Source organism: Rhinatrema bivittatum, chromosome 3 (genome assembly GCF_901001135.1).
Source record: "Rhinatrema bivittatum chromosome 3, aRhiBiv1.1, whole genome shotgun sequence".
NCBI lineage: Eukaryota > Metazoa > Chordata > Amphibia > Gymnophiona > Rhinatrematidae > Rhinatrema > Rhinatrema bivittatum.
In genome coordinates this window covers 211,130,934-212,284,366 of record NC_042617.1, presented here as the reverse complement: position 1 = coordinate 212,284,366, position 1,153,433 = coordinate 211,130,934, and the positions used below count along the sequence as shown (strand labels likewise).

Genomic DNA, 1,153,433 nt, shown 5'->3' with positions numbered 1-1,153,433 from the left:
GATTACTTACAGTTAGGAAGACAAACCATTCACTTGAAAGTTCCTCGCAAAGCCGACACAAAGCCGCACTAAGCCGAGCGCCCCTTAAAAAGCGCGGCTTAGGACAAGCGCCGGCGACGACAAGCGTTGCTGCAGGTCTGATTTTATGTGCCCAGTCGTCCCGCCTCGATGACGTCACACGGGGGCGGGGTTTCCAGCGTCGTCGGGGCCGGGTAGCCTCACCACAGGGAGCTCAGGGCCGGGCTGCCCTCACCTCCGCAGGTATTTCTTTTTAATTTAGAAGCCTCTCTCCTCCTTCTCCTCCGAAATTGACTGCTGCAGGGCTGATTTTATGTGCCCAGTCGTCCCGCCTCGATGACGTCACACGGGGGCGGGGTTTCCAGCGTCGTCGGGGCCGGGTAGCCTCACCACAGGGAGCTCAGGGCCGGGCTGCCCTCACCTCCGCAGGTATTTCTTTTTAATTTAGAAGCCTCTCTCCTCCTTCTCCTCCGCACAATAGGACACTTCTAACTGACCCATGACTTTCTAATTTCCTAAGAAGCCTCTCATGAGGGACTTTGTCACATGCTTTTGGGAAATCCAGATACACTATATCAACTGGCTGACCTTTATCCACATTTTTATTTATGCCTTCAAAAAAATGTAGCAAATTTGGGAGGCAAGACTTCCCTTGGCTAAACTCTTGTTGGCTTTGTCCCATTAAACTATGCTTATCTCTATGTTCAGCAATTTTGTTCTTTATGATAATTTCTACCATTTCGACTGGCACAGAGGTCAGACTCACTGGTCTGTAATGTCCTGAATCACCTCTTGATCCCTTTTTAAATACTGTCATCATAGATTTCTTTTTTGCACTCCCTCCAGTTAAGTCAAATTTGATGATAATGTGTTTGCTTTTGCCAAGTGGTTCCAACACTGTTACTTCTCACACCAAATCCTGTGTTTTGCTAAGGATTAGGTCTTAAATAGTTTCCCCTCTTGTTGGTTCGTGAACCAGCTGCTCCATGAAGCAGTCATTTATTTCATCTAGGAACTTTAATTTTCTAGAATGTCTGATATAACATTCACCCAGTCAATACTGGGGTAATTGAAATCACCCATTATTACTGTTCTTGTCAATTTTAGTGTCTCTAATTTATTTTAGCATTTCTTTGTCTGCTAGTTCATTCTGGCCAGGTGGACAGGAATACATCCCCATTACCATTTTAGTCCCTTTGTCACCTGGAATTTTTATCCATAAAGATTCAACATTGTACTTTGTTTCCTGCAGTACTTTTGTCCTGTTAATGCTTTCTTTAACACACAGTGCCTCCCCTCCACCAATTTGATCCCGCCTATCATTTCGATATAATTTGTACCTTGGTATCACAGTGGCCCATTCCTCCTTCCACCAGGTCTCTGAGATGCTAATTATATAGACCTCTTCATCCAGTGCTATACATTCTACTCTCCCATCTTATTTTTTTTAGACTTCTAGCATTTGTATATAGACATTTCCTAGCGTGTATCCAGATGGACTCAGGACCAGTGGGTTAAGTGCTCTTCTGTTAGCAGATAGGAGACTGAGTCAGATTTCAAAGCGGACGTCACCCTAGATATACCCCTGCAGTGACCTCTGCTCCTCAGTATCTCTCCGTCTCCTAGCATATGCGGGGTCAAAATCACGTCTGACAAATGGGTACTAAACATCATTCGAGAAGGTTACTCTCTGGAGTTTCGCAACATCCTTCAAGACTAATTTACAATATTACCCTGCCACTCCCACATCAAGAGACTGGCAGTGGAATCTGCTCTGACAAGACTACTCAGCCTGAAGGCTATAACTTCGGTACCTACACCCCAGCAAAATAAGGGGCGATATTCCATCTATTTTATTATTCCCAAGAAGGGAGGGATCATTCCGACCCATCTTGGACCTCAAGAACGTCAACCATCATCTGCGGATACTACACTTCCGCATGGAGACTCTAAGAACATAAGAAAATGCCATACTGGGTCAGACCAAGGGTCCATCAAGCCCAGCATCCTGTTTCCAACAGTGGCCAATCCAGGCCATAAGAACCTGGCAAGTACCCAAAAACTAAGTCTATTCCATGTTACCATTGCTAATGTCAGTGGCTATTCTCTAAGTGAACTTAATAGCAGGTAATGGACTTCTCTTCCAAGAACTTATCCAATCCTTTTTTAAACACAGCTATACTAACTGCACTGACCACATCCTCTGGTAACAAATTCCAGAGTTTAATTGTGCGTTGAGTAAAAAAGAACTTTCTCCGATTTAGTTTTAAATGTGTCCCATGCTAACATCATGGAGTGCCCCCTAGTCTTTCTACTATCCGAAAGAGTAAATAACCGATTCACATCTACCCGTTCTAGACCTCTCATGATTTTAAACACCTCTATCATATCCCCCCTCAGTCGTCTCTTCTCCAAGCTGAAAAGTCCTAACCTCTTTAGTCTTTCCTCGTAGGCAAGTTGTTCCATTCCCCTTATCATTTTGGTAGCCCTTCTCTGTACCTTCTCCATCGCAATTATATCTTTTTTGAGATGCGGCGACCAGAATTATACACAATATTCAAGGTGCGGTCTCACCATGGAGCGATACAGAGGCATTATGACATTTTCCATTTTATTCACCATTCCCTTTCTAATAATTCCCAACATTCTGAACCGACGATTTCAATGTGTTATCCATTATGACACCTAGATCTCTTTCTTGGGATGTAGCACCTAATATGGAACCCAACATTGTGTAATTATAGCATGAGTTATTTTCCCCTATATGCATCACCTTGCACTTATCCACATTAAATTTCATCTGCCATTTGGATGCCCAATTTTCCAGTCTCACAAGGTCTTCCTGCAATTTATCACAATCTGCTTGTGATTTAACTACTCTGAACAATTTTGTGTCATCTGCAAATTTGATTATCTCACTCGTCATATTTCTTTCCAGATCATTTATAAATATATTGAAAAGTAAGGGTCCCAATACAGATCCCTGAGGCACTCCACTGTCCACTCCCTTCCACTGAGAAATTGTCCATTTAATCCTACTCTCTGTTTCCTGTCTTTTAGCCAGTTTACAATCCATGAAAGGACATCGCCACCTATCCCATGACTTTTTACTTTTCCTAGAAGCCTCTCATGAGGAACTTTGTCAAACGCCTTCTGAAAATCCAAGTATACTATATCTACCGGTTCACCTTTATCCACATGTTTATTAACTCTGTAATAATGGCAGTACAACTGGGAGAGTTCTAACTTCCCTTGACCTTTCCGAAGCCTACCTTCACATCCATCAAGACCACCAGCGTTTTCTATGCTTTGCGGTACTGGGACACCATTACCAGTTCTGAGCGCTTCACTTCAGCCTGGCAACCGCCCCCAGAACATTCTCCAAAATTATGATGGTCGTGGCAGCAACACTGAGGAAGGAAGGGATCTTGGTACGCCCTTACTTGGATGATTGGCTGATCAAGGCGAAGTCTTCGGAAGAGAGCCTGTAGGTAACCAGCAGAGTCAAGAACCTACTGCTGGAACTCGGTTGGGTCGTGAATACAGTCAAGAGCATTCTACAGCCCTCTCAGTATTTAGAGTACCTGGGGGCCTGTTTTTATACCAAACAGAACAAGGTCTTCCTCCCTCCCCCGAGGAGGAGAAAGCTGATGGAGCAATTACAACTATTGAAGACCAGTGTGCGTCCCAAGGTATGGCACTATCTTCAAGTCCTCGGGCTCATGGCATCAACCCTGGAGGTTGTACCGTGGGCAAGAGCTCTCTACTCCAATGCTGCTTACTGTCAGGCTGGAACCTACTGTCCCAAGACTACTCAATTTGCCTCCAACTTCCAGCAGAGATACATTCTCAGCTTCGGTGGTGGCTACAGGAAGACCACCTAAGCAGAGGAGTAAGCCTATCCCCACCGAACTGGATCATGCTCATCACAGATGCGAGCGTCCAAGGGTGGGGGGAGCCCACTGCCAGGAACTGACGGCCCAGGGACAATGGAACAAGGAGGAGGGGGGATGGAACATAAACCACCTGGAAGCTCGAGCAGTTAGACTAGCGTGCCTGCGATTCAGCCACAGGCGGCAAGGGCAAGCAATTAGAGTAATGTCTGACAACGCTACAACGGTTGCCTACATCAACTGCCAGGGGGGAACCAGGAGCCAGCAGGTGTCTCTGGAGATAAACCCCCTCATGGCATGGGCGGAGGTAAACCTACAAGGGATCTCGGCCTCCCACATCACAGGGAAAGACACTGTCTCAGCGGACTTCCTCAGCAGCCTGGACCTGGGGGAATGGGTACTGTCGACCAGAGCCTTCCAACTGATAGTAAATCACTGGGACCTCCCAGTCATGGACCTACTGGCCACCTCTCTCAATGCCCATGGACCTACTGGCCACCTCTCTCAATGCCCAAGTCCCCAGGTTCTTCAGCCACAGACAAGAGTCGCACTCCCAAGGGATCGACACCCTCGTCCAGACCTGGCCAGAGTAGAACTTACTGTATGCTTTCCCCCCATGGCCACTACTGGGCAAGATCATCTGCAAGATAGAACACCACAGGGGACTAGTTCTGCTAGTGGCCCCGGATTGGCCAAAACGCCCATGGTACGCAGACCTGTAAAGACTCCTTGCAAGGAGCCCTCTGTGCCTACCTCCACTCAGGGACCTTCTCCAGCAGGGCCTGATTCTTCATGAAGATCCGTCTCGATTCTCTTACGGTCTGGCCCTTGAGAGGTCTTGCCTGAAACACAGTTACTCAAAGGCCATGATTGACACCCTGCTCCGCGCGCGGAAGTTCTCAACGTCTCTGGCATACATACGGATCTGGAGAATATTCGAAGCCTGGTGCGAGGACCGTGGGGTATCCCCGCGAACGGCCAAGATTCCCATGATTCTGGAATTTCTACAGAACGATATGGCATTCCCGCCCCACTGGTGACCAAGTTGCTGCCATTGCACAAGGTCATGGTGGATCACAATGGTATATAGATAAGCATAATGAAAGCATTTAAAAAATAAAACCAAACATGATTTAAAAAAAACCAAAACTATTATAAAATCAGTAATAAAAAACAAAATATGAATGTAACAAACACACTTAAAGGCATGGTTGCATAAAAATTATCAAACCGTTACAAATCCTATATGTCAGCCTAAAACAGAATAGCAGATATTGAACATCTTTCAGTTAATACACGCACTTACAAGGACATCATAACACACACAGTATACCCAAAACAATAGCTGCTTGTTGCATTGTAAAACTTTTTCCTATGCTGTTGTGTATTTCTAGAAAATGTGGAAATAACCACAGTTTCTGACAGAGAAATAATGTGGGCCTATTATGAATAAACAAATGCATGATTGAGTTCTGGTCATGGGGGAGCACACAGGTTACAAGAAGTGTCCCTCCAGATGTTTGTTCATAAGATGACCTCCCTAGAAGGCTTGTCATATCAAGACTGTTGAATGACAATTGACCTTCCACTTGGGGAACATTTTGTCACCCTGAACGTTTACCAAATGGCAGCAAATAAGCCTTACTAATGGATAGTGGAACTACAAGAGTGTTCAGCGCATCATCATTCAAATGTTTTTAAAAAATTCTACAAGTTTTCTACCTTGTGATGCAGTACAGATTTGTCCCCCACTAATCCCACCTGGGTAGCAGACATCTGAGTGACTTGTTGCTCCAGCTGCCTGATTTTCTACTCCAGGCCTGCCAGAGATCTGCATTTGCTTATGTATATCTGAAGTTGATATAACTAAAGAAAAACACCCTGTTCATGAATCAAGTCTAAGGGTTATGGCAGCTGGTTTGTTAGAAGTGGACCTGGTGATCAGGCCAGCAAGTGCTACAACAGCTATTGTTGAGCCAAAAGAGCTCACCAAGTCACCATTGATCCAGTGGCTGCTGAGTGTAAAGTTGGTCTTGCATCAGCTTTCTCATGGCCGCGCGGTGTCACTTGTGGAATCTCAGCTTTCCCAGCACTCGCAGTTCCCATGAGAACCAGAGGCTTTGCTCCCCCAGCTGCCCTTGCTGTTGGCACATCTAACAGCCTCTTTTATGCAGCTCGGGAGAAAAGGAGCAGCTGGTTTCTCCAATAACTCTCCCAAACCTCGCCTACAACTGCTGGGTAGGTTCAGATGGGAAAACTGCTGGGGTGGGACCCCTCACTTTCCCCTTGTGTTTAACCATGGCAAATTTTTAAAATAAATCACAGCTCCAAACACCATGTTCTCTCAGTATGCTGCCATCTTGGACCCTCAGTAGGTCTGGTTTGCTTGAATCTATAGCTTGGATTTTTCCTAATGAAATAGAATTTGGAGTCTATACAGGCCGTGGAGCAAAACTAGAAGTGACTTAGTTCATCCTCGGTGACCTGGAGCAATCTTGTAATAATGATCCATTGCTTGACCCCCCTGTCATTTATTATCTGTTTGCATTTGTAGTGGGCTTTTAGCCAAAGTTTGAGAAGTTTAAAGCAAAGCACAAAGTGATGCCATAAACTTGCTAACTAAGCAGGAGGACCAAAAAGGAGTTGGAAGGGGTTGTAAAGTGGAAGGAAGGATAAAGGAGGTGGTTGAATCAGCCAAAGCAAAGACTTAATTGAGGGTTACTGTGGGGATTCAAGAATTTATTTAACTTTCTTGTTTTTCTTTTGTAGGTGCAGATTCCTGGGTTAGAAAACTTGCATGTGTTTATCCCGGATAACCTTTCGGGTGAGAAGTCTATAATTTTGCAGCTCCTCAATGCAGCTGCAGGAAAGGACTGCTCAAAAGATTCTGAGGAAGTTACATATGAAGCTTATTTGCTCATGACGAAGCACAGGGATAAAGATCAGGAACAGGATGATAGCTGGAGCTCATGGGAAGGGCAGCCTATTAAAATAATACCTCAAGTGGAAACCACTGATACTCTTAGAAGTATGCAGGTATGTCTCTTTCAGAGTTATCTGAATTTTACGTATGCTCTTAATTTCTGTGGCTGGATTTTTTTTCATTGAAGCCTGAATGATCTCAACAGTTCAACAACTGTAACATCTTCAGATTATTCTTACATTTGGCCAATAAATGAATTCCTCACATGATGTTTAGATTGCATTTGTTCCAGAGGGAAGGGTAGTTGCCTGTTCTTAAAGGGGTTGAAAACCATATAGGTGGCAAATCTGAAGTGGTAAGCATTCAGGTTTTATGATTTTCATAACATGTCCTTTAGGGGAGAGGGAGGGAGAGATGTTGGCGAAGGGTCATGGCATTAGCAGAGTAAATGTGCAGCTGCTTTGCTGCCTGATGCCAAAGCCTTGGGTTATGTCCTTTGTGCATTCACAGTACTGGCTTAGCAATATCTCTGTAAGGTAAGACATTGCCGGTTGGCATGTGAAGTGATAAGAAATATAACTCATGCGGTGCACATACTGATCAATATGCAGACCAAACGAAATGCAAATATTCACATGAGGAAGTTCAGTTAGGACATGCATTGTGATACTGTAATCTTTCATTATTTATTTAAAAAATGTATATGTCGCATCTGAAATTCTAAGTTGCTCACATACATACATAATGGTTAAAACAATAAATACAAAATATAATTGACAGAATAAAAAAAATCACAATAAAATGAAACAAATAAATACACTATATATAGAGCTGTTAATATCTACAAAACTGAAAAAACAGATCATTAATATACAAAGATGGATTGAATTTTGAGGTGAGGCCAGATAAGTCAGGAATATTTTTCCTTTGCATGAATGTGTGCATTATAAGAACATAAGAAATTGCCATGCTGGGTCAGACCAAGGGTCCATCAAGATCAGCATCCTGTTTCCAACAGAAGCCAAACCAGGCCACAAGAACCTGGCAATTACCCAAACACTAAGAAGATCCCATGCTACTGATGCAATTAATAGCAATGGCTATTCCCTAAGTAAACTTGATTGATAGCCATTAATGGAATTCTCCAAGAACTTATCCAAACCTTTTTTGAACCCAGCCACACTAACTGCACTAACCACATCCTCTGGCAACAAATTCCAGAGCTTTATTGTGCGTTGAGTGAAAAAGAATTTTCTCCGATTAGTCTTAAATGTGTTACTTGCTAACTTCATGGAATGCCCCCTAGTCCTTCTATTATTCGAAAGTGCAAATAACCGATTCACATCTACTCGTTAAAGACCTCTCATGATCTTAAAGACCTCTATCATATCCCCCCTCAGCTGTCTGTTCTCCAAGCTGAACAGCCCTAACCTCTTCAGCCTTTCCTCATAGGGGAACTGTTCCATCCCCTTTATCATTTTGGTTGCCCTTCTCTGTACCTTCTCCATCGCAACACTATCTCTTTTGAGATGCGGCGACCAGAATTGTACACAGTATTCAAGGTGCGGTCTCACCATGGAGCAATATAGAGGCATTATGACATTTCCCGTTTTATTAACCATTCCCTTCCTAATAATTCCTAACATTCTGTTTGCTTTTTTGACTGCTGCAGCACACTGAACCGACGATTTTAAAATATTATTCACTATGATGCCTAGATCTTTTTCCTGGGTGGTAGTTCCTAATATGGAACCTAACATCATGTAACTACAGCAAGGGTTATTTTTCCCTATATGCAACACCTTGCACTTGTCCACACTAAATTTCAAGTGCCATTTGGATGCCCAATCTTCCAGTTTTGCAAGGTCCTCCTGTAATGTATCACAATCTGTTTGTGATTTAACTACTCTGAATAATTTTGTATCATCTGCAAATTTGATAACCTCACTCAATGATCTTTCCAGATCATTTATATATATATATATTGAAAAGCACCTGTCCAAGTACAGATCCCTGAGTCTTCACTGTTTACCCCTTTTCCACTGAGAAAATTGACCATTTAATCCTATTCTGTTTTCTGTCTTTTAACCGGTTTGTAATCCACGAAAGGACATCGCCTCCTATCCCATGACTTTTTAGTTTTCTTAGAAGCCTCTCATGAGGGACTTTGTCAAACGCCTTCTGGAAATCCAAATACACTACATCTACGGTTCACCTTTATCCACATGTTTATTAACCCCTTCAAAAAATGAAGCAGATTTGTTAGGCAAGACTTCCCTTGGGTAAATCCATGTTGACTGTGTTCCATTAAACCATGTCTTTCTATATGCTCTACGATTTTGATCTTGAGAATAATTTCCACTATTTTTCCCGCACTGAAGTCAGGCTCACTGGTCTATAGTTACCCGGATCGTCCCTGGTGCCTTTTTTAAATATTGGGGTTACATTGGCCACCTCCAGGCTTCAGGTACAATGGATGATTTTAATGATAGGTTACAAATGTGGTTTATAATAGGACACAAGTTTTAATGATAGGTTACAAATTTGGTTTATAATAGAACATGAGTTGCTAAATTGTACAGAATGTTCAATTCAAATTATTTTCAAAATTTAATTTTCTTTTCCCCATACTTGGAAGGATTTTACACCATATTTGCAGTTCTTGCAAGAATTCATTAATAGACTTAGTACTTTATCCATCCAGTCACTGTTCTTGTAACATATAGTAGGAGCCTATTTTGGTGCCTGTATTATTTTAAAGATAGCTGTTATATGTGACCGGGTATTTTAGGAACAGGGGCTAGGTCTTCAGTATTAACTGGTGGTTTTGAATCTTTTAAAGGCCTTTGCAGATGTTTGCACAGTAATTGCCAGTATCACATTGTATAAATATATTTCTTCCAGGACAAGCAGGATGATAGTCCTCACATATAGGTGACGTCACTGGATGGAGCCCTATCACGGAAAACTTTGTCAAAGTTTCTAGAAAGCTTTGACTAGTACACTGACAGGCCGATTCAGTAAAGTCCACGGGAGAGCGGACGAATGCCTGCCCTCCCGGCGCGCGCACCAGCCCGTCGCCGGTGCGCACGATTCAGTATTCAAATTAGGTAGTGCAGTAGAAACGGGGAAAAGGAGGCGCTAGGGACACTAGCGCGTCCATAGCGCCTCCTTTTAGCCCGGAGTGGCGGCTGTCAGCGGGTTTGACAGCTGACTCTCAATTTTGCCGGCATCTGTTCTCGAGCCGGCTGACAGCCACGGGCTCAGAAACCGGATGCCGGCAAAATTGAGCGTCCGGTTTTCGGCCCGACAGCCGAGGGCCGAATTCAAATTTTTTTTTAACTTTTTTTACTCTTCGGGACCTCTGACTTAATATCGCCATGATATTAAGTCGGAGGGTGCACAGAAAAGCAGTTTTTACTGCTTTTCTGTGCACTTTCCCGGTGCCGGAAGAAATTAAAGCCTACCTTTGGGAAGGCGCTAATTTCTGAAAGTAAAACGTGCGGCTTGGCTGCACGTTTAACTTTCTGTATCCCGCGCGCATACCTAATAGGGCCATCAACATGTATTTGCATGTTGAGGGCGCTATTAGGTGCCACGGGTTGGACGCGCGTTTTCCTTCCCTTACTGAATAAGGGGTGAGGGAAAACGCGCGTCTAAGAGCAGGCTCCGTCGGAGCGCACTGTACTGTATCGGCCTGCGAGTGCACTGAGCATTCCCAGCATGCCGCCATCCCTGGGTCCACAGGGGTCTCCCTTCAGTCTCTTTTTCCGCACTGCAGTTTGCCTCTCGTTCAGGAGCTCTGTGAGAGATTTCTCACAACTTTTCCTCACGTAAATACTTGAAGTTTTACTTCACAAATAATTTTTCCCTACACTACCTTACCTGCTATTAAGTTCACCTAGAGAATAGCCACTGCCATTAGCAATGGTAACATGGAATAGACTTAGTTTTTGGGTACTTGCCAGGTTCTTGTGGCCTGGATTGGCCACTGTTGGAAGCAGGATGCTGGGCTTGATGGACCATTGGTCTGACCCAGTATGGCATTTTCTTATGTTCTTATGAATCCACATCTTCCCAACCCAATATGTGTCTATTCTGCTCCATACAGAGTTTCACATCAACTTCCTGGAGCTTCGAGCCATGAGTTATGCCTTTTATGCCTTAAAATACTGTCTCTGCAACAAACCTTTGTGCATACAGACAGACAGCATAGTGGCAATGTGGTATTCCAACACAAGCATGCACAGCCTCTTAGCTGCTCTGCCAGGAAGCTGCGCAGCTCTAGCCTTCAGTCCTTGCACACTCCATGCACCCCCGGGCCACTTGTCTAACAGACTTACCGAATGCACTAGCAGACCTTCTTCATAGATGTTTCCATCCTCTTGAATGGTTCTGACTACATGTGTAGCGAGCAAAATCTTCTAGCGCTGAGGTCAACCGACCTTGCCCTCTGCGTCCAAATCGAACCATACGGTGGACAGATTCTACTCCCCACACATGTATCAGAATATGTTCCCATGGACGCCTTTGCTCGCTCTGCAACAAAGGCCTTTATGTGTCTCTTTCGACGCCTCTCATAGCCGAAACTCTCATTATGCTACAACAGGAAGGGGTTCACTGTTTTGCAGATCCACGTCCTGACCGCGACAAGTATGCTTTCCCACACTTCTCAACCTATCACTCCAGTAACCAATTCGCCTGCTCACAGGTCAGTCTCATATCACAGACTCACTGATGTTCTCAGGTACTGGTAGCGTCACAACAGCCTTCCACACGTAAATCTTACCATTTGAAATGGCATGATTTACCACATGGCACATAGAAAAATAGGCTTAATACCTTTTTGTATACAACTCCTTTTCTCTTAAGCTTTCTAACATACCCTTGGATTCTGGTCCCCAGACATCCTCCTCATGGGTACACCTCAGTTCCAATTCGGCGTACCACTTGGGAGTGGGGATGCCCGATTAACTGTTCAACCCCTTCTGTGTCAGCTTACCATGGGTTATCCACTGATTAAGCCGCCTCTATGTTCACTGGTTACGGAATGGGGCCTACATTTAGTGCTTACAAGACTCCTACGTTCCCCGTTCGAGCCTTTGCATTCCTATAACTTTAACAGTCTGACATTGGAACTTCTTTCCCTCATAGCCATCACTTCTGCTAACAGGGTCAGTGAGTTACAAGCCCTTGTTGCATACTCACCCGACACTGCGTTCCTTCGTGACCGAGTGGTTCTACGTACTCAGCCTCATATTCTTCTTAAGGTAAAAGCAGCCTCTCACCTTACTCAGAATATACACTGCCCACTTTTTCCCAGTACCTCTCTATCACCAGGGCGAGAGGGTTTTCCATTCCTTGGACTGTAAGAGTACACTTACATTCTATCTAGACCGCACTACACTCCATAGGAATTACACCTAACTCTTTCCTTCTTTGACAAAAGACAAGCTGCAAGTTCAAGTGGGCAAACAGACTCTCTCCGACTAGCAGACTGTATCGAATTCTGCTATGATGCACCAGGCCTTCCTCTCTAGGGTGAGTGCAGGCACATTCTATAACAGCCATGACAACATTGGTACCACACTATGGTTCAGTACCAGTTGCCACTATTTCCTAGGCTGTGACTTGTAGCTATCTTCACACATTCGCAGCCCCCTACTAATTATCAATGAAAGTCTGTCAAGACTCTGCCTTTGGCCAACCTGTCTTGAAAAGCTTTCTTCCACGATAATCCCCAACTCCTTCCACAACCACCTGCTGTGATGTCAGGCTGCCTCATCATTGCCAATAGCACCCCAATTATTGTGCCTCCACACGAGCTGTCTGCTATTGGCCTGTTGTAATACGAGTCAGCCTGTAGCTTGCTAATCACCCATATGTGAGGACGACCATCCTGCTTGTCCTGGGAGAAAGCAGAGTTGCTGACCTGTAACAGGTGTTCTCCCAGGACAGCAGGATGTAGTCCTCACGAAACCCACCTGCCACCCCGTGGAGTTGGGTCCACTAAAGTTTTTTATTTTATTTTTTGCTTGCACTTTTTGCTACAAACGAGACTGAAGGGAGACCCCTGTGGACACAAGGATATTGGCATGCTGGGCATGCTCAGTGTACTCAGTGTGCCAGTCAAAGCTTTCTAGAAACTTTGACAAAGTTTTCCATGATAGGGCTCTGTCCAGTGACGTCACCCATATGTGAGGACTACATCCTGCTGTCCTGGGAGAACACCTGTTACAGGTAAGCACCTCTGCTTTTTCCATCTCCTGAATATTCATAGAAGGGTCTTGTAGCATAGATAATAATGGTAACGATCTTGCATTTAAAAGAAACCACCTTTTAGTTTTGGTGAAAAGATCTTGTGTTTCCAGAATCCCAAGTGGGAGGGGGTAAGGAGATTCTAAACTTTCTCCACAGTTTCAAATTACAGTAGGTTAATGTACTTTTCAGATTGGCATTTCTGTGAAATTCAGTATTTGTCATCTCTTGCATTCATAGGTGGATAACCTCCTTCTGGTGGTGATGCAGTCTGCCCATCTGGTGAGTCAGAGGAAAGCTTTCCAGCAGTCAATCGAGGGACTCCTGTCGCTGTGCCATGAGCAGACATCTAGCCAAACAGTGATCGCCAAAGCCCTGCAGCAACTGAAGGTATACATGGATCTGGCTCTCTTGGCCACAACTTCTCCTTGTCTTCATATTGTCTTCCAAATGTTAGTAAGTTCAATGACTGTCACCACAATGGCAACAGTGTGCTTGCAAGACATAACTATCTAGGGTTGGGTAAGGTCATGATTTTAAGTATAGTATTTGAACCAGATTTTAACTAATTACACAGGCCTAATGATTGATTTTCTGCAAGTTATAAGTATGGTGCAAGTCCTGAGAAAAGTTTGGAGAGGTGTATTGAATTGTATTCTAGTATTGTGGTTTCTTTCCTTTTACCAGATCCCCCAAGAGGCTATGACTTTAAAATGCACAATATTCAGGTTTACTGATGCAGTGTCAGACGTTCTAAAGGGTTTTCTGTATTTTGTGTCTGGGGAAAATTTAGTACATCTGAGCCACAGAGAAGTATTATGCTGCTGTTTCAGATATGGGAGCCTTTCTGTTTCTTCCTGTCTTTCTTAAAGCTGTAGGTACTAGCAGATTGCTCAGAACTTTTGTGCTGATGTTTTTTGCTTAGTTGATGTTTTCCCTAATATGTTTTACTGTTTTTGGGATAAAATGTTTGCATCTCTGAAATTGTTGTTGAAATTTCCTCCCCTTTCTCCGTGATTGTCAAATTCTTACTTTTCATTCTTCGGTGTGTTAGCTGCACAGTTTGACCATCACCGCAGTGCCCTGTTCCACTTAAATTCATTGTGGTGGAAATGATTAAGTGCAGCTCCTAAACACTAATCTTTCCCACAGAAGGAATTATAAATCTGAATGAAAAGGGGAGATCCTGATGGTTTTGTTCATCTGAATTGTGCTTTAGCCTTTTTAAACCATCTCTCCTTAACCCTCCCCATCTTCTGCCTTTCTCGTCCTCATCTCTCCCTCTTTTCTGCCTGTATTTTTCTTCACTCCTTTGCCACACTTTCTCCCCTTTTTTGCACCCCTCCTCCTTGCCTTTTACCTCTTCGGCCTTTTGGTTCACCCCATCCTCTCAACAATGGTCATTGGCCTGATAATATGTGTGGCAGCTGGCAGGAATGGCTTTCCCTGCTTCCAGCAGCGTCATCGCAACAGCACCATCTGCTGGAACACTACAGGAAGATGGTTCTATTCTCAAATGTACAATTTTGACAGCAGCGTCCTTGTACTTATAACCGAAGGATGGAGCAAAGGACTTATACAAGCTCCCTATATTGGCTACCTCTTTAAAAAAAAGCCACAAAGTGATTTCTTTTGAACCCACCATGTCTCTCTTCTGGCTCCCTCTGACAGAGATGCAAGGGTGAGCCTTTACTTTTGTTAATTAAAGGGTCCTACTTCCCCAGAACATGACTTACCACAGCACGGACAAGAGCAGCATGACCCCTGCACAGACTCATCTAGATGCTGCTTTCCCTGAATATAACAAGAGTGCATTGGATGCTTTATAATTTGAGACAGAGCACTGAGTGATTGGTGTGAAGTAAATCCCCTATTTTGCTTGTGCATGGGCATTTGAGCAGAGATTAGAACTTGTGCAGCAGGAATCGTACCCCAATAATCACCAGTTCCCCCACATCCAGGTACACAGGCTACAGTGATGCAGCTCATCCTTCAGTGCAAATAAGCCTGCCATCTCTTCTGAAAATGTTAACACTGACTTTGAATAGAGTCCCAAATTATATGTTATGGCTTTGGGTTCTCTTGGGTCTTGCTTTGTGTAACATTCCTTCATTCCTAAAGCTAGTTACCCTAATGCACAGCAAAAATTTATTTATTTATTATTTGTATATACCAATATCAGTTGGTATATACCACATCAGTTTACTTTCAGGTACTGTAGGTATTTCTGTATCCCCAGAGGGCTTACAATCTAAGTTTTGTACCTGAGGCAATGGAGGGTAAAGTGACTTGCCCAAGGGTCACAAGGAGCAACAGCAAGATTCAAACCCTGGTCTCCTGGTTCATAGCCCACTGCTCTAACCACTAGGCTATTCCTCCTCCCTCAAAATCATCAGTTATGCAATGAAATTGATCCTAGGTGCATAGATCATGTGAAGTGCTTTCAAATGTTGATATGTGTGACACATTCTGAAAAAACAGACTTGTAAGGGAAGTACTGGAGAATGTCTTAAACCAATGTCTATCCTTTTTTTTCATCTTCTGGGCATGTTTCCATTACTAGGAAAATTATGTGCATGTTCAATGATATTGGAAAATAAGTATGTATGTCAGGTTCATCAGATGCTGCAGGATGGTGTCCATTCCCACAACAATGTCCACATATGTTTATATTTTTCATATGCTGTGGAACTTACATGTGTAAATTGAAAAAGCAAACAGAAGGAAATTGGCAAACACCTAGATGCACACGTATCCCCATTTCAAACTGACTCTTTTTATCACACTTTGTCATAGCAAACCCAGATTAGCTTCAGTTCAAAATATCTTAAGGCCCCTAATAAATTAGAGCCCACTCATGTCCAATCACAATGCTTGAGTTGATTCAAATACTGCTGGATGAAGAATCAAGCTATTTCTGTTGTATGTCGGAATTTGAAGTAAAGGTCAAAGCATGTTAAGCAAGAAGGTTCCGAAAGAACTCTAGGAGAACGTTATTTGCAAAGAAACACTTACGGGAGAATGCAAATGTAGGAGAAAGTTTTGTGACCTGAAGAGACTAAAGTGGAACTTTTGGTCTCAATTCTAAGTAATATGTGCAGTGTAAAACACAACCCATCATCCTGCTAACACCATCCCTGCAGTAAAGCATAGTGGTGGCAGCATTATGTTGTGGGGATGCTTTGCAACAGTGAAGACAGGGATGCTTGTGATGATCAAAGGAAAGATGTATGGTGCAACATGCAGGGAGTTTTTGGAAGAAAACTTCTAGTCTACCATAGATCTGGAATGGGGAGAAGATTTACTCTTCAGCAAGACAAGATCTTAAGCGCACAGAAAAAGCAACAGTGGAGTGGTTAAGCAAGAAGAAAATGAATGTCCTTGAGTGCCCAATCATAGCCCAGGCCTGAATCCAATAGAAAATCTGTGGCAAGTCTTGCAGTCTACAATCTCTTCTGCCAAGAAGCAAGAACTACATCACTCTCCTGAGCAAAGTTGGTAGAACTTAATCCTAAATAACTTATGGCTATTATTGCTGCAAAAGGGGCTTCCACAATGTATTGTCAATGGGGTATGAAGACTTATGCAATCAAAACTTTTGTGGACTTTTTAATTCATAAATACTTTTGGAATATTTGTCATTGTTATGATTAAAGCGTAGAGTATGTTGTGAAATAAACTAATGCATTATGATTTGAATTTTTTAAACAATTGAATGTGAAAAATGTGCAAGGGTGTGAAGACTTTAGCAAGGCATTGTATGCTTATATTAAGTTCAAGCCAGTTTTTTGTGCCAAAATCAACATCATTTACTGATGCATTAGATTTTGTTGGGCACTGGTTAAGTACCATTAAGCAATGGATGCAGGCCTGGTGCGACTGGGTGTGCTTACTGTGCAGTTGCAGAAGGCAGCGGGCCGGTGGCCACAAGAGAGACCTCTGGTACCACCGGTGGAGCCTAACCCACTGGCTGCTGAAGAAGGGGAGAGGCTGCTGGCATTCAACCTGCCGGCATCTGAAGAAAAAGAAACACTGCAGGCCGCTGGCACTCCACCCACCGTCAGTTTTGTGTGTGCATCTACGCACAGCTTCCACTCCCCCCGTGAAGCAGAAAGGTCTCCTTTTCCAGATGAAGAAGAAAATATTTGCCTGTAGCCCACTTAAATAATGAGAGGGCACTATACACGGTGAGGTTTGAAATAAGTACGCTAGCCGTGGGAGTAGAGTCATTTTAATGGCCGCTATTCTACCTAACCATGTTAGGGTCAACCTGTCCCATGTCTGTAACTCCCTTTCCAACCGTTTAATTAGCGGGATATAATTCAAATCAAACAATTCTTTATATTCTGAGGCTAACTGCACCCCTAAATACTTAACTGAATGTTTTGCCCACTGAAAGGGAAACTTCCGTTTCAAGTGGGTCATCAAGTCGGGTGGTAGAAAAATCGGTAATATCTCAGATTTTTCTTTATTAACTTTAAAGCCTGACACTTTCCCAAAAGCCTCTAGCTGCGGTATTAGTCCCGTTAGGGAGCACTCTGGATTTGTAATTTTATTTATTTATTTAAGGGTTTTTATATACCGTGGCTCGTTAGCAAACATCACTCTCTCCCTTCAGACCTTAGGCTCGAACAATGCCCAATAAACTTCAAAAAAAGACTCAAGACTTGGCTTTTCACCCAAGCATACGCCTGATTCGACTTCACTAACACTCTCCCGTCTGGGTCAACACACCATGTGTCCCACTACTTAATAATCCCAGAAACAAATACAATCTCCTCCTGCCAAAGACTGACCACTTGTTACTTGACTGATCCGAATCGCTAGTATGTTAGATTTCAGTAATTTAAAAATGTTGTTTCTCTTAATGTTTCATGCAATTTAATTTAATGTTTTATCTCTTAATGTTTTATCTTAATGTTTTATGCAATTTAATTTAATTAATTATTCACCCAGTTCTTCATTTCCTTGTTCTATGTAAGACATTTGTGTTATGTCATCCCAAAGTTATATGTAAACCGAAGTGATTGGTAACATTACCAGAACCTCGGTATATAAAAAATGTTAAATAAATAAATAATGTAAACACATCATCAGCATATAAGGCTATCTTATAGGTTTTGTCACTTACAGAGATCCCTTGAATACTCTCAGTATTTCTAATTTTTTCTGCCAATGGTTCTAAACAAAGCGCAAACAATAAAGGTGACAGGGGACACCCTTGACGTATCCCTCGCTGTACCTCAAAATTAGCCGAATATCCCCTGTTGACATTTATGCAGGCCGCTGGTTTTCTATATAATTCTTATACCCAATTAAAAAAAAAACCCTCCTAGACCAACCTTCCTCAGTACCTGAAACAGAAAAGGCCAATGAACTCTTATCAAATGCCTTTTCTTCGTCTACCCCAAATAGCACTGATGGAATCCTTATTCTTATTAGTATGATGTATTAAGTTTACTACCTTTTAGGTATTGTCCCCAGCCATTCGGCCCGGCATGAAGCCTGCTTGATCATCATGAACTAATATTGGGAAAACCATCTTTAATCGATTAGCTAGTATTTTCGCCAGCAACTTCAGATCGATGTTAATAAGCGATATTGGCCGGTATGAACTACATAACATTGGATCCTTCCCTGGTTTCAGTAAAATGGTAATTCCTGCCACATTTGCCGCTGGTAAAATGTGTCCCTCTGTGCTGAAGCTGTTAAGCATGTTTACAGTGGGCCTACCAATTCTTCTTTAAACTTTTTATAGAAAAAAGGTGAGTACCCATCAATACCTGGTGCCCTCCCAGATTTCAGCTCAGAAATGGTGAATAATACCTCCGCAGATATGATATAGGGCGACTCTTGCCCCCCAACATTGAGCCCTCTAAACATGAAAGCTGAATCTCTTCCAAATATTTCAAAATGTCATCCTCAGTGGCACTATCCTCCCTCCTGTATAAAGTAGCAAAAAACTGATTGAACTGAGCACCGATCCCCTCCCCGTCCATCACTACAGTCCCGTCACTCGCTTTTATTTTGGTGATTTGAGATTGGGCGATTCTGGCTTTTAAAGCATGAGCCAAGAGCTTCCCTGCTCTGTTGCCATGTTCATAATAGATTTGTTTAGTGAGATCTAATTGATATGCAATCTCATCCGCGTCCAACTTTTGGAGCTGATGTCTAATATCTCCCAATTCCGACAGCAGACGCCTATTTGGCGATTGTTTATGGGCTTTTTCCAACCTGTCCCTCAAAAGGAGGCGCTGTTTATTCTTCTCTTTCTTTTTATAAGATGCCAGAGCTATAAATTTCCCCCTAAGCACTGCCTTGAGACAATCCCACAATACCACTGGGGTAATTCCATTCGTATTATTGGTGACTAGGTATTCCTTAATAGCTAATTTCCAGTTCCACCTCCTTATACTTAAGTAAGAAATCATTCATCCTCCAGAACCGTCGACCACCCCCTAAGCTCACCACATTAAAGGACCACCATATGGGGCATGATTGGACCAAGTTATGTTCCCAATATCCGCAGCAGTGGTATCCCCTACCAGAGATTTATCAGTAAAAAAATAATCAATTCTGGTATATGTATCATGAGCCTTAGAGTAGAAAGAATAGTCCCTTCCACTAGGCTGCCTTTACCGCCAAATATCCACAACTTGCCATTTTGTAAGAAATGATTTTAAAGCGCTCTGGTCCACATTAGAATAATGCCCCCCCACCTTTAGAACAGTCCACCTTAGAGTTACAAACTAGATTAAAATCCCCTCCAATTATCAATTTCCCGCTTTTAAACCGAAGTAATTGTTCATCTAATCATAGAAGCACCTCTCTGAAGCGTATTAGGGTTGTATACATTCCCCAAAATATATGAGCTGATTGATATATAATGAGACTACGAGGAATCTGCCCTCGGGATCTCTGTGGACCGCATCCACTTGGGCCATAAGATCCCGGAGATTAATATCCCCACTCCAGTATATTTAAACTTTGGCATGCTGGCTGCCAAATATATTTGTGGGAAGTGAGTTGAAGTCAAGTGTTCATGCCATTTTCGGAGATGAGTCTACTGAAGAAACAAAATAATAACCTTCAAAGAGAGCGCTTCTCGAAACATGCTTTTACGTTTAAAAGGGTGGTTGAGTCCCTTAACATTCATGGAGACTACCTTAATAGCCATCATCCACTGTCAATCCACGACTCCCATGCATTATCATATTAATCAGACCCACTCCCCCCTCCCTTTCTCCAACAACCAAACCCATTTTCTAGAAACAGACCAACACAATGACCAAAATGAGAAGCTTAGGCGTGAGTGCCGAGGTGGTGGCCTGGATTACAAACTGGTTGACGGACAGAAGACAATGTGTGATGATAAAGGGCTGATGTGCACGGAGCAGGAGAGAGACCTTGGAGTGATAGTGTCTAACGATCTGAAGTCGGCGAAACAATGTGACAAGGCGATAGCTAAAGCCAGAAGAATGCTGGGCTGCATAGAGAGAGGAATATCGAGTAAGAAAAGGGAAGTGATGATCCCCTTGTACAGGTCCTTGGTGAGGCCTCACCTGGAGTACTGCGCTCAGTTCTGGAGACCGTATCTCCGAAGAGACAGACAGGATGGAGGCGGTCCAGAGAAGGGTGACCAAAAAGATGGATGGTCTTCATCAAATGACTTATGAGAGATTGAAGAATCTAAATATGTACACCCTGGAGGAAAGGAGGAGCAGAGGTAATATGATACAGACTTTCAGATACTTGAAAGGTTTTAATGATCCAAAGATAACGACAAACCTTTTCCGATAGAAAAAAATCAGCAGAACCAGGGGTCACGATTTAAAACTCCAGGGAGGAAGACTCAGAACCAATGTCAGGAAGTATTTCTTCACGGAGAGGGTGGTGGATGCCTGGAATGACCTTCCGGAGGAACTGGTGAAGACCAAAACTGTAAAGGACCTCAAAAGGGCGTGGGATAAACACTGTGGATCCATAAAGTCTAGAGGATGTGAATGAAGAGTGGGTGGCTCACGGGAACGACGGCTACTACCTGGTGATAATACCCCTTATTCAATAAACATACACACGGTTAATGCGACTCCAACATTGCTCAAAGCTTCAGCAGCAATGAGGAAATATGGAAAAAAGGATTTGCATTCACATAAAAGCGGGGAGTAGCTTTCTTGTTACGGCGCTTACTACCCCAAACCAAATAAGCCTGATATTTCACTTTCAATGCATATCCAGCATAGCTCTCTGCTTCAATGGCAGGGGGGAATGAAGAAAGGTGGATCTATATTCAGGCAATAACCAACAAGGACTGAATTACATAGTCTGGATAAACAGATAAGCATGGGTGTAGCTTGCTTATTGTGATGGTTAATACCCCTAACTAATTAAGCTATTTCACTTAGATGCAGTTCCTACACTGCTCTCTACATTAATGGCGGGGGTGGAAGGGAAATAGAATAAAAAAGGTTACTAAGAGCCAAGAGAAACAGATAAGTATGTGAGAGAAATAAAAAAGTGCAAAAGCTTGCTGGGCAGACTGGATGGGCCGTTTGGAATTCTTCTACTGTCATTTCTATGTTTCTTCCCCTGCTGCCCGCACTCTCCCTCTCCTCCTCCCCCCCCCCCCCCCATCCCTTCCTCCCCATAAATTTCCCCGCCGTAGAGACATCGGCAGGAAACCTTCTAGGAGTAAGTGAAATCCCCCCCTCCTCTCCCACCATCCCTCCATCTTGTAACATGCAAATAGCATCAATATAAATTCTAAAACATCTAAACAGGCTAACTCAAAACATGTTGCATTTTAATCGCAGTCATTGCTAAATTCGCTGCCGTGGTGAGTTTCAAATGGCCAATTCCGATCATCCATAGTCAATAAAAGTAGAAATAAGCCAGTGCCGATCTCTGCCTAATCAGTCCATGCTGTCCGTAGTCTCACTTTGGTCAGTAGATTTACGCTGTAATCTGGAGCCCGACTTCCCCACCCACTGCCATCTGGGGCGGTCTGCTCCCGCAGCTTTCTGGGCATCCATCTTAGCATCTGGGAGAAGTAAACCCACTCCTGCCATTACCGATGCGGCCTCTGTTGCATTTTTTATATGGTGTGTGCTGCCATCTTTTGTAAAAGCAAGACCAGATGGATACATCCATCTATACCTCAAGTTTTCTTTTCTAAGAAGCGCAGTCACTGGTTGCAAGTCTCTCCTTTTTTGAAGTGTAACCGCTGCCAAATCATTGTATATAGCAACACTCTGACTGTCCCACTTGATGGCACCCATCTTGCGCGTTTGCTGTATAACTGCGTCTTTTATGTGATAGCTGTGTAGGCACGCTATGATGTCCCTGGGGATGTTCCGTTTTGGGGCACGCAGCACTCTGTGCTCGCTCAAGTATGATTTCGCCCTCGAAAAGATCTTGGGGTTCAGAGTGCTCATTGAGCACTTGGCATATGTTTTGCACTATCAGCCCAACATCCTTATAGCTTTCAGTTTCAGGTACTCCCCGAATTCTAATATTAGCGCATCTCGGTTCTCAAGATCTTCTATTTTAAGTAATATCTCCTCATTGGTCGCTTGTAAATCGGTAAGGTCCGATCTAATGCGTGAAACTTCCACGACCTGACCCTCTACTATATTTTCCACGTCTTCGACCCGTCGGCCGTAATCCCCCAGCTCAGAGCGGAACTCATTCATCGCCACCTGCATATCTGTTTTGATGGATTTTATATCTCTTTGTATTTCCAAAAAACAGTTTAAAGTCCTCTTTTGTTGGCTCTGTTAGTGCTCCCGACCTTCCTACCTCCATTCCGTCTATCGCGGCCTCGGAGCTGTCAGAGTCATGCTGCATGGCCCCATCCGCCATTACTGGATCTCCCGGCTCAGGATCGTCAGTTAAGGCTGCGAATCTGGAGCCTCCCAGCTCATACGAAAAAGTTTTTAAGTCCAGCGATTTCTTCCTATGTGTCATTGCAATGTAAACCGCTGTCTTCTAGTGCTCACTAGAAGTAAAAATTAGCCCCGATTACACCGAAAGAGCTTAGATTAGGATGGATGGGAGAGGAGCTATCGCTTCAAACAACCATGCTGTTGGGCTGACGTCACTTCCTCCTTCATCTCCCTCAGTTTTAACAGATATTCTTCCCTGTGTTCCTTTTTGGGGAAACTTTATACTACATGAATGCTGTTCTTTTTGCCTTTATTTTTTCAGCCACCTTTTTAGAGAACCCGATAGGTTTCTTTTTCCTCTTACTCTTGTTTACTTTTCTAACATATAGATTTGTTGCCTTTGTATAGCTCCTTTTAACTTGGCCCACTTTTGTTCCATCTCACCCATTTTCTCCCAGTCTTCCAGTTCTTCCTCCAGGTATGTCCCCATTTTGACAAAGTCCATATTTTTGAAATTTTTAACTCTGGTCTTTGTGTGACTTCTCTGTATCCTATTCGCAAAATTAAAATTGTACAGGTCCTTGGAGAGGCCTCACCTGGAGTACTGCACTCAGTTCTGGAGACAGTATCTCCGAAGAGACAGAGACAGGATGGAAGCAGTCCAGAGAAGGGCGACCAAAAAGGTGGAGGGTCTTCATCGAATGACTTATGAGGAGAGATTGAAGAATCTAAATATGTACACCCTGGAGGAAAGGAGGAGCAGAGGTGATATGATACAGACTTTTAGATACTTGAAAGGTTTTAATGATCCAAAGATAACGACAAACCTTTTCTGTTGGAAAAAAATCAACAGTACCAGGGGTCATGATTTAAAACTCCAGGGAGGAAGACTCAGAACCAATTTCAGGAAGTATTTCTTCACGGAGAATGTGGTGGATGCCTGGAATGACCTTCCGAAGGAAGTGGTGAAGACCAACACTGTGGATCCATGAAGTCTAGTGGATGTGAATGAACAGTGAGTGGTTCACGGGAACGACAGCTACTACCTGGAGATAATAAAAAAAAAAAAAAAAAAAGCAGGGAGTAGCTTGCTTGTTACTGCGGTTACTACCCCAAACCAAATAAGCCTGATACTTCACTTTCAATGCATATAAAGCATAGCTCTCTGCTTCAACGGCAGGGGAGTAAGTCTGACACTTCACTTTCAGTGCATAGCCAGCATGGCTCTCTGCTTCAACGGCAGGGGGGAATGTAGAAAGGTGGATCTATATACAGGCAACAACCAACAAGGACTGAATTATATAGTCTGGGTAAACAGATAAGCATGGGTGTAGCTTGCTTATTGCAGTGGTTAATACCCCTAACTAATTAAGCTATTTCACTTAGATGCAGTTCCATTAATGGCGGGAGTGGAAGGGAAATAGAACCAAATAGGTTACTAAGGGCCAAGAGTAACAGAAGTATGAGAAAAAAAAAGTGCAAAAGCTTGCTGGGCAGACTAGATGGGCCATTTGGTCTTCTTCTGCCATCATTTCTATGTTTCTATGTAAACCACACTGTCTGATCACTGATGCTCAGGTGAGCTCATACCCAAACATTAGCGACGACATCACCATTAGTGAGCACCAGATCAAGTACCACACTATCTCTCGTGGGTTCAATTACCATTTGTTTGAGAAGAGCCCCTTGAAGCGCATTCACTATCTACTTCTAGTAGATTCCGCAGAAGGGATACTCCAGTCCTCATCAGGCAGATTTAAATTTCTAAAAAGCAATACTTCACCCTTCTTTCCCACTTTTTGGATGTCTTCAATGAGTTCTCTGTCCAATTCATCCATTTGAGTCAGTGGCCTGTAGATCACACTAGTAAAAATAGAAGCACTCTTTTTTTTTTTTTAGGATGGTCCACAATGTTTCTTCTCTACCCCACATCCCTTACAATTCAGTTGCTTGGATATTGGTTTTGACATAAAGAGCTACTCCTTCCCCTTTTCTGCCTCTCTATCATTTCTTAGCAAGTTATAGCCTGGGATTACTATTGCACTTGTAGGAATCAGTAAACCAGGTTTCCATAATAGCAACAATGTCCAAGTCAGCCTCCACCATTAGGACCTGTAGGTCTGGAATTTTGTTCCCCAGACTATGATACATTTGTAGTCATAGCTTTCCAGCTGCTCTTTGTATTCACCTTTTCTGCTTTTTTGAATTGATGGATTGTATTACTTTCCCTTACCTCATCCTGGTTTGCTTGGGGGTGAATGCCAAATTCAGAGACCACCTCCTGCCACCCCTGCTCCCTAGTTTAAATGCCTGATAATGTATAATCTGAAATTTTCAGTTAGTATCCTTTTTCCTGCCACAGACACATGTAGGCCATCCTTACCATATAATCTTTTATTGCTCCATATTCAACCCCAGCCTCCAATGTATCCAAACCATTTTCCTTACACCAGGTTTTGAGCCAGACATTGAAATTATCTATATGGCATAATCTTCCCTTGCCCTGTCCATGAACAGCTAGTACATCTAAAAAAGGCAGTAGTCTTTGAAAAATGTCTAATATTCTCCCCCTAGATTTTGGAAATCTTTCTGTACATTGTGGACACAGTTTCTAGCGAGGTCATTGGTCCCCTTATGGATGATAACATTGATACCAGAGTTATTAATTTCTTCTAAATGTGCAGAAACCACCTGGCTTACATTTCTATTAGTTGAGGATCCTGGAATGCATTTAACCATTGTGTCCCCATCAAACTGAGTTCTCAAATTGGTTCCTTTGACTGAACCTCCCAGCACAAGCAGCTTTCTTTTATGACATTTGACCATATTGAAGGATTTCTGAGTGCAATCAATGACTACTTCCCTTTCAATCATCAATTCATGTTCTGTTGAAGGAGCTTCTTAATTTTCCAAAGCAGAAAATGCATTCTCCTAGGACAAGCAAGATGGTAGTCCTCACACATGGATCATTGGATGGAGCCCGGCACAGCAAACTTATGTTAAAGTTTCTGGAACTTTGACTAGGCATACTGAGCATGCGCAGCATGTCCTACACTACACGTCCATGCAGGGTCTGTCTTCAATCTCTCTTTTTTCCATGGAGCTTTCGCCTCGCAGTTAAGTGAGCTCTGAACTTTTTCCTTGAAAACTGCCTTTAGAAAACATTCACTGGATATTTTGGGGGTTTTTTTGCCTTCTATCAACACCGGTTCCTCCCGATAGGCTCCTTAGGTTTTTCGGCGTTCTCAGTAAGTTTTTCTTTTTGCTATCGTCTCTCCCCCCCCCCCCCCCTCCCCTCCCGTAGTAGCGGTTCCTCATTGACCACCCGCTTCAACTGCCTGCCGTTACAACTCACATTTTACTTCTCTTCTTTTTGTTCGTCATGGCCTCATCCAGTTTTTTGCCGATGCCCCCAGTGCCTGAGGACCATGTCCATCATGGACCCCCACAAGATGTTTGTCCTCTTACCAGGGGCATCGCATGACATCCAGGGTTGCAGCATGTGTGCCCAGATAACCCCTAAGGGATGTCGCGCTCAACTTGGTAAGATGAAGAAATTCTTCGAGTCGAGCAAGTCCGTGCCATCGACGTCTGTATCAGTGGCATCTATACCGATTGACCTTGGAGATGCATCGATGGACACTTCGCTATTGACATGTGGGACCTTCTGTTCTGTCGATACTGGCGGATAGGGGTGCCGGAGACCGGCCCCTGTTAGTTTCTTCCAGTCGAGGACATCTGGTTCGTTGTCATTAACCTCGGCACCGAGGAAAGACTGGACAAAGAAGTAGAGGAAGCATTGGCACCAGTCACCTTCGATGTATGGTGCCGGGCTCGGGGATAAGCCGGCTTATGCTGTGATGCCCCCAAAGCGACCCCACAGTGAGGAGTACCAGTCCTCCATTGATGCCGGGGATCTGTGATGGTCTCCTCTGATCCTGGTGCCAGTCGACGATTCACCTCTTGGATCTGAGAAAGATCTGGCCACCCCTCCTGCCTCCCAGTCGGTGTTAGCATTGCAACTTTCGAGGAGGAGCTGTAGCAGTGAGTCCAGCTGGTGGTGGAATGAGCACCGCAGGGTATTGGGGCTGTGGCACTGACTGTACCGATGCCAGCACTATCCATACTGGAGTGACTGTGTGCTCATCGGTGCTTTATCGACCTAGCTGGCATTGGTTCCCGGGATGCCACCGATGTCCCGACCAGTATGGTGGTCATTGCCAGTTCCTCTGAGGAGGAAGCTCAACTGAGGCTAGCAGGGACAACGAGGCCCTGTAGCCTTCTGTTCTGCTTTGCCGGGGCCGGCACCAATGCTACCGGTGCCTATGCTTCTGGACAAAAGCTGAGCACCTAGGACCCTATCCTCTGTGGACTACAGTGAGGATGAGGCTCTTGTATGACCCTTGGGGGGATGACACTGCAGATTCCTCCTCCGGAGACTCGGAGGGTCTCCCCTCAGAGCCATCTCCTCCAGAGGAAAGAAGGAATTCTCCAAAGGGCTCTTAACCTTCAAGGGTTTTGTGTGGGTGATGGCCGAGGCCATCCCCTTTCAGTTGTTGACGGAGGAGGATGCCAGGCACAAATGCTTGAAATCTCCAGTTTGTGGAGGCTTCTGAGGAGATTGTGGTGGGCCTGGTGCACGAGATCCTTAAGGAGTTGCTGCTGAGGATCTGAAAACACCCCCTCACAGTACCTCCTGTGAACAGGAAGGCAGATGGGGGTTTACCACGTCCGGATGGCTACCGGATTCGATAAGTGTCAGCTGCTGCACCAATTTGTGGTAGTGTAATCCACCCTCAAAAGGGCCAAGCTCTCGGACCCACTTCTCTGTGCCCCCAGGGAAGGATTACAGGGCAATGGATGCTCTTGGGAGGAAAGTATTCCAGGGAGCCATGCTTATTGCCTGCATCGCCTCCTACCAGCTCTACATGAGCCAATACTCAAGGAACCTCTGGAAGCAGGTGCAGGAAGTGGTCGAGCAAATGCCTTAACAGTAGCAGGGCACCCTCATGTCGCTGGTGCATAAGGGCCTAGAGTGCAGAAAACACTAGGTTTGTACAACCTGCGATGTTTTGGAAATGGCATCGAGAGTCTCTACAGCGGGAATCAGCACCCACACAGTGGCATGCCTGCAGGCCTCGAGTCTCCAACTGGAGGTACAGGACTCGCTGACTAGCCGGGTATGGGAGAGAATTTCTTCAGAGATAAGATGAGGAATGTGGTAGCCCAGTTATGGAACACCATGAAACCCTCCAACAACTCTGCCAGCACTTCCAACCCACCCTCCTCAGCCAGGAAGTCGGTGAGTCAGAGGAATTCTTTTTACTATCAGAAGAAGCACTGTCCTCCAGCCCTTCGCTCCCTTTTTCAGTGGGTATGCTGCTGCAGCCGTATCAGGCAGCAGAGAGCTCCCAGGCCCCAGCCGATGCCCCAGTCAAATACCAGGATGGGGTTTTGACTGGATCGTAGAGAGCATAAGCCAGCCACCTGTACCCGAGACGCTGGTCAGGCTGCGATTCTTCGCGAATCAGTGGCCCAGTATAACCTCGGACCAGTGGCTTCTGTCCATCTATCAAGGGTACCAATTAAACCTATTGGGTATCCTGCCAAATTGCGCTCCATGCCCGTTTTGGTGGCCAATAGTACATCAGGAGGTACTGATAAGGGAATTCTCCAACCTCTTAACTGCCAGAGCGGTTGAACCTGTCCCACCAGGACAGAGGGCAGGGATTCTCCTCTTGATACTTTCTGATTCCAAATAGAATAGAAGGACTCCGACCCATCCTAGACCTGAGGGCCTTGAACAAGTTTCTAAAAATAGAAAAGCTCGTTGGTTTCCCTGGGCACCTTGATTCCTCTTTTACAAAAAGGGGTCAAGCTATACTCCCTCGATTTAAAGAATGCGTACACTCACATAGAGATCTTCCCAAGTCACAGGAAGTATCTCAGGTTTGTGGTGGAAAAACAGTACTTCCAGTACAGAGTGTTGCCGTTCGGGCTAGCGTCAACCCCATGTATCTTCACAAAATGCCTGTCCGTGGTGGGGACGCACCTCCGCATGCTGGGATGCATGTTTTCCTTTATCTGGAAGATTGGTCAAGAGCACACCGCAACTGTCCATGTTACTCCCTTGGCACGTTTGCACATGCACAGAGCCCAATGGACCCTGAGATTGCAGTGGCAGCAGGCCACGCAGAGCCTCCAGGATCACGTCCAAATCACTGCCATCTCAGCAGGACTCTTTTCCTGGTGGAGAATACTCTTAAATTTGGAATGGGGCATATCCTTCCAAAGTCTCCCTACCCAAACTGTCCTAACCACAGATGCGTCCACCCTGGGGTGGGGAACTCATGTAGAGAGATTCCGCACCCAGGGCCTCTGGTCCGCCCAGGAAACAAGCTGTCAAATCAGTTTCCTGGAGCTCCAGGCAACCAGGTATGCTCTGAGCTTTCTGAGATAGACTGTCCAACAGTTGTCCTGATCCAAACAGACAACCAAGTAGCTATGTGGTATGTCAAGAAGCAGGGAAGCACGGGGGTCATACTTTCTGTGTCAGAAAGCGGACCTGGGCCTTGTCCCATGGGATAGTGCTCAGGGTCATGCATCTGGCTGGAACGGAGAACGTGATAGCGGACAAACTGAGTCATGCCTTCAGGACCCCACAGATCTTCCGCCTCTGGGGGAGCCCAGATGTGGATCTATTTGCATCCCCCTGCAACAGAAAAGTGACTCAGTTCTGCTCCCTGTACAGGACAGACTGCAAACTAGCCTCAGACGCCTTTGCCCGCCATTGGGGCAAGGATCTTCTGTATGCATATCCTCTGATTCCCTTAGTGGCGAAGACTCTATTGAAGCTTCATGTGGACATAGGGACTATGATTCTCATAGCCCCTCATTGGCCAAGACAGGTCTGATTTCCCCTCCTTCAGGTGTTGTCCATTCGGAAACCACTCAGTCTGGGGACTTCCCAAGAGCCTATCATGCAAGACCGAGGCAGGTTGCAGCATCCCAACCTCCAGGCTGTATTGCTCACAGCCTGGATATTGAGAAGTTAATTCTGCAACTGCTCGATGCCTCGGATTCTGGTGGCTTCCAGAAAGCCTTCTACTTGAAAGTCCTTCAAACTGAAGTAGAGGAGGTTTTCAGTGTGGTGGATGCAGAAGGCCCTGGAACCATTCTCCTGCCCCACACAAAAACTGCTTGATTAACTTCTATACCTATCGGAGGCTGGCTTGAAAACCAACTCCATTAGAGTTCATCTGAATGCAATTGGCACATACCACCATGGTGTAGATGGTACATACATCTCTGTACAGCCTATAGTTGTACATTTCATTTGGGGCCTGCTTCAACTGAAGCCTCCCCTAAAGCCTCCTGCTGTGTCTTGGGACCTCAGTGTGGTGCTAGCTCAGCTGATGAAAGCTCCTTTTGAGCCACTGCACTCCTCTGACCTGAAGAACCTGACCTGTAAGGTCATATTGTTGGTGGCTGTCACCTCAGCATGCAGTGTCAGCGAGCTCCAGGCCTTAGTGACTTACCCACCTTACACTGGGATTTTTCATGACAGGTTGGTCTTGCATACGCACCCTAAGTTCCTGCCTAAGGTGGTGATGGATTTCCATCTTAACCATTCCATCATCCTGCCAACATTCTTTCCCAGGCCCTATTTACACCAAGCGAACAAGCTGCACAGTTTGGACTGTTAGAGAGCCTTAGCCTTCTATCTGGAGCTGACAGAAGCCCATAGACAGTCCACCCAACTTTTTATTTCTTTTGATAGGAAGAGGTTGGGAGATGCTGTTGCAAAACAGACATTATTCAGTTGGCTGGCATCTCCTTCTGTTATGCCCAGGCAGGACTGCATCTTGGGGGTCATGGCAAGGCTCATTCAGTCAGAGCCATGGCAACATCGATAGCCCACTTATGTGCAGTTCCTTTGGAGGAGATCAGCAAGGCTGCAACGTGGAGTTCTTTCCACACATTCACATCCCATTATTGTCTGGACAAGAATGGCTGACATGACAGTAGGTTCGGCCATATTGTCCTCAGGAATTTCTTTGAGGTGTAGAACCCAACTTTCCTGCCTAGGGCTCATTGCTTGGGTTCAGGCTGTCTCTCACTCTGTTACCAATAACACTGTGGTCGTTCTGCTCGTATGCAGCTGGTTGGTGTCTGTTTGTCCCCTTTTGTGTTGGGGAGCAGCCTATAGCTAGGGATTCACCCATGTGTGAGGACTACCATCTTGCTTGTCCTAGGAGAAATCAGAGTTGCTTACTTGTAACAGGTGTTCTCCTAGGACAGTTAGTCCTCACGAAACCCGCCGCCACCTCGCAGAGTTGGGTTTCTCCTTATAAAATTGAAAATATATAATTCTATATTATGAGACTGAAGAGGGGACCCCGCGTGGACGCATGTTATAGGGTATGCTGGGCATGCTCATTGTGCTTAGTTAAAATTCCAGAAACTTTGACATAAGCTTTCCGTGCCAGGCTCCATCTGATAATGTCACCCAAGTGTAAAAATTAACATCCTGCTGTCCTAGGAGAACACCTGTTACAGGTAAGCAACTCTGCTTTATGTAAGGGTAACAGCTGAGAGACTGGGTGTTTCTTCTTTACAGGCCTTATTCTGCCAGAGCTGACTGCAATCCAATAATTCCTGGGATTTTCAATGTTGGATATCTGACTTCTCTGTAGGAGTGTGGATGGGTATTCAAGATGCTGTCCAGTTAGGGAAAATGGGTGTCATATAGTCGCATATCTGTTCTGCCAGATCCCACTGTAAACCATTTATTCTTGGGATTCAGAATCTTCTGGGGAAGGTATTCTGATTGCATAAAGATAAAGCAGGTTTTTTGAAATCCGAACAATTTCTCTTTAAATGCATCACCTGTTTTTTTATTGGAGACAGCTGAAAACAAATTGGACAATCCTTAAGCCTTGGTACATTAGCACCATGAATGTTACACTGAATAAAATCCATTCTGCTATCAGTAACTATTATACAAGTTGTTAGATTGGTTCTTGGCCTTATTATTCACTTAACCAAGTTCTTAGAAGAACTATTTAAGAAAGAAACACCCTAGGGGTGGATGGGTGTTGTCCCTTGGTGTCCAGACAGGTGCCACATTTCCAGTTTTATCTGTTTCCTTGCTGCCAGCCTGCTGTGGAAGGCTGTGATTTTTGCACCACCAGTGTTGGGGAAAGTCCAGACATTTCCAGAACTGCCATTTTAGAGTACGGGATTCAGTTTTGGCTTGTCATCCTCCTAAAGGATAGGATATCAGTGTGTCAGAAAAGATGCAATAAAAAAAGGTTAGCTTGCTTCTTTTTGTTTGCTGTTTTAGAATGAGGCATTACAGCTATGCAACAAGATTAGCGATGCGATTGATAGAGTCGATCATATGTTTACATCAGAGTTTGAAGCTGAGGTTGATGAGTCAGAATCGGTGACTTTGCAGCAGTATTATCGAGAAGCCATGATTCAGGGTTACAACTTTGGTTTTGAGGTAAGTGCACAAAAGCATACACCTGTTTGCATGTCTCTATGCACCGTGAAGAAATGAAGCCTGTTTTGGTATTTGTGCATTGTAAAGAACATAAATATATTCATTCATATAAAATATAAATATACTGTTTGAAATTAATGTGCTGAAGTATGTTTGTTCCTTGCTTTCTCTGATGTTCCCTTCTTATCAGGGATTTTCATGAGAGAGTTTTAAATGCAGTGAGTTTTAGAAAGGGTAAAATTGTTTCATATCTGGCAATAAGTTAAGATCCTTTCCACCTTGCAGTAATTAGTTACATGCCAGCCATTTGGGAATTATTGCTGAGCACTATTGATTATCAGAAAACTAGTCCTGTGAGGATGGTAATCTTCCCTTTCTTCTAGTATCATAAAGAAGTTGTTCGCTTGATGTCCGGAGAATTTAAACAGAAGATTGGAGACAAGTACATTAGCTTTGCCAGAAAATGGATGAACTACGTACTGACGAAATGTGAGAGTGGCCGGGGTACCAGGCCCAGGTAATTACAAGCTACCTATCAGCCAGGGAGTACAGTTTGGAACTGGTACTGTTGTACACAGCAATGGGCAGTGCCTGTTTTCCAAAGAGGAACACACTTGGAAATCTTTGTCTCATGCATGTCTTGTTTTTAAAGCTGAAATCTCACACTTCTAGAAAGGAACAAGCTGCTGCATGGCTGACATAGTTTGTGTTTTTCTTTGACCCAGCACTTTTCTCCTCCTGCTTTTTTACTTTCAGCTCAGTCAGAACCAGAACTTGGATCTGGAACCAGGAGCCTTTATTCCCAACTACTCAGGGATTTCCTGCCCCTCATTTTATTCTGCAGCACTCTATCCCCAAAACATACTTAGTCTGGTCATTGTATGTCGTGTGCCATTCATCTGACCAATTGTAAATGTGACCACCAAGCCTGATCGAAGAACATGTATCTCTATTTTTTCTGAGTCAACCAGAAAAAGTGGGTGTTGGATGGGATATGTTGTAGGATATTAAGGGAGGTCAGAGAGGTTCTGATAGGTCCGCCAAAGGACTTTTTCAATAGATATTGGAGATGAGAGTTTCCATGGGATTGAAAAGAGGCAGTTGATGTCCCTGTAATAGAAGTATTGATAGGGAGTCTGTCTTGAATTTTGATTTATTTAATATGAGTCATCTGTTTTTGGAAAAATTCTAGGCAATGCATACTTGATAAAAATATAAATAACATTGAGTTCCTGGACATACCCAGATCAGTCCAGACTAGTTGGTTATGCACTCCCACCAGCAGATGAAGGCAGAGAACAAAACTTCGAGGCACGGCTATATAACCTTAGTGCCATCTGCAGTTCCTCAGTATTTCTCTGTCTCCAGCAAATGGTGGTCGTGCATCCTATAGCTCTGGACTGAGCAGGGCTCCCCAATGTGTGAGGTTCCGATCGCGGGCCATCCCTTGGGTCGAGCAGGATACTGCCCTGGCTATAGAGCCCTCAGATTCCAGGGAGATGGATAGCCAGGGGACTGGTTCCCTCAATGCCCTGAAGCCCTCTTCCAGCGCCTCCTAAAGGAAAGTACCCTTGCGGAAATTTGTTTTTGTTACTTACAGACAGGCCAATACAGTACAGAGCGCTCCAAAGGAGCGCTCTGTTAGCCTGCTCTTGGACGTGCGTTTTCCCTTACCCCTTATTCAGTAAGGGGAGGAAAACGCGCGTCCAACCCGCGGCCCCTAATAGCTCCCTCAACATGCAGATGCATGTTGAGGGAGCTATTAGGTATGCGCGCGGGATACAGAAAGTAAAATGTGCAGCCAAGCCGCACATTTTACTTTCAGAAATTGGCGCCGACCCAAAGGTAGGCGCTAATTTCTTCCAGCACCGGGAAAGTGCACAGAAAAGCAGTAAAAACTATTAAGTCGGAGTTTTTACTGCTTTTCTGTGCACCCTTCGACTTAATATCATGGCGATATTAAGTCGGAGGTCCCGAAGAGTAAAAAAAAGTTTAAAAAAAAAAAAAAACCCCAAAAAATTTGAATTCGGGCCGCGGCTGTTGGGCCAAAAATCGGACGCTCAATTTTGCTGGCATCCGGTTTCCGAGCCCGTGGCTGTCAGCGGGCTTGAGAACCGACGCCGGCAAAATTGAGCGTTGGCTGTCAAACCTGCTGACAGCCGCCGCTCCGGGCTAAAAGGAGGCGCTATGGACGCGCTAGTATCCCTAGCGCCTCCTTTTGCCCGATTCTACCGCACCACCTCATTTGCATATTATATTGCGCACACTGGCAAGTGGCAGGTGCGCGCGCCGGGAGAGCGGGCGTTCGTCCGCTCTCCCGCGTTTTTACTGAATCGGCCTGAGTTATTAAAAAAAAAAAAAAAAAAAAAGAGAGGATTCTTGCATTCCGTTTTTTTCTCTACAGGGGTTTTTCTCTGAGGCTTGCCGTTTCAGGCAGTACTCGGCTGGGGGAGGAGGAGCATCCTAGTGCCTGAAGCTGCCTCAGGTCGGGGAAGCAGCTCCTGGGTGTTTTTTGGCCTCAGGGCAGACGTCTTGTGGGCCTGGGCAGTCAAATCGGAGGTTTGCAGTAATTTTTCCTGCTTCCTTCCTCCTCCGCGGAGCGCTGAGCCTGGACTATTTTTTGTGTGGGTGCCATTTTGTTTTTTTTACGGGTTCTGCGTGAGTGCTCAGCCCGACCGATTTTCTGCCTTCTGGGACCCCAGGGGAGCTGGGGGAAGGACTGCCATGTCTGAAAGTGCCCTGGTGAAGGTCTGTAGGGTCTTTGGCCTGGTTTTAGAGTTGGATGCTCACTCTCTTTGTGCCTCATGTGCTGCGGGGGGGGGGGGGGGGGGCAATCTGCCAAGGGCCAGAAAGCCTAAGCGCGAAAGGTAAAACCCTGGGGTCGATGGATACTGAGGTGAAGGAAGCTAAGGAACTCTCACCCCCTCCGCTTTCCCCGGCAGTGATAGAACCGGGCCAGGGAGATCCGAAGGATACAACTTCAGATTCCAGTAGCGATGATGTGGGTTTCTCCCCGGAGTTTGTGCTACTAAGGCATGAAGCCTTCCTGGCCAGGAAGGCTGCGAAGAGGAGCTCTCAGAACAGCACTGGTGGCTCTGCCAAGTGTCTGAAGAGACAGGCTCTACCTTCTCCAGGCCCCTGGGCTCAAGGGAGCCGTAGAGATGCGGGGACCGTTGGGGACAGCCTGGTGCGGGGTCTAGTCACGCCCCAGGGTGACACTGACCCCGATTCGGACCCGGTTGCTGGTGGGGACACTCCGTTGTTGCTGAATGCCCCTGGGGGGGGGGTGATGACCCTCGGGTGGTCCGGCTGTTTAAGCAGGAGGAATTGCGTCCCCTTATTCCCCAGGTTCTGCAGGAGGATTCTGCAGTGTCACAGGAGGTTCTGCAGTGTCACAGGAGGATTCAGACAGCGAAGGGGTCAACCCGGTCCTGGACAGGTTGCAAGGACCCCCCTTGGCTTTCCCAATTCCAAAGAAAATTCAGAAGCTTATCAGCAGGGAGTGGGATGCCCCAGAGGCCGGCCTCAAGGTGGGACGAGCCATGGCCAAGCTGTTTCTCACAAGACAAGCAGGATGGTAGTCCTCACATATGGGTGACATCACAAGATGGAGCTCAGTCACGGAACACTTTTGTCAAAGTTTCTAGAACTTTGACTGGCACCTACTGGGCATGCCCAGCATGGCTCTAAACCTGCAGCCAGCAGGGGTCCCCCTTCAGTCTTCTTTTTTCCATGCAGCAGTAGCCACACGGGTTAAGGAGCTCCACAGAGATTCCTGACAGGAATTTTCCTCACAGAATTACTACAAACTTTCATATCCCACAGGGGTCCCCCTCTCGAATTTTTGCTTCTGTGGTACTCCGGTAAGTTTTTTTACCTGGTTCCGGTCGATTCCCTTCGAGTTTGGCCCTCGGGACCTACTGGCCGTCGACTGCACCACGGCTCAATGTTTCAAAGGACATGGCATCGGGGTTCCTTTGGTGCCCTGACTGCGCTCGCATCATGTCCATAACAGACCCCCATAAAGTCTGTGTAATGTGCCTCGGGTGTGAGCATGATGTCCTGACTTGCACCAAATGTGCCCTAATGACACCGAAAGGTCGCAAAGCCAGAATGGAGAACATGGAACTTCTCTTCCGTTCTCAAATTCCAACGCTGCCTATTGCTTCGACGTCGTCCGAACCGGCGCCGTCTACTTCGCGCAAGCATCGGGCACCGACTGGTGACCGTCCGGCATCGACAACCTTCCGCCATCGACTACCTCTACTCCCTCTCAGGCCCAGGGGATTGTAGAGAGAAGCATTGGCACAGAAAGCCTCGGACCATCGATAACGAAAAGTCATAGACCTCGCCATCGTCCGAGCCGCCATCGAAGAAACTCCGTCCAGAAAAGGCATCGTCCCTTTCTGAGACCAGGTCACCGAGGCAACCCTCACCCGGATGGGTGTTGGGAGCCGCGACTCCGCCTTTAACGGTGGTCCCTCCGGCTATGCCTCTGCCTCCTTCTTCCCTTCCAGAGCCGGGGCTGATTGCTCCAGATCTCCGTGAAGAGCTGGACCGGATGGTTCAGGAGGTCATCGATAAGGCGATGCACAGATTCCAGGTTCCTCCAGCGCCGAAACCGGTGCCGATTGTGGAACCGATCACTGATCCCATTCCGGCAGCATTGGCACCACTGCTCTCGAAGATGGAAGTGTTTCTAGCCGCTTTTCCACCGACTGATCCGGGGTCACCGATGGCTCTGGTGCCTTCTCCGCTTGCTCTGTCATCAGGAGGAGAAACACTGTTCTGTCTTCCCCCATCGGGAGTCCTGCCGATGCCTCAACCATCGATGCCGATGTGGCCATCGGCTCCACCGATCCATCCATCGATGCCCTCGATGCCTTCATCGGTGCCTCCAGTACTTCCCTCTATGCCTTCAGAGCCTAGACCGGGACCTTCAGGAATACCTTCATCCCGTCCCTCTCAGGTTCCTAGAGGGACAGGTGCTGATCCCTATGACACCTGGACTCACGATTCCTCCCCAGATACCGATGATTTACCATCACCACCCTCTCCTACTGAAAGCAGGAAGTGTTCTCCGGAGGACTTGTCCTTCATAAATTTTGTGAAGGAAATGTCTGAGATGGTTCCCTTACAGACTGAGCAAGTTGATAGACACCAGATGATGGAGCTGTTACAATTCCTGGATGCTCCCAAGGAAATCACCTCCATCCCTATCCATCAGGTTCTTTTGGATCTTCTCAAAAAGAATTGTGAACACCCTGGTTCGGTAGCTCCAGTCAACCGAAAAGCAGATACCACTTACTTGGTCCAGTCAGCTCCAGGGTTCCAAAAACCTCAACTGGATCACCAATCCGTGGTAGTAGAGTCTGCCCAGAAGAGGGCACGACGCTCAAAGCCACACTTTTCCTTTCCTCCAGGCAAAGAGCAGAAATTCCTGGATGCCATTGGCCGATGTGTCTTCCAGGGATCTATGCTCATCTCTCGGATCGCCTCTTACCAGTTTTATATGACCCAGTATAATAGGGTCTTATTCAAGCAGATACAGGACTTTGTAGAGTCCCTGCCTCAGCAATTCCAGGAACAGCTACAAACCCTGGTTCGCAAAGGCTTTGAAGCGGGGAAACATGAAATAAGATCCTCCTATGACATCTTCGACACCGCCTCCAGGGTTTCAGCAACTGCCATTTCTGCAAGATGGGCCTGGCTTAAGTCTTCGGACTTGCGCCCTGAAGTACAAGACAGATTGTCCGATCTGCCTTGCATCGGAGACAATCTGTTTGGTGAACAGATCCAGCCGATGGTGGCGGAGCTCAAGGAGCATCATGAGACCCTTCGCCAACTCTCTCTGATGCCTTCTGAATATTCGACTAAACAACCATTTAGGAAGGACTCCAAAAAGTCATTCTTCCTTCCAAAGAAGTCCTATCCACCACCGTCTAGAGGTTGTTCTACGAGGCCTTTCCAAAAGGCCTAGTCTCGTTAATCCCATAAACAAAAGCCGCAAGCAGCTCCTCAGCTAGGCCCTGCTTCCGGTTTTTGACTCCTGCATAGAGAGCAGCAGCCAGCTTCCGCTGCTCTCTATGCAGGAGTCGATTGTGCCATTTCAACAACGTATGGCACACAATCACCTCAGACCAGTGGGTCCTTGCCATAATCTCTCAAGGTTATCACCTGAACTTTCTCTCCATCAGACTCCCCACCTCGGCCGACGTGGGGAACATCAGACCATTCACTACTACTGGATCAGGAAGTCTTCCTCCTCCTTCAATCCAGAGCAATCGAACCAGTGCCCTACTCCCAACAGGGCCTCAAGTTCTAGTCACGGTACTTTCTAATCCCCAAAAAGTCAGGCGGTGTTTGTCCAATTCTGGACCTGAGTGCCCTCAACAAGTACCTCCAACGAGAAAAGTTCAAGAGGGTAACTTTGGATTCCCTCCTTCCTCTTCTGCAAAGAGGAGACTGGCTCTGTTCTCTAGACCTTCAGGACGCATACACACACATTGCGATAACTCCATCTCATCACAGATTTCTGGTAGGCCCCAAGCACTATCAGTACAGAGTGCTCCCATTCGGCCTAGCATTTTTTCCACGAGTTTTCACCAAGTGTCTCGTAGTAGTAGCAGCAGCCTTCCTCAGGACTCAAAAGGTGTCCATGTCTACCCCTATCTCAACGATTGGATGATCAGGGCTCCCACTCAGCAAACTGCTCTGTCGTCCCTACATCTTACCTTACACACCCTGATTTCGCTAGGATTTCTCGTCAACTACGCGAAATCCTGCTTAGTCCCATCTCAAACTTTGTCCTTCATAAGGGCAGACTTGGACACCTTTCAAGCAAAGGCTTTTCTGCCTCTACAGCGAGCTCTTTCTCATTTCTCTTGCACACCATCTACAGTCTCAACACCATTCGACTGCACGAAACTTCCTCATCCTGCTGGAACACATGGCGTTCTCGGTGCAGATTACCCCAATGGCCCGCTTGGCCATGAGTCATGCAGTGGACTCTAGGGCTTGATGGACCCTTGGTCTGACCCAGCATGGCAATTTCTTATGTTCTAAGGTCAGAATGGACTCAATCAGTTCAACCACTATCGACCGTTGTCCACATCACCGACCCACTTCGTCAGTCTCTAGCTTGGTAGAAAAATCAGATCAATCTTCTCCCAGGCCTGCCCTTCCAGGCCCCAAATCCTCAAATAACTCTCACCACCGATGCTTCCAACCTCAGCCGGGGAGCACATGTTGCCAATTTGCAAACCCAAGGAACTTGGTCTCCAGAGGAAGCCAAACACCAAATCAATTTCCTGGAGCTACGAGCAATCAGATATGCTCTCAGGGTGTTTCGGGATCGCCTGTTCAACCAGGTGGCCATGTGGTACATCAACAAGCAGGGAGGGACGGGCTCCTACCTACTGTGTCAGGAAGCGGCAGAGATATGGGCGGAGGCCCTTTCCCACTCGATGTACCTCAAGGCCACCTGCTTGCCGGGAGTGGACAATGTGCTGGCAGACAAGCTGAGTCACACCTTTCAGCCACATGAGTGGTCTCTCAACCCCACAGTAGCGAACTCAATATTCCAACGTTGGGGTTATCCTCAAGTAGACCTCTTTGCGTCACCTCAAAACCGCAAAGTAGAGAACTTTTTCTCTCTCACTTGCAGCCAAAACTCACAGCCAAGAGACACATTCTTCCTCTCAGGGGCCACCGGTATCCTATATGCATTCCCTCCCACTTCTCTCGAAGACTCTCGTGAAGTTACGTCAGGACAAGGGAACCATGATCCTCATAGCTCCTCACTGGCCACGCCAAGTGTGGTTTCCAATTCTTCAGGACCTCTCCATTCGCAGGCACATTCCCCTGGGGAAGGACCTGCTTCTGAACACCCAGAATGACGGGTGTCTACACCACCCCAATCTTCAGGCCTTGTCCCTGACTGCCTGGATGTTGAAAGGCTAATTCTTCAGCCACTCAACCTTTCGGAGCCAGTTTCCCGAGTCCTGATTACTTCGCGGAAGCCTTCCAAGAGAAAATCTTATTTTTACAAATGGAACAGGTTTAAGTCATGGTGTTCCTCACTGTCACTTGATCCTTTTACCTGTTCCACCATGAAGTTTCTAGACTGTCTCTGGCACTTATCAGAGTCAGGTCTAAAAACTTTTTCCATCAGGATGCATGTCAGTGCAGTAGCCGCCTTCCATAAAGGTGTTGCGGATGTACCCATTTCTGTACAACCCTTTGTGACATGCTTTTTGAAGGGCTTGTTCCACCTCAAGCCTCCACTGCGCCCTCTGGCCCCTTCTTGGGACCTCAACCTGGTTTTGGGTCGGCTCATGAAACCACCATTCAAACCTCTCCAATCCTGTGATCTTCGATATCTCATATGGAAAGTGGTTTTTCTTTTGGTAATCACATCCGCGCGCAGAGTTAGTGAGTTACAGGCCCTAGTTACCTATCCGCCTTACACTAAACCTCTGCACGACCGGGTAGTACTCCGCACTCACCCTAAGTTTTTGCCTAAGGTAGTATCAGAGTTTCACATTAATCAATCCATTATACTACCAACCTTCTTTCCCAGGCCCCATTCTAATCCAGGAGAACAGGCTCTGCATACCCTTGACTGTAAACAGGCTCTAGCATGCTATTTAGACCGGACAGCTACCGACAGGAAAAGTACTCGATTGTTTGTTTCTTTCCATTCCACCAAATTGGGACAGCCTGTGGGTAAGCAGACTCTCTCCTCCTGGTTAGCAGACTGCATATCTTTTTGCTATCAGCAAGCAGGCATTCCACTTCAAGACAGTGTTAAAGCGCACTCTGTCAGGGCCATGGCAACTTCAGTAGCGCACCTACGCTCGGTGCCGCTTCCTGATATTTGTAGGGCTGCTACCTGGAGTTCTCTCCATACCTTTACAGCCCATTATTACTTAGACAAGGCTGGAAGACAAGATTCCATCTTCGGCCAGTCTGTCTTGCGCAACCTTTTTGCAACTTGACATACCAACACACGTTAGGGTTCAGGATGCCCTCTACCAAATTCCACCCCACTCCTTGTGCCTATTGCACATCTTGGATACATTTGGTGCCTTTCTCGGACATCCTCAGCTCGGTACTCACCCATATGTGAGGACTACCATCCCGCTTGTCCTGTGAGAAAGCAAATGTTGCTTACCTGTAACAGGTGTTCTCACAGGACAGCAGGATGTTAGTCCTCACGAAACCCGCCCACCACCCCGCGGTGTTGGGTTCATTATGTTTTATTATTTTATTTTTGGCACTTCCTATAGCTTTAAACAAGACTGAAGGGGGACCCCTGCTGGCTGCATGTTTAGTCTCATGCTGGGCATGCCCAGTAGGTGCCAGTCAAAGTTCTAGAAACTTTGACAAAAGTGTTCCGTGATTGGGCTCCATCCTGTGATGTCACCCATATGTGAGGACTAACATCCTGCTGTCCTGTGAGAACACCTGTTACAGGTAAGCAACATTTGCTATCCGCTGTCAGAAGAGCATTTGGAGCCCATACCAACCCCCAAATCGCCGCTGTTACTAGGAAGACTACCATTCCTGTGGCAGGTTCGGCTGCCCTGAAGGATGCCCAGGATCGAAAATTGGAAGTCCACCTGAAACGCATTTTTGAAGTCTCGGCCTTGAGCCTCAGAGCGGCAGTGTGTGCCAGTATGATGACCCAGCTGCTTTGGGGATCATGTCCCAGGCGCAGACGGTTCGCCTTGAGGCGGGGGTGATTTCATGGCGGATGCCCTGTATGACTTGGTACAGACATCGGCGCGTTCCATGATCTCTTCAGTCGTGGCCCCATGCTTGCGGTGGCTCCTGAGTTGGTTGGCTGACTCATCTTCTAAAGCACGTTTGTGCAATCTTCCCTTCAGGGGGAAGCTCCTGTTTGGCGAGGACTTGAACCAGCTGGTAAAGTCACTGGGAGAAGCCAAAGGGAATAGGCTCCCAGAGGATGGAAAGCCCTTTCAGAAGGCCTTTGCCCCAAGAACCCGGGTCAGAGATTCCAGAAGATTTGTCAGGAAGGGGGGGGGGGGTGTTCCTCTGCTTCCTATGGATCCGGGCCTTCCTCGGGACGTCAACAGTCCTTTCGGGGACCCAGCCGGGTAGCGAGAGGAGGTTCCAGCCAGGATTCTGTAGCCGGCAAAGCCTCCCAATGAAATCAGGAGTACTCACTCCCCGGAGGTGGTGGTAAGGGAGACTGCTGTCCCAATTCTACGAGGAGTGGGCAAGAGTTTTGACCGACCAGTGGGTACTGCAGGTGACCCGCGTCGGTTATGCCTTAGAATTTTTTCACCCTCCCGCGCTGTTCTTCCCTAAACAAGTGAACCACAGTGGAGGCCACACTACGCCGTCTGATCAGCTTGAAGGCCATCGTTCTAGTTCCAGAGGCAGAACAAGGGGCCGGATGATATTCCGTGTACTTTGTGGTGCCAAAAAAAAGAGGGGACATTTCGTCCCACTCTGGACCCCGAGCAAGTGAACCAGAGTCTGAAAGTCCCGCGTTTTCGAATGGAAACCCTGCGCACGGTGATTGCGGCGGTGCGCAAGGGAGACTGCCTCACCTCCTTGGACCTTACAGAGGCCTACCTCCATATCCCGATCCGGAGCGTTCATCAGCAGTTCCTGCGGTTCTCGATCCTGGGACAACATTTCCAGTTTCGTGTGCTCCCCTTTGGGCTGGCTTCAGCACACCGCACCTTCACAAAGGTTATGGTGGTTGTTGCGGCAGCCCTCCAACAGGAAGGAGTGTTGGTGTACCCCATACCTCAATGACTGGCTCCTCTGGGCGAAGTCGGAGGAAGACTGTCAGCGGACTATTCGTCATGTGACCCTCATGCTGCAGTCTTTAGGGTGGGTAATCAAACTTGAGAGTCACCTGATTCCCCTCCCAGGTCCTGGAATACCTAGGGGCTCACCTGGGCCGGGTGTTTCTGACAGAGGAGCGGATGCGCAAATTGCAACAGCAAGTGAATTGCTTGAGGAAGACGCAGACTCCTACGGCTTGGGACTATGTACAGGTACTGGGATCCATGGCCTCGCCACTAGATCTCATCCCTTGGGCGTTTGCTCACTTGGGGCTGTTACAGCAAGCGCTCCTGTCCCGGTGGAGCCCAGTGTCTGAGCAGTATCAGGTGCAGCTGCCCCTGACATCGCAGTCCAGATCCAGCTTGGCATGGTGGCTAGTGGATTACAATCTGCAGAGAGGAATTCCCCTCGAAACTCCAGACTGGGTAGTAGTGTCCATGGACGCCAGCCTCCGAGGCTGGGGTGCGGTGTGCCTGGGCAGAGCGGCACAGGGCGTATGGTTGGAGTCAGAACGAGCTTGGTCCATCACCCCCTTAGAAACCAGGGCAGTGCGCAGGGCGTTGGAAGCATTTCTGGATCTGGTGCAGAATCGGATGGTTCGAGTGTTCTCACCACCACGGTGGAGTACCTCAACCGCCAAGGTGGTCAAAGAGCCCTGCCATAGCCCGAGAAGCTCATCTACTCTTCACCTGGGCCAAATGCCATCTGGAGGGCATTGCTGCCTCTCACGTGGCAGGCGTAGACAACTTCCAGGCGGACTTCCTCAGCAGGCAACAGCTGGATCCAGGAGAATGGGAGATGTCCAGAGAGGCGTGGAACCTCATTTGTGCCAGATGGGGGGACTCCCCAGTTGGACCTCATGGCGACCCGACTCAACGTGAAGACATGTTTTTTTCAGTCAACGGAAGGAGATGGGGTCGGTAGGCCTCGACGCCTTGGTGTCCAAATGACTGACAGGGATTCTGTTGTACGCCTTTCCTCCTTGGCCTCTCATCAGTCGAATCCTCAGACGAGTGGAACAGCACCGAGGTCAGGTAGCACTGGTGGCTCCAGAGTGGCCATGTCGCCCTTTGTTTGCAGATCTGGTACGACTAGCCATGGACGGGCCCTTGCGGCTGGCGCATTTACCGACCTGTTGTGTCAGGGTCCCATCTTCTCGGATCGGGAGGATCGCTTCTCTCTCGCGGCTTGGCTTTTGAGAGGCGGCGTCTGCGACTGAAGGGGGTATTCAGAGCCAGTAATTGCCATGCTGTTACAGGCCAGGCGCCCTTCGACTTCCATGATGTACGTGTGAGTGGGGACAGTTTTCGAGTCCTGGTGTGTGCAACAGGGGATCGGGCCAGTGCCTGTCCCTCATAGGCTGGCTTTTCTACAGCAGGGTCTCTCCAAGGGCCTAGTGTACAATTCCATATGCATTCAGGTTTACGCTCTGGGATGTTTTAGGGGACGAATAGACGCCAGATCCCTGTCCTGTCACCCCGATGTGGTTAGTTTCTTCATAGGGGTCAAGCATTTGAAGCTGCCTGTTCGGGAACTTTGCCCAGAGTGGAACTTGAACCTTGTCCTACGGGCTTGGTGTGTACCCCCCTTTGAGCCAGTGGGTCAGGCTTCTCTCAAGGACCTGACCCTGAAGACAGTCTTCTTAGTGGCTATTTGTTCAGCGAGGCGCATTTCTGAATTGCAGTCTCTGTCCTGCCAGGATCTGTTTTTGCGGTTTTCAGCGGACAGGGTGTCTTTACGCAAGGTGCCATCCTTTCTGCCTAAGGTAGTGTTGGCATTTCTTGTTAATCAGTTGGTAGAGCTCCCTGACTTCCCAGACTGGTTCCGCGATTCGAAAACAGATAGAGACCTGCTCCCCTGGCTAGACTCCTTTCACTGCCTTCTCAGGCCACAACTCCTCCACCCTCCACTTTCTCTCCTCATCCCTTCTAGGCTCACCCCCCTTCCACTCTATCACCACTTCCAGAGTTTGACACCCCCCCCCCCCCATACTACCTCTGCTCCTCCCTCTCTCACACAAGCTCCTTCTTGCTTATGCACATACCCACACACCCTCACATACATTCCCTCTCTCTCTCACTTACACAGAAAATGTCATAATGCCTCTATATCATTCCATGGTGAGACCGCACCTTGAATTCTGTGTACAATTCTGGTCGCCGCCTCTCAAAAAAGATATAGATGCGATGGAGAAGCTAATGAGAAGGGCAACCAAAATGATTAAGGGGATGGAACAGCTCCCCTGTGAGGAAAGGCTGAAGAGGATAGGGCTGTTCAGCTTGGAGAAGAGATGGCTGAGGGGGGGATATGATAGAGGTCTTTAAGAGGTCTTGAATGAGTAGATGTGAATCGGTTATTTACACTTTCGGATAATAGAAGGACTAGGGGGCACTCCATGAAGTTAGCAAGTAACACATTTAAGACTAATCGGAGAAAATTCTTTTTCACTCAACGCATAATAAAGCTCTGGAATTTGTTGCCAGAGGATGTGGTTAGTGCAGTTAATGTAGCTGGGTTCAAATAAGGTTTGGATAAGTTCTTGAAGAAGAAGTCCATTAACTGCTATTAATCAAGTTTACTTAGGGAATAGCCACTGCTAGTAATTGCAGCAGTAGCATGGGATCTTCTTGGTGTTTGGGTACTTGCCAGGTTCTTGTAGCCTGGTTTGGCCTCTGTTGGAAACAGGATGCTGGGCTTAATGGACCCTTGGTCTGACCCAGCATGGCAATTTCGTATGTTCTTAACCGACTGGATGCAGCGATGGGTAAGCAAACCCTATTGAACTTGCTGGAGATTTGCATTGCCTTCTGCTACACACAGGCAGGCCATCAGCTAGCTGGCAGAGTGAAGGCTCACTCTGTGCGGGCTATGGCAGCATCTAAGGGGAATGGAACAGCTCCCCTATGAGGAAAGACTAAAGAGGTTAGGACTTTTCAGCTTGGAGAAGAGACGACTGAGGGGGGATATGATAGAGGTGTTTAAAATCATGAGAGGTCTAGAACGGGTAGATGTGAATCGGTTATTTACTCTTTCGGATAGTAGAAAGACTAGGGGGCACTCCTTGAAGTTAGCATGGGGCACATTTAAAACTAATCGGAGAAAATTCTTTTTTACTCAACGCACAATTAAACTCTGGAATTTGTTGCCAGAGGATGTGGTTAGTGCAGTTAGTATAGCTGTGTTTAAAAAAGGATTGGATGAGTTCTTGGAGGAGAAGTCGATTGCCTACTATTAAGTTCGCTTAGAGAATAGCCACTGCCATTAGCAATGGTTACATGGAATAGACTTAGTTTTTGGGTACTTGCCAGGTTCTTATGGCCTGGATTGGCCACTGTTGGAAACAGGATGCCTGGCTTGATGAACTCTTGGTCTGACTCAGTATGGCATTTTCTTATGTTCTTATGGCCCATTCGTCCCCTTTGCAGAAATCTGCTGGGCTGCAACCTGGAGCGCTCTCAAATGTTTGCAGCTCACTACTGCCTTGACAAGGATAGCTGTCAGGACAGTGCCTTTGGTCAGTCCGTCCTGTGCAACCTGTTTCAGACCTGAACCCAACTCTCTCTACTCGTGCTCCTTGTGGGACCAGACTGCCCCATGTTTTTCCCCACAGTGCCACAGTTGTGTTGTGCCCATTGGCACCTTGTATGGATGCTGTTGGTCTCTCTCTCTCTGGTTGAATGGGGCAGTCAGGAGATCTGTCCTCACCCACATGTGAGGGCTACCATCCTGCTTGTCCTAGGAGAAAGCGCAGTTGCTTACCTGTAACAGGTGTTCTCCTAGTACAGCAGGGTGTTAGTCCTCAGGAATCCTGTCTGCCTCCCCACGATGTTGGGTTCATCTTCGGTTTGTTGTTTTTCGCTTGTATTTTTTGTTATGCTATGAGACTGAAGGGGGATCTTGCGTGGATGTGCCGATAGTAGCAGGCTAGGCATGCTCAGTCTGCTGGCCAAAGTTTCTGGAAACTTTGACAAAAGTTTTCCGTGCCAGGCTCCATCGGATGATGTCACCCACATGTGAGGGCTAACATCCTGCTGTCCCAGGAGGACATCTGTTACAGGTAAGCAACTGTGCTGTCCCTTCCTTTCCCATACCACTAGTTTGGAATTTGCTTTTGCATCCTCTTTGATATTCTTTTGTTTCTCTGGGTTTTTTTTATATTTTATTTTTACATTAATAATTTGCAACTGTGAGAGTAGGTAAGTAGCCAAAGAATATAGTTAAAGATACATGAGAGGGAAATGGTTATGGATTTAGGGGGGGTCCTTTTGTTCTTTACAGGTTTTTATGGTTTTGCACTTGAGGAATATCAGATCTTGATGAATAGCTTTACAGGAAAGTGGCAAGCTACTTGCTATTGGTCTGAAAATGTTTTTAAAAATTCATGTGTAACGAACAGCATGTGCTAATCTGGACCCATTAACAGCATTGCTGCTTGGCATTTTGTGGGCACTGATAGAGGGGCATTGAAATGGACTGTCTGTTCATTGATTCCGTTTTTGTTTTTGGTTTTTTTTTTAAGGTGGAAGGAGTGTGTCTTTATCCCTTTACTGATCATCTCTCTAAATGGCTCTTTTTTAACCTAAAATTATTTTCTTATCCTTTTACATTAAGGGTGACTGGTACATCTGTCCTTATGGCTTAGGAATTTCTTTCCCTGAGGGCAGTATGCAACTGGATACAGTCTATGGCTTTTACGTTAGCGAAGTGCAGCAGGGCAATAATCAGCACAGCATATGGTCCCCATTGCATCCACTGTGCTGTAAAGAATGGATACATGAGATCTTTTAAAGAAATGTTACACATGTTTTTCTTCATAGCAACAAGAAAAAAATATTTCCAACCTTAATATATTTGTCCTAGCTCCTAAGCGACTGAAAATATTTTTAGGGTGGTACTGCTGTTATAAATGGAATTTGCTAAGGATGGGTGGTATTTGCAAAGGTGGTCTGGAGACTTTGCACAGCTCTTCCCTGGTGGTTGCTTGAGGCTATTGAACTCTTTCTTTTTTTTTTTTTTTTTTCGATGACAGGTGGGCGACGCAGGGTTTTGATTACCTTCAAGCCATCGAGCCAGTTTTCATCTCGGCTCTGCCTGAAGATGACTTTTTGGTATGAAAACTATTTTCTTTTCAGTTTTAAAATATAACCACAAGAAGAAATCTGTCACTAGCACTATAATGGATATGTATACTTAGGTTTTGCAGACTAGCCAGTGGGCTGTTATGATATGGTTAAGTTTAGTTGCATTTCAAATGTTCGGTCAGTTTTTTTTTTCCCTACTCCATGCATTTAAACAAAGATTGCTTTGGTGGTGTTTGAGTTCTCAAGGATGTGGCAGGGTTGCCAACTTCCTAGAAATATTCTTACTGCACTCTGCCATACCTCTGTGTGAACCCTGCCTCTCCCTTGACCCACCATTTCAAATTACTGGAAGGGTCAAACTTCAAGAGGAGGCCCCTTCCAAACCTCTTCCACCATCTCAATGATTTGAAATGTTGCATGCAACACTTTGTTGGACCCCTGCTTATATATAACTCACCATGCTTATACAGGCTGTTCATGGCTAGCTAAACAAATGTTGAGGAAAGATACACCTAGGATTACAGGCTAGAGCATTTTCAGTAGTGGCCAAATGCTGTGAAATATGTTGCCTGTAGATATTAGGACAGAATGAAATTAGACTTCCCTGTACGTACCTGGATCAGTCCAGACTACTGGGTTTTGCCTCCCTTCCAGCAGATGGAGACAGAGAAAAACTTCGAGAGCACCCCCTCTTAACTGGGTGTAGCACCTGCCTCTCCTCAGTATTTCTCTGTCTTCAGCAGATGGAGGTGGTGCAAAACCTGCGGCTCTGACCTTCGTTTGGTTGCTTTTATTTTTTAAGGAAAACCTAAGAAGCATCAACTTTTCTCAAGCGGGACAAGAACGAACTGTTATTCCTCCCAGGGGGTCGGCAAGTCCTGGTGGGACCATCCCTCCTGGTAGCAGGCTTTCAGGAGCAAGGGTCAGTGGCCCAAAGTTGCTCCCCTCTTTTAGGTGGCGCAGGGGGTGATACCGGTGTTCCAGTCCCTCCCCCCGCCTCCCCCATTTGTGGATCCAGGGAAACTTCCTGGCTGGTACAGAAAAAAAAAAAGGAGAGGATTGCTGGCAGCAGACCCTTTATTTACCTCCAGGCACGGGTTGCGTGTTGTGGCCGGGCTCCGAACGAACGAATGTCTGCGTCTTGGGCTTCAGGTTTCTTTCTTTTCTCTCCTGCTTCTCTTATCGGTGCCCCCGCGCGCTTGCTCTTTTTTCCCGTCGCCATGCCACGTGGGACCCGATGTTCTACCTGCGAGGAAACCTGTCCGTGGCTGTCTCATGTCGGGCTTTGTATTCGCTGCCTCCCCAGAGGGGAGAGTTCCTCGGGAGCAGCGTGGGAAAAGGCCCGTGGTGCGGGCGAGCGGCCTGTTGCTCCAGACCTCAAGACCGAGCCGTCCATTTTGGAATCTTTCACTGCAGCTAAGCAGAGGGTAGTGAGGGAGGGAGATCTCCCGCCCAATTTGTCTCCAGCCAAATTAAGCCCTGAGGGTTTTCAGGATGTGTTCCCTGATTTTTCGGAGGAGGAGCCCAATCCCCTGGAGGGGGGGGTTCTAGGGGCTCGACTGGTTTTACAGTCGACTTCATGCTTTTAATGCATGAAGCCTATCTCGCCGGTCAGGCCTGCCTGGGTGCCCTCCTGCAGCGCAGACCACCCGAAGGCCCGCCTGCAAAGGTCCCTAAAAGACAGGAGCCACAGGGGGCTGTTAGAATTCGCAAGGTCAGGGGGCCTTCGTCTTGGAGTGATGCTGGTGACCCTCCTTTGGGATTGTCTGACCCCATGGTGCCCGCTGCGCATGATTCTTTTGCAGACCCATCTCTCCTTAGTGGAGATCAGGGCAAAGAGCTGGAAAAATCGCTTCCTGTTGACAACGATGATCCGAAGGTTGTGCGTTTATTTCAGAGGGAGGAATTGGACCCTCTGATTCCGCATGTCTTAGCGGAGCTGGGCATTGCAGTCTCCCAGGATAATTTGGGCCAGGACACGGTGGACCCTGTCATGGCTTGCTTACAAGGTCCAGCCAAGATCTTTCCTTTTCAGCATATAGTGCAACAGCTTATGGTCCAGGAGTGGGACACGCCTAAGACTGGCTTGAGAGTTGGCCAGGCTATGAACAAGACTCTGGAACTTTTGAAGGTGCCCAAGGTGGACGCTTCGGTGTCGGCGGTCATGAAGAGAACCACCATTCCATTTGCTGGAGCTGATGGCCCTTAATGACCCACAGGATCAGAAGCTCGAAGTGCATCTCAAGAGGATTTTTGAGGTGTCTGCCCTCAGCATTCGGGCTGCGGTCTGCAGCAGTTTCATGCTTCATGCGATTCTCTGATGGATGCAGCAGTTGTTTAGCGCCATGGATCTCCCACCTCCGAAGTCTGCGCAGGCCGAGCACTTAGAAGCAGCAGTGGCCTATGGAGTGGACACCCTGTATACTCTCCTTCATACTTCCTCACAAATGATGGTGTCAGCAGACTCAGTGAGACTGCTTCTCTTAACTCCACAACTGGTCGGCAGATGTCCTCCAAAGCTCAGCTCAGTGAGATGCCTGTTAAGGGCAAGTTTCTCTTTGGCGAGGACTTGGAGCAGCTGATCAAATTTCTGGGCGACAACAAGGTACACAAACTATTGGAAGACAAGCCTAAGGGGTTTGGAGTTTTCTCCCCACCCGCTCTCGTTTTAGGGGGCAATGGCATTTCCGCCAGAGCAGGACACCGGGAGCAGGCCAGTGACAGTTCTTGGGGAGGCCGCAATCCTTGTTTCAATCCTTTTGAGGACGCAGAAAGAGCCAAGATGGGGCCAGTCAGGGGTCCCTCGTGTCCAAGACCTTTCAATGAGATACAGCCAGACCTGTTCCTCTATCCCAGTGTTAGGCGGCCGGCTGTCCTTTTTCATGAGGAATGGGTCAAAAGACGAACTGTCGTCAATCTACAGCTCCCCCTAAGCCGCGCGAGCTAGTCCCACCCTACCTCAGACGTCATCCGGAGGTGTCTGCTTAAGGGGCTTGTAGCGACACCGGACGGAGCACTAACTTCAGCTGCTCTCTGCTGTCTGCTACCACCACTTGCTCCCAGCTTCAGCATGGAAGGGAGGCAAAACCCAGCAGTCTGGACTGATATGTGGTAAGAAAGGAAAGACAATTAGCAAGTAAGAACCAATTTTCCTTTTCAGAAAGAAGGTTAAGGCAATGACAAACAAGGAGATTGGTAGTAATACACATTGCTTGCAGTGGGCAGGTTAATGTTTACAGTCTACAGTATTAGATATATTGTTAATATTAAAGGTGGGATAAGATTTTAATTCCTTGTGTTTAATACTGTTGGTAGTATTTATTTTATTGTTTTGTTATGCTGTGCTTTGTGTACTGATGTTATTTTGCATGTTTGGCTGTATACCACTCCAAACAGCTCTGTTAAAGAATTGGGGAGGTGGTTAATAAGAGTTTTTTAAATAAGCTGTGAATAATCTTTAGGGCTGTGTGGGCTGATATTCAGCCACTGAGCAGCTTGGCTAGTTAGTCGGATAAAGCTATCTGGCTAACTAGTAGGGTAAATTCAGCGGTACAGTCGGGCTGCTGAATATACCTGGCTGTCTTAAAGTTAGCTGTATATGTTTATGCTGCTAACTTTAGGACAGGTCAGCGACATGACCAGAGTTAGCCACATGTTAAGTGGCTAATTCTGCTTCTCCCCAAAACGTCTGCCTCTGCGACACCGCCGACATACGGCGTTTTGCCATTTAGACGGAAAACCTTTAGTTATCCATTTAAATGGCTTTTGAATATTGACCTTGTGGGGTAAAAAGCAATGAACCAAAGGTGTATATGTGGTTAAATCTTTCTGTCATCCTCATTAATAGATGTGAGAAGATTGTACAGATTGATGCAAAAATACATGTATCCTGGAATAGATTCTATAGGAGACATTTATAGTAGTATTTTGAACATCTAAAGATGTTCAAAATGTTGCAAGAAATATATATTTTTTTGTTTTCATGTGGATTCCTGTGCAGATAATTCAGTCAGAGGACAATGGCATTTGAATCCAGGGTTTTGAAAATGGCATGCCAGCAGTGTCCTTCACTGAAACCATGGTGGGAAAGAAACTAATGGGAAATGTCATCTCCCAGTACATCAGTGTTACTTGGCTATCATTCTGGTGTCATTTTGCCAGATTAAAGCAAGAAGCTCCTCATTTCATTGATATCCATTGTTTGTGTAAATTGTAGAAAATTCTTTTAAAGAATGTGGTTGCTGTAAAACTGCAGAACAGCTCTCGCTGTACATTTTCCTTCTGCTATAGATCAAATAAGAGCTGGGGAGGGTCACAGGAAGTAAGTTTTAAGGACAGATAATTCACAGATCTGATAGCCTACAGAGAATGTGTTGTCATTTCATGGAAAGACGTTGGGTTGTCAGTGTCTCTATGTAGAGTAGGTCTCACTGACTAAATAGTTCATAGCAAGAGAGCCATGGGGAGAGGTTAAAGTGAAATGAGAAAAAAATGGTCATGTGCCATCTCCATCTCCCCATCCCCCAAAATGTTTTATTTTAATTTTTATATTTTCTTAACTGATGAGTTTCTGATTTCAACTTAAGGATAAAACAATGTTGATGGGTATCGCAGCAGTGGCATACACAGTTCAAAAGCTGAAGAGTTTTTAATGCTAAAATTCAAGGCAGTTATATAATGTTTTGGTGAAGGACGCTGCCATACATGAGTGTCTCCTGCAGAAACAGAGAGGAAACCACAGAAAGCCAAGGAGCACATAGAGTGGGTAGCCATGTTCATTTTTACTTACTGCACAGAAAGGAGCTAAAGGGAGCTCCAATCAGTCAAAAATCACAGGAGGCAGAAGGAGCAATTATATGCATGAGATTGTCTACTATTGAGTATCAGAAGCAAAGAGCTTTATTGAAGCACATAATAAACTTCAAAAAAGGAAGACACTAATAAATTAATTTTGCTGAAGGAAACCCATCCCATCCCTGACACAAGCTGTGTTTTGCTAGTGCACCGACTCAGCAGGGGTCGGCGGCAACAGTCTTGAACAATCAAGAAAAAATAAGTCGGGCAGAATGTAACAAGGCATACACGTGCACACAAGGGAAACTCAGTATAGACAATTTGAATGCAGAAAATTATTACAACAAAGAAAATACATAGATATAAACTCTAATTGTCAGGCAAGGAAACTTAAAGGCCTTAAAGCAACCAGACTGAAGATTGAGCAGATATTTAAACAGAGAAAAGGATTCAAAATGCACCTTCCTCCTCCTCATTTTTATTTGCCACCACTAAGGTTCTGCTTGCTTCTAAAGTTGACCAACCGTTCCAGGGGCTCTTGACACCTACAGAAATGAACAAATTTACCTGATTTTGGATCAGTATGTAGCAGCCTTTATCACCTGGGAATAATCTTAATTTGTTTCCCTAAAGATGGATAGATTGAAAAAAGAATACAATCTTAAATAATATGTATTTGCTATTGAATGAGAACTGCAAATCTCAAATATTAAAATAATTATTGTTGGTGGTGATAGTGTGCAACTGCTTACTGCCAACTTTGCAGTGATCAGGTTGATACTTTTGGTTCTTTTTTGCATTGGCATTGTTATGGAAAGGTAAATCTCTTATGCAAATAAAACATTATTTATTCATATATTTTTGTAAATATATTTTGACATAACTTTATCATGCCCCTAGTATGTCAAGAAGCAGGGTATTTAACCCTGCTCCCCCTTCATATTATACTGGTTCCAAATCTCACCCAAAAGGCCAAAAATAGATTATTCTTTGCTCATGGCTGAGACCTTGTATTTAATTTTGACCAAATAGAATGCTAGCTGTGTAGACATGATTATTGTAGTCAAAATGTCTTCTCCCTAGGCCAGCCCTGTGGTCCAGCAAGCAGGAAATGTGAATCTTGGACCTGGCTATTTATCCTCAAGCCAGCTAGAGCTGCGGATGCTCCTGAGGAAGCATCCACAGCTCTTAAATAATGGATGACACCTGGATATCTTGCCATAATGACACCGATCTGATGATTCCAATTGCATTTGTCCTAGGCTTTGAATGGAGCAGTAGCCCATGCTTCTTGACTAAGGACTGTAGTCATGATAGCCAGGCTTGGGAAGAGAAGGGGGGGGGGGGGGGTATGTTGTAGGGCAAGAAATACCCAGTGTCCTGTGAATAATGGCTCATGGTGTCCAGGAGGGCAGCTCGAGCCTGAAATAACCCATCAATGAGCAACATGAAGCTACTCGGCAATAAGAAAATTTAAAAACAAAAAGGAAAAACTCCACCCACTTCATGGTTTAGGGTGAGATCACCAAAAACACAATTCATATCGTGTGTGAACCAGACAAGCCCAGGTCTGAGGAGAATCTGCTGCACATGGTAGCACCTTGCACATCTTTCATTGCTTATGTTATCTTAAAAAATGTTTAATTTCTTTCCTCCTCCCTTTTTCCTAGAGTTTGCAAGCACTCATGAATGAATGCATTGGCCACGTGATAGGGAAACCTCACAGTCCTGTTACAGGTTTGTACCTTGGTAAGATGTGTTGCTGGCATTTCTTTTGGACCATTGCTGACCTGTGTAGTCATCCTTTCATTTTAATTATTCATACTTTCAGCCCAAAATATTAGAATTGGCAACAAAAAGAAAACACAATATGGAGAAGAGGGCTAGTTATAATTCATAATGAATTCAGGCCTCCCCAGTTTATAGAGCGATGTGGGGTTGGTGGTGTGGTTTGGTAGTTTTTAAGATGTTCGGTGGGTTAGGTTGTATGAGAGAAGGTTAAGTTGAGTATCTTTAGGTTTATGAATTATTTTAATTGGGTGTCTTATGACTCTTTTCTTCCTCAGTGAGGGAGGTTTCTAAAGTGTTAGCTGTATTATTATATTACTGATGTATTTATATTTTAGATTTGTATTTTTGATGCCTTACTCTGTTTTATTAATGTATTGTTTTATTATGATGCAGTGTGATTCATGTATAATCCTGCTTGATGTAAACTGCTTTGGTTCAAACTATTTGAGGAAGGCAGTGTAAAAACATATTACATTAGGAGCATTTTTCTGTCTAAGCCCCTAGTAAATGCATATCCTGTGGCTATCCAGTATGCTGATGAATATAGCATGGCAACTTCCCTACCCTGCTGTTGGTATCATATTTTGAATGAGTGTATGAGGTTCTGGGTATTTTTATGTAAATTCTAAAAGTCACATACTTTTTTCTTCATGGGAATAAAGAATGTTGGTCCTAGTGTCAAGGCAAAATTCTGCCACAAATTATAGAGTTTGGCCTACTGAAATTACCATGTGGAAAGAACGTCAGTCTCATCAGAAGCTCATCCCCATTTTGTAATGAATGCATTCCTTATTGGAATGTTCAGTGATTTGATTACAAGCTCTACACAGATGATGGCAAAACCCTTGCCACAAGTGCCCAAGTTAGCACTTGTGGCTAATTCTTCTGGCACATGAGGTGAAAGTAAATGAAATCCTGCTGATGTTGGCTCTCATCAATAGGGTAATTCCAGGCCCTTTGTGGTACCTGAGCGCAAAATGGTTCCACATCCTGGCCCTTTACCAATGCATAAATTTCTTTCAACATAAAGATGTCTGTGCTGTGCATAAAGAGAAGTGGTGTGGTTTGCATAAAAGCATTAGTCTTATTGCATAAAACAAATCCTGAATCATTGTACACCACATTTTGATGCATGCACATGTTTAGAGAAATAAAATAAAAATATTTTGGGTGTTAATAGGAAGAGGTAATGTTGAGTATTAGTAACCTAGGCACAGTTTTGGTAGCTCTTAGTATTTTGTATATCTGCATTTTCTTGTACCAGTGATTACTGCCTTTAAAGTGTAGTTCATCTGTAGCTCACCAGGAAATATGGCAAAAGCAGTTTTATGGAACACACAAAACCTCTCCCATTGTGATCTGCAACAGCAAGCTGCAGCTGGATTCCTGAATTACCAATGATAAATAATTGTAGGGCTTGATAAATTATTACTGTGATGTTGATGTCATATAGTGCTGTTTCTATAGCCATAAAAAGTGATTTGTGACTGCAGAAAAAATTTAGAGATTATTGATCGCAGAGAATCTTGTCAATTTTATTTTTCTCCTGTATTCTTGTCAGGGTTTAAAAGTGTTAGCCTTTGTGTTTCACTGCTTCCTGTATAAAGTGAGATGACTCAGCCCTAGAGAGCACAGAGAGACTTTTATTTTTTTCTAAAAAAAATCTTTTTATTGCTTTTTGTAAGGTTAGACAATACAACATACGCTTTTGAAGCATCAAGTGGTCAGTCTCAAAACACTTTTATAATCTTGATTGCCTAACAAGATACGTCATTACTCAAGACACTGTTAATCTGCCTTCTGAAAACATTTCTGGTGCCAGACATGCTCACCTCATTTGAACTGAGAACAGTTCTTTCAAATGGACACAACTTTCCCTTTCACCAGATGAAACTTGTTCAGGCTTTCTGGCTTTAGGTGGGAGTGAAGGGGTGAAGTTGGGCTTTCCATGTGTTAAGCACTAAGGGGGAAATTTTCAAAATGATGCAGTTTGATGCAAAGTCGTGTGCGTTCATCCAGAGGCTTTACATCTGTTTTCAAATGAAAAGTATACACATACTTTCCCTTTCAATAATAATGAAGGAAAAAGTACTGCAGAGATTTGCATCTCTTTTTTTATGCAGGTACTTTTTCCAGCCAAAATAACATATGTAGTTTTGAAAATGCAATACTACATGTGGTATTGTATCCTCTGACCTAACCACACCCTGGGAAACCTTCTACAACACCAAGCCAGCTTTGAATTTTCAGGAGGTGGGGGTGTATTGGGTCTGAAGGAAGCTGTTACTGCTGTGGCCCCAGGTGAAGACCCTATACTGCTGCAGGTCCCATTTTGAGAGGAAATGCCATCAGTCCTGCCATCCTAGAAGAACAACAGGTGAGACTGGAGAGAGAGGGGAAGGGTCAGGGCAAGATGCCGCCTCTGGTCCAGGTGTTTTGAAAGGAAGTAAGATGTGTGTTGAGGTGAAAAAGAAATGGAAAGGAGGGGTATGTATCATGGATGTGGAGGCTGAGAGCGGGTAGAAGGGAGAAATTGAGGAGTGTGGAAGATGAGATGGAGCATTGGGTAATAAGAGCAGAACTGCAACAAAGCATTGGGAAGCTGATTTTTTGGGGGAGAGGGTTGGGAATAAATGGAAAAGTATTGTTTTGGAAATGTTATAAAGCATTATAGTTCTAGCAGTGAATGGTGTCCCAGAATCATACAGTTGTGCTCATAAGTTTAAATACCCCTGGCAGAATTTGTAAGATGTGTAGCATTTTAAGAAAACATGAGTGATCAGACAAAACATGTTATTTTTAATGTCTTTCAGATTAAACTATTATGTATCACAAAATAGCACAATCATTAAACCATAGCAATAAGGAAAATAATAAAATGATCCTTTTCTAAAGTTTATGTACCTTTAGTTCTTAATATTGTGTATTGCCCCCTTTTGCATCAGTGATGGCTTGGAGTTTTTGTGATAGTTGTGAATGAAGGCCTTTATTTTGTCATGTGGTAAAGCTGCCCATTTCACTTGGCAAAAAGCCTCCAGATCCTGTAAATTATTTTGTTGTTTAGCATGAGCTGCATGTTTGAGTTCTCCCCAAAGTGGTTTAATGATGTTGAGTCAGGAGACTGTGACGGCCACTCCAGAACCTTCACTTTATTCTGCTGCAGCCACTGAAGGGTCAGTTTGGCCTTGTGTTTCAGATCATTCTCATGTTGGAAAGTGTGTCTCTTATGCAGCTTCCTGGCTGATGAAAGCAAATTCTCCTGCAATATTTTCTGATAAGATGCTGCATTCATCCTGCCATCAATTTTGATTAAATTCCCTGTGCTGCTGTGTTTCACACACCCCCAGAACAGCAGAGATCCACCTTCATGGTAGGGATGGTGTGCTTCTTTCTATAGCATTTATGGTTATGACCATAAAGTTAAATTTTGGTCTCATCACTCAAAATTATTCTGTTCCAGAAGTTTTGAGGCTTCTCTAGGTGCTGTTTGGCATATTGTAAACAGATTGTTTTGTGGCTTTGGTGCAGCAATGGCCGTTTTCTGGCAACTCTATCATGCAGTCCATTTTTGTTCAAGTATCTTCTTATTGTGCATGCTGAAACACCCACACCACTTTGATTTAAAGAAGCCTGTACTTCAGTAGAAGTTGCTTGTGGGTTTTTCTTTACATCCCAACAAATTTTCCTGGCAGTTGTCTGAAATCTTTCTAACAGAATCCATAATTTTCCACTTCTTGATCAGAGTTTGAATAGTAATGATTGGCATTTTCAAATCTTTGGATATCCTTTTCCTGATTTATAAAGTTGAACTACTTTTGCTTGCAGATCCTTTGACAGTTCTTTTGCTTTCCCTATGCTTCAGAAACCACCAAAGTCAGTGCAGCCCTGGATGAAATGCACAAGGGTTTCTCAAGAGCTAAGAAACTCAGACACTAATTACAAGCTACAGGTATGGAAACCTACACTTCATTGCCATCTCAACTTGAGTGTATATTAGCCCAAACAAAGGTATGTAAACTTTTGAACATGACCATTTTATTATTTTCCCTTATTGCTATGGTTTGTTTAACAATTGTGCTATTCTGTGATTCTTAATAGTTTTAATTTGAAACACATTAAAATTAACGGACATGTTTTGTCTGATCACTCATGTTTCTTAAAATGCTATACATCTTACATATTCTGCCAGGGGTATGTAAACTTATGAGTACAACTGTATTTTTGTGGCCTGAGAGAGGAGAACTGTCAAAGCTTAATGAGAATGTCACACTGGAGCAAAGCTTAAAAAAAAAAAAAAAAAAAAAAGTTATTACAAGCTTAGACAATAAGGCTGTTGGGCTGGATTGTTTGCCTGCAGATTTGCATAAACATATAAAGGTCCTTTTTAGCCCTGTTACTGCTGGAAGTATTTAACAAAGTTATCTCCTAAATCTTTCTATTGTATAATAATTTGCTACCCTAAGAAGAGAAGGGATTCATTCTTGTACAATATTTGTAGGCTGATTTCTTATTTAAATAGAGATTACAATATTTTTCTGAAAATATTAACTTAGAAACATAGAAGATGTTGGCAGAAAAGAACCATTTGGTCCATCCAGTTTGCCCATTTGTAATGTCTACTGTTCTGTCACGGGTCTCTCTTTCTTTTTTTAAATACTTTATTTTTAATGAATTTAAAGTGAATACAGGTCTTTAATCTGTATTGATCCCCTTCCCTCAGCTACTGAGGCCCCTTTGTGTCTATCCCATGTATGCTTGAATTGTATCACTGTTTTGGCCTCTATAATCTCTGCTGAAGTTCTGTTCTAGGAGTCCGCCCTCTCACTGAAAAAATATTTTCTCACATTTCTTTTGCCTTTCCCTCCCTTCAGTTTCATATAATCACCCCTTGTCTGTGAACTTTTCATCATAATCACAGTCATAATAATTTTTTTATGTCATGCTTTTCCAGCTGAGTTGTTCAAAGCATGTAAAAGCAGCTTTGGGCATTACCGTTCAATTAATATATATTGTAGTAGGTAAACTATGGTTAGGTATTAAAAATTTAGATTCAAATACTACTATAGATATGATAAACACAAAACCATTTTAACACACATACAATGCAGGATAAGTGTGGTTACAGGAAGACAATATAGTGTACATCAGTAATAGAAATTCAGCAAATATGTTATAGCAGTATATTTGGATATAATAGTATATAAGTAATATGCAATTGGGAGTTCAATGTGTTGGTGACTTAGGGAGGATTGTGTGATGGTCATGCTGTAGTATAGTTTAATCTTATTTATTTTTGGGGCCCAAGAACCCTTGCAAAGGTTTGGTTAGGAATTCATGGGTCTAGCTGCACGCTACAAATAGCCAGATTTTCCGATGTTTCCTGAAGGTGAGAAAGTTTAGGAAGAGCTTGATGTCATGTGGCATAGTGTTCTAGAGGGTGAGAGCAGATCCTGAGAGAGTTCTTTTTCTAGTGTTTGAGTGTCACATTTCTTTGAGGGCTGATTCCACTAGTCAGGTTTGGGGTAGTGAGCAAAGTAGGTGTATATAGGGTGAATCATTGAGGTAGGATAGTGCCAAAACAACAGACTCACCCTAGACACATCTTCCCAGATACTGTGCTCTATGTAAAATGCTTCCTTCCAGTTCTTTATTGAACTCTGTTAGATATTAAATGTTCCTCTGCACTCAGGCAGGCCAGTCTACACAAGTGGGTTATCCATTTCTACCAGCAGATAGAAAAAAAAATGGTGTGCTAAACCGGCTCTATTCCTGGGCGTCTGTGTGTCTTATGGAGCAAATTAGGGTAGGGCATAAAATGTCTTTTTGTCCCCATTCTTCATCCCAACCCTTTTAATTTAATTAACTACAACCCCCCACCCTCCTGACCCCCTCCCCAAGACTTGCCAAAAGTCCCTGGTGGTCCAGCGGGGGGTCCGGAGCGATCTCCTGAACTCGGGCCGTCGGCTGCCAGTATTCAAAATGGCGCCGATAGTCTTTGCCCTTACTATGTCACAGGGGCTACTGGCGCCATTTCTCCTACCATGTGACAGGGGCTGACCAATGGCGCCGGTAGCCCCTGTGACATAGTAAGGGCAAAGGCTATCTGTGCCATTTTGAATACTGGCAACCGACGGCCCGAGTGCAGGAGATCGCTCTGGAGCACCAGGGACTTTTGGCAAGTCTTTGGGTGGGGGGGGGGGGGGGGGTCAGGAGGGTGGAGGGTTGTAGTTAATTAAATTTAAAGGGTTGGGATGGGGAATGGGGACAAAAAAAAATTGGTTGTAGTTAGGTTTTTGTTTTTTTTTTAATATATATTCGCTCCATAAGATGCACAGGCATTTCCCCCCCACTTTTGGGGGGGGGGGGGGGAGTGCACCTTATGGAGTGAAAAATACAGTAGTTCTGCCCCAACAGCCCACCGCTATTCAGTCCCCAGCACATGGTGTACATGCGTTTCTCTACTGTGGATTGCTTATAGTGAAAAATAATGAAAGAAGAGGAGACGATAGAAAAATTTCGGACACCACTTAAGCTCCTGAGGTGTCACCAGTGGATCCCTTCCTCAGCTGAGCTTTATTAGTCCAGGAGCCTGCCCTTTATGTGGACAAAAAAGAAGCGATTGGAGCCAGAGGGAGTGCTCGGCAGTAATGACTTGTGCCCTCTCCCCCCATAGCCTGAGACCTGTTTGTGTTGTCATCCCGGAGAGCTGAGTTCATGTTAAAGTTTAGGGAGGTTTTTCCTTTCCTTGCTCTCCTTCCCTCGGCGCTGGGTGTTCAGCATCCTTTCCCCCTTTTCCTCTTACTTTCTCGAAGTTTAATGTAGAGTGGAGGTGGCGCAGGCTCTGTGGGTTGAGCAGCCTTTGGTTAGGCCCCGCTTGTAAGGCTTGGTTTCTTAGCCGTGTGGAGGGCCATGGCAACGTTTTTCCTGTGCGTTGGCGTGTGTATGCTGCATGACTGTGCACTGATGTGAACACGCGCATAGGACCACAGCCTGTATAGAGCGGGGGGGGGGGGGGGGGGGTATGGTTAGAGCAAATACTAGCTGAGCACTTAATGTCTGGGTACATACTCTGAGTGCATTCTGTCTAGGTGTATTCAACCACAGCCCTTTGCGGACATGTTTTGTTTGTTCTCCCAGAACAGTTATGGTGCCTGCTGCATAAAGGTTTCAGCATCTAGCTCTGCAAGCCTAGAGGTTCAGACTCCAGTCCTGAACCTTGCAACCAACACAGATATCACAAGAACATATATTATTTTTATATGCATTGCTGGGGTGCCAGAAAACACTTGGAATGCATATGGAATAAGGCTTGTTGTAATGCTTGTTGGTGTGGACTTTGCCACTAGAAAGCCATGAGGAAACTAAATTACAATTACAGTTCAATATAGTAAACCTACCATACTAAAAGAGCAATAACTGCCAGCACTCAAACCTTAAAAACTTAACTATGAAAAGGCAACACTGCAAATATTACACCAAGCCCTAAACACCAATACCCCTCCTATTAGGAAAACAGAACAAGCCAGCCTGCTATTGATCCCTACACAAACTACTTACTAGCAGAATGCCTCACCTCAGTCACACATGCAGAAAGCAGACACTCATCAAATACAGAATAAAGAGACCATAAAGTATAAACAGAAACACTTAGACAAAAACTGAACTGGAAACCACGACAAGCCCAGAGTATATGCAGTGCAACAATGGAAAAATAGAAATTCCATTCTTCAATACAACAAAATCAAGGCATAAACAATCATAATAGTAAAACCAAATTAATAAATTAATAACTATTTCGAAATAGCTGATGAATAGCGTAACATCCAATAATTTAAATCTCATATCAAAATTATAAAAACTTCCCCAAATACCAATAAAATATTTCAAAATAGCAGACATATGAAATAGCTCCATGTGGAAGCAGCTCCATCACTGCTCTCTACATTAATGGTGGGGGTGAAAGGGAAATAGAACCTAAGGTTACTAAGAACCAAGAGAAACAGATAAGTATGAGAAAAAAGAAGTGTGAAGCTTGCTGGGCAGACTGGATGGGCCGATTGGTCTTTTTCTGCCGTCATTTTCTATGTTTCTATAATAATTACTGCATTTTTTGCTCCATAAAATGCACTTTTCCCCCCCAAAAGTGGGGGGAAAATGTCTGTGTGCATTATGGAGTGAATATTAAAAAAAACAAACAAAAAACTAACTACAACCTCCCACCCTCCTGACACCCCCCCACCCAGATTTGCCAAAAGTCCCTGATAGTCCAGCGGGGGTCCGGGAGCGATCTCCTGCACTCGGGCCGTTGGCTGCTAATATTCAAAATGGCGCCGATAGCCTTTGCCCTTACTATGTCACAGGGACTACCGGCACCATTGCTCCTACCATGTGACAGGGGTGACCAATGGCACCGGTAGCCCCTGTGACATAGTAAGGGCAAAGGCTATCTGCGCCATTTTGAATACTGGCAGCCGACTGCCCGAGTGCAGGAGATCACTCCCAGACCCCCGCTGGACCGTCAGGGACCTTTGGCAAGTCTTGGGTGGGGTCAGGAGGGTGGGGAGTTGTAGTTAATTAAATTTAAAGGGTTGGGATGGGGAATGGGGGCAAAAAAAAACATTTTATGCCCTCCCCTAATTTGCTCCGTAAGACGTACAGACGCTCGGGAACAGAGCCGGTTTAGCACACCATTTTTTTTTTAATTTTCCCGCTCTGAATCCTAGGTGCGTCTTATGGAGCGAAAAATATGGTAAACCTAGTAAGAATTTTTAAAAGTCCCCATTTTCCATACCTGGGAACTTTTGATTTCCAGTCACTCTGGGATTCCTGTAGATTCGTGGTTGGTGGCCGGGTTGTAGCAGGAAGGGAGCACTTTCCCTTCCCTCTCCCTCACACATTCATTCATGCTCATTCACAGACACAGGCTCTCATACTTGCTTATTCTCGCTCATTCACACACACAGGCTCTCACACTTGCTCATTTACATACATGCACAGGCTCTCTCAAAAGGCATACCCATGCACTTTCCCGCTACTTCACTCACATATGCTGTCAGTCAGACTCAGTCTCCCCTTCCTTGTACTGGCTGTGGGCTGATGAGCGGAGCAGGCAGCTGGGGCCTTTTATTTACTTCTGCTGCTGGGCCTGTCAACATTCTTTGGCTGCTAACGGGGCTTTTTACGTTCTTTGGCCTTCGGTGTTTGGGCAGCACCGGGCCTCCTCTTTTCTTCCACCGGCAAGCAGGGGCGGATTGAGGGAAAATAGTGGCGCGGGGGATTTTTCTCCATACTGGCCCATGGGTACCCAATTATATATATAATTTACATATATGTGCACACCCCTATATTTCGGCATGGTCCTCCCGTATCAACAAAGTACTATTTGCCAAAACTCAAAGAATAACAACCCCACCTATGAAAAAGAATATCACAAATATTACACCAGAATCTAAAATATCAATACACCTATCAGGAAAACAGAACAGGCCAAGCTACTACAGACCCCTACAGAAAAACCACATGCTAACACAAACTCTCACCAAACACAGAATAAAGCCACATAAAGTATAAATAGAAATGTGCAGACTCTATACAGTGCAACAATGGAAAAACAAAATTGTCACTAATCCTCATGAAACAATCAATAAAATCAAGATATATAAATCATGAATCATAATTATAAATTCATACTAATAAAATAATTTCAAAAAGCTGATGAATAGAATATCCAATAATTAAAGACTCAAGCAAATTTTGAAATCTTTAAAAAACACCAATAAAATATTTCAAACAGCAGACACATCACATACTACCCAATAATTAAAATGGTAGTCAATCAAGAAAAATGAACTTAAAAAGCCACCTTTACTTACCCTCTCCAGCAGTTCTCCTACTCCTTTCCCTTGCAGGCCACACCAGAAGCAGCAGTAGCTGCTGAAGCTGTCCTCACGGTCCTCTTCCTTAGGGACCACAACCAATCTCTTCTCGCTCTCTCTCTCACACACACACACACACACACGCACAGACAAGCACGCACATACCAGTCATCTCCCTGATCAGTCTCACACATATACACGTCACCTTTCTGGCCAGTCTCTCTCAATCACACAATGCTCTCGCTCTCTCTTACTTACACAAAGGCTTTCAATCACACACATGCTCTCTTTCTTTCACTTACACACAAGCTCTCAATCACACACATGTTCTATTTCACAGCCACAAGCCAGCCAAAAATTTGTTCCATCTCTCTTGCACACACACACTGACACACAGAAGCACCCTCCCTGTCTCACATACACATTACACTCTCACAGAAGCACCTTGCTTTCAGACTTGCAGCATTTTTTTACTTTTACTAAAAGTGAAAGTGATGATCCCAACCATTAAATAAGAAAACCACATTCCTATCAGAAGGCGAAATGACATCCTTCCTTCAGGTTCTGTCCTCCCAAGGGACAGCCACCCACACAGTACAGCTTCTCTTGTTTTACGCTTTCAGGCAATAAAGCCAAGTGTCTTTCTTCAAACTATCAGTCACATGATTATTCATGTGGGAGATATGGCACCGAAAGACATCCTTAGTCAACTTCCCTTTCAAATGGGAAGATTCCAGTGTAATTTTAGATATTTTAATTTTACAGACAATAGTATCAATTTTGAGGTGGCAAGATGCTTTTTACCAACTAGCTCCTGAAGAAATGTTTTGTGAAACACTGGCTGTTGTCTGGCTTGATTTGTTACACAGCTTCAGATTTGTTGTCCTTGAAAATTTCTTTAAGTGCAGCTAAAAACTCTTGAAAAATACAATATTTTTCTTTCCTGAGGAGCACTATTCTTTTGGTAAATGACTCTGGTCCCAAGGTGAATGATTGAATAGATGGTGTGCTATACTGGGCACACCAATTGGCTTACTAATACCTCAGTTATTTTACTTACCTGTACAGAACAATCTGCCACGTTTTTGGAATAATCTTTTTGATCCATTGCTTAGATTGAGACGGAAGCATTCTATATCTCCATGGAGTCTGCGCAGATTACCTTCACCTACATGGAAGGTGCTGGTTTCACCTTCCTTCGGATCCCGTTCCGGAGCCATCAGACCAAGCTTCCACACCATAAATTTAGTGTATTCTCATTTTGTGGAAAAATGGGAACGCGATTAAAGTAGAAGTTCGAAGCATCCAGACCCAAGAACAGAGGTGCTTGGTATACTTTTTTGGACATTTCGTTGGAACCTACAGCCTTATCCACACTGTCATACTGAAGATGTGGGAGACCCCTGTCTCCAGACCAATGGTGGCCTGGAAACTGGACCTAAAGTTACCATGAAGAAGGCTTCTGACTATGGAGTTGTCAAACTCCCCCAAATCTCAGTAGTCATGGAATCAGCCATAAAGAGAGTGAAAAAAAGCCCATCTCCACTCACACTCTTGCCAGGGAAGGATAACTGCTTACTGGATGAGTTCAGGACAAAGGTGTTCCAGGGGTTCATGTTATTAGCCCGGATAACACCACCAATTCTGCATCCACAATCTAAAGCTGTTCATTTAGGGGGCGGGGAACCCATCACTCCTGCCCATGAGCTAGAGGAGGCTGTTCACCACTTGCTGTGCTCCATATATGAGGTTTTTGACACTTCTGCCCACACATCAGTGGCCTCCATAGGCGCTCGCCTATTGGCCTGGTTACGGGCAAGGGCCATTCAAGAAGATATCCATGAAAAACTGGCTGATCTTCCATGCCTGGGGGACAACCTCTTTGGAGAAAATCTCTGGGAAACCATATCTCAAATTAAGGAGCAGAACTTGGCCGTTCAATCCCTATTAACCTCAAGGGCTGCTCCACCTAATCCCAGATGGCCCTACTTTGCTTACAGGAAGCTGTACTACTCCAGGAAACCTTACAAGACCATACCAGCAACACAGGCTTCCCCTTCTACCACAGGCAATACAGACCTCTCAGGGCCAGGTTTTCCACCCTCACCCCAGGTAACATCACCAACAAAAGCAGCAACAGCTGACAAAGCCAGCACACAGTTTTTGACATCCTCACCTCCAGCTATGTCTTCTCGATTGTGAGGGAGACTCCATAGCTTTCTTCCAGCCTGGCAACTGATCACCAACAACCAGTTAGTATAGAGAATTGTGGAACACAAATATTGCCTAAGCTTCATTTCAAGGCCACCAGCTCCACATCTATCGATCCCTTTAGCTGATCCATCACAAACAACTGTACCTCAAGGTTCAATAACTGCTTCAGCAGAATGCGATCTGGGAGATACCTATACCCAAAGTCCAGAACGGGTTGTACTCGCAGTACTTTCTTATCCTCCTCAAAAAAATGGGAGGTCTGTGGCCTAGATTAGATCTTTGCGCCCACAAGTTCGGATGCTCTCCTTAGGGACCATCCTTCCCTTTCTTCAGCACGACTGGGTGTGTTCGCTGGACCTGAAGAATGTGTATGCTCATATTCCCATCCACCTGTCCTACTAGTGTTTCCTTTCCTTCAGAGTGACCGACCGATGCTATCAATACAAGGTGCTATCATTTGGCCTCTTCTCAGCCCTAAAAGTGTTCACAGAGTGCTTGGTAGTGGTTGCTGCGCATCTCGGACATCAGGGGGATACAAGTTTTCCCTTACCTGGACGACTGGCTGGTAGTGGCCTCATCTCAGGGTATCTTGCACAGTCATACATGCTTTACTATTTGCCTTCTTCAGTTGCTTTGCTTCCTTGTCAATTTCAAGAAGTCAGTACTCACACCAACCCAGATTCTGCAGTTCATCAGGGCACTTATAGATACAAATCTGAGGACGTTTCTTCCCCCGGATAGGATAGCAAACCTTCGTTGGGTAGCTGCCTCATTGCTTCGATCTCCTCAAACAGTGACAACATCCTTAAGTTACAGGATCATCTCATAGGGGCTATTCATGTGGTCCTGAGCACATGGTTACACATGAGATGGATCCAGTGGGGGTTGCGCAAACAGTGAAACCTGCGCCTCCAACCCCTTCATGTCATATTTATGATAACCGCCGAGATGGAGCAAGAAATTAGCTGGTAAATTGACCTGTGCCCTATCGAACTGGTGCCCTGCTACATCCACCCCCTCATCTGATGATCATGGGCACAGATGCTCAATTTCAGGTTGGGGAGCTCACACCATAGGATTCAGGGTCTTTGGTTGGAGCTGGAAAATCATCTTCAAATCTTGTTGAAACTCAGGGCTATCTGCCATGCCCTTCATGCTTTCAACCATGTCTTATAAGGAAAGGACATAAAGATCCAAACGATCAAGTGCAATGTATTATGTAAACAATTGGGGAGGCACAGGCTCTGGAGTCTTTGTCATGAGACCTTACAGATCTGGCAGTGGGCAATATCTCGTAAAGCTTCTCTACAAGCAACATACGTTCTCGGTGTCAACAATGTGGAGGCAGACTGCCTCAGCAGAGTTTTACGGCCCCATGAATGGTCTCTGGACCAATCAGTAGGACATGCTGTGGATAGATCTGTTCGCCACAGAAGACAAAAGGAAACTGGATCGTTTCTTCTCAGCTCCTCACAGATCTTGGAGAGAGGCCCTGGATGCCTTTCTGTCATGGGGAAAGGGCGTTGTGTATGCTTTTCCTCCAATCCCGCTCATCACTCACACTGTTCAGGAACTCTTCCTCAACCGAGCCAAGATGATACTAATAGCTCTGGCTTGGTCCAGAAAACAGTGGTTCATGTATCTAGTTCACTTATCTGTCAAACCTCTTTTCCCACTCGGAAACAGGCCTACCCTCCTAACTCGGGAAGGAGGGAACATGTTACATCCCATGCTGCAATTTCTCCACCTCACAGCGTGGATGTTGAGTGCTCAGGTCCTGAGCCATCTCTCTCTACCAGAGCCAATTCAGAAGTTCCTCATTTCGGCTCATAAGCCTTCCACATGCCAGAACTACTCCTTCAAGTGGAATCACTGCATGACGAGGTGTGAAACACATGCAGTGGACCCCTTTACATGTACACTGTCAATGTTACTAGACTACCTACATCAGTTGTCAAGGTCCATTCTGGCAACGTTGACCATCAGAGTTCATCTGAGCGCCAAAGCAGCGTAACATGTTCAATATAGTGATGCCCCTTAAGAACATAAGAAATTGCCATGCTGGGACAGACCAAGGGTCCATCAAGCCCAGCATCCTGTTTCCAACAGAGGCCAAAAACCAGGCCACAACAACCTGGCAATTACCCAAACACTAAGAAGAATCCATGCTACTGATGCAATTAATAGCAGTGGCTTATCCCTAAGTATAATTGATTAATAGCCATTAATGGACTTCTCCTCCAAGAACTTATCCAAACCTTTTTTAAACCCAGCTACACTAACTGCACTTTTTTAAACCCAGCTACACTAACTGCACTTCTCTTTATATCCTCTAGTATCCAGATTTATGAAGGGACTGGTGTGAATTAGGTACCTGGTCATGAAAACCCCAGTGCCCTGGGACATTAGTGTAGTTCTTATGGTCTTTTCAAACCACTCGACTCAGCTTTTCTGAAATATTTTATCTGGAAAGTAGTCTTCCTAATTGCAGTAACGTCTGCACACTGCAGCAGTGAACTTCAAGCACTAATACATATGCCGCCATATCTACAATTCTTTCATGACAAAGTGGTACTGCAAAAGCACCCTGTTTTTCCCAAAGGTGGTCTCTGCTTTCCACTTGAACCAATCCATTATGCTTCCCACCTTATATCCAAAGCCTCATGCCCATGAGGGCGAAAGACTACTCCATATGCTCAATGGTAAATGAGCCCTAGTGTATTACAAGTGTCGCAGGCTTTCTTACAGAAAAACCCCACAACTGCTTGTCGCCTGTCACCTGAACAGAATGGGAGTTGCAGTTTCCTAAAGAACTCTGTCTAATTGGATAACTTGCTATATCCAGCATTATTACACAGTGGCTGACCTTGCCCCACCAGTGCGCATGATTGTGACATCTATTGCGCATCTGAAGGGCACACCCATTGAAGACATCTACAGGGCTGCCAAATGGTCATCTGTGCATACATTCACCTCCCACTACTGTCTGGACACTTTAGCTTCCAAAGACAGTGCAGTGGGATGCTCTGTCTTGCAAGAGACAAATTCTAAGTACTTTGCTCTCCACAGTGGAGTCCGGGTTGTGAAAAAACCAGGAATTCAATTTGTTACATAATAACTCTGGAGTTTGACTATTCATCTCTGCAACCCTCAGCTATCTGGACTCCCCACAGATCATGGCTAATTCAGCGCTGCTTATCAACGGTAAAAAGCAAGTCTGCTTATCATAAACAGTGTTTTCCACAGATAGCAGGATGAATTAGCCATGAGATGCCTGTCCACCTCCCTGGATAGCAGACTCTTACTTCATCGTATTGCTTGGAATGGACTGAGGAGAGCTACTCTGCCGATGCCTGTGCAAAAACTCCTGCGCATGCCCAGTAGAGCTGAAAACACTAATAGCTCGGAGAGAGAGTTCCATCCAGTGATGCCAGGGGGCGCACTACCACAGGTCATGGCTAATTCATCCTATTATCTACAGAAAACACTGTTTACGATAAGCAAACTTGCTTTTTTTGAGCTACAGTCTCCAGTACTAAACACAGTACTCCATTAAGTCTAGGTGCTGCAGTGCTGACCCTTGCAAATCTCTGCCGGTACCAGACTGATTCATGTGAAACGTTACTATGAGGGTAAGTCAGTAAGTAAGTCACAAATCTCTCTACTAAGGTAATAAAACATATATCTGTAATGTTGTCATATTCCATAGATGGCAGCACCTTAGAAGTGCTTATGTACATAAATAGTTATTTAAAATGTGCATGCGCAGGGGCTGTGTACACAAGGAAAATGGCTGCCGTGTTGACAGATTGTATAGTCGAAGAACAACATGCTGTTGTCTGATTTTTATGGGCTAAGGGCTTAGTGGCAAAAGACATTCATAAAGAAATGTATCCAGTATATGGAGAGAAATGTCTCTCGTGTAAAGCAATTTATAACTAGACCGATAAATTTGCACAAGGACATGCCGACGTGAACGACGAAACCAGACCTGGTCGACCTGTAGAGATTGCGACAGAGGCAACTGTGAAGCCGGTTGAAGAGATGGCTCGCGCTAACCGGAGGGTAACAATTGACAAAGTTGCCAAAGAAATTGGGTGTTCTCACGGATTAGCATATTCTTTAGTGCACGATGCATTGAACTTTCGCAAAGTCTGTGCAAGATGGGTTCCCAAACAGCTGACCGAAGACAATAAGAACAACCGGATGGGTGTCTGTTTGGAAAATCTCTGCCGTTATGCAAATGAAGGTGAATCAATGATGGCACTTATTGGTGACGAGTCGTGGATGCACCACTATCAACCAGAAGCGAAAAACGATTCCATGCAGTGGAAGCATCCATTATCACCAACACCGAGAAAGTTCAAGCTTGTGCCTTCTGCAGGAAAGGTGATATTGATTGTGTTTTGGGACCGAGATGGGATACTCTTAACAAGTTTTCAGAAGCGTGGTGAATCTGTTAATTCGGCTTCCTACTGTGCTACTCTATTAAAGCTTAAAGGAGCTATTCATAGAAAACGCCCAGATCTGGAAAAAAGAGGCATGCTGATTCTTCACGATAATGCCAGACCACACACTTCGAATGAGACTCGTCAGACAATTGTGAACCTGCACTGGGAAGTTCTTGAACATCCACCATACAGTCTGGATTTGGCACCCAGCGATTTTCACTTGTTTGGCAAACTGAAAAGCCATCTTGGTGGTAAACATTTCACCAGCAATGAAGAAGTGGAACAAGAGGTGAAGCGCTGCTTACGATGCCAGCCAAAAGACTTTTACGCAGAAGGTTTTGACAGACTTTTCAAACGCTGGGACAAATGTATAAATGTTCGTGGCGATTACGTTGAAAAGTAGTTGGTTTTTCCAGAAAAACTGTGACTATATTCTGTATATTTCACAGTAAATAATTCATCTTTTGCATTTAAATACATTTCATGAATATTAGTCCCATGTATGTTTGTGACTTACTTACTGACTTACCCTCGTAGATCCCTGATTCCATGCTTCAGCAGTTTGCAAAAGTGATGTCTTAAAACATAGTAAATAGTACACCTGTCATTAAAAATGAGATATATTTGAACAAAACAGAAAAGAGACTCAGGCATAAGCACACAAGTCAAAACAAGGCCAGGAAACAGGGAAGTTTGTAGTTTGATCAGCCTAGCTAGTTTTGCTTCAAAATGCATTTAGGAAGGATAATCAACAGCCCATGTAGGACTAAAGTAAGTGGTTACAAGGTATTCCTCAGACTTTAGCACAAATTTAGTACCAGGAGATCCACAGGTTGCCATAAACCTGTGGATCTACGTGCATAAACCAGGGTTTATGCACGTAAATCCTTCTGAAAATTACCCCCCCCAACAGCAGCAATTTTGAATAGCCACCTAGTTTCAAGGTCTGAACATACGTTTGTCCGTGTGTGTCTCACAGCTGATTTTCAGAGGTACTTGTTTTTGCTTGTATAAATCTTGTTTCTCTTGCAGATTAGCTGTAAGTGCATGCATGCTTTGTACCTGCTGTTTCTGCAAGTATATTTGAAAATGTCAATGTATGTGTACAGTTTACTTCTTAGATGTAAATGCCCACCTTCCCTTAGGAATGCTTTTTTCTAACCCAGCTCTGAGAAAAGCCAACATATACTTTTAGCCATTTTGAGGAAGACAGCTTCCAGCCTGACCAATCTACCCTAGTAAATACCTTTGAAAAATGTTCTTAAAATGTGTTGTGCTGTTGTGAAACAAATGTAGCAGTTGGCTGATTTTAAGTACAGTGCTTCCTCAGGTTATTAATATTTATTTCAATCAAGATGTGCTGTAAAAATAGTTTATTCCATACGAACTGGTAGCCTACCAATTTTTCATAAAGAGGAGCTAATGTATTTATTTTGAGTTTATTTTCTGAGTGGCTCTTCTAAATCTGAGGTTCCTGTACTTTCTAAGAGTTTTTATTCTTACAAAAGCACAGAGGGTCTGGAAGACCTGGCTTCTGCATTGCCCCTAATGGTTTTTGTTCATCTTTTACTGTGTGCAGCCATTCATCGGAACAGTCCCCGTCCAGTCAAGGTACCTCGATGCCACAGTGACCCACCTAACCCGCACCTCATCATCCCAAACCCCGAAGGCTTCAGGTATGTGCTGTTTACATAGCTACTGATTGTATTTAAATCTAAATGCAAGTGTACTATATGTTTGTGCTTCTGTTGCCTCCCTTCCCCCACTCCTCCTCAATAAAAAGTTGAACTTCAAGTCAACTTTTTTCTGATGGTAAGAAGCCTTTTTGTGCCTGCCAGGAAGAAATGCCAAAGGCTCCTGGGGGAATAGTCCTTTGTGACCTTATGGGTTTATGCAGATGAAGCAAAAGGGTTGTGCAGGCTGCTTGGTCAGATGTTGCTACTTTTTATGAGATCACCAATGGGGAACAGGAAGTAAGGCTCCACTAACCCACTGAAACTAGGTACTGGTTAAAAATTCTTCAAATGATAAAGATCATTCTAGCGCCATCATCGGTATTGCTGTTATGTTCCAGTCCAAAAGAGTCATGAAAGTGAGAAGCTGTTGAGATTTCTGACTCTGAGGCAGCACAGTGGTGGCTTGCTCCTTTGAAACCCCTCTAACAGAAGTCCTCTGTTTTCATAAGGGAACCATACCCTATTCTGTGGGAAAAGAATGGGTTAACACTCTCTAAGTATCAACTGGGCTGCTGCACAAGGTATCACAAAAATGAATCCAGAGGGTTAAAATGATACTTCACTGATGCCAGTTTTGCTCAGGCACAAACATTCTGGCTTCAAATTTGTGCTGCTTGAAACTTTGCTCCTGCTGGTGTTTCGAGCCCAGGATGAGGTTGCTTTGGGTTAATCAGTCATGAGAACAGAGCAGACTTTCTAGTGTATATATTGTTTCTGGCAACAAAGGTTTGTGCTATCTGCCACTGATGTACCAGCGTTTATTTGGGAGATGAATGCAATTATCTGTAATTTTATTAATTTTAAATATTATATACTGCAATATCAGACCCATGTGCTTTGAAAAGCACTGCTTTAGTTGCCTAGGTGTATGTTTACTTCTGCTCTGTTTTTTGTTGGGGTTTTTTTTTTTTTTTTTACTAGATCCAGATTAATAGTGGCCCCTAAGACTGATAAATATCATGTCTAAAACAAGAATATAATACTGGAAAAATAATCCCAGTTTAGAAATGAAGATTAAACATCTGAATTTCCCCAGTAGGTCCTCAGGAAGAGGTGACACAAAATGTTTACCATTCATGGTGTAATACATTTTTATTATACTGTTGGTTTTATACTGGTACAGACTTGTCAGTAACATCTGTTCAACATCTTGAGCAGCAGGCATATTATACCATTGGACTCTCCCTGAATGAGGAATTTGAGCTTGAGAGGGTTACACCTACTGAAGCAATCAGTCTAGAAAGAAAGGAGCTGTACCAAAATGTTCAGATGTCAGGTAGCTTATTAGCACAAGCAAAGTAGGGCAGTTAATCAAGCCTCTATTTTTACCCACAGAGTTGCCTTTCTTATGTTCATATATCTTTGTCTTGTGCTGGACAGGAATTTTAGAATACTTTGAAGTTCCTGGAGATTGCATTAAATAGCATTAAAGTGACATTTCTGCACTTCTAGACCTGGGGGTTTAGCCATGCTCTGCCTTTTCATCTCCCATGCACTCTATTCTTTCCTGCCTTCTAACAGCTAAGATACATTCCTGCCATAATTTATACCATTATTGTATTATGTAGATGAGGACTAAAACTTAACAAAATTCAAGTGTATCTTAATAAAATCTTTGTGTGTGTATTTGAATCAATACACACATACAGATATAATTTTTTTTCATTTCAGACTGTTGAATTATTTTACTCTATTTTTCTAATCTAAAAGTAAGCTGAGACTCCGTCCGTGTCTTTTAACGTGTTTCCTGAAGTGTCTCTTCTCATCGCAGCAATCGGATTGTCCCTTCTGATGTGCGGAACCATTCCAACGCTGCTGTCAGTCGCCCCACTCCCATCGGTAGCGACTCCACTCCACCCAAACCTGTCAGCAGCACAAATGATACCAGGTAGTGCCACTCCATGAATCCACAACGTCCGTTCTCTCTATCTCTCTCTCCCTCTCTCCACAGCACTCCTGCAGTCTGCTTCCAGGCAGGCAGAGGCTGGCAGGTTCACTCTTACAGAGAGCCACCCCCAGGCTTCTGCAGCAATGTCCAGATGTTTTCTAAATTGCTTATAGGTAACTATCCTGGGTCAAGTACATGTAGTCCCAAAAGACTAGCCATTTTTGCATGCAGATTTTGCTATGCATGTTTGTAAATCAGGTATGAAATTTGTGTCCAGGCTACCATTGCACTTCTAAACTACTCTGAGGCTTTTGATTACTGTCTCTTATTTCATGTACATGTTTGTTAATTACAGCAACATATTTTTACACATGCTTAACCTACCAGATACTTGCTATAACAATATCACAGCCAGCATTTAATGTGTTAATACTGAAAAAATATTTTTCCTATAGACAAGAGAATTGGGAAAAAGCCTTAGTGGAACAGGCTCTGTCTATTTGATAGTTGTACAGATGAAAATGTAGGTCAAATTATTCTATTAAAATAAACACAAAATGTAAACTTCTAGTTCTTATATGGAACAATAGTAGAGAAGGTAAAAACTGCTTTGGTCTTATCTCCTCAAATATAAACTGCTCATAAATTTCATAAATACCTTTCGTCTCCAGAAAAGTGTTGTTCATGACATCAGTTACTTTCAAAACATTATGCATTAGAGCTTGGTGAGCAAGTGAATACAGTTCTGATGCACCTACAAATCTCTTTTCCTCTCTGCTTCCCCCTCATTTTACAGAAATGATGAGTTGATAGTGCTAGGATAACTATCTGGAAGAGTGTTTAAAAGTGTTCACTGACAAATCTGTTGCAGCCATTTACTCAGACAAGTAAAAGGAAACCAGCAGAGAAAATACTGTGTAGTGAAATCCATTTGTGTCAATTTCCACGAAGATCTCTTGTCATGCGTTGGAGGGTATGCTCCTAGGACAAGCAGAATGGTAGTCCTCACATGTGGATGACATCATCAGATGGAGCCTGCTGCTCTCCGCACGTCCACGCGAGGTCCCCCTTCAGTCTCTTCTTTTCCGTGGTGCAGTAGCCTTGCGGTTGTGGAGCTCCAAACCCTTGAAACCGTATTTTGCTGTTTTTTTTCGGGGGGTTTCTGCTTCTGGTCCCCCATTGCATTCGGTTCTTCCAGTAGGTACCTTGGTTTTTGCCATCGTTTTAGCAGTTGATGCCCGATTCCTGTGTGACTCCATCGGTCATCGACTGCGCGCCGGCCTCTTTTTTTATGGCATCGGGTTTTTGAAGGTTCCCCAGTGCCCGCGGACCATGTCTATTACGGATCTGCATGAGGTGTGTATCCTCTGCCTGTGGGCCTCGCACAACGTCCGAGGGTGTTGTTCGTGCGATCAAATGACCCCTAAAGGGCGTCATGCATGCTTGGATAAAATGGCGAAGAATTTTGGCTCTCCAAAACCATCCACTTCGGCGTCTGTATCCTCCAAGCCTAAGGAACGTGGGGAACCGTCCCCATCTCTTCCCCTGGCGGTCCCGCTCTCCAATACCCCTAAGGATCGAGGAGAGGGAGATCAATCCTCTGTGGTCTCTCCCTTCCCCTAACCTCAGGGTCGTCGTCCTCTGCGCCAGGGAACGATCGGGCCAAGTGCCGGAAACCCAGGAAGCATAAGACACCAGTCACCGTCCTGCTAAGGTTCCGGTTCTGGAGTGGCATCGGCAGCTGTTGAGCCACCATCAAAGCGATACTGGACACTGGTGCCCTCGGTAGTCCAAGGCGTACCCCACTGCCAACTGTGCTGGGTGCTGTGCCTCCTCGTGATCCATCCGAGGGTGTGCCAGCAAAGCCTTGTCCCCCTCCATCAGTCCTTACTACCCAGGACTTTCAGGAGGAGTTGGACCGCAGGGTGCAATCGGTGGTGCTCAAAGCCATACTGATGCCCGAGCCTCCGCCTTCGCTTCTTGCACCACTGCTGGAGCATCTGGACGTCCTTCTTGGCGCCTTACCGATACAACCGGTGCCTGAGAGGCCTCCGATGCCTCCTCAGCAACTGACGCCTTCCACAGGCACTATCCCGATTACCGTGTCCTCCGAGGAGAATAAGGCCTCGAGGACGGCACCCATGCCCGCAGTTGCCCAGTCCGCTGCCAGTTTCCCCCAGCATACCATGGCCAATGCACCTCTCGATGCCCGGGGATCCATCAGTGCCTTTGGGGCCCAGGCCTACCGCATCTCCCGGTCCCCACCCTCGGCATCTGGCCCCTAGCGAGGAGGAGGGTCCCTATGACCCATGGGGCGATATCTCCTTGGACTCATCCTCCGAGTTCTCTGACTACCCCCTCTCAGAGCCTTCCCCTCCGGAGGAGCGGCGTCTATCTCTGCTCGAAGACCTGTCGTTCGCCAGCTTTGTAAAGGCCATGGCAGAGGCCATCCCCTTCCAGCTTCTGTAGGAGGAGGTTACCCATCAAAAGATGCTGGACGCTCCAAAAGAGATTGTGGTGGTGCCGGTCCACAAAATCTTTAAGGAGCTCCTCCTCCAGTGTCGGTTGCCCAGGTAAACAGGAAAGCTGATGCCACTTATCTGGTTCAACAGGCCATGGGCTTTGAATGGCGGCACTTATCCCACCAGTCTGCAGTGGTGGAGTCCGTGCTTAAAAAGGCCAGGCGCTCCCGGACGCATACTTCTGCCCCTCCGAGGCGCGAACACAGAGGGAGCTCAATTGCATAGGGAGGAAAATGTTCTGGCGGGCTACGCTGGTGGCTTGTATTGCAGCCTACCAGCTGTACATAACACAATATGACCGCAACCAATGGAAGCAGGTCCAGGAGTTTGCAGAGGGCCTTTTCCAGCAACAGCAGGAGTCCCTAGTAGCCATTGCCACGCTGGGGCTTGAGGCGGGTAGACACGAGGTCAGGTCTGCCTATCACGTTTTCGAAACCTCAGCCTGCCTAGCCATCGGAGGCATCTGCGCCAGACGGCTGGCTTGGCTCCGGGCCTCTGATTTCTGACCGGAGGTTCAGGACAGGCTTGCGGACCTCCTCTGTATAGGCGAGAACCTGTTTGGGGATAAGGTGAAAGAGATCATGGCGCAGCTGAAAGATCAGCATGATACTTTTCAGCAACTCTCCGCCAGCCCATCTGAAGGCCTTTCTACTGCCAGGAAGTCCTCCAGGCCCGACTCTCGCAAGCCCTTCTTCTGGCCAAGGTAGTACTTCCCTCCAGCTGCCCGTACTCGCCTGCCTCGGTCCAGCCCTAGAGGTTGGGGTAGGTAGCAGCGAGTTCCAAGGGCCCAACCAGCACTCCAGCAGGTCATGTCTGCCGGTTTTTGACTGGCTGCGAGGGGGCGTGAGCCAGACGCCAGTTCCCCTGGTGGTAGATCCCCCCAGTCGGTGGCAGGCTCCTTTACTTTGCCTGCCGTTGGGAAGTGATCACTTTGGACCATTGGGTCCTCTCCATTATTTGCCAGCAACTTCAGCAGGCTCCCAGAGACTACTCCCTCATGTCCATTGTGGGGTATGCCTTCAATCAGACATTTCCGCCCTTCTAGTGGTGGACGTGGTAGAACCGGTTCCCTGCGAGCAGTGGGACCACGGCTTCTACTCGAGGTATTTCCTCATTCCAAAGAGGAATGGTGGCTTACACTCCATTCTTGACCTCAAGGCGTTAAACCAATTTCTCGTAAGAGAAAAGTTCAAGATGGTTTCTCTGGGCACGCTGATCCCACTCCTCCGAAGGGGAGACAGGCTCTGCTTCCTCGACTTAAAGGAGGCTTATTCCCATGTTGCAATTGTCCCCAACCACAGGAAGTACCTCCGCTTTCTGGTGAGGATGGCACATTGTCAGTACAAAGTACTGCCCTTTGGGCTGGCCTCAGCCCCACGTGTCTTCACATTTGGGTAATTGCCAGTTCCCTGTACGTACCGGATCAGTTCAGACTCGTGGGTTTTGCCTCCACACCAGCAGATGGAAACAGAGCAAAGTTTGTCAGGCTCTGCATAAATAAACCTATGAGTAATAGGGAAGATAGGAAGGGGTCAAATGTATAGAAAGTAGGGTAATTCTACTAGTAATAAATGAATGGGTGGGATTCTATGATAATTTTGTAATATGTTCTAGTTTAATTATATAATGGCCATGTAAGAAGCATCAGGATATGCTATATGTTTGTGTATTTACTTGAGTTTTGCTACTGCAACTCAATTTTATTGTAAACCGCCTTGAAATGAACTTGAAAGTCGGTATATAAGGATATATAAATAAATAAAATAAATAAATACCAGGCTGCCACCCACAGCCTGCCAGTATTACTCTGTCTCCAGCAGATGGTACGGGTGCATGGCCCACAGCCTGAACCGGTTTAAAAAAAAAAATAAATAAATTGAGACATAGGTTTGTAGTTAGGTTCTTGTTGGACTTCTTTCTCTCATTTCAGTTTTTCTTTTACTAAAAAAATTTAGGTAAGGAAGTTTGCCGGTCTGTCCTCCCAGGGGTTGTCAGGTCCTGAGGGGATCATCCCCACTGGTTGAGTGGACTGCTGGGGCTAAGGGTCAAAGACCCTGCTTACCTTACAGTCCAGCTGGGGTGATACTGGGGAGCCCGGCTCACTCACCCCAACCGAGCCGCTTCAGGACTCTGCGAGGGACAGCTCCCAGGTTAAAAAAAAAAAGCATTCTTTGTTTTTGCTCCTCACGGTTGCATCGGACGGCGGCTCTTAGGGCTTAGTGCGGCGGCGGCCGGTTCCTCTCCCTCCCACTTCCCGTTTTCCTCTCCGAGTGAGTTTTTTCGCGGCGTCTGTTAGTGTTTGGAGCCGAGCATGCCACGTGGAATGGCCTGCTCGACCTGCGGCTCCGGCGCGCACCTCTCGCGGGATGGGCTTTGTTTGGCCTGCATCCCCGGAGGCGAGAGCTCGTCGGGTTTGGCTCGGGTGGGGGGGGGGGGGGGGGGGGCGGTTGTGCGCTGGCGGACCTTGGCGGTCGTGGTCAGGGAGGGCTCCTCTTCCCTTCCCAAGTGGCTACCGAAATTCTCGGGACAACCCGCCATCTTGTCCCCGGCCCCCCCACCCCCACGGCGCAGATCGCAGCAAACTCCAGGAATTCCCCACCCTCCCTCTTCCTGCAGAGGCCGGTTTCGCGGCCTGTTTCACTGGTGGGGGCAGCAGGGGGTGGACAGGGGGATGACACAGACACCGATTCTGGGGGTTCCTGTGGATCGTTTTTGTCTGATTTCATCTTGGCGATGCACCGGGCTTTTAAGGCCCGCAGAGCTCATAAGCGACGTTCGCCCCAGACGGGGGGCCCTGTGGACCCCCACCCAAGGGAAAAGTTTCCTCCAAGGCCAGAGGGTGTGGCGGGGCAGCCCAGGTCAAAGTATCCTTTGCAGGCACTTCCCCCCGGGATGACACGGATTCCCCCCTTGATTCTACGGATCAGGAAGCTCTGGACGAGCCTTATCCCCCCCCCCACCCCCCCGAGGGGGATAGAGGGAGAGGGCACACAGACTCAGGGGGCAAACCGGCAGAGCCAGGCCATGGAGAGCGACGATCCGAGGGTAATCCACCTTTTCTGCAGGGATGAGCTGGCACCTCTCATCCCAGCCTTTTGGGTGAGCTGGGAATCGCTGTGCCTCCTGAGGAGTCTTGTTTGGGATCCATGGATCCAGTGTTTTTGGGTCTGAGTGCCCCCCCCCCCCCCCCAAGTTTCCATTTCACTTTTCGGCTACGGACCTCCTCTTCAGGGAATGGGATACACCGGATTTGGTCCTGAAGGTCACAAAGGCTATGGATAAGCTTTATCCCTTGCCTGAAGAGGCACTGGAGATCCTTCAGGTGCCGAAGGTGGATGCTGCGGTGTCAGCGGTAACAAAAAGGACTACTATACCAGTCACGGGAACCACGGCGCTGAAAGATCTTCAGGATCGAAAATTGGAGATACAGCTTAAGAAGATTTTCGAAGTGTCTGCCCTGGGGGCTCGAACTGCGATTTGCAGTAATTTTGCGTTACGGGCTGGCCTCCGTTGGGTGCATCAGCTCCTCGCTAACGAAGGTCTTTCTGAGGATGAAGCCAAACAGGCGGGCCGCATCGAAGCGGTCGTGGCCTATAGTGCGGACACCCTATATGACCTACTAAGGACGTCAGCTCGTTCCATGGTTTCAGCAGTCTCGGCCAGGCGATTGTTGTGGTTGCGCAACTGTGTCGCGGACGGTGCCTCCCAAGTCTCGACTGAGTTCCTTGCCATTTAAGGGCAAGCTCCTGTTCGGGAAGGAATTGGACGACATGATCCAGTTTCTGGGTGAGAACAAAGGATACCGACTCCCGGAGGACAGGTCGCGGTCCAGGGGGTCCTTTTCGACCAGGTCCAGGTTTCGAGGAAATAGGGAGCCTCGTCCCCCTCGCCCTAATATCGCTTCCTCCTCCTTTCGTTCGGGGGGGGGGGGAGTAGGCAGCAGTCTCAGTCCTTTCGCGGTAGGCGTTTTGGTAGACCCGCTGCTGCCTCTTCGACACCCGGTGGTAAGTCAGCACAATGATGTCCAGCCGGTCCATCCCTCCGTACCAAAGGTGGAGGGAAAATTGTGTCTCTTTTACGAGGAATGGACCACAATCACGACGGACCAATGGGTTCTCTCTGATAAATCACGGTTACGTGTTAGATTTTGTTTGCCTGCCCATTCCGAGATTTTTTCCATTCCCGTGCGGACATGCAGACAAGCAGCGAGTGGTCCGTCAGACGTTGGTCCGGCTGCTGGAGCTGGGGGCCATCGTCCCAGTGCCCGCCTCGGAGCAACGAAGAGGATATTACTCCATATACTTCGTCTTTCCAAAGAAAGACGGATCCTTTTGGCCCTTCCTAGATCTAAAAAGCGTCAACAGATGTCTGCGGATTCCTCGTTTTCTCATGGAGACTCTGAGGTCCGTGATTGCTTCCGTACGACCGGGGGAGTTTCTGGCGTCTCTGGATCTCACAGAGGCATATTTGCACATAGGAATCCGGAAAGAGCATCAGAAACATCTCCGCTTCTATGCGTTGGGGCAGCATTACCAGTTTCTAGCGTTACCGTTCGGTCTCGCGACAGCACCCAGAACTTTTACCAAGATAATGGTGGTGGTAGCAGCGCAGTTGCGTCGGGAGGGGTTGTTAATCAATCCGTACCTGGATGATTGGTTAATCCGGGCAAAATCTGAGTCACTTTGTCAGTCAGCAATACAACAGGTTCTACAGTTATTACGCTCGCTCGGCTGGGTAGTCAGTACTGCCAAGAGTCACCTCAACCCCTCTCAGTCACTGGAGTTTTTGGGAGCGTTATTCGACACGCAGCAGGGGAAAGTTTTTCTCTCCGTCGAGCGCAGTCTCAAATTACAAGGCCTTACTACAGATGCAGCCACCGATGGTTTGGGACTATCTACAGTTGATAGGGTCCATGGCATCGAAGTTGGACCTGGTACCCTGGTCTTTTGCACATATGCGATCCTTACAAGCGGTGTTGCTCTCCCGCTGGAGTCCGGTATCCGAGCAATTTAATCTCCCATTACTCCTAACGGCCCTGGCATGCTCCAGCCTGGAGTGGTGGTTATGTGCGGACAGTCTCCTCTGGGGGGTCTCGCTCGTGGCCCCGGAATGGACGATGGTGACCGCGGGGGGGGGGGGGGCGGTATGCCTGCAAAAGTCCGTTCAGGGGAGCTGGTCCATGACGGAGTCTCGCTGGTCGATCAATCGCTTGGAAACCAGGGCGGTGCATCTGGCACTACAGGCCTTCCTCCCCCTGTTTCAGGGAAAGTCGGTCAGGATACTTTCCGACAATGCAACCTCGGAGGCCTATATCAATAGTCAGTGGCGTTAGAGGCTCGTCTGCTCATTCAGTGGGCAGAACGGCATCTTCTCAGCATTGCCGCATAGCACATAGTGGGGGTAGGCAACATTCACGCAGACTTCTTGAGTCTGCATCATCTCGATCCCAGGGAATGGGAGCTTGTGGACAGGGCGTTCCAGCTAATCTGCGACAGTTGAGGAACGCCGGCCATGGATCTGATGGCGACCTTTCAAAATGCCAAGGCCCCACGCTTCTTTGCCCGTCGGAGGGAGCGGGTGTGGAGGGGGTGGATACTTTGGTGCTTCCCTGGCCGACGTCTGTCCTGCTGTACGTCTTTCCTCCCTGGCCCCTGATAGGCAAAGTGCTTCGTCAAATAGATTCATCCCTTGGAGGTAATTCTGGTGGCCCCTGAGTGTCCACATCGCCCGTGGTTTGCAGACCTCGTCAATCTGGCGCTGGAGGAACCTCTGCGTCTTCTGGCGTTACCGAATCTTCTTCATCAGGGACCTGTCTGTTTCGATCAGGTAGATCGCTTTTGTCTAGCAGCATGGCATTTGAGAGGCTTTGTTTAAAAGGCAGGGGTTATTCGGACACAGTGGTTTCCACCCTTCTTAGATCGCGCAAATCGTCGACTTCTTTATCATATGTACGAGTGTGGAAGGTTTTTGAATCGTGGTGTGTTTCGTGCGCAATTCGGGCCACTCGGGCGTCTGTTTCTAATATTTTAGCCTTTCTGCAGGACGGCTTGGCCAAAGGCGTGTCCTGTAGTTCGTTACGAGTGCAGGTGGCCACCCTCGGTTGCTTACGTGGTTCAGTGGAAGGGGGGGGGCACTGGCATCACACCCAGGCTTTGCCCGGTTTCTGAAGGGGGCAAAGCATCTATGCCCCCCCTTGGCTTGCTCCGTGTCCATCCTAGAATTTAAACTTGGTGCTCAAGGCTTTGTGCGCTCCACCATTTGAGCCACTGAAGAGGGCGACCTTGAAGGATCTTACGCTGAAGGTAGTGTTTTTGGTTGCAATCTCGTCAGCTAGACGGGTTTCTGAGCTTCAGGCTTTGTCCTGCCGGGAACCTTTTTTGCGGATTTCTGAGGCCGGAGTTAGCATTCGTACGGTTCCCTCCTTTCTACCAAAAGTGGTTTCTGCTTTTCATTTGAACCAGTCTGTGGAGCTCCCATCTTTTTCTGACCTCGACAGTTCGGATCCCTTTTCCAAGGAACTAAAGAAGTTGGATGTGTGATGGGCGCTCTTACTATTTGGATGTTACTAATGGATTTCGACTGTCTGATAATTTCTTTGTCATCTGGAAGAGTCCCAAAAAGGGTAATATGGCATCTAAAGCCGCTATTTCACGGTGGTTGAAGGAGGCCATTAATTCCGCATACCTTCTAGGTGGTCAGCCTTTGCCTTTGGGACTGAAGGCGCATTCAACTTGTTCCCAGGCGGCCTCCTGGGTGGAGTGTCATCAGATTTCCACTCAAGATCTACAGGGCAGTGACTTGGAAATCGTTACATACGTTTGCCCATCATTATCGGCTGGATGTGCAGGATACCAGAGAGGGCAATTTCGGAGCAGGCGTCTTGAAAGCGGGCCTCTCAGGGTCCCATCCCAAGTAGTTTAAGCTCTGGTACATCCCAGGAGTCTGGACTGATCCGGTACGTACAGGGAAAAGAAAATTAGGTCTTACCTCTGTTAATTTTCGTTCCTGTAGTACCAAGGATCAGTCCAGAGTCCCGCCACTTCTACATTAAGTTCGGAAAGTCCGCTGTTCATAAGGCTGCTCTGGGGGGTTTTTTGAGCTGGAAGATTCCTTTACATGAGTTTTTCCGTTGCGGGTCAAGTTTTTTGTTGGGGGTAGTGACCCGAGGGTTCCCCGGTTGACCTTCATGTATATAGTTAGTTTGCAGTGGGAGTTATTCTGCTTTGACATTACATAATACTGGCAGGCTGTGGGTGGCACCCTGGTATTTATGCAGAGCCTGACAAGTTTTGCTCTCTGTCCATCTGCTGGTGTGGAGGCAAAACCCAGGAGTCTGGACTGATCCTTGGTACTACAGGAACGAAAATTAACAGAGGTAAGACCTAATTTTCTTGTTCTTGTGGCCTGGTTTAGCCTGTGTTGGAAACAGGATGCTGGGCTTGATGGACCCTTGGTCTGACCCAGCATGGCAATTTCTTATGTTCACAAAATGCTTGGCGGTGGTGGCTGCCTACCTCAGGCATCACTCGATCCACGTCTTTCCATACCTGGACGATTGGCTGATCCGGAGCGAATCACACTCCAGGGCCCTGAATGCTCTGGCCTTGACAGTTTTGACTTCACAGACCTTGGGATTCGTTATCAACTTCCCCAAGTGACATCTCAATCCGTCTCCATGGCTGGACTTTATTGGCGCCAGGTTGGATACAGCACAAGCAAAAGCTTTTCTGCCCAGGGAAAGAGCGGTCGCCCTCTTCTTGCTGGCTACCCTCATTCGCAACAGAAAGAGGGTGCCAGCCCGTCTGCTGCTCCTCCTGCTGGGCCACATGGCCTCTGTCCTCGTGACCACCTTGGCCCGCCTCTGCATAAGGGACCCGCAGTGGGCCTTGTGGTTCCAGAGGCGCTGGTGACGGTCACACACTCTCTTCACCTTCCTGACCTGGTGGGAGGCCCTGTCCAATCTGGAAATTGAAATCCCATTCCAACCTGCACCACCCCAGATGACTCACACTACCGATGCCTCACCTCAGGGGTGGAGGGCCCACACGGACGGCCTGCATACCCAGGGCCTTTGGACTGCGGCCGAGTCCCACTGCCAGATAAACTTCCTGGAGCTGCGGGCAATCCGGTACGCCTTGTGGGCCTTACAGGACAGGCTGTCCTCCAAGGTTGTCCTCCTCAAAACGGACGACCAGGTGGTGATGTGGTACATTAACAAGCAAGGCGGCACAGGCTCCTTCCCCCTGTGCCAGGAAGCGATACAGGTCTGGGATTGGGTCCTCTCCAGGGGGGATGTATCTACGGGCCACCTATCTGCCAGGCCACCTGAACACACTGGCAGACCGCCTCAGCCATACGAGTGTGTTCCCTGAACCCGGCGGTGGCAGCCGACCTATTCCGTCGCTGGGGCACGCTGGACATGGACCTGTTCGCCTTTCCCCACAATCACAAGGTAAGCATGTTCTGCTCCCTGATTCCAAGGAAGGACCATCCAGCCTGCGACACATTCTCTCTTCACTGGGGACAAGGTCTCAAGTATGCGTACCCACCTTTTCCGCTTCTCTTGAGGACTCTGACGAAACTGCAAGAGGACAAGGTGGTCCATGATCCTGGTGGCACTCTCCTGGCCAAAAAACAGCAGGGTAGGCGATCCAGTACAGCCGTAAGGAAAAACAAAGAAATGGATGCCACAAGATAGTCCTTTTCAACGTTTAATCAAGGAGACGTAAAATTCTTATAAACATGCCTGACTCTGGCCGAGTTTCGCCACCAATGGTGGCTGCCTCAGGGGCTTGTTGGTCACAGAGCAGTATTCAGATGGTGGTCCAAATAAGATCAAATGTGTATCTATGTCAATCGCGCGTTTCTCGTAGCGATTCGTCTCCTCTTCTCTGTTATTGAGAGGAGACGAATCGCTACGAGAAACGCGCGATTGACATAGATACACATTTGATCTTATTTGGACCACCATCTGAATACTGCTCTGTGACCAACAAGCCCCTGAGGCAGCCACCATTTTACGTCTCCTTGATTAAACGTTGAAAAGGACTATCTTGTGGCATCCATTTCTTTGTTTTTCCTTACTCTCCTGGCCAAGGCAGGTGTGGTTTTCTCTGCTCCAGGACCTGTCCATGAGCACACCGGTTCCACTGGGGATGGCTCCCGACCTCCTATCGCAGAACCAGGGCACTCTGCGCCACCTGAACCTCTGTGCCCTGGCCCTCACATCGTGGATGTTGAGCACGTGATCCTCCAGACCTTACAGCTCTTGGATGGTGTTTCCAGGGTCTTGATTGAATCCTGGAATCCTTCCACCCGGAGATCCTACAGCTCGAAGTGGAAGCGTTTCTCCACCTGGTGCGGTGGCCACGGATTGGACCCTTTCTCTGTCCCCTCCCCTACCTGTTGGATTAATGGAACATTTTCACTTCCAAAGTTTGTTTCCTGAAGCTTCCCTTTGAAGAAAACTTGTTTAGGAACAAAAAAAAGGTTAAGATATGAAGAATCATGCCGAGGCTAAGAAGATTCTCTTGCTCTCTCGCTTGGCCATTACAAAGAAGTACTTAGATACTCCAGCTTGCAGAGATAACAAGCCACTGGAATCTGGGTAACCCTAACCCTCATAACTCCTGACATAAAGGGGAACCCATTTGACTTTGGTACTGGATGATAGGCTCTCTCTTTTTCCTAGTATGGTCTTGGCCAGTGCAGGATTTTTCAAAACTGAGTGTAATAAAGGATAAATATAGGCACAGAATTTAGTTGTCTTTAGAGGTCCAGATTTTCCAGGTCATATATCCCCAATGATCATTAAAAAAAAAAAAAAAAAAAAAAAAAAAAGCAGCAGTGCTGATGCTTGATAGTTAAGATTCAGTGTAGTAAAGTGGAGTTATGAATCTGGGGGGTGGGGGCCAGAAATCTGAGGATGCAGTACATGATGTTGGGTAAGAAGCTGATGTGCACCAATTGAGGAAACCTTGGGTGATAATCTGATGCTTTCAAAGTAGCAAATCAGTGTGATAAGGTATTGGCCAGAGCTAGAGGGATGCTAGGTTGCGTGGCGAAAGGCATGACGAGAAGAAAAAAGGAAGTGATAGTGCTTCTGTATAGGTTGCTGTTGAGAGGGCATCTAAATATTGTCCAGTTCTGGAGGCCTAATCTCTGAAAGGATATAAACAGACTAGAAGTGGTGCAGAGAAAAGCAACCAAAATGGTGTGGGAACTGCACCAAAAGTCATATGAGATAAATTTAAGGACCTAAATTCATGTACCCTACAGCAGTGATTTTCATCCTTTTTCTGTCTGGACACACCTGTTAGATGATGCTCATGTGCATGACACACTGAACACATGACAGTCACAATACTAAATGTAAACATATACTCTGTATCTACAGGAATCCCCAGCCCCCTAATAATGTGTGCAGAGCATAACCATTTTATTTAGATATATATATCTAGGACATTTCTCTGCTCATCGTACCATACATGTGTAGCAAGCCTGCCATACTGTAGCAGCATGAACTCCAAAGATTCAAAAAAAGCACTGCACCTACCAACACAATAGCATATTGAGAAAATGCAAAGAATAAGGCTACATGCTAGTTAACTACCTCACCTCAATCGCATACACAAAACATGGAACCTTTACCAAATACAAATTACAAATGGAGACTGGAATGGAAACCCCAAGAAGCCCCTCTGCATGCAGTATAAATCTGGAGAACTATAGATCCTCCTACACTAAATAAAGTTCAAAGATAAAAGAAATGCACATTCCCAAAACTAAAGTACTATGGCTCTTGCACCCATCACTCCCTCTCCATGCTCCTATCATCCCTGACTTCTATCCTCTATTCATTTTCAGTCATCCCCTTACATGCTGATATAGCTGTCCAGCATTCCTGACAATCCCCTGCATCCTCTTCCTCCCCTGCCCATTCCCTCTCCCTCTCCCCCTCCCTGCCCAGCATACCCCTGACCACCATTTCCTACTCAGTATCCCCAAACTCTCCTCCCCCCCCCATCTAGCAGCCCCCACATCTCCATCTCTCCCTCCGCCCAGCAGGCCTCATCCCCCTCTCACCTATTCCTCTCCCTGCTGAGCATCCTAACCTCCTGTCCCCCACCCCTTCCTATCCAGAAAACTTCCTATCCTCCAGCCTTCCTACCCGGCAGTCTTGAACTCCTTATCTCCCCACCCTCATCTGACTTCACACTCCATTTTTCCCCTCCATACTCAGCAACCTGCCCAGACCTCCAGTTTCTCCCACCCCACTCTGCAAACTCCTGATCCCCTATCTTCCTCACCCCTTCCTGCCTAGTAGCACTCATTCTCTCCCTGTCCAGTAGCACGCACATCCTCTCTTCCACCCATCCTTGCTTAGCAGCACCCACATTTCCCCCTCCTCCTGGCTCCAAGCCAGCAGAAAAGCCTTCAGTCCAGAGTTTCTCCCCCTCCTTATCGGCAGCAGGTGAGGACAAGAAGCATTGGGGAGAGGAAGAGGATGAGGAGACAAAGGCAGCAGAAGTCTGCAGTGGATCTGTGTGTGTAGAACACACACCTTTCTTCTTCATGCTCCTGCTGTCACTTCTGGGCCCCATGGGGGGAAGAAAGTATCAGCAGCCTCCCTGCCAGGCTAGCGGAGAAAAATAATTTTGGTGTCCTGCCAAGGCCAAAAAAGCAGGAGTTGGGTTAGGAAGAGGGGACAGCCTCCCACTGGGCCAAGAAGAAAAAGAAGCAAGAGCAGTCTGCTATCACGTACAGTAAAGAAGTCTGCCAACTCCTGCTTGGACTGATGAGAAGAGCAGCCTTTTGCTTGCTCCATGACACTGTGTCCTGACTCACTTGTTGAGTACCAATGTTCTAAGGTACAGGCTCATGCGTTAACTATTTCAGGATGTAATAAGAAGCTAGATCCTCTTGAAATAAGAATGGAAGAACTCTTAACAGGACAAGATTGTCTTGATTAAGGATGATATTTTATATAATAAGTTGAACATTTTTGAGAAAGTTGTCAAACTAGGAATTTGCATTGATAAACTTCCCCAAAGTGGATAAAATTTCTCATAATGAAATGTTCAGAAAATCTGTATTGGGGGTTTTGAAAATTATTCCCATGGTATTATCTGTCTCATGGATGATCAGTTTTTCACCATCCAAGAAAGTTGGTAAGCTTGAGAATAAGTCTGAACTTTCTCCAATATCATCTGATAGTTTAGTTTAATTTAGTTTATTACTTGATTAAATCGCAAATCTTTCACATGTAACCCAATGTGATGTATAAATAGTCTGGATCTGACTGCTTTTTTGGAAGTCCAGTGGGAATTCGTGCTACCCTTGCAACTTTGATGATAAATTTTATATTGGAACCTGATTGGGACCAGGGCTAAAAGGAGGCGCTATGGACGCGGCTAGTGTCCCTAGCGCCTCCTTTTCCTCGTTTCTATCGCACCACCTAATTTGAATACTGAATCCTGCGTACCGGCGAGGGGCCGGTGCGCACGCCGGGAGAGCGGGCGTTCGTCCGCTCTCCCGCAGACTTTACTGAATCGGCCTGTAGGTTAGAAACTGGCCGAGTGAGAGGCGACAAAGGGTAGTGGTAAATGGTTTGCTCTGAGAAGGGGAATCAGTCCTGGGACCAGTTCTTTTCAACATTTTCCTGTGCAACATAACAGAAGGATTGTCAAGAAAGGTTTGTCTTTTTGCCAATGATAGCAAAATCTGCAACAAGGTAGATGGCCAGGAAGGTGTGGACAACATGAGGTGGGATGTAGCAAAGCTAGAGGAATAACCTAGAGACTGGCAGCTAAGATTTAATGCTAAAAAAAAAATCCAAAGTAATACATTTAGGCTGCAAAAACCCAAGGGAGAGGTACAGTGTTTGAGGTGAAATTCTTCTAAGCACAAAAGAGTAGGATCTGGGAATGATTGTGTGTGTTGATCTTAAGGTGGCCAAATAAATGGATAAAGTGATGGCAAAACCCAAAAGATGCTTGATTGCATAGGGAGAGGAATATTCAACAGAAAAATTGAGGTGATAATGCTCTTGTATAGGTCCCTTGTAAGACCTCATTTTGGAATACTGTGTACAATTCTAGAGACTGCATGTTCAAAAATATATAAATGGGTTGGAATCTGTCCAGAGGGTGGCTACGAAAATGATCAGTGGTCTTTGTTCTAAAGCATATAGGGATACATTTTTAAAGATCTGATTATGTATACTGTAGAGGAAAGGCAAAACAGGAGAGAGATGATGTAGACATTTTAAATATCTCAAAGGTTTCCATGCACATGAGGCTAGCCTCTTTCAAAGGAAAGGAGGCTGTAGAACAAGAGGTCATGGGATGAGAGTGAAAGGGAGTAAACTGAGGAGTAATCTTAGGAAATATTTCTTAACAGAGAGGGCAGTGGATGCATGGAGCAGCATCCAAATGGAAGTGGTGGAGACAAATACGATATCTGAATTCAAGAAAGCATGGGTTTAATACAGGGGATCTCTGAGGAAGTGATTGCAATTGTAAAGCTAGATAAATTGGAGAATTGGGCAAGCTAGATGGGCTATATGTTGTTTCTCTACTGTCATGCTTCCATGCAGTCAGCCCTTCTGAAAGTGGGGCTGATGTGGTAGATACTATCTGGTAGAGCCAGGGGGTAAGACACAGCAGACTAGTGTTGCTTATCTGCTATCACCTTAGGAGTCTCATGTCAGGCTGGATCAACTTGCCCTCTATATTGTTGATCAAACTATGGCTGACTCTCTCTATGACAAGGCTCACAAGATTAATTTTCAGATCTGCACCAGGCATTCTTGATCTTTCCCTCTTTATTCTTCTCCCCTTTTGTCCTGCCATCCTTTCTTCCTTTTCTAAAATCAGTGGGGAAAACTGATACCATTCCCACCCAGCTCCTTTCTCTTTCCTTTGCAGTCATTCCCATTATCTGTTACATACTCCGTCTATCACTTTCCACCACAACCATTCCTTTTGTCTTCAAACATACTGTGATCATACAAAAAAAAATCCTTCTCTGGACCCTGGCCTGCAAAACCATCATTCCAGAATCCCTCCTCCCTTTCACATCAAAGTTACTCAAACATGCTGTTCACATCAGCTACTTTGACTTTTTTTCATCTTGAGCCATTCTCAATCCACTCCAATCTGGCTTTCACCCTCTTTGTTATATAGAAACAGCCCTTGCCAGGTTCCAGTGACATCTTCATGATCAAGGGCTTTTACTTGACCTGCTTTTTCCTTACCTATCTGCTACTTTTGACACTGTTGAATACTTTCTACTCCTTGATGCTCTGTCATCACTTGGATTTTGGGACTCCATTCTATCTTTTTCTCTTACCTCTTCCATTGAAATTTTAGTGAATACTCTGGTGGATCTGTCTCAATTGCTATTCCGCTATAAGTTAGAATTCCTTGGTGCTCTGTCCTGACCTTTTCTTTCTAGGCCATTGGTGGGTAATTCTGGTTTTCGAGGGCCACCAGTCAGTCAGGTTTTCAGAATATCCCTAATGAATATGCATATGAGAGATTTGCATGCACACTGCCTTAATTGTATGTAAACTTCTCATGCATATTCATTAGGGATAGGCTAAAAACCCAACCAGTTGATGGCCCTCAAGGACCAGAATTGCCCACCTCTGTTCTACACTCATTTCCTTGATTTTCTGATCTCCTTGCACAGTTTTCAGTACCATCTTTATTCAGATGACTCCCACAAATACCTCTGAAGCAGAAATTTCACCAGGAATACAGTCCCAAATCTCAGCCTGCCTGTCTATCGCTGTCTGGATGTACTACAGCCAACTTAAACTTAACATGGCCAAGAAAGAACTTCTTATCATCCCCTGCAAACTTACTTCTCCCTTCCTGCTTTTCATGTCATCCTTCCAGCCCTCTCAGTTTATAATCTTGAGGTCATCTTTGATACCCCATCTTGTCTCACATCCAAACAAATTCACGCAGCTAAAATGTCTAATTTCTATTTCTAACATCGCCAAAATCCATCCTCTCTTTTGAGAACACTACCAAAACCCTTATCTGTGCTGTCATCATTTCCCACTTAGACTTCTGCGGTCTGTTAATCACACTGAACCTGTCCACTACAGTGTATGCAAAATTCAGCTGCATAGTTTATCTTCCAGTAACACTGCGCTCATATAACCCCCTTCTCAAGTCACTGCATTGGCTCCACATCCACTTCCATTTAGTACAAGCTTATCTTACCTACAAGTGCAATACATCTGTATCTTCTCAACACTCTTCTTTTAAATCGCTCTATACCCTTCCTCGCAAATGCCATTCATCAGACAAGTCACTGTTATCTGTACCCTTCTGCATTGCCAGCTCTGTCTCTGGTCTTTCCTCCCAGCTACATCATATGCCTAGAATAGCCTTCCTGAACTGGTGCATATGCTCTTTCTCTAACCATCTTCAGGTCCAGTCTAAAAAGTCTCTACTTTGAGGCTGCTTTTAAATCTTAAACTCTGGTTCTCTATGATCATAGCCTTATTGATTTTAACCACTCTTGTATTTTAAATTTCCTGAAGCCTTCTCTTTGTGTCCTGACTATATTGCAAGCTTCACAGAGCAAGGACAGTCTCTTATGTGTATCTGTCCAGTGCTCCATACATTTAACTATAGAAATAAGTAATGGTAGGATAGATATTGGACATTAGAAATATGATGGCAGAAAAAGACCATATGGACTTTGTAATCTACCCATACACACTAATTATATTCAGCTCTACAATCCCTACCACAACCTCAGAGGTTCATTGTGCTTGTCCCATACTTCCTTGAATTCGGATACTGTCCTGGTCTCCTCCATTTCCACTGGGAGGCTGTTCCATGCATCCACAACCCTTTCTTTCTTTTTTCTTTTTTTTCTTTATCATTTTACACAAAATCCACAAAGAATAAACTTTGTATGAAATACATTTCATGAGACATGAAACATTTTTTTTCAAGACAATAAAAAATAAAGAAAAACATATGCTCCAGAGTACATTTTAACCATGACTCTGACTCATAAATCTCATGTCTCAAAAATCTATAAAGGTAACAATTGGGGGGGGGGGGGATTACTTATTACATTTTGAGAAGAATATTTCAAATTTACTATAAGAAAATGATGTGCGATAATTACTGCACAATATTTAATTTGTCTTCTACTATCATGGAACTCCCTCAAATTGTCTGGGTTGAAAAATATAAAAGTATTATTGGAAATTTTAATCACACATCTGCACGGGTAGCGAAGTTAGAAAATCACACCGAGTGCCAAAACCTCAGATCTCATAGAGAAAAACTTTCCAACGAAGTTGTGTTTGGTCTGGCTAGATCAGGAAACATTCGAATCACTTGACCTTGATACAACACCTTCATATTCCTAAAATATGCTTTCATTATAAGACTGAAGTCTTGCTCCAAATATAAAGAAACAAATAATACAGCTCTTTCAATTACTTCTAACTTTGAATTCTCCAAATATTCCACCACCCTTTCTGTGAAGAAAGAGTGGTGGATACATGTAAAGAAAGTGTGGACATTATTCTGTAAGCTGCAGTACTGGATGTGTTATTGCCTTCTTGGAATACTAGTTGAATCTGAACATACGAGCTTGAAAGTTGTGTTGGCATCTCGCACTGATGGAATTCCGGTAAGGAATGTTTTCAGGATAGAGACATTAGAACAATGGTAACATTGTTGGCCACAAGAGATGGAGACCCCCTTCTAAAAAGGGGGAATTGGCAGCTTTGGAAAAAAACAAAATGCTTATGAAAGACACATTTGTAACTTGCTTCTATAAGACTGTAGTAAGTTGACAAGTCCTGCTGAAAGTGGATCTTGCTGTACAGTGATGAGCACAAGTTACTCGGGTTCCAGGTAGACTGGGCTACTTATTAATAAGTAGCATGAGCAGTTTTATAAGGATTGTATACTCATTGCATGATCTCCAACCTTCCACAAGATGGCACCACAGAATATTGGTTTGCAAAGTAGCAGTCTGTAAACTTCTTAGGAAAGAATTTTGAGGTCAGTCTTTTAAATAATGAGAATGGTTCATATTTTCTGTAATATGTTTAAAGATTTATTTTTTTGTTTTTGCTTCTAGCGAAAAGCCATGCAGATTTTGATACCAGATCAAGCTAGCAGATTGCATCACAGCAAACCAAAATTTAAATCATAAAGGAAAAATCCCACATGACCAAAAATAAGTCTTAAGGCTAGTGAAGTAAATCACCTAGATATGTTCACTACAGTGAAAAGCTGCAAAAGGCAACAGATAAAAATCTTAGATCTTTATTTGGTCAGATCATAGAACATAAATTCTTAAGAGACAACATCTGAAAACAATTTGAAGGGTTAAGCTGAAAAAGAAGGAAATGTAGATAGGAACCCCAGGGAAGAAAAGAACACCACAATAGAGACCAGTGCAAAACAGACCAGGAAGAATAGAGAGAGGAAAAAAATTAAGGCACCCAAATAAATAAGGAGCACTGGATCAGGGGTGCCCAAGTGTTTTGATGGGATGAGGGATGCAGCTGGCAGGGGCTGTCCTTGGGGGATGAAGTTGAATTGTCAGGGTGATTAAAGAATACTACAATAAAAATGCCAACGATGAGTGCAAAACAAGCCAGGAAGAAAAGTGAGAAGGAGAAGAATGAGACACTAAGCAAATAAGGACCACAGAAGTAAGAGTGCCTGAGTGACTGGAGGAGGTGGAAGAGGCAACTGGTATGTTGTCCTGGGGGGATGGGACTGCATTGTGGGAGGAGGAGGATGGAGTGGGACAGGCCAAAAGTCATGGTGAAGAAAGGAAGCAAGAGATTGAAGAATTGGCACTCAAACTCCTGGTCTGTATGGAGAGGGATAGGTAGGCTGAGGTCTTGGAGAGGGAAAGACTACTGAAATTAAATTTAATACTCAAAAGTAGAAGCAGAAGTGACATGAATAGGGTCTATATTAAGGAGCCATCTATTAATATCACAAATAAATCTGATACAATATTGGGCAGTAAAAATTACTGAGAGAATCTTGTCAACAAGGAAACAAGGCCAAAAGAACAGGAAAAAGATGACAACTCACACTTGAGAAAAAAAACATATAGAAGAGAAAATTGAATCACTGCATGCAGAGGTGGTGTTTGTAGATGCATATCTCAAATGATCAAAAACAATGAAAGTATTGGGGGAAAATCCAAAACATAAGACTAAGATATGCTGCATTAACAGAAGCTGCAAAGATGTGAAGTAAACAAAAAGGAGAGGCACCAAAATAAGATAGCAGTTGTATAAGGAATTAGGAGATAACATTAGTGCAATTAAAACGCCACCAATAAAAGTAGAACCAGAACAGTTTTGGAGAAATTTGTATGAAGGTCTTGTAGAGCATAGCAGAAAAGTAGAATGGTTACTTAGCATACAGGGGATATTAGAACAGGCAAATATCAAAACTATGGAATGGCCCAAAGTTACAGCAATTTAGCTAGAAACCTAGGTTAAAACGAGCCCCAAATTGGAAGTACCCTGGGCCACATGGCATGTCCAAATTTTGGCTCAAATATTTGACCTTTCTCCACCAAGTTCTGGCTTACTGCAAAAGCCAGTTGAACAGACAGCCAGATTTAACTCCACAATGGCTGCTGATACGAAGAACACTTCTCCTGCCAAAGGGAGAGCCAGATAATGTCCCCAAAAATTATCGACCAATAATCTTTGGCTTATAATCTGTAAGCTGTTCACTGTAATTGATGCAGATAAAATATATCATTGCATCAGTTCAATAAAATCTTGGCACTAGAACAGAAAGTTAACCAAAGAGGAGCCTGAGGAAGCTGATGCTGAATAAAGCCAATGACAATCATCGTTGAAGCCTCAGTATAGCAAGCATTGATTATTTAAAAAAAAAAAAGAAAAGAAGCCTTTGATAGCATCCCATACTCTTGGATAATAAATTGCCTTAAATTATACAAAGTGAATAGTGTACCAAATTCACCATAAAAATGTAGCAGACTACTCTCCATCTGAATTATGAAGCTGGACAATGTCATCTCCAATATTAAGGTCCAGTGAGGAATATTTCAGGAGGATTCCCTATCACTGCTTCTGTTTTGTCTGGCATTGAACCCTCTCATTCACTGCTGGGGTTATAGAATCATCCTTAATCCTAGAGTGACCAATCTCCTACCAAAAATCTCATTTACTATTTGCAGTTGACTTGAAACTCCACAGTTCTTGTGATGGTCATTTAGAAGAGTGGTGAAGAGTTTCTCAAATGACACACCAGGATGAGATTTGGCTTGGACAAATGTACTGAGGCAACATTTATTAAAGAAAAATTAAGCAAAACTGAAAATATCTCCCTGACTGAAGATTGCAATATAAAGGAACTGCAGCAGAAAGCTGTATATAAATATCTAGGAGTAGAGGAAGATAGAAAAATCCAACATAAAGTATTGAGAGAAAAGATCAGTAAAGAATACTATAGGAGGGTGAAGCTAATATTGAAGAGTGCTTTAACATCACAAAATAAGAAACAAGATATTAACCACCTTGTAATTCCTGCGTTATCATGCAGTTTTGGAATAGTAAACTGGTCTCATAATATTGTACTCTTCTCAGCAGAAGAATTATTTATAGGAGGTTTATAAATAATTCTAAATAAATCTTGAAGAATTGGATGTGTAAACAAGAAAGTTCTTCCATGCCCATCAGGTAATATATAAGAACCAGTGTATGTTGAAATTGTATATCTCTAGAGCTGAAGGTGATATGGATCTTATTGAAATTGATTACACCTATACAGCTACTATAATAAACTTTTAAGTGTACTTAATGGCATCAATGAACCTAAATCTAAAATAGAGCAGTAGTATGAAAGCAAGAAAGCACCCTCGGTCTCTGTCCTTAAGTTAAGATGATTGTTCCAACGAATAGAGGGAATGACTCGGTTACAGAATTAGCAAAGCAAGAGATGAAACTCATTAAAGAATCAGACCAGCAAACGAGGAAGGATAATTACAGTGGGAAGTACAAAAAGCTACTTCAGCAACCCCACGTGGATGAAAATTTGATACAGCTAGAGTTGGGGAGAAGTGATTTCAAACTTGTGGATGACAGATTAGTAATTGCAGCACAGGAATAGTGGACTATCAATAAAATGGTTCACAGCCAGCATAGAAAAGACTGGTAAAACAGACAGGTTCTGCGAACAGAACTTGAAAGTTACGCATCTTGTTAGATGTGATGTGCAGATATCAGAAGGCCTGTATACAGAGGTACAACAAGGTAGCACGGCCTATTCATTGGAAGCTGTGTAAACATTATAACATCAATGTAACAAAGAAACATTGGGAGCATAACCCTAACAGAATAGAGGAGAGAATGATGAAGTTTTGATCACTTGGGACATTACTTTTCCCATAGATAGGAAAATCGATGTGCAAAAAACAGATATTGTAATGGAGAACACAAGAATAGCATTGCAGATAGAAGTGTCAGTACCTAGTGACTATTCTGTGGATCGTATAGAGAAAGCAAAGAACCTTAAGTACCAAGAGATGCAATCAGAGACCAAGAAAAATGTCTCAAAGGTACAGAAATAGTCCCAATTATTTTGGATGCCACCGTCCTGATTAAGAAGAATTTCCAAGTGCACTTCAGTATATTGACAATAAAAAAATTATACACTATAAACTCTGGAATGAGGCTCTCTTTGGCACAGTTCAAGTACTAAGAAGGGCATTAGCTGTAAATGTGAGAGATTGAGATCATCCCTAATATACCCTGGTTTACAAATGAGGTTCATTCCTGTCAAGGTATGGACAAAACAAACCCATTTAGAGAAACTGCCCCCAGTGACTCACTGTGCACCACAGGAAAAAAGTACATGATGCTGGTGCTTTTCAGTAGGGGAAAAAGATAAAAAGCAATAATCTTCTCTTACCAGTAATCAGCCTGTCAATTGCTGTCAATTAGCTATCTCCTCTTCCTCTGTCACAGCCTTGGTAAAAGGTATTCAGTCTCTCTCGGGCTACATTTTTACTTGGCATGTGCTTTCAGCTTATAAGACTTGCAGTTAGCATAGCACAAACACTTTTCATACCAGTTGGTAGTGTTCATTGCATGATGCTGGATTGCTCCCACTGCCCATTGGCAGATTGTTTTGAGAGCTATTCAGAGCCAAGATGTGTTCAGCCTCCATAACCAAAAAAGACCTGTGTGTTTGCTATGTTTTAAACCATGATTTTTATAGCTTGTTTTCTATAGTTTTTCCTAGACAAGTTATACATTTGATTATTTTTCCAACTAGCTTAAGTGTTACAAAAGTAAAGAAAAAATACATAACATATCTAACCATGTGACAAAGATTGCATGATAAGTATGAATGCAAACTGATTTTTGTGTAAATATGAATTTAGTTCCCTGGAAAACCTATTATTTCTTAGAGCAGGATAAAGTAGTGTAGATACCATATTGGATATGTAAAAACTTAAGGTCAACAAATAAAAACATCAGTAAAAGATATCAGCTACAGCTTATTGGTTGACCTTTATTTTTACATATTAAGGCAGGATAGAAAGGCACATGTTGCCAAATTTATGTCCAAATATGCTATGCACGTAATGGAAAAAGGCTGTCCTTTATTGTGGGGGGTGAATTAAGGGGAAGAGAGGCAGGGAGCGTGAGTGACTGAAGCCATTGTTGCAGTAAAACTCTGAGCACCAGTGCAGTCATGAGCCTCTGAAGTAAGATATGTACATGCTTATACATTTGATGGGATGCTAAAATACCACGGACATGGATGTACGTGCGCATCTTAAGATCTCTAAAGAAATGAAAAAGATCCTGTAGTCAGCAACTAAGTGTTTTTTTTACGTAGAAGATAATTGTGTATTGTGCTCTTGGATGGATTAGATCTCTGTGTGGGTGGGTGCTGCGAGTGTTTTCCCTTTCTATAGACAGGGAGCCAGACTATTATGCAGTATATGATCACAGATCTTCTCTAAACTTTTTGGAGTTTTTTTATTAACCTATTTCATAATTTATTTATTTGTTACATTTGTCATTTAATATGCAAGTTATTTAAGGCTGCACTGGATACACTATATCAATTTTTACAGTTTAAATAATACATAGTAAATGATAGCTGTAGTAGTAGAATATCTTGTAAGTGTTATGATTAGGAGAATCATCTAATGAGAACTCCATTTGGAATTTAAATTCAGCAGCCACATTCAGTGGTAAAGAAAGTTGTTCAGTACTTGGCACCTTGGGACGATTGAGAATTTGTACCCTCTGTAGTCGTGAATTTGTATAGTCCAATGACCATGTGAGGTGGCTGAGAAGAGAAAATCCCCGGTAGAGGTGAAATTTAGGGCCCATTGGTTGCATCACATGAAATGAGACAGGAATGTTCATGTTTTGTTTATTTTCATTATATTTTAGGGGTTCCAGTGTCCCAGAAAATGACAGGCTGGCTTCAATAGCAGCAGAGTTACAGTTCAGGTCCCTGAGCCGTCACTCAAGCCCCACTGAGGAGAAGGAAGGTAAAGCTGAAGCATAAAGATGCCACAGAGTAATACAGTGGTGACAGGTCTTTAATGAATTTACATGCAATGATTTTCCCAGGTCTTGTTTTTGTGTCATATCTTGATCTTGTTAATACAATAATACACAGATAATGGACAAAATCAACAATTGCAACCTGAAACTGTGTGAGAGTACGTATATATCTATATTGAGATATCTACCGTATTTTTCGCTCCATAAGACGCACCTGACCATAAGACGCACCTAGGATTCAGAGGGGGAAAATTAAAAAAAAAAAAAAATTGTGCTAAACCGGCTCTGCGTCTGGGCGTCTTATGGAGCAAATTAGGGGAGTGCATAGCTTTTTTTTTTCTCCTCATTTTGTTTTCGGGTCTGGGGAGGGCCATTTCAGTCCACTCCCCAGATCAGAAAACTTTTCTTTCTCTGGGAACCCCTCCCCCCCCCATCCCAACCCTTTAAATTAACAACCCCCACCCCCCTGACCCCCCAAGACCTGCCGACTTAATTTACTGCAAACCCCCACCCTCCTGACTCCCCCAAGACCTGCCGACTTAATTTCCTACAACCCCCCACCCTCCTGACCCCCCCCCCAAGACCTGCCGAATTAATTTCCTGCAACCCCCCACCCTCATGACCCCCCCAAGACCTGCCAAACGTCCCTGGTGGTCCAGCGGGGGTCCAGGAGCGGTCCGGGAACGATCTCCTGGGCGTGGGCCGTCGGCTGCCAGTAAACAAAATGGCGCTGACGGCCCTATGCCCTCACTATGTCACTGAGACCGACCAATAGCAGCGGTCGGTCTCAGTGACATAGTGAGGGCATAGGGCCGTCGGCGCCATTTTGTTTACTGGCAGCCGACGGCCCACGCCCAGGAGATCATTCCCGGACCCCCACTGGACCACCAGTCTTGGGGGGGTCAGGAGGGTGGGGGGTTGCAGGAAATTAAGTCGGCAGGTCTTGGGGGAGTCGGGGGGGAGGGGGGTTGTTAGATTTTTGTTTGGGTTTTTTTTTATATTCGCTCCATAAGACGCACATACATTTTCCCCCCACCTTTGGGGGAAAAAAGTGCGTCTTATGGAGCGAAAAATACGGTATATAAAGAGTGAGAGAGAGATAAGTAATTTTCTATACAGCTTCAACAAACATCTGTGTTACATATATCCTTAACACAGTTAACACTTCAAACAACTAAAGGGTTTTACTTGGGCTTAAAAAAAAAGGTAAAAAAAAAAGAAAATCTCTAGTTGCATATATCTTTACACCACTGAGGTACATCACTGCTTGGTTCAAATATATCATTATTTGATCATAATATTCATTTATTGGCCAAAAAGAATTGGACCAGTACTGGTCTTTCCTTGTGTGAATATTCATGATTTTCCTTTTTTAGTGCCTTTCATTATTTCTGAAAGCACACTAATTTTCGTTAAGGTGGACTAATCAAGTTCAAACTTCGTGTGAACGTGGACCGTATTCCTGGAAATGACTGTGTTGATGCCATATTCCTGGAATTTTATGTATTGAAATTTCCCAGAACCTGATCAGTGGCCATCACAAAATATACCAAGCTTTTTCAAAAGCATCTTTTTTTGACTGCTTTCCATACAACTGAGAGAGGCAGAGGTTTCATGAAATTTGGCTGTGTTTAATATTTTAAACTATTAGACTGCAGCATACCAGCACTTAAAATAAGATAGAATATAGAATCTTCTCCAGCCACTTGGTGTTGGCCTCTCTTCTTTAGCTGATGGTGCCTGGGAACCTTGCCAGCCTCTCTCTCAACTAGTGTTTTCAAAAACATTGAAACAGGCGAGAATAGACATACTGCAAAGTACATCATTAGTAAAATACATGAAATTCTACAGTATATTGGCAGCGGTATTAAAAAAAAAACAAAACAAAACCCATGAAAGCAGCATCCACATGTTACTGCAATAGGATATACTTCCCATGGCCTAAACTTGCTTCTAAATGATTTCCTGAAGTTATGCACACTGAAAGACATTTATAAAAAAGCAAAATATAAAATATGTAAAATCTACTTATATTGTAGTTGTAGTCTAAGATGAAGCAGGAAGCAAACTATGACAAAAAGAAAATGGTCACACTGAAACCTTGTAATAAAACAAGATTGTGTGGTAGTTCATTTTAAAACTTACTAAAAACCAAAAAAAATTATAAATGAAGATCTTGAGAGAGACTGTAAGAAAAGCGCAGTTGCTTACCTGTAACAGGTGTTCTCCTAGGACAGCAAGATGTTTCTCCTCACACATGGGTGACATCATCAGATGGAGCTCGACATGGAAAATTTCTGTCAAAATTTCTAGAAACTTTGGCTGGCTCACTGAGTATGCCCAACATGCCACTATCCCTGTGTCCATGCGGGGTCTCTCTTCAGTAATGTAAGTAGATACAATAAAAACAAAAACAACAAAGGAGAACCCAACCCTGCGGGGCGGCAGTTGGGTTTCATGAGGATTACCATCCTGCTGTCCTAGAATACCTGTTACAGGTAAGCAACTGCACCTTCTCCTAGGACAAGCAGGATTGTAGTCCTCACATGTGGGTGAATCCCTAGCTATAGGCCGGACCCAACTCAATGGGACCAACAGACATCGAACCAGCAGGTGGTGACCTCTGGGACAGCCTGAACAAAAACCAGGGGCCCCCAGTGGAAGAGGAGTTCACAGCTGAAAAAGGTTGTACAGGACAGACTGGCCGAATCTGCGATCTCATCAGCCATCCCTGTCCAGACAACGTGCGACGAAAGTGTGAAGGGAACTCCTCGTTGCAGCTCCGCAGATCTCTCCCATCGGAACTGCATGGAGGTAGGCTATGGAGGTCGCCATGGCCCTTACGGAGTGCGCCGTAGCAGGTCACTCGAGGTGCAGGCCCGCCTGGTAATAGCAGAAAGAGAGAGAATCCGCTATCCGGGTGGAAAGAGTCTGCTTGGTAACTGCCCTGCCCAGCCGATTTGAGTTAAATGAGATAAAGAGCCGGGTTAACAGCCTATGGCCTGCCATACAGTCCAGGTAGAAGGCCAGGGCCCTGTTGCAATCCAGTGTGTGTAGCGCCTTCTCCCCCGGGCCGGCATGAGGCTGGGGGAAGAAAGTAGGCAGCACAATGGACTGGTTAAGATGAAAATCTGTAACCACCTTGGGCAGAAATGAAGGTTGTGTGCGCAGAACCATCCTGTCATGATAGAACCTAGTATAAGACGGATAAGTCACTAAGGCGTGCAGCTCACTGACCTTGCGCAGTGATGTGATCGCTATCAGGAAGACCACCTTCCATGTCAAATGCTTGAGACAGTGCAAACATAGTGGATCAAATGGCGGTTTCATCAGCTGGGCTTAGCACCATGTTCGGGTTCCATTAGACTGCAGGGGGCCACAGTGGAGGCCGCAGCTGAAGAAGCCCTCTCATGAACCGCCCCACGATAGATTGCATCGAAATGGGCGAACTGTCCACTTCTTGATGTTACATACCTATAGCGCTGAGGTGCATCCGCACACAGTTTTTTTTAGACCTGCCTCTGAGAGGAGTATAACATAGTTCAGGAGGTGTCTGATAGGGCAAGAGAAGGAATCGAGAGCCTTCTGCTCGCACCATATGGTAAACTGCTTCCACTTCAACACATAAGACTTGCGAGTGGATAGCTTCCTGGAAGCCACCAGGACCATATGCACGTTCACGATAGAGCCTAGGGGGTTACAGGATCAACTTTTCAACATTCATGCCGTGAGGGGACAGGAGGTTGGGATGGCGCAGTCTGCTCTAGTCCTGGAAGAGGAGGTCCGGAGCCGTCCCCAGAGGGATTGGGTTCTGTCTGGCCAGTTGCCGCAGAAGTGGGAAGCATACTTGTCATTGCCAGTGCGGAGCGATAAGGATCATGGATCCTCGGTCTTGGCGAAGTTTCAGGAGAGTCTTCAACACCAATGAAAGAGGCAGATGGACGTACAGGAGGCCCGGCCCCCAATGGATCGCAAATGCGTCTGTGGGTGGCTCGTCATCCGATCTGGTCAGAGAGCAGTATCAGGGCATCTTCGTGTTGCTGGGGAGGTGAACAGTTCGACGTCCAGGATTCCCCCCAGAGATGGAAGAGCCGAACCGCTACCTCCTGTTTCAGAGATCACTCGTGAGATTGGAAGGTGTGGCTCAGCCGGTTTGCCAGGACATTCTGTGTGCCCGTCAGGAAGACTGCTTGGAGACTCATCCGCTGCACCAGTGCCCAGCTCCAGATTTGCAGTGCCTCCTGACAGGAGGAAGGACCTGTTTCCTCCCTGCTTGTTGATATACCATATGGCCACTTGGTTGTCCATCCGAACAAGGATGAGCTTCTTGACCAAGCAATCCCGAAAGGTCCATAGGGCATACCGGATTGCCCTCAATTCCAAGAGGTTTATCTGGCACTGTGACTCCTGCGCAGTCTGGAGACCCTGGGTTACAGAGGCCATAGTCGTAGGCGCCCCATCCCAGGTGGGACGTGTCCGTGATCAGCTCAACCTGAGTATAAGGTGCTGAATATCGCGCTCTAGGTTGAGAGGAGAGATGTCCACCAAGACAAGGGAGGTCCTGAGCGGTGGAGACACCCGGATATGGACCTGAATGCCCTGGGTGGCCTGTCACCACTGGGAGCGCAGGGACCACTGGACATGTCTCATATGGAGACAGGCGAAGGGAATGACATGCACGGCTGCAGCCATGTGTTTCAAGAGCTGTAACATGCGCTGCACCAAAACCAGGCTGCTCGCCTGAATTTCTCTTGCCAGGGAGGCCAGTGCACATGCCCTGTTGTGAAGCAGGAAGGCCTTGGCTTGTGACGCATCCAGGATGGCCCCAATGAAAGCCAGCTGCGACAAGAGGCAGAGGTTTGACTTCGGGTAGTTGATTAAAAGACACGCCAGGACCTGAATGGTGGTGTGCGGTGCCTGTAGTACCCCTGGCTTGCTTGTTGCTCTGCACCAGCCACTCATCCAGGTATGGAAACACCTGGACTTCGATTTGGCGCAGGTAAGCCTCCACAACGGTGAGACATTTTGGGAATAGCCATGGCACAGAGGCGAGGCCAAATGGGAGCTCGCCGTACTGAAAATGTTGGCCCCATCACAAAGCAAAGATACCTCCTGTGACTGGGGAGGATCGTGATGTGTGTGTACACGTCCTTTAGGTTGAGGGAGCAAAGCCAGTCCCCTTGATTCAGCAGGGGAATTATGGTGCCCAAGGATACCATCTTGAACTTTTCCTTTTTTTTAGAAATCTGTTTAAGGCTTGCAAACCCAGGATGGGTCAAAGGCCTCCACGAGATTTAGCCAATAATGGACAGGACCCATTGGTTCGACAACATGGTCGGCCACCGGTCTGCGAAAAAGCAGAGTCTGCTCCTGGCACCGGAAGAGATGGCTGGCATATGCTCCCTTTGCCAGTGAAAATCCTGTAGCGAGACTGGCCTGGGGGGCTGGCTGTGGCTGTGGGCGTGGGTGGGATTTGCCCCTGGTGCTCACCTGCTGTGGCTTGGAGCTTGGGGCCGGAGGGAAGTACTTTCTAGGCCTATAGAAAGGCCCCCTCGGACCCAGGCAGAGTGACCGCTTGGAAGAGGCTGAGGATCCAAGTGCTAGAGGGTCTCATATTGATCCTTCAATTGTGCCACCGCCTCTTTGACCTTGTCACCAAAAAGGTTATCCTCCCCGGTGCAAGGCAAATCCACTAGCCAGTCCTGGACCTGAGGATGAAGTTCTGAGGCCCGAAGGCAGGCTAGATGGGCAGAAATACCTGCTGCCACTAAATGCCCCGCCCATCTCAGAGACATCCTAGCTAGCATGCACTTCGTGCTTACCACATTCAAGGCCCTGTTGGATGAGGGCCTCCTGGGGCTGCTGCAGCAGACCGTCCGCCACTTCCTGGAGTTGTTTCCAGAGATTGCGTGTATTCTGGGTCATGTTCAAGAGATAGGAAGCGATACAGGCTATTAGCTTGAATCCCTGGTATACCTTGCGTCCCATGCCGTTAACTTTACCCGAGGGGAGGGGGGGGCTAACACATGGGTTTTAGACCGCTTACTCAACCACCAGCGGCTGGTGGGCAAGCTGATGCTTTTCGAAGCCTACAGCCTGCTGCATTAGATACACTCCATCGGCCTTACAGTTAACCAGGGCAACAGAGAGGGTGTGTTTCCCATAGTCTGAGAAGCAGGTCCCGGAAGAACTCATGCACCGGCACCACTACGATCTCCTTTGGAGCGTCGTCAAATTGAAAGATCTCGAGCATTTTATGGCGGGCATCCTCTTCTGTCATAAGCTGGAAGAGGATGACTTTGACCATCGCACTGACGAAGCCAGCGAAGGTTGAATCCTCCGGAGAGGAACGCCGCCACACTTCTGAAGAGGAAGGATCCGAAGGAAGGTCATCGGTGGTATCCTGGCCCCAGGGGTCATATGGTCCTTCGGGCTCCGCGAGACCACCCGGAGAGGGCGGGCGCACAGCTCCGGGCACGGCCTTAGGAGTAGGCACTGGAAGGCTCAGGGGAGCCAAGGGACCCAGAGAGCTGGGCCTTGGCTAAGCGTGGCACCAATGGACATCAAGGTACAAATGGCACAGACGGTCCTTCCTCCCCCAGGGAGTCCTCGATGAAGACCAACTCAGAAGCCTTGCGCTTCGGGGCCCTATGGTGCACCGAGGGATCGCAAGGCACTAGCATCAACTGGGTTGGGAGGACATGGAGGAGGACGTCGAGGTGGTCCAACGGTTTCCAGCCCAGTCACTGCCGTCTGCAACGGTGCAGGAGACGGCCTTTGAGGGTGTCAGCGAAGGCGCCGGAATCAGGGAATGCACTACTTCGGTTGTGGGGCCACCAGCTCCTCCTTGTGCAAGACACGTTCCACCACCAGGCGCACCCGATGTTCCTCGAAGGCCTCAGATGACAGTGGAGACTGAGCGGGAAGAGCTGGGCCCTACTCTTCCCCAGGGCCCCGAAGAGGTTTGATGTCCAGCTCTAGAATCTGTATGGACGGCCCCGGACCACTGACATCAATGAAATGTAGGCCCTCCTCATGTCTAGGCCACTTATGTGGCAGGGCGACAAGCGCCATGGTCCTCACAGGCCTGGACCTGCGTTCAGATGGAGACTGGTGCTGATGTTTGTTTGCAAGATCTCCCATGGTGCTCGGCTCCGGTCTTTCCCTGGTGCCGATGACAATGACACAGAGACCGGTCGATCCCCGGAGCCCTCCTGCTCCAAAAGCTTCAGGGGAGGGGTGGTAACCGGGGGATTGAGGGTAATCTGTTCCCCTCGGTCCCGAGGCGTTGGCACAGACACCGGCGTACAGGGTCGGACTTACCGAAGCCGAAGACCTTCTCCATGTTATCCAGCTTGGCCCGCTGGCCCCTCGATGTCATTTGAGCACACAATTCGCAGCCACGGACTTCATGCAGCGCCCCAGGCAGAGGATGCACACTTCATGTAGATCTATTAGGGAAATAGTCCGGGGGCACGGGGGGCATTGGCAGAAGCTTGGGGCCGCCACGAGGGTTCAACTGGCAGATAAGGAAGGAGGAAGAAAATGACTCGCCAACCACAAAGAACCCGAGGGGACCGAGAGAGACCCAGTGCAGGAAAAAGAGGCGAAAAAGGAAAAAATTATTCGCAAGAAAAAAACTAGTTTTCCACTATAAAGCATAAGCTTTATAATGGAGAAGGTTTTCATGGGTAATGATTCAGATGGACTGAATCAAATCACGGTGAACCTAGAAGATGTGGTAGGCCTGATTGACAAACTGAAGAGTAGTAAATCACCTGGACCGGATGGTATACACCCCATAGTTCTGAAGGAACTAAAAAATGAAATTTCAGACCTATTAGTAAAAATTTGTAACTTATCATTAAAATCATCCATTGTACCTGAAGACTGGAGGATAGCAAATGTAACCCCAATATTTAAAAAGGGCTCCAGGGGCGATCCGGGAAACTACAGACCGGTTAGCCTGACTTCAGTGCCAGGAAAAATAGTGGAAAGTGTTCTAAACATCAAAATCACAGAACATATAGAAAAACATGGTTTAATGGAACAAAGTCAGCATGGCTTTACCCAGGGCAAGTCTTGCCTCACAAATCTGCTTCACTTTTTTGAAGGAGTTAATAAACATGTAGATAAAGTATACTTGGATTTTCAGAAGGCGTTTGACAAAGTTCCTCATGAGAGGCTTCTAGGAAAAGTAAAAAGTCATGGGATAGGTGGCGATGTCCTTTCGTGGATTGCAAACTGGCTAAAAGACAGGAAACAGAGAGTAGGATTAAATGGGCAATTTTCTCAGTGGAAAAGGGTAAACAGTGGAGTGCCTCAGGGATCTGTACTTGGACTGGTGCTTTTCAATATATATATAAATGATCTGGAAAGGAATACGACGAGTGAGATAATCAAATTTGCAGATGACACAAAATTGTTCAGAGTAGTTAAATCACAAGCAGATTGTGATAAATTGCAGGAAGACCTTGTGAGACTGGAAAATTGGGCATCCAAATGGCAGATGAAATTTAATGTGGATAAGTGCAAGGTGATGCATATAGGGAAAAATAACCCATGCTATAATTACACAATGTTAGGTTCCATATTAGGTGCTACTACCCAAGAAAAAGATCTAGGCGTCATAGTGGATAACACATTGAAATCGTCTGTTCAGTGTGGTGCGGCAGTCAAAAAAGCAAACAGAAAGTTGGGAATTATTAGAAAAGGAATGGTGAATAAAACGGAAAATGTCATAATGCCTCTGTATTGCTCCATGGTGAAGACCGCACCTTGAATACTGTGTACAATTCTGGTCGCCGCATCTCAAAAAAGATATAATTGCGATGGAGAAGGTACAGAGAAGGGCTACCAAAATAAGGGGAATGGAACAACTCCCCTATGAGGAAAGACTAAAGAGGTTAGGACTTTTCAGCTTGGAGAAGAGACGACTGAGGGGGGATATGATAAAGGTGTTTAAAATCATGAGAGGTCTAGAACGGGTAGATGTGAATCGATTATTTACTCTTTCGGATAGTAGAAAGACTAGGGGGCACTCCATGAAGTTAGCATGGGGCACATTTAAAACTAATCGGAGAAAGTTCTTTTTTACTCAACGGCACAATTAAACTCTGGAATTTGTTGCCAGAGGATGTGGTTAGTGCAGTTAGTGTAGCTGTGTTTTAAAAAGGATTGGATAAGTTCTTGGAGGAGAAGTCCATTACCTGCTATTAAGTTCACTTAGAGAATAGCCACTGCCATTAGCAATGGTTACATGGAATAGACTTAGTTTTTGGGTACTTGCCAGGTTCTTATGGCCTGGATTGGCCACTGTTGGAAACAGGATGCTGGGCTTGATGGACCCTTGGTCTGACCCAGTATGGCATGTTCTTATGTTCTTAATTGCTCCGCAGAAAAGAAAGGACTGAAGAGAGACCCGGCATGGACGCAGGGATAGTGACATGCTGGGCATGCTCAGTGTGCCAAAGTTTCTAATGCCAGGCTCCGTCTGATGATGTCACCCATGTGTGAGGACTACCATCCTGCTTGTCCTAGGAGAACATAAGCATGTAAAAAAATGCCAGGATGTCTTCTGGGTTCAGCTGCAGAACAGCCTGAAGAATTCTGCAGCTGCTATCTTCCACCATCACAGTTCCTGAATCGAGTGATGCAGTTTTGAGAGACATTACTTATCTTATGCCCTAGATAAAATCATTAGTGTTTTGACAATCACATTTTCACTTAAGAGCACAGAACTAAGTATATGAAGTCCTTCAAAGAGGGAAGAATTTTAACCATTTTATGCTGTGGAAAATGTTACTCAAGTTGCAAAGTGGTAGTGTTAGCAATGGTGATAGCACTGGTATTGCCTTTGACTGAATTACTAAACAAGAAATGGACTTGGGACTTGATGTTGGTCAGGTACTTTAAAATGTTTAAGAATACAGAACATCTGCAGGTATTTGGTCCAGGCGTGCAAGCTAGGGCTCTTGCAAGATGGTGGCTCGGCCTTTGTACAACATGGCCCTCTCTTGCTTCTCAGCTGCAGGGTTCTCCATGGTAGGGGGTTGTGAGGGGCGGGTCCCCTGGAATGCTTCAATCAATGGCATCCTTTCAAAGTTGCCTCCACACACAGGAAGTTTGCCCTCTTGGCCAACTCAGATTCCTCCATCTTCTGCAGTATGTGAAAGAAACTGAACTATTTGTAAATATAAACACACATCAAGAAACTGACATGCATGTGAAAAAGTATAGAATCTTGTTTCAATCCATGCAAACCTTCAGTTTACTAAAGCCCATGAAAATAGAAATGAAATTTCAGAATCATAATCAGATGCTATTCATCTTTCAGACACCAATTCTGATTAGAGACAAACTGGATAATGCCAGTATTTTCATGCATGATGTGTAAATAATGACCCTTATTTCATGTGGCTAGCTTTGCTCAGTCAGAAGATCCCAAATTTCATAACATGGAATCATATAACCATAAGCTGACAGCTGCACTTTTTTTTTTGTTTGGGTTTTTTTTTTTTTCCAGAAAACTGAAGGCAGCTTCAAAAAGCAAATTGCTACTCTAATACTTGAGAGAGAGGGAATGCAGAAAAATGAGTTTCTTCTTTTCTAATCCAGACCATGCTGGCTGCAGGAAGGCTGTTTCCTAATTTCATATAATGTTAGCTTTTAATTACTACAGTGCTGCTGGTTTTTATTTTCAGTCGCATACCCTCATTTTCATCTGACTAAACCTCAGACCTGGTCAGATACTTGCTTTGCAGTATCTTATAGGTTGGTCTCCTAGCACTGGATATATCTGTAATAAATGGTATAATTAAGAATTTAAAAGTATAAATGGCTTAGTTTTATATGAAAAAAAAAATCTTGTGTGCTAAAATGTACTTCATTTCCTGTCTTAAATACAGTAAAATAAGTTTAAATATTAAAAATATTACCCACAACTTATTTAAACTTCTAGGTGGGAAACAGTATATTAAAAACGCATAAAATCAATTATTTACACAAACAAAACAAAGGACTTTTACACAACAAGGAGAGATGGAAAATATTCATGTCAGCACATCAGTATCATGATGCATTATCTCTGTTGCCCAACCCAAATATTCGCATCCTTCTCCTAAACAATCCCTGGTTTCACCCATGTGCCAGCAATTTATCTATTCTGCCCATTGCTAAAATAAAGGCCGTCTGTACTGTTTACCAAATGCTTGAGAAAACAAATACATTTTTTAATTGTTTCTTAAAAGCAGATGGTGACTCTTCAGTCTGAAGCTGATTGGGCAGAAGATTCCATAACCTGTCTCGTATTTCTGCCAATTGAAATTTTCATAGAAGGAATTTCTAAGTAGTTAAAACAATCAGATTGGCTTATAGATCTTTAATGTATTGCGTATATTTTAATTTTCAATTTCTGTTTTTCATTTAAAAAAAACAAACAAACAAAAAAAACCCGGGAGGTGGGGGGGGGGGGGGGGGCGCGGAAGAGGGGCCTTCTCGTTAGCAGGTCCTACCATCTGGAATGCCATACCCCCAGATCTTAGACAGGAACTCTGCCTACAGACTTTAAAAAAAAAAAAAAAATCTTAAGACGAGGTTGTTCAAACAAGCCTTTCCTAACCAGGGCTGCTAACAACCACATAGCAACAGCCACATCTAGATCAGATCATGACCCTCTAGTACTTACTTCCTCTTCACTGTAATTAGTTTGAGTTATCTGTCCCCTCTACGCTCCTCCTCCCCAGTTCCATATTTCTGTTTTATTGTAACTTTAAACTTCCACTAGTTAAGGTTATGTTATAATACTTTGTTCCCCGTAAACCGATACGATCTTTTATCATGAATGTCAGTATATAAAAGTGTTAAATAAATAAATAGCTTTATTCTATGGCTTTAAATCTCTGGTGTTACACTCCTTATCTCCTGTCACATTGCATTTGGAAGAATATCTGCTAACGTCTCCATTGAGAAGCCGGGGTATTCTGTTGGCTAGCTCCTGGCTTGTACATGAGATCTGCTCAGTTACCTGCCAAGGGTTACCATACGATACAGCATTTGCTGCCTTAACTCAGAAAGCCCAGTTAAGATTCGTCTTACCACATTCTCAGGAAGGGGGCCTATCATGAATGACCAGTTTGTTTGGAGGAGTGGAGGGAAATACTTTGTTTTAAAAATGATTGGACAGATAGGTCCAGGGTAATCTTGCTGTAAGTGGAACTGTGCTACAGTCATGCAATCATCTTCACCCAAAGGCCAGTCTCATTTCCTAGAGCTGTTTTCTAAAGCTTTTCCATGGGGATTCCTAGTTGTGCTCTGTGCATTTCTCATATTTACATTCCAGAAGTAGTATGATGCTGTGGAAGGACTGTATCGCTATAAACATTTTTGGAATATTTATGAAGGACACCCCCCCCCCTCAGGTGTACATTTGTTTTCATAATCCAATTTATTGTAACAAATCTCTGAGTAAATACCAGCCAGTAAGAGATTGGTAACATTGGGGTTTTCTTTTATTCCTGAAATAAAAAACTGCTGTGTTCTTGTTTAAACCCTATGAACATTTATTTATTTATTTGAAAACATGTTTGTATTCCGCCTACAACAATGTGTGCTAGGCGGCTCATAGTTATGCATTATTAAAAACAATATAAAACAACATAATCAATAAAATACTTATTTGTACTTTTTTTTTTTTTAAATGCTACTGTCATTTCAGAGCCCTCGTATCCAAAAGGAGATTTAAATAATTCATCTCGAAGGAGCTGGGAGCTTCGAACACTTCTCAATCAGACCAGGGGTAAGAGAAATGGGGTGCTCTGCAGCTAACAAGATCACTGCCGGAAATGGTGATGGAAGTGGCAGTGCTTGCCCATAGGTTGAAAAGCTCTTATACTTTTTTTTTTTTTGCTGATTGAAGGTTTAATTTATTAAACTCTTGCCACTGCTTTCTGGTGGCCTGATCTAAAGCCAATCAGAGCTGGCCAACCCTCCCTTCAAACCCTTTAAAGATAATCGATGGGAGCAAGTTAATCTCATTTAAATTAGGTCTATTTTATGTTGACATATGCTCGAGGATTATTCATTGTGGGTATCCTGAAAGCCAAATTTGATTTATGTCCCTCAAGGAGTGTAATCAGTCATACCTTTTGTAAAGTACTTTGCCTTCATTTAATATCATTATTTTGAAGCTGAAATCCATGTTAGGTGGATATTTATTTTTAGTAAAATATAGTTTTAAGCCAGGACAAAATCTGTTAAAAGGTGTCATGTGCTTGCATGTGGAATACATAAAATACAGGGTGGCCCATGGAAAAGTAGCCCGCTTCCAATGCCAGTGGATTGGAGGCAGGCTACTTTTCCATGGGCCACCCTGTACTACATTAAGGAAAGGTTGCTGAGAGACATAGGGGCCGATGCAATAAAGTCGTGTAGAAAGCAGGTGCTGAACAGTCTGCGCCCACTCTCTTAATGCGCACATGGCGCCCCAAAGGGGGGCGCCATGCAACATTTAAATCTTGCTAATGCGAACCCAAACGGTTTTCGTGACTGCCGTACGCCGGTCACGAAAACCGATGCCAATAAACCCGGCGGTTTTCGTGGACGCCATACGGCAGTGAGGGAAATAGACGCCGATAAACTCGGCATTGGTTTTTAGTGACTAAAGTCACGAAAACAGACGTCTAAAAATAAGACATACTATTTACCTGAAAAAAAATATTTTCTCTCTACCCACCCAAAAGAAAACAGTCTAGTGAAACTTCTTTGCAGGATAGTGCCAGGATCTGCTAACCGATGGGGGCGAGGAGAAAGTAAAGTCACAGGGACCTAGAAGGTCGGACATTTGGGCAACAAATTCAGTAGTTTCATAAAGCTTGATAAACCCAGCGTTGGTTTTTGAGACTAGTTTGCTGAAAACCAAAGCCGAGTTTATCAGCGTCTGTTTTCCTTCGCAGCGGACAGCCACGAAAACAGATGCTGATAAACTCGGCGTTGGTTTTCAGCGACCCAGTCACGAAAACATCGGCGTCTGTTTTCGTGGCTGTCCGCCGGTAACAAAAACCAATGCCATTAAACTTGATGTTGTTTCTTGTGATGGGCCCGATCATCAAATTTTTTTTTATTTTATTTTAATTCTTTTTTTGATGCGCACATCTATTAACGCCTGCTCCTGGCAGGCGTTAATAGATGACAGTTTGCATTGGAAGTGAATGCCTAATAGCCTCATTCTCATGCATTTGCATGTGAAGAGCGCTATTGCATTCACTCCACGTTAGACGCGCATTGAATAGGTGCTAATCCTCTTATTGCATCAGGGGATTGATTAGCGCCTATTCTACCCGCTTCCAACTGCACGTTAAGAGTGCACTCAGCTCAGCACACCATATTGCATCGGCCCCATAGAATACAAACAGTGACCGATCAGAAAGCTGCCATTGTTTACCACACAGCTGTTTCATACTTGGCTGATATTTTTACTTTTGGATGATAAGAGTAATTTTTTTTCCTTTCTTGCTTGGTTCCTGAATTTAGAATTTGTCATTTTTTTCTAAACTGTAAAACACACACAGTGATAGTTCAGATGTCGAAGAGATATTCCTATTTCTACAGCAACAACAAAATAACCTAACTGTGAATCTGTCTTTAAATATATAGATCCTCAACCAGTATTGTTTTTGTTCTAATACTGCTGTAAACTAATTTAAATTTATTGTAATCACTTTGAGGCCACTCGTAAAAAAAAAAAAAAAAAGGCGGAATATCAAATACAGATAAATACTTGGTTTAGTTGAAGCAGGGTGGGGCCTGGAAAAATGTATTGAGAAGTAGAAAAAGTGGAAATCCTAGCATATAGATGCTTAGCAGCACAGTGGAGTTTAGACTGTTTTCAGTCAGATGCTGATCTACTCTGCTTAGTGCATCCTTGCATCTCTCCCAGGGTTCAGCCGCTGGGTGCTGGAAGAAGCAAGAAGACATGCACCAAGTTAGGCAAGATTGCATCTAACAGCAGCCCAAGCCTTTAGGACTCTTAATTTGTGCAGGAAAGCTGTGATTTTTTTTTTTTGGTCTTATTTTCTTGTGTAGTTTTATGGTGGTGATGCAACTAAGATACTTTAAGGTGGCCTAACTTGATGATCTATCAGTACCATGCAGGAAACTAGTTTGATTCTCTGACCTGTCATCCACACATTGGACAGAGGGTGGAGGCATCATTCAGAGTCCCTGGTAGGATAGAAGAGGAAAGGAGGCAAAATTCCAGGAATTAAACAGTGACCCCTCCAGGTGGGATTCAGGTTGCATGTATAATGGGTTCTGAAGGAAGCTTCATAGCAAGGACTGTTAGAACATAAGAAATTACCATGCTGGGTCAGACCAAGGGTCCATCAAGCCCAGCATCCTGTTTCCAACAGAGGCCAAACCAGGCCACAAGAACCTGGCAAGTACCCAAATACCAAGAAGATCCCATGCTACAGATGCTATTAATAGCAGTGGCTATTACCTAAGTAAACGTGATTAATAGCAGTTAATGGACTTCTCCAAGAACTTATCCAAACCTTTTTTTGAGCACAGCTACACTAACTGCACTAACCATATCCTTTGGCAACAAATTCCATAGCTTAATTGTGCGTTGAGTGAAAGAATTTTCTCTGATTTGTCTTAAATGTGTTTCACACGCCCGTCTCTTGAAAGGAGTGCCTTTGGAGACACCCCAGTGGATCGTTGTGACAACGGATGCCAGCCTCTCCGGCTGGGGCGTGGTGTGTCAGCACCAGTCTACACAAGGACGGTGGTCTCCTGTGCAATCCCGATGGCACATCAGTCATCTGGAAGCCTGAACTGTCCATCTGGCACTCAAGGTGTTCCTGCCCTTGCTCCGTCATAAAGCCGTGCGGGACCTCTCCGACTATGCCACCACAGTTAGCTTACATCAGTCGCCAGGGTGGCACCAGGAGTCGTCTGGTGGTTCTGTAGGCCAGCAAGCTGCTCTCCTGGGCAGAGAGTCACCTGAGTTGTCCCGCAGCTTCCCACATTGCGGGGATGGAGAATGTGCAAGTGGACTTCCTCAGCCGACTACACCTAGATCCCGGAGAGTGGGAGTTGTCCGACGGGGTGATGAATCTTCTGGTGCACAAGTGGGGAGTTCCTCACCTCGACCTGATGGCTACCCTGAACAACGCAAAGGCTCCCAGATTCTTCAGCCGCAGACGGGAGCACTGCTCGGCAGGGGTGGATGCCCTGGTTCTTCCCTGGCCTCATGACGTTCTTCTCTACATGTTCCCACCTTGGCCTCTGGTGGGAAAGGTACTTAGAAGGCTAGAACTCCACAAGGGGTCGGTCATTCTCGTAGCGTCGGAATGGCCTCGGAGACCATGGTTCGCGGACCTGGTGAACCTCGCAACCGCCAAGGACCAGTATTTTTCGATCAGGCGGATCGTTTTTGTCTAGTGGCCTGGCTTTTGAGCGGTGGCGCCTGAGAAAGAAAGGGTATAAGGAGGAAGTTATCTCCTCTCTCTTGCGGGTAAGGAAGACCTCTATCTCTCTCGCTTGCGTCCACGTATGGAGAGTGTTTGAGAATGCATGTGCTGAGTCCGGAGTCCAGGCGCGCAATGCTCCGGCGTCTCAGGTCCTTTTCTTCCTGCAGTCTGGTCTCTCCAAAGGGTTTGTCTTTCAATTCTCTTTGGATGCAGGTTTCGGTCCTCGGTTCTCTCCTTGGGCGTATCAATGGTTACGCGATGGCGACTCATCCGGATGTCATTCGCTTCCTTAAAGGGGCCAAACATGTAAACCCACCTGTCTGGCCTACTTGTCCATCCTGGAGCCTCATTTTGGTGCTTCAAGCCCTTTGTGAGTTGTCTTTCGAACCTCTTCCGCGGGCCATGCTTAAAGACCTCACTCTTAAGACACTATTTTTGGTCTCTATTTGCTCGGCCAGGAGAGTGTCCGAGCTCTAAGCCTTGTCTTGTCGGGAGCCCTTTCTCCGCTTTTCTGACTAATGTGCTTCCCTCAAGACAGTGCCATCTTTTCTTCCAAAGGTCGTGTCTTCTTTTCACGTCAGTCAGTCAGTCAGTGGAGCTTCCTGCCTTTTCTCCTGAAGACATTGCACGCACGCATGCCTGGCGGGCACCTCAGGTGTCTTGATGTAAAGAGTATCCTACTCCAATACTTACAGGTTACTAACGAATTTTGCATCTCTGATCATCTCTTTGTCCTATGGAACGGCCCAAATAGAAGTAACAAGGCCTCTAAGGCTACCATTGCTCGCTGGCTGAAGGAGGCCATTGCGTTGGCTTATATCTGTTGTGGCCGGTCAGTTCTGGAGGGTTTGAAGGCCCATTCTTTGCATGCGCAATCTACTTCTTGGGCTGAGAGTCAGTGGGTCTCTCCTCAGGAAATCTGCAGGGCAGCTACTTGGAAGTCTCTGTATACTTTTGCTCGTCATTATTGCCTCGACGTCCAGGCGCCCGTGTTTGGCTCCTTCGGCAGGCAGGTGCTTCGAACGGGTTTGTCTCTATCCCACCCTCTTTAGGGAAGCTTTGGTACATCCCACTGTTTGGACTGATCCGGGTACGTACAGGGAAAGGAAAATTGGTTCTTACCTGCTAATTTTCGTTCCTGTAGTACCACGGATCAGTCCAGACTCCCGCCTGGGCTGTGGTTCCTTTTTGATTGGTCCTCTCGAGGGCTTTTTCCTTTTTTGTTTGGTTCTTAACAGCATTTTGGATCCAGTTACTTCCTATCAGAACTTCAAGGCACCAGAAGTCTTTCTCAACTGGATATATATGTAAGAGCGGTTCTTTCAAGTGTTGATAGTTCACATTACATGTTGGTTGGTACTTGCTTTTGATCTTCTTCTGGTTAACTTTACCTTTTCTTGCTTTGATAACTTTTATACTGAAGGGATGCAGGGTGAGCACTGTCCTGATAGAGAAAAAAATAAAGGGTATCCTATATCTCCATCTGCTGGACAGGAGGCTCAACCCACTGTCTGGACTATCTGTGGTACTAAAGGAATGAAAATTAGCAGGTAAGAACCAATTTTCCTTTTCACATCTACTCGTTCGAGACCTCTCATGATCTTAAAGACCTCTCATATCCCCCCTCAGCCTTCTCTTCTCCAAGCTGAACAGTCCTAACCTCTTCAGCCTTTCCTCATAAGGGAGCTGTTCAGTTTCCTTTATCATTTTGGTTGCCCTTCTCTGTACCTTCTCCATCACAACTATATGTTTTTTGAGATGCGACGACTAGAATTGTACACATTATTCAAGGTGCGGTCTCATCATGGAGCAAGCAATACAGAGGCATTTTGACATTTTCCGTTTTATTAACCATTCCCTTCCTAATAATTCCTAACATTCTGTTTGCTTTTTTGACTGCTGCAGCACACTGAGCCGATGATTTCAAAGTATTATCCACTATGATGCCTAGATCTTTTTCCTGGGTGGTAGTTCCTAATATGGAACCTAACATCGTGTAACTATAGCAAGGGTTATTTTTCTCTATATGCAACACCTTGCAGTTGTCCACATTAAATTTCATCTGCCATTTGGATGCCCAATCTTCCAGTCTTGCAAGGTCCTCCTGTAATGTATCACAATCCGCTTGTGATTTAACTACTCTCAATAATTTTGTTTCATCTGCAAATTTGATAACCTCGCTCATCGTATTCCTTTTCATATCATTTATAAATATATTGAAATGCACCGGTCCAAGTACAGATCCCTGAGGCACTCCACTGTTTACCCTTTTCCACTAAGAAAATTGACCATTTAATCCTACTCTCTGTTTCCTGTCTTTTAATCTGTTCATAATCCACGAAAGGACATCGCCTCCTATCCCATGACTTTTTAATTTTCTTAGAAGCTTCTCATGAGGGACTTTGTCAAACACCTTCTGAAAATCCAAATACACTACATCTACCTGTTCACCTTTATCCACATGTTTATTAACCCCTTCAAAAAATTGAAACATTTGTTAGGCAAGCCTTCCCTTGGGTAAATCCATGTTGACTGTGTTCCATTCAACCATATCTTTCTATATGCTCTACGATTTTGATCTTTAGAATAGTTTCCACTATTTTTCCCGGCACTGAAGTCAAGCTCACTGGTCTATAGTTTCCCGGATTGCCCCTGGAGCCCTTTTTAAATATTGGGGTTACATTGGCCAGTCCTCAGGTACAATGGATGATTTTAATGATAGGTTACAAATTTTAACTAATAGATCAGAAATTTCATTTTTGAGTTCCTTCAGAACCCTAGGATGCATACCATCCTATCCAGGTGATTTGCTACTCTTTAGTTTGTCAATCTGGCCTACTACATCTTCCAGGTTCACAGTGATTTGGTTCAGTTCATCTGACTCATCACCCTTGAAAACCATCTCCATAACTGGTATCTCCCCAACTTCTCATTAGTAAACACGGAAGCAAAGAATTAATTTAGTCTTTCTGCAATGGCCTTATCTTCCCTAAGATCCCCTTTAACTCCTCCGTCATCTAACGGTCCAACCGACTTCCTCACAGGTTTCTTGCTTCGGATATATTTAAAAAAGTTTTTATTATGAGTTTTTGCCTCCCCGGCCAACTTCATTTCAAATTATCTCTTCGCCTGTCTTATCAATGTTTTATACTTAACTTGACAATGCTTATGCTTTATCCTATTTTCTTCAGATGGATCCTTCTTCCAATTTTTGAAGGATGTTTTTTAGCTAAAATAGCCTCTTTCACCTCACCTTTTAACCATGCCAGTTATCGTTTTGCCTTCCTTCCACCTTTCTTAATGCGTGAAATACACGTGGACTGCACGTCTAGGATTGTATTTTAAAACAATGTCCATGCCTGTTGAACACTTTTAATCTTTGCAGCTGCACCTTTCAGTTTTTTTCTAACTATTTTCCTCATTTCCTAGCGTGTAGCAGATGGACTCAAAACAAATGGGTATTGTGTGCACGTGCTAGCAGTTGGAGACTGATCTGACGTCAGCACGGGTACATATACCCCCACAGGAAGTGAAGCAATTCAGTAATTTCCGTCTCCAAAGCAGTTTGGAGCTACCTCACGCTCACTGAGCGTGTTTCCAAATTCTACCGTCTAAACTCCCAGACGAAACCTATTGAAGACAAGCCCCGCACTCCTGTGGTGAGGCCTCACCCAGTTGAGTTTCCCGAGCTGACTTCCGTGGTCCCTCGGAAGTAAGTGCCTCGGTCCGGTGGCCGAATCGCGGCAGGGACCTAGCCCCCGAGTGAGAAGGGCTCGGGTGCGGCTTGGCCCCCAAGCAAGACGAGTTCGGGCGCGGCCTAGAGCCTAGTCCACGACGGGCCTCGGTCCCGTCGTGGACTTGGCCCCCGAGTGAGAAGGGTGCGGCCTAGAGGCAGCGGGCGCACTTCCTTATGCGCGGCGGTTGAAGGTACTCTCCCCCCGCAGCCGGAGACCGCCCGGGTCGCAGCTGGGAAGCGCCGAAGACAAGGTAAGGCATATATCTTTACTTGGTCTCCGAGGAAGTGTGGATTTGCTGGGCCTGCCTACGAGGCAGCACGCCAAGGAGGTCGCCACTTTTGTTGCCTGCCTAATCATCTTCGCCGATGGGCGCCCGCTACTAAGCTAAGTGCCCGCGATAGGCGCACGTTGTTAGCGCACGCGATAGGCGCATGTTTATAAGACACCCGTGGATAGGCGCACATTTCTAAGCCGCCCGTAGGCGGGCGCACATTTTTAAGCCGCCCGCAGACAGGCGCACATTTTTAAGCCGCCCGCAGACAGGCGCACATTTATAAGCCGCCGTAGATAGGCGCACATTTATAAGACGCCCGTAGATAGGTGCATATTTATAAGCCGCCGTGGATAGGCACACGTTTATAAGACGCCCGTGGATAGGCGCACGTTGCTAAGACGCCCGTGGATAGGCGCACATCTATAAAACGCCCGGTCTTGGCGCATGCTGTTATGCGCACTTGTAGAACGCACATCATTGGGCGATACCGAATTTCCAGAAAATGGAGCATAAGAGAGCCCATGCGGCCGCAGTGCCAGCACCTCCAGAATCTGGCATGAAAACTCTAAGCCTCTGCTCAGCATGCAACCTCAGAGCCACACAGAGTGAGGAAGCAGACTCACTATGTACCCAGTGTGAGGAGGCCATGGGAGTCCCAGGACAGGACCGGCCCCAGCCCAGCGGTTCCTCAGGGAGCACACAGGACTTAGCGGGCCGCGGCGAACAACCAGGGAACCTGAGAGACCTGGTGCCCCGGCGGCCAGATCCGGCTTTGCTTTCCTGGGTGGAATTATTCAAAGGGATTCACGTCTTTGTCCAGATGCAGTCTGCTCCTCGAATGGGTCTTCCCGTTCCGGTTGATCCGGTCCCTGGACCCTCGAGACCTAGGCACAGCCACTCACCACCCGACAGCCCCGCTTATGGGGATTCGGATTGCTCACAGGTAAGTGAGGAGCCCCCCGAGGAGGGTGAACTTCCCTCTGAGATAGAGCCATATCGGACCATGAGGCGCTTCTTTCAGAAAGAAGATCTTTCAGGCCTGGTCTCGCAGTGCCTATCGGAACTGGCCATTCCGGGCCAGGATACCCCAGGGGACCCTAAAATGAACCCCCTGTTAGAGGGCCTGCGCCAGCCGGCTCACCATTTTCCCCTCCTACAGGCAGCACAGCAGCTAATCGATCTGGAATGGAAGGCACCGGAGGCCTCATTTAAAGGGGGTCGGGCATTGGCAGGCATGTACCCTCTGGATCCGGCGTCCAAGGAGCTGTTGGCGTGCCCTAGGATAGACGCCATAGTTAATGCAATAGTGAAACACACCACCATTCCGGTTGAGGGGGGAGCGGCCCTCAAGGATTCGCATGACCGACACATGGACACCATTCTGAAACAAGCTTTTGAGGTAGCAGCCATGTCCCTACGAATCGTGACTTGCTGCACCGTGGTGACGCGCTCCTGTTTATCACAGGCGAGAAACAACACCCAGGGAGCAGACGTGGAATCAGCTCTCGCATTTCTCACTGACGCGGCCTCCGACCTCGTCCGTACGGCAGCCAAGGGAGTCTCCTCTTCAGTGGCAGCCAGGAGGCAGCTTTGGCTACGTCATTGGGCGGCCGACTCGTCCTCCAAGACACGACTCACAAGAATGCCCTTTAAGGGTTCCCTACTGTTTGGCAGCGATCTCGAGACCTGGGCTAATAAATGGGGTGCCTCTCCATTACCCTGTCTACCAGAAGACAGGTCAAGGAGGAGCCAGCGTTCTGTTTCTAGGCCATCCAGAGGTAGAAACTCTCAGCGCTTCAACCCCTACAGAACTCGCTATCAAGCACCTCGTCCTCAGGCCAGGAACCAGCCCTTTCGGACCAAGCACAACAAGAAGAGAACCGGCCCGGGTTCTGGCCCCGGCCGTAACCCACAATGACAATCAGCCGACCCATCCGAGGGTAGCAGCCATAGGGGGCAGGCTAACCCTCTTCTACCACAGGTGGGTCGAGATCACTTCGGACCAGTGGGTCCTCGCCAACATCCGGGAAGGATATTACCTGGATTTTCTTCGGCTTCCACCGAACAAGTTTGTGGAATCTCCTTGCTCACCGATCAAGGCAGTGGCACTAGAAGTAACCTTACAGAGGCTCCTGGCCCTAAAAGCCATAATCCCAGTACCTGCGGAAGAGGTAACTTCTGGGCATTATTCCATTTATTTCATAGTACCCAAGAAGGAGGGCACTTTCAGGCTGTCCTGGACCTCAAGTCAGTCAACCGACACCTACAGGTCCCCCAGCTTTCGCATGGAAACTCTCTGGTCTGTCAAGAATTCAGTACAGCCAGGGGAGTTTCTCACCTCCCTAGATCTGTCGGGAGCCTACTTGCATATCCCCATCCATTGGGATCACCAGCGCTATTTACGCTTCAAAGTCCTGAATCAGCACTTCCAGTTCCGGGCTTTACCCTTCGGGTTAGCCACCGCGCCGCGGATCTTTACCAAGGTAATAGTAGTAGTGGCGGCGGCACTCAGGAAGGAAGGAATCCTCGTCCATCCCTACCTGGACGATTGGCTGATCAGGGCAAAGTCACCGGAGGAGAGCCACCGGGCAACCAACAGAGTTATAGCTCTTCTGGAAAGCCTCGGATGGGTAGTCAATGTAAACAAGAGCTCCCTACAGCCGTCCCAGTCGCTGGAATACCTAGGGATCCAATTCGACACCCGAGAAGACAAGGTCAGCCTGACCTCCAAGAGGAAATCAAAACTTCAGAGTCATCTGCAGGCCCTGCTGAGCGCCAGCTGGCCCACAGATCGAGATTACCTACGGGTCCTCGGCCTCATGGCATCCACTCTGGAAGTGGTACCATGGGCGCGGGCTCATATGAGACCGTTACAACGCGCCCTTCTATCTCGATGGAGCCCACGATCACAGAACTACACCGTACGCCTACCTCTACCGGCCAGAATGCGGTATCAACTACGGGGGTGGTTGCAGCCCGGCCACATAAGCCGGGGGTTAAGAATGTCCTCCCCAACCTGGATTCTGCTCACCGCAGATGCCAGCCTGAACGGATGGGGAGCACACTGAGAGGAACTCACCGCCCAAGGGCGGTGGACCAGAGAAGAGTCAAGGTGGAACATCAATCGACTAGAGGCACAGGCAGTCAGGCTAGCGTGCCTGCATTTGCCCACAGACTTTGCGACAGAGCGGTCAGAGGAATGTCAGACAATGCCACCACAGTGGCATACATCAATCGTCAGGGCGGAACCAGAAGCCAACAAGTGTCCCTAGAAATAGCTCCCCTGATGATTTGGGCAGAAGCAAATCTCCAGGACATCTCCGCCGTCCACATTGCTGGGAAGGACAACACGACAGCAGACTTCCTCAGCAGAGAAAGCCTAAACCCAGGGGAGTGGCAGCTGTCACCCACAGCCTTTCAGATGATTGTGGATCACTTGGGGATGCCAGCCATGGACCTCTTAGCAGACAGGTCCAACGCTCAAGTACCCAGATATTTCAGCCGCAGGTGGGATCCTCGGGCTCAGGGGATCGATGCCCTGGTACAGCCATGGCCTCAGGGAATCCTGCTATACGCTTTTCCTCCATGGCCCCTGCTGGGCGCCATTGTACACAGGATTCAGTGACACAGAGGACTAGTTCTTCTAGTGGCCCCGGACTGGCCAAGAAGACCCTGGTACGCAGACATGAGAAGATTACTGGCAGGGAATCCGCTACGCCTGCCTCCGCACAGGGATCTGCTGCGGCAAGGTCCCATCCTCCACGAGGATCCAGCTCAATTCTCTCTTACGGTCTGGCCATTGAGAGGGCTCGACTGAAGAAAAGGGGATACTCGAAGCCGGTTATAGATACACTCCTCCGAGCATGCAAATTCTCCACATCACTAACATATATCAGGATCTGGAGAGTTTTTGAAGCTTGGTGCGACTCTCACGGCACCAATTCATATACCGCGAAGATTCCTATCATTTTGGACTTCCTACAAGATGGACTTCAAAAGGGTCTGTCCCTCAGCTCCATCAAGGTTCAGGTAGCAGCGTTGTCTTGCTACGGTCCCAGGAGTGACGGCAACTCCATTGCCAAACACCCAGACGTTTCACGCTTCCTGAAAGGAGTCTCATTCTTCCGCCACTGAAGTGGCCAGTGCCTTTGTGAAACCTCAACCTAGTATTGGAATTTCTAGCGGGATCCGCATTCAGGCCCCTTCGAGGCCTGTCTCTCCATTTGTTAACCTTGAAGATGGTGTTCTTGCTGGCTGTGTGCTCAGCACGCCGCATCTCAGAGCTACAAGCACTGTCCTGTCGTGATCCGTTTCTCAGAATCACTCCAGAGGCTATCCATTTTCGTACAGTTCCCTCCTTTTTACCCAAAGTGGTCTCACACTTTCACCTCAACCAAACCATATCCTTGCCTACCACGGAAGGTTTGAAGAAGTCGGAGGAAGGTCGAATGCTACGCCATCTCGACATCGGCAGACTGCTGCCCAGATACCTGGAAATGTCAGAGACAGTACGAAAGATGGACCACCTGTTCGTCCTGCACAGCGGGAAGAAGCAAGGGGAAGCGGTCTCACGGCCAACCATCGCCCGCTGGATTAAAGAAGTTATCAAGGCAGCCTACATAGAGGCGGGGAAACCACCGCCTCTGCAGGTCAAGGCTCATTCTACCAGAGCACAATCGGCCTCTTGGGCAGAAGCTAAGCTGCTGTCGCCTGCAGAGATATGTAAAGCGGCGACGTGGTCCTCCCTCCATACCTTCTCCAGATTCTACCGTCTGGACGTCCAGGCCAGGGAGGACACAGCATTTGCGAGGGCGATCCTACAAGGTCCTCGGGCAGCCTCCCGCCCAGTCCAGGAGTAGCTTTTGTACATCCCATTTGTTTTGAGTCCATCTGCTACACGCTAGGAAATGTTGAGATTACTTACCTGATAATCTCCTTTTCCTTAGTGTATGCAGATGGACTCAGCATCCCGCCCGGCTGCCGGTATACATGGGGATTCGCCGACTCACGGTAAGCCATGTTTTGCTTATACTAGGGCTTCCACCCTGCCGGGTGTCGACGCCTTCCGGTTGTGATCACTGGCGGTCTCCAGCTACTATCAATTGGTCAGGGTAATCCTGTTCATTTAAACGATCGGTCAGCTACAGCTTTGCAAGGAAGATTACTGAATTGCTTCACTTCCTGTGGGGGTATATGTACCCGTGCTGACGTCAGATCCGTCTCCAACTGCTAGCACGAGTACACAATACCCATTTGTTTTGAGTCCATCTGCATACACTAAGGAAAAGGAGATTATCAGGTAAGTAATCTCAACATTTTATTAAAGTTTCCCTTTTGAAAGTTTAGTGTTAGAGCTGTAGATTTACTCATTGTCCCCCTTCCAGTTATTAGTTTAAATTTGATCATGTTATGATCACTATTGCCAAGTGGCCCCACCACCGTTATCTCTCTCACCAAATCCTGCGTTCCACTAAGAATTAAATCTAAAATAGCTCCCTCTCTTGTTGGTTCCTGAACCAATTGCTCCATGTTGCAGTCTTTTATTACATCCAGGAACTTTGTCTCTAGCAAGTCCAGATGTTACATTTACCCAGTCAATATGGGGGTAATTGAAATCTACCACTATACAGAAACAGTTAATGAAAAAATGTGCAACGAACCACACTTGTCTCACAAAACACGTTGCAAACAAATTTGAAAATTTTATGTGCTTAGGAATTTATCTCACAATGTGGACCATCATACCACCCTTGGTTGGTTTAGGCAGTAAGCCACGCTTTCAACCATAACGGGTCATATTTAATCATCGGTCCGGAATAGTCTATTAAATTCCTTTTAGATTTCTTCAATTTTCTACTTTATTAAATTTACTTTTTTTATCGTTTTTTGTCCATTTATAATAAAATGTTTTTAACGGAGTAAGAAGCAGAATTGCCTTACTTGTGCGGAGCGCCTCCGCGCTTCCGAGATAGTGCCTTCACTCACTTGTGCAGAGCGCCGCCGCGCTTTCAAGACTTCAATTTCAATGCTGCCGCGCTTAAAAGGCAGCAAATTCCGATGGAGGGTGCTCGTGTGACTTGGAGCTCCTGTAGTCCAATTCCGATCGAGGGTGCTCGTGTGACTTAGAGCTCCTGTAGTCCGACGTACGTTTCGCAGTTGTGCTGCTTCAGGGACTCTGTCCTAATCGGAAGGGTTAGGCTTAAGAAGAACACAAGGTTAGTTCCCGCCAAACTCTTTCAATATTTAAATGCCTTCGTATTTGCTTCCGTCTAATTCATTATAATGCCTATAAAAAATGACAATAGATATGAGGCCACTTATATTTTTAGCACCAATATTTCTCAAAATAGATTATGCACTCCCAAATGAATTATAGACTAAAACACGTTTGTAGTCTTCTCTTACCGCGTTCAGTCGCCTAATGCTCTTACCGGCATTCTGCTGAATTGCCGCGAGATCTAGGCTGATTTTATAGAATCACCCAACCACACCTGTGATCTGATTTGACAGAAGAGTGGATTCACATGAAGTGAATCCACTCAATTTCCTTGTTGAGGCCGCCAGGGGTCACTGTATGTAATTCGAAAATCCATCGTTGTTCACATTGTTGCAGTTTTTTAATTCGGTCTCCCTTTCTCCAATGAGGGTGAACAATTTCTAAAATGGTCCATTTAATATCAGAGAATTCATGATTACGGTCTCTGAAATGTGTCACCAACGGTTCTTCTATTCGTCCTGTATTGATACAGCATTTGTGTTCAGTTAATCTAGTTCTAAACGGGCGTTTAGTCATGCCCACATATGTAAGTGGGCACGGGCAAAAAATGGCATACACGACAAAGGAAGTTTTGCATGTCGCTGGAGGTAAAGAGACTGTCCGACCTGATGGTAAAATGATGGTAGTCTGTGGTGATTTTAAAGTACAATGGGCACAATTCGTGCAATTCATAATTGGGTCCTCAACATTCCGGGACTGCTGGAGGCTAGAATGAACTACTTGATCTTTGATATTTCTGCCTCGAGAATATGCAATTCTAAGTGGTTCCTTGAATGAAGGGTGGATTTCTTGAAGAATTGCCCAATGTCTCCGTATGGCTCTGCTGATCATTGGAGCGGCTAGAGTGTGCCTCATCACCATGGTCTGTGGGTTCGAGTCCTCATGCTGTCTTGGCAAAAACATGAATTCCCTATTGGAGTAAAGGGCTCGTCGATAGGATTTTTTGACACTCGACAGGGGGTATCCTCGTTGCAAAAATCTTTCTGCCATGATTTGAGACTGTTTCTTGAATTCCGAATTATCTGTGCACAATCGCCGTATGCGCATAAACTGGCCAACCACTTAGAATTGCATATTCTCGAGGCAGAAATATCAAAGATCAAGTAGTTCATTCTAGCCTCCAGCAGTCCCGGAATGTTGAGGACCCAATTATGAATTGCACGAATTGTGCCCATTGTACTTTAAAATCACCACAGACTACCATCATTTTACCATCAGGTCGGACAGTCTCTTTACCTCCAGCGACATGCAAAACTTCCTTTGTCGTGTATGCCATTTTTTGCCCGTGCCCACTTACATATGTGGGCATGACTAAACGCCCGTTTAGAACTAGATTAACTGAACACAAATGCTGTATCAATACAGGACGAATAGAAGAACCGTTGGTGACACATTTCAGAGACCGTAATCATGAATTCTCTGATATTAAATGGACCATTTTAGAAATTGTTCACCCTCATTGGAGAAAGGGAGACCGAATTAAAAAACTGCAACAATGTGAACAACGATGGATTTTCGAATTACATACAGTGACCCCTGGCGGCCTCAACAAGGAAATTGAGTGGATTCACTTCATGTGAATCCACTCTTCTGTCAAATCAGATCACAGGTGTGGTTGGGTGATTCTATAAAATCAGCCTAGATCTCGCGGCAATTCAGCAGAATGCCGGTAAGAGCATTAGGCGACTGAACGCGGTAAGAGAAGACTACAAACGTGTTTTAGTCTATAATTCATTTGGGAGTGCATAATCTATTTTGAGAAATATTGGTGCTAAAAATATAAGTGGCCTCATATCTATTGTCATTTTTTATAGGCATTATAATGAATTAGACGGAAGCAAATACGAAGGCATTTAAATATTGAAAGAGTTTGGCGGGAACTAACCTTGTGTTCTTCTTAAGCCTAACCCTTCCGATTAGGACAGAGTCCCTGAAGCAGCACAACTGCGAAACGTACGTCGGACTACAGGAGCTCTAAGTCACACGAGCACCCTCGATCGGAATTGGACTACAGGAGCTCCAAGTCACACGAGCACCCTCCATCGGAATTTGCTGCCTTTTAAGCGCGGCAGCATTGAAATTGAAGTCTTGAAAGCGCGGCGGCGCTCTGCACAAGTGAGTGAAGGCACTATCTCGGAAGCGCGGAGGCGCTCCGCACAAGTAAGGCAATTCTGCTTCTTACTCCGTTAAAAACATTTTATTATAAATGGACAAAAAACGATAAAAAAAGTAAATTTAATAAAGTAGAAAATTGAAGAAATCTAAAAGGAATTTAATAGACTATTCCGGACCGATGATTAAATATGACCCGTTATGGTTGAAAGCGTGGCTTACTGCCTAAACCAACCAAGGGTGGAATGATGGTCCACATTGTGAGATAAATTCCTAAGCACATAAAATTTTCAAATTTGTTTGCAACGTGTTTTGTGAGGTAATTGAAATCTCCCATTATTATTGCACTGCCAAATTGGTTAGCTTCCCTGATTTCTCTTAGCATTTCATCATCTGTCTGACCATTTTCTCCAGGTGGACGGTAGTATACTCCTATAATTATACTCTTACCCAACACACATGGGATTTCTACCCATATAGATTCTACTGAGCATGTCTCTTGTATTATCTTGGACTCTATACCCTCCTGGACATAAAGTGCCACACCCCCACCAAGTCGATCCTCCCTATCATTGCAGTGTAATTTGTACCCTGATATAGCACTGTCCCATTGGTTATCTTCCTTCCACCAGGTCTCTGTGATGCCAATTATTTCAATCTCATCATTTACTGCTTTACACTCTAACTCTCCCATCTTATTTAGACTTCTAGCATTGGCATACTGACATTTCAAAGTGTGTGTTTTGTTTGTATTAACAACCTGCTTTTCATTTCTTAGGGATAATTTGGAAATCTTTAGCTCAGGTGATTTTTTACATATAGGCACATGGACTACATGTGCTTTTATTGGAACCCTCTCTGTTGGGATACCCTAAATCTCCTGTTTCATTAGTATCCTTCAAGGATACATTTCTCCGAACCATGCACAGCTGAATGACTAGTAATGTGATAGGTGGGATATATACTCTTGGGGGAATTCTGTGCAAAAAAATTTAAAATTGCGCACAAAAACTTAAAATTCTGCAAACTTTATATTGGTCAAAATAACTCAATTTACATGACAGTCTTTAAGTAGTTACATTTTAAAATAATACAGAAAAGTTATTACTTAAAGATGCAGAATTTTAAATATTTTGAGCAGACTTTCCCTAGAAATTCACTGTAGGGTGTCCCTTCCACTCGCTTTCCCTACTCCCCTGGCCACTTTGCCCTCTCAGGCTCCAACTCCCCACCTACCAGTATCTCTCCCCTCCAACTCTAGGCTCAACCCCTTCCACTCTATGGCCAGTCCCAGAGTTTTACCCTGTTCTCAGTACTGCCCCTCACAGTCTCCCTCTCTCCTATACATGCTCCCTCTCTGTAGTACACATACACACACCCTCATACAGGTTCCCTCACTCTCTCACACACACATCCACTTATATAGGGCCCTCTCTCTTGCATACACACCCACACAAGCTCCCTTTCTCTCTCGCATATATATCCTCACACAGGCTACCTATGTCTGTCTCTCACGCACCCCTTCACAAAGGCTCTGTCTCACAAATACAGAATCTCTTCACATAGGTTAGCACCCTCACATACACACGAGCTCCCAATCTCTCACACACATACACACATACACACTCCTTCACAATTTCCTCATATAGGCTCCCTCTCTATGAAACCCACACTCAAGCATCCCCCTGCTCTCTTACCTCCCATGCTCTCTCTCTCACACCCTCCTGCTCTCTCACCCCCTTTCTCACACTCCCTCCCCTCCCCTTTCTCACACTCCCTCCCCTCTCCTTTCTCACACCCCCTCTCCCTCTCCTTTCACACACACACTCACACATTCTCTCTCACCAGGGCCTTCCATGTTCGCCGCGAGCAAAGCACACTCCGTTCGCGGCACACGGGGGCCTTTCATCTTCACCATGAGTAGAGCACACTCCGCAGCACACGGGACCTTCCATCTTCGCCGCAAATGGTGTGCCAGGGCCTTCGTCTTTGCTGCGAGCGGAGCGCATCCCACGGCATATGTGGGCATTCGTCTTTGTGCGCTCCGTTTGCAGCATACCGGGGTCTCTTCTGCTATTTTCTGTGCACAATTTGGCAATTCTGTGTAGAAAATGGCAGTTCTGCGCAGGGGGGGAATTTGCGAATTCTGCGCTCCGCAGTAGCACAGAATTCCCCCAGGACTAGATATACAGATAGGAGAATATTGTTGAACTCTGAATGAAGCATTATGGAAATGAAGTATTAATTGGGTCAGATTCTTATTAACCTGGAAAGCCAGAGGAACAGAAGGAAACTACTTGAGCCAAAAAGTAGCCTAGAGGATTGGTAAAACAGAGGGCAGTGGAAAGGAGGAAGGGGGAGGTATGTGGCAAAAATTTGAAAAGTCTCTTTAATATGACATGGGTTGTGAATTCCATTCCTAATGGGTGTTTGTCCACATCACTAAAATCATTGTACCTGGCAACTTAGTTTTTATTCTGAGGCCTGAACTGATGAAAAATCTGAGTTACCCTCTGACACACTGTTATCTATCTTCCCAAAATATGAGCTAAGGTGCATTAGCGGTGTAGTGAGAGAGATCCTGCATGGCTTTTGCTAATTATTTAGCTGTTAGAGGGCTTCATATTTGTGTCTTCATTGTGACACATTTCATTCACCAAAAAAAAAAGTAAAAATACAATAAGATGGACTTCTCACTTAGTAGTCATGCTCTAGGGCAGTAGTCTCCAACCCTGTCCTGGGGGCCCACCAGCCAGTCGGGTTTTCAGGATATCCACAATGAATAAGCATGAGAGAAAATCTGCATGTTATGGAGGCAGTGCATGCAAATTTTCTCTCATGCATATTTATTGTGGATATCCTGAAAACCCGAGTGGCTGGTGGGCCCCCAGGACAGGGTTGGGGACCACTGCTCTAGGGCACTGATTCATGATGAATAAAGTAAGCTTTTTCATATCTTTTTACCACAGTTTTAAAGTCTTGATTTCTTCTGTTTTTACTGCTACTTCCTCCTCCCCTTTTTTTTCCTGTAATTACTTAGAATTGAAGTTTTGAGGTCAGCCTGAAAGCTGAGTGGTGATGCAGGGCACTGGTGTGCAGGAGGCCAGATTGAGAGTTTGCTCCTGATTCAGCCATGATGTGGGAAGCAGCAGACAGCAAAGATGGTTAAAGAACTGCAGATTTCTGTGGGCAACACTCTGCAAAGCAATGAAGGGGCCTATTGCAGGATTAAGCAGTTCTTAAGCCAGCCTAGGGGAGGGAGGTCTCCCTCCAATGATACAGCTGGTTGGTTGGCCTTTCTGTGATGACATGACCACACAGAAACATAAGAAGTTGCCATACTGGGTCAAACTAAGTCTATCAACCCCATCATCCTGTTTCCAACAGTGGCCAATCCAGATCACAAGTACCTGGCAAGTACCCAAACATTAAATAGATCCCATGCTACGAATGCCAGTAATAAGCAGTTTCTATTGTCTAAATCAGCAGTGCTGCAGTTTAGGCTGCCGCTAAATGCGGCAGGCCGGCAGTATTGCTCACTGATGTCCAGCATAGCATGCTGCTTATGAATGTTTTATGATACTATAATATAAACAGCTTGGTGTCTCATACAACTACAATCAGCATATGAAATATAATAATAATACCCAAGGCAGTTGCCAGTCATGTCTGCTCCTTCTGACAGCCCTGTCCTTAGGCACACTAAATGCGGGATCTTGTATGCTCATTCATTTAAGACTTGGAGTACAATGAGAGAGACAACAAAAACTGTCCTGGATAAGGAGAGAAATCTTACAAGCAGTAATGCTGTATGGCTGCCAACCGGGAAATATCTTTGGCAGTGTGAACAGTAATAACTGGGCAGACTGCATGAGTGGTTGGTCTTTTTCTGATATCTGCTGTGTTATGGGAACAAGCAAGATTGCACTGACGTGCACTAAAATAACATCTGATGGCTGGTTACAGAATGGTATTGCTTAGAGTTTAACACTAATCCAAAGGGTTTCACTATGTGGATGTGAGAGGGCAAGAGGATAAAACTGGAGAACAAAGCAAAGGTTCAGTCTTGAAATAGGGAGTTTGGAGAAAAGTAAGCTGTAATTTTCATCTTTATCCTTTGCATTGATGCCTTTGACTAAATTACTAACTTTTATGCATGATCTTGGAGCACTAGGAATAAATAACTTCTCCCTCATTGCATTGGCTAAATATGGTTTCAAGTTTTAGCAGTAAAGCAAATTGTGTATTAATTTTTTCAGACATTGCATCTAAACATGGGCCTATGGATGCGATTCAGAAATCTGTACAGTTATTTGAGCAAGAAAGGTACCGGGACATGAGAAGGAAGAATATCATCGGTCAAGTCTGTGACACTCCTAAATCCTACGATAATGTCATGCATGTTGGCTTACGTAAGGTTACCTTCAAGTGGCAAAGGGGAAATAAAATCGGTAAGGTTTTGCCAATAGCCTCCTTAGATTTTAACACAGTTTTTCTGTTTGTTTCTGAATTCGATTTCTTTTGCAGTAAGTTAGAATACCTCTAATGCTGGGATGGGCAAGCTTTTTTTTTTTTTTTTTTTTTTAAACATGGCCACTTGTAGCTCTCATCTGCATCAGGGACCAGGGGGATGATTCCCTCAAAGTTAATTCTGACCAGGGGAGAGGAAGAGCTCCAGCACAACTTGTGATTTGTAGTCTTCACGATAGGTGAAGAAAATGTCAGAACCAGAGGTTTTATCATTCTGAATCCTTTTGCGCTAAGGAAAATGCCTTTTTATTTGTTCAGACTTGATTGAAGCTTTTCACTTCACTGTTATACAGTATGGCATAAGAGACTTAAGGTCCAAGCCCTCAGAGGAAGGGTCAGTAGGGTTTGTGTATGTGATGAAAGGGATGGGGTTGAGCCCTGAGTGAGGGACATACCATTGGAAACTCCTAGCATGTTGATTCAATGAAGATTTTATCCTTGGAGGAAGCTTTCCTTCCAACTCCTAACTCATGAGATTCCTGATCACTAGATACTCAAATAAATGGAGATTGAGTGAAAGTATAGTTTTTGTTTGAGTTGTCCTTTATTTACAATTTTCAGGTGAAGGCCAGTACGGGAAAGTCTATACCTGTATTAATGTGGATACTGGTGAGCTGATGGCTATGAAAGAAGTAAGTAAATGGGTCTTCCTTTCTAAATGCTGATTATTTTGAAAGAATGTGACAACTCTGGCCATTATTGTAATATTAACAACGATCAAGGGGGCACTGGTTGTAAACCTAGTCCTTGGGACCTGCCCAACCAATATGGTAATCGAGATTTTCTTAGCGTTCAAACAGAGGTGGATCCAGAGCCAGTGGATAGAGATGGAGCAAGCTGACATCACGGTATATATCTCTGCACTGACATTAGCCTGCCAGTATTCTCCGTTTCCAGCAGATAGTGGATGTGCATCTCCCTATTGGGGATTGCGATGAAGTTTAATAGAAAGAGAAAGAAGGATAGAAGTTTATTGCCCTGCTTTCCTGTGGTGATACCTTATGGTCCCTTCCTCAGACAAGATTTCCTGAGGTGATTTTAATGGATTCACCCTAAGATGAGTGCCTTGGTCCAGTAAATAGATTTTCCTGCACGGACTTAGCTGTAAAAAAAAAAAAAAATTTGAAAGCCAAGCAGGTGCTGGAAGCTGAGCATGGCGGTAAAGGTACATGCCCTCTCCTCCCACAGCCGGAGACAGACTCCATTCTCAGCCAGGACAGTCTGAACTCAGGTAAAGAGTTTTTAAAAAAAAAAGAAAAGAAAAAGGAAGTGAAAGAGGGGGAATTGATTTTAGGGATTCCTCTCCCCTCCGGTCTCCATGCCTCGGCGCACCAGTCTGACATCTGTTTCAGACTCCAAGGGAGTTGGGGAACTCTGGCAGCTTGGTGGATTGAGCAGTTATTCGGGCTAGGCCCTGCTCTCAGATTCAGAATTTTTCCGCGTGGTATGCCACGGCAGCGTTCATGCACTTTTCCAAGGTGCGTAAGTCTGCCCTAGTCAGGATGTCTGTTCGCACTTAATGACCAGCTGGATGCCCGGCTGTGTGAAAAATAGTGCGCTTAGCTGGTCGCCCAATTGGGCGCATATGGATACACAGTTGTGCGCATAGGATGCCTTTTGAGTGCTTGGAGGTGCGTCTGAAGGTGTCTAGTAGGGCACCCAGTGGTATTGGGCATCTAATTTTTTGGACGCCTAACTTTTGGGTGTCCAGTCCTTTTCAAGTGACAAGCTCAGCCGGGTGCGCACTCTTCTCAGAGTTAGTTTAGAATGTGTGAATTATTATGGTGCCAGTAGCAAAGAAGTCTAAGCGCCTTGCCCTGTATGCTGCTTGACATATTCAGCCATCTCAGCCTGGCATTCCCTCTTAATTTTTGTCAGCACTGTTTGGAGGCTCAAGGAGACTTGTCTCCGTCTGATTTTGCTAAGCTTGGTCCTTCCCAGCTTGTTAAAGGAATGGAATATGTTGCCAGAGATCTCGCTTGGAATTGGAACTCCTCTAACTGGTTCCTCAGTGGGGGGAAGGTAATTCAGTGGGTACAGTACCAATGCCCCCCTAGTTTAGGTCTGGATCTGTCTACCTTTTCTTGGGTGGAATTTTTTCAAGGGCCACAGTCTTTTCTTCAGGTGCAGTCATTGGCCCCAGTTAATAGCGATTCAGGATCGCAGCCTGCCAATCCTCGCACACCTGGTGTTGCGGGTAAGCATTGGAGTAAGTCTAGGCCTGCCACGAGTCGCTCCGATAGGGACCCAGACGGCATGGATGATGAAACTGATCCTTATTCCCTGGAGGATGAGAAAATTCCTGAGGGGCTGGAGCCATATAGATCTATGTTGCGCTTTTTTCATAGAGATGAGTTTCTGGCTCTGAATTCCCAGATATTGAAGATGCTGGGAGTACCGGGGGCTGATTCAGTGTTTGAGACAAAGAAGGATCCCAATTTGACTTTTCTTTTTTTATGCATTTTCAAATACACCTCAAGGCAATACACTTGATTAGAAATGAAGTGGCACATTTGTTTTTACAAATCACATACAATAAGAAGCTATCAAAAAAATGGGTGGAAATCCATCTTCAGGTTTCAGCCTCCCACATTGCAGGAAAAGACAATGTAAGAGCAGACTCTCTCAGTGGACAGAGTCTGGACACAGGAGAATGGGAATTGTTGAATGAGGTATTCCAGCTCATAGCGAACCACTGGGGTCTCCCGAATCTAGATGTTCTGGCAACATCTTACAGTGCAAAGGTTTCTCGCTTCTTCAGTTGCAGGAGAAACCAAAAGTCCTTGGGCATCTATGCCCTCGTACAGGAGTGGCCGATAGGCAAGTTCCTATGTCTTTCTTCTGTTGCCCATGTTGGGCAGAATCATTTGGATGATTGATGGTTATATGGAATGGTACTTCTAGTGGCACCAGATTGGCCCAGGAGGCCATGGTATACAGATGTGCAAAGGCTCCTGGTGGACCCTTCTATCCAGTTACCGGTTCACAGGGATCTATGCTGAAGTGAGGGTATTCCACTGCGGTGATTGCCACCTTGCTTCGAGCAAGAAGGTTCTTCACCCCCTTAGCCTATGTGCAGGTTTGGCGAGTGTTTGAGATTTGGTATGAGGATCGAAGGATTCTCCCTCGTCCGGTAAAGATTTATTTATTTATTTAAAAATGTTTATATGCCACCTTTACAAGTAATTAATCAAAATGATTTATAATAAAAATAAAAAAAATAAAAATAAAAAGTAAAGAATAAAAACAATTATGAAAAAAAATTACAAAATCTAGGTTAATATAAAACAAAGAATAAGATTATTCTTTTTTTTTTTTTTCCAAAAAGCAAAAGAAAAATGCTAGTGCCAAATGTTGAGATTTGAAAACATTTGGATATTTATAGGTATTATTCAGTTATTGGAATCCCACTCATTCTGGAGTTTTGCAGGATGGATTGAAAAAAGGGTTTGATCCTTAATTCATTGAAAGTACAGGTGGTGGCTCTTGCCTGTTTCCGAGGTCAGGTGATTGGACCCTTGTCGGCTCATCCAGATGTGGCTAGTTTCTTAAAAGGGGTGAAGTATCTTCGTCCTCCCCTGTGGTTGCCAGTACCCTTGTGAAGTTTTAAATCTGGTTTTGGATTTCCTGGCAGATTCCACCTTTCGACGTTACAAAACCTTTCTTTGAGGTTACTCTTGAAAATGGTGTTTCTTGTGACAGTTTGTTCTGCGCACAGAGGCTCTGAAGTGCAAACATTGTCTTGCCAGGAACCTTTTCTGCAAATGACTGCGGGGCGATATAGTTGCATACTGTTCCATATTTTTTGCCAAAGGTGGTCTTGGATTTTCACTTGAATCAATCGATTTCCCTGCCGACTCTGGGGAGAGAGATGTGAATGAATATCGCCTGTTACAGTCCTTAGATGTCAAAAGACATATCTTGACGTGTTTAGAGGTTTCTGAACCTCTTAGGAAGATGGATCGGCTGTTTATACTCTATGGTGGGAGTAAACAGGGTGAGTCAGCATCACGGGCTACAATAGCCTGCTGGATTAAGGAGGTAGTCACGGCTGCATATATGGAGGTTGAGTGGCCGTTGCCTAGTCAGGTTAGGGCTCATTTCAATAGGGCTCAAGCAGTGTCATAGGCAGAGATTAGATTGTTGTCGCCCGTCGAGATTTGCCAAGCTGCAATGTGGTCCTCCTTACATACCTTTTATTTATTTTATTTATTTATTTATTTAAAATATTTTCTATACCGTCGTTTAGTAATGCACCATCACAACAGTTTACAGAGAGGCACGTAAATTTATATTTGGTTAAAATCTTACTAACAAAGTGCCCAAACATTTATCGGTAACATGTTTTCATAATATAAGGTATTTGATGCGTGGTCTGGATCTTGCCTTTTATATGATTAATAGGAATAAATCCATACGAGAATTGTACTTTATACTGCAGATCTCTTAAATTAGTCTATAATAATAAGTAAAAATAATAAAATATACAAGTACGCTACTAGGTGACTTTTGCTGTGTGTAGATGTTCTTTTGCTTGTTCATTTATACTTCATATTCTCTATTCTCACTGTAAAATGCTTTTTTGAAAAACCATGTTTTTAAACTTTCTTTAAAGAGTTTTAAATCTCTCTGTAATCTTGTTTCAAGTGGCAGTGAGTTCCATAATGCTGGTCCGGCTAATGATAGGGCTCGCTCAGTTTTGCTGTCTTAACCGAGGGGATGGTTAGTAGAGCTTTATTAGCTGATCTAAGATTTCTCTGTGGGATGTGTAAGCGTAGAGCTGTGTTTAACCAGTCCGCTTTTTCTTTGTTGATCAGTTTTTGAATTGTGCAAAGTGTGTTATATTGCACTCTTTGTTCTATCGGCAGCCAGTGTAATTCGACAAGTGTTTGAGTGTCTTTCGCCTTTACCAGTAAGTATTCTGGCAGCAGAGTTTTGTAAGATTTGTAGAGGTCTTATTGTTGAATATGGTAATCCCAGGAATAGTGTGTTACAGTAGTCTGTGCTAGTGAATATAAGTGCTTGTAGAACTGTTCGGAAGTACGCTTGGGTTAATAGGGATTTAAGCCTCCTGAGGACCATGAGTTTGGCGTAGCCTTCTCTAACTTTTTGTGATATGTGTTGCTTAAGGCTTAGTTCAGAGTCGATTATTACTCCTAGGTTTCGAGCTTTCTCGGTTAGTTCCACTTCTTGATCGTTTTTAAGTTTGATGGGGTTTTTAATTACCTCAAAGTTTTTACGTTCTAGGTGTATAAATTCAGTTTTTTTCTATGTTAATTACTAGTTCCATTATCGCTTGGATGTGCAGACCCGGGAGGCCACAGCCTTTGCACATGTTTTGACTGGACCGCGGGCAGCCTCCCACTCTGTTTGGAAGTAGCTTTGGTACATGCTCTGGTTCTGGATCCATCTGTCTGAACGCTAAGAAAGGAGAAATTACTACTTGCCTGAAATTTTCCTTTTCTTTAGAACAGACAGGTGGATCCACTTTCCCACCCTTGGCTGCCAAATGGTTGTGCTATGGTCCTGCATGGTTGCATGTTCCAGGGAGTACCGGTAAGTGTCAATCCAGTCCCTAGACTAGTGTTACTGCACTCCTTATTGGAGCTCAGGGGTTTCCTGTTGGCGGAATACTGGAGTGGTTGTTTAATAATCACGCTTTTGTTAGTTTGTCCACAGTTGGCTTTTGCAGAGAATACTGGCAGGCTGATGTCGGTGCAGGTGTATATATACCGTGATGTCAGCTTTGCTCCATCTCAGTCTACTGATAGAGGTGCATAACCCAATGGTTCTAGATCCACCTGTCTGTATGGAAAAGGAAATTATCAGGTAAGTAGTAGTGTCTCCATCCACAATGCATATATAAATTTATATACGTCTCTATTATATGTGCATATTCATTGTGGATATTTTGAACACCGGATTGATTAGATGAGTCCCAAAGACAGGGCTCCGATGAAAGAAATTATGGCTTTAATTGGCTGTTCTTAATGGAATTTTTCAAGATTAAGCTGAAATGCTTCAGCACAAGATCCACCTCCACAAGTATATATAGTATTAAAATATATAAAACAAAATCCTCGTATCATGTGATAAACATGTATTCCTTCATTCACTATAAATGAGCCATCTCTGATTATATCTCTGCTTTGGCATCACGACACATCAATGACAGCATAAGCATACCTGGTAGAACCGTATCATTTATACCCACATTGGCCCTTAGTGGTCATAGCAAGGAATCTTCCCCATAATTCCTGGGTAACAGTTGGAGCTAACCAAAATTACTGTATATTTTGTGTATCAGTTACTGTAAAATGTGTAGCACTCTTGCAGCCTTCCAGTTCTGCCCGAGACACAGATCATTCTCTTGGAATAAAGCTAGACGATGTTCTACAGCCAGACTGCATAGCTGTGTGGAGAGGAACTTGTGTGGTCATGACTCTATTTTCTGTTCTTCCATTTAATTCTATTCATTTTTAATTTTTCTATTTAGAATGCATTAATTCATGTGTTTTCCCTTAAGCTATGTATGTGTATGCTTGATATATGTAGTGAAGGAAATGCACACTTTTGTTCTGTTAAACAAAACTAAACCACAGTGCCTGCAGGCTGAGGGAAGGCAGACAATGCTGGTTTAGCGCTATGTACTTTATTGATCTCAACCTGAAGAACGAGTTTTATCCAGAAACCAAGCACTTTTCTTTCTCATTGATGTGTATTCCGTTTTCTTTGTTCAAGTTTAACTTCGCTGTAAAAGCCAAAAAAATAAAACTTTATACTTGTAGATTCGATTTCAACCCAATGATCACAAAACCATCAAAGAAATAGCAGATGAACTTAAGATTTTTGAAGGCATCAAGCATCCAAATCTGGTGCGTTACTTTGGCGTGGAGCTTCACAGGGTAAGTGAGGTGCTGATCATTTGGGGCTAGGGAACCAGGGGTATACCTGCAGTACACCGGCATACTAGGGTACCTAAGATACGACTCTTGTTACTCCACTTGGCTTACCTGTGTTTTTTAATGTTTATAAAGTATAAATGCAGAGCTACCAAGTAAGCTCATTTCTGGAGGGAGACTTAGCCATTCCTTGTTTTTGATTTTATATCCTAGTGCATTGTGATATTTCCTTCCATGTTGCATCAGCATAGTAATTCAGAAGCCAGGATTGATGGAAAGTGTCTCTATATTAGAAACTGAATTACATAGTAGGTGTAAGCACTGGAAAAAAAATGTACAATCAGGCAGTTTCTTAGGTGTAAAAGATAGAGTAGCATGATAGTGAAAAGAAAAGCAAGAGCTGGCTTAGTGGCACTGCTGTGTGCTGCCATGTGGAAGGTCCCCAGTTCGATCCGCAAGCTGGGTTTTCTACATTCATAGTCCTTGAGGGGGAGGGAGTCGTTGTCTTTGCTTAAGTGTGACACCTAGTGGCTGGATTCGGGACCCATGATTGAAGGGTTCTGCAATGAGCCATGGTGCATGCCCCTGGCTCCTTGCACTTTTAGATATATTGGAGATTATAAAATTGGGAAAAAATTCCCTATGTAGTTGTGAATTAAATCTTGTGACACCAGATCCCAGCCCGATTCAGCTGGAAGTAGAAAAACTGCTGATTGAAAAAAAACAAACCTGTGTAGGTTTGTATTAGAATTGTACAATGTATTTAAAGTGTAATAGTCATTTGAGAGATCCTTTTTACCCACATTTTCCCAAGTTCAAATTTGATTTGCCTCATTGGTAGAGGTGTAGGGAATGGGCAAGAAAGAAGAACTAGGTTTAGAGAGTCATGCTTTCAATTTGTTGCTCCCTGTCCCTCTAACAGGAAGAAATGTACATCTTCATGGAGTACTGTGATGAGGGCACTCTGGAGGAGGTGGCCAGGCTGGGCCTTCAGGAGCATGTCATCAGGCTGTACTCGAAACAGATCACCATTGCTATCAATGTGCTGCACGAACATGGCATAGTGCATCGAGATATTAAAGGTAAATTGTGCAGGAGTTTAAAGTAGCATAGTTTTATGAAGTGGTTAAAAAATATAAACCTCTTTATGAGGAGTAGGCCAGGGGCTCTTGTTTTGTTACCAGTGCATTTTTCCAGTCTACTCTTGCTGCTTTTTGGTGAAAGGCAATGCAGTTTTCTATATTATTCATTGGAAGTGGTGTTTGGGTTTTTATGTGCTTTTGGCCTGGTGCTCTGAGTCTTGAATTTACTCCAGTTTTTGGAGACATGGTGGCTGCATATGGAACTTCCAAGGCAGGTCGATAATGATGGCCGATATGTTCCCGCTATGAAGGTCAGGGGTCCTAACAGTGTAAACCATTTAAGAAAGGAGGGGGAAACTTAGTGATTAGATGTACGTGTTTGCTCCATCCCCCTGCTGATATGGACTACCCTCTAAAAGGTAGGAGAGAAATACCAAGGAGCAAGTCCCTGGGACCTGTGAAGAGGAACTTTACATCATGCTTTGCTTCCTGCGAATGCAAGCCTTCACCAACTCCAGAGATGTGCTTGGCTGGGCCCATGCCAGGGATCATGACTATGCCCCTCACTGATGTCGTTGAGGGCTGCGCCCTAAAATGGAGCCTTTTGTGGGGGTAGGATACTTCCAAATGAGAGCTTCTTAAGGAGCTAATTAGGATCAATTTGGAGCTTGTTCTGTGGTTTAACTTTTTTTTTAAATAAGATTTATAATGAAGATTAGAGAGTTTGGACTTCTCTACCCTTGCCTCCATCCCCAGGCTTAAACATTAGCATTAGAATTTTTAGCATATTTATACATCCTTGTTTTCTTCCTAATGAGGGTAGGAAGAATTTGCGTTTGTGGGTTATTTAGTGACTTTTTATTGAAGTTGGGACGTAGATGAAACTTGAATGAGGATTTAGGGATTTTGAATATTTTTGATGGATTATATATATTTTTCTGTAGCAATATTTGTTGCAATTTGTTTTAATATTATGCATTTAGTGGTTTCTACATGGACAAGCAAAACAATATCAACCACACAAATGGGTGATGTTTTCTCAGATGGAAATGTTTTCTCAGAGCTCAGACAAACCAAGAACGTTTTTCTAAGCATGCACAGGCATTCCCACGCAACCACCATTATGCGAATCTCCTCTTTCATTTTTGCTTCCGCTAGCATGAAAGATATGTTTCTGCTCTTATCCACTTATTAGATTTTGTTAATGTATTTTTTTGATTCTTGCTTTTGTACTTTACTAAATTTTTTCTTTTTGTAAGTTTGCTTAAAATATATATTTTGGGGAAGCCTACTAGAGAAGGAGGCGAGGAGTGCAATGTTCAAGTGGTGGGGTCTGCTTTTTCACCCTCCTACTGTCGACAGCGAGTGGTGCTGTCATCATCTTTCGGGAACACCTGCAGCTTTAAAATCAGCATGGTAGCATTTGTGTCCTTGAGGAAGCCTACCAGAGAAGGAGGAGAGGAGTGCTGTGTTCGGGTGGTGACAGTCCTTCCTCCCCTCCCCCTCCTGCTGTCAACAGCAAATGGTGCGGATGTCATCCTTCAGGGACATCTGCAGCTTTAAAATCAGCACTGCAATGGTGTCCACCACCAGCATATTGCCGAAGCCACATGCCAAAGAGGCATGCCCCTTCTACTGAATTTGGATTATATCTGTGTGGCCCTATGTAGGCAAGAAAAGGAAGACTAGAGTTCCCTCAGAGATGACTGCAGTCCCCACCAAGACCTGATGGATCAACATGTTGTTCGGCACTTATTGGAGACCAGATTGTACAGTGAATCGGAGGTTACAATATTATCAGGAGCCTCATTGAATCCAGGTACTAATCTACCCCACCACAGCCTATTTTAGATATTGATACATCGTTATCTACTCTAGCTCCTAAGGACTTAAGTTCCCTATGTAGCAAAAGTAGACTTGCATCTTGACTAGCATAGAATTTGGTACTTACTACACCTGAATATAGTAATAAGGAGGAGGCCCTTTTACCTAATGTAATAATCGGGGAAGGTGTGTCTGCTCTTCCTGGGGGAACTAATTTGGAGACATGGGCATCTCTTCCTTTGCCTTACCCCAGAAATCTGGAGATGATCGGGAACCTTCCAATGTTACCATGTTAGATACTTGAAAGGTAGTATCCAAACTTGATAAGACTTATCGAATATGGTTCAACAGCTGAGTCACATAACAGCAGAGACTAAAGAAAAAATGCTAGAACAAAAATTTTGGTTAAATCTGTGGATAAATCAATATTTAAATTGAGCTCTACATGCAGTGGAAGCTGCTCATGTTAAAGACAGTGGGGGTTACATGGTCAGATTGAGAGGACGGAAAGTTCTACAAGAAGGAAGAATTGACGTTTTTTGAATTTCCCAATATTCAGATTGATGTTGCCATTGGAATTATGTAGGAAATATATTTAAATTTTGCTTATTTCACCAGATAATTGTCTACTCTTTGAAAAATTTTCTATTTTCCTAAAAATAGAAGGGTATCGAAGGGGAAATGGATCAAATTCAAGTCCTTCCCTATCTATTTTCCTTGACTCATCTTTTGATGACATTTCCTCTAGAGCAACTCTCTTGGTTGCCTTCTTGGCAGAGCAGGACAGAAATCTGATTTTTCAGAAATTGTCAGTATAAAACTAGACTGTTTTGTGGCCAACAATTGTATGTATTTCCAGATGTTTCACAGCTAAAACACAAGGTTGTGAAGACAGGTAGGACATTTTTCCTTAAATATCCATGCAAGTGGATGATAACATAAAAATAATAGTTTTATTTTTGTTGACCCATTACACCTTGAAACTTTCTTAAAGATAAGGCTGAGGATTAGAACTAACTGGGTAGAATGACACGTTGTAGCTCTTTTTAATTCCAAGTAAGAGCTGAACCTGTAGTGGTTCCCCCATAATGTGGGCTACATTGGAGGTATTGAATGTACCATTGTATTTGTATTTTCTTATTTTTCCTATTGCTACCAATATTCTTGTTTTTTCTGTTGTAAATGAATTTAAATGTATTAAAAAATAAATTTAGAAAAATATATTTTTTTCTTACTAGTAGTCAGAAATGAGTTTTTTAGCTTCCATTCACTTCAGCATTATTCAGTAAGCAAGGATTTAAAAGATGCCCTCTGTGCTTCTGGAAGATGATGATAACAGATCAACATGATTGCTGTATTTGGTGTCTTGGCCCTTCAGATGACGGCTGAGGAGGGGATATGATAGAGGTGTTTAAAATCATGAGAGGTCTAGAACGGGTAGATGTGAATCGGTTATTTACTCTTTCAGATAATAGAAAGACTAGGGGGCACTCCATGAAGTTAGCATGTGGCACATTTAAAACTAATCTGAGAGAGTTTTTTACTTAGCGCACAATTAAACTCTGGAATTTGTTACCAGAGGATGTGGTTAGTGCAGTTAGCATAGCTGTGTTTAAAAAAGGATCGGATAAGTTCTTGGAGGAGAAGTCCATTACCTGCTATTAATTAAGTTGACTTAGAAAATAGCCACTGCTATTACTAGCAACGGTAACATGGAATAGACTTAGTTTTTGGGTACTTGCCAGGTTCTTATGGCCTGGATTGGCCACTGTTGGAAACAGGATGCTGGGCTTGATGGACCCTTGGTCTGACCCAGTATGGCATGTTCTTATGTACATAACTACTCTGCTGTGTTCATATATTCCTATGGGCCAGAAGATTTAGGCCCATGGGAACACATGTGAGAGACTTTCTGGAGTCTCCTCATATCTCTTCCTTGGTGGGCAAGAGAAAGCAATCTCTGGCTGAAGGGCAGTCGCCTAAATCAAAAAAGGCACAGTCCTCTCTTGAATGGCACCATGACCCTGTAATTCTCGGCGATACCATTTCCCTTCCAGAAAAGTGAATGGTAAGGCACATGCTATAGTATCAAAGCATGCAAGTGCCACGCCAGTTTATCCAGCGTCCCCGCTTCCAAATGCCATTAAAGCCAGAGACAATCACGCTGGATGCTATATGGGACCTAGTGACTACATTAGGGAATGTTGTGAGTGAAATTAATGATAAAATGGATATTTTTGCTCAGAAGATAGACTCACATGATGTACAGATAGAAGAATTAAAGCCACGAATGGAGACGGTGGAAGCAGAGTTGGTGAGGAATCAGGAATATAAGGCCAAGATGGTGAAAGAGTTCAGCGCTGTATCACGCAGGCTGGAACATTTGGAAAACCACTCGAGACACCTGAACTTAAGATTTATAAATTTCCCTAAGATTGTGGGAGAGCTTCCCTATGTTTCATTGAGAAAATATTTCTTGGAGGTTTTGAAATTTCAGGAGGGAGAAATCCCTTCAGTTAATAAGCTTTTTTATTTACCTGTTTCTGCTAAAAACCGAGAAATTTCTCAAAATATTGTTGCTAAAGGGAACCTTACACAATTTTTAGAAGACTCAACTTCTGAATTTTATGAATGTGCTACGTTAATGGTATCATTTATTACCGAGAGGGATGTTAGTGAAACTATGAAAAGATACTTTAAGAATATGGCAGTGCCCTTTAGGAGTACACAGATTCATATATATCCAGTTTTTGCCCCAGTAACATAGGAGAAGAGATGAGAATTTTTAGTGCTAAGAGCCCAAGTAGTCTCTTTGGGGTTTTCATTTATGTTAAAATATCCCTGTGTGTAATTAAGTCTTCAACAGAATGCTTTATTTTCTTCTATCCTGAACAACTAAAATCTTTCCTTAATGCTAGGAGGGTAGTCATAACTCCCTCTAATAATTAGCACTAGAGTGGATCATGTAGTAATAAGCTCCTGTGACACGTTAAGCCCTATGTTAAGGATGTTTCTACTTTATTAGTCTCCAATTATTTTTCTGCCCTCAGGCCAAAGTTTCTTTAAGGGGAAATGCAATTGTTCTGTAATCAGATGAATGTGAAATTATTGCCTTCTCTCTTTTTTTTTTTTTTTTCCTTGTTATGTACTGAACTTGCATATCCATTTTCTTCTAGTAAGATGTCTTGCTGTAATGTTAAATTAGAAAAATAAAATTAAAAAAAAAAAAAGATACATTCTGGTCCCTGGAACTGTCGGCCAAAACTGGCCCCACAGTCAATTGTGCTGGATGTGGCTCCCTTGAATGGTAACTGCTCTTCTCTGTCACCAGTGGACACCATTACTTCCATTTCATGCTCCAGCCCCTACTCTTGGCTTGCTTGTCCACTCTCGCGGTCCCTCTGCTCTTGAGCAGCCTATTGTCTCCTCCTTTTCGGTGTGGGACCCCTTTCTTCCCTACATCCTTGGTCCGCTGCTCCTGTCCCAGCCGAATCGCAGGTTAGGCATCGGTGTGTCATGACGAACAAGGCGAGTGACGTGGGGTGAAAGGGGGGCAGCCTACAAGAATCAACCCGACAGGAGTGCAGGGGGCCGGGACAGGTCAAGGTGGGGGAAACATCTGCTGGCAGAATAACAGATCATCTTGCAGCTTCCAAGAAAAGTTCTGCCTTGTATGTTCAGTTTTTCACACCCGATCCTCCCAACAGATGCACAAAGTGATCAGTGAGGGTGGCAAGGTAAAATGAGTCACTCAGCTTCCAGAAGGCCTATCCCCCATTAGTTTAGATTGAATGTACGCATGGTTTGACAGTTATCCAAAGCAGCGCAAAGCAAGAAAGATTGCGGAGGGTTTTAGGGAGGGATTCGAAATTCCTTTTCAAGGGCCCATTAGTAACAGTGTGTCCAGCAACAAGGTACCAGCAGTCCAGCATGCCAAGATTGTGCAGCGGAAAATTGAGTTAAGAGCTAGCTCTAAGCAGGATGTTCACCGATCCTCAGTTCCCAGTAATGATGTCTTCCCTAGTGGTTATACACAAGAAGGAGCTGTGTAAGTTCATCATTCAGAATTTCTTGCTCTCACCAGAAATCATTAAACGATCACCTACAGTACGTGTCGTTTGACAGCACAATATCTTTGCTTAGAAGCTGCAGACGAGGCGTACTGTTGGCCAAGACTGATATTAAGTCCACCTTCAGATTGCTGCCAGTACACTCTCGCAGTTTCTAGTTACTAGGTTTCCAGTTTAAGAGAGCTATGCTACTTTGACAAGTGCATGCTAATGGGCAGCTTAGTCTCATGCGCAAACTTCGTTAATCAGCACCTTCCTTCATTGAGTGGTAGCACAGAGGGCAAGCATCAATAATAATAATCACTACCTCAGCGATTTTCTTTTCATTGGGCCAGTGCATTCCCCCTTGTTTACATATTTGTTGAAAGACTTTGAGGCACTAGCCAGTGAAGTGGGAGAAGAGGGGGCCCTTCTACAGTCATATCCATCTTGGGTATCAAACTCGACTTGAATGCTATGGTCTCGAGGCTGCCCATCGAGAAACTGCAGAAGTTACGCAATATGTTTAATAGGGCATTGCCTGTCAAAAAATTGACTCTTAAAAAAACAACAAAAAAACCCTGCCTTGCAGTCATTGATCAGTTCCCACAACTTCATGTGCAAAGTGATACCGATGGGGAAGGGTGTTCCTGAGAAGGCTGGCAGCAGCAACAGCTGGGGTCAGTTGATGACATCATTTTGTTACGATCTCAGCAGGCATGAAAGCGGATTTGTTACTATGGACAATTTTCCTCATTGACTACAATGGTGTTTCAGTATAGCAGGAACACCCAGTTTCTGGCAAGGACTTGTGTATACACTCAGAAGTGTTGGGGGATAAGGTTTCGGAGTTATCTGCCAGCGATCCTGGTGAGCTGCACAGTGGCCAACTACATGGCAGGCAGCAGTCAAAACCAAAAGCATTGTATTCCTTGAGTTGTTCTCCATCTTAGTAGCCTTGGAGGTATAGGGAGAAAGATTCCGAGACAAAGATAATCTTTTGGTGCAACACCCAAGCAGTAGGAGAGGTAATGAACAGGCAATCTGCCAGATGCCCGCAGGTGGTTGCCTTGATGTGTGAGGTGGCATGGACCTGTTTGCGTCTTAACATAACGGCAAGGGAGAGTTGTGTCAGGTACCAGAAATAGGGCAGCCAGTGCACTATCCTGAGCTAAGTTTGATCTCTTTTGACAGCAGGTGATGGAGGCTGATGAGACAGGAGTTCCAGTCCCAGAACACCTATGGAAGGTTGAGGTCCAACAGTGCGGAAATTGCTTCAGGGAGCAGTAGCCCTGTCAACATAGTCAGCTTGTCGAAATGGATATGACACGGTGATGAATTTCCTAAAAGAGAAGGGCTGGGTTTCGTTCCAATACCAGCAGAATTAATCATTGAATATTTAGTGGCGGCAGGGGACACGGGATTATCTAGAGGGGCAGTGGCGGGCAACCTCGCTGGAATGACTTTTTTCGCAAAAGCACAGGGTCGGGGAAATCCCACTTAGTTTAATGGTTAAAAAGGTGATGACGTAATGGGCAAGGAAAGTAGGACTGACGGTGGACCTTAGGCACCCGGTGACACACGAGTTACTTGTAAAGATATAGCAGGCACTTCCAGCCATATGTGAATCTTGAGTTTGAGACCAGCCTATTTAGAGCAGCATTTTCCTTGGCCTTTTTTGAAGCCTTACATGTAAGTGAGCTGGTAGTGGCGTCTAAGAGAGACGTGGGAGTTAAAGGAATTCTACTGCGTTCCGTGGAGCTAAGAGGTGCAGTTGTGCATATTACCATACATAGGTCAAAGACCGACCAATTGGGTAAAGGCGCCAAGACCCATTTACGGCTGGTGGATTTGCAGGTAACTTGCCCGGTAAGGAATGCAGAGGGTTATTTAGCAAGAAGGCCTCAAGGTGGGATTCACCTACTGATACACCAGGAGGGGGTTCCGCTTATGAAATACCGGTTTTCCTCCATTTTCAAACTGGCGCTAGGTAAGGTGGGGCAGGACCCGTCTAAGTCTGGGACACAGTGACCAGTGCAGCCAAGGCAGGGCTCCCCTCAGATGCTAGTAAAAGGATAGGCCAATGGAAATCAGTAAGGTAGGCGATCCAGTAGAACCGTAGGAAAACAACAAGAAGGGATGCCACAAAGAAGCCTTTTTCAATTCTTTATTAGTGGAGACGTAAAAAAACTGCCCTACTCTGGCCGAGTTTCGCCACCTGAAGTGGCTGCCTCAGGGGCTATAAAAAACATATATATAAAATCAATAAATCATAAATACATTAACAAACCATAAAATTAGTAAAACCAGACAATAATCTTAAATATTAATAAATCATAAATAAATCATAAAATCATAAATACAAAATTGCAGACTCAATCACATAAATAAGACCCTTATAAAAACATGAAGGCAGAATCAAAGTGACAATCGGATAAAACAGACATATGAGCAACATCAATCTAAAACTAACAAGGATCTTAGATACCTCATAGTTTTTTATCATTTTTTAAGATCCTTGTTAGTTTTAGATTGATGTTGCTCATATGTCTGTTTTATCCGATTGTCACTTTGATTCTGCCTTCATGTTTTTATAAGGGTCTTATTTATGTGATTGAGTCTGCAATTTTGTATTTATGATTTATTTATGATTTATTAATATTTAAGATTATTGTCTGGTTTTACTAATTTTATGGTTTGTTAATGTATTTATGATTTATTGATTTTATATATATGTTTTTTATAGCCCCTGAGGCAGCCACTTCAGGTGGCGAAACTCGGCCAGAGTCGGGCAGTTTTTTTTACGTCTCCACTAATAAACAATGGAAATCAGTGGCAGCCGATTTATGTTAGAACGGATCTGTCCGACCACAACTCTAACTAGTATTTTCTCGTTTCAGGTCTGCTCACCGGACGATGGACAGTCTGAATTTTCGGGCATTCCTTTGTCCGTTGGGCAGCCCACAGGGCAAGACAACGCCCATACAGGTTACATTTGGGATTAGCTGCACACGGGGTTCGGGTGATGTGGATGGGAAAATGCGGTATCACATGGTACCAGCTGCTTACAGAGCTTCGTTGGAAGAGGGAAATCTCGGCTGAGCCTGACACAATCATCATACATCTGGGTGGCAACGAATTGGGGCATATGTTATGCAGGAAATTGGTTCAAATAATTAAGTGGGATTTGGTGGAAATAGTAGCCCTATTCGGGAACAATTGCTTGTTGTGGACGGACTTTATTCCACAGATCAAACTGAGTGAGATGACGTTATGGGGGGGGGGGGGGGGGGTGAAAGAAGGCCAATGGGCAGATTGGGATGTGGGTGCAGAGATTGGGAGGATGACAGATTATGCATGAGTGGGTGAATGTTATGTGTCAGGGCCACTACAGGCAGAATGGGGAATACATTTGTTGGATATCGGACAGGACCTCTTCAACAATGCACCTCAGGAAGATCTCGAAGGAGTTTTCAGCATGATAAACCAATGAGGCTGCAGCAGTTGAGTTGGATGGGCATGAGGCAAACTAGATGCTGTCTCATACCTGTGACAGTGTACCCGAGCTGCTAGTTAGTAATTTTGAGGAGTTTGCGGATACAATCCCGGAACCGAGTTTGGTCAGCCAGGTTCCAAAAATGAGTATGTATGTAATGACGAAGCACAGCTGTGCACGGTTGCAATGCCTCTCTCCCCCCCCCCCCCCCCCCCCCCCCCCCTTGCTTGGACACTCTGCAGGAGGACTAGGCACAAGAAGGGCTATCTTGCTTGGCAAAGTTGGTGGAAAGCTGGTTGAATGGGCATTAAATGGAAATGTTAGGCAGAACGATTAGCGTGGCTCAGGTACTAAGGAACGCATTCATATATTAATATGTGCTGCTTGTTAAAAGCTGTGGCCTCATTTGATCCAAATAAAAACGTCCGATGTCAATTTGTTTTGGGAGGGTTGGGTGTAGGCAGGAGGGTGCATGGCTGCCAATGTTATGTCAGGCACGTATGAAACCTGTGTGTGTGGCATGAGATGAAGAATCCTGCTTTACTGTTGCACTGTATCCTGAGTGTGCAGTGCAGGAAACGAAAGGTATTCACAGTCGGGTCGATTCAGTATGGTGTGCTCGGCCGAGCGCACCATTAGCCCCTGTTTGGCCGCACGTTTTCGACGTGCTATTTTTACCCCTTATATACAGTAAGGGGTAATAGCACGTGGAAAATGCACGGCCAACCCTCCCGAAGCTAATAGAGCCCGCAACATGCAAATGCATGTTGATGGGCCTATTAGTTATTCCCGTGAGATTCAGAAAGTAAAATGTGCAGCGAAGCCGCACATTTTACTTTCAGAAATTAACGCCTGCCCAAAGGCAGGCGTTAATTTCGGCCAGCACCGGGAAAGTGTACAGAAAAGCAGAAAAAAATGCTTTTCTGTACACCCTCCGACTTAATATCATAGCGATATTAAGTCGGAGGTCCCAAAAATAAAAAAAAATTTTAAATCTGCCCGCAGCTTGCAGGTTGGAAGACGGACACTCAATTATGCCGGCGTCCGTTTTCCGAACCCGTAGCTGTCAGCGGGTTCGACAACCGACGCCAATAAAATTAAGCGTCGACTGTCAAACCCGCTGACAGCCGCCACTTCTGTCAATAAAGAGGCGCTAGGGACGCGCTAGTGTCCCTAGCATCTCCTTTTTACCACGGGCCCTAATTTGCATAGCTTGGCTTAGTGAATCGCACACCCAGGAGAGTGGGCGCTGCCGGCTCTCCCACGCGATTTACTCTATCGGCCCATAAATGATGCAAACTGTGGTCAGTGTACCTAGGATTATACACCCCCCCCCCCCCTCCCCATGAAATAAAACTATTATAATGTGGCGGGGTGATGAGTGAGAATCGCCAGCAGGAGGGAAGTGGGATTTGAGAAATTGTAAATAGGTTGTTAGCTGTGGCATCAGCAGCAGAGTGAGGGCTTGGATATCAGCATCTGTGATACTAGTGTAACTGATATTAACATCTTCCAATCATGTATATCTTCTGCTTTCATAATATGCAACAAATAATCTAGTAACATGATAAACTTGGTAAATGCAATCATAATTTTGTTTTTATTAGAATTTTGACATTTTCATGAAAAGGAATAACTCTCTCATTGTTTAGTTAATTTTCTTTTTTTAGTTCTGCTGGTTCTGGCACTTATGTGATGACGTTACTTTAAAGCCTTTTTTGGTTTTGGTAGGTCCCAGACTGTCTTTCCTTTAAGTACTAATGCAGTTGGGAAATCCTGAGTCATTTTGAGCAGGGTTAGCCAATTTTAGCTTTCTTTTCCTTTTATATCTGATTTGGGTTCTGCTTTTCTCAGGAGCCAACATCTTCCTGACCTCCTCTGGACTGATAAAGCTAGGAGACTTTGGGTGCTCGGTCAAACTGAAGAACAATGCCCAGACAATGCCCGGGGAGGTGAACAGCACTCTAGGGACTGCAGGTAGGAGAAAAAACCGCCACAGGTACTTAATTCAGACCTATACTTTTAGAGCACCTATAACATTGTCTTTTAGCATCAGTTTTAAAAGCTCAAGCCACTCCTCCACACACACGATCTCAGAACCGTCATCCAATCCACCCTATCATCCAAGCTGGATTACTGCAATTCCTTGTACCTTGGCCTTCCCTACTCCACCATCAAACCCCTCCAAATACTACAGAATGCCACTGCAAGGATAATCATGAATGCACGCAAATCAGACCACATAACCCCCAACCTCAAAGACCTCCACTGGCTCCCCATCCCATCACGCATCCTATTCAAAACTCTCACTATCATACACAAATCCATCCACATAAATAATTCCTCTTGGCTCAGCGAACCGCTCCGATCCACACAATCCACCCGCCCCACTAGAGCAAATCTCAAAGGCACCCTACAAGTCCCACCCCTCAAGAAGGCCTGTCTCACAGCAACAAGGGACCGTGCTCTCTCAATTGCTGGCCCAACTCACTGGAATGCCGTACCCACAAACCTCCACCTGGAGCCTTGCCATACTAAATTCAGGAAAATGCTAAAGACTTGGCTCTTCCACCAGGCATTTCCAGGCTAACTCCATGTACCTCTCTCATCCTCTTCTCCTGCTTCTCTGTTATCTTTGACTCGCTGCAAGTAATTTGCATCATGTAAATATGTTACCTCTTGAGTTATTGTTACTTCTCTAGTTCAATTTTCAGGCTCCCCCTAGAGCCTCCTGCCCTCGAGTTTCTACTGTTGTCCCTCTCCCACCCCTGTTCATTGTATTTTCCACCTACTGTTGAGATGTAAATCGATATGATGTGCATTCTAATGTCAGTATAGAAAAGCTGTTAAATAAATACATAAAAGTTCAGTATTTTTTTAGACAAGTAAAGTTAGTAGTTAAAATAAAATCATTTGGATCTCTCCTTATCCCTATTTTCAAAATTGTTAAGAATTTCAAGAAGAGTTCTTGAAAGCAACCCCTAGTTAACCATGTCAAGGGATTAATTTCTCCAAGGATAAGCAGGATGGCAGTCCTCACACATGGGGTGACATCATCCAATGGTGTCCAGCATGCAACTTTGATCTCAGACATTCTAGAGCTTTTCAGCATGGTCTACTGGGCATGTGCAGCTATAGCCATCTGTCTCGCAGGAAGACTCCCTCAGTCTTTTTCCGTGTAGCCATGTGGTTGTGAGTTCAGCATTGCTTTCCTCACTGCTAATGCTGTTTTATCAGGCAAAGCCTTGATGGTTTTTGTTTTCCCTTACTTCCTTTGCAGTAGTTTAGGCTTAATTTGGTTTTTCTCTCTTTCTAGCATCTCTTTCGGCTTCATGGCGGGGCTCGTGACCTGTGCATCCAACAGAGATTTTTCTCCCTAATAATTAATGCTGCATCTGTAGCTTATTCCTGTGTCCTCTCTTTAACTTGTGTATTTTTGCTTTTGTCAGGTGCCTGTTCAGACTGCTATGTGGACTGAGTAGGCCTCTGGCCTGGGGATTTGCCTGAGTACCTACTCAGGCGGCAGTTCCAGGAAGTTCTGTCTAACTGCTGGGCATTGACGTAGGCTCAAATGGTGAAAGACTTCAGGACCAGATGTTCCCAGAAGGAGAGCTCATCCTCCTCACACTCCTGGGAACTAGTTTCCTTTGCTGGTGCCCTGGATGACACAGCACCTCCTCCTGCTTGTCTGATCGATCTGGCACTGCATCTCCTTTGGAGAGAGATTGAGCAATAACCTGAGCGATCAGCTTTGCCAGAGCACCAATGGCCCAGGAACATGTTGAGCAGCAGGGGCACCGTGGTTACTTTTGAATGCTGGGGGCACCGTCGAGTGCCGTGGATGCCCTCAATGCCATCAAGTGCCATGAACACCAGTCAGCACCCTGGATCAAGGGCCATGGATGCCATCGTGCACTGGGGGCACCATTGAACATCATGGAGGCCATTGTACGCCATGGCTCCTGCGATGCCAGCGAGTACCATAGGTACCATCAAGCACCATGGGGAGCCATCAGTGTTGCCAAGCAGCATGGGTGTTGTCAAGCACTGTGGCATGGCATCCATCCAGCGCTATCAATGCTGTCGATTGCCAAGGATGCCACCATGGGTGCCATCAATGCCGTCAAGTGGCATGGGTGTTGACAGGTACTATGGCATGACACCCATCGACGCCACAAGTGCCGCTAAGTCCGTGTATGCATTCGATGCCATTGGGTCGAGTACCAGGGGCCGCTGGCTAGCACAAAGGTAGGTCCAGCATTGTGGGTGCCATTGACTCAGGCACCAGAGGCACAAACAAGCACCACCGGCGCTGTCAAGAGGGACGCCATCATCGCCTTTGGCACCATGGATGGCATTGAGTGCCATCAAGACTCATGGACACCAGCAAGCACCATGGAGACCCTAGAAGCTAACGAGGGCCTTGCCCACCATCTACGCCATTGAGCACAGGGGCATTATTGGTGTGCCTGGTTTGCCATTATTTACCTCTACATTGAGCATGGTAAATACAGTCAGGTGTCATCTTGGATGCCATCAGACACCATGGATACCATTGGAACTGTTCTTCACCTATCGTGTGCCATAGTTGCCATCGAGCACCTGGGTTGACATCACGCATCATGGCAACCATCACACGCCATAGACACTGTCAAGTGCCACAGACACCATCATGTGGAAAACTTACCAGCGAGTGACGGGGACACTTTCCATGTCATTGAGTGTCGTGTTTACCCTTGCTATCAAGCAGGTAAGCATAGTGGGATGCCAGCAGGCACTGTGGAGGCACTGCATTTGAAGGGTGCCTCCAAGTGATGTAGGGTGATGCAGTCGGCGCCGTTGCCCTCTCTTAAGTATATTGAGAGCTGCTGCTGCCATAGAGTATTATCGAAAGAGTAGAGCGCTGAAAGTGGGGTTGCCACCGGCAGGGGTCGTGTATGCTGCCAATCGCCATGCACACCGCCAGGGCACTACCATCACTGTCGCATCATGGAGTGCCTGGGTACCATGGGCAGCAGCATTAACCATGGGTGCTATTGACGCCATTCCTGTTGTGGAGGATACCTGGGTACTGTAGACACCCTGGGCACCATTCCTTCCATTTCATTGTGGTAGGTGCCATACAGGGCATCTCAGGTATCGTGCACTGTCACCATGCATACCAAGGTATTCCTTCCATGCCAGACTGCCTGTACCAGGTGCATCATTGCAGCAGCTCTTGATTGCTGTCAGAAGCTATCTGCAGGTAGCAACATGGGCATCTTCTAGTGCCTTCATGTGTCTGGCCTCCAGGGGTGCTATATGATATCAATGGCAACACCTCATATGCTGTCGTCCACCACAGTTTTTATGCCCATCCAGGCCATGGCATGAACTGCTAGGCCTGCGGGTGCTGCTTCTTTCCGTGCATGCACATCATTGTCTGCTCTGACAGAGTACCACGGCGTGGGTGTACAGGGCTACTTTTGCAGGCTGCAGACTCAGTGAAGGGGCACCTCCATTACTAGGTGCCCATTGGAGTGTGTGTGTCTGTGTGTTCTTGTGCAGGAAGACATCACATACCTGTTGCACCGCAGTCACTGGTGAACTGAGACATCTTGGCTGAAATTACATTCCTATTCACTCCATTTTTGGAGTGGATCGCAGGGATACCTCCCCCTATCAGGAGGGGTCGGGCCTTTACAGGACTTCTCCCTTATTGAATTACATGGATCCCCCTTTAGGGGGAGCCTCCAAGGTGCATTCTCTGTCTGGTGCATGGCTCCAGCCAGGGCAGTGATCCTTGTTTTACATGAATCAATGTAGCAATGTGGCCTGCTGGATTATTTTCACTGTCCTTTTGTACACCTAGTTGCCATGTTGACCCTAGTCTCTGACTAGGCGGTCACCAGTGACTGTCCTAGTCTCCAATAGAACCTCATAGGTCAATAATTGTGCCCCAGTCTCGTCCGAGGAATGGTAGGGTTTCCAGAATCAAACCGATCCTGTTGAGCAGTGCACTCTCCCTTCGCCTCTGGGATGAGAGGTCTGACTGTTGACTTTTGAGTGGTGCCCTTGGTAGGTTCTCTCTCAGTGCCTTGTTTTCTGCTCAGAAAAGAGGTTGTTTTTCATATCCTATTCTCTGGCTTGGCTTAGTATCTGAGAGGCAGCTGTCCTCTGTTTTAGCATGGGATCTGAAGGCTATCATTTGAGAGCTCTCACTTCACTGTTGCACTACTGTTCAGAAGAGATGTTTTGTGGCAGGCAATGAGCTACCTGGATGGAAACTCCTTGTTCAGCAATTTGTTCCCTAATAGCAGATGTGAATTCCTCTCACGTGAATGGAGTGCCTCTTTGGATACCTGTTGAGTGCAACATGCATAGTTTAATTTCATACCGCTCCTACTCATTGGTGTCTAGTTTTGGTGGCACTCTACTTCTGGGTGGAGGTTTCTCCTCTCTCTATTTTGTTGACTGACCTGTCAGTCTTCTGACAGCTTGCTGTATCTATGGCAGCGTGGGTCAAGGGTGGAGGATCTCACAAAAGCAATTCCCACCCATGCTGCAGTCACTTAAGGGTGCTTATTTCCTCTTTCACAGATGACCCTGTCAGTAGATGTGTTTGGCTGACAAGCCAGTCCCTATCCATGCAGATATTTCTGCTTGTATGCCGCGACATTATCTTGAGCCATAAATTTGATACCTATGCTCAGTTGATGGGCAGTCTGCTCTGGTATACTCAGGGGTTCCCAGATTGGCGAGGAAGTCCTCCACAGGCACTGCCTCTTGCAGCAGTCCTGTTTATGCTTTCAGCAGAGAAGTTTATGGACTTCTTTTTCAGGTTGCTCTCACCCTGCTGGAGTCTAGGAATCTGTCAGTATATGTTGCCTATGTTTACTGAGGGTAGATGGGCCCTCTGGGCTGTGTTTGCCTCAGAGGCAACTCTCCTGTTATGATTAGCAGGGGGTTCTTATGGCTGGGAAGTCTCCCAACTGTATTTTCTACAACCTGGAGGCTATTTTCTTTGACCTGCAGTCCAGGGATCTGCTTCCTTGTGGTGTTCACCTGACTTTGTCAGACAGTCCAGGAGAAAGCCAGGGGGCACATGGGAGTGATTGTCACAAATACCTTCACGGAAGAGTATGCTATTCTTTCCCTATTTGGGTCAGATCCCTTTTGCCTCGCTTCCCCTGGTAGTGAAGTACATCATTTAGCTGAGCTTCAGTCACAACTCACTACCCTGCCAAACATCTTAACCTCAGGCTGCCAGTGGAGAAGTTGCCCTTCATGCCTTGGCATTCTGGTTTTTATCCTGTCTGACTTTGGAGGTCAGATCTTGTGCTTGTAATAGTTTGGAAGGTGGGGTCTTCTAAAGACCCTGATGCTTCTTGCTGCTGCTTCCCTGGGCAGACATTTGGTTTCCATGCCACTGTTCCTTTTGGACATACTTTGAGCATCACTGTGTATGCCCAGTCTGTCGTGTTATCTAGTTAATAATGAACCACAATATTCTTTTTGCTGAACTCTTGATCCAAGAGCTTTTTTCTCTTGTACTTGGTAATTTGTCCCTTTGCTGGTATCCAAGGGGTCCTAGGCCTACTGGTGCTAATCAGAGTTCACTATTCATAAGATCTTACTGTACTGCTTTTTGTGCAGCTCAGTGGGCTTCTTGCCCCATGCTCACATTATGCTCCTGCCTTCAGATGTCTTGCTACATATTGGGGTTTCTTTCTCTGTCTGTCATGCCAGTCTCTTTGAGGTGAAAAACCCAACTCTCTTCCCTCCTAGAGCCCTTATAGGTTGGCTGACTCACCGAAAAAGGGAGAGGGGAAATGGTGGTGCTCCTGCACTAAAGGGTTTCCCCACTTTTCCTGTTTTCAGCAGCCTCTAGCTTGGGAATCACCCATGTGTGAGGAATACCTTCCTAATTGTCCTCGGAGAAGACAGAGTTGCTTACCTGTAACAGGTGTTCTCAGAAGACGACAGGATGTCAATTCTCAAAATACCTTCCCGCCTCCCCTCAGAGTTGGTTTTTCCATGTATCTGCTATATCATGGACTGAGGGACGCTGCTTGAGAATCAGGGAGGGTGCTACAGTAACACATGCTTAATAGAGCATGCTCTAGAATCTTTGAGATTAAAGATCCATGCCAGGCTCCATTGGATGATGTCACCCCACGTGTGAGGACTGACATTCTGCTGTCCTCTGAGAACATCTGTTACAGGTAAGCAACTCTATGTTACTGGTCTTTTGAAAAAAAATGCTCTCTTTATAAATTATAAACAGGCTATGCTGGGTTTGCTCATTAGACATGGGGCTTGTTCTCACTGATGACTCTGAAAGTAAAGGGAGAAGGATTCCTGCATCTAAATTTGCAGTGTATCAGATCCAAATAGCTTCCTTCGTTTCTCAGTTATATTCACACTTTATGGAAGAATTGTTAAAGAAATCAAAATAAAACAAAAAACCCAAAACATGTTAAACTGCAGTTTATATAACCATTAGACAGTTGCATAAAGGAGATGATGTAGTATGGATGGGCCTGCGGCTTTTGTTTTTGGCAGATTCTGTGGTTGAGCACTTGCTTATTGGCAGCTTCTTTTGAAGCCTAAGTAACTGAAATTACTAGTCTGTGTATTAATTATAGTAGTTATAGTAATATAGTAGTAGTATAAACATTGAGGAACATGTATTAAAATGTACTGTAGTGCATGGCAGGGTGAGGCGGCAAAAAGTGCCCCTCCAAAACGCCTGTACCACAACCACCGCCTCACCCTTCCTCCAAAGTCAACATCGGATCGGGCAGGGGTAAACCAAACCCCTGCCCAGTCCGCTCAGTGGCAACCCTGGGCAGCAGGAGTCACGTTTTTCCAGACGTTATCTCCTGCTGCCGTGGGTCTCGCAACAGCAGGAGATGATGTCAGGAGAAACGCGACTTGTCTCCTGCTGCCGCAAGACTGGCCCATCGGCAGCAGGAGATGACGTCACTGGCGACCCAAGAGAGGAGAAGGACGACGCGGTGGCTGAAAAAAAGGTCTAGGTCATATGGGCTTGTGTGAATGACTGCATTTTTGGGTGGGTGGGTGGGTGACTGCAAGCCTGGGTAGATTGGTGACTGCTTGTGTGGGTGTTTGAGGGGGGTGAGAGGCTGTGTGGGTGTGGGAGACCTTGTGTGTGTTGGTGGAAGGGTGAGATCCTGTGTGTGGATGTAGATGTGTAACTGCTTGGGTGTGGGTGGGTGAATGAATAGGTGCCTTCCTGGGGTCTGTCTGTGTGAGAATGAGTGCCTGCCTGGGGGTGTTTTGTGTGTATATGTGTGAAAATGAATCGGTGCCTGCCTGGGGGCACTTGTGTGTGTGTGTGTGTGTGTGTATGAGAGAATCCGGGGGAGTAAGAGCTTGTTGGGGGGGAGGGTGCGGAGGGAGAGAAGGTCTTAGAGCCTGAGGGTGTGTCAGTGTCTGTGAGAGAGGTAATGTGTGTGTATAAGAGTGAGTATGTGTGGGGGAGGGGGAAGGCAAGGGGCCAGGGGTTGCCATCTCATCTCTCGCCTCAGGCAGCAGATTGCTTTGAGCTGCCCCTGGTGCATGCACTATTGAGAAACTTTGTGTGCTGTCTTTTGCCCATGTGAATGAGCTAGATAGAAAACGAATGGGTGAAATTTAGATATGTAAAATTTTGAAAGTAATGCTTCACCTGAATGAGGTTTTTTTGTTTTGGCAAAAAAGAGTATGAGAAACATATTTTGTGCCATAGTTTATCAAAATACTAATAGAGCCCACGGTTTCATGTGGAAGATTTTTCAAGATTCTTCAACAAATGTTAGCAAATTCAGTGTTCCCTGTACCTACCCGGGTCAGTCCAGACTCCTTGGTTTTGCCTCCCCATCAGCAAATGGAGACAGAGAAGTTTTGACAGACTCTGCCCTATACCCTGAGGTGGCACCTACAGTCCGTCAGTATTTCTCTGTCTCCAGCAGATGGTGGAGGTGCAAAATCCTACAGTCCGGACTTAGTAAAAAAAAAAAAAAAGGGGGGGGGCATTAGTATTAGTGCCACATAGGCTAGTTAGGTTCCTTTGCCTTTAAAAAAAAAAAAAAAAAAGATGTGAAGACAGTCGGAGCCTCCCAGGGGGGTTGGCAGGTCCTGCGGGGGCCATCCCTCCTGGTATTCGAGGCAGAAGGTGTTAGGGTTGAGAATCCCGTTGCCAGGTGCTTACAACTGTGCTGGGGGGGTGATACCGGGGAGCCTGGCTCACTCACCCCCAGAGGACAGGATCTGGGCCTCCAGGTTCGGCAAAAAAAAAAAAGTTTTAAACCGAAGGGGGAGCTTTGCAGCTGCCGGGTTGACTCTCCTTTATATTTTACTCTTGCTGCTGCTGCCGCTGTCTTGCTGCCGAGGCAGGTGCCTTTCTCTCAAACAGTCACGGAGTTCTTTTTTTTTTTTTTTTCGTCATGCCGCGTGGTGCGGCGATGCTCGTGTTCCCCGGGATGGGCTCTGTTCGGCATGCCTCCCCAGGGGGGAGGGCAGCTCAGGAGGCACCGGAAAGGTTGGGACTGCCGCACACAGAGCTCCTGCTGGTCTCAGGCGATCGCGGCGTGCCCCGTCGGATCCGTTCCTGCTGAGAATGGGAACGGATGCCATTTTGACTGCTTTCCGTGCAGCGACTCACACCGCGGAGAGAGGTAGTAGTTCTCCTCCTCCCTTATCCCTGCAAGAGATAGCCTCCGGGGGGAGGGTATACCACGGGAAGGGCCTATGCTGCTGTCGGAGGAGAGCCCCGAGGGGGCCTCAGACGACGACTCTTCCTCATTTCATCAGAATTTTCTATTGCTGCAAAAGGCGTTTAAAGACAGAAGGTCTGTGACGAGGCAGTCTGCAAGCAGTTCAGGACCACAGGAGGCCAGTTTGGGTCAAACGGGCTCTAAAAGGGCCAGGCCCTTTGAAGGGGGGTGATGGCAAGAAGGCTAAGCACCCACTTCGGACCCCCTCATCTTGCCCGGGAGCGGAGTCCTCCTCGGAGAATTCGGATCCGGAGGAGCAAGATCTCAGGTGCAAACCCCCTCAGGGGGAGGATCCCGAGGGTGACCAAGATCCTTTTTCCACTCAGAGCACCCTTCAGGTTGAAGGAGATGAACCTAAGGTAGTCTGTCTCTTCAGGAGGGACGAGTTGGGTCCCCTTATCCCCACGGTGCTAGAAGAGTTAGACATTGACAGCCCTCTGGAAATCTCAAGGATGGGTCTATCGATCTGGTTATGGTCGGTCTTAGAAGTCCGACCAGGTCTTTTCCCTTTCATCTTTCGGTCATAGACTTGTTGTTTCGGGAGTGGGACATTCTGGATTTGGGCTTGAAAGTCAGCAAAGCCATGGATAAGTTTTATCCCTTGCCAGAAGATGCCTTGGACATCTTCTGGGTTCCCAAAGTAGATGTGGCTGTGTCCGCAGTTACTAAGAAGGACCACCATTCCGGTGACAGGGGCGACGGCCCTCAAAGATCTCCAAGATCGTAAGCTGGAAGTCCAGCTCAAGAATATTTTAGAGGTGGCTGCCCTTGGAGTGCAGGCGGCCATGTGCAGCAGTTTCTCCTTAAGGGCAGGTCTTCACTGGGTGCAGCAATTGCAGAGTAATGCTACCCTGTCGGAGGAGGAGGTTGTTCAAGCGGGGCGCCTTGAGGCTGCCGTAGCCTACAGTGTGGATGCCCTTTATGATCTTCTCAAACCTCTGCCTGGTCTATGGTTTCAGCTTATCGGCCCGCAGGCTACTCTGGTTGTGAAATTGGTCTGCAGATGTTTCCTTTAAGGCCCAGTTGGGTTCCCTGCCTTTTAAGGGCAAGCTCCTCTTCAGTAAGTATTTGGAGGATATGATCCACTCCTTGGGGGAGAATAAGGTCCATCATCTACCAGAGGATAAGCCCAAGATGAGAAGCTTTTCGTACTCTCAATCTCGTTTCCGGGGAAATCAGATATTTCGGTCCTCCCGATCGTCTGGCTCCTCCTCTAGACAATAGCGGCAGACAACAGCCCTGGTCTCAGTCCTTTCGAGGACGGCAGTTTGGCAGATTTGAGACACCCCCCCCCCCCCCCCCCCCCCAATCTGCGAGAGGCCTTAAGCCTTCCCAATGAGGCGAGGCCGGTCCATTCCTCCATTCCAGTGGTAGGAGGCAGATTCTCTGTTTTTCGAGGAATGGACCACGCTGACGTCGGACCAGTGGGTCCTCGGCGTGATAAGACACGGCTACACTTTAGATTTTGTTCGGTGCCTTCGAGACCGGTTTCTCATTTCCCCATGCTCGTACGTGGAGAAGCAGCAGGCGGTGCGGGACACATTACAGCGCCTTCTCGACCTCTGAGCCATTGTGCCAGTTCCTCCGGCAGAGCTCCACAGGGGCCGCTATTTCATCTATTTCATGGTGTCCAAGAAAGACGGCACGTTCCAGCCCATTCTCGATTTAAAACAGGTCAACAGGTGTCTTCGAGTCCCCTGCTTTCGCATGGAGACCCTGAGTTCGGTCATTGCGGCAGTACGCAAGGTGGAATTTCTGGCATCGCTGGATCTCACGGAAGCATATTTGCATATCAGGATCTGGGCCGATCACCAGAAGTTCCTCAGTTTCTCCATCCTGGGTCAACATTTTCAGTTCTGTGCTCTTCCTTTTGGGCTAGCCACGGCACCCAGGACCTTTACCAAGGTCATGGTCATGGTGGTGGTGGCAGCGGAGCTTTGGAAGGAAGGCTTGTTGGTCTATCCCTATCTGGACGATTGGCTCATTCAGGCAAAGTCGGAGTCTCTTTGTCGCTCGGTGGTGGACCGGATTCTTCAGCTTCTGCGGTCCCTGGATTGGGTGGTCAATTTGGCCAAGCGCCAATTGCTTCCCTCCCAGTCCTTGGAGTTCCTAGGAGCCCGGTTTGACACACGTCTCGGCAGGGTTTTTCTCACCGAGGAGCGCATTGTCAAGCTGCAAGCACAGGTTTGGGACTTGCTAGCTCAGGGTCTTCCCAGAGTTTTCCACTACTTGCAGGTCCTTGGCTCGATGGCCTCTACCTTGGAGCTGGTTCCCTGGACCTCGTCAGTCAGTGTTGCTTTCCCATTGGAGCCCTTGTCCGAGCAATTTCATCTTCCCCTACCTCTTACAGACTCTGCACATTCCAGTCTCGATTGATGGCTCCTCTCGGACAATTTATGCTGGGGAGTCAGCTTGGAGGTTCCTGCTTGGGCGGTAGTCACCATGGACGCCAGTCTCTCCAGCTGGGGAGCAGTGTGGCAGGGGCAGTCAGTACAGGGCCAATGATCTGTGAAGGAATCCCAACGGTCGATCAGTCGCACATAATTTGAATATATGGTAACATACAAAAAGGGGTTGAATTAGCACAAGTTTGAAACTTTCAGCAGAAGTGTCAGTCATCATGGTCTATGATTGGCCACAAAGGCAGATGCAAGAACCTTTTTATAAAGATGAAATTCTTCTCTAGGGATATTACTACATCCAGGAATTCTATCAAAATCATCTTTGGTTTAATAAGAATTTAAGAGATCTTTGAGGGTTCCAGCATTCTGACTGCTTTCTCAGTTCACTCCAACTTCACTCCCCCTACTTCACTTTCAGCACAGGAGAAGGTGGGTAGAGGGAGCAACAGAAGAAAGTTCCTTGCAGGTTGTTTGTGAAGGGAAAGTCTGGAGTAGGAACAGGGAGAGAGCTGAGACTAAAGGCTGGCAGGCACCCAGCAGATTTCTTCAGAAGACTGAGTTGTGAAAACTTTTAGGAATGTTGATTTTGTGCCACATTGTAAAATATGCTAATTTACAGTTTCTCCCAAAGCTGTACAATTGTGGGAGGCTCAGGGCAATGCCAATAGTTAATGAGCTGTTTTACATGATTTTGCTTTGCAGCAGCTCATTAACTATTGCTTTGAATAAAATTTTGCAGCAAAGCACTCCATGCAAAATGTTATTCATTGCAAAGGTGGAAAACTTCGTAAATAGCACTTTGCGAGATGAAATGCAAGTGTGTATTATTGTAAATAACACATATTTGAGCTTTTAATGTGGCAAAGTGCCATTTGTGGAGTTTTCCACTCAGTAATGCATCGGCCTCATTGTTTTGCTAACAGCAGTGACTCTCTGGTTGTATACTAAAAATGTCTTGTGGCCTGTAGTTTTCTTACCTTGTTATGCTTTCCAACATATAGAATGTTAGAATTCCATAAAAGGGATTGATGTCTCTCTGTAGGTGCAATAATTCTGCAAAAAAGGAATGGAAATTCACCAGAAAATGTGAATAATTTGAACAAGTTTAAAAACCAGAAACACCAAATCACTATTTTGAGAGAACCAAGCCTCCCAAAAAATCTCCATTGCTTTCCATAGGAAACTGAATTAGAATGCCATTCCAAACATTTTGTTGTTGTCGTCCCCCCCCCCAAAAAAAACCCACCCACTAATACTTTGGGACAGGGCAACACAGGCAGACAGAAAATAACTGACAAAGGATAGCACAAAAAGTCATTTTCAAAGTAGACATGCGCACACACATACACCCCCCAAAACACACACCCCCTACTCAGAGACACGGAAAATAAGATGCAGCTTCTCAATTCACCCACACACACAATATATGCCACTCACACCTCCCACAACCATACTCCGAATAAAACTCGTACTGCACAACTCCCTTTGCAGAGACAATCCTGCCACACATTACCCCCTCATCAAGCCTTCCCCCACACACAAATCTATGTTGCAGATATTTACAGTTATCTATTTTTTGTTTTTCAGCATTTCAAAGCATATTACATTCAGGTACTTTTGGTATTTCCCTATCCCCAAAGAGCTTATAATCTATTTGTTCCTGAGGCAACAGAGGGTAGAGTGACTTGCCCAAGGTCATAAGGAGTGGCAGTGGGATTTGAATCCTGGTTCATAGTCCACTGCTCAACCACTAGGTTACCCCTACTCCTACTCCTACACACACACACACACACACACACACACACACCCCCTAAGAAAAATATGCCCCCTCATACACAACCCTTCTACAAACCCCTGCCACCCAGACAACCCTCTACCCATCCAAAAACATACACATCCCACATATCCATCTCCACAGATAACACCCCCATACTGCATGAAGTCCTATACCCTTCACATACACAAGCCACATTCCCAAGCACACACCACCTCCACCCGCATCCACCCATCCATGCACACAGGTGTACTTGCTCCCCATGTAATCCCACATCCTCCCACAACAACCCCTGCCTTCCCACAACCATACCCACCCCCCCTTCTACAAATCTGTGTCGAAAAGACTTCCTGAAGCCATGCCTCTGCATGCTTTCCCTATTCATTTAAATCTGTAGCATATCCTTTCATAGACTTATCTTTCATAGACTCGTCAAACCTCTTTTAAAACATTTTTAAAAATCAAAGTGGACACAGGCACATCTCAAAGAAAATATAGTCATAGACAACTTGGATGAATTGGTTTATAAAGTACTGTCTGCTCTGAATTGCAGTCCCTGTGACTGAGACCACCCAACATTCCCATTTGTCACAGGGGATGACAAATTCAATGAATTTGTCAACTAAAACGCAGGAGCCTTATAAGTCATGAAAATATTAAGGTCCATATTCAGTAAGCCAGTGAGTGTCAAGTTACTCAGTTAGTTTACCCTATTAATTTTAGCCAGTATATTCAGCAGAAGGCGACTTGCACTGATAGACTCGGCTAAAGTTATCCAAGTAAGTACACCCAGATAACTTTAAACCTTACTGGCGATAATCTGAATATAGCTGGTTAGGTTGAAAGTTATTTGAATAAGTGTAACCAGATAATTTGAACCTTAACTGGCTATATTAGCATATAGCTGATTAAATAATAAAAACAATTACAAACAAGCAGGGCATGTTGGGCGTATGTGGGCATTTTTGTGCAAGCAACACTTCTAAAATCGACCTATATAGTTGGGAAAAAAACAAAACTGTAGCAATAATTATGCACATTTACTTAGATGATATTGTGTTGCCAGAGATGTGATCAGTATAAAACTGGACTATCCTTTGCTTCTGCATAGCCAACAGATAGATTCCTGTATTTAGCTAGCCAGGAAATCTTTGCTAGCAATAAGTACTTTTTTTTCAAATAAACTCTGAACATAAATCAAGATGCTGTGGTATTTAATTATTCTCTGCACATGCTGTTCCTTTTTTAACTGCTCAATTTGTTTTGTTTTAAAGCATACATGGCTCCTGAAGTAATTACCAGAGCTAAAGGGGAGGGGCATGGTCGTGCAGCAGACATCTGGAGCCTGGGGTGTGTTGTAATAGAAATGGTCACTGGCAAGGTAAAAATATTTATCCCCGGTATATACTATGAAAAGTAACTTTGTGAAAGATTTAAGATAGATGATCAGATGTGTAGGGGATATTTTTGTTTATTGTGACTGTCACAAGTAAGGCAACAGAAACTTGACTAGATCTATTTCTTGTTGGTCTGATTGATATCTGTAGTGCTTATCTGTCATTCAAGCAACATCCAGTTTTCTTTACACAGGAGTTCAAGGCAAAGCATATTAATTTTTGATGCATGATCTCCATTTTTATTTCACCACCATCGCCACCATCCACATGCACACACAAAACCTGCATCCCTCGCTTAAGTGGGTTAAAGACTGCGGTTTTCACCTGTTGTGTCATGGTGGGTAGGATTCATTGCCTTTTGGATCCCCAGGCATTTCTGCTTGCTAGCCTGCAGGTGGATCAGCAATGCCAGCATTGCATTTTCCATTTAAATCCCCTAAAAGTTCATGGCCAAAATTTTCTGTATTGACACTATCAGCATTTCTTATGTTGAACAGAAACAAGGGTCCAAGTTGGCCCTTTTTGGACAGTTATCCTTCTGTACTAGTAATGCTCTCTGCACTAAGAATGGAATTATGTTAAGGGTTAAAATAAATTAGGTCACAAATTATTGTAACGTTTGCTCAAGGCTGTTCCCTGTATCTTAGAGACATAACTTCTGGCAGATTAGAAGTTCAGATGATAAATATGTTACAATCTTTTTAACAGAGATATAACCCTTAGCTGATAGGGATCTTTAGCAAAATAGAAATGGCATAGATAAGCCAATCAAAATATTCTTAGCTATAGGCAAGATGTAGGTGTAAAGCTTTGGAAAGTCCTGGACTGTCCGAAGCATTGAGTCTGTCATACGGAGAAGTGTCTCTGATCTCATAAGCAAGGGATAGAAAGTGTAGCACCTGGCCCTTTGGTTGCTTACCTTTTCCATTCCCATAGCTGCCATCCTGCAAGGAGTACAAAGTCCCTCCACCTGTGATGTCCCTCTGTAGGTTCTGCTTCTCTCTGAGAATATTGCTGACTTTTTAGTTCTGCAGTCAAGCTGATGCATCACACTTCTGACTACCTTGCTTTGCTAGGTATGTTAACCTGTAAGTCCCCAGGAACCATGTGATCTTTATGCTTGGTACTAGTTTACTATTCTGTTTTATATAACCAAAGGCATCTGAGGCACTAAACCTTAGATGCTTTTGGTTATCTCCACTTGTACGAGTGCTTATGTTATAACAGCAATAAAAGTCTTTACCGCAGTTCCTCGGTATAGTCCTGGTCTTACATTCAGAAAGGAGAAAATGCTCAGGGACAATTGTCCCCAATTTGGGTAGTCCCTTTCTTCACTAACAAGGTGGGCTGTGATATTGCTCAGAATTAAGTATGTATTGGTGAAAGATACTATTCTCATGCAGAATTGAAGGTGATATTTTCATTCCTGTGAATAACAGCGAAATTTAGAGAAGTACTACAAAGTTTTCACAGGAGTATGCCTCTGAGAGTCTTGAATATCCTCCACCCATTCCTTCTGAGACAACCTAATACTTTTGCTGTATGAGAAAAATTGCCAGTACAGATATCTGGTCTTTTGTGTAGAAATAATTTTGCAGAATTAAAATTTACATTTTTCTAGACCAAACCATGGTCAAGATTTTCAGATTAGTCAGTAGCATTGAAGACTAATTATATGAAGCTTAGCATTTCCATATTAGAACTGACTTGCAGTAAACTGGTCCAAAAACATGAACATTAAATTCTGTTTGCTTTGATCCAGAGGCCCTGGCATGAATATGAGCACAACTTCCAGATCATGTATAAAGTTGGGATGGGGCATAAGCCCCCCATACCTGACAGGTTAAGTCCAGAAGGAAAAGACTTCCTTTGTCACTGCCTGGAGAGTGATCCAAAGATGAGATGGACAGCCAGCCAGCTCCTCGACCATTCATTTGTTAAGGTTAGTGAATCGTTAAGGGTATTTTTTTTTTTTTTAATCGCGCCTTGGGTATTTCATTGCAATAAACGTTTTGTGTTCTTGAAGACTAGAAAGTAAAGGTCTTAGAAGGCCCTTTGAAAGAATGGCTTTTTGTGTTCTGTGAAGACATGATTTGTGCAAACTATTTCATGAATATTCATGGGGGATATCCTACAAACAAGACTGGCTATGGGGGTCACAGAACAGGTTTGGGAAGTCCTGTGCTAAAGCATTGGCAGGCAGAGAGAATCCAGGAGTGTCTTCTAGTTATTTTGTCAGGGGAAAAATCACCCCTTTTGTTCCAGGAAAGGATGCCAGCATTAATTTTCTTTGGAGGTTTCAGATCAGACTTAATAGAATAAAGTGAACTAACTGATACCTCTAAGGAACTTTTTTTTTTTTTTAATTTATCTTCAGCTAATAACTTTCAACTTTTCATTGGCAACAAGCCTGTAAGAAACCATTGTTAGCAATGAAGTGTTTGCTGAATTACACATTTGCTGGAATTATGGTTTCAAAACGCTAGCTGCTTTTTAACAACTTTGGCCTTTCAGAATGTAGCTTGTTCTTGCTGTTTGGATTGAACATGCTTGATTTTGCTGTGATCAAAGTATGTCGGTAGGAAGAGCAATTGGGTGACAACTCCAGCGGAGTATCATAGATCAAGAGCTCTCTAAGCTACAAGAACAGAGAAGGAAAGAGAAAAATCTAATCAAAACAAAAAAATATGAGGGAAAGAAGTAGAGAAGAAAATGCTAAGAAATCTTGACAGTATGGTGGGCTCTTTGAAACATAGAAACATAGAAATGATGGCAGAAGAAGACCAAATGGCCCATCCAGTCTGCCTAGCAAGCTTTCACACTTTTTGTTTTTTTTCTCACTCTCTCATACTTATCTATTACTCTTGGCCTTTAGTAGCCTTTTGATTCTATTTCCCTTCCATCCCCGCCATTTATGTAACCTTTTGGTTCTATTTCCCTTCCACCCCGCCATTAATGTAGAGAGCAGTGCTGGGACTGCTTCTAAATGAAGTATCTAGCTTAATTGGTTAGGGGTAGTAACCGCCGCAATAAGTAAGCTACTCCCATGCTTATTTGTTTACTCAACCTGTGCCATTCAGTCCTTGTTGGTTGTTATCCGAATATAAATCCACTTTTCTTTATTTTCCCTTGCAGTTGAAGCAGGGATATTCTCTGAATATGTATTGAAATTGAAGTATCAGGCTTAATTGATTCGGGGTAGTAACCGCCGTAGCGAGCAAGTTACACCCATGCTTATTTGTTTACCCAGACTGTGGAATTCAGTTCTTGTTGGTTGTTGTCGGAATATAAAATCATCTTTTTTCCTAGCGTGTAGCAGATGGACTCATAACGAATGGGTATAGTGTGCTCATGCTAGCAGTTGGAGACGGATCTGACGTCAGCACGTGGTACATATACCCCTGCAGGAAGTGCAGACGCTCAGTAATTTCCGTCTCCAAAGCAGTTTGGAGCTACCTCACGCTCGCTGAGTGTTTTTCCAAATTCTAACGACTAAATTCATAGAAGAATCCTACCTGAAGACGAGCCCCGCACTCCTGCGGTGATACCCTCGGGTCCCTCTCCCAGTTGAGTTTCCCGAGGTGATTTCCGTGGTCCCTCGGAGGTAAGAGCCTCGGTCCGGTGGCCGAATCACGGCAGGGACCTAGCCCCTGAGTGAGAAGGGCTCAGGCGCGGCATAGAGGCAGCCTTGGTCCCGATCTGTTCGCTGTGAGGACTTGGCCCCCGAGCGAGACGAGTTCGGGCGCGGCTTAGAGGCAGCGGGTGCACTTCCTCGAGCGTGGCGGTGACGGTAATCACCCTCTCCCCCGCAGCCGGAGACCGCCCGGGTCGCAGCCGGGAAGCACCGAAGATCAGGTAAGGCGTACATCATTAAGAAAGGTGGAAAAAAGGCAAAACGATTACCGGCATGGTTAAAAGGGGAGGTGAAAGAAGCTATTCTAGCCAAAAGATCTTCATTCAAAAATTGGAAGAAGGATCCAACAGAAGAAAATAGGATAAAGCATAAACATTGGCAAGTTAAATGTAAGACATTGATAAGACAGACTAAGAGAGAATTTGAAAAGAAGTTGGCTGTAGAGGCAAAAACTCACAGTAAAAACTTTTTAAAATATATCCGAAGCAGAAAGCCTGTGAGGGAGTCAGTTGGACCGTTAGATGATCGAGGGGTTAAAAGGGCACTTAGAGAAGATAAGGCCATCGCGGAAAGATTAAATGATTTCTTTGCTTCGGTGTTTACTGAAGAGGATGTTGGGGAGGTACCCGTAATGGAGAAGGTTTTCATGGGTAAAGATTCAGATGGACTGAATCAAATCACGGTGAACCTAGAAGATGTGGTAGGCCTGATTGACAAACTGAGGAGTAGTAAATCACCTGGACCGGATGGTATACACCCCAGAGTGCTGAAGGAACTAAAAAATGAAATTTCAGACCTATTAGTAAAAATTTGTAACTTATCACTAAAATCATCCATTGTACCTGAAGACTGGAGGATAGCAAATGTAACCACAATATTTAAAAAGGGCTCCAGGTGTGATCCGGGAAACTACAGACCGGTTAGCCTCACTTCAGTGCCAGGAAAAATAGTGGAAAGTGTTCTAAACATCAAAATCATAGAACATATAGAAAGACATGGTTTAATGGAACAAAGTCAGCATGGCTTTACCCAAGGCAAGTCTTGCCTCACAAATCTGCTTCACTTTTTTGAAGGAGTTAATAAACATGTGGATAAAGGTGAACCGGTAGATAATAGTATACTTGGATTTTCAGAAGGCGTTTGACAAAGTTCCTCATGAGAGGCTTCTAGGAAAAGTAAAAAGTCATGGGATAGGTGGCGATGTCCTTTCGTGGTTTGCAAACTGGCTAAAAGACAGGAAACAGAGAGTAGGATTAAATGGACAATTTTCTCAGTGGAAGGGAGTGGACAGTGGAGTGCCTCAGGGATCTGTATTGGGACCCTTACTTTTCAATATATTTATAAATGATCTGGAAAGAAATACGACGAGTGAGATAATCAAATTTGCAGATGACACAAAATTGTTCAGAGTAGTTAAAGCACAAGCAGATTGTGATAAATTGCAGGAAGACCTTGTGAGGCTGGAAAATTGGGCATCCAAGTGGCAGATGAAATTTAATGTGGATAAGTGCAAGGTAATGCATATAGGGAAAAATAACCCATGCTATAATTACACAATGTTAGGTTCCATATTAGGTGCTACAACCCAAGAAAGAGATCTAGGTGTCATAGTGGATAACACATTGAAATCGTCGGTTCAGTGTGCTGCGGCAGTCAAAAAAGCAAACAGAATGTTGGGAATTATTAGAAAGGGAATGGTGAATAAAACGGAAAATGTCATAATGCCTCTGTATCGCTCCATGGTGAGACCACACCTTGAATACTGTGTACAGTTCTGGTCGCCACATCTCAAAAAAGATATAATTGCGATGGAGAAGGTACAGAGAAGGGCTACCAAAATGATAAGGGGAATGGAACAGCTTCCCTATGAGGAAAGACTAAAGAGGTTAGGACTTTTCAGCTTGGAGAAGAGACGACTGAGGGGGGATATGATAGAGGTGTTTAAAATCATGAGAGGTCTAGAACGGGTAGATGTGAATCGGTTATTTACTCTTTCGGATAGTAGAAAGACTAGGGGGCACTCCATGAAGTTAGCATGTGGCACATTTAAAACTAATCAGAGAAAGTTCTTTTTTACTCAACGCACAATTAAACTCTGGAATTTGTTACCAGGGGATGTGGTCAGTGCAGTTAGTATAGCTGTGTTTAAAAAAGGATTGGATAAGTTCTTGGAGGAGAAGTCCATTACCTGCTATTAAGTTCAATTAGAGAATAGCCACTGCCATTAGCAACAGTAACATGGAATAGACTTAGTTTTTGGGTACTTGCCAGGTTCTTATGACCTGGATTGGCCTCTGTTGGAAACAGGATGCTGGGCTTGATGGACCCTTGGTCTGACCCAGTATGGCATGTTCTTATGTTCTTATGTTCTTATCTTTACTTAGGTCTCCGAAGAGCGAGGAATAGCGGGTCTGCCTATGTGGAAGCCCGCCATTTTGCCTGCCTGCTCGCCGTCGCCATCTGCCCTGGTTCGCCGCCTCGATCTAGTTAGTGTTAAGTATGCGCACAGGCAACGGGCGCATATGTTAGGCGCCCGAAAGTACATAGGCGCCCCTTGATAGGCGCACATTGATAGGCGCACATTGATAGGCGTACAGCTTTCGCTCATATTACAAGGCGCATACTTCGGCTGGGAGCACACCGGCGCATAGAGATAACAGACGCAATGGAGCGTATGAGAGCCCAAGCGTCCACAGAGCCGGCACCTCCAGAATCAGGCATAAGAGCTCTAGGCCTCTGCTCAGCATGCCACCTCAGAGCCACACAGAGCGAAGAAGCAGACTCCCTATGTGCCCAATGTGAGGAGGCCCTGGGAGTTCCAGGCCAGGGCCGGTCCCAGCCCAGATTAAATGCCAGTTCCTCAGGGAACACCCCGGACCTAGCAGGCCGAGGTGAGCAACCGGGGAACCCTAGAGACCTGGTGCCCCTGAGGCTAGACTCTGCTTCGCTCTCCTGGGTGGAATTATTCAAGGGGATTCACGCCTTTGTCAAAATGCAGTCTGATCCCCGAACGGACCCATACGTACCAGATGACCCTGCCCCTGGATCCTCTAGACCTAGGCACGGTCACTCGCCACCCGGAAGCCCCACTTATGGGGATTCAGATTGCTCTGAGGAAGAAGGCGAGCTTCCCGAGCAGGGAGAACTTCCCTCGGGGATTGAGCCATATCGAACCATGAGACACTTCTTTCTTAAGGAGGATCTCCCAGACCTGGTCTCTCAATGCCTGTTGGAGCTGGCTATCCCGGGCCAAGGCACCCCAGGGGAACCTAGAATGAACCCCCTGCTAGAGGGCCTTCATCAAACGACTCACCATTTTCCCCTCCTTCAAGCAGCACAGCAGCTAATCGATCTGGAATGGAATGCGCCGGAGGCCTCATTCAAAGGGGGTCGGGCCTTGTCTAGCATGTACCCCCTGGACCCGGCAACTAAGGAGCTGCTGGCGTGCCCCAAGGTAGACGCCATAGTTTGCGCAATTGTGAAGCGCACCACCATTCCAGTGGAGGGAGGGGGCGGCCCTCAAGGATGTGCATGACCGGTGCCTGGACGCCATCCTGAAACAAGCCTTTGAGGTGGCAGCCATGTCCCTACGAATCGCGACCTGCTGCACCATGGTGACGCGTTCCTGTTTATCACAAGCCTGGAACAACACCCCGGGAGAAGAAATGGAATCAGCCCTCTCGTTCCTCACGGACGCTGCCTCCGACTTAGTTCGTACGGCAGCCAAGGGAGTGTCATCCTCAGTGGCAGCCAGGAGACAGCTCTGGCTACGAAATTGGTCGGCCGACTCCTCCTCCAAGACACGCCTGACAAGAATGCCCTTTAAGGGATCCCTCCTGTTCGGCAGCGACCTCGAGAACCTGGCTAACAAATGGGGCGCCTCTCCATTACCCCGTCTACCAGAAGACAAGTCAAGGAGGAACCAGCGCCCTTTTCCTAGGCCATCCAGAGGTAGAAGCTCTCAATGCTTCAACCCCTACAGGACTCGCTACCAAGCACCTCGTTCTCAGACCAGGAACCAGTCCTTTCGGACCAGGCACAACAAGAGGGGAACCGGTTCGGGTCCCAGCCGCACTCCACAATGAAAATCAGACGACCCATCTGGGGGAAGAAGCCATAGGGGGCAGGCTAACCCTATTCTACCGCAGATGGGTCGAGATTACTTCGGACCAGTGGGTCCTCGCCATCATCCGAGAAGGGTATTACCTGGACTTCCTTCATCCCCCTCCGGACAAGTTTGTGGAATCTCCTTGTCCATCCCTCAAGAGGGTGGCACTGGAAGCTACCTTGCGGAGGCTCCTGTCCCTAAAAGCCATAATCCCAGTGCCTGCCTGGGAGATAAATTCTGGGCATTACTCCATTTATTTCATCGTATCCAAGAAGGGGGGCACCTTCAGACCCGTCCTGGACCTCAAGTCAGTCAACCGGCACTTAAGGGTCCCAGGATTTCGCATGGAAACTCTGCGGTCAGTCCGCAGTGCAATACAGCCAGGGGAGTATCTCACATCCCTGGACCTGTCAGAGGCCTATCTGCATATCCCAATCTATCGGGATCACCAGCGCTACTTACGCTTCAAAGTCCTGAAACAACACTTTCAGTTCCGGGCTTTACCCTTCGGGTTAGCCACCGCACCACGGACCTTTACCAAGGTAATAGTAGTGGTGGCGGCGTCACTCAGGAAGGAAGGAATTCTCGTCCATCCCTACCTAGACGATTGGCTGATCAGGGCAAAGTTACCGGAGGAGAGCCGCCGGGCAACCAACAGAGTTATATCTCTTCTGGAAAGCCTAGGATGGGTAGTCAACACAAACAAGAGTTCCCTACAGCCTTCGCAGTCGCTGGAATACCTAGGAGTCCGATTCGACACCCAGGAAGACAAGGTCAGCCTGACCTCCAAGAGGAAATCAAAACTCCGGAATCGTTTGCAGAACCTGCTGAGCACCACCCGGCCCACAGCTTGGGCCTAATGGCCTCCACTCTGGAAGTGGTACCATGGGCACGGGCTCATATGAGACCATTACAACACGCCCTCCTATCTCGGTGGAGCCCACAATTACAGAACTACACCGTGCATCTACCTCTACCAGCCAGAGTACGGAATCGGTTATGGTGGTGGCTGCAGCCTGGCCACACGAGCCGGGGGTCAAAGATGTCCTCCCCAACCTGGACCCTGCTCACTACAGATGCCAGCCTGAGCGGCTGGGGAGCACACTGCGAAGAACTAACCGCCCAAGGGCGGTGGAACAGAGAAGAGTTGGGGTGGAACATCAACCGACTAGAGGCACGGACAGTCAGGTTAGCCTGCCTGTGATTTGCCCACAGACTTCGAAACAGAGCAGTCAGAGTGATGTCGGACAGTGCCACCACGGTGGCATACATCAACTGACAGGGCGGAACCAGAAGCCGACAGGTATTCCTAGAAATAGCCCCCCTGATGGCTTGGACGGAAGCAAATCTCCAGGACATCTCCGCCGTCCACATCGCCGGGAAGTACACCACCACGGCAGACTTCCTCAGCAGAGAAAGCCTAAACCCGGGGGAATGGCAGCTGTCATCCACGGCCTTCCAGATGATTGTGGATCAGTGGGGGACTCCGGGCATGGACCTACTAGCGGACAGGTCCAACGCTCAAGTACCCAGATACTTCAGTCGCAGGCGAGATCCTCTATCCCACGGGATCGACGCCCTGGTGCAGCCATGGCATCAGGGGATCCTGCTATATGCCTTTCCCCCATGACCCCTGCTCGGCGCCATGATACACAAGATTCAGCAGCACAGAGGCCTAGTTCTTCTGGTGGCCCCGGACTGGCCAAGAAGACCCTGGTACCCAGACATGAGAATACTACTGGCAGGGGATCCTCTACCCCTGCCCCCTCACAGGGACCTGCTGCGACAAGGTCCCATCCTCCACGAGAATCCAGCTCAATTCTCTCTTACGGTCTGGCCATTGAAAGGGCTCGAATGAGAAAAAGGGGATACTCGGGGGTGGTAATAGATACACTCCTCCGAGCGCACAAGTTCTCCACATCACTAACTTATATAAGGATCTGGAGAGTATTTGAAGCCTGATGCGAAACTCGCAGCACCAATCCACATGCCGCTAAAATCCCCATCATTTTGGATTTCCTGCAAGATGGGCTTCAGAAGGGTCTGTCCCTCAATTCAATCAAGGTTCAGGTGGCAGCGCTATCCTGCTACGGCCCCAGGTGTGACGGCAACAGCATTGCCACACACCCAGACGTTTCACGTTTCCTGAAAGGAGTCAAACACCTTCGCCCGCCACTGAAATGGCCAGTGCCCCTATGGAACCTCAACCTAGTTTTGGAATTCCTAGCGGGACTCACCTTCAGACCCCTCCGAGGCCTGTCCTTCCGTTTGTTAACCTTGAAGATGGTGTTCTTGCTGGCCGTATGCTCAGCATGCCGCATCTCAGAGCTACAAGAGCTGTCCTGCCGTGATCCGTTTCTCAGAATCACCCCAGGGGCTATCCATCTTCGCACGGTTCCTTCCTTCTTACCCAAAGTAGTCTCTCACTTCCACCTCAACCAAACCATATCCTTGCCAACCATGGAAGGGTTGAAGAAATCAGAAGCAGGTCGAATACTGCGTCATCTCGACATCGGCAGGCTGCTGTCCAGATACCTGAAAATGTCGGAAACAGTACGAAAGACAGACCACCTGTTCGTCCTTCACAGTGGGAAGAGGAAAGGAGAAGCGGCCTCACGGGCGACTATTGCTCGCTGGATCAAAGAAGTTATCAAGGCGGCCTACGTAGAAGCGGGAAAACCACCACCTCTACGGGTCAAGGCTCACTCTACCAGAGCACAAGCAGCCTCCTGGGCAGAAACTAAGATGCTGTCGCCTGCAGAGATATGTAAAGCGGCAACGTGGTCCTCCATCCATACCTTCTCCAGATTCTACCGTCTGGACGTCCAGGCCAGGGAGGACACAGCATTTGCAAGGGCAATCCTAACCGTACCTCGGGCAGCCTCCCACCCAGTCCGGGAGTAGCTTTTGTACATCCCATTCGTTATGAGTCCATCTGCTACACGCTAGGAAATGGAGAGATTACTTACCTGATAATCTCGTTTTCCTTAGTGTAGGCAGATGGACTCAGCATCCCGCCCAGCTGCCGATATATATGGGGATTCACCGTTTCAAGGTAAGCCTTGTTTCCTGACATAGGGCATCCACCCTGCCGGGTGTCGACGCCTTCCGGTTGAGAACACTGGCGGTCTCCAGCTACTGTCAATCGGTCAGGTTAATCATGTTCAGTTAATCAATCGGTCAGTCACACATATATCCATAATGCTTTTGCAAGGAAGATTACTGAGCATCTGCACTTCCTGCAGGGGTATATGTACTACGTGCTGACGTCAGATCCATCTCCAACTGCTAGCACGAGCACACTATACCCATTCGTTATGAGTCCATCTGCCTACACTAAGGAAAACGAGATTATCAGGTAAGTTATCTCTCCTTGACTGGGGGGGAGGAGTTGCATGACAGCAGCCCAGGAGGACAATAGGTTAAACAAATATTGAGGGTGGTAGATTTTAAACAAAGTGTTTCATATTGTTCTGGAAGCAGCAAATTGATCTGAGTGAATTTGAAACTATTTTTTAAAAATATGCCACGCCGCCTCCCCTCTGTGAGGCTCTTCATTTAAAAATATATGAGTAATCCTGGAGACAACAGCAGTTAAATGTAGGGATATTATATTCCTTTTGTTAAACATAAAAGGTTTGGAGAAACAGTTGTAAGCAGGTCATAGATAACCGGGTTTTTTAAGCCAAGGATTGAGCATTGACTAGAAGAAATAGTAATGTAGTAGATACAAATAGTGATGAGAGCGTTTGCAGTGGAATATAATGCAAATTGGATCGATTCAGGGGCATATGTTTGGTTCAGTGAATATTGTAGCAGCTGTATTGTCCTTGGCCCGTAATGACAGGAATGTATTCATGGTTGGTTGAGGATAAAGAACAGTCTCACTGGCGATGTCAGGACTGATTTCCATCATGATGATTTCTCGGATGATAGAGTTTAGATTACTTGAGGCATGAAGGGGCGCACAAAGGGGCAGGCTCCTTTGTTGTATCCCTTTTTGCGCGCGCCCTTCCAGCCAAATGCCTCCGGCGTCTGCAACCCACAGAAGTATTCTGTCACCCTGCAGTGATGTCAAGGTAGGCGGGACTTCGGTACCGGGCAAGGGAAATCAGGAGAAGATTCGCTGTGATGTAGAGGCAGCGCTGATGGTAGAGCTTGCTGATGTAGAGGGCAGCTGTTTCAGGAGCCCAAACTCTGTTGCCCCTGGCATTCGTGGCCTGCAGAAGTAGTCCATCACCCTGCAGTGATGTTGCAGGAGGGCAGGGCTTCAATATCAGGTGCGGGAAATCAGGAGAGATTCACCATGATGTAGAGGCAGTGCTTATGTAGAGGGCAGCCGTTTCAGGAGTTATCCAACTAAATGAAGATTTCGGCACGTATCCAGCTAAATTCTAGCCGGCTAAAAAGTTAGATGGCTAGAATTTAGCCAAATAAGTTGGGGGCATAACTGGGAGGAGTTTAGTTAACCGGCTAAGTTAACCAGTTAACTCCAATATTCAGTTAGCCATGTAACAGCCAGCTAAGTCTGGTCAGGCCAAATGCTGTCCTAAAGTTAGCTGGTTATATCCAAATGTGCAGCTGCAATATTTATTTTATTATTTATATTCTGCTTTCAGCACTTCAGAGCAGATTACATTCAGGTTCTGTTGGTATTGCATATACTTCAAAGTTTATCTGGCTAAGTTTGCTATCCAGACGGTGACTGAATATGTACCTCCTTAGTTTAATTTATTAAAAATGTATATTCTGCACGTCACAAAATATGCTGGATAACAAAGAACATACATAAGTTAAAATTAATATGCATAAAATCAAAAGAAAACACAAAGGAAACATCACACTAAACATGGGTCATAATAAACAACAAAGTCTAAACCATCGCCTTAGACTTCTGGAGTCACTGTACAGCAAACACTATAATGCATATATTCTCTGAATAAAAAGCCTTTTTAAATACGTTTTAAAGCCTTATTGATAAGGATGCAGTCTCTAATGGGTTGTTTCTAGAAGACTTAAAGATGAGATTAGCTGATGCCATGCCTGACTTTATGCAGCATAGAGTCTTTGTTCATAAAGATGGTCTAATATCCTAGAATCCTTTGAGTGTGACTCCATGCTCATAGCATGCAAAAATCTGTTGAAAAGATTTTTTTGAGCATTGTTCTACAGTGCCCTCTTTCTTTGTGTTCTCATCGCTGTGCATTGACCAGGACCAATGTCTATGCTTTTTTGCTTTCAGTCGTTGCTCCGCATTAGTGTCCTGTGCAATACCGATGAAGCGGAATCCTTCACTTTCATTGGGTGGGAGGACCTAAAAAATGCTTAATGTCAATGAGGGTCAATGCTTCCTCAATACAAGCACAATTCCTGGACCACTCTATTTTGATGCCTCCAATTCAAATGGCTCAGACTTAGCCAACCCAGAGGGCTTTTCCATAAGCTCCGCACTGGTTTGGTGGTCTCTGGGGGGAGTCTTCCCACATGTGGAGCATTCTGTGATGATGTGGTTGCACCCAAGTCATAGCACACATTTATTGTAGGCAGCTAGCATAATGTGGCTGCATCCGGGGCACATTGAGAAACTGCTGCTCCTCTTCTGTTTGCTGGACATAGAGTGAAAAATAACTAATATGAAATCAAATGACTTGATTTTTGCAAACAAAAATGGCTCAATCAAAGCAGCTTTGATGTGTTGGTGCAGCTGCAGAAAATAAAGAAAAATTTAATAAAAGACAAATCCCTAACTAAGGAGATGAAAGGGTAAGTGGGGGGAATAAAGTTTTACTGTATCCCATGCAAAAAGAAAAATGGCTGGATGACAGCAGAAAACTGAAGGATTTTTTCCTCGGCATTGTGTGATCAACTGGCTCCATAGAGAAAAGGAACTAAGAGTCCGAAGCAACAGTTACAACATGGGACAGTCCTGCACATGCTCAGAAGAGCTTCTGAAAGTTCTAGAAGCTATGCAGTCAAGCTTCCAACTGGGGCTGTTTCATCACCCATCTGTGAGGACTCTGGCATCCTGCTTGTCCTCAGAGAATGACCTTTCTTCAGGAGTAAAAATGTGAAATTTTACAAAACAAACACTTCCCTTTATTTGTACTCACCCTCCTTTTCTTCAAGCACAGGCCAGCGATAATTCTTTCAGGTAGCTTTGAAGATGAACCGCTTAACTGTGCTGTAAAGGGAATATATAGACAGGAAAAGAGAGTGCATTTCAGCTGGCATTAAGGAAAGGATGAGCCTGCTTGACTGAGAAATCTCAGAGGACCAAGAGAAAATCTAAAGTTTGGTTTTAGAATTTCATGTTTGGGGTTTTTTTTTTTAATTTCAAAGAAAATTTGTTTATGCTGAAACATGATGATTTTTTGTAGATGATGAAATAAACTGCTGATATTTCTTTTCTGTTTGCTTGGATAAGAGCATAAGAATTGCTGTGCTGGGTCAGACCAATGGTTCATGGAGCCCATCATCCCGCCTCTGAGTCACTTAATATAGGCAGAAGATCCTAATGGCGAGATGCATTCCTTTTTTCTCGTTCCCAGAAGTGGCAATCCCCATGTCTACTGAGCAAATGGTTGCTCGTGGACCTGCCCTCCAGAAATTTGTCCAAACCTTTTTACTACTAACCTTCACCACACACTCCAGGAATCTTGGACACTTGGTGATTTCAGAATACCTCACTGAGATCAGCAGATGTTCATAGTTCTATGAAAATTAACCATTTTATATTTAATTTCACAAAAGTTTACTGGTGAACAATAAATATAACATTTCCTTCCTTGAAGCTCCATAGATTTCTGTTTTCACCTTAATACAATGCTGTCAGTGTAATATAGTATTGTACAAGTAAGTGGCAGGTTATCATCATAGACCCAAACAGTATAGAAGCCAAGTTTAAAGGAAGTTAAATGATTAGCTCAGTTACTCAAACTTTTATTATGGTTGGTTTGGAGGTGTGGAAAAGTCTTTACATAGGAGTTAAATCGGCATGGGGCACAGCTCTATATGCAACAAATGAGCCTATCTTTCCCCACCTTTTTTTTTTTTTTTTAAGATAAGGCATGAATGTATATATGTCAGACTAAATATCTTCAGATATAGGGCCAATTTTCATGGCTCAGATATTTTGTAGACTTGAGTCCTTACTGAATAGTTAATAGCTTCTGTAAAGAAAGCATAACAACTTGCGGATGCATAGGGGGTTGATTTTCAACTAGAAGCAGAGCACTTAAGATTGCTGTTACTATTTGTGCAACTAGAGTTGACTGCTCATTCTTGGCACGCCCTAGGAATGCCTTTGCAATTTCATTTTGTGGACAGCTAGATTTAGGGATCTTAGGGGTTTCAGCTGATTTAAATTTAGCCAGTCAACGAGAGGTGGGGATGTTTTAACTGACTAACTCCTGGAGTTAACTGGTCAAACCTTTTGAAAATGAGTCACATGGTGAACACAGTAGGGTGAGGAAAAATGTGTGCTTCAGAATCTGTCCTTCTGCTGCAGAGAGCTTTAAATCAAACTGCACCCTATATAACTAAAGTACTTTTTTCTCTCTGCACAGGTTTGCACAGATGAAGAATGAAAGCTATTCAGTACCTGTCCTAAATATACTCTAGAGAGTTTTTTTAAATCACTACTGTATGTAATATTTACATAAGACTATACTGAGAAAAGTGTCTGGATTTACCTTACCAAGACTGAAGACTGCACACGTGACTCGTGTCACTTCTACTGCTGCTCCTGTAATGTTTTTATACGTGCCACATGCCGCTCATGTGCCAGCGTCTACAAGTTCAAAAGAAGCTGCATGGTTTAGTGAAAGTGCCATTACTACTGTACATGGACCATTCTTTATTTTCACTTTCCTCTCTGTTTCTCATATAATTGAGAACTGTAATATCAATATGTAGTAAAGAGACATTTTTGAACTTTCTAGGTTCGAAAAAAGTTGTAGTGTTTATCAGGCGTTCTGGACCTTGTATGTTTTTAATCTCTTATTGTTGAGTGCACTGACTGTGAACTTTTACCTTTTGGGGGGCTTTTTTTTTTTTGTCCAGCTTCAGATTTGTTATGCAAAAAGCTGATTGATAAAATTTAAAGAAAAGGTTTTTTTCTCTCAATAAATGGTTTATTTTAGGAAAATTTTACTTGGTTTTTTTTTTTTTTTTTCAGTGTGATAGGGGTCCCTTTTTATGGTAGTAATTTGGTCTTATCTGGCACATCAAGCACTTTAACGAGAGGACACGTGCTTATTTTGGCAGCAATATAACCCTTACAGTGGGAAGAGACGCAAAGAACCACTTCTTACCCAGTTACATTTGGGTATATTGTGATAGATTTATAAGCTGATGACCTCCTCTCGCATTCACAAAGGAAGGGGTAAAAAAGGCAATGCTGTAAGTCAAACATGGAAATGCAAAGGCACGTGAAAAGAAATCAAGGGACAATCTATTTCTGATAAGCAATATCAAAATATTTGTTTGCTAAATCTGTACATTTGAAAAATCCTTAAACTTCTGTTTAAAAATTATTTTTCGAATGTACAGTAGATTTGGTGGAAAATAAGTATATTGCTATTGCTTATCAGAAATGAACTACTTCTTGATTTTTCACATGCCTTTGCATTTCCATGTTTGACTTCCTCTCCTGCCAAGGTGTTACATTGAATCAAGTCTATGCCTTTGCTATGGCTGGCTGATCTTCATTAGCCAGTCCATGAGCTAGTTATGAGACAGGAAGAATCAATGTTGATGTTTTGTGGCAGCGCTGGCTATCTCTTAATTTGTGAGTAAGAAGCCCACGTTGTGGACTGTATTGTAATTGAAGAGAACTGTATCAGTTCACAATGATGCTATCATTTTTAGGTAGCTGTGATAGCCATGTCTCTGCTGTACATAGGACTGAAAAGTTAATAGCATCTATTACCCTCCAAAGAAATGTGCTATGTGTGTGTCATTTTAGAGTGGAAATGCAAACAAAAAGATAAAACTTCTACACCTCCAAAAATAAGTCCTTGTTCCATTCCATTCCATTCATAGAGTTCATGGTGTACTCTTCAGAAGGCTGTAGCTCTCAAATGGGTTTTCTGCCACTGCTTCCCTGTAAAACAGAGAGAGGTCAGCCATAGAATTATTAACAAGTGCAGATATGCTTATCTACATCAATAGCATAAAAGGCAGAGTAAAAGAGCTCTTAAATGTGTTTGGTAGTGTTTCTGTGGCACTTTGTTTTTGTGATTGTCCGAGTCACAAATAGAGGTGTACTCATATGGCATTAAGTCTGGTAAGGAATGTAACACAAACCTCTTCGATCTGCCTCTAAATAAAGGTCTTTTATTGTTTTGCACTGTTGTAGAGTACTCATCCCTGCCAGGTTTTCAGACTTTGCATACTAATGAAATTATTGAGCCCTCAGAAAAGCAATGGCATCGATCATATGCATGCGCCAAGCTTGGTTTTAAAGAAAGTAAAGAACTTTTAAATATAAATGGTCTGGAAATGTGTTTTAAGTATAGAAAGCACATGCTGAGACTAGTACCTGTGTGGTATGAAAAACTCTTTGAACTATTCTTTTATTCAGCCACTGAAAGTTCTCAAACTGCAAAGAATCCAGTTTTCACAAGGAATGGTAAAAATTCTGCATTACTGAACTGCATGCTGAAACAACCTTGAAGCATATGCAGCTGACTGCAGAGAGACAGACCTAATCGTGTTCAAGAATACAAGAATATAAAATGAATATAAACTCAAAAGAATTTCCTGTGCTTCAGCTAAACAGATTACTTTTGGTATTTCATGTCTAATATTATGAAAATTGTGAGAACCAAAATCTGCCAGGGACAATATTTCATAATGGTACCATAAACTAGGATCCATCTTGTCAGTGAACTGGAATCTCAGTGAACAGTTTTGTCTTCAGTTTTAGTTAAATTTTCTTTTGCAAATAAAAATTGTTCAATAACTTCTTAATTGCCAGCACCCATGGAGAAATATTCAGAACATTGTCGTCTCTCTGTATTCCTTGGCAAACCCAGCATGGATGCCAATGCACCCAAAGGACTTTATCCAGAATATGTTGAAATCCCAATGTCTGACTTTGCTCTTCCCAGTGTGGCGGAGGATGCATGTATCAGAACCCCTATCAGTAACATCTGAAAATGATTTGACCCAGTTGAAAACCCTTGAGTCATCATCAAAAGAAAAGTATTGGTGTTTGAGAAGTTAGTAAACAATTTTTATTTTGAAAAGAAAATTAATATAGTTGACATTTGAGCTGAGACTTTTTATGGTACATGATTAGATTAGCTTGCATTAAAGTCCAAACTGTTCACTGAGCTATTGATTTTTCTGACTAGATAGCACCTATTTTATGATACTTTTATGAAACCTTGCCCTGGCAGTACTTGGTGCTTGCAGTTATTGTAGTATTGCTCATGTGTGCAATGAGACCTTTTGAACCTCTCATGCCGTGGCATTCTGTATCTAAATATTATTGGCTCTCAAATCATTTCTAAACCCCCAGTGCAAGTCTGCTTTTCTAATGTATATAAAAACTGTATCACACCCTATATTCGTCTCACATGCTGTAAAACCTCAGCTGTAATGTATCTCGGCAGTAAGTGTCAGCTGCTGTAAATCACTAAAAATACATATAATATGCACCCACTGACAGCAAGTAAAATAAGAAAACAGCCACCACAGCCTGTGCTCTTTTACATTGAACCTGACCTATGATTGGCTGGTGATTTCCCAACATGTAGCTGCCTACTCAGATAAGAATTGCATGGTAATGTACAGTTTTCCTAGCTTGTAGCCAGATGGATTCAGAACCAATGAGTTATGTTCCCCTGCCAGCAGATGGAGATGGAGTCAGATTTCAAAACTGACCACCCTAGATTACACCCCTGCAATGACCTCAGCCCTTCAATATTTCTCCGTCTCCAGCAGATGGTGGACATGCTTTCTCTATGGGGATTGCTGTACTTTTCGGAAGAAGACATTCTACTTTTAAATTCGAGAAAAGATTGAGCCATGCTCTCCTTCGGTGATACCTAAAGGGTACCTCCTTCACTTGAGAATTCCTGAGGTGATTTCCGAGATCCCTCAGAGGTGTGCCTTGGATCAGTAGCCTGTTTCTGATGTGGACTTTGTTGCTTAAGCAGCTGAAAGGCAGCAGGTGCAAAAAGCCAAGCACAGCGGTAATGGCCAAAGCCCTCTCCCTCTGCAGCTGGAGACAGTCTCTGTACTCAGCCGGTAAGCGCAGAGCCCAGGTAAGGGTGGGGGGGGAGGATTCTCCCAGGACAAGCAGGATGGTAGTCCTCACATGTGGGTGACATCACTGGACGGAGCCCTATCACGGAAAATGTTTCTGTCAGTTTCTAGAACTTTTGACTGGCATACTGAGCATGTCCAGCATGCCATAATCCCTGTAGCCACAGGGGTCTCCCTTCAGTCTCTTTTTTTCAATGCTGCAATTTGCCTCACGGTTAGGAGCTCTGTGAAACTTTTCTCACAATTTTCCTCACGGAAAAAACGTGAAGATTACTTCATTAAAAAGTTCCTTCATAGGGGTCTCCCATCGCGATATTGTTTTTCATTGCTTGGTGAGTAAAGTTCACTGTCCCCGGTTGGTTCCTGCCCCTACCTTTTTCGGTGTCCGCAGTCCATCAACCTTTTTTGGGCCTCAACCTCTGCCATCATGGCAACAGGTTTCCGAAAATGTCCGGAATGCCCCTGTACCCCTGTGCCTCGGCTCATCACACGACATTTCTCACACCCCAAATTGTGCCCAGATGACTGAAAGATAGGCGGGCTCGCCTCAACAAGATGGAGACCCTGTTTAATATCAAGCTGACTCCATCGACATCCACCCAATCGTCACCGGCAGGAGCATCGAAGAAAGTCATCAAACCTCGCCAGGAGCACCAGGGCAGTGGTGACCGTCCAAAACCGACTCCGTCTAAGGCATATATATCATCTTCCTCGGTGTTGGAGAAAGACTGGACCGAGCACCGAGGGAAGCACCGGCACCAACGCAAGTCTACTCCCGGTGCCGGCAGCAACACTGCATCGGCCTCGATGGCTATCGAACCGCTTGCAAAGAGGACACAGGTAGAGGAGCCATTAACACACTCTCCACTGAGCCCCCACAAGTCCCTGTGGAGGTGCCAGTAGCGCCTAGCCTGCCTCCCCCCTTAGCTTCGATATTTACACCAGCTTTCAGGAAGGAACTGGACGGTTTCATCTGCCAGGCAGTGCTTGATGCTCTCCGATCAATGCTGGCCCCCACACAGACACCTGAGCCATCGATATTTACACTGTTGCTAACCAGACTGGATGCACTCATTGGTGCCCTTCCGACACAGCCCTGGCCATCAGTGTCAAAGCACCCCGCAAAGTCTCTGAAAGTCCCGATTCCCATTCCGGGATCCTCAGAAGACGAAGGCACGGACACCAGTTCCCTTTCAACACCGATTCCACTGATGCCGGAACCGATGCCTGGTCCATCAGGGCTTTTGGGACCGAGAGGACCACGTTTCCCTTTGATGCCTTCAGTGCCGCCAAAACCCACATCAGTGCCACCGCATCTTCCATCAAGGCCATCGAAGAATCCATTGGTGCCAACACGTCCAACAGTATCACCTTCTCCCCTCCCTCAGGATCTCGACTAGAGACCTTTTCTGACACATCGGAAGATGTTGACACAGACACATCCATGGAAGACATCTTACCAGAACCATCTCCTACAGAAGAAAGGAGAAAATCTCCCCCAGAAGATCTCTCCTTTGCTAATTTTGTAAGGGAGATATCAGAGACAATCCCCTTTGACTGATTACAGAGGAAGACACACGCCACAAAACATTGGAAGTTCTCCAATTTGTTGATGCTCCGAAAGAAGTTATGGCTATCCATGTCCACAAAGTGCTAGTGGATACCCAGCATAGTCTCTGGGAGCATCCTTGTACTGTGCAGCCAGTGAATAAAGAGGACAGATGCAACTTATTTGGTCCAGCATATTCCTGGATTCCAAAAGCTACAACTACCCCATCAATCGGTGGTGGTTGAGTCTGCACAGAAGAAGGCCAGAAGACTGCGACCTCACTCTTCAATACCCCCTGGTAAAGACCAAAAATTCCTTGATATTTTAGGTCGCAAGATATTTCAGGGCTCTATGCTAGTGTCACGCATAGCTGCATACCAACTTTACATGATACAGTATCAAAGGAATCTCTGGAAGCAAGTTCAGGGAATAGCAGACTCTCTTCCCCAACAATAGCAAGATAGTCTCAACGCCATACTACAGAAAGGCCTTGAGGCTGGGAAACATGAGGTTCATGCTGCTTACGACTCCTTTGAAACAGCTTCTCGCTGGTCAGCAATGGGAATCAGCACCAGGAGGTGGGCCTGGCTGAATGCATCTGACTTGAGACCTGAAGTCCAAGACAAGCTTGCTGATTTGCCATTTACCGGTGAAAACCTATTCGGAGACCAGATACAAGATGCAGTGGCTCAACTAAAAGACCACAATGAGACCCTGCAGCAATTATCTACAGTTACTACCGAGGCCCCTTCCTCTGCAAGGAGATCCACCAAAATGGACCCTAGAAAACCATTTTATTGCCCACGCAGATACTACCCACCTACATATCGCGTGAGGCCAACCAGGCCATCTTAGAGAGCACATCCTCGACAGCCCAAGACATCCAGGTCTCAGCCACCACCGCAAACAGGCCAAGCCTCTGGATTTTGAGATCTATCCAGAGAACAGCAGCCGCTCCACAAATCCAGATCCAAATTTGCCAGTAGGAGGTCAAATTCACCACTTCATAACCAACTGGCTCAACATTACCACAGACCAAAGGGTTATATCCATCATAACCCAGGGATACCATCTAAACTTCCTCATGGTACCCCCAGACTCACCACCCAATCCTCTGTGGATGCAAAAAGATCACACAAGTCGTCTAGAGTCAGAACTGTCCACCCTTCTGGATGCCAGGGCTGTGGAACCTGTTCCCCAGGCACAGCAGGGCAGAGGGTTCTACTCCCACTATTTTCTCATTCCAAAAAAAATCAGGCGGCCTCCACCCCATCTTAGACCTCTGCAATCTCAACAAATTTCTACAAAAAGAAAAATTCAGGATGGTGTCCTTGGGCACCATGCTTCCCCTTCTGCAAAAAAGGAGATTGGCTCTGTTCTCTGGATCTTCAAGATGCTTACGCTCGCATTCCAATATTCCTACATCACAGCAAGTACCTGCATGTCCTAGTAGGACACCAACACTTTCAGTACCGGGTCCTGCCTTTTGGACTTGCCTCAGCACCCCGTGTATTTACAAAGTGCCTAGCAGTGGCTACGACCCATCTACGCAAGAAAAGCATACACGTCTTTCCTTACCTGGACGACTGGCTAATCAAGAGCCAATCCAGGCAAGGAGCTCTCAATGCTCTCAAGATCACTATCAATCTACTGCACTCGTTGGGATATCTCATAAACTACCAAAAATCCCACCTGACTCCATCTCACCTCCTTTTATCGGAGCAGATTTGGACACTACAGTCGCAAAGGCCTTCCTCCCCAACGACCACGCAGTCACACTCTCCAACCTAGTTTCGTCTCCGTGCACAAAAGTAATAGCCTCCGCCCATCAATTCCTAAGGTTGCTGGGCCACATGGCTGCCACGGTCCATGTCATTCCTATGGCCAGGCTGGCCATGAGAATTAACTCAATGGACTTTGAAATCTCAGTGGCTCCAAGCCAGTCAACTGCTTTCATCCCAGATTCAAGTAACCCACCAGTTACGTTTATCGCTTTTCTGGTGGACGAACAAAGCCAACTTGTTAACAGGTCTACCCTTTCAGCAACCAGTTCCGCAAGTAACTTTAACCACAGACGCATCCAACTTGGGTTGGGGAGCTCATGTGAACAATCTTAAAACCCAAGGTACTTGGACACAGCTCGAAGCAACGTTTCAGATCAACTTCCTAGAGCTTCGAGCTATACATTATGCTCTATATGCATTTAAGGATTGCCTTTCACACAAGACTGTTCTCATATAGACAACACAGTTGCAATGTGGTTCTTGAACAAACAGGGAGGCACAGGCTCTTTTATCCTCTGCCAAGAAGCCTCAAAGATCTGGGCCTGGGCCCTAGCACACATGTATCGCCGAGCCATTTATCTGCCAGGTATACAGAACGTAGTAGCAGATCGCCTCAGCCGACAGTTCTATCCCCATGAGTGGTCTCTGGATCTTGTGGTAATGACCAGAATCTTCCAACACTGGGGTCAACCAACAATAGACCTCTTTGCATCCGAATTGAATCACAAAGTGGACAGATTCTGCTCCCTGCACAGGCAACAAAACAAGTTAGCCATGGACACCTTCGCTCACCCCTGGAACATAGGCCTCCTGTACGCGTATCCCCCCGATACCGCTGATAGCCAAAACTTTCGTGAAGCTACAACAGGATAAAGGGTCAATGATACTCATAGCCCCATATTGGCCTCGACAAGTATGGCTTCCCATACTTCTCAACCTCTCGATCAGAGAACCCATTCGCCTGGACACAGCACCCACTCTCATAACTCAGAACCAAGGCATGTTACACCATCCAAACCTTCAGACCCTGTCCCTCACAGGCTGGATGTTGAAAGCTTGATCCTGCAACCGCTCAACCTTTCAACTGATGTGTCTCAAGTGCTTGTAGCCTCACAAAAGCCTTCCACACAAAAATCCTAACATTCTAAGTGGAATACATTTACCATATGGTGCACGCAAAAAGGTATCTACCCCTTTACCTGCCCCACTCCATTTCTATTAGATTATCTCTGGCACCTTTCAGACTCTGGTCTCCAGACTTCTTCGGTGAGGGTACACCTGAGTGCCATCTCAGTGTACCACAAGGGAGTTGGGGATGCCCCGGTAATGGCGCAACCCCTTGTGAGTAGGTTTATGAGGGGTCTGCTATAACTTAAGCCCCTCTACAGCCACCAGTTACTGAATGGGACCTAAATGTAGTACTTACAAGGCTCATGCTTTTTAAGTACTACCTTTGAGCCTTTGCACGCCTGCGATGTTAAATTTCTTACATGGAAAGTTCTCTTCCTAGTAGCCATTACATCTGCTCGAAGGGTTAGTGAGTTACAAGCGCTTGTCACATACCCTATACAAGGTTCCAACATGACCGAGTGGTCCTCCGTACTCACCCTAAATTCCTTCCCAAGGTGGTTACTGACTTTCACTTAAATCAGTCTATAGTCTTGCCCACATTTTTCCCAAGGCCTCACTCTCACCAAGGCGAGAGGGTTTTACACACCTTGGACTGTAAACGTGCACTTGCATTTTACCTAGACCGCATTGCAGTCCATAGGAAATCCACTCAACTCTTTGTTTTATTCGATAAAAATAAACCAGGAGTTGCAGTGGGCAAACAAATTCTCTCCAATTGGCTAGCAGACTGTATTGAATTCTGCTATGAGAAAGCAGGTCTTCCTCTCCAGGGATGAGAGAAGGCAGCACTCAGTGAGAGCCATGGCAACCTCAGTAGCACACTTATCATTCAGTACCGATTGCTGAGATCTATAAAGCTGCAATATGAAGTTCTCTTCACACATTTGCAGCACATTACTGCCTGGACAAGGAAGGACGTCAAGACTGCCTTTGGCCAATCTGTCTTGAAGAACTTATTTCCAGTATAATCCCAACTCCTTCCACATCCATCTGCTGTGATTTTCAGGCTGCCTCATTTTTCCCAACAGTATACCAGTTGTGACTGTTGCACAAGTTGTATGCTGTTGGTCCAAACAAATATGAGTCAGCCTGTAGCTTGCTAATCACCCACATGTGAGGACTGCAATCCTGCTTGTCCTGGGAGAAAGCAGAGTTGCTTATCTGTAACAGGTGTTCTCCCAGGACAGCAGGATGTAGTCCTCATGAAACCCACCTGCCATCCCGCGGAGTTGGGTCCGAAATGTTTTATTTTATTTTTTCGCTCACACCTTTTTGCTACAAACTAGACTGAAGGGAGACCCCTGTGGCTACAGGGATTATGGCATGCTGGGCATGCTCAGTGTGCTAGTCAAAAGTTCTAGAAACTTTGACAGAAATGTTTTCCATGATAGGGTTCTGTCCAGTGACATCACCCACATGTGAGGACTACATCCTGTTGTCCTGGGAGAACACCTGTTACAGTTAAGCAACTCTGCTTTCCTCCCAAATCAGAGACGTTTTGGAGGGGTTTCAGTAAGACTTCCTCCAGTCTCCTTGCTTGGCACATCGTACTGACGTCGTTCACGATCCCATTGGGGTAAGGAGAAATGGGCTTCCGAGCGGGTTGAGCAGCCTCCCGGTGGGCTTAGGCCCCACTTTAGGTTTGATTGGCACACTGTGAGGTAGGCCGCGGCAGCGCCATCTTGCATTTTTGTGTGTGCTGTATTGGCCACCATAGAGCATCGATACACGCAGTGCATGTTGGCTCTGCGCACGCGCTGTGCACATAACATCACACACGTACATACACGCACAATTTACTAGGCGCAAATTACAAGTAAAGTCGGGCATAAAATTTTAAGCATGAGCCAACTGAACACGCAGTTACCGTCGCCAATGGCTCCAGCAGCAAAGAAACATAAGTGCCTTTAACTCTGCACTGCTTGTCATATTAGGGCTGCACACTCTGACCTGGATTCTTGCTTATGTCAGCACTATGAGGAAACCCAGGAAGAGTTGACCTCCCCAGACTTTGCTAAGCCCAACTCTTCCCATTCAGAGGATGGGTCAGCCAAAGCCTTAACTGGAAGTATTTATTTTTATTTATTTATTTATTAACTTTTATTTACCGACATTCGTGAAACACATCATGCCGGTTTACAAATAACTCAAAGGAGGAAAATTACAATAAAACAGTAAAACAACTAAAACAAATAGCACAATAGAGCAGTAATACAGGGGAGGAGAGAGGGGAAGGAGGATACGGGAGGGTGGGAGGAGGGGGGGGATAGGGGATGGGCAAGGCTGAACTGATAGAAGAAGTGAAAAACACAATAGAGGCAACTATATACAATTGACAATATGTACAGTTACAATCAAATTGTAGAGCTAAGGAGTTATTGAGAGACTGACTATTATCTGAGCGGTGGTATTCACTTAAATATATTCACTTAAATATAAAATACGCTAGGGAGTGGTTAGGAGGATTTAAAGGGCGACATGGAGGAGACAGGGGTAACTGGGGTAGCAAAGGAGGGTAGTGGAGGGGCAGGGTGAGTTGGGGGCGGGGAGGAGGGGTACAAGGGGTGGAAGGACGAGCCGGGAGGAGCTGAAGAGGGAGGAGAATTAAGTTTGGTTTGTATCGGGGTAGGCCTGTCGGAAAAGCCATGTCTTGATTCCTTTCTTGAATTTGTGAAGTGAAGTCTCTAGGCGTAGGAAGGTGGGGAGGGAGTTCCAGAGGGTGGGGCCCGCGACGGAGAAGGCTCTCCCTCTGGTGAGAGATGAATGTGCTGATTTGAGGGATGGGGTGTGGAGAGTGCCTGTAAGGGCGGTTCTTGTGGGGCGGTCAGAGGACCGGTAATGAGGCATTTCGTTGAGCCAGGTGTGGTTGTGTTTATGTAGGGAGCTGTGAAGAATGGTGAGAGTCTTGTATTGTGAGCGGAAAATGATGGGCAGCCAATGTAGGTCCTTTAGGATTGGGGTGATGTGGTCCCTTTTACGACTACTGGTTATGATTCTGGCCATGGAATTTGTAGGATCTGGAGGGGTTTGATGGTGGTGGCAGGAAGGCCTAGTAGAAGGGAGTTGCAATAATCTAGTTTCGTGAGCATAGTAGTCTGTATGACTGTGCGGAAATCGTGGGTGTGGAGGAGGGGTTTGAGTTTTTTCAGGATGTCCAGTACCATGGACCTGAGTTCCCCCGGGAGTGGGTCATCCATGGGAGAGGGAAATTTGGTGGCACTTAACCCTGTACCTCCTGGGCTAGGTGTGGACCCGGCTGCCTTCTCTTGGGTGGAATTTTTTTCCAGGTCTTCAAGCCTTCGTACAGGCTCAGTCTGCTACCTCACTTCCCCTGTCCGGACGGAACCTCAGCTGGTAAACCCTCCCTCTCCCAGTCCTATCGGCAGACCTCGAGGCATGCCTCGCCTCACCCTGGCGTCCGTACTGTCCTCGCAGGGACCTGGACAGTACGGACGAAGAGGAGGATACAGATTCCTTGGAAGATGGATAAATTCCCCCTGGTTTAGAACCGTATCGGACCATGTTACGGTTTTTCCATAGAAACAAATTGCCAGCCCTGGTTTTCCTTCTTCGTTCTACCCGAAGCAGTGAGCCCCGTAATTTTGGGATTACCCTGGCTACAAAGACATCAGCCTCAGTTTGATTGGTCTTCTCCGGATCAGATCCAATGGGGTCCATCCTGTTCAACGTCTTGTGTAAAGACATTCGGACCACCCAGGGCCATGTCTGATTCTAAGAGACTATCTGTGTCATTCTTCAACCAGAGGATGTCTTCGTCATCTGAGGAATCTGTTGTGCAAGACGAATTTGCGGACAAGGAATTGAGGAAACCTCAGGGTCTAACCACGCAAGCTCTTCTAGCTGTACTGGACTGCAAGGAACGTGAGATTCAGCACCTGCATGCTCTTTTACAACACCAGATGCATCCTCCTTTACAGTCTACTGATACCCAAGTACTAGAGATGGATAAGGAGGGTTGGACTACAGAGGAGGAGGAGGAGATTGATGAACCATCTGGAGGGGCCCTTGAAGTGGGGGTTCTGTTATGTCTGTCAGCCAAGGAGGCTGACTCAACTTACCCTCTCCGCCCACGATCTGACACGCTGCCAATTCACGGGGGTTGCTGCGAGGTCAAGGGGCGTGCGACCACATTGGAGACTCAGCAGAAACGAAGACTCCGCTCCCAACGTCCTCTAGACGCATGTAGCAAAGCCAGCTCTGGTTTTAAGAGGAGCTATTCAGGAAGGGTGGCCCTTACCAGTGACTCCGCCCCTTCCTGGGAATATATTAGTTGGCTTCACTGCTGACTGAATTGAGTTAGCAAGGACTCGCTTGGTCTTAGCTTCCCTGCCGCTCCTGCTGTTACTGGAGGTTCTCTCCATCCTCCGGGGGGTTTTCCTTGGATACCCGCTTCTCGGGGGCCCCATGCTTACTTTACCTATTTTGTTTATTTCAGGTACCTACTCTCTGTCCTGGTGCTCGCTCCTCGAGGTCCTGAGTGAATATCTTGATATCTGCTTCATCTACCATCTGCTGGGACACCATCCTCACAGCTATAAGAAAAGCAAGTAATTACCACCATCTTGCAGTAATCCTTCAACCTATCTGGCTGTCTGCGTTGGAACTACCTTTCCTCCATTGTGGAACAGGACTCCTCAGCACTGCTGTAGATTCTACTCACTGCTGCCCTCTGTGGTTGCCTGTCTCTGCTGGACTGCAGCTTCAAGTATTACTCACTACTGCCACCGCTGGTGAACATTAAGAACTGTTAATAAACTCTTTTTTCTGTGTGTGTGTGTCTCCAACCCTGAGCCTGACCTGTGGCCCCTCTTGGGACTCTCCCCCCGCGGGTGGGGTCATCTGCCACTGGTCCAAGGATCCACCCACAACCTTTACAGATCGTAACAGGACCTAGTCCATACCTCGACCAGAGGAGTGACCTCAGTGGTGGCGGCCAGAAGACAGCTATGGCTGCAGAAATGGTCAGCAGACGCAACCTCCAAGGCAAATCTCACAAACATGCCCTTTAAAGGATCACTTCTCTTCCTTTAGGAGCTCTGTCCCCAAGAGAGGGACAGGCTTGGATTCAGGTTTGTCCTGCACCCTCCCCAATGAAATTTTGCCGACCCACCCTCGGAGTGAGGAGATAGGGGGTTGACTGTCCCTCTTCTACCAAAGGTGGGTTGAGATCAGTTCGGACAAATGGGTACTGGAGGTCATACGAGAAGGATATGCACTGGAATTTTGCAGCACTCTTCGGGACATATTCATGATATCTCCTTGCCACTCCCAGCAGGCAATGGAGACTACCCTGTTAAGGTTCCTCAGGATGAGGGCTATAATCACAGTACCTGCACCCCCGGAAAATATGGGGTGTTATTCCATCATACCCAAGAAGGAAGGTTCCTTTCGCCCTATCCTGGACCTCAAGAGTGTCAATCGACATCTACAAATGATTCATTTCCGCATGGAAACAGTAAGCTCCGTGATAATGGCCGTACAATCGGGAAAGTTCTTAATCTCCCTGGACCTATCCGAGGCCTACTTACATATTTCAGTATGTCAAGAACATCATTTCATATGATTTGCGGTTCTGGGTTGCCATTATCAGTTTTGGGTGCTACTCTTTGGCCTGGCCACCACCCCCAGAACATTTTCCAAGATTATGATGTACCCACGAATGTCATAAGAACACGCCATACTGGGTCAGACCAAGGGTCCATCAAGCCCAGCATCCTGTTTCCAACAGTGGCCAATCTAGGCCACAAGAACCTGGCAAGTACCCAAAAACTAAGTCTATTCCATGTTACCGTTGCTAGTAATAGCAGTGACTATTTTCTAAGTCAACTTAATTAATAGCAGGTAATGGACTTCTCCTCCAAGAACTTATCCAATCCTTTTTTAAACACAGCTATACTAACTGCACTAACCACATCCTCTGGCAACAAATTCCAGAGTTTAATTGTGTGTTGAGTGAAAAAGAACTTTCTCTGATTAGTTTTAAATGTGCCACATGCTAACTTCATAGAGTGCCCCCTAGTCTTTCTATTATCCGAAAGAGTAAATAACCGATTCACATCTACCCGTTCTAGACCTCTCATGATTTTAAACACCTGTGTCATATCCCCCCTCAGCCATCTCTTCTCCAAGCTGAAAAGTCCTAACCTCTTTAGTCTTTCCTCATAGTGGAGCTGTTCCATTCCCCTTATAAATAAATTAAAAAAAAATTATGGTGGTTTTAGCGTATGGTAGTGCACTCATACTTGGATGACTGGTTGATCCAGGCAAAGTCCGTAGAAGAGAGTCTCCAGGTGACCAACAGGGTAACCTCCTTGCTTCAGGAATGTGGTTGGGTCATAAACCTGGACAAAAGCAGTTTTGAACCCTCCCAGTCCTTGGAATATCTGGGAGTCCGATTCGACATCAAACAGGGCAATGTCTTCTTTCAGACTATGCAGATAAGGAAATTGATGTCTCAAATATATACCCCACAGTGTGGAGCTGTCTTCAAGTTCTCTGTTTGATGGCGGCAACTCTGGAAATAGTGCCGTGGGTGAGGGCACACGTGCAACCACTTCAGCGCTCCCTGCTGTCACGTTGGAACCCAAAGTCTCAAGACTATTCGATTCGCCTCCTCTGACCAATGGAAGTATGCTCTCAGCTCCAGTGGTGGCTACAGGAAGCTCATCTGGGCAGGGGTGTACCTTGTCCTCTCCGACCTGACTGGTCCTCACGACAGACATGAGCCTCTGGGGCTGGTGAGCTCACTGATAGGGACATTGGACCAAGGAAGAGGCCATCTGGAATATAAACCGCCTGGAAGCCTGGACAATCGGATTGGCATGTCTACAATTCAGCCACATACTCCAGGGTCAAGCAGTCCGAGTAATGTAGGACAACACAACGATGGTAGCCTACATCAACTGCCAGGGTGGAACCAAAAGCCAGCAAGTGTCACAGGAGGTAGACCTCCTTATGGACTAGGTAGAAATACATCTACAGATAATATCAGTCTCCCATATCGCAGGAAAAGACAGAGCAGACTTTCTAAGTAGGGAGAGTCTGGACCCAGAAGAGTGATTGTTGTCAGCCAAGGCCTTTCAGCTGTAAGTAGATCGCTAGGGTCTCCCATCCATTGACCTGCTGGCCACACAACAAGCAATTTGACAAATCCACCCACACTCCAATTTAGCAGCATTTTATTCTCCGTACTTCCTCATACCCAAGAAGTCGGAGGGACTTCGCCCCATACTAGACCTAAGGGAATTGAACAAATTTCTCATCAAGGAGAAATTCAAAATGGTGTCATTGAAGTCAATTCTTCCTCTCATTCAGACCAACGATTGGATGTGCTCCATCGATCTGAAGGATGCTTACACGCACATTCCAATCCATCCATCCTCGTGGCGTTACCTATGCTTTCGCTACAGGCATCAACACTACCAGTACAAAGTTCTTCCCTTTGGCCTTTCGGCTGCACCCAGAGTATTCACCAAATGCATGATAGTGGTGGTGGCTCATCTCAGGAAACAAGGTATAACTATCTTTCCATATCTGGACGATTGGCTCATAATAGCCTCAACTCCAAACATCTTACTGGATCACCTCCATCGGGTGATACACTGTTTGCAAGAACTAGGGTTGGTGATCAATTTTCAGAAATCACCCCTACAACCAACACAACAGTTGCAGTTCATAGGCGCATACCTCCCAGTCGACAGAATATCACATTTCCGTCATCTTCTACACACCTTGAAACATACTCAGAGGCCGTCAGCAAGACAAATCTTGGTAATTCTGGGCCACATGGCAGCGGCGAACTTCATGGTTCCCAACACCAGGTTACACATGAGACGCCTACAATGGGGTCTAAAGCACCAATGGAAACAGCATTCACAACCATTGACGCAGAAGGTATTGCTGACCGCAGAAATGAAAAAAGATATAGCATGGTGGCTCCTAGATTCCACCCTGTCCAAAGGAGCGTTGTTCAGCCCCCCTCCTCACAATGCAGTCCTAACCACAGATGCGTCTCGCAAGGGATGGGGTGTACACCTCGAGATTTACGAAACCCAAGGGTTATGGACGATCTCAGAACAGAATCTACAAATAAATCTACTGGAACTCAGAGCGATTCGCAATGCATTGCGAGTCTTCCAAGACCACCTGAAAGGGCGTAGGGTCATGATCTACACAGACAACCAAGTAGCGATGTTTTACATCAACAAACAAGGAGGGTCCGGTTCATGGTCCCTCTGCAAGGAGACCCTGACAATCTTCGAACACGCTCACAAGAATTGCATACATCTCCAAGCAACTTACCTACCTGGAATTGCAAACACAAGAGCAGACAGACTAAGCCGCATCTTTCATCCTCACGAATGGACACTCAATACAAAACTAGTCCAGGACATATTTCTGCAGTGGGGAACACCTTCGAAAGATCTCTTTGCAACAGAGACCAATGCACAGGTTCCCAACTTCTGCTCCATACGACCAAGCCAATTCAGGATTGCCCAAGATGCCTTCCTCATTCCGTGGACGACAGGCCTTTTCTATGCCTTTCCTCCCATACCTCTCATAACAAGAACAATTCAGAAGTGTATAGCGGACAAAGCTCAACTGATACTCATAGCCCCGGCCTGGCCGAAGCAGCCATGGTACAGTTTCCTGCTTCGACTATCCATCAAGGATCCAATTCTATTACCAAATCGTCAAGATCTTCTCAGCCAAGATCAAGGAATACTCCTACACTCGCTACACTCATCTCTACACTTGACAGCTTGGAGATTGAAAGGCTCTTTCTGACAGAACAAGGTGTTTCCACTTCAGCACAATTCATTTTGTTACAATCAAGGAAACTCTCAACCAGGAAAAATTATAGCTATAAATGGAAACACTACTCTGCCTGGTGCACTTCCAAAGGTGTACCACCATTGGACTGTTCCCCGGAATTGCTCATTGATTATCTTCATACACTATATGTAGCTGGTCTAGCAACATCATCCATCAGAGTTCACCTCAGCGCCATAGGCGCCTATCATAGACCAATCAATGACATTCCTATATCCAATCACCCATTACTGACTCGTTTCATGAAGGGTTTAACACACATCCGTCCTCCGATATCCAAACCTCCAGTTCCATGGAACCTCAACATAGTTCTGGAACAGCTCATGCTTTATCCCTTTGAACCCATGGACTCGGCACACATTAAATACCTCACCTGGAAGGTGGTATTCCTGGTTGCAGTAACATCAGCACGAAGAGTTAGTGAGTTACAAGCTTTGGTCCATTATCCTCCATACTTGCAATTTCATCACCAGAAGGTAGTTCTAGGGACTCACCCGTCCTTCCTACCCAAAATAGTTACCCCATTCCATCTCAATCAGACAATGGAATTACCAACTTTTTTCCCTAAACCGCATGCAAACGATAGGGAAAAGCTACTGCACACACTGGATTGTAAGAGAGCTTTAACACACTACAAAGACAGAACGAACTCGGACTCCCATGTTTCTCAACTCTTTGTCTCCTTTGACCCAAAGGCACATGGACTACCAGTGGTTAATGCACCATCTCCAGTTGGATAACGCAGTGCATCAAATTCTGCTACGACAAACAGAATTTACATTTACAGTCTACTCCTAAAGCTCACCAAGTTAGAGCAGTAGCAACCTCCTTAACACACCTGAAGAATGTGCAACCCATAGACATTTGCATGGCAGCTACATGGTCATCACTGCATACCTTCACATCTCATTACTGCCTTGACCAGCAAACAGCCACTGATGCGAAGATAGGGCAAGCAATACTGCAATCTCTATCCTCCTGTCCACGGTGACTGCCACACTGTCAAAGATCACGTCCAAACACATATATCATAAACGACGTGATCGGGAGCTTGGGACTCCCATGACAGCATGGCTAATTCAGCCCTGCTATCGACGGGAAAAAGCAAGTTTGCTTACTGTAAACGATGTTTCCGTAGATAGCAGGATGAATTAGCCATGCTGACCCACCCTCCTCCCTGGCAGTCACCTAGTCTTCGACTACACTACAGCTTAATTACAGACTGAGGAGATTCCGTTACTTTCCTACGCGGGAACACACGCGCAGCCGCAGAGAGCAAAGCTCTATTCTCTGCTTTGACAAGCTCCGCCTCCCGGGCCTGATTGACAGATCCCATGACAGCATGGCTAATTCATCCTGCTATTTATGGAAACATCGTTTACGGTAAGCAAACTTGCTTTTACTGTTTCACATGGAAAAACACATCTTACACATAAGTGTACTGACGCATAATACACATGTGCCAAACTTTCAATGATGTTTTTTTCTGGAAGAAAGTAGTCATTCAATGGAAACTTTTCTGATGTCTAGAGTCTAAACTAATTGTAGCATGGATAGTGCTTAAGGATATGTTACATCCTGCTAATGGAAGTACAGCAATGTTCAGGTTTTAATGTATAACAATAGAGCTTTGTAAACCCAGAGGACCAATCCAAACCTTTCAGTCTACTCAGAATTCTCTCCCCCTCCCCCCACGGGATTAGATCTGTATCTTTGCCATTCTTTCTTTATAGAGGCAAATTATACTACCTGTATTCAGCTTACCATGTCTGTCCTGCATTCAGAATTAGGGATGTGAATTGTTTTTCTAACGAATTGAAATATCGTACGATATTTCTAAATTCGTTAATATATCGGATAATAAAAAAAACGATCACTTTTCTCCCCCCCTCCCCCGAATTTTCATAAAAATTGTTTTTCGGGTTAGTGCGCACTAACAAAAAAACAAAAAAGTCCATTGAGAGGTGAGTCCATGGCTTTTTAGGCATGGACAAGGGTTGCAGGAGGCCCAGGGATGTCCGGGCAATGGTTTCTGTTGGGCACAAGTCGGGCAGGAGTTGACATAGACCCTGGCATCTTGTTCCATCTGCGGCCACCAGTAGTACCACTGCAGTAAATCCAGCATATCCACTCTTCTGGGATGCCCAGTGGTTAGGAAGTCATGATCCCAGGCTAGGACTTTCTGTCGAAGATGGAAGGTCACTACCTTTTTTCCCAGTGGAACCGTCTGGGTGGCAGCCAGGAGGACTTTCACTGGATTGATGATGTACTGGGGAGTCGTTGGGGTATTGTCCATCTCAAAAGCCCTGGATAGTGCGTCAGCCCGGGCATTCTTGGAGGCTGGTCTATAATGGAGGGTAAAGTTGAACCGGCTGAAAAATAGTGACCAATGGGCTTGGCGGGGATTCAACCATTGGGCGCGGTTGACATTTTCTAGGTTCTTGTGGTCTGTGAAGACCGTGATGGAGTGCAGTGCTCCCTCAAGGCATTGTTGCCATTCCTCAAATGCCATCTTAATGGCAAGTAGCTCTTTATCCCTGATTCTGTAATTCCTTTTGGCCGGGGTAAATTTCGATAAGTATGAGCAAGGCAACAGGGTTCTGTTCTCTGAGTGTTGGTTTAGGATAGCTCCTACTCCTATGTTGGAGGTGTCTACTTCTACGACGAATGGGCGTGAGGGGTCCGGGTATCTGAGAAAAGTATCCTGTAGGAAGGCACTCATCAATCTGTTCAAGGCTGTAATTGCCTCAGGCGGCCATTGTTTGGAATCTGCCCCTTTTCTAGTAAGTGTGGTGAGAGGTGCAACCAGGCGGGAGTACTGAGGAATAAAATGCCTGCAAAAATTGGTGAAACCCAGGAAGCATTGAAAGACACGGAGCCCAGAAGGTCGAGGCCAATCCTGGATACTGGCGACCATCTCCGGGTCCATGTGGAACCCCGTGGTTGAGACAATAAACCCCAAGAAGGGAAGTGACTCCTGTTCGAACAGGCACTTCTACAGTTTGGCAAACAGCTTGTGCTCGCGCAGACGTTGAAGTACATGCCTAACCTCCTGGCGGTGGGACGGAAGGTCCTTGGAATATATTAGTATGTCATCCAGGTAGACAATGATGTTGGAGTGAAGCATGTCCCAAAAGACCTTGTTCATGAAGTTTTGGAAAACCGCTGGGCATTGCATAAGCCAAAAGTCATCACCAGGTACTCCTAGTGGCCATCTCGAGTGTTGAAGGCGGTTTTCCACTCGTCACCAGGCTTGATACGTACAAGGTTGGAGGTCCCTTGGAGGTCCAACTTTGTGAACAATTTAGCCCCCTGCCGGTGGTCTAGAAATTCCAGGATAAGTGAAAGTGGATACCTGTCTCTGCGGCTGATGGCGTTTAGTCTGCAGTAGTCGATATAGGGCCTCAGGGTACCGTCCTTCTTCGTCATAAAGAAAAAACCAGCACCAGCAGGCGAGGTGGAAGGGCAGATGAACCCCCTGTCGAGGTTCTCCTGGATATACCTGGACAAGGCCTGGGTTTCTGATAGCGACAGGGGATATACTCATCCCCATGGAGGCGTGGAGCCTGGAAGGAGGTCTATGGCACAGTCGAACAGACGATGCTCAGGGAGTGTCTCAGCCTTCTCCTTAGAGAACACATCCACAAAATCTGCATATTGTGGAGGAGCAAGGCAGGAATGCCGGAACAGGCAGGAATCTGGGATGCAGAACTCACACTCAAAACAGCTGGACACGTTACTGAGGCAAGGTGCTGGAGGCAGGGCAAGGTATATATACCCGCCCTGCCTGACGTCATCTTCGTGGACCGCGGGGAGCTTTCCCGCCGTGGGCCCTTTAAATCTGCAGCGATGGCGTGTAAGCGCATCTAGGGGGCTAGACGTGCAGGTCAGGGTGGGGGCATACAGGAGGGCAGCGAGGGCAGGCCGTTATAGCGGCGGTTGGCTTCGGCCTCAGCGAGCTGTGATGGAGGAAGACCGGACCTGGTTGTCTGCCTGCGGAGGTAAGGGTACCCGGTCGCGGCCGCCTGTGGACAGGGGTCCTAACAAGGCAAACAGCACAAGGAGAACACCCCATAGAAACGTATGTAAGAAAAGATATATAACCAGGATGGTTTTCAGGGAGCGTCGTCTGGAGCATTAGCATCTATTCTTCACAGCTTTTGAAGGAGCTCATGTTCACCTGTTGCTGACTCACAGATCTCTACTTGATCTCTACCTAGCTTGATGGGCTCTCTACCTGGGTAACATCAAGCTAGGTTGAGAGAACATTGCACAAATCTCATCTTTGAGTGAGTTTCCTCACTCTGAAGGTCATCAAATCTTCACAAGAGAGCACTGTTCAGTTCGTACGTCTCACTTTGAATGTCATAGTGGCCCCTAACCCCTACACTAATACCTAAACCTCACCTTGAGTTACTAGATGGGCCTCCCATAGAGAAATATACCTATCTAGCGTGAGGGCATTATGGCTAGGTGCTCTCTCTTTCTCTCTCCCCCCCACTTAAATCTGCCTATTACCATAAAACACACCCCTTTTCCTATTGCATGCGATATTTAGTGCATTTTGATAAATCCAGGCCTTAGTTGGAGACTGAAAGAGAGAGACCAGGTCGCAGGTTTCTGTCACAGAGGGCTAGACTGAGTGGAAGAGCACCCAGACACCTTAGGAAACACTAGTTTTGTGTATGAAAATGTGTGAAAGTTGTGTTTATTGTAATTCTAATCCTATTTGAGAAATTAATTAAAATTAATAATAATTTTCAACAGCATTGATAGTTGGATGTGAGAAAAGTGGGTGATTGATGTCTGTATCCTGAGACTTCATGGTCAAGAGTGGTAGTCCAGGTCCAGTCTGCACCATCAAGCAGCGTAAGTTATTCCTCAATCACAAGCCACCAAAGCTTCACATCATTCCTGTGAGTGTTCTCTAACCAGAGTTCACAAGTTATGCTCTCAAAATTTATTACCCAGAAATAAATTAAAGATAATTGCGCACCAATGAACTGTGATAAATTGCACTAGTGCAAACACACACAAGGACAGACAAGAGATCATAGTTAGTCATAGAAGAGTTAGACCAGGTTAAAGAGAAAAAATGTGCATATTTACCTGAAGGGAAATCTGAAGGATTCCAGAATACCCATGACCTCTCAGAAAGATGACATTTTTATTTATTTATTTATGCTTTTATATACCATCGTTCCAAAGGTAGATCACAACGGTTTACAAATATAGCATTGAATTACATTGAAGAAAAGTAATCAATTTCAAATTGCATAATATAAATGAGTGAATAAGAGATATAATAAGAGAGTTAATCATTTCTTCAACAATGTAAAATAATTCTATGGAATTATTTAAAAAGATTTAAGAAATTATAAAAGTAAAAGGGGATTAAGTGAAAAATCAATCTTTATACTAAGTAGATTAGAAAAATCTCAGGTGAGTTCATAGGCTTATTTGAAGAGCCATGTTTTGAGATCTTGTTTGAATTTATTTTTTTTCAGTTGTTAGTCTTAATGGACTAGGTAAGGAGTTCCAAATTTTGGGACCAGCAATAGAAAACATACGCTCTCTGATTTGGGTTAGATAAGTAATATTGATGGGAGGTATTGAAAGAATGCCTTTGTTTTGGGATCTTAGATCTCTTGTTGCATTGTAGAGCTGTATTGAAATTCTGGGAGGATAGGAGTCAATATTATTGATGATATTGAAGATAATTGATAACAGTTTGTACTGGATCCTGAAGGTTACTGGAAGCCAATGAAGATCTAGCAAGGTGGGAATGATATGATCAAAATTTCTAGTTCCGGTGAGAATTATGACAGAAGCATTTTGGAGTAGCTGAAGGGGTTTAATTAAATTTGCATTGAGGCCTAGCAATAGGGAGTTGCAGTAATTTAGATTAGAAAAAATTAGTGTTTGTAATACTGTGCGGAAGTCCTGGAAGGTTAGCAAAGGTTTCAGACGGTGAAGCATGCTGAGTTTAGCGTAACCAAATTTGAATATCTTCGACATATGTTTTTTCATGTTGAGGTTTTATCAATTTGGATTCCTAGATCACGAACTGTTGCAATCGTTGCTGCTCAACGTCCTCACTCCGCCCTCTTTACCTCTGTGGCGACTCCCTCCGGGTCTGATGGACGGCTGGCTGCCGCAGCATCTCCATGTCGTCTCCCTCCTGCGTCCCTGGACCGGCTCAACATTGCAGATCCGCCATGTTGCCTGAAGACCTAGGGCGCGCTCGCATTCTGATTGAAGTACCAGCAAGGGCGCGAACCTCAGGGGCATCCCCCTGAGATGATGTCATCCGCTTCCAATATTTAAAGGTCTCTGTTTTGCTAACAAACTGAGTTAGCAAAGGACTTGCTTTGGCTGTCCAAAGCTACTCTGCCTCCTCGGACTTACCAGAGGTACCCACTCCTCGGGGGCCTTGCTCTTTTTCTTTACTTTCAGATTCAGATAGGAACCGGTACTCGCTCCTCGAGGGCCCATGTTCCTGGACACTCTGAAGATTCTCTACTGCTTGGAAACTATCACTGCTACAAACAATTGTGAGTTACCATCACTCTCTCAGAGCTTTCCCTGGAACCAGGTACTTGCTCCTCGAGGGCCTAAACCTTTCCAGCTCCTGAGCTTCCCTGAGACCTTACGTGAGTTTTGTCATCTAGTTCTGTTCATGAACTCTGCCTACTCTGCCTACTCACTTTCTACATTTTCTCAACAGCTCAGCCATCCTGGATCGCTGTTCCAGTACCTGAGGGGCTACAGCCATGCCGGGCATATCAGCTCACAACTGCCACCTCTGGTGGTTTCAAAAACCTGTTTAATAAAAGAACTAATGTGTGTCTGTCTCCATACTCAAGCCTAGCCGGTGGTCCCTCTCGGTATATCCTCCCGGGGGCGTGGTCATCTGCCACTGGCCCAGGGATCCACCCACAACTATATCAGATTCATTACAGATTGCTACTCCTTAGCAAGACGATATCTGAGACACTACAAGATTGCTGACGACTCCTCCTTTAGGAGCCATAACATCAGATTGCTAACTCTGCAGTCTAACAGCAGATTTATTACAGATTGCTAACTCCAGTGGATCCGGCTTAACTTGGGTTGTTAACTCCAGTGGATCTGGCTTATACTTTGGGACGTTGTTAACTCCATGGATCCGGCACATCTCTCTGCCTTGCAGGCTATACCGGGCATGGCCCAACGCTTCTCAGAGCAGCAAGAAACTTTGGAGAAACTTACTGCAGCATTTCATCAGTTACACACACAGAAGATACAAAGCACAGCTTCTAACCAAGAAGGTCAGTTACAGAAGGTAACTTTAAAGACTGCTGTACCATTGGCGGCTCCTATACGCTTTTCCGGAGAAATCCAGAAGACCCGGGGCTTTCTGAACCAGTGCTGAATGCACTTCACCTTACAGCCAACTTTATTTCCCACGGCTCTTTCGAAGACCACCTACATCCTGTCATACTTGGATGGAAGAGCCCTGTCATGGGCATCTACCTTGTGGGAACGCAAGGACCCTATTTTGCAGGACATAGAAGGATTTATGGACTTGTTTAAATCCGTCTTTGATGACCCTGCTCGTATTTCTATTGCCAGTTTTGCTTTGGTGGACTTGAAGCAAAGCAACAGATCACTGGCTGAATTCGCCATAGAATTCAATACTCTTGCAGCGGAACTTTGCTGGGACCCCAAGTGTCTCAAGACTCTTTTCTGTAGAGGCCTGGATACCCGCTTGAAGGACGAGCTGGCCGCTCACCAGACACCTGACTTGCTGGATGAATTAATAGCCTTGGCCACTCGGATTGATTACCAGCTCCAAGACAAGGTGAAGGAACTCCGGCCTAAGGTGTTACTTGGGTTGAAACAGGCTAGTACTACCACTGCACCTCGGATGGTTCCAGTAACTTCTGTTGCTGATAAAGATGAACCGATGCAACTTGGTCATGGACACTTGACCTCCAAGGAGAGAAGATTTCAGAAGAGACGCGGCCTGTGCATGTACTGTGGTCAGCGCAGCCATGATGTCTCTACATGCCCCATTTTGTCTGGGAAATGGACAGACTTAAGTCCTGCGGGAGGACTGTTCTTAGGCCTTACCGCGTCCTCTCCTCTGCTCTCTCTCCTAGTTTCCTTGACCTACGGACCAGTCATGGTTCAGACTCCTGCCCTAGTGGACTCAGGGGCAGGGGGCAACTTCATTCTCAGACATTTAGTGGAATACTTGAGGATCCCTCTCATCAAATTAAAATATCCACTACTGTTATCCTCCATTCACGAGGAGCCCTTACCAGGCAACGTAACTTGCGAGACCATACCAGTTACGCTTTGCACTGGAGCGCTCCATACGGAAACAATCTCTTTCTTTGTACTGGAAAAGGCTATGCAACCTATCGTCCTGGGGTTACCCTGGCTGCAAATGCACCAACCTCAATTTGATTGGGCATCCCTGAATCTCTCACGATGGGGCCCAGAATGTCATGGGAGGTGCCTTAAGGAAATCTCACCTATCATATGCATGCCTACTACTCCAGCGATGCCAGGACTGCTGCCCCAATACGCATCCTTCGAGGATGTGTTCTCCAGAGGCTGATATTCTTCCTCCACATAGGCCCTATGACTGTGCCATAAGATTGAAGCCCAATACTGAGCCACCAAAAGGACTGGTGTACCCTCTCTCAGTTCTTGAGAATAAAGCTATGTTCAGAATACATTGAAGAAAATCTCCAGAAGGGCTTTATCCGACCATCTGAGTCGCCAGCTGGCGCAGGCTTTTTCTTTGTGGGGAAGAAGGACGGTACCCTATGCCCATGTATCGATTACCGAGCTCTAAATGAGATCACGATCATAGACCGTTACCCCTTGCCGTTAATCTCGGAACTGTTTGACAGGCTGGAAGGTGCCAAGATATTTTCAAAACTTGACCTGAAGGGGGCCTACAACCTTATTCGCGTACGGAGTGGTGATGAGTGGAAAACGGCCTTCAATACACGCGACGGCCACTTCGAGTATCTTGTAATGCCGTTCGGGTTGTGCAATGCGCCTGCCATATTCCAAAATATGATGAATGACATCTTGCGGGACCTGCTGTACAAGAATGTTGTGGTCTACCTGGATGACATATTAATCTTCTCCCAGGATTTGGACACCCTCATTGCAGATGTCAAGCAAGTACTCCACTGTCTCCGCGAACACTGGCTGTACGCCAAACTCTCCAAGTGTGAATTTCACAAAGACTCTGTGCCTTTTCTAGGCTACATAGTATCGAAAGAAGGTTTTCAAATGGACCCTCACAAACTTGAAAGTATCAAGAATTGGTCTCAACCTACCAGCCTGAAGGCCTTAAGGAGATTCCTGGGGTTTATCAACTATTATCGAAGCTTTATAAAGAACTATTCCTCCTTAACCATACCCTTGACGGTGATGACTCACAAGGGTGCCAACGCTTCAAAATGGTCCACAGAGGCCATTTCCGAGTTTGAGAAATTGAAGACTGTCTTCTCCACTGAACCATGCTTACGGCATCCAGACCCCAACAAGCCTTTCATAGTTGAAGTTGATGCTTCAGATGTGGGGGTAGGGGCTGGGTTGAGCCAAGCGGGAGACTCAAAAACCTTACGACCCTGTTCATTCTTCTCACGAAGATTTTCTCTAGCCGAAAAGAACTACGGGATAGGTGACAAGGAGCTCCTGGCTATTAAGCTTGCATTCGAGGAGTGGCAGCCATGGCTCAAAGGCACTCAACATCAAATAACCGTCTTCATGGATCATAAGAACCTTGAGTATCTCCGCCACGCACAACGTTTGAATTACAGACAGGCCAGGTGGTCTTTATTCTTCAACGTTTTGATTTTGTGCTTAAGTATCGACCTGGAGATCGAAACATTAGAGCAGACGTGCTGTCTCGCTCGTTTCATTCAGAAGATGTGCCTGATGAACCACAGCACATAATAGAGCCGAGGAAGATATCTCTAGCAACCAGCCAGTCTGTTTCCGCTGGTGATGCCACCATCTCTCATCCAGCAACTTCTACTGGAGAGTCATCTTTAGAAGTGGGTCTTGGACATACCCTACCATCACCACTTCCACTTCAACCTTCAGTGACGTCCACAGCAGCTCAATCCATTGCTGCTGACATCATCAATAACACTCTGCAAGATTCTTCCAAATCTCAAGATCCACCTGTCATCAATGCAGAAGATGACTTAGAAATTAAGATCAAAGTGATTCTGGATGTTCGTAACAGAGGCAAGACTTTTGAATACCTTCTGATTTGGGAAGGCTTTGGCCCCAATTTAATTTCTTGGGAGCCTCAGACTAATATCTTGGACAAAGAGATGCTTCATCAGTTCCACCTCGTGCATCCTTCTAAACCTAAGCCTGATCATGGGGTAAAAGGGGCACTTAGGGTTGACAAAACCATAGCAGAGAGATTAAATGAATTCTTTGCTTTGGTATTCACTGAGGAAGATGTAAGAGATATATCAATGCCAGAAATTATATTCAAAGGTGATGATTCAGAGGAACTGAAATAAATCTCAGTGAATCTGGAAGATGTACTAGGGCAAATTGACAAACTAAAGAGTAGCAAATCACCTGACCCAGATGATATACATCCCAGAGTGCTGAAAGAACTGAGAATTGAAATTGCAGACCTGTTTTGGAAATTTGTAAACTATCAATAACATCTATGGTACCTCAAGACTGGAAGGCTGCCAATATAATGCCAATTTTAAAAAGGGTGCATCGGCATCGATGGTTGAGGTATCGGAAGGACTCCCGATGGAGGAATGCGGAACGGTGTTTCTCCTCCCAATGACAGGTTAAGCGGGAAGGCACCGGAGCCATCCGTGACCCAGAATCCATCGGTGGAAAAGTGGCTATGAGTGCATCCATCTTCGAGAGCAGCGGTGCCAATCCTGCCGGAATCGGATCGGTGATCGGTTCCACAATCGGCACCGGTTTCGGTGTCGGAGGAACTTGGACTCTGTGCATTGCCTTATCGATGGCCTCCTGAACCATCTGGTCCAGTTCTTCACGGAGACCTGGAGCAAGCAGCCCCGGCTCCAGAAGGGAAGAAGGAGGCAGAGGCATAGCTGGAGGGACCACCGTTAAAGGCGGAATCTCAGCTCCCGATACCCATCCGGTTGCCTCGGTGACCCGGTCGCAGAAAGGGTTGGTGCCTTTTCTGGATGGGGTTTCTTCGATGGTGGCTCGGACGATGGCGAGGTCGATGATTTTCCTTCATCAATGGTCTGAGACTTACGGTGTCAATGCCGATGTTTTTCTCTATGATCCCCTTGGTCCTGAGGGGGAGTAGAGGTAGTCGAAGGCCGAGAAGTCGTTGATGCCGGACGGTCACCGGCCGGTGGCCAATACTGGCGCGAAGTGGATGGTGCCGGTTCAGATGACGTCAATGCAATAGATGGCGTTGGAGTTTGAGAACGGAAGAGAAGTTCCATTTTCTCCATTCTGGCCTTGCGACCTTTTGGTGTCATTAAGGCACATTTGGTGCAAGTCAGGACATCATGCTCGCACCCGAGACACATTACACAGACTTTATGCTGGTCTGTTATGGACAAGGTGCGAGTACAGTCCGGCACTGATGGAACTCTGATGCCATGGCCTTTGAAAAAATTTAGCTGCAGTATGGTCGATGGCCAGTAGGCTGTGAGGGCCAAACTTGACGGGAATCGACCGAAAACTGGTAAAAACTTACCGGAGTACTGCAGAGTCAAAAATTCGAAGGAGGGACCCCTGAGGGGTATGAAAGTTTTTAGTAATTCCGTGAGGAAAATTCCTGTCAGGAATCTCTGTGGAGCTCCTTAACCCACGTGGCTACTGCTGCTTGGAAAAAAGAAGACTGAAGGGGGACCCCTGCTGGCTGCAGGTTTAGTGCCATGCTGGGCATGCCCAGTAGGTGCCAGTGAAAGTTCTAGAAACTTTGACAAAAGTGTTCCGTGATTGGGCTCCATCCTGTGATGTCACCCATATGTGAGGACTACCATCCCTTGTCCTGTGAGAACCCTAATTTCTCTTAGCATTTTATCATCTGTCTCCCCATTTTGGTCAGGTGGATGGTAGTGTATTCCTATTGCTATTATCTTCCACAACACAAATGGGATTTCTACACAAAAAGATTCTACTATACATTTAGTCTCTTGCAGGATCTTTATCCTGTTAGAATCTATGCCATCTCAGACAAAAAGTGCCCCCCCCCCCCCCCTTCACCAAATTGCTCTGCTTTATGATTGCAATATAATTTATACCTTGTTTTGGCACTATTCCATTGGTTATCCTCCTTCCACCATGTCTATGAAGTGCCAATTAAGTCTATTTCATTATTCATTGCTCTCTAACTCTCCCATCTTAACACTCTAACACTTAACACTCTAACTCTCCCATCTTAACTTCCTAGACTTCTGGCATTGTCATACAGCCATTTCAAAGTGTGTTTTTTGTTTGTATTAACAGCTTGCTTTGGAGTTTTTTTTAATCTCAGGTAAGTATTTACTTATAGGTACATAGACTACTTTTGCTTATATTGGAACCTCTCTGTTGGGATGCTCTAAATCTCCTGCTTCATTAGTATCCTTTGAAACATCTGCCTCCGAACCATATGCTGTTGAATGACTGTCTGTTTTCCCCTTTGTTCTAGTTTACAAACTATTCTATTTCCTTTTTAAAGGTAGTGCCAGCAGCTTGGTTCCACCCTGGTTAAGATGTGGCTCATCCCTTCGGGAAAGACTCCCTCTTCCCCAAAAGTTTCCCTAGTTCCTTACAAAACTGAATTCTTCTTCCTTCACTATTGTCTCATCCACTCATTGAGACTCTGGAGCTCTGCTTGCCTCTGAGGACCTGCATGTGGAACAGGGAACATTTCAGAGAATGCTATTTAGGAGGTTCTGGATTTCAGCTTTCTACCTAAGAGCTTAAATTTGGCTTCCAGAACCTCCCACCTACCTTTTCCTATATTGTTAGTGCTCTCATGTCTGACAGCTGGCTCCTCCCCAGCACTAAAATCTTATCTAGATGATGCATGAGCTCCACCACCTTTGCACTAGGCAGGCATTTATTTATTTATTATTATTTTTTATATACTGACATTTGATCTGCCATATCACATTGGTTTACATTCAGGTACTGTAGGTATTTCCCTATCCCCAGAGGGCTTACAATCTAAGTTTGTACCTGATGCAATGGAGGGTAAAGTGACTTGCCCAAGGTCACAAGGAGTGACAATGGGACTTGAACCCTAGTCTCCTGGTTCATAGCCCACTGCTCTAACCACTAGGCTATTCCTCCTCCCCCTCCAGCCACTTGCTATCTACATTCTTAATAATTGGATCACCAAATATGACAGTTGACCTAACCCTTCCCTCCTGGGCAGTAGCTCTGGGAGACAATGTATTTCCTGGAGAGCAGGTCCCTGCTACAGGATCACGTCCTGCTGTACCAGACTGATGCTGTCTGACCAAGAGACCTTCCTCCTTCAAGGCAGCACCAGGGCTGCCAGACTAGAGTTGAAACTTGGCTATGTCACTGAAGGTCTTATCTATGAACCTCTGTCTGCTTCAGCTCCTCCAAGTCTGCCACTCTAGCCTCCAGAGATCGGACTTGTTCTCTAAGAGCTAGAACAGTGGTTCCCAACCCACTCCTGGGGACCCCACAGCCAGTCGGATTTTCAGGATATCCTCAATGAATATGCACGAGAGAAAATTTGCATGCACTGCCTCTATAACATGCAAATTTTCTCTCATGCATATTCATTGTGGATATCCTGAAAACCTGACTGGTTGGGGGGTCACCAAGACAGGGTTGGGAACCCAGAGCTAGAAGCTCTTTGTACTAGGTGCACACATACGACTTCCTACTGGTGGGTAAAAAAAAATCATACATGTGACATTTGATGCAGAAGGCCCTCCCCCTTGCTGCTAGATAGCTGCCTTCATTTTAATTTTGTTGAGTTCTTAGTTATGTTTAGGTTGCTAAGGGAGTAGGAATGTATAAATAAGAGTCCTTTACATTTATTGGTATTTTCTGTTACAGTTCTGGCCGCGAGCGCCGCAACCAGACCCTTACTTCCTTGCTCCTGGACCTGTTCCCGCTTCTGGAGGCCTGGTTTGCGGCCTGTTCGGCGGCGTCCCCGCGGGGGTCACATCACCGGGAAACCTCCCATGGACACCCTGCTCCTAGGCATACATGCGCGTGCCACTTGGGCGCTTTTCTAGGCCGTTTCCCGCCAGTGGTGACTCTGCCCAGTTCCTGACATCAGACACTATGGCCTTGATAAGCCGGCCGCGGACACTCAGTCTTGGCCTTGCAATGGGTTTACCTCCTGGTTCCCTGTGGCTTCGTGCCCCGGAGTGAGATGCCTTGGTACTCGCTCCGTTCCTGATTGCCTGCTACAGTACCTGCTTGGTTCCTGCTTGCCTGCTACAGTTCCTGCCTAGTTCCAGTACCCTAGTCTTGCTACAGTTTCTGCCTGGTTCCAGTACCCGAGTCTTGCTACAGTTCCTGCCTGCCTGGTTCCAGTACCCGAGCCCTGCTACAGTTCCTGCCTGGTTCCAGTACCCAAGTCTTGCTACAGTTCCTGTCTACTGTTCTAGTCTGGTTCCAGTTCTCAGTCCTGATCATCAACCCACCTAAGTCCCAGCGGCCGGGCCCCTACGGGCTCCTCCCGGGGGGGCTTCGGCTTCCAAGGGTGAAGCCGCCTAAGTCCCAGCGGCTGGGCTCCTACAGGCTCCTCCCGGGGGAGCACCAGCTTCCAGGATGAAGAGCACCTCTACGTCCTGCCTGAACATCTGCCTCCCGGCCTGCCATATACTAGAGACATTGAACACCTATCTTAGTCTCCTGCAGGTCGGCCCAAGGGTCCACTAAATTGAGACTCCATAACAGATTGCAAGGCCATGGACTCAGCGGATGCGCCCGCTCCCTCGGACCTGCCCAGGATGGCCCTTCAGATGCTACAGCACCAGAGCTGCATTGATACTCTGGCAGCCACGGTGGAACAACTGTCCTCTCGCCTGGAGTCCTTGCCTCCTGCTGGCGGGGTCCCCGAGGGACACAGCTCTTCTGTGACTCAGCTACCGGCACCCTCTCGCTACACTGGTGATTCAAGGACCTGCTGCAGCTTTCTGAACCAATGTTTTGTATGGTTCTCTCTGTTGCCTCGGCAGTTCCCCTCGGATGCGGTGAAAGTGGCGTATATCCTGTCCCTGCTTGATGAGAAAGCCTTAATATGGGCTTCTCCCCTTTGGGAAAACAATCATCCCTCGCTAATGAACTTACAACAGTTCATCTCGAACTTCCGACAGGCCTTTGATGAGCCCGCCCGAGTAGCTATGGCTACATCGTATCTGCTGCAACTCCATCAGGGGGCTCGCTCCTTGGCAGATTATGCTATGGAATTCTGGACGTTAGCCCAAGAAGTAGGTTGGCAGGATGGAGGTCTTAAGGCCATCTTCTTGGAGGGTCTCGCCGGACGCATAAAGGATGAGATTGCTGCCCGAGATCTGCCGGAGGACCTCAACGACTTGATAGAGATGGCTGCCCGCATTGACCGCCGCCTACAACAATGGGCCAAGGAGCAGCACTCCTCTCGCCACAATTCTGCTTCTGTGTCAGCGAGGTCTGCGTCTTCTCCTAAGACTTCTCGTCCAGACCCTCCCACCTGCGAACCCATGCAGCTGGGACGGGCCCCGCTCTCTGCTGAAGAGAGGCAACGTCGCCGTTCGTTGAAATTGTGCTTGTATTGTGGCCAGAAGGGCCACTTCTTGGCATGCTGCCAGGAGCGTGTGGAAAACGCCAAAGCCTAGGAGGTCGGGAGGAGCTCCTCCTAGGCTGTGCTACAGCTCCTCAATGTACCGTGCCTGTTACCCTGGAATACCCTGGAGGGTCCATAGAAACCCTGGATTTTGGAGCCGGAGGTAATTTCAACCCGCAGGACTTACTCTCCAGTTGCGAATTCCTATGCATAGACAGGAGGTCCCGTTGCGAATTACCTCCATCCAGGGGACGCTCCTTCCAGGACCTGTCCTAATGTCCATGGCACCCTTTACCGTCCGCACCGGGGCGATCCATTCGGAAGAGATAACCTTCCAAGTGTTGGATAAGGCTGTCCACCCCGTTGTGCTAGGGTTGCCGTGGTTACAGAAGCACTCGTCCACGATTCAGTGGGATACTCTACAGATTGTCAAGTGGAGCCCTTTCTGCCTAGCTAACTGTATGAAAGTGCCTAGGGCTCCCGCACTCCCGTTGATGCACTCTGCCCTAGGTCCTCTTGCACCTTATGAGGACTTCACGGATGTTTTTTCCAAGACCAAGGCGGAGATCCTTCCGCAGCATCGTCCGTATGACTGTGCTATAGACTTGTTACCTGGAACTATGCCCCCCCGAGGAAGGGTATGTCAATCTTATTAGATGTCTGCTACAGCTCTGCAAAAGATTGCAATCTTTGTAGACAAATGTTGTATAAATTGAATCATATGCAAGTGAGGAGCTACTCATCTGGAATTTAACATAGCCCCTTGGAATACTTTCTTTTGACATGTTGTCCAGCATCCTCAGTAATACTGAACTCAGTCAGAGTTTTAATCATTGGCTAAAAGTCCTCCTTAAATGTTTTAGAAAATGTATGAAACTATTACAAAAATTTGAATTTTTTTGTGCTTATTATCATGCAAGAATGAAATATCTTTCTAAAAGTATACCATAGGTTGAAGCTCTTGAGGTTATTCAGTACACATTAAATATGCTGACAAGACCTTTTCACATTCCAACAGAGTACATTATGAAGTTAGTTATTTTGGCTTTCAAGAAAAATTATTTTCTTTTTAAGGCACTATTTACCAACAAGTTGCAGGTATTGCAAGAGGGGACAGTATGTTATGGGAAAGATTCATAGATAATGTATTTCTAATTTGGGAAGGAACAGTAGATCAGTTATTGTCATTTCATCAGTGGATAAACACATATATAATTTTAAAAGGTGCACACATGCACCCATAAATGCACGTATTGGGCATGTGAGCAAAAATATGTAAAATTTTAAATTGTGTGTGCACCATTTAAAATATCCCTACTGCACATATATGTTGGAGTCTTATGCGTGTACTCACAAGTGAGAGAGAGAACCTCTTTTAAAGGGAAAATCTGATACTCTATATATATATCCCCCTGTAGGGGGTCACTTTCAATTCAAGGTGGGTTTTGGAGGGAGCAGTGTTACAAGGGTCTACAGATCCTTGTGCCCTAGGCAGACCAATGTAGGATCTACAGATCCTTGTGCCCTAGGCAGACCAATGTAACACCAACCCCAAAAACCCACCCTGAGTTGAAAGTGCCCCTCTTATAGTGGGATCTGCCCCTATATATATATATATATATATATATATATATATATATAGGCAGATTTTATAAAACTACGCGTGCGTGTACTTTTCTTCGCACAAACAAAAGTACGAGGGATTTCAATAGATACGTGAATAGCCACGCGTATCTGTTAAAATCCGGGGTTGGCGCTCGCAAGGCTGCCCAAAATCGGCAGCCTGCGCACGCCGAGCCGCACAGCCTGCCTCCGTTCCCTCCGACGCCACTGCGAAATTGGAGGGAACTTTCCTTCCACGTCCCTGCACCTTCCCCTCCCTTCCCCTACCTAACCCACCTCCCCAGCCCTATCTAAACCCCCCCTACATATGTTCCTTTGTTGCACAAGTTACGCCTGCCCGAGGCAGGCATAACTTGCATGGGCCGGGCCACGCCACGCCACGCCCCCGATGACATGCCGACCGCGCCAAGCCCCCGATGATGCACTGGCCGCGACGCCCCCCCCCAAGAAAGCCCCGGGACTTGCGCGTGTCCCAGGTCTTTGTGCGCGCCGGCAGCCTATGCAAGATAGGCTTGGCGCGCACAGGGAGGGGTTTGGGGTAGGTTTTCGTGGGTTACGCGCATAACCCTTTGAAAATCTACCCCATAGTGTCAGAATGGCCCTTTAAGAGGCTCTCTCTCTCTTCACCTACCCCCCCCCCCCCCAGTTTATGCCTCAGCAGGATAAATAGTAAAGTTACCTGTATAACCTGGTGTGCCAGGGGTTACACAGGGGTTATGCACATATGTCTTGGCCCTGCCCCTTTTCTGCCTTATTGTTAATGCACACAAAAGTATGCAAATGTGTACTTCCCAGCTTCTTAAAATTCGCATTGCTCACACGCAGCCCAAGTGTGTGTAAGGGGCCATTTTTACATGAGAAATGCTTTTAAAATCTCCTTGCTAATGAGCATATCCAGTTTTCTTTGGTTTATGATTTTGATGAAATATTTTTAGATCTTTAGGTAATTAAAACAAAAATTAGATCTTTAACTTCAGCTTTATACTAGAAGAAAACATGGGGCAGATTTTCAATGGGGTACACTTGTAAGATATGCGCGTACCCCCCCCCCCCCCGAAAACCTGCTCCGAGTTCCCCGGGACGCGCGTAAGTCCCGGGGCTTTCCTGGGGGGACAAGTCGCAGTGGCACGTCGTCCGGGGCGGGGCCATGGGTGTGGTTTGGCCCGGGGCGTTTCTGGGGTGTGGCCAAGGCCTCCGAAACTGCTCCCATTGGCTCAGTGTGCTGCGGCAGTCAAAGCAAACAGAATGTTGGGAATTATTAGAAAGGGAATGGTGAATAAAACGGAAAATGTCATAATGACTCTGTATCGCTCCATGGTGAGACCGCACCTTGAATACTGTGTACAATTCTGGTTGCCGCATCTCAAAAAAGATATAATTGCAATGGAGAAGGTACAGAGAAGGGCTACCAAAATGATAAGGGGAATGGAACAGCTCCACTATGAGGAAAGACTAAAGAGGTTAGGACTTTTCAGCTTGGAGAAGAGACGACTGAGGGGGGATATGATAGAGGTGTTTAAAATCATGAGAGTTCTAGAACGGGTAGATGTGAATTGGTTATTTACTCTTTCGGATAATAGAAAAACTAGGGGGGGGCACTCCATGAAGTTAGCATGTGGCACATTTAAAACTAATCGGAGAAAGTTCTTTTTTACTCAATGCCCAATTAAACTCTGGAATTTGTTGCCAGAGGATGTGGTTAGTGCAGTTAGTATAGATTGGATAAGTTCTTGGAGGAAAAGTCCATTACCTGCTATTAATCAAGTTGACTTAGAAAATAGCCACTGCTATTACTAGCAACGATAATATGGAATAGACTTAGTTTTTGGGTACTTGCCAGGTTCTTGTGGCCTGGATTGGCCACTGTTGGAAACAGGATGCTGGGCTTGATGGACCCTTGGTCTGACCCAGTATGGCATGTTCTTATCTTATCTGCCATTTGGATGCCCAGTTTTCCAGTTTCTCAAGATCTTTTTGCAATTTATCACAATCGGCTTATGAATTAACTACTCTAATTAATTTTGAATCATCTGCACATTTGATTATCTCACTCATCATATTCCTTTCCAGATCATTTATAAATATGTTGGGGCAGATTTTAAAAGGTACGCGCATGGCCTACATTTGTGCGCACATCCCGACGCGCACAAATGTACACCTGATTTTATAACATGCACACGCAGCTGCGCACATGTTATAAAATCAGGGGTCGGCGCGCACACTAGTCCACCAACTTTGCACCAGGTAGGCATGTTACCAGGTGATTCTCATGCCTACCAGCCACCCAGCTATCTACATTCCTAATAACTGAATCACCAATTATGACGGCCGACCTAACCCTTCCCCTCCTGGGCAGTAGACCTGGGAGATACATCCTTGGTGCGAGAGGACAATGCAAGAAGATAATTTTACTGCTATTAATTTTACTATGAACACCTCTGAATGTGTGTGTAAAACACCCTCCCTAACCTCAACCCAACTCCCAAAAATCCATCCAGATTCATAGTACCCCTCTAGAGGGCATTTATATATATATATATATATATATATATATATAAATGCCATTATATATGTCTTAGAGAGAGAGACAGACACTATACAGAGTCTGTCTTTCTCTCCCTCCCTTTCTCCCCAAGCATGCAAGATACATGCGTAAAGGCTGTAGAAGTACACGTGGAATCAATATTTTAAATGTTATGCGCATACTTTATAAAATAAGGCGTATTTTTGCTCTCGCAGCAATATGCAGGTTTATGGGCACATGCGTGTTCCTTTTAAAATTTACCTGTCTATTTGCAACTGATGTAATGGATGGTGAAGTCACTAGCCCAAGGTCAGAATGAGTGTCAGGATTTGAACCCTGGCTTCCCTGGTTTATATTCTGCTGCTCTAACTAGTAGGCTATTACTTCACTCCTCCTACTCCATAAAGGAGGGGTAAGACATCTTCAAGTGGAGACATGCTGGTGAGGATAGAGATCAGATGGAACACCTGTGGACTGATCATCTTTTGAACAAAGAGAGAGTGAGGCACTAGAAAGAAATCCTTCTTCAGAATCAAATATTTCAATAAGAGGAACTTTTGGAGATGTCTTATCCTTGAAAGGAGAATAACTCCGATTCCAAGTAGGTTGAACTATTTCATCCCTGATTTTATATGGCAGAACAGACTGGGTATCCAGTCTTGAAGCCCTGGTGTCCAAAATAGCTCTCACTTCCTCAAACAGAGGAGGGGCAACTTCAGTATATCAGTAAAATAATTCTTTACAAAATCTTCCCACCATTTCTTTAGAACAGAATGGTGGTCCACTGGACAGGAACTGCCAGAGAGGAACCATCCAATGCTAGGACCAGAATTGGCATTTTCATTGGTGAAGACTGTTCCATTCTTGGCAGAGATTTCACTAGATTATTTCCAGTATTGTTTTATCTTTTTGGCGCTAAAAAAAACCCCATTGGTGCAAAGATGATTTGTGTGCCGACAAGGCATTGGTGACTATGCTAGTCAATGTCGCTGGCTTACTGTCTGCACCGAAGAAACATTTAGTGTACTGCATCAACTCCTACATTGATAGCTCTGTGCCTTGTACCTTGGACGATTTTCTCTGCCTTACTGAGTCAGCGATCATCGGCACAAGTGTGGGAGCTGCTCTTACTCCTTTTCCATGCTGGTACCCTCTTGGCAAGGAAGACTGCAATTTATCTCCCTTTTTACAGGAGGGTAAATAACACTTGCACCAAGACTGTGCTGAGTCTTGGCTTTGAGCATGAGAGGACCTAGCTTGGGCAAAGGTCCCCTTGCAGATAAATGCTTTCTTCTCTTTGCAGAAAATTAAAAGTAAGGAGATTCTAAGAAGTTACAGAGTGTGTGACTCCTGGATCTTCTAGCTCTGGGAGACATGCGTGAAAAAAGGATGCAGTTCAGGACCCAAATCATCTCACACACCATCATGGAAGTCGGTCAAAGATAGCTTGGCTTTGATTCTGACATCTTGAAAAATAAAATTGAAGTGATGTCAAACTGTATCTTGCAAAGAGGGATTCTTGGCAACCACCAAGAAAGAATGGATTTATTTTGTCCTGCCTTCCTTCCATTTATAAAACCAACCCTCCAGCAGAGGATCGGAGTACAAAATATAATACATAAATAAATCAATATTACACACATCAAATAAACATAAAACCAAAACCATGGAAATATAAAAAAATAAAAGCAATAAAAACTTTATTAATAAAATTCAAGATAAAAAGGACAAATAAATGCATAGGTTATAAAATAAAAAAGGCCAAAGCAAGCAACCAGATTTTACAAGATTTTCAAAAGCCTACTTGGCAACGAATTCCAGAGGACAGAAATAATACAAGAAAAGGCTTTTTTTTTTTCTAGTATCAATTGGTCATCTCTAAGAGAAAGGAATTCTAATAAAACCTTCTGAGAGGAGTGTAAATCTCTTTTAGGATAACACTTCACATGACACCTCAAGTATTGAGGGCAAAAATTGTGAAGAGATTTAAAAATATAAAAAAGTTAATCTTAAATTGAATATTTAAAAGAAATAAGCAGTCATGTACAGATTTCAGGATTGGTGAAATGTGGTCAAGTAATAAGATTGAATATTTTAGCAGCTGTATATGGAATTATCTGTAATTTACACAATGAAGACTCAAGTTCAGCATACAATGAATTACATAATCTAGGTGATTTATAATCAGTGCATGAATTACTGTTGCCAGATTTACTTAAGAAAGATAAGGGTGTAGGTTACAGACCTCATGGATACAACACACTTGCAATGTGACTCTGAAAAGTAAGGTTTGAATCTAAAATCAGTCCCAAACTATGGACTGGGTTTTATTGGCAATGTGTAACCCCTTCTACTATCAGGGTAGGGACAGAAAAAGGGACTGAAGGTTTTGTAACCCACTGATTCTAAACATCATTGAATATACATATGTACATTTGTCAGACCAAATTGTTTTAACATACCTCTTTTAAAGATGTTCACATATCCCTAATAAAAAGTTATGGAAAAATAAATATACCCAAAAGCTTTCATGTGTAGTGGAAACATTGAAACTTATGGTACGGCAACTGGAAAGATGATGTGAAAACTCATTATATTGCCCTTCCAAATATTCATCTGTTGTAGATCAATTTTTATCATAAAGGTTATATAGGTTGGAAATTATTTGCTTGTTAATTTAAAACAAAAAATTCACAGTTACTGTGAAATAGGCAGAACTGAGATACAGAAAGGTTGTCTCCATGCATTCCACAGTGACCCAAGAAAGGATATGGAAGAAAACATTTATTATGTAGGCCCATGGTAAGCAAGTTTGGGTGCAATTTAGTTTAGCTCTACTCTTTTTCTCTCATTTATTTATAAGCATTTGATATTCGTCTTTTTTCTAAAGGTAGGCCCATGGTTGATTACATAAAGTAACAAGGGATAGAGTACATAAGCAATGGAAACTGTTATATCCATTTTATATTGAACATAAGAAATGTCATACCGGGTCAGACTAAGGTCCATCGAGCCCAGCATCCTGTCTCTGACAGTGGCCAATTCAGGTCATAAGTACCTGGCAGATCCCAAAAAGTAGATCTGTTTCCTTTCCTCACTCTCAAGGGCATCAATAGATTTTCTTAGTCTATCTGGCAGTGACAGATTTAGGGTTTTGGCACCCCTAGGCCCAGTTGGTTCTGTCACCCCCTGTACCCCCCCAAGGTTAGACAATAGGAGGCAGAAGGTCTAAGGCACAGTCGCCCCCCCCCCCCCCAGTTTCCTGTGGCAGCTCAGGGGTAGATCCTGTGGCAAAAATTTAGAAATTCTGAAGCAAACATTTCCATCTTTTATATTACATTATGAAACTAGTTTTACACTATATTTATTAATATAATTTATAACTTTTATTGGAAGACAGCAAATCTTCCGGTAGCCTGCTGCCCTCCCCAGATTTCTGCTGCCCTATTGCCAAATCCAGGCCTGCTACCACCTGGCTAATAATGAGTTATGGGCAATAATGCAGATTAGACGCCAGAATAGTCCAAGTGTAAACTTTATTTGAATGGAGACATGAATTCATACAAATGCCCGACTCAGGCCGAGTTTCGCCCCGTTTGGGGCTGCCTCAGGGGCTGGATGAACTTGATCTTTTTATATATATCAGAAAGCTGTCTTAGGATTAGTGCACCAAATATCTTTATAGTCTGGTAATATAAATGTTATTGTAATGACGTATAGTCTCCAGTCCGATACAGCAAGGACATTTATATTACCAGACTATTAAGATATTTGGTGCACTAATCCTAAGACAGCTTTCTGATATATATAAAAAGATCAAGTTCACCCAGCCCCTGAGGCAGCCCCAAATGGGGCGAAACTCGGCCTGAGTCGGGCATTTGTATGAATTCATGTCTCCATTCAAATAAAGTTTACACTTGGACTGTTCTGGTGCCTAATCTGCATTATTGCCCAAACAGCTTTCTTAGATCGCCTACCCTCTTGTTTCATCAATCCGTTAATAACGAGTTATGGACTTTTCCTCTAGGAATTTGTCCAAACCTCTTTTAAACCCCGCTGTGCTAGTTGCCTTGATCTCGTCTTCTGACAACAGATTCCATAGCTTAATTGTGTACTGTGTGAAAAAGTAATTTCTATTATTTGTTTTAAATCTGTTGGTTGCTAGTTTCATGGAGTGTCCCATTATTTTAGTATTATTTGAAAGGGTAAACAACCATCCTTTATTTACCAGTTCCACCCCTCATGATTTTGTACATTTCTAAACCAAATGGAGCTGATAATCAACATAGACAAAACTGAATTCATACACTTAGAAAGGAAAAACATGAATATTACACAAACTCCAATAATTCTCAATAGCAACCAAAAAATTGATTTAGCCGAGAAAGTTCGCAATCTTGGCGTAATAATTGACACTTAACTAAACCTCAAACAACACATTTCACTAAAGGTAAAGGAAGGTTATGCAAAACTCATGATACTTAGAAAACTTAAACCATTACTATCCCTGCCAAACTTCCGTACAGTACTCCAATCTCTGATATTTGCCAGCACGGACTATTGCAATGCTTTACTGCTTGGTCTACCCCACACTACAATAAGACCGCTACAAATTTTACAGAACGCTGCAGCTCAAATTCTCACTGGAAAAAGTAAAAGAGACCACATAACAGATACACTCGCCACACTACATTGGCTACCCATAGAACAGCGAATTCAGTTCAAAGCACTTTGCTTAATACACAAACTTATCCATGACGAAAAAGTAGAGTGGCTGAACACAGCACTTCGAGTACACATCCCACACAGAAATTTAAGATCAGCAAACAAAGCTCTTTTAACGATTCCATCTGTAAAAACAGCAAGACTTACCCAAGTTAGGGAACGTGTACTATCTCTGGCTGGTCCCACAATATGGAACTCAATGCCCCTTGACTTAAGACTCCAGAGTAATCATAAACTTTTCAAAACACAACTCAAAACCTGGCTTTTCAAACAAGCCTTCAAGAAAGAAAATGACGCAGGCAAATAAATAAGGCTAAAGCGGACTCAGAGCACCCAAAGCATATTTTCCAGATACTACTGGAAATTAGTTCACTCACTTTTAACTGTAGCCAAACCATCAGAATGAAGTACCATAAAACACTTAACCCCCCAAGGGAATTTCTCTAAAGGCAATTTCCTGAGCACAACCCATATTATTCTTAATTACTGTTTGTTACCGAATCACAATGGCACCATCCATGTAAATTAGGATCTACACTTTCTTTGATATAGGTGCCTTATTGTAAACCGTTATGATGGTAAATAACTTAATGACGGTATATAAAAACTCTTAAATAAAATAAATAATAAATGTCCCCTCTCATCTGTCTCTTTTCCAAGCTATTTCTGAAATCACTATTCAAAGCATGTTATATATTATATAAGCAAGAAAAATAAACATTTAAGAAACCCTTGCCATGTACATGTCCAGGTTGTTTTAATTAGGAGAGGAATAAACAGCAACCTGGAGTTGGCAGGGCTTTTCTTGAGGGGCATTGGCACAGTAGGTTGTTTTTTTTTTACCTAGCAGTTTCCTCTTGCTCCTTTGTAATTTCAGCTAAATTGAAACAAGGTCTGGGATCTGGCACCAGGAGTCTTCCTGTTCCAGAATGAGATGAATATCAAAACCTGACACTGGACCAGTGATTAGAGGATATTATCTGCACTGAATGCTGCACTATTCAGGGAACCCTTGAAGCAGATAATATCCTCTAAACACTGATTCTGTGTCAGATTTTCATGTTCATCTCATCCTGGAACATCAAAGTTGCACTTCCAGCAAGAGACAACTGGTTTTATTCAATGAGAGTATATTTGCATGCATGATAAAATACAAAAAGCAGACAAACTAATCTGGTATATTTCATAGACCAATGATTTTATATATATATAGACAGCCAATGGCACTTGTTTTTAGTGCAAACAGGGTGTCATTATATGATGGTCTACTGAATGTCTCTGTTGTTCGGTGAGCTATTTATATTTCAAAGGAGGATCTATGAAATTCTTTGTCTTAGTATCATTAAGCAATGATGACTCCCTCCCCCTGGGAGCTGTGAATGCTGCCTCCACATCATCCCCAGTCCTGGCTCATTTGGGGAGCAGAAGAGCCAACCTGGGGAGTGAACCAGAGACCTTCCACGTGGCATTTACCTCCAGATCCATCAGGATGGAAAGCACACTAGTTTTAAAAAGATCATAAAAGACAATTATTTGTGTCTCTGGAATGTTTTCAGAAAATGTAAGAATACAAGAAGTACCCTAAAGCACATAAATGAGTGTATAATATCTCTCTCTATACAATCTGCATATACAGACATACACACTTTTCTTTTTTAAGGCATGGCAAGAACAGAGATAAATTGTTGCCTTCCAAAAGGTTAAAGAGAATTCAAAATCACCTAAACTCTTATTCTAAATTCATACTCTCCTTTTGCTCATTTGCTAGAGGTAAGAAAAGGCATATTTAGCATCTGTTTTTGGGAATTGCGGTGACTGATTTCAGTTGTTTCTACTTTCCTCTTAGTATCCCACCAAAAATTGTCCCTCAGGATTGTGAATTAAGGGAGAAATCCATTTAGAACAGATTTTATCCTTTTGCATGTTTGCTATGCGGTAAAAGTACTCATGCTATTATGAACAAATGGGGTGAACATACACAGGGCAAAATGATGTACACTTTTACAGAGAAATGGGTTGAAAGTAAACATGCTGTGCACCCATTCATTCTGAATCTAGCAGAATAGTGAGGTGAGGTACAAGTGCTGTGACAAGGAAATGGGGTAAATGTACACTGTGTATCTATGGGTTCTGCAGTTGGCAAGCAGAAGGGATAAAAATTATATACAGTGTGTGTTTGTGCTGTCAGGGGTGTGAGGCTACACATCTAGAAGCTATTTTTCCCCATCATTTTTGATGGGTACTTCCTCTAGTTTTCAGTACATCATCATTTAAGAAGCATTACTAAAGCTAAGTCCTTTCTCGTTATTTACGGAGCAATATGGAGATGCTGTTTTGAGATGAAAGGTTCAGTCAAATGTCCAGCATGAGTAAGAGTAATCAAGCACTGGAAGAAGAGGCGGTGGGATCTCAGTCATTGAAAATTTTAAACAGCATGTCAGACAGACAATAGTCCGGGATGATCTAGGTATAGAGGATCCTACCTTAAAGCAGAAGAAGGGACTAGTTGACTTCTTGACATCCCTTTCTGCTCTTTTTTTTGTGACTTTGTTAACTAGGCTGTACCTTTAGCCACATTATACAAAAACAAATATGAAGTATGGTATATGTAAAAACTACTACCACAGACAATGTAAACATAAAAAATATTCATTTTAATATGCAGTGAGCATAGTCCTTAGAAACACAGTTCACATTCCCCTTCTCCCCCCATATTTAGCTGGTAACAGTACACTGTAATAAAGGAAGGCTTCACCAACTCATGAACCAAATGCCTGCACAGGTATACAAGTATCTCTCGCTTTATTCTAATTCTCTATATATTATCTTCAAAATGTATAAGACACTTAGAAAAAAAAAAAAAAAGGAACCGCTTTAAAGAGATATTAAGAAGTGCATTTTTCCCAGTGTGGCAGGTACATCAAACCCCCTCCCCCAAAACAGGATCTTTTTCCAAAACCATGTCCAGCGCTTTGCTCACACCACCCCTTCAGCTGAAGGCGATTGATATGTAGTCAGGAGAGTTTTTCGAACTTGAGTTTATTCCCTTTGGATTCTAAGCAGTCTCTGTGGATATTTACTGCTGTTTTCTCTTGTCATTGTTGCCATAGGTTGAGCCCTTGCTTATTTCAGTCACGCCTATCATCCGTCGAACACCAACTGAAGCTGCAAATGTGCACACAGAGGACAAAAAAAAACAAAAAACCAAACATCATTATATCATATCTTCACAAATATCACTAGCCAGGGGCAAACATAAAGCCAAATGTACTGTAATTTTCTCAAATACCACAAATAGGAGAAACTGCTTAGTTCTCTGGATTATATGAAGCCCAGTTTACACTACAAACATATTACTGAAGTTTAATTATTGAAAGCTAGAAGCAAGTAGGCAAATATTAATGGCGAGCAACCTACCGCATTACAAATTTATCCATTTTAGATAACTTAACTACCAGACAGAAAAAAGAAACTTGAATATTTGCTTTTTGTAAAATGTCATTTTCTAAATTTTAAATCAATATGCAATAGCTGTCTAGAAGGTATGAATGTGGCAATAATTTCTTAGTGCAAGCGTAGGAGGAAAAATAACTTAAAAAAATGATTTCCCAACATATATGAGATATCTTGTTCTAGATAAAGCTAGACCCAAATAGTTAATTATGTCAAGCTGATGGAACTCTGGTTTTGCCCCATTGCATCTGTGCACTAGAAGGCCCGTTTCCATTTCATCTGGCTAGACCAGTCCATTGAGTACTTACAGGAGGCAGAGCACAAAGACTTTCTCTGTGACATCATTTTCACTATGTATATGCAGTGCAGTACACAGAAACTCCAATATACTCTGCTTCTACCACATGGTGGTGTGCAGTAGGATTTTCAGAGTTTTTTTTATTATGCAGCCTAAGGCCAGGTTAATGCCTCTTAGTAGTTCCAAATCATAAGTTAATTAGACAAGCAGAATCGAGAGACAAGTTGTTTTCAGTTACAGTGCCCTTCTCTGGTTGTTTCTGATGTTCTGCAAAATGTCTTGCAGTAAAACCTTTAAAAAGCAGCTAAAAACATACTTATTTAAACAAGCTTTCCTGTGATGTTCTTACAGAACTATTTGCAGATGTAACCTGTACTGAAAAATTTCTCAAAAGAAACTTGCTGTTTGCAATGCTGGTAAAAATGTGTATTGTATTGTTTTTGTGTATTAACTTTTATTATGAATGTTTTATTGGAAGCTGCTTAGAACTTGTACAGCGAGCCCAGTACTGAGGTTAGAACCTGGGGGTGTGATTTCTCTCAATTTACACACACAACTCCCCCCCAAGAAGGGGTCAACTTCTTTACAGCTAATCTGTGTTCTGGATAGGATCTTTTACGCGCTCCTCATGCCTGCCCTCCTGTTGCTTTAAGCAAAGCTCATAAAAAAAAAAAAAAGCATCAAAAGCAGTGACTTGGCATCTGATTTGGTGACATCTATCAAGCAGCAATATTCACATTGGTTTGTGATCATCTTTCCTTCCGTGGGGTAAGTGTGCTGGGCAGTGGGGCCCTCCCAGTGTCCCTGCAGCTTCAGGAGTGCTCGCATAGGAGGATTTGCAGGCTTCCATTGGTTCTAGCACCCCTCCCCAGGCAGTCAAGCAGGCCTCTTCGGTGTATCTGTGGCCTGTGTCTTTGTTGGGGCTTCTAGTGCACTGTTTTTGGGAGGAGTGGTGGCTATTTTGACCCAACTTCCCAGGGATTTTTCTTTCCCCTTTGCACACTTGTTTGGGCTCAGCTAGGGACACTGGGAATCCCCAGTTCTGGATCATGTGCAAGACATTCTAGACAGAGATGCTTTATCTCAACCTTGTGATTCTGGTGAAATTTCACCAGAAGTTTTTGTTGTTGTTTTGTTTCTTTGCAACACAGATGCTTGATCTCAAGTACAAATCTCCCCAGAGCTGTTTTCCTGTCAGGCTGAGGCTTCATTTCTTCTCAAAAGTGCCAAAGGGGCTTTAAATCTGCTTTTGCCAGTTGTGAGGGACCTTCCAGTGGATCCTGAGTGCCGGGTGGACATCTTGAGCTGTGCTTCAATGGAGGAAGGTAAGATCTCCTTGGACACAGAAGATGACATGGACTTCTATTTTTTTTTTTGCAAGGATGTAATTGTGGCCCTGATAGATCAGGTAGTCTTTGTGCCTCTGGTTAGTGGTTCCAGTTGTGGAAGAGGCGCTAATTTGGGATCTGCAGGTCCTCCAGGGCTTTTCTCCTACATTCTGAGGTTGAGGAGATGGGTCTTAGCCGAATGGGAGTCCAGATGAAAGTGGACTCAAGTGTGTGTGGAATATTCTCAGGTTGTATTCTTTACCTCCAGATGTAGTGCAGTACTTGTTTCAATTACCTCGTTGTGTGGTCACAGCAATCACTAGAATGGACTTCCCCAAGATTGTAATATTGAACGTCCATTGAAACATATGCTTACTTCTGCAGCGCTAATCATTCAGATTTTGATTTGTAATGGCTTTACGATCAGGGCCCTCGTACACTGGCTTTGGCAGCTCCTGCATAGTGAGGATGAAGCTAGAATGGAATCTGCAGTGGCCTTTTTGTCAGACTCCTTTTATGGTCTCCCAAGGGTCTTATCAGGGTTGGTTGCAACTTTGCTGGCTGTGAGACAGTTTCTTTGGCTTTGAAACTAGTCTGCAGGTTCCTGGTCAATATCTTGCCTGGACAAGTTCCCTTTTATAGGCAAGCTGCCTTTTGGGGAAGATTTGGAACAACTAGTCAAGAATTTGGGGAATCTTAAGCCCCAAAAACTCAGTGGATAAGCTGGGGAAACAATCTTTTTCTTATTTCTTTCAAGGATCTTGGGGTTTGAAAGAAAGGGGTCAGTCCTTTCACAGTTTCAGAAGACTGAAGTTAGACTTGGCTTCCAGGTCAGGAACTGCTTGCTCTTGTCAATGAAGCTTGACAGGTCCATTCACTGGTATTGCCTGTAGGCGATTGCTTACAGTAGTTTTACCAAGAATGGACCGGAGCCTCTTCAAATCAGTGGGGCATGGATGTAATTCATCTAGGGTATGCCCTTGGACTTCATGCCCCTATTTCTGACTCCATTATGATTTATCCCTATGCCTTGGATGTCGCCTCCCTCCCATGTATATAGTACTTTAGCAACGTTCTCCCCTTCTTTATTTCCTACTCCCAGTTAAGGCAACCTTTGTTATAATGTAACTTTATGCTCCTTAAATTGTCTCTTGTTGATTGGTTGGTTATAGTTACTGCTTAGTTCGATGTAAACCGAGTTGATTTGATTTGTATCAAGAAAGTCGGTATATAAAAGCCGTTAATAAATAAATAAATAAATACATGCTGCTGCAACTTCAGCTGTTAAAGGCAGTAGTGTCCATTCCCTATGAGGAGGAGGGGGGGGGGGGGGCTTGGGTGTTATTCAGTTTATTTAACGAGGAGGTAACCATTTGAAGGAGGTAACCAACAGTCTCAAGATTTTGCATTTCAGGATGAAAACTCTTTGTTCAGTCCTCCTTGCTATACCATCAGGGCATATTCCTTGCCTCCCTGGACCTCTCCAAGGCTTACTTTCATATTCCCATTAGACAAGATGATAAAAAATATCTCCATTTTTGTATCCTGCAGGATTATTTTCAGTTCAGGGCACTTCCATTTGGCCTAGCAATGGCTCCACAACTTTAACAAAGTAATTGTAGTAGTGGCAGTTTTCTTGTGGTGAGGAGTCTTAGTTCACCCCTACCTGGACAACTGGTTGATAAGAGCAAAGTCTTGTGAAGCAGATGTTCAGGTATTCAATAGAATTGTCCATGTTTTAGAAAGCTTGGATTGGGTGGTCAATTTTGCAAAGAGCAACTTTACTCCTTCTCAGTCCCCAGAGTACCTAGGGGCTCACTTCAGCAAGAAATTAGATCATGTATGTTCAATGTCGAAAAGGGCGTTGTTTTGATGGGTGCGAGGTTTTCAGGCTCGATCAAGCCCGAGGTCTGGCATTTTCTCTAGCTTCTGGATCTCATGGCAGCAGCTCTGGATCTAGTCCACTGGGCCAGGGCTCACCTGTGCCTTTGCTGTCCTCTTGCCTGACTCACTGGTTGCCTCACACTCAAGACTACGAGGTACACCTCCTCTTGCCTGTCTCAGAGAAGGACAATTTCTGTAGTGGATGCTCCCATGGAACCTGATGTGGATTATCAATCTGTCGTTCTCTTCCTGGATTCTGGTAACAATCGCCAGTTTATATGGTTGGGGGGCTCATTGTTTGGGTCTGATGGTCCAGGGATTCTGGACTCTGAAAGAAGCAACCAGGTCAGGGCAATCAGACTGTCTCTCTGCCCTTTTCTTTCCTAGCAAAAAGGGGAGGCAGTCACGGTGTTGTCTAACAATGCGACAGAGATTACATGGACAGACAGGACAGAACCAGAAGTTGGGGAAGGTTGGAGGAGACATATCTGCTCTCCCCGTGGGTGGAAGGGAACCTGGAGTTGCTGTTTGCGGTCCACATTGTAGGTCAGGAAAACGTGCAGGCAAATTTTCTCAATAGGAATCTTCCTTATCTGGGTACATAGGAGTTAAGTCAAGATGCTTTCTGTCACATGGTTTGCCAGTGGGTATTGCTTCACATGGATCTCATGGCTATATGCAAGAATGCTAAGATCCCTCAGTTCTTCAGTCATCGTGGGGAGTTCAAATCTGAGGGTTCAAATACTCTGGCTCAGCTTTGACCAGCAATAACCCTATTTTGTCTTTCCTCCTTGGCTTCTGATAGGTGGAGTCTTGTGCAGGATCAAAAATGTGAGCAACTGTGTGATTCTTGTAGCTCTGGATTGGCCGTAGATACCGTGTTATGCTGAGCTGATCAGACTGAAGATCACGCCCCTTCAGTAACATCTGGAGGTGTGAGGGCTCTTGGAATAGAGATCAATACTCATGGATGATCCTTTTCTGTTCTCTTACAGCCTGGCTCTTGAAAGGCCTCGTTTAAAAAGAAAGGGTGTCTCCTCTGGTGATTTCGTCTTTGTTGAAGGTTCGGAAGTCCTCCACTTCTTTGGCTTACATTTCAAAACCTTTTACAAAGCTCAGTCTGTTTCTTCTTGGAGCTCTGATCCTCCCTAGGATTGGAGAAGGATCTGTATTTGAATTTTTTTGAAAGTTTGGGCTGTGGCTACTTCTTTTTAAATGGGCAAGATTTAGGAGGTTTCGCTAGCAGCCCATTTGGATATTGTTTATTTTCTTTGGGGAGTTAAGAGAGTGTCCTCCTTTCAGGCCTTTGTTGAGTCAGTGGATCCTCAATTTAGTATTGAATACATTGATCTCAGTCCCCTCGAGCTCCTGAAACATGCTTCTTTGAAGGATCTTACCCTGAAAGTTGTTTTCTGGGTAGTGTTTTGTTCAGCCCACCGTATTTCAGAGATTCAGACTGTCTTGTAGGGATCATTTTTTGATTATTTCTACTGATTCAATATAATTTCACCCTGAACCCTCCTTTTTCTCTAAAGTGGTGTCATCATTCCATTTGATCCAGTCAGTCTCTGTCTGTCAGGTGGTGAACATGTCTCTTAGGGGTGAATTTTAAAAGTGTTGCTCATGTTAAAAGACACATATATGTGAATATATGGGCCATGTACGAGTAACGCATATTTTAAAAGCCGCAAATTAAGCATGTATATAAGCGGGTGCGAGCAAAAGAAAAAGGGGTGGAGTTAGGGTTTGTTGGGGCAGGCCCAAAAGTTACATGTGTAAATCCGTATTTTAATTCTGGCGGCTGCAGCACACAGTAGCTTATAAGCTGCATATATTTACTGCTGTTCCTGACGAGGTGTAAGTCTGCAAAAATCTCTTTTGAGGCCTAAGACAACAGGGTGAGGGATCTGGGGGAACTGGGGGGATGCAGACTGAAGAACCAGAAAGATCTAGATGACCTTGATATTGACTAATTGGTAAAACTGGGAATGTCCTTCATGCGAGCATGTTTTAAAATCCACTTACCTGCATGCGTTAAAGCAGACAAAGTCCTAAGGAAGATACACGAAGTAAGTTAGCTCGAATAATGGCTTAAAATTAGCAGCGCAACTGTACGCGTGATTTAAAATTCCAGCGTATGTCTGCTTATGCGCACATACGCATATGTATGTGCATCCGTGTGCTCATTTTAAAGTTACTGTCCCTGGTTTCTGGATGTATGTCAAGTTCTCTTCTGTTATTTGGAGGAGACTATTTCTTTTTGTAAAAGTGACAAATTGTTTGTCTTGTTTGGGAGTCCATGGAAAGGTAGAGTGGCCTCTGAGGTTACCATATAATAGAGATATGATCTCTTTGGCTTATCTACCTGATAGCCTGAGCTTGTTTGCATACTTTTTACTAGAGGCGAAGGCAGCTGCTGTGATGCCAGAAGAGATTTGCAAAGCAGCTACTTGGTCGTCGTCATTGCATTTCTTTGGAAACTCCGCCTGGATGTTTTTTCTAGAGGAGATGCAGCTTATGTGCTGTTGTCTTTTAGAGTGGCCCTCATTTCTTCCCTCCCTCATTAGTTGAGCTTTGGTACTTCCTACCTGTAAAGTCTCATTAGACTGGTGTAGCAGGATGAAATGGAAGGAGAAATTTTCTCTCTTTGAATCCTGCTACATCAGTCCAGGACACTCCCGGGAAGCAGGGTTGGCTTGATTTGGTTACAGTTTGCTGAAAGTTAAGTCTTCGTCTTGTATATTGCCTTCTCTGACTTCTCAGTTTTTTGTTCACAGGAGAGAGGGCATTGGGGGATAGCTTTCTTCATGCATGTTTATTGTTTTTTCCTTTTGACTATTACTGCAATTTGTTCTCAGTGCTCTGTCAGAGGTTTATTGGAGTTTCTCTGTGCTGTACCACATATACATGGTGGAGATTATGTCACAGAGAAAGTTTTTGTGTCTCCATCTGGTAGGGGGACATAACCCACTTGTAAGGACTCATTGAATTAGTATAGCAGGATTCATGGAAAGAAAATTAACAAGTAAGAAAATTTCTCCTTTTCTTAGAATGGCGGAATGCTATGTGCATAACTTCAATGGGTCAAAGCCAAACTAATTCAGCTCCAGGTATTATACTGCTGACTGCCTTCTGATTTCCCTAGGAGGTCATATCAGTGTACAGATAAGGAAACCAGATTTGCATGAATGTTCATTGTTTCAGCAAATTTACCCTAAGGGGATTTGAATGTATTAAACCATATCACTCTCCCTTCGCCTCTCTGAAAAAAGCTGGATTATGAATCACTGACATCAATTTTACAGAAGCATTTCTGCAATTTACCTTGATAGTAAAACATATCTGTATGCCAGCATTTGAAAGCCCTATAAAGGGAGATCCATGTGAGAGGGCAGACAATATTGTAAAGAGGACTATCATTAACTTTTTAAAAAATATTACTGTAAATTACATTCATATCCTGCCTCATAAGCCTGGTCTTTTAGTGTTTTTGTACACAAAAGTGCCTGCAGTGAAATCTCAACTCCAGAGTTAGAACTACATTATTACCGTGACATTGAAAACCCACTTTCAACTTTTACAGTACTATTCAAAATCAATTTCAGGCATCATGTACAGAAATAGAAAAATTTTGAAACAGATGTTTTCAACAACACAGTCATTTATGGGAAGTGATTACTTTATTTATTTACACAAATGATCTGAACAAAAAAACAACCACTCTTCATTGTGGTTGGAGAAGGAAACTTTAAAATGAAGATGTGGAAAATGCTAACATTTTAGTTAAAAAAAAGAGAGTTGATTCCATCCTAAAGAGGGAGAGTTGGCACATCTGCAACAAACAGAGGAAATCCACAGGCTGCTTTAGAAATCTCTTCATGTTTTATCTAAGACTGGGTCTTGGGTTTGAGTTCTACAGTTGACAGATAATTTTTTCACACCAAGTCCACTCCACATACAACTCAGAAATGTAAAAAAGCAAGCAAGCATACTTACTTTATATCCTAGAGGTGATTTTTAAGAATTTTGCAGATACAAAAATAGAAATTTTACAGCACAGATGATACGCTGTATACAGGCATAGTTTTCTATTGAGCAAGCAACGTTTTTCCCCATGGAAGTCAAGTTCAATCCTTCCTTCTTATATTAATAAATTAAATGCACATGGTAGTGTTTCCTTTCGATTATATGGCAGATTTGGTTTTGCTATAAGTTTGGATAATACCTAGTACCAGGGCTGGTTCTTCCATTAGGTGAACTAGGGCAGCAAACTCACAAAACCTCCGGGTGCTTTTAATGGATGGCACTTTTAATGCATGGCACCACAAGAAAAAAAGAGAATAGATGCTGGGTAGATGTGGGGACTTGGCAGTGGACATAAAGAAAGCTGGGTGAGGAAGTTGTAGAGAAGAGGGTGCTGGGCAGATGATGGTGGCATGGAGAGAGAGAGAGAGAGAGGATTCTAGGAAGGTAAGGGGTGGAGTGAGAGAGGATACTGGGGTGATGCTGGTATACTGAGCACGGAATGAAGGGGAGACAAAGGAGGATGCTGTGGGGAATAGAAGAAGAGAGAACAGATGCTGGGAGGGACCAAATAGACACTAGGCAATATGGATAGGGGCAGAGTAAGGGGGATGCAGAATTTGGCAGATAGTGAGAGGAGCAAGAGAAGTGGATGCTGAGTGGGATGAGAGAGAGGGGGATGCTGTGCGACAGCTGCCACTGATAGGTAGGTATGTAAGGGGGAGGGCACAAGGTTGAAGGTTCATTTGCGATGACCAATATCCTTGCACCTGCCCTGCCTGGCACTATACCCATATCTCTGTGCAAGTAGAGACATCCCACATAGGAAAGGTCTTTTAGAGGATTATGTGCCATAAAGAGGACAATACTTTGATGTGCTGTCTTCTGAACCGCGCCAAGTTAAAAAAAAAAAATCACAAATGCCAGATCCTTCGAAGGGAAACCGCTAGTGGAAAGCTACAGATCTCCTGTTCAAGAATATCATACCAATTCAGTTATAACAGTAAAGGGAAAGTTATATCATGCTATGATGTTTCATGGAACTCAAAAACATGGCATTGCATTTAATACCACTAGGCATTAGTTTTCTATTTATTGATTGATACAGCAAGATGGTGTTAACAAATTGATTGTATCATCATTACTTTTATCTGCATTTAAAAGATTTAATTATTGCTGCATAGACTGGTGCTATCATCATTAAGGACATCATTAAGAAAAAAAATACAGTCAAAACTCTAAAGCAGAGGCCCCCGGATCTGGTCCTGGAGAGTCATAAGCCACTCTTGTTTTCAAGATTTTCACAATGCATATGCACGGAGTATGTCTACATTCAATGGAAGTAAGGTATGGAAATAGATCTTGTGTATATTCATTGTAGAAATTCTGATAATCACACTGATTTATGGCTCTCTAGGACCCCTGCTTTAAAGCAACAATAGCCATTCATAGAATGTAGCTTGAGTCTGTGCAAACAAGTAGAACATCCTGCATTGGTGGATAAACAAGGTAAGGGGCTTTTTGCAGAAAGTCAAATACTTGTCATGTACAACCACAATTTAGTGGTAGGTGCAGTTTAGAAACAATGCACATTGGACAACTGCAATTTCAATAGATACATGGGAGGAAAATACCTTCATTTCATATGCAAAGTACATGCTGCATTCAGTGTAGGGCTTCTGCATGCATATTCATACCTCTCCATCTGCTATTTTTACAGGACCAAATAGCAGATGAGTGGGGTTTGGCAAATGAGAACTGCACAACTGCAATTTAAAGATATGCATAACAGAAATACCTTGGGCCAGATGTGCTAAAGGGTGTCTTCCCTATTAGATCAATAGGAAAATGCTTACTTCATCTGGTGCCTGGTCTTCCTATGCAATGTACATGCGGAGTGCTGTGCAGGGCAGTGGCATGCATATTCATAACTCTCAGTCTCATACTGTTCTATGACTGATTGACCTTGGCATGTAGAAAGCTTTGAAAACAGTAATTACTGGGGAGCATTTAATGCAATAGAATGTCAAAACATTGGCATTACAAATGTTTGCACAGATTAAAGGATGATGACCAATATCAATCATTCAATATGCAAAACTAGTCTCCATTTGAATGGCAACCAAAATAGTGAACAAGATCTGCATTTTGAGGATGCTGGTGGAACATTCAGAATCAAATGAAAACAACAGAATAATGATGTGTTAAGTAAATGATGAGATTTTAATATGGGAAAAGTAAAACTATGAGTAGAAGTGTCCTGAGCACTCCAGGAGAAGGACTGGACCATCTGTCAAGCACACATTGCAAGGAGACAAAAGCATAGGAAGCATGTATGAGCATAGGAGGTTGAGAGATTTTTAAGTTTAAGCAGTAAGTCATAAGTGGTAGTATCTGAATCTAGTTCTCAAAATTTCAGCTCTGTACTTTGATTTCTGGACTAGCATGCTTTACAGCTATACATTTTCAAACATTCTAACCTTTTAAACAGCTTCCCTTTTTTATATGGGGAACAGCAAAATCAGAATTGGATTACAGTATGGTAAAGTTTTTTTTTTTTTAATAGTTTCAAGCAGGTGTATGCCAACTTTGCACTGAAATTTTACAGATAAATACAATACTAAAATATAACTCTGTTTTCCTTTTATTTGAAAAAACATTTTCCTGTTGTGTGCGTATGTGTCTCAGAGAGAGGGACATGATTCTGGTGTTAGGTGGAAACTATATTCAGTTATGTTGTTAAGACTTCTCCATTTTATGTTATATTGGAGAATTTAATATTTGAAAAAAAAAAGCAGTTAGGAAGTACCAAGCTACATACAATTCTAGGGTCAGACTATTGAGAAGATCTTGGAGATGAGGATATTTAATCAAAATCAAGGGAGAAGATGTGTTTTCAGTTGAGATTCTAAAACAGAAAGAAAGGAAAGCTGAAGGAAGTATCTTGCTCTCAAAGTGACATCTAAAGGCTGAACTAAGAACTATAGGGGTAGATTTTCAAAGGGTTACGTGCGTACTATATGTGCGTAACCCCCGAAAACCTACCCCTGCGCGCGCCAAACCTATTTTGCATAGGTTCGGCAGCGCGCGCAAGCCCCGTGACGCGCATATGTCCCGGGGCTTCGAAAAAGGGGTGGTTCGGGGGTGGGGCAGTGGTCTGGGGGCATGCCCGATTCCTCTGGCACAGCGGCTGTGCTGGGGGATGGCATGCCGGCAGGCGTAACTCTGTCAAATATGGTGGGGGGGATTTAGGTAGGGCTGGGGGGTGGGAAATCGAAAAAAAAGTTCCCTCCAAGGCCGCTCCGATTTCGGAGCGGCCTTGGAGGGAACGGGGAAAGCCATCGGGGCTCTTCTTGGGCTTGGCGCATGCAAGGTGCACAAGTGTGCACCCCCTTGCACACGCTGACCCTGGATTGTATAACATGCGCGCGGCAGCGCACGCATGTTATAAAATCAGGTGTACATTTGTGCGCGCCGGGTAGCGCTCACAAATGTACCCCGGGCGTGCTTCTTTAAAAATCTGGCCCATAGCAGCTTTGAGGGAGTCATATCACTTTGCTTTAGTCTCAATAGGTCTGTCCACCAATTGATCTGTATACATGCCAGGATATGGACAAAATTACTGAAGACTAACCAAAACTGGTAGGAGCTTTGAAGTGGAAGAGAAAAGAAAATGTAACAAGAATCAAATCATTAAGAGTAAGGAAATCTATTCTAGATTGTGGGGACAGAAAAAGGGAATGCTCATGTTTCATGTTAGGGAAGAACAATCTTTGACGACTGGACAAATATTTATATTTTATTATTATACGTAAAATCACCTTAAAACACTTAATGCAATGGAAACACTGAAAGACAAAAAATGACAGCAATAAGGACTGTAGGGCTCATCTAGTCTGCTCAATTTACTTCCTCTTACAATGCCACAGACCACAGTTGATCTCTGGCTTTCCCTTACTTCTTCACAACTTTGATTCTCACTGCTTAGCCCAGTTTTTCTTGAATTTTTTTAATGTTTTTCCTTTGCTGGAAGGCTGTTCCATGCATCTTCCACTCTTAAAGTAAAACTGTAAGCAAATTAATGTTTTGGAGCCTCACATTTTAACTTCAGCTACTCTAAACAGCTTCCTAACTCCGATTCCCGTCCTCTTCCATCTTAAGGTTTAAGGTTTATTGTTGCTTATATACCTTTGTCTCAGCATAGCCTTCACAGCGGTTAACATTTCAGTAAAATACAATAAAAGAAATTACAATCAATTATAATAATAAAACAGATAAAAATTTTAAAGAAAGATACAAAAGAAATAAATTAATTAAAAAAGTAATATCTGAAGCAATCTTGTTACCAAACTCATCCATCATGTCAATCCTTAGATTTATAATGGTAAAAATGGCTCGGTAGCAGGGCATTTAAAATCTTTAAACACCAATATCTGCTCAGGAATGACACACGTCAGTAATTTAAAAAGAATCTCCATCATTTTGTTTTAATTACTCACAGAGGTACTGCTAATTTTAGAGAGCTACAATAATTAAATTATATATAGTATGGTTGTTCTAAATTCAGCTAATGCTTCCTGTGTTTTCTTAGTCATTATTAAAACTATTATTAATAATTACTTCTTTTACAGCTATGTGATGTAGTCTGCTCTAAGGAGGAAACAAATTCAGACAAAAATATATATTTCCTACAACATTCATCAAGAATGCACTATACTACTGGCCCCTCCCCCAGAGATAGGGAAAGACAAGATGGCGGAAGAAGCTGGCAGAATACCCTTATATTTTCCTACATACAACCGGAGGGTCCACTGAGATAGATCAGGCCACACCCATCCTTAGAGAAGATTTCAGATCTACAATCAGAGGCAAGTGTTAATAAGAATTATTCAGGTTTATATTACTAAAGAGGATGTCCAGCATCAGATCTCTAGGGTATGTTAGCATTTAAGACACATGCCTACAATTTGGGACAGTCACTAACTTTTATGTATCTACCCTGAAATTCTTGGTTAGTGAATCTAAATGAACTATTAAGATGCGAGCCGAGTATACTACAATTCTGCATTTATTAAGAGAATTATTACAAGGTGGTAATTCACACCTAGTGTCCCAGAATCAGATACTGGAGAAAGATATTAATCAGCTGGGATCTGAAGTAGAGGGAATGGTAAACACCAGGAGAGAGATGGGAAGCAATTAGCTGAGGAGAATCAGAATCTGATCATGAAAATGAATACTCTAGAGGGACAGCTATCAGATTTTCAAAAGCAAATCATTGAAAAGGAAAGGCATACCTCTGAAGGGTACTCAAGGGACACAGATAAATTACTAGAATTTAAAGAAGGGATTCAGATATTAGAAAGGATCATAAAAATGCAGCAAGAAACCATAAGTACAGGGGAAGACCCAGATTAAACATTATAACAAATTAAATCTCTAAAGACCCAGTTCACACAAGCCCAGTTAAAACTGGCAGTCAGACAGTCACGAAAGAGTAGCCCAGTCAGAGTTTCAAGTTTCAGAGCGAGGCAGCCAAGTATAAAAGTTAAAGCAGCAAAGAGATGAGCTCTTATCTTCCCAAGAGGCTTGCAGCATTGAAATGGAGTGATACAGACCTAGAAATGAAGCACTAGCTCAAGAACTTAATGAGATCAAAATACATGTGAAAGCTCACAAAGAAAGACAGTCCTCTGCAGAGAAACAAAGCAAACAACTTACTGCTCTGCTCATTCAGCTACAGGGAAACTTGTTTCAAAGTAAGAATGAGATAGAGGAGCTGCAGAAAGCAAAATCACAATTAGAACTAGAGAAACGAAGCTATCAGCCAATTTACAAGAATCTCAATATCAACTAAAGGTGGCCCAAAACACGATTGATCTATTGAAAGAAAAGACAGCTACTGTTGTGCCATATCCAGTCACCATAAAGCAGAGCATACATGAATCAAAGTATCCCTGTGCAACTCAGAAGTCATCATTCCCCCACACTTCAATGAAGGCAACAGTGGGGAGGGGGAGTATAAAGCCCAGCAGTGGGATGGGGCTCTAAGGAAAGCCCAGGAACAAAAATAAAAATGTAGATTATGGAGTGAGGCCAAGGTTTAGATTCCAGACACAGCCGCAGACTCTCCCCAGTGCAAAGGCACAGGACATACATCTCTTCCCCCCACCCCTTTCACAGCCTGGGAGGAAGAGTGAGGGGTGCCCCTCCCATTTTCCCAGGAGGGCTAGCCAACCCACAAAGGGGGGTGGAATCTAAAGCAACACCCATTCTGACTTTACCAGCAGCAGACATTAGAGGGAGCTCCAAACATAAAAAAACAAATCTAACTCTTGGACATTAGTTGATCCCTTAAAAAAAATAAAAAAATAAAAAAATAAATAAATTCTGGTTCAGATATTTTGAAGCATTTGGAAAGGTTGCATGAAGCTTTTGGTGCATTAGGCATTCGTTTTGAAAATGACCAGGTAGTTCTCTTCCCTTGAAGCTTTAGTGAAGAAGTTCAACAGTATATAGCTAACATACCCCCAGAGGGGTCTTTAGACACATTTGAGTCCGCCTCAAAGGGCACTTTGGGGCTTATGCCAATAATGTCATGCACGACAGGCTGCCTACAACATAACGTGACCCAGAGGAGAGTCTCTGAGCCTTTAGCCATCGCCTAAGGATAAACTTTCTTCTACAGGGAGCCTTGCCCTATGGAGGCTGATCTAGTTACATTATGGAATCTCTTTTATGAGGCTCTTTCCCCCACTCTTTGATCTCATTTATATTTCCACAGAGAGGCTTCCCTTAGGGTTCCTAGTAGAGAAGGCAGAGACTTTATATGTCACTTGCCACAAAACAAATGCCAAGAGAGAGCAGAATACAGATAAGAGAGAAAGGAAGCAGGTGTTTACCATAGTTCAGAGTTCAGATATAAGCCTTGAAATTAATTCTCTATCTCCTTATTTCAACTCTGACCGGCCCAGGACGCTTCCTCCCCAGGAGCAATCTACAGAGAAGGGCGACCAAAATGATAAAGGGGATGGAATAGCTCCCCTATGAGGAAAGGCTGAAGAGGTTAGGGCTGTTCAGCTTGGAGAAGAGACGGCTGGGGGGGGGGGGGGGGGGATGATAGAGGTCTTTAAGATCATGAGAAGTCTTGAACGAGTAGATGTGAAATGGTTATTTACACTTTCAGATAATAGAAGGACTAGGGGGCACTACATAAAGTTAGCAAGTAGCACATTTAAGACTAATTGGAGAAAATTATTTTTCACTCAATGCACAATGAAGCTCTGGAATTTGTTGCCAGAGGATGTGGTTAGTGCAGTTAGTGTAGCTGGGTTCAAAAAAGGTTTGGATAAGTTCTTGGAGGGGAAGTCCATTAATGGCTATTAATCAATTATACTTAGGGAATAGCCACTGCTATTAATTGCATCAGTACCATGGGTTCTTCTTAGTGTTTGGGTAATTGCCAGGTTCTTATGGCCTGGTTTTGGCCTCTGTTGGAAACAGGATGCTGGGCTTGATGGACCCTTGGTCTGACCCAGCATGGCAATTTCTTATGTTCTTATGTACTGTCCTGGCAGAAAACACGAAAAAGGGCGCTAGTGATTTGCAGTCTCTCAAAAGGAACTGTAACTGGAGGTGCAAGCAAATCTATAACCAGAGGCAATTTTTGGAGAGACAGCTGGCAGAGCTAAAGGCCATCCTCCAGAACCTCAGGGATCAAAGGCATACTGTACCCACTACGCCTGAGAAAGTTCTCCAGAAAAATCAGAAAAAGTCTGGGGTACCTAAGAATAGCATTGGGCCTAGCACCCCCCAAGAGGGCCCCGGTACCTCAGGGCCCTCCACCAGCATGCCGTGACTAACCGATGACGGTTTTTCTCCATAGGTCTCTACCATCAGTGCGAAAAAGTCTTCCTTCTTTGAATCCACTGATACCAATACCTCTACAGAACTAGGAGACATCCAGCCACATGAGAATTTTGCCCCCATTCTGAAAGTGGACTCTGTCAGGAAGCATAAATATTTCTTAGAGAACCTGAAAGCTTAGGGACTCCGCTATACAATCTCCATCCAAATACAAGATGTATTCAGTTGTGAGGGTCTTCTAGATACTGGTTCCGAGATCACCCTAGACCCTCAGAGCTTGTTTGATAGGCTCTTTGCTTTCTTAGAGAGTAAGTCCACTCTGAGAGTAGTCCCATGCAATGTGGTCCTAGGGGCTTATAGAGGAATACCTGTGGATTTCAGGGGTAAGGACTGGCTCACCATTCAGTTAGTGAAGATGAAAGTGAAGCACCCAGTTCTTATCACCAAAAGTCTCAGAGAGAAGTAACTGATTGGGAATGAACTCCTTATGAGAATGTCTCCCATTTTTTATTATGTGACTGAAGTAATGTGGACTCAGGAAAAGCATCCTCTTCTGTATGAAGAGTGGTTCAAGAGGGGAAGGAGATCCATAGTTCCTTCTCCATACAGCAAAAAGATACTACTCTCAGAATACATTTCCAGAGGTTAGCAGTTCCCTCTCTTCCAGAACTTTGGTACAAACAGGCAGGAGAAAAGGGAAATAATGATGACAGTATTATCCTCTTGAAAAAGGAGGCCATACTCAGCATTGTCCTGGATATTGACCAACTGGAAATGTGCCTCAACTGAATCCCACCTCCAACCGACAGAGCAGGGCAGACTCAAGAGCTCAGGAGGCAAGTCCACCTGTAAGCAACTGTATACACCTGACATATCCCAGGAAGCTGACAGACATATACTGGAGTGGAGATGCTATTTCAGTATATGTCCAGCTAGCTGACACACAGAACATACACATACCCCTGATGCTCAGTAGTGAAAACTCCTTCATTAGTGAATCCTTCTTTTGCAAGGTGAAAGGTAAGATAGAACTAGATACAGTAAAACACTATAATCCCCTGGTAGAGATACCTGGACAAGAAACTAAGTTGTAATTGGGAGCATGTAACTTAGTTCTGAAGTTAGGTGATAAAAAATTCAAACACAACTTCTCCACAATCGGGATTAGCTTCACCAATGTATTTGGGCTTAGACTGTCTCATCAGACCGGGAGCCTATGTAGACCTGGTGAAAGATGTCTGGAGTCGACTGGAAGATGATCTGGTAAGTAGCCCTGATGTTCACAAATCAGTCAATTCTAGCCAGGTAGTCCCCCAAGTATGTGAAGCAGTAAGCACTGCAGAAGCCCATATTTCTAGCAATGGACAGAATTATCCCCACAAAATCAGAATAGCCAAAAGTCAACAAATGTTAGACAAGTTGGCTTTCTTCTCCCTGAACACCAGATTTCTAGAATCTGGGTTTTCTTTGGGAGCCACACTTTGTATGAAGGTGTCAGATACAGTGCTGTACTTGCTAGTGACTAATACTAGTCCAGGCCAAATTACATTGAGAGAAGAAGAACCCTTAGGTTCCTTAATTGGTGAATCATTCTCCGATCCGGAGCTAAATCTTCCAGTCATAGGTAAATTACCTATGAACAGTGTGGTATACTCCAGAGAAGAAACACCTGAGTGTTGCAAAACACTTCCTAAAAGCCTTATCAGCTTACAGTTTATTTGACCTTATAATAATCAGGCTTCCAAGGTTCAACTGGAAAATGACTGCTTTCTCTTGTCAAGGGAGCCTGAAGAAGCGAGACAGATGAAATTCAGGCTGGAGATCCACTGTTAGCACACGTCAGGCTCACTCTGTCTTAGAGGAGATAGAAGAGTGGATAGAAATAGCTCAGAATGAACCCGTCCTCGGGTTCGAAAACATGGTAAACAGCCAGCTCAGAAAAGCGGATGCTTGCATGTGTAAGGCAGAGAGAGATCTGCTAAAGGAACTATTATAAAGATATGTATTATAAATAACTATTATAAAGATACGACAAGACAGAGTTCCTACTAATCACACAAGATGGCAGCATACCGCTAAACAACCTACAACCGTCAGTGTTTCCTTCCTTTTCCCCCAAAGTCAGAAACCTCGGGGTAATCATGGACAGCCAAATGAGCTACACAGGCTTCATCAACAACACGGTAAAGGAGTGTTACTTCAAACTCCAAGTTCTAAAAAGGCTAAGACTCCTCCTCCATTTCCAAGATTTCAGGTCAGTCTTACAATCTATCATTTTCTCAAAAATTGACTATTGTAATGCACTTCTTCACGGCCTGCCAGATATCTCACTTAAGCCACTCCAGTTGTTACAGAATGCAACCGCAAGGATTCTCACAAAATCCAATAAAAGGGACCATTTAACCCCAATTTTAAAGAAGTTACATTGGCTCCCAATAAAGTTCAGAATCCTTTATAAACTATTAACAGTTACTCACAAGGCCATTCACAACATCACTCCACTGGACCTCACAATTCCTTTGCAACTCCACTCCTCCTCCCGTCCTCTAAGACTAGCCCAGAGAGGTACTCTTCAAGCATCTACTATCAAAACGTCCTTAAGCAAAAGAGCTTTGTCCGCTTCCGGCCCCAAGCAATGGAACCTGCTCCCACCTGACCTAAGGCTTGAACAATGTCCAATCACCTTCAAGAAGAGACTTAAGACACTGCTGTTTGGCCAAGCTTTCCCATAACCACTCTTTTCCTCCTCAGCCCCACCTGTCTGTCCTGACCCCTCAAGTATCCTAACCTGTCTGTCCTGACCCCTCAAGTATCCTAAGTATTTGTAACAAAGCCGCCATTTTCATCCCCTTCTCACCCCTTTAACCAACGCTGCCATACCGGTTTTTTCACCCTTCGAGTACATCTCACCACGCTTTCACTTCACCTTCTCCCATATGTTGTTTTTACAAGTTTTATCTCCACTCTGTTCAATGTAATTCAAAACACTTTCACTGTTTTATCCCAAGTTATGTTTATCCAGGTTTCTCCACCTTGTTCAATGTAAGACAAGACTATGTCATTGTTGTCGTTTGCTGGTTGTAATGTAAACCAAAGTGATAATTAATTCTGTTAATTGAACCTCGGTATATAAAAGTTATAAATAAATAAATATATATGTTTTCATTGATGCTTATAACTGTGGCTTGACTGACTTACTTGTCACTCAAATGCCCACAGAGCCAAAAAGCAAGCTGGTTTTTGTATGCCAGAACAAAATACTAGGGATGTGCATTCATCTAGGATGAATTAGACAATTTCAACAAAATTGTCTAATTTGTCCTGTTTCGGCCACCCGAAAAAATGAAGGAAATTTCCCCGAAATTTTGTTTTTCGGGGTTAGTGTGCACTAACGAAATTTGGGGCGGCCAAAAAAAAAAAAGGCCCGAACCGCGGAAAACCGAAATTTCCCGCGGCAGGCCGATAATGAGTGCCGAACCAAAAGGTTCGGCCGAAGCACATCCTTACAAAATACCACTGGCTTTATTTGAGTCAATATAAGAATTCTTAAACACTCTAGAAGAAAGAGGAATTGTCAGACAGAATAACAGCACCTTTAACAGCCCCATATGACCTATCTTGAAAGAATGGCACATGGAGACTGGCTATAGACAAATCACGACCACAAAGAGCCAAAGGTAACCCAAACAGTAAATCAGAACAAGAGGGGAAACCACAAACAGTTGTAAATCAAAATTATCAGCAGTGCAAACTCAATTAAGAATGTTTAAAGCAAATTTAAATTAAAGATGTCAGTAAGCCTGTCAGTTTATTCAATATAATTGAGCTGCCCAGTCAGTTCGATCATTTACCTTATTCAATCAAGTTGTTTAAGCATATATTTTTTTAAGATTATTTTTGTTAGAAGCATGTAAAAAAGAGAGAAATCCTGATGATGCCGCTTTGAGAATAAGCCTGACATGGCAGATGTTTAGCTTAAACAAGCTTCATCAGCGGTAAAAATATATTCTTTAAGAAAGTCATCAGGCTGTCATCTATGAATGTACAAAACCATGTCACCAAACAATAGTGAAAAAGATGTACTTATCTGCAAGCCCATGTGTCTGGACTAAACAGGTTTCAGCAATTCCAAAATGTACGAAACCAATAAAAGCACGTGACTCCTTATAACGACAAAGATGATGTGAACTGCATGACCAATGCATGAAAAAGTGGAGTAATTAGTGATGCAACAACAATTACGTAAAAGGCACGTAATCAGCCTAGAAAGACACTTAGGTCACTTTCAGAATTAAGACCTATAGAAATAACAGATTTCAATTTATAAATCCACCACTGCTCAAGTCTTAACAGTCTGAGATTTAGATCACCACCATGCCACTGAGCAGAGAGTTGATCAATCACACAAAACCATAAGTCATTAAACAGACGGTGTTCTTCATTGTAGTGAGAAACCAACGGGGCATTAATGTGATGAAGTGTGAGAGCTAATTGATGCTCTATCATCCGAATCTTTATCATATGCATAGTCTTCCCCACATAGACCTTCTTACAAGGACATTCAATTAGACAGACTACTGTCGATGATGTACAGGAAGTAAAATGTTTTAGCTTGATGGTATGATTAATAGCCTTTACAATAAGCACTGAAGTGTACATAGAGATATGACATACCGAACAATCCCCACATGGATTATGGGAACCATCTGTAGATCCAGAGCTAGGGCACTTGTGTGTGGCAAAATCTGAGTGGACCAACAAGTCTTGCAGATTACTGCCTCGGGTGTACTTGATATGTGGTGGATCCCTGAAAATATCTTGAATCTGTAGAATGTACTAATTCTGTAAGATAGAGGCCCATACTTCATGGACCTGTGGAGAATAAGGTAGAACACAGGTGTTACATGAAAACTCTTCCATAGAATGTGGCAAAAATCAACAATGGATATACAAGCCCAACAAAGCCTTAAAAACTGGCTGACCGGCAGTGTCTTGTTTAAAGTACACGGATGCGCACTAGTAAAATGTAGAAGGGTATTAGAGCAGTCTTATGATACAGAGTAGTGGAAAAACTGAAATGCATTTTATGAATCATATTGTCCAAAAAAGGTATGATATGTTATTGTATATTAGCAGTAAATTGAAGATGACAGTTCAGAGAATTGAACCAGGTCAAAAAAAGTCAAAAGATGACAGTTCCCCTCCATAAAAAAAAAAACAAAAAAAAAAAAACGTCATCTATGTATCGCTTCCACACTATAACCTGTGGTTTGAATGGATGGTCTTTCAAAAAATGATCTTCAATGGCACAGACAGATAAATTAGCCAGTTCATGGGCCACAGTAGCACCCATGGCTGTACCACAATCTGGTGATAAAATTGTTTTGTTGAAATGCAAAAACATTTTTTGATTAAAGCAATTTTTAAAAGCTTTACCAAGGGGGCAAACCTGCCTGGGAGGTGAGAAGAGGTCTCAATCTGTGAGAATTGCCGCCCTGCAAAAGAGATCATTACCAGCTGATCTGGAGTGCCTTGGCATAGAGACGGGCAATTTGATGTCATTCCCTCTGGACGCCGGAAGGAGCCTACAAAATTGGCTTTGGCAGCGGTGCACAGATCTGGGCAAACCTGCCTGGGAGGTGAGAGGAAATCTCGCTCTGTGAGAGTTGCCGCCCTGCAAAAGAGATCATTACCAGCTGATCCGGAGTGCCTCGGCGTAGAGACGGGTGTCATGACATCATTTCCTCTGGACGCCGGGAGGAGCCTACAAAATCGGCTTTGGCAGTGGTGCGCAGGATGCTGCTGGCGTGCGGCTTTGTTGGAGAAAATTGAACACTTTCTATAAAAGTGGATCTCTCGGACCCTCTCAGCACATAAGTCCCCACAAGGGGAATATATATTATAAATAGTGACTTTACAGCAAGTCTGTTAGTTGGCCAAGCTTCCTAGAACTTTCTTCTTTTTGACTTTTTTTGGAATGCCTCATAAAAGGAAAGGCAAAGTGAGGATTTTTCCTTCGGAATCTTCACTGCTCTTGGACCAACGGGTCATCACAGACTTTGCAGTTTCCACTCCAAATCCAATGCGGGTAAGCCCCATTGGTGAAACTGGTAGAGGAGTATCCTTTACACCTGGGGAGATTTCACTTACTCCGCCAGACCCCAAGACACCACTACTTATCCCTGGACTTGATTAAAAGGTTTGGGAGTTAGCTAACAAAACAGAAACTCCCAGTAGAAGGGATCATAGAATCAAGCCAGGTTGGGGAGCTTGGAGCAACTGGGTCTCAAGTACCATCTTTGGTGAATGTGGAAATTGCAGGAAGAATACAGAGTCCAATTCCCCCTCGGGGTATAGAGCAACATCTGGACAATGTATCCACCAAGAGTACAATTACATTGACAGACATTCCACCACCCCCTCAAATTGTGGAAAGACCAGTAGTGGTCACACTAGACTCTTTATGGGGTTCATGAAAACTTCTCAGGAACAATCTCGAAGGCTGGAAGTACTTTCAAATAAGTTAGATATGGTGACAAATGATCATCAAACTATCTTATTAGATCATTCTCAAAATATTCAAGTTATGGGTTCTGAAATAAAAGAGCTACAGAAAGTAAACGCCACGATTATTTGTGAGCGATTAAATATTGCCACTAGTTTAGAAGTATTGGAAAATTATTCACGTCACTTGAATTTAAGGTTAACTTCCCGAAAATTATAAGTGCACCTATATCTATTATTTTGAGGAAATATTTTACAGAAAATTTAAAAATTCCCTTGGATAAAATACCTTTAATAAGTAAGTGTACTTTCCTCCCATTTCAAAAGAAAGAGGGGTTAACAAGGTTTACTGTTACTCCACCAGATTTGAATAATTTGACAGCTTTTTTAGAAGCATCATCTGAAGAGGTTCTTGAGAGAGTTACTCTCTTGATAACCTTTTCTTCATTTCAGGATTTAAACTTGGTGATGAAGCACCAGTTCCAAAATCTCATTACTTTCTTTTATGATGATTTCCAAAATCTCAATACTTTCTTTTATGATGATTTTGCAAAACCTACACAGGACCGCCGTAGGGCATTTCTAGCTATGAAAAAAGAGGTTTTGGATAATGGGGCATCATTTCTTCTATGCTATCCTTCAAAATGTATTGTTAAAAAAGGGAATAATACATTTTTTTTTTCAATCCAGAACAATTGGGTAGTTTCTTGAAAAACTTAAAGACCCCCAAGTTGTGAAAGAGCAGTATTTTGTAGGGCAGGAAAATATAAATATTGAAGTGGGTTAATCACCATTTTTTCTTTTTAATTTGATAATTTGCATAGATCTCCTTATGGATTTCCCCTTGTGACAGTTGACATTGTGTATTTAAATTGAGATGTAAAATTATTGTTTTCTTATTCGTTTCTTTTTTTTCTTCTGTTTTAAATGACTCTCTGGTAAAATATCTCAAATAACTTACTGTACAAAGAAGTATTTGCTTTGTATTTATCAAAAAATTGAATAAAGAAATAAAAAAAAAACAAAGGAAAAAAGCTTTACCAAAAAATATGGTAGGTACCCTGTAAGGCCGTGGTCTTTGTTCAAAGAAATGAATGACTATCTCGATAGCCTCATCCTGGGAAATATTCGCGTACAAGGATTCTACGTTCAAAGTAATCAAAGATCCAAGAAAATAATCGTATCTTGAGAATCCCTATTAACAAAATACTGTGAACAAATTAATAAAGCAAAAAAAGAATATTTCGCTAAACAGATTCATGGTATAATATTTAACTCTAAACTACTATTCAAAATAGTCAAAAACCTAATCAAGGACCCATCAACATCTATCTTGAATAACCACAACTTTACAAAGAACTCCTGCAACGAATATGCCACATCGTTGTTAGTCAAAATCAATAGGTTGAAAACACAATTCTCCACTGGCTTACCAAGAACAGGAAGAAAAACATGGGCAAGAAAAATGGAACACATTTGACACAGTATCAAAACTTGAAACTAACCAAATAATTACAAAAATTAAACCTGCTATCCATCCACTGGACCCAATCCCACAAGTTCCTGAAAACTGTACACAATGTAATACCTCCAATCACAACTATTGTTGTGATTGTTGGAGGTATAACCGTTTCTTTTTTCCTGTAATCCCTTGTTCAATGTAATTGCTCTCTTCTTGAGGCACTGTTACTGTTACAATGTAAACCGAATTGATTTGTAACCTCTTACAAGAATTTCGGTATATAAAACTGTTAAATAAATAATAAATAAAACTATGATCAACTACTCGTTATCAGAAGGATTGGTCCCAGATAGAGCAAAACAAACTGTGATTAAAGCAATCCTAAAACATAAAACTGGCAGAATTGATGATTGGGACAACTAACGACTAATATCCAACCTGCCTTTCATCACTGAAGTCCTAGAAAAAGCAGTGTTATCACAACTAGAAAGCTATTTAGAAGACAACAATATTCTCTATCCAAACAATTCGGTTTCAGAAAAGGTCACTCAACAGAAACCTTACTCATTTCCTTAACCGACCCATTACTACAGGGATTTGACAATGATGAATCCTATATCCTGGTACTAATTGATTTTACAGCAGCCTTCGACACCGTAGACCACACCCTGCTGTGCCAACAGCTGAGAAAAATTTGAATAGATGGAAAGGTCATTGATTGGTTCTCTTCCTTCCTAGCAGACAGATCATTCCAAATCAAATTATACAATCACTTATCCAACAGCTTCCCAATTGATATAGGTGTCCCCCAGGGGTCAGCACTCTCAGCTACACTATTCAACATATATATGCTACCTCTATGCACATTACTATTGAAACTAGGAATTAACTTCTTCCTATATGCAGGCAACATACATTTGTACATACCATTAGACAAATCTTTTGAAAAAAACAGCTTCGACCCTGTCCATCTACATGAAGGCAATACAACAAAAACTCTCTCAGCTGAAGCTAAACACAAAAAAACCCTGAAATTATGTGGTTAAGGAGAAATTCCACGATAATCAAACTGCCAACCTTAGACCCAGGAAATTTTAACATTACACCCTCAGATCAAGTTCGAGACCTAGGAATACAGATTGATGATAACTTTTCAATGAAAAAGCATATAAGCAAACAAATTAAATCAGGATACTCCAAGCTGAGAATACTAAACCGGCTGAAGCCATTGCTAACAATACAAGACTTCAGTACTGTTTTATAAACATTAATATTTTCATAGATTTCTGCAACTCCCTACTACTAGGCTTACCCTCAGGACTACTAAAACCACTATAGTTACTACAAAATGCCTCAGTTGGACTCTTATTAGGGACAAGGAAATTTGACCACATCACCCCCTCACTGATAGCACTGCACTGGCTTCCTATACAATCCAGAATTCATTATATAGAAACATAGAAACATAGAAATGACGGCAGAAGAAGACCAAACGGCCCATCCAGTCTGCCCAGCAAGCCTCACACATTTTTTCTCTCATACTTATCTGTTTCTCTTAGCTCTTGGTTCTATTTCCCTTCCACCCCCACCATTAATGTAGAGAGCAGTGATGGAGCTGCATCCAAGTGAAATGTCTAGCTTGATTAGTTAGGGGTAGTAGGGGTAGTCACCGCCGCAATAAGCAAGCTACACCCATGCTTATTTGTTTTACCCAGACTATGTTATACAGCCCTTATTGGTTGTTTTTCTTTTCCCCTGCCGTTGAAGCAGAGAGCTATGCTGGAAATGCGTGATGTATCAGTCTTTCTCCCATGCCGTTGAAGCAGAGCGCCATGCTGGATATGCATCGAAAGTGAAGTATCAGGCACATTTGGTTTGGGGTAGTAACCGCCGTAACAAGCCAGCTACTCCCCGCTTTGTGAGTGCAAACCCTTTTTTCTTCTCCCCTGCCGTTGAAGTAGAGAGCTCTGCTGGATGTGTGAAGTATCAGTTTTTCTTCAGCCCTGCCGTTGAAGCAGAGAACTATGCTGGATATGCATTGAAAGTGAAGTATCAGGCTTATTTGGTTTGGGGTAGTAACTGCCGTAACAAGCCAGCTACTCCCCTCTTTGTGAGTGCAAATCCTTTTTTCCATATTTCCTCTTGCTGTTGAAGCTTAGAGTGATGTTGGAGTCACAGTAACCATGTATATGTTTATTGAATAAGGGTATTGTTTCCAGGCAGTAGCCATCATTCTGGCGAGTTCCCCACTCTTCATTGGCGGCCTCTTGAATTTATGGATCCACAGTGTTTATCCCACGCCCCTTTGAAGTCCTTCACAGTTCTGGTCTTCACCACTTCCTCTGGAAGGGCATTCCAGGCATCCACCACCCTCTCCGTGAAGAAATACTTCCTGACGTTGGTTCTGAATCTTCCTCCCTGGAGCTTCAAATCGTGACCCCTGGTTCTGCTGATTTTTTTCCTACGGAAAAGGTTTGTCGTTGTCTTTGGATCATTAAAGCCTTTCAAGTATCTGAAAGTCTGTATCATATCACCTCTGCTCCTCCTTTCCTCCAGGGTGTACATATTTAGATTCTTCAATCTCTCCTCGGACGTCATCCGATGAAGATCCTCCACCTTCCTGGTCGCCCTTCTCTGTACCGCTTCCATCTTGTCTTTGTATTAACTCTAATTTTTAAAATCATCAACATTAATCCACGTTTAATAGGAGTGACTGTTCAACCATACAATTCACAGAGAGCCCTAAGATCGCGAAACAAAGGACTTCTAAAGGTGCCCACAACACGGAACACACACCTATACAAATAAGAGACAGAATGTTTTTCAATGCGGGCCCTAAACTACGAAAATCTCTTCCAAAGTCTCTACGCCAGATAACAGAAATAAAGAGTTTCAAAAGAGAACTGAAAACAAGGCTCTTTAGAAATGCATATGAAATAACATAAAACTCCATTATGCCAATAACATCACTGTCAGAACCCTAAAATATGCTAATAGATTGAGCAATAAGTATTGAGCAATGTTAAATGTATACTTATAACATGAAGGATAATGAAATGGAAATCATAGGTTATAATTCTACATCAAAGCACCCTAATGACCTTGTACTTAATATTGATGTATCGACTCACAATACGCATTTGCTGTTGAGATGAATTAGATTATGTATAAATATGACTTAGAAAATGTTTTTGCTGTTATGACGACCTAGTATATGAACACGGAAACAGAATGGGATTGTTGACCTAGTAACTGAAAGCTGATTTTTTAAATCATTTTGATCTTATTTTGAAACGATGGTATATATATATATATATATATATATATTAAAAGCCTAAATAAATATGATGGCATTAAAGGAATAAATGCAGCCAGAAAAAAATCAATAAACTGAGACAGGGGTTCAAGAAGCGATCCCCTGTCTGTTACTATTGGCCATCCTGGTGGGTCCACTAATCTTTTATGAATCTTTGGCAAAATATAAAATACCAGTAACCTATGGATGTTTCCTCATCAGAAAAGCAGATTCTTTCAATGTAATGTAATGTAACCCATTACTGAGGCTGTTGTGACCAGCAAGGAAATCTCATTTTCTAAAGTTGGAATAGGATCCTGTGTCAATGGTCTATAGAAATGGGAATCATTAAGCTGTCGATGTACTTCCTGTTTGTAATCACAGTGATTCGTAAAGACCATCTTTTACTCCCTTTGTCAGCTGGTTTAGTGATTAAATGAGCCGCGCACTGTGATTCAAGTAGAGTCTGAAAGTCAGTGTAATCCAAATTACAAAAATGTTTGTGAGGATGTTCAGATAGAGAACGTAAATCTCGAAGAATGAGCTGGTGAAAAACCTTGATAGCAGGATCTTCAATGCCCGGCGATGTCCATCTAGAAGGATTACTCATAATAGAATAATTAGAAGGTGAAACTTGTGAGGCAAAATAGTGACGCAAACGGAACGTGCATATAAATAAAAATAAACCTATTTCACACTCAAATGGGTCAGAATATGGGGCTGGAACAAAAGAAAGTCCTTTTTCTTAAATATGTTGCTGTGCAGGCATGAGAACATGAGTAGACAAATTCAAAATCAGAGATTCCTTGAGGTGCACAACCAGGTGATTCTCATTGAGGATCAGTGTGATTTTGTGGGAATCGTGTTCGGTATGAGACTTGGTGCATCTGCAGTGGACGTCTCCCGCCTCTGTTGTAAGGTAGGTTGTTCATGAGGGGTTTTGCCTTGAATGCTGATTTCGGCCTTATTTTTTCTACTATTATTTGAATGTTGTTTGATGTATTATGGTTTTTGTACATTCATAGATGACAGCCTGATAACTTTAATTAAGAATATATTTCTACCCCTGATGAAGCTTGTTTAAGCGAAACATCAGCAGTTTTGGGTTTATTCTCAAAGTGACATCATCAGGACCATTCTCTCTTTTTTACATGTTTCTAACAAAAATAATCTTAAAATATATATGCTTAAATAACTTGATTGAATAAGGTGAATGATCGAACTGACTGGGTGGCACAATTATGTTGAACACGCCGACAGGCTTGCTGACACCTTTAATTTAAATTTGACTTAAATATTTTTAGTGAGTTTGCTCTGCTGACCATTTTTATTTACATCTATTTGTAGTTTCCCTGTTGTTTTGATTTACCGTATGGTTACCTTTAGCTCTTTGAGGTCCTGATTTGTCTAATGTTGTTGAGCCACGGAAACAGAGAGCTCATGTACTCCAAACCACAAGATGCTAAGTTTTTCCAACGTAGATTTAGAGGCCTTACTAGCCAGACCTTTTTTTATTTGCGTCATCAGCATCTTTACAGTGTGGATCACTCTAGAGAAACTTTTACATCTATTGACATGCACCACACTACATGCAGACACATTATTAGAATACTGCACAATTCAACGCATACCACAGAGTTTACATATTCTGAAGGAACCTCATCTTTACACTGAGAATGCAGATTTTGTTTCTGATTGAAACTCAATCTTGAACAAATGCCGTTTAGATCTCATGATTCTCATTGTCAAGACAGTGCAAAAATCAGAAGAGGTTTTGCAGGTAGAGATCGAGACCATCAAGGCTTCTTTGATGTCAACGGAATCTGATCGCTATATATCTCAGTTGAGAGGTCATGAGGAATCAATTGAAAAATTGTGTGAGTTTGAAGAAATTAAAATATGAATAATTTTGCCAAGATGAGCGCGATTATTCCAAAAGGTCAGTGTATCCTTGGATAGAGCGGCACAATTCCAACATCACCAAGAAACGGATGAATTTCGACTCCAGTGGGGATGATTCTTCTGGAGACGATGATAATAGTATTGCAAAGAATAAATCAACTGAGAGAACGCAAGATTCTCAAACAACACACAGACTTAGATGTGAAAACTACAATTCTTATTTGAAATGATGCATACTCTGCGCCTTTTGTACTTGCCTAATTCCACAGGTCCAAGAAACCGCCTTTTGATAGATGGAAATTAATACCTACAGATAATTACCAAGACTGTAACCAATCGTTTTTGTTTCTGATTTTGATGAACCTATTACTATGAATGTCCCTTTGTAAACCATTGTGCTCTATACATGGAATGACAGTATATAAAATGTTTAAATAAACAAATAAGTAAATAAAATTACTGTGGCCGAGATCAACATTCAAGACAATCCACTCATGAGCAACCTTTTTTACAGCAACGACAGAGGCGGGAGATGTCCACTGCAGATGTGCCAAGTCTCTCATTAAATATGATTCTCACAAGATCACACGTACCCAACCAATGAGAATCACCCAGTCGCACACCTCGAGGAATCTCTGATTTTGAATTTGTCAACTCATGTTCTCATGCTTGCACAGCAACGTATTTTAGAAAAAGGATTTTCTTTTGTTCCGAATCAGCGTTTTGACCCATTTGAGTGTGAAATACGTTTATTTCAATTTATACACACACTCGGTTTGCGACACTATTTTGCCTCACAAGTTTCTCTTTATAATTGTACTATTATGAGTAATCCTTCTATATGGACACCGCTGGGCATTGAAGATCCTGCTATCAAGGTTTTTCACTAGCTCGTTCTTCAAGATTTACATTCTCTTACTGAATGTCCTCACAAACATTTTTGTAATTTAGTTCACACTGACTTTCAGGCTCTACATGAATTATAGTGCGCAGCTCATTTAATCATAAAAAGCAGTCTAACAAAGGGGGTAAGATCATCCTTATGAATCGTCCTTCTGATTATGAACAGGAAGTACATACACAGCTTAATGATTCCTGTTTTTATAGACCATTGACACAGGATCCTACTCCAACTTTACAAAATAAGATTTCTCCCAGGACAAGCAGGATAGTAGTCCTCTCAGACAGGTGACATCATCAGATGGAGCCCTGTCAAATTTTCTAGAACTTTGACTGGCACACTTCAGTCTCTTTTTTTTTCGCGGAGCTGTTGCCTCACAGTTAATGGAGCTCTGTGAGAACTTTTTCCTCACAATTTCCTCACAGAACAATTTGAAGTTTTTCTTCAAGTTTTTCCCCGCTCCAGGGTCCCCATCATGAACAGATTCCTCCGGCGCTCGGTAAGTCTGTTTTCATGTATTTTTGCAGTCGGTTCCCGAGCGTCTACCTCCCGGTGGCCAACAGCCACCGACCGCACGCTGCCATTTTTATCATGGTGACCAGTTTTCGGAAGTGCCCTGAGTGTCTGAGGACTATGTCCATAATGGACCCACATGATGTCTGCGTCCTGTGTCTCGGGCCTTTCCATAATGTCCATTGGTGTTCTAGCTGTGCTCAGATAACCCCCAAAGGTCGGCACGCTACCTGGACAAGAAGGAGTACTTGTTTGGTTCCAAGCAATCTGATCCATTGACTCCGGTACCGGGTACTGGAGTCAATGGATCAGATCTGGTGCTGACACCGACACCGGAGTAGCATTGGCCATCGATACTGATCTTTGTTTGATTACTTTGGACGTAGAATCCTTGTACACTAATATTCTCCATGATGAGGCTATCAAGATAGCCACTCATTTCTTTGAACAAAGACCACAGCCTCACAGGATACCTAACATTTTTTTGGTAAAGCCTTTAAAAATCGATTTAATCAAAAAAATTTTTGTTTGACAAACAATTTTATCACCAGATTTGTGGTATAGCCATGAGTGCCACTATGGTCCCTGATCTGGCTAATTTATATGTCGGACATTATGATTCATAAAATGCATTTTGGTTTTTCCACTACTCTTTTACATTTTACTAGTGCGCATATATGTCCTTTAAAAGAGTGCTGGTCAGCCAATTTTTAAGGCTTCGTCAGGCTTGTACATCCATCATTGATTTTAAGTATCGAGTGCAGGCTATGAAGGATAGATTCTTGGCAAAGGGATATCCAAAAGCTATTGTACTGAAGGCATCTCTAAGAGTCAAATATAGCTATCGTGAATGGTTATTTTTGCCACATACTATGGAAGAGTCTTGCCTATATCATCTGTGTTCTACCCTATTTTCCGCATGTCCACGAAGTACGGGCCTCTATCCTATGGATTTGGTACATTCTACAGACTCATATTTTCAGGGATGTACCATGTATTACGTACACCTGGGGCAGTAATCTGTTAGACCTGTTGGTCCACTCAGATTTTACAACACGCAAGTACCCCAACTCTAGATCTACTGATGGTTCCCATGGTCCACAAGGGGATTGTTCGGTATGTCATATCTCTATGTACAGTTGAGAGCTTACCGTATAGGCTATTAATCATATCATTAAGTTAAAACATGCTACTTGCTGTACATTGACAGTAGTCTATCTAATTGCTTGTCCTTGTAAGGTCTACGTGGGGAAGACTAAGCATATGATAAAGATAGAGCATCAATTGGCTCTCATACATCAGTGCATTAATGCCTCGTTGGTTTCTCACTGCAATGAAGAACACCATCTGTTTAATGACCAACTGTCTGCTCAGTGGTGTGGTGGTGATCTAAATCTCAGACTGTTAAGACTTGAGCAGTGGTGGATTTAAAAATTGAAATCTGTTACTCCTATAGGTCTTAATTCTGAAAGTGATCTTAGCGTCTTTCTAGGCTGATTATGTGCCTATTACATCATTGTTGTTGGGTCACTAATTACTCTACTTTTTCAGGTGAAGATTTGTCAGTCACACAATTCACATTATCTTCGATGCAATAAAGAGTCCCGTGTTTTTCTTGGTTTCGTAATTTTGGAATTGCTGAGACCTGTTTGGTCCAGACACTTGGTACACTTGGGCTTACAGATACGTACATTTTTTTCACTATTATTTGGACATGACTTATGGCTTTTGTACATTCATAGATGACATAAATACCCACTGTATTTCAGGGATCATTCATAGATGACAGCCTGATGACTTTCTTAAAGAATATGTTTCTACCCTTGATGAAGCTTATTTAAGTGAAACATTATCCGTGTTGGGCTTATTCTCAAAGTGGCATCATCCTCAAAGTGGCATCATCAGGACTGCTATTTTTTACATGCTTCTAACAAAAATAATTAAAAAAAATATATGCTTAAATAACTTTATTGAATAAGGAGAATGATCGAACTGACTGGGCAGCTCAATTATGGTGAACACGCCGACAGGCTTGCTGACACCTTTAATTTAAATTTACCTTAAACATTCTTATTGAGTTTGTATTGCTGACCATTTTGATTTACAACTGTTTGTAGTTTCCCTTTTGATTGGTTATAGACTACAGAAAACTGAACAAAATTATACCCTTGTCTAGATGGCCCATGGCCCTGCTGGATCAGAATTTAACCAATATTCAGGAAGCCAAATATTTCACCAGCCTTGATTTAGCCTCAGGTTTCTAGACTGTTCCTGTAGACAGCATAAATTGGCGCTCTCCTTTGAGAAGAAACAATTCACCTGGAGTAGATCCCCCTTTGGGTATATTAATTCTCCAACAGATTTCAATATTTTCCTGCACAAGGCACTACCAGATGCTGATGATAGGAGCACCTTAGTGTACATGGAGGATTAAGAATACTACCAGGAGCACCTGAGAGAGATTGATCATGTTTTGGCACAGCTGCAGGTGGCTGGAGCTAAACTGTCTAAAGGTCAGTGGTGTATGAAGTCAATTAATTACTTAGGATATGAGGCCTCAGCTGATGGACTCCATCCCCAAAGACAGAGAATAGAAGCCTTACAGAAAATACAAATATCAGCCTCTCTGAAAGAGATATATTCTGCGATTACTCTAATCGCTTCATAGATCAGTATGCAGAGATCACGCAGCCTCTGGTAAAAGTCTTGCGGAAGCCTTATTACAATCGTTGTATAAAGATCTTGATATTTGGGATAAGCAGTCTCTCTCCAGGTTGGGAAGGATAGCTGCAATTAAGATGAATGTGTTACCTATGTTGTGTTATTTATTTCAGACAATTCCATATGTTATCCCGATGCTTCCTCTTAGGAAGCTTCAGAAGAAGGTATTCTCCCTGATTTGAAAGTACAAACCTCTTCGGATGGATAAAACAATCTTATAACAGTCCAAGCAGGAAGGGGGTTTGGGAGTTCCAAACTTGACAAAATATGTTGTATCTCAGCTAAAAACTGTGGTGGACTGCCATATATGGGTGGATAGGAAACATTGGATAGACACTGAATAAGCACTTCTTGGGGACATTTCTATGTATGATTTTTTTCTTGATCTCAGGCAAGCAAAAGGTAGAAGGGTTTCTGGTTTCTCCCTGTACTAAGTATATGCTACACCTATGGGGCAGGTGGAAAAGTGTTCTACTGGGGGAATGGAACTATTGGTTTAACACTCCTATTAGATATAATGTAGAAATTACTTATCTGATAATCTCCTTTTCCTTAGTGTATGCAGATGGACTCAGAACAAGTGGGTATAGTGTGCTCGTGCTAACAGTTGGAGACGGATCTGACGTCAGCATGGGTACATATACCCCCACAGGAAGTGAAGCAACTTAGTAATCTTCCTTGCAAAAGCTGTTATGGATATATGTGTACTGACCGATCAATTAATTAATGAAACAGGATTCCCCTGCAGATTGATAGTAGCTGGAGACCGCCAGCGTTCCCAACCGGAAGGCGTCGACACCTGGTAGAGTGGACGCTCTCGTGTAAGAAATGACATGCCTTACCTTGAATTGGTGAAACCCATGTCTACTGGCAGCCGGGCGGGATGGTGAGTCCATCTGCATACACTAAGGAAAAGGAGATTATCAGGTAAGTAATCTCTACATTTCCTAGCATGTAGCAGATGGACTCAGAACAAGTGGGATGTACAAAAGCTACTCCCGGACTGGGTGGGAGGCTGCCTGAGGACCGCGTAGGACTGTCCTAGCAAATGCTGTGTCCTCCCTGGCCTGGACGTCCAGACGGCAAAATCTGGAGAAGGTATGGAGGGATGCGACAGCATCCTAGATTCTCCCCAAGAGGCCGCCTGCGCTCTGGTGGAATGAGCCTTGACCTGCAGAGGCGGTGACTTCCCGGACTCCACGTAGGCCACTCTGATAACTTTGATCCAGCGGTAGATGGTGGGCCGTGAGGCCGCTTCCCCTTGTTTCTTCCCGCTGTGAAGGACGAACAGATGGTCCGTCTTTCGTACTGCTTCTGTCATTTCCAGGTATCTGGGCAGCAATCTGCCGATGTCGAGATGGCGTAGCAAACGCCCTTCTTCAGACTTCTTCAAACCCGCCGTGGTTGGCAAGGATATGGTTTGGTTGAGGTGAAATTGTGAGACTACTTTAGGTAAGGAGGAGGGAACCGTACGAAGATGGATAGCCTCTGGAGTGAGCCTGAGAAAGGGATCACGGCAGGACAGCGCTTGTAGCTCTGAGATGCGGCGTGCTGAACACACTGCCAGCAAGAACACCATCTTCAAAGTTAGTGAACGGAGAGACAGGCCCTGGAGGGGCCTGAAGGTGGATCCCGTGAGGAAATCCAAAACTATGTTGAGGTTCCACAGGGGCACTGGCCACTTCAGTGGCGGACGAATGTGCTTGACTCCTTTCAGGAAGCGGGAAACATCTGGGTGCGCGGCAATGGTCTTGCCATCCCTCCTGGGACCGTAGCAAGACAGCGCCGCCACCTGAACCTTGATGGAGCTTAGGGAGAGACCCTTCTGAAGCCCATCCTGCACGAAATCCAGAACAATAGGGATTGTGGTCGCATGTGGATTGGTGCCATGAGTGTCGCACCAGGCTTCAAATACTCTCCAGATCCTTATGTAGGTGAGGGATGTGGAAAACTTGCGGGCTCGGAGGAGTGTATCTATCACCGGCTCCGAGTAACCTCTTTTCTTCAGTCTAGCCCTCTCAATGGCCAGACCATAAGAGAGAATTGAGCCGGATCCTCGTGGAGGATGGGACCTTGACGTAGCAGGTCCCTGAGAGGAGGCAGGGGAAGAGGCTCCCCTGTCAGTAGTCTTCTCATGTCCACGTACCAGGGTCTTCTTGGCCAGTCTGGTGCCACTGGAAGAACCAGGCCTCTGTGCCTCTGAATCTTGTGTATAAGGGCGCCCAGCAGGGGCCACGGCGGAAAGGCGTATAACAGGGTCCCTGGAGGCCATGGTTGAACCAGGGCGTCGATCCCGTGAGAGAACGGATCTTGCTTGCGGCTGAAGTATCTGGGTACTTGAGCATTGGACCTGTCCGCTAATAGGTCCATGTCCGGAGTCCCCCACTGATCCACAATCATCTGGGAGGCTGTGGGGGACAGCTGCCATTCTCCCGGATTTAGGCTTTCCCTGCTGAGGAAGTCTGCCGTGGTGTTGTCCCTTCCGGCATTGTGGATGGCGGAGATGTCCTGGAGATTCGCCTCTGCCCAAGCCATCAGCGGGGCTATCTCTAGGGACACCTGTTGGCTTCTGGTTCCGCCCTGTCGGTTGATGTATGCCACCGTGGTGGCGTTGTCGGACATCACTCTGACTGCTCTGTTCCGCAGTCTGTGAGCAAATCGCAGGCAGGCTAACCGGACTGCCCATGCCTCTAGGCGGTTGATGTTCCACCCCGACTCTTCTCTGTTCCACCGCCCTTGGGCGGTGAGCTCTTCACAGTGTGCTCCCCATCCGCTCATGCTGGCATCTGTGGTGAGCAGGGTCCACGTGGGGGAGGACATCTTCGACCCCCTGCTCGTGTGGTCGGACCGCAACCACCACCGTAGCTGGGTCCGCACTCTGGCGGGTAGAGGTAGATGCACGGAGTAATTCCGGAAGCGTGGGCTCCATCGAGAGAGGAGGGAGCGTTGCAGTGGTCTCATATGGGCCCGCGCCCATGGTACCACTTCCAGGGTGGATGCCATGAGACCAAGAACCTGCAGGTAATCCCAAGCTATGGGCCGGCTGGCTCCCATCAAGGAACGTAGACGCGTCTGGAGCTTTAACCTTCTCTTGGTGGTTAGGCTGACTTTGTCTGCCTGGGTGTCGAACCGGACTCCCAGGTATTCCAGTGATTGGGAAGGCTGTAGGCAACTCTTGTTTAGGTTGACTACCCATCCCAGGCTTTCCAGAAGGGAGATCACTCTGTTGGTTGCCCGATGGCTCTCCTCTCGTGATTTCGCCCTGATCAGCCAATCGTCTAGGCAGGGATGGACAAGGATTCCTTCCTGTCTGAGTGCCGCTGCTACCACTACGATCATCTTGGTGTAGGTCCGCGGCGCCGTGGCTAACCCGAAGGGCAAAGCCAGGAATTGGAAGTGTCGTCCCAGAACCTTGAAGCGTAGGTAGCGCTGATGATCCTGATGGATCGGGATATGCAGGTAGGCTTCTGACAAGTCTAAGGCCGTGAGGAATTCCCCTGGCTGTACTGCGGTCTTGACTGAGCGCAGAGTTTCCATGCGAAACCTCGGGACCTTTAAGTATCGGTTGACTGACTTGAGGTCCAAGATGGGTCAGAAAGTGCCCTCTTTCTTGGGTACCATGAAATAAATGGAATAGTGCCCAGAATCCATTTCCCAGGCAGGTACTGGGATTATGGCTTTCAAGGACATGAGCCTCGCCAGGGTAGCTTCCAATGCCGCCTTCTTGTGGATTGGACACGGAGATTCCACAAACCTGTCCGGAGGGATGTGATGGAAGTCCAGATAATACCCCTCTCGGATGATGGCGAGGACCCACTGGTCCGACGTAATCTCGACCCATCTGGGGTAGAAGAGGGTTAACCTGCCCCCTATGGCTTCGTCCCCCGGATGGATCAGCTGATTCTCATTGTGAGGTGCGGCCGGGACCTGAACCCGAGCCGGCTCCCCTCTTGTGCTGCTTGGCCCGAAAGGACTGGGTTCTGGCCTGAGGACGAGGTGCCTGGTAGCGACTCCTATAGGGAGTGAAGCGTTGGGAGCTTCTACCTCTGGAGGGCCTCGGAAAGGTGCGCTGGTTCCTCTTGGACCTATCTTCCGGCAATCGAGGTACTGGAGAGGCGCCCCATGTGCTGGCCAGTTTGTCTAGGTCACTGCCGAACAGAAGAGAACCCTTGAACGGCATTCTGGTGAGGCGTGTCTTAGAAGGAGCATCGGCTGACCAATTCTGTATCCAGAGCTGCCTCCTGGCTGCTACTGAGGACGATACCCCCTTGGCTGTCGTACGGACTAGGTCGGAGGCGGCATCCATGAGGAACGAGAGAGCTGACTCCATGTCCGCTGCCGGGGCATTGTTCCTGACCTGTGACAAACAGGAACATGTCACCACTGTGCAGCAGGTTGCAATCCGCAGAGACAGAGCTGCCATCTCAAAGGTTTGTTTCAGGATGGCGTCCAGGCGTCGATCATGAGCCTCCTTGAGTGCCGCCCCCCCCTCCATTGGAATGGTAGTGCGCTTAACCACAGCGCTAACTATGGCGTCCACCTTGGGGCACGCCAGCATAGAAAGTAGAAAGTAGTATTGGAAAACACGCTCAGCGAGCGTGCAGGCACTCCAAACTGCTTTGGAGATGGAAATTACTAAGTTGCTTCACTTCCTGTGGGGGTATATGTACCTGTGCTGACGTCAGATCCGTCTCAAACTGCTAGCACGAGCACACTATACCCACTTGTTCTGAGTCCATCTGCTACATGCTAGGAAATTTGGAGTTTAGGGCAGGAAGACAACATAGAGTATTTGCCAGATGGGAAAAGTTAAGGTTGGAAAGATTGGGCAGTTATGGACTGAACAATGGGTTACTGACTTTATGGATTTGTGGGATATATGTGGAATTCCCAGTACTGATTTTTATGCATATCTTCTCTAATTTCTTAAACACTAGTAGAGTGAAGTCCAGTTTATTCCAGGGGAATTCTATTTTTGAAGGTTACTGCAAGAAAGCTGCTGTGACTAATGGTCCTGTTTCCAAGATATAGTCCTTATTAAATAAGGTGAAGGAGAACAAATCTAATTATTTGATAGCCTAGGAAAATGATTTGGGGGAGGTTTGGGAGGAGAATTAATAGGAAGTCTGTTTTGTCTCGGTTGGAAGGAGTTCTTTTTCTTCATTATTAGTGGAAAATGGGTCTAAAGTTCTCTATAGATGGTATATGACTTCAGAGAGATTGTATAGAATTTATCCTAATGCTAATGCTCAGTTTTGACATCATTATGTGGAGTGTGGGTCTTTTCGGCATATATAGGCATGCCCAATAATTCAGAATTTTTAGGGGAAGGTTTTTGAATTAGCCACTGAATTGTGTAATCCCTAAGTGTACTGAATATGCCATCATCAAGTTTGTCTATGGGACAGAATAAAATTTACATCATGTTGCGATATCTGCTCGATGTATTTTGGTGAAACAGTGGAAAAGGGATATAATGCTGCCAATTCAAGCAGTGCATGGGAAACTGAAATATTTACATTACATGGAAAAACTGGCTGCTGTTCGAAATTATAATATTGGTTGGTTTTATAAGACATGGAATTATTTTCAAGAGTGGTTGGACAATAATATACAAAGTCCTCTAGATATGGAAGTAGAGTCTATGAATAACTGAACTTCTCCATATTTGTGCTTTTGAATTCTTGGTTTTGGAAGCTAAATGCTGTTGACCACACACGTCTTAAGATGTAGTTCAATTCTATACTGTTCTGTTCTGGGTGTTGGTGAAGGATATATATATAAGCCCGGATTTTCAAAGGCCTACGCACATAGAAACCAGGGTTTATGTGCGTGGCCGGGCCTTGTGCACGCCGCACATATTTTAAAATGGGCCCAGCCACGCATGCAAACTCTGGTATGTGCACAAGTGCCAGGCCTCTCCAAAGGAGCGGGTTGTGGGGCGGGGGCTGGGTGGGGAGGGGCAGAGCACAGTTGGGCTGGGTCAGTGCATGCCGGCAGCCGGCCGGCCTTGCACATATTACTTCTACTCCAGAAGAGCAGTAATTAATGAAAAAAAAAATGTAAGTAGATAGGAAGGGGTTAGGGGTTGGGGAGGAGAGGGGAAGAGGGAGGAAGGTTAGGTAATGTGGTAGGGAAGTTCCTTCCCAGTCCGCTCCTTAATTGGCGCAGACTGGGAGAGAACTGGGGGAGGCCCAATTGCGTTGCTGCGCATATTAATCGAAAATTCATCTCCTAGCGTGTGCTGCCCACACATGCAGATTTTAAAATCTGCCGTGAATGTGCACACGGATATCGCATTTTTTAACACGTGCATGCCGATGTGTGCATGTTATAAAATAGCCGCATCCATGTGCATGCGCCAGGAACCACGCGTCCGCTCCTTTGAAAATCTACTCCTATAGGGGATGGGGAAGAGGGGTTGACAATTGAAATTGTATACCATATGAAACTATCATAAGTTTGGCTGTATTTCTTTGAATATGTTTCTTGTGGTGAATAAACATTGTTTAAAAAAAAAAAAAAAGGCAATGTTTAAGAGTTTTTTATTCCAACAGGCCTTCTATGATTTTTGTATTATTTATTCTTATTTTTCTTATATATTATCTGTTTTATTGTTCTTGGCTTTCTATAGTTTCTTGATATTTTTATTACTTTTTATGAAGGTTTTTTAGGATTTTCCTTATACATTATCTTATGCTGTTTTCTTTTGTCTTTGTATTTATTTTTTGTGAGTTAAGGTGTTTTTAGATATTTAATGGTCAATATTCAAAGCCATTTAGATGGATAATTCTTATTATTTACTCTTTTGGATAATGGAAGGACCAGGGGGCACTCTATTAAGTTAGCATGTGGTACATTGAAAACTAATCAGAGAAAGTTCTTTTTCACTCAATGCACAATTAAGCTCTGGAATGTGTTGCCAGAGGATGTGGTTAGTGCAGTTAGTGTAGCTGTGTTTAAAAACGGATTGGAGAAGCTCTTGGAGAAGTTCATTACCTGCTATTAATTAAGTAGACTTAGAAAATAGCCACTGCTATTACTAGCAACAGTAACATGGAATAGACTTAGTTTTTGGGTACTTGCCAGGTTTTAATGGCCTGTATTGGCCACTGTTGGAAATAGGATGCTGGGCTTGATGGACCCATGGTCTGACCCAGTATGGCATGTTCTAATGAGTCCAAAAATCTACTTCTTAAATATGTGAAGGAAACTGTAAAATACAGTAGTAAATTATTAATTTTTAAAAATCCCAGGAATCGGTATCAGAGAATTCAGTGCTTCAATCTCCTGGGCTCTTGCCCACAAAGGGCTACAACCCCTCTCATTTATTTGACAGCAGCAGTAAAAAACAAAAATGAGATAAGTTGTTTCACGATATGAAGTAGTAGAAATGAGATAAGTTGTTTTAGATCATTAGGATACTCACTGAAAGGTATTTTAAAAGGGTAATCTTTAGAGTAGATTTCACTTATGGTATAAAGATAAAAATAATGAACGGGATGAAGTAAATGACGTTACAAAAGTGCAAATAAATGAGAGGGGTTGTAGCCCTTTGTGGGCAAGAGCCCAGGAGAATGAAGCACTGAATTCTCTGATACCGATTCCCGGGATTTTAAAAAATTAATAATTTACTACTGTATTTTACAGTTTCCCTCACATGTTTAAGAAGTAGTTTTTTGGTATTGTAAATTGAGGGGTATTGCCATTGATTTGTGAAGGTTTACTGTATATTCTAATGAGTTACATGATCAAATTTGGATTTGTGAAAAATGACTTTAGCAGCGGTGTTTTGTGCTAGTTGAAGATGTTTAAGTTGAGTTGTAGAAAGACCATGTAATAAAGCATTGCAATGATCAAGCCTAGAAAGAACAAAGGCATGGGTAGGAATTTTTGAGAACTGAACTATCCAAAAATAGCTGAAGATGACGTATAAATCAGAGGAAAAATTGAACAGTCTTAAGAACCTTTGAAATATGATAAGAGAAATTAAGCTGGTTGTCAAAAGTAATACTTAATGTAGTGACAGTATTTTTAATTGGAATAGCACAACTGGTCATCACTGGAACTGGAAGAACAGAAGAAAAAGAAGTGTGAGTGAGGAGGAATATAACCAATCGGCAACTTTTGAAAGACAATTATTAAAATCTGACAAATTGTCAGTGGATGGGAATTATATTTGTATGTTGCCTACAGCCTGTGCATCTAGCGATTAATAAATGTGAAAATAAATAAATAAAATGGACGAACACGACTGAACTGCAAATCACTTCTGTTTACAGATAACAACACTGTGTCTCAAAAGATGAATCCCTGTTTCTTTTTGATACGATCAAGATATCAGAGATTGATACCACATTTGCTTTCTAGAGAAAAGGATCCCAATAGGCACATGCTTTTGGCCTAGGCTGGCACAGAAACAATGATCACAGATTTATTTCTATATCGAAGCTCCTCTTTGAACTGTTGACACACACATTTGGATCTCCTTTATTTCCACATTCAAGCCCCTTACCTGCAATGATAAGGAGTGCAAAGCTGGCCAGTGTTAGCGATGATCCACTGCTGATCATATTCACAAGCAACTGGAATAAAGGATATAGCAATAATGAGGCCCAAAACAGCCAGTTCAAAAGAGTCCATGGTCTCTGGGGTGCAACTATGGGCATGCCAGGGTAGACTCCTGTCTTGTAGTAATCGTCTTGAAAAGCATCCTGGGTTGAACATAAAAATGATAAAGCTCTCATTAGCTAAAACATCATTTTAATTCATTTCAGACTATCTTTACTTAATATATGTGTATGATTTTTTTCAGTACTTAGGTTGCTCTAGCAAGTAGATTGAAGACAATATAAATCTAGCATATTTCGTTTCTGTCAGTTTGTGCGCAAGACATCTTATACTGGCTCTAAACATATTTATTTCCAGTGCCTTCTAAAGTAGAAGCAAATTGCTAGATTTATGAATGAGAATCAAAGACAAAAACACTTTGACTATTTAAACAGCAGTACTAGTAAAAGATTACATACTGTAATTCAGATGGAACAAAAAAAGTCATAAAGACTCCTCCTAATCTTCCTAATTTCTGAGATGTAATATGCGTTTAAGTTTTTCAAAATTTCCCTCAACCTAATCTCAGTTAATCATAGCACTGTAGTGCTTACACTCAACAGATCCCCAAGCATGCCTTATACTGACATGTGTGAAACATGGATACTAGAAATGCACATAATTTCAAACAAAATTCCAAAACTTCTTTGATTAAGAGGTTTGAAGATCATAATAAAAAACAATTTGTGATCCATGAATCCAGTGGAGTTCTCAGTATCGTATTGCACTGAAATAATGCAGACATTCTGGTACTTTAGCCTATCAGCAGTTCTGAGCATGCTTCACCCAATGTACTCTGATATTTCAAAGCAGCTTTTGCTAGGGAAGATCAGATCGACTAGTTCTTTTAAATTATGATTTTATCTTAGAAGTTTTCATGTGCTTTATTATAGAAAGTTGATGCAGATGATAATTTTGTTATTTTTGGGGGATTTTGCTTTATTAGCAAACCTCCCTCCCCATGTGCTAGTCTCGCTCTAATAGTGCATACTGCTACTGTTCCTAATTATGTTATATTATCCAAGTTGTTCACTCCCTTGTTCATTGTAAGACATATGTTGTCATTGTTTTCTACTTGTTATAATGTAAACCGGAGTGATAAGTAATTCTGTTACCTGAACTTCGGTATAAAAAAAAAAAAGTTATAAATAAATAAATAAATAAATAAATAAATAAATTATGCTTCTATGCTTATTTATGTATTTCCTCTTGTGTGTTCTACTTCTGTTACATCTGTTCTGAATATTTTTTATGATTAGGCACTGACGTTCATTAGGAAGTTGTTAATTTATGATTTTATTGTTATTTTAAATATCAATCATTATTCTGAGCATTTCTTTGGAAGAACAATTTAACATAGTAACATAGTAATGATGGAAGAAAAGGACCAGATGGTCCATCCAGTTTGCCCTGCAAGCTTCTTATGGTAGTATCTGCCGCTCCGTGCAGGATTACCCCTATGTTTCTCTAAAGGGTAGTAACTGCTGCTCCGTGCAGTTATCCCCAAGCCTTATGATAAGGGTAGTAATATTTACAATCAATCAAAACCAAGCAGCTGTCAAACCCATGAATTACTGCTAGCAACATTTTTACTGGGTGAGGAGCCTTCTTGATAATTCAGATAATGCTGCTTGACATTTTTTGCTTTGAGACTTGGCCGTAGAAGCCATCCTGTGCTTTCCCCCTTATGTCTGTGTGCTAGTACCCCAACCCATAAAAGTCAGGGTCCATGTTGGTTGTTGTCTATATCCAGTTCTCCTTTTCCTTCCACCGTCAAAGCGGGGAGCGATGTCCTGATGTTGATGGACTGTCCTGCCTAATTCAATGCCTTCTCTTTGTTCTGGATATGTTTTACCCATCTCCTGTACATCATTTCATGCATCTGACAAAGTGGACTCTGACCTCGAAAGCTCATGCTTCAATAAATTGGTTAGTCTATAAGGTACCACCAGACTCCTGTCATTTTGCTACACCAGACTAACATGGCTATCCCTCTGAAGATTTTTAACTAAATATAAATCCATTGAAATGTACATACTATAAATTAAGACAAAAGACAAGCAATATGAAACATGCACCCTAAAACTGAAACCACTAAAAGGCAGATCATATTCAGGAACAAACATCTGGAGCCAGCAGATGCTACAAAGAAAGATATTTTAAGGAATAGACTCAAATGCCATACAAACAAGGGAACTAATTTCTTTCTAAAGTTTTAAAGCTGCATTTCTTCCTTAATGAACAATAGGCGTGCATTCCACAGCCTTGGACCAGCAACAAAAAATGAGCAATTACTGAGTGTCTTGATACTTTCCTTGAATGAGGGGATTTTCACAGAGCAAAGCACCCACATGAGGGGGTATAGTCTAGAATCAAATCAAGAATTCTTAGTGAACTTATAAATCAAAGCATATTTCTATGAAATTAGTGAACACAACCATTAAAGACAAATTTACCGGATCATTCATCAAAATGTGTTATGGCATTAATGTACGCGATAATGCGTTAATGCATGAGTTAATGCCATACCGCATGCGTTAATACCACAATGAATGGGAAAATGCAAATTTTTTGGAGGGGAGGGATGGGATCAGGGAGGAGTTTGGACGGGATTTAAATGAGGGGTATTATTGCGTCATGCCATAGCATAACGCATGCTATCGCACGGTTTTAATGCCGGCGATAACGACACCTTTTTTCCTGGCGTTAAGCTGTGCGATATGCACGAAATGGCCATAACGCAATTCGTGCTACATTTTTGGAATTGCAATTTGGCCATTTCTGGGCTTGGGGAGGGAGAAGGAATGGAGTGGAGTGGAATGGAGTAGAGTAGAGAGAGAGAGAAAGAAAGCCTCTGGGGAAGGCTTCACTCTATACGCATCTATTTATATCTTTATAGGCGTACCATATATATATATCTTTATAGGAGCACTCAACAGAACTCGCAAGCATAATCCTCCTCCTTCATGCTCTCCTGATGTACCCTCCTTTTCTACCCCTCCCTGCTCACTCCCTAGATCCGTTAAGTTCTTTGAAAATGTTCTCCGCAATATTCTGTTATTCAACGACTAAGAAAATATGTTGATTGTTCACAAAACCCTACTGTTCCCAACTACTATGTTAACTCCAGTTGATTGTAAGATAATTGCATATGTTGGATGATAATTGCAGATTTGTAAACTGTTATGATGGCTCTACCGAATAACGGTATATAAAACCCTACAAATAAATAAATAAATAAATATAATAGGTCGAGATGAAGTGCTAGTGGTGGTTTAGGGTTTAGTGGCCAGTTTCGCATGTAGAGTGAGACATACGAACAGCACAGTACACCTTGGTGAAAATTTGACATCATTTGGAATGAGGAAGGTCTCACAAAGATGCAATTTAGTACTATGTTATCTCACCCTTGCTTGATGGTGCCCTGTTATAGAGTCTATCTAGTTAGAGAGAGAGAACAAAGTAGAAATTTCATCTTTTTGAGACTTTCTTCACTCCAAATGACATAAAATCTTCACCAAGATGTACTATGCTGTTTGTACATCTCACTCTACATGCAAAACTGGCCCCTAAACCACCAACACCTCACCTCAACCTATTAGATGGCCCTCCTATAGAGATATTCTTAACTACTATGAGGGCCTTGTAGATAGTCTCTCTCTCTCTCTCTCCCCCTTCCCCTCTCCTTTGTGCAAGATGCAAAAAATAGGGGTAATTGCATGGTGCACTAAGTTTACCACACCACATGATACTACCGATGTGAAGTGGTAAGTTACCGTGTGGTGTGGCAATTCAAAAGTTTCCATAAACATGCCCCTTTTTGTTATCAATGCATTAACAACACTTTTTGATGACTCTAGATGTTAGACTATAATTCCTCTGGGGACGGGGAAATACCCACAACACCTGAATGTAATCTGCTTTGAAGTGCCAAAAAAGCAGAATATAAATAAATAAATATTACAACACTTAAATTTACCAAATTCCATTGTTTTCATATGCATTAGCTGATTTAAGGTAAACACTGTCCTTTTTGTGATGGTCTCTGAAAGATGCAGCATGAAGCAAAGAACTCCAGATTGGTACCTCTTACATCTCCACATAAATCGTTGACATCATTTATAATAACAGTGTTCTACAATAGCAATATGATGGCATTGTAACCTCAAATCTGAATATAACAGAACTTTAGACTGTCATGGCTGGCTCTCATCATATGCAGTCTGGATCTTCTCCACATTCATATGAAATTATCCATAAGATCACTGTAAAATTCAGCAAGTGTTACGCTCAGTGGTTTGCGGACTATCCCTATGAACTGCCTCTTTTACTTTCAGACCCGGGCTGGCCTTGCTGACCCCAAGCTGTGGCAAAAATGCTGCCAGCACACATGGCAGGACACCGCCGGCCTCAACATGCTGCGTTTCTCTCTAGGCATGTGCGCTGATGTCACCTCTTTTAAAGGGACTGCGGTGAGAAAGCCCGTGGCCCCTAATGATGACATCATCAGCAATGCCCTATATAAGGGCAGCTTCCCAAATGCAACTCATCTCAGCAACTGATCCAACTACTGCCTGGTAGTTTGTGTTGCTTCCCAGCTATTCCTGCCTTTGCCCAAACCTGTCTCCAGTCTTTGTTCCAGCCTGTCTCCAGTCTTGTACCAGTCTGTGCCATCCTTCATTGCCTGCCAGCCTCAAACTATCTGTCCCTCTTCCTCTCCTTTGGATGGATATCTGGTTTGACCTCTGCCTGGATACACCTGACCACCACCTGCCTACAACTCTAGCTGACATCAGATCTCTCTTCTGTCATCAGCAGAGACCCCACCTAAGTCCTGCTGGCCTCGGCACCCAAAGGTTCAACCTGAGGGGAAGGTGTGCTGGTTTAGGAGAAGGTCCTGACCAGTTTCTGCTTTTCCTGGGTCCGCCTGCCAAAGGTGAGCACCTGCAGGGCTCCTCCCTGCAGGTACAGTCAATCTTGCCTTGGTCCAAAGGTCCATAGACACAACAGTTTGCTGAGGTCATGGACTCAGCAGACTTGACTTCACTTCAGGCCATCCCTGACATAGCACGCAGGCTTTAAGACCACAAGGTGCCCTGGAGCTCTTGGCTGTAGAGATGGACCAGTTCACCACCAGCTTGGGCGCCCTGACCACTTCGGCTGCCCCATCCAGTCACCTCCTCCAGTGCGTACTCAGCCAGTTCCCCAATTGCCAGTTCCTCCCCGGTATGCTGGTGATCTTAAGTGATGTTGGGGATTTCTCAACCCGTGCAAGATGTTGCAGTCTTCGCCCTTGCTTGACAACCAAAGACTAGATATATCTTCTCATAAATAGATGGAACCACATTGGCCTGGACTTCCTTTCTATAGGAATGAGGGGATCCTAACCTACTAGACCTCTCAGTTCACCTAACAATTTTGCTCGCTCTTTGAAGAGCCAGGTCGATTAGCGACAATAGCCTCTGACCTACTCCACTTCTGCCAAGGTTCCCGGATCAGGCAAGTATGCGGTGAAATTCAGGACACTAGCTTCAGAAAGAAACTGGTGAGAAGGCAGCCTGGTGGCCATCTATCTGCAAGGCCTCTCCGGAGGAATCAAGGACAAGCTTGCCACCCGGGAGCTTTCCACCTCCTTAGAGGCTCTTATTACCCTCACAGGTAAAATTGATTGATATTTGCAGCAAATGGTCCGAGAGACCATCCAGCAGGAAGGAATGTTCTTCTGGCACCCCACTTTCAATGCTCGCTTTCAGCTGCCATATCCTTTACTTCTTCTCCTCCGACTGAGGAACCCATACAGTTGGTCCACTGCTGCCTAGCTCCAGAAGAAAGACTCTGTTGCAGGCAATAGGGCCTCTGTACTTCACAGCCCAAGGCCATCTCTGTGACCAATGTCCAGAGAGGCCAGGAAACAAATGCCCAGGTTTCTTCAGGGAGATGACCTTCAGCCTTACTGTTCCCAGCCGTCCAATTCCATCAAGCCAATGAAGTTACCTCCAGCTAGTCACCTCCCTCTCACATTGCTAGCTGCTACTGCAGTATCCATGTAATCATGGGGTTAAAACAGTTTTGTTTTTTTTTATTGGTGGCCAGAGTCCAGGATGCTGCCCCTTTAAGGGACCTGAAGTCAGCAGCACACATCATGGCTGCAAAGTCAACAGTCCTCCATTGTTTTTTATTTTTAGGAGGTGGCTGTCTGATGCTGAAGGGAGTCAGACTGCCGATGATGGTGAGGGGAGCCATCATCGGCAGTCTGTGATCATAGAAGTAGCAGTAGTAGCACACCAGTGAGGAAGCAGGGCTCATGTTGTGCTACTGGCTTCTCTGACAGCACAGGCCACTGACACACCACCTTCTCCTCTAGTTGGCCCACACAGTAAATCTCATTGTTGCTTCTTCCCTTGTGCAACATGGTCAATGAAAGAGTCCTACTCTCATTGGCCCATGCAGCTGATTCCACTCCTCTTCCATTTGGCCATATAGGCTGATGACTCCACTGCCACCATGGCTGTTTTTGCTGGTGGCACTGAAAGAGCTATATTTTCAGGTTCAGGGAGTTGCCTGTGACTAACGAGATGTTAGTTGGCCACTCCTGCTTAGGGCCAAAGTTGTCTGTGATATCGGCCTTGGTTCTGTTAAACACCAGTGAGGGCATCTGGAGACTGGCTGGTGCACAAACAGCAGCTTGGAGTTGGAGCTATAATTGTCTCATTGGTTGTTTTAGCTGTCAGCCAGACAAATGGGTGAGGTGTTGCTGTAAGTTTTTAATGAGCATCTGTGTCATCCAGGACACGGGTGTTCAAATAGGGGTAGATTTTAGAATGTGCACTTGCTTCCTGGAGCACATACATGGACGTGCCGATTTTATGACATGCGCATGCATGTCATAAAATACGTGGGCCCCGCGCGCGTATGTGCAGGCAGTGCGTGCAAGGGGGGGGGGGGGGGGACTTTAGCAATTCCGCGTAGCAACGCATTCCGGCCTTCCCCAGTTCCCTCCCAATTAAGGAGCGGACTGGGAAGGAACTTCCCTACCACCCCCTACCGATATTCCCTCCGTCTTCCCCTCTTCTCCCCACCCCCTAAACCCTATCTTTTTTTTTGTATTTTTCTTTGTTTCGCAACTTACTTCTGCTCCTGAACTGAACTAAGTTGCACTCGCTGGCCAGCTGCCAGCGTGCAAGTCTTTGGGACAGCCAACAATGGCGCTGTCTCAGCCCACCCCCCGCCACTCCCCTTCCTGCCCCCCGGCCAGCCCCTTCGAAGAGGCCCGGCACTTATTTGTGTACTGGCGTTTACATGCGTGGCTGGGCCTCTTCAAAACTTCGCCCGGCGTGTGCAAGGCCCGGTCACACACGGAAACGCTGGATTTGTACACGTAGGGCTTTTAAAATCCCCTTTATAGGGTGCTCAAAAGGCTGATTAATGAAGGAAGATAAAATATGACTATCCAGGGTTGGCTCCGCAAAGCACTTAACTTCAGGGAGGGAGGGAGGGAGTGTAGTGATGTCCTCAGAAGCATGCCACTGCTTAGCCATGCATCTCTTTAAGCAGGCCAAGGAAGAGAGTCACTTTCACTGTAGTGGGCCCGGACATGAGATGAGCCCCTATGGTACTGCACAACCCAGGAAGAATTGCCATCCTGAAGTCCCAAGCCCGGGAGGAATTCCTGCTTTCATCAGTTCCCTACCCAGGGAGATAGATTGCAGCTTTAGCCTACCTGAGAGAAAAGAAGTGATGAGGCAAGGGAGGGGAATGGGAAGAGAGGCCAGAAGAATGAGATGGGGAAAGGGAGTTTAGAGAGGGAGAATAAAACTAAAAAGGTAAATATGCAAAACAAAAAATGACAAAATTAAAAGGATGAGCAAATTAACAAAAATTACAAAAATAAAGAGAAAAATAGGAACAATTAGTGAAAATAATAAAAACAAAATCCAACAACAAAAGAAAATGTTAGGCAGGGTGGGATGGAGTTCTTCCTAGCTCGTAAACCTTTTGGCTGGTACCTGAATATTTTGAAAAATGTTCCACCTCTTACCATTAGTCTGTGGGTGTGGACTGTTTGTATTTGTCTGGTCTCTGTTTCTGGTGTGCTGTGATCGGTCTGCCTGTATCTCTCTCTCTTTATCTAGGTGAAGTGTGTTTGTGCCTCCCTGTATCCAAGTGCAGTGTGTCTGGATGTAGTATGTCTGTGTGTTTGAGGTCTCTGTCTATGCCTGATTGTGGTGGTCTCTGTGTCTTTCTGTCTTAAGTGTTGATTATCTGTCTCTCTCTGTTTGAGTATGAGGTATCTGTTTCTTTCGGCATCTGTCTAGATGTGGGGTATCTGCCTGCTTTTTTGTCACTGTCTGGTTGGGGGGGGGGGGGGGGGGGTGTCTGTCTCTGTGTTTATGTTTGTGTGTGCTTGCTCCTCTCAGAAATTTGAAGAGATACACGCTGGGGGATTTGAGTCACTGGTAGCAATGTGGCTGCCTGGTGGCTTGACACAAGGGATAATAGCTGATTTTCACCACACATTTGCTGAATACATTTTGTAATGACCAATACTGTTGTAAAAAGCGTTGAACTCTGATATTGGAAAAGTATGTCATAAATAAATGCTGATGATACACAAGGCTGGGATTGATGCTCGTTTTCCTTGCACTTAATTTCATCTGAAATAGAACTGAACTGTTATGTTTACAAATAGGACTGAAGTTTATATTCCTAATTTTTCTTTCTCCTTCATACTTTTTGTTTTTCAGTGATTAAGATGGTGTGTGATGCCTAAAGTTACAAATATTATTTAAACTGTATTTGTAACATTAGGTTCTGTTTATCCTATAATAGCATGATTTTTTTTTTACTTTGCTGTAAATATTATCTGATCTCTGAATTTATGTGGAAGTGATTGTGGGGTTGGGGAAATATAAGCTGCATTGAAGTTGAAGACTTTGTGCTATTCATTAGGCATAAAGAAGGAGGTCTAAAAAGACTGTTTACCCCCATCAAGGTAAAGAACTGGTGAGTTGTTTTTCTTATTTGTGCTCAGCATTTTATTTATTTTCTGTGTGATACCCCCCCCCCCCCCCCCCCCAACGCTCTCTTGGTAATTAAAATATACAGAAGGGTTGTTACACTTATGTTCTTAACTCTGCATCTTTGATCTTGTATGCTTCATACTAATCCCTTTAGGCAACTCAATTGGTTCAACGTCCCTGGTGATTTATCAGCAACCCTGGATATTACCACACACAAAAAAGAGATTTGTTCCTTTAAACAAACATTACCAGAATTCATCAGAACAATGCTCCAGATTCAAACAATATGGGCATGAAACATGAGTCCATAACAGGGTTTTCTTGCTGCATCCAGAAAATAGTAATATAGTTGACTGCAGAGAAAGACCAATGTTAGAATTCAGTCACCTTCCCAGACTCCTCAGCTTCAGACACTCACTGCCCGACAGGGAGATGCCATTGCAAACTCTGGCACGTACATTACAAGGACCCGGCAAAGAGACACATAGGGCGCGTGTGCACATCTATGCAAACAATTCTGCACACTCTGACAGAGTCGGGTAGTTGCCACGATGATGTCACATGCTCAAGACCTCTTAGCCTGCCTGGACTCCATGACTTGGTAACAGGTTCTTTGGCCTGTTCCTGGTTCCTACCTTGCTTGCTGTGTACCTGATTCTGGACACTGCTCCTACCTGCTTATTGCCTGTCTCGACCTTGGACCATTCTGGATTCTGCTTGCCTGCTGCTTGCCTCGACCCCATTACTGAATTCTGCTTGCCCACTGCCTGCCTCGCCCCAAACTGGTTACTGGATTCTGCTTGCCCACTACCTGTCTCGACCATGGACTGCCTCCTAGCTTCTGCCTGTGCCCGATTGTGTCTTGAGATCCGCCTAAATCGTGCAGCTATCTGCACCAAGGGCTCAACCTGAGGGAACGATGGTTAGTATAGGTGAAGCCTCCCCAGGTCCCTCTTTGGCACTTCTGCCTGTGGTCAGGCTCATTAGTGGTGCTTCTTGCTGCCTCACCATACAGGGGTCTACATCACCACCTGCACTCCAAAAGGGCTTACGGAATGGCTGGAGGGCTACTTCCCCTGACACCAGCAAGGGCTGCCCTCCTAACAGTTTGCCAAGGCCATGGACCCGACGGAACATGCCGAGCTCCATGCCATTCCTGGTATGGCATAACGTATACAACAATAGAATGTTTTGGATCAGGTGACAAGGGCCCTGAAAGGACTTGCAGCAGGAATGGATGTGCTCTCCATACAACCCTGACCTATTGAAGTGGCTTCATCTATAGTTCCAGCTCTCATGGTTATGCCACTGCCACGTCTCCCTCCACCACCTAGATACAGTGGCGACTCCCGGGAGTGTTGGGGTTTATTAATCAGTGCCGAATGCACTTCACTTTGAAGGCAGCTCTGTTTCCAACAGACAGAAATAAGGTCACATTTATTCTGTTTCCACTGGGAGGATCATCTCCGGCCTGGACTTCCCCATTATGGGGGCTTGAGGATCCAATCTTGAAGGACCTTGACCACTTCCCTTCGTGACGTCTGGCTCATATTTGATGACCCGGGTGAGTGTGGTTGACTGCATCCAAGCTGTTACAGATTTGCCACAGTTCTTGGACTGTCAGCGAATATGCGGTCCAATTACGGACTCTGGATTCGGAATTACAGTGGTGGGATGATAGTCTGTTAGCCATCTTTCGTCAGGGCCTATCTGAACCCCTGAAGGATGAGCTGGCTGGACAGGTCCCACCTGAGGATCTGGAAGAGTTCATTAGGCTGACTATTCGCTCTGACCTTTGCCTGCTGGGAAGAGCTAGAGAATGGAGCCAAGCCTAATGACCAAATCCATCTAGCCGCCCCAGTTCTAGTGGCCAGTGTTTCCTGCCAGGGCCCTTCCATTGGCCAAAACCCCAGAGGAACCTGTGCAAGTTGATTGGCTTCGATTTTCACCGGAGGAACGTCTACGCAGAAGGTGCCTCAACCTCTGTCTTTATTGCATCGGTTTAGGACACTGCGCCGGCCAATGCCCTGTTAAAGCGGGAAAACTCCCAGGCCTAGAGATGGTAGAAGAGGCCACTATAGGTCGAAAAGGTACCTCTGCCCAACTCCTATTTCTGGTGAGTAACGTCCTGGGGAAATCTGTGGTCCCACTCCAGGCATTCTTGAACACCAGAGCGACTGAGAGCTTCAACAACGAATCGGTCTTCTAGCGTTACAGGATTCCCACTGAAACCCTGGTTACCACCCTCTCAGTGTCATCAGTTTCTGGGGAGCCTTTGCCTGACAGAATAGTTTGCACCATAATTCCACTCCATGTACGAACGGGCCTCCTCCACCGAAAGACCATTCGGTTGTATGTGCTTCCCAGGTCGATAAATGAGATAATACTTGGTCTTCCCTGGTTAGTTATTCATCAACCTTGCATTGATTGGGCCTCCTGGCAGTTGACGAGCTGGTTTCCTACCTGTCACCAGCAATGTTTAACCCGACTGGTCTCCTGCATTGTGCTCGGACCATGCGTGCCTCTCAATGTCCGGGATGCCGCCACAATATATGGACGTCTCCAATGTTTTCTGCCCTAAAAATGCGGCTGTGCTACCCTCTCATAGAACACTATGATTGATTGAACTGCAGCTGAGGAAAATGCACCCCCCCCCCCCCCCGGGGGACAGTTTACCCACTATCCGAACCAGAGACCACAGCCATGTCACAGTAAATTCAGGATAATCTGGCTAAGGGTTTTATCCGACCATCTTTGTTCCCCGCTGGTGCCAGATTCTTTTTTTTTTTTAGGAAAAAAGGGCAGGTCTCTTTGACCTTGTGTTGACTATAGTTGCCTAAACAAGATTACCAAGAAGAACCGGTATCCCTTTCCACTCATTTCTGAATTGTTCGATAGGCTGAGAGTTGCTCAAGTCTTCACTAAATTAGATCTGCAAGATGTGTAACAATTTGATTTGCATCAGTGAAGGTGATAAATGGAAGACCTCCTTCAACAAAGGATCACTTCAAGTACCTCCAGCCAAAACTACCAGACACATCATGCTTAGAGATCGGGCATTCTCCACAGCCGGTCCAACTTTATGGAACTCCATTCCCCCGGATCTTAGAATGGAACCCAGCATCTCAACATTCAAGAAAAGACTCAAGACGTGGCTGTTCACGCAGGCCTTTCCTAACTCCAACATTATGTAACTCCTCATCAATCAACACGCTCCGTTAGCAATAGCGTTAATAGCCACCTCTTACAATGTTATTTATACATATATATAATTATCTGATCTTCATTTTCCTTCTCACTCCAAGTTATTGATTTCCTTGTTATATGTAACTGCTTTTCTGCACTATTGTTCAAATTGTAAAGTTTGTTATAATTGCACCCCTGTTTCTTGTGAACCAGCATGATGGGACTACCGTCTTGAATGTTGGTATATAAAAAACTTAAATAAATAAAATAAATAAAATAAAACACCCAAGATGGTCATTATAAATATTTGGTCATGCCATTAGGCCTATGTAATGCACATGTAGTCTTCCAGATGATGGTAAATGACATTTTTCGAGATCTGCTCCATTTTCATGCCATCGTTAATTTGGATGATAGCCTCATCTACTCGAAGACCTTGGACCAGCATCTTGCTGATGTTAATTCAAATGCTACAATGCCTTAGACAGCATCAGCTCTATGCTAAACTGGAAAAATGCTTGTTTCAGCAAAAGGAACTTCCCTTTCTGGGGTACATTATTTTCTCTACAGGCTCCCATATGGATCCAGAAAAGTTAGCTGCCATTTTTCACTGGTCCTGCCTGATGGGGCTTAAGGCTCTCCAGCACTTCTTAGCTGTGGCAGGGCTTCCCAAACCTGTCCTGGGGACCCCACAGCCAGTCAGGTTTTCAGGATATCCACAATGAATATGCATGAGATACATTTGCATACCACGGAGACTCAGTATATGCAAATGTATCTCATGCATATTCATTGTGGATATCCTGAAAACTCGAAGGCTGTGGGGTCCCCAGGACAGGTTTGGGAAGCCTTGTACTACAGAAAGTTAGTCTGAGATTACTCTTCCTTAGCGGCACCTCTCACCGCTCTTACCAGGAAGGGAGCGGATCTCCAGGTTTGGAGCAAGGAAGCCATTCAAGCGTTCGATCGTCTGAAACAGGAATTTACCCACGATCCATGCCTTCGCCACACTGAGCCCACTTGACCATTTATTGTAGAGGTCTGTGACTTCATGCTTGGGGTAGGAGCCATTCTGCTTCAACATGACCCTCATGGTGTTCTTGTTACCTGTGGTTTTTTTCTCAAGGAAGTTCTCCATGGTGGAGAAAAATTACACAATCGGTGACTGGGAACTCTTAGTAGTCAAATTGGCTAAGAATGACACATTTGTTGGAGGTAACAATCTATACTGACCACAAAAATCTTGAATATTTGGCTCAAGCCAAGTGGTTGAATGCTTGCAAAGCCCGCAGGTCTCTATTTTTTAACCAATTTGATTTTCAGTTACAGTATCGCCCGCGGGAAAGAATTATTCGCTGACGCCCTATCCCATTCTTTCCAAGATGACAGATCTTGAGGGTTCTGAAAGACTATTATTGATCCTGCAGATTCAACTGGCCACTGCCTTCACTGTATCACCAGGGAAAATGGTGGTACCATGATGCTTCAGGGAACAGGTACTAAAATGGGCCCATGATTCTCGAATAGCTGGACATTCTGGCCTTGCCAGGATTTTTGAAACACTCTCCAGCTATTATTGGTGGCCTCAATTGTGACAAGATCATAAGCGATATGTAGAATCTTATCCAACCTGTGCTGCGAGTAAGACACCCAGAGCCTGACCTTGGGGTACAACCAATGCCTACTCCCAAGGGACCGTGGATCCACCTTACCACAGATTTCATCACTGATCTCCCGGCTTCGGATGACAACACTACCATCTGGGTGATTGTGGACCAGTTTTTGAAAATTGCTCACTTCATTCCTCTTCCAGCACTGATCTAGCTTGTCTGTTCAGTCAGCATGTCTACCCATATCCTGTCTGATCGTGGGGTGCAGTTCACCACTTGTTATTGGCGGGCCCTGTGCAGCAACTTTGGGATCACCTTGACCTTTTCTTCCGTGTTTCACCCACAGACAAATGGACAAACTGAAAGGACTAATCAATCTCTCAAAACCCTTTTACGGTCCTATATCAACCAAAGACAGGATAACTGGTCCTCCCTACTTTCCTGGGTTGAGGCCTCCATAATAACCACATCAATAAATCTACCGGCTCGTCGCCCTTCTTCCTAGTTTATGGACACCACCCCCAGATTCTGGTACCACTGATCACCACCGTGGAATATCCAGCTACTGAGATCAAGGGGCAGGAATTACTAGACTTCTAGTGCTCAACCCATCAGCTTCTGAAAAAGGCCACAATCCATTCCAAATGCAGGTGGATAAGAGATATTGGCCAGCTCCTCAGTTTCAACCTGGAGACTTAGTCTGGCTGAGCTCTCACAACTTGAGGCTTTGCATGCCATCTCTCAAGTTTGCTCCTTGCTTCATCGGACCCTTCCCAGTGATTCATCCTTTAGGCCAGGTAGCCTATAAGCTTAAATTACCGCCTTCACTGCATAGTCATAATGTGTTTCATGTATCTTTGCTGAAACCTGCAGTACCTTCATGGCCCTCCAGACTGCCACCTGGCTGCAGGAGATCCCTGTAGAAGAAGCGACAATAAAAACTTGTGGAGATCTTGGACACAAGAAGAGTCCGCAATAGACTACAGTATCTTGTTGCTTGGAAGAGTAACTGCCCTGAGGACAATTTGTGGGTGCCGGCTTCTAATCTACAGGTCCCCAATTGCTCTGCAAATTTCATTGCTGGCATCCAATGAAACCCAGGCCCAGGAAATTGGGGAGGAGACTTTGAAGAGGGGGGTACTGTTAGAATTCAGCCATCTTTCCAGGCTCCTTGACTTTGGACACTCACTGTGCAGCAGGAAGCCCACCACTGCATGCTCTGACAATTTACTAGGACCCGGCGAAGAGACAAATAGAGCATGTGTGCGCATTTGTGCGTATGATTCTGCGCAATCTGGCGAGAGAATCGGGTAGTCACCCTGATGATGATATCACATGCTCAAGACTACTTAGCTTGCCTGGAGCTGGACTCCTTGCCTTGGTAAAAGATTCCTTGGCCTGTTCCTGGTTCCTGAAAGCAACAAGGAAGATGATCTATCAATGTCGTGAGGATAACAAAATTAGATAGATCCAAAAGTCCTTAAAATACTTTATTGTTATGAAGACAAGATGCCCAATAATTGCCCGACTCTGGCCCGAGTTTCGCTGCTTACAGGGGGCTGCTTCAGGGGCTACAAAATGTAAACAATCCATTAAAATGACATTTAAAAATATATAAATAACAAAAAGAATGACATATATATTAATAAAACTCCCACAAAAATAAAAAATACATAATAAAATAAATAAAAATGAATAAAACAGCTAAATTGAATACAGACATCAGCGGCACATATAAAACTGGACTATGGCACCACAAAATATATTTAAAAATAAAAAGGAATTTGTTTATATTTATCTGTATGAACAATATGTATTAATTATCTGTTGCTGTTCTTGTACAAAATTAGAAACCTATCCCAAAAAGATTTGATGCTGCTTATCCCAGGGAAAAACAGTGGATTTCCTCAAGTCTACCTTAATAATAGTTTATGGACTTTACTTCTAGGTATACCTTTTTTAAACCCAGATACACTAACTACTTTTACCACATCATTCAGCAATGTATTCCAGAGTTTAATTATGCATTGAATAAAAAAAATATTTTCTATTTGTCTTAAATTTATTAATTTGTAGCTTCATCCTAGTTAGGTGACCATACAAGATCCTATACTTTATCTGACACCTAGCCACTCTTCCCCATATCCCACCATTAAATTCTGTAACAATCCAAACAGCTTCTTAAGATTGTGAGCCCTCTGAGGACAGGTCAATGCCTACAATACCTGAATGTAATCTGCTTTGAAGTACTGAATTAGTGTTTGGGTAATTGCCAGGTTCTTGTGGCCTGGTTTGGCCTCTGTTGGAAACAGGATGCTGGGCTTGATGGACCCTTGGTCTGACCCAGCATGGCAATTTCTTATGTTCTTATGAAAGGCTGAATATAAATCTAATAAATACAGACATACCAAAACTAGAGAGGCTGTCATTTGAACATCCAGTTAATTTCCTAATGCAGACCTTTTAGCCTTATTGCAAGAATCTCTATAAGAAAGCTATAACATAGCAATGAAGCAGCAAAGTGAAGAGAAAAACTTGTTGGCAAGAAAGGAGAAATTACTACTTACCTGATAATTTCCTTTCCTTCAGTGAAGAGTAGGTCAATCCCAACAAATAGGTGGGAGGCTGTCAGCAGTTCAGTCAATATGCAGCGTCCTCCCTAGCCCTAACATCTAAGTGGTAATGCTTGGAGAAGATGTGTAAAGATGACCATGTCACCGCTTGGAAAATTTCAGCAGGCGACAACAAACGAAGTTCCACCCATGATGCCACCTGAGCCCTCGTGAAATGCGGTCTAATCTGTTTCAGTAAAGCAACCTCAGCAGCCACATAGTCTGCTGTAATAACTTCCTTAACCCAGTACTCAATCGTTGCCTGCATTGCCGGTGCTTCCAGCTTAACTCTATCATGGAGCACAAACAAGCGATCAGACTTCCGAACAATCATGTTCAACTACAGCAGCAAATGACGCATGTCTAAGGAACGCAAAAGGTGTTACTCTCCTTCATCTCTGTCCCTGTCCAAGACAGGCGAAGAATTGGACTGATTCAAATGAAAGTCCAAAACCACTTTGGGCAAAAAGGAGGGCACAGTCTGCCGTTGAACCACACTCAAGAGTCATACGGAGAAAAGGCTCATGGCAGGAAAGAGCCTGCAGCTCAGAGACCAGACGTGCTGAACAGGTTGCTACCAGAAAAACTGTCTTCAAAGTAAGAAGCCGCAAGGAAAGAGTATGCTGCGGTCGAAAGGTCGGACCTGCCAAAAACTCAAGAAACAAATTAAGGTCCCATAGAAGTATCGGAATCCACAACAGGGGGCGAAGGTGCTTAACTCCCTGTAGAAAATGGGTCACATCCGGATGGGAAGACAAAGGCCCTCCCCATTGACTCTCTCTATAACAAGCCAGGGCTACAACTTGCCAAACCCTTAAGCAAGCCATCTTGTAAAAATTCCAAAATCAACTGAATATCTACCTTGAGCATTTGAGTACCTTGCTCAGAATACTAGGCCTCAAAGACCTTCCAAACTCTATTGTAGGCTAGAGAGGTGGAAAATTTCCAGGCCCGAAGAAGAGTGGAAATTACTGGAGGTGAAAAACCCCATTTCAACAACCAAGCCCTTTCAATGGCCAAAATGTAAGACAGAATCTACTTGGATCCTCGTGCAGAATGGGCCCCTGATGTAATAGATCCATCCAAGATGGTAGACTGAGGGGACTGCCCACCAGAAGAATCTGAAGATCAGTGAACCATGGCCTTTGAGCCCAATCCAGAGCCACTAAAAGGATGGTGTTAGCTTGACTTGCAATCTTCTGGACCAGCCTGCCTATCAGAGGCCAGGGCAGAAACACATAGAGAAGGGTGCAGTCTGGCCAATCCTGAACAAGAGCATCGATGCCCATCGCTTTTCGGTCTTACCTGCGACTGAATAAGCATGGAACCCTTGCGTTGTTGAAGGTTGCCAACAGCTCTAGATTCGGCAAGCCCCAGTGGTTCACCAGGAGCAGAAAGGCCTTGTCTGCCAGCTCCCATTCTACTGGGTCCAAGTTTCTCCTGTGGAGGAAATCAGCTCTGATATTGTCCTTTCCAGCAATGTGAGAGGTGGATATGCTCAGAAGATGCTGTTCCACCCACACCATGAGTGCATCTATTTCCTCTGACACCTGTTGACTCTTGGTTCTGCCCTGGTGATTGATGTAAGCCACTGTTCTCACATTGTCGCACATTATCTGGACTACCTGAGCCTCTAGTCACTCGGCAAACCACAGGCATTTCAACCGAACCACTTGCGCCTACAGTCTGTTGAAGTTCCACTGTGGCTCTGCTGCATTCCAGCACCTTTGCACCACTAACTCCTAACAGTGAGCCCCCAAGCCCCAGAGGCTCGCATCTGTCATGAGAAACAACCAATCCGGCGTCATCAGGGAAATTCCCTTCCTGAGATGGTCCGCATGTAACCACCAATCCAACTGGGATCTCACCTGTAACTAAAGGAGCAGCCTCGCTGCATAGTTCTGCAACTATGGACTCCATCGGGAAAGCAAGGCGCACTGAAGAGGACACGTATGTGCCCTCACCCAGGGAACCAATTCTAATGCGCCTAGCCATCAACCCCAGGACCTGTAGATAAAGACCACACGGTCGAACGAACAGGGATTGAACTTGCAGCATCAACGTGTGGATCTCAGACTCTGGCACAAACACTATTCCCTGCCTTGTATCGAATCGAACCCCAAGATACTCCAGGGTCTGAGACAGCTGCAAATTGCTCTTGACCAGATTCACCACCTAGCCTAGTTCCTGTAGCAAGGAAACCACCTTGTGGGAAGCACAAAGACTCTTCCAATGTTTTGACTCGACTCAACCAGTTGTCCAGATAGGGGTGAACTAGAATGCCTTCCTTGTGAAGGGCCACCACTACCACCACCATGACCTGGGCACTGTGGCTAGTCCGAAAGGCAAGGCCTGAAACTAGTAATGACGATCCAGGATAGAAAAGTGGAGGAACTGCTGATGATCATGTCAGATGGGAATAGGCAGATATGCCTCTGTCAGATCCAGTGACGTGAGGTACTCCCCTGCTTGGACAGCCATTATGACAGAGTGCACCGTTTCCATCCTGAAATGCATGAAACAGAGATGACAGTTGATGGCCTTCAGATCCAATATGAGCCAAAATGACTCTTGCTTCTTGGGCACAACAAAATAAATGGAATATTGGCCTGTATTTCACTGTGATTCAGGAACGGAAATCACCTCTTTCAGATTTAACAGCCATTGTAATGTCACTTCCACTTCTACCCTCTTCTGAGGGAAGTTGCATGGCGAGATCATGAAAGCATCTGGAGGAATGCAAAGAAATTCCAGAGCATACCCATTCCAAATCACTTCAAGAATCCATTGATCTGAAGTAATCTGGACTCACCTGTGATAAAACCAGGATAGGTGACACCCTATCTCCTATACCACTTGGTGAGCCTGCAAACATTCATTGGGAAGACTGAGGAGCTCCACCTCCAGAGCCCGCATCATTTTGAGGACCTCGGAGGTGAAAGGACCAAGACTTGCAGAAGGGACAGAATCTTTGGGAAGAACCTCCCCATAAGGCCAAAAACACCAGTAGTCTCAGGAGCGGCCAGTTGCCCAAAAAGACCGGGCAATGGGTTTCTTCTCTTCTGGCAAATGAGGGACCTGGTTCTCTCCCCATTTACTTGCCATATTTTCCAATTCACTGCCAAACAAAAGCGAGCCTTTGAAGGGCAGCTTAGTAAGGTTGGACTTTGAAACAGTATCTGCGGACCAGTTGCGTAGCCTCAGCTGCCACCTGTCCGCAATAACTGAAGCAGCTCCTCTGGCAGCTGTGCGTACCAAGTCACAGCTTGCATCAGCAAAGAAGGCAACCCCCAGGTTCTATCAATGGTCCAAGATTGGACCTAACACCACTAAATTACTGACAAAGATGCAAAGCAGCCTGAGCTACCAAGGCGTAATAAGAAGCAATTTGCAAGTTCATTGTCACTGCCTCTAAAGCTTGCTTCAGGATAGCCTCAATCCTCCTATACTGAGCATCCTTCAGTGCCGCACCTGCCTCTACCGGGATGGTGGTATGTTTCGTGACAGAACATACTAAAGCATCCACTCTAGGATGCTCTCTGGCCTGCGGATGCAAGGGGTATAAACCCACCAAGATGTGTCCTCCTTTAAAGGACACCTCTGGTGCACGCCATTCCAGATCAATCAACTCCTGGATTGCATCCAAGAGGAGAAAGAAACAAGACGACTTGCGGAGAGTGACCAAAATAGGATCCTTCTTCTGTGTCCCCAAGGAGTCAGGCCCAGCCACTCCGAGTGTCCACAGGGTCTGAGATATCAAATCCAGAATCTCATCTCTCTGATAGAAAATGGAGAAGAGTTCTATTTGGCTCCAAATCTGGGGGAATGTCCCCTTCCTCACCAGGAATGCCACCCCAATCATCATTAGTATCATCCTGATCCACCTGCATTTGAGCTCTGTCAGACTGCCTTGTGCTACAGTACGTGACTGTGGAAATATGCTGAGAAGCACTCAGAATGCCAGGAGCCATCTTAGTAGGTACTGCTGCTTCACAAGACCAAACCTGTAGAAATGTCTGCAATCCCTGGAAGAATTCTACCCAGGAAATGGAGGACGGGTCCATTCCAGACCCCATAGGCCAGAACCTGATGTCCTGTGAGCCAGTGTCCCCTGAGGACTCGATTCGTGGATCAATCAAGGGAGGGGATACAACTGCCGTGTCTCTCTTGGTCCTACTCCCCTTAGACTGAGGAGATGGACCATCGCCGGCAAAATCAAGAGGCAAATCACCCTGAGCATCCAAGCAGCACTAACACAGGCTTAAAGAAAGCTCTACTTGAATGTCCTTGATGTGGCATGCAGCACAGATAGATAGGCGCTTAGGTTTCTTCACTGCGGCCGCCATACTGAAGGTGTGCAGACCGATGAAGGCTCACGCCTAGCTTAACCACGCATATAAGCGCACCCAAAATAGAATCACAAAAAATGTGCGTCCAAGCCCACATGCCTAAGCCACTCGTCCAACTTGACACCCAGTACCAATGCCTAAACTGGATGCACAAGATGTGTGTCCAGAAGGAAGAATGCCCAAACTGGACGCACAGATGAGAACAGATGCCCACATGGACACATAAGCACATGCAGACGGCCTACCGCAAAAAGCGCGCAAAACCACCCTGCGCCCTTCCATGCACCAAAATAGAAGAAGCCTGTGAGTGGGGCCTAGACAAACAGCTGCTCAACCCGCCAACCCTGCACTCTCTCCTCACCTCACAGAGCTCCCCTGAGACACTAGCAGGACAGCCAAATGCTGAGGAAACAGACACGTCTCCTGCTGTCTTCCTTTTGCTTTCTTCTTTTTTTTTTTTAAAGTAAAAAAAACCTTTTACCTGAGATCAGCCCTCCCCCTGGCTGAGAGCAGGAATGGCTCCTGGCTATGGGGAGAGAGGGCTAAAGCCTTCACTGCCAAGCTTCTCTCAGCCTGCACCTGCTTATTGGAATTTAGGTCCATGGCAGTCAAGGCTACTGGACTGAAGGCAGTTTACTGAGGGAGGGACCACATGGTCCCTCCCTCAGGAGGCAAGCAGTGCTACACAGGCATTTCATATTTCTGATATCTCCTTTCCAACTTTTCTTCTTTTCTTTCTTTTTTTTTTATCACAGGCAATCCCCAGAAGGGAAATGCATCTCCACCATCTGCCGGAGACAGAGAATACTGGCGGGGTGATGTCAGGGCAGGACTATATAGCCATGATACCAGCTTTAGCTCTGTCTCCATCTGCTGGTAGAGGTACATAATCCACTCGTTGGGATATACCTACCTGAAAAATAAGGCAAAAGCTGTTTTAATCATAAGAAAACAGCCAATACAAAGACAATAATAATATAATTATCAGTATCTAATCAATTAACATTTTCCTTCAAGATGCAAGTATTCTGCACTATTTAATTAGTACTACTATACCTTATCATATCTATAGAGCTACTAGATATATGCAGCTACCAGATGTATGCAGCTCAGATAGGCATATTTTATAGTACAGACATACCAGGCAATTTAAACATTTTGGTTGTAGACTTACATAAATCTTCCCCTAGAATCTATCCTCAAGCTACTGCACAGAACTAGGAGCCTTGATGATTAGGACTCTCAGAGTTATGGGCCATAAATCTATAAGGGTAGGAGAAACCCATTTGAAAAATATATTTTAGGGCAGGAAAGTAAATGGACACAATAATAGGGACAGGATACTGAAAGCAACTTACATATTTAGTAAGGGGCATACAGAAGAGACTTCAAAAGAAAGATCATATTTCATAAATGTACTTTAGGAACAAATGGATCATGGAAAAAGTATGAAAGTCTCATTAGAGAGAATCTTAACATCTAAACTGCTTACTGGTTATACGACCTCAAACAGCTACTTCAGGCAGTTCAGAAATCTTGATGCTTTAGAAAAATGCACAGAAATAAATACAAAGGTGCAGCAGAGCAATTTTATTACACCAAAAACGATCACTCTCTCAATGTACTGACACCAAGAGACAATCTAAAAAATACACAAAGTGTGCCTGGCTTGATGACTCAGGCCATAGCTGTTTACTGCAGTACAAGAGATTCAACTTGAATATCCTGTTCAACAGGGCTGATAAGGCTTGAGCATACTATGGTGGTGAGAGGCTCAAGGAAGGAGAGAAGATAGCTGTCACTACAGGGCCACAGGGGGAAGCTGATGCTCAGAGGAGACTGGCCTCCAGCCCTCAAGGTTGACAAAAGTGTTAAAGATCCCCAAACATGTCATCTTGGGTGGGGAGATAGTAAAAGAGAAAAATGGGAGAAGGAGAATACAAAGCTTCCATTTACTATATAATGACAAAGCTTCCATTTACTATATAATGAGTGAAGTAATTCTGATGCTTGTCATGCTCTAAAAACAAAAAAGCCTACCTTGCCTCAACTCAAGATACAATCCAGTTTTTGTATATAATTTTCACTGCACAGCTGACATAAGATTTATTGTATGTGTTATTTAGGGCAGTGGTTCACAACCTTTCTTCCATCATGACATACCTGACAGATGATGCTCAAATGCGTGACACATTGCACACTACATTTAACAGCTATACAAAAAAAAATTCTAGATTTTATTGTTGAAAATGATGCAGGAGAAAAATAACATTCTTTAATTTCAATAACCGTGTATAAAATTATTAAATATATTTTTTCACAGAAATTTTAATCTTTGCTTACTGCATCAGTGAGAAATCTGGGACTGATAAGTATATGCAACACACAGTTTTTCAATACAGACATATTAGGTCATTTTGTGTTGCATGCAACTGTAATTTTTATTATGTATGTTTTATCTTGTAAAACTCTCATGCATTTCATTGTCAACCTCAAAAAGTTCTGACCTCTTCTGGAGTTCATATAGAACAGAATTAGGACATTTCCCCTTTCAACTCACCATGCAAAAAATATATTCAAATTCTGATATCTCCTCCGTATAGTACTTCAAAATCCCTTCCTTGCCAGCCACTGTGTGAAATAACATGAAAATCTGCTAAAAAGACATTTAGAAAATATTTACCAACAAGGGCCCTGAACTTGGTGGTAGATGAAACAGATAAGTATGGGAAAATAAGTGTGGGAGCTTGCTGGGCAGACTAGATGGGCCAATTGTCTTTTTCTGCCATCGTTTCTATGTTTCTATATATATATATAGCATACCAGCCATACCATAAGAGTACTAACACCCAGGACTTGAACAGCAACAACCTTACTTATGAAAAAGCAAGACTGCAAATATAGAACACACTACACTTACTATTAGAAAAACAAAGCCATATTGCTCTAGATTCCTACAAAGAATCTACATCCTAGTTAGTAGAATCCCTCATCTCTGTCAAACATGCAAAATGCAGACTAACTTATCTAATACAGAATAAAAGACCATAAATTATAAACAAGCATAGAGTTTGAAACAAACTCCAAGAAGCAGGGGGCGGTGGGGGAGCAGTGGGATGGTGGGACAGGATACAGCATGCCTGCAACATTTCTGGCATGGATTGCTGGTGCCAGTGATTGCCAGGGTTGAGGGAAAAGCAGCAGCAGGGAGTGGTGATAAGGAATTTTAAGTACCAGCTCCTTACTCTGCACTTTTCTCAAGCAGCAAGCACATGTGGCTGTTATAGCAAGCATAGGCTTGCTATGTCAAATTTTTGGTGACATACCTTCCACCCCTTGATGACACACTAGTTGAGAACCACTGATTTAGGGTATGTAATTTTTTCATTCTCTTGAGATAGACCTTAGAGGCCTGGATCTCCTTCCGTGTGCATTTTCCCACAGCATCAAAATTTCTACATGTTGCCTACATCTCTCTCACATGTCCTGATTTTTTGGGGGGATTTCTCAATTCTGGTACTGTTATACCACTATCCTGTACCTGAATTCTTGATTTGGTCTTGCCTCTTCCTCTGAATTCTGTCCTCTCCACATGATAGCCAGCAAATGGTTACATCATAAATAATTTCCTGATAATACTATGGTTGTTTATGGCCTGCAACAACATATAGTACATTACTGGAAGAGGTTAATGGTCAGCACATGTGCTGATGAATGAGCTTTACCACTGACCAGACATCCAGATGCTAAACTCACCAGTTCTGCTTTGGAAAGGAGCATATTCATCCACTGTGCTGCAGTCCACATTACCATTATCACTGCTGCTATGTGCAAGCACCATGAAATAGTATTTAGGAAGATACTAGATTCCTATCTACCCATTGAAAGGTGGGCTAGCAAAGAGAGAAGTAAGTTTAGGCAGAGTAGAGTAGATTCAAAAGCAGGGAGAATCTGATGGCCCCAGCCCAATCTGATTTTGTCCCAACAGAAAAAATAATTGGAATTCATAATTAGATAAGTAAAGACTCTGATTAAACTCTAGAGTTTACATTACTCCACCAACTATAGCATAAGCCTCCAAAGGAAGAAATGAGAGACTGACCACAATTAAATGTAGAATAATTATTTATAATATAAACAATCATTGCTTGGTTATCAATTTTTTTTATTTGTACCAGGGTGGATCTGGAGGCTGCCTATGTATAGAGGAACTCAGACCAACCTGGTTGAACAAGAAAAGGCTAGAATACACTGAGTACTGATGCAAGGAAAAAGTTTTAAAAGAATATGCTTTTGGTTTACAGAATTGCTTCATTCTTATTTAGCAAATATCTATATATTCGGGAGGAACTTCCCCTGTATATGTGAACATAACTTTCAAGCACTTTCTGTTCCTTAGACCATTTTGCACAATTATCACTCCCCCCCCCCTCCACACACACCCCTCACACTGGTAAGAAGAGAGTAGCACTTTTTACTCATTTGTGCCTCATTTTGCTGGCTTCAATCTGACATCTGAATGTATAGAACCAGCTAATCCTGTGAGCTTAAAAGGTCCCACACAAACATCAGATGGAAGCAGGCAGAGGAGGTGCACACAGGTAAGAAGCATTGAACTTTCCAGTAGGAAGGTGTGAGATAGAGTAAGATTACCAGAGTTTTGGCAGGTGAATTTTAGACATTTGCTCCCTGTAGTACGAATAGTGAGAGAGCAATTCATTTTGATGGTGGTGCGTGCGTGTGTGTGTGTCTGGTGGTTTATCCTCATGGAAAATTGTAGTAAGCTACTCTCAAAATATACCTAAAAGTGCATTTTTTAATTTTTGTTACCACTAAATACTTTTGGGTCCAATACAAAAGCCTCCATGCCGGTAGGTATGTCTTACATACAATAGTTATACACCAGAAAGACAAAATTAGCCAACAAAATTCAACTTTTCCCCCAACATATAAGTTCTATGTGAGAGACATGTCCAGTTCAAGACTTGGATTTGTGTCCTAATATATTTTATACTGATCAGTTATTAATATTCTCTATCAGGCAATAACAATTTCCAACCTTTGATGTCTCTGATTTGCTTTTCTGGTTGATTTGTGTCAAGTTTTTTCTCAGTTCCTTTTGTTTTTACCCTCTTTCTCTGGTATCCTCTTTCCTTCTTCTTTGTCTCTTTCCTTGATGCTCTCCTTTCCTCATTCCTCAACTCTTTCATTCCCTCTCTTCCATATCTCCCAGAATTTCCCTACTTCCAAATCCAGGGTCCTCTCTCGCTCTTCCCCTTTCTATCCATATTCCTGAGTCATTTCTCCACCTCTGTCTTCCAAATACCTGGTCCTGTCTCTTTTTTTTTTAATCCTGTGTCCATCCTACTCCTTTATCCAGGATCCTTTCTCCATTCTTCCTTTCCTTTAGTCCTTGATCTCTCTCTCCCTTTTCCTGCCCGATCCTCTCTGTCTCTTCCTTCCCCTTTTCCACCTTCCCCTCTTTCCTGGTATGGCCCAGCTTGTCCTTCCAATCCTCCTCTGTCCCTGCCCCCTCCTCCTCCTCAAGCAGAAGCAGCAGTGCATTATACCATGTCAGCATCTTGTGCCTCTAATCCCCACACGTATTCACTCCTAGCCTCCCTCAAATTTCGTCACCTTTTGCACTGCTCCCTCCAAGCAGTCACCGGTTCTCCCTTCATTCCCGTTGAAAATTCAACCCTCTTTTCTTTTCCCACAAATCATTGTCAAGTGGCTGCATCTGTGTGTGACTCCCTATTCTGCTGTCATGAGAGTTCCAAGTCCCTGCAACACTGACATCTGAGACCTGGAGCAGTGACTCTCCATATAAACAGAGCACAGCAGAGTAGGCAGGAGTGGGGAAAAGCTAGAGCAGATGTTGAGTTGGAGGTGGACCTTTGTGCCGAGGTGGGGTTGACGCAACCCGTAGGACCTATGGGTCCCCACCGTCGGCAGGTGGAGTGGGCTGAAGATAGAGGCCACTGGAGTTTCACCTATACCAGCCCTTGTTCCCCGCGGGTTGAGCCTTTGAGTGCCAAGGCCGGCAGGACTTAGGTGGGCTTCGAGGTTAGATAACAAGATAGGTTGGTTCAGCCCAGAGATAGCAGCCGGTAGGTGGCGTAGTCCTATCCTGGACTGGGTACGGTACAGGAACTCAAGCACCAATGGAACGGAGTTTAGCTGGGGGTGCTCGAGCAAAGATAGGCCAGAGCCTAATAAGTCCATGTCCAGGGAGTAGGCTAGAGGAGGCGTCAATAACAGGTTTGGATCAGGGCTGGCGGCAAAGCGGAGGTCGTGGCAAGCAATGCTGAGTTCAGATCTCGGAGAAAGCCAGTCTGATCACGGAGAAGTCAATAGCAGTAGCAAAGGTCTGGGGGTCTGGAGATAGGCAATAGTGTAGTCAGGCGTAGCAGAGATTTGGGTCTGGAGATAGGCTGTAGCATAGTCAGGCGTAGCGGAGGTCTGAGTCTGGAGATAGGCTGTAGCGTAGTCAAACAAAGCAAGGTCGATATCTGTAGAGTCAGTCCATGACATAGACAGGGCAGACAACAGGAACTGGGAACAACAGAGGTCAAGAACAAGGATAGAGAGGATTCTATAGTAGTAACGAGTACTCGGATAGTGATGAGACCTGTTGCAAAGGCAATGCTATGGAGCGAGGCCTGAGCTTAAATACACTGAAGAGTTTGACGTCATCATCCGGGGCTGTGGCCAGGTTCCCGCCGCGGGCCCTTCATAAGGATCAGAGATGTGTGCGCCGAGGGAGGGGGCAGTGCGGGTAGTGGCATCTCTCTGCGGACCATGCGCAGAGGCCCAACAAGCAATGGCATCTTGATCTGCAGTCCTGGGACCAATGCAGAGCCAGAGGCACTGGGGGTGGTCAGAGGTCAGAGCCGGCGGCCCACTGCTGCTAGCGAGGAGGAACCAAGAGTTGGAGTCTGTGTAAGAAGGTGAGGGGGCCGCACCTCGGGTCTGCCGCGGACGGCATGGATAACAGTACCCTCCCCTTTACGCCTCCCTCTTGGAGGTCAGGGTTTGCCCAGATATGCATGATGGTAACTCAAGAGGAGAGTTTTGTCCAGGATGTTCTGAGCTGGTTCCCACGAGTTCTCTTCGGGTCCATAACCCTCCCAGGAAAGGAGGTATTCCCACCGGTGGCCCCTACGGCGGACGTCTAGGACTTCGTGTACCTTAAACGTTGTATCGGTTTCTGCCACCAATGGAGGTGGCTCAGGGGCTTTCCGGGCAGGCCAAGATAGAATCACAGGTTTTAGGAGCGATACATGAAATGTATTATGTATTCCCAGCGATGGAGGCAGCCGAAGATGGTACGTAATGGGTCCAATGTGTTGGGTAACAGAGAAGGGACCAATATATCTAGGGGCGAATCTCTGGGATGGTAGTCTAAGTCGGATATACCAAGTACTTAACCAGACTTTCTGGCCAGGGAAGAATTCAGGAGCTGAGCTATGTCGACTGTCAGCAGTTCTCTTGGCCCGGGAAGTGGCCTGACGCAAGCAGAGATTTGTCTGCTTCCATAATGTCTTAAGCGCATTATGGGAGCAGCCTATGCTGCAGGGGATGGCACTGATAGACGTATGGGCAATGGTGGTCATGGTTGTTTCCCATAGACAACTCAGAAAGGTGATGTTCCAGTAGCAGTGGCGATGTGAGAGTTGTGAGGAAACTCTGCCCAGGACAGGAGGTCAGACCAGTTGTCTTGTCTGTCATTGATGTAAGCGCACAGGAAGGCCTTCAAGGAGCAATTAATTCGCTCAGCTTGCCTGTTGGCTTGGGGATAGGCGGTCGTTAAGCTGATGTTAATACCGAATTTTCGGCAGAGGGTGCGCCAATACCGGGCAACAAATTGAGGACCTCTGTGAGAAACAATGTCCTTGGGTAGGCCATTCAGTCTAAAGATATGGTAGAAGAATAAACGTGCTAGCTCTGGAGTAGATGGTAGGCCCAGTAGAGGGATGAAATGGGCCATTTTTGAAAATCGGTCTATGGTTACCCATATCATGGTGTGACCCTTTGAAGGTGGCAAACCCACGATGAAATCCGTAGACAAGTGAGTCCACGGTTCTTCGGGTGCTAGAAGTGGTTGTAGAAGATCGCAAGGTCGACCGACCAGGGGTTTTTGCTGTGCACATATGTTACAGGAATCGACGTTCGCTTTTGCGTCAGAGACCATAGTGGGCCACCAGAAGAACTGCTGGAGCAGTGCTAATGTTCGTGCTCATCCTGGATGACCAGAGAATTTGGAATCATGTGCCCAACAGAGAACTCTTTCTCGGAATCTTCAGGGCACGACCGTCTTTCCAGCAGGAACTGGATGAGTGGCAGACAAACTAATACAGTCCGGGTCTATAGTAAGTGTAGGTTCTTCCAGGGTGTCTTCAGGCTCGAAGGATCGAGACAGGGCATCTGCCTGGAGATTTTGGTTGGCTGGGCGATAGCGAAGTTCAAAATCGAATCTGGAGAAAAACAAGGCCCACCGAGCTTGACGGGTGTTGAGACATTGTGCTTGACTCAAATGTTCCAGATTCTTATGATCAGTGAACACAGTGAATTTATGTTGTGCACCCTCTAGCCATGGGCACCATTCTTAGAGAGCCAGTTTTATGGCGAGCAGCTCACGATCCCCGATTCTGTAATTTTGCTCTGCAGATGAAAATTTATGGGAACAGAAAGAACAGGGAAGTATGGTACCAGAGGAAGTGCTTTGACTCAGGACTGCCCCTGCCCCAATGGCGGAGGCATCAACTTCCACTAGGAAAGGACGATTTGGATCGGGATGGTGAGGGCAGGATCCTTTCTGGAAGGCTTCCTTCAGGTGATGGAAGACTAATGGCCTCAGGAGGCCAATTTCGCGTGTCTTGATCTTTACGAGTTAAGGCCGTCAATGGAGCAGCCAGGGTAGAATGACAAAGCCCTAGGTGGGTTTTATCTCTAGGGAACATAAATGTGCATCGGCAGATCTAGAGCAGAGAGTACATAGTGTACATGTAAAGCCTGTGTGGTGTTAAGGGCAAGTTACAATAATCACTCCCACAAGACTTTACATTGGGACCCTTACTTAGGTCCTCACTCTACCTAAAAGGCAATCTGGATAAAACACTTTTTAGGTTCAACATTAAACACTTCTTCTAATTGCAGGCTGCTCTAACACCATGTCAGCAGCTGTGTGACAACTAAGGAATGAGGGAGTTATGTAGGTTTGACAAACCCCACAGCCCAGGAGCAGGCAGCTAGGAGGCCTGCTGTTGCTTAGGAGCAGACAGACCTCCACAGACTGGCCATCTCCCCTGTACTTACCTGGCATGTGGATCTGTATAATACCTGTTCGATAAGGCTGATGGTGAATAAGCAGAGCAGAACTATATCTCCTACTTTGCGTGGGGCATACATGAAAGTTCTACCCATTTTGTCCAAACAGCGAAATCTACTTTTTAGAACTCTGAAGGTGCATTCTATGACACAAAAGGTAGAACATAAGGCCTTGTTGTACCTCGTCACTACCGGTGTGTTAGGAACAGCAACTGGGGCGATAAGCTAGTGCCTGAATCCATATCCTGAATCTCCTGTGGCAAAGATAGACTGGGGACAACATTTACACCACAGTCACTTGAGATCTGTCTGCCAAACCACAGCATGGTATAAAACAGTAGAAGTTAACCTCTAACTTTGCATGAGCTTTAACAGCCTATTTCCTTACCCTAACTGCATGCCACCTTTTTCTGTGACACTATATGACCAGTATAGCTGATTCTAGGTCAGATCTTCCAGACTAGTAAACTACATCCGGGGCTTCCACCAAATGTGTGGCAGCTCCTGAAAACCAAGGTAAGGCTACTCATTTGTGGCAGTCATCAAAGCCTGAAGCAGTACATCAGAGCTGCTACACTTGTTCTAGCAGAAAATTCTCTACCTTGTGTTCTGAATGTGCAAGTCCCTGGCTGTTCTACAGTATGTCCCCTCCAGAGATACTAATCTGTCAGCCCTGACACAGGAAATATGGTAGGCCCTAAAATGCACAGGCCGCTGCTTCTGGTTTACCTGTGTGATGGGCAAGACAAACTGTGTCTGACATCCTGGCTTCCCCATCACCAACAGGGCACACCTGATCTGTGAGTACCAGCAGTATGGACACTTAAAGGTTGTGATTAACCAATGAGATTTCAACTGTTCCAAATGGGATGAAGGGAGAAGGCCACTGTTTAAAATGAACCTGTAGAAAGTGTGTAGTGCCTGCTTACACCAAGCTTTATGGCAAGTGCATTATTTGGCCTCATAAGATTAGCAGGCCACTGGAGCATGGGGAAAGAAAGCCAGGCCCTGGTGCATTAGCATGCAGACCTAACTGCACAAGCCACTTGCCATGTCAGCGATGCTGCTACATCCCCCACAGCCCCCCCCCAAATATCTGTGCCATTTGCTGCTAACACATACCCAGAGATGGAATAGGGAAAGAAGCACCTCTCTTAACTATGAGCCAACTGTCACCGTAGAGGTGGTCCTCAGAATTTTCACACAGGCCGGATTTCCTAAGTATAAAGGAATTGTGCACAGCTCCAGGGTACCTGGCCACCACATCGAGGATGCACCTTCGTGCATCACAGACCACTTGCACGCTGATGGAGTGGAAGAGCTTTCTGTTTCAGAAGATCTCCTCCCTGTCACAGGGTGGGATGATGGCTATATGAATGCAGTCGATAGCTCCCAGAACACCTGGAAAGTTAGAGATGGCATAAAAGCCTCTCTAATTCCATCAAGTCCTGCCTGTCCCGAAGAAATGCTATATAATGGTTATGACCTGGTCCAGACAGCGGGAAAAAGTGGTTTGGGACATTCGCTCCATGATCCCTATTGTCGTTTGGAAGGAGCTGGTTGCCATGAAATGCAGGGTGGCCAATAGTTTGGTGAGCGTCAGCACAACGTGGGACTTTGTGTGACCGAATCCAGATCCCCTTTGATTTTTTCATATAATTCCAGGATAGCCTGAGAGCTGAGGTGATACTGGCTAACCACATAATCCTCTGGCATGCCCAGCAGTGAGGCTCATGGAGGAAAGATATGCTCCCTGTATCTTTTCCTCCATGCCTGCTTGCATGCCAGGCACTGTCGTGGGCTCCGACCCTAACCCTGCGGGGCTAGTGGCTCGGGCTCTGGTGCAGGGACTTTCCTAGGAAGGGTTGAAACTTCCCTTGCCTGTTCTTGTGGTTGTTGTTGTTCCTCTTGATGGCTGCAGTGAGCTTTCTGAAGCATCCAGTATCCCCCAACAAGTAAACTTGCCACAAACATTATGGGTTTAGGAAGTAGGTCAGATAAGAACAGGTATTTGTATTGGTCCAGGAGGGCCTGATAGGTATGTCTGATAGAAGATCTCTTTTTATTTTCCATGATAATAGCCACAATCCGCGATAACGGCCACGGGTGCACGATAAAAACTTTTTCCCATTGTACCACAAAAAAAGATGTAGTTATTTCTGACGTTAAATCCCGCGTAGTATGTGTTAAGCTATCATAGAATGCGGTAGGCCAATTTAATTTGCATTAACTCCTCTCACATGTATACTAAATTTAAAATTTGCATGGTAGCTTACGTTGTGCTACTTATTGCGCATGCAACGCGCATTAGACCCTTACACACTTTGATGAAAGACCCTAAAAATTATTAAAATTCTTCAGTTCCTTCATGAGCAGAAAAACATTTATTTATTAAATTCCATGTTTATGTTATGTATATTTTCTTATATCTTGGATTATTTCATTGTAATAAATGTTATAATTTAATAAATAATAAATTAAAAAGAAAAAAGAAAAACATATTTAAAGTCATTTAAGCATGTAAACAGCAATTTATGCAAATACTTCAGCTAACTGAAAATTGTCCTCCCTCAATGTAGCCACATTCAGAGGAAGTGTTCTGAAGGTGGTATTTAGGTTGGTAGAGGAAAAGGACACATGCAGAATGCACATAAAAAGCTGGAGCACATGTCCACAAGTAAGTTGTGCATGCAGCAAGTTAAAAAACAAACGTACATACATACATTAGCTTTGAAAACTGGTGCCAAGTTTCAAGATAAAAATTACCCATGGACTTTGTCCCAAAACATAGTTTGAAAATTGCCCCTTTATGAAAGCTCCTTGTTCTATGCCACTCCTGCTATATTTGGATTTTAGATCTAATTACTCACCTTTATAAATTCAAATTGAAGGCGAGCTAAAAATTATTGGAAATAAATCCCAGACTTAGAAACAGCCATAGAAGAGGCTGACTTGGATGTAATGGTTGTCATCGGAATTAGACCATGGAAAACCATGACTGGGACATAATTATACTGGGCTATAATCTATTCAGGAAGGACTGGGTAGAGAAAAGGTAGGAATGGTATTATATATATAAAAAATAATATTAAAGCAACAAAAATGGAGAGTAGTATAATGGGTACACGATCAAACTGATTGACAGGTGAGATAAGGATGACAGCAGCCAATCAGCGTTCACTTCCGGTCTAAGCCCCGCCCACTCCCCATAGAAGTGAATGGGGGCATAGCCACGCCCCCTCCCGCCCTCTACCACGCCCCCCAACCACACCCATTCCGCCACAGGCCCCACCCCTTCTGCAGCCAATCAGCGTTCACTTCCGGTCTAAGCCCCGCCCACTCCCCATAGAAGTGAATGGGGGCGTAGCCACGCCCCCTCCTGCCTCATCCCGCCCCTCGGCCCCACCCCTTCCGCCACAGGCCCCACCCCTTCCGCCCCTGGACCCCGCCCAGACCCCATCGATGCTCCTCCCCTCCCAATAGAAGTGAATGGGGAGCCCCTCCCACACCCCTCCCACACCCCACCCCCAAACCGCCCCCATGATGTCACTGATGACCCCGCCCACACCCCAACCCCCAAGCCACAACCCCCTGTGACGTAGCGGGTATGACATCACCGGAAGTCCACCCCACACCGCCCCCCAAAAACACACCCCCTAAAACGTCATCAGAAAGGGTCCTGTCGCTTTTTTAATGATGTCAGTATTAATGGACTCTGGCTGTTTTTGATGATTTCACCGGAAGTACAATACAAAAGTCCCGAAATATGCGCTCCTAGAACCTCCTGATGCCTTTTAATGATGTCGGAGCCGGTAGTATGCTTTTAGGAGGCAGGAAAACTGCAGGAAATATGCTTTTTTTCTAGCCAGGAAATACCGGCAGTTTTGGCGGTATAACACCTCTTTTGCAGGCAGCTAAAGCATGTATGCCGTCTGTGACCAAGAAACAAGTGATTGATTGGCTTACAGAACAAGATGCTTATTCTTTACACAAACCTGCTAGGGTATGATTTAAAAGAAATAAAACCATAGTGTCTGATGTGGAGTTTTGTTTTAAAAAAAACAGACTTCTGTATTCTCCCCCACAACCCTTCCCTCCTCCCCTCTCTGTTAGACACGCCCAAACTTGCAAGACCGGATATAGAAATAAGCATGTGATAGTGATCACGTGAGAACAATCTTCAAGCAGAGTTGTTGTAATTGTTCCTGAAAATGGCCGTATATGAAACACCTAAGCGTCTTGAAATGAAAATCGTTCAACAGCCAAAACTAAAGAGGAGCCATAAACGAAAGCGGAGGGCAGAAGAAGAAGGAGGAAGCACTGACCCAGATTTTGATGAACTTCCGTTGGGGCAAAAGCTTTTTGATTCGCAGGATCCAAACTTGATCAATGAAAATGCTTTAGATTCTGAAGATTTAGAGCTGCACAAAGCTGCTCTGGATGCCGAAGCAGATTATTTGTTGGAAAAGCTTGAGTGTAAGGTAAGAAAAAATCTCTTTCCTTCTAATGATGCATTTTAGGGGTGGCGTGTTTGGGAGCTATCTATAATAGAGAGTTTGTTTAGAAGAGGTTTTAATTTAATGTTTTACATTATGTTTTATAGGAAATGAAGGATCTTTACAAACAGAAGAATATGGAGACACACCAGGTATCAAAATGAACTGTATTTGCTGCTTCTGTCCAAATATAAAAGAACCAGATACATGTGATCAAAAAAAAAAACAACAATCCTGAAGATGTGCACGATTTCAGCTGGTGGAGCTATATAGGATTCCCAAAACCACCGCCGGTGCATGGAGTTTTTCGAAAAACAACATTTAGATCAATCGTAAGGGTGGCTGTCTATAGTATTCTTAAAAAATGTCTGTCTGGCATACGGTATGAAAATTGCGAAGGCTGTGTTCTCGACGATCCGAGTCAGGATGATCATAGTTGCGTTTATTGGACTGCCTCTGACACACAGGAACAATTAAGGACCGCTTGTAACAGGTTGTGCCTAGAACGTGTTTTGAATCTTGTGGTATTAGCTGCATATAAACGAGGTGTATTAAGCCTAAACAATGACGATATGAATCTGATCATATATCTTATACACAGTGTGAAAACTGCTGAAAATCCTGTTCAAAAACTAAACAGTTTGCTTAAACCTACAGATGAGATTTTAATGATAAAATATATAAATGCCATCATCTATGGTAGAAAACACCAGTCCTTTTTTAAAAATGTATAATAAAGCAGTCTTTGTTTTTTCTTGTCTGTATTTCAGAAGTATGTATTGACAATGAAATACTTTGTAATATTTTAACAAATTTTGCCATGTGTATAAATTAGTTAATAAAAACAACTAATAAATATATCAGAATTAACAAAATGTGTCAATTGTGCTTTAAGGTGATATGGAAGTTTTTAGGGGGGATATCTTATGGTTTTATTAAGTCTCTTTGATATCAATGCACAGGCTGTAAAATGTTTGATACAGCAACTATTTCATTAACTAAGGAATGTATATTGCTATGAGCTGTGTGGGGGGGGAAGTTGTCTGGATCCAAGATCTGTAAATGGTTAATCTAATCAGAATGAGACAATATTTGGAAGGGAAAAAAAAAGACCAGAATGACAAGACATTCAAGAGAGACCAATTTTTTTTTTTTTTTTTTGTAAAGTGCCCCAAGACCTAAGAGGGCGCTGGTAACACACTACCTTTCATGAACAAAAGGGGGGCGGGGGGGTGTATATTGTAATGAGGTAGATGTGGATAGTTGTCTGGGACACATAATCTAATCAGGGAAAAACAATGGTCAGCAAACATTAAATCACAAAAAAAAAGGTTCAACATACTATAGTTTTGTGAATGGGCTTCAGATCTAAAGAGATATTGATAATACATTCAAAAACCCCTGTAAATGATAACCCAAGCAAGAGAACAATCTTATTCTATAAGATGTCCATCACATGACAGAGAGGCCAGGTAGCTTTTTTTTTTTTTTGTTTCAATACACAGGTTTTGAGGTTTGTTGGTGGTTACGCCCCACCTAATGCTGGTGATAAAAGGGTATAGCCGGTGACCAGAAAAGATTCAGCAGTCTGGAGTTTGAAACAGAAATGGATTCTTCAAACAAAGAAAGGCAGAAGCCTGTGTTTATTAATAAAATGTCACTTACTAAACGTAGAAGAAAAAGACAATTAAAAGGTGAGTTAATAGTTTTAATGTATATTTTTAGATATGATTTTTAAAAAAACAGTAGTAAAAACAGTGTTTGTCTGTTTTATCATTAGAACAGGAAAATATTGCAAAATCAGACACACATTTGAACATAGAAGAAGAAGAACAGCCTGGCTGCAGTAATGCCTTAGAGGAAAAAAAAATAGATCAACAAGGCATTTCTGACAGCAATACAAATAATGGTGAGAAATAGGTTTTCCTTAATGTCTATGACCCTCCCAAATGTCTCTCTTTTTTTCCTTCATAACAGTCAACGAAGCAGAGATCTATTTACAAAGACATCAAAAGTGTGTGTGACCCTGTGTTTTTTATTTTATTTTGTAATTTTTAGAATGTGAAAATGGTGCAAACAAAACTATTTCCAAAAGAAAGAGAAAGGAGTCTGAAGATGCAGTTGAAGGTAAGAAGTATTTTTTTATATCTGTACGGGTAAAACAACAATTAGTTCACAACTGTGTAAAAGAAAAGGTATTACCATTTTTTTTGTTTTTTTTACATAACAGACCATGAGCAGCATATGCCAAAGAAATCTGACGAAAGACCGTACAAAAAACCGAGAGATAAACAAAAAAGTAAGAATCTATACTGTTATAGTTTTAAGAAAAATTCTTCTTAAAATATTGCAAAAAAAGTATGAGCCCACCCATGTTAATTATTATTATTATTTTTTAATTTTAGACCGTGAAAAGACTGCAAAAAAGCCTATTTCCGAAAGAAAAGATGAGAGAGACAGCAACAGACCTGTGCACAGGGTGGAAGTAGAGAAAGAATGTGAAAGCATGTTCTTAGATAATTGTAACGATGACAATGTTTCAGGGGGGTTGGTAAATAAGGGGTAGATTTTCAGAGCCCTGCTCGCCTAAATCCGCCCAAAACCGGGCGGATTTAGGCGAGCAGGGCCCTGCGCGCCGGGAAGCCTATTTTACATAGGCCTCCCGGCGCGCGCAGAGCCCCGGGACTCGCGTAAGTCCCGGGGTTCTCGGAGGGGGGCGTGTCGGGGGCGTGTCGGGGGGCGGGCCCGGGCGTCGCGGCGTTCCGGGGGCGTGTCGGCAGCGTTTTGGGGGCGGGTACGGGGCGTGGCTACGGCCCGGGGGCGTGGCCGCGCCCTCCGTACCCGCCCCCAGGTCGCGGCCCGGCGCGCAGCAGGCCCGCTGGCGCGCGGGGATTTACGTCTCCCTCCGGGAGGCGTAAATCCCCCGACAAAGGTAAGGGGGGGGTGTAGACAGGGCCGGGCGGGTGGGTTAGGTAGGGGAAGGGAGGGGAAGGTGAGGGGAGGGCAAAGGAAAGTTCCCTCCAAGGCCGCTCCGATTTCGGAGCGGCCTTGGAGGGAACGGGGGGAGGCAGCGCGGCTCGGCGCGCGCAGGCTATACAAAATCGATAGCCTTGCGCGCGCCGATCCAGGATTTTAGTGGATACGCGCGGCTCCGCGCGTATCTACTAAAATCCAGCGTACTTTTGCTTGAGTCTGATGCGCAAGCAAAAGTAGGCTGATCGCGCTTCTTTTAAAATCTACCCCTAATTGTATACCAGAGACCTCTGAAAATGCAGCTGTAGAAAATGAACCGGTTAATTTTGTGCATTTTGTGAGAAGGTGGAACCGTGATTTAGAAAAATTTAATGGCGTGCTTTATTCAGAGGAATTTCGTTTTATTAATTTAGATAGAATAGATTCTTTCATAGATGCGCAAAATGTTGTGAGACAAGGCATACAGCATGTTCTAAATGAAATAAGCCATAACGTGTCCCCCCATGATTATATACAGATTCATTTACATTCTACAGGTTTTCATAATTCTTTGTATTCGGGAAAGTTAAACCCTCAGGATTTGAACGCTGATGATTTCTTAGATCAAGTTAGTAAACTCCTGCAGAGTTATAGAGAGATACAGTTTGGTGAGACATTCCGCATAGTCATTCTTGTTATAAGGAACAGAGGGGGCGGGTCACGAAGGGTTTTAAGGTCTATTCTGTACAGTCAAATCATACATAAAAAGAGAAGGCATTTAATAGACTTGAACAACACAGATAATAAACTATGTTTTGCAGGGAGTGTTACAGCGCTCATGTCACCAACAAAGCTCACAGATGCAGAGCTATTAGACCGTGCTAAAAAACTGCACACAGAGCTAGGGTGGTCAGAACATAAAAAGGTCATGCTAGATGATGTCTCAACATTTGAACAACATTTGGGTATAAACATAAGAGTTGTGCTTTATACAAAAGAATGGGGGTGTTTTAAGACAAAGGACAGACCTGAATTCCAGAAAACTGTATTTATATTGCTACATGATGACCATTTTTATGGAATCTTAGATGTAAAAAAGCTCTATGGGGAGCGAAACTTCTGTCATTTTTGCCAGAAACCATATAGTCACGATCATAATTGTACATTATGGTGCCGTCTCTGTTTAACAGCAATGTGTGTAGACAATATCGGGGTACAACAGAGATGTCCGAAATGCAGGCTGTATTGTCGTTCTCAAGAGTGTTTAGAAAGGCATACAGTTCTGGCTTTAAAAAAAGAAGTTGAGTGTTTGCTTAAAATACTGTGCGAAAAATGTGAATCGTATGTTGATAAAAAACATAAATGCCGGGTCAGACAATGTAAGCTTTGTTCTGAGCCCTTGATCGCTGGTGACAAGCATTTGTGTTTTATGCCCCCTATTGATCATGCACAAATATCTGAAAAATATATATTTTATGATTGTGAATGTGTTCAGGAAACAGGCTTTCACGTTCCAAATTATATATATGCAACAGATTTAAACAACACAAGAAACTGGGAGTTCAAAGGTCTTGAGAGTATTTCTAAGTTTGTTAAGATTTTTTGTGACAAAAAGTTCAAAGGATACACCTTCATAGCGCATAATTCTAAAGGCTATGATGGTTATTTTGTAGTTAGAGAGCTGCTAAAGGAAAAGATGGATGTGCGCTTGTTAGCTCAGGGTGCTAAGCTCTTAGAAATCACGATAGAACCCCTGGGTATACGGTTTAAAGACTCTTTAAATTTCCTGCCCATGAAGCTTAGCAAGCTTCCGCAAGCCCTGGGGTTTCAAGGCTGTAAGGGTTATTTCCCGCATTTTTTTAACACCAGGGTTAATCAAAATTATGTGGGACCTATGCCCGGTGTTGAGTATTATGGAGATGGGTATATGATGTCTGGAGAAAGAGAGGAGTTTTTAAAATGGTACAGGGACAATCAAAATAACATCTTTGATTTACAAAAGGAGCTGGCCTATTATTGCCAACAGGATGTGAACATTCTGAGGCAAGCTTGTGTCTTATACAGAAATGAAATCATGGCTTTGACAGAGAGAGAGGTGGTTGTAGAGCAGGATGGTGGATCTAAAACTGTGAAAAGGTGTATAGACCCCTTCCAATATATAACACTGGCATCTGTGTGCATGGCTATGTACAGGTTTATGTTCTTAGAACCCAAGACCGTGGCACTCGTCCCTCCAGACAACTATCACAGACACACAAAGAGATATTCAACACCCTCTATACAGTGGCTGATGTATACAGAGGCCACAGAGCAAATACAGATCACCCATGCTCTAAAGGGGGGTGAAAAGCAGGTGGGTCCCTATTTTCTTGACGGTTATACACTTATTGATGGGGTACCAACAGCTTTTGAATTTAACGGCTGTTTTTTCCACGGTTGTCCGAGCTGTTATAACGATAAAGACCAGAACCCCTTAACGGCTACAACCTTTGGTTTTCTCAATTACAAAACACAAATCAAAGCAGATTTCCTGAAAAGAAGAGGGTTTAAGGTCATAAGCTTGTGGGAACACGAATGGAAGAGAATGGTGAAAGAAAATATCAGGGATTGTGCAGACTTTCTGGTTAAATCAGGCCTGCCGCAGCAGCTAGTACCCAGAGATGCCCTCTTTGGTGGTAGAACCAATGCTACATGTTTGTACTATAAAGCCAGGGCTGATGAAAAAATACATTACTATGATTTTACCAGCCTCTACCCCTTTGTCAATAAAACCAAGGAATACCCTGTTGGCCACCCGCAAATCATTTATGACAGCTTTGGTCCCCTCTCAGACTATTTTGGGCTTGTTAAAGCCAAAGTGTATCCACCACGAAAGATCTTTTTCCCAGTATTACCGGTCCGTGTGAGCGGTAAGCTCATGTTCCCACTGTGCCGCACATGCGCTGACAACAGTCTGCAGGATATGTGCAACCACACGGATGAGGAGAGAGCCCTCGTAGGGACTTGGTGCACTGTGGAGATGAATGAGGCTGTTGCAAAAGGGTATGTGGTTGCTGAAATATGTGAAATATGGCACTTTGAATGTAAATCTGTCAGCCTGTTTTCTGAATACATAAAAATGCATCTCCGTCAAAAACAGGAGGCCTCTGGTTACCCTCAGTGGTGTACCGATGTAGAAAAACAAAACATGTATATATCTGATTTTTACAAAAAAGAAGGTGTAGTTTTAAGGCCTGAACAGGTTAGTATAAACCCCGCAAAGCGTCAAATTGCCAAGCTTTTCTTAAACTCTTTGTGGGGGAAGTTTGGTCAAAGAACAAACCTACCTGTTACAAGTATTGTGAGAGATCCTGACGATCTGTATAAGTATTTGTTTTCACCCGAATATGATGTTTCATCATGCGATTTTATTGATGATGAAACAGCCTGTGTGACATGGAAGCATTCAAAAGACCGCAGCATATTGTCAGGTAATACAAACATCTTCATTGCCTGTTTCACAACTGCTTATGCTCGTTTAGAACTGTACAAACTGCTTGACAGTTTGCAAGAACGTTGTCTGTACCACGATACAGACTCTGTGATATTTGTGAGTCGTGAGGGTGCCAGCGATCCCCCTTTGGGAGATTATTTAGGACAGTTGACGAGCGAGATACCCGCAGACGAGCATATCACAGAGTTTGTATCGGCTGGGCCCAAAACATATGGCTACAAACTATCCAGCGGAAAGACCTGTATGAAAGTGAAGGGGTTTACGTTAAATGTAGAAAACTGTAAAAAGATCAATTTCACTAATTTGAAAGACCTCGTCTTTGACTATAAAACTGACGCCGTGGACAAGAGTCCTAAAAAGATACAGGTACAACAATCTGGGATCATTAGAAACAAAAAGACCTGGGCGATAGAGACCGGCCTACTTAAGAAAACACAAAGGGTCGTATACGATAAAAGGGTGATAAAAGAGGGTTTTAATACGCTGCCTTATGGATACTGAATTTGTGGATGTGCGCTGGAGGCACCCATTTTCGTGTATTTTAGCCGGACCGTCAAATAGCGGCAAAAGCTTCTTTGTTAAAAACCTGCTAGATCACGCTGGACGTGTGTTGACTGACATGCCTGATAATATTGTATGGTGTTATAGTTGCTGGCAACCTTTGTATAAAGAAATGCTGTGTAAATATCCTTTTATTACCTTTATGGATTCTTTGCCTGATACTTTTAATGATGATCAACTGTTTCCAACCAATAAAATAAATATGGTTATTATAGACGATTTGATGGCTTCTGCTTGTAAAAGTGATGAAATCGAGAAAGCCTTCACACAATACGTGCATCACAGAAATCTGAGTATTATATATATTGTACAAAATGTCTTCTGTCAAGGCAAAACAAGCAGAACTATAGCCTTAAATACCAAATATATGGTGCTCTTTAAGAATCCTAGAGACAAGTTGCAAATCGCTATTTTAGCCAGACAGATGTACCCCGGTAAGTCACGCTTCTTTTTAGAAGCCTTTGAGGATGCCACCAGAAAGCCATATGGATATCTCATCGTGGATTTAAATGCTACGACCCCTGAGCGTTACAGATTGAGGACAAACATCTTTCCACCAGAATGGACCACTGTATATTGTGAAAAAAACACAACCCCTCCATAAAAAGAAGTGAATATATATTCTCCCCCACATATTTGTTTTGTGTGTGTCCCAGAGATCATGTCTGCTCGCTTAAAGCGGAACCTAGCCCTTTTAAAACTTTTAGTTCAAGCCTCTCCGCAACGGAGAAAAGCTATCCTAAAGGCCGCTTCTAACGATTTAGTGGGGGCCATAGCGGAGATCGCACTAAACACTCTGAGAGGTAATGTTCCTTTATCACAACAGCAGATAAACATCTTGAAAAGGAAACGTCAAGCCATAAGGATTTTGGGTGATAAAAGAATAACACTTAAGAAAAAAAAGAAGCTGGTCAAACAGTCAGGGGGGTTTATCGGGCCTCTGCTAGGATTCGCGCTACCACTCATCACGGGGCTTTTGAGCTAAAATACTAATGCAGCACACAGAAAAAATGTATTTAGTGTCTAGTCAACAACTTGACCGTTTGAGAAGCCCTTCAGTTCATGAGGAAAATATTAGAACCACAGCTGTTCAAAGACTCGATGAAGAAATGAAAGGTATACTTCAAAGTTCTGGTATGTCTGAATATGAGAAAGCCAAACGCTATTCAGAAGTGCTACAGCGCTATCTGGTGCTTAACAGACACGGAGAAATGGAAAAAGAAAGAATAAATCTGTATCTACCCCCACAGGATGATACAGCAACCTCTGCATTTCTAGAGCACAAAAGCCCCCCAGACCCCATCCTGCAGGAAGTGTTAAACAGCATCAGCATGCACCGTAGAAAAAATGCAGAAATACTGCTCAATAAACTGTCAAAGAATAAGGACATTGCATCCTGGGAGAGTAATGGGACTTTTGTATACAAGGGAAGACCTGTAAGTGGCTCTAACCTATTAGACCTGATTCGTGGAGCTACACAGACCCGTGCTCTTTCACATCGGAGGATACCCAAAGGTTGGGGAGAGTTCATGCAAACCCTGGCAGAATTAAACATGCCCTCCACCGTCATGGGTAATCCAGCCAACAGGGATCTGCTGGTACAGCTCAAGGAAAATCCTTCAGCGACAACTGCTGAAATGTACACAAAGACTGTAAAGTGCAAAGACCCCCTCCCCCGTAAAAGACGTAAAGTACTTGATACAAACAGATGGTTGAAGGTGTAATTATATCTTTTCAAATAAAAAAAAGGCTTTTTTAAAATATAGACTATAGACGTTTGGTTTGTTTTTCAAAAACTCTCAAGAGAGATTGTTTTTATTTAGGATTAGTACAATGTTCTTGGTACGGTACACACACCTGGGGGGTATGAAACAGACAGCGAAAAGATTTAGACATACAACATGTTCTCTGTTTGTTGTTTTTTACAAATTGTAAAACCATTTTGTCATTTTGCAACGGTTCTTCGGAATACAGTTTTAAAATATTTTCAAAAGACAGCCCTTTACAACGTTGATGTAGGAAAAACACACAATGGTTACCGCAGGTTGTAGATACAGGGTGTTGCAGTTGTTTGCTGCTGTATAAAACACCCTCACAATGTTTATTGAAAAAGTTCATAATACTGTTAGGGAAGAACAAACTATCAGGCTGTTGCCCGTAGGAATCAAAAAATTCTCCTGTGCCGTTTTCAGTCACGTATATTGCTAGCCAGTGTTCTCCAGGAAGGTCGTGGGGGTGGGTATTTACCACCAAGCTTGCAGGTTTCCTTTCTATTTGTACATCAGACAGCCAGTCACTGGGTAGGACGTCTACAAAAGATTTTGTAACATACGGATCCTTCTTTAAAATACGGTAGATCTCTACGGTGTTCATCATCATAGATAATCAAAAAGGACGTTCCTTCTGTGGTTAATTTCTATCACGTTGTCAAAGACACCATACACAATCATATTCACCGTGTGTGGCAAAGCGATGGCAAAACGGATTTCAGCCCGCAGATTACCGGTTTTAATCAAAGAGTAGTGGTCCGTGCACTCTTGGTCGGGTGATAGGTCAAAGGCCAGCAAGGTATAACCTTGGTAAAACTCTTGACGATCAATCAAGAGAGCACTGTCTTTCAAATGTTTACCCGTTGCTTGAACCAGCTGCATGTATTCTCTGATACAACAGCCGTTATCGAAATCCGGCTGGAGAGGTTTCCCTGGGACTTGCTCACCATCCACATACAGCGCAGCAAAGTTAATATCGTAATGTTTAAAATTGAAGGGGTTTTTAGAGTAATTACCGCTGAAAGCGTCATTATCCACAAAGCCCAATACGATAATTTTGGGTAATTGTCCCAAAAAGAGGTTTTCCTGGTTAGTCACACGGGCGCCAGCCGGTATGCTAAAGACTTTCAGACTTACACGGTCCACGGCGTACTTGACATTAGCTCTCAGCAGCGCTTCTGCATGCCCCAAGCGCACTCCCGGTGACACTTTCACTCTCCTTACAAAGAGGGCTGCAGATAAAATAATGAGTTTGTACCTCTCGTTGGCATCTCCGCTCATTAAGCAGAACGTATCTTTGTTCCGCGTTAGTTTAATTTTCACATCCACGCCATTTATGAGCAGCTTTTCTTGAAAAAACAGATCGCTATGTAAATGTCCCAGAAGCTCTACTTTATGGCTAGCGGCTGTAAAAACAGCTCTTTCGGTAAAACCTTTATTACGCGATCCCACGTCTCTCACTTCATGGTTTCCGGCTGTGTCTTTATAAAATAGGCCGCTTGTAAACTGTGTTTTGAGAGGACCCTCGCCGTAATTGAGAAACAGTTCTATGAGGGCTCTGTAAGGGTAACAGTTGTTGCTCTGACTAATGAGTCTATCTCCGAGAGTGACATCCAGCTGGCTAAAAATAGAGGCTATTGGATAGTTCACGAGAGCTACTCTGGCCCCTACTTCAAGATCGGACCCATCTTCGTTCACGATTTTGCAGGTCAGGTACAGCAACGTGTTGTTCAAATCCAGGTAATCCTCACCATGTCCGGCTATATAAAAATCTAAAGGGGCTGTTTCTGACAAGGCAGATAATGGCGGAATCTCCACATAAACACTTTTTTCTATGCTGGTTTGTGTGGGGGCCAGTTGAAACAGATCCAGTTCTGATTTCAAACATTCTTCAGACCCCTGATGTACAAAAGCCATAGTTTTTAGAATATATCTTGCTTCTTGGCGGAGAGGTTTCTCTTCTTCCCCTTGCGGTTAGTCTTTTGAGACTTGGCACGTTTGGTCTTCTTTGTTTTAAAAGGTTCAGGAGGCCCCTGTTGATTGGTTCTCTTTCTTTTAACAGCTCTTCTAATAACCACTAATCCTGACCCCTCCTGCTCTGTGTTATTGTTCATTTTATGCAGAACCGCCGTTGTGACACGGCCCATAACATCTTTGGCGATGTTTTTTGCTGCACTTTTCACATGAGGTTTAACAATCTCAAAACCCCTTCTCAAAAGAGGTATTGCTTTTCTAAAGAGACTACGAAAAATTCCGCCTATCCCAGCCCCGTACATGACCGGAGCACCGTAATACCCCGAAAGGCCTTCACCGGCCTGTGCTGCATAGTAATTTCTGTATGCGCCAGGGTCCCCATAGTATTTAACCACAACCATTTTAAAAAATAGTTTTCCGGGGTCGCAGGTGTAGCTTAAGGATCACTTTCCCATAGCGAAATGAGACGTGTTGGTTCTGGTCCGTCTTTATTTCAAATGTTATGGTGTCTATGTGCTGCTTGTTCACAGGAACATAATGCGGTTTATCATAAGTGAAGGTGATAAACTCGTCCTTACCCCCTTTAGTGGGAACACAACGAAGCAGCTGCACAAAATGGTCTCCCACCAGCTGGTGCTCTACAATATCCGTATACAGGTATAGGGTATTAAACCCTCCTGTGATATCCGTTGGAAATAGCGAGCGGTTCGTATTCGTTTTAGCTTCTAGCCCCAAAATGGTCGCTAAGTCACCCCCTGCGGAAATTACTGCTTTGTCCTCTGACTTTAATTTGATTCTTCGGATATTGGGGTCATAGATGATTCGTGGTGCCATGGCTTTGAGGACACTGTTCATGTCGTGGTTCATTTGATCCGTCAGGTTTTGAACGGTTGCATAATACCCTCTTCGTACAACAAAGTGATGCTCTGTGCTTCCTTCACCAGTGGTGACAACATATTTATGGTCTTCTTTAATATTATCCCATGTGTTCGGGTACTGTATTTCCACCAGACCCACTTCCCATGGGCCCTGTAGGTCCAAAGGTCTAGCTAATTGTGTGGTGAAATTAGAGCTGTTGTTTTGTGGAAATATTCTCACAGAGGCGTTACTAGGCAGCGTTACGTAAAATCCCCCTTCATTCATTTTTTTCTTTTTATGAGACAAGGCCTTTTCAAATCAAATGTTTTGAATCTCTGATGCTTTTATCCAGCTGTTAAATTTTTCAGGCCATCCTCGCCATTTCACAAAGCATTGTTTGTTCTTACCTCCCCCTTTTACCTTTAGAACCTTATCAACGCGGTATATTCTGTCCTGTTGAGGGCTGACTTTCTGTAATTCTTCAGGATAAAAAGAACCTTGAATGGTTTCCTCACCATAATCTTGTATCTTGTACACTGTTTTCTGTCCTCTGCTTAGGACGTCAGTAATTATAAATATCTCATCTGTCCATGTTTGTTCATAACCTTTTTCAAATTTCCCTTTAGTTTTTGACAGTCTAACATGATCCCCCTTTTTTAAAAAAGGCTTAGCAGTTTCATGTTTGTTGTTATTGCCGTAGATTACTTTCCAGAACCGCTGTGAGTTTGAGGTTGTTACATCGATGGGGCGGGCCTGTATTGTTCTGTGAAAACTGCGATTGTAACTGTTCATAAAAGCCGGAAGCACATCTTCATAGCGAAAAGTGTTGCGCGCTGTAAAGTATCGCCACATTTTGGATTTTAAAGTCCTGTTAAATCTCTCCACAACTGCTGCCTTAACATCGTTGTTGGTCACAAAATGCTGAATGCCCCTGTATTTTAACAAACTCTTCACAGATCTGTTTAAAAACTCTTTACCACTGTCTGTTTGTATTTTGTTGGGAACACGACCACCTTTAAATATATTTTCAAAGGCCTCGGCCACTTCACGACCTGTTTTTGTTTTTAGGGTCACAGCCCATGCGTATTTTGACAAAATATCTATCACCGTCAAAATGTATTTGTAGCCTCTGTTATAACCAGACAAGGCTGTCATGTCAACAAGATCTGCCTGCCATTGCCAATCTATATCTGACACTATGGTTTTATTTCTTTTAAATCGTACCCTAGCAGGTTTGTGTAAAGAATAAGCATCTTGTTCTGTAAGCCAATCAATCACTTGTTTCTTGGTCACAGACGGCATACATGCTTTAGCTGCCTGCAAAAGAGGTGTTATACCGCCAAAACTGCCGGTATTTCCTGGCTCATTATAAATTTTCTTTAAGATCCGCTGGTGCATTCTTGTTTTTTATATGGCTGTAAAATACAGAAGTCTGTTTTTTTTAAAACAAAACTAAAGCCTTGTGTTTCACCATTGCAAACCTACACCCCCCACTGCTTTCAATTATCCTCTGCTCAGATTTAGGTCTGGGGGAAGGCCGGCTTGAGGCAGAGGGGGCGGAGGGAAGGGGTGTTGGATTCTCCCTGTCTCTGTGTACAGAATGAGTCACAGTTTCCTGCCTGCTCTCTGGTAACTTTTTTTATTGGGGCATGCCTATCTACAGCAAGGGCTTGGAGGGGTGGGCTTGGGCTTCTGGTGACATCACTGGGGGGTTTGGCTTGGGGGTTTGAGTGACAGCGTACCCTTTATACTGCCCGGTCCCTAGTCTTTTGGAAAAAAAAAAAACCTGTCTTTTGCAAAGTTTGATCCTGCAGTTCATGCAATTCACCACCGGTAGCTTCAATCACTTGTTTTAAAAAAAAACCAAATCCTTGTCAACAGAACGAGCCACTGTTTTTCTGCCTCCTATCAGCTTGTATTTTGTTTGGTTTTTTAAAAACAGAGTGGCTAGAAAAAAAGCATATTTCCTGCAGTTTTCCTGCCTCCTAAAAGCATACTACCGGCTCCGACATCATTAAAAGGCATCAGGAGGTTCTAGGAGCGCATATTTCGGGACTTTTGTATTGTACTTCCGGTGAAATCATCAAAAACAGCCAGAGTCCATTAATACTGACATCATTAAAAAAGCGACAGGACCCTTTCTGATGACGTTTTAGGGGGTGTGTTTTTGGGGGGCAGTGTGGGGTGGACTTCCGGTGATGTCATACCCGCTACGTCACAGGGGGTTGTGGCTTGGGGGTTGGGGTGTGGGCGGGGTCATCAGTGACATCATGGGGGCGGTTTGGGGGTGGGGTGTGGGAGGGGTGTGGGAGGGGCTCCCCATTCACTTCTATTGGGAGGGGAGGAGCATCGATGGGGTCTGGGCGGGGGCCAGGGGCGGAAGGGGTGGGGCCGGGGCGGAAGGGGTGGGGCCTGTGGCGGAAGGGGTGGGGCCTGGGGGCGTGGGAGGGGCGGGATGAGGCGGGAGGGGGCGTGGCTACGCCCCCATTCACTTCTATGGGGAGTGGGCGGGGCTTAGACCGGAAGTGAACGCTGATTGGCTGCGGAAGGGGTGGGGCCTGTGGCGGAAGGGGTGTGGTTGGGGGCGTGGTAGAGGGCGGGAGGGGGCGTGGCTACGCCCCCATCCACTTCTATGGGGAGTGGGCGGGGCGTGGGCGGGGCTTAGACCGGAAGTGAACGCTGATTGGCTGCTGTCATCCTTATCTCACCTGTCAATCAGTTTGATTGATCGTGTACCCATTATACTACTATGGAGGGCTTAGGTAATTTCAATCTACTGGATGCTGACTGGGATATCCCAGCTGCGGTGTCATCTAGAAATAGGGAGAACATCTGTCAACTGTTAACAGTGCTTTCATGGGAGGAGGCAATACTGGATTTGAGGCTTACCAATGGGGTCAGTGTTTTTGAGACCATCATGGATGATCATCTGAGATCCAGTGATCCCAGTGTTATAATTAGTGAGGTTTGGGTGGACCCTTGGACACTGGCAGCTGACCATGCCCACGGGGGGAAGTCCTGTGAGGGGCCACAGGTCAGGCTTAGCTCAGGACACACAAACACAGAGATTGATCTATTATTAGACAATGTGATGAAGCCACCAGAGGTGGCAGTAGTGAGCAGCAGAAGTAGCCCAGCTGGGCTAGTATCCCTCAGGCACTGAACAGCAACTCCTCCGATAGCAGTGCTGTAGTGGAAAGAACTGAGAATAATGAGTACAGTGGAATATGCACAAAGCCCCAGTATGGAGAACCCCAGGATAGGGAGAGCAGGCCCTCGAGGAGCGAGTACCTGATCCCTGAGAGCAGAGAGGCTTGAGGGTAATGTACTCACACAGCGGTTCCATGTAGGAGATGGCACTAGGGCTGGAACAGAGGCAGACCCTCGAGGAGCGAGTACCTGGTTCCAGGGAACAGCTCTGAGGTGAAGATGGTAGTACTCACTGGTGTTGAAGATAGCGAATCCTTCCAGGCAGAAGAGAAGGTAGGAGCAGGCAGCGAGTCAGGGAACATGGGCCCTCGAGGAGTGAGTACCGGTTTCCTGATAGCGACCTGAAAAGCAAGTGAGGCCCCCGAGGAGCGGGTACCCAGTTAGCGTTAAGAGTCCAATGGAAATTGGAGAGGCAGAGTAGCTGGGTACGGAGAGTGAATCCCATCCATAAAATTCCCCTTGCTAACTCAAAGGCTAGCAAACATCATAGGCTTTAAATATCCGGGCAGCGTGATGTCATCACAGGGGGACGCCCCTGAGGTTCGTGCCAAGTAGGAAATAAGAGTGAGGGCCGCGCGGCGCGTGCGCCCTAAGGTACCAGCGGAGCATGGTGGGAGGCAGTGCCCAAGCCGGTCCGGGGACGTCGGCGAGGTCGGCAGGCAGACGCCGCTGCAGCCAGTCGTCCATCCATAGCGAAAGGAGGTGCAAAGAGAGAAAGGTAGGCGGAGTGGATCCGTCAGGAAGGGACGGTTGCAACACCCAGATGGTGTGGCTCAGTATTAGAGTGCAGATGGTGATGATTCATTCAAAGGTGAGGATCCTAGATTTCAGGAAAACTAACTTTGTTAAAACGGTGGAGTATCTCCAGGAGTCATTAGCTGGATGGGAAAATCTAGCACAAGAAGAACAAAACTAAAAGGAAATACTGTAAAGCAACAAATAAGTTTTGTTAGGAAAGTAAATAAAGATAAGGAAAAAAGGTCTGCTGTGGTTTCATAAAGAAGCAGCTGAAAAGGTATTGGATATGGATAAAAGGTTAGCGTTCCTAAACTATAAGAGATCATTGTTAAGGTCTGATTGAGAGACAGGCATAATAGCTTCACTTAATCAACAGTTTTAATGAAAGGAATATAACTCATAATCTGTGCTTGCTTCCTATCTTACAATAATGCAGGAGAGCAAACAAAGGAGCAAGAAGGTTTTCTTTATCAGGCAAGCAAAGAGTGAGGACCAAACAACTTGAAAGAATTCAGTGCAGCCCTCTTCAAACCCAGTTCTAAGGATAGAGAAAAAATTGTGCCAGTAGAGCATTCTTTTCTGGCTAGAACTTAAAGCAGCTGAGCTACAAGGATGGGTCTAACTTTGAGCCAATGAACCTCTGGCTGGGTGTAACCCAGTTCACAATACCTGAAAAGTAACAGCACTATGGCTTCAGCCTACCATTCCCATGATCTTTATAGAATTCTTCCTATCAAAAGGGGAACATCTAGGCACCTTTAAGTATCATCCCTTGGAGAATAAAATCACTTAATATATTACCAGATAGAGTTAAAAAGGTCATAGTAAATAGTCATAAGAACATAAATTGCCATACTGGGTCAGACCAAGGGTCCATCAAGCCCAGCATCCTGTTTCCAACAGTGGCCAATCCAGGCTACAATTCCCTGCTTAGTACCCAATCACTAAGCAGATCCCATGCTATTGATACCAGTAATAGCAGTGGCTATTCCCTAAGTTAACTTAATTAATAGCAGTTAATGAACTTCTTCTCCAAGAACTTATCCAAACCTTTTTTAAACCCAGCTACACTAATTGCACTAACCACATCCTCTGGCAACAAATTCCAGAGCTTAATTGTGTGTTGAGTGAAAAAGAACTATCTTTGATTAGTTTTAAATGTGCTACTTGCTACTTCATGGAGTGCCCCCTAGTCCTTCTATTATCTGAAAGTATGAATAACCAATTCAATATTAGATGATTTCAAACATGAAAAATAACTCAATATCAAAATAAAATCAATCCTCGTTTTGGATTCGTGAGACCTAGCTACGTGCATGAATCCCACCTCTCCCCTATGTCATATTCTCCATATCAATAGGAGATTCTCACATGAAAGGGAATACCTTTTCCATTACTCACGTGAGGAGAAGGTTATATCTGACCATTGTCTGGTATTATGCACTATGGCAAATCTTTCCTCGTATTCGGGTGTCAGAATGGACTATGTCAAGGTGGTTACTTAAAGAAAAAGAATTTGAGAGATTTCTAGTCCAGAAATGGGATGAATATGCTCAGAATAACATGAAATGTGGACAACCCAACTCTTTTTTGGGAAGCTGCTAAAGCAGTTCTGCATGGAGATATTATTAGTTATTCCATCATGAGGAAAAAAAAAAAAGAGTTGGATAAGGATATTGTTTCTCTCACTAAAGTGACACATACCCTTCAACAACTTTCTTCAACAAATTCTCAACAAATAAAGAAAGAGTTCTCTGGGCTACTCAAAAAGATGGTTAATGACAAATTACACCAAAGAGCAACTTCCTCCCTTTTAATAAACAGAAGTTAGAGTGTTTATTTTTAAATAGTCAGTAAGGCAGCTAATAAGCAGAAGTTAGTGTGTTGTATTTCCCAACCCTCCCTCTCCTCATCTACCCACCCTTAGCTCATCCTTTAATTTATTGGCAGGTGCCACTTTCACACTAAAAAAAAAAAAAAAAATCAGCCTTTTAACTTCACTTCACGAATTCCCCATAATTTATTGAGAATTTGATCATTCCCCTGTAGGCTACTACCAGACATATAGTGAATTCACTAATACATTTAAAGGACACTAATTAGACACATTCCTACTCCCATAGCAACCTAAAACTTAAAACTAGGAACTGAAAATATTTGAGATGAAGGCAGCAGTCCAGCAGCAAGAGGGGGGCCTCCCAGTCTTTTGCATCAAGTGTCACATGTATGATTTTTTACCCGCCGGTGAGAAGTTGTACATGTGCATCCGATGCAAAGAGCTCCTGTCTCTCAGAGAACGAGTCTGATCTCTGGAAGCTAGAGTGGCAGACCTGGAGTAGCTGAGGCAGACAGAGAGATATATAAATGAAACCTTCAGGGACATAGTAGCCAAGTCCCAACTTCAGACTGGCAGCCCTGGTGCTGCCTTGGAGGAAGAAGGTCTCATGATTGGAGAGCATCAACCTGGTGTAGCAGGAAAGGATCCTGTAGCAAGGACCTGCTCTCCAGGTGGTGCATTATCCTTTCACACTGAAGATGTGTCTCCAAGGGCTACTGCCCAGGAGGGCAGGGTTAGGTCGGCCGTCATAGCTGGTGATTCGATTATTAGGAATGTAGATAGCCAGGTGGCTGGTGGACATGAGGATCGCCTGGTAACATGCCTAATTGATGCGAAGGTGGCGGACTTCACATGTCACCTAGATAGGATTTTAGACAGAGCTGGGGAGGAGCCGGCTGTCATGGTACATGTGGGCACCAAACATACGAAAATGTGGGAGAGAGGTTCTGGAAGCTAAATTTAGGCTCTTAGGTAGAAAGCTTAAATCCAGAACCTCCAGGGTAGCATTCTCTGAAATGCTCCCTATTCCACGCGCAGGACCCCAGAGGCAGGCAGAGCTCCGGAGTCTCAATGCGTGGATGAGACGATGGTGCAAGGAAGAGGGATTCCGTTTTGTAACTGGGGAACCTTTTGGGGAAAGGGGGGGGGGGGGGGAGTCTTTTCTGAAGGGATGGCTCTACCTTACCCAGGGTGGAACCAGACTGCTGGCACTAACCTTTAAAAAGGAGATAGAGCAGCTTTTAAACTAGAACAAAGGGGAAAGCCGACAGTTGCTCAGCGGCGCATGGTTCAGAGGGAGGTATCTTCAAAGAATACTAATGATGCATTAGAATTAGGGCATCCCGACAGTGAGGTTCCAATAATAAGAAAAGTCGTCCAAGTGCCTCTAACTAAAAACTCATCTGAGCTAAAAAAATTCTAATTTATTCCTATCAATTAAAAAGAAGAACAAAAATACAAACAAAATTCAAATAAAAATACAAACAAAACTTTGAAATGTTTGTATGCTAATGCCAGAAGTCTAAGAAGTAAGATGGGAGAATTAGAATGTATAGCAGTGAATGCTGACATTGACTTAATTGGCATCTCAGAGATATGGTGGAAGGAGGATAACCAATGGGACAGTGCTATACCGGGAGGGTGGGAATTAAAGACCTGGTGTTACTAGAAGTCTACACTGAAAAAGCATTCAACAGGGTCTCTTGGTTCTATTTGTGTCAGCTTCTCAAACATTATGGATTACATTTACAGTGCTATTCAGGTTCTTTAACTCAGAAGCTAGTGTCTGGGTCAATGACTCATTTTCCCAGCCCTTTATATTGAAAAGAGGAACTAGTCAGGGCTGTCCCTTATCCCACTGGTTATTTGACACTTGAACCTTTGGTGATGATTTTAAATGAGATTATAAATGAAGCAGAGGGTATTCCTGATTCTCCGTTCCTTAAGACGCTATTGTTGGCAGATGATAGCTTGCTTTTCTTGCCATAAGCTAGAACATACATGCAAAATATTTTGGGAGGTGTTTTAATATTTGGCAGTTTTTCTGGTTTGTGTTTGAACTTGGATAAGTCAGAGGCCCTAGATCTTACAAGAGAATTACAATCTGCATGGCCTGAATTCGCTTTGAAATGGGCACAAGACAAAATTTAAAAATTTGGGTCCTTACATTCAAAAGGATCCAATGGTGTGGTATTCACTGAATACTGTCCCACTCTTAAAAGAATTCCAAAAGAAATGTGAGCAGTGGATGCACTTCTCAGTCACCTTTACGGGGAGGATAGCACTAAAAAATGATGTTGCTTCCAAAACTGCTTTATGTGCTGCAAATGACTCCTCTTATACTGAAAAAAAATATATCTCTGTGATCTTACAAATTTGGTCAAATTAATTTGGAGAGGCAAGAAAGCAAAAGTGTCTATGAAATCACTAATGGCACCCAGAGAGAAAGGAGGGGGTGGTTTTCCTAACATTTGTTATTATAACATTGTCTGTAACTTGAGATATGAGAGATTGGATAGGTAATGTCAATCATTACTTAGATTGAATGCTAGAGAAATTGTCTGTGGCATTGCTCTCTTTGCTGTATGTTCTCCATGCCTCTCGGAACACTCTCCCATTACACTTCTCTACTTCTCTATGGATTAAGGCTTTGCAACATGCATGGAAATCTCTAAGAACCTATATGGCTCTTCCATGGAAGAGATCTTTTTTTACTGCCTCTTCGGGGCAGCCCTAATTTCTTGCCAGGAGAAAATCTGGCTATATATGAGGAGTTTGAGAAAACAGAAAGCTATCATATTGCCTTTTCTCAATTTGTAAACTAAATGCATGCAGTCATTCGATTACTGCATAACTCATATGGGATTTCATCTGCAGGACTGCTTAGCTTATTTACAAATAAGGAGTTGTATAATGTCACTTCTTCAATTGCAAACAATACAATACACCTTGGGAGCTTTTCAAAGTTTTTATTCCATGAGTATGCAAAAGAAACACATGTCAATATTATACAAACAATTACATTCAAGCCACACATATGGGATTTTGCTTTCATTAGCAGTTACCTGCAGTAGTGATCTTCATGTTGAGATCACTGATGATGATATATTTGTAATAGTCATTCTAAGAGAATTACAATTTAGAATACTGCAAATAATTTTTCCCCCTTATTGTGCATTTAAAGCCGATATAGCAAAACACAGCAATTGTCTTAAATGTGGACACAAGAATGCTAACTTAATGCACGGATTATGGGAGTGCCAACAGGTTAACCTTTTCTGAGTTATGCTTGTTAGGCATAGATTCTAATATCTCGGGTATGGGGAAAGACGAGAATATGTTTTTATATAAATGCTGTCTTGCTGCGAAACAATACATTTTATTGAAATGGTTGGACTCGGACTCTTCCACTAATCGTCTCTGTCATAAAAAGCTGGTCGAATTGCTTTGTATAGAGCAGAGCTTTCCAAAGTGTGTGTCGGGACACATTAGTGTGTCGCCTGTAGTGTGGAGGTGTGTCGCCCGGTCCACAGGGCCGGCGGAAGCAGGGAACTATAGCAGGAAGATCGGCGGGCAGTGGTGGAGCTTACATCACCACGGCCCGAAGAAAAGGGTCACGTTCACTCCTCCTCCTTCCTGCCTGTGCAGCCCTGGAAGAAAAACGTTGCCGGAGCCGCGTGGGCAGGAAGGAGGAGGAGCATCTGCTGCGTACAGAAGAAGAGCAGCATTAATGGGCCGTTGCGGATCCCACGTCGCGACGGCCCGAGAAGAGGAGGAAACCCGATAGCAGGGCCGCTGCGGATCCCACGTCACGGCAGCCCGAGAAGAGGAGGAAACCAGATAGCAGGGCCGCTGCAGATCCCATGTCACGGCCAGGGAAGATCAGGGCCTCTGAAGAGCCCATCCTTTGGCAACCCGTGCAGAGGGACAGCATGTGCCAGTGAGAGCCTGTGCTTGAGCAAGAGAGCATGTAGGAGTGAGAGAGCCTGTGTGTGTGAGAGTGAGACAGCATGTGCACGAGAGAGACAGTATGTATGTATGAGAGAGAGGCATGTGAGAGTGAGAGCTGTGGATGTGTGAGATTGCATGTGAGTGAGAGCCTGTGTGTGTGAGAATGTGTGAGATAGCGTGTGAGACTGAGAACCTGATTGTGTGTTTGAGAGAAGACAGATGGAGAGAAAAGAAATAGAAAAAAAGACCCTGTAAAAGGAATTGGCAAAAAAACAAGAAAGGAAAGGTGGAAAAAAAAGCCTGTGACCAACCGATTAGAAAACTAAGATCAGACAGCAAAGGTAAAAAAAAAAATTACTTTTTAGTGATTGGCACATGTAATCTTTGGGAATGTGCAAGAGTAGCACTTTCTCTATGCCGATCTCACAATGTACGAGATCAGCATGGAGGAAGTGGAAGCCTGCAAATATTTATTATGAGATAGGTTGTGTTGTGAAACATTTTATTTATGTATATATTTAAGGAAACATACATAAATTGTTGAAATACATTTTGTTCGTTTAACCTTTAACTTCTGGTTTGCTGGTAGACTGAATTACTGTGTCACGAAATTATGTTTGTCTAAAAAGTGTGTCACCAACATGAAAAGTTTGGAAAGCTCTGGTATAGAGTCACAATCAATTAAATTGAAATCGCCATTCTTTTTGCAGAGCTTCACTGGTATTTAGAATCCTTTTGTAGAGTATTTGCCGTGTGAGATTTGTTTACTCATTGAACGTCACTGCTTAATCCTGTTTAAGTGTGTCAACTATTTATTTCTTTAGTTCATTATGATGCTAAGTGTCAATTTTTTTGGTTCCTAATTTGGGCTATTTAGCCTGCATTGCTTAGTATGGAATTTTCTAACATATGGTAAACAAGGGGGGGGGGGGGGGGGGGGGAGTTAGGAAGGGATAGGTTTTGCTGTTGATATGTTTGATGCTTTTGGCATTTTAACATATTCCTATGATATATTTATAGCATCTGCTTTAAGATTGTATATCCAAAATCCTTGCCAAAAAGAGTTTATGCAAAAAAAAAAAAGTAGATATAATTCCCAGACCTCCAATAGGTTTCTATTATCAACTGATATTCCTCAGGAATCATCACTATCTGCTACATTATTTAATATATACCTTTTTGTAAATTGTTTTCAGGCTTAGGCCTGCATTATAGATTATGATTCAATTAGATTCTTACCTGCAAATTGTCTTTCTTGAGACCTGACTGACCAGTCAAAACGTGGGATTTATCCCTCCTACCAGTGGGTGGAGGTAGAGGGCAAGCTGATTTTAGCCTGAAGGCCCTCCCTATATAGTCAAGTGCAGCAGGGAAGACAGCAATAGCTCTTTGCTTTCAACAGGAAAGTGGAATAAAAGAAGGCTCTTGAAGCAACAGTCTAAGTCAGAGGCTGATTTCCTCAGCAGAAGCCAGGACAGAGAAGAGAACTCCTCCCGAGACAACAGTCAAGAGAAAGTAGCTGCTTTTCCCTCCTCAGGCCTAAGGCTTCTCTGTACCCTTTCTGGCTAAAGAGGAGGTATTGTACCTTTAACCCCCCCCCCAAAAAAAAAAAACAACCCCCCAAACAAACCCAGCATCGTGGTCAGCAGAAAGCAGAGCAGGCCAATAGAATGCTGCAAGGAAAACCTCCCAGTTAGGATGGAGCTGCAAATGTATCATTTGTGAGGCACGCTAAGTAGCTAGAGTCACAGGTTTCTTTTGCAGGACCTCTGACCAGAGGAGGGGGAAGTAAATGGGGAAGCAGTAGGGGTGGATGGTACAGTAGAGAGCAGAGAGGCCCTTCTGGGACAGTGTATCCAGCATTGCTGGATCCAGGGGCAGCAGAAGGACAATTAAGGCACTCCTCCTCAGCCCTGCTATTAGGGGGACCATGGGAGGAACCACAGGGCTAAGAGGAGGAGTAAGAGGAGGAGTTTACCTCTGGGTTTATTATGACCATGCACAAAGCCCTTTTTTTTTAAACAGAGAAAAGGCAGAAAGAGACATGAGCAGAAGCTGCACAAAAAACAGAAGCTGCATATGAAGCAGGAAATCTATCAGGAAGAGGCCTCCTCTTCAGAAAAAAAGGAGGAATACTCCCAAGGAGATTGGCAGGAGGCAACTGAAAAGGAGGATCTAACTGTGAAGACAAACTCAGCCATCAGACTCTTCAGGGGTGAGGAGCTAGAATCCTTATTTGCCAGTTGCTTAGTCACTAGAGTTAGAAGAGGAACAATCCAAAGTAGAAGGATTCAAGGGTTATCCTATTCTCACAGGGATTAAGAAACTATCTAGGGCATTCCCAGTGCACACAGCAAACTAGAAATACTTGGAGCAGAAAGAAATCACCCAGATGCTTCCCTTAAAGATAGGAGAGCTATGGAAAGACTATATCCTGTATAGCAATAGGACAAAGAGTAACTTTATAGACTCCCTAAGATGGATGCAGCAGGCTCCGTGTGATACTAAAATAGAAACATCACAAATCAGCAAATTGAACATGGCATATTTGGAGGCTACACTGTCCTTTGTGGCAGATACTGTGTATGACCTGGTTAGCCAGGAAAGTTTGTCTGGCTAACTTGCTAAGCTGCACAGTGGCTCAATATGGACCCCTCAATTCACATTGTGGTCTCACTAAAACCTGTATGGATGCATTATCACCTCCTTTTTTCCGCTAATGCTTCTGTATACCCTTGCATCCCTCTCTGACTCTGGCTACTACCTTACCACATTGTTTTGCTACCTTGAAATGATCAGGCACTATCATTCTGAGGTCTCTCTCCTGGTCTGTGCACATCGGCATCTCACCCCCCTCCCCATCATGTACTGCTTGCTTAGATTTCTGCACCCCAAATATATGACTGCACTTTTCCGCATTAAATTTTAATTGACAAACTTTACACCAGTCCTTAAACTTTCTTGGATCACTTCTCATTCCATCTTCTTGCTAAGGGGGGGGGGGGGGCACTCTGCTGTAGATCTTAGTGTCATCTATGAAAAGGCAAACTTTTCCTCCCATTTCTTCTATGGTATAAATCAAAGATATTAAACAAAGATGGTCCCAGGACAGATCCCTGAGGCACACCACTAATCACCTCTCCTTCCTCAGAATGACTTCAATTTACCACTATTCTCTATTGCTTTCATGCAACTAATTTCTAATGAAGGCCACTACTTGGGACAGACCCTTAACCTGTTCCGTTTATTAATAAGCCTCCTATGCAGGACAGTATGATAAAGCTTTGCTGAAAACCAGGTAAACAACACAGATTGCCTTTGATCTATTTTCTAGTCACGCCATCAAAGACATTAATCAGATTTGTGTGACAGGATCCCCCTCTAGTAAAACCTTGCTGCCTCAGATACTACAACCAATTGGATTCTAGATCCTTTACCATCTTTTCCTTCAATGAAGTCTCTATTATATTACCAACCATAGGCATCAAAATGGGGTAGGCCACAAGGGTCATGGCCCAACAAAATCTGGCCCTTCCCACAGAATTGCTGGAGGAGAATGGAGCAAGGTTGAGCAGGCAGCATGTGTTTGGCCACAGTGGGGAGAGCAGCTATGTGTCGGCTACTTCTTCCACCTCTGTATCCCTTGGCTTAACTATTGCTTTTAATTGCAGGGAACTCTACAAACGATTCAAATCAGCAATTGGACCAGGTGGCAGAGGAACCAGGACCAGGTGACAGGGCCGAGGAATCACTATCATTATCCTCTTGTTGCTGATCGGCATGGGAGGGGACTCATAGCAGGAGAAAGGAAGAGCTAGAAAAGGCGTATGGGGGTGGGGTCAAGGAGAAAGAGATAGATACTGGTGGATGGGAGTCAGAGCTTTATTGGCTTGGTTCCCCCCCAACCAAAAGGTGTTCCACTGTCCCTATTTTTAATCACTGAGACAAGAGTAATTGGCTTATAGTTTCCAACCTAGTCTTTGTTACCACTTTTATAAAGAGGGACAACATCTGCCCATCTCCAGTCCTGCATGACCACTAATATTTCTAAAGATCTATTGAATATATCCTTCAGGGACTCTCCAGAACTTCTCTAAGCTCCCTTAATAGCTTAGAATGAATACTATCTGGCCTCATGGCTTTGTCCACGCTCAGGTTTGCAAATTTTACTCAAACACACACACTTATAAATGGAGTAGTAACTACCCCATTATCTTTTAGTTTAGCCCACTGTTCTTCCGCTTTATCTATATCCTTCCACATCACCTTAATGTACTTTCCCTTTTTATCAAAGTCAGTATTTTTGAAATCCAGGACTTTAGACTTTCAGGTGACTCTTCTCTGCTATTGCCATTATATTAAATGATAATGTCTGATGATCACTGGTGAGCACCTATCTGGACATTAGAGATGCTTTTTCCATTCATTAATAGCAAGTCCAGTATTGCCCCTTTCCTTGTGGATTCCATTACCACTAGTCAAAGGAAAGCCTGTGAGGGAGTCAGTTGGACCGTTAGATGATCGAGGGGTTAAAGGAGCACTTAGAGAAGATAAGGCCATCGCGGAAAGATTAAATGATGTCTTTGCTTCGGTGTTTACTGAAGAGGATGTTGGGGAGGTACCCGTAATGAAGAAGGTTTTCATGGGTAATGATTCAGATGGACTGAATCAAATCACGGTGAACCTAGAAGATGTGGTAGGCCTGATTGACAAACTGAAGAGTAGTAAATCACCTGGACCGGATGGTATACACCCCAGAGTTCTGAAGGAACTAAAAAATGAAATTTCAGACCTATTAGTAAAAATTTGTAACTTATTAAAATCATCCATTGTACCTGAAGACTGGAGGATAGCAAATGTAACCCCAATATTTAAAAAGGGTTCCAGGGGCAATCCGGGAAACTACAGACCGGTTAGCCTGACTTCAGTGCCAGGAAAAATAGTGGAAAGTGTTCTAAATATCATAATCACGGAACATATAGAAAGACATGGTTTAATGGAACAAAGTCAGCATGGCTTTACCCAGGGCAAGTCTTGCCTCACAAATCTGCTTCACTTTTTTGAAGGAGATAATAATCATGTGGATAAAGGTGAACCGGTAGATATAGTATACTTGGATTTTCAGAAGGCGTTTGACAAAGTTCCTCATGAGAGGCTTCTAGGAAAAGTAAAAAGTCATGGGATAGGTGGGGATGTCCTTTCGTGGATTGCAAACTGGCTAAAAGACAGGAAACAGAGAGTAGGATTAAATGGGCAATTTTCTCAGTGGAAGGGAGTGGACTGTGGAGTGCCTCAGGGATCTGTATTGGGACCCTTACTGTTCAATCATCAACCTAATAAATGAAGGTTGACCGATGTGCCGCAAATGCGCAGTAGAGAGCAGCTCTACTGCGCATGTGCAGGCGAGCACGTCGGTCTTAGGCAGCGTAAGGAAAAAAAAGACATGGCGGCGGCAGCGGTGGCTGGCGGGCGGCGGCAGCGGCGGTAGCGGCGGCGGCGGTCAGTAGCGAGGGAGGGAGTGGGAGGGACGGAGAGAGGGAGAGGGAGGGACTGAGTGAGAGGGAAGGAGGGACTGAGTGAGGGGGAGGGACTGGGAGGGAGGGACTGAGTGAGAGAGGGGGGAGGGACTGGGAGGGACTGGGAGGGAGGGACTGAGTGAGATAGAGGGAGGGAGGGAGGGAGGGACTGAGTGAGAGGGAGGGAGAAGTGGGTGAGTGTGTGGGAGGGAGGTAGGGGGTGGGGAAGAGTGAGGGGAGAGGGAGAATGAGGGAGAGGTGAGAGACAGGGATGTGAGTAAGTGGAAGGGGGAGAGGGAGAATGAGGGAGAGGTGAGAGACAGGGATGTGAGTAAGTGGAAGGGGGAGAGGGAGAATGAGGGAGAGGTGAGAGACAGGGATGTGAGTAAGTGGAAGGATAAGAAGTTGTGGAGCAGAGAAAAAGGGAGTGGAGGAGGGCTGAGAGGGTGGGGAGTGACTGAGGGAAGGGGAGAGAGGTGGGAGTGACTGAGGGAAGGGGAGGGAGGTGAGAGTGAGGGGAAGAAGGCAGTGGGAGACAAAGGGTGAGTAAGACTGAGTGGAGGAAAGGGGAGGAGTGAACGAGGGGAAGGGGGAGAGAGGGAGAAAAAGTGTAGAAGGGTGCTGTGTTAGAAAATGGACTGAAAACAAAATGTAATGTAGCCCTTTTTAACGGGCTTAACGGCTTGTATATTTATAAATGATCTGGAAAGAAATACGACGAGTGAGATAATCAAATTTGCAGATGACACAAAATTGTTCAGAGTAGTTAAATCACAAGCAGATTGTGATAAATTGCAGGAAGACCTTGTGAGACTGGAAAATTGGGCATCCAAATGGCAGATGAAATTTAATGTGGATAAGTGCAAGGTGATGCATAAAGGGAAAAATAACCCATGCTATAAGTACACAATGTTGGGTTCCATATTAGGTGCTAGGAGCAGTATATACCAAAGTAAAAAAGTTGAATAGTTCAGCTCAGTTACTCACCTTGGAAAGGTGTTGAGGTAGTGTGATTAGGTTTGAATAGGGAACAACATTTGTTAATCAAGGGAGCTGTGAGTCACTCAGGCTGACTAACTGAAGTTAGACTGTTTATAATTCCCAACCCACCCACCCCAAGCTCATCCCTTAATTTATAGGCAGGTGCCACTTGCACAAAAAAAAAACAAAAACCCATCAACAAAAACTTTATTGAGAATTCGATCAGACCCCAGTAGGCCACTACCAGACATATAGTGAATTCACTAATACATTTAAAGGAACTTAGACACATTCCTACTCCCATAGCAACCTAAAACTTAACTAGGAACTGATCAAAATTGAGATGAAGGCAGCAGTCCAGCAGCATGAGGGGGGCTTCCCAGTCTTTTGCATTGAGTGTCACATGTATGATTTTTTACCCACCGGTGAGAAGTTGTACATGTGCATGCGATGCAAAGAGCTCCTGGCTCTCAGAGAACGAGTCCGATCTCTGAAGGCTAGAGTGGCAGACCTGGAGGAGCTGAGGGAGACAGAGAGGTATATAGATGAGACCTTCAGGGACATAGTAGTCCAGTCCCAACTTCAGACTGGCAGCCCTGGTGCTGCCTTGGAGGAAGAAGGTCTCATGATGGGAGAGCACTAACCAGATGTAGCAGGAAGGGATCCTGTAGCAAGGACCTGCTCTCTAGGTGATGCATTGTCCTTTTGCACTGAGGATATCTCCCCAAGGCCTACTGCCCAGGAGGGAAGGGTTAGGTCGGCCGTCATAGTTGGTGATTCGATTATTAGGAATGTAGATAGCTGGGTGGCGGGTGGGCATGAGAATCGCCTGGTAACATGCCTACCTGGTGCGAAGGTGGCGGACCTCACGCGTCACCTAGATAGGATTTTAGACAGTGCTGGGGAGGAGCCGGCTGTCGTGGTACACGTGGGCACCAACGACATAGGAAAATGTGGGAGGGAGGTTCTGGAAGCCAAATTTAGGCTCTTAGGTAGAAAGATTAAATCCAGAACCTCCAGGGTAGCATTCTCTGAAATGCTCCCTGTTCCACTCGCAGGTCACCAGAGGCAGGCAGAGCTCTGGAGTCTCAATGCGTGGATGAGACGATGGTGCAAGGAAGAGGGATTCAGTTTTGTTAGGAACTGGGGAACCTTTTGGGGAAGGGGGAGTCTCTTCCGAAGGGATGGGCTCCACCTTAACCAGGGTGGAACCAGACTGCTGGCGCTAACCTTTAAAAAGGAGATAGAGCAGCTTTTAAACTAGAACAAAGGGGAAAGCCGACAGTCGCTCAGCAGCGCATGGTTCGGAGAGATGTATCTTTAAAGGATACTAATGATGCATTAGAATTAGGGCATCCCGACAGTGAGGTTCCAATAATTAGAAAAGTAGTCCAAGTGCCTGTAACTAAAAACTCACCTGAGCTAAAAAATTCTAACTTATCCCTATCAATTAAAAAGCAGAATAAAAATACAAACAAAAAACAAACTTTGAAATGTTTGTATGCTAATGCCAGAAGTCTAAGAAGTAAGATGGGAGAATTAGAATGTATAGCAGTAAATGATGACATAGACTTAATTGGCATCTCAGAGACATGGTGGAATGAGGATAACCAATGGGACAGTGCTATACCGGGGTACAAATTATATCGCAATGACAGAGAGGAGCAGTCGGGAGGAGGTGTGGCGCTTTATGTCCGGGATGGCATAGAGTCCAACAGGATAAACATCCTGCATGAGACTAAATACAAAATTGAATCTTTATGGGTAGAAATCCCTTGTGTATCAGGGAAGACTACAGTGATAGGGGTATACTACCGTCCACCTGGTCAAGATGGTGAGATGGACAGTGAAATGCTAAGAGAAATTAGGGAAGCTAACCAAATTGGTAGTGCAGTAATAATGGGAGACTTCAATTACCCCAATATAGACTGGGTAAATGTATCATCGGGTCACGCTAGAGAGATAACGTTCCTGGATGGAATAAATGATAGCTTTATGGAGCAATTGGTTCAGGAACAGACGAGAGAGGGAGCAATTTTAGATCTAATTCTCAGTGGAGCACAGGACTTGGTGAGAGAGGTAACGGTGGTGGGGCCACTTAGCAATAGTGATCATAATATGATCAAATTTGATTTAATGACTGGAAAAGGAACAGTGTGCAAATCCAAGGCTCTCCTGCTAAACTTTCAAAAGGGAAACTTTGATAAAATGAGAAAAATTGTTAGAAAAAAACTGAAAGGAGCAGCTACAAAAGTAAAAAATGTCCAAGAGGCGTGGTCATTGTTAAAAAATACCATTCTAGAAGCACAGTCCAGATGTATTCCACACATTAAGAAAGGTGGAAAGAAGGCAAAACGATTACCGGCATGGTTAAAAGGGGAGGTGAAAGAAGCTATTTTAGCCAAAAGATCTTCATTCAAAAATTGGAAGAAGGATCCATCAGAAGAAAATAGGATAAAGCATAAACATTGGCAAGTTAAATATAAGACATTGATAAGACAGGCTAAGAGAGAATTTGAAAAGAAGTTGGCTGTAGAGGCAAAAACTCACAGTAAAAACTTTTTTAAATATATCTGAAGCAGAAAGCCTGTGAGGGAGTCAGTTGGACCGTTAGATGATCGAGGGGTTAAAGGGGCACTTAGAGAAGATAAGGCCATCGCGGAAAGATTAAATGATTTCTTTGCTTCGGTGTTTACTGAAGAGGATGTTGGGGAGGTACCCGTAATGGAGAAGGTTTTCATGGGTAATGATTCATATGGATTGAATCAAATCACGGTGAACCTAGAAGATGTGGTAGGCCTGATTGACAAACTGAAGAGTAGTAAATCACCTGGACCGGATGGTATGCACCCCAGAGTTCTAAAGGAACTAAAAAATGAAATTTCAGACCTATTAGTAAAAATTTGTAACTTATCATTAAAATCATCCATTGTACCTGAAGACTGGAGGATAGCAAATGTAACCCCAATATTTAAAAAGGGCTCCAGGGGCGATCCAGGAAACTACAGACCGGTTAGCCTGACTTCAGTGCCAGGAAAAATAGTGGAAAGTGTTCTAAACATCAAAATCACAGAACATATAGAAAGACATGGTTTAATGAAACAAAGTCAGCATGGCTTTACCCAGGGCAAGTCTTGCCTAACAAATCTGCTTCACTTTTTTGAAGGAGTTAATAAACATGTGGATAAAGGTGAACCGGTAGATATAGTATACTTGGATTTTCAGAAGGCGTTTGACAAAGTTCCTCATGAGAGGCTTCTAGGAAAAGTAAAAAGTCATGGGATAGGTGGCGATGTCCTTTCGTGGATTGCAAACTGGCTAAAAGACAAGAAACAGAGAGTAGGATTAAATGGGCAATTTTCTCAGTGGAAGGGAGTGGACAGTGGAGTGCCTCAGGGATCTGTATTGGGACCCTTACTGTTCAATATATTTATAAATGATCTGGAAAGAAATACGACGAGTGAGATAATCAAATTTGTAGATGACACAAAATTGTTCAGAGTAGTTAAATCGCAAGCAGATTGTGATAAATTGCAGGAAGACCTTGTGAGACTGGAAAATTGGGCATCCAAATGGCAGATGAAATTTAATGTGGATAAGTGCAAGGTGATGCATATAGGGAAAAATAACCCATGCTATAATTACGCGATGTTGGGTTCCATATTAGGTGCTACAACCCAAGAAAGAGATCTAGGTGTCATAGTGGATAACACATTGAAATCGTCGGTTCAGTGTGCTGTGGCAGTCAAAAAAGCAAACAGAATGTTGGGAATTATTAGAAAAGGAATGATGAATAAAACGGAAAATGTCATAATGCCTCTGTATCGCTCCATGGTGAGACCGCACCTTGAATACTGTGTACAATTCTGGTCGCCGCATCTCAAAAAAGATATAATTGCGATGGAGAAGGTACAGAGAAGGGCTACCAAAATGATAAGGGGAATGGAACAACTCCCCTATGAGGAAAGACTAAAGAGGTTAGGACTTTTCAGCTTGGAGAAGAGACGACTGAGGGGGGATATGATAGAGGTGTTTAAAATCATGAGAGGTCTAGAACGGGTAGATGTGAATCGGTTATTTACTCTTTCGGATAGTAGAAGGAGTAGGGGACACTCCATGAAGATAGCATGGGGCACATTTAAAACTAATCGGAGAAAGTTCTTTTTTACTCAACGCACAATTAAACTCTGGAATTTGTTGCCAGAGAATGTGGTTCGTGCAGTTAGTATAGCTGTGTTTAAAAAAGGATTGGATAAGTTCTTGGAGGAGAAGTCCATTACCTGCTATTAAGTTCACTTAGAGAATAGCCACTGCCATTAGCAATGGTTACATGGAATAGACTTAGTTTTTGGGTACTTGACAGGTTCTTATGGCCTGGATTGGCCACTGTTGGAAACAGGATGCTGGGCTTGATGGACCCTTGGTCTGATCCAGTATGGCATTTTCTTATGTTCTTATGTACAACCCAAGAAAGAGATCTAGGTGTCATAGTGGATAACACATTGAAATAGTCGGTGCAGTGTGCTGCCGCAGTCAAAAAAGCAAACAGAATGTTGGGAATTATTAGAAATGGAATGGTGAATAAAACGGAAAATGTCATAATGACTCTGTATCGCTCCATGGTGAGACCGCACCTTGAATACTGTGTACAATTCTGGTCGCCACATCTCAAAAAAGATATAATTGCGATGGAGAAGGTACAGAGAAGGGCTACCAAAATGATAAGGGGAATGGAACAACTCCCCTATGAGGAAAGACTAAAGAGGTTAGGACTTTTCAGCTTGGAGAAGAGACGACTGAGGGGGGATATGATAGAGGTGTTTAAAATCATGAGAGGTCTAGAACGGGTAGATGTGAATCGGTTATTTACTCTTTCGGATAGTAGAAAGACTAGGGGGCACTCCATGAAGTTAGCATGGGGCACATTTAAAACTAATCGGAGAAAGTTCTTTTTTACTCAACACACAATTAAACTCTGGAATTTGTTGCCAGAGAATGTGATTAGTGCAGTTAGTATAGCTGTGTTTAAAAAAGGATTGGATAAGTTCTTGAAGGAGAAGTCCATTACCTGCTATTAAGTTCACTTAGAGAATAGCCACTGCCATTAGCAATGGTTACATGGAATAGACTTAGTTTTTGGGTACTTGCCAGGTTCTTATGGCCTGGATTGGCCACTGTTGGAAACAGGATGCTGGGCTTGATGGACCCTTGGTCTGACCCAGTATGGCATTTTCTTATGTTCTTATGTTCATAGAAGTATTATATTTATGTCATGTTGATATTTATTGTATTATTTTCATGTTTTGTGAACCATTTTGGGTTGGACGATACTCAAACAAGGTAGTATACAAATATAGCATAACATAACATAACTAGCTGACTTTCAACATCTAGGCAGTTAGAGCCAAAGACTGAAGGTTTGGTTGGAGAAGATTCCCATTGTACTGAGTGATCAGGGCTGGGAATTTTTTCAACCTTATTGGCTGTTTTATAGCTCGGCATTGAAACCATGGAAACCAAATTTGATGTGGCCAAAATGGGGTTATTAAAAGTACAGGCTTTTTTCTCTTCTTAATGTTTGAATAGCCTTGGCTAAGAGAGGAACTGGAGGAAACACATTAAAGTCCAATTACATGGGATTGAAAAAGCATCCATTGCAAGAGACTTCCTTGCTGGATTTTTGGAACAGTAGGTGGGAACTCAGTTGCTGAATCAAGTTACAAACAGATTTATTTATAGAGTTCCCCAAAGTTTACAAAGTAATTTGGCTATACATAGGTCCAATGACCATTTGTCTGGTTCTAGTTGGCAACAACATATTGGCTAGATAGTTTTGATTTCCAGGAAGACAGACAGCTATCAGACACTTCTTTTGTAAAAACTGCCTATTTCCATATGTTGCAGGACAAAAGAACCTGTTTTTCCTTATTTGTTGATGTAGTATATTGCCAGTTGGCCATCTGTTTGAATTAACACCACCTTCCCTTTTAAATAAGGATTTAACACAAAGCACTGAAGATTGCTCTCAACTCCAACTGGTTTATGTAGATCAAGCTTTCCTGTGGAGACCAAGATCCTTAAGAAAGACAGTTATCCAGATGGTCTCCCCATACCTGATTAGAAGTATCTGTGGTTATCATAAATTGAAACTGAGGTTGAAATTGTCCTCTCAAAATATTTGAAAGATTCATATACCAGATTAGAGATTGGATGAGGGTTGTAAGAGATGTGTACCTTGTGTGATAGTGGTTGTAGATGCTGGTTCCACTGGAATTTTAAGTGTCACTGAGCTTGTCCTATGTGGAGATGTGTAAATGGTTTAACAAAATTGCTCCTGTCATATGGCCTAATATTTGCATAAAGACATATGTGGTGATACATTTACTTGGTATTCTGTTTTTACTGGAGTTCGACAGGGATCAGCATTATCAGTGCTGGAAGAGTAGCCTAGTGGTTGGAGAAGTAGACTAAGAACTAGGAAAACCAGGGTTCAAATTGATTTTGAGACTGATTTAATAAGCTTTTTTCCCATAGACATATAGATGAATTTTAAAAGCCATGAGCACGTGCCAAAACTGGGAGATATGTGCACAAGTTGGGCTGGCACGCGCTGAGCAGATTTTATAAGCTGCTCATGGATGCGCATATATCCCACTGTGTGCACAAAGTAATAATTTGCAAAAAAGGGTGGGAAATGGGCATGGTCTGGGCATGAGTGTGTTGGGGGAAGGCCAAGAGATGTGCGTACAAATACTTAAAACATACACGTGCGTGCTGGGGTCCCCTGCTGCATAACTTTATTACTGCTATGAATGGTGTGTACAGGGCGGATTGGCCTATCGGGGGATCGGGCATTCCCCGGTGGGCCGGTTGCTCTGGTCACGTGGTCTTCCGAGTGCGGCCGCGACAGAGTCACTCTCGGCAGACCATGGGGTATCTCCTGGGCCGGCCTGGGTGGAAAATCCCCGGGCCGATTGTTACGCGGAATCCGCCCCTGGGTGTGTAAGTAATAAAATAAAAAAAATCTAGGCTAGTCAGGGGAGTTTTAAGGGTTCGGGCTAACAGGAGGCTAATAAATTAGGGGGGTTTGCAAGTCCTATCCTTAAACTGGGTGAACTGGAAAAACTAGCTATGACATCAGTGCATGTCCCTTATAAAATTCCCCCACTCACGTGGTAGAAGCGTCATTTGCACCCACATACGCGCGTCCATTTAAAATTGTGTGCACATGTACACACATCTAGGCTATTTTATAACATGCACGCATGTTATAAAATGGACGTGTCACTGGACGCAAGCTGGCAAACATGTGCGCCAGTATTAAAGTTATCATTCCAGATTGGGAAACAAACCTTAGTAAAACAGGTACTTAGATTATAAATCCTCTGGGTACAAGGGAATACCTATTGTACCTGAATATAACTTGCCTTTAGCTACCAATAAAAAAGGCATAAGGGTCATTCCATATCAAGTGGACCAGCCTCCTCCAAATCAAATAAAATTTTGCACGAATGTTCTTTAGGGTCTCAAATAAAACCGTACTAAATTTTTCACCTGGATCTCCCATTGATTGGAGAGCTAGTGGCAGTTGAAAGGAGGCCACTTCTGAGTACCATGTAACCTAAAATGGCCATTTGTCCAGGTGCTGCAGCCCGACAAAACCTGTCAGGGGCCTGAAATTTTGGTGATTTATGCAACCCCTGGTGGTAAGTTCCAGTGCAAAGTTTGGAATATAACTTGAGCTTGCCTCCCTTTTTATGGGCAAGTAATAGTATGCGAAAAATGTTACAAAGAGACCTATTTTGACTTCTCATTGCTCCTGACCTATACTTTGATTCAAGCCCTGACTGGACCAGTAGTCATGGCTCTTGGCACATACATGTAAGATCTGTACTAAGAGGCTATATAGGCAACTGGAAGCACAGATATAATTACATAAAGACACAATGTCACTTTTTATGCAAACTTTTGCCAATTTTCAAGTGCAAATATCTTTACTGTGTAGTTTTTAATTTTGTCATTTTTTTATGTCATTTGAAAGATCTTGCTTTGGTCAGAATTAAGGTCCATCAATATGAATCATTTGCATGCATGGGCGTTCCATGTTAAAAAGAAGCATCTATAGTGGCCTGCTGTGTAACACGCAAAGGAGCCCTTTCCCCCCTACCTTTTTCTTCTTTTTTGTTCTGATCAAAACTTACTTCAGCCCTGGGGCAAATGGCCGCTGTGTCAGAGGCCTGTGGCTGCTGTGTCAGAGGCCTCTGGCCCTGCCCCCGCCCCTTTAGTAAAGCCCCAGGACTTAGACACGTCCCGGGGCTTTAGGCCCGGCACGCATAAGGCGATTTACGCATGTAGAGCTTTTAAAATCCGGCCCTCTATATACTTGTTCAGGAGCTTGAATATATTTTAGCACAACAAAAATATTTTTTCTAGGTTCATTCTCCTCCTGTAAAGTAAATGGAATCACTTTGGTGATTTTTTTTTTTTTTTTTTTTTAAGAATAGCTGGATATCACATATCTTTCAGTGGAGATGTACTTCTGGAAGGATGAGGAGAGAGATCAGATGTAAAGCTGGTGATTCATCAGAATGGACTGGAACTGGACTGCAGCCTATGTCAGCCTTGGACTGGACCTAATCTTGTCTTCAGTCTGCCTTGTACAAATAGGCTGCGTAAACTTAACAGCGGCACAACGACTCACTATCCCATTTTGTGAGATAGCAAAAGCCATGAGCTTCACTAATTCACCAGTGCTTCAGCTTTAGCAAGGTTTGGCCTTACAAGTATAGCAGCTCACTGCTTCAGTGTAAACCCTATCTCAGCGCATGGCTCCTTTCCATCGCAGAGTCCAGCTGTTCAGCCCCTGGTTCTTGTTCTGGCTCCTCTGGTGCCACAACTTCCTTTTGGGACACCAACTATTCACCCTGCACCTCCGCCCCCACTATGACAGGAACCCAAAGGCCTGTACATGGTTCTTGAATCAGTGCCAGATAGTTTTTGAATTACAAGCTGCCAGTTTCCCTTTAGACAGGGCAAAAATGCCTACATTATCTCCCTCCTCACTTGACAGGCCCTGGCTTGAGAATCTCCGCTATGTGAACCCAATGACTTAACACTTAATCTGGCTGACTTCCTGGCCCATTTCTGGAGAGTTTTTGAGGAACCAGGCTGCTGCTGCTCCTCCACTGCAGCTGACCACCTGTGTCTATCCACCAGGGTTTTCAAACTGTGGGTCAGTGTGCTATTCAGTTCTGGATCCTGGTGGAAAAACTTTGCTGGAACAAGGAAAGCATGATAGCGGTATTTTGGCAAGGACTAGCCACACAAATCAAAGATGAACTTATTGGTCGGGAGATCCCCATGTCTCTGGCTGCACTGAGTACCCTCTGTATGCAAATCGACATTTGCTTCCAGAGCCAGGGCTAGCTTTTTCTGCACCCAGGGCAGATATTCCGAATTACACTCCCCATCCCTTTGATTTACTCTAGTACAGTGCTTTTTCCTTCTGTAGTAAAGGCACAGCTCCAGCAAAGCATCCCCCTCTTTCTCTTCCCATACCCTTTGCCCAGAGTCCCCCTCTTAGCCTCCATTCCTTCTCTCCAAACTGCTCTGTGTCTTGCATCTTTCTGTCCCCTAAGTCCCTTCCCCTTCATCTCCCCCTCTCTCCCACTTCATTCCTTGCCCTGCATCCCTCTCTCTCTACCCCCCACTACTTGCCCTTCATTGTCTCTCTTTTTCTCCATCCCTACCATTTGCCCTGGATCCCCATCTCCCCCCCCCTCCAGCCACTTATCTTGTATTTCCTTTTTTCTACTTCAGCTCCTTGCCCTGCATCCTCCTCTTCCTACAAGGTCCATTCCTTGTCCAGTTGCATTCCTCCTCTCTCTTCCATTCATCCCTTGTCTAGTGTCCCCTTCTCCTACTCACCCTTTGCCAGCAGCATCCGATCTTCTTCTGCCCAGCAGCACCCCTTTCTCCCCCACCACCTTCCCAGCAGCCCCTTACTCCCAACCACCTTCTCAGCAATAGAAGACCCCTGTCCCCTACAAATCCCTGCTCAGCATCAGGAACTCTACTTTTTTTGCCTCCTAACTTCTTGCCCAGCATCAGTCCCTTCTTTTATATCCCCTTTACCTCTGTTGAGCAGCAATACTCTATTTCCCCCCTTTTTTTCTCTCCTCCTTCCTATGCTCCTTAGGCTGCAATGCTGTAGATCTTTCTGCAACGGCAGCAGCATAGTGCAGAAACTTAAAATAAGTACAGGGCTTGTAAGCCGTCATGCACCCACAGACCCTGATACAGCTCTGATTTTTCTCTTACACAAGCTTATTCATTTTAGTGGTTTAAGAACCACTTCCCTAGGTCAGCCTTCAGCTTTGTGCTCTCTCCCCAATTAATTTTCAGGCCCATAAGTGCCCCCTCCCCAAGATGTTGATAATTAAACTCAACAAACATTATGTCCCCATTACATCCCTTCTAAAAATAATCCTTTAAAATCATATAACCGGACATCTTGGAGGTAGCTATTGAGCTACTGTGCGCTCGATAAATTAGCAGTTTAAAATTATCCAGCTTAGCCTGTATCTTCAGCAGCAAGGCTGTGCCGCTGAATATACCCAGCTATCCTAAAGTTATCCAGATAAGTTTAGGATAGCCCTATGGCCCAACCAGACTTAGACAGAAAAGTTATCTGGATAACTGAATATCTGACTTAGTTGGAAAACTTATCTGGCTAAGGGCTGGATTTTCTAACTTCGCGGAGCTCCCTGAATTTGGCGGTAATGGGGGGCGAAGCGGGGGGTGGGCCTGCGAAAGCTAGCAGCGATCGTACTACCGCGGTGTTATTGCTGCCAGCTTTCACAACCAATAGCACCACCGTGAAAGGTGGTGCTATTGGGCGCGCTACTGGCGGCGATAACGTGGCTTACCTTATCACCACCAGCGAAGTCTTCACAGCGTCCGCCCCGACGACTCCTCTTCCGGTGCCGATGCTGCCCCTTTTTAGCTATCGTGCGCAAAAAGTCCCTTTTCGCGTGCGATACGGTAGGAAAATGACCCCCTAAGTTGGCTCCTCCCTGGAATGCTGTTGTCCCACCTACCACTTAGCCAACTATTTAACTGAACAACTCATTATCCGGCCTAGCAGTGATTGTTCAGCCAGGCCAGATAGTCAGTCACCACCACTTACCGGGGTAAGTCCTAAAATATCCGTTTAAAATGACACTGAATATTGGCCTCTATACTTTTAAATATTAAGCTTTGTTTTGTGTGTGTGTGTGTATATATAAATATGTAAATATATACAGTGGCTTGCAAATAACAATTGACACCAAGCACTATTCTAAAATAGGGGCTCCACAATGTAAGACAATACAAAAAATTTAAATTGAAACTCTCACAAATTATTATACTTTTTTCATAAAGAGCAGCAGTGTGCGTTTTCTATGTGGGTTTGAGAACTCATTAATACAAGATGTGGTACATCCATGCCCCCAATGTATGAGTTCCGACGTGGACAAGTCAAACTGTGGCTGATGTCACCAGAGCCACGGAAGACCTAGTATAACTGGACTCACAGCTCTGGATAGCATGTGGAAGCTATTGAACTCTGTGTATGAGGGACCAATATGTAACATGAGGGATACAGTGGTCCAGGTTATCTGTCCTGGAAGGGATTCTCTGAAGATAGATGATATTACCAGGGGTGGAGTCATTGGAACTGTTGGTATTCTGAATTGATCAACACGCTCTTGCTGTATGAAATTCCCCCCTGGAGCCGGAGTCCACAAAGTTCTGGGTAGAGAAACATGGTGGAGACTGTTCCAAGGTGACTGTCATGCCGCACAATATAAGCAGAGACCTAGTTGTTTGCGTTAGGTCTTTTCTTCGGGAGCTAGGCAACATTAGCCCAATTGCATGGATTCCTCCGGTGGGTCTCTGGCGTGGCAGTATCAGGCACAAGTGAGGGTTGGAAGGACAGTGCACATGTAACATTTCTCCATGCCAAGCAGCTCTCTCTTAGGCTCTCTCTTGTAGGCACCGGTTTATTTTCCCCGTGAGGTTGATGAGCGCTTCTAGTGAGGTAGGAAGTTCCAAGGTGGCAAGTTTGTCCTTAATTTTAGGTGATAGACCTTCCAAAAAAAAATAGCAAGCAAGCTGTTTCCCTGCCAATTCAGCTTGGAGCCCAAGGTCTTGAATTCCATGGCACATTCCACTAAAGTTCAAGACCCCTAGCACATCTGAAATAGGTCCAAAGCCATTGACATTGCCCAATCTAGTTCATTAACTGGCACATAATTGTTCTGTAAATTGGTGCAGGTCAAGGAGGATTGGATCCCCTCTTCTCCCAGAGGGGGGAGGCCCAGGCAAGTGCTGTGCCTTTTAGCAGTGAGAGAATGAAGGAGGTTTTTGTTTGGTTATCAGGAAATAACAGAGCCTGCAACTGAAAGTGCATACAGCACTGATTCAAAAATCCCTGAAATTTTTTGGGACCCCGGCATACCAGGGTGGAGCTGACTGGATACTGGGAATGGCAATGGTACCGCAACTGGCAGAGGTGGGGCAACAGGCACAGTCAGGGAGTTCAGTTGGGTAGAAAGGTGGTCCATTCGTGTGGCCAGGAGCTCCAGGACGGCTTGCTGCTCCTGTAGTTTGTGAGCCATGTCAGAGATAGCCTGCTGGTTCCATGGTCTCAGCAACCTGAGACAGAATTGGCACAACCTGTAGGGAGGAGCCATGCAGGTTCCCAACATCAGCAGGTGGTCCTGGATGAGGCAGAGACCCATCTGGAACTTTGCCTATTGTTGTGTTTGCATTGTGGACCCTTGGTCACAGTGGAGATGACTCCGCCCATGGGGAGGGGCCCCGTGGGGAACCACCACGATAGGCTGAACTCAGATAGCAGACACAGTATGGATAGAGGCTTTATTGTACCGCTGTAGATAGATGATGTAGGCAGGAAGGTAAGGCACTGATCCATGAAGTGCCAATACGTTCAACAGGCCCGGATGTATGATCTCACCCAGATGTTCACGATAGGGGGGAGCCTGCAGTGCGGGTAACGCCGTGGCTGGTGGGTGGAGCTGGAGCACCGGATCGTTGAGGTACTCACCGGAATGAAGGTGTCTTCCTGATGATGGAATGGTAGGACCGAAGGTCCGTGGTGCAGGATACATAGACTGGTAGGCCCTCGAGGAGCGAGTACCTGATAGTCCAATATCCTGAAATGTAGAAGAGAGAGAAAGACCCCCGAGGAGCAGTTGTCTTAGTTAGTGAGGCCCCGAAGGGAAGTTGGAAGCGAGAGACCCCAGATGAACGGGTGTCTAGAGCTTCTGAAGGAGCAAGGCCCTTGGAGTGAAAGCGGCGTCTAAGCGTGCAGCTTAGAGCGAAGTCCTTGCTATCTCAAGGTGGTAGGGGAAGCGGAGGCTTGATATACCCGGAGGTACTGACGTCATGCGGTGGGGCCACCCCCGAGGTTCCCGCCATGATGTGTATTTGAGCGTAGGAGATGTGTGCACTCGTGCCCTAGGAGGCCACAGGAGTGAGCATGGCGGACTGGGACGTCCAAGCTAGGTTGGAAACGCCAAGACCCTCGGCACCGGAGGCAGCCATCTTGCCCAAGGAGAGTGAAAGAGGAAGAAAAAAGGTAAGGCAGAGCGGTTGCAGCTGTCTGCCACAGACGGTTGCAACACTTATATTAGCCCTCGTTACTCTCAGGTTCAGCTTTTAGGTGCCGGGACTGGCAGGCTTTGGTGGGGTCTCTGCAGATGACTGGAGAGGGCATCCTTAGATAGCAAGGTTGTAGGCTGGAGGAGGTCAAGTGTTTCTTGGGTCTGGCTGTGACCAGTGGCAGGCAGTGGTCAAGCATAATCCAAGGGTCAGGCATGGAGGAGCACAGAAGTCAAGGAACACTGAAGACAGAGCTGGGCTAAAGATAAGACGCTGGAGACACAAACTGAAGACAGATGCAGGAACTGAAGACAGACACAAGAGCAACTCGCATTATTGAAAAGTAGATGGACCTGTTGCCGAGGTGAGTTGTTACTGTAGTGTTGCTCTTTTATAAGGCCTTAGGCTGACATCATCAATAGGGGCGGTAGTGGGGGGATTTCCTGCTACAATCCCTATAAATAGTGATAAGAGGCACACGTGCACACCTAGGGACAGGCATGACACTCCTTGGTCAATGGAGAGCCGCTGGCCTGAAACATCATAGCTATGACTTGGTCCATGACCCTCAGGGTTGGTCTCCTACACCAGGGGTGGGCAAGCTCAATGCGCCATGGCCGCATACCAGTTGGGTTTTCAGGATATTCCTAATGAAATAGATTTGCATACAGCTGAGGCAGAGGGCATATAAATCTCTCTCATGCCTAGTCATTAGGGCTATCCTGAAAATCAGACTAGTTTGTGGCCCTTGAGAACTGGGATTGTCCATCTCTGTCCTACACCATGAGCAGATCTCGTTCAATGTCATTAGACACTACTCCGTCAAACCTGTGGTCGTGGGTTGCTCTGGCTCGAATGACACAGTGCCTCTGTGGACTGGTCTTGGGGGGTCATTCGGCTCCTGGAATAGATACTGCTTTCAGCACTGCCTCAAGCACAATTTTTTCCAGCTGGCCACCACTGCACTCTCGGACCTTGCAATACCACATGGTCTTCCTCAGGAAACGAGTGGAGACTCTTCCTCCTCATTGTCCTATAGACTTTCAACTGGGGAAGATGCTGCCTCGTGGGAGAGTCTATCCATTGTTGGTAGTGGAGACCCAGGCAGTGTTGGAGTACATTAAAGAGAATTTGGACAGGGGTTTCATCTGCCCATCTTCAAGGCTGGCAGGGGTGGGGTTTTCTCTGTTGCCAGGACAGGTCTCTTAGACCCTGCATTGACTACCAGGTCTAATTTCCATCACCATCAAGGACATATCAATTTTCTCTCATTCTGGAGCTATTTGATCGACTCCAAGGGGAGAGAATCTTCACTAAACTGGACCTCAGAGGAACTACAACTTGATGAGAATTAGACAGGGAGGACAAATGACAAACCATTTTTAACACCTGGAACAGGCAATATGAATATTTAGTGATGTCCTTTGAGTCGCCAATTGCCCCAGCCGAATTTCCAAGCTTTGTTAATGTTGTCTTCAGAGATCTTCTACAGATGTGTGTTCTGATATATCTGGACAACATTCTAATCTTTTTCCAGACTTTCTCCCAACACCGGTCACAAGTAAGAACGGTCTTCCTTTCGTGAAAACAACCTCTATGAAAAATGTTAATTCGAACAATCAGAATTACTTTTTCTGGACTATATAATCTCCACCCCAAAACCTGAAGATGGAACTTACCAAGCTTTGATGCCATCAGAGAATACTTTGCCCTGTAGGACAAAAAGCTTTGCAACAATTTTTAGGGTTTGCAAAATATCAATTTATTTCACACTACTCTAACACTCTCTGCACCACTTATGGCCCTGACCTACAAAGGAGCCACCTCTAGGGACCTGCCTGAAGATGCACTCTGGGCATTCCAGCAATTAAAAGAGGTATTTGCATCCGCATCCTTTCTGTGACATCCTGTCCCGGAACAGCCCTTCTTCCTTGAAATAGATGCCTCCTCTACCAGGGCCAGAACCATTCTTTCTCAGGCAGCTCCAGATGGCAAACTTCATCCTTGCTCTTTCTTTTCCATAAAAATTCTCCTGTTAGGAAAATTATATAATTGGAGACTGAGAAGCTTTGGCCATCAAGTTGTTCTTGAAGAATGGAGATATTTCATGGAGGGAGCTAAGCATCTTGCCACTGTCACGCTGGACCACAAAAATCTCCTTTATCTCCTGGAGGAGAAAACAACCAACCCAACCATTGCCAGGCTCGCTAGTCCTTATTTTTCAACAGGTATGACTTCCACATTTATTTATTTATTTAGATTTATATTCCGCTTTTCACACTTTTTTCAGCGCTTCAAAGTGGATTACATTCAGGTACTGTAGGTATTTCCCTATCCCCAGAGGGCTCACAATCTAAGTTTGTACCTGAGGCAATGGAAGGTAAAGTGACTTGCCCAAGGTCACAAGGAGGGACAGCAGGACTCGAACCCTGGTCTCCTGGTTCATAACCCACTGCTCTAGCCACTGGGCTCCTCCTCCACTTCACATTATCGTTTGCCCCACTGAAATACCAGGGCGGATGTCCTATCCCTTTCATTTGATCCTTCAGATACTGCCTCCAAGCCCCAGTTTATCTTGGATCAAGCCAAGATTCTCACCTCTACCACCTTCACCATTACTCTGGGTAAAACCATAGTACCCACATATCTTCGGGAGAAGGTGCAGAAGTGAGGACATGACTCCAAACTGGGTGGACACTAGTGTTTCAGAAAAAAACATGGATTTAATATCGTGCTAACACTGTTGACTCCAGCATGATCTCAGATATCAGGGAGTTATGTGGCCTCCTGCCCAAGCTGTGCTCATAATAAAACTTCTTACCAATGTGTTTGGAGTCTGTTTCAACCTCTACCTATCCCGGACAAACCCTGGACCCATATATCTACTGACTTTATCACTGATATTCCTACATCTGAAGAATGTACAGTCATTTGGGTAATACACAATCAAACAGTTTAACCAAAAGAATCCACAGACCATTAAAGCTTTTCTTTGGGCCTATGTCTCCCAGCACAGAATGACTGGGCACAATTACTACCATGGGCATCAGTTCTCATATTATAATCATACTTGAGAATCATCAGAAGCTTCTGTACTAGGAAGATATAATAGGGCAAATCAAGATGCTAAAGAGTAGCAAATCACCTGGACCAGATGGTATATATCCCAGACTGCTGAAAGAACTGAAAAATGAAATTGCGGACCTATTAGTAATTTGTAAACTATCTTTAAATTGTCTATGAAGAATGGAGAGTTGCCAATGTAACGCTAATTTTTAAAAAGGCTCAAGGGTTGATCCAGGAAACTACAGGTTAGAGAGTCTGACATCTGTGCCAGGCAAAACTGCTGAACATATAGATAGGCATAGTTTAATGGGACAAAACCAACATGGATTTAGCCAAAGGAAGTCTTGCCTCACCAATTTCTACATTTTTTGAGGGCATAAATAAACATGTGGATAAAAGTGAGCCGGTTGATATAGTATATCTGGATTTCCAGCAAGCATTTGACAAAGTCGCTCATGAGAGACTTCTTAGGAAATTAGAAAGTAATGGGATAGGGGGCAGTGTCCTGTTGTGGATTGGGAACTGGTTAAAGGATAGAAAACAGAGAGTAGGGTTATATGGTAGATTTTCGGGGAAGCTAGAGAAAGTAGAGTGCCCAAGGGATCTGGAAATGGGGCCAAGTAAGGTGATCAAATATGCCGATGAATCCCAATTATTCAAAGTTGTTAACTCACAAGAGGATTTTAAGAAACTGCAAGAGGACCTTGCAAAAAAGAGACTGGACATGCAAATAGCAAATGAAATTTAGTTTGGACAAGTGCAAAGTGATGCACTTACGGAAGAGTAACCCAAACTATAGCTACACAATGCAAAGTTCCACATTAGGAGTCACCATTCAGGAAAAGGATCTAGGCTCATCATTGATAATGCATTGAAATGTTCTCAGTTTGCAGCAACAGCAGCCAAGAAAGCAAATAGAATGCTAGGTATTATTAGGACAGGACTGGAGAATAAAATAGAGAATATCACAAAGTTTCTGTATTGACCCATGGTGTGACCTCATCTTGAATAATGTGTACTCATCTGGTCACCACACCTCAAAAAATATATAGCAAAATTAGAAAAGGTACAGAGAAGGGCAACCAAAATGATAAAGGGGATGGAATGATTCCCCTATGAGGAAAGGCTAAAGAGGTTAGGCCTCTTTAGCTTGCTGAGGGGAGATATGATAGTTTATAAAATAATGAATGGAGTGGAACGAGTAAACAATCTGTTTACTCTTTCAAAGAATACAAAGACTAGAGGACAAACAATGAAGTTACTAGGTGATATCTTTAAAACTAATAAGAGAATTTTTTTTTTTTTACTCAACGTATAATTAAGCTCTGGAATTCGTTGCCAGAGAACGTGGTGAAAGCTATTAATGTAGTTGCATTTAATAAAAGTTTGGACAAGTTCCTGGAGGAAAAGTCCATAAACAATTATTAAGGTGGACTTGTGCAAATCTAATGCTTATCCCTGGGATAAGCAACATGGAATCTACAGTATCTACAAATTGGGATCCTGCCAGGTACTTGTGACATGGATTGGCCACTGTTGGAAACAGGATACTGGGCATAATAGATCTATGGTCTTACCCAGTATGGCAAGTCTTATGTTGTTTTTCACTGCCTTTGGAATACACCCTAAGGTACCCCTTCCAATTCCTTTAACCATGGAGATACTGGTTTCCAAACAAACAGCAACCAATCTTCGGGATTTCTGGGAAAGAACCCATCAACTTCTCCACAAAGCAGCTGTAAACTATAAAAGGCGCACTGATGAGAAAAGACGGCCCTCACCCTCATTTTCACTTGGAATCTTGATTTGGTTAAGCACTCAAAACCTCTGTTTGAAACTTCTGTCCACTAAGTTTTCCCCTTGTTTCATTGGTCCATATCCTATCTTGAGTCAGACTGGGCCTGTCACCTATCAACAATAGCTGCCTCAATCTGAATATCCACAATTTCTTTCATGTTTCTCTATTAAAGCCTGTGGTTCTCAAATGGGGAAACAGGCAACCACCGAAGCCACTTTGGATTCCGACAAGGAATTCGAAGTGCAGGAAATCTTGAATACTAAGAAGATTTGGGGTAAAATTAGTTATCTAATTTACTGGAAAGGGTATGCCTGGAGGAAAACATCTGGGAACCAGCTGAGAATGTCAAGCTCTGCAACTAATGAAAAGATTCCACACCTTATTTCCCCATAAGCCTAAGCTGGGAGGTTTGGGGAGGGGGACTTAGGAAGGTGAGCACTGTAATGTTCAGTTGACACGGCAGTGGCACCATGCCTCCCTTACCTCCAGTCCACCATGCTCAGACTGCAGATTTTCACCGCTGCTGTGGCTTCCCTAGACACGCACACATCAGTTACTTAAAGGAGCCTCATGGGAATCGCATTTTCGGTGCCAGGTGATGACATCTGCCAGGCCTGGAAATTTAAACCACAGCCTCTCTGCAGCCTTTACAACAGGTCTCCTGCTTTCATTAGAGTGCTAGTTGCCACACATATTCCTGCTCATTCCTGGTGTTCCTGCTTCCTGTCTTACCACCGGTGTCGTCCTTGTAAGTCCTCTGTTCCAGTCTCCACTGTCCTTGTCTTACCTGGTGCCTGTCCTTGCTTTTGCCTTAACATTGGACCAGACCTGGACTTCGCCTTGTATTCCACCTGCTTTGACCTCAGAATGGACATGGACTTTGCTTTGACTTCTGCCTGCCTTGACTTTGGATTGGACCTAGACTTCACTCAACTCGGCCAGTCATCTAGCCTTTGCCACCAATTTTGACACAAGTAAGGAAGTCCTGCCAGCTTCCAGAACCTGAGGGCTCAACCCAAAGGGGGAGGTGGCTGGCTCGGCAGAAGATCTACCCCGTGGTGCATCAACTGCTTCCTGTTAAGTCTTATTTTGTGTTTGCACAAGACAGGCTGCATAAACTTAATAGTGGTACAATGACTCACTACCCCACGTTGTGACACCCTCCTGAGATTTTGACAATATTAGAGGTGGCTCTTCTGATGCTGTCCTAGTCTTGAATGAAGGTGAACCTTGAGACTTAAATTATAGATCAGGCTGCATGACATCTTGTCTGGCTTGACAGTGTTGCAGGTTTCTGGGCCATGGAATCCAAAATAGGAGACTGAGATGGAGAAGCAGGAATATTAGGAAAGATATTTTTGACAAAATCAAGCCACATTTTCCTTACAAAGGGATGGTGCTCCATACTAGGAAGGGAACCCATAGAAGCGCTATCCAATTTTGTAACTAAAACTGGCATTGTTTGTTTAGATTCCAAATGAATAACATTTTTTGATTGGTTGGTGCATATATCTGCTCAGTGCCAAGAAGTTAACGGCACTGACAAAGATATGTTTCTTTTACCTGACACTGGCAAGACTTCTGAGAAGTAATGAAGTCAATTCTGTGTGCTGAGCACTCATAAGCATGGATAGGGCCTATATTTATAGCTACCTGCTTCAGTGTTCAAGAGCAGGGAATGATATCTGGGGCTGAGACTTCCCCAATTCATTACGCTTAGCATAGTCTTTTGTTAAGTGTGCTGTCCGCGGCAGACCTGCGGCACGGCCCCCTCACCTCTCTTCAGTAACTCCAGCGCCTGGTCCCTTGTCTCTGGCGGCGGTAGGCTGCCAGCTCCGTCCTTGGGCCACCCCTGGTGCCTCCGGTTCAGCTACAGACCCTGTGTACCCAATCTAGCTACCACTTCCACTGCTCCATGTTGGGCCTCTCTGCGTGGCCCGCGGAGAGACGCTGCTACTCGGCGTGGCGTACCTCCCTAGGCGCGGGCGCACACCAATAAAGCTTAAGTAGGGCCCTTGGCGGGAACCGAGCCACAGCCCCAGATGGTGACGTCAGCGGAGCACTGGTATTTAAGCTCAGGCTCCGCTCCCTAGCTTTGCCTTTGCAACAGGTCTCCTCGCTGGTCGAATACTCGTTGCCTTCTGAGAAATTCGTCTCGTTCCTGTGTTCCTGATCCTCGTTGACTTCAGTTCCTGGTTTCCCTGTTCCTGTTCTTCATCTCACCATTGGATTTCCTTCTCAGATCTCGACCTCTGCTTTGCCTGACCACGCTGTTGACTCTCTCCAAGCCCGGACCTCTGCTTTGCCTGACTATTCCATTCCCTCTCTCCAGACCCAGACCTCTGCATTGCCTAACTACTCTGCTGTCTCCTTCCAGAGCCAGACTTCTGCACTGCCTAACTACTCTGCTGCCTCTCTCCAGATCCAGACCTCTGCATTGCCTGACTACTTCGCTGCCCCTCTCCAAGCCCGGATCTCTGCATTGCTTGACTACGTTTGACTCTCTCCATGATCAGACCTCAGCCTTGCTTGCCACTACTTCCAGATTGCCGCCAGTCCTGTCTCAAGCTTGCTCTATGATGCCTCTTCAGCCAACGTCCTGGACTTGGCCTATTCAGGCTCCAGCCTGCTCTTCCTCGGGCGCCCCCTGTCTGACTTTGTTCCTTTGGTGCCGAGACTCTGGGACACTACCTCGTCCAGTACAAGACTGTACCCTCTCTCTACTGCTGTCTCTGGGCTGACCTCAATCCCTCCATCGACGACGACATTCGGAGGCCCACCTAAGACCAGCCGGCCCCGGCATCCAAAGGCTCAACCTGCGGGGAACGAGTGCTGATATTGGTGAAGTGCCAGCTGGCCTCCGAACATCAACCCACTTCGCCTGCCGACGGTGGGGACCCGTAGGTCCCTACCTATGTGTTGTGTCAACCCTACCTTGGCCCAAGGTGCACCTCGGGCACAACAGGTTGCAAAGGCCATGGACTCAGCAGAGCCGCGTGCCCTCCAGGCCATTCCTGGCCTCCAAAATACAAGAACAGCAGCAGATTCTTGAGGCACTGGCCCCCTCCCTTGAGTGTCTTCACGCCCGGCTTGCTGCCCTAACCAGCAACCCAGTTCCAGTACCAGCTTCTTCTCATCAACAGTCATCTCCTTCCACTCCTAGAGCCTTGTTGGCCCTACCATCTCCACCGTGTTTCAAAGATGACACCAAGCTCTGCAGAGGGTTTATCAACCAATGCTACACGCAATTCACTCTGCAGCCCTCCATCTTTCAAGATGAATTAACCAAGGTCACATTTATCTTGTCTCATCTCGAAGAGAAGGCGCTGGCTTGGGCTTCTTTCTTGTGGGAGCAATCAGACTCAATTCTAAGGGAACTGTCTCGATTTGTGGCCTTGTTTCGACGGACCTTTGATGATCTTGGGCGGCATGCCGTGGCAAGCACTAGTTTGTTACATCTTCGTCAAGGTCAAAGAAGTCTATTTGACTACACAATTGAATTTTGGACTTTAGCTTCTGAACTTTCTTGGCAGGAAGACTGCCTACGAGCTATCTACCTGGATGGACTATCCCCACAGTTGAAGGATGAGCTGGCTGCACGGGAGCTCCCTTCCTCTCTTATAGACTTGACGGGCCAAATTGATCATAGTCTCCAAGAGCGTCACCAAGAGAATCGGATGCCAAGAAGCCCTCTCGGGTTCGTTCCCATTCACCACCCACCACCAGCCCTGCCTCCGATAAAGTCTCTATTGTGGCCAAGACGGAAGAGCTCATGCAGTTGGGCCGTGGGTGGCTGTCCCCGGAAGAGCACCTCTGGCGGAGACAAACAGGTCTGTATCTGTATTGCGGAGCACCTGGCCACCATCTGGGGTCCTGAACTTGGGCGCAACGTCACCGGCCCCTCAGTTATCTGTACCAGTCACCCTGATCTGGGACTCCCATTCTTTTTCCAGTTCTTGCTCTGGTGGACTCCAGAGTAGGAGGTAATTTTATCCTCAAAGATCTAGTTCAACTACTGGGTATAAAAACCCATCCTCTGGAGACCTCCTTGTGCATTGCTTCCATCTATGTAGAACTGCTACCTAGTCGAATATTCTTAACCACAGAGCCGGTTCAACTCTGTACTGGTGCCCTCCACACGGAAGAAATTGAATTACTGGTACTGGAGAAATCCATTCACCCAGTAGTCTTAGGACTACTCTGGTTCCAACGTAATTCCCCTCAATTTGATTGGGGGTCACTCCAGCTGGTGGAATGGGGTTCCACCTGCCATCAGTCTTGTCTATGTAAAATGGTGCCATCACCTGTGGTTCCTCTGGCAGCCACCTCTTCAGGTATACCCGCTCCCTATGCGGATTTTGAAGACGTATTTCCTAAGCAAAAAGCAGACCTTCTTCTACCTCTTCTATGGGACAGTCAAACCTCCGAACTCCTACCTGGGACCATGCCTCCCCGACGGTGTACTTACCCTCTGTCTCTTCCCGAGACGAAGGCCACAATGGAGTACATTCAAGAAAACCTTACGAAGGGGTTCATCCGTCCCTGTACATCTCCTGCTGGTGCAGGATTCTTTTTCATGACTAAGAAGGATAGGACTCTCAGGCCTTGTATTCACTACCGCAGCTTGAATTCGATTACCTGCAAAGGCAAGTACCCACTGCCTCTGATCTCGGAAATATTTGATCGTCTGCAAGGGACATCCATATTCACCAAGTTGGACTTACGCGGGGTGTACAACTTGGTGCGGATTCACCCTGATGATATCTGGAAGACAGCTTTCAACACCAGAGACGGGCATTACGAATATCTGGTGATGTTCTTCGGCCTCTGTAACGCGCCCACAGTATTCCAACGAATGAACGAAATTTTCAGAGACTTACTGTATACCAAGGTTGTGGCATACCTTGATGACATCCTTGTCTTTTCTAAAGATCTGGCTACGCATCGCACTAACGTTCGTACCGTCCTTCAATTCCTTTGTGAGAATCACTTATTCACAAAATCGGATAAATGTTTGTTTGAGAAGTCCAGTCTGCCTTTCCTTGGATACATCACTTCACAACAAGGATTTTCAATGGATCCCGCCAAGCTCAAAGGAATTAAAGATTGGCCACAGCTCGTGGGTCTTAAGGCACTACAACGATTCTTAGGATTTTCAAATTATCATCATTTTATTCCACATTATTCAACCCTGGCAGCCCCTCTGACTGCATTGACTTGTAAGGGCCAAGAAACTCGAAACTGGACCCCGGAAGCTATTACAGCCTTTCGCTGCCTCAAAGAAGCATTCCTAGCTGGTTCCTGTCTCCATCACCCAGACCCGAACTGCCCCTGTTTGAGGTGGATGCCTCCGTGATTGGGGCTGGAGCAGTCCTGAGCCAACACACTGCTTCTGGATCTATAGTCCCATGTTCATTCTACTCTTACAAGTTCTCAACAGAACAAAATTATAGTATTGGAGATCGCGAGTTACTCGCTATTAAATTGGCCCTTGAAGAATGGCGCCCGTGGTTAGAAGGAACTCAACACAAGTTTGTTGTATTCACTGATCATGAATCTGGAACATTTGAGCCATACCCAATGTCTCAACGACCGCCAGGCCCGATGGGCATTATTCTTTTCCAGGTTCAACTTTAAACTTCACTACCATCCAGCTGGGAAAAACCTCCGGGCAGATGCCCTATCACGCTCTTTTGAGCCAGAAGGTACTCCGGAAGAACCAGTCACATAATAGATCCAGCCTGTATCTGCTTGTCTGCAACTCACCCAGTCCCTACTGGGAAGGCTGTTGTGCCCTGACGACTCCGAGAAAGAGTCCTCCGGTGGGCACATGACTCGAAGTTTGTTAGTCACTCAGGACGAGTATGAACCTTGGCGCTGCTCCAGCGGTACTTCTGGTGGCCCACTATGGTCTCTGACGCTAAAGCATAAGTCGAATCCTGTAACACTTGTGCTCAACAAAAACCCCCAGTCTGTCGACCCTGGGGATTTACTTCAACCACTTCCAGCTCCCGAGGAACCGTGGACCCACCTGTCTATGGATTTCATCGTGGACTTGCCAGCATCTAAGGGCCATACTGTTATATGGGTAACAATAGATCGATTCTCAAAGATGGCCCATTTTGTCCCTATACTGGGCCTACCATCTGCTCTTGAGTTGGCATGCCTGTTCTTTCACCAACATCTTCAGATTACATGGCCTACCCAAGAACATTGTCCTGACAGAGGTCCACCATTTGTTTCCAGATATTGGCGCGTACTTCTGTCGTAAATTCGACATTAACATCCAGTCTGACAACAGCCTACCACCTCAAGCCAATGGACAAGCTGAGTGCAATGAATCGCTTCTTAAAGGCTTTTCTTCTCGCCTACATAAATGGTCGCCAAGACAATTGGTCTGAACTCCTTCCTCGGGTGGAGTTTTCCCACAACTCCCATATCGCCACTGCTACAGGTACGTCACCATTTTCCATCATCTATGGGAAGCAACTGCGACCACCATTGCCCATAACGTTATCAGTACCTTCTCCTGCTGTATAGGCCACTGCTGATGCCAAGGCATTATGGGAACAGACGAACCTTCACTTACACCAAGCCGCTTCCCGGGCCAAGAGATTTGCTGACAGTTGCCTATGCTCGGCTCCTGAATTCCTTCCTGGCCAGAAAGTCTGGTTGAGCACTCTGTATATCCGGCCTCAAGATACCCTCTCTCAAAGGTTTCCACAAGGTACACTGGACCTTTCTCAATCATTCGACGCATTGGACCAGTTACATATCAGCTTCAGCTGCCACCTATGCTGGGAATCCACAATACATTCCATGTATCTCTTTAAAATCAGTGGTCTATCCTTCTCGAAAGGCTCCTGAACTATCTCCATTGGTGGCTGAGACTAATACCACCTATAAGGTACATGAAGTCCTCAATGACTGCCGTAAGGGCTGCCAGTGGGAATACCTACTTTCCGGTATGGTTATGGCCCCAAAGAAAACTCGTGGGAACCAGCTTGAAACATCTTGGATAAACCCTCCTGCTGCAATTTCATTGGGCCCATCCAGGCAAACCAGACCTCCAAGGGGGGGGGATTAGTAAAGGAGGGGGGTACTGTTACGCATTCCGTCCATGGAAGACCCGCAGCATGGCCCCCTCACCTCTCTTCAGTAACTCCAGCGCCTGGTCCCTTGTCTCATGGCGGCAGTATGGCCGCCAGGTCCGTCCTCGGGCCACCCCTGGTGCCTCCGGCTCAGCTACAGACCCTGGTGTCCCCAGTCCAGCTACCACTTCCATTGCTCCATGTTGGGCCTCTCCCACGTGGCTCACAGAGAGAAAGCTGCTACTAGGTGCTTGCACCCCTCCCTAGGTGTGCATGCGCTCTCCACTGAAGCTTAAGTAGGGCCAGCGGCGGGAACAGAGCCGCGGCCCAGGATGATGATGTCAGCAGAGCACTGGTATTTAAGCTCAGGCTCCGCTCCCTAGCTTTGCCTTTGCAACAGGTCTCCTTGCTGGTCGAGTACTCGTTGCCTTCTGAGATATTCATCTCGTTCCTTTGTTCCTGATCCTTGTGACTTCAGTTCTTGGTTTCCCTGTTCCTGTTCTTCATCTCACCTTTGGATTGCCTTCTCAGATCTCGACCTCTGCTTTGCCTGACCATGCCGTTGATTCTCTCCAATCCCGACCTCTGCTTTACCTGACTACTGCATTGCCTCTCTCCAGACCCAGACTTCTGCATTGCCTATTTCGCTGCCGCTCTCCAAGCCCGGACCTCTGCATTGCTTGACTATGTTTGACTCTCTCCACGATCAGACCTCAGCCTTGCTTGCCACTACTTCCAGATTGCTGCCAGCCTGACTCAAGCTTGCTCTACTATGCCTCCAGCCTAAGTCCCTGGACTTCACCTATTCAAACTCCGGCGTGCTCTTTCTTGGGCGCCCCCTGTCTGACTTTGTTCCTTTGGCGCCCAAGTCGCCGGAACACTATCTCATCCAGTACAAGACTGTACCATCTCTCTACTGCTGTCTCGGGGCTGACCCTCGATCCTTCCATTGACGATGACATACGGAGGCCCACCTAAGTCCACCTGACCCCGGTACCCAAAGGCTAAACCCACGGGGAACGAGGGCTGGTATTGGTGAAGCGCCAGCAGGCCTCTGTCCTTCAGCCCAGTCTGCCTGCTGACAGCAGGGACCCGTAGGATCCATCCTATGGGTTTCATCAACCCCACCTCAGCCCAAGGGTTCATGTCCGGCGCAACACACCTGGACCAGATGGTATACACCTCGGGGTTCTGGATGAACTAAAAATGAAATTTCAAACCTATTAGTAAACATTTGTAAACTATCATTAAAATCATCCATTGTACCTGAAGACTGGAGGGTGGCTAATGTAACCCCAATATTTAAAAAGGGCTCCAGGGGCAATCCTGGAAACTACAGACCAGTTAGCCTGACTTCAGTGCCAGGAATAATAGTGGAAAGTGTTCTAAATATCAAAATCACAGAACATATAGAAAGATATGGTTTAATGGAACAAAGTCAGCATGGCTTTACCCAAGGCAAGTCTCGCCTCACAAATCTGCTTCACTTTTTTGAAGGAGTTATTAAACATGTAGATAAAGGTGAACCGGTAGATATAGTGTATTTGGATTTTCAGAAGGCGTTTGACAAAGTTCCTCATGAGAGGCTTCTAGGAACAGTAAAAAGTCATGGGGATAGGTGGCGATGTCCTATCGTGGATTACAAATTGGCTAAAAGACAGGAAACAGAGAGTAGGATTAAATGGACAATTTTCTCAGTGGAAGGGAGTGGGCAGTGGAGTGCCTCAGGGATCTGTATTGGGACCCATACTTTTCAATATATTTATAAATGATCTAGAAAGGAATATGACGAGTGAGGTAGAATATGACGAGTGAGGTAATCAAATTTGCAGATGATACAAAATTATTCAGAGTAGTTAAATCACAAGAAGATTGTGATAAATTGTAGGAAGACCTTGTGAGACTGGAAAATTGGGCATCCAAATGGCAGATGAAATTTAATGTGGATAAGTGCAAGGTGATGCATATAGGGAAAAGTAACCTATGCTATAGTTACACAATGTTAGGTTCCATATTAGGTGCTACCACCCAAGAAAGATCTAGGCGTGATAGTGGATAACACATTGAAATAGTCAGTTCAGTGTGTGCGGCAGTCAAAAAACTCCAAGGGAGGAAAGCTGGTAATCGGGGCCGACGGGAGGCGCTGATCTGGGGGACTCAGCGTGGTTTCCCATGGCGACTGCGGTGCTCCCTCACCGCCAGCCACAGCGGGGAGAGTTACCCCTTGTGTTGCTGTCCCAACAGCAAATGCAGAGATTAATCGCTGGTCCGCAGGTAAGGATCCATCTGGGGGGAAGACTCAGACCCATCCTTTCCTCTTAGAGGGCATTTTTCCAGGTAAAAATCAATCGAAACTCGGAGTAACGTTGCACTGCTGCTGCTCATGCCGCCATCTTGGCCTCCTCCTGCTATGATTGTCATTTGAGTAATATTATTCCTAACAGTATTTTCTCAAAACATTGTAACATTGTAAATATATACAGTAACATCAAATAAGGTTGCAATTATGTGTTTGATTGTAAACATTTAACGCTATTATATTGAGTGTCAATTGTATCTTGTTGGCTAGGTGTTATAGCAAATACAAGTTGATGTTTTAGCCATGTAACAGTAAGGGTTTAAGAGGTGGTGAGGCTGTTTGGTTGGATGAATTTCTGTTGTCGTGGGGGCAGTTTGAAGAGGTGGTTTGGAAGGGTAGGGATTGGAGGGCACTGATGTGGGGTTAGCTGTTTTCGGGATAGGCTTTGAGGAATAGCCAGGTTTTAGTGCTTTTTTTGAAGGATTGCAGTGAAGGTTCTGTTCTGAGTTTTTCTGAAGTTTGTTTCATAGAGTGGGGCCTGCTATTGAGAATGCATGTTCTCATGTAGAAGTGAGGTGGGCCTGTTTGTTGGAGGGGATGGCAAGTAGTCCAGTGTTTTTGGATCGCTGGTTTCTTTGAGAATTGTAGGAATGTAAGGTGTCCTTTAGCCAGTCAGACTTTTCATTGATGATGGATTTGTGCATGAGGGTCAGTGCTTTATATTGAATTCTTAGTTAGTGAGGGAGCCAATGGAGGTCTTTTAGTATGGGGGTGATGTGTGCGGAGCACTTGCTACTTGAGACGGATCTGGCTGCCGCGTTTTGTTGTAGTTGGAGGGGTTTGAGGGTGGAGGTGGGAGCCTGAGAAGGATGGAGTTACAGTAGTCAAGTTTGGATAGGAGGAGGGCTTGGAGTATGGACCGGTAGTCTTGAATGAGTAGCAGGGGTTTGATTTTTTTTGAGGACTTGTAATTTGAAATAGCCCCCTTTTATTATTGTATTGATGTGAGTTTTTAAGTTGAGCTCGGAGTCTAAAATGATACCTAGGTTTCTTACAGTTCTATAGCTAGTTACCCCCATTTAAAAAAAATCCTTTCTGAGCATGGTAGGACAATTTCTTGTCCTCATATTTGAGCTCTCTTGGTGGATAAAGTGTATCATAAATAAATAAATGATGAAAATCAAAACCATGAAAACCTCAGTAATCTAATTCAATCATGTCAAAATCTGCAACATAGGCTTAATGAATATATGTAGGACCACCACTTTATTCAACCAACATAAATGAATGTAGGTAGAGCTGAAAAAAGGTCCTTTTTGATGATTTTTTAAAAATTATTTTGGGTTGGATGCATGTAAAATCACAAAGTGTTTAAATCTCCAATAATGCTTCAGTTATAATGAAGATCAAGTAACGAATGCAAGCCTTCTAAGGCTTATGGATATCAACCATGTGGCCACTGTACTATGTGTGCTTCAACCTTATCGGGCATGGAATGGAAACAACCGCATACAGGTCAGGTAGTTATATTTAAATCTACCACTGACTGCTCCTTACAAACGATGGTATGTCTGACTGATACAATGCCCTGGGAATTTGATTTATGTAGGATGGATCAAGAGCAGTATCAGAATAAGATTGTCGGAACACAAAAGTCGTATTAATACTTTGAAGTTGACAGCTCCAATGGTTTCCCATTGTGTACAACATTCTCATTCTTTCCAGGAACAGCTAAGTCCGTTGAGTTGCAGTGGGGATGTTTAGAGGTTACTAAACAGATAACACAATTCTGGATTTTCTTTTGCATGGTGTGGTCCCTATGGGACTCAATGAATGTATAGATTGGTACTCGATATAGATAGTCCATGCATTTGTGCATGTGTCACCTAGCAATTGGAGAAATTACTACTTACTTGATAATGGCAGGGGAGCACAGACCAGTGGGCTATGCTCCCCTGCCAGCAGATGGAGATGGAGCAAGCTGACGTCACAGTATATATATTCATACAGTAACACCAGCCTGCCAGTATTCTCTTCAAAAGCAACTGCGGACAGACTAGCAAAAAACTTGATTAAAAACTGTCAACTATTACATTACTCAACCAACAAGAAACACTGAACTCAAGCAAGGAATTTATATATCCCAATCTAGGGACTGGAAGAACACTTATCAGTAATCTCCTGGAACAGGTAACCCCATAGGACGACTACTGACACAATCATTCAGCAGCCAAGGGCGGGAACCTGAGTCCATCTGTCTACACTAAGGAAAACAAAATTATCAGGTAAGTAGTAATTTCTCCATTTCCTAGCGTGTGGACAGATGGACTCAGGATCAGTGGGATGTACCAAAGCTACTCCTGAGTAGGGCGGGAGGCTGTCCACGGTCCAGTCAACACCACACAATTCTTGATATTATCAAACATAGATTACTGTAATGCACTACTGTTTGGCCTTCCTCACAGCACCATAAGACTTTTGCAAGTTTTACAAAATGCGGCAGCACGGGTTTTATCTGGAACAAAAAAGTGTGATCATATCACCCCCATACTCACTTCATTACACTGGCTGCCCATAACATTTTGGGTGCAATATAAGGTAGCATGCATCCTCCATAAGATAATACACAGAAACAACACAGAATGGCTAAACTATTCCATACACCTACATGTACCACAAAGAGACCTTCAATCTAGTAACAAGGGTCTCCTTTCAATCCCAACGATTAAATCAGCAAGACTCAGTGAGGTCCGTGAGAGAACAATTTCCATTGCAGGTCCCAAGTTCTGGAACACAATGCCAATCCATTTATGACTGCAAACAGACATCAAGAAATTTAAAACTGATTTAAAGACATGGCTATTTACGTGTGCGTACACGGAGTCATGACAGTTAAACAGCAAGTCTTACATTGTAAATTTCTTTGCTTATAATTTCTTATATACCATTTTAATGAAATCTTAATCTATTTTACTGAATTTGTGTTTTAATTAATGATTTAATAATGTTTTAGTGTTTTAGAATAATTTTAAACTACCTACAGTTTTATGGTTATTTAGTTGTTATCTGTATTTATTATATTATTGTGTTTCCATTTATTATCTGTACACCATTGTGATGGTTTTATTACTGATGTGATGGTATAGAAAACCCAAATAAACCTTAAACACATGCAAAGGCTACATCCTCCCAGGCCTGCAAATCCAGATGATAAAACTTGAAAAGTATATAAGGAGGACCATGTTGCAGCTCGGCAAATGTCGACAGAAGACAACATCTAACCTCCGCCCATGACACTGCCTGAGCTCTAGTGGAATAAGCCTTAACCTGAGTAGGTAACAGGTTTTCTGCATCCACCTATGTGGCCCTGACTACTTCCTTAATACAATGAGCTATAGTAGCCCATGAAGTTGATTCGCCCTGCTTCCTTCTACCATGAAGGACAAACAGGTGATCTGTCTTTCAGAAAGATTCAGAAACCTCCAGATACCACACAAGTCTCTTGACATTCAAGGGATGCAGGAGGCGATACTCCTCTACATCCCTGACCTTATCTAGGGACAGCAAGGAAACTGACTGATTCAAATGAAAGTCTGACACCACTTTGTCAAGAAAGATGGAACAGTATGCAGCTATAATGCCCTTGGAGGCACATGAAGGAATGGCTCCCGGCAAGATAAGGCCTGTAGCTGGGAAACTCAACATGCAGAAGAGATAGCCACCAGGAACATGGTCTTCAAGGTCAATAACTGCAAGAAAAGTCTATGCAATGGTGAGAACGTAGGGCTGCCAAGAATTCCAACAGCAAATTAAGACTGCATACCATGGTCATCAGGGCCAATCCAGTGCCACCAGGAGTACCATCCCCCTGTTGCCTTTGATCCGACAAACCATCCTGCCCAACAAGGGCCATGGAGGAAAGCCATAAAACAAATTGTCTCCGGCCAGACCTGTAGATGAGCATCTATGCCTAGGGACCATGGATCTCTCTTGTGACTGAGGAATCAAGGAAACTTTCGCATTGCGAGAAGCCACCAGCAGGTCTAAGAATGGAAGGCTCCAGCAATCCACTATCAGCTCTATCAGCTGAAATGCCTCGTCTGACACACCAATTCTCCTAAGTCCAGACTCTCCCTGCTGAGAAAGTCTGCTCTTATGTTGTCTTTCCTGCAATGTGAGAGGCCGAGATTATCTGTAGATTTCTTCCACCCATTCCATAAGTTGGTCTATATCCTGCAACACTTGCTGGGCTCTTGGTACCTCCCTATTGATTGATGTAGGCTACGGTCATTGCATTGTCTGATGTACTCGGACTGCTTGACCCTGCAGTCTGTGGCTGAACTGCAAGCATACCAACTGGACCGCCCGGGCTTCCAGGCAATTGATGCTCCAGAGGGACTCTTTGGCATTCCTTTTGCCCTTGGGCCATCAGCTCTTGAGAGTGAGCTCCCCAACCCTGGAGACTTGCATCTGTCATGAGTAACAAACAGGTCGGGGGAGGTCAAGTAAACACCCTCTCTCAGATAATCCTCCTGCAACCACTACTGGAGGCGAGAGCAGATTTCCATTGGCAAGTGGAGTCGATCTGAACAATCCTGAGACTGTGGGTTTCAACGAGACAGCAGTGAGCACTGAAGAGGACGCATATGCACCCTCGCCCATGGCACCACTTCCAGCGTTGCCACCAAACCGAGCACCTGTAGATAGGACCACACTGTCGGGCGTATAGTGCTCACTAACTGACGCATTTGTTACATGAATTTCTGAATCCAAACTTCTGGCAGGAAAATCCTGTCCTGTCTCATGTCGAACTGAACACCCAGATATTCCAATGACTGAGATGGCCGAAGACTGCTCTTGGCAAGGTTCACCTCCCAACCAACCTTCTGCAACAAGGAGATGACCTTGCGGGTCACCAGGTGGCTCTTTTCCTGAGAGACTTGGCTCGAATCAGCCAGTCATCCAAATACTGGTGTACCAGGATCTCATCTCTTCTCAACGCCACCACTACGACCTTGGAAAACATTCTGGGAGTGGTGGCTAGACCAAAAGGCAGTGCTGGAAACTGATAATGGTGCTCCAGCACCGCAAAATGCAGAAAATGTTGGTGTTCCAAATGGATGGGAATATAAAGGTAGGCCTCGGACAGATCCAGGGAGGTCAAATTCCCCCGACTGCATGGCCATTATCACTGAGCATAAGGTTTTGATGCGAAAATGAGTCACCCTCAAATGACTGTTGACAGTTTTGCGATCCAGGATGGGATGAAAGGAGTCTTCCTTCTTGGGCACAACAAAATTAATGGAATATCGCCCCATACTTTCTTGAGAGGTAGGCACTGGAACCACAGACCTCAACCAGAGGAGCCTTAGAAGCATAGATTCCAATGCCTACTTCTTCTGCAGGGAGTGGCAAGGAGACACCAAGAATATGTCTGCTTCTTTTCTCTGATCCAAGTTATATTACTCCCTTGTTTTATTGTAACTGCATTCCTTAGCCTTCTCTTGTTTAACGTTTTTTACTACTATTACTATTATTTTATTATTATTATTACTTAGATCAATGTTATTTATTGCCTTTTGTTCCCTATCTACTTGTTAATTGTAAACCGACATGATGCGATTTTTATCGCGAATGCCGGTATAGAAAAACTTAAATAAATAAATAAATAAATAAAATGTCTCGAGGAATACTGTGAAATTCCAGTACATATCTTTCTCATATCACCTCCAGGACCCACTGATCCGGTGTGATCTCAACCTACCTCTGACAGAGAGGCATCCCCCTATCTCTTGATCCTGAACGTGGGTTGGCAAACCTTCACTAAAAAACTCAGGAGGATCCGCTCCCCAAGTCCAATCCTGTCTTGGGCTGTATGGGATGAAACGGTACAGACCTACTGAAAGGCCGAGCCCTCTGAAAGGTCGACCCTCTGTTGGGATGAAAATGCTTGGAACCCCGGAGACAACCTCATATCAGAGTGGTGCTGTACCTGCTTCTTATCCTCTGGCAACTGAGGGATCGGAGATTCGCCCCATTTACTGGCCAATTTCTCCAACTCGCTTCTAAACAACAGCGAACCTTTAAAGGGCATTTTTGTAAGATTAGCTTTGGAGGCTGCGTCAGCTGACCAATGTCATAACCATAGTTGATGCCTGGCTGCTACCACCGAAGTGTTGTGTTTGTGCCATTGTGGACCCTTGGTCGCTGTGGAGATGACTCCGCCCATGGGGAGGAGCCCCGTGGGAAACCACAGAGATTGGTTAAACTCAGATAGCAGACACAGATTGAATGGAAGGCTTTATTGTACTGCTGTAGATAGATGGTATGAAGCAGGAAGGTAAGGCACTGAGGTCCGTGAGGTGTCAATACATTCAACAGTCTCAGATGAAGATTCTCACCCAGATGTTACAGAGAGGCGGGGACCCACAGAGCGGGCAATGCCGAGCCTGGTGGGTGGAGTTGGAGCACTGGATAGTAAAGGTACTCACAGGAGTGTAGGCGCCTTCCTGGTAGAGATGGTGGGACTGAAGGTCTGGGGTACAGGATACTAGAATGGTAGGCCCTCGAGGAGCGAGTACCTGGTAGTCCAGAGGTCCTGTAAGAATAAGAGAGAGAGACCCCTGAGGAGCGGTTGTCTCAATTAGTAAGGCCCCGAAGGGAGATGGAAGCGAGAGACCCCCGAGGAGCGGGAGTCTTGAGCTTCTGAAGGAGCGAGGCCCTTGGAGTGTAGAGTGGCTTCTAAGCGTGCAGCTTAGAGCGGTCAGAGTAACTTAACCGAAGTCCTTGCTAACTCAATGGTGGTAGCAAAGTGGAGGCTTTAAATACCCGGAGGTATTGACATCATGCAGTGGGGATGCCCTCGAGGTTCCCGCCATGACGTATATTTGAGCATAGGAACGGTGCGCGCGTGCCCTAGGAGGCCACAGGAGTGAGCATGTCGGACTGGAACGCCCACTCTAGACTGGAGATGCCGAGGCACTAGGCACTCGGAACCGGAGGCAGCCATCTTGCCCAAGGAGAAGGAAAAGGGAAGAAAAGAGGTAAGGCAGAGCGGTCGCAGCCGTCTGTGACCGACGGACGCAACATGAAACCACTCTTTTGGCCAAGGTATGGACAAAATTGCAGGCCACATCCGCTTAGAGACAGCACAGACCAGCTCATCCACTTTGGGAAAACGTAAACGCTCCCTCACCGCTAGATCCAGGGGGTACAGGCCTTCCAATATCAGACTTCCTTTGAAACTTGCCTCTGGGGCTCCCTATTCAAGATCAATCAATTCCTGAATGGTGTCCATAAGAGGGGGGGGGGGGGGGGGAAGAGGCTTTACACAAGGAAACTAAAATGGGATTATTCTTCAGTTCAGGCATGGACTCTGCACCAGGAACACCCAGCATCTTCTAGGTCTGGGAAACCAGGGCCGGCAGCTCATCTCTATAAAAGAACTGCAACATGGTCCGGTTCCAATCCTGGAGGAATTTCCCCATCTTCCAGGGAATCAGGATCTGCCTCATCATCAGTGCCATCCGGGTTCCTGTCGGGAATACTCTTGGGATTCTCTGCAGGGAACCGAGGTGTGCTCCAGTCCCTAAACATAGGAATGGAAGAGGGAGGGGCCACTGCTGAGGGTCTGACCTGGCAGGAGTGGGCAAAGCTGAGGCCTGTGCCTGAAGAAAGATTTGCAACCTCGAAAAAACTCCACCCACGAAAAAGCAGACTGATCCAGGCCAAACCCAGAAGAACTGGAGTGGGTCCACTGAACTACCATCCCCTGTGGAGGAACTAGTCAAGGGAGTTCCAAGATCTGGCGTACCTCCAGACAGATCCTTAACCAGACCATCATCAGGTTGGGAGGATCCAGGCTTAGCAAAGTAAAAGGAAGACAACTCTCCCTGAGCCTCTAAACAGCATTGACACAAGTTAGAGGACACATCAGGCTGAGATGCCCAAATATGAGAGACAACGCAGAGAGAAAGGCACTTAGGTTTCTTGCTCACCAGTGCACAGACAACAGAGAATGTGTGACCAGTTGGCTCGTACTGAAAAAATTTCAAGTGGACAAAATTTATGCGCACAAAATCTAGGTGCCCCAAAAGTAAGCACCGCAAAAAGCACAGGCACAAATTGTGCGTCAAGGCTTGGGCGCACTATCAGTCCTTAGAAATTTATGCATGCAAAAGGTGTGCCAAAAACTGAGTGCACAACACGTGTGCAGAGCCGATGCACTGCACACACTGACGTCTTGTAGAGGGAAGTAAGGCACGCACAGAATTGCGCGACAACGCTGCTGCGGTCTACCATGTGGCGCGCAGGCAAAAAGCCTAACTGCAGGGCCTAGCCCACCGGGGGCCGCTCAACCCACCAGGCTGCCCAGTTCCCCTACCACCACAGAAATGAACGGCGTGCCGAGCACAGAGACCAGAGGAAGTCCTGCAAACCCCTCTATCTCTGTCTTTACAAACTCTTTTTTTTTTTTTTTTAAACTTACCCAAGCTTAGCCCTTACCGGCTAAGTACAGAGATGATCTCCGGCTGCGGGGGAAGAGGACATGTGCCATCACCGCCATGCTCAGCCTCCTGCACACACTACCTTTAAGCTATATAATCAGCTAAGTCCACACTGGGAAACCCAGCTACTGGACCAAGGCACACATCAGAGGGACCACATAAATCACCACAGGAATTCTCAACTGAGGAGGGACCATTTGGTATCATCACAGGAAAGCGGGGCTTTTCTTTTTCTATGTTAAATTCTCTTTCCAAAATCTGAAGCAAACCGATAGGGAAATGCATGTCCTCCATCTGCTAGATACGGAAAATAGAGACTGGTGTCACTGCAGGAGTATATATATACTGTGACATCAGCTTGCTCCGTCTTCATCTGCTGGCAGGGGAGCATAACCCAATGGTTCCTGAGTCCATCTGGCTACATGCTAGGAAATACATCATTTTCTGTTTCCTTTAAACCTAGCATTTTCCTCATGTTTTACAGAGACTTTTAAATACTTTGGCCGGTTAGACTGTCCATGCATGACCACTTGATTGGAATAAAGAACCCCATGAAGCAGATTTTCCAAGTCGGGGGAAACCCGAAAAAGCTGACTTTCTTAAGATAAGTGTTTTCTTGCATTTAGAATTTGTCATTTTGCTCACTTTTCATTGTTTTGATTGTCACTGTGTATACGCAATCTTGGAATTTGTTGGTTCAACTATTGGGCTGGGCATTTGAGAGTCATAAATAAATACATGATGATAATATGCCTCTCATCATCAATGCTACTCCTTGTGCTGATCCCATGTTTACCTGGAAGAAAAATCTTTATTCTTCCTCTCCCACTGCCATGTTTGCCACTTGATGCCTGTGACATGTTGGAATTTATTAAAATAGATCACTAGTGAGTAGTGGCTTTTAGTGTTACAATGTTTGTACACCCTAGCGTGGACACACAGACAGCAGATTAATCTGCCACTTTTGTCACAGAGCACAGTGAGTGAACTGATGATGCTTGCTAAAGGACTATGTACACTAAGAAAATTTCAAACCTAGTGCAAGAGTCACATACAGAAGAATCAGTATGCTGTCACACTGATTCTTAACAGAGAAAGCAGGAGTTTACCTAAATCACTATAGTGTGCTCTTACTGTTTTTACCTTTCTTGTAGCTAGCATAATGTCAGCTGTAGCGGTTGTCTTATCCTGATGATATACGCTGTTACCGTCTCACATTTGTTACAGACTTTATCCTTCCAAACCATAAGGTACAGTATCAGTGAATTATTCTAACAGCACACTTTTGCTTTCTCCTGTAAATTATCTTTTGTTTCCTAACCTCTGCCATCTCTCTGTGAGAAAAAATGACTGAGAACAAAATGGTCACTGCTCAAAGTGCTCTTAGTTTCACTTTCACCTACAAAATATGATGACGTCATGTCATGCAACTGCCAACTGGGATAGACTGGTTGAAAAAGCGCTGAAACATGATTGCTACTGCTCCTTTCTTGTCCCATCTCAAACTGGCTCTGCCCTATTTAGCTTCAAGTCCAAAAAATCCATTGTTTTGCTTTCCTCATAGGCTTTAATGGGACCAAAACTAACTGTAACCATTTGGTTTGGTTGTCCCAAATTGAACATGGACTCAATTGCCGCTTAGTTCTAGTCAGATCAAAACGAATACACATCCCTGATAAGAACAAAATGGTTTACAAATTTCAATATGGAAAGAGCTCAGTATAGATGGAAAATATGTCAAATTCTTTTTAAATTTTGTAACTAACGGGGCAAACTGTCAAAATTAATAAAACAATGGAAACTGATATTTTTCATTTTAAATCTATGAAATAACTTAGGGAAAAGGATATAATTATTTATCCTTACAAATAAAATGCAGGCATAGTAGCTGTAGCCTGGTTTTTACATTCCAAAAATATGGAACTCATTGAATAGTCCAGTCAATTCAACAGGGAAAAAATGAGGAACTGAACTTGTATTAGGTTTGTTGTAGGGAGCTAGAGTACTAAAGGTACAAGAGATCTTGAATTCCAAAAGCAGGCATTCTGCCACTTGAGTTTGCAGGAGAATACCCTGATGGATATACTCAGGGACATAATACAGTTATTCATTTTTCTTCACGCTATTAGAAGGCAGACTAATTATCTATCATTTCTTCTTTAATGTGTTTGACCTGGAAGGCATCAACACAAGGTATTTGAGTATGTTTAATTTCTTCCTACCCTACATAACTTTTAATTGCAGCTTCTAAATATGCATGATTGGCCCGAGTCTTGTGCATGACCTGCAACTGTGCTGCAATGTTAGTCTCTTAAATACATAATTTATTATCAACTAATGCCTCATAAATGGTCCTCAAACATTAAACTGACCTTTTCCTGATAGAGTTTGTGAAGCCAGTTGGCACATTCTTGTTCATCTTCTGGGACTTCTTCTAATGGAATCCGTCTAGTGCAGAGAGAGTAAAGGAAGAAATCAAGGAAAAAACACAAAGAACAATGCCTGGGATCAAAATTATCACCCCTATTAGACAGCAGATCATTTCACATTGCAGATGGTCGATTAAATTTTGTCTTTTCACCTTCTATATTACTGCAAGATCTCTTCGAGATTGCAAACCTCTGATAACTGCTGTACTAAAATTTTGTTTCAAATAGCTATTTGCTGAATTTGAATTGAATTGAGTTGTTTGATATTGTTTACATTCAACAAATAGCTGATATATGGCATTAGCTTTCGGCAGCATACTGTCAAGTTGTCTTCATTCTGTGGCATCATGCTACTGCACATGCTGTTCCAAAGATTGATTTTTTATAAATAATTTTACTGTAAATGAACAGTTTAATCAATTATTGTAGATAGTAGTGATTTTAGAAATAACATCCATTTAAAAAACTTCTTTGGAGTACTTATGTTTTTCATGTAAACTGCCTTATAGCCTAATTGGAAGAGAAGGTCAATACATTTGGAAATAAATATTTTTTTCTTGAACATTCTTTATTATTTGTATTTTTTAACAAAATAATATAGCACTGCAATGCTGGGAGCTTGACTTGTAATGTTACCGCAGTCATGAAATTCCTAGTGACATCTCTAAGTTCCAGATTTGGAGCTAAAATCCAACTGTCACAGTACTAATGGAATAACTTAAAAGTTGCACAACAAGCAATACAAAACCAGAAAGACTTATTAAAAAAAATAAAAAATAAAAAAAATTATGTTTTCCAAAATCACTGCCTCCTATGAAAAACTGATTACGGAGTGATTTTCAATAAATTTTATTTAAGAATGGCATGGCAGTCACTCTATTTAAACCTGTCAGAGCTTTCACCCTTTCATTCAATGACTCTACTAGGCAGTTTAATATTTATATAATGCAATACAAGGCTCTTTATCTCTGTAGCACCTTTAAAACTTAAAAGGACTTAAGAAGTCATTTAGATATGTAGTATTCCTAACTAGGAAACACATTTAAAACAATGAAATCCTGCTTTTAATGTTGTAATTAAGTACTGTAAAAATATAAGTTATATATGATATTAAAATACCATACAACTCAACCTATTGTTTATGTGACTTGTTAAAGTATGTATGTATGTAATTTATAGCATATACAATGGCCAAAGCAAAACTGAGTTCTGTGTTCACCTCCCTTTCACTACAGGGGAGGTTGCCTCTGACAAGCCTTATACCTATATCGGTAATGGAAAATGAATTAGGGAAATGCTTGAGGCATGATCCACTATACTTTCTCGTTAAGATTCAAGTAGCCTGTTATATAAAATTACTAGTGAATCTGAGGACTGGAATCTTTCAGCAGTCATGCAAACATGGCAGCAACAGCTTGACATCCCCTCCTTCCATTCCCAAGTCTTTAAATGCAGGTCCTCCAGGGCATGATCCTTAAGGGCTTAGATTATTGCAACACAGTACATAAAGGACTGTCAACTTTCCCCCCAATCCAGTCTTTAAAAACAGTTCTCTAGTCCATGATCCTTACAGGATTAGAGGATTGCAACACAGTTCATATAGGATTGCTAACTTCTACACTGATTGCACTGCAGACAGTGGATAATGCTGCAGCTAGGGTCCTGACTGGTACATGGCAGTACTAGTTTCTCTTCACTGCCTTCCGATTCTGTGGCATTTAAAGTTTAAGAACTTAGCCTTAGTACATAAGGTGCTTATTGATAACAATCCAGACTGCCTTACTTCCACACTGAAGGTCTATATGCCATCTCTTGCTTTACGATCTGCAAGTAAAAATCTCTTGGAGATTCCTTCTGTCCGTATATATATATATATATATATATATATATATATATATATATATGGTGGTGGGCCTGATATTACAGAATGCTTTACCAGCTGATCTGAGAAAAGACCCAAATCTGAAATCTTTCAGAAAAAAGCTGAAGGATTTCTACTTTGTCCATGTATTCAGAAGTATAGATGTCACAGCAAGTTGGCTATTTTTAATCTAGTGTATCTGATCTCTCCTGGCATCTATGGAAGACACCTACCTACCTGGATTCAGGAGGTTTTATTATTTATTTACATCTTTTTACTATACCGACGTTAAAGACGAAGATTCTTATCATACCGGTTTACATCGAACCAGAAATTGGGAAAAGTTACAAACAACAAGTATCTTCGAATCAATTAAGGAGAGAGTTAAATATAAATTATAGATGAAGAGGAAGCTAATGTATAACAAGGGGTATGACATAACGTATAACAAGGGCTGATCAACAACAATGTAATAAAACCTTGAGAGAGGAAACAGATAAATTCCAAATTAACTCGCATTTAGTTCGGATCTTGAAGAGGGTCGGGGCTATAAGGGAGGGGGAGGTAAAAGGGGGGGGGGTACATTTTATCAATTTTTTAAATTTTGCAACTCACTTAGGGGCCAATGTAATAAGACGCATGACAAAACAGATGCTAGTTGTCAGCATAGGTTTTTTTCACCACGCATGGCAAAAGCTAGTGCCTCCACGGGATGTTTAAAAAAACATTACGCAAATGATTTGCGTACACAAATCCACACACAAAAGAAACCCATGCACATACGCATAATGAAACCCTATGTAATAAGCAACTGTATCTGCACCAATAATCCATGCAGAAATATACGTATATGTAAATTGCGAGTGTTTCTCGGGTTGACAGCTTGTCCATACTTTTTTAAAGTGAAATTAATGATCCTGGAATATGAAGACACATTTTATTTATTTATTTATTTAAAAGTGCTTATTTCCATGCCCTCCAAAGTTCTGTGCGGGTGGGTGACAACATAACATACATAATGAAATAACATAAAACATTAATTTGATTAAAATAGACATTAAAAGAAATAAACTAATAAAATAATCAAATGAGGATAAGCAAAAGTAGGTTTATTATGGGAGGAAGTTCTGGAGGGGAAGGAATAGTGATTAGGTTGTATACAAGTCTGGAAAAGCCTGCGTGAAAAGGTGATGTTTAAGAGGTTTTTTTAAAGACTTTCTTATTGGAAATTAATCTTATTTCAGGGGGTAATGTATTCCAAAGGATGGGGCCTGCGATAGACAATGCTCGCTCTCTTGTTGTGGTTGAAGTGTGGTTTTAGATGAAGGAATTTGCAGTAAAAGCTTGTTTTTGGCCCTAAGATACCTACAAGGAGTTTAGATGTGTAGTTTTGCAGGTAACCAAGTAGAGTTATTATTGTAAATCAGGTTGTGAATAATTGTGAGGGTTTTGTAATGACTATACCATTTTACCGGAAGCCAGTGTAGTTGATAGAAAACTGGGGATATATGATCATGGGACCTACTGTTGTTGAGAAGACGGGCTACAGAATTTTGTAACAATTGAAAAGGTCAGATGGTGACTTTTGGGAGGCCTAGATATAAGGAATTGCAATAGTCTAGGATGGATAAAATTATAGCTTGAAGTATTGTATGAAAATGAGTAAATATAAAATATTGTATAAATACTTTATATTTATAATATAAAATTATATTATATTTATAATATAAAATATAAAGTATTGTATGGAAATGAGAAATATAAAAGTACCTAATTCGGCGCTTTTCTATTTCTCATTTATTTAGTTCCACTGTCCTTTGCTTCTGGCTACCCTAGCCCCCAAGTTTCTATTTACTTGTTTTATGTAACTTTTGCTTCTTTGTTAAATAGTTTATTCAGTTAACACCCATGCTCTATGTAAACTGATTTGATATGAATCTATTCATGAAGGTCGCTATAGAAAAGTATTAAAATAAAATAAATAAATAATGGTTTTATATGTCTGAGATGACGTAGCTTATGATAGGATGATTTTAGCAGTGCTCTTATGTGTGTGTTAAGGTCGAGTTTTGGGTCTAGTATGATGTCTAGGTTACGGACTTGTGTTGCCAGTGTTAATGGTGGAATTATCAATGCAAACAGAAATAGGTATGTTATCAAAATGGGTGTTTCCTAAGATGAGTATTTCTGTTTTTGAGAGATTTATTATGTAGTAACATACATAGGGAACCCTATGACCACTGATCTCTAGAACATTAACAATCACAATATACTATAATCTATTATCACTGTTTACAAGTATTATCAATTAGTAACAACTAATACATACAGGGGCGGATTTTAAATGCCCTGCGCGCGTAAATCCAGACGGATTTACGCGCGCAGGGCCTTTCCGCGCCAGCACGCCTATTTTGCATAGGCTGCCGGCGCACGCAGAGCCCCGGGACGCGCGTTAAGTCCCGGGGCTTTTTAAAGGGGGCGTTGTCGGGGGCGGGACGCAGCGTTTTGGGGGCGGGAACAGGGCGTGGTAGAGGCTTCCGGACCAGCCCCTGGGTCGGAGGACTGTACGGTGCGCCAGCAGTCCGCTGGCGATGTAGATTTACATCTGCTTCTTAGCATGCGTAAATCGAGGAACAAGGGTAAAGGGGGGGGTTTTTAGTTAGGGCCGGGGGGGGGGTTAGGTAGGGGAAGGGAGGGGAAGGTGAGAGGAGGGCGAAAGAAAGTTCCCTCCGAGGCCGCTCCAATTTTCGGAGCGGCCTCGGAGGAACGGAGGCAGGCTGCCCAAATTGGCAGCCTTGCGCTCGCCGATCCAGGCTTTTATAAGATACGCGCGACTACACGCGCCTGGTGCGCAAACAAAAGTACGCGGTCGCGTATTCTTTTAAGATCTACCTCACAATTTTTTATATTCATTTATTAAATACATACATTGATATTTGTCTTAAAAATGAGTAATAATACAAAGACATGTGCAACCTCATATACATCAATATCTCAACTATTAGCAGCAATATATTGACATTTTTAAAACCATATACCCACTACATTTCACTCATCCACATACACTCCCCACCCATAAGAACCCATCTATTACATTTAATAAGTTCACCACCCGTTATTAACATAAGGTGCTAAGCATAACTTCTTATCGAGCCCTACACAAACTCTTTCCACGGGAGCAGTTCACAACGTCCCGACAGGGATCCCCGTTTCGCCGCAGCTTCCTCAGGGGACAGATCTCTCTCACTTCATCCGGAGACAACGAGACCCTCCGGCCTTCTGCCCTCCAAATATTGCACCTTCATACAAATAACAACACTATTATCTCTTAATAAGATACAATCCCATATACCATCCCCACTACCTCACAACCATGTTGCTAATAAGATTTCACCTAAACTGAACTTCCTCGAGGAAGTTTAGTTTTAGGTGAAATCTTATTAGCAACATGGGTTGTGAGGTAGTGGGGATGGTATATGGGATTGGCCCTGTCAAAGTTTAATGATGCAGTGTGCACCAACCAGTCACGCAGATTTTTGCCCCGTCGAATGTGAATCGCAAAGGACTGTGAAAGAGATCTGTCAATGCTAATGTGGACAATGGCGCCGAATCATATCCGCTATCGTTTTTACCCACAATTTGAAAAGGGAAGAATACAGTTATTAACCATATCATCTGATGCGGTGGGTGGGAGAAAGAGCCAATCCCGATTGGTATACAAAGCCCTTTTAAACGCCCTTCTTAATCACCCGAGCGGGTGATTAAGAGGGCGGGCACCCATAGACCGTGTGGACACTGCACTATATGTCGCCACACAGACACCATTTCAGGTTTTTATACCATCCTCTTTCTGGTCGTTCTTTAGACTTTATTCAGATTCTGACTGTACCACTAAAGGCGTTGTCTACGTAGTAAAATGTCCATGCTCTCTTTTATATGTAGGCAAGACGATTAGAATGGTCAAAACGCGGATGATTGAACACTGTTCTATCATCCGATCACTCAGAATGGATGAACCCCTGGTGTCCCACTGGTCCCATAGCGGACACTCCATCTCTGATCTCTCCTTCACGGTATTAGAGGTGGTCACCCACCCACCTTGGGGGGGTGACTTCTTTGAGATGCTGGGTCGGAGAGAGCAGAGATGGATTTTCACCCTTGATACTGTTCACCCTAAAGGACTTATCAAAGACATTGAATGGTACACCTCTTTGACTGAGCGAGTGAATCCATGCATTTGTGATTGGTTAAGATGGATCTTGCGAGAGGTTCCGTTTTCGCTCCTTTTTCCCTCTTTAAATGGCTGTCACCTTTGAGGGTGTTCGTGCTCCGCTTATTGATGTTAAAGGTTTGTGTATTCTATGATGATATATTCAAGTAGCCACTTTGTTCCACTATTTATTTGTATGTACATCTTATTGCAGATCACAATTATATGCCTGGTCCTCCCTCCCGTGCAGCCACAGCGAAACACGGGACCGTGTCAGGGGACTTTGACAAGTTATCGCTATTAACTTTGGAGTTGCCAGTAGAACAATTTTGAAACGTTGACATAAACAAAATAATTGTAATTGCTGGTGGAAGTGAGTTTTGTCCTGCACCATGTTTTCCTAATCCTAGTAATTGAAATCTCCCATTATTATTGCACTACCAACTTGGTTTGCTTCCCTAATTTCTCTTAGCATTTCATCATCTGTCTGACCATTTTGTCCAGGTGGACGGTAGTATACTCTTACCCAACACACATGGGATTTCTACCCATATAGATTCTACTGAGCATTTATCCTGTTGGATTCTATACCCTCCCGGACATAAAGTGCCACACCCCCCACCAAGTTGATCCTCCCTATCATTGCATATAATTTGTACCCTGATATAGCACTGTCCCATTGGTTATCCTCCTTCCACCAATCTCTGTGTGATACCAATTATGTCAATCTCATCTTTTGCTGCTATACACTCTAACTCTCCCATCTTACTTCTTAGACTTCTGGCATTGGCATACAGACATTTCAAAGTGTGGTTTTTGCTTGTTTTAACAACCTGCTTTTTAGTTGTTTGGGATAATTCGGAAATCATTAGTTTTCGTGATTTTTTACATATAGGCATATGAACTATGTTTGCTTTTAATGGAACCTCTCTGTTGGGATGCCCTAACTCTCCTGTTTCATGACAACTTTCCAACTTGTTCACTCTCACTTCCATCTGCTGCCTTTCTACTACTTCAGATTTTGACATCGAGGTCTCTATATTAATAAAACGCTGGTTTGACTCTGCTGTAATTTAAGTTAAATTGATAATCGCTGCTTCTAACGATTTTATAGCAGCCCAGAGGGAGTCCAATGTAATCACTGCAGGGTTTTCCTTTTGCTAAGAAATATCATTTTGACTTCTTGGTTCCCTTTGATCCTCCTTAGCCTGTTCGTCTTCTCCTATCCCCTCTTTAACGGAATTTAATTCAAGGAAATCAGAAGGAATTAATTGGGGTGGAGGAGGAGTTTTTGGGCTCTGGGACTTAATGATGTTTCAGCCAGAAGAGCTGGCATCCACTCTATGTCAGACTCTTCAATGGCCCTGTTCACCAGCTTGTTGCACGTGGAAAAAAGGCAGGTATCTGAAGCTGTAAAGGCTCGGATATGGGAGATGACGTAATTATCTTCCTAATCCTTGCCTTCCTCTTAGTATGAGGCATAATTACTTAAAGGAGGAATTGAATGCAAAGACCTCAGAACCAAAAACGCCTTTCTCTCACAAAATAAGACCTTTTAAATTAATCCTTATACTCCTTGACTGATCGGACACGAAATATAGATTCCACCAAATCATTTAAGAAGGCAATAAAACCTTACTTAGTCAAGCAGGCGTTGGAGCTGGATTGCCCAGGGTAGTCATAGTAATTAAGCAGTGCTAGAAATGAAGGAAATAACCTGTACAGTATGTTATTTATAGATTATAATGATGGTATTTGTTGTATATACTACTGTTGGTCATATTTTTATGTTTTTATTCTTTGTGTATGTTACTTTTCTCCTTGAGTCAAACGTCCTGAATATTATAAATTCTTGCTTCATCATTCTTTTGGTCACGACTCTTATGGTCTGGGGAATTGATAAGCATGGGGGTAACCAGCACAGAGCAGAAGTTACTAACCTTAACAGAAAGCTTGGATTTACTACCCTTAACCAATAAAGCCTTGGATACTTTTGATGCATCTTCAACATCACTCTGCTTCGAAGGATTAGGTTGAAATGAAAGAGGAATTTGTATTCAGAGACAACCATCCTGTGCCATGACTTTTTACAGTCTGGGGTACTGATGTGCAGACAATAAGGAAAAAACATAGGACTGTTTCTATGGCCAAATCCATAAGCAAAGCACATCAAGCATAACTGACTGAATCATAAGGGTAATCTGCATGGGGTAGCAGATACTGCCATGGGAAGCTTGCAGACTGGATGTACCATTAGTCCTTTTTTGCCTTCATTTTTATGTTTCTGTGTTATATACTACAGACATATCAATGGAACCCACATAAAAATCAAGGATCTAGAAATAAAACAAGGTCAGCCACAAATGTGTAAGAGATTTCACCACTTTCAGCGGAAGAAGTTTTTACTCAAAATTTGGCTAGTAATGTAGTTATGGATACAACATATTAAAAAATTATTTGTATATATATATATATATATTTATATTTTTTTTTAGAGGAAAAGGACATTGGTGGGTATGATAACATAGGAAAACTGCTAATTCAGTGCTAATCCATATTCAGTTGAGAGGGGGAATTATTTTCATTGCTGTAGAATTAGCTATACATACAGAATGGGATTTTTTTTTTTTTTGCACTCCCCTAGCATCACTATGTAGCAAGCTGTTAGATTCAGTGGGATCTCTGGTCTATTTTCAACCTAATCAACTATGTAACTATGTAAATTGCTATTTGGCTTTCTTTGATGTTTGCCTCCAAAAGTCAAATTTATTTTGAGCTAATGGAGCTCACAGTAATTAAGTGATGGGTGAACAAAAAACAGGGTTTCAAAGCAGCAGATTTATAACTGGTTGATTCCAATAGCATGCCAAATTACTGGAATGATATATATTCTGCTTACAGTGATTATGTTCTACTTACAGAATGAACAGATATCACTTACCTGACATAAAGATCAGCATGATATTTCTTTCCATTTAAAACCCCCAATAAGGTTGGATTTTCATTATTCCTAAAATTCAGCGTTGAATCGTATACAGCAGAAACTACAAAACAGAAAGAACATTACTGTTACTGTTAGAAAAAGAGCAAAATATATCTGCAGGTTTTTTCAGGATCTTAAGTAACACATGTACTGCACACTTATGCAATTTCATACAGATGAAAAAAAAAGATTTTCTGTGATGAAACCCATGTTAGTGAAATATTTGCCAGAGACAAAAAAAAAATACAATCTACCTGCTTTATCTAAACCATGCTAACCATACCTTGAGCACTGTCAGGGCTGACGGGATTATGGTCCTGGGATCTGCAGGCTGTGAATTTGCCCCAGAGCTGCAGAGGCTGCTGGCTTTCTTGGAAGTCTAGCATTTTTACCTTGTATTCCTGGGAGAGCTACACATACCTCTTCAGCATCACAACTGGACAAACACTGGGTATGCCCTAAATTGATATTATAAAAGTCATAGTTAGAAGGCACAGAGCTACTGCCCTGCAGAAGTGCTACCCATCCAGCCTGTGATCCTGACCTTATTTGAGAGTTCCGGTCGTTTAATCTTGTTTCAGTATTCCTGCCTGGTAACTGTGCTTCAGTGGGATGTGAATCGTTTATCTGACGATTGAAAATATCATCCAATATTTTCAATATCGTCAGATATCGGGGGGTCCCCGATAGCGATAGGAAACCCCACGATTAATTTAGTGGGTTTTCTTATCGTTATGGGGGGGGGAGGGGCGGGAAGAAAGGACACAACCTAAAAACACAACCTGACCCTTTAAAATGAGTTTGTTAATATCCCCCCACCCTCCGGACCCCCCCCCAAAAGATTTTAAATACCTGGTCGTCCAGCGGGGGTCCCGGGAGCATTCTCCCGCGCTCGGGCTGTCGGCTGCCACTAATCAAAATGGCGCCAATGGCCCTTTGCTCTTACCATGTGACAGGGGTTATCGGTGCCATTGGTCGGCCCCTGTCATCACGGGCCGACCAATGGCACCATGGTAGGTGCACTGGATGGCCCGCGCCATTTTAAAGATGGCACCGGCGACCATTGCTCCTACCATGTGAAAGGGACCGGCCAATGGCATGGATACCCTGTCACATGCTAAGGGCAAAGGCCATTGGCGCCATTTTGTTTACTGGCAGCCGATGGCCCGAGCGCAGGAGAATGCTCCCGGGACCTCCGCTGGACACCAGGTATTTAAAATTTTTTTGGGGGGGTCCGGAGGGTGGGGGGATACTAACAAACTCATTTTAAAGAGTCGGCTGTATTTTTTGTTATCGGCTCGGGCACGCTGATAAAAAAAACCCGATCGGACTGCAAGATAAAAAATTTCACGATGTGAATCGGAACGAATCGGAACCGATACCGGTTCTGATTCACATCTCTACTGTCTATAAATGTTTTTTTGCCTTCTAATCAAGTCCAGTATCTTGCTTATCTTGTTCCAGTGTTCCTGTCTTAACATTGGCAGCTTGCACTTTCATTTCGCTGCCCCCGGCCTCTTTGGTCCTTGTTCACATACCACATTAACATACCACTCAGACTTCAAGTTTGTTGAAAACAGGCCGCAGCTTTATAACTCATTAACATAAATATATTACCGGTACCCAAGTCGTTGGTGTTGTTTTACTTATTGTAGTCCTGGGCTTCGTGCTGGTGACCGCCATGTTAAGCCAGTCTGCCAAAACATCTTACCGGCCCCCGCCGTGTCCAAGGCACGAGGCCATCCTCTGGGCAGCCCACACCGTGTCTTCAAGGTCCCTATTTGCCTACTGACTCGGATACCCCCGCACTAGCCTGGATACTGTCTCACTGTGTCCCAGGCCCCCACTACAACTACTGCAGCCTAACTTTCCCTAAATACCGCTCTAGCGCTTCCTGTATGGAGATGTGTAATAGATCGTATCCCACTCTGGATAGATGTATCCAAATCTGGCCGGTACAGGCTTAAACATAGCTCATCTGCCCACTCATGTCCTATCTGGTGCACCCCCATCTTCTGGGCCCGTAGACCAATCTGTCTGTTTATCTTTTTTCTGCCCCTGCCCCACAATTTGTTACCCAGCCATTTTATCAGAGGTTATAATATACGACCACATTATCTTTGTTCCCGGGGTCATATCTCTTATGATTTCCAGATCTCTCTTATTATCATTATCAATTGGACGAATTCTCGCCTAGATCGTTATCCCTAAATGTATGACTATAGGCATCTTGGCCGCTTCAATGTGCTCAATCTGCTCCGCAGATCGTTAGCAATTGCTCCCATCTCATTCCTCGCCTTCCCATCCATTTTAGGCTGACTGCCCCATGGTTGCCAAGCCCAAATGCGCGCCGTATGGTCTTCCTCCTGCGCCCCTCCTGGCAGCCCAATGTATGAAGGAATGTCCTATTAACCATACTATCTTCCTTTGCCTCCATGACCTGCGGGTGAAATTAATTTTGTTAGTTACCAATTTGCGCGAATCCCGGCCTCACATACCAGCTGGCTACTGCCGACTGCCATCTACCTATCTTACAGATGGTTTTCCATGGGCAAGCCCGCTTGCGCTGCACTTGTGGCGGCACCGATTCTGAACGAATGTGTTCCATATTCATTCGGGTCTAGCCCTATGCTATCCAATACTTTGTGTAGAACTGCTGCAACTGAAATTTTGTCAATGGCACCCCATCTTTCTGGACTAGCAGGTGAGTCTCGCCTTATTTTATTTATTTATTTAAGAGCTTTTATATACCGATAAGTGTTTGCACATCGTATCGGTTTATAATAAACAATGTGATTATATAGCGTAGCATAACGTTTACATAGAACAATAGTAGCAAATATGGTTAATTATATATATAATTAACAAGTTAGTAAGTACGTAATAATAAAGAGATAAGAGGCCTTTGGGCCTCACTTGCAAAACATTTCTTTATATTTTTTTACTGGGCAAGCTACCTGCGACCCTACTTGTGCCCAATCGTATTTCCACCCCTTTTTTGCCCTCTGATCTGTCTTAGATTTGTGCATCTTCTTGTGCCAACATGCTGCCCTTGCACTTAACATTGCTGTATAGTAATCCATTACTTCCCATGTCCTTTTTGGATGCCACCACTAGTTCGCTCACCCTTAAATGCAGCAAAAAATGCTGTGCAGAATGCCGTTCTGAACAATACTATCTCAAATCCCTCCAAACATACTTGTGCCATTGCGTACCATAAACACACACAATACCTCGTGTGTTATTTGTCTCCTCTTATCTTCCCATACCGCCTCCCTGCTAACTCGCTAGCAATTTCTTGACCATGAAGTTATTAAGTGGATCCCCCTAGCCCTTGTGCTTTTTTAAAGACGGCAAAACCTGCTAATTGATTTACCGTGGCTCCCCTAGACAAGCCCCGTCTCCTTTGCCCATGATATAAACCACACTATGTGTTTTGTTTCTATTGCCCCTGATTTTCCTCCTTGCTCCTGTACAAATTCCTGCACTCTCACATAGCCTCTACTGTAGGCTTTCCATGTGGCAGGGGCGGACAGATGCCCTCAGCAGTCCCCATTTGGTATCATTCCAATCCGCCATAAATGGTCCGGTATTGGGACTCCTTCCTCTTCTGCCTCTGGCATCTGCTGGTGAAAAAGATCCCACTTAGCCCTAGAGAGTGAATCTGCTACTTGATTATGGGTACTGGGTACATGCTTAGCCCTTTATAGTCATGTTTAAACACAAACTTTGAATTACCACCTCCCTCAGCAGTTCCACCCCTGAGAACAATGTGCTGCCTGCTTATTTATGATCGTCACCACCACCTGATTGTCACACCAAAAGACTGTTTGTTGTGTAACTTATGGGCCCACACAATAATTGCTACCAGTATAAGGAATAGTTCGAGAACAGTAATGTTTTTTACCAATCCACTTTCCTTCCATTCCTTCGCGCACCAGGCACCTTGACAATATGCCCCGAAATCCCCCCCTCCTGACGCATCCGTATATATATCCAAGTCCTTATTGGAAACAGCCTCCTCCTACCACACTGATACGCCATTAAAGCTGTCTAAAAACTTCAACCACATTAATATGTCCTTTCTCATCGGTCGGGATATTCTAATATGATGGTGAGGATGTCTCATTCCCCTTGAAACATCCGCTAACCGCCTCAAAAAAGCCCTCCCCATGGGAATTACCCTGCATGCAAATTCAAACTTCCCATTACTGATTGCATAGTAACTAATGTGACCTTTCTGGTCGCTAACGTCTGCCTGAGCATGTTCCGCAACTTGTGCAGTTTCTCGATCGGCAATCTTGATGTCATGGCCTGCGTATCTATCGCTATTTCCAAAAAAGACAAAGTAGTCTATGGGTCCTCTGTTTTCTCCTGTGCTAACGGAACCCCGAACTCTTTTGCCATCTCCTGGAATGTCGACAGGTTTCAGGCACAGGTGTTCGTGTTGGCCGGTCCCACGAATAAAAAATCATCTAGGTAATGGACCATGTTGCCGTTCCCAGCCTTTTTTTGTAAGGCCCAATGTAGGAATGTGCTGAACATCTCGAAATATGCACAAGATATGTAACATCCCACTGGCATATATTTGTCGAAATTAAAAAGACCATTAAACTGGAAACCTAGGATTGGGAAACTGTCAGGGTGTACCGGGAGCAATCTAAATGCCGATTTTATGTCTGCCTTTGCCATTAACGCCCCTTTTCCGCATTGCCTCACCAGTGCGACCGCTGCGTCGAAAGACGCATATTGCACCGTACATGCCTCTTCCAGCAGTTTGTAATTTACCGATTCCCCAGAGGATAGGCAAGTTTTGTATTAACCTGAACTCTCCCTGTTCCTTCTTTGGCACTACCGCCAAAGGTGACAACATCATTTTCTTGAATGGAGGGTCCGCAAATGGATCTGCCATTCAAACCCATTTCAATTTCCTTGTTAACCTTCTGTTGTACTATATCTGCATGTCGAACTACAGAAAAGGAATTCCCCGAGCTTGCGCCCTTAATTTTCCCCTGAAAAGGTATGATGACACCGTATTGAAAACCCTCTCTTAGTTTGCCTGCATCTATTCGTTTAGGGTATGCTGCCAGCCATCTATCGATAGTTGCCAATTGAACCGATGAAAGGTACCTTGCCGAATGCACTATTATTTTCCTTTTCCATTAAACCCCCCCGTGTGCCCCGGACCTCTCATTGTACACTTACTTGCTGGGTGTGGTGCGGCGCATGCGGAACAGATATGTTTAAATTTACATTCCTGAAATGTGCATCCCGACTTATTAAATCTCCATCAGACCTTATTGCTTCCATTTTCCCCCCATTGATTACTCCCCGGCATTGGCTGTCCATTGCCTGTCCTCCCTGCTTTGTGTGTTATTCTGATATCCATGGCCTTACTGGTCATCTGCTGCAATCATATTCCCACATCCTGTGTCCCCCAAGACATGTTTCTGTTTTCCTCTATCTTATCTCTAAACTTTTCATCATAGTTTAGCCAACACCAGCCTTGGTATCCTTTGTATGCTTCAAGTATTATGTCTGCATAGCTAAAGCATGGGGGCGTACTGGGTTGGGGTCCTCCCTTCCCAGGACACTAACCACTCTCAAATACACTCTAGTCCAATTAATTATATTTTTTGGCACCTTCACTTCTACCCCTTTTGCCTCCTCCTTTTTCCTCTTTTCTTTTTCTCCGCTGCACCTTTCCTGCCTTCTAATATTGAGAAAATATCAATATACTCTCTCTTCCTTATTTTACTTTGCAATGCCTTAGGGACGCTCTCCCATAGCTTGCCTAAAGTAGGCAGCGCTGCCAGTGCTTTTGCAATCCCTGCTTCTCGCGGGGGCTTAACAGGAGTAACTGTTGATGCCTCGCTCCCATCAGAGTCCTCCTCCGACGAGCCAGCGGTGGAGCCGCTTGCTTTTCTCTTCCTGTTCGTGCCCTTGCCTTTTGATTCTCTCGCTGCTCTCGGCTCGCTTCTACTAGTTCCAGCTGTCACCTCTTGCTCAGCCGTTGTTCCCGCTGAGCCTCCAGGTGTCCCCGCCTCATCACCCTCCTTGTTACTTGCTTCTCCTGCGCAGGTTTCCATTTCCTGCGTCATTTACCCACTCTCCATCTCCTCTGCATCGGCCTGTCTTCTGGGTTGCGGGACATTTCGTGTTTCCCTCTCCTCTTCCTGTGCTGGCTCCTTCTTTCCCTCTGCGCACGTCACTCTGCCACCTCCTGTAGCTGTGTCCCCGGCCACTGGAGTATACCACAGCAGCGGTACCTGCCACCAAGGGGGGTACATTTGCTGTTGGTATGGCTGTGACATTGCTGCTTGCCATGGAGCGGCACCGTACAGATTTACTTGGTGTCCTCCTTGTGCGATCGAGTTCGCGGCTTGTCCTGGTGCTCCCGTTCCAGGCATCACACCTGGTCCCATTATGGGCCAACTCCACTGCGGCGGACTGTACCGTCCAGCGTCTGGCTGCATTTCTGCTGTCCCACGATCACTGCCTTGCTCAGTCGCGCTTTCTTTTCCTGCCTCCTGTTTCTGCCTGCTCCTGCTCCTTCCCTTCTGCGCCTTTTGTCCCCTTGCGGCCGATCCTCCTCTCTTTTGACTCCTGGCCTCTGGTCTCTATCTCCTTCCGGCTCTTCCTCCTCCCTCCTCTGTAGTCAGGGATTGTTCCACCTGCGCTTTCTGGAGTTCTGCCTCCATCATCCTCTGCTGCCTTGCTCTCCCCCATGCTCCTCCTGCTCTTCCCCCAGCCATGCTCGTTTTGATGGTGCAAAAACATTTTTTTTATCACAGTGGGGTAGATTTTATAAATTTATGCGCGCGCGAACAAAAGTACGCTGGATTTTATAAGATACACGCGTATCTTATAAAATCCGGGGTCGGCGCACGCAAGGGGGTGCACATCTGTGCAACTTGCGCGCGCCGAGCCCTGCGCGCGCTGCCCATTCCCTCCAAGCGGCCTCAGAGGGAACTTTCTTTCTACCCCCCTGCACCTTCCCTTCCCTTCCCCTGCCTAACCCATCCCCTGGCCCTATCTAGAACCCCCCTACCTTTAACGGAAAAGTTACTACTGCCTCCGGGCATGAGTAACTTACGGGCGCCAGCGCGGCAGGCCCCAACACAGGCCGCTGTGTCGGGGCACTCGGCCACGCCCCCAGACCACCCACACACCCCCAGACACACCCCTGATCCCAAACTGCGCCTCCTGGCCACGCCCCTGACTGCCCCTTTTTGCAAGCCCCGGGACTTACGCGCACCCCAGAGCTTGTGCGCGCCGCCGAGCCTATGCAAAATAGGCTCGGCACGCACAAGGGGGGGGTTGGGGTAGGTTTTCGTGCGTACCCCTTTGGAAATCTACCCCAGTTTGTAGTTGTGGGGAGGGAGTGGGTAAAGGTCCTTTTTATTGTCCGTGTCATAGAAACATAGAAATGACGGCAGGAAAAAGACTAGTCGGCCCCATCTAGTCTGCCCAGCAAGCTCCCACACTTATTTTCCTATACTTATCTGTTTCATCAACCACCAAGTTTAGGGCCCTTGTTGGTAACTGTTTGATTCAAATTTACTGCCATCCCCTGTCATTGATGCAGAGTAATTTTGGAGTTGCATCAAAGGTGAGCATAAGGCTTAATGGTTAAGGGTAGTAACTGCCCCATCAAGCAAGTTACCCCGATGCTTGTTTACCCAGACTGCACAGATCAATGCCTTGTTGGATGTTGTCTGAATGTAAATCCTGTTTTCCACATTTCCCCTTGCCGTGAAGTAGAGAGCAATGCTGTATATGCATTCAAAGTGATGTATTAGGCTTAATTGGTTTAGGGTAGTAACCGCCGTAATAAGCAAGCTACCCCCACGCTTACTTGTTTATCCAGATTGTGAAGTTCAGTCCTTGTTGGTTATTGTCTGAATGCAAATCCTATTTTGCATATTTCCCCTGCCGTAGAAGCAGAGAGCAATGCTGTATATGCATTCAAAGTGATGTATTAGGCTTAACTGGTTTAGGGTAGTAACCACCGTAATAAGCAGGCTACCCCACGCTTATTTGTTTATCCAGATTGTGAAGTTCAGTCCTTGTTGGTTGTTATCTGAATGCAAATCCTCTTTTCCACATTTCCCCTTGCCATTGAAGCAGAGAGCAATGTTGGAGTTTGCATTAACCATGCGAAGGCTTATTGAGTAAGGGTAGTAATCACTAGGTAGTAGCCTCTACGCCAGTAATCCACCCCCATGGCTCTTCTTTTCATTCCCATCCTCTAGCCTTTATGGATCTACAGTGTTTATCCCATGCGCCTTTGAAATCCTTCACAGTTTTAGTCTTCACCACTTCCTCTGGAAGGGCATTCCAGTCATCCACCACCCTTCTCTGTGAAGAAAGACTTCCTGACATTGGTTCTGAGTCTTCCTCCCTGGAGCTTCAAATCGTGACTCCTAGTTCTACTGATTTTTTTCCCAACGTGTCACTCTCTGACCTCTCCGAGGCCCCCTTCTGTCCGTCATCACGTGGCCCCGACTTGGGTGGACTGCACTGCAGCCCCTCATGGCTAAAGGTGGCCTGTCTCTTTAAATTTATTCCTTCTGGTCTCGGGTCTTGATTTTCATCTTTCAGACTGCCTGCCCGATTTTTTCTTTACTTTTCGGCTCCGTGCAACCCTCGTGCAGCCCAGACTCGCTGGCTTCCAGCCTCCGACTCTATCTCCAGTCCTCCTAACAACCACCTCCACACGCGAGTGCCGGCCATGGAAAGAGGCCTGACCCGGTGCTCGCCGCGGTTTTGGTGGCCTCAGCCTCATGATACCCTCTTTGTAATTCTGTTCCAGTATTCCTGCAGTGCTGGCTTGCTCGTGTGCTTCTCTTTCACCAACTCATTCCTGGGCCTCACCTCCACAGGTATGCATCTACCTCTCTGGGACAGCCCTGGATTGCAAAGCTAAGATATCTGTGCCTAGTAAATACATTAAAACCACTACTTATGTCTGTTTTAAAGATAACTTTTAGGGATGTGCATTCGTTTTTTTACGAATTAGACAATGTCAACGATATTGTCTAAATAGTCATGGATCGGATGCGCCAAAGTTTTTGCTGAAATTTCGGCAAAATTCATTTTTCGTGATAGTGCGCACTAAAGGGGTTATTGCGCACTAAATATCTGTTAGTGTGCAGTAATACCAATTAGTGCGCACTGTTTCCTAGCTAACGAACTCCTCTGAATTGATACTTTTTGAGTTGCATTTTTTAGTGCGCACTAACATTATTTACAGCGCACTAACACATACTTAGGAGTAGATTTTCACAAAGCGCGCCTTAGCGTACTTTTGTTGGCGCATCAGGCGCCAACAAAAGTATGCTGGATTTTAGTAGATACGCGCGTAGCTGCGCGTATCCGCTAAAATCCTGGATCGGCGCGCGCAAGGCTGCCGATTTTGTGTAGCCGGCGCGCGCCGAGCCGCGCAGCCTGCCACCGTTCCCTCCAAGGCCGCTCCGAAATCGGAGCGGCCTCGGAGGGAACTTGCTTTCGCCCTCCCCTCACCTTCCCCTCCCTTCCTCTATCTAACCCACCCCCCCAGCCCTATCTAGACCCCCCCTTACCTTTGTCGGGGGATTTACGCCTCCCGGAGGGAGAAGTAAATCCCCGCGCACCAGCGGGCCTCTAGCGCGCCGAGACGGGACCTGGGGGCAGTTCCGGAGGGCGCGGCCATGCCCCTGGACCGCCCCGGCCCGAAACCACGCCCCCGGGCTCGCCCCCGAAACACCGCGCCTGTCGGCCCCGTCCCCCAACAAGCCCCCGACACGCCCCCTCAAAAAACCCCAGGACTTAAGCGAGTCCCGGGGCTCTGCGCGCGCCGGTAGGCCTATGTAAAATAGGCGCACCGGCGCGCAAGGCCCTGCTCGCGTAAATGCGGGCGGATTTACGCGAGCAGGGCTCTTAAAATCCGCCCCTTAGTACGCTGTAAGTTCTATTAGGGCGCACTAACCTGTTAGTGCGCACTAATTAACCTCTTAGTGCGCATTAACATCTAGCTAGTGCGCACTATCTCGTTCGGTGTACTGCACACTAATGCTGAGATTAGTGCGCACTAACTGGTTGTTAATGCGCATTATAGCTAGTTAGTGCATACTAACGCACTTTGGCGGAAATTGCCGAAAAACAAACAAACCGAACCATGCGACCCGATATCTTTAAACAAAGCACAACTCTAATAACTTGTGGTGCAGATTTTAAAATGTAAACGCGGGCGTACATTTGTGCGTGCAACCCGGTGCGCACGTTATAAAATCAGGGATCGGTTGCGCTGCCTTCCTCCGTTCCCTCCCAGGCCGCTCTGAAATCGGAGCGGCCCTAGAGGGAACTTACCTTCCCCCTAGCCTGACCTTCCCACCCCTTCCCCTAACCTTCCCCCCCCAAAAGTTTTATCCTACCTTTTGTGCCTGCCTCTGGGCAGGCGCAAGTTGCGCACGCCGGCAGATTGCAGTCACGCGATCACTCGACACAGCAGCAATGGCCTCTGTGATGCAGGCCTCTGGCCCCGCCCTCGCCCTGCCCCGGACCACCCATGCCCCACCCCTTTTTTCAAGCCCGGGACTTACACGTGTCCTGGGGCTTAATGCTCACCGCCGGGCCTTTGAAAATCTGCCCCTGTGCGTTCTGTAGTATTGCTCCTAAGGACACATTGCTGAAACATGTTGAGCAGCAGCAGTAATACTGCACTAGTTTCTGCTTTTCCATAGGATTCAGATCTCAAGTGAAAACAATAAGTTACTGAAAACTTTGGAGTAATTTTTCAAAATTCTGATCTCTGTATTCACAGTGCGGTACAGATAATCAAACACTGTATTTATGGAATAAAAAAAAGGTGGTAGTAAAAGCTTCAGTGGAAAAAACATTTTTAAACTTTGTTTTTGGTGGGGGGAGGGCGGGGGGGGGGGGGGGGAAGAGACTTTTAGTACATTTGTCTTGCAAATGAAATCAAAGGCGACAAGTATTAGCTTTTCAGACTATTTGCTCACAGTCCCAGAGGGAGGCAGATCCTTACTTCTACATCAATAATTATCACTGAACGTCTAGTGGCTTTTAGAAGAATCCATGGTCTGCCCTCAGCTTAAGGATTGTTATCCTGATGCCATATCTGGTAAGCAGAAAGAACACCATAATGGAGGTAAAAATAATGAAAGCCTTCAATCCATAAGTGAAGGCTTATTTCATTTAAAAAAAAAAAAAAGAGGATTTTGCTCATAAGCACAGTAGCTGCATGAAGGATAAGATTCAAAACTAAGATCTTTATCACTAAGAGATAATATCATGGAGACCATGTCAGTTTAGAAGTGAAGTATACAAATTTACAAACAGACTCGGACAAAACTATATGATAGTAAAGAAGAGCAGTGAGGATAGGGAAGGTAACCACAGGTAGAAAGTAGTCACAATGGTAGGCATGAAAATGTCCACAAAGTTCAGAAATAAAAACGTGAAGTTTGAACTGGAATTTTACGAAGAACAAAGAAAGTTTTAGAAGTACAATCATTGGAAGGGACAGGAAAAGAAAGTTGAGAACATTAAAAGTTCCAATATTGTGTCTGTGATACAGTCCAGTTTGACCAGACTTGTTACATATATCTAGTTTGTTTCAGAAGACTAGATTCATTGAAGCTTTGTTACCATTATTTCCCACTTTAGGAAAAAACCTTGATGAATCAGGATGTAGAAGTTCATCAGTCATTTTGGGCTCAACTTATCCCTTGTGATTCTGGGCTCCAAAGGGCAAATCTTGGGAAACTTGGGTTTAGCCAAATAGCCATCCTTAAAAGATCTATTCAGAAGGCACTTGGGTGTTCAGAAAGATAAGCAGAATGACTATAAAGCAATTAATGAAAAGGAAGAGTGCATGCATGAAAAGAGGTCTGCTTTGTTTTTTGTTTTTTTAATTTTTTATTTATGCAATTTTTCCAAAATATAAACAAGTATAAACTTGTATCAGAAAAGGAAAGAAAATTGAACATCAAAATATATAAAAGAAATATAAATATTTCAATTCCAATAGTCCTCAAAAAAAGGGGATCTAAGTACACAATTCAAGGCAAATATAAATAAAGAAATAATATACTATGGTGTATCAGAGGCATCATAAATAGCAAGGGATTCAAACAGATCTCAGAACGGGGCCAATTCTCTCCTTGGCCCTCTGTTTTCGTCTGGTATATGCAATGAAGTAGGAAGGAAAATCAAAGGCAAGGCAGGACACAGCTCACCCCGCCACTTTAATAAGTGCCATCTTGGATCCCTAATTGAGGGAGGTCTGTTTTTATGTTTTGATACATGCCAGCTTTCTATGATTACAGTTCTTCATATTTTATACTTTCTTAAAGCATAGGAGGTTTTTTTTCTGATGGGTAATATATTTTCTGTGTGTTTTCATTCTTCTTTTTTCTCATTGTTTTCTAGAACGTGTGTTTCAAAGTATATTTAAATGAGACAGCGCAGTTATTGAAGAATAGACAAGTGATTTTAGCTTCTTGCCTTAGATAGTATTGATGTTATGCTATAAGCATGTGCAGTATGCTTTTTCCATCCTATTCCTGATGTTGCTGACATAGGGGACAGAGAGACTTTGAATGTCTAAAAAGGGATAATGAAGCATGCAAACTGGTGCTGATTGTGATTCTGAAGTGAGAAAAGTATATTTGTGAATTTAGTGTGAAATTACAAATACTAATTAATGTAAGTGGCTTGATGGGACCCCACTAAAAAAAAAATCCAAGGCAATATTTGTTTCCAGCTCACACTAGAACATAGACAAAAACGAAGGCTGCAATTTTTGGATGTTATTTTCCTAACACACGAGTTATTTATGTGCTCCCTAAATTCCATAAATAACTTGTTAATTTCACGGTATTAAATACTATCTGGGAAGGGCTCTATCTTAGAAATAATACCTGTTTTTAAGGATAAATTCATCAAACCACTGATCCTCATGATCCCAAAAATGTTAGAGAAGTTGTCTGATATTCCTGTGTGTTTGGTATTAGACATGATTAGAGACACCATTTTGAAAAATCATGACATACAAAACATCCCAGTGCAGTGTTTCTGTGAATTTGCAGATCTGGAAGTGATGAATAGTTACTGTCTCTCTGAAGAATAGTTTTATTCACAAATTAAATGCCCATTGATGGGTATTGCAATGGCACCAGATACAGCAAATCTATAGTTAGTACAATTTGAAGGGCACTGGTTTGAAGGTCATAATTCTTATCTAAAGACCCTGCTGTGGTGGCATTATCTTGATATTTTTATCATATGGACAAGGTTTTGAGAAGAATTTAAATAATTTCACAACTGGATAAGGCTCTACTAACTGTCCCCTCGGTCAAATCAGCATGTCTCACGCAAGTAAGGGAAAGAGCACTGTCACTGGCTGGTCCCGTACTATGGGAAAACCATGCCACTTGAAATAAGGCTGCAGAGATATTTGAAAATATTCAAAACTAATCTGAAAACCTGGCTTTTTAAACAAGCCTTTTATAAAGATAAAGAGAAGGAGAAAAACAGTTGATGGATAAGGTAACACCCAGATAGAAGTTATTATTTTTAACCTACAAAAGCAAATTAATGTTAAAATCAAACCGCTTAATATGTTACTAACAAACAGGCTTAACTTACACACTTAGGGCCGGATTTTAAAAGGGTTGCATAGGCTTCCGGCGCGCGCAAGTCCCGGGGCTTTCTTGGGATGGGCGTGACGGGGGGCGTGATGCTGTTGGCACGTCATCCGGGGGTGGTGCGGGCGTGGTTTCGGCCCGGGGGCATGGCCGCGGCCTCCGGACCAGCCCCCGGACCGGAACTTGGCGCGTGGCAGCTGGCCCGGCGTGCGCAAAGTTACGCCTGCTTCGAGCAGGCGTAACTTGTGCGACAGAGGTAGGGGGGGATTAGATAGGGCCGGGGGGGTGGGTTAGGTAGGGGAAGGGAGGGGAAGGTGGGGGGAGGTGGAGGGAACGGGCAGCGCGCGCAGGGCTCGGCGCGCGCAAGTTGCACAAATGTGCACCCCCTTGCGTGCACCGACCCCGGATTTCATAGGCTACGCGCGTATCTTATAAAATCCAGCGTACTTTTGTTCGCGCCTGGTGCATGAACAAAAGTACGCGCGCGCGCTGTGTTTTAAAGTGTACCCCTTAGTTTATTATTTTAAATTGTTACCGTACTATGATAGCACATGATTAATTTGTTAGTTATACTACCCATACTTTTCATTATCGTGCCCTTTCTGTAAACCGTTGTGATGGTTATTTAACTTAATGATGGTATAGAAAAGTTTTTAAATAAATAAATAAACATAAATAAATAAATAAACTGGATAAACAGTTGTGGTCAGAACCTGAAATTCTCTTTAGAGTTTTATGAACGTGAGATTTGGTTTTTGATAAGAATATAAGAAATACCATACTGGGTCAGACCAAGGTACATCAAGTTCAACTTCCTGTCTCTGACAGTGACAGTCAGGGTCACAAATACCCAGCAGATTACTCCCAGGATAGCAACGGCTTTTACTAGGCTAATATTTTATGGACTTTTTCTCTAGGAACTTGTCTAATCCTCTTTTAAACCTTGTGCTAGTTGCTTTCACCATGTTTTCATGGCAATAGATTCCACAACTCGATTGTGCATAAGCAAAAAAGTATTTTCTACAATTTGTTTTAAAACTGCTGGTTGTTAATTTCATGGAATGGCCCATTGTTTAAATATTATTTGAAAGGGTAAATAACCATCCTTTATTTACCTGTTCTGCCCCACTCATGATTTTATAAACTTCTATCATGTTCATCTCCTTTTCCAAACTGAAGAGCCCTACCCTGTGTAGTTTCATTATACAGAAGCCATTCCACTTCCTTTATCATTTCTATTGCCCTTCTCTGTATCTTTTCTAGTTCCACTATTTCTTTTTTGATATACGGTGACTGGTACTGCACATAATACTCAAGGTGTGGTCAAACCATACATAGATCATTATAAATACAATATGATATTTTCCATTTTAGTCTCCATCCCTTTTTAGATCATTTCTAACATTCTGGAAGTAATTTTCAAAGGAGTTACGCATATAAATATAACATACTATAATAGCAATTTTCAAAAGCCCACTTACACATGTAAAACTTAATGAAAATTCAATGGTATATATTGTAGCAATTTTCAAAAGCCAACTTACATGTGAAAAGTGCATTTACATGTGTAAAACTCAGTTTTAAGCATGTGCATTCTTTTGAAAATCGCCCTATTTGCTATTTTGACTGCTGTTGCACACTGAGCTGAGGACCTTTTCCTGGCTGGAGACTCCTAATACCAAAAATATGTTTGTCACAATATATTTTATGATTTATAAAGGTATACTATAATCCACACTGAAAAAATAAATTTGATTTTGCAAAATATAAGTGTGATTGATTAAATAAATCCCAACATTTATATTCTCATCAAAAAAGGAAAGTGGAGTTTGTGACAATTATTTTTGAGAAACCCACTGATCAAAACACTCTTATATTTTCAGATTTGTCATTCTAGAATATTTAAAAAAGAATCTTCCTGTAAATCAACATTTATATTGGGAATCAAATCTCACGAACTCAGGAAAGTACTAGGGAATATTCAAAATTGTGTCCTAAATGCCTAGAAAAAATCAATTTATTTAGATGAACCTCTTTACTGCAGTGTAGATCTAATCTGATTATTGAAGAAAGGATAGTGTGAACAATAATGGTTTACAACTATCTGCTTTTTGATTTATAAACATTGGCATATTTGGCTATTACATGAGGTTTTTCAAAATCACTACCATTGCTTTTTCAAGAGGAAAGAATATAAAAAAATAGGACTGTATCTTTAAAACCAAGAACTCGATATACATTGCAGAGCTGTAGCCAGGTGATTTGGCACCTATGGCCAGGTGAAAAATTGCACCCTCACTCTGTACTGTGCAAAAAACAAAGATAGCAGAAACACACTTTCCCAAAGCAGACATATTTCAATCACTAAAGTAAAAAAATAAAACGTTTTCTACCTTGATGTATGAGCATTTTATTTTTTCTAACCGCATTGGTTCTAGTTTTTCTATCTGCCTTCAGTGCCTTCCTTTTCTCCACCTTCTCCAAACTCCTTTCCCAGAGTCTCCTTTCCATTTTCTGCTTCTTCTCTTCCTTCCCTAAATGTATCTCCAACATTAATCTTTCCCTTTCATCTCAATCTTTCTATTTCTATTCACTCATAGCTAGATTTTACCCCTCCTCTCCCTCCAGTTCTTCCTTCCACAGTTATCCAAAGCTACTCTCCATTACCCCTTTTAGTTCTCCTTCATTGATTTCCAGCTATCTGGCTCCCTTGTCTTTAGCCCTCAACTGCTGCCTGCAACCTCACCTCCACCACCTCCAAGCTGATTCTCTCTCTCCAAACTTCCGCTCTCAATTGTATCAGCTATCCCCTTTCAAGCAGTCCCATCCCCATCTATTTTATCTTTCCCTCCTTGAATGTCTCCACATCTGTTGTCTTGAACCTTTTCTCTCTTCTCCCCATCCTACTGTAGAGGCATCTCTACCTCTCTTACCTCCATTATGCATCCCAGTCCTCAATCCACCTATTTCATCTTTTGCTTACCCACCAGGTCTCTTATCTCCCACACTCACCGCCTTCCTAATCCATCTTTCCCTTTCTCTCCCCTCCCCAGTTCTCCCAGTCTCTCTCAGTTCTCAATCTTTCCCTAGTCTCCTGTTTCTCCCTATCTTTCACCCCCTCCTCAGCCCTCATCTATTTTCTTTTGTCTCTGATTCCCTCACAAGCTCACGCTTCTTCTGTTATTCACCATCTCCACTGGCTCCAGTCCCTTATACTGTCTCTTATCCACTATTCAGTTTCCCATTCTTCCTCCAGCCCAGTTCTACCCTTTCTCACCTCATCCCTTTCCACTTCCTCTCACCAGATACTTCACACCATCTCTTGCTCTTTCTCCCCCCTTAAGTCCCATCTCACTCCCTACTACTAATCTCCCCTAGCCATGTTATCATATCCACCATGCGCACTACCAGCTCCCTGCCTCACAAATCCTCACTCAATCTCAGTTCCCAATTTCATATCCTCCAGATCAATGTTTCCCAACCAGTGTGCTGTAGCAAACTGGTGTGCCTTCAGACTTGATCAGGTGTGCCACAAAATAAGTCATCACTGCCTGATGGTCAGATCCAGACCAGTACCTGGACTTTACTCTCAGCACTTTGCAGGAACATCAGCAGTGGCTTTTAAATTTGTAGAAACTCCTATCTAGGAACATGTAGAATCAGGCATGCCTCATCTTCCTAGGTACACTGTGAGCCCTGGAGTATGGTTATTAATGGGCTGAATGAAGGGCATGGATAGCTGGGCCCTGCTCTGTTCGACATACATAGTGCATATAGCACCTCATCTTTCCCCTCTTGCGCTTCCAGCCTTTGTCATATCCCCAAGCTGAGTGAGACGGAGTTTGCACTGAGCACTGTGATTTGGGAGCAGCAGCGGTGATGTTCTGGCAGACACACGTGGCAGCTGAGACAACTAACTGAACTGGCTGCCCACATCATACTGACTTCTCCATTTTCCTGCACTTGTACATAGAGAGAACTGGCCCATTGTGAAAATTTCATGTGTGTTTCTCGCCCCTCTATACCCCCTCAATTTCCTAGGTGCTGCACTACACACCAAATCCCCCAGTTTCCATCCACCAATGCTCCAGTTGCTGCTCACACACCAATCTCCCAGTAGTTCCCACTCTTTCCACTTCCAATCTCAGCCCTCATTCACCCAATTTCCCCAGTCATCACTCAGCCCCATCCCCCAGGTGCTGCTCTCTCCACAAACTGCCTCCCACAATTTCTCACTCCCTGTTCATTCTCTCCTACTGCCAATCTCCCAGTCCCCCTGCTCCCCCACCCAAATCTCTAGGTGATTCTCTTCCTTCTCCCAACCCTCAGTCTCTGCTCCAGAAATCTCAGGTGCCATTCTTACCCTTCCCCTCAGTCCCTGCTCTCTCCTTCTCCAGGTCTCCTTTACCTTCCTTCTCATGGCCCAGCACAAGTCAGGAAAGCAGAGCAGGCACTGTTCATTCTCTCCTGCACAGATCAAAGTCTAAGAAATTGTTTGAACCATATGGTCCCACAGGGTTCGAAACAGCTTCTTGGACAATGAACCATGCAGGAGAGAGGGAAAGGCTCCAGCTGCACTCTTCTGATTTGTGCTGGGCCAATGGGAGGGATAGTACTGGTAGCCGACTAATTTTACATGAAAAAAAGACATTTAAATACATTTGGAACCCATATGGGTTTTAGGCCTGTTGTAATATATATCGGGTGTTTGCTTAGTCCTTAGAAAGCTACTGTATGAGAAAACTGAATTAAAATTACAGGGGCGGATTTTGCGCGCTGGCGCGCCTATTTTCCATAGGCCTGCCGGCGCGCCACGTTGTGGCTCATGCTAGCTGTGCTACAGCTGTGCTACAGCCGGAAGACGCCACGGAGCAGCGGCAACGAGGGGAGCAGCCAGTGCCAGATATTGCCGAGTGGTAACACAGGCTCAGAAAAGACATGATGGAAGCACTATGAGGAAGGACTCCGTTTTTGGAGTAGCATGCGCTTGTGGCTGAAGAGAAGCAACTTGGTGGTGCTGCATCAGGCCTGGTGGTCAGAAGAGCTGGAAGCAGAACACTGTCAGTCCCACGGCCCAGCCCTGAAAACAAAAGAGCAAGAGGCAGTGAAGCATCGGCCCCTGGGGTCAGAAGAGCAAGAAGCATGGTCATCCCCATTGCTCAAAAACAAAAGGAGCAACAGGTGGTGATGTGTCACTCCGCAAGGCAAGAAAAGCAGGAGGCAAAGTACCATTGAACTACCACCTGAAAAATAAAAAGGAGCAAGCATTTGGACCATGATGCCAAAAGAGCAGGAGGCTGAGCACCATCAAGACAAAGGGTCAGAAGAAGCAATCAGGCGCAGCTTTAATCGGGTCCCACCACCGAAGAAAGAGGAGAAGGAGAAGGCAGAGCAGCATGGATGTGGCCGGTCTGAAAAAAGAGTTGTCCTTGGGCTAGAAGAAGACTCCTACAGCTAGTGGCTTCCAGATGGAGAAAAGAGTGAGTGAGCAAGTATGTGTGTGTCAGTGTGTGTGTGTGTGTGTGTGTGTGTGTGTGTGCCTATGTCAGAGTGTATATGAGAGAGAGAGTGTGTCAGCATGTGAGAGTGAGCATGTGTGTATATCAGCATGTATGAGAAAGAGAGAGTGAGCGACTATATGTATATTAGCGTGTGTGACCGAGCATGTGTGTGCACAAGCACATGAGACAGACAGTGAGAGCACATGTGAGAGTGTGTATGTGGAAAAGAGAGGGGAACATTTATGCATGCCCCTCCTATTTACCCATGAAAACCTTCTCCATTACGGATACCTCCCCAACATCCTCTTCAGTAAACACCGAAGCAAAGAAATCATTTAATCTTTTCGCAATGGCCTTATCTTCTCTAAGTGCCCCTTTAACCCCTCGATCATCTAACGGTCCAACTGACTCCCTCACAGGCTTTCTGCTTCGGATGCTGTTCGCAAAGAACTGCAGCCTGCTCCCCACTGGAGGGTCCATCGCTCTGGGTAGGGGCAACTGGCTTACTCTCTCTATGGCCCAGTCAAAACACCGTCCCAGGAGTTGACTTAGAAGTTGGCTGGGGTTTGCGAGGAGGCGGAAGATAGTACTTCCTTTGGCAAAAGAAAGACTTCCTTGGCCCAGTCTTGATGGCCTCCTGGATGAGAAGAACAGGTCTGGAGTACTAGCAGAGAATCTCACGGTGGTCCCAAAGTTGGGCCACAGCATCCTCACCCTATCTCTGAATAGATTCTCTCCAATACAAGGCATGTCAGTGAGTTGTTCCTGTACCTCCGGTCAGAGATCCGAAGCCTGCAGCCATACTATTCTGCGGGTGCCAATTCCCACTGTAGAGACTGTCGATGCCATTTAGAAAACAATATAGACCACACAGACCTCATGTTTCCCGCACTCCACACTCTTGTGCACCAGCGACTTGAGGGTGTCTTGCTGCTGTTGAAGCAGCTGCTCAGCCATCTCTTACACTTACTTCCAGATGTCCCACGAGTATTGGCTCATGTAGAGCTGGTAGGCAGCAATGCAGGCAATAAGCATGGCGCCTTGGAACACCTTCCTCCCAAGAGCATCTATCACTCTCTGGTCCTTCCCAGGGGATGCCAAGGAATGGATCAGAGAGCGCTTGGTCCTTTTGAGAGTGGATTCGAGCACCACAGACTGGTGAGGCTGCTGACACTTATCGAATCCAGCAGCCTTCTAGATGAGATAGTCCCTGCACACCTTTTTGTTAATGGGCAGCACTGTGAGGGGGTGTTCCCATATCCTCAGCAGCAACTCCTTAAGGATCTCGTGTACTGGGTCTGTCACAATCCCCTTAGGAGGCTCCACGAACTGGAAGATCTCAAGCATTTTGTGCCTGGCATCCTCCTCTGTCAAAAGTTGAAATGGGATGGCCTCCACTATCACCCTCTGAAACCCTGCAAAGATCAAGTCCTCAGGTGGAGACTTCCTTCGTTCATCTGGAGGAGAAGGGTCTGATGGGAGACCATCAGAGTCCTCAGTCAGATCATCCCCTCAGTGGTCATATGGACCCTCATCCTCACTGTATACTACAGGGGATGGGGCGCTAGTTGCTCGGCCTTCATCCATAGTTCCAGGCACCAGTAGAACTGGATGAGGTGCTATAGGCCTCATCATCTCTGCTGACCTCAGTGGAGCTTCCTCCTCAGAGGAACTGGTATCGACCACCGTATTGGGAACTGGTACCAGTTGGGTCGGTAATGCATAGATAAGCACGTTGAGATTCTCTAGAAGCGGTACAAGGACAGGTGGCACTGGGTCTGGTGCCATTGGTGCCACAGGACCGTGGCCCTACAGCACTCGTTCCACCACCAGCTGGTCTTGGTGCGTTAGCTCCTCCTCAGACTTTGCCAATTCCAACACCCACTGGGAGGATGGAGGGGTGGCCAGATCTAATTTGAACCTGTGAGGGGGATCGGCGACTGGCACCAGGACCGGTGGAGACCATCATGGACCACAGCACTGATAAAGGATGAGTTCTCCTCACCATGGGGTTGCTTCAGAGGTATCACGGCAAAAGCTAGTGCATTCCTGCGCCCGGCACCGTGCATCAACGGGAATCACTGCCGATGCTTCTTAGACTTCCCTCGATGTTTGGCCTGGTCTTTCCCCAGTGCAGAGGTCGAAGACGACAAACCCAACATCCTTGGCCCAGAGGAGATCGACAATGGTTGGTCTCTGGTGCCCCTATCTTCTGGCAGCATTATGGTCCTGCCAATGTCTATGGCTCAGAATTCCTTGACCCGAAGAACTGATCCATCTTGTTGAGTCGGCATAGTTAAAAGGGGAGGTGAAAGAAGCTATTTTAGCTAAAAGATCTTCATTCAAAAATTGGAAGAAGGATCCAACAGAAGAAAATAGGATAATGCATAAACATTGGCAAGTTAAATGTAAGACACTGATAAGACAGGCTAAGAGAGAATTTGAAAAGAAGTTGGCCGTAGCAGCAAAAACTCACAGTAAAAACTTTTAAAAATATATCCGAAGCAGAAAGCCTGTGAGGGAGTCAGATGGACCGTTAGATGGCCATCGAGCCATTCTTCCTCACCTTCTGGTCATATCGGTGCTTATTTCTCTGGCTCAGTTTGTAGGCAGATTCCACAGCCAACCTATAGGCTGCCGCCAACTGTTCTTTTAGCCTCTGCACATTGCTTTGAAAAGTCTGAGGCAATGACCCATCTACTGAAACCCAAAAACACAGATCAATTAGCAACCAGGCCTCTCGCCCAAACATCAGAAATTGGGGTGAAAACCCTATAGCATCATTATATATGCAGTTGCAACCATGCACCCAGATCAATTGGCAACCGGGCCTCTCGCCCAAACATCGGAAATTGAGGTGAAAACCCTATAGCATCATTATATATGCAGTTGTAACCATGCACCAACTAGTTTACATACTGGCTCCAGTTCCTCTTTTGAGCTGGCTTTAATGTCCCCAATATGTTTAGAAGTGGTCTGTCAGGTTGGGGATCTCCCTGGGGATGATAAGAAGCCACTTGCAACTTCTTGCAACATTTCTTTAATGAGTCTGCTTTCAAAATCCCTCCCCTGGTCAAAGTGTATCTGTACTGGGGGTCCATAATTCACAAAGAATTTCTCCCATAATACTCATACAACAGTCTCTGCTCTCTGGTCCTTGGTGGGGTATGCCTGTGCATATCTAGTGAAATACTCTGCCACAACCAGAATGTTCTCATTAAGCTGGGAGTCCATTTCTAAAGTCAAGAAGTCTATATACCAAGTCCATAGGGCTTGGTGTATAGACTTGGTAATGTTTACCATCTCTACTGCTCTTTGCGGTAAGGTCTTTCTTTTTATACAACTAGTACATGGTCTACAATGCTTTTCGATATCCACACAAGTGCAAGAAATAAGTGAGTTCCTGGTATATCCGTAGAATGAGAAGTTGAAGGACAAAGTAATCACAGTGACTGATTTAGTTTTTTTTGCACTCCTAGACACTATTGGTTCTTTTGCCCTCTATCATCCCATTCTCCTCCTGAAGTTGGCCAAAAGGGAGCAGAAAGTCTAAGGCACAGTTTCCTGTGCAGCTCAGGGGTAGGTTCTGTGGCCTAAATTTAACATTTCTGAAGCAGATTAGCAAATAATATACATTATGCAAATAAAGTAGATTTACAGTATTATAATTAGTATAAATTATTTGTATTGGGTGAAGAAAAGTGATCATAAGTATCAGTATATGGAGGAGACCTCATGGATGGGAAACGAAGGGAGGAAGGGAGGAAGATTACCGGCATGGTTAAAAGGGGAGGTGAAAGAAGCTATTTTAGCCAAAAGATCTTCATTCAAAAATTGGAAGAAGGATCCAGCAGAAGAAAATAGGATAAAGCATAAACATTGGCAAGTTAAATGTAAGACATTGATAAGACAGGCTAAGAGAGAATTTGAAAAGAAGTTGGCTGTAGAGGCAAAAACTCACAGTAAAAACTTTTTTAAATATATCCGAAGCAGAAAGCCTGTGAGGGAGTCAGTTGGACCGTTAGATGATCGAGGGGTTAAAGGGGCACTTAGAGAAGATAAGGCCATCGCGGAAAGATTTAAATGATTTCTTTGCTTCGGTGTTTACTGAAGAGGATGTTGGGGAGGTACACGTAATGGAGAAGGTTTTCATGGGTAATGATTCAGATGGACTGAATCAAATCACGGTGAACCTAGAAGATGTGGTAGGCCTGATTGACAAACTGAAGAGTAGTAAATCACCTGGACCGGATGGTATACACCCCAGAGTTCTGAAGGAACTAAAAAATGAAATTTCAGACCTATTAGTAAAAATTTGTAACTTATCATTAAAATCATCCATTGTACCTGAAGACTGGAGGATAGCAAATGTAACCCCAATATTTAAAAAGGGCTCCAGGGGCGATCCGGGAAACTACAGACCGGTTAGCCTGACTTCAGTGCCAGGAAAAATAGTGGAAAGTGTTCTAAACATCAAAATCACAGAACATATAGAAAGACATGGTTTAATGGAACAAAGTCAGCATGGCTTTACCCAGGGCAAGTCTTGCCTCACAAATCTGCTTCACTTTTTTGAAGGAGTTAATAAACATGTGGATAAAGGTGAACCGGTAGATATAGTATACTTGGATTTTCAGAAGGCGTTTGACAAAGTTCCTCATGAGAGGCTTCTAGGAAAAGTAAAAAGTCATGGGATAGGTGGCGATCTCCTTTCGTGGATTGCAAACTGGCTAAAAGACAGGAAACAGAGAGTAGGATTAAATGGGCAATTTTCTCAGTGGAAGGAAGTGGACAGTGGAGTGCTTCAGGGATCTGTATTGGGACCCTTACTGTTCAATATATTTATAAATGATCTGGAAAGAAATACGACGAGTGAGATAATCAAATTTGCAGATGACACAAAATTGTTCAGAGTAGTTAAATCACAAGCAGATTGTGATAAATTGCAGGAAGACCTTGTGAGACTGGAAAATTGGGCATCCAAATGGCAGATGAAATTTAATGTGGATAAGTGCAAGGTGATGCATATAGGGAAAAATAACCCATGCTATAATTACACGATGTTGGGTTCCATATTAGGTGCTACAACCCAAGAAAGAGATCTAGGTGTCATAGTGGATAACACATTGAAATCGACGGTTCAGTGTGCTGCGGAAGTCAAAAAAGCAAACAGAATGTTGGGAATTATTAGAAAAGGAATGATGAATAAAACGGAAAATGTCATAATGCCTCTGTATCGCTCCATGGTGAGACCGCACCTTGAATACTGTGTACAATTCTGGTCGCCGCATCTCAAAAAAGATATAATTGCGATGGAGAAGGTACAGAGAAGGGCTACCAAAATGATAAGGGGAATGGAACAACTCCCCTATGAGGAAAGACTAAAGAGGTTAGGACTTTTTAGCTTGGAGAAGAGACGACTGAGGGGGGGATATGATAGAGGTGTTTAAAATCATGAGAGGTCTAGAACGGGTAGATGTGAATCGGTTATTTACTCTTTCGGATAGTAGAAAGACTAGGGGACACTCCATGAAGTTAGCATGGGGCACATTTAAAACTATTCGGAGAAAGTTCTTTTTTACTCAACGCACAATTAAACTCTGGAATTTGTTGCCAGAGAATGTGGTTCGTGCAGTTAGTATAGCTGTGTTTAAAAAAGGATTGGATAAGTTCTTGGAGGAGAAGTCCATTACCTGCTATTAAGTTCACTTAGAGAATAGCCACTGCCATTAGCAATGGTTACATGGAATAGACTTAGTTTTTGGGTACTTGCCAGGTTCTTATGGCCTGGATTGGCCACTGTTGGAAACAGGATGCTGGGCTTGATGGACCCTTGGTCTGACCCAGTATGGCATTTTCTTATGTTCTTATGTTCTTAAGATCAAGATTGGGGCGAGGATAGGGGACAAATGGAGAATGAGACGGGGAAATAGTGCACACATAAACACACATGGCCTTCCATCCTCCCCTTCATCTCTTCTCCATATACCCACACCCTCACTGTACCCCCAACTCCCATAAAACTCAGCTCCCCATACCATCTACTCCACTCACATACTGCAACAACTCTCACACGCCCACCTACAGCATTCTCACTACCACCTACCCATACATACACAGGAGAGGGAGATGAAGTGGAGAATGTGAGGGGTAAAGAGGGACAAAGTTCAGAGTACATGAGGAAGTATGCACACCCATGACTCCCATTCCCAGTATACCATTACTACCTACGCACCCACCCCAATACCCTGCACCACTCTCCTCCATCCAGCTACACACACACTTCCTACACCAGCACCACCACCTCATGCACACCCTACTTCCCACCACCTACACAATCCCCCCACACACAAGCGGGGAGGAATGGGGAAGTGGAAAGGGTGAGAGTCTCTGCCACACCACCTCTCACACCCCATCCAGACACCCACACCTTACTTCCCACCCCCCAGATCAACTGCAAGATACATACACAATCCCTAAAGCAACTGTAACACATAAATACATGTCATGGAGTCATAAGACATTGTTATGATTTGTGGGTATGTGGGCCCTTGGCCTGAGGTGCAAGTTGCTACTGCCTGTGGGGGAGGACCCCACATTTCTGCACCATCGGGAGGTGAGGTCAGCGACAGCGGAGAGCTCTGGGTGAGGCAATGGAGAGGTCCTGCGATACCAGGAGAGGACCCCCGTGAGAGTAGGCTGGAGGCAGTACCTGGGCAGAGACCCCAAGGAAAGGAATGCCAGACAGAACGCAGAGTGTGGGGAGCGTGAGGCTTGAGCAGTCAGGAGGAACTCCGGAGGGCAACCCCGAGGGGAGGAGCTGCACAGCTTAGGATGATGATGAAATGCCGTAGGCCAGCCCACAGGGCAGGGAAGCCCGAGCTGAGCCTCTAGTGATGACATAGCACTGACTCGAGGAGCGGGGAAGTGTAGGCAGTCCCAATATTGTTCATAGGAGTGACCCCGGGGAGCGGGGAGGCACGCAGGTCTGGGTGAAGCCGGAGAGCACAACCCTGAGGAGCGGGGAAGCTCTGGCAATGAGCGTAACAGAAGTAGCGCAGTCCTGAGGAGTGGGAGATGCGACCAGTCCTGGTTTAGGATGTGGGAACAACCCCGAGGAGCGGGGAAGTTCCTAGTAGAACTCACGGATAGTTGAAGTGTCCCAGAGGTGGTCCCGAGGAATGGGAGGCAATACTGGTTAGAACCCAGGAGACGCAGAGCCAGCACAAGGAGCAGGTAGGCATGGGGAGTGGATCACCAGGGTGTGCACTGGCCCCTGAGGAGCGGGTACCAGACAGGGTTCAAGTCCAGGTAGTAGCATAGGTTCAGGAATATGTAGTAGTATTCGAAGATGTATGGAACTTGTTGCCAAGTCGGCTAGCTGAGGGCAAAGGTGGAGTTTATATACGCCGGTCTGATGATGTCATCAACCGGAGACGCCCCTGAGGTTCCCACCGAGGAGGCTTGAAGAGATGGCTCGGTGACATGCGCGCCTAGTTAGGCCTGAAGTAGAAGAAGATGGCGGTGGTGTCTGGGCCGCCATGAGGAGTCCCGAGGAACACGGCGGTGAAAGCTGGCCCAAGCTGTGAGCAGCCCCGGGGATGGCAGGAGAGCAGTGCAGGTTGTGAGTACACGCGGTCGCAGCCGTCTGCGACTGACGGTCATAACAGACACACTTTTTTTTTTTTTTTTTTTAAATGTTGCTATGCAATTCTAGTCTTGTTTTATTTACTCCTGGCTACCTTGATTATCATTAGTGCTCAGTCATTCATTCATGTAAATATTGGTGAAAATAATATGTACTGGACAACCCATCATGCTGTTCATTGTTCTTCTGCAATTTAAAATTCATTTAAGTATAATGGCATGCTCATGCCACATTTGGCAAATAGATAAATCAGATTGTGTAATACTTCAATTGAACCAGCATGTAAAATTAGGTATATCAATGTTTTCAAACCTCCATAGGTACTCTTTCAGAACTGCTTCAAAAATAGCATGCACAGCACATGTCTGCTTGATTATTTGTCATTTTTAATTATAATAGTGAGGGCATATTTATGTATGATCCAGGGGATAACAAATGTTAAAAGCTGTAGAGAAACACAGAAACATTCACTTACACGCACACACACACATATATATATTCAGGTATCATCAATGTTGCATGTAGGAGATGAAAAATAATTTTCCAAGTAGCCTTCTAATCCAGTTTATATTTTGTGCACACTACAACAAAAAAAAGATATATTTATAAACTGAAAGTTAATTATAGCCAAGCACTCCAAGTTCCCACAGCATTCAAAGGTGTGATCACATGATCTCTCTCTTGTTCCAGTTCTTAAACTTTAGCAAGTATGTAATAAAAAGAAAGTCTTGTTGCCTTTTTTTTTTTTTTGATAGAATGTGAAATTTATTTTTTTAGGCATTTTATATACCGTTGTTCCAAAAGAAGACAAGAACATAAGAACATGCCATACTGGGTCAGACCAAGGGTCCATCAAGCCCAGCATCCCGCCTCCAACAGTGACTAATACTGGGCATAAGAACCTGGCAAGTACCCAAAAACAAAGTCTATTCCATGCTACTATTGCCTGTACTATTGCCTCCACTCCATCAACATCCTACTCTCTAGTCTCAACCTGGTTCTTAATACTTCCAAAACTGAACTCCTCGTCATCACTCCTAATGATAACAACCCCCTTGGTCTGCAACCCAATTCTACCATCAACATCCCAAGTGAGAGACCTCGGGGCTATTCTGGACAACAGAATGAACTTCAAAAAATTCATTCACAATACCACAAAGGAATGCTTCTATAAGCTACATGTTCTAAAACAGCTAAGACCTCTCCTACACTTTCAAGATTACCGTTCAGTCCTCCAAGCCATACTATTTTCAAAGATCGACTACTGCAACACGCTACTGCTCGGCCTCCCCGCCTCCACAACCAAACCTCTACAGATGCTGCAAAATGCCGCAGCCAGGATCCTCACAAATTCTCGACGTAAAGACCACATCACACCGATACTAAAAAATCTACACTGGCTTCCCATCCACTATAGAATACTGTTCAAGACTGACCATCATCCATAAAACCATCTATCATCATACCTCACTCAAACTCACAATCCCACTCGAACCCCCATACTTCCAACAGGCCGATTAGAGCCGCACAAAAAGGAACTCTCCAGGAGCCCCCTTATAAATCCATCTTTCACAAGTCCCTACAAAAATGGGCACTGTCCTCCGCGGGACCGCAGCTATGGAAACACACTTCCCACAGAGCTTCGCCAGGAACATTGTCTGCTCTCCTTTAGAAAGAAATTGAAAACTTGGCTGTTCTCTCAAGCCTTCCCCTGACAAATTCTTTCCCCAACTACTATTGAAAGGAACTGTTATGCTTGAACCTCTCATTTAATTATCCATGCTAATCAATGGTGTACTATTTCGTTTTACTCTTTGTTAAACTAATTCTTCCTCTTTCAATTGTCCTGTATTGTAATCCCTGTTCATTGTAACTTTCTTTCTTCTGGTTATTGGTTTCCCCTGGTTACACTGTAAACTGGTACGATAAGACTTTGTCTTGAGCATCGGTACATTAAAAGAATTTAAATAAATAAATAAATAAATAAATAAATAAATAATAGCTGTGGTCATTTTCCAAGCCAACTTAATTAATAGCAGGTATTGGACTTCTCCTCCAAGAACGTATCCAATCCTTTTTTAAACACAGCTACACTAACGGCACTAACCACATTCTCTGGCAACAAATTCCAGAGTTTACAAAAGCAACATTTATATTGTAGGTCAACACAACATCAAATACATGTCAACTAAGGGGCTATGTCAGTAGTTTGTAATCCATAAGTTGAATTTCAATATCCTTCACTTATTAATCAGAAGATTGCCATAATACACTTTATTTCACTCATTACTTATTACTCATTCTTTTAACATTATCTATGAACTTTTGAAAGTTATTGGCATATTGATATTTCAAGTTAAATTATATGCATTTCTGAAGAGCCATGTTTTCAGTTCACATTTGAAACGTTTTATTTCTGTTATACATAACATCTCTTGGTAAAGAATTTCACAACTTGGGGCCTGCTATGGAAAACATTCGGTCTATTATTTGTTTTAGATGTGTACTCTGTGTTGTAGGCACAGTTAATAGTCCTTTGTTTTGTGATCTTAGCGCTCACTGTAGTGTGTATGGTTGAAGTGTCACTCCTATTAAGCAGAGGTTTATGTCATTGATGATATAAAAAATTAGTGGTAATACTTTATAATGAATTCTGGATTGTACTGGCAGCCAGTGCAGAGTTATCAGCGAGGGGTGATGTGGTCAAATTTCCTTGTCCCTAGTAAAAGCCTTGTTGAGGCATTTTGTAATAACTGTAGTGGTTTTAATAGTCTTGAAGGTAGGCAAGTAATAGGAGTTGCAGTAATCTATGTTTGAAAAAATGAGTGTTTGTAAAACAGTGCGGAAGTCCTGTAAAGTTAGTAATGGTTTCAGCCTATGTAATATTCTCAGCTTGGAGTATCCTGTTTTAATTAATTTGCTTATGTGTTTTTTTTATTGTAAATTTCTCATCAATCTGTATTCCTAGGTCCCATACTTGATCTGAGGGTGTAATGTTAAAATTACCTAGGTCTAGGGGTAGCTGTTTGACTATAGAGGAGTTTCTCCACATGATTTCAGTTTTTTTTGTGTTTATTGTTAGTTTCAGCTGAGATAGTTCTTGTTGTATTGCCTTCATGTGTGTTGATAGAGTCAATGCACTTTTTTCAGATAATTTGTCGAATGGGATGTAGAATTGTATGTCATCTGCATATAAGAAGTTGACTCCTAGTTTCACTAGCAATGTACACAGAATAGTGTTGCCGAGAGTGCTGAACCTTGTGGGACACCTGTATCGATTGGGAAAGTATCAGATATGTGATTGCCCATTTTAACTTGGAATGTCCTATCTGCTAGGAAGGAAGAGAACCATTTAATGACATTTCCGTCTATTCCAGTGCTTCTCAACTGATGACATAGCAGAGTATGGTCCACAGTGTCGAAGGCTGCTGTAGTACAGGGTCTATTAAAGAAATGAATAAAGTTTCTGGTGAAATGTATTAATAGTGCTGGGACTGGGCGAGGGGAGTGAGCCAAAAGGGGTCTGGTGGCAGCCTTGAGCAACAGACAAAAGGAGGCATCAGCAGCAGGGCTGCTTTTAACCATGCATATAGCAGGGGGCCCATTGTGTAAGAATACAAGGCTCTGCCCCAATGACTGTAATAGCCAGGGTCCTGAATCTCAGGCAGCAAGCAGAGAACAGCCTTCTGCTTCTTGCTTCAGCCCTTCCCTTACCAGGCAACATGTAAAAGATAGGAGAACAATGGGGTGTGAGCCTGAAACAGACAGTACCATGCAAAGCAAAAAGAGCCTTCCTTTCTCTAATCCAGTCCCTCCCTTCCATCTGTCAGAATGGGAATAGGAAGGGAATGGATCCAGATTTTCAAGACAGATTGATTCGATCCTGATTTTACCCCACTGCCTACATGAACTTTTCTTAGGGGAATCAATAAGGAGCACCAGATCTACTAGTTTGTGCAGGAAATACAGTAAAACCAGGATGTTTGTTAGTGTGTGGAGGTATGTTTCTATGGGATGTTTTATTTATTTGTTTAATTTGTCTTGATCTGATGTTTTTTTTATGTTTCTTTGTAGAATGGGTAACCCCTAAAACAGGCAACAAGATTTCATCAAAACACTGGCCAATGTCAGGTGTGGACAAGATGTTGTGCTATAGCAAGCTTAATTCTTCTCAAGATAAGTAGAAAGATATTTTTTGTCAATTTTCACATGGAAATTTTTGGTTATACTAATATTAAATACAAAATCTTTACTTCTTTTTAACATACTGGATTGAAAAGTGATGGAGTTTTTCGCTGGTCTCTGAAGACTGCTTGAGGCCCATTGCGTTGCGGGAGGCAGTAGATTATAATCTTTGCGCATCTCTTCTGATATTGTTTCCAGTATATTTTAACATTTGTTAAGTCTTAGACACTAGACATGGACATATAAAAAAGTTTCCTCTTTTGATAGGATTTTAGTACTTTTTATGTTTTTGCAGTCTATCCCCTAAAACAGATGACACATTCATCAGACACTGACATGATTTCTGAAACATATATTCACAGAAAACAAAGTCAAATATTTTAACGTACAATATCCAATTATTTGATTTTACAGACCTGTTCTGGGAAGAGTGGTGGTGGTTGTTGAGTTTAATTATCAAAATATTGAGGGGAGGGGCTATGGTACTAAAAGTTTGTTGGGGGAGGCGGTGACATAAGCATGGAGATTAATTTAGGGCAGTAGTTCCCAAACCTGTCCTGGGGAACACTCAGCCAGTCAGGTTTTCAGGAAAACCTTAATGACTGAAACTGAGTGGGAGAAGTGTTGGCTCTTTCTCAGGGCCTGTGAGTGTAGCCTAGTGGTTAGAGAAGTAGGCAGAGAACCAGGACATGTCATGTCAGCGTCCATTGCCTCAGGTACAATCTTAGATTGTGAGCCCTCTGGGGATAGGGAAATACCTACAGTACCTGAATGTAATCTGCTTTGAAGTGGCTGACCAGTAATAAAAAGCAAAATATAAATAAAAAAGTAATTTTTAAAGCAGGAAATGCAGGGCAAGGTGGGGTGTGGGGGGGGGGGGGGGGGAAATCCTTTGCAAGCAGGGCAGAGATAGAGGGGTTGGATGGGAACAGAAAGAAGGATCCTGGGCAAGGATGAGAAAGGGGGAGGGATGCTGGACAGGAGAGGAAAGAGAGGGAGGGATACTTCACTGATGCTGCCACTACTAGAGGGACAGCCAAAGAGAGTGCTATGCCAGAACTCCCACTGGTAAGCCAAAGGAAGGGGTAATTCTGAATATCTGCCAGGGCACAGTATAAGCTAGTCCCAATACTGTGGATCACCGAGTAACTAAGACACTTGAATATAACCTATTAAAGGAGGATATAACAAATTCAACTTCCTCATTTATTATCAAATGGACAGAATGCAGATGAGATTGACATAATTGGCATCACAGAGACTTGGTGGAAGGAGGATAAGCAATGGGACAGTGCTATATCAGGGTAGAAATTATATCACAATGATAGGGAGGATCAACTTGGTGGGGGTGTGGCATTTTATGTCTGGGAGGGTATAGAGTCCAACAGGATAAAGATCATACAAGAGACTAAATGCTCAGTAGAATATATATGGATAGAAATCCCATGTGTGTTGGGTAAGAGTATAGTGATAGGAGTATACTACCGTCCACCTGGAGAAAATGGTCAGACAGATGATGAAATGCTAAGAGAAATCAGGGAAGCTAACCAATTTGGCAGTGCAATAATAATGGGAAATTTCAATTACCCCAATATTGACTGGGTAAATGTAACATCAGGACTTGCTAGAGACAAAGTTCCAGGATGTAATAAATGACTGCTTCATGGAGCAATTGGTTCAGGAACCAACAAGAGAGGGAGATATTTTAGATTTAATTCTTAGTGGAACGCAGGATTTGGTGAGAGCGGTAACTGTGGTGGGGCCAATTGGCAACAGTGATCATAACATGATCAAATTTAAACTAATAACTGGAAGGGGGACGAAAAGTAGATCTGCAGCTCTAACACTAAACTTTCAAAAGAGAAACTTTGATAAAATGAGGAAAATAGTTAGAAAAAAACTGAAGTGCAGCTGCAAAGGTTAAAAGTGTTCAACAGGCATGGACACTGTTTAAAAATACAATCCTAGAGGCGTAGTCCATATGTATTCCACACATTAAAAAAAGTGGAAGGAAGGCAAAACGATTACCGGTTATTTACACTTTCGGATAACAGAAGGACTAGGGGACATTCTATGAAGTTAGCAAGTAGCACATTTAAGACTAATCGGAGAAAATTCTTTTTCACTCAATGCACAATTAAGCTCTGGAATTTGTTGCCAGAAGATGTGGTTAGTGCAGTTAGTGGGGCTGCGTTTAAAAAAGGTTCGGATAAGTTCTTGGAGGCGAAGTCCATTAACTGCTATTAATCAGGGAATGGCCTCTGCTATTACTGGCATCAGTAGCATGGGATCTTCTTAGTGTTTGGGTACTTGCCAGGTTCTTGTGGCCTGGTTTGGCCTCTGTTGGAAACAGGATGTTGGGCTTGATGGACCCTTGGTCTGACCCAGCATGGCAATTTCTTATATTCTTAGACTAATTTAATACATTTCTTGACCATCTTTCAGAGATTAACTCCCTTCATCTTATCAAACCAAAGTGAGATCAAGGCTTTTCATTAATGAAGTATATTGTAACCCCTGTGATCGTTGAACCCGGACAGTAGTTCCAGAGGCCATAATTCAAATTACAGTTTTAGAAAATTCATTTTCAGATGGTTACAGACATTAATGCAGAGTTCCCTGAGTGGGGTGAAAGATAACGTTCAAGACCTTTCACATTACAAACTTTTAATTCCCAGTTCTTCTATATAGCACAGATAAGCGCTATAGTCGCTGTGCAGCAAAAAGCATACTAGAAGCTGACTTTGGTTTCCAACATTTCTTTAACAGAGAAGTTGTGAAATGATGAAAATGTTCTTTACAGCAATTTTGGTTCAACGGCAATCTTACAAGGGCTTTAAATAAAATTGTGAATTGTTACAATCTTGTTTAAGATTTAGATGGTAAAGCCAATTGATTCAGTCTTTAATCTGATGTTTCTCCCATCCCATTGGTATAGGGCAAGTTAATGCTCCCTCCCACTGTTGGTGAAGTATTAAAGGTGAACTCCATTTTACAGACATTTATCTCCTACCTTTCCATGCAGTTTTCTCCTCAGAACTAATTAGCTTCCTCACAGTACTTGAATGGCACTAAGTTATTTTCCTCGTCTCTCAAGATCTCCAGTAGATGTTCATGTGCTCCTGCCTCTCCCTTTGATGTTAGGGCGGCAAACAAAATAGCTAAACTGAGTCCCTGGTTAATGGGTACTCACTACTCAGAACTCAGTCAATTAAAAAACAGGAAAAGATGATAGGGAAACTCCCATCCCATAATAATAAGCTCTATGGAGGCATTATAACTTAAGTAAACAGAAAAAACAAGCATAGCTCATGCGTGATTCTCCTGAAAAGAAAATCAGAAAATCCACATGCTAAGACAGTGATCTAGTTTATGCACCAGAGGAACCTACAAATTACTCTCTTCCACATGGGAGAGCTATACACCCATACTATTATGTTTCTACACCCCCAAAAATGGTTTGCTCCTACACCTGTTCCTAGGAGGGATCCAAGGGATCTTGTGAGGGAATGTATAAGAAACTCCCTCATACCCTTAAAGAACTGGCCACAGCTATCTGGTCTTGTTCTCCTTAAGAGCCAACCCAGCAAGGAATTCTGGTCCAGAGAGGATCCCTGCAGCCTTGGATAAGAAGGCAGGGCCCAGAAGGCTGGGGAGGGCCCAGAGAGAAGGTGAGAAGTCAGCCTAGACAAGCACTGAGTATACTTTACTGTTGTGTGACTGCTGAGGTAAGCAGGCTCTATGCTGCATTTTGGTTTTGCTTATAAATAAAGCATGTTTATGTAGAACCAGTCGGAATTTGGGCTCCTTTATATTCTCCTGGCTGTTTCCCAACTCGTGGCTGCTCCCAAGTGACCACATATGGTGGCAGCAGAGAGACTCCTGTTCTAAGCTGGGAGTACAGACAGGAGCCTACAAAGACAGAAGAAAATATATATATTTTTTTCTTTTCCTGGGGCCTGACTACATGGATAGCATGGAACGTTTTTATATCAAGCCAAGGGGGTTAGCCCCATCTGAATCAGCTAAGGAAATAACCAGTTAAGGGCCGGACAGGCCAGAAAGGTTTTTTTGTTTGTTTTTCTGTAAGTTTCCTTCCCCAGAAACTCACCAAGCTTGCAGCTTGTGTAAGTGAAGGAGTAAAGAACATGGAGTGGCTGGTACATGTCCTTTAATTGGCGATTAAATGCCTCTCTTCTTGGTGATAAAGAATTCCCAGACCTGGTTAAGAGAGCAGTCTCAGAATTTAATGAGTTTAACCCCGAGACTGATTACGATCCTGGGCTCCAGTGGGTGGCCTTTAAGGCTTTTCTGCATGGCAGGATAATTGCATACACCAGTCACTTGCAAAACGTATGCAGGAAGAGAGCAGCCAATTTACTTGCTGACATTGTGGGATTGGAGAAAAAACACAAGATTGATTGCTCCTCTCACACGTATAAACTGCTGGAAGTCAAATGCAGGGAATTAAAATCCCTAGAGATGGATAAGATTGGGCATGCTTTCAAGTATTCTAGGTTCACATTTTATGAACATGGGGATAAATTGGGTACGATGTTGGCAAGAATGGTGAAAATAAAGGTGGGCAAGTCACACATCCTCTCTATTCGGGATACAATGGGGAAAATAATCTTGATCCCTGTGCTATCGAATAGGCATTTGTGCATTATTTTTCCAGTCTCTATGCTGCGTTCGATACACATTTGGCAGAGGATATTTCTTGGTTTTTGGAGGGCATCTGTTTGCCTCGGTTGTCTGAAGAACAGACTGAGAAGCTGACGGCTCCCATCTCTTTGATGGAAATTCAAAATGCTATCACGGCACTGCCTGGGAGGAAGTGTCCAGGAGCAGATAGTTTTCAGATTGAATTTTACAAGAAATATCTCTTGAAGGTGGCTCCCTTTTTTTTTTCATTATTTCAAAAAGCTGGTGAATCCCCTGCAGTGTTGCATGATGTGTCTGATGCCACTATTACTCTTATCATAAAAAAAGGTAAAGATGCTTTTGATTGTGGCTCTTACTGGCCAATTTATTTATTAAATTCTGACTTAAAGATTCAAGCGAAAGTGTTGCAGCAGCCTTTGGAGGTGGTTCTGACCAGTTTGGTTCATAAAGATCAGACCAGATTTTTTAGGGGAAGGGTCTCAACGGCAAATACTAGACATTTGTTTAATGTAATGCATATGGCTAAGTGCGGAGGGTGGCCAGCTCTTGTTATGTACCTAGATGCTGAAAAAGCTTTTGATAGGATAGGCTGATCCTTTTTGTTTCAGACTCTCGCTCATGTTGGGTTACCAGCTCAATTTCTCACATTGGTTCATGCTATGTACCATCATTCTAAGGCACGCATTTTGATTAATGGAGCTCTCTCTGGCTATAAAATTAATATTAACAAATCTGAAATGTTTCCATTTGACAGTCAAATGCCGATTCTACACTATTTAGACAACTTCTGCGAAGTACAGGATGGCTTTCAATATTTAGGAGTATATTTTCCCCATGATTTCCGGAAGTTGTTTGCTATAAATTTTAGGGGCCTTATTGGAGTGTTAAGAAGAAAATTCAATCTTGGAGCAATATGCTTGGCAGAATTAATCTACTTAAGATGAATATCTTGCCTAGTTTGTTATATTGTTTTCAACATGTCCCTTGAGATATGCCTAATAGAATTTTTGCGGATTTACTTGGTTTGATGGGCAAGTTTATCTGGAATTATAAACCTGCTCAAATCTGGTAAAGTCAGCTATGGTTAAGTAAGCAACAAGGTGGAATGGCCTTGCCCAACCTCTGAATGTAGAACCGGGCTGCAAGGTTGGTATGTTTGCAGGCTTGGATTTGTGGCTTGGACAAGTCTTGGGTGGTGCTTGAATGGGAGCAGGCTGATGTTGCAGGGCTGGCTATATTACCTTTTCTATCATGTGACTCTCCCATATATCACAAAGTTTGTCGTGGAAGTCCCATCTTGGCGCACACCTTACGGGTTTCTTGATTTCTCCCACTGGATGAGGAGAAGTCACCTCTCTCTCCTTTGCATTGCAATTCCCTTCTGTCTAGTTGCACCTTTTCCCTGGTTATCAAAACTTGGCGAGCGCATGGGTTGATTTCCTTAGTGCATTTATGGAGTGAAAAGGAAGGGAAGAAAGTGGCTTCCTTTTCTACTTTGGTTGAAGATTTTGGCATGGCTATAAGTTCAGAGGCCCAGTACTTGCAGCTGTGACAAGCTTTGTGTGGGCATATAGACTTTGATAGTCCTTTCAGGCTGTTGAATGGAATGGAATAATTTTTGAGTGATCCCAAGGCGAGACAGTGGAGTATTGCTCTGGTTTATCATCGTATTTTGTGTAGTAAATATGCTGTGGTGACCTCTTCTAGTTTCATTGATTCTTTGAATGCTGACCTTGACATGGCATTGACTAGTAGGGATTGGAAAGATATTTGGATTTCTGCCCATCATATTTCAATTTTTGCAAAACAGGTCGTTCTAATGTTTCAGCTGTTGCATTGAACTTACCAGATGCCCTTATTTTACTCAAAAATATACCCTGATTAGGGATGTGCAGAAGAAAAAAATTTGTTTCGGTTCGTTTCTTCGTTTCATTTAGACCCCAATTTATTTCATTAGTTTCAAAGCAAAAAAAAAATATTTGTTTATTAGTTTGATTTGTTTTTCGTTTGCCATTAAAGTCAATGGGGGAAGTATTGCAGCCTATTTTTGGCTGCAGAATTGGGGTTTCTCATCAATTCGGATGAAACTTCTGGGGAGCAATCATCAGAAGGGGAAAAGAGCCCCAAGGTACTTAGACTGTGACAAAGTGGCACCAAAGTGGCATGAATAGCCTAAGGCACCGTAAAGGGGCAAAGGGGTACCAGGAGTGGCAAGAGTACTTTAACAGAGGTGCAAAGCAGCAGCAAGAGTGTCAAAAGTACCCCACAGCTTCAAAAGAGGGCACCAACAACAGTTGCATGAACCCTCGAAGGCAGCATGAGAGGCAAAGTGGCACAACAAGTGGCATCAACATCCTACAGCACAATGAAGGGGGAACATAGCAAGCAGAAAGGGTATCAGAAACAACCCCAAGGTGCCAATAAAGGGACAAAGCAGCAGAAAGACTAGCATCAACACACTGAGGAACCCTGATAGTGGCAAGAACACCATAAGGAGTAGAGTCGTCTGGTGTATGTGTATGGCAGCAAGGCAGACTGGCAGAAAGTTGATAGGGGCAAGACAGGCAGGCACAGTGGAGGTAGTCAGGTCCTTCTGGTGTTCATAGGGGCATGACAGGCAGGCACTGTGGAGGAAGTCAGGCCCCTCTGGAACTGATAGGGGCAAGACAGGCAGGCACAGTGGAGGTAGAGACAGGCCCCTCTGGTGTTGATAGGGGCAAGACAGGCAGGCACAGAGAGATGACCACCATCGTGGCTTCCTCTGGAACCCCTCTCCAACTCATGAGGGGGCTGAGCCCCCCGCTCCCAGCACGACTGTCAACTGGGGCTTATTGTCCACCTGACCTGTCTTGAAACACGGACCAAGGAGACTAACACGCGTGCTAGGACCTGAAAGATGATGAACTATGCCTGGGTGGAGCTGCCGCGAGTGCAGATCTTGGTGGTAGTAGCAAATATTCAAAAGAGAACTTTGAAGGCCGAAGTGGAGATGGGTTCCATGTGAACAGCAGTTGAACATGGGTCAGTCAGTCCTAAGAGATAGGCGAGCGCCGTTCAAAGGGATGGGCGATGGCCTCCGTTTCCCTTGGCCGATCGAAAGGGAGTCAGGTTCAGATCCCCGAACCCGGAGTGGCGGAGACGGGCGCCGCAAGGCATCCAGTGTGGTAACGCAACCGATCCCGGAGAAGTCGGTGGGAGCCCCGGGGAGAGTTCTCTTTTCTTTGTGAAGGGCCGGGGACCCTGGAATTGGTTCACCCCGAGAGAGCAGTCTGAGCCTTGGAAAGCGTCGCAGTTCCAGTGGCGTCTGGTGAGCTCTAGCTGGTCTTTGAAAATATGGGGGAGAGGGTGTAAATCAGTCATCCAACCTGGGTAAAGAGCCTAAAGACTAATCGAACCATCCAGTAGCTGGTTCCCTCCCAAGTTTCCCTCAGGATAGCTGGTGCTCAGGTCGTCCCCCAGTTTTATCTGGTAAAGCGAATGATTAGAAGTTTTGGGGTTGAAGCGATCTCAACCTATTCTCAAACTTTAAATGGGTAAGACAGCAGGGCTCGCAGGCGTGGAACCGGGCATGGAATGTGAAAGCCTAGTGGGCCACTTTTGGTAAGCAGAACTGGTGCTGCGGGATGAACTGAATGCCGGATTAAGGCACCCAATACCGACACTCATCAGACCCCAGAAAAGGTGTTGGTTGATAATAGACAGCAGGACGGTGGCCATGGAAGTCGGAATCCACTAAGGATTGTGTAACAACTCACCTACAGAATCAACTAGCCCTGAAAATGGATGGCGCTGGAGTATCGGGCCCATACCCGGCTGTCGCCGGCCACGAGAGCTTCGGGGGCTAAGCCGCGACGAATAGGAGGGCTGCCACGGTGGGTATGGAAGCCCGGGGTGAGGGCCCTGGTGGAGCCGACGCGGGTGCAGATCTTTGTGGTAGTAGCAAATATTCAAATGAGAACTTTGAAGAAGGGTTACATGTGAACAGCAGTTTAACATGGGTCAGTCCAGACTCTTGGGTTTTGCCTCCCCACCAGCAGATGGAGACAGAGAAGTTTTGACTGCTCTGCCCTATACTCTCAGGTGCCACCTACAGTCTGTTAGTATTACATGGTATCAAAGTGTTTATTTGAAAAAATCAGAGTGTTCAAAGCAGGCTGGTCACCTGAATACTTCAGCTAGGAATAATGGAATAGGACTCCGGTTCTATTTTGTTGGTTTTCGGAACTGGGGCCATGATTAAGAGGGACGGCCGGGGGCATTCGTATTGTGCTGCTAGAGGTGAAATTCTTGGACTGGTGCAAGACGAACCAAAGCGAAAGCATTTGCCAAGAATGTTTTCATTAATCAAGAACGAAAGTTGGAGGTTCGAAGGCGATCAGATACCATCATAGTTCTGATCATAAATGATGCCAACTAGCGATCCAGTGGCGTTATTCCCATTACCTGCTGAGCAGTTTCTAGGAAACCAAAGTCTTTGGGTTCCAGGGGGAGTATGGTTGCAAAGCTGAAACTTAAAGGAATTGACAAAGGGCACCACCAGGAAGATGAAATTGTTCCAGCTCTTCATTACTGCTGCCATACTGCGCAAGGTAGCAAACCATGTGTATGACTCTCGGGACCGGCCCAGCTGCGGAAAGGATTGACAGCTCTTTCTTGATTCCGTGGGTGGTGGTGCATGGCCATTCTTAGTTGGTGGAGCGATTTGTCTGGTTAATTCCGATAACAATGAAATGAATGAAACAAATAGGGACCTTTTCATTGCGGATGTCACATTCGTTGTAAACAAATGCACATCCCTAACCCTGATGCTAGTAACTTATGTTGGCGAGGATGTGGGGAGATTGGCACCTTTCGACACATGTGGTGGAGCTGTCAAAGTGTCCAGTTTTTCTGGTCTCAGGTCACTCAAACTGTGGCTGATATTTTAGGCTATCCTGCTTTTATCAGGCCTGGTCTAGGACTCCTGAGTAGGTGGATTGGCTCTTCAATACTGGTAAAGAGTAGGTCATTAGTCAGACAGCTGCTGTTAGCTGCTCAATTCACACCTGCTAAATTTTGGAAAGCCAATCCAAATTTAGATTACTGGCATGCCCAAGTCCAGGACATTGCTGATATTGAATGATTATATTTTGATCACATGAATGCTCATTCAAAGTTTTCTGCTTTGTAACCAATACTGTAATCCCTATTCAAGTGTGGGTGTTGACTACTTTCTTGCCTGTGTTCTTTTTGATATGCCTGAGAATATCTGTTATTTGTAATTCCTAAAAGCTGCTTAAATAAAGAGTTAAAAAAAAAAAAAAAGAACTGCCCCTGGTGAGAGGATAAGGAGAAAAAGCACGAATGGGCATGCACGTTTTCAAATCTCCAAAGTTGCAACTTTATGGACATTTCTCATTAAGGAGTCTGTGATCCAGGTTGAACTGGATGAAATTCCCACCCAATCTTTGGTGGATTCAGAGTCTAGCAAAACTCTCATTTGTGAGGATCTAATTCAAAAGAGCAAGTCAACTATAAGAGTTAAGACACACTTACCTGTATACAGGGGGACAAATAGAAGTATTCAACCAGTCAAGTTCTGCTGACGACCCCAGCAGGACAAGCCATTATGGAAGCGGGAGTCCTTTCCGAGCTCCTGCACCTGGTTATTCTATGACACAATTATCCCCAGTTTGCAACCCTTTGAGACCAGTTCATGGATAGCTGAGGCAGTCCACCCAGAGGCGGGACATCCTTGAGGTGACATTGTCCACAGATCGAGATACACTGGTCATAGAGGAGGAGCTGGGAGTTAGCTTGGGCATGGCTGGACACTTGACCTGACAACGCCGAGCAGAGGGGGAGGGTATCCGAGGTAATGTTTAAAAAACTCCCTCGGAACACCTTAAAGGAACGATTACAGCTATCTGGAGCCAACCCAGCAAGGGAATTCCGGGCCAGAGAGAATCCCTGCAGCCTTGGATAAGAAGGCAGAGCTCAGAAGGCTGGGGGGCCCAGAGAGAAGGCAGGAAGCCAGTCAATATAAGAACTGAGTATAATTGATTGTTATGAGACTGCTAAGGTAAGCAGGCTCTACACCTTATTTTGGTTTTGCTTATAAATAGGTTTGTATAGAATCAGCCAGCATTTGGCCTCCTTTTTGTACTCCTATTTCTCAACTTGTGGCCACTCCTGAGCAACCATAGATCTCTACAATATATTATTCAATGCAGAAAATATGATGGAGTATGTTACATTAGTGAAACAAGCCAGAAATTAAAGACAAGAATAAAACTATAGAGAAACACATCATCAACAAGATCAAGACAAAACTTTCATGAGTGAGCATTTTTCAATATCAGACAACTGCATCAATGATCAGGACATTAAAAGGAAATGTCAAAACTATCACAGAATGTAAGACATGAAATTAAATAAACATAAAAGGACAACAGAGACATGAGCTTTCTCACTCAATACCAGACATAATTATACTGTGTACTGTCACCTCATCCGTCACTTTCCCCCTCACACTACCACTGTAGTGTAATCTGTGATTTACAAGTATCTTCAGACTAACATCATCCTTTGCCTTGACCTGCTCATTTTGATTTGATTCGGTGAAGAGAGTGTAACTACTGAAAGCAAGTGAAGTATTAGAATTCAAGTAGACTATTAGCAGTTAGTCTGTTTTATCCAGAGATGTCTGAAAAAAAAACTGGGTATATCCTTAGCAGCTAATATTATTGAGTATACAGATAAAGGAATAGCAGAATCAATAGGATTCTAGGACACTTGGAAGACTGACCTTGATGGATTAATGTATTTACTTAGAATTAAATACCACAAATTGGTTTAGCCTATCTGTAAGTGCAGCCTTATATTAGTTGTACAGTACATTGATATTTACCAGAAAGAGCTATATTAGTTAATCTGACTAGACTGTTCAATCAATGTAAATGATTTTGACAAGGTGTGTATATACAGAAAAAGTGTGATTAACTCCATACATTCCTACATTGTGAGGAATGAATGGTTTAGGGGAATGTTTCTAGCAATTCAGAGCTTTTTATCTCTAACCATATATTAAAATCCCAGATCAGGTGGCCTATCTGAAATTAAATCTGGCTCTGACAAGAGCCACAATGTGGCTCTTGTCAGAATCCTATGAATCTGTGAATTGTCACTGACTTATGACAAGGATATGATGCGACACACATTCCTCATTGGTCACGAATGACACCACCATAGAAATGAACTAACCTTTCCACAAAACTGCAGTATTATTTCCATAACATTCTACTTAATTATTTTTTAGTCTGTTTAATTTACAAGACAGTTTGTCAATGAAGTTACATCTATATATATTTTAATAAAATATGTTGTTTTTGACTTTCCTTACCTACATTTCTCAAACACTGTACTGTGACAGCAAATCCCTTTGTTCGTGGCAGTAGATGATGCTTCAGTTTGGGCAGGCCTTTGGCTTCAGCTATCTGCATGCTGATTTTATGTTTCTTCTCTGTGAATCGTGTACCCTCACAGTGGATCAAAAACTGAAAGCAATACAGAGTATGATTACAAATTATCATGAAAGGGTCAAGTCTCTCATTGGAGGTGGAATTTCTGGAAGCCTGCCTAGGTGTAAAACTTACTGTCAACTACCCATTTTTAGCTTATTTTTAATCATTTAAAGACATTATATGACAATATGTTTCATAAATATTAGTTACTTGTATAAAAAATGTACACCAGTTTGTTCCCTCTAAAGGTCAGGAGTTTATTATCCCACCTTTAAATGTTGCCAGATTCTACTAACAGTCCTGAGCTCTAGACTAAATGGAGGTAATTTTCAAAAGGTATTATACATGTAAATGAGCTTTTGAAAACTGCTATTTTTACATGTGCATCTCCTTTGAAAATGCACTCCATAGGGCTGAATTGTCAAAAGGTTTTTTCACACATAAGAAATTTGCTACAATATATGCTTTTACATGTGTAACTCCTTTGAAATTTACCTCCAACATGTTTACAGAAGTCAGTCTACTCTATGGAACACATTTTCAAATTGCTCAAAAGCATTTTTATACTGAGACAATGAGAATTGCATACAGCACTTTGCAGCAGATATTAGGGAAGTGCAAATTATTTTGGCTGGCTTTTCATGTCCCCTTAGCACATTAACCTTCCTTACAGATGCAGTGCCTTGTATTTCATTCTGGAGTATGAAATCACCTATTGATATATCTCCCTCCTCTCTAATGATCTATATATTGTCAAACAGACGTGAGGCATAGTTAGTTTTCTTTGCATCATAATTCATCACTTAATAATACATGCAAGAAAGCAAATGTTGCTTACCTGTAGCAGGTGTTCTCACAGGATAGCAGGATGTTAGTCCTCACATATGCGTGACATCACAGGATGGAGCCCTGTAAGGAAAACTTTCTGTCAAAGTTTCTATAAAGCTTTGACTGACACTGGCACACTGAGGCACTGAGCATGGTGTCTCCCTCAGTCTCGTCTTATAGCTAAAAACGCAAGCGAAACTAAAATAAAAGTGAAAACGTATACAGACCCAACTCCGCGGGGTGGCGGGTGGGTTTCGTGAGGACTAACATCCTGCTGTCCTGTGAGAACACCTGCTACAGGTAAGCAACATTTGCTTTCTCACAGGACAAGCAGGATGGTAGTCCTCACATATGGGTGAGTACCGAGCTGAGGATGCCTGAGAGTGCACCAAATACACCCAAGACGTGCAAAAGGCACAATGATGGGGGTGGAATTTGGAATGGAGGGCATCCTGAAACCCTTAACGGGTTGGTGGAAGGATGTTGGTGGTTAAACCGAAAAAATAGGAGTAAACGGACTGGCCAAACATGGAGCATGCCGGCTAGTCGTATCTAAGCAATAATGGGCTGCAAAGTTATGGAGAGAGCTCCAGGTTGCAGCTTGATAAATATGTACAAGCAGCACCGGCCGAAGGGAAGCTATTGAGGCTGGGACGGACGCAACAGAGTGTGGTTACACACAGGGAAATGCCTGCTTGTTGGTAGGAAAAGAGATACAGACAGTCAATTAGGAGGAATAGGTCTGTTTGCCCACTGGAACTTGCAGCCTGACTCTTGCCACAGAAGGAAAGAGTTAGGTGGAATTCCTATGGAGTGTAGTGCGATCTAGATAGAATGCAAGTGCACTATTACTGTCCAAGGAGTGGAAAAACCCTCTCGCTTTGGTGAGAGAGGTGTTGGGAAAAATGGGCAGAGTATATTCTGAGTAAGGTGAGATGCAACGTCTACCTTAAGGACATAAAGTTGAATACGTAGAACCACTCCGGCATGGAGGAGCGCAGGGTCGGATGAGTATGTAACAAGGTGTGTAACTCACTGACCCTGTTGGCAGAAGTGACTGTTATGAGGGAAAGAATTTCCCATGCGAAACTATGAAATGAGAGGAATGGAAAGGCTCGAACGGAGAACGAATGAGACTTAGAAGCACGAAATATAGGTTCCATTCCGTGACTAGTGAAAAGAGAGGCGGCTTGATCAGTGGATAATCCATGGTAAGCTGACTCAAAAGGGGTTTACCATTAATTGGGTATCCCCACTCCCAAACGATACACCAATTGAAACAGAGGTGTAGCTATATGAAGGATGTCTGGGGAGCAGTATCCGAGGGAGCAAGAGAAAAGAGTGGTGTAGAAAAAGAAAAAGAGTAATACCCTTTTGTATGCGTCATGTGGTAAATCATGCCATTTTGAATGGTAGGATTTATGTGTGGAAGGTTTTGAGATGCTACCAGTACCTAAGAACATCAGTGAGTCTACGATTTGTGACTGACTGGTGGGAAGGCAAATTGGTTTCTGGTGTGATAGATTGAGAAGTATGGGAAGCATACTGGTCTTGGCCAGGACATGGGTCTGAGGAACAGTGAACCCTGTCCTGGTCCAGCATTAGAAGAGTGCTGGCTATGAGTGGCAGTAGAAGAGACACATTTAAGAGGCCCTTGATGGGAACGCAGTGGAAACATGTGTAGGGAGTAGAATCTGTGCACTGTATGGTTCGATTCGGACGCAGAGGGCAAGTTCGGTTGATCTCAGTGTTAGAAGATTTTTCCCGCTACACATGTAGTCCGAGACCATTCAAGAGGATGGAAATCTACATGGAGAAAGTCTGCTAGTGCGTTCAGTAAATCTCTTAGATAAGTGGCTCGAGGATGCATGGAGTGAGCAAGAGCCAAGGGTAGAGCTGCGCAGCTTCCTTGCAGAGCAGCTAAGAGGTTGTGCGTGCTTGTGTGTTGGAAAGCACATTGTCCCTATGCTGTCTGTCTGATTGCACAAAGATTTGTTGCAGAGGCAGTATTGGAAGGCATAAGGGTATAACTCATGGCTACAAGCTCCAGGAAGTTCATGTGAAACTGTGCCTGGAGTGGAATAGACGCATATTGGGTTGAGAAGATTTTAGGTCAAACTTTACAACCCTGAGTAAATGCGAGCATGAGCAGAATCAGACTAGGTTTTGGTTCTAGATCTGCAATATGGATGAGGGACGAAAGCAGTTGAACAGCTTAGACCAAACTGAGAATGGAAATTCACTGAATCTAACCCATTGCAGTTTTGGATCTATGAGGAAAGTGCATAGTGAAAAACCCCCATGGCCCAACAATGAAGAATTGAGGGGCTGAGGTTATGGAAAATGCGCGCAGGGACATGTAAGAATTTATTAGAATGTCTGCGTGTATGCTGGACAGGAAGGTCATTGTGACTGTGGTGTCCAGAAGTGTTGTATAAGGGTTTTATGGCAGTGACAGTAATCCCAGGTAGTAAATGTATAGTGAGTCATGAAGACATTAGAGCTCCTTGCGTGGACTGACTGTGGTTATGCAGCTGTCCATGTAAGGAAAAGCGTGAATGATGTTGCACTCCATAGAGAAACAGCAGACACCGATAGTGATTAAATGAAATACCCCAGTTGCCGAAGCTGGTGCAACAGGCAGAGCTTGGGATTGTAATTTTGTTGACTCACCATGAGGCACATAGAAAGATTAGAGGTAATGTACTTACTGTGATATGGAAGCATGGTGATGAGAGATACCATGTTACCTGTGCCTTCTGTAGAAAGTTGGTATTTCTGAGGTCCAGGATGGGTGGAGAGTAACTACTTTCTGTTGAAAGAAAGAATAGTGTAATTAAAACTCCCCCACCCCCCTGCGCTTTGTAGCATCTGGGGGAATGTACCGGGAACCTTGGTACAAAGTGGGGTGGCCACTGATATCCAGCCAGTTGGGAGACCAGGAGGTGTCCAACTGGAGGGGCTGATATAATCTGGATATCATGTAATCTCCCACGGAAGCATGAGCGGTAAAGTCTTACCCGCATTTCTGTGAGCTGTACAAGGAGACATCGAGACCTTTCGTCAGGCTTCGAGTTGGACTTGCACTTGAGACAGTATTTGCTGGATCTCGTGTTTAGCAGATCAGCGAATGCATCTGGAACATTGGTTCTGAATTAGGAACCAGAAGCCAGAGTATTAATCAGTACAAAGCCCCGTTGCTGAAAATGGGAGGATATCCTGATGCAATCCCAAAGAAATGATAGAGAGGTTCTTTTGGTATTGTGGCTGGCATAGCGATATGTGATACTAATATGGTTCTTGGAAGGTACATGACCTAAAACTGTTCGAACCATATGGCCCAAATTAGAGAACACATCTCAATGGGAATGCCGCAGAAGCGGGTACTTACCATCTGATGTGGATCGCCGAAGGACGAGCCAGTGAAGATTGCTGGCTCCATGGATTTCAGGAGTCATCGAGGGGTAGCCTGTCGGACGTAGACGTCCGTCTCAACTCTGATGCCTGGTATGGTGGCGCAGGTATAGAGGAGACAGGCTGGGCGTGGCTGGCGCTACCACCGTAATTAGTGGAGGGCCACAAGCCCGCACCGATGTTGATGGGGCAAGCCTCGGGAACAGGGGAGCCATCTTTGGCTCGTGAACCCGGCCCTTGTCGCAGTGGCTTGATGTCTCGTGATGCCAGTGCAGAATTCTTTGGAACTCGTTCCGGTGTTTCTAGAGCACCAAGGACTGCCAGCACTCTGCAGAACAGTGGCGATGGCAGTGGTGATGTTGCTCGGCCCAGGCATTCTCCAGCACTGAGAAGGACAGCACCGATGTGCTGGATGGCATCGGTGGCGGACCATCACTGTGTCAGTGACGATGCATGCCATGGTGCTCGGCCCAGTCTTTCCCCAGTGCCGAGATGGATGCCCTTGCTGTCTTGGATGGCGAGTAATGACGGATTCTCAGCATGCCTGCACTGCTCCTGGCACTATGTAGTGTCATAGGCTAATACGGGGCTTTAATAAGAACCCAAAGCATGGAGCACGTGTTTAGGCGAGGGCATTACGTGGAGGTGCTATGTTGGTATTAACGGTGTCGATGGCGGACGAGCAGCCTCGAGGGTATCGTCAAAAATATATATGAAAAAACGTCGATGACCCGGGCACAGCAATGATGACAGTGACGGAAGCACTGACAGCATCGGTGTAGGTATCTATAGAAACGATGTGGCATCAAATAATCGAAAAAACATCGCTGGCATCGGAAAAATGATACCGGCATCGATGGAGCCGATGACTGCATTGATAGGAACGTCGAAGACACCGAAGTGAACGACGTGGGCGTCTAGGGCATCGATGTATGGAGGCGGGTGCCGACGGCATCAGCAGCATGGCCACAGGCATCGACAGCATGGCCACGGGCGTCGACGGTATCAATGGCACCAACTCGGGCACCAATTTCGTCGATGGCACCAACATGGGCACCGGTGGAATTGATGTTGGCATCGATTGCATCGATGGAATCGACCCTGGCATGGATGCCATTGATGGAAATGACCCTGGCATCGATGGAAGTGCCCTGGGCAACGGTGGCATCGACCCGGGCATGGATGGTACAGACAAGACAAAGGTGTGCATCGATGGCATCCACCCGGGCAATGATGGCACTGATAAAACCCAAGGAAAAATCAGTGCCATGGATGAAAAACATGGATGGCACTGATAGGAACGATGCAGGGACCGATGGCATCAGTGTACCATGGGGGGAGGGGTACCGATGGCATCTAAGAATCCAGGACTGTCTGAAGGGGGTACCGACGGTAGCAATGGGGGCATCGACTGTGCGAGGGTACAGAGGAAATCGAAGGACCTGAAATCGACAAGGGCCCTGGCGGCAATGGAAACCGTGGAAGACCCTGTTCCACTAGCACTAATAACCAGAGTGTCACAGAGGGACACTCGCAGGCTATGTGTGGCTAACTGAAAACATAGGGAGATGTAAGGCCACAGTCGGTTGGCAAGGCAGGGAGGTGACAGGAACCGACCGAAAAAACAGGGCATAGTACTCACCGAGCGTCGAATAAATGTACGCGAAGGGAGACCCATGCAGGGAAAAGTGTTAGAATTTCTCACAGAGCTCCTAACCGCTATGCTTACTGCAGAGCGGAAAAAAGAAGACTGAGGGAGACACCTGTGGTTCACAGGGATAACTGCAGGCTGAGCATGCTCAGTGCACTCAGTGTGCCAGTGTCAGTCAAAGCTTTATAGAAACTTTGACAGAAAGTTTTCCGTACAGGGCTCCATCCTGTGATGTCACTCATATGTGAGGACTACCATCCTGCTTGTCCTGTGAGAATATGGCATAAAATGGGCTCTCCAAAAGTAATTATTTTTGTGCGATTCAAAAGTTTGCTTTGGCACTATTACTTAACGATTTCTGGTCTAGCCTTCTCAATAGAACAAAACTTAAATACATTTAAAGTAGCAGTACTAGCTAGATTCTTCAGAATATCATCTTGCTTGTTTCTTGGCTCTACTGATTCCTTATTTGGTTTTAACCTTGGTGCCTTGTCCTTTCTTTTAGGAGTGGCTAAGTAGGAGCATTCGTAAACTTACAACTACCACCAACTAAATTCAAACATCTCTAGTAGTAGTACAGCTGTTATAAAACATTAATAAAACCTCAGGTACAAACTTAGGGCAGGATTCATCATTCCTCGCGGAATGATGAATCCCACGAAAAAGGGGGCGGGGCGAAGGGGGATGGGCCTGCGAAAGACCGCAGCCGTTTGCACCTCGGTGGTGCGATTTTGCCGGCCGCAGTGAGGCCTGCTGCAACCTTTCACAGCAAATAACGACACTGTAAAAGGTGTAGATTTTACAGTGTCGCTATTTGCTGTGTTCCAGTGGGAACACTGAGAGGAGAGGATCACCTTGCTGGTGGCTGAAAGGAATCAGTAAGTTTTTGCTTGGGACATTGTTTTTTTTAAAAGTATTGGGGCAAAGTTAACTATTTGGGAATATTTAGTGTGTTTTGTGTGTTTGTGCCTTTAATAGTCAGAAAGGCAGTGAATAAACAGGTTACATTGTTTATATTTTTAAATAGTCAGTCAATAAGGTAGCTAGTAAGCAGTAGGTAGTGTGTTTATTTTTAAAAGTCTGCAGAACTGAGTTTTTGTATTTAATACAAACGGAGTTTTTGTATTGGGAAAAAACCCCCCCACAAAAAAAAACAAACAAAAACCCCTCAAAAAGTAGCCAGAAGCTAGAAATAAGCTAGGAGTAGTGTATACCTAAGTAAAAAAGTTGAATAGTTCAGCTCAGTTACTCACCTTGGAAAGGTGTTGAGGTAGTGTGATTGGGTTTGAATAGGGACCAACATTTGTTAATCAAGAGAGCAGTGAGTCACTCTGGCTGACTAACTGAAGTTAGACTGTATTTCCCAACCCTCGCCCATCCCTTAACTTATAGGCAGGTGCCACTTTCACAAAAAAAAGCAACAACCCATCAACAAAAGCTTTATTGAGAATTCGATCAGACCCCTGTAGGCCACTACCAGACACATAGTGAATTCACTAATACATTTAAAGGACGTTAGACACATTCCTACTCCCATAGCAACCTAAACCTTAACTAGGAACTGATCAAAATTGAGATGAAGGCAGCAGTCCAGCAGCAAGAGGGGGACTTCCCAATCTTTTGCATAGAGTGTCACATGTATGATTTTTTACCCACCGGTGAGAAGTTGTACATGTGCATGCGATGCAAAGAGCTCCTGGCTCTCAGAGAACGAGTCCGATCTCTGGAGGCTAGAGTGGCAGACCTGGAGGAGTTGAGGCAGACAGAGAGGTATATAGATGAGACCTTCAGGGACATAGTAGTCAAGTCCCAACGTCAGACTGGTAGCCCTGGTGCTGCCTTGGAGGAAGAAGGTCTCATGATGGGAGAGCACCAACCAGGTGCAGCAAGAAAGGATCCTGTAGCAAGGACCTGCTCTCCAGGTGATGCATTGTCCTTTCGCACTGAGGATATCTTCCCAAGGCCTACTGCCCAGGAGGGAAGGGTTAGGTCAGCCGTCATAGTTGGTGATTTGATTATTAGGAATGTAGATAGCTGGGTGGCTGGTGGGCGTGAAAATCGCCTGGTAACATGCCTACCTGGTGCGAAGGTGGCGGACCTCACGTGTCACCTAGATAGGATTTTAGACAGTGCTGGGGAGGAGCCGGCTGTCGTAGTACATGTGGGCACCAATGACATAGGAAAATGTGGGAGGGAGGTTCAGGAAGCCAAATTTAGGCTCTTAGGTAAGAACATAAGAAAATGCCATACTGGGTCAGACCAAGGGTCCATTAGGCCAGCATCCTGTTTCCAACAGTGGCCAATCCAGACCATAAGAACCTGGCAAGTACCCAAAAACTAAGTCTATTCCATGTAACCATTGCTAATGGCAGTGGCTATTCTCTAAGTGAACTTAATAGCAGGTAATGGACTTCTCCTCCAAGAACTTATCCAATCCTTTTTTAAACACAGCTATACTAACTGCACTAACCACATCCTCTGGCAACAAATTCCAGAGTTTAATTGTGCGTTGAGTAAAAAAAGAACTTTCTCCGATTAGTTTTAAATGTGCCCCATGCTAACTTCATGGAGTGCCCCCTAGTCTTTCCACTATCCAAAAGAGTAAATAACCGATTCACATCTACCCGTTCTAGACCTCTCATGATTTTAAACACCTCTATCATATCCCCCCCTCAGTCGTCTCTTCTCCAAGCTGAAAAGTCCTAACCTCTTTAGTCTTTCCTCATAGGGGAGTTGTTCCATTCCATCATTTTGGTAGCCCTTCTCTGTACCTTCTCCATCGCAGATGGAAAGCTTAAATCCAAAACCTCCAGGGTAGCATTCTCTGAAATGCTCCCTGTTCCACACGCAGGTCACCAGAGGTAGGCATAGCTCCGGAGTCTCAATGCGTGGATGAGACGATGGTGCAAGGAAGAGGGATTCAGTTTTGTTAGGAACTGGGGAACCTTTTGGGGAAGGGGGGAGTCTCTTCCGAAGGGATGGGCTCCACCTTAACCAGGGTGGAACCAGACTGCTGTCGCTAACCTTTAAAAAGGAGATAGAGCAGCTTTTAAACTAGAACAAAGGGGAAACCCGACAGTCGCTCAGCAGCACATGGTTTGGAGAGAGGTATCTTCAAAGGATACTAATAATGCTTTAGAATTAGGGCATCCCAACAGTGTGGTTCCAATAATTAGAAAAATAGTCCAAGTGCCTGTAACTAAAAACACACCTGAGCTAAAAAATTCTAACTTATCCCTATCAATTAAAAAGCAGAATGAAAATACAAACAAAAAACAAAGTTTGAAATGTCTGTATGCTAATGCCAGAAGTCTAAGAAGTAAGATGGGAGAATTAGAATGAATAGCAGTGAATGATGACATAGCCTTAATTGGCATCTCAGAGACATGGTGGAAAGAGGATAACCAATGGGACAGTGCTATACCGGGGTACAAATTATATCGCAATGACAGAGAGGAGCACCCGGGAGGAGGTGTGGTGCTTTATGTCTGGGATGGCATAGAGTCCAAAAGGGTAAACATCCTGCATGAGACTAAATACAAAATTTGAATCTTTATGGGTAGAAATCCGTTGTGTGTCGGGGAAGACTATAGTGATAGGGGTATACTACCGTCCACCTGGTCAAGATGGTGAGACGGACAGTGAAATGGTAAGAGAAATTAGGGAAGCTAACCAAATTGGTAGTGCAGTAATAATGGGAGACTTCAGTTACCAAAAACAACAGAAGCAACCTTGCACATAAGCAAGTATCCACATAAACAGGTGCAGGAAAGACAATAAGGTCCCATTCAAAATTTCACCATGTATTTATTATATGTCCAAAAAGATCACAGTTCGTTCAAAACGGCAACTCCTTCAAGCAAACAAAAAGATTTTTTATAAATCTGTCCCCCGACACGGTCCGTGTTTCGTGTTAACTGCATCAGGAGGGACCACAAAATTATAATCTAAAATAAAATAAATTAAATATATCAGGAATGGAAACAAATAGGCTGCAAACAAATATAACATAGCTATTACATACCTCAGTAGTGGTTTCACAGGAGCGCAAGCGCCTTATCAAATTGACAGCCATTTAAAGGGGAAAAAAGGCGCGAAAGGTCTACCCTCTCGCGAGATGCTGGAACAGCGAATGCGCACAGCAACACACATGTGGAATTATTAGGTATTTAGTAGAATTGGTACCATTCTATCTCCTTGTTAAGGCCGTTCGGAAGGACCGTATCAAGCGTAAAAATCCAGCGCTGCTCCCTCCGACCGAGTATCCCGGAGAAATCACCCCCCCGTGGGGGGCGGGCGACCACCTCCAGGACCAGGAAGGAGAGAGCATCGATAGAATGACCCTCCTGGGACCAGTGTGATACCAGGGGCTCATCCATCCTCAATAATCTGATATTACTGCAGTGCTCAATGATCCTTGTCTTGATCATACGCGAGGTTTTGCCCACGTATAATAAAGAACAAGGACATTTCACCACGTAGATCACTCCTCTAGTAGTACAATCAGTGTTGAAAAGCATTTTGAACACACGTCCGGTCTTGGGGTGTATAAACTCTGTAACAGATTCAGTGTGTCGGCACATAGAACAGTGACCACAGGGGGAATGTTGACCACTCATGCCCGGTCGTGAGTCATTCGAGCGGCTCGCCGTGTGAACTAGCCTGTCCCGAAGATTATTCCCTCTCTTAAAGGTAAACCGCAGTGAACCATGCATTAATGTATTAAGGGACAAGGCTGCCCAATGTCTCTTGATCATATTTACAATGGTCCTACCAACCACAGAGAAAGGAAGAATACAATTCAGTGATGAATCTTCAGTGACCGTTCGCTGTTCCAGCATCTCGCGAGAGGGTAGACCTTTCGCGCCTTTTTTCCCCTTTAAATGGCTGTCAATTTGATAAGGCGCTTGCGCTCCTGTGAAACCACTACTGAGGTATGTAATAGCTATGTTATATTTGTTTGCAGCCTATTTGTTTCCATTCCTGATATATTTAATTTATTTTATTTTAGATTATAATTTTGTGGTCCCTCCAGATGCAGTTAACACGAAACACGGACCGTGTCGGGGGACAGATTTATAAAAAATCTTTTTGTTTGCTTGAAGGAGTTGCCGTTTTGAACGAACTGTGATCTTTTTGGACATATAATAAATACATGGTGAAATTTTGAATGGGACCTTATTGTCTTTCCTGCACCTGTTTATGTGGAGACTTCAGTTACCCCAATATTGACTGGGTAAATGTATCATTGGGACACGCTAGAGAGATAACGTTCCTGGATGGAATAAATGATAGCTTTATGGAGCAACTGGTTCAGGAACTGACGAGAGAGGGAGCAATTTTAGATCTAATTCTCAGTGAAGCACAGGACTTGGTGAGAGAGGTAACGGTGGTGGGGCCGCTTGGCAATAGTGATCATAATATGATCAAATTTGATTTAATGACTGGAAGAGGAACAGTGTGCAAATCCAAGGCTCTCGTGCTAAACTTACAAAAGGGAAACTTTGATAAAATGAGAAAAATTGTTAGAAAAAAACTGAAAGGATCAGCTACAAAAGTAAAAAATATCCAAGAGGCGTGGTCATTGTTAAAAAATACCATTCTAGAAGCACAGTCTAGATGTATTCCACACATTAAGAAAGGTGGAAAGAAGGCAAAATGATTACCGGCATGGTTAAAAGGGGAGGTAAAAGAAGCTATTTTAGCCAAAAGATCTTAATTCAAAAATTGGAAGAAGGCACCAAAGGAAGAAAATAGGATAAAGCATAAACGTTGGCAAGTTAAATGTAAGACATTGATAAGACAGGCTAAGAGAGAATTTGAAAAGAAGTTGCCTGTAGAGGCAAAAACTCACAGTAAAAACTTTTTAAAATATATCCGAAGCAGAAAGCCTGTGAGGGAGTCATTTGGACCGTTAGATGATCGAGGGGTTAAAGGGGCACTTAGAGAAGATAAGGCCATCACAGAAAGATTAAATGATTTCTTTGCTTCGGTGTTTACTGAAGAGGATGTTGGGGAGGTACCCGTAATCGAGAAGGTTTTCATGGGTAATGATTCAGATGGACTGAATCAAATCACGGTGAACCTAGAAGATGTGGTAGGCCTGATTGACAAACTGAAGAGTAGTAAATCACCTGGACCGGATGGTATACACCCCAGAGTTCTGAAGGAACTAAAAAATGAAATTTCAGACCTATTAGTAAAAATTTGTAACCTATCATTAAAATCATCCATTGTACCTGAAGACTGGAGGATAGCAAATGTAACCCCAATATTTAAAAAGGGCTCAGGGGTGATCCGGGAAACTACAGACCGGTTAGCCTGACTTCAGTGCCAGGGAAAATAGTGGAAAGTGTTCTAAACATCAAAATCACAGAACATATAGAAAGACAAGGTTTAATGAAACAAAGTCAGCATGGCATTACCCAAGGCAAGTCTTGCCTCACAAATCTTCTTCATTTTTTTGAAGGAGTTAATAAACATGTGGATAAAGGTAAACCGGTAGATGTAGTATACTTGGATTTTCAGAAGGCGTTTGACAAAGTTCCTCATGAGAAACTTCTAGGAAAAGTAAAAAGTCATGGGATAGGTGGCGATGTCCTTTCGTGGATTGCAAACTGGCTAAAAGACAGGAAACAGAGAGTAGGATTAAATGGACAATTTTCTCAGTGGAAGGGAGTGGACAGTAGAGTGCCTCAGGGATCTGTATTGGGACCCTTACTTTTCAATATATTTATAAATGATCTGGAAAGAAATACGACGAGTGAGATAATTAAATTTGCAGATGACACAAAATTGTTCAGAGTACTTAAATCACAAGCAGATTGTGATAAATTGCAGGAAGACCTTGTGAGGCTAGAAAATTGGGCATCCAAATGGCAGATGAAATTTAATGTGGATAAGTGCAAGGTGATGCATATAGGGAAAAATAACCCATGCTATAATTACTCAATGTTGGGTTCCATATTAGGTGCTACAACCCAAGAAAGAGATCTAGGTGTCATAGTGGATAACACATTGAAATCGTTGGTTCAGTGTGCTGCAGCAGTCAAAAAAGCAAACAGAATGTTGGGAATTATTAGAAAGGGAATGGTGAATAAAACGGAAAATGTCATAATGCCTCTGTATCGCTCCATGGTGAGACCAAACCTTGAATACTGTGTACAATTCTGGTCGCCGCATCTCAAAAAAGATATAATTGTGATGGAGAAGGTACAGAGAAGGGCTACCAAAATGATAAGGGGAATGGAACAGCTCCCCTATGAGGAAAGACTAAAGAGGTTAGGACTTTTCAGCTTGGAGAAGAGATGGCTGAGGGGGGATATGATAGAGGTGTTTAAAATCATGAGAGGTCTAGAACGGGTAGATGTGAATCGGTTATTTACTCTTTCAGATAATAGAAAGACTAGGGGGCCCTCCATGAAGTTAGCATGGGGCACATATAAAACTAATCGGAGAAAGTTCTTTTTTACTCAACGCACAATTACTCTGGAATTTGTTGCCAGAGGATGTGGTTAGTGCAGTTAGTATAGCTGTGTTTAAAAAAGGATTGGATAAGTTCTTGGAGAAGTCCATTACCTGCTATTAAGTTCACTTAGAGAATAGCCACTGCCATTAGGAATGGTAACATGGAATAGACTTAGCTTTTGGGTACTTGCCAGGTTCTTATGGCCTGGATTGGCCACTGTTGGAAACAGGATGCTGGGCTTGATGGACCCTTGGTCTGACCCAGTATGGCATTTTCTTATGTTCTTATGTTCTTAGCTATTCGCCGCGCTACTGCCAGCGATAATTTTCCTCACATTATCGCCGGCAGTGGGGCCGCAGCAGACTCCTCCACCTCCCTACCAGACTCCTCCCCTCCAGGTAATTTAAATCCTAATGCCCGCGATAAACCTTTAGTAAATAATCCCCTTAGACTGTGAGTCCTCTGGGGACAGGGAAATACCTCCAGTACTTGAATATAACTCACCTTGAGCTAACAATGAAAAGGCATGAGCAAAACAAACAAAATAACAACTTACAGTTCTGCACCATTGTTATTATGGGCTAAACAGTTCATATTTTCCTTCTTTTTTTTTACTATATAAAGGGAAAATGAGGGAAGGTTGTGGTCACTGAAGTGAGATAAAAGAGGTTTTGTTCTTCACTTAAAAACTCCACAGTATTTAGGAGATGTTCTTTTATTAATGTTAATGATAAATATTAACTACATTGGATGACTTTTTAGAAATTTCCTGAAATACACGGGCGGATTTCAAAAGCCCTGCTCGCGTAAATCCGCCTGGATTTACGCGAGCAGGGCCTTGCGCACCGGTGCGCCTATTTTCCATAGGCCGCCGGCGCGCGCAGAGCCCCGGGACGCGCGTAGGTCCCGGGGTTTTTGGAAGGGGGCGTGTCGGGGGGGGGTGGGACCTGATGACGCAGCGTTTCGGGGGCGGGATCGGGGGCGTGGTTTCGGCCCGGGGCGTTTCGGGGGCGTGGCCGCGTCCTCCGGAACCGCCCCCGGGTCAAGTCTCGGCGCGCCAGCAGCTCGCTGGCGCGCGTGGATTTACGTCTCCCTCCGGGAGGCGTAAATCCATGGATAAAGGTAGGGGGGTTTAGATAGGGCCGGGGGTGTGGGTTAGGTAGGGGAAGGGAGGGGAAGGTGAGGGGAGGGCGAAAGAAAGTTCTCTCCGAGGCCGCTCCGATTTCGGAGCGGCCTCGGAGGAAACGGAGACAGGCTGCGCGGCTCGGCGCACGCGCCGGCTGCCAAAAATCGGCAGCCTTGCGCGCGCCGATCCAGGATTATAGAAGATACGCGCGGCTACGTGCGTATATTCTATAATCTTATAAAATCCAGCGTACTTTTGTTTGCGCCTGGTGCGCAAACAAAAGTACGCGAACGCGCTTTTTAAAAAAATCTACCCCACAGTGTATTATGGACAGTTCAGCCACTCTCCTCCATTTCAAAATGTCTCCTTTTGCAGTAGCAATTTCCTGAAAAAGAAAAAAGGTACAGGGTTGGGGACAGCAGCAGCCTCCACTTTCCACTCTGGCTGTATTGGGGAAAAGGAAGCAATATACCACTGTTCCAAAAGGTTCCGGGTCAGTGACCTGGCTGAGTATCATCACGACATTTTTATTACATGCTGGCACTGGAAAATGTTCACCTAACAAATTTTTGTGATTGTTGTATTCTGTACACATAAAAGTTGCACAACATTATTGCCAGCTCATGCAATAGTATTGAGTTTAAAACCCAGAGCTTGGCAGGCGAGCATCCTTTTCAGTATTTCTTGTCTGTTTGTACCAGCCAGATGTATGAGTGCATAGGTTTTATCATCTCTACCTACCCAAAAGTTTTCAGGATAATCTCTGAGATTGTTCAAGCCTTGAATCACTGTTTTACGATCCTCTTCCCATTTCCGTTTGCAGAAGACAATCTCCAGAAAATACCACATCCAGCCAATAAGGGGAACATAAGACAGCTCTTTCTTTGCTAAAACCTTAGAGCTCTACAAAAAAGAAAATAAATGGCAGCCAAAATAGAAATGCATGATTGCAATAAGAAATTATCAACCTTTAGCCTTGGCTACTTACCATCTAGCAACCAGGGATAAATTCACCAAAAATTCTGTCAGAAAGTTATTTGTTGACTATGCTGAATAAAAATATTAAAAAAACAAATTGGAAGCCGATCCAAGATTGCTGTGTAGCACAAAAAAAAAGGAAGGAGATCAGTGTGTAAAAAAGGACCTTTATTAAAAAACTTGCCCAACTCTGGCCGAGTTTTGCTCATAATCGGAGCTGCCTCTGGGGCTACTGTGTAGGAGCTCTTTTGGAAAAAACGGCTTCAGTCAATGATCAGCATGGTATACATATAGGGGTAGATTTTAAAACCTTGCGCGAGCGTGTACTTTTGTTCGCATAGCCGCGCGTATCTTATAAAATCTGGGGTCGGCGCGCGCAAGGGGGTGCACATTTGTGCAACCTGCGCGTGCCGAGCCCAGCGCGCGCTGCCTGTTCCCTCCGAGGCCGCTCCGATTTCGGAGCGGCCTCGGAGGGAACTTTCTTTCGCCCTCCCCCCACCTTCCCCTCCCTTCCCCTACCTAACCCCCCCCCTTACCTTTGTCGGCAAAGTTACGCCTGCTGAAAGCAGGCGTAACTTTGCACGCGTCGCTGGCAGCCCTGCTCCGTCCTCCGGTCCCAGGGGCGTGGTCCGGAGGCCTCGACCACGCCCCCGGGCTGGCGCCACGCCCCCGGACCCGCCCCCGAAACGCCACATCGTTTCGGGGACACCCCCGGACACGCCCCCTCCCGCCCCTTTTCAAAAGCCCCGGGACTTACGCGCGTCCCGGGGCTTTACGCGCACCGGCGGCCTATGCAAAAAAGAGCCCTGCGCGCGTAAATCCTGAAGGATTTATGCGCGCGGCCCTTTTAAAATCCGCCCCATAGTTTTTTAGGGTATTCTTGTCACCGCATCTGCTATAAATTCCGGACACACCCGTCTTAAGATTTTCAAATATTTCCAATTAACTATACAGCTTTATTCAGAACTTAAAACAATGTCCAGTAGTGTATGTTGAATCATTGTGACAAATAAAATCTCAATATTGAGAGGAAGCCTCATTTAAAAAAGAGCGGTTGTTCTGGATTCCAGCGAAAAAGCTGCAGCGCTTATTGGTGTGTAATAGTGACTTTGGCAAAAGTCAATGATCAGCATGGCATACAAAAGTCACTATTACACTAAAATACGCGCTGCAGCTTGTTCGCCGGAATCTAGAACAACCGCTCTTTTTGAAATGAGACTTCCTCTCAATATTGAGATTTAGGCCTGGATTTACTATCGGCGCACAGCTTACTGAATTCCGTGGTAACGGGGGGCGGAGGGGTGAAGTTGGGTGTGGGCCTGTGAAAGCCGGCAGTGATCGCACCACCACGGTGTTATCGCTGCTGGCTTTCACACCCAATAGCACCACTGTGAAAGGTGATGCTACTGGGCATGCTACTGGCGGCGATAACGGGTCTTACCTTATCGCCACCAGCAAAGTTACCACCGTGTCCGCCCCAACGCCGCCCCAACTCCTCCTCTTCTGGTCCCAACTCCGCCCCTATCAAGCTGTTGCGTGCGAAAAGTCCCTTTTCGCGTGCGATACAGATAGAAAATGACCCCCTTAATTTGTCACAATGATTCAACATACACTACTGGACATTGTTTTAAGTTCTGAATAAAGCTGTTCAGTTAATTGGAAATATTTGAAAATCTTAAGACGGGTGCGTCCGCGGAATTTATAGCAGATGCGGTGACAAGAATACTCTAAAAAACTATATGTATACCATGCTGATCCTTGACTGAAGCCATTTTTTCCAAAAGTTCTCCTACACAGTAGCCTCTGAGGCAGCTCAGACTGTGAGCGGAACTCAGCCAGAGTCGGGCAAGTTTTAATAAGGTCCTTTTTTACACACCTCATTCCTTTTAAAAATATTCATATCCTATGTGTAAAAAATTAAGCATAGAGGCCCAAAGCAAAATTGAATAAACTTCCTTTATAAGTCTTTTTATATCAGCCACCACTTCGAACTATGCAATGTGAATATGCATGAGCCTCATTATTCTCTTTTTTCGATATTCAGATTGACTCTCCTAACATAATCAACATCTGATATTGGATGGAGTAAGCCATCTGAGAATGATCCTGACTAGATATCAGCTCAGACTAAGATCAAAAAGTAAAAAAAAAAATATTTGCCCACACTTTAGTCACCATAGTGTCTCATTTAAATATGCTACAAATTGTTTATACTGTGCCAAGTCTATTAGATTCAATGAGGAAAAGTCAAATTAAAAGAAAAGTAAAATTATCACTCTAGTAATGAAAAAAACAGTATAATTGGAAAAATAGTTAAAGAATGCTATGCAGGCATCTGCAGTCATATGTCTGCAGAAATAAAACAAATGAAACTAGAATGTCCCATCCTTGTTGTATACTTTGGGGGTCTATGTACTAAAATGTACAGGTAAAGTGGTCTTAGCACAACAAATATAGATATGCTAAAATATAATGCATATCATTAACTTGGCTGAGAACCCAATGAGGCTAAGCTATCATTTGTGGGGTTATGACCAAATGCTTCAAAGTCAGAATTCCTCCCTAAATTGAATAATATTGCAGTACCACAGCCTCAGCTATCCTGAGATAAATCAGCTGACTGGCTGGTTAGTAGAGCCACTCATCTCAGGACTAGGACATAAGGGGGTCATCTCCCTCACAGTGTACCATACATTAATGGAGAACCTAGTATTAAATTATTTGTAGATGACCTGATTATTTTCGTAAACTGAAATTAAAATGGTCTATACACAAACATATACTAAAAGGTTTTATCATGCATGCTGTTAAAAATGTAATGTGCATGCTACACCACCACTTTCTGTGAGGCACTAAATTTGAAGACATATGTAGAAAACATTTGCTCCCAGAAGATGTACTTGGTATTAGCCCGAATGTTAACCCCAAAACATACAGAAGGTCAATATTTTAAAAAGTAGGATATGTGATCCCAGATATTCAATGAGAAACATCCTGCTGAATATATTTGGATTAAAATTATCCAGCTACCTTTAAACCTAACTGGCGATCTTTTGAATAAAGCCAGCTAGGTTAAATTATCTGGCCTCATATGGCTGGATAACTAGACATAACTGGCTATATTCAATAATCTAGCCGATTAAATGGTAACGAGCAGTGTAAACCAAATAAAATAGAAATGAAAGTGTGTGTATCATGGACCTGATGCCCTATTCTCACCCTCCCCTACTCAATGAAAACAAAAGTGGGCTGCTGAGCCACCAGAAAGAGAGCCTTCTCGGTAGCCGGTCCTATTCTTTGGAATACACTCCCAAATCCTCTCCGGTCAATTTCAAACTCTTCTCATTTCAAAAAATCACTCAAAACTCATTTGTTTCAACTCGCATTTAAAACACTTACACAAGATCAAACATAACATTCATCATACTCTATCGACTCATTTATAACCCCTACTCATTCTACTCTCCCTCTTCCACCCCCCTCCTTTCCCTCCCTCCCCTGTTAGCTACATCATCAATTTTCCATCTCATGCCCCCCTCTCCCCCCATCTCCCCTCCCACAGCAATAGTAAGTCCCATGGCAACAATTTTTGTTTCATTTTTTTGAGTAAATAATTGATTTATTTTAAGCTAGAACTCGTTCTAGCTATTAGTTAATTTTATGTATATTTTAAATTTAATATGACTGATTGTTCTTTTAGAAAATCTTTATTTTACCTAATGTAAACCGTTTTGACAAAATTTATTTTTATAAAGTAGTATATAAATACTTTTTAAATAAAATAAATAAATAAATAAAGCCCTGCCCCCAAACATTTTAAAGTATTCAATACAAAACTAATTTTGAGCGCTGGCCTCTCACCCCCCTCCATGAAAACAAAATTTGGCTACCAGTCCAAGCTTCCATCCCCCAAACCCCTTGAAATATTCAATGCAAAACAAATTTCGAAGGGTCAGCACTAGTTTTCTTCCCACTCTCCAGGTCAGAATAAATTAAGAATCAACGAGCCCTCCTGTGCCTCTAAACCCGACCCAAAGCAGGAAGTGCCAGTAAAGCACGATCCCCACTGAAGACTGCCATTTGAAAAGGTACTGGCAAAACAGGAGGATTAGGGGCTCATTGGGGATAAATTTATTCTAAATTGGGGAGCAAGAAGGAGGCTGATTTATTTATTTATTTATTTATTTATTTTATTTATGGATTCTGATGCTGACCCTTCAAAATTTGTTTTATATTGAATACTTCAAAGGGTTTGGGGGTTAGGGGCTTAGACTGGCAGCCCAATTTTGTTTTCATTGGGGGGTCGGTCAGGGCCTTCTGTCTCCTTAGGCCTAGCTCTGTGACCTACTCAGGCCTAACCTTGCTTAGTGGCCTTTGGGCCTTCAATCTTGTTGCCTTCAGGATTCTGTGTTCTCTGTTGTCCGTTTCCAATCTTGTCTACCTTATCTCAGTCCTGCCCTAATCTGCCTTGTCTCATTCCTGTCATTGTCTGGTCTTGTCGTGTCCTGCCCATTCCAGTTCTCAGTATCCTTTCCCTACTTTTGCTTTGCCCAAGCCTTTATCTGAATCCAGCCCAGTTCCTGCTCAAATTCATTGCCTGTTTCAGTGTGCCACCAAGGGTCAGGGCAAGCAGCAGACAAGCATTTACAGGGTACAATGCAAGAAGTCAGGTCCAGATGGCAGGCAAATGTGGTCAGGTCCAGGAGATCAAGCTAAGGATGGATGAAGACACAAAAGAGACACTAGATGAGACAGCGGGGCAAGGCAAGACTGGACCAGAAAGGCAGGGCAAGGCAAGGCTGGATGAAAGGAACGAAAAAGCAAGGAGCCAGGAATGTAGGAACAATTAAGGATGCAGGAGCAACACGCACTGCTCTAGGCAGGAGATCCGTTGCTGAGACACTGATGGAAGATCCTGGAGAGCCTTATATATAGGGGACTTTTCCCACCATGGCCCTTTAAAGCCTTGCACATGCATGTAGAGAATCCTGGGAAGGAGCAGGAAGCAGACGGCTCCTGAGCATCGTGTGATGCTCCAGGTGGCACACATTCACCGGCGGTATCCCCGCCGTGAAAGGCAGTGCTCAGGGTGAGTGTGGTGGCTCAGGGCGCCATCCCGTGAGCCTCAAAATGTAACAATCAAATTTCAAAAGTTCCAGACAAAGAAATGGGTTATCCAAAAAGCACATGAATTGAGCTTTTTGGATAACCCTTTGCACTATCACGGGAATTGCATCCTCATTTTATTTATCATCATTTATTAAACGCTTTACCGATAAAAATCTATCGCCCAAAGCGATTTACAAAATGAAATAAAAATTTACACACAAAAACTAAAAATAATACAATTTAAAATAAAATAAAAGCACATAATCAATTAAAAGAATACAATGTGCAGCAAATCCCAGATGACAACCTACCCTGAATATTTCACTTCCATAATTATCACTTCTGGGATTGTCCTATAATTACGACATTTTGGCAGTATATTTTTAAAAAATGTACCCTTATATGGGCACAGAGAGTCCTACAAGACCCAAACTTGTGGCTTTTCAGCTGCCCAACATCTGGGGAATTATTAGATCCCTCCCTCCTCTTTTTCATTAAAAAGGGGGCCCTAGTAGCTAAAAAGACCATTTTAATAGTCTGGCTGGTAGACAAAGCACCAGAGATGGCGCATTGGTTCAAAAAGCTACTTAATATGTGCTCACATGAATTGCTCTCAGCTGCAGATATAGGTGGGAAGCGTAGTAAGGAAGAGAAGGAGTGTTGGGCAAAAACATTGGAGTATATACAACTGAGGACTTGACACTGTCCGCCTAGATGTGGACTAGGAAATGCTATAAATTATGTAAAATTTAATGTGAGAAATTTGTTGTTTTATTTTCTTGATTATTGCATTTGTGTATAAATGTTATAATTTAATAAAAATATAAATTACAAAGACATGGATTGCCAAACTTTCGTGTATGTACATAACTGTATTGTTTATTTTTATCATGTCGTGAGAATTTGTTGTTAATGTACTCACAGTGTTTGTTTTTGTACCATTATTGCTGTTTCAATAAACATTTTCATAATTATCACTGTAATTTTTTTTATACTTACTGTTGCAGTTGGACACTGCTGGCGAGATAGTGGACCCTTGGGCCGGCCTACCTAGGGTGACAGGGTAGGCCGGGGGGGCGGAGCCACAGGCAGGAGGTGTTCACCCGGGAACCAGGAGCCCCCCGGGAGGAGCCCGTAGGGCACTGGGACCTCGGGACTTGGAAATACAGGCAGAAAGTCCAGGGAATGAGATAGGCTAGACCGGGACCAGAGCAAACAGGGGAGAATGGAAGTCCAAGGTACCCGGGAGGCAGGGGACCGGCTGTACAGGGCCGAGGGCCGGCTGAAGACAGGGCAGCGGGCGGCAGCGGAGTCTGTAGCAAACCGGAAGCTGAAGCAGGCTGTAGGCTGAAGCGGAGTCGGTAGCAAACTGGAGGCTGAAGAAGGCTGTAAGCTGAAGCGGAAGCAGGCCGGAGTCAGAGGCAGGCAGCAGGCTGAAGCGGAGTCAGAGGCAAACCGGAGTCAGAGGCAGGCAGCTGACTGAAGCGGAGTCGGAAGCAGACCGGAGTCAAAAGCAGGAAACGTGGAGATCACCAGGAACGCAACTAAGAACAACTATGGAGTTGTGAACCTCGTTGCAAGGTGATGAGAGAGAGTTTGAGCGCCGGTTATATCGGGGCTTGGGCGTGATGTCAGCAGCACGGGCGGGGCCAGGCTTCCGGGAGTTGAGCGCTCAAGACGGGCGTCCTCACGCACACGCGAGACGGACAAGAAGCAGGCACGTAATGGCGGCCGCCACGTGGAGTGAGAGAAGCCCCCGGGGTCCAGAGCGGGCGGAATGCGGAGATTCCTAAGGCAGAGGTAGGCAGGTTTGAGCCCTAAGCGGAGGGAAGTGGTGGAGACTCATTTAATTAACATGGAACATGCTGAGTTACAGAGGGAGTGGATGGGACAAGTATAGTTTTCCTCCTATAATTCAAAAAGCAGAGGGGTCTGCATCCTGGTGCATATATATTTACCGCTACAGGTACACAAACAATTATCTAATCCTGATGGTCGATATGTAGCCTTACAATATTCTGGGAAAAATATGCTCTGGTCAGTGTTTATGGCCCAAACAGGGGTCAGAGACTGTACTATAAGCAGCTAAGGGGTGCCCTGGAAAATTTCTCCTTGTTGCCTTATGTCCTTGGGGGGACTGTAATATAGGCCTAGACTCGGAAAGTGATAGGTCTTCTGGGTGTGGCCAGGCAAGAGGAGAAGAAGAAAGCTTCCACGTACTGATGGATAAGCTTGGCTTGTATGATGTGTGGAAAATCCAATACTCTATGGGTAGAGATTAAACATTTTTCTCCCAGAGGCATCAATTGTATAACCGTATTAACTGTTTTCTTTGTGAGAGGGCACTTATGTGACTGGCAGGCTCGATGGACAGTTTGACCAGCCAAATTTCACACCATCGCCCTGATCTGCTTCCTCTAAAACTTTGTCAGGGAGGTATATCTAGTAAATCTTAGCGCTTTAATCCATCACTGCTAGCAAATGATCACTTTTGTGATATGATATCAGAAGCAATAAAGAATTGCCGGGAGATTCATGAGGGGGCATCCGGTGGTAATATGGGAGGCTTTGAAATTGGTGCTTCAGGGAAAATTGATTAGCTTTGCAAGTCATCAGAAAAAGGTGAGGCAACAAAGGAAGAGTTCACTGAAGTGGCATTTCTGATCCCTTGAAATTCAACAAAGCTCACATATATATACAATTTTGCAGAGAGTAAGAGAGAAGCATCAATAGTGTATATAAAATTTTGCAGAGAGTGAGAGAGAAGCATCAATAGCTGCAAATAGCGGGCATAGAAAGGGCAAGGTAATTCTCTCACCAGAAGTTCCATGAATTTGGGAATAAGACTGGAGGGCTGTTGGCCAGGATGATAAGTAAAAGAAAAACGTAACCTTTGATCAACAGCATTAGAACAAAATTGGGGAGGATAGTTTATATTAAAGAGATCAATGACATCTTGAAAGCATATTACGAAGAGCTGTACACAAATCAGGAGGGGTGTTCGCATATGGATGTGGTGGCATAACGTCAGGTTGTGGTATTATCTAGGGTAACAGAGAAGCAAGCGGTTAGGTTGGCTGTGCCAGTGACAGTTCAGGAAATTTATTCAGCGATAGCAGGTCTCCCAAATGGTAAAAGTCTAGGGCCTGATGGCTACCATATTGACTTCTACAAATGGTTTTCCCAAGATTTGATGCTAATACAAAACATACTCTGACAACCATATATCTAGACACTCATCTCTCTCACCCAGTTGAACCATGTCAGCCTTATCCTCACCATATGAACCTTATCTCTACTGACTCTCGCAGCCATAAGAAATTGTATAACTAACCTTATCACTACTATAACTGTATTCTGACCATAATGTATATGCTAACCCATTAACATACCCTATTCTATCGAAACTGTAAACCGTTATGATGACAAAACCAAATGACGGTATAAAAACTCAATAAATAAATAAATTAAATAAATAATACTAAGGAGAACATTTGAGCACCTCCAGGAGCATACCATTATAGTATTACATAAACAGGGTCAGGATAGTCTGGAGCCTGGCTCATATCGCCCAATCTCTCTCTTTAATGTGATTACTAAAATATTGGCCAAAATTTTGCAATTAAGCTGGAGACAATTTTACCATATCTAACAGGAGAGGACCAAACAGGGTTTTATCAAGGTCCAACTATCCACTTTGAACACAAGGCAGGTGATATACATCTTGGTATTAGCTAGACAAGAAGAGGGAGGGATTGGTGGTAGTGCTAGATGCAGAAAAGGCCTTCAATAGGCTTAGCTTGCTTTTTATGTTTCAGGTCCTGGAGAAGGTGGGTTTCCCAGAAGAGTTTCAAGCTTGGGTTGGGACACCCTATTCACACACTAGAGCCTGAGTGTTGACCAATGGGTCTTATTTGAGCCCCTTTTTGATACGGAGAGGCACTAGACCAGTGATGGCGAACTCCAGTCCTCAAGTGCCACAAACAGGCCAGGTTTCCAGGATATCCACAATGAATATGCATGAGATAGATTTACATACAATGGAGACAATGCATGTAAATCTTTCTCATGCATATTCATTGTAAATATGTATTTTATTTAAAAGTATTTCTATTCTGTTTATAACAAATGTACTAAATGGATTACACTATAGAGTATCTTTAAACATACAAAATACATACGGTAATTGAAAATATTCTGAAAACATGGCTTCTTTGTGGCACTCGCGGACTGGAGTTTGCCATCACTGCACTAGACAGTGGCGTCCTTTCTCCCTACTACTGTTTGATTTAGCAATAGACAAATTGACATAGAGAATACATGCTTATCCGAATATTATAGGCAATCAGACAGGTGGGAGAGATCATGTTATTTCCTTGCATGCCTGATGAAGTGTTAATTTTCTTAACACACCCAAAAAGAACTGGTACCCAGCTGTTAGCTACCTTATCTACTTTAGCAATTCCAGATGTAAGATAAATTACTCTAAACCTGAAGTGTTCCCAATAAGTAATATAAGCATAGGTGGTAACTCCCCATGTTTTTTGAATTTTAAAATTGCAAAAGGAATTAAATATTTGGGAATATGGGTGGCTAAGAAACCCGCTGATTTATTTAAGTACAATCATGCAGTAGTGGTAGACCGAATACAGAAAGACTAAGCGGCATGGGATGATTGTTTTCTCTCCTGGGCTGGAAGAACAAATGTTCTTAAGATGAATATTCTTCCAAGATTAATATATCTCTTTCAGCATGTTCAATGTTATTTGCCTAAGGGTTTTTCTCCTCCCTGCAGTGGAGATTAAATTTTTATAGAATGATCGTATTAAGCTCCAAATGCTATGCAGCCTAAAAGAATCGGCGGGGGTGGGGGGGGGGGGGGGGGGAAGAGGGAATGGCACTCCCATATCTGTAGGGTTAGTACTGGGCCTCGGGACTCATGGGTGCTCTAGTCTGGATGCAGAAGGACAAGACAACAATCTGATATTCCTTGGAAATACATTTGGCCAGGGGAGTACATCTGCCCATGCTATTACTGCAGCCGGAATTTCCTCCCAGGTCATGTAACGCCAGCTATTCAAGCCCACATAATTCATATACTATAGTTATGGAAATTGCGAGTAAGAGCCTGGGTTTCCCTCTAAGTTGCTGTCTGAAATAATGCTCATAAGGAGGAATCCACGATTGATAACCAACACACTACATAAACCGGCAACAGAATAGAGGAAGTTGGGCCTGAAATTCCTGGGACACTGTATTCACACACTAGAGTCTATCCTGCTCGTGGCACCACATGGCTGCTCCAATGTGCCACAGGCGATCACCTAGTTCACCTAATAGGTTGCGCTGGCCCTGACTAGAACCAAGGTTCCTGGTGCTAAACCTTAGGGTGAATTTCACCCACGCCAAGTCCTTCTGTAACATGGACTCAATTCTCTGTAGATTTCATCATGGATATTTTGATTTTTTATTTGTATTTATTAGTATTTGTATTTATTAAAACTTAATTGCTAATGCCTAAGCGATTTACAGATAAAAATATACATATCGAGTGTCATTATGTTGTTTAGAGTTACCATCTAAACACAATGACACGATATCATAAATTGTTAACAGTTATCTCTAGAAACATCATCTAAAAGCTACAGTCTTAAAGTTCTGAGCATATAATTTTAGCCAAAAGCTAGTCCCATCTAAAATGACTTTTTTTTTTATTTATGAATTTTCATAATTACAGACAACAATAGCTTGCCCCGGAAGCTATCAGGTACAGCATGGAAAGAAATCATTTACCATCAACAAAATATTACCAAACAAACTATACCTCCATATCCTGAAGTTACAATAAAGTAAGGGGGGATATCCTTCAATAGAGCAAAATTATAACATACAAGTAATATAGGAAGGAGAGGATGCAGATCTCTCGATTTGAGCAATTGCTTGAATCGGTTGATGAGAATCCAGAAATGACCCTACCTGGGAGGGATCATAAAAAAAATATATCTAGCACCATTTATCTTCATAACACATTTGCATGGAAATCAAATAACTATCTGGGCACCCATCTGTCGTGCATGTAAACAAAGTGCTAGAAATTTCTTCCATTGTTGCTATGTTACTTTAGATACATCTGGGTACATCCAGACTTTTGGCCCAAATAGGGGGTATTCCTGTTTCAAAGAAATAATTTCAAAATATTGTCTTGATCAGAAGACAATACAAAGTTTACCAATAATGTACCGCTTTTCTCTGAGCCTCTGAGGAAGTTTCCGAAAACTCTGATACATTCAAAGATGCTGGTATGGAAACATTTACACCAGAAACTTGTTGATTTTCTCCTTCCATCTTAGTTTCTGGAAGAAAATACACTTTAGAAATCGGTGGCAATGCTTCTGTTATAATGTGTAATATTTTCTTGTAAATAGCTTCTAAATTGTTCCCTCAGCGAGACCATTTTGCACTTTGGAAAATTTAGGACTCTTAAATTTAAATATCTCGCTGCATTCTCTAAATTTTCCACTCTTCCAATTAAAGCTGTTTCACCTTGTATCAATCTGCTCTGTACTGATTTTATTTGAAAAAGTTTAGAGTCTATTTCTTCAATTTTTTCTGTGTGCAAAGATACAACAGGATTTAAATTACTAAACTGAGCTTGAGTATCTTTAATAGCTGTGGCAAATGTATTATTGAATTTTCTAATAAAGAAATAGCTTGCCATAATGAGTCCAAAGTCACTACATTTGGTTTCACCAGTAAGGACGGAGTAGTAAAAGTTACTGGTTGAGCTGTTTGAGAATGTTGTCCATCTTTGATCCAGGCCGTTCCCACAGTCTCTCTCCCTTCTACAGTGGCTTGCATTCCACTTCGATCGAGTTTGAATTCGTGGGTTGACCCTTCCATCCACGGGGTGGAAAATAACATTCCACCCTCAATAACAGATGCCACTTTGACCTCTGTGGGTCCCGCCTTGCGGGTCCTCGCCCTGAAGGACGCCATACGTCCGAGGAGTGCACCCGGTCCCACAGTCACGGCGCACAATGGCAGGGAAGGTATCGTTGGAGCTCCGGGACTCAGCGATGTCTCTCCTATGAATGGGGGGGAGGGGGAGGTTTGCTCTCCTCCCTGTGCTTTCTGCTGGGAGGTAGAATCCAGCAATGCTCGTCTGAACAAGGGTATGTTTTAGGGAGACTGAGGCTCCTTCCCTAACCCATCCTTTTCTTTTAGTATGTGGCATAGTAGGTAAATATTAAATAATAACAAACAATTCGGGAGCTACTGCTTCTACGTTCTCTCCTCACGATGCCATCTTGGAACTCCCCCCCAAAAAATAACTTTAAAAGTCTTTTCAATGATTTGGTACATTCAGTGTTATAGGCAATGTTCCAAATGGCGGGTGCAGCCACCGAGAATGTGCAATCTCTTGTCACCGATAGTCATGCTGATTTTACTGATGGCACTTCGAAAATTCCTCTTTATTGGGATCATAAATTTCTTGTAGGCTGGTAAATGCGTAGCAAGAAATTTGTCCAAAGTATAGAAGTGATGCTAAGAAGTTTATGGGTTAGAAGAAGTACCTTCAAGTGGACTTGAAAACAAATAGGTAACCATTGGAGCTGATAGAAAGTCGGTGAAATATGATCAGTGCGTTTCTTGTCACTGATAAAACGAACTGTTGAATTCAACAGTAGTTGTAAAGGCTTCAATAAAATGTCTGGAAGTGCAAGATAGATAGCATTACAATAGTACAGAGTGGGCAATACAGACGCCTGGACCACTAGTCTAAACTCATCAGGTTCCAGTAGGTTCTTTAGACCACACAGTAATGAAGTCACTTTTTTTAGCTTTGTTTTTATTTGAGTTTAACAATATTTCAAATACAAACTTTTGAAAAACAGAAAAGAGATAATGCAAATAATATACAAAGAATATAAAATCAACAAGATTTCCTTTCTCCCCCTCTAAAGTCCACAATACTGGGGGAGAAAGGAAAATGGTCTTAGGGCTAGGACCATAGACAAAAAGTAACCAAGTATAATCGTGCCCTGAACAATACTGCCTTCTTCAATTAAAGAACTATGCATTAAGAGGGCGGGAAAACTGTGCCAGTTGAAATCCCTCAACTGCAAGGGACCAAAGAAAACATATCTTACAGAGTTTAGTACAAGAAGCTCCTTTATTCTGCTCACAGCCCCCACCCCCGCCCTCCAGGCCTTTGACCCACAACTCATCCTCTTAACCCACCCCCCCATCGTATTATTATTGTATATATTCTATAATTTTATATTTTATTATGTTTCGAGTTTACTGATTGTACAGCAAAGACCCTGGCTTCCTCCCTCCCGCCCCCCTCCCCTCCCCTCGCCCAGTTCTAATATCAGTTTCTCTGTAAAGCCCTGTTAGCTACTCTTTGTTCCATGGAAACCGATGTGATGTTTTCTTAACGAATGTCGGTATACAAAAACTTTAAATACATAAATAAATAAATAAAAATTTACAAGGGTGTCTAACATTGCAAGAAGCCCCTAAGGAAATGACCTTAGATCTTATAGCAAGAAATTTCCTCCTACATTCCTGCATTGCTCTAGATCAGCGATTCCCAACCGGTGTGCCTCAGCACACTAGTGTGCCATAGCTGTAGCTCTGGTGTGCCGCAACAGTCTTCTATTTCTCTTTCCTCAACAGCTAGCCTTCAGGATATCCTCCTGCCAGCAGGGGGCATCAGAGAGCAGCACTTATCTGCTGCTGCTTCTGTTTTCCCCTCTGTTGGCTCTCCTCCACAATTGAAACGGCATGGGGAATCCTGTAGGCTCACAAGTCCTTCTGGCCCCATGCTGTTCCGATTTCAGAAGTCAAAAGGCATAGAAGAAAGAAGCAGCAGCAGGTAAGTGCTGCTGGAAGAGACAGTTAAATTTGTAAGGAAGCTGGGGGTGGTTGGAGGAAAGGGACAGGAAGGAAAGAGAAAGTACTGATGCCAAGGAGGGAATAGGGTAGGAAAGGAAGGTGGATTGGTGGAGGAGGGGTGGAGTGAGGGTAGGAGAGAGGTTGATGGAGATTTTATTGGGGGAGAGGTGGAAAGAGAGAGTAGGAAAGGGAAGATGATAGAGATGATATCAGGGGGATGGAGAGAGAAGGTAGGAAGGGAAAAGTGATGGCAATATCAGAAGGGTGGAGGGAGAGAGAAGTTGATAATTCCAGGGAGTGAGGGGAGAAAATAGGAAAGAAAAGGCGATGATGATATAGGAGGTATAGGAGAGAAAAATAAAGAGAAGGGGTAGAGGGGAGAGAAAAGGGAAGAGAAACATAGAAATGATGGCAGAAAAGGACCAAAGGTCCATCCAGTCTGCCCAGTAAGCTTATGGTGGTTTCTGCTGCTGCATACAAGTCATACTCATACTTATCAGTTTCCCTGACCAAAGTCAGGGCCTTTGTTGGTTGCTGCTTGAGTCCAATTACCCGTTACCTTTTGCTATTGAAGCAAAGAGCAATGTTGGAGTTGCATCAAGAGTTTGAGGCTTATTGGTTAAAGGTAGTAATGACCGCATCAGCAAATTTCAATGTCCTTGTTGGTTGCTGTCTAAATCTAATTCCCCTTTTCCCCCTGCTGTTGAAGCAGAGAGCAATGATGTTACATCAAGAGTATGAAGGCTTATTGGTTAAGGGTAGTAACTGCCACACCAAAAAGTTATCCCCATGCACTTATTTCTTCATTTCCATCCTCTAGCCTTTAGGGATCCACCGTGTTTATCCCATGCCCCTTTGAAATATTTAATTGATTTTGTCTTCACCACCTCCTCTGGAAGGGCATTCCAGGCATCCACCACCCTCTTCTTGAAGAAACATTTCCTAACATTAGTTCTGCGTCATCCTCCCTGGAGTTTCATTTCGTGACCCCTGGTTCTACTGATTTCTTTCCATTCAAGCGGATTCTTGAATTATTTTTGTAAACTCAAATAAAAGGTTGCAAGGCTCTGTGTCAATCTAAGATCTGGGCGGGCTGCACAACCCCTAATAACTTCACTATTATACCTACTCCAACTGGTATGTGGTAAAGCATCATTGGGGGGGGGGGGGGGGGGCATGGTACGCACAGCAGTCTAATATCAACTATCGCAGTCAAGTTATACAGCATGTTTGACGTGTCACAATGCCAACCTGCACACTTTGGCCCCTCTATGAACACTACATATTAACTGAATATACTTCGGGAAATGTAACAGTATAAGAGGTCAGGCCATTGCAACCACAGCCCATAGCCTGGCCTTTCAGAGGCGCCCACTTTCAACAGGGCAAACACTCCATTAATGCTGTCCAAAAGCAGTGTGCGCTTTATGAATGTGTACACACTGCCTGCTCAGGGGTCTGGATAGCAGTGGCAAGGGAGCAACCTCAGAGGTCAGCAGTACCCATACGCAGAGCAATTGACCAAGGCAAACACAGCAGGTCACTCACCGAGTGACCTACACACACTTATGTTTGGAGTATATACAACTGGCTCCACTTCCAGCACTTATACATGTGCAATGAGTTGGTTCATCAAATGTTTGTCATCAAACTACATTGAGCTCTGCTTTTCGCTAAGGGCCCGACTGAATAAGGCTTTTCTCCCATTCTGTGTGTGTGGTTAAAATGCTTTACATTATGCACTAAGTTCTAATGAGTTAGTCAGAGTCCTTCCTGAGCAAACATAAATAGCTGGCACCTAAACAAATGATGTCTGAGGCATACATTACACCTACTTAGTGTGAGGTAATGGCATGGGTCCCTGAAGGGCCTAGGTGGCATTAAATGCATGGCTGTCCAGACCGCAACATAGAAAGGAAAATTGGTTTTTACCTGCTAATTTTCGTTCCTTTAATACCATAGTTCAGTCCAGCGCAGTGGGTTATGTACTCCCACCAGCAGATGGAGTCAGAGAGCAAAGTTTCGAGGCACTGGTATCCCAAGTGTGCCACCTGCAGCTCATCAGTATTTATCGATACCCAAGCAAAGTATAATTGACAAAAAAACCATCTAATTCCCAAAACAAGGGCGAACAGGAAAAACTCCCTCCAGGGTCCAAAACAAATGACCCCAAAACCTGAAAATCAGGTTTGAACCACAGTTCATAACAAAAACCAAAATATTATAGACTCATTCTGAAAGAATCCCTATGTACAGCAGCTAACTGTTAGGAAAATCAGTCTTTCGGCAGTAGCACCCTGGCGGGATCCTGGACTGATCTATGGTATTACAGGAATGAAAATTAGCAGGTAAGAACCAGTTTTCCTTTCCTGTACATACCCAGATCAGTCCAGACCAGTGGGATATACCAAAACCACATTACACCGGGTGGGAACCCGAAAGACCCGCTCGCAAGACGCTCTCCCCAAAAAGTGCTTGGTCCGGATCACTAACATCCAGACGATAATGCCTTGTGAAGGTATGCAGGGAAGACCAGACTGCGGCTCTACAAATCTCCTCAGGCAACAACTGACACACCACCCAAGAAGCCGCTTGCACTCTCGTCGAGTGAGCTTTCAAACCAGTCGGGACGGAGTGACCCTTCCCGATGTAGGCCAAGCAAATTGTTTCCTTCAGTCAGTGAGCAAAGGATGCCTTAGATGCCTTTTCACCCTTCTTCGGACCTCCAAAAAGCACAAAAAGTTGATCCGATTTTCGAAAAGAATTAGTGACCTTCAAATACCGAAGGAGAACCCGGCGGACATCTAACAGATGAAGATCTCTTCCCATAGCGGGGTCACGAGCCCAATCAGGGAATCTGGGTAACTCCATGGATTGATTAACATGAAAAGCAGACACCACTTTCGGCAAAAAGGAAGGGGCTGTGCACAGGGACACCCTATCAGCCGAGATGCGAAGGAAGGGATCCCTACAGGAAAGAGCCTGCAATTCTGAAATACGCCTCGCGAAACAGATGGCCACCAATAACACTGTCTTCAAGGTGAGGTCCTTTAAGGAAGCGTGTCCAGAGGCTCAAAAGGGGGATCATGAAGCGCCCACAACACCAGATTGAGATTCCACTCCGGGCATAACTTACGAAGAGGAGGACAAAGGTGCTTCACCCCTTTCAGGAAACGGACAATGTCCGAGTGGCTGGCTAGAGGCCTGCCACCTACCCGCCCTAGGAGACATCCCGAGGCCAAAACCTGAATACGCAGGGAACTATAAGCCAAACCTTTAGATAATCCCTGCTGCAAACCCCCCAAGATCTGAGGAATGGTCACAGACAACGGCACTACACCTTGCTGATCACACCAGACTTCAAACACCTTCCACACTCAAGCGTATGCCATAGACGTTGAGGGCCACCTGGACTAAAGCAGGGTGGAAATCACCTGTTCTAAATAACCTTTAATCCGTAACAGCCGCCCCACAAACACCAGGTTGCGAGAGAGAAGTTATCCTCCCGATCCGAAAAAATGGGTCCTTGTCGCAGGAGGTTCACAGATGAGCTAGGCGTAGCGGGCCATCTGTCACCAACTGTAACAGGTCCGCAAACCACAGCCGACGCAGCCACTCTGGTGCCACCAGAATTACCAAACCGGGATGGTCCTCTATGCGCCAGAGAAAGAGCCTGATCAGGAGCCATGGAGGAAAGGCATACAGGAGGATTCCGGTTGGCCACTTGCAGACTAGGGCATCTACTCCTACCACCCCGATTTCCTTCTTTTGGCTGAAGAACTGGTCTGTCTTGGCGTTGACATGGGTCGCCATGAGGTCCAGTTGGGGAACTCTCCATCGGGCACAAATGTGATTCCAACCCTCTCGTGATAGTTCCCACTCCCCGGGATCCAGCTGTTGACAACTGAGGAAGTCCGCCTGCATGTTGTCCATGCTGCCACGTGAAAGGCTGTGATGCCTTCCAGATGAAGCTCGACCCAAGCGAAGAGGAGGTGAGCTTCCTGTGCCATGGCCAGACTCGTGGTTCCTTCCTGGCGATTGAGATATGCCACCATGCGTTGTCCGAGAAGACTCGAACCATTCTCCCCTGCTCCAGGGACTGGAATGCCAACAACACTTTGCGGACTGCCCTTGACTCTAGGCGATTGATAGACCACGACCGTTTGGGTAAGGACCAGGTTCCCTGTGCCACATGACCGAGGCACACTGCTCCCCAGCCTTGAAGGCTCGCATCTGTTGTCATGATCACCCAATCTAGGACTTCGAGGGGCATCCCTTTCTGTAAGTTGTCTTCCGACAGCCACCATTTCAGGCTGGACCTGATTTGCTGCGACAAAGGCAGGGGCAACTGGCATTGCTCCGACACTGGGTCCCCACTGCAACAGTGGATCTCTCTGCAATGGTCTCAGGTGAGCGAAGGCCCAAGGCACCAATTCCAATGTCAAAGCCATGAACCCCAGAACTTGTAGGTAATCCCCACACTCTGGGGATTGGAAGCTGTAACAAGAGACGCACTTGTTGCTGCAATTTGTACATCCTGTCATTTGTGAGAAACACCCTGCCTTGGAAGGTGTCGAAATGAGCTCCCAAATACTCCAGACACTGTGACGGAGTGAGATGACTTTTCGCTTCATTGATTACCCAGCCTAGGGATTGGAGACAATGGATCACATGAAGAACCATCCGCTTGCCTTCCTCTTCTGACTTGGCTTGAATCAGCCAATCGTCGAGGTAAGGATGGACCATTATCCTTTCCTTCCGGAGGGTCGCCGTCACCATGACCATCACCTTGGTAAAAGTGCATAGGGCTGTCGCCAGTCTGAATGGCAGCACCCAGAACTGAAAATGCTGACCCAGGATCTTGAATCGAAGGAATCTCTGGTGAGCGCTACGAATCGGGATGTGTAGATAAGCCTCAGTGAGATCCAAGGAGGCGAGGAACTCTCCCTTTGGAATCACTGCGATGACTGTTCGAAGTGTTTCCATTTGAAAATGGGGCACCTTCAAGCAGTGATTCACTTTCTGTAGGTCCAGGATGGGTCGGAAAGTGCCCTCCTTTTTGGGAACCATGAAATAAATGGAGTACCGTCCCCTCCCCTGTTCCTTGGATGGCACGAGGACGATAGTCTTCAGGACCAGCAATCTTTGTAGAGTGTCTTCTACCGTGGCTCGCTTGTTGTGGGAAACGTATCGCGATTCCACAAAGGCTGGCATGAGAGGCCAAGAAAATTCTAAGGCATAACCTTCTTTTAACACCTCCAACACTCAGCGATCAGAGGTGATCCTGGCCCACTCCTCATAAAATTGGAACAACCTGCCCCCGATCATCCTGTCCGAGGAGTGGGCGGGCCTGATTTCATTAGGCAGGCCTCCCAGTTCTGGTTCCCTGACCGAAATCACCTCTGGCAGGTCGACTGGAGCCGCGAAAGGACTGTGTACGGGAAGAGGTCTGTTTGGAACCAGAGAGTGGAACACTCCTCCCCGACCTGCTTTTCGGAAATCCCAAAAATGCGATTGAGGACCAAATGATTTCCTGTAGGGCTTTCTATCTTCCGGCAGTTTATTGCCCTTGGAATCCCCCAGAGATTTCATCAGATTATCCAAATCCTCTCCAAACAGCAACTTCCATCGAAAAGGCAGACTGCACAGTTGCGACTTGGAGGAAGCATCCGCTGCCCAAATGCGGAGCCATAGGAGTCACCAAGCCACCGAGGAGACCATAGTCCGGGCCACCGAATGCACCAAGTCATATAAGGCATCCGCCACATATGCTACTGCTGCCTCCAGACGAGCTGCCTGAGAAGCTGACAAAGTCCCAGAAGATGATGGGTCCTGCGGTTTTTGAATCCAACATAAACACGCTCTTTGCATCATACTGTGCACAAACCACTGCCCGAAGTCCTAAGGAGACCTCGAACACCCGCTTCAGATGCAGCTCCAGCTTGCTGTCCTGCACATCTCTGAGAGCAGCTGCTCCCACCATTGGAATGATCGTCATCTTGGTCACTGCTGATAGAGCCGCATCCACCTGAGGTACCCTGAGGCGTTCTAAATGTTCCTTCATTAGCGGGTAGAGTTTTTGCATCACCCAGCCGACCTTAAGACCCGCCTCAGGGATTCCCACTCACGGCTGATGAGCTTTTGAATCTTCTTCGGGATGGAAAAAGCACTAGGTGGATCCTGGAGACCGTCCAGGACTGGGTTCACTCCCTCGCTGTCGGAATCTTCCAGTGAGGGTCTCACCCCCAATTCCTCAAGCACCTGGGGAATAAGGTGGCACAATTCCTCCCTCTTAAACAGCCAGAATACACAGGAGTCGTCCCCCTCCGCACTAGATTCTACCAGATCCTGATCTTCGCCGCCCGTATCTACATCTGGAGGGACCTCACCCTGATCTTCAGCGGTGTCCCTAGGGGGCGGAGTGGACTCATTCCCCTGCTGGTCGTCTGCACCTGCTAGATCCTCCCGAGCCAAAGTTGCCCGGGATGGACGACTGTCAGTTCGCAGATGGGAGCGTGGAACTCCCACGCTCCCATCCTGGGCTCTGCGCTTTGTGAGCTTCCGAGCCAAAAATGCTTCATGCATGAACAGCACAAATTCCAGTGAAAATCCCCCCAGTCCCATCTCGTCACTGCTTTGCCCGGCTCTGCCTGAGGGATGGCCTAGACACTGAACCTAGCACTTCAAGGAGCAAGAAAAATCTGTCTCACACAGAGCTGCAGGTATACACGACCACCATCTGCTGGAGTCAGAGAAATACTGATGAGCTGCAGGTGGCACACTTGGGATACCAGTGCCTCGAAGCTTTGCTCTCTGACTCCATCTGCTGGTGGGAGTGCATAACCCACTGGTCTGGACTGATCTGGGTATGTACAGGAAAGGCCATCAGCCAGCTTGGTAATGACAGGACAGCTCTAGGAGCAGCTGGGCTATACATTCAGCACTATGTGCCCTTTACAATGTGGGCAGCTAGTAGGTTCATGACCTCTTCAGCTGATAAGATTTTCTCTACCCATAATGCTATACACAGACCACTTCATTGCCAGTGGTGCAGCAGATCTGGCATGCTCAGAACAAGCAAAGGGACATACAGCACATGATGCTCAGCCTAGAGGATAGCAGCTCTTCCTGATTCCCCAGGAGTGTTGACATGCATGTACATCAGCAAGGGCATGCAACCATGAAAGCATGGAAACGTGTACAGCGATTTTGGCAATAGAACTCTCTGCAAACATTTTGGGGCACGACTGCTCAGCCTATGTGCTTTCTCGGTACTCAGATATTGCTGTTGCACTGTAAGAGCTTGTAGGTATAGGTAAAAGGCCAATACTCAGCATATGTTAACTGTTCATACATGTGTATGCACCTGCACCACATTAATGTCTTTGATGCATAAAGCACAATGGCTTTGCACATATGTGACATCTTCCTAACTGAGTAAGGCTACATGTGAGGGGAGAGTTGAAGGCAGGAGGTTCAAACACACCATACCATTGGTCTGTATGACAAACATTTGTTCTTGATAGATATGGATGCTGTAAGAGTGGTTAGAAAATAAACTGTGACAGTGACATGTCATAGCTCATTGCAAATAAGTGATATCTGATCCCTAATCCTGCCTTCACCTAGTGTGACGTGCATCCTGCTGTAGGCTCACCAAGAAGCTAATGCTGTATACATGACATCATGACTGACAAGGGCCTCACCTTTTTCAACAGTATTATGTATAAATTGCATCACTAGGTATAGTCAGGTGCATGTGTGTTGGGGTGCATGCAAACACCAAGAGGAAGATTAGCTTGTGCGGAGCTGTGCACAGTGTCTAAGGCACCACATAGCACTGGTGCTTTCAGCAAGGCTGAAATGGAAGGGGGGCAACTACAGCACTGTGATGTGTGCATTACTCTTGCTAAGTATGCTCAATTTTTGTGACTGGTAAATCCTGTGCTGGTTTGGAAGACATAACATGCAGACATTTCCTGTGAATAGCCTATAGATGTGACAAGACTAACCAAGACTATCAATACATCAGATACATCAGTGAAAGGAGAAAAGTCCAAAGTGGTATAGTGAAATTGAAAGGTGAAAAGGATCAATGGGTGGAGACAGATGAAGAAATGGCAGAAATATTAAACGAATACTTCAGTTCGGTGTTCACTAAAGAAGACCCCGGAGAAGGACAGATGCTAGTTAACAAGAAACTGGAGGGGAGTAGAATGGATGAAACTCCATTTTGGGAAGAGAATGTATGGGAAGAGCTAGGAAAACTGAAAGTGGACAAAGTCATGGGGCCTGATGAGGTTCATCCCAGGATACTGAAAGAGCTCAGAGATATGCTGGCGGCTCCGCTGAGTGACCTGTTCAATAGATCCCTGGAAACGGGAGTGGTGCAGAGTGATTGGAGAAGAGCAGCGGTGGTCCCTCTTCACAAGAATGAGAGCAGAGAGGAGGCTGGAAATTACAGGCTGGTTAGCCTTACCTCTGTGGTGAGAAAAGTATTGGAGTCGTTGCTGAAGGAAAGAATAGTGAACTATCTACAAGCAGCAGAATTGCTGGACCAGAGACAGCATGGTTTCACCAAGGGAAGGTCCTGTCAGACGAATCTAATAGACCTTTTTGATTGGGTAACTAAGGAATTGGATCGAGGAAGAGCATTCGATGTCATCTACTTGGATTTTAGAAAAGCTTTTGATACGGTCCTGCACAGGAGGCTAATGAATAAAACAAGAAGCTTGTTGGGAGTGAGTGCCAAGGTGGTGACCTGGATAGCAAACTGGTTGAAGGACAGAAGACAATGTGTGATAGTAAATGGAACTTACTCGGAAGAGAGAGCGGTGATGAGCGGAGTGCCGCAAGGGTCTGTGTTGGGACTGGTCCTGTTCAATATCTTCGTGAGCGACATCGCGGACGGGATAGAAGGTAAGGTTTGTCTATTTGCGGTTGATACTAAGATCTGCAACAGAGTGGACATGCCGGAAAGAGTGGAGAGAATGAGACGGGATTTAAGGAAGCTGGAAGACTAGTTGAAGATATGGCAGCTGAGATTCAATGCCAAGAAGTGCAGAGTCATGCATATGGGGTGTGGAAATCCGAAAGAAATGTATTCGATGAGGGGTGAAAGGCTGATGTGTACGGAGCAGGAGAGAGACCTTGGGGTGATAGTGTCTAATGATCTGAAGTAGGGGAAACAATGGGACAAGGCGATAGCTAAAGCCAGAAGAATGCTGGGCTGCATAGAGAGAGGAATATCGAGTAAGAAAAGGGAAGTGATTTTCCCCTTGTACAGGTCCTTGGTGAAGTCTCACCTGGAGTACTGTGCTCAGTTCTGGAGATCGTATCTCCGAAGGGACAGAGACAGGATGGAGGCAGTCCAGAGAAGGGCGACCAAAAAGGTCTATGGTCTTCATCAAATGCCTTATGAGGAGAGATTGAAGAATCTAAATATGTATGCCCTGGAGGAAAGGAGGAGCAGGGATGATATGATTCAGACCTTCAGATACTTGAAAGGTTTTAATGATCCAAAGTCAACGACAACCTTTCCCATTGCAAAAAAAAATAAATCAGCAGAACCAGGAGTCATGATTTAAAACTCCAGGGAGGAAGACTCAGAACCAATGTCAGGAAGTATTTCTTCACAGAGAGGGTGGTGGATGCCTGGAATGCCCTTCCGGAGGAAGTGGTGAAGATTAAAACTGTGAAGGATTTCAAAGGGGCATGGGATAAACACTGTGTATCCATAAAGTCTTGAGGATATGAATGAAGAAAAGAGGCATGGGGGTAGCTTGTGGGAATGATGGCTACTACCTGGTAATTAATACCCTTATTCAATAAACATACACATGGTTAATGCGACTCCAACATTGCTCTATGCTTCAACGGCAAGAGGAAATGCGGGCCAAAGGATTTGCATTCAAAAATAAGTGTGGGAGTAGCTTGCTTATCGCAGCAGTTACTACACCTAACCAATTAGGCTTGATACTTCACTTTTATGCAGCTCCAGCACTGCTCTCTACATCAATGGCAGGGCTGGAAGGAAATTAGAACCAAAAAAGTTACCAATAAGGCCCCTGACCTCAGCGGTCAAAGTAACAGATAAGTATGAGAAAAATAACTGTAAAAACTTGCTGGGCAGACTGGATGGGCGTTTGGTCTTCTTCTGCCGTCATTTCTATGTTTCTATGTTAATACCTGCATGCAGGTATTAACATGTGCTGTCAATGTGGATGCACTTGCAATTCTAGTCAACAGTGTCTCTTTAAGTGCCGAGGAAGTGGTGTCACCTCTGTATGGCCAGTGCCATGTGACAGTAAGCAGACCCAATACAGGGGTAACACCTCACAAATGCACATTTCTGCACTTTGGAATAATGTTGTAACCAGCAAATTCGGTCACTGAAACCTTTAACCGTATACCTAACCCTTTCACATGTGCGTTCTTAAGGTTCAGAGTTATTTCCCATTTATAGCTTTTCTACAGCTGGAGCTCTCAATGCTCCAGGAGGAGTTGGGGTGGCAGCTCATTGGTGGGCCAATGTCTCACATTTGTGAGCGGTAGGATGGGGTCCGCTGGGGAGTGCTTGTAGCCTACAAAGTGTTGTACAATACGTGCCTCTTTTAGTGTCACTATAAGGCAGAACACATGGTGGCAGCAACATGTCTGATGTAATATTTACTTGCACCAGTTTTTCCAGTAGACTGTACTACTGCATTGTGAAAACAAATGCTAAGTAGCCATACTTGTTTTCTGTTACACAGTGACCTATACATGGAAGCAGTGTGACAATGAAAGACAGTAGCATGGAGAGGAATAGCGAACATGCTTCTCGAATACCTCCCTTGGAAAGAGAAGTGGTATGTGAGGCCTAGCAGGCAAAGTAGCATTCTATAAGGTTTTGCCAAAGCTGGCTGCCCCTCAGTATGCTCTCCTGATGTCATGCAGGGTGACATGGTGGATCTGGGGGAAGATCATCAGGTAGCACATAAGGCCTCATTGTACTTCCTCTCTGCTGGTGTGTTGGGAATGGCACAGGGGTGAGAAGCCAGGTCCTGCAACTGTACCTAGAATCTCTTGCGGCAATGATAGGGTAAAGGCATCAATCAGAGCATTGTCACTTGCAGATGTGAGTGGCAAACCACAACATCCAGTAATACTGTATAAGTAGCCTGTACCTTTGCTGAGCCTTGTGTAGCCTAAGTGCCTATCACATTGTTGTAGGCCAGTATATGTGCAGGCTAACTGTAGTGTTAAGGAGGTCAGCTGTTCACAGCTACTACATTACTTGTCTGTATTGGAACTATTGCATGCCATGCCCTCACAACCCAGCAAAGGCTACTAGCGTGTAGTGGCCTGCCAAACTCGAGGATATATATACGAGCTGCCACACCAGTGTAATCTGCAAAAGCCATACCTCATGCTATAAATGCAAATGTCTGTGGCAGATGTGTAGTCTATCTTGCCTAGAAAACCAACACACAGGGAATATGGCAGGCCACAAACATGCACAAGACACTGCTTGTAGTTTAGGTGTGTGAGCCTATACATAAACAATCTGTGACAATCTTCCTCACACCTCTGTAACGGACCACATCTGATGGTGCTGTACCAGCAGTATGGACAGTTGATGCTTGTGAATCACCTGTGACATTAAAATGGCATCAAAGTTTGTCACACTCTGAAGCATGGGGATAAAAAGCCATGGCCAGGGCCAATGGGCTGCATTCGTGACTGTACAAGCCACTTGTCATGCCACTGATCCTTTCCTCCACTGCAGCCACCACCCATTTGGGTGCATTAGCCACAAACACATAGGCAAAGATGGAATACAGAAAGAAAAGTGTGTCTTACATATGAACCAAGCAGCACCGTACATGACAGCCTCAAAAACGTCAAACAGGCCCGATTGGCTAAGTATAAAGGAATCGTGTGCGGCTCCCGGGAACCTGGGCACATCATCGAGTATGCGCATTCAAGCATTGCAGACCACTTGCATGTTGATGGAGTGGAAGAACTTTCTGTTATGGTACGTCTCCTCCATCTGATGGGGTGGAATGATGGCCACATGAGTGCAGTCGATTTCTCTGACAACATTGGGAAAGTGTGCAAAGGCATAAAACCCTCTCTTGAAGTCCATAAAGTCCTGCCTGTCGTGAGGAAATTTAATATAGTGAAGAATGCAGTCAGTTACTGCTTCAATGACCTGGTTGTGATAGTGTGGTTTGAAAGGAGCTGCTTGCCATGAAATGCAGGGTGGCCAGTTTGGTGAGGCCAGGCACAGCGTGGGACCTTTTGGTGACCGGATCCAGATCTCCTCAGATGTCTTCCTATAATTCCAGGATTGTCCGAGAGCTGAGTCGATACCTGATAAGCACAAAGTCCTCTGGCATGCCCAGCAAGGATGTTCGTGGAGGAAAGATGTGCTCCCGGTATCTCCTGCACCATGGCTGCCTGCGTGCCAGATGGTGGCCCATGCCCTGAGCCCACAGGACCCATGACTCTGCCTGTGCTGCTGGTACTTCCCTAGGAGGCTTTGGAACAGGCCTTGGCTGTTCTTGAGGTTGTTCAGATTCCACGTGTTGGCATCTATGGCAAGCCTGCTGAGGTATCCAGTATGCCATCACAGTTATACTTGCAAGAAACAATATGGCTTTAGGTAGGTAGAGCAGATAAAAACGGGTGATTTATTGGGCCAGAAAGGCCTGGTAGTTGTGTCTGTGATTATAGCTCTTTTTTTTTTAATCACATGTGATACTTGCTGTGATAATAGCTCGATTCATGATATCACACACGATAACTATTTTTCCTACCGTACCTCCCCCCAAAAAGATGTAGTTATTTCCAGCGATAAATCCCACAATTATGTGCGATACTGATCACATACAGCGCTAGCAGACCCCATTTTCCATTAACCCCGCTCAAACTCCTCCCACTTGAATACTGATTTCTATTTTGCATACGCAATGTGTGATGTGCTATTTATCACGCCGGATGATGCCCTAATGCGATTTGAAAAATAACCCTCATTGTTTGCTTTTTTTTTCATTATTGCCACACACCAAGCCAAGGATTTCAAAGTATTACCCAGATTATTTTCCTGGGTGATAAATTCTAATATAGAACTTATCACCATGTAACTACAATGTGGATTACTTTTCTCCATGTGCATCACTTTTCACTTGTCCACATTAAATTTCATCTGCCATTTGAATGCCCAGCCTTCTAGTTTCGCAGGGTCCTCCTGCAATTTTTCATAATTTGCTTGTGATTTAATAATTCGGAACAATTTTGTCATTTGGAAATTTGATCACCTCTCTCGGTGTTCCTATTTCCAGATGGGATGAATTGTTCAATAGATTTCCTATTTTTCCCATTACAGGAAAAAAAAAAGATAGTATGGAAATTATTTCCATTGATGTAAGGAGAGTTGGCAGCTGCAGCAGCATTCTATTGCAGAGATATTCCAGACTAGGACAGAAGTGAAACATACAATATTTGGATTGCAGATCTCTAGGAGAGTTAATAAAAAGTGCTTATGTATAGGGGTGAATAGGTGTTTATGAATAAGTCTGTGTGCTGAGAAGGGAACATTATTGGAATATCACTGGTGATGCCTCTTCTAATATATTTCAAATAATTTTTTCAGACTGACAAATCTCTTTTCAACCACTCTATATATAGTTTAAATATGCTCTTTTCTAACGGTTTTTAAAAAAGCTATAATTAATGCATTCTGTGTACCAATAGCTTCGATTAGGAATTCTGGCATTAGGAAAAAGTAGAGTTGCTTACCTGTAACAAGTGTTCTCAAAGGACAGCAGGATGTTAATCCTCACGTATGGATGACATCAGGATGGAGTCCAATCATGGAACAATTTTGTCAAAGTTTCTAGAACTTTGACTGGCACCTACTGGGCATGCCCAGCAATGTACCAACCCTGCATCCAGCAGGGGTCCCCCTTCAGTCTCATCTTATAGTAAAAAGTCCGTGCGAAAAAATAAAATAAGAAACGTAAAGAAACCCAACTCCGCGGGGTGGCGGGCGGGTTTTGTGAGGATTAACATCCTGCTCTTCTGTGAGAACACCTGTTACAGGTAAGCAACTCTGCTTTCTCACAGGACAAGCAGGATGGTAGTCCTCACATATGGGTGAGTACCGAGCTGAGGATGCCTGAGCAAAGCACCAAATGCACCAAGACATGCAACAGGCACAACAAAAGGGGTGGAAATTTGTAAGGAGGGCATCCTGAACGGGTCGGTGGAAGGATGTTGGTAAGTTAAACAGAAAACAAGTTGCGTAGAACAGACTGGCCAAAGATGGAATCCTGTATGCCAGCCTTATCTAAGCAATAATGGGCTGCGAAAGTATGGAGAGAACTCCAGGTAGCAGCCTTACAAATATCAGCAAGCAGAACTGAACGGAGGTGCACTACTGATGTCTCCATGGCCCTGACCGAGTATGCTTTTACACGGTCTTGTAGCGGAAAGCCTGCTTGCTGGTAGCAAAAGGAAATGCATTCCGCCAACCAGGAAGAGAGGGTTTGCTTTCCCACAGGATTTCCCAATTTGATGGTATCAAAAGAAACAAACAATTGAGTGGATTTCTTGTGGGCCGACGTGTGGTCCAGATCGAAAGCTAGAGCACATTTGCAGTCCAAAGCATGCAGAGCCTGTTCTCCTGGGTTCGAATGGTGCCTGGGAAAAAAGGTAGAAAGGATAATAGATTGGTTAATATGAAATTCCAACACTACCTTCGGTAAAACTTTAGGGTGAGTGCAGAGCACTACCCTGTCATGCAGAATTTTAGTGTAAGGCGGGTAAGTAATTAATGCCTGTAATTCACTAACTCTGCGAGCGGATGTGATCGCAAGAAGAAAAACTACCTTCCAGGTGAGATAGCGGAGATCACAGGAGTGGAGAGGCTCAAACGGAGGTTTCATGAGCCGTCCCAAAACCACATTAAGGTCCCAAGCAGGGGCAGGAGGATGCAGTGGAGGATTTAAATGGAGCAAGCCTCTCATGAAACGTGATACTAAGGGTTGTGTTGAAATGGAAACATCTCCTATACACTTATGGTACGCAGACACTGAACTAACATGCACTCTGATAGAGGAAATTTTTAGGCCTAACTCTGACAGGTGCCAGAGATAGTCTAGGAACCTCGCAGTGGAACAAGTGAAGGGGGTCTATGGACATGGAAATGCACCAGACCGTAAACCTCTTCCATTTAGAGCGATAAGTCTTTCTCGTGGAAGGCTTTCGTGAAGCCACCAGGACTTGGGAAACTGACTCTGAAAGGTTAAGAGGTTGGAGTATTAACCTTTCAACATCCAGGCCATCAGAGATAGAGCCTGGAGGTTGGGGTGACGCAGGTACCCTTCGTTCTGAGTTATTAGAAGGAGATTGTTCCCCAGAGGAATGTGCCGGTGTACTGATAGGTCCTGGAGGACTGGAAACCACACCTGGCGTGGCCAGTGGGGAGCTATCAGGATCATTAATCCCTTGTCCTGACGGAGCTTCATTAGAGATTTTGAAATGAGAGGAAGTGGAGGGTACGCATAAAGGAGACCGCTGGCCCAGCAGAGGGCGATGGCAACTATTGGTTGCGAGAGGTGACTGCGAATGAGAGAGCAGTCGTTGTCTACTTTGTGGTTGTGGACCGACGCAAAGAGGTCTATGCGAGGTTAACCTCAGCGTTGGAATATCATGTCCGCTATCAAGGGGTTGAGAGACGACTCATGTGGATGGAAAGTGCAACTCAGCCTGTCCGCCAACACATTGTCCACTCCCGGCAAGTAGGTTGCTTTGAGGTACATTGAGCGGGAAAGGGCCCATGCCCATATCTGTGCAGCTTCCTGACACTGGAGGTAGGAGCCTGTTCCCCTTTGTTTGTTGATGAACCACATCGCAACCTGATTGTCGGTTTGAATCAGGATGGCTTTGTTTGAAAGGCAATCCTGAAAGGCCTTGAGGGCATATCTGATCGCCCGGAGCTCCAGGAAATTTATTTGGTGTTTGGCTTCCTCTGGAGACCAGGTTCCCTAAGTCTGTAGGTCGCCTACATGTGCACCACACCCGAGGTTGGAGGTCTTGAATGAGATTGGAGTGATGTATCTCTTATTATTTGTGATAATTGTGGGTGGATTCTTGGGCCGGTGGCAGATGACCACGCCCCCGGGGGAAGATCCCGAGAGGGGCCACCGGTCAGGCTCAGAGTTGGGAGACAGACACACACTAGATCTTTTATTAAACTGTATAGTGAACCACCAGATGTGGCAGTAGTGAGCTGGAAGAGCCCGGCTGGGCTGTAGTCCCTCAAGCACTGGAACAGCGATCCCTGGATGGCTGAGCTGTAGAGAAACTGAAGATTGTGAGTAGGCAGAGTATGCAGAGTTCAGGAACAGAACCTTGTTGGTAACACTTGCACAATAGTCTCTTGAAGCAGCCCAGAGGCTGGAATGGAGAAGGCCCTCGAGGAGCGTTCCAGGGAAAGCTCTGAGAGAGAGAGATGGTAACTCACTAGTGTTGTAAGCAGTGGTGACTTCCTGGCAGAAGTAGTATTCTTTAGCGGGTCCGGGAACGCGGGTCCGGGAACGTGGGCCCTCGAGGAGCGAGTGCCGGTTCCAGACTGCGACCTGAAAAGCAAGAGAGAAAGCGAGGCCCCCGAGGAGCGGGTACCCTGGTAAAGTCCAAGGAGGCAGAGTAGCAAGGTATGCAGAGCGCGAATCCCATCCGCAGCGATACCTGGAGGAAGCTCCTTGCTAACTCAAACCAAAATGAAGACCTTAAGTATCAGGTGAGGATGACATCTCAGGGGGACGCCCCTGAAGTTCGCGCCACAGCTGGTACTTGAGACAGGGCTGTGCCGCGTGCACGCCCTTAGGCTTCATGTGAACATGGCGGAAGGCAGTGTCTAGCCGGTCCGGGGATGCTGGAGGAGATCGGCAAGATGACGCTGCGGCAGCCAAACTTCCATCAACCAAAGAGGGAGTTGCAAAAGAGGTAAGGTGGGCGGAGTGGAGACGTCGGGCAGAGATGGTTGCAACAGTATCCACCAGGCTAATGACAGATGGAGCTGTTTGGTAACCTGGATAATGCTGGACATTGGCTGACAAGCTTGAATCCACTGGTATTTTAAGGTCCACTGCATCACTCTCATGGTTAGGCGAGCCATTGGAGTGACATGCACAGAGGATGCCATATGACCCAGCAGTATGAGGAAGTGACGAGCAATTGAAGATACTCGAGTCTGTAGGTGATGTGCCAGAGATGCTATGGTGAAAGCATGATCCTGGGGGAGAAAGGTTTTCGCCTGTATGGTGTTTAGGTTGGCCCCTATAAAGGATAGGGTTTGGGATGGAATTATCTTGGATTTGGGATAGTTGATTAGAAACCCTAAGGAGATCAGGGTGTGGCTAGTGAGACGCAGGGAGGCTAGTGCACTCTGCTGTGTCAGAGCCCTTATCAACCAATTGTCGAGATAAGGGTAGACATGGACACCCTGATTCCTGAGGAAGGCTGCGACCACCACCAGGCACTTGGTGAATACTCGTGGAGCGGACGCAAGGCCAAATGGTAGTACACGTTACTGGAAGTGATGAGGGCCGACCAGGAATCACAGGTACTTACGATGAGATGGAGTAATTGAGATGTGTGTGTAAGCATCTTGGAGATCTAGGGAGAATAGCCAATCTCCTCTTTGTAGAAGAGGGAGTAGAGAGCCCAAGGTTATCATTTTGAATTTTTCTCTCTGCAAAAATTTGTTTAGGGCGTACGCCACCTGATTTTTTTGATATTAGAAAAAACCATGAATAAAACCTTGCCCCTGCTGGGAGAGGGGCACTGGTTCTATTGCTCAGGATCTGAAGAGGGATGAGACCTCCTGTTTGAGCAAGGGACAGTGGTCGGACGTCCCCCACGTCAGCCGAGGTGGAGAGTCCGCTGGAACAGTCAGGAAATTTAGGTGGTAACCCTGAGTAACCACTGCACATATCCACTGGTCTGTGGTGACTGTATGCCAAACGCTGTTGAAGTGGCAGAGCTGACCGCCGACCGGTATGGATGGAAGAGGAGGTTGGCTTACATTCTCTAGGAAGGAGTCAAAACCCTGACGCTGGTCCAGGCTGAGAAGCTGGTTGAGAGTTTTGAGGCCGAGTGCCTGGATTGAACTTTTTGGTAAGGTCAATCTAGTAGGGCGTCCTCTAGAAGCCGGAGGATAAAATTTCCTTGGTTTGTAGGCAGGCCGCTTAGAGTCATGCCTGAAAGTTCTCTTAGGGGTGGAAGGAAACTCAGACGGCACAAAAGAAAGCTGGCGAAGCATTTCATGGTGGTCCTTCAACTGTGCCATGGTCTCTCGGATCTTTTCCCCGAAGAGATTATCACCCACACAGAGTAGATCTGCTAACCTGTCTTGGACTTCTGGTCTTATGTCCGAGGATTTGAGCCAGCCACATCTTCTTGCACTAATCCCCACCGCAAACACTCTAGAGGCAGTGTCAAAGATATTTATTTGTCGAGTTTTATATACCGTCGTTGTTACGCTTGGGCTCCGGTCAGGAGTCGTGAACACCACCCAGCAGGGTGGCTCCAGGTGGAGAGAGACAGGAATGGCTAGAAACAGTGTCTGGTTCCAGGCTGGGTCAGGGCAGGCAGCAAGTAGCAGTGTCTGGGTCCAGGCTGGGTCAGGGCAGGCGGCAAGTAGTAGTGTCTGGGTCCAGGCTGGGTCAGGGCAGGCGGCAAGTAGCAGTGTCTGGGTCTAGGCTGGGTCAGGGCAGGCGGCAAGTAGCAGTGTCTGGGTCTAGGCTGGGTCAGGGCAAGCGGCAAGTAGCAGTGTCTGGGTTCAGGCTGGGTCAGGGCAAGGCAGGTCAGAAGGCCCGTAGGCCACACACACACAGAAGGCCCGTAGGCCACACACAGTAAGCAGGGCAAGGCAGGTCAGAAGGCCCGTAGGCCACACACACACAGAAGGCCCGTAGGCCACACACCGTAAGCAGGGCAAGGCAGAGAAGGCACGTAGGCCACACACACACACAGAAGGCCCGTAGGCCACACACCGTAAGCAAGGCAAGGCAGAGAAGGCCCGTAGGCCACACACCGTAAGCAGGGCAAGGCAGAGAAGGCCCGTAGGCCACACACACACACACAGAAGGCCCGTAGGCCACACACCGTAAGCAGAGCAAGGCAGGTCAGAAGGCCCGTAGGCCACACACACACAGAAGGCCTGTAGGCCACACAAGGCAAGGCAAGACAAGGCAAGGAATAAGGCCCGAAGGCCGCGCAAGGCAAGGAATAAGGCCCGAAGGCCGCGCAAGGCAAGGCAAGGCAAGGAATAAGGCCCGAAGGCCACGCAAGGCAAGGCAAGGCAAGGCAAGGAATAAGGCCCGAAGGCCGCGCAAGGCAAGGCAAGGAATAAGGCCCGAAGGCCGCGCAAGGCAAGGCAAGGGAAGGTCCAGGGACCAAATGCACAGCAAGCAAGGAACGCTAGAGCAGGGAGCCCAGGCGAGCTCGATGCCGAAGCACTGAGGGAACTGTCAGGCAGGGTTATAAGGGACAGCCCAGAACATAGAGAGGAGAAGGGAGATGGACTTGGCCTGTCAGGAGATCCAGCTCTAGAGGGACCCCTGGTGGTGAGGCGGTTGCAGAGCAGCCATAGCCGTAACAGTCGTTCGGTTTCACCATCACAACGGTTTACAAAGTTTTGATGTTTAACAGAGTGTCCAAAAAATTTATATGCTTGTTAACATAGTTATCTTAGTAGTTCTAAACATCATTTGGATTTTAAATTGTACAGGTTGACTTACGTGTTTTGGATTGGTTCTGTATGTTTATTTGGGCTAGCGGGGAGGGAAAATGTGGTGTAGAATCATAGGGTGTTTTGGAAGGGTTTGGTGAACATCTAAGTTTTTAGATCTTTTTTGAAGGTTTTTAAATTTTGTTGTGTTCTCAGTTCGGTTGGGAGGGAGTTCCATAGTCCGGGGCTTCCCAGGGATATAGCTCTTTTCCGAGTTGAGGTGAGTTTGTGAAGCGCAGGTGGAATTTTTGAAAGTCTTTTGTTAGCTGATCGGAGATTTCTTTTTGGTGAGTGGAGTTCTATGGAAGCACTTAGAAATTGTTTGTTTTTCATATATTATTTTGTTTATTATGGATAGTATTTTGTAGTCTATCCTGTGTTTTATTGGGAGCCAGTGTAGAGAGATGAGAGTTGGGGTAATGTGATCGTATTTTTTTGTTCCTGTGAGTATTCTGGTGGCTGTGTTTTGAAGGATTTGGAGAGGTCGGATGGTGGTGAGAGGTAAGTTGAATAGTAGGGAGTTGCAGTAATCCAGGTTGGAGAAAATGAGTAGCTGGAGGACTGTTCTGAAGTCGGGGGAAAGGAAAGGTTTTAGGTGTCGTAGGGTTAGGCGTATGTGATATCCATCTTTGATTTTTGCTGAGATGTGGTTCTTGAATGATAATTCCTTGTCAATTATGACTCCTAGGTTGCGGGCATGGGTGACAGGGGAGATTGCCGTCTTTTGATTCATTATGTTGAGTGGTGGTATGTGCGAGGGGTTGTTTTTCCTATCCAGCATGATTATTTCTGTCTTATCGATGTTGGTTAGTAGTTGTTTTATTTTGGTGAGGTGGCTGTTTTTTTGTAGGTGTCCATAGGCAGGGCGGATCTTGTGCTTTCCAGCATCCAGACCTTTTTGAGCCAGAGTATGAAGTTGAGCCTGGAGTTGCTCTCGTAAAGAATCAGAGAAATCCTGAATCCTCTTAAAAAGGTCTCTGTTATACTGGGTCACGTATAACTGGTAAGAGGCAATGTGAGATATGAGCATTGAGCCATGGAAGACACGCCTGCCAAAAGCATCCAAGGATTTTTGTTCTTTTCCTGGAGATATGGAGGAATGAGGTTTTGAATGTCGTGCCTTCTTCTGGGCTGATTCAACAACAACAGAGTGATGATCCAATTGTGACTTTTGGAACCCAGGAGCTCACTGCACAGGATAGGTGGCATCTGTCTTGTGGTTGACAGGTGGAAACAAACATGGATGTTCCCAGTTTCTCTTCAGGAGATCAAGAAGGATTTCATGAATAGGTATAGACATGATTTCCTTAGGAGCATCTAGAAATTGGAGTACTTTCAGCATCTTGGGCCTAGAGTCCTCTTCTGTCTGAAGCTGAAAAGGAATGGTTTCAGACATTTCCTTGATGAAATTAATAAAAGACAGATCTTCTGGTGAAGAACGTCATCTATCATCTGGGGGAGAGGGCTCTGATGGTAGATCATCTGTATCTTGGGACAAATCATCGGTCCAAGGATCATAGGGCTGATCTCCAGCATCTCGTGAGTCTTCAGCGGGGAGAAATGGTGATAATCCTGAAGGACCAGGCCTAGGCATCGGTAGCATCGGAGGTGGCACCGACGGCATCGATGGAGGCACCGAGGGGACCGGTGACATCGATGGACGAGTCAGTGATAAAATCCCAGACAGTGGTATGGGTATCGGTGTTTCCTCTTCATCCGATAATGGAATCGGTGTGGAAGGCACCGGAGCTACTGGCACTCTCGGTTCCATCTGTGGAAGGGCACCGATCAACGCATCCAGTCTACCCAGTAGCGGTGCGAGCGCTACGGGAATCGGATCGGTGACTGGCTCGGGGGCCAGTACCAGCGTCAATGGAGGTTGGAAGCCCTGAAGTGCTTTACCAATGGCCTCTTGGATCATCCGATCCAATTCCTCGTGGAAGCCTGGAGCGTGGAATCCTGGCACCGGAGTAGGAGGCAGCACTGGGTAGCAGGAGGGTCCACTGGTGAAGGTGGAATCATGGATCCCGGCACCACTGAAGGTGGGAAACGCCTCGGTGACCCAGTAACAGAAGAGGATGGGGCCTTTTCTGGATGGGGGCTTCTTTGTCGGTGGCTCTGTTGACATCGATGCCGAGGGCTTGCCTTGGATCGGCGGACTGAGCCTTGCGATGACGGTGTCGATGTTTTTCACGATGATCTCCTCGGACCTTTTCTTGAGGAGGCAAGGAGGGATTTGACACCTTTGGAATTGTCGATGCCAGTCGGGCAGCAGCGGTGTCCCAGTGCTGGTGAGAGGTCCATGGCACCGGCTCAGACGAAGTCGAAGCTATCGATGGAGTCGGGGTTTTTTACTGAAAGAGAAACTCCATTTTCTCTAAATGAGCCTTACGACCCTTCGGTGTCATTTGGGCACATTTGGTGCAAGTTAGGACATCGTGGTCGGCCCCAAACACATAACACAGACCCTGTGCGGGTCAGTGATGGACATTGTTTGAGTACAGTCTGGGCACCGACGAAAACCCGACGCCATGACTCTGACAAAAATTTAGCCACGATGCGGTCGATGGCCAGTAGGCCCCGAAGGGATAACTCGATGGGAATCGACTGCAACAAGGGTAAAAGCTTACCTTTCGACGGCGGAGTATGGATATCGATAGGGGGACCCTATGGGGTAGAATTTCTTTGAAATTTTGAAAAGTTCCGTGAGGAAAATTCCTGTCAGGAATCTCAAGAGAGCTCCTTAACCTGCGTGGCTACTGTTACACAGAAAAAAGAAGACTGAAGGGGGACCCCTGCTGGATGCAGGGTTGGTGCATTGCTGGGCATGCCCAGTAGGTGCCAGTCAAAGTTCTAGAACTTTGACAAAAGTGTTCCGCGATTGGGCTCCATTCTGATGATGTCACACATATGTGAGGACTACCATCCTGCTTGTCCTGTGAGAACAAAAATGACATCACTGTGAGAAACAAACAAGGATCACATTGATTATTACATACATATCTTATAAATTGAGGCTGTAAAATATAGCAAAATGGTCAGACCATGTGACCTGGATACTGAAGACAAACCTTTCTATCGCATCCAAGGACGTTCTTGATTTATAAACTTATACTGAATAGTTCCGCGATACTGTTCCTAAACACACATTATATAGATATATTTAAAAAACCCAAAAAACTCTTAAATGCAGTATCACTGTGCTTTTAACGAGCTATTTGTGAACTACAGACTTCACTTTTTATACAGTGTGTTAGCCAAATCTGACATAAAATAAAATTCATTCTTTTAAATACAGTTCAAAAACTTACCCCTAGCACCCCAAATCTCTCACAGAAGTTCCAGCCACAGAGAAAGTCAATTTCAAAGTTATGGTTAAGGACCACAATGGCATTCTCTTTCCCATATTTTATATAACTTTCTGGATCTGTATAGAGAGTACAGTCAGTGCCTGACCACCATTCCAACAACATCACCAGCTCTGAAACAATCAAATAGGAAAAAAACATGTCAAATATCTATGCACAAAAAGAAATCTATCCCAATATGAAATGGCAGAGAACATTTCACTATAGTTAACAGCATGGCCAAAACAATAATATATGCATATACAACTTACACACCTATCTTTCTATTTATATATTTGTACACCCAAATATGCATGTGTGTGTTTGGATAAGTAGATGTTTAAGATTACCACAGTGTAACAAGTTCAATAAACTCCGCATATGAGTTTCAAGAATAATAATAAGTAGAAAAGCAACAAGGAGAAACTAGTTGTTAATTATGATAGAATAGCTGAAAAATGAACAGCAAGTCTAGATGCTTAAACTGAGGTTTGTATTGTCACACAAGGGTCAAACAACAAACAACCTCTTCACCAGAGTAATACTAAATATACACAAGAGGAGGACCTATACAGTAATTAAATTCGTTTATTCTTATATTTCATTAACCTGTCTAACATTAAAATCTATCTAACACACTCATCCATCACACATACACTCACATATAAAATCAAATTTCATCAATAAACATGAAATACACAATGCATATAATGATGTAATTATACAGTGCAAATTCTCATTACAATTTTTTTAAATATTTAATAATTTATATAAAGTGCTAATAATCTAGAACATGCAGGTATTGTAAAACAACCCGATGTAAGTCCAGAAAGTCCAACAAAGATCTTCGTTTCGCCAAGCTTATCTCAATGGCTTCATCAGGGATGGACTTAAACATCAAAAGATAAGCAAACAATATTCCCCAACGTTATTCTCTTAATTCTTTTCACAAAGTGTCTTGGTTAGTATCACCAATTCTTGAAGAGCCTTCAGACAAAAATGCTTATAGAATCAATCACGATTGTTCATATTATATCCCAACAGGGACTTTATCATCTTCAAAGATCTAAATAAAGATCAATAAAATAATAATAATCATCTTTTCCAAGGACAGGTACCTCATTAAAGCCACAAAATTTCTACTACTCTACTACCCCGTTGCTCAAAATATAACATGGTCTCAGAAATATTAAATGCACACGCGCTAATACCCACTATCACAACCCTCATAGAGTAACTTATAGGAGCCGCTATCACAACCCTCATATGTACCTGTCCTTGGAAAAGATGATTATTATTATTTTATTGATCTTTATTTAGATCTTTGAAGATGATAAAGTCCCTGTTGGGATATAATATATAATTTTTGTAGCCAGGTTTGAGACCTTGCATATAGAAAATTGTCCCTGGACATCCCATCTAAAGTGTTGGAAACGCTACATTGACGACGTATTCGTCATATGGGAAGGATCGTCATCCATGCTACAGGAGTTCCACCAATGGCTTAACGGCCTGGAACCCTGTTTGAAATTTACTATGGAGTTCCACCATGACCATATAGCCTATCTAGATATACTGATCAAGAAAAAAGACACCACTTTAGTCACCTCTATATACCGGAAACCAAACGATCGCAATAACTTGCTCCGGGTTGACAGTTTTCATCCAACTAGCTTTAAAACCAATCTCCCCGTGGGCCAGTTCCTTAGATTAAGGCGACTGTGCACGGACCAGGATGACTTCAAAATACAAGCAAAAGAGATGGCCAATCGTTTTTTACAACGCGGCTATCCGACACAATGTGTGAAGAGAGCATACCGGCGAGCTCTCTATTCTAACAGAGAATATCTATTTTTACCTAAAAACCCAGAGCCGGGATCGAACCCACAGACTGTCGTTCTGAAGCACACTGTGCTGTCTGCATCAATCAGCAAAGCCATGCGAACACACTGGAGGATCATCCAGCAAATCCACCCTTTGTTCAGCCAACCCCTACGAGTCGCATATTCCCGAGGTAAAAATATTCGCGATCATGTTGTGCGTTCCAATTGTTCCAAGCCCATCTTGAGTGTGCAGCCAATTCAAGTTTGTGACAAATGCAAATTTTGTCCTTTGAGATCGTCTCAAACGAACATCATTACAGCATCTGGGAAGTCAATTGTGCTGCCTGAATTTTCGTGTCGCTCTACTCACGCTGTTTATGCGATATTTTGCCCATGTCCTTTAGTTTATGTGGGCATGACAAAAAGGAAAATCAAAATTCGCCTCACTGAACATAAATGCTGCATAAATACTAATAGAGTTGAGGAACCTTTGGTCGCTCACTTTAAGGAATTCAAGCATGAATTTGACGATATCAAGTGGACAATACTTGAAATCATTAACCCACATTGGAGAGGGGGAAATCGTGTACAGATACTTAGACAATGCGAACAAAAGTGGATTTTTCAATTGAAATCAGTGACACCCGGTGGCCTAAATAAGGACATAGAATGGTTTCATTTTTGGTGATTGCCCGCCGAAATCAGGAATCACTTGACTATCAGGTGGTTTCCATAATACCGCCGCATTTAAAATCAGACCGACCCGAGCTGCCTCACTGCTAGAATTCACTGAGCAGGGAGATGGTGTCGGCGTCCGGTGAGTCAGACTAACTTAACCTTTTTTCCCCACTTGCAAAAAATACATCGTTAAATACTTTTAAGAAAATTGTAATCGCTGAAATCTTTTCATAACCATAAGTCCTTTTACTTCAGAAAAATAGATGGACCTTCGGCACCTCGCATGAAATTTGCTTGGTTATACCCCCGCTAAAGATATGGGGATGTGCTGGATCAGGAGAGCTTGAATACGGATGTCTCTGAAGCAGCTTATGTGGCGAAACGCGTGCGTCGGACAAGTTTCCCCGACAGCTACGGGATAAGTAACCCCGATAATTCAGAAACAAGGGAAGTTGCTTTTTTAATACATATAGCAAAAAATTTATAAAAATACTCAAAATTGAACTTTGATGCCTTCCATCTGGACCAATTGATTAAATGTGACCCCGTTAAAGTGCATGAGATGCAAGTCTGACTTGTGAGCACTGTGGGTGGTATGATGGTCCTTAAATATATAAGATAAAATTTCATAGCGTTGTGATTGTTTAATCTTTAATACCACGTGTTTCTATATAGTTCATTCCAATCGTGGGATTTTTCATTAAGAGAATTTGTGTGTTAGATTTCAATTACCCCAATATTGACTGGGTAAATGTATCATCGGGACATGCTAGAGAGAGAAACTTCCTGGATGGAATATATGACAGTTTTATAGAGCAATTGTTTCAGGAACTGACAAGAGAGGGAGCAATTTTATATCTAATTTTCAGTGGAGCACAGGATTTAGTGAAAGAGGTAATGGTGGGGCCGCTTGGCAATAGTGATCATACAGATTCAGCCTGGATACAAGACTGTGTTTCCAGCACAGATAAGATATACAACTGTTTTATTATTTATTATTACATCTGTGTATAATATAAATTGCTCTGTGCTATCATTTCATTATCTCTTTCTCTTCTAAAGATATTGTATATTCATTTGTTTGCTTTCTTGCTATTTGGTTGCTTTAAGATTCCAGAGGAAAAAAAACAAACCAAGCCATTCCAGCATTTAATTAGTATCCATCTCTTTGTATCTAGCTGGCTCTATTAATCTATGTTTAGATACTAATATTGGGGCATAAAGTGCTGTAGGATCATTAATAGCTAAGGACAAGTAAAGTTCCAGAAAGTGTCCTGCTCTACCCAGCTTGACCAAGGTTTAACTGTTTAACTCCCTCCCACCCTACCCCTCTGCCCACCCACCTATAGCTTTGTTCTTCTGATATAGTCTGCCTAAATTCATAATTGGCAACAAGACAAGTAGTAAATTGGTACGGTAATTCCTTAGCTGTTAACCATCAATAAATTACCAAAATGAGGACTATCCAATGTAGCTATTGTGGAGCCTTTATTCTGAGGGAAATCATCTGGAAACTTAGGGCTTGCCCCATTTGTGCAGAACTCTCTTCCTTGAAAAAGGAGCTGGCTGAAGTTAAAGCTGAATTAGATGCAATAAACAAAGTCTTGACCACTTTTCAATATTCAGGACTAAATTCCCCATTACCACAGAAAAACCAGGAGTCAAGAAAAAAGAGTTACAAGGTGGGCTCAGGTAGGATAAGATCTGTGACCCACAGACACCCGTTCTTGACAGCTATGCAGCCCACAAGTCTACCCCTCCACTCACACAGGGTATTAAGGAACTCAAAAAACAACAGGATTACAGTGGGCTCTGGTAGAATTAAACCTGTGATGCAGAGACACACACTGTATCAAGTACAACTAGTACAAAAAGCCTTCTCTGTATTAAATACTTGAGAAAAAGATTGAAGTGTTATCTGAGAAGAGAGAAGAAACCCAATGCATACAGAAATTCCAGATCAGTAACCACAGGAAAAAGCTCATTGCAATGGATGACTGTCATCAGAAGCACTAATCCTTTCCTTTGCACAACTGCAAAGGGAAAAGGTGAAGTGAATAACAAAACTCAACTAAAGTCACAAAAGGAGTCCAGGAAAAGCAGTAAACTGAATGAGAAATGCTGGAAAGCTATGAGCACAAATGCTCGTAGTTTGGGCAATAAAATCCCAGATCTGCACGCCCTAATGGTGGAGGCAGACTTGAACAATGTTGCTGTCACGGAATCTCATGATTGGGATACAGCCATACCGGGCTACAACTTGTTAAGGAAGGAAAGAGAAAATAGGAAAGGGGGAGGAGTGGCTCTTTATGTCAGAAACAATATCCAAGTATCTGAGCTGCAAGGAAGATGGGGCAATGAAGAAGCACTATGGGCCGACCTAAAAAAAGATGATGGGGCATCCATTTATATTGGAGTGGTTTACAGGCCTCCAAATCAAAAGGAAGAGCATGACAGAGATCTGGTTGAAGACATCCAAAAAATGGGAAAGAAGGGAGAAGTGGTGATCATTGGAGACTTTAATCTGCCTGATGTAGACTGGAAAATACCTTGTGCTGAATCTAACAATAGTAGAGAAATAGTAGATGCCCTGCAATGGGCTTTGTTCAAACAAATGGTAATGGAACCCACGAGAGAGGGAGCTATACTTGATTTAGTGCTCACTAATGGAGATAATGTCACTGATGTCCAAGTGGGCGCCCACCTCAGCACAAGTGATCAAACGGTATGGTTTCATATCGCACAAAGGATACGTAGAAGAAACATGAAGACCCGAGTTTTGCAGTTCAAAAACACGGACTTTGAGGAAATGGGGAAGTACCTGGAAGAAGAACTAAAAGGCTGGGAGAATAAGAGAGATTTGGATCAACAGTGGACCAAACTAAAAGGAGCAATTATCAAGGCAACTAATCTATATGTTAGAAAAGTAAAGAAAACCAAAAGAAAAATGAAACCTATATGGTTCTCAAAGGAAGTGGCTGACAAAATAAAAGCTAAAAGAACAGCATTCAAGAAATATAAAGGATCTCAAAGGGAAGAGCACAAAGAAGAAGGAGACGAAGAAATAAATCAAGACGGCAAAAAGTCAAGTGGAAGAAAGGACCGCCAAAGAGGTAAGGAGAGGTGACAAAACTTTTTTCAGATACATCAGAGAAAGGAGAAAAGTTCAAAGTGGTATAGTGAAATTGAAAGGTGAAAAGGGTCAATATGTAGAGAGAGACGAAGAAATGGCAGAAATACTAAATGAATACTTCAGTTCGGTGTTCACTAAAGAGGACCCAGGTGAAGGACCGTCGCTAGTTAACAAGAAACTGGAGGAGAGTGGAGTAGATGTTACTCAGTTTACAGTGGAGAATGTGTGGGAAGAGCTGGGAAAACTGAAAATGGAAAAAGCCATGGGGGCCTGACTAGGGTTCATCCCAGGATACCGAGGGAGCTCAGAGATGTGCTGGCGGGTCCGCTGCACAACCTGTTCAACCGATCACTAGAAACGGGAGTGCTGCTGAGTGATTGGAGAAGAGCGGTGGTGGTCCCTCTTCACAATAGTGGGAGCAGAGAGGAGGCTGGAAACTAAAGGCCGGTTAGCCTCACCTCAGTGGTGGGTAAAGTGATGGAGTCGATGCTGAAAGAGAGAATAGTGAACTATCTACAGTCTTATTTTTTTATTTATTTAAATTCTTTTCTATACCGTCATTAAGCTAGGAGCCATCACAATGGTTAACAATGAGGCACATAAATTAATGTTGCTAAATGCGTTTATTATAACAACTAGACAGGTGCCTGTAAGTTATGGTACATAGTTTCATAATAACTATAGGATGATAAGTGAGATAGATATGCTTAGATTTATTAGAACAGAGGCAGCATGGATTCACCAGGGGAAGATCCTGTCAGACAAATCTGATTGACTTTTTTGACTGGGTGACTAGGGAATTGAATAGAGGAAGAGCACTCGATGTCATCTGCTTGGATTTCAGCAAAGCTTTTGATACAGTCCCGCACAGGAGGCTGGTGAGTGCCGAGGTGGTGGCCTGGATTGCAAACTGGTTGACGGACAGAAGACAATGTGTGATGGTAAATGGAACTTACTCTGTAGAGAGAGTGGTGTTGAGTGGAGTACTGCAAGGATCGGTGTTGGGACCAGTCCTGTTCAATATCGATGTGAGCGACATAGCGGACGAGATAGAAGGTAAGGTTTGTCTTTTTGCGGATGACACTAAGATCTGTAACAAAGTGGACATGCCGGAAGGAGTGGAGAGACTGAGATGGGATTTAAGGAAGCTGGAAGAGTGGTCTAATGACAGCTGAGATTCAATGCCATGAAGTGCAGAGTCATGCATATGGGGTGCGGAAATCCGAAAGAACTATATTCGATGGGGGTGAAGGGCTAATGTGCATGGAGCAGGAGAGAGACCTTGGGGTGATAGTGTCGAACGATCTGAAGTCGGGGAAACAATGTGGCAAGATGATAGCTAAAGCCAGAAGAATGCTAGGCTGCATAGAGAGAGGAATATCGAGTAAGAAAAGGGAAGTGATTATCCCCTTGTACAAGTCCTTGGTGAGGCCTCACCTGGAGTACTGTGCTCAGTTCTGGAGACCGTATTTCCGAAGGGATAGAGACAGGATGGAGGCGGTCCAGAGAAGGGCGACCAAAAATGACTTATGAGGAGAGATTGAAGAATCTAAATATGTACGCCCTGGAGGAAAGGAGGAACAGAGATGATATGATACAGACTTTCAGATACTTGAAAGGTTTTAATGATCCAAAGTCAATGACAAACCTTTTTTGTTGGGAAAAAATCAGCAGAACCAGGTGTCACGATTTGAAGCTCCAAGGAGGAAGACTCAAAACCAATGTCAGGAAGTATTTCTTCACAGAGAGGGTGGTGGATGCCTGGAATGCCCTTCCGGAGGAAGTGTTGAAGACCAAAACTGTGAAGGACTTCAAAGGAGCGTGGGATAAACACTGTGGATCCATAAAGTCTAGAGGATGCGAATGAAGAGAGGGTGGATTGCAGGAAAGACGGATACTACCTGGAGATAATACCCTTATTCAATAGACAAACACAGTTAATGCGACTCCGACAGTGCTCTATGCTTCAACGGCAAGAGGAAATGTGGAAAAAAAGGATTTGCATTCACAAAAAAGTGGGAAGTAGCTTGCTTGTTACGATGGTTACTACCCTGAATCAATTAAGCCTGATACTTCACTTTCAATACATATCCAGAGTAGCTCTCTGATTCAACAGCAGGGGGAATGAAGAAAAGTGTATTTATATTCAGATAACCAACAAGGCCTGAATTACACAGGCTGGGTAAACAAATAAGAGTAGGAGTAGCTTGCTTATTGCAGCTGTTACTACCCCTAACCAATTAAGCTAGATACTTCACTTAGAAGCAGTTCTAGCATTGCTCTCTACATTAATGGCAGGGGTGGAAAGGAAATAGAACCAAAAGATCACTAAAGGCCAAGAGTAACAGATAAATATGAGAAAACAAATTTGTGAAAGCTTGCTGGGCAGACTGGATGGGCCATTTGGTCTTCTTCTGCCGTCATTTCTATGTTTCACCTCATCTGAAGTGCTAGTTTTGCCATTTCAATGTACATTCTGCTCCTACATGAATTCTTAACAGTGTTGACCTCTTGCCAAAGAACTTTTGTCTGTTGATCAGTCCTTGCCCAAGCTTTCAATTTTTTCTTCAGTTAAGTCTTCTGCTTTGAATGTTTTTTTTTGTCCAAACCAAAGAATCTCTGGATCCTGGGGCTGGACTCCCAAGCCCCCAGTTGGTAAAATAGTACCTTTGTCTCCTCAGAAGCCAAAGAGAAGAAGCTTGAGAGGGCACAGAATCCAGTTGCCCTCTTAGACGTCTTGGTGGCGGACGTTCACCATGCGACAGGAAGCTGCCATTGGACTGAAGTACGAGATACTACGACCTGGCGAAGAGATGCTTAGTATGTGCATGCCCACGCATCTGTGTGCAGGATTCGGCACACATTGGCGGGAGAATCAGGTAGGATGATGTCACACGCTCAAGACTACTTAGCCTGTCTGGACTTGGATTCATTGCCTCAGCAAGAAAGTCTCCTGTTTCCTGCTCCTTCTGGTTCCAGTCTTCCTTTTTGTTCACGCCATTCAGCCTGGTTCCATCAACTCAGTCTTCAGCTCTGATTCAATCTTCAGCTCTGTTTCAGCCTCAGCCTTGTCCTTGCCTGGCTTCAGCCACAGCCTGGTCTTTGTATAGACTTTTGGACTTATAGTATGGCCCATGCCAAGACTTGCTCACCTGCTACTAGTGTGGGTCTCAGGACTCTACCTACGAGGCTGCATCATGGCAAGAGGGGCTCATGCATACACAATTCCTTACAATGGCATTCATAACTCACAATGGGCATTATGAATAGTAATGCCAATATTTGGCCGTTGCAAATTTCCTGTCATCTTCCAACACATGGTTAAGAAGATCTTCAGCAATCTCCTGTATTCCCATGTCCTGGTATATTTGGATGATATTCTTAGTTTTTCATGATCCCTGGAAGAACATTGTGAACATGTGAAACAAGTGCTGCAGAGGCTCCAGGAGAATCACTTATATGCCATACTCTAAAAATGTACCTTCAAGCAGAATGAATGATCTTTCCTGGGCTACCATCATCTCCAATCATGGCCTGCATATGGACCCAGAGAAAGAGAAGGCCATTCAGGACTAGCTTTAACCAATGGGACTCAAAGCCTTGCAGAGATTTCTAGGCCTTGCCAATTACTACTGTCAGTTTGTATACAGATACTCTGCATTGGCAGCTCCCCTCGTGGCCCCTACACCAGGAATTGGGCTGAAGACACTACTCTAGCCTTCTGCCACCTCAAGCAGGCCTTCCTAAAGAATACTTGCCTCTAACACCCAGATCCATCTAAGCCCTTTATCATGGATGTAGATGCCTCTGCCTCGGGGCTGTCCACACTCAAAATAACGATAAAGAAACTCTCATGCCTTGCTTTTTATTTTCCAAAAAATTCAAGCCTGCAGGAAAGAATTATACTACTGAAAACAGAGAACTCCTAACGATGAAATTGACCTTGGAAAAGTGGCATCATCTACTAGAGGGAGCTAGACACCCAGTCACAATCTTTACTGATCATAAGAATGTAATGGATATGTGGTGTGTGTGTGCACTGTGGCGTAGTTGACACAGCCTCGAGGGCAATTCTCCAAGGCCTACACTGGCAGCTAGCGAATGCGCCCTGTAACGGGATAGTCTGGAGCTTCATCTATACCAGCCGCATCCTCCACAGGTTAAGCCCTTGAATTCTAGCAGCCATCCGGACTTAGGCAGGTCCCTAGGGCAGAGGTGGTACTTAAGAGTCCAAAGACACACCAGAGACAAAGTAGATGGCAGGCTTATGCAAGTCAGAGGAGAGCCAAGCTCAGTGAAAGGCAGCAAGTAAGAGTAGTCAGGTCCAGGCAGCAGGCAATTGTAGTCAGGTTCAGGCAGATGGTCTTGATCCAAAGTGACAATCTGAGGGAGACATGGACACTCAGGAAACACTGACAATGTGAATAAGAAAGACCAGCTGGACAGGCTGGGCAGGAAGGTGAGACGAAGTAAGGCTGGAGGAGGCTGGGCTGGAAGGCAAGGCAAGGCAATGCTGAACTGGAAGACAAGATGTGTATGAATGCGGCAGCCGATTTGAATGAGTGTGGCAGCCTGTGGAGATGTCTCACAGGCTGACAAATGTTGCAGTATCCCCCTTCCTAAGCTGCCTCCCTAGTCTTCAGGGCTTGTGTTTCCTAGGAAAAAAATCTGTGAAAGTCCTGGACTAGTTGGGGGGCCTGAAGATTAGAAGCTGATTTCCACGAGTTTTCTTCCAGGCAATAAGGTTACAAACTCTTTGAGAGTCTAAGATTTTCTGGACTTCCTCTGTCTCAACTTCAGTGGTCTGGAGGGTCAGTCTGGATGGCCAAGAGAGAATGGTACATTCCAACGAAATGTGTAATATGTCGTGGACTCTTAAGGACAGTGGTAGTTGAGTTTATAAGCCTTGGGGCCCAGCTGACTATCAATAGGAAAGGGTCCAATAAACAGTGTAATGAACTTCATAGAGGGCATCTTAAGTCTCAGGTTTCTGCTACTAAGCCAGACTAAGTCTCCTGGATGCAGTTGAGGTTCTGTGGATGGCGGTGTTTGTCGGCTTGCTTCTTAAAATGATCTACTGTCTTGTCCAGCAGGTGAATTTTAGTCCACAGCTCTTGAAGTTCCTGTCCCATCAGGGTGGCTGCTGGACAGTTGTCTGATATAAGAAGTGGTCTTGGTACTTGAGGGTGATGCCCAAAGACTACATAAAAGGGTGAAGACCTATGGAACTACTTACATGATTGCTACGCGCAAACTCAGCCCATGGGAGGAGAAAGGCCGAGTTATCTTGACATAGATTCATGTAATCCCGTAGGAAGGCCTTAAGACTTTAATTCACCTGTTCACTTCATCCGTTGCTCTGAGGGTGGTAAGCAAAGATGAAGTCCAACATGATTTCAAATTTTCAGCACAGGCCTTTCCCGTATGAGGCAGTGAATTGAACTCCTCGGTCTGAGAGGATGTGTGAGGTGTAGCCAATGCAAGAGAAAGATGCGTTGAACAAAGAGTTTAACTAGGTCAGGCGCAGAGGAGAGTCCAGGAAGGAGAATGAAATGAACCTGTCCACAACCACCCATATAGTGGTATTGCCACTTGAGAGAGGAATGTCACAGACAAAATCTGTGGCCACATGGGTCCAGGGTTCTGTGGGGGCCAGCTGGCAGTAGCTGTATAAACCCCCATGGTTGTGCACGGACACTTATGCATGGCACATGTACGGTAGGACCCTATGTAATACTGAACACCTGTCTTTATCTGTGGCCACTAACAGTGTTGTATAATTAGTTCCAATGCCCGAGTAATGCCAGAATGACCAGATAGCCAGAAATCGTGCACCCACTTGAGAACCTTCTGACATAAATGTTGGGGTACCATTGTCTTGCCGGAACTGTGAATGTGGAAGCAATCACAATTTTAGCTGAGGGGATGCTAGCCCCCCCCCCCCCTTAGTATCGAATGACTGGGAGAGAACATCCGCTCAATGGTTCTTGTCAGCTGGTTGATATCACAACTCAAAGCCAAATCAATTTAAAGAATAAAATCCAGCTAGCTTTCCTGGGGTTCAGCCTTTGGGCTTGTGCCAAATGTTCCCACAGAAGTCACCATTCTTCCAAAGCCAGTTTCACTGCTAGCAGCTCATGACCACTGATGGTGTAATTCCTCTCTGCTAGAGATAATTTCTTAGACAAACAGGAGCAAGTCAGAAGAGTACCCTTAGTGTTATGCTGTAGGAGGACAGTACATATGCTGAAGGTAGAGGCATCTACCTCCAGAATGAAGGGTTGAGACTAATCTAGATGATGTAAGTGTCAAAGGTTAACTCATTCTTTAGCTGGTCAAAGAATGGCATCTGAGGTCGAATTCTTAAGTGTTGGCACCCTTCCTAGTAAGGGCTATGAGCGGGGGCCACCAGGGTTGAATTCCCAGGTATAAATTGTCTGTAGTGGTTTGCAAAACCCAGAAAACATTGAATCGCTTTGATGCCTACTGGCCTGGGCCATTCTGAAATGGCCTTTACCTTCTCTGGATCCATTTGAAGGTCCTGATGTGAAACTATGTACCCCCAAATGTTGAGATTACTTACCTGATAATCTCCTTTTCCTTAGTGTAGACAGATGGACTCAGAACGAATGGGTATAGTATCTGCGTGCTAGCAGTTGGAGACGGATCTGACGTCAGCACGGGTGTATATATACCCCCACAGGAAGCGTAGCAACTCAGTAATCTTCCTTGCAAAAGCTGTTATGGATGTGTGTACTGACTCTCAGTGAAAAGTGAAACAGGATTCCCCTGACCGATTGATAGTAGCTGGAGACCGCCAGCATTCCCAACCGGAAGGCGTTGACACCTGGTAGAGTGTACGCTCTTATGGAAACAGATGACATGGCTTACCTTGAATCGGTGAAACCCATGTACACAGGCAGCTGGGCCAGATGCTGAGTCCATCTGTCTACACTAAGGAAAAGGAGATTATCAGGTAAGTAATCTCAACATTTCCTGGCGTGTAGCCAGATGGACTCAGAACGAATGGGATGTACAAAAGCTTTACTCCCAGCCTGGGCGGGAGGCTGCCTGAGTACCATGTAATACCGCCCTCGCAAATGCTGAGTCCTCCCTAGCCTGGACATCCAGACGGTAGAACCTGGAGAAGGTATGGAGGGAGGACCACGTCGCCGCTTTACAGATTTCTGCAGGTGACAGCATCCTGGATTCCGCCCAGGATGCCGCTTGTGCTCTGGTAGAATGAGCCTTGACCTGTAGAGGCGGAGATTTCCCGGCCTCCACGTAAGCTGCTCTGATAACTTCTTTAATCCAGCGGGCGATGGTGGGCCGAGAGGCCGCTTCCCCTTGTCGTTTCCCCCTGTACAGGACGAACAGATGGTCTGTCTTTCGTACTTCTTGTGTCATTTCCAGATATCTGGGCAGCAGTCTGCCTATGTCGAGATGGCGTAGCAAACGCCCTTCTTCAGATTTCTTCAAACCCGCTGTGGTAGGCAAGGATATAGTTTGGTTAAGTTGAAATTGTGAGACCACTTTAGGTAAAAAGGAGGGGACCGTGCGAAGATGGATAGCCTCTGGAGTGATTCTCAGAAAGGGATCCCGGCAGGACAGTGCTTGTAGCTCTGAGACGCGGCGTGCTGAACACACCGCCAAAAGGAACACCATCTTCAAGGTTAGAGAATGAAGAGACAGGCCCCGAAGGGGTCTGAAGGTGGATCCCGCGAGGAAATCCAAAACAAGGTTGAGGTTCCACAAAGGCACTGGCCACTTCAGTGGCGGACGAATGTGCTTGACTCCTTTCAGGAAGCGAGAAACATCTGGGTGTTTGGCAATGGTCTTGCCATCCCTCCTGGGACCATAGCAAGACAGCGCAGCCACCTGAACCTTGATGGAGCTGAGGGAGAGACCCTTCTGAAGTCCATCTTACAGGAAATCCAACACAATAGGGATCGTGGTCGCATGTGGATTGGTGCCATGAGTGTCGCACCATGCTTCAAATATTCTCCAGATCCTTACGTAGGTGAGGGAAGTGGAAAACTTGCGTGCTCGGAGGAGAGTATCTATCACGGGCTCCGAGTAACCTCTTTTCTTCAGTCTAGCCCTCTCAATGGCCAGACCGTAAGAGAGAATTGAGCTGGATCCTCGTGGAGGATGGGACCTTGACGTAGAAGGTCCTGGAGAGGAGGCAGGGGAAGGGGCTCCCCTGCCAGTAGTCTTCTCATGTCCGCGTACCAGGGTCCTCTTGGCCAGTCTGGTGCCACTAGAAGAACTAGGCCCCGGTGTTTCTGAATCTTGTGGATGATGGCGCCCAGCAGAGGCCACGGAGGAAAGGCGTATAGCAGAGTCCCTGGAGGCCATGGCTGAACCAGGGCATCGATTCCGTGTGAGAACGGGTCGCACTTGCGGCTGAAGTATCTGGGTACTGGACTTGTCCGCCAGTAAATCCATGTCCGGAATCCCCCAGTGATCTACAATCATCTGGAAGGCTGTGGGTGACAGCTGCCACTCTCCCAGATTTAGACTTTCTCTGCTGAGGAAGTCTGCCGTGGTGTTGTCCTTCCCGGCAATGTGGACGGCGGAGATGTCCTGAAGATTCACCTCTGCCCAAGTCATCAGTGGGGCGATCTCCAGAGATACTTGTCGGCTTCTGGTTCCGCCCTGACGGTTGATGTATGCCACCGTGGTGGCGTTGTCGGACATCACTCTGACTGCTCTGTTCTTCAGTCTGTGAGCAAATCGAAGGCATGCCAATCGGACTGCCCGAGCCTCTAGACGGTTGATGTTCCACGCTGACTCTTCTCTGTTCCACCACCCTTGTGCGTTAAGTCCTTCGCAGTGTGCACCCCAGCCGCTCAGGCTGGCATCTGTGGTGAGCAGAGTCCACATGGGGGAGGACATCTTCGACCCCCTGCTCATGTGGTTGGACTGCAACCACCACCATAACTGGGTCCTTACTCTGGCAGGCAGAGGTAGGTGCGTGGAATAGTTCAGTAGATGGGGGCTCCAGTGAGAGAGCAGGGAGTGTTGTAGAGATCTCATATGGGCCCTTGCCCAAGGTACCACTTCCAGGGTGGATGCCATGAGACCGAGAACCTGCAGATAATCCCAAGCTATGGGCCGACTGGTTCCCATCAAGTACTGGATATGCGTCTGGAGTTTTAACCTTCTTTTGGTAGTGAGACTGACTGTGTCTGCCTGGGTGTCGAACTGTACTCCCAGGTATTCCAGTGACTGGGAAGGCTGAAGGCAACTCTTGCTGAGGTTGATCACCCAGCCCAAGCTTTCCAGAAGGGCGATCACTCTGTCGGTCGTCCGATGGCTCTCCTCTCGTGATTTCGCCCTGATCAGCCAATCGTCTAGGTAGGGATGGACCAGAATTCCTTCCCGCCTGAGGGCCACTGCTACCACGACAACCACCTTGGTGAAGGTCCGCGGTGACGTGGCCAATCCGAAGGGCAGAGCCCGAAATTGGAAGTGGGGACCCAGAACCTTGAAGCGTAGGTAGCGCTGATGATCCGGATGGATCGGGATATGCAGGTAGGCTTCCGACAAGTCTAATGCCGTGAGGAATTCTCCTGGCTGTACTGCAGTCTTGACGGAGCGCAGAGTTTCCATGCGAAACCTCGGGACCCGTAAGTATCGATTGACTGACTTGAGGTCCAGTACAGGCCAAAAGGTGCCTCCTTTCTTGGGTACCATGAAATAAATAGAATAATGTCCAGAATTCACTTCCCAGGCAGGTACTGGGATGATAGCGTTCAAGAACAGGAGCCTCGCCAGGGTAGCTTCCAATGCTGCCTTCTTGTGAATGGGACATGAGGATTCCACAAACTTGTCCGGAGGGAGATGATGAAAGTCCAGATAATATCCCTCTCGGATAATGGCGAGGACCCACTGGTCCGACGTGATCTCGACCCATCTGGGGTAGAAGAGGGTTAACCTGCCCCCTATGGCTCCGTCCCCCAGATGAATCGGCGGATTCTCATTGTGAGGCGCGGCCGGGACCTGAGCCCGGGCCTGCTCCCCTCTTGCGCTGCTTGGTCCGAAAGGACTGATTCCTGGCCTGAGGACGCGGTGCCTGATAGCGACTCCTTTAAGGAATGAAGCGCTGTGCACTCCTGCCCCTGGAGGGCCTTGGAAAGGCGCGCTGGCTCCTTCTGAACCGATCTTCCGGCAATCTATGCACTGGAGAGGCGCCCCATGTACTGGCCAGTTTATCAAGGTCGCTGCCAAATAGGAAAGAGCCCTTAAAGGGCAATCTGGTGAGGCGTGTCTTTGAAGGCGCATCAGCTGACCATTTCCTGATCCAGAGCTGCCTCCTGGCCGCTACGGAGGATGAGATCCCCTTGGCTGTTGTCCAGACTAGGTCTGAATCGGCATCCGTGAGGAACGAGAGAGCTGACTCCATGTCTGCTGCTGGAGCGTTGTTCCTGACCTGTGACAACAGGAACGCGTCACCACTGTGCAGCAGGTTGCGATCCGCAAAGATAGCGCTGCCACCTCAAAAGTCTGTTTCAGGATGGCGTCCAGTCGCTGGTCATGAGGTTCCTTGAGGGCTGCCCCCCCCCCTCAACTGGAATGGTAGTGCGCTTGACCACAGCGCTAATCAAGGCGTCCACCTGAGGGCACGCCAGCAGCTCCTGGATAGCCGGTTCCAGTGGGTACATGCCTGTCAGGGCCCGACCCCCTTTGAATGCGGCCGCTGGTGCAGCCCATTCCAAATCTATCAGTTGTTGTGCTGCTTGCAAGAATGGAAAATGACGGGCTGTGGGACGAAGACCTTCCAGCAGGGGGTTCTGCGCAGAGGCTACCGTAGCGCTGGGACCTGTAATATCCAACTCCGCCAGGCACTGAGACACCAGGTCCGAGAGATCCTCCTTGGGGAAGAACCGCCTCATGGTTCTATATGGCTCAATCCCTGAGGGAAGTTCCCCTTCGTCCGGGAGTTCGGACTCGTCCGGTGAAACCTCCTGGTCCGACTGATCCGGACTGTCCAGCGGCGGGAGGACCCGCTCACGATAGGGGCGTGAGGGTCCAGGAACAGGATCCGCTGGAGCCGCAACCGCAGCCGCAGCAGCCGCCGCAGTCGCAGCCACGGCAGAAACAGCAGGAACCGCAGGGCCTGGACTGGAAGCCGTTTGCATCTGTACAAAGGCATGAATCCCCTTAAAGAGATCCACCCAGGAAATTGAAGTGGTCTCTAATCGCCGGGGTACAAGATCCCCCAGGATTCCAGATTGGTCGAGACTGCCCGCTAAATCCGGGGTAGCCCCTGGGGAACTGTCAGCAAATCGTGGCTGAGACTGGTCCTGGCCCGAGGGTCCCATGGCCTCCTCACATTGGGCACATAGGGAGTCTGGCTCTTCACTGTGCGTGGCTCTAAGCCAGCATGCGGAGCAGAGGCTGAGGGCTTTAATGCCGGAGGCAGGAGGCGCCCCCGCTGAAGACGCTGAGGCGTTCTGTTCCATTGAAAAGTATGCGCTTAATGCTATGCGGCAGCAATATGCGCTTAATATAATAGGCGCACAATAATAAGCGGCAGCAATATACGCTTAGTACAACAGGCGCACAATAATATGCGGCAGCAATATACGCTTAGTAGAACAGGCGCACAATAATATGCGGCAGCAATATACGCTTAATACAAGAGGCGCACAATAATAAGCAGCAGCAATATACGCTTAATATAACAGGCGCACAATAATAAGCGGCAGCAATATACGCTTAATATAACAGGCGCACAATAATATGCGGCAGCAATATACGCTCAATGATATTCAATATGCTCTCAGCAATAAGCGGTCAGCAATACACGCTCAATAGTATTAAATATGCTCTCAGCAATATGCGGTTAGCAATACACGCTCAATAGTATACAATATGCTCTCAGCAATATACGCACAATGATGTATATAATATGCGCTTAGTCATAGACATGTGCCTATCACGGGCGCTCAATACCTGAACAAGGCCCACAAAATGGCGCCCTCCACGGCATGCCGATCCTCGGTTCCTCGGAGACCAAAGTAAGAGATGTACGCCTTACCTGATCCTCGGCGCTTCCCGGCTGGAACCCGGGCGGTCTCCGGCTGCAGGGGGAGAGGGCAAGTACCTTCACCGCCGCGTTTGAGGATATGCACCCGCTGCCTCATCCACGCCGGGACCGAGGCGCCTCGCTCGCCACACCCGAGCCTCGCCTGGGGGCTACGCCCTGCCGAGATTCGGCCACCAGACCGAGCTCTTAAACCTCCGGGGGACCACGGAAATCACCCCGGGAAACTCTACTGGGGGAGGGACCCCAAGGGTATCACCACAGGAGTGCGGGGCTCGATGTTGCAGTAGAAATTTAGTAAAGTAGAAAGTAGATTGGAAACACGCTCAGCGAGCGTGCAGGCTCTCCAAACTGCTTTGGAGACGGAAATTACTAAGTTGCTACGCTTCCTGTGGGGGTATATATACCCGTGCTGACGTCAGATCCGTCTCCAACTGCTAGCACGGCTACACGACAGGAAAACAATGTTGTTATAAAATATCTACAATGTTGCAAAAAATGAACAGAAACATGGTGTCAATTCATTATAACACTGAAGTGGGGAAACTAACATAGCATAATGATTTGTACTTTAATATTATTGTTAGTTAGTTATATGGTGGCATATATTACTTAAGACTAGTCTACGGTGTGATTTATATGGCAGTTGTTGCTAGCAAGTTTTTATAGGTCCTATTATATGAAAAGGATTTTTTGGCTTGGTATACATGCATATGCAGATTTTTTCCCTTATTTTATATCCCTTCACAATTCAGAGAATGGAAGACTTTACTTGGAATCAAACTAAACATTGATTTTGTGGCACACTGACTGGGCTGCTCCCACTGCTAGCTGTTCCGAGAAATCAATTATCTAGTACAAATGCTTTAGTGCTGTTTATATCAATGTTTAATCCTGTTAGTATTTGTAACATTTTAATGTGACCCTTTGGTAGTATTAAATATCAAGCACAAAGCTGTATTTTATCTTTCTGGTTATCTACACTGCTCTGGAACACATGCACAGCATTTGTTATTAAGAGTTAATGAGACATCAATCAAGAGTATTAGTAATGACCTTCCAACTGCCAAACATTTCAGCAACTCAGCACCCTGCCTTTATAATAGTTACTGTTAACTGATGCCAGCTGTTAGCTACAATGTAGCTAACAGATGCAAATTTAACTATAATGCAGAGTGACATTTTGCATATTTTTTAGCTCATAAAATTTTTAGATGAGACAGGGATGCTGTAACAAAAGTACTTTTTTTTTTGTTAAAGGTTTATGTTTACTAATTTTACTTTTCATTTCATTTTCAGGTAGCCTCAAAGCAAATTACATCAACAGCAAATTACAAAAAACACATATATAATGCAATACAAGCAGTTCAAAAATAAAAACACAATGAACCCCCCTCCCCTCCCCATATACTTCCAATCCCCACCCATGTCTCACATAGGGGAAGGAACAAAATAAATCACTGTTTCCTTATTTATTTGCCCTTTTGTGGTACTTGGGGGGGGGGGGGGGGTAATTTCATTGTTTTTGGTTTAAATCTGAAGGCTTTAAGAACTTCTGTGTACCATGCTCCAATAGCTGATTTGGTTTCACAGTTTAACAAGATAGATCAGTTCATTTTCTTCAGTTTGTATCTCTTTTTTACACCGCAGAGAAAGAAGAAAACATTTGCAAAAGTGATTCAACTATTGCCTTTTACAACTTTTTTTCTTACACTCTATTTAGATTAGCTTTTTTGCAGAAAACAGAGCCAGAAGAAAATACAATTGAAAATTGTGAATATCAAGGCAGCTTATCACATTATCAAAGCTCTCAATACATAGCAGAGGACAGAATCATCTAACCCAAAGAAGTGGTGGAGTGGTAGGCCTTGTAACTGACTGGTAGACATCCCAGATTATTTCATATTTGAAATGTTCATTCTTTAAATTATACTGTAGTTTTTCCAAGTCTCCAACATTGTGCATCTGTGCTCTCCAATGAGTATACTTCCAGAAGGTGATAATTGTAAATCTAGCCACAAATACAATAGGCCAACCTATTTACGGAATTATTTTTTTTTTAAGGTAACAGGGAGCCTCCCCTCCTCCCCAAAAGACCTAACACTGGCATGACATGCACAGGAATCTCTAGAACAGTGTTGGCAAACCCTAGTCCTTGAGGGCCACAAACAGGCTAGCCTTTCAGGATATCTACAATGAATATGTATGAGAAAGATTTGATTGCACTGCCTCCACTGTAATCTATCTCATATATATTCATTGCAGATATCCTGAAAACCTGGCCTGTTTGTGGCACTTGAGGACTAGAGTTCGCCATCTGTGTAACTTAGGACCAGAACTGATGCGTACTCTGACACTGCCACCACATATACATCCCCGCCAACATAAAGTCCTTGCCCCGAGGCAAGTGTAGAATTGTGTGCAGAGGTTCACACACCCTTCCATGCTTCAGCATCTAATTCTAGGCCCAAATCCATATTCCAGGCATTGATTAAAGATAGTTGAGTGACCTTTCCAAATTTACCCATTAATATTCCTCTGTACATTTTAGCTATTCCTTTGACAGAAGCATTTGGATCACTTAAGAAGGAATTCATACCATTTAAAGGTCTCTATGGTTTGGTTAAGTTAAAATGGGTCTCTAAGGCTTGTCTCAAGTGAAAATAATGTGCTTGTGTTCTAGGATTTAATTCATATTCCTGAATAAGATCTGCAAAGTCGCGAAACCCATCATCACCTTTATCTCGCCATTCATGCAAGAGAAGGGAGAAGGTATGATCAGAGATGAAAGAATTTTCATATAGTCATGCAATGTGTCCCTTTCTCTTCCCTGAGCCTGGTTAACCTGTGTCCAGATCTGAAAGGTGTGTGAAAGAATAGGGCTCTTTCTACATATCCTGTGGCACTGAGGGGAGCTCATGGATAGAAAAGGAAACATAGCCAGATTAACCATATCTATCTGCTCCCTCTCTAGACCTACCTGGGGACATCACCCCAATTAAGCCAGTCACGTAGACAAAGAAACCTAGCCACCCAGTAGTAGATCCGTAAGTTGGGGAGAGACATACCCCCCTGTTTTTGGGCATCATAATTGTCCCAATCGCAACCTAGCCTACTGGCACTCCCAGATAAATTTATTCATAGAACTATGCAAATCTTCAAACATATGTGCTGGAACTCAGCATGGCAAGTGCTGAAACAAATATAATAATCTTGGTAAAATATTCATTTTTAGCAAGCTGACGCTTCCCGCCCATGATATAAATAAGTTTTCCTATGCCAAGTCTTGTTTTATTTTCTCTATTAACAGGTTATAATTATTAGAGTACAGCCTGTTTCAACTTTAAATGACATATTTAATTAGATTTCTGTGTACACTTCAAAAAACAAATTTGCTATTTTATGCCTTGCAGTCATGCAACATCCAAGATATGGAATTTAAGCAACTGGATTGACCCTTCATACTAAACTAGTTTCTAATGAACTGCAAGTGCAGTTTATCCTACTTAAATTTAAATAACTTTGATCATGTGCTATTGTGTTATTGTCATATTATGTTTCCCACTCTGAGCTTGTTTGGAAGAGAGGTGTAGAAGTTTGAGAAATAAATCAAATGTCAGTGCTAAAAAGCACAACAGACTTCCTTTAAATCTAAATCTATAGATGTTAAAAATTCCATGGCATTTGCAGTAAAGTGTTGGGATGTTAAGTCCTATGTCAAGCCTGAATTTCAACACAGATTGCACATTTTGGGGCGGATTTTCAAAGGGTTACATGCATATATTACGCGTGTAACCCCGAAAACCCGCTCCTGCACGCGCAGAACCTATTTTGCATAGGCTCGGCGATGCGCACAAGCCCCGGGATGCGCGTATGTCCCAGGGCTTGAAAAAAAGGGTGGGGAATGGGTGGTCTGGGGCGGGGGCGTGGCCATAGGCCTCCAAAGGCCTACTCGGCCGGCATGTGCAACCTACGCCTGCCCGGAGGAAGGCGCAACTTAAATAATAAAGATGGAGGGGGGATTTAGGTAGGGCTGGGCGGCGGGTTAGATAGCGGAATGAAGGTGCAGGGGGCAAAAAGAAAGTTGCGTCCAAGGCTGCTCCAATTACGGAGCGGCCTCGGAGGAAATGGGGAAAGCCATCAGGGCTCCCCTAGGGCTCGGCGCGCAAAAGGTGCACAAGTGTGCACCCCCTTGCTCACACCGACCCCGGATTTTATAACATGCATGCGGCTGCGCGCGCATGTTATAAAATCGGGTGTAGATTTGTGCAGGCCGGCTTGCACGCATAAGTCTACGCCTGCGCATATGTTAGAAAATCTGGCTCTTTAGTTGCAGAATTTCTTCGGTAGAAAGAAGCTAATTAGGTTCATAAAAATCTCTTCTCCTTTTTGTAATGCATAAATCAGATATTAAATTGTACAGTGCTTAAGATAAGATAGGAATTAAAGATTAGACATTTTTGAAAACTCTGTAATCCAAAAATCCAGTACAAAGCTGTTTTTGGTTAGTCCAACAAATGACATTACATTCTCTTAAATTATCCCATTTTTTCATAGACAGATGCATCTATTTTTTAACTTATGTATTTTATTTTCATTTTAATTCCTACTGTGAAGCATAACATCTAAATTACAGCTAATGAAGGACCTTTAAGGGCCAATAAACAAAAGTGCAATAAGACATTTAACCATTCAATAAATGCCTCACCATATGTACTATTTGCTGCACTAGTTAAGATGTGGTAAATAACATTATCATTGTCAACTATGTAAGTATGGCAAAAGACATGCTAATAAACAACAATGAGGAGTTTAGCAAATGTTGCTTACCTGTAACAGGTGTTCTCACAGGACAGCAGGATGTTAGTCCTCACATATGGGTGACATCACAGGATGGAGCCAAATCACGGAACACTTTTGTCAAAGTTTCTAGAACTTTGACTGGCCCCTACTGGGCATGCCTAGCATGGCACTAACCCTGCAGCCAGCAGGGGTCCCCCTTCAGTCTTATTTAAAAAGCTACAGGAAGTGCTGAAAAATAAAATAAGAAACATAACGAACCCAACACCGCGGGGCGGCGGGTGGGTTTCGTGAGGACTAACATCCTGCTATCCTGTGAGAACACCTGTTACAGGTAAGCAACATTTGCTTTCTCACAGAACAAGCAGGATGGTAGTCCTCACATATGGGTGAGTACAGAGTTGAGGATGTCTGAGTATGCACCAAATGTACCCAAAGACATGCAACAGGCACAACAACTGGGGTGGAATTTGGTAGAGGGCATCCTGAACCCCACTGGGCAGGCAGAAGGGTGTTGGTATGTCAAGTTGTGAATAGGTTACGCAGGACAGATTGGCCGAAGATGGAATCTTGTCTTCCAGCCTTGTCCAAGCAATAGTGAGCTGTAAAGGTATGGAGAGAACTCCAGGTGGCAGCCCTGCAAATGTCAGGAAGCGGCACCGATCGTAGTTGTGCTACTGAAGTCGCCATGGCCCTCACAGAGTGTGCTTTAACATGGTCGTGAAGTGGAATGCCTGGTTGCTGATAGCAAAAGGATATGCAGTCCGCCAACCAGGAGGAGAGAATCTGCTTACCCACAGGCAGCCCCAATTTGGTGGAATGGAAAGAGACAAACAATTGAGTGCTTTTCCTGTGGGCAGCTGTACGGTCTAGGTAGAATGCTACGGCCCATTTACAGTCAAGGGTATGCAGAGCCTGCTCTCCTGGATTGGAATGGGGCCTGGGAAAAAAAGGTAGGTAGTATAATGGATTGATTGAAATGAAACTCTGACACTACCTTAGGCAAGAACTTAGGGTGAGTGTGGAGTACTGCCTGGTCCTGCAGAGGTTTAGTGTAAGGGGGATAGGTAACTAGGGCCTGTAACTCACTAAATCTGCGAGCCGAAATGATTGCCAAAAGGAAAATCACTTTCCATGTGAGATAGCGAAGTTCACAGGATTGGAGAGGCTCGAATGGTGGTTTCATGAGCCTTCCTAAAACCAGGTTGAGGTCCCAAGAAGGGGCCGAAGGACGCAGTGGAGGCTTGAGGTGAAGCAAGCCCTTCAGAAAACGTGTTACAAGGGGTTGTATTGATATAGGAACATCCCCAACACCTTTATGGAAGGCAGCCACTACACTAACATGCATTCTGATGGAGGACGTTTTTAGACCTGACTCAGACAAGTGCCAGAGATAGTCCAGAAACTTTGTGATTGGACAGGTAAAGGAGTCAAGGAATTGAGAAGAGCACCATAACTGAAACCTGTTCCATTTGTAAGAATAAGATTTTCTCGTGAAAGGCTTTCATGAAGCAATCAGGACATGGGAAACTGATTCAGAAAGGTTAAGTGGCTGATGGATTAACCTTTAAACATCCATGCCATCAGGGACAAGGCTTGCAGATTGGGGTGACGCAGTCACCCGTTGTTTTGCGTAATCAGAAGCGGGTCCTTTCCCAAGGGAATGTGCCTGGGAATGGAGAGATCCTGAAGTATTGGAAACCACACTTGGCGAGGCCAGTGAGGTGCTATCAGGATCATGGTTCCCTTGTCCTGACGTAACTTCATGAGAGTCTTTGAGAGAAGTGGAAGTGGAGGGAATGCATATAAGAGACCTGTCGTCCATGAGAGGGAGAACGCATCTCTTGACTGTGAGTGTTGGCTGCGAGTGAGAGCGCAAAAGTTCTCTACTTTGCGGTTTTGATATGTTGCAAAGAGATCTATATGAGGGTAACCCTATTGTTGGAAGATCGAGTCTGCCACTAAGGGGTTGAGAGACCACTCGTGCAGCTGAAAGGTGCGACTTAGCTTGTCTGCCAACACATTGTCCACTCCCGACAAGTAGGTGGCCCTGAGGTACATCGAATGGGAGAGGGCCTCTGCCCATATCTGCGCAGCTTCCTGGCACAGTAGGTAGGAGCCCATCCCTCCCTGTTTGTTGATGTACCACATGGCCACCTGGTTGTCTGTCTGAATCAGGATGACTTGGTTGGAGAGGCGATCCTGAAATACCCTGAAAGCATATCTGATTGCTCGCAGCTCCAGGAAACTGATTTGGTGTTTGGCTTCCTCTGGAGACCAATTTCCTTGTGTCTGCAGATTGGCTACATGGGCTCCCCATCCGAGATTGGAAGCATCGGTGGTGAGAATTATTTGAGGGTCTGGAGGCTGGAAGGGCAAACCTTGGAGGAGATTGATCTGATTTTACCACCAGACGAAAGACTGATGGAGTGAGTCGGTGACGTGGACAATGGTTGACAGGGGCTGAATGCATTGAGTCCATTGTGACCATAGAGTACACTGCATGACTCTCATGGCTAGGCGGGCCATTGGGGTGACCTGAACTGAGGATGCCATGTGTCCCAGTAGGATGAGAAAGCGGCATGCAGTCATGTAGCGCTGAGACTGCAACTGGTATGCAAGAGAGACGAGAGTGAGAGCTCGTTGTCGAGGTAGAAAAGCTTTTGCCTGCAAGGTGTCCATGTCTGCCCCTATGAATGATAAGGTTGAGATGGGACTAAGTAGGATTTGTCGTAGTTGACGAGAAATCCTAGCGAAACCAGGGTGTTTAAGGTAAGATGCAGGGACGACAGAGCAGTTTGCTGAGTGGGAGCACTGATCAACCAATCGTCTAGATAGGGGTAGACGTGAACATCTTGAGTCCTGAGGAAGGCTGCAACTACATCGAGACATATCGTGAAGACTCGTGGTGCAGACGCGAGGCCGAATGGAAGCTTGGGGCCTACCAGAAATCTCAGGTATTTGCGATGAGATAGAGTTATCGCAATATGAGTGTATGCGTCCTGGAGGTCTAGAGAGCACAGCCAGTCTCCTTTTTGCAGAAGAGGAAGGAGGGAACCCAAGGTTACCATCTTGAACTTTTCTCGTTGGAGGTACTTGTTGAGGGCACGTAGGTCCAGAATTGGACGAATGCTGCCTGATTTTTTGGGGATTAGAAAGTACCGGGAATAGAATCCTCTGCCTCGTTGGGAATAGAGTACTGGTTCTATTGCTCTGGACTGGAGGAGGAGGGAGACCTCCCGTTCCAGAAGTGGTGAGTGGTCGGATGTTCCCCACGTCAGCCGAGTTGGGGAATCCGGTGGGATGGAGAGAAAGTTCAGATGATAACCCTGAGAGATTATGGTGAGGATCCACTGGTCTGAGGTAATTGTGTGCCACTTGTTGTGGAAATGGCACAATCAACCTCCCACTGGTATCTGAGGCACTGGAAGCTGGCTGCTGCTCTCTATGCAGGAGTCAAAAACCGGAAGCAGGGCCCAGCTGAGGAGCTGCTTGTGGCTTTTGTTTTCGTATCTGACGAGGCTGGGCCTTTTGGAAAGGTCTCGTGGAACAAGTCCTAGACGGTGGTGGATAGGACTTCTTTGGACGGAAGAATGACTTTTTAGTATCCTTCCTGAATGGCTGCTTGGAGGCATACTCAGAAGGCATCAGAGAGAGCTGTCTCAGGGTTTCATGATGGTCCTTGAGTTCCACTGCCGTTCATTGAATCTGTTCGCTGAACAGATTGTCTCCTACACAGGGCAGGTCAGACAATCTATCCTGCGCTTCAGGGCGAAGGTCCGAAGACTTGAGCCAGGCCCATCTTCTTGCCGAGATAGCAGCTGCAGATACCCTGGTAGCAGTGTCAAAGATATCGTAAGATGATCTTATCTCATGCTTGCCTGCCTCAAAACCCTTGTTTACTAGGGTTTGGAGCTGATCTTGAAATTGCTGTGGCAGGGAGTCTGTTAAGTCTTATATCTGCTTAAATAAGACCCTGTTGTATTGGGTCATATAGAGCTGATAAGAGGCAATTCGAGAGATGAGCATTGAGCCCTGGAAGACAAGGCGACCAATGGCATCTAGAAATTTTTGCTCCTTGCCTGAGGGAAAGGAAGTATGAGGTTTTGATCTCTTTACCCTCTTTTGGGCAGATTCCACGACGACAAAGTGGTGATCCAATTGAGATTTTTGAAAACCTGGAGCTGACTGTACCAAATAAGTGGTCAGCCTTCCTGTTGACTGGAGCAACAGAGCCAGGATGTTCCCAGTTCTTTTTGAGGAGATCCAGAAGCACTTGGTGAATAGGGATGGAGGTTATTTTCTTGGGAGCATCAAGGAATTGCAACAGCTCCATCATTTGGTGCCTGTCATCTTGTTCGGTCTGTAATTGGAAGGGAACCAATTCAGACATCTCCTTTACAAAGTTTATGAAGGAAAGGTCCTCTGGAAGAGAACGCTTTCTGCTTTCAGAAGGAGAAGGTGGTGAAGGTAGGTCATCGGTGTCTGGTGAAGAATCATGTGTCCAGGTATCGTAGGGATTGACATTTGCCCCTCTAGGAGTCCTAGGGGGACGGGATGGTGGAATCCTTGAAGGTCCTGGTCTTGGCTCTGAAGGAATCGAAGGAATAATTGGAGGCATCAATGAAGGCATCGAAGGCACCAGTGCAGGCATTGAGGGCATCGATGAATGGATCGGTGGTGCCGCGGGACGTATCGGCATCGATGACAAGGTAAGCGGAGAGTGCACTGGAGCCATCGGTGACCCGGGATCCATCGGTGGAAAATCGGCGATGAGCGCTTCCATTTTCGAGAGTGGTGCCAATGCTGCTGGAATCGGGTCAGCGGTCGGTTCCATGATCGGTACCGGTGTCGGAGGAACTTCGAGTCAATGCATCGCCTTGTCGATGGCCTCATGAACCAGCAGGTCCAGTTCTTCTCGGAGACCTGGAGCAAGCAGCGCCAGCTCCGGAACAGAAGAAGGAGGCAGAGGCATAGTCGGAGGGTCCACCGTTAAAGGTGGAGTCGCGGCTCCCAATCCCCTTTCGGGTGAGGGTTGCCTCGATGATCCGGTCGCTGAAAAGGTCGGTGCCTTTTCTGGTCGGGGTTTCCTCGACGGTGGCTTGGACGATGGCGAGGTCGATGATTTCGCTCCCTTGATGGTCCGAGACTTCCGATGTCGATGTCGCTCTCTACGATCCCCTCGGTCCTGAGGGGTAGTAGAGGGAGTTGAAGGCCGAGAAGTTGTCAATGCCGGACGGTCACCGGCCGGTGGTCAATAATGGCGCGAAGTTGACGGTGCCGGTTCTGATAACGTCGATGCAATAGACGGCGTAGGGGGTTTGAGCACGGAAGAGAATTTCCATCTTCTCCATTCTGGCCTTGCGACCTTTTGGTGTCATTAGGGCACATTTGGTGCAGGTCAGGACATCGTGCTCACATCCTAGACACATTACATAGACCTTATGAGGGTCTGTTATGGACATGGTGCGATTGCAGTCCGGGCACCAACGGAATCCCGATGCCATGGCCATGAAAAACTAGACGGCCAGTAGGCTGCGAGGGCCAAACTCAACTGGAATAGACTGAAAATGGGTAAAAACTTACCAGAGTACCGCGGAGTCAAAAATTTGAAGGAGGGACCCCTGTGGGGTATGAAACTTTTAAAATAATTCTGTGAGGAAAATTCCTGTCAGGAATCCCTGTGGAGCTCCTTAACCGCGTGGCTACTGCTGTGTGGAGAAAAGACGACTGAAGGGGATTCCCTGCTGGCTGCAGGGTTAGTGCCATGCTGGGCATGCCCAGTAGGGGCCAGTCAAAGTTCTAGAAACTTTGACAAAAGTGTTCCGTGATTGGGCTCCATCCTGTGATGTCACCCATATGTGAGGACTACCATCCTGCTTGTCCTGTAAGAAGTTATTCTCCATCTACTAAAGTGCAATAACTGGTGGTATTTACTGAAGGAAATTTAAATCAAAAAAATACGTGCCAGCTACAGTGGTGTTAAGGATAGATTACAGTATATGTAATCCAAATCAGTAATGTGTTGTATGATATCATCTCCTTACCAAGAGAAAAAAAAGGGGAGGGGTTAATGTTAATTAGTAAAAAGTCTTATGAATATGAAACTGCAACCCAATTATAGACCCCAACACTATGAAATGGCCAGTTTTTGCTCGAAAAATTTACAAATCAGTTTAATATATTGCCCAACTGGAATTTTGGACCACAATATATCACCAGTAATTGAATTCCTTACCAATAATATAGACTCTAGGAAACCCTCAATAATTTTAGGTAATTTTAATATACATATGGATGTTGTGCCATGGTCAACACCCTGTCAGATTTTAGCAGATTCATTAGAAGCAATGGATTATACCTTAATAACGAAAGAAGCGTCACATAGAACAGGACATACATTAGATTTAATTTTTGTTAACTCTTTAATAATGAATGATCCAGTATTAAATTATAAACCAGTTCCTTGGTCGGATCATTTCTTGATAGAAGCCAAAATCAGATTAAACATACCAAAACAAAATACTAATGGGAACGCCAATAAGACTAAATTTGAATTTTGTCCCCCTTTCAAAATTGACAAATTGGAAATAGAATTGGAAGACCAATTAAATACATTGAACACTGAAAACACGACCTCATTAACAAAGGACTGGTACAATATTACAACAAATCTAGTGAATAAACTAAATCCTATGAGAACAAAATATATAGAAAACACAAAAAAGACAAATCCATGGTTTAACATAGAGATTAAAAATGCAAAACAAATTCTAAGAAGAAAAGAATGAATTTGGAGAAAAAAACAAAAACAACTTAAATTAAAAAAATTATCGCATATACCACAACTTTTATAAGAACCTCATTAATCGAACAAAAAAGGAATATTTTGTAAGAAAAATTAATAAATGCGGACAGAACTCAAAGGCTCTTTTCAATTTAGTAAAGAATCTGACTACAGAACAAATACAATTAAGTAATGAGCCACATGTAAATCTTTGCCAGGATCTAGTGACATTCTTTAAAAACAAAATTGATATGTTAAATATAAAATTAGATAAAGTGCCCTCACAAGATATAATAATGCCCACAAAAGAAGACCTATGCTGGGAGAAGTTTAAAGAGGTTAAAATGTCAGAAGTAATAACATTAATTCAAAACTTGAACCCAGCAAATCATAAAATGGAGGCAATCCCAGTACAAATTCTAAAACAATTAGCTCAGACAGTCGCCCCCACTTTGACACTGATTATCAATAAATCTCTTGCAGAAGGCACAATACCAGAACAGTTAAAATATGCAATTATTAAACCGCTTTTGAAAAAGAATAACCTGGATAACAACATTTTAAATAATTATAGACCAATATCAATTTTACCAAGTATTGTGAAATTAATAGAAAAAGTTATACTGAAGCAGTTGAATGAACATCTGGAGCAAAATGACTTATTATATCCCACACAATATGGATTTAGAAAAAATCATAGTATAGAAACATTATTGCTATCACTACACGATACAGTCCTGAGGGGATTTGATACAGGACAAAGACTCTTATTAATAATGCTCCATTTGCCGGCCGCGTGCGTTTGACATGGTTAATCATAATATCATGCTCCATAGATTAAAAAAAATAGGATTAATTGGAAAGACAATAGAATGGTTCAAATCATTCATGAACAATAGAACATATCAAGAAAAGATGAACAACTCGTTATCTAATATCGTCAAGCTTGAAACGGGTGTACCGCAGGGCTCTGCATTGTCGGCGACAATGTTTAATATTTGACACCCTTGTGTCATCTTTTATCAGGATTAGGTTTATTATCTATATGCAGATGACATACAGATATTGATACCTGTAAATGATACATTGGAAAAAACATTTAAAATGACCGAAATGTATCTAAACATAATAAAGCAATTACTGTCTCAGATGAAATTAAGTTTAAACATTGAAAAAACAGAGAATGTTTTTAGAAAGAAAAACTGCAATGAGTATGGAGAATTATCAGTTCAAATATGATAATAATCAAATCACACTAGTGAACGAAATAAGAGATCTGGGAGTTGTTATAAACCCTGAACTAAACTTTAAAAAATATTAGTTCAAAAACCAACGATGGGTTTTATAAACTACAATTATTAAGAAGACTGAAACCATTACTAGGTATAAAAGAATTTAGAACAGTACTACAAGCCCTGATTTTTAGTGGAATTTATTACTACAATGCCTTGCTACTTGGCTTACCGTACTCTACATTAAGACCATTGCAGATCCTGCAGAATTCTGCAGCTCTAATATTAACTGGAATTCACAAACATGAGCATTTAACACCAATACTTGCAGACCTGCATTGGTTACCAATGGAACAAAGAATTCAATATAAAACATTATCTATTCTACACAAGGCAATACACGAGAACACGTAGAATGGCTAAATGCATCAATAAGATTACATATGCCGCAGCGTAATTTAAGATCTTCAAATAAAGGATTATTGGCAATTCCATCACTAACATTGGCTAGACTAACATCAGTAAGAGAAAGGGCATTATCACTTGCAGCACCTAAAATCTGGAACACCTTGCCTGTTGAATTAAGGCTAGAATCAAGACAGCAATGAATTAAAAAAACTGTTAAAAACATGGCTTTTTAAACAGTCCTTCCCTGAGATTGAGAATAACATCTGAACAAGGCAGACTCAGGTTGAGGGAAATCATGCAGGACCTAGTTTTAAGGAATTTTTAGCTATTTTAGTTGTAATAGGCTTTTTAGAGTTTATGTATTGATAATATTTATTATTTTAATTGAGTACTGATAGTATATACCTATTGTTATGTTAATGTTGATATCCTGTATGTTGTGAACCAATGTGAAGGCTTAGTCCATACACCGGTATAGAAAAACTTGAAAAATAAATAAATATGTGTGTGTATACCTGTATCTATATATATCTATCTGTTACGACCATGGTTGCTATGCCACCTCTTCACCACCAGAGGTCCCCCACGAGCATGTTCTTCTGGCTGGCCCACTCCCTCCTTCCTGTCTACTCTATACCCCAGACTTTCCTTTATAACCCTGTCTAGCAGTTTCATCTGTGCTTCAGCATCGAGCTCGCCTGGGCTCCCTGCTCTAGCCTTCCGTGCTTGTGTATCTGGCCTACGGGCCTTCTGACCCGCCTTGCCTTGCTATTGTGTATCTGGCCTACGGGCCTTCTGTGTGTGTGTGGCCTACGGGCCTTCTGACCCGCCTTGCCTTGCTATTGTGTATCTGGCCTACAGGCCTACTGTGTGTGTGTGGCCTACGGGCCTTCTGACCCGCCTTGCCTTGCTGTTGTGTATCTGGCCTACGGGCCTTCTGTGTGTGTGTGGCCTACGGGCCTTCTGACCCGCCTTGCCTTGCTATTGTGTATCTGGCCTACGGGCCTTCTGTGTGTGTGTGGCCTGCGGGCCTTCTGACCCGCCTTGCCTTGCTATTGTGTATCTGGCCTATGGGCCTTCTGTGTGCGTGTGGCCTGCGGGCCTTCTGACCCGCCTTGCCTTGCTATTGTGTATCTGGCCTACGGGCCTTCTGTGTGTGTGTGGCCTACGGGCCTTCTGACCTGCCTTGCCTTGGTATTGTGTATCTGGCCTACGGCACCCTGCCTACTGTGTGTATGTGGCCTACGGGTCCTCTGCCTACTGTGTGTGTGTGGCCTACGGACCTCTACCTATTGTGTGTGTGGCCTACGGGCTCTCTGCCTGCAGTCTGTGGCCTACGGGCTCTCTGTCTGCTGTCTGTGGCCTACGGGCTCTCTGTCTGCTGTCTGTGGCCTACGGGCTTTCTCCGCTCTGCTGCCTTCGGGCTTATGTGTTTCGTGTTCAATGTTAGTGCTGTCCTGGTTTGTCTGTTCAGTTCCCTGTCAGTCTTGTTTCCTCAAACCAGTCACTTATACCTCCAGCCATTATCACTCTTACCTGCACGCTTCCTGAATTCATCCTTACCAGCACCCAGTTCCAGTTTCCTGTACACCTTTACCTACATTCACGCTCACACATACCTCCATGCTGTTCCAGTATTCAAGTTCACCCTTACCTTCATGCATCTGGTATCAGGTATCTCCAGCCAGTATTAGACTCAGTCTGCCTATTCCACCTTCCCACTTGCCCATAGGGTTTACTCATTCCTGCCTGCACCAGCCAACATCTAGACTCTTCTGCAGTCCTGCCTTTCTCCACCCTGAGACACCCCTGTTAGTGGTGTTCACGACTCCTGACCGGAGCCCATTCGTAACACTATCTATATCTATATATAAAGAGTACAACTGTCAGGATGACCTTTCATTAATATTTTTAAAAATGTATATTCTGCTTTTTTAAGACATATCAAAGTAAATTATATTCAGGTACTGTAGGAATTTCCCTGTCCCTAGAGGGCTCACAATCTAATTGGGTGTTGTATTAAGATGCGATAGAGCTCTACAACATGACATACAAGAATTTGCATGGGCCAGCCCAGGTTCCCTCCCCTATTACAATAACCTCCTTTGCATGCAACTTGCAAGCATGAATAATGCAAATGTATGCAAATAAAATCACTAATAGGCAATTTGATGTTAATATTTTATCGTGGCCGACCGAGAAAGTGGTCAGCTGCGATAAAACACCACTTCCTCCTGGGGTATCGGCAAAAGTAATGCGTGTCCCGAGACTCCTGCAAAACGATTACCATCATGGTTAAAAGGTGAGGTGAAAGAGGCTATTTTAACCAAAAAAACATCCTTCAAAAATTGGAAGAAGGATCGATCTGAAGAAAATAGGATAAAACATAAGCATTGTCAAGGTAAGTGTAAAACATTGATAAGACAAGCGAATTTGAAATGAAGTTGGCCATAGAGGCAAAAACTTATAATAAAACCTTTTTAAAATATATCCAAAGCAAGAAACCTATGAGGGAGTCGGTTGGACCATTAGATGACAGAGGGGTTAAAGGGGCTCTTAGGGAAGATAAGGCCATTGCAGAAAGACTAAATGAATTCTTTGCCTCCGTGTTTACTAAAGAGGATGTTGGGGAGATACCAGTTCTGGAGATGGTTTTCAGGGGTGATGAGTCAAACGAACTGAACAAAATCACTGTGAACCTGGAAGATGTGGTAGGCCAGATTGACAAACTAAAGAGTAGCAAATCACCTGGACCAGATGGTATGCATCCTAGGGTTCTGAAGGAACTAAAAAATGAAATTTCTGATCTATTAGTTAAAATTTGTAACCTATCATTAAAATCATCCATTGTACCTGAAGACTGGAGGGTGGCCAATGTAACCCCAATATTTAAAAAAGGATCCAGGGGCGATCCAGGAAACTATAGACCTGTGAGCCTGACTTCAGTGCAGGGAAAAATAGTAGAAACTATTCTCAAGATCAAAATCGTAGAGCATATTGAAAGACATGATTTGATGGGACACAGTCAACATGGATTTACCCAGGGGAAGTCTTGCCTAACAAATCTGCTTCATTTTTTTGAAGGGGTTAATAAACATGGGATAAAGGTGAACCAGTAGATGTAGTGTATTTGGATTTTCAGAAGACGTTTGACAAAGTCCCTCATGAGAGGCTTCTACGAAAACTAAAAAGTCATGGGATAGGAGGCGATGTCCTTTCGTGGATTACAAACTGGTTAAAAGACAGGAAACAGAGAGTAGGATTAAATGGTCAATTTTCTCAGTGGAAAAGGGTAAACAGTGGAGTGCCTCAGGGATCTGTACTTGGACCGGTTCTTTTCAAAATATATATATATAAATGATCTGGAAAGGAATACGACGAGTGAGGTTATGAAATTTGCGGATGATACAAAATTATTGAGAGTAGTTAAATCATAAGCAGACTGTGATACATTACAGGAGCACCTTGCAAGACTGGAAGATTGGGCATCCAAATGGCAGATGAAATTTCATGTGGACAAGTGCAAGGTGTAGCATATAGGGAAAAATAACCCTTGCTGTAGTTACACGATGTTAGGTTCCATATTAGGAGCTACCACCCAAGAAAGAGATCTAGGCATCATAGTAGATAATACATTGAAATCGTCGGCTCAGTGTGCTGCAGCAGTCAAAAAAGCAAATAGAATGTTAAGAATTATTAGGAAGGGAATGGTTAATAGAGCGGAAAATGTCATAATGCCTCTGTATTGCTCCATGGTGAGACCGCACCTTGAATACTGTATACAATTCTGGTCACTGCATTTCAAAAAAGATATAGTTGCGATGGAGAAGGTACAGAGAAGGGCAACCAAAATCATAAAGGGGATGGAACAGCTCCCCTATGAGGAAAGGCTGAAGAGGTTAGGGCTGTTCAGCTTGGAGAAGAGACGGCTGAGGGGGGATATGATAGAGGTCTTTAAGATCATGAGTGGTCTTGAACGAGTAGATGTGACTTGGTTATTTACACTTTCGAATAATAGAAGGACTAGGGAGCATTCCATGAAGTTAGCAAGTAACACATTTAAGACTAATCGGAGAAAGTTCTTTTTCACTCAACGTACAATAAAGCTCTGGAATTTGTTGCCAGAGGATGTGTTCAATTAGTGTAGCTGGGTTCAAAATTTGGATAAGTTCTTGGAGGAGAAGTCCATTAATGGCTATTAATCAAGTTTACTTAGGGAATAGCCACTGCTATTAATTGTATCAGTAGCATGGGATCTTCTTAGTGTTTGGGTAATTGCCAGGTTCTTGTGGCCTGGTTTTGGCCTCTGTTGGAAACAGGATGCTGGGCTTGATGGACCCTTGGTCTGACCCAGCATGGCAATTTCTTATGTTCTTACATTTAAAGGGCCATGCATATGCTGAAAAAAGTGCAGCAGCAAAACGTAACAGTTGAGCAGGGTCAGGGCTGACCATTGGCTCAACCTTGGTCTGCCACTGGAGGCAACAAGACACCTCAAAGTAAAAAAAAAAAAGATTAAAGACATGCTGCAATGGCCTGCCCCTCCACCCTGTCTTCTTCAAATAAATAGGGCCTCCACCCTCCCAAAGGTTGAATAAAAAAAATTGTTGGGAATCAGGGAAATTCCCCACCGTAATAAAAAAGAAAACTCATTGGGAGGGGAGGGGGTATCTGTGGGTACTTCCTCCCACCCCCCAAAATGAATTAAGTAACATCATTGGGGTTTACAGAGCCTTTAAAAGAGGAATAAGCTCCCACAATGGGGCCCAAGGCACCCATTTGCACCCAGCCCAGTTGATGCCATTTTTCAAAATGACACCGACCTGACCGTGCCTTTATCACATGATAGGAGCAAGGTCCAGGGACCAAACCTAGTCCATGTGGCCTAGGACCAATCTCCAGATCTTGCCCAAATCACATGGCAGGAGAAAGGTCAGGTCGGTGCCATTATGAAAAATAGTGTTAACTGGACTGGCTGCAAGGAGGCACCCCAGGCCCCATCACAGGAACATATTCTTTTTTTAAAGGTTCAGGGGGGAGTGCGGGGGAAAAGAGAGCCCACTGAGCTAAATGATGTTACTTAATACCTTTGGAGGGGCAGGGGGGCACTATACCAATGAGTTTTCATTACTATTGGGTGGGGAAGTCCCCCTGAACTCCAACGATTTTTTTTAAACTTTAGGGAGTGGGGGGCCCTATTTAGTTGGAGAGGACAGGATTGAGGGATGGGGGGGGGGGGGGGCATCACCGTGCATCAAGCTTATTCATTTTTTTTAAACTTTGAGGTATTGGAGCCACCTCCAGTGGCAGCCCTGACCCCTGCTCAACTTTTTGCCAATGCCAGCAGCCTGCCCTTTAAGGCAATAGCTATCCTTTGAAGTTGGGGCTTCCGTCGCACTTAAAGGACCGCAGGCCACATTGTTTTGTCCCATGGTGTTTGGCCGTGTCGTGCTAGTACCTTGAGCCTTGTAACATCTTTAACTCTCAGGCGTTTCTTCACATGCAAAAAAAGCTAAGTAGCTACATTATCTTAAGAAATTGAATGTTGTCAATACTAAGATGAGTTATGAAATTCTGCAACAATGAATACAATGGGAAATGTCATGCTACATCAACTTTGAATTCTTTTCACTTTGGACTCACTAAGCATATAAAATTCTTTTCTGACCCATGATTATACTACTGGTGTAAAACGTTATGCAGAATAGCATTCACATCTACGCCTGGATGGATTTAGTATGTCCCATTTCTTGCTTAGTTCCTTCAAACCACTGAGACATAGAAACATTAGAAGTTTTCAATGAGTGCATCCTATTTTCATTATCCTTAGATTTCAACATTGTAGGACTTAACAGCATTGATACAGAAACACTCAGGCCTTCCATGGCATCCCAAATTGACTCAAGAATTATCTGAGAAGGCTTTACTGATATGAACTGCTTAACATTGTTCAAAGCCTCCAATGCCAGTGTTGAAAACAATGGAAGACTACCCAAGTCTGAATCCTGACTTCCCACTGCTGGTGAACCAGCAAACACCTCAGCGGAATCACCCCCATCTCTGGCTTCCTCTCTCCTTGAGATGTGAGATTATTTTAGATACTATGACTATATTGGGTTGGTCTCAGTTGATTCATTAACCAACACATACAGATGGCCACACATTAAATCTTGAGAATGTGTTCCCTGCACAGAACCCACTGCTAGCAGTGTCGTTAACCTGCAAGTGCTCCAACATCATTTTTTGGACTCAGGTATCCACGGGGTTTGCTGGAGCGGTCTTTTCAATTGGGGAAAGAGATGGATGAGCCCAGGGAAGAAACATGTCCAGCTTCCTCAGTCTCAACCCCCAACAGCACACCTTGATAGCTAACCTCTGCACACAACATAGTGTCCATTGGGCCAACAGCCGACTGCTCCAATAAGGCTGCAGGGCAAAGCCTCTCCTTTGCCCTCCTTTTGCAGCCAGTATATGGTATTATTATGTAGAGAAAAGGAAATCAGGAAAACAACAGAAGCTCATGCTGCGGGTGCTGTTGCAGTCATCTTGGATCATTTGTTTAATTTATAGTTCTGGTTTTTTGAGATTATGCCCTTTGATCAATATACTATTGTCTTTTAAGACAAATAAGAATTTTATGGTTTGGGGGATTTAAATTTACATATTGATGTTTGTCCTTTATCAGAAGTTGTGAGATTTTAGATACTATGACTATATTGGGTTGGTCTCAGTTGATTCATTAACCAACACATACAGATGGCCACACATTAAATCTTGTGTTTTTGAGGAATGGCCTCTGAAGTCAGTTGTGATTATTCCTGTTTGGAAGTCTCACGATCTGACCATGATTTTATTCAGTTTAAGATTCAGATATCAATTACATATACCCGTATTGCTTCATTTCATCACAGGTTGGAAAGCAGGGTTTGCATAGATGTTGAACATCTTCAGGATACCTGGGAAACTAAACTTAATGAAGTGGCTATTCTTGATGCTGATGTACTTAAATTGCAAGAGACTAAGAATTCCCAAAATTTCATTGTGCCTCTTAGAAGCTGTACAGCTTTTTGTTTAATAAGGAGCTGTTAGAGGTTAAGCATCTGCTTCAACATACCGAATGCTGTTGATGTAAAGTAGGAGTAGGCAACTCCAATCCTGGAGTGCTACAAAAAAGCCTGGTTTTTTAGATGTCCACAATGAATATGCATGAGAAATATTTGCAAGAACTGCCTCCATTGTATGCAAACATTTGTCATGCATATTCATTATAGATATCCTGAAAACCAGACTTGTTTGTGGTGATCAAGGACTGGAGTTGCCTACTCCTGATGTAAACCAAGGCTCTTAATGATAGCGATTCATTCCAGAGAATTTTGAATGACTAAGAACATAAGAACATAAGAAATTGCCATGCTGGGTCAGACCAAGGGTCCATCAAGCCCAGCATCCTGTTTCCAACAGAGGCCAGACCAGGCCACAAGAACCTGGCAATTACCCAAACACCAAGAAGATCCCATGCTACTGATGCAATTAATAGCAGTGGCTATTCCCTAAGTAAACTTGATTAATAGCAGTTAATGGACTTCTCTTCTAATAACTTATCCAAACCTTTTTTGAACCCAGCTACACTAACTGCACTAACCACATCCTCTGGCAACAAATTCCAGAGCTTTATTGTGCATTGAGTGAAAAAGAATTTTCTCCGATTAGTCTTAAATGTGCTACTTGCTAACTTCATGGAATGCCCCCTAGTCCTTCTATTATTCGAAAGTGTAAATAACCGAGTCACATCTACTCGTTCAAGACCTCTCATGATCTTAAAGACCTCTATTATATCCCCCCTCAGCCGTCTCTTCTCCAAGCTGAAAAGCCCTAACCTCTTCAGCCTTTCCTCATAGGGGAGCTGTTCCATCCCCTTTATCATTTTGGTTGCACTTCTCTGCACCTTCTCCATTGCCACTATATCTTTTTTGAGATACGGCGACCAGAATTGTACACAGTATTCAAGGTGTGGTCTCACCATGGAGCGATACAGAGGCATTATGACATTTTCCGTTCTATTAACCATTCCCTTCCTAATAATTCTTAACATTCTATTTGCTTTTTTGACTGCTGCAGCACACTGAGCCGACGATTTCAATGTATTATCTACTATGACGCCTAGATCTCTTTCCTGGGTGGTAGCTCCTAATATGGAACCTAACATCGTGTAACTACAGGAAGGGTTATTTTTCCCTATATGCAACACCTTGCACTTGTCCACATTAAATTTCATCTGCCATTTGGATGCCCAATCTTCCAGTCTTGCAAGGTCCTCCTGTAATGTATCACAGTCTGCTTGTGATTTAACTACTCTGAATAATTTTGTATCATCCGCAAATTTGATAACGTCACTCGTCGTATTCCTTTCCAGATCATTTATATATATATATATTGAAAAGCACTGGTCCACGTACAGATCCCTGAGGCACTCCACTGTTTACCCTTTTCCACTGAGAAAATTGACCATTTAGTCCTACTCTCTGTTTCCTGTCTTTTAACCAGTTTGTAATCCACGAAAAAGACATCACCTCTTATCCCATGACTTTTTAGTTTTCATAGAAGCCTCTCATGAGGAACTTTGTCAAACGCTTTCTGAAAATCCAAATACACTACATCTACCAGTTCTCCTTTATCCACATGTTTATTAACCTCTTCAAAAAAATGAAGCAGGTTTGTTAGGCAAAACTTCCCTTGGGTAAATCCGTGTTGACTGTGTTCCATTAAATCATGTCTTTCTATATGCTCTACAATTTTGATCTTGAGGATAGTTTCCACTATTTTTCCTGGCACTGAAGTTAGGCTCACTGGTCTATAGTTACCCGGATCGCCCCTGGAGCCTTTTTTAAATATTGGGGTTATATTGGCCACCCTCCAGTCTTCAGGTACAATGGATGATTTTAATGATAGGTTACAAATTTTAACTAATAGGTCAGAAATTTCATTTTTGAGTTCCTTTAGAACCCTAGGATGCATACCATCCGGTGCAGGTGACTTGCTACTCTTTAGTTTGTCAATCTGGCCTACTACATCTTCCAGGTTGACAGTGATTTCGTTCAGTTAGTCTGACTCATCACCCCTGAAAACCATCTCCGGAACTGGTATCTCCCCAACATCCTCATTAGTAAACACGGAAGCAAATAATTCATTTAGTCTTTCTGCAATGGCCGTATCTTCCCTAAAAGCCCCTTTAACCCCTCGGTCATCTAATGGTCCAACCGACTCCCTCACAGGTTTCTTGCTTTGGATATATTTTAAAAAGTTTTTATTATGAGTTTTTGCCTCTATTGCCAACTTCATTTCAAATTCTCTCTTTGCCTGTTTTATCAATGTTTTACACTTAACTTGACAATGCTTATGTTTTATACTATTTTCTTCAGATGGTTCCTTCTTCCAATTTTTGAAGGATGATTTTTTGGCTAAAATAGCCTCTTTCACCTCACCTTTTAACCATGACGGTAATCGTTTTGCCTTCCTTCCATCTTTCTTAATGCGTGGAATACATATGGACTGTGCCTCTAGGATTGTATTTTTAAACAATGTCCAAGCCTGTTGAACACTTAACCTTTGCAGCTGCACCTTTCAGTTTTTTTCTGACTATTTTCCTCATTTTATCAAAGTTTCCTTTTTGAAAGTTTAGTTTTAGAGCTGCAGATTTACTTATTGTCCCCCTTCCAGTTATTAGTTTAAATTTGATCATGTTATGATCACTGTTGCCAAGTGGCTCCACCACCGTTACATCTCTCACCAAATCCTGTGTTCCACTAAGAATTAAATCTAAAATAGCTCCCTCTCTTGTTGGTTCCTGAACCAATTGCTCCATGAAACAATCATTTATTACATCCAGGAACTTTATATCTCTAGCAAGTCCTGATGTTACATTTACCCAGTCAATATTGGGGTAATTGAAATCTCCCATTATTTTTGCACTGCCAAATTGGTTTGCTTCCCTGATTTCTCTTAGCATTTCATCATCTTTCTGACCATTTTATCCAGGTGGACGGTAGTATACTCCTATCAATATACTCTTACCCAACACATATGGAATTTCTACCCATATAGATTCTACTGAGCATTTAGTCTCTTGTATGATCTTTAGCCTGTTGGACTCTATACCCTCCCGGACATAAAGTGCCACACCCCTGCCAAGTTGATCCTCCCTATCATTGCGATATAATTTGTACCCTGATATAGCACTGTCCCATTGGTTTATCCTCCTTCCACCAAGTTTCTGTGATGCCAATTATGTCAATCTCATCATTTGCTGCTATACACTCTAACTCTCCCATCTTACTTCTTAGACTTCTGGCATTGGCATATAGACATTTCAAAGTGTGTTTTTTGTTTGTTTTAACAACCTGCTTTTCAGTTGTTTGGGATAATTCGGAAATCATTAGTTTTGGTGATTTTTTACATATAGGCATATGCACTATGTTTGCTTTTAATGGAACCTCTCTGTTGGGATGCCCTAACTCTCCTGTTTCATTAGTATCCTTCAAGGATACATTTTTCCGAACCATGCACTGCTGAGTGACTGTCGGCTTTCCCTCTTGCTCTAGTTTAAAAGCTGCTCTATCTCCTTTTTGAAAGTTAGTGCCAGCAGCTTGATTCCACTCTGGTTAAGGTGGAGCCCATCCTTTCGGAAAAGTCTCCCCTTCCCCCAAAGGTTTCCCCAGTTCCTTACAAAGCTGAATCCCTCTTCCCTGCACCATCGTCTCATCCACGCATTGAAACTCTGGAGCTCTGCCTGCCTCTGGAGTCCTGCACGTGGAACAGGAAGCATTTCAGAGAATGCCACCCTGGAGGTTCCGGATTTTAGCTTCCTACCTAAAATCCTAAATTTGGCTTCCAGCGCCATATCTGAACATTTTAATTAAGAAAAATAAAAGAATACATTTCCACCTGTATTCAAGCTGCCCTAAACAGGTCTGAACTGTTTCGTATGGTAAGGGTATGGATAGCTCCACCAGTTACAATAACCTAGGATGGCCTTGTTGAGAAATATTAATTGTTTACACAGTTCTTTATAATAAGGTAAATAAATTAGCTTCCAAAATAAAGAAGAGTTGCTTACCTATAACAGGTGTTCTCTAAGGACAGTGGGATGTCAGTCCTCACATGTGGATGACATCATTTGATGGAGCCCAGCCCAGAAAACGTATGTCAAAGTTTCTAAAACGGAATGTGCCTCATGGATGTTCATTCATCCTAGTTCGGCCACCCCGAAAAATGAAGTGGATTTTCCCGAAATTTAGGGAAAATGTATTTTTTGGGGTTAGCGCACACTAAATCCCCGTTAGTGCATACTAACCCCTAAATTCGGGGCGGCCAAAAAAAATCGGCCCAAACTGCGGGAAAACAAAGGCTGAACCAAAAGGTTCAGCTGAATCACATCTCTATCACTGAACATGCCCATGCATGCCATTATGCCATGTTTCCACATGAGGGTCCCTCAGTTTTATAGATTAGCAGAAAAAAAACAGACACCAACTCCACGGGGAGGTGGGTGGATTTTATAAGGACCGACATCCTGCTGTTCATGGAAAATATCTGTTACAGGTAAGCAATTCTGCTTTCTCAGACAAAAAGCAGAAAGGCAGTCCTTGGGGGCAATCCCTAGCTACAGGCTGCCTTCAACGACAAAAGGGGACAAACAAAATTTGGGCAACAACAATGATTTTAGTGGCAACAAGCCTTTTTTCCATTATATACTTAACTTATGAGGGCAGCCTGGAACAAAAACCACGGGCCTCAGCAGGGAAAGGAGTTGAGTTCTACACTTCAATTTCTGCAGGACAAACTAGCCAAACCTATTATCAGGTCAGTCATCTATTGTCATCAATAGTGAGATGTGAATGTGTAGAGAGAACTCCACATCGCAAACTTGCAGATTTCCTCCATGAGGACTGATCACAGGTGAGCCGCTGAAGCTGCCATGGCTCGGACAGAATAAACTTTGATATAGCTCATCAGATTCCAGCCTGCTTGGCCATAACAAAAGAAAATGCAATTTGCTAGCCAATTAGATAAAGTCTGCTGGCAATGGCTATCCCCAGTTTATCTGCATCAAAAGAAAAAAAGCTGGGTGGATTTTCTATGGACTTCAGTTCAATCCAGGTAGAAAAGCAAGGCTCTTCTGCAGTTAAAACTGAACAATTCACCTTGTGGCCTGGAAAGAATGTTGGAAGTACAACTGACTCACTAAGATGGAATTCAGACACCACCTTAGACAAAAACTTTGGATGGATTTGTAAAACCAACCTATCATGAAAACTCTTGGTATAAGGTGGGTAAGTTAGAGCCTGAAGCTCACGAACTGTGAGTGCTGAAGTAACTACCATCAAAAATATGACTATCCGGGTAAACTACTTCTGGTCACAGGAATGCTTTCATCAGCTGGGACAGAACCATGCAGAGGTCCCATGATAGAGCAAGAGGCCTGATGCAAGGCTTCAGATGAAACAGGCCCTGGACAACTAAAGGCTGTACAGAGATAGTTTTACCTTCTTCACAGTGATGATAGGTGCCAACTGCACTAAGGTGAACCCTTTCTGAGCTGGTCTTAAGATCATACTCAGATAGATGTAGAAGGTAACCAATTAGCCTTGATGATTTTTTTCATACAAGTGCAACATCGCTCTCTACTTTGATGGCAGGGCGGGGGAGAAAAGGGTATTGGATTCTGTAAACAGCTAACACGGGGCCCCGACTTTTACGGTCTGGGTACTGATATACTGACATTGGAGATAAAGCTGCTATGCAAAGTCCAAAAGCAAAGAATGTTCAAGCAGCATTGTCTGAATTATAAGGAAATCTATTCATCACGCAAAAATGTTGCAGTAATTTTGTTATGGGTTTGATAGTTGCTTGGTTTTTGCTTGTAAGTATTACTATTTTTAACATAAGGCATGGAGGTAACCTGAACGGAGCAGTAGTTCTGCCCTTGGTGGACCCTTGGAGGTAATATGCATGGAATGGCAGGAGCTGACATGGGAAGCTTGCTGGGCAGACTGGATGGACCATTTGGTCTTTTTCTGCCAACAATACAACATTACTATATTAAGCAGTTTTGGTGTGGAGCAGGAGAAAGGATTTAGGGTCTTATGCTCACACCACAAATCAAACTTTCTCCACTTAAATCCCTAGGACTTTCTAGGGGAATCCTTTCTTAAAGCTAAAAGAACTCAAGACACATCTTCTATAGATCAAGGGATTGCAGGGTCAACTTCTCAACATCCAGGCATTGAGTGTCAAATACCTGACATTGGGATGGCGCAATCTGCACTGATCCTGAGTAATGAGATCTGAGGAAGCCCCTAGTCTGATTGGTTCCCTGATGGAAATCTCTCTGAGAAGTGGGAACCAGGTCTGTCTCAGCCAAAAAGGAGCTATGAGTATTATAGTTTCCCCATCTTCCTTGAACTTCAACAGAGTTTTCACAATTAGAGTAGTCAAAGGATATGTGTACAGAAGATCCTTGCCCCAATCTAGGGCAAAGGTGCCTGAGGCTGGTTTGCTCTAACCCTCTTTCTCAAACAGTAAGGTGGGACCTTCCTGTTCTGACAGGATGCAAACAGATCCACCACAGGTGTGCCCCAATGGCGGAATATCTGGTTTGCTTCTCCCTGGTTCAGAGACCATTTGTAGGGTTCCAAGTACTGAGTCAACCTGTCTGTCAGGACATTCTCTTTGCCAGCCGGTTATGCAGCCCTAAGAAACATCCCTTGAGAACTGGCCCAATCTCATATCTGGATAACCTCCTCACAAAGGAAGCACAATCACGTGCTTCGCTGCTTGTTGATGTAGTACATCACAACCTAATTATCTGTTTGGACCAGGACGACCTTGTTGGATACCTGATCTCAGAAAGCCTTTAGGGAGTACTGAATCACCCTTAGCGCTATGAAGTTTATCTGACAGAACATTCCTGAGCATATCAAAGGCACCCTGATACAGAGTCCCTCTACACGAGCTCCCAAGCCCAAGTTGGATACATCCATTGTAAGGACAATTTGTGTTGGAGAATTTTGGAAGTGAGATGCTCCTGACCAGCTTGGAACTGCCCTGCCACCAGGACAGAGAGTCCTTGAGCAGTTATGTAACATGGATGCTATCCCTGTAGATCCTGAGAGGCCTGCAGCAACTCTGAACTAGGGCCCATTGGGCTCTTCTCATATGGAAGCATGCCAAGGGAGTAATATGTACAGTTCAAGCCATGATGTCCATCATGCTCAACATGTCCCAAGCTGATGTCCGCTGATTCATTTAGATGCTTTCAGTTATGAACTGACCTGTCGGCTGCTTTTAACATGGTGAATCATGACATCCTATTAACAAGACTGAAAGAAAGACTGAAAGACTGAAAGAAATCTGTTTAACAAACAATACAATCAGTTGGTTTACTTCCTTTCTTCAACAGAGATCTTTTCAAGTCAAGATAGGCAATCTGCTTCTCTGATAAGATTGAGCTCGACTGGTGTACCTCAAGGTTCCGTGTTATCGGCAACCTTGTTTAACATTTACTTACTCCCAGTCTGTCATCTTCTAGCCGGCCTCAGTCTGAACTTCTACATATATGCTGATGACATTCAGATACTCTCCCCGTTTCAGATACCTTAGGACAGACCTTCAAACTAATCACCATCTACCTGACTGCTATTAAACAACTTCTTTGTCATATGAAACTTGCTCTAAACATGGAAAAAACAGAGATTATACTACTGGATAGAAAACAAAAAAACACTGCTAATAATACTCTTAACTTGCCAAACAACATCAAGTTAACCCTTCCACATTCAGTCAGAGATTTAGGGGAAAGCCGACAGTCGCTCGGCAGCGCATGGTTCGGAGAGAGGTATCTTTAAAGGATACTAATGATGCATTAGAATTAGGGCATCCCGACAGTGAGGTTCCAATAATTAGAATAGTAGTCCAAGTGCCTGTAACTAAAAACTCTCCTGAGCTAAAAAATTCTAACTTATCCCTATCAATTAAAAAGCAGAACGGAAATACAAACAAAAAACAAACTTTGAAATGTTTGTATGCTAATGCCAGAAGTCTAAGAAGTAAGATGGGAGAATTAGAATGTATAGCAGTAAATGATGACATAGACTTAATTGGCATCTCAGAGACATGGTGGAAAGAGGATAACCAATGGGACAGTGCTACACCAGGGTACAAATTATATCACAATGACAGAGAGGAGCACTCGGGAGGAGGTGTGGCACTTTATGTCCGGGATGGCATAGAGTCCAACAGGATAAACATCCTGCATGAGACTAAATACAAAATTGAATCTTTATGGGTAGAAATCCCTTGTGTGTCAGGGAAGACTATAGTGATAGGGGTATACTACCGTCCACCTGGTCAAGATGGTGAGATGGACAGTGAAATGCTAAGAGAAATTAGGGAAGCTAACCAAATTGGTAGTGCAGTAATAACGGGAGACTTCAATTACCCCAATATAGACTGGGTAAATGTATCATCGGGTCACGCTAGAGAGTTAACGTTCCTGGATGGAATAAATGATAGCTTTATGGAGCAATTGGTTCAGGAACCGACGAGAAAGGAAGCAATTTTAGATCTAATTCTCAGTGGAGCACAGGACTTGGTGAGAGAGGTACCGGTGGTGGGGCCGCTTGGCAATAGTGATCATAATATGATCAAATTTGATTTAATGACTGGAAAAGGAACAGTGTGCAAATCCAAGGCTCTCGTGCTAAACTTTCAAAAGGGAAACTTTGATAAAATGAGAAAAATTGTTAGAAAAAAACTGAAAGGAGCAGCTACAAAAGTAAAAAATGTCCAAGAGGCGTGGTCATTGTTAAAAAATACCATTCTAGAAGCACAGTCCAGATGTATTCCACACATTAAGAAAGGTGGAAAGAAGGCAAAACAATTACCGGCATGGTTAAAAGGGGAGGTGAAAGAAGCTATTTTAGCCAAAAGATCTTCATTCAAAAATTGGAAGAAGGATCCAACAGAAGAAAATAGGATAAAGCATAAACGTTGGCAAGTTAAATGTAAGACATTGATTAGACAGGCTAAGAGAGAATTTGAAAAGAAGTTGGCTGTAGAGGCAAAAACTCACAGTAAAAACTTTTTTAAATATATCCGAAGCAGAAAGTCTGTGAGGGAGTCAGTTGGACCGTTAGATGATCGAGGGGTTAAAGGGGCACTTAGAGAAGATAAGGCCATCGCGGAAAGATTAAATGATTTCTTTGCTTCGGTGTTTACTGAAGAGGATGTTGGGGAGGTACCCGTAATGGAAAAGGTTTTCATGGGTAATGATTCAGATGGACTGAATCAAATCACGCTGAACCTAGAAGATGTGGTAGGCCTGATTGACAAACTGAAGAGTAGTAAATCACCTGGACCGGATGGTATACACCCCAGAGTTCTGAAGGAACTAAAAAATGAAATTTCAGACCTATTAGTAAAAATTTGTAACTTATCATTAAAATCATCCATTGTACCTGAAGACTGGAGGATAGCAAAAGTAACCCCAATATTTAAAAAGGGCTCCAGGGGCGATCCGGGAAACTACAGACCGGTTAGCCTGACTTCAGTGCCAGGTAAAATAGTGGAAAGTGTTCTAAACATCAAAATCACAGAACATATAGAAAGACATGGTTTAATGGAACAAAGTCAGCATGGCTTTACCCAGGGCAAGTCTTGCCTCACAAATCTGCTTCACTTTTTTGAAGGAGTTAATAAACATTTGGATAAAGGTGAACCGGTAGATATAGTATACTTGGATTTTCAGAAGGCATTTGACAAAGTTCCTCATGAGAGGCTTCTAGGAAAAGTAAAAAGTCATGGGATAGGTGGCGATGTCCTTTCGTGGATTGCAAACTGGCTAAAAGACAGGAAACAGAGAGTAGGATTAAATGGGCAATTTTCTCAGTGGAAGGGAGTGGACAGTGGAGTGCCTCAGGGATCTGTATTGGGACCCTTACTTTTCAATATATCAATATATTTATAAATGATCTGGAAAGAAATACGACACAAAAATGTTCAGAGTAGTTAAATCACAAGCAGATTGTGATAAATTGCAGGAAGACCTTGTGAGACTGGAAAATTGGGCATCCAAATGGCAGATGAAATTTAATGTGGATAAGTGCAAGGTGATGCATATAGGGAAAAATAACCCATGCTATAAATTACACAATGTTGGGTTCCATATTAGGTGCTACAACCCAAGAAAGAGATCTAGGTGTCATAGTGGATAACACATTGAAATCTTCGGTACAGTGTGCTGCGGCAGTCAAAAAAGCAGAATGTTGGGAATTATTAGAAAGGGAATGGTGAATAAAACGGAAAATGTCATAATGCCTCTGTATTGCTCCATGGTGAGACCGCACCTTGAATATTGTGTACAATTCTGGTAGCCGCATCTCAAAAAAGATATAATTGCGATGGAGAAGGTACAGAGAAGGGCTACCAAAATGATAAGGGGAATGGAACAACTCCCCTATGAGGAAAGACTAAAGAGGTTAGGACTTTTCAGCTTGGAGAAGAGACAACTGAGGGGGGGATATGATAGAGGTGTTTAAAATCATGAGAGGTCTAGAACGGGTAGATGTGAATCGGTTATTTACTCTTTCGGATAGTAGAAAGACTAGGGGGCACTCCATGAAGTTAGCATGGGGCACATTTAAAACTAATCGGAGAAAGTTCTTTTTTTACTCAACGCACAATTAAACTCTGGAATTTGTTGCCAGAGGATGTGGTTAGTGCAGTTAGTATAGCTGTGTTTAAAAAAGGATTGGATAAGTTCTTGGAGGAGAAGTCCATTTCCTGCTATTAAGTTCACTTAGAGAATAGCCACTGCCATTAGCAATGGTTACATGGAATAGACTTAGTTTTTGGGTACTTGCCAGGTTCTTATGGCCTCGATTGGCCACTGTTGGAAACAGGATGCTGGGCTTGATGGACCCTTGGTCTGACCCAGTATGGCATTTTCTTATGTTCTTATGATAATTATTGACAGTCAATTAAATTTTAAAAAACAGATCTCTACAAAACTAAGAGAAGGCTATTACAAACTGTTGGTTCTTAGACAACTAAAACCTTTGCTTGATGCGAATGATTTTCTCTAGTTTTTTCCTCATTAGGCTACTGTAATTCCCTACTTTTGGGTCTCCCACAAACCACCCTACGTCTGCTGCAGGTACTCCAGAATTCTGCTGCCAGACTTCTAACAAACTGCAAAAAACATGATCACATTACACCTATTTTGATAAATTTACACTGGCTCCCAATTACACAAAGAATATGTTACAAAACCTGCTGTATCCTTCATAAAGCAATTTACGGGCAGAAAACAGATTGGCTGAATTTTTCAATCAGACTACACACTCCACACAGAACACTGAGATCGGCTAACAAAGGACTATTTCAGATCCCTTCCGTAAATACAGCCCATCTCACATTAGTGCGAGAGAATCATCTCTATTGCAGGGCCCAGTCTTTGGATTACCATGCCTGCTGATTTAAGACTCGAAACTGAGTTTAAAAAATTTAAAAATGCTTTAAAGACCTGGCTTTTTGAACAAGCCTATGCAGAGAATCTAGAGAAAGGTCAATAATATCAAGAACCAAAGGTTTGTATCATCTTTAAAATAGTTGTTTCCCCTCCTACCTAGTGTAAGAATTTTATTTTATAAACTTTGATGTATACCCCGCATTTTTAATGTTATCCTCTGTAAACCGTTGTGATGTATTTTTGAATGACGGTATACAAAATCATCTAAATATATAAATAAGTAAATAAGCAAACCACTGTTGGAAAAAGGATACTGAGCTTGATGGACCCTTGATCTGACCTAGTATGGCATTTCTTATGTAGATTATTAGGGCTCTGATAAACTCCAATTGACTTGGGGTAGTTGACAACAAACCCTAGTAACTCCAACATCCACAGGATCATGCATATCGATTCTATTGCTCCTGCCTGAGATATGCTCTTGACCAGATAGGGTTACCAGTGTACTCCAATTACTTGCACAGGTATGTTACCACCATGGCAAAGCATTTGGTGAAGATATGTGGGTAGGATGCCAGGCCAAATGGAAGCACACAATACTGGAGGTGACATTTCCTGCGACAAATCAGATATTTCATGTAACCAGAGAATATCTCCATATGTGCGTATGCATCCTTTAGATCATGTCAGCATAGCCAGTCACCTTTTAGTAGAAAGTAGTTTAAAAGGTGCCCAGGGAAGCCAACGTGAGCTTCTCTCAAAAAAAATTGTTCACGGCCCTTAGGTCTTGAATGGGATGGAGTCTCCCTGATTTTTTGTAATCAGGAAGTACTTTGAGTAGAATCTCCATCCTCTTTTCCCTGGTGGAATGAGTTTGACCACAGTGGATTGTAAGAGAGGAGAGCTCTTTTTTCAGCAGTTCCTGATGAGATGAGTGATCTCAACTGGGGTTTGGTGGTCAATTTGGTGGGACACCCAATAGATTTAATCTGTACCCTCTTGTGACGATGCTGAGGATTCATGCATCTGAAGTTACACTGGGCCATGATTTATATAAAAATGCAGCCTGCTTCTGATGAAGGTCCTCAGCATGGGTACTGGGAAGTTGGCTATGCCCTCTGCAATCCAGTCAAAACCCCATCCCAGGTGTTGATAGGGTTACTGCCTGGGGCTTAGGGGCCCACTGTTACATGACTATATAAGGCCTAATGATGGAACCAAGAGAATGGAGGTTAATGCCTCACTGGTTGGAAATTCTGCCCAGCTCTTGGGTACCCCCTAAAAGAGGCAGCCAGGTCTGGAATGCCAATGGAGAGCTGTTGGATCGTTGCACAATGTTCACAGATCTGTGTGACTGCTTTCTTCACCCTGTCTCTGAAGAGATTCTCTCCTGTACATGGCACATCAGCAGGTCATTCCTAGAGATGTGGTCTAAGATCTGAATCTGCAGTCAGGACATTCTGTGGGTGCCAAGCTCCACAACAGACACTCTTGATGCCATCTCAAAACATTGAGTGAACCATGTATTTTCCACATGCCAGGACCTTGTCCACCAGTGGAGGGCATCTTGCTACTTTTAAGAAAGCTGCTTGGCTAACCCCTACATCTGCTTCAGCAGGACATAGGCCCATGAAGAGCAGGTAGGAAACTATGCAGGTATTCAGCATAGCTCACTGAAATACCTTGCTCTCAAGTCCTGGACTCCTTTCCTAGAGGCACCAAGGAAGGCGTACTAGTCCTCTTGAGAATGGATTCAACCACCACAGACTGGTGTAGCAGCTGACTCTTGCAGAGGCATAGTAAGGGTCTCTGGCGTCCAGGGGCCAATGCATGTGTATTCTTTCCCTTATGCCCCCTCACACTAGTCACACTAGTACAGGCTCTTGTGAGCTACCTATGGTGCAAAAGTATTAGTGGCCTGTCTGCAGGCAGGAAAGAGTTTCCTTTGCCCCTTCCCTCTGTGGTACTGCATGCAAACAAAAACATTCCCTGATAAAGAAATAGACCAAGAGTCAAGAACTGTGGTATAAAGTTTCTAAATTTTCAAAATTTCCAATTTTTCTACTTCTGACCATCAGAAAAAAAATGGAAAAACCATTCCAAATTTATTCTTTTTTCCAGACCTGCACACATCACTGCACCCTCATTATAGCACACTGCCTGTTCCCTCAGCAAATACAGAATATTTGACAACTTAGAAAGAGAAACATGGAGAGAAAAGATGAACTGGAAAACCCAAAAAAGCCAGAATTTGCCTGTAGTATAACACCAGAGAAATACAAATTGCATTGCTCCAGTACTGTAAAAAAAAAAAAAAAAAAAAAAAAAAACCAAATTCAGATGCACATTTCCCAAAAATGACAGAGAAAATCAATTTCCTTCTTCCCATCTTAGAGAAACAGAAGCAATAGTAATCTTACTCTTCTACTCTCCCAGCTCCTAGCAGTCTCACTCCCAACCCCCTCTTCCCTCCAAACCTGTCAGATTCATATGCAGTACAATAATGCAAAAACAAACCACCATTCCTCATAAAACAAAATAAATATGATTTCATCATAATAGTTAACTATACTAATAAAAACAGTATTTCAAAACAGATGACAAATAGAGCATCTAATAGATAAGAATAAAAATGATAAAATAAACTTTAAACATTTACAAAAAAAATCAATAAAATATTTCAGTCACTCATCCCCTCCCTCTCCTCTCAGTCACTCACCACCCTCCCATTCACCCCTTCCCTTCCAATCCCTTTCTTTTCCTCACTCATAAGAACATAAGAAATGCCATGCTGGGTCAGACCATGGTCCATCCAGTCAAGCATTCTTTCTCTAACTGTGACCAGTCCAGGTCACAGGGACCTGGCAGATTCCATAATGCAGATAATCTGTCATTTAAATCTTTTCTTCCTCCTCCTCATTCGCAGTGGCCACTCTCAGTCTCTCTCTCTGTTCTCTACCCTCTTTATACCCAAAAGTCACACACTTTCTCTCAATCCCCCTCATTTCTAGCAGTCACTCTCTATTGTCATCATTCCCACCATGGACTCTATCAAATCCCCTATTCCCCAGCACACTCATTCTCTCTCAATCCCAATCATTCCCAGCAGTCATATCCTGTCTATCAATTTGTCTCTCATCCCCACAACTCACTCCTTCTCTCCATCCATCTTCTTTTTCCCTCTCCATATGCCTATCCTCAGCTCTTTCCCCTGCCCCCAGCAGTCACACATTTTCTCTCTTCTTCATCTGCAGCAGTCACCCTCTCTTGTTCCCCCCTCTGTCCCAACCAATGTCTCTCCCTCCTTCCCTTGTTCCAGTAGTTACTCTCTTCAGCTCTGGCAGACATTTAGGAACAGTAAATCAAATACTCAAAAATGATCAGGAGACTCACCAGCAAATCAATTAAAAATAAAAAAAACGTTGATCCTCATTTATGTGACTGACACAGATCATAACATCTCTCATCTAAAAATCAATTATGTCTTGTCTTCTTCTTGCTCACTGAGTGTGGGAAATCGATTGATAGGTCACCCATCCCACTGATACACTGCATGGGACCTCTTCTCACTGGCATGGGTGGGAACCCACCAGTGAATCACCACACAGCACCACCATGCTGAGTTTCTTTTCACTGGGGAGAGATGGGAAGCCCACTAGTGCATCACCACAGGGCTCCTAAGCAAAGGGCCAGTGCTAACATTTTTGCAGCTCTGTGCAAACAATTACTGTTGGCCCCTCTTCATTCTGTATTTTTTAAAATATTTAATTTATATTCTTTTTCTAATCAGGTTAGTACAAGGGTATTAGACACCTTAAGTGAATCTTACAGCTTTACGCCCAGCCTCCCCACCACTGCTCTCTCCACAAACAATTTAAAGTTATGCATTTATAAACAATAGATTTTATATATGCAAATTTCTTGTAATCTACACTGAACATATAGAGGAAGTTGTAGACTATAAGTTTCTTAAATAAATAGTCTTCCAAGGCAAAAACATCATTTACAACAACATGTATATTATATTTACATACACTGCTGTGGTGCCAACCAGAAAACATTGTAAAAAGACATTTGGAACTGAAATGGTATTTATTTATTTATTTATTTATTTATTTATTTAAAATTCTTTTATACCGACATTCTTGATAAAAATATGAAATCAAATCGGTTTCCATTAAAAACAAAACAATCGCTATTAAGGCGTTACATTACAACAGAGGCGTGTGACAAGATAACATAACATAAAATGAATATTAGGCCATGTTGGGCGTGGGACTTGGTTCTCAGAAAGTCTTGCATAAACTGAATTACAAAATAGTAAACCTCTCCTACCAAAACAGCACTAAACTGACAGAACTCCAAACAGTAACATCCTTGCATATGAAAAGGCAACACTGCTCTAAAACATCAATATACCTCCTATTAGAGAGAAAGAACAAACAAGTAAGGCTGCTACAGATCCCTGCATAGAAACTACACACTAGCAGAAGTTCACACTTCGGTTACACATGCAGAACACAGACAGACTCTCACCAAATACAGAATAACTAGCCCATAAAGTATAAATAGAAACATGTAGATAATAAACTGAGGATACCGCAAAAAGCCAAATGCTGTACGTAGTGCAACAGTGTAAAACCAAAAACACCACCATTCCTCATAAAACAACAATAAAATCAAGTATAAAGCATCAATCATAATAGTAAAACCATACTAATAAAAATACATATTTTCAAACCATTGATGACTAGAATATCCAAATTAAAAATTCATATAAAAGTTTAAAAAAAATTCCCAAACACCAATAAAATATTTCAAAACAGCAGACACAAACACCCAACAATTAAAACCAATAAGAATTTTAAAAAATGTGCTGCTCTCCATATCTAGGAACTTTCTATTCCAAACATCTTTGTCAGGCTTAGGGGTGAGCAAAGACTGTCCTCTCACTCTCATATGCACAAATTCTCTAACATGCACATATACACAAATGCTCAGTCACATATTTTCTCACATGCTGACATACACACACAGTCTCACAGACACACAAACAAAAGCTCACATACACACAAACACGATTGCTCAATCACACACTCACATACAATCACACGCACTTATGTTACTGACTCACAAACTCTACTTCTCCTGCCCTTCAGAAAAGGGGAGAAGGGCCAGAAGCTGTCTGTGATTAACAATTTGTTTTATAACAATTTTTGCTCATATTGGTACTTGGTAGGCTGCGGGCAAAGCCCTGGAATAACAGGTGGTTTTTCAGCCTATAGTGGCAGTCATATGTTGGTGAATGAATAATTCTAGGAAAAATTGAATCTAACAATTTAAATGAATAGAAAAACAAATGGATGAGTCCATCTCATAATAGGCAAGAGAGTGCAGAAACAGAGCCAGTTGGGGACTTGGGTTTTTCATCTATCCATTGCTGGTAAGTATTTTCTTCAACTCTTCTATTTCATTCCTCCTATCTCCCCTGTCTTTCACCCACTTCTAAGTCCTCCATTTCTACCCTGTATACTCACCCACTCCCCAGCTTCTGGCTCCTGTGTCAATCCCCCACCCTTCCCCAACATTCAGATCGTCTTACCTTGCCTTCTTTGTCAGCATCTGTCAGCCTACATCCCTCCTCTCCAAAATATGGCTGAGGTTGGATCTTGCTTCTCCCCTTTCTTTATCTGATTTGTGCATCCCCCTCCCCAAAATATGGCTCTTGCATCTCTCCCTTCCCCAGCATCCAGCTTCCCTGAGCCCAAAGGAGTGCATTCAGCTGCTGCTCTGCTCTCTGAAACTGAGTACCGGCACACAAACACATTCAAAACTTGCTGCCACCAGTTCTTTTCCAGTTGCTGATCTCGCGATGCAGAAAATCACCAAGGAAAGACTGCAGGCACTGTTCTGAGTAGGCTGTGTGCTGGTACTCAATTCTGCAGCAGATGGCAAAAACTGAACATGATCCTGCTGCCAAAGACCATCTTTTTCTTGTTGCTTTCTTTTTCTGGTGTGCATGCACGTTAACTGGCTGGCCTCAGGGAACCCCTTTCACTACAAAGCCCTGGTCAGGAAGAGGCACTTCTCTCCACCCTGCCCCCCCCCCCACCCATCTACCTATAGCAGGAAGAAGAGGCAATGGCAGTGGTTCTGGGACTGCACAAGCTAGGGAGGCAGTGGTAATAATGCTAGCACAACTGTACAGGAAGACTGAGTGGGAGGTAGGGCCACAGTTTGAGACTGGGTCAAGGGAGAGAGTAGGAGGCGGTGGTGGCACAACACTCAAGGAAGCAGTCATAGTAGTAGCAGTCTACAAGAGAAACAAACAGCTGTGCAGCCCAAACTCCTGCATGTGTCTGCTCTCAGACTTCTTCTGTGGCTGTGCAAGCCATCTAAAGAGAAGAAGAGGCATCTAATTGAAGCAACACTGTTTTGCTGCCTGATTATAAAATCTGGTCAAGCAAGGCTTGCTAAAGCGCTGGCTAGTGTCCATTTAGAGTTGTAACCGGACTATCCCCCAGACGCCCCAGGGCTTCTTCTTGGCTGGGCAGAATGGGATCCCTGGGTGCCCCCTAAAGCCTGGCACCTGGGGCCTTAGTCCCCTTTTGTTATGCCACTGGTCTCTTGTCAAAACCAGGAGCTTTCAGGATGAGATAAATCACATTCACTTTATTGTTGAAGGGAGCCAAAGAGAGGAGGTTTTCTTGCATCCTCATCTGTGCCACCTGAAGGATTTCATGGACTGGGAGTGCCACAACCTCTGTGCTAGGAACTCCACAAATCGAAGGATGTCCAGCATTTTTTTTTTCTGTTCTCATCCTCAGTAAATGTAATGGACTCTGTCATTCATCTAACCCTGTGAAGAAGATGTCCTTAGGAGGGGACCTCCTTCTTTCTGGTGGAGGAGAGGGGGGATCAGAGGTGAGACCCAACAATTCCTGTTCTTCACTGGGGTCACAGGATCCATAGTCATACCCCCATGAGTATTCAGAGTCCAATTCTCCCTGGTCTGCCAGAAGTGAGGGCTCCTGAGGTACAGATCTTTATCCAATGTCCTTCTGGGAGAAGCTCTTAGGTGTTTGGGCTTGGATCCTGCCTTGAGTAGCTTCCTCTTTGTTTACATTTCTGTTCCTTTGCTATGTGAATTTCTGGTTCCTGTTCAGTGATTTTAATTGTTTTTATTGTATCTTATTGTTGTTTTGTTATATATTATTTGCTTTAATATATGTTATAATTTGCTTTATGTAGCCATGCTCTGTTTCTGTCTTTGCTTTTTCATGGATCCTTGTTAACTCTTTCCCTTTGATGTTCTTTCATTTGTTTGGCAGTTCAAGTTTTGGGCTTCTATTCATCCCAATGCAGCCCAACTGGCGAAACACAGTCTGTGTGGGGGACTGAAATTTATTGTATGCTTTGAATAAAAGTTGGGATTGCTTGAAAACATCCTCATTGTCCTTTTGATTTGATCATCTCTACAAGGATCCCAGAAACTTTAGTCTTTTCTTTCTTACATGACACCCCAGACTAAACTGCTGACCTGGAATGTATGCGGTATAGGTTCAGCTGTTAAGTGATACAAATTATTGCGTGCAATGAAGTGATATCAGACAGACATTGCTTTTCTCCAAGAGACTACACTTACAGACCAGAAGCATGCCAAGCTGAGACAACAATGGGTGGGACAGGTGTTCTCTGCTTCTTCAGGCATTCATAGAGCAGGTGTTGCTATTCTTTTCAAATGCAGAAAATACAAGGTCCTGAGGGCATGTATGTCAGAGTAGAGGGCCTTCTGTTTGGGAAACTAATAATATTGTGTTCTGTATATGTTCCAAACACCTATAGCCATGTGTTTTTTGTGAACTTGATTAATCTTCTTACACAATACTCTCATGTACCTTTTTGTACTGGGAGGAGATTTCAATCTTGTTTTTGATCCTACCATAGATAAAATGCCAGCTAATCCAAGGGGATCCATAGTTTATAACTGGGGCGTTCCTTATCTTTGTGCTTCTTTCAATTTGGATGATGTTTGGAGGTGTTTACACCCAGGGAAAAAAGATTTCACACATATTTCCAAAGCACATGACACTCATTATAGAATAGACTACCTTCTATTAACATGTCAACTTTTCAAAAGTATCTAAAGGGGAAACAGGGCCACTGGAAATTTCAGATCATGCCTCGGTGTGTATGGAATTAGAGGGTTTGGCTCCATATAATCAATCATTCTCCTGGAGATTTCCTCTTTTCTTATATAAAGACAAAATATTCCAGGAATAACTTAAGGAAAAATGGGAGGCTTCAGGTATTTTTAATGCCCAATATCGTTCAGAGCCACTGTTATTTTGGGAAACAGCTAAGGCAGTACTTAGGGAAGACATCATGGTTTATATGGCATATGATAGCTAGAGAGATTTTGAGATTGGAGAATCAATTAGGAAAAGATACATTTTTATTTCACTGCAACCCAACCCCTCACTCAGACACAATATCTAGCGATACAAATTGTTGCATTTCCCAGCCGCTCCGCAACCTCTTTCGGTCCCAGTCAGATCTCCCCACGTGTGTCGAGGGGAGACATCGCCATCACGTAGTTGCAGTCTGTCTGTCTTAGACGCACGCCTTCCCCAACTTGCGGCCCTGGATGATGACGTCTCCGGGCCTTGCTACTTAAGGCAGGCTCCGCCATCTGGTCTTTGCCTTTGCACAGGTCTCCATGCTTCCAGTCGTGTGCTAAGTTGCTGCTCATTTGTGTTCCTGTTCTTGTTCCTGTAACCTGACCTAGTTCCTGTCCTGCGTTCCTGTTCCAATCCTTGTGCTTCAATTCCAGCTTCCTGATTACCCTTTGGACGGATTCCTTGGTTTGACCCTCGCTTGTTCCTGACCATGCTTTGGACGGATTCTCTGGCTTTGACCCTTGCTTGTTCCTGACCATGCCTTGGATGGATTCCCTGGCTCTGACCCTTGCTTGGACCTGACCTTGTCTCCAGCCGCCTGCCCTGACTTTAGCTTGTATCTGACCTTGTCTCCAGCCGCCTGCCCTGACTCCAGCTTGTACACTACCTTGTCTCCAGCCACCTGCCCTGACTCCAGCTTGAACCTGACTTTGCCTTCAGCTAACTACTTGGACTTGGCCTTTCTTAGGCTTTTGCCTATTTACAAGCCCAGACAACATGTTCCTGAATCCTAGCCTGCTTCAGCCTGTCTGGGCTTCTGGATCCAGGCCCTGTATTGAACCCAGCTTCATTGGACCCTGTATCTCTGCTGCTTCCTGGCTCCCTGCCTTGAGCACCCTCCATGGGATCAACCACACAGAGGCCCGCCTAAGACCAGGCGGCCACGGTACTCAAGGGCTCAATCTGCAGGGAACGAGGGCTGGTATTGGCGAAGCTCCAGTTGACCTCTGCTTCCCATTCTGCTCCACCTCCCGATGGTGGGGACCCATGGGGGCTTTCCCACGGGTAGCGTCAATTCCATCTCGGGCTAAGGGTCCACCTCCGCAACACAAATTAAATGAAATACTTTCCTGCACCAGCGCACAAAAAAGTATGCTTTATTATAAACACATTTTTTCTATATGGCAATAAACCTGGTCAAATGATGGCTAATTTAATTAAGTGTAGGGCATTTAAACCCTATATTACTGCTATGCAAGGTGGGAATGGGAATTTGGTGCATTCTACTGGGGAAATAAGTAAGATTTTTTAATCAGTATTACAAGGATACAGCCGATAATGGAAATCTTTTGGATATGAAACAATATTTACAAGTCTCTTCTTTGCCTAAATTGACAGCAGCCCAGCTGGAATTTTTGAATCCCCCAATCAATGCTAGGGAGGTTTGAAAGGGAATTAAGCAATCTATACCCTTTAAATCTTCGAGACAAGATGGTTTGCCTAGGGAATTTTATAAATCATTGTTGGATGAAATAAGTGGATCCTTGATGTCAGTTTTGAAACATTATTGCAAGTTGAGGAATTGAAACATTATTGCAAGTTGAGGAAATACCCTATGGGGCAAAATTGAGCCACTATTATAGTTCTACCTAAACCTGGGAGAGATCCAACAATGCCTAGAGCTTATCTGCCAATTTCATTGTTGAATTATGATATGATACTTTTGGCAAAGATTATTTATTTATTTATTTATTTATTTATTGTTTTTGTTATACCGAGTTTCATGACTGGCATCACATCAACCCGGTTTACAATTAACAATGTGTGAAAAGCATAAGGTAACGTGATAACAATATTCCCAATAGAACTGTGAACTTTAAATACAGAGAATCAATTGAAGGGTGAGAAAGTTACAATAAAACAATAAAACAGGGAAAATTAACTTGGAGCTGGAAGAGGGGAGAGATTGAACAATGCAATATTTACATTTCAGCCAATTAGTGTAGTAGTATAGCGGAGTGAATAAATAAGCCTATGTGAATAAATGGGACAGTACATAAATATGAAACGGTAAAATAAGTAACCAAGAGAATAAATATGACACAGTGGTGAATGATAATAATATGATAAAACTCCACAGGTAATGATGTGCGTAAGTTTATGGTAGTTGGATTCTTATGGCTGACAGATTAGCACCTTTCTTAAAAGAATTGGTGGAACCAGAACAAGCTGGTTTTGTGAAGAGAAGAACTCCGGTAGCAAATGTATGGAAAAAACTGGCCACAATGGTTTATGTATCTCAAAGCCATTTGAAATCCCTGTTTGATAAGTTTTGATGCTGAAAAAGCATTTGACAGGGTGAACTGGATGCTTTTGTTTGAGTCTTTAAAAATGCATGGACTAGAAGGACTCTTTATACGTTTTATTCGTTTGTTATACAAAAATCCGAGGGCTAATATTTTGATAAACAGAGAATTATCCCCTGAATTTCTTCTTGGTAGGGGTACCAGACAAGGCTGTTCATAGTCTCATCTGTTTATTTTAGCTTTAGACCCTCTATTACAATGCATAGTACATAATCCAAATATAAAAGGTGTAATCATACATTTGAAACAGTTCAAGCTATTTGCTTTTCCAGATGACTTATTACCACATGTATGGGATCCAGAAACTTCATTGCCAGCATTACTGCAAGAATTTACACGAGGATTTTAAAAGTGTTGCTTGCGCAAAAATGGCTCCATACACACAAGCAACACAAATCTTAAGAAGCCGGGAAGTATGCGCGTACATACCTTGTATGCATCAAGAATAAGGAGGCACAAAAGGAGCGGGGAACGGGTGTTCTGGGGTGAGTGAGAGAGTCTGTATAGAGTCAATATGACAAGCTATCTATCTCTAGATACCTGTATCTAGATATTTATCTCTCTCTATATATACATCTCTCTCTCCATCTATATATATATATACACATACATACATACACACCACTGTAAGAGAGGACACTTTCAACTGTTTGGGGGGATGGTTTTACATACATAGTCAGAGGAATTAACTGCAAATTTGATATGACTGATGAATTTCTTTTTTTTTAATTATTTATAAACTTTTTAACAAAAGTATTACAAGAAAACTTGTTCAAAATAGAAAAAAAGAATATTACAAATCAAATAGCCAATATTTCAACAATCTATAAAGTCTCTTCTTTTTTCAAGTAGTCCACAATATTACAGTAAATACTGATCTAATTATTAGAAATTAGTAGTACAATTATAAAAATCCAGATAATCAGTAATTGTTGAAGCGGTGAATACAGCGGACTACTATTAATATGAGGGTTGCCTAAATCATAAATTGGAGGAGATGGGCTAACTAACATTTATACCAACGGTGTTTTATCACTTAAAAATAGAGATAACTGAGTTGAAGTAAAAAAAACATATGATTCACTTTTATATTTTACATAACATTTACATGGATATCTTAATAGAAATGTTCCTCCAATCTGAATAACCTTTGATCTTAATAGCAAAAATGGTTGTCTCCTTTTTTGTGTCTGTTTGGACACGTCTGGGTATACCCTAACTCTTACGTTAAAGAATTCAACAAGACGATACTTAAAGAACAACTTTAGTATCCAGTCTCTGTCAGGCTCCAAAGCAAATGATACAATTAAAGTTGTTGGTTGTACCAATTCAGTATCAGAAGACTCTAATACTTGTGAAATATCCAAATTTTCAAGTATTCTATCCATAGGTTGCCTAACCTCATGACCTTGATCAGGTCCTTCTTGTTTCTTATATGGTCTTAAATAGTATATTTTTACAACTGGAGGAACCATTTCCTCAGAGACTTTAAGTACCTCCGTCAAATATTTCTTAAACATATCTTTAGGAGTCATATATGGCAACATAGGAAAATTTATAAATCTTAAATTATTTTTCCTATTAGCATTTTCTAGGTTTTCTATTTTCATTTGTAAAACCTTATTCTCAGTTATCATCATATCTTGTACTGATTTCCATTTAACACTTTCTAACTTTATTTTCTCCAATTCAATTGTTGTTGCTTTTCTAGAGTTTTCTAAATCAATTACCCTTTCTTGTATTTTATATATTTTATTAACAATTGGATTTATCTGTGTTGCCATGGAAGTACTCAGACTTGAAATAGCTTCCCAGATAGTGTCCAAAGTAACAGCCTCAGGTTTCAACAGGACTGGAGGCTCATATTCCTTTAAAGAAAAATCTTCAATTCTAGATGTTTGCTGCGGCATTAGTAGGCCATTTCCCTCTATGATCAGGCTTGCTGGTCCCTCAGAGGGACTTATCTGCTTCTTTCCTCCAGTTTCTCCAGGGTTAGCTGGACCTGCTCGTGGATTCACTTCAGCGCCTTCCGCTTGTGAATCCTCCGACAACCTTCCCTGGTCCCTGGAGGACGCTGGATTCGCAGGTGGTTCCCTGTAAATCAGGGATAGAGATGTTGAACGGTCTGGCAAGGGGGATGACTGAAAAATCTCATCCTCCGTAACCAAATGCGACCCCTCTGATTTAAAACTCCGCTGCACATGTGCATCCATAGGCCCGCGAATTGAAGCTTCTAGGAGATTAGCAGAGTCTATTCTCTCCTTTGTTCTTCTTTTGCGGGAGGTATGTGGCATTTTCATAGTTATAATATAACAGGGATTTAAGGAGCTAACACTGCTTCACAATTATTCTTAGATCAGTAAAATAAAATGGAGGATACTCGAGGATATATTTATTTAAAAACTAAACAGCCTACCTGAGAAGAAATCAAAACTTATTCGTCCCGATTTGAGAGAGTCCAATAGAAGTTAGACAAAGCCGTGTGCCGGCGTCTGCTGCGTGCCGCAGGGGGGCTGGCTTTTAAGATCTTCTGTCGCCCCATCCCTATGACCTCATCAGGGAGCACGGCCAAGTCCCGTCGGGGCCGGATGCAAAAGCTCACCCCTGGTATCACTCTGCTGCTGGCGGTAAGCTCCTTTCTCTTTCTCCTCGGTAAGCAAACGGGGGAACCGGCTTTTCCGGTTCCCCCGTTTGCTTACCGATGAATTTCTAATATTGGAATCAATGAAAGGTACTAAAAGAGGAGCTGATTTGTACAGTGCAGTCTCTCTAGCTAGCTTCTAGAGTAGAGTGTTACACGTGCCGTCCACGGCAGACCCGCGGCACAGCCCCCTCACCTCTCTGCAGTAATTCCAGCACCTGGTTCCTCGCCCCTGGAGGCGGTGGACCACCAGCTCCGTCCTCGGGCCTCCCCTGGTGCCTCCAGCTCAGCACAGTCCTTGGCGTTCCCGGTCCAGCTACCACGTCCATTGCTCCACATCGGGCCTCTCCGCGAGGCCCATGGAGAACGCTGCTACTCGGCGCTGCACCCCTCCCTAGGCACTGATCCTGGTTCCTGACTCCTTGTTCCTAAGTTCCTGCTCTTCACCTTTCCTCAGATTGCCTACACAGATTTTGACTCTTGCTTTGCCTGATCATGCCGTTGACTCTCTCCAAGCCCGGACCTCTGCATTGCCTGACTACGTTGTTGCCTCTCTCCAGACCCAGACCTCTGCATTGCCTGACTACGCTCTTGCCTCTCTCCAGACCTCTGCATTGCCTGACTACGCTCTTGCCTCTCTCCAGACCTCTGCATTGCCTGACTACGTCGCAGCCTCTCTCCAGACCCAAACCTCTGCATTGCCTGACTACATCGCTGCCTCTCTCCAGACCTCTGCATTGTTTGACTACGCTTGACTATCTCCTTGATCAGACCTCAGCCTTGCTTGCCACTGCTTCCAGATTGCCGCCAGCCCTGATTCAAGCCTGTCCCTCAACGTCTCTTCAGCCTACTTCCTGAAATTGGTCTATTCTTGCTCGGGCGCCCCCTGTCTGCCTTCATTCCTTTGACACCCAAGGCTCCAGGACACCACCTTGTCCAGCATAAGACACAGAAACATAGAAACGATGGCAGAAGAAGACCAAACGGTCCATCCAGTCTGCCCAGCAAGCTTTCACACATTTTTTTTCAGACTTTTCTGTTACTCTTGTCCCTTTAAATAACTTTTTTGGTTCTATTTCCCTTCCACCCCCGCCAATGTAGATAGCAGTGCTAGAGCTGCATCTAAGTGAAGTATCTAGCTAATTGGTTTGGGGTAGTAACCGCCGTAATAAGCAAGCTACTCCCATGCTTGTTAACCCAGCCTGTGCAACTCAGTGCTTGTTGGTTGTTTGAATACAAATCCACTTTTCATCATACCCGCTGCTGTTGAAACAGTGAGCTGCACTGGATATGTATTCTAAGTGAAGAATCCGGCTTGATTCGGGGTAGTAACTGCCGTAACAAGCAAGCTACACCAATGCTTATTTGTTTTACCCAGACTATGTAATTCAGACCTTGTTGGTAGTTATCTGAATATAAATCCTCTTTTCTTCATTCCCCCTGCCGTTGAAGCAGAGAGCTATGATGGATATGCATTGAAAGTGAAGTAGGCATTTTTGGTTTGGGGTAGTAACCACCATAACAAGCAAGCTACTCCCCTGCTTTTATGTGGATGCAAATCCTTTTTTCCACATTTCCTCTTGCCGATGAAGCATAGAGCAATGTTGGAGTTGCATTAACCGTGTGTATGTTTATTGACTAATGATATTAATCTCCAGGTAGTAGCCATCATTCCCGCAAGCCACCCCCATGCCTCTTCTCTTCATTCACATCCTCTAGATTTTATGGATCCACAGTATTTATCCCACACCCCTTTGAAATCCTTCACAGTTTTGGTCTTCACCTCTTCCCCCAGAAGGGTGTTCCAGGCATCCACCACCCTCTCTGTGAAGAAATGCTTCCTGACATTGGTTCTTAGTCTTCCTCCCTGGAGTTTCAAATTGTGACCCCTGGTTCTGCTGATTTTTTTGCACCGGAAAAGGTTTGTTGTTGTCTTTGGATCATTAAAACCTTTCAAGTATCTGAAAGTCTGTATCATATCACCCCTGCTCCTCCTTTCCTCCAAGGTGTACATATTTAGATTCTTCAATCTCTCCTCATAAGTCATTCAATGAAGGCCATCCACCTTTTTGGTCGCCCTTCTCTGGACCGCCTCCATCCTGTCTCTGTCCCTTCGGAGATACGATCTCCAGAACTGAACACAGTACTCCAGGTGAGGCTTCACCAAGGACCTGTACAAGGGGATAATCACTTCCCTTTTCTTACTTGATATTCCTCTCTCTATGCAGCCCAGCATTCTTCTGGCTTTAGCTATCGCCTTGTCACATTGTTTCGCCGACTTCAGATCATTAGACACTATCACCCCAAGGTCTCTCTCCTGCTCCATGCACATCAGCCCTTCTCCCCCCATCGAATACAGTTCTTTCAGATTTCCACACCCCATATGCATGACTCTGCACTTCCTGGCATTGAATCTCAGCTGCCATATCTTCAACCACTCTTCCAGGTTCTTTAAATCCAGTCTCATTCTCTCCACTCCTTCCGGCATGTCCACTCTGTTATAGATCTTAGTGTCATCCGCAAAAAGACAAACCTTACCTTCTATCCTGTCTGCAACGTCGCTCACAAAGATATTGACCAGGAACGGTCCCAACACCGACCCCTGCGGCACTCCGCTCTCTCTTCAGAGTAAGTCCATTTACCATCACACATTGTCTTCTGTCCGTCAACCAGTTTGAAATCCAAGCCACCACCTCGGCACTCACTCCTAAGCTTCTCATTTTATTCACCAGTCTCCTGTGCGGAAGCTTTGTTGAAGTCCAAGTAGATGACAGAGTGCTCTACCTCGATCCAATTCCTTGGTTACCCAGTCAAAAAAGTCTATCAGATTTGTCTGACAGGATTTTCCCCTGGTGAATCCATGCTGCCTCTGGTCCAGCAATTCTTCTGACTGTGATAGTTCACTATTCTTTCTTTTAACAGCGACTCCATTACTTTTCCCACCACTGAGGTGAGGCTAACCGGTCTGTAGTTACCAGCCTCTTCTGTTTCCACTCTTGTGAAGCGGGATCACTACCGCTCTTCTCCAATCACTCGGCACCACTCCCGGTTCTAGAGATCTATTGAACAGGTCACATAGTGGACCTGCCAGCACATCTCTGAGCTCCCTCAGTATCATGGGATGAACCTCATCAGGCCCCAAGGCTTTGTCCACTTTCAGTTTCCCCAGCTCTTCCCATACATTCTCTACTGTAAATGGAGTTACATCTATTCCATTCCCCTCTAGTTTCTTGTTAACTAGCGATGGTCCTTCTCCAGGGTCTACTTTAGTGAACACAGAACTGAAGTATTCGTTTAATATTTCTGCCATTTCTTTGTCTCTCTCCACACATTGATCCTTTTCACCTTTCAATTTCACTATACCACTTTGAACTTTTCTCCTTTCAGTGATGTATCTGAAAAATGTCACCTCTCTTTACCTCTTTGGCAATCCTTTCTTCAGCTTGACTTTTTGCCATCTTGATTACTTTCTTTGTCTCCCTCAGTTCTACCAGACATTCTTCTTTGTGCTCCTTCCTTTGGGATCCTTTATATTTCTTGAATGCTGTTCTTTTAGCCTTTATTTTGTCAGCCACCTCCTTGGAGAACCAGATAGTTTTCATTTTTTTTTTGCTTTTCTTTACTTTTCTAACATACAGATTAGTTGCCTTGGTAATTGCTCCTTTTAGTTTGGTCCACTGCCGTATCCCAATCGTGAGATTCCGTGAACCACTTATGTGCGGAATTCAGAGGTAAAGGCAGATAATATCGATGATATATGATACATTTTTTTCTGTATTACTATAGGAAATTATATTCTGCTAGTGATTTTTCTGAGGATTTGTTGGCTAAATTTTTCAGGGGAGATGTGTCACTCCCACACGTATCTACACAACATAAAGGCATATTAGAAGCTCCAATAAGAGCTCTAGAAATTGATTGATCTATAAGAAAGATGAAGACTGGCAAGGCCCCAAGCTTGGATGGTCTGAGCTCAGAACTTTATAAGATTTGAAGACCTAAACGTTCTTTGCTTATAAAACAAAGATTGGGACCAAGGGGGTCTTTAGACTGAAGAGTAAAAAGCTTTGATCACACTATGTCCAAAGAAGGGTAAAGAGAGAAATCAGAAAGCTATAGGCCCATCTCCCTTATTAATCTAGATATCAAAATTCCTGGCTACTATTTTGGCCTCTGGTTTTACTGGCCTTCGTATCTTCGGATCAAATGAGATTTATAAAAGGTAGATATGGAGTGTGCAACGTCTACAAATGAATCCAAACTCTTTGGAATAAACAGGATGCTACTAGGGAAGGTCTAATGCTTACTCTGGATACTGAAAAAAGCATTTAATAAAGTGCAATGGAAATATATGTTTTCTCTTTTAGAGAAATATAGCCTACTGCATTCTCACTTCCCCCCACCCTCCCCTGTCCTCCCCCCTGCCCTTTACTCTCACAGTTTCCTCCAGCCCCTTCTCCCCCGTTCCCCTCGTAAAGAACCCTTGTAAATGCTGTAAACTATCTTGCGATATTTTATCATTGTTACCTCTTCGTTCAATTAGAGTTCCTATTTCATTTCGCTCTGCTGCCCTATCCTTTCCAGCTGCTCTCGTCCCTACCCCCGCTACTCCCTGCTCTTGTCTGCTCCCCCTCTCCCCCCTCCATGTTCATTGTATTTTCTGCCTAAGTTTTTTGTAAACCGGCCTGATGTGCTCCACGAAGGTCGATATATTAAAAGTGTTAAATAAATAAATAAATATAGAAATTTAAAAGCGAGACATTATAAAATGAACAGGATTCACCTATCTTTGATTTAGCGGGTGGCACTAGATAGGGCTGCCCCTCTCACCAAATACAGATTATGAGACCACAAATGAGAAAGAAATATGCAGAGAAAATCTGAACTTTTTTGTTCTCTTGTCCACACTAATCCCTCTCTCCCCTCCTGATCTTTACAGAAAGATGGGGGATCAATAGGAGGAAAGGGACTGGATTAGCTAGCAGAATAGCTTTTCTCGGTGCACTACAGCTTCACCTGAAGGGAGGAGCTGCAGTAGGAAGCAAATCAGCTGTTTTTTTTCGCTACCTAAGACAATAGAGTCATTCCTCCTGCCATCCCTAAACTTGTAGTGTTCTAGGTAATTGCCTAGTCTGCCTTATGGAAGAATTGGCCCTGGATAAGCATGCCCAGACATTTACCAGGATCTCTATGATTTCAACTGATCTCAAACCCAATTTTTCAACAGTTAGTTACAGAAATCATGTCTGTCTAAAGCATGCCTATCTACAAACAATTATAAAGTTAGTATAGGCAATAAGACCACCAGGATTCCACTGAGTCCAACTTTCTGATTGCCTAACAACTCTCTGCTCAGAAATGAAAGGGAATAGGGCTAGCCTAGTGGTTCAGTAGCAGTGCTACACATTGCCAAATGAGAGATCTGAGTTTTACTTCCAGACTAGGCTTCAGCTCCCTAGGCTGGCTGGGAATAGTAATACAACGGAGGGCAATGTTCATAGTTCCTGAAGGAGAGTGTCTCAGCTTTTGCTCAATGGCAACATCTAGTGACCAGACTTATAGTCCATGTTAGCTATGTTAGCCACGGCTTGTGACTGGGCTGAGTTGGGAGAAGGCAGTAAAATAAGGGGCATACTCCCATATAGTTGTGAATAAAGGGTTCATGGTGCCAGATTCTCAACTTGGTTCCAACTGAGCTGAATGCCCAACAAAGCAGGAGCAAACTGCTGGGCCAAAAAAATAATCTGGTTCAAGGTGAGAAAAAGCATGTATTCCTGCAGTCAATTCTGCATCAGTAAAAATTCCATCCCTAAACAGTATATAGAATGGAACACTGCCACAAAATCCAAAATAAATTCAGCAAATGAATACATCTGTGAAGCAAGTATTAAACAGTTTTGTTTTAATATAAAAATGTTGCAAATAAGCACATGCTAATTTGCCACAAAGAATAGAAAAATAATATAAAAAGTATCTTACGGCTTGAAATACAGTAGGCCAGCCGACAGTTGAGCTTCCGGTAAAGCTGTTTGTTGATTGGCCAGAGAATGAGGGTGAAGAGTTGAATGAAGTTAACTATTAGTCCAGACACTATAAAAATATAACAGATGAGAAGGTGGCAAAGGAACTGCGATTTAAGAAAACCAATGATGTCCATTGTTCCAAAAGGGTTTGTAAATGAATCTTGCTCCAAAACACAATCCAGTCAATCAAAAGAAAACCTACAAAAACAAAAGAAGAGCGTTGAGCACATTAATTATACAGCATAAAACTGGGAGTTCAAAGCTAAAAACCCACATGAAAAATGAATATTCAAAAATATTTTGTTTGAGCCTTATATTGGATGTTTGAGTGCAACTCAACTGCAAACATTTACTAAAAAAATACCCACAGCCCTGAAAAGGTGTAATTCCTCCATCTAATAAGAAACATGTCACTCCAGTTGTATACCATAGTGATATAAATCAAGTCTGTACCTTACTTAAGCGCTTCTCAACCAGTGTGTGTCAGCAGCTCTGGCTCAATCCTCTCACCCTCCCTCCCACCAGTAGGAAGAGAATGGTACTTCATGCTGTGTCTACCTTCTCCTTTGTTCCACTTATGTTTCAAATTGAGGGGCCCCAGCACTACACATACCAAGATTAGAGTGAAGCTGGCAGGCACATATAAGAAGTGCAGCTCTCCTCCAGATAGTTCGAAGGAGAGGGAGAGCTGACAGAGCAAGAACTGCACAACGATGTGTGTGCGTGCTTACGTGAGAAAGGAATGTACAAATGGAGCTAGGCCAGCGTGAGTGTGGAGAGAGTAGTAAACGAGGACCACACAAAGTTGGGGGTGAGAGGCGGGGGAGGTCAGAGAGAGAAATGTACAAGGGGTGGAAGTGAAAAAGGAATGCATGAGTTGGGAGATGAAAAAGAAGACACAAAAGGGAAAGGAAAGGTGAACGAGGATCACCTGGAGGAACGAAGAAGGAAACACATGAAGTGGGGTTAGGTGTGACAAAGGGTCACACAAGGAAAAAATATGAGAGGGGACAACACAGGGGAGTAGAGGGGTGGGGAATGGAAGAAAGGGGATAGTGTGAAATTTGGTTTGGTATATGCTGCAAAAATCAAGTAAACTCTAAAGTGTGCCATAAAATAAAATATTGAGAAGCACTGCCTTATTCAATGCATAAGTAACCCAACAGCATCCTATACCTCAGTTCAGTGACTGAAAATTCTGCAAGTCACCTGCTAAAGCATTATGAAAATTAAATAAAAAGCAGAATCCTTTGTAGTCTGATTTTTTTATGCATGTATCTCATTTTTCAAGCCCCTTCTGCTTTCCCTGAAAAGAAAAAGTGAAGAGGAGAAATAACCAGATTTCACCCCATTCTATAAAACATGGTCCAACAGCATAGACATGTTTTTGGTTAGGGGGCTGGGGGACAGCAGCAATTTCCTCCTGTTTCTTTTGAAGGAAACAGGGCTGGGACCACAAGCCTTCAATTGCAACTTATTTTACCCTTATTTTATATCCCTTCCAACAGGGCCATTAGATGAGGTAGGCAAGATGGCTAGGACATTGGACCAGGAGGGAGGGGACAGGGGTATAGCCTGGCACCACAGTTTACTTCTGCCACACCAGAGTCTCTTTACAGTAATGAAAGCAATGGAAGGAAGCTCTGATAAACTTCCTGTGCAGCCACAACATCAGGGGGAAGAACCCCCAACCACCCAATACACTATTTAGCCTTATGATGGTCCTGCCTCCAAACTTACTTTTAGCCCACTCATTAACAGCAACAGTTCTCAGAAGGGGCTATGTACCAGGGGCTCCTTCCAAAGCTTACATGGACTAATCCTGCAAAGACATTTTGTTGAAAAGAAAGCTTAAGGGTTGGCCCAGTGGCTCAGCAGTAGTGTTATGCACTGCCATACAGAAGACTCACATTTAATTCCTGGGCCAGGCTTTTACTCCTCAAGCAGCTTTTTTTTTGTTTCTAAACTTACTTCAGCCCTGGGGCTGAAGTAAGTTGCTCATGATCCCAAGTACAGCAGCAAATGGCCACTGTGCCTGAAGCCTCTGGCCCCGCCCACACCCCACCCCCTCCCTGCCCCTTTTTGCAAGCCACGGGACTTATGCATGTTACCAGGCCTTTTGAAAATAGGCCGGTGCGAGTAACATTTTTAAAATCTAGACCAATATGCACAAATAAAAGAAAAAAGAATGGTGTTCCAAAGAACAGTGAGCAAGGGGCCAAAGAAGGTGCTGGGTGAGGATGCTAACAGTGCTCCTAGAACTGCTTGATTTGTTTTTTTTTCCTACTTTATTATGGTTAAGCAACATGGTAGGCTTCGGTGATATCCCCCTGCTCACCCGCAAAGCCCTTATTTGTGGAAGATAATTCCAGAGCTGCTTTTTGGTTCATCACCATTGGGGCTGGCCTTCATTGCCGCTATCTCCAAGGGAGTGGAGCACCAGCTTGAGGCTTGTTTGGGCATCTCTTTGAACCCAGATGATAGGACTCCACCCTTCCCTGATGTGGCTGCCTGTGATGTCATTGCCTGTCAATGTGACTCCAGGTCGAGAGTGCCCAGATGTAGACCAGGGGGAGTCAGCGGCATCTGTTCGCAGCATGATTGTTCAGGGAGGTGATATCAGAATTCTGTAGGCCCAAGTTGGTATTGGAAAGGTTCTGCTTCCAGCTGGAATCCTAGATACAGCTGTGGGGTTAGGTTAACTGTTTCATGAGGCATTCAGACTGGATTTCATCAAAGTGAGCCTACTGAAACCTCCGTTCTGAGTCCTTCCCTACCTAATTCCTCTTCTATAATCTTGGAGAATATCTGGTTGGTACTTTTCTCCGTGCAGCAGTCCTTAAACTTCTCTTGTAGCCACCGTGATTAATATTTTGACTAGAATTCAAATTCAGGAGACTCTCGCCTCTATTCATGTGGAAAAAATATCAGAATTGGAAAATGACTTGGGGAAAGCTTTGTTGGTTCAGAATAATTTGATACAAGATAACAATGTGATTCATTGTAGGTTGGAGTCTCTAGAGCAGCGGTTCTCAACCGGTGCGTCGCGACACACCAGTGTGTCGCCAAGCACCGGCAGGTGTGTCGCGTGGCTCCCGGTCCCTCCCGCTGCTCTTTCTTCCCTGCTGCCGTTGCCGCCGGGCTATCAGCACGTTCAAGCCCAGCGGGAACGGCAGCGGTGCAAAAAACAACTGTGGCATCCGCAGCTGGCATTTTCTTCTTCCCGCGCCTGCATTCCACCCCCCGACCCGGAACAGGAAGTGATACGCGGTGCGCGGGAAGAAGAAAGGCCGTGCCGCGGGAATTCTTCCTTCTTGGCCGCCGGCGGCCGAAGAGTGAAGAGGACTGTGCGCCGCCGCCGGCGGCCGAAGAGTGGAGAGGCCCGTGCGCTGCCGCCGAAGAATGGAGAGACCCGTGCACCGCCGGCGGGACTGAAGTCAAGAACGAAGAGACCTGTGCGCCGCTGCTGGAGGCTAAGCCGGAGGGACTGAAGAGCGGAGATTCCCGGCGCACCCCCGGAAGTCAGGTCAGCGGCAGCTGATAAGCGGAGGCCAGGCTTATTGGGGAAAACAATGAGAAGAAACTCCGTGTGTGGTAGAATGTGTGCCTGGGTGCAACTTTGTGTGTGTGTGGTAGAATGGGGGTGTGTGTGTGTGGTAGAATGGGGGTGTGAGTGCAGCTTTGTGTGTGTGTGTGGTAGAATGGGGGTGTGAGTGCAGCTTTGTGTGTGTGTGTGGTAGAATGGGTGCCTGAGTGGCAGCTTTGTGTGTGTGTGTGTATGGTAGAATGGGTGCCTGGGTGCATGAGTGAGAGCTTGTGTGTGTGTGGTACAATGGGTGCATGAGTGGCAGCTTTGTGGGTTGTGGTAGAATGGGTGCCAGGGTGCGTGAGTGGCAGCTTTTTGTGTGTGTGGTAGAATGGGTGCGTGAGTGGCAGTTTTTTGTGTGTGAGGTAGAATTGGTGCCTGGGTGCGTGAGTGGCAGCTTTGTGGGTTGTGGTAGAATGGGAGCAAGAACATTTGTATGTGATTGAGAGAGAGACTGGTCAGAGGTGGTGTGTTTCTATGAGAGAGAGACAGACTGGTCAGGAAGATGACTGGTGTGTGTGTGTGTGAGAGAGAGAGAGACAGACTGGTCAGTGAGGTGACTGTGAGTGTGAGGAAGAGATACTAGTTAGGGAGATACTGGTCTGTGTGAGACAGAGACTGGTTGTGACTGGTTGTGGGCCCTAAGGAAGAGGACTGTGAGGACAGAGCTTCAGCAGCCACTGCTGCTTCTGGTGAGTGCTATTGGTCTGCAAGGGAAAGGAGTAGGAGAGTTGCTGGAGAGGGTAAGTAAAGGCGGCTTTTTAAGTTTATTTTTCTTGATTGACTGCCATTTTAATTATTGGGTATTATGCAATGTCTGCTGTTTTGAAATATTTTATTGATATTTGGACAATTTTTAATAATTTTTATGAGTTTTTAATTGTTGGATGTTATTCTGTTCATCAGTTGTTTTGTAACATTTATTAGTATAGTTTTACAATTATTTCTAAGTAGGTATCTATCTATAGCAGCTTGGCTTACTCTGTTTTCCTAATAGGAGGTGTATTAGTGTTTAGGGCCTGGTTAAATATTTGTAGTGGTAAATTACTCTCTTTTCATAAGGAGGGGTATTGTGCCTGCCAGTAAAGAGAGTTTGTTTTGCTTTTACTGAGATGTCATCAGAACCAGAATATATTTTTTTGTATGGCGAGTTGTACAGGGTAATGCCCTAGATCTGCTTTGCACCCATTTTTGGGGGTGGAGGGGATTCCTGAGGATGCAGAATGTATATTTACATTTTGCCCCTTGACGGTCACATGTTCAGTGTGTCACGCATATGAGAACCATCTGTCAGGTGTGTCCCGGCCGAAAAAAGGTTGAGAACCACTGCTCTAGAGAATTCTGCAAGATCATCTAATCTCAGCATTCTTAATTTTCCAGTGGTCTCAAGGATTTCTCCTTCAGAACTTTTCAAGACCTATATGAAGAAAGTTTGTGGACTTTCTCAAGCTGCCCTCCCACTGATTCGCAAGGCATATTATCTTTTTTGGGCTAAATGGCCTGAAGAAATAGGTGCTATTCAAGCTGTATTGAACTCTGGAGGGGAATCCTTTAATATTTCTGCTATCCTGGAAGGTTATGCAAAGCTCATGGTACTCAGAAAGCTTAAACCACTACTAACTCAAAATGACTTCCGAACAATACTACAGGCACTAATTTTCTCCAGCACAGACTACTGCAATGCCCTTATGCTAGGACTACCTAATACGACATTAAGACCACTGCAAATACTACAGAACACAGCAGCCAGAATACTAACCGGAAAAAGAAAGAGGGACCATATAACTGAAACCCTAGCAGAGTTACATTGGCTACCAACTGAACACAGAATTAAATACAAAACCCTATGTATCATTCACAAACTAATTTATGATGAGAAATCAGATTGGCTAAACACAGCATTACGGGTACACACTCCACACAGGAACCTCCGATCAGCAAATAAAGCACTCCTAACCATCCCATCAGTTAGAACAGCAAGACTGACCCAAGTGAGGGAGAGAGCCCTATCACTAGCAGGACCCATAATCTGGAACACAATACCTCCAGAGATCAGACTACAAAGTGATCTAAAGACATTCAAGAAAAGTTTAAAAACATGGCTTTTTAAACAAGCATTTTACAAAGAGACGAAAGAATAGAGAGAAATTATTCAGGAAAAGACAGAAAGGCACAGACACACAGTACGTAGAACTTTACAATAGATTAGTCTATGAACTCTACACCACAACAAACATAATTATAATACTATGTGTGATAAAACTACCCGTGTAAGTACCTTGGTACAACTGGTCATGAACTACTTCGCTAAATGTCTATGTCTAATGATATATTGTAACCGAACCTTTAACGGCACCTGTTAGAATGTACTATAGTAATCTTTTACCCTCATTAAATATGTGCCTACATGTAAACCGTTGCGATGGTATTTAACTTAGCAACAGTATAGAAAAGTTTTTAAATAAATTAAATAAAAATAAATAAACTACTACACATTGATCCACCTTAGTGACATTTTCTTCAAATTTTGATTGTGACTTGATTCTTCAATTGTATTTTTAAGCAATGAATATTTCTTTCATGGGTGGAAAACTTCAAATTTTCCTTATTTCTCTAGGGCTACTCAGGCATGTAAGAAAGCATTTCTTGATATGAGACAAGAGGTTGTTGATTTGGGGGCTTGTTTTTTCTTGAAATTTCCTTGCAAATGCAATGTCACTTTTTCCTCTGAGAAATGTATTTTCTTAGAACCTATTCAGCTTAGATAATTTATTAATGCTCAAATTCCTGATAATGGTTAATATAGGGTTCTTATTTTCTTTGGAGAGTAGTTAGTTGAGGTTAGGCTCTCTCCTATCATGTTTACGTTTGAGGTGTATAATGTTCTCATTGGAAGATCTATTTCCTCTTGTTGAAGGTTTTTACTTCTTTCTTTTTCTTTTTTCCCTTTCTGGGCTCCCCTGGCCTTATGGTGGTCTGTTAGTGATCGATTGTAATTACTGTTTGCTTAATTTTTCCTGTGAAAATTACAATACTCAAATCCTTTTGCAAATTATGCTTGTGTATAATATATAAATGAAATTAAAAGCAACAACAACAAAAAAAAACCAGAACAGTGATTACAAGTCTGTACACTATGTTGAACATAAAAACTTTCTGGCACATACAGCCTACAAAAAATTAGAGACTATTGACAGCCTACTATTATTAAGTGAAAGTTACATTTAACCCTATCATTTAATTCTTCAATGTGCATCTTAATTCCAATTTTTATTACTTAACATAAGATGTGCCATGTCAGATCGGAGCAAAGATTCATTGACACCAGCATCCAGTCTCAACAATGGCCAATCCGGGTCACAAGTACTCAACAGATCACAAAGAGTAGAAGGTTACTCCAGAGCTGCACAGACACCCAACCACACTAAAGCCAGCAATAGAATAAACTGACCTCCAGATGTGCACTTTACCTTAACTCCTGCCCTGACCCAGGTACTAAAAAAGCCCACACTAATGATGCGCAGCTCCCTGAATAGTCCGTGAATAATTAATTACCCCCTTTGTATGCCATTTGTATGCACTCACGCAAAAACAGCTACACGTTTTTAAGCAGGTTTATTCACATGTTTTTCCCACACTGACCCCATCAATACATACAAACGTAAGACTAGCAAGTGGAAAACATGCACAAAAAACCACATAATTATGTGCAAAGACCCGTGGCAGCTTTAGCGCAGCTTACTACATGGGCCTCAAAGGTACCTAGCTTGTAGAGCAGCTTCTTAGCTAATATTGCCTCCGGTTCATACAACTTCACAATGTCTTGATTTTAAATTGTAGCTTCTAAGCATATCTTGTCATTCAGTCATACAGTCTCGCAGTTTTCTAATAAAAAAAAAAAGAATTGGCGTACATGATGGTTAAGGCATGAAACTAAGAGCTGGATTCATCTTTCTTCGCAGAAGGATGAATCCCGCGAAGAAGGGGGCGGGAGGGCAGACCTGCAAAAGGCCGCAGCTGTTCGCCCCATGGTGGTGCGATTTCGCCGGCTGCAGTGCGGCCGGCTGCAGCCTTTCACACAAATAGTGCCACCGTAAACAGTGGCGCTATTCACTGCACTACTACTGGCGATAATGTTCCATGGCAGACTCCTCCCCCTCCTCCCCAACTCCTCCTCTCCAGCTAATTTGCATTATTTTGCATGCGAAAAGGCCCCTTTTGCATGCGATATGGCCTTAATGCGTGCATTAGGCGCTTTGAAAAATAACCCCCTAAGTTTGAAAAATTATGGTTTTAGCTGCCCATTTGATGTTCCTTTTTTCCTAAAGTGGATATTTTTTGTGAATAAGATTGGTTATGTTACTGTGTATGGCATTTTATTTTTCAAAGTAGATTAAGTGATTTGGTCATCTACTTTGTTGTATACCAGTGTTAGTTTTTGTAGACACTGGGTCTCTGTGATTCTTTAGCATTATGGACTTTTCTTCAACAGCTTGTCCAATCCTTTTTTAAACCCAGCTATGCTAGTCACCTTGACCATATCTTCCACAAAACTTGAATATGTGTTAAAAACAAATTATGATTTGTTTCATATATGCTACTGTTAGTTTCTTGAAATGTTCTTTAAATTTATTAATTAATTTATTATTTTTATATACTGGCTAGCCCAAGGTCACAAGGAGAGGGACTTGAATCCTGGTCTCCTGGTTCATAGCCCACTGCTGTAACCACTAGGCTATTCCTCCTCCCTTACTGTTTGAAAGAGTAAATAACCATTCCTTTTTCACCTGTTCCACCCCACTCATGATTTTATAAACCTCTATCTGTATCTCCTCTCAGTTGTTTCTTCTGAAGCTGTAGAGCCCTAACTTATTTAGCCTTTCTTCGTAAAGGAGCCAATCTAGTCCCTTTAACATTTTGGTTGTCCTTCTCTGTACCTTTTCTAGTTCTGCTCTTATGTTTGAGATGAGGAGACCAGAACTGCACACATTACTCAAGGTGTGGATGCATCATAGATCGATAGAGAAATATTATGATGTTCTTAGTTTTATTCTCTTTTCCAAATTCTTAGCATTCTATTTGCTTTTTGATCACTACTGCACATTAAGACGAGGATTTCAATGTATTGTCCACAATGACGCCATAATCCTTTTATTGGGTGTTGACTCCTAATACAGAATTCAGCATTATGTACCTATAGTTAAGATTATTTTTCCCTATGTGCATCACATTGCATTTGTCTACATTAAATTTCATCAGCCATTTAGATGTATAGATCCCCAGTTTGGCAAGGTGCTTCTGGAATTCCTCACACTTTCTATTGTTTTAAACAACCCTGAATGGGAGGCACATGATGTGATGTGAGTGGAAGAACGTGCTTCTTTAGCTCTGGGGCCCCACTACCCACATCCAGTGACATTGTGGTGAAAAAACACATGAAAATCATTGGCAGTTAAGATATCGACAATGAGGAAAATGTGCGCGGTCAGGTGGACTTTATGTGGAATTTTTAGCAGGTATGGCAGCGAAATTGATCCAGATGGAAAAAAGTAAACAGCTGCCCAAGATGGCTGACAGCGTGAGCAATCCTTCATCAATCACAGCAGGTAATGACAACTCAGGGCAACATAGCCAATACTATTCTGACCGCGATGGATGAAAAAAACTGAGAAAATTCATGCAAGATTTGACACGTTACAGGCGCTACTTGCCGATAATACGAAGCAAATTGTGGAAGTCGAATTGCATCTCACAGGGGTCAACGAATGGGTACAAGTTCTAGAGCAAGAAGTTGTGTTGGCAAAGGTGGCTGTGATTAAAATGGAACTGAAGGTGAAAGACTTGAAAAACCACTCGAGGAGAAGCAATCTTCATATTATAGGGTTGCCGGAGAGTATTTCTCTTTGTGATCTCAGAACTATGCTAGAAGCATGACTTCCAAAGGCCTTGGACATGCCCGACACAGTGGGGCCTCTGACAACTGAGCATGAGTATCGCTTGGGAATAAAGCAGCTGGGTCAAACCAGGCCTAGGCCAGTGATCGCCAAATTTTTGAATTTTTTTTTCATAAAGAAGTCCTACAGCGTTATCAGAACAGGAGAAAATTGGATTTTGAGGCTGTCACTGCTTTTTGCTGACTATTCGGCAGCAGTTTTGACTCATTGTAAAAGCGTTCCACTGAACTGTTCAAAATTGGTGGATCGCCATATATGCTTTGTTCTTCAATTCCCGGCAAAACTTAAAGTGACATACCAAAAGTCATTGCAATTTTTTTGAGAGTCTTCTAGTGAAGTGCAGGCATTTTTCAACACTCGGCTAGAGATGATAAGAGAGTCCCAGGGAGCAGAGAGACCCGGCTGAACTAGAGATTGTGTGGAGAGTAGAGATCTGTTGAGTGTGTGAGTGCAATTTGAAATTTGTTCACCGGTCTTAAGGAACGGATGGTTAAATGTTTTGAAAGTAACCATTATTGTTGAAAGTGTATATTAGTGTTAGTTTTTGTTTTGGTATGCCAGCAAGGAGAGATGGCATGTGGAGACTTCCAAACCAAATATATCGTATAGAATGACGTGCAAGGACAACATTTTTTTTTGTTTGCTTTCTTGGGTTTAAGCTGGGGAGTGGGGCCCTAACACATAACACACAACTCCCAAGCTTTAAAGTTAAGCAAGTTGTTTTATGTTTGTGAATGGTTGGTGGATTCAGGTGGGTTGGGGGAAGCAGGAGGTGAGGGTGGGAGGGATTGGAAGAAAGGGGGAGGAGGCAAGGCTTCATGATATGGAAGGGGTACAATTGCTTGGAAATATTGGGATGGTGTGTTGTTCATCTCTGGTGGAAAGGTTGGGACCTAGATTGGGGGAGGGGGGGGGTCTCGACTGGTAGTAAGAAAATATATCTGGTCATAATGATATTGTTTGAAGGTATACAGATATTTGATGTGTTTCATGGAATGTGGGAGAGTAGGGTTCAGTCATCAAATGATATAAATACTTGCATGCACTGCAGAGGTGGGGTGTGCATGTTGCTATGTTACAAGAACACACAAGCATATTAATCCACCACAAATTGCAACAGCACTGGGTAGGTAAATTATTCTCTTCTAAATCAGGCACAAAAAAGGCGGAAATAGCCATCTTACTAGGGAAGCAGGTGTCTCAAGGAGACTAAGGTGATCACAGATGAGGGTGGGAGATACCTACTGGTGGAGGGGGACTTATTTGGCAAACCTATTGTTTTTTTGTGTTCTCTATGCCCCAAATACCTATGATCATGCCTTCTTTTCACATATTGCTACCCTGTTGCTATCTTATTCTAATGTATCAGTTTTGATTGGAGAGGACTTCAATTACATTCATGATAGATATCTAAGACAGATCATCTGTGGTGGGAAGACCAGCTTTGAAAACAGGGTGAGGCATTAACTATTTGTGCAAGAATTTAGATTTGACTGATTTCTGGAGAATGTTGCATCCATCGGAGAGGGAATACACACATTTCTAGGCTGCATAATACACAGTCACATATAGATTATAATTTGATCAGTGGGGAGGTTTTTCTGTAAGTCCAATACTAGACTTATCTCAGATCATGCCCCTGTATGGGTGGATTTGGAAAGGTATAGACTAGTGGGCACAGACCGGTTTTGGAGTTTTCCCAAGTACCTATATAATGATCTAACATTCAGTGAATATTTAACAAAGAAATGGGATGAATTTGCATCCAATAATGTGGGTCATCTGGATTCCCCCGTACTGTTTTGGGAGACTGCCAAAACATTCTCGAGAGGGGATATTCTGTTCTACAGTGCCGGGGAAAAAAAAAAGACACCGGTGGCGGCTGTCCTGAATGTAGAGAAATGCTTACAGCAGAACAAACAGAAATTTGAATGAAACCCAACCATGATCAATAGGTCAGAGTTTTTAGTCACACAAACCACTTTAAATACATTGTTACACAAACAGGCTAAAAAGGGAACACTCAGATAAAGAGATTAGTAGGATCTTCAGGGAATATAATAAGACTTTATACACCGCTAATCCTGGAAATACACAAAGTATTGAGGAATACTTACAGTGATTTTACCCAAAGTATCAGAGGAACAGTTGGTTACCTTAAATAGGCCAGTACAGCTGCAAGAGATTTGGGACAAAATTAAGGAAGCTAAACTGTTTGACCCTAGAGCCGGATGTTTTTCCCACTGAATTTTATAAAATAGTTGCTCAATAAGCAGCTCTTCCGCTAGGGGAAATGTTTGAGAGATTAAACGAGTTGGGATATTTCCCATTGCACCAAACAAAGCGGTAATTATGATTTTGACCAAAGGGGGTGTGGACTTGACATCCCCTGCCTCATATCATCCAATCTCATTATTAAATTTTGATGTCAAGCTTTTGGCCAAAATAATGGCAAATCGTTTAATGAAGGTCATACCAGCACTAATTGGGAAGCATCAAGTAAGATATGTCCCCGGGCGGCATAGTGTGGTCAAAGTACTTATGGTCATTGTGGAATCGTAGATAGATAATATCACTATTATTAAGCCTCGACGCAGAAAAGGCCTTTGATACATTGGAATGGACTTTAATGTCAAAACCTTGCGGGCAATCGGAATAGTGGGTACTTTTTGTCAAGTTATCCAAATTCTCTATAGCCATCCAGAGGCAGTGATTCTTGCCAAACGGCTGTATTTCAGTATTCATTTGGACCAAGGTACTAGACAGGGGTGCCCTCTATTCCCATTGTTATTCATATTAGCCTTGGCGCCTTTGCTGTGTCACATTTGGGGGAATGGGGATATCAGCGCGAACAAAAGTACACTGGATTTTATAAGATACTCGCGTAGCCGTATCTTATAAATCGCAGCGGCCTCGGAGGGAACTTTCCTTCCACCCCCCCGCACCTTCCCCTCCCTAACCCACCCTCTCGGCCCTATCTAGACCCCCCCCCCCCCCCACCTTTATCTGAAAAGTTACTACTGCCTCTGGGCAGTAGTAACTTACACGCGCTGGCGCAGCAGGCCCCAACACAGGCCGCTGTGTTGGGGCACTTGGACATGCCCCCAGACCGCCCACATGTCCCCGAACAAGCCCCTAATCCTAAACCACTCCCCCATTCCACACCCCAGACCGCCCCTTTTTGCAAGCCCCGGGGCTTGCGCGCGCCGCCGAGCCTATGCAAAATAGGCTCGGCGCGCGCAGGGGGGTTTTAAAAGGGTTACGCGCATACCTTGTGCGCGTAACCCTTTTAAAATCCGGCCCATAGTAAATATGCCAATGTCAATGTTTGTATGCTAATGCCAGAAGTCTAAGAAGTAAGATGGGAGAATTAGAATGTATAGCAGTGAATAACGACATACTCTTAATTGGCATCTCGGAGACATGGTGGATGGAGGACAACCAATGGGACAGTGCTATACCGGGGTACAAATATCGCAATGTCAGAGAGTAGCACCCGGGAGGCGGTGTGGCGCTTTATGTCCGGGATGGCATAGTCCAACAGGATAAACATCCTGCATGACACTAAATGCACAATTGAATCTTTATGGATAGAAATCCCTTGTGTGTCGGGGAAGACTATAGTGATAGGAGTATACTACCATCCACCTGGTCAAGATGGTGAGACTGACAATGAAATGCTAAGAGAAATTAGGGAAGCTAACCAAATTGGTAGTGCGGTAATAATGGGAGACTTCAATTACCCCAATATTGACTGGGTAAATGTATCATCAGTACATGCTAGACATATAAAGTTCCTGGATGGAATAAATGACATTTTTATGGAGTAATTGGTTCAGGAATTGACAAGAGAGGGAGCAATTTTAGATCTAATTCTCAGTGGAGCACAGAATTTGGTGCGAGAGGGGCCGCTTGGCAATAGTGATCATAATATGATCAAATTTGAATTAATGACTGGAAGGGGGACAGTAAGCAAATCCATGGCTCTCATGCTAAACTTTCAAAAGGGAAACTTTGATAAAATGAGAAAAATTGTTAGAAAAAAACTGAAAGGAGCAGCTACAAATGTAAAAAGTGAGCAAGAGGCATGGTCATTGTTAAAAAAAATACCATCCTAGAAGCACAGTCCAGATGTATTCCATATAATAAGGAAGGTGGAAAGAAGGCAAAACAATTACCAGCATGGTTAAAAGGTGAGGTGAAAGAAGCTATTTTAGCCAAAAGATCTTCATTAAAAAATTGGAAGAAGGATCCAAAAGAAGAAAATAGGATAATGCATAAGTGTTGGCAAGTTAAATGCAAGACATTGATAAGACAGGCTAAGAGAGAATTTGAAAAGAAGTTGGCTGTAGTGGCAAAACCTCACAGTAAAATCTTTTTAAAATATATCCAAAGCAGAAAGTCTGGGAGGGAGTCAGTTGGACCAATAGATGAACGAGGGGTTAAAGGGGCACTTAGAGAAGATAAGGCTAACGTGGAAAGATTAAATGATTTCTTTGCTTCGGTGTTGGGGAGGTACCCGAACTGGAGAAGGTTTTCATGGGTAATGATTCAGATGGACTGAACCAAATCACAGTGAACCTAGAAGTTGTGGTAGACCTGACTGACAAACTGAAGAGTAGTAAATCAACTGGACCGGATGGTATACATCCCAGAGTTCTGAAGGAACTCAAAAATGAAATTTCAGACCTATTAGTAAAAGTTTGTAACCTATCATTAAAATCATCCATTGTACCTGAAGACTGGAGGATAGCTAATGTAACCCCAATATTTAAAAAGGGCTCCAGGGGCGATCCAGGAAACTACAGACCAGTTAGCCTGACTTCAATGCCAGGAAAAATAGTGGAAAGTGTTCTAAACATCAAAATCACAGAACATATAGAAAGACATGGTTTAATGCAGTGGTTCTCAACCTTTATAGTTCTGTGACCCTTTTAATACAATTCCCCACTATGTGGCGACCCCCAACCATAAAATTATTTTTGTTCATAGGCCTAAGTAACTGTACTGTATATACCGTATTTTCCCGCATATAAGATGACCCCCAACTTTTACAGTTAAAATATAGAGTTTGGGATATACTCGCCGTATAAGACTACCCCTCTTCCAACGCATTCCAACATTTACAGCAGAAGGGAGTGACTCGAGGAGTGAGGGCGCGCTGCCCGATTGGCCGGTGCTGGGCAAAAGGGGCTTGCTTCGGCAAGCCCCTTTTGCCCAGCACCGGCCAATCGGGGAGTGAGGGAGCGCAGAATGAACTTTTTTACTGCATCCGGTGAGGGGAGAGAGTGACTCGAGGAGCGACAAAAAACCCATATTTCCTATGGTCTCTTAGGCCAGTGGTCCCCAACCTTTTTTGCACCAGGGACCGGCTTCAAGCAAGACCATTTTTCCATGGCCCGGCAGGGCGGGATGGGGGTGGGGTATGGGTGGGGCTTTGGTCATTTGGGGGCAGGGTTATGGAGGGGGTTGGAGTTTTCGTGCACACATCATTTAATTATGACATTTATAATGTGAATGTGACTCAACTCACCATAGGTTCTCACATGCATGGCACACTGACCCATGATCGTCACGGGGCTAGATGTAAAAGTACAGTTTGTATCCACGGGAACCCCCCTGACCCACAATAATGGATGTAAAGCAGAATTATGACATTCCCCATACAACTCACCCTACAAAAAAGATATTCTGGTTCTGGTGACATCTCAGTAACAGCAACTCAAACTCCTTCTACTTCCAGGCTCAATAGCCCTACTTATGAAAAGACAGCAGTTTACCACCAATGCATGTCCTCTGAGAAAACACAACAAATAAGACCGATACAAACGCTTACATGCTAGCAAAATATCTCATCTCGGTAACAGACACAGAACCGACCTAACATACTCCCAGGATCTGTAGTAATGCACATAAACTAATCCGCACACAGTTACACCTGTATTATGGAATACACTCAAACAAGAGCAACCCTATCTACGAAAAGGCAACACTACAAATATTAAAATCAGGTCCTAAAAACCAATACACCTCTTATTAGGAAAACAGAACTAGCAAGCAGCTATAGATCCCCACACAGAAATAATTGTAAAACTATACTAATAAGCAGAATAAATGTTTCAAAACAGCTATGAACAGAATAACATCCAACAATTAAAAACTCATAAAAACTATTAAACATTCTCCAAACACCAATAAAATATTTCAAAAAAGCAGACATCACACAATTAAAATGGCAGTCAAGAAAAATAAACTTAAAAAGCCACCTTTACTTACCCCCTCCAGCAGCTCTCCAACTCCCCTTCCCTGCAGGCCGTGGCACACAGCAGAAGCAGCAGTAGAAGCTAAGCTCTATACTTATGGTCCTCTTCCTTAGTGCCCATGTCTCTCACACACACACCATACCAGTCATGCCCCCATGACCAGTTTCTGTCTCTCACATACCAATCATCTCCCAAACAGTCTTTGGCACACACACACACCAGTCACCTTCCTGAAGTTTCTCTCATGCCATACACACACAGGCTTCCCACTCCCGTGTTCTACTTACTTATATGGGCTTCTCACTCTCATACTCACTTTCTCTGTCTCTCTCTCTCTCTCACACACACACACACACACTCTCACTCACCAGTCTCTCACTCCCATGCTTGTTCTCTCCACATGCACAGGCTTCTCATTCCCATAATCAATTTCTTTCTCTCTCTCTCACACACACACAAAAACACTCACCAGTCTCTCACTCCCATGTTCTCTTTCAGATATACAGGCTTCTCCCTCCCATGATGTGTCTCACACACACCCAGGTTTCTCACTCCCATGCTCACTCTTCACATGCACAGGCTTCTCATTCCCATAATCACTTTATTTCTCTCTCTCTCACACACACACACCAGTCACCTGATCTCGCTCATGCATAACACACACACACAGGCTTCCCACTCCCATGTTCTCTTTCAGATATACAGGCTTCTCCCTCCCATGCTGTGTCTCACACACACCCAGGTTTCTCACTCTCATGCTCACTCTCTTCACATGCACAGGCTTCTCATTCCCATAATCACTTTCTCTCTGTTATACACACACCAGTCTCTCTCATTTCCATGCTCACTCTCCACGTGCACAGGCTTCTCATTCCCTGAATCACATTCTCTCACATTCACACACACCAGTCTTTTTCTCTCACACACACCGTCACCTTACCAAGCAGTCTCTCTCTCTCATGCATGCACACTCACCCAGGTTTCTCACTCCCATGCTTTCTTTCACCCCCACAACACCAGGCTTCTTACGCCCATGCTTTCCCACATACCCAGATTTCTCACTTCCATGCTTTTTCTCTCTCTCACACACACACATCAGTCACCTCCCTGACTAATGTCTCACACTCTCACATACACATCAGTCATTTCCTTGAGTAGTCACTTTCATTGTCTCTCACATACACACACATCAGCTCTCTGACCAGTCAATCACACACAGGCTGGCTGGCTGCTTCTCTCTCTTTCTCTCACTCACTTCCTCTTCTCCCCCCCCCCCCCCGGAGCACAAATGGGAGCTGCAGCAGCCTCCTCCTCCAGCCCCTGCAGGCCAAGAAAGAAGAATCCCATCGGCTGCGGGAGGCTCCTGCTGCTGTCTCCTTTCTCGATTACCGGCTGCTTCAATTGCTCGGGGACCGACGCTGCAGCCGCCGCTGCTACTTTATCACGCGGCACGGCTCTTTCTCCTTCCCGCGCACCGCTCCGTGTATCACTTCCTGTTCCGGGTCACGGGAGGGGGGGGGGGGCAGGCGCGAGAAGAAGAAAAGGCCAGCCGCGGGTGCCACAGCTTCTTCTAGCACCGCTGCCGTTCCCACTGGGCTTGAACGTGCTGACAGCCCGGCGGCAACAGCAGCGGGAGAGACCGGGAGCGCGCGACACACCTGCCGGTGCTTGGCGGCGCTGCGGACCGGCAAAAAACTCCCACGGCCTGGTCCCGGTCCACGGACCGGTGGTTGGGGACCCCTGCCTTAGGCGACCCCTAGCAAATAGTCATTCGACCCCCAAAGGGGTCGCGACCCACAGGTTGAGAACCACTGGTTTAATGGAAGAAAGTCAGCAAGGCTTTACCCAAGGCAAGTCTTGCCTCACAAATCTGCTTCACTTTTTTGAAGGAGTTAATAAACATGTGGATAAAGGTGAACCGGTAGATGTAGTGTACTTGGATTTTCAGAAGGCATTTGACAAAGTTCCTCATGAGAGGCTTCTAGGAAAAGTAAAAAGTCATGGACTAGGTGGCGATTTTCCTTTCGTGGATTACAAACTGGCTAAAAGACAGGAAACAGAGAGTAGGATTAAATGGACAATTTTCTCAGTGAAAGGGAGTGGGCAGTGGAGTGCCTCAGGGATCTGTATTGGAACCCTTACTTTTCAATATATTTATAAATGATCTGGAAAGAAATATGATGAGTGAGGTAATCAAATTTGCAGATGATACAAAATTGTTCAGAGTAGTTAAATCATAAGCATATTGTGATAAATTGCAGGAAGACCTTGTGAGTCTGGAAAATTGGGCATCAAAATGGCAGATGAAATTTAATGTGGATAAGTGCAAGGTGATGCATATAGGGAAAAATAACCCATGCTATAGTTACACAATGTTAGGTTCATATTAGGTGCTACTACCCAAGAAAGAGATCTAGGCGTCATAGTGGATAACACATTGAAATTGTCGGTTCAGTGTTCTGCGGCAATCAAAAAAGCAAACAGAATGTTGGGAATTATTAGAAAGGGAATGGTGAATAAAACGGAAAATGTCATAATGCTTCTGTATCACTCGATACTGAGACCGCACCTTGAATACTGTGTACAATTCTGGGTGCCGCATCTCAAAAAAGATATAACTGCGATGGAGAAGGTACAGAGAAGGGTGACCAAAATGATAAGGGGAATGGAACAGCTCCCCTATGAAGAAAGACTAAAGAGATTAGGACTTTTCAGCTTGGAGAAGAGATGGCTGAGGGGGGATATGATAGAAGTGTTTAAAATCATGAGAGGTCTAGAATGGGTAGATGTGAATTGGTTATTTACTCTTTCAGATAATAAGACTAGGGGGCACTCCATGAAGTTAGCATGTGGCACATTTAAAACTAATCAGAGAAAGTTCTTTTTCACTCAATGCACAATTAAACTCTGGAATTTGTTGCCAGAGGATGTGGTTAGTGCAGTTAGTATAGCTGTGTTTAAAAAAGGATTGGATAAGTTCTTGGAGAAGTCCATTACCTGCTATTAAGTTGACTTAGAAAATAGCCACTGCTATTACTAGCAACAGTAACATGGAATAGACTTAGTTTTTGGGTACTTGCCAGGTTCTTATGGCCCGGATTGGCCACTGTTGGAAACAGGATGCTGGGCTTGATGGACCCTTGATCTGACCCAGCATGGCATGCTCTTATGTTCAATTTAAATTAGCATTTTTTGTAGATGACATACTTTTGCATGTGTCCAACCTGGTGGCACCACTGAGAACTTTGATGGAAGAATTTGCTCAGTATGGTTATTTAGCAGACCTGAAATTAAGTTTTGATAAAATCTGAGGCTTTTCCAACAGCCCAGCAAGTCAACTTCTTATGAAGTGCAGACTTCCCCAAGCGATGGGCTGAGGAGTCTGTGTACTTGAAAGACCCAGGGTAAATGCACATGCACATGCACATTTAAAAATCTACATTTTTAAATGTGCATGTGCACGTCCATGTGCATGCGGTTCCCAGTGCACGTGGATTTTATAACTTGTGCGCGCATGTTATAAAATCCATAGGTTGCGCACAAGCGCATTTGCGAGCAGCATGCACAGGGAGGGGGGTGAATATTACCAAATTATGGGCGGTGACACAATAGGGTCTCCCCCAGTTCCCTCCCATTCCACTCCAATTAAGGAGTGGACTGGGCGTGAACTTTCCTCCCCCCCCACCTAACCTTCCCTCCCTTTCCCCTCTCCACACTGACCCCTAATGCCTACCTAGCTATCCCGAATTTATTTTATGATTTTTACTTACTGGGAAGTCCACCAGTACTCCCACTTTGTTCAAATTAATGCTGTTTGTGTTTTTCTTGTTAAAAATTTAATAAAAAAAGATGTAAACCTTGAATAATTATATTCAATAGTTTAATATATATTCAGTATTTCAATCATTAAAATATTCACATTGGAAGCAATAGAGATGTAAGACTTGTTCCTGAACTGCTCTGGATCCCCACCTCCTATTTTTTTTGTCTTTAAAACAGATTAATTTATCATTCTAAAGTAAGAAGTCAATCCTGCTTGGAAAAATTTGTGTAGCTGTATCACTTGTTTGAAGCGGGTAACTGGCAGTTTTATGGCCTCTAAACCACAATATCGGGAGAAGGAAAAAGACAAAATGGTGAACCAGAAAATGGCAGCTCCTCTCAGTGTCCCACTGTCACCGGGAGTGACAGAATCTAGGAGGTACAGAGCTGGCAGTGGCAGTTGTGGCGGCATTATAAACAAAGTTCGATAAGGTCTGTGCAAAATTTGATGAAATGTTCACACTTCTTGCAGATTCTCTTAAGCAAACAAGAGATGCAGGCAAATATGTGTGTTGTAGTGGACTACGTGCAAACCATGGAAACAGAGCGTCATTAAAATCTGATTGCGATCAACAAGCTCTAAAAATAGATGATCTGGAGAACAGATCACAAAGTGGAAACTTCCGTTTTATAGGGTTCCCCAAGAGTGTTCGTGATAGTGACCTGGCTAATGTTTTAAGGGAATGGTTGCCACGTGTTCTGCACCTGAATAAAAAACATGGCGATCTCTGAAATGAAAGGGCCCATTGGCTTCGGCCGAAATTTGCACAAAGGGCTAAACCTCGACCAGTCATTACAAAAATGCTGAACTCAGCTCATAAGATGATATCTTGCAAGCCTACCGAAGCAACTGGAAGCTTACCTATGAGGGAGAATGGATACTATTTCAGGACTATTGAGCACTTGTTGCTGCAAAATGGAAGGCCTTTGCACCAATCTGCGCACAGCTCATTGAGAGAAAAGTACTATTCATGTTGATTTCTCCGGAGAAATTGAAGATCATCTAGGAAAATAAACCTCAGATTTATGAATCAGTTGATGAAGCCGCAGTTTTCCTGCAATCACTGTCAGTAGTGCAATCGGGCTGAGTTACCAAGTGGCAGGAAATTAAATTGACTTGGCATTTTACTAGCAGGAGAGCTGGTAATACCAACAGTGCAGGTTTTATTTCTTTATTCAGTGAGATTTCCATAAGTCTTCATTGCAGTGTTTCATTTGGTTAATGAAGGTTTGAACAGTTACCACCTACGGCAGGGGAGAAGTAAACAAAATGGCCCCAACTGTAGGAGTCCTGAGTAAATTCAATTAACTATAGTATAAGAGCAAGATTACTTTCTCATGACAGGCAACGGCAGATGGCCTGAGCACTCATCAGTCATAAATGGAATTGCGCAAGCAAGGATTTGGGCAGGGCTGGTGCTAGCTTTTTTGTTGCCCTATGCGAACAATTACTGTGTTGCACCCCCCCCCCCCCACATTCCCTTACCCCGGTTCATTCATTCTCTGTCCCAGGCCCACCAAAAAGATGCCCAGCTCCCTTCAGTGATAATAAACTTTAAAAACTGATACCAACTCCCCCACACAAACCCATGGCTGGTGCAAGGGTATTAGGTGCCCTAGGCAAACCGTATAACCTTGCACAACACCCCCTGCTCCATTCCACACACACCTTTAATGGTTATGCATTTATATTTTACATGGAAAATATCAAAGTACAGTATTCTGAGGTAAAAATATCACTTATATTTACATGGAATGTGATGCCAACTAGAAATCCCTGCAAAATAGAAACTTGGAACCCATATGGTATTAGGCGTATTGCGAGATGTGTTGGGTGTAGGCTTGACCCTCCGAAAGCCCTAACACACCTAATACACTTCCTATTAGGAGAATGCCTCACCCCAGTCACACATGCAGAACATAAAGAGACCATCACCAAATACAGAATAGAGCAACCATAAAGTAGAAGTACAAAATCATGCAGACAAAACTGAACTGGAAGCCAGACACTCTGTGCAGTGCAACAATGAAAAAACAGAACCATCACCATTCCTCAAATACAATCAAGAAATAAAATAAATACATAATCATAAAACTAAAACATACTACTAATATTATTTCACAAAAAACTGATGAATAAAAGATCAAATAATTAAAAACTCATATACAAGTTTTTTTTAAAAGTCCCAAATACCAATAACATATTTCAAAACAGCAGACATCAAAACAGCACCTGAAAAATGAAACTAGAAAAGATTTTAAAAATTTACACTCTCCATACCTGGGAACTTTGATTTCCAGTCACCCTGAGATTGTTGTGGATTAGCAGGAGTGGGATGTACAGACTTTCCCATCACTTTTAAATACACACACACAACCACCTACCTACCCACTGCCAGCCTGTTCCTTCTTTGTGGAAAGTAGCCATTCTGCAGTAGGGGTGTGTATTCGTTTCCAACGTATTGGTAATCCGCAACATATAGGGCCATATTCGTTGTATTCGTGGGGAAGCAAAACGTATCGCGATTTCCCACGAATACAATGAATCTTCATCGAATTATTTGGCCATCTAAAGGAGCGAATTTAAACAAACCCCCCACCCTCCTGACCCCCCCCCCCCTCCAAGACTTACCAAAACTCCTTGGTTCTCCAGCGGGGGGTCCGGGAGCCATCTCCTGCACTCACGCCGTCGGCTGCCAGTATTCAAAATGGCATCGATAGCCTTTCTCCTTACTATGTCACAGGGGCTACCGGTGCCATTGGTCGGCCCCTGTCACATGGTAGGAGCACTCGGGCCATCACTGCCAGTATTCAAAATGGCGCAGATAGCCTTTGCCCTCACTATGTCACAGGGGCTACCGGTGCCATTGGTCGGCCCCTGTGACATAGTGAGGGCAAAGGCTATCTGTGCCAGCGGGGGTCCGGGAGCGATCTCCTGCACTCGGGCCATTGGCTGCCAGTATTCAAAATGGCACCGATAGCCTTCACCCTCACTATGTCACAGGGGCCAACCAATGGCACCGGTAACCCCTGTGACTTAGTAAGATTGGCGCCATTTTGAACACCGGCAGCCAACGGCGTGAGTGCAGGAGATGGCTCCCGGACCCCCTGCTGGACCACCAGGGAGTTTTGGTAAGTCTTGGGGGGGGGGGTCAGGAGGGTGGGGGGTTGTAGTTAATTCAATTTTAGCTGGGAAACGAATTAAGAATGAACGCATGAACATATCGGGAGCCCCCTTACCGAATGTAACGTATCTGCCCCCCACCACGAATACAAATTACGAATGCAACGTATGCAGTCCCTCTGCACATCCCTATTCTACAGCTCCTCTTCATGTGCTAGACCCAAGGTAATTCAACACTTGCGGTGCTAGTACTTCCTGTATTCTCATCTCATGCATAGACCCAGAGGGGAGATTTTTGCTGGTGGTGGGTATGTTGTTTGGACAGTGTGTAACCATTTGTAATGGTTATGCCCCAAACACCTACCAACACTATCTTTTCATTCAGCTGGTGAAATTACTAGCCAGCGAATCTCAGGGGTTTCTTAAGATAGGTGAGGACTTTAATTGTGTCTATGATTTTCAATTGGATAGGCCATCTGGTATTAGCATGGTGGGGGACCATTCATCAAAAGGAGTTTATGTTTGTGACAGGCTAGATTTGGTAGATGTGTGGCATACCCTACAACCATTAGAGAAAGAATACACAATATCTGCAGAGCTCGTAGGCCAATTTCACGCTTAGATTATTTGCTCATTGGGGGGGTGGGGTGTCAGTCATTCTTGAGAGTAACTAGGGTAGAGAAAGGGCCATTAGAAATATCTCAGCACTCCCCGGTAAAGCTTGATGTGGAGGGTTTTCACCACATTGAAACGAGAGCCGTGTAGGATTAAACATTTAGGGAATTCTTAAAATGAAAGTGGGAAGACTAAACAATCTTTAATACAGCTCATAGAGATGTACCAGTTCTCTTTTGGGAAACAGCTAAGAGAGTCAATTGTTGGGAGTTAATATCATATGTAACGTCCCAGAAGAAGGCATTGCTGAAGGTGATATGCCTTGAAAAGCAATTAGGGATCGCAAAGAAAGCTTATGAAGCTAAGGCTAGTTTGTTAAATATTCAGGCTGTTCTTAACTCACTATTACATAAGAGAGCACAGAAGTCCCTCATATACTACAAAATGAGAATTATCAATATGGCAACAAATCCGGAAGAATGCTGGCCAATTTAACAAAAAACTGGGGGGGAGGGGTGCACTACATAAAGGCAATGAGGGATAGCTCGGAGAGATGAAAAACTCCACTAAAGATATTTGTGGGATTCTTCGATTCTTTTACAAAGAGTTGTATAGCATTTCTTCAGTGGAAGCTAGTCAAATTAGATGATTATATGGAAAAAGCTAATTTACCACAACTTATGGACTCTCAAAAGGAAATACTGAAAGCCCCTATTTAGGGGGAAGAAATTCAACAGGCTATGCAGCAGGCAAAGCTTCCTATGACTCTAGGACCAGGTGGATATTTTGGGGAATTTTATAAACTAATGGGGGATAAGATATTACAGTCCCCAGGTGCAATATATGATGAGCTTATAGAGACAGGATGCTTTCCCTTGTCGCCTAATTTGGCCCATATAACGGTCTTGCATAAGCAGGGCCCAGATCCATTACTACCAGTGGGAACAGGGGGGTATTTTAGTAAAGTGGTAAAGGTACTATATAGTAAACCCATTGCCTTGGTGTTAGCAAATGGAGCTCAATCTGAGAGTTTTGAACTTCAGAGGGACATTAGTCAGTGTTGCCCACTTTCCCCTTTATTATTCATTTTTACATCAGAGTCTCTCAAAAATGATTACAGAAAATAGGGTTATTAGGGGAATCAGAATGCGAAATTGGAGACTCCCCAATATTTAAGCTTTCGGCATTTGCCGATGACTTGGTTCACATTACGGATGCAGGGACCTCTTTACTGGCTCTTCTAGAAGAGTTTACTAAATATGGTAGATCGGCTGAGTTTAAAATTAATCAAGATAAATCGGAAGCTTTACTGTTGCCAAAGGAAGTTAGAACTTTATGTGGGAGTCAATTTCCTTTAGTTGGGCTGGGGATTATTTTAAGTATTTGGGGGTATTATTGTATAGGGATGTGTCTAAGTTGCAGAAGGAGAATTATAAATGATTATCTCAAACTATGAAACCCCAACATTCTTGGATAGACCTCCTTCTTTCATTAATAGGGAGAATAAATTTATGTCAGATGATGATACTCCTGAAGTGGTTATATTTGCTCCAGACAGTGCCCATGTGGTTAAAGAAATGGGAGATTGGTGGTATAGAATACCAAATACGGCCGTTCATATAGAAGAGAACTAATCTTGGCATCAAGTTTGATCACCCTGGTTTAATGTAAGACATTCTCATGTCATGGTTTTTGTTGGAATGTAAACCGAAGTGATTGGTAACTCTGTTACTTGAATATATAAAAGTGGTAAATAAATACAATTTGCAAAGTTAGCAAGGAAGTGGAAAAATGAGGTTTGGGATTGGCAAATATAAAATACTATAATAGAACATGCAATCTGAGACATGTAGGTGACTGGATCATGGGGACAGATTTTTTTATCCCTTTGGAAATGGAGGCATGCTTAGTGTGGCCAAAGGAGTTGAGATATATTTTACATAGGTCCTGTTTGCCTTACCAAAGCACCTTCAAGAGAGCATTCTCTTGGTCCTGATAATCAGAACATGGCAATGGTACTGTCAAAGGTCAGGGTTGGATTATCACATCTCATTTTTTGCCCTTTGTTAGGAATGATGATTTCTCTCCGGAATTGCAATCTCGAGTTTTAAAGGAATGGGAAAAAAAAAGGGACTATTGCTTTTGTATCATGCAGTATCTGAGGGGACTATTTTATCTTTCCTAGACTAGAAGGAGATAATGTTAGAAATTTTTGATTTGGAAGACCGTGGTTGCCACTATTTCCTTTTGGTATATAACTTTACAAAATTTGCAAAAGGGACCTAATTTTGAGGAAATAGCACAGGGTTGGAGTAGAGAATTGAATATGGACATGTCGAGGCAATTTATCCTTAGTATTTATTTATTTGCGGATTTTTCTATACCGACATTCATTTAATGAAAAACATCACATTGGTTTACATTCAACAAGAAAGATAGCAATGGTGCTTTACAAGTGCAATTACAGAGAATACAAGATGCTATTAAACAAATTAGCAATTAAGGTAAGGATATTAAATAAACTAATATTGTAAAATCCAAGGGTAAGATAGTTATAGTAATTAAGGATATTAAAATACAAGTAATCAAAGGATGTTAAGAAAAACTTAGTCAGTTAACTGGGAGAGATAGCAAAATAGTTGAGAGAGATAATCAGGAGGAAAAGGCAAAGTATCATAGCAAGAGATAATTATAAAATAGGATGTAGGGGTTGAAAAGTGCATGTTAAGAGGGCATCCAAACAGTTGGCGATTAGTTCATTGTGCGAAAATTGGTAATTCAGGGAAAGGCTTGTAAGAAAAGCAGTCTTAAGTTTTTGCTTTTTGGGGCATGATTCTTGACATCAGGGGGCATATCATTCCATACAGTATAGTGGGGAGGGCCAAATGCTTCTTTAAGGAAAACCTAATATAAATTTCTTCTTAGAGCATTTTACTCCCAAATCCAAACACATAAAAGTAATCTAGTGGTGAGTAGTCTATGCGTGAAATGGGAGACTGGAACAATTTTTGAGGTTGTCTTGCTTTACAAAGCTATTGGAAAGCAACATAAGGATAACAGAAGTAACACTCGCTATGGAGGCAAGGATTCTTTTGTTTGAGGATATGAAAGATTATTCTTTTCCATCTGGTTATGCTCAATTACAGTGTTTGAAAGTATGCTATTAGCTAGGAAATGTATTCTTCAGAAGTGGGTACAATGGAAAAAGACCGATCTCCTTAGGTTTGAAGACTCCTTTATTAATAAATCAAATGAAAATAGTTAAAATATGCCCTTAAAGGGTGCCCGACAGGCCACGTTTTGCCCAATCACAGGGCTGCATCAGGGGCTACAAAGGAAATACATAGATATTATTTATTATCCCAATTTTTAGTATAAGATTAACAATTAAAAAACAAATAATGAGTTAAAGGACACATTACATACGGGCTGATACAGTACAGTGCGCTCCGGGTTTGGCTGTGCGTTTTCAACGCGCTAGCTTTACCCCTTATACAGTAAGGTGTAATAGTGCATCGAAAATGTGCGGCCAACCCCCCCAAAACTAATAGTGCCCACAACATGCAAATGCATGTTCATGGCCCTATTAGTTATTCCCGCGCGATCCAGAAATCAAAATGTGCAGCGAAGCCGCACATTTTACTTTCAAAAATTAACGCCTGCCCAAAGGCTGGCGTTAATTTCTGCCGGTGCCGGGGAAGTGTACAGAAAAGCAGAAAAAACAGCTTTTCTGTACACCCTCCGGCTTAATACCATAGCGATATTAAGTTGGAGGCCACAAAATTAAAAAAAAAATAAATTTAAATTGGCCCGCGGCCAGGAAGACGGATGCTCAATTATGCTGACATCCGTTTTCCGAACCCGTGGCTGTCAGCGGGTTTGAGAACAGCCGCCGGCAAAATTGAGCATCGGCTGTCAAACCCGCTGACAGCTGCCGCTCCTGTCAAAAAAGAGGTACTAGGGACGTGCTAGTGTCCCTAGCGCCTCTTTTTACCGCGGGTCCTCATTTGCATACTGAATCGCGCGCAGAGAAGAGTGGCCTGTGCGCGCATCGGGAGAGCGTGCGCTTGCCTCAGAGCGCCAGCTCTCTCGCGGGTTTTACTGTACCAGCCTGATAATGCAGAAATAGAACAGTCCAAACAGAAGGAATAGGGCTCAGACTGAATGATATAGCAAACAAACATAATATTGTGAACACGAACATAAAAAATAGTCAGAATCATTCATTGCTACCTTATATAGGGTGTTGTGTGATCATTAGAAAAACAATTAAGAGCAGAAGTAGAAGAATTGAAAGTAAAAAGGGAGGGGTATAAATAAATAAAAGTATATAAATACTTCTATATTTACACACCTTCCAATAAAACAGGAAATTAAATCTCTGAAGCTATAGTTATTAAAATCATCCATTTACATTTATTTGAATTTCTGGATCGCCTAACACAAAAGGCCTAGGCGATTACAAACAATCATAAAGTAAAATAAATTATACATTAAAGGCTGGATTTTAAAAGCTCTACGCGCATAAATCGCCTATTTCATAAAGGCCCAGCGAAGCACGTAAAGCCCCAGGACACATCTAAGTCCCGGGGCTTTACTAAAGGGGTGGTCCGGGGGCAAGGCCAGAGGCCTCCGACACAGCGGCCGTTTGCCACTGTCGGAGGATCGCATGCTGGGAGCAATCTGCGCCTGCCTCTAGGCAGGTGCAAAAGGTTGGACAAAAATTTGGGGGGGGGGGGGGGGGGGGTTAGAGTAGGGTTGGGGGGAAAAGTTAGGGGAAGAGGTGGGAAAGTTAGGTTAGGGTGAGGGAACGGGGAAGCCCGTGGGCGTCGGCACGTGCAAGATGCACTAGTGTGCACCCCCTTGCATGCGCCGACCCCCGATTTTATAACTTGCGCGCACAAGTTATAAAATCAGGCGCACGTGTGCGTACCGGGTAACACGCACACATGTTCGCCTGCACACTAGTTGAAAATCTACCCCTAAATGATTATAAAAACAAAACTAAAACAGTACATAGCAAAACTGAAATCAAATAAAACCAATAAAAACAAATAATATAACTCGGTAATAAAACAAAATACATTTCAGAATTAAAAGGAAAAAAGTTAACTTAAAATGCGCCAACTTAAAAGGTAAACTTAATATGCCAACTTAAAAAGAAAGGTCTTAATTTCTTTTCTAAAATTCTTAAGTGAGTCACTTTTTCTGAGGTTAATGGGAAGCGAATTCCAAAATATTGGTCCAGCAACTGAGAAAGCACTCTCGCAGGTAGTATGGAATCGAGCGAGACAGGGAGATGGAATATCCAATAGCCCCTTTTGGGATGAGCGCAAGATTCTAGATCAGGGGTGGGCAAGTCTGGTCCTCGAGGGCTGCAAACCAGTCGGGTTTTCAGGATACCCCTAATGAATATGCATGAAATAGATTTGCATACAACTGAGGCAGTGTGTGTATGCAGGTCTCTCTCATGCATATTCATTAAGGATATGCTGAAAACCCGACTGGTTTGCAGCCCTCAAGGACCGGAATTGCCCACCCCTGCTCTAGATGGTTGATAAAATTTTAAAATTGCATTGGCCCAACTGCAAGAGTGATCATTCAGAAGCTTAAAGACTAGCAATCCTACTTTATCCTCTCTTTGGGGGTCATTTATCAAAGTGCTATATGCGATTTGTCTTTATCGCGCTTTGCGATGTTTTCACAAATAGCGTTTTTAGTATTTTAAGCTGCTGGAGAGCCAACCTAGCTATGTTCTCTCAACCTAGCATGATATTACCCAGATAGAGTCCATCATGCTAGGTTGAGAGAACATTGCACAAATCTCATCTTTGTGTGAGTTTCCTCACTCCGAAGGTCTTCAAATCTTCAGAAGAGAGCACTGTTCTGTTCATACGTCTCACTTTGAATGTCAAAGTGGCTCCTAATCCCTACCCTAATACCTAAACCTCACCTCGAGTTACTAGTTAGGCCTCCTATAGAGATATAAATACCTACCTAGTATGAAGGCATTATGGCTAGTCTGTCTGTCTCTCTCTCTCTTAGCTAGGCTGGCTCTCCAGCAGCTTAAAATACTAAAAATGGTTCCCCCAGTGGTTGTACATAGGAAATACAACAATTCTGGCACTTATCACAAAGTGCAAAAAAGTTATCGCAGTTTGCGCTAATACCTATACAAAGTGCTAAGATAGGCAGTTTAGTGCAAAGTGCACTATTACCATAAAACATGCCCCTTTTCCTATCACATGAGAAATTTCGTGCATTTTGATAAATCCAGGCCTTTGATTGGTAGCCAGTGCAACTCTGCTAGAGTTTGCGTAATATAGTATAGTGATTCACTATACTTATAAGGATAGCTCAATGAACAGGAATGGCAAACACTATAAAAAAACATGGAATCTTAGGATAGTCAAAAGTGATATGACTAAATGAATTAGTGGCTCTTAAAGGTAATTATAGATCTTTAGAGCCTTTGAACCATTAATATTAAAACATCATGCCGTCATTGCATTATAATAAATTATAAAATATTATCTCTACCGGCTGTCAAATGTTTATAAAGGAATCACTTGTTATGTATATATATTTTGCTAATAAACTTGAACTCTAAAACTTCTTCCCAATGGGTCTATTTAATCAGTGATAGTGCCAACGTGAACATGCATGAGATACCGCCAGTGACAGCTAGACTATACCTCACCTTAGCTTATTTGAAAAAAATTGTTTTTATATTTCCAAAATGTTTAGTAAGTCAACTAGTGGCAATACTATGTCACAATAATGATGTACACTAAGGGGCGGATTTTAAAAGGAGCGCGAATAGCCTACTTTTGTTTGCGCTCCAGGCGCAAACAAAAGTACGCTGGATTTTAGTAGATACGCGTGGAGCCGCGCGTATCTGCTAAAAACCTGGATCGGCGCGCGCAAGGCTATGGATTTTGTATAGCCGGTGCGCGCCGAGCCACGCAACCTACCCCCGTTCCCTCCAAGGTCGCTCCGAAATCGGACCGGCCTCGGAGGGAACTTTCCTTTGCCCTCCCCTCACCTTCCCCTCCCTTCCCCTACCTAACCCACCCCCCCCGGCCCTGTCTAAACCCCCCCCCTTACCTTTGTCGGGGGATTTACGCCTCCCGGAGGGAGGCGTAAATCCCCGCGCGTCAGCGGGCCTCCTGCGCGCCGGGACGCGACCTGGGGGCGGGTCCAGAGGGCGCGGCCACGCCCCCAGGCCGCCCCGGGCCGTAGCCACGCCCCCGGACCCGCCCCCGGAACGCTCCCGACACGCCCCGAAAACGCCGCGCGGTTCGGGCCTGCCCCCGACACGCCCCCCGACACGCCCCCTCCGAAAACCCCGGGACTTACGCGAGTCCCGGGGCTCTGCGCGCGCCGGTAGGCCTATGTAAAATAGGCTTACCGGCGCGCAGGGCCCTGCTCGCGTAAATCCGCCCGGTTTTGGGCGGATTTACGCGAGCAGGGCTCTGAAAATCCGCCCCTAAGGGCTAGATTTTAAAAAAATACGAGCGCGCACACATGGACACATGATTTTATAACACACGCACGCATGTTATAAAATCCTAAGCAGCGCGCGCAAGGTGAGGTAGAAATAAGCTAATTCACGCGGTGGAAAGATCGGGGCTCCCCCAGTTACCCTCCAATTTAGGAGCGGACTGGGAGGGAACTTTCCTACCCCCATCTCCCTTCCCCTCTCCTCCCCCCCCATCTAAAACCCATTTTTTAAAGTTTTTTTACCTTTTGATTTCTCAAGTTACTTCAGGTCAGGCACTGAATTAACTTGTGCACGCCGGCATCTGGTCGGTGCGAGAGGCTCCGGGACAGCGAGGAATGATGCTGACCCAGGCTGCCCCCCCGTACCAACCCCTTTTCAGGCCCCGGCACTTATTTGCATCCCGGGGTTTACCCTCGTGGCCTGGTCCATTTAAAAATTGGCCCGGCGCATGTAAGGCCCAGCCACACTTAGGGCCTCATTTTCCAATATCGCATTAAGGGGCGTTTCCCATGCAAATGAGGCTTTTTTCATGCAGCGGGGAAACGTCACGTGCCGCGATGTTTTCGCAAATCGTGGAAACATCTTCACGGTGCACAACCAAAGAATTATCGCACTGTGTGAACAGCCTTGTTTCCTGAAAAGAGAGAGAGAGAGAGAGAGAGAGAGAGAGAGAGAGAGAGAGAGAGAGAGAGAGAGAGAGAGAGAGAGAGAGAGAGAGAGAGATGAGAGAGAGAGAGAGACTTGCTATAATGTCTACTCCCTAGACAGCTATTTGTATCCCTATGAGAGGCTCACTTAGTAACTCGAGGTGGGGATTAGGTATGAGTGTAGGGGGTTGGGGGCCACTTTCACATTCAACATGAGACGTACGAACAGAACAGTGGTCTCTTGTGAAGATTTGATGGCCTTCGGAGTGAGGAAACTCACTCCAAGATGAGATTTGGGCAATGTTCTCTCAAACTAGCTAGGTGGACCTAGCTTGATGGACACTCTACCTGGGCAACACAAGCTAGTTTGAGAGAACATTGCCCAAATCTCATCTTGGAGTGAGTTTCCTCACTCCGAAGGCCATCAAATCTTCACAAGAGACCACTGTTCTGTTCGTACGTCTCATGTTGAATGTGAAAGTGGCCCCCAACCCCCTACACTCATACCTAATCCCCACCTCGAGTTACTAAGTGAGCCTCTCATAGGGATACAAATAGCTGTCTAGGGAGTAGACATTATAGCAAGTCTCTCTCTCTCTCTCTCTCTCTCTCTCTCTCTCTCTCTCTCTCTCTCTCTCTCTCTCTCTCTCTCTCTCTCTCTCTCTCTCTCTCTCTCTCTCTCTCTGAAACAGGCTGTTGTGAACTGTGATAAACCTTTACCGGCCTCTAGCGCACAAGTGTTTTGCCGCACACGATAACTTTACATATGCTCCGCCCCAACTCCGCCCCCTGAATACGAAATTAAAGATTTGCATTTGCAAATCGCATTAATGGCTGTTAGCGCGAATTTATCTCCTGCGGTAACTCCTTGGAAAATGACCCCCTTAGATTGTAAGCCCTCTGGGGATAGAGAAATACCTACAGTACCTGTATGTAAACCAATGTGATATCTCAGATCGAATGTCGGTATATAAATAAACCACAAGATTCACGCGTGCCGGGGTTTTAAAATCCGGCCATATGTTTTAAGTGAGATACAAGTAGCGGTGCGGATTTCCAATAATACATAAACACCATTGTGCTTCAAGGAATCTTTAAAAAAAAAAAATAAAAAATTGCCAACCTTTGTCAACATGCCCAATATGGCTCATCCGGTTAATTTTACGAGCAGGAGACTGCCAAAGAATCAATGAACTATTGGTTTTTATTCTGAATAGACAAAATGAAAATAGTAAATAGTAAATATAAAAAATATTGATAAATATTGAAAAAATAGTAAATTAATACAATTGTTAAATCAAAAATTAAAAATATATATATACAATTTTATAAATAGGACAGTATCTAAAAAAGTAATAAAATGATACATAATAAAAATATACAAAAGGTGTTAAATGATAAAAATGTATTAAAAAATAAATAAAATATATAAAAATAATTAAGTAATTACAGAGAAAACAAAATCAAATAAAATAAGAAAAAGATAATAAAAGAATAAATAAAATAAAAATGCAAATAAAATTGTTAATAAAATATAATGGCAATCAAAGGTGCAAATAAAAATATAATAAATAATGAGATGAAATAAAAATAGCATACAAAAGAAATAATAATTAGTGGGTTGAAATAAAAAAAATAAACAAAGTGTAAATTTAAAAATATAATAAAAATGAGATGAAATAAAATACCAAAAGTAAATAAATACAGGGTTGTAAAAAACAACATAAAAAAGATTTTTACTCCATTTTTATCAACTAAAAACCAATTATAAGAAAAGAAGATAAAATAAAATACATGAGATAAAAAAAAAAAAGGATCATAGGTACATGGAATAATCAATTTCCTGGCTCAATCCAAAGGGGTGAATAGTATTAAACTTAAACATGTAACTTTGTTCCAATCTGAGTAATAAGTTGTAGGGGTGTGCATTTGGTCCCTATGTATTGGCAATCCGCAACGGATGTGCCAATATTCGTTGTATTCGTGGGTAAGCGAAACGTATCGCGATTCCCCACGAATACAACAAATTTTTGCTGAATTATTCAGCCGCCAATTTAAACAACCCCCCCAGCCTCCTGATCCCCCCAAGACTTACCAAAACTCCCTGGTGGTCCAGTGGGGGGGGGGGCCGGGATCCATCCCCTGCACTCTCACACCCTCGGTATGTTTCAAAATGGCATCGGTAGCCCCTGTGACATAGTAAGGGCAAGGCTATCGGCGCCATTTTGATTCCTGGCACCCGACGGCACAAGTGCAGGAGATCGCTCCCGGACCCCTGCTGGACCCCCAGGGACATTTGGCCAGCTTGGGGGGGGGCCTCCTGACCCCCACAAGCCTTGCCAAAAGGCCAGCAGGGGTCCGGAAGCGACCTCCTGCACCCGGGCCGTATTGCCAGTATTCAAAATGGCGCCGGCTCTACCTTCGCCCTCACTATGTCACAGGGGCTGACGGTCGGCCTCTGTGACATAGTGAGGGCAAAGGCTAGCGCCGGCGCCATTTTGAGTACTGGCAGCCGCTAGCCTTTGCTGCGATTTCAGAGCGGCCTCGAAGGGAATGGAGGAAGGTTGCATGGCTCGGCGCACGCAGGCTGCCAATTTTGCACAGCCTTGCGCGCGCTGACCCAGAATTTTATAAGATATGCGCGGCTACACGTGTATCTTATAAAATCCGGCGTACTTTTGTTTGCGCCGGTTGCGCGAACAAAAGTACGTGGGCGTGTACTTTTTTAAGATCTACCTCAAAGTCGCCACCTCCTCCTCCAGGCTTCTCTGTAATGCAGAATTTGCTGGCGCTTCCCTAGTTATCGGCAAGAGTGATAGATCAGTGCCAGGAGAAAGGCTCTGCTCTAAATTTAGGGAGCCTCTTCCATGCGGCTCAATCGCCGATTGTTGCCAGACTTGAATTACATGAGAGTCCACTGGGCCAGTCATTGCAGGTTCCAGAATAGCTCCAGGGCAAGCACGCTCTTTAGCTCGCCTCTTCCTGGCAGTATGAGGCATTATTATTAATAATATACCAATAAGTAAGAAATATGGACTCAAGATCTCCCAATAATAATCTAAACTCAAATATTAAAATTGTCCTTCTCATGGAGACTGGGGGATAAGAAATCATTATTAATTATATTTTAAGAAGTATACCTTAATCGCAGTCCATTCTTCATTTTCTTGAGAGCGGGAAGTTAAAACAAAGCCGTGCATGGCTTTGGCGATGCGCCGGCGGCGGCACGCGCCGTAGATAGTCCACTTTTAAAGCTCACTTTAGGTGTCGCTGGATGATGACATCACAAAGTAGACGAACCTGGAACACCTCCGCCTGGTATGGCGTCCAGTACCCCCAGTAAGGCTTCAGGGCTCTCTCAATCTTTTGTTAAATGGTCTGATAGTTTTGCCTATATACCATTTATCATACGGACATATAACTACATAGATAACACTACTGCTTTTGCAATCTGTAAAGCTTTTTAAAATGAATGGTTTGTGAAGTCGTGATTTAACAATCATATTTGTTTTAAGATTGACTTTTCTGACGGAACATGACTTTTTATATTTTGGTTGACATGCTGTATATGTAAGTAGACAGACAATATTATCAGATTTGTCTCTTTTTTTTTGGTTTTACAAGGTCTGATCTATATAACTTTAATGCTCAATTGTAACCAGTATCGATGTATTGAATTGGGTAATTTTTATTAATGAATCTTGTTTTCATCTCTAAAGATTTTTTTTTTTTATAAGTACCTTCATTGGTGCATAATCTTCTAAGCCTCAAGAATTGTGAGAATGGAAGGTTGTTTATTTGAGCTTACAATGGCAGCTGGTGTATTCTAGTAATTTATTGGTGTCCGTGCATTTACAGTAGATTGTAGTGTAAAATTTTCCATTAAAAAAAGTTGTATTTATGACATTGAAGAAACAACCATTTCATTTTTTAACATACTAAATCTGAGATTTTTATTCATACCATTTAACCAAGATAAAAACAAATTCAGTTAAATTTTTTTACCTTTCCATATTAAAAAGACATCACCAATATTTCTACGCCATAGAATCATCTTATAGACATTCATTATTATGTAGAAATTTCTCCTCAAATTTGGCAACATAAAGGTTAGCCACTGAAGGGGCCATGGCTACTCCCATTGCTACCGCTTTGGTCTGTAAAAAATAATCTTTTTCAAAAGGGGTGTTACCTTATGCTAATAAGCATGTGTATCGCAAATTGCGATAACAGCTATGGGCTACATTGCGAGTATGAGAGAGAGAAAGAGAGAGAGAGAGAGAGAGAGAGAGAGAGACTTGCTATAGTGCCTCTTCCCTAGACAGGTATTTGTATCCCTATGGGAGGCCCACCTAGTAACCGTGATAAACCTTCACCGGCCTCTAGCGCACAACGTACCGCAAATGAAAGAGGTGTAGCTATTGGCCGCGCTAACACTGCGGCTGTTTCGCGGCACACGATAACTCTTTCCTACTTTACATATGCTCTGCCCCAACTCCACCCCCTGAATACAAAATTAAATATTTGCATTCGCAAATCACGTTAACGGCTGTTAGCGCGATTTGCGGAATTATCTCCTGCGGTAACTCCTTGGAAAATGACCCCCTCTGTCTGGGAGATATTTGTATATAGTGATTCTATATCTAAACATGCCAGTAACATATCATTATCTTTGATGAGAAAGTCTTCTAGTATAGTGATAATATGAGCGGAATCTCTAACAAAAGATGGTAGTAGCATTGTTATTATGAATCACTCAATATACAGCTGAAATCAAAAGACAACTCTAACACTGTATACCAAACTGAACAAAGATCCTAGTACTGAAATTAGAAGTGAAATGGACTCCCTTCTTACTATTGCAAAAATAGCAGGTTTCTTGACAAATAATCATGGTTGTTTCATCTTTTTGTTCCTGAACAATTAAGGGCTTTTTTGGACTCCAAGAGGACATTAACCTCTTCTCAGATGTTAATTCAGAGCACTAGCGGCAATGATATTTAATTAATCTGACTACATGCTACTCTAGTTTCTTTTTCTTTTTCCTTTTCTATCTCCTTTCAGTTTCCGACCCCCCTTATTTTGTTGTCATTTGTATGAATGGATGAAGATTTAATACTTTTGTTTATTATATACCTTAGTTAACATTACCATACTAATCTTTGCCCATGTATTTCAATGCAAAGTTGATTCTTTGTATATTTTATTTATTTATTTATTTTGAAATTACATAAATTAAAAAAAAAAAAGGTGATGACTCAGATGAAATTAAACAAATATTGTAATAGGGCAAATTGACAAACTAAAGAGTATTAAATCACCTGGACCAGATGGTATGCATCTCAGAGTGTTGAAAGAACTGAAAAATGAAATTGCAGACATATTAGTAATTTGTAAACTATTTTTAGAATCATCTATGGTACTGGAAAATTGGAAGGTTGCCAATGTGATGCCATCTTTTAAAAAGGTTCCAAGGATGATCCAGGAAACTACAGACAGTAAGCCTGATGTCAGTGCCAGGAAAAATGGTAGAAACTATCATAAAGAAGAAAATTATTGAACATACAGAGACATATAATATGGGACAAAGCCAAGGGAAGTCTTACCTCACCAATCTGCTACATATTTTTGAAGATGTAAATAAACATGCAAATAAAGGTAAGCCCGTTAATATAGTATATTTAGATTTCCAGAAAGCATGTGAAAGTCCCTTATTAGAGACTTCGAGAAAATTAAGAAGTCATAGAACAGGAGGCAGTATCCTATTGTAGGCTGGGAATAGGTTAAAAGATAAAAAAAAACAAAAACCACTAGGGCTAAATGGTCAATTTTTTCAATGGAGAAAGGTGAACAGTGAAATGCCCCAGGGATCTGTTCTGGACCATTGTTTTTAAACATATTTATAAATGACCTAGAAAAGGAAACAATGAGTGAGGTGATCAAATTTGCAGAGAGCACAAAATTATTCAAAGTTATTAAATTGCAAGAGGATGTTATGATCCGACGGCTTGAAGGCCTTCGGATTCTGTTACGAGCATGCCCTCCGGCGGTTGTTATGGACAGAGGGCTGGAAGGCCTTCAGCTATGGTTATAGGTACAGGGGCATGGTCGTCTCTATAGCAGGTGAAGTGAGCCCTTAGGCCACGGCATGATCCAGGGAGGAGCCCCAAGCCACATTGTGGGAGGAGAGCTGATGCGAGCATGGGTAACATGAGCAGGACTAGGGAACAAGGTCTGACCCTCAACCGGACCTGCACGCCCGGACAACCAACAACGCAATGTTGATTGATGAACAGTCCTCAGACCGTTCCAAGCCCTTTCGGACCTGCCGCTGGATACGGCAATGGGCGGCAGGCTGGACAGGGGACGGAGGGCAGACGGAGTCCTTGGAACATAGAAGACATCACAGACGAGGGCTGATGCGAAGACATCACAGACGAGGCAAGAAGCTGGGAAGGTAGACATTGGCACTGGTCTCTCAGGGTGCCCTAAACAGCCCACCTTCACGAGCGGACCCAATGGGCTGGTCGTGGACCACCCTGTCCCACTGCGCACCCTACACAGCCTGAGGAGGCTGGTCATGGACCACGCAGGGAGCAGGACAAGCGCAGGAAGGAATCCACCCGAGGTAAGACTCCGATGATGGAGCCGGTGTCATCTGGAGAACCACAAGGGCTGGCAGGACAGGAAGGCTCAGGAGCGCAGGAAGCGAATCCACTGCAGGCAACTCCAATGACAGAGACGTGTCACTCGAAGATCCAAGGAGCCGGCAGAACAAGAAGGCTCAAGAGCACAGGGAATGACTCCAGCTGCTGCCAACTCCAATGACGGAGACGTGTCACCCAGAGAACCACGGAGCAGGCAAGTCAGGAGCACTTGAAGGCACAGGGGCAAAACATCAGGAAGAGCTGGAACATCAGAAAGCGAGACATCGGGAAGCCTGGACCAGGGACCTCTGGAACACGGAAACATCTGACGACACCGACATCAGGATCAGGAGCAAGACAAGATGAAGCCAAAACGTTAGGCACCAGGAACATGAAGACATCTCGATCTGAAGGCGGACATCAGGACTGGGAACAAGGAACATGAAGACACTGAACACAAAGGCATCAAAGCAAGGGAAGACCATGGAGGACCTGGATCGATGAAGGAGCACAGATGACTGTGAGACTCAATCCGAAGGCGATGAGAGACTGAAGAAGAATCCCTTTTATAGGGCTGAAGCAGGAAGTCATCATCGGGAGGAGCCAGCAACACTTCCTGTGGCTGGCCCTTTAAATGGCATGAAGAAGCATGCGCCGGCGCCTAAAGGAAGGCCCTGAAGAGAGAGGAAGCACCATGGACAGCGGTGCTCTCCTGCGCGCTGACGCGACAGAGCAGGGAAGGCAGGTTGGTTGCAGGCAGGCTTTGGGGCAGCCTCCAAACTGCCGAATGAGGACCCCCTCGGTGACGACGCGGCTCGTGACCACGGAGGCAGGCTGGCAGGCCCCAGAAGCGGCCTCCAGGTCGCAGACATCAGCGGAACGGCAGCGGCTTCCCTGGCTGCATGGAAAGGAACTCGGCGGCGGCACCCACCGCAAGGCACAACTCCCGACGGCGTCAGTCCCGCCATGCAGGGCAGAAGGTGGTCGCAGCCTCCGGGCTGCAGCGAGCAGAGCCGGCAGCGTCCTGCCACGAGGGAAACAGGTGGGTGGCGAGGCCTGCTCACGGAGAGTAGCTTCGCGGGCAGGAATCATAACAGAGGATTGTGAGAAAGTCTGGGAGTCTAGGCATCCAAATGGCAAATGACATTTAATGTGGACAAGTGCAACGTGATACACATAGTGAAGAGCAACCCAAATTATAGCTACACAATACAAGGTTCCTCATTAGGAATCACCTCTCAGGAAAATAATATAGGTATCATATTATATATGTTGAAATCCTCTGCTCAATGTGCGGCAGCAGCCAAGAAAGCCAATAGAATGCTAGGAATTATTCAAAAGGGAATAGAGAATAAAAACAGAGAATATCAATGCCTCTGCATCATTCCATGATGCAACCACATATTGGGTATTATGTGCAATCCTGGTCATCGAATCTCAAAAATGATATAGCAGAATTAGAAATGGTACACAGAAGGGCAACCAAAGTGATAAAAAAAAAAGATGGAATGTATTCCCTTATGAAGGGAAGCTGAAGAAGCTAGGGCTTTTCATCATAGAGAAGAGATGACTGAGGGGGGATATGATAAAGGTCTCTAAAATAATAAGCGGAATAGAATAGGTAAATGAAACAACGAAAATTGGTTGTTTACTCTTTCAAAAAGTTCAAAGGGTAGGGGACATGCTGTAAAGTTACTAAATAGTACATTTAAAACAAATAGGAGAACATATTTTTTTACTGAATGCATAATTTAAGCTCTGAAATTCATTGCCAGAGGATATAGTGAAATCTGTTAGTATAATTGGGTTTAAAAAAATGTTTGAACAAGTTCCTGGAGGAAAAGTCCATAAACCATTATTAAGGTGAATTTGGGGAAATTTACTACTTATCCCTGGGATAAGCATCATGGAATCTATTTACCTTTTGGGATCCTGCCAGATACTTGTTACCTGTGTGATCGATGCTATGAGATAAGGGCAGCAGGACATTAGTACTACTGAAGTTTTTCAATAAAATACTTTTAAAGAGAGCCAGAGAACAGAATTGATTCCTTACAAAAAAAGCTTTCCACTGGGTGTTATGACTGTGTGGCACATTGGGGGTTTTGTTGATGTTACGTTGTGGTGGTCATCTTGAAATTTTTTATTGTGCTAAAAGAAACCCAAAAAATGATTTCATTAGTCGTGGCTTGTGCAGGCCATGTATAATCCTTATTATTTATTTATTTAACAGCTTTTAATATACCGGTGTTCGTGCGAGCACATCACGCCGGTTTACAATAAACTTGAGAAAGGAGGAAAGTTACAAAAAACAGGGAGTGGGTGATGGAGCAGGAGGGAAAAAAGGGTGGGGAGAGAGAGGGAGAAGGTAAAAGGAGGAAGGATAGCAGCTGAGAAGGTAAAGGAACGTAGCGGTATTTACAAGAGTGACTGATTAACATGGGTTACATATTGTAGCTTAATTACAACGGTTAACAAAGGAGATATAGAGTAGCTTATTTACAGTGGTTATAACAGGTTATAAACGATGACTTATTTAGCATTTAACAGACATAACATAGAGCATAAAACAGCATTACTTGAGTTTTGGGGGGGAAAAAAACACCTCACTATCCTGTTTGCAATGGCAGACCTGTATTGTAAAAAAAAAAAAAAAAAATTTAAAGCCACCTTGTTCGAGTAATGTTACATGATTTATTGGTGCAAAGATATTGTGAAATATCTAGTTCTGCCTAGCAATGAGTAGTCTACTAGTGGTCCCTGGATGTTCTCTCAAAGATGCTGAACTTTGTTGGATTCCTTTCATACTTATTTCAAGGTGATCCCTCACCATTATCTTTCCTCCAGTCTTTTCTTTCCAAATTTCGGTCCTCCCTCCCAACCTCTGGGGCAACAATAGCTGAGTAGCATTTCACATGTTTTGTTAACTGGCTGGAGGGTGAGAATATTTTTTATGTGGACTCTACAGAGTGACCAACCCGGGACTTTTAAGGTGGTCAGCCTTCACCCTAGTAGCACAAGGGATCCACCATTACTGTAAGGATTTAAATCTTCCTTACAGTGAGTGTAAGGAAAATTTAAATCCATAGGCTGTTCACAACATTCTGTCAGTTAATTTCTTTTCTGGTAGCAGCATGAATTTCTATGAATTTAAGTACTTTTACAAGAAGGATGTAGATAGGGATTTGGGGGTGGGGGGGGCATGGAGAAGGCAGTACAAATGCATTGGCCACTGGAGACCCTCGATTTGCTTCTGATACTATTAGTGACATCCCTCTCCTCAGAGTGAAAATCCATTTACCACTATTCTCTTTGTTGACTCCCATTCAACCAGTTTCAAACTCACTCAGTTACTTTTGGGCTCATACCATGAGCACCTTATTTATGTCATTTATGCAGAACTGTGTCAAAGGTGTCTGAGGAGATAGATGTGCTCATGGTATGCAGTCAGGATCTTCAAGGAATTAAGCAAATCACTGGTCCTAATTGCTTTAATATGTTTTTCTTGTGTTGGTTTTTTTTTTTGCTTTTGTTTATAGTATTTGCATCATCAGCCCACACTGCATGGCCACTCCTGAACAAGAGCATCCATATCCATCGCTTTTGGGTCCCGCCTGTGACTGAAGAAGCGTGGAACCTTTGCGTTGTTGAAGGTCGCCAACAACGCAGTGGTCCACCAGGAGCTGAAAGACCTTGTCCATCAACTCCCATTCTCCTGGGTCCAAGTTTCTCCTGCTGAGGAAATCAGCTCTGATATTGTCCTTTCCAGCAATGTGAAAGGCAGATACGTTTAGGAGATGTTGCTCTGCCCACACCATGAGCACATCTATCTCCTCAGACACCTGTTGACTTTTGGTTCCACCCTGATTGATGTAAGCCACCTTCGTCACATTGTCAGACATTCTCTGGACCCTCTAGCTCAGGGGTGGGCAATTCCAGTCCTCGAGGGCCACAAACCTGTCGAGGTTTTAGGATATCCTAATGAATATGCATGAAATAGATTTGCATACAACGGAGGCAGAGTGCATGCAAATCTCTCTCATGCATATTCATTAGGAATAGCCTGAAATACAGACTGATTTGTGGCCCTCGAGGACCGGAACTGCCCACCCCTGCTCTAGCCGCTTGGCAAACTGAAGGCATGCTAACCAAATCGCAAGTGCCTCTAGCCTTGATGTTCCACTGCTGCTCTGCTGCATTCCAGCACCCTTTTACCACCAACTCCTGACAGTGACCCCCCCAGAACCCGAAGGCTTGCTTTTGTCATGAGTACCAACCACAACACCAAAATCCCAAAAAGATCCTTTAATAGTAAATACAATCTCAAGTCACAAACATGAGGATCCTAAGTACCCTATTAACTGAGGTTTGTCCGGTGGGAAATACATAGCAAAAGAACCTTTGAAACTTACTTGCTGAGTTGTATTCCCTCTGTTTTTCTTCTTTACTCAAAACATATTTTTCAATTTTATTATTCTATTAATTATGATTCTCAAATAAACCACTTCTGATGGCTTTCAAAACCATCTTTGAACTCTTTAAAATAAAATAACTCATTTTTAAGGTGAGGAGCTCAGAGCATATTATGGGGCGGATTTTAAGAGCCCTGCTCGCGTAAATCCGCCCAAAACCGGGCGGATTTACGCGAGCAGGGCCCTGCGCGCCGGGAAGCCTATTTTACATAGGCCTCCCGGCGCGCGCAGAGCCCCGGGACTCGCGTAAGTCCCGGGGTTCTCGGAGGGGGGCGTGTCGGGGGCGTGTCGGGGGGGGGGGCGGGCCCGGTCGTCGCGGCGTTTCGGGGGCGTGTCGGCAGCGTTTTGGGGGCGGGTACGGGGGCGTGGCTACGGCCCGGGGGCGTGGCCGCGCCCTCCGTACCCGCCCCCAGGTCGCGGCCCGGCGCGCAGGAGGCCCGCTGGCGCGCGGGGATTTACGCCTCCCTCCGGGAGGCGTAAATCCCCCGCCAAAGGTAAGGGGGGGGTTTAGACAGGGCCGGGCGGGTGGGTTAGGTAGGGGAAGGGAGGGGAAGGTGAGGGGAGGGCAAAGGAAAGTTCCCTCCGAGGCCGCTCCGATTTCGGAGCGGCCTTGGAGGGAACGGGGTAGGCTGCGCGGCTCGGCGCGCGCCGGCTATACAAAATTCATAGCCTTGCGCGCGCCGATCCAGGATTTTAGTGGATACGCGCGGCTCCGCGCGTATCTACTAAAATCCAGCGTACTTTTGTTTGCGCCTGGAGCGCAAACAAAAGTAGGCTATTCGCGCGCCTTTTAAAATCCGCCCCTATTTGTATAACCATGCTGGCTTGTTTGTTTGTTCTCTCTCTCTGTCTCTCCGCGCTCATCTAGTGCCTGACACTGCAGCACTTCACGGGCTTGAGAGTACTGTAAATATAGTGGTAGATTTTAATAGGTGCGTGCCGATTTTATAACATGCGCGCGCCAGTGCATGCATGTTATAAAATTGGCGGGGCACATGCACACCAGATTTTGTAATCCGCGCACGCAAAGGGGGGGGGGGGGAGGTTTTGCAAAATTCGCGCGGTGATGCATCGCGGCTTTCCCCAGTTCCTTACCCCCCTGTCTATACTCCCTTCCCTCTTCCCCTGTACTCCCCAACAAAAGTTACTACCTATTTCTTTTTTCCGTTTAAGAACTTATGTCAGCTCCTGAGCTGGTGTAAGTTGCGCGCGCCAGCGCACAATCCCCAGCACAGCAGCAAATGGCTGCTGTACCGGCCACCTCCAGCTCTGCCCCTCCCCACCCCTTTTGCAAGGCCCAACTCTTGTGCGAGTAACAGGGGTTACATGTGTGGCAAATGCATGTGGCGCGCACAAGGCCTGCCCTCACGCATAACCCCCGAAATTTATGCGCGGGGAGAGCTTAAAATTTGCCTAATAGTATATAAACATTTAATCCATCTGTGTTCCAACATTAAAAGATTATTGAAAAACCTCCAAGGTACTTACTTTTCGTCGAAATGAAAGTAGTCTTAAATCACCATCTTGAACTGCACACGGCTGCCAACTTCCTCAGGTTTTTAAAGGGGACAGAATACAATCACATAATTACTTACTTAGTGACATTATTAGTTGCTAGGGAGAATTCAGCATTCACTCGATCAGGGACCAAAGAGTATAACAAAATAAAGTTGAAAATAAAACTAAAAATATTCTTTACTTTTACTCAGTTACAAAGCATTTTTTTAAATTGCTGATGTTTCATGTGTATATGAAGATTTCCATGGAAAATAATCTAGAGCAAGTAAAATCCACTAGAGATATTGGGGTACATTTTCAAAAACAGCGCACGTGCGTACTTTTGTTCACGCACCACGAGCGAACAAATGTACGCTGGATTTTATAAGATACGTGCGTATCCGCGCGTATCTTATAAAATCCGGGGTCGGCGCGCGCAAGGGGGTGCACATTTGTGCAACCTGCGCGCGCTGAGCCTGGCACGCGCTGCCTGTTTCCTCCGAGGCCGCTCCGATTTCGGAGCAGCCTCGGAGGGAACTTTCCTTCCGCCTCCCCTCACCTTCCCCTACCTAACCCATCTCCCCCTACCATTGTCGGCAGATTTACGCCTGCCAGAGGCAGGCATAAATCTTCGCGTGCCAGCGGGCTGCTGGCGCACCATCACCCGACCCGGGGGGCTGGTCCGGAGGCCTCGACCACGCCCTTGGCCGGCGCCATGCCCCTGACATGCCTCCCCCACCCCCCCCCCGAAATTCGTGCCGCCCACCCGACATGCCCCCTTTGCAAAGCCCCGGGACTTAGGCTTGGCGCGCGCAGGGGCCTTTTAAGAGGGTTATGCGCATAACTTATGCTCGTAACCCTTTTAAAATCCGGCCCATAATGTTTGCTAAAAACAAAGAGGTAGATCTTAAAAAAATACGCGATCGTCTACTTTTGTTTGCGCACCAGGCGCAAACAAAAGTACGCTGGATTTTATAAGATACGTGCGTAGCCACGTGTATCTTATAAAATCCGGGATCGGTGCGCGCAAGGCTGCCGATTTTGGGCAGCCTGCGCGCGCCGAGCCGCACAGCCTGCCTCCGTTCCCTCCCAGGCCGCTCCGAAATCGGAGCGGCCTGGGAGGGAACTTTCTTTCCCCCTCCCCTCACCTTCCCCTACCTAACCCACCCCCCCGGCCCTATTTAACCCCCCCCTACCTTTATCCATGGATTTACGCCTGCCGGAAGCAGATGTAAATCCGCGCGCGCCAGCGAGCTGCTGGCGTGCCAAGACCCGACCCGGGGGGCTGTTCCGGAGGGCGCGGCCACGCCCCCCAGGTCCGCCCCCCAAACACCACGTCATTTGGTGACACCCCCGACACGCCCCGACACACCCCCTTAAAAAAGCCCTGGGACTTACGCGCGTCCCGGGGCTCTGCGCGCGCTGGCGGCCTATGCAAAATAGGCGCGCCGGCACGCGAGGGCCCTGCTCGCGTAAATCCGGCCGGATTTACGCGAGCAGGGCATTTAAAATCCGCCCCAAATTGCATCTGCTAATGTTTCATGAATATATATATATGAAGAGCCATCCAACTCAAGCTTATATACTGGAGCATTTGCAATCAAAGATCCGTGTTTAAACAATCTAGAACAAAAAATTTCCCTAGGAGCTTACTGTAAATAGCCCTTGTGAGAACTGCTCCGTTTGCTCACTATCTTTGTCTTCATTTCATCACCCTACTCTTAACAAAACATTCCCATTACGCTTCATTTCCAATTGTACATCTGGTTTGGTTTGTTATCACATGTCCTTGCCAGATGCTTTATGTGGGCAAAACAATTTGTATGATTAAAACCAGGATTATTGAGCATAGTTCTAGTCTTATTAACCAGTGTGAAAATGCCCCTCTAGTTGTCCATTGGGTCGGCCAAGTACACAATATTTCTGATTTGAGGTTTTTGGTTGTTGTCGTGTTGTCTCCTCCACGTCGGGGGGGGGGGGGGGGGGGCAATTTTTCAGAGATGCTTGTCCATAGGGACAAAAAATGGATTTATACTCTTAATAGTCTTACTCCACACGGCTTTAACAATGAGATAGAATGTTTGTTTGTTTGTTTTTACATAGTGTTGATCTGTAGTTTCTTGTCACTTCCAATTCATATTATGTCATTTCTGATTGGTTGGCACTGTTTTGCACCAAATTTCTCAGCGTTAAAGGGATCTCTGTTTCACCTTATCTGTGCACTCTCAGCCACTCGTTGCACAGAAAAATTTCAGGTATGTTTAAACTTATTTAGTTCAAGAAGTTTCCCATCGATATTTCTGTTTCTACACCTCTTTTTATTTCTATTCTTTGTACACTGTTAAATTTACCACTGTCCCTCCCGACGCAGCCTCATGGCGAAACATGGGTTCCATGTCGGGGGATTTGTTGGAATATGATGATATGCCTAATGTAACCTGTGGAGTTGCCATACCAAGTAAATAACTATTACAACAATTTGATTAAAGTGTGGATCTTTAGTTTCTCTGCACAATTCCCTTGGATTGTCTATTTTCAAAATCACCTACATACAGGTTAGCTATGTCAGGGGCCATCGAGGCTCCCATAGCTGTACCCTTTATTTGCTGGAAGAATATTCCATTGAAGCTAAAGAAGTTCTCTTTTAAGGCTATTGAAGCTAATTCTATAATGAAAGAATTAGGAAAACAGTGTGAAGGGTCTCTGTGTAAGTGTCTCTTATCACATCTAGTGCCTCTTTTGAGGAATGTTCGTATAAAGTGAGGTTATATCTATGGTGACCATGTATAAATTTTGAAATGGCAACTGATATTGTTCTATGAGAAAAAAAAGTGTGCAGTCTCTGATGTATGATGGTAATAATGGAATGTATTCACGTAAAAATGTCAAACTTGGTTCCAATAATGACCCTTTTGCAGAGACAATGGGACGCCCAGGAGGACTGAAATCATTTATGAATTTTAGGTACCATATAAATTACTGGACAAATGAGATTCTGAACTTGAAGAAACCTGCTGTCTTTATTGGTAAACCAGCCTTCTTCTAAGGCTGTTTTTATCAGCTGATCTATTTATTCTTTTAAGGCTGGTGTAGGGTCTTGTGTCAAGTGACGATAAAATGTATCATCACACAGCTGTTGCATAACTTCTGATAGTCTACTGCATCTTATATAATTATAGATCCACTTTTATCAGCTGGTTTTATCACTATTGAAGAATTGTTACTTAGTTCACGTAGGGCTCAGATCTCACTGTTTGTCAAATTATTTCACATCTTAAAGTTATATTTGGATTCCATGCATTCCTTGCGCACTAAATTTGTGAATGTGGCTATCGCTACATCAGTGGGACCCGGAGGTACCCACCTAGAATGGGGAAGAACTACTGATTGTTCTGAACCTATAGGAATAGTAGTGAAAAATAATTTCAATTTAAGTTGCCTAGTAAATCTTTGTAAATACATTTCTTCCTCAAACGGTGAATGTTGAATAGCAGGAATAAACGATAGCCCTTTATTCAAAAGTGATTCGTGTGCCGAAGTGAGAACGTGATGTGAAAGACTGACTACCACTGTGCTGCCTTCCGTTGCCTGAGACCTGATTAGTGTCATGGTTGTCATGGATGTAGATGAGTCCTTCGATCTGTGCATACTGTCCCTGTTTCATGCTTAGATCCACTGTTTGTGGGTAAAAAAGACCTTTCTATATTTGAGGTACCCTGATTTGGTATATCAACACTTTCTGATCTTTTCTTCCAATAAGTTGTATGTTAGTCTTCACCTGATGAATCATCAGATGAGTTTTGGAAGGTAACATGCTTTTTCTTGTTTTTTTTGAAAAAAGATGTTGACCACTCATATATATTGCCCTTTTTATAATCCATCTTGTCTCTTTGGAAGTTGGCCAATTTCAATTGCTTAATGTCTGCTTTAAACTTATCCATTTGAATTTGAAACTCATTTAAAGAACGTGTGTAATTATCTCCCGGTTCTTTTTCTTGCAATGATTTAAGAGATGTGTCTATTTCTTTCTTTAATTGTACTGAAACTGTCTGAGCCTTTTCAATAATCAAAATCATTAAGTTTAATGAACATTTATTAAAAATTCTGTTCCAGTTTTGTACAAAATCTGAGTCTTCTTGGTATAATCTAGGTTCTTTTTGAAGTTTAATTCCTCTAGAAATTCATTGCATGTGGCAATACTCAATGAGAGTGCCTCCATGTAATTCTGTTCTAATCTGCCTTTTTTGTAAGGTTGCAATCGAACTGCACTGTGGATGTGTTTCTGTATTTGTATGTCCAAATAGTGGATGTGCAGCCAACAAAGCTTGGAGGTGCACCTTAGAGAAAGATAAAAGTTTGTTCCCATGATATGTTATTATTATTATCTGATTTTGTATACCGTCGTTTGGTGGGACCATCACAACGGTTTACAACATGGTAGAAAAATACAATACATCAGACATAAATACAAGACTTCATTAAGTGTAGGGGACTACTAGTATTAACTACAAACACCAAAATTCCCAAAAGATCCTCTAATGGTAAATACAATCACAAGTCACAACCAGTGTGTTCATCTCAGGAAGGGAATTTCCTTGATCTGCTTGTAACCACCAGTCCAACTGAGACCTCATCTCTAACGGGAGAAGCAGCCTCACCACATAGTTCTGGGACTGCGGACTCCATCGGGAAAGCAATGCACACTGAAGAGGGCACATATGTGCCTTTGTCCAGGGAACAACTTCTAATGCAGCAGCCATCAACCCCAGGACATGCAGATAAGATCACATGATCAGACAAACAGAGTTCAGCAGTGATCGAACTCGCACCATTAACGTGTAGATCCAAGACTCTGGCAGAAATACTCTGCCCTGCCTTGTACCAAATCGAATCCTGAGATACTCCAGGATCTGAGACCGCTGAAAATTGCTCTTGGACAGATTTACCACCCAGCCTAGTTCCTAAAGCAAAGAAATCACCCTGCTGGAAATGCAAAGACTTTCTTCCACATTCTTGGCTCGAATCTACCAGTTGTCCAAACGAAGTGAACTAGAATGCCCTCCTTGTGGAGGGCCACCACTACCACCTCCATGACCTTGGAAAAGGTCCTGGGCACCAGTGCTAGCCCAAAAGGCATGGCTTGAAACTGGTAATGATGATCCAGAACTGCAAACCGGAGGAATCGCTGAATTTCCCAATTGATAGGAATATGCAGATATGCCTATATCAGATCCAGAGATGTGAGATACTCCCCTGCTTATACAGCCATTATGACAGAGCGCACCATTTCCATCCTGAAATGCATGACTCGTAAATGTTGGTTAAAGCCCTTGAGATCCAGTATGGGCCGAAACTGCCCTTCCTTCTTGGGCACGACAAAATAAATGGAATAACGTCCCATATTTTGCTGCAATTCGGGAACGGGAATCACCATTTTCATTTGCAACATCCTTTGTAATGTCATTTCCACTTCTACCCTCTTCTGAGGGCAGCTGCATGGAGAGACCATAAAGGCATCCAGAGGAATGCAAAGAAATTCTACAGCATATTCTGTCCAAACCACTTTGAAAACCCAATGATCTGAAGAAATCTGGGCCCAACTGTGATAAAAACGGGATAGGTGGCCATCTATCTCCTGCACCAACAGGTGAGCCCGTAAACCTTCTTTGGGGAGACAGAGGGGCTCCACCTCTGGAGCCAGCATTCCTTTAAGGAAATCGGGGGTGAAAGAACAGACTGGTGGAAGAGATGGGACCTCTGGGAAGAACCTCCCTTATAAGGCAGAAAATGCTGGTAGTCTTGAGAGCAGCCACTCACTTGGAAAGACCAGGCAATGGGTTTCTTGTCCTCTGGCAATTGAGGGACCTGAGTGTCTCCCCATTTACTTGCCATTTTTTCAATTCACTGTCAAAACAAAAGCAAGCCCTTGAAGGGCAGCTTGGTATGATTGAACTATGAAATAGCTGCAACCTGGCCGCAATAACTGAAATAGCTCCTCTGGAAAGCTGTGCGAGCCAAGTCACAGCCCACATCAGCTAAGAAAGTAGCTCCCAGTTCTACCATAGGTCCAAGATTGGAAATGGCGCAACCAAACTCTTGACAAAGACACAAGGTAGCCCGAGCTACCAAGGCGCAACAAGAAGCAGTTTGTAAGTTCATCGTCACTACATCAAAGGCTTGCTTTAGGGTAGCCTCAATCCTTCTATCCTTAGCATCCTTCAGTACTGCAACTCCCTCTACCAGAATGGTGGTACATTTCGTGACAAAACACACCAAGACATCCACCTTAGAGAAACACAACTGCTCCCTGGCCTGCAGATCCAAGGTGTATAAACCCACCAAAATGTTTTCTCCTTTAAAGGACACCTCTGACACACTCCATTCCAGATCAATCAACAAGAAACAAGAAGCCTTGCAGAGGGTGACCAAAATGGGATCCTTCTTCTGCATCCCCAAGGAATCAGTCCCAGCCACTGAGAGGGTCTTCAAGGTCTGAGTGATCAAGTTTGGCAATTCATCTCTATGAAAGAAACTGAGAAGTGTTCTATATGGCTCCAAATCTGGAGGAATGTCTCCTTCCTCACCAGGAGAACCACCACCATTCATCATCAGTATCATTTTGATCCACCAGCATTTGAGCCTTGTCAGACCGCACTACGCCACGGCGCTTGACCGTGGAGATAAGCAGATGAGCCCTCTGAGTACATGGACCTACCTTAGCAGGTACTGCTGGTTCAGAAGACCGGCCCTGTAGAAATATCTGCAATCCCTGGAAGAATTCCACCCAAGAAAAATAGGATGAGTCCATTCAAGGCCCCATAAGCCAGAACCTGATGTCCTGAGAGCTAGTGTCCCCTGACGACTTGGCCCGTGGATCGATCAAGAGAGGGGACACCCTTGTATCGCCCTCGGTCCCACTCCCCTCAGACCAAGAAAATGGATAATCGCTGGCAAAATCAGAAGGCAGCAAATCTTCCCGAGCATCCAGGCAATGCCGACACAGGCTTAAAGAAAGCTCCAGCTGAATGGCCCTAATATGACATGCAGTACAAACAGTTAAGCGCTTAGGCTTCTTCCCGTGGGTGCCATGGTTGTAAATGTGCAGACCGGCAAAGGCTCACGCCTAGAGTACCCACACGTATAAGCTGCACCCAAAATGGATGCACAAAAAAAGTGTACATCTAAGCACACGTGCCTAGGCCACTCGTCCAACTAGATGCCCAAACTGGGTACCCAGTACAGACACTAAGGAAAACGCCTACTCTAGACACACAAGATGTGCATCCAGAAAAAAGAACACCTAAATGGGATGCACAGGTGAGAATGGATGCACAAATGAACATGTAGGTGCACGCCAACAGCCTACAGGAAAAAATGCGCGAAATTACCTCAGGGCCTACCAGGCGCCAAAAAGGTAGAAGCCTGGGACCGGAGCCTAGCAAAATAGCTGCTCAACCTGCCATGCCTGCGCTACCTTCCTACCTCTCAGAACTCCCCAGAGACAGGAGCGGGACAGCCAAATGCAGAGGAAACAGACCCTTTCTCTTCATTTACTTTCTTCTTTTTGCTGGTTTTTTTTTTTTTTTTTTTATTAAAGTAAAAACATATACTTGAGCTTAGCCCTCCCTGGCTGAGAGCAGGAATTGGTCCCAACTGTGGGGAGAGAGGGCTAAAGCCTTCACCACTGAGCCTCTCACAGCCTGCAACCGCTAATTAAAATTTAGGTCGGTGCCACTCAAGGCTACCAGACTGAAGGCACTCTTCTGAGGGACAGACCGCACAGTATCACTTCAGGAGGCAAGACTTCTCATCTTTCCAATATCTCCTTTCAAACTTTTTTTTTTTTTTTTATTCACAGGCAATCCCCCAAAGGGAACTGCATGTCCACCATCTGCTGGAGACAGAACACTGGCGGGCTGATGTCAGGGCGAGACTATATGGCCGTGACGTCAGCTTTTGCTTAGTTTCCATCTGCTGGCAGAGGTGCAAAACCCACTCGTGGTCATTGACCTCCCTGAATGCTGAGAAAGACATTATTACACATTATAGGGCTCTTAATATTAAAGCACAAAATCTTAAAATGACTCAGCAAATTATATGGGTGTAGAGTCTACTGTCATGGGAGGAAATACATAATATGAGAAGTTTGTTCTATGGCTAAAAGTAAATTGATACTTGTTGACAATTACACTTCAAGAATATAAAGAGTAATATTCAGCACTATTCAGCTAAGTAGAGGCAGCTGAATATCTGGACCCGCTGACAGCTGCCAGTTAGCTGGATAATTAGTTAGCCGGCTAAGTGGTAGGTGGGGTAAGGGCATTCTGGGGAGGAGCCAACGTAGCTAGATATATATCCAGCTAACTCAGATATTCAGAGTTAGCAGGCCAACTTATCCAGCTAAGTCTAGCTGGGCCATAGGGATGTCCTAAATTTAACCAGATAAACTTATCTGGCTAACTTTAATATAACCGGATATATTCAGCAACATGGCCTATATTAGCTGGACAATTTTATCCGGCTAACCAGCCAAGCTGCACAGTGGCTGAATATTTATCTCAAAAGATTCTCTGGCAGTATTATCAACTTAGATTACTTTGATGATATTCAATACTCAAAAGGTTAAGCCAAGTTCAGAAGCTCTGAACTATATAATCAACTGTTTGGCAATATATTGTTAGACAAAATTATCAGCAAGTATGTACGTCTCTCTTATGTTCCTGTCATTGACTGAATGTAAGACTATATCTTGGTAATAATGGACATGAAACCATAAATAAGACTAATGTGAAGGGAAGAACATTAAGTAGCCCAAAAGATACAAGAAAGCTGAATAAATTAGAAAGTGTACAAGTTTAATATTCTAATGCTCACAAATATACCAGAATCTAGCCTAGTTAAAGAAGATGCAAAGAGTTTGTACATCTTAGCTGTAAATATCTAGCTGGGTGCTACTGATAACCAAGAATTATGGAATTTTATACAGAAATAGATGTGTATAATGTAGATTTATTGGCAATGCAAATACATTGCAAAGACCATAGGTACTTGTAACCTGTGGACTTTGCACTAATTTTCAAAGGGTAATCTGCACATTTTTCTTTGTGAATTTTTTCTGGGTAAATTTACATCCATATATTTGAAAATCCAAAACACACACATTAAGAGCAAAACCTTCCCCCAACCTCCCTTCACTGCACGTACAATAGAGCTTCTTATTTGTAATAGACATTCTCCGAGGACAGCAGGAGGTTAGTCCTCACATATGGGTGACATCAGACAGAGTCCCGATGTGGAAAACATGTCAAAAGTTTCTAGAACTTTGACTAGGCACACTGAGCATGCCCAGCATGCTCTATACCAGCGATTCTCAACCGGTGTGTCATGACACACCAGTGTGTCGCCACGCAGCGGCAGGTGTGTCACGTGCTACCAGTCTCCCGCTGCTCTTCCCTCCTCTTCCTTCACCGAGCGAGAGACGGACAATCTTCCATTGCTGCCATTGCCGCCCGGGCTATCAGCACGTTCAAGACCGGATGGGAACGGCAGCAGTGTCATTGGAAGCTGGCAACTGCGGCTGGGCCTTTACTTCTTCCTGCACTTGCCCCGGAACAGGAAGTGATGTGCAATGGGGTGCGCAGGAAGAAAGAACTATGCTGCACGAAAAAGTAGTGGCAGCAGCATCGTCCCTGAGCAGTAGTGTGGGCCTGTAGCAAAATCAGAAGCAGCCAGAAATCGGCACATGAGACATCAGAATTAGCCTCCCATGGCTGATGGGATTCTTCTTTTTTGGCCTGCGTGAGCTAGAGGAGGCGGCTGCTGCAGCTACCATTTGTGCTCGGAGGGGGGGGGGGCATAAAATGAGAGAGAGACAACTAGCCAGTAAGTGAGAGAATGTATGTGTGATTGAATGTGTCTATGTGTAACTGTGATTGACAGCCTATGTGTAAGTGAGAGCATTTGATTGAGATCATCTATGTAAGTGTGTGAGAGGGAGCGTGTGTGTAATTGAGAAACCGGTCAGAGAGATGATGTGTGTATATAGGAGAGACAATGGAAGAGACTGGTCAGGGAGATGACTGGAGTGTGCGTGAGAGAGAGCAAGAGAGAGAAAGTGATTATGGGAATGAGAAGCCTGTGCATGTGGAGAGGGCTAGTATAGGGGGTGAGAAACATGGGTGTGTGAGACACAGCATGGGAGTGAGAAGCCTATGTATGTAAGATAGAACTTAGGAGTGGGGGACTGTTCGGGAAGGTGACTGGTGTGTGTAAGAGAAAGACTGGTCAGGAGATGACTGGTGTGTGAGAGACAAACTGGTATGTGAGTGTGACTGGTCTGTGTATGTGAGAGAGAAAGAAAGTGATTATGGGAATGAGAAGCCTGTGCATGTGGCAAGAGCTAGCATAGGCATGAGAAACCTGGCTGTGTGAGAGACACAGCATGGGAGAGAGAAGCCTGATTTATGTAAGATGGAATGTGGAAGTGGGAAGCCTGTGTGTGTGTGTACGTGTGTGTACATGAGAGAGACAAACTGTTCGGGAAGGTGACTGGTGTGTATGTAAGAGAAAGACTGGTCGGGAGATGATTGGTGTGTGAAAGACAGAAACTGGTCATGGGGGTGTGACTGGTATGTGTGTGCGTGAGAGACAGAGAGACTGGTCATGGGCCCTAAGGAAGAGGACCATGAGTATAGAGCTTCAGCCACTACTGGTTCTGGTGTGTGCTACTGGCCTGCATGGAAGAGAAGTAGGAGAGCTGCTGGAGGGGGTTAGTAAAGGTGGCTTTTTAAGTTTATTTTTCTTGACTGACTGCCATTTTAATTACTGAATATTATGTGATGTGTCTGCTGTTTTGAAATATTTTATTGGTGTTTGGAGAATTTTAAATAATTTTTGTGAGTTTTTAATTGTTGGATATTATTCTGTTCATAGTTGTTTTGAAACATTTATTCTGCTTATTAATATAGTTAGTTATACAATTATTTCTGTGTTGGGATCTATAGCTGCTTGGCTAGTTCTGTTTTCATAATAGGAGATGTATTGGTGTTTAGGGCCTGATTTAATATTTGTAGTGTTTCCTTTTCATAGGTAAGGTTGTTACTGTTTGAATGCATTCCATAATACAGATGTAACTGTGTGTAGATTAGTTTATAGCATCACTGCAGATCCTGGGAGTTTGTTAGGTCAGTTCTGTGTATGTGACCAAGGTGAGGTATTTTACTAACATGTAAGCATTTGTATCAGTCTTATTTGTTGTATTTTCTCAAGAGGACATACATTGGTGATAAACTGCTGTCTTTTCATAAGTAGGGCTATTGAGCCTGGTAGTAGGAGTTTGTGTTGCTGTTACTGAGATGACACTAGAACTAGAATATCTTTTTTGTACATTGAGTTGTATAGGGAATGTCATAATTCTGCTTTACATCCATAATTGTGGGTCAGGGGGGTTCCTGTGGATGCAAATTGTACTTTTACATTTAGCCTTATGATGGTCATGTGTTCAGTGTGTCACGCATGTGAGAACCATCTGTCAGGTGTGTCCCGACAGAAAAAAGGTTGAGAACCACTGCTCTATTGCATGTGTCCAGGCAGGGTCCCTCTTCAGTCTCGTAACATAGAATTAAGATGAAAAATTTAAAAAAAAAGGAGAAACCCAGCTCTGCAAAGTGGTGGGCAGCTTTCATGAGGACTAATAACCTGCTGTCCTTGCAGAACACAAATTACAGAAAAGCAACTCTGCTTTCTTCAAGGACAAGCAGGATGGTAGTCCTCATACATGGGTGAATACCTAGCTACGGGCTTTTCTTCAATACAAAAAGGGATCAACAGACACTTAACCAGCTGCCAACAGGAACAACACCACCAGTGCTGTTCGTAACCGAGGGGAGATAGCCTGAATCTAAACAGGCCCTAGGGGAGGGAGAGTTGGGTTCTACAGCTCAAACAGGTTCCAAAGGACAAACTGGCCGAACCTGTCACATCGGTCATTCATATCCAAATAGTAATGCAATAGGAATGTGTGAAGAGAACTCCATGGCGCAACCTTGCAGATTTCTTCCACGGGAACTGCTCGCAAGTGGGCCACTGATGCTGCCATGGCTCTGACAGAATGAGTCTTGACATGACTCCCAAGATACAGTCACGCCTGGGCATAACAGAAGGAGATGCAATCTGCTAGCCAATTGGATATTGTCTGCTTAGCAATGGCAATGCACAACCTATTCTTATCAAAAGAAACAAAAAGTTGGGTGGACCATCTATGGGCTTTTGACACCAGAAAGAAAGCTAAGGCTCGCTTCAGTCCGAATACTGCAGTGCTCATTTGCCTTGGTGCAAATGGGCCTGGGAAAGAATATTGGCAGGACAATCAACTGGTTAAGATGGAAATCCATCACCACCCAGGCAGAAACTTAGGGTACCTATGCAAGACACCCTGTCGTGATAAAATTTAGTATAAAGATGGATAATCAAGGACTGGAGTTCGCTGACCCTGTGCAATGAAATGACCACCCCCAAAAATATGACCTTCCAGTTCAGGTACTTCAGGTCATAGGTGTGCAGCGGCACTAAAGGAGCTTTCATCGGCTAACACCACACTGAGGTCCGAAGACACAGCGGGAGGCTTCAACTGAAGCAGGCCCCACATGAAATGTACAACTATAGGCAGTACAGAGATGCATTTGCAATTGGCTCATACCACCATCTACACCATGGTGGTATGTGCCAATTGCACTTAGATGAACTCTAACGGAGTTGGTTTTTGAGCCAGCCTCCAATAGGTGTAGAAGGTAATCAAGCAGTTTTTGTGTGGGCCAGGAGAATGGATCTGGGGCCTTCTGCTCACACCACACAGTAAACCTCCTCCACTTCAGTCCATAGGACTTTCTAGTGGAAGGCTTTCTAGAAGCCACTAAGACTTGAGACATCTTCTGCAAGATCAAGCGGCTGCAGAATTAATCTCTCAAATCCAGGCTGTGAGCGACAGCGCCAAGAAGTTGGGATGCCAGAGCCTGTCCTGATTTTGTGTAATGAGATCTGGGGAAGTCCCCAGACTGATCAGTTTCCAGATGGACAACATCCACAGGAGTGGATACCAGACCTATCTCGGCCAATGAGGGGCTATGAGGATCATAGTCCCTCTGTCCTCGCGAAGCTTCAAGAGAATCTTCACCACTAAGGGAATCGGAGAAAACACATACAGAAGACCTTTGCCCCAATGATGGGCAAGGGCATCTGAGGCTGGTTTGCCAACTGACCGATATAGGGAGCAGAACCGAGGCATCTTCCTGTTGCAGGGGGACGCGAACAATCTACATCTGGGCTCCCCCAGAGGCAGAATATCCGATTCACTAGCCCTTGGTCCAGTGACTACTCATGGGGTCTGAAGGCTCGACTTAGCCTGTCCGCCTCCACATTCTCCATCTCTATGGGACAGGACCCATGACCAGATCTTGACCACTTCCTGAACAGGAGGTATGATCCCGTTGACATACCACTTGTCAGTCTGGATAAGGACAACTTTGTTGCACAGCCAATCTGTGAAAGCAAATAGCATGTACCTGATAACCCAAAGCTCTAGGAAGTAGATTTGACAAAAAAATTCCTGAGCGAACCAAAGACCCTGGGTACCAAGCCCATGTACATGAGCTCTTCACCCCAGGGTAGATGTATCTGTGGTTCAGACAATTTGAGTGGGGAGTCTCCGAAACAAGATCCCCTGTTTCAATTGTCACCAGGACAATGAGTTCTGAAAGATGGGCTGATTCTGATGCAATCCTAGAGGCTCTGAGTGGCCTGGCACCACTGTGACCTCAAGGTCCATTGGGTTGTGTGCATTTGTAAACGAGCCAAGGGAGTAAATGGACAGTTGTGGCCATATGGCCCAACAGCCTCAACCATGTGCCACGCCAACACTTGCTGGCTCTGTTGAATCTCTGCTCCAATGGCTACCACGGAGACGGCCCTCTCGGAGGGGGGGGGGGGGAGACAAAAAGACCTTGGCCTGAGCCTTGTCTAGCAGAGCTCTTATGAAGTCCAATGGACATGACTACCTAATTTGGGACTTTGGGTAGCTGAGAATGAACCCTAGTGACGCCAACACCTGAATGGTCAACTGCATGGACCTGCCTGAGACATGCTCTTGACCATCCAATCATCCATCAGAACATAAGAAATTGCCATGCTGGGTCAGACCATGGGTCCATCAAGCCCAGCATCCTGTTTCCAACAGAGGCCAAAACCAGGCCACAAGAACCTGGCAAGTACCCAAACACTAAAAAGAACCCATGCTACTGATGCAATTAATAGCAGTGGCTATTCCCTAAGTATAATTGATTAATAGCCGTTAATTGATTAATAGCCGTTCCTCCAAGAACTTATCCAAACCTTTTTTGAACCCAGCTATACTAACTGCACTAACCACATCATTTGGCAACAAATTCCAGAGCTTTATTGTGCGTGGAGTGAAAAAGAATATTCTCCGATTAGTCTTAAATGTGCTACTTGCAAACTTCATGGAACGCCCCCTAGTCTTTCTATTATTCGAAAGTGTAAATAACCGAGTCGTCACATCTATTCGTTCAAGACCTCTCATGATCTTAAAGACCTCTATCATAGCCCCCCTCAGCCGTCTCTTCTCCAAGCTGAACAGCCCTAACCTCTTCAGCCTTTCCTCAAAGGGGAGCTGTTCCATCCCCTTTATCATTCTGGTTGCCCTTCTCTGTACCTTCTCCATTGCAACTATATCTTTTTTGAGATGCGGCGACCAGAATTGTACACAGTATTCAAGGTGCGGTCTCACCATGGAGCGATACAGAGGCATTATGACATCTTCCGTTCTAGTAACCATTCCCTTCCTAATAATTCTTAACATTCTATTTGCTTTTTTGACTGCTGCAGCACACTGAGCTGACGATTTTAAAGTATTATCCACTATGATGCCTAGATCTTTTTCCTGGGTGGTAGCTCCTAATGTGGAACCTAACATCGTGTAACTACAGCAAGGGTTATTTTTCCCTATATGCAACACCTTGCACTTGTCCACATTAAATTTCATCTGCCATTTGGATGCCCAATCTTCCAGTCTTGCAAGGTGCTCTGTAATGTATCACAGTCTGCTGGTGATTTAACTACTCTGAATAGTTTTGTATCATCCACAAATTTGATAACCTCACTCGTCTTATTCCTTTCCAGATCATATATATATATATATATATAAATATATATATACTACTCTGAATAGTTTTGGATTACAAACTGGTTAAAAGACAGGAAACAGAGAGTAGGATTAAATGGTCAATTTTCTCATTGGAAAAGGGTAGTGGAGTGCCTCAGGGATCTATACTTGACCATTTAATCCTACTCTCTGTTTCCTGTCTTTTAACCAGTTTGTAATCCATGAAAGGACATCGCCTCCTATCCCATGACTTTTTAGTTTTCGTAGAAGCCTCTCATGAGGGACTTTGTCAAACGCCTTCTGAAAATCCAAATACACTACATCTACCGGTTCATCTTTATCCACATGTTTATTAACCCCTTCAAAAAAATGAAGCAAATTTGTTAAGCAAGACTTCCCTTGGGTAAATCCATGTTGACTGTGTCCCATCAAATCATGTCTTTCTATATGCTCTACGATTTTGATCTTGAGAATAGTTTCCACTATTTTTCCCAGCACTGAAGTCAGGCTCACTGGTCTATAGTTACCCGGATCGCCCCTGGAGCCTTTTTTAAATATTGGGGTTACATTGGCCACCCTCCAGTCTTCAGGTATAATGGATAATTTTAATGATAGGTTACAAATTTTAACTAACAGATCAGAAATTTCCTTTTTTAGTTCCTTCAGAACCCTAGGATGCATACCATCCGGTCCAGGTGATTTGCTACTCTTTAGTTTGTCAATCTGGCCTACTACATCTTCCATGTTCACAGTGATTTTGTTCAGTTAGTCTGATTCATCACCCCTGAAAACCATCTCCAGAACTGGTATCTCCCCAACATCCTCATTAGTAAACACAGAGGCAAAGAATTCATTTAGTCTTTCTGCAATGGCCTTATCTTCCCTAAGAGCCCCTTTAACCCCTCTGTCATCTAATGGTCCAACCAACTCCCTCACAGGTTTCTTGCTTTGGATATATTTAAAAACGTTTTTATTATGAGTTTTTGCTTCTATGACCAACTTCATTTCAAATTCTTTCTTCGCCTGTCTTATCAATGTTTTACACTTACCTTGACAATGCTTATGTTTTATCCTATTTTCTTCAGATGGATCCTTCTTCCAATTTTTGAAGGATTTTTTTTTGGCTAAAATAGCCTCTTTCACCTCACCTTTTAACCATGATGGTAATCGTTTTGCCTTCCTTCCACCTTTCTTAATGCGCAGAATACATATGGACTGCGCCTCTAGGATTGTATTTTTAAACAATGTCCAAGCCTGTTGAACACTTTTAACCTTTGCAGCTGCACCTTTCAGTTTTTTCCTAACTATTTTCCTCATTTTATCAAAGTTTCCCTTTTTAAAATTTAGTGTTAGAGCTGCAGGTTTACTTATTGTCCCCCTTCCAGATACAGGAAGAAATGCACTCCCAGTCTGTGGAGGTGCGTTACCAGTATGGCCAGACATTTTATATGAGGCAGACTCGAGCCCAAATGGCAACACTCGGTACTGAAAATGCTGTGTTCCCTCCAAAAATCAGAGATACTTCCTGTGACCTGGGAAGAGCTCAATATGAGGGTCGAGGGAGCATAGCCAGTCCCCTTTTTGCAAAAGGGGGATCAAGGTGCCCAGGAAAACCATCTTGAATTTTTCTCTTTTTATAAATTTGTTCTACAGTGTCCTCCTGTTTTCTTTGGAATCAGGAAGCACCTGGAGTAGAATTCCCACCCTCTTTGCCCTGGTAGTATGGGCTCAACTGTTCTGGCCATTAAGAGGGAGGAGAGCTCAGCTTGTAATAACTCCTGATGCACTACTAGCCCCCAATGTGGGCACAAAGGGCAATTTGGCTAGACATCCAATAGATTCAACTGGTACCCTTGGTGGACAATGGACAGAATACATTGGTCCGAGTTACACTGGGCCACTGGTTCACAAAGAACCGCAGCCTGCCCCTAACTGGAGGATCCATCGTCCCAGATACACTCCCTATGGCCCAGTCAAAACCCCGCTCAAGGAGTTGACTGAGGAGCTGGCTGGGGTTTGGGGGCTCTCTGCTGCCTGGGACGGCAGCGAGAGCCCCAATGATATTGACGGAGGATAGTACTTCCTCTGGTGAAGGAAATACTTCCTAGGCCCTGGTCTTGACGGCCTGCTGGATGAGGAGGACAGGTCCAGAATACTGGTGGAGTTATTGGAGGGACTCATGGTGGACCCAAAGTTGAGCCACTGCATCCCTCAGCCTCTCTCTGAAGAGATTCTCTCCAGTACACGGCACGTCAGCGAGTCATGCCTGTACCTCCAGTCGTAGATCAGAGATCTGCAGCCATACCATTCTACAGGCACCGAACCTGCTTCAGAGACTCTCTATTCCATTTTGAAAACATCATAGGTCGCATGGTCGTCATGTTTTCCGTACCAGCAACATGAAAGTGTCTTGCTGCTGTTGATGCAGGTGCTCAGCCACTTCCTGCACCTGCTTCCAGATGTCCCATGAGTACTGGTTCACATAGAGCTGGTAGGCAGCGAAGCAGGCAATATGCATGGTGCCTTGGAACACCTTCGTCCCAAGACCGTCCATCGATCTGTGGTCCTTCCCCGGGGGTGTCAAGGAACGGATCAGAGCACTTGGTGCTCTTGGGAGTGAATTTGACCACCACTGTCTGGTGAGGCAGCTGATGCTTATCGAATCCGGCAGCCTTCTGGACAAGGTAGACCCTATCCACCTTCTTGTTAAATGAGAGGCACTTTGAGGGGGTGTTCTCATATCCTCAGCAGCAACTCCTTAAGGATTTATTTAACATGTTTTGTATACCATCATTCGGTTTCGCCATCAGAACAGTTTACAGTAGTAGAGACATAGCATTGTTTACAAATATTATTGCAGCAAACTGTCATACTGAAATAATGTTTGGGGTTTAAAGGTTAGGTAAATACACATAAAATTATTATTACAGAGGAAGTGACATCACCAGAGCGAATGGTCGCATGAGCTGAGAGCTCCCAGTGTAGCCCAACAAAAAGATATAATTATCCGGAATCACCACCTATATTCTGGTCCAAAATAACAACCGGACAGCACAGGCAGAGCCAGACCATGGCTGTGAAGCAGAAATCAGTAGATTTCCGAAGTTTTTTGTATCGCCGGGCAGAGGAGCATGAGTCGGACCTGGAAGCGCAGGACGCAGAGGCCTCAAAGCCTGAGGGAGGCGCGGACCGTGAAATGACGGATGAATTTAATATTCAGTCTACTAAGGCTCCAACACGCTCCAAATTCAGAGAATGGTTTGGGAGCTTACGTCAGGATCTTAAAAATTATAAAAAAAAAGAGATTCGTGCAATGATGGAGGAATTTCAGGAGGAGCTTTCTGGTTTGCGCAACCGTGTGGATGAGTTGGAGACTCGGACAGACGCCCACGCAGACACCGCCAAACATATGCAAGACTTTATGGTGGACTTCCAAGAAGAAGATTTGGCTATTAAAACTAAGTTAGCTGATATGGTGAACAGAGCACGCAGAGGCAACTTACGATTTTGTGGCTTCAAAGAAACTGATGACAATGCTGACTGCGCAGAGACCATCAAGCGCTTCTGCCTATTTCTGCTGGATGCAGCCCAGATCGGTGAATGCACGACTCCTTTAGAAATTAAACTGGATCACGCCCATCGGACTCTGAGGGCGGCAAGTTCCAACATACCCTGTAATATTATTGTTTGCTTTCATGATTTTACTCTTAAAAAGAAAGACAGTATGTCTATTGTTCTATTCGCCGTTTATTGTTTAATGTTATGCTGTACTCTTTAGTTCAATACTCTGTTTTATTGTTTAATGTATCGCCTTACTTGCGAAAGTTTTGTTCTATGTAAACCGACCTGATTCGATTATGTATATCGAGAAGGTCGGTATATAAAAACTCTAAATACATAAATAAATATGATTACGCTAACAATCATAAATGGTAACCACACCCATTCCCCATTTAGAGTATATTATTGATCTATGTAACCGTATAATACTGGCACCTTTTGGATAATTTACGTACCTCTGATCAAATCCACTTTAAGAAAATGCGCCATTTCTACAGCCGGGCCCACCCTTTGGAACTCGCTTCCTCCGAAGTTGAGACAAGAACCCTGTCCTCAAACATTCAAAGAAACACCTTAAAACCTGGCTTTTCAGACAAGCCTTCCCGGAGGCTGGAGAACATTCGGACACTGGGCAAAGGACACATCAGGACACTAGAGAGACACTGGTCAATGGACTTAACTGAACCGTAGAGAGACACATCCCCTCTAGCTTATCCCCCGATCCTGATTTATTGCCACTCATCCCCCCCTCTCCTCCCTCTTCCTTTCCCACAGCTTTCACCCTGATCTTCTCAACCCACAGCTTTCAGCCTGATCTTCTCAATCCATCCTTCAGCCCGAGCTTCTCAACCCTCTCCTTCCTCATGGCAACCCGATTCCTCTGGGCCCCACCACGCCCGTCCTATTCCGCATACCCATATCAATATATAGTTGACGCCTTACTTTATGTATCGCCTTTTTTACCACTTTTTTACGACTGTTTATGCTGCTCTATTATTTTGTCATTGTTTTTTTTGACTTGTTTTATTTATAATTATCTGTTATCTACAATTGCTTTAATTTATAATTTATAATTGTTTTATCTATAATTATTTATAATTATTTTATTTATAATTATCTGTTATTTAATGATTTGACAACTTGTTTCAATGTAACGCCATAGTTGCGATTGTTTTTGTTCCAATGGAAACCGATCTGATTTGATATTTTTTTTTTATCAAGAATGTCGGTATATAAAAATTCTAAATAAATAAATAAATTTAGAAACCAAACCAAACATATTTGTGCCTAACTGTAAACCGTTGTGATGGTGCACTACTAAACGACGGTATAGAAAAGTTTTTAAATAAATAAATAAAAATAAAGAAAATAAAGATAGTGGGCCTCACTAGGAAACAACTAAGATGGGCGTGGGAGGAACAAGAGATCTCCATGTATGCAGACCTCTCTCAGGCAACCCTGCAGATCAGACAGATCTCAAGGAGGTAACTGCATTTCTTTGGAAGGAAAACATTAAATACCAGTGGCTACACCCGTTTGGTCTGGTATACACATGGGATGGGATCTCCTATAAGATTTTTAATGTAGCGGATGCCATACCCCTATTAATGGAACGTGGATTCAATCCAATAACTGCACTTGGTACCAGACAGCCGAACCGCAGGGAACCACAACCCCGGTGGCAAAGAGCTGGCGCACGAAATAGTAGGCTGAAGCGGAACTCCGACCTTCAGAAGCAATCCAGAGAAACTACTTGAATCAGGATACCAGTGACATTACTTTCTAATTCTCATTACTTGAGTGATTCCCCGTTGGATAATAAAACAGGGCTCGGGGTCTCTACATGATGGTGACTAACTTTTTCTTCCTCACAGAGTATTGATCTGCAAGGAGGTTGGAGCGGGGGGGGGGGGGGAGGGTAAATTAGGGGTTCAAAGGGATCACACATGTCTCAGTGCAACTTGAGTTAATGCTATATATAGGTTTAATTTGTACAATTGTGGGTGAGTTAGGAGCATTGTTGGTAAGGCTGAAAGGTATACCTATTTGGTATATGGTGATGGCCTGTCTATCTTTTACGGATAATTTGATGTCTGTACTTGATTTTTTCCCACTGCTTTATGCGCTTGATGAGCAGATTTTTTATGCTTGTTTCCCATCGTGCTATGCCCAAGTTCTATTGTCTTTATTTAAAAACTCTTCTATACCGTCGTTAAGGTGGATAACCATCACAACAGTTTACATATAGGCACGATAATAAATATGAGTGGTATAGATTACCAATTAAACAAGTGTCATCATAGTATGGTAACAAGGTAGTACACTACTCTATTTGTTTAAGTTGAGCTTATCCATTTGGTAGGAAATTTTATAAGCGGTTCAAATTTAGCCTTAACGTGCATTTGTAGGTTTTAAAAACAACAACTGTTAGTTTAGTGCGTCCATGTTAATCAATTGTTTTTCTCATTCTCCTTGTCTTTATTGAAGGCTTGTCTGAAGAGCCAGGTTTTCAGGTAAGATTTAAAGATTTTAAAACTTCACTGAAGCCTTAATTCGAGAGGCATGGTGTTCCATAGTACAGGACCAGCCAGTGACAGCGCTCTTTCTCTTACTTGAGTGAGGCGTGCTGATTTGACAGAGGGGGACAGTTAGTAGAGCCTTATTCGCAGAATTTAGGTTTCGGTGCGGGACATGTACACGTAGTGCTATGTTAAGCCAGTCGGCTTTTTCCTCATGTATTAGTTTATGAATTATACATAGAGCCTTGTAATGTATTCTTTGTTCAATTGGGAGCCAATGTAGTTCAGCAAGTGTTCCAGTTATGTGGACCCTTTTTTTTTTGCCATTCAAAATTCTCGCAGCGGAGTTTTGTAGTATTTGCAGCGGCCTTAGCGTAGTTTGTGGTAGTCCTAGTAATAGTGAGTTACAGTAGTCTGTGCTTGAGAATATCAGTGCCAGAAGAATTGTGCGAAAGTTGTTTAGTGTTAAAAGGGGCTTCAGTCTTCTCGGAGTCATTAGTTTACCGTATTCTTCTTTTATTTTTTGTGAGATGTGCTGTTTCATGCTTAACTCAGGATCCATTATTACCCCTAGATTCCGTACTTTTATTGCTAGTTCTGTGTCTTGATTATTTTTTATTTTGATTGTGGTTTGTGTTGGGTGAATGTTTTTCTGTTCAAGGTGTAAGAATTCAGTTTTGTCGATGTTTACTACCAATTCCATCTGATTTACGAGCTGTTTGATTATTTATTATTTATTGAACATAAGAACATAAGAAAATGCCATACTGGGTCAGACCAAGGGTCCATCAAGCCCAGCATCCTGTTTCCAACAGTGGCCAATCCAGGCCATAAGAACCTGGCAAGTACCCAAAAACTAAGTCTATTCCATGTAACCAATGCTAATGGCAGTGGCTATTCTCTAAGGGGCGGATTTTCAGAGCCCTGCTCGCGTAAATCCGCCCAAAACTGGGCAGATTTGCGCGAGCAGGGCCCTGCGCGCCGGGAAGCCTATTTTACATAGGCCTCCCGGCGCGCGCAGAGCCCCGGGACTCGCGTAAGTCCCGGGGTTCTCCGAGGGGGGCGTGTCGGCAGCGTTTTGGGGGCGGGTACGGGGGCGTGGCTACGGCCCGGGGCGGTCCGGGGGCATGGCCGAGCCCTCCGTACCCGCCCCCAGGTCGCGGCCCGGCGCGCAGGAGGCCCGCTGGCGTGCGGGGATTTACGCCTCCCTCTGGGAGGCGTAAATCCCCCAACAAAGGTAAGGGGGGGGTGTAGACAGGGCCAGGCGGGTGGGTTAGGTAGAGGAAGGGAGGGGAAGGTGAGGGGAGGGTGTTAGAGGATTCCCTCAGAGGCCGCTCCGATTTCGGAGCGGCCTCGGAGGGAACGGGGGTAGGCTGCGCGGCTCGGCGCGCGCCGGCTATACAAAATGATAGCCTTGCGCGCGCCGATCCAGGTTTTTTAGTAGATACGCGCGGCTCCGCGCGTATCTACTAAAATCCAGCGTACTTTTGTTTGCGCCTGGAGCGCAAACAAAAGTAGGCTATTCGCGCGCCTTTTAAAATCCGCCCCTAAGTGAACTTAATAGCAGGTAATGGACTTCTCCTCCAAGAACTTATCAAATCCTTTTTTAAACACAGCTATACTAACTGTTGCCAGAGAATGTGGTTAGTGCAAATTCCAGAGTTTAATTGTGCGTTGAGTAAAAAAGAACTTTCTCCGATTATTTTTAAATGTGCCCCATGCTAACTTCATGGAGTGCCCCCTAGTCTTTCTACTATCCGAAAGAGTAAATAACCGATTCACATCTACCCGTTCTAGACCTCTCATGATTTTAAACACCTCTATCATATCCCCCCTCAGTCGTCTCTTCTCCAAGCTGAAAAGTCCTAACCTCATTAGTCTTTCCTCATAGGGGAGTTGTTCCATTCCCCTTATCATTTTGGTAGCCCTTCTCTGTACCTTCTCCTTCGCAATTAATGCTCTAATGTTATTTTATTTATTTTTTGTTTTATTTATTTATTGTTTAATGCTCTAATGTTTAATGTTTTCTCCAACGTTTCAAATGTATTTTTGCTTTTGTTTAAGGTTCAATGTAATGCCCTCCGGCGGCTGTTCTGTTTCACTGTAAACTGGTATGATCTGTATATTTTACAGGAATGTCGGTATATAAGAATTCTAAATAAATAAATAAATACATATCGGCTAGTTGCATTGTTTCTTCAATGGTGTTTACTATGGGTAACAGTAGTTGAATATCGTCTGCATATACGTAATGTGTGATTCCTAGTCCTGCTAGAAGGTGACAGATTGGCAGTAGGTAAGTAGTGTTGCAGACAGTGCTGATCCCTGTGGGACACCTGTTGTAAGTTTAATTTTGTCTGAGAGTGTATGTTTGATTTGTGCTTGAAAATATCTGTTTAAGTATGACTCAAACCAGTTTATTGTTTTGTTATTGAGTCCTATTTCTTTCAGTCTAATTAATATTTTGTAATTTACAATGTCAAAGGCTGCAGAGAGATCTAATAGAACCAGAATGTAGTGTGTTCCTGCGTCAAAGACTCTTAAGATAGTATCAGAAAGTGCTAGTAGTAAAGTCTCTATACTGTAATGTTTGCGGAATCCATGTTGGGCTGGGTATAATATGTTATTACTTTCAAGATGGTTTGATAATTGTTTTTGTACTGTTTTCTCAATGTAATTATGGCTTCCTTTAAACTAATATCCCTTAATGTTAAGGGACTTAATTCATCTTACAAATGTCATATGTTTTTTAAGGAGGCGAAAGCCTTACAAGCTGACATAATTTTTATCCAGGAATTTCAATTGAAAGACTGGTTGGAGGTATTAATGAAATCAAACCAATACTCATCCCAATATTGGACACCAAGGGCCAAGACAGCAAAATTTACTGGAGTTGGTATTTTGCTCTCTCAAAGCCTGATATATGCCTGTCAGTCCTGCATTCGTGATCCCCAAGGGCCGTATATAGTATTAATAGTATCGATAGATGGCATCCTATACACACTGGTGAATATATATGCCCCGAATCAGGAGCAAGGGCAATTTTGGATCGACTAGACCGGGTACTCATGCTACATGGGCAGGGTAATATAATTATAGGGGGAGACTTTAATTTGGTGAGAAACCCCATGCTAGACTCCTCTAAGGGTATTAGGTCAACAGCCCTCATTCATAGGAAAAAACTACATAAGTTCATGGATCGCTGGCAACTTTTAGATGTCTGGAGAACGCATTAGCCTACATCTAGATCTTATACTTTTTTCTCTGTGCCCCATGATATTCATTCAAGAACTGATTACTTTTTGATCGATACCCTACTATCACACGCCATCACTAAACCAGATATTATACCTGTCGCGTGGTCCGACCATGCAGCCATCACCATAGACCTTTGGTTCAATTCTTACGGTAGAGGAATGCAGTTCTGGAGGTTAAATGATTCTCTTTTAGATGATGAAAAGTATGTCCAGACTAACACTGATTGTATTCAGGAGTTCTTTCATTATAATGATATAGGGCATGTGAAGCCATCACTGGTCTGGGAATCCTTTAAAGCTTTTATAAGGGGCGTATTTATATCCCAGGCATCCTTTTCAAAGAAGAGGAGGGATCAGGAATCTCAGGACTTGAGGCAGAAGATAGAAACTCTGACTAAAATACACCAAAGAACTGGTTCCCCACATGCTTTACTCCACCTCACAAAAGCAAGGGAGGATCTAATGCACCTAGAATCTGCCCAGAAGGTTCATTCCCTGATGTTAATCAAGCAGGAGTACTTTGAAGGGGGCAACAAGGCAGGTAGGAATTTAGCACGTCAATTAAACAAAATTCCGTATCAGAATTTAATACCTAAAATCAAAGACGCAAAGGGAATTATGCTGACTAATAATACTGATATATGTCAGAGATTCTTAAAAGTTTTATTCGGACCTTTATGCTCAACAACACCAAATCACCCAGGATAGACTGGATGAGTTTCTAGAGTCTATTACCCTGCTGACACTTACATTAGAGGCACAGGAAGTTTTAGAGGCGGTGATTACATCTCCTGAAATATTACAGGCGATAAAGGATTTAAAAGTAGGAAAGTCCCCTGGGTTAGACGGGCTAACCGCCCAGTTTTACAAGAGGTTTGCCCTTTACATAGTAGTACCATTGCAAAAGTTTATAACCATCTGAGGGAGCGGGGGAGAGTTAGCTCCACATTCCAACTTGGCGGGAATAATGATATTACTCAAGCTGGGCAGAGACCCTTCGTTATGTGGTTCATATAGATCAATATCCCTTTTAAATTTAGATATTAAACTTCTTGCCAAAATTCTGGCTCATCGTATGAATAACTTTATCACTTCTCTTATTCACCAGGACCAAGCGGGCTTTATGCCTGGCAGACTGGCGGGGGATAACATCCGTAAGTTAATAGATATAATGTGGTGGGCACATAGAACCAAAACGGAGGCTGTCCTACTCTCTATAGATGCAGAGAAAGCCTTCAATATGGTTCACTGGCCTTTTCTGTTTGGTATCTTAAAAAAGTTGGGCTTTGGGCCTTTTTTCTGCACTTGGTTAGAGCGTCTATATAGAGATCCAAAGGCACGCCTCAAAATTAATGGGGGATATTCCGATTATTTTATAGTAGGTAGAGGAACTAGGCAAGGGAGTCCTTTATCTCCACTACTTTTTGCTATTTTTGTTGAACCTCTGGCTACCGCGATCCAGAAAAATTGGAAATTTATCTGGGTTCCGATTTGCTACTCAAGAATTTAAACTTACTTTATTTGCAGATGATATTATGTTTTCAATTACAAAACCACACTCTTCACTTCTAGCAATAGAGAGAGATATCCAACGATTTCATGCAGCCTCTGGGTTTCAGGTCAATTGGGAGAAATCGGAGTTGCTAAACCTTACCTGTAGTCCACAGACTGTCCTAGATTTGAAATCACAGCATCCATTTTGATGGGCGGCTCATTCGTTGAAATATCTGGGCATTCAGCTACCCCCGCATCCGAAAGATATCTTTCAACTAAACTATATCCCATTTATCAAGAAAGCATTTATAGATTTAGATTGCTGGAATAGGCTCCCCATCTCGTGGTTAGGTAGGATAGCCACGATAAAGATGAACCTGCTTGCCAAGGCTATTATATCTGTTTCAATCTCTGCCCATCCCAGTTTCCAATAAAGCTATGAAATTATGGCAGAAGAAGATATTTAGCTTTATTTGGAAAAAAAAGGCCTCCCAGGGTTAGCAAACACACGCTTTATCAATCCAAACTGGATGGTGGTCTGGGTATCCCAAATTTACAATGGTACTATGTGGCAGCACAACTGAGACCCCTGATAGTTTGGCATCTTCTTGAGGATTCTAAACATTGGGCGGTTATTGAGCAATCTCAGATAGGGGGGATGCCATTATCAGCTATGCCCTGGCAGCCCAGGAAAACATGGAGACCCTGTCCCCTAATGTTACCTACCACGAGACACAAGCTTGCTGTGTGGGATAAATGGAAGTCTAAAGTGGTGGGTACAAGGACTTATTTTTTAACTCAACTTTTCCATAATGTATACTTTCTACCCTCTAGCTCACTGAGTGCATTTTCAGACTGGAAAAGGCAGGGAATTACACGGCTGGAACATGTTTGGGAGGGGGGCGTTTCCGCTCCTTTAATTCTTTATGTCAAAAGTATGCACTACCTGTTTCGGAATTCTTAGCGTTTCATCAACTCCAACATTATTGTGCAGTTCCATTAATAATAAATAATTTTGGTACGGGGAAAACGCTGTTTGAGGGATACTGCTCATCAACCTCTCCCCTTAAAGGACTTATATCGAAAGTATACAAATTGCTCAACACAGCATTAAAAAACTCCCCGACTCCATCTCTGCATAGAACAAAGTTCTTCCGTTGGAGCACTCCAAAGATGATTGGCTTACCATCTTTCACAAATATAAGCAAGCTATCGATTTTGGCTACGCTTTTAGAGAACAGATATAAGCAACTGTACAGATGGTACATCACGCCAGAGCGACTTACAAAAATGTTCCCTAGTTATAACTGGCTATGCTGGAGAGGATGTCCAACTTTGGGGACGTATGACCATATGTGGTGGTCAGGAGACTGTATTAAACCATTATGGTGAGCGCTTGAAAGCCTATGTTCACAGATCTTACAAGCTCCAATTACTTTGACTATGCCACTAGCGTTACTTCATAGTGATTGTAGTCATTTACATACTGGGCATCATCCCTTTAAAGCACAACTTTGCCTAGCTGCCAGATTGGAAATTGCTACAGCCTGGAAGAGGGCACAAAGCCCTACTTTAAACGCAGTAATTATGCGTCTGGACAATGTTTGCACCCTGTGTAAGATGACAGCCAAACATAATACACTGAAACGGTTTCACATCATTTGGGACTCATTTTTGAGTTGGCGAGATTCGAGAGCCATGGAGGAAATGCTTAAACCCACAGCCTAAGTTGTATTTTTCTTTATTCAGCCAAGATATGTAGTAACAGTTATAGTATGTGTGAGGAGGGGGGGAGGGAGGGAAGGGGTGGTTTCTTTGTAGTTCATGAATGCAACAAAACATGGAGTGTATACCATTCACAGTTTCTTTATTATATATGTCTGATTCGCTGTTCACTTCAATAAAAATGTTTATACAAAAAAATTATTATTACATATCAATCTTATGTAGCAGCAGAGTTACTATATACGTTAAAGTTAATATATACATATAGTAAAAATTGTCACATATAGACTAGGGAGGCTAGGGGTAATAAGTGAGGTCAGTTGCACATTATCTTAAGTGTTCACTTGGTGGGCGTTATTTAATTGTTAGAGGGATGGAGCATTTTTCTTGGTGTTGGGTTGTGTGGTTGGTGGTCTGGTTGATTGAGTGAGTTTGAGTAGGCTCTGGTGAAAAGCCAGGTTTTCAGGTCTTGTTGAAAGTTTTGATATCTGGTTGATTTCTTATTTTGATTGGTATTGTGTTCCATAGAGTGGGGCTGGTGATGGATATAGCTCTCTCACGTGTTGAGTTCAGTTGTGTGGTTCTAGCGTGAGGAAGTTTGAGGAGGCCTTTGTTTGTTGAGCGTAGGTTCCATTTAAGAGCGTGAATTACGATGAATTTGCTAAGCCAGGTGTTTTATTGTCCTTGGATTATTTTATGCAGGATTGTAAGTACTTTGTATTTTATATGGTATTTTATTGGGAGCCAGTGTAAAGAGATGAGGGTTGGCGTGATGTCCTCATGTTTTTTTGATCCAGTCAGAATTCTGGCGGCTGTGTTCTGCAGGATCTGTAAAGGTCAGATGGTAGCAAGTGGTAGGTCAAGGAGTAGAGCATTGCAGTAGTCCAGGTTGGAGAAGATGAGAAGTTGCAGGACCGTTCTGATCTCGTATACTGGGCCTGTCACAATTAGGATCTCGTGTACTGGGACTGTCACAATTAGGAGACTCCACAAACTGGAGGATCTCAAGCATTTTGTGCCTGGCATCCTCCTCTGTCAAAAGTCGAAATGGGATGGCCTCCGCCATCACCCTCACAAACCCTGCGAAGTTCAAATCCTCAGGCAGGGACTTCTTTCCTTCATCTGGAGGAGACTGGTCTGACAGGAGATCATCAGAGTCCTTGGAGGAGGACTCACTCGGATCATCCCCCCATGGGTCATAGGGACCCTCATCTTCACTGTATGCTACATGGGACAGGTCCCTAGGTGCTCAGCCTTTGTCCAGAGGTGTAAGCACCGGTAGAACTGGACAGGGAACTTCAGGCCTCAGCATCTCTGCTGGCCTCTGGAGTTTCCTCAGAGGAAGAGCTGGCAACAATCAGCATATTGGGAGGGGGAGGCCTCTGTGCCCCGCTGGGGCAAAGATGCTGTCCTAGGAACCAGTGCCAGTTGGATCGGTGACGTACCAATGAACACATTGAGCTTCTCCAGAAGTGATACGAGGATGGGCAGCACCAGGTCTGGTGCCATCAGTGCCACAGAACAGAAGCCCTGAAGCGCTTGCTCCATTGTCAGCTGGACTCTGTGCTCAACCTCCTCCTCAAACATTGCAGATGCCAATACCAACTGGGAGGAAGGAGGGGTGACCAGATCTTCGGTGGACCATCAAGGGGGTTCGGAGACTGACACGAAGACCGGTGGAGACAGTCGCGGATCCCTGGCACTGATAGAGGATGGGCTCTCATTCCCTCTTCGGGGACACTGCGGACAAAGCTGGTACATCCCCACACCGAAAACCATGCCTTTACGGGGACAGACGCTGATGCTTTCTAGACTTCCCTCTATACTTGGCCCAGTCTTAACCTGGTGCAAAGGTTGAAGACAACGGAACCCAGCATCCTCAGCCAAGAGGAGATCGGCAACGATCGGTTTCCAGCGCCCCATCCACCAGCATCGAGGGAATAGACTGTCCCGCCGATATCAATTGCTTGGTGTCCATCGGTGCAGCTCCAAGGTCCCTCGATGCCAATGACTCAGTCTTCTATGACCCGAAGAGCTGATCCATCTTGTAGAGTCAAAGCTGATGTCCCTTCGGGGTCAACTGGGTGCATAAACAGCATCCCCGGATGTCACACGATACCCCCAGGCAGAGGATACACATCTCATGAGGATCAGTGATAGAAAGGGTCTTCGGGCACAGGAGGTATCAGCGAAAACCAGACAAGGCCATGATGGGGCAAAACAAAACAGCCGCAATGTCGAAAGCGATGGCGGTGGCTGGCCATCAAGAGGAAACCCGACAATGGAATCAAAAGAAAAAACTGCAAAAACGCAAAGAGCAAAAAAGTTTTCCACAAGGCTAAAAACAGCAAAAATAAGCTCAATCATGCTCAGAGTGCCTAGTCAAAGTTCTAGAAACTTTGACATAAGTTTTCCACATTGGGGCTCCATCTGATGATACCCCCATGTGTGAGGACTACCATCCTGCTTTTCCTCGAAGAAATTCACATGCATAGTGGCACTATATACATAAATTTACCCATACACAGGGTGGACAATCCAATTTTTGTTTTATTAACAGAAGGTCATTTATCTGCAAAAATAGGTTGGGAAAATTACCCTCTACAGTTTTTAAAGTGTCTTAACTACAATTGTAGATCATTATTTTAACTTAGCACAGGTGCTCTGAGGAATATGTTATTTAAGAAATTGCATTTTCTCAGTTCTTGCCTTAAGATTTTTACTGTAATCACTTCCTGTAGTATAAAAATACCCTACAAAGAGAAAAGATTACTAGGTAGTGTATTTTTCTATTTACCACAAATTGCTGTTCTGTGATTATACATAGACTAAACACCTGTTGTTGGAATAAAAATCTGGCTGAATAAAGTTATGAGTTTCCATTTAAAAATAGTAAAAGATTTATCTTAGAAGATGAATGAATCTGTCCGCTGTACTTAATTTCCAAGCACTCAAAACAAACATTTTTCCAGCCAATATATTATCTAGATTTTCTCAGGCATATCTGCAAACCTAATTAGAAATCAAAGTTACCATCAAAAACATAGGGCTGGACAACATACACTGCATACTTCTGATGCAATTATTGATACCAACTGTTTAACACCAGTGCCATTTGTTTAAAGCTATACTAGTAAAAAAGGTACAGAGAAGAGCGACTAAAATAAAGGGGATGGAACAGCTCCCCTATGAGGAAAGGCTAAAGGTTAGGGCTGTTCAGCTTGGAGAAGAGACAGCTGAGGGGGGATACGATAGAGGTCTTTGAAATCATGAGATGTCTAGAACGGGTAAATGTGAATCGGTTATGTACTCTTTCAGATAAAAGAATGACTAGGGGGCACTCCATGAAGTTAGCAAGTAGCACATTTAAAACTAATCAGAGAAAGTTCTTTTTCACTCAACGCACAATTAAATTCTGGAATTTGTTGCCAGAGGATGTGACTACTGCAGTTAGCGTAGCTGGGTTTAAAAAGGTTTGGATAAGTTCTTGAAGGAGAAGTCCATTAACTGCTATTAATCAAGTTGACTTGGTGAATAGCCACTGCTATTACTGGCATCAGTAGCATGGAATTTACTTGGTGTTCAGTTACTTTCCAGGTACTTGTAGCCTGCATTGGCCCCTTTTGGAAACAGGATGCTGGGCTTGATGGATCCTTGGTCTGACCCAGTATGGAAATTTCTTATATTCTTACAAGCCAGACTCTGTAAGCAGTGCAACAATAGAAAAAACAGAATCACCACCATTTCTCAAAAAACATTAAAAATAAAAACAAGAAATAAATAATAAAAAAATTTTCAAAACAGCTCATGAATAGAACATCCATAATTTAAAATTCATATACAAATGTTTTTAATATATTTTCTCCAAACAATTTTTCCCAAATACAAATATCCAACTATATTAAAGTTAGCCAGATAATTGTATCTGGTTAACTTTAGGACAGTCTTATGGGCCATCTAGACAGCTGGATAGCATATTTGGCTAAGCTGGCTCCTTCCCGGAATGCCCTCACCTCACCTGCCACTTAGTCAGCTAACTAGTTATCCAGCTACGTGGCGGTCAATTAACAGGGCCAGATATTCAACTGCCACTACTTAGCCAGATAAGTCCTAACTAGTGCTAATTAGTGTTGAACATCCCTCTCTTTATATTCTTGAAGTGTAATTGTGAACAAGTATCAGAATAGCAGACCCAAAACAGTAGACACAAACACCACCCAATAATTAAAACTAATAAAAGAGAAAAAAAAATCTTCCACTCTCCATATCTGGGAATTTTGGATTTCCAGATGCAGAAAGATTTTTGTGGATTAGCCAGGAGGAAGGGGAGTGGGGGGGGGGGGGGGTTATGTCCAAACTTTCTTCTCTTTCTTACTTACTTACACAGACATACATGCTCACTCACATACACACTCTCTCTCTCTTATGCCCACCCTCCCTCCCTCAAACATACATGCTCCATTACTCAAACACATATTCTGGAAACACAAGCAGCCTCCTCCTTCAGCCCCTGTGTCTGATGGGACGCTGGCCATGGGGGCCAACACTGTTCATGTTCAATGCTGCTATGCATCCTGCAGTTTCTCTCCTTCTGGCCAAGTTGGCCAAAGCCACACCATCACCTCCTCCTTCCAGCTAATTAGGCCTATGTTGCAGCTACTCCTGCTCCTTCCAGCAGTGGCAATGGCATCTTCTTCCCACTCATACAGGCCTGCACAACATTACTACTTCTTCCAGGCCCATAGAGGTAGAAGGAGATGCCATCACAGCACAACCCCCAAAACTTTGGCACTCTTGGCGGCGACATAGTCCACCCAATGCTTCCACTGCGGGAAGGTTGAGTAAATGTCTTCTTTGCTATCTTGAATTTGAAAAAAGGCTCCCTGGGAACTTAAAAGGCAACTAGGACAATGGAGAAATTACTTACCTGATAATTTTGTTTTCCTTAGTGTAGACAGATGGACTCAGGACCAATGGGTATAGTGTACTCATGATAGCAGTTGGAGACCCCTGCAGGAAGTGCAGCTCTTCAGTATTCTCCTCGAAAAGCAATTGTGGACATATGTATGACTGAATAATTTGAATAACTCGATTAACTTGAACTGGTTGAATTGGTTATAGCTGGAGACCGCCAGTGCCCTCAACCAAGAAACGTCGACACCCGGTAGGATGGGTGTCCTAATTGGAGGGAAAGCTTAGCTTACCCATGAATAATTCGCTCTCGGGGATGTCGCCTGAGAATTCCATGAATGACGGCAGCCGTGGGTGGGATGCTGAGTCCATCTGTCTACACTAAGGAAAACAAAATCATCAGGTAAGTAATTTCTCCATTTCCTAGCATCTACCAGATGGACTCAGGACCAATGGGATGTATAAAAGCTACTCCCGAACCAGGTGGGAGGCTGCCTGAGGCCCACTTAGTACTGCCCTTGCAAATGCTGTGTCCTCTCGAGCCTGAACATCCAGGCGGTAAAACCTGGAGAAGGTGTAGATGGAGGACCATGTCGCCGCCCGACATATCTCGGTTGGTGACAGCATCTTGGTTTCCGCTCAGGACACTGCCTGGGCTCTATGGAATGGGCCTTGACTTGCAAAGGCGGTGGCTTGCCTGCTTCTACGTAGGCCGCCTTGATAACTCCTTTGATCCAGCGGGCTATGGTTGCCCGCGAGGCTGCTTCCCCTTGCTTCTTCCCGCTGTGAAGGACGAATAGATGGTCCATCTTTCGTACGGATTCCGACCTTTCCAGGTATCGGACTAGGAGTCTGCTGAAGTTGAGGTAGCGCAGGTGGCGAGATTCTTCCACATCCTTATGCTCATCTGGCGATGGTAGCAAGATGGTTTGGTTGAGATGGAAGTGAGAAACCACTTTGGGGAGGAAGGACGGGACCATGAGTAACTGGATGGTTCCCGGAGTGAGTCTGAGGAACGGCTCCCAGCAGGAGAGTGCTTGTAGCTCAGAGATACGATGGGCCGAACAGACTGCCACCAGGAAGGCTGTTTTCAATGTTAATAGTCGGAAGGACAGGCCGCGGAGAGATCTGAAGGAGGCTCCTACTAAGAAGTCTAGAACCAGGTTGAGGTTCCATAGAGGCACCAGCCACTTTAGGGATGGTCGGATCTGCTTGACTCCCTTCAGGATGCAGGAGACATCCGGGTGAGAGGCTAGGCTACCGTCCTCACTCTTGGTTCCGTAGCATGACAATGTGGCCACCTATACCTTGATGAAGTTGAGAGACAAATCCTTCTGCAGACCGTTCTGTAGGAATTCCAAAATCGCAGGAATTTTGACTAAGCATGGGATGATGTCGCGGTCCTTACACCAGGCTTCGAATACTCTCCCAATCCTTATGTATGTTAGGGATGTGGAAAACTTGCGTGCCCGGAGCAGGGTGTCAATTACTGCCCCCGAGTATCCACTCTTCCTCAGGCGAGTCCTCTCAATGGCCAGACCGTAAGAATCGAGCTGGGTCCTCGTGGAGGATCGGCCCTTGTTGGAGCAGATCCCTGTGTAGCGGTAGCGGGAGAGGGCTCCCTGTCAGTAGCCTTCACATGCCTTCTTGGCCAGTCTAGGGCCACCAGAAGTACTGGTCCCTTGTGGTGTTCTATCTTGTGGATGATTGCACCCAATAGGGGCCACGGTGGGAAGGTGTATAATAGAGTTTCCTGTGGCCAGGTCTGTACCAGAGCATCGATTCCCTGGGACGGAGGTTCCCGTCTGCGGCTGAAGAAGTTGGGCACTTGGATGTTGGACCGGTTTGCCAAGAGGTCCATGGTTGGTGTTCCCCAATGGCTTACTATCAACTGGAATGCTGTGGTTGACAGTCTCCATTCTCCTGGGTCTAGACCTTCTCTGATGAGGTAATCCGCAGTGACGTTGTCTTTCCCTGTGATGTGGATGGCAGAGATCTCTCGAAGGTTCGCTTCCGCCCATGTCATTAGGGGGTCTATTTCCAGAGACACCTATTGGCTTCTGGTTCCTCCCTGACGGTTGATGTAGGCCACTGTTGTGGCGTTGTCCGACATGACTGACTGATTTGTCTCAGAGTCTGCGACTGAACCATAAGCAGGCTAGTCTGACTGCCCGTGCTTCTAGGTGATTGATGTTCCATCCCGACTCTTCTTTCTTCCATTGACCCTGGGTGGTTAGCTCCTGGCAGTGTGCTCCCCATCCCCGTAGGCTGGCGTCCGTGGTGAGCAGGATCCAGGTTGGTGAGGACAGCCTCACTCCCTGGCTCAGATGGCCTTCTTGTAGCCACCATCGTAGCTGGGTCCGAACTTTGTCCGGGAGCTGGAGATGAACGGTGTAGTTCTGGGACAGTGGGCTCCATTGTGACAGTAGAAAGCGCTGTAGGGGTCTCATGTGAGCTCTTGCCCATGACACTACTTCCAGTGTGGATGCCATGAGGCCGAGGACTTGGAGGTAGTCCCATGCTGTGGGACGAAGCTCGCTCAACAGGGTTCGCAACTGGGTCATCAGTTTTGATCTCCTTGTCAGTGTCAGGATGACCTTGTCTTGTTTGGTGTCGAACCGAACTCCCAGGTATTCTAGGGATTGGGAGGGCTGCAAACAGCTCTTGTTTGTGTTGCCCACCCACCTGAGGCTCTCCAGTAGAGTTTTGACTCAGTTGGTCGCCTGGTGACTTTCTTCTGGGGATTTCGCCCTGATCAGCCTATTGTCCAGATGAGGGTGTACGAGGATTCCTTCCTTCCTCAGTGTTGCTGCCACTTCCACCATGATTTTGGTGAATGTCCGGGGTGCTGTGGCTAACCCGAATGGTAGTGCCCGGAACTGGTAGTGATGGTCCAGGATCGTGAAGCGTAGAAAACGCTGATGTTCTTGATGGACCGAATGTGCAGGTAGGCTTCCAACAGATCCAGGGATGTAAGGAATTCTCCTGGTTCTATCGCCCTTATGACCGAGCGTAAGGTTTCCATGTGGAAGCGAGGAATCTTCAGGTGGCGGTTGACCGACTTGAGGTCCAGGATGGGCTGGAATGTCCCTTCTTTTTGGGAATGATAAAATAGATGGAATAGTGTCCAGTATTTATTTGTTGTGAGGGCACCGGTGTTATAGCCTCTAAGGTGAGTAATCTGGTCAGTGTAGCTTCCACTGTCATCCTCTTGGAGGGGTTGTGGCAGGGGGATTCCACAAACTTGTCCGGAGGGATGTGGTGGAAATCCAGATAATATCCCTCTCGAATGATGGCTAGGACCCACTTGTCTGAGGTTCTCTCGACCCATCTTTGGTAGAATAGGGCAAGTCTGCCCCCTATGGCTTCTTCCCTTGGATGGGTCGGCTGATTTTCATTGTGGGGTGTGGCTGGGATCTGGCCCAGAGCCGGCTCCCCTTTTATTGTGCTTGTTCCAAAAGGACTGGCTCCTGCCTGCGGGGCGAGCCGCTTGATATGTGCTTCTGTATGGGTTGAAGCGCTGTGATCCTCTGCCCCTAGAAGTTTGGGGGAAGGGTCACTGGTTTCTCTTATTCCTGTCCTCTGGTAGCCACGGCAGTGGGGATTCACCCCATTTGTTGGCTAGCTTCTCTAGTTCACTTCCGAACAGGAGGGTTCCCTTGAAGTGCATTCTTGTGAGTCTTGTTTTGGACGATGCATCGGCCGACCAACTTCGGAGCCAGAGTTGACATCTGGTCGCCACGGCAGATGACACGCCTCTTGCCGCGGTGAGCACTAGATCAGAAGTAGCATCCATGAGGAATGATACTGCTGGTTCCAGGGCTTCCCCGGGAGTGTTGTTCCTGGTCTATGATAAGCAGGCGCGTATCACCATGGCACAGCAGGCCACGATCTGTAGAGACATAGCGGAGACGTCAAAAGACTGTTTGAGGATGGATTCCTCAAACTGTTTGGGCATCCTTGAGTGCTGCTCCTCCCTCGACTGGAATAGTAGTGCGCTTCGAGACTGCACAGACCATGGCATCCACTTTCAGACATGCCAGAAGATCTTTGGCAGCGGGGTCCAGTGGGTACATGGCTGCCAGGGCACGCTCCCCTTTGAACGTGGTCTCCAGGGCTTCCCATTCCAAGTCAATTAGCTGCTGGACAGCTTGTAACAGTGGGAAATGACAGGAGGTCTGATGGAGTCCCTCTAGGAGGGGGTTCGTCTTAGGTTCCCCCAAGGTACTTTTGCCCGGGATAGCGAGCTCTTTCAGGCTGTGTGTGACTAGGTCTGGAAGCTCGTTCTTGGTGAAGAAACACCTCATGGTTCGGTGGGGTTCGGTCCCTGGGGGGAGTTCCCCTTCCTCCAGGGGTTCTGAATCGCCATCTGAGTTGTCTGTGTCCCTGAGGATGGGGCTTCTGGGTGGTGGAGGCACTTCTCTGGGCATAGAGGGTCCCGGGATGTTGAGGTCCTCTGGCAGAGGCTGTGTCCGTGATATCGGAGGCCCTGGCTGCATGTGGATGAAGGTATGCAGGCCTTTCAAGAATTCCACCCAGGAGATAGAAGCTGGGTCTAAATTAAGAGGCTCTGTGTCCCTGGGGAGCCCCGTTTGAGGGAGGGTCCCGCTGGGGGACGCAAGGTCCAGCATACTGTTCGAGAAGCTGGGTCCCGGCACCGGCTGGGGAGGGCCATGGGCTGAATCCCCCAGGGCCTCCTCGCACTGCATACACAGGGCTGTGGCCTCCTCATGCTGTGAAGCTCTGATGTGGCATGCTGGGCAAAGGCCCTGAGCCTTGAGCTTCTTCTCCAATGGTGCCATGGCTTGTGTGCATAAAAATACAGGGACTGGGCGGCCTAGTTATGCGCTCCGGTGCGTCAAGGTTGTGCGTGTAAGTTGGGTGAGCGCTCAATAAGATGTGCACGCTGCTGTGCGCACGGGCCAAACTTTGTGTGCACGGCTCGCCTTTGTGCGCAAGGGTTCGAGACTGCGGACAGGGCGGTGAATAGGTCAAAATGGCGATGGCGACCACCTCGGAGGGTCTCCACGAGGGAGGACCCCCAAATCTGACCGGGGCCTAGCCCTGCTAGGGATGATCAACCCGGTGGCACTGGCGCCGGCTGGCGACATGTGCGACTCTTTGAACTTCGGAGACTAGAGACTTTAAAGAAGTTTTCTACCTTACCTTGTCTCGGCGTTTCCCGTTCTTGTTCTGGGCGGTCTCCGGCAGCGGGGGAAGAGGGAAAATACCTTCTCAGTCACGCTTGAAGTTGCACCCGCTGCCTCTCAGCCTCACCCGTTGCCGGGGGCTAAGTCCACGCCGAGGGTCGGCTGCCGGACTAAGGCCAATCTCCGAGGGATCACGGAAATCACCTCAGGAATTCTCAACTGGGAGAGGGACCCAAGGGGTGTCACCACAGGAGAGCGGGGCTCGTCTTGTAGAGGTAAGATTTCTTCTTGTTTTGGGTTTCTTTGGTAAATTACTCTAACGCTGTGCGAGCGTGCATAGAGTCCCAAACTGCTATGGAGACTGAAAATACTGAAGAGCTGCACTTCCTGCAGAGGTATATGTACTAGAGCTGACGTCAGATTGAAATCTGATCTGTCTCCAACTGCTATCAAGAGTACACTATACACCCATTGGTCCTGAGTCCATCTGCTACACGCTAGGAAATAAGCATTTGAAAGGAGAGATCTTAGGCAGACCTCTCTTTGAGGGGCAGAAAATGTATATCATTTAAATATACAGAAGCATGAAAGCAGAACAAAATTGTATGGCTCATCTAGTCTATCCATCCCCTTACAATTCCCATCATTCCTATAGAGATCTGTATTTATCCCATGCTTTCTTGAATTCAGATACCGTTTTTGCCTCTACTAATTTCACTAGGAGGCCATTCCATATATCCACTAACCTCCCTGTAAAGAAATATTTCCTAGGATTACTACTGAGTCTTCCTCCTCCCCCCCCCCAATCCATCCCATGACCCCTTGTTCTAGAGCCTCCTGTGCATGGAAACCTTTGAGATATTTAAATGTCTCTATCACATCTCCCCTTTCTTTAGGGTAAACATATTTAGACCTTTAAATCTATCCCCATAGTTAAGTTAGAAGATAGATCTTTCTCTATGGTAATCCCCAAAATTTGGAATGAACTTCCTCCACTGATTAGAGACAAGAAAGATTTCAAGCGATTCTGTCCCCAAGTAAAAACTTGGCTTATGATATCCCAGGTATGATTGCTTTTCTACTATTATCAGTAAGTTTATGAGTTATCCCTTGAAATGCTACCTCTGATTTATGGTAATTTTAGATGTGTCTTGTAAGCAAGGTTAGCTCTTTCCATTGGAGGATGTTTTGTTTGGTATTATGATTTTATGTTGTTTTGTACATCACTTTGGAAGGTTTTATTGTAAAAACTGGAAAGCGATTTATAAATGTCATAAATAAATAGATAAATAAATGGTGTCTTAGAACAAAGACCACTGATCATTTTAGTAGCCATCCTCTGGACAGACTGCAACCAGTTTATATCCTTTTGAAAGTGAAGTCTCCAGACTTGTACACAGTATTCCAAATGAGATCTCATCAGCGACCTATACAGGGGCAGTATCACCTCCCTTTTTCTGCTGACCATTCCTCCCACAATACAGCTAAGCATTTTTCTGGCTTTTACTGTTGCTTTATCCACCTGTTTGGCCAAGTTAAGATCTTCAGATACAATCACCTGCAGATCCCACTTCTTTTCTGCTTAGAATTTTGCCTCCAAAAAACAGTACCTCCCTTCAGTTTTTGCATCCTAAATGTATTACTCTGCATTTTTTAGCATTAAATCTTAGCTGCCAGCCTCTACACCATTCTTCAAGCTTTGCTAGATCCCTCCTCATGGTTTTCCACACCTTCCTGGCTGTCCATCCTGTTACACATTTTGGTATCATCAGCAAAAACACAAACCTTTCCCTGACAATCCTTCCACTTTGTCACTCATGAAAAATGTTGAAAAGAACTAGTTCCAGGCCTGATCTCAGAGGCACACCACTAGTTCCACCACCCTCCTCAGAGCAAACTCCATTTACCACTTCCCTTTGCCACCTCCCACTCAGTCACTCTAGGTTCCATACCAAGGATGCTCAATTTATTTACAAGTCTCCTGTGAGGAACATGTCAAATGTCTTACTGAAATCCAAGTATACTAGGTCTAGCACTCTGCCTTGATCCAATCAAAGAAATCGATCAAATTCATCTGACAAGATTTACTTCTATTAAAATCATGGTGACTTGGATCATACAAGCTGTTGGATTCCATAAACTGCAGTGGGCAGTGAACCAGGGAAATCAGGGTTCAGATTCCACTGCCATTCCTTGTGACTTTAGGGGAAGTTACTTTACCCTCCATTACCTCAGGTATAAAACTTAGATTGTAAGTCTTCTGGAGATAAGGAAATACCTACAGTACCTGAATGTAATCTGCTTTGAAGTACCAAAAGGCAGAATATAAAATTAATTAAATAAATGAATAAACACACACAATCCTTTGTTTTAGCAGTGATTCCATTAATTTGCTTACCACAGAGGTCAGACTAACTGGCCTATAGTTCCAGCCTTATTCCACTTCCATGAATGGGAACATCTGCTCTTCTCCAGTCCTCCGGAACTACTTCTGACTCTAAAGAAGCATTGAAAAAGTCAGCCAGTGGAGCTTCCGGGACTTTTTTTTTTTTAAAGATTTTCTTTCCATTTTTGGTATCAAAACTTTTTATTGCATTTCAAGACTGGCAACATATGACAGCTTAAATCAAATACCTGGTGGTGAGGTGTTGCTTCACACCTCTGGTAAACATCAACAAGTCTGGAAATATATCTTTTTAGATTAAACCCCTATGCCATCCCCCCTCCCCATTTCCCTTTATATCCCAAATACACACAACAACTATATTGTTACATCTACTCTACTCATTGTCCCTCATTTTATAGTGGAATCATGTCGACTATCATTTTACAATCAAAATTCTCGCTACTGGGGATAAAGAGGTTAAAAAAAACCCTCCCATCTCTTCATAAAGTCTTGCTTCTTCAGGGACCATGCAATCTTTTCTGCATATTTTTCCAGCACACGTCTGATAATCAAGCTTTTCAATTATGTTAACGTAGGTGATTCCGAACTCAACCATTTTTGTAAAATACATTTTTTTGCTAACAGAAGTACTTTCCTACACCAAAGTCTAACATATGTATTAGAAAAAGTTATTCCCCACATATCAACCCATAAGAATATTTTTATTTACAATGGGAACTTAACCTATGAAGGTATCTTTGAACTCTATTCTAAAATCTTTGTATAGTATCACATTTCTAAAACTGATGATCCAAGTTACTTGCTTCCTCTCCACCTTTCTTGCAAGTTCCAGAATCCGCAATATCCAATTTGTTAGCCATTTTAGTGGAGATATAAAATCTCTGTAAAAATGTAACTTTAGTTTCTCCTAGATTAATATCTGTAGATAATGTATGAACATGAGAGAAATACTTTGCTATTAATATGCAGAACTTAATTCCATACCTAATTCTCGATTCCATCCATCTACAAGAGTATTAAAACCAGGCATTATAAGTTGCTTATTCAAAAAAAGTTATACCAAAAAGAAACTGTATGCCTTCTCGGGTCCTCTAGATCCAAAAAATATGATAAGAGTTCCCATGAAGGGTTCTGAGGATCTGGTAAAGTCAAAGATTGGACATAGTGTCTAATCTGCAAATAAGCATAAAAGTGTTTATTATCCAAGTTATATTCTTCTTGAAGAGAACAAAAAGGGCTTATGTGGCTCATCTCATCTACCAGTTGAGAGATAGTTCAAAGTCTCTTGGCAGGCGAATCTATAAACACTTTATTTTGATCCAGGACTGAAATCTTTGTTTCCTAAAATAGGTAAGTAATAGAAAATATGATGCTTCAGGTCTTAGTTTTTTTTTACAAAGCTATCTCCATGTTTTTATTATTGGTTCAAGTAAAACACTTTTCTGGAAATGTACTGGCAACACAAACCTTTATAACTAACGTGTATATATTACATAAAGTATATCTTTTGCTGTTTCAAATTCTAGAGGGGTGTAATAATGCGTATCCATAATCTAATCTCCAATATGTTGTTTATTACAAGCCAAGTTGTATATTTTGATATCAGCTAGGCCTAAACCCCCTTGATCTCTAGCCCTTGTCAAAATGTGCAAAGCAATACATGGCTTTAAACCTCGCCAGATAAAATACCTAACTTGTCTACCTAAACTGCTAGCCTCTGTCTTCGTCCAATAAATAGGGATTGACTGCATCAAATATAACCACTGCGGAAGTATCATCACTTGGTAAAGATTAACTCGTCTTGCTAAAGATAGCAGAAGATCCATACACTTTTTTTTGGTAGAGGCCACATCTGGTACAGGCCACATCTCCTTATCATTTATAATAAGGAGATGTAATTTATTCATAATTTATACTCTATAATTTACTATTTATTTATTTAAGGATTTTCTAGACCGATATTCATTGTTGGACATCATATCGGTTTACAGACAACATGGAATCAGCAACTTAGTTTTACATTGTAACCCATTTAACAGCTTTTACAGAGTAACTACAATAACAGTATAACGTTTTTAACAAAAAAACAGTTAAGCAGAATATATTTGCTTCGAGCAGCGGTAACAGGTTCATAATTTAACGAATCAAGGGTTGCTAAGTAATATAATTATATTGTACATAAATATCAAAAGTGACTGGAATAACTAATGTCATAATATCATTGGGAGTGTGGACTGGACCGTTTTCAGTAGGATAAACTAGGGTACGGTGATTAGTATTCTCCGAGAGGAGAGCTACTGTGAGGTGATGTGATAATGTATGTGATGGGGGTTCCCAGTGTAAATGTATGCCTAAATATTGAAAGGAATCCTGTACCCAAGAAATAGGGAAATCTGTTCCAAACCAATCCTTCACTTTCATCCATGTTGGCAAAGCTTTGGATTTCTCCATAGTTAACTTTAACCCCATTACTACTCCATATGTAGAAAATTCCTCCATCAGAATAGCCAAGGATGCTTTGGGATCTCTCATATGTAGTATAATATCGCCCGCAAAGATCGCTAACTTAAATTGTGTCTTTTACCTCATTGAAGTTCAAAATACTCAGAGTATATTCCATTGACCAAACACTGAGGCCAAAGGGTGACCGTATAGGACCTCCACTACCCTGCGAAAGCAACCCTCAATACCTATTTCTGTTAAAGCTGCAAACGACCAATTGACACACTCAAATTCCTTTTAAGCATCAAAATTTAAAACAGAGGGAATGCATTCCCCATTGACAAGTTTCTAATGAGGCCACTATTTTACAAATATTAAGTGTAGAACATCTACCTTTTACAAATCCTACTCTGTATTCTCCTATTCACCATAATTTTGGCAAGGAGCTTGATAACAAAATTTAATAGTAAAATTGGTCGATAAGAATCAAGGACCTTGGGGTCTCTAATAGCCTTAGGAAATATTGTTACATAACTAAATTCGGGGAATAGGGAAAATGCCCATATTGTATAATGCCTTCAAACATCACCCCTAAGGGCACCATAGCTTTTCAGCTAATATTTAAAAAAATTCCGCTGAATATAGATCGGGTCCTGGGGTCTTAAGTGGTTTTGCCTGTCTGATTTCCTTCAAAATTTCCTGCACTTGTATAGGCGAGTTAAGTAATTCTAAATAGAAATCTCTCAATGGTTAAACTGTCTGTTCTTGATGTGGGCATCTCTATCAGATCAAGTACGTATCTTAGGTATCCAACTAGATGAGAATCTTACTATGAAAAAGCATTAATAAGTTAATTAATGTAGGCTACGCCAAACTGTGCTTATTACAACCACTGATGCCCTTATTGACCTTTGAAGATTCACACTGTACCTCAAATTCTTATTTTTTCAAACCTAGACTACTTTAATTCCTTACTACTTGGCCTTCCTGCTTGTACACTGAAGCCTTTACAATTATTACAAAATGTTTCAGCCAGACTCTTACTAGGAATTACAAAATTTGACCATATAACACCTACTTTGATCTCAATGCACTGGTTACCAGTGCATTTTATAATTTATTATAAAGTTCTTATTTTAATATTTAAAATTATTCACTCAAATGATATTGGTTTGATTATATACTCCACAGCGAGTATTAAGATCTCAAAATAAAGGACTTTTGATTGTTCTGACATTACGGAGTGCACATTTGACAGAAGCATGAGACCGTGGGTTTTCCATAGCAGGTTCTAAATTATGGAACTCATTGCCGGACATGTTGCATACGCTAACTAATATGAAGAGATTTAAATGTGAGCTAAAAATATGGTTGTTTTAAAATGTATATAATCTTGTTTAAGAGAGCGAGAGAATTCATTGAGTTATGAACAGTAATATTAATGATGAGAGCTACATTTAGGTTGGAAGTAAGAGGGATTAAAGGTGATAACGTGTTGTGTTGATTATTATGTATTAGTTTATGCATATTTTACTAGTTTATTTTACTAGTTTATTTTACAAATATTTACTTTTTATTATCAATATTATGAATATTATTTGTAAACTATTGTGATCTCGATATGGAAAGACGGTATATAAAATGTCTAAATAAATAAAATAGATATCTGTGATTCGGTTAGTCTAGGCAGTTTAGATTGCTGTAGATATTCCTGCATTAGAGGAAGGAGCAGCCAAATATAAAGTCTGATTATATTCTCAAAAAATGTTTCTAATTTCATTAGTCAAATTAATAAATGTACCTTGAGGAATGTACCTTGAGGATATACCTTCCCCCCCTCCCAATTTTTCGTTAAATTAAGACTGTAGGCTACTGGCCTTATTACTATAATGATAATGCCTAGCTTTGTAATACCAAAGAGTTTTCAAACCCTTTGGTGCAACAATTCATTTAATGTATGTTGCATATTTACCAGCTTTTCCTTGTTCAGTTTCGAGGGTTTTTTCTCATAATTTTGTTTACCTTCTCTCAACTGGCCTTCTAGCTGCTGAATTTGAGTTAACATTGCCTTATTTTTTGCTGCTACAAAAGCAATGATTTCTCCTCTCAATACTAGCTTTTTCTGTTTCCCAAAATAAGGTTGGGTTCCCTCTATGTTCTGCTTTGTTTACTTATTTTAAAAATGGGATGCATATTCTGTTATCTCTGAAGCCAAGATCGCTCTATAAATATTTAGGAAATCTCTATGCTAATAATGATCCTTCCAGTTGGAATCCCTGTATATATATAGCCACACTGGGGCATTGTCTGATTTCCAATGGACAAATATCTGCTTTCAATACATTTGAAAAGTCATTATCTCTTACTAATAGATAATCTATACAACAACCTGTCCCATGTACCCTGAGATATGAGCATATTCACTCAGTATCCATGGGATGGAGAGTCCTCCAAACATTCACCAGTCCTAAACTATTATAAGAACATGACATACTGGGTCAGACCAAGGGTCCATCAAGCCCAGCATCCTGTTTCCAACAGTGGCCAAACCAGGCCATAAGAAACCTGGCAAGTACCCAAAAACTAAGTCTATTTCATGTTACCATTGCTAGTAATAGCAGTGGCTATTTTCTAAGTCAACTTAATTAATAGCAGGTAATGGACTTCTCCTCCAAGAATTTATCCAATCCTTTTTTAAACACAGCTATACTAACTGAACTAACCATGTCCTCTGGCAACAAATTCCAGAGTTTAATTGTGTGTTGAGTGATGCTGGGCTTGATGGACCTTTGGCCTGACTCAATATGGCAATTTCTTATGTTGTTTGGGTTAACATACGTTGACTATGAAGTGGTGTTTTTTCTATTTGTTGCTATGCAATTGTACCCTAAATTTAATGAGTGGATTTCTTTGAATTGGAGGGAATTGTCTTTCTTTGAATTTGAGGGGATTATCTTCTCCAATTAAAAGAAAGCGTATCCTGTAATTGGCTAGAAGACATTGTGTGTGGATTCTCCTTCTGCAGAAAAACACATCTTACCAATCTTGAACATGAAAAGCTTCAATGTGGATGGGTGGGTTCCGTTTATTATTCCTCTTATAACTCACGTAGTCAAAGTGTTTGAATACTCATGGACAAAAATTTACCACAGTTAATATATTTTTAAGTGGCCCATAAGGTAGATATGTCTTTCTTGATTGTACTTTGGAGTCTGCTAATTTTACCCTGGTTAATGTATATGGGCCTTATACGAGCCAAACAGAATTCTTTAGAGCACTTTCTGATAAGCCTTGTTACCTTTGGACATGGGTTGTTATGTATGTGAGGAGACTGAAATGTATGTCCTAATCCAGCAATAGATAAGACAGCTGTTTTTAGGTCTGGAAATACTTTATCTTCCCCCATTATGGAATTAGTTGAGACACTACACTTGATAGATGTCTGGAGGGATCAGCACGTGGGGATTAAGAATTATATTTTCTTCTCCCCAAGGCACGGAATGGTAGTTGAATAGACTATTATCTCTGTTCTTTGAATTTAGTGTCCCAGGTTCATAGCTGTGACATTTTACCTAGTATTCTCTCTGATCATCACCTAGTACAGTTATAATTTTTATTTACGGACAACAGGCCAATCATCTTTTTCTTGGAAGCTGAACACTATTATTGGGGGAAAAGCAATTTCATAGTTTGGTAAAGGATGCTATTGCTGAATATAATCCTGTGAGTGATTATAAACCTGTGCTCAGATGGGAGGCATTCAAGGCCTTTTTGACGAGCATATTAATTGGCTATGCTAGCTTCCTCCAAAAGGAAAGAAAAAGGAAAGGAAATACTCTTAGTACTAAAATACATGCATTGGAAATTTTGCACAAGCAAATTTGTTCTCCACGTACATTGAAGGTGTTAGAGATGGCCTGGAGGGATCTTCAATCTTTAGAAATGGGCAAAATAGAAAAGGCTCTGAAATAGATACTAGCCATGTATAAGACACCTAGGGTGAGATTGTTATTAATGGCTGTCTTTCTCCTTTCTTTAAGATTTGATGAGGTATTAGGCAGGAGTGCCCACTATCTCCATTACTTTTTAATCTGGCTATCGAGCCCCTGGCTAAGGCAGTTCAACAGCTTTGCTCTGTGCACATGCACAGCTGTTCTCACATGATATCATCTTCTTCTCAATTGGTAAAATAGCCACTATAGTGAAGTGATGTGAAGGAAGGAGGGAAGGAAGGCTGTCCAGGGAGGCGGGTGGGGTCGCATGGCTAATTCATCCTATCTACAGAAAACACCATTTATGGTAAGTAAACTTGCTTTTTTTCTTCCCATCGATAAGCAGGCTGAAATAGCCATGCTCTCTGGGAGTCCCCAGCTTATACACAGTTGTAGTTGGTATAGGCCCTGGTTAACATTACTCAGTCTGTTTTGTTTGAAACCCATATGTGTTTCATGGACAGCCCTGAGTTCAAGTGGCATGATGTAAAACTGCCAATCCCACTACATTGTCTGAAGCTGACTCCTTGTCGAGACAATATTGAGATATGAAAGTACAAACTGATGACAAAGTAGCTGCCTTGTGTTCACTGGGATTCTATCTTCATTTGCAAATATCCTGTAACAATACATTGTAAAGATGTGCAATAGATATTGCAGTAGCTCTCACCTGATGTGCTTTAACAGAGTTAGTCAACTGAGTAGAATGAGTCGAGTAGCAAAACTGAATGCATTGGGTTATCCAATTTGATAAAGTTCTCTTTGCTACTGGAATACCTGGTGCACTTGGGTTAAATGGAGACAGATAAGTGGGACATGCTTGTTCGTTTGGGTTATTTTCTTGTAATAAGCTAAGGCCCTCTTACAAACCAAGGTGTGTAGCTATAAGAATTTATAAACAATTATACCACAGTGAGCATAAGTGGTAGAAGCTACGCACTGGTGATGCCCTGCCTCACTATAAAACACTGCTAAGCTCATACAGTTTCTTGATTCACAAGGCAAAGTGCTCTTATTTCTCGAAGCACATTCAAGTAGAACTTTTTAAAATAGCACCCCAACAAATTCTACAGTAACGGCCACTCACTCTTCCATAAGAATTAACTGTAATAATTTCATGGATCACTTTAAGAGTAAAGTTGCTAAACATACTGACAGTTTTTCCACTGTACCTAAGTGGCATTCTGCTCTGGAAGGAGGAGAGGTGGATTCCCCCTGGTGGGTTTTAGAAACTCCTTCAGGTGATGGAAATCAAACAAGCAATTCAAATCTGAATGCTTCATACTGCTCACTAAACCCTTATAATATCTCTATTCTTAACGGAGCAAAGGAAGTAGTGGCACCATTTCTAAATGTATTGGTCAATCTCACTCTAACCCAAGGTGATCGCCCTAAGTCTCTGAAAAAAAAACTTCAGTAAGATCCCTTCTGTAAAAACTTGTTCCAATCCTTCTGATCTTAACTATAGACCTCACTCCCATTCTTGCCAAAATTGATAGACAGTATCGTTCCAACTCAATTGACTGATTATATTGAAAAGAAGCAGGTTCTGGACACACATCAATATAAACACTCACTGCCGAACTATTAATACTATCACTTCTGGATACCTTGCGGAGAGGCATGGATAGTGGCAACAGCTATATTCTAGTCTCGCTAGACATCTCAGCCACTTTTGACATGGTAGATCATTCCATCCTTCTGTACTGACTTTGTGAATGTGGTATCTCTGAATCTGTATTGCAATAACTCAAATCATTTCTCTCACAATGGTTTCAACATGTGGAGTATGGTAATCACTCACAATGGTTGGAAATTGAGACAGGTGTTCTGCAAGGCTCAGCCTTATTGGCAATGCTTTTCCATCTTTATTTAGCCCCTTAGTGTAAGATCTTAGCCAGCTTGTATAATAGATAAAAACTTTATGCTGAGGACATCCAGCTCTTTATATGTGTTCAGCCATCCTGGACAGATACTGTAAAGCATGTGAACATCGGTCTTTCTACTATTCAGAAATGGCTATTTTTTAAATAAATTGTCTTTGAATCTTACCAAAACACAGTGGGGCAGATTTTCAAAGGGTTACGTGCGTAACCCTGAAAACCTGCTCCTGTGCATGCCGAGCCTATTTCTGGGGGGGGGGGGGGGGGGGGGGGGCGCGGAAGGAACGTTCCCTCTGAGGCCACTCCAATTTCAAAGCGGCCTCGGAAGGAAGGGGGAAAGCCATCGGGGCTCCCCTAAGGCTCGGCGCGTGCAAGGTGCACAAGTGTGCGCCGACCCCGGATTTTATAACATGTGTGCGGCTGTGCATGCATGTTAGAAAATCTGGCCCAGTGTGTTTTAATCCAGAGACCACTCTCCAAGATTCAATACACTATAATTGCGATTGAGAATGCCACTTTTCAATTGAACTCATCTTTATGGAACCTTAGTATGCTAGTAAGAAAATTATTCCTTACCTGCTAATTTTCGTTCCTGTAGTACCACGGATCATTCCAGACGGTGGGTTATGTTCCCTGTCCAGCAGATGGAGTTAGAACCAAAAATTCCCAGGGAAGGACCTATATTAGCCATGCCTCCCTTGCCTCAATCCTCAGTAACTGGACTAGCAAAGCCAAGACGAGAAGAGACAGAACCAGAGGGATCAATTAATCTCAAAAATATAGAGAAAAAAACAGCTGTAAGTGACAGCAAGTAACTTGTACTCAAAAAACTGTAACTGAGAACTTGCAAACAGCACTGTGTTCAAAGACACAGCTTGCAATAACTAGAGATACAGAGTGAAAATATTGTGAAGACAGGAAAGCAGGGATGGCCCACAAAGAACCCTCAAAACCAAGGAGGGGTCTGGAATGATCCATGGTACTACAGGAACGAAAATTAGTAGGTAAGGAATAATTTTCTTTTCCCTGTACGTACCAGGATCATTCCAGACGGTGGGATGTACCAAAGCTTCCCCATCATGGGTGGGTCGCGGACAGCCCTGCCCGTATGACCCTGTCTCCAAGCTGACCGTGAGACGGCGCGCGAATGTCTAGACGATAGTCTTGCGAAAGTGTGGAGAGACTTCCATGTGGCCGCCCTACAAATTTCTTGAGAAGAAACTGCAGAACTTTCCGCCCACGACGTCGCTTGAGCGCGTAGAGAATGCGCCTTAACAGCTAAAGGTGGAGACTTGCCTACTCCGATGTATGCGGCTATAATCGCTCCTTTCAGCCAGCGAGCAATTGATTGTTTGGATGCCATGCAACCCTTCCTGGGTCCCGACCAAAGGACAAACAAATGATCGGAGAGTCGAAATTCATTAGTGACCTCCAAATAATGTATGCAGTAATTCTAAATCTGATATTTTCAGGTAGGCCGACAATTCTTAAATTGTTCCTCTTGCTCTATTTTCTTGATCTTCAATTTGATCTTGCAGAAGCTCATTGTTTTTTTAGTTCGGACAGATGTACAGAAAATTGCTTGGATGTTATTTCCTGCATGCCAATCCTGTGTTCCAAGTCAGAAATCTTTTCATTATGCTTTTTCATCTCTTCTAAATTTCTCAGGGATGATAATTTTGAAAGGCTATCCTCTAAATTAGCAGAAACACTTTGCAATATGTCTTTTATTAAGTCTTCTTTCAAATCTACCAAAACCTGTTCCAACTCAGCTGCCATGCCTGCTTCCAATGACTTTTCTTTCTCCTTCACCAACTGCACTGATTTAGTCATCATAGCAATTGTAGCCACTCTAAGTAATACAGAGTTTGCAGAGTCAGGAAAATAAAGTACAATAATAAAAATTCTGATAAGAGATTATTGCTGACAAAAATGAGTTAGGCCTCTATGGAGCTCTCCTGCCTGCAACTTCTCAGAGGTTTGTCATAAATGCATAATTTTTGGTCATAACAGATATTACATGGAAATAGGACAAAGCACAGTCTTGAGAGGTAAAAATCACTTACAATATGTATATTATACTTACATGTGTTGTCATGGTACCAACCAGAAAGCCTGCAAAAAAAAAAAAAAAAAAAAAAAAGATACCCTTGGAAAACATATGGCAGGAATGGTCAACTCCAGTCCTCCAAATCCACAAAGAAGTCTGGTTTTCAGAATTTTCACACTGAATATTTTTTAAAGGTATATTTGTATACAGTACATGCAAATCAATCTCATGCGTATTCATAGAGGAAAGTCTGAAAACCAGACTTGATTTTGGCTTTTGAGGCCTGGAGTTGGCCACCCCTGCCATATGGCAACATGCACTGAGTATAGGCAGGCTCACAGAAAGCCATAAATAAACTAAATTATAATACAGTATTCCTCCCATACCAAAACTCCAGTTCCTGGAACACTAATATACCTCTTACTGGAAAAAGAGAACAAGCTGGATTGTGACGTATCCCTACAAAGACATTAGATGCTAGCAGAATACTACACACCTTGGTACATATGCAGAACACAGACAGACCCTCACCAAATACAGAAAAAAAAAAAAAAAAGAGACCATAAACAGAAATATGCAGACAAAAACCGAAATGGAATGCAACAATGGAAAAATAGACAACACCATTCCCCAAAACAAAATAAAATCTGGAAAGATAAAACATCATTCATAATAGTAAAACCATACTAATAAAGATAGAATTTTTCAAAACTGATGAAAAGCATATCCAATTAAAAACTTAACAATTTGTAAATTTCCCAAACACCAATAAAATGTTTCCCTTTTGTTATCTGCCATGAATGCAGGATATGAGTGGACTAAACACATTTTTTAAAATAAAACAGACAAATGAAATAATAGTTAAAGCCACCATATACATTGCTTAACCTTACATTTACTTTAAAAAAAAAAAAAGGTCATTTAAGTATTTTGCAAGGATTATGCACATGACGTACCCATTTTTAATAAATTAGAAAATGGAAAATGTTCCTTATGACAATCAATGGCAAGATCCAAGATCTACATATCAGTTGAAGCCCACTGAAAGGTACAGTTCATGTGGAGATTAAAAACAAAACAAAACAAAAAAATTCTCTCTTATTCTATTTTCTAAAAGTTAAAATTACCTTGAGCAACAGGTTCTGTCAAAAAGCTAAACTTCCCCTATGTTTTCACAAGATGCCTTCACCTTTGGCTTATCTAACTTCCGATGGAGGTACAGCCTCAGTGATATTGTGCAGTAAAGACCCATGTATGAGCCTTCGTGTTTATTGCTGCTCAGGGAACACATGCATAAGAACATAAGAACATAAGAAAATGCCATACTGGGTCAGACCAAGGGTCCATCAAGCCCAGCATCCTGTTTCCAACAGTGGCCAATCCAGGCCATAAGAACCTGGCAAGTACCCAAAAACAGAGTTTGAACTGGGTCACACTATACAGAAACATACACTGTTGGCTCTTGACTTTAAAGATTCCAAATAATCAAATTCATGCCATTTTTGTAGATCAGTATTTCTATATAAGTAATTTTATCCTAGAAACTTGGTGCTGCCTTTTTTTTTTTTTTTTTTAATCAGGAGTACTGCTTATGCTTTACTTCTTTTTCCAATGTTAATTTTTTGTTTGCATATAACTTGTTCCATATGTGGTCAAATAGTTCTTGTAATTGCTCAACATACAGTTGTATTATAACTGGAAGCTTAATTAGAAGATTATTCTATTTTTATTTCACTTTGTAGTATGGATGTCATGACAGCAAACACTAACGAGCAATGTGGTGTCAGGTAATTCTAATTAAACATTCTAAATAGGAATCCTGAGCCATGGTTGATTTCATGTTTGGCTTTAACATACTGAATAAACAGTATCAGTTTACGTCCTTTGTAATTTGTTGCCACCTAAGATACATTAAACCATAATTATCAGAACAGCAGCTTGATATTTCTTCTGAAATTTCTTGCATGAATACAGATATATACACTGCCAGTCATATATGTGTATTTGTATGTGTGCACCATATCACCTACACACAAAAATGGCCTATTATAAAAATTGCCTTCCCTTTCAACAGGCTTATTTTCAACTTTGGATTAAAAGAAAAAAATGATGGTTGAATTGTTATAATTTGTATTGCTATAGATCTTTTTTTTTTTTATGCAACTTGCTGTTTCTTTGTTTCTGTTTTGGTATATGGGTGTGAGTGGTATGAATGTAGGGAATTCTTAAAAAACAAAATCTGGTCATGATTTACTTGCTGATTACCACTGCTGTCAGATTTGTGTTTATTATTTTCATATTATTAATGTATCACTGGTTTTGCTGAAATGATCAAAGTGTTTAAAAAATAATAATAAAATTGCCTTCCTTATCTGCAGGTATACCTACATGCATAGCACCTCTACAATGTAGATTTAGAAATCTGGTTTTTGGCTTTCTGGGTTTTAAGAGGCTGAGGTCCTCCACATCTTAGAAACCTATTTAAAATTGCATCACAGTGATTAGATTTAGATTTAATCAAACAAACAAATCAGTTACAACTTCCATCATGAAAGCTTACACCATGTGTGACTACAAAAATTGGGCCTTTTCTACAGCAGTCCCTAAGATATGGAATAGTCTGCTGTTGGAGCTAAAAACTGATATTGAATTAATGAAATTTTGAAGGAAATTAAAAGACGTGTTTGATGTAGTCTGTAGTAAATAATTTGACAGGAGCTGGTTAGTTGAAGGAGGTTGATACATAAATCACTAAAACATCAATGTTGCTGTATGATGTGATCTTTGTTAAAGTTTGGAATCTTTTTATGTTTTGTTTGTGTTTTTAATATAGTGTTTTGATTTTATTGTACATTGTTTTGTGTGATTATAGAATCTGGAAAACAATTCATAAATGATGTGAAATAAATAAGTTTTATCTACATTCCTAAGATATAACTAGAAAGGAGTTTGCACTTATGGGCACACCTTTTGCATTTTCAAAAGTATTTGTATGTTTTCTGAGGGAAAAAAAAAATCCATGCAACTTAGGTGTAAATGTGTGTGCAGTTTTCCTGGGACAATTTTCAAAGTGAAAGTATGCAAATACTTTCAACTGGTGCAAATCTATGGGTAATCGCAATACAGGTAGTTACAAAAACTGCCCCCACACTGTATATAGAAACATAGAATTGATGGCAGCAAAGGACCCAACGGTCCATCCTGTCTGCCCAGCAAACATATGGTAGTATCTACTGTGCTGTACAGGTCACCCCCATACTTATCAGTTTCCCAGACCATAAAGTCAGGGCCCTTGTTGTTTGCTATCTGAGTCCAATTTCCATTACCTCTTGTCGTTGAAACAGAGAGCAATGTTTGAGTTATATCAAAAGTATCAGGCTTATTGGTTAAGGGTAGTAACAGCCGCATCAGCAAGTCACCCCATGCTTGTTTTCCCAGACTGTAAAATTAAATGTCCTTGCTGGTTGCTGTCTGAATTTAATTCCCTTTTCCCCCTGCCAATCAAGCAGAGAGCAATGATGGAGTTGCATCAATAGTATGAAGGCTTATTGGTTAAAGGTAATAACTGCCGCACCATCAAGTTACACCATTCACTCTTTTCTGCATTTCCCCTTTAGGGATCCACAGTATTTATCACATATCCCTTTGAAACTTTTCACTGTTTTTGTCTTCATCACCTCCTCCGGAAGGGCATTCCAGGCATCCACCACTCTCTCCATGAAGAAATATTTCCTGACGTTGGTTCTGAGTCATCCTTCCTGGAGTTTCATTTCGTGACCCCTAGTTCTACTGATTTCTTTCCAATGGAAAAGGCTTGTCAATTGTGCATCATTACAACCTTTCAGGTATCTGAAGGTCTGTATTATATCTCCCCTGCACCTGCTCTCCTCCAAGATATACATATTTAAGTCCTTCAACCTCTCCTCATAAATCATTTGATAGAAACCCCCCTCCCCCCCCCCCAATTCATTTTGTTCGCCCTTCTCTGGATCGCCTCTATCCTGTCTCTGACCCTTTTGAGATATGGTCTTCAGAACTGAGAGCAGTACTCCAGGTGAGGTCTCACCAATGCCTGTACAAAGGTGATTATCACCTCCATTTGCTTACTGGGTTATTTCTCTCTCTATGCCGCCCAGTATTCTTCTGGCTTTAGTTATCGCCTTGTCACACTGCATTGACATCGTCATATCGATACACACTATCACCCCAAGCTCCCTCTTTTGCTCCATACACAACAGCTTTTCACCCCCCATCACATACAGCTCTTTTGAATTACTGCACCCCAAATGCATGACTCTGCACTTCTTAGCGTTTTCCCAGCTGCCATATCTTCAACCACTGTTCAAGCTTCATTAAATCATGTCTCATTCTCTCTAATCCTTCCGGCGTGTCCACTCTTTTGCAGATCTTAGTATCATCCGCAAATAGACAAACTTTACCTTCTATCCCTTCCACAATGTCACTCACAAAGCTATTGAACAGAACCGGTCCCAACACTGATTCCTGTGGCACTCTGCTTAACACTGTTCTCTCTTCAGAGTAGGTTCCATTTACCATTACATGCTGTCTTCTATCCATTAATAAGTTTGTAATCCACGCCACCACCTTGGCACTCACTCCCAAGCTTCTCATTTTATTTACAAGCCTCCTATGCAGGACCATGTATGTGTGATACTTGACAAAGTCCTGCTTGAGAAATCATATAATTCAAAATTGTGAGAAGAATCTATGAACTAAACGATGCTATTACACAATCTATGAACAGTGATTGAAAAGAAATATCATACATATGGCTTCATACTCATGCTTGCACTACAAAAGATCTGCTTGCCAGCAGTACCACCAGAACATGTAATCATCAGTCCAAATAAATAATTAAGCCTGATACATCACTTTGAATGTATAAACCGTGTTGCTCTCTGCTTCTACGGCAGGGGGAAATCTGGAAAAGAGGATTTGCTTTCAGACAACAACAGGACAGGAGAATTCTTGAGTGTATCCATGACGCATGATCTCAAAGACCCACAGAGATAGATATAGTAACCTGGGCCCACCTCCAAAAGGAACCTGATAAGACTGCCCCCACCCCTTCTCTGGAAACAGAAATAGGGTCCCCAAACACTCATTGTGCATCTGCTAAGGATCCTGAGCCTGCGGATCTCTCCTTGCCAAGATCCAGGACTTGCATCCATTCCTTGCTTAAATCTCCAAAAGACACAAAAATCTATATTCCAGGTGAAAAAAGAATGAGGTGAGTCTTTGGACCTAGCTGGAAGTTCCAGTTCCCTGAATTCTATCCAGACCTTAGCCATCCTTCCAAGATCTTCTCTGAACAAGGGACAACCCTTAGAAGGAGGTTTGTCAAGGAGGACTCATATATGGAACCTGCAGATCTATAATGCACCCCAAGAAGACTTCTAAAAGAAAAACAAGGAAGGCTATCTAAGAACGCCGTGAGGAAAACAAAGTGGATTAGAAGCCAGATGTCTGATCAGAAACTTTATTTTATGGAGACGTGGTTTTAAACAAGCCAGACTCCGGGCAAGTTTCACCCCTTACACTGGGGCTGCCTCAGGGGCTAAAATACACAAACATACATATATAATTCAACAATAATTGACAAATAAAATAATCCAAATCATAATTAAAACATGATATTGAAACAAGACATAAAATGGCAACATATAAAACTGTATATTAATATACCAAACACTGAAGTCGTGGTTATGTACATATGATAATGAATGGTAATCAATCTGTTATTGAGCAGTTCTAAACGATCCTTATAGTATATTTAATTTTAGGAAATTAAGATCATTTTGCTGAAAACAGTAATGCCAGTTTTTACCTGTATGCAGTCAACCGTATTGAATCTGAGAAAACAATCTCATTCAAACAGATATCAGATGGTCTGAAATAGTATGCATATAAAACAATAAAAAAGGTAAAACCAAAATCAAATCAGAAAAATACAGAAAAATGTTAAAATTCAAAGAGTGAAAATGTATTAAAATAGATATTACTGAGTGTTTGAAATTGCATCATACCGCTTAAGTTATGGACCATAAATAAGTATGTAATAAATAAAACCAACTATTAAATAAACATGATACAATTCTAAAAAAATGTGAGGTGTCACTGCAAGTATGTGTGTTAGCCAGACAAACAGATTAGCATGATCAAACAGACTGTGAAGTGCCTGATGCAAAGGAAAGGATTTGAAGATATTTTAATACAGACCACAACCAAATCACCCAAAGTAGAAGCCAACTTGAGCCTGACTTCAATGCTGGGCAAAATGACAAACTATTCTTAAACAAAAATTACAGACCACATAAACAGACATGACATAATGGGGGAAGAGTCAAAATTGTTTTTGCAAAAGGAAGTCTTGCTTACCAATTTACTAGATTATTTTTGAGGGTGTGAATCAACATGCAGAGAAAAGGTGAGTCAGTTATAGTGTATTTGGATTTTCAGAAGGCATATGACAAAATCCCTCAGGAGAGACTCCTCAGGAAATTAGAAAGTCATGGGAATGGAAACAGTTTCCTATTGTGAATCAGTAACTGGATAAAGACAGAAAACAGAGGGTAGAACTAAATGATTAGTTTTCCACAATGGAGAAAGATTATTTGTGGAGTGCCACAGGGCTCTGTATTGAGATCTGTGCTGTTTAGCATAGACATAAATGATCTGGAGAAAAGGAAGACAAGTGAGGTGACCAAATTTGCAGAGAAGACAAAATTGTGTTTGAGTTGTTAAAATGACAGAAGATTGTGAAGAACTGAAGAAGGACCTTGTGAGAGACTAGGCTTCTAAATGGCTGATGCAATTTAATGTAAACAAGTACAAAGTAATGCATATAGGGAAAAATAATTCTGACTATATGATGCTGAGGTCCACCACCAAGATTCACCACCAAGGAAAGGTACTTCTGAGTCTTTGTGGATAATACTTTGAAATTTTCGGCTCAGTGTGTGGCAGTCAGTCAAAAAGGACCGTAGAATGTTTAAGAACTATTTGGAAAGAAATAGAGAACAAAATGGAGAATATCATAATGACTTTGTATAAATCTATAGCATGACTACACTTTCAATACTGTTGGAGTTCTGGTCACCTGAGCTAAAACAGTAGACATGGAAAAGGTACAGAGATGGATGACAAAAATGATAAAGGGGTTGGAAAAGCTCCCTTTTGGAGAAAGGCTAAATAGATTAAGGCCTTTTAGTTTGGAAAAGAGATGGTATCTGATTGAAATCATGAGTGGGGTGGAACAAGTAAATAGGAAATCGTTATTTACCCTTTCAAACAACCCTAGGACTAGGGGGACACTCCATGAAACTAGCAAACAAATCACAGGAAATATTTATTTCACTCGGCATACAATCAAGCTATAGAATGTTTTCCCGTCAATAAGCAGGCTGAATTAGCCATACTGTCTCGAACATCCCTCCGGGTAGCTCAAGGCAGAAACTTTTCTCCATAGATACAGAGATTTGCTCTACACGCCTACACAGCAGTTCCTGTGCTATTGCTGACTTGCTCAGTTCGGTTTTTTCCCCAAGCAGCTCACAGACATGGATCTCCTTCCCTCACGCCTTTTCTCTTTCTCACTCCAATGAACCCAAAAAGCACTTTTAAGTGCCACCCATGGCATCCAAGACCCCAAGGTTTAAATACTGGCAGTGTAGCAAAATTATGTCCATCACCAATGAAATAAACAGAGCACGACACAGACCATTGCACAACACAGGTCAAGATAACACAGGCGCAAACTACATCAATGCATGCATCGAAGGAGAAAGTGAAAAATAGACATTTGACGGAGTGCCATTTGTTGACATATGCGATGCACAAAAAACAAGGCTCGCGATATAAGTTGAGGAAACACCAGGATGAAGTCTCACAAGCTCACTGGCATCCAGAACCTCAAATAGTTTTCATTCCAAGAGAACTCATGGGCTCTGACACCTTGGGCATTGATATTATGAGGGTCTCAGAGGGCTCTTTGGTTTCCTCTCTCAGAAGCATTGTCTATACAGGCCTTTCGGAGATCTCTAAACAAAAACAAAAGCAATCTCAACTTCAGGAGGCAAAAGTCTCACCATCAGGACCAGGATCAATCTGAGCAGAACAGAAGAACAGATTCCTCAATTCTTTTAGCAGCATTACAATCCTCCAAAATAAGGTGGTCAACCTATTCGGGATGGAATGAAAATACATTTCCACCTCCACATAAGAAGAAACAAACATTCTCCTTTACGTCCTCAAGTGTGGCTTCACAGACCATGCCCAAGATATCGGACATTCTACAAACCTTCTTTGCCTCTCTGCCTATTAGCCACCACACTGGGCTACCTTCTAGTGGAGATAGAGGAGGACAATCATCAAAACCTAAGTCCAACAGCCTCGGAATCCGATAAAGAACTTCTGGACTCCCTTCCAACTTCACTGAGTACATCCACTGGAATACCAACAGACCCTCCTGAGGAGCCACTGGAACCTTCCTCACCTCCAGAGGACTTATCATATTCAAAATTCATTGAAAAGGTGGGCTCCCTCTTAAAGATAGAGACAAAGAAGTTGCTAGATTCAAGATCAGAGGTTCATGGCATTCTTAAAATCTTTTTGTATCGAAAAACCAACAATCTTTCGAAATAGGCTAACAAATCCTCACCGTATATTTGTTCACTGAATCAACAACAATAATGAGGACTATCAAAACTCAATTATTTGTTAACAATTTTTTCATTTAAATATTAAGGGAATTAGTATCAGATTTTAATATATGCTCACATATATACAGTCATTTGGCTCTTGCCCGCAATGGGCTGCAACCAACTTCATGTGTAATGGCACTTGATTTTACCTCATTTACTATTTCCCAATATTTTTATATGCTTATTTTTTTTTTATTATTGAAAGTGCATGTCTTAACTTAATTTTTTACGTGGTTTCACTGTCATCCCAGTGTTCTTGCTGTGACTCAACATACACCTCAGTGTTCCCACACTTAGACGAAAAACTTCATTTTCATTCTTTTTTCCTTTCAATACTGCCCTCCACGAACATTGCAATGTTTCGGCGGCTAATATCACCTGCTTCAGGAGCGAGGAGCACCATTTGTTTGTGTGCTGCAGGGTTGAGCCGGGAGCGGCCTAGAAAATAAGTTGGAGGGCAGTATTGAAAGAAAAAAAGAAAAAAGAATGAAAATGAAGTTTTTCGTCTGAGTGTGGGAACACTGAGGTGTATGTTGAGTCACGGCAAGAAGAACAATGGGGTATCGGTGAATCCACGATAAAAAATTAAGATAAGTTGAAACATATGCACTTTCAGCAATTTAAAAAAAAAATAAAGCATATAAAATATTGGGAAATAGTAAATGAGGTAAAATCAAGTGCCATTACACATGAAGTTGGTTGCAGCCCATTGCAGACAAGAGCCAAACGACTATATATATGTCGTTTGGCTCTATATTAAAATCTGATACTAATTCCCTTAATATTTAAATGAAAAAATTATTAATTTAAAAGAGTTTGATATTCCTCATTATTGTTGTCGATTCTTAAAATCTTTGACATCCCATCGGAACCGACTGCACTCCCATCTCATGCGATCCTTGATGCACTAATGGACAAATTGTGGGAATCTCCATTCTCAGGTCCCTCCATTTCACAGAAGTCTGATCTCAAATATAGGATGTATAAATCTTCACACTATGGATCAGTACAGCTACCTCACGCATCAGTGGTGGTCGAATCAGCCATGAAAAAAAAAAAGCAAAGAAGATATGCCTTTATTCGAATACCCCACCAGGTAATAATAATAAATACCTAGATGACTTTGGTAAGAAGGTTTTTCCAAGCAGCAATGCTGAATGGAAAGATTCAGCCGCATCAATTTTATATCACCCAATATTTGTATGAATGCATGCAAGTCTCGAAACCGACGATTGAAGTCCAACTACAAAACCAAGCCATAGCTGACATGGAAGAGGGGTTATGCCATCTTTGTAGAGTATATGAAGCTTTTGAATTATCGGCTAGAACGTCAGCAGCTTCAAAAGCAGCCTGAGGAATTGCTTGGCTTCGAGTTCGTGCCATTCATGATGATGACATTAATGAAAAGCTGGCTGATCTCCCTTGTAAGACAGATAATTTGCTCGGGGACAGATTACGAGAAACTGTATCCCAACTGAAAGAACAAAGTGTAGTGGTCTCCTCACTTACATCAACAGAACAATCTTCCTTGATGAGATTCTACCCAACTTATCTAAAGTCTTTCTACCAGAGACATCAATACAAACTTTTTAATCCCTACAGATTTCCAGTCTACCAGACACAGAGGCAGCAGCCTCAACAAACCCAAGCAAGGGGACGTGCAAGAGCTCAACGTCCACAAAAACAGTAACAAGGCAACAACCAGAAACCACAACAGAATTTTTTTAAGACATTTCAGCCACAGCCGTTGTCAGCAATAGGCGGCAGAATATCTTCCTTTTATCATGCCTGAACCTCCATTACATCAGACCATTGTGTTCTCAGTGTGGCATGAAATGGTTACAAACTGAACTTCAAGATAACTCCGCAGGTGCACCATGTCCACCATCCTCTTAGGATCAAAGGGATGACGTACTTCAACAGGAAGTTCAGTCGCTACTCCAACAACATGCGATACAAGTGCTACCTCGACAACACCACAAATCGAGGATTCTATTCCCAATACTTCCTCATCCCAAAGAAGGGTGGAGGCCTCCAGCCCATCTTGAACCTGCATGCCCTCAACAATTGTATTCGGAAGAAGAAATTCTCAAAAACCATTCTTCCATTTCTATAACCCAATGATTGGATGTGCTCTTTGGAACTCAAGGATGCATACACCCATATCCCCATGCATCCGTCCTCCTGGCATTTCCTTTGCTTTTAGGTGAATGCTCAGCATTACCAATACAAGGTGCTTCTGTTTGGCCTGTCATCAGCACCCAAAGTCTTCATAAAAAGACTAGCTGTAGCTGTGGGCCACATACACAAAAAGAGGATAAAGATATTTCCTTATCTGTTTGATTGGCTTCTAGTTTCTCAAACTCCAAGATGCTCCGCTCACACCTAACACAGACCATAACCTGCCTAGGGAATCTAGGGTTCTTAATCAACTACAAGAAGGCCAATCAAAATCCCATTCAAGTCCTTCAAATCATTGGAGCAGTGATAAACACCAAACTCTGCAAGGCTTTTCTTCCAGTGAAAAGAATCCAAACTTTTCACGAGCTGGCTCACACTTAAGGAACCAGTCGTATTCCTCAACTCATCAAATGCTCACCATTCTAGATCATATGGCGGTGGCAATATACGTCACACCACACACCTGCCTTCATATGTGATGGCTACAACAGGGACTCAGTCAATGAGTCAACATTGACTCAGTCAATGATCTCTGACATAAACTAGTGGCAATCTCCCCCGAGTACTGGAGTCAGGAGTACCATTTCGAACCCCGGTGCATCAGACTGTTATGACAACAGATGCATCCACAAAAGAATGGGGAGTGCACATACACAAGATGCAGGAGATTTGGTCTCCATGGGAGAAAACTCTCCAGATCAACTACTGGAGTTAAGAGCCATAAAAAAACACCGTTTCTCATCTCCTAACAGGGAACAGAGTAATGATTTACACAGACAACCAAGTGGCCATTTTTACTTAAACAAAGGAGGGTGGGTCCAGTTCCAAGATATTTTGCAAGAGGCAGTGTTAACCCTGGAATGGGCAATAGACCATTCTCTTCAACTGCAGGCAACATACCCTCATGTATCAAAAACACAGAAGCAGACAAACTCAGCAGAATTTTTCATCTCCTTGAGTGGACTTTGAACTGGCAAACACACTGTTCAGGAGGTGGGGGATACCCTGCATTGACACCTTCATAACAGAATCCAACACAAAACTGCCAAGTATTTGCTTCCTGTACCAGAGCAGAGACAGGATCGTCCAGATGCGTTCTTAATTCCCTTGACGGGAGACCTGTTCCATTCATACCCACCGATACCTCTAATAGATCGGGCGATCCAAAAATGCACCATAGAAGAATTGGATCTCATCCTCATTGCACCAGCATGGTCCAGACAACCGTGGTACACCTATCTCGTATAACTATCGATTCAACCACCAATCTCCTAGGGAAACAGGGAGAACCTACTGTCACAGGAAGGGGGCACACTCCTTCATCCGCTATACTCCTCTCTACACCTGATGGCTTGGAAGTTGAAAGCGAGGTATTCAGTCATCTCCTTCTTCCTTCTGATATTAAGGATATTCTAATATCCACCAGGAAACCATCTACAAGAAAGAATGATGAGGGAAAATGGCACAGGTACTTAAATTGGTGTGCAACACTTGCAATGGACCCACTTGAAAGTTCCCCAGATCAGTTGCTTCAATATCTTCATATGTTATACTCCTCTGGACTAGCAGTATCATCCATTAGAGTGCACCTCAGTGCCATAGCAGCATATCATCACTCCACACACAGAAACTCAATTTCGACGTACTGGCGATTCCTTGGGATATCAACCTGGTATTGGATTCCTTGGGATATCAACCTGGTATTGGAATCAAGCTTCCACCCTTTGAGCCAATGCAATCCACCTCCATGAAATTCCTGACATGGCCATCACTTCAGCAAGATGTGTCAGTGAATTTCAGGCATTAGTCCACCATCTCTTGCAATTTTACCATGACCCTTGCGGACCATTCCATCCTTTCTTCCCAAGGTGGTCTCAGCCTTTCACCTGAATTAGACAATCACCTTACCAACTTTCTTTCCAAAGCTGCAAGTGACAATAGAGCCCCAGTTTATTACAAACAAAGGCCTCAATCTCCTAGATGACAATCTCAACTCTGTCTCTTTTAATGCACACACACCAGGATTACCTGTCTCCAAAAAAACATTAGTGAACTGGTTATTCCAATGTATTCATTTCTGCTACTCAACTCATCAGGAGCCTCTTCCAGCTAGGGTTAGGGCTCATCAGCTCATAACAGCAGCCTCTATAGCTCACCTTCGCGACATACCAGTTCTAGAAATAATGTAAAGCAGCTACTTGGTTGTCTATTCATACCTTCACATATACCATTGTCTCCAGCAGCAGACAAAAATCAGATGCAGTAATGGATGCTGCGATATTGCATCATGCTACTGGCACATAGAGCTGTCCACCAATGGGACTCGGGACCTCTTGATCTATGACAAAATAAGAATGTCACCTCTAGGCATACAAGGTCAATAGTGTGCTCAATGTAACCTTAGCTGGAGACTCCCAGACAGCTTGGCTAATTCAGCCTGCTTATCAACAGGTAAAAAGCAAGTTTGCTTACCATAAATGGCAGGATCAATTAGCCATATGATCCCACCCTGCTCCCTGGTCAGCCTCTTATTCCTTCTATCTTTGCTTGTTTTTTTTCTCTGTTCACTGCTCATCCATATTTTTCTTATCAACTGAGCAAGACAGGCAATCATGCAGGAACTGCTGCACAGGTGTGCAAAGCAAAGCTCTGTATCTATGGATAGAAGTGTCCACCTCGAGCCGCCAGAGGGATATCCCAGACAGCATGGCTAATTCATCCTATCTATGGAAACACCATTTATGGTAAGAAAACTTGCTTTTACCAGAGGACGTAGTCAAGGCAACTAACAGTGGTATTCAAAGGAGGTTTGGACAAGTTCCTGATGGAACAGTCCATAACCAGTTACTAACCAGGTATTAGCGCTTATCCCTGGGAGTGAAATATAAGTATTAGATCAATAACTGGGGATCTGATGGGTACTTGTGACTTGGATTACCCACCATCAGAGACAGAAAACTGGGCTCAATGAACCTTGGTCTGACACAGCATGGCACTTATGTTCTTCTCCTCTTTCTTGTCCTCGGCTATATTCTAAATCCTAATGGACTGAGTAATTTAAGGAAGAAAGTTGATTGCTATGGAAGAGACAAACCATTGATGATCAAGTGCTGGAGGCACTTTAAAAATCTAAGAGAATGAGGCTTATAATACAAAGAAGATCTCCACAGGAAAAGTGTCAACTCTGGGATTCCACTGCCTGCTTTCACCACTCTTGAAAGCATGTTCAACCAGGGAAGGGAGGGAAGCTCCATGTCCCTCTCACTCCCATGCACTATTAAAATGGCCACCAGGTCTTCTGCAACATTGCCTGCAGAGAATCAGTTATCACTAACCCTGCGGTAGCAATACCCTCTGGAACACTCAGATCACCAATGTGTTGGCCTGCCTGCTGCACTAAAACAGCCACAGCAGAGTTTCTAAAGTCCCTCTGTGCACCTTTCTAACTCTGACACTATTACTAAGTGTGTGCTTCTTCCCGCTCTGCAGAGGAAGCCATTATTGCTGCCAAAACTTTTGCACGGCCACTGCAGAACACCCTGAAGGCACCAAATCAGACTTGCACTCCTTACTGGTTCTCCTGTGGCCTCTGCATTTCCACTAGGCCTGCCCTGCTCAATATCCTGGCTGAGTCCTGAGCCTCAATCTTTTTTTTCTTGCTGTATTCCACAAACAGTGAGATAAAATCAGTCAGGAATCAGGAGGGGTAGTGCTAGAAGAAGGGGGGGAGAAGGACAAATAAAAAAGGCCTACTTCCAAACCAAGGCAATGACATCCAAAGCCTCCTGGGTCCTGTCACTACTCCACTGAAGGAAAAAGCAAAGGCTTTCACTTTGTGAGCTATTCAAAGATAGAGAAGAAGCATAGATCTCAACCGAGGGAGGGAATGCATATTTTCACCTTAGAAGCACCCCCACCAAGGAGCTCTGCTTGCATATCTAGGCCTCAGTCTGACAGAAAGGGATAGGTTTGCCTACTATATGCTAGAAACAGAAGGCTGAGCTCAACAAGGATATATATATATATATATATATATATATATAAACACGTGTGACATCATCAAACTTGTTGCTCTCTTTCTCCTTCTGATGGTCGGTGAGCAAAACCCAATCATCTGGGCTGGTCATTTACTCTTTCAAATAGTGTATGCATCACATAACGCGTTAGTGATGCCTATAACACCCACTCAGGACTAACCCTGTGGACACAGTATCCTTCCAAGCATTGCCTAGGCCAGGGGTGGGCAATTCCGGTCCTCAAGGGCTACAAACCAGTCGGGTTTTCAGGATATCCTTAATGAATATGCATGAGAGAGACCTGCATACACACTGCCAGTTGTATGCAAATCTATTTCATGCATATTCATTAGGGGTATCCTGAAAAACCGACTGGTTTGTAGCCCTTGAGGACCGGAATTGCCCACCCCTGGCCTAGGCCCACCTGTACCTATGTGCATGCTCCTACACTAGCAGCCTCCCACCAACTGGGTCCCCAACTACGGTACTTATAGGCAAGTACCCACCCACAAACTATCTCTTGGTTGTTTCTAGGGACACGTAGACCCTATACAATCTAAGGGGTCCCACAATTCCTAGAAATGCACCCACAGACCAAATACAGAAAATACTGGGATCATGCCGTATGCATCAATTGAGGTCAGGAGCTAAACTGATTATTAACCAAAAAACAGTAACAGTGAAATAAAAAAAATTAAATTTGCAAATTGTTAACAGGTAAAATAAGGATTCATTCAGTAAATACTTTCACTGTACTTTATCCACTGCCTGGAAAGGTCAAGAAAGAACTGTCCACACGAGGTGGCCCTTGGTCACAAATGTGGTCTCTTGAACTCCATGCCAAGAATTCAGGACTAGTTATCTGTGGGCTGTGACTGAAGGACCAAACCAAAGTAATAGCACAAACTACTAGCAATAGCTTTCTGATTAATGGAATTGCAGATGTTATAGTCTAACAGCTCCCTAAGGATACTTGGATATATATGCTGTCCAAGCCTCACTGAAATGAGCAAACATCCCAAGCCTCAGTTTAAACTACAGTGTTGTAAAGGTTAAAACACCACCTACAGGCCAGCTCAAAAGGAAATCAACTCTCTCTGGAGAAAATAAAAGTCTCAGGGCAAACCAAGGAAATACAGCACACATAAAATCCCTGTTTTTGCTACACAGACTGGGAGACATATGAAATCAATAAGCAGCAGATTGGAGAAAATATTTTGTCACTCAACGCACAATTAAGCTATGGAATGTGTTACCAGAGGATGTGATCAAGGGAAATAGCATAGCTGAATTTAAAAAGGGTTTGGACAAGTTCCTGAAAGAAAAGTCCATAAACGATCATTAACCAGGTGGACTTGGAAAACCCACCACCTATCTCTGGGAGTGGGCTACAAGAAAGACCTATTCTTTGAGATCTGCCAAGCCCTTACTAGAGCAGGGTTGTTCAAACCATTCCTAAGGGCCCTCCCCTCCCCCCAAACCAGTCGGGTTTTCAGGATATCCCTAATAAACATGCATGAGAAATATTTGCATACACAAGAAGTAGTGCATACAAATAACATGATAGTAGATAATCATAAGGCCTATCAAGTTAGCCCATCCACATCAATTATTCAATTACATCAATTATAATCCCTACCACTCCCTCAGAGATCTTCTATGTTTATTCCATGCTTTCTTGAATTCATATACTGTCTTCTTCTTCTCCATCACCTCCATGGAACATAAGAACATGCCATATTGGGTCAGACCAAAGGGTCCATCAAGCCCAGCATCCTGTTTCCAACAGTGGCCAATCCAGGCCATAAGAACCTGGCAAGTACCCAAAAACTAAGTCTGTTCCACGTTACTGTTGCTAGTAATAGCAGTGGCTATTTTCTAAGTCAATTTAATTAATAGCAGGTAATGGACTTCTCCTCCAAGAACATATCCAATCTTTTTTTTAAACACAGCTACACTAACTGCACTAACCACATCCTCTGGTAACAAATTCCAGAGTTTAATTGTGCGTTGAGTGAAAAAGAACTTTCTCTGATTAGTTTTAAATGTGCCATATGCTAACTTCATGCAGTGCCCCCTAGTCTTTCTATTATCTGAAAGAGTAAATAACAGATTCACATTTACCCATTCTAGAACTCTCATGATTTTAAACACCTCTATCATATCCCCCCTCAGTCGTCTCTTCTCCAAGCTGAAAAGTCCTAACCTCTTCAGTCTTTCCTCATAGGGGAGTTGTTCCATTCCCCTTATCATTTTGGTAGCCCTTCTCTGTACCTTCTCCATTGCAACTATATCTTTTTTGAGATGCGGCGACCAGAATTGTACACAGTATTCAAGGTGCGGTCTCACCATGGAGCAATAGAGGCATTTTGACATTTTCCGTTTTATTCATCATTCTCTTTCTAATAATTCCCAACATTCTGTTTTCTTTTTTGACTACCGCAGCACACTGAACCGAAGATTTCAATGTGTTATCCACTATGACACCTTGATCTCTTTCTTGGGTGGTAGCACCTAATATGGAACCTAACATTGTGTAACTATAGCATGGATTATTTTTCCCTATATTCATCACCATGCATATCCACATTAAATTTCATCTGCCATTTCGATGGCCAATTTTCCAGTCTCACAAGGTTTTCCTGCAATGTATCACAATCTGCTTGTGATTTAACTACTCTGAACAATTTTCTATCATCTGCAAATTTGATTACCTCATTCGTTGTATTTCTTTCCAGATCATTTATAAATATATTGAAAAGTAAGGGTCCCAATACAGATCCCTGAGGCACTCCACTGTCCACTCCCTTCCACTGAGAAAATTGCCCATTTAATCCTACTCTCTGTTTCCTGTCTTTTAGCCAGTTTGTAATCCACGAAAGTACATCGCCACCTATCCCATGACTTTTTCCTTTTCCTAGAAGCCTCTCATGAGGAACTTTGTCAAAAGCCTTCTGAAAATCCAAATACACTACATCTACCAGTTCACCTGTTTCACATGTTTATTAACTCCTTCAAAAAAGTGAAGCAGATTTGTGAGGCAAGACTTGCCTTGGGTAAAGCCATGCTGACTTTGTTCCATGAAACTTTGTCTTTCTATATGTTTTGTGATTTTGATATTTAGAACACTTTCCACTAGGGATGTGAATCGGGTGCCCGATCATTCCCACATTTGGGTTCGTCTGGCCGCGGGAAAATCTCATTTTCCTGCGGATCGACTTTTTTTTTTTTCATGAAAAATTGGTTTTTGGCTTAGTGCACACTAATAGCAAAAAATAACAAAAATAAATGGATTTTTTGTTAGTGCGCACTAACAGGAGGTAGCGTGCACTAACCTGAAAAATGATTTTCATGAAAATTCGGGGGAAATAATATTAGTTTCTTATTTTAACCGATACATAACAAATTAAGAAATTAGTTATAAAAATGATTCACATCCCTACTTTCCACTATTTTTCCTGGCACTGAAGTCAGGCTAACTGGTCTGTAGTTTCCCAGATCACCCCTGGAGCCCTTTTTAAATATTGGGGTTACATTAGCCACCCTCCAGTCTTCAGGTCCAATGGATGATTTTAATGATAGGTTATACATTTTTACTAATAGGTCTGAAATTTCATTTTTGAGTTCTTTCAGAACCCTGGGGTGTATACTATCTGGTCCAGGTGATTTTCTCCTCTTCAGTTTGTCAATCAGGCCTACCACATCTGTTGCCCAAACTCCTGGCTGTGCGCAGATTAAGAACATGGACGCCGATAAATGTGTGTCTGTTTTCTAAACCGGCAGCCAGCCAATCACTCGCGGACTCCTGCTGTCAAGGAGGCGCTAGGGACGTGCAATTGACCCTAGAGCTTCCTTGACAACATGACCCCTAATTTAAATATTGCATGGTGCTCTCAGGAGAGGTGCCTGGGGGCATGTGAGGAAAGCGGGTGCTGAACACTCAGCACCCACTTTCAGCATGTTTTAATTGCATCTGCCCAGAAGCAGGTATTTTATAAAGTTGTATGTATGCATCTTACTCATGAAAATATTTGTGTATGTAGTTCCAAGTACCAGTTCACACATACCCTCCACCACTTCCTCCAAATCTCCCACCCAAAAACTGCAAACAAAAGAAGTTGGACTTATCTGTAACTTGATTAGGAGCGGTAAATGCATGCATGCATGTTTGATGCATACATGTACTCTGCTGATAGAGTACATAAGTGTGCACATAGCCATGATCAAAGCCATCTCCTGACCTCAAGTACTGCAAGCCAGACAGATTTTCAGGATATCCATAATAAGAACATAAGAATTTGCCATGCTGGGTCAGACCAAGGGTCCATCAAGCCCAGCATCCTGTTTCCAACAGAGGCCAAACCAGGCCACAAGAACCTGGCAATTACCCAAACACCAAGAAGATCCCATGCTACTGATTCAATTAATAGCAGTGGCTATTCCCTAAGTAAACTTGATTAATAGCTGTTAATGGACTTCTCCTCCAAGAACTTATCCAAACCTTTTTTGAACCCAGCTACACTAACTGCACTAACCCCATTCTCTGGCAACAAATTCCAGAGCTTAATTGTGTGTTGAGTGAAAAAGAATTTAGTCTTAAATGTGCTACTTGCTAACTTCATGGAATGCCCCCTAGTCCTTCTATTATCCGAAAGTGTAAATAACTGATTCACTTCTACTCGTTCAAGACCTCTCATGATCTTAAAAACCTCTATCATATCTCCCCCTCAGCCGTCTCTTCTCCAAGCTGAACAGCCCTAACCTCTTCAGCCTTTCCTCATATGGGAGCTGTTACATCCCCTTTATCATTTTGGTTGCCCTTCTCTGTACCTTCTCTATCGCAACTATATCTTTTTTGAGATGCGGCGACCAGAAATATACGCAGTATTCAAGGTGCGGTCTCCCCATGGAGCGATACAGAGGCATTATGACATTTTAAGTTTTATTAATCATTTCCTTCCTAATAATTCCTAACATTCTGTTTGCTTTTTTGACTGCTGCAGCACACCGAGCTGATGATTTTAAAGTATTATCTACTATAATGCCTAGATCTTTTTCCTGGGTGGTAGTTCTAACATGGAACCTAACACCTTGCACTTGACCACATTAAATTTCATCTGCCATTTGGATGCCCAATCTTCCAGTCTTGCAAGGTCCTCCTGTAATGTATCACAATTCGCTTGTGATTTAACTACTCTGAATAATTTTGTATCAACCACAAATTTGATAACCTCACCCATCCGTATTCCTTTCCAGATCATTTATATATATATATTGAAAAGCACCGGTCCAAGTACAGCTCCCTGAGGCACTCCACTGTTTACCCTTTTCCACTGAGAAAATTGACCATTTAATCCTACTCTCTGTTTCCTGTCTTTTAACCAGTTTGTAATCCATGAAAGGACATCGCCTCCTATTCCATGACTTTTTAGTTTTCTTAGAAGTCTCTCGAGGACTTTCTCAAACGCCTTCTGAAAATCCAAATACACTACATCTACCGGTTCACCTTTATCCACATGTTTATTAACCCCTTCAAAAAAATGAAGCAGATTTGTTAGGCAAGACTTCCCTTGGGTAAATCCATGTTGACTGTGTTCCATTAAACCATGTCTTTCTATATGATCTACGATTTTGATCTTGAGAATAGTTTCCACTATTTTTCCCGGCACTGAAATCAGGTTCACTGGTCTATAGTTACCCGGGTCACCCTCCAGTCTTCAGGCACAATGGATGATTTTAATGATAGGTTACAAATTTTAACTAACAGATCAGAAATTTCATTTTTTAGTTCCTTCAGTACCCTAGGATGCATACCATCTGGTCCAAGTGATTTGCTACTATTTAATTTGTCAATCTGGCCTACTACATCTTCCCGGTTCACAGTGATTTGGTTCAGGTCGTCTGACTCATCACCCTTGAAAACCACCTCCGGTACTGGTATCTCCCCAACATCCTCATTAGTAAACACGGAAGCAAAGAATTCATTTAGTCTTTCTGCAATGGCCTTATCTTCCCTAAGCGCATTTAAATGTATCTCATGATTTTTCAGTATGACTACCTTGAAAACCCGACAGGCTTGTAACACTTGAGGACCAGAATTACCTACCCCTGATTTAAAGCAGTGATTTTCAATCCAGTAAGGTTTTAAAGATATTCACAATAAATATGCATGAGGTAGATTTGCTTGGGCTGTTTCCATTATATGCAAATCTATCTCATGCATATTTATTGTGGATATCCCGAAAATGCTGACTGCTGGGTATGTCCTGAGGACTGGATGGAGAACCATTGATCTAAAATGGATAGCATGCACAAGTGAGGTGCCATTAATGGGAGGGGAGGGGGGAGCTCCTCAGTCTACCAGTTGTAAATTTAAGCATGGCAGCTGCTGGATCAACTACAAGTAGCAGGATATTAAAACCTGTACAACAGGAGTGTCCAACTCCAGTATTTCAGGGACACATACTAGTCAGGTTTTTGGGATAATCCTAATGAATATGCATGAGATAAATCTGTATACAGCTGAAGCCGCATGCTTATTTCTCTTCATGCATATTTTTTAAAGATATCATGAAAACTAATTTGCGATCCTTGAGGACCAGAATACAGGATAGTTCCTACTGAGCTGAAAGGTCAAAGAAGTAGGGGAAAATTGCTGAGGCAAAAAAAATAAAAATGGATGAATGGTCAAAATTACCATAATTAGGTTAAGGACCTAAATATGTGTACCCTGGAAGAGAGGAGATATATGATACAGACCTTCAGATACCTGAAAGGTTTTAATGATGCACAATCGACAAACCTTTTCCATTGGAAAAAAATCAGTAGAACTAGGGGGTCACAAAATGAAACTCCAGAGAGGACGACTCAGAACCAACTTCAGGAAATATTTCTTCACGGAGAGGGAGTTGGGTGCCTAGAATGCCCTTCCGGAGGAGGAAGAGGTGAAGACAGAACAGTGAAAGAATTCAAAGGGGCATGGGAAAAACATTGTGGATCCCTAAAGGCTAGAGGATGGACATGAAGAAAATAGTGCATGGGGGTACCTTGCTAGCGCGATGGTTATGATCTTTATCCAATAAGCCTTCATACCATTGATTCAAATCCATAGAAACATAGAAATGATGGCAGAAGAAGTCTGCCCAGCAAGCTTTCGCACTTTTTTTTCTCTCACATACTTATCTGTTTCTCTTGGCTCTTAGTAACTTTTTTTATTCTATTTCCCTTCCACCCCCGCCATTAATGTAGAGAGCAGTGTTGGACCTGCATCTAAGTGAAATAGCTTAATTTAGTTAGGGGTATTAACCACCGCAATAAGCAAGCTACACCCATGCTTATCTGTTTATTCAGACTATGTAATTCAGTCCTTGTTGATTGTTGCCTGAATATAGATCCACCTTTCTTCATTCCCCCCTGCCGTTGAAGCAGAGAGCCATGCTGGCTTTGCATTGAAAGTGAAATATCAGACTTGCTCCCCTGCCATTGAAGCAGAGGGCTATGCTGGATATGCGTGAATTGTCAAAATTTCCTCCCCTGCTGTTAAAGCAGAGAGCTATGCTGGATATGTGGGTTTGGATCCCAAGGGATTTGGGACAAATGTACGAATTGAATCTCTCTGCAGTTATCACTAAGGTACAAGTGCAATTATTGACATGGAGATCTCTCCCACTTTCTATGTTTGGCAGGTGCACACTGATGAAAATGGTAATCTTCCCTAAAATTCTCTATGTACTTCACATGCTCCCATGTTGGCTTACTGTCCGTGATCTCCATCATTGCTCTCTGCTTCAACAGCAGGAGGAAAAAGGGGAATTGGATTCAGACAGCAACCAAAAAGGACCCCGACTTTGTTGCAACCGTCCCTTTCCAACGGCTTCACTCCGCCTACCTCTCTTTGTTTGCTCCTACTCATGCTGCAGATGGATGCCTGGCTGCCGCGGCGTCTGCCTGCCATCCTCTTCGATGTCCCCGGACTGGCTTGGGCTCTGCCTCCCGCTATGCTCCCATTGAACCACGTACCACGCAGCCCTTATTTCCTACTTGGTGTGAACCTCCGGGGCGTCCCCCCGTGATGACATCATGATGCCCGGATATTTAAAGCCTTCAATGTTTGCTAGCCTTTGAGTTAGCAAGGGTTATCCTACGGGAATCCTATGGATGGAATTCACTCTCCGTACCCAGCTACTCTGCCTCTCCAATCTCTATTGGACTCTCTAATGCTAACAGGGTATCCGCTCCTCGGGGGCCTCACTTGCTTTCCAGGTCACTATCAGGAAACCGGTACTCGCTCCTCGAGGGCCCATGTTCCCTGACTCGCTGCCTACTCCTACCTTCTCTTCTGCCTGGAAGGATTCGCTAATCTTCAACATCAGTGAGTACTACCATCTTCACTTCAGAGCTGTTCCCTGGAACGAGGCACTTGCTCCTCGAGGGCCTGCCTCCGTTCCAGCCCCAGTGCCATCTCCGTGGAACCGCTGTGTGAATACATCATCTGCAAGCCTCCCAGCTCTCAGGGTTCAGATACTCTCTCCGAGGGTCTGCTCTCCCTACCTTGGGGGATCTCTATACTGGGGTCTTGTATATTCTCCACTGTACTCATTTTCTCAGTTCTTTCCACTACAGCACTGCTACCGGAGGAGTCGCTGTTCCAGCATCTGAGGGATACCAGCCCTGCTGGGCTATTCCAGCTGCTCACTACTGCCACTTCTGGTGGCTTCCTTACACAGTCTAATAAAAGTTCAAAGTCTGTGTTTGTGTGTCCTGAGCTAAGCCTAACCTGTGGCCCCTCACAGGACTTCCCCCCGTGGGCGTGGTCAGCTGCCACAGTGTCCAAGGGTTCACTCAAACCTCACAGTGTACAACAGACTTTTACAGTCTAGGGAAACAAATAAGCATGAGGGTAACTTGCTGATGCGGCTGTTACTATCCTTAACCAATAAGCCTGATACTTTTGATGCAACTCCAACTATGCTCTCTGCTTCAACAGCAAGAAGTAATGGGGAATTGGATTCACACAACAAGGGTCCTGACTTTTATGGTCTGGGAAACTAAGTATGGGAGTAACCTGCACAGCACAGCAGATACTACCATAAGCTTGCTGGGCAGACTGGATGGACCATTTGGTCCTTTTTTGCCATCATTTCTGTTACACTCTAATCCATCTCCCCCCCCCCCAAAACAAACAATCATGTATTTGGGATGTAGAAATTCAAGGCCCAAAATACCTTTTTGAAGGTAAGAATTAAAAACCTTGGAAGAATATAGAAATACAGTCTATTTATTTATTTAAAATCTTTTCTATACCGTCGTTCAGTAATATACCATCACAACGGTTTACATGGAGACACATATAGTAAATTGTACATGTATCTGTTCCTATTATTGGTAATGGAGGTGCCTTTTAAGCTCGGTAACAGTTTCATAATAATGGCTAATTGTTCAATGTTGTCTAATCTGTCCTTTAACTACAATAAAAACTCTGTTAGATTATACATTCAAGTTAAAAGGTACAATAAACAAACCGATACATATAATGTGCTTTATGAAGATTTTGTGTGTACAGCTTTCAGAGTTTCTCTATTTCTCACTCTTTGTGAAATGCTTCTCTAAAGAGCCATGTCTTTAAGCTCTTTTTGAAGGTATTGAAATCTCTCTGTAGTCTTACCTCTATGGGCATGGTGTTCCATAGTATTGGCTGGTTCGCTCTTTGTTTCTGTAGTCCCCATATTTCTTATATTTAGATATATACACTCAATGTATTAAAATATATAGTCAGATTTATATATATACGTATACATTTTTTTGCATATATGTACCGTGTTCTATTGAGAAATTACTACATGTAATTATGTGAAATTTGAAAATTTAAAATTAAAAAAAAAAACCTAGGAAATCATCTTTATGAGCTCAAGGTAGCCAGTCAATGTGACAAAGCAGTTGAGAAAGTTAAGATGCATACTTGATACATAAACAGAGGCATCACTAGTAGAAACAGTTGAGATTGAAGTTGTTTTTCTCCTCCATTCCACCGTGTACCTCCTCTGATCCTTCAGTTATTTCACAACCATCTAAATGGGTTCCCCCTGGTGCTATAGATCCAGTTATTCACACTTTCACCGAATTAGTTAGAAGTGAAAATCTACAAAGGAACTCTAAGCCTTACAAAGTGCAGAACAATTTAACAAACAAGGAACAACAGGCTCTCCAACAGTTAAGGCTGGACTCTTCTCTCATCATTAAACTAGCAGACAAGGGTGGTTCGATTGTGATACAGAACCGTGGTAACTGTGGCTGAAGCAGAGAGACAAGTGAACGATAATATGTTGTTTTTTTTAAAACTCTCAGAAGATCCCACTCCACACATAAAAAGGCTTATAGATTCTCTAATAGACGAGGCTTTAAAAGCTGGTTGGCTTACAATTAAAGAAAAACAAATTAGCCCTCTAATGATTCTACCCGCTACACAAAAGACAGTGAAGGGTGAACATGCAAATTTTTTTTATTGTACGTAAGGAAATTCTTGTAAAATAGATTCAGATCACTACAGTTGCGAGATATAGACAGGAGAAAGAACACATGGGGAGAAGCAGGATGCTTCAATTTACATATTAATGAGAATATATTTTTGTTTGACACTCGCATCATAGAGGGAAACGTGATAGAGTTCCACACAGAACATCTGCAATGATTGCAAAGATGGTGGGGATCATTAGAGATGGAAAAATAAAAAAACGGACAACAAGGGTTTGTTATATGGTACACTGTGGAGATGGACAAGATGAATGTAATAGCAAATTAAAAGACACAACTGGGAGGTGAGGGAGATTCTGTCCATTAGGCACGGACCTACATAAAGATTTTATTGAAAGTGAGGATCAGTTTCCTGAAATATTATGAAGGACATATGGAATATGTGATGGAGGATTATCTGAATAGTTGGGTCCATTTCGGCAATACAAAATAATTTTAAGAATTGTTCAAAAATGAAGACAGGTTGTAGCTTATCCATATAATTCAATTTAGTTAAGCTGTCAGATAACTGACTTGCAAGAAACCTTTGTTGAAAGAGACAAGGGCTTTTTTAGTATAAGAGGACATGATTGAGAACTAGATGAAAAGCTAGGTCCGTTCAGGAATATAGTGCTTTACAAGCTTCGGTCTGAAATGAATGGTTTCCAGAAATAGTATTAATGACATGGAGAATGTGTTGGAGGACTATATGAAGAGGTGGGTCAGTCTTGGCAATATAATATTAGCTTAAGATTTGTCTAGAAATGGAGATAGGCCATTGCTCTTCTATATAATTCAACTTAGTCACGCCGTCTGACAATGGACTTGCAAGAAGACTTTATTGAAAGAAAAATGGCTTTTTGCAATAACAAGAATAGCATAATGAGGACATGATTGAGAACTACATTAAAAGCCAGGTCCATCCAGATAACACAGAGCTCTACAAGCCTTGGTCTGAAATAAACATAGGCTGTTGGTCCCTTATGTGTTTAAATACCACAGAGTGATTTAGTTACGCCGCTCGACAAACATATGGCATATCAGAAGTGAAGACAACATTATAAATGTAAGTAAAAAAGACATAAAATGTATACAATTTGGGTAGTATCAGTTTATTTTATATCTAGATTTGATTTGTACACAGCTCTCCTAGTCCCTGAAGGCGGCGGATTGGTTCCCGTCAAAACACTGACAGTGTCGGGCGGACAGCCCCATCTTCCACAGAAGCAGAACATACATATAAAGATGATGGCATCTCAAGCAAAAATCAGATAAGTGTGCAGAGCCTCTGAGTGGAGAACAGTTGAAGTGGGGTAACCGTGTATCGGACACCAGTATACATTACAGATTTTGGAGTCCTCGGTTGGTTGTTAATGTACATAGTGTAGGGAGGACCAGCAAGGTCACGTGGTTTATACTTCAAAAAGTACCAGAAGGTAGAATTTGCCATAGAAGGGAAAGCTCAAGCAGATCATCTGAAGCTAAAAGGAAGGAAGCTAAAAAGAAAAAGTTGTGAGAAAAGTATTTTCACTTATAAGATGGTAAACACCTGGAAGAGACTTCACTGGAGATTATAGGAGCAAAACAATGGTAGACTAAGAATGCATGGGATGGTGGTGGAAGAAGGGATCAAATGAGACTTGTGACAACACAGTAGGCAGACACAAATTAGTAGACCAAATCATCTTTTTCTGCTGACACTAGCTAGGTTTTTATGCACATAGGCCTATTTTTAGGCTCTGCAAATCTGCCATATTCTCTGGTGCCAAAAGGTTGAAGATCAGAGAAAATGAGCAGATCACACATCAGAGTCAGGCATGGCTGAGAATGACAGTGGCCCATCATAGCTCTTTCCTTTACAGATAAGGAGCTAAACTAGGGAAATAAAAGCTAAATTCCATAAGAGTAAACATGATGTGTGATTTTAAGAAGCAGAGCAGTTTTAAATCTGTTATTTTTATTCATAGCTGCTTAAAGAATTTTTTTTTTTTTACATCTACTAGAGTGTGGCAAGGAATATCATGGGCAGAATAACAAAAGTTCCCCATTTCAAATGTTGAAGTTTCATGGCAATTAGGTCTTCTTTTTAAACTTTACTATGAATATTACTTAGAAGACTTCCCTCATAAATAAAATGCTCCTTCTCCAGATATAACAGATGCCAGGAAATTTGAAATTGTCTTCAGCACAAATTGCAAACTACTCTCTCTCACCTCAATCACTGTAACATTTTTGGTAAAACGAGATTGCTAATTAAGGCTGAGATTATTTCCCTTTGCTCATTTGATTTAACGAACAATTTACATCACATTCTTAGAGATGACAACAGCAGGTACACCGGAGTATTAACAATTGAGAAAGAAGCATACAGAATATTAAGATCATGCTGAAAACACATGGAACATTATTTTTGGTATCATAGTTAGTGGAAGTGTTAAAATATTGTTCATCTTTTGAATCAATTGAGCAGCTTTTCCAATATAGTGTGTGTGGAATGCATGCAGCCACAAGTGAAGCTGGCCTATTACTACAATAGTTGTCTAGCATGCCAATGTCCCTGCCAAACATCATTACCTGGAAAACTTTCAAATAGTATTCAGTATCATGGCTTTTTAATTTCTTTTTTTAAAAGATTTTATACATATACACATACATGCACATATATAATATACACACACATGCATGCACATACATACAGAGAGAGAGAGATTAAATACCACACATATACACAAAACCAATTCAGCAATTTACTGGTTTGAACCGTTCACGAACCTTTTTCAATTAATTGCCCAACTGGTTTGAATCCCTGTCCTCTGTCACATACACACAAGTTTGTGTGCATTTCCCAAACCCAGGTGACCGCGTATGCTTGTGTGTGTGTGTGTGTGTGTGTGAGAGAGCGGTAATTATTTAGACATGACCACACAATCCTCTTGATGTAGAAAGCGGATTCATAGAAATAGCTGGAAATAGGCTGTCACAAATATCTGTTTCTATGGCAACCGCTGTACCCCCCCCCCCCCCTCCCCTTTCTGATCCAAAGTCAGGGGAGAAACAACTAAGCCATGCTGGCTACTCGCACATAAAACAAAAACGAAAAAAAAAATCCAGCTCACAAATGCTACACGCCTAAACACACTCCAACCTGGTCGGCGTTTCCGCGTTCCTGCCCCCTCCCTCTTCAGTTCCTAGGCCCGCGCCCCTGATTTTTTTTTTTTTTTTTTTTGTGGCTGCCATGGAAACGCTGGAAAATGAAAGAGAATGTTGCCTGACACAAAGAGGCCAACCTGAAGCAGGAACAGGAACAACAACAACAACAACAACAGCAAAATATCCTCAGCTGCTCCAGCCACAGCGATGAAACAAAAAATAAGGAAGGAAAGGGAGCTTACCAAAAGGAAACAAAAACCCAAGAAGCAGCACCATGAAGTTCTTCCCTGTTAACGCCGCCGTCTTCGAGCGCACAGTTCTCCTACCTGCCTCGCTCTCTCCCAGCCCCTGTGCCTTACCTAAGCCTGTCTCCGCTCACTGGGCTTTCATTTCATACACACAGACACACACACACACACACACACAAAAAAAAAAGAGAATGCCAGTAGCGGGAAAATGTTCCCTCTCCGTAAAAGTTCTTTTGTGAAAAAGAACATGAATAGCACAACCTACCTCGTGCCTGCCACGCCTTGACATGTATGTACTTTGGGGAGCGGAGACAGAAAGCGAGGCAAAGAGCCAGGGCCACTTAGTTTGCACAAGCTGTAAGTCAGCCAAACAGGGTGGACGGAGAGCCAGACTCCACCCATGGGTGGGCTGGGAGAACAACAAGAGGGGAGGGGAGGAAAAAAAAAGTGGTCCTCGGCTGACGTCTCTCCCCACCCCATGTCACTTCCTTTTAAAGCTGCACTCAGCCGAGGAAGGCGACGGGGCTCGCTGTAAGACGACTTGACCCCCTCGTCTCCTTTGACTTGCCAGTTACTAGAAGGAAGTGCGGTGACCGTTTCACTTTTACTTCATATCTGGAACGCAATCAAAAAGTTATTAGGATGCTCTTTCATAAAAATCTTTAGCTCTGCCTTTTTTCTTTTGCAGAAAACTGGCTTTATAAGCGGCGCCTAAGTGTTCTTGCGCGTCATTCCTCGAAGTTTATTATTAAACAGATCACTTTCTTGATTGCATTTGTTTTTAAAACCGTGATTTTAAGCAGGCTGCTTATTTCAAAACATACAAGCCCAGCACCTAATGTAATGCGGCTACCACTTGCGCGCGTGCCCTGCCTTTTGTGCCCTTTGTACATTACGGAATTTTAATACAAGTAGTAAAAAAAAATATTTTGCACCAATAAAAAATGACAGAACAGTAAAATATTACCATAAAAGTTTTTAAAGCATGTCCATTACAATCCCCTTTAACATGTGGGAGTGGTCATGTTATCCAGAGTATCATAAATTATATCACACTGTTACGAGCACGGCCTCCGGCAGCTGTTACACTCCGAGGCATGGAGGCACGGTCGTCTCTAAAGCTGGTGATGTGAGCCCTTGGGCCACGGCATGACCCAGGGAGGAGCCCCAAGCCACACCGTGGGAGGTGAGCTGGTGTGAGCATGGGTAACAAAAGCAGGACAAGGTTGAAGCAAGGACTAGGGTACAAGGTCTGACCCTCAACTGGACCTGCACACCCCAGAATGACCAACAACGCAATGTTGATAGACGAACAGTCCTCTGACCGGCTCTGTCCGGACCTGCCGCTGGGTACGGCAATAGGCGGCAGGTTGGACAGAGGACGAGGGCAGACGGAGTCCTTGGAACACAGAAGACTTTGGACTAGGACTGAAGCAAAGACACTGTAAACAAGGACTGAGGTGAAGACACTGTAGACGAAGGCTGGAGGAAAAACATCATAGACGAGGACTGAAGCAAGACACCACAGACGAGGACTGGAGCGAAGACATCATGGATGAGGACTGAAGCGAAGACATCATGGATGAGGACTGAAGCGAGACATCGTGGATGAGGGCTGAAGCGAGACACTGTAGATGAGGGCTGAAGCAGGATCAAGAGCTGGGGCAAGACTGCAACGCAGTGCGCCCTACACAGTCCACCCACGGGACTGGTCGCGGACCACGCTAGGCTCGAGGCAGTACTCCAGGAGGAATAGTGGAAGCTAATACCGGAACATGACAAAACAACTGAAGAGGCCTGCACTGGGGCGCGCCCTACACAGCCCCCCATGGGACTGGTCGCGGACCATGCCGGACTCAGGGCAAGTTCAAACAGAGACTTGACATGAACTAATGCAGGTTGCAATAGGCTCTGAAGACTGGGACAACTCTGAAGCAGGATTCGATTCTCAAGGATTAAAAGCAACGGACTGAAGCAGGAAGTCTTCCAGAGGGTTGCACTACGGAGATGAGGATGGCCTTGTTCCGTGAGGTGCCCTGCACAGCCCACCTGTGGGACTGGTCACAGACCACAACAGCGGTATGCCAGGAAGGTGGACATCGGGGAACCAAGGCATGGAGGCAGAGACGAAGGCAAAGACATCAGGAACATCGAGACAACAGAAGACCAAAACATCAGGCACCGGGGACACAAAGACATCTGGACGAAGAACATCTGGAACATGGAGACGACTGAAGACCTGGATGAAAGACAGCTGTAACAAGGAGATGATTGAAGACCTGGGCGAAAGATTTCTGCAACATGGAGACGAAGCCATCAAAGCAGAAGAAGACCACGGAGGACCTGGACTGGTTAGAAGACACAGACGACTGTGCAACCCAACTGAAAGCCTGGAAGAACTGAAGCAAGGCCCTTTTATAGGGCTGAAGCAGGAAGTTGTCATCAGGTGGAGCCAGCAGCACTTCCTGTGGGTGGCTCTTTAAATAGAGTGAAGAGGCGTGCACCGGTGCCTAAGGAAAGCTGAAGCAGGAAGAGAGAAGCACCATGGACAGCGGCGCTCTCCTGCACTTTGACCCGGCGGCGCAGGCTGGCTGCAGGCACCGGCAGGGACAGCCTCCCTGCCGGTCGAAGACCCCGGCAGCGGCGAGGACGGCCCCCTGCCATCTGAGGACCCCAGGAGGAGCGCGGGGAGCCTGAGCGCATTGGCCGCGAGGGAAGGCCCCCGGCTGTTCAGCCCTGCCGTGCAGGGCCGAAGATGGGTGCGGCCCCGGCCGCGGAGGATGGAATCAGCGGTGGCTGAGGTGAGAGGCAGCGGTTCCCAGTCGCGGGAGCAGTCCTGGCAGTGGCAGCAAGCTGCGCAAACAGTCGGCAGCGCCTGGAACAGATGAGTAGGTAGAGAGGCCTTCTCGCGGAGGGTAGCTCCGCGGGCAGGAATCGTAACACACACTCAATTAAAATTATTAAAATCAGGTTGGGAAAGATGGCAGCTCCAAATGATACACACAGAACATGAACCAATTAGATTCCACTTAAAGAAACCGTAAAAATAATGTACCAACAGTGATACAGTTGTCAGGATTACCTTTGCATGCAGTAGGGTTCAAAAAAAAAAAAAAAAGATACTAGAATGGGGTCAGCGGCATTCCCCACCCCGCACTTCAGCTGCAATGGGGAAAAGGAAGCAGAGGTTGTCAGTGATCTGGCATGAATTGGCAGAAAAATGTCACTGGATAAAACCAGGACAAGATCATCCTTAAAAAAAAATTTAAACTAGCTGGGAACCCTTGTGTAATCTAGGATTTAGCTCACACACCAGATAATTTAAATCCCCAATCAACTGCATTTTAACCCTAGCGTTAACTCTTCACAGTTTCAAGCTTTCATATATGAATAAAGTAGTGTGGGTGTCATGTTATTCCATGAGCTCATGAATCATGAAAGAAAAATGTCTATTTTAATCCTAAAATTACCTTCTACATTCCTATTTTGTAACTTGTTGTTGGTTCTAATAATGGTATTATCCAGTTGATGTTTTATTTTTTTACTGTTGTAATGAATCAATATGCCTGCAAACATTTCACAAACGGACCAATTCACGAATGCTTAAAAATAAAAGTCAAACAAAAACATATAAGATGATATCTTTTTATTGGACTAACAATACATTTCTTGAATAGCTTTCTGAAAGCTAACACTGCCTTTATCAGGTCAAGACAAAAGCTGATGTTACCTGAACATACAAGTGAATCAGATTACATTACAATGATGGTGTGAAGAAGAAAGAGAGAATGGGGCAGATGTGTTAGAGTGATAAGAAGGTGACAGAGACTGAATAATTATGTCTGGCAGTGAGTGAGAAGGTTCATGTTTCTGATAAGTTCTTTTATATTTCATCATTTTAAATTCAAATTTATGTTTCTCAATTGTTCTAAATTTCTCTTTTAGTACTCTGAGAAAAGATGAAGGTCATGGCTGGGTCAGTGGCAATGCAGGATTCTAGTTATACTTTTGTTATTTTAGCCTTAGTTCTATTGTCAGCATCCGAGCTACCTTTTTTATGTGCTTCTCTCCAAGCTCTCTCCTCCACTCTTGACATTTAAATTCCCATCTTTCCCCATTGATATTTAAATGTACGAAGGAAACTTCATAAGAATTACAGCCAGAATGCCCAGCTTTTCTTGATCCAAACATGAGGTGAGTAAATGTACGAATGTATCCATTTTAGATTATTTTAGTAATTTTTTAAAGACAACCGAACCCTAAATGTATCTAAAAGATGCATACAATGGACACTAGCTACAGTTGAAGCCTTGATAATTTATGCTACTAATAAGTTTCAGATTTGTTATAATTCAACCCCCCTTTTGTCTGTTACCATTGGTCCAATATATATTATGCACATAAAAGCAGCAAATATTGTAGCAATTTTTAGAAGCCTATTATTGTGTGTAAATCCTTTTTGAAATTATCTTCTGAGTTGGTGCATTTTGGTGATCCAAAAATGAAAAAAAAATGTGATGAATGAGTTTACTTTCAGTTCAGAGCAACAGAAATAAAGAGGCACAATTCACAGAAAAATACAAACATTTTTTGACAGATTTTTTTCAGTCCCATTAAAGTCTATGGGGGAAGCAAAGCAATGCATTTTTTGGGGGGGTTAAAGCCAGATAGAGCAGAGCTAGTTAAGCATTTGACAAGGAAAAAGCGAAACCATGTTTCAGCATTTTCTCAACCAAGCTATCCCAGCTGGCAGATGCATGCATATTTTTTTCTTTTTTAGATGAATGTGAAACTAAGAGCAGTTTGAGCAGGTAGTGATTATTTGTTCGCACTCATTCACCTCTTGGATCTCAGAGAAAGAAGGCAGAGATTTTTTAATTTGTTGCTTCAAGATTCCATTATTAATGAAAATATTATTAAAAAAAAAAAACCCCATAGATTTAGAGGAGAAAGCAAAGTGTGCCCTTATAGTCACTGTCAGTGTGTCCTAGCTGTGCTGCTAGCAGCAGAAGAAACTGCAATCTGTCAGAAGGTTACAATGTAACTGTGTATAGCAGGGGAAGACTACACTTCTACAACAGGCAGGCAGCATGTGTCAGTTTCTATAACAAGCAGAGAGAAAGACTGATTTTCTCATGCAGTGTGTCTAAAGTGAGCAATGACTGACTATGACAGAAGACAGCTTACTTTATCTGTGTAAAAGAGTTCGTGACAATGCACCAGTGAACTCATTCTTCTGTGTGTGACTTTTATGCCTGTTGGAGAAGTGGACTGCTTGTGCCAAGGAGTGGTTGATGCTGCCTAGTGAGCAAGCCCACTGGAGCCATCATGTCTGCTGGAGGAGAAGCCATGTGGCGGCACCAAATGGAGGTTTGCCAATACCAGCCCCGTTCCCCGCAGGTTGAGCCCTTGGGTTCCAGAAGCCAGCAGGACTTAGGTGGGTCTCCTGGGCAATGAAAGAGAAGAGTCCAGGCGTGGGTCAAGGCAGGTGGCAGACAGCAGAGCAGGTAAAAATGCCAGAGATCAGGACAGACAGCAGAAGACAGAGACCAGGCCAGGGTCAGGATCCAGGAAGTCAGTCTGAGCCAAATAGAACAAATAAGACAGACAGGACCAACAGGACAAGCAAGGAAAGGAACAAATAGGTACTGGAACAAGAGCAGACAGGCAAGGAACTGGACAATGAACAAAGCACATAGGAGCAAGGGACAAGGCAAGGAACCACGACAAGGAACACAGAACAAGGAGCAAGGCAGAAACAAGACAAGGATAGCAACACGCACTGGAATACAAGGTCACCAGGAGACCTGTTGCTGAGGTGCTGGCTGGTTTTCAAGAGACTTCCTTATATACTCCTGGAGGATGTGACACCATCAGCCAGTGCCATAGGACGTCCCGGCTAGGGTTCCTATAAAGGCAGTCCAAAGTTTGAGGAAGTTCTATCCCGGGTTCTAGAAACAGCATGCTGCCAGAAACTATGCCAAAGTCACTTTGGATCAGGTGTGAGGGGTAACAGTACCCCCTCTCCCTGCTTTTCTGGGCCCTGGCTTGTTGGGGAAACTTTTTGGAAGGCCTTTAAGAGTTAAGGGGCATGCAGGTGGGCTCCCAAGTATTCTCTTTGGGCCCATAGCCCTTCCAGGCAATGAGATATTGTAGGATGCTGCGGACCCTGTTGGAGTCAAGGATTTCCTTCACTTTGAGTCAGGTATTTGAGGCCATACTCTGTCTAGCCATGACAGGACTACAGGTTTCAAGAGGGAAACGTGGAAGATGTTGTGTATGCGTAGAGATACTGGGAGCCTGATCCTACCTGTCGCACAATGGGAAAAGGTCCCACAAATTGAGGGGCAAATTTCTTAGAGGATATTTTCACCTTCAGGTTCTTGATACTAAGCCGTACCAAAGTACCAGGTTGGAGGTTGGGTGCAGGGCACCTTTTCATGTCCACTTGAATTTTGGGTCAGTGAGCAGCTAGGTCCAAGAGTTGCTGGGTCTTAACCCATAGGTCTTAGAAGGCCTGCCCTGCCAAGGTGGCTGATGGACAGGTATCAAATGTGGGAATTGATGTTGGGGGATGCAGATAGTGTCCAAAGTCAATGTAAAATGGTGAGGATCCAGTGGTGTTGCGATTTGGTTGTTATGGGTGAACTCCACCCAGGGAAGCAAGGAGGCCCCATTATCTTGACTCTGGTTCACATAGAAGTGAAGAAATGCCTTGAGGCCCTGGTTGACTAGTTCAGTCTGGTCATTGGGATGGTAAGCTCAGAGTATGTGGTGAGGGAGTCCGTGAAGTCAAAGTATGTGCTGTACAAAAAGCTTGGTAAGTTCATGGGCTGATGGGAGTCTGGGCAAGGGACCAAAATGGGCCATCTTGGAGAATCTATTCACAATCACCCATATAGCATTGTGGCTGCTGGATAGGGGCAGGTCACAGACAACATCTGTGACCACATGGGTCCAAGGTTCTGTGGGAGCCACAATGGCTGTTACAGATCCTACGGCTGTGAAATGGTAAGGCTTTTGCATAGTGCACATGGAGCAGGAACTTGCATAACACTGCATGTCAGTCTTCAAGTGAGGTCACCAGTAGTGACGCATGATCATTTCCAGAGTGTAGGTGATGCTGGGATGACCAGACAGGCAGGAGTCACGAGCCCATTCGAGAATATTTTGCCATAGGCAATGGGAAACCACAGTCTTATTGGGAGGGACAGTGAGGGTGGCTTGTCTGGGATTCAGTCTCTGGGCTTATGCAAGGTGCTCAAGGATTTTATGGTCCATGTAGATGGTTACAGGGTGCTTGGCACCTTTCAGCAGGTGCCGCCATTCCTCAAGGGCTAGCTTAACTGCCAGCAGTTTTCGTTCTCCTATGGTATAGTTTTGTTCCACCAGGAAGAACTTCCTAGGGAAGTAAGAGCAAGTCACGAGAAAATTGTTCTGGTTATGCTGTAAGAGCACAGGCCCTACTTTGAGGGTGGACACATCTACCTCCAGAATGAAAGGTCTGGTCAGATCAGGATGATGAAGGCTCTTAAGTTGCTCAAAAGCTTGAGTGGCTTCATCAGGCCAGTTCTTGGTATTGGATCTTTTCCTAGTTAAGGTGGTCAGAGGGGTTACCAAGGAAGAGTAGTTGGGACTAAATTGCAGGTAATAGTTGGCGAATCCCAGAAAATGTTGCAAGACCTTCAGACCGATGGGAGGGAGCCACTCCAGAATGTCCTTTACTTTGGTGGGGTCCATCTCGAGACCTTGAAGATAGATAATAAACCCCCAAAAGGGGAGTTCCTCTTTCTCAGACTTACATTTTTCTAGTTTGGCACAGAGGTGGTGATTGCGCAGTCTCTGCAGAATTTGCTTCACATGGTCATAGGGAGCGGAAAGTAACTTGGAGAAAATGAGAATGTAATCCAAATATACGACCACATGGGAGTAGAGTAAGTCCCTGAAGATTTCATTGACCATTGATTGGAATACTGCAGGGCCATCACCAGGTATTTGTAATGCCCATCGCGGATATTAAATGTGGTCTTCCATTCATCCCCTTCTCGAATCCAGATCAGGTTGTAAGCTCCCCTGAGATCTAACTTGATAACTTGTGCACCTCGCAGATTGTCAAAGAGTTCTGAAGTCAAGGGGAGTGGGTATTGGTTTTTCCTTGTAATGACATTGAGGCCTCAGTAGTCTATACAAGGGCACAGGGACCCATCCTTTTTGGCAACAAAATAGAATCCAGCACCGGCAGGGGACGAGGAGGGGTGGATAAATCCTCTGTTCAGGTTTTCTTGAATATACTTAGACATTGTTTTCATTTCAAGTGCTGAAAGTGGATAAACTCAACCTCGGGGTTTAAGTTTACCAGGAATCAGGTCTATTGGACAATCATAAATTCAGTATGGAGATCACGCCTCAGTGTGGTTTTTGCAGAAGACATCCTAAAAGTAAGAATAAGGGCCTGGTAGGCTGGGCATCTGGGCCAGTGTCACCTAGCCTAAGAGTTCCTTTGGCTGAACCAGAGTGAATCAGTGGGTCCAGCAGGAAGCACCTCATTGAGATATCTCCATGTTGCCCTCTCCATGGTAGACCCAAATAACTTGGTTAAGTGCATCTGGGAGGACATAAAGGTGGATTTGTTCATGGTGGAGTAGGCCAGTCCACATTTGTAGGGCTTCTGTAGAGCAGGTCCTCAGCAGGTCCTCATGACTGGCTAAGTCTCACGCATGACACAGTAAGTGGTTTAGCCAAAGGATCCATCAGGATCTGGTGACAGCATATGATGTCCACGGTAATGAAGCTCTCAGCCGCTCCAGTATCCAGAAAGGCTTGCAGCTAGACACAGGATCCTTCTCATGCGAGGGAAATGGGGATTAGCATCTGTGGGGAAGAGCTGGAATGACCTAGGGTGGCTTCCCTACCAACCCTAGATCAAGAAAGTTCCCAACTTTGAGTGGGCAGTGAGAAGTGAAGTGTCCCAACCCTCCACAGTAGAGAGGTCAAGACTCCTCCTCCTCAGCTTCTCTTCAGGTAACAAGCAGCACCAGTCAATCTGCATGGTCTCCTCAGTAGATGTTGTAGCCCCAGATTCCCTGGGGCAGCTGGGGAATGCAGAGAGGTTGGAGATCCATGATGTGGTCCGGTGAACCAAACTCCTCTCTCTTGCTCTTTTCCTGAACCTTACATCCAGGCAAATGAGAGCCTCGAGAGTAGGTGCTATGTCTCAACCTACTGGTTCATTTTTAATAATCTCAGAGATACCTTGATGAAAGATAGCTGTCAGGCTGTCCTCCCTTCATTGGAACTCCGAAGCAAAGGTCCAGAAGCGGATAGTGTACTCCCCTACCAAGCTAGAGCCTTGCCAAATCTGTAGGAACTCAGATGCTGCTGACGAAGAACAACCAGACTGGTTAAAGATCAAGCAGAATTCAGCCAGACAGTGATCCCAGAAAGAGATGAGCAGATCATCTCTCTCCCAGAGTGGGGAAGACAAGCCAGAGCAGCACCACCGAGCTAACTCAGGATAAAGGTGACCTTGGCCTTGTCTGTAGGGAAGATGATGGCTTGCAGGTCAAAGTGCATCTGACACTGATTGAGGAAGCCCCAGCACTCATAAGGCTTTCCATGGAACTGCGGAAGTGGCAGAAGCTCTGGTACAGGTGACACTGTAGGCAGAGGTGTCACAGGAAGTGGAGTGGGCTGCAAGGTAGACAGGGAGTCCAACCAGTGACCAGCCGGTCCAGTACTCTGGTTGCCTGATTGAGGACCTCTTGCTGCTCCTGGATTCATTGGGCCATTCTGGGGATGGCCACCATGGTGGATAGGACGACCAGGTCCATGGCCTCAATAAACTATAATGCCTGTTGGAGAAGTTAACCACCTAGTGCTGAGGGGTAGTTAACACTGCCTAGGGAGCAAGCCCACTAGACTCACCCTGTCGGCAAGTGGAGAAACCCTGTGGCGGGACCAACTGGAGCTTTACCTATACCAGCCCCGTTCCCTGCAGGTTGAGCCTTTGGGTTCCAGGGGCCAGCATGACTTAGGTGGGTCTCAAGGACAATCTAAGAGAAGAGTCCAGGAAAGTGTGGGTTGAGGCAGAAGGCAGACAGCTGAACGGGTAACAAGCCAGAGGTCAGGGCAGGCAGCAGAAGGATAGAGGCCAGGTCAGAGTCAGGATCCAGGAAGTCAGTCCAAGACAAAAGAACAGAGAAGACAGTGGACCAACAGGACAAGCAAGGAAAGGAACAAGCAGGAACTGGAACATGAGAGGACGGGCATGGAACTGGACAATGAACAGAGCACAGAGGAGCAAGGGACAAGGCAAGGAACAGAGAACAAGATACAAGGCAAGAACAAGACAAGGATCGCAACATGCACTGGCACACAAGGGTACCAGGAGACCTTTTGCTGAGGCGCTGGCTAGTTACAAGAGACTTCCTTCTATACTTCTGGAAGATGTGACAACATTTATTTATTTTATTTATTTATTTTGAACTTTTCTATACCGACTTTCCAGTAACAGAATTACTGATCAATTCGGTTTACATTTTGAACAATAACAGTGACAAGTAAATGTCTTACAAAGAACAGGTATAAATAACTTGGAAATAAATATATGGGGTTAATAACAAGAGATATAATATACATTGCCTAAGTAGGCAGGGTTTTGGACTGCCAAGGAGTTGAAGTTGAATTGCATAATTCTTTAGAGAATTCTTTGTGGTGTTCTTAGGGTATTCATAGGGGGTTCAAAGAATTTTTAGGGTTGTACTTGTCTGGTACTTGTCTGGTTCTAGTGTAGTTCTCTTGTAGGTTATTGAAAATAACTGAGGATCTTGTTCTTGTGTAGTTCTCTTGTAGGTTATTGTCTGGTTCTTGTGTAGTTCTCTTGTAGGTTATTGAAAATAACTGAGGATCTTAAATAGTTCTCTTTATAAATAGTTCTCTTTATAATTCGATTGGAAATGACCTAAAGGGGACCTTGGCAGAGATAGTTCAGCAGACTGATGTTATGGAAAGGCTTGGTGGAAGAGCCAAGTCTTAAGTCTTTTTTTGAAGATAATGTGGCATTGCACTGATTTGAGTTCCGGCGGGAGCGTATTCCAGAGTTTGGGACCAGCTGTGGAGAATGCTCTTTTGCTTAACGTTGATTTCATTCGTGGTATCTGGAGATTGTTTCTGTAGGCTTGTCTCACTGGTCTAGTAGAGGTGTGGAGTTGGAGAGGGATTTTGAGCTTCAGTGGGGCCAGGTTGTGTATTGCTTTGTGTATTGATGAAAGCACTTTGAAGAGTATTCTGAAATTGACGGGAAGCCAGTGTAGGCTTTTTAAGATGGGTGAGATGTGGTCTCTTTTGTTTGTCTTGGTTAGGATCCTTGCCGAGGCGTTTTGCAACATCTGTAATGGTTTTAAGGCGTTTGCGGGGAGGCCTACTAGAAGAGAGTTGCAGTAATCTATTTTCGTGAGTATGATTGCTTGTAGAACCAATCGGAAATCCTGAAAATGGAGGAGTGGTCTAAGTCTTTTTAAGACTTGTAATTTGAAGAATCCGTCTTTTACTATATTATTGATGAGAGCTCTGTAATTCATTTGGTTGTCAAGTATAACTCCTAGATTTCTGACTTGTGGTGACAGTGTCAGTTGGGTGGTGAGGTTGGAGCCGGGAAGTGAGTGAGTTCCATCTGGAGAAATGAGTAGGTATTCTGTTTTGTTTTGATTAAGAATAAGATTTAGACTTGTGAGTAAGTTGTTGATGGCTTGTTGGCATGTATTCCAGAAATCTAGAGTTTTTTGGAGAGATTCAGTGATAGGGATTAGAATCTGTACATCGTCTGCGTATAGGTAGTGGATGAGATTTAGGTTGAGCAAGAGTTGGCAAAGTGGAAGGAGGTAAATATTGAATAAGGTTGGTGAGAGGGACGATCCCTGTGGGACTCCCAGGTCGCAGGTGATTGGTTGAGATTCTTCCTTGTTGACCTTGACTTTATATTGTCTGTTATTGAGGAACGATTTGAACCAGTTGAGAGCTGTATCTCTAATTCCAATGTCTGACAGACGATCTAATAATGTATTATGATTGACCGTATCAAATGCTGCTGATAGGTCTAAGAGGATGAGTAGACAAGGACATCTTTTTTCAAGATTCAGTAATATGGAATCCGTTAAGGAGATTAGGAGGGTTTCTGTGCTTCTGGACTGACGGAAACCAAACTGGGCTGGAGAGAGAATGTTGTTATCGTTTAGATATTCTGTGAGTTGTTTGTTTGCTACTCTTTCTAAAATTTTAGCAATGAAAGGTAGATTAGCTATTGGGCGAAAGTTGGATGGGATATCTGGTGATAGATTAGGTTTTTTCAGGAGTGGCTTTATAATTGCCATTTTGAGGGAGTCAGGGACTAGTCCTTGAGATAGGGAGCAATTGATGATTTGTGCAATGGGTTTGGATATGGTTTTAGCGCATGAGATGAGGAGATTGATGGGAATGGTATCCTGAGGATGTGAGGAGGGTTTCATTTTTTTTAGGATGTTTTCTATTTCTAAAGAGGCAGTCATTTCGAATTCTCTCAGGCATGTCTTTTGTGATGGGAAGGTTATATGTGGTGAAACTGGCGTGTAACTGTTGTTGTTCTTGGACTGCGTTAGTAGGTTTGGGATCTTGTTCTTGAAGTAAATTGCCAGTTCTTCTGCTTTGCTTGCCGCTTTATCATCTGAAATGGCTGTCGATGGAGGTTTCGTGAGGGACGAGATCAGTGAGAAAAGTGCTCTGGGGTCAAAGATGAAGTGGTGTATTTTTTGTGAGTAAAAATCTTTTTTTGCTTGCAGGATGGATGTTCTGTATAGGTGCATCGTGGACTTGTATGTCGAGAGGTTGGAAGATGTTGGATTTTTACGCCAAAGTAGTTCTTTTTTTCTGAGCTCCTGTTTTAAGGATTTTAGTTTTGGTGTATACCATGGTTTTCTGTTGTCTTTATTAGCTAGGGCAGTTTTGGTGATGGTTGGGCATGAAGAGTCGGCCACTTTTTTGGTGATGAAGTTCCAGGATAATATGGCTGAGTCCGCGTTAGTGAGGTCCAGATTGTTGAGTTCAGTAGTTAGGCTATTGTTTATTGTCTCCTGGCTGCATATTTTCCTGAATTGGATAGTGTTATTTTGCTTTTTTGAAGGGGTAGGTATGTTTATTTTTAGTACGGTGTTGATCAGTTTATGGTCCGACCAGGGAATAGTGAGGCATGTGGGGTGGGAGGAGGTGGAAAGATCCTGGTTGATGAAGATGAGGTCCAGCGTATGACCTGCTTTGTGGGTCGGTTCTTTAATTAGTTGTTTGAAACCCATGAAGTTTAGTGCATTTAGGAATGTTTCGCAGCTTGGAGATAGAGGAGATACATCTATGTGAAGATTAAAGTCCCCCAGGAGGATCGCTGGTGTGTCGGTATTGATGTGCTTGGTTATATTTTCAATTAGAGTTGAAGGATTGGATTCTAGGTATCCTGGGGTAGCGTATATGAGACCTATTTGTAGGTGGGCTGCTTTGAATACTGCGAATTCCAGGGACTGCGATGATATAGTAGTTTTTAGTTCCATTCCAAATGTTTTCCTTGCTGCAAGGAGGAGACCGCCTCCTCGTTTTTTGAGTCTAGGAATAGAGAATATGTTGTGCGAGTGCGTAGGGAGTTGGTTGATAGTAGCTATGTCTTCTGGTTTTAACCATGTTTCTGTGACTGCAAAAAGGTCCGTGTTTGTTTCCAGCAGGTAGTCATGCAGGAGGTGAGTTTTCTTAGTCAAAGACTGTGCGTTCAACAGTGATAAGGTGAAGAGAGAGAGGCCGAGTAGTTGGTTTAGAGGAGAGATGATGATAGGAATGAGTCTTTTTTGTAACGAGTGTGGTGTAGCTTGTTTTTTTGTTGTGAGTCTCTTGAAGTTGTGGATGATGGGAATGGTTGATACAGTCATGTTTGGTTATGTGAATTAGTTTAGTTTTGATTATCTGTGCTTGGTTTAGATGTGGTCCTTTGTAGTGATGTTAGACTAATATAGTGATGCTCCTGGGGTGTAAGTATCGATTAACAGTGATGAGGATAACAAATTTTTGCTTACGGAGGTCATGCAGTAGAACGTGTTGGAGTTGAGGGATGTTTTGTACTTACTACACTTGTCCTAATGATAGCGTTAGAAGGAATGTAGTGCTCCAGATGGTTGTGGTGGTCTGCACTCAGGTCTGCACTAAGGGGCGCACAAAGGGGCCAGCCCCTTTGACGCGCTCCTTCGACGCGTGGCGTTCGACGCGTGGTGTCTGGCAGGTTTTTAATTTAAAGGGCCGCTGTGCCTCTGCCTATTGGCTGCCTTGCAGCCGTCTGTCGATTGGCTGGCTGGCTTTCGGGGGCGGGTTTCTCGCCGCGTGGTTTGCAAGGACGGAAGGGAGCCTGCCTTGCCTCTCGGTCGGCGTCGGTCCTGCCGGGTGAGGGTTAAGATGAAAAACAGGCCTTACCCCGATGGGACGCCGGCGCCGATTGCGCAGGCCTGATCGCCCGTCTGAGCCGTCTCCAGCCGCAAATTCCACGGTGAGTCGCCAAGGAAAGGGCTTTTCGCGGGCAGGGTTTTAATTTAAAGGGCCGCTGTGCCTCTGCCTATTGGCTGCCTTGCAGCCGTCTGTCGATTGGCTGGCTGGCTTTTGGGGGCGGGTTTCTCGCCGCGTGGTTTGCAAGGACGGAAGGGAGCCTGCCTTGCCTCTCGGTCGGCGTCGGTCCTGCCGGGTGAGGGTTAAGATGAAAAACAGGCCTTACCCCGATGGGACGCCGGCGCCGATTGCGCAGGCCTGATCGCCCGTCTGAGCCGTCTCCAGCCGCAAATTCCACGGTGAGTCGCCAAGGAAAAGGGCTTTTCGCGGGCAGGGTTTTAATTTAAAGGGCCGCTGTGCCTCTGCCTATTGGCTGCCTTGCAGCCGTCTGTCGATTGGCTGGCTGGCTTTCGGGGGCGGGTTTCTCGCCGCGTGGTTTGCAAGGACGGAAGGGAGCCTGCCTTGCCTCTCGGTCGGCGTCATCAGTCATCAGTCATCAGTCGCCAACATCAGTCAGCACCACAGGAAGTCCGGCCTAGGGACCTATAAAGGCAGTCCAGAGTTGGAGGAAATTCTATTCAGGGTCCGTGGAACAGCATGCTGCCAGAGGCTATGCCGGAGTCGCTTCGGATAAGGGGGTAAGAGGCATAACAGTGACTTTTGCACAATTTTCTTTAAAAAAGTTGCATGCATAAAAAATAGCACTTGCACGTGTAAAATAGCATATATGTGAGTATATACTTTTTTAAAAACCTAAATCATACATGCATAAATTAGGGTCTGCAATTAAGTTTACACATGTAAAAAAGGGGCAGGCCAGGGGCATTCTGGGGAGGAGCCAACATTTATATAAGTTGTTATTTTATAAGCAATTTATGTACATAAATATAGCACCTTAATTGCGTATCGGGATCATAAACATCTCAAAAGTGAAAAAATGGGAGTACTTCAGGCTGAAGAGCCAGGAGGGTCTTTACAAACTGCAGATGGAATGGGCAAATTGGTAGATTAATTGCTAAAACTGGTTATTTCATTGCTGTATGCATATTAGAAAATTCCCTGATGTACACATGTAAATGCTGAACTACAAAGGGGGGAGGGGGGTAAATAATGTGGGCAAAATCTACTCACATATCCCTTTAAAATTTGAAGTAAAAATATGAAGGTATATCATTTGTGCATACTTATTAGGATAAATTCCAACTTATCTGGCTAAATAGCAGCTGGTGTTCCTTAGCTGAATAAGTCTGAAAAGCGCTACTTGTCCATCTAAGTAGCACTTTTTGGACTTATCCATCTATTAAAGATAGCTGGATAAGTCTAAAAAAAAGTGCTACATAGAAAGATAAGTCTTCTAACGCTACTTATCTGTCTTAGTAAGATAGATAAGTCTAAAAGCACTACATATCCAGCTGTCTGATTTAGCTAGATATGTAGTGCTTTTTAGACTTAGTCGGCTATTTTAGACTTACCCGGTGAGGAAATTAAAAATATTTATTGTACGTCTCTGTCCAGTTTAGTTTATGCTAGCAGATTAACATTCTTTAAAATTATACTCATTAAACTGAGTTTGCTATGTTTGCAAGAAGAAAGGTAGGAACAAAACTAAAGGTTTCCTAATTAGATAAAAATGTATGATCTTTTCATATTAGTAACAAAATGTGCTGTGCTTATAGATAATTATAATTAGAACTTAGGTAATGCTGACCTAAGTTCTCATGACCTAAGACAAATGTTGCTAAAATAATATGCAGAAATGAGACTGTGATCGGTCAAGCTGAAATAAAATGCTAGGATACAACATATTTTGCTGAATCATGCTGCCTTTGTATGTACAGACAATATATAAGTCTTGCTGTACATAGTGGACTTTAGAATACCTACTGAGAACCTGTTCGAACTGTGGCCTTTTCCATGCAATATTGTAATATTACATGTCAAATAAAATGGGAACATTGTACTGGAACAGATTCATCCTTGACTATTTTGGTGGAGCAAATAGGAGGGAAAAGATTAAATTTTCCACACTGGCTATCTTACATAGCCAGCTAAGTCTGAAGTGCTACTTAGACAGAGAAGTAGCACTTTTCAGACTTATCCAGCTAAGTGCTGCTACTTAGGCAAATATAATGGAACTTTTCCAGACAAGTTCAAACTTGCACAGCTTCCAGTTTTTACATGTGCACATGTTTGTGCGCATATGTGCTTGTATTTTATAACCTGCGCATATCATTTGTGCACAGGTTATAAAATGTTGTAGCAACTTTAAGTGCACCCATACATACGCATTTATTGGCACACACATGCAGTTTTGAAAGTTAGCCCCGTAATAAGCATAGTTAGCTAATATCAGCATTTCACTGTACTCTATTTGTAACATAAGAACATAAGAACATAAGAAAATGCTATACTGGGTCAGACCAAGGGTCCATCAAGCCCAGCATCCTGTTTCCAACAGTGGCCAATCCAGGCCATAAGAACCTGGCAAGTACCCAAAAACTAAGTCTATTCCATGTAACCATTGCTAATGGCAGTGGCTATTCTCTAAGTGAACTTAATAGCAGGTAATGGACTTCTCCTCCAAGAACTTATCCAATCCTTTTTTAAACACAGCTATACTAACTGCACGAACCACATTCTCCGGCAACAAATTCCAGAGTTTAATTGTGCGTTGAGTAAAAAAGAACTTTCTCCGATTAGTTTTAAATGTGCCCCATGCTAACTTCATGGAGTGCCCCCTAGTCTTTCTACTATCCGAAAGAGTAAATAACCGATTCACATCTACCCGTTCTAGACCTCTCATGATTTTAAACACCTCTATCATATCCCCCCTCAGTCGTCTCTTCTCCAAGGTGAAAAGTCCTAACCTCTTTAGTCTTTCCTCATAGGGGAGTTGTTCCATTCCCCTTATCATTTTGGTAGCCCTTCTCTGTACCTTCTCCATCGCAATTATATCTTTTTTGAGATGCGGCGACCAGAATTGCACACAGTATTCAAGGTGCGGTCTCACCATGGAGCGATACAGAGGCATTATGACATTTTCCGTTTTATTCATCATTCTTTTTCTAATAATTCCCAACATTCTGTTTGCTATTTTTGACTGCTGCAGCACACTGCACCGACGATTTCAATGTGTTATCCACTATGACACCTAGATCTCTTTCTTGGGTTGTAGCACCTAATATGGAACCAAACATTGTGTAATTATAGCATGGGTTATTTTTCCCTATATGCATCACCTTGCACTTATCCACATTAAATTTCATCTGCCATTTGGATGCCCAATTTTCCAGTCTCACAAGGTCTTCCTGCAATTTATCACAATCTGCTTGTGATTTAACTACTCTGAACAATTTTGTGTCATCTGCAAATTTGATTATCTCACTCGTATTTCTTTCCAGATCATTTATAAATATATTGAACAGTAAGGGTCCCAATACAGATCCCTGAGGCACTCCACTGTCCACTCCCTTCCACTGAGAAAATTGCCCATTCAATCCTACTCTCTGTTTCCCGTCTTTTAGCCAGTTTGCAATCCACGAAAGGACATCGCCACCTATCCCATGACTTTTTACTTTTCCTAGAAGCCTCTCATGAGGAACTTTGTCAAACGCCTTCTGAAAATCCAAGTATACTATATCTACCTGTTCACCTTTATCCACATGTTTATTAACTCCTTCAAAAAGTGAAGCAGATTTGTGAGGCAAGACTTGCCCTGGGTAAAGCCATGCTGACTTTGTTCCATTAAACCATGTCTTTCTATATGTTCTGTGATTTTGATGTTTAGAACACTTTCCACTATTTTTCCTGGCACTGAAGTCAGGCTAACCGGTCTGTAGTTTCCCGGATCGCCCCTGGAGCCCTTTTTAAATATTGGGGTTACATTTGCTATCCTCCAGTCTTCAGGTACAATGGATGATTTTAATGATAAGTTACAAAATTTTACTAATAGGTCTGAAATTTCATTTTTTAGTTCCTTCAGAACTCTGGGGTGTATACCATCCGGTCCAGGTGATTTACTACTCTTCAGTTTGTCAATCAGGCCTACCACATCTTCTAGGTTCACCGTGATTTGATTCAGTCCATCTGAATCATTACCCATGACAACCTTCTCCATTATGGGTACCTCCCCAACATCCTCTTCAGTAAACACCGAAGCAAAGAAATCATTTAATCTTTCCGTGATGGCCTTATCTTCTCTAAGTGCCCCTTTAACCCCTCGATCATCTAACGGTCCAACATAAATGACTGATCTGCTATCTGTGTCCCCACACTACATTAATTGTAACACTAAAAAGCCCGTACCCACTAGTGATATGTTTGAATTATTTACATCATGTCACTGTTGTGTCTGTGAACTCTTGGGCTGAGGTGGGCTTGGCTCTACTAATAGGGAGGAGCCTGCAGGTTCCCATCATCAGCAGGCTGACCCAGGTGAAGCAAAAACCAGTCAGGACCTTCCCCTCAGGTTGAGTCTTTTGGCACAGGGGCCATCAGGTGGGGTCTCTGCTGATGGCAGATAAGGTGGTCCATATAGTGGCTAGGATCATAGGCAGGTGGCAGTCAGGGGTATTCAAGGTCTAGGCAGGCAGCAATTAGGTATATCAGAGGTCCAGGCAATGGTTAGAGGAAAGCAGCGGTCAGGCATATTGAGGTCCAGGCAATGGTCAGAGGCAGGCAGCGGTCAGGTGTATCCAAGGTCCAGGCAATGGTCATAGGCAAGTGGTAGTCAGGTGTATCTGAGGTCCAGGCAATACTCATAGGCAGGCAGGCAGGGGTCAGGTGTATCTGAGGGCCAGGCCAAGGTCAAACCAGGTATCTGTCTGAGAGAGAAGAGGGATGGATAGGTAGGTCAGGCAGGTAACATGGATGGAACAGGCTGGAGTGAAGATAGAAGACAAACTGAAGACAGCTGGATGAGGACTGAAGACAAGCTGGATGAAGACTGGAACTCTGGGAGGCATCATGCACTACTAGCAAATAGTTGGTTCTGTTGCTGAGGCAGAGAGGAAAGCAGAGAGTGAGCCCTTTATAGGGCTTGGCGTGTGATGGCATAAGCAGACACTGTGGAGCTTTTCTCACCATGGGCCCTTTAAATGGAGGGAGGCCATGTACAAGCCTAAGGAGGAGTATGGCAAGAGAGGGTCGACAGCGACCTGCCACATGAGGAGCTAATGGTGTCTTGCCCTGAGGGAGTGCTGCATTCCATTGCGCGGAAACCCAGCAGCACCTGGTTGTGTCAGATGTTGGCAGCGACAGCCCAGCCAGAAAGATGAGTGAGGCAGTTTGTGGGGGTCAGCCTGTGGACCACCAAACATAACAGTAGCCCCCTCTTAAGCCCCCTCACTGAGTCTCTGGGTTTTTTGGGGTACTGTTGGTGAAAGTCTTTCAAGAGGTTGGTATCTAGTATGTTGAGGAATGGCTCCCCTGAATTTTCTCTTGGGCTGTAATTTTTCCAGGAGATTAAATCCTTGACCTTTTTTCCCCTCCGGCAGGAGTCCAGAATCTCTTGGACTTCATGTACATTATCTTCCTTAGCAGTGACTTCCTGAGGTTTAGGCGGGATTCTGGAGGGCCATGAAAGCACTATTGGCTTAAGCAAGGAAATGTGGAACATGATATGTACCTTTAGCGTGGGTGGTGGTTTTAGCTGGTACATGAGAGGGCTCACTTGTCAAAGCACAAGGAATTGTTCCAGAAAGTGCGGGGTCAGGCATGTAAAAGGAAGTCATAGGCATAAGTGCCGAGTAGTCAACCAAACCTTTTCTCCTACTTTGAACTGAGGAGCTGTCCTTCTTCCGGCATCTGCTATCTTCTTAACTTGGGCGGCAGCTTTCTCAGTCAACTGATTGGTCCATTCCCATAGTTCATGCAATTTCTGAGAATTGAGCCGCTGGAAAGGGCACTGTCACAGGTAGTGGCAGAGGTTGTTTTCCATAGACTAACTGTAAGTGCAAAGAACCCCAGGAGGCATTGATGTGGTTATTATGGGTGAATTCAGCCCACAGTAAGAGAGTAGCACAGTTAGCTGAGCACTCATTGATAAAGATCAAGCATAATAAGGTGAAACCAAATGCACCTTGGTACACTAAGAACATAAGAACATGCCATACTGGGTCAGACCAAGGATCCATCAAGACCAGCATCCTGTTTCCAACAGTGGCCAATCCAGGCCATAAGAACCTGGCAAGCACCCAAAACTAAGTCTATTCCATGTTACTGTTGCTAGTAATAGCAGTGGCTATTTTCTAAGTCAACTCAATTAATAGCAGGTAATGGACTTCTTTTCCAAGATCTTATCCAATCCTTTTTTAAACACAGCTATACTAACTGCACTAACCACATCCTCTGGCAACAAATTCCAGAGTTTAATTGTGTATTGAGTGAAAAAGAACTTTCTCCGATTAGTTTTAAATGTGCCACACGCTAACTTCATGGAGTGCCCCCTAGTCTTTCTATTATCCGAAAGAGTAAATAACCGATTCACATCTACCCGTTCTAGACCTCTCATGATTTTAAACACCTCTATCATATCCCCCCTCAGCAGTCTCTTCTTCAAGCTGAAAAGTCCATACCTCTTTAGTCTTTTCTCATAGGGGTGCTGTTCCATTCCCCTCTTCATTCTTTGAAGACATCTCTTAGAAAGTTAGAATGAATCTGGCAATGCAAAAAAACTTCTGAAACAAAAAATGCTTATTATCGTACACTATGCCAATATAATAAGGAATTAAATATGGCAAATAAATCTTACTTTGCCAACAAAATTTCTAGGGCAAATGGAAATCCAAACTTCCTGTTTAACATCGTAAACTTCTACTCACAATAATAGCCCCATTACCTATGATTCTCTAACTTGTAATAAAATTGCTATTCATTTCAAAACCAAAGTTAATAATATATATAAAGAATTCACACATTTACCTTATCCTACCTTTAGCAATATATCATCTAGTTGAAAATGGTCAGAATTCATTCAAATATCTGAAACTACTATATTAACCATAATAAAGAAGCAGAATCCTTCAAATTCACCTGTAAACCCATGCTCTGGCTCCTTCTTCAAAGCCGTTGGGCCTTATGCTAGCAACTTTCTGTGTTCATTAGTGAATCAATCCCTAGAATCAGGGCAGTTTCCTGACAGTTTGAAAAAAACCCTCTATTCTTCCTATTATTAAAAATAAATCAAAAGATGCTTCAGACCTTAATAATCTTAGAACCATCGCATCTTTAGCTTCCTTAGCAAAACATCTTGAGTCAGTGGTGTTACATCAACTTTCGGATTTTTTATTGGAACACGATATTCTTCATGTGGATCAACATGGATTCCGTAAAGGACATTCTACAGAAACTCTTTTGCTCGCCTCTTTTGATACGTTACTCCGAGGGTTCGACTCTAATATAGACTATATTATAGTTTTTCTAGACATCTCCGTGGCATTCGATACTGTAGATAATCAGATTCTCATTTCCGGTTTAGAATCCATAGGTATTTCTGATACAGTTTTACAATGGTTTTCTTCCTTTCTCTCTGGTCGTACACAACAAATTAATATAGACAATCATTCATCTGATCCATACACAATTCCCTCTGGCATTCCACAAGGTTACCCCTTATCTCCTATTCTCTTCAATATTTATCTGCTTCCACTCTGTCGTATTCTAACTTCACTAAGGGGCGGATTTTCAGAGCCCTGCTCGCCTAAATCCGCCTAAATCCGGGCGGATTTAGGCGAGCAGGGCCCTGCGCGCCGGTGCGCCTATGTTCAATAGGCCTACCGGTGCGCGCAGACCCCGGGACTCGCGTAAGTCCCGGGGTTTGGCGAGAGGGGCGTGTCGGGGGCGGGCCCGGTCGGCGTGGCGTTTTGGGGGCGTGTCGGCAGCGTTTTGGGGGCGGGCCCGGTGGCGTGGTTACGGCCTGGGGCGGTCCGGGGGCGTGGCCGCGCCCTCCGTACCCGCCCCCAGGTCGCGTCCCAGCGCGCTAGCGGCCCGCTGGCGCGCGGGGATTTACATCTCCCTCCGGGAGGCGTAAATCCCCCGACAAAGGTAAGGGGGGGTTTAGACAGGGCCGGGCGGGTGGGTTAGGTAGGGGAAGGTAAGGGGAGGGCAAAAGAAAGTTCCCTCCGAGGCCGCTCCGATTTCGGAGCGGCCTCGGAGGGAATGGGGGTAGGCTGCGCGGCTCGGCGCGCCGGCTATACAGAATCGATAGCCTTGCGCGCACCGATCCAGGATTTTAGCGGCTACGCGCGTATCTACTAAAATCCCGCGCCTGATGCGCCAGCAAAAGTACGCCAATTCGCACGGTTTGAAAATCTACCCCTAAATCTTCAATTCAAAATATATGCCAATGATATACAGTTCCTTGTTCCATACAATACTTCCTGGTCTTCCAGTCTATCTATGGTCTCACTATATCTAAACACTATTAGTACTTGGCTTTCACATAACCATTTAAAACTAAACCCATTAAAAACAGAAATTATATATCTCATATCCATCTCAAGTTCTTCGATTGGTCCCCCATCTCATCTTGTTACAAATGGAATATCAATCCCAATTTTAAACTACGCAACTAACCTAGGAATAATAATCAATTCTGATTTGTCAATCAAGCAACATATTTCAGCAGTCACAAAAATATCTTTTTACAAATTGCAACTTTTAAAATGCCTTCGCCCTTTACTCTTTCATCGTGACTTTCGTACTGTTCTTCAGTCTCTTGTGTTTTCTGGTCTTGACTATTGTAACTCTCTCTACCTAGTTTTGCCTGATACCACTATTCATTCATTACAATTGGTGCAGAATGCTGCAGCACGTATCCTGTTTGGTGTCTCCTTCAGAAGCCACATAACTCCAATTCTCCAATCATTTCACTGGCTTCCGATAAAATTCAGAGTTCAATACAAAATCCTGACCATTATTCATTCACTCATATATAACTCCTCCTCAACCTGGCTCTGCTCTATTCTACGCATTTACAAACCCACCAGACATCTAAGATCCATGACAAAAAACCTTCTGGATATTCTATCAAGTGGCTTAGCAAGATTGGATATCACTAGAAAAAGAGCTTTCTCAGTTGCAGGTCCCTCCCTCTGGAACTCATTACCAAATTTCCTTCGGCAATTATCTAACCCCCTCACACTTTAAGAAATCTTTAAAAACTCATTTATTCCAAATTGCAATCAAAATTCCAACAACAGAACAGTTATAGCTTCACTTTCATTTTGAAGATTTGCCCCCCTTCCCCCCTCTGCCTCCCCTCCTCTTACACATTACATCCCTCTCCTCCCCCCACCTTCACATACTTTGCGGTACTTATGGCACTTGATTTGTTTATATTTTTTAACGTATTAAGCTTTTACTTTGTTTTATTATAAACTTTGTTATTTGTTATTATGGTTTTTGTAATTTTTAATCTATTTTCATTTTATGATTTATTTATTACTATTGTAAACCGTTTTGATTAAATTATATTTGTAAAAACGGTATATAAACACATTTAAATAAATAAATAAATAAATAAATAAATAGGAGCAAAGGAAGGTTTTAAGGGTTTGATTAGTACGTTTCACTTGTCCGTTGCCTTGCGGGTGATAAGCTGTAGTATAGTTAAGCATTATGCCAAACTTTTTGCAGAGAGTTCCAGTACCTCGTAGTGAACTGAACTCCTCTATCTGATAGTATATTCTTAGGTAGACCATGGAGATGAAAGATGTGGAGAATGAAGATATGCACTACTTTTGGAACCGAAGGAAGGCCTGGTAATGGATGAAGTGTTCCATCTTTGACAACTGATCAACCACCATCCAAATCATGGTGGCGCCATTAGAGATGGGGAGGCCCACAATCAAGTCTGTGGACAGAGGGGTCCAGGGTTCCCTGGGGGCTAGCAATGGCTGTAACAGCCACCAGGGTCGACCATGCACTGCTTTTGCTATGTGCAAGTGGGGCACAAGTCAAAATAGACTTTGATATCTTGCTTCATTTGGGGCCACCAGTAGTGTCATTGAAGAAATTCAAGGGTTCATGCGAGTCCAGGGTGACTTGCAACATGGGAGGCATGAGCCATTTTCAACACTTTCTCAAGCAATCAGAAGGTAAGACCATCTCCCTGAATAGACGGGTTCTGTAGTGGCCAAGAGTATCTTAGCGGGATCAATGATGTGACTGGGAGCTTCTGGAGCATCCTCGGTCTAGAAGTGAGAGAGGGTGACTGCCCATTGGTTCTTGAGCACTGGGCAATACCATAACTCAAAATCGAAGCGTGCGAAGAGCAAAGACCAACAGCCCTGTCTTGCATTAAGTTGCTGAGCTGGATATAAATGTTAAAGATTCTTGTGGTCCATATATATTGTAATATGGTGTTGAACTCCTTCGAGTAGATGGCGCCATTCTTTGAGAGCTAGTTTGATGGCCTAGAGCTCTCAATCTCCAATGCTATAATTGCATTTAGCCAGGGAGAACTTCTTAGAAAAGAAGGAACATGGATGAAGTACCCCTTCTGGATTGAGTTGGTTGAGGACAGACCCAAACCCCAAGGTAGAGGCATCTACCTCTAAGATGAAGGGTTGTGTAGAATCCAGGTGACACAGACAAGGCTTGTCAGCAAAGGTATTCTTTAACTTTTAGAATGCTTCAATAGCCACTATTGGCCAGTACTTGGTGTTGAAGCCTTATGGATAAGGGCAGTGAGAGGAGCTGCCACAGATGAATAAGGTGGGATAAACTGACAGTAATAACTAGCAAACCCCAGAAATCTTTTTAAGGACTGGAGCCCCACAGGGTGAGGCCAGTCCATGATGACTTTTACCTTGGCAGGATCCATTTGAATCTGTCTTGTGAGATTATATACCCAGAGAAGGGGAGTTCCTCTTGTTTGGATACATTTTTCCAGTTTGGTGTAGAGATTATTCTCTCGCAGGTGTTGCAGGATGATGCAAACATCTCTTCAGTGGGTTTGAAAAAAGAGCAATATGTCGTCCAAGTGTACAACCACAGGGGTGTATAGCAGGTCACAAAAGATCTCATTGACCATTTACTGGAAAACCACCAGGATGTGGAAATGCCCAAAGGGCATAACCAAATACTCATAATGTCTGTTGCAAGTGTTAAATGCTGATTTCTATTCATTACCTACTTTGATGCGGATGAGGTTATACGCATCCCTGAGATCCCATTTTTTAAAACTTCTGCAAGCAGTCAAAGAGTTCTGCTATTAGAGGTAATGGATAACAGTCCTTCTTAGTGATGGTGTTCTGACTATAGTAGTCTATGCATGACCTGAGGGATCCAGCTTTCTTTGCAATGAATAACCCAGCCCCTCCCAGGGAGGAAGAAGAGTGAATAAATCCACATTCCAGATTCTACTTAATGTAGGTAGGCATGGCCTGAGTCTTAGGGAGAGACAGTGGGTGAACCTATGCATGTGGGGGCATGGCTCCTGGGATGAGTTCAATGCTGCAGTCGTACGTGTGATAAAGAGGCAGTACTTCAGCACTCTTCTTTGAAAAGACATCCTTGTAATCTGCATACTGAGGCAAAAGTCCCAGAAATAAGAAAGCCACAGTCACTGAACAAAGGGGTTCTACTGGCACCAAAGAGGAGTCTGTACAGCCGTAGCCCTAGCAGGCAAGTTGTAAAGTAGACCCGTCAACTGTGGTTGATGCTGCACATGAAGACTGATTTTTTCCCACTTGCAGGAATCTGGTGTGTAAGGTCACAGGCAGCATGGTCATGGTAACATGGCCTGGAAGTGGGTCTCCGTAGACTGAGGAAATAGTTGGAGAGCCAGAATGGTGAGGTCTAGGGTAATCTCCCTGAAGGATCCTAGGCATTTATGTTTTCTGACCTCTGTGGACATTGAACCAAGAGATCGCCTCAGGTGGTGATGTACAAACAGAGACCCTGCTGTCTATGATGGACCCTCTTTTCTGGAGCCAAGTAGCAGCATTTGAACTGCAGTGGCTCTTCTGGAAGAGGAGAGGTGCAGCAGTCAGGGGTGAGAGTGGATATCAATAAGACATTCCTTCTTGCAGGATGGACCTCTCAAGCCTTCTGCTGCAAACGACGATCTATTTTGCCAGTCAGAGCAATAAGAACCTTTCTGGAGGTGAGAAGATCTGCAGCAGGAGATACAGTAGTAGTGGAAGAGAGTAGAGCATCCGCGTCACAGCCACGGGATCGCAGGAGCTCATAGAGAAACAAGGCACTACTGCCCTGAGGAGCAGGGAGGTGCTGAGTATAGTCACTGGTGTAGAATGTAGGAACTGCCCCAAGGAGCGGGAAAGCGCAGGTCCAGACTCCAAGCAGGAGGTGGTTCCAAGGGGGTGATCCTGGGGAGCAGGGAGGCCAGTAGGCAGGAATATGGGAGGCGCAGGTCTAGCCCGAGGAGCGGGGAAAGCTGGGAGACAGTCTCACACACAAGAGCGCAGCAGGGCCCCCAAGGAGCAGGTACCCGAGCAGAGTCCAGAGGCAGGTAGAACCGATACAGGAACCTCGGGTCCGCGAAGGTAAGAGCAGCACTGTAAGCGCCTCCCCTGACTTGCCGCGGAGCTGGGAGCCGCCCCCGGCAGGGCGGTGAGGAAGATGTGGTCGCGGGGTCCACGGCTGACCGACGTAACAACTGTGTTAGACTATTTGTGTTAACTTTTTGACTGTTTTAATAACACTACAAACTTAACTCCAACTATAACTAGGGGTTAACTTTCCAGCACAAAATACACATTTACAGTGTGCAAAACTCCTTGATGCATCAGCATTAACTTTTGCCTGCAGAGAATGTATGTTGAAGTGCATTCAGAAAGGTATGTTTATCTGAACCCATCTTTCTGCATAGGCCTGCAAGTAGGGGTCCTCGGATGTAAATAAATATAGATCTTACTGACAGTTTTCCAGTGTCTCTCGCAATCTCTCTCTCTTATCCCAAGTTGGCAAGGGATCCCCTGGAACACACAGCTGTCGATGTTCCTCTGTCAGGGCAGGAAGAAGGGGCATCAAAAATCTTACTCCTAGGTTTTCTAATCAAACTGTCTTTCCCTAAAAAGTCTGAAAACCAAGAATACACTGTAGTGGCTCCCCATCATTCCTCTGCTTCCTAGGAAGGTCACGGTGGAGCACGTCTTCCCTGTCCTGGTCTCTCCAGGGAAAGAGTCGCCATGCCCTCTCCTTAAGCAACACCCAGGGGTCCCAAGGGCTTCTGACAATGAGAAATCACTGGAATCCCCAAACAACCTGAGATAGAAACCCTGCCAGCCAGTGAGTGGACATGAAGGGCAGATCCCTGACCTTTGCCCAGGGGCTGCAGACAGGTGGTACGTATGGCATCTTAAAGTTAACTATTTAAAGGGAAAGAAGGAGGGCAGCTGAGAGGGTTGGGTGTGCTGGGCAGAGAGAGAGAGGAATGCATACAGCATTTGCTATAAATCTCTTCATTCCACACAAAGGAGGACAAGAGAAGATCAAGCAGTACAATACATCCATGTCTAATGAGTCCAATGAAAACACCAAGCACACTAGTAGCTTTCTGCCCTCCTAAGCAGAGAGAAGTGATTGGCTGAGGATAACTGCACTTGAATGGCTAAGGAAGTAGAAAATGAGATGTAGGTTTAATTTGTAGACCCTAAGAAAGTGGAACTGTGGAGCTGGGGAGAGGGCAGGGAAAGAGGAGGTGTTAGCAGCCCAGGTGGGACCTATGTGAGGGGAAGGGGCCAGGATTGTGAATGAACGCTGCTCTAAATGCCCACACTCATACACACATAGATGACAAAACATTCCTCTGCTTACGTATCCAGTGATCCTTTACCTAATGCCTACCAGAGCTCAATAAGCACTGGAGGGCAAAGGCTAACTGTAAGTTGTTGGAGGATGAGGATGTATGGTCACCTAAGTAAGAAGGAGGGTAGACAGAATGGGGTTCCCTCTCTCTAGTCTCCCTCCTCCTTTCTGCTTTGGTGATCCTTGTTCTCCATGCCAAGGCCCCCACTATATTAAATCTCTTGGTCTTCTCCTCACCCTCACTCTGCTTCCCTCCAGTCCTTTCATTCACTTCCCACCATGGGCCAGATGTGGCCACAGGCAACACTGGCAAGTTCCTGAAGGCATCTACAAAATAGGACAGGCCCACTTCTCTTTCATCTCCAGGGGTAAAATCCCTCATGCTCAGTATTGTCTCTATGTCCACCGATTTCTTTAATGTGGCCCTGCTTCCCCTGACCATCTCCTCATTTTCTCTCTTGCACCTTCCCCCTTCCCTAGTATGCTTACCAGAGGTGGTGGGGGGAAAGTAGGAAGCTAGTATGCTAAGCAGCAACTTGGACAGGAAGCTGACACACCTAGTAGTGGCAGAAGTAGTGAGACAAACAGGCAAACACCTTTTTTGTCTTCAGTCTTGTCCATTAGACTTCATGGCTTTCTCAATTATCACTACAAATTACACCCAAACCTGGGTCATATGGCTATTGTGTCTGCGAGTAAGCAGCTCTAAAACACTCAGCTTTGCTGTGCCTTGTCTAGGCCTTTAGTGGCCAGAAATGATCAGTGTATTGCTCTATTTTCTCAAGAAAGTTGGAACAGTTTGCCACCCCAGCTCAGCTCAATTTCTAGGAGAGAGAGAACTATTCTACATTGCTTGCTCTACTCCACTGCCTTGGGTCCCAGAAAAAACCTGCCAGAAAGCCACTCTGGGTTGTGTCCAAAAATTTTTTATTGAAACATGTACAGAGTTATGTGGCTGGGAGAGGAATTACTCCAGGTTCACCAGGTGTAGGGGGATAATCTGTAGCCACTGAAAATCCCTTCAATGAGCAAACAAAAGAATAGCTGTCTTAGATCCTATCCTTCATAGGGCTTCAGGCAGCTCTCAGTAGAAATCAATTACTCTCTCCTTGCTGATATAGAATGCTGGTCCTCTCAACTTCTTCCATGTGTTGAACATGGAATGGACTAGAATAGTGATGTGATTGAAGGGATTTAACAGCAACTGGAGGTTCAGGAGATGTGGGATTTTCTCCAGCTAGTTCACATTGATATTAATTTGACATCACTAAGGGATGGGCGGGAAGAAGAAAAGACATGGGTGAAATATAAAATTTGGCATGGATACTTTTAGAGATACAAACTTCCTATATTAATGCCCATGAGCAGATGGAGAGAATAGACAAATTCCCTAGGCTTAATCTTCCAGATCTCTTATGTTATGTTATTCATCCAATCATTCTACTGTATCCTCAATTTCCTGAACTACCTTGTGCTGGGCCAATAGCTGCAGCATGCACAAGTCCACTCCAGGTATTGCCCATATAGCAAGCCTTAGGGAAAATCCTGGATCAGGATTGCAAGGTCATAGAGGACATCATCCTAAGCATGCATCTATGATAATCAACTTACTCCTCCACACTCCAAGGCAGTCAGGTGTTTATGTTAACACAATGATTATGCAAAAGCTGGAAGAGCCTCCCCTTGATTGCTTAATGATCTTCAGGCATATCACTGTGGATATTATTAACACTTGGCCCTAGGTGTGTCATGACTAGTGGGTAGAGAATCCCACAAAGAAATCATCTGCCTAATTGACATGTGTATGTTTAAGTACTTTAAATGATACACACAAATCAACGAGCTCACACATGTTGCTAATGGATTTTAATTAGATACACTCAAATGCTTGTTCATGCCCATTAACACCACCTGTGTGTGTAATGTACACTTGTATAACTTTAAAGAAAACTATTCTGCTAACATAAGCTAAGTTGGACAGAGAAGTACAATAATTATTTTTAATTTCGTCATACCTTTATCAGTGGCCCCTAACCACTACACAACAGGATCTCCTGCCACAAGCCAAATTCTCAGTGGTTAGAGCATAAGAAATGCCATGCTGGGTCAGACCAAGGTTCATCAAGCCCAGCATTCTGTCTTTAACTGTGGCCAGTCCAGGTTGCAAGTACCAGGTGATAATCCCTGGAAAAGTTATGTAATGAGGACCATGTCGCAGCTCGGCAAATCTCGACAGGAGACAACAATCTAATCTCTGCCCATGATACTGCCTGAGCTCTAGTAGAATGAGTCCTAACCTGACTAGACAATGGCTGCTCAGCATCCACATGTGTGGCCATGACTACCTCCTTAACCCAGCGGGCTGTTGCCCACAATGCCAGTTTGCCCTGTTTACTCCCACTAAGGAGTATAAGCAGCTGGTCCATCTTCCTGAGAATTTCAGAAATCTCCAAGTACTTCAAAATATACTTCTTAACATCCAAGCACCATAACAGGCGATATTCATCCACATGTCCAGAGATGGCATGGAAATATATTGATTCAATTGAAAATCCGAGACCACCTATAACAAAAAAGGATGGAACAGTACGTATCTGTATCACCCCTGGAGTCACTCTCAGGAACAGCTCCTGGCAAGACAAAGCCTGCAGTTTGGAGATTCTTCGTGTAGAACAAACTGCCACAAGAAACACTGTTTTCAATGTAAGTAACCTCAAGGTCAGGCTACGCAGCAGTCGGAAGGTGGAACCTGACAAGAAATCCAAAACCAGATTAAGACTCCACAAATGTACTGGCAACTACAGAGGAGGCTGAATATGCTTCACACCTTTTAAAAAGTGAGCCACATCTGGATGAGCCAACAAGGATCCACCATTCACCTGACCTCGAAAACAGCCAAGAGCCACCACCTGTACTTTCAATGAATTAAGGGCCAAACCCTTCAATCCACCTGCAAAAACTCTCAAATGAGTGGGATCTTAAACGAACAAGGGTGGACCCCTCGATCCTCACACAAACCCTCAAACACTTGCGAAACCCACACATAGGCTAAAGAAGTGGTGGCAATCACAGCAGTGGAATACCCATGCTCCAGCATCCGAGCCCTCTCAAGGGCGATTCCGTAAGACAAAATCGAGTTGGATCTCCATGAAGAACAGGGCCCTGTCGCAGCAGATCCCTGTGAACTGGTAATTGGATAGGAGGGTCAACCGGGAGCCTTTGCAGATCTGCACACCATAGCTCCCTGGGCCAATCTGGGCCAATCTGGTGCCACTAGAAGCACTATCCCTGTGTAACCCTTGATCCTCTGAATGATTCTGCCCAACGTGGGCCACAGGGGAAAGGCATATAGGAGCCTGCCCACTGGCCACTCCAGTATGAAAGCATCAATGCCCAAAGCTTTTGGTCTATCCTGCGACTGAAGAAGTGAGAAACCTTTGCATTGTGAAGTGTTGTCAGAAGGTCTAGACATGGGAGATCCCAGTGGTCCACTATGAGCTGGAATGCCTTGTTTGACAATTCCCATTCTCCTGGGTCCAGACCCTGTCTGCTGAGAAAATCAGCTCTTACATTGTCTTTTCCTGCAACGTGAGAGGCTGAAATCTCCTGAAGATCCACTTCCACCCATTCCATGAGCTGAGCTATTTCCTGTGACACTTGCTGGCTCTTGGTTCCTCCATGACAATTGAAGTAAGCCACTGTTGTGACATTGTCTGACATTATCCGGACCATTTGACCCTGCAATTGTTCCACAAATTGTAAGCACGCCAAGTGGATGGCCCAGGCTTCCAGGCGATTTATGATTCTTTTGTACTCCAGCACACTTGTGCCATCAACTCCTGACACTATTGGCTAGTAGCCCAGATAGGCTCGCACCTGTCATGAATACTAGCCAGTCTAGAGATCGTAAGAAAACCCCCTTTCTTTAGATGATCCACTTGCAACCACCACTGCAACTGTATGCCAATTTTCACTGGAAGGTGAAGCTGAATCGAATAGTCTTGAGGCTGAGGACTCCAACAAGCCAGCAGGGTGTGCTGAAGAGGACACATATGCGCCCTCACCCATGCAACCACCTCTAGGGTGGCTGCCATCAATCCGAGCACCCGTAGATAAGACCACACAGTCAGGCCACTGATTCTCTCAATAATTGCACCTTCGCCATTAGCTTCTGAATGCAGCTCTCTGGCAGGAACACCCTGCTTTGCTTCATGTCGAAGTGATGTGGGGTGGCTGCAGTTTGCTCTTGCCAAGTTCACCACCCAGCCTAGTTCCTGCAATAAAGAGATCACCTTCCATGAGATCCGAAGGCTCTCTTCCAGGCTCTTGGCACGAATCAGCCAATCGTCCAAGTATGGGTGAACCAGAATGCCATCCTTTCTTAACACTGCTGCAACCACTACCATAACTTTGGAAAAGGTTCTGGGCATGGTGGCCAGACCAAAAGGTAGTGCCCAGAACTGATAGTGTCACCCCAACACAGCGAAATGCAGAATTGCTGATGGTCCAGTCAAATGGGAATATGAAGGTACACATCTGACAAATCCAATGATGTCAGAAATTCCCCCAACTGTACTGCCATTATCACTGAGCATAAGGTTTCCATGCAAAAGCAAGTCATCCGCAAATGACAGTTGACTCCCTTGAGATCTAGGATGGGGTGATAGGAGCCTTCCTTCTTCATGACAATGAAGTAAATGGAATATTGGCTCATATTTTCTTGAGACCTGGGCACTGGGACTACAGCTCACAGGCAGAGGAGTCTTAATAAAGATCACTCCATTGCTTGTCTCTTCTGCAAAGAATTACATGGAGACACCATGAAGACATCCTGAGGAACATTGAGAAACTCCAGAGTGCCCCTTTAACCCCTCGATCATCGAACGGTCCAACTGACTCCCTCACAGGCTTTCTGCTTCGGATATATTTAAAAAGGTTTTTACTGTGAGTTTTTGCCTCTAAGGCCAACTTCTTTTCAAATTCTCTCTTAGCTTGTCTTATCAATGTCTTTCATTTAACTTGCCAATGCTTATGCATTATCCTTTTTTCTTCTTTTGGATCCTTCTTCCACTTCTCCTCTATTTCCCCTAGATTTTCCCATCCAGCAAATGACTCTTTGAGGTACTACCCTATTTCAATAAAGTTTTCCTGAAGTCTAGAACCCTCAGCTTTGAATGAACCTTCATCTCCTACACTTTAATACCGAACCACACTATCCTATGGATCCCAGATGATTGTCCTCTACAACTTCAGACACACTGTTCCCATTGGTAAGTACCATTTTCAATATTTCTCCCTTTCATGATCTCCCTGCTTCTAGAAAAAATCACAGCCTTGGATGTCCCAATCAATATTCAGAAAATTGAAAACTCCTAGCAACAGTTCCTCCCTTTTCATAGCAATTTTGTGACTATCCTCCGTGAATCTGTATTTCTTCTATCTGTATATTACACCAGTTTAGATAGATGTTCCATTCCCTCTTTTCAGATTAGCCCCAGTTCTGCCTCTTTACCTCTTCTTTTATAACTGTGACAAAATATCCATGCCTTCTGCCACAAGACATGTTTTCTGCAGATTTTTGGCCACTGATCTGTAATATTAGCAATAAGAACTGTCTCTAATTTAAAAGAGATTCCTCAGGCTTGTAAAATTTTGATTCTGTCATCAACACTTGAAAGAATCTTGTACCAGAATTAGCCAACAAAGGCATGAAAATGAGATGAAATACCTTTTCAGTTTAATTCAAGAGCACATTCTAGTGCCTCCAGAGCAACAAGTGAATTTTTATAATGAGCTATTAACTCAAGAGCTCCAAGGAAGCTGCCATGGTGTGGGTCACTTATCTCCTTGGAATGCTAAACATCTTGAAACAAGATATAACATTCAACAATTTTTCCACATTTCTTTCCATCTTTCTTTTAATGTTTGTTTTTAAACTTTTCTATCTACTCATCCACTGGACAGTGAGTGACTACTGTAATTCCTTCGGTGCTCTTTTGATGTTCAAGAAGTTTATTACAGTATAAGCAGGGATTCAGATTTTAAGTTTTAACCAATTAACACCCCCGACACAAAAAAAATGAATACGTGTTCATTGGATATAAACTCCTGAAACACATCACTGTCCTTAGTACTCCCTCATCCCTCTCTTTGCCTGCCTTCCATCCTCCAGTCTGTTTTTGTACCTTTTCTGTGCTGATTTGTCAGCTGCACAAATGTATGAATTTTTGTGGTGCAGAAACTCTGCAATGGAATCTGCACCACAAAACCACTGATAAACACAAGAGGGCAAACTTCAGTGCTACTTAGTCAGATAAGTTAGGAATTATGACATCTATTATCTCATTTAAAACCTCTCCTTAATCCAAACAATTTTCATACTGTCCTTCAATCACTCATATTTTCAGGTCTGGACTATTGGAATTCCTTAAATATTGATCTCCCAGTGTGAACCCTCAGATCCATATAGATTATACAAAATGCTTGTTGTGCCCATCAGTCGCAGACGGCTGCGACCTCTAATGCTCACCTTTTTCCCTGCACTGTCAATCATGGGAAGAATGGCGGCCTCCGCCAACCACGCCGACCTCCCCAGCATCCCCGGGACGGCGTGGGCACTGCTGATCGCCATCTTACTTCCGGAATCACCTAGGCATGCGCGGAGGGCCTCCTTTGGTATATGTCATGGCGAGAACCTCGGGGGGCGTCACCTCCCGATGACGTCAACCCGCTGGTGTACTTAAGCTGACCGGCCCACTGCTAAGATGAGTTAGCAAGGGGTTCTCTCATTGTTAAATCCACTCCACTAGGAAAGGACCCGCTTTCCTTTGCAAACACTTGCAGTTGCTGGACCTCTGGAGAGTGTTACACCCCGGTGAATGCGACTTTACACACTTAGCTCGTGCACATGCTACCAGATCACGCATAGACTATCTATTGGTATCTGAAACTCTATTACCTTGCTTTTCTAAGGCTGTTATTGGCTCCTTGGTGATCTCGGACCATTGCCCGGTTGTAGGGGATCTCACTACTCACGATCCATCTACCCCAACCCAATGGAGACTCCCATCACACTTATCTAATGATCCAGATTTCCCCAAGTTTTTAAGGAGCAAATGGCAGGATTTCTTGTCTTTCAATGCTCAACATCTTGACACACCGGTGTTACTTTGGGAAACGGCAAAATCCGTACTAAGAGGCGAAATCATAAGTTATGCCAGCCACAAAAAACGGAAAGCGAATGAAGCCATCATTGCACTTGAGAAAAAAAATGAGAGCAATAAAGCGTCAGATGAATATTGGGGGTACGGAAGACCTGATCCCTCAATACAAGGCCGTCCAAGTAGCACTCAATACTATGCTACATGCTAGGGCTGAGCGGGCCTTACGGTGTAGGCAATTGACTTTTTTTCAATATGGAAACAAAGCGGGCAGTCTTCTTGCACGTTTGATCAAAGCCCAGGATTCTTCCAAATTCATAGCAAATTTACGCTCCAATACTGGTGACATAAAAACCACTTCTGCTGACATAGCCCAGATATTTTCTGAATATTATCAGACCTTGTATTCTGCGGACCAGGTTGATGAGGTTGCCATTGATCAGTTCTTGCGGGATCTTCCCTTACCCACATTGACTGAACAACAATGCCTTTCCTTAAACTGCCCCATTGAGGTTCAGGAAATCTTAACCGCTATCAAAGCCTTGAAAGACAACAAAGCTCCTGGCCCCGATGGAATGACTGCACTTTTTTATAAGTCTCTGTCGCAAGATGTAGCTCCTGTGCTGCAATCTCTATTTGAAGCAATGACTACACAAGGCTTCATGCCAGCCTCTATACGGTCTGCAACAATAGTGGTTCTTCCTAAACCGGGTAGAGACCCACTGCTGGCATCTTCCTATCGGCCAATCTCGCTTTTAAATCTGGATATCAAACTATATGCTAAGGTCCTGGCCACCAGGTTGCAGTCCCTTATGCCTCTCCTCATCTCATCGGGTCAGGTTGGATTTGTAACAGGGAGAAGATCTGCCGTCAACATCCATAAGGTTCAGGCTGCTTTAGAAAACTGTTCTATCTCTTCTCTTCATGAACCACTTATAGTTACATGCGATGCAGAGAAGGCTTTTGATAGAGTGGCCTGGCCCTTTTTGAAAAAGGTTCTTTTAAAACTGGGTTTTTGCGGCAGGATATATGACTATATTACTCTTTTATATTCCAACCCTACAGCGAGGGTGCTGGTTAATGGCCTACTCTCTGTGGAATTTAATTTGGAAAGGGGTACTCGCCAAGGATGCCCCCTCTCCCCATTATTATTTATCCTGACAGTTGAACCTTTAGTTTGCAAATTACAAAACACCCAGGCAGTGACAGGGATTCCAGTGGGGAATCAGGTTTACAAAACTCTGCTATTTGCAGATGACATTCTCCTCCTTCTCACATACGCCCGAACTGCTCTTCCCGCAGCCTTACAAATTTTTTCACATTATCAGTCGCTATCTGGTTTTAAGTTAAATTTAGATAAAACGGAGGCTTTGGGTATAAGGGGCACACTGGCTTCTAGCTGGCCGGATTTCCCAGTGAAATGGGCGGGCTCCACTATTAAATATTTGGGGATACAGATTCATCCCCAAATATTATCCACAAAACCTTATTTCAGGAATCCTCGCTCCAGCTTACCATACCCCTCAAACCACACGCCTCTGCAAGACCCACCAGATCTGCATACAGAGATTCCCTCCAGGTTCCCCCAAAAAAGTCCATTCTCCACAACACCATTGAAAAACGTGCTCTATCAACTGCCGGTCCGCATCACTGGAACTCTCTTCCGCCAGATCTCCGCCAGGAACATTGCCATATCACCTTCAGAAAAAAATTAAAAACTTGGCTGTTCGCCCAAGCATACCCCTGAAGAAACCGCAGGATCACCCCCACAGTTACATACCCCACGGTTGCGGCCTCCTTCAGCAACTCAAAAAAGGAACTATTTCTCGGCTAACTGCACTTTAATATAACTTGCCTTATATTACACACCACGTAATTTTGTATATAATGCTTACCATGTAAACACTCACGTTTCTGCTTATTTGCTTTGTTTCTCCAGTTAGAAATTGTTTAACCTATCCTTTTCTCTAACAACCAAGTTCCACATTCCCTGTTATAATGTAATTTCTTGCTTCCATTGTTAACTGGTTTTTCCCCCTAGTTCATTGTAAACCGGTACGATAAGACCTGGTCTTGAGCATCGGTATATTAAAAGAATTTAAATAAATAAATAAATAAAATCCTGACCCAGCAACCTGGTACATGTTGAATATCCCACCAGCTATAAATAAAATCATTCATACTCTCCAGAGCTGGCAGAATTTTCCTCTTTCTCTGCAAGGTCGGATTGCATTAGTTAAGATGGTTCTAGTGCCACGCTTACTCTACTTGCTTTCTATGATTCCCTGTAAGTTAGTTCTCAAAGACAACTGTAAATTGCAGAAGGCAATTCGAATATTTCTCTGGAGGGGTAAGAGAGCCAGGTTGGCTTACACTACACTGATCGCACCAAAAATACAAGGTGGCTTGGGCCTTCCTGACTTTATGCTCTATTCTATGGCATCCAACCTTCGCTTTTTAGGGGATTGGATTCTGGGAACCTCTCAATATACAGATGCTCCGTTAATACGGGCTCTGTGTGACCCTCTAGACCCACGGTATGTGTTACATTTGCAAGGTGAGGGGCTATTGGGGAAGCAATTACGCTATGGAATGGTCAGAACACTGCGTCAGATATGGGCTTATATTCGAACGGCCCTAAAGCTCCCTGTACATGTTTCTACTCAATTTCCTTTATCTAGTCTTATCGCTGTTTCTCCCGGTTTTCCCCAAAGGTATAATATTCTCATTTCTGAAGGGTGGCTACTACATGAGTTTATTGATCCGCAAACAGGACAGTTTCGCTCCTTCCAGCAGTGTCAGGAACATTTGGGCATGCAACCTAAACACTTTTTACTGTATGGTAACATCAGAGCTGCTTACATTGCTGTGATGAAAGGGGTAACTGGAGAGATTGATTCTCGCCATTTCTCGGACTTGATTCAAAGTTTTGTGGCAAGAACAGCTTCTCTGTCATGTATGTATTCATATCTCTGTGTTATACAGGATTACTCTATCCTCACTTCTTTATGTGTCAAATGGGGGCTAGATTGTGGGGAGGATATATCTGTTCCTATGCTCAGGGATGCCTATGTCTCTATCCCCAAAATGATAAGTAATATCACACTTCGGGAACTACAACAACGGATTTTTCATCGAACTGTTATTTCTCCGGCAAGGGCACGGACAATGCGATTAATTTCGGAAGACTCTTGCCTCAAATGTAAGCAACCGCAGGCCTCACTCATACATTGTTTGTGGTCCTGCAATTCCATACAATCGTTTTGGGAGGACATCAGAAGCTTTCTAGCATGCGTTTTGGGTGTGGAACTATCCTGGTCCTGCTCATTCTGCTTACTAAACATCGAAGTGGGGGAATCTAGTGTCTCTGCGGACAATGTTCTTTTTGTGTCCAAAGCATGCCTTATTGCAAAAAAATGTATTCTACTCAATTGGATAGAACCAGCACCGCCTTCCCGTCAACAGTGGTCTACTCTCATGACTGAACTATATCAATTGGAATATGGCTCTATGTTCCAACGATATCCGCTGGGTAAAAAGAGGCACTTTCGAGACATTTGGAAGGCCTACTATGATACCCTCCCACTGTCCATTCAACACCTTTCGCCGCTTGAGATGGAGTAACACCTGACAGCTGTCTTGCCGGTCAGGTTCGAATTATAGCATATTGACTATAACACCCTTACGTATATAATTTCTACCTTTGGGGGTAGCCCTAGATATGCCTGAGTTGGTGGTGCCTCTCCCGGGTCAAGTGTTCAGCCACTCAGTTTGGACAGAGACATTGGCCTACCGTCATATATAACATGTCCTTCTTCCTCATTTGATGTGTATTTCCTTGCTATTCTCCTTTTGATTGTTGTATTGATTCACCAATTCTGATAATCTCTGTACTGGGGCGGGAGGGTGGGGGGGGTAGGGAATAGGATTTGGGGATGGGGGGGGGGGGGGGGAAGGCATTAATGGTATAATGTAAACCAATTGAGGAGTTCTTATGTTCTTGTTATTCTCCGTTACATGTTGTACTGCCTTGTTATGGTTCCTCAATAAAAAATTACATTACAAAAAAAAAAAAAAAATCCACTCCACTCTGTGATCTCCTGTTCCAGTTTCTCCTTGTGGCATTCGGACGGTCAGGGTAACCACTCCACGGGGGCCCTTTCGCTTTTTGGATATCCGCTCCTTGGAGGGCCTTCCTGCCTTGGACACCTGACCCGCTCCTCGGGTCTCTCTCTCCTGGAACTTCCTTGTGTGAGTACCTTCTTCAGTTTCCTATGATACCAACATTGCTGGTCTCCACGGTGTACCCCGTGCCTCGGGCCACTACCGTTCTTCAGCGTTACCGCTTCCACATATCCTGAGCTACAGGATATTTCTGCAGCTACTCAAGATCCTCTGCTTGGTTCCTGTATCTCAGACCTCATCTACCTCGCCACCTACACTACAGTCATCCTCGGCATACCCCGTGCTGCGGGCCACTACCGGATCTGCACTTCTGAGGTAGCTCCACCAGTCTGCAGGAACTTCCTGATATACCCCATGCTGCGGGCCTCTACCAGACCTTCTCATCTGCAGTACCACTCTGGGTATATCTTATTGCTCAAGAACTGTGTTTATTGCATTTCCCGCTCCTTGGGTTATGCCTTATCTTTTCTCTCTAATAAAGTCTCTCTCACAGCTGTGTCCTACATCGCTGGGATCAGGCCCACCAACGGTGAGGCTCACGGGGCTCCTCCCTGTGGGCGGAGACATCTCATCTCGGCCCAGGGTTCACAATTTCCTACAAAACCATAACAATGCTGCTAACAATGTACTCATTAGTGCAAAAATATGCAATCATATCACCCCCTACTCTTCAGTCTTTACATTGGCTTCCTGTCTATTAGTGAATCTAATGCAAATTAGCTATGATCATTCACAATTTTTTAAATATTGTAACTTTCCCTTGGATTACTGCTATATTAAAAATATATACTCCATTACAAACCCTCTGGTCACCCAACTAAAGCCTTTTAGATATTCCATCTCATAAGTTCTCCCATCTAGCTGAGACTTGAGAGAGGATTTTTTCCATTGCAGGACTCCTACTCTCTACCCATTGCAATTCGCTGTTTGAAGGAGCACATGGAATTTAAGAAAGTGCTAAAAACTCATCTTTTGAAAGAAGCATTTGAATCTCTGGTTTAGTGGCATTGCACTGTATATTGATTCTATATTTTCCTGACTGTTCATGCTTTTGTTGTTTTGTATGAATTGATTATATTCTTGTTTGCTCTTGTTTATTGGATATGCTCATTAGCTTGTATGTTTTATGTTTTTATTATTGTCTATTTAACATTGTACCCCCATCCCAAACATTTTTTTGGAGGGCCAGCGTAACAAATAGTTTAAATAAGAAATATTGCATGCTGTTAACTATGGGGCAGAAAAGGGAATTCAATCAAGATAGGGGACCAACCAGTGATATGCAGGTCACAGAAGCACTAAGATAAAAGCAGAAATAAATTCTAAGAAGACATATGAAAAACAGGTCATAGATAAAATTTCTCGCAGCTGTATAAAACATTTATCACTAACATTACTTTATAATTAAAGAGACAAACATCCAATGTAAAATAGCGTATAAAATGTAGGAGGAACAGAGGGCATTTAAAGCATGTTTTATGGCCCATGATGTAGATTTGATATTTATTATGTTTTATATAATTTTTCGTTTTATTGCCTAGTTTGTTTTATATAGGTCTATATTCAGACACAGTCTGGATAGCAAAATTAATCAAATAAACTTATCCGGCTAACTATGGAGGAATATTCAGTAGTGCAGTCACTAAGTGGCAGGTTCACTAATGACCTGTTAAATAGAACACTGGAAATTGGAATGGTGCCGTGAGATGGGAGAAGAGTGGTTGTGGTCTCTCTTCATAAGAGTGGTAGCAGAGAGGAGGCTGGAAACTACAGGCTGGTTAGCCTCACTTGGTGGTAGAAAAATTAAGGGAGACACTGCTGAAAGAAAGGATACTGAACTATCTACAATACGGTAAATTGCTGGACCCGAGGCAGCATGAATTTACTGGAGGAAGGTCCTGTCAGAAATATCTGATTGATTTTTTTGATTGGGTGACTAGATAATTGGATGAGGAAGAGCACTCAATATCATGTATTTGGATTTCAGCAAAGCTTCTGATACCGTTCCACATAGGAGGCTTGTGAACAAAATGAGAAGCTTCGGAGTGAGCACCAAGGTGGTGAAGAGGATTACAAACTGGTTGACTGATAGGAGATAGCGTGTAATGGCAAATGAAACCTACTCTGAGGAGACAGCCATGTTAAGTTGAGTTGAATGCCACAGGGATCGGTATTGGGACTGGTTCTGTTCATTATCTTTGTGAGCGACTTTTCAGAAAGGATAGAAGGTAAAATTTGTCTATTTGCAGATGATACCAAGATCTGCAACAGAGTGGACATGCCTGAAGGAGTAGAGAGAATGAAAAGTGATTTATAAAGGCATGAAGAGTGGTCAAAGATTTGGCAGCTGGGATTCAATGCCAAGAAGTGCAGAGTCATGCATCCAGGATGCGGTAATCCAAAAGAGCGGTATGAGATGGGTGGGGGGAAGGCTGATGTGCATGGACCAAGAGTATGTTTTCAGAGTAATAGTTTCTGGCGATCTGAAGATGGCGATGCAATCTGACAAGATGATAGCTAAAGCCAGAAGAATGCTGGGCTGCATAGAGAGAGGAATAACCAGTTAGAAAATAGAGGTAGCGATGCCCTCATACAGGTCCTTGGCGAGGCCTCATCTGGAGTATTATGTGTAGTTCCGGAGCCCTTATCTCAAAAGGAATAGAGACAGGTTGGAGGTGGTCCAGAGAAGGGTTACCAAAATGATATGGGCTCAGTATCAGAAAACCTATGAGGAAAGACTGAAAGATATGAATTATGCGATGGAGAAGGTACAGAGAAGGGCTACCAAAATGATAAGGGGAATGGAACAACTCCCCTATGAGGAAAGACTAAAAAGGTTAGGACTTTTCAGCTTGGAGAAGAGACGACAGAGGGGGGATATGATAGAGGTGTTTAAAATCATGAGAGGTCTAGAACGGGTAGATGTGAATCGGTTATTTACTCTTTCGGATAGTAGAAAGACGATGGAACACTCCATGAAGTTAGCATGGGGCACATTTAAAACTAATCGGAGAAAGTTCTTTTTTACTCAACGCACAATTAAACTCTGGAATTTGTTGCCAGAGAATGTGGTTCGTGCAGTTAGTATAGCTGTGTTTAAAGAAGGATTGGATAAGTTCTTGGAGGAGAAGTCCATTACCTGCTATTAAGTTCACTTAGAGAATAGCCACTGCCATTAGCAATGGTACATGGAATAGACTTAGTTTTTGGGCACTTGCCAGGTTCTTATGACCTGGATTGGCCACTGTTGGAAACAGGATGCTGGGCTTGATGGACCCTTGGTCTGACCCAGTATGGCATTTTCTTATGTTCTTATGTTCTTATGTATACCTTGGAAGAGAGGAGGCGCAAGGGTGATATGATACAGACATTCAGATACCTAAAAGATTTTAATGATGTGCAAACATCCGTAATCAGTAGAACTAGGTATCACAAAATGAATCTCCAACAAGGACACCTCAGAACTAATGTCAGAAAATATTTCTTCATGGAAGAGGGTAGTGGGGTGCCTGGAATGCCCTTCTGGAGGAGATGGTGAAAACCAAAGCAGTGAAAGAATTTAAAAAAGGCAGGTTATAAATACTGTAGATCCCTAAAGGCTAAAGGATAGAAGTGAAGAAAAGAGTGTATGGAGTAACTTGATGGTATGGCAGTTATAACCCTTAACCAATAAGCCTTGATACTGTTGATGTAACTCCATTATTGCTCTCTGCTTCCACAGTGGGGGAAAAAGGGGAATTGGATTCATTCAGCAACTGAGGGCTCCGTCTTTTATGGTCCGGGGAAACAAGTATGGGGTTAACTTGCTGATGCGGCAGTTACTACCCTTAACCAATAAGACTGATACTTTGATGCAACACAAACATTGCTGTCTGCTTCAACAGAAAGGCATAACAAGGAATTGGATTCAACAGCAATCAACAAGGACTAGTATGGGAAACTGATAAGCATGGGGGGTAACTGGGAATTGGATTGAAACAGTAACCAATGAGGACCCTGACTTTTATGGTCTGGGAAATAGATAATCATAGGGTATCCTTGCTGGGCAGACTGGATGGACCATTTGGTCCTTTTCTGCCATCATTTCTATGTTTCTTTGTTTATATAGCCAACTATCTTAAGAAGCTAGCCAACTAACTATAGCCAGCTAACTTTAGGACAGCTGTTTGACCCGACCAAACTTAGCTGTTTAAGTTAACCAACTGATTCTGAATATCGGAATTAACTGGTTAACTTAGCTGGCTAACTCTTCCCAGTTATGCCCCCGGAACGCCCCCAACTTATCTGGCTAAATTTTAGCCTTCTAACTTATTAGCTGGCTACAAGTTAGCCAAATAAAGGCTGAATATAGCTGCCATTTAGACATAACTTTCCAGTTATCTGTCTAAATGGCTTTTGATTATCAACCTCATGATGTATGTAATTATATTTTTGTTTTTATTGATTCACATTTTATTTATTTGTATGTTATTGTTTACAATTTTGTTTGTCAATGATTCTAATAGTTCTTATGAGGCCATTTATTGGAAAAGTTATCTGGCTAAAGTTAACCAGATAACTTGTCCTGTAAATTCAGCAGGATAAACTTCCAGAAACATATTCTTGCTTAAAATTATCCTGTTATATGTAGCCAGCTAACTTTAAAACCTTATGTGGCTGGATAACTTTCTTCTAAACCCAATATCTTTGAAGATATCGGGTTAAGTAGAACTATCAGTGTCACAAAAAAATAAAAATAAATAAAAGGGTCCGCAGTCCAAATGTCAATCTTCCCCAACTTACATATGGCCCTATCGGGCCCAGCATCCCACAGCCCCAAAACATGACCAATCCCACTTTCCCACCCCCCAACCTTTCCCCGGTTTTGATGAAAAATGTTCCAATCAGTACTCCCCTGGAATTTCATATCCCACCCCACCACAGTCACACAAGAAACAGGCTCACCCCTCCCCCCCATGTCCAAAACCCATCCCTGTCAGGAGTGAGGATATTCACTCATCCACTGCCGGCAGCTCCAGCACTGCTTCTGATAGGCAGCACTGGAAGTGTAAACATTTTTATCTGGCTAAATTATAGCCAATAAAAACTTATTCGGCTATAATTTAACCAGATAAATGGCTGAATATGTCGGTTTTGCCATTTAGACGGATAACTTTTAAGTTATCCATCTAAATGGCTTTTGAATATCAACCTCTATATTTTTAGTGTGTTCTTATTTATGCACAGTTTGTAAACTGCTTAGAATTGTGGATAGGCAGGTATAAATCATGGGGCCAATTTTCAAAAGAGCTAATTTAGGAGCCTAACTCCAAAGGACTTAAGTTCATAAATTAGCTCTTTTGAAAATTTATTAGGGCTGAGTTCCTAAATTTAGGATCCTAATTTCGTTAGGATCCTAAATTTAGGAGCCTACAAAATGGGTGGCTATGTGGCAGAGTTAGGGCAGGGAAACAAAGTTAGGAGCTTAGCACTGATTTTCATAACTAGGCGCCTAATTTAGGAGCCTAAATCTAAGCAAATAAATAGCAGGCCTAAATTTAGTCCCTAACTTTTAGAATCCTAAATTTATGTGAATTTTCAGCTGAAAACTTAGGAATCTAATTTAGAGGCCTACATTTAGGAGTTCAGCTTCTTTTGAATATCTGCCCCCATATAATTAAATAAATATAAATTATGTAAATAAGCTAAGAAAGAGAAAGTAACAAAACACATTGGACTAATTAACTAAAAAGAACCAGAAGACAGGCATCATAAGCTGATTGTGGTATGCAAGAACTTGCCATTCAAGGGATCATATGCATAGGGCCAAATGAGGAGGAAATGTTCACGAGTATTGTTTTTGGCTCCGTGTTTGCTTAATTTGTAAGTCTTTTGTACAACAGCTAATAATGATGGAGTCTCCTGTCAATAAAAGAAGTATGAATTTCAATACATTTCTTTTATTAAGTTTATTTGTATCCTTTGATTCGACAAACGAACAATCCTTGAACTTTCAAATGAGACCCATGTGATATAGTTGCAACCTGCAGTTGATGGAGTTACAAAGTTGGCTTTTCTCCTCTCATATTTACAAGTGGATGATTAATGCATCTTTGAAAAGCTGGGGCATACAACCTTGCTTACAAATGCACTATAAGAGTTTTGCGAGTTTCAGGAGCACAAGATCATGTCTTTGTTTGATATTTTCAGGGGGTATGCCATCTGGTTCTGTAGCTTTACCTGATAAAGCCTGCCTGATGACATACTTCATGGCAATGTAACCCTTATTTGGAGGGGTTTAGGTCTCAAGAGCACACAAACCTATTTATTTATTTATTTATTTAACATTTTCTATACCGACCTTCATGAAAAGATTCATATCAAACCAGTTTACATGGAACTTAGGGACTAACTAAATAACCATATAACAAGAAGGCCAAGGCATAGTTACATATAGCAAGGAGATTGAACTTGGGGGCTAGAGTAGCCAGGAAGTAGAAGGACAGCAAAAACTAGAAGTTAAATACATATGTATATACTGGGACTGGTCCGAGAGTCTAGTCAATTGGGCTGAGTCTGGTTGAGAAGTATGTTGACATTTTAGAAATTAAGGGAAGGCTTGGAGGAAAAGCCAAGTCTTAAGTTTTTTTCGGAAGGTTAGAAGGCAGGGTTCCAATCTTAGGTCAGTCGGCAAGTTGTTCCAAATGACGGGGCCCACTGTGGAGAATGCATGTTCTTTGGTGGAAGTTAGACGCGTGTATTTGTTCTCTTCCGGCATACGTTCAGCTAGCACTTACTCCATGCTTAACTCTCTACCCCAGGGTGGATTCTTTCTATAGGGGAAAGCTCTCACTTATGGACCAGACAGTGGTGTGTTATTCCCAGTGTGTTGCAAACAGCTGCATCCCAAGGGGTGAGATTCTGGGACAAACCAGGCAGGACCAGGCTCTGGATGTTAAAAATAAAGTTTACTGATTTTGCAACAATTAGTCTAATTTGTCCATAATATTGAAGTTACAGCTGAATGATGGTACTTATGTGTGCTTCTCTTTAGGTAAGTGTCCTTTATTTCAGGTGGTGGTGTTAAGAGCACAAAGCTCTCCCAGTGGCTAAACAGGAATCCTATTGGAGGGGTCCCCTCAAACACAGAAAAAAAACAGTCCTATCTGAATCCATCTCATTCTTGGGCATCCAGCCTGACCTGGTCCCCTAAGCAGAGATCCAATTGGGGGTCTCCCGATCTCGATTACTCTTCTTAGTTTTGTTGTGGGGGACTTCTCTTGCAGGAAAAGGCTCTAGAAAGAGGGGACCAGGCTATTCCACCTCTACATACCCATGGGGAGGGGCGAGTTAGAAAAACCTCCCCAGAAAGCAATTGTCCAAAATGCTTTCTTTAAGGAATAACTAGATACATCCTCAGCCATCAAAATCTCTCTCAGAAGAAGCTGTTGCCGGTCTTGCCACCTAGGGAGTAGAGTGGAGCTCAAGGGTCTTCAGTGTTCTGGATTGAGAGCCCAAAGGGGAATTCCAGCCTAAAATCTCTCTCTCTGTAACTAAGAGAAGATGGACCCTCTGGCAGGGAGTACATGATGAAGGAGCTCTTCAAACTTAATGAATGTGATGAGGCTGGGAGGCCTCACCAGCTAAAACTGACCAGACAGGATACTAAAAAGGCTGCACTAAATAGGATGAGGCATCAAATCCAAGCCCTCCAGGTTGGGAGGGTGTTATTTGTGATGTGGGTGGATCCTTGGGCTGGTGGCAGATGACCCCGCCCCCGGGGGAAGATCCTGAGAGGAACCACCGGTCAGGCTCAGAGTTGGAGACAGACACACACTAGATCTTTTATTAAACTGAATAGTGAACCACCAGAGGGGGCAGTAGTGAGCTGAAAGAGCTCGGCTGGGTTGTAGTCCCTCAGGCACTGGAACAGCAATCCCAGGATGGCTGAGCTGTAGAGAAACTGAATATAGTGAGTAGGCAGAGAATGCAGAGTTCAGGAACAGAACCTTGATGGTAACACTCACACAATAGTCTCTTGAAGCAGCCTAGGGGCTGGAATGAAGTAGGCCCTCGAGGAGCGAGTTCCTGGTTCCAGGGAAAGCTCCGAGGGTAACTCACTGGTGTTGTAGGCAGCGGTGACATCCTGGCAGAAGTTGTATTCAGTAGCAGGTCCGGGAACGTGGGCCCTTGTGGAGAGAGTACCAGTTCCAGACTGCAACCTGAAAAGTAAGACAGAGAGCGAGGCCCCCAAGGAGCGGGTACCCCTGGTAAAGTCCGAGGAGGCAGAGTAGCAAGGTATGCGGAGAGTGAATCCCATCTGCAGCGATACCTGGAGGAAGCTAGGTAAACGTATGAACCTTAACCTAAACCTTAACCTTTGCTAACTCGAATAGCTAGCAAAACGAAAGACCTTAAGTATCCATGAGGATGACGTCATCTCAGGGGGACGCCCCAGTTGGTACTCGAGTCGGGGTCGCACTGCGCCCGCAGGCTTCAGAAGAACATGGCAGAAGGCAGCGTCTAGCCAGTCCGGGGGATGCCGGAGAACAGCAAGATGACGCCTCGGTAGCCAAACGTCCATCAACCAAAGAGGGAGTCGCAAATGAGGTAAGGTGGGTGGAGTGGAGACGTCGGGCAGCGACGGTCGCAACAGAGGGGCAGAGAGGAATGAAAGGGCTCATAGATCTAAAGGTTCTAAACAAGGACCTAGGGCCATCTAGTGGCTGACCCAAGCGGGTGCCACACCAAGATGGTGGTATGTCCAGCTCAACCTGTATGGTTCATTGACAGATTTCATTCAGAGCCTCAGCAGACATAGATGAGAACTGAAATGTTCTGTCCAGGATTTCAGTCTTGTCAGGATTTTAGCAACATCTGCTGAATGAAAGGTTGCACTATGGTTTGATATAGGACTATAAATGCTCAGAGACCTTGATAGAAAAGTTTCATGTTGTATTTATCTGTTGCTTCCTGTGGTTTTCTTACTTTACCCTTCCTCCTATTGTTTTCATTTGGCATAGTCAGTTTTGAATTTCATGCTTGACTTGAAGGTAGCAAGCCTTCTTTCCTGGGGCTTTGTCAGCAATGTAAGCATTGTGAAGTACGTGTATCTTGTCTAGAACTTGAGCTCTCTCTCTCATTTTCATCCATCCAGTGCTGACATTTCCTATTAATGAAGACAAAATCCTCAGCATTTGCAGAGTAGGTCACATTGTGAAATTTGCTCCATGCCATTTCACAGTCCGCACAGCTCCAGAGATTTGACTTCCCAGATACAGCCACTTTATGTAAAAACTCATCCTGAGTTTTTAGATCTTTAAGTTTAATGGTGCTTAACTTCCTTGATGATTTCTGTCTGTGATGTTGCTTTTTCGACTGAACATGGAATAACATCTGGCTTCTGATTAGTCTGTAATTGGACTAGCAATTTGCATCTCTCATATAGTGTAGAATCTACACTGTACACTGTAGATGATCTTTATATCTATATCTGACAATGGTATAACTCAAAAGATGTCACTGTTTCGAGCAGGGGTGCAGTCAGGTAGTCTTGTACTTGTTTAGCTGCTGATACATGGTTATAATGCCCCTTTTCGCACCAGCAGCACCCCCTGACCGCAGGCTCCTCTAACATAATTCCTGGCACTGTGCTGCATGCAGTGGCTCTGATACGAACTAGACTGCAGTTCCTGAGCTTTTATATAGGACCTGCTTTCAAGAATTCTGTGGGAGCCAGCTGATGACATCACCACTCTCCCTGGATATAAGGGAATTCAGTGCAGTGAACCAGAGCCTCAGCAACAGGTCCTTCTAGGTGTTGACTTTGCTCCTGATCCTGATCTTGACTCCTGTCCCTGCTGGTCTTCTTGTCTACTTTCTAGTTCCTGCCTCCACTCCAGTCCTGTCCTTACCTGCCCTGCTCTGTTCCTGCTTGACCTGCTTATCCATGTCTCATTGCTGATTTGGCCAATCTTTGGTGTTGCTCTGCCTTAACTCTGCCAGCCTTGATCATAGCCTGCCTTCATCTCTGCCAGTTCTGACCATCAGGGGTGGTTCAAGGCAATCTGCTGCCTGAGGTGAGGTGAGGTGAGGGTGCCCCCCCTCCCCCAGGCATAGCACAGGTCAAATCACTGAGACCACCAAGGCAAAGTGGAAGGTTCCCACTTGAAGTCTGGCCCTTTTGGTGATTAGAAATGCTAGAAAGGAAGGACGCAATGTTAAGGTTCCCAGAGAAGTGGCAGAGCTTCAGTGATAAAATTCCTAGGAAGCTGACAACCTTGCCATATGCCTGGGAATCCTACCCCCTGCCTCCCACTCTTCCCTGCATCTGCCCCCAGAGATGTGGGAGATGGATGAATGGTGGGGGGGTCTGGTGTTCGGTGTACTCCCTCAGGCCAGTGCCCAAGGTGAACCTTACAGTCTTGAGCCAATTATTGCCCCCCCCCCAGCCCTTCTTCCACACAATTAAATATTATACATTTATTTTACAATTTTATATTAACCACTTCCCTAACTCAGAAAGGGAGATTTTACAAAAAAAAAAAAAAAAGGACATTCAAAATATAGTCTTCTGAGATAAAAACATCACAACATGTATATTACAATTATATGCATTGCTGTGGTATCAACCAGAAAACCCTGGAAAAAAGCAACACATACACTTGGAATGCATATTGTATTAGCCTATTGTAAAGCATTTTGGGTATAGGCTTGGCCCTCAGAAAACTATGAGTAAACAAATTTACAATTACAATATTAATCTCATTTGGGTGGGCACAAGTTTAACATAGGTGGGCTGAAAGCACATAGGTCTGAGACCTGCTTGTTGATAAACAATTCCTTATAATGCATCCTACAATCGGTTTCTAAGTAGAGAAACTAAATGATTTTACCTCCGTTACTAGCATTTAAAATTCCTTATTAATCTGTATTAATTTTGTATGCATTGCAGTTTATATCATGTAAAAAGCAAAGAACACACAAATATTTGATCCAATTATATAATAAAACAAATGTATTTTTTTCATGAATCCTCTTTCCAGAAAGGCAGAGATCATCAAAACCACAATATAATACCAATAATCATAATAGTTGTAAGAACGGGTGCAGAGCAGAACTAGGACAGTTCACATTACAACCCAACATGAAAAAAAATATATATTCAAATTTTGGTGTGAAACCCTCCACTGCTTTTATGACATAACACAAACTCCTGCAAAAAAAAAAAAAAAAGACATCTAGAAAATTGCCATATCATACAATCACAGCACTGGTTCTCAGGACTCAAATAGCAGCAAGCTTATGGAAAACCAGCAATGCAAATATACGCCACCTACTGGGTAACAGAACAAGGTGAAGTGCTACAAATCCCGATAGAGCAGCCTCATGCTAGCAAAACAAAGACTGACCCTAACCCAATACAGAAATAAGGGACTACAAATTCAAAATGCCTATAATCTAACTGAACCATCTGAAATCATTACTTGCTACTCCATGAACGAACTCAATATGAACCTTTCTAAAGAACTAGCACCTCTTTCTTTCTAACCCACCCCAAATAAATGTATCAGTAACATCTTCTCTAAACTTTCTTCTTTACATCCCTCTAGCACCTTTCATTATAATTGCTCCCTCAACCCTATCCCTTCGTATCTCTCCTTCACTTGGCCACCTCAGCCAATGTATATGTATTTTGCCTAAATTGTGTCTTATGCCTAAATTGTATGAAATATGAACACATCAAATGAATATAATTGGTTCCTCTAATATTTATGTCATGATGTGATCTTGACTTGGAGTGCCGGTATATAAAATGGCTACATAAATAAATAAATACAAATAAATTAGAAACAGAAACATGCAGACAAAAAACCTAAATAGAAAGCCTAAGAAACCAGACTTTACATTGTAACATAGTAATGACGGCAGAAAAAGACCAAAATGGTCCATCCAGTCTGCCCAGCAAGCTTCCCAAGGTAGCAACCGCCGCTCCGTGCAGGTCACCCCCATGTTTCTCTTAAGGGTAGTAACTGCCTCTCCGTGCCGGTTTAGTTTTTTTTATTTATTCCCATCCTCTAGCCTTTTAGGGATCCACAGTGTTTATCCCATGGCCCTTTGAAATCCTTCACAGTTTTAGTCATCACCACTTCCTCTGGAAGGGCATTCCAGGCATCCACCACCCTCTCTGTGAAGAAATATTTCCTGACATTGCTTCTAAGTCTTCCTCCCTGGAGTTCCAAATCGTGACCCCTAGTGGAACCCTAAAGAAAATAGCAAAATACAAAAATGTAAGAAATACACATTCCCAAAGATGGCATATTCCCAATTGCTAAAATCTCAAAATACATTTTTTTACCTTTGTCGTCTGATCTTTTTATTTTTCTAATCAGTTGTACCCAGTCTTTTTTTCCACTTTCCACTTGTTGGTCTTTTTCTAAGTCTTTTTTCAAGGTCACTCTTCTTTTTCTGCTTCTTCTCTCTCCTCCTGTCTTCTTCCCTCACACACACACACACACATACAAGCTAATGCTTTTTCCTAGAGACACACACCAGCTTTAACTCCCACATGTTCTCTTACACATACAAGCTCTCACAAATACCCCCAGGCTCCCATTCTTAAACATGCAGGCATCCAGTGTCCTCTCTCCATCACAGAGACAGAAGCACACATATATACACACACATGCGCCCAGCTCCCATTCTCACCTCCCCCAGGCTCCTCCTCTCACATACACACAGCCCTAGGCTCCCACCTTTACACACAGCCCCAGGCTCTCACTCTCACTCACACACACACACACACTCCCACTCATCACCCCCCAGGCTCTCTCACACCCCCCACCAGGCTCCCGCTCACTCCCCAGGAACCCACTTTCACTCACACACCCTCCAAGCTCCCACTCTCACACCCATACACACTCCCCAGGCTCCCACTCTCACATCCCCCCCCAGCTCCCACTCTCACACACACAGGGCCTCTTCTTTGGCCACAAACAACCCCTTCTGCTCCACGGGGATGTGATCCCATGATGGCCTTGCTCTATCTGGCATCTTCCGGTGGCCCTGATTGGGTGAGCCACAGGAACATTTTCCTGTTGGTGGGGAGTACGAATCCCACCAGCATTATTTTCCTGCACTGTGAGGACTTCTTCATGTTAATGGGGAATGGGAACCTCCCCAGCATCATTTTTCTGTGCCGCCACAGGTCTTCTTTACAATGAGGCGGCCACTGCAGGGTTTTTTTTTTGGAGGGGGAACAATTGCCCTTGCACCTAAAACTTTGCTGCCTGAGACAGCCACCTCAACCTGCCTCATTATAGAACCACCCCTGCTGACCATGGCCTACTTTTGTCTCTGCCAAACCTGACCTTGGTCCATTCCTCAGCTCTGCCTAGTCTCGGTCTGCCCTGACCGCAGCCTGCAATACCTCAGCTGGCGCCTGTCAGTCTGGTTTGTGTTTGCATGAACCGTTATAACAATCCGACAGTGGCACAAGGGCTCACCTCTTTGAAGCGTGACAATGGTATTATCAATGGCAAGATTTTGTTCAATGCATTTGGAAAGAACTAGAAATCCATGTACATTGGCTTTGCTATGAGAGTACATTAAAGCCAAGTTTGAGATTGAAGTCGCCTGTGACTATCAATTTTTTGTTATGAAAGATGACTGTTATGGCTGTGTTCAGTTGTTCATAGAAGGACCCAAAAAACAACAAGGTAGGCGATCCAGTGAAGCCGTGAGGAAATAACAAAATGGTGGATGCCACAAGAGAGTCTTTTTCAATATTTAATCATGGAGACGTAAAATATCATGTACAAGTGCCCTTGTACATGATATTTTACATCTCCATGATTAAATATTGAAAAAGACTCTCTTGTGGCATCCACCATTCAGTTGTTTATAGAAGGCATGAGTCATGATAGGGGGTAGGCACTGAAGAATGTGGCAATAACTACCCTTGGAGATATTTATACAGAGACATTAATCTGTCATTCATTTCTTTTAAAAGTTTATTCAAGTTATATACCAGAGACGAACAAATGGCAAAACCCACTCCAGAAATCTGTGTGATGAGGGCAGATATGAGATGGGGGTTTTGGATGGGGTTAAGTGGGTGGAAAGATGAGAGAGCAAGTTAATTTATGTGGCAAGTAAAAGGTGGCATGAGTGCCTGTATGGGTAGGGGGGGATTGAATGTCATTTTCCTCATTCAAATAAAATGATCACTTTATATAAGGCACAGGGAAGCAATATAGTTTATCAAGGGCCACAAACCAACCTGGACTTCAGGATAACCAACATATGCAAATTAATCTGGGTTTTGGGCTTTCCTGAAAACTGGACTGGGGTGTGACACTTGAGGACTAGAATTTCCTGTCACCACTAAATGGAACTCCTTTACTTTTTGAAAATGTACAAGCAAATATTGGACATATGTTAAAAGATATACAATGAGACTGAATTAGCACAAGGTTAAAAGTTGTAAGCAGCAGCAATAATCATTAAGGTCTCATCTCTAGCAACTGTCTATTTGTACAACATCCATATACATTTAGAATTCATATACCCTAGGCCTTTTGGCTAAGAGCAAGTGTAGTGAGAAATATGGGGTTTTGTCCCAAGGACTGTCCTCCTTGGCCTTTTGTTGGAAATTAAATACTGTTGAATATGGGGTTTAATGCTCTGCCCCGAACCCCATTTGGGTTATGATGACATGATGACCTCCTGATTGGCTCAACAAGAGCTAGGTATTCTAGCTGGGAGCTCTGTAAAGGCTTGTGTAACTCCTGGGCTAGTGTCTCATCAAAGGACCCCAAGAACCACACCTCAAATAGGGCTTAAGATGTTACTTATCCTCTAATGATGTGAAGCCAATCTGAAAGTCCAAGATTCCTTGTTGGGGGAAGATTATATTCTAGATCCTGAGCGTTGTTTAAATCTAAAACATTCAAGAAGAATCTTAAGACTTTCCTTTTTCACAAAGTCTACATTAATAATTTAATTCAACAATCTAAGGTCAATCAATACTACCAGACTCATGCAAGAGAGATACTGAATTAACATCTGGCATCAGCCATTGTAGCAGCAATGTGAACATAATTAACAATGCAAGAAGTCCATTCCAAAGATGAATAAATACCAAGACTATTACCTTCCTCCTTTTCCCTTTATTTCCTTGTCCTCCCTTTTTCACCACCAACCTCTCCCCCTTCCCTTCATCTCTCCCACTGTTACTTTATGCAACTATGTTTTAATTGTATATTCGTTTGATTTCTGTAAACAGTTATGATGGCTGCACCGAATGACGGTATATAAAACTGAACAAATAAACAAATAAATAAAATAATCAAGCCTTAAAGTCTTCTGTAAACAGCATCAATAATCACATTGCTGTAAACAGCAGTAATAAGCACACTGGAAGCTGATCTGGTTTCCAACTTAACTTATACTGATTGAGAATGGAAATCAATGAAAAAAAAAGTTCTTTACAGTTCTTATTTACAAATCCATTTTTACATTTCAAATCTTCAAAACATTTGTGGGCTTAGACCTCCAATAATTGTATTCTGATGCTAAAGTCACTTTATTTATTTACAGCAATTTATAGTCCACCACGTTACCAGCACTTCTATTCACAACACATATTCAACAATATTATATCACCTCTTTAATTCTATTTCTGTCTAATCTCGAGGGTAGTGTAATGATTGGCATGGAATTGAGCCGTTTGAGCTGTGGTGTAGTTGACGTAGCCTCGAAGATAAACCTATGAAGCCTATATCAGCAGCCTGCAAACATGCCTGGTAGTGGGATAGTCTGGAACTTCACCTATACCAGCCACCTCCTCCACAAGTTGAGCCATTGGGTTCTGGCAGCCGACAGAACATAAGCAGTGTTGTTCCAGAGGTAGACCCTTGGGCCGAGGTAGGGTTGACACAACCCGGGAGGGAGGGATCTTACAGGTCCGCACCGTCGGCAGGTGAAGAGGGCTGATGGACAGAGGCCGGCTGGCGCTTCATCAATACCAGCCCTCGTTCCCCGCGGGGTGAACCTTTGGGTGCCGGGGCTGGCTAGACTTAGGTGGGCCTCTGTCAGTCATCGTCGATGGAAGGATTGAGGTCAGCCCAGAGGGAGCAACAGGAGAGAGTGACAGTGTGTACTGGTTGATGCGGAGTCCCTAAGAAACGGGCGCCAATAGAACCAAAATCAGACAAGGGGCACCCAATCAAGAACAGGCCGAAGCCTGAATAGGCCAGGTCTAGGACGTAGACTGAAGAAGCGTCATAGAGCAAGCTGGAGTCAGGGCTGGCAGTAATCTGGAAGCGGTGGCAATCAAGGCTGATGTCTAGACGAGGAGAGAGTCAAGAGCGAAGTCAGGCAATGCAAAGGTCTGGGTCTGGAGAGAGGCAACGGAGTAATAAGGCAAAGCCGAGGTCTGGGCTCGGAGAGAGGCAGCGGAGTAGTCAGACGATGCAGAGATCCAGGCTTGGAGAGAGAGTCAACGGCGTGGTCAGGTGAAGCAGAGTCAAAAGTCCATGAAGGCAATCCGAGGAAGGGTTGAAGATCAGGAACGAGGAAATCAGGAACGGGAACCAGGAACATGGAGAATCACAAGGAGGCAACGAGTACTCGACCAGCAAGGAGACCTGTTGCAAAGGCAATCTTAGGAATCAGAGTCCGGGCTTAAATACCGGAGCTCCGCTGACGTCATCATCTGGAGCCGCGGCTCGATTCCCACCGCGGGACCTACTTAAGCCTTAGAGATGCGCACGCCTAGGGAGGGGTGCGGCGCTGAGAGGTGGCGTCTCTCCGCAGGCCACGTGGAGAGGCCCGACGCGGAGCACCAGGATCCGTAGCTGAGCCGGAGGCACCAGGGGCGGCCCAAGGATGGAGCTGGTGGCCTACCACCACCAGGTGTGAGGGACCAGGCACTGGATTCACTTGAGAGAGGTAAGGGGGCTGAGCCGCGGCCGGCACGCATAACAGGCAGGTCCTTAGGGCGGAGGAGAAAGCAAGAGTCCAAGGGCACACCAGGGTCCGGACAGGCAAGCTGGAGATAAGGAGAAGGCCAAGGATCGGGGCAGACAGTGGGAAAACATGGTCAGGTCCAAGCAGAAGGCAAATGTGGTCAGGTCAAAAGCAAGAAGTCAATACCAGAAGATCAGGCTGCAATGGATGAAGACACACAAAGGTACTGGACAAGACTAGGAAAAGGGATGAGGTGCGCGCATAGGTTTTGAAAATCTACCCCTATATGAATAACAGTTCAACATGTATTCCTACAATTATCAAAATTGATAACAATAATAATGAGCACAAGGATTATAAGTACTTAATTAAATAAGATACAAGAGAATATATATATATATATATATAATTTAATTTCATCTCTAAATCTGCACTTCCCTGGATCAGTTCCCTGCAATCTACCTGTGTCACTCTGTCAGGAAACAGCACCACTGGGGTAAGATATCTGGCAAGTATCTAGCTTTCATCTGTGCCGGTGTGCTTGTTTCTTGATTTTATGTTTTCTGTTCCTTTGTTCCTACTAAGAGGACCACTCTCCCCTCCTCTATCTACTAATTAATCATACTGGTATTAACAGTCATGTTTCTTTTCCCACACTTTCCAGTCCATAACCTGTTATTAACCAGGGAGACTTGAGGAAAGCCACTGCTTATTCCTAGGAATAAGCAGTGGCTTATTCCTAGGAATTGCAGTGGCAATCCAGGTACTTGTGACCTGGATTGCCACTGTTGGAAACCTGGATACTGGGCTTGATAGACCCTTCGTCTGACCCAGTATGGAAGTTCTTATGTTCTGCTGGAAGCAAATGCAAGCCAAAGAAGGTGCTGTGTTTGAAGTCCCTGTGATGGTTTGTGGACCCTTGGCCCAAGTTGAGAGTTGTTACCACCTGTGGGGAGGAGCCCCACATGTCCACAGCGTCAGGAGGTGAGGTCAGGCACAGTGGAGAGCTCTGGAGAGGTCCCGAGGAGCGGGGTAAGAGACACAGCAAGGAGGGATCCCCACAGTAAGTAGGCAGGCTGGAGATCAGTACCTGGGCAGGGACCTCCGAAGGGGGTGGCGCTAGACAGGCCCATGGAGCGGGAAGCGTGAGACAGGACATGCAGGAGGTATTCCGTAGAGGCAACCCCGAGGGGCGGAGCTGCGCCGCGAAGGAGGTACTGATGTGGTGACGTAGGTTAACCCGCGTAGTGGGTAAGCCCGAGTCAGGTCTCCAGATGATGACATAGACCAGCCCGAGGAGCGGGAGGTGCCAGTAGTGACCGGTGGTAGAATCAAGGGTACTGCCCCAAGGAGCGGGGAAGCACAATGGTCCCTGGTATAGAACGTAGGCACTGCCCCGAGGAATGGGGAAGCACAGACAGTCTGTATAGAATGTAGGCACTGCTCCGAGGAGCGGGGAAGCACAGACGTTCTCTGTATAGAAGGTAGGCACTGTCCCGAGGAGTGGTGAAGGTGTTCCCAGAGGCGGCCCCGAGGAGCGGGGAGCCAACAAGGTAGGACTTCTGGAAGGCGCAGGGCCAGCCTGAGGAGTGGAGGAAGCCAGGAGACCAAGTCACCGAAGAGCACGCATACTGGCCCCCAAGGAGCGGGTACCAGATAGGGTCCAGAGTCCAAGTAGGGTCTGCTAGCATCACCACAGGTCCAATGGAGACAGGAGCTCGTAGAGTAGCGATGGAACTTGTAGCCAAGTCGGCTAGCTGGGGGTGAAGGCGGAGCTTAAGAACCCTGATCCAATGACATCATCAATCAGGGACGCCCCTGAGGTTCCCGCTGTAAAAGCTTCAAAAGAGGGCCCGGTGGCGCACGTGCATGCCTAGGAAGGCCCGGAGTCGGCATTGGTGTTGGCGGTGTCCCGACCGCCACGAGGAACCATGGGGTACGTGGCGGCAGAGACTAGCCCCGCCGAACAGCCCGGAGAGGGAAGCAGGACGGTGCGGGACGTGAGTAGACGCGGTCGCAGCCGTCTACCACCAACGGTCATAACAGTCCCACCTTCCATCAGTGAAAAAATTTGCCCTCCAGTGCCACCGATGTGGTGTTTCAGTCCCAGGCCCCCCACAGGGTTTATTATAACAAGAATACAAATGGGAGAATATCAGTGGGGGAAAAAAGACATTTTTCTGGGTAAATATCACAGTATATTTTGTTGGATTTTTAAAATTCGGTCTTTATTTTTGTCTGTTCTGTTTAGTTATTTTTTCTTTAGGGTCTTTATTTTTTCCTTTTGTTTTTCTGTCCTCTTTCCTTTCAAGCATGATCTCCACCTTTTCCTGCTTCATACACTCCCTCCAGGGCCAGGCATTCTCTCCTACTTCCCTTTCTCTCCCTCCAGCCACCACTTCTTCCTCCTAGCACATTTTCCCTCTTCTGCCTTCCCTTGCACTACACTTCGTGACAGGAATGCCCACATTTTTTTCCAGCCCTGATCATCATACCTGGGAATTTTTGAGCGGGGGAGGGGGCAGGTACAGTGAGGCAACTCACTTTCTCTCTTCCCTCCCCAAACAAACAAACAGGCATTCTTTCTTTCTTCATTTTTAAATTTTCTTTTAAGACAGAGGGATGATGTGTAAGGGAAGGAAAGGGCATGTGAATGAGGGAAGGAAGGGGAGTGAGTGAGAGGAAAGAGGGGGGGTGGAGGCGAAATAGGAATTCAAAAGGGGATATGAAAGAGAGGAGAGAGGGGGAGGCTGAGAGGGAGTTTGAAAGGAGATGTGAGAGAGCCCTTTTCGAATTCCACTCATTCATCGCTTCTCTTCCCTCTTTCACATCCTCTTTTGAACTCCCATTTCACCTCCACCCCCCTTTCCTCTCACTCACACTCCTTCCTTCCCCTCATTCACACCCCCTTTCCTTCCTTTATGCTGCTCCCTCTGTCACTCACCCCCTTCTCTCACATCCACTCCCTTCCCACTATAGTCGAGACTCGAGCCGGCTTACCTAGTGCCTGCCATGCTAGCCACCAACTTTAGAGAAAAAAGCAGTGAAGCAATCAGGTTGTGTCACTGTCGATTGCTTTGCACTGTGCAGGCTCATTTGCTTTGTTTACCACTACAGTACGGGAACACAGCAGAGTGGGAAGATTCAATGCAAAACGGAAGCTCATGTGACCAGACAGGCTGGCTCACCAGGGCATGCCCGATCTCCCCGATAGGCCATTTCCCCCCCCTGGCAGCAGCACATGTGACATGGGCCAGAAGTTAAAGGAGCTGAGAGGAAACAGAGTGATGCACGACATAGTAAAAGTAGCACCTGCGCCCTCTGGAAAATGTATGGTCCTGCCCGGAGAGCAGTTAATTTGTCTAATTCTTTTTTTTATACTTCATCTAGCTATGCCTTTTTCCCCTCCCGCTCCCCATCCCCCCTTTCCCATGCCCCCTACCCCTACCCTCCCTCCCTCCCCATACCCTGCCCCCTGCCTATCCTCCCCCACCGCCCCCCCCCCCTTCCTCCCCCCCCCCCCCCATTATCATTGCTCCTTTGGCCCTCTTTGTATTCTGATTTTTGGGGCTGTTATTAATGTGTTATTGTTATATTGTTATATTGTTTCATTGTATTTCCCGCCTGAGTTCTTTGTAAACCGGCATGATGTGCTTCACGAATGTCGGTAAATAAAAGTTAATAAAATAAATAAATAAATATCCGGAGTCTCCGGGCTCAATCTGGAGAGTTTCCAGGTATGTTGATAATCTCTCACACACTCCCCCCCCCCCCCCCCACCACATTCATCTCTCCCCACCCATTCCACCCCAACACAATCATCTCTTTCACCCCCACTGGCCCCTGCACTGTCATCATCTCTTTCTTATCCCCTTTGTTCAATCATCTCCCTCTCCCCCCATTCCCTAACACAATAAACTCTCTCACCCCCACCTAGAACAACCTTAATCTTTCCTCCACTCCACTTTGAACAATCATCTTTCCATTCCCCCCCCCCCCCAATGTCCACTCCCCTGGTGCATTAATCTCTCTCCAACTCCCCTGGCCTCTTGGTGGAATCATCATTGTTCCTCCATCTCCTCTCGCACAATCATCTTCCCTCCCCCTACTTCTTTGGCTGCTGGCATAATCATTTGTACCTTCCCCATGTGACCCCCTCTCGTAAGCACATACCTCTTTGCTGTGAGATTTACATCAGCTTGCAGTCAGCAGTATTTGGATGACGTAGCGCTTCTTACACGCTTGCTGCTGACTTCTTCTCTTCAGGCTTCCCTCTGCAGTTAGAACTATACAGGGCCCAGTAGGCCTTGCATGACTGCAGGGCCCTGTGATTTCAGCTCAGTGTTGCCCGGTAGTTATGAAAGAACAAGCACGCTTTGCTGAAACAACAAGCCCAAAATACATGAGATTTTAACTACTTTTATTAGAAAGTATTTATACACAGAAAGCATATCAGGCACAATGCCTGGATCATCCAACCACTTCACCCAAAATCATTAAAACAAGTTGCAGGTCAAAGCAACCTGCATAGACTCCGTCCTTTCTGCCACATCCCTCCACCCCGTTATAGAAATTCCCATATTGGTTTTTGGTCATCTCCTAATTCCCTATCCACCCACAAACACCAACTTTTTCACAGACCAGGACTGGACATGTGGGGGAGGGGTGTCTGCTTTTCAGTTGCCTCCTCAGCTCCTTATTTATTATTGTTATATATAAATCAGGATATCACATCAGTTTACATTCATGTACTGTAGGTATTTCTCTATCCCCAGAGGGCTTACAATCTAAATTTTTATACCTGAGGCAATTGAGGGTAAAGTGACTTGCCCAAGGTCACAAGGAGCAACAGCAGGACTCAAACCCTGGTCTCCTGGTTCATAGGCCACTGCTCTAACCACTAGGCTATTCTTCCTCCCTCACATGCTGCCTTCCTCTCTTTTCCCATCTGTTCCTTGTGCCACCACTATTTCTCTTCTTTCTCCTCTGTACCCTGTGCCCTTCTGTTTTTATCACTTATCCCTCCTTTTTCCCCCTCCTCTGCAGCTTAAGCAGCTCTTGGCCCTCACCTTTCCTAAGGCAGAGGACATTTGCAGCTAGGCTGCCTGAGGTGCAGAAGTTAGAGCAGCTGGTAGCTGTTGCTGGGAAGTCCGAGCTATGGCCCCATTCCCTAATCCCATGCTTCTGGGCACAGCACTAGAGAGGAGGCAGGGCCATAAGCAAGCAGCTACTGAGAACTGTGCTTGCTGAGGTCCCTCCCTCTTTCCTCACAGTTTCCAGTCACAGCACCACAGAGAGGGCTGCAGTTCAGCTCAGCTTTCTGATGTACTGTTGGTTCTGCTTGTTGAACAGCAGCCAATCAGAAGAGACAGGAATAGCAAGGCAAGAGTTATGCCCATCAAGCCCCCCAAAAAAGCAAGTAGGAAAAAAAAAAAGCCCAAAAGTAAGCTACTGTGAGTTGCAAAAAACAAACAAACCCCAAACTCGAGGTAAATAAACAAGATTGGTAACATTGTTTCAGCTGCAGAGGGAAAACCCAAAAGAAAGCAGCAGCAGCTTGCATGCTGATGACTCCTTGACTCCTACTGGCTGGAGGACTTAAAGCAGGAGATGCCCATTCTTCTCTGAGGGCTGTAGTGCTGGCCCACCCCCTCTTCTTTCTGACAGCAGCTGGTTGATTAAGGGGGCGGGTTAAAGGGAAAGGTTAAAGATGATGTCAAGCTGGGGGAAGCAGTTCAGAGTTTCGGCAGCCTGGGGTGGGAGCATAGCTTTACTTTATCTGTAACTGGTGTCAGCAGTATGCTACCTGAGGCAAAGGATGAAATGGACCTCCCATTTGCCCTTCCCCCCTCCTGCCATGGCACCCAAAAGGGATATGCTGTCCCAAGAGACAAGCCCTCACTAACTCATCATATAAAACAAAATTTAAATTCTGCTGTCACTTCAGTAACAGCCACAGAGACACTTTTCACTGCCTGAAACTTTGAAAAGTAACATAAAAGTCTGCAAAAAAAGACACTCTGAATCTACATAGCAAACCTGCCAAACCATAGCACACTAACCCCCAGAATCAAAACAGCAGCAACTGTACCTGGGAAGGGGTAGCACTGCAAATATTACTGTAGGTCCTAGAACCCTAATATACCTCCTATTGGAAAAACAGGACAAGTCAGACACTACACATTAACAGAATCCCTCACCTCAGTCACATGCACAGAGCACAAACTGACTCTAACCTAATACAAAATAAAGGGCCACAAATTAAAAATAGACAACTGCAGACAAAAACTGAAATCAAAATCTTGACAAGCTTGACTCCACATGCAATGCAACACTGAGCAAAAGAAACAGAAATACATTTCCTCCTGAAATGAATACAAAAAATATAGGACATAACGTCACAAATCTGAAAATAAAATAAAAGACTTCTCACACAAAAATAAGCAGGAAAAACTGGATAATCCTCAAGGAAAGAAGGCAAAGCAGCAGTTATAGGAGTACAATAATTTGCATCCTGCAGTCAGAGTAGAACATTAAGATAACGAGAAAAATATTAAACAGTAGATGAACTTTCTGATTGTCTTCATTATTTCTGAATTTTCCTTTAACTATGAGTAGGGCCATTTTTAAACCTTTTTACCCAGGCAAACAGCTATTTACCTGGAGGGGAGGGGGAGGGGGGGGGTGAGAGAGCAATTCATTTTGAAAACTCGCTTGCAGGTTCCCATGAGCAGTATCAAAACTGCCATGTTAAAGTATTACTTTGGCAACACATGTAGAAATTGCCATCCTCATGCTTCTTGACACAAGAAAGTCAGAGCTGAGAGGAGAGGAAAAAAAAAAACCACACAGGAAACAGGGCACAGCTGGTTGAGATGTTGCTGCTGTGAGAAATCTTCACTGCCGTAGATGTCAGTGATGATTTTTGTGCTGTTTTGTGAGTGACAAAAAGACAAAATGTTTTCTCCTTTCACCAGTCTATTCAGCAAGGTGACAGTGTAAAGGCCAGAACGCACAGTGCTACACACAAATGCATCCATAATCTGGGAGCCCTAACTCTACTTCAGTGATAATATCATAATTTGCTGTAACATCAGTCCTGAACTGTACTTAAAAGAGCACCTCTCTGCATTTTTCATTTGTCGTTTTCAGTGATATATTTTATAGCTTCCACTTAAAAAAAAAAAAAAAGACGCACACAATTGCTCAAGCAGTGTGAAGGTCTCCTTGAAGTGGGGGAACAACTCAGAGGCATTGTTCCCAGAGGGTCTTGACTTGGGAAGATTGCCCTCATTGAAAACTGACCCCTCCCTCCCCTCAAAATGGCTAAAAGTATCCCTGGGCTTTTATAGCACACACACACTTTCAGCTGGGTTGAAAAGAGGTGTTCCTGGGAGAGATGAGGAAAGCACCAGGCTGAAATTCAAAATGTTTGCACGCTGTTTTGGTCCCAAATGTTGCCAGCACAAGCAGCAGGTGCCGAGCACATACATCATTTGGACATGCTTGTGGTTAATTTTCAAAGGGAAGCTACCCGGATACTGAAAATTATCCCCACAGATCTGTAAAGATCCTATTCACAGAGCTGTAGCCAGGCAATTTGGTGCCTATGGCCACGTGAAAACTGCACCCTCACCCATTACACAACAGATGACACCACAAGTTGGGAGACTCTGTTAAATGTTTGTACAGCAATGCCCATGGTCAGTATAAGGGTATTTGAAGCCCTAGAAAACCATTACAGATTTGCACCCCCCACCCCCCATCTACCTCACACACAATTACAAATTATGCATTTATAATAACAGATTTTACATGAAAAAGAACATTCAAAGTACAGTCTTATGTGGTAAAAATATTACTTACAATATGTATTGTTGCGTCCGTCAGGCTCAGACGACTTCGCCTATGCAATGCACCCACTGTATTTCAGAACATGATGAATGACATCTTGCGGGACCTGCTGTATCATGCATGGTATATATGGATGATATCCTGATATTTTCTCAGGATTTGCCCACTCATATAGAGGATGTCAAGCAAGTACTTCGCCGACTCCGTGAACATCGGCTCTATGCCAAACTATCCAAGTGCGAATTTCACAAAGACTCTGTGCCTTTTCTTGGCTATATCATGTCTAAAGATGGCTTCCAGATGGACCCTCAAAAACTAGAGAGTATTAAAAATTGGTTCCAACCTACCAGCCTGAAGGCCCTGAGATGATTTTGGGGGTTTACCAACTATTATAGAAGCTTTATAAAGAACTACTCTTCTTTAACAGTGCCCTTGACCGCAATGACCCACAAGAGTGCCAATGCTTCAAAATGATCTGCGGAGGCCATTTCCACTTTTGAGAAATTAAAGACTGCCTTTTCCATGGAACCATGCTTGCATCATCCTGACCCCAATAAGCCATTCATTGTAGAAACTGATGCTTCGGATGTCGGTGTGGGGACTGTATTGAGCCAAACTGGAAATCCAAATCCTTACGTCCCTGCTCTTTCTTCTTACGACGTTTCTCCCCGGCAGAGAAGACCTATGGGATCGGAGATAAAGAGCTCTTGGCTATTAAGCTTGCATTTGAGGAATGGCGGCCTTGGCTCGAAGGCGCTCAACATCAAATAACCGTATTCACGGACCATAAAAATCTAGATTATCTCCGCCATGCGCAACGTCTTAACCACAGACAAGCTAGATGGTCCTTATTCTTCAATTGCTTTGACTTTGTGCTTAAATACCACCCCAGAGACAGAAATACCAGAGCCGATGCTTTGTCACGCTCCTTTCTCTCAGAGGATGTGCCTGAAGAACCTCAGCACATAGTTGACTCGAAGAAAGTCATCTTGGCGACTACACATTCTGTGCCCGCTGGTAAAACCATCGTGCCTAAACACCTCAGGAAGAAAGTTCTCTTTTGGGCGCACAATTCCAAGCTGGCTGGCCATCCTGGTCAACGCTGCACCCTGCTCAAAATCCAGAAGTTCTATTAGTGGCAAAAACTCACAGTAAAAACTTTTTAAAATATATCCGAAGCAGAAAGCTTGTGAGGGACTCAGTTGGACCATTAGATGATCGAGGAGTTAAAGGGGCACTTAGAGAAGATAAGGCCATCACGGAAAGATTAATTGATTTCTTTCCTTCGGTGTTTACTGAAGAGGATGTTGGGGAGGTACCCGTACTAGAGAAGGTTTTCATGGGTAATGATTCAGATGGACTGAACCAAATCATGGTGAACCTAGAAGATGTGGTAGACCTGATTGACAAACTGAAGAGTAGTAAATTACCTGGACCGGATGGTATACACCCCAGAATTCTGAAGGAACTAAAAAATGAAATTTCAGAACTATTAGTAAAAATTTGTAACCTATCATTAAAATCATCCATTGTACCTGGAGGATAGCTAATGTAACCCCAATATTTAAAAAGGGCTCCAGGGGCGATCCGGGAAACTACAGACCGGTTAGCCTGACTTCAGTGCCAGGAAAAATAGTGGAAAGTGTTCTAAACATCAAAATCACAGAACATATAGAAAGACATGGTTTAATGGGACAAAGTCAGCATGGCTTTATCCAAGGCAAGTCATGCCTCACAAACCTGCTTCACTTCTTTGAAGGAGTTAATAAACATGTGGATAAAGGTGAACCACTAGATGTAGTGTACTTGGATTTTCAGAAGGTGTTTGACAAAGTTCCTCATGAGAGGCTTCTAGGAAAAGTAAAAAGTCATGGGATAGGTGGCGATGTCCTTTCGTGGATTACAAACTGGCTAAAAGACAGGAAACAGAGAGTAGGATTAAATGGACAATTTTCTCAGTGGAAGGGAGTGGGCAGTGGAGTGCCTCAGGGATCTGTATTGGGACCCTTACTTTTCAATATATTTACAAATGATCTGGAAAGAAATACGACGAGTGAGGTAATCAAATTTGCAGATGATACAAAATTGTTCAGCGTAGTTAAATCACAAGCAGATTGTGATAAATTGCAGGAAGACCTTGTGAGACTGGAAAATTGGGCATCAAAATGGCAGATGAAATTTAATGTGGATAAGTGCAAGGACATGCATATATGGAAAAATAACCCATGCTATAGTTACACAATGTTAGGTTCCATATTAGGTGCTACAACCCAAGAAAGAGATCTAGGTGTCGTAGTGGATAACACATTGAAATCGTCGGTTCAGTGTGCTGCGGCAGTCAAAAAAGCAAACAGAATGTTGGGAATTATTAGAAAGGGAATGGTGAATAAAACGGAAAATGTCATAATGCCTCTGTATCGCTACATGGTGAGACCGCACCTTGAATACTGTGTACAATTCTGGTCGCCGAATCTTAAAAATGATATAATTGCGATGGAGCAGGTACAGAGAAGGGCTACCAAAATGATAAGGGGAATGGAACAGCTCCCCTATGAGGAAAGACTAAAGAGGTTAGAACTTTTCAGCTTGGAGAAGAGACGGCTGAGGGGGGATATGATAGAGGTGTTTAAAATCATGAGAGGTCTAGAACGGGTAGATGTGAATCGGTTATTTACTCTTTCAGATAATAGAAAGACTAGGGGGCACTCCATGAAGTTAGCATGTGGCACATTTAAAATTAATCGGAGAAAGTTCTTTTTCACTGAACGCACAATTAAAGTCTGGAATTTGTTTCCAGAGGACGTGGTTAGTGCAGTTAGTATAGCTGTGTTTAGAAAAAGGATTGGATAAGTTCTTGGAGGAGAAGTCCATTACCTGCTATTAATTAAGTTGACTTAGAAAATAGCCACTGCTATTACTAGCAATGGTAATATGGAATAGACTTAGTTTTTGGGTACTTGCCAGGTTCTTATGGCCTGGATTGGCCACTGTTGGAAACAGGATGCTGGGCTTGATGGACCCTTTGTCTGACCCAGTATGGCATGTTCTTATGTTCTTATGGCCTATGTGGCATCTTGTTCCAACTGTGTTTGGCATCTTGTTCCAACTGTGCCAAACACAAACCCGCTTCTGGCCAACCATGGGGATTGCTGCAACTGCTGCCAGTTCCGGAACAGCCCTGGTCACACATCGCTACTGACTTTGTAGTCAATTTTCCCCTTTCTGGAGGAATGAATACCATCTGGGTAACAGTCGATCGCTTCAGCAAGATTGCCCATTTCGTGGCACTGCCTGGCTTACCTTCAGCCTTAGAGCTTGCAATGCTCTTCATATCGCACATTTTTCGCCTTCACGGCCTACCAAAACACATAGTCTCAGACTGACAATCCCAATTCACAGCAAGATTCTGGAGGGCCTTGGGCAAGCTATTCGACATCTCTCAAGACTACACTTCAGCCTATCATCCGCAATCAAATGGCCAAACAGAAAGGATGAATAGAACTTTAAAACAGTTCATTCGAGCCTACGTGAGTTGCCGTCAGAATAACTGGGCTGAACTGGTACCTTGGGCTGAATTTGTCATCAATTCTCATCCAGCAACATCAACTGGATCAACACCTTTTGAAGTGGTATATGGACGTTCACCAATACCGCCACTTCCACTGAAGCTCTCAGTGACGTCCCCAGCAGCTCAAGCTACTGCTGGTGAAATCCATACTCTGTGGACTCAGATGAAAGACATGCTAATTAAAGCGAGTGACCATGCTAAGAAATTTTATGACGCTCACCATTCTCAAGCGCCTGTCTTCAAAGCTGGTGACAAAGTCTGGTTATCCACCAAACATCTCAGACTGAAGTTACCCTCCACTCGATTTGCTACTCGCTACGTTGGACCATTTCCAATCCTCTGACATCTTGGCAACATCACTTACAGTCTGAAGCTACCACCCAGACTAAACATCCACAACGTTTTTCATGTTTCACTCTTGAAACCTCTCATACTCAGTGAATTCTCTTCCAAGACTCAGGAACCACCTGCCATCAATGCAGAAGATGACCTAGAATATAAGGTCAAAGCCATTCTTGATGTCCGAAGACGAGGCAAAACATTTGAATACCTTCTTTCTTGGGAAGGTTTTGGCCCCGAAGAAAACTCTTGGGAGCCTCAGCCTAATATCCTTGATAAAGAGATGCTCCATCAATTTCATCTCGCGCATTCTTTGAAGCCAAAACCTGGTACCCACAGAGGAGACCACCCTTTGAAGGGGGGTATTGTTACGACTGTTGCTGCCCGATATTTCCACTCCACCCACCTTACCTTTTCTGCGACTCCTCCCACGGTTGATGGACGTCTGTCTGCCGCGGCGTCTGCCTGCTGTCCTCTCTGGCGTCCCCAGTCCGGCTTGGGAGCTGCATCCCACCATGTTGTCCAGGTACCATAGGGCGCGCGTGCCTCATGGCCCTGTTTCTTATTCTCTCTTTGGCGTGAACCTCAGGGGCGTCTCCCTGTGATGACATCATGCATCCCGGATACAAAAGCCTACACTTTTTGCTAGCTAATTGAGTTAGCAAGGGAACTCCTTATGGATGAGATTCACTCTCCATACCTAGCTACTCTGCCTCTCCAACTTTTGGCCTTTATCCTAATGGGGTACCCACTCCTCGGGGGCCTCTCTCATTTCTTTCAGGTCGCTATAAGGAACCGGTACTCACTCCTCAAGGGTCCATGTTCCCTGACTCGCTGCCTGAACTTATCACTTCTGCTAGGAAGAAATTGCTGCCTACATACAGTGAGTACAGTGGAGCATACACAGAACTCTGTGTATGCTCCACTGTACTCACTATCTCAGTTTTCTCCACTACAGCATAGCCATAGAGAAAATCGCTCTTCCAGTATCCTGAGGAACCCAAGCCCAGCCGGGCTTCATCTCTACTCACTACTGCCACCTCTGGTGGCTTCTCAACTCTGTCTAATAAAAGATATAACTCAGTGTTGTGTGTCCCAAAGCTGAGCCTGACCTGAGGCCCCTCACGGGACTTCCTCACATGGGCATGGTCAGCTGCCACAGTGTCCAAGGGTCCACCCAAAACCTTACAAACAATAACACTCGGTCAAAACAACCTTTATTCTTTCACTTTTGGATGGTAAGGTCTTGGCCTGGGCCTCTCCATTATGGGAGCATTCTGACCCTCTGCTCTCTAACCTGCCACACTTCATCTCAGTCTTCAAACAGATTTTCGAAGAACTCGGCAGTTTACCCGCCATGGGCTTGGACCTCCTCCATCCTGCCGCCAGGAGCCGTAGCACACAAGGAGACAGAGGCCGACAGGAACTTCACTAATAACGGTCTGGGGGCTCTGTGGGTTGAGCCCTTGGATTCCCAAACTGCCTGACCTTAGGTGGGCCTCTGGGGGTCTCCCGGAGAGATGACGGAGAGGTGTGCCCACCAAGAGAAAACGTGCATGGCTGTCAGTAAACAGGCGAGCTAGACCGGAACCGAGAGTCCCGTAGACCACTGGAACAAGACAGGAACTGAAGGTCCTCCAGATAAGATAGGCAGTGCCCAGTGGTCCAGCTCGAAGAAGGCCGCGGGTGGTCTCAAAGTAGGCAGGCCTGTGATCACAGGAGGAGCGAAGAGAGTGTCTGAATGGAGCGTAAGGGTCAAAGCCAGGGTATCCATCCAAGAATGGTCAGCCAAAGCGAGGGACAGTTCCAGGTATCAGTCCGAGCATAGTCAAAGGCAAGCAGAGGTCACTTCCAGGTATCAGTCCAAGCGTGGTCAAAGGCAAGCAGAGATCGGTTCCAAGGATCTGTCTGAGCATGGTCAAAAGCAGGCCAAGGTCAGTACCGGATACCAGCCAAGAAGGTACTACCTGGGTAGCAAGACGAGGAACAGGACTCAGAAACGAAGGAACTCAGGAACAGACGCTGGAGCACAGGAAGGACCACAGGAACACAGGAGCAAGTTAGGGACACTGGAACAGGAACAGGAACACTGGAACAGGCACAGGAACATGGAACGCAGGAACACTGGAACAAGCACAGGAACAAGGAACGCAGGAACACTGGAACAAGCACAGGAACGAGAACAATAAACTAGCTCACACAGAGGTGATGACCCGATTGCCAAGGCGAGCTAGGTGATGTCATCACTGCGCGCTGCGGAGCGGTTTCCCGCCCCTGTCCCTTTAAAGGGCCGGGTGGTCCGCACGTGCCTGAGGCGGACCCGACACCAAGGAGGACGCCAAGCCCCGTCGTGAGGAGAGCTGGGAGGTAGAAGGCCCCGAAAGGCCTGGGGACGCCGCTGCATGGCATTGCGGATACAGGGGACTGGCTGTGGCAGTGGGAGAGGTCGGATCGGGCCCCGCTGGAGTGTGAGCGTGGTGAGCAGGCCCGGGCATGGGCCTAATGCGGCTGGGATGCACAACAATAACTTGAGACATACTAGAAAGAAAAGAATGGAACCGTTGTGAGACCCTGCCCTTAACACCATATATTCTAGTCCAATAAGTTAAATATTGTGATCGGTGGTATCAAAAATAGCTGTTCAGTAAGATCTATACAAATGATTTACCCTTATCCAAGTTCAGCCAAACATTGTCTAATAAGGAGACTAGGGCAGTCTCAATGCTAAAGGCTCAATGCAAATCTGATAAAAACATAGAAATATAATGGCAGAAAAAGATCATTACGGTGTATCAAGTCTACCCATCCACAACAACTATTTAGCTTTACCATCCCTATCACTCCCTCAGAAATTCTCTGTGTCCTCAGAAATCCTCTGTGTCAAGACAATTGTACATCTCCAAAAATATCTCCAGTTGCTTAAGGCCCACTTTTTAAATTTAATTTTGATATAAATGAAAGATTTGCTACTGGTAGAAAATTCTCAGCTTGGTTATGTCTAAAGTGGAGGTTTTGAGTAAAGATTTCATCAAAGCAAATTTAAGTTCCTACGTCAGGAAAAAAAAAATTATCTCAGAAGCTCACCAGGCACCTTGACCAAGTTGGAAGATCATGGATCAAGACTAGAGGTGGAAGACTGGATCTTCTTCAGTAAACCATGAGGTTCAAAAGCTATCCAGCTATCTAAGGACTGACCAGGGCTGTTAATGCTAATTGCCACAAGAATTGGTTCTAGACCACCTGTCAGATGGAGCTTCATGATTTTGTCTCTAAAGTACTTAGCAAAATCTCTGCAATCCAATGAGGAGCATGAAATATCAAGATGGCCAGATGGAGGGCTCTCCAACTTCTTTACCACTGAGAAAGATTCCCTTGAAGTATTTTCAGCATGAATAATTTTGTCCTGAAAGTAAACACACTTGGCTCCTAATAGAGTAGCTTTAGAGATCTTAATCATAAAATTAGATTTGTTTACCTCTGTCTGAAATTTTAGCAATCCTTCTCCAGGTAACTTTATAATGTTTCATTTTATGGTGTTCTTCCCCAAACTATGCAACCAATTTAGGCTGATTCAACTTTGTAGACTTCTCAGGTTATAGGAAATCATAAGCATTTGTCAGAGTCTGGTTCCAATTTCTTATCATCTCAAATAGAGGCAACCAGACAGAAAATGATACTTAGTACTTAGTAGATCCCTTTAGCTATAGGACTTTTTTTGACTGAGGATCTTGCCAAGATGTGCCAGTAATTGCTTGTTTACAAATCAAGCAGTGTCCACAGGATGCATGTCCTTTATGTATAGAATGCTGAATCAGGAGTAAAACAAGTAAATCTGACTAAACAACATCATCTTTAATGCTCCCACCTCAAATGTAAACTATTACAGGAGGAGACAAGAAAACCAAATGAAATTTAAGTACATGCCAATGCTTAAAAATAATCAAAGCTAAATGGGAATAGCATAGCAAACAAGGTCTGACCAGGATTGTTCAGCATTAAATGCATGTTTATACGCTCTTTTGATGGTAAAAAGATAACTTCTTGAGAGCAAACTTGATCTTTATCATCAAAAGACCGTATAAACATGCACTTAATGCTTTATCATCATCTTTCTCCAAATATTGCTCTTTATATTCGTTCAATCTTACAATACCATTTTTGGCCTTGCTCCTTTCTCTGATATAGCTGAAAAATGTTTTGTCACCTCATTTTAACTCATTGGCTATCCTTTCTTCCACTTGAGCTTTTGCTAACCTGATTTTATACCTTTTCTCTATCAGTTCCAGCAGATATTCTTTTGTGTTCCTTTGTGCTTCTTAAATGCTGATCTTTTTGCCTTTATATTTTTGGCCATCTCCTTAGAGAACCATATCAATTTCCTTTTCCTCTTACTTTTTTTTGTGTAATATTTTTATTGACATTTGTAATCAGTTACATTCAAACCACATAATAGAGTTAACAGAACAAATGAGTTGTAACTTATCTCCAATTAGCCCCCATCCCATGCCAACTACAGATATATATATATATATATATATCCAAATTCCATGCAAGGTATCTCCTTGAAACTCAATACCAAATATATAAATATATAATCAAATTTTAAACTTTGACCTCAGCTTGTTGAGTAGAGATTGAATATAGGAACTCCAAGTCTTCCTAAAAGAGATCTGAGAGTTCTGATGATCCAAGAGGATGGAGATCGAGACATTGCTGCAGGTCTACTCTGCTCATGTAGATTCCAAGTTCTGATGTCCAAACATAACAACGTCCTCATTGCATCTTTCCAACAATGTGAACGGACGGCTTGTCTGGAGAAATCCAATTAATCAAAATACTTTTTTTCACTATAACCATACATTTACATATAAATAACAAATCAAATTTAGATCCCTTCAAATGTTCTGTTATCAACCCAAATACAAAATGGGATCACAAGGGATTGTAAACCTCAATATATCAGTAATAAATGTTGTAACCTCCCTTCAAAATTGTTGTATGTCCACACATTCTCACCACCCATGACTTAATGTTGCATTATAGCCAAACATTTACAACAATCTGCTGAATTGATTAAATATGCCTGAAAGGTTCTATGCAGGGAAAAATAATATGATACATTATTTTCAAACCTTGTTCCTATATTACAGCCGATTCTGTAGTTTTATATAAAGCCAAAATACTATCCTCAATATCCTCCTCTGTTATTTCCTGACTCACTGTGCTGCAAGAACCTGAGTTGCTGGACATTGCATCTAGCCATGTATGCAGACGCTCAAGGGAAGAGGCCAGAGCCTCGAGAAACTGTTGCTGTTCTTGTACCTTTAGGGCCAGGCCAGGAATAGACCAGAGGGCACGCGGCTCCGCCGTGTCCATGGCCTTTGCAATCTGTTGCACCAGAGGTGGACCCTTGGGCTGAGGTGGGGTTGATGCTACCCGTAGGAAGGATCCTACGGGTTCCCACCATTGGCAGGTAGAGAGGGCTGACGGACAAAAGCCGGCTGGTGCTTCACCAATACCAGCCCTCGTTCCCCTTGGGTTGAGCCTTTGGGTGCCGGGGCCAGCTGGTCTTAGGTGGCCTCCATCAGTGGTCGTCAATGGGCGAATCAAGGTCAGCCCAGAGGCAGCAACTAGTGTAGGTATCAGTCTGTACTGGATGAGGCGGAGTCCCTGAGACCCAGGCGCCAATAGGAACACAGTCTGACAGAGGGCGCCCGAGGAAGAGCAGGATGAAGTCTGAATGAACCACGTCCAGGACAAAGGCTGAAGAGGCATCTTTAAGCAAGCTGGGTTCAGGGCTGGTGGCAGTCTGGAAGCAGTGGCAAGCAAGGCTGAGGTCTGGACGAGGAGAGAGTCAAAGGATGTTCAGACGAAGCAGAATTCCAGGGCTGGAGAGAAGCAACGGCGTGGTCAGGTGATGCAGAGGTTCGGGGATGGAGAGAGGCAACTGAGTAATCAGGCAATGCAGAAGTACGGGGTCGGAGAGAGGCAATGGAGTAGTCAGGCAATGCAGAGGTCCGGGGTCAGAGAGAGGCAACGGAGTAGTCAGGCAATGCAGCGGTCCGGGGCTGGAGAGAGGCAACAGAGTAGTCAGGCGATGCAGAGGTCCGGGGATGGAGAGAGGCAATGGAGTAGTCAGGCAATGCAGAGGTCAAACCAGATTAGCAATCCGAAGGAGAGATGAAAGAACAGGAACTCAGGAACAAGGAAACAGAAATGAAGGCATTCAGATCAGGAACCAGGGACAGAAGAAGCAACAAGCACTCGACTAGCGAGGGGACCTGTTGCAAAGGCGATTTGAGAGAGCGGAGCCTGGGCTTATATACCGGAGCTCTGCCGACATCATCATCATCTGGGGCCGTAGCCAGGTTCCCGCCGCGGGCCCTATGAAAGGATCAGCGTGCTGGTTGGGACGGCGTCTCTTCCCGGGCCACATGGAGAGGCCCGACACGGAACATCAGGCACTGCAACAGAGCTGGAGGCCCCAGGGGTGGCCCGAGGACGGAGCCGGGGGCCCACAGCCACCAGAGACGAGGGACCAGGTGCTGGATCACTTTAAAAGAGGTGAGGGGGCCAAGCCGCGGGTCTGCTGTGGCTGGCGTGCGTAACAGTCGATAGGAATGGGTGGAACAGTGGTATCATAGTTTGAATCGTACCTACGAGATAGAAAGCAGAGTGTTTGGGTTGGAAAAGAGAGCTCATCATGGAGATGTCAGTATGAGGGTGCCTCAAAGCTCTTCGCTATCACCTATACTGTTTGATATATATATATATATTAATTTAAAAAAATATATATATACACACACACATACACATAATCTATTGGAGGGCTGTTAAGATCATTGGGTATATCTTATTAGTTATATGCAGATGACATCCAATTTTATTTGCCTTGTCCAAAAAATTGTACATCGTTGCAAAAACATGGATGCAGAGATATCATAGTTGAATAATAATCGTTTATCACTTAATTTGCAGAAAACAAAGGTTTTATGAATAAGAAAGTATTCGCCAAGTAAGAATCTTAGCCAGTTGAGATATGGGGAGAACAATTGCCCATATTAACTGAGGTAAAGAATATTGGTATTATAATAGATTCCGAGCTAACTATCAAGGCACAATTAAGATAAGTGACTAAAATATCCTTCTACAACTTAATATGATGGTGCATCAAGCCACGGTAGGGCTATAATGCACGTTAAACAGTGTATATCACACAATACAATTCTATTGCACTGATATTGCATGATATTTGTGATAATTTACATAGTTTTGCTTTCCCACTCCTATGCCAATGAGTTAATTTGCATGGGATTTCTCTGTACACCAAAGATGATTTCTTTTCATTGGGGTGGGGTAAGGAGGGAATCTTCTGGGACTGGCTTTTTTTTTTAAAGGGGGTGGGGGGATACAGGTCTATTCAATGTTGACAGAGTTTGGGGGGTTGGGTGGGGCATCATTTCATGAACATCTGATCTTATTTTTTTACTTTGGATGTCGTGGCTGCCACTTGAATCAGTCTTGGGGTGAGAAGTGGGGTCAGGTTTTATCCCTGAACACTTTTATTATTTTTACCATGGATTTTTTGGGGGCTGCCATTGCATGTGAAAGGGCAAGGCTGCATTGTTTTCCCTCACAGTGTACTTGCCACAAGACAAAAATATGAGATGATATAGCAGCAATGTTGTTTTTTGGGTGAGGGGCCCACTATTGTGGCTACACCCACCGTGATAGTGGGATCCCTCCCATGAAAAACAATCTTGGCTTGATGCATCCAGGCCTAAATATTTTGAAGCCACTAAAAAGTATGCTACCACAGGCACTTTTCAGAATGTTCTACAAACATTGGTGATAGGACAGTTAAATTATTGCAATAGTCTCTATACAGGACTTACTAAAAATGATTTGTGGACTGTGCAGCTCATACCACATGCTACAGCATGGTTAATAGCTCGGAATTCAAAACCAGAGCATATTGCACCTATATTACTTGAGCTACATTGGTTACCAATACAATGGTGTGTTCCATTTAAAATGGAGACTATATTATGTAAAATACTATATTTAGATTCTGTCTGTTGTTCAAAAGTAAGGTGCACCATTAGAATAGCACCATCTTGATCACTAAGATCACTGGAAACTAATTTGCTGGAGGTGCCAGGTTACAGGTTACAGCGTACAAGGTCTCAGGCAATTCTTGTATACGTCCTCAACTTTGGAATGCTTTGCCAGTGGAGTTGTGAGGAGAACAGGATGTAAAGGCATGTAGGAAGAAGTTAAAGTCATTTTATTTTAATGAGGCTTTTATAAGTAACTAAGGGGGTTATTTTCTAAACCCTTTTCACATGCGATATGATGCTAATTAGGGGGTGGGGAGGAGTCGGGGCGGGAAGGTGCGGAGACGGCGGTGTTTTTGCTGCCAGCGATAATGTTTCTAACATTATCGTCGGCAGTAGTGCGCCGAATAACTACACCTTTTATGGTGTCGCTATTTGGTGCGAAAGCCGGCAGCCGGCGCACCACAGTGGTGCGAAGGCTGCGGGCTTTCGCAGGCCCACCACCCCCCTTTGCCCCCCCCCACCCCCCGTTTTTGCAGGATTCACCATTCTGCGTTAGAATGGTGAATCCAGGCCTAAATCAGTTTTGATTTTAGTGTTTTTTTAATTGTATTTTAAGTACTTTATATAAGGGGGTAAATATTCAGCCCCCTAAGTGGCTAGTTAAGTTAGCTGAATACCCATATCCGGCTAACTTAACTGGGATATTCAGTGGATATTTAACCAGTTAACTCTGAATATTATAGTCAGCTGGTTAACTTAACTGGCTAACTTAGCTCCTCCCCAAAATGCCTACCTCCCAACTTAGGAACACCCCTGACTTATCTGGCTAAATTCTAGCCGGATAACAAATTATCCGGCTAGAATTTAGCTGGATAAGCATTTAAAAAATGTGGCTGAGCCATTTAGACGGATAACTTTCCTGTTATCCATCTAAATGGCTTTTAGGTATGTACCCATAGTATGTGGATTATTGTGTAGATGTTTATAATGTAATCTGCCTCAAAGTATTTATATTTATTTATTTAAAATCATTTATAGCCCGCTTATAGCAAAACAGTTGTGCTAAGCAGGTTACAAAACATACCGTATAAAAATCATATGAAAACAATTAAAAAAACAAAAAATGTTTCATAAAACATCCTAAAAAATTTAGATTGCCCTGACACCCGTTATTCAAGCTCCCCCAAAAGCTTCTTGGAATAGAAGAGTCTATTTGTGTGAAATAGAAAACTATTTAAATAAATAAATACATAGCCACAGAGATCCTACAGCACCATCTCTGGCTTTTTTTTTTTTGACACAGATACAGATGGTAGCAGGAGCAGCATCCTAACTTACAAATATGTTTTCAACCTTGACTCAATATTCTGAAATACTTTCTGTGCTGGAGACTTCTGAGACAGTCATCAGTTTTTGCAGCACACGCTTCTGCTACTGCAACATCTTATAAAGAATGGGGTGAATGTAATCAAGGTCTAGCTGTTTTTTTCCAATAGTAATTTCATATGTGGGTAATGCTACATGGTATGAGGCTTTCCAAAAATTGAATTTAGCTTGCAGAGTCCTGTTATGATATAATAAGGCAGACACAGATTTTTATGCTTATAGGGCAGTTTTATCAATCCAGTTTGGTAATTTGGCTATTGCCAGCAGCATCACCACACAAATGCTATGTGTGAATTACAGACCTCCCAACCTCCTCTGGAGGCTGACACTTCAATTTTAAGGTAAGCGCTCTCATAACCACATCCTTTGTCCCTGTCCATTTCAGTGGTATCACTCAGAAATATCAGGATTTTTGCATCTAAACTTTACATATCTGTATTCCAAAAATGAAATTGCCCTAATTTGGAAATCAGAAAGTTGGAAAGCCTGGAGTCATCCTCTTAAAGAGTGCAGAAATCTCTTTGAATACCAATGAAGTAGCACCAATATGAGCAATGAGCAGGCACACACATTGTATAGCCATTGAAATACAAAACACAAGGCCTACATTTATGCATCTGGTTATCATGTAGTTTATTTTTCTCTGAAACATGCTTGAATAACAAACCTGGTAGCTATTTCTTTTCTTTAATGATTTATATGAAAATACTTCAATTCATTTTCTGGTATATTTTTTTGTATCAGTTTCAAAATAATAGCCAGTCTTATAAAGATTAGAATTTAGAGATATGAGTTAATTTTTCTTTTTGTTCAACCTTGGGGGAAGGATAGGTTCTACTCAATGCAGAATTGATTTTTTTTATTCATCTTTGGCTGCAGTAATTTGTTTCAGTTTCGCAGGACACAGTTTAAAAGCTTTGCAAAGGAAGAAGGTTCAAGGTTAGTGCCACACACATATTGGCAAATTGCTATGTCTAAGTTAATTTCTATGACACAGTAGACATATATATATAAAGTGGAATTTATTTCAACATGCAGTATCCAGAGAAAGCATTTAGCCAGCGTTATATCTGGTATGGTGATGGGAATTACCTGCTGGTTTTAGTGTTGGTATTACATTTGGTTTTAACATCTGATGTCCAAACTAATGATATACAGAACATGACAGTGTTGCCATGGACATGTTAAAGAGAATGCAGCCATAATAATACAGGTTATGATCTACATATCAGGTTTTCTTTTACTAAACAGCCCACAGTGAAGTTGCTAGTAAGCATGGAGGACCCCCCCGCCCCAATCCCACATTGAGCCTCAGGGTGTTACCCTCCTTGTCATGCTGCCCATTGCTGACCACCTAGAATCCTGTCTCCCCCCCAACCCCTCATCTCCAGGAGCAAATGCAGCCCTGTCTTTACCCTTCCACCCCATATAGCTGATGTGGAGCTGAATTGCAGTCTATGGTAGCTAAACAGCCATCCAAATCCTAGATTTGATTCAGCCCTTCATGGTCACCCCCCCCCCCCCCCCCACACACCTAACATCAATGCCCACTGTGCTCCCTCCTGCTAGAGAAGATTCTGAGAGGCCCATTTCAGCAGTATAAGTAGAATCTGAGGGATGTGTGTGTGTGTGTGTGTGTGTGTGAGAGGGGGGAGCGGTTTTGGTAGCATGAAGGCATGGACAGGAGACCTGAGTTTTGGAAGGGAAGAGAAAACTCAGAGATTTCCAAATCAGAACGTAGCCTAAGAAACATTCCGACGTCAGAAGCGCGCCAAAAGGGAGGCATTTAAAAGCGGAGCCCGACCTGGAGGTGCCGCGTGCCGGAGCCGCGGGCCGGAGCCGCGGGCCAAAGGAGCACGACAAAGGGGCAGCCCCCTTTGTACACCTCTTTCGTACACCCCGAGAACTCCCAGAGAACAAGAAACTCTTGCTGAACAACCACAAATCTCCAAACATGGACAACAAGAGAGAAGAACAGGTAACACAAACAATTAGAGTCTGCCTAAATAAAGGTAAGTACGGCAAAAAAGACACTAAAAACTACAAAGACAAAGTAAAATACAAAGCAACAAAAACTATACAAACAAATACAAACAACCTAATACAAATCAAAAGAACCAAAAACATAAACAACGGAGATTTAAACCTACTAATGATCACCTTCCTACTAGTAAATGCACAAGCCATAACCAAGAAATTCCCGATCATTACAGATCTACTCTATGACATCAAACCCAACTTCATTGCAATTACAGAGTCCTGGCTAAAAAAATCTGACACAGTTTTAAAAAACCAAATAGCACACAAGAACTACGATGTATTCTCAACTCCCAGAGCAAACAAAAGAGGAGGCAGACTCCTACTAATAACTGAAAAAAAACTTAAATGTAAACTACTACCCATAACATCCCCTACGAACCATGAAATTGCTATGTTTGAAACCTTCAGCATACAAATATGTCTCATTTACTGTCCTTCAAGCCTCCTTGAACTAAATATATCACCGCTACTAGAATTCTTCACAACACACTTAAATACAACAAAACCCACAATAGTGTTAGGAGATTTCAATTTACATATGGACGTACACCCTTTATCAAACACTTGCTGAACCTTAATGGACATAATGACAGCCCTAGGGTTCATCTTAATTACAGACAAACCAACGCACAAAGCAGGACACTCTCTTGACCTGACATTCATAAATAGTAGTTTCTTAGAACACATTAAAACAAATTACTCACAAATTCCATGGTCCGACCATTTTCTAATACAATCCACCATTAAATATACTACGCCCCAGGTAAAACATAGAACAGAACCAATAGAATTTAAGTATCGACTGCCATTATTTAACATTGAAACATTAGGAAACAAATTAGATGAAAAACTAAAAGAATTTGAGTTTAAGGATTGCCACTCAGCAACAAAAACATGGATAGAAACAACAAACAAACTAGCAGACAAAATTAACCCAATGAAACACACTCTCATCAGAGAACCAAAACAAACAAACAAACCCATGGTACAACCAAAAGATAAAAGAAACCAAGCAAAATCTGAGGAAAAAAAGAAAAAGACTGGAAAAAACACAAAACAAATGAAAACCTAACTAGATATAGAAAACATCTAGCCTATTACAAACAAACAATCCTTGATGCAAAAAAACAATACTATAGATCAAAAATTGAAAAATTTTCAAATAATCCTAGAACGTTATTCACCATAGTAAAAAACCTTACCAATGATACAACAGAAGCTCCCACAGAATTACCTGAAAACAAATGTAATGAAATAGCTCAGTACTTCGATGACAAAATTAGAAACCTTAAAACCAAAATTCCAAACACAACAAAACAAGAAATCAAAATGCACATAAGAGACAGTGCACATTGGTCCATATTTGAGGAAACAACCGAACCTGAAGTAGAAGCTATGCTAAAAAAGATAAACCCAGCCCCACATATAATTGACACCCTTCCAACAAATGACATAAAAAAATTAGCAAACATAGGGCCTCATTTTCTAAAGTATCGCAGGCCTGGGATACTTTAGGTAATGAGGGGCAGGGGCCGAAATGGGGGGGCAGTCCTGCGCTAGCCGGCAGCGATCGCACCACTGTGGTGCGATCGCTGCCGGTTTCGCACCCAATAGCACCACCATAGAAGGTATAGCTATTAGGCACGAAGTAGGACGCAAAAAGGCCCTTACCTTTTCATTGTCCGCGGCGTCTTCGCGAAGTCTGCCCCGGTGACGCCCCGACTCCTCCTCTTCCGGGGCCGATTCTGCCCCCATCTTGGTATTGCACGCGATAAGGGACTTTTCACGTGCAAAACGTCCCTTATCGAGTGCGATCCGTCTGGTAAATGATCCCCATAGTCTCCCCCACATTAACAAAAATCATAAACCTCTTCTTAGAGGAAGGATCCTTACCAGATAACCTGAAAGGAGCAATAATTAAACCAATAATAAAGAAAAAAAACAGTGACCCACTTATACTGAGTAACTACAGACCAGTCTCAAATCTTCCACTAATTGCAAAATTAATAGAAAAAATCGTTCAAAAACAACTAGCTGAACACCTAGACAACAATAATATACTGTACCCCTCACAGCATGGGTTTCGCAAACATTACAGCACAGAAACCTTACTACTCTCATTGACTGATAGCATAATGAGAGGTTTTGACAATGGTAACATAGAAACATAGAAACATAGAAATGACGGCAGAAGAAGACCAAACGGCCCATCCAGTCTGCCCAGCAAGCTTCACACATTTTTTCTCATACTTATCTGTTTCGCTTAGCTCTTTGGTTCTATTTCCCTTCCACCCCCACCATTAATGTAGAGAGCAGTGATGGAGCTGCATCCAAGTGAAATATCTAGCTTGATTAGTTAGGGGTAGTAGGGGTAGTAACTGCCGCAATAAGCAAGCTACACCCATGCTTATTTGTTTTACCCAGAATATGTTATTCAGCCCTTATTGGTTGTTTTTCTTCTCCCCTGCCGTTGAAGCAGGGAGCTATGCTGGATATGCGTGTAGTATCAGTTTTTCTTCTCCCCTGCCGTTGAGGCAGAGAGCTATGCTGGATATGCGTGAAGTATCAGTTTTTCTTCTCCCCTGCCGTTGAAGCAGAGAGCTATGCTGGATATGCGTGAAGTATCAGTTTTTCTTCTCCCCTGCCGTTAAAGCAGAGAGCTATGCTGGAAATGCATTGAAAGTGAAGTATCAGGCTTATTTGGTTTGGGGTAGTAACCGCCGTAACAAGCCAGCTACTCCCCGCTTTGTGAGTGCGAATCCTTTTTTCTTCTCCCCTGCCGTTGAAGCAGAGAGCTATGCTGGATATGCGTGAAGTATCAGTTTTTCTTCTGCCCTGCCGTTGAAGCAGGGAGCTATGCTGGATATGCGTGAAGTATCAGTTTTTCTTCTCCCCTGCCGTTGAAGCAGAGAGCTATGCTGGATATGCGTGAAGTATCAGTTTTTCTTCTCCCCTGCCGTTGAAGCAGAGAGCTATGCTGGATATGCGTGAAGTATCAGTTTTTCTTCTCCCCTGCCGTTGAAGCAGGGAGCTATGCTGGATATGCATGAAGTATCAGTTTTTCTTCTCCCCTGCCGTTGAAGCAGAGAGCTATGCTGGATATGCGTGAAGTATCAGTTTTTCTTCTCCCCTGCCGTTGAAGCAGAGAGCTATGCTGGATATGCATTGAAAGTGAAGTATCAGGCTTATTTGGTTTGGGGTAGTAACCGCCATAACAAGCCAGCTACTCCCCTCTTTGTGAGTGCGAATCCTTTTTTCCACATTTCCTCTTGCTGTTGTAGCTTAGAGCGATGTTGGAGTCACAGTAATCATTTGTATGTTTATTGAATAAGGGTATTATCTCCAGGCAGTAGCCGTCATTCTGGCGAGCCACCCACTCTTTATTGACGGCCTCTTGATTTTATGGATCCACAGTGTTTATCCCACGCCCCTTTGAAGTCCTTCAAAGTTCTGGTCTTCACCACTTCCTCCGGAAGGGCATTCCAGGCATCCACCACCCTCTCCGTGAAGAAATACTTCCTGACATTGGTTCTGAATCTTCCTCCCTGGAGCTTCAAATCGTGACCCCTGGTTCTGCTGATTTTTTTCCTACGGAAAAGGTTTGTCGTTGTCTTTGGATCATTAAAACCTTTCAAGTATCTGAAAGTCTGTATCATATCACCTCTGCTCCTCCTTTCCTCCAGGGTGTACATATTTAGATTCTTCAATCTCTCCTCATAAGTCATTTGATGAAGACCTTCCACCTTTTTGGTCGCCCTTCTCTGGACCGCCTCCATCTTGTCTCTGTCTCTTCGGAGATACGGTCTCCAGAACTGAACACAATACTCCAGGTGAGGTCTCACCAAGGACCTGTACAAGGGGATAATCACTTCCCTTTTCTTACTCGATATTCCTCTCTCTATGCAGCCCAGCATTCTTCTGGCTTTAGCTATCGCCTTGTCACATTGTTTCGCCGACTTCAGATCATTAGACACCATCACCCCAAGGTCTCTCTCCTGCTCCGTGCACATCAGCCTTTCTCCCCCCATCGAATACAGTTCATTCGGATTTCCACTCCCCATATGCATGACTCTGCACTTCTTGGCATTGAATGTCAGCTGCCATATCTTCGACCACTCTTCCATCTTCCTTAAATCCCGTCTCATTCTCTCCACTCCTTCCGGCGTGTCCACTCTGTTGCAGATCTTAGTGTCATCTGCAAAAAGACATACCTTACCTTCTATCCTTTCCGCAATGTCGCTCACAAAGATATTGAAAAGGACCGGTCCCAACACCGATCCCTGCGGTACACCGCAGGGATCGGTAAACATTACATCCTACTAATGCTCGACCTATCTTCTGCCTTGACATACTGCTAAAAAGACTTGACGAAATTGGATTAAAGGAAAAAACTAAAGCCTGGTTCAGATCATACCTAAGTAACAGATATTTCCCGTCGATAGCAGGGCTGAATTAGCCATGCTGTCATGGGATCTGTCAATCAGGCCCGGGAGGCGGAGCTTGTCAAAGCAGAGAACAGAGCTTTGCTCTCTGCGGCTGCACGTGTGTTCTCACGCAGGAAAGTAACGGTATCTCCTCAGTCTGTTTTTTCCGCGAGCGGGATCGCACGCGGAGCTATTATTCTCCTCAGTTTAAAAACAGAAATAAAATGTCAAAACCGGGGTTTAAACCCTGTCTCTGTGGAAAACGGATGTCGGTCACGGACGGACATGACCGATGTTATCAATGTCTTGGACCACATCACCATACAGAGAATTGTGAGTTTTGCTCAAAAATGTCACCAAGAGCATTAAAACAAAGGGCCTATAGGCTTCAGGAACTTTTTGCCTCTCGTGATCCGTCAGAGGCTCATTCATCGCCTGGCCTGTTCACTTCATCGGCTCCATCGAAAAAGAAATCTTTGCCTTCTGATCCTAAGTCCTCCACTATAGGAGGTAAAAGGAAAGCAAAAAATCAAAGGCCAGTGGGTTCTCATAAATCTCCAGTGCCTATAGAGCCGCAACGTACCTCATCTTAGGAGGAACCCTCGGCGCCGAAGACTTCTGCGCCTATGGCGCCAAATGCGCATATACCGGTGCCGAAGACAGAGTCTGCGCACAACTTAGCGATTCCAGTGCGCATGGCGCAGAAGAGACCACCGCGCCGACCAGTTATGCGCATGGCGCCGGAAACACCTATGCGCATGGCGCCGGAAACATTTACGCGCATGGCGCCGGAAACACCTGCGCGCATGGCGCCAGAAACACTTGCGCGCATGGCGCCGACTGTAAGGAAACTTATGCGCACGGCGCCGAAAAACCCTGTGCGCTTGGGATCAAAGAAATATGCGCATAAAACTACAACCGCGCACAATTCTACTTCCGCGCACAGACATTCAAGTGCGCATGAGTTTACAGTCGCGCATATGCACATACCTGCACATACCTCTACATCTGCGCGTAAATACATATCCGCGCATAAATCTAAATCAGCGCATACATCAAGATCTGCGCGTAGAAACCAAAATTACTCGCCTCAAAAATTAAAGAGAGAGTTGAAGCGAAAATGATACCCTTCACACAGCTCTTCTTCCGAGGCTGAAGTCACAGATACTGAGTCTTCATCTGAGGACTATCATAAGTACTCACATCACTCCCATTCTAAAAGATTAAAAAAGAGGAGTGCGACATGGGACATTAGTCCTTCGACTTCTAAATCATCTCATAAAGTTCCGTCTACTACCGGCTCATTAAGAAAACTGGTACAAATTCTTTCTTCTACCACTTCTTCAGATTCGGAAGATTTAAGAAATACTCCAGTCAATAAGACACGGAGAGATAGGGAAGTTCCTACAACTTCACCTCCAACAATTATCCCACAACAACAAGACAATCGTATGATAATGCCCTCTCATACAAGAGAAGCATTTTTTCAATTGTCGCAGTCTCTAGCAGGATTTTACGAGACGCTTCAATCATCATTTAAAATAACTAATACTTCTGAGGACAATGCTATAAAACATAAAGCACAGTCTAATGAAGAGCAGTCGGCAGAACCACCGACATCTCCCAGGGCAAACCAACCAACCTCGCCTACTCACATACAGGATACATATTTTGATTCTCCTTCAATACAAACATCCCCATCATCATCGGTGGGATGTCTGTCAGATACACAGGACCAACTACAGGAGCCATATTCTCCTCCTGAAGACCTTACATACCCAAAATTCATAGAAAAAATGGGTACAATTCTACACCTAGAGGTCCAAAAAGAAACAGACCCTAGAGCGGAAACTCTTGGACTTCTAAAGATATTTGATACTCAAGTGGAACCAACATCTCTTCCACCACAAGAAATCCTGCACTCCGTCTTACAAAAATCCTGGGAAACGCCTTATACAACTGCAGCTGTTTCCAAGAAAACAGACATGAAATTTCATATGAAGAAAGCATCACTATACACTCTACCACAATTGCCTCACGCATCAATCGTAGTAGAGTCAGCGATGCAAAGGTTCAGGAAAACAAAGTTGCACACTACTTTCCCACCAGGGAAAGACAACAAATATTTGGATGAATTTGGTAGGAAAATATACCATAACTCGATGTTAACCGCAAGAATTATGCAACATCAGTTCTACATGGTACAATATCTGTATGAGTGTATGCAAGCTATGAAAGGCATACATTCCTCAGTAGCGGAACAGATACCTCAGCCTCTTCATGACATGGAAGAATGTTCTCGACACCTATTGAGATCAATCTATGAGGCACATGAAACATCATCCAGAGCATCTGCAGCAGCTATTGCAGCCCGCAGACTGGCATGGTTACGTTCAAGTTCCATAAGAGATGACTTGCATGTGAAACTAACAAACCTCCCATGCACAGGAGATAACTTGTTCGGAGAAAAGTTCCAGGACGCAGTAACTAAATTAAAAGAGGAAGCTCTAGCAGTACAATCTCTAACATCGAATCCTATTTACTCGACTACACGTCGTTATATAGGATCCACTCGTAGGCAAACATATGCCAGAAGACCCTATAGATCTTATCAATCTTTTCGTACCCAGCCATACCCTTCCTACCAGCGTCCTGCTCCACAAACTAATAGGGATGTGAATCGTTTTAGGACGATTAAAATTATCGTCCGATAATTTTAATATCGTCTTAAACCGTTATGGAACACAATACAATAGAGATTCTAACGATTTATAACGATAAATCGTTAGAATCGTGAGCCGGCACACTAAAACCCCCTAAAACCCACCCCCGACCCTTTAAATTAAATCCCCCACCCTCCCGAACCCCCCCCCAATGACTTAAATAACCTGCGGGTCCAGCGGCGGTCCGGAACGGCAGCGGTCCGGAACGGGCTCCTGCTACTGAATCTTGTTGTCTTCAGCCGGCGCCATTTTCCAAAATGGCACCGAAAAATGGCGGTGGCCATAGACGAACACGATTGGACGGCAGGAGGTCCTTCCGGACCCCCGCTGGACTTTTGGCAAGTCTTGTGGGGGTCAGGAGGCCCCCCCCAAGCTGGCCAAAAGTTCCTGGAGGTCCAGCGGGGGTCAGGGAGCGATTTCCTGCCGCGAATCGTTTCCGTACGGAAAATGGCGCCGGCAGGAGATCGACTGCAGGAGGTCGTTCAGCAAGGGTTCCGGCGCCTCGCTGAACGACCTCCTGCAGTCGATCTCCTGCCGGCGCCATTTTCCGTACGAAAACGATTCGCGGCGGGAAATCGCTCCCTGACCCCCGCTGGACCTCCAGGAACTTTTGGCCAGCTTGGGGGGGGCCTCCTGACCCCCACAAGACTTGCCAAAAGTCCAGCGGGGGTCCGGAAGGACCTCCTGCCGTCCAATCGTGTTCGTCTATGGCTGCCGCCATTTTTCGGCGCCATTTTGGAAAATGGCGCCGGCTGAAGACAACAAGATTCAGTAGCAGGAGCCCATTCCGGACCGCTGCCGTTCCGGACCGCCGCTGGACCCGCAGGTTATTTAAGTCATTTTGGGGGGGGGGTTCGGGAGGGTGGGGGATTTAATTTAAAGGGTCGGGGGTGGGTTTTAGGGGGTTTTAATGTGCCGGTTTTGCAATTTTACGTTTTTTCGATTTTTCACGATTTTTCACGATTTTTCACGATTTTTCACGATATTTTACCCCCCCAAACGGCAACAATACGATTCCCTCCCCCTCCCAGCCGAAATCGATCGTTAAGACGATCGAGGACACGATTCACATCCCTACAAACTAATACATCAAGTCAACGAAGAGGTAAACCACGTAACCAGAGACAACAGGCACAACAGCCTACTACTGCAGTAAAACCAACGTCATCTTTTTAGTTACTCAGCCGCCACCACAACATCAAGCTCCTCCAGGCAGAATTCGTGCTTGCCTGAAAGTTTGGGAAAGAATAACATCAGATCAATGGGTTCTGGAGATAGTACGTCAAGGCTACCAACTCCAATTTGTAACAAAACCCATCTTGCCTCATCTTTCCACACTCAAGATCTACAATTCCCATCCACAACTGGGGGCAGAAATCGCTTTACTTCGCAAGCAACAAGCAATTCAACAAATCCACCCACACCCCAAATTAGCAGCATTTTATTCCCCGTACTTCCTCATACCCAAGAAGTCTGGAGGCCTTCGCCCCATACTAGACCTCAGGGAGTTGAACAAATTTCTCACCAAGGAGAAATTCAAAATGGTATCGTTGAAGTCAATTCTTCCTCTCATTCAAACGAACGATTGGATGTGCTCCATCGATCTGAAGGATGCTTACACGCACATTCCAATCCATCCATCCTCGTGGCGTTACCTGTGCTTTCGCTACAGACATCAACACTACCAATACAAAGTTCTTCCCTTTGGACTATCGGCTGCACCCAGGGTTTTCACCAAATGCATGATAGTGGTGGTGGCTCATCTCAGGAAACAAGGTAAAACCATCTTTCCATATCTGGACGACTGGCTCATAATAGCCTCAACTCCGAACATCTTACAGGATCACCTCAATCGGGTGATACATTGCTTACAAGAACTAGGGTTGGTGATAAATTTTCAGAAATCACATCTACAACCAACACAGCAGTTACAGTTCATAGGCGCATGCCTGGACACCACGTGCAACAGGGCATACCTCCCAGATGACAGAATATCACATTTCCGTCAACTTCTGTACACCTTGAAACATACTCAGAGGCCGTCAGCAAGACAAGTCCTGGTAATTCTGGGCCACATGGCAGCGGCGAATTTCATGGTGCCCAACACCAGACTACACATGAGACGCCTACAATGGGGTCTAAAATGACAATGGAAACCGCATTCACAACCATTGACGCAAAAGATATTGCTGACCACAGAAATGAAAAAAGATATAGCATGGTGGCTCCTAGACTCCACCTTATCCAAGGGAGCATTGTTCAGCCCCCCTCCTCACAATGCAGTCCTAACCACAGATGCGTCTCGCAAGGGATGGGGGGCTCACCTTGAGATTTACGAAACCCAAGTTTACGGACACTCTCGGAACAAAATCTACAAATAAATCTACTGGAACTCAGAGCGATTCGCAACGCATTATGAGTCTTCCAAGACCACCTGAAAGGACGCGGGGTCATGATCTACACAGACAACCAGGTAGCAATGTTTTACATCAACAAACAAGGAGGGTCCAGTTTATGGTCCCTCTGCAAAGAGACCCTGACAATCTTCGAACATGCTCACAAAAATTGCATACATCTACAAGCAACTTACCTACCAGGAGTTGCAAACACCAGAGCGGACAGACTAAGCCGCATCTTTCATCCCCACGAATGGACACTCAATACAGAACTAGTCCAGGACATATTTCTGCAGTGGGGGACACCTTCCATAGATCTCTTTGCAATAGAGATCAATACTCAAGTTCCCAAATTTTGCTCGATAAGACCAAGCCAATTCAGAATCGCCCAAGATGCCTTCCTCATTCCGTGGATGACAGGCCTCCTCTATGCCTTTCCTCCCATACCTCTCATAATAAGGACAATTCAGAAGTGCATAGCGGACAAAGCTCAACTGATACTCATAGCCCCGGCATGGCCGAGGCAACCATGGTACAGTTTCCTACTTCGACTATCCATCAAGGATCCAATTCTATTACCGAATCGTCAAGATCTTCTCAGCCAAAATCAAGGAACACTACTACACCCGCTACATTCATCTCTACACTTGAGAGCTTGGAGATTGAAAGGCTCCTTCTAACAGAACAAGGAGTTTCCACTTCAGCACAATTCATTTTGTTACAATCAAGGAAACTCTCAACCAGGAAAAATTATAGCTATAAATGGAAACGCTACTCTGCCTGGTGCACTTCCAAAGGTGTACCACCATTGGACTGTTCCCCGGAATTGCTCATTGATTATCTTCATACACTTTATGTAGCTGGTCTAGCAACATCATCCATCAGAGTTCACCTCAGCGCCATAGGCGCCTATCATAGACCAATCAATGACATTCCTATATCCAATCACCAATTACTGACTCGTTTCATAAAGGGTTTAACACACATTCGTCCTCCGGTATCCAAACCTCCAGTTCCATGGAACCTCAACATAGTTCTGGAACAACTCATGCTTTCTCCATTTGAACCTATGGACTCAGCACACATTAAATACCTCACCTGGAAGGTAGTATTCCTGGTTGCAGTAACATCAGCATGAAGAGTTAGTGAGTTACAAGCTTTGGTCCATTATCCTCCATACTTGCAATTTCATCAACAAAAGGTAGTTCTACGAACTCACCCATCCTTCCTACCGAAAGTAGTTACCCCATTCCATCTCAATCAGACAATGGAATTACCAATATTTTTCCCTAAACCTCATACAAACGATAGGGAAAAGCTACTGCACACACTGGATTGTAAGAGAGCTTTAACACACTACAAAGAAAGGACGAACTCGGACTCCCGTGTTTCTCAACTCTTTCTTTCCTACGACCCGAAGGCACCTGGACTGCCAGTGGCTAAACGCACCATCTCCAGTTGGATAGCACAGTGCATCAAATTCTGCTACGACAAACAGAATTTACATTTACAGTCTACTCCTAAAGCTCACCAAGTCAGAGCAGTAGCAACATCCTTAGCACAGCTGAAGAATGTGCAACCCATAGACATTTGCAAGGCAGCCACATGGTCATCACTGCATACCTTCACATCTCGTTACTGCCTTGACCAACAAGCAGCCACGGATGCGAAGATAGGGCAAGCAATACTGCAATCTCTATCCTCCTGTCCTCGGTGACGTCCACACTGTCAAAGATCACGTCCAACCATATATGTCATAAATGACGTGATCGGGAGCTTTGGACTCCCATGACAGCATGGCTAATTCAGCCCTGCTATCGACGGGAAAAAGCAAGTTTGCTTACCGTAAACGATGTTTCCGTAGATAGCAGGATGAATTAGCCATGCTGACCCACCCTCCTCCCTGGCAGTCACCAAGTCTTCGACTACACTACAGCTTTATTACAGACTGAGGAGATACCGTTACTTTCCTGCACAGGAACACTCGCGCAGCCGCAGAGAGCAAAGCTCTGTTCTCTGCTTTGACAAGCTCCGCCTCCCGGGCCTGATTGACAGATCCCATGACAGCATGGCTAATTCATCCTGCTATCTACGGAAACATTGTTTACGGTAAGCAAACTTGCTTTTATCAAGTTCAAATCAAAAACATGTTGTCAGAAAAAATAAATCTAGTAACTGGAGTACCACAAGGATCAGCACTCTCCGCCACACTCTTTAATATCTACCTACTTTCACTGTGCCATCTCCTAGCTGGCCTGGGTATCATATACTACATATATGCCGATGATATTCAAATATTACTACCATTCGAAGACTCACTGGAAAAAACACTAAACCTAGCAATCATGTACCTTGACATCATTAAACAGCTACTAAACCAAATGGAACTAGTCATTAACAGAAAAAACTGAATTCCTCCATCTTGAACGAAAAAACATGACAGTCATCCGATCTCCAATACTGCTAAAAAACAATCAGAAAATTGCAATAGCTGAGAAAGTGCGGAACCTTGGTGTAATAATTGACACAGAACTTAGCCTCAAACAACATATATCATTAAAAGTCAAAGAAGTATATGCCAAACTAATGGTCCTCAGGAAACTTAAACTGTTACTAAATCAAACGAATTTCCGAACTGTCCTACAAGCTCTAATATTTGCCAGCACTGACTACTGTAATGCCCTGCTATTAGGATTACCATACACGACAATAAGACCACTCCAAATACTCCAAAACTCAGCCGCAAGAATTCTGATTGGCAAAAGAAAAAGAGATCATATCACTGAAACGCTAGCTGACCTACACTGGCTGCCAATTGAATACAGGGTAAAATATAAAACCCTTTGTACAATACATAAACTAATCCATGACGAAAAAGCTGAATGGCTAAACACAGCACTCCACGTCCATGTCCCACACAGAAACCTAAGATCTGCCAACAAAGCCCTCCTAACCATCCCCTCAATCAAAACTGCAAAACTAACACAAGTCAGAGAAAGAGCACTATCATTGGCCGGGCCGATACTATGGAACACCATGCCCATAGAGTTAAGACTACAGAGAGATTTCAAGACCTTCAAAAAGAGCTTAAAGACATGGCTCTTTAGAGAAGCATTTCACAAAGAGAGCGAGAAACAGAGAAACGCTGAAAGCTGTACACACAAAATCTTTATACAGCACTAAGCACATTATATGTATGTATGTTGTGGTTTGTTTATTGCACCTTTTAACTTGAATGTATAATCTAACAGTTTTTATTGTAGTCAAAGGTCAGATTAGAAAACATTGAACAATTAGCCATTATTATGAAACTATGTTACCAAGCTTATAAGGTAGCTCCATTACCAATAATAGGAACAGATACATGTACAATTTACTATATGTGCCTCTATGTAAATCGTTGTGACGGTAATCTACTGAACGACGGTATAGAAAATATTTTAAATAAATAAATAATAAATAAATACTGGCAACGTGCTCCTTAGCTTTGTGGAAAGATGGATCATCATAATTATAAAGAATATATATTTATTTATTTAATTTATATTGCACTTTTCGGCACTTCAAAGCAAATTACATTCAAGTATTTATTGTAGGTATTAGTGCTGCAAAGCCGTAGTCATCCCATGAAAGTGGAATTGACTTGTATCCATTGACAAACATTGTATTTTCAGGTTGCAGATTCTGCTGCAGACACAGAACAAGGGGTTGGTCGTCAGGTTGTTTTCAGATCTAAAAGAGGTGCTGGCCTTTGCAGAAGCAAACAAGTCACTTGTCAAGATAGGAGCAGAGGTGCTCATTTCTACCTCATAGTTTATACATACTGGCTTTGACAAGATTAGGGAAGTGCATGGTAAATGGAAGCTAGCATGTCTAATGCCTGAATAGAACAGTTGTGGCCAGTTTTCAAAAACTAGGAGCCATGAAATCAGAAGGAATAGTGGCAGAGAACCTTGTCTTTTGAGGACTGGAAAGGTGGGATAAAGGGATCCCCTGCCCCTTCCCACATTAAGAAAAGGCAACATCTTCCTCATACTTATAATTCCCCACACAGCCTCTACCAGTCTCTCTCTCCCAGCCTAAATCTACCAGTCTCTTGCTCTCTCTCTATCTCTCTCACCCTTTTCTCACCAGTCTCTTGCTATCTCTCTACCCTGTTTTCACCAGTCTCTCATTCTCTCACTCTCTCTCTCTCTCCCACCCTGTCCCCACCAGTCTCCATCTCTCCCATGCTGACCCCACCAGTATTTTTCTCTGTCTAGGGATTGTGAGATTGATTCTGCATGTTTTTGGTATGGAGAATTGTGCTTAGTTTTGTGGAAACTGAAGCTTTTTATTTTGTTTTCCCTGTTTTCCTCTATCTTTGTATATTAACAGTTTGTTTAAATGATTTTTATGTTGTATTGTAATCCACCTAGAACAACAGGTTTGGCTTAGGTGGAATATAATAAATAAATAAAATGTTTGTGGTTTAAGTTCTGTTATTTGGCGGCTGGGAGTAGTGGGGTAAGCTGATTTCAGTCAGCAAACTTGGCCAAGATGACCAGTTCAGGGGAAAACTGCCACCTAGTGAAAATAGGATATGGGCTTAGATTTCTGCTTTCAGGAAATGCTTTAATGGAGTATAGTTTGCTGGCAGTAGGTAGGGTTATTGATTGCAAGAACATATGTTAAGTTTCTTGAATGAACAAAGCTGTTACTGGTTTTGTAAATAGGCATGAATTAGCATCCAGGTCATTTCAGATAATATTATTCTAGATCAGTGGTACTGAAAACCTGTCCTGGAGGCCCCAGGTAGTCAGATTATCAGGATATCCACAATGAATATGTACGAGATAAATTTGCATGCACCACCTTCATAGCATGCAAATTTTATCTCATGCATATTTACTGTGGGTATCTTCAGGGCCAGTGCAAGGGTAGTGGATGCCTTAGGTGATGTCCTCCTTGTTAATGCAGCGCCGCACCTCCCCCCCCATTCGCACCGCCCCCACCGGTCTCAGGCCCAACTTCCTACTTTGTTCACACTGCCCACTGTATGTTTCTCAGGCCTGCGAGAAGCATGTGCTGCTCACGGCCCGACAAATCTTTATTCCTCTTTGCTTCGAGCAAGGGTCGACACCATAGGTGACCGCCTAAGTTCACCTAATGGATGCGCCAACCCTGAATATCCTGAAACCTGACTGGCTGGGGATCCCCTGTTATGAACATGTGCAGCGGGCCCTGGGAAGGGACACAGAGGCGCAATCGCTTGCTCCTGGGAGAGAGTGAGCCCTTGGCCCACGAGGTGACTCAGGGAGGAGCCCCAAGTCACACCCCAAGGGAGGTGAGAGAGTACCGGCATGGGCGGAGCAAGAACACAGGAGTAGGACGAAGCAGGGTCAGTTCCCCGCTGAGCCAACATGCACCAGTGAGGTCAGATGGAGGCAGAGGGATGGAAACTAGGAGGCAAGGAACCGGAGCAGGGAACTCCAGATCCTAGAGCATAAAAGAGTCAGAGTACATAGGGGAAACGAGGACTCCTGGAACTTGGATGAGATGAGGACTCCTGGACTGATGAGATGAGACGAGACTCTGGAGACTTGTACAAAACAAGTAGGGGCAGATTGTGGGAAAATAGTGGCCTGGGGGATTTTTCTCCATACTGACCCATGGGTACCCAATTACATATACAATATAATTTACATATATAATTTACATATTTATGTACACACCCCTATATTTCGGCATGGCCCTCCCGTATCAACACAGTACTATTTGCCAAAACTCAAAGAATAACAACCCCACCTATGAAAAAGAATACCACAAATATTACACCAGAATCTAAAATATCAATACACTTCCTATCAGGAAAACAGAACAGGCCAAGCTACTACAGATCCCTACAGAGAAACCACATGCTAAAAGAATGCTTCATCTCAGTCTTTGCATTCAGAACACAAACTCTCACCAAATATAGAATAAAGCCACATAAAGTATAAATAGAAATGTGCAGACAAAAACTAAACTGTAAAACGTATCACGCCAGACTCTATACAATGCAACAATGGAAAAACAAAAATGTCACCATTCCTCATGAAACAATCAATAAAATCAAAATATATAAATCTTGAATCATAATTATAAAATCATACTAATAAAATAATTTCAAAACAGATATGAATAGAATATCCAATAATTAAAGACTCAAGCAAATTTTGAAACCTTTACCAAACACCAATAAAATATTTCAAACAGCAGACACATCACACTCTACCCAATAATTAAAATGGTAGTCAATCAAGAAAAATGAACTTAAAAAGCCACCTTTACTTACCCTCTCCAGCAGTTCTCCTACTCCTTTCCCTTGCAGGCCACACCAGAAGCAGCAGTAGCTAATAAAGCTGTCCTCACGGTCCTTTTCCTTAGGGACCACAACCAGTCTCTTCTCTCTCTCTCTCTCTCACACACACCAGTCATACCCTCAAGACAAGTTTCTGTCTCTCACACACCAACCATCTCCCCAACCAGTCTCTCTCTCTCTCTCTCTCTCACACAGACACACACACACACACAAACACCCCCCCCCCCACACACACACACAAGCACACACATACCAGTCATCTCCCTGATCAGTCTCACACATACACACGTCACCTTTCTGGCCAGTCCCTCTCAATCACACAATTCTCTCGCTCCCTCTTACACACAGGATTTCAATCACACAATGTTTATTTCACTTACACACAAGCTCTCAATCACAAACATGTTCAATCTCACTTACAAACAGGCTCAATCACACACATGCCCTCTCTCTCACAGCCACAAGCCAGCCAAAAACATGCTCCATTTCTCTCTCGCACACACGCACACATTGACTCATACAAGCACCCTCCCTGACTCACATATACACCACACACATACAGAAGCACCCTCCCTGCCTCACACACAGAAGCACCTTCCCTGTCACACACAGAAGCACCATTCCTTTCTCACGTACACACAAACACACACAGAAGCACCATTCCTTTCTCATATACACACAAACACACACAGAAGCACCATTCCTTTCTCACATACACACACACACACACACACACACAGAAGCACCATTCCTTTCTCACATACACACATATACACATACAACTCACACACACACACAGAGAAGCACCATTTCTTTCTCACATACACACAGAAGCACCCTTCCAATCTAAGGCCCCCAGCTGAACAGCTGGTCTCTGACGGCAGTTAGCAGCACCGGTGTTCACTTCTTCGGCCCCTGCTGGCCTCGATTTAAATTTATTCGGCCCCCACCGGCTTGGCCTCCAGTGCGGGCTGGCTGGACGGCACCCATCTTCATTTTTTCAGCCCCCGCCAGCTTGGTCTCTGGCAGGGACTGGCTGGGAGGCGCCCATCTTCATTTTTTCGGCCCCCGCTGGCTTGGGCTCCGGTGGGGACTGGCTGGGAGGTGCCCATCTTCTTTTCTTTGGCCTCCGCCGGCCTCAATTTTAATTTCTTTGGCCCCGCCACCTGGCGGAGGCCAAAGAAAAGAAGATGGGCACCTCCCAGCCAGCCCCCGCCGGAGACCAAGCCGGCGGGGGCCGAAAAAATGAAGATGGGCGCCACCCAGCCAGCCCCCACTTGAGGCTGGCTGGGAGGTGCCCATCTTCTTTTCTTCGGCCTCTGCTGGCCTCGATTTTAATTTCTTCGGCCCCCGCCAGTTTGGGCTCTGGCGGGGGCTGGCTGGGGGGCACCCATCTTCTTTTCTTCGGTCTCCGCCAGCCTCGATTTTAATTTCTTCGGCCCCTGCCAGCTTGGTCTCTGGCGGGGGCTGGCTGGGAGGCGCTGAGGCTGAGCTGAAGAAGAGCCACGTGATCGAGACCACGTGACCAGCTAGATCGGCCCACCGGCAGAAGCCCAATCCCCCGATAGGCCAATTCCCCCTGGAAACAAGACTCTGGAGACTTGGATGTGATGAGACTTTGGAGACTTGGGCGAGACGAGACTCTTGGAACTTGGAAGAGACTCTTGGAGTTGGAAGGTGCTGTCCCTCAAGACGCCCTACACAGCACAATGTGGACTGGTCATGGACCACCCTGTCCCACTGTGCGCCCTACACAACCTGGGAGGCTGGTCATGGACCAAGCAGAGAGCAGAACATGCACAGAATGGAAAAAAGGGTCCAGCCGGAAGGGAATTCCAGTCACTTGAAGATGGACACCGAATGAGATGGATTTACTTCTAAGAAGGTTCGGCTGGCAAGGCTACTAGTGGATTCTTCAGGATCGAGAAAAGGAGTACAAGGCATTGGTACCCAAGAGAATGGTACCTCAGGATGCAAGCCATCTGGACATATGGACATCTGGATCTCTGAATGAGTGGACATGCAAGAGGGAACAGCAGCAGCAGCAGCAACAGCAGCAAGGCCGCGAAGATGAAGGGAGGCGCAGCTTGGCAGCTGACGGGGCTCGATGAAGACAGCAGCATTGGGCCGGCACAGGAGAGGAGTTGAGAGCCTATCCGTGGGATGGGGTCCGCAGGCAGGGTCGTAACACTCCCAGGACAGGTTTAGGAACCTAGATGATACTTTTCTTTCTGTTATGCCTCTGTCAAGTCCTTCAGTTAAAATTGTTATTTCAAATATGTGTAAGGAATCCTTGGTTTCCTTATCAAAAGAATTAACCAAGTTGTTAGGGAGGAGCAGAGAGAATACTGGTAGTTAATAGAGGTTAGGGTCTGAGCTCCTCCATGTGGGAGAAAGAGATAGTATGTTCTTGAGCCTTATAAACCCCTGCCACCATCTTGGAGCATGGATTTTTAGTTTAGATGTTTTCCTGAGCTGTCTGCTTGTGCAGTCCCTTTTTTGATTTAATTTTTTTGGGAAAAGAACTACAAGGGTCCTCTTGAAAGAGATCTAGGTAAAGAGGGTGGAAACAGTGTCTGATCCTTATTCTTGGTCCAGAGCTTTTGGAGACTTTTCTGTTTAGAGAAGGAAGTTTCTCTACTCTTCCTTTCTCTCTTTTTGGTTCTTATATTTTGACTTAATATTTTCTCTTTCTATTATATTGGGACTGAGTGCCCTTTAGTTCCTGGGCTCAGTTACCAAAACATCTAGAGAAGGGGGTGTCTTTTCCCTGGAAAGAAACTGAGGAGCAGCTGTATCATCCAGAGGAATGGGTTCCCATCTATTACAGGAGAGAAGGTATTTTGTAAGAGTTTTCAGAACTAACTCAAGTGTGCTACACTTGGGAGGTAAGTGTTTGTTTGGTGCTACCAAAAGGAGATATGAGAGAACAAAGAAGACCAGCAGAGGTATGAGAATTGGGACTTTGCATTTCGTTAGGTTTATTTATTTAAACATTTTATATACTGTCATTCCAAATAAGGATCACAACAGTTTACAATTAAAACAAACATAAAATCAACATAAAATAAGACACTCATAAAACATAAAAATTAAACATCAGTTGGGATTTATAATCTGTTGATTCATAAGGGGAAGAATCTAATATACATTTTGGAGTTGGAAGTAAGACAAAGCTTTTTTCAATCTAATTGAATGAAAAGGAGATAAAAATGAGTAAGCAATTGGCTTGATCAAATTAAGAATTTTACTGGAAGAGGAAGGTCACAAATTTATTAATTTTAACTTGTACAACAATTTAATTGAACATCAAAAACTGGAAGCAATGCTTTTCATCCATTTAATCAAATATCAGTAAGAGAAGTTGGAAACTATTTAGCTTCCAGAGTATTTATGGCTGTCATAGGCTGTGGAGATTATCAGTGCTGTGTGCCAAGGGACTTAAGGGGCTGTGGGCCTGATGCATACAAAAGTGCCTTGAAGCTATGCTGGACGACTCAGAAATTTAAGCTTTCTGTGGAGAACTGGGCAAATAGAGTCTATTTTATTATTGTGTGCCTTTGGGGACCATTACCAGGGTTTTATCCCACCCAGGGTTTACATGTGCCACCATTTTTGAGCAATGAACAATTAGCAAGAGTCTTGGCCAGGTATGAGAAGCTAACAGGTCCTATTAAAAAGATTCCTTCAAGCTTCAAAGCAGAGGAGGTGAAACATGTTTTGTCTTTTAGAACACAAGTCTTTATGATTTTACCTAGTGCTAACAAGATTTTGAATGTTTCCTTGAAATATAGATTGGAGGACTCTGATCACATTATTTTTGCAATGACAGAAAATATGAGGTGTGTTAAATGTGGAAGGTTAACCAATTTAATGAAGCAATGTCCAGACAAGAGAAGGCAAGAGGCAGCTAGAACAGAGGTGGTAGCTGAAAATTAAGCTGTTTCAGATGATGAATTAGAGGATGAGGCTGAAGGCCAAGAGCTTGGGTCAGGGTATGAGTATGGGGCTGACTCTGAAGCAGGCAGTGTAATGGAGGTTGAGAATAGGGGTGTGCATTCGTTTTTGCCGTATCGGCGATCCGCAACATATATTGCTATTTTTGTTATATACGTGGGGAGGCAAAACGCATCGCGACTCCCCATGAATATAACTTATTATTCGTTTAATACGTTGCGCGGCGCGCGCTTTTCTTCGCCGCCATTTGCAATGATTTCACAAAATGTCAGCGCTCATACCCTGCATTTCCCGTCGATAGCAGGCTGAATTAGCCCTGCTGTTATGAGACCTGTCCGTCAGGCACAGGAGGGCGGAGCTTCCCAAGTGAGGTCAGAGCTTTGCTCTGAGGCTGCGCGTGTGTTCCCGCGCTGGATCAACGACTCTCCTCAGTCTGTTTTTCCGCGCGCGAGAGACGCACGCGGAGCTTCAAGACCTCCTCAGGAAAGTGTTGAAAATGTCAGAAAAACAAAAAACAAGACCATCTGGTTTTAAACCCTGCGGCTGCGGGAAAGTGATGTCTATAACAGACACACATGAAAAATGCTACCGATGCCTCGGAGCAGACCACGACATGGCTAACTGTACTGCTTGTGCAAAAATGTCACCCAGAGCGAGAAGAAGTCGAGCGGAACGTATGAGCTCCCTGAGATCACCATCCCAGGAGAGTTCGGGGACATTACCGTCGCAAGGCAGAAAAACAATATCAACTGATACTGCCTCTGATAGGCCCACAAAACGTAAGTGGCAAGAAGAACGAAGGCCCTCAGTACCCATGAGACAACCTAGTAAGGTCTCTGTACATTCCCATACTGATCAGTCCCCTCAAGAAAAAGACTCGGACGAGTCTTATCATTCACAACAGCTATCAGACCAGGGCCGGGGCATATATAAAGGAACAAAACGCGCCAAAACTTCTGCGCCAATAACCACTTCTCGTGCTGCGTCGGAAAGTTTACATAAAGACCATCACGGCGCGACATATAAAAAACGAGCCGGCGCGGCTCATAAAGAAAAACGAGATGAGGCGCACACACCACGAAGCGACGCGGCGCACAGAACCAAACGAGGCGCGCCGCAATCACTGCGAACCGAGACGGCGCACCCGCTGCGAAGCGAAGCGACGCAACCAGAACGAAGCGAAGCGGCGCAACATCACCGAAGCGAAGCACCACACCCGGAACGAAGCGAAGCGCCGCATCCGGCGCGAAGCGGAACGGCGCACCCGACGCGACTCGGAACGGCGCACCAAGCGCGAATCAAAGCTACACATACGGCGCGAGGCACTACAATAACACAGAAACACCCAGCGCGCAAACATCATCCCAACACGGAGCATATGTCTCAACTGGTACATCCAGACGTGACACAGACGGTGCGCACCGTTTCACCATCTTCCTTAACCAATATTAATAAAAGATTAAACAATACATCATCAAATCAGTCAAAGGAGACGGAATATATCCATTCTGACCTGGACAAACATGAAAGTTACTCACGAGCTACTTCATCCTCCTCTTCGGAGAAAAACCCTTCGGACCTCTCTTTCCATTCCATGCCACGGGGTAAGATTAATCCATTACAAGAGCCTTTACAGAAGAAGAGACCTTTACCAACGGAAACCCGAACCCATAAGATGCTTACTCCTCAACCAGCATCAGACATCTTAAGAGCAAAGATTTCCACTTCTCATTCTTCAAAAAAGGGAAAACAGAACATGTCTCCACACACAAGAGATGCTTTCAAATCCTTGTCGTATGCCCTAGCGGGTTTCTACGAAAATATTACCAAAAACTATGATCTATCTACTTCACCAGAAACTGAAGAAGATCCTTCACCAATACAATTGAGTGATGCTTCTCCTAGATCTAGCAGTTCCAAGGAATCGAATAATTTGACCCGCTCACCTGTGAATCCAACGATACAACACAACCAACCTGTCGAATTGCCATTATCACCAGAAAATAAACAGGACACCCAATTTCACAGCCCTACCCCGGATTCTTCTACGGGTTACCCATCAGATCCGGACATTGACCAAAACGAACCATATTCCCCGCCGGAAGACTTGACGTACCCAAAATTTCTGGAAAAAATGGGCAAGGCGTTAAATATTTCTATTCAAAAAATACCAGACCCAAGGGCAGAAACCCTTGACCTTTTGAAGATCTTCGATACACCTCACGAACCGACGGCGTTACCACCACACACGGTTCTTCATAGTTTGCTGGAAAAGTCCTGGGACACCCCGTTTACAATTCCGGCGGTGTCACGGAAAATTGATATTAAGTACAAACTACAGAAAACCACTCATTATTCTAGCACTCAACTGCCACACACCTCCTTGGTGGTAGAGTCAGCAATGGGAAAGGCTAGGAAGAATAAGTTGCATTCCTCAACCCCACCAGTTAAAGATATGAGAACTCTTGACGACTTCGCCAAACGAGCATATCAAGGGTCCATGTTAGGAGCGCGAATTTATCACCACCAGTTTTACCTGGCACAATATTTGTATGATTGTGTACAGAGAATGAAAACAAACCCAGACCTCATAGATTCCTCTCCAGTTCAAGATATAGAGGAAGGTATTCGACACCTCCTCCGAACCACCTATGAAGGATTTGACACGGCTTCTAGAGTCTCCGCCAGTGCCATAGCAGCACGAAGGTTAGCCTGGTTGAAATCCAGCTCCATTAGAGAAGACGTTCATACAAAGCTAGCTAACCTTCCGTGTAAAGGTGATAATCTCTTTGGTGAGAAACTGCAGGAGACTGTGGCGCAGTTAAAGGAACAATCCGCAGCGGTACAGTCCTTAACCAATCAACCTTCATACCAACCCACAAGACGGTTTTTCACTCAATACCGACGCCAAACCTTCCAGAGGAGACCGTATAGACAATACTCATCATATCGGACACCTCTTTATCAACCTTACCAATCATATAATAGACCGACTCCTTCACAAAACCAACCAAGGAGAGGCCGTGGACGTTCTCAACGCCCACAGCAACATCAACAACAACAAACCACTTCCACCAAGACATCACAGTCTTTTTAACACTGCCTCAGCCACCACCATTTCAACAACAAGCAGGAAGGATTTCTCTGTATTATCAACAGTGGGCTTCTATCACCACAGACCAATGGGTCCTGAACATCATCCGGCAGGGATACAAAATCCCATTCCACCAAACACCACAACTTCCACATCCTCCATCCAGGATATATCAGACAAACGCAATAGAAATTCGCCAAGAAGTAAACAAATTGCTACAACAACAAGCAATTCAACTTTTACCAAAGACCTCCTGGAACGCTGGATTTTACTCCCCTTACTTCCTCATTCCAAAGAAATCAGGGGACCTACGTCCAATCCTCGACCTCCGCCAGCTCAACAAATATATAATTACAGAGAAATTCAAGATGATATCCCTAAAATCCATCTTACCCTTGATCCAACGCAACGCATGGATGTGCAGTATCGACCTCAAGGATGCTTATACTCATATTCCAATGCACCCCTCTTCATGGAAATACCTGTCATTCCAAGTCTTGAACAACCACTATCAATACAAGGTACTACCTTTCGGACTGTCCACAGCGCCGAGAGTCTTTACCAAATGTATGGCAGTGGTGGTGGCTCACCTACGTCAACAAGGAATCATAATCTTTCCATACCTCGACGATTGGTTACTGACAGCATCAGACCCAACAACCTTACGTCACAATCTTTCACAAACAATTCTCTGCCTCCAAAGCCTAGGCCTTCTCATCAATTATCAGAAATCACAGTTTCAGACAACTCAAACCTTACAATTTCTAGGAGTACTCCTAGATACTGTCAAACACAAAGTCTTTCTACCCCAAGAACGACGAACAACAATGATACAAATATTCAGGGCCTTGCAACAGACACAGAGACCTACGGCTCGACAAGTCCTGGTAGCACTAGGCCACATGGCAGCAGCCATACATGCAGTTCCAAATACCCGTCTACAAATGCGTCAAATACAATGGCATCTTCGACGACAGTGGAAACAACACTCACAACCATTGTCCTGGAAGATCCAAATGAACACAGTAATAATCAACCAACTTCAGTGGTGGCTCCAACGACACACCTTAAGGAAAGGAGCACCTTTCACGATCCTTCCACACAACGTAGTTCTCACTACAGATGCATCCAAGAAAGGTTGGGGTGCCCATCTGGACAAGTTTCAAACACAAGGTCTATGGTCACCAACAGAAAGATCCTTTCCAATCAATCTCCTAGAACTACGAGCGATCCGCTTTGCATTACGAGCCTTTCTCCCATATTTACGGGGTCACAGACTAATGATTTACACCGACAACCAAGTAGCAATGTTCTACATAAACAAACAAGGCGGCACGGGATCATGGCCGCTCTGCAGGGAAGCAATTTGGATATGGGAATGGGCGTGCAAACACTCAATCCACCTTCAAGCCACTTACATTCCAGGCATAGCCAACACACAAGCGGACAGACTCAGCCGAATATTTCACCCACACGAATGGGAACTTCACCAGGAAGTAGCAAACTACATTTTCCAGAAATGGGGAACACCTGTCATAGACCTCTTTGCGACAGAACACAATCGCAAAGTAAAAAACTTTTGTTCAATTTGGCCGAGTCCTCTACGACAAACGCAGGACGCCTTTCTCCTCCCATGGACACAACAACTCCTGTATGCCTTCCCACCGATTCCGCTGATCACACGTACGCTGCAAAAATGCATACTGGATGCAGCACAGTTAATTCTCATAGCACCTGCGTGGCCACGCCAGCATTGGTATCCACACCTACTGCACATGTCTGTACAACCACATATTCGACTTATTTATTTATTTATTTATTTATTTATTTAAAAATATTTCTATACCGTCTTTTCAAACTAGTTTGATCAAGACGGTTTACAAGAATCAATTATATAGATCAAGTTAACCAAAAGATAAATTAAATAAAATATAATAAAAAATTAAAAATAAATCAGCAAAAAGTTAAAGAAAAGTACAGAAAAAAAAATACAATAAACCATCATAATCCCTGCTCAAAAATAAATAAACTAATTTTTTACAAAAAACAGATAAAGAAAGAAAGGAAATAAGAGAGCCTAAAACTTTAACTTGTACAATCCAGGTTCCTAATAAGTGTATAATCAAACAGTCAGAAACTGCAGAGTACATGGCTTATAAAGGTGGGGTGTTCAATTTTCAAGATGACCATATGCAATCTTAAATAAATAAGTTTTTACTGCCTTCTTAAATTCATTGTGACTGGAGATTTGCCTTAAGGTGTTAGGGAGAGAATTCCACAACATCGGTCCTGCCACTGAAAAGGCCCTTTCCCTAGTCATATTAAGTCTTGCTAATCTGACTGTGGGGACATCAAGCAGATATTGCGATATTGATCTGAGATGTCTCATTGGTTTATACAATCGTAAGGATGTGCAGAGCCATGTTGAGTCTTGATCGTAAATTAATGAATGAATTATGGAAAGAACCTTATATTTTACTCGGAATTTAATCGGGAGCCAATGGAGCTTATACAGAATAGGGGAAATATGATATCTCAGAGGTAATCCTACTAAAAGACGGGCCGCTGAATTCTGTATTTGCTGCAATGGTTTGATCGCAGAATCTGGAAGACCCAAGAACAAACTGTTACAATAGTCTAAACCAGAGAACAGAAGAGACTGAAGCACAGTTTGAAAATCATTTTTGAAAAGTAAGGGTTTTAGTCTTTTTAAGGTATGCAATTTGAAAAATGAATTTTTTACCAGATTAGAAACATGATGTGATAGAGATAAATTTGTGTCCATTTGAATTCCCAAGTTACGGGCGACTTTCTTAACTTTAATTACCTCGTTACCCAGTGTGACCAATGAAGGAGGGCCGGTCGGGGAGTCCTGTAATACACTCAGGAGAAGAAGTTCTGTTTTTTTTGTATTAAGTTTGAGTCGGCTATGACTTAGCCATTGTTCAATTGTTTTAACATAGAGGTTACAAAGTGAAATTGTCTCAGCCCAAGAAGATTTATAGGGGACATAGATTTGGATGTCATCCGCATAGATCTTAAAATGAACATCCAATGCAGCTAAGATATGACACAGTGGAAGGAGATAAACATTGAACAATACCGGTGACAGGGAGGAACCCTGTGGTACCCCAGTATTTTGCATATAAGTTGTCGAACTTTTGCCTTTAAAATTTATTTGGTATTGACGATTGGCAAGGTAGCTAGTAAACCAATTCAATACTGTAGCTTGTATACCAATTGCTTGAAGTCTAGCTAAAAGAATCTCATGATCAAGCGTATCAAACGCTGCTGATATATCCAACATGATCAAAAGGTAATCAGAATTAGAGTCAAATCCTCGTATATATGTATCAAAAGATGAAAGCAAAAGGGTCTCGGTTGAATAACCTTTTCTAAATCCATGTTGTTCTGGATGAAGAATATCATGTTCTGATAAATACTCTCTCAACTCCGAGTCGATCTCCTGTCACAGGAAGAGGGGACACTACTCCACCCTCTTCACCAATCTCTACACCTTACAGCGTGGAGACTGAGCGGATCCTTCTAGAGGAACAAGGTATCTCCATGCTTGTTCAGGACGTCATCCTGGCATCACGTCGGCCATCCACGAGAAGAAACTATTATTCCAAATGGCACAGATATCTTAGTTGGTGCATCTCTAAATCTGTGGATCCTTTATCCTGTCCTCCAGCAAGACTGCTAGACTATCTTCATACTCTACATACCTCAGGTCTAGCCACTTCTTCGGTACGAGTACACCTCAGTGCCATTGCGGCAAACCATCGGTTATATAAAGGACAATCTATCTCCTTGCACCCTATCATTTCCAGGTTCATGAAAGGACTCATGAACTTACGTCCCCCAATCTCGAAACCACCATTACCGTGGGACTTAAACATAGTTCTAGATCAGCTCACACAATATCCATTCGAACCCTTACATTCGGCTCATATGAAATACCTTACATGGAAAGTTGCATTTTTAGTAGCCATAACATCAGCCAGACGGGTGAGTGAACTACAAGCCTTAGTACACTATTCACCATATTTGCAATTCTTACCACAGAAAGTGTTATTACGAACACATCCCTCATTTCTACCAAAGGTGGTAACACCTTTCCATCTCAATCAATCCATTGAACTTCCAATCTTCTTTCCAGAACCACACAAATCAGAGAAAGAAAAACAATTACATACTCTGGATTGTAAACGTGCACTAGCATTATATACACTAAAGACTCAATCTGTAAACAGACCGTCTCAACTGTTCTTATCATTCAACCCAAATACACCGGGAAAACCAGTAGCTAAACGTACTATAGCCAGTTGGATAGCACAATGCATTCAGTTCTGTCATGACAAACAACAGATAACTCTACCTTCTCGACCAAAAGCACATCAAACAAGAGCATTAGCAACTTCAGTGGCTTATCTCTCCAATGTGCCACTGTTAGATATTTGCAAGTCAGCAACGTGGGCATCACTTCACACCTTTGCGGCTCATTACTGTCTACATCACCAGTCCACAAAAGACACGGAACTGGGTCGGGCAGTTTTACAAACACTGTCAAGAGAAGTACTGAATACGACTGACACACCTGGGCATCACGACAAATAATACAAACTACTACCGTGATGCTAGCTTTGAACTCTCATAACAGCAGGGCTAATTCAGCCTGCTATCGACGGGAAAAAGCAAGTTTGCTTACCGTAAACGATGTTTCCGTAGATAGCAGGCTGAATTAGCCATGCTGACCCACCCTCCTCCCTGTCAGTCGAACTTTACGCTCACGCTTGCTATTTCACAGACTGAGGAGAGTCGTTGATCCAGCGCGGGAACACACGCGCAGCCTCAGAGCAAAGCTCTGACCTCACTTGGGAAGCTCCGCCCTCCTGTGCCTGACGGACAGGTCTCATAACAGCATGGCTAATTCATCCTGCTATCTACGGAAACATCGTTTACGGTAAGCAAACTTGCTTTTCCGGTATCCATACCAACCTGTCTGACCCTTTCCTGTGAGTCAGTCTGCCACAGTGACTCACAGGAAAGGGTCGCACAGGTTGGCATGGATACTGGAATGCAGCGTATCAGCGCTGACATTTTGTGAAATGCACTGAATGCAGCCAATCGCGCTGTCATTCCGTGCTCTGTGAGGATTTTACTGATGAGCCAGCACTATATGTACATCAGCACGAGGCGTGCCACGCACTTTCTTTACAGGGGTGGTGTGGGGAGGTGGGCTTTGTGGAAGTAGGCTGCACTGAGAGCAATTTTTGCTAGTTAGGAAAGAGAAAAAAAGCTAATTATTCTTTATTTGGCTGCAGTGTCTATGCCTGCTAGCCCTGTTTGTGTTTGTTTGAAGCAGTTTATTATTTAGGTAATCTGACTGAGACGCTGTGCCAGGGAGAGAAGCTGCTAGCAGTGCCATTTTTTTTTCATTCACCCTCTGCTGGGCTGCTCTGCAAGCAAGCACCATTAGGGTGTTGTGGCTGGGAGAGATATATTTTCATCCATTTTCCTGGTGTGTTAACAATTGCAGCTTTTTTAAACTGAGTTTGTTTAATTCAAGTCACTCAGTCTCTCTGTGCACTGGACTTCAGTGGGCAGTGGGTAGTTTAACAGATTGAACTTTATTTTGGGACAGTCTGTGCAGTCAAGTGCCCAGTCTGCCTCTTTTGTGCTTACAAGCAAGCTGCGTGTGTGTGCACACCACACACGTTACATTAGTGCATAGCAAGGCACCATGACAGTGGGCAGTGGGTAGTTTAACAGACTGAACTTTATTTTTGGTACGGTCTGTTGCGGTCTTCGCCGCTTCCCCTTCGCTAGGTCTGAACAGTGCCTACCTCCGCTGCTGGAAACGTCGCGTTCCGCATGGCTGGGACCCCGGCGGCGCCGCCTGCTCCACGTGGTGGCCGCCATTGCTTGCCCGTCTCTCTGCTGCCTCGCGCGTGCGCGAGGACGCCCACTTTGTGTGCACAGCTCCCGGAAGTCTGGCCCCGCCTGCGCTGATGACATCACGCCCTAAGCCCGATATAACCGGCGTACGGACTCCTTCTACTTGCCTTGCAACGAGGTTCACTACTGCCTAGTAGTTCTGAGTTGCGCTTCGTCTGTTCTTCATTCCTGCCTTGACCTTTGGACTGCCTTTGACTCGCTTCAGCCTGCCGCCTGCCTCTGACCCTGGTTCGTTTTCGACTTCGCTTCTGTCTGCTGCCTGCCTCCGACCTCGGCTTGTTCTCGACCTTGCTTCAGTCCACAGCCTGCTACAGACTCCATTCCAGTCTACAGCCTGCTTCAGTCCACAGCCTGCTACAGACTCCATTCCAGTCTACAGCCTGCTTCAGTCCACAGCCTGCTACAGACTCCATTCCAGTCTACAGCCTGCTTCAGTCCACGGCCTGCTACAGACTCCATTCCAGTCTACAGCCTGCTGCAGTCCACAGCCTGCTACAGACTCCGTTCCAGTCTTCAGCCTGCTTCAGTTCCAGCTTACTACAGACTCTGCTTCAGTATCCGGTTAGCTACAGTTCCCGCTGCTGCCCGCTGTCCTGTCATCAGCTGGCCCTCGGCCTGTACAGCCGGTCCTCGGACTATCTAATACTTTTGGACTTCCTATACTACAGTTCCGGCCTAGGCCATTCCTGCCACTGGACTTTGAGCCTATTCCCCAAGTTCCAAGGTTCCAGGACCCTACGGGCTCCTCCTGGGGGGCTCCTGGTTCCCGGGTGAACACCGCCAGCCTGTGGCTCTGCCTCCCGGCCTACCCTGTCATCCTAGGTGGGCCGGCCCAAGGGTCCACTACCTCGCCTGCAGTATCAGACTGCAACAAGGTCTGTGCAGTCAAGTGCCCAGTCTGCCTCTTTTGTGTTTACAAGCAAGCTGCATGTATGTGTACACCACACATGTTACATTAGTGCATAGCAAGGCACTGTGACAGTGGACAGTGGGCAGTGGGTAGGCACTAGTCAGTGACATTAAATCCATAATGTCAGAGAAAGCTAGATGTAGTCGAGTGATTGGGATTGGCAGAGGAGGCACTTCAAAGGACACTAGTGCCACTCCCCCATTAAAGTTAAAAAGACACCTGTCGCAATCTAAACTGTTTGTAGGGGCAGTCAGTTCCATCCTGAAAAAAATGAAATCTGACCATGATGCATCGCCATCGCCACCACCTGTTTCTGGCCCAGTAGTTTTGGAGGTGAGGGAAGGGGAGGCTGAGTCATGCCAGACAAAATGTCAACACCCAAAAGCAGCAGGGGGACAGAAGTCTCGACTAAGACTTAGAGTTGACAATGTAGCGCATTCACTGTTTGCTTCTGATTCAGATGAAGAATCATCTTGTGTGGGATTCTCATCTGAAATGGAAGAAGTAATAGGTGACGAATCTTTGGGAGGATCAGTTAGTCCTGTCTTAGCCTCCACTTCAGTGCAGCAGAGGAGAGATGAACCTGATGAGGAGGAGGAAGAGCAGTCAGCACAGACACAGAGGGTGACTGAAGCCCTTGGCATTGCTTCTCAGGGTGCACCCACTACCTCAGCTCCAGTGCCAACTTCCACCCCCAAGGCTTTAGAGAAGGGAGGATCACGAAAGACATCTGTGATCTGGAGTCACTTTAAAGTGACAGAAGATCCGCGTTTTGCTCAGTGTAATTACTGTGCCAAGGATATTAGCAGAGGCAAGCAAATGGGACATCTATCTAATTTTGGCATGACGCATCATATGAAGAGGCAACACCCAACAAGATTACTGCCATCTGGGGATGGTGGCAGTACCAGTTGGGGGACCCCTTCCAAGCAGTGTGCAGTGGTTCAAAAGCAGCAGAGTCAGCCCACGTCCTCATCCCCTTCTAGCAGTCAGGTGGCAGGCCAGCAACACCCTGACATGTGGCAGAAGCGACAACCCACCATGGGGGAAATGGGGTGGCGTGCGGTAACGCTATCCCGGCGTAGGAGGCAGGCTGCCTCAAACGTTGTAAACAGGACCATTAGGGAAATGATTGCCCTTGATGACCAGCCCTTGCAGTTAGTAGAGAATGCGGGTTTCAAGCATTTTCTGAAGGTCGTAGTTCCAAATTACAAAGTCCCCTCCAGAACCACATTTATCAGAAAGGTCATCCCCAGCCTGTACAAGCAGTGTCGCAGTCGCATCAAGCGCTGCTAGCAAAGGCACAGGGGAGAGTGCATTTAACCTGCGATATCTGGACTGCCATGAATTCTGCACACTCTTAACTCTCCCTGTCAGCACACTGGTGGGACCTGGCTGAGGCAGGGGCAGCCAGCAGCTCTATTACTGAACAAGTATCAGGGTGGAGGTGGGCTTTACTGCACACCCACCTGATGGACCAGGCCCATACCGCAGCCAATATTCTAGCATGCATCAGACAGATGCTGGAGGGCTGGCAACTACACCAGCGAGACAGGAATACTTAGCCAGCGTTCTTTGTGACAGACAATGGTGCAAACATGGTTAAGGCAATAAACGACGGGCGCTTTAAGAACATCCGATGTTTTGCACACACTCTGCACCTGGTAGTGAAGTCAGCTCTGGGGTTGGATTCCAATGACAAAGAGAATGAATACCTGCATAGGTTAATACAGAAGTGCAGGAACATAGCAACACACTTCCACAGAAGTGTGAAGGCGGGGCAGGTTCTCCGACAAAAGCAGACTGATTTGGAGATGCCTCACAAGCGTCTCATTCAAGACATTGCCACCTGGTGGAATTCCACCTTTATGATGCTAGAGAGGTTAGTGGAGCTGCAGACACCCTTCATGAACTTTCTGGTACAATGGACATAGATGTGCAGAATCCTCTAGGGCATCATGGTTGGTTAGTCATGGGTCAGCTGTTAAAAATCCTGCAGCCCTTCAAGGATGTCATGGAGGAGCTGAGTTCCAGAAGTGCCACCTTGGCTGACATCATCCCTATAGTTAATCTCCTGGATGAGCATTTGGAGGCCTTTAAACAGGAAGAGGGAATGACAGTTGAAGTGCTGCATTGTCTGGATGTTTTGCAGCAGCAGGTGCAAGAGAGATTAAGGCCTTTAACATAAGACCGCACATACATGCTCTCCACAGTCTGTGATCCCCGTGTGAAAGGGAAACTCGCCCTACAGTACGATTGTCTCTTATTGGTGAAGGAACTGCTGTTAGCAAAGGTCCGTGAACAGGAGCGCCATAGGCAGAGACAGATTAGGCGAGAAGCAGAGGTGGAAAAAGCGGCACTTCAGAGAGTTGTGCTGCTAGCCCAAGCAGGAGCAGCACTGTGTCAGCGACAGATAGTACCTCCTCCTCCACTTCAGAACGCCAAAGGCATGTTGCCCATAAAGATTCATCTGTTGTGCAACGGGCTAGAGAGAAAGCAGCTGGCATGAGTGACTCTCAGCCCGCCCAAGCAAAGGAGACACCAGCACAGCTGTCAGTGACACGGTATCTCTCAGAGCCGATAGAGGACAGGCAGACAGATCCGCTGGCATATTGGGCACACAAGTCCACTGTCTGGCCACACCTAGCCAAAGTGGCTCAGCGATATCTGTCATGTCTCCCGAGTGTGCCCAATGAACGTGTCTTTTCAATGACAGGGGATATCATGAGCCCTCACCACTCAAGGCTGGCACCAGAGTAGATGGAAATGCTAGTGTTTTTGAAAGTAAACCTGCCTTTGCTTGGGTTTCCAAATTTTCCCTGTGAATGGCAAGATGAAGAAAAGCAATTGAAAATCTTGCAGCAGCTCCAAGGGCCTCCTATGCTCTAGATAATATAAGCACTGCAGCACATGTACCTGACCTGAAACACTGTGCCTAACCGTCCACTGTCAAGTCTGTACGTTCCTACAAGGGCCTGAAATCTATCGCTGTGCTTGACCGTCCACTGCACACTCTTACCTCTCCCTGACAGCACACTGGTGGGACCTTGCTGAGGCAGGGGCAGCCAGCAGCTCTATTACTGAACAAGTATCAGGGTGGAGGTGGGCTTTACTGCACTCCCACTTGACGGACCAGGCCCATACCACAGCTAATATTCTAGCATGCATCAGACAGATGTTGGAGGGTTGGCAACTACTTATGTCCATACGTGGGCTTGACCTCTGTCCTTGAATGCTGTGCCTGTCAGTCCAGGCCTTATGTTCCTACATGAGTTTGACCTCGATTGCTGTGCCTGTCCGTCCAGGCCTTATGTCCCTAGGTGGGATTCACCTCTGTCCTCGAATGATGTGCCTGTCCGTCCAGGCCTTATGTCCCTACGTGGGCTTGACCTCTGTCCTCGACTGCTGTGCCTGTCCGTCCAGGCCTTATGTTCCTACAAGGGTTTGACTTAGATTGTAAGCCCTCTCAGGGTAGGGAAATACCTACAGTACCTGAGTGTAATCGACTATGAAGTGCTGGAAAAGTTTGAAAATAGGAATATAAATAAATTTAAAAAAAATTGCTGTGCTTGTCCATCCAAGCCTTATGTTCCTACGTGGGCTTGACTTCTGTCCTTGACTGCTTTGCCTGTCCGTCCAGGCCTTATGTCCCTACGTGAGCTTGACCTCTGTCCTCGACTGCTGTGCCTGTCTGTCCAGGCCTTATGTCCCTATGTGGGCTTGACCTCTGTCCTCGAATGCTGTGCCTGTCCATCCAGGCCTTATGTCCCTATGTGGGCTTGACCTCTGTCCTCGACTGCTGTGCCTGTCCGTCCAGACCTTATGTCCCTACTTGGGCTTGACCTCTGTCCTCGACTGCTGTGCCTGTCCGTCCAGGACTTATGTTCCTACATGGGCTTGACTTCTGTCCTCGACTGCTGTGCCTGTCTGTCCAGGCCTTATGTTCCTACGTGGGCTTGACCTCTGTCCTCGAATGCTGTGCCTGTCCGTCCAGGCCTTATGTCCCTACGTGAGCTTGACCTCTGTCCTCGACTGCTGTGCCTGTCTGTCCAGGCCTTATGTCCCTATGTGGGCTTGACCTCTGTCCTCGAATGCTGTGCCTGTCCATCCACGCCTTATGTCCCTATGTGGGCTTGACCTCTGTCCTCGACTGCTGTGCCTGTCCGTCCAGACCTTATGTCCCTACTTGGGCTTGACCTCTGTCCTCGACTGCTGTGCCTGTCCGTCCAGGACTTATGTTCCTACATGGGCTTGACCTCTGTCCTCGACTGCTGTGCCTGTCTGTCCAGGCCTTATGTTCCTACGTGGGCTTGACCTCTGTCCTCGAATGCTGTGCCTGTCCGTCCAGGCCTTATGTCCCTACGTGAGCTTGACCTCTGTCCTCGACTGCTGTGCCTGTCTGTCCAGGCCTTATGTCCCTATGTGGGCTTGACCTCTGTCCTCGAATGCTGTGCCTGTCCATCCAGGCCTTATGTCCCTATGTGGGCTTGACCTCTGTCCTCGACTGCTGTGCCTGTCCGTCCAGACCTTATGTCCCTACTTGGGCTTGACCTCTGTCCTCGACTGCTGTGCCTGTCCGTCCAGGACTTATGTTCCTACATGGGCTTGACCTCTGTCCTCGACTGCTGTGCCTGTCTGTCCAGGCCTTATGTTCCTACGTGGGCTTATCCTCTGTCCTCGAATGCTGTGCCTGTCAGTCCAGGCCTTATGTTCCTACAAGAGTTTGACCTCGATTGCTGTGCCTGTCCGTCCAGGCCTTATGTCCCTACATGGGCTTGACCTCTGTCCACAATTGCTGTGCCTGTCCGTCCAGGCCTTATGTCCCTCCGTGGGATTCACCTCTGTCCTCAATTGCTGTGCCTGTCCATCCAGGCCTTATGTCCCTACATGGGCTTGACCTCTGTCCTCGACTGCTGTGCCTGTCCATCCAGGCCTTATGTTCCTACGTGGGCTTGACCTCTGTCCTCGACTGCTGTGCCTGTCCGTCCAGGCCTTATGTCCCTACGTGAGCTTGACCTCTGTCCTCGACTGCTGTGCCTGTCTGTCCAGGCCTTATGTTCCTACGTGGGCTTGACTTCTGTCCTCGAATGCTTTGCCTGTCTGTCTAGGCCTTATGTCCCTAGGTGGGCTTGACCTCTGTCCTCGACTGCTGTGCCTGTCCGTCCAGGCCTTATGTCCCAAAGTGGGCTTGACCTCTGTCCTCGACTGCTGTGCCTGTCCATCTAGGACTTATGTTCCTACAAGGGTTTGACTTAGATTGTAAGCCCTCTGGGGATAGGGAAATACCTACAGTACCTGAGTGTAATTGACTATGAAGTGCTGGAAAAGTTTGAAAATAGGAATATATATAAATAAATAAATAAAAAATTGCTGTGCCTGTCCATCCAGGCCTTATGTCCCTACGTGGGCTTGACCTATGTCCTCGACTGCTGTGCCTGTCCGTCCAGGCCTTATGTTCCCTTTCCTAAGAGCAGGAAAGGGCTTCCTTGGAATGGGTTGGCCACTAGAGTGGAGCCCGAGCCTTAAAAGTGTGGCAACCTGGAGCAGGGTGCATGTGAACACCGGTTAAACATGGGTCAACAGGTCCTAAGAGATAGGCTGCAACATTGTGGAGAGTTCCCTTTCCTAAGAGCAGGAAAGGGCTTCCTTGGAACAGGTTGGCCCCTAGAGTGGAGCACGAGCCTTCAAAGCGTGGCGACCTGGAGCAGGGTGCCATGTGAACAGCGATTAATAATGGGTCAACAGGTCCGAAGAGATAGGCTGCAACACCGTGGAGAGTTCCCTTTCCTAAGAGCAGGAAAGGGCTTCCTTGGAATGGGTTGGCCCATAGAGTGGAGCACGAGCCTTCAAAGCGTGGTGACCTGGAGCAGGGTCTTACTGTGAGCATCATCTCACTGTGTTTGCCACAGTCTAAGTACCTTGGACATCTTTTCTCGTTCTGAATATGGGTCAACAGTACTAAGAGATAGGCTGCAACACTGGTGGAGAAGCTGATGACCTGCAACCACCTGTCGGCCGGAATCCTCGAAGGTCCACTTGAAAATGGGAATGAAGTGGGAGAGATGAAGGAGGATATCATCAGAATGCTCCCAAAGTGGGGAAGCCCATGCCAGGGCCTTCCCTTCAAGGCGTGAGAGGATGAAGGTGATCTTGGTTGCCTCACTGGGAAACAGTGAAGGCTGTAGTGCGAATTGCATAAAACATTGATGAAGCCTCGGCAGAGGGGTGGATCCCCATTAAAATGAGGTGGAGCTGGGAGGGCCAATGATGCCCGCAAGGGCAGGATTTGAGCCAAACCCCCTGAATTGGCCATAACAGAATCCTCTAATTGAGACCGTAGTCTCTCCACAGAGGAAGTCAATGCTTCAATGGTTCGCTGTTCTCGGACATGAGCAGCTAGGCCAGGGATGGCCTGCAAGGCGGGAGACTCCGCCGAGTCCATGGCCTTGGCAACCTGTTGCAATGGAAGTGGACACTTGGCCTGGTGCAGGATTGGTATGGCCCTCTGGTTGGACCCAGAGAGCGCCTGCCACCAGGAGGCGGAGCTCAGGAGGAGACAGAGGCTAGCTGGAGCTTCGCCAATAGCAACCTGGGGTTTCCGCAGGTTAAGCCTTTGGGTACCCGGGCCGCCTGGTCTTAGGTGGGCCTCGCAGGGTCTCCTAGAGAGGAAGCGCAGGGGAGTGCCCACCATGAACAAGGGTGGGCGGTCGATGTCCAAGCAAGAATGTCCAGAGGTCACAGGAGGCCAGAATAGAGTGTCTGAGAGGAGAGCGAGGATCAAGGCCAGAGTATCAGTCCAGAATGGTCAGCTGAAGCAGGGGTCAGTACCTGTTGTCAGTCTGGGAGTAGTCAGGTCAGGCAGAGGTCAAGTTCCAGGCAGCGATCAGAAGTAGTCAGTGGTCAGGCAGAGGTCGGTTCCAGGCAGTGATCAGGAGAAGTCAGTGGACAGACAGAGGTCGGTTCCAGGAAGCGATCAGGAGTAGTCTGTGGTCAGGAAGAGGTCAGTTCCTGGCAGCAGTCAGACGAGGTTGGTGAACAGGCAGAGGTCGGTGAACAGGGAGCAGTCAGATGAGGTCAGCAGCAAGGAAAGGTCAGTATCGAGAGATCAGTCTGAAGGGTACTACCAGGAATGGAGAGACGAAGGAACAGGACACGCTGGAACAGGAGACACTGGAACAAGAGGCACTGGAACAGGCAAACTAGAGACACCGGAGTGTTTGACCCGATTGCCAAGGCAAGGAAGTGGTGTCTGATCATTTCCTTAAATCCTGCTGTCAATCAGGGCGTGTCTCAGACCTTGGAGCCGCCCTTGGCCCTTTATGAGGCCGAGTGGTCTGCGTGCGAATGCCTAGGGGTGGAGCCGACGCCATGGAGGATGCCGAGTCCCGCCATGAGGCCTGGAGTGGAGACTGCGAGTAGGGGAGCCGGGGACTCTGCAAACTGGTTGCGGCTGCAGAGGAGGAGAGCCCGGAGCTCGTGGATGGGTGAGCAAGGTGAGCAGGGCCGGCCGCAGCCAGGACGTGCAACACTCTATGTTCTATGTATTATTTTTTTTAATATTTTGGATGATGTGTGCAGCACTTTACTACATTCATATACAATGAACTAATCTGTGCAACCCTAAAAGTTAATGGATGTAGGAACATTAACAAACCAGCCTCTGTTTTTGAATATCTGGTACAGAAGAAAATATTTCTCTATTACATGAAACACATACTAATGAAGAGAATCTAGCAGATTGGTACAAAGACTGGAAAGGAGAAATGATTATTAGCCATGGTTCATATATAAGTGCAGAGGTTGCTGTTTTATTCTCTGAGAGCTTGGAACCTGACTTAGTTGTAGTAGACAAGGTTATTAAAGGAAGATTACTAAAGGTTCAAGCAACATTTTGTCATAGTAAGATTTGCATAATAAATGTTTATGCACATGTTGGAAAAAAAAGGGTCCTATTTTTCCAAATGTTGAGCATTCTTATAAAAAGCTGCATGTATTGTTGCGGTCCGCTCCGCGACCCTCGCGTCCCGGCCCTTACCTCAAAGTTCCAGCTGGGCCACTCGATGCCTGAACCAGCTCCGTCCCCGCTTCTGACGGCAGACGCCCAATCCTACTTAAACTCACCGTGGACTCCACTATGACGCCTTGCAACTGGGTCCCTTGCGGTGCCCAGTTGCCCTGAGCTCCGGTGTGTGACTCCCTCGCACACCGTTCCTACCTGCCTGCCTGCTTGGTCTACTACGTGACTTGCTCGCACTTCTAACCTCTTAGTTCTTGCCTGCTTCAGCACCTGTCCAGGCTCTGCCTGCCTTCAGCTTGCTACAGCTCCTGCCTGGTTTCGCTCTGCCTACCTTCAGCTTGCTACAGTTCCTGCCTGGTTTCTCTCTGCCTGCCTTCAGCTCGCTGCAGTTCCTGCCTGGTTTCTCGCTGCCTGCCTTCAGCTCGCTGCAGTTCCTGCCTGGTTTCACGCTGCCTGACTTCGGCCCACCACAGTTCCTGCCAGGCCTCCTTCATCCGCTTCAGTTCCAGCCAACTCAAGATCCGGACCAGAGATCACCTAAGTCCCAGCGGCCGGGTTCCTACGGGCTCCTCCCAGGGGGACACCGGCTTCCAGAGTGAACCTCCTGAGTCCCAAGCGGCTGGACTCCCAAGGGCTCCTCCCGGGGGAGTACGAGCTTCCGGGTGAAGCCTACTGTCTACATCAGCCTGGTCTGCCTACCGGCCTGCTGTCCCGAGACATTAATCCAACTACCCCAGGTCTCCCGTAGCCCGGCCTAAGGGTCCACTGTCTAGCTAGTCCACAACATGTATAACAATATTCTTATTGGGGGAGATGTTAATTGTTCCATTGAAGAAAGTAATGATTGGAACCACTTGGAGCCTCACATACTGTCTGCTAAAGAGCTACTATTATAAATTTTAATGACCTCATAGATGTATGGAACACCAGCCACCTATTCTTACCAAAATTGGACAGATTGCAAGGCCATGGACTTGGCAGACGCCCCAGTGCCTCAGGACCGTCCTAGGCTACGCCAACAGCTGCAACAACAGCTTGGACGTACTGACCGGCTCCCTTGCACAACTGGTCGCCAGAATGGATGCCTTGGATGCCCGACCCCCGCCTGGCGCAGACCTCGAACCTTTACTGTCAGCTGCTTCAGTAACTCAATTGCCGGCACCATCGCGTTATGCAGGGGATACCAGGACTTGCCGAGGATTTTTAAATCAGTGTTTCATCCGCTTCTCGCTGCTGCCCCGCCAGTTTCCCACCGATACAGTCAAGGTCGCTTACGTGCTATCGCTACTCGATGGGAAGGCCTTGGTTTGGGCCTCTTCCTTGTGGGAGAACAACGATCCTGCCTTGAATGATCTGCAACGCTTCACTTTAATTTTCAAGCAGACCTTCAACGAACCATCCCGTCGGGCCACTGCCACCTCCGTCCTCCTGCAGCTACGCCAGGGAACCCGTCCACTAGCAGATTACGCATTGGACTTTAGGACCCTCGCTCAGGAGTTTTTTCTAAAATGGCACATTTTGTGCGTCTACCAGCTCTGCCATCGGCCCCGGAACTTGCCAAGTTGTTCGCCCTGCACATATTCCGGTTACATGGACTCCCGCATGATATAGTCTCTGACCACGGCCCTCAGTTTACAGCCCGCTACTGGAGAGCACTCTGTAAATGCTTCCACGTCCAGTTGAGCCAGTCTTCGGCCTTTCATCCGCAGTCCAATGGACAAACAGAACGCACTAATCGAACCCTCAAGACATATCTACGGTCTTTCGTTAACGAAAGGCAGGATGATTGGGCTCCTCTCCTTCCGTGGGCAGAGTTTTGTTACAACAACCACACCCACTCTGCCACAGGGAATTCACCGTTTCTGATGGTTTATGGGAAGCAGTTACACCCCCCTTTGCCGTCGCCTGATCCCAGTACCTTGCCAGCAGTACAACTTTCCGCTCGCCAGTTACGTTTGCTGTGGTCGTCCACCCAAAAGAAGCTTCAGAAGGCCGCCCAAGCTACCAAAGATTGGGTAGACAAGCATCGCCAGCCAGCTCCGGTCTTCCACCCGGGGGACCGCGTCTGGTTGAGTACCAGAAACTTGCAACTACGAATCCCATCCTGCAGATTGGCCCCAAGCTTCTGTGGACCTTTTCGAGTGGCTGAACTCATTGGAGCTGTCTCCTATCGTTTACGCCTGCCCTCCTCAATGCGCATCCACAATGTTTTTCATGTTTCCCTCCTTAAACCACTTGTCCTCTCCAGGTACCATCCTAAGGTCCCAGATGCACCGGATCCTTTCGTTCCCGGAGATACTACATACCAAGTGCGGGAGATCCTGGACGTCAGATACCATCAGCGTCGTTGGGAATACGTGATCTCCTGGGAGAATTGTGGACCTGAGGAAAACACGTGGGAGCCTGCGCGGAACATCTTGGATAAAGACCTGTTGAGGCAATTCCATCTTCAGCATCCAGGTAAACCAGGGCCTGCTAAGAGGGGGTAAGTAAGGGGGTGGGGGGGTACTGCTGCGGTCCGCTCCGCGACCCTCGCGTCCCGGCCCTTACCTCAAAGTTCCAGCTGGGCCACTCGATGCCTGAACCAGCTCCGTGAGCATCTCCACGGGGGAGATGCCATTACCCTGGGCTCCTTAGGTACGCGCACGCGCTATCACGGCGCTGATATAGCCCATTTCCCACCAGAGCGCGCTCTGCCCCCGATCCTGACGTCAGACGCCCAGTCCTACTTAAACTCCCCGCGGACCCCACTATGACGCCTTGCAACCGGGTCCCTTGTGGTGCCCAGTTGCCCTGAGCTCCGGTGTGTGACTCCCTCGCACACTGTTCCTGCCTGCTTGGTCTACTACGTGACTTGCTCCCACTCTTAGTTCTTGCCTGCTTCAGCACCTGTTCAGGTTCCTGCCTGGTCCCGCTCTGCCTGCCTTCAGCTGGCTACAGTTCCTGTCTGGTTTCTCTCTGCCTGCCTTCAGCTCACTGCAGTTCCTGCCTGGTTTCTCTCTGCCTGCCTTCAGCTCGCTGAAGTTCCTGCCTGGTTTCTCTCTACCTGCCTTCAGCTCGCTGTAGTTCCTGCCTGGTTTCATGGTGCCTGACTTCGGCCCACTGCAGTTCCTGCCAGGCCTCCTTCATCCACTTCAGCTCCAGCCAACTCAAGATCCGGACCAGAGATCACCTAAGTCCCAGCGGCCATGTTCCTACGGGCTCCTCCCGGGGGGACACCGGCTTCCAGGGTGAACCTCCTGAGTCCCAAGCGGCTGGGCTCCCAAGGGCTCCTCCCGGGGGAGTACCAGCTTCCGGGTGAAGCCTACTGTCTACATCAGCCTGGTCTGCCTACCGACCTGCTGTCCCGAGACCATAGTCCAACTACCCCAGGTCTCCCACAGGCCGGCCTAAGGGTCCACTGTCTAGCTAGTCCACAACATGTATAACAATATTCTTATTCTTATTGGGGGAGATGTTAATTGTTCCATTGAAGAAAGTAATGATTGGAGCCTCACATACTGTCTGCTAAAGAGCTACTATCTATTATAAATTTTAATGACCTCATAGATGTATGGAACACCAGCCACCTATTCTTACCAAAATTGGACAGATTTTATATTCTAAGAAATGTATTGATTGGCTGTCAAATTGTTCCTACTGTTTTTTCTGATCATAGCATGTTTATCTGTCATGATAATTTAACTTGCATAAACTATCAAATCTGCTGCTGGCATTTTAATACCCACCTCTTACAAGATTTACATTTTGTAGAATGCTTTACATTCTTTTGGAATGAGTGGTCAAAGACAAAAGAAGCATTCTTATCTTTAAGGAGATGGTGGGATGCTGGCAAAGTACAATTAGGTTGTTTTGTCAGCAATATACAGAGCAGATGACAATGACCCTAAACTAAAGCATGAAGGAGTTGGAGGAAGAAATAGATGGATTTTAAAAATCCTTGAAAATAAGTACAATGTTAGGCTATATAAGAACCTGAAGTGTAAAAAGAAACTATCAATGAATCTGTTAGATGGTAAGGTGCAGGGTGATCAGTTCAAGCTTGTTTTCAAGTGCTTGACAAGTGCTCCTATTCAATTCTTCTTCTTTGGACTTGAAAAGAGAGTTACAGAATGAAAAGATAATCACTAATTTGAAGACAGCCAGCAGGACAAGAACTGTTGCAACCTGTCAAGATCAGATATCCAGAGATATGCTGCAGGTTTCTTCTCAGAGTTGTATGCAGCAGAAGCTGTAAACATCTCTGAGACATGCCACTTCCTGCAGGATCTCTCAAGGATTTCATTAGAAGAGGCAGAGCTATTAGTTGCCATTCAAGAACTGACTAATAATAAAGCACCAGGAATTGATGGACTGACAACAGAGCTTTATTAGCACTTCTGGCCAGTGCTGGGACTGGATCTTTTTTTGTGTGTGTTTGAAGAAAACATCCAAGAAAAACAGTTGCCTCTAAGTTGTAGAAGAGCTGTTTTCACCCTATTGCCTAACAGGCCGATACAGTAAGGAGCGGTAGGAAGAGCTGCGTTAGTGCCGGGCGCACCTGCGGTTGCCGCACGCACAGTCCGGCTCACCTACCGCTCGATACTGTATTTAAATTGCTTGCAAATGCAAGCTGCGTCCAAGAAGCGTCCGTGAAGCGTTAGGCCCGCACAACCCATTTTACTGTATAGAGCGCTATACAGTATCCTGGGTGCACTGGCCTAACGCTTCATGGACACGCTGGTATCTGTCATTTCAAATGTCATTTCAAATGACATTTGAAATGACAGGTACCAGGAAGTGGACGGTTCTCCTATGCTTGGGATTGCCAGTCCTCTCTCCCCTCCTCCCGAAGCAAGGCGCATAAAGCAGCCTTGCTTCGGGAGGAGGGGCGAGAGGACTGGCAGTGTAAAGCAACAACTTACTTTTTTCGCAGCCCTCCTCCGGAGACGGACATCGGCAGAGAAGGATTGCGGCTCCCCTGCCTCCCGGCGAAGATGGATGCCTGCACGGGCGAAAGCGGCCCCTGTGCGTGCAATTGGGCCACTCAAGACGTGACATCACATGTCATGACGCCAAACGTCGTGACATCACGCCTAGTAGTGTGATTTGGTTTGATTAGGTACCAACATTTGTTAATCAAGAGAGCAGTGTGTCACTCTGGCTGACTAACTGAAGTTAGACTGTATTAGATGAGACCTTCAGGGACATAGTAGCCAAGTCCCAACTTCAGACTGGCTGCCCTGGTGCTGCCTTGGAGGAAGAAGGTCTCATGATTGGAAAGAATCAACCTGGTGCAGCAGGAAATGATCCTGTAGCAAGGACCTGCTCTCCAGGTGGTGCATTGTCCTTTCGCACTGAGGATATCTCCCTAAGGCCTACTGCCCAGAAAGGAAGGGTTAGGTCGGCCGTCATGGTTGGTGATTCGATTTTTAGGAATGTAGACAGCTGGGTGGCTGGTGGGCGTGAGGATCGCCTGGTAACATGCCTACCTGGTGCGAAGGTGGTGGACCTCACGCGTCACCTAGATAGGATTTTAGGCAGTGCTAGGGAGGAGCCGGCTGTCGTGGTACATGTGGGCACCAATGACATAGGAAAGTGTGGGAGGGAGGTTCTGGAAGCCAAATTTAGGCTCTTAGGTAGAAAGAATAAATCCAGAACCTCCAGGGTAGCATTCTCTGAAATGCTCCCTATTCCACGCGCAGGTCCCCAGAGGCAGACAGAGCTCCAAAGTCTCAATGCATGGATGAGACGGTGCAAGGAAGAGGGATTCAGTTTTGTTAGGAACTGGGGAACCTTTTGGGGAAGGGGGAGTCTCTTCCGAAAGGATGGGCTCCACCTCAACCAGAGTGGAACCAGACTGCTGGAGCTAACCCTTAAAAAGGAGATAGAGCAGCTTTTAAACTAGAACAAAGGGGAAAGCCGACAGTTGCTCAGCAGCAACTGGAGAGAGGTATCTTCAAAGGTTTGGAGAGAGGTATCTTCAAAGGATACTAATGATGCATTAGTATTAGGGCATCCCGACAGTGAGGTTCCAATAATAAGAAAAGTACTCCAAGTGCCTGTAACTAACAACTCACCTGAGCTAAAAAAATGCTAACTTATCCCTATCAATTAAAAAGCAGAATGAAAATACAAACAAAAAACAAACTTTGAAATGTTTATATGCTAATGCCAGAAGTCTAAGAAGTAAGATGGGAGAATTAGAATGTATAGCAGTGAATGATGACATAGACTTAACTGGCATCTCAGAGACATGGTGGAAGGAGGACAACCAATGGGACAGTGAGATACCAGGTACAAATTATATCGCAATGACAGAGAGGAGCACCTGGGAGGTGGTGTGGCGCTTTATGTCCGGGATGGCATAGAGTCCAACAGGATAAACATCCTGCATGAGACTAAATGCACAATTGAATCTTTATGGGAAGAAATCCCTTGTGTGTCAGGGAAGACTATTGTGATAGGAGTATACTACCGTCCACCTGGTCAAGATGGTGAGACTGACAGTGAAATGCTAAGAGAAATTAGGGAAGCTAACCAAATTGGTAGTGTGGTAATAATGGGAGATTTCAATTACACAAGAGTTTTTTCAAACATCTCCACGCATTACTTTTTCCAGAGCCACTAATTTAAAAAATGCTTTGGTTCATTCTGACTTTTCTAAATAATTGGATCAGGATGTTCGGGTCAGTGGTTCCCATCATCCATATAATAACTGCTCTGTTTGTGTTGCTTCCATGTCTATCTCAGATAAAATGGTTCTCAAGACTGGCTACACAATTTTTTTGAAATACATAACTTCCTGCCTGTCTTCTATGTTGTCCATGTGACCTTCTGTACATTGGAAAGATGAAACGTCTTTTAAAGACTCGGATGATTGAATATTGTTCGAATATTAAACACTCTCGAGCCGACGAACCTTTGGTATCACATTGTATCTAAATTCTAAAAAAAAAATAATTCTAAATAAATAAATAAATCTCTTTGGGACATTGTTTTGAAGGCCTTTCTTTTTGTGCCATAGATCATATTCCAGACCACTGGCGGGGAGGTGACAGAGAAACAATGTTGCTGAAATCGGAACAACGTTGGATTTATAGATTGGACACTGTTATACCTTAGGGTCTTAACACTGAATTAGATCTACATATTTTTTTGGGATAAAGTTTTATTGACAGTCTCCTAAGTTGTCGCATCGATTTCTTTCTTCTTTTTTTAGATGCAATGCACTCATATATAATTTACATTTCAGTGACATCATGGTCTGACGTCACATTCTTTGGGTATTTAATGAGACATCCACGTTGGCCTCGTTTCCTCTTTTCCTGAGAAGAAGACAATTGAGACGCTACATCCATTTTGAAGTGGTAGCCTTTGGTGTCAAGATAAGTTCTTTTTACGTTTTTCACATGTTTGAAACTCTTATTGAAGATATTCTATTTCACTGTTGTCTTTAGGCAAACACTCTTATCTGAATTGCCATCATATGCCCCTGAGGAAGCTTCACTGCAAAACACCGGCCGTGTAGGGCTATGATTATTTCCAAGCTAAAGAGATCGCTTCCTAAATACTTTGTCTCAAAAGATTGGAGTCGAAAATAAATGAACATTATTTTATAAAATATACAAAAATGATAAAAAAAGCATTTTTTGATAAATAAAATTTCAACATTTTTGACAGTGAAGGTGAATGATTAGACCAGTTGGTTTCTGTATAAGGATACACAATGTCAGGCTTGCTGACACCTTCACTTAGGCTATTGATAATATTTGTATCTATACTTTCCCTCGTTATTTATAGATTTCAATTACCCCAATATTGACTGGGTAAATGTATCATCGGGACATGCTAGAGAGATAAAGTTCCTGGATGGAATAAATTACATTTTTATGGAGCAATTCGTTCAGGGACCGACAAGAGAGGGAGCAACTTTAGATCTAATTCTCAGTGGAGCACAGGATTTGGTGAGAGAGGTAATACCGGTGGGGCCGCTTGGCAATAGTGATCATAATATGATCAAATTTGAATTAATGACTGGAAGAGGGGACAGTAAGCAAATCCATGGCTCTTGTGCTAAACTTTCAAAAGGGAAACTTTGATAAATGAGAAAAATTGTTAGAAAAAAACGGAAAGGAGCAGCTACAAAGGTAAAAAGTGTGCAAGAGGCATGGTCATTGTTAAAAAATTCCATCCTAGAAGCACAGTCCAGATGTATTCCACACATTAAGAAAGGTGGAAAGAAGGCAAAACGATTACCGGCATGGTTAAAAGGGGAGGTGAAAGAAGCTATTTTAGCCAAAAGATCTTCATTCAAAAATTGGAAGAAGGATCTAACAGAAGGAAATAGGATAATGCATAAGCGCTGGCAAGTTAATTGTAAGACATTGATAAGACAGGCTAAGAGAGAATTTGAAAAGAAGTTGGCCGTAGAGGCAAAAACTCACAGTAAAAATATATCCAAAGCAGAAAGCCTGTGAGGGAGTCAGTTGGACTGTTAGATGATCGAGGGGTTAAAGGGGCACTTAGAGAAGATAAGGCCATCACGGAAAGATTAAATGATTTCTTTGCTTCAGTGTTTACTGAAGAGGATTCCTGGATCTTCTTAGTGGGATCTTCTTAGTGTTTGGGTAATTGCCAGGTTCTTGTGGCCTGGTTTTGGCCTCTGTTGGAAACAGGATGCTGGGCTTGATGGACCCTTGGTCTGACCCAGCATGGTAATTTCTTATGTTCTTAGATTGTTGGGGAGGTACCCGTACTGGAGAAGGTTTTCATGGGTAATAATTCAGATGGACTGAACCAAATCACGGTGAACCTAGAAGATGTGGTAGGCCTGATTGACAAACTGAAGAATCACCTGGACCGGATGGTATACACCCCAGAGTTCTGAAGAAACTCAAAAATGAAATTTCAGACCTATTAGTAAAAACGTGTAACCTATCATTAAAATGATCCATTGTACCTGAAGACTGGAGGATAGCTAATGTAACCACAGTATTTAAAAAGGGCTCCAGGGGTGATCCGTGAAACTACAGACCGGTTAGCTTGACTTCAGTGCTAGGAAAAATAGTGGAAAGTGTTCTAAATATCAAAATCACAGAACATATAGAAAGACATGGTTTAATGGAACAAAGTCAACATGGCTTTACCCAAGGCAAGTCTTGCCTCACAAATCTGCTTCACTTTTTTGAAGGAGTTAATAAACATGTAGATAAAGGTGAACTGGTAGATGTAGTGTACTTGGATTTTCAGAAGGTATTTGACAAAGTTCCTCATGAGAGGCTTCTAGGAAAAGTAAAACGTCATGGGATAGGTGGCGATGTCCTTTCGTGGATTACAAACTGACTAAAAGACAGGAAACAGAGAGTAGGATTAAATGGACAATTTTCTCAGTGGAAGGGAGTGTGCAGTGGAGTGCCTCAGGGATATGTATTGGGACCCTTACTTTTCAATATATTTATAAATGATCTGGAAAGAAATACAATGAGTGAGGTAATCAAATTTGCAGATGATACAAAATTGTTCAGAGAAGTTAAATCACAAGCAGATTGTGATAAATTGCAGGAAGACCTTGTGAGACTGGAAAATTGTGCATCGAAATGGCAGATGAAATTTAATGTGGATAAGTGCAAGGTGATGCATTTAGGGAAAAATAACCCATGCTATAGTTATGCAATGTTAGATTCCATATTAGCCGCTACCACCCAAGAAAGACATCTAGGCGTCATAGTGGATAACACATTGAAATCATCGGTTCAGTGTGCTGCGGCAGTCAAAAAAGCAAACAGTATGTTGGAAATTATTAGAATGGGAATGGTGAATAAAACAGAAAATGTCATAATGCCTCTGTATTGCTCCATGGTGAGACCATACCTTGAATATTGTGTACAATTCTGGTCGCCGCATCTCAGAAAAATATAGTTGTGATGGAGAAGGTAGAGAGAAGGGCGACCAAAATGATAAGGGGAATGGAACAGCTCCCCTATGAGGAAAGAGGTTAGGGCTGTTCAGCTTGGAGAAGAGATGGCTGAGGGGGGATATGATAGAGGTATTTAAGATCATGAGAGGTCTTGAACGAGTAGATGTGAATCGGTTATTTACACTTTCGAATAATAGAAGGACTAGGGGGCATTCCATGAAGTTAGCAAGTAGCACATTTAAGACTAATTGGAGAAAATTCTTTTTCACCCAACGCACAATAAAGCTCTCGAATTTGTTGCCAGAGGATGTGATTAGTGCAGTTAGGGTAGCTGGGCTCAAAAAAGTTTGGATAAGTTCTTGGAAGAGAACTCCATTAACGGCTATTAATCAAGTTTAGTTAGGGATTAGCCACTGTTATTAATTGCTTCAGTAGCATGGGATCTTCTTAGTGTTTAGGTAATTGCCTGGTTTGGCAATTACCTAAACACTAAGATTCATCAAGCCCAGGATGCTGGGCTTGATGAATCCTTGGTCTGACCCAGCTTGGCAATGTATGTTCCTATGAACAGCTCCTCTATGAGGAAAGACTAAAGAGGTTAGGACTTCTTCAGCTTGGAGAAGAGAAGGCTGAGGGGGGATATGATAGAGGTGTTTAAAATAATGAGAGGTCTAGAACAGGTAAATGTGAATCGGTTATTTACTCTTTCAGATAATAGAAAGACTAGGGGGCACTCCATGAAGTTAGCATGTGGCACATTTAAAACTAATCGGAGAAAGTTCTTTTTTACTCAATGTACAATTAAACTCTGGAATTTGTTGCCAGAGGATGTGGTTAGTGTAGTTAGTAAAACTGTGTTTAAATAGGGATTGGATAAGTTCTTGGAGGAGAAGTCCATTACATGCTATTAATTAAGTTGACTTAGAAAATGGCCACTGCTATTTCTGACAACAATAACATGGAATAGACTTAGTTTTTGGGTACTTGCCAGGTTCTTATGGCCTGGATTGGCCACTGTTGGAAACAGGATGCTGAGTTTGATGAACCCTTGGTCTGACCTAGTATGGCATGTTCTTATGTTGTTATGTACAAGTCTTTGAAAATATTATGAGAGTGGATCCTTGGGCCGGCGGAGTAGGGAACCAATGGGGAGGAGCCCCAGAGGGCCCTTCCAACAGCAGGCATGGCTATAGGAGACCCGAGACCCCTCGGGACCTTCACCACTACCAGCCCTCGTTCCCCGCAGGTTGAGCCCTTGGGTACCGGGGCCGGCTGGACTTACGTGGTGTCTCAGGTCGGAGGTGAACTAGAGTCTGCAGGCAAGGACGTAGGCAGAGGGCGTACCTCGTAACAAAGCTGGCTAGGGTCTTGGCAGGCAGCGAATCTCATACTCAGGCAGGCAAGGGTCTTGGCAGGCAGCGTATCTCATAGTCAGGCAGGCAAGGGTCTTGGCACGGAGAAGCAGAAGACAGGATACAAGTAACAGGAACTGAAGCCAGTAGTAGCCAAGGCAAGGCCTAAGAAACAATCCCTGCAGGTTTGGGAGAAGGAGTCCAGGCCACTCCCGCGGTGACCCCTGAAAAGGGGTCCGGTGGCGCGTGCCTGGGAAGCCAGGGGTCAAGAGGAAGGCCAAGGCAGGAGCAGCTGGCGTGCCGTCCTGCATGCGGTGTTGGCATGGCGGTCTGGAGGGAGGACCGTGGCACGTCTCACCGGCTGCGACTGCCGGCTTAAGCGAAGTTCCTGGTTTCGAGAAGGTAGAGTCGGCCAATCCGGTAGGTGGAGGGGTCTGGCTGCGGTCCGACTTTCGCAACAGAAAATTCAGCTTTTAGTAGGTAGAGAATAAAGTTAAGTTTACTTGAATTATAGCTCTCCTATATGAGAGAATTTAATGGTGGAGTCCTGGACTATAAAAACCCAAGGCACCATTTCATAGGTGTGGATTTTGAGTTGCCTTTTTCAGGGGCAGTATGCCATCATGCTTGGTCTCGGCTACTAATTTTTTTTTTTTGGGGGGGGGGGGGGGGGGAGGACCTTTGGGTTTCCTGGAAAAAGACCTTTAATATGGAACAGAAGAAAAGGTTTCCTACTCCCATTTTAATGATTCCAGCTTCCAACCTTTTAGTTGCTGGGGAAGAAGTTTATCCACCCTTATTTTCCTCATTTTTGGTTTACCTTTTGAAACTGGTTTTATTTTTATCTTTCCTTCAATTTCCTTATGGATCTGAGAAGTCAGAGAATGTCATCTTGAGAGAGTGTAAGAGTTTCTCATCCTAAGAGACTCAATATCCCTTCCAAAGTTAAGTAGGAATGAATTTTAATGTATTCTGGGGAAGGGATGAGGAACTTAGAATAAGAACAGTGGCCCATTTCGGATGTGGACTGCTATGCTTATCTCCTGAATAGTGAACAGAAGATATTGAACTGGGAAGTAAGGAGTACATTCTATTCATCCGGAGACACATATGCCATATGGGACTTTATGGTGTATCATACTAACTGACTTACATTTTCATGCATCCTGAAATTTGGGCAGGAAGTTCTAAATTATCTTTACGATCGGAAAAGATCAGGAATGAAAGAACACATGCATTAAGTGTTTCAAAGTCACAGATTTGTTGAAGAACCAAACATGTAAATTGATTGGATTGCATGAGGATTTGTAAATAGTCATTATTCCACAATCAATTGTCAGTAAAGTAAAACTGGAAACCACAATCAGCTTCCAGAGTGATTACTGCTCTGTACAAAGACTGTCTTAACAACGGTTAGTAGAGATGTGAATCGTGTCTTCGATCGTCTTAACGATCGATTTCGGCTGGGAGGGGGAGGGAATCGTATCGTTGCCGTTTGGGTGTTTAGAATATCGTGAAAATCGTTAAAATCGTGAACCAGCATTCATCCAGTCTCATCTGCAAGCTTCCAGCATTCATCTCCAAGCTTCCAGCATTCATCCAGTCTCATCTGCAAGCTTCCAGCATTCATCCAGTCTCATCTGCAAGCTTCCAGCATTCATCCAGTCTCATCTGCAAGCTTCCAGCATTCATCTCCAAGCTTCCAGCATTCATCCAGTCTCATCTGCAAGCTTCCAGCACTCATCCAGTCTCATCTGCAAGCTTCCAGCATTCATCCAGTCTCATCTGCAAGCTTCCAGCATTCATCTGCAAGCTTCCAGCATTCATCCAGTCTCATCTGCATGCTTCCAGCATTTATCCAGTCTCATCTGCATGCTTCCAGCATTCATCTGCAAACTTCCAGCATTCATCCAGCATCGCCTGCAAGCCTCCAGCATTCATCAAACCTGCACAGACAAGCCTCAATCTTTCACATAGCCCCTCTCATTATCCTTCTAACCTCGCAACTTAGTTCTTACAAATGGCCCCATTTTTCACAATTCCAATTCTCCAACATAATACTCCACCTAAAAGAATTTCTTTCCGACATGCCCAACAACACAACCTTAAATCCCTCTCTTCAATTTCGATCACTCCTACCTCACAACTGCTAGGCCTCACCCTCTTCTCTTTAAGCCTTTTCAATGCTCAATCTCTAACGAAAAAGTCTGTAATCTTAAACGACTACCTCATCGACGTGAAACCGGAGATCTGTGCAATCACTGAAACGTGGTTAAAACCTTCAGACACAGCAATAATTAATCAATTACCTACAGAGGCTTACGACTTCTTCTCGCTACCTCGTCATAAAAAAAAGGGAGGAGGTATTCTTTTAGCAACTAAAAAGGACCTCAGATTCTCTCTACAGCAATCCAATTCCAATGCAAAACTTGAATTCGGCCTTTTCACCTCAGACAAGCTCCAAATCCTTCTCGTATATGCTCCCCCAGGACTCCTGGAATCAGATGCTTCACCCATGGTAGAATTAACTTCTTCCCTCATCAACTTTGACTCGCCAGCTATCATACTAGGTGATTTCAACATGCACGTAGATAACCCTACCCCATCACCTAACTGTGAATCACTTCTCACAGCCTTCTCAGCACTAGGCTTCACTCAATTAGTTAACAAACCTACCCACAAAGCCGGCCACACGTTAGACCTGATCTTCGTTAACGCTGCAATCAATCCCGTATCTATCCCAGATTGCACAAAGGTCCCGTGGTCAGACCACCACCTCATAACAACTTCATTCTCTATAAAAGATACTAGTCCGGCTTGCATTCCTGCGCCCTCCTTCACATACAGGAAAACTTGCTCCCCAGAAGACCTCAATAATCACCTATCACCTCAACTCCACCAACTGGACCTTACAGATCCGAACTCAGCACTTCGATCATGGAACACAATCACCGAAACTATAGCTAACAAGCTATGCCCTTCAATTACAAAAAAACCACACCAGAATTCCTCCAAAAGACAGCCCTGGTTCTCCTCAGAACTAAGAAAGCTCAAACTCCAACTAAGACAAAATGAGGCTAAATGGCGCAAAAACCCAGGAACCAACACCCTTTCAATCTACAAATCATCTCTGCACCAATACAAATCAAGCACCCTAAGATCCAAGAGGGACTATTACGCCTCGAAGATACATGACCTGGTATTCGATGCCAAAGCCCTCTTCAGCTATGTAGCCAACCTCACACAATTAAACCAACCAGAGATTCCACATGACCAAGCTCAATCGAAAGCGGAAGAATTAGCTCTATTCTTCAGCAACAAAATCAACACTCTTCTATCTCAGCTCCCCACTAACCATACTGTTCCACTAACCACTCGTCAACCCTCAATCAACTACACTCAGTTAGAAGAACTTGACACAACTTCATCCATGGAGATCCAAGGAATTCTAAGGAAAATGAAACCTTCCTCCCACCCTTCAGATCACATCCCAGCTAAACTACTACTATCAATTCCAGATTCTATCGCCAAAACACTGGCAGATATCATAAACTGCTCCCTCACTCAAGGACTCTACCCGGACAACCTCAAACTAGCCTCACTCAAACCCCTTCTCAAAAAACCAAATCTGGACCCAAACGATCCTAACAACTTTAGACCTATAGCCAACCTCCCCTTCATAGCCAAGATAATGGAAAAATTGGTAAACTCCCGACTCTCAAACTACCTTGAAGACAATAACCTACTTTTCCCATCACAATACGGATTCCGTAAAACCTTAAGCACGGAAGCCCTTCTCATCTCTATGACCGACCACATCATCCTAGGCTTAGACAAAGGACAATCCTTCCTTCTGATCCTACTCGACCTTTCGTCTGCATTTGACACGGTCAATCACTCTCTTCTCATCAACCAACTAACAGCCATAGGTATCTCGGGCACCGCCCTATCTTGGTTTAGAACCTTCCTCAGCAACAGAGGATATAAGGTTAAGATTCATAATAAAGAATCCTCTCTTCACCCTGCGTCAGTAGGAGTCCCTCAGGGCTCATCCCTGTCTCCTACCTTGTTTAACATTTATCTGTTACCTTTATGTAAACTTCTCACTGACCTCAATCTCAAACACTTCCTCTACGCTGACGATATTCAGGTCCTGATCCCCATCAAGGAGTCACTCGCAAAAACACTGTCTCACTGGGAAACCTGCCTCCAAAATATCAAACAGCTTCTCACAAGTCTCAACCTTATACTAAATTCTTCAAAAACGGAACTTCTACTCATCACACCAGAAAACAGCTCCCTCACACCCACTCATCCAGCCTTACCAAATACTACACAAGTGAGAGACCTAGGAGTTCTAATTGACAATCACCTAAACCTGAAAGCGAACATCAACAAAACCACCAGAGACTGCTTTTATAAGCTCCAAGTGCTGAAAAGAATACGGCCTCTCTTCCACACACATGACTTCAGAACGATTCTACAATCAATCATTTTCGCAAAGCTGGACTATTGTAACTCCATCATGCTTGGTCTCCCTTCTTCACACACCAAACCATTGCAAATGGTCCAAAATGCCTCCGCCCGTATACTCACTAACACCAGGAGAAGAGAACACATAACCCCTATCCTGATGGGCCTCCACTGGCTGCCTATCCACTTCAGAATAATCTACAAGACCATTCTCACCATTTTCAAAAACATCCATCAATTAGCCCCAATCGATCTCCATATCCCCCTCCGATTACACTACTCAACAAGACCGACAAGAGATGCTTACAAAGGATCTCTTCAAGTACCTCCAGCCAAAACTACCAGACACATCACGCTTAGAGATCGGGCCTTCTCCACAGCTGGTCCAACTTTATGGAACGCCATTCCCCCGGATCTTAGAATGGAACCCAGCATCTCAACATTCAAGAAAAGACTCAAGACGTGGCTGTTCACGCAGGCCTTTCCTAACTCCAACATTACTTAACCTCCTCCAATCAACATTCTTCGCTAGTAATAGCATTAATAGCCAATCAACATTCTTCGCTAGTATTAGCATTAATAGCCACCTCTTATAATGTTATTATATATATATATATATATATATATTTATTTAATCTTCATTTTCCTTCTTACTCCTAGTTATTGATTCCCTGTTACATGTAACTGCTTTTCTGCACCATTGTTCAAATTGTAAAGTTTATTGCACCCCTGTTTCTTGTGAACCAGCATGATGGGACTACTGTCTTGAATGTTGGTATATAAAAAAACTTAAATAAATAAATAAAATAAATAAAACCCACCCCCGACTCTTTAAATTAAATCCCCCACCCCCAAATGCCTTAAATTACCCTGGGATCCAGCGGCGGTCCATAGCTAAATCGGGGGAAGGGGAAGGGCAGGAAAACCGGCACACTAAATCCCCCTAAAACCCACCCCCGACCCTTTAAATTAAATGCCCCCCTCCCGAACCCCCCCCAAATGCCTTAAAGTACCCTGGGGTCCAGCGGCGGTCCGAAACGGGCTCCTGCTGTTGAAGCGTGTTGTCTTCAGCCGGCGCCATTTTGCAAAATGGCCGCCGCAAAATGGCGGCGGCCATAGACCAACACGATTCGACCGCAGGAGGTCGCTTCCAGACCCCCGCTAGACTTTTGGCAAGTCTTGTGGGGGTCAGGAGGCCCCCCCAAGCTGGCCAAAAGTCTCTGGGGGTCCAGCGGGCGTCCGGGAGCGATCTCCTGCCGCGAATCGTTTTCCGTACGGAACCCTCGCTGAACGACCTCCTGCAGTCGATCTCCTGCCGGCGCCATTTTCCGTACGGAAAATGATTCGCGGCAGGAGATCGCTCCCGGACGCCCGCTGGACCCCCAGAGACTTTTGGCCAGCTTGGGGGGGCCTCCTGACCCCCACAAGACTTGCCAAAAGTCCAGCGGGGGTCCGGAAGCGACCTCCTGCGGTCGAATCGTGTTGGTCTATGGCCGCCGCCATTTTGCAAAATGGCGCCGGCTGAAGACAACACGCTTCAACAGCAGGAGCCCGTTTCGGACCGCCGCTGGACCCCAGGGTACTTTAAGGCATTTGGGGGGATTTAATTTAAAGGGTCAGGGGTGGGTTTTAGGGGGATTTAGTTTGCCGGTTTTCCTGCCCTCCCCCTTCCCCCGATTTCATTTAAAGGGTCGGGGGTGGGTTTTAGGGGGATTTAGTGTGCCGGTTTTCCTGCCCTCCCCCTTCCCCCGATTTAGCTATGGACCGCCGCTGGACCCCAGAGTAATTTAAGGCATTTGGGGGGGGGGGGTTCGGGAGGGGGGGGGATTTAATTTAAAGGGTTGGGGGTGGGTTTTAGGGGGTTTTAGTGTGCCGGTTTTCCTGCCCTCCCCCTTCCCCCGATTTACGATTTTTTGACGATAAATCGGGGGAATTGGTATTATATCGTGGCCCTAACGATTTTTGACGATTTAAAATATATCGGACGATATTTTAAATCGTCAAAAAATGATTCACATCCCTAACGGTTAGGGTCTTGGAGAGAAATCTCTTCTCCTTGACAAGGAATATGGGAACTCAGTGTCTGGCAGTAGCCAAGTCTGAATAGTTTAAGCCCCAAAGATGACGTTTGGGGTCCTGTATTAGGACATCAGCCCAGGAGTTATATTAGAATAGTGGACAGAATAATTGGGCAGAATGGATGGGCCAGATGGTCTTTTTCAGCCCTTGTTTACTATGTTACCAAGTTATGGAAGTTCTTAAAATGAAGGGAAACAAAAATGATAAAGAGGATGGAATGGCTCCTTTACAAAGAAAGACTAAACAGGCTAGGGCTCTTCAACCTCGAGAAGAGATGACTGAGAGGGGATGTGATAGAAGATTGTAAAATCATGTGTGGAATGGAACAGATTAAAAAAGGACAGTTATTTACCTTTTGAGTTAGTACTATGACTAGGAGAAACTCCATGAAACTAACTGTAGGTTGAAAATAAATTGGAAGGGCAAGTAATTACATCTAAATCTATGTAAATTTTGCAAAAGTAAAGCATGCCATGCTGCATCAAAAGCAAAGCCAAAAAAATCTGTTCTAGCAGTTCCCAGAAACCACATTTAAAATAGAAAACTATTCTTGATAATTTTCTAGTTACATCAGTATGTAGCACGATGTGACGGGCAGTGCATTCATAAGCTAATATTGCAGCATCCTCTGGTGGCTACCAGATATCCTTGCACAATTTCAGCAGGATTGTATCGGGCATGAAGCTTAATGAAAATTTGATCCAGAAGCTTAAAATATATACTTCAAGCAATTCTTGGTTTCTGTTTATTCTGTCAAGGAAGCGAGAGAAATATGTTATTGGAACAAAAACAAAATCCTGTTTATGTAAAGTTTATCAAGGGTAGGGAGATTAACCTCAAATTAATTTAGTTTTCTTTTCATCTGGATAACTTACATACACTTTATGCTTGTAGACATACTCTCCAGTTTTCTGAAGCAATTATAGGGAACATTTAGATAACTGAGTACAGATTTAGATATTAAGTAATGTTTATACAGAGAGAGTTGTTTTCTGACCTTTCATCTGGGTAATTTGTTTTGTTTTGTTTTTTTTTTTTTTTTTGTGTGAGGAAAATAATCTTAGTGATATGAGAAGGGGAAAAAAGGGGAATTGTAATGGAGATGGGATCCTCCTTTCCCTCTCCCCCATCTCTGGGATGGGGGGAGGGAAAGGGGGATCTTGGGTTAGAAAAAGAAGAGGAGAGGCACTGGGGGTGGAGAAGAGAGATGTTGGGAGGAGAGAGGGATGATTGGATCAGATGGGAGGATTAGCATTCAGGGGGAAGAGAGAAATGATTGGGGATGGAGGAGGGGAGAGAGAGGGAAGGAAGATTGGGGCTAGAGGGAGAATGTGGGGAGAAGAGGATCCGGGTCATAGGGAGGGAGAGCAAAAGGGAGGGAGAATTCCCACTTTTATGCCTCTGCCCATCTGATATAGATCCCTTCTCACACACACCCTGAAGCTGGCCCCCTCCTCACACACACACACACACACACACACACACACACACACACACATACACACCACTCACTATGCTTCTCATACACATACATCATCTGTTCCCTAATACCTCTCTCACTCTCCTTCCTGCCCTACTGATTCTTTCCTCCCTCTGCTGATTTTTACTCTACTTCCCCCTCCCTAGTTGATTCTCATCCTCTCCTCACTTCTCCTCCTGCTCTGCCAATTCTAACCCTCCCCATCCTGATCAGCCAGCAGGAGGAGAATGGCTGAGCCTTGGGCTGCTCCTCTTCCTCTTCTTCCTCCGCTGCCCAAACCCGACTGTGCAGGCCATTATAGTGCTGTATGCTTCAAAGTGGGAGTTGGGTACTGGAGGCTGATGAGGAGGAGGAGACGGCACCAGGCACTGTTGCTGCTCAAGGGACTGCCCCATGAGTGGATGCATTCACCCTGACAGCAGCAGCGGCGGACTGTGGCCAGGATGCTGTCAATGATGATGCCGTGTTCATGCAGTACAGATCCCGTCATACTTCCTAGATCCCTATAGGTGTGTGCATGCTACGTGTTGTCTTTTGAACGTTCTGCTGAGGGAACTTTCCTAGTGGGCAGCTCTTGATGACATCAAGTGGCTGGGTATTTAAACCCAGATACAATTCCTTCCCATTGCCTCAGCAAACAGGTCGCCTTGTCCAGCCTCAGTCTTACTTCGCCTTCAGCCTCAACCCAGTTGTCTGGCAGGCGCTATATTGCGTTGGGCTTGGCGGAGCTTGCGAGATTACAAAGGTGGATGGACATTGCTTTCCATTCTTGCGCATTGAAGGTAATCTGGATTTTTTGCCAGGTTCTCAGACTAGTGGTTTTCTTTTATGGAAGGAGCAAGGCATTACACAATTACAATATGTTTTAGCGTTAGATGGCAATATGCTATCTTTCCTGGCCCTAAAGACTCAGTATGTTTTGAGGGATTCTGACATTTTGTTAGAAACGCTGGCTGCGGTGACCCGAGGCCGGGTGTTATGGCCGCCGGCCGCTGCGGGCCGCGACCGGGGTCGGGTCGGCAGCCACGGTGATAACTAACTCACCGGGAGCATCGGGGGCTCCTGCGGCGGCAGGCAGACCTCTGTCTTAACTTCTTCGCGGCTTCTGCCGCTGCCTAATCGACCGCAAGGGTTCAGTGGTCTGGCTCCTCTCCCTCAGCCTCCTAGGAGCCGCGCGTGCGGCTGAAGAGAGAATTTAAAGGAGCCATGACAGGAAATTGTCATGGCTCCCCCGGGAACTCCTCCTTCCAGTTCCGGTATATAAGGCAAGGTCTGATACTCAGACCTTGCCTTGGTATTGAGGCTCTGTGCTTGGTTCCTGTGTCGGTGTTCCGGATCCGCTCTTTTCCCCGTTGCTCTTCTTCTCGTTGGACTTATTCTTTGGCTCCTGACCCTCGGACCGGTGGTGGTGATCTTCTGGTATTGACTTGGACTGGCTCTGGACCCTTCTCCTTCTTTGCTCCTGGATTGGCTTCAGACCATTCTCCCGTCTGCTCCTGGACCGGCTCTCGACCTCTCTCTGGACTTCGACCCTTGGACTGGATTGGGACTATCTTTCAACGTGTACTCCCAGACTGATCATGACCTGCTGCAGGCGCCAGCCCTCTGGAACCCATGACCTGCAGGAGGCGCCTGCATCCAGACCATCTTCATTCTTCAGGGAGTCTCCTAAGTCCCAGCGGCCGTGTCCCTATGGGCTCCTCCTGGGGGGATCACAAGCTTCCAGGGTGAAACCTTCATCTCAACATCTTCAACAGGCCTTGCCATCCGACGGTAGAGACCGACAAGGGTTAACTTCCTTCTCGGCAGTGCTGACTCTACCTCGGAACAGAGGTCCACTCTCCGATTCATAACAGAATACCAAGGCCATGGACCCGGCAGAGTCCTCAGCTTGCCAGGCCATTCCTGGATTAGCCCAGAAGGTTATGGAGCAGCAACGTATACTAGAATCCATGGCGGCATCCTTGGAACGACTTAACGCCCGTCTGGATTCTATAGCTGCAGCTCAGGCCATTCCGCCACCATTGCCTTCTGTGGTGCAGAGTAATACCCGGTCGGTGATTCCATTACCGACTCCTCCATGCTACGCCGGAGACCCTTGCTTGTGTCAAGGATTTCTCAACCAGTGCAGTATGCACTTTCATCTTCAAGCCTCCCTCTTTCCAGATGATCTTACAAAAACAACATATATCCTGTCGCTGTTGGAGGGTAAGGCCCTGGCCTGGGCTTCCCCTTTCTGGCAACAGTCAGATCGAGTCCTACAAAATCTGCCTAAATTCTTGGAATTGTTTCAAGCGGTGTTTGACAATCCAGGGAAACAAGTGGTTGCTGGTTCCAAGCTTTTACAACTCTGGCAAGGAGGGCGACCGCTGGCTGATTATACCATTGAATTCAGGACTCTGGCATCCAATAGCAGGTAATGGAGAAGTCCATTACCTGCTATTAAGTTCACTTAGAGAATAGCCACTGCCATTAGCAATGGTTACATGGAATAGACTTAGTTTTTGGGTACTTGCCAGGTTCTTATGGCCTGGATTGGCCACTGTTGGAAACAGGATGCTGGGCTTGATGGACCCTTGGTCTGACCCAGTATGGCATTTTCTTATGTTCTTATGTTCTTATAAACTCCATGGGGAGGAGAACTGTCTCTGGTCCATATTCTTAGAGGGTCTGTCACCCAGAATAAAAGATGAAATGGCAGCCCGAGAACCTCAATCCTTGGATTCCATCGTGGATTTGGTAACCCGAATCAATCGATGACTACAGGAAATAGTGCGGGAGGGATCAAGCACGAGAAGGCACATAGCGGGTGCCACTTCTTCTCATTCAGTTCCTGCCTCCCAAATGGCACCTAAATCCGAAGGAACTATGGAGGAACCTATGCAATTGGGACGGGGCCCCCTTTCTCCAGAAGAACGGCAAAGACGCCGCAAGGCAGGCCTCTGTCTCTATTGCGGAGGAGTGGGTCATCTCATTGCCCATTGTCCAACATGTCCGGGAAACTCCAAAGCCTAGGCTCCATCGGGGGAGTAACCCTAGGCATCACCTCTCCGGCTCCCCCACTAACTCTGCATGTCACCCTGGGTTTCGAAGATCATCGGTTCTCCACTCTGGCTTTAGTAGATTCTGGAGTTGGTGGAAATTTTATTCTACAAGATGTGGTAGAGCAACTACACATCTCCACTTGCTTGTGTCCAAAGCCATTAATTATATCCTCCATTCATGGAGATCCCCTGCCGGGGAGGATAACTCATCATATAGTTCTGATGGAATGTCACATTTCACCGAACCACACCGAAAGCATCTCCTTCTATATCATCCAAAGAGCAATCCATCCTATAGTTCTTGGCATTCCATGGTTACAGCAACACAACCCACAGTTCGACTGGACATCTTTAAAACTAATCCACTGGGGATCAACATGCCAGGAGACCTGCATTCACGGATCAAGTTCCTCCTGGAGCTTCATCTGTACTTCTCGGCTTGAGGGTCTGCCATCACAGTACAAGCAGTTTTCGGATGTTTTTTTCCAAAAAAGCTGCAGACATTTTGCCTCCACATCGAGAATTTGATTGTAGCATCAGTTTGATTCCTGGCGCCAGCCCGCCACGGGGTAGGGTCTATCCGTTGTCTGCCTTGGAGACCCGTGCTATGTCAGAATATATTCAAGACAACTTACAGAAAGGATTCATTAGGCGCTCTAAATCTCCAGCCGGGGCCGGCTTTTTCTTTGTTGGAAAAAAAAAGATGGGACCTTGCGTCCATGTATAGACTACTGTGGGCTAAATGCCATTACCATCAAGGACCGGTACCCATTGCTGCTTATAGCTGAACTCTTCGACTGTCTACAGGGGGCCAAGGTGTTTTCGAAGTTGGATCTTCGAGGAGCATATAATTTAGTCAGGATTCGTGAGGGGGATGAGTGGAAGATGGCTTTTAACACCAGAGATGGACATTATGAATATCTTGTTATGCCTTTTGGATTGACCAATGCTCCTACAGTCTTTCAGCACTTTATTAATGAAATATTTAGAGATCTGCTCTATGTCTATGTGGTAGTATACCTAGACGATATTTTGATTTTTTCCTGTGATTTACAGACGCATTGTCAACATGTTGTTCAAGTGCTACAACGTCTGAGAGAAAACCGACTCTATGCTAAACTGGAAAAATGTATTTTGAAAGAGAAGCTTTACCTTTTTTGGGGTATATCATTTCTAAGCAAGGATTTCAAATGGACCCTGCTAAATTAAAATGCATCCAAGAATGGCCTCAGCCTAGTGGTCTACGGGCACTCCAGCGATTCCTTGGATTTGCAAACTACTATCGTAGTTTTATACAGAACTTTTCCAAGCTGGCTGCGCCTCTTACAGCACTCACTCGTAAGGGGGCAAACATCAAGGCCGGGTCCTTAGAGGCTGTAGAAGCCTTTCAAGCTCTCAAAGAATCCTTTCTTCAACAACCTTGCCTTCGACACCCGGATCCCAGACGTCCGTTTACAGTGGAGGTCGATGCCTCCGCTGAAGGAGTAGGAGCTGTCCTGAGCCAAAACAATGCATCAGGAAAATTTCATCCGTGCTCCTATTTCTCTAGAAAAGTTTCTCCAGTGGAACACAATTATTTTATTGGCGACAAAGAACTTCTTGCTATCAAGCTCGCGTTCGAAGAGTGGCAACAGTGGTTGGAGGGGGCACAACACCGTATCACTGTCTTCACAGACCACAAAAACTTGGTGTATCTCCAACGAGCTCAACGCCTGAACCCTCGTCAAGCTCGCTGGGCGCTTTTCTTCTCATGTTTCGATTTCGAGCTTCGATATCGACCCGCTACAAAGAACATCAAGGCTGATGCACTGTCTCGATCTTTCTCCGATGTGGACATTGAGGAGCAAATTCAAAATATTATTGACCCAGCTCGCATTATCCTCTCCGCTACGTTCACAGTCCCACCGGGCAAGACTGTGGTACCTAAGACACTTCATACTAAAGAATTACAATGGGAACACAATTCTCAGCTGGACATCCGGGCAGAGCTCGGACTCAAACGCTCTTGCAACAATATTATTGGTGGCCCAACATGCAAAAGGATATTCGTGCATATGTGGATTCTTGCCAACTTGTGCACAACACAAGAGTCCTACCAGAAAGACTTGGGGACTTTTACAGCCACTACCTATTCCCCAAAAACCCTGGACGCATATTTCCACGGATTTTATTGTGGATCTTCCGCCATCTGAGGGCAATACAGTAATTTCGGAGGTTGTGGATCGATTCTCCAAAATGGCCCACTTTATCCCACTTCCCTCCCTCCCATCAGCTCCTCGCCTGGCCCAACTGTTTATGCTTTATATTTTCCGTCTCCATGGCCTCCCGCAGCATATCGTATCTGATCGAGGCCCTCAGTTTACGGCCCGTTACTGGCTCAATCTTTGCAAAAAATTTCACATTTCCCTGGACTACACCACTGCATTTCATCCACAGGCTAACGGACAGGTGGAACGCACTAATTGTATGTTAAAGCAATTTCTTTGGATGTACGCAACTCCCGCCAGGATGATTGGGCAGCGCTTCTCTCATGGACTGAGTTCTCTCATAACTCGCATGTCTTCTCTGCAACAGGGACGTCTCCGTTACAGATTATATTTGGACGACACCCCAGGCCACCTCTACCGTTGTCATTACCGGTACCATCACCAGCAGCTCAGCTTACCGCAGTACAGTTACGGCGGCTCTGGATTCACACCCAGCGCATGCTCCAGAAAGCTGCCCATTCCGCCAAGACATTCACTGACAAGCATCGACAAGCAGCTCCACGGTTTCGTCCAGGAGAGAAAGTATGGCTTAGCACACGCCATATCCAGTTGCGAGTTCCTTCCATGCGGTTGGCCCCAGGTTAAATTGGACCTTTTCCTGTACTACTTCAGCTTGGTCCTGTAACTTACCAACTCCGTTTACCAACCACCTTGAGGATTCATAATTCCTTCCATGTGTCCCTTCTGAAACCGTTGGTCCTCGCTTGGCTGTCCCGGAAAACTCCCGAAGTACCACAGCATAGGGCTGAGGATGAGACCATTTACCAGGTACAAGAGGTTCTGGATGTCTGGATGTCTGGAAAAGAGGCAAAACATGGGAGTATCTTCTATCGTGGGAAGGATTCGGTCCTGAGGAGAATTCTTGGGAGCCTGCTAAGAATATACTGGATAAGTCTCTTCTAACAAACTTTCATATTGCACACCTTGGAAAACCCAAGCCTTCTCGGGGGAGGCCTAAAGAAGGGGGTACTGTTAGAAATGTTGGCCGCGGCACCCCACGGCCGGGTGTCATGGCTGCCAGCCGTGGCGGGCTGCGACCGGGGTCGGGTCAGCGGCCATGGCAATAACTAACTCACTGGGAGCATTGGGGGCTCCTGCGGCGGCAGGCAGGCTTCTGTCTTAACTTCTTCGGGGCTTCTGCCGCTGCCTAATCGACTGTATGGGTTTGGCGGTCTGGCTCCTCCCCCTCAGCCTCCTAGGAGCCGCGCGTACGGCTGAAGAGAGAATTTAAAGGAGCCATGACAGGAAATTGTCATGGCTCCCCCGGGGACTCCTCCTTCCAGTTCCGGTATATAAGGTAAGGTCTGATACTCAGACCTTGCCTTGGTATTGAGGCTCTGTGCTTGGTTCCTGTGTCGGTGTTCCAGATCCACTCTTTGCCACGCTTCTGCTCTTCTCCTCGTTGGACTGATTCTTTGGCTCCTGACCCTCGGACCGGTAGTGGTGATCTTCTGGTATTGACTTGGACTGACTCTGGACCCTTCTCCTTCTTTGCTCCTGGATTGGCTTCGGATCATTCTCCCGTCTGCTCCTGGACCGGCTCGACCTCTCTCTGGACTTCGACCCTTGGACTGGATTGGGACTATCTTTCGTGTACTCCCGGACTGATCACGACCTGCTGGAGGCGCCAGCCATCTGGAACCCACGACCTGCAGGAGGTTCCTGCATCCAGACCATCTTCATTCTTCAGGGAGACTCCTAAGTCCCAGTGGCCATGTCCCTACGGGCTCCTCCTGGGGGGATCACGAGCTTTCAGGGTGAAGCCTTCATCTCAACATCTTCAACAGGCCTTGCCATCTGATGGTAGAGACCGACGAGGGTTAACTTCCTTCTCGGCAGCGCTGACTCTACCTCGGAACAGGGGTCCACACTCCGATTCATAACACATTTTTTCTTACTTACAATTTCAACATTATATGTGATCCTTACACCAAGAGTCTTTGCATCTGGATATTGTTGACTTACTTGAAAACTTTTTTTCACATGGAGTGTACAAAGATCTCGCTTTCTCGTATCCATACGGAGCTACAACAAGCACCCACTGAGACTGAGCTTAATATTCTTTCCCATAGATGGTCTGAGGAGGGTGGTAATTCCAATGTTTTAAAACTGTGAAATATATCTCTTCCAATATATTTTTAAGAGAGATGCAGTTCAAATTTATTCATCGGGCTTATATTTCTCAGGTGGTGGCCTTTAAGCACAAATCTTTCAATATGACTTCTGTTTGAAATGTACAACAGAGAGAGGTGCCTTGACTCATGTATTTTGGTCTTGTCCAGAGATTGCAGAGTTTTGGGGGAAAATTCTGGATTATGTGGGAACCCTTTTGGGTTGTTTGATTCCCCATTGCCCAGAATCGGTTCTTTTTGGAATAGGGATTTCCCAATTTGTGGGCAAGGAAGGGGATCGGTTTTTCATACAGAAAATGCTGGCGCAGGGTAATAAATCAATTCTGTTAGTGTGGCATGACATGGCAAAGACCCACCTGCCTTATGGCATTGGCATAATGCTGTCGATAATATGTTTATGGAATCCTTGCAACCCGTACTTCATTTTAATTAAAACAAAGTTTGTGAATATTTTGGGCACAAATATTCAGAGTCTATCCAGTAGGGCACGCAGTTTGATTCTGAATACGTTGTGATGTCACACCTCTTAGTGTTGAATAGCTAAGTAATTTGAGGGGTGGGCTTCTGGGGTGGGGAGAATGCATTTCAGGTTATTTTCTGAGGTCTTGACGTACCAGAGCTCAGGCATCTGGACCTCATATTATTTATTGCTAAGATCCACTGTGGGGAGGGGCGTTAGACTGTGTAGTACAGTATATATTTTCAGATATTGTAGTAAGGCATTTGGGGTGAAATTGTTTGTTAACTGTATATTTGACATGATATATGTATTATGCGTCAGACACACTTTACGAAACACATTTGTTGGATTGTATCATTGCTTTATTTACCTTAAGACACCTAAAACCATTCCTCAATCCCCACGACTTCAGAACTGTACTCCAACTTCTTATCTTCTCCACTTTTGACTATTGCAATTCCTTACTAATTGGATTACCTCTTTCAGCCCTCAAGCCACTACAAATCTTACAGAACTCAGCTGCCAGAGTACTAACCGGATCAAAAAGAAGTGAACACATCACACCAATTCTAACAGCACTTCACTGGCTACCTATCAATGCACGTATTGCATACAAATCAATGACTATAATCCACAAAATCCTAAATAATGATAATCAAGGTCTCAACTCACTAAACATAATCCCTCAAAAACCTTCAAGAAACCTGCGATCCAATAACTCTGGTTACCTGAACATCCCCCCTGTCAAGGATGCTCATCTGGCAACCACTAGGGAAAGAGCCTTCTCAATTGCCTCACCCAAAATGTGGAATACACTACCTAAATTCTTACGAATTCAACACGACCTAAAAATATTCAAAAAGGACTTAAAAACAATAATGTTCCGCAAATTCCTCACTGACTTTCAATCATCTAATGATCCCGACCTCCAACTAAACTCCCAATTGTTTACCGCATAATTTCACCCCTTCCTCCCTTTTCTGCCTTCCCTCCCCATCTATCCTTATTTTAAATCTTTCTGGACTTGATATCTATTTCTATGATATTGTTTAATAGTTCAAATGGTTCTGTACTGCTACCCATCTGTTAAGTACTGTTCTTTCTAATGCTCTGTTACAAGATACTGTACACTTTTGTAAACCGTTATGATGGCTCAACCGAATAACGGTATATAAAACTCATCAAATAAATTAATAAACAATTTAAAACAAAATGTAGACAATGATAAAAAAGTAAATAAATATTAAATAATTACCTGCTTGGTGGAGGGCTTAAGAAAGCACAGCAGTAGTGGCCCGATTGCTGCTGGGGCTAGGGATGGCCCACAGAAGTTCCCCCAGCTGCTCACAGCATGTGCGCATGCACCTTCACTGCCTTGAGCGTCCATATTGGACCTACAGGGGTGCACGTATTCATCTTCGCCGGCGGGGCTGCTGAAGCCGCTCTCTCTCGCTGCTCTCTCTCGCCGCCCTTCTACTGCTGCTGCTGGGGGCTTGCGTGGCCGTGGCCAGGGCAGGTGAGCGGGGGCTGGGGGAAAATTTGGGACTGTGAAATTTTGTCTTTCTCTGCTGGGGCTTGGATTGGGTTGGTTTGGTTTGGGACTGGGCGGCTAAATTTCGTCTCTCTCTGCTGGGGCTTGGATTGGGTTGGTTTGGGACTGTAGGAGAGCCATCCACTTCCTGGTACCTGTCATTTCAAACGTCATTTGAAATGACGTTTGAAATGACAGGTACCAGCGCACCCAGGATACTGTATAGGCACTGTATAGCACCTATACAGTAAAATGGATTGTGCTTCATGGACGCGCGTTGGACGCGGGTTGGATGTGGCTTGCATTTGCATGCCATTTAAATACAGTATTGAGTGGTAGGTGATCCGAACTGTGCGTGCGGCAAATGCGGGTGCGCCGGGCACTAACGCACCTCTTTCTACCGCCCCTTACTGTATCGGCCCGTTTTTGACTTCTGTCAGAGCCAGCATCCTTTCACAGGATTGAAATAATTATCTTTTGATTTCTATTAGCAAGAACTCCAGTCTCGTTGACACACGCTAGCAACATAATAGACTGCGAAAGATTGGTGGTGTAAGGAAGTCATGTTACATGCCCTGCCTGTGGCCGTCTTAGCTCCATGGCGCGCCCTGATTGATCCCTTGATATAAGGAAGTTCCTGTCTATGCTTCCTTGCCTTGGCAATCGGGTCGGTTTGTTCTAAGATTGCCTCTGTGTTTGTTCCTGCTCTTGCCTGTTCCTAGTCTCGTTCCAGGAGCCTTCTGTTCCAGTTCTGTTCCTGAGTTCGTCTGTCTGCCTACCCAGGTAGTATTTTATTTATTTATATTTTGCTTTTTGCACTTTTTTCAGCACTTCAAAGTGGATTACACTCAGGTACTGGAGGTATTTCCCTATCCCCAGAGGGCTTACAATCTAAGTTTGTACCTGAGGCAATGGAGGGTAAAGTGACTTGCCCAAGGTCACAAGGAGTGGCAGCAGGACTCAAAGCCTGGTCTCCTGGGTCATAGCCCACTGATCTAACCACTAGACTACTCCTCCACTCCAGGTACTACCTTCGGACTGTCTTACTGGTACTGACCTCAACTTGCTCCTGACCTGCCTGCCTGCCTGCCGCCTGCTTCAAGACCTCAGCCTGCCTGTGACCTCATCTGAACTCCGGTACCTGACCCCTGCTTTACTGACCATTCCTCGGACTGACCTCTGGATTTTGACCTTTGCCTGCCTGACCTTGTCTCCAGATTCTGGCTCTGTTCCTTGCTTTGTCATCACCAACTCAGTTCTGGTTCTCCTTGTTCCAACCAGCCTCCAACTCTGAACCCGATCACCCTGTGTCCGTGGGCACGCCGGACTTTCATTCTCTCAAGAGACCCTGCGAGACCCATCTACGTCCAAGCAGCCCGGGTCCCTATGGGCTCCTCCCGGGGGGACCTCAGGCATCCAGTGGTGAAGCTCTTCACAGCCTCTGCTCCTCCTGTGCTCCGTCCCCTGGGGACAGTTACCTCCTGTTCCCTTTCAGGAGAGATTCCTTCACTGTCCCAGGACAAGGGTCCACCCCCGAGCGCAACAGGTTGCCAAGGCCATGGACTTGGCGGAGTCTCCCGCCTCCAGGCCCTACCAGGACTGGCTGCCACAGAGAAACAACATCACCAAGCTTTAGAGACGCTGGCCTCTTTGGTAGAAGAACTGCGCTCTCAATTACAAGATACAGCAATGGCCTACCCAGTGGGCCTCTTGGCCACTATGCTTCCCAAAGCAATTCTGGCACTTCCTGCACCCCCAAGGTATAATGGGGATCCACGCTTCTGTCGTAGCTTCCTTAATCAGTGCTTTATGCAGTTTGTGCTACAACCCTCGTTGTTTTTGAAGGAGATCACTAAAGTCACCTTCAATCTGTCCCGTTGGGAAGGGAAGGCTCTGGTATGGGCCTCTGCCTTATGGGAACGTTCTGATCCCATACTCTCCAAGCAATCTGACTTCATTGCTCTCTTCAAGCAGACCTTCTGAGACCCAGGTCGCATGGCTATCGCTAGTCATAGCTTACTCCACCTCCATTAAGGGTCAAGGACCCTCTCTGAATACACAGTGCAGTTTCAGACTTTGGCCACAGAACTTGGGTGGCAAGAAGATTGTCTGCAAGCCATCTTCCTAGTTGGACTCTCCTGTGCTCTGAAAGATGAGCTCTCTGTCCATGAGACTCCCACATCTCTAGAAGACTTGATCTCCCTTGCCGGGATGATTGATCCTCGCTTCTGGCAAAGACATATAGAAGGAAAGGCTCCACGCTCTCCTCCAGTATGCCCCACAAGTGCACCCTGCACTCCAGCGAAGACTGCTGCACCACCACCTTCCTCCATGGTAGAACTGATTGAAGTGAATCGTGGGTGATTGTCTCCGACTGAAAATCTCTGTCGGTGAAAGAAGGAGCTCTGCCTTTACTGTGGCACTTCTGGACATCGCCTGCAGTTTTGCCCTGTCCATCCGGGAAACTGCAACGCCTGAGCCCAGCAGGGGTCCTGAGCTTGGGCACAACTGTTTCTGGCCCTCAACTCTTGCTTCCGGTATCCCTGGGCATCAAGGCCCACATCTTTGCGACCACAGCTTTCATCAATACTGGAGCGAGCGGTAGCTTCATTACGGACGACATCGTCAAACTCTTGAAAATACCTCTCCAACCCTTAGAGGTGAGTCTTCATATTGCCTCCATCCAGGGGGAACATCTTCCAGGTCTCATTACTCACCAGACAGTGGCTATCTGTCTCACTGCAAAATGCCAAAAGACTTGTCTGCACCCGGTATCCCTGTGATACTCGTCTTGAAATCAGTTACCCTTCCAGGTTTACCTCCGCAGTATTCTGACTTCAGCGATGTGTTCTCTAAGCAGAAAGAGGATACTTTGCCTCCATTATGCAAGTTCAACTGTCCTATTGAACTTCTGCTGGGCACTACGCCTCCCAAAGGCAGAACCTATCTGTTGTCCCAGCCTGAGACTTAGGCTATGTCGGAGTATATTAAAGAGAATCTAGAGAAAGGCTTTATCCATCCATCTGATTCCCCCGCAGGAGCGGGGTTCTTCTTTTAAAGAAAAAGGATGGTGAATTATGTCCCTGTATTGATTGATTACAGGGATAACTCGTAAGGATTGATACCCGCTTCCCCTCATTAGCGAACTGTTCGATCGCCTGGAAGGGGCACAAATCTTTTCCAAACTGGACCTGAGAGGTGCGTACAATTTGGTACGCATCCATCCTGATGAGATTTGGAAGACAGCATTTAATACCAGAGACTAGAAAAGGGGCCAACACCTGAGTTTGGATGCCTAAAGCAATTGCAGTCTTCCAGAGGATTAAAGAAGCCTTCCGCTCTGGTCCCTGTCTCTTTCATCTGGATCCTAAACGTCCATTTGTTGTGGAGGTCGACGCCTCAGCAATCGGTGCCGGAGCCGTTCTGAGTCAACACTCTCCCACGGGCAAGCTAATCCCCTGCTCATTTTACTCTCATAAGTTTTCCCCCACGGAACAACGTTACACCGTTGGTGACTGTGAACTCCTTGCAGTCAAACTAGCGCTTCAAGAGTGGCACCCCTGGTTGGAAGGGGCACAACGTAAGTTTACTATCTTCACTGACCACAAGAACCTCGAACATCTCAAAGAGGCTCAAGAACCCCCGTCAGGCCCGGTGGGCCTTATTCTTCGAGAGGTTTGGCTTTAACCTTTGCTTTCATCCTGGTTCCAAGAACTTGTGCGCTGATGTGCTGTCCAGATCATTCGAGCCTGAAGACGTCCTGGAAGTTCCTAGCTTCATTATTGACCCTGCTTGTATTTCCCTTTCTGCGACTACCACAGTCCCTGTGGAAAGACCGTCGTTCCTCGCCGGCTACATGAGCACGTCTTAAAGTGGGCCCACACTCCAAACTGGCAGGCCACCCTGGTTGTGCCAGGACCCTGGAAATGCTGCGAAGGCACTATTGGTAGCATACTAGGGTGCAAGATTCATGAAACTACGTGTCCCACTTGCGCCCAGCAAAAACCGCCAACAGGGAGCTTTGGGGCTTGCTTCAGCCTCTCCCAGCACCTACCGAGCCATGGTCCAGCATTTCGACGGACTTTATTACTGATCTACCTCCTTCCCAGAATAACACAGTGATTTGGATCATCATCGACTGTTTCTCAAAAATGGGTCACTTTAACCCCTTGCCGGGCCTTCCTTCAGTCCTGGAACTGGCAAAGCTCTTCCTGAATAACATCTTTTGCCTCCACAGACTCCCCAAGGAGATTGTGTCCGATTAGGGACCACAGTTTGCCGCCAAGTATTGGTGTTCCTTGTGTCAAAAGTTCGACATTTCCCTGAGTTATAAGTTGGCCTACCATCTCCAGACCAATGGGCAGGCCGAAAGGACCAATCGACCTTGAAGACATTCCTACGTTCCTATGTAAATGATCAGCAAAATAATTGGTCGGATCTTCTTCCCTGGGCTGAGCTGTTGCACAATACTCATGTCGCAGCAGCCACCAACATATCCCCGTTTGCAGTAGTCTTCGGACGGCAGCCCCGACTGCCTCTTCCTGTTCCTCTGACGGTTCTATCTCCAGCGGCTCAATCCATGGCTCAAACTATTTGCCAAGTGTGGACCCTGTTAAAGGAGAGAATTTCGCAAGCTGCTGAACACGCCAAGCACACTTCTGATCTTCATAGACGACCCGCTCCACTCTTTCGACCTGGCCAGAAAGTGTGGCTGAGTGCTCGACACATTCGACTGAGACTTCCCTCTCACCATCTGGCTCCAAAATACTTAGGACCATTTCCTGTGATCTGAAGAGTGGGAGCTGTCTCATATCAACTCCAGCTACCTTGTTCATTGGGTATCCACAACACGTTTCATGTGTCCCTGTTGAAGCCGTTGGTCTTCTCCTGGCACTCACACAAAGACCCTCCTGCTCCGTGTATCTCTGCAGAACCTGACACTTCTCTCCAGGTAAGAGAGGTCCTCGAGGTCCGGCGACACCAAGGCAAATGGGAATACCTCTTAGCCTGAGAGGGCTATGGGGCCGAGGAGAATTCGTGGGAATCCTCCCAAAACATCCTTGATAAGGATCTCCTGAGGACCTTTCATAGAATATCCCCTGAGAAACCACAGCCGTGTAGGGGGAGGCATAGAAGGGGGATAACTGTTACGTGCCCCATCCGCGGCCGTCCCGCACACGGGCCTGCTCACCTTCATGGTTCCACAGCGGGTCCCGGGACAAGCTCCCTTGCAGTAGTTGCCAGCCCTGCCAGGCCCTGGCGTCCCGCAGCGGCGGTTGCGGGGCTTCCACTGCGCGCCAGGCCTCATGCCGAGGCTCGGCGTCCTCTGCTATGTTAACCATGCCCCTACGCGCGTGTGTGCGGACCGCCTGGACTCATGTAGGGCCTAGGGAGGGTCTTAGCTCTGCAGCGTGCCCTAATTGATCCCTCGATATAAGGAAGTTCCTGTCTATGCTTCCTTGCCTTGGCAATCGGGTTGGTTTGTTCTAAGATTGCCTCTGCGTTTGTTCCTGCTCTTGCCTGTTCCTAGTCTCGTTCCAGGATCCTTCTGTTCCAGTTCTGTTTCTGAATTGTTCCTGCATCCTAGTCCCTGCGTTCTGCTTGTTCATGGGTTCGTCTGTCTGTCTACCCAGGTAGTACCCTCGGACTGTCTTACTGATACTGACCTCAGCTTGCTCCTGACCTGCCTGCCTACCTGCTTTCTGCCTCAAAGACCTCAGCTTATTTCTGACCTGCCTGCCTGCCTGCCGCCTGCCTCAAAGACCTTAGCTTGCTCCTGACCTGCCTGCCTGCCTGCCACCTGCCTCAAGACCTCAGCCTGCCTGTGACCTCGTCTGAACTCCGGTACCTGACCCCTGCTTTACTGACCATTCCTCGGACTGACCTCTGGATCTTGATCTTTGCCTGCCTGACCTTGTCTCCAGATTCTGGCTCTGTTCCTCGCCTTGTCATCACCAACTCAGTTCTGGTTCTCCTTGTTCCAAGCAGCCTCCAACTTCGAACCCAATTGCCCTGTGTCCGTGGGCACACTGGACTTTCATTCTCTCAGGAGACCCTGCAAGGCCCACCTAAGTCCAAGCAGCCCGGGTCCTACGGGCTCCCCCCTGGGGGGGACCTCGGGCTTCCAGTGGTGAAGCTCTTCACAGCCTCTGTCTCCTACAGTGCTCCGCCCCCTGGGGACAATTACCTCCTGTTCCCTTTCAGGAGATGTTCCTTCACTGTCCCAGGACAAGGGTCCACCCTTGAGCGCAACAAGTCAGTCTTTATTATTGATTTGGTCTGAGTTAGCGTAGTAGGTAAACCACTATATCCTGAGACTTCGTGGCCAAGAGTGCTAGTCTAGAGCCAGTCTGCGCCATCAGGCAGTGAAAATTATTCCTCGATCCCAAGACACCAAAGCTTCACATCATTCCTGGATCAGTGCTCTCTACCCAGCATTCACAAGCTGTGTTCTCAAAATGTATTATCCAGAAATGAAAGATAAGGGGTAGATTTTCAAAAACGGCGCGTTCGTGTACTTTTGTTGGCGCTCCAGGCGCAAACAAAAGCTTGCGGGATTTTAGTAGATACGCGCGTAGCCGCGCGTATCCGCTAAAATCCTGGATCGGCGCGCGCAAGGCTGCCTATTCCGTGTAGCTGGCGCGCGCCGAGCCGCGCAGCCTGCCACCATTCCCTCCGAGGCCGCTCCGAAATCGGAGCGGCCTCGGAGGGAATTCGCTATCGCCCTCCCCTCACCTTCCCCTCCCTTCCTCTACCTAACCCACCCCCCGGCCCTGTCTAAACCCCCCCCTACCTTTGTTGGGGGATTTACGCCTCCCGGAGGGAGAAGTAAATCCCCGTGCGCCAGTGGGCCGCTGGCGCGCCTAGACACAACCCGGGGGCGGTTCCGGAGGGCGCGGCCACGCCCCCGGGCCCGCCCCCAAAACGCCGCATCCCGCCCCGAAAACGCCGCGCCGATCAGCCCCGCCCCGACATGCCCCCGACACGCCCCCCTTGGAAAACCCCAGGACTTATGCGAGTCCCGGGGCTCTGCGCGCCCCGGGACTCGCACCAGCCTATGTTCAATAGGCTGGTGCGCCTATTGAACATAGGCGCACCAGCGCGCAGGGCCCTGCTCGCGTAAATCCGGGCGGATTTACGCGAGCAGGGCTCTTAAAATCCGCCCCTAAGTGCGCACCAATGAACTGTGACACCATTTTGGTAAATTGCACTAGTGAAAAAAAAACACATGGACAGACAAATCATAGTTAATCCTTGAGCAAACCAGGTTAAAGACAAAAGCTGTTAATACTTACCTGGAGGATTACAGGATATCCTGAAGAGTCTGTAATAATAAGTTAGCACAAGGAATCAGATTTCTTGAATTAAAATTGAAATTCAACATGTGTTCTTATTAAGAAATTATAAATAAGACAAATACTTATCTGGTAGTATCTTAGTAGTATCTTGGTAAGAAGTAATCAATCCTTGCACAGGAACAGGTTTCTATTCAGATACTGTGCTAAATAATTAGGGGGAGAGTGAAATTAAAAAATAATGTTTTGTGCATCAGAAGTAAATCATTTATCTTTGAAAATATTGGCACTATTGAACTGTGTATTCTGTTCAATTATACTTATTTCTAGACATGAAGAACCTGGAACATTATCCATTTTCCAGCAAAATAAAATTCTTTAATTTGATTATAGAAGTACCTCTGAGATCATTTTTTAATTTTCTTTTCTGGTGAAAATACTCTGGGTGTGCAAACTATTTCTATACCATCTTTAAAAGCGGGAACCCCAATAGCCTTACCATCTGGCTACCCACGTGACAATGCCTGAAATAGTTTGGTGTCCAAGGGTGTTTACATAAAGGTTGCCCTGCCCATGGGGACCTCCATCTCACCTAACCCAGGAGTGTGGTATGATCCCTTGCCTACTTAGATTCCTGCACAGATACACAGAAAACCTGTAGCTAAGAGAAAAGAGACTGTGGTACTGGAAATCTACTTATTGTGTCATCTGCAACCATCTTATTCAGTAAATTTCAGTTTGGATACTAATCTAGAATATCCAGTGTTGACGGTAAGCGGTAGAAGTTGTTAGAGGTCGATAGGCCTCTGGTCTCTCCGACCGGAGGCCTACTGCCCGTTGACCCTCCCGCCCAAACACGCGCAGCTGACCCGACTCGGGGCCGGAAGAGTGGGAGTCACCGGACCGGAAGGAGAGTGAGAAACACAGTGGGAGAGAGAAAAAGAGAAAGAAATAAAGCAAGAACCCCTGCTGAGAAACAAAAGAAAGCTGCCGACCCGATCCACTGAGAGGAGACTGAGAGAGTAAAAAAGAAAGCAGGGACCGCACCGACGCTCTACGCCGCCCACCAACCCTCCCTGCACCCTCGAGCCACCTACCATTCTCAGGAGCCGCGTCCAGCTGACGCCTGGGAGGCGGGCCCTTGTTGCCCTTTAAACCGGGGCTCACTTCTGCGGCGCCGCGCGCACAAAGGAGCACGACCTAAGGGGCCTGCCCCTTAGTGCGCCCCTATTTGGGCCCCTCGACACCATCTCAAATTGTTTTCCACTGCAATGGAGACTCAACAATAAGCCTTAAATACACGTCTGATGTCTCTGCCATTTTAATTAACTCTGTGTTCTGACTATCTGTTTAACCTACCTAGCCTACATAGCTGCCTTCCTAACCACTTACATAAGCATTTAACATCTTTCTATCAACTGCACCTTAGTGGTTCCTTGTCTCTCCCCGCCTTTGCTGAACCCCTCCCTACTCTCCACTGCATATATGTGTCTCCTCACCATACGCAGTCGACACTTCCCCTCACTGCGTAAACCCCTCACAGCATGCCCTCACCCCTCCAACCATCGTAAATCCCTAGTAACCATCATGATCTCACCTCTCACACAGTTTCTGGGCCTAACCACACTAGCCATTTCCCTTTTTAATGCGCAATCCATAAAAAAAAAAGGCCCTATACTATATGACCTGCTTATGGACTCTAATCCCGACATATGTGCCATCACGGAATCCTGGTTAAGGAACACAGACCATGTATTCCTTAATCAGCTCCCGACAAAGACCTATGACATCCTTTCAGTACCAAGGCCAAAAAAGAGGGGTGGAGGACTACTTCTGGCGGCCAAAAAAGCCTCAGCCTCAGCCTCAAACTCCAAACCTCCCATCCCCCTCCCAAACTGGAAATTGTGCTGTTTAAATCCAATTCCTTACAGATCTACCTCGTCTACACCCCCCAGGCCTAATTGAACATGATCCTTCCCCCATCATAGAATACTTTACTGACAACATCAAAGTTGACCTCCCTACTATTATATTAGGAGATTTCAATCTCCATGTGGATGCCCGCCCTGCCACCCCAGCCTGCGAGATTTTACTGGACACCCTCAAAGCCCTAGGCTTTAGTCAAATTATCACCAAACCCACACACAAAGCAGGTTATACTCTTGCCTTATCTTTGTTAATTCTCAAATAACAACATCTAACCCACCTGTAGTCACCCCAGTACCATGGTCCGACCATTTCCTCATCAATGCCCTCCTCAGGACCAACACCCCCCAACCTGCCTCACAAAAACATAGTAAGATCATCTCCTTCCGTAAACCTTTTACCACAGAGGATCTTACCCTAGCCTTCGACAAAGTAACCAACAATCTCGACCTTACCAACCCAGACACTGCGCTACTTTCCTGGAACAATCTCACCACTACCATAGCCAATGAGATTTGCCGCATCATCCACAAAGAAATCCCCCTCACGCAAATTGAGAAAAAAAAAACCCTGGTACTCTGCTGAATTAAAAAAGATTAAGCAAGACCTAATAGCCAAAGAACGCTCATGGCATATGTGGGGCGGATGGTTGTTTAAGCCAAACGAGACTTTTACGCCGCAAAAATCCATGACTATCAATTCAATGCGAATGCGCTATTTACGTACGTTACAGAACTCACAAACTCCACCACCCCCACACTCAACGAGACAAACGCCAGTGATAGATGCGAAGAACTAGCATTTTACTTCAAGAATAAAATTGATAACATTCTCCTTCACCTCCCCTCTAAGCTCCCCCTGCCCTGCTACACAACGACAACAAGAGCAACCTTAGAACCTTTGACCTTACCACCAACACGGAAATTGAGTCCATTCTATGAAAGATGAAACCAGCTTCCCACATCTTAGACACTATCCCCTCAAAAACACTCCTCTCTATCCCCTCCACCATTGCAAAACCCATTGCTGACCTAATCAACTGTTCCATCACCTCTGGCAGCATCCCAGACCCACTTAAACTTGCTGTAGTAAGGCCACTTCTCAAAAACCAAATCTTGACCTCAATGACCCTGCTAACCTCCGACCAATCTCCAACCTGCCTTTCATCTCTAAAATCCTCGAAAGGGTGGTTAACAAAAAACTTACTGACTTCTTAGAAGACCACAACATCCTCCACCCTTTACAATTTGGTTTCTGGAAAGCGCGTAATACTAAAACCCTATTACTATCAATGACAGACACCATACTCAAAGGCATGGACCATGGAAATTCATACCTACTTGCCCTCCTAGACATTTCGGCAGCCTTTGTCACTGTCAACCACCAAATCTTAATGACCCGCTTGGCAGAAATAGGTATTGCAGACACAGCCCTTTCCTGGTTCTCCTATCTCAACCACAGAGAATACCTAGTAAAAATTGATAGGTACCAATCTTCACACATCCCCATCACACAAGGTGTCCCCCAAGGATCCTCCTTATCCTCCACCCTTTTCAACATTTACCTCCTGCAACTATGCCACCTACTGTCCAACTTAGGCCTGAAATTTTTCTTATATGCAGACGATGTGCAGATTCTCATCCCAATTCAAAAATCAATAAATGAAACCATGCAATTCTGGGAATCATGCCTTACATCCATAAACTCCTTGCTATCTAACCTTCACTTAGCTCTCAATGCATCAAAAACTGAACTTCTTTTTATCTCCAATCATCCTGACCGTACTTCCCACCCCACACTCCAGAACACAGCCACAGCCCACTCCCAGCTGCACTCTGTAAGAGACCTAGGTGTCCTCATAGATCAACACCTGAACTTCAAACCCTACATCAAATCTCTCCTAAAGGGGGGTTTCTACAAATTAAATGTCCTAAAAAAACTCAAACCCCTACTCCATACTCAAGATTTCTGTACTGTAGTACAGACTACAATGCTCACCAAATTGGACTGCTATAACTCCCTCCTACTTGGCCTTCCCGCCTCCACCATCAAACCCCTCCAGATACTGCAAAACTCCATGGCCAGAGTCATAACTAATACTCGTAAAAGGGACCACATCACCCCCATTCTAAAGGACCTGCATTGGCTGCCTATTTCATTCCGCTCACAATACAAAACCCTTATCGTCCTTCACAGATCATTATGCAATACAATCACACCTGGCTAGATGAGATGCCACGTTTCCGCTCCACAGACCGCCCCACAAGAAGCGCCCTTGCTGGCACCCTTCACACCCCATCCCTCAAATCTGTGCATCTGTCCCTCACCAGGGAAAGGGCCTTTTCCATTGCCGGTACCTCCCTCTGGAATTCCCTCCCCACTTTCCTCCATCTAGAGCCATCCCTGCACAAATTTAAGAAAGGAGTCAAAACTTGGCTTTTCAAGCAGGCCTACCCTGATACAAACCAAACATAGACCATATCCCTGAACAGTACTTCCACTATGGCTTCCTCAACCATATTCTCGCCCCTTCCCTTACCCCTGCGCTATCACCTTAGCTCCTCCTCAGCTACCTCCCTATTTCCCGCCTTTTACTTCCTACATATCTATGCAATTGATAGTAGCCTTGACGATTAAGATGTTTCAGATGTATATAGTTCCTATTGCATTCGGTTCCTATCTGGTACTCAGTTCCGTGTGCTCAGTTTATTATTGATTTCCATCTCCTTCCTTTATTTCCACCTTTATCTCCTTCCCACCCCTCTTCCCCCTTTCTCGCCTGCTCAATCTCTCCTCCCCTCGTTTTTTGTAATTTTCCTCCTTTCAGTTCATTGTAAACTGGTATGATGTGCCTTACAAATGTTGGTAAAGAAAAGCTCATAAATAAATTAAATAAATAAATATTGTTCAGGTGTTATTTGAAAACATAGTACACAGAAAGAGAAATGACCTCTCTCCCAAGGATAACCAGTTAGCCACCCCTGCACTGGGATCCAAAAGGAACCTTTTCCTCCCAAGTGAAAGGATCCACACCCTGGGGAAAGGGCAAAGAAAAGAGCTAGTCAGAGTTCCTGCCCCAAAGAACTTATAAATACTTTTATGGCCCCACCCATGCAGGACATGCCCAGGGTGGGGTTACACATGAATGCTCCACTTTGTGATCCTCAGATGAAAGGGAGTCTTGCCCTCCAGTCTCAGTGTCTCACATACATAAAGGAGATGCTGATAGCTAGGTTGCATGAATAGAAGTGCCAAAGGTAGGGGCACATAGTAGGGATTTAGAGCGGTAAATCGTAGCCACCCCAGAAAGTAGTACATGCACATGGAGCACCCTGTCGGCTACCACTTCAAAACTGCATTGCACACAAAGAACTGCATTGCTACACGCCTTAGCTAAAGCAGCTGACAAGGGAGACCCTTGGCCCAGCTCAGCAAAGGAGAGTGCAGCAGAAATTTGTATGACATGCTATCTCATTGAGGACTTCGATTAAACACAGATGAACCGGCATATTGGGCACACAAGTCCATAGTCTAGCTAGCCAGAGCAACTCACCAAGCAGTGTGACGGTGAATGTGTCTTCTCAATGGCAGGGGACAAGGGTCATGATGAGACCTCATCATTCCAGGCTGGTGCCTTGGAAAAGTTGGCATTTTTAAAAATCAATGGAAAAGTTGGCATTTTTTAAAAATCAATCTGCCTTTGGTGGGCTTTACAGAATTTCTATGCGAGTGGCATGGCAACTGAAAGTACCTTGGTGGTCTTGCTGTCGCTATATCTAGCTGCCATGCCCCAGATGTACCACCTTGGGGGGGGGGGGGGTCATGCCATGTCCCAGATACTACACCTTGGAAGTTTTGCATGGGTCCCAGCCTAGTTCTTCCACCCTTCTTTGTTGGTTATACTTGGGTGTTTTTAATCCCCCCCAATAAAATGTAAAAAACATTGAAAAAAAATATACACAAGTTTCTCCTCCTACCCCACCTTTTTTCTGGATCTTTCCTTTATTCTTTTGTGGTGTACTTCTAGGATCCTATCCTAATTTTCTTTCCCTTTTCTCTTGTTTATTCTAGGATGATATGTCCCCAAAAAGAAATAATATTAAAACAGAAAAAAAAAAAATACAAGTTTCGTCTACCACCCCATCTCTTTTCTGGTTCTAATATACTGTAACACAGCAAAACTGTAAATGATGGCAGAAGAAGACCTAAGTAGCCAATCCAGTGTGCCCAGAAAGTTTATTTTTATTTGATTTTATATTTTTTTTATTCCTTAACAGGTCGATACTGTAAGACCGCGGGAGAGCGGACGAACGCCCGCTCTCCCGGCGCGCACACCAGCCCTTCGCCAGTGCGGGCGATTCAGTATTTAAATGAGGTGACGCGGGAAAAACGGGGAAAAGGAGGCGCTAGGGACACTAGCGCGTCCCTAGCGCCTCCTTTTTGTCAGGAGCGGCGGCTGTCAGCGGGTTTGACAGCCGACGCTCAATTTTGCCGGTGTCTGTTCTCGAGGCCGCTGACAGCCACGGGCTCGGAAACCGGACGCCGGCAAAATTGAGCATCCGGTTTTCGACCCGACAGCCGCGGGCCGAATTCAAATTTTTTTTTTTTTTTTACTTTTTTTTACTTTTGGGGACCTCCGACTTAATATCGCTATGATATTAAGTCGGAGGGTGCACAGAAAAGCAGTTTTTACTGCTTTTCTGTGCACTTTCCTGGTGCCGGAAGAAATTAGCGCCGACCTTTGGGTCGGCGCTAATTTCTTAGAGTAAAATGTGCGGCTTGGCTGCACATTTTACTTACTGGATCCCGCTCGCATACCTAATAGGGCCATCAACATGCATTTGCATGTTGAGGGCGCTATTAGGTGCCGCGGGTGGGCCGCATGTTTTCCTCCCCTTACTGAATAAGGGGTAAGGGAAAACACGCGTCCAGAGCAGGCTGACAGTGCGCTCCGACGGAGCACACTTTACTGTATCGACCTGTGTGGTAGGAACTTTCACTCTATGCAGTTTACCCCAATTAACATTGGCTACCTCTTTCCTTCATCTCCATCTTATTTAGCCACTAGAGATCCTTTGTGTTTATTCCATGCCACTCTCCAATCTTCAGAAAAAGATGCGCCTGAAAACAGTAATACAGGGACACATCACTGGTAGCTCAGTGAGATCTAGAAAGGAACAAGATATTACAGCTTAAAGCACTAGCACATGTGAATCTTAAATATCTTTTCAATTTGTTATGGACAATCATACATGGAAACAACTCTGACTTAAGTTGTCAGAGAAAACCCACAAAAAATTGAAATCATAGTTATAAAACTTTTTCAAATTTTTCCAATACGCTTACATGTGTTCTCCTATAGTGATATTAATATTCAAAAATTCAAATTTAGGATTAGCACTTCCATGACAACAAAGACCACACTTGTCATGGCCATGTTTCACTTTCTACTTCAGCAGTACTGCCTTCCAATTCAAAATGTTTACTGCTGGATCATCCTTATCAGAAGTCCCTTCAGCAAGTCCTTATTAATTGTGGAGTTAGTGCATGTAAATATACTTCATGCACATTTATTGTGGATATCCTGAAAACCAGACTTGTTTGTGGCACTTCAGGACTGGAGTTGCCCACACCTGCTCTAACCTCCCACATACAGCCCAGTCCACTAACCCCCCCTCCATCTCTTATCTGGTCACCCCTAAAGGAGTTCCCAAAAGGGATAATTTACCAAGGGAAATGCCTACAGAAGCAGCTCACTCCCAAGGTGTGCTTCATCTTTAAAGTCTGCTTATGTTGACATTAGCAGGAAGGAACAAGGCAAGGAATAGGCAGAACATTGGTAGGGAATCAAGCCCAGTCCTAGATTTGTCAGTAGGCACGATAGTCCTATGCCTAGGATGGCAAAATTCGGGGGAAAGGGGGGCAGCAGGCCAGCTGAAGATTTGCTGCCTCTCATATTTGCTTAATGTCACTCGGCAGAGAACAGCCTTCTGCTGCCTACTCCAGTCCTTCTCCTCCTAGTGCAGAGAACAAGAGGAGAAGGGTGAACCTAGAAGGGACAGAGCAAAGAAAAACAGTTCTGCCCCCTATTACAGCACCCCTCTCCCCCTGCCACACATTCCCTGCCATCCTGTGCAGGGAGCAGGAAGAGAGGGTTGAGGCCAGAACACAGAGCAGGGAGCAAAGATAAACCCTGCTTTCTAATCCAGCCCCTCTTTTCTTGTCATTCAGGGACATTAGGTGAGGAGTTGAGCCTGGAGCAGATAGAGCAGAACAAAGAATATTGCTATAAACCTTCTGCTTTGTTGTACCTTGTTTGCGGAGGAGGGGAACAGGGAAGTTGGGTGACAATACCAACAGTGCCTTGGGGTGGCAAATCCTACATCCATCACTGACTAAGCCTGGAGGTACAAGGAGAACAGGAACAATGTCCTTCAGCTTGGTTCCTGCAGCAGTCTTCCTCTGAGATGGCTGGCTTCTCCCCTCCTGCAGTAAACTTTCATAGAGGGGGGCATTCTGAGCATATAAAAATAGGGTTAATCTACCTAAATTGGCCACATCTGAGTAATGGAATTTTAGTCACATACAAGCACCTATATGTAACTCATGGTTACTAGCTGCATGGTGTTCAAGCAGCCCCTAATGGAAATTTCTTGGAACGAGAGCAAGCAATATCAGCTCTTTTCAGTCTGCTACTTTAGAGGAACCCAGCTCCCTGCACAGCAATCTGGAGGTTCCAGAGAAGATCATGGCAGCTATTTTTCTGGGGCTTCTCTTGCTGAGGTCTGGGCATATTTCTGCATGAGTACCATGAAGTTTAAGAGGTTCTACTAGCAATGCATTCTCAAGCTTAGGAGGAGCATTGTCTGATACTGGATAAATAAATTGCATTGGACAGTATAGTCATTTACCGATGCACAGTTTGGGGATTTTATTGAATGTACTAAACTACTTTATGTTTGAAACCTGCATCTCCTGTGTGAGGAAATAAATGAGATAGTTTTACTCAAAAAGAGTGGATTCTGTAGTTTTATTTGAACTCACAAAAGTACATGGAAGGTAAAGGGACTGACCCACAAAACAAGACGGTAAACGGTCCAGGAAAGCCACGGAAATGGAAAAACAAAAACCAGACTGATGCCTTCGAAAGGATTTTATTTAATTCTTATTGAACATGCCCGATTCTGGCCAAAGTTTTGCCTTATGGCTGTATCAGGGGCTCTACAAGAAACATATTAAATATAAATTTTTATTTATAAATTTTAAAACAACCCAACCCACATAAATAAAATAAAATAAATCAGACGAGTTACATAATGTAAAAATATCCCGATAAACAATCAATAACAAACTTTGTATATTTAGGTAGAAGAGAGCGCGAGGCAACAAAATAAGTGCAGAACAGAGAAGAAGTAATAAACCAACATTACCTTCATTTTAGGTAACATCTAGAGCAGAGCTTTCCAAACTGTGTATGCCGACACGTTAGTGTGTCGCCTGCAGTGTGAAGGTGTGTCGCCCGGTCCACATAGCAGCAGGGCCGGTGGAAGCAGGGAACTACAGCAGGAAGATCAGCGGGGCCGTGGTGGAGCTTACCTCACCACGGCCCGAAGAAAAGGGTCACGTTCACTTCTCCTCCTTCCTGCCTGCGCAGCCCCAGAACAAAAACGTTGCCGGAGCCACGTGGGCAGGAAGGAGGAGGAGCATCTGCCATGTACAGAAGAAGAGCAGCGTTAATAGGCCACTGCATATCCCGTTAATAGGCCACTGCATATCCGTTAATAGGCCACTGCATATCCCACGTCTCAGTGGCCCGAGAAGAAGAGGAAACCTGGTAGTAGGGCCGTTGTGAGAATGAGAACCTGATTGTGTGTTTGAGGGAAGAAAACAGATGGAGAGAAAAGAAATAAAAAAAAGGACCCTGTAAAAGGAATTGGCAAAAAAACAAGAAAGGGAAGGTGGAAAAAAAAGCCTGTGACCAACCGATTAGAAAACTAAGATCAGACAGCAAAAGTAAAACAAATTACTTTTTAGTGATTGGCATATGTTATCTTTAGGAATGAGCAAAAGTAGTACTTTCTCTATGCTGATCTCACAATGTACGAGATTGGCATGGAGGAAGTGGAAGCCCGCAAATATTTAATACTGTGGGGCCTGCCCAGAGGAGGCAGCAGAATGGGCTTCAGTGCCAGTAGCAGCAATCAGCACCTCCCCAAATATCCACATTGCAGCAGTGAAAGCAATAGCAGAGGAATGAGAGAAGCTCTGAGGTTGCTGGCAAAAGGAAGAGAGGGGCTCTGCCTTCAGTGTGTGCAAGAGTATGAATATGAGTTTGCCTGGGGGTGTATGTGTGTGAATGTATGGGTGTCTGCCTGAGGCTGTATCTGTGTATGAGAACGAATGGGTGTCTTCCTGGGGTCTGTCTGTATGAGAATAGGTGCCTGCCTCTGTGTGGTGTATATGTGTGTGAGAATGAATTGGTGCCTGCTTGGGGTGTGTGTGTGTGTGTGTGTGTGTGTGTGTGTGTGTGTGTGTGAGAATGAATGTGTGCATGCCTGGGGGGTGGGGAGGGAGCAGTGTGAGAATGAATAGGAGTCTATCTGGGGGTGTATGTGTGTGAATGTATGGGTGTCTGCCTGAGGCTATATCTGTGTATGAGAATGTATGGGTATCTTCCTGGGATCTGTCTGTGGGAGAATAGGTGCCGGCCTGTATATGGTGTGTGTGTGTGAGAATGAATTGGTGCCTGCTTGGGGGGTCTGTGTGTGTGTGAGAATTAAGGTGTACATGCCTGGGGGGTGGGGAGGGGGCGGTGTGAGAATGAATAGGAGTCTACCTGGGGGTCAGTGTGGGTGTAACATTATGTAATCCACAAAAATGTATGTATATATTTAAGGAAACATACATAAATTGTCGAAATATGTTTTGTTCGTTTAACCTTTAACCTCTGGTTTGCTAGTGGACTAAATTACTGTATCATGAAATTATGTTTATTTTATTTTTAATTAAAAGTGTTTGTATACCGTCTTTACAAACAGTGTTTAATCAAAACGGTTTACATAACTAAATAAAAAACAAATGTAAATAAAGATTTAAATTTTAAAGAACATAAAGATTATCAAATTATAAAAGCTCAAAATTACAAAAATATATAATAAAAATAAAAATCTAAACCAATGAATAGTTTACATAATAAAAAAAAAAAAATCAATATATAATAATGTTGTGCCCTGTGTGATGGAGAAGTAGTTATGTTATTTAGTGTGTGATATATGGAAAGCAGATTGAAATAAATGTGTTTTTAGGGATTTTTTGAAGTGTTTGGAGTTGGATATGGATCTTAAAGAGTCTGCTAATGCGTTCCATAAGATTGGTCCAATGACAGAGAATGATCTTTTTCTGGTGATGTCAAGACGGGCCTGTCGTGGTGATGGGATGTCTAAGAGGTTTTTGTCCAGTGATCTTAGATGTCTTGTGGGTTTGTAAATCCGGAGAATGGAACATAAGGTAATTGAATTAGGAGTGTAGATGAGAGAGTGTATAATGGACAGGATCTTGAATTGTATTCTGTATTTAATTGGTAACCAATGTAATGATTGAAGTATCGGAGTGATGTGATTTTTTATGGAAGAGTTTGTTAAGATACGTGCTGCTGCGTTTTGGATCAGTTGAAGTGAGTGAAGTGTGTTATCTGGGAGACCTATATAAAGAGAATTACAGTAGTCAAGCCCAGAAAAGATGAGTGATTGAAGTATAGTCCGAAAATCGTGAAAGAAAAGTAGAGGACGAAGCCGTTTCAAGAGTTGAAGCTTATAAAATGAATGAATAATAAGTGTGCATATAATAAATTAGACAAATAATAAATTTGTCTAATAAGTGTGTCACCAACATGAAAAGTTTGGAAAGCTCTGATCTAGAGTATGTGCTCTAGTACAATATATATACTCTCTGGAAGTATCCACTAAAATAAAAATAAAAATTGTTAAAAGATATGACTAAAAGAAAAAAGTTAAAAAAAATAAAAATAAAAAATAAAAATATAAAATTGAAAGTAAAAATGAAATTAATAGTGTATAAGAACTTTTTAAAACGGGCTAATAAGAAAAAAGTTGGTGCTAAATTTTTTTTTACCTGATTTAATATATCAGATTGACTTTAAAACATTCAGTAAACCTGTAAAATGGGTAATATGATTGATTATGGACTATGAACTTATAAAATCCTTAAATTTTAAAATTTAGGTTAAAATTAAAATTAAAGATAATACAAATATTATCTGCTATATGGATTTATTCACTTAAATATTGTTCTTATATATGAATGTAAATAATCACAATGTATCACCTCAAGGAGTATTGGAATCAAAGCTTATGGCACTCTTCAATGAGAAGAACTCTGTAGCCAAGTCAAACGATCTTTATATCCACAATTGAGAGAGTAGTGTTGTGATGCATGTGGTGGCACTTTTCAGCAACAGGACATCTGTAAATGGTTATAAGGGAACAGAATATGTGGATATGTGGAGTTCACCAATATCAAATTGGGGTTCCATTAGACTTTTCCAAAAATAATCAAACTGTGGTTATATGACGGTAAAATGACATCTTTTATAGCGATAATTTAATTGTATTTATCGTACTAATTCCCGATAGTGGTCACTATTCTATGAGTGTCACTATTCTATGAGTGTTACAAAAAAAGTGGTCAGAGTTACTAGTTCATACGAATGCGATTACTGCAATCACAAAGGGCAGGCGTAATTTATTTATTTTATTTATTTTTAATTTTTATATACCGAAGTTCTTGTGGGAATTACAAATCACTCCGGTTTACATAAAACGATGAACTGCCCAACAGCGGATGGGGGCTTTACATAGAACTGTAGAACATAAGGAACAATAAAACCGGATGTCAATTTAACATAGTAATAATAAATATAATATAATATGTATATACAATTTAACTATTTAACGTAGTAGAGATGACCTGTCAAATCTACCATATAGATACAATAAGAATAATATAGTGAACTAATTCTTCAAACAAAGGTAGGGAGGAGTTTAGATAGGGCTGGGGGGGTGGGTTAGGTAGGGGAAGGGAGGGGAAGGTGCGGGGGGGGGGGGGGGGAGCTGCCAATTTTGCACAGCCTTGCGCGCGCCAACCCCAGATTTTAAAGGATACACGCAAACAAAAGTACTTTATTAAAATCTACCTTATCTTTTAAGGTTATTAATATGTCAAGAAATGGTACTTCATTCTGTGATGATAATATGCTAATTTTCAGATTTGCATCTGCATTATTGATGTGATCAAAAAAGGTCTTTAATTCTGTTTCATTGCCTCTCCAAATCATGAATATTTATTTATTTATTTATTTACTTTTATATATGGCGGCTCGTTGGCAAACATCACCTCGGTTTACAATGAACATTAAGGGGTAGATTTTCAAACTATGCGAATAGGCCTACTTTTGCTGGCGCATCAGGCGCAAGCAAAAGTACGCTGGATTTTAGTAGATATGCGCGGAGCCGCGCGTATCCACTAAAATCCTGGATCGGCGCGCGCAAGGCTATCAATTCTGTATAGCCGGCGCGCGCCGAGCCGCGCAGCCTACCCCCATTCCCTCCAAGGCCGCTCCGAAATCGGAGCGGCCTCGGAGGAAACTTCCTTTTGCCCTCCCCTCACCTTCCCCTCCCTTCCCCTACCTAACCCACCCACCCGGCCCTGTCTAAGCCCCCTCCTTACCTTTGTCGGGGGATTTACGCCTCCCAGAGGGAGGCGTAAATCCCCGCGCGTCAGCGGGCCTCCTGCGCGCCGGGATGCGACCTGGGGGCGGGTACGGAGGGCGCGGCCACGCCCCAGGACCGCCCCGGGCCGTAGCCACGCCCCCGACACGCCCCCCTTGGAGAACCCCGGGACTTACGCGAGTCCCGGGGCTCTGCGCGCGCCGGTAGGCCTATGTAAAATAGGTGCACCGGCGCGCAGGGCCCTGCTAGCGTAAATCCAGGCGGATTTACGCGAGCAGGGCTCTTAAAATCCGCCCCTAAGTGAGCAACAGGCTTTACAATCCAACATATTTAAGAAAGGATACAATAGCTGATAACATTCAAATTATATTATAATAAAACTAGACTAAACTTAGCTTGGGCGTATAGTACTGGGGATCAACTTAAAGGAACATTATTAACAGTACAGAAATTTCTTTAGGTCCATATATCATCTATGTATTTTTGCCACAAGATTACATTCTCCTCATAGATTTTATCTTTCTGTATTTTCTCTTTGAATCTAGCTACATAGAGATTGGCTATTGATGGGGCCATAGCGGTGCCCATAGCCACTCCTTTACATTGAATGAAAAAGTCATTTTCAAATCTGAAGAAGTTCTTGGTCAGAACTATCTCTGCCAGTTCCATAATAAATCAAGTCGGAATACGTTTATAGTGGTTGTGTGTATGTAAGACGTCTTTGATGATGTCTAATGCATCTGGTTGTGGTATGTTTGTGTACAGCGATTCAATATCTAAGCCAGGGGTCGGGAACCCATGGCTCGCGAGCCAGATATGGCTCTTTTGAGGGCTGCATCTGGCTCGCAGACACGTGTCGCCATACTTCGCGGTTCCCCGCTGACCCAGCTGCTCCCCGGTCCTCCGCCGCCCGGGCTTAAAATGCTGTCAGCCCGGGCGGAACGCGGCAGGACAGCTGGAGTCAGCGGCACCGGCGTGCTCTCTTCTCCTCCCCCCCCCCCGCGGCCCGGAAGAGGAAGTGGAGAGCATCGGGTGCCTGCGCGGGAAGAAGAGACCACACTAGCGTGGTCTCTTCTTCCGCGCAGGCACCCGATGCTCACCACTTCCTCTTCCGGGCCGCGGGGGGGAGGAGAAGAGAGCACGCCGACTGGAGTCATCCGGGTGCCTGCGCGGGAGTCAACGGGTGTCAGCCGGGTGCCAGCGCTGGAGTCATCGGGTGCCTGCGCGGGTCTTCCCGCGCAGGCACCCGATGCTCTCCACTTCCTCTTCCGGGCCGCGGGAAGAAGAGAGCACGCCGGTGCTCTCTTCTTCCCGCGGCCCGGAAGAGAAAGTGGAGAGCATCGGGTGCCTGCGCGGGAAGAAGACTGCAGCGTGGCTCGGAGGAAAATGAAAATCTTCAACCGCGGCCGATGGGACTCCGCCTTCGCCTCCGCCTCCGCGAGGGCTGAAAATGAAGGAGGTTAGCGTTGGGAGGTGGCTGCTGCTGCCGCGAGTTCCCGGGGGGGGGGGGGGAGATAGAGAGTGAATGAATGAGCGAGCAAGCATGTGTGTTTGAGATCCTGTGTGTGTGAGTGAGAGATTGCATGTATGTGAATGATTGAGAGCCTGTATATGTGAAAGAGAGTATGTCTGTGATTGAGATCCTGCCTGTGAGAGAGAGAGCATGAATGTAAGTTTACCATTGGGAACCTGTATGTGTAAGTTTGTAATTGAAAACCTGTTTGTGTGAAAGAGTATGTGTGTATGATTGAGATCCTTTGTGTGTGAGAGAGATCATGTGTATGTATGATTAAGAGCCTGTGTGTATAAGTAAGAGAGAGATCATGTGTGTCTGTGTCTGATTGACAGCTGGTTTATGTGATGGAGCATGTGAGTATGTGATTGAGAGCCTGTGTTTAAATGAGAGAGAGAGACCATGTGTGTCTGTGTGATTGAGAGCTGATTTAGGTGAGGGAGCATGTGAGTATGTGATTGAGAGCCTGTGTTTAAATGAGAGAGAGAGACCATGTGTGTCTGTGTGTGATTGAGAGCTGATTTAGGTGAGGGAGCATGTGAGTATGTGATTGAGAGCCTGTGTGTAAATGAGAGAAAGAGAGGACATGTTTGTAAGCATGTGAATGAGAGTCTGTGTGTGAGAGAAAAAGACAGCATGTATTTATGTGATTGAAAGCCTGTGTGTGTGTAAGCGTGAAAAGATAGACAGCATGTGTGTAAATGTGTAATTAAGAGCCTATATAAGTGAGAGAGAAAAAACATTTGTATATGTGAGTGACTGAGAGCATGTGTGTATAGGTGTGTCATTGAGAGCCAGTGTGAGAGAGAGCGCTGGTATGTGACTGAGAGAGGAGAAAGTTCCAAGCAAACCACCCCACCTCCTGCTAATTCAGAACAATCTCAGGACACCTGGATATCAAACGTTCCCAGGTATGCAGAGCAAAAAAATTTTTGTATCCTTATTATTTTTCATTACTGGATCTTTGTGTCTGCTATTTTGAAATATTTTGTTGGTATCTGGAAATGTTTTATATGAGTTTTTAATTATTGGATATTCCACTCATCAGCTGTTTCGAAATATGTTCTTTTTGTTAGTACAGTTTTACTGCTGATGATTTTATATTTCTTGATTTGTTTTATAAGGATGTGTGATGTTTCTTTTTTCCTTTGTTACACTGCATACAGAGACTCTGGCTTGTTGCAGTTTCCAATTCAGTTTTTGTCTGCATGCTTCTTGTTATGCGTTTTGGTCTCTTTATTCTATGTTAGGTGAGGGACAGCACGTGATTCAGGTGAGGTTTTCTGCTGGCGTGTAGTTTCTGTGTAGGACTCTATAGCAGCCTGACTTGGTCCGTTTTCCTAATAGGAGATGTATTGGTGTCTTAAGGCCTGGTGTAATATTTTCAGAGACTTATTGTACTTTAAAAGTGTGATCTTACATAAAATGCACACATTTACTTGTATTTAGTTTTAAACATATTGTATGGCTCTCATGGAATTACATTTTAAAATATGTGGCGTTTATGGCTCTCTCAGCCAAAAAGGTTCCTGACCCCTGATCTAAGCAAACCATGATGATGTTAGAATCTTTAATTTCATACTTCTCTAATGTTGAAATCATGTCACTTGAATCCCTTATGTAAGATGGTATGTCAGGTATGTGTGGTCTCAGAATTCGGTCAATAAAGGTGGAAAGAGGTTCGAGATGGGAGCCAATAGATGAAATAATTGGTCTCCCTGGTGGAGATGTCATGGATTTATGAATTTTTGGTAAAATGTATATGGTCAGCATTATTGGATTTTTCACAGTCAAAAATTCTAATTCTTTTTTTGTTAGAAAATTAGTTTTCTCTGCAATATTAAGAATTTCATCAATCTTTCTTGATGTTTTCTGTAGTTTACTAGCTATTCTTTCATAAAAAGTGGTAACTGAGAGTTGTTTTTTAATCTCATGTATATAATCTGTGCGGTCCATAAGTACAATATTGCCACCTTTATCTGCCGGCTTAATTACTATATCTTTGTCATTTCTTAAGCTTTCTACAGCTAGTTTTTCTTCTTTTTTTATGTTATATGTGACATGATGATATTTATTTTCAATCTTCTCCAAATCTTTCATTACTGCAGCTTGGTATGTGTGAATAATCGGGTTAGTGGGTCCATTTGGTACCCATTTACCCTTTTTTTTCACAACAGAATAGGTGGGATTGATAGTTTTATTATTTGAAAAGGTATCAATAATCTTAAGTTTACGGATGAATCTGAATAAATCTTTTCTTGTCTGAAATGCATTGTAACCGGGAGTGGGAACGAAGGATAGTCCTTTTTTTAAAATACTGATCTCATCTTTACTCAGATCTTTTTTTGAGAAGCTTATTATCTTGTTATCACATTTTACCATGTTGTTTGCTGATTGTGATTGTAATTGTTCTGGTTGTAAAAGACTTTCCCTCTCTCCCTCCCTCTGTAAAAGTCTCTCCCTATTTCTCTGTAAAACTGATTTTCCCATCTGTCTGTTTGTACTTCCTGATTTGTTGAATCTCTCCTCCATAATTTTCCTAGTTGTAGTACCTGATCGTTTTTTGAAAACATATTGGGTTGTTTTATGCTATGTGATGGTGAGATTAGTGCTAGTGATGGATCAGGTGTATTTCCTGACGCTTGTCTCATGCGTTTGATGTTCATCTCCGTAACTGGACTCTTTTCTTCATTCATATTAACCTGTAATTTTTTCTATATATTGAATTATTCCTCTGGTTTTTTTTATAATTATATAACTGTTTTGATTGTTGGTTCCATGTGTATACACTATGGGCTAGATTTTAAAAGCCCTGCGTGCGTAAATCCTGCCGGATTTACGCGTGCAGGGCACTTGCGCGCCGGCTTGCCTATTTTGCATAGGCCGCCGGCGCGCGCAAGTCCCCGGGACGCGCGTAAGTCCTGGAGCTTCATAAAAGGGGCGGGAGGGGGCATGCCAGGGGGTGTGTCTGGGATCAGGGGTCGGTCTGGGGGTGTGGCAACGGTTCAGGGGCGGGCCAGGAGGGCAGTCCCGAGTCCCCTGGCACTGCAGCCTGTGCCGGGGGATGCCGAGGCACGCGCGCAAGTTACGCCTGCTTCAAGCGGCGCACATCTTATAAAATCCGGTGCACATCTTATAAAATTCGGCGTACTTTATAAAATCCGGCGTACTTATTTAAGATCTACCTCTATGTCTTTCATAATCCATTTTATCACATTTGAATTTTTCTAATTTCATCGGTTTCAGATCTTTGGTAAATTTATCTAGATTCTCTTTATAATCATTATAGAGTGCCATAAGCTTTGATTCCAATACTCCTTGAGGTGATACATTGTGATTACTTACATTCATATATAAGAACAATATTTAAGTCTGAATAAATCCATATAGCAGATAATATTTGTATTATCTTTAGTTTTAATTTTAACCTACATTTTAAAATTTAAGGATTTTATAAGTTCACAGTCCATAATCAATCATATTACCCATTTTACAGGTTTACTGAATGTTTTAAAGTCAATCTGATATAAATCAGGTAAAAAAAATTTTAGCACCAACTTTTTTCTTACTAGCCCGTTTTAAAAAGTTCTTATACATTATTAATTTCATTTTTACTTTCAATTTTATATTTTTATTTTTTATTTTTATTTTTTTTAACTTTTTCTTTTAGTCATATCTTTTAACAATTTTTATTTTTATTCTAGTGGATACTTCCAGAGAGTATATATATTGCACTAGAGCACATACTCTAGATGTTACCTAAAATGAAGGTAATGTTGGTTTATTACTTCTTCTCTGTTCTGCACTTATTTTGTTGCCTCGTGCTCTCTTCTACCTAAATATACAAAGTTTGTTATTGATTGTTTATCGGGTTATTTTTACATTATGTAACTTGTCTGATTTATTTTATTTTATTTATATGGGTTGGGTTGTTTTAAAATGTATAAATAAAAATTTATATTTAATATGTTTCTTGTTCAGCCCCTGATGCAGCCATAAGGCAAAACCTTGGCCAGAGTCGGGCATGTTCAGTAAGAATTAAATAAAATCCTTTCCAAGGCATCGGTCTGGTTTTTGTTTTTCCATTTCAGGTAAAGGGACTGGACAGAGCGTGTTACACTTCCTCCCACGGCTGGAGCCATGGGAGGCCTCTCACTTCTTCTGATGCCGCGGCCCTCCGATGCTGTGTTCTGGCCTGCGGCCTGGAGGCCGCCAAAGCCGGGGCCTTTCCTGTGGCATGGATGCTGCCACCTTTTCCATCCTTTTCCATGGCCAGTGGGCTGCTCTGGAGCTCCTCTTCAGCGGCAGGATGCCGCCACTCCTACGTTGGGTCCTGCCCGAGGCCCAGCTTCCTTTGCTCCAGCTCCTGCACGATGCAGCTGTCCATGGTCCTGCCCCTTCCTCCTAGGGGGCTGCCACATCTTCCTTCCCTTCTTAAAGGGATAGCGCAGGTGTGGCCCTCCTTGAACTCCTCCCAGGGAGTTGCCTCTCCAGCCCTACAAAAGGGCTTCTCAGCCATTCCATCCTTGCATTGGCAAGGAGTCTATCCATCCTGGCCTTCGTATGGAGCCAGTCCTCCTGGGAGCTTCTCCTCTATGGACTTCGCTGCACCTTGCTCCTGCCTGGCATCCAAGTTCCTGATGTCCGAGTCTTGATGTCTTCGTCTTACGTCCCAGGTCCTGAGTACCCGTGCCTCCGGAGGTTCCTTGTTTTTACCTGATCCGAGCTTCCGGTTCCAAGTTCCTGTTTTAAAGACTGTTTCCTGTTCCGACTCTGGAGGATCCAAGGGGTAACTTGTCCTGACCTGTGTCTATGTCCAGAGCTTGCCTGCTCCTCTCGTGGTCCACGACCAGCCATCCGGCTGTGTAGGGCGTGTTGAGGACAGTGTGGTCCGTGACCAGCCTACAGGCTGTGTAGGGCGCCTGAGGGACCTTGCTCACCATGTCTCGTCCCCTGTGTTCCAAGCTCCAGAGTCCCAAGCTCCATGTCTTGTCTTCAGCTCCACGTCTTGTCTTCAGAGTCCCAAGCTCCGAGTTCCAAGCTCCACGTCTTGTCTACAGAGTTCGAAGCTCCATGTCTTGTCTCCAGACTTCCAAGCTCCACTCTCACACAAGGCTTTGTCTAGCCGCAAGGACACAAACTCTCCGTCCCATGCTGGGGAGCGCCCCCTAGCGCTCCCTTCCATTGCAGCGCAATGGAAGGGAGCGCCTCCCAGCGTTCCGATGCTCAAGGCCTCCTCCACAGCGCAACAGAGTGTACACCTAAAGTCTAGCCCTTGTTGAAAATCCTGGAAAGATGAGATGGTAGCAGGCTACATAGGCAGAAAGGTGCTCCATTGAAAATGTACCTGTTGGATGAAATAATTAAACTGCCCACATTGGTGCAATCTTCAGAGGTAGATTTTTTTTTACCTGCAGGGTTTAGAACAGTAATCAAAAACTATTTATATGGCTTTGATTTGATTATTGCCATGGGAAAACATATCTGAGGAGATTTGTGCCTGCTTTTTCTGCGGGTACCTTTTTCTGGGCAAAACAACTTACCCAGTATTGACCATTCAAAACTATGGGCCTCATTTTCTAAAGTATCGCAAACATGCGCTAGCATTAGAAAATGAGGCCCTATGTCTGTTATTGCCTCATCTGACCTAATCCCCACTTGCTGTAGCATCTCCCAATGGTCTGAGTAAAATTCTGCACTTTGTAGAATAGTGCATACAATTGTACCTACCTTGAGGGTGGACAGTTTATAAAAGAGTCCATTTCCGCAGGCAGCATGGTGTTTTACTTGTGGAAATGGCTTTGAAAATTGCCCTTTCTATGTTCAGCCACCTTTTCTTGCAAACAATGTTTTTAATGGGGATATTCCTTAAATTTCTCTTGTTTAACTGCCAAACGAAAACCACTTGCATGCTTATTTTCATGTACTGCTTTCTACCTCTGGACTCATGTGCAGCTGTTTCCTTACATGAGGCTGGACTGAACAATTCAAACCCTTATACAGTATATACTGTAACTCTGTGGATGGTCTCAGGCCACTGCTTTCAAAAGGAGTGTCTCATGATCCAGGCTTTGGTGAAATAGTTAGACAATGGATGAGATGTTAAAGTCACTTCTGTGATGGAAGAACACCCTGGGGCTTGCTCAGTTTGTCAGAATAAATTGGCCTTGTCTGACAATGCGGCATGAAGCACCCCTTGTCTACTGCAGCACACAGCACAGCACACACAGATAATGAAGAAAATAACACGCCGCTTAAGAAATACATTGTTTGGTAATATAGCTTATTCATGTCAACTTCTAGATGCAACACGGGAATCATTCAGTAATGGAATATGGTAAAAAAAGATAAACTACATATATATTTTCTGCCTTCAGAAATATTAATGCCAACAAAAGGGTGATTTAGAATGAAGCTTTGTCTTCTGAATATTTTAATTAAAGAGAAACAGTGCATTTAATAAAATATGCTATTAAATAACCTGATTACTTAGCATCATGTGACCATGTACTACATAATTTAATGTCTGGTTCTGATCGTATCCTATTCCTATAACTATTGCACCACAAATGAACTACATCCACAATACAAATCTGCCATCCCAATTTTCCATTCAGTTTCTGTTTTTGGGTTCCCACCTGTCTGACAGATTTATAGCAAATGCATTTTATACATGCTTATGTTGAAAGAATTCTAGTTTTTTATGTAGTATACCTATTTAAACTTTCTTAAAACTAAACATAAAAATAATTTAAACAACTTAAAAAATACCTCCAGTGCTACATCTTGTCTGCTACTACCACTTATAGAACTCAGATTTAAATGGAAAAAAAAGAAAGCATAGGTTTAATATTCCAAGTGGCCAAGTTACTAAACAGCACACAACATTTTTTAGCTTTCATACTAAAGGTTAGCAACCTTTAATTATTAAATATATTTCATTCACCCATCCTTCCATGATTACGCTCAGGCCTGCGATACTTTAGCTTTCATACTAAAGGTTAGCAACCTTTAATTATTAAATATATTTCATTCACCCATCCTTCCATGATTACGCTCAGGCCTGCGATACTTTAGAAAATCGCGCTAACGGGAGGGCGGGGCCGAAGCGGGGGGGCTGTCCGGCAGCGATCGCACCGCCGCGGTGCGATCGCTGCCGGCATCGCGCCCAATAACTACACCATAGAAGGTGTAGTTATCGGGCGCGAAATAGAGAGCGAAAAGGGCCTTACCTTTTTGCTTGGCGCGCTGTCCTCGCGAAGTCGACCCCGGTGACGCCCCCGACTCCTCCTCTTCCGGGGCCGACTCCGCCCCGATTTCAGTAGCGCAGACCTGCGCTACTTTCGCTAGCTATCGCAGGCTTGCGCTAACAGCGCAAGCCTGCGATAGCTTTGGAAAATGAGGCCCTAAGTCATCTAAAATGTGAGTGGAACAGAAGCTGCCTCCAATGCTGATTGCTTTATTATAACCCATAGTTCCTAGCCACTGTTGCTAGGTAACAGGGATTTTTTGGAGAGGGAAGGGGGATGGGGGAAGGAGGATAAAGTCTGCACTTTTCTCCTACTCCTTAGGGCAGAGCTTTCCAAACTGTGTATGCCGACACGTTAGTGTGTCGCCTGCAGTGTGAAGGTGTGTCGCCCGGTCCACATAGCAGTAGGGCCGGCGGAAGCAGGGAACTACAGCAGGAAGATCAGCTTCGGGCCGTGGTGGAGCTTACCTCACCACGGCCCGAAGAAAAAGGTCACGTTCACTTCTCCTCCTTCCTGCCTGTGCAGCCCCAGAACAAAAACGTTGCTGGAGCCACGTGGGCAGGAAGGAGGAGGAGCATCTGCCATGTACAGAAGAAGAGCAGCATTAATAGGCCACTGCATATCCAACGTCTCGGTGGCCCAAGAAGAAGAGGAAACCTGGTAGTAGGGCCGTTGTGAGAATGAGAACTTGATTGTGTGTTTGAGGGAAGAAGACAGATGGAGAGAAAAGAAATAAAACAAAATGGACCCTGTAAAAGGAATTAGCAAAAAAATAAGAAAGGGAAGGTGGAAAAAAAAGCCTGTGACCAACTGATTAGATGGGTGTCTGCCTGAGGCTGTATCTGTGTTTGAGAACGAATGGGTGTCTTCCTGGGGTCTGTCTGTATGAGAATAGGTGCCTGCCTCTGTGTGGTGTATATGTGTGAGAATGAATTGGTGCCTGCTTGGTGTGTGTGTGTGTGTGAGAATGAATGTGTGCATGCCTGGGGGGTGGGGAGGGAGCAGTGTGAGAATGAATAGGAGTCTATCTGGGGGTGTATGTGTGTGAATGTATGGGTGTCTGCCTGAGGCTGTATCTGTGTATGAGAATGAATGGGTGTCTTCCTGGGATCTGTCTGTGGGAGAATAGGTGCCTAACTGTGTGTGGTGTATGTGTGTGTGAGAATGAACTGGTGCCTGCTTGGGGGGTCTGTGTGTGTGTGAGAATGAATGTGTACATGCCTGGGGGGTGGGGAGGGAGCAGTGTGAGAATGAATAGGAGTCTACCTGGGGGTCAGTGTGGGTGTAACATTATGTAATCCACAAAAATGTATGTATATATTTAAGGAAACATACATAAATTTCGAAATATGTTTTGTTCGTTTAACCTTTAACCTCTGGTTTGCTAGTGGACTAAATTACTGTGTCATGAAATTATGTTTGTCTAATAAGTGTGTCACCAACATGAAAAGTTTGGAAAGCTCTGCCTTAGGGCTTCAAGCTCAGTTGGAACAAAGTGTGGAAACTGGTGCCAAGAGCCTTCATTTGCAACTGCACAGGGGTTTTACCTCCTCTCATTATAATCCCCTCCCAGCTCACAAGGAGGGTAATTTTATAACAAGGGCACGCGTGCCCATATATGCACCTATGTGGGTGTGAGCGCACATGTGCATGAATTTTATATTGCCCACGCATATTATATAAAGTACGCCTATTTGCGCGTATGTGTGCTCTTAATTTTAAGCATTTGCACAAGGAAATGTTATTTGCATATTTGCCTTAGCAATTGTTGGCTTTTAAACATACAACCTTAAAAAGCACCACCAACCACAAAGGTGGGAGTGTATGTAATGTATATAAGAGACCTTCATAAACATAGCAGAGCCACCCCAAAAGGCATCATACTTTTTATTTAAAAAAATTACTGCTGGGAGCTCTTACATTATGGAAATATAATCCTTGGTCTCCGAAATTATCATTTTACCACTCTTAAAATTTTGAGAATTATTTTCTTTTGATTCTCATGACCAATCCAGAGTAAGACCAAAAACACTGACTGTAGTCAGTTCAGCTGTTTAGTGAAACAAATGTCCTAGTTGTCTCCAAATTCCATGGAGTAATCACTAAATCCCTGGATTATCACCTTCAGTAGTCTAACACCATTATTAAAGTAGTGGCAAACTAATTAAAATGTGCAGCAGTAAAGATGCCAGACTACTTATTGTTATACAGAAGACCTGATGTGAGTCACTAAACCTTTCTGAGAACAACTATTCTATGAACAAAAACCACACAAATTTTAAAATGAGTACAGCATTTACTTCTGCCATATGTTACTAACCCTCTTGTTATTCTGCATGGAAAGCTGTTGTTTCAATAGTGCCATCTGTGTTGACAAATGCAACTTTTTTTTTTTTTTTTTTGCAACCCTCAATGATTGCCAATTGTTTTCCCCTTGAAAGTTGATGTAAGTATAATTAAGTAGCATCTAGTCTTTACATACCAATGACCATAAAAGAAGCTACAAACCATTTTGTATGTTTTTAATGCCTTTCTATGATATATTACCAAAGCTACATATGCATGGATCTATGCTGGAAAGGGAAACTAGGAAAAAAGGGCAGAGATTGACTGCATGATTTTGAGTTGCTAATTATGCAATTTCAAACATTTGTGACTTGTGCAAATATCGACGTTTAAAGTATCTAAGATTAGAACTTTCAGGCATTAGAAAAGAAGTGGGGCAGACAACGATGTTTGTGGAATAAATAAATGTTGTGGGGTATGTTAATACCTCTGTTCTCTTTGTGGATATAATTATGTAAAGATAGCAGATTCAAACATGTATTTTACCTGCTAAAACAATATCATAGATGATAAGAGACAAAAATCATATTCAACACAATTCTGCACTCCCAAAAACAATCATGCAAACTGTGTGAGATAATCATCTAGTACCTTTATAATCTGTCAATAATTGGCCTCTTCTTTTTCTATTTGGATAAGATTTCATTTTACTTTACAGCATATTTTCTCTTCCCATTTCTCTACATACCAGACATTTTCCATACAGATGCACTTCCATTAATACACTGAATTTCAGAAGAAGAAAGAGCTAATGTTTAAGAGTGCATTGGTGGTACACCAAAGCTCAGGCAACCAATCAAAGGAAAAGGTAGAAATGAAAATCAGTCCCAATTTCCTTCTTTCCTTGGCAAGCAAGCAGGGACAACAGACATAATAGCTTAACAGAGAAAGCGAGGGCAGTCCAGCAGAAAGGATGTGAGCAATTTAAAGTTTCACCATTGACAATAATGTTAATGTACTGCATGGTGAAAGCCTTGACCTCCAACAGTGAGATTGGATGCACCAGCTGTGTATGTCCTGCAGCACCAGGAGCTGTAATGGCTAGCTACAAAAACAGGCATGCAGGAAATGGAACCAATTTTTTTCTGCAGCATAGAGGCACTGAGGCAGGTAGAAAACCTATTTTCTATTTATACATAGATGATGTGAGCTGGGTCATATCCAGGTAATTTGGCTCATATTGCAAAATGAAAAAGTGCACCTTCACCCTGAACACAATACATGAAGCTTTGAGCTGGAGGACTATTTAATTGTGTGTTTTGTTTTGTTTTTTAATTTAAAACATATTTAAGATTTATGCAGCTAACTTTCAGGTCGATCCAGTAAGGCCGCGGTAGAAACAGTGTGGCAGTGTCAGGCGCACCCTTCCTCCCCGCACCCACAGTTCTCTTCACTAACTCCCCGATACTCTCCTCTAATCGCATGCAAATGCATGCCGCGGCTTTAAAGCGGTAGGGAAGGGTTATGGCCGCGTAACCCATTTTACTGTATAGGCGCTTAATACAGCGCCTATACAGTAACCAGGGTGCGACGGTATCTGTCATTTCAAATGGCATTTGGAATGACAGGAACCAGGAAGTGTAAAAAAACACGAAAAGTCTTTGTTGCTTCGTCGCTGTGTCTCTCCTCCCGGAGCAGGGCGCGAAAGCAGCCTTGCTCCGGGAGGAGGTGAGGCACAGCGGCGAAGACAGACGGGAGAGGAGAAAAAGCAGAGCCGAGCAAAGCGAAAGCGTGCAGCAAGCCGGCGAAATAGACCTGCGAGCAGAGGCAATAGCAGCGGTTCGGTAAGCCTGGCACCCTCCTTGATGTAGTACGTCCCGGATGCCCCCCCCTCCCCAGCGCGCCCGCCACTACCCCTTTCATCAGCTGCATCCACTGCGACCCGGCAGTCCCGTGAGGCCTACAAAAAAAAAAAAAAAATCCCCGGCTCCCGCGCCCCCGCACTGGCCCGCCGACTCTACCCCCCCCCCCCCTCCTCCCGATCGGGCAAGGAGGTGGCGGCGACGAAAACCAAAGCAATTTTTTTTTTCAAAAAGCAACATCACACATTGCATAAAATAATTTCTCCAGCCTTAAAGCGACTTACTTTTGGGATCTGTCAAGTAAGTCGCAAAAGTAACTTACTTTTCTGAAGCCATCACGATCGTAGCTCAAGACGAAGATGGCCGCCTGCACGGGGGAAAGCGTGCAATTGGCCGCTGAAGACATGAGGTCACGTCTTCAGCGGCCAATTGCACGCTTTCCCCGTGCAGGCGGCCATCTTCGTCTTCGTCCGGAGGAGCTAAGATCATGTTCCTGATGGCTTCAGAAAAGTAAGTTACTTTTGCGACTTACTTTTGGGATCTTGACAGATCCCAAAAGTAAGTCGCTTTAAGGCTGGAGAAATTATTTTATGCAATGTGTGATGTTGCTTTTTGAAAAAAAAAAAATTGCTTTGGTTTTCGTCGCCGCCGCCTATCTGCCCGATCGGGAGGAGGGGGGTAGAGTCGGCGGGCCAGTGCGGGGGCGCGGGAGCCGGGGATTTTTTTTTTTTGTAGGCCTCACGGGACTGCCGGGTCGCAGTTGATGCAGCTGATGAAAGGGGGTAGTGGCGGGCGCGCTGGGGGGGGGGGGGGGGGGGCATCCGGGATGTACTACATCAAGGAGGGTGCCAGGCTTACCGAACCGCTGCTATTGCCTCTGCTCGCAGGTCTATTTCGCCGGCTTGCTGCACGCTTTTGCTTTGCTCGACTCTGCTTTTTCTCCTCTCCCGTCTGTCTTCGCCGCTGTGCCTCACCTCCTCCGGGTCGCAGTGGTAGCATGGCGCTGTGAGGGGGGCGAAAGGGTATATACCCATGAACGGATTTGAGTGGGAGCGCTCTGTGAAGCGGGACATGCCCGTGAGGGGCATAATGGGTGGATGCAGCTGATGAAAGGGGTAGTGGTGGGCGTGCTGGGGGGGGGGCATCCGGGACGTACTACATCAAGGAAGGTGCCAGGCTTATTGTTTTATTGTGTTTGAGTATCTTAAGCGGTGTCGATGGATTTGTTACACAGTCCTAACTCCTACTAGGGGGAGGCGGTAAACTAACAGGTTAAGGCCGCGGCAAAACAGCGCGTTCCTAAGGAGATAATATCAGCGCCCGTTACAGTATCGGAGGGGAATAGCTAATTCCTTCATTATACAGCTTTTTCGTTCATTTACATGCTGGGTGCGGAAAGGGTTAGGTGTTTATTTTAGGAAGCGCTAAGGACGCGTGAAACTGGAGACTGTATGGCTGGATGGCCTTACTCATCTGTATTGTGCGCTCCCAGCACGTTACAGACGGGCAATCTTTAACTGCACGTTACTGGATCGACCTGTTTGAAAGTATCCCCCCACTGAACTGGTAAATTTTATCCAACCAAACTGCTACATGCACAACATTTTACATGGGCAAAATTAGGCAGAGCTAATGGCGTTCCTGGAGTGGTTATACTTTCACAGATCGATATTCAAAGCCATTTAGGTGTATAACTCAAAAGTTATCCATTTAAATGGCAAGGCTTTGTATATTTAACCCCTTATGCAGCTAAAATCTAGCTGGACCAAGAAGACGCTTTCCAGGGGCATTTTGAGGAGGAGTTAAGTTATCTGTCTAGCTTATCTGATTTTTAATTTTAACCTGCTATGTTAGCCAGATAAGTTTACACCTGCTAAACTTTGATGCTTACACAATTCCCATAACTCAACAAGCACATAATTTGGGAGTCATTCTTGACTCCAGTTTGCCCTTTTTTCCGCATATAAAATCAGTGGTGAAAGTACCATTAATTAAGTCTGATAAAAAAAAGTACACCCTCTTCTAGAACCCAATGATTTCTGTATGGTATTACACACACTCTGGTATTGATTTTTACAGGTTTACCAGGTCAAGCATCTTACACCCACTACAACTTGTTCAGATTGTCGCTGCTTGCATCTTGACTTAAACTCCTTTCTATGAACACATCACACCTGCTTTATTTTGGCTTCCCATCAAATTCAAATTAGCTTCTTTGATTTACTGCGTCATACAATGGGACTCTGATTGCTGGGTCAGTGCAGTGTTGCAAATATACAAACCATTGCGAACTTTAAGATATGCAAATAAAAGACTATTAGAAGTGCCGTCCGTCAGATATGCTCATTTGGAATTTACCAGAGACAGAACTTTCTCAATTGCGGGGCCCAGTTTTGTGGAATTCACTACCTGTGCATATTAGAACCACTGATAGCCACAATATATTTAAAAAACTGCTAAAAACGTTTCTATTTAAGAAGGATTATGATTTGGACTGATAGCTTTTTTTCAATTAGGCACTTTGGTCTTCATTCTTTCTGTATTAATTGTGCATGGCATGATATAATTATTTATTTTATTTTATCTTATGCTCATTCCTTGCATTTTTGTTTTGTCCTTTTATTATGCGTTTTATCACTGTATAATCTGCCTTGATCCCTGCATGTGAAGTGTGAGGAATAATCATTTTTTACATTTTAAATACTAGATGCAGCTTCACAGTAGGTCTCAAGTTATCCGGCCTTGGAATGGCCGGATAACTTACTAATTAATCAAATATCTTCCAAAGATATCTGGTTTTTGTAAAACAAAAAAGAACGATGAAGTAAAGGACCCATGGACCGATTTTCTACTTTTCTCTATAAACCTGTATTCAAGCCCTGTCAGGACAAGCAACCTTCCACCTCCTAATCCACTTTTAAATGCAAGGGAAGCGGTCTGGATCCGCAGGTGGTGCCCCCTCCCCATCTTTTTCCCTGGATCTCACATTATTTAAAAAGCTGTCATCGGTCCTTCCATCCCCACTGGTCTCAAAATTCAATGCTGCGCGCCCCCTCTCCCTAGTTACTCCCCCCAATTATTTCTAACCCTAAAAATCTCTGCTGGGAGTAGGATATGAACTTAATCACTCCAGGCGAGGTCTAGCACAGTTTCTGTCATAAACTGCGCTAGAAGTGTAAACTACATACAGTTTTTGTGATGCACCACAAAATCCTGCCAATAATGCACTCGGAACCTTTGTAGCAAGTGTGCTGTACCATACAGCACTAGCACCCAAAGCAAAATGGAACAAAACTCTGCAAAAATACTTCTTTCTGCTTCCTTGGTCCAAATTCTCTCAGGTCACTGCTGTTCCTTCTTATCTGGGTCAAATAAGTCACAGCACCTTTCTGATGTTAGCTGTTCACAGCCGAGGTGTGGATCCTTAGCCAAGTCGAGGTTAGCACTACCTGCTGTGACATCCCACAGGTCCCCACTGTCGGTAGGCGGAACTGGAGGTGTAGGAACCGGAGCAGACTTTCACCTGTACCCACCCTCATTCCCCGCAGGTTGTGCCCTTGGGTGCCGGGGCAGGCAGGATTTAGGTGGGGTTCCAGAGGAAGAAGAAGATCCCACGATGTCAGATGAAGAGGAGTTTGGCCAGGTACTGAATGGATAGAGTCTAGAAATGTACCGAGGTTAGAGGCAGGCAGCAAACAGGCAGAATCCAGGGGCATTCCAAGGTCAGAGGCAGGCGGAAGGCAAGCAGAATCCAGGGGCGTTCCAAGTCAGAGACAAGTCAAGCCGGACAGGATATGGGAGGCAGGGCAGAACACAGAGGCAAACGGGCTGGAACAGGAACACGGAGGCATGAGGCAAGGCAGGGTCACAGACAGGAACTAGACAAATGCTCAGCGGACAGCTGCTCAGAAGGTGGAGACAGGTTGCAAGGCAAAGTAGACTGCTGGAGTCCAGAGCTAAATAGGGCGCCGGACCTGAAGTCATTTCCCGGGACTGGGGCACTTCCTGGTCCTGGGTCCCTTTAAGAGGTGGGGCAAGCGCCTGGAGGCCCGCCCGTGCCTGGGTCTGCCTGCTTCGGAGCCCCGAGCAGGAGAGGCACCCTGAGCGAGACGCCAAAGAATCGCCGTGGAGGGACTGGTTGTGCTGGTAAGTGGGGTTGGTTGCGTGGCCGTGCGGCCGGCCCGCGCAACATCTGATCTCCCAAGGCAGGAGCAGGGTCCCAAAAAAGAAAGTTCTCAAGAAAAAACACAAAATAGCTCTTCTCAAACCTCTTTGCTACATCTTTTCTTCTACTCTGCACAGCCACACTCCTTCCAGTCCATGGAATCAGGTTGGGTGCCCAGAAATGGGAAAACCACCATTCTCTCTGTTTCTTCACACTCCAACTCAAAGAACCAGCATTTAATTGCTGCCATCTCTGATATCAGGCTGGGGAGCTCTCCAAAAACACTCCCGCAATGGAAAAGACTAGAATCCAATGTAACTCCCAATTCAGGGTGTTTGCTGAACTTTGCAGTGGGCCACACTTAGTCCTGTGGCTCACAGCCAAATATACAAACCCCCAGTTCTTTTGTCTCAGGGTGAGGGCTCTTTCCTAATGGAGGGAAGGCTATTCTTCAAAGCCCAAGGCATGTAGGTGAAATCCCTTTCCAGTGTGGTACTATCAGCTCTTCTGGGCAGGTACACTGAAAAGAACAGGCTGGACTCTCTGATGAGGGTGATCCAAATTGAAAGTTTTCTTTGACTGGTTCAAAATAATCAATTTGAATCTCAAAGCTGTTCCCAGTTACATATATGTTCATTCTGGTTCTCTTGACTCAACTATTTTTCTCTTTCCCTCACCGTGGAAATAGTCTTGAGACTGGCTTACCCTCCAAAGAGTGGAAAGATAAGTGTCCCAGATGGGTCAGAGTATCCTATATGTGGAAGGATTCCTTTTCCAAAAAAAGTATCTGAGGTCCAGATGAACTCCTGACCCCCAAGAACCAGTCAGTATCCTGTGTCCTAGAGTGAAGACTCCTCTGGGGGTCTCCAGAGCCTATGTGTCTCCTACTCTGCATCTCCTTTCCCAAATACTCCATTGGACCTCTCGGTGGGAAAACCTTTAGGCTAGGAAAAATCAGGGTGGCTTCAAAACTTTCTCCATACTCAGGAAAAATACCAACAAACCCATAATCTTCTTAACTCCAAGGAAAACTCTTTCTCATGACGAGTCACCACTGTCCCTCCACTGATGCTGAAAGGGGCACAGCAGGTTCCTGTTCTGTCCCCCCTCCCTCTATTTCTCCCACCTGTTGAGCCCCTCTTCTCCCTCCTAATGTCACTGCCCAATCTTGGAATCCCAGCTCCCCTCTTATCTCCAGTCCCCCAGCTCTCTCCATGTAATCGGGAGAATTCCTGCTCTCCCCTGATTCCCTATATTCCCACCCAGTTTCCAAGTTCCATTCTTTCCTGGCTGTCCTGCAAATCCCCAAATCCATGTTTTCTCTCCTCCCCTTCCTAAGAAGCTTCTGACAAACGTTTACTGTTCCTTCCTCAGCCGGCTTCTCTAATCTGGTCTGGCTGTGGTTCCTGCTGTTGTCTCAGGTGCCTCTTCCCTCTTGCAGCCCAAGGTTGAAACCCGAGTTGTTTGAATCATGGTTCAAACATTTTCAGCTCGATACAGTAGTGCGCTCCGGCGATTGGACGCGCGTTTTGGACTCGCTAGCTTTACCCCATTTTCAGTAAGGGGTAATAGCACATCCAAAATGTGCATCCAATCCCCCCGAACCTAATAGTGCCCGCAACATGCAAATGCATGTTGCTGGCCCTATTAGGTATTCCCGCGCGATTCAGAAAGCAAAATGTGCAGCCAAGCTGCACATTTTGCTTTCAGAAATTAGCGCCTACCCAAAGGTAGGCGCTAATTTCTGCCGGCACCGGGAAAGTGCACAGAAAAGCAGTTTTTACTGCTTTTCTGTGCACCCTCTGACTTAATATCATGGCGATATTAAGTCGGAGGTACCGAAAGTTAAAAAAAAGTAAAAAAAAAAATAAAATTTTGAAATAGGCCCGCGGCTCACGGGTTGAAAACTGGATGCCCAATTTTGCCGGCGTCCGGTTTCCGAACCCGTGGCTATCAGCGGGCTCGAGAACCAACGCCGGCAAAATTGAGCGTCGGCGGTCAAACCCGCTGACAGCCCCCGCTCCTGTCCGAAAATTGGCGCTAGGGACGCGCTAGTGTCCCTAGTGCCTCTTTTTACTGCCGGGCCTAATTTTAATTAATTTATTTACTGAATCACGCGCACAGGAGAGTGGCCTGTGTGCACGCCGGGAGGGCGGGCGCTCGCCTGCTCTCCCGCGATTTTACTGTATCGGCCCGTAGGTGTTTGAACCACACTGGCCCCATGCAATTTCAACAGCTGATGTTTGAACCAGGCAGGGCTCCATAGCTACAGAGCCGTGCAATTCAAATAGCTCAGCCTATTTATGTCATGCTGTGGGAGTGAAAGAGAATATTATACATTAGCAGAAAGGAAAATATAGGATTAGTGGTAGAACTAATCTGCATATAAATCGTTAATCTTCAGGATTCTGTGCCAAAACCTGGCTTCTGGTTTAATGTGAAATTCATTTTCTAAGTCTAGTTACTTCATTTGCTCATGACCCTGAGAGATTTGTGACAGAGGGGGAAATGAGGCATAGGGAAAGAAAAGGATGACATGCAGACAGTTTGTGAGAGAAGGGAAGAATCAAGGAAGATATAGAGGATATGTGAAAGAAGGAATGAGGAATAGTGTCAGAACATGTTAAGTGTGAGAGATTGGACAGCCTGTCACTGAATTTACAACAGTTTGCTGCTATGGGGAGCTTGAGAGAGTATATAGGAGACCAAACAGGAAGTAAGCTCATGTAAAGCAAGCTGCCTGGAAGACATAATATGCAAATATTATGAGCTGACAGGAAATGAGCTCTTATTTTGAGGAAAAACTTCCTGGGAGTTGTAGTTCTCCGACATTTTGAGCCGAGAGCCCAATTAGAAGTAACTGGTAATTTGTAACCAAGTGGGAAAACTTCAGTTAGAGTAAAAAGCCAAACTGCTTGAGGAGAGCCAAAAAGAGGCCTAAGATATCAGAAAGGATAAGGTCCTGGACAGGCACTAGAAGCTTGAAGATGAATTGTACTGGTAGGATCTCTGTTCATTTGATAATCCAAGCAATCAGCTATTGAGAAAGGGACAGATAAAGTGAAAAGGCTGAGGTCTGCAGGGTAAAGAGTCAGTTTCGACCTGGGATTATCTGTAAGTGCCTGCTTAAATGGCCTTCTGTGTTAAGCTATCTTTCAGAGTCTGTAACTGGCAAGCAAAGACTCTAACTGGAAACAAATTGTGAAGTATGCACTTGTGACTATAAATAAAGGGATAGATTTGAAAAGGTTTGCGTGGGCGTATATGTGTGCGCGCTACCCGGCGTACACACATGTACGCCCAATTTTATAACATGCACGCGCAGGCGGGCTCATGTTATAAAATCCGGGGTCGGCACGCGCAAGGGGGTGCAAGGCCGCGCTGCCTTCCCCCATTCCCTTCCCCCCCACCCCACCTTCCCTTCCCCTACCTCCCTCGCCCTTTTCGCTCTGTCTTTTTTGTTTTCTTTTTGTTGTTTCCAAACTTACTTCAGCTCTGGAGCTGAAGTAAGTTGCATGTGCCGGCCGACTGCCGGCGCGCGATCCCAAGCACAGCATCAAATGGCCACTGTACCTGGAGCCTCAGGCCCCGCCCTGCCCCAGACTGCCCATGCCCCGCCCCCTCCCTCACCCCTTTTTGCAAGCCCCGGGACTTATACGCATCTCGGGGCTTTACGCACGTCGCCGGGCCTTTTTAAAATAGGCCTGGCGCGCATAACCTTTCTAAAATCCGTCCCAAAGCATGCAAAATTTGTACTTGAGCATCCTGCCTTGACTTTGGGGAATAAGAGAGATTCTGAGTTCCTTCTCCAAAGAGCTGACTTGGAGAATGCCCACTGATATAGGGAGAATAACTTTCAAACAACTTCACGTGGCCCCATATATGCATGTATATGACTGCATAGAGATCTACAATATTTTATAACCTGCATGTATCAATTAACAATTATGCGCAGCTTATAGAATACGCATATGTCTACCCCCAACATACATGTGTATGTTTTGTTATTCGTGAATACTCGCAATGCATTGAAAGTGTGTACTTTTGCTACTTATTATATAAACATATTCACACATATTTTCCATGTGAAAAAAAAAATATAACTTGCTTGCAAAAAACCCTGATTTACATATGGAAATTGGTATATTTTAAAACATGCGTGTGTAATTGAAATCACCAGTTTGCCAATACCTCCACCAGTTCACCCAGTCTAGATCAATGAGATCTTCCTAGTTCTTCACCCTCTTAGTTCTTCACTTCCCCAGTTCACCCACATCCCACCCAACCATTAGCAGACAACCGACAAGTCTGATATCAATTGTGTGGGATAATTAACAGATGTAAAATTGTGCAAATAAATTGCCAAATGGACTTGTGACTCATAAAATAGCAATTTATGTGCGTAACTCTTAGCCCCGCCCCAGAACACACCTAGACGTTCCTTTTTTGCACTTGTAAATGTGCACGTGAAACAAAAAATGTGCACAGATTTTTCATGTTTCTAAAATAGCATATACACAAGTGTAAGCTACTTATGTGCATACCTGCTAATTTTACACCCATAATGCCTTTGAAATTCACCCTTAAACTTTTGCATTGCCAGTGGGCTAACACATATTAAATGTTAAGGAGCTGCTTTGTATGAATTTGCATGTAATGCAACTCATTAATATTTTTGTCCGCATTAATGACACATTAAGGTTAAAGTAGGCTACTGCACATATGCATTAAGATTAATTTAGCATTAACACACATTAAACATACATTAATACAAGTCAATGCATGCTTAATGTACATAAATTTTGCATTTGCTTTATTTCAGTTTAATATATTGGCACTACAACGGGAGAAAAAAATTGGCTCTAGATCACATTAGAAATAACATCAGAATCTTCCCTTTTTGCCACTCTTCAAGTCCATTTAAGTAATTGTAACTAAACATTCTTGATGAGTTTCCTATTGAGAATCCATTTGAAACAAAATTGCACTGACTACCTGTCAAAATTCAGGAACAGATCAATCCTAGTTGTCTTTTTTGACCTAGACTCATTTAAGATTATATGGGTTCTAATAATAAAAATCCAGGCCCAGTGCGACCGGATATGCATATTGTGCATTTGCATGGAGCAGCACACCTGGGAAGGTGGCGGGCCGGTGGCAGCAGGAGAGGCTACAGGCCGCCAGCGGAGCCTAATCGGCTGGTGGCTGAAGAAGGAGAGCGCTGGTGACAGAAGGAGAGGCCCAACTTCTGGGTATGGGCATGCGTGTGCTCTTGCCTGTATTCAGCTTCCTCTCCCTCCCCCACGCCAAGCAGGAAGATTGGTGTTCTGTACGGCTCAAAGATAGCAGGAGGCCCGCGGCGCCATGGTGGAGCTCATCCTACCACAGTCTGAAGACAGCACAGGAGGCCTTTGGGACTGTGGTGGAGCTCATCCCACCATGGCCCGATGATAACAGGAGACCATGTGTGTGTGTGTGTGAGCTTGTATGTATGTGTGAATGAGTGAGAGCCTGTGTGTGTCTGAGATCCTCTTTGTGTGTGTGAGCTTGTATGTATGTGTGAATGAGTGAGAGCCTGTGCGTGTCTGAGATCCTCTTTGTGTGTGTGTGCATGTGTGTGTGTCTGTGTGAGAGCCTGTGTGTGTGTGTGTGACTGTTTTAGAGCCTATGTGTGTGTCTGTGTGAGGGCGTCTGTGTGTGTCTGTGTGAGAACCTCTCTGCCTGTGAATGTGTCTGTGTGAGTGACTGTGTGTTTGTTGCCTGTGAGAGCTTATGTGTCACATATAGGCTCTCACAGCATGCATACACACACACACACACACACACACAGACACACACAATATATCTGTGGGGTGAGGGAGAGGCAGCCTGAGTATGTTAGAGAGAGGAAGTGAGTGAGAGAATGAATGTGTTATTGTGCATGTGTGTAAGAGAAAAGATAAAATTTGTGTGGACCTACCTCCCCCAAGCCACGACAATCTCAGGGTGACTGGAAATCAAATCCTTGGTATGGAGAGCAGATTGTTAAATCCTTATTAGTTTTAATTATTGGGTGTAATTTGAGGATTCTGCTCTTTTGAAATATTTTTTATTGGGGGGGGAATACAATATGGGGTAGATTTTATAAATGTACGCACGGGCGTACTTTTGTTCGTGCACCAGGCACGAACAAAAGTATGCTGGATTTTATAAGATATGTGCGTAGCCGCGCGTATCTTATAAAATCCGGGGTCGGCATGTGCAAGGGGGTGCACATTTGTGCAACCTGCTCGCGCCGAGCCCAGCGCGCGCTGCCTGTTCCATTTCGGAGCGGCCTCGGAGGGAACTTTCCTTCCGCCTCCCCTCACCTTCCCCTCCCTTCCCCTACCTAACCCACCCCCCGGCCCTATCTAAACCCCCCCCTACTGTTGTTGGCAGATTTACGCCTGCGGAAAGCAGGTGTAAATCTGCGCGCGCCAGCGGGCTGCTGGCGCGCCATCACCCGACCCGGGTGCATGTCCAGAGGCCTTCACCATGCCCCGGGCTGGCGCCATGCCCCCAGGCCCACCCCCGAAACGCCGTGTCACTCGCGTCATGCCCCCGAAACACCGCGTCACTCGCGGCACGCCCCCCGACATGCCCCCGACACGCCCCTCCATGCAAGCCCCAAGACTTACGCGCGTCCCGGGGCTTGCGCGCGCCGCCGAACCTATGCAAAATAGGCTCGGCGCGCGCAGGGGCGGTTTGGGGTAGGTTTTCGGGGGGTACGCGCGTATCGTACGCATTTACCCCTTTGAAAATCTACCCCTAACTGTTTGAATTATTATTTTTAAGAATATGACTTTACTATTCTGATTAATGTTTTATAGTTCTTGATTTTATTTAATGTTTTATGAAGAATGGTAATGTTTCTATTTTTCCATTGTTGCTCTGCATATAGAGGCTGGCTTGTTGTGGGTTCCAGTTCAGTTCTTCTCAGCACATTTCTGTTTATACTTTCTGATCTCTTTATTCTGTATTTGGTCAGGATCTCTATGGGGTAGATTTTCAAAGGGGTACGCGCGTACGATACACGTGTGCCCCCCGAAAACCTACCCCAAACCCCCCCTGCGCGCACCGAGCCTATTTTGCATAGGCTCGGCGGCGCGCGCAAGCCCCAGGATGCACGTAAGTCCCGGGGCTTGCATGGAGGAGCATGTCGGGGGCGTGTCGGGGGGGGGGGCGTGCCGCGAGTGTTGCGGTGTTTTGGGGGCGTGACGCGAGTGACGCGGCATTTCGGGGGCAGGCCTGGGGGCGTGGCACCGGCCCGGGGCGTGGTCGAGGCCTCCAGACCAGCCCCCGGGTTGGGTGATGGTGCGCCAGCAGCCTGCTGGCGCGCGCCGATTTACAACTGCTTTCCGCAGGCGTAAATTTGCCAACAAAGGTAGGGGGCATTTAGATAGGGCCGGGGGGGGGGGGGGGGGGTTAGGTAGGGGAGGCGGAAGGAAAGTTTCCTCCGAGGCCGCTCCGATTTCGGAGCGGCCTCGGAGGGAACAGGCAGCACACGCTGGGCTCGGCACGCGCAGGTTGCACAAATGTGCACCCCCTTGCGTGCGCCGACCCCGGATTTTATAAGATACGCGCGGCTACGCGTGTATCTTATAAAATCCAGCGTACTTTTGTTCGCGCCTGGTGCACGAACAAAAGTACGCCCGCGCGTACATTTATAAAATCTACCCCAGCGTGTTCTACATATGTAGCCAAGGTGAGGTATTTTGCTGGCATGTAATTTCTGTGTAGGGATCTATAGCAGGCTGGTTTCCTAATAAGAGCTTTTATTGGTGTTCTAGTGCCTGGTGTAATGTGTGCAGTGTTGTCTTTTCATAGATAAGGTTGTTAGGGTTGTTTTAGTATGGGGGTTTACTATATTGTAATGGTAATTCTGTTTGTTCATGGATTTCTGAGGTCCAAGCTCCCATCCAATACACATTACAAAAAGTCTAATTCCATAGGAGCTTCAAGTGTCTTTTTGGCAGAGTTTTCTGGTTGACATGTAAATATGCATGTTGTAAGTAATATTTTTGCCTCAGAATACTGTGCTCTTCTATGTTCTTTTTCATGTAAAATGTGTTATAAATGCATAATTTAATTGTGTATGTCTGTAAAGGGTGTGGGAGTATGTGTGTGTATGGGGGGGAGTGGGGATGGCATGTATGCAAGGCTGTAAATTTTGCCTAGGGTACCTAATACACTTTTTTATCCATGGGTTTTGGGGGGGTGGGGGGTCTTGTCAGTTTTTAACAATATAGACTGCAGGATGGAGCTAGGCTTTATTTGATAGGCCCGGGACAGGCATTGAATGAATCAGGGGCAGAGGAGGGGGCAGCATAGTAATTTTCCACACAGGGCAGTAAAAAAAACTAGCACCAGCCCTGTAAAAATCCCAATGGTCAAGTCAACATCAATATTTCTGTTCTCCATCTGACTCATAGTCATGAGATCAAGTGACCAGAGGCAAGATCCAAAATGTCACTTATTCAATACTTATACCTATAGCATCTTCATAATTCAAAACTGGCATTTTAAGCTTAGAAAGTACTTTTTTCTAAGTGTTATTATGTAATCATATTTTCAAACCATGCAAAAAAGTCTTGTTATTTGTATTAACCTCGACCTGATGTCCAGTCTCCCTCAGTTTATTTTTTTTTTAAAGAAGTATCTATTTATTCTGTGAGAGGTACTTGAGAGATCAACCTTGTTTGAAAAGACATCAGTCAGTGAAAAGGACACAGAGTTCATTTTCTATAACAAGTTGACTAAGCAGTTAATTTCCAGTATTGATTTGTATTTTTATATGAGCTTTGCATGGCTGATGATAATGACAAATGGACGCTGAAGATCAGATCTGGCAGCTGAGGTTTCCTATGAAGAATTCCTAAAATTAGAGATGGTGCTAAACTGACTTGGAAATCTTAGTTAACCATTCAGAGATGTGCAAACACTAACTTTACAAGCTTGTATTATCATATCTATAGCAATTCTGCATTTCCTCATAGAAATATATTTGATTAAAATTTTTTCTATGATCAGGCATGCAGCTCACTTGAAATAGAATCAGAGTGCAATGAGAAGAGTTCTTCCGGGGGAATCCAAGATGACGCTGTGAAGGAGAGGTATGGAGGAAGCTCTCTCTTGCCGCACTTAGGGCTGGATTTTCCTATGGCGCACAGGTTTTTGAATTCTGCGGTAATGGGGGGTGCGGGGGGTGAAGTGGGGTGTGTGTGTGTGTGTGTGTGTGTGTGTGTGTGAGCCTGCAAAAGCCGGCAGCGATCGCACCACCGCTGTGTTATCTCTGCCAGCTTTCGCACCCAATAGCGCCATCGTAAAAGGTGGTGCTATTGGGCGTGCTACTGGCAGCGATAATGGTTCTTACCTTTTCACAGCCAGTGATGTTTCTGCCTTGTCCTCCCCAGTGCTGCCTCGACTCTTCCTCTTCCAGTGCCGATGCCACCCCAACTCCTCACCGATTTAGCTATCGCACGCGAAAAGGGTTAGAAAATAACCCCTTAGGGCTAGATTTTCTATCATCGCGTGGCTATAAACTACACCATATAACTACACCATAAAAGGTGTAGTTATTCGGCACCAAACTGGCGGCAGTAAGGGTCCTTACCTTTCGCCGCCAGTGATGTCTCCACAGCATTGGCCCTGGTGCCGCCCTGACTCCTCCTCTTCTGGGGCCGACTCCGCCCCGATCAACTGCATGTGGAAAGGGACTTTTTGCGTATGAAAAGTCCCTTTTCGCATGCGAAAGCTATTGAAAATGACCCCCTTAGTCTCTTACCTCTTTTGCAAATTTCTTCAGAATGATGCCACACACTAAAAGAAAGGGAAAACTGAGAGAATCTGTTTCTTCATTGACTGGAATGTAACAGAAAATAGAGTTTTTTCTCCACCGAACCCGGAAGGACCCCAGCATGAAGCGCTCAGATGCCAACAATGGAGCTAACGTCAACATCTATAGCTTCATCGACAGCTTTGATTCCTGGGGTGCCAAATACCCCCTCCCCACCCTTTAATGAAACAATGTTCGGAGAGATCCAGCCCAGGGAAAGTGCGATATTGGGACCTATTCCTGCGGATGCAGAGGAGGTGGAATACCCAGCTGAACCAACAAGACAAGAAGTAAGTGGGAAAGTTAATACCATTTCCCATAGCAAACGTTCTCTGGGCTGTGAGGAGGGACGCTAGGGATGTGCATTCGTTTCATTCGTTTAATTCGTTTCATAGATTTCCCATTACATTTCAATTAGATGTGCATTCATTTCATATGTTTCATACGTTTCATATTACATGCTTGTATAGGAAACGGATGAAACGGATGAAACGAATGCACATCCCTAAAGGATGCCATGAGATTATACTGGCGTCGACTCCATGGGTGAAAGGAGGTATCTCCAGTAGTCATAGAATTGTGACAAGTACTGGAGATATAAATATGGCAAGTGGTGCTGAGGGTGATATAATTTTAAAACCTGCAGTGATAACATTGGACTCTGTGTGGATGGCTTTAACTTCTTTAGAGCAATTGATTGTATCATTAATAGCAGCAGTGGTGGACATTAACAAACGCTCAAAGACTTCGGAACAACAGGCTGAACTGCATACAGTCAAGCTGCAGGAGATGGAGCAGAAAGTGATGGAGGTATAAAAGGTTCAAGCTGGACTAATTCAAGGGGAATTCTTACAGAAAAGAAAAATGGAGAAGTTGGAAAATGAGATTAGATATCTGAACCTGAGGGTTCTAAATTTTCCTCAGATTCAATATGTTACCCCACATGAACAATTTAGAAAATACCTTCAAAGAATATTAAAAATTGAACCGGAAGCTTTACCACCTTTAGCAAAGGTTTATTATGTATCCTTCAATAAAGAAGACGAGTTACCAACTCGGGAATATACTGGTGAAGTAGAACCTCAGGCATTGAATACATCAGCTCTGCTGGAACAATCATCTGGACATGAACAAGTATTAAAACGTGGAACATTGCTAGTGAAAATTTATATTTTCCTCTGATAGAGATTTAGTATTAAAACTGTTCCTACGTAATAGACAAGAGGTATATTATGATCAAAAAATGTGGTTATTCCCAGACATTGTTAAAAGTACACAGCAGAGTAGAAAAGAATTTCTGAGCCTTGTGTCAAAGGCGAGACAAGTTGGTGCACAAATTACTCTAAGATACCCCTGTAAGTGCATTATGAGAGTTAATAATGTCAAGTATATGATGAACCTTCTGATCTTAAGACTTTTCTAGATGTAAAAGTTTTGTTAGAGAACACCACGAGCTAAGCGGTTATCGCAATAAATGATTGTACAGGTTACACTCCTTATTTCTTTAATATATGCCTCAGACGCGCTCCTTTGAATTGAATTGGGTTCCTCCTCTTATATTACATTGTAAAAAGGGTATTGAGAATTATATATTTTGGTTTTGTTTTTTTTTGTATTACCATTGACCAGTATAGATATTTAATGTTATAGTGATGATTAGCCAGAAACTATATCTGGTTATAATTTAAATTTGATTTATTAGACTTTTACCCTGTTTGGTATCTGTACTTTATCAATATCCTTCTTATTGACGTTTTAATATTGTCAAATTTTTGAAAAATCAATAAAGAATAAATTACAAAAAAAAAAAGAATCAGAGTGCAATGGATCAGCGTTTGTGTCATGTGCCTTCACAGTTCCTAGGATCTCTGGGGAAACAAATGATCCTGTTCCTGCTTTTCTTACATAGAGAGGTCCATATTCAGCATGTAACCCAGACCACTTTTTTGGTTACTGATAGGTCCTGTAACAGCCTAAATGTTGCGAGTGTAGCGGTGGACTCTTGGACCGGCCTGACAGAGTGGTTTGGTAGAAGAAGATGAACACTCCGCTATGAAGAGGTAGGTCGGGAGGCGGAGACAAGCTGGACGTAGAGCTGAAGTCTTTACCCTGGAAGCCCGAGGTCCCCCTGGGAGGAGTCCATGAGAATCCGAGCTGCTGGGACTTAGGTGACTGGGAGAGATGAAGAGGAGAAGACGTCTTCACCCTGGAAGCCTGAGGTTCCCCCGGGAGGAACCCGTGAGAACCCGGACCACTGGGACTTAGGCGAAGGCAGCGGACGGTAGAGAAGACAAACCAAGGTCGAGGCAGGCGGCAGACACGGAGAGTCGGAAGCAGGCAGGAGTCTGGAACCTGGGAAGCAATCAAGGGAAGTCAGGAACGGGAGCAGAAGGTCCAAAGCTGGAACCGAAGCAAGACCAGGAACCGAAGCAGAAGATCTGGAGCTGGAACTGAAGCGAGACCAGGAACTGAAGGAAAGGATCCGGAGCTGGAACTGAAGTGAAACCAGGAACTGAAGCAGAAGATCTGGAACTGGAATGAAGTGGAACCAGGAACAGGAACCAACCGAAGATCCAGGCAAGGAAGACAGCACAGTGCAATCAACACCCAGCAGGGAACCTCGCTGCAAGGCGATTTGGTAAATCAGACGCCGGGCTTAAATACTTGCCGGCGTCTGACGTCACTTCTGTGGGCGGCCCGCGGTCTGGCGGGAAAAGCCCTTTAAAATGACCCTCCTTGCGCGCGCGTGCGCCTAGGAGGGGAGGGGCCTGGTTCTGAGGCTTGGCGGCGTCTCCCTCGTGGAGACGCCGCCACGAGAAGGCCTGAACAGGCCCGGCTATCAGCGCGTCCTGCCGTCGGCTGACCGGGGAGGGAGACCTGAACCCGGCAAGCAGCGAACCCCGTCGTCGGCGCCCCAGGGCTGGAGATAAAGACCCGGTTGCAAGACTTGCGATCGGGACCACAACACTAATGCATTTAGAGAGATAATTAGGAAAATATCCATTCATGGACAGCCTTCCCACTGGTGGAGCTGTAAGGGATACCCTTGGGCTTGAGGCTTTTATAGCAGAGCTCTGACATAGGCTCTGGGGGCAGTATTATTTGGAAATCAGAAAGAGAGTTGTATTTTTTCTAAGTTGGATTTGAGTCTACCTGGAGCCTCAGAAACCCTCCGAGACCCCTCCAGGACAGGCCAAAAGGCTCTGCTGCTGTACTCTCTTCATGAGGTTCAGAGTGGCTGCTTTGGGACTCTTTGGGGATTTTGAACATTTATTTAGAGGAGCCTTGCTGGAGGCCTGAGCCTTTCCGAGGTGAGGGAGTAGGGAACCCTGAGCTGAAGACACCCAGTGTTTAGAGAAGATCTGATAAAAAAAAGGTGGTGACCAGCTGCAGAGGATTCTTGCAGTTATTTAAGTTGGGAAGAAGATTTGTTTTCCAACATCTGGGAGGAAGTGTTTTCTACCCCTCTGGCAAACCCTGCCGTCCGCCAAGGATTCCTACCACCAGAGATCTCGCCAGAAGATTAATCTACTAACTGTGAGTAAAAGATCTACATTCAAGGGAGGACACCCATTTGGCATCCACAAAGAACGCTGAGGGATAGAGACATTAGCTCTGTGCCAAGACAGATTTTTGTGCCATCAGGAGGGTTTTCCCAATCATCCAAGGGGGCCTGGCCCAGAGGGAACACTTCACAATCTAAAGGAGAAGTGTGGATGGATTCCTGGCCTGATAAAGACTAATGCACAGGGAGAGGAGAAAAGATCTGTAATTAAGGGAGAAACTGTGGTGTGTGATTTACCATATTTGTGCCATTCAACAAAACTGTATTGGTAAAACTATTTTGAACACTGCTTATGTGGTCTGAGTATGGTTTGTTGGGCACATAACACCTCACAGCTCACAGCTCACTAGTCACCCCATGCTGGGACTGGAGAGGACTCCTTGCCACCCCTTGCCACCCCTAGTCCGAAGGACTTATACTGTGGGATGGAAAGAGAAGTAAATGCTAGCCAGGTTCCCTTCCCCAAAGAACTTACAAATAACTTTCCGTCCCCATCTGTTCTCGACTGGTACATTAAGGAGGGATTACAAACAGATTTGAAGGCTAAATTTGGCACTTAGCAGGACAAATGCTGGGGTTTAAAAAGTCTGCTTATCTGACAGTCCTTGACATGTCTGGATATGTTTTTATCCAGTGATTGAGGGTGTTTCAAGATGGAGTGCTGTTAACTGGATAATCATGATGTTCAAAATTATCCGGCTAAAGAAGCTGGATAATTTAGGGCAGCTGAAGAACAGCCCTAACATTAGCCAGATAAACTTATGTGGCTAACTGTAAAATAGCTGAGTGTATCCAGCAGCATGCCCAAGCCACTGAATGTCCCAGCTGAGTTAAGCCAGATAAGTTTATCTGACTACATTTTCTAACTGACCAGTGGCTGCATATGGACCTCAGAGATTTCAGAGGTCAGAGGCCTGACTACTTTTAGCTCTACTCAAATCAAAGGGTCCCTTTTTAAAATTCAATTTACCTACTAACCCACTTGTTTTTGGTTCTTCTCAATCATAACTTTGCTGATTTGAGCCCAAAGCCTCTATGTTGTCTGTGTGGCTTATATAGGTTGAAAGTTTCTCAGAACAGAGACTCTTCTAGGTGTCCGTACAGTGCATTGTACCTTGCAGCACTATATAAATCTTTAACAGTAGTAGTAGTAGCAACACATGTGATCAATTTCTTGCACTTAGCTATGCTGAAAATAATTTGAAGACAGGTGCAGTGCCACTGGATCTCACAGCTGCTTATGATGCAGTAAGGCACACTGGCTTGTTTCTAAAACTGTCAAGTCTGCTTCCAAGCTAGGTTGTTACCATTTATAAAATGGCAGCTCTCATCAGCTTCAAGTGTAATTACCTAATTCTCTTCCCCCCATACACACTCTCCCCTCACTTTCTCCAGAGGCTTGCTGCTGGTGCTGTCTCTAGTAAGGCTATTCTTTTTTTCTTCTTGTATCGTGCAGTTCTCAGCTGGTGTGAGATGTGTGGTGCCCAAACTCTTGGGGAAAAAGACTGTGAGAACAACATGGGAGTTCAGGTATCGCATGCCTAAAACTCATTGAGAACCATGGAAGAAAACAGAACAGCTGTTCTAGAGGCTGAGCCAGCAGCAAGCCTTTGGTGAAGGTGAGAGGAGGACTGGGTGGGGGGGGGGGGGGGAGAGAGACAGATTGGTGGGGATGGAAACAGAATGCTGACTGGTGGGCGAGGTGGGTTGGGGGTGAGAGTGGCTGAGGGAGGATAGCGTGCACTGGAAGAATGCTGTGAAGGAAAAAGGAGCTGAGAAGAGAGAGAGACAGTATTGGAGGGAGTGAGTGTAGGGGGAGACGAGTGTAGCGGAGACGGATTAAAGGAGAGTGATTGTGGGGGAGCAAATTTTTAGTTTTAGTTACATGAGTGCTTGAGTGCGCCCGAGTACCCAGGCCAGCTGCATTATCAGAGATGAACCCCAACCCCCCTCGGCTGGCTATATTATTGGTGGGGGACCCCTCCTTGCCCAGAGCACTGGCTACTTCGTCCTGTTTCTAAATGTGAAGCTTTTTGCTAACGTGGTCCTCACTTTAAACATAGTGAAGATCAGTGAACCAGCGAATCATTATCACCAGAAGGTATGATTTTTGAAGGTTCATTATTCCCGAACACTTTGCAAAAAATATATAAAACATTGATCTACTCTCTTGGGAAGCCTGCAGAGAGCAATTTTGAAAGACATTTACATGGATAAAGTGTTTTACCCACATAAATTGTCTGAAAATTGCTCTTCCTTAATATTGCTAATGTTCCACAACATGTATACTTTAAACCACATTAAGAAGAGGTGTTACTGGGAGTATGTTTAGGTCAAGTGTAGAAAATAATGTGTACAATGCATTTTCAACTCTATTCATGCTATTTTATGTATTTATTATTTATTTATTAAGTCTTCTATTCTGCAGCATGCAACAAGTTTTTCAAAGCCGATGACTTTTTATTCACAATTTCCTGGCATACACAATGACAAAAACACCCATAGGAAAAGCAGGTGCTAATGTCCGCAGCAAGTGACAAGATTCAGAGTGAATGTACTAGGGATGAACAGGTCAAAGATTGCAGTGCATGAAAATGTATCTCATGCGTATTCACTGGGATATCCTGAAAACCAGGCCTATCTATGGCCAGGGCCAGTGCAAGGATATTAGGTGCTCTAGGTGAACCTTCTGCCTTGCATCCGCCCTCCCTCCCCCTGGGCCGGGCCCTGGCTCCGAAGTCATTCACTCAGACAGGTCCCCTCTCTTACACATGCATCTTTACACAGACTCCTACCCTCTCTCACTCACTAACACCATTGCTCTCTCGTACATACACAATCCCTTTCACACACACACACACACACACACACACACACACACACACACACACGCACACACACACACAAACAGAGGCGCTGCTCGTGGCCCTCTGAGACTCTGCTTCTCCCGGCTGCGAGCAGGATGGGTGCTGCTTGTGGTCCCACATGATTGCTCTTTGCTGCCCCCAATGGCTGACGCCCTAGTCAACTGCCTAGTTTGCCTGTTGGAATGCGCCGGCCCTGTTTGTGGCTGTCGTGGACCAGAACCTGCTGCCCCTGGTTTATGAATTTAAACATTAAGTAAAAGCCACTTTTTGGAAAATAGGTACCCTATCTGCCAAATAAAGGTGGCATATAAGCATGCCTTAAATTCAGATAGAGATTTGATGCTTCAATATACAAGAAAATCTAAAGTGAAGGCCAGATTGGTGGCTCAGTGGCAGTGCTGTTTATTGCTATGCGGAATGTTCAGTCCCACAGCACTGGAAAACATATTTGAAAAGACAAAAACATATCCATATACAGAGTGTGAAGAGTGTATATAATATGCCAAACAATCCATAGAAACACTTATTTAAAGGTCCACTTGGCCATTTGATTTAGAAATGTATTTGCTGACCCATACAGGAAAGGAAAAACCTATTGGTCATGAGTGTGAAACAAGTTTCAGTCAAAAATTATAGTTGAGAAAATATTAGAGGAGTCACACATTTGGAGATACGATCAGGAAAGAGATCATATGGGAATTCTGATTCCAAGTGATTAAATGCATAATGCTTGAAAAACAGATATTGTGGTGAAGAAATAAAAAACAAGAACAGCATTACTAAAAGAAATTTCAGTATCAAGTAATTATTCTCTGCAATGTATGGAGAGAGAGACATTCATCAAGTATCAAGAGATATAATCAGCCATGTAGGCCCTCACCAACACTTGGCAGAGCTACATGGGACAGAGATGGAACTAGAGCTTCACCCTTTTCCCCTTGTTTGAGACCTTGGTTTCCGGGGACAGGTATGTGTTAGTTAAGAGTCTCTGATAGAGTGGTGTAGGCGACAATCCAGGGCCAGGCTAGGGTCACAGGCAGGTGGCAAGAAAGAATAGTCAGTATCCAGGCAAAAGTCATAAACAGGCGGAAAACAAGAATGGTCAATGTCCAGGCAAGGGTCAGAGGCAGGTGGCAAGCAAGAATGGTCAATGTCCAGGCAAGGGTCAGAGGCAGGTGGCAAGCAAGAATGGTCAATGTCCAGGCAAGGTCAGAAGCAGAAGTCAGTCTGAGGGAAGGCTGGGAGATGAGAAGCAGGACTAGCACAGTAGGGTAGGCAGGAAGGCAAGAGGAACTGGATAAGATGAAGCAGGACAGGCTGGAGAGATGAGGTGAAGCTGCGCTGGAGAAACGAAGCAAGGAACAGAAACCAGGAAGCAGCAACACACACAACACAACAATGTAGGAAGCCCATTGATGATGTGAGGTAAGGACGTTTGGTGGGCCCTTAAAAGGGCAAACATTGGTGAGGTCAAGGAGCACCGCAGCCCCTTTCCAACCATGGGCCCTTTAAATAAGCTGATGTTGGGGATGCACGTGCCTAAAGAGTAGCAGCAGAGGCAGTGTTCCCGGTGGCATCCTGCTGCACGAATCCTGATGGGGTATCGCCTCAGAGGAGAGGCCCAGCTGTTTGCATAATGGGGGTGTGTGCGGTGGCCTATGGGAACGTCCTGCAGGTTGCCAAACATAACAGTGATATATGTGAGTTTTATAAAATATGTGTATCTGTACCCCACAATATATTTGCGTATGTAGGCTTACACATGAATAAATTCAATGCATTGAAACCATGTGTCTTGCTGAACAGTAGAGAGCCCTTGGACTGCTGTTATTTTGACACTGCCTATCTTGCTTGGACCTGACCATGATTGCCTGCCACCTGGACCTACACAGAAACAGAGAAACATAGATAATGACATCAGAAAAGGACCAATCTGTCCATTCAGTCTGCCCAACAAGCTTATGTTAGCATTTGCTGCATAGCATCTGCCGCACCATACAGGTCACCCCCATATTTAGTTTCCCAAACTCTCAAAATCAGGGCCCTCATTGTCTGCTATCTGAGTCTAATTTCCCATTACCTCTTGCTGTTGAAGCAGAGAACAATGTTGGAGTTGCATCAGAAGTATCAGGCTTATTGGTTAAGGGTAGTAACCGCCACACCAGCAAGTTACCCCCATGCACTCTTTTCTTCATTTCCATCCTCTAACCTTTAGGGATCTACGTTGTTTATCCCATGCCCCTTTGAAATCTTTCAATAATTTAATCTTCACCACCTCCTCTGGAAGGGCATCCCAGGCATCCAGCACCCTCTCTGTGAAGAAATATTTCCTGACATTGGTTCTGAGTCATCCTCCCTGGAGTTTCATTACATGACCCCTAATTCTACTGATTTCTTTCCAATGGAAAACGTTTGTCAATTATGTATCATTAAAACCTTTCAGGTACTTGAAGGTCTGTATCATATCTCCCCTGCACCTCCTCACCTCCAGGATATACATATTTAATCTCTTCAATCTCTCCTCATAAGTCAGTTGATGGAGACCCCCCTCCACCATTTTTGTCACCCTTCTCTGGTCCACCTCCATCCTGTCTCTGTCCCTTTTCAGATATGGTCTCCAGAACTGAACACAATACTCCAGGTGAGGCCTCACAAATGACCTGTACAAGGGGATTATCATCTCCTTTTTCTTACTGGTTTTTCCTCCCCCTAGTCTCTATGCAGCCCAGCATTCTTCTGGCTTTAGCTATTGCCTTGTCACATTGCTTCACCGTCTTCAGATTGCTAGCCACTATCACCCCAAGGTCCCTCTCCTGCTCCATGCACAACAGCCCTTCACCCCCTATCACATACAGCTCTTTTGAAGTACAACATCCCAGATGCATGATGCTACACTTCTGGGCATTGAATCCCAGCTGCCATATCTTCGACCACTGTTCAAGCTTCCTTAAATTGCGTCTCATTCTCTCTACTCCTTATGGCATGTCCACTCTGTTGCAGATCTTAGTATCATCCACAAATAGGCAAACTTTACTTTCTGTCCCTTCTGCAATGTCGCTCACAAAGATATTGAACAGGACCAGTCCCAACACCAATCCTTGTGGCACTCCACATAACACCGCTCTCTCTTCAGAGTAGGTTCCATTTACCATCACACGCTGTCTTCTATCCGTCAACCAGTTTGTAATCCACACCACTACCTTGGCGCTCATTCCCAATCTTCTCATTTTATTCACAAGCCTCCTATGTGGGACCATATCAAAAGCTGTAGTGAAATCCAAGTAATCACATTCAGCACTACCAACAACCAAACCTCAGATCCCCACCTTAAAGGATCATCAACTACTAACCATATATAGGGAACTCCTTAATGTGTGGTTATGTGTGGTAGCCATATACATGAAATAACCACCATGTGATTATACCTTTCTATGGCCACTGTCTTTATTCTCAAAATGATTTTTTTTTCAATGTTTTATTTATTTTATATCTAATCATAATTTCCACTCTCCCTAGTGGTCAACCCAACTCCCATGTGATGCACGCTCTTCTCCAAATCAGTACTTATCTAACTCTGTGATGTGGGTCAAAGCCTACCCAACTGCTGTTGACGTTCACATGAGTTGAAGCCGCCTGCCCGACAATGTTTGTCTGCTTCAGGGACCTTGGAGAGCTTCTGCATTAGCCATCTTTTAGCTTCAGGGGTTTTGGAAAACACTTATATTCTCTTTTAGAATAAAACACTTATTAAAATAAGACATATACCATTTAATCTACTATGTGTTTCCTTGCAAGAAAATATATATAGGAAAAGTCACTCGAAAACTTAGTGTGTGTACAAGAACATCTTAATCAGATAAGAAATCAGAAGGAAGGGACCCCTCTTGTGGAACACTGGTGGGAGGCAGGGCATCAAGCCCAGGAATTTACAGTAGCAGCTCTTTTTCATTTAAAGGACCATCCACGAGGTGGGGATCTTAATCTGTGATTGATAAAAATGGAACAACATTTCATTTACACATGGAACACAGTATCTCCCCAAGGATTGATCCAGGAAATTGATTGATCAGTATTTTAATATCAGCCAAATACTGTTGGTTGCCAGGAGAGACAGAGAAACAATTTGTTGGAACAGTCTATGTGAAGGATGAGATGGAGGACAAGGAAGATACAGTGGAAATGAAGCAGTCCTCTTTAAATCAGTTTGGTAGTATTCGATCGAGTACATTTGATGTGAATTAACATCTTGATGACTAAGCATGAACATGTAGGGGTTCATCCAGGGCCGTTCACTGGGGTTGACGCTACCCGGAGGAGGGATCCTATGGGTCCTCACCATCAGCAGGCAGAGAGGGCAGATGGACGGAGGCCGGCTGGCGCTTCACCAATAATAGCCCTCGTTCACCGCGGGTTGAGCCTTTGGGTGCCAGGACTGGCTGGACTTAGGTGACCTCCATCAGTGGTCATTGAAGGGTGGATCAAGGTCAGCCCAGAGGCAGCAACTAGTGTAGGTATCAGTCTGTACTGGACGAGGTGGAGTCCCGGAGACCCTGGCACCAGTAGGAACATAGTCTGACAGAGGGTGCATGAGCAAGAGCAAGCCGAAGCCTGAATGAACCACGTCCAGGACAAAGCTGAAGAGTCGTCTTTAAACAAGCTGGGATCAGGGCTGACGGCAATCTGGAAGCAGTGGCAAGCAAGGCTGAGGTCTAGATGAGGAGAGAGTCAAAAGGATGGTCAGACAAAGCAGAAGTCCAGGGCTGGAGAGAAGCAATGGCATAGTCAAGAAAAGCAGAGGTCCGGGGCTGGAGAGTGGCAACAGAGTAGTCAGGTAATGCAGAGATCCAGGGCTGGAGAATAGCAACGGAATAGTTAGGTAATGCAGAGGTCCGGGGCTGGAGAGAGTCAACGGAGTAGTCAGGTAATGCAGAGGTCTGGGGCTGGAGAGAGGCAACGAAGTAGTCAGGCAATGCAGAGGTCAAACCAGGTCAGCAATCCGAAGGAGAGATGAAGGAACAGGAACACAGGAACAAGGAAACAGGAACGAAGGCAATCAGGATTGGGAACCAGGAACTGAAGAAGCAACGAATACTTGACTAGTGAGGGGACCTGTTGCAAAGGCAATTTGAGAGAGTGGAGCCCGGGCTTATATATCGGAGCTCTGCCAACATCATCATCCAGGGCCGCGGTCAGGTTCCCGCCGCGGGCCCTATTTAAGGGTTAGCTGGGTGCAAGCGTGTGCCTAGGGAGGGGCGCGGCACTGGTCGGGGTGGCGTCTCTCCACGGGCCACATGGAGAGGCCCGACGCGGAGCATCAGGAACTGCAGCAGAGCCGGAGGCACCAGGTGCGGCCCGAGGATGGAGCTGGTGGCCCACAGCCACCAGAGATGAGGGACCAGATGCTGGATTACTTTGAAAGAGGTGTGGGGGCCAAGCCACGGGTCTGCCACAGCTGGCTCATGTAACAATGGTTAACAAAAATATTTGGTGAAATGAATTTTATTGGGTAACACCAGGTAAAGATGGGGAGCGGCACTTGGGGTTTACAGTTTACAATCAGGTCGGCTCATGGTGTTTAGGGAATGACACATGATGTGGGGAGTAGGATTTAGGGTTCCTAATCAGGTCTGCTCATTGAGCCAAGGAAACTAAGGGCAGCCCAGTAATGTAAAATAATGAAATATTACAATTGAGATCTTGATTACCATAGGATTGAGATCTTGATTACCATCAAGTATGAACAATTTGAGCAATTGTTATCAAATTTGCGGATGATACAAAATTATTCAGAGTAGATAAATCACAAGCGGATTGTGATACATTACAGAAGGACCTTGCAAGACTGGACATTTTTTTTAAACATTTATAAAGCACTGATGTTTAAAAAAAATTTAAAAGTCATATCATAGGATATATATATTATAAAAAACACTTTATGTTCATTGATGAATATTTGTTTTAGATGTGTGTGTATGTGTGATGGATGAGTGTGCTAGAGAGATTTTAATGTTAGATAGGTAATTGGGGTATATATTAATAAATGAATTCAATTGTTGGATATGTCCTCTTCTTGTGTACATTGTGTATTTCAGTAAGGAAGAGGTAGTTTGTTTTTTGACCCTTGTGTGACTATACCATAGGGTAGAGATGGGGAGCAGCATTCAGTGACCACAATTGGGTCCGCTTATTGTATTTAGGGAAGTACACATGACATGGGGAGCAGGTTTTAGGGTTCTCAACCAAGTCTACTTATCAAGTGAAGGGAAGAACACGCGATATGCGAATAATGAAGGAGAACGATATAGTGAGAAATATAACATATTAGATAGGTTTTTCGTAGTAGAATCATATTGGGAGTATTATCCTGGATGGAAATGGGGAATGAAGGGTTTTAGCTAGAACTGTGAGAGTGCAGCCTCGCTTTGAATAAGATCTTGGTGATTGGTTCAGGGTAGTTTAAAATCTGGGAGGGTAGATAGGGACGCCGAATGACATTGTAGAGGCGTCACATGCAAGAATCATTCTAAAAGAGAATATGTAAGTAAAAAGACATTTTTGGGTGGTGAAAATGAAAATCTGTTTTTAGTGGAAGGTAGTATTAACTTATAGTAAATTAATTGGTACATATCATATTTTAAGAAGTGTTTTATTCTAAAAGAGAAGATAAGTGTTTTCCAGAGCCGCTGAAGCTAAAAGATGGCTAATGCAGAAGCTCTCCAAGGTCCCTGAAGCAGACAAACATTGTCGAAACACGGCCGATGTCGGGCAGGCGGCTTCGACTCATGTGAAAGTCAACAGCAGTTGGATAGGCTTTGACCCACATCACAGAGGTAGATAAATACCAATTTGGAGAAGCACATGCATCATATGGGAGTTGGGTTGACCGTAGGGAGAGTGGAAATTAAGAATTAGCTGTAATTAGCTCACCGCCCCACATCCAGCGCCCTCTCCCCCACCCCCTCCCTTCCAGCCCCCAATTGCCTTTAACTGTACATAAGTTCTTATGTTTAATTGCTTTTGATTGTCTAAAAGCTAATTAGATCAACCATGCTCGCTGAACTCCTATAAAAATGTACTTTCGTGTTTTTGTCTAGCTAACCGTTTATCATCATTCATTGTATTTTCCTCTCACAGTTACCTGTGAACCGACATGATGTGTTCTACGAATGCCGGTATGTAAAAGCTTTATATAAATAAATAAATAAATAAATAAAAATATTGAAAAAAATAATTTTGACAATAAAAGCGGTGGCCATAGAAAGGTATAATCACATGGTGGTTATTTCATGTATATGGCTACCGCACATAAACACACATTAAGGAGTTCCCTATATATGGTTAGTAGTTGATGGATATTATGGTTATTATTTTTGACATAAAGAGCTGCTCATCCCCCTTTTCTGTCCTCTCTGTCCTTCCTTATCAAGTTATAGCCCGGTATGGCCATTGCCCAATCATGAAAATCCATGAACCATGTTTCTGTAACAGAAACAATATCCAAGTCCGCCTCCATCATTAAGGCCTGAAGATCTGGGATTTTATTGCTCAAACTGTGAGCCTCTGTAGTCATAGCTTTCCAATTTTTCTCCCTGATTTGTTGCACTTCCTAGGCATCTTTTCTGATTTTTTGAGCTGATTGATTTTGTTATTTTCTCCTCCCATGTACTGTATTGCTTGGGGGTGACATGTCAGTTTCATTGGCCATCTCCTGCCACCCCCATTTTTTAGTTTAAATGTCTGATAATATATGATCTGAATTTCTCACTTAGCATCCTCCTCCCTGCTACAGACAAATGTAGGCCACCCTTACCATATAGCCTTTTACTGCTCCATACACGACTCCAGCTTCCAATGTATCCAAAACCACTTTCTGTTCACCAGGTTTTGAGCCAGGATTTGAAATTATTTATATAGTATACCTTCTCATTTCCCTTTCCATGAACAGGTAATACTTCTGAAAAGGCAATAGTCTTTGCAGTGTGTCTTATCATCTTTCCTAAATTTTGGAAATCTTTTTATACTTCATGGATACCATTTCTATTGAGGTCATTGGTCCCCAGATGGATGATAACACTGATTTCAAAGTTCCTATTTTCTTCTTCAATGACTTGGACTATCTGGTTTGCATTTCTACTAGCTGAGGATCCTGGAATATATTTAACTCTTATGTCACCACCAAAAAGTGCTCCAAATTGGTTCCTCTGATGATCGAGTCTCCCAGCAGAAGCAGCTTTCTTTTATGACATTTGATTCTGTTGCAGGGCTTCTGGGTGCATTGGGTGACTTCACTTTTAGAAATCACTTCAATATCTATTGTTGAGGTTTCTTCATTCTCCAATACAGAAAATAATTATGTAGGGGTCACAGTGGGGAGAGTGGGTGTCTTTTCATCACAAGCCTTATTCTGCCAGAGGCCACAGTTATCCAGTTGTTCCTGGGTTTTTGAATCCTGGATGTCTGACATTTCTGTGGGAGTAGAGGTTGATGCACAGGATGCTGAAAAGTTGGGGAAGGTGGGTATCTTGTTCTGTCAGAGCCCACTGTAAACCATTTTTTCCTAGGTTTCTGCAACCTCTTTGGGAGATGGGTGTGAGATACTGAATGATTCAAGGAAGAGGAGTTTAATTGAAACCTAGACAATTCCTCCCTTAGACGAATCAGCTTCATTTTAATTGCAGACAGCTGAAGGCAAAAGGGACAACCTTTCATTCTCCAAATGATAGGCCTTGGGACATAGCTCCACAATTGTTGCATTGAATGAAAGATATTTTGTTAATTTATCACAAATTCCTTAAATCATATAAATAAGGTAAGGTAAAATTTAGACTCTAGCAAAGATTTGTATTAGGTATTTGAAGTAAAGATTATAGGTAGAATTTGAAAACCAGTTTTACAAGCAATATGTCAGTTTAAGTTATTATTATCTGAGCTGTAAGGAACTACTTTGTAAAGGCAGATGAAATAATTAAAACTAATTATCTAGGAGTGCAGGGAAAAATATAAAAGAAAAGTCAAGTCAAGGGCGGGTGGTTAGAAGGTTAGGAGGGTAGGGAGGGTAGGAGCTAAACAATTGACTATTGTTGCTAGCTGCCTAACCTGGCCTTGGCCTGTCCAGACTCCATTAGTCTGATGCCTGATCTGTCTCCAGTGTGCCTTTGGACTTTTGATACTTTCATCACCTAGGGACCCGCTTAAGACCTGCCGGCTGCTAGAACCCAAGGGTTCAACCTTCTGGGGAGGCAGCAGGTAAAGGTGAAGCTCCTGTCTGTCCCACCTCAGGGCGCATTCACCAGCTGCCAGTATAGGCATCATGGATTCTCCCTCAATGCTGCATCCACTGCACCGCAACACAAAGAGCTCATATACCTGTCACCCTTCATACTTCAGCACTGAATACCATCTATTTGCTGATGACATCCAATGCTGCAACATGATAGGATCAGAGGAGTAGTCTAGCATGCTGTGAACAAGGGAAGACAAGGTTCACATTCCAGTGTTGCTCCTTTTGACATTGGGAAGTCACTTTACCCTCTATTGCTTCAGGTACAAACCTAAACCTAGATTTACTAAGTTATGATATGGCTATAACATGTGATAAATGCTGAATATTGCCTGCTATTGTGTGATACTCACAATATGATGTGATGTTTGGGCCTGAAACCCACCCCTATTACAATGAACTGCTTTGCATGACATTTGCATGCATGAGTTTTGCAAATCCATGCAAATCAGCTCATGCATACTTAATCCTATATAAATAAAATAACACAGTTGACTTAGCCCCATTATTTTATCACACTTGAGAGAGGTGTAGTTATTTTATCATGGAATATCAGATGCTAGTGTGAATCCCTGATGGTCCCGATGGACCCCTACCCACCCCTTGCCCCTTCCGAGGCAGTGGTGACTCCAAAATTGAATTAAAAAAACTGTGAGATAGTGCAATGACACTCCACCCCCCCTTCCCAAATCCCTCCTCTTTGTCTTAACACCAATCCCCTGCCCCATGCAATACCCTTTCTCTTGGAATAACTCACTCCAGTAGCAGCCCCCACCCCTTCCCCTGGTCAAAATCTGTAAAATAAATCCTGGGCCTAGTGGTCCCCCAAGCTCCTGCCTCCACCCCCCCCACCAGAAAAAAAGAGCCTGCTGGTCTGGGGGTGCAACCCAACCTCTTCACCCCACTTCTGGCCCCCCTACCTCATAAAAGGCTTGTAATGTATAGTAGAGCCTGGCGTGCCTCCTAGCTCTGGATTCAGATGACACCATTTGCCAAAATGGTGCCAACTATCCTTTGCCCTACCAGATGGTAGAAGCAGAAGCCCACATTATTTCTTCCCATACTTATTCTCCTCTCTCTTTCCTCCATGTTTTTTCTTTCTTCTCACTCCCCCCCTCAACTTTTGCTTTCCCCACCCATTTATGCACACACTCTCAGACACACATACACGCCTGCTGCTTCTGTGTTTGCTCCACAGGCAAGCTAACAGTGGCACTTGCCCCCTCCCTTCCTGTAATGCTAGCCAATCATCCAGTTCTCCTTCTCCCAGCTTTTTTCTATTGGATGAATCCCACACAGTGTTGCTGCTTCCAGAGCTCTTCCTGCATGCATGTGTAGCAAGCTACTGTAAAAACCATGTTTCTGTCCCCATAAGCTTATCATGTGTTGGAGCCTTACAATGTGGATCGAGCTGTGTCTAGATCTGAGTGATATGTTTTAGATCTGTCAAAAAAGGGTTTTCAACCCTGCAGAGACTGTATGCTGCTGCTGCTGCAGCCAAGGTGAAGTAATATAAAAATACATCAAAACCCCTGTGTACTATTCTGTGAATGACAAATCTTCTGTATCCAGCACTCATAGTGTTAATAAGTTGGGAAAAGGGTGTACTAGTTAGCCTGCCCAGAAAAAAGCACTACACAGTCAGCAGAGGCAGAAGACAAAGGAATGTTGGGAGACCATTTAAGGAAGAAAAGGCACAATTTGGTTGGCTCTGTCTGTGTGTGAAGGGTGGGGATGGCCAGGAGTTGGAACCAGGAAGAAAGGAGTATATTTGGCAGCTCTACAATTCTCCTGAAGAGCTAATTATCAAGAGGATATAGAGAGACAGATAGCTGTTCTTGCTTGATAGCTGAGCTGCATGTAAAATCCCATCAAGGGACAGAGGAGCCAGGAGCTAAGAGACTGAGAGACTTCCTATCCAGAAATATCTAGGCCAGGAGCATATGGCTTGATTGTCCTCCTGAGTTAAGTAATCTAAACTTTGCACAGAGAGTATCTTAGCAGAGGAGGGAGAAGGTTTATTTCTTTGCATTTTGTCACAAATTCAGTATCTCATCTTAACTGCTTAAGCCTTTCAGCTGAAGTCAAGCATAAAACCCTTGCCACAACCAAATGAGACAGGGCAGGGGAAGAGAAGCTGATGGCTCATGGTCTTCCTGTAAGAGACTGAAATCAGGCTCTCTTTCTGTTTAGTACCAAGTAAATCATTTGGGGAAGCTCCTCAGGGGAGAGAGACCTTCCACACACTGGAGTGCTCATCTATTTAGTTTCTCATCTAGCCAGATCTACCATCAAGAGGGACTTCTTCATTTTCTTGATTTTCTTTCCACACAGTTTTGTGTTTGGGACAGGGTGCACCCTTTATAAACTAGTGATATTGGAGTAGATCTGTTTCCTCCCCCTCCCTTTTTTGTGTACTCAGGGGTAAAAACAATTTTTTTAAAGCTGTGAACTTTACTGCTGTTGTCCTCTACCTTTCTCTATTAGCATTCTCTATTTTTTTTTATTATCCATTTGAGTATGTTGGTTGCCCTGGTTAACATTGCATTGCTTGATATAAAATAAGAAAACTGCAAGTTTATATTTTACTTCATTACTGTACTTTTCTCATTTAATGTTCTGGTTGAATTTACTGTCTTCCTTACACAATACTAGTAAAAGTGTTAATTACTGTTTTATTTTGGTTTGATGATTTTATCTGATTTGTGGTGCCACAAATGAGAGGTTATTTGGGAAGGGCACCGAATTGTGATAGGGTGACTGGGACACTGTCTCATCTCCCACTCATGCTATGAACCTAAAGGTAAATCATATTAGTAAATATAATTTATCTTGTGGTACTTCCCACCCTATGCATAGGGGTAATTCATAGTCCAGACCAAGGGGGGGGGGGGGGGGCACATAAATGATTAGTGAGTAGAAATTGAAACATCAACAAGAAGGCCAATGTGGAGGAGTCCTGGTAAAAACCAAAACAACTTTTCTGCTTTCATTCACAACGCTCTCTCCTTTTCCACTGCAGCTTTAATGGGAGAAGGGAGTGGGGTGGGAAGCAGGTGGAGTTGGGATCCTGAGGCAAAAGTGTGCCCCTGGTGCATGCATTTGCTGTTCTTATCCCTCTCCTGCTGTTGGGGCTTCCGAGGTGTGCTGGGTGAAACAGAGCCTGTGGCAGCTGCACAAGTGAAGAGTGTCCAAAGAAAAGTGGCAGCAGGAAAGGAGTAACTGAGGATCGCTCCAGCCCCATTTAAACCCACAGTTGAGGTTAAGAGGGGAGGGGGTGGTGGTCCAAGGGGTAGTGTCCTATCTGGAGCCTTTGTTTTTGGGTGACATCAGGGGTTTTTGGAGGGAGACTGACTGTGCATAAAATGATATTTTACAAAAATACATTTTAGTCAGGTTGGACTATGTTATAATGTGATCATGCATTGTTAAAATCCATTGGTTTTTATCTCAGAAAATTCTAGGAAAATATTTCTTTACAGAAAAGGGGGTGAATGCATGGAACAGCTTCCCAGTGGAGGTGGTGGAGACAAGAACAGTATCTGATTTCAAGAAAGCATGGGACATACACAAGGTGGATCTTTGAGAGAGTGGCAACAATTGTAGAGCAGAGCAGTTGTTTGGATATTCCAACTAGATAGGCTGTATGCTCTTTTTCTGCTGTCACATTTCTGTGTTTGTAATGTAAATCAAAAAGTTCTGGCATACAGTTACATAATACTTCCTGATTCACTGAAATTCTTGTTTTTTTATGCAGTTCCCAGATACCCAGGGTGTGAAATACATGCCTCATCTCTTGTATCTATTAAGAGTTTCTTATATGAAAAGTTAAAATTTTGCTGTTCTAAATAGGAAGGAGAAAGGATCATGATCTCACCCTACAGAGCCTAATAAAGAAGGGGGCTGCAGGTGCCATCACATTTGGCACCAGAAGAAGCTAAAGAAAGTCAGAAAAGAGGCAGCAATAACTTGCAGGCCATGCACTACTATGCAACATCTTTGGTGCAAGTGAATATCATTTAATGCATATTCTGTTTCTCTTTATTGCTTATAAAATAAATACAGGCACTCTGGTATTCCGTTCAGCTAGAAAAGGAACTATTTCAATACAAATCAATATTTTATGTACTATTTCATGAGCTGGTTCACAAAATGCATTGCACAGAAATAATGGAAAATATATGATAATTAACATGATGGATTTATGAACTTCTGCTACATTAATTCTTGTGCAGAAAACTTTGCATAAAGGATTTGCATTTTTCTTTGTTACTTAAGTGACTTGTGATGCATGCTTTTCCACAAGATGGCAGCAAAAGATCAAGAGTAAGATGTAAAACAGCCAAGCTTGCTGTTCTGCAATGGAAAGCTTTAACCAAATCAAATAAATGGACAAGGCTCAGCATAAACTTACTAACAGCTGATACACTAGCACTTATAAGATTTTTATTTTTAATAAAAGCAGAAATGGCATTCAAAACAGAGAAACATTACAAAAGGGCAATTTGTTCCAAGATGTGCTTTTTCCCAGCTGAAGGACATGAAACTATTGAAAGACTTCTGAAGCTGGCCATGATTTAACATAGTATAAGAAGGAATAGTCCTTTAATCGAGATATTCTATTGAGAATAAAACATCAAATATATTTCTGTTCTATTTTTTTTTGTCTTATGGATATAGTTCAGTGAAACTTAAAGAAAACATAATGCCTGGGGTATGTTTTATAGATTTCTATTTTTTCTAAAATATTTTATTTATTAGCACACATCTCTTTCAGCTAAAGATGAACACGACAAAGATGTGTTACATTGATAAATATATACAAATTCTGTGTTTACATGGTCCCACATTAGGGTGTCTTACAATGGGTGCAATTACAGTCAATATAATGGTACAGAGAATAAAAATCAAAAGTTGGACTGAGGAGAGAACAGGAGGGATCCGGATAGATGAAATGGGAGACTTCAGCCTGGAATGGAAAACAGAGGAAAGATTATCCCGAGTTTGTAGTGTTAGGAAAGAGCAAGGGTGGTGATGGTTGTGTGTGTGGGGGGGGGGGGGGGGGGGGGAGGAGAGGTGTTTGCAAGACCACGGAAACTTTTACAGAGTTTGTATATAATCTGGTATTAGGAAGCAAATGAAAGGAAATAATCTAAGGTATGATGTGGCAATAACAGGGGTAAGCAGCAGCATTTTGAAGAAGATGTAGGGGATAACATGCAGAATCAGAGACTAGAATATAGTGAGTTATAATAGTCCAGGTGTGTGAAAAACAAAGCATGGTGAAGGATACAGCAAAACGCAAAGGTTCATGTGGACCTGCTTGTGTTCTTATTGTAAAACTGGCAGCAGAGGAGGCAAGAGAGACAGCACATGTGATAGTGAAGGAACAGGGATGTGCTGAATGTTATGCCCAAGCTTTTGGTGGTAATACAAAGATAAGAAAAACCCAAGAGGAGGACAAGGGGCAAGAAGCAATCAGAAAAAAAGAGTCCTTCAGTTTTAGAGAGGTTTATCATAAGCAAGTGCATTTCATCCATGAGAAAACAGTGGAAAGGTAGCATGACATGGGAATTTTGAGTGTCTATGGCGAAAAAGTGGCAACAGTAGCTGAAAAGGAAATAATGGGACTAAGAGTGAGATAATATGATTAAGAAATTGATGCAGTTCAGGAACCTGATACAAGTTATTGCAAAATCCATTCATCTGCTTAGCTAAATATACCATGTGACCAATATCATAAGAGCCAGTTTGTTACTTAAGAGATCACCTGACCATGGCCGTATACAAAAGTATATCACAATTTCTCAGTGCTTGAAGATTCAGTATGGGGCTTATGCAATACAACTTGATTTAAAAAGTTTTAACATGCCATTTAGTAAACTTTTTAACATGTCTATTAAATATTTACTGAGGACATGCTAAAGCTTACTCTCAATAGTGTGGACTCAGTACTAACGTGGTGGACATTAAACCAAAAAAGTGTACTGTCCAAGCTAACTGCTGAGAAACACCTGATGCAAAAAAAGAAGTTAGCAGAGGCAATTTCACCCCCTTCCCATTGTACAAGGTAAAGGGACTTGGCTCCCTCATTTACCTTTATGTAGGTATTAATTTTAACTTATACATATTGGAGAATCATCTTAACATGCATGTTAAGACCATTGTCACAGTATCGCCTCTTATAAAATCTCTCCGTGCCAAGATTCAGCCTGCTGTGCAGTCTTCCGTCTACCAGGGGTCCTCAGTGAGCTTCACCTATAGTCTTGCCAAGAACTTCCTTGCTGGTCACACTACACTGAAGCTCCAGCCCTATTTAACTCTGCCTTGGTAGTACCTCAGTGCCTCTTCATGGAGTCAGCCTTGGCTGACCTGGCCAGTCTTATCTTGTTCCATGCCTTGTGGCCTTTGGTCTCTTGCACCATGCCTTGCGGCCTACTCAGGCCTTTCCTTACCTTTGGGCCTCCTGCTTCACCTAGTGGCCTCCGAGCCTTCTGCCTTGCTGCCTTTGGGCCTCAGTGTTCCTTGTTCTGTGTTTCCCTTGCCTAGTCCTTGTTCCGGCCCTTTCCTTGACAGTCTTGTCCAGCCCTGTCCTTGTCTGCCTTGCCCGATCCTGCACTAATCCCTGCCTTGCCATTGCCTTGCCTTGTCCCAGCCTGTGTCTGTGTCGCCCCAGTCTTTTCTCAGTATCCTGCCCAGCTTATGCCTGTGTCCAGCCCCAGTCCTTGCTCAGTATCCTGCCCAGCCTGTGCCTATGTCCAGTCCCAGCCCCTGCTCAGTATCCTGTCCAGCCCCAGTCCCTGCTCAGTATCCTGTCCAGCCCCAGTTGTTCAGTATCCTGCCCCAGTCTGCGTTGGTATGCAGCCCCAGTCCTTGTCTGGTATCCTGATGCCAGCCTACTCCAGTATCCAGTCCTCAGTTATAGCTAGTGCTGCCCAGCCTTGTCCAGCCTGCCAGCCTTGCAACCATGATGTTCAGCCATAGAAACCAAGCCCTACCAGCCCTCAAGGGCTCAACCTGTGGGGGAGAGGTCTGGCTAGGCAGAAGACAAACCCTAGCCTAGAGCTGTGGTCCTGCACTGTTCCTGCAGGGGTGCACCCAGAATCCAGCCTGCAATAACATACTGCAATTTGTAATACATACAAAATAGCTTTAATGTGCATACTAAACTTCATTTCATAGACCCCCCCAAGAATCAAACATTTTACCACACAAGGCAATTTAAAAAGCTAATTAATACAAAAATGTTAAAAGTAAGATAAAAATATGTAAAATTGGAAGGAAAAAAAAACCCATAGAGCCTTGTCATCTAAAGGTGCTTATTGGCTTCAGCATTATCTTGTAGTTGATTTGATTGCCTTTAGATATGGTAAGGTCACATAGCACCAAAACCCTGAGAAAGAATGGGCACTGTCTGATATCCAAGCCTTATACGTTCTTTAAAACCGGTTACAAAAAGAGGTCAACAGAAGAATTGCTAAAAATAAGAAAAGTCAGGAAGCATGTTCTGCTTAACAGCTTTTTAAACTGCTTTTTCTATGCCTTATCTTTGTTCTGTATATATTTTATCCATCTTCTGTACATCATTTCATGCATCTGACAAAGTGGACTCTGTCCTCAAAAGCTCATGCTTCAATAAATTGGTTAGACTATAATGTGCCACCTGATTCCTGTCATTTTTGCTACACCAGACTAACACAGCTCTCCTTCTGAAGATTATACAGCTGCTATGTATCAGTTTACCTAAGAACAGAAATAACTACATCTTGTCTAGCTTTACTTGCTTTCATTTATATATATATACATATATATATATATTTTTTTTCTAAATACTATAAGATGCTCTTGGCAGGGTGCCATATGAATGCTGAAAATTAATACATATATACATTTTCATAGGAAGACAAAAATCACTACCATATGAAGTCCAAGGGTTCTGTGCTGTTGCAAACCCATTTTAAATCAGGGTCTTAAGTTTCCTAGATGGATGTAAAAATGTCTTTTAATGCCCTGTTTCCAAACAACTCAGTCAGTGTTGGTGAAAAGTAAAGCTTGCATTCACATCATATTACAGCCAAATGTCAGCAGAACTGATGAGACCCAGAAGGCAGCACAGGCTACAAAGGGTGGCAAAAACGACCCCTGGGACTCCACTGTGAATCCCAGCTGCCTTGGTTCCCACTGCCACCACCTCAGATAGAAACCTTGCACCAATCCCGAGTGTGAAACTTTCAAGTGAATCAGTGTACTCAGCTGCCTGAATCTTATCTGGCTGGGAGTGTGATGATCCTATTGCACTCCTGGCAGCCTGGGGGGTTTTAGGGAGTGGTGAGTGGGGTAGAACGGTTCCAGGTGACCTACTGGGTGGGCTTTCAGAGAGGGCTCGGAGGCCATTGATTAATTCTGAATTCAAGGGAGTGGGGAAGATCCTTGGTTTGATGATAGGCTCAAAATCTGTTAAATCTTTTGGGGACTTGGCGGGGGAACTATTATCTCTAATTCTTTAGTGGGGTAGGAGATAAGGGATTGGGCCTACAGGCATGCAATGTTTGGGTTTTGTAAACATATTTTGGTTGGCACTTCACTGCTTACATTAAAAATATAGCCGGGTAATTTTAAAATTATCAGGAGCATATTCCTGGATAACTTTAACCTTACTCCGAGCATATCCAGACTTAGCCGAATAACTTATTCAGCTGATGCAATAAAGTGTGCTCAGCCTAGCGCACAGGTCAATACGCGGTTGGATGCACGTTTTGGATATGCTATGCTAACACACAATCCAATAAGGAAATTAGCAAGTCCAAAAAGCACATCCAAACTCACGTGTAGCTAATAGCACATCACATGTAAATGCTATGTATTAGCAATCACCCCCGATGCAGAAAAACCTCTGGTGCCCAATGAACACTCATTAACATGGAAAACAATGCCAGCCCCAGAGCTGGCGTTAAGTCAAACTGCGAGTCGATTGCTCGAGAGAAATTGAAAAAATACTGTCCTATGTGTTTCCTCCTATTCAGTATCATTGCTATATTCAATTCTACCGCTCGTGGTGTAAGAATAAAGCTGGGTAGAGCACCATTGATTTGAGATGCACATTCGCTGGGCTTCATTGATTAAATTCAGGGGTTTTTGAACCAGAGGGAAGAACAAAACCAATCCATGTAAGGGATTCTTCATCTTCAGGGAATAAATGTAGAGCATTTTAAAATAAAGCTGGGCAATGAGCAGGGTTCCAGACCCTCCACAGAAGCTTGAACAGATGCGTGCCCATTGTAATTCTGGGCACCCGATGCAGACCGATGTAACACCCTCCCCCTCCCCCAAACCCATCCTGAGTTGAAAGTGCCCCTCTTACAGTGGGAGATATATAGAGTGTCAGATTATCTCTTTCTCTCTCTGACACCATTACCAGTTCGCCCAGGTAAGGAAGTTAGCCCTGAACCTTAAAACCTGCTGCTTTGTCTTTATTTTATTACTTGCATGTCATCTATAGCAGAAGAAAAGTTACGTGGTAGGGAATCCAATGCGCATAAGTATTTCCACGAAGATTTCAATGTGAAATCCAGGAACACCCATGCCCCGCCCAGACTATGTCCATGCTCCACCCCTTTTCAGAACTTTTCATTTGTGCGCATGGTGGCAAGTATGTACATATGCGGGCAGTTTTTAAAATCCACTCGGCACACACTGGTCTGACTTGTGCGCATATCTCCCGGTTTTGGTACGCGCCAATGTTTTAAAATTCACCTTTAAGTTTCTGGCTACAGTCCTCTTCTCTTATGAGATAAAAATATTTCGAGATAAAAATATTTCTCTTAAATGTAAAGTGGAAAAATTGGAGAATGGACAGAAATTTTGTAATTCAAGATTCATTAATTTCCTTAGTGTAGACAGTCTTATAGCATTTGATTTAGTGAAGAGCGAGCTGGTTGAAGTCTGCATATTCTGAAGGAGCCTATAACTCCAATTCTTGTCACATTTTCTTTTTCTATGAGATCTCATGAAAATGTTTTGAATAATGTATCTAGCTTGCCTGGCTTTGAAAATTCAAACCTAGATATTTCAATGAGTTTATTCCACTTCCCAGTCATAAAAATAACTGCCTTAGCTTAATTTATTCAGGAAATCAACTGTAGCTGGGTCCACAAATTGGCTCAGTTTCTGGGCCAAAACTGTTGTGTATTTCCAGATGTGTCTAAGAGTACCAGGGCCTGTAGGAAGAGTTTTGAAAATTTTCAGCAAGAAATTTTGAGGATGGGTACAGGGTTTTAAAATGGATATCTTGCAAAATATAAAACTGTATATCAGCAAAAGATTGTTTTTTAAAATTCTGACCAGCTTACACCCTTTATTAGTATCAACAAGGGGTCTTCCATTCTTGAGGAAGCCTCTTCTGATTCAATCATTCCTGCTTTAGAGGATTAATGGCTTTTCTATTTGTTCTGTTTTTTCATCATTAAATTGTGACATCCTGAGATGAAGTTTATCTTTTGAGGGGTACTTTTATTGAACAATGTTTTTCTTGTGTTTATGCCATGGGCTTTTTAAAAATTGATTTTTCATAATGTAAAAAGATATTCTTTTTGACATCTTGCTCTTTTTCCTTATTATGCGGACTTTATTTCTTATTAGGAATGTATATATGTGAGAGAGAATCAGTTAATTTTTTTTTTTTTGGGGGGGGGAGGGATGCATTTGATTATATCCAATCTGTTTATATTGTATTTCAAATATGAAAAATCTGCATACATGCAAATAAAAACAAGAGACAAAACTGAGAAGGAGACGGTGAAAAACAGAGATAAGCAAATTTGGCAATAGATTCACAACCAGAGACACAATAACGATCTTGTTTGAAAAGAGTTAGAGAGAGGAAAAGATGGTTTTGTGTGTTTGTGTGTGTGTGTGTGTGTGTACATGTGTGTTAGGGAAAGTAAAGATTAAGGGAGTGGTCAGGGAGAACTACAGAGGAGAACTAGTAAATAGAGCCACCAGCATTTGGTGGTTGAAGGAGTCATTGCATGCTATGTTGTCTTTATTCCCCTCCCCTCCAATAAATAGCATGTTCCATTTCTATGCATATGACAATAAAGTGTGGTGAAAGATAAGCAATGATGGGTGACAGAGAACAGAGTGTAAGTAGATTGTTAATAATACAAACCTACTGTGGTTAAAAGGAGACAGCAGCCTTTTTATTCAGCTTTTCAAATTGTTAGTCCCTTTATTTTATTTGGCTAAGCATCAGATACATTTCTGAGACTTTTATTGTTTTTATGTCCTTCTGGGGATAAAAATTGCCCTGTAACACATTGAGGGGCGGATTTTAAAAGTTATGCTCGTAACCCTTAAAACCCCCCCCTGCATGTGCCGAGCCTATTTTGCATAGGCTCGGCGGTGCGCGCAAGCCCCGGGACGCGGGTAACTCCCAGGGCTTTGCTGGGGGGGGGGGGTCGGGGGCGTGTCGGGGGGCAGCGCGACGTTCGGGGTGTTCTGGGGGGCATGGTGCCGGCCTGGGAGTGTTCCGGGGGATGTGGCCGAGGCCTCCGGACCAGCCCCCGGGTTGGGTGATGGCGCACCAGCGGGCCACCGGCGCGCGCGAGTTACGCCTGCTTCGGGCAGGCATAACTTGTGCGATAAAGGTAGGGGGGTTTAGATAGGGCTTGTATGCGCCGACCCCGGATTTTAAAAGATACGTGCGGCTACGCGCATATCTATTGAAATCCGGTGTACTTTTGTTTGTGCCTGGTGCGCGAACAAAAGTACGCATTCACGCTTTTTAAAAAAATGTACCCCTAAGCTTTTGAGCTAGTGTGTTGTACAACTGCTCACTGACTTTCAAGTTCTCTATTCCTTGTTTATCAGTTATCTCCTTTCAGTTGTGGAATTACTGTACGGTATAAATGGCTTGTGAAACCAGTGCTAAGATCTTTCATTTTGTAAATGACATTGGACTGTGGATTCCCTGTCACCAGATGAAAGAATATTGCCTCGATTCAGAAGCTGCTTTAATTGTACAATATGAACTGGAAGCCTTAGAGTAGGCATGCAAACATACTATAACTAGCAACATTTCATTTCTTCAAGGTGACCTTCATTGTGTCTTAGGGTACTTTATTAGCAGAAGAGATCTGTGGAGACACACACATAACTATAAAAAAAGATCTACTTCTGTGGTCAAGATTCTCATAATTAATTGTGATGAGGAGATTTTATTCATTTCCAGATCTGGGAACTTTCCTGCTGATGGAAATGCCACTACCGGACCTCCCACGAGACTTTGTTCCTTCAACATTGACCTCCATTACTGGACAGCAGAAGATACCCAAAATTGCTGCTTTACAACTGTTTGGTGCTTAAGCACAGCTCTTGCCTGCTTGATTGTGGCTCATGGAATTTATTTTTATATGCATCTATTTGAAGGATGTGTATCTTAGGCACTGAACTGTAAACAACATTTAAAATAAGATTTCTATTGCGATCTTGACAGCGAGCCTGCCCATCACCTGCTCAGGCAATAAGACCTGGCAAGACATATGTTACTGTGAGATAACACGTGCCTTGGGGTTACCATGAGGTACGAAGCAGAAGCAAATGCGTTCAGTGACCCTTGAATGTTATCTTACAGAAACATGCACACCTTGAAATGTCTTAGGGAAATTACTGAAAATAGCCCTAACTTTAACTGGAAAGAAGCATTTTTTTTCCAATACAAACAAAAGGAAAAAAAAAGATATATTTTAAATAACTCCACAGTAAAACAGAAGTTGCTTGTACCATGTATCAAATTTGGACAGCATGAGTCACATTTGAGTGACTAAATGGGGATATTGGGCAGAATATCTTTTTTTTTCTCATTCCTATTTTTGCATAGTTTTTGTTTCTCTGAAAAATGTGAACTGAAACCTAAAAGATAAGGTCAAATGAGCAATTAAAAACAAAGCAAATGTTTAGCCTCTCGGTACCATTTAATTCAAGCAGATAGATTATTTTGGCTAGTTGAGACTACATTAAAAATGAGCAGGTGAAGCTGAACTGATCATACTTTGGGATTTCAATAGATCCACGTGTTATGTTTAGCTTATGTAGTTGCTGATGTATGTTTTCAAATAAGTGGGCAAAGTGATGATAGAGCATGTTTAAATTCTATTTTATTTATTTTATTTTAAATCTAACTATATAAAGAAGAAAGTCGCTCTGCACCTCCATCACTGGTATGCAAAGAAATGCTTCTTTTTTCAGCTCCCTGAAAAGTTCCCCATCCCTGCGTTGCCATGATTGACACCAAGACAGAGGACAGCAGTCCTAGACTGCAGAGGGGGAGAGGCAACAGTGTCACCCTTCACTGGTGGAGGAGAGACAGAGATCTATGCAGCACTGATCGCTCTCAAGCTGATCTTCCTGGCAAATCCAGCCTTTTGCCATCTAAGGGCTCCACTGGGAGAACTGGCCTTTTTCCCCTCTCTGCTCCCGCCGGCTCCCGCAACACCGATGGCCATTGGTCCCACCCCCTGATGATGTCACCTGCCCAGGGGGCTGAAGAACCGGCTCCACACGCCTCCCCGTGCACACGAAGGAGCAGGACAAAGAAGCTCCTTTGTGCGCTCTTTCATGCATGCCGAGTGCCGCTGAGTGCCCTGTAACTGTGACTTTTGTGAAAACCCTGTATTTCCTATACAGCCTATCACTGGTCAAGGTAGATATGGGGATCTGTCTTCTAAAAATTCCTGTCGTTCCTCGCATTTAATTAGAATTCCTTTTACTAAGCCCCCTTCTGTTAATGTTCCTTCTAATATGTCGCTTTGCATGATTAATGCTCAATCTGAAGAGTAAATGTTAATGTTGTACGATTTCATTCTTAGGCCTGGATTTACCATAACACACGCTCTTTTTCCTATCACATTTATCGCAAAGTGTGCTATGTTAGCATTTCACATAGGTATTGCCGCAAATTGAGATAACTTTTTCGCACTTTGCGGTAAGTGCCAGAATTGTTGTAATTCCTACCTACAACCACTGGGAGAGAGAGAGAGAGAGAGAGATATTTGTGCAATGTTCTCCCTAACTAGCTTGATGTTACCCAGGAAGAGAGTCCATCAAGCTAGGTTGAGAGAACATTGCACAAATCTCATCTTTGGGTGAGTTTCCTCACTCCAAAGGTCATCAAATCTTCACAAGAGAGTATGGTTCTGTTTGTATGTCTCACTCTGAATGTCAAAGTGGCCCCTAACCCTTACACTAATACCTAAACCTCACCTCGAGTAACTAGGTGGGCCTCATATAGAGGTATAAATACCTACCTAGTATGAGGGCATTATGGCTAGGTTCTTTCTCTCTCTCTTATATGAGGGACCTGATAGCAATAATATCACAAAGCACAATAAAGCCATATCACACAGCTTAACCCAAATGAAAAAGGTGAAGTTAAAGCCATGCAATATGGCTTTGCAAAATTGTGAAGCTTGTCCACAAACTCCTCCACTTTTTCTGATTTGCATCGCACCATGCGTTAAAAGTGCTTAACGCATGTGAAAACACCATATAGCACTTTGATAAATGACCTCCTTAGAGAGCAACTTGATTCTGACCATCTCGTTGTAAACCAAATTTGCCCACTTGGTTACTCTGCTGTTTCGCAACCCCACCCCAAGAAACATGGGGATGGATTACTCATTTTCTTCAAAAGGAGTTGGTCTGTTAAAACCTGTTATGGGAGTCTCTGTTTAGTGGACCCTTGGGCCAACCTGCTGGAGACTGGGAAAGTTGGTCACTGTCTCTAATGAATAGCAGGCTGGGAGGCAGATGTTCAGGCAGGATGTAGATGCTCTTCACCCTGGAAGCTGGTACCCCCCGGGAGGAGCCCGTAGGAGCCCAACTGCTGGGACTTAGGTGGCTTCACCCTTGGAAGCCGAAGCCCCCCCGGGAGGAGCCCGTAGGGGCCCGGCCGCTGGGACTTAGGCGGGTCGTAGATCAGGATAGGTAACTGGAACCAGACTAGGACAGTAGCAATACTGTAAGTGGGTTCGAGTTCTGGAACCAGGCAGGAACTGTAGCAAGACTTGGGTACTGGAACCAGGCAAGAACTGTAGCAGGATTCGGGTACTGGAACCAGGCAGGAACTGTAGCAGGCAGGCTGGAACCAAGCAGGTACTATAGCAAGCAAGCAGGAACCAGGCAGGTACTGGAGCAGGCAGGCTGGAACCAAGCAGGTACTATAGCAGGCAGGAACCAAGCAGGTACTGTAGCAGGCAGGCAGGAACCAAGCAGGTACTGTAGCAGGAACGGAGCGGCGAAGCAAAGCGAGCCACTCTGGGGCACAGCGCAACAGGAAACCGGGAGGCTAACCCGTTGCAAGGCAAAGACTGGATGGCAGCAGTCGGCTTATCAAGGCCGCGGCGTCTGACGTCAGGAGTTGGGCGGAGTCACCACTGGCGAGAAATGGCCTAGAAAAGCGCCCAAGTGGCGTGCGCGCGCTCCTAGGAGCTGGGCATCCATGAGAGACCTCGCAGCGGTGCAGCCCCAGCAGGGACGCCGCCAAACAGGCCGCAAACCAGGCCTCTGGAAGCGGGAGCAGGGCCTGGCCGTGGTGTTCGCAGCCAGAACTGCAACACTACCTCCCCTCTTACGCCCCCTCTTAGCCGGTCCGGGTTTACTTGGGTGGTCCAGATGGAACTGCCGTAATAAGTCCTTGTCGAGGATGTTACGGGCAGGTTCCCAAGAATTATCCTCGGGTCCGCAACCCTCCCAGGCCAGCAAGTATTCCCATTGGCGTTGATGAAACCGGACATCCAAAACTTCACGCATTTGATACGTGACCTCGTCTGGTACTGCAGGATCCGATGGTTCAGGAGCCCGGGAGTGGTACCTGGATAACACGAGAGGCTTCAGCAATGACACATGGAACACGTCATGTATGCGCATGGAAGAGGGTAGGCCCAGACAGTATGAGACTGCTCTCACTCGTTCAGTGACTCAAAAAGGCCCACAGAATTTTGGGGCTAGTCTTCTAGACGGGATACGTAGCTGTAGATTTCTGGTGCTAAGCCAGACACGGTCTCCTGGGAGGAAGATGGGTGCTGGCTGACGATGCCTATCTGTCTACTTCTTAGTGGAAAGGGCGGCTTTACGGATTTTTTCCTGGGTAGAGATCCACAAGGAACAAAGCTGGCGAGCTGAGAGTTTCACTGCGGGGAGTGCACTAGGTTCAGGAGAAGGTAAGGGCGGATGAAATTGCTTCCCATAAACAACGAGGAACGGCGAACTTCCAGTAGCAGCATGCGTGTGATTATTATATGAGAACTCCGCCCAGGGGAGTAGCTTTAGCCCAATTATCTTGTCGTTCGTTCATGAAGGCACGAAGAAAAGTCTTCAAGGTTCGATTGGTTCGTTCCGTTTGCCTATTACTTTGAGGATGGAACGTTGATGAAAGGCTAAGTTGCACATTGAAGCGTTTGCATAGGGCTTTCCAGTAACGAGCTGTAAACTGTGGTCCTCGATCGAAGACTATATCCTGCGGGAGACTGTGAAGTCTAAAGATATGCTGGGTGAACAGGCCAGCCAGGTCAGGTGCAGAAGGTAGCTTAGGCAAAGGGACAAAGTGCGCCATCTTGGAAAATCGGTCCACGGTTACCCAAATGACCGAATTACCTTCTGAGGCAGGAAGGTCCACGACAAAATCGGTGGAGATGTGTGTCCAAGGCTCCACTGGGATGGGCAATGGTTGCAATAGGCCCCTGGGCTTCCCGATGAGCGGCTTTTGGACAGCACAGGTAGGGCATGAGCCCACAAAAGCTTGGATGTCCTGTCTCACCGTTGGCCACCAGTAGAAACGGTTTAACAAGTCCAAAGTCCCTTTCCAACCAGCATGTCCCCCAGTGAGGGAGTCATGGGCCCAAGTGAGAACTGCCCTCCGGGAGTGACGTGGAACGACAGTCTTCCCTTGGGAGGACACTGAGGTCGCAGCAAGGCTTACTTTTTCAGGGTCCAAGATATATTGGGGTGTATCAGGAGTCTCTTCGACCTCAGAGGAGCGCGAGAGCCCGTCGGCTCGAACATTCTTCGTGCCGGGTCAGTAGCATAACGTAAAGTCAAACCTGTCAAAAAACAGTGAACACCGGGCTTGTCTTGGATTCAGGCGTTGGGCTTGCTTCAAGAATGCTAGGTTTTTGTGATCGGTGTAAATCGTAACCGGGTGGTTGGCTCCTTCCAACCACTGTCTCCATTCCTCCAGGGCAAGTTTCCCGGCTAGCAACTCTTTGTCACCAACACAGTAGTTGCTCTCTGCCGGGGAGAATTTCCTTGAGAAATATGAACAGGGCAACAGCTGTCCAGAATCAGAGTACTGGCTCAGTACGGCCCCCACGGCCACATTGGAGGCATCAACCTCCACCACGAAGGGCCGGCTGGGATCCGGATGGCGAAGGCAGGAGTCTAATAAGAAAGCTTCTTTAAGGGCCTCAAAAGCTTGACAGGCAGAAGCAGGCCAATCCATGCGTTAGCCCCCTTTCGGGTGAGGGCAGTTAACAGGGCCACAATACGAGAGTAATTGGGAATAAAGTGACGGTAGAAATTGGAAAAGTGAGGAAGCGCTGCAACGCTTTAAGACCCCTTGGCCGGGGCCAATTCTTAATAGCCGCCACTTTCTCAGGATCCATTCGAAAGCCGGCTGCAGAGATTATGTAGCCTAGGAACGGCAGGGACGTCTTCTCAAAGCTACATTTTTCCAGCTTCGCGTACAGATCATGCTCCCTAAGTATCTGGAGCACTTGACGGACATGCTGACGGTGTGACGACAGATCCTGGGAGTAGATTAACACATCGTCGAGATAAACAATTACGCAGGTGTTCAGAAGGTCCTGCAACACCTCATTCAACAGGTGCTGGAACACCGCCGGGGCATTACATAAGCCAAAAGGCATCACGAGGTACTCGTAATGCCCGTCTCGGGTATTAAATGCAGTTTTCCACTCATCTCCGGGACGGATTGTGACTAAATTGTACGCTCCTCGCAAGTCCAACTTTGTGAAAATCTTCGCTCCTTGAAGCCGATCAAGGAGCTCCGGGATTAACGGGAGCGGGTAGCGGTCTTGCTTGGTAATAGAATTTAGGCCTCGATAGTCTATGCACGGCTTCAGTGAGCCATCTTTCTTGCTGACAAAAAAGAAACCCGCCCCTGCAGGCAACTTGGACGGGCAGATAAAGCCCTTGGCCAGATTCTCCACAATGTACTCGGACATGGCCCGGGTCTCAGGTATGGATAAGGGTTAAACCCTTCCTCGGGGGGGGCATAGTACCAGGTAGCAAGTCTATGGCACAGTCATATGGACGATGCTGCGGAACGATCTCGGCCTTGGTCTTGGAGAATACATCCGTAAAGTCCTTATAAGGTGCAGGAGGACCCACGGCAGAGTGCATCAAGGGAAGTGCGGGAGTCTTAGGCACTTTTATACAATTAGCTAGGCAAAAAGGACTCCATTTGACAATCTGTAGCATATCCCACTGAATCGTGGGCGAGTGTTTCTGTAACCACGGCAACCCTAGCACCACAGGGTGGACAGCCTTCTCCAACACTAGGAAGGCTATCTCCTCCGAATGGATCGCCCCCATGCAGACCGTAATGGGTGCTGTGGACATCTGGACAGGTCCTGGAAGAAGTGTCCCCTGGATAGAGGTAATTCATAATGGAACCTCCCGTCTATGCGTAGGGATTCGCAACTGGGAAACTAAGTCCTGCAGGATGAAATTACCTCCGGCTCCGGAATCCAGGAACGCCATTGTCTCAAAGGAGTCTCCGGGATATTCCAAGGTAACAGGGACAGTACATTGAGGAGCTGTAGTGCAGCCTAGGAGGAGCTCCTCCTGACCTCGTAGGCTTTGGCGTTTTCCGCACGCTCCTGGCAGCGTGCCAAGAAGTGGCCCTTCTGGCCACAATACAAGCACAACTTCAAAGAACGGCGACGTTGTCTTTCTTCAGCAGAAAGCGGGGCCCGTCCCAGCTGCATTGGTTCGCAGGTGGGAGCGTCTGGACGAGAAATCTTGGGCGAGAGCACCGGTCTCGGCCCACGAGCCAGACTATGGCGAGAGGAGCATTGCTCCTTGGCCCGTTGTTGTAGGTGGCGGTTAATGCGGGCAGCCATCTCAATCAAGGCGTTGAGGTCCTCTGGCAGATCTCGAGCAGCAATTTCATCTTTTATGTGTCCGGAGAGGCCTTCCAGGAAGATGGCTTTAAGACTACCATCTTGCCAACCTACTTCTTGGGCTAAAGTCCGAAAGTCCATTGCATAATCTGCCAAGGAGCGAGCCCCCTGACGAAGTTGCAGCAGGTCAGACGTAGCTGTGGCTACTCGGGTGGGCTCATCAAAGGCCTGGCGAAAGTTCGTGATGAACTGTTGTAAGTCCGTTAGCGAAGAATCATTGTTTTCCCAAAGGGGAGAAGCCCAGATTAAGGCTTTCCCATCAAGTAGGGACAGGATATATGCCACTTTCACCGCATCCGAGGGAAATTGCCGAGGCAGCAAGGAGAACCGTACAAAACATTGGTTCAAGAAGTCGCGGCAGGTCCTTAAATCCCCAGCGTAACGAGAGGGTGCGGGCAGCTGGGTCACTGACGAGTCTTGGGCCTCGAGTGCTGGTTCTGGGGCAGACAAGGCCCTGGCGTCCAACCGGGCCGACAACTCCCATACCGAACAGGTAAGGACCTCGAGGTACTGTTGTTGATACTGCAGCTGCTGGGCCAATCCCGGCAGGTCCAAGGAACAGGCGCATCCGCCGAGTCTATGGCCTTGCAATCTGTTATGGGAGTCTCTGTTTAGTGGCCCCTTGGGCCGACCTGCTGGAGACTGGGAAAGTTGGTCACTGTCTCTAATGAATAGCAGGCTGGGAGGCAGATGTTCAGGCAGGACGTAGATGCTCTTCACCCGGGAAGCTGGTACCCCCCCGGGAGGAGCCCGTAGGAGCCCAACTGCTGGGACTTAGGTGGCTTCACCCTTGGAAGCCGAAGGCCTCCCGGGAGGAGCCTGTAGGGGCCCAGCTGCTGGGACTTAGGCGGGTCGTGGATCAGGACAGGTAACTGGAACCAGACTAGGACAGTAGCAATATTGTAAGTGGGTTCAGGTACTGGAACCAGGCAAGAACTGTAGCAGGATTTGGATACTGGAACCAGGCAAGAACTGTGGCAGGATCCGGGTACTGGAACCAGGCAGAAACTGTAGCATGCAGGCTGGAACCAAGCAGGTAATATAGCAAGCAAGCAGGAACCAGGCAGGTACTGTAGCAGGCAGGAACCAAGCAGGTACGTAGCAGGAACGGAGCGACGAAGCAAAGCGAGTCACTCCGGGGCACAGTGCAACAGGAAACCGGGAGGCTAAGCCGTTGCAAGGCAAAGACTGGATGGCCGTGGCCGGCTTATCAAGGCCACGGCGTCTGACGTCAGGAGTTGGGCGGAGTCACCACTGGCGGGAAACGGCCTAGAAAAGCGCCCAAGTGGCGCGGGCGCGCACCTAGGAGCCAGGCATCCATGAGAGACCTCGCAGCGGCGCAGCCCCAGCGGGGATGCCGTCAAACAGGTCACAAACCAGGCCTCTGGAAGCGGGAGCAAGTCCGGGAGCCCGGAGGTAAGGGCCTTGCTGCGGTGCTCGCGGCCAGAACCGCAACAAAACCAAGCATTTAAATGGTAATACAGGCTTGGAAATGCTAATCATTTCTTCCAGCCAGTTTTCCATCTTTTTAGTTTATTTATTTTCAGCTTTTATATACCGACATTCGTTTAGTGACATCACATCGGTTTACAATTAACATAAAATTTAGCAAAGGTGCTTTACAAATGAAGAAATTGCTAAATATACTAACAAAACTAGTTACATCTGAAGAAAACGTCAAAGAGGTTAGCAGAGAAAAATTCGATGGACATTCTAGGAGATTAACCCACATATTGATGCATCTCCTTTCTCCAATCAATGCACTCTTTTTTTTACATATTCTGCAGGCTCTTGGTTGGTCTCAAATTATTCATGCACCCATCTTGGTCATACTGTAGACCTTGTTTTTTTCAATTAGTCCACCTTTTCTCTCTCTTCTGAATCAATATATATTTCACCTGTGCCATGGTCTGATCATTATAGGATTAAATTTCTCTTATGTCTCTCTAATCACAACCCTGTCTCCCAAATGACTACTTTATGCTCTCGGGGTGACATTGACACCACCCTATTTCATGATACTATTTCTCCCTTTCTCTCAAATCTGGACTACAATAATTTCTCTATAGCCTTAGATCAATGGAAGTCCACTTTAATGACTGTGCTTAAACAAGTTGCCCCATGTAAACCTTTGAACCACGTAAATCCAGATCTCACCCTTGGTTGACTAATCCTTCTGTTAAAACTACAAGACACTCTCTTAGAAGACCTGAGCATCTTTGGAGGAAAGTTCCTTCCTCTGAACATGCTCAAACGTTTTGTTCTCTTCTTCGTGAATATCAAGTCCTTACAAATTTAGATATAAAGGAATACTTCTCAAAAAAAATTAATGAAATAGGTTACAACCCCAAAATGTTGTTTCATATTGCCAAGAGACTTACTAATTCTGCTACTTCTCAACATTCTCAACTCAATGTTCCATCTGCAGAATCTTTTTCCATCTTTTTTAATTTGAAAATTGAAAAGATATGTGCATCTTTTTCTGACCTAATTAACATACTCATCCTTCTCCTCAAATCTCTTCTCCTTGGGAAAACTTTGACCTTGTTTCTTACACCAAGGTCAAGAATTTTATAGTGAAGTCCAATGACACACTGTGTCCTCAATCGCTCTGCTCTTCATCTATTTTTAAATGTAACATCCTAGCCCCAATCTTTTCTAAACTCATCATCTCTCAGCAAAGGTTTCATACATTCTTCCCTAAAAAAGGCTATAGTATGTCCTCTTTTGAAAAAAAGTAATCTTGATCCTTCTGATCCAGGCAATTACGGACCGATCTCTGTCCTACCTTTTTTCACTAAAATTCTGGAATCTACTGTATTGAATCAATTAAATGATCATGTAGAGAAATTTGAGTTACTAGATCCTAAACAATATGGTTTTCTATGTTCTCTCAGTACTGAGCTTTTACTTTTCTCTCTCTCTGATACATTAAGAAGAGGTCTTGAATCTGGTCAACAATTTTTCCTTGATTGACCACAACATTCTTCTTTTCCACTTGCAGGAATGTGGTCTTTCTGGCACCATTCTCAACTGGTTTCGCTCATATTTCTGATCAAACTCAATCCATTACATTTAAAAATGAATTCTCCTCTCTCACTTCCATTAAAACTGGTGTCCCTCAAGGATCTGTGCTTTCTTCTACATTCTTCAATATTTACCTTGCCCCCATTTTCAAAATTCTCTCCAGTTTAACTGATTGTTACAAACTCTACATTGATGGCATCCAGTTTGTTTGATGTATTCGCCCCACTTGGCATGACACACTAGAACACCTTAATATCTGTTTTTCCACTATTCAAAAGTGGTTAAAGCATCACAAATTATCTTAAAATATGTCCAAAACAGAGTTTCTTGCCATACATAGTTCTTATTCTTCCTTTAACATTAACACAATCACTGTTAACAATTTTTCTTTTCCTATTCAGAATCACTTTCGAAGTCTCAGTTTTATCTTAGATGGCACTCTCTCCTTTCACCCTCAAATCAAACATATCATTTCTCAAGGTTTCTACAGCCTTCATGTCCTGGCTGGTCTTAAAAAGCTTCTCCATTTACCTGAATTTCATACTGTTTTGCAGGTCTCCATTTTTCCTATTATAGACTTCTGCAATTGTTTGTATATGAGTTTATCCAACACTTCCTTACGTCCACTACAGTTGTTACTAAACTTGGCTGAGTGTTTGCACTCTGGCTTAAGATGAAAATGATCACATTACAAATTGATCTATACTGGCTTCCAATTCATGACAGAATAAAATACAAGCTTGGCATGATAATTTTTAAATTGCTAAATGATCAAACGTGCCATTGGGCCAATGCCATCTTGCGATTCTATCAACCTACAAGATCATTGCCTCCTTGAGATTCCATCTCCGAGAGTTGATAGTCTCCATGTTACCTGAGAATGTGCCTTTTCTGATATGGGGTCCACCCTCTGGAACTCTTTACCCATTGACATTAGACAATGTGAAGTCATTAAGAGTTTCAGAAAACAAGTTAAAACCTTTCTTTTTAACCTTGGCTATTTTTAGTTCATGTTATTTTATTGATTTTTATGATATGTTTATTCTTTTTTTAGTTATGTACTATTTTTAAGTTGCCTATTATCTTTTTTTTTATTCTTTTTCTTTAAATTTGTAATTTTATATTATGATTATACTCTTGTTCATCACCTAGTCCTTTTAGTGTTAGGTGATTCATAAATAATATTAAATGTAAATGTAAAATGAGAGGCTGGAGTACAGACAGGGACCTACAGCGGTCCTGGGGAGGCTGCAGTGTGGCAGAGACCTCACCCTCCCAGTGGCAGAGGAGAGACAGAGATCTATGGCAGCACTGGAGAGGCCAGAGTGCCGGCAAGACCCCCATCCCTGCCAGAGGAGGAAGGAGAGACAAGTGGTAGCAATGGAAAGACTGGTGTGCTGGTGAGACCACCATCCCCCTGCCAGAAATTTGCAGCTGCTGAAGAGAGAACTGCTAGGTATGGGGAATGAAGAGGAGGAAGGTGACAGGAACTATAGAAAAGTAGAGGTGACAAAAGGCAGGAAAAGAGTTAAAGGGAGAATGAGATACTTTAGTACTAGTCTCTTATATTCCACTGATTCATGTTCTTAGTGGAATGCAGGCTTAACAAACAAACAAAACTGATAAGTGCATGATGAAACACAACCAACCAACAGACAATGACATACAGTAAACAAATTAAAAAATAAAATAAACTACCTGAAAGATGTCTTTCAAAAAGCCTGGAAGGCTCAAAGGTAATTTAAGAGCTGAAAATGTAGGAAAAGAGTAATGCTATCACCTTTATGTGGAATGTAAGGTAATCCACTTCTGCTCGAACCTCTGGCGGTAAAGCATTCCACGGAACAGGGTCCACTATTGACAGGGCTTGGTTCTGGCTCTCGGTTAGTTGGAATTTTTTGATTGGGGGAATGGCTCACAATTATTCTCTGTATTTCTTTCTACCACCTCTGCTAGTAAGTCATTCCTGGTACATACAACCCTTTCAGAAAAGAAGTATTTCTTCATTACTCCTCTGAGCCTTCCTTTCTCCTATAGTTCAGATCAGGAATTCTTGTCCCTGAATTTCCTTTTCTATGGAAAATTGCACTTTTTACTTTTCTGAAACCTGTCAAATTGTGAATCTTTCTAACATATCTCCCTTCCCCTTCTCTTCTGCAGTGAGAACATTTTGAATATTAAAGATAATACCTTAATAACAGTAGATTGTTTAGCAACAGGTGCCCTATCAGCCAACTATTTTCTATGAGCTCATGCATTAGTCTGGACCAGAGGATACTCCAACAGTTTCAGCAGGAACAGGCTGATATAAACCTGAATTTAAAGTGTTTTGGTTTTGATAATTCCAACTGCCTTTTTCTTTCTTTCAGCATACCTGGCAATTTTTGATTTACAGTCTCCCTGAAATTTACATTGATTAACAGCAGGGAAGGGCTGGTGCCATGAGGAGGCAGGGTGGGCAGTATGTGCATAAGCTTTTTCCTCTTTCATATACACAAACACTAATACACTTGCATTTTCACTCTCATGCTCTCTCTCTCTCTCTCTCTCTCTCTCACACACACACACACACACACACATACACATACACACACACACATAAGCTCATTTTCATACACATATACAGGCTCACATTCCTCTCATTCTTCCCCTCAATACACTCACATATGCCCACTCATATACATTCCCTTTCTTCCTACATACACATATCCACTTACACATATACAACACACACATGCCCCCTCACACACACTCCCTCCCCTGACAATAACTCATTATCTCTCCCCATCCTGAACACGCTTGTGATAGATACTCTTGTGGCCATTGGGACGCCTTCATACAGTCATGTCATCTTGTGCTTCTGCCCTGAGCGGAAGGGACTACTTCTTACAGCCATGCCATCACTATCTATCTATCTATCTATCTATCTATCTATCTATCTATTTATTTAAAATCATTGATAGATCACTTAACTAATATCATCTCGCTAAGCGATGTACAATAAAATCAGCGTGTAACAAATAATAATGCAGTAAAACACAAACCACAATAAAAACATAAAATACTGCCTATCTTCTCAACTTATCCACATGTCATAACATTCATCATCATCCAGATCTTCATCTTCTGCTTCAGCCCTGGGCCATAGGAACTCCTTCTTGCCCCCAAGGGCCAATCAGCCTCCTCCTCCTTCTTCCTGCCAGCAGAGACCAATCAGAAGCTTCCTCCCTTGTTCCTGCATGTGGGCAGTAAAACGTGAGGAATTCTTTGATTGGCCAGTGCAGGCCAATCAGATGGTCCACTCTCTGTAGCCACAGCAGCAAGGCTGCCATTCTCTCTTTACATAGAGAGCTTAATTATTTGTCCCCTTTGTGGGGCTCTAGCTTCTGGCAAGTCTTTACTTAAAAAAACCCTTGGCAGAGCTAAGCCCAAAAGTGGTAGTAACTGAGGGCAGGAAAATTACTGCTCAGTTTTCCTCCTCTTAGTACCACATTTTCCCCTTTTTTCCTAGCTTCTGCAATACCATCACAAACATCCCTTTTTTTCCCCTAGCAGAAAACAAGCTTTCTTAGCTTGTCCCTTCTCCCTACCCCCATCCCTTTCTCTTATCCCTCATTCCCCTTGTGGGTGACCTAACTGCTGCTGCAGCCCCTGCTACTCCAGAGTCTGACTTGCCACTGCACCTTCACTCCTACTGCTCCACACGTTAAGGTAAAAAAAAAGATATATATTTTTTTCAAATATATATAATTGTTTGCGGCAGTCAGGGGCATATCATCCATTGTACACAGTGGTGCACAGGCACCACCCACTTTAGAAAGGTGTGTGCCTGTCAGCATCAATTTTAGACGCCTGTAGCTGCTGGGAGATCCCAATGCACCCAGTGGCCAAAGTGAAAGAGAATAATGCGACCTCCAGGGAATCCTACCCCTCCTGGTGGTCCAAGTGGAGGAGGCCCCGCGGTCTCAGGGAGATGCCTTCCTGTTCAGTGGCAGAATTGCAGGAGGTCCGCACGGCCTCCGGGGGGATTTCATCCCGCCTGACGGCACAAGTGAAGGAATTCACAAGGATTCTATAGTTCATTAAGGCAAACTAAAAACATTACCCCTGATGCTAAACAAATGGTGTGAAAATGTAAACTGGAAGCCAGAAGCAGAGTCTCTATGGCTGTATATATAGTTAATATAGACAAAGCAAACTCGGAAGAATTTTTTAGCTTAATGAATACCACGCAAATTCCATGAGGAGAAGCAGAGTTTAAATAAAAAATCCAAAATTGTTCCTGTAACTTTTATTTGATGATACTGCTTTTTCCCCTTGGCAACTCTTCGATCTGCTCAAGAATACCCCACTGGAGATCAGCGAAGCAGGGATTGTGCTCCACACAAAGGGAAACTTTAGGAGCTTGCATTTTACTTGTGTTGTTACAGCTTTTATGCTCTGTGAGGCAATACAACATTTTGTGAGCCCAACATATATCTTCTGACAAGGGCATTGTATAAAATAGATGGGAATTTAGATTTTCAGCCTGGATTTCAGTCCAAGAATTTTTCATTTTGGATAGAGAAGGGTATTACTCACCTCCAGCAGGTATTAGCTGTAGATGGTACTATTTTGTCCTTTTTGGACCTATAAACGCAGTTTGGTTTGAGGGCTTCAGATTTTTTTTCTTATGTACAACTGCCTCATTATATACAGTCCTTATGTTCAGAGGACTTGGTTTTGGCTGTGGTAAATAAATCGGATGATTTTTCATTGTGTTGCAAATTGTCACTCTCCCAGATTCAGAAAGAATGGCAGCGTTTAGAGCAAGATGATTGGATTACTGTTCTCTTGGAGAGATGGTGTCTTAGATAGTGGGTTTACACTAACTTATAAAACTTTAATTTCCTGTTTTGGGAAGGCGAAGCAGGTGTCTACCAGAAATTACTTACGGGAATTGCAATTTAAGTTTATATATAGAGAATTATTTTCCCAAGCATTAGCTTTTAAAGCTAATCTTACATTTCCAGACATGTGCCTTAAGTGTTCTTCAGATCGAGGCTCTATTGCTCATGCTTTTTGGTACTGTTCAGCAATCTCTCAGTTGTGGAAGAGGATTCTTACTTATACTACTTATCTTTTGGGTGGTATCATTCCTCCACTGCCAGAACTCATTTATTTCAGGTGGATCTATCTAAATATGTACAGAAAGATAGAGAGAGGCTATTGGTTAAGAAATGTATTGTTCAAGGTAAACGTTCTATCTTGCTGGTTTGGAAAGAGTCACACTCAGCATCTTGATATGATGCTGCTCACTGGCCCCAGCCATGAGCAGACTCTCACCTTTGCGGGTCCTGCAGCCTGACGGTGCTGGTTCACACAGCTCGAGTGCCACCGATGCCGAGCTTGCTTCTCTCGCGGCCCAGAGGCCGCCGATGCTACTGTTCCCGCAGCCCGAGTGCTGCCGCTACTGCCGCTACCCTTCTTGCAGTGGGAGCGCTGCTGCTGCTCCTCCCTTGCGGCCCAGAGGCCGCCAACATTGACTCTCCTTCACGGCAGGGAGCCGCTTGGGTCCTCCACCTCCGAAGCATGGAGCCGCCATCGTCCCAGCATCTTCTCGGCCTGTTACCGCCAGAGTGGTCTCTTGCTCCGTCTTCTTCATGGCATGGATGCCACCACCATTGCTTCCTGGCCCCGGCTCTCCATAGGCACGGCCGCATCTCTCTTCAATGTTTAAAGGGCCCATGCTGGGAAATGCCCCATGGCCCTGCTTGATGATGTCTCCTGGAGTCTCCTCTTCAGCCCTATAAAAGGGCTCCTCACCAGTTCCTCGTTGCCTTTGCAAGGAGCCTGCCTGCTCCTGGATTTTTTGCCTCATTTCATCATACCAGGAGGCCTCTGAGGTCCATCGTCGCTTTTTCAAGGTCCTCTGTTCTTCATGGGAGCTCCCTTGTCTTAGTCCGTTGGTCCTGGTCTCTCGTTGGATCCTGCATCCTTGTCTGTCCTGTGTCCTGATGTTCCAGTTCTCCAGTTCCTGTCTTCTGATGTTCCTGTCTCCGGATGTCCTAGTCTTCTTCAGTTCCTGTCTTCGGATGTTCCAGTTCTTCGGTTCCTGTCTCCAGTTGTTCCAGTACTTCGGTTCCTGTGTCCAGTTAACCCTGACCCTCTGGTTCCTGGCTCCGGGTATCCCAGCCTTGTCTCGCCTGCCGGATTCCACCTCCAGATGACTATCCTGTGAGTAAATCCATATCTGATCAGGTGACCTGTTTCTGGACATTAAAGCTCTGTTCTGGTTGGATCCTTCTTCAAGCGCTGCCTGGATTCCTCTTTATTCCTATGCTCCAGTTCTGTGCTCATCCCGCTCTCTGCATGGTCTGTGACCAGCCTCTTCAGGTTGTGTAGGGTGCGCAGTGGGACAGCGTGGTATGCGACCAGCCCATGGGGAGCTGTGTAGGGTGCTCTGAGGGGCAGTGCCTACCTGACACTCCAAGTGCCTTGTCTCGTCCAAGTCTCCAAATGCCCACGTCTCATGCAAGTCTCCAAGTGCCTACGTCTCATCCTACTCTCCAAATGCCTTGTCTCGTCCAAGTCTCCATGGGCCTCCGTCTCGTCCGAGTCTCCACGTGCCTACGTCTCATCCTTGTTTGTGTCATCGCCTGTCCTCAACCTCTGTCCATCCTGTCACACCTGTCGTTCCCAGGCAGCGGGTCCAAAAGGGCTATCGAGTAGGGATGTGAATCGTATTTCTGACAAATGAAAATATCGTACGATATTTTCAAAGTCGTCAGAAATCGGGGGCTCCCCGAAACTGATAGGAAAACCCCACAAAATTGTTCATGGGGTTCTCTTATCATTTTGGGGGAGGGCGGGAAAAATGGCACACATAAACAAGCCCTAAACCCACCCCGACCCTTTAAAACTGCTCCCTTAGGTTCCCCCCCTCCCGACCCCCCCCCAAATGTTTTAAAATTACCTGGTGGTCCAGTGGGGGTCCCGGGAGCGATTTCCCACTCTCGGGCCGTTGGCTGCCACTAATAAAAATGGCGCCGATGGCCCTTTGCCCTTACCATGTGACAGGGTATCTGATAAAAAAAAACCCGATCGGACCGCATGAAGGAAAATTCACGATGTGAATCGGAACCGATTTCAGTTCCGATTCACATCCCTACTATCGAGTGGCCGGAGAGCTACCCCAGAGAAAAGCATTGCGTTGCTGGGTCTCTTCTGGTGCATTCGGGTTCGACAGAGGTCAGAGTGCTCCTAGTCTTCAGCCTGTCTGCCCATGCTTGGATACACCTCGCCTGCATAGGGACTGCTCCCTAGCGCTCCGAACACATCCTTCTGGCAGTGGAGAAATGCCATCCATAACATGATGGTCATGGAATCTTTAGCAGCTCATTCATCTTTTCATTCTAGGACAAAGTTCCTGAAAGTTTGGGATTTATACTTGCACAGCCTTTCTAGCAGAGCTAGAAGTCATATTTTGAATAACTTACAGAAGACTTATTATATGTTCCTTTGTATGTACTGTTTTGCCTACTTTTCACAATGGTTGGGGTGGGGGAGGGTGGGGGTTTACCAGAGGGTCTGAGGGGGTGTGACTTTACCTCTGCTTAGTCAGGGTCCGATGTACTAGAGCACGACATTAGGCCTAACTGTTGAAATGAGCTGTAAATGTTAGGGCTCTCACTGGTTGCTGTTTGAATCCAATTCCATGTTATCCCTTCCCCCTGAATCAAAGAGCAATGTTAGTTGCATCAAAGTATTAGACTTATTGGTTGAGTAGTAACAGCTGCATTAGCAAGTTGCCCCCATGCTTGTTTCCTCAGATCATAAAAGTCGAGGCCCCCATTGGTTGCTATTCAAATACAATTCCCCTTTTCTCCCTGCCATTGAAGCAGAGAGCCGTGATGGAGTTGCATCAACAGTATGAAGGCTTATTGGTTAAGGGTAGTAACTGCCACACCAAAAAAATTTGGAACCTATCATTAAAATCATCCATTATACCTAAAGACTGGAAGGTGGCTAATGTAATCCCAATATTTAAAAAGGGCTACAGGGGCGATCCGGGAAACTACAGACCAGTTAGTCTGACTTCAGTGCTAGGAAATATAGTGGAAAGTGTTCTAAATATCAAAATCACAGAACATATAGAAGGACATGGTTTAATGGAACAAAGTCAGCATGGATTTACCCTAGGCAAGTCTTGCCTCACAAATCTGCTTCACTTTCTTGAAGGCGTTAATAAACATGTAGATAAAGGTGATCCGGTAGATGTAGTATATTTGGATTTTCAGAAGGATTTGACAAAGTTCCTCATGAGAGGCTTCTAGGAAAAGTAAAAAGTCATGGGATAGGTGGTGATGTCCTTTCGTGGATTACAAACTGGCTAAAAGACAGGAAACAGAGAGTAGGATTAAATGGACAATTTTCTCAGTGGAAGGGAATGGGCAGGGGAGTGCCTCAGGGATCTGTATTGGGACCCGTACTTTTCAATATATTTATAAATGATCTGGAAAGAAATACGACGAGTGAGATAATCAAATTTGCAGATGATAGAAAATTGTTCAGAGTAATTAAATCACATGCAGATTGTGATAAATTGCAGGAAGACCTTGTGAGACTGGAAAACTGGGCATCAAAATGGCAGATGAAATTTAATGTGGATAAGTGCAAGGTGATGCATATAGGGAAAAATAACCCATGTGATAGTTACACAATGTTAGGTTCCATATTAGGAGCTACCACCCAAGAAATAGATCTAGGCGTCATAGTGGATAACACATTGAAATCATCGGTTCAGTGTGCTGCGGCAATCAAAAAAGCAAACAAATGTTGGGAATTATTGGAAAGGGAATGGTGAATAAAACGGAAAATGTCATAAGGCCTCTGTATTGCTCCATGGTGAGACCACACCTTGAATACTGTGTACAATTCTGGTCACTGCATCTAAAAAAAGATATAGTTGAGATGGAGAAGGTAAAGAGAAGGGCGACCAAAATGATAAACGGAATGCAACAACTGCCCTATGAGGAAAGACTAAAGAGGTTAGGACTTTTCAGCTTGGAGAAGAGACGACTGAGAGGGGATATGATAGAGGTGTTTAAAATCATGACAGGTCTAGAACAGGTTAATGTGAATTTTTACTCTTTGGGATAATAGAAAGACTAGGGGGCATTCCATGAAGTTATCATGTGACACATTTAAAACTAATCAGAGAAAGATCTTTTTCACTCAACGCACAATTAAACTCTGGAATTTGTTGCCAGAGGATGTGGTTAGTGCAGTTAGTGTAACTGTGTTTAAAAAAGGATTGGATAAGTTCTTGGAGGAGAAGTCCATTACCTGCTATTAATTAAGTTGACTTAGAAAATAGCCACTGCTATTACTAGTAACAGTAGCATGGAATAGACTTAGTTTTTGTGTACTTGCCAGGTTCTTATGGCCTGGATTGGCCACTGTTGGAAACAGGATGCTGGGCTTGATGGACCCTTGGTCTGACCCAGTATGGCATGTTCTTATGTTCTTATGTTTCTCTATAGCGGGAAAGGGGGGACGAAAAACTATGCACCTATTTTTTTCTTATACTGTTTGTATTATTGTTATGGTGTTAATAAAATTATTTCAATTATAAAATAGATAACAAAACTAGAAAGGCAATTTGTAACACCTAACAGATTAATGATCTTGCCAGATTCAAGATGGATCCAACGTGTGCCTGTAATACTTAGGATACAGAATGCACATTGACCACAAGAACTGTGGCTCCGATGTTGCGCTCTGGGGTGGACCCCTGTCCTGTGGCAGTACAGGGACTGTCCACAGGGGGCGGAGCATGGAAAGAGAGAGAGGCATGTAGAGCTTCAGCACTGGAAGCCCGAGGTCCCCCCGGGAGGAGTCCATAGGGACCTGGGCCGCTTGGACTTAGGTGGGCCTTGCAGGGTCTCCTGGGAGAGTATAAGTCCGGTGTGCCCACAGACAATAGAGGAGCGCTATCGGGTTCGAGGCTGGAAACAGGTTGGAGGAGAGTGAACCAGAATAGAGATGGTGAGGACAAGGCTAGGGACAGACCCAGAATCAAGCAAGGTCAGGCGAGCAAGGTCAAAGTCCAGGAATCAGTCCAAGGAGTGGTCAACGAAGCAAGGGTCAAGATCCAGAGGTCAGGCAAGGTCAAAGAGCAGGCTGAAGTCTTGGGCAGGTGGCAGGCAGGCAGGCAGGTCAGGAACAAGCTGAAATCTTGGGCAGACGGCAGGCAGGTCAGGAACAAGCTGAGGTCTTTGGCAGGCGGCAGGCAGGTCAGGAACAAGCTGAGGTCTTTGGCAGGTGGCAGGCAGGCAGGTCAGGAAAAAGCTGAGGTCTTTACCAGTAAGTCAGTCCGGAGTAAGACCAAGGAGACAAACAACGAACACTGGAACAAGCAGGGCAAGGAAGCAGGTACAAGCAGAAATGGAACTGCAACAGAAGGATCCTGGAATAAGACTAGGAACAAGCAAGCAGGAACACAAGTAAGGGCAATCTCAGGAACAAACCGACTCGATTGCCAAGGCAAGGAAGTGAGGCCAGGAACTTCCTTTTAGCATGAGTTCAATCAGGGTGCGCCGCAGAACTAGGCCTCGCCCTGGAACCTACATCAGGGCGGCTGGACCGTGCATGCGTGCGTAGGGGCGTGGCTAGCTGCTGAGATGCTGAGTCCCGGCATGAGGCCTGGCATGCGACTGAAGGCCCGGTGACTGCCGCCTCGGGATGCCGGGGCCTAGCTGGACTTGCAAGGGCCGCGAGGGAGACAGGACCGGAACCCGCTGTGTGACTCCGAAGGTGAGCGGTCCCGTGTGCGGGACGACCACAGGGGGGGCGCGTAACACCTGAGGTAACAACAATTGTGTAATAGTAATAGAAGGCAACTCAGAATGGACAGCGAAGTCTCTGATGTTCTTCCCTCTATTGAAAGCAATCAAAGGAGGATTTTAAAATATTGATTGTAATACTAAAACATGCCAATATTTAAAAATAATTGTCGCTATGGATGAAGCTGCATGAGAATACTGTAATACGCATTTTAAAGGGGTAGCATCTTCATCTTGTCACAGAGAAGCCACATTCTTTCTGCTTGAAAAGCTCTTTTATAGGCTCTTTTAATGATGTCAAAGGATATCCATGGTCTATTAGACCTAGACTAAGTTCTTGTGCTTGAATCAAAAAATCAGTTTTAGTAGAGCAAATGTGCTGGACATGTAGGAATTGTCCTATGAAGGGATTATTTTTAGAACCATGTGGATGGAAGCTTGAAAAAGTGAAGTACCTAAGATTCTCTCCTATGTGAAGGACACGAAACATATGCTCAACATTTTAGATGAGATTGTTTTACCATCTACTCTGGTTCTGTTAGTAACTACTTAACATCAAATCCCTTTATGCCAACAGAAGCTTTGAATATCAGAAGCTTTGAATATTGTAGAGGATATGATAGAGAGCCATCTATCGCATACCATCAGCATTCTTTAGTCCATATGGCAGAATTGGCATTATGCCAAAATTATTTTTTGGGCAAAATTGGAGGTTAGATGCCAAAGAAATGTCCAAGTGCAACTTTAGAGATCGAGTGGAGATCGAGTGAATATTGGTATATGCGCTGAAAGCATCTGACCACTAGACCATTTCATGTAAGAACATTATTGATTTTCAAATATTGCTCTTCAACACACACAACCCCTGAGGCAGCCCCGGTGTGGGGCGAAACTCTGGCCTGAGTCGGGCACATATAAAAATCATTGGTCTCCATTTTAATAAAGTTGCACTTGGACATTTCTTTGGCGTCTAACCTCCATTTTTGCCCAAACGGCTTTTTTAGATAGCCTACCCTCCTGCTTTTTTGGTCCATCGCTTTTGAAAATTATTTTTTGGCCTTGGATGGCTTTTATTTACAACTACATGGTACCTGAATGGGCACCACAATGGCTTCCAGCATGGACAACCTTTTAATCCAACATAAACATCTAATATGGGTAGAATAACACTGTGCTACTTTGGTTCAGTATGTGAAGCAACAAATCATACCAAGAGGACTGTGGATCAATAAGGAACTGAAATTTTTCATGGAATGTAACCAGATAATCTGTACCAGAATATTGGTATACAAAACAAAATAAACAAACAAATAAATAAATAAATAAGATACCTTGTTCTTGAAGAAATGGTTATCCATTTTAAATAAATGTTCATTGGATTTAATGCTTTTAATTATTGAAATGACTAAGAAGGTGGTTGACCCGCTTAAGTCAACAGTCAAATCTGCAAAGGCTTAGCTACAAAGCACTACCACTTTTGATAGCTTTGACAGAGCACTGAGAGATCATAATGCAAATATAGAATAATTTAGAACTGCTTTAAAACAGGATAACTATGGCTGACTATGCTTGGCAGCAACAGAAGCAGCACCAAAGGAAACATAACCTTTCTAGCGAGCCGATACAGTATAGTGCGCTCCGACGGAGCTCACTGTTAGCCAGCATTTGGATGCATGTTTTGAACGTGCTAGCTTTACCCCTTATTCAGTAAGGGGTAATAGCGCGTCCAAAACGCGTGTCCAACCCCCCGAACCTAATAGTGCCCGCAATGTGCAAATGCATGTTGATGGCCCTGTTAGTTATTCCCGTGCGATTCAGAAAGCAAAATGTGCAGCCAAGCCACACATTTTGCTTTCAGAAATTAGCGCCTACCCAAAGGTAAGTGTTAGTTTCTGCCGGCAACGGGAAAGTGCACAGAAAAGCAGTATTAAGTCGGAGGTCCTGAAAGTTTAAAAAAGTAAAGAATTAAAAAAAAAAATTAAAATGGGCCCAAATGTAGGTGTTAGTTTCTGCCGGCACCAGGAAAGTGCACAGAAAAGCGATATTAAGTCAGAGGTCCCGAAAGTTTAAAAAAGTAAAAAAAAAAAAAAATTAAAATGGGCCCGCGGCTGGCAGGTTGAAAACCAGACACTCAATTTTGCCGGTGTCCAGTTTCCGAACCCGTGGCTGTCAGCGGGCTTGAGAACCGACACCGGCAAAATTGAGCGTCGGCTGTCAAACCCGCTGACAGCTGCCGCTTCCGTCAAAAAAGAGGCGCTAGGGATGCGCTAGTGTCCCTAGCGTCTCTTTTTATCGCCCTAATTAAAATAAATTAAAATACTGAATCATGTGCACAGGAGAGTGGCCTGTGCGTGTGCCGGGAGAGCGGGCCCTCGTCCGCTCTCCCGCGATTTTATTGTATCAGCCATAGGTGATTTATCAGGATCGGATGATGGTACAATGGAAGAGAATATTCAACTATTCTCTACCGATAACACTTCTGGCAATCTATTTTAGAGATGGGCCGGCATTGGAATCATCGACCACACCGAGGATGTTGACCTTTAAAAATCAACAAGAGCTTCAGATTTGACTGTTTATGAGATCACAGGCATGACAGGTACTTCTGTGATTAATCTATTTAATATTGAGATTTCTCCAATACAGGAACATCTCTCTAGCGTGACCCGATGATACATTTACCTAGTCTATACTGAGGTAATTGAAGTCTCCCATTATTACTGCACTACCAATTTGGTTAGCTTCCCTAATTTCTCTTAGCATTTCACTGTCTGTCTCACCATCTTGACCAGGTGGACAGTAGTATACCCCTATCACTATAGTCTTCCCCGACACACAAGGGATTTCTACCCATAAAGATTCAATTTTGTATTTAGTCTCATGTAGGATGTTTATCCTGTTGGACTCTATGCCATCCCGGACATAAAGTGCCACACCTCCTCCCGAGTGCTCCTCTCTGTCATTGCGATATAATTTGTACCCCGGTATAGCACTGTCCCATTGGTTATCCTCTTTTCACCATGTCTCTGAGATGCCAATTAAGTCTATGTCATCATTTACTGCTATACATTCTAATTCTCCCATCTTACTTCTTAGACTTCTGGCATTAGCATACAAACATGTCAAAGTTTGTTTTTTGTTTGTATTTTCATTCTGCTTTTTAATTGATAGGGATAAGTTAGAATTTTTTTTTAGCTCAGGTGAGTTTTTAGTTACAGGCACCTGGTCTACATTTCTAATTATTGGAACCTCACTGTCGGGATGCCCTAATTCTAATGCATCATTAGTATCCTTTAAAGATACCTCTCTCCGAACCATGCACTGCTCAGCGACTGTCGGCTTTCCCCTTTGTTCTAGTTTAAAAGCTGCTCTATCTCCTTTTTAAAGGATAGCGCCAGCAGTCTGGTTCCACCCTGGTTAAGGTGGAGCCCATCCCTTCGGAAGAGACTCCCCCTTCCCCAAAAGGTTCCTCAGTTCCTAACAAAACTGAATCCCTCTTCCTTGCACCATCGTCTCATCCACGCATTGAGACTCCGGAGCTCTGCCTGCCTCTGGTGACCTGCGCGTGGAACAGGGAGCATTTCAGAGAATGCTACCCTGGAGGTTCTGGATTTAAGCTTTCTACCTAAGAGCCTAAATTTGGCTTCCTGAACCTCCCTCCCACATTTTCCTATGTCGTTGGTGCCCACATGTACCACGACAGCCGGCTCCTCCCCAGCACTGTCTAAAATCCTATCTAGATGACGCGTGAGGTCCGCCACCTTTGCACCAGGTAGGCATGTTACCAGGTGATCCTCATGCCCACCAGCCACCCAGCTATCTACATTCCTAATAATCGAATCACCAACTATGACGGCCGACCTAACCCTTCCCTCCTGGGCAGTAGGCCTTGCGGAGATATCCTCAGTGCAAAAGGACAATGCATCACCTGGAGAGCAGGTCCTTGCTACAGGATCCTTTCCTGCTACACCTGGTTGGTGCTCTCTCATCATGAAACCTTCTTCCTCCAAGGCAGCACCAGGGCTGCCAGTCTGAAGTTGGGACTTGACTATTATGTCCCTGAAGGTCTCATCTATATACCTCTCTGTCTGCCTCAGCTCTTCCAGGTCTGCCACTCTAGCCTCCAGAGATCGGACTCATTCTCTGAGAGCCAGGAGCTCTTTGCATCGCATGCACATGTACAACTTCTTACCGGTGGGTAAAAAATCATACATGTGACACTCGATGCAAAAGACTGGGAAGCCCCCCTCTTGCTGCTGGACTGCTGCCTTCATCTCAATTTTGATCAGTTCCTAGTTAAGTTTTAGGTTGCTATGGGAGTAGGAATGTGTCTAACTTCCTTTAAATGTATTAGTGAATTCACTATGTGTCTGGTAGTGGCCTACCGGGGTCTGATCGAATTCTCAATAAAGTTTTTGTTGATGTTTTTTTTTTTTTTTTGTGAAAGTGGCACCTGCCTATAAATTAAGGGATGAGCTAGGGGCGGGTGGGTTGGGAAATACAGTCTAACTTCAGTTAGTCAGCCTGAGTGACTTACTGCTCCCTTGATTAACAAATGTTGGTCCCTATTCAAACCCAATCATACTACCTCAACACCTTTCCAAGGTGAGTAACTGAGCTGAACTATTCAACTTTTTTACTTTGGTATACACTGCTCCTAGCGTATTTCTAGCTTCTGGTTACTTTTTGGGTTTGGTTTTTTTTTTTTTTTTTCCAATACAAGCACTCAGTTAGTATTAAATACAAACACTCAGCTCTTTAAAAGTCTTGAGAACACTCAGTTCTGCAGATTTTAAAAATAAACATACTACCTACTGCTACCTTATTGACTGACTAAAAATACAAACAGTCTAACTTGTTTATTCACTGCCTTTCTGACTATTAAAGGCACAAACACACTAAATAATATTCCCAAATAGTTAACTTTGCCCCAATACTTTTAAAAAAGACAATGTCCCAAGCAAAAACTTACTGATTCATTTCAGCCACCAGCAAGGTCATCCTCTCCTCTCAGTGTTCTTACTGGAACACTGAGATGAGAGCATTAGAGGCAGAGCATTAGAGGCAGAGCATTAGAGGATTTCCTTTGTGCAGTTATGTTGTGGTTTGATCTGTCACTTCTTCTTGAACTAGTTGACTGCCAGAAGAAAATGGCATCTTTTTCATTTCTTGGTAATTCAACAGAGGATGCTTTTAGAGCAATAGAGACTGCCATTTGTGAAGCAAGAACTGATCTGGAGATTATATGTGGATATCCAGTCGCTATTAACTGTACTTATGCACTTCAGCTGATGACAAAGGAACATGAAGAACTCTCAGAAATAAGAAAACCGCTACTTAAGTCCAAATCTACAATATCAACCTATGTTGACTTTGTATTTACACAGTGCCTCTGTAAACTATGGAAAGACAGAGGATAAACAAGAGTGCTACTACCACCAGTTTTCTATAGTACTAGAAACATTACTGTTTGCACCTAAGAAAGATTTCCGGAAGATGGCCCATATTATGAAGGTCAGGAAAACTATTGAGCTTATGAAATATGCAAGCTCCAAACATCTGAAGTCAGCTTTTTATGTTCTTACATTCCAAATGTTGCAAAACAGGAAAAGAATATTCTGGAAAGAAGTGATGCACAAAAAATGAAACTGAAATTAGAAATACTAGAACTAAACTCAGACAAGCACAGCATTTGAGGTCAGGCCCTTGTAGGGACATATGGCCTGGACAGTGGACGGACAGGCACAGTGTTTCAGGTCAGGCCCTTGTAGGGACATATGGCCCGGACAGTGGATGGACAGGCACAGTGTTTCAGGTCAGGCCCTTGTAGGGACATATGGCCTGGACAGTGGATGGACAGGCTCAGTGTTTCTGGTCAGGCCCTTGTAGGGACGTACGGCCTAGACAGTGGGCAGACAGGCACAGTGTTTCAGGTCAGGTACATGTGCTGATATTATCTGGAGCATAGGAGGCAGTTGGAGGTGCTGCAAGGCTTTCAATTGCTTTTATTCATCTTGCCATTCACAGGGAAAATTTGGAAACCCAAGCAAAGGCAGGTTTATTTTCAAAAACACTAGCATTTCCATCAACTCTGGTACCAGCCTTGAGCGGTGAGGGCTCATGATATCCCCTGTCATTGAAAATACACATTCACTGGGTACACTAGTTGGTGGACATGACAGATATCGCTGAGCCACTTTGGCTAGGTGTGGCCAGACAGTGGACTTGTGTGTCCAATATGCCAGCGGATCTGTCTGCATGTCCTCTGTGGGCTCTGAGAGATACTGTGTCACTGACAGTTGTGCTGGTGTCTCCTTTGCTTGGGTGGGCTGAGAGTCACTCATGCCAGCTGCTTTCTCTCTAGCTCAGTAGCACAAAAGATGAATCATTATGGGCAACATACCTTTGGTGTACTGAAGTGGAGGAGGTACTAGCTGTCGCTGACAGAGTGCTGCTCATGCTTGGGCTAGCACAACTCTCTGAAGTGCCCACCGCTGTTTCCTCCTCTGCTTCATGCCTAATCTGTCTCTGCCTATGGCGCTCCTGATCACGGACTTTTGCTAACAGCAGTTCCTTCACAAATGAGAGACAATTGGACTGTAGGGCGAGTTTCCCTTTCATCACAGACTTTGGCGAGGATGTATGTGTGCTCTTCTGTTAAAGGCCCTAATCTCTTTTGCACCTGTTCCTGCAAAATGTCCAGACAATGCAGCACCTCAGCTGTCATTCGCTCTTCCTGTTTAAAGATCTTCAAATTTTCCTCCAGAAAATTAACTTTATTTATTTATTTATTTATTTATTTAGCATTTTTATATACCGAAATTCATGTAACAGAGTTACAAATCAATTCGGTTTACATTTTAACATTAACCTGCATGTAAGAATGCTATTACATAGAACAAGGAATATTTGACTTGGAACAACTAAAACTAACAAACTAAAACTGAGGGGCTGGTATCACCATAAAACATAAACAATAAATAGTGTGACTTTTTTTGTGTAACAGGCTAAACGATAGTTAGACATGTAACCATCTAAACAAAAGCTGGATAATGATCAGAATAGACACTCTGCGAGTTGAAAAGCTGCAAGTGGGTGTGCTAACTGGAGTGGCAGTATTGGAATAGTCTGAAAGGGGTCATTGTAAATAAGGAAGGAAGTGAAAAGTGGGAGATTATTGGTGTAGATTGAAAGCTTGCTCGAACATCCAAGTTTTGAGTCTCTTTTTGAAGGTATTCGGGCATTGTTCCTGTCGGAGTTCAGGGGGTAACGAGTTCCATTGTTGGGGGCCTGCTTTGGATAGCGATCGTTTGTTTAAAGTGGATTTGATGGCTGGGGCCAGGAGGGTATTCCTGTAAGCTGTTCTCACCGGTCTATCGGGTATATGAAGTCGAAGAGGGATGTTGAGTTCCAGTGGGATGAGCTTGTGGATAGATTTGTGGATGATGGTGAGGATTTTGTAAGAGATTCTGAACTTGATCTGGAGCCAGTGTAAGTTTCTCAAAATGGGGGTGATATGGTCTCTTTTGTTGGTTTTAGTAAGTATCCTGGCTGTGGCATTTTGGAGGATCTGTAGGGGTTTTATGGTGTTAGCTGGAAGTCCGAGAAGGAGCGAATTGCAGTAGTCTATTTTTGAGAAGATGATTGTCTGGAGAACTGAGCGATAGTCTTGGAAGTGGAGAAGCGGTCTGAGCCTTTTTAGGACTTGCAATTTGAAGAAACCTTCTTTAGTGGTATTATTAATAAATCTCTTGAGGTTGAGTTGATTGTCCATTATGACTCCGAGGTTTCTGACTTGAGAAGAGAAGGCTGATTGTCTTGTAGTGAGTGTATTGGTTATTGCCTGGCTGCCGTCTTGGGTGATGAGGAGAATTTCAGTTTTACTGGAATTGAGGATCAGATTAAGGCTCGTGAGCAGGTTGTTAATGGCTTGTAGGCAGCTGTTCCAGAGATCAAGAGATTTTTGCAAGGATTCGGTCACAGGGATAAATATTTGTACATCATCTGCGTAGATGTAGTGGGTTAGTTTTAGTTTGGAAAGGAGCTGGCAGAGCGGTAATAGATAAATATTGAAGAGGGTTGGGGATAAGGATGAGCCTTGTGGTACTCCCAGGGAAGCGTGGACTGGGTGGGATTCGTTATTGTTGATTTTGACCTTGTAATATCTGTTAATTAGAAATGATTTGAACCAGTTCAGCGCTGTGCCTTTGATTCCGATGTCAGATAGCCTATCTAGTAGTGTTAGGTGGTTAACGGTATCAAATGCGGCTGAGAGATCAAGGAGAATAAGTAGACCGGGTTGTTTTTTTTCAAGATTTAGTAGGATAGTGTCTGTTAAGGAGATTAGGAGAGATTCTGTGCTACAAGCTTTTCGGAAGCCGAACTGATAGGAGGATAATATATTGTTGTCTTCCAAGTACTCTGCAAGTTGTTTGTTAACTATTTTTTCTAAAATTTTGGAAATAAAGGAGAGATTAGCGATCGGGCGATAGCTGGCAGGGTCATCTGGAGACAGGTTTGGCTTTTTCAGAAGAGGTTTCAGAATTGCGAGTTTTAGTGTATCGGGGACTAAGCCTTGCATTAGGGAGCAGTTGATGATGTTTGAGATCGGTTTGGCGATCTCAAGGGATGTGGATGATGTCAGCCAAGGTGGCACTTCTGGAACTCAGCTTGTCTGTGACATCCTTGAAGGGCTGTAGGATTTTACCAGCTGTCTCATGACTAACCAATCATGATGCCCTAGGGGATTTTGCACACCTATGTCCATTGAACCAGAAAGTTCATAAAGGGGTGTCTGCTAGGGGTGTGCATTCATTTGCAACATATTGGCAATCCGCAACGTATAGGGCCATATTCGTTGTGTTCATGGGGAAGCGAAATGTATCGCGATTCCCACGAATACAACGAATCTTCACCGAATTATTCGGCTATCTAAAGGAGCAAATTTAAACAAACCCTGACCCTCATGACCCCCCCAAGACTTACCAAAACTCCCTGGTGGTCCATCAGGGGTCCAGGAGCCATCTACTGCCCTCACGCCATCGGCTGCTGGTATTAAAAATGGCGCCGATAGCCCCTGTGACATAGTAAGGGCAAAGGCTATTGGTGCCATTTTGATTACCGGCAGCCGATGGCGTGAGGGCAGTAGATGGCTCCCGGACCCCTGCTGGACCACCAGGGGCTTTTGGCAAGTCTTGGGGGACCCTCCCTGCCAAAGTAATTACACTGAGCAAAACGCGGGTCCTCTGTCACTTTCAAGTGGCTCCAGATTGCAGATTTCTTTCATGATCCCTTCTCTATAGCCTTCGGGGTGGATGCTGGCACTGGAGCTGAAGTAGTGGGTGCACCCTGAGAAGCAATGCCAGGGGCATCAGTCACATTCTGTGCCTGCGCTGACTGCTCTTCCTCATTATCATCAGTTTCATCTCTCCTCTGCTGCACTGAAGTGGAGGCTAAGACAGGACTAACTAATCCTCCTAAACCTTCTTCAGCTATTACTTCTTCCATTTCTGATGATGAGAATCCCACACAAGATGATTCTTCATCGGAATCAGAAGCAAACAGTGCCTGCGCTACATTGTCAATGCTAAGTCAAGTCTGCTGTCGCACTGCTGCTTTTGGGTGTCACCATTTTGTCTCTCATAACTCAGCCTCCCCTTTCCTCACCTCTGAAACTACAGGGTCAGAAACAGGTGGTGGCGATGCATCATCTCTAAATTTCATTTTTTTCCAGATGGAACTGCCTGCCCCTCCAGAGATTTTAGATTGGAACAGGTTCCTTTTTAACTTTAATGGGGGACTGGCACTGCCTTTTGAAGTGCCTCATATGCCAGTCCCAATCACTCAACCACATCTAGCTTTCCCTGACATTATGTATTTAATGTCCCTGCCTACTAGGGGTTTCAATTAAAATAATTATTTCCAAAAGAGGCCCACTGGGGATATGGCTTCAGAGAGAGCACTGCTGTCCCAATAATATATATGTGAGTCTGCAAAACTGCCCCAGGCCGTGCCTGGATGTACACTAAAACTGGGACCGATTGCTGTATGTGTGCACACACCAAGCTTGTAAGTACAAAAGAGGCCAACTGGGGATTTGGCTTCAGAGAGAGTACTGCTGTCCCAATAATATATATGTGAGTCTGCAAAAGTGCCCAGTGCCCACTGACGCCAAGTGAGTGCACTGCATGTCTTCTTGGCTTAAAAGAGCACAAAGAGACAGCCTGAGTTTAAAAAAAACAAACCTGCAGTTAAATAAAAAGGATGGCTTGCTTGGCACAGCAGCAAAAATGAAGAAATATTTTCAATGGAAAATTCTATCAAAGTAGCTAGCAATTTAATATATCTCCCACCCACAACACCCAAATCCTTCTTGCAACCTACCCCAAGGGGTAAAATAAGCAGAAAAATGCCACTGCTAGCAGCTTCTCTCAGTGGCACAGAGAGACCATCTCAGATCAATAAAAAAAAGTGCGGTAAAAAAAATCTGAGCATGGCTACACTAGCTGGCTGGTGCGGCAGCACTGCAGCCAAATCGAACAGATATCTTTTTCAATGGAAAATGCTATCAAAATAGCTAGCAATTGAATACAGATTTGAGACAGTCAGACTAGCTCTGAGTGCAGCCACCTCCCCGGACCACCTCCCCAAGCCATCCCCACCAAGAAAGTGCGTGGCATGCTGTGTGCTTCACGTATAAATAGTGCTGCGTCATCAGGAATAGTGTCACAGAGCACTGAGTGAGAGTGGCGATTGGCTGCATTAGAAAAATGCTTAGCTCTGATAGGTTGCATTCTGGTCTCCTTGCCAACCTGTCTGACCCTCTATGTGACAGGGCTGTGAGGTCACTTATGACTCACAGGAAAGGGCTGGTTTTTGCTATTTCCTATTTCAAACGGCTGCTAAGAAATCACTGCGAGCCAAAAGAATAAATCTAATGATATGTTGTATTCATGGGGGATCGCGATGCGTTTTGCGAACCCACGAATACAACGAATATGGACGTATACGTTGTGGATTGCCAATGCATTGCAAATGAATGCACATCCCTATGAAATTCTTCTAAGCACAAAGGAAGAGCAGGATCTGTGGATAATTGTATCTGATGATCTTAAGGTTGTCAAACAGGTGGATAAAGTGAAGGTAGAAGCCAGAAAAAGGTTTAGCTGCATAGGTGAGGAATGTTCAGCAGAAAAATGGAGGTGATAGTGCCCCGTATAGGTCCATGGTGAGACCTCACTTGGAATACTCTGTACATTTCTGGAGGCCGCACCTTCAAAAGGATATAAACAGGATGGAGTCGGTTAAGAGGGTGGCTACTAAAATAATTGGTGGTCTTTGTTCTAAAGCAAATGGAGAAAGCTTTAAAGATCTAAACATGTGTACCCTAGAGGAAAAGGTAGATAGAGGAGATATGATAGAGACATTAAAATATCTCTGAGGTTTCAATGCACAGGAGGTGAGCCTTTTTCAAAGGAAATGAGGCTATAGAAAGGGGGTAGACTCAGGAGTAATCTTAGAAAATATTTCTTTACAGAGAGGATGGCAGATGTGTGGACCAGCCTCCCAGTGGAAGTGATGGAGACAAAAACAGTATCTGAATTCAATAAAGCATAGGATAAATATAGGGGATCTCTAAGGAAGTGATGAGAATTATAATGCTAAATTAATTGGATGGATGGGAAGACTGGAGGGGCCATATAGTTTTTTTCTGCTATCATGTTTCTCTGTTTTATATAAAAGAGATTTGGATAATAACTGGACAGTCTGAGGCAATTTTCTTTATCATTATAAGGAAGAATTGCAATAATTAATATCATTCTAGCCCCTAAACTGCTCTATATTATGTGAATTCTTCCTTTGATGTCGGCCGCTTTTGATACGGTGAATTGTGACATTTTATTGACAAGATTAAAGGAAATTGGCTTAATGAACAACATAATCACCTGGTTTACCTCTTTTTTTCAACAGAAATCTTTTCAAGTTAAACTAGGTAATCCTCTCTCTGAAAAGATCGAGCTTAAGACTGGGGTGCCCCAAGGTTCCGCATTGTCGGCAACCTAATATCTATTTACTCCCAATTTGTCATCTCTTAGCTGGTCTCGGTCTGAATTTCTACATTTACACTGACGACATTCAGATTCTTGTTCCAGTTTCAGATACTCTAGATCAAACTTTCAATTAATTACTATTTATCTGACTGCTATTAAGCAATTGCTCTGTCACATGAAGCTTGCGTTAAACATGGAAAAAACAGAAATCTTATTGAACAGAAATCCAAATTATACTGTTAATAGCACGCTTAACTTGCCAGGTGATATTAAGTTAACTCTTGCAGAGTCAGTCAGAGATTTAGGGACAAACATTGACTGTCAGCTAAACTTCAAGAAACACATTTCAATGAAACTACGAGAAGGCTATTATAAATTGCTGGTTCTTAGAAGATTAAAACCACTACTTGAGATGAATGACTTTCGCTCTGTACTACAGGCCTTAATTTTTTCCTCCTTGGATTATTGCAATTCCTTACTTTTGGGTCTCCCACAAACCACCTTACGTCTGCTACAAGTACTTCAGAACTCCGCGGCCAGAGTTCTGACAAACTGCAGAAAGCATGACCATATTACGCCCATTCTGATAAATTTGCACTGGCTCCCAATCACACAAAGAATATATTATAAAACTTGCTCATTGCTCCATAAAGCAATTTACGGCGACAAAAACGACTGGCTGAATTTTACTATTCGATTGCATACCCTTCACAGAGCTTTATGATCCACGAAGAAAGGACTACTCCAGATTCCATCCATAAATACTGCCCATCTTACATTAGTACATGAAAGAATTATCTCCATTGCAGGACCCATGCTCTGGAACACCTTGCCAGCCGAACAAAGACTCGAAAATGAGCTTAAAAAGTTTAAAAAAGCTTTGAAGACCTGGCTTTTTGAACAAGCTTACTCAGCCTACCTAGGACAAGACTAATAATAATACCATATTAAGATCTAAAGCTTGTCTTTATGCCTATTCTGTTTTTTTTTTTTTTAATTGTCTCCCTTCCTTTTTAATGTAAGAATTTTATTGTATTTATTTATAATTTTTAATGTATACCTCATGTTCTATGTGACCTTTCTGTTAACCGTTATGATGTATTTTTACGAATGACGGTATACAAAATTTTTTTAAATAAATTAAAGTCAAAATTATAAATAAGGCATGTAACAGGTTTTTCTGGAAAAGGAAAAAGGCAAGATTGCCAATTCAGAAATTGATGATACCTAAGGAAGATGGTGGTTTGAGCTTTCCCAGTTTTAAGAACTATAGCATGGCTTCCTAAATGACAGTGTTAAGTGATTCATGTAACTACATAGATATTGAGTGGGAGAAAGCAGTGGTTTTACCAGTCAGTCTTAAGTATATTCTTCATACTGAGAAAGATGCATTGCCAGACAAAATTTAAAATTCTTTGTTAAAACCATAAGAAGAGTATAGCAGTACATTAGGACACTGATGTCCTTGTTGCTCAATGTATCTTATTACTAATTAGAAATCCACTATTCCCATCTGTTTATATTTACTTTATCTTCAACATCATTATCCTGTCTTTATCAGTTTCTTAACAGTCTAAGTAAAAATTGATATTAATGACATTATCTGATACAAGGGGAAGGAAATTAAATGTGGAACTGAATGAAGATGATCTTTATAAATGCAATCATACATGCTATAAAACAACTGAAAATGTTGTCTTGCAAGAATTACAATTTAGAATTCTTCACAGAATAGTGTTTTCCCCACTGCGAGCCTTTAAAGCTGGGATAGCTCTCAATGGAAATTGTTTGAAACATGAGAGTCCTAATGCCACTCTAATTCTGTTATCTGCAAAAAGACTCCAATTGATGCCAGCATCCCTGCTCGACGCCGGCTTCTGATCGGCGCAGCACTGCATGAATCGCGGGTTGACTCTGCCCCTTTTTGACGTCAGCTGCCAGCGGATGTCCCCGCTAAGCGCGGGAAAAAAGCCATATTTTAGAGGAGCTCTCCAGCACAGCAGTGCTTCGGCCACAGATTAGTTTGTGAAGGAGCTCTGTTGGATTGCTGATTGTTTCTGCTTCCTGATCCGACCCGGACTATTTGGACCTGTCTTCCTGTTGCCTGCTGCCTGCCTTTGGATTCTGCTGTCTTGGTTCTGTTGCCTGCTGCCTGCCCTGACCCGGACTGTTATTTGGATCTGCTACCTGCTTCCTGCCTTTGGATTCTGTTACCTTGGTTCCGTTGTCTGCTGCCTGCCCCAACCCGGACTGTTATTTGGATCTGTTACCTGCTACCTGCCTTTGGATTCTGCTGCCTTGGTTCTGTCATCTGCTGCCTGAACCGGTCCAGACTGTTCCTTGTACTCCTGAACCTCTACAAGGCAAGGTAGGTGGTCTTCCATTTTTGGTTCCACTAACCAGTTCATAACAGTTGGCCAAAGCCTTGGAACCAGTAGATTTGACTGCTCTCCAGGCCATTCCTGGATTGGCATCCCGGGTTCAACAACATCAAGGTGTTCTTGACCAAGTAACAAGAGTTCTGGAATGACTAGCCACTCGCATGGATGCTCTGGCTCAGACTCCTTCCGGGGTGGCTGCGGCCGTCGCATCTCCGTCTGCGACCATATGTCTTCCACCTCCTCCGCGATTTAATGGAGCTTCCCTACAGTGTTGTGGTTTCATAAATCAATGTCGGATGCATTTTTCACTTCAATCATCTCTAGTTCCGTCAGATAAAACCAAGGTCACCTTTATTCTGTCCTTAATAGAGGGTCCAGCCTTAGCCTGGGCTTCACCATTATGGGAGAGAGACAATCCCATTCTTAATAACCTAGATCAATTCTTGAAGGAATTTCGCCTCATCTTTGATGAACCAGGACGATCAACTTCAGCATCCAATGATTTACTGCAAATCAAACAAGGATCTCGTTTCATAGGAGACTACGCCATCCAATTTCTGACCTTGGTGGCTGAACTCTGTTGGGGAGAGGACAGTCTCACCACAATATTTTGACAAGGATTATCCAAAACATAAAGGATGAATTAGCCACCCGAGAACCTCCAGAGTCATTAGAAGAACTAATATGATTAGCTATCCATTTTAGATTTACAATTTCAAGAGAGAACATGAGAACGTGCCATGGCTTGAAGGCCATTTTGTCTGGCCCCCACCTTTCAACAACCTCTGGTAACACCCAGGCCAGTTGAACCTCCACCCACCTTTGAAGAACCTATGCAGATTGACAGATTTCGACTTTCTACAGAAGAGCATCAATGTAGAAGAATGAGAAATCTCTGTATTGTGCTGGAGCTGGACATTTCGCTAATAAATGTCCTAACAAGTCAGGAAACTCTCGGACCTAGGTCAGGGTAGGAGAGGCCTCCCTGGGTCCCACCATCCCCTCTCCCCAGATATTAATTCCAGTTACCATATCAATGGAGGAAGAGGCTATTCAGCTCCAGGCCTTTATAGAATCAGGGGCGGCCGGCAACTTCATAGAAGAGAAATTGGTAAAAAGTCATTATATTCCTCTTAATTACTTCTGTATCTGGACAACCGTTGGGGATCCAAATCTCCTATATTACTAAACCTATTAGGATGAATTCAGGAATCTTACATCAAGAGAGTATTCAATTATATGTACTACTCTCCCTCAGTCAATCAGGTGATCTTAGGCCTACCCTGGTTAAGATTACACCAACCTTGTCTGGATTGGGCCTCTCTACAGCTGGCCAGTTGGAGCCCATTTTGTTTTCAAAATTGCTTAAAACAACTCAAAACCTGCCGAATCCATTCTGTGACTTTGTCATCAAGGATCCCCACACCCTACAGGGAAATTTTCTGATGTCTTTAGCCAGCAACAAGCAGAATCTTTACCACCTCATCGGGACTATGATTGTAGTATTGATATTCTTCCGGGAAAAATTCCTCCTAGGGGGAGGGTTTATACCTTGTCTGAACCCAAATCTGAAGCCATGACATAGTATATTCAGGAGAATTTGGTGTGAGGATTCATTAGACCATCCTCCTCACCAGCCAGAGCCGGATTTGTTTTTGTTAAAAAGAAGGATGGGTCGTTACAACCATGTATTGATTATAGAGGATTAAACAATATCACCAAGAAAAATTGATACCCCATTCCACTTATTTCTGAGCTATTTGATCGGATTAAAGGAGCTCAAGTTTTTACCAAGCTGGATTTAAGAGGGGCCTATAATTTGATTCAAATTCGGGAGGGAGATGAATGGAAAACGGCCTTCAACACACACAATGGACATTACAAATACATGGTAATGCCGTTTGGACTTTGTAATGCTCCCGCTGTATTTCAAGCTATGATCAATGATATATTCTGGGATCTTCTTTATTCCCATGTCATTGTTTATCTGGATGATATATTAATATTTTCTAGAACAGTAGAACTTTACCAGGATCATGTGCAACAGGTACTCCAATGGCTCAGGGAAAATAAACTTTATGCTAAATTTGAGAAATGTTTATTTCATAAGGAGCAGTTACCATTCTTGGGATATATTATCCCCAGTAAAGGATTATCTATGGACCCGGATAAACTTAAAGCCATTTTGGAATGGCCTCAACCAGTAGGACTGAAAGCCTTTCAAAGATTTTGGGGATTTTCTAATTACTATAGACAATTTATTTCAGATTTTTCCACATTAGTGGCTCCACTCACTGCTCTAACTAAGAAAAGAGCTCCCATTCAGAATTGGCCGGACGAGGCCATTCATGCCTTTCAAAATTTGAAGAAAGAATTTATTAAGGATCCATGTTTAAGATGTCCTGATCCGAATAAACCTTTTATTCTGGAAGTTGATGCTTCAGCCATGGGCGTTGGAGCTATTTTGCTGCAACCAGCAGATACTGGGAAGTTAATGACATGTGCCTTCTTTTCAAAAAATTTTTCTCTAGCAGAAAAGAATTATACGATTGGAGATCGGGAACTCTTGGCAATAAAATCAGCATTTGAAGAATGGCAACATCTTTTAGAAGGAGCCAGACATACTGTTACTGTTTACACGGACCACAAAAATTTAGCCTACATTGTGAAGGTTCAAAACTTGAATCCTTGGCAGGCTCGTTGGGCACTTTTTTCAGTAGATTAAATTTTAACCTCCATTTTCAACCCGCACAAAAACATCTTCGGGCAGATGCCCTCTCAAGAAGCTTCAATCTTGATGACACACTCGAGCCACCCTGATACATAATTGATCCAGCCCAAATAAGACTTGCTACAACCTTTACGGTACCTATCGGTAAAACAGTGGTACCCAAACATCTGAGACTGAAAGTTCTTCATTGGGCCCATGATGCACAATTAGCAGGGCATTCAGGAGTTCCCTGCACCAGGAATCTTTTCTCATGGCATTATTGGTGGCCCCAAAAGAGAAAGGACATCAAAGCCTATGTGGAATCCTGTTCTGTTTGTGCAGCCCAGAAGACTCCCCGTCAGAAAACCTTGGGATTCCTACAACCCCTACCCATTCCTACTAAACCATGGACTCATATAGCCACCGATTTTATCACCGATCTCCCCCCTTCAGAAAACAACACTGTCATTTGGGTAGTGGTAGATTGATTTTCTAGAATGGCCCATTTTATTCCTCTCCCTAGGCTACCCTCTGCCACAGAGATAACTCAGTTATTTCTACAACACATTTTTCGTTTCCATGGGTTGCCTATCAGCATCGTTTCTGATAGAGGCTTTCAATTTACAGCCCAATTTTGGAGGGAACTCTGCAAGAAATTAAAAATTAAACTTGAATTTTCCTCAGCCTATCATCCACAAACCTCTCACTGAACGAACAAATCAATCTCTGAAGTCTTTCCTCCCATCTTATGTTAATCAACAACAAGATAATTGGGCATCTTTGTTGTTATTGGCAGAAATGTATCATAACAACCATGTGGCCCAGGCCACTGGAAGGACCCTTTTTTTTGGTAGTTTTTGGTAGGCATCCCCGACTCCCATTGCCTATGTCTACTTCGTCTACATGTCCTGCAGTTGATCAAACCATTTCATCCATGACCAGATTATGGAGGGAGACACAAGCCGTATTACAGAAAAATGCTCACAGAATGAAGATTCAAGCAGATAAAAAGAGAAGAGTGACTCCTCAACTTCAAGCAGGAGATCTTGTGTGGTTGAACACGCGGAATCTTCGATTACGTATGCCGTCTTTAAAATTTGCACCTAGATTTAATGGTCCTTTCCCTATTGAGAAGCAGATCAATACTGTTATGTTTAAGCTTCATCTGCCACCCTCTTTACACATTCATGATGCCTTCCATATTTCTTTACTCAAACCTGAAATTTTATCATGGCCCTCTAGAAGAAATAAACTTAATACCTCGATGATAGAGAATGATTCACAAATTTAAGTTGAGGAGATCTTGGATTCCAGAAGATGGAAAGGATCACTACAATATTTAATTTCCTGGAAGAACTATGGATCAGAGGAGAACATGTGGGAGCCAGCTCATTATATACAGGCCCCCCGTCTACTCAAGGACTTTCATCAACGCTTTCCTCTTAAACCCAGACCGAGAGAGAAGAGAAGGGAGCTTTGCGGGGGAGGTACTGTTACCTGCAGAAAGACTCCCGTTGATGCCAGCATCCCTGCTTGAAGCCGGCTTCTGATCCGGCGCAGCACTGCACGAATCATGGGTTGACTCCGCCCCCTTTTTCACATCGGCTGCTGACGGAAGTTCCCACTAAGCGCAGGAAAAAAGTCATATTTTAGAGGAGCTCTCCAGCACAGCAGTGCTTCGGCCACAGATTAGTTTGTGAAAGAGCTTTGTTGGATTGCTGCTTTTTTCTGCTTCCTGATCCGACCCGGACTATTTGGACCTGTCTTCCTGTTGCCTGCTGCCTGCCTTTGGATTCTGCTGTCTTGGTTCTGCTGTCTTGGTGCTGCCTTCCCCGACCCGGACTGTTATTTGGATCTGCTACCTGCTGCCTACCTTTGGATTCTGCTGCCTTGGTTCTGTTGTCTGTTGCCTGAACCAGTCCAGTCTGTTCCTAGGCGGTCTTCTATTTTTAGTTCCACTAACCAGCTTGTAACAAATTCATTGCCTTTGTGAGTGTGTCAACATTGAGAATTTTTGGAATAGTGTTATATATGCTATTAGTGCTATGACTAAAAATACATGCCCAATGAATAAGACTTTCTGTATACTAGGGCATCTAGAGGACTCAGTTTTCATTAATAAGCCCCATAAATTGTTATTAGACAAAACTAGTCCCATTACTAAAAGTTGAATTCTTATTAAATAGATAGAAAAAGATGAGCCAGACATTCAAATGTGGAAAGTACAAATGCTTGATTTATAAGACATTGACATTGACTGCTGCAGCACACTGAACCGATGATTTCAATGTGTTATCCACTATGACGCCTAGATCTCTTTCTTGGGTGGTAGCTCCTAATATGGAACCTAATATTGTGTAATTATAGCATGGGTTATTTTTTCCTATTTGCATCACCTTGCACTTATCCTCATTAAATTTCATCAGCCATTTGGATGCTCAATTTTCCAGTCTCAGAAGGTCTTCCTGCAATTTATAACAATCTGCTTGTGATTTAACTACTCTGAACAATTTTGTATCATCTGCAAATTTGATTACCTCACTCCTCGTATTTCTTTCCAGATCATTTATAAATATATTGAAAAGTAAGGGTCCCAAATCAGAACCCTGAGGCACTCCACTGCCCACTCCCTTCCACTGAGAAAATTGTCCATTTAATCCTACTCTTTGTTTCCTGTCTTTTAGCCAGTTTGTGATCCACGAAAGGACATTGCCACCTATCCCGTGACTTTTTACTATTCCTAGAAGCCTCTCATGAGGAACTTTGTCAAACGCCTTATGAACTCAAGGCAGGCCAACTTGTAGCTGGATCGGAGGCTATGTACCCGGAGGTAGTGACCTCATGCGTTGGGGATGCTCCCGAGGTACTCACCATGACGTATTCAAGAGAGAGGGTGGCGCACGTGCGCGTGCCCTAAGTGACCTCAGTGAAAGAATGGTGATCGCAATCGCCCATGCCGCTCCAGGGACGCCGGAGAGGTCAACGGAGAGAGGCGGAGGCAGCCATCTTGCTCAGAGGAGAGGAAAGAGAAAGAAAAGAGGTGAGACAGAGAGGGCACAGTCGTCTGTGACTGACGGGAGCAACAGTACTCCCCTTCAAAGGGCCTCCTCCAGGCCCCCTTCCAGGGGGTTTGGGTTTCTGAGGATGCGTCTGGTGGAACTGACAAATCATGTCTTTGTCGATGATGATGGCAAGTGGTTCCCATGAATTTTCCTCAGGACGGTATCCCTCCCAGGAGATAAGATATTCCCAAGTCTTGCCTCTCTTGCGAACATCTAAGATGTCATCAACCTTGTATTCAATGTCCTCCTCAGCATCCGGAGTCGCAAAGAGAACAAGCGGTTTTAGCAGAACCACATGAAAGGTGTTGTGTATCTTCATGGATGGAGATAGTTTTAAGCTGTATGTCAAATTTCCCAGTCTTCAGAGGATGGCAAAGGGTCCGATGTAGCGTCATGCAAAGCGTGCCGAAGGCAGCTTAAGGCGAAGAAATCTTGTACTCAGCCAGACCTTGTCTCCTAGTTGAAACTGAGGTGCCTTTCTATGATGGGTATCGTAAGTTCTCTTAGTTCTTTGGCCTGCCTTGAGTGGCAGTTCCTTAGTTTGTCTCCAGAGCTGTTGTAATTCTGCTGCCGTGGATTGAGGTACAAGTGAAGCAACAGTCAGTGGTAATGGTAGAGGAGGTAGTGGTTGCCGACTGTATATGACTTGAAAAGGGGAGGACTCTGTAGCAGTGGCCGGATGCGAGTTTAAGGCAAACTCTGCCCAAGGTAGTAATTCTTCCCAGTCGCTTTGTCTTGTGCTCACATAAGATCACAAAAACTGTTTAAGTGTCCTGTTCATCCTTTTAGTCTGCCCATTGGATTGTAGATGATAGGCAGATGTTAGGTCCAGTGAAATGTCAAACTTTTTACAAAGCGCTCTCCAGAATTTAGTGGTAAATTTTACTCCTTTGTCAGATAAGATGTGCTTGGGCATCACATGCAGGCAAAAACTGTGTTTGACAAATAGCTTTGCTAGCTCAGCAGCAGATGGTAAACCTGGCAGTGCCACGAAATGTGCCATTTTTGAAAAGTGATCGACAGTCACCCAAATTGTATTGTTTCCTCTGGAGGATGGTAGATCCACTATAAAGTCGGTCGCAATGTGTGTCCAGGGCTCCTCAGGAACTGGCAGAAGATGTAGGAGACCCCAGGGGTGTCCAGCAGGGGGTTTCTGTCTTGCACAGGTTGCATAGGAAGATACATAGGCTTGTATGTCTTCCTTCATTGTAGGCCACCAATAGAAGTGTTGGAGCATGGCTAGTGTACGGCTTTGCCCAGGATGGCCAGCCAGACGGGAATCATGTGCCCATTTTAATAGCTTTTTCCTCATACTCTGAGCCACAACTGTTTTACCGGCAGGAACTGTTTGCGCGGCTGCCAAAGCCAGTTTCTTGGGGCTGATAATGTGGCAAGATTCATCAGGTACGTCATCTAGAGAAAATGAGCGTGAAAGGGCATCTGCCCGGGCATTTTTTTCTGCAGGACGGTATTTGAGCAGGAAATCAAATCTGTTGAAGAACAGTGACCACCGGGCCTGTCGGTGGTTAAGTCATCGTGCATGTCAAAGATACTCTAAGTTTTTATGATCAGTATATAATAGGATTTGATGTTGAGCGCCCTCTAGCCATGGGTACCACTCTTCAAAGGCCAATTTAATGGCGAGTAATTCTTTGTCTCCAATTCCATAGTTTTTTTCAGCAGGCAAAAAGCGTCTTGAGAAGAATGAGCAAAAATGGAGATTATTGGAGTCGCTGTATTGGCTTAACACTGCCCCTATGGCTATGTCCGAGGCGTCGACCTCGATGATGAATGGGTGATGGGGGTTGGGATGGAGAAGGCAAGGTTTCTTTTGGAAGGCTTCTTTAAGGGTTTGAAAAGCCGCCACGGCCTCAGGAGACCATTTGGAAGGATTAGCCCCCTTTTTAGTCATGGACGTGAGTGGAACCGTCAAGGTGGAGTAGTTGTTGATAAATGAATGGTAGTAGTTCATGAAGCCAAGGAAGCGGCATAATACCTTCAACCATGTGGGTTGAGGCCACTCTTGGATGCTTTTCATTTTTTGGGGATCCATTTGAAAGCCCTTCTTAGAGACGATGTAGGCCAGGAAGGGTACGGATTCTTGATGACAAGCGCATTTCTCAAGTTTAGCGTACAAATGGTTCTCTTGCAACCTCCACAGTTCTTTCTTCACATCCTCCTGGCGAGTTTGTAGATCCTGTGAGAAGATCAGGATGTCATCTAAATACACCACTACACATCGATACAGGAGATCCTGCAGAATGTCATTCATCATATTCTGAAACACCGCTGGTGCATTGCACAAGCCAAAAGGCATGACTAAATATTCGAAGTGTCTGTCACGAGTGTTAAAGGCTGTTTTCCACTTGTCCCCGTGACAGATTCATACCAAGTTGTAGGCCCCTTTGAGGTCCAATTTGGAGAACATTTTAGCCCCCTGAAGTCTGTCGAATAGCTCTATTAGTGGCAGAGTATAACGATCCTTGATGGTGATCTCGTTGAGGCCTCTGTAATCAATACAAGAACGAAGAGAGCCATCCTTTTTTCCCACGAAGAAAAACCCTGTGCCAGCCGGGGATTTAGAGGGTCTGATGAACCCTTTTTGCAGGTTCTCTTGGATGTAGGCTGACATAGCCTTAGTCTCTGCTACTGAGAGGGGGTACACCCTTCCTTTGGGAGGCTCTATATTGGACTTCAGATTGATAGCACAATCAAAAATCCGATGTGGAGGTAATTCGTCTGCTGCTTCTTTGGAGAAAACATCCTGGAAATCTGAGTATTGTAGTGGTAGACCGGGTAACGATGGTATGGTGGGCATACATGGCACGGGGGTTATTTTAGACAGACATCGACCATGGCAGTCAGGACCCCATCGTGACAATTCCAAAGTAGCCCAGTTAAATTGAGGCATGTGATCCTGTAACCAGGATAGGCCGAGCACCACTGGGTGGATGGCTTTCTCAAGAACAAGAAAGGAGATGGACTCTGAGTGTAGAGCCCCAGAGCGCAGGCAAATGGGCTGAGTGGTGAGATAGACATTTCCCGGAAGTGGTTCTCTGTGTATAGAAGATAGCAGCAAAGGCGTAGCCATGGGTGTTGTAGGAATTTGTAGATGTTCCACCAGCTGTTTTAAAATAAAGTTCCCTCCGGTCCCAGAGTCTATGAGGGCAAGTGTCTGATACTCCAGGCTTCCACAGATAAGTGAGACAGGAAGTGATAATGGAGGAGTACGTGTAGTTAGACCTAGGAAGAGTCCTCCAGCAGATCCTAGGTCTGCATGTTTCCCGGACTGATAGGACAAGTCTGGACAGCATGGCCAGAGTGACCACAGTACATGCATAGACCCATGCGTTTACGGTAGTGTCTCTCCTTAGAGGTTAAATGGCTACGGCCTAACTGCATTGGCTCTTCCTCCTCGCTAGGAGGCAATTGTGAGGTAGGAGCTGTGTGGAAAGGCTTAGGATGGGCATCTCTTGAGACGTGCTTCTTGGGACTCTTAGCCTCCTGGGTACAATCTCAAATGCGGCGATCAATTCTTCCGGCTAAATCGATGAGAGATTCCAGGGTATCAGGCAATTCAAGAGTCACTAATTCGTCCTTCAGTCAAGAGTTGAGACCCTCTAAGAAAATGGCATGCAAGCACCCCAGGTCCCAATGGAGTTTGGATGCTAAAGTCTTAAATTCAATCACATAGTCCGGTAGAGGCTTGTTCCCTTGCTGAAGATGCAGCAGATTAGATCCTGCAATGGACTGACGAGTGGGATCATCAAATACTGACTTGAAAAGGGTTAGATAGCCAGTCAAATCATTCAAAATACGGTCACTGAATTCCCAGAGCAGTGAAGCCCAGGCCAGGGCTCTTCCTTTGAATAACGAAAGGATGTAGGTGGTCTTGGTGATAGCAGTGGGGAAGTAGTTGGGTTGCAAAGAAAAATGCATGCTACATTGGTTAATGAAGCCCCTACACAAACGTGTATCCCCAGAAAATCGTGTCGGAGTTGATAGAGGTATGGTAGTCTTGACAGGAACTACCTGAGATGAGGAGCCTTCAGCTGGAACCATCAAGGTATTCAGTCAGGCGTTCAACTGGTTGAAGGCGATGGTTAATGATTCCAGAGTCTTTTGTTGCTCGGTGATCTGTTGGGCCAAGCCAGAAATGGCCTGTAAGGCTGAGAGCTGAGCTGGGTCCATGGAGTTAGCAATCTGTTGTAAATTTGACTTGTTTGTGGACCCCTGGTTGCTGTATTGATGACTCCTCCCATGAGGAGGGGCCCCGTGGGGAAAATACAGCAATAGGCTGAGTCTTCAGTAATGATCACAGAGAGAATAGAAGCTTTATTATACAGCAGTTGGCAAGGCCCGAGGAGAGGGCTGCGTTCCTCAGCCAATGGAGTAGGTCTCTGATGATTAAGTTCAGCTCAGGCACTGAGTTGTATCGAATGCAGAGAAGGTCTCACCAGAAGCTGGAAGTGAAGGGTCCGGTAGTGGTCCGCGGAGCATGGTAGGCCGAGAACCCAGTCACAGATGACATAATCAGCGATGATAGATCCGGTAGTGGTCCGCGGAGTGGGGTATGCCGAGAATCTTTTCTGTGGTGAGACAAGGCAGAGAGACTGAAGAGAGAAGGTACTCACGGAGCCCGCGACCAGCCTTCCTCACCCGGTGATGGGGGGGGTCTCCTCTTTGCAGTCCTGATTGCTGTTGGCGCCGCCGTTGACAATCAAGGGCTGCCGGCCCTTCCTGATGATGTCATCGGACCAGGACTATTTAGGGTAGGCTCTGGCAGTCAGAGCCTGCCTTGGCAACAGGTCTGCACACTTCCCTGTCATGCGCTTTGTTGTTACTCTTGTTCCAGTTCCTGTTCCAGCACCCGTTCCAGCTAAAGTTCCTGCTCCAGCTCCTGTTCTGTTCCTGCGTACCTTTTGACGGGCCTCCTTGGCTTTGACCTTTGCTCGGACTTGACCTCGCCTCTTGCTGCCTGCCTTTAACCCTTTGCTTGGATCTGACCTCACCTCTAGCCGCCAGCCTCGATCCTTCATCTGGACCCGACCTTGGTTCTCTCTTCATCATTTCAGAATCATTCATCTCCGCTGCCACCTGGAACTCTGCCTCTGGACATCTTCTCCAGGATCAACCATGCAGAGGCCCGTCTAAGTCCAGCTGGCTCCGGTACCCAAGGGCTCAACCTGCAGGGATCGAGGGCTGGTATTGGCGAAGCTCCAGTTGGCCTCCGCTTCCCATTTGGCCTCAGATTCCAACAGTGGGGATCCATGGGGGCTTTCCCCATGGGTGGTGCCAACACCACTTCGGGCCAGGGGTCCACCTCCGCAACAGGTTGCCAAGGCAATGGACCCGGAGGAGCCATCAGCCCTCCAGGAACAGGAGCAGTTCCTTGAGGCATTGACAGCTTCCATAGAACACCTAAACGCCCGATTGAATTCACACCCAGCGGATCTGGCTGCACTGAAGGCCGTCCCTGGGCTTGTTCTGAAACTGCAAAATCTCCAGTCGGCCTTCGAACTGTTGGTAGCTGATGTGAACCGCCTTGCTGCTCGCCAAGACTCCCTGACCTAGCTTTGCCTTTAAGATTGCCATTTTGTAGTCTATGGTATGAGATATATATGACTTGTATAATCATTTCTGCAATGGTAAACTTATCTTGTTATAGGAAGAACAGTTTTGGTATGAGGTCTATTTTTTTCAGTGTCTGTGTTATTGATCTACTTGGGCATATGGATAGTTTGCTCATTTCCAGCTGGAAGAACCTCCTGGGACTGCAGCAAGTTTGCCAGAACTCATCAGTGCCTGACGATGTCCCCCTTCTTCAAGATGGGAAGTATGAGAATCCACTACTAACTCCACCTTCAGCCTGCAGGTGGCGCAGTGAGCTGCCAGGACTATTTATCTAAAAACCTGATATATAAATTCATTGGAAATCAAAATATCCATCTGAGGAATTGAGGGATTAAAACTGAACAAATTAAAAGATGAATTTTAAAAGCCCAGCGTGCACATTCATTAGGGGATAAGCAAATAAGTTGGGTTTGTGTGAATTGAGCGGATTTTAAAAGCTATCAAAAGACACGCGTATCTCCTGCAGCACACACATCTAGAAAGTTTTCAAAAAGGGGTGGGATGTGGGTGTGGTCTGGGCAGGTTATGGGCATTTTGGGGTGTGAACCTGAGATGTGCACGTAAATATTTATGTGATCTGGCACATGCTGAGGCCCCCTGCTATGTAAATTTACTTCTGCTATGTATGATGTGTAAGTTAAAAAAATAAAGATAAATAGGCAGATCTGTGAGATTTTAAGGATTGGGTCTAACTTTGGGGAGTGAAGGCTATTAAATAAAGGGGGTTTGGAAGATCTATCTTTTAACTGGGAGAACTGGGGATGAACTGATAAAACTGGGAATAGCATTGGCATACGTGCCCCTTTTAAAATCTCTCAATAGATGCCGTAGAAGCGGGATTTGTGTGCCCATGTGCATGCCCAGTTAAAATTTGGTACGCATGTGCACGTGGCCAGGCTATTTGATCACAACCATCGAACAACATACCCGTGTATCGTTTTACAGAGAACTTTATTATTATTATATATAAAAATAAACATAAACACAGTTTATATAACCAGTACAGTACATCTCAACCATTCATTCACAAGCCCAACGCTTGAATCCAAGACAAGCCCGGTGGTCGCTGTTTTTTGACTGGTTTGACTTTACATTACGCTACCGACTCGGCTTGAAGAACGTTCGAGCTGGCGCGCTCTTGCGCTCTTCTGAGGTCGAAGAGACTCCTGATACACCCCAATATATCTTGGACCCTGAGAAAGTAAGTCTTGCTGCAACCTCAGTGTCCTCCCAAGGGAAGACCGTCGTTCCACGCCTCTCCTGGAGGGCAGTTCTCGCTTGGGCCCATGACTCCCTCACTGGGGGCCATGCTAGTTGGAAAGGGACTTTAGACTTGTTAAACCGTTTCTACTGGTGGCCAACGGTGAGACAGGACGTTCAAGCTTTTGTGGGCTCATGCCCTACCTGTGCTGTTCAAAAGCTGCTCATCGGGAAGCCCAGGGGCCTGTTGCAACCATTGCCCATCCCGGTGGAGCCTTGGACACACATCTCCACCGATTTCATCGTGGACCTTCCTGCCTCAGGAGGTAATTCGGTCATTTGGGTAACCGTGGACCGATTTTCCAAGATGGCGCACTTTGTCCCTTTGCCTAAGCTAGGAAAAGTAAAAAGTCATGGGATAGGTGGCGATGTCCTTTCGTGGATTGCAAACTGGCTAAAAGACAGGAAACAGAGTGTAGGATTGAAAGGGCAATTTTCTCAGTGGAAGGGAGTGGACAGTGGAGTACCTCAGGGATCTGTATTGGGACCCTTACTGTTCAATATATTTATAAATGATCTGGAAAGAAATACGACGAGTGAGATAATCAAATTTGCAGATGACACAAAATTGTTCAGAGTAGTTAAATCACAAGCAGATTGTGATAAATTGCAGGAAGACCTTGTGAGACTGGAAAATTGGGCATCCAAATGGCAGATGAAATTTAATGTGGATAAGTGCAAGGTAATGCATATACGGAAAAATAACCCATGCTATAATTACACATTGTAGGGTTCCATATTAGGTGCTACAACCCAAGAAAGAGATCTAGGTGTCATAGTGGATAACACATTGAAATCGTCGGTGCAGTGTGCTGCGGCAGTCAAAAAAGCAAACAGAATGTTGGGAATTATTAGGAAAGGAATGATGAATAAAACGGAAAATGTCATATTGCCTCTGTATCGCTCCATGGTGAGACCGCACCTTGAATACTGTGTACAATTCTGGTCGCCGCATCTCAAAAAAGATATAATTGCGATGGAGAAGGTACAGAGAAGGGCTACCAAAATGATAAGGGGAATGGAACAAATCCCCTATGAGGAAAGACTAAAGAGGCTAGGACTTTTTAGCTTGGAGAAGAGACGACTGAGGGGGGATATGATAGAGGTGTTTAAAATCATGAGAGGTCTAGAACGGGTAGATGTGAATCGGTTATTTACTCTTTCGGATAGTAGAAAGACTAGGGGGCACTCCATGAAGTTAGCATGGGGCACATTTAAAACTAATCGGAGAAAGTTCTTTTTTACTCAACGCACAATTAAACTCTGGAATTTGTTGCCAGAGAATGTGGTTCGTGCAGTTAGTATAGCTGTGTTTAAAAAAGGATTGGATAAGTTCTTGGAGGAGAAGTCCATTACCTGCTATTAAGTTCACTTAGAGAATAGCCACTGCCATTAGCAATGGTTACATGGAATAGACTTAGTTTTTGGGTACTTGCCAGGTTCTTATGGCCTGGATTGGCCACTGTTGGAAACAGGATGCTGGGCTTGATGGACCCTTGGTCTGACCCAGTATGGCATTTTCTTATGTTCTTATGTTCTTATGTTCTTATGTTCTTACCTTCTGCACCTGACCTGGCTGGCCTGTTCGCCCAGAATATCTTTAGACTTCACAGTCTCCCGCAGGGTATAGTCTCCGATCGAGGACCACAGTTTACAGCTCGTTATTGGAAAGCCCTATGCAAACGTTTCAATGTGCAACTTAGTCTTTCGTCAGCGTTCCATCCTCAAAGATATGGGCAAACGGAATGAACCAATCGAATCTTGAAGACTTTTCTTCGTGCCTTCATGAACGAACGACAAGATAATTGGGCTAAGCTACTCCCGTGGGCGGAGTTCTCGTATAATAATCACACGCATGCTGCTACTGGAAGTTCGCCATTCCTCATTGTTTATGGGAAGCAACTTCGTCCACCCCTACCTTCACCTGAACCTAGTGCACTCCCGGCAGTGCAATTCTCAGCTAACCAGCTTCGTTCCTTGTGGATCTCTACCTAGGAAAAGATCCATAAAACCGCCCTGTCCACCAAGAAGTGGGCAGATAAGCATCGTCAGCCAGCACCCATATTCCTCCCAGGAAACCGTGTCTGGCTTAGCACCAGAAATCTACAGCTACGAATTCCGTCTGGAAGTCTAGCTCCAAAATTCTGTGGGCCTTTTTGAGTCGCCGAAAGAGTGGGAGCAGTCTCATACCGTCTGCGCCTACCCTCCTCCATGCGCATACATGACGTGTTCCATGTGTCATTGCTGAAGCCTCTTGTGTTATCCAGGTACCACTCCCGGGCTCCCTAACCATCGGATCCTTCAGTATCGGACGAGGTCACGTATCAAGTGTGTGAAGTTTTGGATGTCCGGTATCATCAACGCCGATGGGAATACTTGCTTTCCTGCGAGGGTTGCGGACATGAGGATAATTCTTGGGAACCGGCCCATAACATCCTCGACAAGGACTTATTACGGCAGTTCCATCTGGACCACCCAAGTAAACCTGGACCGGCTAAGAGGGGGCGTAAGAGGAGAGGTACTGTTGCGGTTCTGGCCACGAGCACCGCAGCCAGGCCCTTACCTCCAGGCTCTTGGACCTGCTCCCGCTTCCAGAGGCCTGGTTTGCGGCCTGTTTGGCGGTGTCCCCGCTGGGGCTGCGCCACTGCGAGGTCTCCCATGGACGCCCAGCTCCTAGGCATGTGCGCGCGCCACTTGAGTGCTTTTCTAGGCCATTTCCCGCCAGTGGTGACTCTGCCCAGCTCCTGATGTCAGACGCCGCGGCCTTGATAAGCCAGCCTCCCGGTTTCCTGTTGCGCTATACCCCGGAGTGACTCGCTTTGCTTCGTCGCTCCGTTCCTGCTACAGTACCTGCCTGGTTCTTGCCTACCTACTACGGTACCTGCTTGGTTCCTGCCTTCCTGCTACAGTACCTGCTTGGTTCCTGCTTGCTTGCTACAGTACCTGCTTGGTTCCCGCCTGCCTGCTACAGTACCTGCTTGGTTCCAGTACCCGAATCCTGCTACAGTTCCTGTCTGGTTCCAGTACCCGAGTCTTGCTACAGTTCCTGCCTGGTTCCAGAGCCCGAGCCCAGTTACAGTATTGCTACTGTCCTAGTCTGGTTCCAGTTACCTGTCCTGATCCACAACCCGCCTAAGTCCCAGCGGCCGTGCCCCTACGAGCTCCTCCCGGGGGGGCTTCGGCTTCCAAGGGTGAAGCCACCTAAGTCTCAGCAGTTGGGCTCCTACGGGCTCCTCCCGGGGGAGTATCAGCTTCCAGAGTGAAGAGCATCTACGTCCCGCCTGACATCTGCCTCCCGGCCTGCTATTCATTAGAGACATTGACCATCTATTCCCAGTCTCCAGCAGGTCGGCCCAAGGGTCCACTAAACAGAGACTCCCATAACAGAAAGAGCTAAAAAATGATATCAGTCTAAGATATTTTAGACTGATATCAAATTCCAGTAGCCAGTTACTTCTTCAGACTCACCTGGGTTAAAGACATGACAATGAGAGACTGCACAGATCAAATGCAGAATAAAAAGGACCTGTTCTGAGCTCCAATGATATCACACTTCTTTCAGTCATTGACCCAACAGAATCTGCACCAAAGGGATCATGTTAGGTCTTTTTCCAGATCTCACTGGCCTTACTCACTGAGAAGCATATCTGGATAAGTTCCATGTGGTTAGAAACAGCCTACAAGAAGAGATTGGGAGCATCAGTAAATTGCCTTTATCTTTAGATTTTATACATTTACTTATTTAAAAGAATTTCTTACCTGCACTCCTAGCAAAGCAAAGTTTGAAGCAGGGAACAAAATAAAACATACTCAAAATCATATAAAAAATATAAAAACCAAATTACAAAATAAAGATTTTAAATGAATCAAAATGTAGTTAAAAAAAAAAAAAGTCTACACATCTCTGCTGCTCAAGCCAATGATGTTAATATTTAAGCTTCATTAAAGGAATGTATAAACAAATATGTTTTTAGAGCCTTTTTAAGGATTTCACACATGTCAAGGACTGCAAATGCTCAGGAATAATGAGCCTGCAAGAGAAAAGGCCTTGTCTACTGTGCAGTTAAGATATGCCAATCATATAGATGGAATTTCCAGCAGATGTTTATTAGCTGATCATAGATTCCATGAGGGTTTATAAATACGAAAATCATATTGGCTCAAGAAGGCATATCACTATACAATAATTTATGAATAATTATTGCTAGCTTATACTGTACATGCTATTTAATGGGAAGCCAGTCTGTAGATATCCCACACAATGTTAGAATCCCAGCAATGAGTTAAAATTTATTCTTTAAACTTCTAAGGCAAAACCTTTGCTTAACCGCCTACTGAGGTGAATGTTCTGCCACGAGTGCCCTATAAGGGATACCCCATGAATTCTGAGTGGGTTTTGGAAATCACCATAAGGATTAATTTCCTTCAAATATATTAGAGATACATTATCTTTGTTTTTTATTAATCAGAATACAGTCTCAACAACAAACTTTTTCAACTATATAACTTCAACTTATTGTCTCCAATAGTCTCCTGATCAACTATAATTATAGCACCCTTAAGTGGGGTAGATTTTCAAAGGGTTATGCGTGTAAACCCCGAAAACCTACCCCAAACCCCCCCTGCACGCGCCGAGCCTATCTTGCATAGGCTCGGTGGTGTGCGCAAGCCCCAGGACGTGCGTAAGTCCCGGGGCTTTCCTGGGGGGCGTGTCGGGGGGGGGTGTGTCACGGTGGCGCGTCACCCGGGGCATTCCAGGGGCGGGGCCGTGAGCGTGGTTCCGGCCTGGGGGTGTTCCAGGGGGCATGGCCGCGGCCTCTGGACCAGTCCCCGGAATGGAACCTGGCGCACCGGTAGCCGGCCCGCGCGAGTTAGGCCTCAAGCAGGCGTAACTTTGGGAATAAAGGTAGGGGGTGTAGATAGGGCTGGGGGGGGGGGGTTAGGTAGGGGAAGGGAGAGGAAGGGAGGGAAAGGTCGGGGGAGGTGGAAAGAAAGTTTCCTCCGAGGCCGCTCCGATTTGCCCATACGCAACTACGCGCCTTTCTTATAAAATCCGGCGTACTTTTGTTTGTGCCTGGTGCGCGAAGAAAAGTACACGCTCGCGCTTTTTTATAAAATGAACCCCTGTATCTTTATATTTAGGAGAAGGTATCCCTCATTATCAACAACAGAAACCATGAGGGGCCATCTAATTTCTTGAGATCTACAAATTGTAACACTATACCTGTCACCCTAAAAGGAGTGTTCAACTGAGCCAAAAGTTTCAGGCCTGAGCAACACAAGACGGAAGTCAAGCCACATAATGGTCTCTGCCATTATAATGCCTGTGAGAACTATACTGAGGAGAAGAGGCTGCTATTGTTCTTCATATCAAGTATCTGTCTTCATTTTATATTTTTGCTGGTGCTGGATACAAACTTGCTTAAACTGACCTTGACAAATTTTGTATCAACTTATGAGATCTAGTATTATTCACCAGTTGTCTTCTGACACCAGCATTTCTGTGAGAACATGCATACATACCAGTTAAGAAGAAGTCATATTGGAAGTCCACCAGTCCTATAACTAATGTATTGTGGTAACAACCAATCAATATTAACTTCTAGATCATATGCATATGTTTGAATTCCAGAGAAGAAAGAAAAGGTCTTTGAACTTGGTTGCTAGACTGCGCTGCTGCACCACACTGTACTGCTTGCTGCTGTTTACAGAAATGCCACACCCGTGAACTTGACACCTAGTTCAGCCCAGCCTTGCTCCATTAACAGTGGAGTACTTGCTGACCTTATCCTTATATAAGCCCTGGCAAGCAAAGCTATCTTCACCCCGTTCTTATCGCATAAGCTATAGAGGTTTCTGTAATTTTTGGGTCTGTAGCCATGAGACTCTGATGTTAGCCTGTCATTTATTTTATTTATTCATTTATTTATTTATGTATTTATTTATTTATTTATTTAAAACGTTTTGTATACCGTCGTTTGAAATACATCACAACGGTTTACATAGAGTATTTAAAAAAAACACAAGGTATACACTGGAATTTTACAACACACGTTCAATAAAAAACAATTACCTTAATAAAAGCAGTACAAAACAAAACAAGGAAGATAATGGCAGTCCTTAGCTCTAGATGTTATTATCCTTTCTCTAGGTTGTCTAAGTATGCTTGTTCAAACAGCCAGGCCTTTAAGGCTTTTTAAAATGTTTTGAACTCTGTTTCGAGTCTCAAATCAGCAGGCATCATGTTCCAGACACTGGGACCTGTAATGGAAATGATCATTTCACGAGCTAAGGTGAGATGGGCTGTATTCACTGAGGGAATTTGAAGAAGACCTTTGTTGGCTGATCTTAGTGATCTGTGTGGGGTATGTAAGCGAATTGAAAAGTTCAACCTGCCGGAGGTCCAGCTGGCTGTCCTCCATGCTGATCCTGGACCTTGATTCTTCAGAAAGATGACCTGAATCTGAGACCATCCTCAGGACATCTTCATTCACACTTACACACAGTGTAAGATAACTAGATATGGCCTAGATTCATCATTTTGCTATAAATTTTGATTGAATAGTGCCTACAATAAAAAAGAGGTGTGGTTAGGGTAATTTTTGAGTTACTGCAACACATTCTATTTTAGTATTTTGCATAGGTATTTTACTACAATATGTGTTAAATGTATTGCACCTGTAATATTTATACTTCACAGCTTGCCAAGTGCCCATATAGGCATTTCCTTGGAGAGGGGGGGGGGGGGGGGGTTGAGAGAGAGACAGACACAGACAGACAGACTGTTAGGCTCTCATATTAGTCATCTATTTATACCACCGTAGAAGGATCATCTAGTAAGTCAAGGTGGTGGTCTAGGGTTTTGGGGCCAGTTTTACATGCACAGTCAGATGTATGAACAACACAGTATACATCTGTGATGAGATTTGGAATGAGGAAAGATACACAAAGATGAGATTTCTACAATGTATTTTCACCCTAGCTATTCGTACATCTGACTGTGCATGTAAAACTGGCCCCAAAACCCTAGACCACCACCAAAACCTCACCTCGACTTACTAGATGACCCTTTTACAATGGTATAAATAGATGACTAATATGTGTGCCACTCCAGAGGTTTTCTCTCTCTCTCTCTCTCTCTTAGGATTTGCAATAAATATTGTAAATCCCATTGGTGTAGTTATTTCTGGCATGCATGCAACATCCCTTATTTTTATAAACTCCTCCCCTTTGACTGAATTTTTGGAATTTGCATACGTATCATGTAATGCGAAAAATAATGCATTTTGATGAATGATCCTGTAAATTATTACTATAAGCTGGGATAATTAATTGGCATTGCATTTGGCCCATCTGAGTTAACTTTGAGTTAAACAAAGAGGTTTTCAAAATATTTGAAACGAGTGCTGTATATGTGTGTGATTGAAAGCCAGTGTGAGAGAGAGGAGAAAGTTGCAAGCAAACTATCCCTCCTGCTAATTCAAAACAGTCTAAGGGCACCTGTATATCAAACGTTCCTAGGTATGCAGAGCAAAGCATTTTTTTTATCCTTAATTTTCAGCTATTTTGAAATATTTTATTGGTAACTAGAAATTTTTGGTATGAGTTTTGAAAGCTGTTTGGAAAGAACTTTTTTTTTTTTTTTGTTAGTTTGGTTTTCTGCTATTGATTTTATATTTCTTCATTTGTTTTATGAGGACTGATGATGTTTCTCTTTTTCCTTTTTTACACTACATATAGAGACTCTGGCTTGTTGCGGTTTCCATTTCAGTTTTTGTTCATGTTTCTAGTTATGCTTTATGGTCTCTTTATTCTTTATTAGGTGAAGGTCTGCACATGTGACTGAGATGTGAGGTATTCTGCTGGTGTGTAGTTTCTGTGTAGGGCTCTATAGCAGCCTGACTTGGTCCGTTTTCCTAATAGGAGGTGTATTGGTGTCTTAAGGCCTGGTGTAATATTTTCAGTGGTTACTGTTTGAGTGCTGGAAATTGGTGCTGTTTTGGTATAGGATTCATTTATTTATGCAATTTCTGTTCAGTCAGAGTACTTATCTTTCACTTGTGTCATTCTTAACAATAAAAATCATACCGGGCCTTTATTTTTTATTTCTGCTGTGAATTGTAATGAGCAGTGTGTCACATGTGAGCATGGTCTGTCAGGTGGGCCATGATGGGAAAAAGGTTGAGAGCCACTGGTCTAGACATATCCCTGAATGATGGTAACTTTGGACAAGCAGTTCTTTGCAGCCTGTTCTCCCACTAATCTACTTGCCTTTTGGTGGGACTTGGCTTTCTTTAATACTGTGTACAATTCTGGTCGCCGCATTTCAAAAAAGATATAGTTGCGATGGAGAAGGTACAGAGAAGGGCAACCAAAATGATAAAGTGGATGGAACAGCTCCCCTATGAGGAAAGGCTGAAGAGGTTAGGGCTGTTCAGCTTGGAGAAGAGACGGCTGAGGGAGGGATATAATAGAGGTCTTTAAGATCATGAGAGGTCTTGAACGAGTAGATGTGACTCTGTTATTTACACATTCGAATATTAGAAGAACTAGGGGGCATTCCATGAAGTTGGCAAGTAGCACATTTAAGTCTAATCGGAGAAAATTCTTTTTCACTCAACGCACAATAAAGCTCTGGAATTTGTTGCCAGAGGATGTTGTTAATGCAGTTAGTGTAGCTGGGTTCAAAAAAGGTTTGGATAAGTTCTTGGAGAAGAAGTCCATTAATGGCTATTAATCAAGTTTACTTAGAGAATAGCCACTGCTATTAATTGCATCAGTAGCATGGGATCTTCTTAGTGTTTGGGTAATTGCCAGGTTCTTGTGGCCTGGTTTTGGCCTCTGTTGGAAACAGGATGTTGGGCTTGATGGACCCTTGGTCTGACCCAGCATGGCAATTTCTTATGTTCTTATGTTCTTATAATTAATTGGCATTGCATTTGGCCCATCTGAGTTAACTTTGAGTTAAACAAAGAGGTTTTCAAAATATTTGTAACGAGTGCTTTCCTTTGTTAAACCAGAAACCTAAACAATATGTACCATATATAAAACCACTTAATGTTTATGCTGCTACAATAAAAATCTCAATATTTTGTTTCCTTTTACCTGAACTTGTGCCGCATGTTATCTGATTTTTAATGTTAGATAAAAGTCGCTTTTGTTTTTTGGTGAATTTCTGTCATTGCAAGTTTCAATAGTTTCTATATTTTCAAAATTGGTGATGGCACAAGATTAGTGCCTAGACTGATATACCAGCTTATGCAGCAGTGAGAGTTTCCTGCAGCACTAAGCCCTGATGCAGCCTTAATTGGCGAAACTCGTCTGGAGTCGGGCTTTTTAATAAAATCTTTCCACGGTAAAAGGTTGTCCCTTTGTTGTTTTTTGCCTTGGCTACGTGGGACCGCCTTCCGATTTGTTTTATTGCAAAAAGAAAAGGCCAGGATAACCGATCAAATGCTTCTCCACATCCAAGGAGAGAACCAGACCCAAAATACCTCTTTGTTTGGCCAAATGAAGGATATTGAACAGGCGTCTCATGTTCAAAGTGGACACCCTCCCCTGAATGAAACCAGTCTGATCACTATGGACCAGGCTCAGAAGAACACGCTGTAGCCAAAGTTGTAATATTTTCGCTAGTATATTGGACAAGAGGAGCCACAATCCCTGGCGTCCCTATTCATTTATTTATCTATTTATTTATTTGTTTATTTATTTAAAGGCTTTTATATACCGGTATTAGTGGGGGACATCAAACCGGTTTACATTCGAACATTTAGGCTTGGAAGATACATATTAACAGGGAGATAGGAACTGGGAAGGGGATAACAAGTTGCAGCATGGAAGTATAGATAAAACATGAACAACAAGAAGCCTTAACATAAGGCATGTATAATCACATTGTGAGAGGCATGTGTGCTGACAAAATAGGGGAAAATCTATTCTGGAAAGGCTCGTTTAAATCTATTCCGGATAAGCACATTTAAATAACCAAGTTTTTAGATACTTTTAAAATTTAATCATACATGGTTCAAGTCGCAGGTTAGGAGGCAGGGAGTTAAAGAGGGCGGGGCCAGCAATTGAGAGGGCACGGTCGCGAGTGGAGGAGAGATGGGCTATTTTCAGTGAAGGTACAAGTAGGGTGCCTTTGTTGGCAGTTCTGGTAGGTTGGGTGGACTGGGGAGAGTTGATAGGAATGTCTAGCCATTTGGAGTTGTGGGCATGAATAGATTTGTGTACTATGGTCAGTGTTTTGTAGTAAATGCGGGAGAGGATGGGGAGCCAATGTAGATCTCTGAAGATGGGGGTGATATGTTCATGTTTACGGGTATTTGCGATGAGTCTTGCTGTGGCATTTTGTAGCATTTATAGTGGTTTTATTGTGGAGTAGGGGAGCCCTAAGAAGAGTGCGTTACAGTAGTCCAGTTTGGGAGATATGGTGGCTTGGATCACTGTATGGAAGTCTTGGGTGTATAGTAATGGTCTTTTAAGTACGTTGAGTTTGAAGAAACCTGCTTTAAGGATGGAGTTAACGTGGTTCTTCATGTTTAGTTGATGGTCGATGAGAACTCCAAGGTCCTTTACAAATGGTTGCAAAGTTGTGAGGTTAAGCTTGGGGTCAATGGACCGGGGGGAGGAGGGAAAGGAATGGGAGGAGATAACCAGGAGTTCAGTTTTATTTGTATTGAGAGCGAGGTGGAGGTTGGTGAGCAGGGAATTGATGGCTGCGAGGCAGCTTTCCCAGTGCTTTAGGGCATCAGAGATGGAGTTGTGGATAGGAATGATGATCTGGACATCATCAGCGTAGAGATAGAACTTTAGATTAAGATCAGAGAGGAGCTGGCCTAGAGGAGTGAGGTAGATATTAAAAAAAGTGATGAACCTTGTGGGACTCCTTGTTGTAAGGGATGGGGGTGGATATGGTGTTACTGATTTTAACAGAGAACTTTCTGTTCGATAGGAAGGATTTGAACCAAGCGAGGGCTAGGCCTGTGATGCCAATGCTTTCCAATCGGGCCAGGAGGTGGTGATGGCTAATAGTGTCGAAGGCTGCCGAAATATCGAGGAGGGCAAGGAGGTAGCTGTGGCCTTGGCCCATGCCTCTAAGGAGGTGGTCATTTAGGGAAAGGAGTAGCGATTCAGTGTTGAAGTGTTTTCGGAAGCCGAATTGTGAGACATGGAGGATCGCATGATTTTCAAGGAAGTCCATGAGTTGTGAATTAACAACTCTTTCCATTAGCTTGGCAATAAATGGGAGGTTAGAGATTGGGCGAAAATATGCAGGGTCTTTCGGGTCCATGGAGGGTTTCTTTAGGAGGGGTTTGACTACCGCATGCTTGAGTGAGTCTGGGTCAGTCCCATGGGCGAGAGAGCAGTTGATGAGATCTGTTATAGCCCTGGCTATGGAGTTAGGGATGGCTAGTAGGGCTTTAGAGGGGATTGTGTCGTTGAGATGGGAGGAAGATTTGAGTTTTCTGAGGATGTTTTCGACTTCTTTGGAGGAGGTGAAGTCGAGGGCAGCCATTGTGGGTCGGGAGGGTGTGGGGACAGTGGGTAGGGTGGAGGAGGGACAGCTGGTGGAGTGGGGGAATCTTGCGAGGAGGTTAGAGATTTTACTCTGGAAGAAGTTGGCAAGTTCTTCACATTTGGATGCTGCATCCGAGTCTGGTATAGTGGGGGGATAGGTGTGGTAAGACTTGAGACGTAGGAGAAAAGCACTTTGGGGTTGAATCTGTAATCATGGATTTTTTTGGTGTAGAAGTCTCTTTTGTGTTTTTGGGTTGAGAGTCTGTAGCTGTGTAGTGCTGTTTTATAGATGGAAGAGTGTTGTGGGGTTGGGTCCTCGCGCCATTTTTTCTCCTTTTGCCTGAGATTGTTTTTTAGGGTCTTTAGCTCTGGTGAGTACCATGGCTTTGTAGGTTTCGAGGTTGCACTTAAGACTCATTTGGAGATGAAATCTCAACTGAAGCCATCACTCTAAAGGCATCACCTCGAACTAACCTCACAGGCTCCTGGAGGTAGAGAGTAGTTTCCACAGGTTCCTGCTATTGTCTGTCTGACATCAGCAGGGACACAAATACCGCTGGGCACAATGGGGGCAATGTTAGAGTATTCCAGCTCCGGCAATCCAGCACCAACGAGCAGGAACTCCAGGAGGCCTTCAGTGTGGACCGCTTCTCCTGGCTGAGCGAAAGCTCTGTGGTTGACAGGAAACCCCAGTGCGGTCAAGTCGGCATCTGGTGTCGGTTAAGATAGGGCAGACATACTCTAGCATTGGGGTCTGCCAGATTGCTCCTGCAGCTGGGTAAGTTCTTACAATACCTTTTCTTTTTCCCATCTCAAGCAGCGAAAGAAAAGGCACAAGGAAGAAAAAGTTGGGAAAGAAACGCAGGAGCTTTAAATTGTGCAATCGCTCAGGGTGCCATCTTGACACCCCCCACAATCCTACCATTTTAAAAGTCTAGATAAGGTCTCATCTGGAACATGGAATGCAATTTAGGTTGCTTCAGAAAGATATTGATGACATTAAGAGTTCAAACAATATTTTCAACATCAGGAAAGAAGGCAATTAAAAATATGGTTCCTAAAATGAGTTGCTGTCCCAGTTTATGTGGGTACATGAGACAGTGGGGGAATGAAGTGACTACTGGAAGGTCATGATGTGTGGCAGAATCAGGGTTTGAAGCTGGGTCTCCTCATTCCCAGGCTACTTTTAACTATTAAGGTCATCTCCTCTCTTCCAATTAAAACTGATCAAGGAGAAATGTACTTATTTTTATTTAACAATGTGGTTGACAATATTCTGGAACAGGTAAGCATCCAGATATAATTGAAGCTACTTCTATGAAAGCCTTACTAATAAACTGGACCCACCCCTTGCTTCTCATAATGGTAATGGGCAAGGATGCAGTATGTGAACAGCAGAATTGAAAATGAGTTTCTAGGACAAGTGGAGGAAGGCAAAGCATGATGAACAACAACTGTCTCTATTTGTCCTGAAAGCTATCATTACCAGCTAAACTTGGAAATAGACAAGGTGACTTTGTCTGGAAGTGGATTTTGAAAACACAGTAATATGAAGGTGAGCCTCCAAGGAAAAAGATGTGGAGGTAACACTGCACATTTTGGTGATGGATTCTCTCTTTGAGAGAGAAAAGGGAGCACAATAAGAAAGGCATATATATTGAATTCTTATTAAAAAATGTTTTGCTACTCCAATGTGAACCTACTTGCAAAATATAAAATTATAAGATTAACAATTTACCTCTTTCCTGATATACTGCACCAGCTTCAGCTTGGTCTGTGTTTGCTGCCTAATAATCTTGATCATAACTGACACATTTCAGTACTCTCATTCTTCTCAAAAGTCTTGAGAGATGTGTACCCCCCAAGGCTATCAATTTAGTATGTCAAAAGAAACCTTTTGGAAAAAAAAATCTGATCTGGCTTTTTGCCTAGTCTATAGACCTGATACTAGAGTGGCTGGAATAAGCAATCACTTATTTCATACAGTGGAGTCAGGAAGTTGAAGTTTCTAATGCTTCTTGATTTATTGCCTGCTTCAGCATCATTGACCATTCAATTTACTTACTCTAGCTGTAAAACATTATTGGTCCTCCCAGATTTGCACTTCTAATGCTTGTCACAGAGCCTCTAGCAACTTACCACTCTTTAGTGCATCTTGCTCGGCACTTATTACGCTCTTCTCTAGGTACCCTGTACTGTGTCCTGGGCTCGTCTTTATTTTCCTCTCATTTCATTATATCTTTTTTTTTTTGTTGCTTTTGGTTTGAAGCCAGGTTCCATAGCAAAAATTTACATGGAAGGGTCATTTCCACTCAACTATACGAAGGTACAAAGCCATTGAACTCCTATATTAATTTTGTAACACTTTTTGTTATCCATTGTATTACTTACAGGCAGCAGCTAGCCATTGTCCAAGCTCCTTAAAGCTGTCCTATAACTGACGGTATGGGATAAGACTCTAAGGATGGGGATAAGTTTGTCCAGGGGGGGGGGGGGTCAATTTACAATAAAATATTGCTAGAGGCATTGTGACAAAATGTAACACATTTAAGTTTGACAAAAAAAATCCTTGTTGAATGAAAAGATTTTTGATGCAAAAAATTTCAACTAAAGGGCTGGCCCAGTAGCTCAAATGGAAGGACTTGGACTCAAATCCCACTTTGGGTTCACTGCTCCTCAGATCAGCCAGGGTTACGGAGAGTGTGAAGGCAGTATTCACAGTCCCTGGTGTTGACATCACCTAGTGCCCATATTTAGGGCTCATGACTGCAGGATTTCAGATGGAGGCTTGATGTATTTTTCCCAGCCAAGGACTGTTGCTGAAATGACGGGATTAAAATAAGATGGAAGGGTATATAAAATAGAAAATAATCCCTGTATGGTTGGAAATGAAGGCCAGTTAGCAGGGGAGATTTCCTCCTCCCTCTCCCAGTGACAGTACAACCCTCCTAACTCACTCAGCAGCATAAGCCCCCCCTGATCACCAGCATGGCTCTCCTTATCTTGCCAACATCACCACCACCCGATCACCACCACAAATCCCCCTCCCTCAAGTGAAAGCACAATCCCCTCTGATCTCAAACATACACCCCAAATCATCAGTACAACTCCCCACTTACTCATTACAACTACCCTCTGGATCCCAGCATCCACCTGAACCCATGCCAGAAAGAAGACCTAACAGTACAGGGCTGGATTTAAAATGTCAGCATCCATGGGCACTGCTGCAGGTCTGTCCCCTCCTTCCACAGGGACTTCCTCTTACCAAAAAAATGTGTGTGAGGGACAGTGCCACTGCAAGGCCTAGGAATATAAACACTGGATCACAGATCCCACATTGACTTTTTTTTTCCCTGTTGCTGTTAGCACCATCTGAAGATCAGAGCCAGTGCAGGCCTGCATGGTGCCTTCACAATTCAGTATCAGAGGCTGTTGCCTACGTTGCACATGCCAATATCAGGACCTGCTAATCCCCTGACCCTTATCCCTCCCCCTCCCCAGAATGATGGCTTACTATTCTGATGGGTCCTGCCATTATATGGGCAATATGGATATCCAAGCCCTCCTCTTTCCGCCACTGCTGGCTGCCAAATAATGCCCCTAGTTGTGCTTTACTGCTTTCATATTATGGGGTGAAGCATCTGTAATGGCATCATTCTATGGCCAGTAGCAGTGCAGGCAGGAGAGCTCTGATTTTCCTCCTGCCAGGGGTTTGAGGAGGTGCTATCATTCACTGGATGCTGTCGTTTTTGGGGGGGTGGGGGAAGGGGGGCAGAGTGCTGACAATTCAGGGGAACTTCATGATAAGGGGCAATTTAGGGTCTAGAGATCACTACTGCATGATTTAATAATATTATACTCCAACCTTAACTGGTCTTGTACTTCAGGAGAACTGACTTCAAGAGGATGAGGGCTAATGTTAAAGAGATCCTACTGGGATTTCAATAGCTGAATGGCACAGAGGAAAAGTGGTTAGCAGTAGAAGGGAGCATTGAGAAGGCTTCAAATCTAGGTGTTAGGTAAGATTACATAGGTAACAAGAAATAAGAATAAGAGACAGAAATGGTTCTCTAAGGAGGTAGTGCCAGGAAAAATAGTGGAAAGTGTTCTAAACATCAAAATCACAGAACATATAGAAAGACATGGTTTAATGGAACAAAGTCAGCATGGCTTTACCCAGGGCAAGTCTTGCCTCACAAATCTGCTTCACTTTTTTGAAGGAGTTAATAAACATGTGGATAAAGGTGAACCGGTAGATATAGTATACTTGGATTTTCAGAAGGCGTTTGACAAAGTTCCTCATGAGAGGCTTCTAGGAAAAGTAAAAAGTCATGGGATAGGTGGCGATGTCCTTTCGTGGATTGCAAACTGGCTAAAAGACAGGAAACAGAGAGTAGGATTAAATGGGCAATTTTCTCAGTGGAAGGGGAGTGGACAAGTGGAGTGCCTCAGGGATCTGTATTGGGACCCTTACTTTTCAATATATTTATAAATGATCTGGAAAGAAATATGACGAGTGAGATAATCAAATTTGCAGATGACACAAAATTGTTCAGAGTAGTTAAATCACAAGCAGATTGTGATAAATTGCAGGAAGACCTTGTGAGACTGGAAAATTGGGTATCCAAATGGCAGATGAAATTTAATGTGGATAAGTGCAAGGTGATGCATATAGGGAAAAATAACCCATGCTATAATTACACAATGTTGGGTTCCATATTAGGTGCTACAACCCAAGAAAGAGATCTAGGTGTCATAGTGGATAACACATTGAAATCGTCCGTACAGTGTGCTGCGGCAGTCAAAAAAACAAACAGAATGTTGGGAATTATAAGAAAGGGAATGGTGAATAAAACGGAAAATGTCATAATGCCTCTGTATCGCTCCATGGTGAGATCGCACCTTGAATACTGTGTACAATTCTGGTCGCCGCATCTCAAAAAAGATATAATTGCGATGGAGAAGGTACAGAGAAGGGCTACCAAAATGATAAGGGGGATGGAACAGCTCCCCTATGAAGAAAGACTAAAGAGGTTAGGACTTTTCAGCTTGGAGAAGAGACGACTGAGGGGGGATATGATAGAGGTGTTTAAAATCATGAGAGGTCTAGAACGGGTAGATGTGAATCGGTTATTTACTCTTTCGGATAGTAGAAAGACTAGAGGGCACTCCATGAAGTTAGCATGGGGCACATTTAAAACTAATCGGAGAAAGTTCTTTTTTACTCAATGCACAATTAAACTCTGGAATTTGTTGCCAGAGGATGTGGTTAGTGCAGTTATTATAGCTGTGTTTAAAAAAGGATTGGATAAGTTCTTGGAGGAGAAGTCCATTACCTGCTATTAAGTTCACTTAGAGAATAGCCACTGCCATTAGCAATGGTAACATGGAATAGACTTAGTTTTTGGGTACTTGCCAGGTTCTTATGGCCTGGATTGGCCACTGTTGGAAACAGGATGCTGGGCTTGATGGACCCTTGGTCTGACCCAGTATGGCATTTTCTTATATTCTAAATAGTAAGAGTAAAGAGGTCCAGCTTTCTAAAAATAAAAAAAAAACAGGCAAAGAAGGACAGGTTGAATTATCAGGAAAAAGAAAGTGAGGCAAGGAGGGCAGTTAGAAGAGGAAAGTCTCAAAGGTAAGAGATAATTGCCCAATTGTTTCTTAGAGGACACAAATCCTTCTTTAGGTATTATAAGGGACAAGAAAAAAACAAAGAAGAGGTAGATAAGATAAGGAAAGAATGTCAAATTTACAATGGGGAGGAACAATAAAAAAGAAGAAATCTTAAATAACTTCTTTTGCATCTGTAAGGGGACCCCAAAATCTGCCCTATTCTAGCAGGGCCATATTTAAGATTATGGTGCCCATAGGTAGAGGACCAGGGATGGAAGATTTTGCCCCCAGAAATCAGACAGAAGCAGAGGAAGTCCCAGTTTTTTGGGTGTCTGCAGAATTTAGCACCAAGCCACGTGCCTCTTTTGCCTATGCTTAAATCCGGGCCTGCTTACTAGCAGTATTTGCCCCAGGTTAGTGGTATTGTAGCAGTTTGCGTAAAAGTCTCCATCCAGACCCCATCCCTACATGTGAAGTTAGTGTTTTGTAGATGTTCCAGACCCAGGAACTCCAGACCCTACATCTCCAGAAAATACAGAACTATTTTGTGAAGAAACTGCATCTGTGTTGTGCTGACAGACGAGAGTATGGACCCCTTGCCTGAGGTGAAGTTGGCACAACCTGAGAGGGCGAACAACCGCAGGTCCTCATCATTTGAAGGCGAGGCCGGGTTGGTGCAGAGGGCCGGCCGGAACTTCGCCAATACCAACCCCGTTCCCCGCAGGTTGAGCCCTTGGGTTCAGGGGCCGGCTGGTCTTAGGCGGGCCCCTGTGAAGAGAGTGGAAAGTGTCCCGTGGAGTCATCCAAGATCAGTCCAAGATCAGAAGCCCAAGGGTCACCGATAGCCAGTCCAGAGTCAGAAGCCAGAGGGTTACCGAAAGCCAGTCCGAGGTTGAAGCCAAGAAATCCGTCCGAAGGAGAGCAAGGATGGGAGCTGGAGCAGGAAGAAGGCACAGAAGGCAGGAATATGACTCTGGAGGCAGGGATGGGAGGAGAAACAGGAACAGGACTCTGGATACAGGACAGCACCGAAGCAGGAAGACTTCACAGAAGCAATGCAGACTCATTGCCAAGTCAAGGAACTGGAAGAGGAGGCACCCTGCAGTAGTCCCCAGCTCCAGACGTCATCCAGGGGGCAGAGCCAATCTGGTTGGCGCTGGCCCTTTAAATGTACCCCGGAGGCGTGGCTGCGTGCCTAGGAGGGGCCCTGCCAGAAACAGGTTGTTGGCAGCACTGGCCTGCGGCCCGAGGCCGCAAAGAGAGGGACGGCATCCATCTCTCCTGCCACGGAGTGCGGCCCGGGTATGGCAGCAGGAGTCGCGAGAGTGGAAGATGCCAGGTCCGCATGGCATTAGCTTCTCCCTGCCGCCGCGCAGATCCCGAAGGAGGACCCGGCACCCAAGGAGGAGGTGAGAGTGGCTGGCCGTGGCTTCCCACGGCCAGAGCGACTAACAGTATCCTCCTTTTTAGGACGTCTCCTCGGAGGTCTTGGTTTGGAAGTATGAGTCACATGGAACTGAGTGAGAAGGTCCTTGTCCAAAATATTGGACGCTGGCTCCCAGGAGTTTTTTCAGGCCCAAAACCCTCCCAGGAGAGGAGGTATTCCAAGCGTCGCCCACATCTCCTGACATCTAGAACCTCGTGGACTTGATACGTGAGGTCCTCGTCGGAAGTGAAGGGTTGAAGTTCTGGAGGTTTGCTAGCAGGCCAGGACAATAGCAGGGGTTTGAGGAGGGAAATGTGGAAGGAGTTATGAATTTTGAGGGCTGGAGGCAGGCAGAGCTGATAGGAAACCGAGCCCAGGCGGCATAGCACTGCAAAGGGCCCAATGTAGCAGGGGGCTAAACGCATGGAAGGGAGCTTCAGTCTGATGTACTGTGTGCTAAGCCACACTTTTTCACCAGAATTGAATTGCGGGCTAGGCCTATGATGAGCATCTGCAAATTTCTTGGCAGTCTGTCTGGCCTTATCCAATAATTGTCGAGTAAGGGTCCAGAGTTGATGAAGTTGATTCGCCGTTAGCTGAGCCGCGGGTGAGGGAACTGCGATGAGCAGTGGTAGGGGCGGGAGCGGCTGTTTGCCATAGACCAACTGGAATGGGGATGATCCGGTAGCAGATGCCGAGTAGGAGCTAAGGGCGAATTCCGCCCAAGGAAGTAGTTCCAACCAGTCGTCTTGCTTGAGGTTGAAGTATGATCTCAGGAATTGTTTGAGAGTCCGATTTTTTCTTTCAGCCAAGCCGTTGATATGGGGGTGATAGTGGTGAATTTGAGGGTAATGTCGAACATCCGACATAGAGATCTCCAATACTTGGCAGTAAATTGAGATCCTCGATCCGAAAGGATGTATTTGTGGAGGCTGTGTAGCCGGAAGACTTGGTGAACGAATAGCTTGGCTAGCTGAGGGGCAGATGGAAGAGCAGGCAGGGTGACAAAATGTGCCATTTTAGAAAATCGATCCACTGTCACCCAGATTGTGGTGTTACCATTAGATGGAGGGAGGTCAATGATGAAGTCTGTTGAGATGGGGCCGGCAACAGTTGAAGCAGCCCCCACGGTCAGCCGGTCAGGTTTTTCTGTCTGGCGCAAGTGTGGCAGGATTCCACGTAGGTTCAGATGTCCTTTTTCATGGTGGAGCACCAATAATATCTCTGGAGAAGTGCCAAGGTCCGTGATTGACTGGGATGTCCAGCAATCTACGAGTCGTGGGCCCAGTGGAGAATCTTGTTCCGGAGTCTAAGAGGAACCAAGATCTTCCCCGGTGGGACCGGAATTGTGGCGGCCAGGAGAATCCTAGTGGGTTCAATGATAATTCGAGGGGGTTCAAGTTTATCTTTGACGTTGAATGAGCATGAGAGGGCATCCGCTCGCAGGTTTTTACAGGCTGGTCGATAGCAGAGCATGAAATTGAACCACGTGAAAAAGAGAGCCCATTGTGCTTGCCGAGGGTTGAGGCATTGAGCTCGATGTAAATATTCCAGATTTTTATGGTCCGTGTAGACAGAGATCTGGTGTTGGGCCCCCTCCAACCATGGGCGCCACTCCTTGAAGGCCATTTTGATGGCTAGCAATTCTTTATCACCGATGGCGTAGTTCCGTTGTGCCGGGGAGAACTGTAGCGAAAAGAAGGAGCAGGGATGAAGTGTATTGGTAGAGGAGTATTGACTCCTATCCCTTCAGAGGAGGCGTCAACTTCGACAATGAAAGGCCGTTTGGGGTCGGGATGGCTAAGGCATGGTTTGTGGAGGAAGGCAGCTTTTAGGTTGATAAAGGCCGTAACCGCTTCAGGTGGCCACTGTTTGGGATTGGCCCCTTTGCAAGTAAGGGAGGTAAGCAGCTACACCATGGTGGAGTAGTTCTGGATAAAGGATCTGTAATAATTAGTGAACCCTAAGAACCTTTGTAGCGGGCGGAGGCCTGTGGGCTATGGCCAATCGTGGATTGCTTTGAGTTTTTCGGGGTCCATGCGGAACCCCCAACTGGACACTACGTACCCCAGGAAAAGCACCATTTTCTTTTTGAATGAGCATTTCTCGAGTTTAGCGTAGAGTCAGTTCTCGCGCAGCTGCTGCAAGACCCGAATGACATCCTTGCAGTGCATTTGCAGGTCTTTGGAGAAGACCAATATGTCATCTAAGTTTACTACGACACAGTCATAGAGCATAAGAACATCAGAAATTGCCATGCTGGATCAGACCAAGGGTCCATCAAGCCCAGCATCCTGTCTCCAACAGAGGCCAAACCAGGCCACAAGAACCTGGCAAATACCCAAACACCAAGAAGATCCCATGCTACTGATGCAATTAATAGCAGTAGTTATTCCCTAAGTAAACTTGATTAATAGCAGTTAATGGACTTCTCCTCCAAGAACTTATCCAAACCTTTTTTGAACCCAGCTACACTAACTGCACTAACCACATCCTCTGGCAACAAATTCCAGAGCTTAATTGTGCATTGAGTGAAAAAGATTTTTCTCCGACTAATCTTAAATGTGCTACTTACTAACTTCATGGAATGCCCCCTAGTCCTTCTATTATCCAAAAGTGTAAATAACCAATACACATCTACTCATTCAAGGCCTCTCATGATCTTAAAGACCTCTATCATATCCCCGCTCAGACATCTCTTCTCCAAGCTGAACAGCCCTAACCTCTTCAGCCTTTCCTCATAGGGGAGCTGTTCCATCCCCTTTATCATTTTGGTTGCCCTTCTCTGTACCTTCTCCATTGCAACTATATCTTTTTTTAGATGCGCCGACCAGAATTGTACACAGTATTAAGAACATAAGAACATAAGAACATGCCATACTGGGTCAGACCAAGGGTTCATCAAGCCCAGCATCCTGTTTCCGACAGTGGCCAATCCAGGCCAATCCAGGCCAAGTACCCAAAAACTAAGTCTATTTCATGTTACCATTGCTAGTAATAGCAGTGGCTATTTTCTAAGTCAACTTAATTAATAGCAGGTAATGGACTTCTCCAAGAACTTATCCAATCCTTTCTTAACACAGCTATACTAAATGAACTAATCACGTCCTCTGGCAACAAATTCCAGAGTTTAATTGTGCATTGACGATGTTAGGTATTCAAGGTGCGGTCTCACCATGGAGCGATACAGAGGCATTATGACATTTTCCGTTTTATTAACCATTCCCTTCCTAATAATTCCTAACATTCTGTTTGCTTTTTTGACTGCTGAGCTGACAATTTTAAAGTATTATCCACTATGATGCCTAGATCTTTTTCCTGGGTGGTAGTTCCTAATATGGAACCTAACATCGTGTAACTACAGTGAGGGTTATTTTTCCCTATGTGCAACACCTTGCACTTGTCCACATTAAATTTCATCTGCCATTTGGATGCCCAATCTTCTAGTCTTGCAAGGTCCTCCTGTAATGTATCACAATCCGCTCGTTCATCATATTTTGGTAGACGGTGGGGGCATTACAGAGTCCGAAAGGCATCTTGAGGTACTCGTAATGCCCGTCCCGGGTATTAAATGCCGTCTTCCATTCATCACCTTCCTTAATGCGAATCAGGTTGTACGCACCCCTGAGGTCAAGTTTTGAGAATATCTTGGCGCCCTGGAGCTGGTGAAAGAGCTCAGAAATCAGCAGTAGAGGGTAGTGGTCCTTGAGGGTTATAGAGTTTAGGCCTCGGTAGTCGATGCATGGTTGGAAGCTGCCATCCTTTATTCCGACAAAAAAGAATCCTACCCCTGCAGAAGATGTAGAGCGGCATATGAACCCCTTGTTGAGATTTTTGTGGATGTACTCCAACATGGCTCTCGTCTCGGCAGAAGATAATATATATACGCCCATGGAGGGGGGGGGGGGCTCCGAATTAGGCTGCAGGTTGATGGCATAGTCAAAGGTGCAATGAGGAGGTAGAGTGTCTGCCGCGTCCTTGGAGAACACGTAAGCAAAGGCGGTGTACTGAGGCGGTAGGCCAGGTGACTGGGTAATCACAGTGGCGCAGCAGAGAGGTGTGACTCGATCTAAACATTTGAAGTGGCACGCAGAACCCCAACTGGAGAGCTGCAACGTGGGCCAGTCAAAACTGGGAGAATGTTTCCGAAGTCAGGGTAGACCGAGGACTATGGGATGTATGGCACGATCCAGGACTTAGAAGGAAAGAAGTTTGATATGGAGCTCTCTGATCCGAACTTAGAGCGAGTCAGTAGACAAGGTTATGTGGCCGGGCAACGGCTCCCCTCGGATGGAGGAGAGTACTAGGGACACAGGTGATTGGTTGACAGGGATGCGGAGGTGTTCCACTAGTTGTTTCATGATGAAATTCCCTCCAGCCCCAAGTCCACCAGGGCCAAAGTGTAGAAGTTCCAGTCGCCCACAGTGAGGGTTATGGGCAAGGTGAGTGGAGGAGAAGGTGAAGTGAGACTTAGGACGACTCCTCTTGCAGGTCATAGATCCGGGAGTATTCCAGCCTGACAGGGCAAGAGGCTAGGAGGTGACCTGCCTCCCCACAGTAGAGGCAGAGGCCGGACTGCTGACATCGGTGACATTCTTTAGCTGTGAGTTTCCCCCAGCCCAGTTGCATGGGTTCCTCGCTGGATGTCTTAGAGGCAGCAGTGGCTTCGGAAGGCGAGGGTGACCACCGGGGGCATCTGAAGCTGGCAGAGGATTTCCTGGAGAGTTGAATTTCCCGGGAGCGTTCTTAGAGGCGCCGGTCAATGCGCCCAGTCAGATCGATCAGGGTGTCTAATGATCCCGGTAACTCGCGGGCTGTGAGCTCATCCTTGATTCTAGGACTCAAACCTTTTAGAAAAATGGCCCTCAGACAACTGGTATCCCAATGGAGCTTGGAGGACAAGGTTCGATATTTTGCTAGAGTCCGAGAACCTTGGCGTAGGTGAAGCAGGGACGCCCAGAGGACGCCTGCTAGGTAGAATCTTCAAACACGGTGTGAAAAAGAGTCAGGAAGCCGTTCAGGTCCCACAGCACTGGATCAGCCCATTCCAACAGGGCTTCCCCAGGCCAGGGCTTCCCCATCAAGAAGAGACATGATGTACGTAGTCTTCGTGATGTCTTCTGGGAAGAGGGCTGGTTGGAGACAAAAGTGCATGCTGCACTGATTAATTTTATTTTATTTATTTATTTGCAGTTTTTATATACCGACATTTGTTTAGTAACCTCACATCGGTTCACAATTAACAGAAACATTGCAGCTGTGCTAACTAGAATGAACATGTGCAACAGTGCTTTACAATAAACAATAAACATCTACAATAACAATAAACTTTACAATAAACTTGTTAACAAACATATGCAATAGTGCTTTACAATAAACTTTTTAAGCGGGGGGGGGGGGAGGGGAGAGAACAGTGGAACAATGAAAGGGAAAAATAAAATAGTGGTACAAAGCAAATTGTTATCTCACTGAATTTATAAGTCTATAAATAAATAGAATGAAATTATAAGTCTATAAATAAATAGAATGAATTTGATAAAACACAATTGGAAAAGAGAAAAGCTGGGTATGAGAGAAAGAAATGGGATAGAAGTCTTATATACAATTGATATACAATCGATATATAATCGATATGAATAATTGCCAACAAAAAGTTAGGTGTGGTGAGAAAGAAAAAGGGGATGTACATTTAAGTAAATTAGTGGGCAAGGCTGTAGGAGTAAGGGAGAGAGGAGAGCGTAAGGGTTAAGTATAAGCCTGTAGGAAAAGCCATGATTTCAGTTTTTGCTTAAATTTTATTGGGCATGTTTCTTGCCGTAACTCTGGTGTCATATTGTTCCAACAGTTTGGTCCGGCTATGGTTATCGCACGCTTCCTAGTTGACTCAAGAATGGTGGTTTTATATGTGGGGGGGGGGGGGGGTAGGGTGGCTGCATGTTGTGTTCTAGGGTTTGTGGAAGTAAAGTTCATTATTGAACCATGTCATGTTTTCATTGTGTAGGGTCTTGTGTATTAGAGATAAGGTTTTGAACATGATTCTCTGCGCAATGGGGAGCCAGTGCAGATCTCTGAGTATGGGAGTAATATGTTCCGATTTTCTGGTGTTGGTGAGAATGCGTGCTGCTGCATTCTGAAGCATTTGTAGTGGTAGAATGGTAGTTTTGGGTAGGCCTAGGAGAAGGGCATTACAATAATCAACTTTCGAAAAAATGAGGGATTGCAGTACAGTACGGAAATCATGTTTGTAGAGTAATGGTCTTAATTTGTTTAGAGTGTGTAGTTTGAAGAACCCATCTTTAATAATGTTGTTGATATGTTTTTTAAAATTAAGGTGGTTGTCTAATGTGACTCCAAGGTTTTTAACAGTGTTAGTGATGTCAGGAGAAGTGAGTGATGTGTGAGCGGCAGCAATTGTGTTTTTGTGATTCTGTGGGGAAATGACCATAAGTTTTGTTTTATCAGGGTTAATGGCCAGATTGATGCTAATGAGGTTACTAATGGCGGTGAGGGCAGTATCCCATGTTTTAAGGGCATCATTAAGGGAGTCAGTGATGGGGATAACAATTTGTACATCATCCGCATAGATGAAGTACAAAAGACCAAGTTCTGTCAGTAGGTGACAAAGAGGGAGGATATAAATATTAAAGAGAGTAGAGGAGAGGGCAGATCCTTGTGGTACTCCATGATTTATATTGTATGGTTGCGATTCATGGTTTTCAAAATTGACTTTATATTGCCGACCTTGTAGGAAAGCTTCAAACCATTGCAGTGAGGTGTTAGCTATGCCGATTTCCTTGAGCTGTGTAATGAGAATGTTGTGATTAATAGTATTGAAGGCTGCGGAAATGTCAAGCATGGCTAGTAGGAAGATTGACCTTTGTCAAACCCAGTAAGTATGGTGTTGATAAGAGAGATGAGCAGAGTTTCGGACCTCATACATTTACAAAAACCATGCTGCAATGGTGAGAGAATTTCAAATTTTTCCAGGTGTTCAGTGAGCTGCGTGTTTACAATTTTTTCAAGGATTTTTGCTATGAAGGGGAGGTTGGAAATAGGTCGGTAATTGGTTAGGTCAGAGGCATCAGCTTTGGGCTTTTTTAGAATAGGTCTGATGATAGCTTGTTTAAGTGTATTAGGGATTTCTCCGGAAGCTAGTGAGCAATTGATAATTTTAGCAATTGAGGGTGCTATGATTTCAGGGATGGGGAGAAGATGTTTGGTGGGTATAGTGTCACTTGAATGTGTGGCAGGTTTCATTTTTTTAATGGTATTTTGAATCTCTAGGGACGTGGTGGGTTCAAAGGCATTAAATATAGCAGAGGAATCATGTGGGATGGTTTCGGTCAGGGGATTATTGCCAGGGAACCGTGCCATGATTTTAACTATTTTCTCGTGAAAGTATTTAACTAAGTTCTCACTTTTGGTTTGGGCATCTTTATTACAGGTGGGAGTGGTATTGGTTTTAGTCATTTGTGTTACATACGTGAAGAGAGCGTTTGCATTAAATTGCAGGTCATGTTTTTTTTTTTTTTGCATGGTAATTTTTTTTTGCGTTGAGGGTTTGCTCACGATAGATACGTAGGGTTGCTCTGTAAGTATTTCTTTTTGTGAGCAAGGGGTTGTTACGCCAATCTTTTTCCAATTTCCTGAGGGTGCGTTTTAGAGCTGTCAGTTCAGGGGTGTACCATGGTTTAAGTGAAAATTTTAAGTGGCCAATATTTTTAGTGTGAAGGGGGCAAAGGTCGTTGGCAATGTTCCCAGTGATAGAATACCATGATGTGATTGCTGAATTGATGTCAGCTAGTTCAAGGTTATGAAGTTCTTTGTTGAATGCAACAGTGAGTTCATCAATAGAACATAATTTGTGGATCTGTATAGTTTTAGGTTCTGGGATTTGGGGTGAGGTGGTTCATTTAAGGGTGAGGGTAGTGTGCAGGAAGTGGTGATCTGACCATGGAACAGCTGTGCTAATAGGGTCACTGGAGATGATGGGTTTGTTAATGAAAATCAGATCTAGAGTATGACCATTTTGATGAGTAGGGTCAGTGACGATCTGTGTGAAACCAATAGCTTTGAGGGATGATAGAAAGGTTTCACAGGCATTTGATAGTGGGAGGGAGTCTACATGTATATTGAAATCTCCTAAGATGATGGCAGGTTTGTCAATTTCAATGTTCAGGGCGATAAATTCAATTATGGGAGAAGGATTTTTTGTAAGAATGCCAGGGGGAATACATACTAGACAGATCTGCAGGTGAGGAGATTTAAATAACCCAATCTCAAATTTTGGGGCGATTTGCACAGGATGTGAAGTTAACTGCAATTCTTTTTTTGCAGTGAGTAGTAAATGTACTTGACAAATCTAGCATACCACCAAACAATTCTGTCTCACATCCAGACAAGATAAGACCTCCTCCATCATAGCCACTAGAGATGTGAATCGTGTCCTCGATCGTCTTAACGATCGATTTCGGCTGGGAGGGGGAGGGAATCGTATTGTTGCCGTTTGGGGGGGTAAAATATCGTGAAAAATCGTAAAATCGTGAGCCGGCACATTAAAACCCCCTAAAACCCACCCCGACCCTTTAAATTAAATCTCCCACCCTCCCGAACCCCCCCCCAAATGACTTAAATAACCTGGGTGTCCAGCGGCGGTCCGGAACGGCAGCGGTCCGGAATGGGCTCCTGCTATTGAATCTTGTTGTCTTCAGCCGGCGCCATTTTCCAAAATGGCGCCGAAAAATGGCGGCGGCCATAGACCAACACGATTCCACGGCAGGAGGTCCTTCCGGACCCCCGCTGGACTTTTGGCAAGTCTTGTGGGGGTCAGGAGGCCCCCCCCCCAAGCTGGCCAAAAGTTCCTGGAGGTCCAGCGGGGGTCAGGGAGCGATTTCCCACCGCGAATCGTTTTCCGTACGGAAAATGGCGCCGGCAGGAGATCGACTGCAGGAGGTCATTCAGCGAGGTGCCGGAACCCTCGCTGAACGACCTCCTGCAGTCGATCTCCTGCCGACGCCATTTTCCGTACGGAAAACGATTCGTGGCGGGAAATCACTCCCTGACCCCCGCTGGACCTCCAGGAACTTTTGGCCAGCTTGGGGGGGGGGCTCCTGACCCCCACAAGACTTGCCAAAAGTTCAGCGGGGGTCCGGAAGGACCTCCTGCCGTGGAATCGTGTTGGTCTATGGCCGCCGCCATTTTTCGGCGCCATTTTGGAAAATGGCGCCGGCTGAAGACAACAAGATTCAATAGCAGGAGCCCGTTCCGGACCGCTGCCGTTCCGGACCGCCGCTGGATACCCAGGTTATTTAAGTCATTTGGGGGGGGGTTCGGGAGGGTGGGGGATTTAATTTAAAGGGTCGGGGGTGGGTTTTAGGGGGTTTTAGTGTGCCGGCTCACGATTCTAAAGATTTATAACGATAAATCGTTAGAATCTCTATTGTATTGTGTTCCATAACGGTTTAAGACGATATTAAAATTATCGGACGATAATTTTAATCGTCGAAAAACGATTCACATCCCTAATAGCCACCATATTAATTTCAGTACTACTATCCCACTGAAATTTAGCTTGTGCTATATCCAATTTCTGATGATATTCCAGAAAATTTGAAATCTGAACAATAACAATCTTCTCCAATTCTTAGCCACAAATGGTAGGTTGGATACTGGCCTATAATTACCACACTCTTTGGGATTCAACTTATTATATGTTAATATCAGACAAATAACCACAGTCATTAAAACCTCCAGCACCAACCCTTCTCTTAAAGAGATATCAACTAATTTCCACCACCCCAACAACACCATATCTAGTAACCTACAAATCAAATATGGAGGGCAAGGATCCAAAGGAAAGTAGGATTTCTTAGTGCATTTCAAATAAGGTTTGAATTGGACAAAATAAACTTGATCAAATGTTTTCAATCTCTCATAATCTGACTGAATTAAACATTACTGTACTCCTGTCCCCCTCTTCCAACCTCTCACCTCTACTTTCCTTCTGGCTGATTGCTATCTATTCCATGCCACACATCTGGCTAATCAGTTTCTGCTCCTCTCTACACATCTTTTTTAACCACAAGACTTTTTCCTCCAAAAAAAACAAAACTCTCACAAGCCTGATTCTAAGGACCCTTCATTACCCTGTTCTACTAAAATCCTCACCATTTTGAAGATCACCCTAAGGTTATTATCTGCTTTTTCAACAACACCAGTTCCTTTTAGCCTGAACAATTCATTTGAAATTGGGCATGGCCGCAACATGGCAATTCAATGTATCCATATTACTATCCGATTTTCTCCAATACCAACCCATCTGGCACAACCCACGTTTTTGTTCCACTAACTTTGAAGTATATCAGGGGGAAGTCTTCTTTTTATTTAAATTCTTAACCAACTTAATTCCCTAGTTGACCAATATAATCCCTCCTGAAGAACTCATACCAACTATCAATCAAGGTCGCCATGGTCCCCTCCTCCACCAGCCCATCTATTATCAACCAAACTTTCCAAAACTACACCAAATTTAGTTTAATCAATTTCCCCATAAAAAATTCCACCTACTGGCAGACCCACTACCCACTTCTCTTATTAAAATACCCAAAACATAAATTTACTACATAATAATTAGTCCACAATATTCTATTTAATCCACAAAATTCTAATTGTCCTTCATTGTGGGCCACCAAATCCAGGGTGTGTCCCCCTCGTGTGTAGGTCCATACACAACCTGGATTAAATCACTCACCATTAATTTAGATTAAACTGTTTCCATTTTAAAAGCAACCATCTTATCTATCTGTAAATTAAAATCCCCAACAACTAGAAAATAAGAGTACTTCATAGCCTGAGCTAAAAGAACTTCTAACATCTCTTCTAAAGAATCTAATGACAACCCCGGAGGACAATACCATAAAGAGATTACAGCAGGCTGCCCATAATCAATCTTTAATAGAATACTCTCACATTCTTTTAACTTGTCAATTTAGCGGTACCAATGTTATTATTTTCTCTCATGTGTACCATTTATGATAGATTAGACTTGTGTGTAATGCCATCAAATATCTGTCAATTTAACTGTGCCAATGTTATTATTTACTCTCATGAGTGTCATTTATGATAGATGTACCAGCAGCTTATAACTGGAGCAGGGGGGACTATATTGTACTCACCCGCCCATGCTTAGTACCATTGTATATTGCATTAGGTGAAAGCTTACTTTCAAAACGTTGGTGAATAAATGATAATAAATATATAAATAATAGCATTTGATCAGCCTCAGATCACTCCAAGAGAACCAAATGATCCAAAATATCCATGGAGATTTGGGGTGGGGGTGGCGGGGTCCCTGTCCTTCTACTTCCCATTTTTTAATGGTGGAAAGTAAAAGGCCCTGGAGAGAGGAGGGGGACTGAGGGAATTTCCAAAACATCCCCAACATATCTTTTAAGCAATTCACTTGTGGAGATAGAAGGAACGCTAGGGAATTTCAAGAAGTGCAATTTGCACTCCTTAAATGCATTCTCTAAAGTCTCTAATTTGATATGAGTCACTACAGAATCTTTTTCAAAGTCTTCTTCTTCTGCATCCTGGGATTGTTTAACTTTCCCTTTCACCAAAATAAAATCATTGTTTAACATTAACAAATTCCTTCTCATGTATTTCATATTTCTGCAAAGGCTCTTTAACCCTTGCAGAGATTTCCCGGTTTTGGCCTGAAAAAGACACTTGCGTAGCAGTTACACTTTCCCAAAGTGTCTTGAAATTAAATTATTTTTGTCTCACTATCAGTGGAACCTCAGGTGTATCTTAAATGTTTGCTGGTTTTTTATTTTAGCAATGTTCTAACTGCTCACCACTGCGAACCCTGGAGCATGCGGGTTACACATTTTTAAAATAAATACTGAAAAACAAAATTGAAAATATCTTTGTCTTCAGTATATCTCTGCTCTACCCCTGAAGTAGACTCCAAATTCTCCAAAACAGCCTCTGAAGATATCAGCTCTGATTCCCCTGAAACAGATATCTCTCCCAGCTGATGGGCCCGACCACTCTGACTGCAAACAAGTTGCTCTGTTGCCAAACCATCTATGTTGCTGGAGCTTTCTGCTTGTCATGCACCTCTAATGTCATTTAAGAATATCAGCCTCAGTCCATCTCTGACTTTAGAGGTTCATGGAGCAGTAGGAAGGAATCTTAGCTTTGGGCTCATTCTAAATATTGAGTCAGAAGTCACCAAAGAGCCTCCTTCTAACCTCAATGACTCCAATGACTTCAGCTCAGATGAGACAATCGGACCCTGAACAACCTGAGAAGGAACAGCTGACACTTCCATCTGGTGGTCCTTTCATTTCAATCCCTTAAGTAAAAAAAACACCCAATAATTAAAATTAAAGCTAAAATAAATGCCCTGCTCTCTGTATCCAGAAACTAGATTCCAGTCACCCTAAGATTGTCATGGATTAGTAAGGGATGGGAGATATGCACACTTTCTTCTCTAAATCACATGCTGTCTCTCGTACATGCTCACTGGCTCACATGCTCTCTCTCATAGACATGCTCACTGTGCCACACACTCACGCTCTTGTTCACACATGCTCACTGGCTAAATTGATCACTCATATACTCACACACAGGACCACTGCTCAAACATATGGCTCACTTGTTCTCACTCGCTCACAAACATGCTCTGGTAAACACAACAAGCCCGACTATATTATTCAGTGCAACAATGGAAAAACAGAAACATAACCCATCCTCACAAAACATCAAGCAATAAAATCAAGAGATGTAAGACATCATTCATATTATTAAAACCATGAAAAGAATGAATATATCAAAAAAGCCGATAAAAAAGGGGGCCCAATATTCAAAGCTCATTCAGCACTACTTAGCTGCATAAGTAGGACTTATGTGATTAAGTAGTGGCCACTGAATATGTGCTTACCTTTAGTGGCTGCTGCTTAGCCACATAAGTCCCTTATATGGCTAAAAGGTTAGCTGCATAAGTTGTGGGCGGGTAGTGGGTGAAGCGACTTAATCGCATAACTTATGCAACTAAGTAGCAATATTTTGTCTTAGCCACATAAGTTTACCAGATACATTAGATGATTATAACCGATACCACTAAGTACAAATAATAGGCATATATTCAGTAACATAGCGGTGCTGCTGAATATACTATGTAATTTAGCCAGATAAGGTATATCTGGCCAAGTTACTTAAACGGCCATCTTTCAATATTGGGCCTCTAATGATTTAAAATGTCACATAAACATGTCACAAACATGTTATAATAATTCCCAAACACCAATCAAATAGAGATCTGTTTAGTTTTTACATGTCGGCTCGAGCTTCGGCTCGGGCAACCAGTGGAAAACTTCATTTTTCAATGGGTCGTTTTTATTTTGTGTTCGGCAATTTTTCATAAAAAATGAAAAACCCACCCCAACCCTTAAAATTTAGTTTATTACAACCCCCCTACCCTCCGGACCCCCCCAAAACTTGCCTAAAATTCTTGGTGGTCCAGCAGGGGTCCCGGGAGCAATCTCCCATGCTCGGGCCATCGGCTGCCAGGAAACAAAATGGCGCCGGTGGCCCTTTGCCCTTACCATGTGACAGGAGCTACCGGTGCCATTGGTCGGCCCCTGTCACATGGAAGGAGCGATGGATGGCCCGCGCCATTTTCTAAGATAACACCTTGTCACATTAAATTTCATCTGCCATCTGGATGCCCAATCTTCCAGTCTCGCAAGGTCCTCATGTAATGTATCACAATTCGCTTGTGTTTTAACTGCTCTGAATAATTTTATATCATCTGCAAATTTGATAACCTTGCTTGTCATATGCCTTTCCAGATCATTTATAAATATATTGAAAAGCACCAGTCCAAGTACAGTTCCCTGAGGCACTCCACTGTTTACCCTTTTCCACTGAGAAAATTGACCATTTAATCCTACTTTCTTTTAACCAGTTTGTAATCCACGAAAGGACATCGCCTCCTATCCCATGACTTTTTAGTTTTCGTAGAAGCCTTTCATGAGGGACTTTGTCAAAATAGGGCACGGGAAAACCGGCACCAAAAAACCCTAAAACCCACCCCGAACCTTTAAAACAAATCCCCCACCCTCCCGAACCCCCCCAAAATGTTTTAAATTACCTGGGGTCCAGTGGCGGGGTCCCGACGCGATCTCCCTCTCTCTGGCCACGACTGCGTTGAGAGAAATGGCGCCGGTGGCCCTTTGCCCTTATCATGAGACAGGGCAAAGGTAGCGCCGGTGCCATTTTGGTTCCTGGCTCCCGACGTCACGCGTCCAGGAGATTGCCCCCGGACCCCCGCTGGACCCCCAGGGACTTTTGGTCAGCTTGGGGGGGCCTCCTGACCCCCACAAGACTTGCCAAAAGTCCAGCGGGGGTCCGGGAGCGACCTCCTGCATGCGGGCCGTATTGCCAATCTTCAAAATGGTGCCGGCGCTACCTTTGCCCTCACTATGTCACTATGTCACTATGTCACTATGTCATATGGGCGACGGTCGCCCGTATGACATAGTGAGGGCAAAGATAGCGCAATACGGCCCGCGTGCAGGAGGTCGCTCCCGGACCCCTGCTGGACTTTTGGCAAGTCTTGTGGGGGTCAGGAGGCCCCCCCAAGCTGGCCAAAAGTCCCTGGGGGTCCAGCGGGGGTCCGGGGGCGATCTCCTGGATGTGTGACGTCGGGAACCAGGAACCAAAATGGCGCCGGCGCTACCTTTGCCCTGTCACATGATAAGGGCAAAGGGCCACTGGCGCCATTTCTCTCAACGCAGCCGTGGCCAGAGAGAGGGAGATCGCGCCGGGACCCCGCCACTGGACCCCAGGTAATTTAAAACATTTTGGGGGGGTTCGGGAGGGTGGGGGATTTGTTTTAAAGGTTCGGGTGGGTTTTAGGGTTTTTTGGTGTGCCGGTTTTCCCGCCCTCCCCTGATTTACGATTTTTAACGATTTAAAAAAAACAAAAAAACACGATGATAAGATTTCCCTCCTCCCCCAGCCAAAATCGATCATTAAGACGATCGATCACACGATTCACACCCCTAAAACTTATTGAAACACTTCTCAGGCTTTTAATGCAATTCTTCCACTATGGTACTCACCTTCTTGCCACCTCTTGCCATGGCTATCCATTGTTCTGCACACTTGCTGCACCTCTCTATGAACCCTAACTGATTAGATGGCCCATTCACGGTTCCACTGTGATGCACCCTTGGGTACCTTTGAGGTACATGGCTTACTCTGTGGCACAGGCATATGCTACTGGACTAGTGGATCAGCCAGTGCAGCCATGCTTCGATAGTGAGAGGCATCACTCTCTCCCATTGACTATGTGCTTTAACAGAATGACTGGCATCTCCCATGCCACTCTGCCTTAATGCTATGTGTCTCATTCTACACCTTTGGATCCTTATGCCACTTGACCTTGCTGCCATGCAGGATTTACACCTTGGGTTTATTAACTTCTTTCTGCTGCTGTACCTTTTTGGCATACTCCAGTTCTTACACCTTGAAGTCTTCTTGCCAATCTGGGGTCCTGCTATGCATTTCTTCTATGCTTTTGAAATCTTGTTACTACTCTTTCTGATTCTTGGTCCCTTTATCTGTACCTTGGGATTTTTCCTGCCATGTTTTCTGCTTCATTCCCCCTTCATGCCGTAGGGTGCTGATGCCACTTTTGATGTTACTTTGCCTCTTGTGATGCCATCATGTCACTTTTGTTGGCATCCTCTTTTTGCACCTTGGAGTGTTGTTCCTCCTCTTGCTGCTTCTTTGCTCCTCTCATGATGCTTTGGAGAACTCCTGCCAATGCTGAAAGCCTGGTACCCCCTTTGTCCCTTTGCAGAGCCTCTATCTAATATTTATGTCAATTTTGATGCCACTTTGCCACAGTCTATCTTGCTGTTCTTTCCCCCTTTCTTATTTATTTATTTATTTTATTTATTTATAACTTTTATATACCGGCATTCGTAAAAAAAAACATCATGTCGGTTTACAGACAACTGAGAAAGGAAATTACAAAGATAGATGGAGGAAGGATAGAAAGTTAAAAGGTGACAACTTTACTGTAGAGCCAACGGGCGCCACAGTTATTAAATGAGATTACATATGGTTAACCAAGTTGGACATAATTAATTATATACAAGAGACGACAAAGTGGGGGGTAGCGCGGGGGTGGGGGATGAAGCGCATAGGGGAGGCGGGGTGGGGTAGGAACTGTACAAGGGGGCAGGGGGTGGCGAGGGAAGGAGAGGTGGTGACTGAATATCAGGAAGCCATAAGTTGGATGGGGGGTGGTGAGGGAGAGGGAGGGTGTGTAGGGGGGCGGGGGGACACTGTACTAGGGAGAGGGAAATAATGAGTGTTGAGGAGAAGTCATATGCTAGGGTTGAGAGGCGTTGGGATAGGCCTGTTTAAATAACCAGGTCTTGATTCCTTTTTTGAATTGATTAAGTGAAGGTTCTAGTCAGAGCTCGGTGGGGAGGGAGTTCCAGAGGGTGGGGCCGGCGATGGAGAAGGCTCTCGTTCTGGTGTTTGTGAGGTGAGCAATTTTGAGTGAAGGGGTGTGGAGGGTGCCAGCAAGGGAGTTTCTGGTAGGACGGTTGGCCTGGTGGAAGTGTGGCATATCTTCGATCCAGGGGGAGTTATTTTTGTATAGCGTGTTATGTATGATAGTGAGTGTTTTGTATTGAGAGCGATAGGTGATTGGGAGCCAGTGGAGGTTTTGTAATATGGGAGTAATATGATCAGTCTTTCTTGAGTTTGTAAGGATGCGAGCCATGGCGTTTTGTAAGATTTGGAGGGGTTTGATTGTGGAAGCTGGAAGGCCTTTTAACAGTGAGTTGCAATAGTCAAGTTTTGATAGTATAGTGGTTTGCATAACAGTACGGAAGTCATGTGCGTGGAGGAGAGGCTTAAGTTTTTTGAGGGTTTGGAGTTTATAGAAGCCCCCTTTTAGGAGCGATTTGATATGGGATTTGAAGCTTAGTTGTGTATCTAAGGATACTCCTAGATCTCTGACAGTGGGCGGGGGTGTGAGATTTTGTGAAGTGTTCTGTTGCAGTTGGTGGATGGATAGGCTGGGTTGATTAGTAATGATTAGGATTTCGGTTTTTGAAGTATTGAGTGCAAGGTGTAGGTTGGAAAGGAGGGCGTTGATAGATGTGAGGCATGTCTCCCAGAAGTGCAGGGTTTCGTTGAGGGATTTTTGGATGGGGATAAGTATTTGTACATCATCAGCATACAAGAAGAATTTTAGTCCCAGTTTGGATAATAAGTGGCAAAGAGGGAGAAGATAGATGTTAAAGAGGGTGGAGGAAAGGGAGGAGCCCTGGGGTACGCCTTGTGAGAGAGGAATGTGTGTGGATTCGGATTTATCAAGTTTGACTAAATACTTTCTGTGGTCAAGGTAGGAGGAGAACCATGATAGGGCTGTGTTAGAGATGCCTATCTCTGCTAAGCGTGATATTAAGATTTTGTGGTTCACCGTATCAAAAGCTGCTGAGATATCTAAGAGGGCTAGAATGTATGATTGGCCGTGGTCCATGCCTTTTAGGATGGTGTCTGTTATTGCAAGTAGGAGCTTTTCCGTGCTTCGGTCTTTACGAAAGCCGTACTGGGCGGGGTGGAGGATATTGTTATCTTCTAGGAAGTCGGTAAGTTGTGTGTTGACCACTTTCTCCAGGATTTTAGAAATGAAAGGTAGGTTGGAGATGGGCCTGTAGTTTGCCGGATCATTTTGGTCGAGGGTGGGCTTCTTTAGTAGGGGCTTTACGATGGCGAGTTTAAGCAGGTCGGGAACCGTCCCGAAGGTAAGGGAGCAGTTTATGATATCCGCTAACGGTCTTGCTATGACGGAAGGGATAGTGAGGAGGAGTTTAGATGGGATGTTGTCGGCGATGTGGGTGGCTGGCCGCATCTTTTTTAGGATGGAGTTGACTTCCATCGTAGTGGTGAGATCAAGGGATGTGAGGTTAATGTTGTTGGTGGCGGGTGGGAGGTCGATGTGAGTGGGTTTAGGGGGGAGATGATTGAGAATGTTGGTGATTTTGTTTTTAAAGTGATCTGCTAGTTTATTGCATTTCTCTATGCTATTATCTTCCTGGGGGGAAGGAGTGGTGGACTTTGTGAGTTCTGCTACATAGGAGAATAGGGTGGTAGGGTTGAATTTGTAGCTGTGAATTTTTGCTGCATAGAAGTCACGTTTGGCGTGGAGTGTTGCTTGTCGGTATAGGTGTAGGGTGTGTTTGTAGGCTATTTTGAGTGTGGGGGTGGGTTGTTTACGCCAGGAGCGTTCTTTGGCTCTAAGGTCTTGTTTTAATTTTTTGAGTTCACAGGTGTACCATGGTTTTCTTTCTGTTTGGTTGGGGTTTATTACTTTGTGGATGGTGGGGCAGATGTTATTGGCTATGTCTACAGTAAGCTTATACCATGACAGGAGAGCATTATCTGGGTTGGTGAGGTCGAGGTTTTCACTTACGTTATTGAAGGCTTGGGAGAGTTCTTCTGAGGAGCATGGTTTACGGTAGGAAATTGTCTTTTTGTGTGATTTGGTGTTGGAGGCATTTATGTTGGTGTTGATGTTGAGCTGGGCGTTGATGAGGCAATGGTCGGACCAGGGGATGGGTGTGGAGATTGGTGCATGGGGTGTAGAGAAGCTGGTATTAACAAAAAGGAGGTCGAGTGTGTGCCCAGCTTTGTGCGTGGGATTGGTGATGAGCTGTTTAAAGCCCAGGGCTTTGAGAGAGACAAGTAGGGTTTCGCAGGATGTGGTGAGGGGGTGGATGTCTACGTGGAGGTTGAAATCTCCGAGTATTACTGCTGGGGTGTCTGGCTTTATATTGTTAGTAATGTATTCAATGAGGGGGGACGGGTCCTGTTCCAGAATGCCGGGAGGGGCGTAGATGAGGCAGACCTGCAGGGTTTTAGATTTAAAGAGCCCAATCTCGAGTCTTGGGGGGGAGGGGGAGTTGGTCTGTAGTTTGAGGTTCAGGTGTTTCTTGGCGGCAAGGAGAATGCCACCTCCTCTTTTATTTTTGGGCCTAGGGATGGAGAAGATGTCGTATGTCTGTGTTGGGAGTTGGTTGATGAAGACCTGGTCTGAGTTCTTTAGCCATGATTCGGTAATGGCACAGATATCAGGGCTGGTGTCTGTGAGTAGGTCTTGTAGGATTGGTGCTTTCTTTATGATTGATTGGGCGTTGCAGAGGGTGATGGCTAGTGTGGCCAGACCCAGTAGTTGTGTGAGGGGTGTGATCATGATGGGCACTAGTGATTTATGTTGTGTGAGGGTGTGAGTGTGTGTTGGGTGGACAATCCTTCGCATGGGGTAGTGTATGATGGGTATAGTGGGGAGACACATTTCAGGAGGAGGGAGGTGGGTCATTGAAAGGGTAGAGGGTGCTTGTACTGTGGGTAGCAGTTAAGATTCAAGTTCCTTTCAGTGGTCTGATAAGGAGGAAATGAGAGGCGATGGATTGGGTACTATAGTGGCAGGTTGCGGTTAGCGTTTTCTGAAAGAATAAAGTACAGATAGAATATGGTAGGGATGTGAATCGTGTCCTCGATCGTCTTAACGATCGATTTCGGCTGGGAGGGGGAGGGAATCGTATTGTTGCCGTTTGGGGGGGTAAAATATCGTGAAAAATCGTGAAAAATCTAAAAATCTAAAAATCGCAAAACCGGCACATTAAAACCCCCTAAAACCCACCCCCGACCCTTTAAATTAAATCCCCCACCTTCCCGATCCCCCCCCAAATGAGTTAAATAACCTGCGGGTCCAGCGGCGGTCCGGAACGGCAGCGGTCCGGAACGGGCTCCTGCTCCTGAATCTTGTTGTCTTCAGCCGGCGCCATTTTCCAAAATGGCGCCGAAAAATGGCGGCGGCCATAGACGAACACGATTGGACGGCAGGAGGTCCTTCCGGACCCCCGCTGGACTTTTGGCAAGTCTCGTGGGGGTCAGGAGGCCCCCCACAAGCTGGCCAAAAGTTCCTGGAGGTCCAGCGGGGGTCAGGGAGCGATTTCCCGCCGCGAATCGTTTTCGTACGGAAAATGGCGCCGGCGCCGGCCATACGCGTATGGCCGGTTCGGGAGGGTGGGGGATTTAATTTAAAGGGTCAGGGGTGGGTTTTAGGGGGTTTTAGTGTGCCGGCTCACGATTCTAACGATTTATAACGATAAATCGTTAGAATCTCTATTGTATTGTGTTCCATAACGGTTTAAGACGATATTAAAATTATCGGACGATAATTTTAATCGTCCTAAAACGATTCACATCCCTAGAATATGGTAAGTTACAGCGTACGTTTCTCTACACATAGGGAAGGGTTAGGTGACTTGCGAGGGTTCACATTGGTTTCAAAATAACAATTTAGGTTACTTGCTGTTAGGAGGATAATGGACGACCCAGCTATTATCATAGTCATGTGAGAAGCTGGTGAAAACCATCGAACATTTAGAGGAAGGATCCATCAATCCGGAAAAGGAATTTTTGTTTAGCCTGGTGTTGCTTGGGCTGGTCATCTGGGAGCTTCACTGTCCATTCCGAGAAAACGGTGCGTGACAACAGAAATGGAAATGCAAACAAGAACCTTGGTAATGCTTAGAGATGTCCGAGCGTGATGGGAGCCACATCTATGTCCTTCTGGGCTGTCTGCAGGGGCTGCTCGAAGGGGCGCTCAAAGGGGCAGGCCCCTTTGTCGCGCTCCTTCGACGCGCGACGCCCGGCGTGCGACGCCCGGGAGGGCAGGGGTATTTTTAAATCTGGCGGGTCTCTGCGTGATGACGTCACCCCTGCACGGCGTATCTCGGTGCGGCGAGTCTGGAAGGGGTGGGGGCTCGAGGCCCGGCTGGAGGACCAGGGCGGATCGCGTTGGGCTAGGCCGTATCGAGGAGCGTGCACTCGAACTAGCAGGTAAGTTAATCCGGGTTCGGAAAGGCGGGCGGCCGGTGCGGGAGCCCGATTGGGGAAGGCGGAACAAAGAGGCCTTACCCCGACGGGCTTTCAGCGCCGGCTGCGCGGGCCCAGTTCACCGCCGATCCCGTGGTGAAGAGGAGGATTCCGGGGAGAGCAGGGCTCTTTAAATCCGGCGGGTCTCTGCGTGATGACGTCACCCCTGCGCGGCGTATCTCGGTGCGGCGAGTCTGGAAGGGGTGGGGGCTCGAGGCCCGGCTGGAGGACCAGGGCGGATCGCGTTGGGCTAGGCCGTATCGAGGAGCGTGCACTCGAACTAGCAGGTAAGTTAATCCGGGTTCGGAAAGGCCGGAGGCCGGTGCGGGAGCCCGATTGGGGAAGGTGGAACAAAGAGGCCTTACCCCGACGGGCTTTCAGCGCCGGCTGCGCGGGCCCAGTTCACCGCCGATCCCGTGGTGAAGAGGAGGATTCCGGGGAGAGCAGGGCTCTTTAAATCCGGCGGGTCTCTGCGTGATGACGTCACCCCTGCGCGGCGTATCTCGGTGCGGCGAGTCTGGAAGGGGTGGGGGCTCGAGGCCCGGCTGGAGGACCAGGGCGGATCGCGTTGGGCTAGGCCGTATCGAGGAGCGTGCACTCGAACTAGCAGGTAAGTTAATCCGGGTTCGGAAAGGCCGGCGGCCGGTGCGGGAGCCCGATTGGGGAAGGCGGAACAAAGAGGCCTTACCCCGACGGGCTTTCAGCGCCGGCTGCGCGGGCCCAGTTCACCGCCAATCCCGGCGGTGAACTGGGCCCGCGCAGAACATGATTTCTTCTCATAAGTTTCATTAGAACTGATAAGAAAATCAGTATTCTGGAGCCCAGAATAGACTGCACTGCTTCCCCATGGCTTGTTAATGGTAAAGAAATTAATGAAATCAATAAACAAATATATATTTTTTTGTATTGAAACTAATGAAATGAATTTGGGCCCCAACAAAATGAATGAACAAACTGAAACAATTTTTGTTCTTCTGCATTAGAAATAAGATATATGAACAGATAGAAGGAAACTGGAACCCTTGGCCCAGAGCAATAGAGCAGAATTAAGCATCAACCTTTGTAGTAAAAGACTTTTGGATGAGAAATATTATAGCTTCTCCATTAGGTGCGAGTAATGCTTTAATGTAGTCTTTCTGTTATTACTTTCCTAGTAAGTTGGATTATTGCTTTAATATGGTAATGTAGGCTTATGTGGAAAAGATTATTGCTTTTGTTGGTAAGAGTGATGTTTTTTATGTGCCCCCTTTTAAGGGCAGGTAAAATCTATAATCCATAAGGCTTGGTATTTAGCGTCTCAGCTATTCTGCTAACTAATAAGGAAACTGTTAAATGAATATATTTGTAGAGTGAAGTTCATGCCAAAGTGAAAACAGTTCTTTCAGTTAATACATGACACTGCTTTCTCCTGTAGCAAAACTGTATCTCATTCTGTTTCTTAATTTGTGCCTTGGTGAAAGTCTTGCCATCATACTGGGATAAAACTCACAGCTGGTAATTCTGGCTATTTTGTTGCCTATGATATCTCTCCCACTTATACTGAAAGCATGTTTTTGATAAACTTCCTTGTACTGATAAAGGGGTAAACACTCTCTGTATATTCTATTATTCTAATAGCCCTCAAGTCTTCCTTCTCCATAAAGGGAAGCATTTCTAAATAATCTCAGTGTAATGGGCCAAGGTGCAGATGCATGCTGCCATGTGGAAAACCTGGGTATGATTCTTAGGTTAGGTTATTGCTCCCCTGGCTGGACTGGGATGAATTTGATGGAAAGGAAGTTCACACAGAGCTTGGGGGCGGGGGGGGGGGGGGGGGCGTAGGAGGGGCTTAGACATCCCATTCATTGTGCAATAGTGATGCCTAATGGTTGGAATTAAGTCCATGATTGCAGAGTTCCAAGAGGAGCCCTGGTGTATGGTCCCCAGCCAAGGGCTGTTGCTATGTGAGTTTGTTGGAGAAAGAGTGGGAGATATAAAATATTGGGAAAAAAATCCTGGTCGGTGCAAATGAAGACTCATGGTGCCATAGCCTAATGAAATCTGGTTCCAACTGATCTGGAAACCCAGGGAGCAGGAAGAAAACTTGTCAAAAAAAAAGAGGGAAGATTTTAATCACAGTGTCTGGAAATACTTAATGAATTTTTAAAAATAGAAATACTTTCATTTACATTTTTTCTCTCATATAGAGGGTAACACATGCAACTATATAATCATATTGGTATGTCTAGCAATCATTTTATTAATAGAGATGTTTCTTTGCGAAGCAGCATCTGCAATATGAGATACATTTCATTGTAACAGAGAGGCTCAATTGCTTCAATTTTATGACACCGGAATTTGCAACTGATGAGCATTAGATTCAGTGACATGCTCTTTTTTTGTGCATTTTCTGCTACCATTTCCTTATCAAGGAGTTCTCACTAGCAGACCAATTTTACTAATCCATGGAGGGGTCCACAAGAATGATCTGGTATTTGAAGAATTTATTTTTTCTGATACCTGTTCATTTTTTGTGTAATATGAAAATCATGTTCGTTTTTTTATTTTTATTTTTTATTTTTACATTTTTTTTTGCAGTAAATCAGAGACTTTATCACAATACAAGTAACTACATCTCCTTGCAGTAAATACAGTAGTTTCACCTGGAAATATGGAAGTAGCTCCTCATTTAATTTCACGTTTTAATCAAAATTTTACTTTACATACATGAGTAATGAACTAGTGTGCCTGATTCTTCAGCTCACTGCCATATTTTGAATATATCTTGCATTGCAATTAACACTTGCTAAATTATGATCACAAAATGCCAAACTACACACAGTTTCTTGCAAATGCAATTACATGTTGTATTTGTGAACTGCCACACTGCTTGTACATTGGCCCCAAGATCTGCTATACTTGATGAGACAGCATTTCTTTTCATAAAATAATTTAACAAGAGGCTCCAGGGAGTGACCAGGAGTCCCCTCCAGCATGCTGTTGATTAGATCAATTAATTGTTCCCTGCTTTCCAGTATAGACTGAAAAATATGAATTTATGCTCTTGTCATAATTTTAGTAGCATTTTCATCACATTTGCTTTACAGATATGTTGAATAACTATTGCTTAGGACTAGTGCTCATTTTATCTACTTCAGAAAGATTGGAAGATTGAGTTACCTATACCAGGATATACATTTTCAAACACCAGATTTACATGGATGCTACAGGCCAGTGATATTCACTTCCAGCAGTTGGAGTCCACCAACAGGTCGGATTTTCAGGATATTTATTTATTTATACATCTTGTAGCCCACTACCTCCTATGCATAGATTGGTGCAGATAACACTTTAACATACATATTAAACATTTAAATCACAAACCACATACAATAAGCATGAAATACATTACAATAAAAATTACATCAGTAGCTATTTCTCACTTAGGCATATACTTTTTGATAAAGGAACATTTTTAATTCTTTCCTAAATTTTGTCAATTCTTTCTCTAATTGTAATACCTTAGGAAGTGAGTTCCAAAGTACTGAAGCTGCATATGTTACAAAGAGAGAGCGGTTTTAAGTGGTGTACCGCAAGGATCAGTGTTGGGACCGGTTCTGTTCAATATCTTTGTGAGCGACATTGCGGACGGGATAGAAGGTAAGGTTTGTCTCTTTGCGGTCGACACTAAGATCTGCAACAGAGTGGACACACCGGAAGGAGTGGAGAGAATGAGATGGGATTTAAGGAAGCTGGAAGAGTGGTCGAAGATAGGGATGTGAATCGTTTTCCATATCGTCTTAATGATAGAAATCGTGTGGCAGGGCAAGAAAATCGTGTTAGGCACGATTTTTTAGTTAAAAAATCGTTAAAAATCGTTTTTTCCGATTAGTGCGCACTAACGGGAGTTAGTGCGCACTAACTGGGAGTTAGTGCGCACTAACTGAAAATGATACAATTTGACACTTTTCAGGTCAGTTAAGGTCAGTTTAGGAATGAATATGTATTCCTCTTATTTATTCATGTTACCAAGGTTCCCACTGACAGTATATGGGGGATGGGAAATGGAAACAGTTGGTAGCTTGACAAAACAAGTAATGTGATCAGTCAATGTGACTAGAACTTGTGCCCTAACCCTGATACCAGGGGTATTGTGATCTTCCTGCACACAGTGCCCTATCCCTATTAATACCAGGAGTGTTGTGATCTTCCTGCACACAGTGCCCTAACCCTGGCACCAGGGGTGTTGTGATCTTCCTGCACACAGTGCCCTATCCCTATTAATACCAGGAGTGTTGTGATCTTCCTGCACACAGTGCCCTAACCCTGGCACCAGGGGTGTTGTGATCTTCATGTACACAGTGCCCTATCCCTATTAATACCAGGAGTGTTGTGATCTTCCTGCACACAGTTCCCTATCCCTAATACCAGGGGTGTTGTGATCTTCCTGCTCACAGTGCCCTATTCCTGATACCGGGGGTGTTGTGATCTTCCTGCACACAGTGCCCTATTCCTGATACCGGGGGTGTTGTGATCTTCTTGCACACATCCCGGTATCAGGGATAGGGCACTGCGTGCAGGAAGATCACAACACTCTTGGTATCAGGAATAGGGCACTGTGTGCAGGAAGATCACAACACCCCTGGTATTAGGGATAGGGCACTGCATGCAGGAAGATCACAACACTCCTGGTATTAATAGGGATAGGGCACTGCATGCAGGAAGATCACAACACCCCTGGTATCAGGGATAGGGTACTGTGTGCAGGAAGATCACAATACCCCGGAGGAGTGAGGGTCAGGCAGCTCCCCCCTGTCTGTGAAGCCAGCCTCTCACTAGTAATGCAGGGAGGGAGCTGTTTTAGACTTCACCATCCTCCCCCCCCTCACCCACACACCATTCACTGGCTGGGACATGGGGGAAGTCAGGAGTGAGGGTCAGGCAGCTCCCCCCTCTCTGTGAAGCCAGCCTCTCACTAGTAATGCAGGGAGGGAGCTGTCTCAGACTTCACCATCCTCCCTCCCCCCCTCACCCACACACCATTCACTGGCTGGGACATGGGGGAAGTCAGGAGTGATGGTCAGGCAGCTCCCCCCTGTCTGTGAAGCCAGCCTCTCACTAGTAATGCAGGGAGGGAGCTGTCTCAGACTGGTATCAGGGATAGGGCACTGAATGCAGGAAGATCACAACACCCCTGGTATCAGGAATAGGGCACAGGTTCTAGTCATATTGACTGATCACATTACTTTTTTTGTCAACTACAAACAGTTTCCATTTCCCATCCCCCCAACCATCACCTCAGTTGGAACCTTGGTAACATCAATAGATAAGAGGGCAGCCAGCCAATAGGAATACATATTCATTCCTAACTGACCTTTACTGACCTGGATAGTGTCAATAATTTGTATCAGTTTCTGTTAGTGTTCCTGAGTTGCCATTTCCATTTCCCATCCCCCCAACCATCACCTCAGTGGGAACCTGGTTAACATCAATAGATAAGAGGGCAGCCAGCCAATAGGAACACATATTCATTCCTAACTGACCTTTACTGACCTGGAAAGTGTCAATTTGTATCATTATCAGTTAGTGCGCACTAACTCCCGTTAGTGCGCACTAACACGATTTAACAATTTTTAACGATAAATCGTTAGATTTTCTATTGTATTGTGTTCTATAACGATTTAAGACGATATTAAAATTATCAGACGATAATTTTAATCGTTAAAAAACGATTCACATCCCTAGTCGAAGATATGGCAGATGAAATTCAATGCCAAGAAGTGCAAAGTCATGCATTTGGGGAGTGGAAATCCGAATGAACTGTATTCGATGGGGGGGGGGGGGGGGGGGAAAGGCTGATGTGCACGGAGCAGGAGAGAGACCTTGGGGTGATAGTGTCTAATGATATGAAGTCGGCGAAACAATGCGACAAGGCGATAGCAAAAGCCAGAAGAATGCTGGGATGCATAGAGAGAGGAATATCGAGTAAGAAAAGGGAAGTGATAATCCCCTTGTACAGGTCCTTGGTGAGGCCTCACCTGGAGTACTGTGTTCAATTCTGGAGACTGTATCTACAAAGAGACAAGGACAAGTTGGAAGCGGTACAGAGAAGGGCGACCAGGAAGGTGGAGGGTCTTCATCGGTTGACATACGAGGAGAGATTGAAGAATCTAAATATGTACACCCTGGAGGAAAGGAGGAGCAGGGGTGATATGATTCAAACTTTCAGATACTTGAAAAACTTTAACGATCCAAAGACAACGACAAACCTTTTCCAACAGAAAAAAATCAGCAGAACCAGAGGTCACGAGCTGAGGCTCCAAGGAGGAAGACTAAGAACCAATGTCAGGAAGAATTTCTTCACGGAGAGAGTGGTGGATGCCTGGAATGCCCTTCCAGAGGAAGTGGTGAAGTCCAAAACTGTGAAGCACTTCAAAGGGGCATGGGACATTGTGGATCCATCAGGTCCAGAGGACACGTATAAAAGAGCAGGTAGCAAAACACTGCACGGAGCGGCAGTAGCCACAGAGGCATTCACGGAGCGGGATGCCAGTGGCCAATGATAGGTGTTCCACCTTCACGGAGCGGAAGGATGGAGGGCTGTCATCTCCCAATTAAATTAAAAAAAACAAAAAACAAAACAGGGATGGGATCCATCAGGTCTAGAGGACGCATATAAAGAGCAGGTAGTAAAATACTGCACGGAGCGGCAGTAGCCACAGAGGCATTCACGGAGCGGGATGCCAGTGGCCAGTGGTAGGTGTCCACCTTCACGGAGCGGAAGGATGGAGGGCTGTCATCTCCCAATTAAATAAAAAAAACAAAAAACAAAACAGGGATGGGATCCATCAGGTCTAGAGGACGCATATAAAGAGCAGGTAGTAAAATACTGCATGGAGCGGCAGTAGCCACAGAGGCATTCACGGAGCGGGATGCCAGTGGCCAGTGGTAGGTGTCCATATAAAGAGCAGGTAGTAAAATACTGCACGGAGCGGCAGTAGCCACAGAGGCATTCACGGAGCAGGATGCCAGTGGCCAGTGGTAGGTGTCCACCTTCACGGAGCGGAAGGATGGAGGGCTGTCATCTCCCAATTAAATAAATAATAAAAAAAAAACCAGGGATGGGATCCATTAGTTCTAGAGGACGCATATAAAGAGCAGGTAGTAAAACACTGCATGGAGCGGCAGTAGCCACAGAGGCATTAACGGAGAGGGATGCCAGTGGCCAGTGGTAGGTGTCCACCTTCACAGAGTAGAAGGATGAAGGGCATCCATCTCCCAATTAAAAAAAAAAATAAAAAAATAAAAAAACAGGGATGGGTTCATGGGCTATAGGTATTACCAATTATTAGGCTTTTCAATATTTGATGATAGTTAATGTGACTTTCAAGGCATGCTTCACTTTCGGTGCATGTCCGGCATGACTCCCTGCTTCAATGACAGGGGAAAAGAAAAACTGATACTTCACACATTTCCAGCATTGCCCTCTGCTTCATGGCAGAGAGCTATGCTGCCGCTTACCCAACTAATCAAACTTAATATTTCACTTGGAAGCAGCTCCATCACTGCTCTCTACATTAATAGTGGGGGTGAAAAGGGAATTAGAACATAAGGTTACTAAGAGCCAAGAGAAACAGTTAAGTATGAGAAAAAATAAGTGTAAGGCTTGCTGGGCAGACTGGATGGACCGGTTGGTCTTCTTCTGCCGTCATTTCTATGTTTCTATGTTTCTATGTCTGATTTATTCTCTGAATTTGAGGACATTGTCAATTGACCATCCCCCTCAGGTCTTTCAGGTTCATACTACTGGAATCTATTTTTCATCAAGCAGGGATTCACTGAGTATAATAGTTTATGTGTTATGATCAACAATTTAAAATGCGAACAGCTCCTCATCAACAGCCAATGTAATTCCCTTAGAACCGAGGTTATTTGATCATGGTACCCCCTGCCACTTATGAATCTAGTGGCAGCATGCTGCACAAGTTGCAATGGCCAAAGAAATTTATATGGTAGGCCACCCCAGAGATTATTGCAATAGTCTAATTGTCCTATCACTAATGGCTGGACTATTGTTCAAAACAGTCGTTGGGGTAAATTTCAATGATTTCGCTAACTTTAATTTAAAAAATGCATTAAATGCCACCAATCTAACATATTCTGAATATACATGAGATAGATTTACATGCACACTACCTTCATTGTATGCAAATCTATCTCATGCATAATCATTAGGGCTATCCTGAAAAACACTGACCTGATGGCAGTCCTCCAGGGATGGGAGTGAATATCACTGGTAGAGGCTGACACTAAAAGCCGCAGCCAACTCCAATCTTAAAATACTCTTGCTTTAAGGCAATTTCTTTGTCCTCTCATAATTGGCCACATTCATTCACTTCAGTGCTTTTCCCCATGTTAAATCTATTATCATTTCTGGACCTATGTAGAAAGCATTTTTCCCATAGATGCAAGGTTGGCATTTTTTTTATTATATAATTTAATATGTATTCATACATAACAGGATAATCAACTTCAAGCAAACTTCAAGCAAACAGGGAACACTTCAATAGCATTTCATTTCCTAGCCCACTAAACAGGGGCAAATTATAGAAGAATATAAAAAAAACAACATCAATACAGTGTAGACAGGAGGAAACCGTTTCGAATCTACAAATGGCACATATCCCATGAACCCCCTACACATATATAATTTATGAGTCTTATCATTTAAAAAGGTTTCCAAGTGCATGGGATCCGAGAAAACACATTTATTCTTTTGATAAATGACTAAGCACTTACAGGGATATTTTAGGAAGAAGGTAGCCCTTAGTACTAAACCTTCTGCTTTTAACAGAAGAAAATGCTTTCTTCGAATCTGAGTGACATAAGAAACATCAGGGAAAGTGTTGTGGGAGTCTCAGTTTAGTGGACCCTTGGGCCGACCTGCTGGAGACTGGGAATTGATGGTCAATGCCTCTAATGAATAGCAGGCCGAGAGGCAGATGTCAGGCGGGACGTAGATGCTCTTCACCCTGGAAGCTGGTACTCCCCCGGGAGGAGCCCGTAGGAGCCCAACCGCTGGGACTTAGGTGGCTTCATCCTTGGAAGCCAAAGCCCCCCCCGGGAGGAGCCCATAGGGGCCCGGCCGCTGGGTCTTAGGCGGGTTGTGGATCAGGACAGGTAACTGGAACCAGACTAGGACAGTAGCAGTACTGTAACTGGGTTCGAGTTCTGGAACCAGGCAGGAACTGTAGCAAGACTCGGGTACTGGAACCAGGCAAGAACTGTAGCAGGTAAACAGGAACCAAACAGGTACTGTAGCAGGCAGGCAGGAATCAAGCAGGTACTGTAGCAGGAACGGAGCGACGAAGCCAAGCGAGTCCCTCCGGGACACAGGGCAACAGGAAACCGGAAAGCTAACCCGTTGCAAGGCGAGGACTGGATGGCCGCGGCCGGCTTATGAAAGCCGCGGCCTTCATAAGGATGCCCTGCTCCTAGGCCGCGCGCCTAGGAGCAGGGCATCCTCAGCCCCCTTCGCGGTGGCGCAGCCCCTGCGGGGAAGCCACCAAACAGGCCGCAAGCCAGGGCTCCGGAGGTGGGAGCAGGTCCGGGAACAAGGAGGTAAGGGCGTGGCTGCGGTGCTCGCGGCCAGGACCGCAACAGGAAAGCACAGACTTTCTTTCCACAATAAAGGCAATCTTTGTCAAGAAAATATTCTCAAAAGATCTCTTCTTTGTGTGTCTCTAAGGAAAATAAATCAATAATGTGGCTCTCAAAGGAATGCATCAACCAATGACTCAAGAGCCAAGAGAAACAGATAAGTATGAGAAGAAAAAAAGTGTGAAGCTTGCTGGGCATACTGGATGGGCCGTTTGGTCTTCTGCCATCATTTATATGTTTCTATGTTTCTATAAGAAAAGCTTTGGTTCATTAGAAGAAAGAGAATCCAAACCCCCAACTCCCAATGAGATATTTTTTTAAACAACTCAATCACAGAAAGCAGACAGGTCTTAGGGAAATTAATAAAATGCAGGTTTGCCTCCGCTGAAAATTTTCAATATTCTCCAATCTAGTATGCAAAAGCAAACTATCTTTAATATTTGATGTTCTGACAGCTAAATCAGCAATTATCTGTTTCTTAACTTCACCTAAATCTTTTTCAATACATCCTACTTGACTTTCATAGTTAACAAGCTTTTGTTTAGTATCCTCTGTTAATTTTTTCAAATGTTCTGATGATTGGGTTCACATTTCTTCCATCCAGGTCATTATCCTCCATAGACCTAGGTCCAATAGTCCCAAATATAGCTCAGAATCACAGAACATTGATAGAAATGCTACACCAGGTTCCAGTAAGATTCGTTGAATCGAAGTCTTCTTACCCACCTGCTCCATTTGTAAGGAGTCAACATTCCCTTCCAGAAGTGAGTCCACATCTTCCACTAAATTAGAGAGAGTCTCAGAAGTGTCCATTCTAGGAGTTGAGGAGATGACCAGTACCCCACCACAAACATCATAGGGGGACTGATCTCCACCATGGGTAAAGGGTTGAATGGGAGGTAGATTGTAGCTGGGAATGAGAGAGGCTTCTAACAAGCCTGAGTCTTCTACATCACTTCCCCTGTTGGCTAATTCAAATGTCCGCACTACATGGCTATCCATGGGGGCCAACAAATGTGGCCACATAAGCTGGAATCTTACCCTCTGCTTCTTCCCTATCCAACTTGGAACAGGTTCCAACAGCCATTGAGTAGAGACCCAACAATCAAACATTCTTCCTAAGGGGCGTGTCCCTTTGGCGTGTGGCTTTGGTGTGCTGACAATGGTACGCCACTAGTTTGCCACTTATGATATCTCACTAGGCACTCAGAGATGACGTCAGCCATGCTGCAAGCAGGGGAAGGGCAGGCACCAGCGATAAGATCTTCAAAATGAGCAGCTCACCTCCTGCTCAGCTCTGTAAGCGCCCCAGCCTATGTTGCCAGCCCACCACTTATGAAGTCTCACTCTGTGCTTGGGGATGACATCAGCTGCACTGAAAGAGGGGGGGGGGGGGGGGTAAGGCAGGCACCAGCAACAAGATCTTCAAAATGTGCAGTTCACCTCCTGCTCACCTCTGTAAGCACCCCAGTCTCTGCTGCTGCCCGCTGCTTAGCTTATGATGTCTTATTTGGCACTCGGGAATTTAAGAATTGGACACCCATAAGCAGGATTGGAGAGGGGGGGGGGGGGGGGGGGGGAGACCCTGGAGATCGGATAATGGGTAAAGTCCCTCTACCTCCACTCCCCTCCAGAGTCCCAGAGTGTCACAGCAGTGCCCATTTGAAGTGGAATGCTAGATCAAGTTCATTCTTGGCACAGTTGCTTTTCCCTTTGGCCTGAGTATTTGGCACCTTCAAAATTTGTCGCTTAGCCAGTGCTTCTCAACCCAGTCCTCAGGGCATGCCTAGCCAGTCAGGTTTTCAGGATATCCACAAGGAATATGCATGAAATAGAATGCATGTAAATCTCATTCAAGCATATCCATTATGGATATCCTGAAAACATGATTGGCTAAGCGTGCCCCGAGGACTGAGTTGAGAAGCATTGCCCTTATGCCCTAAGCAATTGCTTGGGTTGCCTGTGCCTAAATCTGGGCCTGAAAATGGCTCTGGGTTTATACTTGTCCTAGCCTTGTCATTTGACTTTTATCTATTAGAAAGATTTCTTTAAAATATCTCAGCAGAAAAAAAAACATCCTGTTCTGTAGCTATCCATCATACTTTGTGACAACAAAGGAGCACTTAGAAAGAAGCATTGCTCTCTAGTAATTAACCATACTAGTATGCTAAATGCTCTTGGCTTTTCCTCAGGGTAAAGTACTTATCTATCTGACATCATCCAAGTTAATTAACAGACCTAATACCCACTTCCTTGTGTGCTTTTACAACTTAATTAGAGCTGCATAAAACAGTTTGCATTAAGCCCAGTTCACCTTGGCTCACCCTACTGATTTTTCACTTATGGAAACTACTTTGAGCCAGTCTTATTTTCCTTCTGGTTTATCATGGTGGATAGCACTTCTGCAGATGATGATAAATTATGTAGTATAAAGTTGAGTAATGTGACCACAGCATGGCCCTGTATAAAGTAGTGTGGTTACTGCTTTGTCCACTTGAATGCACAGAAATAAAGGTGAAAGGTCACAAAAATGAATATACAAGGATATCTTTTTATTAGACTAATTTAATATTTTTTGACTAGTTTGCAGGAGCTAACATTCCCTCAGGTGAAAACAAAATGAGCTGGCCAGAAGAAAAGATACCATTGTCTGAACATACCACCATTATAATTTAATCTATATTTTCTTTTATTTCTTTCTTCAATTTACTTTATTTTCTCAAATAATTACTTTATGCCTTGTATCAGGTCTTGATGTTTATAATTTATAAACTGCCATAAATTAAAAAAAAATGTAATCAGTGATTCACTTATGTTCAGGCAACATCAGCTTTTTCTCTGACCTGTTCTGTAGGGCAATTTGCATATAATAATTTATATGATTGATCAGAGTTTATCAGGAGATATCACAATTCATTTGTATTAGATAATGGATATTTTATTAGGGCTTTTAATAAGCCTATTACAATAATCTTTCACAATAAGCCTAATGATTGTCAGGTATTAAGAGGAAAATAAATTAGCAAATTTCAAATAAGGAAATATACTCTGGTTCTTATACAGTCAATAAGAAATGGGGAGGTCCATATTCATAAGCATTTAGTCGGCTAACTGAGATCGAGAACTCCTGGCAGTAAACTAATTCTCGAGGAAAGAGCTCAGCACTGTTACAATGTACATGGATCACAAGAACTTTGAACATCTATAACAAGCTCAGCAACTTAATGCAAGACAGGCATGTTGGTCTTTGTTCTTTGCTTGCTTTGATTTTGAACTAAGGTATCATCCAGCAATCAAGATCAAATGGGCAGACGTCCTCTTTCGATCCTTCTAGACCAAGGATGTTCCAGAACCTCCCAGGTACATCATCAATCCTGCTAAGATACTTCTGGCCACTACAGTATCCATTCCTCCAGGGAAGATGGTTGTAGCTTCCAAACTGCATGAAAAAGTGTTGAAATGAGCCCAACCAATTTAAGATTGCAGACAGATATCAAGAAATTTAAAACAGACTTAATGACGTGGCTTTTTACATGTGCATATACAGAGGCATGACAAATAAACCAGCAAGTTCTATATTGTAACCTTTTAACTTAATGATTCTACTATTCCATGATTTTATATTTTACTTTAAGGATGGAGCAATGTTTTACTGTTTTAGAATAATTTAATGCTACCAACATTTTAGGGTATTAATTTGTTATTAATTGTATTTATAACACTATTGTATCTTCATTTCATTTTAATTGTACACCGCTGTGATGGTCTTATGACTGATGTAATGGTATAAAAAACCTAAATAAACTATAAACTATGACTCCCGTGTCACAGGTCACTCTGGACAGGCACATACCCTTGAATTGTTTCAATAACACTATGTCAAGGTCTATGTCGACTTGTGTCCCACTTATGCACAGCAAAAAGTGCTGTATAGTCGACCCTGGAGGCTGTTACAGCAGTTGCCTGCCCCCAAGGAAACCTGGACCCACTTGTCCACGGACTTTATCATGGACCTCCCCATCTCTAATGGCACCACCGTAATATGGGTGATGATTGATCATTTCTCCAATATGGAACACTTTGTCCCATTACCTGTTCTGCTCTGGAACTAGCACATTTCTTCATCCTCCATGTTTTACACCTACATGGACTACCGAAGTACATACTCTTGATAGAGAAGTGCAGTTCACTGTGTGGTACTGGCATTCTCTGTGCAAAATGTTTGGCATCACGCTTGACTATACAACAGCCTACCACCCACAAGGTAACAGGCAAACAGAGCGAACCAACCATACCCTCAAAATTTTCTTTCACTCACATATTAACAAATACCAGGACAAGTGGCCACTTGTCTATCTTGGGCAAATTCTCCCATAATAATTAGCTCAATGCAGCCAAGGGCTCTTCACCCTTCTAGTTGGTTTACAGGAAACAGTCTCTACCTCCTCTGCCATTCCATTTGACAGTTCCATCACTGATGGCTCAGCTATCTGCTCAGGAATTGTATGAACTCTGGTACTGGACCAATCAGCTGATTGAGAAAGCCACTGCCCAAGCCAACAGAATAGTAGATACCTATAGAAGGCTAGCTCCCCAAATCAAGATAGGGCAGAAGATCTGGCTCAGTATCTGCCACTTACATCTACGACCCCCATTGATGCACTTGGCACCACACTTTATTGGGCCTTTTTATTGTATTACAGCAGGTGGGACCTGTCACATATCACCTAAGGCTACCATTCACGTTAAAAATGTATAACGTGTTTCATATTTCATTGCTTAATCCACTAGTACTTTCATGGCCCTCCCGAGTGCTGCCTGATCCCCAGGAAGTCATTGCTATTGGAGATGATGTATAAGAAGTCCTGGATTCCTGCCAGAGGGGAAAAAGACCTAATTTATTGTAAAAATTATGGTCCAGAAGAAAACTCATGGGAGTCATTCTCCAACATCTTCAATACCAATCTCTTGAAGGACTTTCATCAACGGTATCCCAGGAAACCCAGAGCCTCAGGGAGAGGGCTTAAAAGGGGGGGGGGGGGTACTGTTACAAACCACTGCACTCACCTCTCCTGACCTTGGGCTGCCTTGCTTCTCCGTAACGTGGTGAACGCTGCCGGTCAGCCATGCATTGGGACACTGCTCTTCACTACAGCAGAATGCACCGCAGGATGCTGCCAGCAACACGTACCTTCCCCTAGATTCACGCATGCACCTTAAGCTGGGATAAAAGGATTGTGGTGGGAAAGTTCCCACGGCCCTTAAAGATGACATCATCAGCATAGCCCTATATAAGGGCAACTCCTTGGAAGCAACTCGCTTCAGCATCAGGTTCAACTACTTCCTATTATTGCATATTAGGGATGTGAATCGTGTGCCCGATCGTCTTAACGATCGAAATTGTCTGGCAGGAGAAGAAAATCGTGTTTGGCACGATTTTTTAGTTAAAAAATCGGTTTTTCCGATTAGTGCGCGCGCGCGCGCACTAACCATTGTTAGTGCACACTAACAGAAAATGATACAATTTGACACTTTTCAGGTCAGTTAAGGTCAGTTTAGGAATGAATATGTATTCCTATTGGCTACCCTCTTATTTATTCATGTTACCAAGGTTCCCACTGACAATATATGGGGGATGGGAAATGGAAACAGTTGGTAGCTTGACAAAAAAAGTAATGTGATCAGTCAATGTGACTAGAACTTGTGCCCTATCCCTGATACTGGGAGTGTTATGATCTTCCTGCATGCAGTGCCGTATCCCTGATACTGGGAGTGTTGTGATCTTCCTGCACACAGTGCCCTATCCCTGATACCAGGGGTGTTGTGATCTTCCTGCATGCAGTGCCCTATCCCTAATACCAGAAGTTTTGTGAACTTCCTGCACACAGTGCCCTAACCCTGATACCAGGGGTGTTGTGATCTTCCTGCACACAGTGCCCTATCCCTGATACCAGGGGCGTTGTGATCTTCCTGCACTCAGTGCCATATCCCTGATACTGGGAGTGTTGTGATCTTCCTGCACGCAGTGCCCTAACCCTGATACCACGGGTGTTGTGATCTTCCTGTACACAGTGCCCTATCCCTGATACCGGAAGTGTTGTGATCTTCCTGCACACAGTGCCCTAACCCTGATACCGGGAGTGTTGTGATCTTCCTGCATGCAGTGCCCTATCCCTGATACCAGGGGTGTTGTGATCTTCCTGCACACAGTGCCCTATCCCTGATACCGGGAGTGTTGTGATCTTCCTGCACGCAGTGCCCTATCCCTAATACCGGGAGTGTTGTGATCTTCCTGCACACAGTTCCCTAACCCTGATACCGGGAGTGTTGTGATCTTCCTGCATGCAGTGCCCTATCCCTGATACCGGGGGTGTTGTGATCTTCCTGCACTCAGTGCCATATCCCTGATACCGGGAGTGTTATGATCTTCCTGCATGCAGTGCTGTATCCCTGATACCGGGAGTGTTGTGATCTTCCTGCATGCAGTGCCCTATCCCTGATACCAGGGGTGTTGTGATCTTCCTGCACTCAGTGCCATATCCCTGATACTGGGAGTGTTGAGATCTTCCTGCATTCAGTGCCGTATCCCTGCTCAGTGCAGGAAGATCACAACACCCCCGGTATCAGGGTTAGGGCACTCTGTGCAGGAAGATCACAACACTCCCAGTATCAAGGATAGGGCACTGTGTGCAGGAATATCACAACACTCCTGGTATTAGGGATAGGGCACTGCATGCAGGAAGATCACAACACTCCCGGTATCAGGGATCGGGCACTGCATGCAGGAAGATTACAACACTCCTGGTATTAGGGATAGGGCACTGTGTGCAGGAAGATCACAACACTCCTGGTATCAAGGATAGGGCACTGTGTGCAGGAAGATTACAACACTCCCGGTATTAGGGATAGGGCACTGCATGCAGGAAGATCACAACACCCCCGGTATCAGGGTTAGGGCACTCTGTGCAGGAAGATCACAACACTCCCAGTATCAAGGATAGGGCACTGTGTGCAGGAATATCACAACACTCCTGGTATCAGGGATAGGGCACTGTGTGCAGGAAGATCACAACACTCCTGGTATTAGGGATAGGGCACTGTGTGCAGGAAGATCACAACACTCCTGGTATTAGGGATAGGGCACTGCATGCAGGAAGATCACAGCACTCCCGGTATCAGGGATAGGGCACGGTGTGCAGGAAGATCACAACACTCCCGGTATTAGGGATAGGGCACTGTGTGCAGGAAGATCACAACACTCCTGGTATCAGGGATAGGGCACTGTGTGCAGGAAGATCACAACACTCCCAGTATCAGGGATAGGGCACTGTGTGCAGGAAGATCACAACACTCTTGGTATTAGGGATAGGGCACTGCATGCAGGAAGATCACAACACTCCGAGTATCAAGGATAGGCCACTGTTTGCAGGAAGATCACAATACTCCCAGTATCAAGGATAGGGCACAAGTTCTAGTCACATTGACTGATCACATTACTTTTTTAGTCAAGCTACCAACCGTTTCCATTTCCCATCCCCCCAACCATCACCTTAGTGGGAACCTTGGTATCATCAATAAATAAGAGGGCAGCCAGCCAATAGGAATACATATTCATTCCTAAACTGACCTTAACTGACCTGAAAAGTGTCAATTGGTATCATTTTCTGTTAGAGCGCACTAACTCCCCGGTTAGTGCGCTCTAACTCCCGGGTTACTGCGCATGGTATCAGTGCGCAGTAACCCGATTTAACGATTTTTAACGATAAATCGTTAGAATTCCTATTGTATGTGTTCTTTAATGATTTAAGACGATATTAAAATTATCGGATGATAATTTTAATCATTGAAAAACGATTCACATCCGTAGCGTTCAGCAGGAGAAAATTGTTTGGAGTAGAAGGAGCAGAGGTGAAGAGTGCCAGTAGGAGAATGCTGCCTCAGTACTGTCCCTAAGCCCACAGAAGAGGCATCTACCTCGATCACAAAAGGCTGCAGTTGATTGGGATGCCAGAGACAAGGTTCCTGAAGAAAGGCAGCTTTTAGGCACTGGAAGGCTGACATGGCTGCGGTGGGCCACAGTTTCGGGTTCACTGCTTTACGGGTCAGGGCGAAAAGTGGAGCTACCAGTTTAGTGTAATTATGGATAAAAGTCCGGTAATAATTGGCAAAACCTAGGAAGTGCTGCAGGGCCCACATACCAACAGGTTGTGGCCAGTTCAGAATGCTTCTGAGTTTCTCTGGGTCCATCCGGAATCCACGTCGGGAGATGATGTAGCTGAGGAACGGTAAACTTTCCATCTCAAAGGAACATTTTTTTTAAGCTTGGCAAGCAGGTGGTTGTCTCGGAGATGTTGAAGTACTCGAGTGACATCTTGGCGATGGGTTTGTAGGTCTTTGGAGAAGAGTAAAATATCATCCAAATAGATAACCACGCAGCTGTGTAAAAGATCGCAAAATATCTCATTCATCATGTTTTGAAAGATGGCAGGGGTATTGCACTAGCCAAACGGCATTACAAGGTACTCATAGTGCCCATCCCGAGTATTGAACGCCGTCTTCCACTCGTCGCCCTCCTGGATACGAATCAGGTTGTAAGCCCCATGGAGGTCAAGTTTAGAGAAAATTCTGGCTCCATGCTGATGGTCAAACAACTCTGAGATGAGCGGCAAAGGATAGCGATCCTTTAACGTAATGGCATTCAGACCCCTGTAGTCTATACAGGGTCGTAGAGACCCATCCTTTTTAGCCACAAAAAAGAAGAATGCCCCAGCGGAGGATGTAAACCGGTGGATGAATCCTTTAGCCAAATTATCCTACATGTAGTCGGACATTAGTCAGGGAGGTGACTGATGTGTGTGTGTGTGAGAGAGAGAAAAAGCATGGATGTGAGAAATCTGGGTATGTGAGAAAGCATGGGCATAAGAAGCCTGGTGTTGGGGGGGGGGGGGGGGGGGGGGAGGGATGTGTGTGTGTGTGAAAGAAAGCATGGGAGTGAGAAGCCTGATTATGTGAGAGAGAGAGCATGGGAGTGGGAAGCCTGTGTGTGTGTGTGTGCATGCATGAGAGAGAGAGACTGGTTGGTAAGGTGATGGTGTGTGTGAGAGAAAGAGACTGGTGTGTGTGAATGCGAGAGAAAGAATGTGATTCAGGGAATGAAAAGCCTGTGCACGTGGAGAGCGAGCATGGAAATGAGAGAGAGACTGGTGTGTGTGTAACAGAGAGAAAGTGATTATAGGAATGAGAAGCCTGTGCATGTGAAGAGAGTGAGCATGGGAGTGAGAAACCTGGGTGTGTGTGAGACACAGCATGGAAGGGAGAAGCCTGTATATCTGAAAGAGAACATGGGAGTGGGAAGCCTGTGTGTGTGTGTATGCATGAGAGAGATCAGGTGACTGGTGTGTGTTTGTGTGTATGTGTGTTTGTGTGTGTGAGAGAGAGAGAAAGAAAGTGATTATGGGAATGAGAAGCCTGTGCATGGGAAAAGTGAGCATGGGAGTGAGAAACCTGGGTGTGTGTGAGACACAGCATGGGAGTAAGAAGCCTGTATATCTGAAAGAGAACTTGGGAGTGGGAAGCGTGTGTGTGTGTGTGTGTGTGTATGCATGAGAGAGGTCAGGTGACTGGTGTGTGTTTGTGAGTGTGTGTGTGTGAGAGAAAGAAAGTGATTATGGGAATGAGAAGCCTGTGCATGTGGAGAGAACAAGCATGGGAGTGAGAGACTGATGTGTGTGTGTGTGTGTGTGTGTGTGTGTGAGACAGAGAAAGTGATTATGAGAGTGAGGAGCCCATATATGTAAGTAGAATATGGGAGTAGGAAGCCTGTGTGTGTGTATGGCATGAGAGAAACTGTTCAGGAAGGTAACCGGTGTGTGGGTGTCAAAGACTGGGAGATGATTGGTGTGTGAGAGTCAGAAACTGGTCATGGGGGCATGACTGGTATGGTGTGTGTGTGAGAGAAATGGGCACTAAGGAAGAGGACCATGAGTATAGAGCTTAGCTTCTACTGCTGCTTCTGGTGTGTGCCATGGCCTGCATGGAAGGGGAGTAGGAGAGCTGCTGGAGGGGGTAAGTAAAGGTGGCTTTTTAAGTTTATTTTTCTTGATTGACTGTCATTTTAATTATTTAATATTATGTGATGTCTGCTTTTTAAAAATATTTTATTGGGGTTTGGAGAATGTTTAATAGTTTTTATGAATTTTTAATTGTTGGATGTTATTCTGTTCATAGCTGTTTTGAAACATTTATTCTGCTTATTAGTATAGTTTTACAATTATTTCTGCGTGGGGATCTATAGCTGCTTGCTAGTTCTGTTTTCCTAATAAGAGGTGTATTGGTTTTTAGGGCCTGATTTATATAGAGATGTCAATCGGAACCGGAATCGGTTCGGTTCCGGTTCCGATTCAAATCGTGCATTTTTTTTCGTCCGGCCCGATCGTTTTTTTTTTATCAGCTGCACCCGATCCGATAAACAAAAAACCCACCCCGACCCTTTAAAACCACTCCCTTAGCTTCCACTACCCTCCCAACCCCCCAAAAAACGTTTTAAAATTACCTGGTGGTCCAGTGGGCCCCAGGAGCGATCTCCCGCTCTCGGGCCATCGGCTGCCATTAATAAAAATGGCGCCGATGGCCCTTTGCCCTTACCATGTGACAGGGTAACCGTGCCATTGGCCGGCCCCTGTCACATGGTAGGAGCACTGGACGGCCGGCGCCATCTTTAAAAATGGCGCAGGCCTTCCAGTGGACGGCCGGCGCCATCTTTAAAAATGGCGCCGGCTGTCCAGTGCTCCTACCATGTGACAGGGACCAGCCAATGGCACGGTTACCCTGTCACATGGTAAGGGCAAAGGGCCATCGGCGCCATTTTTATTAGTGGCAGCCGACGGCCCTTTGTAGGGCCGTCGGCTGCACCCGATCCATTAAACAAAAAACTGACCCCGACCCTTTAAACCCACTCCCTTAGCCTCCACTACCCTCCCAACCCCCCATGTGACAGGGGCCGGCCATTGGCCGGCCCCTGTCACATGGTAGGAGCACTGGACGGCCAGCGCCATCTTTAAAAATGGTGCCGGCCATCCAGTGGATGGCCGGCACCATCTTTAAAAATCCAGTGGACGGCCGGCGCCATCTTTAAAAATGGTGCCGGCCGTCCAGTGCTCCTACCATGTGACAGGGGCCAGCCAATGGCACGGTTACCCTGTCACATGGTAAGGGCAAAGGGCCATCGGTGCCATTTTTATTAGTGGCAGCCAATATCCTGAGAGCGGGAGATCGCTCCCGGGGCCCACTGGACCACCAGGTAATTTTAAAACGTTTTTTGGGGGGTTGGGAGGGTGGTGGAGGCTAAGGGAGCAGTTTTAAAGGGTCAGGGTGGGTTTTTTGTTTATCGGCTGACAGCCCGAGCGTGAGAGTACGCTCCCGGGACCCCCGCTGGACCACCAGGTAATTTTAAAACATTTTTTTGGGGGGGTCGGGAGGGCGGTGGAGGCTAAGGGAGTGGTTTTAAAGGGTTGGGGTGGGTTTTTAGGTTGTGTCCTAACTCCCGTTAGTGTACACTATCCCGATTAACGATTTTTTCACGATAAATCGGTGGAATTTCTATTGTATCGCACTCTTTAACGATTAATGACGATTTAAAAAATATCGGACGATATTTTAAATCGTCAAAAAACGATTCACATCCCTAGATTTATATTTGTAGTGTTGCCTTTTCATAGATAGGGTTGCGCCTGTTTGAGTGTATTCCATAATACAGGTGTAACAGTGTGCGGATTAGTTTATGTGCATTACTACAGATCCTGGGAGTATGTTAGGTCGGTTCTGTGTCTGTTACCGAGATGAGATATTTTACTAGCATGTAAGTGTTTTATCAGTCTTATTTGTTGCGTTTTCTCAAGAGGACATGCATTGGTGGTAAACTGCTGTCTTTTCATAAATAGGGTTATTGAGCCTGGAAGTAGAAGGAGTTTGAGTTGCTGTTACTGAGATGACACCAGAACCAGAATATCTTTTTTGTAGGGTGAGTTATATGGGGAATGTCATAATTCTGCTTTACATCCATTATTGTGGGTCAGGGGGGTTCCCGTGGATGCAAACTGTACTTTTACATCTAGCCCCGTGACGATCATGGGTCAGTGTGTCACGCATGTGAGAACCATCTGTCAGGTGTGTCCCGACAGAAAAAAGGTTGAGAACCACTGGGCTACACCATAATGCTTCTCCCCTACCCCACATCCCTTGCATTTCAAATGCTTGAATATTGCTTCTGACTTAAAGTGCTACTCCTCCTCCTCCTTTCCTGTCCTCTCTGGCTATATCCCAGTCACGTGACTCCATAAACCATGTTTCTGTAACAGCAATGATGTCCAGATCCGATTCCACCATTAGAGCCTGCAGGTCGGGGATTTTATTGCCCAGATCTCGATCATTTGTGCTCATAGCTTTCCAGCTTCTCTTCTTCAGGTTTCTGCTCTTAGACTTCTTTTGTCCTTTATTCAGCAGACATTTGTTATCCTCTTCAGCCATTTCCTTGAGATTTGGGGGATGACATTCCAATTATCTTCTGCCACTCCCAACCTCTAGTTTAAATGCCTTATGGCATAGGATTTGAATTTATCACTTAGGATGGTTTTTCTGCCATAGACAAATGTAGACCATCTTTGACATAAAGTCTTTTACTGCTCCATACTTGGCCCCATCCTGCAATATATCCAAAACATTCTTCCTTACACCAGGTTTTGGGCCATGCATTGAAGTTATCTATATGGCTTAGCCTCTCTTTCCCTTTTCCATGAACAGGTAATACTTCTGAAAAGGCAATAATCTTCGCCATGTGACTAATCTGCTACGCTAGAGTCTGGAAATCTCTCTGTACCACTTGGATGTTGTTTCTAGCATGGTCGTTGGTTCCCAGATGGATGACAATATCAACTACAGTGCCTTACTTTCTTCTTTGATTGCCTTGACTATCTAAATAGCATTTCTACCTGCTGATGATCCTGGAAGGCTTTTAACTATAGTGTTTCCCTCGAAAAGAGTTCCCAAATTAGTGCCTCTGATGAATGAGTAACCCAGCACAATGAGCTTTTTCTTATGGTTATTGGTTGTATTATGGAATTTCTGCGTGCATTGAGTTTCTTCTTTCTTTTCAGATGCCACTTCAATCTCCATCGCTAGAACTTCTTCATTATCTAATACAGAGAAGGCATTTTGTATTTGTGTCACTTGAGAGAATGGGTATCTCTACATTACAGGTCTTATTCTACCAGAGCCCACTGTAATCCATTTGTTCTTGGGTTCTTGTACAGTCTGGGTCAGATTTTAAAAAGATTACATGCGTAAATCCGGAGGATTTATGCGCTTAACCGGTCCTGTGTGCCCCGGGCCTATTTTAAAAAGGCCTAGCAGTGCGCGTAAAGCCCCGGGATGTGTGTAAGTCCCGGGGCTTGCAAAAAGGGGCGGGGAGGGGCGGGGAGGGGGCAGGGCGGGGGGGGGGGGGGAGGTCAGGCTCCCGGCACAGCGGTTATATTTGCCTCTGTGCTGGGGATACGTGCCGGCAGTCGGCTGGTGCGCACAACTTGCGCCTGCCCAGAGGCAGGCGCAAAAGATAAAATAAAAAATGTGGGGGCAGTTAGAGTAGGGCTGGGGGGGAAGGGGTGGGAAGGTCAGTTTAGGGGGAACTGGGAAGGCTGCGTGGTTCAGCGCACGCAAGGTGCACAATTGTGCACCCCCTTGTGCGCGCCGACCCCTGATTTTATAACTTGTGCATCGAAAACGCGTGTCCAACCCCCCCGAGACTAATAGCACCCGCAACATTCAAAAGCATGTTGATGGCCTATTAGTCATTCCCGCGCGATACAGTAAGTAAAATGTGCAGCCAGGCCGCACATTTTACTTTAAGAAATTAGTGCCTACCCAAAGGTAGGCGTTAATTTATGCCGGCGCCGGGGAAGTGCACAGAAAAGCAGTAAAAACTGCTTTTCTGTGCACCCTCCGATTTAATATCATGGCGATATTAAGTCGGAGGTCCCAAATGTTAAAACAAGTTAAAAAAAAATTTAAAATGGGCCCACAGCTCATGGGCTGAAAACCGGATGCTCAGTTTTGCCGGCGTCCAGTTTCCGAACCCATGGCTGTCTGCGGGTTTGAGAACCAACGCCGGCAAAATTGAGCGTCGGCTGTCAAACTCGCTGACAGCCACCGCTACTGTCCAAAAAGAGGCGCTAGGGACGCGCTAGTGTCCCTAGCGCCTCTTTTTACCGCGGGCCCTAATTTAAATAAATTAAGTTACTGAATCGCGCACACAGGAGAGTGTCTTGTGCACATGCCGAGAGAGCGGGCACTCGCCTGCTCTCCCGCGATTTTTACTGTATCGGCCCATGTGTAAGTGCGGGTGCATATGTAGGCTGCACAGTTGTGAAGAATGGGTGATTTTGGGTCACAGGTCTTATCCTATCTGAACCCACTGTAAACCCACAGTTGGCCAGCGCGTGCAACTTTCTTCAGCGCCAGGACTGAAGTAAGTTTTGAAATTAAAAAGGGGGAAAGGGTGGGGGAGGAAGGGGAAGGGGAAGGGAAGGTCGGGTGGGGGGGGGTAAGTTCCCTCCCAGGCCGCTCCTATTTTGGAGCGGCCTGGGAAGGAACGGGGAAGGCAGCGCGGCTTGGAGCCAGCTCGGCACCTACAAGGTGCACAATTGTGCATCCCCATGCGCACACCGACCCCAAATTTTATAAAATCAGGTATACATGTGCGCACGCTACCCGGAGCGCGCACATGTAGGCTGCGCGTGCATGTTATAAAATCTACCCCATAAGGTTCTTGTATTTATAACTAGTAACTATTACAAAGTTTCTAACTATATTTATAGTTATATAATTATATATATATATATATATCTTGATTATAAAATATTTTTTTCAAATGTTAATGGTCTTTATTCATTTTTCTGTCTGTAGTATGTACACTTAGGAACACTCAAGGTATTTTTATAATGCTGCCTATATTTTATTCCTGTGATTACCCATAATACTAGGCAGCATGACTGATGTGAATGGCCTTACATTATTTAGTTATTCTGAACAAGCAGCCACTTCAGTATTGTCAGAAATATGCCTTTCTGACACAGGACCTTGTGATTCCATAAACTTTACTGATTGGTTTTTGGTCATTAAAAACAAAAAAAGTCTTATCTGCACAGAACTATACTCTGCATCTCTTAATGAATACTGCAGGGTGAAACGCATCCCCTGAGGTTAAGAATATATAAATAACTTTTTCTATATTCTTAAAATGAGCAGTTTATTATTCAGCGGAATGCTATTTTGAATAAATGTTCATGTGACCTTATGCTTCTCATTACTGAGACAGCCAATCAATCAGCTGATAATATCAATTGGAAGTTTTAAAATCCCCTGCTTTGGCAGACTTTCTCTACACAATTAACTCAATACAATGAATTAATGGATAAATTGTAAATGAGTTGAAAGCATCTAGATTAAAAAACTTCATTGTGATGAGATATTATTTTTATGGTTATGTCTATCTCTGGATGAATAAAATTAGAGTAGCTCATAAACAGAAAACATTAGATACGTCATCTAGGGATTCTTCACATGATAATACATTTAATCATAAAGATAAGAATAGAGGTCATAAATCTGTATCCTTCGACCTTTCATCCAAATCTGAAGTTAGCTCACACCTCACTCAGGATCTTTTACAATTTTAAATACGACACAAAGATCAACAGTTGGGAACCAATACAATCAATAATCAATCAGGACCTTAAACGTATATCCAGGATAAGCAAGTAACCCACTCTCAATGGTAGAAATAAAAATAGTATTCAGTCTTTCTTCTCAAATATTATCCTCAGATGAATTGAGCTTATGATAAAAAGAATTTATGATGTGCCAGTAACTAGATATGACCCTTTCCAGGCACAAGTGCAACTTTTTAAATTCATTTGGCAGTCAAAGACAGCACATTATTTTTCTAGTGAACCTGAGATGCACAGGGTATTACATAAATCAAAATGGTCACCTCCAGGCTCACCAGACCCTCTTATTGTCACTTTTGAAAAACTAAATGTATGATATAAATGATATAGAATCATAGAAATAATGGCAGAAAAGAACCAAATGGTCCAACCAGTCTGCCCAGCCAGCCCACGGTAGCATCTGCCGTGCCATGCAGGCTTAACCCATGCTTGACAGATTCCCAGTCCATAAAAGTCAGGCCCTTGTTAGTTGCTGTTTGAATGCAATTCCTTGTTACCCTTGTCGTTGAAGTTCTACAATTTGACAAAGCAAGAATCTAGCATGCCAATCCCTCAGACAAGATCCAACAGTGACTATTCATCCAGATGATAAAGGAGGTGGTATTGTCATCACGGACACTGAAGCTTATGATAAGGAAGCAGAACAACAATTATCGGATGAGGATTTTTATCAACTTTTGGTTCAGGATCTAATTGGTGCTTTACAGTTACAATAAAAAAATTGCTTGATTTTGGTTTATTAAGAAAATATATTACTCAAACAGAATATGACTTTTTGTTTGAACAGTATCCCAACAGTTCAGTTTTCTATTTGGTTCCTAAGATACATAAATCTTTATCAGCACCGGAAGGGTCTGCTATTGTTTCAAGTATAGGCTCTGTTTTTGAGCCCTTATCTAAATAAGTAGATTTATTTTTTTGCCCCATAGTTAAAAATAGCTTGTTGTATATGCATGAATCATCACATTTTATTCAAATACTGCTGTAACTTATCATGGATTTTAGTCATCACTGATATCACCTCCTTATACAGGAATATCCCTCAGGCTGCCATACTCCATATTATTTATAAAAATTTGAAAGTGAATGACCACTCCACAGCAGTCAGTAAGTTTATATAGGATGTGGCTTCTATTGCTTTTACTAATAGCTTCTTCATATTCAAGTACTGTGATGGGGGCCACAATGGCCCTGTCACTAGCTTGTTTGTATATGGCTAGATTTGAGGAGGTGCATGTGCTACGGAGCGTGGATCCTTTGGCCAAGGGGAAGTTGGTGCCACCTGTGGGGAGTAGCCCCACAGGTCTCCACCGTTGGCTGGCGAGGCTATTGGGAAGCCTGAGACCCCATTGACGCTTCACCACTACCAGCCCACATTCCCCTCAGGTTGAGCCCTTGGGTATCGGGGCCAGCTGGACTTATGAGGGGGCTCAGGAGACAGAGTTCAAGCACAGAAGTAGCACTAGCAGGCAGGAAGGCGTAGAAGGCGAGAGCTGGCAAGACAAGGCAGATGATGTGGCTGGATGTCGTGTACAAGCTGAAGTCTTGACAGGAGGTGTAACTTGGAGAACAGGAACAATTGAAGGTCTGGGCTGGCAGTGGATCTCAGTAGACAGGAACGAAGCAGAGGTCTTGGCAGGCAGCATAACTCGGTAGTCAGGAACAAAGCAGAGGTCTTGGCAGGCAGCGTAACTCAGTAGTCAGGAACAATGCAGACGCCATTTCTTGGCACGCTGCCAGGAGCGTGCGGAAAACTCCAGAACCTAGGAGATCGGGAGGAGCTCCTCCTAGGTTGTGCCACAGCTCCTCAGAGTATGATACCCATTACCTTGGAATTTCCCGGAGGGTCCTTGGAAACCCTCGCCTTCCTGGATTCCGGAGCCAGAGGTAATTTTATCCAGCAAGACTTGGTCTCACAACTGCAGATTCCTATGCAGAGATGAGAAGTTCCACTCCGGATTACCTCCATTCAGGGAACACTCCTTCCAGGTTGCATATTGACCGCCACGGCTCCCATCACAGTTCGCACTGGGGCGATCCACTCGGAGGAGATAGCCTTCCTGATTCTTGAAAAGGCTGTCCACCCCGTGGTGCTGGGGCTGCCGTGGCTCCAAAAGCACTCGCCTGTGATCCAGTGGGATTCTCTGCAAATCACTAAGTGGAGTCCCTATTGCCTGTCTCATTGTATGAAGGTTCCCAAGCCTCCAGCACTTCTGCTTTTGCACTCCACCCTTGGACCTCCAGCACCCTACGAGGTCTTTACAGATGTCTTCTCGAAGACTAAAGCCGAGATTCTTCCACAGCATCGTCCATACGACTGCGCTATCGACTTATTGCCCGGATCTATGCCACTTCAGGGTAGGGTGTACCCCTTGTCCCTGCCCGAGACATGGGCCATGTCTGAGTACATCACTGAGAATTTGGCGAAAGGATTCATCCGCCCGTCAAAGTCGCCCGCTGGGGTAGGATTCTTTTTCGTCAGCAAAAAAGATGGCTCCCTGAGGCCCTGTATCAACTACCGAGGGCTCAATGCAATTACCAAACGGGACCGCTACCCTCTCCCGTTGATTCCAGAACTACTTGATCGGCTCCAAGGCGCAAGAGTCTTTACTAAGTTGGACCTACTCGGGGTCTACAACTTAGTTAGAATCCGTCCCGGGGACGAATGGAAGACTGCATTCAATACGCGGGATGGGCATTACAAATACCTCGTAATGCCCTTTGGCCTTTGTAACGTCCCAGTGGTCTTCCAACACCTGATGAACGAGGTGCTATGGGATTTGCTCAATGTCTGTGTGATCGTCTACCTCGAGGATGTCCTGATCTACTCTCGTGACCTGCCTACGTACTGCCAGCATGTTCGCCAGGTGCTTCAAATTCTCAGAGAGCACAGCTTACACGCTAAGCTTGAGAAATGCAGCTTTGAAAAGACTTCCTTTCCATTCCTGGGGTATATTGTTTCGGCTGACGGCTTCCAGATGGATCCGGAGAAAGTCGCTGCAATTAGGAACTGGCCGCAGCCGAGGGGTCTCAAGGCGTTGCAACGTTTCCTCGGCTTTGCTAACTTTTATCGACATTTTATTCCCGGCTATTCTCGCATAGTGGCTCCTCTGACTGCGCTCACCCGGAAGGGAGCCAATGCGGTGGACTGGCCTGCCCAAGCCTGCCAAGCCTTCGAAGATTTGAAAAGAGCCTTCTTACAAGACAATTGCCTCCGCAATCCTGATCCCAGTTGGCCGTTCGTGGTTGAGGTCGATGCCTCAAATGTAGCTGTTGGAGCGGTGCTGAGCCAGCACTCCACTTGACAGCTTCTCCCATGTTCCTTTTACTCTAGGAGGTTCTCCCCGGCTGAGAGCAATTACGGAGTCGGCGACAAAGAACTGCTCGCCGTGAAACTCACCCTGGAAGAATGGAGGCAGTGGTTGGAGGGATCCAACTACCCCTTCACCATTTACACGGATCAAAAAAATCTCTCTTTCCTCCCCAGGGCCAGCATCAGACGGGAACATGGTCATCTGTGTTGTTGTGGACCGGTTCTCCAAAATGGCACATTTTGTTCGCCTGTTGAAATTGCCTTCAGCGCTCGACTTGGCTAATTTATTTGTTCAACATGTGTTCCGACTTCATGGTCTTCCCCAGGACATCGTATAAGACCGAGGACCACAATTCACCACCTGCTACTGGAAGGCATTATGTAAATGCTTCAAGGTCCAGTTGAGTCTCTCATCAGCCTTCCACCCTCAGAGTAACTGGCAGACTGAACGTACGAACTGGACTCTGAAGAACTTTCTGCGCTCCTTTGTAATCGAAAGACAAGACAATTGGGCCAAACGTCTCCCATGGGCAGAATTTTCATACAACAATCACACACACTCTGCTACAGGAAGTTCTCCCTTCTTATCTGTCTATGGGAAGCAACTTCAGCTGCCCTTGCCCTTGCCTGAACCCAGCGCACTGCCAGCAGTGCAACTCTCTGCCCGCCAGCTACTTGCCCTCTGGACGTCTATCCAAAAGAAGATGCAAAGAGCTGCCCTTGCTGCCAAAAGATGGGCAGACAGCCACCGTCAGCCAGCACCAGTCTACCTCCCTGGGGACTGTGTTTGGCTGAGTACAAAGAATCTACAACTTCGGGTTCCTTCCCGCAGACTCGCCCCCAGATTCTGTGGACCATTCCGCATTGCCGAGCGCATAGGAGCCGTTTCCTATTGCTTGTGCTTACCCTCCTCGATGCATGTGCACAATGTCTTCCATGTGTCGCTTTTGAAGCCTCTCATCCTCTCCAGGTACCATCCCCGAGCTCCCGAATCTGCAGATCCTTCCGTGCCAGGAGACACCACCTACCAAGTCCGGGAGGTTCTAGATGTCAGATTCCATCAAAGTCACTGGAAGCTCCGCCCTACCCATGACGCTGCGGCCTATGTAAGGCCGCCGCGGAGCCCAGAACTTTGCCTTGCAATGGGGTTCCTTGTGGTTCTCAGTTGCTCCGTGCCCCGGAGTGTGCTATTGCGTTAGCGACTCCGTTCCTTCCTGAGACTTGTTTCACTCCGTGCCTAAGTCTTGTTTCTGTCTGGCTTGCTTGCAGTAATCTGTTCTGCTTCAGTTCCAGCTTGGTTCCAGTAGCCAGTCCTGCTTCAGTTCCTGTCTGGTTCCAGTAGCCAGTTCGGCTTCAGTTCCTGCTTGCTTCAGTCCTAGCCTGCTTCAGTTCCTGCCTGTCTCCTGATTCCTGCCTGCCTGCTCCAGCTCCAGCTTCCGTGATCTCCTAGTCCCAGCGGCCGGGCTCCTACAGGCTCCTCCTGGGGGAGTACCGGCTTCCAGGGTGAATCACGTAAGTCCCAGTGGCTGGACTCCTACGGGCTCCTCCCAGGGGAGTACCAGCTTCCAGGGTGAAGCTGACGTCCAGCTCCTGCCTGGTATCTGCCTCCCGACCTGTCACTCACCAGAGACTATAGTACACCTCTCCCCAGTCTCTCACAGGTCAGCCCAAGAGTCCACTAAACAGTTCACTCACAACATACATATTTAAAATACATCCATAAAATATAACTGAATTAAATAAACAAAAATTGAAAATAAAAAGAAGAGGAAAGAAAATGCCTCATTTAATTATCCAGATTTTGAAAACATCGCCAGAATAAAATAAATTGCCTTAGTTAAGCATTATTTTCATAAGCTACTTTGAAATGCCAGGTCTTCAATCCTTTTTTAAAAAAAAAAGGAAAAGTCTTCTTGCAGCCTTAGTTCTATGGGCATAGATTTCTACAATTTGGAACCAGCCACTGAAATAGATCTCTCTCTTACTTCACTTAAATGCCATTACAGACCACCTGCATGTTGAGGGAATAGAAGCCCTTGAGATTACAGAAGGTGACTGTTGTCTGCATTTGGCCTTATAGGGAGGTGAGTGCAATTGATAGGGAAATATGAATTTGATAAAAATCAATCATAATATGTTGTTCTTGCTGTCTGCACCAAGGGAAAGCATATACTGATGTTTTTCTGAAAAAATGCAGCTAGAAACTGATTTATACATATGGAGGTGGCTGACTGACTTATTCTAGAGGTGTTTGAATGTACCAGGGGCAAAAAAGGCCAGAACCATAGCGACCTTTATGACTAGTACAGTATGGCCTCTTCGAGAGGAAAGGTAAAGTCCTGCTCTAACTGCTGGCATAGATATAGTATGCTTTCCTTTTTGAACCTCAATCTATACAAGCCTTGCTCTTCAGACAGATCCATAAACTGTGCTCTGGCTCTGTATACTTTCTCTAAGAGGTACCTCCTCCTCCTCAGTTCTCTCTCTCTTCTTAAACATTGTACCTAACTATCCATAAATTCATTATGGTCATGTTGAGAGTCACTTCACCACCACTTGCATAGACCTCTTGTCAGCCCCAGTAAAACACACTCACACACACACACACACACACACACACACACACACACACACACACACACACACACACATAAACACGGCCCCAGTCAGCACAGTGACACATATACACCCTCCCCCCAGAAATGCAGTGCCAAACACTGAAAAGCTCCCCAAAGAATGGAAGCAAACAAGAGGCACCAAACATGGGCAAGGACAATGATTTCCCAGTTAGCCCCATACACCTATTGCCTCTGCTCCTTAGCAAGCTGCCCTTTCCAGTCCCATAAGAAGCCGGCATGCCTATTACTGGGTCCAAAAACACGCCTATCACTGGGTTCAAAGACACAATGAAAATTTGAATTTGGAATGTTTAGGTGTAAAAATGTTTGTACATTTTTGATGATGTTTGTACATACTTTCTTATAACATAAGTAATGCCATGTTGGGTCAGACCAAGGTCTATTGAACCTAGCATTCTGTCTCCGACAGTCTGGGACACAAGTACCCATCAGATTCCTAATAGTTGATCTATTGCTTGTATCTAACACCTAGGGTAAGTGTTGGTTTTCCCAAGCCTACCTGGCTAATAACTATACATGGACTTTTCCTTCAGGAACTTGTCCAGTCCTCTTCTGAACCTCACTATCAGGCCGATACAGTAAAGTCCGCGGAGCGCTATCCCGGCGTGTGCACCAGCCACTTGCCGGTGCACATGATACAGTATTTAAATTAGGCCTGGTGGTAAAAACGGGCAAAAGGAGGCACTAGGGACACTAGCACGTCCCTAGCGCCTCCTTTTGGCCCGGAGCGGCGGCTGTCAGCGGGTTTGACAGCCGACGCTCAATTTTGCCAGCGTCGATTCTCGAGCCCGCTGACAGCCACGGGCTCGGAAACCGGACACCAGCAAAATTGAGCATCCGGTTTTCGGCCCGACAGCTGCGGGCCAAATTCAAAAATGTTTTTTTTAACTTTTTTTACTCTTCGGGACCTCCGACTTAATATCGTCATGATATTAAGTCGGAGTAAAAACTGCTTTTCTGTGCACTTTCCCAGTGCCAGAAGAAATTAGCATCTACCTTTGGGTAGGCGCTAATTTCTGAAAGTAAAATGTGCGGCTTGGCTGCACATTTTACTTTCTGAATCGCACGCGCATACCTAATAGGGCCATCAACATGCATTTGCATGTTGAGGGCGCTATTAGGTTCGGCGGATTGGACGCGCGTTTTCCACCCCTTACTGAATAAGGGGTAAGGGAAAATGCGCGTCCAACGAAAGGCTAACAGTGTGCTCCGTCGGAGCACACTGTACTGTATCAGCCTGTATGGGGGGTAATTTTCCAAGCCGCGATAGGCCCTTATCATGGCAGTAAGATTTAAATTAGAAGGAGGGGAGGAGTCGGGGCAGAGTTAGGGAGGGAATTATGGTAATCTGCAGTGGCACCGCTGCCGGCGATAATGTTTTGAACATTATCACTGGCAGTAGCGCAGAGAATAGCACTACCTTTTACGGTGGCGCTATGCCCGTGATAGCCTGCAGTTGAAACTGCACCACCGTGGTGCGGCCGGCTGCAGGCTATCGCCCAACTAAGCACACAACAAACGTGGAGACCTGTTGCCAAGGCAAAGACCGTGGTGGGGCCTGCCTTAAATAGCAGGGCCCGGCGATATCATCATCTGGGGCCGCAGGAAGCTTTCCTTCCGCAGCCCCTTTAAAACCAGGAAAGGCGCACGTGGGTGCCTAAAGAAAATGGCTGAGATTACATGGTGCAACATCTCCCCTATGCGCATGTGGGGAAACTCGACTGGAACAGCCAGAGCAGCCAGAGGAACCTGGGGAAGTGGTAAGAGCACGGGCGCATAGGCAGCTGCCTACTGCCACCAAGGATGACGGGCCAGGACTGGGACCCGGGCGCCGGGGGTGAGTAGGGCCGGTCACGAGCCTCTGCAGCCGAGACATGCAACAACATGGTTTAATGGGACACAGCCAGCATGGATTTACCCAATGGAAGTGTTGCCTCACAAATCTGCAACAATTTTTTTTGAAGGGGTGAATAAACTTGTGGACAAAGGTGAACTGGTAGATGCAGTGTATTTGGATTTTCAGAAGGCATTTGACAAAGTCCCTCATGAGAGGTTCCTAAGAAAACTAAAAAGTCATGGGATAGGAGGTGATGTCCATTTGTGGATTGTAAACTAGTTAAAATACAGGAAACAGTTTGTAGGATTAAATGGTCTGTTTTCACTGTGGAAAAAGGTAAACAGTGGAGTGCCTCAGGGATCAATACTTGGATCAGTGCTTTTTAAAAAATCATTTATTTATTCATTTTCAAATATAACATGTAAATGGCGCACCATATCAATCAACAGTAAGAGCAACTTACTCTAATACAATCATTGTCCTATCCCCCATCCCACTCCACTCCCCAATTCCAGCTCTTCCCATAATTCACAACTAAAATTATATGCCAAAAAGAAAAAGAAAGAACGAGAGAAATGGAAGCAAGGGAAAAATCTGAAGTTCAATCATCCTAAGTATATCCATATTACGATGAGTATAGGTCCTTAGTATTCCTTGAACCTCCTGTTATGAAAAGCATCCTTTAAGGAGTCTAGAACTGCCTAATACAATCTCATGATGCTTCAGAAACAGTAGACCAATATACCTCCCAAATGGCCATGAATTGCTTTTTACAACTTTCTAACTTATTTTTTGCAGTAGAAAATTCAAACTGTAATAATTTATGAAGCTGTAGCTTGTAGGGACTTAAGGCCTGGATGGACAAGCACAGCATTCGAGGATAGAGGTCAAACCCTCGTAGGGACGTAAAGCCTGGACGAACAAGCAGGCACAGTATTTGAGGATAGAAATCAAGCCCTTGCAAGGACATACAGCCTGGACAGACAGGCAGAGGATTAGAGGCCAAGCCCTTGTAGGGACGTAAGGCCTAGATGGACAGGCACAGCATTCGAGGATAGAGGTCTGCTCTTGTAGGGATATAAGGTCTGGACGGACAGGCACAGCATTAGAAGTCAAGCCCTCATAGGGACGTAAGGCCTGGATGGAGAGGCACAGCATTAGAGGTCAAGCCCTCATAGGGACGTAAGGCCTGGATGGACAGGCACAGCATTAGAAGTGAAGCCCTCATAGGGTTGTAAGACCTGGATGGACAGGCACAGCATTATATTAAGCCCTCATAGGGACTTAAGGCCTGGATGGACAGGCACAACATTAGAGGTCAAGCCCTCGTAGGGGCATAATGCCTGGATGAACAGGCAGGCACAGCATTAGGGGATAGAGGTCACACCCTCGTAGAGATACCAGTTATCTATAGTACTAGAAATATTACTGTTGGCACCTAAGAAAGATTTCGGGAACATGGCCCATATTATGAAGGTCATGAAAACTATTGAGCATATGAAATATGCAAGTTCCAAACATCTGAAGTCAGCTTTTTATGTGCTTATATTCCAAATGTGGATGGACTGGCACAGCGTTAGAGGTCAAGCCCTTTTAGGGACATAAGGCCTGGACGGACAGGCACAGCATTAGAGGATAGAGGTCAAGCCCTCGTAGGGATACCAGTTTACTATAGTATTAGAAATATTACTGTTGGCACCTAAGATAGATTTTGGGAACATGGCCCGTATTATGAAGGTCATGAAAACTATTGAGTATATGAAATATGCAAGCTCCAAACATCTGAATTCAGCTTTTTATGTTCTTACATTCCAAATGTTGCAAAACAGGAAAAGAATATTCTGGAAAGAAGTAATGCACAAAAACATGAAACTGAGATTAGAAATACTAGAACTAAACTCAGACAGGCACCACGTTTGAGGTCAGGCCTTTGTAGGGACGTACGGCCTGGACAGTGGACGGATAGGCACAGCGTTTGAGGTCATGTACATGTGCTTATATTATCTGGAGCACAGGAGGCAGTTGGAGCTGCTGCAAGGCTTTCAATTGCTTTTATTCATCTTGCTATTCACAGGGAAAATTTGGAAACCAAAGCAAAGGCAGGTTTATTTTCAAAAACACTAGCATTTCCATCAACTCTGGTGCCAGCCTTGAGCGGTGAGGGCTCATGTCATCCCCTGTAATTAAAAATACACGTTCACTGGGCACACTGGTTGGTAGAGATGACAGATATCGCTGAGCCACTTTGGCTAGGTGTGGCCAGACAGTAGACTCATCTGCCCAATATGCCAGTGGATCTGTCTGCATGTCCTCTGTGGGCTCCGAGAGATACCATGCCACTGACATAAGAAATAGGAACATAAGAACATAAGAAAATGCCATACTGGGTCAGACCAAGGGTCCATCGAGCCCAGCATCCTGTTTGCAACAGTGGCCAATCCAGGCCATAAGAACCTGGCAAGTACCCAAAAACTAAGTCTATTCCACGTTACCATTGCTAATGGCAGTGGCTATTCTCTAAGGGGGTCATTTTCAAAGGAGTTACGCATGTAAATGTGACATACTATCGTAGAAATTTTCAAAAGCTATTTACTCGAGTAAAGTGCACTTACTTGAGTAAATCTTATGGACAATTCAATGGCATATATTGTAGCAATTTTGAAAAGCCCACTTACTTGAGTAAAGTGTATTTACTCGAGCAAAAACCAGTTTTGCTCGAGTAAATGCTTTTTAAAATCTACCCCTAAGTGAACTTAATAGCAGGTAATGGACTTCTCCTCCAAGAACTTATCCAATCCTTTTTTAAACACATCTATACTAACTGCACTAACCACATCCTCTGGCAACAAATTCCAGAGTTTAATTGTATGTTGAGTAAAAAAGAACTTTCTCTGATTAGTTTTAAATGTGCCACATGTTAACTTCATGGAGTGCCCCCTAGTTTTTCTACTATCTGAAAGAGTAAATAACCAATTCACATCTACCCGTTCTAGACCTCTCATGATTTTAAACATTTCTATCATATCCCCCCTCAGCCGTCTCTGCTCCAAGCTGAAAAGTCCTAACCTCTTTAGTCTTTCCTCATAGAGGAGCCGTTCCATTCCCCTTATAATTTTGGTAGCCCTTCTCTGTACCTTCTCCATCACAATTATATCTTTTTTGAGATGCGGCGACCAGAATTGTACACAGTATTCAAGGTGCGGTCTCACCATGGAGCGATACAGAGGCATTATGACATTTTCCGTTTTATTCACCATTCCCTTTCTAATAATTCCCAACATTCTGTTTGCTTTTTTGACTGCCGCAGCACACTGAACCGATGATTTCAATGTGTTATCCACTATGATGCCTAGATCTCTTTCTTGGGTTGTAGCACCTAATATGGAACCCAACATTGTGTAATTATAGCATGGGTTATTTTTCCCTATATGCATCACCTTGCACTTATCCACATTAAATTTCATCTGCCATTTGGATGCCCAATTTTCCAGTCTCACAAGGTCTTCCTGCAATTTAACACAATCTGCTTGTGATTTAACTAATCTGAACAATTTTGTGTCATCTGCAAATTTGATTATCTCACTCGTCGTATTTCTTTCTAGTTGTGCTGGTGTCTCCTTTGCTTGGGTGAGCTGAGAGTCACTCATGCCAGCTGCTTTCTCTCTAGCCCATAGCAGAACAGATGATTCTTTATGGGCAACATGCCTTTGGCGTACTGAAGTGGAGGAGGTACTAGCTGTTGCTGACAGAGTGCTGCTCCTGCTTGGGCTAGCACAACTCTCTGAAGTACCTGCTGCTGTTTCCTTCTCTGCTTGATGCCTAATCTGTCTCTGCCTATGGCGCTCCTGATCATGGATGTTTGCTAACAGCATGTCCTTCACAAATGAGAATCAATTGGACCGTAGGGCGAGTTTCACTTTCACACGGGGATCACAGACTGTAGCGAGCATGTATGTCTGGTCTTCTGTTAAAGGTCTTAATCTCTTTTGCACCTGCTTCTGCAAAATGTCCAGACAATGCAGCACCTCAGCTGTCATGCCCTCTTCCTATTTAAAGCCCTCCAAATTTTCCTCCAGAAAATTAACTATAGGGATGATGTCACCCAAAGTGGCACTTCTGGAACTCAGCTCCTCCGTGACATCCTTGAAGGGCAGCAGGAGTTTTACCAGCCAATCATGATGCCCTAGGGGATTCTGCACACCTATGTCCATTGAACCAGAAAGTTCATGAAGGGGTGTCTGCAGCTCCACTAACCTCTGCAGCATCATAAATGTGGAATTCCACCGGGTGGCAATGTCTTGAATGAGATGCTTGTGAGGCATCTCCAAATCAGTCTGCTTTTGTTGGAGAACCACCTTGACACTTCTGTGGAAGTGTGCTGCTATGTTCCTGCACTTGTGTATTAACAGTTAGAGATGTGCATTCATTTTTGCCGAATTGGAAAATTGCAATGAAATTGTCCAGGATTTTCCTGTTTTTTCGCAAAAATTCGTTTTTCCGATTAGTGCGCACTAATGGGAGTCAGTGCGCGCTTAGCGCGCACTAACAAAAACTAACAAAAAGTAACAAAAGTAACAAAATCTAACGGTTTTTGTTAGTGCGCGCTAACGATGAGTTAGCGCGCACTAATGGGGAGTTAGCGCGCACTAACTAAAAATCGATTTTTTGCGAAAAAAAAGACCCGAACCGAAAAAAACCCGACATTTTCCATGGCGGCTGAAAAACGAAGAACGACACAAACACAAAAAATGATGCACATCTCTATTAACAGTATGCAGGTATTCATTCTCTTGGTGATTGGACTGCAACCCCAGAGCTGACTTCATTACCAGGTGCAGAATGTGTGCAAAACATTGGATGTTCTGAAAGCACCCATCGTATATTGCCTTTACCATGTTTGCACCATTGTCTGTGACAAAGAACCCTGCCTGAGGATTCCAGTCTCACTGGTGTAGTTGGCAGCCCACTAGCATCTGTCTGATGCATGCTAGAATATTGGCTGAGGTATGAGCCTCGTCCATCAGGTGAGTGTGCAGTAAAGCCAACCTTCACCCTGATACTTGTTCACTAATAGAGCTGCTGCCTGCCCCTGCTTCAGCCAGGTCCCATGAGTGTGCTGTCAGGGAGAGGTAAGAGTGTGCAGCATTCATGGTGGTCCAGATATCGCAGGTGAAATGCACACTCCCCTGTGCCTTAGCTAGCAGCGCTTGGATGCTAGTGTGACACTGGTTGTACAGGCTGGGGATGACCTTTCTGCTAAATGTGGTTCTGGAGGGGACTTTGTAATTTGGAACTAAGACCTTCAGCAAATGCTTGAAACCCACATTTTCCACTATCTGCAAGGGTGGTCATCAAGGGCAATCATTTCCCCAATGCTCCCGGTTACAACTTTTGAGGCTGCCTGCCTCCTACCTCGGGATAGTGTTACTGCACACCACCCCATTTACTCCTTGGTGGGTTTTCGCTTCTGCCACATGGCAGGGGGCTGCTGTCCTGCTACCTGACTGCTAGAAGGGGATGAAGGCATGGGGTGACTCTACTCCTTTTCAACCACTTTACGCTGTCTGAAAAAGGGGGTCCCTTGACTGGTACTGCCACCATCCCCAGCACTTATCCACATTAAATTTCATCTGCCATTTGGATGCCCAATTTTCCAGTCTCACAAGGTCTTCCTGCAATTTATCACAATCTGCTTGTGATTTAACTACTCTGAACAATTTTGTGTCATCTGCAAATTTGATTATCTCACTAGTCGTATTTCTTTCCAGATCATTTATAAATATATTGAACAGTAAGGGTCCCAATACAGATCCCTGAGGCACTCCTCTGTCCATTCCCTTCCACTGAGAAAATTGCCCATTTAATCCTAATCTCTGTTTCCTGTCTTTTAGCCAGTTTGCAATCCATGAAAGGACATCGCCACCTATCCCATGACTTTTTACTTTTCCTAGAAGCCTCTCATGAGGAACTTTGTCAAACGCCTTCTGAAAATCCAAGTATACTATATCTACCGGTTCACCTTTATCCACATGTTTATTAACTCCTTCAAAAAAGTGAAGCAGATTTGTGAGGCAAGACTTGCCCTGGGTAAAGCCATGCTGACTTTGTTCCATTAAACCATGTCTTTCTATATGTTCTGTGATTTGATGTTTAGAACACTTTCCACTATTTTCCTGGCACTGAAGTCAGGCTAACCGGTCTGTAGTTTCCCGGATCGCCCCTGGAGCCCTTTTTAAATATTGGGGTTACATTTGCTATCCTCCAGTCTTCAGGTACAATGGATGATTTTAATGATAAGTTACAAATTTTTACTAATAGGTCTGAAATTTCATTTTTTAGTTCCTTCAGATTTCAGGATTTAAAGTATGGCAAATATCTAAAAGATTTAAGGCTTGACATAAATATTTTATCTCCTTATCTTTTCCCCTGTCATCATTTGTGTAGAAGCTGACCTGTCCAAAGACACTTCATGAACGGAATTGAAATCTCTGGCCATGATTAATGGCCCTCTCAAGACCGAAAGAAGTAGGTTGACCAAATCTGTAAAAAAATCATATTTATACTCATTTGGTCCATAAACATTGCATGCAGTTATTTCTAACTGCATGCAATGGATTTTACCTACTAAAATCAAGTATCTACCCAGAGGGTCACTAATTTGTTAAATCAATTGAAAAGATAATTTTTATGAAATAGGATTGTTCCCCCATATACCTCCCTATCGCAGGAGTATAAAAACATTGCCCTATCCAACTTCTCTGAAGTTTTTACTTTTCCTCTCTGATAAGTGGGTTTCTTGATTGTAAGCAATAGGCACTTTATGCATTTACAAGGCTGCTAATATTTTCTTTCATTTAATTGGAGAACCTAGGCCATCTAAATTCCAAGATGTACATCTGACAGTGTCTCTTTTTTCCCTGGATACAGAGCACATTATTAACTTGAAAAATAACTTATTTTCCTTTGCTGGTAATCCCCCAGCCTAGACCACCAGCACCACAACCCTTGGACCTTTCTCCACCACTCCCAGTAGTTGAGAGTATTCCAAATTATTTAATGAAAAATCTCCCTCCCTTGCTTCTATTATATAGATGCCTTTATGAATATCCCTTTTCTTCCTCTCTCACCAGTCCCCTCTCTCCCAAAACCCCCAACATCCATCCTATAACTCCCATATAAGAAATGAGATACGTGATTATTATGTTCAGATGCCACCTCCTCCTTCAATCAAAATCCCTCCGAATCTCATATCACAAATCTCTTTTCATAGAATAGCAATAAATTATTGTTACTACATTTGCATCCATGGAGTGGGGGAGTAGCCTAGTAGTTAGAGCAGTGGGCTATAAACCAAAAGACCAGGGTTCAAGTCCTGCTGTCACTCCTTGTAACCTTGGGCAAGTCACTTTACCCTCCATTGCCTCAGGTACAAACTTAGGCCTGGATTGTCTAACGTCGCGCAGCTCTCTGAATTTGGCGGTAGCAGGGGGTGGGCCTGCGAAAGCTGGCAGCGATTGCACCACCACGGTGTTATCGCTGCTGGCTTTTCCCAATAGCGCCATCATGAAAGGTGGTGCTATTGGGTGCGCTACTGGTAGTGATAAGTGATCTTACCTCATTGCCGCCAGCAAAGTTTCTGCAGCGTCCGCTCCGACACCACCCCGACTCCGCTCCGATCTAGCTATCGCACGTGAAAAGAGACTTTTCGCTTGTGAAAAGTCCCTTTTCGTGTGCAATAGGGTTAGAAAATAACCCCCTTAGATTGTAAGCCCTCTGGGGATAGGGAAATATGTACAGTACCTGAATGTAATCCACTTTGAAGTGCTGAAAAAAGTGCAAAAGTGGAATATAAATCTAAATAAATAAAATCCAGTAAAAGATTAGCTCTTTTCATCAGTACCTCCATGATCTATTAATATTCATTACCCTTTATTTTATTTATTTATTTATTTAATTTATTTGTTTTTATAGTCCGATGTTCAATATCACATCGGTTTACATACAACTTGATGGTGCAGGAAGTCAAGCGTTCCTTTTGTTTGATACAGGGAACATCTAGAGCAGTAATATAAATGATAACAGTAATATGAATAAAACAATAATGATAATATCAATAAATAATGTTTGATCTATGGAGTATCTGTAATGGTAACATGGGTAATAGGTTACACAAATCATCAAGGAGTGCATATTATGGGTTATAGGAGAGCGTCATGGCTATTGGAGGGATAAATAGTTATTTACAGGTGTGGTAGTTGTAGGAGCAGTTAGGCTTAGGAATTATCTTGATTATTATAAGAAAATGGAGTCTGTCTGTGACATGTAGGCAGTTAGCTAATAGATCAGTGGAAAAGATATTTCAGGAAATGAAGGTTATTAATGATGAAAGTTGTTATTGAGGAGAGGTTAGATGGGAGATTGGAGGGTAGGATATAGAAGTGGATGATGATTCTGTGGTAGCGGTGGGGTTTCGGCCTGGTTTGGGGTTCGTTCATGTTTGTTGTTAGAAAGGCTTTGCGGAATAGCCATGTTTTAAGATTTTTCTTGAACGATTGGGTGGAAGGATCTATTCTTAGTTTTGTGGGGAGTTTGTTCCATAGGGTGGGACCAGCAATTGAAAGTGTTCGTTCCCTTGTTGATATTCATTGAGTAGCTTTTGGGGACGGTGTTTGTAGAAGACCAGTATTTGAGAAGTGAAGCTACCATGGGGGAGTGTGGAGGTGAAGGGGGTGGTCAGCCAGTTGGATTTGTCGTTGTGGAGAATTTTGTGTATGATGGTTAGAGTCTTGTACTGTATTCTCTGAGGGATGGGTAGCCAGTGTAATTCTTTGAGGATGGGTGTGATGTGGTTCAATCTTCTGCTGTTTGTGAGAGCTCTGGCCATGGCGTTTTGGAGTAGTTGGATAGATTTAAGGGTGGAGGCTGGGAGACCTAGTAGTAGGGCATTACAGTAGTTGAGTTTAGAAAAGAGAAGAGCCTGTAGAACTGTTCGAAAGTCTTGTGGGTATAGAAGTGGCTTGAGTTGTTTTTAGGATTTGGAGTTTGTGAAATCTGTATTTCAGCAGGTTGTTAATTTGTTTCTTGAATGACGCCAAGGTTCTTTACTGAGGAGAGTGTTTGGTTTGTAAGTAGGTGTGTGGAGGGGTTGGTCAGGGGAGGTGGGGTGGTTTTGTTGGATATGTATAGAATTTCTGTTTTGGGTGTGATTGAGAGTGAGGGATAGTTGAGAGAGTAGGTGTTTTATTGAGGTTAGGTGAGAGTTCCATAGCTTTAGTATGTGTTCAATGGAGTCTTTGATCGGGAGTAAAATTTGCACATTGTCAGCATATACATAGTGCAGTAGTCCTGTTTCATTTAGGAGTTTGCACAGTGGGGTCATGTAAATGTTAAACAATGTGGAGAATAGGGAGGAGCCTTGTGGTACTCTGTGGGGGAGGGGATTTGCTTGGATTCAGTGTCGTTGAATTTGACCTTGTATGACCTGTTGGATAAGTAGGATTTAACCAGCTGAGCATTGTGCCTTGAAGTCAAATTTCCTTTAGTCTGTGTAGTAGTGTTTTGTAATTGACGGTATTGAATGCTGCCGATATGTCAAGGAAGATGAGTAAATAGGAGGTGTCACAGTCTAGTCCTCTGAGGATGGTGTCTGAGAGGGAGAGTAGTAGTGTTTCGGTGCTGAGAGAAGTTCTGAATCCATGTTGGGCAGGGAAGAGTATATTATGGGTGTCCAGGTGCTCAGAGAGTTGATGGTTGACAATTTTTTCAAGGATCTTTGCTATGAACGGTAGGTTTGAGATTGGTCTGAAGTTTGCTAGATCAGTTTCATCGAGATGTGGTTTTTTGAATATTGGTTTGATGCTGGCGCATTTTAGATTATCGAGGAAAATGCGATGAGATGTGGGATTGATGTTTTGTATGATTGATTCAATTTCAGTTGATGCAATGTAATCAAAATGTGTTCATTTGTCATTGTTTGTGTGTGATTCTGTTGTAACATCAATGTTTGCGTTGGAGATTTTGTGATTAGATTTAATATTTTGTTGTTGAAGAATTGGGCTAGTTCGTCGCTAGTGTTTGTCTGATTGGCCATTCCAGGTGAGTTTTGGATTGGTTGGGTGAGGTTATTGACATATGCGAACAGGGTTCTAGGGTTGGATTGGTGGTTATGTATTTATTTTCATAGCGAGTAATCGCATTTGGCATTTTCAATGTCGGTTTTGTAAATATAAAGTATGGTCCTGAAGCTGTGTTTCCGCTGGTGAGCGGGGTTTTGTCTCCATTTCTTTTCGGCTTGTCTTAACTGGTCTTCTTCAGTTCGGGGGAGTACCATGGTGCTTTTTGCTTGGTAGATGGTTTGAGTTCTTTCCTGATGAGTAGGCATTTGATTTTGATGACTTCCGTGTTGATGTTTAGCCATGAGTGTATGGCGGAGTTTGTGTCCGTTGTGTTTAGGGATTTCAGGGTGTTTGGAAGTATTTCAATTAGGTCTTCGTCAGTGCATGATTTGTTGAACTCGATGAGTTTATTGCGCTTCTTTGGTACCAGGGTGGGGTTTTCTAGTTGTAGATTGGTTTGTATTAGTTTGTGGTCTGACCAGGGAATTGCGGTTGCTGTTGGTGGCGTGCATTTTGAGATTTTTTCATTGGTGAAAATGAGGTCGAGTTTGTGTCCCACTTTGTGGGTGGGGTATTTTATTATTTGTTTGAATCCAATTGCATTCATGGAGTCATTGAGGAGTTGGCAGGTGGCTGTGGGAGGGGATCGGTCCATATGAATGTTGAAATCACCCAATACTATTGCAGGGATCTCCATGTCAATATTGTTGGCAATGGTTTATATTAGCGGGGATAGATTGTGTTTAAGAATACCTGGTGGAGAGTAGACGAGGAGTATTTGGAGGTTCTTTGATTTGAAGAGACTTAATTCAAATGGGGGAGAAAGGCTGGTGGGGTGAAGTTTGAATTTGAGTTTCTTTGATTCTATGAAAAGCAGGCCACCTCCTTTTTTTTGGGTCTGGGAAGAGAGAATATGTTGTAGGTTTTTCTGGGTAGTTGATTGATGAGTACTGTGTCAGAGCCTTTGAGCCATGATTCGGTGATGCAGAGAAGATCGGGTTGATTATCCGTTAGGAAGTCAGGCATCAGTGGTAGTTTTTTTGTGATTGATTGTGCATTGATTAAGGTCAGTGTAAGGATGGTTAGAGCTGTGAAGTATGGGTTTTTGTGGGTTGGGATTGCGATCAGATTGTGTGTTCTGGTGGAGTTGTGATTTTCTTTTCTTGTATTGTTCCTGTTGTGTGGTAGGATTGGGATGGTGCAAGTAGAATGCATGTTTGGGAAGGTAGCGTGGCTTTGCTTTTTGTTTGAGGGTGCAGGGGATATTCACAGATGAATGAGCTGTTTCGGTTGTTGAGAGGTTAAGTGTAGATTGTAGGTATCGATTGTCTGGTTGAAAAGTGTGGTGGCAGTGTGGAAGAGGCAGCGCGAAGGGGCACACAAAGGGGCTTGCTCCTTTGGATGTGCTCCTTCAGCACATGACACATGGTTCGCGGTGCCTGGAGTGAGGGGGGATTTAAAGCACTCACTCGGTGCCTCATCTGACATCTGGTGGGAGCGGTCCTCGGTGATCATCAGTCATTGGCATCGATGCAGTGATCGGGTAGGCCTCAGGTGTTTGGGTGGGCCTTGAGCACAGACCCCGATGGGTCTCGGCGGCGTGGGTGGCCGGCTGCGATCCTTCCCGGCTCAGAGATGGCACCTGGAGTGAGGGGGGATTTAAAGCACTCACTCGGCACCTGACATCTGGTGGGGGTGGTCATCGACGATCCTCTTCATCGATGCAGCGATCGGGTAGGCCTCAGGCATTGGGGGTGGGCCTTGGCCAGTCACGGTGGAGTCGGGCCTTGAACGCAGACCCCGATGGGTCTGCACTCCTATGTCTATGCTGTTCTTCATGCAAATGAAGTAACAAAAACTACAAACCATCAGCAACAAAACTACAAACCATAAGGAAATTGAATATGATCCCAAGACCCTAGGGTCTCATGATGCCCAATTTAATCAGCTCTGACATTGGACACATCTTAAGGATCCCAGAAAGTAGGCGATAGTATTAATGTTCCACATGCTTTCATTCTATAAGTAACTTTTCTTTTCAATGTAAACCAGTCTGCATCTTTTAATCACAAACAATAGAACAGTCTAAAATCTACCTTGAAATGATACAGCTCCTCAGTAAAAGCAGAAACTAGAACTGGTGTCTTTTCTTTTTTTTTATTTTTATTACAGCATCTCTACGCCGCAGTGTTGCAGGTAAAAAGAACTCCCGCTCAAAATTGACTTCTCTTCCTAATTCTTCAGTGACTCAATAAAAGTAATTACCCTGCCAGGAATTCCTTCACTTGATTGGGAGAATCAAATGTAAATGCGTTTCCATCTTTCCACCTTTCCACACTTTCAATTTTACCGGAAAGAGCATTTCAAACTTTATGTTTCGATTAACGAGTTCAGCACAAACATTGGAGAAAGTTTGGTGTTGCACTGAAACAGCTGCTGAAAAATTTTGGAACATCAAATCTTTCTGATCCTTATACTTAAGGTCTTTCCTTTTTTTATATGCAGCAAATATCACCAATTTTTTTAGATGAATTTAAGAATATGGCAATAACAATTCTGTCTAGTACTCGTAACCTGTTTCAGCTCAATTCTATGTACCAGCTCCACAATTAGCTTGCCCACCAAATCATGTAAATTCAGTTCAGTTGGAAACCATGTCTCCAATAAAGTCAGCAATTGTTCCTCTGAAACACTCTTGGGTTAGCCCAAAAATCTAAGATTATTTTGACATGAGCAGTTCTCGAGATCTTCCATTTAATCTCATTAGCAGCTAGTGACTTTTCCAGAGCACAGATATGAGATGTGAGAGTCAAATTCTCCTTCTACAGAACAGAAATTCTCCCTCTGCTATCTCCATACATCAGCCAACATCGGACATCGATTCTTTCAACTCTGAAATTTTTTTATTAATGGCCTCAAACTTGTGTTCAAGGGCCACGACTACTGTGTCAAATTCAGAACCAATTGTTCCTCCACAGAGACCACACTTAAGGATTCATGCTTGTCAGCCATTTTAGAATCGGACACTTTGGGCCGGATTTTAAAAGGGTTACACACATAAGGTACGCACGTAACCCTTTTAAAATGCCCCTGTGCATGCCGAGCCTATATTGCATAGGCTTCCGGTGCGCGCAAAGCCCCGGGATGCGCTTAAGTCCCGGGGCTTTCTTGGGGTGGGCGTGTCGGGGGTCATGACGTGGTCGGTGCATCATCGGGGGGTGTGTCGGGGGCATGACATGGTTGACGCGTCATCCGGGGGCGGTGCCGTGGGCGTGGTTTCGGCCCAGGGGCTTCGAGCAGGCGTAACATATGTGAGAAAGGTAGGGGGGGTTTAGATAGGGCTGGGGGGGTGGGTTAGGTAGGGGAAGGGAGGGGAAAGTGGGGGAGGCAGAAGGAAAGTTCCCTCCGAGGCCGTTCTGATTTCAGAGCGTACTCGGAGGGAACGGGCAGTGCGTGCAGGGCTCGGAGCGCAAGTTGCACAAATGTGCACCCCCTTGTGCGTGCTTTTATAAGATATGCGTGGCTACGCGCGTATCTTATAAAATCCGGCGTACTTTTGTTCGCGCCTGGTGCACGAACAAAAGTATGCGCGCGCTATGTTTTAAAATGTACCTCTACACCTTTTTCTCTTTCCTATATGGCTTAGAAGACATGTCCTCGTCTTCTATTACCACAAAATTGTTCAGATACCACTTATAAAACAGTAATTCCTCAAAACTTGTTGAATTCAATGCCTTTGTTGAGAAACTCTGTGAAATGGAGGGGTGGCACCCAGAGCTCTAATGAGTGCAACTTACTAGGCTCACCACATCACATAACCTCCTGGACTAGTGCTTTTAAATATATTTATAAATGATCTGGAAAGGGTAAAAGCAAGTGAGGTGATCAAATTTGCAGATGACATAAAATTATTCATAGTAGTTAAATCACAAGAGGATTGTGATAAAAAGCAGAAGGACTACAGAACTATCCTCTAGACCAGCGGTTCTCAACAAGGTCTTCCTGCAATTTATCACAATCTGCTTGTGATTTAACTACTCTGAACAATTTTGTGTCATCTGCAAATTTGATTATCTCACTCGTCGTATTTCTTTCCAGATCATTTATAAATATATTGAAAAGTAAGGGTCCCAATACAGATCCCTGAGGCACTCCACTGTCCACTCCCTTCCACTGAGAAAATTGTCCATTTAATCCTGCTCTCTGTTTCCTGTCTTTTAGCCAGTTTGCAATCCATGAAAGGACATCGCCACCTATCCCATGACTTTTTACTTTTCCTAGAAGCCTCTTATGAGGAACTTTGTCAAACGCCTTCTGAAAATCCAAGTATACTACATCTACCGGTTCACCTTTATCCACATGTTTATTAACTCCTTCAAAAAAGTGAAGCAGATTTGTGAGGCAAGACTTGCCCTGGGTAAAGCCATGCTGACTTTGTTCCATTAAACCATGTCTTTCTATATGTTCTGTGATTTTGATGTTTAGAACACTTTCCACTATTTTTCCTGGCACTGAAGTCAGGCTAACTGGTCTGTAGTTTCCCGGATCGCCCCTGGAGCCCTTTTTAAATATTGGGGTTACATTTGCTATCCTCCAGTCTTCAGGTACAATGGATGATTTTAATGATAAGTTACAAATATTTACTAATAAGTCTGAAATTTCATTTTTTAGTTCCTTCAGAACTCTGGGGTATATACCATCCGGTCCGGGTGATTTACTACTCTTCAGTATGTCAATCAGGCCTACCACATCTTCTAGGTTCACCGTGATTTGATTCAGTCCATCTGAATCATTACCCATGAAAACCTTCTCCATTACGGGTACCTCCCCAACATCCTCTTCAGTAAACACCGAAGCAAAGAAATCATTTAATCTTTCCGCTATGGCCTTATCTTCTCTAAGTGCCTCTTTAACCCCTCCATCATCTAATGGTCCAACTGACTCACAGGCTTTCTGCTTCAGATATATTTAAAAAAGTTTTTACTGTGAGTTTTTGCCTCGACAGCCAACTTCTTTTCAAATTCTCTCTTAGCCTGTCTTATCAATGTCTTACATTTAACTTGCCAATGTTTATGCTTTATCCTATTTTCTTCTGTTGGATCCTTCTTCCGATTCTTGAATGAAGATCTTTTGGCTAAAATAGCTTCTTTCACCTCCCCTTTTAACCATGCCGGTAATCGTTTTGCCTTCTTTCCACCTTTCTTAATGTGTGGAATACATCTGGACTGTGCTTCTAGAATGGTATTTTTTAACAATGACCACGCCTCTTGGACATTTTTTACTTTTGTAGCTGCTCCTTTCAGTTTTTTTCTAACAATTTTTCTCATTTTATCAAAGTTTCCCTTTTGAAAGTTTAGCACGAGAGCCTTGGATTTGCACACTGTTCCTCTTCCAGTCATTAAATCAAATTTGATCATAATATGATCACTATTGCCAAGCGGCCCCACCACCGTTACCTCTCTCACCAAGTCCTGTGCTCCACTGAGAATTAGATCTAAAATTGCTCCCTCTCTCTTCGGTTCCTGAACCAATTGCTCCATAAAGCTATCATTTATTCCATGCAGGAACGTTATCTCTCTAGCGTGACCCGATGATACATTTACCCAGTCAATATTGGGGTAATTGAAGTCTCCCATTATTACTGCATTACCAATTTGGTTAGCTTCCCTAATTTCTCTTAGCATTTCACTGTCCGTCTCACCATCTTGACCAGGTGGACGTTAGTATACCCCTATCACTATAGTCTTCCCCGACACACAAGGGATTTCTACCCATAAAGATTCAATTTTGTATTTAGTCTCTTGCAGGATGTTTATCCTGTTGGACTCTATGCCATCCCGGACATAAAGCACCACACCTCCTCCAGAGTGTTCCTCTCTGTCATTGCGATATAATTTGTACCCCGGTATAACACTGTCCCATTGGTTATCCTCTTTCCACCATGTCTCTGAGATGCCAATTAAGTCTATGTCATCATTCACTGCTATACATTCTAATTCTCCCATCATTATTAAACCAGCCGACAAAGGTGAAGCTACTGTAGAAGTTTACAAAATCATGAAAGTACTTGAATGGGTAAGTGTGAATCGGTTATTTACTCTTTCGGATAATGCAAAGACTAGAGGGCAGTCCATGAAGTTTGCAAGTAGCACATTTAAAGCAAGTTGAAGCACATTCTTTTTCACTCAACACACAATTAAGCTCTGGAATTCATTGCCAGAATATGTGGATAAGGCAGTTAGTGTAGCTGGGTTTAAAAAATGTTTGGATAAGTTCCTGAAGGCGAAGTCCATAAAATGCTATTAATCAAAACTTGGCTGTTCAAACAGGCTTATAAGAGCATGAACGCAAATTGAGAGAGCTATCAGAAATCTGACAATGTAAGGGAGAAAATTAATAGAAATATAAATGAAAGAGGCAACTTCATATTGTATTAGTTTTTGAATTAAGAAATGTTTGAAAATGTTATACATTTTGTTTTGTTGGTAAGATGTTTTGTTTGTAAGATGGCCAGTGCCAGTGCCAGTTCCATCTTTAAAAATGGCGCGGGCCATCCAGTGCACCTACCATGTGACAGGGGCCGACCAATGGCACCGATAGCCCCTGTCACATGGTAAGAGCAAAGGGCCATTGGCGCCATTTTGATTAGTGGCGGCTGATAGCCCGAGCACGGGAGAATGCTCCCGTGACCCCCGCTGGACCACCAGGTATTTAAACATTTTTTGGGGGGGTCCGGAGGGTGGGGGGGATACTAACAAACTAATTTTAAAGGGTCAGGTTGTGTTTTCAGGTTGTGTCCTTTCTTTCCGCCCCCCCCTCCCCATAACGCTAAGAAAACCCACTAAATTAATCATGGGGTTTCCTATCACTATCGGGGACCCCCTGATATTTGATGATATTGAAAATATCAGACGATATTTTCAATCATCAGATAAACGATTCACATCCCTACTCTCCTCCTCTGCAGGTGCATCGCCAGGACAAGCAGCATTCTAGGCAGTTTACAGGGCAGGGCTGGGTGTGGAAGGGAAGGGAAAGCCGCAGGGACAGGGCCCCTCAGATGCTGCAGCTTGTTATCCATAATCCAGCAACCATGTCAAAGCTCCAAAGGGCTTTACTGCTACAGCTATGGCATGGAATGCTGATGCCCCACACCCTGAAAACACATTGGTATCTTCCAAGCCTGGCACTTTGGGTGATCACCTACTTTGTCCATCCCTTCCTTCAGCCCTGTCCTCCTGGTGCCCTGTGAAAAGCTTTCTTTGCATATTTGGGGGGATGGGAAGAACTGGAACTGGGGGCCCATTGGCTAGTCACGTTCCCCTTGGTGGAGCTTCCCTGCATAGGATGTTCTCTGCCTTTGTAACTAGCAGCTAATTATTCTGTTCACTTTTTTGCAAATAAGGTTTCTCTCTGCGTATCCTAAGCTTTGAAGATATTTAGGGACCTTCATTTTCAGTTTTTATTTTATTTGTCTAGGGAATTTATCAGTACTTATTATAATAAAAAATGGGAGGAAATCAGTAGAAAGAAATGACTCATTTTTTTGCACTGATTTTCTTTTCTTTTTGTTTCTTGTAATAATCACTGATAAATTCCTGGGGAAACCCCCCCTGAAAATGAAGGGCCCTAAAATTATTGTATGTTAGTTTTTAAAATTTGAGTTGAAAATTCCGTCTTGATAGATTTTAATGGCTATTTCTTTTTCTATGACACCCATGGAGCTATTACTAACGCCACTTAACTAAACATCTTTTGGCAATATGGTGTTCCGTATAATTTTATAACAGGATCCATTTGCTTCTAGCTTTCTTTATTCCAGGGCAGCATGTGACTGTCACTGTTGATGAGGTATAGAACATTAAGAAAAGACAGTCAGGTTTTTATAGGTTTACCCTAGGGGTAAAAGCTGCAAAAGGCCTTTTGATTGAGGTTATATATACTGAATAGATAACATCATGGTGTCATTTTTATGAGGAGAATTTTTTTTCCATCAAGTGACGCTTTAATGACTGATCAGATGCAGTAACTACTTTCCTTTTTGCTGTAGGCCCTATAACGAATTTAGACAAGTCATTAACTACCTGGTAACAGAGCTCCTTATTGGGCATTATCCACTGAATACAAAATCATGTTAAAAATTTCAACTGTATTATTAAATAGAAAAAAGCATTAAAATCTCCCTTTAATCCAAAGGGCGGATAAGTCAGGTCACAGGGCTCATATTTAGGCAGCTCTGGTATGTGTTGTGAAGCATAAATTGGATGATCTTACTGTTCATTTTGCAGATTTAGTTCATGTGAATCTGAAAGAAGTTCATAGGGTTGATATTTTGATCTCAGTCTAAATGCATGTTCCAGGCATCTAAGCTGACCTGGCACATCAAACCTAATCCTGATATTGTTTCTCCACTAATACCTATGTAAAATGCTGAAAAATGGTGTATGTATGTGCTGTTAGCTCCTAACCATGATCAGCAGTCAGCTCTCTCTCCCTAGTGTCCTGAAATACATTTGTCTTTGTAGATGGAAAACTGTCCTGTGGCTCTACCATACTCTAGTTATTTATATGGCATGACCTTAGCATTAAGAATTCTCAGGGCTGCTATTAGTTCAGTGTTGTGCAGCAAGGGCTGTAATTGAGATTACATCTCTTACTCTGGTCAGGGTAATGTTTTTATAGGTCTTCTGGGCATCTGGTATGTTTGGAAGGAAGGATTTTTTTTTGTTTGTTTTAGTTTGTTCACCGGGAAAGCCATATTAAGACAATTTATTTTTCCAACTGGGTCCCAGAGGTGGAGCGAGATAAAAGACTTATGCAAGTCTGCAGCAGAGGAAATCTTGAACTGCTGCCTAGGAGTTCCACTAAATCAAAGTTCAATGCTCTAACTGTAAGGGTGCTCTGCAAAGTTTGTATGAAAAATACACCTGTAAAAAGTATATCTCAGAGCGGAGAAGAGGCAGAGATGCAAGGAAAAGGCAAGCCACAGTATAAGCCATTACTCTTATGTATTGTATCACATTTTTACTAAAGGATTGTTTGAAGGAGACTAGTGTGACTAGTGCTGCAAGTTCACTGTAAAATAGTACTTGAAATTGCTGAAATGTACCAAAGGTCAATGCCTGCATCTCATCTTAGCTCTAGGCTCATCTTATATGCTGACAGTGCATATTACACTGATCAGACTTGTAAAATTATCCAATGCTGCAGAAATGCAAAAAAGAATATAAAAAGACAAAAAGTATATTAAGGGTCAGCACTTAGTTTCATTCTGCCTTTTGGGCTCAATATAGAATAAATCACATGACATAAGAATAGCATATATGAGATAAAATTATAATGCCAACCAAATAGGAAAATATTATATTAATTAATTCATTGATGTGCAAATTAGAGATGGTGACCTATTTAACCTATTGTGTCACTAACATTCTCTGAGGCTGCTCCTGAATTACCTTGCTGGTAATTGCCCTCTCCTGAGATATCTCAATAAAGATCTTTCTCTTTTAGTTGCTGATATTAAGTGTTTAAAGCCCACAACATAGCCATCAAACATATGCTTATTCCTCCGAACAAAACATCAGTGGGAAGAATTATGCTTGGGATCAATAAGTTGATTAATAAGTGTGCTAGAGAGGGAGGAACTTAATGGGACATCAAGGGCTTGCTTCCTGCTACAAGAATGTCCTAGATTGTGTTTGCTGCTTTCACTGTTTTATAGCATTAGAGTTCAAATTGAAAACAGTACAGATAATTCTTTGTGTTGCCATTTAGGGAGAATGCTATCCTTTCAAATGCAATAGATAGGCACAGGCCTGGCTGGCATGGGACTACTCAGGCAAGTGAAAAACATACACTCACTTGCCTAGAGATGATTTCCACATTTGGAGAGATGCTGCTATAAATTTGGAGTGAGTTATCACTGATCAGCAGTAATGCTTGATATTTTAAAAGCAATAGCATTAACTAATGAATGTCTTCAGAGATACATTCTACTTGTATCCAAAACACCTTATACACCTCTGTGATATAATAAATACATTCCTTATATCTCATCTCTTGTATATCTCCAGAGCTACCATGGGTGACCAATGTTTAAGAGGAGGATTTTTAGCACATGCCCCCACACCACCCCAGCTTTACCCGTCCCACCCCTCATTACCATTTCCTACCTGCACTTTCCATCTTTCTCCACTGTAAATCTGGACTTCCTGAGGTGGTACATCATGCTTCCTCTCTGGCCTTTTTCAAATTGTCAAAAAAAACCCCACCTTTTAGAGGCTGCTTTTAAATCTTCAACTCCAATTCATAATTAAAGCCAAACTCTAGGTAAGTTACAAATTCAGGTACAATTGGTAGGTCCCTTCCCCAGAGGGCTTTCAATCTAAGGGGGTCATTTATCAAAGTGCTATATGGCATTTTCGCATACGTTAAGCACCTTTAACGCATGCAAAATGCCTTAATGCATGCGAAAACATCTTTAACGCATGGTGCGATGCATATCAGAAAAAGGGGAGGAGTTTAGGGTGGGATTTGTGGCTAAGTGGGCTGGCTTCACAATTTTGTGAAGCCATATAACATGGCTTTAACTACACCTTTTTCATTTGTGTTAAACTGTGTGATGGCTTTATTGCACTTTGTGATTTTTTGCAAATAGTGTTTTTAGTATTTATTTTATTTATTTATTTATTTAAATTATTTTCTATACTGTCACTAAGTTATAGGGATGTGAATCGTTTTTTGACGATTTAAAACAATCGTCAGATATATTTTAAATCGTCAAAAATCGTTAGAGCCGCGATACAAGAGCAATTCCCCCGATTTATCGTCAAAAAATCGTAAATCGGGGGAGGGGGGAGGGCGGGAAAACTGGCACACCAAAACAACCCTAAAACCCACCCCGATCCTTTAAAACAAATCCCCCACCCTCCCGAACCCCCCCCAAAATGTTTTAAATTACCTGGGGTCCAGTGGGGGGGGGGGGGTCCCGGCGCGATCTCCTGCTCTCGGGCCACGGCTGCGTTAATAGAAATGGCGCCGGTGGCCCTTTGCCCTTACCATATGACAGGGCAAAGGTAGCGCTGGCGCCATTTTGGTTCCTGTCACCCAATGTCACGAGTGCAGGAGATCGCTCCCGGACCCCCGCTGGACCCCCAGAGACTTTTGGCCAGCTTGGGGGGGCCTCCTGACCCCCACAAGACTTTCCAAAAGTCCAGCGGGGGTCCGGGAGCGACCTCCTGCACTCGCGCCGTATTGCCAATATTCAAAATGGCGCCGGCGTTACTTTTGCCCTCACTATGTCATACGGGTCGTGACATAGTGAGGGCAAAGGCAGCCGTGGCCCGAGAGCGGGAGATCGCGCCGGGACCCCCCCACTGGACCCCAGGTAATTTAAAACATTTTGGGGGGGTTCAGGAGGGTGGGGGATTTGTTTTAAAGGGTCGGGTGGGTTTTAGGGTTGTTTTGGTGTGCCGGTTTTCCCGCCCTCCCCCGATTTACGATTTTTTATGATTTTTTTCTGCCTCTTTGCTGCCTGCCCCCGATCTTCTGCCTGGACTTCGCTTTGCCTCTTCGCTGCCTGCCCCAGATCATCTGCCTAGACTCCAAGCCGCCTCTTTGTGAAGGTTGGTTCCAATCTTGCTGGGTGAATGCTCCGAGTACCCACTCCTCAGGGGCTCTTCTGTGTTCATAGGCTATCCTTTCTCTGATTAGTTTTAAATGTGCCCCATGCTAACTTCATGGAGTGCCCCCTAGTCTTTCTACTATCCGAAAGAGTAAATAACCATTCACATCTACCCGTTCTAGACCTCTCATGATTTTAAACACCTCTATCATATCCCCCCTCAGTCGTCTCTTCTCCAAGCTGAAAAGTCCTAACCTCTTTAGTCTTTCCTCATAGGGGAGTTGTTCCATTCCCCTTATCATTTTGGTAACCCTTCTCTGTACCTTCTCCATCGCAATTATATCTTTTTTGAGATGCGGCGACCAGAATTGTACACAATATTCAAGGTGTGGTCTCACCATGGAGCGATACAGAGGCATTATGACATTTTCCGTTTTATTCACCATTCCCTTTCTAATAATTCCCAACATTCTGTTTGCTTTTTGACTGCCGCAGCACACTGTACCGACGATTTCAATGTGTTATCCACTATGACACCTAGATCTCTTTCTTGGGTTGTAGCACCTAATATGGAACCCAACATTGTGTAATTATAGCATGGGTTATTTTTCCCTATATGCATCACCTTGCACTTATCCACATTAAATTTCATCTGCCATTTGGATGCCCAATTTTCCAGTCTCACAAGGTCTTCCTGCAATTTATCACAATCTGCTTGTGATTTAACTACTCTGAACAATTTTGTGTCATCTGCAAATTTGATTATCTCACTCGTCGTATTTCTTTCCAGATCATTTATAAATATATTGAAAAGTAAGGGTCCCAATACAGATCCCTGAGGCACTCCACTGTCCACTCCCTTCCACTGAGAAAATTGCCCATTTAATCCTACTCTCTGTTTCCTGTCTTTTAGCCAGTTTGCAATCCACGAAAAGACATCACCACCTATCCCATGACTTTTTACTTTTCCTAGAAGCCTCTCATGAGGAACTTTGTCAAACGCCTTCTGAAAATCCAAGTATACTATATCTACCGGTTCACCTTTATCCACATGTTTATTAACTCCTTCAAAAACGTGAAGCAGATTTGTGAGGCAAGACTTGCCCTGGGTAAAGCCATGCTGACTTTGTTCCATTAAACCATGTCTTTCTATATGTTCTGTGATTTTGATGTTTAGAACACTTTCCACTATTTTTCCTGGCACTGAAGTCAGGCTAACCGGTCTGTAGTTTCCCGGATCGCCCCTGGAGCCCTTTTTAAATATTGGGGTTACATTTGCTATCCTCCAGTCTTCAGATACAATGGATGATTTTAATGATAAGTTACAAATTTTTACTAATAGGTCTGAAATTTCATTTTTTAGTTCCTTCAGAACTCTGGGGTGTATACCATCCGGTCCAGGTGATTTACTACACTTCAGTTTGTCAATCAGGCCTACCACATCTTCTAGGTTCACCGTGATTTGATTCAGTCCATCTGAATCATTACCGATGAAAACCTTCTCCATTATGGGTACCTCCCCAACATCCTCTTCAGTAAACACCGAAGCAAAGAAATCATTTAATCTCTCCATGATGGCCTTATCCTCTCTAAGTGCCCCTTTAACCCCTCGATCATCTAACGGTCCAACTGACTCGCTCACAGGCTTTCTGCTTCGGATATATTTAAAAAAGTTTTTACTGTGAGTTTTTGCCTCTACAGCCAACTTCTTTTCAAATTCTCTCTTAGCCTGTCTTATCAATGTCTTACATTTAACTTGCCAATGTTTATGCTTTATCCTATTTTCTTCTGTTGGATCCTTCTTCCAATTTTTGAATGAAGATCTTTTGGCTAAAATAGCTTCTTTCACCTCCCCTTTTAACCATGCCGGTAATTGTTTTGCCTTCTTTCCACCTTTCTTAATGTGTGGAATACATCTGGACTGTGCTTCTAGAATGGTATTTTTTAACAATGACCATGCCTCTTGGACATTTTTTACTTTTGTAGCTGCTCCTTTCAGTTTTTTTCTAACAATTTTTCTCATTTTATCAAAGTTTCCCTTTTGAAAGTTTAGCACGAGATCCTTGGATTTGCACACTGTTCCTTTTCCAGTCATTAAATCAAATTTGATCATATTATGATCACTATTGCCAAGCAGCCCCACCACCGTTACCTCTCTCACCAAGTCCTGTGCTCCACTGAGAATTAGATCTAAAATTGCTCCCTCTCTCGTCGGTTCCTGAACCAATTGCTCCATAAAGCTATCATTTATTCCATCCAGGAACGTTTTCTCTCTAGCGTGACCCGATGATACATTTACCCAGTCTATATTGGGGTAATTGAAGTCTCCCATTATTACTGCACTACCAATTTGGTTAGCTTCCCTAATTTCTCTTAGCATTTCACTGTCCATCTCACCATCTTGACCAGGTGGACGGTAGTATACCCCTATCACTATAGTCTTCTCTGACACACAAGGGATTTCTACCCATAAAGATTCAATTTTGTATTTAGTCTCATGCAGGATGTTTATCCTGTTGGACTCTATGCCGTCCTTGTGAGTCCTCCTCTTCGCCTACGCCACCTCCCGGAGACGAGTTCCACTGAGGAGACCCCTCAGCGGTCTTCACCTCTCGCTCTGACTCAAGGGTACAGATCTCCAATGTTAGGACCTGGAGCGTGGACCCTTGTTCTGAGGTAGAGTCGGCACTGCCGCGAAGGAGAGAACCCTCGTCGGTCGCTACCGTCAGATGGCGAGGCCTGTTGAGGATGTAGAGTGGACTTCACCCTGGAAGCATGTGATCCCCCCAGGAGGAGCCCGTAGGGACACGGCTGCTGGGACTTAGGCGACTCCCTGAAGACTGAAGATGGTCTGGATGCAGGCGCCTCCTGCAGGTTGTGGGTTCCAGACGGCTGGCGCCTCCAGCAGGTCGTAGGTAGTCTCAGTAGAGAAGTAGAAGAAAATCCGAAAGCCAGTCCAGGAGTCAGAGTCCACAGAGCGGTCCGCAGCCAGTCCAGGGGTCGGAGTCCAAAGAGCAGTCCGCAGCCAGTCCCGGAGTCGGAGTCCAGAGAGCGGTCCAAAGCCAATCCAGGGGTCGGTGTCCAGAGAGCAATCCAAAGCCAGTCCAGGGGTCGGTGTCCAGAGAGCGATCCAAAGCCAGTCCAGAGGTCGGTGTCCAGAAGAATCAATCCAGCAAGGAGGGCAGAGCAGAAGCGGGACGAAGAACCAGGATACCAGGAACACAGGAACCAAGCGAAGACCTCAATACCAAGGCCTTGCCTTTAAATACCAAGGCCTTGCCTTTAAATACAAAACCCAGGAGGAAGTGCCTCAGAAGGGAGCCAATACACTTCCTGTTGTGGCCCGTTTAAATCCTGTCTTCAGCCGCGCGCGCGCCCCTAGTGTAGCTGAGAAGGGGGCGGAGCCACAGCAGGAGTCAGAGACCGCGGCCAGCCACGCAGCGGCCCAGGCCGCACGGAGAAAGCCGTAGGAGGCTCCCTGCACCTGCAGGAGCCTCTGCGGAGACCCGACGCCGTGGGTAAGTGTTAGGTCCCGGCCGGCAGCCATGACAGTCGGGCCTAGTCACGGACTGCCGCGGCCGGCGGTCATAACATCCAACAAATGAGAGAAAATGCTTCTAATAATTTGTTTAAAGATACCACTGTTTTGGCTACTCAAATATATATCACACAATTATAAATACAAAACCACAAATAGTGACATATGTAAAGTTACAAACTTTATTTATTTTGAACCCAAAAATCCCCAAAAGCACAATACTTAAATATTCTCAATATCACCCCAAGGAATATTTATCTAAAATCCCGTATTTACTCACACAATATTTACTCACACACATTCATACCACACACTCACACTCATTTATATCTATTACCCCCCAACATTTAAAAAATGTCTTCTACATTCAAAACACCGCTTACATACAAATGGAAATCCTCTTTACATTACAATCTTATACTAATCTTTTCAACATCAATTTGTTCATAAGCAGAAAGAATAAAATTCCACAGTTTTTATTCATTCACACAATGGAATTCTTTTATCACTTCTTCATTCTCTCAACATGTTTCGCCTTGTCACAGGCTTCTTCAGGAGAAATTCAAAGAATATCCTACTGCTTAGGCATTTCCCACATATTCCCATACAGGTTTCTTCTACAAAGATTCAAATTAATTTCAATTAAAACAATGCTTCAAGTCTTTCAAATTAACAATTTCTTTTTTAAAACACATTATCCCTTTTTTTACCTATGCATCCAGAAAACTGGCATACACAGATATGTCCCGGCTCTTTGTTCTCCAACACCTTCAAAGTGAGTCACCACTCTCTCGGCACTAACGCGCCGTTTCATTATATATTACCTACAGCGAATCGAATCAAGACAGAGAATAATTACATTTAAATTCAGAAAATTACATCCCACAATATCCCCACCTAAAATCAAGTACATACGTTAAAAATTGAAGGAAGCTCACCTCGCCAATACTCCAAGACACTGCCGTCTCCGTGGCGTCCAAACGTCACCATGAAAACACATTTGAGGTAATGTTTTAACTACACCCCTTCTCCTTACTTTTTAAATGCCTCTCCACCAATCAAAATGAACGCACTAATTTTTGTCTACGCCCCTTTCCACCGCCCGCCAAAATTTAAAGAGTCTATTACTAACATTCACCCGACTCTAAACCAATCTTATTTTTAAAGGGGCAATATCCAACAACCATCTATTTCCTTCATTCACCTGGCTCTAGATCGATCTTATCCTGAAAGGAGCCATATCCAACAAACATCTATGTGCTGGTTTGTTAAAACCGAGCACACAAAGCTAACGAGTTAAAGGCACGCTACCCAATTGATCCTATCATTCAATCCATTCGGCCACAAAGTTCCCAGGGAAAAAATCCATCTTTGCTCCGCCCGTAACAGTATCTTATTCAAATTACCCCCTCGCCTACTCCTTACTTCCTGAATTACAAAAAACCGAAGGTCTTCCACTCTATGATTATATTCACGCCAATGTCTCACTAATGGGGCAGTATCCACCTCATTTCGAAGTCTACTACAATGTTCTAATATCCGAATTCTAACTTTCCTTGATGTCTTACCCACATAGTACAGCCCACATGGGCATTTTACAATATATACTACTGATACAGACTGACATGTAGTGACTCCCTTCAAAAACATTTTTTCCCCGAAACCGGATGAGCAAAAAATTGGACTGACAAACTAAATTTACATATACTACAATTTGTACATGGATAATGCCCACCAGCTATACTATCCCATTTTTCTCCACCAATCAAGTCCGAATGCAGAAGAATATCTGTGCATTCAGTCCTCGATCTTCTAAATGTAAACATTGGGGGATCCTTCAAACCCTCAAATCTACTGACTAAATGCCAATGACTTTTAATTACCTGAATCAAATCCCCTACTCTATTCGAGTAGGGCAAAACACACACTAGAGAACTTGAATCTACAATCATTTTAGGGGCCAATAAAAGATCTCTATTAATATACCAAGCTCTTGTATACGCCTGTTTTATCACTCATTCTGGGTAACCCTTCTCATTAAATCTTTCACGTAGATCCTTTGCGTGTTTTTTAAATGATGACATTTCTGAACAAATCCTTCTGACTCTAAAAAACTGTCCCAACGGGATATTCTCCCTAACATGTCTAGGATGATAGCTGGTGTAGTGCAATAATCCGTTCCTATCCGTTGCCTTCCAATACAATTCAGTGACAAAAAACCCATCTTTCTTACCTACCTTCATGTCGAGAAAAGAAACCCATTGTGTCTGGATATCACATGTAAATTTAAGATTAGCATCCTGCACATTCAAATGGTGGAAAATTTCTTCAAATTCTCCTTTGGAACCTGACCAAATTATAAAGATGTCGTCAATATAATGACATCACAATCTCACATGCTTGTACCAAACTGAGGAATACACAAATTTCTCTTCGAATGCTGTTACATAGAAGCATGCAAGATCGGGGGCCATAGTGGCCCCCATCGCGGTTCCATGAACCTGTTGGTAAAATTCATCCTTAAACAGAAAATAATTCTGTGTAAGTGCAATCGCTGCCAATTCCACCAGAAAATGTGTTGGGACTTTCTTATTCAATCTTCTATCCAAAACCTCCTGTATCAGATTAATGGTGGCCCCCTGGGGAATACTTGAATACAAAGATTCAATATCCATAGATATAAATAAAGTTGATTCAAGCATTATAGGGAGAGATTGTAGTACTGATATCAAATGTGAAGAATCCCTAATGTATGGTCTTGCTAAGGGAACAAAGGGACATAGAAAATGATCCACATATATTGACAAGGGCTCTAAAATCGAGCCGATGCCTGCCACAATTGGTCTCCCAGGTGGCGATTCTAAAGATTTATGCACCTTTGGTCTAAATAATTTGTTGACTGAGTGGAGAATAGCGAGTAATGCAAGTTGCTAAACTATTTTCTGGTTCCACAGTTTTATCCTTGTATTGCAATAAATCTTCCCTGGCACTGTACAGAGCTCTCTTATATCCATTTTTTATACTTCTACTTGGATATCCTCTGGCTTTAAATTGAAGCATTAGATCTTGTGACTGTTCCTTGAAGACATCTATATCGAAAAAATTGTGAAACTGGGAGGCTTTTTTCAATGGTAATGGGTGTGAGCTTGAATAATGCAAATAGGTGTTTCGATCGGTGGATTTTTTAAAAACACGTGTTGCAAGCTGACCTTCTGTAGTTTCACTAATACTCAAATCCAAAAAGGAATGAAAGTCACACAGCAGCACCGGCTGATTTAAATTGTTGATTCATTGAATAAAGTTAATCGCTGTGCCTGAACCAGCAAAACTATATTGATATCAGAGCTCACGTAGCCAGTTCTACAATAGCAATAGTTTGTAGAGATGTGCATTCATTTTGAACGAATGTGCAATCCACAACGCATATGTCCCTGTTCGTTTGATTCGTGGGTTAGCGAAATGCATGGCTATCCCCCACGAATAAAACATATCATATTAGTTTCATTCTTTTGGTTCGCAGTGATTTCTTAGCAGCCGTTTGAAATAGGAGAAGGCCATGTGGGAATATCCATAGCAAAACCCAGCCCTTTCCTATGAGTCATGTGACCTCACAGCCCTGTCATAGAGTGGGTCAGAAAGGCTGGCAAGGAGATGAGAATGCAACCTATCGGGGCTAAGCATTTTTCTAATGCAGCCAATTGCTGCTCTCACTCAGTGCTTTGTGACGCTGTTCCTGATGACGCTGTAATGCACGCTGTAAAGCACGCTCTTTCTTTGAGGGGTGGTCCGAGGAGGTGGCTTTACTCAGAGCTAGTATGAGTGTCTCAAATCTGTATTCAATTGCTAGCTACTTTGATAGAATTTTCCATTGAAAAAGATGTTTGTTCGTTTTTGCTGCAGTGCCAGCCAGGCTTTTTTTGACCACACTTTTTTTTTTTTATTGAACTCAGACTGTCTTTCTGTCTCGCCCACTGAGACAAGCTGCCAGCAGTGGCATTTTGCTGCTGATCTTACTCCCCTTGGGTAGGTTGCAGGTAGGGTATGGGTGGTGTGGGTGGGAGATAGTGTGAGTTGGTATTTTCAAACAAGAAGCAGCATCAGTAGGAAGTGTGCTTGCTTACGTTTCCAGTCAAGTCTTGTTTCATTTTTTTGTGCACACAGAGCAGTCTCAGTTGTAGTGTACATCAGGGCACTGCACTGCATCTGTTGGCAGTTTTCCAGACTCACATATATTGGGACAGCAATGCTCTTTTAACCCAAATCCCCAGTAGGCCTCTTTTGTAGTTACAAGTTTGGTGTGTGCACATACAGCGGTCTCAGTTGCAGTGTACATCAAGGCACTGCACCGTGCATCTGTGGGCAGTTTTCCAGACTCACATATATTGGGACAGTGGTGTTCATTCACCAATAAAGAAATAATTCTTTTAATTGAAATCCCTAGTAGGCAGTGACATTAAATCCATGATGTCAGGGAAAGGAAGACATGGTCGAGTGATTGGGACTGGCAGAGGAGGCACTTCAAAATGCAGTGCCAGTCCCCATTAAAGTTAAAAAGGGAGCTGTTCCAATCTAAAATCTCTGGAGGGGCAGGCATAAACTGAAATTTAAAGATGATGCACCGCCAGCACCTGTTTCTGACCCTTTAGTTTTGGAGGTGAGGGAAGGGGAGGCTGAGTCATGCAAGACAAAACGGTGAGACCCAAAAGCAGCAGTGAGACTGCAGACTCGACTTAACATAGAAAATGTAGCGCAGGCACTGTTTGCTTCTGATTCCTATGAAGAATCATCTTGTATGTAATTCTCATCATCAGAAATGGAAGAAGTAATAGCTGAAGAAGGTTTAGGAGGATTAGTTAGTTCTGTCTTAGCCTCTACTTCAGTGCTGCAGGGGAGAGATGAAACTGTTGAGGAGGAAGAGCAGTCAGTGCAGGCACAGAGTGTGACTGATGCCCCTGGCATTGCTTCTCAGGGTGCACCCACGACTTCAACTCCAGTGCCAGCATCCACCTCGAAGGCTATAGAGAAGGGATCATGAAAGAAATATGTGATCTGGAGCCACTTTAAAGTGACGTGGGACCCGCTTTTTGCTCAATGTAATTACTGTGCCAGGGCTATTAGCAGAGACAAACAAATGGGACATCTAACTAATTTTGGCATGATGCATCATATGCAGAAGCAACACCCAACAGTACTGACATCTGGGGATGGTGGCAGTACCAGTCAGGGGACCCCTTTTTCCAGGCAGCATAAAGTGGTTGAAAAGGAGCAGAGTCACCCCATGGCCTCAGCCCCTTCTCGCAGTCAGGTGGAAGGCCAGCAGCCCACTGCCATGTGTCAGAAGCGACAACTCACCATGGAGGAAATGCGGTGGTATTCAGTAACGCTTTCCTAGGGAAGGAGGCAGGCAGCCTCAAAGGTTATAACCAGGAGCATTGGGGAAATGATTGCCCTTGATGACCAGCCCTTGCTGATAGTGGAGAATATGGGTTTCAAGCATTTGCTGAAGGTCTTAGTTCCAAATTACAAAGTCCCCTCCAGAACCACATTTAGCAGAAAGGTCATCCCCTGCCTGTACAACCAGTGTCACAGTTGCATCCAAGCGCTGCTAGCTAAGGCACCGGGAGTGTGCATTTCACCTGCGATATCTGGACCACCTTGAATGCTGCACACTCTTACCTCTCCATGACAGCACACTGCTGGGACTTGGCTGAGGCAGGGGCAGGCAGCAGCTCTATTAGTGAACAAGTATCAGGGTGGAGGTAGGCTTTACTGCACACCCACCTGACAGACGAGGCCCATATGTCAGCCAATATTCTAGCATGCTGTTACGGAAGGCCTTCCTGTTCGAGAAGGCCTTGCATTCTGTTATGAGATGGAATTGTGTGCCCTTGGGCCTGGGCACGACCCCAGATAACTCCATGGCAGCACAGAGGGTAGGTGAGGCGTGTCCCAGCATGGGCTGGACAGGAACGAGGCTGGACTGAAGACAGATGACTGAAGATACTGACCCTCCTCCAGACCTGCATGCTTCAGGAAGACCATCAACGCAATGGTGGTCTTATGAACAGTCCTCTGACCATTCCAAGTCCTTTCGGACCTGCCGCAGGTACTGCAAGAAGCAGCAGGCCAGATGGAGGCCAGGGCAGCGAAGACCAGAACATGGAGATTCAGACGCAGGCTCAGGAACAAGGTACTTGGGTGCACAGACGTAGACTCAGGAACAAGGTACTTGGGTGCACGGATGAAGTCTCAGGAACGAGGTACTTGGGTGCACGGACGAAGGCTTATATACGAAGTACTTGGGTACACAGACGAAGGCTCATATACGAAGTACTTGGGTGCACAGACGAAGACTCAGGAATGAGGTACTTGGGTACACAGACGAAGACTCAGGAACGAGGTACTGCAGGCAAGGTATTCAGAAGCAGAATCAAGGACTGGGTTGAGACTGCAATGCAGCGTGCCCTACACAGCCACTACCCATGGGCTGGTCGTGGACCATGCTTGCATGCGAAACAGACTCTAGACGAGGTATGGAATGACTGAGCTGGAACATGGCGAAGATTCGGTAGAAGCCTGTACCAAGGTGCACCCTACACAGCCCATCCTAGGCTGGTCGCGGACCACAATGGAATGGCACAGGTTCCTTCAGAGTCTTTGGCATGGACGGATGCAGTGCAAGAAACTCCGAAGACCAGGATGGAAGCAAGCAAGGATTCAAAGACAACTCAGGACTGAAGCAGAAGTCTTCCGGAGACTTGTACTTGCGCAGGTGAAGATGGCCTTGTGCCATGAGTGCCCACATAGCCACTACCCATGGGCTGGTCATGGACCACAACATGGCACGTCAGGAAAGGAGGTGACGAGGAACTTGGGGTACAGGACATCAGAAACAGGCGAGGAACATCAGGACTGGATCACAGACATCAGGAACAGGCAACAGACATCAAGACGAGACATGGAGCTCCAACGAAGAACAAAGGCCTGACGGAGTGCTGGAAGGCGAGACATCCAGGAGCATGAAACTCCAATGCAAGGCAAGGCAGAACTGAAAGCAAAGTCCTTTTATAGTGCAGGAAGCAGGCAACTCCCTGGGAGGAGTTTAGATGGGCCACACCCAGCTGGCCCTATAACTAAAGCAAAGAGCTGTGGGCCGGCCCCTTAGGAAGTAGGGGTGAGGCCCAAACCAGACAGTCCAGGAGTAAGCAGAGCAGGCCTCAGGCAGGCCCAGATGGCAAGGAAGGCCTCCCAGGCCATGGAGCAAAACCAGGATAGACTGTCCAGGCAAGACCCCGGCTTCGATGTGGCCTCCAGAGAAAAGGTGAGGCCTCCTGTGGCACAGCTACAGGAGGAATCATAACACATGCATCAGATGCTGGTGGGCTGGCAGCTACACCAGCAAGAATCTTCAGGCAGGGTTCTTTGTCACAGACAGTGGTGCAAACTTTGTAAAGCAATATGCGACGGGCGCTGTCAGAACATCCGATGTTTTGCACACACTCTGCACTTGGTAGTGAAGTCAGCTCTGGGGTTGGAGTCCAATCACCAAGTGGATGAATACCTGCATACGTTAAAACAGAAGTGCAGGAACATAGCAGCGCACTTCCACAGAAGTGTGAAGGCGGGGCAGGTTTTCCGACAAAAGCAGACTGATTTGGAGATGCCTCACAAATCTCTTTCAAGACATTGGCACCCGGTAGAATTCCACCTATATGATGCTGCAGAGGTTAGTGGAGCTTCAGACACCCCTTCATGACCTTTCTCTGGAAATGGAGATAGGTGTGCATAGTTCCCTAGGTATAATGATTAGTTAGTCATGAGTCAGCTGTTAAAAATCCTGCAGCCCTTCAAGGATGACATGGAGGAGCTGACTTCCAGAAGTGCCACCTTGGCTGACATCATTCCTATAGTTAATTTTGAGGAGGAAAATTTGGAGGGCTTTAAAAAGGAAGAAGGAATGATAGCAGAGGTGCTGCATTATCTGGACGTTTTGCAGAAGCAGGTGCAAGAGAGATTAAAACCTTTAACAAAAGACCACACATACATGTTCGCCACAGTCTGTGATCCTCGTGTAAAAGGGAAACTTGCCCAATAGTCCAATTGTCTCACATTTGTGAAGGACCTGCTGTTAGTAAAAGTCCGTGAACAGGAGCGCCATAGGCAGAGACGGATTAGGCATGAAGCAGAGGAGGAAACAGCGGGCACTTCAGAGAGTAGTATTAGCCCAAGCAGGAGAACACTCTGTCAGTGACAGCTAGTACTTCCTGCTCCACTTCAGTATGCCAAAGCCATGTTGCCCATAAACAAGCATTTGTTCTGGAAAGGGCTTGAGCGAAAGCAGCTGGCAAGAAGGACTCTCAGCCCACCCAAGCAAAGGAGACAGCAGCACAAATGTCAGTGACACAGTATCTCACAGAACCCATAGAGGACATGCAGACAGATCCACTGGCATATTGGGCACACAAGTCCACTGTCTGGCCACACCTAGCCAAAGTGGCTCAGCGATATCTGTCATGTCCACCAACCAGTTGTTATGGTTATTGATGTTTGGGTGGATCCTTGGACACTGTGGCAGTTGAGCACGCCCAAGGTGGCAGTCCCATGAGGGACTACGGTGTCAGGCTAGACTCTGGACACACAAACACAGATTTGAATCTTTATTTAAACAATTTTGGAAACCACCAGAAGTGGCAGTAGTGAGTAATAGATATGGAGCCTGGCTGAGCGAGTATCCCTCAGGATGCTGGAATAGCGAATCATCTGCTTGGCTGTGCTGTACTGGAAAGTGACTGAGAGTTATGAGTATACAGTGAGAAACATACAGAGTCCCAGGTAGAATAGGAAAAGCTCCAAGACAGGGAGAGCAGGCCCTCGAGGAGCGAGTACCTGATCCCTTAGAGTAGAGAGACTCAGTGGTATTGTACTCACACAAAAATTCCACTAGACAAGAGGTCTGGCACTGGAACAGAGGGCAGGCCCTCGAGGAGCGAGTACCTGGTTCCAAGGAAGCAGTACTGTGGAATAGATGGTAGTTATACTCACAGATGGAAACTGTTAGTGAATTCTTCCAAGTAGAAAGGGTTGTAGATGCAGGCAGCGACTCAGGGAACATGGGCCCTCGAGGAGCAAGTACCGGTTTCCTGATAGCATCTGAAAGAAGCAGAAGAGGACCCTGAGGAGTGGGTACCCCGTTAGCAATAAGAGTTCCAGATAACGCTGGAGTGGCAGAGTAGCTTCGGTACGGAGAGTGAATCCCATCCGTAGAGTTCCGGGTTGCTAACTCGATTATCTAGCAAAAGCTGTAGGCTTAAATATGCGTGCAGCATGACATCATCTCAGGGGGACGCCCCTGAGGTTCGCGCCAACGAGGAAACAAAGATGAAAGTGGCTTGCGCGCGCACGCCCTATGGTACCTTGGAGGAGCATGACGGGAAGCAGTACCAAAGCCGGTCCGGGGACGCCGGAGAGGTTGGCAGACAGACGCCGCGGCAGCCAGTAGTCCGAGGTGAGTGGGAGGAGCCGCAAGAAGATTGAGGTAGGCAGGGTGAAGCCGTTGCAGACCGACAGTTGCAACAGTACCCCCCTTCAAAGGGCAGACTCCAACTCTTGTACCAGGTCTTGGTTTCCGAGGATGCATCTGGTGAAACTGATGAAGCATCTCTTTATCTAGGATATTAGCCATCGGCTCCCAAGAATTTTCTTCGGGGCTGTAATCTTCCCAAGACAGACGTTATTCCCAAATCTTGCCACATCTTCTTACATCTAGAATAGCTTGGACCTTGTATTCTAGGTCTTTTTCTGCATTGATAGAAGATGGTTCAGGAGACTTAGATGAGAACTCACTGAGAATGAGTGGTTTCAGAAGTGAAACGTGGAATGCGTTGTGGATTTTAAATCCAGGCGGTAGCTTTAGACTGTATGTAATGTTGACAAGACGTCAGAAGATTGGAAACTGTCCAAAGTAGCAAGGAGCAAATCGAGTGGAGGGTAACTTTAGTCTCAGATGCGCTTTAGAATGGTGAGCGTCATAAGACTTCTTAGCTCGATCACCCACTTTAATTAGCATTTCTTTAGTCTGAGTCCATAGTTGATGGATATTATCAGAGGTGGATTGAGCTCCTGGGGATGACACTGAGAGCTTCAGTGGAAGTGGCGGTGAAGGTAAACGTCCATATACCACTTCAAATGGTGTTGATCCAGTGGATGATGCTGGATGTGAATTAATGGCGAATTCAGCCCATGGTAACAGCTCGGCCCAGTTATTCTGACGGCAACTCACATAGGCCCGAATGAATTGTTTCAGGGTCCTATTCATCCTTTCAGTTTGGCCATTTGATTGTGGATGATAGGCAGATGTATAATCCAGAGAGATGTCAAATAGCTTGCACAAAGCCTTCCAGAATCTTGCCGTGAATTGAGATCCTCTATCCGAGACTATGTGCTTCGGTAGGCCGTGAAGGCGAAAGATGTGTGCGATGAAGAGCTTCGCAAGCTCCAAAGCTGAGGGTAAGCCAGGCAGCGCCAAGAAATGAGCCATCTTGCTGAAACTGTCAACTGTGACCCAGATGGTATTTATTCCTCCAGAAAGAGGTAGATCAACTACAAAGTCAGTAGCGATGTGAGTCCATGGCTGTTCCGGAGCTGGCAGCGGTTGTAGCAATCCTCAAGGCTGACCAGAAGTAGGCTTATGTTTGGCACAGTTGGAGCATGATGCTACATAGGAGTATGTGTCTTCCTTGATATTGGCCACCAATAGTACTTCTGTAATTTCAGCAGGATACAGCGTTGACCAGGATGGCCAGCCAGCTTGGAATCATGAGCCCAGTATAGAAGTTTCTTTCTGAGGTGTTTTGGCACAATTATTTTACCGGCAGGCACAGAATAGGTAGCTGCCAAGATGACTTTCTTCGGGTCAATAATGTGCTGAGGTTCTTCAGGAACATCCTCAGAGAAGAAAGAGTGTGACAGAGAATCAACTCTGGTATTCTTGTCTCCGGGACGATATTTGAGCACAAAGTCAAAGCGATTAAAAATCAAGGACTATCTGGCTTGTCTGTGGTTAAGACGTTGCACATGACGAAGATACTCTAGATTCTTGTGGTCCATGAATACGGTAATTTGATGTTGGGCGCCTTCGAGCCAAGGCCGCCATTCCTCGAATGCCAGTTTAATAGCCAGGAGCTCTTTATCTCCGATCCCATAGTTCTTCTCTGCAGGAGAAAAGCATCGTGAGAAGAAAGAGCAGAGATATAAGACCTTAGAATCTTCAGTTTGGCTTAACATAGAAACATAGAAACATAGAAACATAGAAATGACGGCAGAAGAAGACCAAATGGCCCATCTAGTCTGCCCAGCAAGCTTCACACATTTTTTTCTCTCATACTTATCATTTTCTCTTAACTCTTGGTTCTATTTCCCTTCCACCCCCACCATTAATGTAGAGAGCAGTGATGGAGCTGCATCCAAGTGAAATACCTAGCTTGATTAGTTAGGGGTAGTAGGGGTAGTAACTGCTGCAATAAGCAAGCTACACCCATGTTTATTCCCTTTACCCAGACTATGTCATACAGCCCCTATTGGTTGTTTTTCTTCTCTCCTGCCGTTGAAGCGGAGAGCCATGCTGGTTATGCATTGAAAGTGAAGTATCAGGCCCTTTTGGTTTAGGGTAGTAACCGCCGAAACAAGCCAGCTACTCCCTGCTTTGTGAGTGCGAATCCTTTTTTTTTTTTCTTCTCCCCTGCAGTTGAAGCTATTCTGGATATGCGTGAAGCCTCAGCTTTTCTTATTCCCCTGCTGTTGAAGCAGAGAGCTATGCTGGAAATGCTTGATGTATCAGCCTCTCCCATGCCATGAAGCAGAGAGCCATGCTGGATATGCATCGAAAGCGAAGTATCAGGCACATTTGGTTTGGGGTAGTAACCGCCGTAATAAGCCAGCTACTCCCCGCTTTGTGAGTGCGAACCCTCTTTTCTTCTCCCCTACCGTTGAAGCAGAGAACTATGCTGTATATGCTTGGAAAGTGAAGTATTAGGCTTATTTGGTTTGGGGTAGTAACCGCCGTAACAAGCCAGCTACTCCCCTCTTTGTGATAGCAAATCCTTTTTTCCACATTTCCTCTTGCCGTTGAAGCTTAGAGCGATGTTGGAGTCACAGTAAGCATCTGTATGTTTATTTAATAAGGGTATTGTCTCCGGGCACTAGCCATCGTTCTGGTGAGCCACCCACTCTACATTGGCGGTCTCTTGACTTTATGGATCCACAGTGTTTATCCCACGCCCCTTTGAAGTCCCTCACAGTTCTGGTCTTCACCACTTCCTCCGGAAGGGCATTCCAGGCATCCACCACCCTCTCTGTGAAGAAATACTTCCTGACATTGGTTCTGAATCTTCCTCCCTGGAGCTTCAAATCGTGACCCCTGGTTCTGCTGATTTTCTTCCTACGGAAAAGGTTTGTCGTTGTCTTTGGATCATTAAAACCTTTCAAGTATCTGAAAGTCTGTATCATATCACCTCTGCTCCTCCTCTCCTCCAGGGTGTACATATTTAGATTCTTCAATCTCTCCTCGTACGTCATCCGATGAAGATCCTCCACCTTCCTGGTCGCCCTTCTCCGTACCGCTTCCATCTTGTCTTTGTCTTTTTGAAGATACGGTCTCCAGAACTGAACACAGTACTCCAGGTGAGGCCTCACCAAGGACCTGTACAGGGGAATAATCACTTCCCTTTTCTTACTCGATATTCCTCTCTCTATGCAGCCCAGCATTCTTCTGGCTTTTGCTATCGCCTTGTCGCATTGTTTCGCAGACTTCATATCATTAGATACTATCACCCCAAGGTCCCTCTCCTGCTCCGTGCACATCAGCCTTCCCCCCCCTATCGAATACATTTCATTCGGATTTCCACTCCCCATATGCATGACTTTGCATTTCTTTGCATTGAATCTCAGCTGCCATGTCTTCGACCACTTCCAGTTTCCTTAGATCCCGTCTCATTCTCTCCACTCCTTCCGGCGTGTCCACTCTGTTGCAGATCTTAGTGTCATCCGCAAAAAGACAAACCTTACCTTCAATCCCGTCCGCAATGTCGCTCACAAAGATATTGAACAGGACCGGTCCCAACACCGATCCTTGCGGTACACCACTTATAACCGCTCTCTCCAATATCTGAAGCGTCAACCTCCACTATGAAGGGTCTAATGGGGTCCGGGTGACGTAGACATGGCTCAGTGGAAAAGGCAGTCTTTAATTCCTCGAATGCGGAAATGGCCTCTGCAGACCATTTAGAAGTGTTGGCCCCTTTCCGTGTCATTGCAGTTAAGGGCACAGTTAAAGAAGAGTAGTTCTTTATAAAGCTTCTATAGTAATTTGTGAACCCCAAAAATCGTCTCAGGGCCTTCAGACTGGTAGTTTGAGACCAATTCTTGATACTCTCTAATTTTTGGGGATCCATCCGGAAGCCTTGTTTTGATACGATATAGCCAAGGAAAGGCACAGAATATTTATGAAATTCGCACTTTGACAGTTTAGCATAGAGGTGGTGTTCTCAAAGTCTCAGTAATACTTGCTTGACATCTACTAGATGAGTAGGCATATCCTGTGAGAATATCAGGATGTCATCTAGATAAACAACGACAATTTTATATAAAATGTCCCGCAGAATGTCGTCCATCATATTCTGAACACAGCGGGAGCGTTGCACAGGCCGAAGGGCATTACCAAATATTCAAAATGGCCATTTCGAGTGTTGAAGGCTGTTTTACACTCGTCACCATCGCGAATGCAAACCAAGTTATAGGCTCTCTTTAGGTCAAGTTACCTCTGAGATTAGAGGTAAGGTGTATCGGTCTTTAATCGTGATCTCGTTCAGACCTCGATAGTCAATACAAGGATGCAAAGTACCGTGCTTCTTCCTCACGAAGAAGAAGCCTGCGCCTGCAGGAGGCTTAGATGGTCTAATAAAACCTTTTTGCAAGTTTTCCTCAATGTACTCAGACATGGCCTTGTTCTTTACCACTGACAGTGGGTAGACACATCCCTTAGGAGGTTCAGCATTAGGTTTCAGTCTTATGGCACAGTCATAAGATCTATGTGGTGGAAGGATGTCAGCAGCTTCTTTGGAGAAAACATCATGGAATGATGCGTACTGAGGCGGCAGCCCTGGCATCACTGGAGTTGTAGGCATGCAGAGAATAGGAGAGACCTCCTTTAGGCATTTGCCATGACATTCTGGGCCCCAACGGGAGAGTTCCAGTGTAGCCCAGTTGAATTGTGGCATGTGCAGCTGCAACCAGGGTAACCCCAGAACGATAGGGTACATGGCCTTCTCTAACACAAAGAAGGAAATTGACTCAGTATGGAGAGCTCCGGTGCAGAGGACTACTGGTTCGGTACAACAGGTAACATCACCTGGTAATGGCTCTCCGTGAATAGATGATAGGAGTAGTGGAATCTTTAAAGTGGTGAGGGGAATCCTCAAATGTTCCACAAGTCGTTGTAGAATAAAATTACCTCCTGCCCCTGAGCTCACCAGGGCAAGGGTTTGGAATTCCAACGGTACGCAGATCAGAGAAAAAGGGAGAGAGAGTGGGGGAGAGGGCATAGTAAGGCCTAAGAAAAGTCCTCCCGCAGGACTTAGACCCGTCCGTTTCCTGGACAGATGGGGCATGTTTGCACTGCATGACCAGCTTGTCCACAAAACAAATCGGAAACCAATCCAGTTGGCTGTGTAGCAGTAAAGAAAGCAAAGATCGGTGTATGTAAAAAGCCCTTTATTGAAATTTGCCCGAGTCTGGCCAAGTTTCGCTCTTTGGTCGAGAGCTGCCTCAGGGGCAATAAATGTGAGCAGGACTTATTGCATGCCTGCAGGGCTGAGGCCACAATGTTTGTGCGTCTACTATTGTATACAATCTTTAGTTCCTATTCTTTGAAACATGTAGTAATGACATGTAGCACCAAATGTGAAGAACACTTCATTCAATTTTTGGATGTCAGGTGACTGCGACCAAGTTGCATCGGTTCTTCACCACTGGCAACAGGCATTACAGGAACCATCCTGAGTGCAGGCTTAGCATGAACTTCTTTCTGAACAGGTCCTTTACCAGGCTTGAGTTCTTGCACCTTAACACGAAGCTGGTGATCAAGTCTAGTAGCTAAGGCCACTAGCTCATCCAGAGAGTTAGGTGTCTCACGAGTGGCCAGCTCGTCCTTCAAGCGGGAATCCAAACCTCTGAAGAAGAGGGTTTTCAGGCATCTAGGGTCCCAAAATAATTCAGTAGCAAGTGTCTTGAACTCTATAGCAAAATCATCCAGTGGTCAGTTGTCTTGATTCAGGTCCACCAAAGCAGAACCAGCAACAGTGTGACGGGCAGGATCATCAAAAACGGATTTGAACAAGTCCATAAATCCGTCAATATTCTGGAGTATAGGATCTTTGCATTCCCACAGTGTGGAAGTCCAAGACAAAGGCCCTTCCATCAAGTTAAGATAGAATGTAAGTAGTCTTGGTGTAGGCTGTAGGGAAGTGAGAGGGTTGTAATTCAAAATGCATGCAGCACTGGTTTAAGAAGCTTCTAGTTCTTTGAATCTCCCCAGAGAAATGAACTGGAGCAGCAAGAGGTACAGTAGTCTTTACAGTTACTTCAGGTAACTGACCTTCATTACTGGAAGTAGAGCCTTGATTCTTCTGTGTGTGCAGCTGATGAAACGCAGTATGTTTCTCCAATGTGTCTTGTTGTTCAGCAATGTGCAGGGCCAGGCCTGGGATGGCCTCCAAGGCATTGAGCTGAGCCGGATCCATGGAGTTAGCAATCTGTTATGGTTATTGATGTTTGGGTGGATCCTTGGACATTGTGGCAGGTGACCATGCCCACAGGGGGCAGTCCCGTGAGGGACCACAGTGTCAGGCTAGACTCTGGACACACAGACACAGATTTGAATCTTTATTTAAACAGTTTGGAAACCACCAGAGGTGGCAGTAGTGAGTAGTAGATGTGGAGCTCGGCTGGGCAAGTATCCCACAGGATGCTGGAAAAGCGAATCCTCTGCTTGGCTGTGTTGTAGTGGAAAGAGACTGAGAGTTATGAGTATACAGTGAAAAACATACAGAGTCCCAGGTAGAATAGGAGAAGCTCCGAGACAGGGAGAGCAGGCCCTCAAGGAGCGAGTACCTGATCCCTTAGAGTAGAGAGACTCAGCGGTATTGTACTCACACAGCGGTTCCACTAGACGAGAGGTCTGGCACTGGAACAGAGGGCAGGCCCTCGAGGAGTGAGTACCTGGTTTCAGGGAAGCAGTACTGTGGAATAGATGGTAGTTGTACTCACAGATGGAAACTGTTAGTGAAGTCTTCCAAGTAGAAAGGGTTGTAGATGCAGGCAGTGACTCAGGGAACATGGTCCCTCAAGGGGGAAAGAAGTAGAAGAGGCCCCCGAGGAGCGGGTACCCCGTTAGCAATAAGAGTTCCAGATAACGCTGGAGTGGCAGAGTAGCTTTGGTACGGAGAGTGAATCCCATCTGTAGAGTTCCGGATTGCTAACTCAATTAGCTAGCAAAGGTTGTAGGCTTAAATATCCGGGCAGCGTGACGTCATTTCAGGGGGATGCCCCTGAGGTTCGTGCCAACGAGGAAATAAAGTTGAGGGCGGCATGCGCGCGCACACCCTATGGTACCTTGGAGGAGCATGGCGGGAAGCAGCACCAAAGCCGATCCGGGGACACCGGAGAGGTCGGCAGACAGACACCGCGGCAGCCAGTAGTCCGAGGTGAGTGGGAGGAGCCGCAAGAAGAGTGAGGTAGGTGGGGTGAAGCCGTCGCAGACCGACGGTGGAAACACCAGTGTGCCCAGTGAACGTGTATTTTCAATGACAGGGGATATCATGAGCCCTCACCACTCAAGGCTGGCACCAGAGGTGATGGAAATGCTAGTGTTTTTGAAAATAAACCTGCCTTTGCTTGGGTTTCCAAATTTTCCCTGTGAATGGCAAGATGAATAAAAGCAATTTAAAGCCTTGCAGCAGCTCCAACTGCCTCATATGCTCCAGATAATATCAGCACATGTAGCTGACCTCAACCGCTGTGCCTGGCTGTCCACTGTCTAGCCCTTACGTCACTACAAATGCCTGACCTCAAACGCTGTGCCTGACTGCAGTGTCCACTGTCCAGCCCTTACGACACTACAAAGGCCTGACCTCAAACACTGTGCCTGGCTGTCCACTGTTCAGCCCTTATGTCACTACAAGGGCCTGACCTCAAACGCTGTGCCTGTCTGAGTTTAGTTCTAGTATTTCTAATTTCAGTTTCATGTATTTGTGCAACACTTCTTTACAGAATATTCTTTTTCCTGTTTTGCAACATTTAGAATGTAAGAATATAAAAAGCTGAGTTAAGATGTTTGGAGCTTGCATATTTCATATGCTCAATTGTTTTCATGACCTTCATAATATGGGTCATTGTTCCTAAATCTTTCTTAGGTGCCAACATTAATGTTTCTAATACTATAGAAAACTGGTGGTAGTTGCACTCTAGTTCATCCTCTGTGTTCCCATAGTTTACAGAGGTATTCTGTAGGGTACAAAGTCAACATAGGTTGATATTGCAGATTTAGCAGTTTTCTTATTTCTGAGAGCTCTTCAAGTTCCTTTGTCATCAGCTGAAGTGCATAAGCAGTTAATAGCTTCTGGGTATACACTAGACACCAACGGAAACACCCCACTCTAGCGGCCAACCCATTCTAGGGAGCCCTTTCCTGCGCAAAGCAAAGGGAACTTTCCCCGGGTGTAGCCAGCCTATCTCTTAGTACCCGTTGACTCATGTTGAACCGCTATTCACATGGAAACCTCCTCCACGTCGACTCGCCATGCTTTGAAGGCTCGTGCTCCACTCTAGCATCCAACAACCCATTTCAGGGAGCCCTTTCCTGCACAAAGGAAAGGGAAATCTCCGTGGGTGTAGCCAGCCTATCTCTTAGTACCCGTTGACCCATGTTGAATCGCTGTTCACATGGAAACCTCCTCCACTTCGACTCGCTATGTTTTCAAGGCTCGTGCTCCTCTTTAGGGGCCAACAACCCATTCTAGGGAGCCCTTTCCTGCGCAAAGGACAGGGAACTCTCGCCGGATGTAGCCAGCCTATCTCTTAGTACCCGTTGACCCATGTTGAACCACTGTTCACAAGGAAACCTCCTCCATGTTGACTAGCCATGCTTTGAAGGCTCATGCTCCATTCTAGGGGCCAATCAATTTCAGGGAGCCATTTCCTGCGCAAAGGAAAGGGAACTCTCCCCGGGTGTTGCCAGCCTATCAGTACCCCTTGACCTATGTGGAACCGTGGTTCACATGGAAACCTCCTCCATGTCGACTCACCACGCTTTGAAGGCTAGTGCTCCACTCTGGGGGCCAACCCATTTCATGGAGCCCTTTCCTGGGCAAAGGAAAGGGAACTCTCCCCAGGTGTAGCCAGCCTATCTCTTAATGCCCATTGACCCATGTTGAACCGCTGTTCACATGGAAACCTCCTCCATGTCGACTCGCCATGCTTTGAAGGCTCTTGCTCCACTCCAGGGGCCAACAACCCATTCTAGGGAGCCCTTTCCTGCGCAAAGGAAAGGGAACTCTCCCCGGGTGTAGCCAGCCTATCTCTTAACACCCGCTGACCTATGTTGAACCGCTGTTCACGTGGAAGCCTCCTCCATCTCGGCCTTCAAAATTCTCGTTTATATATCTGCTATGTCCACCAGATTTTTAAAAGACCAGCGAGAGCTCAGTAGACGCTAAAGGAAACACCCCACTCTAGGGGTGAACCCATTCTAGGGAGCCCTTTCCTGCACAAATGAAAGGGAACTCTCCCTGGGGCCAGCCTGTCTTGCCCCTATGAAAACCACAGGGACCAGACTACCTCCACTCTGCCAGCCAGTCTTGTCCCTTTCAACTTTCTGCCACTCTGCCTGGCTGCCATACACCAGACGACTCACTCTACTCCTTGTGGTGTTCTTGCCACTATCATGGTTCCTCAGTGTGTTGGTGCTAGTCTTTCTGCTGCTTTAGTGCTTTGTCCCTTTATCGGCGCCTTGTGGTTTTTTCTGACACTCTTTCTGCTTGCTATGTTCCCCCTTCATTGTGCTGTAGGATGTTGATGCCACTTGTCTTGCCACTTTGCCTTTCGTGCTGCCTTAGAGGGTTCATGCAACTCTTATCGGTGCTCTCTTTTGAAGCTGTGGTGTGTTTTTGACACTCTCGCTGCTGCTTTGCACCTCTGTTAAAGCACTCTTGCCACTCCTGGTACCCCTTTGCCCCTTTACAGTGCCTTAGGCTATTCATGCCACTTTGGTGCCACTTTGCCACAGTCTAAGTACCTTGGAGCTCTTTTCTCATTTTGATGATTGCTCCCCAGAAGTTTCATCAGAATTGATAAGAAACCCTAATACTGCAGACAAAAATAGACTGCAAATACTTCCCCAATTGACTGTAATGGGGAAACAAAAAACGAATAAAACTAATCAACGAATTGTTTTTTCCCTCCTATGAAACTAATGCAACAAATTTGTGTCCCGGCGAAATGAGAAATGAATCGAAACAAATGTTTTCCTTCTGCACATCACTAATAGTTTGCATTAAATGTTTAACGGTATTTTAAGAACATTTATAAATAACAAAAAATGTAGTTTCTCAATAAAAATATAAAAGAGGTTTTTATGACCGATGATTGTATTGACTGGTTTATATTCTGATTAATGAAATTCAGAGAAATACCGGTACTGAGGTCTTTTCCTCTGTTTATGAAATTACATTTATGCAGTCATATAAATAATCATTAGACACCAGCCATTTTCTAGTTCATTGGTTTATATACACTGGTGGTTCTTTAAGTATTTTTTCAAGGCCTTTAATTAAACCAGATCTATTAACCTGCCTTGAAGCTGTTTGTATGATCTAGACTCTATACTCCAGCGAGCAGGGACCATCTCTTATGTGTATCTCTACAGCACTGTGAACACTTGTAGCACTATACACATATTTAGAGTAGCAGTAGTGGTAGGATTGTTATAATTTTTAGCAATGATTTTCTTCCTTCCCAAATTCACTTATACATGTCAACAACAAAGCGATTAGTGATGGGGGCATATTTCCCTTACCAATGAGATTGCAAATCCTGTAATTTTCAGACATCTCAGCAACTTTATAACTTTCCAAATTTTCTGGCATGTCTACCTTTTCTCCTATTGGAATCCATCGGTTTATTTATTATGACAGATTTTTCTTTGAAATCTTCATTCTATGGGTCTCTTTACTACACTGTGGGAATGCAATCATTAAACATGGAAATCAGCACCCAATGAATGTTAAAAATGTATTATTATGTGATATCGGCAATATTCACATGAATGTTGCCAATCTTGTTGAAAATAAATCAGACACATGCATCAAATTAATGAGCTGTGTTGCATGGAAATACAAATCAGATCATTATTATGCAAAAGTATTAAGTGAATCACAATGTAAGTAGCTATCTGTATTAAGCCATGATAGTTTACTACCACTAATAGCATGGACAATCTAACACATCCTACCATGCAGTCCCACCCCACACCTGATGGCTAAGGAACCTGAAGCCCAAACTGAACCCCAGTTCATAGAAGCAATGTTTCCCACACATCAAATGTATCTCCTATAAATGGCCTTCTGCAGGACCAGGCTCCCGCCCCCCCCCCCCCCCCCAAAAAAAAAGTATAAATGTGTAATCCCTGCCTACTTTAAACTCCCTTTCCAAAGTGCAAAGAAAAGGTACTCTCCTCACACACACTGCCTCCACTCCAAGCACACTCATCTAGACTACTCCCCACCTGCCTTCTGGTGCACTGCCATGTGAAAGGTTCCTGGTTGGATCCCTCACTCAGGTGCTCGGCTCCTCAGGACAGTGAGAACTGGTAATGCTGCAGAGGCAGTATTCACAGCCCCAAGGGGAGGGATTAATGATCATTGCTTAAAGTGTAAAACCCTGTGACCAAATTCAGTACCCATGTTTGCAGGATTCTGGAAGGAACCCTGCAGAGGCAGTTCTATCAACAGGCAAAAATAAATAAATACAATAAATAAGCTTGAGATGACGGCTCAGATAGCAAAATTTTGGAGGCAACACAAAGTGCCTCCCCAAAGCACTCCTTACTTTGCTGGAGAATGATTACCAAAGTGACCGCAGAATGCTTAAGAGAGGACTGACAGGGCCGCAATGGATCCCCTCCCGCTGTGGCAGAAGAGAAATCTGGTGGGGCCATGGGAACTCCATCGTGCTGTGGCTGAAGAGAAGCCTGATGGAACCATGGTGGACCCCATCCTGCTGCGGCCCAAGGAGGCCCGGTGGGGTTACAGCAAACCCCATCCCACTGTGGCCGAAGAAGTTAAGGGAGGACTTGAGCCTGTGTGTGTGTGTGTGTGTGTGTGTGTGTAAGAGCCTTTATGAATAAGAACATAAGAACATAAGAAAATGCCATACTGGGTCAGACCAAGGGTCCATCAAGCCCAGCATCCTGTTTCCAACAGTGGCCAATACAGGCCATAAGAACCTGGCAAGTACCCATGTTACCATGTTACCATTGCTAATGGCAGTGGCTATTCTCTAAGTGAACTTAATAGCAGGTAATGGATTTCTCCTCCAAGAACTTATCCAATCCTTTTTTAAACACAGCTATACTAACTGCACGAACCACATTCTCTGGCAACAAATTCCAGAGTTTAATTGTGCGTTAGGGATGTGAATCGTTTTAGGACGATCAAAATTATCGTCCGATAATTTTAATATCGTCTTAAACCGTTATGGAACACAATACAATACAGATTCTAACGATTTATCGTTATAAATCGTTAGAATCGTGAGCCGGCACACTAAAACCCCCTAAAACCCACCCCCGACCCTTTAAATTAAATCCCCCACCCTCCCGAACCCCCCCCCAAATAACTTAAATAACCTGCGGGTCCAGCGGCGGTCCGGAACGGCAGCGGTCCGGAACGGGCTCCTGCTCCTGCATCTTGTCGTCTTCAGCCGGCGCCATTTTGGAAAATGGCGCCGAAAAATGGCGGCGGCCATAGACGAAAAAGATTGGACGGCAGGAGGTCCTTCCGGACCCCCGCTGGACTTTTGGCAAGTCTCGTGGGGGTCAGGAGGCCCCCCACAAGCTGGCCAAAAGTTCCTGGAGGTCCAGCGGGGGTCAGGGAGCGATTTCCCGCCGCGAATCGTTTTCGTACGGAAAATGGCGCCGGCAGGAGATCGACTGCAGGAGGTCGTTCAGCGAGGCGCCGGAACCCTCGCTGAACGACCTCCTGCAGTCGATCTCCTGCCGGTAGGGATGTGAATCGTGTCCTCGATCGTCTTAACGATCGATTTCGGCTGGGAGGGGGAGGGAATCGTATTGTTGCCGTTTGGGGGGGTAAAATATCGTGAAAAATCGTGAAAAATCGTTAAAAAATCGAAAAATCGAAAAATCGAAAAACCGGCACATTAAAACCCCCTAAAACCCCCCCCCAACCCCTTAAATTAAATCCCCCACCCCCAAATAACTTAAATAACCTGCGGGTCCAGCGGCGGTCCGGAACGGCAGCGGTCCGGAACGGGCTCCTGCTCCTGCATCTTGTCGTCTTCGGCCGGCGCCATTTTCCAAAATGGCGCCGAAAAATGGCGGCGGCCATAGACGAAAAAGATTGGACGGCAGGAGGTCCTTCCGGACCCCCGCTGGACTTTTGGCAAGTCTCGTGGGGGTCAGGAGGCCCCCCACAAGCTGGCCAAAAGTTCCTGGAGGTCCAGCGGGGGTCAGGGAGCGATTTCCCGCCGCGAATCGTTTTCGTACGGAAAATGGCGCCGGCCATACGCGTATGGCCGGCGCCATTTTCCGTACGGAAAATGGCGCCGGCAGGAGATCGACTGCAGGAGGTCGTTCAGCGAGGCGCCGGAACCCTCGCTGAACGACCTCCTGCAGTCGATCTCCTGCCGGCGCCATTTTCCGTACGAAAACGATTCGCGGCGGGAAATCGCTCCCTGACCCCCGCTGGACCTCCAGGAACTTTTGGCCAGCTTGTGGGGGGCCTCCTGACCCCCACGAGACTTGCCAAAAGTCCAGCGGGGGTCCGGAAGGACCTCCTGCCGTCCAATCTTTTTCGTCTATGGCCGCCGCCATTTTTCGGCGCCATTTTGGAAAATGGCGCCGGCCGAAGACGACAAGATGCAGGAGCAGGAGCCCGTTCCGGACCGCTGCCGTTCCGGACCGCCGCTGGACCCGCAGGTTATTTAAGTTATTTGGGGGGGGGTTCGGGAGGGTGGGGGATTTAATTTAAAGGGTCGGGGGTGGGTTTTAGGGGGTTTAGTGTGCCGGCTCACGATTCTAACGATTTATAACGATAAATCGTTAGAATCTGTATTGTATTGTGTTCCATAACGGTTTAAGACGATATTAAAATTATCGGACGATAATTTTAATCGTCCTAAAACGATTCACATCCCTACCTGCCGGTGCCATTTTCCGTACGAAAACGATTCGCGGCGGGAAATCGCTCCCTGACCCCCGCTGGACCTCCAGGAACTTTTGGCCAGCTTGTGGGGGGCCTCCTGACCCCCACGAGACTTGCCAAAAGTCCAGCGGGGGTCCGGAAGGACCTCCTGCCGTCCAATCTTTTTCGTCTATGGCCGCCGCCATTTTTCGGCGCCATTTTGGAAAATGGCGCCGGCTGAAGACGACAAGATGCAGGAGCAGGAGCCCGTTTCGGACCGCTGCCGTTCCGGACTGCTGCTGGACCCGCAGGTTATTTAAGTTATTTGGGGGGGGGGGTTCGGGAGAGTGGGGGATTTAATTTAAAGGGTCGGGGGTGGGTTTTAGGGGGTTTTAATGTGCCGGTTTTTCGATTTTTCGATTTTTCGATTTTTCACGATTTTTCACGATTTTTCACGATATTTTACCCCCCCAAACGGCAACAATATGATTCCCTCCCCCTCCCAGCCGAAATCGATCGTTAAGACGATCGAGGACACGATTCACATCCCTATTGTGCGTTGAGTAAAAAAGAACTTTCTCCGATTAGTTTTAAATGTGCCCCATGCTAATTTCATGGAGTGCCCCCCTAGTCTTTCTACTATCCGAAAGAGTAAATAACCATTCACATCTACCCGTTCTAGACCTCTCATGATTTTAAACACCTCTATCATATCCCCCCTCAGTCGTCTCTTCTCCAAGCTGAAAAGTCCTAACCTCTTTAGTCTTTCCTCATAGGGGAGTTGTTCCAGTCCTCTTATCATTTTGGTAGCCCTTCTCTGTACCTTCTCCATCGCAATTATATCTTTTTTGCGATGCGGCGACCAGAATTGTACACAGTATTCATGGTACGGTTTCACCATGGAGCGATACAGAGGCATTATGACATTTTCCATTTTATTCACCATTCCCTTTCTAATAATTCCCAACATTTTTGACTGCCGCAGCACACTGAACCGACGATTTCAATGTGTTATCCACTATGACACCTAGATCTCTTTCTTGGGTTGTAGCACCTAATATGGAACCCAACATTGTGTAATTATAGCATGGGTTATTTTTCCCTATATGCATCACCTTGCACTTATCCACATTAAATTTCATCTGCCATTTGGATGCCCAATTTTCCAGTCTCACAAGGTCTTCCTGCAATTTATCACAATCTGCTTGTGTGTGAGTGCCTGTGTGCATGTGTGTGTGAGTGTGTGTATGAGAGAGAGGGTAAGAGTGAGAGCCTCTGTGCATATGTGTATATGTGAGAGAGAGAATGTGAGTGCCTTTGGGCATGTGTCTATGAAAGAGAAAGAAGATAAAGTCTATGCGGCCTCCTCCCCTAATGCATGACAGTCTCAGGGTTATTGGAAATGATAATATTGTAGGTATGGAGAGTGCTCTATTGTTTTGAAATATTTTATTGATTTTTGAGAAATTTTTACACATTTTTTTGTTGAATTATTGAATGATATTCTGTTCATCAGCTAATACTTCTACTACTACTACTACTACTACTACTACTATTAATTCTAATGGAAAGAAATATTTATTCTTTCCATTAGTATAATTTTACTGGTATAATTGATGCATTATATTTCTTGATTTTATTATTGTTATATGAAGAATGATGGTATTTCAGTTTTTCCATTGTTGCACTACCTACAGAGTCTAGTTTCTCGTGTTTTCTATTTCAGTTTTTGTCTGCACATTCCTGTTTATACATTATGATGTCTTTATTCTGTATTTGGTGAAAGTTTGTCTGTGTTCTGCATGTGTGATCCAGGTGAGGTGTTCTGCTGGCATATAGTTTCTGTGTAGGAATCTATAATAGTCTGGCTTGTTTTGTTTTCCTAATAGGAGGTGCATTGGTGTTTTAGGGCCTGGTGTAATATTTGCAATGTTGCCTTTTCATAGATAAGATTGTTAGGATTGTTTTGGTAAGGGAGGTTTACTATATAATAATTGCATTTCAGTTTACTCGTGGGTTTCTAAGGACTAAGCCCACATCAAATGCACTTTACAATAGCCTTAAAACCATATGGGTTCCAAGTGTCTTTTTTTGCAAGAAATTTTGGTTGATACAACAGCAGTGCATGTAAAAATAATATACACGTTGTGATATTTTTGCCGCAGAAGACTATGGGGCAGATTTTTAAAGTTAAGTACGCGGGGTACATTTGTGCTCACTACCCGGCGCGCACAAATGTACCCCCAATTTTATAACATGCGCGCCGAGCCCTAGGGGAGCCCGATGGCTTTCCCCGTTCCCTCCAAGGCCACTCTGAAATTGGAGCAGCCTCGGAGGGAACTTTTTTTGCCTCCCCCCCACCTTCCCCTCCCTTCCCCTATCTAACCCACTCCCCAGTCCTAGCTAAATCCCCCCCCTACCCAGCTGCAGGCGCGGGAACCTCCGGCATGGCCGCTGTGCTGGAGGACTCAGGAACGCCCCTGGACCGCCGCCATGACTCCGGACCCGCCACCGGACCACCGCCACGCCCCCAGACTTGCCCCTGGACCTCCCATTTTTGAAAGCCCCGGGACATACGCACATCACGGGGCTTGTGTGCGCAGCCGAGCCTATGCAAAATAGGCTCGGTGCGCGCAGGGGTAGGTTTTCGGGGGTTACGCGCATATCTTAAGCGTGCAACCCTTTGAAAATCTACCCCAGTGAATGTCCTTTTCACATAAAATCTATTATTATAAATGCACAGTTTTTAATTGTGTGTGATGAGGGCCAGAAGGCAGGGGTGCAAGGCTGTAAGGTTTGCCTAGAACATCTAATACCCTTGTTCCAATCTGTGGACAGTGCACATTAGACAGACCCCCATCTCTTACTTCTCCAGGGGTCAAATTCTGGGGAAATGTGGAAGGCAGGTCATAAGATTCCTGGAAGTGTGTTAGGGTTGCCAGTTTCCTAGAAATATTGACACTGACACTCTATCTGCCACTGCTCTGGGGATTCGGACCCCTGCTTTCCCCCTTCTTCAGCATCACTTTCAATGCATATCCAGCATAGCTCTCTGCTTCAACGGCAGGGGAGAAAGACCGATACTTCACGCATATCCAGCATAGCTCTCTGCTTCAACGGCAGGGGAGAAAGACCGATACTTCATGCATATCCAGCATAGCTCCCTGCTTCAACGGCAGGGGAGAAAGACCGATACTTCACGCATATCCAGCATAGCTCTCTGCTTCAACGGCAGGGGAGAAAGACCGATACTTCACGCATATCCAGCATAGCTCTCTGCTTCAACGGCAGGGGAGAAAGACCGATACTTCACGCATATCCAGCATAGCTCTCTGCTTCTACGGCAGGGGAGAAAGACCGATACTTCACGCATTTCCAGCATAGCTCTATGCTTCAACGGTGGGGGAATGAAGAAAAGTGGATCTATATACAACCAACAAGGACTGAATTACATAGTCTGGGTAAACAAATAAGCATGGGTGTAGCTTGCTTATTGCGGCAGTTACTACCCCTAACTAATTAAGCTAGATATTTCACTTAGATGCAGTTCCAACACCGCTCTCTACATTAATGGTGGGGGTGGAAGGGAAATAGAACCAAAAGGTTACTAAGAGCCAAGAGAAACAGATAAGTATGAGAAAAAAAAAACCAAACAAAAGTGCGAAGCTTGCTGGGCAGACTGGATGGGCCGTCTGGTCTTCTTCTGCCGTCATTTCTATGTTTCTATATGTATATTTCAAATCACCAAAAGGATCAGACTGCAAGAGACGCCCTCCTTCCTTTGACCCTCTCAATGATTTGACCTGTTTGTGCCTTGGGCAGCAGATTGCCTTGAGCCATCCCTGGATCCCTGGTGTATGGCCTCTGGCCAAAGACCCTCACTAGAAAGACTGGATTAAACATAAAGAGGCCAATACTGATATGCTACTTAGCTGGATAAGCAGGAATTATCCTGCTAAGTGGTGGCCGCTGAATATCCGGCTATGTTCAGTGGCCACCACTTAACCAGATAAATCACTTATCCTGCTAAGTAGATAGCCAGATAGTGAATGGGCAGAGAATGGGTGGATTAGGGCAGTGCTGTGTATCTGGTTACCTTAACTGGATAAGCACCAAAATTCAGACTTATCCAGTAAAATAAATTGGATAAATTTGACCTGCTATAGAGCAGCTTTAATTTAGCCAGATATAACTTATCTAGCTAAGAAGAGACTTATACATGGATACTCAGCAGCTTAGCCAGGCTGCTGAGTATCCCATTTAAGTTAACCGGATAAATCTTATCCGGTTAACTTAAATAAATGTTTAATTTTGAATATTGGGCCCAAGCTGGGTAGCTGTGAACAGGGATTCATGGCATCAGATCCCAGCAGTGGTTCTGATTGTGCTGAAAGTACAAAAAAAGGAGGAATCTGCTGGATTAAAAAATAAAAAATAACTTATGCTTTTCTCATTGTATTGTGTAGCCTACTCCCATCCAATTTTTTATCCCAGTAGGGCCTCCAGAGAAATGGACAGGCAGAATGAGCCTTTTGAATTCGAAATGTCTACCTCTACTTGTCTGCTTCCCTGTTCCCTCCTCCAACATCATTGTTTTCTAAAAATAAAATACCATATCTTGAATTAGTGCAGGTTTTATCATTTTTAAATTACAGGCTGGTGGAAAATTTATACTTACGTACTATACCTTGTCATTTAACAGCAGTTCAGCACAAAAACCTTCTAAAATATATGTCAACTGCCTGCACTTGGCCCAGGAACATTTTTAAACTGCTTTTTGTGAATTAGGAATTATAAGGAAAGTACTTTATCCCTCATCCATACCGCATGCCATCTTAGCTCGCTTTCCCCTCGCCTTCCCCTCCACACACACACATACACACTCACACCCCTGCAAAAGCAGAAAAGCGGTCAGAGGAGGGAGAGAAAGAAAAAAAAAATTGGAGTTCAGTGAGCTTTACATTAAATCATGTATTTTGGAACCAGTCTAGTAGCTTAGCAACAGAGCTGTGTAGACAACCCAGCTTCAATGCCTGGCTCCTGTTGCCTGGGTCTGCAGGTGTTGGATTCGTGGACCCTTGAGCCGGCTGGGACAGATGTTGACACATCGTGGGAAGGCCCACAGTGGAAGTCGAAGCCAGGAGGCGGCACAGGGCAGGAGACCGGAGGGATTTTCACCACTGGAAGCCCGAGGTCCCCCCAGGAGGAGTCCGTGAGGACCCGAGCCGTTTGGACGTACGTGCAGTCTCCTGTGGGTCGGTGACTGAAGAGGAGTTCCAGAGGATAGAGAAGAGTAGAGCGGAAGCCAGGAGGCCAACAGGAACTTCACCACTGGAAGCCCGCGGTCCCCCCGAGAGGAGCTCGTGGGGTCCCGAGCCGCTTGGACTTAGGAGACGCCTCCTGGATGAAGCCAGAGTCAGGAACCAGTGGACAGAAGCCGGAATCAGAAGCCAGTGGACGAGCCGAAGTCAGAAGCCAGTAGTCGGAAGCCGAAGACAGTAGTTGGAAGCAGCAACTAGTAGCTCTCGACAGAGAATGAACCTCGTTGCAAAGCAAAGCATAGGCCTAGCTGCAGGGTTTAAATATATATAAATTATCCTCTGGACCAGTAGTTCTCATCCAGTGTGTCAGGACACACTGGTGTGTCACTAAGGAGTCGTAAGGTGTGTCACAAAAAATTTGAGATAGCAAGCCTATGCTTTCTATAACAGCTACATGTGCTGCTGCTGGAGGAGAGTGCAGAGTAAGGAGCTGGAACTTAACATTCCTCATCACTGCTCCCTCTTGCTGCTTTTCCCTCAACCCTAATCAATAACCAACCTCGTTGCCTTGTATAACAACTCTACAACTCACAACCCATCAAGGAAACATCTTGCTATGTGGTTCTTTGTGCGATTGCTAGCCCCGAGTTAGCCTCTTGTTTTGGCTGCCCCCTTCGGATAGCTCCCGTGTTTTATTCTTTAATTCTTTTTCACAACCAATTTTTTTATTTGTTATTATTTTTCTATTATGTCAATAGATTTTTAAAGAGTATTGACATAACAAATAAAAAAATTGGTTGTGAAAAAGAATTAAAGAATAAAACACGGGAGCTATCCGAAGGGGGCAGCCAAAACAAGAGGCTAACTCGGGGCTAGCAATCGCACAAAGAACCACATAGCAAGAGGTTTCCTTGATGGGTTGTGAGTTGTAGAGTTTCCCTCAACCCTGGCAATCATTGTCACCACCAATCCAAGTAAAAATATTACAGGCATTCTGTATTCTGCCCCGCCATTCTGCCACACCTCCCCCTCCCCCTCCCACTTCCCTCCTTGGAATTTCAGTTTTTCTTTGTATGCTTGTTTATAATTTATGGTCTTTTATTCTGTATTAGATATAAGAGTCAGTCTGCATTCTGCATGTTTGATAGAAGTGAGGGATTCTGCTAACTAGGATTTAGATTCTGTGTAGGAATCTAGAGCAGTCTGGCTTTCTTTATTTTTCCAATAGTAAGTGTACTGTGTTCTATATTTACAGTCTTGTTTTTCATAGGTAAGGTTGTTGCTGTTTAAGTCCATGGTATGGCTGGTATGCTATATAATTTTTAAATGTCTTTTTAGCAGGTTTTCATGTTATTTCACAAAGTGGCTGGCAGGGAAGAGATTCTGAAATACTATTACCGAGGGGATACTAGAATTTGAATATATTTTTTATATGGTGAGTTGAAAGGGGAAATTTCCTAATTCTGTTCTGTATAAACTCCAGAAGAGGTCAGATTTTGCTGAGATTGATAGTGAAATGCATGAGAGTTTGGCTGTATTGAAAAACTGTGTACTGCATATGCATATCAGTCCCAGATTTCTCACTAATGCAGTAAGAAAAGATTACATTTTTATGAAAAAATAACGTTTAATCATTTTTTATAAGCAGTTATTGAAATTAAGGGATATTTTATCTTTATCCTGCATCATTTTCAACAATAAAATAATATCTATGATTTATTTTTAGTATAGCTGTTAAATGTAGTGTGCAATGTGTCACACATGTGAATATCATCTGTCAAGTGTGTTATGATGGAAAAAAGGTTAAGAACCACTGCTCTGGACTAAATTTAAGGAAATGTTGACATTTAGTTCAGCTGTTTTCCTTGTTCAAGAATTTGACAAAATGTACTTTTACAGAGAACAACGATGACATCACATCATTATATCCCATGGGGGGAAAAATTGCCAGATCCACAATAAAATGTATACTGATTTTAAAAGAAAGAATTAATGCTCTAGTAAGTGAACATTCAACTTGATTTCCTAGACATGCTTTGAAGGGTGAGAATATGCATTTTTATTGCTGCTTTGACATGGCAAGTAGGTAAATGTCCTTCAGGTGCAGAGAACAGATAATTGACCATTTATTGAACAAAGAAAGGAGAGAATGTTAAAGCTCACTTACATGTAGGAAACATGGAAAGATACAGCTATTGCTGTATGCCACCACATGTGGTTATATTAAGGTTTATTATCTATATTGTAGATGGATCATCCACTAACTAAATGAAGGAAATTCAAACAAAATTATGACTTTGACAGACCACAGTAATTATATATATTGCCGGTGCCCTTCCCATGACTTATTCCTGAAGTATAATAAGATTTCTTTAATAGTGTCATTCCACAGACTTTGTGACTTCCATTCCCTTTCCTCCACAGTGAAACATTTCAGTCTCTCAACTCTCATCTTAATCTCTGCAACTGTGTCCAACAATGAGAGCCTTCTCATTATTTGGAGCTGTGGTCCTTTTGTTCCCTTAGTGGTGCATGCAGGAAGCACAGTCATTTATTCTGAAATGTATTGTGATAACATAAGGCTATACAAGGCCTCAGGTTTAATTTTGTGCCATTTACAAATGATGGACTTTTGTTTTTATAAACTGAAAATGTACAAAATGATATAGTATTATTATAAAATGAAAAATGTATGTACAGCTTGAATTTATTTAGAAAGTCAGTTTATTTGTAGATGATTCCCTCTCTGGTTCTGGATTGGAATGCTATACATACAGTTACATTAAGTGAACAAACTCAAAAGGAGAAACAATGTAGTTATGCACAGATGTAGACAGAATTCTACCTGTAAGTGTACAATATATTGTATGCAAGAGGTGATTGCTAAGTTTATTTCTCTGGCAGGGAACAATTAAACTTAATTTTAAATTTACAGCTCCATAGAACCTTTCATACTACCACATATTGGTTAAAATGTAAAAAACTTGACTACTTAGCATACTGGCAAATCATGAACAGATATATAAATGAAAAGGTGGTGGGAGGTAGATCGGTATGCCCTAATGGAGGTCATGTTGCCATGATAACATACCTTGGGATTTATATTGAACTGCACTGATGTAAATATCGCACATAGCTTAAATAGAAGCTGGCTGAGTAGTTTGATTTTCATTCTGCTTAATAATTAAAATTTCAATCATGCTCTGCAGTAATAATAATATTAAAAGACAACATATTTCAGAAATCTGCAAATTAGTGTCAAAGGTTTCAGACCTTCATTAGACTATGAGGCACTTTAGCGAGAATATTTTGTTTTACCTCCCCTAGCAATACTCGTCCAACATTATGGTCTAGAATAGTGAGACATACTTATAAAATCTTTTGGATAATTATGTTTCCTGTTTTCTGAGTATTCTGTTTAACACAGATGGCAACTATGTATTAAAAGAGAAAATCCATTATATTGTAGATAATTAATTCTGACAAGGTTTGAATGTTCTTGACCAGAGTTATGCAGCATTTGTAATAGTCTTCTTCTAAAAATGATAATATTGTTTTAGTGCAGAATGTCATTCATCTGATATAATCTCAGCTATTTAGATCATGACATTTTAGAAGAATGAATTCAGCTAGCCATGGAGCAGAAGGTGCACAGAAAATTGATGTCCTCAAATAACACACAACAGCTTCCAAGAAGGAAAGAAGAGTAGGCAAAAAGCTATTGTAGCTACCCAATTACAATTAGTGGACAATGGTAAAGGGAGGTAATATAATTTCAGAAGGTCATTCTAAAGCAGGCTTCCCAAACCTGTCCTGGGGACCCCACAATCAGTTATGCTTTCAGGATATCCACATTGAATATGCATGAGATAAATTTGCATACCATGAAGACTCAGTATATATAAATTTATCTCATGCATATTCATTGTGATTATTCTGAAAACTTGACTGGTTATAGGGTCCCCTGGACCCTATAACCAGTCAAGCCATTTACTATTTGCATGTGATGAGCACTATTACATTCACTCTGCGTCCGACACGGGTTAAATAGGTGCTAAACCCCCTATTGCATTAGGAGGTGGATTAGCACCTATTTAACCCACATCGGAGTGCGGGTTATACAGTGTGCTCGGCTGAGCGCACTGTATTGCATCAGCCCCTTTGATTGGCCACTGTTGGAAACAGGATACTGGGCTTGATGGACCCTTGGTCTGACCTAGTATGGCATATCTTATGAACTTATGTTCTTATACTATGGATTTCTTAAGTCATCCTGGAGAGTGACATTTTGTTATTATAGAATGGGTAAGTTTAGTTTGGAAGAGCTAGGACCACTTCTTTTCCTAACCAAGAGCCTCTATTAATGCCCTGGCTGCATCAACAAAAGTATATGAAGGAAGGAAGAAGACAAAAAAAACTAAAAGAGGGAAAGAGAACAAAAGGGGGAAAAGAGAGAGAAGAAAGAGTGAGAGGTAGGAAGAAACTCTAGAACAGCTAGGGAGCTAGAAGAAATGGCCTCAGCAAGCACCATAGCTGAGGTCACTCAGCCAGTTCAAATGCACCTTTTCTGTATTGTGCCCTTGACAGAGGAAAGGCAGTCTTCAGCCTTTCCTCTGACACAGGTATGTCTAGAACAGGAATGCTTCCATCCTCTACTCTTGTTAAATGCAACCAGTATTTAAGACTTCCTCTGGTGAAGTAGTCCTTTGCATACCTGAATCTCTTCTTGTATTGATTAGTATTATGCTGATTATTAACTTGTTTGGAAACCCAGGACCTCCAACTCATCACATGCCCTAATTTTATCTTGAGTAGATTACCGTGACATCTTGAACCAGGGTCTACCTGTGGCCCAAATTGTTTCCAACTTTCACAAAATATTGTGGCCAAAGTGATCTATGGGTTGAGTAAATATGATTAAGTTTACCTGGTACAGGAGAAACTTCAGACTCCCAGTTTTATGCAGAGTAAAATTCAAAATTCCCTATTTTTTAGTTGTTTCTGTTTTTTTTTTTGCCAAATTCACAGGGGTTTGCTATTGAATTTATCTGATTTATTAATTCCATATTACCCTTCAAGAACACATTGTTCCCCCAAACAGAAGTTGTTGAGGATATTGCTTCCTTCAGCTATAAGATTAGACATGACACATCAGACTTCTTTCAGTTACAAAGCACCCACTTTTATGGAATGTATTACTTCTGGATATTTTTTTGGAATTACTACAAGGAAAGTAATAAAGGCTTGGCTGTTTTAAGATGCATTTAACTGTTAGTGCTTCTTTTCATTTTTTCACCTTGCTTTGCCATGTGTTATTGTTGGGCTTGGGAGATTTATCCTAGGAATTTATGCTGTGTCTTGGTGCAAACTATTTTGGTGTTTTATTGTTTTTATTCTTTTTCCCTGTTGCATTGGGTGAGGATTTTGCCATTGTTTTATGTGTAATGAACCTCCAAACTAAGCCTTATGGCACTTTATATGGCCTTTGAAGAAAGTCTAGTTAGGAGAGTCCCTGTTACGCATGCCGTCCACGGCAGACCCGCGGCACAGCCCTCTCACCTCTCTAAAGTAACTCCAGTGTCTGGATCCTTGTCCATGGCGGTGGTGGGCCGCTAGCTCCGTCCTCGGGCCACCCCTGGTGCTTCTGAACATCAGCTCATTCCGCCTGCCGATGGTGGGGACCCGTAGGTCCCTACTTACGGGTTGCGTCAACCCCACCTTGGCCCAAGGGTCCACATCCGGCGCAACAGGTTGCAAAGGCCATGGACTCGGCAAAGCCGCGTACCCTCCAGGCCATTCATAGCCTGGCATGCAAAGTACAAAAACAGCAACAGTTTCTTGAGGCACTGGCCTCCTCCATTGATCGTCTCCATGCCTGACTTGATGCCCTAACCAGTAATCTGGTTCCAGTATCGGCTCCTTCTCCTCCACAGCTGTCTCCATCCACGCCTAGGGCCCTGCTGGCCCTACCAACGCCCCCACGCTTCAATGGTGACTCCAAGCTCTGCAGAGAGTTTATCAACCAATGATATATGCAGTTCGCTCTTCAGCCCTCTGTTTTCCAGGATGAACTAACCAAGGTCACCTTTATTTTGTCTCGACTCGAAGGGAAGGCGCTGGCCTGGGCTTTTCCCTTGTGTGGGAGCGATCGGATTCCTTCTTAAGGGAACTATCACAGTTCGTGGCCATGTTTCGATGGACCTTTGATGATCCTGGGTGGCATGCCATGGCAAGCACTAGTTTGTTACACCTTCGTCAAGGTCAAAGAAGACTTTTCATCTACACAATTAAATTTTGGACTTTGGCTTCAGAACTCGCTTGTCAGGAAGACTGCCTATGAGCTATATACTTGGATGGACTATCCCGGCAGCTGAAGGATGAGCTGGCTGCACAGGAGCACCCTTCCTGTCTTGAGGACCTTATAGACTTGACGGGACGAATTGATCATTGTCTCCAAGAGTGTCACCAGGAAAGTTGGATGCCTAAGAAGCCCTCTCGGGTTTGTTCCCGTTCACCACCAACCATTAGCCCTGCCTCTGGTAGGGTCTCCATCGTGGCCAAGAGAGAAGAGCCCATTCAGTTGAGCCATGGGTTGCTGACCTTTGAAGAGCACCTCCGGCGGAGACAAACCAGTCTGTGTCTATATTGCAGAGCCGCTGGCCACCATCTACAGGCCTGTCCCGTCCACCTGGGAAACTTCTCGTCCTAAGTTCAGTTGGGGTCCTGAACTTGGGCGCAACGTCTCCGGCCCCTCAGTTGTCTGTCCCAGTCACCTTGATCTGGGACTCTCAGTCCGTCCAGTTCTTGCTCTGGTGGGCTCCGGAGCAGGAGGTAATCTTATCCTTAAAGATCTAGTTCAAGTACTGGGTATAAAGACCCATCATCTGGAAACCTCCTTGTCCATTGCTTCCATTTATGGAGAACTGCTACCCGGTCGAATGTTTCTTACCACTGAGCCAGTTCAACTATGCACTGGCACCCTCCACACAGAAGGGATTGAATTACCAGTACTGGAGAAATCCATTCATCCTGTAGTCTTAAGACTACCCTGGCTCCAATGACATTCCCCTAAATTTGATTGGGGTTCACTCCAGCTGGTGGAATGGGGTTCCACCTGCCACCAGTCCTGGCTACATAAAGTGGTACCGTCACCTGTGGTTCCTCTGGTTGCTACTTCTTCAGGTATACCCGCTCCCTTTGCGGATTTTGAAGACATATTTTCTAAGCAAAAAGCAGATCTTTTCCCACCTCTTCAGAGGTTTGATTGTCCCATAGACCTCCTACCTGGGACCTAGATGGGTTTACAGGCAAATTTTATAAAGTGTTCAGTGCAGAGTTTATAACACCGTTGGTGTCTATGTACAATGCATTAAGAACAGGCGGTACGCTTTCCAAGGAGGCAAACACTGCTGGAATTACTGTATTGGCCAAGCATGGCAGGGATCATACACTTTGCGGATCCTATCGGCCGATTTCCCTGATCAACATTGATTTGAAAATACTAGTGAGGGTACTGGCTATACGTCTTGAGAGGGTAGCCCCCAAGTTGGTGGCCAGTGACCAGTCTGGCTTTATACCCGGTAGGCTTGCCTCTGACAACGTGCAGAGGGTAGTAGAACTGATGTGGTGGGCGCAAACTAAAAGTATCCCAGTGGTGATGCTTGCGATGGATGCTGAAAAGTGTTCGACCACGTGCATTTGCCTTATTTATTTAAGGTTTTGGAGGTCATGGGGCTGGGGGAATTCTTTATCACATGGGTTCAGAAACTGTATGGAAGCCCGCACGCCAGGATAAAAATAAATGGGGCTTACTCAGATCCCTTTGAAGTTAAACGGGGCACATGTCAAGTATGCCCTTTGTCGCCCCTGTTGTTTGCTTTATCTTTAGAGTAATTTGCGGAGAAAGTCCAATGTCACTCTGGCATTCAGGGTATACAGGTGAAAGATGTGGCATATAAGATCTTGCTATTTGCCGATGATCTATTATTTACTATCACAAAGCCGGAAGTATCTTTAAACCAATTACTGGGGGAACTGCAAATGTTTGGGAGAATGTCTGGATTTAAGATCAATGCAGACAAATTGGAATTATTAAATGTCTCTATGTCGGCTGATCAATATAGGGCAGTGGGGAACAATTTACCATTTCGTCTAGCAAAGGACTCTATAAAATATCTGGGAGTCAAGCTTGGGACCCATCTTGATGATTTGTATCGTCTGAATTATGATGCATTGCTGTCTCATATTCAACAAGATTTAGACAGGTGGGATAGGTCTGATCTCTCTTGGCTTGGCAGAGTAGCGGTTATCAAAATGAACATATTACCTAGATTTTGCTATCTGTTTCAAACTCTTCCTGTAGAGGTTCCAGAAGAGGCCATGAGAGTATGGCAAAGAAACCTTTTTCATTTCATCTGGAAGCGTAAACCCCCAAGGGTATCCCGCCACATTCTATATCGGGATAAGACTCGAGGGGGACTTAACATTCCTAATTTAAGCTGGTACTATACCGCCATCATGCTTGGTGTGGTTGTCAACTGGCACAACACGGGCGAGCTTAAACCATGGATTGCCATCGAGCAAACTGTTTCGGGGGAATTTCCACTAGCATCCAGGGTATGGAGTAAGGATGTGCGGAAAGTTATTAGCAAATCTCTTACACCGTTTACCCAAGGCATTCTAAAACTTTGGGCTAAATGGAGGGATCGCCTGGTGGGGACTAAGGGGATATACCATCTCACCTCTTTCTTATCGAATACTGGGTTCCCCCCCGGGGCTAGATAAAGCATTTGCACAAAGGTGGAGGCAGCTGCATTTAACAAAGGCTGGGCAATTTTTTGTGGGTTCCAAACTGATTCCCATCATGGACCTGCAGGGAACTTATGAATTGTCCCAGGGGGATCGGTATGCCTACCTGCAAATTACTCATTTCCTTTGTTCTGAGGGGGCACCTGGGGAATTCCTCAAAGGCAAGTCACTATTTGAATCATTCTGCGAACAATCAGGGCCTATAAAAAGGCCAATATCACGCTTATATATGCTTATTAATAGTGGTCCTAAATCCAAGGTGTCTTATCAGCGGCAGTGGGAATTAGATATTGGGAAAGAACTCTCAGATACTGAATGGGAGCAATTCCATATGATTATGGGTTGGAGTTCTATCTCTGCCAACATTAAAGAGAATGGGTATAAACTATTATATAGGTGGTACATGTCTCCTGACAGATTACACCGATTAAATCCTAATATCAGCGACTTATGCTGGAGACACTGTGGAGGGAAAGGGACATTTTACCATATGTGGTGGGCTTGTTCTCAGATACAATGCACATGGGAACTCGTGACACGATTTGCATCTGAAGTTTTGGGGGTAGTCATTTCACTGGATCCCAAGGGTTGCTTACTTAGTTTAGTGGATGGGATATTAAGTGACAAGCAACGAATGTTGGCAACGCACGTTTTTATCGCCACTTGTAGTGAAATAGCGTACCGATGTAAAAATGCTACTGTTCCTACCTTACTGAATGTTCTCACTAGAATGGACAGGATATATCAGATGGGTTATCTCACCGCGGTCTGTCACGACTGCGTTCGTAAATTTCATATCATCTGGGAACCCTATCGTACTTGGAAAAGTAAGCAGGTTTGAAGCTGACCCAGTGGTATACATCGGATAGTATGGGGGGAGGGAACGGGGGGAGGGGAAGGGGAAAGGGGAGGGGGATGGGTGGGGGGCGGAAGAGAATAAGGGGAAAAAACCTTTTGTATTTTATATGTAGCAAATGTTTAAAGGATGACAGGACACTTGATATAATTGAACTGTTTTATTCATCATACTCCATGACTGAAAGCCCAAGAGTTTGTTACTAGGTCTATCTTACTGTTGATAATAGGGTTGTATTTGCCCTGTATTATGCGATGTGCATACTTGTGTATTCTTCATTCAGTATTCTGTTATCCTATATGCGTAAATAAAATCTTTAAAAAAAAAAGATTCCAAGATATTAATGCTGATAACAAGCAGTGGCTATTTCTTATTGATTAATAGCAGTTTATGGACTTCTCCTCCAGGAACTTATCCAAACCTTTTTTAAACCCAGCTACACTTACTGCCTTAATCATGTACACTGGCAATTAATTCCAGGGCTTAACTGTGCATTGGGTGAAAAATAATTTTCTCCAATTTGTTTTAAATATGTTACTTGCTAACTTCATGGAGTGCCCCCTAGTTTTTCTATTATCTGAAAGAGTAAATAACTGATTCCCATTTACCCGTTCAAGACCTTTCATGATTTTGTAGACCTCTACCATATCCTCCCTCATCCATCTCTTCTTCAAGCTGAGCAGCCCTAACCTCTTTAGCATTTCCTTTATCATGCCCTTTATCATTTTGGTCGCACTTCTCTGTACTTTCTCCACTGCAACTATATCTTTTTTGAGATGTGGTGACCAGAACTGTAAGGTTAACACTCTAAATGACTAATGTGCCATATGAGGCTACTTATTTGGTTACCTTCTAGCCACACAAGTCATTATTTGCTATGGTTTACACTCCTCCCCGGCACCTGATGCTCTCCCACCCAGTATCTTTAGTGGGCCTATTTGTAATGGTATTGGCGGGTGAGGGTATTTGGGAGAGTATCAGCTACTGGGAAGGAAGGGGTGTTTTGTTTTGTCATGAAGTCTACTTTTTTGTGGATGCAGGGATGGAGGGAAGGGGAAGGGCAAGTACCAGTGTGGTACCATCCACTTTCATGTTCACAGGATAATGGGGGTTAGGGGAGGGGTCTGGTCCAGTGGGTTAATGATACCTGTGGGACAGATGGTGGCAGGAAGCCTGCCAGGACCCCTATTTGATGTAATGGTTTTCTAGACAGAGCGCTACTTACCCACACATCTGTACAAGATATCCTGGTAAATAGACAGTGAGCCAGTCACACCAGGTCCGATCATTTTAGGCTTATTTATTCTGCCATATTTTTTATCTAAAATTGCCTTTAACTTTTGAATATTTTATCTTTAGTTTTTTTGTTCTTTGTTCATGTGCTTAATTTATATATGATGTGTTATAAAATATGATATATGATATGTTCACATTATTTAATATTGTCTGTAAAGCTTGTTGCTAATTAATGTTTATTGTAAACTGAGGTGATGTTATTAACATGCCGCGGTATATAAAAAAAAATAAATTCACTAAATAAATAAATAAATAAATAAAATAAATATTTACATGTTGGTCAGTTAGGCCTACAGTTACCCGGCCTTATGTAGCTGCATAACTTTAGGGTGAATAGATTAGGTGGCACTTTTTTCTTGCTGAATATAGGGGACAGGTTCTGCTGCTAACTATAGTGGCATCACTTGTCCACTTCCCAGCCTCATTATGGACCTCAGTGTAGTTGCAGCCTCTATGTAAAGCTCATAGAGCTCCTATGTGACAACTGAGGAGTCATGGAGTTGTTTTACCTTTTGCTATGCATTTTTAATTTGTTGTCCAGCTAACTGTGCCGCCAATGCTAGCCACCTGCGCATGACGGGAGGATTGCCTGCTGGGCTAGGATCTGCCTTCAGCCTTTCAGCCTCCACAGTACCTTTTGTACTGTTCTTGCTGCTGTGTGGGATCTCTGTGTTCTTGCACAGCCTCAGCCAGCTTCCCGATTTGCAATCTGTGCAACTGTCTGCACTACTGAGATTGGATTGCTTCTGTCTGGATCATGAGTCAGCATGACTGCATCTCTCCTTGATTTTCAAAATAAAGTTCACCATGATTTGGGTCAGTTCATCTGAATCGTCACCCCAGAAAACTGTCTCCAGAATGGAATTATCTTTGTTAAGTTCCTTTTAAATTAGTTTGAAATATGTGACCTCGTGCAGATAGTCTTGACTGGCTGACAGGAGGTCTACTTTAACTACAGAGGACAGTGGTTAAAATGAGAGCAGCTATACCTACTTTCTATTCATCTGCACCTTGCACAAGATGCATTGGGGAGGCACTACTGCACTCTATCCCATTGCTGCTAGAGCCAAATTTAATCGTTTGTTGGTCATGCTGAAGGGAGAGTGAGTGCCACGTGACTGTGACATCATCAAGCAGTGACATCTGTGTCCTTGAACAAAATGAAGCCCGTAAGGCAGACACTCACCTGGCAGATACTCGCCTAAGGGTCCGTCAAAGGGCCTGCCCCTTGCTGAGCCCTTAGTGGGCCACTGGACACTGGACCCTGGATTGGTTTGTTTTATTACAGTTTTCATTTTTTTATCTTTATTTTTACGGCTGTGCCTTTAAATTATGTATGTGAGTTTAGTTTGTAAACCATTTAGACCATATTATATATAAAAACAGTATATAAGAAAAGTTTAAATAAAAAAATAAATACATGGTTTTGTAGTTTGAAATTCGATATAATAGCAGAGGAAGATATTTGATTGTCATGCAGTCAATGTTTATGTTATCTGTTATGCTTGTAGCTTCTCTATTACTCAGTCTGATTCCAACTGTCGGGCCGATACAGTAAAGTGCGGCCGCAGTTTCCCTGTTTCTAACCCGCTGTGGGCACACAATTGGGACGAATAAGGCGATCCCGTGATTCAGTATCCGGTTTCACGCGTCCTTAGTGCTTCTTGAAACTGACGCGTATCCCTTTCCGCACGCGGCATGTATATGATATGTTAATGAACGGATTAGCTATTTCCTCCGATACTGTAATGTGCGCTCCGATTATCTCCTTTCTAACCTGCTGTTTTGCCGTGTCTTTAACCTGTTAATTTACCTCCTACCCTTTATCTGGCGTTAGTGTCGTGTTCGATCAGCTTTGTACCGGACTGTGCCATGGACAACCTGTATGTTATTGCTCTGGTGCTAATTTTCATTTGGTTGAGAAGGAGAATGAGATATGCTCAACTGAGAAACGCAGGAAATGCTCGGCAGATTGGAGAGGTGAACAGGGGGGGGTGGGGGCTGCAGAAAGGAGAACCCATCTGACCGGAGAACCCAGCTGCAAGACCAAAGGAGGTACGTGATCTGTTTTTGTTTAGCTGTAAAGAACGGCATCCGTGTCTTCTGGCGCCTCTATTGATGCCAGAAGATGGGCGCCGGTAGACATAGGTGTCCATAAAGGCAGAGACGAGAACGCCTCAATGGACGCCGGAAGATGGGCTCCCAGAGAGATGGGCGCCCGTAAACATAGGCATCCGTAAAGGCAGAGATGAGAACACCTCTACGGACGCCGGAAGATGGGCGCCCAGAGAGATGGGCGCCCATAAACATAGGCATCCGTAAAGGCGGAGATGAGAACACCTCTACGGACGCCGGAAGATGGGCGCCCAGAGAGATGGGCGCCAGAAGACGCCAGAAGACATGGACACGGACTTACACGGACACTATTCTTTACGGCATGGATGGACAGTATAGTTAAACCGAGAGATGGGCGTCCGCTCTGGTTCCTCTACGGTCGCCTATACGGTTGTCTATAACAGTGTTGCTGATCCATGTCCATGGCCATGCTTCTTTTTTCTATCTGTATATATTTCCTGTTTTTCTTAATGTGACAGATTTTGTGTCAGCTATATCTGCATTGAAAACAATTTATAAATGCTTGGCTATAGTTTACTCTGAACAGTGATGGCGGACTATCTGTCCATCTCTCTCTAGCCACATTGATCTGTTACATTATTTTTGTGTACCGCCATTCAAACTGTACACCAGAGATCCCTGTGGCAGACGTAAGCATGTATGAGTTGTTAAAGAATTTATGTGTTCATCTACTAATTTGAATTATGTGTGTTTTCCTCTGTTGTATTCCCTGCAGGCAGAGCACCATGCCATTTGCATGCCAGGCCATCAGCGGGCTATCCACCGGCCGGGACATTTCATTCGCACACGGACAACACTTTTTGGCATGTGTGAGCGAGATGTTGTCCAAACCTACCGGCTGAGCTCACAGGCAATCTTGTCCCTCTATGAAGACCTGCGTGGGGACCTGGACCCCCAGGCCAATCGACACCATGCTGTGCCTGGTTTGAATAAACTTCTGTGCGCCTTAAATTTTTTTGGTACCGGAAGTTTTCAAAACCCAGTGAGTGTAATTGCTGGTATGACGCAGGCCTCCGTTTCATGGCACCTGTCACAGGTGTTGAAGGCCATGATGAAGCGGATGAGGGAGTACATTGTCTATCCTACGGATCCAGCTGAACTGCAACAGATCCGCAGCGGATTCATGGGTATTGCGGGGATGCCTAACGGGCGCTATCGACTGCACTCATATTGCGTTTACACCCAGGTTGGATGAAGAGAGTGCGTTCCGGAATCGCAAGCACTTCCATTCCATGAATGTGCAAGTGGTTTGCTATGCACGCCTTCGTATTCTAAATGTTGTAGCGAACTTTCCAGGGAGCTGCCATGACACCTACATTCTCGCACATTCATCTCTGGGTACCCAATTCCCTGAAGGAAAGTACGGTGAAGAAAAAATAGAGAAAAAAAGAAAAGGAAAAAAACAATTAGGGTCCACTGTGACATAACCCGATGATTATTTAATATCTATATGGTGAGCCATTCACCTTTTGGAGCGGGTTAAATAACCCATGAAATCAATATGTTGTACACATTGAATGTTGTCTCCCGTATGAGGGTTATTGTCACAATTTAAAATACATTCTGTCACCTTGGCATTCTATTGAATGTGGTTTATTAGAGATAAGACCCATTGTATACAACATTACCTGTCTTTTATACTCTTGCATGTGGAGCGCCCCTCCAGGATAAAGGATTCCCCTCCTCCCCCCCGGGCCCTTCTCCAGCCGTCTGCGCCTTCATACCTGGCCTAAGGGAATGGGATGTCATAGACATCATGAACATGTTATGTCTCCCCTGCCAACCGCAGTAACAATGAAGCTCTTATTCACACCTACTGCGAGATCTGTTCAATTGCCATGCCCATCCTATGCTCCATGTGTGACCGTATAAGAATTTGCCAGTAGTAATAAAAACATAAAAGTACATGCACTCAAATTGCAAACAAAATAAAACTTTTAACTTTTTAGGAATGGTTGACGGAAGGAAATTTAGAGGCAACTTCTTGGATTGCGCCGATCAGTGCCGCCATATTTTCTCGCTGAGCAGCCATCATTTCCGCCATACATTCTCTAAAGTCAGCTCTCAGCAACCGCACTTCCTGGAGGAGTTGCTCGTGATGACGATCCTGATGTGAGGTTATTCTAGTCAGTAATTGCTTGCTCAGGCCATCATCGCCAAAAAGTGGCAGTTGGAGGTCCGGTACCACTGGCGCAATTTCCGGGAGGGGGAGGACGGCCCGGAGCGGGAGATCGCTCCCAGGACCCCCACTGGACCACCAGGTACCTGTAAAAAGTTTTTTGGGCGGGTCGGGAGGGTGGGGGAAGCTAAGGGGTTAGTTTTAAAGGGTCGGTGTGGGTTTTTTGTTTATTGGCTCGGGCGCAGCCGATAAACAAAACCGCGATCGGGCCCGATGCAAAAAAACCCACATGTGAATCGGAACCGGAATCCGAACCGATTCCGGTTCCGATTCACATCTCTACTTTGTATCATTCAATGTGAACATCCTATACAAAAAAGTGTGGACATCTGTTGCAGACTTGACATTTATAGGTGATGTGACTTACAGGCCCTGACTCACGTCTTGTTCAGAGCCTCTTCCATTCCCTCAAACTTGTTCAGTCCCAGCCACTCCTCCATCGACTTCAGCACTATTGGGCAATGGGCTCATCCTCCTGTCTGGTGCATGTATTTATTCCTGCTTGCCACCTTATTCTGTAACTGTGTCTTTATATCCCTGAAGTGATGTGCCACCTGCTCTTCAATCTTCTTGATGCCACTGTGTCACGATATGGCTTGTGTGATGGTCCACCATATCTGGGCCTTGGAAGCTCTAGAGGTTGTCCCAGCCCAGTTACTTAAAAGCAGGTAGTAATTCTGAAGGATGCCAGCAATGAGCTGCTCGTTATCCTCCATGCTGAACTTCTAAGCTCATAGATGTAGCCAATCTGCTGCCTGGCTGCCAGAGGATCAGGTTGCCACTTCAACTTCCGGCAAGGTATCACTATCCTCACTCTTGTTCCCATTCGCTGCTCCCTTCTTCACCACCTCCCACACTTTTCTTCTCCACCCTCTTTGTCTAGCTCTACCTTACCATCCTCCTCCTGCCACACTCACCTGCTTAGCCCCATCCCCCCACCTCCCCATCACTTACCTCCTTCTATCTCAACTCATATTGTCCCTACTCTTACTCCTCCTGCTCTCCTCCCTCATTCTCTCCTCCCTTCTTCCCTCCTCCTCTCCTCTTCCTGTTTCCCATGCCTCTTCTGCTCTGCACCAATGCTTGTTCCTCCTCCACTTCTCAGCACTCCTCCACACAAAGGGAAAGACAGACAAACTAGACAAACACATACAAACTTCCAAACACAGATAAAGACAAGAGTAAAAGGTAAAGGTAAACAGATGAGAACAATCAACAGTGCAGCTTACTCAATAATTACAAGAAAAATCTCCTAAACTCCAATAAACCATGAACCATCAACTTACCTTCTCTCCTCTCTCTCCAACGCCTGGCACACCCTCAAAGAGGCAGCTGTAGAAAGCCAGTATATATAAACAAAGAAAATAATGCACCAGATGTAAAATGATGTGCGTTATGCAAAATGATATGCGAGGTATTAAATGATGTGTGATGTGGTAGTGCATCACGTGATGTGCAATTTAATAAAATATTGTGTGACATGATATTTACATACACGGTGAGGTATGTCACTAATTTCCCTAACCATGGTGCATGAACATGCTATATTTCAACTTTATTTACTGTTATTTAAATATTTTAGACCTAAGTGACTTATTTATTATAAAATAAAATATTAAGTAATAAAACACTTTCACATTTTTAGTGTTGTATTTCTGGCTGTTTTTTCTGCTTTTCTTCTTGTTCGTGTCTTACTTTCCTTTTTCTGCCCAAATTCTCCTGTTTGTTTCTTCTTGCAATCTAAAACATTCATAGTTTTTCTATCTTACTTCTATTTTCTGCACTGGTTTGTTTTGTCACTTTTTATTTTCTCTCTGATAATGGTTCTTTTTATACTTCTATCTTTGTTGATGTATTTATCTTTATTTCTTTTGGCTGTCAATTTCTCTACCAATGCCTCTGAATTTACACTTTCCAGTTATTCTATCTTTTACCATACTTTCCTCTATCTCTCTCTTCCCCACTCCTGACACCCTTATCTTGCTCACATTCACATGAATCACTTTCTCACACTTTTTTCTCTAGATCCATCCCCTCCCCACAACTACTCTTCCTTTATCTTACCTTTTCTCTCTTTTCCTTTCACCCCTCCCTATTCTCATCTCTCTGTCTTTTTTACTTCCTCCTTCACTCACTTTCCTTCATTCAATTATCTTTCCTCTGTATTTATATTCTGTTTTCTTTTTATCTCTCTATTTCTCACTCTCTCTTTTTCTCTTATAGGATGAGCATAAGTACATAAGAACATAAGAAAATGCCATACTGGGTCAGACCAAGGGTCCATCAAGCCCAGCATCCTGTTTCCAACAGTAGCCAATCCAGGCCATAAGAACCTGGCAAGTACCCAAAAACTAAGTCTATTCCATGTAACCATTGCTAATGGCAGTGGCTATTCTCTAAGTGAACTTAATAGCAGGTATTGGACTTCTCCTCCAAGAACTTATCCAACCCTTTTTTAAACACAGCTATACTAACTGCACTAACCACATTCTCTGGCAACAAATTCCAGAGTTTAATTGTGTGTTGAGTAAAAAAGAACTTTCTCCGATTAGTTTTAAATGTGCCCCATGCTAACTTCATGGAGTGCCCCCTAGTCTTTCTACTATCCGAAAGAGTAAATAACCGATTCACATCTACCCATTCTAGACCTCTCATGATTTTAAACATCTCTATCATATCCCCCCTCAGTCGTCTCTTCTCCAAGCTGAAAAGTCCTAACCTCTTAAGTCTTTCCTCATAGGGGAGTTGTTCCATTCCCCTTATCATTTTGGTAGCCCTTCTCTGTACCTTCTCCATCGCAATTACCGTATTTTTCGCTCCATAAGACGCACTTTTTTTCCCCCAAAAGTGGGGGGAAAATGTATGTGCGTCTTATGGAGCGAATATAAAAAAAACAAACAAAAATCTAACAACCCCCCCCCCCCTCCCGACTCCCCCAAGACCTGCCGACTTAGTTTACCGCAACCCCCCACCCTCCTGACCCCCCCAAGACCTGCCGACTTAATTTACCGCAACCCTCCACCCTCCTGACCCCCCCAAGACCTGCCAAACGTCCCTTTGCCCTTTGCCCTTTGCCCTCACTATGTCACTGGGACCGGTCGGTCTCAGTGACATAGTGAGGGCAAAGGGCCGTCGGCGCCATTTTGATTACTGGCAGCCGACGGCCCACTCCCAGGAGATCGTTCCTGGACCGCTCCTGGACCCCCGCTGGACCACCAGGGACGTTTGGCAGGTCTTGGGGGGGTCAGGAGGGTGGAGGGTTGCGGTAAATTAAGTCGGCAGGTCTTGGGGGGGTCAGGAGGGTGGGGGGTTGCGGTAAACTAAGTCGGCAGGTCTTGGGGGGGTCAGGAGGATGGGGGGTTGCGGTAAATTAAGTCGGCAGATCTTGGGGGGGTCAGGAGGGTGGGGGGGGGGGTGCAGGAAATTAAGTCGGCAGGTCTTGGGGGGGTCAGGAGGGGGGGTTGCGGTAAATTAAGTCGGCAGGACTTGGGGGAGTCAGGAGGGTGGGGGGTTGTGGTAAATTAAGTCGGCAGGTCTTGGGGGAGTCAGGAGAGTGGGGGTTGTTAATTTAAAGGGTTGGGATGGGGTTTTTTTTTGGGGGGGGGAGGAGTTCCCAGAGAAAAAAGTTTTCTGATCTGGGGAGTGGACCGAAATGGCCCTCCCCAGATCCGAAAACAAAATGGGGAGAAAAAAAAAAGCTATGCACTCCCCTAATTTGCTCCATAAGACGCCCAGACGCAGAGCCGGTTTAGCACAATTTTTTTTTTTTTTTAATTTTCCCCCTCTGAATCCTAGGTGCGTCTTATGGTCAGGTGCGTCTTATGGAGCGAAAAATACGGTATATCTTTTTTGAGATGCAGCGACCAGAATTGTACACAGTATTCAAGGTGTGGTCTCACCATGGAGCGATACAGAGGCATTATGACATTTTCCGTTTTATTCATCATTCCTTTTCTAATAATTCCCAACATTCTGTTTGCTTTTTTGACTGCCGCAGCACACTGTACCGACGATTTCAATGTGTTATCCACTAAGGCACCTAGATCTCTTTCTTGGGTTGTAGCACCTAATATGGAACCCAACATTGTGTAATTATAGCATGGGTTATTTTTCCCTATATGCATCACCTTGCACTTATCCACATTAAATTTCATCTGCCATTTGGATGCCCAATTTTCCAGTCTCACAAGGTCCTCCTGCAATTTATCACAATCTGCTTGTGATTTAACTACTCTGAACAATTTTGTGTCATCTGCAAATTTGATTATCTCACTCGTCGTATTTCTTTCCAGATCATTTATAAATATATTGAACAGTAAGGGTCCCAATACAGATCCCTGAGGCACTCCACTGTCCACTCCCTTCCACTGAGAAAATTGCCCATTTAATCCTACTCTCTGTTTCCTGTCTTTTAGCCAGTTTGCAATACACAAAAGGACATCGCCACCTATCCCATGACTTTTTACTTTTCCTAGAAGCCTCTCATGAGGAACTTTGTCAAACGCCTTCTGAAAATCCAAGTATACTACATCTACCAGTTCACCTTTATCCACATGTTTATTAACTCCTTCAAAAAAGTGAAGCAGATTTGTGAGGCAAGACTTGCCCTGGGTAAAGCCATGCTGACTTTGTTCCATTAAACCATGTCTTTCTATATGTTCTGTGATTTTGATGTTTAGAACACTTTCCACTATTTTTCCTGGCACTGAAGTCAGGCTAACCGGTCTGTAGTTTCCCGGATCGCCCCTGGAGCCCTTTTTAAATATTGGGGTTACATTTGCTATCCTCCAGTCTTCAGGTACAATGGATGATTTTAATGATAAGTTACACATTTTTACTAATAGGTCTGAAATTTCATTTTTTAGTTCCTTCAGAACTCTGGGGTGTATACCATCCGGTATAGGTGATTTAGTACTCTTCAGTTTGTCAATCAGGCCTACCACATCTTCTAGGTTCACTGTGATTTGATTCAGTCCATCTGAATCATTACCCATGAAAACCTTCTACATTACGGGTACCTCCCCAACATCCTCTTCAGTAAACACCGAAGCAAAGAAATCATTTAATCTTTCCGCGATGGCCTTATCTTCTCTAAGTGCCCCTTTAACCCCTCGATCATCTAACGGTCCAACTGACTCCCTCACAGGCTTTCTGCTTCGGATATATTTAAAAAAGTTTTTTCTGTGAGTTTTTGCCTCTACAGCCAACTTCTTTTCAAATTCTCTCTTAGCCTGTCTTATCAATGTTTTACATTTAACCTGCCAATGTTTATGCTTTATCCTATTTTCTTCTGTTGGATCCTTCTTCCAATTTTTGAATGAAGATCTTTTGGCTAAAATAGCTTCTTTCACCTCCCCTTTAAACCATGCCGGTAATCATTTTGCCTTCTTTCCACCTTTCTTAATGTGTGGAATACATTTGGACTGTGCTTCTAGAATGGTATTTTTTAACAATGACCACGCCTCTTGGATATTTTTTACTTTTGTAACTGCTCCTTTCAGTTTTTTTCTAACTATTTTTCTCATTTTATCAAAGTTTCCCTTTTGAAAGTTTAGCACGAGAGCCTTGGATTTGCACACTGTTCCTTTTCCAGTCATTAAATCAAATTTGATCATATTATGATCACTATTGCCAAGCGGCCCCACCACCGTTTCCTCTCTCACCAAGTCCTGTGCTCCACTGAGAATTAGATCTAAAATTGCTCCCTCTCTCGTCGGTTCCTGAACCAATTGCTCCATAAAGCTATCATTTATTCCATCCAGGAATGTTATCTCTCTAGCGTGACCCGATGATACATTTACCCAGTCTATATTGGGGTAATTGAAGTCTCCCATTATTACTGCACTACCAATTTGGTTAGCTTCCCTAATTTCTCTTAGCATTTCACTGTCCATCTCACCATCTTGACCAGGTGGATGGTAGTATACCCCTATCACTGTAGTCCTCCCTGACACACAAGGGATTTCTACCCATAAAGATTCAATTTTGTATTTAGTCTCATGCAGGATGTTTATCCTGTTGGACTCTATGCCATCCCGGACATAAAGCGCCACACTTCCTCCCGAGTGCTCCTCTTTGTCATTGCGATATAATTTGTACCCCGGTATAGCACTGTCCCATTGGTTATCATCTTTCCACCATGTCTCTGAGATGCCAATTAAGTCTATGTCATCATTTACTGCTATACATTCTAATTCTCCCATCTTTCTTCTTAGACTTCTGGCATTCGCATACAAACATTTCAAAGTTTGTCTTTTGTTTGTATTTTCATTCTGCATTTTAATTGATAGGGATAAGTTAGAATATTTTTTAGCTCAGGTGAGTTTTTAGTTACAGGCACTTGGACTACTTTTCTAATTATTGGAACCTCACTGTCGGGATGCCCTAATTCTAATGCATCATTAGTATCCTTTAAGGATACCTCTCTCCGAACCATGCGCTGCTGAGCGACTGTCGGCTTTCTCCTTTGTTCTAGTTTAAAAGCTGCTCTATCTCCTTTTTAAAGGTTAGCGCCAGCAGTCTGGTTCCACCCTGGTTAAGGTGGAGCCCATCCCTTCGGAAGAGACTCCCCCTTCCCCAAAAGGTTCCCCAGTTCCTAACAAAACTGAATCCCTCTTCCTTGCACCATCGTCTCATCCACGCATTGAGACTCCGGAGCTCTGCCTGCCTCTGGTGACCTGCGCGTGAAACAGGGAGCATTTCAGAGAATGCTATCCTGGGGGTTCTGGATTTAATCTTTCTACCTAAGAGCCTAAATTTGGCTTCCAGAACCTCCCTCCCACATTTTCCTATGTCGTTGGTGCTCACATGTACCACGACAGCCGGCTCCTCCCCAGCACTGTCTAAAATCCTATCTAGGTGACGCGTGAGGTCCGCCACCTTCGCACCAGGTAGGCATGTTACCAGGCGATCCTCATGCCCACCAGCCAGCCAGCTATCTACATTCCTAATAATCGAATCACCAACTATGACGGCCGACCTAACCCTTCCCTCCTGGGCAGTAGGCCTTGGGGAGATATCCTCAGTGCGAAAGGACAATGCATCACCTAGAGAGCAGGTCCTTGCTACAGGATCCTTTCCTGCTACACCTGGTTAATGCTCTCCCATCATGAGACCTTCTTCCTCCAAGGCAGCACCAGGGCTGCCAGTCTGAAGTATATTGCAGTCACCGTCAGCACTCAGGGCTCTGAAAGAATTCCAGGTGATTTCTCATGGCCCATAGTATCTATTGGTACTTTTCTCAACCAGTGGTTGAGCACAGCCTCCTCCTAGTAGGTAAAGCTGCTTGCTGCTGGATTTTATACAGTTTGCAGGATAACAGGTGTTAATTTCCAGACAAACCTTGGAAATTGGCAGCTTAAAGCTTGAATCAATTAGAACATAAGAAATTGATCAGACTGACTGAGTGCTTAAGCTCCCTTAAGACTGCTAACTGCAAGAGCAAATAGATATTTATTAGGGGTGTACAGATACATTTTTTTCATTTTGTTTTGGTTTTCATTTCATTTTGTTTTTGTTCTATTATTTTGTTTTCTTTCATTTCTCTTTGTTTCTTTAAAATAAATGTAACCCCTGGGCTGGTATCTTACATTGATGTGTAAGGGCTTACCATTCAATACAGGAATGTAAAATGCCTTCTCAGTCTTTTATATTCTACAACCAATTCTATTCCAGAATTCTCTGAAGGGAAGGAGGTGGAAGGGGTTGAATTACTCTCCAAGATCCAAGGGTGTTCTTTTACATTCTCTTACAAAATTTGCAAATATCACACTGGAGGTCTTACTGTGGTTATAACATAACTTTACTGAGGTATATTCAAGGATAAAGTGAGCATCATTGACAAGTCAATTTGGCAAACACTTCTGTTCATTAGATATTTTTGGTATAAATCTGTGACTCTGTGATTCTTTTCAAGTAGCTTCCCATCCAGATTCTTTCCCAGTCATAAAAGATACTTTTCAAGGTTCTCTCTATCCTTAGGGTATAATGTATGGTGCGATGCAAATCCGAAAAAGAGGAGGTGTGGGCTGGGTTAAAGCATTAAAATCAGCATTAAAGCCATGCATGGCTTTAATGCTGATTTTAGCTACATCTTTTTCAGTAGTGCTAAGCTGTGTGATAGCTTTATCACATTTTGTGATGTGTTCTCCACTGCCTGTTTGAGTAGTTTTGAGGACCAGGAGAGAGAGAAAGAGAGAGAGAGAGAGAATGAGAACACCCAGCTTTGATGACCCAACTCTAGATAGGTATTTATAGCTCTATGGGAGGCCCACCTAGTAGCTCGAGGTGAGGTTTAGGTATTAATGTAGGGGTTAGGGGCCACTTTGACATTCAAAGTGAGACGTACGAACAGAACAGTGCTCTCTTGTGAAGATTTGATGACCCTCGGAGTGAGGAAACTCACTCAAAGTTGATATTTGTGCATTGTTCTCTCAACCTAGCTTGATGGACTCTCTACCTGGAATTCTTTCAGAGCCCTGAGTGCTGACGGTGACTGCAATATACTTCTCATTAGTTGTCCTGGGAAGTGTTGTCTTTGATACATGTCTGTGTGTGCAGATTAAGCCCAATTACCACTCTGAAGTCACCATGTTAGTGTCCAAACAAAAAGTCTTACCGATGGGCAACAAATTTGTAGACTGGCAGCAATAACAAAATCCTCTGCACCGCAGTTTTTCTTTTTCCTCAAAGTCTTTCCCCTTCTATCTGTGTAAGAATCTCTGAAACAGGGACAATTCAGTTGCAGCTTTGTGGGACAAGGATGGGGCTCATAATAAGACTGAAAAATGTTACTAACATGGGCATTCTGTATGAGGAGCCAGGAAAAATATCAAAGATGAAGCAATACCCCCCCCCCCCCCGCCATAGTCAGTACAGTGCTCAGAGTTCCAAATTCATTGGTTCCTAAAGTGCAGGAAAAATTGAAAAGATTAAAATCGAATTATAGTGAAAATTAGAGATGTGCATCGGGTGCCCGATCGTTTCCACTTTTGGTTTCGTGTAGCCACGGGAAAAGTTCGTATTCCCGTGGATTGGCATTTTTTTCATATAAAATCGTTTCCAGTTTAGTGCACACTAATGGGAGTTAGCTCGCGCTAGCTCCCGTTAGTGCATGCTAGCTCCCGTTAGTGCACGCTAACACAATCCCGTTGGCACACACCCCGATACTTCACATTTAATTATTTACAAAACAACCCTAAACCCACCCCAACCCTTCAGATCTAATTATTAACAATCCCTCACCCTCCTGCCCCCCCAAAACTTGCCTAAAGTCCCTGGTGGTCCAGCGGGTGTCCCAGGTCCAGCGGGGGTCCCGGGAGCGATCTCCTGCTCTCGAGTGTCGGCTGCCAGTAAACAAAATGGCGCCGGTGGCCCTTTGCCCTTACCATGTGACAGGGGCTATCGGTGCCATTGGCCGGTCCCTGTCACATGGTAGGAGCAATGGATGGCCTCAAACGCTGTGCCTGACCATCCACTGCCCAGGCCATACGTCCCTACAAGGGCCTGACCTGAAACACTGTGCCTGACCATCCACTGTCCAGGCCGTATGTCCCTACAAGGGCCTGACCTCAAACGCTGTGCCTGTCCATCCACTGTTCAGGCCATACGTCCCTATAAGGGCCTAACCTGAAATGCTGTGTCTGACCGTCCACTGTCCAGGCTGTACGTCCCTACAAGGGCCTGACCTCAAATGCTGTGCCTGTCCGTCCACTGTCCAGGCCGTATGTCCCTACAAGGGCCTGACCTCTAACCATGGGCCTGACCATCCACTGTCCAAGCTGTACGTCCCTACAAGGGCCTGACCTCTAACGCTGTGCCTGGACCTTGCATATTTCATATGCTCAATATCTTTCATGACCTTGCCAACAATAATGTTTCAAGTACTATTGAAAACTGGTGATAGTTGCACTCTAGTTCATCCTCTGTGTTCCCATTGTTTACAGAGGCACTGTGTAAACCACAAAGTCAACATAGGTTGATATTGTAGATTTTGACTTGAGTAGCGGTTTTCTTATTTCTGAGAGCTCTTCATGTTCCTTTGTCATCAGCTGAAGTGCATAAGTTCAGTTAATAGCTTCTGGGTATTCAAAAATAATCTCCTTATGTCCCTAAGTGGTCTTGACCTCTGACCTCGACTGCTGTGCCTGTTCGTCCAGGCCTTATGTCCCTACAAGGGTTTGACTTCGATTGCTGTGCCTGTTTGTCCAGGCCTTATGTCCCTACAAGGGTTGGACCTCGATTGCTGTGCCTGTCCATCCAGGCCTTATATCCCTACAAGGGTTTGACCTCTGTCCTCAACTGCTGTGCCTGTTCGTCCAGGCCTTATGTCCCTACAAGGGTTGGACCTCGATTGCTGTGCCTGTCTGTCCAGGCCTTATGTCCCTACAAGGGTTGGACCTCGATTGCTGTGCCTGTCCATCCAGACCTTATGTCCCTACAAGGGTTGGACCTCGATTGCTGTGCCTGACCGTCCAGGCCTTATGTCCCTACAAGGGTTGGACCTCGATTGCTGTGCCTGACTGTCCAGGCCTTATGTCCCTATGTGGGCTTGACCTCTGTCCTCGACTGCTGTGCCTGTTTGTCCAGGCCTTATGTCCCTACAAGGGTTGGACCTCGATTGCTGTGCCTGTCCGTCCAGGCCTTATGTCCCTACAAGGGTTGGACCTCGATTGCTGTGCCTGTCCATCCAGACCTTATGTCCCTACAAGGGTTGGACCTCGATTGCTGTGCCTGACTGTCCAGGCCTTATGTCCCTATGTGGGCTTGACCTCTGTCCTCGACTGCTGTGCCTGTTCGTCCAGGCCTTATGTCACTAGGTGGGATTCACCTCTGTCCTCGACTGCTGTGCCTGTTCGTCCAAGCTTTATGTCTCTACGTGGGATTCACTTCTGTCCTCGAATGCTGTGCCTGTTCGTCCAGGCCTTATGTCCAGTCCTAATGGCTGAACCCTCATTGCAAAGGGAAACCTCAGTCTCTGGCAATTCAAACTAGTAATTCTTCACAGCATGGATCCTTAAATAAAACAGTTTTCTTTAGTTTCAGGGCAGAGAAGAGAACTTCCTCCATCTGTCTTATGAAGTCATGATCTGTTTGCAAATGCTTAAATCCTAACAATTTGTACCATTATACATTCTATGGGCCAACCCATTCCAGGGAGCCCTTTCCTGCTCAAAGGAATGGGAACTCTCCCCGTTGTTGCAGCCTATCTCTTACCACCTGTGACCCATGTTCAGAACAAGAAAAGATCTCCAATGTACTTAGACTGTGGCAAACACAACACAGTGTGACCATGCTCACAGTGAGACCCTGCTCCAGGTTGCCACGCTTTGAAGGCTCGTACTCCACTCTAGGGGCCAACCCATTCCGGGGATCCCTTCCCGATTCAAAGGAAAGGGTACTCTCCCCGGGTGTAGCCAGCCTGTATCTACCCTTTGACCCATGTTGAACCACTGTTTACATGGTAACCTCCTCCGCCTCAGCCTTGAACATTCTCATTTGTATATCTGCTAACTCTACCAGATTTTAAAAGACCAGCAAGAGTTCACTAGACGCCAACGGAAACACCCCACTCTAGGGGCGAACCCATTCTAGGGAGCCCTTTCCTGCACAAAGGAAAGGGAACTCTCCCTGGGTGTAGCCATCCTGTATCTACCCTCTGCCTCTGTGCCTTGCTGCCATATACCAGATAACTCACTCAACTCCTTGTGGTGTTCTGGCCACTATCATGGTTGCTCAGTGTGTTGGTGCTAGTCTTTCTACTTGCTATGTTCCTCCTTCATTGTGCTGTAGGATGTTGATGCCACTTGTCTTTCCGCTTTGCCTGTCATGCTGCCTTTGAGGGTTCATGCATCTGTTATCGGTGCTCTCTTTTGAAGCTGTGGTTTGTTTTTGACACTCTCGCTGCTGCTTTGCACCTCTATTAAAGCACTCTTCTTACCGCTCCTGGTACCCCTTTGCCCCTTTAAAGTACCTTAGGCTATTCATGCCACTTTGGTGCCACTTTGCCACATTCTAAGTACCTTGGAACTGTTTTGTTGTTCTGAGGATTGCTCCCAGAAGTTTCATCAAAATTAATAATAAAACCCCAAGTCTGCAGCCAAAAATAGGCTGAAAATACTTCCCCCATTGACTTTAATAGGAACTGGAAAATGAATGCATGTATCAACGTAGCCATTGAAAGAATGCAACATATCTGGGCCCCGATGAATACGTATCCCGAATCCAACGAATACTTTCCGGCTGCACATCCCTACCAAATACATATTTCCCCTTGATGAATCATCAGGCCACATCCTAATAACCACAAGTCCATCACTCTCCTCTTCTTTTGACTGACAGAATTACACTATGAACTCATGTCCTGGGATTAAGTATGTAGGCTCACTCAAAAAAATATGTTCACAACTATGAGAATGTATTTTTATTTTCTGGGGTTTCTAGTAGATAATAGCAAAAGTAACAAAAAAATAAAACAAAACAAAAACAAACAAACCCCACAACAATGGATGAATTCACTGGATTTTCACACAGATATAAACCCCACAGCAAAATCAAAATACTCTTTGCAGCTTCTTCTCCTCAGAACTCCAGGATGGCAATCTGTCTGGTACAGATTTTAGAAGTTTAGTCACTTCTTCAAAATATTATTTTCAGTACTACAGAATTCTACTCTCCAACAGTTTACCTGATCAATTTCCTTGAACTCCCCACAAGGATATTGTGGTCCATAGATTCTCCTATATTGCTACTGTGCATGGCTTATGTGTTTTCTGCACAGAAACATAATGTATGTGTTTAAATCATATTTAAGCACACTATGCATTTTTTACTTACATGTTTGGGTTAGTGCACTTTTAAACTCCTGATGTATTAGCATATTATTTGTTTACTTACTGAGAGTTAAAAATTTATTTTTTTAGTGTGTTCATTAAGAAACTGTGCTGAATTTCTGTGCACTGTTTTAACATACAGTTTTTTACATCAACTTCATAGATATATAGAAAACAAAGGTCAATAAGCAGTTGTACATGATACATTTTTACTGGACTAATGTATATGTTATACTTCCTTCATCGGGTTAGTGCAAAATAAGATAAGGTGATGATGCCAAATGTATTCTTAGACCAATATAACAATATCACCTATAACTTAGCATATACAGACAATTTATGGCCTGGCTGATTCTGTATTGTTTAAACCAATGTAACTATGCTGCTTCTTCATTGACCCAAGATTAGTCAAAAAGTATCACCTACAGCTTGTTTGCTGACCCTTATTTCTGTATAGCATTAATAATCTTAAAGGTAGTTTATAACCTATGATGTATAAGATACAGAAAAACAAAAATTTGCAAAGTTTTGTGGAGAAATTTAAGAATTATGCATCAACTCATGTATTATGTTCCTCAGCATAGAATTTGTTGGAAATTCCAACTCTAAAAATTAGTAAAAATTACAAGATACATGAAGGAAGACTTTAGCAATAGTAGGATCAATGTTTGGAATTCCTTCCGGCATGAGTTACACAGTGACTTTCACTATCTATAATTCAGGAAGGGTTTTAAAAGTAATTTTTTTTAAACAAGCCTATGATTGCTGATATTAAATATAGTGTGCGTTAACTAACCTTTTTATATTTTATATGATGTTTGTACTTTAATGGATGTTTTTATTGTAGATCCGCATTGAACAAAGAAAATTGAAAATTGCAAAATATAAGTGTTGCGTTTGTGGCATGATGTGGACTCTTGGTCGCAGTGGTGATGACTCCTCCTATGGGAGGGAGCCCCGTGGAGAACCACAGTGATAGGCTAGACTCAGAGAGCAGACACTTGAGTAGGAAAGCTTTATTGTACTGCTGAAGATAGATGATACTTGCACAGGAATGGATGGCACCGGAGCCCAGCGAGGTGCCAATAAGCTCAGTCTCAGATGTAGATGGTCTCACTCGGATGACTAGGTTGGTAGTGTTCCACAGAGCGGGATAAGTCGAACCTGAAGAGTGAAACAAGCTGGAGCATAGAGGTACTCACTGAAGAGTAGTGCAGGAATCCTCCTGGTAGTAGATGAAGGCGGGACACGAGGTCCATGGTGCAGGATACCCTGAACTGGAAAGGACCTCGAGGAGCGAGTACCTAGGAGCACAGATGAATCCTGAAAAAGAGAAGAAAGACACCCAAAGAGTGGTTGTCTGAGATCGGTAGTAGAAACCCCGAAGGGTAGATGGAAGTGAGAGGCCCCGAGGAGCGGGTGCTCAGAGTTTCTTCAGGAGTGAGATACCCTGGAGGGTAGCGAGGAATCTACGCGTGCAGCTTAGAAGCGGTCAGAGTAGCTAAACCAAAGTCCTTGCTAACTCGTCAATGAATATTTTATTTTATTTATTTAAAAACTTTTCTATACCATCATTTAGTATTACACCATCACAATGGTTTACAATTAAGCACGTACATAAGTTTGGTTTATAAATTTATCTAGAGGGTGCCAATCAATTTTTCGGTTACATGTTTCAATAATATATTCTATATGGAAAGTGGATTGGAATTTCCATTTATATGATTCATAGGATAATCATATATGTTTTATACTTTCTCTTAAATTAATACTTAATTATGATAAAAATAATAAAGAAAGCAATTATGCTTTTAGGTGACTTTCAGCTGTGTGTAGGGTTTAAATATCCCTACCAGGATGATGTCATCTGGAGGGCTGGCCCAGGGTTCCCGCCCAGGGCCCTTTAAATTCTTCTAGTGTGGCGCGCACGCGTGCTAGTGGTGTCAGGGGGTGGAGCCCGAAGTCGGCAGCAGCATTCCTGCCACGAGACAAGGCCCGCAGCATCCGAGCAGGCAGGAGAAGCAACGCGGCGTGCTGCGGGTGGTTCCAGCAGCCCGCAGCGGGTCGGGATGTCGGTGGCAAGGGCGGTGAGCACGGTCGGTCATGGCATCCATGGCCGACCGGCATAACAATGTGTAATTAAATAAATGGGGAGGGCAATCTTCAAAATCCGTTTACCTAGGTAACCGGACTTTAGGTAAATTGCCCATCCTGCATGCTGGTGAAAGCACACATGTCATTGCACATGGCATCCTTTCACTGCATTTTCGCAGAAGTGATCCTTGGTTGGGGTTAGGTTGGGAGAAGCAACATTGTGCTTCGTTTGGCATTTTAAAGCTTAAGTGTGTTGTTTGGGCCAGAAAAAGCTACCCAAAGAAAAAAGCAGGTACAGAAGATCTCTGTGGATACTTTTTTCCTTGGGCAATTTTCAAAAGGAAAGACTGCTCAAACTTTCCCTTTGAGAACTGGTGCAAAATCCACTGGTAAACGTATCTGCAGACTAGGCAGCTGACTATGCAATTTCCAAAATTACCCCCTTTCTTATTAGCTCTGTGCTTGCCAGTACCTTGGGGGTCTCTCCTATTAGGATCACGCTTCTTTCCTGTCACTATGCTAGAACCTGAAAGATACATTTTTTCTTTTGCGCTTTCTAAGCATACAGTGGCAACTCTGTAATAATGCCTCTTCGGGATTCAGCTGCAAAGTTGCAGCTTATTACTAATGAGAGCTTATTGGCCTGGCCTTTCCTAGAGTAATTGAACGTCCCTTGTTAATTCTGCAAGACATGCTTGTGCTGCTACCCTCCTGAGGAGTGTCCTTTCGGAAAGATGAACTTTGGCATGTACAATGGAACGAAGCTCTCTTAAAGTAAATCCCCTGCTAAATGGAGCTTTTTCTACGTTCATTATTAGTGCCTGAAGCAAAACCCCTATTATTTTAAAATGGACTCGCACCACCCTGCCTCAAGGAATGCAAAGAGCATTGATCATCTTAATGAGCAATTTTAATCTCCACCAGACCAAAGTTTACAGCAGCACTTCTGCATAAAAAGATGACCAAAGTTAACCAGGCTAAAACAGATTCACAGCAATTAATAGATGGTAGCTCATTTCATTGTTAGAATGAATATCTAAGAGGGCTAGTCATAACTTCTATGACTTTACAAGTAGTTTTAAGGAAGCCAGGGCTAACAAATACAAATATTTTTAGATTTCAGTTGGACCATGTGATATTCACTTTATGCAATCTCCTTACTGTCCTATCTTGAATGTCTGATTGCTTTTTTTATTTTATGAATGTTCTAACTGTTCCCCACTGCAAACCCTGGAACATGTGGGGTACATATGTTTTTAAATAAATAAATGCTGAAAACCCATTCCTTCTTTTGTTTATCCAGATTCATTTTGGCAGTCAATAATTAAAATAGCTCTTAATGTTAAGTTTTAATGTGGGTGTTTAAATTCAGTAGAGTTTAAACAATTATAACCTGATTATATGAGAAGAGATTGTGAGGTGATAAAACTACAACATTAAAGTTCCTGCAAAATTCAAGAATGTACTGTCGTTTGAAAATGGCATGGAAGCAGCAATAAAATGTGTTTTTGCTTCATTTTGTGTCATTTCTACTCCGAAGCAATAACTTCATTATGTTTTTTTTTTCTTTCTTTTTCATACATGCTAAAACCTTTTACAAAGCTTGAAAATGAAAAAGAAAGCAAAATGAGAAATAGAGAATAAAATGAAAATGCAATGCTATTTTTTCCCCTGCATAGCCTAATAATAATTTTTATATATAATTCTCTTAGGTTCAGGCAGTGGCCAGCAGGATCAGCAGGGTCTGCACCCTTATAGCTCCAGCAGCCACATGGGCTGGAAGGAAGCACAGGCATTGGTCTTCAGTCTGTGCAGCCAGAAGACTCAGCAGATTGGCTGGCATTGACAGCAAGACTGTGTGGGCCATCACATAGAGGACACGGATGGGGTGGCTCTGTCAGCCTGCATGGGGTCAGCAGAGGGAATCAGCAGGGATGGTAGGCTAGAGCACATCAGCACCATCAGGCTGGAGGAGTCCATGATGGGGGGTCACACTGGGAGGGGAGCATACTAATCCCCGTGCCTCCGCAAATGTTTATTTATCATGCATTTTGCAGGCCATCAAATGTGTTCATTGAGACTAGTTTTCATATTTTCCCAGCACTTTGTGTTGCGTATCTAAATAGATGAAATATTTTCTGCAAGATTTGAGGTGAGTTTATCTAAATATAGAACAGATACTGCATGCCAGTTAGGTAGAGATGTTATTTTCACTGATCATGAAATAGGTGAGGGGTCTATATAACTCTTGAGTAGTTTTAGAAGCCCTTTGCTTCACGGCCAAACATTTAGTATGAAAGCAGCATCCAATGTAGCAACCACTATGTAGCCTATATTTATTCCATATATAAATGACATTTAAAAAAATAATGTAGGCTATGATACTTTTAAAGAACTAATTTAAAAACATGTATAAGGGACCTTCGGATTTCCCTTACTAAAGGAGTGTACCAACTGACTAGGGAGGTTCTTTGCAGAAATAATTGAGAGGTTTGGATTTTGCTCCCTCATGTGGGAACATGTAGATAGTGTGTTCTAGCTTTTTATCATCCCCACAACACCGTCTTTCCTCATGAATTTCTGATAGACGTTCAAGGAGACAGGAGTAGTCTGCTCCGTGTCTTCAAATTTTTCCTTCTAATTTAAGGGAAAAGAGTAAGGAATTTCACTTTAGGGTTCAGCCTACAGTTGACTCATCTGCCTGCTTTTAAAGATTGTTTCAGACTCTTTTAAGCCAATTTTTGAGAATTCTCTGTGAGAACCTTGGTACTCCTTCGTAGTGGATTGGGGCATCTGCTGTTAGACCAAGTATAAGGGAAGATTCTGGCAGTCTTTTGTCTCTCCTCCAGAGCATTTAAGCTGTTTGATGACCCAATGCAGAGGAATTTTATTTGTGCATTAACTGTATTTTTGCACGATCACCTCTGTTTGGAGGCAGTGAAGTTTTATTCCACCCTTCCTGCTTCTTGTTTGATTTTTTTCCCCTTTTTGGGTTCATTCTAATAATTTTTCCACTTGGAACTGATAACCTATGGTACCTGGGAGTCAGCATACCAAACATTTGGATGAGGGAAGTCTTTCATCCAAAAAGATACAGAAGGTTACAAATTCCATCTAAAGCAAGGGATCCCTGTAAAGTGCACTACCAGGAGGAACAAGGAATATACAACTTAAAGGTAACAAGAACGTTGTTGCTATTGAGGGAAGTTTTACATAAAGGGTGAGAAGTACTCAGCAGGCACTGCATAAGGAGTTACAAAATCAAGAAAGAGAGTGACGTGCCCTTCTGGTGCTTTCTGAGGAGTTAAAGGATGTCTAAAGGATTTCTTGTAATGTACTAAATCTGGAACTGACTAAATGTTGGGACTGTATACTGTGTAACCACTTTCAGTGGTAAGATTTAAGAATTAAATTAGGAAGTAAAGGAGGACTGAACTAACTTCACGCTACATACTGTGAAGAAATTGAGTAAGTGGGAAAAGAGGAAATTTCATTGTAAATAAAAAGTGCCTTCAAAGTGATTAAAAGTCTTTGCTAGAAGATGTGAAGTCACCAGTTTATTCTATCTAACTGCTGTCTTTTTATGTACTGTTGCTAACTGAGTTGAATATAAAAAGTATAAATATTATTTAGTCATCTGATCAAACTATTAGTAAAGAAGTTGGAAATCACCATTCTTCTCCTGTGTGTTTATTAGATGCAAGAACAGTATAAATTGGCAGTGTTGTGAAGTAACGGACAGAGACAGGGCTTGATTGCAAAGAAGCAGGGTATAAGAGCTATTGTTTGTCCCCAAAAACTAGGAGCCTGACCTCAGAGTCTAAAGCTATCCATGGAACAAGGGAGAGGTACATAGAGTCTGTGAAGGTGTTTTAGGCAGAAAGGGTCCATCTCTTTTTGTGTGCCCCTGGGGTACCAGTTAAAGGATTCTTTCCACCCAGGGGTTACATAAACTTTTGCCCAAAGAGGGACCCTTTTTTGCAAGTTTACAAGAGCCCTGAAGAGAAAAAAATTGTATTTTGTGACATTTGTGACTATTTTTGCTACATTTGGGAGTGAAACCGCTGTGTTTTTGCAAACTGTGACATTTCTTAAAGATGTAACATCACAGAAGGAATTGAGTTTTTTTTTAACACATATAGAATCCACCAACATAAAGGCAACTATTTAATGTCATTTCAATCCTTTATTCATACTTGTCTTATACAAACAATTTTTCATATGTTTTAAATAATACACCACCAGATTATTAAAATCCCCTAATTATCCCCCACATTCATACTCATCATTCATACTATTAAAATACATACCCAATACCCAAATACATATCCAATACCCAACAATGTAGGATCCTAATCGTTTCGCTGTCTCTGAGCTTCCTCAGGGGTTAATGTGGATGTTCCAATACAATGATTACAATTTCAGGATCACCTTATTACATTACTGTAAAAACTGGAATATCATATTGTATTTTTTGATATTGTCCATATCTCTCTAATACTTCTTATCTTGAAACTTCACTATTGCTGTCAACTACTTCACCATATCATCTTCCCAGATTATGCACAATGTTCTTCTTGTCTCCTCATACTGGTTTTCCTCCCAGTATTTCTTGATCTCACTATTTTTTGTTCAGTATTCCCTATTTTCAGTTATTTGTCAAGACATCATCCATTTCAAATTGTCCGAAGCTCCACTGTTTCCTGTGCAATGTGATGTATTCCAGTGGTCCCCAACTAGTAACTAAATACACCTTCGTTAATGTCCTTTTAAAATACACCACTGCTTGTTAGTTTCATTAAACCAACAGAAAAACTTCATTAGTTTTGCCTCTCGTCTCTGTTGTGACTTTTACCATGTCACCATAAACAGTGAGATCAAGCTTTGGTGTCAAGTCTTCGTCCGCGATGCCGTTGCATCGATCCTGGTGTTATGTCTTCAGCTACCTTGGTGTCTTGTCTTGTGCCAGCCCTCGTCTCTGATGCTGTCTGCATCAGCCTTGGTGTCAAGTCCTCGTCTGCGATGCCGTTGCATCGATCCTGCTGTCATGTCTTCGTGTCAAGGCCCGTCTGCCCTTGACCTCAGGCCAGGCCTGCTGCTCCATGCCGATCCAAGTGGCAGGTCCGAAAGGGCTCAGAATGGTCAGTGGACCATTCACCTTCCAACATCATCCTGTTGTTGGCCTTGGGAGCTTGCAGGCCTGGCAGAGGGTAAGACCGTCAGCCATGGTGGAACACGCCGTCAACCCTCGGTTCGGTCCTGGATCCATCTGGGGTCAGGCTGAGGCCCATGGGCACACTAAAACACCCAAGCGTAACAGAATGCAAGGCCTTTCGAGGCCGTTACTCAACATTAGGATCCTACATTGTTGGGTATTGGATATGTATTTGGGTATTGGTTATGTATTTTAATAGTATGAATGATGAGTGTGAATGTGGGGGATAATTAGGGGGGTTTAATAATCTGGTGGTGTATTATTTAAAACATATGAAAAAATTGTTTGTATAACACATTAAATAGTTTCTTTTATGTTGGTGAATTTCTTAAAGATGGCCAACATTCCTGCCATTGAGGAGAGTTGCATTGCATATGTCAGAGAAGCTGCCAATGATCACGAGCCAATTGAGAACAGCCAATTAAAAATGCTACATCATTGTGCTATTTTCTGCGATGACTTAGTGCTTTGAACACCTGAAAAGCACAAGAAGCAGTTGCAGTGCAGACACAGAAGAAGAGAGATGTGTTCTTGCTGTTCTGAGCGCCCATTGCTTCTACAAAAACTTTTATCCAACATTGTCTTCATTGATGGAAAGACCACAGGATCACTGGGAGATTGGCAAAAAGCCATTTCACAATTCCTGCAACAGTACCAACAATGGGGATACATTTGAGATTTCATGAACCTACAATGGGGATACATTTGAGATTGCTAACTGCAGTTCTGTAGCTCCCTACAAGGGACAGATTGATCTCAGCTACCATATTATTAGTGATTCCCGGTACAGGATTGCAAGTTCAGCGTTTTCCTGCTACTGCAGTCAAGAGCCATCTAGATCATTGGTGCTAGCGGGTGCCACCCCTGAGCAACTTCATCACCATCTTGCACTGCTACAAGGCTGACATCCAACAGGTCTGTGAATATCACCTGGAACAGCTCATTGAACACCCTGCCATTTATCAGGTGGCTGTGCTTTGTCTGGCAACTATTGTTCCATATATGCCTGGAAAGATCAAGGATGTGGATGTCATAATGAAGGCTTACACTAATCTAAACTCTAAAAGGGCTGGGTGAGATATGTCATGGCACTGCAATCCTGTCCCATTCCTTATTGGGAGGCCATTCCAATGGGGAGAGTTTCCCTCTTCCTCTCCTGGGAAAAAGTAATGGAGGCAATTCATGTAAAAATAATCACCTGAATATTCACTGTGAATAACCTGAAAAACAGATCTTTTGTGACCCATGAGATCTGGCGTTTGATGACTCTGTTAAAGAGCTTGAATGAAATGATGATAAAAAAAAGTCAGAATGTCACACAATTAAATCCATAATTAAAACCAGATATATAGCAAATTATCTGGCTAAGTGGAAGCCACTGAATATCTGGCTACATTCAGTAGTTGCCACTTAGCTGGATAAGTCACTTATCTGGCTAAGTAGATACCTGGAAAAGTCAGGAATGGGCAGAGGACTTAATGCTGATATTTGAATTTATCTGGTTAAGCTAACAGGATAAGTTAGACTTGCCATAGAGCAGGACTAACTTAGCCGGATATAACTTATCCAGCTATGTATGTAGCACCTAATATGGGATAATCAGTATCATAACCGTGCTGTTGAATGCCCTATGTAAGTTAGCCGGATGTCTTATCCGACTATCTTACATAATTGTTCAGTTTTAAATACTGACTTCTTTATACTTTTAAGGCTATAATATTTATTTTTTTAAATATTTCTATGACATGCAATCCATGTTTCTAAGTGGTTTACCAGGCAAAAACATAGATATGTACAATAAAACAAAACAAGACATTACAAAGAAATATGCAGCAGCAGTAAACACCCATCCAGAGATAAGCAGAAATTGCTCCTAAAATTACACCATCCAGATAATAAACAATCAAGCCGATGCAATACCATGTGCTGGCCACAGCACATGACTCAACATGTGATTGGACGCATGTTTTGGATGTGCGTCTGTAACCGCCAATGCAAAACAGGGGTTAGTGTGTTCAAAACAAGTGTCCAATTGAGTGCATAGGTAATAGCGTTCATCACATGTAAATTCATGTTGGTGTGGCTATTACCTATTTCCCTGTGCACCCGATGCGCACATTTTAGTCTTCAAAATTAACGCCTTCTCGGAGCAGGCGTTAATTCTTGAGGAGCCAAAAAAAATTACAATGCGATATTAAGTCAGATGAACCAAAATAGGAGAATTTTAAAAAAGAAGGGTGCCTGTGGTCAGGTTAGGAAAAGGGACGCTCAATTAATGAGCGTTCCTTTCCCTAACCCATGGCTGTGCTCAGTTTATGTAAATGGACGCTCATAAAATTGAGCATCCATTTTCCTAACTGGCTGACAACCACCTCTCCTGTGTGTCCACTTCCAAAGAAGCACTAGGGGTGCACAATTTCCCCTAGCACCTCCTTTTTAACATGGCACATGATTTAAATATTAAATCGTGCGCCCAGGAGAGGTGGATTGGTGCGTGTTAAGGGAGCGGGTACTCAATCATGAGCCCCTGTTTAACACGCATCAATATTGCATTGGCCTGAAAGTTAATGAAAGCTCAAGTAAACACTACATACAGCAGAGGGATTACTCCTATAGATCAAAGGCTTCAGTAAAAAAAATATTTCCTTGGATATCAGCAACATGTGAGACCTACATCCAAGTAATATTTGCTTGGGCTGTGGAAGACACTGGAAACACTGGTGGAGGGGGAAAAGTCCAAAGAAACCCCCCCTCCCACCCAAAAAAAGGGATGTGGATTGATGCTGTTTACCTTTGAGGTCAGCAGCGTAAGCATGAGAACTGTGCTTGAGTAGTTAGCATATTAATGCAAGCCATTGCACATGATATGATAGAAAATTGTTACCTATAGAAACATGTATACTGTGGCAGTACTGCACACCACCATGCAAAAGGCTCTCTAATATAAGTATGTCTTCCCCACCCTGGATCATTTGGTGGTAGGGATACTATAGAGGCAGTATTCCCAACCCCCGGGGGTGGGAGACATCAATAAGGTAACCACTGGCTGGTTGGATTTAGATCCTATGACACTGGGTTCCAGAAGGCATCCTGGTGCATGGTTGCCAGCCTCAGGCTCATAGCTGAGATGACAGGGCTAGAAACAGTGGGAGGTTGAGGGTCTATTAAAACAGGGAAACAAAAATTCCCAGGGGAGTTGCGAATGATGGCCCATGGCGACAGAATCTCAGCACTGGTTCCAACTGAGCTGGAAGCAAAAGGAGAAAGGAGGAACTATAGAGACCAAAAAAGAAGCATGCATGCAGAGTTCTTGTAGATTTTGGGCACCAGCATTAGCCTGGTAGTGCACAGATATACCATGTTTCAGAATCTGTAGTAAAGCAGAATGACAGAACTGTTTTTCTCTTGCTAAAGAAATAGCCACATCTTGGTTTTTGTAGGAGGAACAAAATAGAGATACTGGTACATGGCCAGCACAGGCAGAGCAATAAAAAAGAAGGCATCTAAGCAGGGACACACTGGAAATGTACAGTGCTCTCTTCATCTGATTAATAAAGAGGCATTTTGGTGTTCACTGTAGAGGGGAAATGCTTGGCAGCATCAGGTAAGTTGTTGCTATGGCAACTAACCAGTGAGAGATGGGGAGAAAAGATGGGAGCTCAATAATAAATCCTCATTCTTCATTCTCTACAGTGCATCAGTTGTCAGACCGTGATAGTGATGCCATCTGGCAAATGGCTTTAAGAAACTGTCCATTTACCTGATGTTTCTTATACTAGACAACTATATATATTGAAGTATGTATATAGAAATAGTGAAAAAATCACTTATTGAAGAATAACTTATTTGGATTTGAGTGAGATATTTTCTAGTGTTGAGAGAAAATGTAATAGAATGTGAAACTCTGCCATTAGGTGCTAGAGCTATAGATAGCCACTTTGGTGTCAATACACATTAGCAAATGATCCATCCTGTGATACATATTCTGCCATTCTGAATTGCCACTGTCAAAGATCCTTCAATGAATTTAGAAGTACTAGCTCTTGGTTATTAAACAGTGATGCAGGAGTCCATTTGGGTCCACCTAGAACAAGGCTAATTGCCAACAGCTAAAAATTCCTTTGTCAGCTGTAGCCAGTCACATAAATTCCAGCAGATCCATTGCTATCAGTGGAGTCCTTACTAGTATGCCAGGGCTGACCTTGCAAGTTTACATCTATTCTGCAGAAGACAGTATGGGGTCGATTCATTATAGTTCAAGAAAAAGGCTACAGTCCCAATGTGCTTGTTATGGTTTGTGGGTTTCGTGGACCCTTGGCCCGAGGTAAGAGTTGTTACTACCTGTGGGAGGAGACCCACAGGTCCACACCATCGGGAGGTGAGGTCTGGTGCAGCAGGAGCTCAAGGAGCGAGTCAGTGGAGGGGTCCCGAGGAGTGGGGTGAGAGACACACCACTGAGGAACCCCACATTATTCAGGTTGGGCTGGAGAGCTGTACCTGGGTAGAGACCTCCAAGAGAATGGCGCTAGGCAGGCCAGAGGAGCGGGAAGAGTGAGGCAGGAAGTTCAGGAGGTATACTGCTGAGACAACCCTGAGGGGCGGAGCTGCGTAGCGAGGAAGGTACTGATGCTATGACGTAGGCTAACCCGCGGAGCGGGGAAGCCCGAGTCGGGTCTCCAGGTAATGACGTATGCGAGAAGCGGGGAAGGTGCAAGTACAGTCACTGATGAAAATGAAGGCACAGCCCCGAGGAGCGGGGAAGCACAGACAGTCTCTGGTGTAGAACGTAGGCACTACCCCGGAGTGGGAAAGCACAGGCCGTGGCCGGTGTGGAACGTAGGCACTTGCCCCGAGGAGCGAGGAAGCACAGACAGTCTCTGCTGTAGAACATAGGCACTGCTCTGAGGAGCGGGGAAGCACGGAGATAAGTCTCCCAAGTGGTGAGAGTGTTCTCAGAGGCAACCCGGAGGAGCGGGGGAGCCAGTGGATAGGACTCCTGGAAGGCGCAGGGCTAGCCCGAGGAGTGGGGGAAGGCAGGAGACCAAGTCTGCAGAGAGAGCACAAGTAGGCCCCCGAAGAGCGGGTACCTGAGCCAGGATCCAGAGTCCAAGGAAGGTCCGAGACAATCACCACAGGTCCGAGGAGACAGGAACAAGTAGAGTAGCGATGGAACTCGTTGCCAAGTCAGCTAGCAAGGGGCGAAGGTGGTGCTTAAGAACCCTGACCACATGATATCAACAGTCGGGGACGCCCCTGAGGTTCCCACAGTAGCATCTTCAAAAGAGGGCCCGGTGGCATGCGCGCACGCCTAGGAAGGCCCGGAGTCGGAGTGGGTGGTGGTGGGCTCGCCTCTACTGCCACAATTCTACGTAAATGAAACTGGAAACGATTGCCAGTACTATACACATCTCTAGAAGTAATGTGGCAGAGGAGCCTGGCGCACATCTGTGTGCGAGAATATTTACACGCTGATTTCAGTGTGAAATCCAGGAATGCCTATGCCCCACCTAGACCAGTCCCACACCCACCCCTTTTTTTGAAACTTTTCATTTGTGCACCTAGTGGCAAATATGCACGTACTTGGGCAGTTTTAAAAATCTGTTCGGCGTGTGCTGACCTGACTTGTACACGTATCTCACAGTTTTGGTGCGTGCCGGGCTTTTAAAATTGCATTTAAGATCAAATACAATAAGACAGTATTATGCAGAGTGTGTGATTGCTAAAAAATAAGTGCCAACATTTTCTAATATGCATGTTAAAAATGTATTGTGCTGGTGTTCTCTAACATATGCATAATACCATTTTATTCCCTTGGCTCCTTCTGCAATGGACAAAAGCATATAAATTGAAGGTTAGTAAATTGTCTGACCATCAATCTGTGCAGACATAGGTTAGAACAATTAGACATGGGCATGGAAGCACAAAATCAGTTGACAGAAAAGGAGATTTGGGAACAGAGTTATGTGCAGTATATTGTTTTTTCTTCTTTCCTCTGCTGTTTTCCTTTCTATTATTTGGTCTTTGTGGGGACTAGTGTCTGTGTTTTGGTCTTGGTCTCGTGTTGTCAGCATCTGTGTTAGGGTTTGCAAGAACAACAGTATGTGAGAGTTTGCAAGAACAACAGTATGTGAGAGTGAAGAGAATGGAGCATGACAGGCAGGGGTGGCTCAAGGCATTCTGCTGCCTGAAATCAGGGACAATATTTATCTATTTATTTAATAGAGATGTGAATCGTGTCCTCGATCGTCTTAACGATCGATTTCGGCTGGGAGGGGGAGGGAATCGTATCGTTCAGCGAGGGTTTCTGACCCCCGCTGAACGACCTCCTGCAGTCGATCTCCTGCCGGCGCCATTTTCCGTACGGAAATGATTCGCGGCAGGAGATCGCTCCAGGGCCCCCGCTGGACCCCCTGGAACTTTTGGCCAGCTTGGGGGGGCCTCCTGACCCCCACAAGACTTGCCAAAAGTCCAGCGGGGGTCCGGAACGACCTCCTGCGTCGAATCGTATTGGTCTATGGCCGCCGCCATTTTGCGGCGGCCATTTTGCAAAATGGCGCTGGCTGAAGACACCACGATTTAGTGTGCCGGATTTCCTGCTCTCCCCCTTCCCCCGATTTAGCTACGGACCCGGGGGTAATTTAAGCTACGGACCGCCGCTACGGACCCCCAGGTAATTTAAGGCATTTGGGGTGGGGGATTTAATTTAAAGGGTCGGGGTGGGTTTTAGGGGGTTTTAGTGTGCCGGGGGTGGGTTTTAGGGTGTTTTAGTGTGCCGCTGGACCCCCAGGTAATTTAAGGCATTTGGGGGGGGGGTTCGGGAGGGTGGGGGATTTAATTTAAAGGATCGGGGGTGGGTTTTAGGGGGTTTTAGTGTGCCGGTTTTCCTGCCCTCCCCCTTCCCCCGATTTACGATTTTTTGATGATAAATCGGGGGAATTGGTATTGTATCGTGGCCCTAACGATTTTTGACGATTTAAAATATATCGGACGATATTTTAAATCGTCAAAAAACGATTCACATCCCTATTATTTAAAGGCTTTTATATACCGATGCATGTTGGGAATATCTCATCGGTTCACAGAGAACATAAAATGCAGCTAACGAGCTTTACAGAGAACAATGAACAGGGCACAAAATTGAAAATTAAACAGTAATGGGAGGGGCAAAACAAAAAGAGTGAACTGCAGATTATATTGCACAGATTACAATTAGATGTTACATATTATAAAATGTAGAAGCAAATATAAGTGGGTAAAATTAATTAGGTGACAGCAAAATGTCCTATAAGGAGGGGAAACAAACTTCAGAAGGAGGAGGTGTGTAGTTAAGAGTAAGCTTGTCTGAAAAGGGAAGTTTTCAGATTCTGTTTAAATTTTTTTGGGCAGAGTTCTTGATGCAGGAAGGATGGCAGCTTGTTCCATAGGACAGGTCCTGCCAAAGATAATGCCCGCGCTCTAGTGGCAGTGAGTTTAAACTGCTTAGGGGGAGGGATGTAAAGTTTTGCACTGTGTTGCTGTCTTACGGGTCTGTTTGAGCTGTGAAATGTAAGGTGCTCAGACAGCCAGTGCATGTTTTGGTTGTGCAGTGCTTTGTGGATAAGAGTGAGGGTTTTATATGTTTTTCTTTCAGCAACAGGTAACCAATGCAGATGTTTAAGCATGGGGGTGATGTGATCGTTTTTGTGTGTGTTAGTGAGGATCCGAGCTGCAGCATTTTGGAGTAATTGTAGTGGTTGTAGTGTGTTTTTGGGTAGACCAAGGAGGAGGGCGTTACAGTAGTCAATTTTAGGTAGAATGAATGCTTGTAAGATAGTTGCTGAGGTGTAGTAAGGGCTTGATTTTTTTGAGGGAGTGAAGTTTAAAATAGCAGGCTTTAAAGGTGTTGTTAATGTGTTTTTTGAAGGTGAGATGGCTGTCAATGGTGATGCCCAGACTGCGCACATGTTCGCTGGAAATTGTAGAGGAGGGAGTATTATAGCCTAATTGCAGGGAGGGGGAGATGCTTTGAGGAGAGATGCGTAGTATCTCTGTTTTGGCGGTATTGAGTGCTAGAATGTTGCGTGTCAGAAGTGAATTAATCACCGTTAGGGTGGAATTCAGGGTCTCAGTAGCTTTTTGGAGCGTGTCGTTAATAGGAATAAAGGCTTGCACGTCATCGGCGTAAATGAAGTACGGGAGGCCAAGATTGGAAAGCAGGTTGCAAAGAGGGAGGAGGTAGATGTTAAACAAAGTGGAGGACAGGGAGGACCCTTGGGGAACACCTTGTGGCAGGGGAATAGTTTTGGAGGTGTAGTTTCCTAGTTGCACACTGTATTGTCTGTCTTGTAAGAAGGATTGGAACCATTGCAAGGCTGGTCCTGCAATGCCAGTATCTGAGAGGCGCTGAGCAAGAATTTTGTGATTGACAGTGTTAAAGGCATCTGAGATGTCCAGAACATAAGAACATAAGAAATTGCCATGCTGGGTCAGACCAAGGGTCCATCAAGTCCAGCATCCTTTTTCCAACAGAGGCCAAACCAGGCCACAAGAACCTGGCAAATACCCAAACACTAAGAAGATCCCATGCTACTGATGCAATTAATAGCAGTGACTATTCCCTAAGTAAAATTGATTAATAGCCATTAATGGACTTCTCCTCCAAGAACTTATCCAAACCTTTTTTGAACCCAGCTACACTAACTGCACTAACCACATCCTCTGGCAACAAATTCCAGAGCTTTATTGTGCGTTGAGTGAAAAAGAATTTTCTCTGATTAGTCCTAAATGTGCTACTTGCTAACTTCATGGAATGCCCCCTAGTCCTTCTATTATTCGAAAGTGAAAATAACCGAGTCACATCTACTCATTCAAGACCTCTCATGATCTTAAAGACCTGTATCATATCCCCCCTCAGCCGTCTCTTCTCCAAGCTGAACAACCTTAACCTCTTCAGCCTTTCCTCATAGGGGAGCTGTTCCATCCCCTCTATCATTCTGGTTGCCCTTCTCTGTACCTTCTCCTCATTCACACATGCAAAACACAGACTGATCCGCACCAAATACAGAATAAAGAGACCATGAAATATAAACGGAATAAGTAGCAAGCCAGACAGCAAGACCATGAAATATAAACGGAAATAAGTAGCAAGCCAAACAGCAACTGATAGGCTGAATTTTCTAAACTTTAAATGTGTAAAAATTAGCATATTTTGCTAAATAGCCTTTACTTGCATATTCTATATGTTATAAAGTTGAATATCTGCAAAAAGTTTCACTTTCGTGTGCACATATACATGCATTAAAAAGGGGCAGACTGGGTCATTCCAAGGTTGGGTACATACGTAAGTTGCTATTTTAAAAGACTTTAATCTTGTACATTTGCCAGCTTAATCGAGTATTTTTACACCCGCTAATTATCTTGCATAAGTGATATCAAATGCGGTTATTATGAAATACTGACTGGGTGGGACAGAGGCTGCTATCGGGAGAGGGCCGGTGAGCGAGCTGGGAGAGTGTGCGAGTAATAGGCATGCTGTGTCTGCCTCTGTCATCGGGCATTGCGGATGCTGCTTCCTCCCAGAGCTGCTGCCTCTGACATCATCAAGAGGGGCCAACCTTCTGGATAAAAACTGCCCTAATGGCACACAGCCGCTAGCGTGCTGCTGAAGCCGTGCGCCAAAGAGGCACACCCCTGCATGCCAGTTTAATCTCCCTTTGATGTGATATCCTCTTCGATGGGAAAGAAAAGGGAAGCCCTTGACCTTCTTGCCAGCTGTACAACAGGACATACAGAATGTCTCTTAAGGCCAGCTAATTTGCCCAGTGGTGGCTTAGAGATGGAGGCCTTTGATTTTATGGGTGCCTCCTTGAGCCCGAATTCGAGCCTTCTTGCCCTTCAATCTCTTGGACAGCCTCTTGGTGTTCCTGGGTCAGTATACTCAGATGCCAAGGATCCCAGTATACTTGCCTCTAGAGAAGGACCTTTTATTGGTCCCCTTGGTGTTTCTGAGGGGGGATCTCAAAGTTCTGTTCCTTACCAATGGGATGCCCCATTGAGAGTACTGACCTTCCAAATATTTCTATGTCTGATTTGTGGAAAATGATGGTGAAGATGGATAAGACTCTTACTCAATGTACTTCTCAATTATCTTTATATAGGGTGGAATTTAGAGCTAAAGTACAAGATCATGATATTTGTTTATCAACAGTGGAAAATACTGTATCAAATTTCTCATTCGACTTCTCTACAATCTGCTCGTGTTATTTTAATAAAGAAGAGTTTATCTGCATAATTCTTTAGAAAGATTAGAAAATCTTCAAAGAAGGAAAAATCTACAGTTATTAAATTTCCCAATTACTTATTTGATGTCTCCTCATGAGCTTTTTAAAAAATATGTTAAAGAAATTTTGTCTGTACCTGATGAGAAGATAATTAACATCTCTAATATCTATTATATTCCTAAATTTAAAAGAAATGAGAATCCTAATGAGGATGGGTTAGATACCTTGCAGTTAGCTAGTCCAAATATATCAGCTTTTCTGGCATCATCCTTGGATGATATCCCTCCCTGTTAGGGCTACTTTATTAGGTTCTTACTGTGCTGAGAGTGACAAAAATTTGGTTCTTCTGAAATCTCTTAGAAAAAAACAAAAAATTCAAATTTTTTCCTGACATCTCAAAAGCTACTCAAATGCTTTTCTTCAATTTAGGAAAATAATTTTGGCTCTAGTTGGCACCTTTTATCTCAATTTTCCATGCAAGTGTCTGGTTGGTTATCAGAATAATCAATTTGAGTTTTTTGATCCCACTCATTTGGGGATATTTCTCCAAGATAAGGAAGGTACCTAATTTAGAAGACTGGGAGGTTAGTAGTTGGACTCTAATAATGTTGTGCTCCCTTCTTTTTTGACTGTATCAATAAAAAGCTCTCCTTTTCTTGTTGTGCCCTTGATGAGGACTTGATTTCTCATAAGCCATTTGAATTTCTTTATTGTTAATTTCTTGTTTAGTTTATGTGGTGACTTCAGAAATTTTCTTGTCATTAATTGTTGTATTAATGGAGTAAAATTGAATTAGAAAAATGTAAACTAAAAAATATTGACTGGGTGGGAGGTCTGAGTGAGCTGGGGTGTTCAGGCTGACTTGTAGAAAGACTGGGTAAACCAATTGTTTAACTGGTTAATTTAATTTACACATGCATGTTTTAAAATTGGCCGACTTATGCAAGTAAATTGGGACTTATATAAGTCTTACTTTACTTTTGCACGTAAAATATATGACCATATGTTTTTAAAATAGGTAGGAAAAATGTGTGCTCAGTGCTTTGATATACATGGTTTCAATGCATTGCATGTATTCATGCTAAGCATACTGACACACGTATGTTGTGGGGTAGAGATATGAATGTATTACAAAATGTGTGTATGCAGTACTAGTGAGTTATAAAATACTTGCACATATCTGCTCGCAGCCATATATGTATAATTATGTCACCATGTACATTTTTTGTAAGTTATTCTCTTAGACAGTAACTTTAAAACGAGAAACCGCACCCATATACACATGAGCACACATGCACTAGAATTTTATATCGTTTGCATGAGTGCATGCGCTATATAAAATATGCCTAACCCGCTTATGTATGCTCCTAATTTTAAGCAGATTCTTCAAGAAATGTTATTCATGTACTTTCCTTAGGACTTGTCGCCTTGTACACGCGCAAATGAGCACATTTTGTAACATGCGCTTGCAAAGGAATTTACCAGTTTTACCATTTAGTCTACCAGTTTACTCAGTCTATCTCTAGGTCATCAAGATCCCTCTGGTACTTCAGCCAATACCTCCCCCAGTTTTTGGCTATAAAGAGTCTTATTCTGACTTACATCTGATAAAGAGCAGAACTAAATATGCGCAGGTAACAGCCCTGTGCAAGTTGCGTTTGCAGGTTATAAAATTGGGATTTATGCATGTAAATGTAGGACCCACCCCAAAATGCCCCTGACTCGCCCCAATCCGCCCCTTTTTTACATGAGTACCAGTATTATACACTCTTTGGTATTTATGCACGTATGTGCAAGGTTTATAACATAGACGTAGCACAAATAAACGCTACTGGCACATGTATCAGCTATTTTATGTTTGTGCATCTCTTCTAAATTTCATCGTACAGTGCATAACTCTTAGTTTCACCACTTAATGCCCCTAAACTGCCCCTTTTTACGCATATAATTGTGCATGCAGAAGTGAAAATATGCACCTATTTTTAATGTTTATAAAACAGCATGCATACAAGTACAAGCTCCTTGCACATATATAGGTGGATTAGTCTAGTGGTTAGAGCAGTGGGCTTCAAACCAAGGAAGCCAGGGTTCAAATCGCACTGCTACTCCTTGTGACCATGCACAAGTTGCTTTACCATCCATTGCTTCGAGTACAAACTTACACTGTGTGCCTTCTGGGGACAGGGAAATGCCTATAGTGCCTGAATGTAACTATCTTTGAGCTACAATAAAAAGGCATGAGCTAAATACCCTAAAATACATATGAAGTGCTTGAGGAGTCCAGGAAAGCTGGCAGTATGGAGGCTTAAGAACCAGCAGGGTTCTTGATAACCTAGATATTAACTGGTTCAACTAATCATTCCTTCACATACACATCTTTTAGCGTTACTCATTTGTGTGTGTAAATGCCAACTATTCCCAGCTATTTGTGTCCATGCATATAATTAGGAGCACCCTTATACACACACACAAAGCCTATTTTATAACATGTGCATGTACCTATGCGCAGGATAAAAAATCTCAACATATGTTGCTGCACACCCATATACACATAATATGGGAGTGCATGTGCTCATTTTAAAAATTAGGGATGTGAATCGTTTTTTGACCATTTAAAAAAATTGTTGATATTTTTTAAATCGTCAAAAATCGTTAGAGTGTGCGATACAATACAAATTCCCCCGATTTATTGTCAAAAATCATTAAATCAGGCACGGGAATTATTTGGGGGGAGGGCGCAAAAACTGGCACACCAAAACAACCCCTAAACCCACCCCGACCCTTTAAAACCAATCCCTTACCCTCCCCCACCCTCCCGAACCCCCCCAAAATGTTAAATTACCTGGTGGTCCAGTGAGGGGGGGGGGGGGGGGGTCCCGGTGCGATCTCCCACTCTCGGGCCAGCGGCGCCATTTTGGCTGCCACTAATATAAATGGCGCCGATGGCCCGATTAAAAAAAACCCACCCGACCCTTTAAACCGACCCCCTTAGCCTCCCCCACCCTCCCGACCCCCCAAAACCTTTTAAAATTACCTGGTGGTCCGGGGGGGGGGGGCACAGGGAGCGATCTCCCGCTCTCGGGCCATCGGCTGCCACTCATAAAGATGGCGCCGATGGCCCTTTGCCCTTACCATGTGACAGGGTATCAGTGCCATTGGCCGGCTCCTGTCACATGGTAGGAGCACTGGATGGCCGGACCATCTTCCATCCAGTGCTCCTACCATGTGACAGGGACCGGCCAATGGAACGGATACCCTGTCACATGGTAAGGGCAAAGGGCCATCGGCGCCATTTTTTTTAGCACAGCTGATGGCCTGGGAACGGGAGATCGCTCCCCGTGGCCCCCCTTGGACCACCAGGTATGTGTAAAAAGTTTTTTTGGGGGGGTCGGGAGAGTGGGGGAGGCTAAGGGGGGTAATTTTAAAGGGTCGGGGTGGGTTTTTTTTTATCGGCGCGGGCCTCACTAAAAAAAATTAGTGATGTGAATTGGAATCGGAACCGATCCCAATTCACATCTCTAACGATCAGATTCCCCCCCCCCCCCAGCCGAACCCGATCGTTAAAACGATCGGGCACATGATTCACATCCCTATTAAAGATATCCTCTTAAAGGTGAATTTTAAAAGCCGAAGGCACACAATCAATCAGGTGATGAGTGAATATGTTGGGCTGATTTGCTCCGAGCAGATTTTAAAAGCTGCCTGGATATGTGCATAAATGCTTCTGCATGCACAAAAGAGATGGGGCGGGGGCATGATGTTCCAGGAATTTTTTTTTATTTATACTGTATTAAAGATTTTAAACAATACACTTGCAAAATCAAAAAGAACAAATTTTGTATGCAGGGAATAGATATCTCCATAATCTCTTAACATTCTTATTGCATCAAAATTCTTAGTCCACATTACGGGAGGAACTTCAAAAGGAAAATAAACAAACAATAATCTGTAACATCAAGTTACCTACAGGAGATATATTTTTACTAAGAGGTCTATATCTCAATCTTTTTCTTTATCATCCAGAAAGGTTTCCAGGTGGCAGGGGACTTGGAAGATAAATTTATTCTTATGGAGAACCACCACACATTTGCAGGGAAATTTTAAAAAGAACGTAGCTCCCAGAGTTATAACTCTAGGCTTCATAATCAGAAATTGTTTTCTCCTTAATTGTGTGTTCCGTGACACATCAGGGAATATCTGGACCCTTTGTCCGCAAAATAACAAATCCTTATTCTTAAAATATTTTTGCATTATTAAACTTTTATCATTTTCTCTACACAAAGTTACCAAGAGGGTAGCTCTTTGTGGAATATCATCCACTGAGGATTCCAAAAAAGATGTTAAATTAGGTGACTGCTGCTGGACAAGGTCCATTCCTTCCCCTTCCACCTGGCTCCTTAATCTGGAGTTCATGACATAATAAATTTTTGATACACTTTTATCATCTATTGTTGAAATTGACAAAACTTCTATTAGGTATTTTATCAATAGCTCACTAGCAGATAAGACTCTGGTAATTGGAAAATTCAGATATCTTAAATTTCTAACCCTTAATTCATTTTCCAGATTCTCCATCTGCCTGTGGGTTACCAAACTTTCTTTAATATGAGAATTGTTAACAGCTTGCAAAGTAGAAACTCGCGCTGTTGTTGTTTTACCCATCTCTTCTAATTGTTTTAAACGACCATCATGTATTTCTAGAACATCTTTAAGTTCCATAGAAGTTTTGTTATTCTGACTTATAGCATTTGACACTATCTTCTGAAGATCAGTTATTGCCCTCCAAACATCTCCCAATGTAATATTTTGTGGGTCTATGGGCTCTGGTACAGTAACCTGTAATCCAGAGCTCACCATATTCCCAACTGTTTCTACTTCACTACCCCATAGGGGGTTAGAAATCTCACTCACAGTTGAATTTACAACTGCTTGTGGAATATTTTGGGCTGTTTGGGTAGGGGATTCCATCAAAGATTGAAAATGATGCACTTGGCCAGGGCTATCTGATTCGCCAGAAGAGAAAGAAGTATCAGGTATTGACTCACGAGCAGATTGACTCATTCGTCTTACCACATGTGTGTCTATTGGACCCCTTGCCACTTGTACAGCCGGCGAAGAAGTCCACAATTTAGTCTCTCTTTTCCTACCCATGTAGGTACAAAGATACAAGAAAAATTCTTACCAAGGGGTGCGCCCCTTTGGCGCGCGGCTTCGGCTGCGCACCGGCAGCTGCGTGCCACTCCTGGCTCGAATTTATCCGGTGTTCCGGCTCCCCTGGATGACGTCACTAGAGGGGCGTGGCCTTGGGATAGTCATGATGTTACCAGCTTGTGGGTGTTGAAACAAGCGCCTCAGACTTAGTCCCTTATGGCCTCTCCTCTCAACGGGGAGGTTTCTCCACTCGAATTCCTCCAATTCAGGGCCACTCCTGGCTCGAATTTATCCGGCATTCCGGCTCCCCTGGATGACGTCACTAGAGGGGCGTGGCCTTGGGATAGTCGCGATGTTACCAGCTTGTGGGTGTTGAAACAAGCGCCTCAGACTTAGTCCCTTATGGCCTCTCCTCTACTCTCAACAGGGAGGTTTCTCCGCTCGAATTCCTCCCGATGTTCCAGGATTTTAACTTGAAATTTGTACGTAAATACTTATGTGCACTGGCGCACGCTAGGGTCTCCTGAAGCATAATTTTACTTCTATGGATGATATGTAAGTGATAAAGCAAAAAAATCTAGGCAGATAAGCAGAGTTTTAAAGGTCGAGGCTAACAGGGGAGAAAGAAGGTTATTAAAGTAGGGGGATTTGGTAAACCTATCCATTAACTTAGCAAACAGGGAGCAAAGTGGTTTTAGTGGCAATGGTGTCAAATGCAACCCTTTTAAAATTCACCCCACTTACGAAGTAAAACAGGATTTGCACACACAGGCATGCACCCATTTAAAATTGAGTGCACATTTGTGCATGGCCAGGCTATTTTATAACATGTGCATATATACCCTTGTATGTTATAAAATAGCCATGTCCCTGGGTGTGGGCCGACAAACGCATGCACATGTGTGCATTGCAGTATTAGAACTTATAATACCTTAGGGCCTCATTTTCTAAAGTATCGCAGGCCATCTTGGAAAATCAGTCTACAGTCACCCAAATGACCGAATTACCTCCGGAGACGGGAAGGTCCACGACAAAGTCAGTGGAGATGTGTGTCCAAGGCTCCACCGGAATGGGTAATGGTTGCAACAGATCCCTGGGCCTTCCACTGAGTGACTTTTGAATGGCGCAGGTAGGGCAAGAGCCCACAAAGGCTTGGATGTCCTGTCTCACTGTCAGCCACCAGTAGAATCGGTTCAACAAGTCTAAGGTCCCTTTATAGCAGCATGGCCCCCAGTGAGGGAGTCATGGGCCCAAGTGAGAACTGCTCTCCGGGAGCGACGTGGAACGACGGTCTTCCCTTGGGAGGACACCAAGGTTGCTGCAAGGCTCACTTTCACAGGATCCAGAATGTACTGGGGAGTGTCAGGAGTCTCTTTGACCTCAGAGGAGCGCGAGAGCACGTCGACTCGAACATTCTTAGAGCCGGGTCGGTAGCGTAGAGTAAAGTCGAACTGATAAAAAAACAGCAACCACCGGGCTTGCCTTGGGTTCAGGCGTTGGGCTTGCTTCAAGAATGCTAAGTTTTTGTGGTCGGTGTATATCGTAACCGGATGGTTGGCTCCCTCCAACCACTGTCTCCATTCCTCCAGGGCAAGTTTCACGGCTAACAACTCTTTATCACCAACACAGTAGTTGCTCTGCGCCGGCGAGAATTTCTTCGAGAAATATGAACAGGGTAACAATTGGCTCAGCACGGCCCCCACGGCTACATTGGAGGCATCAACTTCTACCACAAAGGGCCAGCTGGGGTCCAGATGACGAAGGCAGGTGTCTAACAAGAACGCTTCCTTGAGGGCCTTGAAGGCTTGGCAAGCGGGAACAGGCCAATCCACTGCGTGGATTAAAAATGGCGCCGGCCGTCCAGTGCTCCTACCATGAGACAGGGGCCGGCCAATGGCACGGTTACCCTGTCACATGGTAAGGGCAAAGGGCCATCGGCGCCATTTTTATTAGTGGCAGCCGACGGCCCGAGAGCGGGAGATCGCTCCTGGGGCCCATTGGACCACCAGGTAATTTTAAAACATTTTTTGGGGGGTCGGGAGGGTGGTGGAGGCTAAGGGAGCGGTTTTAAAGGGTTGGGGTGGGTTTTTTGTTTATCAGCCGACAGCCCAAGCGCAAGAGAATGCTCCCGGGACCCCCATTGGACCACCAGGTAATTTTAAAATGTTTTTGGGGGGGTCGGGAGGGTGGTGGAGGCTAAGGGAGCAGTTTTAAAGGGTCGGGGTGGGTTTTTAGGTTGTGTCCTAACTCACGTTAGTGTGCACTAACCCGATTAATGATTTTTTCATGATAAATCGGTGGAATTTCTATTGTATCACACTCTTTAACAATTAATGGCGATTTAAAAAAATATCGAATGATATTTTAAATCGTCAAAAAACGATTCACATCCCTAGTGCATATGATGACTATGCCAGAAAAAATAACGTTGCAAGAGATATGGAAATTGTTATTAGCCATGGATAAATCTATTAAATTTATTACAACAATGTTAAAAGAACATGCTAACAAAGTGCAATGCCTTGAAAACAAGACAACTTTCATGGAATTATCAAATGAAAGAAATGGAGCAAGAAAAAAAGAATTTTAAAGAAATTCAAGTTATTTGATCAAATCTGAAACCTCACATTCAAATAAAATGGAGGCAATGGAAAATGCTATGAGGAGATCTAATTTGAGGTTTCTGAACTTTCCTAAGTCTCGTTTATTACCACCTAAAGAATTGTTTAAAAGCTATTTGATAAATGTTTTGAAATTTCAAGAGACTGCTATTCCCACTATTTCCAAAATTTACTATATTTCATCGACTAATGATCGAAAGGAGACTGGGATACAAGGAATTGAAGAGGTTTCATCTTGAAATTTAACAGAGCTATTGAAAAAATCATTGGAGACCCCTATTACATCTAGGGCAACTTTACTGGTGTCTTTTACTTTCATATCTGAAAGAGATTCCGTACTTAGACTTTTCTTTTGTAATTCAGATCAGCAATTTCATGGTCAGGCAGTGCGGGTTTGTTGTGTTCGGCCTCGAAAGGCCTTGCATTCTGTTGTGTTCGGCCTCGAAAGGCCTTGCATTCTGTTATACACTGGTGGTTTTCGTGTGCCCATGGGCCTTAGCCTGACCCAGACCTTCTAGGCCTAGCCAAGGGTTGACGGTGGCCCCGCATGGCTGACGGTCTACCCTCTGCCAGGCCGGCAAGCTCCGGGGGCGGTCTGGGGGTGTGACATTGGTCTGGGGGTGTGTCCTGAGCCCTCCTCCATTCCGGCCGTGTCGGGGGTTTGCGCGCCGGCAGCGTGCCGGTGCGCGCAAGATACGCCTGCCTCTGGCAGTCATAAGAAATAAAATAAGGTAGGGGGGGATTTAGGTAGGGCTGGGGGGTGGGTTAGATAGGGGAAGGGAGGGGAAGGAGGGGGAAGGTGGGGGGCCAGAAAAAGGTTCCCTCCAAGTCCACTCCGATTTCGGAGCGGCCTTGGAGGGAACAGGGACAGCCATCGGGGCTCCCCTCGGGCTCGGCGCGTGCAAGGTGCACATGTGGCATGCAATATGGCTTTGAAAATTATGGAACCATCCCACTTGGCCCCAAGCTCCTCCCCTTTTTCTAATTTGCATCACATTAAGGGGGTCATTTTCCAAGTGGCTCGCACACGATAAGGGACGTTTCGCATGCGAAAAGTCCCTTATCGCGAGCGATACCAGGATGGGGGAGGAGTCAGCTTTGGAAGAGGAGGAGTCAGGGCATCACCGGGGCCGACTCCACGAAGATGCCGTGGACGACGAAAAGGTAAGGGCCTTTTCACGTCCGAGTTCGCGCCCAATAGCTACACCTTCTATGGTGGCGCTATTGGGTGCAAAACCGGCGGTGCGATCGCTGCCGGTTAGTGCAGGACCGCCCCCCGGGTCGACCCCCTGCCCCTCATTACCTAAAGTATTGCAGGCCTGCAATAGTTTAGAAAATGAGGCCCTATGTGTTATGGCATTTTCACATGCGTTAAAGGTGTTTTTTTTAATGTGAAAATGCCTTAAAGCTTGCAAAAACGCCATATAGCACTTTGATAAATGACCCCCTTAGTGCGCCGTAAGTTCTATTAGGGCGCACTAACTAACCTGTTAGTGCGCACTAACGGGTCTTAATGCGCATTAACATCTAGCTAGTGTGCACTATCTCGTTCTGTGTACTGCGCACTAATGCTGAGATAGTGCGCACTGACTAGTGGTTAGTCCGCAGTAAGGCCCATTAGTGCACACTAACGCACTTTGTCGAAAACTGCCGAAAAAAAAAAAGAACCGTGGGAAAACAAAATTTTCCACGGAGCGCCCGATCCGAAGCCCGAACTGATATCTTTAAACGAAGTACATCTCTATAATGCTTAATTATGCTTTCAAAAACTGCAGGGTTTTTTTGTCCATCTCCTTTAAGCAAGTTTCTAGAGTAAATATTATTCATCTTCTGAGGATCCAAAGCAGCAATGGTCAGGCTTCAAAGATTTCCTCATCACGTGAACTACCTTTAGCAGGGCTATACTCAGGCAACAGTCCCTAGTGAGATTACACCAAATATTCCTAATGTTGATCACACCTTGGTCAAAGAACTCATATTTTATTGAAACTGTGAGGGTGCTGCATTTTTGGAGACCTCTAGGACTGTGGCTGGGTTCTGGGGGTATACATTGTATCTTGCATGCCACCTTTTTTCTGAATTAAACAGATTTTCTGCTCCAGTTATTAAACTGTTTGGACTATAGTAATGTCTTGGTCATTGTCTCTTTAAATGGTAGGCCAGAAGGTCATTGTTTAGCATTTTCTCTGTTTATCAGTCAAGAACAGACACCCGTGTTACAGAGACATTGCTTGGTGTAAACAACTGTTATTATGGGTGGAACTCAATTTATTGAGTCCAGTAATTTAGGTCTTATGGAAGAAAGTTCATTTGTCTACCATCTCTTTTTTTTGGAACATATCTGAGTGAAGTATGTTTTTATTTTATAACCTTGTCACTTTACATTTCCCTCAAATTCCCTTGATAGCACGTTTGAAAAAAATAACTCTTTTTTTTCTATCTCTTTACCCTTGATTCACTTGAATAATTTGCACTATCTTGATCTTCCCTCATAGCTGCCTGAGGCACTTTTCTCTTGCAATAACATAACCATCTGATTTGTTAGTAGGCTGGCCAACCTGAAAAGGATACTCACCTCCAAAAAAGAGGACACAATGCAAACAAAAACATTGCATTTAATTTGCATATATAATTATCAGAATATGCAAACATGTTTACATTATAAAGTATTTCTATAATTTGAATAGAAATACAACTCTATATTGTAGAAGACTCTAACCAAGTAATGCAGATTACAGCATATGAGGTATTCAGATACAATAATTCTATGCCCCAAAGAGTTTACCATCTATGTGGGCTCCTTGCCTGATCTCTTGTTCTAGCTCCCTATAATAGCTGCTGTCTATTGTATACATATGATTCCCAGAACTGCCCGGAAGAACTTCTGCTACTTGGCTGCAGCTTTATCTTGACAGCTGGATCCGCCATGTTCCAGAGCTGCTTTTGTACCTACCTTGGGCTTGAGAGGGAACCAATTAATGAACTTAATAGCAGGTAATGGACTTCTCCTCCAAGAACTTATCCAATCCTTTTTTAAACACAGCTATACTAACTGAACTAACCACGTCCTCTGGCAACAAATTCCAGACTTTAATTGTGCATTGAGTGAAGAAGAACTTTCTCTGATTAGTTTTAAATGTACCACATGCTAACTTCATGGAGTGACCCTAGTCTTTCTATTATCTGAAAGACTAAATAACCAATTCACATAAACTTGGGTACATTATTTTGCCCTCTATTGCCTCAGGCACAAATGTAGGGAGTCATTTACTATGCCATGAAATTTTATCATGGGATGTTCCCATGAATTTTGGCCCCTCCCCAATAAAATATTACTTCAGCTTCACTATATAGGGGCAAGGGCCAGGTGGTACTACTTTGAAAGATGACTACCATCCGGTCCCAAAGCCTAGAGGATGCTCTGGGTCCCCATTGGATCACCAAGGTATCTTTTTAAGGTAAAAGAGGATCCAGGCAGGGAAGTCTATTAGACTACCAGGGAATATGTTCTGTAAAGGAGGTGTTGAGGGCTCCACTAGACTACCAATAAATATGTTATGGTTGTTGTATGGTTATTTTTTTTTTTGTGGGGGGGGGAGGGGTTCTGGGTAGGGTTCCATGGGAGGGAAGGGAGGCCATGTTGTCAGGGGCCTTACTCAGTGAACTCACATCCCTAGGATTCCACAAAAGAACTCTTGCACCTTGGCATTATGATTGCAACATATCAAGCTTTATTTATTTCTCCTGGGGTTCCAGCAGGAATCAAAACAAAAGGATGAGTCACAAAATTCTAATAGCAGAAATATGAGCAAACAACCTTAGCACACAGATCACAAATCTTGAGAGAAGCACAAAAATATAAATAAAGAACTCCCTGAGCTCAGGGAAAATACATTTTGATCCCATTGGTAGACCAGGTAGTACTCACTCTTGAGCCCTGAGTCCATCAGCATGTGATTACACCTGGCAGCAAATTGTTCTGGCGACCAGCTGTGCCCATTATTCCTCCTTGGGCTCTCGATAAGAGACTGGGCACCAGCACCTAGGCGTAGTCTTTTTAAGCACCAGGATCCATGGTAAAAGGGGAGACCATTTCTCTACAGTTCCCCTTTACAAACTCTTGGATCTCCCAGAATCTTAGAATCCCCCTCTCCAGTTCAGAAACTCATACACACAGGGCTATACTTCCTAGAGAGAAAAGGTTCCCAACACACTTAAAGGAATAGACAATCAAGTGTTATCTCTGCTGCAGAACCAACTACTACCCATAAATAATAGTGATAGAGATTGAACAGTAAAGGTGAAGTGTAATTAAAGGACACCTGAAGTCTCCAAATTCGGACCAGGCTACAAATTGTAAGTAACTGCCTATCATAATTGTTCTATTGATGCTTCAACCTTTCTTTTGGAACACACTCTTTATGAAATCTGGGAATCCTATTTGCTGCTTTATACATCTTTCAGTACAGCTTTTTATCCATGCTAAGACTGATGAAGATGGTTTAAATGATGGCAAACCTTTCTTTGTTTGCTCCAAAAATGTTCTTCTGAACCCCAAAAGTGGTTAGTTCTTTCTAAATTAAAGAATAATTTTGTAAAATGTTCTAGACATCTAAAGAGTGCAACTTTCTTTCATTTTGATTTGATGGATTGAGACATAAATTAAAGAGGACAATTTCTTGATTGATGTGAATAGTAGAATGTACCTTAGAAATAAAACTATCAACAGTTCTTAAATCAACTTTGGAGAAAACTGAATAACTGATTAACTGATGCTAGCACTTTCACAGTACTAATTCTTATAGCTGAACATACTGTTACTAGAAAATAACTTATATATATATATATATATATATATATATATAGAATATGACTGTCACAGGGGCCCCAATGCAAGTTAAAACTCCAAATAGTAAATGTTTCAGCACATTTGGATAGATCAGTTTTACTGCTGGATGGGAAGTCACTTCAGTTTATACTATTAATAATTCATCCTCTTGTTGATATAATTGTCAATTCTATAATTATCTCCAGATTTATTCCTAGAGAAGACAGAGCTGGCCTTAGGATGTGGCAAATAGAGCAACTGCCCCCTTGCCTCATGCACAGAGAGGTCCCAATCTTTCTGCTTCTGATGTCCACGTGAATGCATTAGCCTCTCTCAGGAAGCTTGTGCTTTGCCACCAGCCCCGCTCAGGCATGTCTATCAGCCTCACCACCACCATCCCCACCCAAACAAAACTTCATGCTAATGGACTTTGCCAGTCTTGCTTCCCCCCCCCCCCAGGACCTTCCCTGTGAGAATGAAACTCCAAAAGGACAAGGGGGAAAGCCGACAGTCACTCAGCAGTGCATGGTTTGGAGAAATGTATCCTTGAAGGATACTAATGAAACAGAAGAGTTAGGGCATCCCAACAGAGAGGTTCCAAAAAAAGCAAACGTAGTCCATGTGCCTATATGTAAAAAATCACCTGCACTAAAGATTTCAAAATTATTCCTAACAACTGAAAAGCAAACAAAAAACGCACTTTGAAATGTCTGTATGTCAATGCCAGAAGTCTAAGAAGTAAGATGGGAGAGTTAGAGTGTAAAGCAGTAAATGATGAGATTGACATAATTGGCATCACAGAGACTTGGTGGAAGGAGGATAACCAATGGGACAGTGCTATATGAGAGTACAAATTATATCGCAATGATAGTGAAGATCAACTTGATGGGCGTGTGGTACTTTATGTCCAGGAGGGTATAGAGTCCAACAGGATAAAGATCATACAAGAGACTAAGGGGTAGATTTACAAAAAATGCGCGTTCGCGTACTTTTGTTGGCGCACCAGTCGCAAACAAAAGTACGCTGGATTTTAGGAGATATGCGCGTAGCCGCGCGTATCTGCTAAAATCCAGGATCGGCGTGCGCAAGGCTGCCGATTTTGTGCAGCCGGCGCGCGCCGAGCCACGGAGCCTGCCTCCGTTCCCTCACCTTCCCCTCCCTTCCTCTATCTAACCCACCCCCCCGGCCCTATCTAAACCCCCCCCCTACCTTTGTCCGGGGATTTACGCCTCCCGGAGGGAGAAGTAAATCCCCGCGCCAGCGGGCGGCTAGCGCGCCGAGACGCGACCTGGGGGCAGTTCCGGAGGGCGCGGCCACGCCCCTGGACCGCCCTGGCCTGAAACCACGCCCCCGGGCCCGCCCCCGAAACGCCACGTCCCGCCCCCAAAACGCCACGCCGATCAGCCCTGCCCCCAACACGCCCCCGACACGCCCCCTCGAAAAACCTCGGGACTTACGCGAGTCCCGGGTCTCTGCGCGCGCCGGCGGGCCTATGGAAAATAGGCGTGTCGGCATGCAAGGCCCTGCTCGCGTAAATCCGGGCGGATTTACGCGAGCAGGGCTTTTAAAATCCGCCCCTAAATGCACAGTAGAATCTATATTTATTTATTTTATTTATTTAAAAGCTTTTTTATACCGGTATTTGTGGGTACATCATATCGGCTTACAGAGAACTTACTGAAATACATAGAACAGGGAGGGGGAAACTGGGGAGCAACAAGATAAACTTTAAAAATGCATATAGTTATGTACAATATACCGGGTAAGGGGTAAATAACTGGAAATAAAAGGATAAAGGAGGTACTTGGGGGAGAGTACAGGAAAACAGGGGGTGAGTTCTAAGTAAGAGGTGTACTGAAAAGTACACAGGGAATAAAGAAGGCAGGAGGGAGAGCAGGGAGGGGGAGCAAGCAGGAGGGGGGAAGGGAAGGTAGGGAGGTGAGCAATATAATAGAGGAGGAGGGGCAGGAGGGAGGGGTGACCTATTCAGGGAATGTGTGTTGGGTAAGAGTATAATTATAGGAGTATACTACCGTCCACCTAGACAAAATGGTCAGACAGATGATGAAATGCTAAGAGAAATCAGGGAAACTAACCAATTTGGCAGTGCAATAATAATGGGAGATTTCAATTACCTCAATATTGACTGGGAAAATGTAACATCAGGACTTGCTAGAGACAAAGTTCCTGGATGTAATAAATGACTGCTTCATGGAGCAATTGGTTCAGGAACCAACAAGAGAGGGAGCTATTTTAGATTTAATTCTTAGTGGAATGCAGGATTTGGTAAGAGAGGTAACGGTGGTGGGGCCACTTGGCAACAGTGATCATAACATGATCAAATTTAAACTAATAACTGGAAGGGGAACAATAAGTAAATATACAGTTCTAACATTAAACCTTCAAAAGGGAAACTTTAATAAAATGAGGAAAATAGAAAAAAACTGAAAGGTGCAGCTGCAAAGGTAAAAAGTGTTCAACAGGCATGGACATTATTTAAAAATTCAATCCTAGAGGTGCAGTCCAGATGTATTCCATGCATTAAAAAAGGTGGAAGGAAGGCAATACGATTACCATCATGGTTAAAAGGTGAGGTGAATGAGGCTATTTTAGCCAATAAAATCCTTCAAAAATTGGAAGATGGATCCATCTGAAGAAAACAGGATAAAACATAAGCATTGTAAATTTAAGTGTAAAACATTGATAAGACAGGGGAAGAGAGAATTTGAAATGAAGTTGGCCATAGAGGCAAAAACTCATAATAAAAACCTTTTTAAATATATCCGAAGCAAGAAACCTGTGAGGGAATCGGTTGGACCATTACATGTCCGAGGGGTTAAAGAGGCTCTTAGGGAAAATAAGGCCATTCCAGAAAGTCTAAATGAATTCTTTGCTTCCATGTTTACTAACGAGGATGTTGGGGAGTTCCAGAGAAGGTTTTCAATGGTGATGAGTCAGACGAACTAAACCAAATCACTGTGAACCGGGAAGATGTAGTAGGCCAGATTGACAAACTAAAGAGTAGCAAATCACCTGAACCGGATGGTATGCATCCTAGGGTACTAAAGGAACTAAAAAATGAAATTTCTGATCTATTAGTTAAAATTTGTAACCTATCATTAAATTATCCTTTGCACCTGAAGGCTGGAGGGTGGCCAATGTAACCTCAATATTTAAAAAGGGACCCAGGGGTGATCTGGGTAACTATAGACCAGTGAGCCTGACTTCAGTGCTGTGAAAAATAGTGGAAACTATTCTAAAGATCAAAATTGTAGAGCATATAGAAAGACATGATTTCATGGAACATAGTCAACATGGATTTACCCAAGGGAAGTCTTGCCTAACAAATCCGCTTCATTTTTTTGAAGGGGTTAATAAACATGTGGATAAAGGTGAACTGGTAGATGTAGTATATTTGGATTTTCAGAAGGCATTTGACAAAGTCCCTCATGAGAGGCTTCTACAAAAACTAAAAAGTCATGGGATAGGAGGCGATGTCCTTGTTGTGTCCATCAGTCTCAGACGGCTTCAACCTTTGTGCCTCACCTTTTTCTCTGCTCTCTAGTCTTGGGAAGATGGCTACCGGCACTTCTGCATGCCGCTCTCTCCAGCATCCCCGGAATGGCAATGGGAAAGCCTCACGCCATGTTTCTCCTAAGGGCCTCCTAGGGTGTGTGCGCGCACGCTACCCACGTCTTTATCCACGTCATGGTGGGAACCTCGGGGGTGTCCCCCTCAAGTGACGTCATGCCATCCGGGTTTTTAGCCTGCCCTTGTTTGCTAGCTAATCGAGTTAGCAAGGATCGTGACAGATCGTGACTGATCGTGAATGGAAGGAAAGCCTCCGGTCTGAGCTACTCTGCCGCTTCCTTGCTGCTGCTGGAAGCTCTCTCTGCCCTTTGGGGTATTTCTCTAACCTGGGTACCCGCTCCTCAGGGGCCCTTTACTTTCTTTGAGGTGCCTATCTGGGATCAGGTACTCGCTCCTCGAGGGCCTGCTCTCCCGGGCTCGGTGCCTGTGTTCATCTACTTCTGCCTGCTGGAATCTTCACCCATACAGCCACCAACATAGTGAGTATCTAACTTCTCAGTCTGTCTCATCAACAGCTCTGCTGCACTGGGAACCTACACCTGGAAGTCCCTATACCATCTCGGTGAGACGGGTTCCCTCTGCCGAGGGTCCCTGGACTGCTACCTCTGGATGATCTCACTACTGCCACCTCTGGTGGTATATATCAGCTGTATAATAAAAGACATAACTCTGTGTTTGTGCATCTCGAGTATAAGCCTAGTACTGTGGCTCCTCACGGGGCTCCTCCCCGTAGTTGTGGTCATCCCCACAGTACCCAGAATCCACTCAAACTCCTCAAAACCATAACAGTCCTTTCGTGGATTACAAACTGGTTAAAAGAAAGAGTAGGATTAAATGGTCAATTTTCTCATTGGAAAAGGGTAAAAAGTGGAGTGCCTCAGGGATCTGTACTTGGACTGGTTCTTTTCAATATATATATAAATCATCTGGAATGGAATATGAAGAGTGAGGTTATCAAATTTGTGGATTATACAAAATAATTCAGAGTAGTTAAATCATAAGCGGATTGTGATACATTACAGGAGGACCTTGCAAGACTGGAAAATTGATCATCCAAATGGCAGATGAAATTTAATGTGCACAAGTGCAAGGTGTTGCACATAGGGAAAAATAACCCTTGCTGTAGTTACACGATGTTAGGTTCCATACTAGGAACTACCACCCAGGAAAAAGATCTAGGCATCATAGTGCATAATACTTTAAAATCGTCGGCTCAGTGTGCTGCAGCAGTCAAAAAAGCAAACAGAATGTTAGGAATTATTAGGAAGGGAATGGTTAATAAAACGGAAAATGTCATAATGCCTCTATATCGCTCCATGGTGAGAATGCACCTGGAATACTGTGTACATTTCTGTTTGCTGCAACTCAAAAAATATATAGTTGCGATGGAGAAGGTACAGAGAAGGGCAACCAAAATGATAAAGAGGATGGAACAGTTCCCCTATGAGGAAAGGCTGAATAGGTGAGGGCTGTTCACCTTGGAGAAGAGACAGCCAAGGGGGGATATGATAGAGGTCTTTAAGATCATGAGAGGTCTTGAATGAGTAGATGTGACTCGGTTATTTACACTTTTGAATAATAGAAGGACTAGGGGGCATTCCATGAAGTTAGCAAGTTGCACATTTAAGACTAATCAGAGAAAATTATTTTTCACTCAACGCACAATAAAGCTCTGAAATTTGTTGCCAGAGGATGTGGTTGGTGCAGTTAGTGTAGCTGGGTTCAAAAAAGGTTTGGATACGTTCTTGGAGGAGAAGTCCATTAACTGGTATTAATCAAGTTTACTTAGGGAATAGCCACTGCTATTAATTGCATCAGTAGCATGGGATCTTCTTGGTGTTTGGGTAATTGCCAGGTTCTTGTGGCCTGGTTTGGCCTCTGTTGGAAACAGGATGCTAGGCTTGATGGACCCTTGGTCTGACCCAGCATGGCAATTTCATATGTTCTTATGTTCTTATGTTTATACCAACATGCAAATCTCTTTAAATTTTATAATATTGGATGCTTTACATCACTGTGAGTATTTTATAGTCGCAATTAATAAGCTCAAACAAATAAATATATCAAATTAGTAGAACCAGGACATTTTGTTGCAACCTTTCTATCTGTCCATGTTTGGCTATCAGAGCTCTCTGGGATACCCCTGCAGAGAAAAGTTGGCTTGGTAACTGGAATAATAGGCTGGAACCCAGAAGACCACAGTTCAAACCCTGTTTTTCTGACTGACTTTTTATTATAATCATTTCTATAATGCTACTAGACATATGGACGTACATATTCAAAAGCATTTAGCCGACTAACTCAGAAGTTAGCTGGCTAAATTAATATTTGGGCACATATCCAGCCTAATAAGTTAGATGATTAGAAATTAGCTGGATAAGTTAGGGGCATTATGGGAGCATAACTAGAAGTTGTTGAATTAGCTGGCTAAGTTAACCAGCTAACTCTGATTTTCAGAGTTAGCTGATTGACTTAGGTGGCTAAGACTGGTCCGGCCAAAGAACTGTCCTAAAGTTAGCCGGTTAACTTTAAGATAACTGGCTAATGTCAATAGTGTGACTGCATTATTGAATGTACCTCCAAAGTTAGCCATCTGAGTTTAGCTGGCTAACTTTGCTATCTAGACTGTGTCTGAATATAGACCTTATGCAGTGCTATTACTTTGGATAAGTCACTTTGTGACAGATGTACCAAGCATTTTTCTCAGACAAAATGGAGAAATTCTTTAGTGTGAGTGCAAGGGATGGCTCCCGAACCCCCCGCTGGACCACCAGGGAGTTTTGGTAAGTCTTGGGGGGGGGTCAGGAGGGTGGGGGGTTGTAGTTAATTTAATTTTAGTGGGGGAACGAATCAAAATGGACGTATTAACGAATCAGGGCACCATATGGCCGAATGCAACGTATCCGCCCCTTGACGAATCCGAATCCCGAATGCAACGTATGGCGTCCTCTGCACATCCCTAGGAACCAGTAGGTGAGTATAGAGGCGGCATCGGAGGAGTCCAAGTGTAGAAGCTGGCGGCGTTCAAACAGAGTCAAGTACCAGGCAGGGAGTCAGGGCAAGCGGAGATCAGCAGAGTTAAGTACCAGACAAGGTGGAGATCATCAGAGTCAAATACCAGGCAGGAGTCAGAACCTTCGTGAAGGATCCTGGTGTGGAGTCTCACAGGAGTGGTAGTATGGGTATTCCTCCCAGGAAGAGGATCCCCTCGGATGGAAGAAATGGCCAATGGTGGTTCTCTAAGCAGTGTGGGCAGATCCAGATGGTCGACGAGATCCGCCAAGATAAAATTCCCTTCAGCGGCAGAATCAATCAGTCCCCATGGGCGTAGCGGAAGGTAACAGGTAAGATACATTGGGTAGCAGAATTGGTGCAGCCCAGGGTCATCTCCCCATTGACTCCTAGGCTCTGGCATTTTCTGGCCTCTTGAGACACTGGGCCAACAAGTGGCCTTTACCAGCACAGTACGGGCATAGGCCTAAGGTACCCCGTCACTGTTTTTCTTCAGAGGCCAAACACTCCACCCCAGTTGCATGGATTCCTGCATAAGGGGTGTCTTGGGCGCAGCTGCGGCGGGTGGGATTATGAGCCGCGAGAAGGACAGAGCTAGCACCACTGGCCTGCAGGAGGGGCACAATTCTCGAAGGCATTGCTGTAGTCTTTGATTGACTTGACCAGAAAGGTCAAACAGGGCCTCCAAATCGTCCTGGAGGACCCAAGCAGCCAATTCGTCCTTAATTCTGGAAGACAGCCCTTCCAGAAAAATACTCCGGAGGCTGACCTCTCGCCATCCCAACTCAGATGCTAGGGTGTGGAACTCTACCGCATACTCCGGCAAGAGGCGTGACCCCTGTCGTATGTGCAGAAGCTCAGAGGCAGCTGTAGACTATCTTCCAGGCTCATCAAAGACCTGTTTAAACACATGGATGAAGCGTGGGAGGTCCTAGAGCAAGAGGTCGCCTCATTCCCAGAGGGGAGTGTCCCACGAGAGCTCCTTGCCATCCGAGAATGACAGAATAAAGGTTGTTTTGATTCCATTGTTGGCAAAGGTGAGGGGGCCCGGTTGCAGGTCAGTGCAGCCGGGGTTCCTAACAAAAGCTTTTAATGACACACAATCAACAACAAACCTTTTCCGTTGGAAAGAAAATAGTAGAATTAGGGGTCACAAAATGAAACTCAGAACCAACACCGGGAAATATTTCTTCACGGAGAGGGTGTTGAATGCCTGGAATGCCCTTCCGGAGGAGATAGAGAAGACAAAAACAGTGAAAGATTTCAAAGGATCATGGAATAAACACTGTGGATCCTTAAAGGCTAGAGGATGAAAATGAAGGAAAGAGTACATGAGAGTAACTTGCGGATGTGGCAGTTATACCTTAACTAATAAGTCTTAATATTTTTGAAGCAACTCCATCATTGCTCTCTGCTTCAACAGCAGGGGGAAAAGAGGAAAAGAGGAATTAGATTCAGACAGCAGCCAATAAGGACATTGCATTTTATGGTCTGGGAAAACAAATAAGCATGGGTATAACTTGCTGATGCAGCTGTTACTACCCTTAACCAATAAGCCTGATACTTTTGATACAATTCCAACATTGTTCTCTGCTTCATGGGAAGAAGTACCGGGGTATTGGACTCAAACAACAACCAACAAGGGCCCAGACTTTGATGGTCTGGGAAACTAAGAAGCTTGGTGGTGACGTGCAGCAGATACTACCATAAGCTTGCTGGGCAGACTGGATATACTGTTTGGTCCTTTTCTGCCATCATTTCTATGTTTCTATGTAATAAACATCCTGTCAATGTCTGTTCTTTTAGTGAGACAGAGAGGAAAAACATCCTGGCAGTAGAAGAGGACCGGAAAGCTCATCTGCATACTGCTCCCAGCATCCCCCGGGAGAGGAGTCCAGAAGTCATTGCAAGCGATCCAGGGAATAAATTCCACAGCTCCAGCTTCCAGAGGCCCCACACCCTTTGCAGTAGAAGAAGACCGGACGGCTTATCTGCATACTAATCCCATCCTCCAAATTGGAGCCTAACACTCCCTGCTGCCTCCTCACTTGTCCCCACCCACAAAAGTATGGCCTGCCACTCCCTTCTGCCTCCTGACTTGTCCCCCTCCACCAAACTGCAGCCTCTCACTCCCTGATACTTCCTGACATCCCCATACACCAAACTGGGACTTGTCACTCCCTACTGCCTCCAGACTGGTACCGCATCCACAAAATTGGGGCCTGTCACTCCCCACTGCTTCCTGACTTATCCCCGTCCATCAAACTGGGGGTCTGTCTCAGCTTATTTCCTCCTGATGAGTCCCCATTCACAAAACTGGGGTCTGACTCATCCTACTGCCTCCTGACGTATTTCCATCCATCAAATTGGGGCCTGTCACTCCTTGCTGCTGCCTGACTTGTCCCCATCCACAAAACTGGAGCCTGTCACTCCCTGCTGCCTCTTAACTTGCCCCCATCCATTAAACCCATTCCAGTTGGAATACTAGGAGGAGAGGGATCATCTTGCTGGTGGCTGAAGAGAATTAGTAAGTATTGCTTTGTGAAATTTTAGTACTTAAAAAAGTTTTGGGGAGAGGTAAACTATTGGGTATATTTTTTACTGTGTGTGTGTGTGTGTTTGTGTGTTATAAACACCAGCCAAAAGGTTGGAAAAAGCTTAGAGTTTGTGTGTTTGTTATAAAAAGCTAGCCATAAGGTAGGGAAAATCTTACATGTGAATTTTAAAAAGCTTACTAACACAAAAAAAGACCATTTGTGCCTGTTTACCAGTAGAGCGCATGCAATAGGAATTTTAAAATGGCAGTATATATGCGTGTATGTAGCCGTACATGTGTACTTTTAAGGGTGTAAAAAATGGGCGAGACAAACATTACACGTGCAATGATGTATTTTAAAAGCGCCTATCGTGTGTACATTTCTGCACCTATGCATTGCATGTACATTTACTTCAGCTCATCTACATGTTCAATTGAATAATTGTCCTTTAAGTTCCCTTTTGGTATTTGGTGGCTTGGCTCCTCCGGGTGAGTGGATGCTGGTGTACACCTTAGAGTGTGAGGGAGTGTCTCAAGGCCATACAAGGATGATTGGGAAAGTGTGGTTCATGTGTGAGGACAATGAGGATAGACTGTGCGAGTGTGTGTACAGTGGGGGAGTCACATATTGTTCACATAGATAAGGCCATGCTGGTTGCTACCTGGGACATACAGGTATATATACTGGAGGTTTGAGGAACAGATAGGGGGGACACAGGGGCATAAAGCCTTAAAAGGGAGGAGTACTAGTGTTTGTTCCAGAAATATAAAATGTTAGCTTTGGGAATACATAATACGTTTCACGTATCTCTCCTAAAACCAGTGGTCTTGTCCTGGCCTTCCTGAAAGGCTTCTGAACCACCTCCATTGGTGGCTGAGACTGATACGACCTACAAGGTAAATGAAGTCCTCGATGTCCGCCGTAGGGGCTGCCGGTAAGAATACCTCCTTTCTTGGGAGGTTATGGACCTGAAGAAAATTCATGGAAACCAGCTCGAAACATCCTGGACAAAACCCTCCTCCTGAACTTTCATCGTGCCCATCCGGGCAAACCCCAACCTCCAAGGGGGGGGGGGCATAAAGGGGGGGGGGTACTGTTACGTGTGCCGTCCGTGGCATGGCTCCCTCACCTTTCTACAGTGACTTCAGCTCCTGGTTCCTCCTTGCTGGCGGCGATGGGCCATCAGCTCCATCCTCAGGCCTCCCCAGTGCCTCCAGCCCTGCTGCAGTCCCTGGTATTCCCAGTCCAGCCACCACGTCCATTGCTTCTCATCGGGCCTCTTTGCGTAACCCACGGAGAGATGTTGCTACTTGGCGCCGTGCCCCTTCCTACGCACGCACGCGTACATCACTCATGTTTAAGTAGGGACCGCAGCTCCTGAATTCCTTCCTGGCCAGAAGGTCTGGCTAAGTACTAAGTATATTAGACTCCAAATTCCTTCACAGAGATTTGCTCCAAGATTCATTGGACCATTCTTGATTACCCGACGTATTGGACCTGTGACATAACAGCTCCGGTTGCCTCCTTCCTTGGGTATATAATACCTTCCATGTTTCCTTGCTCAAACTGGTAGTGTTGTCCTGGCCTACCCGGAAGGCCCCTGAGCCACCTGAGTTGGTGGCAGAAACAGATACGATGTATCAAGTCCATGAAGTCCTTAATGTTTGCCATAGAGGCCACTGATGGGAGTACCTCCTTTCTTTGGAGGGTTATGGACCCAAGGAAAATTCATGGGAACCTGCTTGTACTATCTTGGATAAAACTCTCCTCATGAACTCTCCTCATGAACTTCCATTGTGCCCATCCAGGCAAACCCTGGATGGGAAAAGGGGGCATACTGTTACGCTCACTGCCCACGACAACCCCGCGATGTGGCCCTCGTACCTTGCTGCACAACCTGCAGGACCCAGCTCTTCATCGCTGGTGGCAATGGGCCGCCAGCCCTGACCTTGGGTGTCCACCAGCGCCTCTGGCCTTGCATCGCATCCCTGGGCCTCCAGCCAGGATGCCTCCATCCTTGAGTCTCTCCGTGTGGGCCGTGGAGAGATGCCTCCAGTAGCATTGCGCCTTCCTCTAGACGTGCGCGCGCATGCTACCTTCATACCTTTAAAGGGCCCACGGTGGGAACCAGGTCGCGGACCCATATGATGATGATGTCATGTCCTTCATCATATAAATACTCCGGTTTTCCACTGAAGCTTTGCCGTTGCAACAGGTCTCCTTGGTTTGGCTGTCCATGGTTTCCAAGTGCTCGTTGCTTCTCCGTCTCTCTTGATCATGTTCCTGTGTCTTCTGTTCCTGGTTCCTTTCGTATGCTGATCGACTTCCTGGTTTGATCTCTGCTTTGCCCGATTACGCCTGCCTTCTCCAAGCCTGACCTCTGCTTCGTCCGACCATGCCTGCCTTCTCCATGCCTTGACCATTGCTTCGCCTGACCATGCCTGCCTTCTCCATGCCTTTACCATTGCTTCACCTAACCACGCCTGCCTTCTCCGTGCCCTGATCATTGCTTCGACTGACCATACCTGCTTTCTCCGTGCTCTGACCCTAGCTACGGACTACTACATTTCAGACTTTCTCATCCAGAGTTCCATGTTGTTTGCTACACCATCTTAGTGCTGCCAATCTTAATCCCAGCTTGCCAGTGACTTATCTGTCTGAATCCTCTGGACTATTAAAGCTTCGGCCTTCCTCTGCTCAGGCACCCTCAGTTTCTCCAGGTTCCTTGGTGCTTGAGTTCCAGTTCCATATCCCATCCAAGATAGTACTATGCCATCTGCTGGCTGCTGTCTCTGGGCTGAACCATCTACTACCCATACCGAATCTCGAGGCCCGCTTAAGTCCTGCCGGCCCTGGCACCCAAAGGCTCAACCTGAAGGGGAACATGGGCTGGAATAGGTGAAGCTCCAGTGGCCTCTCTCTTCAGCCCTCCATCTGCTGACGGTGGGGACCCATAGGCCCCTGCCTTCAGGTTGCATCAACTCCACCTCAGCCCAAGAATCTACCTCCAACGCAACAGACTCGGTAAATACACAGAAAGCAAATAATTGTTGAGAATTGTAAGAAGATGGCAGCTCCCACACACTCTTCATTTAAATTGTAAACTTCTTTAGGCATACATAGAAACCCAGAATATGATAATAATAGTAAATGGAAAGTCCATCTTGTTTGTCAATTTTCTCTTCCTAGTGAAATACCGCGGATCTTACTTGATCAGGTTACCTTTGTTTTCTTACAACTAAGCAGAAGCATAGCCAGAACTGATTTTTTTTTGGGGGGGACGGGGGGGGGGGGACACCTATGGGTGGGTGCTATGGCCAGCTGCCTCTCCACCCTATCTCTCTCCCTTGTATGTGGGTCTGCACAGCAGTGGCTACAAAATCCATTACATTTCTGGCAACTATCTCCACTCTCTTAAATGTCTCCCTGCTTTTGTCACTGATGTTTCTCACTCTTCTTTTGTGGTTAATCTCTCAGACTACTCTACATAGGATTCCATCTAGCTCAGACATTCCTGAACTTTGAATGGACTGAGATGAAGGCGGGATATATAATTACCTGACAAAAGTTTTAAAAAAATGTAGATGGTCTCAGACTTTTACATGTCTAGCCTAAGGGCAGTGGTGTTTCACTTTCAAATTATCATCCTTAAAAGCACAGGGATTCAGCTGGTAGTGATTCCAATACTTTCAGTCCTTCTAACTCTTGCACCTTTAAGGGGCTGGCTTAGATGGGACATGTTCCTGCTGCTAGGAGAAGGGGGCTAAGCCAAAAGTGGTCCCCAAGTCCCACACATATCTGTACCTCTGCAACTAAGGACCCTTTGTATTTGTCCCATGCTTTCATAAACTCCCAAACTATTTTTGCATCCATCATTATGGATCTGTGAACTCTGAAAAAAGGTTCACAAACTAATTTAATGAACTCATGGGAAATCCATGAACTGCAGATTAGTTCACGAGATTATGTCTGTGGCAAAATCTGCAGTGAATTTAGTGAGATATTGTGGCTATAACAATTTCTGGCATAAAATCTGGCACATTTTTGTGCTGGGTCTTGGCAGTATCTGGAGATAGCTGCAGAACTGAATCAGGATGAATACATTTGGTTTGCTTCCAGGTTAAACAAATCTGTTCATTACTAGCCATCTCCTCCAGAGTTGGGTGTTCCATGCAATCACCAGTCTTTCTTTGAGGAAATATTTCCTTATATTACTCCTGAGTCTACCCTCTTCCATTTCCTGTTAAACTCTTACTTTAGAACTTCCTTTTGCCATGAAAAATGCTTGGCTTTTGAACACTATTTATGTATACGTTTGAGGTAGCCTCAATGCCCCACTTCTCCTCTATAGCTCACTGTACATTTTTATTTATTTATCTATCTATCTATCTATCTATCTATCTATCTATCTATCTATGTATGTATGTATGTATGTGTTTTTATATACCGGGATAAGTTGGGAACATTATCTCGGTTCACAGATAACTAAACAGCAAGGAGCTTCACAGAGAACAAGTAACAAAGTGTAACAAGCTTCACAGGGAACAATTAACAATAGGCAACAATGAATAGTAACTGAAACATTAAATTGGGTAAGTTAATTGAGGTGGGAGGGTATTGGCAGCGGGGCTAGGAGGGGGGAAAATGCAGAAAGAAAGAGGAAATTTGCAGGGGGGGACTAGAAGGTAAATGCATGATATTTTAAACAGGGGTAGGTTGGCTTGAAGGAGTTATAGGGGGTAACGGAGGAGGATAGTGGGGGGGAGAACAGGGGGGGTATTAGAGAGTTTAAGGGGAAAGTTAGGAGTAAGCCTGTTTAAAGAGCCAAGTCTTAAGGTTCTGTTTGAATCTTTTTTGACAAGATTCTAGGCGAAGGTTAGGAGGCATTTTGTTCCAGAGGGAGGGTCCGGCGATGGAGAGGGCACGTTCCCTGGTGGATTTAAGTTTGGACAGTTTGGGTGAGGGAGTGTGCATTGTGGCAAGGTGTGGCAAGGTACATATTTAGATCTTTCACATTATGGGGCTTTTAGAGCAAACTCTGCACTATTTGGTAGCCCCAAGTAACTAAAAAAGAGTAATAAATCCCTCCCCTCCAACATGAATCAGTGTTAGAACCCTGAACAAAAACTATGTTCATCTGGAAAGTCTTAATTTACTTTAATTCTAAAAGTGAGGTGATCTTATTAATGGCAACAGTTTGGTCTGCTTAGAACACGAAATAATGTTGTATATTGTAAAAAATATAAAATTAATGTATTCTATAATCATTAACTTTCACATTGTTAATATAGTATGGGGACATGATGGCACACATGCACAAATACTATTTAGATGAAGTAAGTTCCGAAAAAAAAAAAAAAGGTAGGGAAAGGGGTTTTATGGGTTGAGGAGGAGAGGGGGGGAAAGGGAGGCAGATTTGGAAAGGGAGATAGGAAAGCTCCCTCCCAGTCCGCTCCTTAACTGGAGTAGACTGGGAGGGAATTGGTCTAGGCCCGACTGTGTCACCGTGCATTGTTTTTTAAAATTCCCCCCCCCCCACGTGGCGCAAGTCCCGACCTGCTTACACATGCGCACGCGGATATTAAAATCTGGCACACATGTGCACATGAGAACCATATTTTATAACATGTGCGGGCCGATGCGCACTTTTTATAAAATAGCCACCTCCATGTGCGCGCCGGAAACTATGTGCACATGGATGAACGTGAGCTTCTTTTAAAATTGACCCCTATGAAACTATCCAAAATTTATCAGAACATACTGCTGTGGTAAATTATTGCAGCCAATAATGTGTGTCCCTTCTGTCATATGAGAGGTTCATTCCATAGGAGCATGGAATTATTTTGCAATTAGGCTTGCTTCTTCAAAGGACACATTCATGCTTTGTCAGCTTTATATAGCCTTTTCAAAGAAAACTTAACTATACTGCAGCATGCAAGATCCAGAATAACAAACCTTTTATTACTATGCAGAAACTTGTTTGGCTATCTTTCAGATCCCCTTAAAGGATTCAGACATGATTAGTACACAGCAACACTATGTCGGATACCCTCTTTATTAATTCCCTGTGAGCCCAGGGAGACTTGTTGGTGACTACAAAGTTAATTACTTGCATGGTTTCCTGCTGCCCCCTAAAGTGATTTCGCATCCATAAAATAGAATTTAATGAACCGCTTTCCTTCTCCCTCACCAAAGGATATAGTTACATGTTTATGAGCTCAACGTAAAAGCTGTACTTACTGCTGACTAGGCCGTCAGTGGAAATGCCCTAAAATGTTTTCTGTTTCGAAAACACATGATAGAAAAGACCTAACATCCATTTGCTCTTTTAAAATCTAAACTGTTCTTTTTTTTTTTTTTTCTCATGGTGAAACAAACTATAATTCATTTTTTTAATGCCTAGGTCCAGAATTGCATGATAAGGATAACTGAAAACAGATTCTCCTGCCACACTTTTGATTCAGCATTGTTTTTTGGTTGTTAGCTTGCAGAGTGATACTTTGCTCCTTGACTCCCAGTAGAATCATTTCTGCAAGAGTAAATTAGCCTGAGGGTGCTCTTCACAAACTCCTGTCAGACTCGGTTTACGCTTGGGTCAATGTGGTCGGCACTAGCCACCAGCATGTGGAGGGCCATTAATCTTCTTCACCTTAGCAACAGCATGTGACTCCCCCAGAATGTTGCAATTTTAACAAGCAAAACAAAGAGCTAACCCTGTCTTAAACGCTCTGCCTTGACAGTCGCTCTCTCTTTTGGACTGGTCTCCTTATGACTCTACATCAACAGTTCAAAAAAGATCACTTTTTAGTTTTTCTTTTCAAACTTTTGATTCAATATCAATAACTATCCAGTAGACCAAACTACCTAAACTAAAGAAAACATGTTTGCTCTGATTCCTAGAAAAATCTAGATTTGGTTTATATAGCATTGATGGAGATCATAGATAGAAGAAAAATAGTATTGACAGTTGAAGATTATCCAATATAGTAGGGATGTGCTGGCAAAAATATTTCATTTTGGTTCATATTTTCATGTTCTTTTAATTTTTCACTTCATTTACGGGCGGATTTTAAAAGCCCTGCTCGCGTAAATCCGCCTGGATTTACGCGAGCAGGGCCTTGCGCGCCGGCGCGCCTATTTTCCATAGGCCTGCCGGCGCGCGCAGAGCCCCGGGACTCGCGTAAGTCCCGGGGGTTTTCGAGGGGGGCGTGTTGGGGGCATGGCCGATCGATGCGGCGTTTTGGGGGCGGGATGCGGCGTTTCGGGGGCGGGCCCGGGGGTGTGGTTTCGGCCCAGGGGCGTGGCCGCACCCTCCGGAACCGCCCCCAGGTCGCGTCTCGGCGCGCTAGCGGCCCGCTGGCGCGCGGGGATTTACTTCTTCCTCCGGGAGGCGTAAATCCCCCGACAAAGGTAGGGGGGGTTTAGATAGGGCCGGGGGGGTGCGTTAGATAGAGGAAGGGAGGGGAAGGTGAGGGGAGGGCGAAAGCGAGTTCCCTCCGAGGCCGCTCCGATTTCGGAGCGGCCTTGGAGGGAACGGAGGCAGGCTGCGTGGCTCGGCACGCGCCGGCTGCACAAAATCGGCAGCCTTGCGCGCGCCGATCCTGGATTTTAGCAGATACGCGCGTAGCAGCGCGTATCTACTAAAATCCAGTGTACTTTTGTTTGCGCCTGGTGCGCCAACAAAAGTACGCGAAGGCGCACTTTTTAAAAATCTACCCCTTAATGTTTATTTCAGCTCTGTTTTCCAAACTGAAATTAATATTAAATTTAATTCCCCCCCCCCCAAAAAAAAAAAAAGGAAGCAAAAAGGAGCCTTTCTGGGTCCTTCTGCTGCTTCTTCAGATCCAGGGGACACCCTACACCCCAAATCTTGGGGTTTCCCTGGTTCCTCCAGTCTCTCATGCCAATAAACCAGGGTTGGGGCTTAGCTGGTTGGTCTGAGAAGCTGGGGCTGGCGACTTCTGTGGAGATTTGGTCTGCAGGAAAAAAAGGGGAAAGTGCAATCTGCAGTCACTCCTTCCCTATCAGCATCCCTTTGAAAATGGCACCAGCTGGCCTTGCAACCAGCACCTATCTTTGATATTTCAAAAAATGATACTGGTCTCAGGGCTGTCCACTGCAATTTTGTTGTATGACTGTACCTTTGAATGGCCATACAACAAAATAGCACCAACTTCAAAGCTGGCTGGTGCCATTTCTAATGAAATGTTGGTGGGGCAGCAGTGGCTGGGGATTACTCCAGACCTTTTCTTTCCTACAGATCAGATTTGTTTTCATTTTATGGACAGAAGGAGAAGGAATCCCCCAATATCACTTCCCTTTTATTGAGGGAGGAGGAATCCATGCTGAGGTATCTTTTGACACTGTGAAGTTAAAAAACAAGGCGGGTGGAAGCACTAGGCAAACTAGGCAGCTACCTAGGGTGCACGAACCCGCAGTGATTGGGCTTCTTTCTTCCCTGGCCCTGCTGTGCCAGAAGAAAAAAATAATCTATATTATTCAGAAGGAGGAGGGCCCTCCTGGCCGAAGAGCGGCAGAGTTGCAGCAGGCTGGGCCATGTGGTTGAAGAGTGAGGCTCAGCAGCAGGTCGGGCCATGTGTCTGAGGAGCAGCAGAGCTGCGGCAGATTGAGCCACAGCTGAAGAGTGAGGCTCAGTGGCAGGTCAGGCCATGCTCCTGAAGAGCGGCAGAGCTGCAGCAGGTTGGACCATGTGGCTGAAGAGTGAGGCGCAGTGGCAGGGCCAGGTAGGGCCATGCTTTCTGAAGAGCAGCAGATCTGTTTCAGACCGGGCCACGTAGCTAAAGAGAGGAGGAGCAGCAGCAGCAGAATGGGCTATGCAGCTGAAGAGAGGAGGACCAGCAGCAGGACAAGTCATGTGACTGCAGAGCGGTGGCGCTGTGGCAGATCGGGCCACACGGCTGAAGAGAGGAGAATCAGTGGCAGGTCGAGCTGCACAGCTGAAAAGCAGTGAAGCTGCAGCAGGCTAGGCCGTGTGGCTGAAAAAAGAAGCAGCAGCTGCAGATCGGGCCTCATGGCCAAAGAGGAGCAGGGACTGGGCCGCATGACCAAAGCATGGGTCCAGCCAAAAGAGGAGTCACATCCTCTCCACAATGAAGAGAAGAGACCTCCTGATGGTGTGAGAACTGAAGGTGCTTCTATTGCCTTCATATTGTGGGGAGAGAAAAAAGAGTGTGTATGTGTGAGTAAATGAGAGTTCATGTATTAGTGCGTGTGAGCACATGAAAGTATGTGGAGGAGCGAGAGAGCATGTGTATGTGGTGTGGAGAAACAGAATATGTTTGTAATCATGTGAGGGAGAGAGCATGTGCTTGCATGTGTGATCATGTGGAGGCTAAAGCAAGAGAGAGAGCATGTGTGCATGTGATGAGAGAGAGCATGTATGTAAGACAGCATGAGGGGGAGAGAGGGTGTTTGTATGAGCTCATATATGTGAGAACATTTGGAGGAGAAAGAGCATGTGTTTTTGTGTGTGATTATGTGGGGTAGAGTGCATTATGGTTAATCATATGAAGAAAATATATATGTGTGTGAGAAGCATGTGTGTATGTGTGTGGGAAAGCATGTGGGAAAGAGAGTGGGTATGTGTGTGGGAGAGAAAGTGCATGTATGAACAGGTGTGAGTAAGAGAGTATTGGAGAGAGAGGAGACAGTTTGTGCATTGTCAGCACTGTCAGCTGTTTAGAAATATTTTATTAGTATGATTTTACAATTATGATTAATGATTTACATTTATTGATTTTATTGTTTGATGTTTTATGAGGAATGGAGTTGATGTTTTATGAGTCTTGCTTGTTGCGATTTACAGTTCAGTTTTTGTCTGCACAATTCTATTTATATTTTAAGGTCTCTTTATTCTGTATTTAATGAAGGTCTGTTTGTGTTCTGCAAGTGTGACTGAGGTGAGGCATTCTGTTAGAATGTAGTTTTAGTGTAGGGATCTATAGCAGCTTGGCTTGTTCTGTTTTTCTCATAGGTATATTTGTGTCTTTTAGCCTGCTGTAATATTTACAGTATGTCTTTTCATAAATAGGTATGTCAATGACTGAATGCTGGCAGTTAGTGCTGTTTAGGTATGGGAGAACTAAGTCCACAGTCAACATTTTACAATAGCTTAATACCATATAGGTTCCAAGTCTCTCTTTTTTTTGCAGTTTTTTGGTTGGCACCACAGCAGTGCATGTAATTATCACATGTATATTATATTTTTACCTCAGGGAGATCTTTATCAAGTAAAATCTATTGTTATAAATGCATAATTATAAACTGTTGGTGGGGAAGTCAATTGGGATGGGGTGCCAGGCTATAAGGTTCACCTAGGGTACCTAAAATCCTTGCACTTGCCCTGGTAAAGAAGATACTGCCTGCTGCACCAGTGTGATTTTTGCATTTTTGTTTTACTTATAAGAGCCAGAAGGAGAGTGGCCAAACAAATTTAGCACTGGTATAGCAGCACCTACATTTGTCCAGACAAGTTGGACAACTATTATTGAAAATTAGTGCTAGCCGCCTAACTTTCTGGCCCCACGCTCATCCTGCCTCCAGGCCACCCTGGTCCACTTCAGCTAAAATTATCTGTTTAGAGAAATCTAGCTGGCTAAAATTAACAAGTTAGGTCAGCCAGTTTTCAAAGGCTTTGATCTAGCCACCTAACCTCTAGGATTATAACTGCAGTTGGCAACTTCTTACTACTTGTCCAAGTCTTACAAAAGGCAACTACCATCTTTTAATTACAAATAGAGTTGTGACTGCCTTCCAAAATGGAGGCCTGCATAACTGAAGATGTTCCTTGGAAAAGATTTGGAGGGCTAGTTCATTTAATCTCAATTTGGGGTCTTCTTTTTTTTAATTCTTTATTTATCATTTTCAAATACAATTTTTATGTTTTGCCTTACAACTGCTATATTAAATTCTTGATTTTTAATCTCTTTATTTTCTAAAATCACAATCCTTTCATCTGATCTCTTAAGGTGTTCTTGGGTCTGGATAGATTCTTGCAATTTTTTGGGGGTCTATAAATGTTTTCATAATTGTTCAAGTGTTGTGAATAGAAAAATACTATTAATGGGACAATTCTATGCAACAGCCAATAGATGGTCTCGTGTATGGTAAAACTATACTATGCAGATGCAATTAGGAGTATATTGGAGGAGTGGTAGCTGATAGAGATGTGAATCGTGTGCCCGATCGTTTTAACGATCGGGTTCAGCTGGGGGGGGGGGGGGGGGAATCTGATCATTACAAGATGTGAATTGGAATCGGTTCCGATTCTAATTCACATCACTAAAGTTTTAGTGAGGCCCGCGCCGATAAAGAAACCCCCACCCCGACCCTTTAAAATTACCCCCTTAGCCTCCCCCACTCTCCCGACCCCCCCCGAAAAAAACCTTTTTACACATACCTGGTGGTCCAGGGGGACCGTCGGCCCCTATGACATTGTGAGGGCAAAGATAGCGCTGGCACCATTTTGAATACTGGCAATACGGCCGGAGTGCAGGAGGTCACTCCCGGACCCCGCTGGACTTTTGGCAAGTCTTGCGGGGGTCAGGAGGCCCCCCCAAGCTGGCCAAAAGTCCCTGGGGGTCCAGCGGGGGTCCGTAAGCGATCCCCTCACTCAGGCCGTATTGCCAATATTCAAAATGGCGCCGGCGCTACCTTTGCCCTGTCACATGGTAAGGGCAAAGGGCCATCGGCGCCATTTTTTTTAGCGCAGCTGATAGCATGGGAATGGGAGATCGGTCCCTGCGGCCCCCCTGGACCACCAGGTATGTGTAAAAAGTTTGGGGGGGGGGGGGTCGGGAGAGTGGGGGAGGCTAAGGGGGTAATTTTAAAGGGTCGGGTGGGGTTTTTTTTATCAGGCCATCGGCGCCATTTATATTAGTGGCAGCCAAAATGGCGCCGATGACCCGAGAGCGGGAGATCGTGCCGGGACCCCCCCACTGGACCACCAGGTAATTTAAAACATTTTGGGGGGGTTCGGGAGGGTGGGGGATTTGTTTTAAAGGGTTGGGGTGGGTTTAGGGGTTGTTTTGGTGTGCCGGTTTTCCCGCCCTCCCCCCCTCCCCCGAGTTACGATTTTTCACGATAAATCGGGGGAATTTCTATTGTATCGCGACTCAAACGATTTTTGATGATTTAAAAAATATCTGATGATTTTTTTAAATCGTCAAAAAACGATTCACATCCCTAGTAGCTGAACTCTAAATTGTGTATCTCCTTTAAAATATTTTAGAAGAGAGATCATCTATGAGAAGAATGTATTTGGACTATATAATCCTGAGTTTGAAGTTTGGCACAAGGAGATTTCAGGGACCCACCTGGACAGTGGAATGCCTGGGGTGCCTCTCCTCAAGCAGAGGGCTTAGCAGGAGCTTGCTCTTCAAGGGAAAAGTCCAAGGCTGGAGAGGAGTTTCTCCCATTGGAGAAATAATAAGAAAATAATAACCTAAGACTTGCCATACTGGGTCAGACCAAAGGTCCATCAAGGCCAGTATCCTGTTTCCAACAGTGGCAAAGCCAGGTAACAAGTACCCGGAAGGATTCCAAGGGGTAGATAGATTCCAAGCTGCTTATCCCAAGAATAAGCAGTGGATTTCTGCAACTCTACCTTAATAATGGTCAATGGACTTTTCTCCAAGAACTTGTCCAAACCTTTTTTAAATACAGCTACACTAATAACTTTCACCACATCCTCTGGCAATGAATTTTGGAGCTTAATTATATATTGCATAAAATATATTTTCTCTTATTATTTTTAAATGTATCACCTAATAATTTTATTGTGTGTCCCCTGGTCTTTTTACTTTTTGAAAGAGTAAACAACTAATTATGTTTACTTGTTCCTTTTCACTCATTATTTTATAGACCTCTATCATAAATCCCCTCAGCTGTCTCTTTTCCAAGCTGAAGAGTCCTAACTTCTCCATAGGGGAATAGTCCCATCCTGTTTATCATTTGGTTGCCCTACTCTGTACCTTTTCTAAATGTGATATATCTTTCTTGATAAGTGGTACCAGAACTCCACACAATACTCAAGATGATATTCTTTGTTTTATTCTCCATTCCTTTCCTAATAATTCCTAGCATTCTATTTCCTTTCTTGGCTGCTGTTGCTACACACTGAGTAGAACATTTCAGTGTAATTTCAAAGATGACATCTAGATCATTTTTCTTTGTAATGACTCCTGTTGCACTCGGGGGTGGACCCTTGTCCTGGAGCAGTGGAGAACAACTCCCTGGTAGGGACCATGAAGTAACTGCCCCCAGGGGACGGAACACTGGAAGAGACAGAGGCTAGGATGAGCTTCACCACTGGAAATCCGAGGTCCCCCCAGGAGGAGCCTGTAGGGACCCGGGCCGCTTGGACTTAGGTGGGCCTCGCAGGAAGGATGGAAGTCCAGCGTGCCCACAGGCAGAGGGGGAGCGCAGTCAGGTTCGAGACTGGAGTTCAGATGGAACAAGGAGGACCAGGATAGCATAGGTGATGACAAGGCTAGGAACAGAGCCAGAATCTGGAGACATGGTCAGGCAGGCAGAGGTCAGAGTCCAGGGGTCAGTCGGAGAAGTAGTCAGCAAAGCAGAGATCAGGTTCCACAGATCAGACGAGGTCACACGCAGGCTGAGGTAGGAAGGCAGGCAGCAGGCAGATGAGTCTAGGAACAAGCTGAGGTCAAAGGCAGGCAGCAGGCAGGCAGGTCGAGGAACAGACTGGATTCAGAAGGCAGGCAGCAGGCAGGCAGGTCAAGGAGCAAGCCGAGGTCAGTACCAGTGTGACAGTCCGGAGGTACTACCTGGGGAGACGGACAGACGAACCGGGTGGTTAGTGCAGTTAGCATAGCTGTGTTTAAAAAAGGATTGGATAAGTTCTTGGAAGAGAAGTCCATTACCTGCTATTAATTAAGTTGACTGGCCCACGGAGAGATGCTGCTACTCAGCGCCACACCCCTCCCTAGGTGCGCGCATCACTGAAGCTTAAGTAGAGTCCGTGGCGGAAACCGAGCCGCAGCCCCTGATGATGACGTCAGTGGAGCACTGGTCCTTAAGGCCAGGCTCCGCTCCCTAGCTTTGCCTTTGCAACAGATCTCCTCGCTGATTGAGTACTCGCCTCCTGAGAGATTCGTCTCACTCCAGTGTTCCTGTTTCTCGCTGATCCTGGTTCCTGATTCCATTGCTCCTACATTCCTGCTCTTCACCTTTCCTTGGATTGACTACACGGACTTTGACTCTGCATTACCTGACCACGTTGTTGCCTCTCTCCAGACCCAGACCTCTGTATTTCATGACTACGTCGTTGCCTCTCTCCAGACCCAGACCTCTGCATTGCCTGACTACATCGTTGCCTCTCTCCAGACCCAGACGTCTGCATTGCCTGACAATGTCGTTGCCTCTCTCCAGACCCAGACCTCTGCCTGCCTGACTAAGTTTGACTATCTCCATGATCAGACCTCAGCCTTGTTTGCCAATGCTTCCAGATTGCCGCCAGCCCTGACTTAAGCTTGTTCCATGAGCCTCTTCAGCCTATATCCTGGACTTGGCCTATTCAGGCTTCGGCCTGCTCTTACTCAGGCACCCCTTGGTTCCTTTGGGCGCCCCTTGGTTCCTTTGGTGCCTGGGTCTCTGGGACACTACCTCGCCCAGTACGAAACTGTACCATCTCTCTCCTGCTGTCTCTGGGCTGACCTTGATCTCTTCATCAACGAAGACATACGGAAGCCCACCTAAGTCCAGATGGCCCCAGCACCCAAGGCTCAACCCGTGGGGAATGAGGGCTGGTATTGGTGAAGCACCAGCTGGCCTCCGTTCATCAGCCCACTTCACTTGCCGACGGTGGGGACCCATAGGTCCCTACCTACGGGTTGCGTCAACCCCTTGTCGGCCCAAGGGTCCACCTCCGGCGCAACAGGTTTCAAAGGCCATGGACTCGGTGGAGCTGAGTGCCCTCTAGGCCATTCCTGGCCTGGCCTCCAAAGTACAAGAACAGCAGCAGTTTCTTGAGGCACTGGCCTCCTCCATTGAGCGTCTCCACAAAACGGCTTGATGCCCTAACCAGCAACCAGTACCGGCTCATTCTCATCCACAGCTGTCTCTTTCCACGCCTAGAGCCTTGCTGGCCCTACCAGCACCAACACGCTTCAATGGTGACTCCAAGCTTTGCAGAGGGTTCATCAACCAATGTTATATGCAGTTTGCTCTGCAGCCCTCTGTCTTCCAGGATGAATTAACCAAGGTCACGTTTATTTTATCTCGTCTCGAAGGGAAGGCACTGGCCTGGGCTTCTCCCTTGTGGGAGCGATTGAATTCCCTCCTAAGGGAACTGTCTTGGTTCGTGGCCGTGTTTCGACGGAGCTTTGATGATCCTGGGTGGCACGCCATGGCAACACTAGTTTGTTACCCCTTTGTCAAGGTCAAAGAAGTCTATTTGACTACACAATTGAATTTCAGACTTTGGCTTCAGAACTCGCTTGGCAGGAAGACTGCCTACGAGCTATCTACTTGGATGGACTATCCCCACAGCTGAAAGATGAGTGGCTGCATGGGAGCTCCCTTCCTCTCTCGAGGATCTTATAGACTTGATGGGCTGAATTGATCATCATCTCCAAGAGCGTCACCGGGTCACCGGGAGAGTCGGATGTCCAAGAAGCCCTCTTGGGTTCTATCCTGATTGCCACCTACCACCTGCCCTGCCTCCGGCAGGGTCTCTATCATGGCCAAGATGGAAGAGCCTATGCAGTTGGGCTGTGGGAAGCTGACTCCGGAAGAGCACCTCCGGCGGAGACAAACCTGTCTGTGTCTGTATTGTGGAGCCCATGGCCACCATCTATAGGCCTGTCCCATCTGTCTGGGAAATTTCCTGGCCTAAGTTCAGTTGGGGTCCTGAACCTGGGTGCAATGTTTCCGGCCCCTCATTTGTCTGTACCGGTCACCTTGATCTGAGACTCTTGATCCTTTCCAGTTCTTGCTCTGGTGGACTCCGGAGCAGGAGGTAATTTTATCCTGAAGGATCTAGTTCAACTACTGGGTATAAAGACCCATCCTCTGAAGACCTCCTTGTGTATTGCTTCCATTTATGGAGAACCACTACCTGGTCAAATATTTCTCACCACTGAGCCAGTTCAGCTATGTACTGGCACCATCCACATGGAAGAGATCAACTTACTAATACTGGAGAAATCCATTCATCTGGTAGTCTTAGGACTACCCTGGCTCCAACATCACTCCCCTCAATTTGATTGGGGTTCACTCCAGCTGCTGGAATGGGGTTCCACCTGCTACCAGTCCTGCCTACGTAAAGCGGTACCTCTGGCTGCCACTTCTTCAGGTACACCCGCTCATTATGCAGATTTTGAAGATGTATTTTCTAAGCAAAAAGCAGATCTTCTCCCACCTCTTCGGAGGTTTGATTGGCCCATAGACCTCCTACCTGGGACCACGCCTCCCTGAGGGCATACCTATCCTCTGTCTCTTCCTGAGATGAAGGCCATGATGGAGTACATTCAAGAAAACCTTGCGAAGGGGTTAATCCATCCCTCTACATCTCCTGCTGGAGCAGGATTCTTTTTCGTGACCAAGAAGGATGGGTCTCTCAGGCCGTGTATCGACTACTGTGGCCTGAATTCGATTACCCACAAAGACAAGTACTCTCTGCTGCTAATCTCGGAACTATTTGATCACCTGCAAGGAGCATCCATATTCACCAAGTTGGATTTACGTGGGGCGTACAACTTGGTACGGATCTGCCCTGATGATATTTGGAAAACAGCTTTTAACACCAGAGACGGGCATTACAAATACCTGGTGATGCCCTTCGGCCTCTGTAACACGTCCACAGTTTTCCAACGAATGATGAACAAAATTTTCAGAGACCTGCTGTATACCAAGGTTGTGGCATACCTGGCTGACATCCTTGTCTTTTCTAAAGATCTGGCTACACACCGCACTGATGTCCATACCATCCTTCAACTCCTTCGTGAGAATCACTTATTCGCAAAGTTGGATAAGTGTTGTTTGAGAAATCCAGTCTGCCTTTCCTCGGGTTCATTATTTCACAATGAGGATTTTCTACGGACCCCGCCAAGCTAAAAGGAATCCAAGATTGTCCGCAAGCCGTGGGTCTTAAGGCTCTCCAACGGTTTTTAGGATTCTCAAATTACTATCATCATTTTATTCCACACTATTCAATCTTGGCAGCCCCTCTGACTGCATTGACTCATAAGAGCCAAGATACTCGAAATTGGACACCTGAAGCCAATGCAGCCTTCCACCGCCTCAAAGAAGCTTTACTAGCTGGGTCATGTCTTCATCGCCCAGACCCGAACTGCCCCTTCCAGGTTGAGGTGGATGCCTCCACCATTGGGGCTGGGGAGGTCCTGAACCAACGCACCACTTCTGTATTTGTAGTCCCATGTTCATTCTACTCTCGCATGTTCTCGTCTGTGGAACAAAATTATAGTATCGGAGATCGCGAGTTACTCGCCATTAAACTGGCCTCGAGGAATTGCGCCGATGGATAGAGGGCGCTCAACACAAATTTGTTGTATTCACTGACCACAAGAACCTGGAACATTTGAGCCATGCCCAATGTCTCAACGCCCACCAGGCCCGATGGGCATTATTCTTTTCCAGGTTTAACTTTGAACTTCATTACCCTCCAGCTGAGAAAAACCTCTGGGCAGATGCCCCATCACGCTCTTTTGAGCCTGAAGATACTCTGGAAGAACCTGAACATATAATAGATCCAGCCTGTATTTGCTTATCTGCGACTCACCGAGTCCCTACTGGAAAGACTGTTGTGCCCCGACGACTCCAAGAAAGAGTCCTCTGGTGGGCACATGACTTGAGGTTTGCTGGTCATCCAGGGTGAGCACGAACCTTGGCTCTGCTCCAGTAGTTCTTCTGATGGCCCACTATGGACTCTGATGCTAAAGCATACGTCGAATCCTGTAACACTTGTGCTCAACAAAAACTCCTGGTTGGTCGACCCTGGGGTTTGCTTCAACCACTTCCAGCTCCCGAGGAACCATGGACCCACCTGTCTATAGATTTCATCGTGGACTTGCCTCCATCTAAGGGCCATACCATTATATGTGTAACAAGAGATCAATTCTCAAAGATGGCCCATTTTATCCCTCTTCCGGGCCTACCATCTGCTCCTGAGTTGGCATGCCTATTCTTTCGTCACATCTTCAGATTACGTGGCCTACCCAAGGACATTGTCTCTGATAGAGGTCCACAATTTGTTGCTAGATATTGGCGTGCCCTTTGTCGTAAATTCGGCATTAACATCAGTCTGACAACAGCTTACCACCCTCAAGCCAATGGACAAGCTGAGCGTATGAATCGCTCTTTAATGGCTTTTCTCCGTGCCTACATAAACTACCACCAAGACAATTGGTCTGAACTATTTCCTTGGGCGTACTTTTCTCCCAACTCCCATATCGCCACTGCTACAGGCACGTCACCATTTTCCATGGTCTATGGGAAACAACTGCGACAACCATTGCCCATACCATTATCAATACCTTCCCCTGCTGTGCAGAGTACAGCTGATGCCTTCAAGGCATTATGGGAACAGATGAACCTTCGCTTACGTCAAGCCGCTTCTCGGGCCAAGAGATCTGCTGACAGTCATCGACGCTCAGCCCCTGAATTCCTTCCTGGCCAGAAAGTCTTGTTGAGCACTCGATATATCCGGCTCAAGATACCCTCTCAAAGGTTTGCACCCTGACAGGGCAAGATGGCAGCATGAACAGGCTGCGCGAACGCTGAGCTTCGGTTTCTGCAAATAAGATTTTTTTGTAACAATGCCTGCGAAAAGGAAGGGGAAGCTCCGTGTCTATCCTTCAGACCCAGAGCTAACGACCCAGCGGCTTATAACATCCTACGCACCTGTGAAGGAGCTTGAAACGGGAGGTGAAACCCCCGCTGCTGGAACAAGCGGTGAAGCACATGTTTCGCTGGGGGAAATCACGCTCAGCCCCCCGGATCCTCGAAAGCCCACGATAGCAGCTCTCCCTGACCTCTCTCAGGCAGTTGAGTCACTGAGCTCCGAAGTGACTCAGGTAGACCCAAAGGAAGGAAGCCAGAAAGTTGGAGCAACTGTGACTCCGATACAGACCTCTGAAGAGCAGGAAACACCAGGGATAGAGGGACTGGCTTCGGCCCCCCTCCCCCCCCCGAGTCAACACCGACCCGGGAGAAAGAGGAGGAAGTTTCGGAGAGATCAGCTGCTGGAGTTGGGAGGAATTCGCTGGCTGGAATTTCATCTGTGCTGGAAGTGGGTGAGTTTATCCAGCGTCCCCGCTTCCAAATGCTGTTAAAGCCAGCGACAATCACGCTGGATGCTATATGGGACCAAGTGACTACATTAGGGAACGTTGTGAGTGAAATTAATGATAAAATGGATATTTTTGCTCAGAAGATAGACTCACATGATCCACAGATAGAAGAATTAAGGCCGCGAATGGAGACGATGGAAGCAGAGTTGGTGAGGAATCAGGAATATAAGGCCAAGATGGTGAAAGAGTTCAGTGTTGTATCACGCAGGCTGGAACATCTGGAAAACCACTCGAGACACTTGAACTTAAGATTTATAAATTTCCCTAAGATTGTGGATGAACTTCCCTATGTGTCATTGAGAAAATACTTCTCGGAGGTTTTGAAATTTCAGGAGGGAGAAATCCCTTCAGTTAATAAGCTTTTTTATTTACCAGTTTCTGCTAAAAATTGAGAAATTTCTCAAAATATTGCAGCTAAAGGGAATCTTACACAATTTTTAGAAGACTCTACTTCTGAATTTTATGAATGTGCTACGTTAATGGTATCATTTATTACTGAGAGGGATATTAGTGAAATAATGAAAAGATACTTTAAGAATATGGCAGTGCCCTTTAGGGGTACACAGATTCGTATATATCCAGATTTTGCCCTGATAACACAGGAGAAGAGGCGAGAATTTTTAGTGTTAAGAGCCCAAGTAGTCTCCTTGGGGTTTTCATTTGTGTTAAAATATCCCTGTAAGTACGTAATTAAGTCTTCAACAGAATGCTTTATTTTCTTCTATCCGGAACAATTAAAATCTTTCCTTAATGCTAGGAGGGTTGTTAGAATTCCCTCCATTAAATAGCACTAGTGTGGATCATGTAGTAATAAGCTCACGTTAAAGCCTTATGTTGAGGAAGTTTCTGCTTTATTAAGTCTCCAATTATTTTTCTGCCCTCAGGTCTAAGTTTCTTTAAGAGGAAATGCAATTGTTCTGCAATTTAATAAAAGTGAAAATTGTTTTCTTCTTTCTTTTTTTCTTGTTATGTATTGAACTTGCATATCCATTTTCTTTTAGTAAGATGATGTCTTGCTGTATTGTTAAATTAGAAAAATAAAATTAAAAAAAAAAGGTTTGCACCAAGGTACATTGGACCTTTTTCGATCACTCGATGCATTGGTCCAGTTACATACCAGCTTCAGCCGCCACCTATACCGGGAATCCACAATACGTTTCATGTAACTCTTCTAAAACCAGTGGTCCTGTCCTGGCCTTCACAAAAGGCTCCTGAACCACCTCCATTGGTGGCTGAGACTGATAAGTCCTACAAGGTACATGAAGTCCTTGACGTCCACTGTGGGGGCCGCCGGTGGGAATAATACCTCCTTTCCTGGGAGGGTTATGGCCCCGAAGAAAACTCGTGGGAACCAGCTCGAAACATGCTGGATAAAACCCTCCTCCTGCATTTTCATCAAGCCCATCCAGGCAAACCCAGACCACCAAGGGGGGGGGGGCGTAAAGGGGGGGTACTGTTATGCGTACCGTCCGCGGCAGACCCGAGGCATGGCTCCCTCACCTTTCTGCAGTAACTCCAGTGCCTGGTTCCTCATCCCTGGTGGCAGTAGGCCACCAGCTCCATCCTCGGGCCACCCCTGGTGCCTCCGGCTTAGCTACAGACCCTGGTATTCCCAGTCCAGCTACCACTTCCACTGCTCCACGTCGGGCCTCTCTGCGTGGCCTGCGGAGAGATGCTGCTACTTGGCGCCATGCCCTTCCCTAGGCACGCACATCACTGAAGCTTAAGTAGGGCCCACAGCGGGATCTGAGCCACTGCCCTGGATGATGATGTCAGCGGAGCACCGGTACTTAAGCCCAGGCTCCGCATCCTAGCTTTGCCTTTGCAACAGGTCTCCTCACTGGTCGAGTACTCGTTGCCTCCTGAGAGATTTGTCTCATACCTGTGTTCCTCTTCCTCGCTGATCCTGGTTTCTGATTCCTTTGCTCCTACGTCCCTGTCTACCTTGGTTCCTTTGGTGCCCGGGTCTCCGGGACACTACCTCATCCTGTACGAGACTACCATCTCTCTCCTGCTGTCTCTGGGCTGACCTCAACCTCTTCATCAACAACGACATACGGAGGTCCACCTAAGTCCAGCTGGCACCCAAAGCCTCAACACACGGGGAACGAGGGCTGGTATTGGTGAAGCTCCAGCCAGCCTCCGTTCATCAGCCCACTCCGCCTGCCGA

General features: G+C 44.4%; 2 protein-coding genes and 1 long non-coding RNA gene across 21 annotated transcripts in view; 2 read left to right on the top strand and 1 right to left on the bottom strand.

Moving 5' to 3' along the window:
• The window catches only part of MAP3K4 (mitogen-activated protein kinase kinase kinase 4), a 464,119-nt gene extending 281,113 nt beyond the window's left edge, over positions 1-183,006 (top strand). For 4 of the 7 annotated variants that reach the window (XM_029594154.1, XM_029594148.1, XM_029594150.1 and 1 more), the window contains 18 exons: positions 6,681-6,947; positions 13,333-13,482; positions 32,323-32,484; positions 32,868-33,001; positions 48,338-48,416; positions 54,854-54,932; positions 73,094-73,190; positions 75,022-75,138; positions 100,123-100,223; positions 112,955-113,035; positions 133,371-133,562; positions 134,203-134,273; positions 140,430-140,546; positions 141,466-141,625; positions 152,849-152,971; positions 167,205-167,311; positions 169,090-169,269; positions 182,635-183,006. In XM_029594154.1, coding sequence (XP_029450014.1) covers positions 6,681-6,947; positions 13,333-13,482; positions 32,323-32,484; positions 32,868-33,001; positions 48,338-48,416; positions 54,854-54,932; positions 73,094-73,190; positions 75,022-75,138; positions 100,123-100,223; positions 112,955-113,035; positions 133,371-133,562; positions 134,203-134,273; positions 140,430-140,546; positions 141,466-141,625; positions 152,849-152,971; positions 167,205-167,311; positions 169,090-169,269; positions 182,635-182,655 — 2,238 coding nt within the window. In that variant the 3' untranslated portion in view covers positions 182,656-183,006. The remainder of the gene's footprint in view (positions 1-6,680; positions 6,948-13,332; positions 13,483-32,322; positions 32,485-32,867; positions 33,002-48,337; positions 48,417-54,853; positions 54,933-73,093; positions 73,191-75,021; positions 75,139-100,122; positions 100,224-112,954; positions 113,036-133,370; positions 133,563-134,202; positions 134,274-140,429; positions 140,547-141,465; positions 141,626-152,848; positions 152,972-167,204; positions 167,312-169,089; positions 169,270-182,634) is intronic. The other 3 variants (XM_029594149.1, XM_029594153.1, XM_029594152.1) reach the window with 3 other exon arrangements.
• Positions 183,007-226,949: 43,943 nt separating this feature from the next.
• On the bottom strand, positions 226,950-729,438 carry AGPAT4 (1-acylglycerol-3-phosphate O-acyltransferase 4). 13 transcript variants are annotated; one of them, XM_029594139.1, is made up of 12 exons: positions 667,847-668,023; positions 628,379-628,477; positions 588,180-588,241; positions 576,696-576,781; positions 544,014-544,255; positions 475,154-475,323; positions 437,813-437,974; positions 422,464-422,617; positions 379,390-379,492; positions 370,321-370,396; positions 268,982-269,180; positions 226,950-227,481 (listed from the first exon to the last, which is right to left on the bottom strand). In XM_029594139.1, the coding sequence occupies exons 5-12, from the start codon at positions 544,189-544,191 to the stop codon at positions 227,393-227,395; spliced, it is 1,131 nt and encodes a 376-aa protein (XP_029449999.1). In that variant the 5' UTR covers positions 544,192-544,255; positions 576,696-576,781; positions 588,180-588,241; positions 628,379-628,477; positions 667,847-668,023; the 3' UTR covers positions 226,950-227,392. The 13 variants fall into 13 exon arrangements, with proteins under 13 accessions (XP_029449999.1, XP_029450000.1, XP_029449996.1 ...); XM_029594140.1 differs by having other exon boundaries at positions 588,180-588,237; XM_029594136.1 differs by lacking the exons at positions 576,696-576,781; positions 588,180-588,241; positions 667,847-668,023 and adding exons at positions 728,367-728,572; positions 729,263-729,438.
• LOC115087227 lies at positions 400,420-418,619 on the top strand. Its single transcript, XR_003855465.1, has 3 exons — positions 400,420-400,430; positions 415,479-415,483; positions 418,585-418,619. It is a non-coding gene; the product is annotated as an uncharacterized LOC115087227 (long non-coding RNA).
• Positions 729,439-1,153,433: the final 423,995 nt, after the last annotated feature.

Coding starts and splice junctions, on each gene's coding strand:
- AGPAT4 (XM_029594136.1), bottom strand. CDS start 544,191: ATGGACATCATTGGTTTTCTTAAATCGCAGTTCCTTTGCCACCTTCTC. Junction 437,975..475,153: donor AGAGATTTGGGGTGCTAGGG/GTAAGTTTTTGA, acceptor TCTTTTTTGTAG/AGCTCTAAGGTTTTAGCAAA. Junction 422,618..437,812: donor ATTATCCTGAAAACTTTTGG/GTAGGTAGAGAT, acceptor TATTGCTTTCAG/TTTTTGATCCACTGTGAGGG.